This window comes from Cuculus canorus, chromosome 9, assembly GCF_017976375.1.
Source record: "Cuculus canorus isolate bCucCan1 chromosome 9, bCucCan1.pri, whole genome shotgun sequence".
Taxonomy (NCBI): Eukaryota; Metazoa; Chordata; class Aves; order Cuculiformes; family Cuculidae; genus Cuculus; species Cuculus canorus.
The window spans coordinates 3,235-1,156,667 of NC_071409.1; the positions used below are offsets into that span (position 1 = coordinate 3,235).

At 43.6% G+C, this 1,153,433-nt stretch overlaps 13 protein-coding genes and 1 pseudogene across 32 annotated transcripts; 8 read left to right on the forward strand and 6 right to left on the reverse strand.

Annotated features, from left to right (window-relative positions):
- The first annotated feature begins 1,296 nt into the window (after positions 1 to 1,296).
- On the forward strand, positions 1,297 to 20,576 carry LOC128853028 (collagen alpha-1(I) chain-like). The gene is made up of 13 exons (XM_054074511.1): positions 1,297 to 1,504; positions 3,925 to 4,907; positions 6,807 to 6,997; positions 9,537 to 9,628; positions 9,717 to 9,805; positions 9,958 to 10,098; positions 10,438 to 10,533; positions 11,302 to 11,395; positions 12,748 to 12,864; positions 12,993 to 13,112; positions 16,843 to 16,971; positions 18,221 to 18,474; positions 20,429 to 20,576. The coding sequence occupies exons 1-2, from the start codon at positions 1,297 to 1,299 to the stop codon at positions 4,887 to 4,889; spliced, it is 1,173 nt and encodes a 390-aa protein (XP_053930486.1). The 3' UTR covers positions 4,890 to 4,907; positions 6,807 to 6,997; positions 9,537 to 9,628; positions 9,717 to 9,805; positions 9,958 to 10,098; positions 10,438 to 10,533; positions 11,302 to 11,395; positions 12,748 to 12,864; positions 12,993 to 13,112; positions 16,843 to 16,971; positions 18,221 to 18,474; positions 20,429 to 20,576.
- A 28,727-nt stretch (positions 20,577 to 49,303) lies between these two features.
- On the reverse strand, positions 49,304 to 52,692 carry LOC128852991 (protein regulator of cytokinesis 1-like; annotated as a pseudogene).
- Positions 52,693 to 54,803: 2,111 nt separating this feature from the next.
- Positions 54,804 to 88,726, forward strand: HLTF (helicase like transcription factor). The gene is given in 19 exon segments (XM_054074512.1): positions 54,804 to 54,938; positions 68,268 to 68,447; positions 69,024 to 69,190; positions 69,636 to 69,773; positions 70,730 to 70,820; positions 71,203 to 71,213; positions 71,491 to 71,550; positions 71,774 to 71,873; positions 73,164 to 73,311; positions 73,560 to 73,572; positions 73,685 to 73,771; positions 73,773 to 73,859; positions 74,308 to 74,420; positions 75,645 to 75,823; positions 78,980 to 79,108; positions 80,508 to 80,620; positions 80,913 to 81,093; positions 83,892 to 83,972; positions 84,660 to 88,726. Coding segments are annotated over 19 exon segments (2,166 nt in total). The 3' UTR covers positions 84,813 to 88,726.
- A 155-nt stretch (positions 88,727 to 88,881) lies between these two features.
- GYG1 (glycogenin 1) lies at positions 88,882 to 103,538 on the reverse strand. Of its 4 annotated transcripts, XM_054074777.1 has the most exons (9): positions 103,379 to 103,538; positions 100,669 to 100,804; positions 98,083 to 98,257; positions 97,565 to 97,727; positions 93,622 to 93,748; positions 91,120 to 91,194; positions 90,619 to 90,838; positions 89,897 to 89,947; positions 88,882 to 89,683 (listed from the first exon to the last, which is right to left on the reverse strand). In XM_054074777.1, the coding sequence occupies exons 1-9, from the start codon at positions 103,383 to 103,385 to the stop codon at positions 89,513 to 89,515; spliced, it is 1,125 nt and encodes a 374-aa protein (XP_053930752.1). In that variant the 5' UTR covers positions 103,386 to 103,538; the 3' UTR covers positions 88,882 to 89,512. The 4 variants fall into 4 exon arrangements, with proteins under 4 accessions (XP_053930752.1, XP_053930755.1, XP_053930754.1 ...); XM_054074780.1 differs by lacking the exon at positions 91,120 to 91,194; XM_054074779.1 differs by lacking the exon at positions 89,897 to 89,947.
- Positions 103,539 to 200,995: 97,457 nt separating this feature from the next.
- LOC104068773 (glypican-5) lies at positions 200,996 to 702,936 on the forward strand. 10 transcript variants are annotated; one of them, XR_008451209.1, is made up of 12 exons: positions 200,996 to 201,230; positions 224,052 to 224,213; positions 288,363 to 289,057; positions 331,655 to 331,785; positions 338,734 to 338,793; positions 340,716 to 340,841; positions 426,650 to 426,770; positions 489,385 to 489,535; positions 645,272 to 645,377; positions 687,280 to 693,294; positions 695,109 to 695,224; positions 702,728 to 702,936. XR_008451209.1 is itself a non-coding variant. In XM_054074212.1 (10 exons), exons 1-10 carry the CDS (start codon positions 201,068 to 201,070, stop codon positions 645,295 to 645,297), a joined length of 1,776 nt encoding a protein of 591 aa, XP_053930187.1. In that variant the 5' UTR covers positions 200,996 to 201,067; the 3' UTR covers positions 645,298 to 645,364. The 10 variants fall into 10 exon arrangements, 7 of the variants coding, with proteins under 7 accessions (XP_053930187.1, XP_053930185.1, XP_053930184.1 ...); XR_008451208.1 differs by lacking the exons at positions 687,280 to 693,294; positions 695,109 to 695,224; positions 702,728 to 702,936 and adding exons at positions 653,748 to 653,858; positions 659,476 to 659,597; XR_008451207.1 differs by lacking the exons at positions 645,272 to 645,377; positions 687,280 to 693,294; positions 695,109 to 695,224; positions 702,728 to 702,936 and adding exons at positions 492,166 to 492,308; positions 568,770 to 568,882; positions 569,328 to 570,580.
- A 2,596-nt stretch (positions 702,937 to 705,532) lies between these two features.
- Positions 705,533 to 943,115, forward strand: GPC1 (glypican 1). Its single transcript, XM_054074276.1, has 9 exons — positions 705,533 to 706,240; positions 818,742 to 818,900; positions 907,382 to 907,773; positions 925,015 to 925,180; positions 930,395 to 930,525; positions 933,309 to 933,428; positions 934,148 to 934,281; positions 936,402 to 936,577; positions 937,018 to 943,115. The coding sequence occupies exons 1-9, from the start codon at positions 706,084 to 706,086 to the stop codon at positions 937,230 to 937,232; spliced, it is 1,650 nt and encodes a 549-aa protein (XP_053930251.1). The 5' UTR covers positions 705,533 to 706,083; the 3' UTR covers positions 937,233 to 943,115.
- Positions 943,116 to 947,402: 4,287 nt separating this feature from the next.
- On the forward strand, positions 947,403 to 950,223 carry DUSP28 (dual specificity phosphatase 28). The gene is made up of 2 exons (XM_009571692.2): positions 947,403 to 948,375; positions 949,280 to 950,223. The coding sequence occupies exons 1-2, from the start codon at positions 948,028 to 948,030 to the stop codon at positions 949,400 to 949,402; spliced, it is 471 nt and encodes a 156-aa protein (XP_009569987.1). The 5' UTR covers positions 947,403 to 948,027; the 3' UTR covers positions 949,403 to 950,223.
- A 197-nt stretch (positions 950,224 to 950,420) lies between these two features.
- Positions 950,421 to 965,431, reverse strand: LOC104068767 (claudin-15). Its single transcript, XM_009571691.2, is given in 6 exon segments — positions 950,421 to 951,518; positions 952,879 to 952,989; positions 955,751 to 955,832; positions 955,984 to 956,148; positions 965,147 to 965,276; positions 965,278 to 965,431. Coding segments are annotated over 6 exon segments (669 nt in total). The 5' UTR covers positions 965,368 to 965,431; the 3' UTR covers positions 950,421 to 951,427.
- A 7,394-nt stretch (positions 965,432 to 972,825) lies between these two features.
- Positions 972,826 to 994,474, forward strand: PARL (presenilin associated rhomboid like). The gene is given in 19 exon segments (XM_054074513.1): positions 972,826 to 972,902; positions 973,016 to 973,098; positions 973,101 to 973,135; positions 973,138 to 973,161; positions 974,320 to 974,403; positions 974,405 to 974,462; positions 977,999 to 978,007; positions 978,010 to 978,045; positions 978,594 to 978,602; positions 980,079 to 980,165; positions 981,672 to 981,694; positions 981,697 to 981,792; positions 981,794 to 981,824; positions 982,250 to 982,320; positions 983,656 to 983,676; positions 983,678 to 983,758; positions 985,485 to 985,517; positions 985,519 to 985,583; positions 989,545 to 994,474. Coding segments are annotated over 19 exon segments (1,041 nt in total). The 3' UTR covers positions 989,663 to 994,474.
- A 1,980-nt stretch (positions 994,475 to 996,454) lies between these two features.
- Positions 996,455 to 1,014,148, forward strand: MAP6D1 (MAP6 domain containing 1). 2 transcript variants are annotated; one of them, XM_054074763.1, is made up of 3 exons: positions 996,455 to 997,248; positions 1,009,140 to 1,009,257; positions 1,011,889 to 1,014,148. In XM_054074763.1, exons 1-3 carry the CDS (start codon positions 996,872 to 996,874, stop codon positions 1,011,913 to 1,011,915), a joined length of 522 nt encoding a protein of 173 aa, XP_053930738.1. In that variant the 5' UTR covers positions 996,455 to 996,871; the 3' UTR covers positions 1,011,916 to 1,014,148. The 2 variants fall into 2 exon arrangements, with proteins under 2 accessions (XP_053930738.1, XP_053930737.1); XM_054074762.1 differs by having other exon boundaries at positions 996,780 to 997,248; positions 1,011,838 to 1,014,146.
- Positions 1,014,149 to 1,017,264: 3,116 nt separating this feature from the next.
- YEATS2 (YEATS domain containing 2) lies at positions 1,017,265 to 1,069,425 on the reverse strand. Its single transcript, XM_054074761.1, is given in 32 exon segments — positions 1,017,265 to 1,020,285; positions 1,021,101 to 1,021,174; positions 1,022,568 to 1,022,642; positions 1,023,902 to 1,024,128; positions 1,025,510 to 1,025,651; positions 1,025,653 to 1,025,712; positions 1,026,623 to 1,026,702; positions 1,027,792 to 1,027,865; positions 1,029,090 to 1,029,201; positions 1,029,768 to 1,029,866; positions 1,030,119 to 1,030,250; positions 1,032,820 to 1,033,018; positions 1,034,418 to 1,034,597; positions 1,036,265 to 1,036,420; positions 1,037,763 to 1,037,878; positions 1,039,568 to 1,039,729; positions 1,040,275 to 1,040,533; positions 1,041,715 to 1,041,888; positions 1,043,526 to 1,043,633; positions 1,046,160 to 1,046,263; positions 1,048,635 to 1,048,793; positions 1,050,614 to 1,050,853; positions 1,052,520 to 1,052,706; positions 1,053,699 to 1,053,743; positions 1,055,627 to 1,055,738; positions 1,057,148 to 1,057,309; positions 1,058,414 to 1,058,529; positions 1,060,805 to 1,061,047; positions 1,064,943 to 1,065,035; positions 1,065,143 to 1,065,240; positions 1,068,798 to 1,068,912; positions 1,069,335 to 1,069,425. Coding segments are annotated over 31 exon segments (4,197 nt in total). The 5' UTR covers positions 1,068,898 to 1,068,912; positions 1,069,335 to 1,069,425; the 3' UTR covers positions 1,017,265 to 1,020,176.
- Positions 1,069,426 to 1,073,270: 3,845 nt separating this feature from the next.
- KLHL24 (kelch like family member 24) lies at positions 1,073,271 to 1,104,071 on the reverse strand. Of its 7 annotated transcripts, none has more exons than XM_054074937.1 (8): positions 1,103,941 to 1,104,042; positions 1,093,040 to 1,093,158; positions 1,088,867 to 1,089,852; positions 1,083,178 to 1,083,362; positions 1,081,965 to 1,082,083; positions 1,080,925 to 1,081,113; positions 1,080,546 to 1,080,734; positions 1,073,271 to 1,079,440 (listed from the first exon to the last, which is right to left on the reverse strand). In XM_054074937.1, exons 3-8 carry the CDS (start codon positions 1,089,784 to 1,089,786, stop codon positions 1,079,240 to 1,079,242), a joined length of 1,803 nt encoding a protein of 600 aa, XP_053930912.1. In that variant the 5' UTR covers positions 1,089,787 to 1,089,852; positions 1,093,040 to 1,093,158; positions 1,103,941 to 1,104,042; the 3' UTR covers positions 1,073,271 to 1,079,239. The 7 variants fall into 7 exon arrangements, with proteins under 7 accessions (XP_053930912.1, XP_053930911.1, XP_053930913.1 ...); XM_054074936.1 differs by lacking the exon at positions 1,103,941 to 1,104,042 and adding an exon at positions 1,095,897 to 1,096,033; XM_054074938.1 differs by lacking the exon at positions 1,103,941 to 1,104,042 and adding an exon at positions 1,095,159 to 1,095,210.
- An 8,805-nt stretch (positions 1,104,072 to 1,112,876) lies between these two features.
- Positions 1,112,877 to 1,134,750, forward strand: KLHL6 (kelch like family member 6). Its single transcript, XM_009571688.2, has 7 exons — positions 1,112,877 to 1,113,262; positions 1,118,238 to 1,118,403; positions 1,124,255 to 1,124,704; positions 1,127,082 to 1,127,319; positions 1,130,463 to 1,130,665; positions 1,131,781 to 1,131,994; positions 1,133,762 to 1,134,750. The coding sequence occupies exons 1-7, from the start codon at positions 1,113,003 to 1,113,005 to the stop codon at positions 1,134,061 to 1,134,063; spliced, it is 1,833 nt and encodes a 610-aa protein (XP_009569983.2). The 5' UTR covers positions 1,112,877 to 1,113,002; the 3' UTR covers positions 1,134,064 to 1,134,750.
- A 6,612-nt stretch (positions 1,134,751 to 1,141,362) lies between these two features.
- Positions 1,141,363 to 1,143,253, reverse strand: GPR148 (G protein-coupled receptor 148). The gene has a single exon (XM_009571695.2). It carries the CDS (start codon positions 1,142,572 to 1,142,574, stop codon positions 1,141,516 to 1,141,518), a length of 1,059 nt encoding a protein of 352 aa, XP_009569990.2. The 5' UTR covers positions 1,142,575 to 1,143,253; the 3' UTR covers positions 1,141,363 to 1,141,515.
- Between the last annotated feature and the right edge of the window lie 10,180 nt (positions 1,143,254 to 1,153,433).

Below are 1,153,433 nucleotides of genomic sequence, written 5' to 3' on the forward strand. Positions count from 1 at the left end.
TAGCAAGAGTTCCAAAAGTCATTTCTGACATTGTGCTCTTTTTTACCTTGCTTGGAGTACCTGGACAGCAGACACAGGTCCTAAGCATCCCTGTACACAACAGAAATGCAGCCTTCCGACACAGCAAGACAGCACTCAACCAGTCACTTCCAGTACACCACACCGGTGTGGCATTGCACCCACCGCTTGCTCCTCTCATCACGGGTTACAGGATGACCGCACCACAAGGAAGGGGGAGGTCTTCTCTAATCATTGGACAGCACCTGGTCCAACCACCCCTGCTCAAGAAGGGCCACCTGGCAACCTGCCCAGGACCATCCCCAGGCGGCTTTTCAATATCTAATTCTGAAACACACTTTTACAAAAGGCAACCTGACAAGCTGAACTGCAAAAACATTTGCAACACATGCAACAGGGCCAGGTGTTTGGCAACTCTCTCCTCCCAGTCTGTCTTCACCCACCATCTACATAAAACCATGCCAGACTGGCAAAGGATTCTCACAATTACTGCCTTAAAACTATGTCCAACAGCTTACTAGGTAAAAGACATGAAATTAACAGAAGTCTGATTAAATTTGTTTCACCCACCAAACCAGTAAAACCTTGTGTGACCAGCAGAGACTTGTCACCATTATGGCTTTGCCACTACTGTGTTTAGCCATACACCCCAAAAGGGGTTCAGCCCAATGTACTCTTCACTACCACGAAGCATAAGACTTTGCTCTCTTTAATGCAGAGTGGAGACTGTTTTGAAAACAAAACACATCACCTTCCTAAGAAGATGGCATGACAGGTCATGGTTTAGCGTTTAATGAACAGTGGGCACACAGCCCTGCTTAGCTCAGAGAACAAATGTGGAAAGCTCTTAAGGCAGTCAGACTGCAGGCTGAGCAGCTCACTGTTCCCCACTGCGGTTGTGTTTCTCATTACTCTGAGCACTGTGGCCACCATGTGATCTGCTCAAGCTTTTCAGAACACACCCATCACAGCCCGTTCCCTATGGTAACACACAGGCTGCAGCCAGCACTCCCAGTAGGGGTACGCCACGTCCAGAACCCGGGTGCCTGAAGCTAACAGCGTAGCAGTGGCACTGCTGGATGGAGATGGCACCAGATGTACCACTTCTAACTTCCGTCGTTTTGTGGTTGGTTTGAACCCTGATGATCCTGAAGGGTTTCATGTGTTTTGCTCAATGAGAGACTTCTCTCATAGCTCCAGTCAGACCTATTTTCTAGACAATATGGAGAGAGAACATCACTGATTTAACCATCTATCCACTAATTTCATTTTAGATCCATGAAGGGGCTGCTTCTGAATATCATCTTTGTCAGCAGCCAAGGTTTGAGAAGGATCATTTCTATGATGCTTGGGGCTCATGCACCACGGCCCAGAGGGTTCACAAGGGAAGGTGCTCAACACGGGTACCCTTTCATCCAAAACACATATGACCTCCTGCGAGAGTTTGGATACCTACAGATCCAAGCCACCAAAGCAGACAATGCAGGTAATGAACCTTCTGTAGATCACTATGAACAGAGTATATTAACTGCTTACCCTATACAGGGTTGAGCAAATACCAGCTGTGTTTGAGAAGCAATGAGTTCTGGTGACAGAACACAAGGGACGGGGACAAGAATCATGTCCACTGCTGCGGTGAAACCTCCAGCTGACTGTGGCAGCCACCAAAGTCAGAAGGTTCCTATAGACCCTCCCCAGCACTTCTTTCAAAGACGCAGTTAGATCAGTTACATCTTCTAGGGATGGAGCGTACGTTCCCAGAGGGATTGCAGCTTTCCCTCAGGAGCCAGCACATCCACCACGTGCCTGGGCAAAGGAGACCTTCAAGAACCTCCTCACTTACTCTTACATGCCACGTGGAGGGCATTTTGCTGCCTCTGAGGAACCAGAGCTTCTGGTACGAGACATCATGCACTTTGTCACAAAGGTGGAACAGCTGTGAACCTGCAGCTTAAGTACACACACAGAATGGAAGCGAGTCCCTCTGCCACCACCAGAGCCTTTCTATTGAGGGATTAAATAAAAACAATATCATCACACATAGAAGCCAATATTTTAGTTGGATAGCTTATAGTACTGAACTTGTTAACCTCAAAAGCTCTTCATAACAACAGCAACAAAAAGCATCTTGTCTTCTTTCATTCCCAGCACCACGTCATTGCTGCATTCATAGTTCAAGTATAACAGAATACGTCAGCTGTTCACCACGGTAACATCATATTCAGTTGGGGAAGTGAGTAGGAAGCAACTGGCCCCTTGTTCCTCAGAACGAAGGCTTCTGCTCAAAACCTTCTTTAAATGCTCGAGTGTTAGCATCCGGAAGCATGCATTACAAGCAGCTTGGGTGGAAGTGGGAAGGGTTTTCATCTCCTGCACACACGCTACATTCAGGTCACATTTCATTTACGAGACCCGCAAGTACACAGTCGAGTACATACTCTGTACACACTGCAGCCTTTTGCATTCTAGCAGTTTCTCCTCCAGAGCCAGCTTTAGCAGTTACTACACATTGTAAACAGCTGTTAATGGATAAGGAAGCAGAGACAGCACTCCCAGTGTTCTCCAAGCTCAAAAATATCAACTATCTTTCCTCCTAGTTCTATAGTTCCATTTTGTTCCAAAAGGCCAAAGTTTATATTTGACATCAAGCGTAGAGGGTTACTCCAAACTTTCAAAGTTACTCTCTCCTTTCAAAGGACTTTCACCAGCTCACCCTGCAGTTCTTGCTAGCAAAAAACTCCAAGCAACCTCGCTACCAGTAGGCTCAAGTTTCACTTTGAACGGGACAGCTATTGGAGCCATTAAGCTCATTAGGCTAGAGACATACCCAGCTGACTGAAGAGGCCTCCAGCAACTGTCTAGTCCTGACACGGCGTCGTGCTCTACTCCCTCCTCCTCCTCCACTTTGTACCAGAGACCAGATCAGAAGCAAAGGATCAGGTTCTTCTTCCAGGGAATACATTCGGACTTGGTAGGGGAATCTGACAGGTGAAGCTAACGCTGAATTTGATCACACTCCCCTCTTCTTCACCTATCAGAAACATTTAGAGTCTAAGACTTCTAAGAGGAGAAAGTAAACAAGAAACCCACTTTGTTGTTGTTGTTTCAAGCAAACATAAACTGGGATATTGAGGCAGGAGTCCCAGCTTCCTCTGAAGAGCGTTAGAGCAGGAACTGCTTACTTTTAGTTGTAACTATGTATTGTATTGTGTGTATAACTGATTGTCAGGACTCCTCACCAGTACAAGGCGGTGCTAGGTACGAGACCTCCCAGTCCCGCTCTCTGGATTATCAAGTAACTGAAAGGATTTACAGGGAAGTTAATTTTCTCAGCGAGATGGGCAAACTCTTGTGTCCTCAGGCCTCAGCCTGCAGGGAAAGTTCTCCTTTTACAGAAGCAGGATAGACAAAGAACAGTGATGGCCTAGGTGGCAAAGGCCATGTGCATTCACACACACTATCTAGAGCCCCAAACAATCAGCTAACATAGTACTTCTTACCAAAGAAACAGCCGGGAGAGAGGTCTAGGGAGGGTGGCTTCTTACTTGCATCTGCATCCTGGAAAACAAAGGAAACCAGGAGTAGTACATCTCCTCATTAGGATGCATTAGTCCCAATGCACTCTGCAGAGAGCACAGCCCATTGTAGCCCTGGAAGTCACAGAGCATTCAAAGGGTTCCTTTTAAAGAGACATCATTACCCACATATAGAATCAGGACACCCAAGAGGAACACAGAAAAGGCCGCTCTGATGCTCCTCAGGGTGAATCGGAATCACACCACTGATCAACTCCCATAGGAATTACAAGCCCCATTTCTTAAACGTCAGCCCCTACTCCAAAGCCACTTTACACCACTTTCTTCTCCGAGCCGTTTGAGTAACAAACCAGTGACGGGCTTTGAGCAGGAAGGGGGACAACGACAGATCCCCAGGAAGCGGCTGAGGCCTCCCGGCCCTTCACCCGGAGCTCCGTTCCCGAACGCCGCCGCGGGGGCACCGAAGGACGCGGCCCCAGCGAGCGCTCGGCCCGAGGAGCGGCTGCCGCGCTCAGACACGCGCGGCCGGGGCAGAACGGCCCCCGGGGCTCCCTCCCGGCCGCTCACCCAGCGGCAGAAGCAGCCGAGCCACTCGTAGGGCAGTGGGAGCTGCTGCCGCCGCTACAGGACGTGCTTGAGGAGGTCGCGGGCCAAACGGCAGCCGCTCTCCCGGCACACGGCGCCCGGGAACGGCACCCGCCCCAGAGGACACGCCACCCCCAGCTCGCTTCTCCTTCACCCCGCCGCGGCCATCCAGGGCCGGGGAGAAGCCGCCTCCTGCTCGGCGCGGAGCGGGCGCCGCCGCGGGGCATCACGGGAGCGACGGGAAGGCTTCCAGGGCAGCTTCCGGCGCCGCGGCCGCCATGTCCAGTGCGGGCAGCGGCGCTTTCGGCCGGCTCGGTAGGAGGAGGGGCCGCCGCTTGCTCCGGGCCGGGCCGCCGGCTCCGCTCCCTGGCAGAGGCGCCGCCTGCGCTCTCCTCGCCCCGCGGCGAGCGGGACCCGCCGCGTTCGCGAACAGCGCGGGCGCCGTCTCCCGCGGAGGGAGCCGGGCAGCGTGCACACGGCCGGCAGGCGGCGACCCCGGGCTCGGACCGCAGCTGCCATGGGCCCCCGCGGGAGGGCGCGCGGTGGCGGGGGCACCCGCTGCGTCAGGGCATCTCCCGGAGTCCTGGAATGGTTTGGGTCAGGAGGAACCATCCAGTTCTAAGCTCCCCACCGTGGGAGGCAGCGTTAGGGACACCTGCTTGGCTCATGTTGCTCAAAGCCGCATCCAGCCTGGCCTTGAGCTCCTCCAGGGCTGGGGCATCCATGACTTCTCTGAGCAACCCGTGCTAGTGCCTCACCACCCTCCCGGTAAAGAATTTCCTCCTTCTCTCTATAATCCAAATCTCCCTTCTTTCAGCTTCAAACTGTTTCCCCTTGTCCTATCCCTGTGCTCCCTGCTAAAGAGTCCCTTCCCATCTTCCCCATAGCCCTTTCAGGTACTGGAAGGTCGCTCTACCATTTCCTTGGAGAGATAATGATTACCAATGTCTTGCCTTCTATGACAAAGTGACTCGACTACTGGATGAGGAAAAGGCTGTGGCTGTAGTCTTCTTGGACTTCCATAAAGCCTTTGACACAGTTTCTCACAGCATTCTGCTTCAGAAACTGTCAGCCTCTGGCCTGAGTTGAAAACTGTCACACTCTCCTGGGTTGAAAACTGGTTGGATGGCCGGGCCCAGAGAGTGGTGGTCAATGGAGCTGGAGGCCAGTCACAAGTGGGGTTCCCCAGGGCTCGGTACTGGGTCCAGTCCTGTTCAATGTCTTTATTGATGACCTGGATGAAGGCCAGGTACACCCTTAGCAAGTTTGCAGATGACACTAAGCTGGGTGGGAGTGTGGATGTGCTGGAGGGTAGGGAGGCTCTGCAAAGGGATTGGAAGGGGCTGGACCGCTGAGCTGAGACCGATGGCATGAGATTTAACGAGGTCAAATGCCAGGTCCTGCACTTGGGGTACAACAACCGTGTGCAATGCTACAGACTAGGAGAAGTATGGCTTAAAAGCTGCCTAGAGGAGAAGGACCTCAGGGTAATGGTTGACAGGCGACTGAACGTGAGCCAGCAGTGTGGCCAAGAAGACCAATGGCATCTTGGCTTGTATCAGAAACAGTGTGACCAGCAGGTCCAGGAAGGTTATTCTCCCTCTGTACTTGGCACTGGTGAGACTGCACCTTGAATACTGTGTTCAGTTCTGGGCCCCTCACCACAAGAAGGATGTTGAGGCTCTGGAGCGTGTCCAGAGAAGAGCAACGAAGCTGGGGAAGGGGCTGAAGAACAAGTCTTATGAGGAGCGGCTGAGAGAGCTGGGGTTGTTTAGCCTGGAGAAGAGGAGGCTGAGGGGAGACTTTATTGCTCTCTACAACTACCTGAAAGGAGATTGTGGAGGGGAGGGAGCTGGCCTCTTCTCCCAAGTGACAGGGTACAGGACAAGAGGGAACGACCTCAAGCTCCGTCAGGGGAGGTTCAGGCTGGACATCAGGAAAAAATTTTTTGCGGAAAGAGTCATTGGGCACTGGTACAGGCTGCCCAAGGAGGTGGTCGAGTCACCTTCCCTGGAGGTGTTTAAGGGACAGGTGGATGAGGTGCTGAGGGGCATGGTTTAGGGATTGTTAGGAATGGTTGAACTCGATGATCCAGTGGGTCCTTTCCGCCCTAGTGATTCTATGATTCTGTGGTCAAAAGTCAGAGCAGACTTGAAAAACCAAATATCCTTTGCTGAGCCTTCCTGCGCATTCTTCCTTTGTGCATTCTTTTGAAAACAAGTCGTACAGTTTTATACTGCCACACTGTGTGTTCCAACTGGATGCATCTGCAAAGATCCTGTGTACATTAAATTCGTGAAAAGGAAGCAGCTTTTACAAAAAAAGTGAGTCTGGATTCGAACACTGTGTGGGAAGACACACTATGTGGGAAGACAGGGCTTTGAAGGGCTTGTTTAACCAAAACGCAGACTTAAAGAAGGTTCTGTCTCTTTCCCCTTCTTGAAATGGGGTCAAATAAAGTTATCTCTTTATTCTTTTCTGATCTCTGGGATTATGTTCTTGGTTTTATGTTGAACTCTGTCTATTTGCCATCAGAAACAAGCTCATGGGAAGTGGATATGATACAATATGCATCTTATATTAGATAGGTACATTCTTTCCTATTGAGGTCAAACATGTGTTTTTATCTCAAAATGACCTTTTCTCTTGTCTTTTCTTTTTCTTCAGGGTTTGGAATGCTGTAAGGAAAGGTTCAGTTTAGATCTCACGAGTGGAGTTCTTCCCTGGAGAAGACAAAATATCAATATTAAATTAGTGAGCTGTCAGACCATAGAAGACTTCTATGACAATGTTGACCAAGAGGATAACACTAATGAAGATTTGTTCTGATGTCTGTGTCTTCTAAGCAGTGAATGCTGGTCGGTACCCACAGTCTACAAGTCTTAAATATCTGTATAGACTGGTTTCTTGTGTTTCTTAAAAAAAAAAAAAAACACAACCCCCCCCCCATATATACATACAGGGTGCTAAAATTATGTGGGACTTCATTCTGGAAAATAGATAGGGTTATTTTATGCTTGCTGACAAGTTATAGCGATGTATGGTGGGGTCATCAGTTGTTTTCTTCCTTCAGCTGTCTTCTTTGGCCAATAAACCCATTCTCTCCATTGTTTGGCAATGTTACCTGTGTCTTTCATTGCCCGTTCCAAGCTCTATCTGCATCTGCATCCAGCTGGCGTCTGGTCACAAGCAGTGTTCCCTGGGGCTCAGTACCAGGGCTGGTTCAGTTTAATATCTGTAACAATGATATGGATGCGGAGATAGGGTGCACCCTCAGTCAGTTTGCAGACAACACCAGGTTGGGTGGGATTGTTGATCTGCTGGAGGGAAGGAAGGCTCTTCCTTACCCTGTGAGGGTAAGCAATATACCCCACACTTTGCTTATACCCAGAGAATGCATTCTCCTCAGAGAAGACTGATCCCTCCACTTCTTGAGAGAAATGGGGTCTAATGTTCTGAATGTGTTATGTTAAAATCTTTACTGCAATTACTTGTTTGTTGATTTGAGGGTTTTTATACTGATTGTGGGTAATAACAGTGTTCTTTCATTGTGAATCTGCTGGAAAGAGGTTATTCTTAGAGCATGTTTGCTCTTCGGTATTTTTCTCTAATATTCTTAGTAAGGAAGCATTATGTTTTCAATTTCTATATCAGACAAAGTAGAGAGGGGTGTTTTAAAAATATCAGGTGTATCGTATTTTCTATTAGTAAGACACAATGTCTTGTCTTTTACAGTGACATCTCCTTACACCAGCATCTCGATTTTTTCTTGGCCGGTGAATACATACGGTCAGGAAAAAACATCTATTTATTTGGGCGTGTTTGAGCTTAATCGCTGGTACGATGCTGAAATGCCAGATTCTATAAGGTAGAATTTTATTAAACTGTTTTCACTATCATTACAAATAATTCCTATAAATGTTAGCTTTTAGCTTATGCACTTTAAGGCCAGAAAAAATCCTTCTCGATTGCCCTTATTTTGCCTTGTGGGCACTGGATAAATAAAAGCATGGTTTGTCCAGACCCCATTTTGGATGTTGTGGTCTACAAGCCAAGTCTAACCTGAGGAGTGCCTCTTTCTTACCTGCCGCCTGACCAGATCCTAAATGCAAGCGGCTATAGTTTTGGTAGGTATTTCACTGCTTTTAATAGTGAGAAAATTAAATTGAGCTCAGATGCCATTTTTTGGTTCTCTCACTCAATGTTTGTCACTCAAAATGCAAACCTGAACACCCCGAAGCCCCACAAACCCAGACTTGATGATGTGGTACTACCAAGACGTTTAAGATTGTGAATTGTATCTGGTGGCACACTGTGTTTTGGATTTTGGTGCTTTTGTAATGTAGTCTGCGAAGCAGTGATGGTTATAAAATGACTTTGAGCTGAAGCTCAAAGCGCAGCACCTCGGTAGCACTAGAGGTAAGATTTCTATGCACAGCAGTTTGGTTTTTATTTTGAAACAAACTTGTGAGTGATCTGATGAAGACAATGGGTAGTCAGTTCTATCTCTCTGGTTACTGCTGTTTGAAAAATGTAAACTAATCATGACATAACTCCGAGAGTCTGGAAAGTTGTCCAGCGTTTGTTGTTTCTGCAGATGGAGTGTGCTTGCTGAGCTCTGGAGTCATCCATGTGACTTGCAGCGGTTTCCAGAAGGAGGTAAGCTTTTACTATCTCTTTCTTGAGAATGCCTAAAGAGATGTGCCTTGGCTCAGTTTCTTCTGTTGCACTGCTTTTGGTGTCAGAGAACATTTTATGCTCATTTTATGCTCATCCCCATGTGTAATTGCTATGGTATCCTGCCAGTTTCATGCAAATAGTAATGTTTTAGGCCCACTGTGGAGACTGTAAAACTATCATTGTCTCTAGCTGAAGCCCGGTCAGGGACTGTCTGTCCAGGAAGAAATAGAGCAGTGCTGGAGGAGCAAGAACAGAACTCTTGAGGAAGTCGAGGAAAGTTGCTCCATCGTCATTCCCATCTGTTGGACTACCTGCGCAGTCTTGAGTTAAGGCTTGGATCCCTGATTAACTTGAAAAAGGAGGGCAGAATGGAGAAAAAGAAAAATTTATAAATGTTTGAGGAGACATGGATTTCAGATTTGTGGAAGTGTGTTAGGGCAAATAAAAGTTCTGCACTGTGTGGTAGCTAAAAATAAATTCCTTGGCAAGTAGGCCTAGCCCCCTACGCTGTTTATTTTGCAAGCCTGGCGCAGACTCTTAAGATTCCAGTCAGATGTTCTGGTATCAGCTCCAGCTTGGAAATAACTTGGGAAATCAAGATTTGTTTTAGTTTCTTTTCGCTGAATTGTGATAATATCATTCAGAGATTTGTAGTGTTGATGGCTCAGATGTTGAAAATATGGAATGTTCTCATTTAGTTTTGTTTGTTCTGCTTAGGGAGCAGCAGTTAGAGGTGATATTGTCTGCGGCTGTCCAGGCAAGATCTTTAGAACTCCTGACTGGATGCATTAAACATTGGACATCTGAAAGTAAGACTAGTAAGGCTGCTTTTCAGGTTTGTCTTTTTTTAGTTTGAAACTGTTGATTAATTTGGGTTTTGTTCTCTCTTTTAAAGAGCAGCCAAATTATGGCAGTGAAGTTACAGTTTATTCGTGACTGTGCGTGGAAGAAAGTGGTCTACACCAAAGATGAATTTGACCATATATGTGAGTACTAATGTAGTCATTCTGCAAACGCAAAATCATTCTTTCTACCTGCACTTATTGAGTAACCTGCTGGGATGTGATGTTGCCTGCGTGTACCTTGAAACTCTGAAATTGCTCTGTTGGGTAATGATTTAATATCTCTTCTTGAAAAGGTGTTCCGCTGTTTGATGGCTCCTGCCGCTTCCTTGATCCAAAAACGCTACAGTCCCGTCAGCACTGCCAGTGTCTCTTAAACAACCTTAGCAGAGTCTTAAAATGTTTACAAAGAGAACAACAAGAGCTTACTGACAAAGGTTTGTCTGATAGTATTACTAAATCTTTGGTTCGTTTGGAATCGTGCTTGGTTTATGATTGTGGAAACATGAGCTTTTGTTGTTGTTGATGGTTGGAAGAAAGCCTTAGCTACAACAAGGGGCTTAAATCTGAGAAGTTGTCACAACCACTTAATAGTCATTATGTTCAGGGTGATTGTGGGATTTTTCTTCAAATTGGAAAGTGATACAGTGTGAAAAAGGCAAAGATGGAGAGTTCTACCATGTTGCTTTTATACTTTCTATTTAGCATGATGAAAGGAGTTTTGTAAAAATGAACAGAATTGCCTAAGAAAAATCATCTTATGCCTTTTTTTGTAGACTTGAGAAATCGGCAGGTGCTAGCTAGCAACTTTTCTGTGCATGCGCAAATGGTTATCTGGTTCTGTCAGTCTGGTCTCCTTCCAGAGGGTTCAGGTGAGCATGAACCGTAATGCATTGGTAACAAAGAGAGTATCCAGCAAGGGATGCCTATGAACACATTCTTGGCCACACTTATGTAAATGTTTTGCCAATGCCAAATTGTGCTGGTTCAGGGACCCAGACGTATGCTGAAGTTCTCTTGGTGAGACTGAGTTTTTAGCAGATTTTCAAATGCACACTGTAGAATGATGGAAGCAGCTTCTTGCCTATTTCTTAGAAATGGCAGTAAGCCTTTGACTTCACGGAGTTGCTTATGTCCACAGCTTCAAATACTTGGGATTTTAAAGAAATTACTAGTAAAGAACAAAGACTGGTCTCTTGCTTGTTACAGTCACAGCGTGACCTGCATGTTTGGAACTTTTTATTTATTGCTTGAGGAAAAAGCACACCCTGGAAACACTTGTTTATTTGGATGGATTATAAATTCTATTGTCAGCCTCAATTGTCTTGGTATGTTCACATGAGACAGTTAGAAAAACATTCCATTTGAGAAGTGGGTTTTTTTGATAGTGAGTGAACTTCAGCTTAAGCTTCAAGTTTTGAATGTTACACTGAGTGTAAACTTGAAATGGTACTTGAGATTGAGTCTTGTGTCTCGCATCTCTGGTAGCAAAGGCAGAAACAGGACTGGCTTCTTTCAGAGTTGGAGGCTCGTCTGTACTTCTTGATGCTTAGCTTGTATGATCTTTTATCCTTTTAGTCAGCACTTTTAGCTTAAAAATGTGATCTTACTTCAACTTGCTTTTACTTTGTTGCCTGTAGACGGGACGATGCATTTATCTACGTCTTTCTACAACTATCCTTTGCTCCACACCTGCTATACTGGTCAGCGACAGAGACTGGAGCATTTGTCAAGGTAAGCCTACAGCTCTGGCACACGTCCACTGCAGATCCTGAAGTAGAAGTGAATGGCTTTTATGTCAAGACTTGTGTTTGCTGTGCTCAATGCATTTGCCGTCGATACTCTTGACTTGGGTGATGCATGGCTGGTGTCAAACACTGAGGTTACTTTTCTGTTGAAATGTTTACATCTGCCTCTGCTTAGTGCCATTTCTGGGCATTGTCGTTGTGTTTTGTGGATTCAAACCCTATAACCCAAAATGAGTTATAAAGCAGGTATGCTTATTTCCAGCGCTGGGGTGCAAGGGGGTTCTCCTCCTAGCTTGCACACCGTATAACTTTACTAGCAGCTACTTATAGTGCAAAGACATGCATAGTTAAAAGTGCTTACTACATCTCCATAACCTTTCCCCACTTCGTATTATAATTAGTTCTGGAAAGTTCGCTCCAGTCTTGCGCCTGCGTAGTGCCTCCTGGTGGTCGTGGGCCGGGGTCTTAGGGATGAAGTGAGAAGTCTTCCTCAAGATGAAAAGAAATTTTTTTCCTTGAACTGTGTACAGGCACAGTCTCTTCTGGTTGTTTTCCAGCTTTCTGCATTCCAATGCCCGCTTATCAGTAAACTTCTGCTAGCTGGCTCCTTCGTTATCAACTTCCAAGGTCCTCAAGGCGAACAACACCAAGCTCTAATGAACACTCCCAACCCACCTTGTCTGCTTTCGCTCATCAGTTGTTTCATAGTGCACTTAATTCATTGGTTAGTCTGCATAGCTCGTTACCCTGAGAAAGATCCTGAGATTAGGACAGGATCATTCATCTCCAGTTCAGCAAAGCATGGTATTCACAGAACAACCGTGTTGGACGTGGAAGAAGGCGTGTTAAAATAAGAAATCCTCTCTTTTATTGATTAGTGGTAGATGGCAAGAATTGCTTTGGCCTAAATCCCCTCCTCACAAGTCATTTCTGTAATTTAGTAAGACAGTCAGAGTTATACGTAGCCAGCACCCCTAGCACTCTCCTGGCTATTGGATAAAAGTTCCTTCCTAAGGTAAACCCTCTTTCCTGGAGTAGCTTGCTAGCACATAGGTGATATATGACTTGGATTAGATGACAATAGGTTTTCCTTTGGAAATATTACAGAAAACTCTAGAAGGACCAAAGGAAGCTTAGGCTCTGGCACTGTGAAGAAGATGCAGCCAGATGAGTTTTGGTGGAAGCTGCAGGGGATTAGAGATTGACTTGAGAGTTCGTCTTACTCAGTTTACTTCTTTAGTAAGTTTGTTTAACAGACATTCACCCTTACTTTAAGAAACTTTTGAATATTTGTGTTGCAAGAGTCTATGTATTCATTTTAAGAAGACTGGTCTTCAGCTTTTACAGAACTCACTGTCCCAGCTTTGTTATCCAGAAACAATTAAAATAGCACCAAGACTACAGATGAGAATTATTCCGTCACTTGTATGCTGAGGAGAGCATCTCCTGTATCTGGTATGTCATTAGTGAGCCATAGAAGTTTGCTTAACAGCCATGCACCCTTACTTTTAAGAAACTTCTGAATATTTCTGTTGAATGGATATTATATATATCTTAGTAAGCCTGGTCTTCAACTTCTACAGAAATCACTGGCCCTGCTTTGTCACCCGGCAGCAATGAAAACAGCACCCTGGATTAAAACAAGAATAATTAAGTCATTCATCTGCAGAGGAGAGTGTAAGAAAGCCTCGAGATACATACAGGTAATGAAGCCATCAAAGTCTTGCACACAACTTTATTTTCTAGATGAGAGCACTAGGGATGCCAGTCCACGGGTAAAATGGTGGGTAGTTTGGGTTATTTTATTTCCTCTCGTTAGTGCATGCTCTACAAGTCCACAACTTTAATTTTAGCACTTTTATGAATAAACAAAAATCCATATCTAACTTCCTTGTAAGAGCCAGATTAAATTTGGTGTTCCGTGAACTTGTGATAGGACCTGTGAAGCATTTGCTGTTTTCCGGAAAAGACCTTTGAGATCATCGAATCCAACCGTACCTGTCCACTACCAAATCATATCCCTAAGCTCTTCATCTCCCTGCCTGTCAAATACCTCCAGGAATGGGAACTTCACCACCTACCTGGACAGTCTGTTCCAGTGTTTGAGAACCCTTTCTGTGAAGAAATTTTCCCTAAGGTCCAATCTAAAGCTCCCCTGACGCAGCCAGAGGCCATTCCCTCTTGTCCTATCACCTAACACTTGGGAGAAGAGACCAACACCCACCTCTCTACAACCTCCTTTTTAGGTAGCTGTAGAGAGCGATAAGGTCTCCACTCAACCTCCTCTTCAGTTTCCAGTTCAATCCCAAACAATCCCAGTTCCCTCAGCCTTCCTTTCTGACGAAGTGTGTGATGTCTTGTGCCAGAAGCTCTGGTTCCTCAGAGGCAGCAAAATGCCCTCCACGTGGCATGTAAGAGTAAGTGAGGAGGTTCTTGGAGGTCCTTTGCCCAGGCACGTGGTGGATGTGCTGGCTCCTGAGGGAAAGCTGCAATCCCTCTGGGAATGTACGCTCCATCCCTAGAAGACTTGACTGAGTTAACTGCATCTTTGATAGAAGTGCTGGGGAGGGTCTATAGGAACTCTCTGACTTTGGTGGCTGCCACAGTTAGTTGGAGAAGTTTCACCACAGCATGGGACATGATTCTTGTCCCCATCTCTTGCGTTCAGTCACCAGAACTCATTGCTTCTCAAACACAGCTGGTATTTGCTCAACCCTATATGTTTCTATATAGGGTAAGCAGTTAATATGCTCTGTTCATAGTGATCTAGAGAAGGTTCATTACCTGCAGTGTCTGCTTTGGTGGCTTGGATCTGTAAGTATCCAAACTCTCACAGAAGGTCATATATGTTTTGGAAGAAAGGGTACCTGTGTTGAGCGTCTTCCCTTGTGAGGCCTCCAGGCCATGGTACGTGAGCCCCAAGCATCACAGAAATGATCCTTCTCAAACCTTGGCTGCTGACAAAGATGATATTCAGAAGCAGCCCCTTCATGGATCTAAAATGAAGTTAGTGGATAGATGGTTAAATCGATGATGTTCTGTCTCCATATTGTCTGGAAAATAGGTCTGACTGGAGCTATGAGAGAAGTCTCTCATTGAGCAAAACACGTGAAACCCTTCAGGATCATCAGGGTTCAAACCAACCACAAAACGACGGAAGTTAGAAATGGTACATCTGGTGCCATCTCCATCCAGCAGTGCCACTGCTACGCTGTTAGCTTCAGGCACCCGGGTTCTGGACGTGGCGTACCCCTACTGGGAGTGCTGGCTGCAGCCTGTGTGTTACCATAGGGAACGGGCTGTGATGGGTGTGTTCTGAAAAGCTTGAGCAGATCACATGGTGGCCACAGTGCTCAGAGTAATGAGAAACACAACTGCAATGGGGAACAGTGAGCTGCTCAGCCTGCAGTCTGACTGCCTTAAGAGCTTTCCACATTTGTTCTCTGAGCTAAGCAGGGCTGTGTGCCCACTGTTCATTAAATGCTAAACCATGACCTGTCAAGGTGATGTGTTTTGTTTTCAAAACAGTCTCAACTCTGCATTTTAGATAGGAAAGTCCTACGCTTCACAGTACTGAAGAGTACCTCGGGCTGAAACCCTTTTGGGGTGTATGGCTAAACACGGTTGTGGCAGAGTCATAATGGTAAGAAGCCTCTGCTGGTCTCACAAGATTTTACTGGTTTGGTGGCTGAAGACTGAAACTGCTAGGAGAGATTCAACTAACACTGGGCCTGTTGCACGTGTGGCAAATGTTTTTGCAGTTCAGCTTGTTGTGTTGCTTTTTTAAAAGTATGTTTCAGAATTAGATATTGAAAAGCTGCCTGGGGATGGTCCTGGGCAGGTTGCCATGTGGCCCTTCTTGAGCAGAAGTGGTTGGACCAGGTGCCATCCAATAACTGGAGAAGACCTCCCCCTTCCTTGTGATGGGTCATCCCGTAACCCGTGGTGAGAGAAGCGGTGGGTGCAATGCCGCACCGGTGTGGTGTACTGGAAGCGACTGGTTGAGTGCTGTCTTGCTGTGTCAGAAGGCTGCATTTCTGTTGTGTACAGGGACATTTAGGACCTGTGTCTGCTGTCCAGATACTCCAAGCAATGTAAAAAAGAGCTTAATGTCAGAAATGACTTTTGGAACTCTTGCTACCTTAGCCCCGTTAGACAGGGAGCGTATCTGTGGACGGAAAGGGCAGTCGTGTGAGAGAAGAGCTGTTGGGGGTGGCTGGGTAAACTGGCTCCGGTCTGAGATTGTGGTCTGTGGTGCTTTTGTTTGGTTTTGTCATGTGAAGGGAAATAAAATCTGTGGTCTGCTTTGAACCTAGGAGCTTAGATGTTGGGCATTGATAGGATACGGAGCTGAAACGCTTTCTTTTTCTCCCCTTCTGCTGTAGATTTGTACTTCTCAGAGAGCTTGTGGAGCATCCACACAAATACTGGAAGCCCGATGGTAGAATTCTGAAACGGACCGTCTCTGTTCTGCTAGCGACTTCTTAGACCACAGTTTAGGTTTTGGATTAAACATAGGGAGGTTGCCTGAAATGTCAGTGGTTGGTGTTTCTGCCCAGGTGGGAAAGAAATGACCCAGTGGTACTCACTCAGTCACCTGCTAACTCGCTCACCAGATGCTCTTTCATAGACTCATGGAATCATTGGGGCCAGAAGGGACCTTAAAGATCGCCTAGTTCCAAACCTCTTGCCATGGGCAGGGACACTTTCCACACTGCCGAGATGTGATAAGGACAGAAAATAGGAAGGAAGGGACTGGAATAAGGAGGATGAGGATTTAACTGTAGAAAACCCCAGTGGTTTCAAGTGCTGTGTTCTATTTCCGTCGTAAGGGTGTGGGAAACTACCTTCTAACTGTTGAGCTGTGAAAATCCGTATTGCTTGCCCTGTGGAAATATCTGCGGTACACTTTTTCTGGAAGAAATTGAGAAGGGAGGTAGTTAAGAACTTAGGGTGCCTTAATGGTGAAAAGAAACATGCCAGAAGTGAGCACAACATAAGTGATTCCCTATAGCTACTTAAAGACAATTGATAACAAATACTAAATTATGAAACCAAGGGAAAGGAGAAAGGAAAACTCATACCTATTGCTGTGAAACTCTTGTTAAAAGATGATTTTTCTCCGATCCCACCTTACTAACCTCAATAAATAGACTTGAACAGAGCATATTGGTTTTTCCCTGATCTTTATCTTGTTCATACCTCTGTGTCACTTGTTGTTGGTGATCTCATAGACATTAGAAATGCAAAATATTCTCCTTTTGCTCTGCTGTGAGATCCAAAACTGTCCTAAAGGCCATCTTTGTAAGGAAAAGAGCTACAGGCAATGTAGAGGAGATTTTTCCCAGCGTACTGATGGAACTTGTGTCGATCTCATAAACGAGTTGTTTATGGCTGACATGAGCCTCTTTTCCTATTTTTTTCTTTATTTAGAGTGAAGAATGCGAGACCTAAGAGCGCAGCTGACAAGCAGCCTGCTGCGGTTCCCAGAGGGGACTCTTCAGGCACTCGTGAAACATGAGGTCACCCAAGGTTCCATGCTGCGCAGGAAGTTTTCTGGAGGTGAGCATTTTCCTTTTACTTTGGTCTTGGTCTAAAGCAATTATTGCCTGGAGGTTACCTGAAGCACAGGATCAGGTGTCAGGTGGGTGCTGCTAAGATGCATCAGGTTGAGAGAGAAGGAAAAGGCTGTTTTAACCCTTAAAAGTGCTAGTATTAAAGGTTAGTCGAGCGAAAGTTTGAAAGGACAACAACCTGCACCTATCCTGGGCTACAAAAATAATTTACTTAAAGATGAGTCAGTGAGCCCTCCTCGGTTTTTAGTTATATGGAAGGCAGTTTCCAAACGAGTAAGAGTGTTGGTTTGGGCCCTATTTACTTGTAGCAGCTCAAGCTCTATGCCCATCATAACATCAGATGCAGAAATAGTTCTTGTACAATGTTACAGAGGCAACGCCCCCTGCTTTTTCTTGGGAGTGTGAATGAAAACAGAAGGAAGAGGATAACAGAGTGAAGTGCTGCAGTCATTTTCCCAAAGAATTGAATTAGGATGTAGATGGGTACCCAGTGAGAGTTGCTGAAAGGGGCTGAGCAGATTAGAAGGTGGACTTGCGAGGTGATCTGAAAGTAGAGCTGGGTGCCTGTCTGGATGTCTAGGCTTCTGTCAAGAGCAGGGAGAGTCTGTTTACGTGACTGTAAAGGCAGGAATTGAGTCAATACTTTCACAGAATCACTAGGTTGCAAAAGACCTCTTGGATCATCGAGTCCAACCATTTCTTTGAGCTTGAAGTCGTTCAGTGAAATGAAATGTGTTTCCTTCTTTCTGTGAGCATCATGTGCAAATATTTACTTGTGCAGTGCCCACTTGAAGATAATTTCCTGTTGAAGTGCAGCTCCCCACCCAGAGCAGGCATGTGTCAAGCCAACTTAATAAACTAGGAATTAATTGGTTATATTTGAAGTATGCTTTAAGTCTTGTCTTCCTGTGCCTGTTGAGATGATTTCTAGCAAACCCAAGCCAAATTTGGAGTGAAGACTATGGATCAATGTATTGTAATCTTTATCCCAAACAATCTGAAGTCTCCAGTGTGGAAACGACAAGTACAAATGCAAAACTCTAAGGTTGCCCATTTTAAGATGTCTTACTTGAGGATTTCAGGGGGTGATTTGAAATAGTTGACTAGAATTAGGCAAGTCCGTCTTCCTCTCTTAGGACCTTTTCTTGAAGGAAAGGAGCAGGGACTGTGTTTTTTCACTTGTTTTCAGTCTTTGCTTGGAAACTTGCTTCAGTCAGCTTTCTTTCCTCTTCCAGGGCTAAGTGACCTAGCACAGCTGTCACGTGCTCCTCACCTCGAGATAGTGAACTCGGTGACAGGGCAGCGGCTCTCTGCATACTATTTCAGAGGAGCGCACGAACAGCCTCCCACTATCTGAGTGGTGAAGGAGTTTTTGTGGGAGAAAAGAACTGGACTGATGATTGCTTTGGAAGAAGGAGAGGGAAGTGTTCTGTGCCTGTATGACCTTGAAACATCAAGAGTGGTTAAAGCAGTTGTTCTTCCCGCAAGGGTACGTACTTTTTAATGAGAGGAATGAAGCTTTTATGTTGTTACGTGGTACATAACCCAGTTTCAGGAAAAGCTTAGGAGCATCTCTTTGCAGGCGTGTTTTTTTCTGTATTGCATTAACATGTTATCACTTGAGAGTATCCAGTCGACTGAGCCTCCATGTAAAATCATGGGCTTCTTGGTACCATTATCTTTTGAATTTTCTGGTAGTAAACCGACTTTTCTGGGTTTATTGTAGAGCACCTAGTTACCTACTTCTCTGCTTCCACAAAAAGGCATTGAAAAATATCTTTTTTTCAGCCGAAGTGAAAAAACGAGAAAGCCTATTCTTTGAAGTGTCTGTAAGATACCTTTTCTACATGCTTAATTTCTGTCAGAAATACTGGCTTTAAAAGATCTCAGAGTCCCTTAGTTCTGCTGACAATGGCTTAGACACATTCGCATCAATCTCAGACTAGCAAGCAGGTGACTTCAGAGCAGAAGACATTTTTTTTTGTGGACTCTGGATAGGAAGAAAGAGCCTTTAGTGAGTTATCTGACAGATTGTTGTCAGGTTGTCTTTCAAGCCGCAGCACTTGAATCTCTGCTTGGTGTGCCTTGTGCTTGTGTAGATGGGGTCCATTGATGTAATGTTCCTATTTTCTCTCTCTTCTGTAACCCATAACCTCATAGGATGTGATGTCCCTTTATCTTAAGTAAACATTAATTGGCGTAAGGGGACAGAACATCCAGATTCACGGGATTTTTATCATCTTAGAAGCTGCAAGTGAGAACTGCTTCTTTATCCCTCAGTTTTCCATAAGGTGATAGGGTTGGACTTGCTACAAAACGGGTGAAGTTTTGTTTGTTTGTAAGGCTGCAGTGTGATGGCGAATAGTAAGGGTTTGTACTGTTGCAAGTTCCAAAGGCAGGAGTCGAGTTGGTGCTCCCCTGTGTTAGTTTCCCTACCACCTTGATAAGTCTTAGAGTTTTAGCTGGAAAGGCAAGCTGCCTGCTGACAGAAGTGTATAATCAAGAAGTAAATTCTGTTTGAATGAAAAATGCCACAACGTTGTTAGGATTGATTTTGTCATTACTGTCTCAAGGCTTTAATAAGCACCTTAGTTTACGAATGATTTTCTGCATGGGTATATCTTCTGTGAACAAGGAAGTTGTGCGTTTTGTACAAAGGCTCAGACCAGCCCATGTTTTTTCATTGTGGAACTTTAATGCTGCAGCCTCCATGTGCTCGTATCACTGCTATAGCAGCCAGTCTTGTCCTGGGTACATGGCAAGATGTGCGAAGGACTTTGTCTTCACCTTGTCATAAATTTGCATGCAGGCTGCTTGGCATGTTAGAGAGCAGTGTGCCCTTCTTCCTTAGCTGGAGTTAGCTTTTTACCTAACGAGCTGCTAACCCAAGTAAAACTAACCAAAGTACCTGCACGTACCAGAACAAATGTTATAAGTAATATATTGTCTGCATTGGAGACACAAGTATAGGAAGCAAGGTTGGTCTTAAGCTGCATGTTTGAAGAAAGAAAAATCCATTTGAACTGTGTTTTGAGAGAGGGGGCAGCAGAATCAAGCTCTGTTTGGCTTTTTTGCACGTAAAATATGTAACATTTAAGAATCATTACATCATATAATCTTATTCATGCAAATAGATGTATTTACATTATGGTAAATATATTTACAGAATTTAAGACAGATGAAACTAAAACTATGATTTCCATCAAGTTGTTGCTGGGCAGATTATTTTGACAGACTTGATTGTGTGACCAAATGGGAACCTTTTACTACTTCCAGACCAGTTTCTGCCTCATTTCTATTTGTTGTACTTAAAACCAGGCAGAACTCTAAAGAGCCCAAACCTGATGATTTTCCTACAGGTGGTATGGTCAAATAAAGTTGAATTCTGATATGCTTGGACTTCAGGGGAATTAAAGTCTGTTGCGTTTTCCTTTGAATTCTAGAGCTACAGAACCACCAGCCAAGAGACGGCCTCCCTCGAATGTGGAGTTGTGCAATACATTTCTTATGACACCAACTACAAAATGGTCATGACAATGTCTGACGACATGGAGTAGAGTTTTAGAATTAATAAAAATGTTGTTTCTCCTACATGTGCACGCCTGTGTCTACACTTTCTGTGCTTTCCAAGTGTTCCGCAACACTGCCAGTCATGGTCATACTGACAAGCCCTGCTCTTTGTGCTCTCTCTTCTCTCCTTTTCTAGTACAGCTCAGCACAGGCAAGCTGGCAAGGGTGAGGTTCTGCCCACCTTGAAGACAACAGCACAGAGGCACCAGATCTTTATAATAACCCGGGGTTGGGGGAGTGGTGCTGGTGGCAGAAAGACAAAAGTACTCCTTCAGCTCTGAGAAACAACAACTCCTCATGTGTTTCACTTAGGGGCATTAAGGCTTTGACAGTGAGAACAGCACAAAGTAATGGCTCCTCTCCCGAACAGGCAGGAGGAGTAACTAGTGGCTTCATCTGCTAAGGCACTTGTTGTCCAAGTCCTACCTGCTTTTAACACTTGGGGAATGGGCTGAAGCAAGAAGGCTGTGGTTGTGAAGCAGGTGCTCTAGTGCTTAAGTAGGAACTTAGAAGAAAGAGATTAAATAATATTCTAGAAGTAGTCCCCAAGAAGTCATTCATTTAACATGATTGTGAATTAAAACTCAATACTCTTCATGACTGTGCTCACTATAGGCAAAGGGTATTTTTAAGACAATTTTTTTTCTGTTTCTGCTGCCAATAATAACACAGTCAAACAATTTCACGATCAGGCTTTTACTGCCAAATGAGTTTATTGGAGTTAGACCCAGGAAAGGTGCTTGTTTCATACTCTTATGTTTTGACTTCAGACCTCAGGCCTTTGACTAGTGGAGAACCCAACACCACAATTGTTGAGGTGATCAATCAGTTTTGTTTTAGAGAAAGCAGCTCCTGGAGAATACACACCACCCCTGTCAAGAAAAATCAAAGAGGAAAACTGTAGTGGTAGCGTGACACCTTTTTTTGAAGTCAAAGACAGGTATCCCTGCCTAAGAAAGAAAAAGCCACTTTGTCGCACAGGAGGAATTTGGCAGCCTGGTCCTATTCAGAGGTGCATTTTGGCATCCAGCAGACTCAATAGAAATAATTCCATTAACTGAAAATATAAACAATGGTGCAGTAGATACTGCAAAAGCATTAGGAAAAACCTGTGAGTACCTCCTTTCAAACTGAAAGGCAAATGATCGCTAAGTGGCTTTAAATCAGCTTGTGGTGAGCTACCTTCCTCGCACAGCCCTGTGGGTGAGGTAACACAAATCCACAGGGTTAGGAGATCTGTATTTTCAGAGAGAATCACATGCACACAGTAGCTTTAGGGGTGATCGAGCTGCTCTGCACGGGCAGTTACCTACTTTTTAGGCAGACAAGCTGGGTCTTCCAGAAGAGATACAGCTGCTTGAACCATTGCAATTGGTGTAGCAACACAGCCAGGCTCTGACGTACACAAAAAAAAAAGCCAAACCAAAGCAAGGAATCCAAAACACGCCAATCAAATGAGGTACAGCATGTTAAAACAGGGAATGTAAGCTTGCTCTTACCTACAGCGTACTGAGGAACAATCTCTTAGTCAATGAAACAGCCAACAGCCTTCCCCATCTAAGAACTGCTTTTTACCTGTTAATTATCCCAAGGAGATGGTGAAGTCCTTAAGATCTAATCTGGACAAATACTGCTTCAAATGCAGTCCTACAACCCCACAACTATCATGAGCCATCACCTCATGGGGACAGAGAGCAGCAAGAGCTTTCCCCTCCCAGGCTTAGATTCAGACTTTTGCTGTGAGACTGTTGCATTCAGCTACGCCTCCAGGCATTTAAAGAAACTCTGTTTCTTTAACTGCTTTCTGAACACACGTTCTCGCTGTGTCCAAACTTTACGTCAGGTCTCCCGTCCCCTCAAGGGAACGTATGTTATAGCTAGAAACTATACCAGGCCAGATGCTTTTAAGTTCCCTCGCAGGGGATGAGAGACCAACACCAGGCTGCAACAACTCAAAACCACCACAATGAAAGCTGTTGGCTTTGTCCATGTTGCATGGACTCTGTGCTCTGCGTCCTGTGTATACTGGGTGAACTGGATGCTCTCTGTACTGTTTGGACTGGTTCTACTGGTTATACTGGTGACACTGGGACAGTACCCACTCTTAAGGACAGTCCCGCTGTGCTGCAGCACCGTGTGTACTGGGAGCACTGGTTGAACTGTTGCTATGTGTCCTACAGGCACTGCATGTACTAGGTACCCTGTGTGCTGGGTGAACTGGGAGTACTGGGTGCTCTGTGCACTATGTGTACTGGCTATACTGGTTTTACTGGGTGAACTGGGACAACATCACTGTCAAGGATGATCTTGCTGTGCTGCAGCACTGTGCGTTTACTGGGAACACTGAGTGAACTGGTGCTGCGTGTCCTACAGGCACTGCATGGATTGGGGGTGCTGTGTACTGGGTGAATGGGGAGTACTGGGTGCTCTGTCCACTGAGTGTACTGGTTATACTGGGTGTACTGGCCAAACTGGGACAATACCCGCTGTCAAGAATGGTCCCACTGTGCTGCAGCACTTTGTGTACTGGGAGCACTGGTTGAACTGGTGCTACATGGACTGGGTGCTCTGCATGCTGTGTGCTGGGTATACTGGGTATACAGGGTGCTCTTTTACTGGCTATACTGGTTATACTGGCTGAACTGGGACTGTACCCACTGTTAAGGATGGTTCTGCTGTGCCGCAGCACCACGTTTATACTGGGTGAACTGGTTGAACTGGTGCTGTGTGTCCTATGGGAACTGCACACGCTGGGTGCTCTCTGTGCTGTGTGCTGGGTGAACTGGGTGCTCTTTTTACTGGTTATACTTGGTGAACTGGGACTGTACCCACTGTTAAGGATGGCCCCCCTGTGCCACAGCACTGTGTGTCTACTGGGAGCACTGGTTGAACTGGTGCTGTGTGTCCTACAGGCACTGCATGGACTGGGTGCACTGTGCACTGGGTGCTCTGTACACTATGTGTACCGGCTATACTGGTTATACTGGGTGAACTGGATGATCTTTAAGGTCCTTTCCACCTCAAACCACTCCATGATTCCATTCTGTTTCCTCATTTAGAAGCTGATTCTCAAGGCCATGGAACCAGAGGTGTTCAAAGCCATCCTTGGATGAAGAAACTCCCTCGGTTCCTCCTTGAGACCTGGACGGGCTTTGGGTGGGATCTAAAAGGAGAGCAGAACCAGAGGTTTCCATGTTTGATGTTCTGGAAGCTCCTCGATTCACCAACAGAAAAGCTGGGCCTTCCCTTTGGAGACCTCACTCATGGGTGGACACGCTGTGCAGAACCTCCCAGCTGCTCGGAGAGGCTCTCCAAACCCTCCAAGCCCATCACATTCCACCCCCCGCCATGAGACACCTCCCGCTGGATCAGGGACTCCAAGTCCCATCCAACCTGGCCTTGGACACCTCCAGGGATGGAGCAGCCACTGCTCCCCTGGACAACCTGGGCCAGGATCTCCCCATCTCCACCATCTCCATCCCCATCCCAATCTCCACCATCTCCATCTCCACCATCTCCATCACCTCCATCTCCATCTCCATCTCCATCATCAACATCATCAACATCATCTCCATCTCCATCTCCATCTGCATCATCTCCATCATTTCCAGCTCATCATCTCCATCATCTCCATCATCACATTTTCCATCATCTCCATCACGGCCATCCCAATCTCCATCATCTCAGTCATCTCTATTATCTCCATCATATCCATCTCCATCATCTCCATTTCCATCATCTCCATCATCTCCATTTCCATCATCTCCATCATGTCTGGCTCCATCATCTCTGTTGGCTCCATCATTGCCATCGGCGCTCCATCATCTCCATCCGCTCCATCATCTCCAGCTCTATCATGTCCAGCGACGCTCCATCATCTCTGGCTCTATCATGTCCAGCTCTATCATCTCTGTCGGCTCCATCATCTCCATTGGTTCCATCATCTCCATAGTCTCCACCATCTCCATCGGCTCTGTCCTCTCCAGCTCCATCATCTCCATCGGCTCCATCATCTCCGTCAGCTCCATCATCTCTGGTTCCATCATATTTGGCTCCATTGTCTCTGGCTCCATCATCTCCATCGGTTCCATCATCTCCAGCTTCATCTTCTCCAGCTCCATCATCTCCATCAGCTCCACCATCTCTGGGTCCATCATCTCCATTGGCTCCATCATCTCCAGGTCCATAATCTCCATCTCTTTCTGAGATGAAGGGGATCGCAAACCCATCAGACAGGAGGGGCAGCATCCCAGGGAGCTGAGTGAGCAGACTGGGAATCTCCCTGAGCAGAAGCTCCACTCACACATTCCCTGCCCTTTCAGAAATGGTCAATGAGATTGAGTCTTCAACATTTATCAGAATCATAGAATGGCTTGGGTTGAAGGGACATCAAAGCCCATCCCGTTCCACCCCCTTGCTGTGGGCAGGGACACCTTGCAGTGGACCAGGTTGCTCAAGGCCTCATCTGACCTGACCTTGGACACCTCCAGGGAGGGGCATCCACGGCTCCCCTGGGAAACCTGGGCTACTGCCTCACCACCTTCTTTGTGAAAAATTTCTTCCTAATGTCTAATCTAAAAACTGACATAAACCAAAATCAAAACCAATGCAAATGCCACCACTTGCCACCTCCCTCTAGCGGACTGACACTCCACCAGTCTACCATCACCCATCACCTTGAACAATAAAAATCTCCACTTCTCCTGCCACAGGTTTTATCACTGACGATGGCATCTATGTTATGGAATCTCCCTCTGACCAGCCGGGGTCAGCTGTCCTGGCTGTGTCCCCCTGACAACTTCTTGCCCACCCGCAGCCACTCTCTGGGAGCGAGCAGAGGGAGCAACTCTTGACGCTGTGCAAAGGAGACAATCACTGCCCTCACTCTTCTGGCACCAGGACAATGCCACAGGACCCAAAGAGTCTCACAGTTCAAAAGGAAAGTGGAGAAACTGGAAAGGATCTGGAGGAGGTCTGCCAGGACGGAGTTAGGGGCCCACAGCATGAGGTGTGAGGGCACACTTTGGCCTGCGGGGGGAGGCTCGGGGCAACCTGCTAAGTGGGTCTCTATATCTTGTGTTCAAAGGAAAACCTAGGGAATAAGAGGGCTCAGGTGACCTCCAGTCCAATTCCCAGCTCCAAGCAGGGCCAGCTCTGAATTCAGACCAGGCTGCTCAGTCCATGTCAACATCTGCACAGAGACTTTAGACATCAACAAGACACTGAGGACACAATTAAAAGAGAGGATTTGGGCATTTGACCTGCTCCATGAACACAGCTATCGGTCTACCACACCTTCTATGATACCTGGGAACGTCCACCTTCTTGTCCAGAGCAGCAGGATCCTTCTGCCAGTCTCCTGGCCCATCTCCAGCCCTTGGGGTCCTTTAGGCTGGAAACAGAATTAAAACAAAATGACTTGGAAACTGTCAGCTTACAAACTACAAGAGTGGGAGGTGGAGGCATCTTAGAGCTTCCAGGTTCTTGTGGAAGACTTAAGAGTTCTGTGAAAGGAAGAGAATGGTTTTGAATAAACTGATTTTAGATCATTTCATGTGATGGCTCTACTCCCCCATTTCCATCATCTGCACCCTGAAACCTCACCTGCTTTTCTATATTGCCTCTCAGACCTGACCAAGTGATGAAAAGAAAGGCAGAGGAATGGCCCTAGGCCTCTGTGAATCTCCTGGGTTCTGGCACTGGGATGGCTACGCTGTCATTCCATTTCTAACCCCCTAAAGAACCAACCTGGGAAGTGACTCTGCAAGTCTGACTCAACAAGGCCCATGGACAGGACAGGCTGTGTCTGTGTCTGCAGACCCACACACCTACAGATTTAGCTCAAGCTGGGGATGTCAGTCAAACCTGGTCTCCTGGGCCACGGACAGAGGGGTGGGTGAAGGTCCAGGTGATGCTGGTCAGGGCCATGAAGGTCCATGGATGCTCTCAGGGTCCTGACACTGCCCCATGGGTAGAGAGAAAGGAATGAACCACACTGAGCCTTGACCTGTAATGAGATGGGATCCCATGGAGAGTAGCCACACTGGAGCAGGGGAGAAGTGTGAGGAGGAAGGAGCAGCAGAGATGTTCTTCACTGACTGTTAACCCCCTCTTCACCACCCTCCATGCTCCTTATGGGGATGGGGTGGGCAAAGGAACTGGGAGCAAAGGAGTCATTTGAGCATGGGAGAAATCAGGAGAGGAATGGGCTTTAATGTTTTGTTCTTGTTTCTCATAATCCAAACCTTTCTTAACTGGCAATAAATTAAACAGACCTGCAGCAAAGTCCACGTGCCTTTGCCAGCGACAGTCATTGGGCCCTGAACTCCTTTGCTTTCTCTTGACCCATGCGCTTTCCTGGTTTGTTTTCTCCCTCTGTATCATTGATTCCGGGCAGGGAGGGAGCAGCTGGGGGGGGAACCGGCTGCTGGACAAGGTTAACCCACCACAGGACATATCAGGGCTGCTGTGTCCAGGACGGGGCTCCCAGCACCAGGAAGACCCTGCCCAGCCTGGAGCGAGTCCTGCCGAGCCCAGAGGATGGTTGGGCCTGGAGCACATTATGGACAAGGAGAGGCTGAGAGAGCTGGGCTTTGAGAAACCTTTCAGGGGGAAACACTGAGCAAGGCCCCAGGGCAGCTGGGGGATCCCAATCCATGGACGTTCTCAGTGTCTGATGAGACAAGGCCATGAGCCCCTGATGTGTTTGGAGCTGTGTGAGAAAGGGTTTAGCTGAGAGACCAGCAGTGGCGAGAGCTGTGGGATGGGGGTGCAAGAAATGTCAGTAGGAAATGGGTTCCCTTTTTATTAATAATGCTGGTGGAGTTGGGTATCAGTGAGCAGAGGAGGACAGAGGTTTCGTTGTAGCAAGAGCCCTGAAATGTGGGGGCACCCCAAAATCTCATCACAAGATCTTGCACTCTCCCTCAGCCCCACCTCAACTCTTGGGAGAGAGTTCTGGGATCTCCAGGGGCCCTGGGGGGCCTTGGGGGTGGCTGAAGTGAGGGTTTGGAGGTCCCCAGGGGGTCTGGGGGAGATTTGGGGGAGGTTATATGGAACTGGGGCTGTGGTTTGGGGTTCCTGCGGGGCTTGGCAAGGGGTATTGGGGGGCTGGGGTGGAGATTTGGGGTGCCCAGGGGCTCAGGGGAGGCATTGGGTAGGGGCTAGGGTGCAGGTGTTGGAGACCCCAGAAGCTTTGGGGGAGATGGGGTTGGATTTTGGGGTCCCCTACAGGTTTGCGGGAGATTTAGGAGCACTATGGGGGGACAGGGCTGAGTTTTGGGGTTCCTCTAGCTAGGCCCAGGTGAGCATTGGGGGGGCTGGGGTGGGGTATTTTTTTAGCTGCCCTGGAGGTTTGTGGGGGGTGGGGCTGGATCTTGGGGTCCCCAGGGGCTTGGGGAGAGCTGAGGTGGGGGTTTTGGGGTCCCCAGAGTCTGTGGGGGAAATTTGGGGAGGAGTTTATGGGGGGATAGGGCTGAGTTTTGGGGTCCCCAGGGGCTTTGGAGGTGCTGAGGTGGGCCTTTGGGGATCCCCTGAGGGTTTGAGGGGGATTTGGGGGGGGCTGTGGGAAGGGGTGAGATGGGTTTTGGGCTTCGTGGGGGCTTTGGGGAGCTGGGATGGGGTTTGGGGGCTCCTTGGGGCTTGGAAGGGAACACTGCGCCCCAGAATGCACTCAGGAGCCCCCAGTTTGGGGCGTGCCCCCACCTTCCGGGTGCCCCGACCCCTCCCTTCCTTTTTGGGGTGCCCCCTCCGTCCCCACCCCAGGGAATGGGAGGGGCCGTCCCCGCTTCAGCCAATGAGAGGCGCGACCGCGCGGGTCCAACCTTAACTGCAGCGCGGAGGTGAGTGCGGCAGCGGCTGAGGGGCTGCGGGGGAGGAACCGACCGGCGGGGCTGGGGGCGGCGGGGAGGGGCGAGAGAGCCGCGGGGAAAGGGGAGAGGAGGGCAGGGAGGGGAAGGAGAGGGAGGGGAGAGGGGAGAAAGGGCTGGGAGAGGAAGGGGAGAGGGGAGGGGAGAGGAGGAGAGCAAGAGGGGAAAAGGGGGGAGAGAAGGAGGGGCTGAGAGAGAGGAGAAGGGGTAGAAGGGAGAGCTGAGGGGGGAAGGGAGGGGAAAGGAGCTGGGGAGAGGGAGGAAAGGGAGACGGAGAGGGAAGAGAGGGAGAAGCATGTGGGAGAGAGAGAGGGGAGGGGAGAGGGGGATAGAAGGGGAGGGAGAGAGAGAGAAAGAGGGGAGAGGGAGGGCTCAGGAAATGGGGGGAGAGGCAGAGAAGGCTTCAGTGCCGAGGGTGCTGCGGATCAGCCCAGGGGCCGTGGTGGCCAGGCTGCAGCCCCGGTCCCGTTGCTGCCCCCACTGACGCCCTCGCCTGCAGCCCACGTGCAGTTTCTGCTCGAGGCGACCCTTCTGCTGTACGCAGCATTTCTCGAGGCGATTCTCCAGGCGATTCCCGAGGTGATCCCTGCAGCAATCCCCGCGGCGCTGCCGCAGCCGCTCCTGGCAATCCCTGAGGCTGAGCAGAGCTCAGCCCCGGGCTCAGCCCCATTAGCCGCACGGGCAGCGGCTCCCGCAGGTCCAGCGGGATGTGGTGTGGCACAGCCTGTGAACGGTGGCAGAGGGGAGTGCGGGGGGCCGAGGGGCAGAGACCTCTGCGGTTGCTGTCTGTTGGCAGCCCCTAACTCACGCGTTAGACGGGGGGCAGAGGTCCGAGCGAGTCGGGCTTTGGATGGCATGAGCTCTGTGAGTGCCGCTTGTCTGCGAGGGGGAATGTGGCAAAGCACTGGCATTGCTGTCTCAGGAAGGCTCTGGTCTGGGCTCTTGCGTAGCCGTAAGACAATAGCGATGTGTGTGAATGCAGGTAAAGAAGGATCCAGAATGCAGAGGATGCAAAGGATTGTTGGGCCAGATCGCTACATTCCCAGCCCTAGCGCTCTGGACATGGATGTGGCCAAGTTCCTCCTGACCAGACAGAAGGACGCTGCTGAGGTGTCACCTGCCAAGAAGGTGAGCGTGTTGCTGAGTTCCGTTGAGTGCACTGGTCCCTCCCAAACCCCTTCCTGGCCTTTCCCAGAGAAGCAACCTGGAAGTTCTCTCGCATGGGTGCGTGAGGCTGACAGTCCCGAGCAGTGCTGGCTCCAGCTCTGCTCTTCAGGAGCTGGGGATGAGATTGAAGCTGTAGGGCCTGAGAAGGGAATGTGGACAGGGGAGCCTGAGCGAAGCTGTTCTGTAGGGACATTGCCCTGGGGGCAGGGAAGAGCTTCTGCTGCTTCCTTTGCTCTATTTGAAAGCCTCATCAGCCCCGGGGACAGAGCTCCAAAGCTCATGTGAGTCTGTGCCCAGTGACGCTGCTGGCAGGAGCTGTTCCAGGACAATGTCTGCATGGGGAGCTGCTCTGGAATGCGTCTGCTGGGTTCTGACATCTATTTAGGAAGCTTTTTGTTCCTTGTGGCTGTGGCTTTCTCCGCTGGCTGTGAGACACTGACCTGTCCACTCTTCTGTGCGACAATGGGAGCAGGACAGTGTGCTGGAGTCTGAGGAAAAAACATTTGGAGCTGTGTCACGGTTTAGACCGAGCCCGGCTGATTTTGGCAGCTAAAACCATGTAGTTGTACTCCCCAATCCCTCCCCTCTTTCCCACCAGGGAAAGAGAGATGAGAGGAAAGAGACTTGTGAGTTGGAAACTAAAACTGCAGCTTTAATGAAATGATAATAATAATGGTAATGATTATTAAACTAATTAGAAAGTAATAAAAAATATATACAAATATCTGAGATCACGCCCCCTCCCCATCCCTCAGTGACTGAATGTCACCACAGATCCTGCAGAGCAGATACGAGGGAATGGCTGCATGGGCAGGAGGGAGCTGATGTCAGGAACTGGATTGAGGAACACACGGGTCCAGGGTCAGGGGCAAACAGAGAGACGAGGTCCTCACCAGGCATTGCAGAAGAGGTGGCCGATCCTCGTGGTCTCTCAGTTTTATACCGAGGGTGACGTAGATGGGCTGGAATCCTCTGTTGGTCGCTTTAGGGTCACCTGTCCTGTCTGCCCCACCTTGGCAGCACGGCCTTTTTCCCCTGTGTCGAGGATGGCCTCGGTTCCTGAGGGATAAGTGTGATCATTGGTCTTGTTGCGTACCAATGCCCTGTGGGATCCCGTCTAGCGAGGAATGCTGTCTCAAAAGCATGCAGTAGCTTTCAGAGAATGAAGTTAGTGAGAGCAGCTGAGTCAGGCCCCAAACTGACTGTAATTGAGCTCCAAGGCCTTGGAGCTGGCTGGGTGCCGCTGATGCCCACCCCACGGCTGGGCACCTCCTGATCTTAGGAGAAGGTGGCTGAGGTGTGTGCTCTGCCAGCTGCAGTTTGAAGTGGAGCACGGGCTTTGTGTTTCCAATGCATCTCGCTGAGAGCGGATTGTCTCTGTAGGAGCGCCAGAGAGCCCGGGCAGTGATTCTGAACAGCTTTGATCTGGAAGAGGCAAAGATCCTGTGCCTCAGTGGAAAGGCTCAGAGCACTGCGGCAGGTGAGGGACAGGGTCTGGGTGAGTTGGGTCAGCTGGAGACCCCTGGGCAGGGGAACAGAAGCCCAGAGGCTCCACGCTTGGAGGGATCAGCTGGCTTCTCAGAGCTGCTGTGCACGTTGGGGCTTCCCTAATCCTTAGGTTTCCAGTGGCTGAGGGGCTGTGTGGCAGCTCCAGTGAATTGATTTACAAAAGCTGCCAGGTGCTTCCTGGAGCTGCAGGTGGCAAACCTTCCCGATGGCTGCACGAGCTTCCAACTCCCTCGCTGAGCAGTTCACCCCGCCAGTGCTGTTAGTGCCCTGCACTCTTCTGAGCATGGCTCTGCTCTCAGGGCTGCATGTTCCCTGGGAGGGATTTCTCCTTGGGTGAGTAGGGCTTAGCTAGGAGGAAAGAGGAACTCAGGCTAACCAAAGTGTTTCTCTGCAGACAGGCTTTCAGAACAACCTCAAAGCGTTCTACAGGCACCAGGTGATGCCTGGGTCCATCAGGAGGAAGGGCCGATGCATTTCGTCCGCAGCAGACTGGATCCTGGATGCCCCAGACATCCGCAATGACTATTGTAAGTGGGCTGCGATGTCGAGTGCTGGGCATTGAGGTCATTGTGTAGTGCAGTGCAGTTCCCAGGACAATGTGGTCTGAGGAACTGGAGCTGTGCCTGGGCTGTTTCAGTCTCTTATGGCCTTGGGCTGGCACGGACCACTTTTGGGGTGAAGCCTCCCAGGAACAGTGGTTCCAAGGGCTGTGCAAGTGACTTGGACCGAGGCTATGGGGCCCCCAGCTGGGCATGGTGACAGTCAGAAGGTGCAGCATCAGCCCTGGTGAAGGGCTCTCCAGGGCAGCACAGTGTGACCTGCATTGCATTGCTCTTCCAAACTGTAGGTCTGACTCTCCTTGACTGGAGCACTCAAAACCTCCTGGCGCTGGCTCTGGACAGCACTGTCTACCTGTGGGACCACACCTCCGGGGAGACCATCAACCTCATGGAGACAGAGTACGCAGCTGGTTATGTTTCCTCTGTGTCCTGGGGTAACAGAGGAGACTGCCTTGCTGTTGGCACGAGCAATGGTGAGGTGCAGGTGAGTGCAGGAGTCAAACTGGAACTGTCCAGGGATTGCTGGAACTATGGGGCTTTGGGACAAAGGCTTGACCGGCACAAGAAGGATGGAACACGCTCTGACTTGCTTGGTGTGGTCTGGAGATGCCCACAGCCAGTGAAGAGCTGCAGCAGCAAGGCAGAGCTTGGGTTTGGGGTTTCTGAGCCCTCGAGTTCTCCTCTGTTCTGTGGGCAAGAGATCCAAATTGATTGCTGCTCCCAGAGTGACCAGGCTGAATGCCAGAGCCTGCACAGTGGCATTTGTAGGGCAAAGCAACGGGGCTGGCATTTCCTGATACTCTGGAGAACTTCTTGCTCTGCTTCTCTACCTGTGGGACATCAAGTGTCAGAAACGTCTCCGCCCTCTGACCAGCCATGTGTCCCGTGTGGGGTGTCTCAGCTGGAACAGCTACATCCTGTCCAGGTAAAGCAGTGGGTGGGGGTGGGAAGGGTGGTGTAGAGGTGGTGCAGATTCTTCTGGATCTGCTTCACTCAGCCCAGCAGGCCAGTGCTACTGGTAGCACTGGTGTGAAACCCTGCGGCAGGTCCAGCAGTCCTGCCCCAGCGCCAGGAAGGTGTTTCATGCCAATGTGTGCAGCCTGACCCTGAGCACCTTCTCTCTGCAGCGGGTCATGCAGTGGCCTCATCCACCACCACGATGTCTGAGTCGCTCAGTATCACGTGGCCATGCTCGCTGGTCATACGCGGGAGGTGTGTGGACTGAAGTGGTCTCTAGATGGCCACTACCTTGCCAGTGGTGGTGATGACCACGTGGTGAACGTCTGGCCAAGCATCCAGGGGGGCCATGGAGGATTTGCTCCAGTCCAGACCTTCCGTCAGCACCAGGGTGCTGTCAAGGTGAGCCCAGGGCAGCGGTGGGCAGGCATTATCGTGCAGGGCAGATATGCAGCATTCCCTGCACACAGGTTGCTTCTGGCACGCCTTAGGACGAGCCCTCTTCTCGCAGGCTGTGGCATGGTGTCCATGGCAGTCCAGCATTTTGGCCGCTGGAGGTGGAGCCAGTGACAAACGCATCCGCCTCTGGAACGTGTGTTCTGGCAGCTGCCTCAGCAATATTGATGCCCGTTCCCAGGTGAGACATGGACGTCAGGTTGTGTGTAAACGGCTTCTGGTGGGACGCCGGAGCAGAGTTGCTGGCTTCTGAGGCGCAGGGGCAGGGACAAGGAGGGGGCCGTGCTCCTCTCTGGGTGCTGAGCATCAGCACAAGCAGCTTGTCTTCCCTGCATTCCTGCCTCCTGCCAGGTTTCTTCCATCCTATGGTCAACAAACTACAAGGAGCTCATTTCAGGCCATGGAGAGAATCAGCTGGTGATCTGGAAGTATCCAGCCATGTCCAAGGTCACCGAGCTGTGAGGTAGGCTGCACCCCTGGCCCGGGGAAGGGAGGGTCATCGAAATTGTGAAGTCATCGAAATGCAAAGACATTGAAGTGATAATTGTGATGTCATAGAAGAGCCAGGTGATAGCAGGGCAAATTGTTAAGTCCTAGTAAGACTGGGTAGTAGAAGGGCCAATTGTGAAGTCATCGAATTGAAAGGAAACTGAAAAAAAATTGTGATGTCATAGAAGAGCCAGGTCATGGCAGGGCAAACTGTTAAGTCATAACAAGACTGGGCAGTAGGATTGTCAATTGTGAAGTCATCCAAAGGCAGGGACATTGAAGAGCCAATGGTGATGTCATAGAAGGGCCCAGGTGACAGCAGGGCATATTGTCAAGTCCTAATAAGACTGGGTATTAGAAGGGCCAATTGTGAAGTCATCAAAGTGTAGGGACATTGAAGAGCCAGTGGTGATGTCATAGAAGGGCCACGTCATAGCAGGGCAAATTGTGAAGTCCTAATAAGACTTGGTAGTCAAAGGGCCAATGGAAGCCACCGAAGTGCATGGACATTTAAGTGAGAATTGTGATGTTGTGGAAGTGCTAGGTGATAGCGGGGCAAGTTGTTATGTCCTAATAAAAGCGGGGAGTAGAATGGCCAAGTGTGAAGTCATCAAGGTGCAGGGATACTGAATAGAGAACTGTGATGTCATAGAAGAGCCAGGACATAGCAGGGCAAATTTTTCAGTGGTAATAAGACTGGGTAGTAGAAGGGCCAATTTCTAAGTCATAGAAGTCCAGGGACACTGGAGGGTGAATGTTGATGTCCCAGAAGGGAAAGGTGACAACGGGGCATATTTTGAAGTCCTAATAAGATTAGGTAGTAGAAGGGCCTATTCTGAAGCCATCGAAATACAGGGATATTGAAAAGCGAATTGTGATGTCACAGAAGGGAAAGGTGACAGCAGGGCAATTTGTTAAGTCATAATAAGACTGGGTAGTGGAAAGGCCAATTGTGAAGTCATCGAAGTTCAGGGACATTGAGGAACGGATTGTGATGTCATAGAAGAGCCACGTCATACCGGGGCAAATTGTTAAGTCATAATAAGACTGGGTAGTAGAAGGGCCAATTGTGAAGTCATCAAAGTTCAGGGACATTGAAGAGCGAATTGTGAGTTCATAGCAGGGCCAAGTGAAAGCAGGGCAAGTTGTTATGTCATAATAAGACTGGGTACTAGAAGGGCGAATAGTGAAGTCATCGCAGTGAAGGAACACTGAAGAGAGGATAGTGATGTCACAGAAGAGCCAGGTCATTGCCAGGTAAATTGTTAAGTCGTAATAATACTTGGTAGTATAAGGGCCAATTGTGAAGTCATCGAAATGCAGGGACATTGAAGAGCGGATTATGATGTCATAAAGGGAAAGTTGACAGCAGGGCATATTGTTAAGTCATAATAAGACTGAGTTATAGAAGGGCTAATTGTGAAGTCATCGTAGTGCAGGGAAATTTAAGATAGAACTGCGATGACGTAGAAGAGTCAGGTCATAGCAGGGCAAATTGTTAAGCCACCATAAGACTGGGTAGTAGAAGGCCAACTGTGAAGTCACCAAAGTGCGTGTACATTTAAGTGAGAATTGTGGTGTCCTAGAAGAGCCAGGACATAGCAGGGCTATTTGTTAAGTCATAATAAGTCTGGGTAGTAGAAAGAACAGTTATGAGGTCATCGAAGTGCAGGGAAACGTAAAAAAGGATTGTGATGCAATAGAAGGGTCAGGTCATAGCAGGGCAAATTGTTAAGTCGTAATAAGACTTGGTAGTATAAGGGCAATTGTGAATTCATCGAAGTGCAGCGACACTGAATAGAGGAATGTGGTGTCATAGAAGGGTCAGGTCATATCAGGGCAAATTGTTAAGTCGTAGTAAGGCTAGGTGCTAGAAGAGCCAATACTGACGTCATTAAGATGCAGGGACATTGAAGAGCAAATTGTGATGTTATACAAGTAAAGTTGACAGCCAGGCAAATTGTTAAGTCATAATTTCACAGGGTAGTAGAAGGGAAATTCTGTAGTCATAGAAGTGCTAAAACATTTAAGTGAGAATTGTGATGTCATAAAAGGGCCAGGTCATAGCAGGGCAACTTCTTAAGTACTAATAAGTCTGGGTAGTAGGAGGGCCAATTGTGAAGTCCACGAATTGCAGGGACACTGAATAGAGAATTGTGATGTCATAGAAGAGCTAGGTGATAGCAGGGCAAATTGTTAAGTCGTACTAAGACTTGGTTGTATAAGGCCCAACTATGAAGTCATCGAAATGCAAGGACATTGAAATTATAATTGTGATGTCATAGAGCAGCCAGGTGATAGCAGGGCAAATTGTTAAGTCCTAGTAAGACTGGGTAGTAGAAAGACCAATTGTGAAGTCACGTAACTGTAGGGAAAATGAAAAGAGGATTGTGATGTCATAGAAGGACCGAGTGATAGCAGGGCAAATTGTTAAGTCGTACTAATGCTTGCTTATATAAGGCCTAACTATGAAGTCATCAAAATGCAAGGTCATTGAAGTGATAATTGTGATGTCATAGAAGAGCCAAGATGATAGCAGGGCAAATTGTTAAGTCGTAGTAAGAGTGGGTAGTAGAAAGACCAATTGTGAAGTCACCTAAGTGCACGGACAATGAAAAGAGAATTGTGATGTAATAGAATAGCCAGGTGATAGCAGGGCAAATATTTAAGTCGTACTAAGATTTGGTTGTATAAGGGCTAATTGTGAAGTCATCGAAATGCAAGGACATTGAAGTGATAATTGTGATGTCATACAAGAGACAGGTGACAGCAGTGCAAATTTTTAAGTCCTAGTAAGACCAGGTAGTAGAAAGACAAATTGTAAAGTCACCTAAGTGCAGGAATAATGAAAAGAGGATTGTGATGTCATAGAAGAGCCAGGTGATTGGAGGACAAATTGTTAAGTTGTACTAAGACTTGGTTATATAGGGCCCAACTATGAAGTCATCGAAATGCAATGACAATGAAGTGATAACTGTGATGTCATAGAAGAGCCAGGTGGTAGCAGGGCAAATTGTTAAGTTGTAGTAAGAGTTGGTTATAAAAGGGCCAATTGTGAAGTCATCGAAATGCAAGGTCATTGAAGTGATAATTGTGATGTCATAGAAGAGCCAGGGGACAGCAGGGCAAATTGTTAACTCATACTAAGACTGGGAAGTAGAAAGACCAATTCTGAATTCACCTAAGTGCAGAGACAATGAAAAAGGATTGTGATGTCATAGAAGGGCCAGGTGATAGCTAGGCAAGTTGTTAAGTCGTACTAAGACTTGGTTATATAGGGCCCAACTATGAAGTCATAGAAATGCAAGGACATTGTGTTATACTTGTGATGTCATAGAAGGGCCAGGTGACAGCAGTGGAAATTGTTATGTCGTACAAGGATTTTGTTATATAAGGGCCAATTGTGAAGTTATTGAAATGCCAGGACATTGTGTTATAATTGTGATGTCCTGGAAGAGCCAGGTGACAGCGGCTCAAATTGTTAAGTCCTAGTAAGACGGGGTAGTAGAAAGACCAATTGTGAAGTCACCTAAGTCCTGAATCAGTGAAAAGAGGATTGTGATGTCATAGAAGAGCCAGGTGATAGCAGGGCAAATTGTGATGTCGTACTAAGATTTGGTTATATAAGGGCCAATTGTGAAGTCATAGAAACGGAAAGACCTTGAAGTGATAATTGTGATGTCATAGAAGAGCCAGGAGATAGCAGGTCAAACTGTTAAGTAGTAAGAAGACTTGATTATATACGGGCCAATTGTGAAGTCTTCAAAATGGAAGGACATTGTGTTATAATTGTGATGTCATAGAAAAGCCAGGTGACTGCAGGGCAGATTCTTAAGTCGTAGGAAGACTGGGTATTAGAAAGACAAATTGTGGAGTCACCTAAGTGCTGAGACTTTGGCAAGAGTATTGTGGTGTCATAGAATAGCCAGCTGATAGCAGGTCAAATTATTAAGTCGTGCTAAAACTTGGTTGTATAAGGGCCAATTGTGAAGTCATTGAAATGGAAGGACATTGAAGTGATAAATGTGATGCCATAGAAGAGCCAGGGGACAGCAGGGCTAATTGTTAGGTCGTACTAGGACTTGTTTATATAAGTCCCAACTATGAAGTCATCGAAATGCAATTGCATTGTCTTATAATTGTGATGTCATAGAGCAGCCAGGTGACAGCAGGTTAAATTGTGAAGTCCTAGTAAGACTGGGTAATAGAAAGGCCAATTGAGAAGTCACTAAGTGCAGAGAAAATGAAAAGAGACTTGTGATGTCATAGAAGAGCCAGGTGAGAGCAGGGCAGGTTATTAAGTCGTACCAAGAATTGGGTATATGACGCCCAACTACGAAGTCATTGAAATGCAGTGACATTGTCTTATAATTGTGATGTCATAGAAGGTCTAGGTGATAGCAGGACAAATTGTTAAGTCGTAGTAAAAATTGTTTATACAAGGACCAATTGTTAAGTCATCGAAATGGAAGGACATTGAAGTGAAAATTGTGATGAGATAGAGGAGCCAGCTGATAGCAGGGCAAATTGTTAAGTGTAGTAAGACTGGGTACTAGAAAGACAAATTGTGAAGTCACGTAATTTCAGGGACAATGAAAAGAGGATTGTGATGTCATAGAAGAGCCAGGTGATAGCAGGGCAAATATTTAAGTCGTACTAAGGTTTGGTTGTATAAGGGCCAATTGTGAAGTCATCAAAATGCAAGGACATTGAAGTGATAATTGTGATGTCATAGAAGAGACAGGTGACAGCAGTGCAAATTTTTAAATCCTAGTAAGACCAGGTAGTAGAAAGACAAATTGTAAAGTCACGTAATTTCAGGGAAAATGAAAAGAGGATTGTGATGTCATAGAAGAGCCAGGTGATAGCAGGGTAAATTTTTAATTTGTTCTAAGACCTGGTTATATAAGGGCGAATTGTGAAGTCATCGAAATGGAAGGACATTGATTTGACAATAGTGATGTCATAGAAGAGCTAGGTGATAGCAGGGCAAATTTTTAAGTCATAGTAAGACTGGGTACTAGAAAGACAAATTGTGAAGTCACGTAAGTGCAGGGACAATGAAAAGAGGATTGCGATGTCGTAGAAGAGCCAGGTGAGAGCAGGGCAAATTGTTAAGTCGTACTAAGACTTGGTTATATAAGGCCCAACTACGAATTCATCGAAAGGCAATGATATTGTGTTATAGTTGTGATGTCATAGAAGAGCCAGGTAATAGCAGGGCAAATTGTTAAGTCGTACTAAGACTTGGGTATATATGTCCCAACTATGAGGTCATCTAAATGCAATGACATTGTGTTATAATCGTGCTGTCATACAACAGCCAAGTGTTAGCAGGGCAAATTGGTACGTCGTACTAAGAGTTGGTTATATAAGGGCCAATTGTGAAGTCATCGAAATGGAAGGACATTGTGTTATAAATGTGATGTCATAGAAGAGCCGGTGACAGCAGGGCAAATTGTTAAGTCGTACTAAGACTTGGTTATATAAGGCCCAACTATGAAGTCATCGAAACGCAATGACATTGTATTATAATTGTGATGTCATAGAAGAGCCAGGTGACAGCAGGGCAGATTGTTAAGTCGTACTAAGACTTGTTTATATAAGGGTCAATTGCGAAGTCCTGGAAATGCAATGACATTCTGTTATATTTATGATGTCATAGAAGAGCCAGGTGATAGCTGTGCAAATTTTTAATCGTACTAAGATTTCGTTATCTACGGGCCAATTGTGAAGTTGTCTAAATGCAATGACATTGTGTTATAATTGTGATGTCATAGAACAGCCAGGTGACAGCAGAGGAAATGGTTAAGTCCTAGTAAAACTGGGTAGTAGAAAGACCAGTTGTGAAGTCACCTAAGTGCAGGGACAATGAAAATAGGATTGCGATGTAATAGAAAGCCAGGTGATAGCAGGGCAAATTGTTAAGTCGTACTAAGACTGGGTTATATAAGGGCCAATTGCAAGTCATCGAAATGCAAGGACATTGTGTTATGATTGCGATGGCATAGACGAGCCTCGTGACAGCAGGGCAAATTGTTTAAGTCCTAGTATGACTGGGTAGTAGAAAGACAAGTTGTGAAGTCACCTAAGTCCTGAATCAGTGACAAGAGGATTGTGATGTCACAGAAGAGCCAGGTGATAGGAGGGCAGATTGTTAAGTCGTACTAAGACTTGGGTATATAAGAGCCAATTGTGAAGTCATCGTAATGCAATGACATTGTGCTATAATTTTGATGTCATAGAAGAGCCAGGTGATAGCTGGGCAAATGGTTAAGTCCTAGTAAAACTGGGTAGTAGAAAGACCAGTTATGAAGTCACCTAAGTGCAGGGACAATGAAAATAGGATTGCGATGTAATAGAAAGCCAGGTGATATCAGCGCAAATTGTTAAGTCATACTATGACATGGTTATATAAGGGCCAATTGTGAAGTCATCAAAATGGAAAGACATTGAAGTGATAATTGTGATGTAAAAGAAGAGCCAAGTTATAGCAGGGCAAAATGTTAACTCGTGCTAAGACTTGTTTATATAAGGCCCATTTGTGAAGACATGGACATGCAAGGACATTGTGTTATAATTGTGATGTGATAGAAGAGCCTGGTGATAGCAGGGCAAATTGTTAAGTCGTACTAAGACTTGGTTATATAAGGGTCAACTATGAAGTCATCGAAATGTAATGACATTGTGTTATAATTGTGATGTCATAGAACAGCCAGGTGACAGGAGGGCAAATTGTTTAAGTCCTAGTAAGACTGTGTAGTAGAAAGACCAATTGTGAAGTCACCTAAGTGCAGGGACAATGAAATAGTATTGTGAAAGACATTGAAGTTATAATTGTAATGTCATAGAAGAGCCAGGTGATAGCAGGGCAAAATGTTAAGTCGTGCTAAGACTTCTTTATATAAGGCCCATTTGTGAAGACATGGAAATGCAAGGACATTGTGTTATAATTGTGATGTCATAGAAGAGCCAGGTAATACCAAGGCAAATTGCTGTCGTACTAAGACATGTTTATATAAGTCCCAACTAAGAGGTCATCGAAATGCAATGACATTGTGTAATAATTGTCATGTCATAGAACAGCCAGGTGACAGCAGTGGAAATTGTTATGTCGTACTAGGATTTCGTTATATAAGGGCCAACTGTGAAGTCATCGAAATGCCAGGACGTTGTCTTAAAATTGTGATGTTATGGAAGAGCCAGGTGACAGCGGCTGAAATTGTTAAGTCCTAGTACGACGGGGTAGTAGAAAGACCAATTGTGAAGTCACCTAAGTGTGAGTCAGTGAAAAGAGGATTGTGATGTGATAGAAAGCCAGGTGATAGCAGGGCAAATTGTTAAATCGTACTAAGATTTGGTTATATAAGGGCCAATTGTTAAGTCATAGAAATGCAAGGACATTATTTTATAATTGTGATGTCATAGAAGAGCCAGGTGTCAGCAGGGCAAATTGTTAAGTCGTACTAAGACTTGGTTATATAAGGCCCAACTATGAGGTCATGTAAATGCAATGATATTGTGTTATAATCGTGCTGTCATAGAAGAGCCAAGTGATAGCAGGGCAAATTGGTACGTCGTACTAAGACTTGGTTATATGAGTGCCAATTGTGAAGTCATCGAAATGGAAGGACGTTGTGTTATAAATGTGATGTCACAGAAGAGCCAGGTGACAATAGGGCAGATTGTTAAGTCGTACTAAGACTTGGTTATATAAGGCCCAACTGTGAAGTCATCGAAATGGCATGACATTGTGTTATAATTGTGATGTCATTGAAATGCAATGACATTATGTTATAATTGTGATGTCATAGAAGAGCCAGGTTATAGCAGGTAAAATTCTTAAGTCGTACTAAGACTTGGATATATAAGGCCAAAGTATGAAGTCATCGAAATGCAAGGACATTGAAGTGATAATTTTGATGTCATAGAAGAGCCAGGTGATATCAGGGCAGATTGTTAGGTCGTACTAAGACTTGATTATATAAGGGCCAATTGTGAAGTCATCGAAATACAAGGATATTGAAGTGATAATTTTGATGTCATACAAGAGCCAGGTGATAGCAGGGCAAATTGTTTAGTCGTACTAAGACTTGTTTATGTAAGGCCCAACATGAAGTCATCGAATTGAAGGACATTGTGTTATAATTTTGATGTCATAGAAGAGGCAGGTAATAGCTGGGCAAATTGTTAAGTCATACTAATTTTATTTTTATATAAGGGCCAATTGTGACGTCATCGAAATGCAATCACATTTTGTTATAATTGTGATGTCATAGAAGAGCCAGGTGATAGCAGGGCAGATTGTTAAGTCGTACTAAGACTTGGTTACATAAGGCCCAACAATGAAGTCATCGAATTGAAGGACATTGTGTTATAATTGTGATGTCATAGAAGAGCCAGGGTGATAGCTGGGCAAATTGTTAAGTCGTACTAAGATTTCGTTATAAAAGGGTCAATTGTGAAGTCATCAAAATGCAAGGACATTGTGTTATAATTGTGATGTCATAGAAGACCCAGGTGATAGCAGGGCAGATTGTTAAGTCGTACTAAGACTTGGTTATATAATGGAGAATTGTGAAGTCATCGAAATGTAAGGACATTAGTTATAGTTGTGATGTCAAAGAAGGGCCAGGTGACAGCAGGGAAAATTTTTAAGTCCTAGTAAGACTGGGTAGGGGAAAGAACAATTGTGAAGTCACGTAAGTGCAGGGACAATGAAAAGAGGATTGTGATGTGATAGAAAGCCAGGTGATATCAGCGCAAATTGTTAAGTCAAACTAAGATTTGGTTATGTAAGGGACAATTGTGAAGTCATCGAAATGGAAGGACATTGAGGTGATATTTGTGATGTCATAGAAGAGCCAGGTGATAGAAGGGCAGATTGTTAAGTCGTACTAAGACTTGGTTATATAAAGGCCAATTGTGAAGTTATCGAAATGCAATGACATTGTGTTATAATAGCGATGTCATAGAAGAGCCAGGTGATAGCAGGGCAGATTCTTAAGTCATACTAAGACTTGGTTATATAAGGCACAATTGTAAAGTCATCGCAATGAAAAGACATTGAAAGATACTTGTGATTTCATAGAAGAGCCAGGTTATAGCATGTAAAATTGTTAAGTCGTACTAAGACTTGGATATATAAGGCCAAAGTATGAAGTCATCGAAATGCAATGACATTCTGTTATAATAGTGATGTCATAGAAGAGCCAGGTGACAGCAGGGCAAATTGTTAAGTCGTACTAAGACTGGGTAGTTGAAAGAACAATTTTTAGTCACCTAAGTGCAGGGACAATGAAAAGAGGATTGTCATGTGATAGAAAGCCAGGTGATAGCAGGGCAGATTGTTAAGTCGTACTAAGACATGGTTATATAACGGCCAATTGTGAAGTCATCGAAATGCAATGACATTGTGTTATAATTGTGATGCCATAGAAGAGCCAGGTGATAGCTGGGCAAATTGTTAAGTCCTAGTAAGACTGGGTAGTAGAAAGACCATTTGTGAAGTCACCTAAGTGCAGGGACAATGAAAAGAGGATTGTGATGTCATAGAAGAGTGAGGTGATGTCAGGGCAGATTGTTAAGTTGTACTAAGACTTGGTTATATACGGGCCAAATGTGAAGTCATCATATTGGAATGACATTGTGTTATAATTGTGATGTTATTGAAGAGCCAGGTGACAGTAGGGCAAATTGTTATGTCGTACTAAGATTTTTTCTATAAGGGCCAATTGTAAAGTCATCGAAATGCCAGGACATTGTGTTATAATTCTGATGTCATGGAAGAGCTAGGTGACAGCGGCGCAAATTGTTAAGATCTAGTAAGACTGGGTAGTAGAATGCCCAATTGTGAAGTCTCCTAAGTGCAGGGACAATGAAAAGAGGATTGTGATTTCATAGAGGAGCCAGGTGATAGCAGGACAGAGTGGTAAATCGTAGTAAGACTTGGTTATATAAGGGCCAATTGTGAAGTCATTGAAATGCAACGATATTGTGTTATAATTGTGATGTCATAAAAGAGCCAGGTGATAACTGGGCAAATTGTTAAGTCGTATGAAGACTTGGTTATATAAGGCCCAACTCTGAAGTCATCGAAATGCAATGACATTTTGTTATAATTGTGATGTCATAGAAGAGCCAGGTGATAGCAGGGCAGATTGTTATGTCGTGCTAGGACTTGGTTATATAAGGCCCAACTATGAAGTCATCGAAATTCAATGACATTCTGTTATAATAATGATGTTATAGAAGGGCCAGGTGTTACCAGGGCAGATTGTTAAATCACACTAAGACTTGCTTATATAAGGGCCAATTGTGAACTCATCGAAATGCAAGGAAATTGAAGTGATAATTGTGATGTCTTAGAAGAGCCAGGTGTCAGCAGGGCAAATTGTCAAGTCCTAGTAAGACTGGGTAGTAGAAAGACCAATTGCGAAGTCACCTAAGTGCATGGATAGTGAAAAGAGGATTGTGATGTCATAGAAGGGCCAGGTGATAGCAGACCAAATCTTAAGTCGTACTAAGACTAGGTTTTGTAAGGGACAATAGTGAAGTCATCGAAATGAAAACACATTGAAAGATAATTGTGATGTTATAGAAGAGCCGGGTTATAGAAGGTAAAATTGTTAAGTCTTACTAAGAGTTGGTTATATATGGCCCAAGTATGAAGTCATCGAAATGCAATGACATTCTGTTATAATAGTGATGTCTTAGAAGAGCCAAGTGATATCAGGGCAGATTGTTAAGTCGTACTAAGCCTTGGGTATATAAGGGACAATCGTGAAGACATGGAAATGCAAGGACATTGAAGTGATAATTGTGATGTCATAGAAGAGCCAGGTGATAGCAGGGCAGATTGTTAAGTCGTATTAAGACTTGGTTATATAAGGGCCAATTGTGAAGTCATAGAAATGCAATGACATTGTGTTATAATTGTGATCTCATAGAAGAGCTAGGTGACAGCAGGTCAAATTTTTAAGTCCCAGTAAGACTGGGTAGTAGAAAGACCAGTTTTGAAGTTACATAAATGCAGGGACATTGGAAAGAGGATTGTGATGTAATAGAAAGCCAGGTGATAGCAGGGCAAATTGTTAAGTCGTACCAAGATTTCTTTATATAAGGGCCAATTGTGAAGTCATCGAAATGTAGTGACATTCTTTTATAATTGTGATGTCATAGATGAGCCAGGTGATAGCAGGGCAAATTGTTAAGACGTACTAAGACTTGGTTATATAAGGGACAATTGTGAAGTCATCGTAATGCAAGGACATTGTGTTATAACTGTGATGTCGTAGAAGAGCCAAGTGATAGCAGTTCAAATTGTTGAGTCGTACTAAGACTTGTTTATATAAGGCCCAACTATGAACTCGTCGAAATGCAATGATATTGTGTTATAATTGTGATTTCATAGAACAGCCTGGTGATAGCAGGACAGATTGTTAAGTCGTACTAAGACTTGGTTATATAAGGGCCAATTGTGAAGTCATCGAAATGCAATGACATTGTGTTATAATTGTGATGTCATAGAAGAGCCAGGCAATAGCAGGGCAGATTGTTACGTCCTAGTAAGACTGTGTAGTAGAAAGACGAGATGTGAAGTCACCAAAGTGCAGGGAGAATGAAAAGAGGATTGTGATGTCATAGAAGAGTGAGGTGATGTCAGGGCAAATTCTTAAGTCGTAGTAAGACTTGTTTATATAAGGGCCAATTGTGAAGTCATCGAAATGCAAGGACATTCTGTTATAATTGTGATGTCATAGAAGAGCCAGGTGATAGCAGGGCAGATTGTTAAGTCGTGCTAAGACTTGGTTATATAAGGGACAATTGTGAAGTCATCGAAATGCAACGACATTGAAGTGATAATTGTGATGTCATAGAAGAGCCAGGTGACAGCAGGGCAAATTCTTAATTCCCAGTAAGACTGGGTAGTAGAAAGTCCAATTGTGAAGTCACCTAAATGCAGGGACAATGAAAAGAGGATTGCGAAGTTATCGAAATGGAAGGACATTTATTTGAAAATAGTGATGTCATGGAAGAGCTAGGTGATAGCAGGGCAAATTGTTATGTCGTAGTAAGATTAGGTACTAGAAAGACAAATTGTGAAGTCAGGTAAGTGCTGGGAAAATGAAAATAGGATTGTGATTGTCATAGAAAAGCCAGGTGATAGCAGGACAAATTGTTAAGTCGTAGTAAAAATTGGTTATACAGGGACCAATTCTTAAGTCATCGAAATGGAAGGACATTGATTTGACAGTAGTGATGTCATAGAAGAGCTAGGTGATAGCAGGGCAAATTGTTATGTCGTAGTAAGACTATGTACTAGAAATACAAATTGTGAAGTCATGTAAGAGCAGGGACAATAAAAAGAGGATTGTGATGTCATAGAAGAGCCTTATCATAGCAGGGCAAATTGTTAAGTCATACTAAGACTTGATAATATAAGGGCCAATTGCGAAGTCATCGAAATGCAAGGACATTGTGTTATAATTGCGATGGCATAGATGAACCTGGTGACAGCGGTGCAAATTGTTAAGTCCTAGTAAGAGTGGGGAGTAGAAAGACCAATTGTGAACTCACCTAAATACAGGGACAATGAAAAGAGGATTGTGATGTAATAGAGAGCCAGGTGATAGCAGAGCAAATTGTTAAGTCGTACTAAGATTTCATTATATAAGGGCCAGTTGTGAAGTCATCGAAGTGAAATGACATTGTGTTATAATTGTGATGTCACAGAAGAGCCAGGTGATAGCAGGGCAGAGTTTTAAGTCGTACTAAGACTTGCTTATATAAAGCCTAACTATGAAGTCATCAAAATGCAAGGACATTGTGTTATAATTGTGATGTCATAGAAGAGCCTGGTGATAGCAGGGCAAATTGTGAAGTCCTAGAAAGACTGGGTAGTAGAAAGACCAATTGTAAAGTCATCGAAGTGGACGGGCAATTAAAATAGGAATGTGATGTCATAAAAGAGCCAGGTGATTGCAAGTCAAATTGTTAAGTCATGCTAAGACTTGTTTATATAAGGCCCAAGTATGAAGTCATCGAATTGCAATGACATTGTGTTATAATTGTGATGTCATAGACGAGCCAGGTTATAGCAGGGCAAATTGTTAAGTCGTACTAAGGCTTGGTTGTATAGGGACCAATTGTGAAGTATTCGAAATGCAAGGACATTGAAGTGATAATTGTGCTGTCATAGAAGAGCCAGGTGACAGCAGGTGAAATTGTGACAGCAGGTGAAAGTTACACCCAGGCTAGGCTTAGATTTGATACAAGGAAAAATGTCTTTGCTGACAGAGTGGTGAAGACCTTGGAGAAGCTGTCCAGGGCAGTGGGGGAGTCTCCAGCCCTGGAGACATTCAAAAGGTGTAGATCCAGCAGGGACAGGGGGGTTGTGTTGATGGACTGGATTTTCAACCTTAACCATTGCAGAATTCTAAAGCCATGCCCAACGCTGCCGCCCTCTGCTTCAACCCCCACCCCCAGCCACACACAGACCAGCAGCTATTTACACAAACATTTATTTAGTCTTCTCATTAACAGTATTTACAGAGCTAGAGCAAAGAGATAGAACATAGAGAATAAATAACAGCAAGGGGGAACTGTAGTGATAACAAAGTGCAAGTAAGTCATGCTCCGAGACAGACAGTGGAAGCAGGCTGTGCTCAAGGGCTGTGTCATACCTCCTTGTCCCCAGGGCAGGACAAGCTCCCCCTTCCAAATGGCAGGGAAGGTGCCTCACGCAACTGGAGCTTGGGTCGTGGCTACCCCAGGCTTGGGAATGGGGAAAGGGAGCAGCAGGACACAGTGTCCACGGCTAGCGATGCTCCAGGAGGAAGCAAGGCAAGCTCCCCTCACAGGGAGGGTCCTGCTCCTGCACTCCTAGGGACCCACAGCCTCATGGCAGGGGGGCGGGGAGGGGAAAGGCGAGACCCTCTGCATCGCAGCCAGTCTGAGTTCAGTGCGTGGGGCAAGCAGAGCTGGGTAAGGGAACCACAGCTAAAGGGAGCCCACGCTGAGCCAAACCTGCTGTGGCATCAGTAAAAGATGATGCTGATGGGACAACAGCTATAGAAAAGGAAGGGGAAAACGCCTGCAAAGGAGAGCTCTGAAAGCAGCTCTCTGGAATAGGTCCTGTCTGTCCCTGAGCATGCTTGGTCAGGCAGAGTGCCTGCAGCTCAGCACCACCAGGAGCAGGAGCCTGGGCTCTCCCCTGCTATATCCTAACATAACAGCCTACTTGAATCTTCAATCACAAACATTGGCAAGAACTCAACTTGCGTAACTGTTGTTACGCTGGGCAGGGGCTGTGGGAGTGCACCCACCGCTCAGGGTGGTTCCGTTCAGCTGGAACATGTTCTCCTTGTTCTGCTCCTTCAGTCTAGAACAGGGGTTCTTCGCAGCCGCGTGGTTGGGAGTTGAAGCCTGGCCAAGCTACAGGAAGAAGTGACAGTTAGAGGGGACATGGAGATTAAGCAGATCCAGGGGAGCTGCACAGGCTTTACTGCCTGTCACTCTGAGGTGCCAGAGGAGTTTCAAGCTTCAGGAGCCCTGGCCCTGGTGCGGGCTGTACCTTGCGGGGTACAGCGGTTCAGATCCCGCAGGTTGTCCAGCATGTCTGCCAGCTTCACCAGCTTGGCCTGGGGGCTGCAGCCCGGCGCCTGCTCCACCTGGAGCTGCTTGCGCTCAGCCCGCGGCAGCGCCTTGTCCTCAGTCACCTCCGCCACCACGTTCCGCACTGCTGCCCCAAACCGCTCCTTCACTGCCTGTCGCTCTGAGGTGCCAGAGGAGTTTCAAGCTTCAGGAGCCCTCCAGGATGTGAGGCCCAGTTCTGATTCTGGAAGCATAGAGAACCAGACTCATGTTTTGAAGGTCCCCCGGGCCCCCAGGCTTGGCACAGAAGGAACAGAGGAACGATAGAAATCTGAGCTAGAGGAAGATTTCCTAAATGCTGTTACTGCCCTCCTCTTTCTCCCTCCTCAGGTCCCAGAAACATCCTGTGGCAACCCAGTGCAGCAGGTAGAGACAAATTGGCTTAGCAGGAGGCAGCAAAGCTGAGTGTGACAGCAGTTGGAGCTGTGCCACCTCAGCCCATGCCTCTTCGCCCCAGCCCACTCTAGAGGGTTCCTTACCTTCACTCCAGAAGGTGGCAAGCGAGTCACTGGTGAGTGGTAGATTGTTTCCCCAAAACAGAACGAACAGTGCTGTTGGGAGTGGCACTGGCGATGGAAGAGCCATTGAGCTGAGGGGAAAACCAGAGCACACATCACACAGGAGGAAGCACTGGTGGCTGTACCGCACCAGAGAAGCCAGTGACAACTCCCAGCAGGGTCCTAGCATGCCCACAGTGCTTGGCACAGACAGTTTACCTTCCTCACTTTGCCAGGAGTGGTGGTGCCGAGCATCCGCCGTTTGATAGGTGTGCACGAGGTGCTTCCATACAACATCTCTGCCTCTATCTGGCGCCTTTTCTTCAGTTGCTGCACAAGAGATCTGCACTTAAAACCTGAGCAGAGGACCTGCGGAGCCCTGGCTTGCCCCGTGCTGCCCAAGGGCGGGCAGGCAGTGCCCCGCAGCAAGCACATAACACGGCCAAGCAACAGGAATGCCAAGAGTGATTTACAGGTATCCAGAGCCAAGCTGGGCTTCTGGCACTGCTGGGGCTGGGAAAGGGGCTCACCACAAACAGACAGTGATAGACACCAGCCCTGCTGCCAAAGAAAGGTAACTGATACAGAGCCACTTTCAGGCAGAGAGGGGAAGACAGAGACGTGGGCAGCAACTGGGGGCCGTTCCTCTGCTCCACGGAAGGCAGGGCCACCAATAGGCTGGTGTTCCATGCAGCAGAGGCTCCTCCAGACCAGGAGGCAGCATGCTCAGCTTCGCACTCACCCGCTCCTTCTTCTCCTTCTCTTTCTCCAGGTGGTACAGCTGCCACTGCTCCGACACATATGCCATCAACTGCTGCCCCTTCACCAGAAACATCCCCTCGTGCTCCTGCTCCCAGGCCTGGACCCGGCTTTCCAGCTCCTCCTGCAGCTCATGAGGACACGAGGGCAGTGTAGAGAGGCTGCCCTCCCCAGTGCGGGCATCCCCATGCCGAGAGATTCCCCTTGCTGGCTCCGAGGGCTGTGCAGCTCCTCAGCCAATGCCAAGCAGGCCTCTTGGCACTACAGCTTCTCCAGGGCTGAACTTACCTGGGAAAGCACCTTCTGCAGCTTTGCTCGCTGCTTCTCTTCTTTCAGCAGGTTCCCCCCACGGCTGGTGAAGCGACTGGGGTCGGTTGCTTTCCTCTGGGACAGAAAGGAGTTCAGGAGAAAACCAAACACGTGGCAGTTTCACAGCCCAACGGACATCCCACAGGGAAAAGGGGCTGGTGGAAGCCATCCCTGTTGCGCAGCCCCATCACAAATCACAGCACCCCTCCCCTCGCCCATCCGCTGTGGTTTCCCAGTGCCTCCCTCATCTGTCCCAACAGTGCCTTGCGTGCAGGGGCAGAGGTGTGCGCTGCTGGTGACCCAAAACTGAGCCAGACAGAGCATTTTCCAGCCCAGACAATACCTCCAGCTCCAGGAACATCTTCCAGTTCTCCTCCCATTTCTGGACGGCCTCAAACAGATCTTTGTGTGTTTCATAGTAGGTCTTCATCTTCCCCACCTCGGCTTCATGGAGCTCGAGCAGGGCCTCCGTGTAGTTCTCTGGAGAGGATGGAAGAGTGCTTTCAGGAGGCAGCCAGGGATGCCCACACCTCTGTAGGCTGTGCGCAGCCAGCCCTCCTTGGCAGCTTCTGCAGGGCAGCAGAGGAGTGAGAAGAGCCAGCACCCACCATCATTATAGGGGGTGAAGCCTTCTCTCTGCTCCTGACTGTAGAAGCATTTGTCCCAGTACTCAGCCATCTCTGCCCAGATTGCCTGAATCACGGCTTTCATATTCTGCAGCTTCAGCTCCTCCAGATTCTCCACTTCCAACTGCAGCTGCCAACAACAGAACACAGACTCAGGGAAGACAGCACAAGAAGGGGAGCAGAACAGGGTCCAACTCTCAGCTCCTCCACCCGTGAGGGCAGGATCTGGCCTGTTCACCTCACACTTGACTGCTGGAAACAGCTCCTCCGCTCTAGCTGAATGCACAAGAGCACGAAACCCAGAGCTGCCCCAGACCCCCCTCCGAGGGCACAGGATGCTCCTTACAGCTTTCCTGGTTTTGGCTCCGCACCCAGCCATGTGCACTGCTGAAGCCTCCCTCTCCTCCACAGGAACTTGCAGCCTGTCCCAAAGTGCAATGATCCTGGAGCGCAGCTCTTCACACACAGCTTCATTCTGGGATCTCTGGGCTTCCAGCTACAGTGGGGAGAGCACAGGGTCAGCACAGCCTGGCCCCAACGGGCACGAGGGCCTTGCAAAGCCACATGCGCATCTTACAAGATCTCCTTGGAAAAGCTCCCAAAAGGAAGTTCTGGCACACAGGCTTGCGGAAAACCGACAACCTCCACAGCCTCCGTGTGCCAGCGTACCTGCTTCAGGAGATCCTGGAGGGCAGTAATATTGTCCCTGGACAAGCAGAATGCTTCCTCATCTTCACACACCACCTCCCGTTCAAAGCTGGTGTCTGGAGTGTGGTCCAGCTCCTCCATGAGGAGGATGATTTGTCGCTTACTGCTGACAAACTCTTCTTGCCTTTGCTCCTAGAAGGTGGTGAGCAACATTAGAACCCAGAGACCCCTTTGCGTGCCACCCTCAGCGAGCTCCTCAGACCCCTCTCCACTTACCTTCTCAGCGTTCAGGAAGGCCAAGTGCTGCCTGTAATGATCCAGGTCATCCAGGCTGGGCACGGCATTGCCATCGATGCAGAATGGGGTTGTGCAGAGGAGGTCGCACAAGTCTTGATCTTGTTCTAGCAGGGTTTTCAGCTCGTGCATCCTCTCTGCTTTCTGCTTTAGCAACACGTCCATACGGTTGCGCTAATTCTTATCCATCTGCAGAATGGTATTTTCCTTCTCTCCCTAGAGGAATCAAAAAGTCAGATTTCTTCTCCCCAGCTCTCAGACCTGACTTATGGATTTAAGGCTTCTCAAACAAAGACATTGTTCGGAACTAGGGTTTATGTCTCAGATGTTCCTCAGGAAGGGGAAATGCAGCAGCAACACACCAAGTGAGACGCTGCAAGCCACCCAGCTCCCTAAAAAACACCTCCCAGTGTTCATCCTACAAGAAGCCACAAAGCCTCTGGTTCTACCAATCGCCAGGAAAAGTGATTCTGAACAGGCATTTGCCTTGCAAGCTCTGGCCTTCCCGAAACCCCAGCCAGAGTCCAGGCAGCAGAAGACTGTTGCCAGCAGAATGCTAGGAGAGAAAAGCAGTTTCGTACCTCAAAGGGGTCCAACTGGAGCTCCATGCAGAGTCTATCAATCTCCTTCCGAAACAGGGCAATGTTCTTCAAGAGACACTGCTTCAGACTCTCCTCCTCTGCAACCATCAAGTCCAAGATTTCCTGCAGCACAGGCACGATTGGAGCCAGGTGGGGATGGAAAGCTAGGAGGGAGCAGGGCAGGGCTGCTGGGGCCGTGGTAGGAGAACCGGGGTTCCAGAGCTGGGCTGTGTGCATTGAAGGCAGAGGCACAGCGAAACCCCCTTGGTGCCCTCAACCAAGTGTGACCTGGACAGTCCGTTCCTTGCAGCCCAGCTTCATCCAGGGGCTCCCGCTGCAGCCCAGCCCCATAGACTCCCGACCCCAGGAGGGACCCCCTCACCTTGATGTGCCCCTTGACAGTCTCCATACGCTCCAAGCGCATCTCCTCGGGGATGCCGATCTCCTCCCAGATGTCCCGCAGAGCCGCCATGGCTCCGTTCAGGAGTGACATGGCCTCAGCTACCACCACGTCGCTGCAGGCACCGAGGCCGCCACCCGCATAATGTTAACTTTCTCTAGCCGGCTCTTGACAAACAATACAAGTCTGTTCAATATACAGGGTCCAAAGACTAATACCACCAGGATCATTGCGATTGGCCCTATCAAGGTAGATATCAGGGCGGTTAACCACGATGACTGGTTAAACCATGATTCGTACCATCCTTCTTGGGCTTCTCTTTCCTTTTTCCTTTTCTCCAGACCTTCTCTAAGCTTGGCCATGGTATCTCTAACAACTCCAGTATGATCTGCATATACACAGCATTCTTCTCCTAACGCAGCACAGACTCCGCCTTGGTGGAGGAACATAAGATCTAATCCTCTACGATTTTGCAAAACTACTTCAGATAATGACCTCAAAGATTTTTCTAAGGCACTGATCGATTGTTCGATTCGAGCTAAGTCTTTGTCTACTACTGCTCCAAGGGAACAGGTAATCTTGAGTGCTATCATGAAGCACATGCAAGAGAACCGGGTGATCAGGCCCAGTCAACATGGGATTACAAAAGGCAGATCTTGCGAAACTAACCTGATCACCTTCTATGACAAAATCACTCAATTACTGGATGGGGGAAAGGCTGTGGATGTAGTCTTCTTGGACTTCAGTAAAGCCTTTGACACAGTTTCTCACAGCATTCTGCTTCAGAAACTGTCAGCCTCTGGCCTGGACAGGCGCACACTCTCCAGGGTTGAAAACTGGTTGCATGGCCGGGCCCAGAGAGTGGTGGTCAATGGAGTTAACTCCAGCTGGAGGCCAGTCACAAGTGGAGTTCCTCAGGGCTCAGTACTGGGTCCAGCTCTGTTCAATGTCTTTATCAATGACCTGGATGAAGGCATTGAGTGCACCCTCAGCAAGTTTGCAGATGACACTAAGCTGGGAGGAAGTGTCGATCTGCTGGAGGGTAGGAAGGCTCTTCAAAGGGATCTGAACAGGCTGGACCGCTGGGCCGAGACCAATGGCATGAGGTTTAATAAGGCCAAATGCCAGGTCTTGCACTTGGGGCACAACAACCCTATGCAGCGCTACAGACTGGGGGAAGAACGGCTGAAGAGCTGCACGGAAGAGAAGGACCTGGGGGTGCTGGTTGACAGCCGACTGAACATGAGCCAGCAGTGTGCCCAGGTGGCCAAGAAGGCCAACGGCATCTTGGCTTGTATCAGAAAAGGTGTGACCAGCAGGTCCAGGGAGGTCATTCTCCCTCTGTACTCGGCACTGGTGAGACCGCACCTTGAATACTGTGTTCAGTTCTGGACTCCTCACCACAAGAAGGATGTTGAGGCTCTGGAGCGTGTCCAGAGAAGAGCAACGAATCTGGTGAAGGGGCTGGAGAACAAGTCTTATGAGGAGCGGCTGAGAGAGCTGGGGTTGTTTAGCCTGGAGAAGAGGAGGCTGAGGGGAGACCTTATTACTCTCTACAACTACCTGAAAGGAGAGTGTGGAGAGGAGGGAGCTGGGCTCTTCTCCCAAGTGAAAGAGGACAGGACAAGAGGGAATGGCCTGAAGCTCCGTCAGGGGAGGTTCAGGTTGGATATCAGAAAAAAATTCTTCACAGTAAGAGTCATTGGGTACTGGCAGAGGCTGCCCAGGGAGGTGGTCGAGTCGCCTTCCCTGGAGGTGTTTAAGGAACGGGTGGATGAAGTGCTGAGGGACATGGTTTAGGGAGTGTTAGGAATTGTTGGACTTGATGATCCAATGGGTCCTTTCCAACCTTGTGATTCTGTGATTCAGAAGGAGCCAGGCTGCCAGGAGTTGGGTGCAGAGCACAAGAAGCACAAGAAGAAGAAGAAGGACAAGAAGAAGAAGAGGGAGAAGAAGACAAAGAAGAGGGAGAAGAAGAAGAAGAAGGAGAAGAAGAAGGACAATTAGAAGAAGAAGAAAGAGAAGAAGAAGAAGAGGAGGAGAAGGGCTCTGTCTTTGGGCAGGTGAGGGGCTACAGTCTTTTCTGTTTGTGCAGCAGCTTGCAGCTGCTGCCCTCGAGCAGGGTGTTATTCAGGTTTTGTGGCTGAGATGGCAGCAGTTGAGTGCTGTGCTCGTGCATCTCGGGATGGTGAGGAAGGGAGGGGCTCCCACTCAGGGCCTGACTTTCAGACCATGTCTGCATCTTTTCCTGTCTTTCAGCATATCTTCATCTGCGCTGAAACTGCCGAATCCGTAAAAGCCTCCCTTGAAAATCATCATCACATTATCAGCCCTTGAGGACCTCAGCTCCCCTCTGAAAAAGCGCCACCATAGGGCAGATGGCAGCCCTCAATCTCAGTCTGTTAATGGCAAAGATGACACCTCCAGCCCGCCCAGAAAGACGAGTCGCACGCCCGGGAACTCAGTGTCCATCATGGGGGAGAAGGCAGGCAAGAGTCCCAGTGGTGGCCAGAAGGAGCCAGGCTGCCAGGAGTTGGGTGCAGAGCACAAGAAGAAGAAGGAGGGGAAGAAGGAGGAGAATGGAGTCAAAAGAGTGCTTTTCAGGCAGGTGGGAGGCTAGAGTCTACTCTGTTTGTGCAGCAGCAATATGTGCCTGGCAACACCAGACTGGCGATGGAGCCAGGCTCTCCACAAATTAAAAAAATTAAACAAATTAAACAAATTATTATAACGACCTAGCAGACTCAAGTGGATTTCCCCATTTCTCACTGATTGTCATTACCAAACACTACGTTCTTTAAGCTTTCTGACAGCTTCTGTTTATTTTGTTTATCTGCTTTATCTTCTGTAACGATGTCATTGGAAGAGAATTAGGGTCTGAATGGTCATGAGTGGAACCTTCCTTCCAGAAGTTCCAGGAACTTACTTCCTTCCAGAGCTTCTAGAAAAATGGACATGTAGGAATGACCCAACTGGGACAAGTGTACTTTTGCTGTAATAGAACCAATGTGTTGTTGCTCTTGTAAATGTAATATAAGTGTTGGGAATTACTTTTAAACAAAAGCAATTACTATTTTTCAAGCATAGAATTATAGAATAGTTTGGGTTGGAAGGGACCTTAAAGATGCAGTTCCACTCCCCTGCCATGGGCAGGGACACCTCCCACTGGATCAGGGGCTCAAAGCCCCATCCAACCTGGCCTTGAACACCTCCAGGGATGGGGCAGCCACAACTTCCCTGGGCAACCTGTTCCAGGGCCTCCCCACTCTCATGGGGAAGAAATTCTTCCTTATGTCCAGTCTAAATATGCCCCTCTCTAGTTTATACCCATTGTCCTTCGTCCTATCACCACAAGCCTTTTTGAACAGCCCCTCTGCAGCTTTCTTGTAGCCCCTTCAGGTACTGGAAGGTCACTATAAGGTCTCCTGGGAGCCTTCTCCTCTCCAGGCTGAACAACCCCAACCCCCTCAGACTGTCCTCGTATGGGAGGTGATTTACTTGGGGAGCAGATTTACTAGAGTACTTTCACTTAAAACTGTGAAATTTCTTGTACTTTGAGGGGCACAGGCTGACCCTACCTTGGATATTTTTTCACTAAGTTGGTTGTACGATATGTGTGGAATATTCCTGTAGAACAACTAAATTAGGAATGACCTGAAATTTATACAAATTGCACAAAAAAATCATCTTGTATTTCTTTCATGGTATTTCGAACTTGTCTCTGCCATATGAGATGAAGCAAAAATATTGTGTTATTGTGAAAGTAAATTGTTTTGGTGTGTGAGGGTCCTGGAGAGAAATGCAGGAGAATGAGTTTTAATTCAATGCTATGTTGAATTCCTGATATGCTAAGCTCAGACAAGACTTTAAACCGCTGTGCTTCTATTCCCTGCTCAGAAAATAGAAACAAAAGTACCTTCTTTTTGCCTATTGAACATGTCAGATGTAAGTAGTGATGACTAACTTTTACGTAAAAATGCCTTGGGAAAAGACATCAAGAAGTTCTTCTGTCCACCTACTTTAAAAGTCCAGGTATGGAACTAAAGAATTTAAATATTGTGTTACAAATAGGGAGTTGAGCAGTGGAAGAAATTATTTCTATATTGTGTCCTGTCTTGCAAAGATCACTGTTTCTACCTTGCCTGTGATACCTCATAAATTTGAATGATGTATAAAAGAAACCACTGATTCCAAAAATGATGTTTACGACCTTTGAATTCAGAGGGATTACTGAAGGTTTTCTTGAATCAAAATGGTTGACTCGGGGGGAAAAAAAAAAAAAAAAAGTAGGATTAATTGGTATAATTTATAAAAAGTAGCTAATTATAAAGAAGATCTTAAATATGTATTGAAAATAAACTGAACTGTCCCTTTCACCAGTCCCTGAGTACTTCATCTCTTAATGTTGATCTGCTGGCTGTGTTCTTCAAAGAGAAAATTACTGATGATGATTTTTATTTGTTATTTATTGCCTTTAGTTTAGAAAATTAAATACCTGTCTTATGCTGCATAGCAAAATTTCCAAAGAACATTTATAACTTTTGTAGATCAATATATTTTTAATATTTGTTAGAGACATCAGTGCCTGACTTCAACCAAGTATACAAATGAAGTTTTTTATTACATTGCATTAATTGCAAATTTCTGCCTTTCAGAAATTACTTTTGCAGTTCATAATTCTGCTGTACAATAACATATTAACTGTGCAAGAAGCATGATACTGAGGAATCGCTGAGATGTTGTGCAAGTAATACAAATAATATCAGTAAAGATATCTGCCTTTTATAGCAGTGATTTGATATGATTGTGTGTAATATGTAGGAGAAATTCAAGATGAAGAATGAAATCCATCTAGTTTGTGCTAAGGTGAGAACTCAAAACTGGAAACAAAATTTTCCTAGAAGGAGAAAGCCTATATGAAAAGTACAAATGACATTGTGAAAAACAAAAGGGAATTCTTTTTGTAATAGTTGGGGCAAACATACATGACTGATCATATAAGATTTTTTTGTGATCATTTTTTCTGTCTCATAAATTTTTGAGACATGGAAGCCACATTCCGCTGTTCGTTTTAGAACTGTACTGAAATAATTATATTTCTTCCATTTTCTTGTAGCATTTTTTTCAGGGTGATATTTTTTGATCTTGAGAGCTTGCATAAAGCCATTACCTGCCACAGAGGACATCTTCAGGAGATGACGACTGCTGTTGTGTTCTGACCGTGCTGGTTAGCAGGGCTGGTCGTGACAGACTTACTGGCCTCAAAACTGTCCCGGTCTGACTCCCTTCAGTCCTTTCTTTCATGGGCTCTGCGGAATGTCGCGTTGCTCTCAACATCCTCACATACTTGCAGTTTGCATTGAGACAACATTTTTTGAAGTAGAAATGAAGAACGCGTATCTCTCTTGAGATGCAGCGTATTTCTCCATTGCGCATTGCTTCAGTAAGGGCAAGGGTGGCTTGACACTTTTTATTCTCTCTGGAGCATCAAAGAATAGGCCCAGCTAGAAATAGGTAAGCGTGAAAATAGCTCAGGTGTCTAGCTGCTACTCTTGTTCATATGCCAGTGTTAATAACAGTTGACCAAATACAGGACAGAAATGTATTTTTTTTCTCAGATCATCTGGGACCTTTATTTTTCCATTGGGCTTTGTCTACGACAAAGAAAATAGTTTGTCCTCTGGTGTCAGCTGGACATATATCACCTAATCAACTCCCTACCATTTTGGCAATGATGTTTGTTATTCACCCTGCTCTGGTCTCTGCTTTCGTGCACCTCTTTTCCTGCCCTCTCTAAGGTGTACTGGGGCTGATGATGGCCTCTGGATTGAATGTCAAAACGGAATATTTGGTCCCTTCTGTCTTTGATTTCTGTGAAAGCTCTGAAGTAAAGGTGTTCTAAATCTGACTCTGCTATTTACTGTCACAAACATTACTTTGTGCCTTGCACCTCAGTATTCCCGTCTGGAAAACCTGGATATTATTTAGCAGCTTTAGACATCATACATATTAAATATTCGGGTGAAAAAAGGAACTTTAATTAAAATACTCATCTTAAGAAAACAAACAATTTGGACTTGATCTTCTACATATGCAATCAAGACCAGAACTCGGGTGAGATATTAATTACTATTCAAGTGTTACACGTTTTTTGTTGAGTGATTAGACACCATTAATCAGTACAGTTGTGCAGTTGGCTGTCTCATCTTTAATGTTCCTCTTTTCATGGCCAAGAGATGTGGTGCTTTAGCTGTTACAGTTTTTGTCAGCTTCATGCTGTTAATGTTCATATCTATTAAATATCGTGTCCCAAACTACAAAGTATGCAGGGGAATATTAATTGAAACTACTGTATTTATTTCACTCTGAGGAAAAGTATTGGCATAGTATAATAGTATGTCTCAGGGCCAGAGATCTTGGAATTCACATTCACAATAGCAGCAATCTACTTTGTGCTGAAGATAATAGGCGACAGTCCTTTGCTTGGAGCAGTATCTTTCATGTCTGTTCTGTTGTATGAAGCCAGTGCCGAAGGCGGTTAAGATAACGCGTGTTAATAGGGAGAAAACTTTTATAATATTCATGGAGTAAATATTCGCCACTTCCATGTTAATCTGGAAACAGAGCACTGTGAGGGTTGGATATGAAACTAAAGGGGAGAAGTATCGACTTCTCTGCTCAGGGAATCTTGGAAATATAAGTGACTGGACTGCATCAGCTGGATGAGCCGGCAGTGCAGTGTGTGCGTGAAGCTGTGTGAAACCAAGTTCTTCTCCTTTTACTTCTTCACACACAACCTGCACCTCTGAGAATGGCTGTAAAACCTCAATTACATATGTCTATGGAAAGAAGCCGTACTTTCCCTCTATTTTCCGGAAAAATATAGCTCACCTGTATTTCAGGTTCGCAGTAGGAGGTTTCTGCTTGGTGTTTGAATAACTTCTGCATGCACAACATTCTCCATGCTCGTTTATTCTGTTGGCTGAAAATGAAACATTTCCAAGAACCAGAAACTTAAATTCTTTCCCTAATGGATACTGCATCCCTCTCATTGTTATCTATGTTCATCAGCCTATGGCTTTAAAGAAGTAAGAGCTTGCTTTGTCACCAAGGGAGACTCGCCTCTGAAGAGCTTTATTTTCATGTCACAGAGCTGTGCCACTGTAGGCTTAGTGTAGTTGTAAGCGAATTACTTCATCATTTAATTATATCACCATTAACAGCTGCTTCTGATAATAAAAAGAGTATTACTCCTCCTGAAGGGTACAGTCCAGGCTGATAGGCTGTTGCTCAGTCAGACTGTCACCATAGTCTATAACGGGTGCTTTTTATGGCATGGAAGATGGGCCAGCTGAGCGCAAAGCAGCCGTTTTGCTCAAGCACGTAGATTTTGGAGTGAAGAATGACATTGTGTCCTGATGATGCTTAGTAAAGCTCTAATAATGATCTTATTATTTGTAGAACAGCTCGAATCTATTTGGTTTTAATTTCTGTGATATTATGTGATCAAAAGTACCACCTGAAGTGGTATTGTTCACACGTCAGCGTGTATGTGGTGCAGAGTTAAGCCCACAGACGGTAACAAAATGTTTGTTATATGTTTTGGGAATATGTTTTAGGAATATGTAATACCTGTTTACATGTTCTAATGCAGTTGCACATAAAATATGTAGGTTTTCTTTAAGGAATCTCTTGGATAATTTTTGAATGAGGCTTTGTCTAGAAAATTGCAATCTTAAATACTTCTCTATTCTCCAAGAAAATCCTTTTATTCATTTGAAAGAGAATGTGAAGTACTCCAAATGAAAGGAATTTAAGCTGAAGCCCTGCAATGATGTCTTTCCCTCCTCAGCAAACTGCCCACTTATGTGAAGCACCTGGATTAGAAGCCTCAGTATTGCACAGATTGAGGTGGCAAGTGTGTTACTACCATCACTTTTCTTTCTATAATAGGACGAAAGTTGCTATAACCCTAAATGACCAGTTATTAAAAACACAGACAATTCTATTTTTCTTCCACAGCAGATAATTGGACACATCATTTTTTAGGGACTTCAAAAATGTTATAATTGTATTAAAGTACTGGAAAATCAGCAAAAGGGCTATAATCAACACAAAAAAAAAAAAAAAAGACTTTGTACTGTGCAAGTATTATAGCTTCTCTTTATTATTTAATTTAGGGGGCTGATAAAGATTGTATAAATATAAGGAAATATTCAAGCATATCTAAAAATGCCTTTTTGGAGAATATAGTTCTCCAAAGCAACCCTGTACAGTTTTCAGGGTGAAACCAGCCTTTTTTGTTTAAGAAATTCTGCTGAAGTCAGTTCATGTCCAGTGTTCGATTTAACATTCTATTCTATGTTAAAGCTACATGAACACCTGCAGAATCGGAGCCAGCGATAGCAAAATGAAATACCAGTAAGCTTTGACCAATACGTATGGAGCACTATCAGAAATCCAAATCTGCTGAACTGAGCACAAAGTAGATGTGTTCAGCTGTCACGTTCATGATGCTTCTTTTTTGCATAAATAATTAATAGTAGCAGCTTGTTGGGTGGGAGTACCAATATTTTAAAATCAAATCTGGTTTTTGTATGAGTTCACTTGTGTGAAGTATGAGGATAAGCACATCTTTAGAGGTTTTCTTTATTTTTCAGTTAGGGGATATTAATCTAAATTGACTTTGAATTCATTTGACATTTTGAATTTCCAGCTTTTTCTATGGGTTATTAATGTGACTTTCATGATTTCCTCTTTTGCAGTATCAAGAGTTGGTGTCAGCAAGATATCCTATAAGATGTAGTGAGAAATTCTGGTGGAAAAACATGAAAAATTTAAAAGCCATATATTGTTTCATTGCCTACATTTTTAATGCAAAAAGGCGAAGCCCAGAATGTGTATGTTTCTAACTCTACTTTTGCCTGACTGCTCCTTCAGTATGAAACCTTGAAATCTTGTAATAGTTTTATTCTCTTTTCTACTCAGTTCACTATAAGACTGAAAGTATTTTAATTAGACCTACTTCACAAACTGTACTGAGACCATTAGCGGTGCCTGTACATGAAAGGAAAAAGTAAATGAAGCAAAAAAAAGATGCTCTAGTTTCAGACAGGTGTTATTGGGATTGACAATGCTTTAGTAGGGAAGAAGTCCTCTTTTCAGTGTTTGAATTTCTGGAGAAATTCTGTGGTTAGTGGCACGCAAAAGGTTGTATTACAATATAATAAATAGCCTGTCTTACCCTTTAAGGTTTTTATTAAGAGCCATTTTGGCTAGCTCATAGGTTGCACACAAAGTGTATTGTTTTCCTTTCTCTGCCTTTTCAGATGCCACTTGGAGCAATGTTGTCAATGTGGCATTCACAAACCTGTACCGCATTGTGTGGTACTAATTTGTTCAACTTATTTTAAGGCATTTCAGAGGCAACAATAAGAGTTCTTTCAAAAAGAATCCAAGTTTTTCGGCTCTGAATAAATCTGGTTAAAAGACATTTAAATATCCAGATCTAGTGAGAACTGGGCATGTGGCTATACTGTAGCAAATAGAACAAAACCAGCAGTAAGTACTGCTCTGAAATATCTTGTGCAAATCTAGTGAGCCTCATTTTGTAATTCACTAATTTGAAACTCATATTCTACTTGATGTTGTTCCTTCAGCATCCCCTACTTACATTAACAGTATTGAAATTGTGACCTGATAGACCTGTCTTTCATGCAGTCTTTGATTTCTCAGACTAATTAAAAATTAGACGTTTATTATTTATCAAAACATTATTGTGTATTTTCTCTGATCAGTGAGCAGAACTGTATGGCAGTAAAGAAATTTAGAAAGTGGCAACTGAGGTTTTCATCGAGTCATCATTTCCCAACACTTACCATTTGCATAAGTCTTTGTTTAAAGCCAAGCAAACTTCTAAAATTTATTTTTAACTTTATTCCTGTCCTCAATATAAATATTAAATGGCCTGTTTTATTTGCTGAGCAGTTTAAGCGAGGCTGCTGGGTATAACCCATGGACTGAGGCACAGTAGCCTAAAAAGAGGGACTATCATGGGACTGAATGTTAATTTGCTGATTCTTGTTTGCAGTATCTTAACTGACAAATTGTTTTCTATTCATTTTAATGGGAGTAGTGATGGATCATACTATAGTGTAAGGAGACATCATGAATAGGTCTGTAGGTCTAAGAGAGCTGGCATATTTGTCACAGATCGTATAGTGAGTTATAAATTATACCTGCTGGCTTTCGTGCTCAGTAATTCTGTTATAGTCAAGGCGTGTGCAGTAGGAGAGGGAACAGATGGTTCTGGCTTTGCAGCCTTCCTTCCGAGCTCCTGTCCTGGCTGTACTGCCAGAGACTCGCTGAATAGGTGCATATCTCTGCTGTTCTTCAGTTCTACGTGGTTCTTAGTTGTTGGTCATCTGAGAGCAAAATCTGTGGCCTTTAAGTGACTTTATAAGATCTGGTTCCTTAATCCAGTTTTTTATCACAGTTACTTTTTGTAGTTCTGGTACGGTCTAATCTAGTGCACTGGTCAAAACTTAGTAAATGCATTTTGCTTCCTTTTACCTCCCTCCCTTCTATCAGACCCATATTTTGTTTCTTGTTCCCTCTGGAGCAGAAGAGGTAACGTTCCCTATGTGGTTTGTGGTTTGGATTGTGTTTAGGAAGCTTAGCTCAATTCTCCTCCCAGTATTACAGTTATTAATGACAGATGATATTTTCTTTCTTTTTGCTCCTTCTTCCCCAGAAAGTCACATGCTAAGATGCCGCATAAACCTTCTGAAGGTTTTATCCCTGTCAGTTACTGTAATCTAATATTTAAACTAAGACACTTGTAGCTACTGCAAGACATTTCACATGTCCTCTTCCCAAGTTGGATATTGTGAGGGCAGTGTAATGTTTTATTGCAGTTAATAGGGTTTGATTTTTTTAGAGCAGGAGTGGAAAGTGTCAAAGGCCTTTATTTCAAGGATTGTTTGCTTTTATTGGAGAAAGCAGCCGAATAGATTAATTTAGCTATTGAAAGAAGCTGTGACTTCATTTGTGGTAGTGTTCCCCCATCTCTAATTGTCTCCCGTTCCCTAAACAGATACGATTTTTCTTCATACTTAGGACCCCTGGCATTGTTAACCTGTGCTGTAATCCTGGAGCTTCAGATATCTCCTGGTGTCTTAAGGCAAGGACTATTTTTACCTTGGAGAAAAGGTTTGCAGCCCTTGGCTTGATATCCCACAACAACTGATGTATGAAACAGTCAACTATGTGTGTGTGTGTGTATGTGTGTGTGTATATATATATATATATACACACATATATATTGCATTTTTTTTAATGCCCTGCAACTTCTTGGAAAACAAGTTTAAAAGTTTGAGCCCAGGGTTTTGGGTTGGGATACAATGAAATATTGAGAATTGGTTTGTGTGTGGAAGTTCAGAATTTCTGCAGTAAAGCAGACCCCAAGGTCAGATGGTGTCAGGGTCTCAATGTTTCACTGAGTTGATTGCTAGATTTGAATTATTAGTAACTCCTGGCTCTGAATGAGTATCTTCCAGATTTTAAAATCCATGTGCTACTTTGTACATTCCGTCACTTCTTGTGGAGTGCTTTACACTAGTATAATCAGATGTGTTTACACCTGTGATTGAAGGGATATGTGGGTAAATACTTGGTGGCTTGGAGCAGGATAATGTTCGTGCGGTCCAGACCGCGGTTGCAAGATGGTTTATTTTTTAAATGCCGATAACGTTGAAGCACAGATATTATAGAACTTTGAATTTTTTGTCTGTAATCGCAAGTGTTCAGCTGAAGATTAAGAATCTGTTTCTATCAAATCCTATGTTTTAGAAATGCAGCCTACCTGTCTTGAAGATGTTGTGGTTTGAAGATAATGGCTTTCTGGACATCTGACACTGTGCTCCCAAATTCACCTTTGAACACTGGAAATATGGATCTACTCCATAAGTCCTGGAAATTCTACTGACTCTATTTTATATTTTGGGTGTTCAAGAGGCCTGAAAAAAAAAATAGAGCTTTAAGTGAATGCAAATAATTTGAGGTGAATCGTTTTACGGGGAGAGGTGAGAACTGTCTGGGACTGAAGCTTTCCCCAGAATAGGCACAGACTCCTTATAATAAATATTCTGCATTCAGAAAGGTAGAGTGAAATGTGTAGGAGAGGCAGAGCTTGTTTTTCACACCCATTAATTTGTTTGCATCTCTTTTGAGACTGTCACAGGTTTCTTTAAAAAAAGAAAGGAACACAGATGGAATACAAGCTCAAGTGTTTTAAACACATACTTGGCTGCCACAAAGTGATTATATTCATTGCTACCATTAACCCCATTCACTCAGTCACTGCATAGTGGCTGAAACTGCACTTTTGAAACACTCGGGCATGGAAGCATTGACAGGCTCGATAAACAGGCTGACGTGTAGCACGCTGCTGCTGCCTATCGAGCATCTCTGGGCACAAATAACTTCCTTTTAATATGGACAGAGAGACTAAGGGAAATTGTAATCAAACAAAAAAGGCTGTCTGAGAATACAGAAATGCCAGTCCTTGTAGTATTTTGACAATATTCAATTTGTCTTCTCTGTTCCCCTTTATTTTCAATTAGTTTTTGTCTGTGTTTTACTGAAGTTTTCTTCTTGTTTAAGTTCAGCTTAGTTTGCTGGTATAGTGCACACTTATTTATCTTTTCAATTTGCATGAATAATCTCTCCAGCTATCGAAGGCATAATCTATGCTCTGCTTTGAGACAACATGAATTTAGTGCACCCTATTAATATTGCTATATTTTATTCCCTTTGTTGTGTTGTAGTGGTTGTTGTTTTCTCTTTAAACATGGTATTTAGATAAAATACCAGGTACTTTTCTGGTTTAGAAGCCCTTAATAAGAGAAAGGGTCTTGCATATATATTGCTTCTAAGTTTTGAAGAGCTCAGCATGAGTTTTATACTGATATATACTTAAACAGACAATTTTCTATGTGTATTTTGGTCCCAACAGCTGAGTAAGGTGTAAAAACCCACTTTTTTGTTTATTCTTTAGTGTCGGGGGTACAATTGCTGAATTACCTTTAGAGATAGAAACTTCTGTGTCAAGTGAATTAAGTAAGCTATTTGATCTTAAGAAAGGAGATTCTGGATTGCAAACTTTTTTTACAGGGGCTGTATGGGGTATTCCTCTTTTTTTCCCATCTTAGTTGGTGGTAGATTCAGCTGATGTTTGTGTGGGAAAGCACTTCGGTATTTGTGATACAAATATTTACAAAGGAGAAAACTACAAAAATCGTAGATTAAAAACAAATCACAGGGATGTCATTCAGCACACGTTTGTCATTGATCACAGACAGTCATTCTACTCTGCATCTTTGCACTGAGAATTTTTAATGGAAGATGGCTCAATTTCCCACAAAAGCTTCTTTTTTGATTGTTTGCTTTGTTTGGGTTTTTTTTTTTCCTTTGGTTTGCAGTTGTTTGGGGTATTTTTTTGCATTCATTATAGTTGCCAAAATGAACCCCCAAAAGCCAGACCTGTTCTGGAGAAGAATTTTGTGTTATTGGCAGTTAAAATACGTTTATCTTCCTTAATGACTTCTTTTGTCTCTTTCTTCTTCTTTTTTTTTTTTGTAATTTTTTTTTTTTGTAACTGAGAGAATAATTAAATATTAGTAAAGTTCTATATTACGTGATGCCAAAGCAATGGTCTTAGTATGAATTCATATATTCTGGGGAAGTACAGAGGACAAACTAATCATAATATGATTGATAAAAAGGACAGAAATTTCCGGGTACTTGGTAGAAGTCAGTTGAAAACACAACTGCTTAGGAGCTTAGGATGTGTGATAAATGGACCTTAACTTCACATATTGCTAGCAAATAAAAAAATATGAGAGAGGAACCTTTTTCAAAAGGAAATGCTTTCTCGTTTTTGTATTTAATTAAGATTTTTTTTTTCCCATTAGCAGTTTCTTTGAAACTGGTCCCATGATGCTGAAATAATAATTTAAGAAGTTCAAAAAAAATCCTTCTATTCATTTGCCTTGAACAGACTGGAGGCTTTAGTTAACAGAATCAAGCCTTTTCAGTCCTAATTAGACTAATATTGTACAGAGTTATCAATTGGAAAAGGATGGTGTATGCTAGTAGAGGAAGAAGAGGAAAATGTCCGTGCTTTGCTCCTGAACATCCAAGGGATGTTGGTTTTTTGAGTGTACAGGAGTGCGAGCCTTAATTTCATGTCCTTAGGCGATGTAAAATGAAAAAATACTGCTTCTTGAGCAAGAGAAACAAATGTTCTTGTTTAAGAGAGTTAACTCCAGCTGGAGGCCAGTCACAAGTGGGGTTCCCCGGGGCTCGGTACTGGGTCCAGCCCTGTTCAATGTCTTTATCAATGACCTGGATGAAGGCATTGAGTGCACCCTCAGCAAGTTTGCAGATGACACTAAGCTGGGTGGAAGTGTGGATCTGCAAAGGGATCTGAACAGGCTGGACCGCTGGGCCGAGGCCAGTGTCATGAGGTTCAATAAGGCCAAATGCCGGGTCCTGCACTTGGGGCACAACAACCCTATGTAGCGCTACAGACTGGGGGAAGAGTGGCTGGAGAGCTGCACAGAGGAGAAGGACCTGGGGGTGCTGGTTGACAGCTGACTGAACATGAGCCAGCAGTGTGCCCAGGTGGCCAAGAAGGCCAACGGCATCTTGGCTTGTATCAGAAAAGGTGTGACCAGCAGGTCCAGGGAGGTTATTCTCCCTCTGTACTTGGCACTGGTGAGACCGCACCTTGAGTACTGTGTTCAGTTCTGGGCCCCTCACCACAAGAAGGATGTTGAGGCTCTGGAGAGTGTCCAGAGAAGAGCAATGAAGCTGGTGAAGGGGCTGGAGAACAAGTTTTATGAGGAGCGGCTGAGAGAGCTGGGGTTGTTTATCCTGGAGAAGAGGAGGCTGAGGGGAGACCTTATCACTCTCTACAACTACCTGAGAGGAGAGTGTGGAGAGGAGGGAGCTGGCCTCTTCTCACGACTGACAGAGGACAGGACAAGGGGAACGGCCTGGAGCTTCAAACCCTTCAAAGCTGGGGAGGTTCAGGCTGGATATCAGAAAAAAATGTTTTCACCGAAAGAGTCATCGGGCACTGGCAGAGGCTGCCCAGGGAGGTGGTTAAGTCACCTTCCCTGGAGGCGTTTAAGGAACGGGTGGATGAAGTGCTTAGGGACATGGTTTAGGGAGTGTTAGGAATGGTTGAACTCAATGATCCAGTGGGTCACCAACCTGGTGATTCTATGATTCTATGAATCTATGAAACTTGTGCTGAGATTTTATTGTCTCTCCTGACTCGATGAGAACACTTTCCTGCAGCCCTCATGCAGGCCACTCTTGCTCACGGACACGAGACATAAGGCATGAGGGTGGGCTGGCCTGTCTTCTTTGATAAATAGATAGGGTTGTTCCAGCATTCCAGCTTCTGTGGATATGGACATTGCATTATGCAGAGTTGGTGCAAACAGGCATTTTAATCTTTTTCTTAGATAAGAAAAATTAGTGTGAGGAAAATACATGGCAATTTTGCTGTGCTAGGTGTTACTGAAGATGTGACTAAATCTGGAGAACTTGTAATGTTGACAAAGATAATCCCATGTGGAAGGTAGAACGGAATGCATGAATATCGTCATTTAATTCATTAAGTTGTTAGTTCTTTATTGTTATTGGCTTAAATTAATGTATTTGGGATGTAAAAAATGGCAGGCAAAGTTTTCTGCAGATATAAAGCATTTTTACTGTTTGCAGGTAAATATTATCTGAATAAAGTTTTAAAACAGGTTCATAGTAGCCTTATATAAAAGAGAAAATTGATTACAGGAAAATAATAATTCTATTATTATCATTACTATTAAAGTAATTGTCAAATATTTCCCACTTTGTCTCTCAATATGATATCTGTAAAGCAGAGAAAAGCTGTTCCCAGTTTTCTGACTTTTACTCCAGTCTTAGGCCAGAAGACTTCCTTTTTGTGGGTGATGCTTCTGGCATGGAAGAGGATATAGACTCAGCTGTCTTATATGGAACTTCGCGAGGAAGTGTTGTTGGATTATGATTCTACACAGTGACTGTAAGTGCAGGATAAATTATAAAGTGCAGGAAAAAGTTGTTAGCTCCAGAAAAAATACATTCAATTGTATTTTTTAAAAACTATAGAACTTTGGGCCAAGTATAATTTTAGTAGATAGGGTTTTTCATAATTTGCTGTATTCAACATTTTTCATGGGAAATAATTATCTAAAACTTTAATTCACAATTTAGTTAAGGTAGCCAGTTTCAAATCTGGTTTAGTTATTAGTTATATGCTCAGCCATATAATGAAAATGAGAATGACTGAAAAAAAGACATTGGATAGGTCTTTAAACTGTTTATGATGACAAAAAGGGATGTTTACCCCTTTTAAAATGTGTCAGCAGTTAGAGGTAGTTCTTGCTCTCGAGTACTTTTGAAATTGCTGATGTCTGTCAGGTATGTCTTCTGGAGTGCTTTTGGTATATTGAACAAGTAGTAGGCTGTTAGCCTGGCAGAACAGAATGTAATAAATTCATCTTTAAGTTTCATGAAATTGAAGTAAATGTTTATTGACTACTTCTGCAAATAATTTGCAACTAAATGAATGTGTTCTGTTGTTTGTTTTGTTCTGTAGGTTAATAACCATGATATGGTTGCTCTTCAAATGGAGCCTAGTAATCCTTATCATAAAAATGCAGTGAAAGTAAATAATGTGAATGGATACCAAGAAGGCTATATAAAAAAGGAATTAGCTGCAGCTTTGGCAGGCATCATGGACAATAAATTAGCATTAGTTGAAGGGTAAGCATGAAGATTATGCTTTTGGTTCCATGAATATGAGTAATGGAAATGCTTTTTGTTGCTACGATAGCAAATACTGAAAACTGTAAGTTCTCTTTTGACAGAAATGGCACCTCTTTGTAAAAAGGATTAAAGCTTCCTGTTTTTGGACTCTATTCTTCTCTTGATCTACTTGCATACACTTCATTCATTCCTGTATATGATAAAATGTCGAGGTGCTAGTGAGAGCAAATTCCTTAAAGGATGTTGTGGAAAATCTTAAAATAACTGTATGTGGTAGCCTGTATAAAAAGGCTTACGAAGTATGAGTGCCAACAACTATCTGGAACATTCTGTGTTTTGATGAAGATAAGCACTTTGGAGTACCTGTTGCTGAAGAAAGAACAAGGTTTATTAAAAAGAAAAAAAAAGAAAAAAAAAGATTATTTTTCCAGCTTTTTATCAGGGTTGTACCTTATGGAGCAAAAAATGCCTTTACCATACCTGTACAAATGAGCTTTTGGGGGAGAGAAGAAAACAAGGAAGCAGTGATAGATCAGTTGAAAAGGCATGGATTTAAATTGGCTCCTCTACTGACAAGTGAGTCTTGAAGGCTTGGGGTTTATTTAACTTTTTAAAATATTCAGACTGAATTTGACAGTGGTTGGAAGAAACGTTTAAGGGCTTAATACTCATAATTTTGTCACTCACGGAATGTTTTTTTTAACTTAATTGGGGAATAATGGAGAGCTCACAGCTATTAATATTAATCTTCATAGGGAATATTCTTTTGTGTCCTATCTTTTATGTTTATACCTGCCAGCAATTGGAGAGGCAGTTGAGCAACCTCAAAAATATACCTAATTCCTGAAATATACTTAAGTTTCTGAAAAATCCATAATGATTCCCTACATTTCTCCAGACTTGAAAAAAACTTTTTCTTTTAAGAAAAATGTTAAGACTTTTTCGTAGGTTTAGGGCTTGGGGACAGGGCTGCTTTCTAGCAGAGTGCCAGGATGTTTTACTAGTGAGGTGTGAGTAAATAGACATGAGATGTGTCTGAATTAATAAGCTTAGCAGATCTGATTCTTTGCAGAGCCAACCTCCCACAAAAAGCACCTCCGCTCCTGGAACTAGGCATTTGTGGAAGCAGTGGTCATCAGCAGTAAGGATGGGTGCAGAGAGAAACACTTGATGAGGGACAGATCTACTTTACCTGTGGCAAGATTTACAGTTTAAAAGCGTTTGAAGTAGAAACGCATTTTGTGTTATCAGTCACTGTTACCAAGCCAAATTTCATGTAACACAACACTTTTTTAAGAAATGTCATTGCTACTTCAAAGGACCCCAACCCATAGCTCATTGCTTACGAAGTTTTGTGGAAAGCTTTTCTGGCCCTTTAAAAATACAGGATAAACGGAGGCTAAAAGACAAATGGTGAAAGATGCTGTGTGATAGCCTGTAGCCTGATCAGCTTTGTTCCTCTTGAGCCATTGAAGGTTGACACTGGGAAGTCATGCCACTATGTTTCAAAATCCTGTCTTTTCAATGGCAATTAAGTTCAGAATGTGGCTTTGGATCAAAGTGGATTTCTGGGACAGCAGCTCCAAGTTATAGCACTCCGGTTCCTGCTGCTGTGCAGTTGACAACTGCATTTCATACTTAAACACCTGGAAGCTGGAATTTTAGCAGTTTGGACTCTGACTTTTTCATTAAGCTTGTGAGGTTGAAGTCTGCCACTTTTTCTTTTCTGAAACACAGATTTACTTTAAAATCATCTTGACCTTTTGAATTCTCATTTTTACACTGTATGCAGACATTTTAGCAGCAAGAGCCTTGAGTCCCATGTAATGTAGTTGTATGTTTCCTTGTATCTGTCCTAATGTTTTACCAGAAAGCAAGTATGTTAAGTTCTCAAATGAAAATAAAATCAAACTTCCAGACTTTATCTGCAGATTTGGCCCAAGGTGTTACATGAAGGATTGGGTGGTAGCTTGGTTTTGGGTTTGGTTTTGCTTCTTGTTTGCTCTCAGGTTAGAGTGAAGTAGTTAACTTTAGTAACATTGTGTAAGGATGCCAAGCTGTCCTTTCTCAAAGTCTTTGCTTGTTTTGGCATGTGTTTCTCTTGGGAAAACAAACTGAATTTTTATATAGCGGTAGCTAGCAAACATATTCCAGCAAATCAGGTCTAAAGGGGTAGACCTGTCTATACTGATTACAATTACCTGCCATATGATAAGTTCATAGTCATAGTTTATTTAGTAAGGTTATTTTTAACTGCAGTAATTTTAATTGCATTTTTTGGCTACGTGTTATCCAAGAAGATACAGGTCTCCCATTCTGCCATCATCTACTTGTTCAAGAAGACTGACAAAACCAAAAGCTAATGAAGGGATAAACTGATGATATTAATTTCTGAGGTTTTTGAACCTGAAGTGTTACATGTATTTGACCTAATAAATGAAGCCTATGTCTTTCTAAATTGCTTGGGTGCTGTTCATGTGAAGAAGTGTAGAAAGGACTTCAGGGAACCATGAGTTTCTTGCCCTTCTACTTTGATTTAAAGTGAACCGTTAAGCCACTAAATATGACTTCTGTTTTCTCAGGTACCACTAGCATTCAGTCAGTTGAGAATAAACATTCTGGCAATGGCTTTGGACCAACGCTGATTGTATGTCTGCTGCCTGTCCTAAGTAACTGGATTGTAACTGCTAAGGTGTTATAATGCATAAGTGTAATACATGTTGATTATGAATATTAGTGCTCTCTATAGTCCCTCACACTAGCAAAAAATCATGCTTTCCCTTGTCTTATGAAACAAAGCTGCTTTCACAAGGGAGGCTTGGGCTTGTTTGATAGAAATTTAGGAACTGCCATAGTGTTGTACTGGGAGTGTGGTTCCATGAGTAGTGAGCTCACTTCCCATTCCCTGCTTTTGGCTGGGCAGGTTCACTTTGGCGCCTCTGAAACTCATGTGAGTTAACTCCTTAAAACCAGTTGAGTAAAGTGGAGGAGAGAGGTCCTTCTTGCATGCTCAGAATGAAATATTATTTTATGTTATTGATTATGTCCGTTTATAATGTTTGATTTACTGGAGGTGTTCAGTAATTTGGTGATATTATCGGTCATCTGTGGAAGCAGTTCTGTTGGGGTGCACAGGCAGCAGCGCCCTTCTAGCTCAGTCTCTGTTAGTCAAATCTCTGTTTTCATGACATAGTGGATAGAAATGTTAAGGGAATACTTTTAACTTTCAAGTAATGTTTTATTTGGAAATTTTTTCTGTCTGTGGTTAGAACGTTAATAAGAAAAGGAAACAATCTTAGATGGTAGTTGGAACATGAGAATCATGTAATTGGGGAACATCGAATAGTGTAAAGAAAACAAAACATCCTCTTTGCCAATTCAAAACCGAATTATGTATTTAAAAGTAAAAATTGTGTCTGGTGCTTCAAAAATGAAAATGTTAATTTTTATTTGCTGTGAGATGACTGTATGCTGAGTGCTTCACAGAACATATGCAGGGTATATTAACACTGGTTTTAAAATTAATACTTTGATAATTATACCATCACTTAAGTTAAAACATAGGTGGATAACCCAGTAAGGGGAAGAAGCTCTAAATTAACAGTGAAAGAGTAAACAAAGAGAAGATGAAGTTAGAAAGTGAAAAAAAACTTAAAAGCTCTTCCATTCCATTTTGAAAGGAAGCGTGGATTTTTGAAGTGCAGGATGGGCAAGATAAGAGCTGGAGTTACAGTATCACATGCTGATATCTGTTACCAATGACTGAGGTGACTGCTCCTGGTCCGTCTTCTCACGTGGATGCAGAAGTGAAAAGGAACCCAAATGGAAATTGCTTTTGTTCTCTAAGTGGATGCAGAATGGATAGCTAAAGGACGTGGATTTTTGTTAAGGCTACTTACGAGGATTATATTTGAATAATCGTATTGGAACACTGTGTCTTTTTGATGACTTATGACAACTTTCCTTTCAGGACCAGTTTGAACATCACATCCACCAAGATTTTCATGTAAATATTTATGTTTATTATGGTTCTGACCATAGCAAAGACCCAACATTTCTTCCAGAACAAGGCATCGTGCTGACAACATACAATATTTTAGCTACTGATTATGGAGAAAGTAAATGAGGAAAAGTGTTCTTTGAAGATGTCTTTACTCTCTGGGACTCCTGGTGTTTGAGCTGATTATGGCAGTATATTCCAGTGCTATCCTGTTGGACAACCAAAAGGCTCTAACTGTAGTTTTCTTTACATACTTTCTTGCAGGCTTGGTGTGCTAATGAAAGGAGATTTTTATTGATTGCTTCTGCAGACAAAATTATTTGGCTGCAATTATGACGGCTTATGGAAGAGACTTTTTATGGATAGAAAAGGATGGCAAGTATGTAAATCACCCCAAATCTCAGTGGCATGAGGCTTCCATTTATGCCTTCCCTTATCAACAACAAACCAACCCCATCTTAGTAATTTATCATCTATATATGTATTTTTAGGAGTTTACAGTCTCTGATTAGGAATATTACCCTTAGAAGAACTAAAACAAATAAAGCAAAAGGAAAGCCCATTTTGGAGTTACCGGAACATATTTATTCAGCATTTTACGCTTACAGAGGAAGAGAGATTAATCTATCAGTCTGTGAAGAAATAGGGCAAAGATGCTGTTAGCAGGTAAATAGAAGGCTTTCTCAATCCCAAAGGTTGAAGTTTGATATCACAAACTTGTGTTTTCAAAGCTTTGATTCTGTTAGCTCTAGTGGCCAAGTGTTGCAGTTCGTGTGCCGTAAGCTCATAACTGCAGATTAGCACCGCATATGTTCAGTTCTGAAGGGTGAAGTAGAAACTGTTACAGAAGTATGTGTTAGAAGCTCTGTCTGATGAGAAACAGGGATACCAGATGAGTAAAGAGTGGCTTAATACTTTTCTCATCATGTGTTAGCCTTTCTTCTAGTAGAATGTTGGTTGCATTTTGTTTCAGAAGAAAATTTTAGAAAATATATTCAAACAGGAAACTGAAAAATTGGAACATCACTCAGCTAAATAGACAAACACGATCACTTGATGTTATCTGTTACTTCAGGCTGCGGCATTTCACACTAACGATAAAACTCTTGTTCAGATTTTTCTGTGAAGAGACTGTACTAGCTGACATCCTTGATGTCCTGCTCAGATTGAGACAGCTTTGTTGTCATCCTCATCTTTGTATAAATACATCTTCCTCTAGTTTTTCAGGTGGCGAGTGAATGCTTTTGGTACAGGTCTTGCACTTTGTATTCAAGAACAGAAACAATTTGTTTTCCCAGCTTTCTAGCTTCAGCCTTCCTCTTTTCACCTTGGATCATTGAACTTTTATCTTTGTTACCTTTAAGTTTTTCATACCATAATATGTTTTAAAGCGTTTGAGATGTGGATACTGACCACATACTCAAATACAAATGAAAGCAGTGCAGTATGAGTAGTTATGAAGGCCAGAGGCAGGAGCTAATAAGCTTTGACAGCCTGTACAGAAATACCGAAGAGGACCTCTGCAGAACCAAATGCAGAAGGCTTGTTAAAAAGCAGTGTTGCTGTTGTAATAATTTATAGAAGTGCTTTTAAAGTAAATTCTTTTCTTTGCCTCAGGAGGGAAGATGTAGAGTTGCTCTGAGGGCTAGGTTGTAGATTAGTAGCCATGTCAGCAGAACCATCACCTCTTCAGCAGAATAGGAAACTATTGGTTTTGTAACAGCTGTAAAGAAGGGTGAGCACAGAGGACTGAAAGAGTGAAAATTTGGTTTTGACTAGCCAGAACTGTACAGCTGCATAGTGTTAAAAATTATATTAATTTCTTTCATAAGAAAGTATAGTCTGTTTGAAATAATCTAAATCCGAGAATTCTATGATTTAGTGTTTTGAAAAATACTATTTTGAGATGCCATTGGCACAGGTACATGTTTGATTTTTCAGAAAACTGAAAGGCCTATGAAAGATGGGTCAGAACCTATTTTGGAAGGCTGTCATTGGACTTCCTGAAAAATACAGGATGGAGAAATGACTGGAATTTTTTTCAATAATTATTTGGAAATCAAGGAGTAAACATAGTTTGAATTTCTTTTCTTAGAGCAATCTTAACTATAAACAGTGTCATCTCCATGGTATTGTTACTATGTGAACAGCTGCCATATGAAAATTGCTTGTTTCCATCAGGCATTGTGCCACACATGTACTTAGCACTGAGCATGCAGTCATTCTTTGAATTCTAATTACCATACTTCCAAGCAAGATTACTCTTAATGTGTGTTGGAATTTTGTGTAGTATTAGGCAGCTTGTGTTTTTATATATTGTAGGTTACGTCCTCATTGTGTTTAAACTGTCCTAGTTGTGTTTTGATCAATGGAACTGTGTTGATGTGTGCCAGCTCAGAGCATTTCCTGTATGGATGACTCTGGTTTTAAGTATCTTTTCTGTATTTACAGATAATAAAATTCCTGAAGAACTGCATGAGAGATTAGTGAGTAAAATGAATTTGATTCTGAGCTCTGGTTCAGACGAAGAATGTGCAGTTTGCTTGGAATCACTGACTCTTCCTGTGATAACATGCTGTGCACATGTGTTTTGTAAGCTGTGTATTTTTGAGGTCATCAGAAGTGAACAGGTTGATTGCTCTATGGCTACAGTTAATTGTAATGGCTATTCAAAAGCAATGAACTGGTATCACCAGAAGGCCATCTAGCTATTATTCATTCAAATCATCAGTGGTGAACAGTGTAAACCCAGTTATCAGCTGGGTTATAGAAGTGGTTGGCCAGAAGTCAAACCATTGAGAAAGTCCCTGTCAAACTGAGTGGTATTTTCGAACCTTTTCCATAGTTCCCGCTCTGCTTTGTCCCTAGGGTAAAAATGGTGGCATCCAGTGCAGTGTGGATGCTTCCCTATGGCCTCTTTACTGCTTGTATGTGATGTGATGCGTGTATATCTTGTTGTGCTTAAGAGACCAAAGCTCTGTATTGGGAGCTGACTGTTGAACTAAAATCCTGTCTTTTCTCCTTACTCTAAGCTGGTAACATTCTATGGTGAAATAGCTGCCTTGCTAGAGGGCCATCTTTAGGGCTCTTCTTGGAACTCTCTCTGGAATAAGCTCGTGGGTAAGCGTCTTTTGATCACTTTTTTTTGAAAAACAGTATTTCTTGTGTGCTCCTAAGCTATGCTTTTCCTTTTTGTTTGCCCTTTCTTTTCTAGGGCAATCTGATAGTGTGGTAGTCTTACCATCTTTATCCAGTGCTCCTGCACTTCATCTCGGGAATGGTTCTGTCAGCTACTCAGCCACAGCAGAGCTGCAAGTGTCAGGCTAAATCTCAGTGGTGGGTGGTTTTTTATATCAGGCAGCAGAGGTCAAGTTACTCCTTGCTAGTGCATAGCCAGTCAACAAGATGCAGGTGGGAAGTGGTGCTTGTATGGCATCTAGATTCGCTTTATTTCATTGCCAGACACGCAAGTTTCTGATGCAGATATCCCAGTCCAGAGCTGCTAAGAACTTGGAGGGAAACTAATGATGTGAAACTATTCTCTTAAGGAAAAAGGCAGAAGCCTTTTTCCAGTGCTTTTTCTAGTCTTGTTGTGTCTGTACCAGAGTTGGTGCCCATGATCAACCTTCTGGTGTAGTTAGGCATGCCAAGAAATAAATCAGGTTATGACGCGATGGAACCTGTATTACTTGACGGTACAGTGAAGTTATTTAATATGCTTTGGCTAGAAAGGGCTTACAGAATGAGGCTTTTGTCCAAACCCACATTGTTACACAGATTGCTTTCACAGCAGTGAAGTCAGAACAGAGGTAGGTGTCAATTCTGCTCTTCTGAGGTTGAATTATTGTGAGTTTATAAAGGAGTAAGCCTTTCTTACTTTCAAATTGATTCCTAATTTAAATCGATGCCCAAGGAAGTTTTTGCAGCTTCCAGACAAAACACTGACAGTCATCTAAATCCCAGAGCTGGGGAAGTCACTGTTTCCATTTGATAAGTACTTGTCCTAGTGCTGCATCTCCATAGGGTAGTCTGAGGGGTTACAGTGCAGCTCTCCCAGTAGAGCTCAGGAAAGTACCTTAAAAACAAAGCAAGCCAACAAACACACACCCCTTCCCCCAAAACAGGTTGGATCCAAATAGGATTCTTCCAGGCAAGATGCCAGCGGCTTCCATTATTAATAGAAATGAGAGCATTAAGCCATCAGTGAGGAATGGGCTGTGAAGCTACCATCACACAATTGCTGAGTTTAGCCTTTCAATATATTGCAGACTTGGAGGCCATTTTATCTTTCTAACGTTAACCTAGAAGTATTTACTGAAATCAGAAAAACTTTTTAGTAGTTAACCCCAGCTTCATTTCAGTCCTTCACTGAGGAGCTTCAGAGCTGTGCAAGTAAGTAAAGATCCTATGCAGAAGTCCTAATAAAGCTACAAAATCCATACAGTACTCTCCTGTCTTTGTGTATTAACTGCAGTATTGTAAGAGCTTGCCAGATATGCAGTGAAACATTGCTTCTTTTCTTCTAGGTGATTGCGAGGCACTTTCCATCTACTTTTACTGCAAGTCTTCCCTCTCTGTGTTGGCACCATTCAAGCGGTGGTTTGGGTTTTCTATTGGTTTTAATTACATTACCAGATTGGAGAAGGGGTGCAGAAAGATGTGAGACTTTTAATTAGGAAAAAAAAAAAAAAAAAAGGAAGAAAAGTCTTTATGAGTATTGTTAGGAATTATTTTTCCCAGAAAACATTTTCAGATTTGTTAGAATTCATTTATTTTGTTGCACCATCGGAGAAATTTTGGATTGCTGCCAAATTGAGACTCCACCTGTAACTACGTTTTGTAGACTGTTATTTCAGATTCTGTGTTAAGATTCTGTTTCTTTAATGTTTTTACTGCTGCAACAAATTGATGTGTGCCGACTAGTTCACTGGCCCCTTTAACTGCCTGGAGGTTCATTTCAAGCAGGCAACCTGCAGTGTGCGCCTGCTGAAGACACTTTTGTCCTGTAGCTGAATGCTACATAAACTGAGTTAGCTAATTTTGAAGTGTTGCTCTGTTGGGCAAAAGTTTTCCATGCCTGTAACTTTCGCTTCGCAAAGCTATGTGTTTGTGTAACACACACAGCCTTTTGTTCAATTTTGTGAGTAGTCCTGTGGAAGCACTATTGTATAAATTCTAAACTTTGCCTTCTCTAGAGTGTGCTTCAAAGTGGAAAAGCTTTTGGTGTTAAATGATGTTTCACTTCTCACATCTGTTGGGGAAAAAGAGAAGATACCCTGTGTCTGGCCCTGACACAGCATATTTCATCAGCCCACTGTTACTGCTGTGCAGCCTTTGAAGAAAAGGGGTAAAAGGTCATTCTTTGTAACTAGGAAAGATCTTGTTTCTGAAAGATGCTTTGGTTTTCTGACATTTTAAATAGTCTTCTCCCCACAGCCCAACATTAGAAATATAAAATGGTCTCCAAGCCCATTTGCTTGCTTTTAAATCTTGAGCTGCTTATTTCAAGGATAAATAATCTCAGAAAGAAGATGACCTTTAGGGAAAGATGAGTATTTTTAAAACACATAGCATTTATATCAGCTTAATGTTCTTACAATATATCTCAATTGTGATGTCAGAAATGACAAAGCAGTGTTTTACAAACTACCCTCCTCGAGGGTGTTTTGTATTAACACCAAGACAGTATTTTCATAAAAGGTGCTTTGTAAAGGTGATGCTCAGTACACACTGTGAATAATCCCATTTAATACGTTTCTCCTAATGTTGTTTGGGGTTTTTTGTAGCCAAATGCCAAATGCCCTCTGTGTAGGAACAAGGTTCGAGTAGAGCACTTGGTGGAATGTTCCCTGGAAGAGGAAATAGAGTCCAGTAGCGGAAAGAAGTGTGATTGGCAGTGGAAATCCAGTTCAAAGGTAGATTCCATTGTATTTTACTTGGCTTTCATTATGCTTTTGTAGAGAACTCTGTAGAAATTATATGTAAATATGCTGAATGTACTTTACATATGCATAACATACTAAAAGTTATTTAGAAGTCAAGCCAGCATAGGAGAAAGTGCTTAACAAAATCTCATCACAAACAAATTTTGCAGCAAGGTAACAAGACAAAAGGAGCACCAGTCGTAATTTTACACTGGTCATTGTACAGCACATACATAGATGTGTATTTGTTAAATAAAACCTTTGGAAAAAAGGCTGTTACTTTGCCTTTTGTTTCTGTTTCTGAAGATAGAGTAGTTCTATAACCACTGAAACTATTCAGCTTTTCATTTACTTTTGGAAACTAAAAATCTAAATAAATCCTTCTTTTGTAAAACTTGTTCAAGAATATATATTCTGCCTCAGAGGGGAAGACTAAATGGACTTTATATCTTCAATGTAACACTTGTCAGCTAAACCAGTGAGGTATTTTTATTTTACTTCGCAGACCTGTTTCTCAAGGTCTGCCTCATTGCATTTTGCCTCACCTTTTGTGCATTCACTGCTAGAAACTAAATCTTCCTGCTTGCACTTTGACCTTTTTGTTTTCAGAAGCATTAAACTGTTCAGAATTGTTCAGAATATTAAACTGTTCTGAAACATCAAATCGTTAATTTTAATTTGTAGTGAAGTTACTGTTCTTTGAAGTTGGTCATAAATTTATTCCTTAGAAGTCTTTTTGTGGGGACCTAAGGTCTAATTTAGGACATTATACTCTAGAACAAATGGAGATTTTTTTTTAAATATATTTGTTTGCTTTTTACCTGCTCTCTAGTTAACCTTGCCTGAGAAAATTGGCAATGTTCTTCTACCTCAAATTCAATCCCTCGCTCCTTTTGTTCGCATGTTAGTTCCAAGAATGCATCTGATGTCTCCTCTCTTCTGTCATACCCAGCCAATGGTCTTCCAAGCTTCCTTCCATGAGTATTTCTGGGAGAAGCCTTTCTCGCTGCTGATGTATTGCTGTAGTAGAGCACTTGCCTTGTGGCTGTCCCTTACTTAAGCCTGACTTTTCAGGGTTCCAGTACTCGGTTCCTTTTTTTCTGTATGCCTTAGAGATATAGCACTTGCTGACTCTTGAGAGTGGAACATAAGTCGGGAAATGGGGTTTGTGAATCCTCTTCCCCAAAATACCTGTCAATTGCCCTGTAGTCTGTGAAAGTTTCCTTTGGAAACTAAAAAAAAAAAAAACCTACCCATGGAATTTAGGATGAGTTTGTTTAAAATGTATTACTGAACAGTGATGTCTCAATTGATGTGAACTTTATCAAGGCACCCACAGGAATGAAATCTAACCCAGTCACAATAACTGCGTAAGTTCATTTGATTTCAGATAAATGCTCTCATGCATGCGTTGATTGAACTACAGAGGGAAAATCTAGGTGTGAAATGTCTGGTTGTTTCTCAGTTTACAACTTTCCTGTCACTGATAGAAAATCCCTTGAAGTAAGTCAAGGGAGTACTGTCATTCTTAATGAACACAGTGTTTTAGAAATATCTCTCTAGGAATATAGTATCCTTCTGTTTTTTAGAACTTCAGAAGAGGAACAAATTACTTAAATATTTTGTTTAGTGGAATAAAGCCATGAATCTTACTCATGTTGTTTGTAATGTATCACCTGTTAAATGCAGGATTTTAAATATGCATTTCAAAGCAGAGGTCAGGATTTTAATGTCTTGATTTTCTGTTGTCAAAGAAGATGGATTGTTAAACTGAACATTTTTCTTTTCTCTTTAGAGAATCAGGATTTGCCTTTACTCATTTGGATGGGTCAATGGCACAGAAGAAAAGAGTAGAAGCAATTCAGTATTTCCAAAGCAGCCAAGCAGGATCCCCAACTATAATGCTTTTGTCTCTGAAAGCAGGTGGAGTTGGATTGAATCTGACTGCAGCTTCTCAAGTGTTTTTAATGGATCCTGTGAGTAATGGGTTATTTATAATAATCTTGCTCAATCTAGGTGAAGGTCCTTTGGCGTTTTGCTCAGTTGTAGAAGGAGAACCCCTTTGAGAATGAACAACACCGTATCTGTTAAAGGGCAAAAAGAGCTTTTCTTCCTTTGTTTCTCTGGTGTGTTTTTATTTTAAAACACTATTTTTGTGTTGTTCCTTTATTTACTGTGAATGCAAAGAATGCTTGTGGTACTCTTAACATTTGATATCTGTTCCTTCTTGTCTCTTTCTGATACTTTTGAATGGGGTTTTCTCTTTGTTCTATTTAATAACTTAAAAAGCCATAAAGTGGAATTTCAGTAACTATTTTTTTTTCTTAGTTATAACACTGTGCTTTTCTGCTCAAGTCTCTTCTGTTACTTTTGTGAATTTAGTTATAGAGACAGTAGTGTGAGGTTACCTTTAGTGATTGTAGGAGACTGAGAAAGATGGTAGTTTTTTCCTTTCATTAAAGCACTCAGTAATGCAAAATTATTTCTAAGGAATAAAAATGTAAATTACATTTATTGATAGCAAAATTATATTCTTAAAAGAATTGGTTCGTATCTTGTGTACAAAATCAGTGGTTTTCTGTTCACTTCCTTTCCCCACTATTTAATCTCTGCTCTGACGACCTCATTTCCTAGCAGTTGGAAACAGACAAATTCTGCAGTTTGAGCACTTTAAAACAGAACCAAATTAAATGAAAATATTAGTGTAGCTTTGGACTTGGGCATCTGGTAACACCAATAGCAAAGAAAAAGTACTAGCTTAGACATCAAGTCAGTGCATACAGCAGCATGAAGACACAAGCTATTTATTTAATACACTACAGGAATTAAATATGAGTGAACGTTACTAGTTGCCTTGGAAAAACGTTTTTCATGACTTACAACTGTCTTCACCAGTCTTGTTTCTGTTTGTGTTGCATTGAATAATTCAGTTAGAACACCACCATCTCACCCAGCTACTTCTGTTTTGTTTTATTTTGTTAAACAGTTCTTAGAATGAGAGAACTTATGGGAAGTCCGAGAGAACCTTCGTTTTCTTTGAAGATAATTAATGTGATACAACGCATACACTCCTGCAGCTAGTTCTTGTAAGAAAACACCCTAACACTGTTAGCACTGAATCATTTAGTGTTCTTAGTTCCATCTCACAAACCAGACCCAAATATAATCGCAGCCTTCCCATACCACTGAAGAACTTCTCCTCATCCTGCTGGTAACCATCCAATGATGTTAACCATCCCGTTGTATCTGATGAAGGGGCAGTGGGACCACATGATCCTTTATTATCCCACTATGGAATGTTAAGTGCTGAATGAGATTCTGTCATGCATCAGCATTCCTTGAAGCAAAATAGTTGCGGTAAGGATTGAAGTAGAAATACCTTTGGAGTCAGCGGAGTAAACAGTTTTCTAGTCAAATTCTGTGGATTTGTGTAGAACTGTAGCTTAGAGGTCTGCATTCTTTCTCCAAGAGCCATAGACTTCCTCCCTCTCCCCCTTTAATTCTTTTAAATTATTTGGTTGTTTAAACACAACCGTTATCTGCTGAATTCTCACCTTTAGGAAGAAATATGAACTTTTAATGTGAGAGTATGACAAGTACACAGATGTTTCTACAAAGCTCAAGTTTCTTTACATTCTCCCATGTAAAATATAGTATCCTTTGGATAAGACATTGCAGAAAGGCACAGAGATAGATACTGCAGCTCAGTTTTCCTTTGTTGGACTGATGAGAGAAGCTGTAGCAAAGATAGAATGGACTATGTTTGGGCTAGGACTTTCCTCAAGACATAATCTTGTTTATACATGATTATGAGTAATCATAATCATAATCAGATGAGTATTAGAACGGTTTGCCCAACAGAGCTTGCCAGGGATATTCATCATGCAGATCTATCATCTGTTTCATTTCTGCATTCTCTTTCTCCCACAAGGTGGGAGAAGCAAGACTTGTTTGGCATTTATCTTGCAGCTTGGTGCCTTAACAGTTCTTAGCATCTAAAATTATTTTTTTATGCTAGCCTAGTGCTGGTTTCCCATGACTTCTACAGAAAGGAGTTGCTAAAAGGTGCTCCTAGATAACATTCAGTGTGTGGATGACGTGGCAAGATGAGGCCTTTGCACCAGACTTGCTTATCACAGACAGAACACTTACATTTCAGGTAGATTTACAGGTCTACTCTGTAAGAACTGGCAGTTCTGTACTGTTAGATAGAAAAAATCATGCTGGAAAAATGTGGAGCACAGGCTTGGCATTTCACAAATCCTTGTTTTTATTATGTCCTAAGCATGAGTAGGAACAGCTACACTACCATTCTGTGTTTAGCAAGTTTGTTTACCTAACTTGGAGATTACTGCATAGACTAATGGAAGGGAATAGTCAGGGGAGTCTTCATCTCCTGATCAATAAGTGCCTGTGTTCAGCTGCTTTACGTTTTGCTATCAAAAAAGGGGTACTGAGGCAGTTAGTATATGCAGTGTTTATTTCATAATTAAACTGATAATGAGATTGTTTTAATGTCTGCTGGACTCCCGACAAACTTAGTTTTTAAAGCATTTACCTGAAGTTCCTGCTTGCTAGGAATATACAACCAGAGGCTCTCAAGGCTTGCTCTGTAGGGGGATGCTTAAGGAGTGAGATGTTTGGTTGGGAGTAGTTAATCTGCAAGCAATATTTGTTTGAGAGCCAATGATGTAACATGTGCGTGATTCTATGTGCACCTTGCTATGGATGTTGGAGGGAGGTTATTTAGCTTGTTCACTGCTGCTCCTGCTAGGCTTGGAACCTGGCGGCAGAGGACCAGTGTTTTGACAGGTGCCACAGGCTGGGGCAGAAGCACGATGTCATTATTACTAAGGTGAGTTGAGAGATGAGCTGTTTGAACAGTTTTCAGGTTATAAATACATCAGTTATTTTCTAAAGAGCTTCGTTGTATTTTTTAAATAATTGTGACAACATACGTCTCACCCATAAACTTAAACTGTGGTGTGATTTTTGAAGTGTGGGCCTCGGATTGTAAGATTTTACTAAATGTAGCGTATTTCCTGTGAAACAATAATTTTAGAAATTAGATGTCTCCATTGAGTGGACTGGAGTAACCTGGATGGGATGGCATTGCCGTGGCCTAGCCCAGCTCTTATGGCTTATTGTCTTGAAGGTATGCAGATTGCTGTTGCTTTTGTCATAGCACCTTGTTTGGCTGCGGAAGAGTTTCCAGTTTGTCTCATCAATACCCAGACACAAAAATATTATTGGAAAACTGAACACAGGTTCTCTTCTCAAGCAAGAAGCAAAGGAGAGAGAGATATTCTGCCAACAAGCGTTTTAAAAAAAAGGGAGGAAAGTGGCAAAAACATTAAAATGCCAAATCTTTTCCTCCAGCTGCTTTATAACCTTTCCATCTTGTGTCTTCTTTACAGAGTAGTAACAAAATAATCTAACTGTGCTTTAGGGTACTCAGCTTTTTAACTTCTTTTTTCAAAGTACCTAAATTTGTCATCCTAAAATTTGCCTTCATTTCAGTAGGTCTTCTCTTGTATTTCAGTTCATTGTGAAGGATTCCGTGGAAGAAAACATGCTGAAAATTCAGAACAAGAAGAGGGAACTTGCAGCAGGAGCCTTTACTACCAAGAAGCCTTCATCAAGTGAAGTAAACCAAACCAAAATTAATGAAACTAAGGCTGTAATTGATTTATAGCTTGAAACTATGATGTTTTGGGTAAATAATATATTTAATATATGTTACTATTGCTCTTCAAGTTACATGTCTCATGCTAACTTTTAGTTTTGCTGTCTTTGTGGTCAAAACACGCATGCTTCAGGTACATTATAAAAACTGATTTGCTCCTAAGTGTTAATTTAGAAACATACAAACTTGTTTTGCACGCCTGAAATCTTTCCAGTGTTCATTTCTTCAAAATATTGCTTACTTTGTACAACACTTAAGAATACATAAAAATCCCTCAAAACAAACACATATTTGTGCATTCTGACTTGCAAGAATGTCATTGCCTTTTAGAGATGAAAGGTAACAAAAGGTAAAGAATGCGTGTTTTGTCCTTCAGAAAAAAATTAACTTCATGTTTCAATCTCAGTACTGCCTGATAACCAAACAGATCATCTGGATTATTTGTTTCAGAACACACGGTCAGTGACCACTTCATAAGGAATTCTTACTTTTGCAGACTGTGTTCAGAGATGGAATTTAACAAAATTCTAAATATTATTTTACTATTTCTCAATAACACCCAGGTGCTGTAGAGAATTCCTCTGCTAATGACTTCCCAGGAGCTAGTAAAAATAAAGTACTTAATTTGTAAACCACTTTCTGTTAATATATTGCTTTCCTTAAGCAGATTTCCACTGACTTTTGTAAAAGTAAAGGTTTTTTCATTTGAATAAAATGCTAGAATTGTAGGCTTGTATTGGTAACATGCTTTCTAATAACTTCTACACACACTTTGAACAACATGACTATGCTATATGCAGAGTCACCCACTTGTTTGTCAGTGAATTCTTCAGCCGTTGCAAAATAAATGAAATCAGTTTAATAGCTGCCAGCTTTCTAACAGTTTTCTTACACTGCTAAGTGCTTTTCTAATCCTGTATTTGTCATAATGGAATGCTGATTTGCACGCATCTTGATTTACAGAAGAAGAGTTTGGTAAACTACTCCTGTTCATGTACTGCAAAGTAATAAGCAGCAGTCAAGAATCTCGGTTGAATATTCTTGTCTGTTCCTTCTCTCTCTCTCCATTCAAGTCTGGCCTTTTGCTATGTGTTTGGAACACTTCCCTGTTGAAACACTCATACCTGGAGGCAGAGATTGCTATGCTTTAGGTCCTGTTCACATTCAGGAAGCGTATTTGGCAGCAGAGAAACACAATCTGATTTGCTTCTAATGCCTTTCACCTTTTCTTAGGTCTTAGACTACCAGCAGGCTGGTAAGATGGATGGCAAAGGGCTAAGAAATAAAGGGAATATGTCTGATATCAGGAGAAACAGTGAACCAAGGGAAGGAGTGAGAAAGGAATTCAAAACATGTAACTTAACAAGCTGATGCTGGTTTGAGGGAACCAGCATCTTGACTATGGAGAAAAATCTTGTTTAAGTCTGGTAGAGAAAGGATTAAAAAGACACAAATGACAGAGGATAGCACAAATACCAGTAACTGGGTCATTGGGAAGTTGACAAAACAAGAAAACAAAGCTATACCTGATTAAAATAGGCTGCAAGTTAAATTTTCTTAGGGCTTTTGTTGATCAGATTCTGATGTTTAGAGATAAGTTGCCAAAATAATTCCCGATTAGCAATGAGAGATTTGGATTGGTGTCATTCTTTCCATTTTCCTAGTTAAAATTCCATGACGAAGAAACCCATTTCAATGGCTACTCAAGCTACTACTTGTGTTAAAGTATGCTAACATTTTGCAGACTGGCTGAGTTATGAGTACAAAACCAATTGCTAGTATCTTTTTTCCTCTACTAGGTGGAAGGTTTCTGTGTTATAAAGACAAATAAAAACTTACTGGAGTCAGTACTAAGCTGTACTTTCCCAAGAAAGCCATTCAGGTAGCTGAGAGAATAGTTAATGGTCAAAGCGAGAACACAGAAGCCCTGTCTGATTTGATGGAGCTGCTCAGGTGCTTAAAATCCAGTGTTCCAAGTTGTTTAGGGGTTTTGTTTTGCTTCTCATGATCTGCAAGTTGTCTTTGGCTAGTGGTATTCTCAGAGTTCTCATAGTATGTTCTGTACCAGGTTCTAGAAATGAGCTTTGGGAATTACAATCTTAACATTCTTAGTGCCAAAGACTGAGTTTTCTGTCATTCTGTTTGTTTGATTTTATTTTTTCTTTTTTACCCCCTACATAAAACAGAGGTATAAACAAAGAAAAAACCTACACAAACTTTTAAACATTTAAGGGTTGGTTGCTCTTGAGTTGTCACCATCTAAGGCCACCTTACATATGCTTTTCAAAGGCAAATGGAGATGGAGTATTTGAGTCACAATATAAGCAAGGATATGACTGGTCGTATTACTCGTTTGAGTAAGAGTGTTTTCAGTATAGTGCTTTAATTCAGTTACTGCTTTGAGTACCTACAATTCAGAGCAGAAAATTGTTTGGTTTATCAAGTGATACTGTTACACAGGATAAAAAAGGATCTCAGTTTTCCTGCAAATGCTGCCTGCAATAATTATGAAGGAAATGGTGGCAGATAATGACATAAAGGCCATTTTATTGAGAATACGTTGCATCGAGTTTGGTATAGATGTCATACCTTTCACTTTCCTGAGGCTGTGGGTAAACACTTGACCATAGCATGAGTCACAGAGGCTAGGACAGAATGGTTTTATAGGTTCTTTCTTTACTAACTATATTTGTTAACCCAAAACATGCAGGTTTTCATCTTATTCAGCATCGCTCCTTATCTTCTTGTATTAATGTAACAAAACTTACACATTAAACCACATTTTCAGGCTGGTGGTCTCATGCTTTTACACTTTTGGTTCTCTTCAACTAAGCTTAAAAAGAAGTAAACTGCCTATTCTCTAGTACAAACATACAAGGAGAACCAAACTACAGCTGTTCTGCCTTCCAAAGTATTTTGCCATTTTCCATAGAGTATTTTGTGAGCATGCAGAACTCCAATAGCTGTACTTGTTGGATGAATACCTTTGACACTACAGACTGTATCTAGTAATCCCTCCTGCTTTCACACAACTTCAAATTTATCTGTTAAAAAACCCAACACAGCAAAAAAAAAAAAAAAAACCCAAAAAAAACCCCAAAAACCCCACACCCATGCAGGAAAGTACTAGTTACAACCAGGAGCTCAGATTCTACTTAAATAGCTACCAGCTACTTGGTTTGGACCTCATCTTTAGCATCTTTGCTAAATGGTGACCAAGGAATCTTAGAGCAATTAAGTCGTGAACACAAGGTAAAAGAAACTCTCTCATTCCAAGATTAAGTCTTCTGCTTTACCAGCAAATGGCAAGAGCTTGTTTATTAATCTCTAGGCTAAAAGTTTAGCACCCTCACTATCTTCCTGCCAAAGTCCTCTTCTATTAGAAGACACTGAAATAATATTTTTAGTGTTTCTGGACTTGTACAGAGCACAGCCGTCAGACAGAACACTTAGTAATCTGGTTCTGTTTAGACCTGTGGCTAAAGAATGGATCCTGAATTTAGTACAGATCACAGCCAATCTGTCTTCAGCATGCTTTTGTTATTGTGGTTTTGCTGCTTTTCCAGGTGTCTTAGAATAAATGGCCTGAGTGTGGCAAAAAAAAAAAAAGGCTTTTTTTTTTTTACTCTGCACACATGGAAAGAGTAGTTTTCTTATCAGAGCAGGTACAGTCACTTCAGCAGCTATTCAGTCTTTCTTAGCCAAAAGAGCATCACCATTGTGTTTAAAAACAAGCTCACAGCGCACAGAGCGTACATTAGGGATGATGTTTCTTTTGGTGACTGAAGAAAAAGGTTCTGTTTCCCCAAGCTCCATGTTGCTTATGTGAGTGGCTTGAGCAGGTCCTTCCTGTGCTGCCCTGTCCCATACTTAGGGCAAGCTAATATGGGAATTGGCCCTAAACAGCTTCCTAGCCAATGGATACTCTGTCCAGAATTATAGAGCTTTGAGGACATTTGCCAACAGTAGCTGGAGTGGTATTAGTAAAGTTTCAGGTTACTCCTGTTGAACAGTTTAGTTGGACTGCTTCAGAGCTCCCTCTTTTTTTAATTACTCAAGAGTTTAGGGAAGCCAGAAATGCATGACAACTTTTTATTTTTGTATGAAGTGCAACATTGCAATTAACAGAGATAACTCAGTTTACTAGTCCCATAGTATACAGAACTGAGAATGCATTCTGCCATGCTGTAGGCACTGTGCGTAGGAACCTGGTCAAAACCTCGGTGCAGTTGTGACTGGAGAGCAAAGCAGTGCTGTTACTGTTACATCTGTACGTATCCCAGTGGCATCAATACATTTATGGTAAAGCAGAATGGCTACCACTCTAGTGTATGAGCAATCCCATGAATTAGATTTTACATCTAAAACAGCACACAAAGGAATCAATGCTAATCTCGTCTTAATGAGGTGAGGTAACAAACCCAGTTTCAGCGAATATGTTGAGCCAATTTATCACAACAGAAGAAAATTTAAGCTGAAAATACCTGGTTTTATCTAGTAGGGAGAATTGGAAATCAGGCAGTTATAGGTGGCCCAAGGAATTCTGCTTCCTAGCTTTTGCTCAGTCTTCATCTGTAGCACTGCAGAGGCCTTCAGCCAAGAAGTTTTTCATCAAGCTACTAGCAAGTGTAACTGACCACCATCTATACCTTCCTAGCTGTTAGTTCTGGAACAAGTCCTTGCATCGCCACTGTTTCAGACGGGCATTTCTACTGAAGGTAGGTATCAAGTTTCTTCTTGATGTTGTCAAAGGAATCCACTCCCATATAGTCAGCTTGGCCCTGTTCCCACCGTTCCTTGCGTTCTTCTGAAGATACAGTTGGTAATACTGGTGATGGTTCTGATACTGATATGTGGGACATCGCCTCTGTAACCTCTGCCTAAAAGAAAAGGCATAATGAAAATACAGAAGTACTTTGCATAGCCAAAGTGAGCAGTCAGCCACAGAGTGAAATGATGAAGTAGATGTTCTCATGCACTGCAGCAAGCATTGCCAACGAGCAGGGATTGTGCAGCCTTCCTAGCAAACTAACAAAGCAGATTTACAGAGGTTAGCAGGGAAGGAAAAATAAAGAAGTTTAAGTTCTTCATACCTCTCTACAGAAGCCACAAGAGAAAGCCAGAGTATAGATGAAGCCCGAAAGCTGCAAATAGTTCATTAGAAAGACAGAAGATTAACAAGAGAAAAGCACAACTTAAGATCAGTAACTTTGATCTTAGAAAGGCTGAGAACTTAAACTGGCCCACTAAATTAACACCATAAAGTCTGCAGTCAGATGCAAGCCACAAAACTCCACAAATGAGAACCACAATTAGAAGCATTACTTTGTCTTTGATAAGTGTTGGAATTCATCTCTGCCAGTCTGCACAACTATTCATTCCCTATGTATCGTAGGCTTACCTAGACTTGTTTTGCTATGTAACCCTGTGGGTACACACTGCATGCTGGACTGGGGTGGTTCTGCTTCAGAACCTTATTAGCTGCAATACATTACTAGTTAGTCAGGGCCCTCCCCTATAGGTACTAAAGAATTTGCTACAGTTTAATTTCTGGTGCACCATTAGCTATTTACATTATTTGTTTTAGGCAAGCAGACAGCTACATTCAAGATCACTACAGCATGCTGCTCTTCTGTAGTATTATTTACTCCAAGCTTAAAAAGAACAGAGCCGAAAAAAAACAAACCACCTGCATACCACAAGCTAAACCACACCCATGCTTTGAGCTGGACAGATGGAAGGGGAAATCAGTGGAATGGTGAAGAACCTGTCATCCATACTGAGGCAGTTTCCACAAGAACATGAAAGCACGTACCATGTTTACGCCTGTAGTAGTTTCTTTTACAATTCCATGGTGTTCTAGTAATGGTAACACATTAGCTGTATAGGTATCCCACCACAGGTTGAGGAATTCTGGGTGAACTACTTTAGGGTCATCCATGTTGCCTTTTATGCTTTTTGTTCTGGAGTCATATGTGTAGTTCCATGGCTTTGTGCTTCCCAGGAAATGCACCACTTTAGTATTCGCACCAAATCTGTGGGACAGAAAAAGTTAGAACCCACCATTTGTGCAGGTGTCTAGAAAACAGAGTTTTGACTGGCAGACGTAAATTAGTTTTAACCTGCAGTTTCTGTAGCGTACAGAAAACAAATATCAATATATTTAGGAGGCAAAACACTAAATTATCAAACTGCCAATGCCTACTAGGACTGAAAGCGTTGCTATACGACAGCAAAAATCGCAGTTGGAATTTTCTAGATTATACTACTCAGAACACAGCCAAAACCTAATGGTCTGGGTTACTGAAGTACTTACAGCCAACTCAAATCTTTACGTAGTGATGTCCATAGCTCAGGAGAGAGCAGTCTTGAGCAGCCGTTGCAATCGGAACTGGTTTTAAAAGTGAAAAAGATTCTAATCCAAAGTCAGTGATCCAGATAGTTAGACTTTACAAGTGCTATGCAGAGAAGCACTTATTCCATTCTGCTACACTTCCAGAACTAGAGATCAGCTTGAGTCAGCTTTGTGAACAAGTGATACCAGTTCACCTGAGATAACCATCTCACCTAGTTCAGTTTGCATCACACTTTAGGATTTCTTCTCAACACAGGGATTAAAGTGAAGAATAATGCCAAACTCATTTGTCTAACACTGTTAAGCACACCCTGGTAATTTTGACCAGGACTAAGATGTTCAAGAAGTTTTACTTACTGAGACTATGCAGGTATATTTGAAAAAAAAAAAAAACCAAAAAAAACCCCCTTTAGAATATCAAAAGAAAGCAGTATGTATTTGGGGGGGGGGGGGGGTGTTGTACTTCTGTAAGGTCCTTGACTTTAAATATATTTATTTAAATGTATTTAAATATTAGCATCTAGTGTTTTGAATGCAACTAGTCCTACTGCAGAATGAAAACTTAAGCACGTGTGAAGAACAAGGTCAAGCATTTGCACTAACTGCAAGGGAAAAAGAAATCTGTCTGCAAGAGGTCAGTTCCTGGGCTTTAACTTAAAACTCCGTATGTTAAGATATAGCATAAGATGACCTTAGTTTTATTAGCTGTCACAGCACTACTTGACAGCTTAAGCTTTCTTCCTCTTAAGCTGCTGCTGTTCTGAGGAAACTTGTCGTTCAAAAACCAAGGCTATTTAAGCCAGAGAATTCCAAAGAAGTGTTAGATTACACTTGCTGCAAATGGTGACATGCATTCTTAGTGTTCTGTCCACTGAAGACCTGTACAACAGTTGACAGACACCAGGCTTCTGAATTGTTTTCAGTATCTGCTTTCTAGATCTGCAATACTTTTTGACATTTAAACTCAACTGTTAGGAAGCTTTATGTCCACACTGGCCTCAGCAACTAATCTCTCTTTCCCCATCTCCCAGTAAAGTCCTCCATCAATGTTTTGAAGTTAGAGAGCATTTGTCATGAATTGGCATTTTCCTTTGGAAAAAGGATTACTGAGACTGCTGTGAAATCTAGTCTCGCTGTACAAAGCTGCGAAAAACTTAGCTATTGATGTCAGTAGGTTTAAATTTCTTTATTCCAACTGCCTACTGTCAGGAGTATACCTACTGATCTAACCAAGGGAAATTCTTCCACCTATTGAGCAAGGCATTCTACTTTTGAATGTCTGCTCAATTCAGTTAGGCAATTGATTCAATCAATCAGTTAAACAGAATTTTTGTCAGGACCCCCCAAATCAAATCTGTCTTTTGTGGCAACAGGGACATTTGTAAACAAGGTCATGTGACTAATGACCAGGCATGGGAAGAGGACATAGTTTACAATAGGAGTTAGCTTATCAAATGCTATCCAACTACTTAGTCATTCTTAGGCTTGCATGTATTTCTTTAAATAAGTGTTCCATTTTTAGCATGACAGGATTTCAAATGGTAGTCTGATCACAAGACATAGTTTGGTCTCGAGCCAGCAGCTGTCCTGCTTATGCTAGCTGCTGCTTTAGACACTAGGAACCTGATGCCATTCAGAGTTCAGACAGGTTTTATGCAACTGGTACTTCCCCCCTACCCCACCCCCCCCAGCTTTTGTAGCTCTAAATAAAGAGTTTGTGCAATATTTCAGCCTCCCATGCTTCACCACTTCTTCCTATGTTTATTACAACCCTGCCACTGACACATGGCCTACATGCACACCAAATCTAATACTGCTAGGTAGGGAGGGGACAGTAGTTTTCCTTACACAGGAATGTGCAATGGTTGATGGTAGTCCTCTCCTTGTTCCATCTTGCTATTACTTAAGGATCTGAGATCTGGAAAGACTCTTGGGAGAGAATTCTAGCTTTATACAAGTCTTTGTTCACAGTGTTTATTTGAAATGTATAGTTTGGTTAGATGAACCATAACTACTGGTTGTTAAATACTCCAAGTAATTGGAGTGAGGAAAGGGCAAGTTCTCAGTGAGAACAACACCACCAGTGACATGCTGAAGTTTACTGCAAGCTGGTTCACCAGTCACTGCCTTTGGTTAGAGCTGTAGTAGACAGTACCCATACTAGAGCAGTGGTTCTTCCTTCTGCAAGTAACCTGTCAAACGTGCTTGCTCTAAATCAACTTCAGCATTACCACCAAGGATAAGTAGTTTAAGTTACAGATACAGCTTTCTCTCTACATTTATCATAACATGATTCATTTAACTAGAATTAATTAATTTTTAAAAAAGAAGAAACCATTATACCTTCTTTTAATGACAAGAATGGTCTCACAGAAAAACTGTAAGTTCACATTGTGCCTGTTCATTCTGTTACAACAAATTAGTTTATAAGCTCTGAAAGTCATCCCAGAATTTGGAACTTACGCTTTAAATGCTGGAAGGTAGGAATATACAGAAGTGCTGCTCAAATTATAAATAAAAGGTAGATGCTTGCTCATGTCTGTTGTTGCCCAGCTGCTGAAGAAGGTGTTTAGTAACCCCTGATCTGCACCTGAAAGAGAAAGCATTAATAGGCTACAAGCCTCAGATAGCTGTTCTAGGATCTTTTTCAATCACTTCTCTAATTAAGAGTTGGCAATGCAATTGTCATATCCAGAAGTTTGGCACAGAGCACCAAGAGTTCCATTTGTGAACAATCCTATAAACCTTGCAGCCTTAGAAAATCAAAAAAAAATGCAGAGAATTAAAAAGATAGTATGCATGAGGTTACTTTTGATAAAAGCTAGAAAGCTGCTCGCAAACCTTGCCATTCACTTTCTTATACAGCTTGAACTTAAACTGTTAAAGACTGCAAATAACCAAGACTTAACAACCAAGTACTGCTCAGGAAAGCTGTACTTCAGAAGATCAAGTGTGAACAGTTAGTTTTACTACTTACGCTTACAGACTCAAGACAAACATCTCAACACAACAGTTAGGGCACAAGTGATCTGTTAGACCTGCAACCCTGGATGCATCTACCTATGCCGTGATGCAACAAGGAAAGCACAGTCTTGGTGACAACTCTAGCAAAACTTCACCAAATCCCTTAACACACAACAGCCTTTCCAAATTCTGTACTCAAAAGCTGCTGCCTAACTCCTAGGTGAGGATAATCTAAGTTATGGCCAGACCTTACATGTTGGCAAGGATCACCTCTTAATAGAGGTTGCAATGAGGTGAAATGAGTCTGAAGTTGTTGGTATGCAGTGGAGTAGGTTAAAAAAAATAGCCTCTGGCCCAAAGCAGACTAGTCTATAAGCAGCTACTGAGATGTAAAAACTATTTATATCCATTCATTATTATTGTACTGAATATACTTAAGTCTTTAAGGGCTAATAGTTTTTCCTATCAAGAGGACTGAAGGGAGTCCCTCCATGTTGACTTACTGTTTTCACTTCAGCAGTAACTGCATTCACAGGTAGCACTGTTAGAGTAGGCAAACAGCATAGCTAGAAAAGACAGTGTTTTATCTTAATCTTGAATGTCATAAAACACTGAATCTCTGCTGACTCAGGAAAGGTGTTTTTTTATTGCCTTATGATTAGATTTAGGGCATTAAGGTTTACACCCTCACTGGTGTCTGAGTAGAATTTTCTTTTTGCAACTAAGATATCTGGACCCCGAGCATAAATGGAGATACACAGATAGTACACTGACAAATATAAATTCCGAGTGTCCTGTTACAGCTGTCAGCATGCATGCAGACTGCACAGTGAGGAACTACTGAGAGACTCAGTCCCCTCATTTCAAACCTCTGACTTGCCTCTCAACCCAGAAAGGAAGGAACACACTTTTTGAAGTTGTGCCCATCATCAGATAACCAAGTTAAAGAAACCAGACAAGTCTTCTGGTCTTTACTCCACTAAGTTTCCTTTTAGCTTATAACTTCATGATGTGTTAAGAATGCCTATGCTAACAGTAAGGTCATTTAAAAAGACAAGAAAGTCTGGGATCCCCTCTCAGAACAGAGAGCTCATAACTGAAGGGGCAGCAACAAGGTATTTAACTTATTCTACAGGACTTTTACTCACGTTGGTTTACATATTCAGTTTTTTCAGATTGCATGCATTTATGCCAAAGCTACCACTGAAAATGGCATTCAGCTCTAGTTCAGACTTCAACAGTAATTTTATTTTATAAGCTGGACATTAGACATAAGGTGAAGGAAGTGGGCAGTAGTTAAATTAACTTTATAGCTACAGATACCACCTTGCTGCCTATCTTTATATATAAAAGCAACCACTTTAGACACGAGGCTAAACAGCAAGAAGATTGTTGAAACAATAGCAATGTTCTTAAAGTATCAGTACTACTAGATTTCTCTTAAAGCCAAACTCTTCCACCCCCCCCACTAGGTTTTAGATGGTATCTAGAATTACTGCATTGGCATAGTCCTCACTGCCCAGAAAGACAAAGTTCAAAGAAACAATATAGTTGTCTTTGTAATTTGCCATTGCCCTACCATTTCTAGACAACAGCATTACACAAGAGACACCCGTGTCCGTGTGGTGTTATACTAGTGTTATGAACATGAAGCACTCTAAATCCTGCATTCCCTTGTTACTGGTACTGCAGATGGAGTGCTTAGAGCTTGACTTTAATTAGTTTAGTGTCTTGCTGAGTTTCCATCCCAGTGTCCTATTAAGGGCAGCAACCTTTCATAAGTATTTCTGTTATAAAATCTTTCCTAGGATCTTTTATTATTGTCTAGATCAATTTAAGTTTAAATCCCCTTTCTCCCCATCAGGTTCATGAGCTCAGCAGCAGACTGTGCATACCACGTAAGTCTCCATGGTCTCATTACTCACATCAGTGCTAATATTTCATAAACACAGAATAAATTTTAAAGCTGAAGTACAAATTACAGTTCTAGAAATTAGGTACCTAGACCATTAACCCACTATTTTTGTTGTCAAGAGCTGCAACAATTCATATTTAGGACACTGAAGAACTTTCACTATTACGTGGTTTCAGTTTTCAAGTCAGAAAGTACATTCTGGAAACAGTTCCATTCTTTTAAAAGGCAAGTGCCTCAGACCTATACAATAGGGTCTGCCAGCACTCAAGCACAAAGCTTAAAGGAGACAACCACCAAGTCTCAAATGTTCCTAAAGCTATTCAATAACCGCTTTTCAAGGACGCGAGTTTGGTTTGGTTTTCTGGTTGGTTGGGGGTTTGGGGTGGATTTAAAAAAAAAAAGCAACAATTTGGTACTTTGCTACAGCTTTTGCCATAGCTGGTGATCAATTTACACCCAATATTAATGAGAACTCTCAGGATTACCAACTGCTACTTTGTCATCAGTGAGGCAGGGACCCACCCTTCAATACCTTTCAGTACTTATTTTCACTGGAGTTAATCCATATGGTAGCATTAAGCGTCTAACTGTGACTAACATTCTTCAAGAGAACACGGAGGAGCTCACACACTAGCAGGGATTATTCTGCACACTAGGAGGGACATCTAGAATTTTTACTTGTTACACAGTACTAAAAAGTACTTCAGCAAATTACATTCTACTAAGAGCTCCAATTTATGGTTCTATTTATGCATTTTTCTACAGCTTTTTCAGTTAGACTTTGTTTTGAACCACAGTAGTTACAGAACAAAATTTAGCGATGCAAGGCAGTGCTAGTCCTTCAAAAGCCTTTTTACCTCTAGCAGTCTTCAAGAAACATGTTCTTTACTGTGTTAGTAATAGATTTAGGAGACATACAGGACAGCAAGACTTAGATTCTCAAGCTTAAGTGTGAGAACTATGGCCAATCCCAAGTGACCTATAGTGGAAAGCAGCAAAGACTACATGCACTTGATACAGGAAAACAGTCACCACACTATAATGACAGGAAGCTATCACACAGCATACAAAGTAAGTTGCATCTTCAAATGTTTGTTTCCCTGAAGCTGCACTCAAGCTGATCATTATTATTTTTCTCCTCAGCAACTTGAGTTAGCACTGAACAGGCATGCCCTTGAGGAATGTGTTAGGAATGCATGAAGCATAGCACCACAGTTCCATTTGCTAATACATGCACTGTGCTAGCTACACCTTAAGATTGCTTGTTACATGATTCTAGATTGCTCATGCTTACAGCTGCTAGTTTGGAGGCCAAGCCCATAGGCTTTCTATTTCATGAAGTCTGTAAGAAGTAGCTTTAGTGCATATTGTAACGATAGCCTCTATTGTGAGAGGACAAAATTTGTGTAGTTACGCTGAGTTCAGAGTTCTATCATGCAGAGTCCTCATGACATTTATGTAGAACTGAGCCATCCAAACCAATACTGGTATTTGGTCTAAAATACTGAAACACAAATTAATACATACCATCAAAGCTGCCTTTCTCTGCAGCAAACTGTAACAGCTGATTGTATGTTTCAATGGAAGGTTGGTAAACAAAGACTCCGGAGTTAAAACAGTCAGGCCAGCCCGGATCTGGTGCTGCAGACAGCTCTTCTCTCTCAAAGAGCTCATCAATATTTGACAAAACCTAGTTGTAAACATGGTAGAAGAAGAAAATTTTCTGGGGTTTAGGTTAGGAATTGCAGTATCATGTTTCAATGGACTAAGACAGGAAAGAAAGTTTTCATTTCAGTGCTCATCTCATAGCAGGCAATATTTTGAGATAGTCCCCACAGATCATGTTACAGTTAATTTAGATAAAAAGGCACATACTTTGACTTACTAGTACAAATAGCGAAAAGGCCTCTATGATGACAACCCACCAATACCACCTGCCCCCCAGAAAAAAAAAAAAACAACAAAACCAAAAACAAACTACAGGAAAAAAAACTAACCACCCCATACCAGGTCACCTGGAGGCACCATAGGACATGACCACTAACCATTGTGTCTGCATCCATGAACACACATTTTGAAAACTGTGTCAGTTCCCAGCAGTGAAGCTTTGTTAGTGTGACACCCAGCTCAGGTCTCTTCATTAACGCCAAATGTGCCGAGTCCACGCTATCCAAAACGTTTACCAATATGACTTCATCAAAGACTTTTTCCAGTATCCTCCTGGGAAAAGAGTCAATTGGCAATATTTAGTTCTGTTGTTATTCCAGCACCAGACCATGTAACAGATTCCACAAGGAGAAATGGAATAACAGAAAACTAAGCAGGATTTTTTAGCTGGCTGTGTGTGTGTGTCAGAGTGCACACATACATCTCAGTGCATCGTTATTTCTTGTTTATAATGAGCACATTTTGGGCAATAAAAAAAAGTTTTGTTTGTTGTTTTTTTTTCCTTCTGCAAAGAGGGCTTTAGATAGCATTGCTACCAAGTCCAGCAGGTAACAGCTATGTAGCACAAACTATCCACAAAGCTTTTTGTCTTTTTCAGCCAGACTGGTTTTTGACAAGTTAAGTCTCCTTTGAGTGTGCAATTAAGAAGTGGGAAGCTGTTAGAGTAGCTTGAGCAGGACAGTAGCTGAACCCTAAACAGCTGAAACATAAGTCTGTGTAATATTTATCACAGCAACACTCTGGATTTGTGATCATTAGGGACACCTGACAAGACCCAGCTGCTAACACTTCCTCTATCCCATAAAGTTTTAAAGACTCACATAATTATGGCTGTGGGTACAGTGTTGTGACCCAGTACCAGGTTCACCTAAGGGTCACACTTAAACTTTCACACAGCATAGTGATATTTTCTAGCAGATATCCAACCTTTGCTTTACTATTAGCATAGCATTACCATTTAGTTCAAGAGAGGTTAAGGAGCTGATGCTGCTCAAAACATGAAGCACCTGCAAAGTCTCAATACTCTACAGCAAACTGCATCAGTACTATGTGAGCCACAGAGCTTGTGCAGAGTTTTAGAAGCCTGCCTTGCAAAGCTGTCTTTATACTGGCAGTTTGGTACAGACAGTTGGTTCCGAACTTTGTTAGGGGATACAGTGATAAATGGAAGTTCCAGTTACACCAGTAGGCAGGTGGATATCACTGGTCTAAGGGCACAGTACTAGGTGGTCTGCACTAATACATAAGCACATTTATGATTCATCTTACAAGATCATACTCACCTAACAGGCTGGAATGGACAGAATCATAGAATTGCTTAGTTGGAAAAAGACCTTCGATACAGAGTCCAACTGTACCTGTCCACTACTAAACCATATCCCTGAGCACCTCATCTACCCATCTTTTAAATCCCTGCAGGGATGGGACTCAACCACCTCTCCCTGGGCAGCCTGTGCCAGTGCCCAAGAACACTTTCAGTGAAGAAGTTTTTCCTGATGTCTAATCTGAACCTTACCTATCACAGCTTGAGGCCATTCCCTGTCATCTTATCACTCGTCACTTGGGAGAAGAGACCAACACCCACCTCAATACAACTTCCTTTTAGGTAGTTACAGAGTGATAAAAGTCTCCCCTCAGCCTCCTCTTCTCCAGGATAAAGAACCCCAGCTCCCTCAACCACTCCACATAACACTTGTTCTCCAGCCCCTTCCCCAGCTCCACTGCTCTTCTCTGGACACCTCAATGTCTTTCTTGTAGCAAGGGGCCCAAAACTGAACACAGGATTCAAGGTGTGGCCTCACCAATGCCAAGTATACAGGCACAATCACTTCCCTGGTCCTGCTGATACACTATGGCCTTCTCAACCACGGGCTCATGTTGCTATTTGTAATATCTTTATATTAATACAGCCATTTAGCTGCCAAGAGACTCCAGGAAGATTCACTTCATTTATTATTGAGCCACATCTCTACTGTCTCTATAAAGTGAGAGATGTTTTCAGAGCAACTTCCTTGTGTAGAGAATCATGCAGCTATCAACTGTTCGGTGTTTTGTTTTTTTTACACATGGAAAGAGCACCAGCCTGCTCCACAGAGACTACTCTTGACAGGTTGTAGAAGCAGCTGCCTGATAATTTAATTTGTTGTACTGTGATGACCTCAGTAGACTCATCTGACGGTGGTTTGACATACTTGGTGCTACTTCAGTTCTGCTCATTGTCCTCTCTCATGATAAAGTTTGAAGTGGCTAGTAGATTCGAAAAGATCTTGTGTTACATTACCTCAACCTGGACTGCTTCTGCAAGACAAAAATACCAATCCCCTACTACCACCTCCATGTGTATACACAGAGCACTAATGAACACACAGGCAATATCAGATTGTTGACTAAAAAGGACTACCAAAGAGCAAAGACCCAACTGAAGTATCAGCATTAAGTCACAGCTTAGTGCTCTAACTACAGAGTATTTGTTAACTCATCATTTGAGCAACAGGAAAAAAAAATGGAGTGGTTTCGTGTTCGAAGAACTTGCAGAATTCCAGATAGTATAGGCTGAATTTTGCTAAGCTTAGCTGTTAAGCTTCCAGAGTTTTGGAAAGTTACTATTAAGGAATTTAGTTTCCATTTTTCAACCTTCACATCAGCAGGAACAGCAGCAGTTTGAAGAACATGAGAGACCTTACCTCATAATATCCGAGACCTGAGGAGTTATGAGTGCAGTCAGCTTCCTTGTTGTTCTGTGCTGTTGCAAGGATGAACCAAGTACCAGTGCTCCTTTCACATAGGAGTCATTTGTAGCTAGAGTCACAAAAGACTGGTCTGAAAGAAATGAACTTGGTCAAGTTAGCACAATCCATTACTTCATTCCGAGACAGATCTACTAGAAACCAAGTACTGTTAGGCAATCACACTGAGAGTCCTCCAAGATACAACCTTTAACTCTGTCCATTGCACTTACCTACATGGCTGAATGAAGCAGACTCTACTTTCATAGCTATACTTGCTATTAACTTGACACATGGCAAAATGCAGCAAAACACCCAACCCAAAATCAAGGCTGTTGCAAGAGAAAACCAGTTCCAGTCTGTCTGCAGGTTAAATAAGCCATGCCAACTGTTAGAGACAATCCAAAAGGTCTAAAGAGCCTTACTTTGGCCATTAATTTTTTAAGCTAAAAGCACTGGGAGTTCACAAGCTTGCATTCAGTCTAAAGTTAGTAGCATCATAGTTTTTTAGAGTTACTCTAGGTTCAGCTCTCAAGCCTGAAGCGAGGGCAGTGGAAAAAACTATGCTCCATTTTCAAATGAAAGTAAGCATTGAGTTAGATCTTCAACACCAGTATTAAGCTTTGCTAGCTCAGGATTTTGCAGATGAGTTGTTCTGCAACCCACGGTTGCAGCTCTATCACTAGAACGCGAGATTTAAATGGGAGTAATATGATAAGCAATATAAGACTTGCAGCAACAGTTTCACTCTTCAAGCAAAAGCAGCTAAGGTCGTATTATTACTATAAAGTGTAATCTTCTGCTCCAGCTGTATCTTAAAAATAGATTAAGCTGGATCACTTTGCCATGTACTGCTCATTGAGGCCATGTAATATAAGCTTTGCATTCTTTCAGTTGACATGTTGTTTTAAACTGCCAGGAAGTGACTGACAAAAGCAAACAAATAACTTCTAAACTTCTTCAGTTCAGGGTTAACTACAGACACATAAGCACTCTTCCCCACACTACAGTACTTTTCTACAAACCAACATGTGCTCTTTTCTACCAAACCATTCTGACACCACCAACAAAATAGTTTCTTTCCAAAACTTTCATAAGTAGACTTTCACATTAAAGTTTATTTTAGCAACTGATTTCTTTTATTTAAGGTTAACTATGTTAGATCATGATTGAGAGCAAGGCTTCTGGGCACTTAGAGGCCTACTATCAAGTCTAGTAATAAGATTAAAATAGGGACTGCTCTGCTTTCAGAGAGACTGTTGTTTGGTACAACTCAGCCTATGAGACAGCCAGCATCAATACCTTTTAAACTTAATACCATCTTAACAGCCAATAACAAAGTCATGTACCATACTAATCTATAAGTACACAAACCTGGTTTGCTGTACAGACCAGCTACAAAATCTTCTGGTTTGCTTTGCAGCAAAATCAATTATTCCCAAAGGATTTATATTATAGTGATCAATTACAAAGTCAAAAAAAAGTTTCTACAGAGCCAGAAATAAAGAGATTTTTTTTTTTAATAAACTTTGGCCGCCAATTTGTAAAAATTCAGCAAACGTACAGAACAATTGTGGATTTCTTTGCAGCTTTGTAAATGACAAGCACAAAGCATTTTAAGCAGGGTGAACATCCTCACAACAGGGCAGAATTTTTCATTACTTAATTTGCATGCTACTCCTCCACTACTTGATAAATAGAAGTCTGCCACGCTATGCTGACAGATAGCTGAATAAAAACCCCAGTGTAGACAAAGTGGGATTGTGCCCAGCATTCATCTGAATGTCAGTGGCTTTTTTTTTCCCCAGCAGTATAGGACCAACTCTTAAAAGCGACCTTACCACTGAAAGAAGAGTCTTTCATTGAGCTTTTAGCAGGTATGCCTTTACCATGTCTCTTCACCCTACTAACCTACTGAGGCTAAGCATTCACACACAAAGGCCTAAAAGAACTAAAGTCGATTTAATGATGGAGTAAAGGCTAAGAAGCCCCCTGTCACACCCCAACTGCAGGAGGAAACTTTAAAACTGCTTGGGTTTCATACCTTCCCTATAATGCATCCACAAGCGCATTCAGACACACTACATTAGCCTAAACTACAATCTGGGCAAGAACCGTTACCGCTTACGGTGGAAGCGCCTGTTCCACCTAAACCACGAGTATTTCAATGGCGGGGGCATCCCTTCCCATTCCCTGCCACTATCCCCGCCGCAGCAGGCTACGTTCAGACAGCAGCCACCGTTGTGCCTGGGACACTGAGCCGCATAGGGACAGAGGATGCGATTCGGAAACATTGTTTGGTACCCGACCGGCCCCGGCCCAGCCCAGCCCAGCCGCCCCCCGCCCGCCGGGGTCACGGCTTGCGCGCCTTCCCGGCCCGAGAGCATCCCGGGCGGCTACGCCGGGAGCGGGCGCGCTGCCCGGCGCTGGGTCTGGCCCCAGCGTCCCCACAAACCGGGGCGCGCCGAGCGCCCGAGCCGCCCCGGCCCGGCGGGATCAGGCGGGACAGGAACCGAGGGGAAAACGTCCAGGAGGTCAGAGCCGGGTGGCCCCGGGGAAGCGGTGGAGGCTGCCGGCGCCCCCTCCCCGGAGCTCGGTTCGCTGCTCCGAGCCGCCCCTCCCGGCCCCGCGGCGGGGCCTGTGGCGACCCGGGCCGCTCCGAACTCACCTGCCATGGCGCCGGGTCCGCGGGTCTGGGGCTGAGGCGGCGGCCGCGCTCCTGGGCTGCCCCCACGCCGCCCTTATATAGGGGCGGGGCCACGAGCCGCGCTCCCCGCCCCACGGAACCCTCGCGCCGCCGCGGGGCGGGGTCCCCGCCATGCGCTGCAGCGGCGCCCGCACGTCACCTCCTCCGCGCGCGGGCGGGGCCGCCCCGAGGGGCGGGGCGGGGGTCACGGGGGGGCGGGGGTGTGTGAGGTGCTTGGGTTCTTTATAGCTCAATCTCAGTCCTTTAAGACATTTACGTTGTACCTGTTTGGGAATGTAGGAAGGGTGTTAACGCCTTTGTTGTGTTCTTCGCCACCCTTGCAAGCGTGAGCATAGAATCACAGAATGGTTTGGGGTGGAAGGCACCTCAAAGCCCATCCAGTTCCATCCCTGCCACGGGCAGGGACACCTCCCACTGGATCAGGGGCTCCAAGCCCCATCCAGTCTGGCCTGGAACCCCTCCAGGGATGGGGCAGCCACCACTGCTCTGGGCACCCTGGGCCAGGGCCTCCCCACCCTCATGTTGAAGAATTTCTTCCTAATGTCTAATCTAAATCTCCCTCCTTCCAATTTAAAGCCATTCCCCCTCATCCTATCCCTGCACTCCCTGATCGAGAGCCTTTCCTCAGCTTTCCTGCACCCCCTTTCAGTACTGGAAGGTCGCTGTGAGGTCTCCCCAGAGCCTTCCCCAGGCTGAACAACCCAAACTCACTCAGCCTGTCCTTGCTTCAGCCCTCTGACCATCTTCATGGCCTCCTCTGGATTTGCTCCCAACAGATTCATGTCTTTCCTGTGCTAAGGCAGTATGAGTATTAAGATTCTAGTAGAGGTTCTTTGTTATTCACGTGACTACCTGCCTGTGAGTCAAAACTGATCAAGAAAGGATGATGACAAATAGTGAAGGATATAAATATAGAAGTTACCCTTCTATATTTATAGAATCACTCATCACCCCGAAGAGATGAGTTAGCCCAAAGAATTACAGAATTGCAGATGGGCTGAGGCTGGCAGGGACCTCCAGAGGTCGTCATTTCCAGCCCTGGTTCAAGAAGGAGCACGCAGAGCCAGTTGCCCAGGACCAGGTGGCTTCTGAATATCCCTAAGGATGGAAACTCTGCCACATCCCTGCGCAGCCTGTGCTAGGGCTCAGGTACCGTCCCAGTGACAAAGTGTCTCTAGACATTCAGAGGGACCGTCCTGTGTGTTGCTTTGTGTGTGTAGCCTCATGTCCTGTCACTGGGCACCGCTGGAAAGAGTCTGGCTCTGTCCTTCTGGCACCCTCCCTACAGGTGTTTATACACATTGGTGAGGTGTGCCAGACTGACCAGTCCCCGTTCCGCAAGCCTTTCCTTGTAGACGAGATGCTTTCTCATCCCTTCATCATTCTCGTGGCCCTTTGTTGGACTCTCTCCAGTACATCTATGTCTCTTGTACTGGGGAGCCCAGCACTGGACACAGCCCTCCAAGCACAGCCTCACCACTGCTGGGTCGAGCAGAGGGATCTGGGATCCCCCCCCTCAACTGCTGGCAGTGCTTTTGCTTAATGCAGCCCAGAATACCATTGACCTTTTTTGCAGCAAGGATACAGTCCTGGCTCCTGTTCAACTTGTTGCTTACGAGGACCACCAGGTCCTTTTCTGCAATCCATTGTCTTCCTCAAGACAATGATCTGCACCTGCTTTTTCACCAGAATAAACTGAGGAAAGTCTGTTAGGAAGGAGATTCCTTCCTAACCTGAAATGGCAAATGGGTTTATCATGAAAGAATTTAAAAACTAAACATACCCTCAAATGTGAAGTGATGAACAGAGAACATTCCACCTCCAAATTTCCTCAATATGTAGAACTGTGTTTGAGCTGATAGAATTTTTGTAGACTTGTTTTAAAATCAAGTTGCTTGCTTTTAAAAATGCCAAAATCAAAGAAGAGATCCTTGACCGACAACAAGAAAAAGCTTTTAGAGCACCCAATAATTTACAAAACATCACATGCACAAAAATGCATGAAGCGTAATTATAGGCAGTGCTGTATGGGAGCATGGTTTACTAATATTTTCTGGTATGTAGCCCTCTTTCAAATATCTGACAAACTTTCTCTATGATGGAGTTGGGTATGGTTTGTGTCTGTCTCAGATGAAAGTTTTGAGCAATTTTTAGCCAGCACATTTCAGCCGCCTCCAGCATGTTGCTTTACCAAGTTTTTGAGAGAAAACAATAGAATAGCCATTGTGGGTGACTGCCCTCCCAGCTCCTTTGTATTATGTTACAGCAGAGCAAATGACCATCATTACTTATGGTTTCCATGTTAAAAAGAAACAATCCAAACAAAAACCCTAGGTTTGTCAGTGTGAAGTTCGAAAGTGTGACAGAAAACTGCTCCCCTCACCCGTATGCACACACCTGTTTGCATGTCCTTGTGTTGGATTTTTCAGATGTTTGTGGCTGCATGCGCTGTAAATTCTGTGGTTTCTTTGTGTGACTGGATTGCATATAAATATATGCTCCTGTACTGACCGTTTACATTTCTCTCCCTACAGCCTAGAGGGGAGAAGTCACAGGAAGAACATGAGGGACGATCAGGTGATCTATTGGCTTCCAGATCAAATGGAGGAAAAGATCTTCTGACATCAAAAGAAAAGATAAATGCTGGGGGAAAGAAAAGAGAGGGATGCTTGGATCTAGTTCTTGTGAGATGAGGGCTGAGAAGGGAGAGCATCTAGGCCTAGCACAAGGTAAGCAAAAAAAGGAAAAAAACTTGACCTCGATTTTGATGGAAGAGGTTAAATTTGAGACGAGGTGAAAGGTAAGTATGCCAGGGTGGGAACTAGCCAGAGAAACTGTGTACTTGTCAGCACGCCATAGGACTTGGTTAAATCTGGTGAGAAGGAGGAAGGAATAGAGTTTGCTGGATAAAGAGACAGCATTCAGAAAGAACAGACAAGTGCTGCACTGCAGCTTACTAGGTGAACACTGGTGCACCGAAAGACATGCAAAATAGAAAACGAGCCTGTGATCGTTCATTTAAAAAATTACATCACAATGCATGTCGCACAAGTCAAATTAGGCACCATCTTTGTTATGTAAAGGGTTCTGTATGTTCTTGTAATAATGATATCTCACAAGGGACATTCTGTATAGTGTAGATCACATAGGGATGACTGCTATGAAGTTTCTGGATTTTATTGCTGTGTTCTCTGCTACAAGAGGCATAAAAATTGCATATTCTGTAACTTCAAACTTGTAATGACTGAGTAATAGCATTATTTTAATGGAAGCTTGTCTACAACTGAAGTAAAAAGAAATTTCAAAACACCAGCTATTAAGAAGTAGCTTTGAAGTACAGTTAGGATTTACATAGCAGTAACAGAAACTGCTACCCCGTAACCGGACTGTTAAGTGTAAACTTCTAAAACACTTAATTTGCCATTTAAACTTAAGCTACATAATAATTTTGCAAATGTGCAGTGAATCCAACCACTAAATCATTCTGGGGAAAGTTTCAGACTAAAACATTGTTTCTGCCTCTGCTGAATCTGGAGAAAAAAGAAAAACAGTAAACTCCTTGCCTTCAAGACTATACCGAGAGGTTTGATTCCGTGTTTTTCCTGCTATCTCTATCTTACCCTGTTGTAAACTTCTCTGATGACAAAAGCTGTTCTGGGTCATCTTTTTGAGGCCCTTCTCAAATAGACCTTATTGTGAAGGTAGGCTGAACATAAGTTATTTGAGAACTTAGAGTAGTCTGCATAGAACTTTAAAATTTTATACAATTGCTTCCTAGTGCCAGGATTTCAATGTAATGTAACTTTGCCCAGTGGTACTGAAAAGGCTTTGGTGTTTCTATTTTAATAGTCGAAATATTACGCTGTCACTCCAGCTTAGTTTAGCCTTTCACATTCTTCTTTCTTAATGAGCATTCTCTTTGCTTGTCCCAGAGTCAGTTATAGTTTTGGCCTCATTTCCTTCCAAAAAAAATCCACCAGTTGCAGAAACATGATAGGCTTCTGAAAAGGTAGGCTCTGTATTGTAAATCTCACACTCGCTTGGTATGTATTACTTAATACATGGAAGTGAGCACGTGGTTAGCGGATTAAGGAATTCTTACAATTTCTTCTAGCTGACATGGTAAAATAAACATCCTTATACGCAGTGAAGCAAGTAGGTCTCAGTTTCTTTTGACTTGTATCATCTTAAGGTTTGAATCTCGGTGGTCTATAAATGATGCTACAATAGAAACTTTTCTACTGGTTGCATTAATAACCTAGCATCTATTAAGAAGTAAATTGATGCTCAGCCTTTTTTTCTCACTGGAGAAATAGTAACCTCTCTCATCAGTCTATATAAAACAGTTAAACAGTAGTAATGCTGAGAGCTTTCTCTGCTTTCTTAATGAAAAGGTCTGTTAATGGAGAACACAGAACCATGTACAAATGATTTCACAAGCCTCTTCTTTGGCAAATAGGCTAGACAAGGTACCTGTACGTGTGATTTACTCCTGACTTGCCCTGCGCTCCATTTCTGTTAGCTCCTCTTTGCTACTGACTCTTCTGGGATGGGAGGCCACAAGACTTACTAAATAGGACATGTGAGTTAGAGCAGAAAGCAGAGGTTTGTCACCAGTTCCAATCCTCATTTGCCATGACACTAAGGACAAGGAGTGCAGCTATGTATTTGTTCCCCTCTTTTTGCTCTTTACCACTTGTCTAGAAGCGGTAAGTCTGTCTCTTGCTCTGTGTTTGTGTAGCCACATATCCAAACCATAGGTGCTACTGCCTCAGTAGGTAACAGTCTTATAAGTTTTTACTGCACAGATGTGCTGACCAAAATCTTAAAGTCTCCCAAACAGAGTAATTTTAATAACTCATTTAACATGCATTTCATTCCTCAATACAGCAAATACCAAAACTCCTAACACTTGAAACAAAAAGACTAGCAGACTATAAAATTCCTGGAGATGCAAAGTTCTCAAGATGTAGAGATTCTAGCAGGGATTTGGGAACTATTACCATTTGGAATGGTAATACTTCATCAAGTTACTCAGACATTGTTACTGCAGTGCTCTAGTTACATGCCAGAGTTGGGCTGAATTTCAAGCTTGTACTTCCTCCCCTTTAGGACCTGTAATTTACTTTAGTTGTGTGTGAATTTTGGTTTTAAAAAATAATCAGGATGATTTACTGGGAATTACATTTCTGATTCATTTACTCCCTTTTGGAAAACCTTAGTATCATTAAGTTCAGATGCTTCAACCGTATCATAGCATCAGTAATAGTGAGAGGAGAGGAGAGGAGAGGAGAGGAGAGGAGAGGAGAGGAGAGGAGAGGAGAGGAGAGGAGAGGAGAGGAGAGGAGAGGAGACATGGCGTATTAAAGACATTGTCCAAATGCCCTTTAGACACTGGCAGGTACAGGGCATTCACCACCTCTCCAGTCAGCCTGTTCCAGGGTTTGACCATCCTCTTGGTAAAGAAAAGTTTCCTGATGTTGAGTCTGAACCTACCCTGATGCAGCTTTGAGTCATTCAAACACATCTGTCTCTGCATCCCAGGGAGAAGAGCTCAGCACCTCCCTCTCCATGTTCCCTCCTCAGGAAGATGCAGGGAGCAATGAGGTCACCCCTCAGCCTCTTTTCCCCAAACTAGACAAATCCAGTGATTATAGTTGTCAAAAACCTATGTACACACTAATCCTGTATCTCTGAGCAGTTAACTATTACCACATCCATTTTTACTGAAAAAGATTATAAGGCTCACTCAGATTTCATGGGAAGATAGTTTGCAGTTTATGATAGTATAAAGCAACAGCAGTGTTGCTTGGGGTGTTATTTTAATTGACCTCAAAGAAATTGTTTCAGCATAACACCATCAGTTCAGGCAACACTGGTCTTTCTTACATGACATCCTCAGGACTGCACAGAACATCAGATCTGTGGTGTAATGGCTTCCACGCCTGACCTCATTAACAAGGTCTTGTACTCATCAGAGCAGAATAATGAGAGCCTACAGGTACACATTCCTGGGTTCTTGACCTAAGTGTGCCAGTGTGCTCGAAGGCTAATTAGTAAGGTCTTCATAAAGTGAAGTTTTATCTTAGGATGTTCAGGTTTTCACCAGTGTTTCACCACCCTCAGTGAAAAAAAAGTCTTTCTAAGATCTAATGTAAACGTCTCCTCTTTTAGTTTAAAACCATCACTCTTGTCCTATTGTTACAGGCCCTGCTAAATAGTTTTTCCCCATCTTTCTTATCAGCCCCCTTTAAGTACTGAAAGGCTGCAATAAGGTCTCCTCAAGTCTTGTCTTCTCCAAGCTGAACAACTGCAACTCTCTCAGCCTCTCTTTACAGGGGGGGTGTTCCGGGCCCTTGGTCATTTTTGTGGCCTCCTCTGGACCCACTCCAACAGGTCCATTTCTTTCCTGTGCACCTTTTCTTGTCCAGAGTTGGACACAATATTCCAGGCGTGGTCTCATCAGAGCAGAGTAGAGGGCAGAATCACTTCCCTTAACCTGTTTGCAACACTGGGCTGTTGGATGCAGCCCAGGATATGGTTGACCTGGGGTGCAAGTGCAAAATGCTGGCTCAAGTCCAGTTTCTCACATGGAAGGAGAGAGGTCTTGTCACAGTGCTGAAAAATACATAGGTTGGACATAAACAGAAATGTATTCAGTGATCAGTTAAAGGAGTGCTAACAAAGTCATCCTTACAAATTCCTTGCTCATGCTGGTTGTGTGCTGTAGTGCTCTATATTCCACTTAAGATATGGGTGACTTTCTGTTGAAAATCTGCAAGAAAAAGGCATCTCGCTGTGTCATGTTTACAGATTCCATGTTTGCTGTGCGAAGTGTGCTTGCTATCTCAGGTAATTCCAAGTAAATACCCCCACGTTAAAAGGCTGATGCTTAAGTCTACTCCCTATCCTAGTTACAATAGCTGTCAAATATAGCTGCCTTGCAGTATATACCATATGAAGTGGGTTTCTTGAAAATGTTTTGCACTACATTAGGATGCTGGGCATAATTAGTTTGACAATGCCTTCTTTTATGAATCAGTCCCCGTATATCAGGCGTGGCTTAATGATTTTCTAGCTGCACAGTTCACACAGACCATAGCATTATTAACATGTGCAAACATTGAAACAACATCTCAGGCTTTTCTCACTGTACAGTCTGGTTATTTTTTCATTGTCTTTTATCAGGATTTTCATCAATGTTTCCCCCCAGCTTCCAGATTGTTCACAATGCAGATGCAGCAGTTCTGTTCACTGGGCCGGGCAACAGCAATCACGTTACCCGTGCCCTGCATTCTTTACGTTAGTTGTTCATAGGAAGACAAATTTAATTATAGCTAGTACTAACTGGGGATGAACAGACACTTGTTTTCTTTGTTTTAAAAGGCACGATTGATGTAATAAGAAGGTCTAAGCTCCACTTGCTTCTTTCTGAAACTTTTACTAGTGGCTGTTTATATTTTGATGCAGACTGTTGTCTATGACAGTCAGTTTGTTATAGCAGTTTACACTGATATAGCTGTTGCGGCTCACACTTAAGATCTGAAGCAGGTGGGTTTGAGAGGGGTTTTGGATCTTAAAGTTTTTTTGGTACTGCTTTTGTGGCTATTTTTTTATTTCCCGTAAATACATAAAACACTAGGAAGCCTTGCAATGCTTCTGACTATAGCATGTTCTGAAGTGAACTCCACTGGTCAGCTTCAACATTTTGTCAGTGCTAAGCGTAGGCTATAGATCCTTTTCATTTTGCTTTGGTCAGTCCAGTATGAGGAGAAGCCCTGCTTGAAGTGACAGTTTTAGTGTTTCAGAAAAGGTGTAAGGCATCATTTTTGTTATTTAAAAGGTTCCTATGTGTTCTTGTAATAATCATAATTTACAAAGAATATTCTGAATATTTTAGATCACGTAGAACAACTGCTACAAAGTTCCTAGATTTTTTCCTGTGTTCTCTGCTACAAGAGAACATTTTTGGGGGGATTCCCAGCCACTATTTTTCATGTAAATGTGTATTTTATAGCTTTAAAAAAACCTGTAGTACAGAGTTATTTGTGACATGATTCTTACTTTAAAAAAAACCAAACAAAACTACCCAACTTGCACATGAGTTTAAAATTGTTTTATTTAAATGTTTAATAGGTATAATGGTTCAGCCAAGAGATCATGGGATTTAGTCTGTAGTTATTAAGCACTTAACATTGATATGCCTGATGTCCAGGAGGGCCATTTGGATAAAGCACAGTATCACTTGCATGAATATATGTAGAGAAAATGTGTTTCATTTAGGAAAAGGTACAGCAGAGTAAACCTCTCTTTATAAAGCCAGTAACAATTATGGAATTCATAGTAGTAAGTATTTTGGTTCCAGCATCAGCTTCAGCCCTGGTGCATTTAATGGCCATAGCTTCACTGAAATTAATGTGCTTTTTCCTTCTAGCATTTTAGGTATGTTTAGAGCCACTGGTAGACTCCAAAAGTTATATGAAAATATTTAATGAGACCCTTTTGTGATTACTCATAATTAGAGAGGACAGAGGTTTTTTCTAGAGTAATAGAAATGAAGACAGGAGATCTGTATTTTCTTAATGATTACGATTTGTACTTTGTTTTCCTATTCATTTTGTATTACTTCTTAACTGAACTTGGAGAGTTAAGACAGAACAAAGCTATGCATTTGTCAAGATAGAAGTGAAAAAAAGATCACGAAGTGAGACAGCAGCCAGAGTAGTGATTTGGGCCATCTGTGATATGAGAAAGGATTGGAAGATGTCAGATAATTGGTAGGAAAGCTCTTACGCACTGCAGAGTCACACTGGAGGATGTGGTCATTAAACTATAAAGTTGATAAATGGAGATGGGCAGGACCAGAAACTATAGATTACAGTATGCTTCTTTAAATTTTTAATCTAGCTTTTTAAAAGGAGAAAGGAGACAAGCATTTGGATACATAAGCCCTTCTTTAGTCCCAAATAAAAGCATGGACTCAACAGCCTTTGTGGTTTTATGGCTTATCATAATATACCTCCTCATTAACCTCTCTGTTCCATAGGAAACAAACTGCCTGCTTCACTTCCCTAACTTTGTCCCTTCTCTTATCCCCTTAATAACTTTACTTCAACACTGTCAACTAGCTTGTCTTTCAGAGACAATCTAGCTGAGGCACACCTAGCTAAACTCTGAGCAATTGCTTTCTGGTTGCATTTAGCTCAGCTAACTTGATTTTGGTCTGCCACATCTGTTTTGGACTTGATGAAGGCCTTTGAATGTTCAATAGCTTGTCTGTTTTTTTCACAGCTATAGCAACAGGTTTAATGCAGCATGATGGCTCCGTCTGTAAATCTACTGACTAATTTTTAGGCATGAGAAAATGGATGAAGAAAAACTTGAACACATACTGGACCCACCGGGCAGAAAAGAATGGTGACAGGAGTATTAGTCATTTAAGAACTATTACATTTTACCATTGTCTTCAAGCCTTGCAATTGTACTGGTTACCATACAAGAAAGCAGTCCAGAAATGCTGATTTTCATAATCCCTAATATAAGTATGTCTTACTCTGAACATTGTAAAGGCAAAAACGTTTCCAGGGTCAGGTAACATTTGTGACAGATCTTGATATCCATTTCTGGTTTAAGTGCATTTCTCACCCTTATATTCATTGATACTGAGATATTTGGCTGCACTCTGGTGAGCTAAGTGGGGCAGAAACTTGTATTAGTTGCCTTCCAGCATGCAGTCTTCTGAAATGTGCTGGGATATAGCGCAACTTCTACAGCTTTGCCTTCTCTTCTTTGCAACAAGGTTATTGACCATCCCAGTATTTCTGCAGCTTAATACTGTTCATTCAGTCACACTGTTTATAGGAGTAAACCTCCTGTAGAAGAACAAACTGTTATCCCGTCCAACCATGCAGGCTGTCAGTATTTGTATAGGTCATCTGGTACCACCTCTTGGCACCACTGGGTGACCCTAGTTCAGTTCTCGAATAGACTATGAATAAACTTGGTCAAGCAAACACACCTGCTCATGCGAGGCCTACTACTGAGGTTGTTCCCAGCCCTTCTTTCTTGAGAGATCTAGATACTAAATACTGATACTAAAGTATCAGATCAAACCAGTAGGATGATATCCTCAACCCATTGGGATGAATCTGTAAATTCATGCACATTTCCAGTGTTGTTTTTCCTGTCTGCTTTTCCCAACTTTCTATTAGGGCTTCACTGCAGGATTTCTAGTTCTTTGAAAAATATATTTCACGTGGCTGAATTTGCCAAGAATACATTCAGTGACAAACACTTAATGATAAATGTGTCCTTTATAACGTCAAAACAGAAGTGGTTGAGTATTTTGTGCCTTCTCAGCATCCATTAAGTTGCTGTGTTTCAGTCTCTGAATGACCCACGATGTCAGGACATTGCAACAGGAATATTTTTTTTTCTTTTTTTTCAAGGTTGCCCCAGTTGTAATTATAGAGAGACTTGGACCTCACTCTACCTTTTTGCCCTCACAGTACCACCTGAAACTGTCTGTTAGATTTCTCAGAGTTCCTTTTCAGCAAAGACAGAGAACATACAGCAGGTAGTAGTTTCTTTAGGCTGTGGCCTAGCTCCCTGACTTCTTTTATTATGGAATGGAAGAGAGTAGACAGGCCAAACAATGATGGAGCTGAGCTGAAATGAATGGGCCTGAGACTCACTTGGTTGTCGGGCTTGCAGTGGGGTGAAAAACAATTACTCTGCATCTGTATTGTGAGTGGGAATGCAGGAACAGCTGTAAAAGGAAAGAAAATGGTTGAGAGAACACATGGTAAGCCTGGGAAAAGGAGAGAATTTATGGAAACTGAGGAGAGGCTGCAGAGGCATAGTATAAGTGAGAACAGGTGAAACTGAAAGAGAAGAAAGACTGAGAAGAATTTCAGCTCTAAAAAGTTTTAAGAGTTGGAAGAGACCTGTAAGAATGAAAATGTTTCTTTTGAGGTTCTTGATGATGAGATGACAATGATGTAATGAAGAGAGGAGAGACAAAATCAGACTTCAGCTGGGACACTAAGAGACATGAATTTTAAAAAGGCTTCAGTGCTGAGGCTAAGACAATAGAGAAGCCAAAGAATTGTACATGAGAGAAGTCTGAAGATAGGCCAGAGTGCTTTGTTTAGGTAGGGACATTTGGCAGTATCTTTTGAAACCATTGCATAGAAGGACTTAGGGAAAATAAGAAGGGCAATAAAAAAATCGTCTTATAGACAGACCTCCCTAGGAAATCAGAGGACTGTGATATGTAAGAGTGAGATACAGTCAGCAGTTTTACTGGGGCTGGCATACAGCTACTAATCCTGCAGGATACTTTGCATCCCACTTGGCTTCAATTAGATCTTTTCTGCTCCATCTTCCCTTAACAGAGCTACAATGTTCACTTTCCAATAAAGGAATGAAATTAGCTGGAACAATTCTTGGTGGGTCTATATGCAGCATATGCTTCACTGTTTTACATTATACTTGCATTTAGTATGAAGATAAAAAAAGTCAGTACTTAGATAACATTAGACTTCTTGTTGGTAATGGCTGAAATAGCAAGAAGCAAGGATGCATCTTATCTGGCTGTGACTAAATATTTTAAAATATGAAAATTCAGCTTCAATTTTTCATAAGTGTTCATCTCCGCCAGGTTATGGATCTGAAACCTGGTATACACAGGCATAGTCACTTTGGAAATTGTACTTTTACTGCAGACTGAATCTTTCCTTTTTTCCTTTTGATGGAAAGCCACCCTGTATCAAAAACAGTCCTTCCTGTGGAACAGTAAGACTTCAAGAAAGACATGCTTTCAAGCTACCCTGTGTTTAGTCATGTGGTATAAAATGTACCCTGTATGGAAGGGGAATTCCTGTTCATCAGTGTGGAGAAGGAGGACATCCAAATCTGGGCAACACATTTAACCACTCCGGGACCTCCTCAGCCATTGCTCCTTGTAGGAACAGAAATGTTTGCCTTGAGAGATTTAGAATTCGACTCTTCTGTTTAATCCGTATGTATTGGATTTGGTGTATAATGTTGACAGATTTCATTAGCTGCATTCCAATGACATGTGTTGTCAAAGCTCCATTTGTATTGAAGCCCACGTATGATTTTGATGCTGGGCCTGCACAGTCAGTCTCTCCTCATAAATACTCATCATTTCATGAGCAAAGATTTGAATGGAACTGTATTTAAGAATAGCTGGTGAAAGAATTGTTAATGAAGATGGGTTGTCTTTGGACACATGCCAGGGAGTGGGATGGCCCCTTTCCCCGTGAGGGTCAGGGACAGCAGCTGGGCAAGCAGATGCTTGCAGGCAGCGGTGTGGGCTGGGGGACCTTGACCCAAGCCTGCTTCAGTGCAGGGTCATGTGGGGCAGGGTCTGCCAAGAGAGCAGATATGACTTTCCATCCTTGCTCCTGACTTGAAGGCTGTGGTTCCTCCCCAGCAGCAGGGTGTACAGCTGGCCCTGTGGACACAGAGAGAACCAGGAGCTGTGGGGAGGATGGCAGGCCTGGAGGGGGATGGTGGTGTCGTAGCTGTGGGGACAGACACCCTGCACCCACTGGGCCTGGCTGAGCATGCTGGTAAGGGACAAGAGTTTAAAATCAACTAATGGCTTTCAGTGGCACTGCCTTTGCACATTGGACCATGGACCTGAGGGGACCCAAAACATTATGTTAATTGTCTCTAATAGAGGCAAGTTAGTGCTTTTCGTGATGCAGGCAAATAAATGCTGTGGTAATGCAGCTTACAGCAATTCTATGGCTATATTCTTGCACGTGGTGGCTGAAGTCAGATCTATAAACAGCATCTGTTCCTGGTGTATATACTCCTGTTCTGCTACACTTCCAAGGAAAATGAAAACTTGGAAAGCTGTAGGCAAAAAGGTTCTTTTAATTGTTTTCCTGCTTTTATGTGCTGTGGGGTGTATTGCTTAAAACAGAGGGTTCAATCACTCACATCCTATCAGCTGTTCAGAGTTAATTGTTTGCAGTTTCTCACTCAGGGGTTACGGTTTGACTTCATTCTGTGGGATGCTGTATCTGTCAATCTTATCTACAGATCGGGGCACAGGATTTAAAGTCTGACCTTATCCTTAAGTTGTAAAGTGCACACGATCATTTGGGTACCAAGATATGTAGTTTAACACGTAAAGTTTACAGCTTACTGTAAGATGAAAATATCCAAATCCTTAGATAATAAATTGTAAGCCCTGAACCCTGAACAGTAGGCTATCAACTACTATGGGAGATTTGCATCTCTCCCCAGGCACCAGCCAACTGTCTCTGTGGTCCAGCCAGAGGCAGTGCACAACTGGGCAAGGGACGAAGTGGATCTGCTTGTGCATACCTGAATTGGCAGAGGGCATGGCATGGTCATGCAGAAATGTGGACACAGGGCATTGCCAAAAAGTTCTCCTGCATGAACCACTGAATCCAATTTCTTTATTGCAGCAAACCCCAATGTTGTGGCAGTCTTCAAAAGGGGGCAAAGGGGTGTATTTTTGCGGCTTCCATGTTCTCCTTTACCCTGTTGGTGTGTGTTAGATCGTGGTTCTGCTTGTACCCTGAATTGGGCTTCTTGTGCTTTTCTGAAGGGCTTTCAGCTTTTGCAATGCTTTATACTTCCATAGGATGATGCTATCTATTGCACCTGCCAGCAGGCAGCAGATCAGGGATAGCTGTCCCAGGAGACACCAACAGCAAATCAGGGATCACTGTTCCAGGGTATCCCAGCAGCAGATCAGGGATCACTGTCCCAGGGGATCTCAGCAGCAGGTCAGGGACTGGTGTCCCAAGGAACACCAGGAGCAGATCAAGGATCGCTGTCCCAGGGGACACCACAGCTGCATGCAGAAGGAAGGCTGCATGTGGCGAGCCCTGCCCTGCAGCTCGTCGGGCCAGATTGCAGAGATCTGCTGCAGCTGTGGTTCTCCTTTAACCATCTTCAGTCCCCCCGTTTCCGTCTCTCTGCATCACCACCCTTCCCATCACCTCTACCTGCCTGCCCAGTGCGTTCACTCGCCTCCTGCCCCTACTCTCCTTCCCACACCCCATGCTCCGCTCTGCCCTCACACCCATGTGAAGCCACCGCCCCGCACTGGCCCTCAGGTGATCACAGCATGGTGCTGCAGCCTGCCTGGTCACACGTGTGCAGCACCAGTGATACTGAAATGTTGGCAAATTGAACCCTCTGAGACTCGTTTTGGAGTTTTAGAAAGCAAACATCCTTTATCAGGCCTGGCCAACACGAGGAAGTAATCTCTGTCAATGGTGTGCAATGAGACAAAAGCTACCTACAGAATGTATTTCACACTTACATGCCTATGTATCAATTTCCCAAGAAGTCTTATGCATATACTATTGCTTTCCAAGGTCTAATTCTACTGTTATGAAACTTTGCAACAGTCAAAACTCTTTCTAGTTTGGAGCTGGCTCCAGCTATTTGCTTGACCTTGGGTTTGAGATAGAAAGAAAACTCCAACCAGAGGTGGTTACAGAAGTTGACACATCTGTTCAGCATGGATCATACTTCAAATAAGGCATTCTCATCTTCAAAGAATAAATAGGGAAAGAAAAACCTCTAAAAGAAAACATGCTGTCGGAAAAATAAAACATTCTCAGAGGGACATTCTGTCTAACTTTCAAAACCACAGCTGCTTAGGCAAAACTTAACTGTACTTTAGCGTAAATCAAAATATTCCACTTAGTAACTAGTATAGTAACTAATATATTAACTAGTATATAACTACTATGGTAATATAGTAACTACTTCTTGTATCAGAGGCGGGTCGCCAGGAGCACTCATCACCATCTCTGCCCTGCCTCCTCTCACCTGCAGCATTGGCAGCCAGTACTTGATGTCAGGGTTCACTACTGCTCGGTGCTGAGTGGCCGTGGACAGAACTGAGGCGAGTGAGCCCCTCCAGCAGCTGCAGGTTTGGGGGCCATCACTTCCTGCAGGCAGCGCAGAGCAGCGGCTCAGCCCTGGGGTGTGAGAGGCAGAGCCTGCCAGGAGCGCGTTAAACCATCATCCCACACTGAGCCAGCATGTGATCTTCCTGCCAGGGGGCCTGCTACCCCCTCAGCAGGCTATGCATGTCCTCTGTCCTGTGGGCACTGGGTGCTGCAGGGTGGCAGCAGGCCCTGGAGCACGACCTGGAGCTGGGTCTCCCTGCAGGAGGCAGGCAGGCAAACCCTGCTGTGGCATTTCTGCTCATCAAGTACTTGAGTGTTTCCTCAAGTTGGTAACCTAAGAATTTGGGGAAGCAGGAATATATGCTGAAAGAAAGGTGCCCTCAGGCACCCTGAGGCCTCCCCATCCCTGAGCACAGACCGTGGCTGCTTCTGAGCACCTCTGAACCATGCTTGCCCCATACAGTTGCCCTAAAGGCATGGGGCTCCCCAGTCCTTTGCGTGCCAGTGGGTCACACGTTGCTTCCGCTGTCTCCCCAGGCACTCAAAAGCCAGCCATGTGCAGCACCCGTGCACACCCAGCATCCCTCTGGGATTGAACCCCTACTCTGAAGTGCAACCCGGTGGGCTGTTAGGACAAGGGCCAATAGTAGGACAGTCTGGAGCTGCCACTATGGTCTATGCTCCATGTCAGTGCAGTCTGCCATAGCTGGGTTGCCTCTCAGTGCAGCTTAATCATACTTGTGACACTGTCATCAAGCCCTGTTTCCTGATGGATCTGCAAACCAGTGGCTTCCTTGCATCAGCCTCTTCCTGCTGCTCTTCTGCCTGTGTGCAGCAGAAACCTGGACCTTACTTTGCTTTCTGTCACACTGTTCTGTCACTAGGACTTTCTAGCAAGGTCTGTTTGACTGGGGCCACCTGTGCTGTCTTTAAGCAGGGTGAGTGAAGTGTGTCTGTCAGACAACAGAGAGAACAGAGGAAGAGACAACAGAGACACACAGAGACAAGACAAAACAGGAAAAACAGAGTGTTGCAGGCCTTTGCAGGGATTTTTAAACTCTCTGATCAGATGCGGGGGACAGGTAGCAGGCTCAGGCACGTCCCTGCTCCCTAGACAAGTCCAGTCATGCTCTCCAGCACTTCCGGCTTTGAGCCATCCAACTCATGGCAGGCTGGGTCCATACACAGTGTCTGTGCAGCAGTTGCCCTGAGGAATACCATCTGCCATAGGCCAGAGTTAACTGGGTGTCTGAGGAAGGCTGACCGTCTGTGAGGACTGCTGTGGCATCTTGGTGATGAAGCAGAGCCAGAGAACATAGCTGAGGCAACACAGAGGGTCCGTTGTAATTGTGGGAGCAATTACGGGCCTTGGATTTGGGATAGTTCTGGGAGGTCTGTGCAGTTGCTTGGCCTCTCAGTAACAACTGTTCCAGACTCAGGCAAGTGCTGAAGCATAGTCTAGTGGTTGAATCATAGAACTATGGAATAATTTGGTTGGAAAAAACCTTTGAGATTGTCAAGTCCAACCATATCTGTAGACTACTAAACCATATTCCTGAAAACCTCATCTACTCATCTTTTAAATATTTGCAGGGTTGGGGACTCAACCACCTCCCTGTTCCAATGCCTGATAACCCTTTTGGTGGGGAAATTTTTCCTGGTATCGGATCTGAACCTCTCCTGATACAACTTGAAGCCATTTCCTCTCATCCCACCACCTGTCACTTGGGAGGAGAGACCAAATCCTACCTCTCTACAGCCTCTTTTCAGGCAGTTGTAGACAGTGATAAGGTCACTCCTCAGCCTCCATTTCTCCAGGCTAAACAACCCCAGTTCCCTCAGCCATTTCTCATAAAGGCTTGTTCTCCAGCCCCTTCACCAGCTTTGTTGCTCTTCTCTGGATGTGCTCCAGCACCTCAGTGTCCTTGTAGTGACGGGCCCTGAACCCTTAAAGAGTAGGCTGTGAACCTTTCTCTGGGGTTTATAATCATCATGCACCAGGGCTAATGCTTATTGTAATTCCACTAAGAAAGGCACTCAGACTCTGTAAAATATTGATCAAAATTCCATTTATTGACACTGACACTAACACTAGCAGGAAAAAAGCACAGCATAATCTTACATTCCTTCAGGTGCTGGGAGCATCTCATTGTGTAGAATCAGACCTCCAGCTGAGGCATTGGCCAACAGGCTTGTTTGTGTGGAGATTCAGTTGACATATTGGTTTTCAGAGCTCTTACAGAATTTTCTTGTAAAAAAATAGTTCTATTCATCCTTTGACTGTCAAGACAGTATTCACTTGAGAACCTACTGCTTCAGTGGAAGATAAAGACAAATATGTGTAATCACCAGTTCCAGGTAGGAAGTGCCCACAGGATCCTTTGTCACAGTCAGCCAAGTTTATCCTGTGATCAAGTTGTATGTGCACCACCACATATGGCTGAAGTCCAAGGCGGCAGGCACAGCAGGGCCGTGCCCATGGCACAGCAGGGCTGGCTGTTTCCTCAGGTTAACGGTTATGTTGATCACTAACTCCTCAGCTGTACTGGTTAGGATTACCAAACTAACTTTTCCCATGCCACCAGTGTCTTTTTCTTCTCGCATCTGCAGTCTTGGTTTGATATGGAGGAGATGGGTGATGTGGGAGCTGTCGGTCTCTTGCAGGGCACTAGTTCAGGTGCACGGCAGAAGCACAGACAGGGTTTTTCCTTAAGTAACAGAAGTGAGTCTTGTGCTTGAATCAAAAACATTCTGAAACAGTGTGACCAGCACGTCCAGGGAGGTTATTCTCCCTCTGTACTCGGCACTGGTGAGACCGCACCTCGAATCCTGTGTTCAGTTCTGGGCCCCTCACCACAAGAAGGATGTTGAGGCTCTGGAGCGTGTCCAGAGAAGAGCAACGAAGCTGGTGAGGGGGCTGGAGAACAAGTCTTATGAGGGCGGCTGAGAGAGCTGGGGTTGTTTAGCCTGGAGAAGAGGAGGCTGAGGGGAGACCTTATTGCTCTCTACAGCTACCTGAAAGGAGGTTGTGGAGAGGAGGGAGCTGGGCTCTTCTCCCAAGTGACAGAGGACAGGACAAGGGGGAACGGCCTGAAGCTCTGCCAGGGGAGGTTCAGGCTGGATGTCAGGAAAAAATTCTTCACACAAAGAGTCATCGGGCACTGGCAGAGGCTGCCCAGAGAGGTGGTCGAGTCGCCTTCCCTGGAGGTGTTTAAGGAACGGGTTGATGAAGTGCTTAGGGACGTGGTTTAAGGGAGTGTTAGGAATGGTTGGACTCGATGATCCAGTGGGTCCTTTCCAACCTGGTGATTCTATGATTCTAATAGTTATACCTGTTGTTGAACTTCATGAGGTTCCTGTCAGCCCACTCTTCACCCTTTCCAGGTCTATCGGGATGGCACGTCAGCCACTCCTCCTCTCCTTGGTTCACCTGCAGACTTGCCGAGGGCACTCTACCTCATCAACAGTGCCTTTTGCTGTGCTTCGGAGCCACAGGTTTTCCTTCCCGTGCGCACTACAACTTTACCTCCGCCTTGTTCTCGCTGCCGTCCCCGTGTTCGCTCCTCCCCGCCGCGCCCCGGACCCCGCGGGGCTCCCTCGCTGCTGCCGCCCGGCGGCCAGAGGCGCTGCGCTCCGGGGAAATGCGGGCGCCCGGGCTTGGCCTCCGCCTCATCCACGTTGTGTCTGCGTCATTCTAGGGAAAGGGTATTTTCCTTGTGTGGAATGTAGATTGTTCATTTAGTGGTGCTCCTAGCAGTTACTGACATTCCCAGGGACACTGAGGCTCTGACTGATCGCTGCTGTGATGCCTCAGTGCACCAGAAAGAGAAAGCATTGTATTTTCTCACGATAGGCCTCCTATGGCCATTGGAAGAAATAATTTCTTTCCAAGGGATGGGCTCTTCTCTGACAGTCCGCAGCTGGCTTTTGTCTCGACAGCATTCAGTTTCTTCCTTCCTGCTTTAAAACATTGGAACATTTTTTCCCCTTTGCTCCACAGCTCGCCTTTCAGCCCCCAAACTGGGGAGTCTTTCTCTGGGACGCCCCTTACATGATCGCCAAGTTGTTCCAGCTCTCACCCTGTCCGTAGCCAGCTGAGGTCATCTCTGTCCTGTGGGAGACATGCAGAAACTCCTTCTGTGGTGTGCCAGTCCCCTACCACCTCATTGGAATTTTCTGCAGCGTGGGCTATTTTAAAATGTGTCAGCAGGAGATGCAGAACGCACAAATGAAGTAGTTACTGGCTGCTGGGTGTGGGCCCAATATAAACACCTTCATTCCTGTGCAGTGCTGAAGGGCATTTTGCCCCACTGAGCCCAGCGATTACCAGCCTCAAGAAGGAGCCTCTCCACTGTAAAACAACACAGAAAGCCCTGCCACCACATGCACAGTCCATGCAGACACTTTCTTATGGTTATGCTGATGAGAGTGTGGATAAGGCTGGAAGTTGCAGATATGCTGCCTTTTCTGGCCTTGTATTTGTGTAAGGCATAGTGCACAAGGCTGCATGCAGCTCACAGGAGAAGCACTGGTGCTGCTTGACTTCTTTTTAGTTCCTGTTAAGATGATTTTCCAAGCTTCTGCCCTGGAGTCCTGAGGGAACCATGTGTTCTGAGTGATGAGTGTTCACTTTCCCTTGCAAGAGGCTTGTGGGACATTCCCTGCAGTTTTTAAAACCTGTATGAAAGGTGGCAAACTCAAAAAAAGGTGGGGCTTTAACTTTATGATCAATATCCTGACAAAGAGCACCGTTTCAGTGCCATTTGCTTGGCTTTCTCCTTTCCCAACCGGGTCCCACTCGAGAGATCTCATTGGAGGTATCTCCCTCAAGTACGTGGCTGCAGTGCCCCAAGGCCTGTGAAGAAGCAAATTTTTCCTGTGTCTGAATCAGTGACACGTATCGCACAAAACTTGCAGAGCCCAGGGAACCCTGGTGAACTGGATTCTGTGTATGTGGTGTCATCATCTACTGCATCAGCCAAGGGAAAGGAAGCAGTTAGCTGTGTGCATCTCCAGTGTGTCAGTTGTTTACTAAGCAACTGTACATCTTTAACTCACAGGTTAAACAAATAAATTTCCAGTACCGCACATGCATTTTGTACAGTCATGTTCCGTACAGCAGTCCAGATTCTTCATCCCACAGTGTGCTTCTTGGCCTCGTGATTCTGATGGGACTGAAACAGAAGAGGCCATCTGGGCACAGAGCCACTTTCTTGCAGCTGAGTCAGTTGCCTGAATGCCCCACAGGCAAACTATTTTCCCACTGAAGCTTTTCTCAGATATTTTCCTGTTTCTGTAGGCTCCGTATACTTTGGTTCACTTTATTTCTAGGCTGTATACACAGAACCAATGATTTCCAGAAACAGTAGCAAAAGTGGCCACCTTGGAACACAAGAAGTTAGAGAATCACAGAATCATAGAATCACTAGCTTGGAAAAGACCTTTGAGATCATCAGGCCCAACTGTACTTGTCTATTACTAAATCATATCACTGAGCACGTGTCTTTTAAATCCCTCCAGGGATGGGGAGACAACCACGCCCTTAGTCAGCCTGTGCTTGTTAACCCTTTTGGTGAAGAAATTTTTCCTTATGTCCAATTTGAACATCCCCTGTTGCAGCTTGAGGCCGTTACCTCTTGTCCTGTCACTTGGGTGAAGAGACCAGCACTCACCTCTCCACAACGTCCTTTCAGATAGTTGCAGACAGCGATAAGGTCTCCCCTCAGCCTCCTCTTCTCCAGGATAAGCAACACCAGTTCCCTCAGCTACTCCTCGTAAGATTTGTTCTTCAGCCCCTTCACCACCTTTGCCGCCCTTCTCTGGACACACTCCAGGACATCGATGTCTTTCTTGTACGGAGGGGCTCAAAACTGAACACAGTACTCAAGGCGTGGCCTCACCAGAGCTGAGTACAGGAGCAGAATCACTTTCCTCATTCAGCTGGCCATGCTGTTCCCGGTACAAGCCAAGATGCTATCTGCGTTCTTGGCCACTTGGGCCACTGCTGGCTCATGTTTAGTCAGATGTCAACCAACATCCCCAGGTCCTTCTCCACCAGGCAGCTTTCCAGCCACTCTTCCCCAAGCCTGTAGGGCTGCATGGAATTTTATGCCGCAAGTGTAGGACTCTGCACTTGGCCTTGTTAAATCTCATCCCGTTGGTCTCATCCCACTGATCCAGCCTGTTCAGATCCCTTTGCAGAGACTCCCTACCCTCAAGCAGCTTCCTTCCAGCTTAGTGTCATCTACCAGCTTACTAAGGGTCCATTCAGTCCCTTCACTCAGGTCATTGATAAATATATTGAACAGGACTGGACCCAGCACTGAGCCCTGGAGGCACCACTTGTGATCAGACTCCAATCGGCTTGAACTTCACGTATCATGACCCTCTGGGCCTGGCCATCCAGCCAGTTTTTACCCAGCAGAGGGCGTGCCTGTTGAGGCCAGTAGCAGACAATTTCTCAAACAGAATACTGTGAGAAACGATGTCAAAGGCTTTACTGAAGCCCAAGAAGACTACATCCACAGCCTTTCCCTTATCCAGTGAGCGGTCACTTTATCATAGAAGGCAATCAGGTTAGTTTGGTAGGACCTGCTTTTCACATACCCATGTTGACTACGCCTGATCACCTGGTTGTCTTGCATGTGCTGTGTGATAGCACTCAAGATGACCTGTTCAATGACCTCTGCCATCTCCCTTAATATCCTTGGGTGGATCCCATCTGGCCCCATAGACTTGTGGATGTCTAATTGGCCAAGCAGATTTCTAACCATTTTCTCTTGGATCAAGGGAACTTCGTTCTGCTCTCCCTCCCTGTCTGCTGGCTCAGGAGGATGAGTAGCCAGAGAACATCTAACCTTACTATTAAAGACTGAGGCAAAGAAGACATTAATTACTGTCATTTAAAAAGGGGGAAAACAAGGCATTCAGGCTGAGGGGGTTGAACAGCACAATGCAGATGGTGGGAGGCTGGAAAGAAACAGTTAAGATGGTTCGAAAGTGCTTAGTGTTTCAAATTGTGTTATTATTTTTAATTTTGAGGTCAGTAGGAAATAGATTCTGACATTGGTGTGTGGTGTGCTGTGTGAGTTCTCTCCTCAGCATACCTATGCAATGTCATACCTTTGTGTCCTGTCAGCTTTGCTTTTGAATTGCAGCTCTCTGAAAAATCCAGTTCTAGTTGCACTCCCCTCCCAATTTTCATTGCTCTTTTACAAATCTGGCTCTAACTTGTGCCTTTTTTTATATTTTGTAGTCTATTTGTGTGTGTGTGTATGCACATGCAGGGAAAAGCTATCACTTGTGCCACGGGAGGCAGGAGAGATGGCAATGCTTCCTGACAGAGAACAGAGCTGAGGAGCAGTCCACCTGGGCTGGATGGATGGCAGCACCTTCCCTCAACTCCCACACTAGAGCAGAGATGCAGGTGAGCACTGAGGAGAGACAAGTGGGCAGGAGCAGCAGCAGAGTGAGAGAGGAAATTCCCAACTGGATGCTGCTGATATCTAGTTTTTAGTGTAAAGGATGGATTTTCACACGTCCTTGCAGCTGCCCCTTTGGGACTCGTGGAGAAAAGGGAGGCTGCCACCCGGCATAGCCCAGCTCTTGTCCCCGAAATTGTTGTGCTGTTCAGTTGCTGCCCTGGTCTGGCTGGAATCGCTGCAATGGGACTTCTGCTGTCTCTCCCTGCCAGTCATGGACCCTGACTGCATTCATCAGAGTAGTTGCCGAGTTGCATCCCACTGCCTTCCTTGCACACCCCGTGACCCTTTTTCATCCCTCACTTTCTTTTCTTGGCTTGTCAGCTGTTCATGTAGCAGGGCCAGCACTGATCCTCGCTCCAGTTCACTCTGTCTCCTCCTGTGAGCACCCAAAAGCAGCTAAATGTCATCTCAGATAAACATGGTAGAGACATGCAACTAAACAAGCACAAGCCCCCTTATTTCCACTTTTTTCATCTCTTGATATGAATAGATGACTAAGGAGAAAGCTCCTCTGCCTAGGGCCCTGCTGCATTTCTCCTATTCTTTCTTAAAACTAGATCATATTTTTGGTAGAACAAGCTGGAAACGTGTCTGATGTGAAGCTCACCATTCTCTAGGAACTGCTGACCACAGAAACACCTGGACTGTCTTTGATAAATGAAAGAAATGGTACCTTTGCACAGGGACTTTGTTTTCTATGGGGCTCACTGAGGATTCAGTAACTGGAAAAAAAGTAGGTATATTGTTGAGGCTAATAATACTTACATTATAAATAATAATAATAATAATTTATTATTTAAAATAATACTTTATTATATTGTTTTGTACAATATTATTATTTATAATAATATTTTATGCAAGCCAGTGACATTTGGCATCAGATAATGATGCCAGAATCACCTGTTAATCAGAACCAGCTGCCATTAGTAGACGGGAAAAGTAACCTCAGTGCCCTGAAGGTTTGAATTCCTACATACAGGGCTAAGATGTTTGAAGTGACAGAGCCTGGTTGTCAGGCCTGAAATGATATGGGTGATTTGTATTGCATTGCTATGTGCATTGTTCAGTCTGTAACTTTTCACATTGCTGTTATCAGTAGAATTGTGCTGTGCTAGTCCTATTAAGAGAGTGTTTTATTACCAGTGTGATTGTGTTATGTTATTCTTGGCACAAGAAAGCATAAGAAAGAGAGGCAGTGAGCAGCTGGGGCCAGAGACTCTGAGGTATTGGATGTAAGTTGTTTGTTGAATGGTATAAAAGCTAAACCCCTCATAGCAATGGTTGGGAGACCTTACCCACGGGTGGACACACTGTGTGGCTTCCTAACTGCCTCTCCAAATCCTTGCCATGAAATATAAGGGGCTCCCCGCAGCAACTGTGGATCTGGATAATGATGAAGCAGTTGGAGATGTACCTTTCTTAATCACAGTACTTATTCTCTTACAGTAACGATTAGACACATTGCCTTTACGAGCTGTTACTGTTAACATGTGGTTGATCACTACTAACAAATTGTTTACTTTCTTGCTGTAATAACTTGATTTCACTGAGTATTTGAGAATCTGGGCCTTTATGATGATTGTTTGCTAAAGGCTCCTGAGTATTTGAGAATCTGGGTCCTTATGAATTTTGCTATAGGCCCCCCTTTGTGGTAAAATGATATTATAATATGCATACATATAAATTTTTTTGTATGGAATGAGAAGGAACACACTGTCCTGACTCACAGAGACTCTGAGATGGCAGGCTGGTTAGGTTCAGCCAGATGCAGTTGGAGTGTTTCTCTGTTCACAGGGTCTATCTCCCTCCCCAGGATAATAGCTTCCCCCATCAAATCCTGAGCCACCTCTGGACATTGTTGGCAGTTTATTGACAGAGAAGGTCTCATTTGCAATGAAAAGCAGCCGAGTTCCCTTTCTCCTCCCGCTATGCAACAAGCTCTCTCCGAACAGACACAGCTTTCTCCTACTGTGGTCTCCAAGGACTTTGCAGGTCTATTGAGGTGAAAGACCAAGAAAAATGGATTTGCACCACATTATGATTTTGGTGCAGTTTTAGGGAGAGAGGGGAGGCAGTGCTGAAGAGGTACAATGCAGCATGAAAATGAAAGAATTCCTCCCAAAAGTGGAAAGCAAGTATGAGGTTGTGCAGAAAGCAGACAGGACAATGTGAAATAAATGATAAAAATAATTGAGATTGTGAAAAGCTTTTTTTTTTTTTTTTTTTTTAAATAAATTCTAAATTAGATCCAGCTCTCTGCTCACTGTGATATTTTAACAATCCTTGGAAATCAGGATAACCTGGATCTTGCTAAAAAGGCTTGTTTATGAGAATGGGATTCTGCAGTCTGTGTGATAGCACTCAAGATGTATTGCAGGAAGGGAACCTAAAAGTGAAACAGGAAACTGAAAGGAGAGTGCATCTTTTCATACAGACCTCCTGAAAATTCCATTGGGGAACTAAAAATTTGGGGGGCGGTTGTGTGTACGGACTTCGTACATCAAAGTCCTATGCCTGTAGTGGCCTCCTCACTTGAGGCAAGATCTGAATTCCAGCTTTCTGGGGAAAGATTGTTCCTCTCAGAGTCACCATCACTATTAATATTCAGTCATACTGTCAAGGATGGAATGCAATAGAGACTCAAAAGATGGATTTAGACAATTCCTTTCTACAGATTTGAGCCTTTCATCTCAAAGTCACTGCAAATTAATTTCTGCTGCTTCAACAGTCAAAATTCCTATTTCCATCAAACGTGGTAAAAATACTACAGGACTCAAACCTTGGGTGGGATACTTCAAACAGATAAGCACCAAGTGCAGGACCAGTCAACATGAATAAGGCTAGTAGAATCCAGCCCAATGATAACTAAAAGGAACATACATCTCCCTGAGCTCTACCCCCAGTAGAAACTCCATAGGGTATTCTGAATGCTAAACCAGACCAGATATATTCAAATAATTTGAAATAACATGAAGGACATACTCCATTGCAAGTTTTATCCCACGGAAAGAACACTATGACCACTTTTGTCCTCTTTCTCCCACTCTCAGGCTCCAAGAGTTCAGTCCTGCAGTCAGAGGTCAGTACTCCCTTCCCAGGGAATGTTCCACTGTATAGTCTCATTCACGCCTCCTTTTTGCCCAGAGAGCAGCTGGGCACCAGAAGTGCATCACAGCTTTGACACATGCACGTGCACCTAGCCCATCGCACATCATGATCCAGGGAACCCACCTAGGGAGGCAGCTGTGGGATGTCACATGCACAGGAGGGAGCTGCATCCCAGCTTCCTCTTTCCTGGGCACCAGCAGCACACTGAGTACAGTGCTGCACAGGAACCACAGGTGCTGGGGGACAGCAATCATCACCACACTGCATGAACATAGCCTGACAAGCAAGGATAGTGGAAACACCAAGAACATTGTCCAGAGCACACCTTGAGATGTCTACCTAAGCAAAGGCACCTCAGGGAATATGTGGAAAGTTGAAGTTAAAGTGCCAGGGACAGTATAAAAATCAAGCCAAAACCAATCAATGGAATTTGGGTCCCAGCAGGTTTTGAGCAGGTACTCCACCATCACTATTTCAGCTCTGCCTACACTCTCTCTCTTGCCTGATTGGGGATCCTGGTCTGCATCCTCTTTCCATTGCCTCTAGGACCATTCTGTTCTAGGCCCTCTATGTAGCATAAAGGCTAAGGAGACCTCATCATTAAGGACCAAGACATAGAATATTCAAGCATGCCTCACTTGCTACATCCACTATCACTACAAAACCCCTCCCTTATTTCAGGGCTGGCCTCATATCTTCCTTGTGGAATCTTGTGCTGGTTATGCACTTGTGGGAGAGCTTCTTCTCAGCCTAGATAAGCTTTGCCTTTACAAATACCATCCCTACACAATCCCAGGCAGAGCTTCCCTAGTTTGTAATCCTCTGTTTTTCTGTTGCAGCTTCTTCCTGCACATTAATTTTCTGCTGTGAAACTCAGCCATGAGCTCTCTGCTGTGCAGAACCAAGCCAGCTTCCCAAGATGTATTTTACCAAGTATTTCCGCAGATAAGCATGATTGAAGGGGATACCACAGTTTCTTCCTACCCAAGAAGGAACCAGGCAGACCTTACATATTCCATGCAGACATCACTCATCTTAATGGCAACAAGAGGGCAGAAAACGCACTACCTGTTTACCAGACCCCTTAGTTCCCCCAGTTGTGCTCCACCAGCCATTACAGGAATGCAGTGCTGAGCAGTGACTTACCCCAGCCCACTGGGGTTAGGGTCTCAAACATACAGGCAGGATCCATTAATCATGCACAGGCATGACTGCAGGAGAACAACCCAACAGAGCCCAGACTAAGATTAATAGCCCTGAGCTGAGCTTAAATGGGCAGAGGTGTGCATAAAGGCTGCAAGTGAAGCTGCTCAGGGCTGTTAGACTCTATTAACATCCTCCAAGCCCTGACAATGTGTCTTTCTATCAACTGTAAAAGTAGCAGACTGCTGAAGTTTTTCTGAAGGAGGCAATGGGCATGTTGGGAGAGGCAGGGTGAGGGTGATCTCACAGGCAAAGCCCTAAAGAATCCCTTGGTAAACGCACATTCACCTCCTGGCACATTGCTAATGCCTGGTGATCTTGGAACATCATGAAGGTGCTTATGTGTCTATGGCTATGTTTAATCTAAAATCATGCTCATACCTGTCTTCAGCCCCTTTAAAACCTGCTGAACTTTAACTCTCCCTTGATTCATGGCTCTTCTACTGTTGGTAGGAGCTTGGGACAGCAACGAAGACTGAATATGATGTCTAGGGGTTTGGGCTGAATCAAGACAATTTCTTTTTGTGGCTCAAGCTTTGTGTGCTTGTGTTGCAAGATATAAGCTTTCCCAGGCAAATGCTTGTGAACCACACTAGAAGGCAAATGGTACAAAATGCCAATAGGCAGTGTTGTCCACCTAACCTGACGCCTTCACATTCAGCCCTATGGGGCCAGTGGTGTAGAGCCAGGTCCCATGGCTGCAGGCAAGTGGCAGCTTGTCTCACCCAGTGCTAGAGCTGTGCAGCTTTTAGGGACAGTCACTAGAGGCTGGGCTGGCACTTTCAGATGTTGTTGGGAGAAAAGTACATTTCCCCCCCTGTTGCTGAATTCTTGCCAGCACTTTGATTTTCCTTGTCTGGGTGACACATGGCATGACAAAGCATCCCAAACCTCCCTTCCCAAGGACATAGTTTTCTCCTATTTTGTGCAAGGCAGCTGATGCTTGAGTGCTCTGCTCCTGCTTTCCGTCAGTAAAAGACGAGCCTTCATAAAGGTGACTCCTGTATGTGCACAGCACTTTTGAGTATTTGCAGCTTAGACAATCTGTCTCTTCAGGCATGAGTATATGCACTGCCCCACATAGTCCAGATACAGCTTCCCTCTAAGCAGGGCTTCACCTGCATTGTGGTGTCACCTGCTTCCACATATAAATGCACTCCCAGCAGCTCCTTGGTGGCCTGTCCTGCACTGTGGCCCCCATCCACAACCCACGTGAGCCCAGCCCTGGCCTCAACATGGGGAAGTGGGCATGCACTGACACTCTGGTGTTCCCCTGATCTCTACAAGTGTTGCTTACTTGCTTTTGCAGACTAGTCATGCTCAAGATCTAGCAATGACAATTTTTTATTTTTCCTAAATAAAAAAAAAATGGATGGAGGAACCCATTCCTCTCCATACTTCTTGATAAATGCGGGCAAGATCTCTTACGAGTTAGGCTTGTTTCCTGATTTTTAGACAAGGTGTGAGTTCCTCTGCAAACTGTGTATTTCCTGGTGTTTGTATATCCTTGTCAGTGTCTTGGCTCCTTTCAGCACTTCCAGCCTTAGGGAAGGCTGACCACCAGCAGGTATTGCAAGCATGATCCTAAACCACAAACCTCTCTTTTTCATCTTAGCCAACCTGCTATGTTTGTTTCTGACTCCAATTGAACAAGCTGCCAGGACATCCATTACCTTTCCATAAAATGTCCCTGCTCACTATACAGCTTTCCTTTTATTTAGCCTAGGGACAAAGATCTTGTGTTTTCTTCTCCAGCCCCCAGTGTATTTCCTCCTCACTATTGAAAACACAATACAAGAGATAACAGAGAGTCCCATTGTCGGAGTGGGAGGCGGACCTGGAGTAACGATGGAGTCTCAATATGGGTATGATCGTTCTCATTTATTCATGCACCTTACACTTCTTATATATTTATTCCAATAGTGCATGTGCTAACAAAACAAATCCTAATTGGTTATGTCCCGCTGTTCATGCACCTTATGCTGTCACGCAACTGGCCAGACACTCTTGAGCACGCGAAAGGGGCAGATATAAAGTTCTCATCACAGCTCTTCGGGACTTTCCTGCGCTGGATTCCACATTCTTGTATTCTACTCCCTTTTATCTTATCTCAAGGTCAGGCCTAGCTACAGACAGCAAACCCTGGATTGTTCACTGCTATTAAATTATGAGCCATTCTTCCACAATTCCCCCTTTTTGTTTTGAACAAGCCAGGGTTCATTTGTTATTCGCGATAGCATTTGTCTTAGACGTAACCTTACACAACTGAAAAGAACTATTTCTACAAGTATAACTATCAACAAAATTAATCCCATTTTTAATACACTCCTAAGCCAACCAGTCAATCCCAACCAGTTGGATAATCCATCCAAATCAAAGAAAAGAGAAAAAAAAGGAGAGACCTAGGTCAAAATCGCCACAGCCATGACCATGCGCCAATAACAAACAAAAAAAGAAGAAAAATTTATTGCTGCAGCCAGTTCAGACAAAATTCGACTTGTCATGTTGGCTTGCTTCACTACCGAACAAAATAATTCTTCTAAGTTTTTATGCACTTTTATGGCTGCGACTCTTGATAGCAAAAGAAATGCAAAAATCTTTCCCAAAAATTCCATAATTCAGGTCTCTTTTCCACATTGTGGGATGAGTTTGATTTGGATGATGATATGGAACGCCCAAACTGGGCTGACCAATGGTACATGGTCCACCCTTTGGGTTAGAGGGCATGCCTGCCCACGCTCGATTACCACAGATCGAAAGGTATCCTGGTGGTAATCGTCTTGGTAATACAGTGCCAGGAGCGGAGTGAGTTTTATTTCGTATTGTAATGTTGCACCATTTCCGCTCCCAATCACTGCTGTTCCCCATGGGATTAATTATTGTTGGTGCTGCTTGGTCCGCTAGTCTTGTTTCCTTCTATACCTCAGACCACGGTGCTAAACCTATAAAAACAAAAAAAACCCAAAAAACAATACGTAGCATTCAATGAATCCACAAGTTCAAGTTCTTGTGGTTCGGATCCAATTGGAAGTTTGTTATCCCAATTATCATATTTATCAAATGCTTCGCTCTGGTTTTCCCATCGAAAGGGTAAGTTACTAGTGATGTTAAACTGTGACTTCAACTCTTGCATTGTTTGATTAAAGTTAAAAAAAAAAATTATTTTTTTTTTTATGGGAACTCCTATAAAACAAGTCACAAATGGTCGCCAAACTGGCACAAAACTAGTAATGTTCAAGACTTGTGCAAGAGTAACCCATACATTTTTCGATGCCTACAGTTTTCTTTTACTTTCTTCCAATTTTGATCCTTAATAGTCCATATTACAGGGTCACTGATTATTATCACAGTCACCACAGTTATGGAATACCCAGGGATCACAATTTCCACAATTACAGCTTTCTTCATTCATTCCTGTGCAGGATCTTCTTGTGTAGGCCGTTGATCACGTTCCGATGATGTCTGTAGATAGGGTCGAATGCTTTTTGCTGGTATCCACCTAGGACCACCTTCTGTGGAAACACACATATATTCTTTACCATTAAATATTCAGTAATAGGTCCTTTCCATATTCCCGTTACTGGATCTCTATATAATACTCGAAAGCTGGGGATAATTGTCTTTTCATTCAACCTTATACTTTGATGATGTATTATCACCAGTGGCTCTTCTTTATCACTCATTAAACACAAGTAGTTTAATGTGAACAAAACCTTGTTCAATCTCATTTGCACATCCATTTCAGTGTCTTTTTGTCTTTGTAAATAATCTTTCAACACTTGATGAGTTCGCTCCACTAAAGCCTGCCCAGTGGGAGAGTGCGGGATTCCTGTAATATGTTGTACTCCCACTTGGACAAGAAGACCCTCATCTTTTGACTAGTATAGGCAGGCCCATTATCCGTTTTTATGGTCTCAGGCACCGCCATTACAGCAAAGCAGGACAACAGCTGTTTACACACATGTTGTGCTTTCTCACCAGGTAATGCGTTTGCCCATACAAATTTCAAAAAGGTATCGATTGTCACGTGAACATATTTTAGTCTTCCAAATTCCCCAATGTGAGTGATATCCATTTGCCAAAGCTCTAAGGACTTTAGTCCTTTAGGGTTAACTCTGATCCCTATTCCTGGACTGTGATTTCCACATCTTGGACAGGCTTGTACAATACTACGGGCTTCATTCTCTGTTAAGCCATACTGTTGTTTTAATCCTTTGGCATTCTGGTGAAATTGGTCGTGACTCTGTCTTGCTGCACAAAATTTATCCATAGGGGGCATATGCTGAGCTGGACTAACGAAGCTATCTGCTATCTGATTACCCCTCCCTAGTCCTACGTCAAGTTGATGACTTCGCACATGAATAACACAACAAGGCTCTGTGCATTGTTGAAGAGTGGAGCGTAATTGCACAAACAATGCTCCTAATCTTGGGTTAGTTGTCTGTCTTAAAAGAGCATCCTCTAATCTTGGGACTACTACTGCTACATACAATGAGTCCGTTACAACATTAAGAGGGGTGGTTAGCCAGTTCAACAGGGCCCAACCAACAGCAGTTAACTCTAAGGTCTGTAAAGAATCTTGGGGCTGTCCCTCCAAAATATGCTTGTGCCATTCAGCACGTTCGTGCCATACACAAACAGCACGATGCAGTCGTTTTCCGGCATCAGTATATACAGTAAGGCCATCCACCAGTGTTTGTCTACTGAATTTTGTTCTCTCCAGCCACTGATTTCGTGTCAATATCTGCCACTTTTTTCCTTGTGGCTGCTGCGAATGTATTTGTCCTTCAAATCCTAATAGGGCTTCCTGAAGTGGTATTACATTTCATAACCACCACTCTAGGTCTACAGCATTAACCGGAATGCTAATGTCTGCAGGTTCTTGACCGATGATCTCAATAATTCGAGATCTGCCTTTTCATACTAACTCTGCCACAGCTTTGGGTCTGGTTTGAATGCTCGTTTTTGGCTGCACACCCAGAAACACCCATTCAAATACCCAGAATGATTCAGCTTTATCGGTTCTCTTGCTTCTAGCAATGGCAGGGTCATTCAGGTCTCTGTCCTTCCCAGATTCCCCTCTTTTGTTTTGCCATTGACAGGTGACTGCATATGGGGATTCGCTATTGTTACAAACCAAAAGCGATATCGGTAAATTCAGGATCTTCCAAGATGACCAAGATATTTTGTAAGCGACAACTGATTTTTTGTAAAAGAGTCCTTTGACCTGCGGTAAGCTCAATTTTGCAGGCTGTGTTGGCACTGTGCAACAACACAGTCAAGGGAGCAATATCAGAGTTGGAAATGTCCACACAACGGTGGACCCATAGAATATTCCCTAACAACGTTTGAACATCTTTAACAGTACATAAACTGGTCGTCAGTTCCATTTTCTGTGGTCGTATTTGGGCATCAGAAATGTGCCAGCCCAAATACTTCCACAGAGCTGACCTTTGTACTTTTTCAGGTGCAACCACAAGTCCTTTATCTCTCAGCATATCCCTCAATGTCTGCAGTGCCAGTTCATCAAATGGTTATAACGGACACTGGAATGCAGAGTGTTCTTCATAAATTGTTATTCCCCTAGAGAAAGATAAGGACCGCCAAGCTGAAACAAAACAAAAAACCTTCACATATCAGGAGTAAGGGTGGGGAGGAATGGGGGGGGGGGGGAAACTCACACACAGCCATAGGGCTGTTTTTTTTTCCAGTTTCTTTTTCTATTGTCTATGTTCTTTTTGTATTTTTCTTTTCTTTTTTTTTTTTTTTTTTTCAGTTTGAAATTTTGTCCTCTGCAGCCTTTCACTTCAAAGGTCCCAGGTAAATCTACCTGTTTGCCGGCTTAGTGGATGTTTGAGATTGAAAGTCTCAGAGTTGCATTTTTAAGATTAATCGAAACAAACAGAGGCTCAAGCTCCTATAAACAAAACCCAACTTGCAACTCTTACAAACATTTAAAGTGTTTTAAACACACACATGCATACACACACAGAACCACTCTTTTGAGAGCTGTATTAATATACCTATACAATATTGTTTACGACCAGTCAATAAGAATAGCACAATGGTATGGATATTTAAACTATACACGGTACCGAACGCATACAACACTTACAATATGCACATATATTATAAAATAAGGTTTGTATCAATTGTTTAACAGGTAACAGTCCTTGGTTGTCATATACTTTTAATACAGCCTTTTGTCCTTCAGGGAACTCTAGTCTCTCCCGACTGATCTGTGGGAGAGAGTGTCCTCCTGCTCCGGCTGTAGCTGATAAAGGTTGCTCCACTGGCCAATGTCGAGGCCATGTTTCACAGCTGATTATCGTGATATCTGCACCAGTGCCTAACATGGCTCGAATCTGTCGATTCTCATTGTCATGGAGCAGTCCAATTGTTAATACAGGCCGTTGATGTAGTTTAGTGGTAAAACAAACAGCAGGGCCTGTAGATCCAAAACCTCGGTCGCCCCTATAGAATTCCACTCGGGACTGTGAAGGTAAGATACTTTCAATGGCCACAATCTGTGCTATTTTACTACCTGCCGGTATAAAGATAGGTGGACAAAGTGTATACACGATGACTTGTATCGTCCCTGTATAATCTGCGTCAATCAATCCAGGTATTATAATGAATCCTTTTACACCAGCAGATGATCGACCTATTAAAAGGCCCCCGATTTTGCTGTTCTCATGGTAAAGTGGACCATGAGCTGTGGTAGGAACCTTTTGTACTGTAGAATCTATGAGGGTAACATCTACTGTGTCTTCCACATCAATTCCCAAGCTCCCTCGGGTTGCTGGCTGGTGTTGTTGCATAAAACCTGGCCTTTGGGTCGAAAGGTTTGTGGAGGATTTACTTGTGTCTGCGCTCGGCCTCTGCCCGCGCTCAGATTCCTGTTTCCCGTACATGCTCTTGTAGAGTGAGTTGGCTTCTGGCAGTTATTGCACCAAACTATCGCTCGGCAGTGGTATCTTGAATGCCCTTCATTCCCACATCGATAACACTTGCCATGGAAGGGTTGGTTGGTTGATGACTTTCCTCCCTTTAGCACACAGCCCCTTCCTTTCTGAGCTGCGGTAGCAAGTGATTGCACAAGTTCACATACAGCTCCCTGCACTGCGGCAGCAACAGAGCTACTTTGTTTATAAGAGTCAGCTCTTTCTACTCTTAAAAGCATCTCCTCCACTCCGGCTCCCTTTGGGAGCCAGGCTAGAATCTGTTTGGTAGCCTTGTTGGCATTATCGAAGGCCAATACTCGAAACATTTGCTCTTTACTTTCAGGAGAGAGATCAGGGTGGTTCATGACATTATCCCAAAGTCGATCAACAAAGTGGGTATATTTCTCTGTTGCACCCTGCACCAGGTTACCAGACGATGGGGCACTAGGTCCTGGTAGGCTCAAAAAGGCTTCTAAAGCTAATTGGGCGGATAAGCGCAGCATATCCTCAGGAAAGGTGGTTTGCACTCTGGTATCAGCATATTGACCTTGACCAGTGAGCATATCTGGTGTTACCCCCCTAAGGGGATCCTGTGGATCCTGGCGACGTACTGCTGTTGCAACTGCATGCTGCTGCCATGAGGATTGCCATAGCAAAAGTTGAGTCGGGGTCAAAAGTAGTCTCATTAAATTTTGACAATCATACGGACACATCAAATCTGCTGAGAAAATCCAGGTCACTATCTGTCGCGCAGCTTCGGATTTCGGCCCATATGTGGTCACGGTGGCACGTGCCTGTTGTAAAATCTTCCAATCGTGCGGTTCCCACTTCCCTTTCCATTTTCTTGGACGACAGGAAAGGCTAAGGGCATTAGCCCCTCACTATTGTTAGGTGACATCCACTGGCCTTGCACTATGGCATCTTTGATAATTCCCTTCCATTGCACTCCCCATAATAAAACCGGTCGAGTAGTGGATAAGCAGGGTGGTAAGGCTTGTTCCTTGTTATCTAAACATAGGTCCAAATGGTCAAGACATTGCAGAACTGTTTGCAGCAACTGTGTGGCCGTTTCCTTGGTACATTGAGTTCCTTCCTCTATATCTGGTGTTATAGTGCCGGAGGAATCACCGGACGAATCACTGGGCGGCGACAATGAAGGATACAGAGGCGGAGGGGAAGTTAATTCCTCGATTGGGGGGGCAGAAGCCTGTACCGAAGGAGGAGCACAGGAACGCGGGCGGCAGCTAAAGCCACCCTTGGGTACTTCCTGCTTTTCCTCAGTCGGTTCCATGTCTCCCAACACATCAACTTCCTCCTTCTCGAACCAGCGCTCCCCCTCCTTCTCCCCTGTTTCAGCTTTTCGCGTTAACTCGCCAACATTCTTGCAAATAGTTCCTTTCATGCCTTTCACCGCAGGCAATCCGAATAAACGGGAAATCGAACCCGCCCCGGCTGGGGTTTTTTCGACGTTAGGTAGAGGTCCCAGCATTTGGGCTGCTGCACAAGCCACCTCCCTCTCCGCTTTCATCTCTTTTAAAGTGTCCAACACCAAATTCCAATCCCCGTGAACAGTTTTAATTTCCTTTTCCTCTTTGTCTGTTCCTGATATAGTCTTTTGCCACAACGTTTCTCCATAATCTCGCTACTCCGTAACAAAAAACATTGTGTGCGGCTCAGTAAAGTGTCCCCATTTTCTACCTAAATGTAGAAGTTTTATCAGCAGTTTTGTGGGCAGTTCATGCCCTCTCTTAGAGAGGATTCCCACAAGTAGCATTGCTGCAGCTTCTGTTTCCATAATTATCCCTAAGGGGCGAGGAGCGACCTTACACCAGCGTCTACCTTGACTATGCACAGGCAGCACTTCCCTTAGCCGCAGTTTCCCACTCCCCTCCTCCAGCTGCTTACCGCAGTCTCGGAGAAGTCAAAGGTGTCCTGTAACCATCCTCTGCTACCAGATGTCAGAGTGGGAGGTGGACCCGGAGTAACGATGGAGTCTCAATATGAGTATGATCGTTCTCATTTATTCATGCACCTTACACTTCTTATATACTTATCTCAATAGTGCATGCTCTAACAAAATAAATCCTAATTGGTTATGTCCCGCTGTTCACGCGCCTTATGCTGTCACGCAACTGGCCAGACACTCTTGAGCACCCGAAAGGGGCAGATACAAAGTTCTCATCACAACTCTTCGGGACTTTCCTGCGCTGGATTCCACATTCTTGTATTCTACTCCCTTTTATCTTATCTCAAGGTCAGGCCTAGCTACAGACAGCAAACCCTGGATTGTTCACTGCTGTTAAATCATGAGCCATTCTTCCACATCCCATCATCTCCTTTGTTGCCAGAGCCAACGTAATTCCTAATCCATCTGAAACTGCTGTGAAGGTAGGAGCCTGATGCACCTAATCTGCACCGGCCTTCCCAAAACACTGCAATCATGATTAACCATCTTCACCATGCACCTCTGCCTTCTCTACCACTCTCCTCAATCAGAACCCACAATACTGCTCCACAAATTACTCCTCTCTGTACTTTTGCCATCATCCCATTAATGGGAGCCCACCCTTGCATCAGTGCCTTTTCTCTTTGCTTTGAGTTAAGCCCACCTCTGTCCCTTTTTCTTGTTCTTACATGCTTCCTAATGCTTTTATCTTCATGCTTATGATAAAATGATCACTTTTTTTAGAATCACCAGGTTGGAAAAGACTGATTGGATCATTGAGTCCACCTATTCCTATCTGCCACTAAACCATGTCCCTGAGCACCTCGTCTACCCATCTTTTACAGACCTCCAGGGATGGTGACTCAACCACTTTGCTGGGCAGCCTCTGCCAGTGCCTGATTACTCTTTCTGTGAAAAAAATTTTCCTGATATCCAGTCTGAACCTTCCCTGGTGCAGCTTGAGGCCATTCTCCCTTGTCCTATCACTTGTCACTTGGGAGAAGAGCCCAGCTCCCTCCTCTCTACAACCTCCTTTCAGATAGTTGTAGAGAGCAATAAAGTCTCTCCTCAGTTTCCTCTTCTCAAGGCTAAACAACCCCAGTTCCCTCAGCCACTCCTCATAAGACTTGTTCTCCAGCCCCTTCACCAGCTTCATTGCTCTTCTCTGGACACACTCCAGAGCCTCAACATCCTTCTTGTGGTGAGGGGCGCAGAACTGAACACAGGATTCGAGGTGCAGGCTCCCTGGCACTGAGTACAGGGGGCAGAATCACCTCCCTGGATCCACTGGTCACGCCATTTCTGATCCAAGCCAAGACATCATTGGCCTTCTTGGCCACCTGGGCCACTGCTGGCTCCTCTTCAGCTGCTGTCAACCAACACACCCAGGTCCTTCTCCTCCAGGAAGCTTTTCAGTCACTCTTCCCCTAGTGTGTAGCTGCACAGGGTTTTTGTGCCCCAAGTGCAGGACCCGGCATTTGGCCTTGTTAAATCTCATGCTGTTAGTCTCAGCCCAGCGGTCCAGCCTGTTCAGGTCCCTTTGGAGCCTCCCTACCCTCCAGCAGATTGACACTTCCTCCCAGCTTAGTGTTGGCTGCAAACATGCTAAGGGTGCATTCAAATGACTTCATCCAGGTCATTGACAAAGACATTGAACAGGGCTGGACCCAGCACTGAGCCCCGGGGGACACCACTTGTGACTGGCCTCCAGCTGGAGTTAACTCCGTTTACCACAACCCTTTGGGCCTGGCCACCCGACCAGTTTTCAACCCAGGAGAGTGTGCGCGTGTCTAGTCCAGAGGCTGACAGTTTCTGAAGCAGAATGCTGTGAGAAAGTATGTCAAAGGCTTTACTGAAGTCCAAGAAGACTACATCCACAGCCTTTCCCTCATCCAGTAAGTGGGTCAACTTGTCATAGAAGGTGATCAGGTTGGTTTGCCAGGACTTGCCTTTCATGAACCCGTGTTGACTGGGCCTGATTACTCGGTTATCTTGCATGTGCTGTGTGATAGCTATATGATAGCACGCATGATCACCTGTCCCATGACCTTCCCCAACACTGAGGTCAGACTGACAGGCCTGTAGTTTCCTGGATCCTCCCTCTGGCCCTTCTTGTAAATGGGTAACATCAGCCAGCCTCCAGGCAAGTGGAACTTCCCCAGGTCTGTATGAAACAGAAAGACTCTGAAGTACAGATTTTAAATCCTTTAGCATAAAGTATTTTTCAGTCTATGTGTGTGTTAGCTTATTTACATCATTTTTCCTTCCCATCTGGAAGGGACACAGCTGTTAGTTTTGTACAAACTCTAAATATTGCTTATGAAAAAAAATTTAAGAAGCAAGTGTGCATACACCAGATCTACAGAGGCTCACGCAGTTACATTTTAAGGTTTCCGTACAGCTCCATGTATAAACGTATGTCCTTGATAAAGCACTGCCTTTTTATTTGAAGACCTCAATATGCTCTAGAGGCAGAAAGGGCTCAGCCTGGAAGGTGCTGCGTCCTTTGACCCTGCTCCAGCACAGCACTTATGTGTGTGCTGAACTTCAAACATATGTAGAGGAACCAGATGAAGTCAGCGCCAGCTCACACACCTGGTGATAAACATGCACTTTAAGTGCTCTGCTGGGTTTGGGCTAGAAAGTCCACTGTATGTGAGTATGGACCCATAATTGATTCAGGTGCACAATGCCTCTTCGAGGTACGTATTGCTGTGAGAGGTGCTTGAAACATGGAAATGCGTTCTGTGGGAAATTCTGTGATTTGAAATTTTTTTGCAAAAAAAAGGCAAAGTGAATGTGGGCTTTAAATAAAAGAAAAATCTTGTTTAAAATTTAAAATAGAAACTATTTAAATATACTTCCCCTCCTTCCCACTCCGTACCTTCTTCTCTTTGTCCTTAACAAAAGACTAAAATAAATAATGATGGTTATTACAATGAAAATAACCTGGGTGTAATGTAAAAAATATGACCATCATTAAGCATTCTGAAGCTGTAAGAGTAAACTAAGATTTTGTCAACACATCATCCCTTTCAGGTCCTGTTACAGGGAACTTAGAAGATGATCTATTGAAAATAAGAAGAAATAAGTTTGGAGTTTGTGTTTTTTACATTCAAAGATTTTTAATCACTGAACATCAGCCTTGCTAAGAGCAGGTGAGACCTTTCTGAAAGCACACAAGTGTGTAAGATGGAGGCGAGGGAATAATATCCAGGCTGGCACACCCTGGGGTGAGGGGGCATGGCTGCCAGGACTGGGAGAGGACGCAAATGGCGTGGCCAAGACTCAGAGATTTCCCATTGCAGTGTCCATAAATCTTCATTTCTACTATAAACAACACCACAGTGGTCCAAAGCCATGCAGAAAGTGTTTGGAGGATTGAGCTTTAGGTAATAGGGAAACCAACAGCTATTTATGACAACACTGCAGAGAAAATAAGTTAAACACACATTCACATGCCTTATTGACTAAGGACGGGAAAAATTGGATGTTTTGTTTAAGTATGTACTTTAATGTCCACTGAATCATGGCTTCTGCTAGGACTTAAGCCAGAAAAGACTCTGGCTCCAGTCTCTGGATTTCCACTGTCTTCACCCTGCGTGACATCAGGTAACTTACATGGGCAATTGGTTTTAAGCCTTACAACAACTCTATTCATTTCAGTTGGGTTTCTTCTGCGTGCCAGCTCCTTGCAGTCAGGTGTGCCAAGTTTCAGCTAAGGAAGCTAGTAAAGATGGCACTAAGATGTAAAAACCAGTAAAATTCAAATGAGACCCAGGAAAGCCAGGCTCTGCAACAACTTTCTTGGGTAACCACAAGCAATTCATGCCTTTGCTCTAGGCATTAGATCTGCATCAGTGTAAGTGCTGCAAGATGCGAGTACTGCAAGCAGGAGAGCGAGGAACTATTATAATAATGCAAGACAAGGACAGACCCAGCAGGAACAAAGAATGGGTAGGATGACTCTAGCCCTCATTCTGATGTGGAGGTCTGGTAGCCTCAGCTAGCCTGCGCTAGTCTGCTGCCACCACACAACATTACTTTTAAGGTATTTTTGTGATGCTTTAGGTCAGGGCTTAATGGTGTGCCGAGATTTCTCAAAAGTTCAATAAGAGCAAAGGGAAACAACGTGATAAAAGGCCAGAGAAAGACCAAGACTCTTGCTGGCTTTGAACACAAACATGTCCTTATAGAAGTAAAGCTATTTCCTTGTTTCTGGAGTGTGCAGGAAGCTTGTTTTTATAAGTAGAAAATAGAACCTTTTCTTAATGAGGAACACTTGTCCATGGTCGAACACTTGTCCATGGTCAAACATCTTGTCAACGATGATAATTCTTTCAAGCTCCTCCTTGCCTTTGACAGCCCCAAAGAATTATCTTCTAAGAAATATCAAAAAGTCCATAAAACCTAAGCAAGGAATTTACTGGACAAAATTCTAAGAGCAGGAAATTAGAAAAGTGAAAGCACAGTTAAAAATTAAGCCTTACATAAACGCTGCTGAGTCTTAGCAGCAAAATGTCATCTATTGATATTGACAGTCTATTGATACTTAGGGAAGGCTGGGAAAACCTTCACAATAGAAATACATATGCCTTTCATTATTTGATTCAGCCACGAGAGAAGACTGGACACCCCTATGATTGTTTGTGTCCTCTAGTTGCTGATATGACCAAAATTGGGAAACATGGAGAACCAGTCAGAATGGACTTTAGTGTCAAAGACAGAGAAGAACAGTCGAAGCTTCTGGATACCTTTAAGACCTGTAGCTTATCATCCTAAGAAGTTACATGCTGGAAGCTCAAAGAAGTACAAACAGGAACTTAGGGTAAATGAGACATGCAGGTCTGTGCTCTCATTCCCACTCTCTTTGTTTCTCAGGAAATTATGCAGCCCTCTTGCAGTGCCACCTGAATAACCTGAAGATGCAGGCAGGGCAGGGAATGTTTGTAGCTCGTTGCCTGCATTGTGTGCATTAGTGCCATCAATCACAGGGCATTTTCTAAGGTATGTGATGCCACAGGTGCTGGCTATAGACCAGAAAAAAGAAAGTTGTCATCACATGTGTGGGTGAAATTGGCAATGGCAGAGTACTTTCAGAAATAATCGATATGATTTATTCTCAAGATTCAACATATTCTTATAATATTCTCATCAAAACTAATTTTCAGACCTTTGCTCAGCATAGAACCTGAAGAAAAAGAGTAAACTTTTGATGCCAAGCAAGTGGCTGTGTAAAGGTCTGAAGTTTTCTCGCACCATGTAACCAATTAGATTTGGGGCATGTGCACTCAGGACTTAGCACCTTATTATTTTTGTTACTACCTCCTATCTCAATCTCTGGAAAGATGCACAGAAAGCTTGATCATGCTGCAGTCAAAAGGAGATTTATCATTAACTTTGCTGAGACCAGGATTTTGCGTTCTCTATGGGTCCAGTGCTTAATTCTATATGTATGCAACCTGTCTAATGCTCCAAGGCACACTTTTATCAACAGAAGCACCACCAGTCCTGAAGTAATTTTAATTAACTCCATAATGCAGGCCAGGTAAATACAGGTTTAAAGCTGCAGCAACTTCATTCCGCTTAGCTACAAAAATGACAGATTGACCCATCTGACTTGGAATTACATGAAAAGTGCAGTTCCTTGTGCATTACATTGAAATACCCTCACGAGCTGGCTGGCTACAGTGTCAGTATGGATAAACAAGCATGGGAAGATCACTCTGATCACCTCTCAGAAAGCATTTGTGAATGTAAATATTAATGGTCGGAAAAACTCAAAAGTCTCTGACCCTTATTTCCAAGATCTGGGATCTTACAAGATTTGGTTACATGGTGAGAAATTTGAAACACTGACAACTTGGCTTCAAAAGTACTTCTTGTCATATACATAATTTTCTTGTTAATAAGCAAAAGAAAGACAAGCTTCTTCTGCAAAGCACAGATCAGGATAAAAAAGTGACCATGGGAAATTGTAGACCAAAATGTTGCTTTGGTTTAAATAGTAATAACTGTAATATTGAGAGACATAATATGTGTTACTATCTTTAGTCATCTCCATAGATCTAGGATGTGGCTCATTCCAATGTATTTAAGCAGAAATTAGGCTGATTTCCCTGGTTTCACCTAAATTGTGGTGTTTGCTTCTCTTTGTATCTTTATGTTTGTGTTCTTATTCAACTGCTTGGGGATGCAAAAAATGTATATCTCTGATCACAAATCAAATCATTCACAGCTTTGATTCTGCTTAGACAAAAGAAATTGAGAGCAACAGAAAGTTACGGTTTTCATCAGCAACTGGCCATTTGCCCCAGACCTCACCCAGTTTGGAGCACGTGTCCATGTAGTAGGATGCTCCTGGAAAGTACTCTTGCCTGGACTTCGTTTCTTAGAAAAAGCACTTTTAAAACCTGGCTTGTCATCAAAGCAAACAACATTTGCCACAATCATAGATCCTAATCTTCAGACACATTTTGAAAGTTGTTAAAATGTGCTGCATTTTCTTCCTTTCCACTGACAATCCTGGCGGTGCTCTGCCTATGTGGAACAACACTAGGCCTGAAGGTCATATCTGTAAGGAGTTATTCCCCATCATTTGGAATAATCTAATCTTGTGAAAGAAAGGGAGAAAGGAAGAAAGGAGGAAAGGAAGACGGAAAGAAAGAAGAAAGGATAGATATTTACACACTTCAGGAATAAATTCATAGGAGTATTCACAACATTTGCAAAATTGAGACCATTTGGGGAGACGCACTTCTGAGCATTTCTTTTGATCTGCTGAGGTTTTTGGCATGATATTGAGCAGCGATTTAGAGGCTACTCCAGATGGCTTAAGATTGTTCATTGAAGAAGGAAACAGATAACATATAAATATATACCTATAGGGCTCTCCGGCTTCCAAATCTGCTGAACTAATATGGGATGAGCTAGGGAGCAAAGTAGAAGCTCTACAGCAGCATAATGCTGAACAGCTGTGACCGGAGCCTGTAACTATCAAAACATGTTGAGAAAAGAGACAGGTACTGTCTATCACCTAAACCGTTCTCCTGCTCAGAAATATTTTGTAGATATTCAGGAATAAATTGAGCCCAGATGGGAGAACAGCCATACACGTGCTTTTGTTGTTTCAGTCTGTATGTGTTTTCCGTAGAATGAACTTCCAATAATGCCGGAAAGGTCAGATAGGGCAGGTGCTGCTCCGTGTTGCTTCAGCACTATAGGATATGTTATCTTAATTACGTCACACACAGCAATCCATGTAGTCAATGTGTTTTAAATACAAGCTGGAGGAATGAAATACCTATTTCCTCTCACATGCCTTGGTTCCATGCTAGCATTGCTTCGTTGTTTTTGGTGGAAATTCACACCAATTTAAATCAGCAGGAATGAGATTGGAAAATGATTATGTTTGCCAGATGCATATAGTCCCCTTTCTCTTAGATGCATGTCAGGCAAACAGCTTTTCCCCTGAGCCTCAGAAAATGATGATTTTCCAAAGCAGTGTATGGTGGCCAAGTCATGTGTGGCCAGTGGCATACGGCAGCATGCCAGATCAGACACTTCGGGTTTGTGTTCCCCTTGAAGCAGAGGGATGGATGGGGGTTAAACTTGCTGTTCTGCTGATAGGAAAGAGGGAGCTGTACATAGCAAAGTCCCTTGTGAGCTGCTACCTACGACCACCACCTCAGGGAGGACTGACAATTCCACCGTCTGCAGATTTCCTCTGCAGAGACATTTGTAGCCCTGGTGCCTGCCAGGTATGCTCTGCACCAACGATGCTTTTAAAGGGTCATAACTTTGCCTTTCTGTTCACTTGCCTTTTCAAAATGTGGTAGGTGTCTAGAACACCCTTACTGGGCTCAGCATGCCTAACATTTGCTCCTGATTGAACTCAAGCTGGGAGGGAAATATTTTTCCCTTCCACTTTCGGGCAAAAGGGTCTCTGTGATTCAGCCCCCTGTCTTGGATATGGAGATAAGTTTTCTGTTTGTCAGTGTAGACAGCAAATAGCCTTTTAAGCAGGAGCTGTGTCTTACCGTCTTTCTGGCTGTGATTGAGGAAACAAAGTCCTTGGTTGTAATAATTCTCCCCAATAAAATTCAGAGGCTGGATGAGTGCAGCTAAAGAACTGGACTATGATTTTGTCTCAGGAACACAATTTTCTGTGAGAAAGTCACTCAGCGTTTCTTCCCTCTGCTCTGTTAATCACAACTGATTGCTAGTATCTAAATAATACAGCAAATCTACCACAGGATAAAGCTGATCTATGAGAATTTGAATTCAGCTGACCTGGAAATATCTCAGTCATGGTTTTCACAAGCTGCATTTTCAGAATAGGGCAGACACAATTGCAGCTTCCGCTGAAGTGCAAGGGGGACAGGAAACCATGAGGTGGTGAGCATGAAAATAAATAGCCCTCTGTCACAAGAACAAACCCATTGAGGGATGCTGATTTTGAGCAGGAGAAAGAAAGCAGTTTGGGAGAAGCCTGGATATGCATCAGTTCTCCTCTCCTCATGACCCCCAGAGCTGCTTGCTAGGAAACCTCCTGCTCCCTAGCCCCTTGCCCCTCAGCCATCCACAGCTGGGCTTTGGGAAGCCCTGAGGGCAGCCCTTTGATGCCCTTGAGTAGAGCAAAGCCCATGGCACGTTCCTCCAGCCTCTGCCTCTGGCATTGGAGTGATACGTGGAGGGCACGTGGTTGGATACCCTTAGAACAGATGGGAAGCACAGAGCTGTTTGAGCTGGTCTGTGGCTGGCTCCAGTGTCAGTGGGGTGCCAGGACACTGATGCTGCACCTCATCCATCCACAGCATGGTATAGTTAAGAACATTGAGGTTATTTTGGTGATCTAGTCTTGCCTGCTTCCCCTGTAAGCAGGCTGAGAGCTGAGGTGTATGGTAACCATGGCTGTCAGGCCTTTTGATCATGCTAAGCCATGGCTCATGAACTCATGCTGAGCTCAAAGCCATGGACACCTCTCCCTGGTCCTTATTTTGGAACTGTTAATATCTTTGGGTGTTTTCACTTACTAAGTCCTTACTAGGACACCGGCTAAGGGACAGGTGTTGCTTCAGGTGCTTCTATCTTAAGTGTCTCCATTTCACCACTGATTGCCTCCCCAGGGCTGATGGGAACACAAGCTCTTAAAGCAAGAGCAGGAGAAAAAGTTTCTCTTTTCACTCCTGGGGAATTCATCTGTGCTGTGGGACTTTTTGGTTTGTTTTCTTTTTTTTTTTTTTTTTTTTTTCCCCCCAGAAGGATAAGGCCTTTGAACCCTGAAGGACCAAAAGCTTTAACTAGTCCCTTCTCTTGGCTTTGATCCTTGTGTGTTGGTGTGTTGGCAATATAGGCATGTATCTTCCATTTGCTGGTTTTAGTGGAGTGAACAGAAGAAAAAGAGGGATTTGCCTGTTATTTGGGAGTGTTTTAAGAATAGAAGTTTTATGGATATGATATTTTTCAGTGTTTTCTGTTGAATACTCGGGTATTCTTTTAAAAACAGATGCTAGATTGATATCAGTCTTTGTAATAGTAACTACTTTTTGTATCGTTTGCTAAGTTCTGCCTCTAATTTGTAAGTGGGTGATACTGAGAAACCAGTGAGACCATTCATGTGACCTTGAAGAGCACTGGTCAGCATGATGATCTTGGAGAGGTGGTTACCTTCAATACTTCCAGGGCAATTGGCTTCAGTTCCTTCTGGAGAAAGCTGGCTAAGAGACACTGGAGCTAGAGAGGTCAGAAGGAAAGACTCAAGTGGACATTTAGAATAGGTGTACATGCATTCCTGCAGTCCTGGTGAAGAACTTTAAGTAGGTCGCCACAACAGACTGTTCCCCAGAGTTAGCTGACACTTCTCAGCCTAAGCTCTATATTTGAATGTACTGAGGCTTTCTCATTTTTATTCTTTTTTATTAATGCATATATTCTGTCTTAAAGAGATGGGATTTAGAAGAAGATGCTTCCTTAAACTGTTAATTTCAGTTCTGCAGTGGGGGATCTCTGGCCCAGGCGTGGGGAGGTTAAGCTCCTTATGCTCCAGAGAGTTCAGCTCTGTAAAATGAGGAGCCTGCTCGTGCTGCAACTGCTTTGTAGCTTTCTGTTTCCCAACCCAGCATTTCTTTCAGAGTAGATGTGGGATACGAGGAAAAGCAGCTCTTCTGGCCAAAGGAAGTGTATAAAAGAGGCAGGTATGACTGGGAGTGAGGACTGGGGGCTATAGCTGTGTTAACCCCCATTTCACTATGGCCTGTTCAGGTCCTTCTTGCTCAGGAGGTGAAAAATAAAGAAACCCAGCAAGGGACTGGTTAGTGTAAGAAGCACCTAGGGCTGAGCCTAAACTATGAAAAATACAAGTTACAAATGGTGAGCCCCCTAAAGGCTTGTCCTGTGCGCAGTTTCCTGTTGCACCAGAACCCATCTTCGCCCTGGTGCAGGCTTCTTGGGACCAGGGGCTCTTTTCCCTGAAACATACTGGCAGAGTGAGGTAGTCTTTTGGGGGCCAAGGCTGTAAGGCTGGATATGAGGAGAAGGTAGGTTTGGAAGGAGAAATGCTGCTAAGCAATTCAGTGAGGACATGATGAGGTGGTCAGCATCCAATATGTTTTAGGCTCCCCTTTTCACTGCCTGCCATCTTATGTTTGTACAGCACTTGCCTGGAACAAGAATTTTTCTTTGAAAACTTGCTTTGTAACTCCCAGACAGACCTGCGTAATCGGCCTGTAGTGGTCTGTGTGGGTGTTAATCCCATCAGTGCCTCATCCCAGTGGAGCTCTCGGCTGTGACAGCCAGCTCAACCAGTTGAAAACATTCCTTGAAATACAATTTTGTTAACTTTGAATTGGCAATGTTTCACCTTGTGACTTTTTGTTCCTGAATGCATTTGAAGAAAATTTTGTGCTAGTGATCTAAATTAATAGTCCTTTTTTTTCAACAACTATGCCAGAGATGTCTCAAAATTCTGACTCAGAATGAAGTCTTGCTTGCAATTGCTTGTGTCGTTGTGGATATAGGATGGAGAATATTCAGTTGAGGGGCAATTAATAGCCATGTAGTTGATACTGAAGGGACTAATAAGCAGGTCAATTCTAAAATTCTACTAGCTTAAAAATAAAGAACCAGAGGTTTGTGAATCTGTTTTAAGTTGCCTTTCCTTATAGACAAGAGGCAACACACTGCGGTGTCAACACTCATAGGTGTCTGTGAGCTCCTTCTGTGTCTTCCAGACCAGGATTTTGCCAGCATTGATCAGCTGGTCATGCATAAATATACAGTGAAATCACAATATTGTATATAATAATCCCCTGTACAGGCTTTCAGCCAGAGAATGATTCTCTGTGAGGTAACATGGATGTTTTCTATGTTTATAAATCTTATGACTTGCAGCTACCTGTCATAAAAATATTTAGCTGGTTCAGGGATTTAACTCTTACTTCTGGGAAAAATTATCCAGCTGAAACTTCTCTCACTTTAAGGAAAGTTTCTGGGTGTTAGGGAATTTATTTGTGTGATTTTCTGGTTGAGAAGTTCTAAAACAACTTTTTCTAATCAGAAGTATTTCTGTTTCATTTTTAAAAGGTGGGAAAGTTCATAAAGAGAATTAAACTGTCTATTCTTCTGGGAAGCAGGAAGCTTTTAATTTTCCCAAAATGTTAACTTGGGGAAATCTTCACCAAGAAAAGAGGAAAAAAGCACTTATTCTATCAGTACTTCCTGCTCATTTGATGTAAAATGCTGTTTACTGGTATATGATTTAACCAGTTTCCACCCAGTCCTGAAGATAAACTCTGGACTGAAATATCTTGTTTGTCCCTATCTAACAAGGATTTCCCACATCGTGTCAGTGCTGGTGCCAGGAGAGGGCACCAGACAGCAGTGACTGTACATGTTTTCTATTTCTGAATATTTTGTTTAACCAATATATTGCTGTGTACATGTGTCAGAAAATATTTGTGCTTATGCGTTGTTTAATTTATAGTCCCTTGAGACTGGATAATCTGATTTATATAGATTTTGGGAACCTGTATTTGTGTATGAGGGACTAATACAAGTGCTGGAGAACTTAAATCAGAGACTTCAAAAGAAAGGTTAAGAATCTGGGAGCTAACCTGTACCTACAGAGATCTGTGTCCCCCAGACTCCTGTGGAAATGCCAGGCTGAGATACAGTTATGTATAGGTATAGTGATGCTCATGTGAAACCTCATCCATGTATAGAGCAAACACCTGGGCAGAAAGTAGGGGAATTCCCCGAGGAGAGGTGAAGGGGACCTGGGCTGCGTATCTACTAAGCATCACCTTGGGAGCCATCCCTGCTGCGGGCAGGGAGTCCATGGCCTTGGGAGCCAGCCCTGCTGGGAGCAAGGAGTCTGTGGCCTTAGGAGCTAACCCTGCCGGGAGCAGGGGGTCCATGGCCTCTGGCAGTGCTTTCCTGCCTGCCTTTCCCTGCCCTGTCATGAGCCTGCCCTTCCTATCTCTTGCTTTGCCCTGGGTTGAAAACAGGTTGGATGGCCGGGCCCAGAGAGTGGTGGTCAATGGAGTTAACTCCAGCTGGAGGCCAGTCACAAGTGGAGTTCCTCAGGGCTCAGTACTGGGTCCAGCCCTGTTCAATGTCTTTATCAATGACCTGGATGAAGGCATTGAGTGCACCCTCAGCAAGTTCGCAGATGTCACTAAGCTGGGTGGAAATGTGGATCTGCTGGAGGGTTGGGAGGCTCTAAAGGGATCTGAACTGCTGGGCCGAGGCCAATGGGATGAGGTTTAACAAGGCCAAATGCCGGGTCCTGCACTTGGGGCACAACAACCTTATGCAGTGCTACAGACTGGGGAAGAGTGGCTGGAGAGCTGCACGGAAGAGAAGGACCTGGGGGTGTTGGTTGACAGCCGACTGAACATGAGCCAGCAGTGTGCCCAGGTGGCCAAGAAGGCCAATGGCATCTTGGCTTGTATCAGAAACGGTGTGACCAGCAGGTCCAGGGAGGTTATTCTCCCTCTGTACTCGGCACTGGTGAGACCGCACCTTGAGTACTGTGTTCAGTTCTGGGCCCCTCACCACAAGAAGGATGTTGAGGCTCTGGAGTGTGTCCAGAGAAGAGCAACGAAGCTGGTGAGGGGGCTGGAGAACAAGTCTTACTAGGAGCGGCTGAGAGAGCTGGGGTTGTTTAGCCTGGAGAAGAGGAGGTTGAAGGGAGACCTTATTGCTCTCTACAGCTACCTGAAAGGAGGTTGTGTAGAGGAGGGAGCTGGGCTCTTCTCCCAAGTGACTGAGGACAGGACAAGGGGGAATGGCCTGAAGCTCCGCCAGGGGAGGTTCAGGCTGGATATCAGAAAAAAATTCTTCATGGAAAGAGTCATCAGGCACTGGAACAGCTGCCCAGGGAGGTGGTCGAGTCACCTTCCCTGGAGGTGTTTAAGGAACGGGTGGATGAAGTGCTTAGGGACATGGTTTAAGGGAGTGTTAGGAATGGTTGGACTCGATGATCCAGTGGGTCCTTTCCAACCTGGTGATTCTATGATTCTATGATTGCAGCTTGGTGGACTTTTCCTGTAATACAGTCAATGACTTTTTGGATAAAATAATTTATCTCTTTAGAACTCCATGAATAATTAAACTATAATTCTGATCTTGTATTAATAGAAAGTAAATGCCTACAGAGATGTGTCACAACAGAGACTTAATTATTCTATCTAGATAATACTTAAAACTGTCTGTTTCCCCACCACCACCTATGTAGAAACATGTTAACAATATTTAAGCTGAAATGCAGAATTTGATTGCATTTACTTTCGTCTAATTCTTTGGAATGAACTGTTAGCTCCTCTATTACTGGTTACACTTCTGCTCTTCAGGAGCATTAACTAGCTGAGTGTATCAGGATTTCATAACACGGTAATTGTCCATTTTCTGATATACTCAGATCATGTGCCGTTATGGATGCTTTGACTCTCCTTGACTTTGCTGGGAATTGAGAACAGCCAGCTCTTCAAAGAGTTGGCCTCACAGTTAATTTGCATTCTGAAATTGGTATATATATTAAATTACAAAAAAGGCAGCCTAGGTGGTGAGACCTGTAAAAGTTTCTGTATCATGAGCAGAGCTCTGGATCAGCTGCAGGACTGAAGTCTGACTTTAAGAGCTGATGTAAAAATGTATTTATGTGGACCCTCTTATTCTGAGATGTCAAACTCTAAAACTGATTGCCAGCTGCCAAACTGCCTTTCTGGATGTTTTTCTATTTCTGAATATTTTGTTTAACCAATATATTGCCGTTTTTGTGACCTTGGGGGCAACCTGTGTTTTATGTGCTTGTTTTGCTGCCTGGATAGCACCTTCTAGCCAAGTGTCTCAAAGTGGTCTGAGTACTTAAACTTCCAGAAATCGTTCAGTCACCTGCTCAGGGATGGACAAAGTGATCAGCTCCCTGAACAAATGTCAGCCATATTAAGCAAAGTTTAGGGAAAAGCCAAGCAGAGGCTGAAAAGTGGCTTACAAAACATTCTTTTACTCTCTCTGTTCCTGAGCTGGGGTGTAAATGTGAGTATAGGTGCTTGGTGAAACCCTGTTTCCAGCACCTGAAACTGTGCTGAGACCAGCCCCTGGCCAGGCAGCAGCCTTCTGTGGCTGCAGAGCTCTTCTCAGACTAACTTTTATGATATCTTTGCTTCAAATAGTGGCACAACTACTAATGCCTTTCTATACCAGCATGGTTAGTCTGATTTGCTTTCCTCTCTTCCAAATTAGGCAAAGGACTTTCATGTTGCTGGATGACTATTCCTCAAACCAGGAGTGAATATCGGGCTTAGCTCTTATTCTTGAAAACACTGAATTTGTACAGCAGCTTCATCTAACCAAGGCTGAGCAACAGCTGTTGCCATGAGTCCTCTTGTGTGGAACAAATAAAATATTTCTGGCCACAAATTGTTTTAAATACTGCAGCACACCTTCAGAAGGGAATTCAGTTAACTCCTCCTGAATTGTGGTTCTTCCACTAATCTTTAGACTGAGCACAGACATGAAAATCACGTAGTCTGTACAGGGGGATAGAAATGATGAGAAGTGATAAGAAGATTAGGACCAGAGCTGGACCAAAGTTTTATTAAGAGGCATAAAGCCAGGCATGAATATTTACTTGTTTTCTTTTGGATTGTGATTGACCTTGGCCCAAGTCTTCAATGTCTTCATGAAACCAGAGATGATCTTGTCAAACCCAAACCTCAGCTTTTGCTGAAGACCTTGAGAAGGATTTTTCTTTCCTCTCGCCTTCGTCTCATTTTTCTGAAACAGCTACTATAATGTTTTCCTCACCTTTATTAGCCACAAGATCCTAAAAGCATCAAATGCTGATCCTGACTTGGACCCAGTCTTCAACTATGGCAGAGCTAAAGCATTTCAGGAGGTGTGCAGTGCTGCAGGCTCTGAGGGTCTTGGCTGCAGTGTAAAAGTAGTGGAGTCAGGATAGAACTGTGTCTCTTACTGAATACTTCTTATGTTGATTGATACAAGACATACTGTCTGTATTTAACAAAGGTTTTGTAGTCCCTGCTCAGTGTCAAAGTTAAGGCTCTTTCACCCAGCTGTTTTCCTTACCATAGATGACAGACAAGAGCCCTGACTGTTCACTAAGGGTCAGGGGAGCAACTAGTCATGCTACTGGAAAGGAGACAATCATCCTTAGGATGACACCCTTAGTCAGTGGCACACTGAGACAGATGTACTGAGTCAAGTAGCCTCACTCATAAGCGTAAGGGCACTGGGTTGATTTTTTGCTCAGCTTTCGTGCTGCTGAAGGACTGATACACAGCTGTAGCTGGGTCTGTTGTATAGACTGTGTTTTGCCCTGACTTTTGGGCAAATTTTCACCTGAAATATTCAAAGTATGCAAACTGCTACTTGAAGGTGATAACAGGATTATGCTGAGTACCTGGGAGGAAGGTAAACTGCAGGATTACCAGGTCTTCCTTTGGAGAGAGGGAGTACCTTCCCTGTTTGTGCTTCCAAATTGCCTAAGCCCACCTAGCATGCTTGGCTCTATTGCTGTTTTGAAGGGTACCAGGTCAAGACAAGTTCATTATCCCTTCTCAACCTTCTTGCACCAGCAGAACGTGGAGTTATCAGTATCATAGAATCATAGATTCATAGAATCACCAGGTTGGAAAGGACCCACTGGATCATCGAATCCAACCATTCCTAACACTCCCTAAACCATGCCCCTAAGAACTTCATCCACCCGTTTCTTAAACACCTCCAGGGAACGCGACTCAACCACCTCCCTGGGCAGCCTGTTCCAGTGCCTGATGACTCTTTCCATGAAGAATTTTTTTCTGATATCCAGCCTGAACCTCCCCTGGCGGAGCTTCAGGCCACTCCCCTTGTTTTGTCCTCTGTCACTTGGGAGAAGAGCCCAGCTCCCTCCTCTCCACAACCTCCTTTCAGGTAGTTGTAGAGAGTAATAAGGTCTCCCCTCAGCCTCCTCTTCTCCAGGCTAAACAACAGTAAGGAATGCAGCAGTTTCTTGTAGGTCAACAGCCTGAGTACATAAGGCAAATGTAGTACTTGTGGTCTCGAACACCAAGTCAAAATAAATGCAACCTGAACTGTGAAGGCTGAGAGTCTAGTCTCATTGCAGCTGACTGCAGCTTCTGCATGCTATTGGGTTGTACCTTCTACAGGCTAGTTTTTGAAGAATATACATCACTCATTGGAGTTTGTTTACACCTTTAAATAAGCTTTTTGCCCTTCCAGGCTCTGCGGCAGAATTCATTCCTCGCTGACCTCATTAAATCTTCATTTTCAAACTGGCCATATGTTGTCTGATCATCCAGACTACCTATGTAACTTCCACATGTGTTTATGTGGCCTGATTGCTTATTACTATTCCCTCTGCTAGGCTAATTATGCCATCCTTACTGCCGCTATTAATCTTCTTTCCTCCACAATTGTTACTGTTCCTATTCTCACTCTTTTAAAATATGAGATGCCCCATAAAGTCATTCCCTTTGCTATCAAAATCCTTTCTCAAACACTTGATTTTTGCAATCTCTGCATCCCTCTTTCCTAAGCATGCATGTGTACAGGTGGGATGGAACATGTGTCATCTGGAAACTTGAGAACAGATTCCCCTGTTCGTGGCAGTTCCTAGTACTGCATTCTTGTTATGAGCTTCCTCGTGCAGCTTCTCTGTGTTTGCCTGTTTCATGCACAGCAAGAACTGTATTTGATCTTGCCTGATGTGAGGTTTGTGGCACGCTCCCATGCTTCCCCAGAGCAGCAGCAGCCCTAGGAAGAAACAGGGTCATTGATTTCAATGGCTTGTGTCACTGGAGTGCAAGTGGTGTAAGGCAATCACAGATCAAGAGTGCTTCTCTTGCGTGATTTAATGTTGAAATCTTTTGACACCAGGAAGTTATTTGAAAGTGGAGGTTTTGATACGGTGAGGGGAAGGGAGGGAATGGCTAATAAAAAGAGAAACTTGCAAAGCTGATGGTTGTTGAATCTTGTGTGGCTTCACTGCTGCTTGAGAATTTTACCGTCTTTGTTTCAAAAGATCTAGAGGTCCTCTCTGCCTTTACTATGCGGATGAGGTAGCCTCCACAACAGGCCACAAACTCCCTAGGGGAAGCTGTTACTGAGAAGAGTTAAATTAACATCCCACAAGCACTGTCATGGTTAACCAGTGCCCACGTTTTACTTTGTTGTGTTGTGACTGCTGTTGGCCCAGTGATGCTATGTGCCAGGAGGGGCTGTGCTTCCCTCTGCTTGTGCACAGTGAGCTACTGAGCAGCCCCCAAATCCAGGGATACCTGTCTGAAGGCAATGAGAGAGAACTTGGGCTGTTTTCAAAGAAATACTGTCTGCAGCATTACTTTTGCCTTCCAGGGGCTGACTGGGAAGCCAGTGTTTTCTGCAGTTAGTTGAAAAATTGCATTGCAACTAACAAATAAATGTTCTGGCAGTGCTTAGTGCTATCCTGGGGGAAGGAAACTCAATTAGGCAACAGTAAAATAAATGTAGAATACTTTGACCAATCTGTCATAAAACAAGAGCTACCAAAGGTATGTCTGAGTGTGTTCTGCTCGCCGTGTAATAACAGCACATAGCACTGTAGGCACTGCCATTAGAGCTGGGGAAGGACAGGCCAATGCTGGCATCTATGCTCTTCCAAAGGCAGACTTCAGGCCCAGCACAAGGGGAGGCTGCTTTATGAGTCCCATTCATACAGCAGTCCTGCAGCTTGCATGCAGGCTGTTTGCAGACAAACTGTAAGAGTATTTAAAGTAAGTTGCCTTCAGTTTTAGTTTCAGGGATAATTTTAGAAAACGTGTGCCTGAGTCTCTAATTTCCACACTACTGCTGCGGTTCCACATGTCAGATGGTATCTGACCTTTCCTGACAAAACTTTCTTATCATCACCACTGACAGTACTTTTGCTCCAATGTTGCTACTTTTAGTTCATGGGAAAGTTGCATAGCTCCGTATGCTGATGAGCATGTGGGAAGGGAGGTAGCAGTGGAAGCAGAAGTACTCTTGCGTGTTTGTCACTTTTTTGCCTATTTCATTACAGAAAAGCCATATCCACACTTCAGCATAGGATAATAAAGGTTTTTTTTAAAACATCAAAACATTGAATCTTAAAGTTTGCAAGTGCTTTTTTTTGATGCATAGTAGACTAATGCAATCTGTGAGACACCAGTGGTCTTATTTGCCCACAGTCCGTGTACAGATGTTAATTTGAGCTTATTGGTTTTCCTTTGGGTCCCTCTTTCATCATAGTGCTGACATCACCAGTATTTCCAGAACAACCAGGACAGGTCTGTCTGTGCAGCCCAGCCGTGCCAAGTGTACAGTCGGAAGGAGCACTTGATAGTATGGACTTTGGGGCTGACCTCTCAGCCAGGAGCAGGCCTACTCTGAAAGCCCTGCTTTCACTTGTTCACAATTCAGAGGTTTGAAGATGCTTCTTAAAGACAATTATCTGCATAGATACAGGTAGACCTGGAGCAAGAGGCAAAGTGGTGTGTTGCCCCTGTTTTCCAAATTTTATCAGACTTCAATACCACGGACTAAAACATCACAATTTGCATATCTGCATTAGACTGGATGTTTTGGGGAACTTTCAGCAAGAATGGGACATGTATTTATAAAGATACTGTTACATTTATCTTTATTAGTTTTCCTTTCTAAAGGTCTTAAGACTTCTGAACTATGGAATGAACTTTCTAATATAGTGTTTTGGTTTAATAGGGTGGTCTCTGCTCCTGTGGAAAAGAGCCATCCAGACCTGACCAAGTGAGAGGTGTTTACATGCTCTTCAGTCTTGCACACTCTGAAATGATTTGGTTTGGTAGCTGCTTCCCAGCTCTTCCTGGGTATGCCTTCTGGGGTACATCAGCATTTCCACCAAAATCTGCTGGAAAAGCTTTGTAGAAGAGGGGTTTGAGCCTTGCCTTTCAAATGTTTCTGTGTTGACTGTGGGTTCCTGTGGAAATTAGTCTTTCATCAGCATCTACTATCTGTATATTCATTATTTTGAAGAAAATTTTGCTCAGTGCCAGTGTCCTAAAAAGCTTCTTAAGCCATTTTTGGGCATGCTAAGAACCAAATATGATGTCAAGAGTTTTGAAAATTGGTCTTGCTGGCTGAGATTAAGGTATAGAGTGTGTTATCTTCTGTACAGAGTCTGTTTTGTGTACACATAATAAGACCATAGGGGTAAATACTTGTCATAGAAGGTGTCATTTATTCTTGAATGAGATGGGGATTTTCTGGCGAAAAACAAGATATGATCATGTAATTAGACTGAATCATAATAGAGACTTTTCAGGAAGAAACACAAAGGCTCAACACATCTCTGTGAAGGATGGCTGGCTTCGCAACCTTGCTAATGTTATTTTAATGTAGATGGGCATAGTATAATACCTTATACTGAAAAAGCTCTACTTGTTATGTTTGACCTTTTACTTACACGTTCAGCAACTCTGGGCCAGTTAAATGTTACTTCTATAGAAAGATTAGAATGTAGTGAAGAAGCAGTTCCCCGAAGGACTATAAGGACTTTTTGATAGGTCCTGTCAGTCTTCCAGTGCTTCTGAAAAATCCTACTCTAAATACTTTATGTCTCTCCTTTGCAAATACCATGAATTTTTGGCCTTACAGGACAATGCAGCAATCGACATGAGAATAATTTAAGAACCTGGAGTAGAAGGAGGAGTGGTCTGAGTTGAGAACAGGATCACAGGAATGTCTAATGTATGATACATAGCAATGAGTCCCTCCTCGGGGAAGAAGGTGCAGTCAGTTAGTTGAGGACTGCATCACTCCAGCAGCAGCCCTAAGGGAAGGAAACATTTGATTTTTTGTGTCCTTGCTTGAATAGTCACTACAGTTAGGGGCTGTGAAAACCCTGAAGCATGCTTTAAGGAAGATTGTTGCAATATCAGGTTTCTACCTCGTTTTTTGTAGCACTGAAATAATATTGAAAGTAGATTTTAAAACTCTTTGGTGCCCACATAGGTGTACACATGCCCTCCTTCTGATCATTACAGGGAAATAACCCCAGAGGCTGACAATGTTATAATTGCAAGAAGCCCATAATTTTCAATGTTTTTACTTGCTCTGATTGAAATCGTATCTCGTGTTGCAGTCTAATGCAGCTCTCATTCTTACAGTATGACCACTATTTTCAGACTGTATCTATATAGCTCACTACTGCTCTTAAGTGGTAATTAGCATCCTGTAATGTGCAGTAATGAGAAAAGTCACATTGCCTATTCTGTTGTGCTCAATGACACCATCCCTCAGGGTTGTGTTTCTACTTTGCTCTGTTCTCCATGGTGTTGCTGCAGTGTTACCTTGTAATCTGATTGTAAATGAAGTGGCAGTGGTGTAGTTCAGGGTTAATTTTATGGAAGGCTGGAATGCAAAAAAGTCAAGTAAACAGGCACAGTGGGACTTGTATACTCTCACATTGCCTTAGACCTACAAGAGAAGTCCTGGGTGGAGCGGGCAGGTGCCAGCCCAGCTCTTCTTCCTTCTCTTCTCAAGTAGAAGGCAGGGGAGGTTCCAACCTCTGTGTGCCCAGTCCCATCTGTTAAGAGAGGAAGAACATCTAAAGAAGACTGGGAGGTTAGGATAGTACCTGTATCAAGAATGGGGATTCAAGGAAAAAAATCTTTAAGTCCTAGTAAGTATTTGCTTAACACCAATGAGAATTAAACTTCAAAAAATAGTAAAATTTGTCTGTCACTGCTAGAAAAGTCTGCAAAGGAGACGAAGTAGTTCAGAAACAATTATCCTCTTCCATGGAGCGTATTTTTGCCTCTTCTTGGGGAACAGCACTGGTCCAGACCTGACAGATCCTGGGTTTTTCCTGACCTCTTGGGGGGCCATAGGTCTAAGTGCAGGTACTTTGTCTTTACTTGAGTGAGAAAAACATGACTCTGTCGAACTTCTCTGTTGTTATGCAGGCTTGCATTTCTCTAGATCCTAGAGTTGTAATAATGATTTTACTACACAGAGGAGTTGATCTATTCACAATCCCTCCTTAACTTGGCTTTATTAAGACAATCAGAGTTGCATTCTGATTCTGGTTTTATGTGGCTATAAATAGAGCTTGGTGGTGTAGCTGGCTTAGGAAGCACATTGCAATAGAAAAGATGTACCATTTCGTTTGTCTGCCAAGACATGATTTTTAGGAAAAATGGCAGGAACAGAACATTCAGCAGCCTTTAATTGTGACTTTTAAAAGCATGGATGTTGGAAAGAGCTTTTGGAAGAATGTTTTTATAGTAGTTCTGCATGGTATGTGCTGCAGATGAGCTGCATCTGAACTACTGAAAACTCTGTGAGTTTTGCAATCTAGAGTGTTTCCTGCATCTGTTACTGCCGCCAACTAGATTTTGATTTCACATTGGCATATCTGAAAGTCTTTCAGACCTCTATTGGAAAACCTGGGCGGTATATTGTGCACCAGATATGCCCCAAAAATTTCACAAGACTGTGTTTAACTCTTCTGTCAACCAATTGTGAAACTCTGCAGAATGAGAGAAGAACCAAGGCAAGCCCTTAGCCAACTTGTTTCTTTTTCCAGGATGAAAAAGGTGGAAAAGAGTTTCCTGGAGCCTTCTGGCTGGTTCAAAGGTTTATTCTGGAGGAGACTCCGCATATTATGAAGTTCCCCTTGGGAATCTTGAGGTTACAAAGGAGGTAGGGGTGTTGTTACACCTGCTAATCATATCCTTCTTCATGAAGTGGAGAAGTGAGGCTGCTGTGGCCATCAGGGTCACTCTGGCTACGCATGGGGTTTTGTGACAGGCAGAGGCTGGAAGGGTGTACAGACGACAAACCAGCACAAGTCCCTGAGAGCTCAGTGCCCCCTGATGAGTTTCCCGTGCAGTATCACCCCAGCAAGACTGAACTGGAAGAAGGAAAGGGAGACTTCTTTAAAGCCATCCAAGAATGTGTGATACAACAGACTAGGGGTGGGGCTTAGACTTTAGCATTACTGGCTAAGAACTTTGCTTCCTGTTTCAGGGAAGTTACACAGGTCACTGAATACAACATTTTTTGTGCTTGTTTTCTTTTCTGCTACTAATATTTGAAGTTCTGGAATTCAAAACTAAATCGTTCCTTGCTATGAAATTGTCTGGGCGGTGTGAAGCTGACCACCTGGAGTGCAGAAATCCAGTGCATCAACAGAAAGAGGGGTTTCTTTTTTCAGTGTAATGAATATTTACCAGTCAGCATATCTCACAGCTTTTTAACAGTAAATATTGCTTGAAACCTACTGCTGGAATCCTTGATTGTAATAACAGTAAGGAATGAATGGAAAAGGGAATTCACATTCCAAAACCTTTCAGAATAAGTTATTAAAAATAACAAAGATGGAGTAGGGCTGGGAGCAGGCTTATCAGCACCTGGAGAATGATGAATTTCATGATTGCTAAAAGCTGTTCTTGCTGATGTAAGTAAGGTCAATATCTGGCACATGCTAACCTTGAAGTGGACAGTGGTCCAAATAAATATTTATTGGGAGGAAGCTGACTCAGTTCCTTGGACGTGTAAACCCGGGAATCTTAGCTCTGACCAGTTTTGACAGCTATCGTATCCTACCTCCTCTGATTTTACTCCCCACTGTTTTTTTTTTCTTCCTTTGCTGACAGCCTCATGTGGAAACTTATGTGCAGAAATGGTAACAGATAGTTTCTATATTTTTTTCTATGGAAAAATCACAGATGCAATTTGAGAGGAGAAAGGACTGACTGAAGGACTGGCTGGGAGGCAGCCCTGGGCTCAGCCAAGGGTTTTTTGAATAGTCTAGAGGCAAACTGTTTAATCTGTCTGTTCCTCACCTATAGGCTCAGGTTAATAATACTCCCTCTAGACATGGAAGTCTCAATTTAAGCTTGGAAAGCCACTATACATTTGGGGCACAGGAGGAATGAAGGCACGAGCAAATTCTCTCAATCTTCTTTCGCTCTACTCAACTGGGTCTTCAACTGTATCTACTTAACCTTTGCAGCTGAGGTCTTGAGCTAAGACAAGCCTTGCTGTTTCACAGAGGAATTCTTTGAGGCTTCTCTTGTGTCTGTGTGTTTGCACTGAAGTGCAGCCAGCTGAAGTGGACTTCGGGGACCAAAAAAGTGTGTAAATAACTACTTTACTGCCTGTACATGGTCTCGACTGGTATATGCTTTAGTTGCTCATCATCCTGCTGCTACACCATTTCAGTAAGTTGGAGCCAACTGGCCCATGACTCAAAGTCGGAAGTTGTACAATTTCTGAGTACATAATTCCGAAACTGTAAAGCTTAACTTTAGGCCATGGTTACTGCACTGCCTTGGTGTGCAGCAGAATGAAAGAGTAGTTCTGGCCCAAGACTCTAATGTGCTATAACAGATGTGCTGCCTGTAGGTTAGAGATGTAGCACATGATTGTGCATTTATATTTTGATAGTGCTAAAGGCCCATCTATTTAGTGTTCTCTTGCACTTGATGCTGTACAAATGTATTGAAAGCGATGATCTCTGCATATATAACTTTTAGTCTCAAGACGAAGCATAACAAGAAAATAAAACAGGCAACAGAATAGATTTAGGTGGCAGGGTGGGAAAATGAAGGAAACTTTCTTATTTAGTTGAGATTAGCAACTGCAATCTATTTGGAAATGACACAGGTTTCCAACCTTCCTTCTCCCCTTAAAAGCAGTCTGCTTCCTGCAGCAAAACAATAACAAGCGGTTTTGATCTAATCTCATTCTGCTGTGGATTAGGCATTGCAGACTAAACAATTTATACTTAACCAAGCAAGCTTTAAATGAACTTCTTTGGAGGCCATTAGCAAGCAGGTGAGGACACACTGCAGGCTGCAGATGGCTCTGGCCTTCTGGGGAGATGTGTGGGGTTTCTGTCCATCCTGAGGCTTGTACTGCTGTATGACATTCAACAGAGACAAAACAAGCACTGCTCCTTTACTGTCTTGCACTGTGAGCTGAGCGTAGCCCAAAGGAGTGATGCTTGCTGTACAGCAGCAATAAAGCATCTATCTGATCACAGATGTGTGATGGGCTATTGCTGCAGCAGTCTTGGAGTGAAGGGAGTTTGGAGGGCCTAAAGAGGTGCTGCTAACATAGTTAAGGAGGTGTTACTTATGCAAAAACGATTGGAAAATTTGAAGCATGCAAAAAGTCTGTGTGGGAACTCAGAAAGAGTGTTGAGAGGAATTGAGGGTGGAGATTGGTGTACTAGGGAAGCTGTGACTCGAGATTTCCTTGAGTAGGGAGTCACTGTCAATATTTGAACATGGACAAAACTGTCCTGTGTCTTTCCTAAGGGAAACCAGATCCTCTTAATGCCTCCTTGAAAACGTGGGAGATCAGGCACTGCTACAGAGTGAGTTTTTCAGAGATGTTCTTCCTTGTGGAATTTAATAGCAACATTCCTCCTAGTCAAGATAAATATGAGTGTCTTGGAGAATCACTTTAATCCACACATCCCTGAGTTCTCAGATTGTCTGTGCTTCCTTTGTAGTAATAGAGACACTTATGCCACAAGTGCAAATTGCCACAGCATGTTTTCTTTCTTAAGTTTGATGTTATGAGGGAGGAATTCGGATAGCATCAATACTTCATCATTTTTCACTGATTGTTAGTGTGAACCAATAAAATCAGATACAGCCTTCCTCTAATAAGTCTGCAAACAATCCACAAGATCAAAACTGCTGACTTCAGTTGTGTCAGATTTTCATAATTAAGTCCATGTTTCTAGAATAAAAGGCAAATGCAGCTGAGCATCTTGGACAGCCCCTTCTTCTAAAGAGAAATTGCTGCAGCACGAGGTCTCAGACTGACTCTGAGTGGAGTCGGGCCATGCTGGTTTGGAAGAGGTTGTGGTGTGGTGCACACTGCCTTGATGAGCCCTTTACATTAAACCATTCTTTCTCCATGTTTGAGTTGTTCTACTGTTTTGCCACCCCGTTTTGCAGGAAGTTGTTTAATACAAAGTTGAGACCTGATCTTGTCTACAGGGAGACAGTACTTTCCTGGGAAGATATTTACGCACAGCGGCTGAGGGGCACGTTCTACAAGAACCGATAGGGAAAAGCATGTGGAAGGCAAGGTAGCTCTGGCTGCAAGCAGTGGGCCTGATCACTGCAGGGACTCTCTGACTTCTTGGGGATCGCTTCTGTGGGGAACTCCTGTTAACAGATTTCCTTTTGTTAATCTAATATCCTTATGCTAAAAATGTATTTGGTCTACAATGAAAAGTGTAAGGGAAAACCCTTAGAGTCCTACAAGATACTGCTTAGTTTAGAAAACTAAAATAGAAACAAAGCATATATTCAAGTAAGTCCTGTGTAGTACTATCATGAGTCACGAGATGGGGCTGCTTTAGCTAAAGTTTCCCCAATTCTGTCACTGGCTGTACAGGCAAAGTAGTTAGATGGGAAATCCTGGTGCATGTGAAGATGTGCTTGGCTCGAAGGTGAGCCCAGTACCACTGGAAGGGTATGGGGGCTGGGATGCCAGTGTCTTGGCAATCTTTTGTTTGTTTGTGCAGATACAACACTGCTCAAGGCTTTCCATGATCTGGAAATCCAAAACCACATATGTGAGCCTGAGATAGTTTTCCTTCCCTTTATCTGCCCTCTTGCACAGTGTGCCTTTTCATCATTAGTCCAGTGTGTAGGGCAGATGAGTGTTCCTAGTAAAAGTATTTCAGCTTATTTAGTAGAGATTCGTCTCCTTACTGCCAGGAAAAGCGTTAAGATAACACTCTGAATTTGGCATTCAATATGGCATTTAAACAGTCATATCTTCTCTTTAAAACTTATAAAATGTGGCTTTAAAAAATCCTCATTCTTCTACACTGCATGTTGCTAGATACAAACAGGCAGAACTTTCTCCCCAGATATTGTGTGCCTCTAAAAAAAGGCTGAAATAAAAGATGTCTTTGACCTGAAACATCTAATTTAGGCTCTGTGAGACTCTGCCATCCCATAAGCTCTTTGCTGAAGAGCTCAAAAATTATTTTTTAAAACTGCATTAAAATAGCGGATGTTAAAAATATACAGCTTGGGAGTGGGAAAACTCCCCTCCCCCCTCCCAAAGGCACAGAATAATGGATAACACTAATTGGACATCTGAGTCTGTGCCTTTGTGCAGCTGAACATTTCATGGTATCTGGACTAAGTGATTATATAGAAATCAAATTGAATGTGGCTTGGGAGATTTTGTCTGCATCTGTAATTCATCACTGGTTTTCTTTTGTACTATAAGGGAAGAAGAGCAGCGAGTGTAGTAGCAAAAGTACCAGACGCTGCAGGCTGAATTTAGCCCTGGTGTAAGCAAGCATGGATCCAGAGGAGTTGCGGTGTTGCATGCCTGCTGAGAATGTGTCCCAGGTAACAGTCATTTACGCTAATTTTGTTCCCAGCTGAACTACAAGTATCAGCCAATGCTGTTCATAACTGTTAGAATATCAGCTTATTGAAACACAAGAAATGTGTGCCATCTGTGAGGCATGCACAAGGATTTTTAGAGGATGCTTGTAAATTGCTAATACTTGATGGATCTTGGTCTTTGCCTTGCAGAATTCCTTGCACAACGAATGAGCTAACAGAGCTTACTGCAGGCTTGATGCCCAGGAATAGTAGATGCCAAGATTTTAGCAGAGCTGGTGTGTGTTTTTTATATACGTATGTATATTATTCCTCTAATCTATGGTTCTTCATAAACCTTATCATTTTGGGCTGTCTTGAAGTCTGGTCATTAATCCATATGAGTTGGGCATCCACAATTCCTCCTCTGTGTATAAAAAGCAGAAAAGGAGGACAAGGCTGTCTCTAAAATTTTCAGAATGTGAAATACTATATAGGCCGGAGATTTGGGTGAGAGGAAATGCTGGATTGAAGGCAGGAGGAGACTGTGCATAACTTGTTGTCTTGGCTAATAGCTTGGGACATGGGAATTCCAGGCTGCTGTCATGGGCATGAGTCATACTGAAGTATGTGTAGTTACAGCAGAAAAAAAGATGCAGACAGCTGTAGGAAATAATATTTGTGCAATACTCCCTTACAAATGTGTCCTTTCCAATTTTTAAGTTCCTTGAAGCATGTAGGACTGAGAGACATGAATGTTCTTCAGAGTTTCTCCATAAGTATGTACTGAAGGGCTGAGGCTTTTTTTCAGTTTGCTACTCTGATGGGAAACTTGATTGCTGTATTTCTGAGGAAAAGACCACAGGGAAGAACAGATTCCTTCTGCCAGTCCAGTCCCACTGAAGCCAGTATAGTTATGCCAGTGTAAATAAAGGAAGAAATTAGCCTGTGGTTCTTTGTAGTGCATCTCAGGGCACAGTATATGAAAATATGGACGTGTTGTTTGAACGCATGTTTGAGTATGCCAGTTGTATGCCAGCATCCAGTGTACTTCTCTGGTTTTGTTTTGTAGCACCTAGTAGCTGCTTGAAATAAATTACTTAACATGTTTGGAATAGCAGTTTGTGTTACCCCAGTAACTCAGAAATAGAATATTTTCCTTGTACTGATCTAATTCTCCTCTTATAATATTAATAAATTGAACGTTGTGTTTGTACAACACTGAAGCACTGCTAGATCTAAAATGGTGTTTTCATTCAAATTTTCTGAAGAAGCCTGTTTTAATCTTTCTTTGAGTACAAACACTTTTATCCACAACTCCTATGATAGCTTCTAAATGAAGGGAAAAATGACCCATTAATGCCAGAAATCTGGGCTGCTCTGGAGTGCGCACTAAGGATAAGATGTGTAACATCTGGGTTTTTTTGGAAGTGGCTTCTGAGTGAAGTAGTGCATAGTTCATCTTTTAGTGTCAACTTTTTAATGGCAGGTAATGTCCTGCATTGCAGGAAGAAATTTAACCTCTGCACTGAGGGAAGGGTAAGGTAGGAATAAAAGCAGTGCTGGTGGCTCAGAGAACTCACTGTCTGCACATGCCAAGTGGCTGCTTGCTGTGATTCGCAGCATGTAAATACTAGCATCCGAGTTTAGGTTGTATAGTCATAAAACTCTACAGTGCTTTCACTAGTTTGGTTAAGAAGATGAAGTTTTATAAGGTATTTTAAGACTTCACAGTTTGCGTGTGACATGGCCTTAGAGGGGAAATGATGCCTTCAGGTGCAGCTGCAACAAAAGGATGTTTCCCACTGGGGTGCATTTTACACTGAACAAACGCACTGCCCATGCAGGGGAGGGTGGGAGCCTTGGTGTGGAAATCCTGCTCTAATGTAGTAATGCATAATATGGAGATTAACCAAGTGAAGATTATTCCTAGAAGATCTATTCAGGTTGGGTTAGTGAGTGATTAATTTTCAAATTTGATCCACCTGCCCTCTATAAATTGTGTACCACTTGTGGTTTGGGTTGTAGTCACGGAAGTGTCCTGTCTTGAACAGTCAGATTCTGAATAGCACAAATCCTTGGAAACTGCTTGGGTAGATGCTTTGGTACAATGCATTTGAAAAACATAAAGATGAGGCAGTTTATATATTACCCCTTTGTAGCAAAGCACATTCATGATAGACTGGCACTGATAAAATCAGAGGACGAATAATTCCATAGCTTAACACAACCTGTCCTTTAGTATGCAAAAAAAGAGCAATAGTTATCCCAAATTCTTTCTGCGATACTGAATACCCAGATCTGTTCTGATCTCTGGATCATGTCAATCTGGGAAAGCTAAGTACTGTGATGTGTTATCCTTTAAAATGAAGGTAAAGACAATTCATGTTTATAGCGCTTATAAAATGGTTGGCAAATGATGTTCACTAAAACATGAACTTATTATTATCTCAGTAGTTGCTGCTTTTCAACATAGTAAACATTGGAATTATTCATGGAGACCTAGCTTAACCTTGCACCAAATACTGCATCTCATCACAGAGAAAAATTCTGCTACTTGCTTATGTACAGTAATAAAGATTTAAAATTGCATTACCCTATAGTGTTATATATAGACTGTAAGATAAGAAGTTATTTCAGTCCTTTTAGGATTCTGAACAGAAAGCTATAGTTATGCAGTTGAATTAAATACAAAAAAAGAGCTTGTGGATATGACAGTAAAATGACAGTTCTTGAGCACTCAGGTCAAGAAACAATAAGATTCAGGTTTTCATAGTGGCAGTTTATCCATGGCAGCTTATATATCAAGGCTGCCCCCGAGACAGGTCTGCCGTGCTGTAATTAGACCGTAACAGAAGGGCTGCTCAATAAAGAACACAATTTAGGCAGCATCCACGAAAGGTGGGAGAAAGGAAGCAAAATAACCTCGTTTGGCAGATAATCTCTCTGAAATTCAACAAGGACGTCCATGCATAATAAAAAGGGTCTGAGTTGTTAGATGTTCCTTCCTTACTGAGGTAGCAACACTGGAGCCAGATTTCAAGTGCTTATCTCCTAGGGACATTTTAAAATGAACTTCTTGAGGTAAGTTCTCACTGGGCCTTTAGCTAGAAATAAGAATAAATCTGGTGAATGATGAGGAGCTAATTTTTAACTTGAGGAACTTGAGTTCCTGTAAGCTCTTTCCTGATAGACTGTAAGGAGCAATTCAGATGCTGGACCACCGCTTCTAGATCAACTACAATGTGTCTCATCCGTGGCTTCCAAAATATACCTTCAAGGGCAATAAAACAATCCTGATGATAAAGAAAGCCTTATCACCCCAGTGTGACCAGGACAGATTACAGGCCAGGAATGAATTGTTTCAAAATCACTGATTTGTCCAGTTTACGTTGGACAGAAGCTAAAATAACAGAGGCTCAGCAGGAAAAGCTTTGTAGCACAATTCCTTCACCTTTTTAGGAGACTGAAATTGGCGGGAAATACATGTTAGGCTTTGCCTCTGATACTCAGCATCTCTGAATGCTTAATCTGTTTTCTATTGCCAGAGCCTTTTTTAAAGAAGAGCAGTGAGACTGAATTGCCTAAATCTTTGCAACTTTACTGTCTCAGCCTCCATCTGAGTAATATGCAATACAGCACTAGAGGAGCACTGAGGATAACCCCAGCTCCTGTTTATAAAGCCACAGGCAAAGAATTAGTAACGGGAGTTAATTATGGAAAAAAAAAATCTAAACAAATAAGGAAGTTCCAATTTTATATCTATTACCTATAAATGTTTTATTCTTTTGTTTTATCATATACTCCCTTGTCAGCTGATGGAATGAGAAGGGAAAGATGTCAACCATTAGCTACACAAGGCTTCCAGAAAGGATGAGATGGCTAAAGTAGACATGTTTTTCACTAAAGTCTTATTGAAGTATCCTCTAATTAGTACTGTCTGCAGGCTAAGTTTTCTGAAGTTTTTATTGCCAATTATTTAAATAGGGCACAATGGTCTTGGGAAACTATCATCTGTCCTCCCTGTAGGCTTACATTCTTGCCTCTTAGCTTTTTTCCTTCTTACTCCTAGACACTGGAGGCATTTTTAGGCATCTAGCACAAGCTGTGGCAAGTGAAGCCAGACTTCCCTACGGAAAATTCCCACACAGTTAGTTCAGCTGCACTTGCTTTAGAAACCCGTCAGGATACTCTTTGTCTTAGGAAGGCAGGACAATATTGCCAACGTAATCATGTACTAGGGCATAAACACACTGAAGAAAGTGGATTTACATAAAGTAAGTGAATAGACTTGTCCTTTGTGGCTTGATGAATTCAACATCAACTTCTACATTACACTGGAGTCTTTAACAAACAGCAGCCGTCTGTGATAGATGTGAAGCTTTACTGTTAGCCAATGTTCCTATGTAGTTAGCACAGCAGATAAACACCTAGCTGCACCAGAAGCTGAGTGCTTTACAAATAAATACATTTATCAAGAAAGCCTGAAGGCATTGTAACTGCTTCGCACTTTTGACTTGCTCTCCTTAGCCCTTTACTATTGTATTTGTCATGGGTTTTTTTAATTATTCTATGGAAGGTTGCCTAGTTGGATGCTCTTCATGCCACATGCCTACATTACTACTACTCCTCTAGCACTGAGGATGCTGTTGATAACCATATGTTAGAGGTCTGATGTACCATTAGGAGAATCCAAGGATCTTAGATTCAGATGGCAGAGGAAAATGTCTTCTGTCCTGAAATGGTAAACAGGGGTTCTGTTGTTCCTTAGCTTAAAGATCTGACTTGCAGACTGGGCGCTCTCACCGTATAGCCACATCCTAAATAAGAGTCCTGCTGGCTTAATTTGTCTCTGCAAGCAAGATTTGTTTTGGCCTTTCTGATAAAATTGATACAGCTACAAGCTCTTAATATTTGAGAAGTTTTCAAAATGCAGCTTTAACATGCCCCTTTGAGGTTTTATTTTTATAGTGTGGCTTTTACTGCCCACTCTTCTGAGATTAAAATACTGGAGTGGTGTACTTGGGGGGGGGGGGGAAGAACTAAAAGTTAGTGAGCAATTTGATCTCAATAAGCCTTTCAAAACAATGTTATCTATTAGTAGTGTGTTAAGCATTTATCTGATGATGACAGTATCTACTTGAATGCGTGGTAGGTGTCCTAGACCTGTTACAAAAGCAGGCTTAAGCATTCATTTTCAGGACTATTGTGGCCATTGAAAGAGGGGACACCCTGTTCTTCATAAACTTCCTGTAAGTTCAATTACACTTCACGATGAATTGAAAAATACTCTGTGAAATCTTCTTTTGAAGGAAGCCTAAAGGCTTTTGAAGGTTCCATAGAGAATACCACTAGTTTTCACTTTGATACATTTGCTTTAAACCAACCTGGACGATACAAGGAAACCGGACTTGTAAACTGTCCTGAGCAGCCCCTCTTGAAGTGGAAGTAGAAACAAGATGGCTTGTGCACAGGCCGAGAAATGAGACCATGACAAAACCAAGGGCAAACCCTTAGGAGCCTACCAGCTCTAGCAATGGGTTAGTTTTGTGGCATGGCAAAGTGTCCTGCTGCCAGATCTCTCCTTTGGCCTCATGGTGATCTGGGTGTCATGTCATGACTTTGGCCAAGACCCTTGGAATGACGAATTCTAGCGTTACTCTAGGCTGGTGCTAGGCAATCCCAGTGCTGACCTTCCACATACTCAGGAAAATGCTTTCCAGTACAGCTCTACTGTTCACCAGATTTGTGACTAGAAATGTGCTTTGTTTTCAAAGAGATGAGGAAATTTTCAGGTCTAGGAATACTCCAATTAAATTACAAGCTGGGTATAGACCTCTATGACTCTGAGTTTTGCTTCAGAATTAGTTTAAGTGTTTGGATGAAACAAGTAAGTATCAATCTTTCCTTGTTGCAATTTCTGTAGAGTGAATGAATTTTATCAGTATGAGAAAGAGTCTGAAATAACGAATTGCACGCTGAGGTGCTGTTCAGTGCATATTTCTGTTTTCCGGTTATTGCTAGGCTTTCTCTGTGTGCTCCAAATGCAACACATTCTCCTGACAAAATGTGACTGTTGCCTGTACAACATCACAGGAGAAGCTGGAAAAAAAAAACCCTGTACCAGCCCATTCAATACAACCCGTTGTGGAGTCAGTCTTGTTTACTGAGCAAAACTTATAAGCAAAATTGGGTTCACCACAGTTTTTTCCTTCTGTTTAATTTCTAAGTTTAGCAGATGCATTTCCTTTAAACATGACAGTTACCAGAGGATAAAATCCTAGTTAAACTCTAAAGAGGCTTTTTTATTTTTAGCATTTGCTTCCTCTAGATCAGTGAAAACAGCACAAATGGAACAATATATAACACTCTCCAAACATGTTCATCATCCTTATTCCCCCTCAGAGGGAGTTGCTACCTGTCATTTGGTTCAAAGTCATATACAAGAGCTCCTCACAGTTTTTCTTTTTAATAATGAGTAGCCAGATTGTTGCAGGCAGTAAGAACATTTCAGATGCACTCACTGTTAATCTTTTCTGCAATCACTTTTTGACCTTTTTTATTTTTGTCATTAGTTAGCTAAAATCAAATTATCATTGGTTGGTCAAACAGTTTTGCTTACATGTTAAGTCAAACCCTAGAACGTGCTCTATAAAACCTGGTTTGTTGGGCTTTACCTCCTCCTTCCCGCACTGGTCCAGGCTTGCTGGCAGTAGGCGGCCTTGTACATTGAAAAGCACCCCCAGCCACCCGTCTTGCATATGGTTTCCTACATTGCTATTGTTTCTCCTTGTTTGAAGAGTACTTAAGGTTAATTTAAAGTTCTAAATTTCTTTCCAAGTAGCTTTATTGCTAATTTGCATCATTTGGTGTTAGACATAGATATCTTGGTATGGTAGCTCTACACTAGTCTTTCCTCATCGCCAGGCTGGTGGGTTCAGCTTTGGTATCAATTCTGGACCTGATTATTGAGACTGCAAATATAATGCCTGCAAACATCAGCTGTAAATATGTTGGTGGCATAGACACCTCCTCAATTAGGGCTGGACTGCGATCAGTGCCTTATTTCCCAAAGGTGGCCAGAGTCACCACAAGACAAGTGCAAATTTAACTTGGGAAGCGAATAAGAGCCCTTTTGGGTGTTCTGTGAACCTCCCATTACATCCCAGTTAATGGCTGTTACAATAAGACTGGAATCAGGAGAACAATTGTCAGCGCCCTCTCTCCCAGTTAATAGTAGCTAAATACTTTTCTTTCAAGTTGTTGTTGGCAGTGGACAGAGGGGCAGTGCCTGAGCTGCAGCAAAGGTCTGGAGAGCTGAGTACCTGATTTCCCACCTATGAAGTTGCATATTTTTGTTTCCATTTATACATCTGATTAAATGCCTGTAGTGAGTACAAAGCTAGGTTTCTGCTGGTTTATTGTAGTAATTTTCTGTATAGCTCATAACTGTTGCTAAATTTGAAAAAGTATTTGAGTTTTTCATTTTTTGAGATCTCTTTCCTTTTTCAGTGGTAATCCAATATGAGACCAGAGTCTAGTCTGTCACCTTGCTGATACCTCAGCCTGAAAACTGAGTGGATGATGAAAACTTGAAGATCTGTTTCAAGCAGGTGAGCAGCATAGAAGTCTGAGTCATCTCTGACATGTCAAGGTGTTATAGGAAAATTTAATTAAAACAGATTTTTGGGAAAATTTGTTATCATAGGAAATATATATATATATATACACCAGTGATAAATTAAATTTGGTATCAATTGCACAAAGAGGATTGAGCTGACAGGATGCATATAGTGCTCTAACAGTTCGTGGTCTTAATGTGTGAAGAAGCCACATGTCACAATGTCAGCTTTGCCAGTTTTCTTTCTTGCCTTTTTCTATGATGAAATGGGTACCTGCTCTGCTGTCCTCATACTGAGGTATTTCTGACCATTTGTTCGTTATTTGCATATTCAGTCTGCACTAGTGCTTTGGTTTCTCTTCAAATAACTCTCCTTATTCATCAGCGAGTTGTTCCCCTCTTTTATACTTTAAGTAGTGTTTTACTCTGATTTGCATCAATCATGAGACATTTTGAACTGTGAATTTCTGTGAACTATGCAACAACCCGTACCACAACAAGGCATTGTCCCTATGCAGTATCTAACTCATGTCCCATTAGTCAGCTGCTGACTTTGAGGCAGCACATGTAATTGGGGGAGATAAAGAAGCAAATTCATAAAGCTACTGGAGCACCTAAGTGTGGGTAATTTCCTACCAAGGATTTGCAGTTTAACAAAGGAGGCTGTTTTCCAGGGAGGCAAATCTTCATCTGGATTCTGTAAAATTCATTCAGCATTTACCTGTATATTTTAGTTCCCTGAAATACACTTATGAATTCAGGTTTGATCCCTTTAGTTCCTGGAGGTATAAGTTTGACTTCCAGACCAACGCATTGGTTTCAGTCTTTGTGTTTAACCTTTATACCTTTTATATAACCTTTTATATATATACCTTTATATTCCAGACTACCCATACACTGAGTCGATTGCTGCAAGCTATTTACCCTTCTTGTGTGCATATATGCAGATTTCAGGTTTTATTTATAGGAAAAAAGCATATAGATAAAAAGTATATATATCCATACAGAAAGCCTTACCTTTAGATTACACTTGCGGCAAGCCAAGTTTGACCATGACTTGGAGCAAAGAAGAAATTCTGAAAGTTTTGCTAATAACATTGTGTCCTTGATGCACGAGAAATATAGATGTTGACAAATGTAAGTTCAATTGTGGCATTTCAAACTAGCTTGAACTGTGGATTATATGTTTTTGTTCTTTGGCAAATATGTGGTTTTGTTTTTGACATGGAGGAAACAGCTTTTCTATCCATGCCCCATGCTCATTAGCCTTGCCTGAGATATAAAGAAATTGCTGATTTTTTCCATCTTGTTGCTCCATTGATTGTCCTAGAATTTCACCCATGATTAATTAATTTTGGAGTGGTTTGTTTTCTTAAATTGGACCACTGAACTTCTGGAAAATTTAATCCACTTCCAGTATGGGAGCCAGCAAAACTATTAACCCATATGGTAACATTCAGATTGAGATCACTGACATGATCTCATCCTGTTTGTAACTTTTGACATGTTCATGTCAGCAAGAAAGCTGAAGAGTGAAATAAATTGTGCACCAGAAAAGTTACTTTTTGTCTTGCTGAGAGTTTCTACTCTGTGACGAATACTTCAGCTCCTTCCCAGGAAAAGGCATGCACCACAAAAGCTAAATGTGAATAAAGAAAAGCCTGTTTGGAAGCCATCAGCTCATCCTGATGTCACTTGACATATCTTGTGCCTGACAATCTGCTAAGACTCATCAGCCGTGGCATCTAGCTCTAAGAGTGTGTTTATTCTGTCTGATTACTCACAAGAAAGGGAATTTGTGAGTACAGGACAAAGAACAAATTGGATTGCATAGCTTTTCTGCTCATTCTCAGTGTTACAGATCAGATCAAATCTGCTTTTGAGACCTGTTTGAAGATGTCAACTTGGTAGCATGCTTTGCATTCGAAGATAAGCCTTGTTTCCTGGAAAATTAGCCAGGACTGAGAAACAATTCAGACAAAATCTTTCTTGCTAGAAATAGGAGGCATTTCGCTGCCTCCTATTTCTTCCTCCCCCCCCCCCCCCCCCCCCCCCCCCCGACCTTTATTGAAGGTTCTTAGCCTCTTCTCTCATTCTTCAGCCACTCTCTCAGCAATTCCTGGGGTCATGTTAGTCCCAAGTGTTTTTCCCTGTTAGTCATCCCATGGATTTATGTCATTATTGCTGTGCGCACAAAGCGTATGCAGATATTTTACTCTGTATCAGCTGCTCATTGCTGCAGTTGCAGTCTGAGCAGTTGCCTGTTGCTTGCTTGGTTTTAATTCTTGTTTTTGTTTTGTGAACTTCAGAGATGTAAGAATTGTGTGGTGTTTCTATCTGATTCCAGACTGATTCATTACAGGGAGGGACAGGGTGCCTTCCTGTGGGTTTTTCTTGTCAATGATGTCACTTCACCTAACTGAACACTCTCTAGGTGTCAAGGACCTTAAATAGTCCTTGAGGCAGTCTGTCTTCTAACAGAATCACAGAATGACCTGAGTTGGAAGGGCCTCAGCAAAGGTCATCAAGTTCAACTCCTAACCCTGCGTAAGCCAACCCCAAATTTACACTATGTGTCTGAGTGCATTGTCCAAATGCTTCTGAAATATTTTCTGGCTTGGCACCATGACTACTTCTCTGGGGAGCTGTTCCAATGCTCCACCACCCTCTGAGTGAAGAAAGTTTTCCTAATATCCAACCTAAACTTCCCTGGCACATCTTTCTGTCATTCCCTTGGGTCCTATTATTGGTTACCAGAAAGAAGAGCTCAGCTCCTGCTCCTTCTCCTCCCCTTGTGAGGCAGCAGTAAACTGTGTTGAGGTCTCCCCTCAGTCCCCTCCAGGCTGAACAGACCAAGTGACTTCAGCTGCTCCTCATTTGACTTCCCTTCTAGACTCTTTACTAAATTTGTAGCCCTCCCCTGGACACTCTCCAGTAGCTTTAGATCCTTTTTATACTGTGCAATGCACACAATATCCGAGGTGAGCCGCACCAGTGTGGAGTAGAGCGGGACAGTTGCCTCCGTCACCCAGCTAGCAATGCCGTGCTTGATGCACCCCAGGACACAGTTGCCCCTCTTGGCTGCCAGGGCACACTGTTAACTTGTGTTCAACTTGCCATCACCCAGAACCCCCACATCCCTTCCTGCAGGGCTGCTCTCCAGCCTCTCACTCCCCAGTCTGTATGGATATCCAGGGTTGCTGTTTCGCAGGTGCAAAACCCAATGCTTGCCCTTGTCAAACTTTGTATGGTTGGCAATTGCCCAGGTCTCCAATTTGCCTAGGTCCTGCTGCAGGGCCTCTTTGCCCTCAGGAGTGTCTCATTCCTTCTGAGTGGATGGTGTCCATCACCTGTGGAAGAGATGAAATGAGATACCCTGTCCTCACAAGAGATTCTGCCAGAACTGTGCTGGTTTTCAGCTGAGTAATGTCCATACTTTAGAGAGGACTCTGGTGCTTGGAGATCTTCATCTGGCACTCAGTACAGATCCACTGCTCAGGCTGAGGAGCTATCCCTTGCTTTTACCATCTGCTGACCTGCTAGACCTTAGCTTGTAGCTGCTACAGATTAATCCCTCTCACTTTTATCTTCAGTTGTTAGATTTTATTTACATTAGTCCTACAGGAACTGTGATGAGACTGAGTTCATGGCTTACCAGCATCTGTTACCTTTGTAATCTTGTCTGCTGAAAATCAGATTCATTTGTTGTCTTCTCCACACCCCAAAATTGTACAATTTAATGCTACTTTGTGCTGTCAGCATTTCTCACCCAGACCAGCAACAATCCACCTGGGTGGCAGGCCATGCAACCCTGCAGCTGAAGTATTGGGAAACTTCAGACAGCTGCTTTCTAGGTATTTGGTAGAGAAATGGATAGTATTAGGGTTGCCAGGAAAAGGCTTCATTGTAATGCATTTAAACTCCAATGCATAGCAAATACCAGGTTTAGAGTGAGTGGGAACAGTCCTTGTCTATTTGTACAGGTGGTTCTTGGAGTGAGTGAGGATTGTAAATGTACCCCCAAATTAGTCCAGCTTCCATCAAAGTCAAAGGGTGTTTCAGCAGAGGTTACTGAGCAGCTTTTGAAGTTCAGAGTCTTGACACCAAGCTCCTGAAGGCAGCACAAAAGTGGTTCTGAATCCATATTTCAACCTGGCATGATTGCATAAACCAGGAGCCTGAAACTCTTAGTTACTGAGCTGTGCCCTTGCTGCTTTTTGAGATAGGAATTCCTTGGTGTTATTGAAAACAACCCTGCTGCCGCTGTGGCTACTTGACAAGTACGTGCTCCCAAACTAGTTCTAAAACCAGCTTGGTTAGAGCAGCTCTGATGCTGACAGCTCAGAGGAGCCTAACCATTCAGGCTTTTACCAGATTCTTGGATGATCTGCACTCAAATGTTTAGGCCAAGCACTTTTGTATTGCTACTATCTGCCACATCCAGTCTAGATGTCATAGAAAGCTCAACCTGCCTTTGTAGTTTTGTGGTTTTGTGTGATTCAATTTGTTTAAACTGTTCTTTACCACAGGTTTTTGGGTACAGGCTAATCTGTACTGATAATGCACTCGGAGGTCTTGCTGCTTTCAGTTCAAAACTGCTTCAGTTCTGGCAGGGAAGCCACAAGAGAGCTGCACACCCACAGGAAGGTGAAAACCACCAGCACTGCTGCTTTGGGCATCACAAGGGCCCATTTGGAAACATCTGTAAGTGGAATTAGAACCTATGGAAAGACCAGTTTCTTGATCAAAGGGGCAAGAAATACATAGTATATTGTACGGTGGTCACATAGGGAAGCCATTTAAGTTTATCTCAGTCCTTTGAGACAACCTTATAGAAATCCAGTGCCCACTTTCTAGATAAAGGGATCTTTTTCTTCCTTTTTCTTCTGTGTTACTGTGTTCTAATATAAAGCATTAATCTGAAAAGAAATGTCTTCATTTCTAGAAGCTCTCTAGTCAGCTTTTGAAAAGGACTAGACATCTCAAGAAATACAGGATTTCATCTTTTCATTTGCATTGGAACACTGTGGTGAAGCATCTTTCTCATACTAGGTGCCAAACAGTAAGTCAGACCCTTAACACAGAGAACGTGTGAGCTAAACAAAATAGGTGAAGAAGGGCTTGTAAAAAGAGGTATTTTTATTCCTTTTTTATATATAGCCATAAAGCCCGAGAGAGATCTTCAGGTCAGCCTGACAGTGTGCAGCAGGACTCAAAAGCAGGAGGAACTTCAACCTGTCCCTACTCCTAAAGGTTTCAAGTACTTTACACTTAATATTAGATATACATAGGAGATATGTAGATTTGAGTGTCCATCCTTGCAGTTGCTGTTACTATGAAACACGCTGTGAGTTCTCCAGGTACAGGTCAATCCTGACAGAGCGAGAACAGTTCAACCCTAGAAGAAAGTTTGTAGTAAGGCTGCTGATACAGTATTTTTTGCTTACGATAGGAAAGGAGAACACAGTTCCTTAGGGCACAGTGTCCAACAGACTTCATTACAAGAACCAAATAAAGATAATAAAACAATTTGTTTAAATGAATTATTAGGACTAGTAGTCCCATTGACTAAACAATTCTCTTTGCATTCTGGGAGAAGGGAAGGTTGGCTTTAGTCTTTCTTGTACAGCTACAGACTTTTTTAGAGGCTGCTTGTGTGGAGTATGCTGCTGCTGCTTGTCTTGTGGATGTTGCAGATGACCTCAGGTGAGTTCAGAGCCCCTTTGTGTCAGGTACCATACTCCTAGTAATACTCTAGGAATAGAGCTTGTGCTCCAAAGCCTGGTGAGAAGAGAGCAGAATGAGAGGAACTGTTACCTGTCAATGCCATTTCACAAACAGACAGGAAATCCTGAAAGACTGAAGGTAATGATGACTTACAATGATACAAGCAAAAAAAGACCAGTTTTTCTAAAGCAACTGAAATTCCCATTAGGCACTGTATGGATTGAAATTAAAAGATATAAACTTAAAAGATTTATTTTAATTTGTGATATCATAACTGAAGATACTCTTCCCTCCTTATCTGGTCCTTTATTACCTCTATCAAATAGGCCTGCAAGTCTGTTTCTGTGTCACAAACTGAACACAGATCTTATGTATTCCAGGCTCAGGCAATGGTTTTTGATACTTGTGTCTGGGCAGAAAAGACTGTAATGTTCTTCTATTGAAATAATTGGCAGTGACTGCCAACAGTGACAACTTCTACTGTGGAATTAGAGAACTTTCTACTTAAATCACAATATTTTTTCCAGGTTATTGTAAGGCTTTAGTTTAGGCCATGTTATAAAAGTTCTCATTCATTTAGGATCTTTCTAGGATAAATTGCTGGATCGTTTTGAACTCTTGTGAGCCACAGCTGGATTATGAAGACACTGCCTCTCCAGAGTCCCCTCACTTAGACAAATGTATTTCTTTATTTTGGTCTCAGGCTACTGATTATTTGCTGCTGAAATGAATTGCAGCTGATCTGCCTCCTTTCTAAAACTACTGTCTGCCTTCCCTGTGCCATCATTCTCCTGGAGGAAATATTCGAACCAGTGAGACTTGATTTTTTTATTATGCACCTACAGCATTTTTTTCATTCACTGCTTTTAGCTACGTCCCAACATGAGCGAAAGCTTGTAATCTTAAATTCTTACTTGATAATACAAGCTATATTTATTCAGTCCTTTCTTCTACCTTCAGGCCCTTACCTTGCACTGTGGCTTTTGAGCACATCAATCAAGTAGCCATTTAAAGGAACTTCCAGTTACCACAGATACAATCCAGCTCTCTCTGCTAGCTCTATTCTTTCATTCTATAACTTGTCATACGTTCACTCCAATCTTTATGGCGGAAGGCAGTAACACAAGCGTGCGGAGAGCTATACTTGTCATTCTTGATAACTCTCCTTTGCTCTGCCCTCTCCTGTGTCTCTTGACAAGTCAAGTGCTTGAAATAAAGACCAAGATATCTTGCTAATTCTTCACTATCTGCATGTATGGCAGAGGGGAAATTTCTCCAAGGGTTTTTACTTTGCTTCCCTTGTGTTGTGTTTTTTTTCCCCCCCATGGTGAGTCTTCAATGAGCTGATCAAGGGTAACTTTCACCCCATAAAAACACGGCCTGGTAAACAGAATGTGCCCCCTTTGATTTTCAGCTCATATTTTTGCCCTCCCTGCTGTAACATATGCATCTTATTCTTTGCCAAGCAAAGAACAGTTTGCACTTAAGATGAAAATAAGTGAAATAGCAATGGAAGAATGCTGAAACTTGCTGTTCCTGCTTTTTGTGCAATACCAGTGCACAGTTGTGTTCTGGAGTCTTATGGGAACAATAGCACAGCTCTGTGCAGGAGAAATGCATGTTGTTAAGTGACCAAAGCAGGGAAAGAAAGGGATTATGTAAACCTGGAATAAAAATAAAGGGGATGCTTTTCAAAAGTAATTAAATGCTGAGTTAGAATAGCTTTTGTCATTCGCTTAAGTAATACAGTTACTCTCACAGATTCAACTTCATTGTCCTCTCTGCTTGCTGCTTTAAGGTGACTTGTGAGCCATGAGGCTTCTTTATTGACAACGTTTTTGGAAAAGTAATTGTCACCAAGTCCTTTGCCTACAGGTACTTTCAGTTGCACCTAGAACACTTTGGTAACTTCATCCCTGGAAGGCAGAAAGCTGTGGGGTTAGAAGCCCTGGTGTTGTCCCCATTCACAAATGCGGGCATGCAGGAGTCCTCGTCATTCATTCTGGAAGTCTTACCTTGGAAAAATAGGGAAGCACAATCTATAAACCAAAATGTTGTCATCACATTCCGAGTGCTGTGCAGAGTTGTCACAGGGATGCAGTGCAGTAGTACGCCATCAGCTTAGCACGCAGTCTTGGTGTAGAAGCATTACTTCAAGCGCTCCTCTAGGCAGCTGCTGCCTTCCTCATGAGAGTTGGGCTTTCCTCGCTGGCTGACCCCTAACATGGGCAAAGCCCAGTCCTGAGGCAGGGACTGGGTTCAGTTGTGAGGAATATTGCTAGAAATCGGTGCTGTACTTGCATTTTAATTCCCTAGCACGTGCAGGTATAGATATGCAGGTGGCCTTTGTCTACCACTGTAGTGTGTGAAACTGAATTTGTCTGGGGATGATGTAAAACTATCCATCCTTCTGTCCAAAAGCATCTTCAGTTATTAATTCTAATTGTACAGCAAAGAAGATATTATTTTCATCTCCTTCCTGGAGAACTGGCATAAGCCTGTTAAATTTAATGGAATGATTTCAGTTTGTCAGGGACTGGTCTATACCATAAGTTCAGAGACTGAATGGTACAGAGATGGGACCTTCAGACCTCTCTGAATAACTGAGAGCTGGATTCACGGAACAACTTAAACAAAGGGACCTGGGGAGACTGTCTGACCTGAACTTGGCTGTAAAGCACTCCTAACACACTCGTTCAGGTGATTCAGGGGTATCTGTCCTGCATTCTTTCTTGGATGAGCACATCTTAGGTTCAGTTTATTCCTATGAATGGTTTTGGTGATTAAATATTAAGTTAAGTTCATTAAATATAATGAACTCCAAGTGCAGTCCCATTTTCAAGGTTCAAAATTAAAAAAAAATCAACACAAAAACTTGAAAATGGTCTTGAGAAAAAGTGGTCTTGAGAGATGTTTTCTGATCTAAATCTTGCTCAGTGGAGAAGATTTCTGATTACACGGGGTTATAGGTAGTGTTAGTCTATACAAGCAGGTACGGAGACCATGTTCAGTGCTGTCTTGAGCTCTCTGCTTTCCTGTAGTTAGATTAGGACAGAGAATGTAACAGATATTAATTACCCATACTTTCTTGTTTATTGGTAGTCCTGTAGTCTCTGTCTCTGAGCAAATCCTACATACGTTTGCTGGTTGAATGCTGGCTGCATCTCTGTTGTGCAGAGCCCTGTTGATTATCCACCTTGGAGTAATGCATGGTCCCAGGTTTGTGAGCTGAGCTGACAAAGAAGACCAGATGTGGGAGGTGCTTCATCTGCTCCCATCCTTATTTCTTTAACCTGGAGATGTTGCAGGCAGCAGCACCGTGATTGGTTGGTGGTCCTACTGAAGACTAGCTTAGTCTGGCCCCAGGTTCTCAGAGGACTGTAAGGACTGTAGGTCTGTAAGGACTTGACAAAAAAAAAAAAACCAAACCAAAACAACCAAACAAAAAAACCAGAAAAACAAACAAACAAATGAAAAAGCCCTCAGAATATTGGGGTGCCTGCAGTTTATCATTTGCATCACGCCCTGAAAGAAAACCTTGCTCAAATCACAGGTGAGGTGGATTCCTGAAACTGGCTGCCTTGTGCTTGATGGCTTCATTGTTGACTCCTTAAGGCACTGCTGGACAGAATGTACAACAGAGCACTGTCCTTCCACACAATGACCTCTGGCTGAGAGAGTGTTTTGCTCCCAGTAAAGGCTGTTTAGCCCCTGGCAGGGGGGGAGGTAGATGGGGAGCTCCCATGTACAGGAGGTGCCCAGAGCAGGGGCCTGCTTCAGTAGGACAGTATCACCAGTGATGAGGTGGATGACAGCTAGGTTGTGTTGAGAGAGAGGTGGGACATCTCCACAGCCCCTGCAACCACTGTGCTCTGCTCTGCAGTGGTGGAGACAAGGGGTACCCAAATATATACCAACTATATGCTGTTATGTTATAACTCTATGTTATGTGATAACTTCAGTGTTAAAAATTAATTGCTTTATGCCAAATTTTAGCCTGAAGCTCATTTTTTACAGCCAAGTTATAAATCTTGAGAGTAAGGATTTCTAATCAAAATAGTGATACAATCTTGAAGAACAACAGTGCTAGTGGTAATTGTTGCTTGACGTGGTTTGAAAATATAATAGTGTGTGAACTAGCTTGTGTTAATTACTCTTAAACCTGTTAGAGTGTTATGCCTGGCAAACCCTGAGAAGCTCAGCTTTCTGTGACAGGGAATGGTGTTTAGTTGGGAATTTACTTTTTTTATAAAATCCAAACAAAGAAAAGATTAGACACTATGATGATTTCAGAGTTTAAAATCTCTGTGCTAGAAACAATCTAATTAAATTCCTGACATCATCAGTTTTGTTGGTAAATAGTAACCATGGATGCAGAAGAGTTTTGCATCTCATTACATTCAGCATAGGCTTTCAATTCAAGAGCCATTAGCTGTGGTGTAGAAGTGTAAAAACAAAGGGAAAGTATAGGACACTTTTTCTCTCATTGATGCAGAACACAGTCCTAGAAGAATATCTGTAATTAATTAGCAGAGCTTTAGTGTAGGGCAGTAGGCCAAGGGTTTTCTCCACTGAATTTAGTAAATGGTAGCACTTTGCATAAGATGGAGGAGGCAGAATGTATAAAAATCAAAGGCCAGGAAATAAGTAATTGAACAGTGTAATTAAAAAAGCAAGTACATATTTTATGCTCACCCATGAGGGTGTTTATGTGGATCAACTTCTGTCTCAGGAACAATGCCATCCAGATGCATAAATCATTTACTACACCTGTCTTAATGTAGCAGCATGGCATATTTAAGCAACGGTGAATCAGCATGCAGACAGCAAACATGGGCAGAAGGGAAACAGATTTTCTCATAAAGGAACTGATTAGAATTACTCAATGCCACTCTTTCTTTAACAAGAGGCGTACTAGTTAGCACTTCATTTCAATACAAACAACAAACAAATGATGTCCAGTTACCAGGGTCTGACATAAAACTGGTGTCTTCAAAGGAAGTAAGGCTAATTCAATGCATTTAGAACAGATTTTGCTTTGGGCTTGTGAATAGATTTGTACAAAGTTTCTGAAAGCCACTACACAGTATATTCATCCACTCTGTAGGCTCCAGTTCTGCAGCTAAAAGGGTTTATGCTCAGCTTTGCAAATAGTGGTTTCAGAGCCAGTAACAGGGTCCTCAATGAGGACATATGCAGGTGTCTGACATTCAAATTTTTACATTAATAAATGAACTCACATTACAATTAAAGGTGCATTGCAGACTGATTTTAGCAAAGCTTCAAATATGTGACAATCACATGAGAAACTAACAATGCAGACCTCACAATAAAACCCCATTCAGACAACGATGACACCAGTTTCAAAAGGGAGCTTTTTTTAAAAAACAGTGGCACGGTGCTGATCATCTGTTTCTTGCCATTATTCCTAATGGATTTGTGGGAACAGGGCTCTCTTAGAAACTCAGGTAAGGTTCAGCCAGAGCTGCCGGGGGATATATCATTCTGCCTTAAGAAAAGACAGATGGTAGGCAACTTTCTGCTAAGTGGCAACCCCCCAGTGCCTGTTTTTTAAGGAAAATTGGATGATCTGGAGTTAGTTAGTGGAATTTCAGTAAAGAAATTCCCATGACTTTTAATGAGTCGGATCAGAGGCTGTTCTGTGATTCCTTGCATACAGTCTAGTTTTCAAAAGACAGTGTTAAGGTTTCTCCCTCTTTGTGGGATTCCTTTACTGGTGTATGGAATCGGAGTACACTTCATGAGCAAGGATGTCTTAGAAATCTATGGAAGTATAACCTTTTTAATGTTTTAAAGGGTTTTCAGAATCCTCCTGTCACTGTTTAGAAATGTGTTTAACTGACAGTGAATGGAGGGAAAAGACAAACAGGAAAACAAGCTGTTTGTAGCTTTGATAGTGAAATATATTAAGAGATGAAGGGGCCTCTGCTGGAAGCTGCTATCAATCAGAGTGTACCTAGCCTACAATACCACTCTGGAGACCTCTTAAATGCAGAACTTTGTGTAATAAATCCATTCCTGCAAGATGCTTATGTCTTTGTTACATTTATGGGAAGCAGAGATTTAATAGCATATTCTGTATAAAGATGCATAGAATATTTATAATCCTGCTATATATATTCCATGTTTGATCAACAGTATTTTAGTTATATGGATTTATTCTTTGCAACTAGGCCTTCTTACAATGAGAAATTTCAGTGTCCTTGGAGAAATTATGAAAGAAAGTACTTGGTAATTCTTGTTTTTCTTTGTATATCACATGTATTATGTTACCTTCATGCCCACAAATGGACTTACAAGACCGAATGGGGAAATTAAATTGCTATACTGCTAACCTAAACCATTGTTAAGCTGACTTCTTGCTGAAATTAATGATCATTACTTGAAGTGTGTTTTTATTAGCAGAAACTCTCTCCTAATTCTAACACAAAACTTGACTATATCAGAATCCCTTTCATCAATCAATTAGAATAATTCTTCTGAACGGAGGTGGCTTTTCCTACATATCATTTTCCATCATTACCTACAGTTTTTTGTCACCTAGAGAGAAGGTTTGGCTTTTGAAAGGAAAGGTTTATTTTGTTGCAACTACAATAAAGGGGGAAAAAATAATCAGAAATCAGTGGCGTTCTTTACGTGTGAGATGCTCAAGAATTCCTGCAAAGCATTAAATTAGATACTGATGGTCAGTATTTAAAACTAGAAAAATAATCTATTTTCTTGTTAAATGATTAAATAGCAATAAAATACCATGTTTAAAATGAAGTTTGTGGTACTAAGAGCCTCGACTCTAGACTGTTTCTGCTCCTGTTGATGCAGGCTGTTATTCAGCTGGCAGTGAAGTGGGTTGATAGCTGAGGCCAGACTGATTACTGCATGGAGAAACTGCCCTCCGAAAAAAAATGTCCTTCACATGGTTCGGTTAGTCAATTGTTGATGGGTAAATGCATCCTTCTCCAGTTGCTGCCATAACTCAAAGACAGTTGTGGTCTTTAGAAGATCCAAGTGCTTTACAGCTTGAATTTTTCTGCCTATGAAATACTTTGAACTGGCTTTGCCTTTTAATAGCAAGCTTTATGTTTCTATTTGAACTTCTACCATCTCCTGGAGCTGTTTGCCCCGACGTGCTGAAATCTTACATTTCATGTGTAATTTCTACACTTTTTTAGGTGGAATTCTCAATTAGTGGCAATGCCTTTTTTTGCAAGATGCATCCCAACAGAGAGAGGCTCTCTCTGAAGAGGGCAGTTACCTGAAAACAAGAAGCAGCCCCTGTGTGCTGATTTCTGACAGCTAATTGCAATTCCACAGTTGCCTGCCTCTATGCAGTGACACTTCCAAACCCTGTGTGCTCTACTAAAGCAGTTTTCTCTTCTTGCAGCTGAACTGCGATAAAGACAAAAGCTGATTCTCTTGGCCGTAGCAGTTTCAGTAAACTCCGCCGTCCTTGTGCCAGGGGAAATGGGAATGCAGATTTATGATTGTATAGCAAGAGACACAGGAGGGAGTCATTATATGATTTCCCTGCTGCAGTGAACAGCTATGGAAATCCTGATTGCAAATTTCTGTATGCCTTCATCTTTTTCTTGTAATTAAATAAGTACTGGGAGGAAAAACGCTGTCTAGAAAGGAAATAAAACTACGAAAAATGATTCAATATAGGCAGATTGACATAAAGAATACTCTCATGCTGTTTCATGCCTGTTTTCTTATACATGAACTGAGATATCAATAGAATTGAATTCTGAAATTAAAATAAATTCTTCTATTCTACAGGAGTTCCTAGAAAGGGGCTCAGGACCTTGAACCAATCAAGTATCAGGAGGACCTTAAATGTGCCTAGAAAGACCACGTCTGCCATGAACATGGGTTAGCAAGGTGGATTATCTCTCATTGCTCTTTCCAGCAAGAAGCTACCCTTAAGCACCTTTCCTGGATAGTTTTTCCAGGCTGTTTTCATGCTTTATTTCTCCTATTTCCTGTCACTGCTCTCCTTTCTTGAAAAGCACTAGTGCTGAGTATAAGAAACAGAAGAGGAGCATATAAGAAACAGAAAGGAGCATCCCATTTGGCCATAAGTTTGACATGATATTGAAGAGAGTAGGAAAAGGAGAAAGAAAAGGAATTTAAGTTCTTGTAGCCATTGTGTAAATAGTTCCTTTAGAAGACTGTTTCGTTAGGAAGAGAGTCTCTCTAAGTCATAGCAATCACTGATGTGTTAATGCTACCAGACGCCCTTAGACATTTCCAAGTTGGGCAAGCTTCGCTCTTCTGTCACCTCTGTGTAAGCATCTGTTCTCAGATTTTCTGAATGAATCTACTGAATGAAGGAAGAAGTCCACAGGAAAATTCCTGGTGGTGGAGTGCAGTGTAACTTGAAATAACACTGCTCCTCGTAATATGTCAACAAAAACAAACAAAAAAATGGGTTCCTTGCTCCTGCTTGGAGTTCATTCCTGTAAGGTAGATTGGATATTTTTGGAGGTGGGGCTGTCTGGACTTCTGTGCTGAGCTGTAAGAGGTCATATCAGGCTTGCCAAAGAAGAGGTCGCATTCACCTGTACACCTGCATGTGTGGTGGCAGTGATTCAGATCAACTAATTTGATAGTGATTTACTGCCTTGCTAAGCAGCCCACAGTCATTGCATAGCCACCTCATGCTTTTGAAGCATCAGCTCTTTGCATTTACATTCAATTTGGAAGAGGGATTGGGAACTGGCCCAGAGAGAAATCTCGGCTTGCCTGGGGCTGTAAATGTCAAAAGTAGATTATCCTAAAGGTTGGCCCTAAGACAAAGATGACAGCAGTTATCTTTACTAAGGAGGAGATGAAATATAACAGCCTGCGCGAATCGTGCATTTTTTTGCACATCAGCTTTCACTCGATTGCCAGAAAATTTACTAACTACATAGGATCTTGTCTGTCTTAAACAAAGATATATTTGAAAGCTCTGGCAATGAAAGAGCTAATGTACTGGACTGTGGATGCTATTGTTCTCTCTAAGAACCTCACAATTTTTACTTTATTCTTCCTCGTGTCTGTTTTCTACATTTCAAAAGAGCCCCTGAACATCAGAAAATAGATGCTATCTTGAATATGTCAAAATGAGCCAGCTGTCCATTTTCAGTGGTTTAGATCTGGTGTCCCCATCTCATCCACTTATCCTGATTTGAATGCTGCTCTGTACAAAATGTCTGGCTACTTGCAACTCGCACAAGCATTTTCCCCTCTCTTGGTGGCAAACCATTTTCTGTGTAGCTTCTGTACCATGTTCATGAGTCCTGACAATCTGTACCTTCAAAGTAGCTAAGATCTCGTTCTGTGATACAGTTTCCAGATAAAAATGTTCTGAGTGTTTATGTGAGTTAGTGAGAATGTAATGGATAATTGAGAAAGGAGAGAACTGATTGTATCAAACAGCTTGGAAAATTCTCTTGGCAAAATAAAAACAAGAGGAAAGATCCATTTTGGGTAGCAAAACATTCCTAGTTGAAACTTGGATCCGTCTTTTGTTTTTAACTAGTAACTTTCGAGTCATTACCTTTGTATCATTTTAAATCCAGGCTTCCCTCCTGCTTTAGATGATACCAAGGAAATTACGAAAGATTGATTTCACACTGTAAACATGACCTTTTTTTAAACATGATCCATGCAGAGTCATAGCTGGATGATCAGATTGTTTCAAAGACTATTGCAAAAACAAGAGGTCCTGCTGAATCATTGTAAATAATTCTGATATTAAAAGTTTGCATATACAATAATGGCATGCTTCATAAAAACAGTCATATATCAGGAGTATCGGGGAAGATTTTCAAAGCCCCATTGGTCATTTTAAGGCAACTCTCCTATTTATTCCCACTTTGTCCTTCTGAAAATATCCCTCAGGTGTTTTTCTTTCCGAGGTACAGTTGTACTGGGTCAATTATTGCCTTGCAAGAGGCAAGTTAAAGTGGACATTGATGCAAACCAGCAGTCTGTAACATGATGTACATCTTTAACATGATGTACTTTGACTGGAACAGCTAAGTTTTTCTCCATATATCACATACTTGTCTAAAAACACTACATGAGGAATAAGCTCAGATTATTCTTTTTCTTTGGCACAAATGGTATATAATGCCTAATTAACAGTGGTTCTGTACAGCCTTATGCTTCTTGCATCTAGTGCAGATATTAGTGTGTAAATTCTGACAGAGAGGGACATGAGATGGATTTGTAATGGTCTCTGAAGAGTCTTTGGCTCCATAACCCAGTTAATGGATTGCACACAGCCACAGGCAGCATTTCCATTTCTTACAGCTATAATGGAATAATAGTTTTCATTTAATTACTAACCCAAGTATAACTCAATACAAAGACATTCTATGTTCCATTTTAGTGAATGAAGCATGCTGCAGCTTAAGTGGCATATCAGAGCTAAAAACCATCCCTCTCTTTACCTTTTCCCCCACAAAGACTCTTCATTTAAAGGGCTAAATTCTGGCATGCTGATTTCACAAACAGTGTCACTGAAGACTGTGAGGAGAACTGTGGCTATTACGGTGACTCGTGGAAGTATATAAACCCTGTAATAAAAATTCCAGCATCCTGGCTTCAGGCTGAGGTCTTCCTAGTGAGCTGGAACTGCTGACTTGGAGGCCAAAAGTTCCTGTATATTTTTCCCCCTCAAGAGTCAGTCTGAAAACATAACAAAGCGGGTGTCATCCTTGTGAGTTACAGCATACTTGAGCCCTTGTCTCTGTATGGTCAGAGGAGACCTGAACCTGTCCCAGAGCTCACTGTGGTCACAGAAGTTTTGCACTGTTTTTGAGGAATCTTGGATGAGGCACATAGTTGCCACTAATAAGGTAGACAAATTCTGATTCAGTTCTCTGTGTGAAGAACTTGAGGACAACAGATGTCACATCTTGGGGCCCACATCTGTTCTAGGTTTACTGTGCAGAGGAGAAAACCACTTATAACCAGCCTTGGATTTGGTTTTGAAGAAAGAGAATGAGCTGTGTGTAACAGGTAGTGCCATCACCACTGAGTAATCTGTACATTGAAGTCAAACAAAGCTTACCTGTTACCTTGTGAAATACCAGTAGGATTTATCCTCACTTTTGTCACTATAAATTGCCTGTAAGAAATCCTAGCAGTAAGAATCCAGCTATGGCCCTATGGACCTGGAGTCCTCTGGGGACAATAACAAATCTCATGTCTCCCAGGTGCTTGATTTGTGTTGATGATACTCTGATTTATCAGAAAGATGCAGATAAACTCATGTTGCCACCAGCCTCTATCAGCATCATAGATGCAGAGGCTCAGGAGAGTACATTGTTCCAGCAAATGTCAGCATTAACTTATACTTGCTCAGGGCTCAGCTACTTTTTCCTGCAGTTTTTCTGGGAAAAGAGATGTTATAGTCACATGTATGAAAATTTCAGCGTCTAAGCAGATGAAGCCAGAACCTGCTCAGGATCCTGGAGAGGGGTGTCAGCTGTGGGAAGAGAGGCAGCAAACCGACCTCCAAGCAGAAGTATTTTGTTACTGCTTATTACACCCTCTGACAATGGAAGCACCATGAAACTCGTATCACTAAGGAGCTGCAGAGCTGCAGAGCTGCCTTCCCAAATGTCTTGCAATTTAAACTGCTGACACACTGGCAAGAACCACTAATACAGACCTGCTGCAACAGGGAAAAACAATTTTACTGAAAGTAGTGGACTTTGATAAGGGTCGGTCCCACAGTAGGACTGGAGCTAAGGGCTCAAATTCCCCTGTGTCACTGATGTGAAGAATTGCAGTACTCATGAAGAAAACCAACGGGGAAAAGTTTGCACTGACGCAGATTTAACTGAGCTGTTGCATTGAAGTTCTCTCACTTTGAAAGACACTTTTCAGTTCCAGAATTTCTTGTTGCATTAGGTTTACAAGTCACTTCAAGGGGTAAGAAACCAGGACAAACATTAAAATGTAGCCCAGTGTGCTTTCTTTTCATTTTGCTGATTCTGTGTCACACTTGGCTCAATTTGCAAAGGTATTGAGCATTTGCTCGAACAAAGATCCTACAAGCCAAGTTAGGCAAGAGACCTGCCCAATCCCACCCTTTCCAGCTCTGTATCTAAGGGACACCTACAAGTCCATGTGAATGCATTGGGCAGCTGCTGAACCTGAAGGAAGTGAGGACAGAGGACTTGACCTAGTGTTGCAGAATCAGGAAGCTTTTCACAGTTTTCTTGAAGTGCAGATTTCTTCTCCAGAATTCTTCTATTGGAAATGTTTATCATAGGCTTTTCAGCACTGAGATCTTTAGCAAGGGTGTTTGTCGAACTGACAACATTGAATGCCAATTAGCAAAAGGTCTTTTCAACATGTATTTTTTATGCATAGCATATTTTAAATAAATGTGTTTGAAACAGCACAGACAAACTTCCAAGGCATATTTCAGCGGTGACTTGTTTCTGTTCTGCTATTGCTCTTCCAGCCTCCAGCCTATCAAGCTGTTGTTGCCCTTCATTATAACATGGACTAGGAGTATAGTATCAACATCTGGAAGTTTGACTTAGTGAAATGTGGTGCTTTTTTTATGTCTGTCACTTTGTTACTCTCTTCACTGTGGATTTTACTGGTAAAAGATGGTCTATCTCCATGCCAGCATTTTTTAACGTGATCCTCCCCTACAGCAGCTGATATACCCACTGGGTCTCTATGCAAGTCTTGGATGACTTGTGCTGAGTAGCTTAGCAGAGGCTCTTACCCGAAAATGCAAGGCAAGCTGATGGCTGTATACAGAGTGAGTTTTCTGTCTCACTCGACCGCCACTCTGTGGGGTTGAGCTTGAATAGGATTCTTGGCACTTGGGATGGATATGGACAGGATTTGACTTCAGGGAATCAGGCAAGTTTGTGTGTGTTAAATAAGTTTGAAGTACATTCTTAGGTTAGAAAATGCAATCCTATGGCAGCTGGACCCTATAACACCTTTTCTATAGCAACAAAATAATCTTCAGGATCTACTCCATCTCCCTACCGATAGATGGTGCTTGTGATGCTGTGTGTGCTGACTGGAGCTTGCTTTGATCAAGTGCAGGTACTGCATGCTGGCTGCTTGCTAAGCTTCACACAGATGTATTGTTGGGTCCCCTATTGTAAGCTCTGCAACCAAACTGTAGTGAAAGGAGTGATGAACATGCAGAGGCAAGGGCTTCCCATGGGAACCTGCATTGCAACCAGCATGAGGGTTTGCAAGTGGGATGCCATCAGTCTGGCAGCAGTCTTTAAAAAATTGGTCCTGGCACCCTTTGCAGGCCAGATAAGTAATGAGGTGAGTTGAAGGCATATGTGCTAATCCATAAGCTAACGGCAGCAGGTGGTGCGAACGTACCGTGCCATATGTCAGTGTGGTGGCAAAGAGCCTGCTTTTGACATAGTTGCAGGAAGGGTCATGCTTTTTCACTAGAATCAACCTGTGTTGTGCTGGAAATCCAGAGGCCTGTCCTCCTTCCTGACATAATCCCCACCTGCTGCTGCAGTCCTCCAGGCCCTCTTGCTGGATGACAGCTGGAGAAATTTGTGCCTGGGTATGTTTGCCCTTGTTTAACCCTGGTTTCACATCCTTCGTACTCTCACCATGGAGGGAGAAGGCAGTCTGGACACACAAAGTTGAAAGGTCTGCAAATATGCTAGTGATGTGTGGGAATAGCAGCAATAGTTTGCTGGGTCTATGTTTATTCTCATGAAAGAGATTTACTTCACACAGATAAGGTAAAGATAATGAATGCTGCTGCACCAACTAAGTAGTGCAGTGGTTCTAAGCTATAGAGCTTTCCTACAAAGCTGAATACATAAACAAGGATTCTGAGCACAGAAAATGGTGGCTAGTGGGAACAGTTATGTGAGATGTCAGAGGCATTCATTTACTTTGATGAACTAGTTTATATTCTAGGATGTTTTTTCTCATGTTGATAGTGTCAGTCTTAGCTATGAACTTTGCCATTTATGACTTTTAATGTAAAGTTGCAAGGCAGAAAGGAAAGATAAACAACCTGAACTACAAAATTAAAGCAAACCCAGAAATCACTCAACAAGATGTTAGTGTTAAGTAAATCATCCCATGGAAACAGAGCTATTTGAAAATGCAGCAGCATTACTTGCAGTACAGTGGGCAATTAGTTTTAATTAACTTCAAATTCTGACACATAGTTAAAAATCATCTTTTCTGAGTACCCAGCTGGACAAACAAAAGTTGGGCCATTTTGTTCTGCTAGAAAAAGCTATTACAAGCAGTATTATGATGGTATTCACACTTCAGTCATAAGGATTATGTTGTCTTTTACATTTTGATTATGAAATATTACTGTTGGAAGATGAACTTGTTCTGCACCATAAGACTCTGAATAAAGGCACTGTTTTTCAATAAAAACAGATGGAAGTTTTAGAAGCTGTTTTGAATTGATTAACAATTTCAGTTAATAAAGTCCAACATGTGACTTTTACCTGTCTGGGATGAAACAGCCAGGAGTTCTTGTAAGGTTATTGGAAATTGCAGGTGGCTTTTGATGCATACATATGATGTTGAATCTGGCACTTCAAACACAACGCTGTACATCTGTGACTATGGGAGCACAAAATTTGTGGGAGATAAGGGGGTGGCTGGTTTCATTACAACTGTGCAACAGAGCATGTGTGCTCTGTCACAACCTGCAGTAGAGTCCACACATGCCTCTGCCCTGTGCACCTAGCCTTCTGGTCCATCCTGGAGAGCAAAAAATGACTTTCTATACGTGGTCTCTTGCCAACATATGTTTAAAACATTCAGTGTCTTAAGAAGAATGTTGTATTCCAAGAAGTGCTTCACCAAGAACTCAACGGCAATGATGGTCATCTTTACAATATCAGTAGGTTCCCGCTAATGAGGCAGCTGCCTGGCTGCCCCTCTGGGCCTGCCTACACCCTGTGGGAAAGGCAAGACTCAACAGCAATCTCAAGCTATTGTTTGATCAGGCTAAGAAGGGTGACCTGAGCTAAGAGAGCCATATGGCTTAGGACAGCAGCTCTCTTGGATAGTCACTTGTTAGCTGTGCTTGGTGGCCGTGCTGCATTTTTTTCAGACTTGTTCTTTTAGAGGCAGATGAGGTGCCCCTATGCTATAATCCTCAGCGCTGCAAGTTTGGTGATGGTGTTTGTGGAACCAACTATGAATTCTTGGTGTTTGCTGTGATATCACTCTCCCATTGTTGGGAGGAAGAACTTCTGAAAGGTGCATAGTAAGTTACTGAGTTATTTAATATGAAGTCTGTTTCCACTATTAGTCTTTTGAAGTACGTGAAACTAGAGCTAGAGGCTTTTGCTTACATTATGCAACCCTTACTCCATCAGTAATCTATTTGATACCCTGGGGCTATGTGGCAGCTTCTCACATAAGTAAGTTCACAACCTTCTCGCTTGCCCTAGTTAAATTAATTTATATGCTGAGCCATGCAGATAAGGGAAAAGAGTTACATTATTCTTCTCAGCTGCTCAGTGACCAGGATGATTTAGGAAGAAGAATTCAAACAGAATGACCTGCTGTTACTGAGATGGGAAAACTGTCTGTTACTATGTAGTCACCTTCATGTTGTGTTCCTCATGCATTGTGCAAGTTACCAGCCCTGCGAGATGCTGTATTTCTGAGTAAGAAAAGTCTGTGTGCATTTTCCTCCTTTGCATCTCCAGTGAGAGTTTAAGACGCCTACTACTCAGGGCAATCTTTGGATGACAAAAAAGAAAGCTGTTCTTCTGGGGATTACACTGATGTTCTCAGCTGATATTAGAGAAAATACATAGCAGTCTCTGATGGCCAGAGTGTGATTTGAAATTGTGATCTAGAGAGGGAGTACGTTGATACGTTGCACATGGAGTACTCTCTAGATAATGATAGTAGGTCTGATCTCCACAAGTCAATGGGCTAAAAAATTGTTGGTCTGAACCAAAACAATCACTCTCGCACTGTGTAGAGACTGACTTCTTTACTTGTATTTGTTGTGTCTCAAACATTGAGTGCAGGGCTGAGTGTGCCTGAGAGGCTTTTCTGTGGCTGCTGGTTAACAATGAGAAGCGGAGGTGTAGAAGCAGGCACCTGCTAATAGGGCAGGGACTTGCCCTATAAGTGGCGCCTGCCAAGAAGGCGTGGAGCGTGTGCCCACCACCCCATGGAACAGGCCAGAACAAGAACTACTGGACCATGTGTTCCTGAAATATTGCTACTGGCAGAATTGCTGCTGGATGCACCATGTTTTCCTGAGGAACTGCTGTATCCCACTGGAGTGGTGATATTTTTTCCTTTCCCCCGCTACTTCTTTCTCACTCCTTCTCTGACCTATCTTAATGCATCTTCCTTTTTCATGGCACTATAGTGTATTGGATTTAATCTGAGTTGGGTTGTAATTTGTTTAACAACCTTGGCTGTGTTCAAGGTATCAAAATTGTGATCTGAACAGATTTGGATATGTTTTTGCAACTTCGAGAAGTTGCCACTCAGAGTGCCCCCGAGTATCTGTTTTGTGATTTTAGCTGTGTCCAAAATAAATCCTGCATTTGAATTTACCCTGGGAGATTTGTCCATCTCCTATTCACCCCGCAAAAATCAAAAGGATCCTTTTACCCTCCCTTTTTGACTGTGGAGGTCAGGGCAGGCCCTAACACTACTGGTGACAGGAGCGGGGTATAACACGCTCTTGAAAGGAGGAAATAATAGAGAATTATAAAAAAGTAGAAGTTTCTTCAGCATTGTCTATAGGATGTTTTCTCTTTACTGCTGGCTGTCCCATCTTGCTGGGTTGTTGCACCAATTATTTTTCCTTCCTAGATCTTCTGTTGGCTGGAGGTCTATTAAGATTTTAGAAAATGAATGTTATGGTAGAGTTAAAAGCTGTGTCTCTCAGGCAGGACTTTTTTTTCTTCCAGAGAAAAAGTTTTAAACTGTGCCTTTCCAGTAAAGTGAAAAATATCCATGAGCTAATGAGGCAGCACAGCAATACTACTTTCTGGCTATCAGAAAGGACTGCACACATTTTTTTCGATGTGGAGTACATACAGCACAGAAAACAATTCATGGTATGGCAGCACTCGGAGCTCAGCGCTCTGAGTGAATGTGAAGACATGTAAATGTGATCTCTAAACAAAACCACCCAGAATTATACTCTTATGCTGGTAACTCTTCTGTTACTTCCATAGTGTTTCCCAATTAAACAGGATGAGAAAACTTCGAGTAAAATTACCAGAACTAATTTTCTAGCTGTGCTTTTTAGTCTTGGCACAGTTATGAATATTTCATGCATGACATTTTTTACTTATAAAACCTACACTGAAAACTTCATACTCAGCTTGAAAGTTTGCCCTGGTTTGAAATACAGTTGTCTTCAGAAAATAGATTCAACTTTCTTAAAAGAAGAAATGGAAAATTATAAAAACCAGAAGAAAGAAACTTCTCTTAATCATTGTTTCTTCTGCACAGAGGATTTTGCATTTCTTTTGAGGCTGATTAAGCTGTTTTTTAAATGAAAGTCAGTTTGGGGTTTGGGCCCATTCCAATGATTTAAAAAGGTCTCTTAATTTTCTGAGGATTTTCTGAGGAGTCAGCCGAGTTCCTCAGGTGCTTCAGTGAAACATGTACCTTGGAAAATCAGACCTCAAAAGATGAAATAAGGCTTTAAAGAGTAGATTACTAGCTTTCCTGGAGTGGCTGAGATGCACACAGTAAGGCTTCACTCTGGCAGCTGAATTGGCAAGAGCGGACCTCGTGCCCATTAAGTCCCATTGGTGGAAACTCCAGTATTGGAGATAAGCTCATCTTAAACATAAGGGAATTAGTCCAGCTTCCATTTAAATTACTGGCAAAGCTCCAGCTATATTCAATAGTAGAAGAACTGAGGCAACAGGCATACAAAACCCTGTTTCTAGGTCTGATTCCAGCTTTTCTTACACATCCAAAGCTCATGCTGAGTATTGTGGTCACTTTAGCAGGATTAAGACTGATTGGATTGTTTGGGCAGATTTATATTGCTATTCATTGTAAGAAGCACTGATACAGTTATTAGTGATGTATGGTTAATAAATATTAGAATCATAGAATAGTTAGGGTTGGAAGGAAACTTAAAGATCATCCAGTTCCAACCCCCCTGCCATGCACAGGGACATCCCACTAAATCAGGCTGCCCAAGGCCCATCCAACTTGGCCTTGAACACCTCCAGGGATGGGGCAGTCATAACTTCCTTGGGCAACCTGTGCCAGTGTCTCACCACTCTCATGGTGAAGAAATTCTTCCTAATGTCCAGTCTAAATCTGCCTCTCTCCAGTTTATACCCATTTGCCCTGGTCGTATACGCACAAGCTTTTATGAGTAGCCCCTCTCCAGCTTTCCTGTAGGCCCCCTTCAGGTACTGGAAGGTCACTATGAGATGTCCTCCGAGCCTTCTCTTCTCCAGGCAGAACAAGTCCAACTCTCTCAGCCTGTCCTGGTAGGGCAGGTGCTCCAGCCCTCCAATCATCTTTGTAGCCCTCCTCTGGACCCATTCCAACAGCTCCATGTCCTTCTTACGCTGAGGATTCCAGAACTGGACACAGTACTCCATATGAGGTTTCACAAGAGAGAAAGAGAGGGGCTTTAAAAAAACGCTAAAAAACATTAGAAACTTAAATGTTTCCATTATATATTTTAAAGTAACCAGTATTACATATACGGCCACTTCAATTCACTGACACAGAATTGTTTGTGTTTGTATTTGTGTACGTGCATAACCCAGGTTCCTTAGCAGGATTTTGGGGAAAGGAGGGCAATTGGAGATGCTGATGTAGTCGACTCTCCTCTACTGACAATGGGAGGACCAACTAAGAAACACAGATAAGCGACATGACTTAACATAGCCTGAAAAGGACAGGAGAGAGATAGAACACCCATCATATAAAGATGAGGTGTTGAAACAACAGTCACGTTGGAAAAGGATTAGCCATTTGGGATTTGAAATTGCCACCCACTGAAAGCAATGGCAAAAATCCCACTGGATTAAATGTCTTGGACCCTTGCACAGGACTGGTGAGATGCTATTCATAGCATAATGTATATGCCAAATAACACTATTAATTGTCAAGTAAATTATTCATCAGATCCATCATTTGGTCCAGCCCTGTTCAATGTCTTTATCAATGACCTGGATGAAGGCATTGAGTGCACCCTCAGCAAGTTTGCGGATGACACTAAGCTGGGTGGAAGTGTGGATCTGCTGGAGGGTAGGGAGGCTCTGCAAAGGGACCTGAACAGGCTGGACCGCTGGGCCGAGGCCAATGGCATGAGGTTTAACAAGGCCAAATGCCGGGTCCTGCACTTGGGGCACAACAACCCTATGCAGCGCTACAGACTGGGGGAAGTGTGGCTGGAGAGCTGCATGGAGAAGGACCTGGGGGTGCTGGTTGACAGCCGACTGAACATGAGCCAGCAGTGTGCCCAGGTGGCCAAGAAGGCCAACGGCATCTTGGTTTGGATCAGAAATGGTGTGACCAGCAGGTCCAGGGAGGTTATTCTCCCTCTGTACTCGGCACTGGTGAAACCGCACCTTGAGTACTGTGTTCAGTTCTGGGCCCCTCACCACAAGAAGGATGTTGAGGCTCTGGAGTGTGTCCAGAGAAGAGCAACGAAGCTGGTGAGGGGGCTGGAGAACAAGTCTTACGAGGAGCGGCTGAGAGAGCTGGGGTTGTTTAGCCTGGAGAAGAGGAGGCTGATGGGAGACCTTATTGCTCTCTACAACTACCTGAAAGGAGAGTGTGGAGAGGAGGGAGCTGGGCTCTTCTCCCAAGTGACAGGGGACAGGACAAGGGGGAATGGCCTGAAGCTCTGCCAGCGGAGGGTCAGGCTGGATATCAGAAAAAAATTCTTCACAGAAAGAGTCATCGGGCACTGGAACAGGCTGCCCAGGGAGGTGGTCGAGTCGCCTTCCCTGGAGGTGTTTAAGGAACAGGTTGATGAAGTGCTTAGGGACATGGTTTAAGGGAGTGTTAGGAATGGTTGGACTCGATGATCCAGTGGGTCTTTTCCAACCTGGTGATTCTATGATCATCCAGACATTTCTTTTCTGGCAGATCATCCATGGAAGCCAATGGGAGCATTGTCTAAACAAGGTCTATTAGGATTGGGCCCAAGGTTACACAAAATGCAACTGGCACAACTTCTTCCTCTTCCTTCGGTTCATAAAACCATGCGCTGGTCAATAGGTAGGCAGCAGGGGTGCTGTGTCTTAGGATGCTAACCGTTCTTTCACTGATGCAGATTATTCCCTTATATCTCTTTAATCTGCCTGTGCCAACTCCATTTGGGTTCTGATCCTGGTAGTGCACACGTGTGCACATAACTCGAACCTTGCTGGCAGTATAACATATTTCAAGCTGCAAATGAAGCAAACCTGTCTCAGTGTCTGTGTATTATTTTTTTCCCCAAAAAAAACCTAGAGAATTAATCTTTTGCTGTCTCGATAGGAACAAAGTAAGAACCAGCCAATTGCTTAAAGGATTTGCACTTCTAGCTATTAAAATACAACTCGGGCAACTATCTTCAGCACTGAGCTCAGTTTCTCCCAGGGGCACATTAGAAGCATTTGGAAGGTTGCAAGTAACCTTAAAGAAATCAGAAATAGTGGCCTGAAAAAAAAACCCAGTAATTCTTTTAGCTCGTAAGGTGCTCCATATGCCTGAAAGGTACTTTGTAAATGGGGCTCTTCATGACAGACTTCGAGGATTTGGCTTCTCTGGAAACGGAGTGTTTTTGTGAAACGGAAACCGTGCTTGTGGATGCTGAGCATAGTTCTGTGCTGAAATGTATGGTAAAGCAGCTGATTGCAAAGCACGCTTAGGACAGTGGAAAGGTTGCGGAAGACACTGGCTGCTCTCAAGGAGGTCCAAGCCTCAGGAAGGGTCCACACTTCCTAAAACAGTACGGGATGTAACCGCTGCTGGCTTTCACACAAATCAACAACTTGTATAAGCCGTTGGTACATAAGCATATCTCCCAGCGCAGAGGGTGTTTCTAGTCTCTGCAGTGACTGTTGGCTGGAGCTAACACTTGTCCAGTGGAGACAGTTCCATGGCCTCTGTGTCATCTACTAGGAATTTCGGAACTGAAGCAAACTCCGCATGGTTTCCCAGCCTGCTGTGCGGAGGGTTTTTATGTACACCGCTCTGTTTGCTCTCCGTACCTGTCTGCCTCAGCATCCCACCTCCCTCCCTCGTCCTGTAGCACAGCGACTCGAGCTGACCCAGACCCACTGCCCGGGACTGGCAGTGGGCGCTGGGCTCTCGTCCCAAGTCAAGCGATAGGATGAGAATCAGCCTCAAGTCGTGCCATGGGAGGTTTAGACTGGATGTCAGGAAAAACTTCTTTACTGAAGGAGCGCTGAGGCCCGCGCGGAGGCCGCGCAGCGCACCGGGGGAGTCTCCATCCCCGGAGGGGCTCAGAAACCGTGGGGCCGCGGTGCTTCGGCGCTGGGCTGAGCGCGCACCGCGCCGTTACGCGGACTGGGTGCGCTTAGAGGTCCTTTCCACCCACGGCGCTTCGACGCCTGAAGTCCCGGCACGGGTGCTCCGCGCGCGCGCTTCTCCCTCAGCTTCCGAGCGGCCTCGGGCCGGGGTCCGTCCCCGCGGCCAGTCCCGTCCCCCCGGCGGCAGCGGCGCGGGGGGCGGCGCGGCTGGGCGGGGCGGCGGGAGGGGCGGCGGCCGCGGGCTCTGGCGCCGGGCAGACGGCCCGCGCCCCGCAGCGCTGCGGCCGCGCCAGCGGGTGCGCGATGGCCGCGCAGGGGAGCAGCGCGCTGCCGCCGCTGCTGTGGCTGTTGGCGGCGGCGCTGTGCGGGGCGGCCGGCGGCGCCCCCAGCTGCCACGAGGTGCGGACGGCGTTCCAGCTGCGGCAGATCGGGCCCCTCAAGCTCGTCCCCGACGTGCCCACGGCCGGTCAGTACTGACCCGACCCGTCCGCGAACCGCGTCCCCCCGCGCCGCCGTCGGGGGCTGCGCGGCCGCCCCGGGGACCCGGCGGGCTCGTCCCGCCGCTTCGTAAAGCAGTGTGGGAAGACTCGTTAGGGAGAGAGACGGGAGCCACTGCGCGGGCGCTGTGCGGGCGTTGGTTCTCGATGGGCGCCCGCAGCGCCGGACCCGCCTCCCCTCCCGCGTCCACCGGCTGCGGAGAGCCTTAAGCGGGGGTTCCTTCTGCGAAGGATCCGTTTCGTAGGAGGCAAATTAGTAACCAAGTCGTGAGGGAAGGCTTCTGTGAGCAGCCGTCGGGCCCCTCGGGCCGCGCTGCGGGTTCGGCGGAGGCGCTCGGGGGGCGCGGGGGGGGGCGGGGGCCGAGCGGGGCCGGGGCGGCCGCGGCACTTCGCCCTCGGGAAAGTGCCTGAGCGTGTCCTGCGTTTCCCTGTAGTTCCTGGGCAGTGCGTAGCTGCACTGTAACGGGAAAGTAACGCACAGAATAATGCCTTTTTTTACTTTTTTTTTTTTTTGGCATATTCTACGGTTACCCCGTAACGAGCGTTGTAAGGGAATAGTGTGCTTTTTATAGCATCAGACGGAATTCTTATTAATGACTGTGTATCTGTCCAAACAATGAAGTTGCATCCCTGACTATTACAAGTTTTAAGAAAATCTTTACAAGAACTGGAATAACAAAGCAAAGGCTATTAATCTCATAAACCGATCTGTAGCTGCCTCACGCCGGCAGAATCGCCTGCAGGTGGGTGCTGGTATAAATGTCAGTTTGGGATGTTGCTGAAAGTTTTTTTCCCCATCCTTTAAAAAAAGAAAAAAAAAATTCAAAGCCTGCTGAGTTTGACGGAAAGGCTTCTCATCTTAAGTGAGTTTTGGATCTGTTTTCTGGCATAGGTTTCTGTCTTGGGGAATAAACTTGATAGGCCATTGGGCTGATCTCTTACGGCAACTCTTAACAGCTGCAAATGATTGCACCGTGCCAGTGATCTTTACCTTTGCTCTGCGTAAAGTAGTTGAGATTTCACATAGCAGTAAAATTGTCCGTGAACATGGAACCGTTCATTGTTTTGTGGCAAGAAGAGATTTGCAGGAATGGCATTGTGAAGCTTGAATTATGATACCATTCTCTTTTGCTGATAGAGGCATCAGATCAGACTTCTCTTCTAAAGCTAAATGTGAAACTATTAAAAAAAGAGATAAAAGAAGGCTTTTAATGGATTTTGGTGCACACTTATAATGCTCTTTCCTGAGCTCTTTCTGAAAGAAGTTCTTCGAACTTTAATTGAACTGATTGTTTTATATTTGCTATAAGAATTCCAGCACTGTAGATGGAACTTGAGGAAAATTGCGTGCTTCCAGAAGGAAGCTGTAGATGCTGTGGTGGTTCAGGGAGGTTTCATTATATTGTTGTGCCATATTGAATGTCCCTATTGAATAACAAGCTCTCAGAAAATAAATAGCATGAGAGAGGGTGGCGGAGGGTAATATGCTTTTAAATTTTAGCTTACAAAGGCTCTTTCTGAAGAGGATGATTAGAACAGAAGAGAGCTGTGGAGAAGTAGTGCATATTGATCTTCCCTGTTAAAGTTAAGTATACGCAGCTGCACCAAAGCTTGTGTGTCTTTATGTTATCTTGCCAGATAGTAATGTCTCCTGTCTTGTGCCCTCTTTTAATTAAGAACTGAAGTGTTCTCCAGTGTTCTCATCTGGCAGCTATTATCAGTGAATGTATCTTAATACAACCCTTCACGTGCACACACTTTCTCTTTGTAGGATGTTGAGGCTCATTTTATGATGCATTTTAACAACACGCAAATGTTGAAGCACCTCCCCTGAAGTCTTCAGGCAGTTGTCAGTTAAAGTGGAAGAGGGTAAGAGTGGTGGGTAGCCAAGGGTGACGCTGAAAAGCAGCGTGCTTAGCTGAATCCAGCACTGAATAAAGACTATTCAGTTGAGAGCTTCCTGCTAACTTCTGCTTGTGTGGGCCAGACCTGCGCCATGCACTGGGGTGCTCCTCAGTAGTCTGCATGTTGCCTTTGCCTTGTTTTATCTTGAAAATGGAACTCTTCCAGTCCTGTTGTCTGTTTACTACATATTTTCAATGACAAAAGTGTTGAAAGCCCTTGGCTAATCTCAAGCCAGTCAGTATTTATATGTTAATACAATAAACGGGACAGAGGTTAAAGTCTTAATGGTTATTAAATTCTTACAGTCTTCAGGAAAATCAGCGGTTCAGTTGAGGAGAGAGGCCCAAACCAGTGCCAAGAGGATTAGCAGGCAGACCGTCAGGTGTAGAATCATAGAATCCCTAGGGTGGAAAAGACCTTTGAGATCATAAAGCCCAAATGTACCTGTCCACTACCAAATCATACCCCTGAACACTTCATCTACCTGTGTTTTAAACACCTCCAGGGATGGTAGCTCAACCAGCTCCTTGGTCAACGTGTTCCAGTGCTTGTTAACCCTTTTGGTGAAGAAATTTTTCCTAATGTCCAATCTGAACCTCCCCTGGCACCGCTTAAGGCCATTCCCTCTCGTCCTGTCACCTATCACTTGGATGAAGAGATCAACACTCACTTTTCCACAACCTCCTTTCAGGTAGTTGGGTAGTTGCAGGAAGTGATAAGGTCTCCTCAGCCTCCTCCAGGCTAAACAACACCAGTTCTCTCAACTGCTCTTTGTAAGACTTGTTCTCCAGCCCTTTCAGCAGTTCTGTTGCTTCTCTGGATGTGCTCCAGGACCTCAGTGTCTCTCTTGTAGTTAGTGGCCCCAAACAGAACACAGGATATATTTTCTGACTCCTGTTGTGGATGGTGCTCGGAATAAAACAAAATACCCGGGAGAGTTTGGAGCCTGCAGTCTTCTGTGGTATTAGTAGTGGCTGCAGCGTTGAAGTTGCAAACTGATGGATCCGGGAGACGATGATGGGTCCCAGGTACAAGCTTCATAGGTACTGGTTGCTGATTCCCTTTGTTATGTGTGATCTGCAGACAGGTCACTGTGATCCCAAAGTGGGTAGGTGAGTTGAGAGAGGGATGTCAGCATGACGTACACTGGGATGGAGAACGGCTTTGGCCAGGACCTGTCAGCCTCTTTTATAAAATGATAAAATGAATTGGCAGAGAGAGGAGGAAGACTCCTGGGGAAAATATGCTTTTTTTGGTAAGATGCGATGTGAATCTGGCAGCAACTTTTCTGAAACGTCACCTTTGCAAGAGAATTCTTGGAGGTGCCTCATAACTGCCTCCTAAAGTTTTCTTCCATAGTTTCTCCAAAAGATAACAGTTATTTTCACAAATCTAGTCCATTAACAAGGGCAGGACTAAGAAAGAAGGTTTTGCTGTGGCATGGATAAGAGGCTCAAACAACAGATGTTTTTGAGGAGCAAATCCCCTTTGCCCATTTGTAAGACTTTCTCTTCCACTAGTGGAGTCTGTGCTGCTAATTGGTATTTTGTTTTTCTGGAACAAGCAGTGTTTCAAAAGTAATTTGCTGCAAACGGCAAGCAGATTAGTCAGGTAAAGGTACTGCTGCCTTGGCTGTGGGAAAGGGGTTTTTTGTGTTCCCCTGATGGAAAATGGGGTAATACAGTCCCAGTCTTGTACTTTGATTATCAGAGGCTGAGCAGAGATGTTTTTGTAGGAGCTCCTTGGTTAACGTTTTGATGAAAGAGAATTGTATGCTGCCTCCAGGAGTGAAGGGCTGTGTTAATCCTGCCAGGGGACTAAGGCATTGGTTCCAAGGAGTCTAGGTATCTTAGATCTGATGTGTACTGCTACATATGGTATTCCTCCCAGGCATGGGACTGCTGTTAGTGATACTCTGTGAGCCCTGGGTTATATTACAGCATAGCTGCACGCTGGCATGGACTGTGTTTAAAGTTCTACTTATTCACAGGCTTTATCTGTGGCATGGAGCACAATTGTGGCTGGCTGTCACTGCTTTCCAAATTCACAAGAGAAAACCAGAATTAACTGCAGTCTGTAACTTGGCCGCATTCAGGCAGTGAATTGTGGCACAAGCGGAATAAAACTAGCCCTGTTGATTCCTTTGGTAATCATGTAACCAAGAGAACATCCTGTCCCTTTATATAGGCTCAGTTCTGTCTCTTTCACTTGTTGTCTAGTGTATGATCATGTAAAAAAAAAGTCTGTAAACATGTAAGTGTAGAGATAGAAGAATTGGGCTGGTAAGCAGGGAAAATACTTGTATTTTGTGAGAGTTCTAGGAACTCTTTACCTTCTAAGTAATCATCTTGTTGAGGACTCCCAAAATGATGAATTTCTTATCTTGCTGCCCTACTGCTTTACGAAGAGCACAGAAGCTGCTTAGACTGTGCTCAGGGACTCACTTCTGATGGGCAGATTTTGTCCTACTAAAAGCTTCTTTATTCTCTACTGCCATCCTGCACCTTAAATCAGCAGAAGCACTCACTACCATGTGTATATACTGAATATCCCATAGCAGAGCTGGACATGCTTTAGCTATTTACCCATTAGACCTATTTTACTTTCTGAATAGTGACAGGGAAGTCCTCAATTCCTACCAGAAGCTCCTTGCTGCATGTAATGCATGCACTAGACTGGATCTCAGCCTGGGGCAAATTTCCCATCATCTTGAGAAAGGACCATGAGCTAAATCCCTTTTGGATTTATCCAAGAGTGTCTATTACACTAGCTGTTTTATTAGGAAATGGGCCATGCGACGCTTTATTTTCCTGTTTGTCGCTTACCACTCAGCTCTTTATTTCTGTCATCTTAGTGAGAACACTGTAATTCCCCTGGTAAAGGTACAGTGCTGAAACACACTTTGCGCACAGCAGTGTTCTGTCAAAGTCACTCATAGATCTGGTATGTGTCAGATGTGAAATGTACTTGCTATATTGGCTCTGGAAAGTTTTTGCCCCATCAGAATGAGTGACCAAAATCCTCTGGTATGAACTGCAGTTTCTATGTGGGTTTACTGTTCATCTGCTTGTATGGTTGCGTGGGACTGTCTTCAGTAGCATGGATGAAGGGTACAACTAGGATAAGATGTTGCTGGATGAGGACAGTCATATTAATGCTTAGAAACAGTGTGGGGTGGTTAAGATTTTAATAAGAGGCACAGAAAATAACCTTGTTTCCATGAGGTTTCTTTGTCTTTTAGAAAATCCTTGTAATTGTAAGAAGTTTGTTAAATCACCTTGACATTACTTGATATTTGTTACACTGGAAGGCTTTCCTTATTTATGGACGCACAGACTGTTAACCTGTTGGGGGGAGTAGACCGGTCCGATGTGAGATGGATTCTTTTCTCACTTTGTCGCTCTTTGAGTTGCTTAAAATAAGGCCAATTGTGCCTCCGTTCCCTGTTCTGTGGGCTGCACTATAGTATGTTATTTTGAGGAGTATTGCTAAAGAGTTGCAGCCAGGCAAAATATCTGTCTTATACCTTCATTTCTTCAGGCTGACTTCCACTTACTTTCTTTATGTGAGGCAAAAGGCTAGAAATTAGCTTGGTTTCTGAAACTGAAAGCTGTCTGAAATTCAGCCCTCATCCAGAGGCAGTCCCAAGGAGGGCGCAGAATTTCCAGAGTCCCTGAGCAGTCATGGGCTGTAGTCTACACTTGCTGTAATAGCTGTTCTTAGCAGAAGAGCTATGCTTTTGCAACCTGCAGCTTCTCTGAATGATGCCTCCTTCATTCGTGTCCTCAGGATTTTATAGCGTTATTTAGGTTCAGACTGTCACCAGAAGTGTTAACTTAAAGCTAGTGATGACTGTGGATGCAAGCAAGAGTCATGTCTGTGGTAATGTCTTTCTCTCCCTCTTTTCCTATGTCCTAAATTTCTGCTTGATGCAGGACCAGCTGCCTACTCTGTAATGCCCTCCTGGGAGTAAACTATACATACACACACAAAAAAAAATCTGTTTAAACTTACATAGTGCCTTATAAAGATGGAATCACTGATGTTTCACTGCCAGATGGAAATCTGTAGTTGTCATATCTGTGAACCTTGGGGAAAGCAGTGGCCTCAGTGACTTGCATGAACTTTGGTCCAAGTGAGTAGAAGACTGGCTTAGTCATTCACATCAGCCTCGCCTGTAAATACCTTGGGAAGGAATCTAAAAGTCAGCAGAGAACCCACTGTCTGCCACCACACAATCTTGTTATCAAACTGAGTCAAGGGAAGGAGCCAAGTATTACTACTTGGTCTATTGATTCTCTCAAATGTTCATATAGTCTATTCATTCTCTCAAAAATCTCTGCTGAAAAAGCTGTATAGTGATGGTCAGCTCAAGATCTGGTGATTCTGGTGTTGAAATGGATCTTGGGATGGAGAATAAGCTCAGTAAGAAATGACCTATCCTTAGAATACTGGTGGCTCCTTACAGGTGCCTCTGTAGCACTTTTAGTGCCACTGGAATTTTGCCATCAGATTGTAATCAGAAAGTAATAGAAAAGTATCCCTCCAGCCCAGCATCGCAGAGCTGAGCAGTCAGTCCTTAACCAAAGGACAAGATTAAGGAAAAGACATTGATGTAGTAAGTGGAAACGAAGTTGGCATGATAATAATTGCTGTATGTATCGATAAAATAAATATATCAAAATAAGTAAAAACTTTTATAAATATTAATCATGAAAACTGGCATGAGCCTGAGGATCCATAAAAAGTCAGGAGTTGTGTTAAATGCACCCTGGGACATAAAATGGGTATCTTTTAAAAAATGGGTTTGCTTTTAGATGGGATAGGACTTGAGCTATAGTTCCAAGTATTGTGCAGTCTTTGTAATTGAGCCTTTATCCCATGAAAGCATTAAATGACATGATAAAGAGGCATTTGTTTAATAATACTTCAAATACATATTCATTGCTTGCCATTTTAGAGCACAGCATCTGCTTCTAGGGGAAAATATGAATTTTGATGGTTCAGAATAAGTTTCCAAACAGCAGCCAAGACCGTGACACAATTTATACTTAATCTCTCAATCTCTGTCAATTTGATTAGGTGTCACTTTTTAATATGATAGAATCATCCTGATATCTATAAAGAGATATTTGCAGATACTTTTCTTTCACAGTAAGCTAACTTCCGAGCAGCATCAGTGAATGAAATGAGGTACCTAGCTAATATTTAATCATTTATATTTTCTTAACTACAAAAAAAGTTGCGAAGCAACTTTGTCTCCACCAAGCACTCAAGATTTATTTTTTTAAAGGCAGTATATTGTTTGAGGGGGGGAAATGCAAGCTATTTCTTCACAATGTCTTGTTCTGTTTGAATCGACAAAGGTAACCTGAGCCCAAGCTAAGAGCTGGGTCTGCAGGATCTTGTAGTACAGACTTAGGTGGGTGAGGATTTTCTCTTGTTTTGTGTCCTTTGTGACTCAGGGTGGTCGTCTGTAGATTCAAGTGTGCTAGGAGACTGTGGATGATTGGATTGGTTGCAGCCTGGACAGGGAACTAACTGGTGTGTGGAATAGGGACAGTAGGACTGTGTGCCAAACTACTCTGTCTGTTAGAAACAGAACAACTGTCCAGGATGCTTTTCTTTTTTTAATGGCTGCATTTTGGCTGTTTCAAGAGCTAAATATTTTCTGCAGCAATACTGATACTTGAAATTAGTCCTTTGTGTCTAAACTGTTTTAGCCACAGTGGTCCTTCCTGCTACCCTGTAAAGACCACAAGTATTTGTATCCCCATTCTAAGGTGTCAAATGAAATTCAGGTGGCTGAGAAGACTTTGCCAGTTCCAAATAGTTCTGTATTCCGGTGGCAACTGATGGCAAATGAATCTCTGCATAGCTTTGAAATGCAGTGTAACCAATTCCGCTGCTCCATATCTTTTTTATCAGCAGACCATTTGCCTGCCTCTGGTTGGTTTACTCTTGAGGTAAGAGGTTTCTGCACTTCAGTAGTAGGGTGGTGCCCAAAGGCTCACTTGGGTTTGAAGATGGTCTCTTCTGTACAAGGTTCTGCATGGTCATGCCAAGGGATTGCCTGAGCAGTCTTACAGATCATAGAATCACTATGTTGGAAAAGACCTGTGAGATTATCTAGTTCAACCATACCTGTCCAACCATACTAAACCATATCCCTAAGTGCTTCATCCACCCACCTCTTAAATCCTTCCAGTGGTGGTGACTCAGCCACCTCCATGAGCAGCCTCTGCCAGTGCCCGAGAACCCTTTCCTGGGTTTCATAAGATGAATCTTACAGAGTGCTTTACTGTCCTGGACCTCCCTGTGGCTCTAAGTTCTTTTGTATAGCACCAAGCACCTTAGCAGTATTTAGCAGATGATTTATGATTGAGTGACCAGAGCCTTGCCTCTTATTATAGATAAGCACTGTGAATATAATTTCATGAGAATAAATCCATCTGTTTTAGTCTTTTCAGTACATCGGTTTTAAAGGATGGGTATTAATTACCTTCTTAGTGTATTCATACCTGCATGATTGATGTGTAAAGTTTTAAATTGTGATATTTCAAGGCACTGGTTCAAAGAATACAGAAAGAACTTAAGACAACAGACGAATTTTAAATTTCACATTAAATTTATTTGCTACGTTGTTGACTCAAAAGTCTCAAGAAGCATTATTAATACATATAATATCTTCAGGATCTATCTTGCATTTTGGTAGCTAAAACAAAGGAATAAAGAGCAAGTGTAGCCTGGCAATTGCATAGGAGCTTCAGGACTGTAGAACACAGAAAATTATTCTCCTAGAGGTTGTCTTTAATTGGCGCTTCCCCCCTTTTCTTTTGCTATGCAGTTTTAGCCTGCTTTATATGATCCTGTGCTGTATTCTGCCTTTCTGTGTTGTTATTGGGTTTCCATTAATACTGATGGTCAACGTGTGTATGCATTCGAACTATGTATATATGGATTTTTTTTTTTTGTCTTCTAATGACTCTACTTTAATTTCCTGGGGTCATGGTCTTTCCGTCTCCAGAGTTCTTCTATCACATGGTGGGTGTGGCAGCGGCAGCGGTTCGGGAAGGCCATCCTTCTCTGAGGAGCTTGTTCTGAGAAAGAGCCTCTGCTCTGCTAAGCAGACCACCATCAAGTCCTTTAAAAACAAATGAGAAACACATTTCAGAGTACCATGTTTCGGACCTGACAATATCAGATAGGTCACGGTAGCTTTGTTTGGCAGCTAGTTAAATTAGATAGTTCGGCACATCCCTAGATGTTAATGGTTAAATGTATTCATTGTTCCAACAAAGGCCCTATTCATAAGAAGACTATTCTTTGCTCGTTACGCATGCATAATTCCCATTAATGCTGGGGGGTGTGTGTTAAGTGAATAGAGAGGGGGGAGAATGAAGCTTATGTTTACACATCCATGTTTGCACTCAGAAGAGATGTTGTAACACATGAGAAATTGATTATGTCTCAACAGATCCCTTAACTTTAAGGAACTTTTAAATCTATGCTTTAAATTGAGAATGAGAATGGGGATAAAAGTGATGCTTGTATAATTGACTGCCACCTTGCACACCGTTCTTTCTCAATGATTAGAACTATTACTTCGGTGCTATTATTAGAGAAGCTCTTTGAAAGTAACTAAGTGCTCAGAAATTCAGGATTCTTACTTGAATATTGAAATAATAACTCAGAATCTTTAACTTTAGGCACAAAGTTTTGCAAACTTTTGACTCGTGTTAATCAGGGTGATGAGATTTTGTGATTTATATACAATATGGGTATTTTCCATGGAAAACCTTCAGATTAAGATTCCTCACTCTTAGGTGCACATCAAAGTTATGTAAAAGCCATAAAGAAGCTAAGCATTGCCTAAGAAACCCTTTCAAGTTCCAAAAAGTGCTTGAACTGCTGAGGTTTTTGAAGTGCTCTAATCTCTGCCATGGGTGACATGCTAGGCTAGCACTTTTTTGTTTTGTCACAAATCATCCATGCACATAGTGCAAAAGGACCCTGACAAAGTCATTTTGCTTTTGAAAAGGGCTGCTTTTTTCATACCATTATGTCTCCCATTCACATCTACGTGTTTGCTTCCATTTTGTTCAGGTCTAAGTAGCAGGGCATTTGCATAGTCTTCCTTTTGTTCTCGGTAAATATGGAGTAAAATGAGCAAGATCCGTGCTGTGAAATTAAAGCTCTACTCTTGAGAGATCTTAAGGGCCAAATCCTCACAAAGGTACAGCAACATAGTGCCAAAGGACCTAGTGTCCAGAACAGCTTGCCCTTGGGTGTTTGTGTTAGGAAATGTGAATAAAGAAAGTGTAATCTGGTGAAAACGGGATGTAATTAGAAAAATACGCTGCTGAGAGCTGCTAAAAAAATAGAATAATAGAAAGTAGTGCTGAAACAGACCTGAAGTGATGATCTAATCCCTTCCTGCTACTTGAAGCCAGTGTAAGTTGCATTTAAATCGGTGATAGAAGATCACAGCCTCCTTAGGCTGTTTATTCCAGTGCTTAATTACCTGACTGCTTTGGGTTTTCTTTTTTGTTTGTTTTTTTGTTTGTTTTTTTTTTTCTGAATGCAAAACCGAACTCTCCCTTGCTAAAATACAGACCTTGTGCTTTTTAACCTTTTCTTAATACCTTCCTTGTTGCCGCAGCATTCATGTACATGAAAACTGCTCTGGCTTGTTTGGCTTTGAAACAGCACTCTCTGCATTTCCACAAGTGATAGATAGATTATTAGAGGTTTTTTTTTTTTTGTGTAGGTCAGTCCAGCCTAAGTTTGGGACACGTGCAGTCCAATGGGCTTTGTATCAAGCTGTGGGTACTCAGTGTCTGAAATAAATTTGACATAAAGTGCACTACTTTAACGTGAAATGAATTAAGTTAATAAAAGCTGTGGTGACTCCTTAAGCATCGTGACTTGATTTGGTGTTTGAGCCCAAATAATGTTTCTTCCTTCTTTGTAAATTTTAGAATATTGTGAAGAAGGAATTGTGTAGCAGATGTGTAATATGGGGATATCAAATTGCATACTCATTAAAACAAAATAACTAATTCTTTTGATTTGCCATATAATGGTAGAAGGGAGCATGCAGAGATTGAACTCTCAACAGCAGTTGAGTTGTGAGGTTGCTGGTGGAAAACTGCAGTGATGTAGCACAGCATCATGGAGATATCTGAAGGCATGAGGCTTTTATGAAGTAGGAAGTCTCAACTGCAGTGGAGCATTTCTTTCTGACTTCAAAAAAATATATATTCACCCTAGACTTTAGAAGTAGTTCACTATATTGCAGGTGTGTAGGCCAGAAGGTGGATATCGGGCTACTGAGCATAGAGGAATGTGGCCAAAATTTTAGGTTTCTTGCAAATAGAAACGGGATGGTCCAGATCAAGTCTGGAGATTTTCAGTTTTCCGGGTAGGGTAGCTCTGGCCCTTAACCCTGGGTTCTTCAATATGTCACTGTTTTGGGGTGTTTGTTCTTAAGCAGTGTTTTACTGTTACTGATTTAGGAAATTATTTGTGCTTTTTGGCTGAGAAAAACCAAGGCTTGGGGTTGTTTGTGCTTATATCTCTGGGTGGATTTGGTCTGACTCGAACATGCTCCAAATAGCTGCAATTCATTGCTGTGCTGCAGGTAATGTAGCCATACCTGGCATGATGCTGTGCCTGAATTTGGATCGTCCTGTTCTGCTTCCAGATCAGAGCTTGTGTCTTGCTGCTCCAAAGCATGGGTGTCTGTCTGCAGAATGCTCTGTGGCTGTACTTCCTGTGACTTGTCTTCAGAGTCTGTTGGGGAATGTGTTCCGGCTCCACTGTCCTTGCATAAGGAAGCCAAAAGGTGGGAACTGGAAGCCTTGAGTCATGTTTTTAGAAGTGACAGTGGCTTGCTAAGTAATATTTGGGGAACAGCACCCAGGATCTTGTTTGGCTGTTGAAATATTCCCTGCTTGTAACGCACAAGATGGATCAGGTTTTCAGAAGTGCAAGATGGCAAGATTTGCCTTTTAGTTATCTTCTGTTTTTACATGGGCAACTAAAAGGAGAGGTGTAATCAGTCTGAAGGCAAGAGAACAAAGCATGTGTAGAAAAGCCACTCACTTCCCAAAACAGCAAGGCTTTTAAAAAACAGAGATTGCAAGCACTGCATTTGGAGAAAGGCTTTCAAACTTCTGTACAGAGAAGTTCTGACTTTAGTCTCCTATCTTAGTTTCGAAATCTGGGAAAAATAGCTCTCTTTCCATTCAGAGCAGCCCAGAGTTGTGTTATATTTGACTAAAGTATTACGTTTTCAGTTTCAAGCAGTAATCAAATTTATTCTTCCTAGCCCAGTTTTCCTTAGGTACGTCAGGAAATATAAACATTTGTCTTCCCCGGAAAGTAGCTGTGGTTTGGCTGTACCCGATTGTCCTCTACAGCTAATGGGAGCACTCTCCTTTTACTGGCCACGCACCTGCTGTGCTCTCTGTCTCTTCTGATAGAAGTAAACCCCAGCTGTGATGAAAACTTTTCATGTTATTTGTTGGCAAAAATGGGTGTATGGCTGGTACTCCTAAATGGGGGAGTGGCTACTTCAGGTGGCTACTTCAGGTGGGATTTCATTGTGGACCTTCTTTAATGTAGTTCTTCATTCTTCATTGCTGCTGACCTGGGGGAAACACCAGGTAGAATCTGCTCCTGGTACAACCAGAACATTTTCTGTGGTCTAAGTGAGCCACAACCAAGCAAAGCAGAAACAAATGAGGACAAGCAGAAGGCCATTCTCACTCCTGACTTCAGAAGAGCCATGTATCTAAGTAGAAACACTGTTGTGAGCCTTAATTTCATGGGGGCTAGATTAGCTTGATAATGGCCCTTGCTGCTTTTCGGACTGCTTAGTACTGTCACCAAGTCCCTGATGCGTTTTGAATTTTCAACTGTTTGCCCTTGTGTTGATTTCAATTGAATGTATACAGCTGAAAATCACAAGTACTTGTCTGAAATAAAGTGCATGTCATGTGGATATAATTAAAGTGTTTCTAAATTATAATTATTTGTAGGTTCATTTTTCTGTTAATTTTTACTTTTTTTTTTTTTGTGCGATAATGGGAGGTTGCCTGGAGTTTCGTGGCTGTGCTCTTGGAACAGGATTCACTTAAGGGTTTGACCCAAAGACTGCTGAGTTCGGAGCTGTGTTAATCTCAAACTACTAAATCCCCAGAGAAGCGTGAAGCACAGCACAGTTTCTCTAACTGTATTGGTTATTTTGAATGTGACTGTTGATACCGCTGTGTGTTTCCATTGCCATCAAGGGTTGCTGGACCAGGCCTTCTGGTATTGGTTACCTTGCCTCTTTCCTGCCTTGAGTGCAAAATATTGCTTGCAGTCTAGCCTGGAACAAGTGAGCTGGGTATAAATTTAGGCTCAGCCTAGATAATCTGAAATGGGCTACTGGCCTCGTGTATGTGACCTGTGGGGCTGTCAACTGATACTTTTGGGTGAATCGTGGCTGTGGCAGGCTGTTTTAATTACCTGTAGGCACAGTGCAGCTGTCCGGCACCTTTCAACTTGGCATAATTTGGAACAAGCATTCAGCTATGCTCAGCCGTACCTGTAGCGGGGTGTGGATGTGCAGAAGAATGGATTAGCATGGAGGTGTGGAGCCAAACTGCTGAGACAGCACTTGCAGTTTTTTTCTTCTGCACGCTAATGCTAAAAGAGTGTTCGTCTCTAGTTACTGTCATGTATGTTGGGCTCTTTCCTCCCTTGCCTGCTGTGGGTTGCTTTCCAATGCCTGTGGGTCTAGTTTGTGACAAGAAACTCTAGATTTACATCAACGTCACTGCTCTTGACAGCAGTGAAATTAACTGCATAAGGAATAGAAGACAGGGAACAAGATGCAGAGCCCTTCTAGATGCAACCTGTAGCTATTGCTGGAATCGGACCTCTCAGCACTTGGTGATAAAGAGGAAGCGTGGCTTTATTATGGATCCAGGCACACAGGGGATGCCTCTGCCAAATCACATGCACCGATATGATCATGATTTCAGTTTCTTATTCAGGTAACTGATACATATTCATTAACAATTCTTGTAAAGCTATTACATATTGTAATTATTTTTGGGAAGTTATTTACGTTGAACTTTCCCAGTGCCACATTGTTATTATCTGTCTCTGTGTGTAATTTTTTTGGTGGTCTCCAGTGAAGTAATGAGTGTTTCCCACCTTATCCTCCTTCTGACCTATTAGTCTTTTCTGCTTATATGGTTTTATCTTGTTCTACAGCAGAGACCATCAAGGACTGTTTAAACTCAACCTGTGCCGGTCCAGCGTGTTCCTGGAAATGCTTGCTATATTCATACAAGGTCTGCACCGTGGCACCCATGGACACTATACCGTACACCAGATTCCGTTAATCACAAGATCAAGCTGACTGAATACAAAGCTTGCACAAGAAAGAAAAGAACAACAAAAATTTCAAGTCCACAACAGTAACGTTGCTGTTACGTGTTTGTAATCCGTTGCTTAGGTTTGATTCAGATCTGTGAATGATTGCTATTCCTTTTGTATAAATAGTATCAAGAGCTCATTTTGCTTTTCTTCTAGTTTTTTGATGTTTCATCCAGATTTTAAGAGTTTTCCCCTTAAAAAGAGAGGGAAATGGGATCCTAAAGAAACTAGTTCAGACACCAGTGAAAACTGGTAGAAGCTGTAGGTTAAGCCTGTGTATAACTGTTGACTTTCGTGCATGACTTCAGAATGACAAATGGCCAAACTGGTCAGAAGCATTTTGGATTTGGGCTGTAAAATTAGTATTTCAAGGAAGGCTGATACATATGTTTAAAGGAAAGAGAACAAGTCTTGGCTTCATGTATGGCTTTCCAGTGAGATGGCAAAAATGGAAGTATACAAATCTTGGAGGGGAACTGTTCTTGGAGTTTCCCCTTCTAAGTCCATGGCCCTGAGATCTAATAGGCTCTTGATTCCTTTTTATTGTTATTTGCTTTTGTTTCTTCTTCCACTCTAATCTTGTTAGAGATTATGTTGACACATAAAATGAAAAAGAATAAGAAATAAAATTGGATATAAATGTATCAATAACTTGGAGATTTTCTGTGCTATACCATCTTATATGTATCTGAATCATGGTGGGAAAAGCAGATTAGAAACTGGTTCCTATGGAAAAAAAAAGGTCATTTGTCCTTGGTAAAACAGTTGGTTTTAACATCTGAGTTATCCTTAGGCTTCAAAGTTGAGATAAGTGAGGCAATTCACACTTCTCAAAGTAGGTTTTTTTTCATCTCTCTGTAGAACTAGATAGACAGCCTCATTGATTTGTATTCAGAAGTTTTCTTTATAAATGTGCAAGGCTAGATATCTACATCTTCCACTTAAAAACAACTTCAGTTTTGCTGTAAACGCTGTGATCCACAGAGTGCTACATAGCTGTGCTTTCAGTTTAGGCTTACCACTATCTGTGGTTTCTATGGCACTTTTCTTCAGGTGCTGTAAGGCAGAGTTCTGTGGTAGTGAAATACTTTCCTGACTGGAGAGCAGAAATGCTGTTGTTAGTTTACGATTGTCCTTGGAGGGTATGGAGCAGGAAGGTTTATTAGACTCCTAGAAAATCTTTTGTATATATTAATGACTCTTGGTGCGAAAATATATGGGATTTTCTGCTGTGATTGTGGTGAGACATAGTGACAAATGAGTCATAGTAGACTCTAACTAAATTAATGAAAGTTCTTGTAATTTTTCTCTCATCCCTGTATTGCAATCAGACACGTTATCCCAGGAAAGCTGAGGAAAGAGCTGGCATTACAGTAAATAATGTAGAAACTCTGTTGATGTAGACCCACTGACCTCTACCAGCATAGATTATTTTAAAATGTGTTTTACGTGCATCAGTCTAGTTTTCAGTCTTTTAGGACGAAAGAGAAGAATGGATCCTCTAGAGTGTAAATCTTCTGAATTTGCAAGCACTGTGGAGTTAGCAAGCCCTTCAACATTCACAATCTTACTTGTCTCTCAGATGGGCCCACATTCAAAGGATTTGTCTCACTTAGCACTGGGCTGACGTGAAGTCATTTCATCTGATCGACATTAAACAATTTATCACTGGGATAAATATATACAGGAGTGCAAGATCTGAGCTCTCCCTTGGGCATGGCAGCTAGTGCTTGCCCTGCTGAACACCTGGCACTTACCAAGCTGAGTCTCTTCTCGGCTGCTCTGTTTTAAACATCAACAATTTAGTTTGAGATTCTGTAAGGTGGATTTTCATGCATCTGCTACTGAAATGATGATTCGGAGACCAGGGCTCACGCTTTCTTTGTTTGTTACGGAGGGGGGAGTATTTGGGAGCAGTAGTGCCGTGGCCATTTGGCATTAACACCAAAGATATATCCTCCAACTGCCTATTGAGAGCCAGATTGTTTTGGGAACCACTGACAAGTCTCCAATTGTAGGTGCTTTGTAGCCACATGTAGGCTTTTCCATTCCTCTGCACTGCTTCATCCCCACTTATTACTCCAGCATACTAAACTGAAGACAAGGTCTTTCCCTGTAAGCCTACTGCATCAGTGAGTAAGGTTTTTGTGGCCCCCAGCTTCTCAGCATCACCCACTGCTATGTCACTGTATGTTATGGGAGCTCTCTGCTTCACACATATTTAGGCCAGTTAAAGCAGATCATCTGTTAAAAACAACCTGGTTGAAGGTGCTTGGGAGAGACTGGGGAATGCTTATGGGAACCATGTCAGAAGTCTGTTAACAGATGTGAGGCAAAGAATAGTCGTTGCAAGTGGCCTTCAGGCTCCTAGGTACAGCCAGAGTTTCTGAGGAACATCCAAGGAAACTGGGTATGAGTGGCGTGAGTAGCTATCTCACTGCAACAGCTACTCCTCCTTGCAGGGAGGCTGAGGCAGATGAGTTGGAAAAGTCTCCAGCTGCCCTGGTTTTCCTGGACATCCTGCAGGTATACGTACAGTTGGAGGAAGACAGGCAGAAGGGAAGCTGAGTGCCCTTGGGGAAGAACGGTTAAAGAGGACCTTGTTTGAAGAGAGTGAAAAACAGTTGGAAGAGGGAGTCAGGGGTAGCAGATAGTTAATGGTTGTATAGGTTTTGGTGAGTGGAGGAACATTGTTTAGGGGATAATCAGACACTCTGTGCTCCTGAGCGTGGGCCAGGTTCTATGGGGTACAAGCCAAGGTGTAAAAGCTAATCAGTATAGGCATGCAGTAACCTGTGGTGCAGGGCAGAAGGTGGTTTGGAAACTAGGCCCAGAAATAGCAATACAAGAGCGATGAGAACCAGGCATGTACTTAGCAACAGGTCTAACAACACTACATTGTGCAGATGGTGCCCTTAAAACCTTTGTATTTTGGAGAGTTCCTGCTCTGGAAGCCCATCGGGGCCAGTGCCTGATGGTCTCCAGCTGTTCTGCAAGCTGTGGCTCTTGCTGATGCTGACAAGTCTCTGGAGTCAAGACATCTAGTGTTTCTTGCTGTTCCCCCTCCTTTCCCATTCTCTCTCATTCCCTCTTCTTTTTCTTTTGCAGAAAGTAATTTGCATTAACATGACTGGGAGAAACTAATTTTGCTATCAGAGTTATTAAAGATTTCAAGATATTACTAATCAGTTCTAATTTAAACTCAGCATCCAGGTGTGTATAGTTGTGACAACTTTTATTAGACTTCTGTAATTGTGTTATAAGTTATACCCTCAGGCCACTATTCATACAGTCAGTTGGAAAAGACCTTTGAGATCATCAAGCCCAACCGTACCTGTCCACTACTAAATCATAGAATCATAGAATAGTTTGGGGTGGAAGGGACCTTAAAGATGGTCGAGTTCCAATCTCCCTGCCATGGGCAGGTACACCTCCCACTAGTTCAGGCTGCCCAAGTCCCCATCCAGCCTGGCCTTGAACACCTCCAGGGATGGGGCAACCTGTTCCAGTGTCTCACCACTCTCATCGTGAAGAAATTCCTCCTTATGTCTAGTGTAAATCTTCCCCTCTCCAGTTTATACCCATCGCCCTTAGTCCTGTCACTACAGGCCTTTGTAAAACAGTCCCTCCTATGCTTTCTTGTAGCCCCCTTCAAGTACTGGAAGGTTGCCATAAGGTCTAAGAGCCTTCTCTTTCCAGGCTGAACAACCCCAACTCTCTCAGCCTGTCCGCATATGGGAGGTTCTCCAGCCCTCTGATCATCCTTTGTAGCCTCCTCTGGATCTGTTCCAACAGCTCCATATCCTTCTTATGGCGAAGATTCCAGAGCTGGATAGAATACTCCAAATGAGGTCTCACAAGAGAGGAACAGAGGGGCAGAAGCCCTCGGCCTTCTGGCTGTGCTTTTTTTGATGTGACCCAGGATCCGGTTGCCCTTCTGGGCTGTGGGTGCACATTGCCTGCTCATGTTGAGCTTCGCATGAATCAGCACCTCCAAGTTCTTCTCCGCAGGGCTGCTCTCAATAATATCATCCACCATCCTGTATTGAAACCATGATTGCCCTGACCCAGGTGTAGGACCTCGCACTTGGCCTTGTTGAACTGCATGAGGTTCTTGCAGCCCCACTTTTCCAGCCTGTCCAGGTCCTACTGGATGACATCCCCTCCTTCCAGTGTGGCAACTGCACTAGTCAGCTTGGTGTCATCTGCAAACTTGCTGAGCGTGCACTCAATCTCACTATCTGTATCATTGATGAAGATATTAAACACCACTGGTCCCAGTACAGACCCCTGAGGGACACCACTTGTCATGGATCTCCATCTGGACTTCGAGCCATTGACCATTACTCTCTGAATAAGACTGTCCATCCAACTTCTTATCTACTGCACAGGGATGCATCTCATCAGGTCCCATAGACTTATATATGTTCGGGTTCCTCAGGTGGTCATGAACCTGATCCTCCTCTACAATGGGAGGGAGTTTACACCCTGGTCACCATCTTGTTGTCCCATGACCCAGGAGGGGTGGGGAGAGCGGTTGTCAGTGAAGACTGAGGCAAAACAATTGTTGAGTACCTCAACTTTCTCCTTGTCTGTTGATATGAGTTTACCATTTTCAACCATCAGTGGGGGGGACGTTCTCTTTAACTTTCCTCTTCTGACTGATGTACCTGTAGAAGACCTTCTTGTTAGCCTTCACTCCCCTTGCCAAGTTCAGCTCCAGATGCACCTTGGCCTTCCTGGCCCCATCCCTACACAACCAGGCAGCATCCCTATACTCTTCTTGACTCAGCCACGCTGGTCTCTTCCTTTTCCTGCCTGATTTCCTACATCTGGGATCTGAGCGCTCTTGTGCCTCATGGAAAGCATTCTTAAATATTTGCCAGCTCTGTTCTGCTCCCCTGTGCCTGAGAACCATGTCCCAGGGGGTCCTACTGAGTGACACCTTGAAGAGCTAGACGTCTGTTTTCCTGAAATTTAGGGTCCTGACTATACTCCTTGCTCGCCTCATATCCCTCTGGACCTTGAACTCCACCAGTTTGTGATCGCTGCAGCTCAGGCTGCCTCAAATCCTAATGAGGTCAACTGTATTAATGACCATCACGTTCAGTATTGCATCCACTCGAGTGGGGGGTCTCTATTAGCTGGATTCAGAAATTATCTTCAGTGCTCTCCAGGAGTCTCTTGGATTGCCTATGGCTTGCCGTGCTACTTTTCCAGCATATGTCAGGATGGTTGAAGTCCCCGAGCAGGATGAGAACTTGTGAGCGTGAATCTTCCTGTATCTGGAGGAAGAAGGCTTCATCAGTTGTCTCTCCTTGATCAGGTGGCCTGTAGTATACACCAACCACAAGGTTCCTGTTGGTTCCTCAGTCTTTTATTCTGACCCACAAGCTTTCATCATTTCATGATATCCCTAAGCAGTTCATCTACTTGTCTTTTAAACACCTCCAGGCAAGGGGACTCAACCAGCTCCCTAGGTAGCCTGTTCCAGTACCTGAGAACCCTTTATGTGAAAAATTTTTTACTAATGTCCAATCTGATCTCCCCCTCCCGCCCCCGGCACAGCTTGAGGTCATTCCCTCTCATCCTATCACCTGTCACTTGGAAGGCAGACCAACACCCACCTCTCTACAACCTCCTTTCATGTGGTTGCAGACAGCGATAAGGTCTCCCCTCAGCCTCCTCTTCTTGTTTTCCAGCCCCTTACCATCTTTGTTGCCAAGCTGTGTGCGTGGCAGTACTCACCTGGTGGTACTGCTGGGGAAGTGGGGTTTGATCTTTGCAGGGGCTTTGTGTTTTACATCAGGCTTTGTAAGTGTCAGGGGCTCAGTGCTGTTTCTGTTTGAGTGCCCTCTGCATCATTTTGGCTCTGGACCTACAAAAACTAATCTTCAGACTTCCTTCACCAGAGGAGAGAGCTGGGTGAGGAGTCCCAAGAGTGCAGTTCCAACTGAGATATCATTCATCTTCTTAAAGCCTTCTTTAGGAGGTGTAGGGTTCCTGTGGTACCTCAGTCCTGAGGGGAACGCTAGCAGCACTGAGAGCCATGCATAGCTTCCTTGCTGGGACAGGCACGTAGTCAGCACGGAGCAGTCTATTTTCCATACCTTTTTAATACAGGTCTGAGATTTGCAAAAGCCTTTCAAACAAAAATTCTGAAGGCTGCTGCGTAGTGAAATGCTCTGAGTAGCAGCAGCCTGGCACTGCACATGCAGTATTGGCAACCCCTCTGCTCAGACACTTATTTGCAAAACTGACTTAGTTGCTCATCAGTTTGTACTGTAGTTCCTTAGACGCTTTGTGGTTCCAACTCAGGGAAGTGGTCCTTCCCCGACCCTCAGCTCCTTGTGGCAGAGCAAACATATGTTCACAGTGTGAACTGGATCAGGGAATTGATGCAAGTTAAAATTAATCAGGCCAAGAGGCTAATTTCAACATGGGACAGCTTCTCTGGCAGACAAGAGCAGGTGAGCGTGCCCAGCCGGTGACGAGCCCTCCCGCTGCTGCTCTTAACAGCCTGCTGGCTGATGCCATTGTGCGGTGGTCATGTCTCAAGGGCTTTTAGCAGGATTTAGGACTTAAGATTTGCATGGGTAGAGTTGTGTTTTTCATATTTTTGAGATTATGTTGAAGCGTGAAACAAATCCACCTCCAGAATGGTTTCATGAGTCAGCCTGGTCTGTGACAGATTTGATGTTTGGTTGTGGAATGATATAAAAATGTTTGTAAATAGAAATATTTCCCTTTGTTTTTTCTCTTTTTGACATAAATTAGCTGCACTTTCAAATGAGAGTTGTAAACTGAAAGCAGTCTCACTCAAGTGAGATGTTTCTCACAAGCCAGCTCAGTGTTTATACTTTTTCTGGCAAAAAGGAAATTGACACTCCTCCTGGCAGATTTGGTCTCAATGAGCTGTAGACCTGGAGCTATCCCCGAGCAGATCCCACTTGTTTGGATGTTTCTCTGCTGCTTTGTCAGTGTGCATCCTTTTACTCTCTTGCTTTTTATCATCAGCTGTGTGTAGATTCTTGCTATACGTTACTCTGCAAGGCTTGATGGTGGGAATTAATGCAGTGTGATTGCTCACTGATATTTCTGTCCCAAGACCTGGGCTGGGCACTTTGTGGTGTGCTGTAAGAAGTCCTCTGTGGGAATGTAGTCTTGTGGAGAATCAGGGCTGATTCTGTCTGTTTTTCACCCTCTGGTCCCGTTGTTGGTGTGTGGAGAGGGCAGTACTGATTGCAGCTTAAAACCAGAGATCCCCTTAGGCCAGAGGGGTGGCAGAGCCGGGAAAGGCAGCTCCCTGGCTAGGGTGTCACTGCATGCTCTCAGGCCTTGAAACCACCTTAGAACCAGGAAAGGGTGTCTGCTTCCCTGGAGTGCCAAGGGAGAGGGATGTAGGCAAGCGCCTGCAGCCCCTTTCCCTCAGAGCTGTTGTTTCCATCTTGATGTGCAGAGAAGGTAATGCCTGCAACACGCTGGTATGAGGCTTCTTGTTGGGTGTTTGCATGTCCTCTACTGAGAAATATCTTCTTTTTAATATTGTGTGACTCTTCGGGCTCTGGTATTTTTATATTCATGCCTCTTGTTCAGGATTTGATCTACTTAATGGCCCCTTGCTTTTTTTTCCTCCCCTAAAATGTGTATTTGTGATGCATCTGCAGTCTGTAACAGCTCCTTTCTGGAGTGTTCTGGCATTTAAAAATCCCAATGTATGGAGCAAATAGACCCCAAGTGCCCAATGCAATTACAAAGAGGGAAAGATTAAAAAAACCCTCCAAATTATTGCACAAAAATTAAGTTTTTAATTGACTTTCAACTCCTTTTGTAGTTGTGAGGTAGTAGTGATTTCAGTGCTGTTCCGTCACATACAGGCAGGCTACTTGTTTTCAGAAATGTCAAGGTCACTGTTAAGCAGATGATCAACTAAGTTTAAAACCACGTGAATAATTGTGAATAATTGTTGACTTCCACTATGAGTTAAGCCATTGAAATAAGCAATATTGGGCTTCCCAATAGTTGTAGGCAGCTCTGGGTCTCTCTCAGTGTGGAGGCAGTTGTTCACCTCAGCTACATGCAGGCTGTAGCAGAAATCAGTTTTATTTTTGTGGCAACTATTGATGCTTGTTTTGTTTTGAAATCTGATTCAGAAAGGAACTAAACTTGTTAAAACAATAGAGAAAATAAATGAATAAATAAATAAAAAGTCACTCCAGCTACCCTAGCTTTTGGAAAGCTCAAGTGCGCTTTTATGGTGTGTGTGTGGGTGAGCTGCTTTGGAGTTTGAAGATTTTTGAGGTTAAGGTGAAAGTGTCCTTGAGACCATAACTGAGTTTCATAATGTCGTTCCTTATGGATTGTTTCTTGACATTAAGATGGATTATTTATTTTTGTGATGTAAGTTGGAAACTTTTCTAATTATTGTGTTTTTTCTTGTTGGCTTTAAGAGTCAGATTTACAGATCTGCCAACATAGAGCACCAACGTGTTGCACCAAAAAAATGGAAGAAAGCTACCAGGCAGCTGTTCGAAGGGAGAGGACTCAAAGTATCCAAGCACTGAACTTTGAACTGAAGTACATGATTGTTGGTCATATCACAGCTTTTCAAGGTAGGAACTTTTGAGACACTGCAGTCTTATGAGTAGTTTATAAAAGTATTCCCTGCAATCAAAAGGAAAAGATATATCCTTTGTTTTTCATTTATCTTATATTGCATGCTGTAGTCACTGGCATATGGTTTTCTTCTCTCTTCTTTGCTGACCCTGCTTTTGGAAAAAGATGATGGCACTTAATCTTGACTAGCATTTTAAGTATCTGCCTAAATCAAATTAGGAATATATTTAAGCTTAGACCTTGTTCCTGGGATCATTTTAAAAGATTGGGATGGAGTTTTTTCAAAGCATTTTCAAATGTCGTTTAGGTGTCTGATAGTTGTTTGTGCTTCTTGATATTTTGTCCTGTTGCCAAACCATTTACAGGTATAGAACGTTACATGAAAAGGCATTTGTTTATGGATGCTGAAGAAAAAGTTCTCTGATATCGCAAATGAGAACACAGCTCGCTCTTCACATCAAAATGTGTCTCTACCTGACAGGTCACATGAAGAGTGATCTGTTTTCAAGAACCGAAGAACTGAAGAATTGAGAAGCTTGATATAAGCCGGCAATGTGCGCTTGCAGCCCAGAAGGGCAACCAGATCCTGGGTCGCATCAAAAGAAGTGTGGCCAGAAGGTCGAGGGAGGTGACTCTGGCCCTCTGTTCCTCTCTTGTGAGACCTCATCTGGAGTATTCTGTCCAGCTCTGGAAAAGGTCCAGAGGAGGCTACAAAGGATGATCAGAGGGCTGGAGAACCTCCCATATGAAGACAGGCTGAGAGAGTTTGGGTTATTCAGCCTGGAGAATAGAAGGCTCTGAGACCTTATAGCGACCTTCCAGTACCTGAAGGGGGCCTACAAGAAATCTGGGGAGGGACTTTTTACAAAGGCCTGTAGTGACAGGACTAAGGGCAATGGGTATAAACTAGAGAGGCGCAGATTTACACTAGACATAAGGAGGAATTTCTTCACGATGAGGGTCATGAGGCCCTGGCCCAGGTTGCCCAGGGAAGCTGTGGCTGCCCCATTCCTAGAGGTGTTCAAGGCCAGGTTGGATGGGCCTTGGGCAGCCTGATCCAGTGGGAGGTGTCTTTGCCCATGGCAGGGACGCTGGAACTCGATCATCTTTAAGGTCCCTTCCGACCCAAACTATTCTATAATTATAATTACAGCCATGGAATTAAATGTCAGTGCATGAAAGAATCTGTGTTGAAAGCCTATTCTCCTAACTCTTGCTGTTCTCATAGCTACCTTGCTCTAACAGTTGGTGTAAGTCTGCGTAGATCCTTCATACAGATGGTTATTGTGCTGTTTAAGGGGAGGAACAGGCTTGTGTAGGATTGTGCAGTATACAGTGTTGGGCACTGGGGACTTTTCTCCAGAATGACATTTAAGCATAGTCTGTGAACTTAAATATATAAGAGTTGAGTGATTCAATCAATAGTCGTGTGATGAATCCAGCTTACTGATTTCTGTGGACCAAATTACATGCTTAATTTTAACTCCCTGCTTCGCTATGTTTAGTGTTGAGCACCCTTATGGAGTGGGTTTTGAAAACTAGCCGGTAGTTATTAAAATATAAAGTGCTGAGGTCTGTGTGGTTAATTGTATTGTTACAAGGCAGTTTTTAATCAAATAGTAGCCTTTTGTAATCTAGTCTTTTCCATTTAAGTGAAAATACTGAAAATAAAAGATGTGATTGGCAGTTAGTAAGAGATAGCATATTATCAAAAATTGACGATGAGTGATGGTGGAAATCTGAAAGATATGCAAGGGCAAGATAAAATTTTTGTTCTGCTTTTGGTCATTTACCTTTTTCTTCTGCTGTGTACCAAGGTGCATGAAATGCTATTTTGTTTATTTTACAACTGATTTTTGAAAATTTTTAATATCCCCCATGATTACAAAATTTGAGTGGAGGGCACTTGGGAGGAGCATTGTAGTAAAAGGGTGACTGCTGGCATTGTTCAGTGCTGCAAAATTACTCAGGCAATCTTTCAGTATCATGATTGAATGAAGATCAGGTCAGAATAGATTAACCTACCACCCCCTTTAGGTCAAGCCAGCGGTTTTATTGTCCATTGCTGATGAAGCCTTTTGGTGGAATGAAAGAAGTAATTAGACATTTCACACAGTTTAAATTTACAAGTATTTTCTGGAAGTGAGTAAATAGGTTGGTTAGTGTAACTTGTTACGGCTGGCCCTCTGTCTACATTAGGTGAGAACACTTGAAAAATATAACTTTCCTCCCTTGCTTTGTGAGCTGCTTTTGTTCTTTGGTTTTGTCCCCGGTGTCAATGAAAAGCCTCTTGCTTTATCTTGTACTGTATAAACACTCTGTTGTACTGGGTGAGACCTTTACTGAGAAGAAAGATCTTTTCATTGAATGATCTCTGTCCATTTTCTCTGTTTTGGTTTGTTGCTGTTTTCTATGATAAAGTGTGAATGTGTGAAAAGCACATTTAAAGTCTGAGAAAAGAAATATCTTTATTTTAGAAGCTTTCAGGTGTCTCTATGATTTTGTTTCTTGGAGCAGTGAGAACTGGCTTAGACTTGCTAAAAAATACTGATTTATTCATATGTGTGTGGTGGTGTTTGCTTGTACAATTTTCATGCATGGTTTACTTTCTTTGTATATACGCACTTTTAGTACTGTTAGTGAAGCCAAAGCAAAGTAGTAGTTAGTCTTGCTGCCTACTTCAGAGCAAAAGAAATCTTAACTGCTTTTCATGTACTTTTTGCAAAAAATACTATTAATATTATACCTGTACTGATGAAATAACTTTCATGACTAAAACGGTATAAGGAATGGATTTTCAGGAGCCGAACCTTGAGACTATAACAATGGGAGTTAAATTTCAGTGGGAAAATAGAGCAGCTTTTTCGGAGGCGTGGGACAGAGAGGATATGATAGGTTTTGGTTTTTGTTTTTTGGGTTTTTTATTTCATTCTCATCTCCTCATTTTCTCTCAAGGAAGTCAAAAGACAAGTTCCGAGGACCTGCAATTAGATACCAGAAGTGTTAGTAGGAAAGAGCTTTCTTATGGGAACAGGAGTTTTGATGAGTTCATTTAAATATTCCTGCCTGGGTACTGCAGTTGACTGTGGGCATTTGGGACTTGAAGAGGTTTTGTTTTGTTTTTTCTTTTAAAATTGAAAATGTTATTTAAGTAGCTTTGCCCACAGGTGAAATAAGACAATTTTCACAGGTGCTAGGTTTAGTTGTGCAGAATAATTAGTCTCTAAGGCTTGATTAAATATGCCACAGCTGTGGGCAGGCTTCTTATATTTGGACTAATGTCCAATCTGTGCATTTAGATAGCCTTCAGCACCACAGTTCAATCCTGCTATTTGTCTCCCTGTAAGTTTTTCATTATTAGCAACCCAGTCCTTGCTCAAACAGTTAATAAATCAAGCTTCTGTATGGATGTTTTTCACTTGAACTCCTTTCTCTCATGCTATTGCTGTTACACCTGATTTGAATAGGAAGAGGCACCTTGGCATCAGCTGCAGGCTATAAAAACACGCTCCCCATGAGTTAACAGGACAGGAGGAAGGGCCAGGGCCAGGAATTAAAGGGCCAGGGGCAGGAATTAAAGGGCCAGCTGGCTGCCTGGGGAGCATGTCATCAGGATCAGCTCCTGCAAGATTATACATTGTCACAAAATCTTTTGGGATGTTGAGTGTAACCAGGCCCCTGGATTCACTTTTTCCTAATGCTTTGGTCCATGATGTAGCCTAAAAGTAGTAACCATGATATTACTCTATGGATGTGTTATTAATGACTCTGCTGCAAATGGCAAGGTGGAATAAGTGGTTGAGATGTGTAAGTGTGCCAATAGGAGCAAACATAACAGAGGAGAATGTGTCTGTTGTAATGATCTGAGTGTGTGGCTTTGTTTTAGATGCATTTTAGAGCAGGTTACTTTGTCCCATCAAAAATGTACCGGTCTTTGCTCCTGTGGCTGCAAACAGGATGCTTTCATTTTGTAACTTGCTTTCTTTCTCCTCTGATAATCAGAAGATCGTTCTTTAAACTTAGTTTTCTTTGACCCAACTTTTTTTTTTTTTTTTTTTTTTTTTTTTTTTTTGGCTTGCATGTAAAGAAATGTATTGTTTTAGCTTATGTTTATGTCTTTGTGGTAATACTTCATGTTACTTGTCACAGCCATGCTTCTGTGCCCCCTCCCACAATTCACTCAAACAGTCCCTGCACTCGCTGGGGACGTTTCCAAGCAAGACAGCTGTGATTCACTGAATGGATTAAAAGTAGCACACGTGTGCAGGCTGAACATTGCTGTCAGAGAGGTATCAATAGCCTGATAGGAAAGCTTTGTTGTGGGCGCAGAGCCCACATATGGAATGCCCACAAGTGCCATGGAAGGACCCACAGATAGCTTGGCTCTGCTTCTGTCATCTTATGCTGACTCTAATTTAAGGTAATGGGAATCCAAACACTGGTAACTTATTTGTTCTGCTGATGGTTTTAGCAGAAAGGCAGAACAAGGTACTTTGAAACCCACATCACATTTCAGTCACCAAATTAGCAGGTATCAGAGGTACAGTGAAAAGTTTTGTTTGAGCTCAGTAGTTTTAAAAAAAAACGAACTATACTTCGCTGCACTTGTTTTTACAGCAGGCAAGAGGAATTGTTCCCTTACAGCCTCTGAAGAGAAAGCGCTATCGCGAATAAAAGCACGTTGATTATAAAGCAATAATTTTGTGGTATTCCTCTCAAATAGCATTCATTTGGCCTTGGGGGGTCAATTGGCAGGGCCAGGTATTCTGTATTCTCCCAGCTGTAAGAGGGTAGGTTAGCTTTGTAGCATTCTGTTCCTCTCATCCCTAACTCAAGGGGTTTGGCAAAGCTGTGCTTTTGTTCTGTTTTATATGGAATGGGGAGATGCTAGCTGAGAAAGCTCCTTGCTGCTATTTCTACTAGCAGAGTTGCACTGATATCTCTGAGCACATGTGTTGTTTTGTCCTGTTACCATTGGATCCAAGCAGGTGACTGGGAAGGTGATACAAGGTGGAGGGGGGAATGTAATTGTAGCAGGGATCCTACAAGGACTCCTAGTGGTCAGTAAAATGTCTGAAGTTAATGCCGAGTTGATCCAAAAAGTCCCCTAAGCACAAAGTTTTTGATCTGACATCCTCCCTGGTGAGTGGTAATGGTCAGCTGGCTTCTCTGAGTCTTGGGGTGGATGCCATTAATTAGTCCAGTAATCAACTGACCTGAATGTTCTCAGAAATAAGTAATACAGTACACCAGCACTCGGAGCCATATGGATTCAAAAACATTCTCCTTTTTAATTTGGCTGAGTTGCAGCGTTGCTGAAACTTATTTTTACAGAATTTAGGAATGTCAGCTTGAAATAGGGTTGGCTGGTTAATGGCGTTGAAGTGCAATGAAGTTTACAAAATGAAAAGGACTTGGCTGGAGAAGTGCCCTCTGGTTTGTAGTTAATTACTATATGAGGTGTAGTCACAATACTGCAGATGGATGCTGTCCAAAATCAATGAGCTATTTAAAGAAAACAGTCAGCCATCACAAACAGAAACCTGCCAACCATCACTGATACCTCTGGTTTCTTTTATTTACTGCTGGGTTATAGAAATGTGGAAGTCTTGTTTTTTAAAGTGTTTTTGTAATCCTGTAGTGGTTGGTGTTGGATTCAGACAAATTGTTACCCACCCCTTTCCACTTGTATAACCTTGCTAAGTAGAGTTTTGTGCTCTGCTGACCTTTCAGCTGAAAGCTGGCTGAAATCTATAATTTAGGTTTGTCTGAATGCAAACACAACTTTCTAAAGAGAGAGAGGCTCTATTAAAGTATATCTGTACACCTCCTGTATGTTACTAATTCCTATTCCAGTGCACAAAACAATCTGTTTTCTAGCTGGAGTGAAAGCCTGTTGTAGGTATGTAGCCCTGTTGGAGTATATACATTGAAATATTCCTTTTTTTTAGCTGCAGCCTTGCATGTGTGAATTGCATGCGTATGGACTGCTGCTCTCTCTCTGGTGTGGGGCTCTAGGCTCTAGAAGGACCACAGAAAATCTCCATCCTTTACTGGACGCAGGGGGAACAATAGTGACAAAGGAAGAGGTTAAGGCTGAGGTGCTTACTGCCTTCTTTGCCTCAGTCTTTAGTAATGAGGTGAGACATTCCCTCGATACTCAACCTCACAAGCCAGTAGACAGGGAGGAAAAGCAGACCAAAGCTCCCTTGAAAAAAGAGGAAATGGTTAGAGACCTGCTAGGCAAATTAGATGTTCCTAAGTCTATGGGGCTGGTTGAGATTCACTGAGGTTGTTAAGGGAGGTGGCAGAGGTACTTGCCAAACCTCTTTCCATCACCTACCAGCAGTCCCTGCTGACTGGGGAAGTCCCACTTGACTGGAGGCTGGCAGATGTTACGCGCATTTACAAGAAGGACCAGAGGGAGGCTCTGGGAAACTACAGACCTGCCAGTCTGACCTCAGTGCCAGGGAAAGTCATGGAGCAGGTCATCTTGGGTGCCATCTCGCAGCACATACAGGACGACTGGATGATCAGGCCCACTCGGCATGGGTTTATGAAAGGCAGGTCCTGCCAAACCTCTGCTGGGTTAAAAACTGGCTCAATGGCTGGGCCCAAAGAGTGAGGGTAAATGGAGTTCACTCCAGCTGGAGGCCAGTAACAATTGGTGTTCCCAGGGTTCAGTGCTGGGTCCAGTCCTGTTCAATATCTTTATTAACGACTTGGTTGAGGGGATCACCCTCAGGAAGTTTGAGGATTACACTAAACTGAGAGGAACTGTCAATCTGTTGGAGGGTAGGGAGGCTCTACAGAGGGATCTGAACATGATGGATCAGTGGGCTGAGGTCAGTGGGATGAGTTTTAACGAGGCCAAGCACAGAGTCCTGCACTTGGGACACAAAACTCCTGTGCAGGCTTGGGGAAGAATGGCTTGAAAGCTGCCTGGCAGAGAAAGACCTGAGGGTGTTGGTTGACAGCCGACTGAGCATGAGTCAACAGTGTGCTCAGGTAGCAAGAAGGCCAACAGCATCTTGGCTTGTATTAAGAATGGTGTGGCGAGCAGGACCAGGGAAGTGACTCTCCCCCTGTACTCTGCACTGGTGAGGCCACACCTTGAGCACTGTATTCACTTTTGAGCCCCTCACTATAAGAGAGACATTGAGGTCCTGGAGTGTGTCCAGAGAAGAGCAACAAAACTGCTGAAGGGGCTAGAGAACAAGTCTTGTGAGAGGCGGCTGAGGGAACTGGTGGTGTTTATCCCGGAGAAGAGGAGGCTGAGGGGAGACCTCATTGCTCTCTACAACTACTTAAAAGGAGGTTGAAGAGAAGTGGGTGTTGGTCTCTTCTCCCAAGTGACAGGTGATAGGACAAGGGGCAGTGATGTCAAGCTGTGTCAGGGGAAGGTTAGATTAGACATTAGGAAAAATTTCTTCACAGAAAGAGTTATCAAGCACTGGAAAAGGCTGCCCAGGGAAGTGGTTGAGTCTCCATGCCTGGAAGTGTTTAAAAGGTGAGTAAATGGGGTGCTCAGGGACATGGTTTAGTAGTGGACAGGTAAGGTTGGAGTTTATGATTGCTAACGTCTTTTCCACCCTAATGATTCTATGATTTTGTGATCAAGTCTTTGGAGATAAGATTCCTCCTGGAATCAGGTACTCCCTGAGAGTTCCTAAATCGTGCTTAGCGTGCCATCAGTTCAGAGGAAGGAATTCCCCTGGCTTGTGATCCACTATAAGACATTTTATGGTGGGTGGAGGCAATGAAACATTAAGAACTGTAGGGTAGGAGAGCCACAGTCCATTAGAAAGAAATTGCCCATCCAACCAAGAAACTTACATGCAATAGTGGTGAAGCGTTATCTTTGTGGGAGGAAATGGTCTTCTGATTCTGCCATCCTGTGTTATCCTCTTTATTGGTGCCATCGCGATTGATGAATTGCCCCGCATTTCCCCTTGCTGCACATAGGTACTGTCAGATTTGGTGAGGCTGCAGAGCCACCTAATGCAGTCTTCCAGTGGCCAGTAAATGAACAGGGAAATATATCAGAAATGTGAAGACACTTCCTTTTTGTTTGCCCTATTGTTCCCTGGAGAATGATAATTCAAGGGCTTTCTGAGCCCCAGCTGAGATACATCCATTATCCATGGCTTTAATTATGCTTTGCTGGGCCCACTGCCTGTTACTTTCTCTTTCACCATGTTATCTTTTGGCTACCACAAAAAAATTGGCAGTGTTGACCATTGACTGCTAATTATGCATCAGGTTGCTTGCTTCAATCATGCTGCCTACTAATTCTATTATGTCACTTGATTCTTAAGTTTTATAGTTTAGAAGTATAGTTATTGCCAGTATAATTATTCATGTTCTAGATCCTATTTGTGGCTTTAGAGCCCAAAACTTTGCTAAGACCTTGATCTTTGTCTGCAAGTGAGGTGAAGGAAGGGTATTAAATTCTTTCCTGCAGTTGTCCTTTCCCCAGCAAAACATAGAAATCGTAGTTTGCAGTGTGATATTCCCTAATGATCTAACCTTTTATCTTCTGAATGTGCAAAATTAAAAGAAAATCTTGGAGATGCGCCAGGGACTGTGAGTAAATATTAACATTACATTGTGAATAGTGATGATTGAACCCACTATGTAGCCTGTGTGTGTTCAGTCTCCAAACATTTCAAATGGTGCATGGTACTCTTTTGGCTGAAAAGACTGTCAGTGATGCTTTGGAATAATACTCTTTCAAAAGTTTTGTGTACAGTTTTGTAAAGATTCTAGATTCAGATCGAGATCTTCATGCTGTAGTTTAAAAGAGAATGGAAGTATTTCTTACCTGGTGTATTGTTCCACTTTTTGTACAAATTGTAATCTGCATGATAATCTACTATCCATAAATAATTTAAGGATGTGCTTTATTTCTATATACATACAAGATGAAAGTTAAATGTGGAAAAAACAAAGAAACCTTCGCCTTTATTTTTTTTTCTGTGCTGCATATTAAACATAAAATTGAGTGTGTGTAGTTTACCCCAGCCTCTCATGTCCTCTAAAACTCCCTGTACCTCTTGATTTTTCCCACGCTGTTTCATCTGCCACAGTATACATTATGATAATCAGGTATCCAATAATATTTACTATTTTCACTCTTTCTTTCAGGTTACCTGAATCCTGCTGAAAAGATTATTTCCCTAGTCAAACTTCTGGTCACATTCTGTTTCCTTGATAGTGTTAAGCTCCTGCATCTAAAATATGCCTTTCATCTGGTGTTTTCCAGTGTAGCCTGTGCCACTAGTTGCCTGTTACTTGTGATCTAAATGTCAATTACTGTCACAAGACAGTAATAGCAGTCTTGTCGTTCACTTAATATAAAAATTCAGATGGGTACCTTTTTTTTTCTATGCTGTTTGACTGTTTAGTAAGAGTGTTACATTGTTTAGATGTTTTTGTTACTTTTAAAAGTGATTAAATACAGATTTTGCAGAATACTTTGGTGAAAGGATGGACTAATTCCATGTGAAGTGATAAGAGAAATATTTATTAAATACAATTAAAAAGAAACAGCAAATCATTTAGGTAAGGTATCATGCATTTAGCCTTTATTCTTATCATGTAAATTTATTTCCTGAGCTTGTCTGGCTTTGGCTGTCATTTGATGCCTAGAATGTAAGCAATTTGGGGCAGGGACAGTCTCTTCATTATCTATTTATAACTGTTGTTCATGCAATGTGGGTAGGGTGTGTTGGTGCCAGAACAAGAAATCTAGTGAACACAGACATTGTGTGTTTGGTCACCTTATAGCTCTGTGTGCATATCACACCTGTCTGTTCTTGTAATTATATTTTTCTTCCTCTTCTTTCCAACACCTTGTCAGGCTGTTGACTGTATCTCCGGAGTAAAAAAGCATGGTGGAAGTGTAGCCCAATAAATCAATTATAAATTAGCCGAGATAGAAAGAAAACACAAAGATATCTGGAGAGAAAGTGTTCATTCCTAAAAAAAAAAAAAAAAAAAAAAAGAAGAAAAAAGAAATGAAGAAAAACATATGAAAGCAGAGTGAGCAAATGAATCTGGGGTCTTGACTCGCTGGGGGAGGCTTTAACTGTTGCTGTTGTGAGGTCAAAGTTTCTGTGACCTCCTTTAGTGTCCTCTTTTTTTCTGGAGTTGCACACTCTATTTTCAGCTACAAGGTGGGTGGTTTTCTTCTGCTATTTCACTTTAGTTCTGACATGGCATTTTCAGGCAGGTAGCCTGAAAATTACTGCTCAGTCTTTAATTGTATGAAGTCCCCCATGCCAGTGACTGCTGTTGGCTTGAGTGAGTATTTCAGTATACCTTCTGAAATTGTCCTCAATGCAATCAAGTCTAAGTTTCTGCTTTCCTAATTTAGTCTGAAGTTTTGTGGAAAAAAATGGGTGAAAATCTGAGAAAGAATGTGTTCTGGTAAGTTTTTTGAATAGGAGTTTAAGTGTATGAAGATAGTTTCTGCACTAAACTTTCCTGGAATAAAAAAAGGACCCATTGACTGTCCTTCAGTTTGGGGGTGGGGAGAGAGGTATTTCAGTGTTAACTTGGCTTTTAATTACACATTCTTTTCTCCTGAAGATGGTTGATTGTTTAAACTTCATTTTGTTGTTTTGTTAGTACTTCTACTGTGAGATTGAGGACAGAAAAGGTATTCCTCTAGACTGTTTCTAAATGCAGATTTTTAGATGTTCTTTGAGCAAGAGTATAGTACTGTAACATTGAAACTGGAAAAAACATTGGAGATAGTGAACTGAATGCAAAAAGACTGCTTTACAGCCAATCCTTAGTTCATTCTCACTGTTGTGCTTTCAGACTTCAAAAAAGAGAATGATGACACCGACAAGGTTAAGAGAGCAGATATCTATAAGCAGGTGTGTTGGTGAGAAACCAATAGATTCAAACCTCAGCTCCATGCCCCAGTAATAAGTGTGGAATTTCAGTTTGCATTGTGCTCTTTTCTGCCTACTGTGGACTTTGTTGGATGGATGAAACAGAGTTTACTCAGAAAACAAAGTATTTTTCAGGTTAACTGTCATTAGGAAATACACTTTCCTTGTTTTCTTACCTCATTTTAAGAGGCAAATGTGGAATGTCTTGAATTTTTATGATTATTTTTGCAGAAAAATGAATGTACCACCTCTGTTATGCAGATGTAGTTTGATTTTTACTTCTAGAGCAAGTTTGTATGTATGCCTGTTAGTGATGCTGTGTAAACTAGGGCCTTATGGAGCTTAACTCTTAGGTGTGTGTAGTTGTTGAAAGAGAGGATAAAATATTTTTTTTCTCCCAGTTATTGATAGACAATGACTTGTTGCTGTTGTGATATTTTATTTGTGGGCTAGGACTTCACTGTGCTGTATGTAAAATCCTAAGAAACACTGTCAGTCCCAGGACGATTACAGTTACTCTAATCATAGAATCATAGAAGGATGTCGAGGCTCTGGAGCGTGTCCAGAGAAGAGCAACAAAGCTGGTGAGGGGCTGGAGAACAAGTCTTACGAGGAGCAGCTGAGAGAGCTGGGGTTGTTTAGCCTGGAGAAGAGGAGGCTGAGGGAGACCTTATTACTCTCTACAACTACCTGAAAGGAGGTTGTGGAGAGGTGGGTGGTGGGCTCTTCTCCCCAGTGACAGAGGACAGGACAAGGGGGAATGGCCTGAAGCTCCACCAGGGGAGGTTCAGGCTGCACATCAGGAAAAATTTTTCATGGAAAGGGTCAATGGGCACTGGAATAGGCTGCCCAGGGAGGTGGTTTAGTCACCTTGCCTGGAGGTTTTTAAGGGACAGATGGATGAGGTGCTGAGGGGCATGGTTTAGGGAGTGTTAGGAATGGTTGGACTCGATGATCTAGTGAGTCCTTTCCAACCTAGTGATTCTATGATTCAACGATTCTTGGAATGCTTGAGGCCTTCTGCCCCATTGGCACCTTGTGTAGGAGTCACTGCTCTCATTCCTCCTGTCTGTGACCAGGCTCAGCTTCCCTAGCCCAGCTGCAGAGTTCTTGTTGACTCTGGATCCATCAAGCAGCTTTCCCACAGCTGGGTAGGTAGTAATTGTAGGTGGATAAAGAGCACTCTGAGAATTACAGCTGTCCAGCAAACTGAAGCCAGTTGTTCAAGGTAGAACTTCCTATCCATGTGCATTTAATCAGTTCCTCCTGTATTGTGTCCTGTTTTATTCTCTTAGTAGTTTTCGCCAGGGTTGTTGTGTGAAAGCCATAACAGAAAATATGGGGTAGCACCTCTGGAAAGCTTTCCTACAATTTCTACCCCTACAGAATCCTCTGAGGAAATGTTTTGGCATGTGGCAAAGAGCTATGTTTTTTCGTCTCTGTGGACTGAATGAAAAGTTACTATCAGGGCTGCCTCTGTGCCTGACTCAACAGGAAATGATCCAGATGCAGCTAAAGAACTGATTCTTTGATAATGCGGGTTATTTCCTAAAAACAAGAGGGCTATGTTTGTGTTGTGGTCAGCTGGGACTGGGGCAAAGTTGTTCAAACAGTACAAAGCACTTAACATTAAATACAAGGGTGATGTAGGTCACTTGCTGAAATGTGCTCCTGCAAATGCATGCTTTTTTTCATGATGCAATGGGTGAAAGGGGCTATTTGAGTTCAGCAGAACTCTCATCTCCTGTAGCATATAAAATCTTATTCACCTAGTGGGGAAGGAGCATGTGATACACTGTGGTAAACATGAAATACAGAATACTAACACTGCAGATGAAATAATGGCCCACAAAATTGGGAGTAGTTGAAAATGTACAAACACAAAAAAAACATTTTTGGTATATTTTTGATTTTTTAATTCATTAAACTTTATGTTCCAGGAAGACTAACTCCTCATCTCTAAACCAATGGTCAGAAAATGTGAAAATCGCCAAATTTATTGTCAACAGAAGTTATGTTTTAGGGGCACTAGCAAGTGAATGTGAAATGGAAGATGGTCCACTGTTTCTCCAGAGAGGCGGATCCTTTTAGCCTGGACTGTTTTGCTATTGAATTTTAGTAACTACTTACGGATAGAACAGTTTATTCCTTTAAAAATCCTTTGTAAATAAAGAAAAAATACATACTTTAGTAGACATCAGAGCAGTTCAGAAACCTCGAAAATAGCTTCCTAAACTGACATAAGTTTTGGGTTGGCCCTGTTAAGAAGGCATTGTTTTCAAGCGTGAGATTTGAATGGTGCTGGAGATGCACAGAGTGCTTTTTCAATGCTGGCTCAACCCTGCTGTCATTGCAATGATTGCATGGGTGCAGAGTTGCTAAAGTGTACCTTTGTGTATAAACTACTCTCCACCTGTGTTCCTTGCCCCCAGAAAGGAAATAGAACCCCTCTAGAGAGATCTCTGACTCTACCAAGACCTGATTTCTGCACTTTCTGCAGTGGTGACAATTGTTTGGTTGGTTTCTGCTTCCTAAAAATGTTTGTGTGAACTACCAAGGTGTTTCCAAGAAGTTACAGTTAGGTCTTTTTTCATCTGGATTCTGCTCAAAATCTGAGCATGTGTTTTCAGTTAGTGAATAAATCTTACAGTTGACCCATCGTGGACAACCTGACAGGCACATCCTTCCTTTGATCCTGCTTTTCGTATAACTGTGAAGTCTTGTTTGTAGTTTCTGGAGCAAAAGGGCAGACCCAAGGCAGAAAGGCATTAGCGAAAACAGCATAAAGCGATAACTCATTTTTCAATTATGTAATTCCTTTTAGTTCTGTTTGTAATAATGAAAGAGTTGATCTGTGCACTGCAAGTTGAATGAATTTTAGTGATTCAGAAGTGCTTGCTTAGAAGTTTCTACTGAAGTCATTGCCATCCTGGAGGTACTGTAAGGATTTCTGTACCTTTAAGATGCTAGTTTTCACCCATGCAGAGTATCTCCCCATATCAAGCTACTGAATAGCGATGGCAGATGTTAGTAGGTGGATATACTACCAGCTTGGGACAAAGTAGCTCTTACCGAGATTAAGATCTTTACCTGAAATCATAGGAATGAGAAATGGTCTTCTCTGATTTAAATTTATTTACTTAATCTTTACAAAACTGAATAAAGCATTCCCTTTGGCTTTGGTCCAAAAGCAGTTAAAATCCCTCGTAATATTTCCACTGATTTAATTGAGATTGGACCCTGGCTTCAGAAACAGAATGAAACTGAAGTTTTTAAATTACTATGCCAAAGTAAAGGGAAGGCTTCTGTTTCCCAAGAGAAGATTACCTTATTGCGATGTGCCATAGAACACATTGCTAAGTGGTAAATGAGTGAACCACAATTGGTAGGAGCAAGCTCAGACTCCTTGCTGAAAAACCTCCTCCTGGCAACCTGCAGTGTAGCTCCCAAAAATAAGTTCCTGTGAGAAGCATCATTCATCTAGTTCTGCTGGATGGTGGTAGGAAGTCAGAAAGTGCCAAAAGAACAGACGAGGTATCAGTACTAATTTTTTTTGTCTATACGTATACACAGAAAGGCAAGGCACACCCTCTTTTTCTTTTGGATTTAATAATACACTTTACGGAGAGTGGGTCCAGCAGAGGAACTAAATGTATAAAGAACTAAAATCCACTGTAGTCAAATTTTTGTTGAAAACAAAATATTCCTATAGCATTTTAATGTTATAACTTACACACTAAATATAGCACTGAAGGTACTCTTTTCACCACCATCCTGCCCCAAATTTTAAAACTGTGGTAATCGCGCACCTACCTTATTCTTATTACATCTGTATTTGCTAGCAAAATTTGGAACAGTTGGAGGGAGAGGAGCAATACTGTGATTGTCAAATACACAGAGCAGATTCTGCAGATGTCGTGAGAGGAGAGTTGAGATACTTTGCTTCACTAGGTTTTCTAGAAAATATGGTTGGGAAGGAGTACAGGCAATTTTATTGGGCAACGTCCTTCAGAGTTCTGTGCCTGAAGAAGGACTTTTGTATCCAAATGTTGTTCCCCTGCCCTAACTATATTAATTCATCTAATGACAGATGCCATCCTTCCTAATTAACCTTTAATTTTCCAGTATCCTCAATTTGCCATCCTTAAAGCAAAGCTATTACTGTTCAATACCGAATCTATTTTGAGACATTTATGGCTGTTGTACAGTAATGCACCTGACATCAAATTAATCCAGAAGACCATTCAAGCTCAGCATGCTCTCTCCGAGTTCTGATACTTCACACAAGTCTGAGAGCTGTGAGCTTTGGTTCAAGGTGGAAACAGAATCAGCCTATTTGTAATCTGCTCCACTGACAGACAGCACTGTGTGAAGGGATGTTAAGGTCTGCAAGAAGGACAATGACTGAATTTTAACTGATGCCCTACAGAAGTGGCATTTAGTTGCACGAAGCTACCATTTCTTCTGAGTGTGATATTAACTTCAGAGTGGAGTGGAGTTTTTTTAACAAGTCAGATACTTTTTCAGTTGGAGAATAGGAAATGTCATTGCAGTGGTTTAAATAAGTTTTTTTTTAATATATATTTTGTTTTGTAATCTCGACATTTTCTAATGGGTTATAAGATTTATAACTTTATATCTTTTTTTAGTATTCGCAAAATTTCCTTCCCTCTCATGCCCTTTTTTTTCCTTAAGTTCAGTAGGTTTGAGAGACAAGGTTAGCCTCATCAGTGATTTTGCTACTGCCAAAAGGAATACCTAAGAATTCAAGGACAGATAAGACATGTAGAAAAAACTGCATGAAAAGAAATACTTAGCTACACGTCTACCCACTGTATGCTTAGAATTAATGTTCTGATGGATATCAAAGATAAAATAAGCCCAGGGGTGGCACAGCTTCAAGGAAAATGCAGAGAACTAATGAAGGTTTCTAACACTTTAGTTATCTGTTTGAAAACTGATTCTCCTATTAGCTACCTGAAGATGGAGTAACTTGAGTGAAGGCTTTCGAGTTACGCTAGGTATGACTGGTGCAAATTACAGCAGCATGAGACCCACGGTGATTTATCTTGTGATGGCAGGGACGAATCTTATCTAGAAATTCCTGATTCCGTACAGGATGAAACGTTCCTTTTCTTGTCATCACTCAAGGCAGTAGATAGTTTTATCTGATTTTGTAATCTGTCTTAACAGAGCAGTTTTGAGGCTATAAGTATTATTTAAGGATGTACTTTCTTGTATTTCCAAAGCCATCATCAAGGTCTTTTCCTCAAGCAGGCATCTTTTCTGTAGGCCTGCTTTTGATCGTGTTTTATGACTGATGGGTTTTTTAGAAGTTTTTAGTGACTTGTTGTTTCAAGATCTATAAAACTGAAATACTAAAAGCAAACAGAAGGCTTGCAACCTCCCCCCCGCCCACTCCCACTTCAAGTCCACCCACTCTTACCACTGCACACTTAGCAGCACACCTTTTGGAACTGCTGTCACATGAAGTGCCAGCAGAACATTTAAGCGGGGGGCAAAACGGTGGTGTTCTCGCCATAGCATGTTGCTAAAAATCTGTGTGGTCTGACAGGTGGGAAACTCAACAAAGCATATACCCATCTGCTTTCCTTTAAAAAAAAAAAAAAAAAAAAAAGAAAAGAAAAAGAAATGCATGTCATTTAGGTCCTCAAAATTCTGAAGACCTGGGATACACTAGCACTGGATAAGGCTGCTAGATAAGCATAGATAAGGGAGGCAGTCCCCTCTGTTAGTGTAGTAGCCAAGCACTTTGTGTGAGTGAGCCGCCATGCATCTACACTCAGGCCAGGGAAGAGACTGCATGCAGAATGAGATGTCTCTTGATGTCCTTTTTTTGAAAGACAGGAATGGATGTGATGTTGCTGTTGCTGTTTCCTTCCTCATTAATGCTCTAAGGAATTAAAAAATTTAGCTGCTTGGATGATGTTTTCAACCCAAAATGCAGCTTTACAGGGGGAAAAGTTTGGAAACCGCTACCTGACTCGCGGAATGTAGCAGTCTATAATATATTGTTGCATGTCTGCCCTCCGACTTCCCTGCACCTTTGCACTGCTGTTGGTGAAATGCTAGGAAGTGTGTAAGACCCCCCTTTTGTGAAGAGACTGCAGAGGCATTCTGGCTTTATGCTGCTTTCAGGTAGCAGCAATTAATTTGAGTAATTGCAACTCAATAGGAGAATAGGATTGTTTGTTGAAACACTGCATGCAGCATTACCAATGTGATTGAGTTGCTTCCTTCTTGCCTAGACCAGAGACCACTATGTAATAGCAAAACAAGGTGGCTTCCTGAAGAGAATATCCCTCCTCTTGGCGGAGGTGGCGGCTGGACTGACGGTACGCTGGAGTGTGTCTCAGAAGACACGAAGCTTTTCTAGAACATTAATGTAACATTCCTTCCAGGTGCCTGGGTGACCATCCCTTCTGTGGAGGGTGGCATATCTCCTCTTTGCAATGTGCTGTGGACTCGCAGAGGTGTTTTGCTTTCAGTTTCCTGGGAGTCTTTCCACTTAGATGTTCAGTTTCTGTGTAACCATTCACAGCTGTCATCACAGATCTAAGCTTTCTCGGCTGAGCTGAACCTCTGCATGGGTGCAGATGCTTCACTGAGCTTCTGCAGCAAGCAGATCAGCTTGAGATGCTTGGGGTCCTCTAGCTTAAGATGGCTGTGCTGTACAGTATGGCTTGTCTAAGGAATAATCTAAACACTGAATATATTCTTGTTCTGCTGACTAAGTGTTTTGATGCTTGAAGGACAACAACTCGTTCTCATCTACCTTCCACAGCAGTTCATGGCAACTCACTGACACCGCAGGTCAGGTTTAGCCCTAGATTCGTGTGCTTTAAAGACAGACACATATTGAGGTTCTTTGTTGGTTTGGGACCAAAGAACTTGATATTCTGTAAATCAACCTTTTTTTTTTTATTGTACAAGTTTTAGCGGTCTGCCAGGAAATGAGTTTCAACAGCCTGAAGGCTCTTGAGCAAAGTCTGTTTACACACTAACCTTTGAATTTCTCAGGTTCATATGAGTGATAACTGGTTTGAATAAAGATTTGGATATTAAACCTTTACGATGACATTTAGAGTAATTTGGACACATTCTCATCTTGGCTTGCAGTTTAAAACCTATGCAGTTACTGATCCATGATGTGATTGATGAAACTTTATCTGAAATTGTTTTAATATTCGTGTTGAGCAGTAAGTGTGGAGAGGCTGTTTTCTTGTTAGTGTTTGGGTGCTGTTTCTATGTTTTTTTTTTCAGCTAACTTATAGGCATAAAGAGCTGTGGATGTGTTCGTTCTTTTATTTTACCTCCCTGGGAGGGAGTTCCCTGCTGTCCCTGTGTCGGATCAGAGTGTTTTTATTCACAATTCATGGACTTGATTCAAATCAGACCTGTAAACTGAATCTTTACTCTGTGAAAATTCTGGAACATTGCTGAATAACTGAACCTATTTTACCCCACAACAGAAACCACGTGCTTTGCAGTCACAGGTCTACCTGAAAGATTCCTATTGATAGTGTTAGAATTCTGGACTGAGATAGCTAAAAATCCCAGATAGGTCAGCGCTAGCGCTTGTGGTTCTTTGCACTTTCAAATCAAAAAACTGCTGTTGTGTTGTTGTATCAAAAGACCATCTTGTCCCAAAACATCCACATATGTCCACATGTGGGAGTTTACACACCCTTCATGTCAAATGTCTCATGCCAGCCTTGGATGAATTCACATTTTAGGCAGCATAATTTCCTAATGAAAAATATTTGTTAAATACTTACCCAGGAATTTATTAAATGCATATTGAACTTGTCTGCCTACAGCATAGATTGATTGCAGCCGTACAGCACAACAATGAGCTATTCTAAAAAATCTAAAAAAAAAAAAAAAGCAAAAAAGAAGGAAAAAGTTTCTTTTAATAAAAGAAGCAAGATGCTGACTTCATATATTCTGGGGAAAGAAAGCTCATGTAAATCCAATGCTTTTCATTGAGTCCCCTTAGTGAAATTATATCTACTATTTTGATCCAATGCAATTCATAATGTAGTAACATCTTTTGACAGGAGAGGCTCCTTATGCTTTCCAGACCAGTAAATCTCTAAGACTGCTGCACTAGATTGGTTTTAGTGGTTTTGGCAGTAGGGTAACTCATGTTGCCTATTAATGATTTCTGTGTGTGGTTTTAGTGCATTCTGACAAATTCTGCGCATTCAGTGAGTTTCTACTAAAAGGAAGTAATGCCTTTTTTTGTTTTCAGAAATACTGAAGCATATTTAATTTTAACCTTTTAGGGCCCAGTGAAAGAGAGAATGTGAGTCAAGCAATAAGATAATTATTACAATACTATTAAGTTACAGAGCTTTAAATACAGATATGAAAAGTGTATGTATTAAGGTGTTGATTTAAATCCATCAGCTGTATTAGACCTGTAGTCCCCGATTCTGCAAACAGACAGTGCTCTTGACGGCAAAGTTAAGAACACACTGATAAGACCTGAGGAACAGGATTTTAGCAACATATGTATTCTTACTGTTGTCTGCTCAGTTCCCAGTTTTCTGTTAAAACATGTTCTCCTCTTAACTGGATGAAGTTCCTGGTTGGCAGCAAGTCAGATTTCACACCTGTTTTTCTATAGGACATCTTGAAATAAAGGTGACTTAAGATCACCTAAGGAATGCTCAAGAAAGAAATATACTTGGAATTACTGAGAGGAATGATTTGTTTTTTAAAGTCTTATCTCTTCCAGATTTTTCATGAGCCACGTCAATAGCATGCATCTTTGGTTTGGGTCTTCCAGGTCAAATTCCGTGGTAGTGAAAAATCCAGCTTTAGAGCAGCAGAGAAGTTTTTGGCCGTCTGTTTTCAATTGTTAGTGCGAAGGCTAGAGAGTGCCAGGAGTGCATTAGAATCATGTAGAGGACCTCAGATTTATTACATTTGCAAGAGTCCATTCACAGCAACGTACTGGATTAGTGGCGTCTGGGACAGAGGAAGGATTGCCTGACACTTTGAGCCTGCAAGAAAAAAAGGAGGAAATCCAAAATCTCCCTGGTGTGAAGCTTTGTATAAAATAAGTGAAATTTTATTTCTGAAGGCAAATGGCACTAGGTGAGATCTTTTAAAAGCAGGAAAAAGTTGTTGAGCAAAGAGGGGCTTGGACTCTGTGACAACTGAGGGCGTTACAGTTTTTGGAAGGTAGGAAAGACTTCTCTATTGCAGTTGTAGAGGATTGTGGAGGAAAAAAGTAAAAAAGAAAAGCTGGAAAGGTTCAATATGTGTTAATGATGTCCCTGAGGAGGTAGTCAACAGTAATCCCATTCTCCTCATTCTGACTTTTGAATAAGAAGTTTCTGAGCTTCCTGGCAAGGAGACTGATATTTTGGAAGGAGGATACTGACTTCTGAAGCACGAAGTTTTGATGAGAGTGTAAAGAATTTAGGCTCTTCTGTTTTGATTGGAGCAGCCCAAGCAGTACTCTCATCACCAGGTGAATACTCCACCTTGATTTCAAGTTCGTTCTTGTTCATTCTTAAAAGATGAGTTCTGTGTGTATGGAGGAGAGCATGTTGTCAGAAGTTTTTGACTACCAATGCAGCGGGGCCCAGAGATAACAGACAAACTAATCCGTCAAACCCAAGATGTTCTCAAAAATCAGCCCTGATTCCCTGAGCCAGGATTTTCTAATGAACCTTTGTCATCAGAAAATTTCTGTTTGACTTTGTTTTGCCTACTGAAAATATCATAAAGTCTTGTTTACTCTACTGTTTTCTGTGTATTCACAATCCAAATGTTTTTACAGTCCGGAGATATTGTGTAGTTGGTGCTTGTGCAAGGTGTTTCCTTACTGCGGCAAATGTTTAGAGAGCAGAGGGTGTTTGCGATTTGCATGAGGTTTGGAATATTTCTCTGAATTTGTCTTTTCAAAGTAAACAATGGGTAGACTAGCGCAACTGCCTTTTTAGGAAAATGTTCCTGTAATAGAATGAGTTATCTGTTCTCCTGACTTGATAATCCGTGGGTTCGGTACAGAGCCAACCTTCAGATACTTTATGAGAGTAGAAAAAGGAGCTTGTCCATTAGTGCTGTAGAACAAGAATTGATGCAGTCAAAGACTTTGGTAGTTTTATTTATAATTTATCATTTTCTCTTTATCTTGAAACTTACAGCCCCCATTTCACAGCCTTTTTTTATTTATTAATATTTTATTAAAAAAATAAAGTTATTTGTCTTCAGTGACTATACTGGAGAAGTAAGGATAAGCAAGCTTTGTTCACTGTCTTCCTATGTGAATATTCATAAGTGCTACAATAACAAGCAGCATTTCTGGGACAGCTTCCCTAGAGTGAACAAAGTTGCCATTTTATAATCATCACTTGGCTGTATTTTGTGGAGGTGATGAAACCAAGTCTTATCTTTCCTGTTCCTTGCCTGGAGTTTGGACCTCCAATGACAGACCATTCTCTCCTTGTGCTGCTATAGCACACTGGCTGCCATCCATGTCTTGGGATCATCATTGACATACATTCTGGGTCTTGCATTTTAGCTTTCTTTTTAAGAGGGCTGAGTGCTTGCTATGCAGATCAAGGAAATCAACTGCTCTTATTGATCTAATCTAATGACTCTAAAACAAGGGGCAATCCATACTGAAAAGGGGTGATTTTTTAAAATTCTTTTGTATAAAACACAGTTATCTTGTGGCAATAAATGCTGCAAGTTATTAGTAAGGCTAAGTGCATATATTGATTCAGACAAAGGTTGTTATGTGTACTCTGTATTTTGCAGGGCCTGATTTTTAATAGACAATAGGTTTTTAGACAGTGTTTGTTTTTCAATGTAATTTTTCTTTTTCTCTGTAAAGAACCTTGGGCATATGCAGTGGTTCTAAATGGATCAGCACGCCACTGCAGTGTGACCATTTTCCTTACTCTCAACATCCCATACTTCGTTTTAATAGATGATAGAAATTGAACTCTTCCTAACTTTACACGTCATTTAGTGAATCACTCAAAGCAATGAAACTGAAAAGTAATGAGGCATTCAGATGATTTTTACTAAAATTTAGACTTTAGTGCTGTGCTACTTGGTTTAATGCAGAGCATTAAAATAAAAGGCTAAAAACTTCAGGTGCACATGTAGGTGCTAAAGCAGTGTATTTGCCCACCTAGCAAAATGCGGTTGGCTTGCTTAAGGGCAAGGAGAGAACACCCTCAGCAGCCTTTTATTACAAAATGAACTATGTTGTGTTTTCTGAATAGTTCATTCATACAGATCCTGCTCATCCTGCCTTTGAAAGTGAGCTTTCCTGCTAATCAGAAATTTCAGACCCAAGGGATCAAGCATAAGACAGCAGATTGGCTTTGTAACTATGCAGTTGGAACTCTTTCTTGCTTCATGGAGCTGGAATTGGAGAGAGCATTCTTGAGAGAATTGGAGAGAGCATCAAGGATTGCAACTAAGCTGAAAAAAAAAGACTATAAAGTTCACATTTTCACTTTTCAACAGAGTTGTGTTTCAAGTAATATGCCCAACAGAAGACATGTCCTAGTCAAGAGAACTGACAGTGTTCTGCAACTGTAGTTGGGCATATGTATCGGAATGAGAGCAATTCTGAGTGTATTGACTATCAGATACAGAGTCGTCCTGCTTTATTTTCATAATCGTATAAGGGATTTGTAAGTAGTATTGGTATGAAGTGATTTCTTTTTAACTTATTTTTGCACGAGGTAGATTGACTTTTTTAATCCTTAGTGGTTTATGCATACGTTTATTCCAAATGATGTTCCAGTGGGTAATGAAAGTGAAACAATCTAATTTTCATTTATGGAAGAGATTATTTGACTGCCTCAAGTATTAGGGATATGTCTTATTGACCAAAAGTCTATTCCTGTGGTGTGTTCTGACATCTGTGGCTGTAACTTTGAGTTCTTTCTACAGAAGTTGTAATAATACTCCTGCAGTTGCATTGAAGGGAAATCTTCGTAAAGTGGTTTAAGTCTAGGAGAGAACAGAACTTTTTCCTGTAGTATTCTAGGCATTATTAGTTATTTATCCCTACTGGTATGCTTTCTAAACTGCCCAACTCCAATTTTGTATTTGTAGAACTGTAAAGAACATCCTTGGTTCTTTATTTAATCTTGTTTTGACATCATCTATAACCCAAGTATAGAAGGATAAAGAACAGAGTTCTCTGAAGACCCCGAAAATGTAAAGTGCAAATAGATATCTCTCTCATCCTGAAAATGAGCAAATCACTCGACCTAGAGTTGTGAGGGAATGAGTTTTTCTAGTCATTAAGAGATCAGAGGACGGGTAATTTAATTGTTTATCACATGAACACGATGCTCTGAAATAAGTGTTATATTAACCATCCCCTAGTGATGCAAGCAATTGTGAACAAGCTCAGCATTACTAATCTCGGTGAATTCAGTGGCATGTACTTAGTCTTTGAGTATGTTTGGGGCATTTGGACCTTTCGATAGCTGTCAGAATATTTAACATTACTAGGGAAGCTTGACCTTGTAATTTCTCTTCAGAAAGTTTGAAATTGGAGTAACTGCTCTAATATTTTTCTGTAATTAACACTTACTGTTAAGATGACCCTTTGATGTTGTTAACTGTGTTTTTTAATTTTAATATAATATATTTGGAAGAAAGGTAGCACTTTTTTTTTGTTATCTTACTAAGCTGGAGTCTGTTCCACTGCTGAATGATATATGAATATGCATGTGTTTTGATAAATTTGTCAAAGCAATCTAGTTTCTTTCATCTCAGGTGTGACTGCAAACAAAAGTGTAAACCTCAAAGTGTAAATCTCAAATGTTTAATTTATTATAAAAGCTTCCCTGTTTTGCACAATCAGCTTTTATTTATAGGATATAATTCAAGTCTCTGAGAATTTGTAGTGGTCTTAATGTATTGATGTAGTGTTTTAAAAGAGAACAGGAGGTGGCTAGCATTGCAGTTCTAGGGAGCAAGCTAGCACTGCCCTGGCACAGGAAGCAAGTTATAGCAAGTTATTCTGTGTGCTTTCATGAAATAATCCCAGGGTGGTTTTGTGATTGCTGAGTATCTATAATTAATAAAGTCTTCAAAATGATTTTAAAGGATTTAATCTTTTGTGTGCAGAAGGTAGAGATTTAGAAATGTCTGTTTTTCTCCTGTTACGGTAACTTACATCCTGATGTTGTCCACTCTTGCAGTGTATGATTATGCATGCACCATACATAGATTTGTTGACCTCTGCTGAACTTGTTGTAAAGAATGGGAATGAATCTTTTGAGAATCAGGTCTGTATTTGCAAAGGCAATAAAAAGAATGAAATAGCATGCAGGTTAAAGAAATTACAGTGGAATATGGGTAGAATGGCCAACACCTAGTTATTTTATAATCTGAATAACAGGATCCTTTGAAATAATCAGCAGTTGGCTGATGGCTAAAACTCACTTCTTCTTTAAGATAAATAACTTTTTTTTAGGAAGTATTGGTGTTCAGCTAATAGAGTAAACATTAATAGAGCACCACACTTAATGGTACTTACACATATTCACATGTATTCCCATTTTGTTACATAGATACGCTGTTATAAATTTAAGAGCCGTGGATCTGTTTTATTTAGAACAGGTTGCAGAAATCTGAGCAAATACAGCTTAAGATAGGATTGAGGGTGAGTAATTTGGAGCCAGTATTTATTAAAACAAGTCAATGCATTGAAAATAAACGCACACGTGTTTAATATTTTTTGAGGTAATGCAAATACAGACTTAAACCACGAAGAAAACAAATTAATTCTGTATCCTTGTAGAGATGATACAGTGCTTGGTCTATTTATAAAATATTTATTTTTATATTATTTTTAATGGTTTTGCATACTTACATTTCTGGCTGTTTAGCTGAGTGACGTAGAAAAATAAATGTACACAGAAGGGTGAGCATGTCAGCTGGAGAAATCAATGATTTAACATGCTGAGCAAGGTGTGACATTCGGTGTCACGAGTACTTTTTAGAACATAAAGGTGAAATCTGTTTTTCACATTCAAATACAGACCAGAAAAACAGCAATCTAAGTGTGTTACCATGTTACAATGATTTGGCAGGCTTTGTGAAATGGTGATGATTGAGTGCATTTACCTTTCGGAAAATGTCTACAGCTCAGCAATAATTACTGTGATAGCACTTTGTTATAACTCTTAAAAAAATCCCCAAGCCAACCAAACAACAAACCAATAAACGGCTTTAAACCAGGAGGCTCTACTGACTCAGCCGCTGCTCAGTGCTCTGTATCTGCCACGATGATGATGGTGACTATGATTGAACATGTTCTGTTGAGCCACGGTCTTGCAGTCTCTTCCATTGCGAAGGGCAGAAGGGATATTTTTGTCAGTTCCAGTGAAAGTGTGTGTGAAGAGTTATACAGTAGGTAAAGCAATAGCAAAGTGCCGTTCTTTTCATGTGTAGCTGCAGCTAATGTGCAGCAGAATTTATTGTGTTTGTGCCAGGCACGCAGGATCAGGTCCATAGGAGAGGGTATGGAATCTGGGTATGATCACGCTGGCTGCTAGTGGTGTCTGCATTGGCATTTCTTCTGTGATTTCTGAATGGTAACCACAGTCAGTGCTGCAAAAGTGGGATATGGCAGATGGCAACAAGACCAGTTAGTACCTAACGCTAAAGAGGTGAGGACATGCAGGAAAAGAAACCATTACAGTAATAGGGATGAGTACCTCGGTTTTGAATTCCCACTTATTCCTGGTCCTTCATCTCCATTATGGTGTAAAATATACTACTCCCTATTATTCTATTCAGAAACAGCACATGAAGGAATCCTCCTACAGGTATTAAAGGCCTGTACACAGTAGGTATATGATGAATTAAATTAGCTTACATCAAAAAATGTGGCTGTGACTTAAATCCTAAAATGAATACCCAAAACTGACTTTAAGGAACCTGGCTGGAAAGAACTCAGGCTGTTGAGACTGTAATAATAACACGTTACTGGCCGTGCGCCTCTCAAAGGATTTCATTTGTGGTAGGGAAAGTTGCAAGAGTTCCCAACTAGAGATCGTGGGTTTATAAGCCCAGGATGCATTTCACTTACGGAAGTGGGGCATGAATGCAAATATGAAACCAGGGTAGTATGGTCAGGAAAGTACGAAGGAATAACAGGGGCAGCTGTATATCTGCATTGGTGTAGGGAGATGGGAACTGATCAATGGGAAGCTTAAACTGAAGGCTGTCTGCAGCTGTACAGTGATTCAGCAACAATCCTTTGTCCTTCATCTCTGCTGGTCATTGTCACACCTCTCATCTCTAGTTGATACAGCAGTCCCCTTGTCCCCCTGTCTGTGTCCATCCTGTGCCTCTCTTCCCCCCTCTCCTCACACACCCCCTCTTTAACTGGCTTAAAATTTTAAAGAAATATTTTCATAGGAAGTCATTGAGGAACTAGGAGAGTATGAAGACATTCTCAATAAGACCAAAGAATTGCTTCAGGCAGGAAGCTATGGCAGGTACTTTTCTTTTTCTTACAGTTTAGTCTTAAAAGTATTAGATGCCTTGGTCAAAATTGTCTTTGTTAAATACTAGAAGGCTTGGCAATGACTATGAATTACAACGATGATTAAAGTAGATAATATCAAAATTGATTCCTAGTTTTGTAATACAAAGGTTGCTTTAGAGGAAGCATGTCTGTAGAAAGCCTTCAATTTAATCTTTAGTGAGTCTTTGGAGAACTATGTTTTGTGTAGGGCAATGCACTTGGGTAAGTTATCTAAACAATCCAAAGTGGCATCAATTTTTACTTTTATCGAATTGTGTGCAGGAGTTTTGTGTAAAAATTGTATATCATGAATGTGTCGTGGATGTAGAAATGGCATGGGCTAATCCCAGTGATAGAACATTCCCAGCATTGTGAAATGCCACCATGATCCAGGACGTGTTTAAATTGATGTGTGAGTAATTCCATTGGTTTCCAAGAGATCCTTTGCATTTGCATTAAGTACAAGCTTAAGGAATTTAATGCAAGTTAAAGCTAAAATTAAGATGAATCAGTCTGTCCTGATACAGTTCATTACTCTGTGAACTCGGTCTCTTTTTCCTTTAAATTTGCATTGCAAGTTGTGGACGCAGCGTATTTGTGAGGGACCAAAGTACTTACAGTAGCCAAATAGAAGACGGTTGTATACATATGGGTTTGATAAATAGACATGAGTAAACAAGCATCCATTCCAAAGGATGTGTTCTCAGTAATACTTTTTTTGTGAGACTTCGACTATAATATGACTTGAGTTCAAACATCTAAAGGACTCTCAGAAAATCAAACATTACTTCCTTTTACAAATCTTTTCATCAGTGTTGTTTTCCAGTACTATCTTGTGTTCCAACACAGCAGATGTTTAACTAAATGATCTAAAATGTTGTTCTTCACCAATGATACTTTGCAAACAAGGTCAGATGTTCTCTTAAACCGTTTTATGGAGTACAAATCAACAAACGAGAATATGTCTAGTATCCAGCATTTCAGTTCTAGGTGGGATTAAGAAAGGGGTTAGCGAAACAGTCACATTAAACTTCCAGAGGGCAGACTTTGGCCTGTTCAGAAGGTTGATTAGCGAAGTCCTGTGGGAAACAGTCCTTCTGGGCAAGGGAGCCCACGAGGGTTGGGCGCTCTTGAAAAATGAAATCCTAGCAGCTCAAGAGCAGGCCATCCCTGTGTTCCGGAAAAGGAGCCGGCGGGGGAAAAAGCCAGCTTGGTGGAGCAGGGAGATCTCAAGATGCGTCAATAATAAGAAGAAGCTCTATGTGCTTTGGAGGAAAGGACAGGCATCTTGGGTGGACTACAGGGACGAAGTGAGATCGTGCAGGGAAAAAATCAGGAGGGCCAAGGCCCAACTAGAAATAAAACTCGCTAAGTCTGTGAAAGACAACAAAAAGCCTTTCTACAAGTACATTAACAGGAAAAGGAGGACGAGGGAGAATATCCAGTCTCTATTGGATGCAGAAGGAATAACAGTGACAGGGGATAAGGACAAGGCTGAGGTACTTAATGCCTTCTTCGCCTCAGTCTTTAATAGCAAAGAAAGTTGTTCCTTCTGTTTACAAATCCAAGAGTTAGAGGGGCAGATTGAGGCTCCCGTGATCCAAGAGGAGGTGGTTAGAGACTTGCTTGCCCAGCTAGACGCCCACAAGTCTATGGGGCCGGATGGGATCCACCCAAGAGTATTGAAGGAGCTGGCGGATGTCCTTTCCAAACCCCTATCCATCATCTTCCAGAGGTCCTGGCTGACTGGGGAAGTTCCACTAGACTGGAGGCTGGCTGATGTTGTGCCCATATACAAGAAGGGTTGCAGAGAGGATCCAGGGAACTACAGGCTTGTCAGTCTGACCTCAGTGCCAGGGAAAGTCATGGAACAGGTAATCTTGAGTGCTATCATGAAGCACATGCAAGAGAACCGGGTGATCAGGCCCAGTCAACATGGGTTTACAAAAGGCAGATCTTGCCAAACTAACCTGATCACCTTCTATGACAAAATCACTCGACTACTGGATGGGGCAAAGGCTGTGGATGGAGTCTTCTTGGACTTCAGTAAAGCCTTTGACACAGTTTCTCACAGCATTCTGCTGCAGAAACTGTCAGCCTCTGGCCTGGACAGGCGCACACTCTCCTGGGTTGAAAACTGGTTGGATGGCCGGGCCCAGAGAGTGGTGGTCAATGGAGTTAACTCCAGCTGGAGGCCAGTCACAAGTGGAGTTCCTCAGGGCTTGGTACTGGGTCCAGCTCTGTTCAATGTCTTTATCAATGACCTGGATGAAGGCATCGAGTGCACCCTCAGCAAGTTTGCAGATGACACTAAGCTGGGAGGAAGTGTGGATCTGCTGGAGGGTAGGGAGGCTCTGCAAAGGGATCTGAACAGGCTGGACTGCTGGGCCGAGACCAATGGGATGAGGTTTAACAAGGCCAAATGCCGGGTCCTGCACTTGGGGCACAACAACCCTATGCAGCGCTACAGACTGGGGGAAGAATGGCTGGAGAGCTGCACGGAAGAGAAGGATCTGGGGGTGCTGGTTGACAGCCGACTGAACATGAGCCAGCAGTGTGCCCAGGTGGCCAAGAAGGCCAACGGCATCTTGGCTTGTATCAGAAATGGTGTGACCAGCAGGTCCAGGGAGGTTATTCTCCCTCTGTACTCAGCACTGGTGAGACCGCACCTTGAATACTGTGTTCAGTTCTGGACCCCTCACCACAAGAAGGATGTTGAGGCTCTGGAGCGTGTCCAGAGAAGAGCAACAAAGCTGGTGAGGGGGCTGGAGAACAAGTCTTACGAGGAGCGGCTGAGAGAGCTGGGGTTGTTTAGCCTGGAGAAGAGGAGGCTGAGGGGGAGACCTTATTACTCTCTACAACTACCTGAAAGGAGGTTGTGGAGAGGAGGGAGCTGGGCTCTTCTCCCAAGTGACAGGGGACAGGACAAGAGGGAATGGCCTGAAGCTCCGTCAGGGGAGGTTCAGGTTGGATATCAGAAAAAAATTCTTCACGGAAAGAATCATTGGGCACTGGAACAGCTGCCCAGGGAGGTGGTCGAGTCACCTTCCCTGGAGGTGTTTAAGGAATGGGTGGATGAAGTGCTGAGGGACATGGTTTAGGGAGTGTTAGGAATGGTTGGACTTGATGATCCAATGGGTCCTTTCCAACCTTGTGATTCTGTGTGATTCTGTGATTTCTTTTTTTAAATTCAGCCTTTCAGAAAGAATTCTGTAGATATGTTACATGATTTTAGTAGCATGTAAGAGAATTGAGTCAGGGCGGTTGTTTCATTTTTCTTGTAAGTCAGTGGTGTCCATGAAGGGAGGTGTTCTTTGCATCATATACCCAGGCTGATGGTTCTTGTCACCATGTTGCCTCTTCCATTCTGCTTGCACACGTGTATTGTGAACCTGTTACTGAACTAGCAAAACAAATGGTTGTTTTTAAGCCACATCAGGACCTTGGTAGGCATTGCCATATGGTTTTGCAGCAGCATTGGCCTCGGACTCCTCACAGGGAGCCGAAGTAGTATCATGAAGCCCTGGTGTAGAAGTTTATTGCTCTGTGAGTCCCTTGTCAGGAGCTTACTCAACTCTAAGCACTTGTCTCTGTAATATTGACAGGTGTCATCAATGGACTGAGCGTTCTCTCAGAAGATTGAGACAGAATGGCTGCAGTAGCTGGAGTTCTTCACATTCTAGCATGCTGTGTGCTAACTGTTGTGTACAGACAAAGCCTTAAACTGATGAGATGGAAGAGTTTAAACTTATATCTCCAATTAGTTTTTCTAATATTTAGTTGAGTTTTGGATTTGACCTACGTGAATTTTTCTAGGAAGGTTTGTATGCATAAAATCTTCGTCTCTGGTAAAAGACAAGACAGAAGTCTCATTATCATTATTGCCACGATCACAAGGCTGATTTTCATTTAAAGCTGATATCCAAAAGGCTGTGCTTCATTTGATGCCAGCATTCTTTTCTGAAACACTCAACGTGATCAAGAAAGGCAGGATGCACCAGGAAGGCAGGTAGAATTTGCAGTCTCTGGTCTTCAGGAATTTCCTGAATCGATACAATGCATTTTCATTTCAATTGTGACAGTCTAATCTGAAAATATGTTCAATGACATTTCCCTTAGTGTTTAGAAAATACAATTTTTTTCCAGGTAATAGTGAAGTAACTATTTTTAAAGGCACAAGATTTTATGCCACTCTAATGCCTATAATTTTATCCCAATTACGGCATATTCTTATGAAACATACAAACTTGTGTGTGTGGATGTGAACAAAATACTTGCTTTTTAGCGCTTTTAGGAGCAGGTCGTCAGTTCTGAATACTATCAGCCTTGACTATTTCAGCTGGTAAATGGATAACATTATAACTAGACGGAACAGATTATTATAAACCTATGTAGTTTAGGTTGTGAGAACATCCACTGAGGATGTAATGGGGAGAAGAAAGGTCAGTGACACCGTTGCCTGTGGTTCAGAGATCTCTCAGCTTGTACTGACCTGATAGAGTGAGTCTGGCAGCATGGCGACAAAATAAATGCAGCTGTATTGGTTCCAGACATGAACTGTCTCCTGCGGAGTTAACTTGGGTGTCATTGTACTCCTGGGATGATGAAGCTGTGACCTTGAGAAGCCACCAAAGGGTGATTGAAGGCAGAAGCTTAAAAGCTTTATGGAGGTACCTCATCAACAGCAGCAGAATGAAATACAAGTTAGTTCTTTATAACGGTTAATCTTGATTTGCCAGACCATCAGTTTTCTAATTAGTTTTTCCAGAACTTCAAAATAATTTAAAGCAATAGTTTAAAGTTATGTTAAGTATCAGTTGATTGAATTCAGCATTCTAAGTCACTCGATGTTTATTAGTGTTCTATTTAGGGCAGGGCTTGCAGTCACTTGAACTGCAGCATTTGGTTTGCACAGTGTGTTGGTTGGCATAGAGCACATGATATCCTCTGTTATAGCCACTCTGCAGAGCCAGGAGTGTGCGCACGTGGGCAGTGCAGAATGGAAACCTGCAGCTGGTTTGTGGAGGGAGTGTAGAGCTGTAGCTTCCAAAATGTAATATCAACTGGAGTCATCAGCACATACTGTTATACAAAACCGTCACTACTTCTTTCAGGTAGAAGATTTTTTAAGTCATGACTTTTCAATACTTTTTTTTTTGACCCAAAAAATGATTTGATACCCAAATCATTCCAACTTTATGGCCTTGCTAACAGAAGTTTAGTTAGCTTTAGGCCTTTGCTTTTTGCAGTGGGTGCCTGCCGAGGAGTTGTTGTGTATGCATAGATTGAATTTATTGCTGTCTTCCTTATTATTCCCTAGTAAGAAAACATACTCTGGTTTTGGCAATTGTTACTCATGTTCTGTGTTTCTGTCTTCCTCTCCTTTTCTACTTCCATATCTCTGTGAGTCTGCTTTGTTGTTTTTCCTATTATTTCTCTTCTTGTGACAACTCCAGCTCTCACCCTATACAGCATTGGTCCACAGTGCTGTGTTTTAGAAAGGTGGGTGAGTATGTTAATGGTATTGATATTTTGTCACAGGCTTCAGCACTGCTGCTGCAGCCTGTGGGAAGGCACATCACCTTTGAGCCTTTTTGTTACACTCTGTGTAGATTTGGTAGCTGCGTGCTCTTTGCAGCATTTTCAGGATTGTCTTTCATTGCCATGAAGGCTAGAAATTATATAGAAATGGTCAGATATTGGAAAACTGGAATTATGGCACACAAGGCATATTTATAGGAAGCACATTCCACTGGAAGTTAGAGTTTAGTAGACATAGATTTTGATGAATTGTCAAAGATCACACAGCCGAGATCATTGTGGAATTACTGTCTTTAAACTATGCAAGTCTCATTATTTATTTCTGTAAAAGATATTGTTTGGTGTGAAGCCCTTGATGGCCCTCAACCTGCGTGGCGTATCCTGTGAACTTGGTACATCCTTTGAGCCTCCTTTCCAGCACCTGTCAGCAGAGCTTCATGTCCTGGGAACTTTACTGGCTAAAGAATGAACAGCGTTTTATCACTTTAGTTTTCAGTTTGGTCTGAGTAAATATTCAGTATCGGCAATACCACTAAATGATACTGCAAAGTAATGTGTCTAGTATCATGTTGTGAAATGTAATAATGTGAACAGTGTTGTAGTGAGGAGTCTGAAATGAGCACTGTGTCACAATGTGAAAAGATCACATTGCTCACAGGCGTGAGATCAGTGCGTGACACCTGTGTTTAGCCTACAAGGATGTTCTTTCAAGCAGGCCATCTGCTGCATTTCCTAAACTGTGGATTCTGGCAATGCCCTGACATTTGGGGAACCCCTCCTCTTCCCCAAGACACCCTGTGTAGTGAGTGAAACAATATTGAATTCATAAATGGCTTTTTATTTTTCCCGTTCAGCATTGAGGTATAAAGATAAGTGGGCTGAATCGTGTCCAGAGATTCCTGGGAGATGGTGGGAAAAGGGGCTAGGAGAATGGATGCTCCCACAAACTATGTAGCAGTTCTGTGGTAGCTTAATGGAGCTTCTGGCCATAAGCCAGACCCTCAGCTGGCGCAAATGAGCCTCACACCATGGAAATCAATGCTGCCATGCAGCTTTGCTACCACTCAGCATCTGCACCCAAGCTCTAAAGATACATTCAAATTTTGTCTTGTTTAATTATAGAGAGAAGAGATGAGATTGTTTTGTAGAAAGGTGTTATCTGTGCCCAAGATGCAGCAGAATTAATTGTGTGTTATTGGTGTGATCAGTTTAATTAGGAGAATGGATTTGTTTAGATTATATGTAAGGAACAGTACAAATGAAAAATACTTTTAAACTGGGCATGCTTCCAATACGTTTTATGTAACTGTCTCATCTTTCAAAACCTCCTCTTTTTTCAGTCTAAGAACTACTATTTCTCTATTTTTAAAACTTTTATTTACAGCCTGCCTTAAGTGTGTGTTAAATTTGGGTCTTTATTACTATTTATGTTGATCTTTCAGTGTAAACCCTCAGGAAATCCAGGTTGTGTTTTTAACCCTTTTCCAAGACTATCAACATACATTCTCTAGTCACTTGTAGATGAAACATTTTTGTTAAGTAATTTATAACAAATGTTGTAGACCTCTCTGAGTCATTTGTTAAAGATTTGTTTTACTTTGTACTTATGCTGGTGATGAGAAAAATGATATAATGCAGAGAGATGTTGGAGGAGGCAATGAGAAGTTTATTGTTTTCTGTGGGTCTCTTAGAAATGGGTGATGCTGAGGTCTAAGATGTACTAGAAATGACTTTGTGAAGCACTCACATGAGGCTGATTTTTTTTTTTTTTATATAACAAACATTTCTTTCAGGTTTTTTTTCCTCATTGAGGAGTACATTATTTATAGCAGAGACAGACAAACTATATTAACGCAGTAGTAAGATTGCACAGATAAAATAAAAAGAGCAGTGGGCTCCCAGGAGACCATTAATTTGGCAGGACTCAACATCATCTGTGCTGCGTGGTATCACCTTTTGTAGTACACCACAGAAAGAACTGATCTGTCTCAACGTCACACCTAACCTGAAGATCTCATCACACAGACAACTGCACATGGACTGCAGCGATGAATGGGATGGGTTTGCAGGGTCCACCCTGGTAATGGATACAGCTACCAGACAAAACAACTGCTGGACATGCCCAAACAGGTGCATGGTCTTGGTGGGAAAATAAGGGGCAGAGTTAGTGAAATGAGCCTATTAGCAAGGCATGACCCTTGAGCACATAAAGGGACAAAGCAGGGGTGAGAACTGGAGAATGTTCTCCTACCAGATTGAGCACAGGACTTACGGGAGGTTGCAGCACCGTGGGGGTAGCTGTCTTTATCACACTTTTTCTTTCCTCTTTCGATATATGCCTCATAACCAAAGAAACAGTTGCACGTGACCTCGTTTGAGTCTTAATTCTGTGTCTGAGTATTTGAGCTTAAGGTACCTGTATCTTTACGGCACATATCACCTTTACATTCCTGTGCATACCTGGAGCTAGATGGATCTACGGAGCCCTAATCTCAGTGCTGTTCGATATGCTTCTCTGACATAATCAAACTATTTAGGTACTTATTTTCTGTATTGATATGAGATTATTACTTCAGGACTCCATTGGGAGATGTCTGCGGTATACACTGTTGCAAAAGAAGTGAACTCTCCTCTACAGCACAAGTTATTTCTTAAATGTATCTGGCCTAATAAAGCTAGTCCTCTGAAATTGTTTTTGCCTGTGGTCCTGTCCAAAGGAGTGGTGGGAGTTCATGGCAGCTCAGACAGCTGGAAGGCAGTGCTTCCAGCAGGGAATTTGCTATGGGCTGACTGAATGGCTGCCTCACCCAGTGCTGGGCAGTTTGGGATTGAACTATGTGCTGAAGAGATTTATACAGTCCTTGAGTTTAGGTATGCACTTGCCCTTTCTGTTTCTGGATTACAGCCTCAGGAATTTAGGATAGTTGACTCTACTTTAATGATGCTACCAAAAAAGATGCAGACAGACAAGCAGCTGTACTGAATCTGGTTCCGGTCTTAACTTACTGACCACAAGATTCTGTGAGAGGTAAAGGTGGTGTGAGATTAATTATTAAACATGAAGTTTCTTAAGAAGGCCTCGTTCTATTAGTCAACTTTAATCCCAGCTGAAAAACATAGACAGTTCTCTTTTCACTTGAAGACTTCTAATTCAATAGCAAGATAGCACATATTCAAAGAGTTTGCAGTCTCCTTTTGCTTGGCACTTGCCTACACACAACACGGTCTTCAAGTTTGTTCTAATGCAACCAGTTTGATAGCAGTAAATAAAACACCTTTGCTATTGCGTGCGTTTGTACAACTGAAAGTGAGAGAAATGGGTGTTAGTGAATGGAAAAATGGTGATAAGCCTCCTGGAAACAGGGAGAATGGCATTATAAGGTCGGGCTGAAATGTGCCATGACTCTCATTGCCACACTCATAATACAAGATTAAAAAACCCCAAACCATTCAATTCCTAGACTGAAAACACTAGAGTTAGAGGAGAGTTGCATTCGATGCACTTTATTAAGCGAGAGGAAGAAAGCAAGATGCAAGTGTACATAGCGCAGTTAAAATTTATCAAACTTCTTAAGGTTTCTGCATCCCATTATCCTATGTTGCCAGCAAACTTCTGCTTACAGGTTGCAGAAGCTATTTCAGTTACTGTGTCATTTGTGTTGGATGAGTGAATTTCAGTCACTAATGCTCTCTGTACTCCTTAGACTGCTTATCATACTGCAGTGGACACCAAAGGAGTAGATATGTCAATACAGCGAACATGGTATTCTCTTTTCAAGTTCAGTCAGACTAACCTTTGCTATTTCCATATCCAGTTTAATTTTCCAAGAAGATAAATTAATTGTCTTCTCACCCAGACTTCTCACATATACCTTTTTGTGGATTTGTGACACACTTTCATTCAGCTTTGTTATGAGAAAGAGAAAATACAGTGTGGACCTGGTTGAAGGAATGTTGCTGGAGAGTCAGCTACAGTGTTTGTGGCTTCCTTTCGATTGTTTTTTTCCTCCCAATACTAAGAAGCAGATCAACTCCAAATGGTAGATCAGTCCAATTCTTCTACTTCATGAGGTTGTGGGGCTTAAAAACCTCCTGGAATTGGAGAAAACATATGGTCTGAAGAGGTGCCCAGCAAATACCAGTAGGTGATGTGAGTATGCCTACCATATAGTTTTAAAAATCTATAGGTTGTAGTTGATACATATTTCTCAGATATGTTTTGATGCAAAATTAAAACAAGGATACATTTCCAGGTCTCTGTAGCACGAGAATAATTTTTGGTTTCATGGTGAAGTTTTACCTCTCTTCAGTGGAGGAAGTAAGGAGAAATGAGCATTCTGTGCCAAAGAATTATTTTCCATGAAACACTTTGCTTAGTAGGTGCATTTTTTGGTTTCATAATAAAATTCCAAAACTTTGGGAAGCCTTTTCTAAAGTAATTTAATGTGGATTGTAAAGGAAAAATAAAAACAAAACAGTGTGGTACTGGAAATAAATGTGGTGTAAGAACACTACATAAATCCAATTGGATTAGAGCGGTTAATCCAGTAGTGGTTAGAAAAGATTATACATTTGTTTGGAACCTTTCATGAATTAACTTGGCCAGTTGAGGTTGATCAAATTAGACATGGTTCTTCTAATTGGTCCTTTAGTTATATAACAGATGGCTAATATTCATGTTAGTTAGAACGTAGCTTTTTATTTATCATTTTAAAGTATAGCAAATAAACTTTCTTTTTAACTGAATACCATGAAAATTACAAGAGGTGTTCAATTTTTGTGTATTAGTGAAGTTTTAATGTCATTTCCTAAGTATTAAAGTACTTTTCTGGGAGATGTCTCAGTGCTATTTTCCTCCTCTTTCTTTCAAGGGAGCTTAGACGTTACCTTAGTGCCCTCATTTTCTTTAGTCTATTTCTGTAGTGTGAAAACCACACCAGTTAACAAAACATTAATATTTCAGTTTAAAGTGTGTGTAAATCTCAGTTCTTCGTAGCTTTTTCTCTTATCTTTTTGGGTAGGAAGAGTTATTTGTTAACCAGTCAAAATATTTGGTTTCTCCTCAAACCCAAAGTAATTCAAAATATAAATCTGTATGATTAAAACAGATTTAGCAACTTAAAAAGAGTGTTTTGCCACTATTGCAAGCTGGTATCGTGGACACGGGGAAGAGCCTGTGATGTGGATGTCCACAGGACCACCTGTAGAACTAAAACTAATGTCTTCCTTGGGGTTATTGTTGTCACTTCCTGTTAAGTGATCTTGTGACAAATCTTATTCCTTGTCAGGCTACTGTGTTAGAGCAGTCTGGTATCAGGCTGCCTTCTGCTTTCCTCAGGAATTGCAGTTTGGTACCCTGTTCTTCCTTTGCCTGGACCACTTGGATTCCATGTGGGCTCCCTCTGCCAGATTCTTGGCTTGGTAGAGCTGTGAGTTTCTCTGACTTCTCCCTCTCTTGCCCTATGTGTGGTATCCAGGCCCTTGTCTTTGTTACTGGTTTGTCATTGCTCAAGACTTTGGGCATGGCATCCCAGGTAACAAAGTCACTTAGTGGCTAAAATTCCTGGAAATGTTCTTCATGTTACCCCAGAAGCTGGGAAAGTTAACTGACCGAGTTATTTGAAATGGGATTCTTTCTTTGCAATTTATCACCTTAAACATGTAAACATTCGGTAGCTTGCTTTGATGTATTGTCTGTTTGTAATCTTGCAAAGATAATTTCTCTAATGGAATTTTTGTCATAGCAGCCTATAAACAAGTACAAAGTAAAAAGAGTCTGCCTTTATTTGCCTATTCAACAGCAAATAACTGCTAGTACAACCAATAAGCCTTGTGTGCGTGCCCAATTTTTATTTTCATGACAGTGAATTGACATCCTGGGGCCAATTCCTTAAGTCATAACTTGGTTTTTTACTCAATCTTTATTCCCCAAAGCTTGACTAATTTCATTTGGGGAGTGAATGACTAGCTATGCATTAAGTAGAAACTTGCTGAGCACCACTGGGATTAAACCAGTGGAATTATTAGAGGCTTGTAAATGGCAGTTGTGTCTCTTTAACTTGGTAATTTTTAAGCTTTTCTGACTTCTGACAATTCTCTAGTGCAGGTGTAGGTTTTTGAATAGTGATTTGAAAGCTTCTGATAATAGGCATTTTCTTATTTAAGCTTCTGGACTCCTGGAATTGGTTCATCGATTCTCCGCTCTTCCCTTCCTTCCAGTTTGCTGTGGATCTTTACCAACTATTGCTGTAGGCAGATATGTCTGGTGAATTTCTGTTTGGGCTGTGGTAAGAGGTAGAAATCATGCCACATTCTTGGAACGTGGTTTCCATGTGGGAGAGATTCACCTGCCTCCCATGTCTCAGATTTTCTCCAAGAGCGTAGTGGACAGGATGGGGACAGCAGTTTGACCAGTGTGTTTGCTGCTGGTAGAACCTGACTGCTGCATCATTAGGGTGATCCAGAGATCTCAGCCCGTTGCTAGTCAGCATCTGTTAGCCAGAGGGCTTTGCTGGCTGTATCCTGGGCCTCCTGCATTCTCTAGTGTTTGCACATGTCCTGATCTTTCTCAAGGTGAACTTTCATAGAATCATAGAATCACCAGATTGGAAGGGACCCACTGGATCATTGAGTCCAACCATTCCTAACACTCCATTAAACCATGTCCCTAAGCACTTCATCCACCCGTTCCTTAAACACCTCCAGGGAAGGTGACTCGACCACCTCCCTGGGCAGCCTGTTCCAGTGCCTGATGACTCTTTCCGTGAAGAATATTTTTCTGATATCCAGCCTGAACCTCCCCTGGTGCAGCTTCAGGCCATTCCCCCTTGTCCTGTCCTCCGTCACTTGGGAGAAGAGCCCAGCTCCCTCCTCTCCACAACCTCCTTTCAGGTAGCTGTAGAGAGTAATAAGGTCTCTCCTCAACCTCCTCTTCTCCAGGCTAAACAACCCCAGCTCTCTCAGCCGCTCCTCGTAAGACTTGTATTCCCATTTCCCATTGATGTAGTCCCCATCTTGGAGCTTGTCCTGCCTGAGAATAGCCTGTTGTGTTAGGCTGATATAAGCCAGTCTGATTTCACTCAAGCAGGTATATATTTCATAAATACAGGGGAGTATGGAATTGCAGCATTTAAGATTCTTTAATTTGTGGTTTGAATGGTCAGTGCTTTAAACCTCACAGATGGCCCAAAGAGATCCAACCACTTTCACCGAGGAGTTTCAACTTGTATACGTACATAAATATGTATATATTTCTGGCATCGGTCAAAGTCTGGCTTGGTGACTTTAAGCCCATTATTTAACTGTTTCTTAATTTGTAAGAGAGATGCTTAGTAAGAATTTTTAAAATTATTCTTATTTGCAGATAAAATTTGTGAAGCGTGATTGTTCTAGGTGAAGTAAAAGCAAACATCACCTAAGCAGTGAGTGCAACATCCTGCCTTTAGCCTTGTGACTGTCAGGAGCAATGTTTAGAGAGGCTCAGAGCTTCCACCAGGCGGTGGGCAAGTTCCTTGGCATGGGCAGTCCAGTGCAGTCACTTTTGGCTGCATAGGGCTCACTGCTCACAGGCACCTGTCCTTCACTGGTAACACAGCACAGCAGGCAAACACCACGCTTCTGTCTGGAAAGCATCTGTGGTATTTGGATGGTAGATTTCATGTAGAAGAAAAACTCATTTCAGAAACAGGGAGCTGTGGGAGGAGTGATAAATGGCATTAAAGTTTTTTTGTGAAAATATTTTTTCAATGAAATGCGGAAGTGGTGTTTTCTCCTTCAGATGTCTGAATGCTTAGAAAATGTTTTGAGCTTTAATTTTCATGAAGGAGGAAGAACGTGTTAATAAGAGAAGTAAAAGCAAACAAAACCCAACAGCAACCACTCCGTTTTCTGAGGAGAAAAATTAACTAGGATTATAAAACTGACTCCGTTTCACTTGAGGGGAGTGAGGGAAAGTAGTTGAAGCTTTTGCAGCTCCTGGTTCATCAGCTAAGATGAAGTTCAAGATTTGCATAGTGACTTTTTCTTTGATTGTAATTTTTCATTCTTTGCTTTCCTTCCTACTTGCATCTCAAGCACTGAGGAGGAAATTAAGTACTGAAATTGAAGTAGTAACTGAACAACACTGCATTTGTACAGGAGAGCCTATAGGGCCATAGAGAAAAAACATCAAATTGAAAAGATGCTGTTCCTAGGTTTTTCTGTGTTAGCTAAGATGAATCTTTCATTTTTCATATTTTGTTTTACTCTCTGTTATCCTTTTGCAGCAGTAGGATTAATTGCTAGTCTGTCAGGAGAAAAATGTCCCACCTGTCAGGAAGCTGGTGGTAGGGGAGTAAGTATGCAGAAGAAATAAAGGAAAGCTTGGAGTACTGTTTCATATCTGTGCGATACCTGTTTCCAGTAAAATTACACCAGTTTTGCAAACATTTAAGGAGAAATCTACCTCAATTTTTATATCTTAAGTGTATGCTGTAGGATTCCAAGTAGTGGAAATACAAACATGTTCAGTTGTGTGTGTCCCTGTGGGTTCAGTAAGGCTAACTATAAATAAAGATTCCTTAATTTCGTAGTAATTCTTAATGGATTAATTTCTTAATTGCTTAATTAAGGTTGCTTTTATATATTACAATTTGGACTGCATAATGTAGGTATTTCTTTACAATAAGTGAACATCCTTAACTTCTCAGTCATTGGTTAACTTTGTGCATACGACCAACAGTCAACATAGAGTAGAAGTGTATTGGCTACAGAGAAGAGGGAGACTGAACAGAAGGGAAACAGGGTCGTGGTGGGAGGCACCTAGAAATGCATACAGAAAGAAGAGCTGCTCTTTTACCATGCTGTCTTGGATACCCTACTTCCCCCTGTCCCCTCTACATGCTTAGGCTTAAATGCCCTTGATTTTCCTAAAAACAATTTGGCAATATTTGAGGTGGTGAAAGTACCATGCAGTCTGTATATTGCAAGTATGATAAATGTGTAGGCTGATGGCTGAATAAACCCATAGTTGTGATATGTATTACAGTGTAAGGTATTTTAATTGTATAAATTCCATTATCTAATTTTATTTATTTATTTATTTAATTAATTAATTTAATTCAATATTAATAAGACAGCAGTCATTAAAACCTTTAACTGCAGAAGCCAAAGTTGTTTTTTTCTAAGCCATCTAAGGGAGTGCAGATGTCTGTTCCAGAATTTCTCATATGTTCTTGAGAAATCTATCCTATGTATTCAAGAGACCTTATGGAAAATGTGGCTATAGATGTTGATGTATTGTGACTGTAGAGAGTGTTGGTGTTCTGTGCTTATTGAGGCATTCCTCACCAGTAGCTTTATTAGCTGTTAATCTGGGAAACCTCTGCCTCTCTTTTCTCTTTTAGCCTACCAAGGGCTTGTACGGTGCGGTTTGGTTTAAGCATAAGCTGTGTAGGACACTCCATGTTCATTGCTAGGAGTGATAGATAGGTGAGCATTCCTTTTCACAGTACAGTGTGGGAAGTCTTCATTAAGCACTGTAGAACTTTGTAATGCTTCTGTTTAGCAGGCAACTGCACTGCTGTTTATAGTAGAAATGAAGCTGTGGGAAAAAATATGGTTTTTTTCAGAGGTTGCTAGAAGTGGAGAGTAGAAAACGGACCGAATTTCATGAGTTTGCATCTTTGTCTTTGATATTACTGTGCTGCCCTTCCTTCCTACATTATAATGTATATAGAGGACTGAAATTTGCAGTACCACTCTTTAAATGTTTGTAGCAAGAACCAGTATTTTTGTCTTTCTCCAAGAGATTACTAAAGGTCTATCAAATGTTATTCATTAGTAGTAAAAAAACCAACTACAGATAATCCTGATATAAAATAGGATTTTACTATTTCCTTGAAGAACTTTTTTCAAATATTTTGCATGAGTTAGTTATTTTATGTGCTGATCAGTGTATTGCAAATTTGTTTCAAAAATAAATGTACATTTAAAAGATAGCATGGTAAATTACCTTTACGTTTACAAATTTCATACAACATTTTCGGTCCCTATTTAGTGAATTTCAGTCATTGCAGCTGTATAGTTTAGTTGGGTAATCAGTATGAATTTAGCATTTAACTCTGTATGCATGTAACTCTTTAGCATGTAACTCCTGCATTATTTAGTAGCTAAACACAAAGGAATAACACAAATGACAAAGTTTAGGGAGGAAAAGTGAGAAAAGAATGGTGGTAAGATGTTTTTGTTTTGTTAGGAAAAGACTGGAGGTCATATGGTTGTAAGAAGAGTAGTCTTGAGATGGAGATTAATAGAGTTAAGAAAGCTGTTCCAAAATGTGACTGAGACAGAGATGAAAGAGTCTCTGGTACAAGGAGGTAGAGAGTTAAAGTGGGAAGGAACATGATGAATGGTCTGGAGGAGTGGAGGAAATTAGTTCATAGAGGCTGAAAGAGGCAAATCCATGGAAGATAGTGATGAGAGGGATGATATACAGCGATTTGCTTTTGTCGTTAGTCTGTGGATAATGTGTTTATTGATTGAGGGAGACCCCTTCTCATGGGGGGAGACAAATTTTAATACTTGTAGTTGGAGAAGGACTTTAATCTCTGAGCTGTCCCACTGAAACCAAAAGGATGGTTTGTGCAGTGAGGAAATCGGTCTGTGATTAATTTTTACTTTGTTTTGTCAGGTTAGTTGAAATGGGAAACAAGTCCCAGATGCTCAAGTGCTGTGGGCTGAGATGTATGACAACACTTCAGGAAGTGATAAGTTTTTTAAAGATTATTTGTCACTTCTATGCAGAATTCTAGGATCTTAATGGCAAATCTTGGTTAAAACCACTAATAAGCACTGTTTTGAAAGATGCTGCAGTTTTCTGGGCATAGGGTGCTTTGAAAGTCTTGCTGTTGCACTCTTGCACACATACATGTACTTAAAACAACCCACTGCTTATCCATGTGATAGAGACAGACTTTGTAGGTGCTGTTGCTATATTTGATTCCATGATCCTAACATTATTTGTCTACATTAATTGCTTCAGTTAGATGAAGACTGGGTCTGGTTGATGTCACGTTGTGTTTAAACACGCAAGTTGTCTCGTACTGACAGTGTAGTTTTATGGTTGAAGTTCAGCCTACGTTATATAGAGACTGGAAAACATAATGACTAATGTGTTTGGGATCCCCTCTTGATTAATAGAACAATATGAACACTGTCCAAATTTATGGCTGTGATTGAGTATAGAAATTAAAAATCTAGTTTAGGCATAGTAGCTACTTAAGTGCACCACAGTCACTACAAATGGGAATAGCATCGTGTGAGAGAAGGAGCAAAAAGGCAAGTGAATCCATATGCTTAAACATAAAGTTCAGGAGGTTATTTGAGCCAAAGAAAGAGCTGTCAGAAACTAGAAATCCAGCACTAGTGAATCTTAGAGACAGAGGCACAGTCCAGAGTGGGCAATACAAGAAGGAAACTGAAGAACCTGGAATGGAATTTGAAGAGCAAAGAGTCAAAGGCATGAAAACAAACAACAAGAAATTCTTGTGGTATATTAAAGATAGGAAAGACTGTGAGAGACTGGGCAGGTCCCCTGGGTGGCATGTTACTCTATACCTTGGAGCTGTCAACTGCAGGGCTTCCTGTAGCTTTGTGTGAAGCATCTGATGCTGTTTTGTGCTGTCAGGCCTGGGACTGGATCAATCTCTAGTTTTTCATGTATGGCAGTTGCTTTATGATGACTGCTTTCTGTGCCAACAGGCCATGCTATCCCATCCCAGTTAACCTTAAGATCCAGAAATAAATTCTGAATGTTTCCTTGATATTCCTGTGATATTTTAGTAGCTTTCAGCAAACTCAGGTCATATTTGAGGACCAATAGGTATACATTTCTGCATACCTCAGGGTCCCATTGTAATATTGAGCCTTTTGACTCTGGGAAGGTTTTAGATGGATGTTTGTCTTCGCTAGCAAGACAGACTACTTGGCTATTGCATTGTGTCTGGATAGTGTAATTAGGATTGACAAATTAATGCTTAGATACTGTGGAGAAATTTATAACATTCCTGAAACTGCCATAAGAACCAACATTACCTAAAGTAGTTTAAACAACTCCAAATTTCATAAGGCTTGTAAATATTGATTAATTCTGCTCAGGATCAGATTAAGGGCTCCTATAAAGTTCTCCTTGACCATGCTGAGCTCTCGGCTTCAATTATGTTGAAATATCTCAAGTAGCAAATCTCCTCTACCTGCTCTCTGTAGAGAAGATTGAAAATCAGTTCTCAAGGTCACATCCTCTAAATTTGGAAACACCTTCCCCAGTTGCCACTTTTGTTTTAATGGCTTTTGTCTCTTGCTCTGTTAGTCTTTGCTAAATTACCATTTGATGTGTCTCTGTAGCTGTGCCTCACTGAATTATGTTGCAGGCTTTTCGGCATGAGTGAATTTTCATTTCCAGGATGCTTTGACAGTCTCTTGAATTGGTAAACTTTTGGTTCTTACAGAGCTTCTCTCAATTAGGATGGGGAAGTTACCTATCTGTTTCTCTAAATATTTCCATTGAAAAGCTGTTTGTAGCAGGACATCTGTCCTTAACCGTCTGATAATGAAACCTTCATTTCTGTTGTGTGTGGGTTAAGAGATCAAAAAAGGCAGAGCTCCCTTCTTTGTCCTCCTGCAGGAGTCATATGGCCAGGGGAGCACCTGAGAAAGGAGGGGTAGGAATGGAGCCTGATTGGGATTTTTAAAGTACTTTACTTTTCTGGCTTGAATAAATTTTCTTAGAGTTCTTCCAATTCCATGCTTGCTTCGGTAACATTTGCCTTCCTTTAACCTTTGTTCCAGGTGAGGCATGTCTGTAGAAATAATGCTATCCTAGAGACATCTAAGTTGCAACAGCTCTTTTAATTGGTTGGCAGGATTAGACTATGGACCCTGCTTCCACTTGTAGTGGTGCTCAGAACCAGCAATACGGGTCAGTGTTACAAGAGATATGTAGCAAGTTTTCCAGTAGGAGGGTATTAAACTGGCAAACTTGAATGCAGTGATCATTCCAACTGTGTCCTCCAACTTAGGAGACATTCAGGTATTGAGTGAAGTGGCACAGGCAGGCCAGGGAATGCCCTTGCAGATGGTGAAATGGAGTCAATGAGCAAAACAAAACAAAATCTGTTAGAGAATGGTGTTCCCATAAGATTGGAAAATTTTTAGACAAAGCAGAATATTGGTTCAAAGCTGCACCAGAGGAAGTTTAGACTGGTCATCAGGAAGCACTTCTTTACCAAGATGGTGGTCAAAGAGATGCAGTTGATGCCCCAAGCTTGTTAGTGTTTAAGAGATGTTGGACAATGCTCTTAGTGACTTTAATTCTTGGCTAGCCCAGAAGTGGTCAGGCAGTTGAACTAGATGTGATAGTTGTAGGTCCCTTCTAACTGAAATAGTCTATCGCAGTCTATTCAGTCTCCTTGATTTGCAAAGGGCTGGTTTCTGACCTTTCCTAGAATAGATAAATGAAGTCAACATTTTCTTTCATAATCTTATGAAGAGTGTCATAGAAGATTGATCTGAAAGACAGGAGAAAGCTCTTCAACAATTTGACATTTGTAGAAAAGAAAGCAGGAGAGGAGCTGGTATAGCTTTATAGTATTCTAATGATTTTGCAAAGCTTAAGGCCATGTTTCACAGATCTGCTTTCTTGGCAGAAAACTTAAGTGTGCAAACTTATGGGGATTTTGTGGATTAAGAACTGTATTGCAGAAATCAGACAAAGTTTGTGTATGCCAAAAATCCTTTTGTGAACTAGGTCTGAAATGCAGCGAATGTGTTTTCATCAGGGCCCAGAATTTCTTACACTTTATCTGTCACTCTCTCTTGTCCAGTCTACCAGTAATTTCCTTATTTGTTTGGGTGATTGTTCCTCTCTTGGTGTCTTTCAGTGCTTCTGAAGGGACTGATCCCATTACAGGGTTATACAGATGAAGTTTCATACCAAAGGGTCTTCCTTAAAATGAGTATATAGTTCTGGGGCTTCAGAGAATAGAATTTAAGTAGAGGGAATTTAAAAATCCAGAAAAAGAAATGGAGAATGTACTTTATCATGAAAATAGCTGAATCTTGTAATTTCTTCTTAAGCAAAACCAACAAAATTGCCATCAGAATATTTCACAGTGGTGATTTTCCCCCTTCTCTTTTTAAATCTTTGTGTTTACTTTCTTTGATTTGACTGATGTGATAACTAAATGAGTAGGGTGCAAAAACTGATTTATTGATTCCATATGACCTGCAAATGATGATAAGCATCATAAGAAGATAAATTCTTCATAGATTGTCTTTTGATTAAGCATCTGTTTGCTCCCCTTATGCTAAGCTTTTTTTAATATAATATGAAATCTACAAAGTTAAGACAGAACTGAGTGATTAAAACTGGCTGAGCTTGTAGGATAGAAGACAAAGAGCTGTGGAGCTCTCTGTACTTCGTGTTAAGAATTAAACTTTGTCTTATGAGAGAATAAGAGTAACTAATGGCCTACAGCGTGTAAAAAGAAAAAGATGCACTGTTGAAAAGCCAAGACTGTGCTATAGTGAAGTGAATGGCTGTGTATTTGTAATAGTTTCACTATTCTCTTTTCATATATAAGATGTGTATGAGTTAGGGTTCCTGTCAGAGCTTGGAAGTGAAATTTTGGATTCCATGCCAGGGTAATTTTCATACCGAAGAAAGCAAGCTGGCGGTAGCATATTCCATGAGTCTGTTTGGAAGTATGGAGACAGTTGCACAGGGTTAATAGATAGCAAAGTAAAACACAATTTATAGCTGTAGCTTTACAGCTGCACAAATCATCCGTTGTAGACTGGTTCCTCTGCAGCAGGGATGCTTGTGTCTCAAATATATTCCACTTCTTTACAAGTTTAGACGGCTTTAAACTTCTTTGCAAACTAGAGTGCTTATTAATACCAGACAGATTATTCATTATGAGTATGTGTTGGAGTTTTGTCCAGTATTTCATGTAGTGTATACCGAGCTTTACATATCAACCTCTTAATTGATCAATCTCTTAATTTACAACTATTTTCAGTTTTCTGATTCATCATTCCATTGTTCTGCAATGCTGCTTGCATTCAGGATGCTCCCTCTTTCCTAAAAGGCACTACTGGCTTATTTGGAGCTTGTGAATATACAATATCATTTGCATAGATCACAGTTTTTGAGCTTTAATTCTGAATACTTGTTTGCTAAACTCCTTATAAAGCTACCTGAAAAGGAAAACTCTGGATTGCAATTAGAGAGCATTATATTGCTGCAGTCAGTCTCGGTTCATTAATTTATGTTGGAAGTGTGCTGTAGCACAATGGCTAATTTTCTTTCATTATACAATTGATTTATCTGCAACTCTTATTTTTCAGTAAGTAGTTGAGTAAAAGACTGCAAAACTTTAAATGGAGGTATAAAGTTGCATAAATGAGAGAGATTTTAACAACTCCAGTTATTAAAACTCCACTATGATGGATGTAATAGATACTTTGACCCTCAAGTCAAAGTAGTATTTCTGTAGTTGAATTTCCATCACTAATGACCCATGTTTAGCCAAAGCAAACTAAGTACACATTGCAGTGTACCAAATACCTGTAAGCAGTGGAGGAAGCAATACAGAAATGACTTCAGTAATACAACATGAAAAAGTAGGAGAAGAAAACCATAATACATTCTCACAAAAGTCTACCCTTTGTCTGTCCCTGTTTGGGACTGCACTCAGCAGGTGCTTCTCAGTGGGTGAAGCTTATGCTTAGCTAGCTTTGTGAATCAGGCCCCAAGATGAAATTGTGAATTCAGGTGTAAAAATTGAGAGGACTTCTCCTTCTTGTGAGGAGACACTGAGAGGAAGCAAAAAATACCTGAGAGGATTTTAAAATGTGTTTTGAGAGAATTCTGACATACTAGGGGAAAAAAGGTACCAGGACAATGCAGAAAATCAGTTGTGTGCACCTTTTTCATGTAGGAAAAAGCAGATCCTGCAGAAAGAGGAGACTCTTCAAGTTCAGAGAATGATCCTTTTAGTGCATATAATGATGTCTGCCACATCAGGAAAAATTTTTCACAGAAAGGGTCACCAGGCACTGGAACAGCTGCCCAGGGAGGGGGTTGAGTCCCCTTCCCTGGAGGTGTTTAAGGGACGGGTGGATGAGGTGCTGAGGGGCATGGTTTAGGGAGTGTTAGGAATGGTTGGATTCGATGATCCAGTGGGTCCCTTCCAACCTGGTGATTCTATGATTCTATGATTTTGTGAGGGCACGTGAGTGACTTACTGAAGAGGGGATTTAGCGTTGCGTCTTGTTTGCATTGGTGCGCTACCTCAGGAAGGCCCAGTTAACAAATGAACATCAACTCTTTAATATATCCCATCAATCAAAATCACATACAGACTTTCTGTAGCAGTCCTTGAAGGTCAGCAGTCCCAGAGACGAAACCCTTGCTCAGTTTTAATAACCTTGCAAGTCCTCAGAAATTCTAAGTCCAGGACTATTCCCGAGAGCTGTGTAACTGATTGCATGACTCAGTCTTGAGTCCACTCGCTTATATCCAAGACATAAAGCTTCGTACAGAGGAACTTGAAATGAACAAGGCAGATCTATGAACTCTTCAGCCTTTTTCTTCCCCCAGCCTTTCATTGTTCTGTCTTGCAAAATTCCTCTACTGCTGCTGCTCATATGAAGAAATGATGCACTGAGTTGTGATCTGGCCACTAATAGACTTAGACGGTGAATGACCAAGCACGGTGTTGCAACTGTGCAAATTCTGTGATCTTGTGAAGTGTCACTCGTCTTGGAAGGTGTCTGGATATGTGTGGCAATGTTGAAATATGATATCATGATAACTATTTTGGGCATGGACAGTTTTCTGCACATTAGAAGTTGCATTGCTTTGGTCTTTGGTGGTCTTTGGTGCAGATGGGACTTGCCCTGTAAAATTTCTGTAGTGAAGGTGATGGGAAAAAACTTACCTTCATCTGTTTTCTTCTTTAAGGAAGGAATTACAGGAGAAAAATAGGTGCATTGGTTTATTTTAGTGCTAAGGGACTTTATGTGCTTTCCCTGCAGAATAACTGGAGCTAGTTCCCCACAAACATCTGGATAGCTATCAAATCACCAACATCTGTACTGCTACCAGTGCTGGCCTGTATGTTGAACAAATGACAGTCACTTTACTTGAAGGAATTTGGAAGATAAATCGAGGAGAAGCTCTTCACCATGAAGACACATTTTGTGTCCTATTTTCATAGGTTTATTTTAAGTATTGATCCACCTTTAATTCTCTACTTGAGAGAGACTTTGTAAGCATGTGGAGTTTTATAAATTAACACCCAGAATGTTTTCGTAAATATACAGTGGTTTGGATTCAGTGTCTGTCAAAATCAGTCATGGAAGTCTCTTCCACTATTATTCTTCTGTAGTCTAGTGAGATTCTTTGTTCCGACTGTAAGGAAAGTCCACGAACAAGGTCAGTTTCTTTAGGCAAACATGTTCTTTCAATTACTTTATGGTTTTATGATATCAAATATGTTTGCAAAATGATCTACAAGAGGAGACAGACAAAAATGTGTGTTTCAGGAATGGTGTTTTTTTTAAAGCATTACTTGTCTGTATCTTTTATCCAAGGCCGATACCTTTGCCTTTAATCTAGATGACTCTCTGCTTTTTGGTGTGCTATGGGAAATCCCAGTGGTACTCACCCTGTGGACTGTACATGAACGACTTGGTGGCCTGCAGGTGGTCTGTGGAACCACCAAAGAGCGTTTTCTGCTGAAATTTGGGTGAGGATACTTCATGCAGGTATGTCACAAGTTTTGGTGGATAGCTGTTGTACAAGGATTTGAAAAACACAGAAGCAACTGAATTAAACCCTTTGCAAAAGATTAGTTGTATGAAGACCATTTCTGCGCCTAAATTTGAGCTATTGGACTGTTTAATGTTTTCCTTACTTTATTTTGCAAAAGCTTTCCTATGTAGACTAGCCTGGGAAAGAAGACTGGGTAAAGTTTGCAGGTTCATAGTACTGGGGATTGAAGTTGATGTTACCTAATCCAGAATCAGCAGAAAAAGCTGTAAGGTTTTATCGTCCATCCTTTTGAACAACTTAGAAGTACACAGTGATTATGAAGACTGCCATTCAGTGCCTGACAGCCCTCCTGAGTGATGATACTTTTCCCTCTTGCAGCTGAGGGCTGGAAGCTCGGCATGTGGGCACATAGAGTGCAGTTCTTGAGCCAGCTGGCAGTTCTGGGTTAGAGACTCTTCATTGATGAACACACAGGGCCACATTATTACTGCTCTCTACATGAAGACCATTTTCTTTGTTTTAAAGTTGTTGATAAATACAGATTTAATCTAGATTTTAAAATAGGAGGATTTTTTTAAGTCTTACTTGTGACCTTAGCTCTTTAATGGATGTCAGACAAAATTTTTGTATTTCTATGTTAGTACCTAAACAAGAAGAAAAACCATGAAAAGCAAATAATCTGTGCCCCCCCTGTTTCATTTTTGTTAATCTAATCTTGTCTCTTGCAGCTATTTTTCTCTTAGAGTTTTAGAAACAAGTTGCAAAGGACGACCTAACTAATTCAGCTGGAAATGATGGAATAGTTCATGACCTTCTGAAACAAACGTATTAATTTTCCTACTGCCAGTTGAATTCCTTAATCAGGAGGTTGAAAAAATTGTCTCTAGAGACTCCTGTCTGATTGCTTTACTGCTAATGAAAGATTCCCAGAAGAATGAAAAGACTTTTACCTCCTCCTGCTTTGTCTTGATTGACTCAGAAGAGAGATTTTTGGTGGTTCTTAATTAATGCAAATATTTAAAACTATTTTGTGCTATCCTTTCTTGATAATATTTGATATACCAGAGATACACAAATAAAATACCTCAATTTCTTCTGTGTTCCAAAGCTACCAGCAGCTTTCAAGTGTGTCCCTGCCAGGAAACATGAACATGCAGTGTAGCGGTGTACCAGAGACATATCTGGATTCTAAATATAAGTTTTATATTTTATACCTCTCCATAAGTAACATCCCCGTGCTTGGTGTCTTATATCATCATCAGTGCCGCTGTGTAAGTCAAGCAACATAGAGAAGTCTGTAGTGTTTTTGGCAAGCCCCACATCATTGCTGTCCAAGCCCGGTTATGTTGAATGTGCAGTGTGTCTGAGCTCCAGCAGACCACCAACATAAATGCCCTGTCTTTGTCTAATGATGGCATCTGTCCCTTCCTGTTATGAGTACCTGGCAGTCATAGTTGGTGTAGTTTTTACTTTCTCCATGGTTTTCATTTGCAGGAATGGTGCAGAAGGAATTTTTGGCCATTTTTTCCCTAATATTTTTTTAGTAGTCCCTCTCCTCAAGCAATATAAAACAGCAATATCTCTACATATACACATTTTACTTGTACATCATCTGTGTCCCCACCTAATTGCATTTTGCACTTTCTGTTTTTTGTATGGAAATAGCCCATGGTTACTATGACTTGCTTGTTCCTGAATACTTGTATGTATATGTCCTACGCATGTTGTCATTTAAATGTTGTCCTCACTCTCACCTAAGCACGGATTCTGGCTAAGAGGGTTTGGTTTTTTTTATGCTGTGTAGGCCGAGAGCATTGAGCTCTGTACCTGATGCACTAGCTCAGGCTCTCCAGCCAGCCCATGCTGCAGTTGTGAATGTGGAGATTCTTCCACAAGTTTGTTTTAGTTCTGTAAACTACGCTATATGCACTAAGTATCTCATTCCAAAAGCACTTGTGATAAAAGTAGTCTGAGAGATCCAAAGAAAAGTTATAACCTTTTATTCTGTTCAGTGGTCTGTGGAAAGAAGTTACCTGAAAGCCTTAATCCTCGACATTACAGTTATCCTAATTTATAAATTAGCACCATGCTCGCATGCATAGTGCAGTGATTCACAGCATTGAAAAACCACTTACACACGTGGCAAAGTAATGCTGCAGAACCCCAGAAAGAACAAAGTAAGAATATCCCAACATTAGCAGCATTTGTGTGTGTCCCTGCGCTGTCCCCAGGAGCGGTGACCTCCCTGGGTAGCCTCGGCTATAGGCACGCCATGAGGGTATCTTGAGCTCCATCTTTCACTGTGGCCATTGGCAACACCCATATGGGTTTTGAGAAGTGTACGGTCACAGTCGTAACTGAACTGTTGTGTATTGAAAATGTTGTGTATTGAACTGTTGTGTACTGAAAAAATGTGCAAGACTTTGGCACTGGAGTTTCTCTTCATTCGAGGGAATTGCAGCCATATGTAGCAAGTATCTGTTCTGAAGAAACTCAACTGAGGGCAATCCACTTTTTACATCCCAGCGTAAATCCTGTCTAACACCATGCAAGTCTTGGGTTGTTGGGCCAACACACCTTTTTGAGCTGACTGTGTTTTTACAACAATAGTCAAATATGCCGCCCCCCCCCCCCCCCAAGCAATAATCTTGCTTGAAAAGATCCTGGAGGTTTATCTCATCCCATAAAGTAGTGATTTTTAAGAAAATATTGTTCAAGCTGTTGTTTATTTTTACTAGAAAGCTTTTTTTATTTTTTTAAGGAAAAATGATTACTTCCATTCACTGTATGTCTTTGCCACTGTGCACAGGGTTTTAACCTGAAAAAATAAAAGTAGATGCTTTTTTATGTGACAAAAGCTTTGCTCATTAGAATGGTTAGATCAGACCTAATTTAAGCAATGTAGACTGTTTCTGTGGATCTGTCTTGAAAGAAATGTCGATGGTTACAGCGTTGTCATTCAAAGCTATTCTGGAAGTGCTTTATGCTTTAATCCATCTTGGGAATGGTGTGCTACTTCCTGTAGCTGTGGCTTCCAGTCATCCCTGTCTGTGTTCATCAAATAAATCAGCTAACATTGTTTCTGCTCCCAGTCTGATGGCTGTTAAACAACCTAAGATCTTCAAAGATTGTTATAGTTATGTGAAGAGCCCAGCTGCCTGCAGATAGATAACTGCTTGTGTTTTTTCCCCATTGTGGATTGAGATAGCTATTTTTATAAATGGATTGTTCTTGGAAAGTGAATTAAAGGCATAGCTAATGTTGAAACACAAGCCATAGTTCATCCATCAGTTATTTTGGCCCAGCTCCCATTAAACTGTGAATTGATATTATTAAGTAATAGATGACAGGTTTGAACTTGGCAGATGTGAATTATATGAATCATTGTTTGGAATTTGGTTTTGGTGGAGGAGAATAATACTGGTAGCCACAGCTTTATGAAAGGTCCAGCCATAGTCCTCAGGGCTTTTACTGCTCTTCTAGATCATCTTACCACGGTGATGCGAGATGTCCATCAGCCTTCTACTGCACAAATATTCCCAAAGAACTACTTGATTTATTTATCTGACAGCAGAAAGCCAGTGGTGTCATGAAAGGTTAATACCACATCTGGTCTCCAGCTTTCCACTGGCCAACTGATCTAGTTTTACTTGAAAAAGGAATAAGTAATTGCACTCTATAATTACGGTGTATAAAATAAGATACAATTGTACTGAAATGCAATATACAGAAATATTAAACAGCTAAATTTAATTACCAACTCACAAAAAGTTTGCAAGTGAAAGAAATACTGAGCAGCTCAAAATCAAGTTGGCAAACTGTAACTGAACAAAATTTTGTAACAAAATCTTGTAAAGCACAACTTAGTTGTTTTCTGTAAACTCTTCTTTATAAAGTTTTCTTTTTTAAAGGAAATGGTAGATATGGTTTGGTGCAGCAGACTGCAGAGATTTCCTTAGTCTCTCTGATAAATACTTTTGCAGCTTGTTGCAACTTTGTTAGACATTTTATTTTGTTAATGATCAAGACCAGGCCACCAAGTCTGAAAAACTTGTGTGCTGTGGTTACTGCTTCCAGCAATTTGAATATACCCCTCAGGACACAGTCTGCAGAAACCATTATCCGATTTCATGGCAAAATGACCAGAGCAGAACAAAAGATCGCTATTTATCACTGGACTGTTTTGTTGTTGTTAAGGTATCTCCTAGGCCTTGCGGTGTCTACTGCCTTTTTTCCCTTTGCAATCACCACCCTACAAAGCAATAAGCCTATTTTAAACTTAGTGTTGTTACTTCTATTACTAATGCTTCCAGAATCAAATACTCAATAACTAATCCAAAGTTCATGGTTTCAGTGTTTATCAATCTCGCCAGAATGAGCTGTATATTTCCTCCACTTCTCCCTGTACAAGACTGTATGTTAAGAAGTTGTTTAATTTCAAAAAAAAAAGTAGTAGAAGAGGAAGAGATAAGTGTATTGTAGGACTACTTGATTCTGAAAAGCGTGTGGGTTTACTGGCTGGGGCAGCAGTCTGAGGGGTGGCGACTTCCTGTGCGACTGCACGGCTGTGCCAAGGCTGGAGGCAAAGATTTATGCATATGAAAACAACAAACAAGACTGATTTTCATGCCAGGATAGAAGTTTTCAGATGCTACTTAATGGTTCTTATTGCTGTGACTGGAAATAGGCTTTATGTGTCTCAGGTTTGCCCATGTTGCCAAACTACAATAGTAGATCTGCTGCTCTGAAACTCAGATTCACCAGTTTTTCATGTCCTCTGTTCAGGGTGACAAACCACTGTCTGAGCTCCTAGCACAGCAGATATTACTAAGGGGAGACCAGATATTCTTATGCTCTGGAGGTCTCACTGTTAGAATTTTTTAGATCTCTTGCAACTTTTTATATGTTTTTTTTTTTTTTTAATTTAAAAGCAACTGAGCCGAGGATTAAAGGATGATAGTGGTAGCTTGTAAATAATCCTGCCCATCGATTTCTAGTTAGTTGGTTTGTCCATAGCTCTTAGGTACGGATAGAGAAGGAGATGCAGATTTCCTGTTTTTCAACTTGTGCAGAAGAGTCTATCAACAGGCACATGAGAGGATATTACCTGATGTTATTAACGTAGAAAAACTCATGGAGAGACTGTTAGGTAAAGACCGTGCCCCTATGTACTGTAATAAAAAGCTGATTTTTTCTGTCTGATCTATATACTTGAAGAACTGATTAGTTCTAGAGACATGATATCCTCTCCTTGCTGTCAGGGTGAGCAAATTCAGACTTCCCTTTTGCCTTTTCCAGAACTGTTTTCCTTCTTTTGAATCTGTTTCCACTCTGCCCTGTTAAAAGCAGCTGCAGATTGGGATTAGAAAGCAAGAGATGCTTCCACTTGGCTCAGATTCTGAAATCATTCAGGCTTTTCTCTGACCAAATATGTTTTGGAGCAAGCTTGTGGTGGTTCCTGCAAGTATTGGTGTAGTGTCAGCTACAGTGTGGTGGACATCATATTTCCATAAGACAGTTGAGATGTCAGTTAATGTGTTATTTCTTATCAGCTTCATCGAGACTGACTGTGCTTGCATCTAGGAAGACTGCCATTCTAAAAACAGTCAAACACATGAAAAGGAGAGTATTAATAAAGAGCTTTGGCCTTACGTTCAGCAGTGATTCAGGATAAATCAGAAGGGAACTTCCAGTGCCCAAAATTGTTCGCTCCTAGCAAAATGTCACAAAATAGAAGTAAAGGTGAGACTTATAAGAAGTTGTTTTCAAAAGGAGCTTAATGAATGAATGGATTTCAGGTTGTCTTTGTAAACATGACATTATTTGGTTTTGCACTTACATTCTTTTTTAGAAGTACTCTTAAAATCTAAAGCCCCACCCCATCTGTTCATCTTGTTTAGTGGTACTTTTTTGAGCACTTTTCATTCTTATTATTTTCAATAAGTGCATATTCAGAAGAGTAGAACTCTGAATTTTATCATTTGTCTCGTGTAGATGTGTATCTAGGTGTGATTTTTATGCCATGTACATTGTTCTCTGTGCATCAAATTGCAAATAATATGTGTTTAAATTATAATACTGGAAAATATTCTATGTTGTCCTTTATTTAAGGATGCAGAAGATTCAGTGGATTTAAAAGCATTAGAAGGAAGCTACTGTTAAACAAATTGTAGCTTTTGTTCATCTTGTAACTCATAATAAATGCAAGATGTTAAAGGGAATGGAGTCAAATATTAGTGTGGTCCTAAGAGACCAAAGAAATAATGGAGCTACTTAAATTTGTCGATCTTCTTTCGTGATTTCACTCAAATCTAAAATGTACACAGATGTTATTCCTGTATAGATAGTGTTAGTTTGCTTCTACTTTTGATTTATTGAGCATTCGCAAATCTTTTCAGTAATGTTTGTAATACAACAGTTTCCTTTTTTTCTGTTTTGTTTTTTTGTTTGTTTGTTTTTGTTTTTTTGGTTTTTTGGTTTTTTTTTTTTTAAGAAATGTGTTTGTTTTGTAAGTTGAAGTTCAGCAACTATTTCATTATTGCAGCGTGTAGGGAATCCTTAATGTAGTGGAGAGCCGTGTTATCAGGGTGGTCTCACCTTGTCAGTCCTGTGGGCAGGGTGCCAGCTTTGCGTCATATGTCTAATGGCAATGACAGTCACTTTCCTTTCACGTATGCCTGTCATGGTTTGCACTCAGTTTTATGACTTTGGTTTTTGAAGACATGGGAGTTCCAGCAGGAGACCTACTGTATCTCAGCCTCAGCTACTGTGTGACAACAGTGGTTCACTGTGCTCGGAGGTACCCGTTGCTTAGATTGACTTTATTTTGGGGAAATGGTTCCCATGCTAAAGTTCCTGTGTTGGACCTGTGGAAAGAAAAGAATGTGGCTTTAGATTGATTCATAATCCAGCAAGCTGGAAGTTGCTTAGCCTTTTCTAATGCTCCCCATCTGATCCCTATGGCTGCTTACAGAGTAAAAGGTTCTCAATAGCCTGTGAAGATCTGGTTTAACAGAGGGAAGCAAATGAACTTTATGTATGCTATTGTATGTCAGTCTGTGTATATTCCCTGAGACCACATCTGCTGTGGTCTTCGTACACTGTAAGAAATCTGGACTTTATGAGACTCACTTCAGTGAGTTGGTGAGGTCTTTCCTGGAAGCTACATTGCTGTGTGTCTGAAGCCTGAAAAATAAACAGTTCCTCAAAACACACTCAGAAAGATTTCTGTGGCACAAGGAGTGGCAAATTGAGGCACGACAGGTCTTGCATCTCTAATTCTTGTCCTCAAGATAAAGCTGCTGGAGAAGGGGTGGTGGCCTGGACACAGACTTGGAGACCAGTTGCACATGACTGCACTAAAATAGAGGCGACAGCAATTTAGAAACACAAGAAGCTCTTCCTGCTGAAGTGAGTTAGCGGAAGTCATTGAATATGGTACAAGTCCAAGCTCTAGTTACAATATTAGATATTTTTCCTTTGTCTGTACTGTTACTTAAAACCTACTTATTCTTTCCCTAAACAAAGCTCTAGGTGGTGAAAAAACAAGGGAACTCTTTGGAAAATGCTGGCACACCAGTACTGGGCAGACTGATACAAACCTCCTAAATCTCTTTCTCCTTGTAGTGCTATCTGGTAGCAGAAATACTTACATTCTGAATCTTCTTCTGACATACAGTGGACTTAAATCAGAATTAAATCCCCCTGAAGTAGTCAGTGGTGTTACACTGGTGCTAAAGCTGGTATGAGATAAGTCAGGAATGCTCTGTAATTTTTATTGCATTAGGTGTATAAAATGTAGCTTCTGGCTGGTTTAGGAGAAGTAAAACATCCTCTGTGTCAGCGTGGATGTACTTCTGTCAGAAAAAGCTATCAGTCAAAACCAAGCTGTGCCATGCTCATGATAAATAAGCATGGATACTCTATGTGCAAAGCAGTGTTTTTCCATCTGTGCATGTTAGACTGAACATGATATAATTTTTAGTATATGTTAATGCCAGGAACCGTGCTAGAAGCCCATCACACAAACTGGTTGGCTGCTTGGCCTGACAGGCTCTGTGCTGCTGGTGGAGCAGCAAACCCAGCATGGCATCTTGTCATGGCTAGGCTTGTCTCCAGCATCTCGTTTTCAAACACCAGCAGTTCGGATGGGTGGTTTCCATAGGTGAGCTTTGTTTGATCAGCTGCGTTTGACTGTCACAGATGCCACATCAGTAGAGGTGTCAAGTGTTCTGTTGAGTGCATGATAAACACTTTGAACAAAATGCGCCCCATGGAAGGTGGTGTTGCCTGACTTACAGTAAGTAGTTACTGGTGTGTTAGTTCAAAATCCAAAACTGGCTGTTGTTTTGCTTTACTTGTAGTCTTAAATCGAAAAGGATTCCTCTTTTTGAGGAACAAACTTTGTTCTCCACCTTTCTATTTATTTCAATATTGAAGAAGAAATACACAAGGTCCTGGAGTGCACCGAAGATAATTTCTTAATCTAGCTAATAGAGACCCCCACCCGAGGGGATGCAATACTGGACCTGATGGTCACTAATACAAGTGAACTCATCAGTAACATTAGAATTGGAGACAGCCTGGGCTGCAGTGACCACGTGCTGGTGGAGTTCAAGGTCCAGAGGGATATGGGGCGAGTGAGGAGTATAGTCAGAACCCTACATTTCAGGAAAACAGACTTTCAGCTCTTCAAGGCATTACTCAGTAGGACCCCCTGGGACACGGTCCTCAGGCACAGGGGAGCAGAACAGAGCTGGAAAATATTTAAGAATGCTTTCCACAAAACACAAGAGCACTCAGACCCCAGATGTAGGAAATCAGGCAGGAAAGAGAAGAGACCAGCGTGGCTGAGTCGAGACCTGCTGGTCAAACTGAAGAACAAGAGAGAACTGCACAGGCAGTGCAAGCAGGGACAGGGAACCTGGGAAGAGTATAGGGACGCTGCGTGGTTGTGTAGGGATGAGGTCAGGAAGGCCAAGGAGCAGCTGGAGCTGAACTTGGCAAAGGAAGTGACGACCAAGGAGAAGGGCTTCTATGGGTACGTCAATCAGAATAGGAAGGTTAAAGAGAACGTACCCCCACTGGTGAATGAAAATGGTGACCTCGTATCAACAGATGAGGAGAAGGCTGAAGTACTCAACCGCTTTTTTTGCCTCAGCCTTCACTAACAACTACTCCCCTCACCCCTCCTGGGTCAATGGACAACAAGATGGTGACCAGAGAAGTCGCCCATTATTGAGGAGGATCAGGTTCATGACCACCAGAGGAACCTGAACATATATGTCTATGGGACCTGATGAGGTGCATCCCAGAGTCCTGAGGGAATTGGACGCTGTGGTTGCCAAACCACTCCCCATAATATTAGCAAAGTCATGGCAATCAAAAGTCCCTGGTGACTGGAAGAAGGATAACGTGTCTGTTTTTAAAAAGGGTAGAAAAGATGACCCTGGGAAATAGTGACTTTTCAGCCTCACCTCTGTGCCTGGGAAGTCATGGAATAGATCCTCCATGAAGCTCTGCTAAAGCACATGGAGGGCAGGGAGGGGATTAGTGGCAGCCACCAAGGGCAAATTCACCAGGGGCAAATCCTGTATGACCAACCTAGTGCCTTTCTACGATGGGGTAACCACAGCAGTGGACACGTAAAAACCAATGTGTTTTCCCGTGATCTATCTATTCCTGTGTGATCTGTCTAGACTTCTGTTATAGAAGCCTTTGACACAGTCTCCCACAAAATCCTTCTCTCTAAATTGGAGGAATATAGATTTGGTGGTTAGACTGTGAGGTGGATAAGAAATAGGTTGAATGGTCATATTCAGAGAGTAGTGGTTGATGGCTCAATGTCCAGATGGAGATCCATGACAAGAGGTGTCCCTCAGGGTCCATGCTGGGACCGGTGCTGTTTAATATCATCATCAAAGATATAGACAGTGAGATTGACTGGACCCTCAGCAAGTTTGCAGATGACACCAAGCTCAGTGCTGCAGTTGCCACAATGCAAGGATGGGATGTCTTCCAGAGGGAACTGGACAAGCTGGAGAAGGGGGCCTGTGCATCCAAAGCAGCGTGGCCAGCTGGTTGAGGGAGGTAATTCTGCCCCTCTATTCCTCTCTTGTATGACCTCATCTGGAGTATTGCGTCCAGTTCTGGAATCCTCAACATAAGAAGGATGTGGAGCTATTGGAATGTGTCCAGACGAGGGCTACAGGGATGATCAGAGGGCTGGAGCACCTCCCATACGAGGGCAGGCTGAGAGAGTTGAAGTTGTTCAGCCTGGAGAAGAGAAGGCTCCGAGGAGATCTTTTAGTGACCTCCCAATACCTGAAGGGGCTACAAGAAAGCTGGGGAGGGGCTGTTCACAAAGGCTCGTAGTGATAGGTTGAGGGACAATGGCTATAAACTGGAGAGGGGCAGATTTAGACTGGACATAAGAAGGAATTTCTTCACCATGAGGGTGGTGAGGCACTGGCCCAGGCTGCCCAGGGAAGCTGTGGCTGCCCCATCCCTGAAGGTGTTCAAGGTCAGGTTGGATGGGGCCTTGAGCCCCTTGATCCTGTGGGAGGTGTCCCTGCCCATGGCAGAGGAGTTGGAACTGGATGGGCTTTAAGGTCCCTTCCAACTCAAGCTGCTCTACGATTCTATGATCAAATGTTTCTTCCAGTGTGTGCATAGGCTTAGAATTCAGGTTTTTTTTGTGGGTTTGCGAATGTCTGAAGTTTGCTATATTTGACTGTAACCAATAAATACAGTAGGGTTTTTTTCCGGTAGGGGTAAACCTTCTTTGGGATTTAAACCCACTATGAAGTAGAATGCAAGGTGCATTAAAAGCATATAATTAATCACTTTTAAAACAAGATGCTAAGGTTGCCTGCTCTGTACAAGCAGAATGCAAGCTGTCCAGTGTTGGAAAATCATTTGACTGCATGAAGCCATGTTATTTCAAATTAAAGGTCTAAGAACACCCATCCAATCCAGTAATCTGTCTCAGACATCTCTTAATGCCTTACAACAATGAAAGAAGTCCTACCTCTTCCCATCTCAAACTAGAGTGCCTGCAAACATGAGTCATTTTTTGTGTCTGACCAGTGTATATAAGGAAGCAAATGACACCTTATGGGTGGTTGCAGCACATCTACAATCAGCACATGTATTTTTGTGCCGTACTTTCGATGTTAGGACTCTTTTCCAGGAGGAATGAAGCTATATACAATCTCAAGTTTTTTCTTATACAATGAAATATAAATGACACTATTAAATATTTTTCTTTCGTACTTGAGTCAGAATAATGCAGAAATTTATTTAATTGAATGCAGAATTTTCACAGTTAAGAAGTTTGAAAATAAAATGCTATGTGGTTTCTAGTTTACACCCCAGTTTCCCAAGAGGCTGCTGAAATCTGTTTCCTTGGAACGTACTTTGATATTGCCTGTTTTGCTCTCATCTTTCTCTGGGGACAATATGGATACTTGCACATTCATAAATGCATTTCATGTAGGTAGTTTCTGGGTAAGGAGGGTGATGACCACAGTTCTGCCTGCCTTTATGGATGTGGTAGGTAAAGCAACGGCGTTAAGACTGTTGGTATCATAGGAGCCGCTGCTTCCATAGTTTAACGACAAGCTGAATATCCATTAGAGAGTGTGTGTAGTAGAAGGAGGAAACTTAAAACACTGTTTTCATGTTTTTAATATTTCCTTTACCTTTTTAGTACGATAAACAAAAATGGTGTGTAGGTTTCCTCTAGAAATAAAAATAAATACATGAGGGTGATGTGGCAAAAAGAATCACTTTTTATAGCACAGTAACAAATAGGTAACTGTGCTACAGTTTAGGTTGCAGCATTATGTTTGTGATAAATCCAGTTTTCAGAAGTTTTTTCAGCTGTGAAAATCTGCTTCAGCCTCAACCTTGGCAAGGTATTTCTCTGCCTGAGAATGAGCTTCTTTCCTTTTCAGCTGAAGTGTATCTGAATTCTTAATGTCTAGGATTTTATAAGCACTTCCAGAGTATTAGTTACTGTAATGCCAGTGAGAATGCTGAAGTGATTCTCTGGCAGGATACAGCATGTGTGTGTGAAATACTGATGATGTAATGTACAATGAGATATGTTGTGTTATCTGTCTAGTTAAATCACCCTTTTGTGGTAAAGGGATTGTAATGCTTATCATAGCAAGCAAGTTAGTTGCCCAGGGAGATGTATCAGGGTGAGGCAGTGAGCAGGCTTTTCTACAAAACTTTGCCAGTGTATGCTAATCTTAACTTACAGTATTGTGTCTGCTCCTTTGCTTTGCTGATCTTTGAGTGACTTTGGTTTGTGTTACATTGCAGTGAATTGCGTGGTGATGTTCCGATGAATGTAGAGTCGGATTAGACCAAAACCCCATTATCTAGCCAGTCCTCAGGAGGTAAAAAGTGACAGGGCTCCTGCCTTGGCTGGAAGTACTCATTGTTCAGAAGAGTGCAAGAATGATTTATATCAGAGGCCTTTTGTTGTACAGCTTCCAAACAAAACAGTGGGAATGATGTGGATTACTGTCTTCTGTGTCATTAAAAGTCATCTTGGGAACTGATCCCTTCCTTGCCCCTGTCTGTGAACTCCAGCACCCCAATCAGTGTTTTGGGTATATAATACCTGCTTTCTACATTTTGAAATGTGTTAACCACAACACTCCTTAATTTTTTTTTTGGCTGCTCTAAAATGGTGTAGTTAAAGGAGTTGCTCTTGTCCTGATTTTACAATTTCATTTAGGTTTTGATTCATGGCAGACTTGATGTCAAATCCTGCCCAACACTGGATGATGTCCAGACCTAGCTGGTGTTAACAGGGAGAGAATTTATTCACACAGCATCTTTCCTTCATCCTTGAGTTGTGCTTTGCAAGAAGCACCCCTCAGTCACCCACTCACAGCTCTTTGAAACAAAAGCGTCAGCTGCTGTTTGTACTCTGTTCTCTCTCATTGAGCTGCTTTCCAGCAGCTTATCTAATGTTGCTATTCGTGTGTCAGCTTTGTCTAGTCCTCCCTTATAGCATGTATTTACTCTGCATGTCAGCTCTCCACGTCATACAAGTCTGTTAGAAATCTAGACTGAGCGTAGGAGGACATAAATGTCTTATGCTTTTTCCATTCTTGATGCAGGAATTCATAGCAATAGTTCACCTGGGATGAAAAACTAATACAACTTTAAGCTCTTATTGGGTTATCCAGATACTGCTTTAGTTTATTAATACTTCAAACAGTCACAGTTGAAAAGTACAGCTAATGAATGAGAATCATACAATTATAGAATCACCAGGTTGGAAAGGACCCACTGGATCATTGAGTCCAACCATTCCTAACACTCCCTTAAACCATGTCCCTAAGCGCTTCATCCACCCGTTCCTTAAACACCTCCAGGGAAGGCAACTCGACCACCTCCCTGGGCAGCTGTTCCAGTGCCTGATGACTCTTTCCATGAAGAATTTTTTTCTGATATCCAGCCTGACCCTCCCCTGGCGGAGCTTCAGGCCATTCCCCCTTGTCCTGTCCTCAGTCACTTGGGAGCAGAGCCCAGTTCCCTCCTCTCCACAACCTCCTTTCAGGTAGTTCTAGAGAGTAATAAGGTCTCCCAATACTGAGGATCAGTATTTCTGTGTGCTCGTGAGATGTTATACTGACTTTAAGATCAATATGCATTAAAGTCTTATAGCTTTACAAAAAAGTCTGAATATGAATTTTCACCCTTAAGTGTGGATATTTTACCATTACTTATTCTGTCCAGCAACAGTGATTGTGATTGGTGTATTACAGACAGCTCCTGTCACGAGTTGCTCCTCTGTCTTACAGTTCCAGAATTTGGATCAGAGAAATAATTTCACCTTCTCAAGTATTCTTCTTCGGATTTAGGAACATTGAAAATGTTGCAGTCCACCATGTGTCCCGGAAACTGATAGCACATGTACATAGGGGGATGTTTTGGAAATCCATCTAGTTGAACTGCCCCAATGCAGTGTGAGTTACAAAAGCCATCTTACATTGACCCTGCCTATGCTCACTGGACTCAGAGGGAGTCCTTCACTGGCCTGAGGCAGAATACTGAGACTGCAGTCATATTTTCTTAAGAAAATACCTGTGATATTATGTGTTGCCTTTTTTATGCCGATGTATTATTTAGGAGTCTTTTAAATCATATTACTGATGAAAACTGTATTAACAGTTTCAAATTTCAATTCATGTTTCAAATTTCAGGTAACTATTGATGTTCTTGTTCAGGACAATATTAATCCTGTGACTGAGATGTGAGGTACTTACTATTAACCTCTAGTTCTTTATCTCCCCTTCCCCTTTTTTAGAGGCCTTTGAGTCTTTGCTTCGCTCTGGTGAAAACCACACGAGTTCCCTGTTGAAGACAGCTTACAGACCTATGGCAAAAGAAGCAGCGGCGCCTGTTAAAGAACTTTTTACAGACATTTCTCTGTATATTCTGGGCGCAGAGACTACAGTGGAAAGTGCAGTATTACGGTTCTTTGACAGTCTCTTTCCTCTGGTGTATAGTCGGCTAATAAACCCAGGAATTACCGATTTATCAGAGGACTATACAGAATGTCTACGGCTTACGAGGCAAGATGTAAATCCTTTTGGACGCTATTCTAAAAACATGGTTACAGAGCTGTCAAAATATCTTTGGGCAAGTAGGATGCTCAGCCAGGCCCTCAGTCTGGGCATTGAAGTGATAAATACTACTGAACATGCAGCTCTCACAAAGGAATGTAGCAAGGCTCTAGTGAAGATGCAGTACTGCCCACATTGCCAGGGCCTGACGCTAATCAGACCCTGTGTCGGGTATTGTCTAAATGTAATGAGGGGCTGTTTAGCCAGTGTGTCAGAACTGGATGCACATTGGAGGGAGTACATCTCCACACTGGAATATCTGACTAACGAAAAGGCTGCTTCACATGATCTGGAAATTGCAGTGATGGGAATTTGGAACTCCATCAATGAAGCTATCCTGCATGCACAGTTGAATGGACCACAACTCTCTGCTACGGTAAGTGCTCTCTAATTATTTACTACACCCATTCATCACTTTTAATATTTGGTGAATTAACATTTGAACAAGGTGGTGTTGTCTTTGCATCAATTTTTGTGTCTTTGTCTAGATTTTGATCTGTGAAAGCATTACAGATAATTATGGTGGATTCAGTAGAGTCTGTTTTGGAATGGAAGGATTGGGAGGAATTTTGTTCCTTGAGAAGCAACCCTGTGAAGCAGATAGCTTAGGCTTGTCTGCAGAATTTTCTAAACGATAAGTTGGGGTATACGCATCAACAATGTATTTTCATACTCTAAAATATCTGGTTCTGTAGCTCTACCAGCAGTGTTCCCCTGGCACATGAGTATTTATAGTGTGTGGGGACATTCCACAGCAATCAGTATAAAGAATTAGAGGAGTTGGTTTCTACGTAAAAGCAAAGACATTGTTTCATTGTTGTACAGTCTTCTGTGTAGACTGAATCATCAGGAGGGTCGTACGGATCTATAACGAGTACTCGTTGTACAAAAGTTGGGAAAAGATCATGAAAAAGATCAAGGTTATTTGACAGCATTTATGTAAATAAAGGCAGAAAATGCAGTTGAAGTGAATCCAATTTTGTTTCTGGTAGTTCAAGGACGAAAGAGCTAGGATGGTAGAACTGTCTTGTAAATAGCAGGAGCATTTGACTGGCAGGTGCTCTCTCAAGGTATTGAAGGTTAGTCCAGAAGTTATTGAAATGACTCATGATGCAGCTGACTACATCTGTATAAAGTTCAACATGATTGTCAATGGGAAGAAAAAAACAAGTAACACCATGGCCTTAAGCAGAGTAAAGACTAACCTAAAAAATGTAAATAGCTTTGCCTGTCTTGAAAGTAAAGGAATTCTTGCAGAGAACAAACAAGAAGGAAATACACAGATCTAAAAACTTAAACCCTACTAAGTCACCATGTTATGTAAAAAAAAAGTACTGCAAAGAGTCCACAGAAAGAAGCTGTTGCTTCTGGGGTATTCTAAACAAAGCAAGTATTTTACTAGGAGAAAAATACCTGTATGCTTGTGGCTTTCCATGGTATCTTGTATCACATATCTCTTCAATCTAGAACACCCGTCAGAGCCAGGGACTGACAGGCAGTATAACATGAAGATTATAAAAAACCTTAACTGCTTCTAGTAATGTGATAAAATTCTCACGCCAGTTCATGTTCCCTCAGGTTCTCCTTTCCTTTTCGTCAATGACATGTATGTCTGCTGGTTTATCTGACATCTAAGGATAAAAAATATGAAGAAAAGATTTGTCGAAGTTCCTGGGTAGTGCACAGTAGGCACTGGAACAGATCTGCACTGCAGATGTATCCCATAAATCAGTGTTAAAACTAGAACATGCAATATATGATGTTCTTGTGTGTGCTCTGATTTTTACACAGATGTTATTTTTATTGGTGTCTAAAAGGAAAATGAAAATCAAAGTATGTTATTATTATATGTATTAGTTTTATCTTACATGGCGTCATTACTGATGACACAGATATAGCAAGGAATAAAGGTAAGCTTTCTGACTAATAGAAGCAAAAAAGATCTGACAGATATTTCTTGCCATATGTGCAACATGTTACAAAATGCTAAAACTTAGTTCTGCACGGCACTTGTCAGCTGTTTAATTAACATGTACTTACTTGGCTTACTGACGTGGTGAAAGTCATAATTGAGGTGAACATCAGGAACTCAAGAAGTGTATTTCTTTTAGCTGATTTGGAAGTAGAATTTTCTTCTTCAGTGTTTTTCAGGCTGAAAATTTTCTTTAATGATCGTTCAAACAATTTTATTCAGGTCTGTCTCGGTTCTCTAGCAGTAGACTTCAGTGCTTTCCTTCTATTGAGAATGAATTCAGAAAGTGAAGTTGTGTTTGAAATTACATTAATTTATTTTTAAAAAAAAAATCTTTGTTTTCTTCTCTGTACACAGAAGGTTGTGTGTTGGTTTAGGGACTGCTCTGTAGGGTAGCAAAGGGTGTTTTCTGTTTGAAAATAAAAACTGTATGCTAGTGCATGTTATCCTCAGTTTTCTAGCTTTTTCAGTTGTCAGCAGGGTAAGATTCTATTTTGAAGACAAAGCACGTGACAGTATTTGAACAAGCATTAATCTGATACTGATTTAAAACTTTGCTGATTAGTTACAGAGGATCACTATTATTTAGAAAATGAGCCTAATTAAGCTGTTTTTTTCTGCTCTGAAGAAATGGAAAGGAGTTCAGTCCTATGCTTCATGAGTTCTGGCTGTGAGATGGCTTCTCGGAATCTGGAGTCTGATTCTCAATTACACTAGTGCCCTACTGGGCTGTGCTGATGAGATTTGTACCCAGTGTATTTACTGGTTTTTTAACTTACTGGGCATTTTTTTCAGAAAAGATGATACCTTCTCTTTTCACTTCATACAGACGGAGAGACCTTTTTCTGTTCATGCAGTATGCTCTTCAGCTTCTGCAAAAGTGGAATTGTTTAACTTATGTAGTTTCCATTACAAATGCAGTAATTGGTTTCATTCAATTATAAATAATCTATGGAAAACTCATTCAGGAAAGCAGAGCACTCCTAGTAATTTTCATCTATTCTAAAGCAGCCTGAATTAATGCACCTGCTCTCTTAGGGAAGGTTTTACATTTTTTAATAGACAATACAGCTAAAAATTAGAATTCTTTTTTATCTTGCTGTCTGCCTGAATGATAATGAATAATGAAAAGTTAGATTATATTTTCTTTAAAACAGGGGGAAGGGGTGCAGTAAACCAATAAAGCACTTAGGGTATTTTGCTCAAATGAGGTGCACTCAATTATTATAAATATAGAAAAAAAATCCTATTTGTATGAACAGTGTGTAAGTCCAAGAGACTGACCCCTGCTGATCTCATCCATTACAGCCAAGAGATTTGCTGGGATAGCATGTGTGAAAGGTCACCTTTAAGATATTAGTAATCTCCTCTCAGATGTCTCCTGAATGTGCCGTGCCATTTGTTCAATAATATTGGCTTGTATCCAGTTTACTTAACCTAATGTGGGCCAGCCCCAGTCTGCAGCATCAGCAATCATTGTCATTACTTTTTGCTTTGTCTGCTGGAATCTAATTGTCTTTCATAGTGGTAGGAGCCCTGACTGTTGCTTGGTGCCAGCTGTGAAGACCAAGTCTGTTCACCCTTCCTTGTAATTTTTTTGAGACTTTTTCTCTTTGTTTTTTTTTTTACTTTTGTGTCTTTGTTCTGGAGCTATTCTCATTTTTCATGTATTCAGGCTACTTGACTGCTGTATTTCAAACTCAGGATTTGTGTGTCATTCCTGATTTTTTAATTTTACTCTTACTTTTTGTTCGAAGTGAAAGAAAAATGCTCTCAACTAAAGTGCAACCAGGAGGAGAGGCAGTTCTGAAGCGCATGGTGGCCGCTGGGACTGCAGGGAAGTGTATAACTCAGCAGTGAAACAGGTGCTGTCTACAGCTGTCCAGCCTGGAGCCGAGTCCCAGTGAGGTGGTGGTCCAGTAGCTTGTGTAGGGCTACTGAGGGCTGGCTGCAACGCCAAGGACTGTGTGTGGGGATAGGTACTGGAAACACCAGAACGTGTGAGTTAAGAAGGATTTCTGTTGGATTGGAAATCGTTGGAACTGACCAGCCCCGCTAACTACAAATGTTCTCTGCTGCTACCCCAGTGCTGCAGTTTCAACCTTCAGTTGGGCTTACTCGTCTTGCTTGCCGAGCAGCACAGCTTTTTCTGGCTCTGAAAGGCACTGATGGTATGCGGGGTGGATTTTGCACAGACAGGTGGGAGCTCCAGAGTCAGTGCCCTGCTCAGGTACAGATTCCCTGTAAGCTTTGGCAGTTCGTGGTTACAGAGAGGTTTGTCTCTCCTCGGTCTGTGAGCCTGAACATGTGGCTTCTCTGTGTTAGAGGAGCGTGCTGATGTCTACGAGCAGAAGGACAGTTCTGTCATTTAGTAGATTATCTGAGCATACAAGATGCATTTGCCCACATCAGTAAGCCCTGTGTTCCTGAGTTCGCTCTGGAAATGGTGATTTGTTCCCTGTTCCACAGTGCTGTTTGGGCGGTTGGCAGGCACTGTGTCTATTGGTTGCAGTCGCTGGGTCCTGCTTCAGCAGTGAGCTGTGAGAGGCCCCCAGCCCTAGTATTTTGTGCTTTTCTTTATGCTTTAATTCAAAGGGCAGCAAGGCTACATGGAAGTACCTCTTTGGAACGGAAAATTTCAGTACTGCTAATGTTGCTCTGTACCATTGCTCCATTTGTCAAGGGCAAGGCAAGGTGTCAAAGAAGAAACACCTTATGGTCTGAATTCCACTCAGCTCACTAGAATTTGAACACAGAATTACCCGTTGTTGTTCTAAATGCTTTTCCCAGGTATTGCTGCAACCTCTACTCTGCACGTGGCTTTTTGTGAAACCTGACAGCCCGCACATATAGTGGAAAATGTGGAGTGATGTGTGTTAGCAGAAATATTTGGAAATGGGAAGGCACATATTCCTCTGTGTGCTTTTAATTAATGAAGTTCAGAAGCATAAAGTACTTTTCTTCTTACTAAGGTTATAAAGGCTTAAAATGTATTAAATGAAGAGGATGTAAAAAGCCACAGACCTAATATTTTCAGAATGGCCAACTGTTACACAAGACAAAAGTTGTGTTTCTTGACTGTAGGAGTAATAAGAGCAAAGGCTAATAAAAGTCTCGTTAGAAAGGGATTGTAAAACCTAGAGATCAGGCATTAGGAGAAAGAAGAAAGATCTGTGCCTTGAGCCAAAGAACTTCTTGGATATGAGCTTACGGATTAATATAATAAAAGCAGTATTAAAAAAAAAGTGATAGAAGAGTAGACATTGAGAAGAAGAGCACCTAGAGACAGGAAAGAAAGTTAAAATCTTGCCATAAATCTTCTGGTAAAAAATCAGCAATATATGGAGGGCTTACAGAAAATAATTTAGGTGGTCAGAAATCATTAGGAATAGAGAAGAAAAAACAATCCTGGGAAATAAAAGACCTGAGACCCATTAAAATGGTCATCTCAAGGAAAATAGAATCTTAGAGAAAAGGCTGCCAAACTTAGAGCAGCAGGAGACTGATGTGCAGTAACCTTACAAATTTGAAAAGGAAATGGCTGTACTATGAACAAAATAACTTTGTGCTGAGTGAGTTCACAGCAACAAAGAGTTTCTGCCAGCCAGTAATGAACTACTTGATTAATGATATTGAACAGTATCATAAAACACCCCTGGAGACTTTGGAGAACACTCAGAGCTGAACTCAGGTGCCTCCTTCCTACAAGTTTTCCAGTTCAGATGATCAACACCAGGTGTTAATAAGCCTAAGAACCATACTTAGCAGAGGTTAAAACAGTATATTTTATTCCTTGTGGTTAGATTGCTGAAAATGACTGTGAAAACATACGGAGAGAGCAATGTTTGTACAATATTTGCACTAGAAATGGTATTCAAAATGGCATTTTGCGTTTTATAAGCCCTTACCAGGAAGCTTCCTCTGAGAAAAGAAATTGGATGAAACGCCTGGCTATGATGAGGTATCTGTAAATGATCTTGAGGGCACCAGAATGCCCTATTAAAGCTGTCTGATATAGTAGTAGCTCTTGCAGATGTGATCTTGAATGATACCACGACTTACATTGAAGGTATGACCTTGTATATGGTTTTCTCATGAACCAAAATTACATGAATGTACATCAGGGTCAAATCCTTTGTGAATCCAGGGACAGGAGGAGACCTTTTAGAAACCTGGTGAATTGCACTGAAGTCACACCTGGTAATGTAATGAACCCATTTCTGTGCAAGAGGTAAAAGAATGGTTTTCACCATTCTCGTCATATGTATGAGACGTATAAAAATGTCTTCATCAAAATTTCATTTCTCTTGGGCTTTATACTCATTCATACTGCTCTCACATTACAGTCAGTCAAGAATGGATTTTAAAAAATGAGCAGTGGAACTATATATCTGGAATCAACTGAATTTCATGGAGTGTATGGAGTATAAGCATCTAATTCTTGTAGTCAGCTTTGTAAGTCTTGCCCTGTTCTATTTGCTTGATTTAAAAGTGTTTTGTCACTTGAGTACTGTTGAAGTATTTCCGGAAATAATAATCTAAATTGTTTAATGCATTTGCCTTATTCCCATCTGTAACAAAAGTCCTCTGGAGAATCAGAGCTCTGGTAGTCTTTGAACAGCTCTTTAAGGGGATGAAAGTAGCTTTCTGGTCTCTGTTGACTAATGATGGTTCTCTTCCATGCAGATGTTTGATAGCCTGATTAGCCTAATTTCCTGGTGTTAAGGATCATCTCATCTGTAATGATGGGACTGCTCAAAATTTTGTATTTACATCAATGTGAAATATGCTAAAATGAAATATGTATATTCAAAAAATCTAAATTATTATCAGAGTGGGAATAAAGCCCATCATATAATTACAGTTGAGTTGGGTCTGAGAGATACGGGTGTTATCTACCTGTAATGTTATTTGACTAAACATTTAGCTAAGAATTTGGTTTTACATAAATTGTGTAGCCTTAAGTTTGCTTTAGCAGAAATGATTGTTCATTTGGATGTACGGGTCCCCTCCTACCCAAAGGCATTACATTGCAAGTCATATCTTCCCTCTGAACTGACTGCTGACTTGCTGGTGGTGCTTAACCACACTGTTAACAAGTCATTAATCTGTTGTAAGATAAAATCTTCTTTTCTGCCTGGCAGAGCAGTAGTCGAGTTCTCTTTTCCATTCCCTAAATATTGTATTTTGTGTAAACATGTAGCCTGAAAGTTTTGTGCTAAACATTCATATCTATGGAATTGATGGATGTAGCTTTTTACCAGTTTTTGATCTGAGAGCAGCGCTGATTGTGATTAACCATTTGTGGTTAATTACTGTGATTACAGTTTTGGGAATTACCATGATTTGGGGCAGCTGCCTTCTGACAAAGACACCATTTCTTTTTTTTCCCCCTTTTTGGTCGCGATACCTTTGTTTAGCCTTGTCTGATTGCCGAAGTGTTTGTGGAAAATGTGCAAGATAATTGTGTGTGTTTGTGGTCCTGAGAACACTGCTGGTAGAGCTACAGAACCAGATATTTTAGAGTATGAAAATACATTGTTGATGCGTATACCCCAGCTTATCGTTTAGAAAATTCTGCAGACAAGCCTGAGCTATCTGCTTTACAGGGTTGCTTCTCAAGGAACAAAATTCCTCTCAATCTTTCCATTCCAAAGCAGACTCTACTGAATCCACCATAATTATCTGTAATGCTTCTCTCCTGAGAATGCTGTTGAGCTAATATGTAGGTGAGTGCTTTCAGGTGATTTTACATGTGTGTTTGTTCAAAACAGATGGAATTCTGCAGATTCTGGTGTTTCTTCTAATTTGCATGAGCACATACTGGTGTATGACCAGTAAGTTATCCAAATGTGGAGTGTAAGGATAGCAGGCTCAATATAGAGCCAAGAAATACTAACCTGCATTCAGAGTAAGAGGCGTAAACAGTGTAGTAGAAAAAAAATTCATTATTTGTTATTCACTTTGCATTATGTCTGTCATCTTCATTTGGGGAAAATAATTAAGAGGCGATAGGTGTCCTAAAAGTACATCTTACTAATTTGTTGCTGTTTTCTTCTTTAAAAAAACCAATGATACATCATTCTTAATACCTACCTAAAAGTGCATGGTAGAAGCAGCAAGTGTCTTTGGGCACTGCAGGAGCATTAAGCCTACCCCTCTCTGATATTCGGTCAACTCAGATCTAAAAGGCTAGTTCATATAGCATCTATTTTTATTAAGTAAGAATGAATTTTTTAGTTCTACTGTTGGTTCAAATTTAGTTTTTCTCAGCGGGCTATCTACATGGTATAGCCATTTTTTCTCAGAACATCTGCTTTTCTTCATTTGTCAAACTGAGGCTCTGAAATTTTTTAGCAGCTTTTGATTCCTAGAGAATTAGTTCCTGCAAAATCTACAGCCAAGTGTAATTTTATTAAAATAATAATTAAAAGTTAACCCCTTGGTCATAACCTGTTTAAAATACATAGTCAGAATCCAGGTTAATTAAGGGTTTGAGCAATCTGATCCAGTAGCAGGTGTCCCTGCCCATGGCAGGGGCTGAAACTGAATGATCTTTAAGGTCCCTTCCGTCCCAGATCGTTCTCTGATTCTATGACAATAATGATCATTTCCACCCTGAAGTTGAAAATGCTAAAGAGTATGCCCTAAGTCATAGTACCTGTGTCCCTTTTCACTTTTAAGTTGATGCTGTAGGAGGAGGATGTGCCCGTGTGGGTCTGATGCCAGGATATGGGTTACAGAATAGAAGCCATAATCATAAACCTGCCAAGATGGCACAGTCGTAATTTTACAGAGACAGCGTTGTCACTGAGCACTCTTTATCTTACTTGGAATACGATTCTGGTGTAAGCACATTGTCATTATTAGAGTTGAAAGATGAAGGACATAAATATGGTAAGAGTCTAGGATTTTGCTTGAAGCACAATGCTGAGCAAGACAATCAATGGTTGGGATAATGTCTATGAAAATGACGATGTTCAAGATGACAGATGATGTGCTTAGTGTTTCAACAAGAGTTGTGTACACTTTATTCATGGTTTCTTCTACTTTCTTTTTTTTTATTCTATTCTGTGCACCTATTTTAAGTGTCCCTAGACTATGCAGTAATCTACTAAAATCAGGTATTATTTTCTATTACAAAATCAATGTAAACTACAAAACAGAAATTAGATTTGCAGGTTTTATTTATGAAGCTGTCTTTCTGTATTGTGGTTTATTAAATATGATGGATTTTGTAGCTGCAGTGCTTTGGAATTTTGGCACTTCTGTTTGTTGTGGTTAATTCTGGTCTTATAAATTAACAAGGCATCAAAAAATAAAGTTAGAGTGGTTCTGGGTTAGGGTCCAGTCCCTGGTAAAAGATGCAGCTCTAGCATATTGGCAGCTAGACTGCTTGTTATTCATTGTAAGGCGTCTAGCTATGGGAGTGTTAGATGTTTGACAGCATTGAATAGATTCCAGTCAGCCATACAAACTACCTCCAGTGATGTGGAAAGGACCATAAAATTGTTTTAGCAACAGCTAATTCTCTTGAGTCTTTTATGGCTTCTTTTTTTTTTTTTTCTCTTTTTTTTTCTTTAACTGTTTTGTTGCCAGTAAAGGATTTGCCAATTTAAATAGTAAATAATCCCAGACTGATTTAATTTTTTTAGATTAGTTATGAAAGCTTTTCAATTATTTTGCATTTATTGTAGTTTAGATTTTAAAAGAAGAACCTCACATTCATCCCAAGTGTACACTGAACAGTGGTACCTTTCTTTGAAAACAACAGCTGAACTATAAATAAAATTATAGCATTGTTTTTTTGAAAGTGATTTTTCTATATATAACTTCTACTCCTACTTTTGTCAACAAGACATTTGGGTGCTGTCTGTTAACATGTAGGGATTTTCTTTCATGTCCCAGCTCATCTTTTAGCTGTTGAAATGCCACACAAGCTTAATGTTGCAGGGCTCTTTTACAAGCTTGGTCTTTTTGATCTCCAGGTAAAGATGTGTGTTATTTCTTTTACCTTTCCTTACCTTGAGTATTTTTTTTTCTTCTGAATAGCTCAGATTGTGGATTAACTGTTTTAAAGGACATAAGGATGTGTCCTCAGCTGTCGAATGTTTCATAAGAGCTTATTTCCTCATAATGTGCCATTGTTCAGTCTTTAAGAAAAATGCATGAATGTAAAGCATTTTAATAGTCTGGGAGACACAGTGGCAGCAGCTTTGGAGGAACCGCGAAAAATTCTGGCTTTTGGAATACAAGGGGAAAATAGAGAATGAGGAGATACTCAGCTTTACAGCTTGATTGAAAGGACAGTGAACCAGGAATTTGGGTAAAAGGTTTGATTTTGCAGTCTGTTTGAGTGCAAGGCTTCATTCTGCTGACACAGACGGGTGAATGAAATTGGATTGAAAAGCAGGTTGGTTCTCTTGTAATCATCTGCCATGAAAGACGCTGCATCTTGTGAAGAGCTCCGTCTTGTACTCTGGGAGAAATGATATATTTCATCCAACTGAATACAAACACTTCCTTTCCTCTCCTGTTTGTAACATTTTCCCAAGAATTATTTCTTGAGGTTAACATTAACTGGAATAATTGTGATAAAATTGTCATTACCGGTACTTAGTCTTACGGTAAAAATGGCAGCTGTGCTAGGAAGGAGTCGGGCAGCCAGCGGCATGAGCGCCTGGGGCTGGACTGTATCAGGGCTATAATAGCCAGACTGTGTGAAGAAGCCTAGAGGAGAGCTTGCAAAGAGCTTCCACATGACTCATGGTATGTGTTTCCTTCTGTAGTAGACGAGGTGAAAGTCCCTGGTGATTTTTTTTTGCGGTTCTCTATCCTTTTGTTAATTGTAAAGAAGCTTTAATTATCTTTTAGATCCTCTAGTCCATCTACTCTTTCCTTCACAGACTTTTTGTCTAGTCTTTCTACGTCTGTATGAGCAAGGCAAGTCAGCACAGGCTGTGTAAGGAGAAAAGGAATGATAAAACAGTAAATCCAAGTTATTGAACTACTATTACCTGCATTTAAGGAAGACCTGCTTTTGATACTTTAGTCCTAGGGAGAAAGATGGGGGCTTTCTAAGGCTACACCCCTCATATGCAGCAGCCAAATGCTTCCTGCAGCCATAGGACCAAGCAGAGCAAGTGAATGTCTTTCCCTGAGTAGTAATCTTTCCTCTTTAAGGGGACTCTGCTTAGAGCAAAATTTAGCATTTGCATATGAGAAAAGATCTGCAAATTTTCTTGTCTGAACCTTGAAGCAATGGCTTAGCCCCCTCAAGTGTTGGTCACTAACTGGAGGTACATTAAAATCTGTTTTTTTAAGTTGGCGTGGGACCTGTGCATTTTGATGGTCATTCAGCTGTGCTCCTAGCAGTCACCGGGACAACTTCCAAAGCTTAGTTTTTACAGCAGTAAGAGCCTCTGTCCTCCTTACCTGAACCAGATCTTGGTGGCTCCAATCTCTGTTTCTTTGCAGACTTGCTCTGTTCTGTGCCATCCCCTGTAGCTGCTTTCTGGGAGACCAAATAGTTTTAATCCTCTCTAATTAAATTTTGTGTTGCTCTTACTGCAGACCTAAAGCTCGTTTGCTTGTGAACCATCACAACATGTGAATCCTCATTTCCCCAGGGGTGGACCAAGTTGCCACCAGGTTCTCTAGAGGCCGTTTACTACTGGAAATATTCATGAGTGGAGGATAGGGAAAGAGAAGAAAATACAATAAATCTTAATATTTGAATAAATATTTGAATCTCTGTTCTGCCAGAGTGGAGTCAGGATTGCAGTTTGAAAGATGATCATTGGGCCCTTGTGTTGTGGACTGACAGGAGGCGATGGGAAAATATGGTGATACAGGAGAGTCTGAGGAGCAGGAATCTGTCTGGACAGCAAAGAGGAAATTGGGTTTTTCTGTCCATCATTGTGCCCTCACTGAAGGACACTTGTTTGCATGTTGCAACTGCAGAAGTATTCAAAGATGAATTTCCTTAGAAGATACATTGGTACTTTCTAGGGGACATTATGATTTCTGTCTCTGATTTGGTTTTGTGTTTTTTTTTTTTTTGTGATTTAATCAATGCCTTTTGTTACAAGCTCACTTAATAAGCTGGTTGTTTTATTTATTTTGATCACTGCTGTTACTAAAATATACGGAGTTTACCCTTGGTTCTCATTTTATTCTAAATACTTTTGCTATACCATTTTAAATACATAGTTTGTTCCATTTTTCTCTAATAAGCAAATATGATACTGCTGCCTTCTGTGGAAATGGAAGTAGTTGTTTTGTACTTGTATATGAGCTCTTGCTGTCACACTGTGCGTGATGCTAGACCAGGAACTTGAAGGGCTTAATAGATTTTTATCTTCTGTTTTTTTCTGCACCAAAAGTTGTGACTCAGCTGCTAACAGCAGAATTGAAAGCAAACGCTTCTGAACAAGCGACAGTGAAGCAAAGCACAGGATATTTGTGCCAGGTTAACCTCTGCTGGCTGCCAACGAAGGCATTTTCCATCCACCTCCTCAACAGGATAGGGAGAAAATAGAGTGGGAATGCTTGTGGGTGCAGGAACTCCTTATCTTTATTAATGCCATGGGCAAAACTGACTTGGAGAAAACTAAGTTATTGAAAGTCAAGATTGAGTTGGATGGTAAAATACAGACAAAAAATAAAAAGCTTCCCCTCTGGCCCAAATTCCCTCCTTCGTTCCTGACTCCTCTGTCCCCCAAGGGGCACAGCCGGCTCTGGGACAGCTGGAACCACCTGGAACCTCCGTCTCTGGCATGAGGCAGCCCTGTCCTCTCCTCACAGAGACCCCATGGGCGCCCGATATGGGTGTGAACAAAGAGTAGAAATAGCTTGAACTCAAGGATCAGCTTTTTAGGGAATGGAAAATTCAAGTAAGCAATTAAAGAAGGGAAACTTTCAAAACCAGTTAGTTGTGTCTGAGCAAAGTCCCAGTTTGTGACAGGAGTTAATCAGATTCATGGAATGATGAGTGTTAAAGGGGAAAAGGAGTATAAAGCACAGAAAGTGATTTGAGGTGATGGAGAAGTATATTGCACTGTTCTCAACTAAAGTAATGACTATAAAGAAATCTTCAAAGGAAAATAAAAGGAAAGGCCTGCTGATAAGTGGAAAACATCTCTTGACTTGAATGGCATTTTTTGATAAAGCAAACTTATCACAGTTAAAATGGGACAAGTGGTGGTTCAGGGAGAATTTAACTTGTGCAGAAAGAAGAAAAAAATGAAAGGGTAAAAAAGCTAACAAATAGGAAGAGATTTTGAAGAATAGGAAGTTGAAGGGAGACAAAGCAATGAGAAAGATATGTAAGAAAGATATGGGAAAGAGCTAGAAAAACAATTATGGGGAAAAAAAACCTAACTTGAAAGATCAAAGAACTGGAATGTGTTTTTAAAAAGAATAAAGGATGATAATCTCTTACTGACTGTAGGCAGGTACCAACAGATGGCATGGGCTGGCTGATCATGCAAGATACTAAGCAGTACAAGATGAATTCCATGGCTTATTCTGAGAAAAATAGATTTGATACAACGGGGGTGTCATGATTTAATACAATGGGGGTCCAGAAGCAATGTTGCCACGATTACAGGTCTTCTCAATAAAGCTTAGCAACCTGAATAGTGTCATATAAACACAGCTGTGCTGCATCTGGATGAAAGCCTGTAAGTCTACATGGTGCGGTACATGTACACGTGGATTTGCCAGACAGAGCAATACTCCACTTTTCCTTTGCTGTGGTTGCAACTTCAGTGAGTGGTTTCCTGTAGTGCAATGTGGCTACAGTTTTTCCATTTAAGGCTGAAGATATTCCACATGATGGGTTTCCCATGACACCCTGTGGAGAAGAGTGTCAAGTCAGCTAATTTGTCGGGGTGGACAGGCTGGCTTCTCTGGAGAAGTCTTTCTTTTTGGTGGTTATATTCCTGTTATTCACCTCCTTATTTTTTTAGTTTGATGTGGTGATGGTGATTTATCAACTTCAGTACTGTCTCCCTCTCCCCTAGACTCTACCCTGTTTGGATAATTCCGCCATTGTAAGCTGCTTTTTAGCTATATTTTGCCTGTGCTAGAGGAGGCTTGGATGTGCTAGTCTGCTGGCGAGCTCTCCTGAGCAGTTAGCCTAACCTTCTTAGGTGTGCAGTTGTCTTCTGCTGATATCTAGGGAAGGACCAGAGTATGTGAATGACAGCGCACACCCTGTCACACTCATGGTGGCAGCAGATCTATAGGGCTTTTGTTCAGTTTTTCTGGCCCTGATTGGCCCTGCCCTGCCTCTCCTCCCGTTAATTGGTTGTGTGTGTTTCACACAAAAGCACTCTGCATTTTTTTTGCGAGGTATATGATGCATTACTCTGTAAGCTTCAGCATTAAGTGTATATAATCTATAGTTTTCCTGTTGTCTAAGCTTGCCCAGTTCTGTGGCTTCATCCTTGATGAGATTAAGAAGTCAGCTTCTTTCTGGGTCAGGTCAGGAAGGTGCTCCATTGATAGACTCTGAATTTCAGTATGAGCTTAATTTTTCATGAAGATTATTTGAACTGACATTTATCATAATCTGAAACTAAAAGAGAATGGCTTGTTCATCATAGCTAACTTTGAAAATACATAATCAGTCCATGATTCCATTTTGAGACTACATTTAGTGACCCAGGATTTCCAACTTATAAGAAATGCAATGCACTTTTAAAAGCCTTTTCATATTGCTCCACACTGCATATGAACCCATGAAAATTGTTTGTTGCTCCTCTCCAGTGTATGTGCTTTTTTGACATCAGATTCCAAATAAGTTGTATTTAAAACCAGAGAGAAGTTAACAGATAATTTTTTTTTCTGAGCAAATTAAGCCTAAATCTCTTTCTCTTAATCTTTGAAACTTTAGTCTTCTAGTACAGAAACTCACAACAGCACTGTGCGGTGCTCAGGGAACGTGTACCTGCTGTGAGCCAGATCCTAGTGAGTAGAAGCCTGCCGAGTTTTAGCACTGCAACGCCAATTCTTGCCAGCTGAGGGTTTGATCTATGCAGTTCATCTCTGTGTGCTTTCAGCCCCTTGAACTATCATAACCAAATTGCAAGTGCCTGAATTAAGCGTGAAGAAATAAAATACACAGTGAGGTTTGCCTGGGAAGGAATCTGCTGACTTCCCATCCCTGCTAATCCATTGTAGAAATGATGCTTGTGCGTCACAAATTCGGAGTTGGATAAATGTTTGGATGTATATGCCAAACCTAGCTCACTTAGCTCAGAAATAAACGTGTTCCAATCTTAATTGTGTCACTTACAGCCTCTTGCAGAGATCAAAGTAAGCCACTTTCTGCTTAGAGTTTTCTTAGGTTTGTGTTGTCAAAAGTTTTGGTGCATAGAAATCTAGCAGCGGACTTAAGGGAGGGTGTCATGCTCAAGTTCCTAAGTCAACTATTGCCTCATGTATAAAATGTGCTCCGATTCAGTGTCTTCAGTGGTATCTGTGATCGAGCAGCAGGACTAAAACTGGCAGGCGTATTTTTTCGGTATGAAAAAAGTATGATAGACTTTTTTAAAATTTGCTTTCTATTTCTCAGATGCTTTGCCTTCCTGCGGTTCGCGATCAGTTGAAAGCTGGATGTTTTACATGACTAGTCCAGAATGTATTGGGTAGAATCACATAATGCTGGAGCTGGGAGAGATTCCAAGAGGCTATCTTGCCTAGCAGAAGGATCAGCTATATTTTTTTGTTTTATGTTAGTTATGTAACGCTTTGGAATAGTTTTTATAGAGAACTCCTGACAGATAACCAGGAAACAGTTTATTTATTTTGTATTTCTGTCTACTCTTGTTGTATTCACCTCTTCCAGTCCATCTAAATAACTTCAGCAATCTGACTTAAAGGACGGAGCCAGTAGCATCACTCTAGTTTTGGCATTTATATAAATAAATTTAAATAAATGTACTTGCATAGTTAAGCCCTCTCCTTTCATACTTCTGATCTGGTAGTTGATTTCATCTCTAAATAATACTTTTAATTCTTGTCTCTAGTTTATTGATTCTATGTTGTTTCTCTGTTTTTTAGGAACCGTGTGGTTTATTAAATACTTAATGTGCTAGTGCAGTTGTAATTTGGGTTAGAACAGGCTCCATACTGAAGATGCAGAACCAAAGCAGAAGTCAAAAGTACTAAGGGAAAGTGAACAAGAAAAGAAGAGTGAGGATCTGTTATTGTCAAATTTCACCTTCTTGGAGAAAAGTGAAAGAGTTGGCGTAAAAAGAAAGCAGTCTTTAATTAAATATATGAAAGTTGTAATGAAATATTTCAGAAAAAGTTGTTTTCTGAAACCTGAGAAAATTAGACTGATCTTTGGAACCACAGTGATATGACAGAAGTCTGAGGAGACGGTGGTGAAAGGAGATCAGCCTGTGTGTTCTGCTGTTGAAGAGCTGGAGAACTATAGTAGAAAAATTGGTGAGAGGAGTTTGGTATTTTTTCCCCTGGGACTACTTTCTACTTTCAGTCTGCTTTTCTAAAGATATATCCTAGATCTACAGTGAAGTTGGTTCCAAGAGATAATGGCATTAATCAGAAATAGGAGGTTGCTTATGATTGTATGAAGTTGCATAGTTATGAAATATTATGGCATACTTCTTGGAGAATCAGAAATTAAGCCATCAAATATTGGACAGGTCCCACCTTGACTTTCTCCCTAATTTTTCTTGTAGTAATTTTACAAGAAAAATGAGAGTTGATTTTTCTCATTTTACCACAAACACCTTACAATTGCAAACTATTCAAGTAGAATGAATGTTATTGATTTTTCCTTGCTCTATCTATAGTTTTCATTGCATCTTAAGATTTATGTGGACATATTGAAAAGTATTAAAGAGCTCCTCCAGTCTTTTCAGATTGGTGTTTCTGAAGCAGAAGACGCTGCTTGCCCTAGTTAGATCATTTACAATTTGTATTCTGATACATAGTAGGACTCTCAAATAACTTAACTTCTTATATTTGTTGCGTATGTATACTTTCTGGTAGGTTTAGATGCAGCTATCCTGTTGTTGGCGTAGGATGTACAGAGCTTTTAATGAGTTATACAGAATTTTCAGCTAGATATATCTTCCTTTCTATTTGGTTGGGGATCTTATCTGGCAATCTCAAAATTCAGAGATTATGTTCCCCTTGAATTCGTAGTCAGCAAAGGTTAGGGTGCTGGATCTTTTTTTCCCTTCTCTATTTGAGCATTAGGAGTAAGTACTGCTGTGATGTGCATATCACAGCCAGAGATTAAGAGCCAGCTCCTGTTGTCAAGAGGTAAAAGCCCTCCACCTGCCTTTTCACTTCTGATTACTGCAGAAGAGCTATTTAAGGAGCCACAAACAGTCCCATATCAGATCAGTACTCCACATCATCATCTTCATCTGAGTGTCATAACCTCTAGCCTCTAGGTAATATGCTAATAAAATGTCCAACATTTTGCTTCATGAAGATCATGCTTTCTCCCTGCCAAGAGGCAGTGGGTGAATTTCCCTTTCCATCAATACTAGTAGTACTCAAACTTTGGCATTATTATAGCTCTAGTCTAGGGCAGTTTTGGTTTCACCAGCATGGAAAACATATTGTTATGAAAATTGCAACCAAATATTTTGCCTGGACACAGGACTGCTTCACCTGGCAGCCTGGATGACACCAAAGTCTTCCAAAAGACATATGATTGATGGAATTAGCAAATACTCTGTGGATTGGGTACCAAATCTTATATCAGAAACCTTGAATGTGTAGCACTAAAAGGGCCCAGGCGCAGCTACATAAGCTAGGGCAGTATTTGTATGCTAGACTCTCCTCTTTGTTTCTGACTTTTTCTCTCACTCACTTTGAATGGTCAAACTTCAGCAGAAAGAATTAAGGCTAAGCAGGGTAGTAAAACAATAGTTTTAAAGGGACAGTGGATACAGATTTGTGTAGAGAGATAGTCTGGAGAGGGTAAATGTCTAGTGAGACGTTAGGGAATACTAGTGTCAAAATCCTTTAAGATAGCAGTTGTTTCTCCCATCAGATGCCTGGGATAGGATGATAAAAATTTGTGATTGAAGAACAAACCTAGCTAACCAGCCAACAAAAGAAGTTTAATTTTGCTTTAGTGTTTTTTGTAGTGGCTGGTTCACTTTATGCACTAATGAGACACTAAGACTGTAAATATAATCTTGTCATTGTAAGGTCTGACTGGTTCCAGTTTTCCCTGTGTACATTGTCTATTTGTAAAATGTTCTGTGAAGGATTAAGGAGAGAACAAGAAAGTCTGTGCCTCACAACTTTGCTGCCGAAGACCTCATGGCCACTTTTGCTTCATGAGTTTTCTTGAGTCAAACTTTAAGACATTTGCTGGGATTTCATAGTCTTCAAAGACGTGCAGCCTTGCAGGCTGTACGGGGGAGAGCACAGCTCCTCTCCTCCACACCTGCCCTTGCAGATTGTCTCACTGTGGCCGCAATAGCCAGTGTCCCCTCTTCAACTTCCTTCTCCCACGTAGTCATTGCTACCAGAAATGGAATGAAGGTGTTGTAGAGATGGCTTTCCTGCAAAGTTTCCGAACTGAACCGTTTCTTCCTTCGTTCTCTGAGGCTGATAATCTTTAAGTATCAAAGTTAAGGGTCTTTTTAATGTCATTTCTCAGCAACATGTTGGTAATGATTAGAAAAAGAATTGGTTTTATTTTTGGTGTGATTTGGAGGGGGGTGTTTTTGTTTGAGCATTTGCTTCCAAATGCCACTGGAGTCTTTTTCTAAGTACTCCCTTGTTTTTCTTTACCTTTCAAAGAGTTTTATGTTTTTAAAATATATGTAGAAAATTTATGTATTGAAACATCAACTATCCAATGCCATGTTACTTGTACCTGGTATAATTTAAATTTGCTTTTATCTACATACAATCTGTTCTTTCACAGGTTGAGTGGGAGAACCTCACTAATACTGATGCTGCTTTGCTTGGCCCTTGCAGAGATAAGGACCAAGAAAGTGAGTGTACTTTATAGCTTCTTTTAAGTATAAAGTGCCTTCAACAGACACGGCAAGCAGGCTTTAGGTTAACCCCCAACCCTTATTGAGCTCAGTCTTGAGAAATAAAGAAAAAAGAGGAGTGTGCTTTGCAGAAAGACTGTGTGACCATTATGGATATGAAAACATTGGGCTCAATTCTGCAAGAAACTGAATATTTTGGCCTCCGTCTCATAAAGCCCTTAAGAGAGTAGCAGGTCGACTGACACCTAGAAAGGCTGAACCCATAATCCTTGACAGCAGATATGGAGGAGAGCTTGGGTTGCTCGTGCAGTTGTGCCACGGCCAGGGCTTGCTCCGTCAGCACTTTGGTGGGGCGGCAGTGCCCAGGTCCACGGTGGCAGCCCCGGAGTGACCTTGGCACGGGTTGTGCTGCCCAAGCCGGGAGCCTCACAAGGCGCAGTGGGGAGGAAGAGGAGTGTGTGGAAATGCTCCTTTACACCAGAGAAATTTCCTCCGCCCAGCCAGTTCCCAGCTGCCTGGGAAGGCTTTTGTGCTCAGTCTGTCCTCTTTTTCCTGAGCTAAGCTCCTGTGTAGAACCGCTCTGCACATGAGTAGTTCTGTCCAGGAAGAACAGATGACTCCTATCGAAGGGGCTTTTCGACGGAGCGAGTGCAGGGCCGATCTGTCAATCAGCTGTCAGGCATCCTGGCATTTGCGTGATGAATTAGGCTCTGTAAATGCTTTGTGGTTTGGCTAACAAAGAGACTGTTTTTTTTTTTTCTTTGCCAAATTCCCCAGTGAATAAAAAAGGGAAACCATATGCTCATTTGAAGACGAGTTTTATATAAAATTCTATTTTCTTTTGATTGAAGATTATGATGAAACTGCATTCTTGATATTTCACCTGTGTTCGCTTCGTAAGGTTTTCTACTTTCATATGCTTACTTGTTTCTCTGCTTTTCCTTCAGAGCCCGTGGATTGTTTGTATTTTGCATTGCAGGGTGCTTGCATGCGTGCTTTCTGGTTCTCTATGCATTTATAAAATTTAGTGAACAGACCCTGATTTTTGTGTGTGTGGTATATGTTACAGATACTTATTCCCCAAGAAATATTTCTTTTTCTTGAAGTGAAAGCTGATGGTTACTGGGTTCTTTTTTTTTTTCTTTTTTCCCCCTGAAGCTGATTTACTCTCTGAATCACGCTGATCTGTTGGTATTTATAAGTGATGGAAATCAGTCGTTTGGCCTGTAATTTTGGACCCTAGCATAATTTAGTGTTACAGCATCTTAGATGACATTCCTTTTATTTTTACATTGCTGTTTGGCTGGCATTCACAAAGGTGACAAAGTTGAAGCCATGTATTTCTGTCTTCTGCAAAAAGTCCTGAACGTCTTTCCATAAAATGATGAATCTTTCCTATTGTGAACCTGAGTGGAAGTGAATTATCTAAAAGACATTGAGACTTCAAAAGTGTGGAAGTATAGTTTTTTGGAGGTGGTGACTGATGGCAAGAAGTTGCAGAGAAAATAACTGGAACAAAAGGTTAGTTCTGATTCGGTAGACACGGCTGGCATTGCAAACAGCCTTACCTCCCACACTGCATAGCAATGAGAAGAGAGCTTGGTGAGAAAGTTCAAACTGCTGAAGATTATCCTTTCACAAATATTCTTTTAACGGCCTCCTGTTGAAAACGGTAAGATTATACCTCTGAGGAGAACGACCTCTCTGAAGAAGTGCTTATGCCATTTGCAGTTTTTAGAAACTCTTAAATCATCTTGAATAAAAGGAGCAAACTTTTCATCCTTTTATATAGATATGCATTTTCTGTCAAGAACAGGTCTATTAATTGTGAATCACTTGGGGAGCTAATAATCTTTAGAGGAAAAAAAATTGAGATTTGCATAGCAAAATATACTTCTATTCCTTTTGATTGCCATGCCTTTTGGGTGATGGAAAGTATCTTCAGCTTTCAAGTCATGGTACTAACATGTTTTTATATATCCATCTCATTTACTTGTGAATGTGCAGTTTGCATTCTTCTGACACAAACAATTTTGTTACAGTGCAATCCACATTCAAAATTATGAACTGGGAATGTTCACAACCAAGTTGTTATAGTAACTTATTGGATAGTCCAGTGTAAATTTAGAACCTCTCTAAACATACTGAACATAGTTCTGCACCACCGTATTCATTGAGTTTAGTATGAAGTTGAGATGCAAAAAATTTAAAGAAAGTTATTACTTTTTAATTCTACAGTTTCAATCTGGTTCAAACACATCTTCTAAAGAAAGCAGTAGGTCTTATATCATCATCACCGTGGCATGTATGTATTGTATTTAAGTAGTGCATTGGAAATTGTTACAATATTTTTTACAACTGTTAAACTTAAATTGGGTCCCAGTTCTGCTCCAAAGAATGTATCAAGTGCTAAGTTTGGTGAACTCCAATGGTAGGATCCATGGTGAACATGCATCATGGCATATTTTGATGAGTGACGTCAAAAATACTTATTTTTATGTGTAACTGATTAGTTTGATTTATATGTGACTATTCTAAAGTCTCTTCTGCAAAATAGATATTGTTTCCATGTAATTCACAAGAGGTGATTGTTTTGAATTGGAAGATATTGTAAGTGAAAACAAATCCCTCTTATATTTAAAAAGCAGAACTAATTGTGTTCAGTTTCTGCAATTTTTCATCTTTTATTGTAAAGAAGAGCATAAAATGTTCTTCTTTAAAAATGACTGGCTTGCTCACTGCTTTAATAAAATTTGCAATATCTCAGTTCCAAGGTCAGATTTCTGACAAGCCTGATATCATTTGGAATTCATTTGGAATTTATTTAGAAAATATCCCATAATGAAATAGGAATATAGTGTCCATAGTAATCTACTGAAAATCTTAGAAAGGCAACAAAGAAGGTAGGATTTGCCGTGCCATTTCAGCTGAGCTGTGCAATCTTCATGTGGTTGAAGGGAGGGTGGGAGCTTAGTCACATGCGTCTACCTTCACGGAGAGCAAACTCGAATACTTGCTCTGTTAAAGTTACAGTGTAGTTGGTAATTTTAATATTTAGCTGTCAAAGGTGGAAGGCCACCTGAATGCCGAATTGGTCTGCTAAGGAAGATCAGGACTAATCTCAGGGTTGCTATAGCTCGATAGACGTGCATGCTTCTTACTACTAGTACATCCTTCCATTTTGTGACTTTTGTTCTGAAGACTGGTTTCTCTCCAGTTTCTTCCTGTATCCCAAATTTGATCTGTATTGGGAACTGGAATTTTAAACAACAGTTTTTTCCCTCTTGACTTGGGTTGTTTAAAAAGTGAAACTTGGAGAACTCAGGAGATGCAAGTTACACTTCTTTTCATTCAGAACAATGAAGAGTGGCAAGTCCTGAGGCCTGATGTTCTTGTTGAAATCTTGCTTACTGCAGAGATTGGTGCTATGGGAGACAGAGGCTGGAGAGAACATCTTCCATTCACGCAAGTCAAAATGTCAGCAGCCACATGGGTGTGAATAAAAAGGCCATTCGTGAAAACTAGTGATTGATTGCTCTTCTACATTTTGGGCTGTCATATTTTCTGACAGCATTCCAGCTCTATTTTGAAGTAGTAAAAAATCCTTGACCACCTGAGGAACCTGAACATATATAAGTCTATAGGACCTGATGAGATGCATCCCAGAGTCCTGAGGGAATTGGATGATGTGGTTGCCAAGCCACTCCCCGTAATATTTGAAAAGTGGTGGCAATCAGAAGTCCCTGGTGACTGGAAGAAGGGTAATATTGTGCCCATTTTTAAAAAGTGTAGAAAAGACAACCCTGGGAAGTACCAACCTGTCAGCCTCACCTCTCTGCCTGGGAAGATCATGGAAGAGATCCTCCTTGAAGCTCTGCTGAAGCACATGGAGGGCAGGGAGGGGATTAGTGGCAGCCAGCACGGCTTCACCAGGGGCAAATCCTGTATGACCAAACTAGTGGCTTTCTATGATGGGGTAACCACAGCAGTGGACAAAGGAAAACCAACGGATGTGATCTATCTGGACTTCTGTAAAGCCTTTGACATGGTTCCCCACACCACTGTTCTCTCTAAATTAGAGAGATAGATATGGATTTGATGGGTGGACTGTTTGGTGGATAAGAAATTGGTTGGACAGTCATATTCAGGGAATATTGTCAACAGCTCAACGTTCGAATGGAGATCCATGACAAGTGGTGTCCCTCAAGGGTCTGTACTGGGACCAGTGGTGTTTAATATCTTCATCAATGACATAGACAATGAGATTGAGTGCACCCTCAGCAATTGCAGATGACACCAAGCTGAGCAGTTGTCACACCAGAAGGATGGGATGTCATGGACGAGCTGGAGAAGGGGGCCTGTGTGAACCTCATGAACATAAGAAGGATATGGAGCTGTTGGAATGGGTCCAGAGGAGGCTACAGAGATGATGGGACGGCTGGAGAACCTTCCCTATGAGGACAGGCTGAGAGAGTTGGGGTTGTTCAGCCTGGAGAAGAGAAGGCTCTGAGGAGATCTCATAGCAACCTTCCAGTACCTGAAGGAGGCCTACAAGAAAGCTGGAGAGGGACTTTTTATAAAGGCATGTAGTGATAGGACCAGAAGAATGGCTTTAAATTGGAGAGAGGCTGGCATAAAGACTAGACATAGACATAGACATAGACATTAGACTAGACATAGACATTAGACTAGACATAAAGAGGAATTTCTTCATGATAGGAGTGGTGAGGCACTGGCACAGCTTGCCCAGGGAAGTTGTGGCTGCCCCATCTTTGGAGGCCAGGTTGGATGGGGCCATGGGCAGCCTGATCCAGTGGGAGGTGCCCCTGCTAATGGCAGAGTGTTTGGAACTAGATGATCTTTTAAGGTCCCTTCCAACCCTAACTATTCTATGGTTCTATGATTCTATGATGCTACAAGCTCAGTCTGATCCTTTAAAAGTAACCTGTTATCCTGTTTATCTTTCAAATTAATTTGAAGTAAAATTCAATTCTGGAATTGCATTCCTGTGAAGAGAAATGGATGAGTTACAACAGAGCCCAATGGTGTCTTTAACACTACAAATATATAAAGTGCAGGGGGAAATGATGTACTATCCTATAATAACAAGCACAGAAAAACTGTGCCTTCACCAGGGCTGAGGCCACTGGTCTTCAGTACTTGTCATCTGGCAAAATATCCTTGGTCTCTGAGGATTCAGGAAGGAGGCAGAGACTCCTAACAAAGAAATTCACTCTCATTGGAATGGCATCCTTTTGGGAGGACTTGTGGGCTGACATCAGTGTGGTATCATTTCACATAGGTATTCAGGGTTGCCCTCTATGCCAGTATTTAATGCAAAATGCTTCATCTCTGCAGCACATAAATATTCTAATCATATCAGGATAAGGTCAGCTGATGAACTTCTGCATGTCATGTAACATGTCCCCTGCCTATAGTAAGAATAATTATCTCTAAACTATTCCTGAATGATGTTCTTTAAACTCTTCTTAAAAGACTTCTAATGATGGAGATTCTCTGACCTCCCCAGACAGTCTTTTCAAGTTTTTCTGTTATTACTGTAAGAGTTTCTCTTGATTTCTACCTTAAATCTCCCTTGCAACTTGTTATTAATTATAAGAGTCTCTCTTGTAAGGATCTAGAGAGTGGATTATTCTTACATGCAGCACATTTTTACACATTTGAAGATTCTGAGTGTATCTAATTTTCATTATGCCATTTTTTCCTGCCTTTATTTTTTAAATTCTTTAGATTTCTGATGTTTTTCATTGCTTTCCTTTAGATTATTTCCAGCTGTCCAATCAAGTGTTTCCTGAAATAGCCTGATACTAACAGGGATGGGCCTGTGGCATGCAGTTTGAGGACAGTGGGTTCCTGCAACTACTCAGGATGTCTTAGAGAGAAGTAGGAGTGAAATCAGTACTTCATGTGTCAGGAAAGAGTAAATCTGAAGCTCTGGACTTGTATCAATCCCAGTTTATCAAGTTAGATGAAGACACTGGGATTTTGAGGTGACAGACTGCTGTTGGAGCTGGAGTATTCACTCTTGAGGATTGTGAAAAATAAAGCTCTATTTCTTCTCTTGTCCTTTATTAGGTGCCATGCCTGTCACGGACAGCTTTATGCATACATTGGTTATGTGAAACCCTTGAGAATTTTGCCTGTCAGAAAGCAATAAAAGCTTATCTTTGTACTGAGAGGCTTTATTGATAGCATAGTGCGTAGACTGGGTTGGGGTTTGCTTTTTTTGTTGTTTTTTTTTTCCCCCAGGATACGTAATACATTCTCTGGAAGTCTTTTTTTTTTTTTTCTGTCTGCATTTCACTGCATTTCAGATTTAAAAGTAGCTTTAAAAAATTGTTTGTTATCTTCTGGTGTTTAGGTAGAGTTAATATTGCCTTTTTGGGGCAATGGTTGTGGACCTTTAGTTTTTAGGCAATGAAAACATCTGTATTTTTTCTCTAAAGCATTTTTTGAGAAATACGGATGCTACAAGGTGGCTAAAAGAAATTGAGAAATATTTTCACAGGAATGAATTCTTGAGGGCTTTTTAGGTCCTAGGACATTTTTTAAGATCTCTAGGTTCTACAGCTAAATGAATATGGGAAAGACAACCGTTTGTAGACTTGTTCTGTGAAATGAATTGCTTAAATTTTTCCTGTCATTCTACCAAGTATAGAGGGAACTATTCACATATGTGGTTTACAGTTTTTTTGATACCTGCAAAACCACCAAAAGTATTAAAGCACTTTCAATTCAAAGCGTTGCAGAATGCACATGGTCTGCATCCCTCTTAAGTTTCCACAGAGTCTTGTAGAGTTGAGAATGGGAGGTCAGATTTCCAAATAAATGGTATTTCAAAGTTTATTTGATTAGGGCATTTCCACTGTGACATGAATATCTTGTTTGGTAATTCAGTCACAAGTGGTAACGTATTCTATACATCTTGTTAATTTTGCCCTGTGGCTTGCCATGATGAGATAGTCTTTTTCATATGTATACGCAATCCGAGTAACTACTTCTCGTATGTCTTTCTCCTTCATTGTTGCCCTGATTCTCAAGCAGTCTAAATCCTTTTTTAATGGAATAAGTATTTTTCACGCAAGAAAATACCAGTTATGAACTCATCTTGTTTAGTTCTTAAAATGAACTCTTTGGAAAATCAATTTGCAGTCTATCTTTTGTTCTGTGTGATTAGACTTTCCGGGTTGCCAGCAGAGTGGTGGGATGGACTTCATGAAGCTAAATGATGACTGTATATCTCTTACACCCTATTGCAGACACAATTTCAGCTAACAGTGAATAAATTTATTTGGTGGTATAATCCTTCACTGATGGAAATAGCAGTGGCTCTGAGTTGTTAGACAAACATCTATGATATTAGATTGGCTGAACTGGATGCCAAAAGTAGCTACTGTGTTTTGCTTCATACTGGAGTTGAATACACAGAATGCCAGTGAAGTTTTAGAATCTAAAAGAAAATAGCCAAAAGCAGCACATGTTCAGATGAAGAATTTGGTCATGCATGTTTTCCAGCAGCTGTTCGTATTTTAGGTTTAATTTAAAATTCATTCAGCTTAATTCTGTGTTCAGAATCATCAAAGCCTACCAAAAATCCTCAGATTTTCTTTCACAGACATCATTATCAAGTTCTGAGCAATTGTATGTTTATTACTTTCATGTTTTGCATTTCTGGGGTTTCGTATACTTCCCAAGGGCATGGTCTGACTCAAAGAATAACAGGAATCGTCATGCTTTTAATTTATCCATTTGCAGTGTTACAAGCACACTGCATTCAGACCTGTTTCAGAAATAAGCCAGTTTTACTCTTTAACCTCCCATGTTTTTTAGTTTTATTAGGTTGCTGAGGTTTAGATATATATTTTTTTAATGATCATGAAAATCAGGGATTTTGGTCCCGATTCCCATTCACGCCACGGCCTTCTAGAAAGTTTTGTCATACTGAAGTTGGATGTATTTTTGAGCAGCTGATCAAAGTAGAAGAAAGAGCAGAGTATAAATGAGAGAAGTCCTTCATATCTTTTTTTCCCTTGGGAAGTTGTTGTACCCTGTGGACCACTGTCATCTTCCTGTGCTTTACCCAACTGGGTAAGCCACACTGTGTTTCTCATCAAGCGTTCTATGCCATAGTGTGGTTCAGAGTAGCAGTGCCTATGTAGACAACTTTAGGTAAATGCTGTAAAAACTTTAGGCTACGTAGCACTGCCCTCCCATCCCAAATTATGTTTCTTACATTAAGGAATCTCAATCCAAGTCATCTAGTATTTAAGATTCAAGATTCACTTTGACATCTAGAATTCAGAAAAACTTTCCTTCTCCATGCTTGTTCAATCCTTTTTGTACAATTATGGTGATAGACTTTGTTACTTCAGTTCTTGTGTATCAGAAAAATTTGGACTTGACTCTTTTTGCTTAGGCAAATGAATAGCAGTCTGCTATGATCACGTTTTGCTAACTGCTGTTAATTGCTGATGTTGATTACATAAACTGTAGCTGAAAGACTTTGAATCAGCTGGTTCATATAGGCTAGTTTTTATTACATTTTATTACACATGTTGCTTTGTGAGAGTCTGAAATTGAAGATGAAATTGTAATTACAGTAGATTCTTCATGTAGCAATGAGATGAACTCACATGTGTTTATGTTCATATAATCACAGAATGGTTTGGGTTTGAAGGGACCTTAACTTAAAGATCATCCAGTTGCACCCCCACTTCCATGGGCACGGACACCTTCCACTGGATCAGGATGCTCAAAGCTCTATCCAGCCTGGCCTTGAACACCTCTAGGGATGGGGCATCCACGACTTCTCTGGCTTTCGTTTGTCTTCTGCAACCTGATGACTCTTACCCTCACTGTTCTGGCAAGCTCTTTCTTCAGGAACCTGCTCCTAAATGAGACCTTGGGTTCTATCCCAGTAGATGTTGGAAATTGAGCTTCTGGCTGATTTATTGGCTAAATCTGGGAGAATGTACCCCGGAATCTGCAAGATCAAGACTTGCTGGATGCCTTTTAGGTCACTATTATAGAGATCCTACTTAATAAGGAAGTCAGAGGAGGAAAGCTGAACTATGGACACCAAGATATGGTAATGAAATAACTGCACTGTCTCCTGGCTTGCAATAAGCCTCTGCAAATGGCCATTTAGTTGGATAGGCTACTAAAGATGCTGTGAAGGAAAAGGTGGCAAGTTAGAGCTTCCCTAAGACTGTCAGTTCACGGGCAAGTAACTCATGGAATTGAATCTCTGTTAAAGCTGTGTGAGCTGACTACTGCTGTAGAAGGTTGTGCGTGAAGGACAGGGTCCATTGGAGCATGGACACAGGTGGAGCCTTGTGTGGTGGTGGAACGGGGTCGCTGCTCAAAGGGTATCTCTGAGTACAGCATCCTGGTAGGATCCTTTTGCAGCACAATACCTGTGGTACATGCTGAGTAGTGGGGTCCAGTGCTTCTGGCATAGGTGGGCATAGTTAAATGGCAGCGGCGTTCTGTGCATGTGTGGGATGTGGGTGCTGTGCGGCAGAGGTGTAAGGGGAGGGCAACTGAGCAGATCCCACACTTGCCGCACGTGACCTAACCGGTTTACCACTGATGTTAGCCTGGTGCCATCTGACTGAGAGTGCTGATTCATCAGCTCGGGTTGTGAAGCAGGGAGTAGACATTGGGATTCAAGCTAAGCAACCTCAACAGTAACTTAGTTTTTCCTTTTCCTTTGTTTTACATTGTTGTGAGCCTGCTTCTTGAGGGCAGTGTCTCTTGGCATGTGTATCGAAAGGACCAGTGGCTTAATTTAGCTTCGATTTGAGCCAGTGGTGCTTTCTTGTGAGTGGAGGAAAAGGGAAATTAGACTCTTCTCTAGTGCACTGAAGAAAAAAAAAGAAATGCAAGTGATTCATTAAAACTCTGGTACATGTTTTGAAAACCAGATGAGCAAAGACCATACAGCTCAAATCAACTGCCTTCAGTTCCTATTTTAGGCAAGTAAAACAATTATTGAGCAAAACAAGTTTGTGTATTCAGGGCAGTTTAATTACAGCCTTAAACAATGAGTTGGGTTGCATTGATGACTGCCAACTCCCGTTGCTATGCTGGGCTGCTGGGTGGTCTTGGGCGTGAACTGGGTGCATCGTGCCTGGATTATCTGCACATTTGGGTGCGCAGCCTTGGATCCACTAGGATATTTGTGAGACCATGCTCTTGTGAGATTTCTAGCCCAATTCTGCAAATCCACACGTTTTAGGTAGGCAAAGCGAGTATCTAATCACGCAGGCACTTTGCCACAGCTTTTGAACTCAGAATGTGATTTACTTGTCAGAGAACTAAATTGGTTGTCAGGAGCTGGTCAGTTCCAAGCCCGTCCTACATGTTTTTCTCAGATTTGTTAATCTCTCTGCCTTAGCCTGAAAAATGGGGATAAAAAGAGTTACCGCCTGCTGGGAGGTGGGGGCTGTAAGATGGGAAAGCTGCACTGTTGGTAAATGCCACTGAAGGCCGTAGCTATAAAAGAGCAGAATGCTTCCCTGGAGCATGGTAGTCTCACTAAGCGCATAATTGTCCTATGAAGGCTATGCTATACTTATTGCAAGTAGGTAGGCAAATTTTGATGGGAAACTTTTGCTGTGCTTTTTGATATTGTGTTTGGTTTCATTTTGTTTTTTTCAGTCATTGTTCATGGTCTATCTGAACTTAAAAACGTTATTTTCACTACTAAAATTATTTTTTCTTTTTTTTTTTTCTGTTTAAGTTCTTAAAATGTATATTGAATGATAGCAATTTGACCACACCAAATTCCCATCAGTCTTGGTAGTTCCCTTGCCTCCAATTTTTATTGGGTATTTTGGGATGGTAGAGGGCTTTCAGCACTCAGTGGCTTCTAAAGAAGGGAGGCCCTGCGTGCCTTTAAGAGGTAGCAAACAAAAGTGCTGAATCTTGAAGTTAAGTCTTGTTGACTTCAACAATTATGAGATAAGTCTTTAGCAGAGTACTTGAACACTGGAGTATTGAAGAGGTTTGTGTACACTTACCTGTTGTTTTCTCATACTTCGGGTGCTTGCTTGATTTGGGTCCCTTTCTGAGATTTCTCGTACTACAATTAGGGATCCGTATGTCCAGCAGGGAAATGCAGATTTTAAATTCCCTGCTCTTAAGTGTCTTTTGGGTAGGAAGAGGGTGTTGTTTACCTGTAGGTGATTTACTGGAAGTCACAAAGGAAATAAAAGAAGCCAATTCTCGGAATCACAACTGGCTGAGGTTGGGGGAGATCTTGAGACATCATCTAGTCCACCTTCCCTGCTCAAAAAGGGTCACCTAGTGCCCAGAACTAATCATAGTATACTAGGTGTGGCCTTGCCAGTGCTGAATAGAAGCAATGATTACCACTTGTCCTGATGTAGTCCAGGGTACCACTAGCCTTTGTCCCTGAGTGATGTTGCTGGCTCAATTCAAATTTTCTGATACTCAGTCCTGAGCCCCTTTGGAAACATCTTTTCCTTGCAAATTCTGTGAGCTTTCTGCATACACTCGGTGGGCTTTAAAGCTCCGCACAAGTTCACTGTGCTGCGTTTTATGTGATATGATACATAATGTGCTGCTTTGCTGCATGGTTCATAAAGCAAGATTGATTCTTGACAGCATTGCTAACACTAATTCAGCACGTTCTCAGAGCTGGTAGCTCATATCCCATCAGTTACCAGCAAAAGGTGATTAGTTTTCATTAAATGGATGTAGTCGCAGTTTATTGAAGTGACTGTGTAACTTGCTGTCCTCCGATGCTTGTTATCCTTCCTTGTATTTGTCCGTCTTCATGTGGGTAAGACTTGATGTTGTACAAGAAGACTTAATTTGGCTTATGATATGATTTTAAAAGATAAATGTTAATTTTTCACTACCTTTCAGCTCGAAAATATCCTATCTGATTTCCTCCATATTTTCTAGCATTATTTCTCTGAAAGTCTGAGAAATGTCAAACCAAAAGAGAGGCTGTTTTTTGTTTGCTTTTGTTGCAGAAGTTAATCAGAAAGGGATCAGACAACTACATGAATGGGTCTCAGAAATTTCAGTTTGCCACCGCTAAGGAAATGGTTTCTAGGCTAAGAAATAATGGCAGGACTTCTTGACTAGATGGAACAGTTTGAAGTGGATCCTTCTGTTGCTTTTGTTTTAACAAAGCATGGATCTGAGTTTAGTCAAAATGATTTCTGCAGGGAGCAGGCTGTTTAAGACAGTGTTTTCTTGGGCACTGTCTTTCCTTCAGTTGTGAATGGACCCTTGATTTTAAAGTTGGGAACAAGATGTGTATACTAGTAAATAAATTGCTCTTAATGTTGCTAGAAAGATTTCTGTCTGTAAAGGGAAAACCAGCTGTTTGGTGCCCACTATAAGTAACTCATCACTGCTGCATTAGAAGTGATTTCTTTAGGAGACAGAAGTAATAGAATTTGCTTATAAATGTAATGCACTTGTCTCAATGTGAAAATTGTCTTCTGATTATTTTAAACAAGGACTATTGCTGCTGCCCCTGATAATTATGCTACCTGTTATTGATATGAGTCTTCAAAAATTACTCTAGTCTTCAGCATCATCTAAAATTACTTATTTGTGATCTGAAAAAAAGACATGAGAAAATGTGTTTATTTTGGTACTGTCATAATCATAATTGAAATGATATATCTCTTGAAAAAAGAATGAGTTTAAAAGTCTTTAACCATTTAAATCCTGTTATACAAAATGGAAGGTCATTCTGATGTTTGGAGGTCTTGCTGTTGTTATTGACATGTTTATTTGGTGATTGCATAAATTTATAGCATTTTTTCAGCTTCTGTGACAATGTGAATCTATAATGGCCTTCTGACTTTCATAATGTCTTAGAAGAGAGAAGTTAAGGCATTTGACTGTCCAAAAAAGTGTTTGCAGCAATGATGAACAGGGAATAAAAAAAGGCATCTTAGAAGGATTTAAAATTTTTGCTGAAAATTGGAGTTTTCTGACTCTTGATTACCATTTTTGGTAAATGTTTTCAGGGTAGGTGTATCAGTGCTCTCAAATATGCAGGTTATGCATGAATTATTATATCTGAAAATCTGGATCCCATTTGCAGCATTAGCCACCCCTAGCAGAGATGCTGTCTTCTCTATAGGTATCCTGCTGAGCATACTCAGATGTCAGCTTAAAGTAATGGAAGCAGTTTTTCTCAAAGAGATTTGGAGTAAACTTTTCCACTTAGGGAATGTTTCCTCTTTTTATATTTTTGAAACTGGATTCTTAGGATATATACCTGCACAGAAAGGGGAGATTTTGACCAGGAGCTGTCAAGCCTGTGAGCCTGAGGTCCTTTCTCTTCCATGTGGACATTCTGCCTGTCCCGTCATCGTTATGGGGCTTCTCCCTAGCTTGTGCATCCCTGCTTGCTGGCACCCTGCAGAGGAAGAGGGGCCCACACAGAATATACAATGGTTTTGAGAAGCATTTCAAATTATCCGAGAGCCTGTAGCACAAACAGTTATGCAGTTTATTTTCGTAATTAGATATCTAATTAATGACATATTTTACAGATGTCAAATCAGTGTAAGTCACGAAGTAAGCCAAAATGAATCTTGCCCCGTGTTACTGTTCGTTATCTTCCTTTGGGAATACTGCATAACGCCAGCCACATGAGAACTACTACAAAACAATTCTGTTGGCATTCTGTAAAGACTGGAGACAAAACTCTTTGGTTGAAGGCTTTAGAAGGAATATACCAAAGGGCCTCCTTGGAGGATTTTTGGTCTTGGTCTGTTGTTTTGGTTGTCTGGGCTTGTGCCTAAATAGCTGCATGATAATGCCCGACTATGAAAGTGTGTTAAACTTCAATATGAAGCTGGATGGCAGAGAATTATGTGACTAAGTTATCCATGGGTCAGATTTGGCTTAGGTTCCTATAAATTAATTACAAGTTTTTATTTGTTCATATAAGAACAACAAGTGCTTGCAGTCAACTTGGTGAGTTATTCAAAATCATTTGTGCAATTCTGTTGTAATTGTGATTATGCAATAACTAAGTATAGAGGCACATAAGACTCCAGCTGGATCAGACTAATGGTCTGTTCTACTCAGTGGCCTTTGGCAGTATCAAGAGGAGAAGCTGTTTAGGGAGAAATACTCCCTCTTTTGGTAGCCTCATGTTGATTCATTTTGTCATGTTGATTCATTTTGTCACTGGGCCATCTCGTGAATTCTCCTGTCAGGCAGCTGCAACTCGCTGAAGCCCTGGGACTGACTGTCTTGGGGGGGTGGTGAGACTAGATGAATTTAGTGAAAAAGGTCCGGATCATCATCCGAAAGTGAGTGATCAACATCACTAAAGTTAACTTGAGAAAAAAGTGACTTATTTATAGCTCCTTAAGTGACAATCTTCCAGTCTGACTTAAAGCAAATGGAAGAGCAACATGATATTTTTTTTTAAGAAAGATATCTAGGGTGGTACCAAAGCATAAGGAAAGGTGTTGCCTGTGCCAGCTGGTGACCTGCTTTGAATCTTAGGGATGATCCCTCCTGCTTGCCAGTGCCCTGCTGCTGGAAGTTGCCATCCCTCATTGCAGTCAGTGATGGAGCGCTCTCCCACCAGCTCAGCTCAAGGGGAGCCTCATAGCTGCTTTGACTGCAAAGGGCTAAAGAATATCACGAGTGGGTCCAGCCAGCAGAGGGGCAGGGGGCTCTTTGTGTGCCACCCCTTGCTATGGAGGTGGCACAGCAGCAGATGCTGGGGCCGATTGCTGCTGGTGGCGGTACTGCCTTTGCACTGGGATCCAGTTTCTGCCTCAGACTTCTATCTGCAGGGGTAACGGTGGCAGTTTGCTATTATGTCTTTGCAACACTTGCACAACACTTGCACAACCCTACAACCATACCGTTGTGTTTTCCGTTTTATGTATGTATATACACGTGTTTGTAAGATGTATGATCTTTGTCTTGTTTCTTTTTGTACTTGGTTATTGAAGCTTTGAAGAACAAACTAGGAAGGCATTTTCTTAGTTGCGTTTTAAGTTTGCACTGATAAAAGAATTTCCGGTAATATTTTGATAATTGCTTTCACTTAATAAACACATAACATGCCATATAATTTTGATAGACTGTAATTAATTTGAAAAGTGATAAAAGGGAAATTTGAATAAAATCTTTCAATTAATTTTCTTCATATATTATCCTTGGTTACCTAATTTTTTGGAAAGCTTTTAAAGTCAGTCACTTGGATTGATTCCCAATGGAATTTTCCTTCTCTACTATATTATTGTAATTAATTATAAAATTGAGCTCAACCTTTCTAAATTGTCAATCTCTAAGGACAAATGTCACATCTAACAAAGGCTGACTGTCAGGAAGGATTAACATTGAATCTTGTGGGTATTATGGGGGTGGAGGGGACTGGCATTACCTCTCAAGTGCTGTTTGTATTGTGTTTTGACTTTGTAAATGATTCCACTTCTCTCTTCAGCTGTATAAATATATACACATAATTTGAACAAAAATGTTTTAAAAGCTCCTAACAAAATCTATGACAAAATCACTCGATTACTGGATGGGGGAAAGGCTGTGGATGTAGTCTTCTTGGACTTCAGTAAAGCCTTTGACACAGTTTCTCACAGCATTCTGCTGCAGAAACTGTCAGCCTCTGGCCTGGACAGGCGCACACTCTCCTGGGTTGAAAACTGGTTGGATGGCCGGGCCCAGAGAGTGGTGGTCAATGGAGTTAACTCCAGCTGGAGGCCAGTCACAAGTGGGGTTCCTCAGGGCTCAGTACTGGGTCCAGCTCTGTTCAATGTCTTTATCAATGACCTGGATGAAGGCATTGAGTGCACCCTCAGCAAGTTTGCAGATGACACCAAGCTGGAAGGAAGTGTGGATCTGCTGGAGGGTAGGGAGGCTCTGCAAAGGGATCTGAACAGGCTGGACTGCTGGGCCGAGACCAATGGGATGAGGTTTAACAAGGCCAAATGCCGGGTCCTGCACTTGGGGCACAACAACCCTATGCAGCGCTACAGACTGGGGGAAGAATGGCTGGAGAGCTGCACGGAAGAGAAGGACCTGGGGGTGCTGGTTGACAGCCGACTGAACATGAGCCAGCAGTGTGCCCAGGTGGCCAAGAAGGCCAACGGCATCTTGGCTTGTATCAGAAATGGGGTCACCAGCAGGTCCAGGGAGGTTATTCTCCCTCTGTACTCAGCACTGGTGAGACCGCACCTTGAGTACTGTGTTCAGTTCTGGACCCCTCACCACAAGAAGGATGTTGAGGCTCTGGAGTGTGTCCAGAGAAGAGCAACAAAGCTGGGGAAGGGGCTGGAGAACAAGTCTTACGAGGAGCGGCTGAGAGAGCTGGGGTTGTTTAGCGTGGAGAAGAGGAGGCTGAGGGGAGACCTTATTGCTCTCTACAACTACCTGAAAGGAGGTTGTGGAGAGGAGGGAGCTGGGCTCTTCTCCCAAGTGACAGAGGACAGGACAAGAGGGAATGGCCTGAAGCTCCGTCAGGGGAGGTTCAGGTTGGATATCAGAAAAAAATTCTTCACAGTAAGAGTCATTGGGCACTGGAACAGCTGCCCAGGGAGGTGGTCGAGTCGCCTTCCCTGAAGGTGTTTAAGGAACGGGTGGATGAAGTGCTGAGGGACATGGTTTAGGGAGTGTTAGGAATGGTTGGACTCGATGATCCAATGGGTCCTTTCCAACCTTGTGATTCTGTGAAAAGAAGCAATGTTATTGACTTCTGTGTGCTTAACAGATTGTACATATGGAGAAAAACTGTGTATTTCTGGCTGGTGTTTGCAATTTCATGAGCCGGTGAGAGCAGAAAAGAGTATCATTGTAAGTCACAGTAAAAATTCGTTAGATGTAAGCCGTATAGAGTTCTTTAAATATCTGATATCATGTTAGATATTTCCTTATTTTACATTTTTCCAGAAATCATCAAATTCTGTGAATAAAACCTTTATGTTTGTGTCCAGATGCAGACTTCGTGGCATACCCAGATACTTGGCCTAGTACAGATTACCTAAACGCACTTTCTTAAGGGTGTTGTAGAATAAGGCCCTAATTTCTCATTACTCCTCATTTACATGTTTAATTTGAAAGAAGGTCTGTAGAGTTTGATTCATTGGTGTAGCTGCTGCTGAATTTGACTATTAGGTGCACAGTATTGATGTCTGAACGGATGTGTCTTCTGCCACAGAGAGAACTTACAAAAGATGACAATGTCCGTTCACACAAGGACAAAACCTCCTAACGCAGCACTTTTTTCAAGAACCAATTTCAGGGCTGTTTGCAGAATAATACTGCTACTCCACTTTTCACTGAATGCTCACCTTTCTTGATATATCTAGTAGCCTGGAATCTTGACCTTCTTTGTTAAAAAGGAAGAAAGATGAATAGTTGAATAGATAAACAGAATCTTTAAGTAACGCTTTTTATAAGAGCAGAGAGCGGTATTGCTTGGCCTTGTTGAACCTCATGTTGGACCCCTAGAAATATGTGAGAGGAAGCTGATTGCAGCTGTGTAAATTGTTCTCATATTATTCTCCTATGCTTGAAAGCTGCCCCATTTTTTACTTGAAGCTTGTGAGAGTTCACATCGTATGTAATATTGAAAATCCCTATGGATAATTAATTAATTAGTTGTCCCCGTACACCCATCTTTTTATGTACATCTGTAAAATGACAGTGCGCTTCTGAATTTGTAATGGGGTGCTTGGGACTGCATACATGCTGCCAATCCAACCCCCAGCCAGTTTAACCTGCCATGTGGTTGGAGAACTCCTCTGGGATATTTTGGGCTACTGCTCATTAAAGAAGAGGCAATGACCAGATGTTTCCTTAAGGAAGACATTACAGTTTGTGAACTTTTGTAAGGATATGTGTTCTCCAGCTGAAAGACCTGGGAACCACTTCAGTTTTGCCTGTTTTGTACTAGTGCATCAGCTTCATTCCTGTTTTGTTGCTCTTTTAGCTCAGGTATTTGGCTGAAGTCTAACTCGTCTGGTTTTCTTTAATCTTTCTCTGACCTTGAAAGGGCTGCCTAAAATTTATAGCCCAGATTTTTAACCAGGCAATTTATTAGGGCTTTCTGGATTTGCCAATTTCAAGTTCCACCTTTTTGAGACTCTAAATAATCCTTACACACAGGGTTTTAAATTCCATGGATGAATTCTTTGGTGAGTCAATAACTCTCAACTCCAACAGAAGGATTTCATAGCATCACTCTCCTTGGTGGAATCTCTAGTATCTAGTAGTGGTGAACTTCTATGACTGCTTATTTTCAGAAGATTTGTGGGAAATTTTATTTACATTAAACTGACCAATACATCCAAAATGAGTGAAAGGAGAATTCTGCCCTCTCAAGAGAAATACAACATATTCCTGTGGGAAGAAGAACTAATAATCCTGTGATTTGTTTCTGTGTTGCGGAACTTTTCTACAAGCAAAACACTGCATTTGTAGTGAGCAACATATTCCATAAGGGAGAGAATATTTAAAAGAAGGCAAAATCAAAGGTTGTTTGCTCTGTTATCCTGATGTTCTTTCTTATTCTCTTGTCTATTGCCTCTTCATTGGCTGTAAGGTTTTGTTCAGTAAGCCTTAGACAGAGGCAATAAGCAATAAGACTTACTTTACATTTTATCAAATGGGCTCCTACTCATTTTTTGAGCATTGGAAATGAATATTTTGCAACAATACCATAGTAATAGGTGAGAGCTGCTCTGAAGGAGAGGATTCTGTATTTGTGTAACAAACTTTGGTTGATGCCTTGGTCAATAGAAAATGACAAGCATGGTATCAGTAATCAGGTGGTAAGGGTACATCTGACCAAAGGAAACAAGATCTCATGGTAAACGTGAAAGTCTGGAAATTCAAACCTGATTCCCCTGTAACTCAGTGTTTGTTGCTTCTGTCACTTAAAACTTGGCAGCTGGGACCAGGAAACTTCAATTCTGATTTGAAATGCGTTTGTGGTATGTGAGGTTCAGAGCGTGGCTGTGCTGATGCCTGCACAGCCATCAGTACTCTGGGCTGAATGGTGTAATTTGTCAGAGATGTTCATCCAGGTTTTCCCAGAGCTGAATTGGATTATGATTTGGGAGGATGTGGTGGGGTTGGAAGTCTCCTAGAAAATGTATCAGCATTTTATCAGTGACTCAAAGGCATATCACTAGAATCTTGTGTTTTAAAATACCAAGCTTCCCATTATAAAATCAAAGAAAATTTATTTTCTGAACCAGTAAAAGGTCTCCTGCTTTAGAGAGATAAGACTCTCTTGGTATCCAGAAGGGCATGACGTTTTTCTCTTGTTTGATTATATTAGGTTTATTAAATATGACCTTAATGTTTAAGGTCACTTAAGCTGCAAGAGTTCAAAAGATTTCAGATGAGTTTTTTCAATCTATTTTGTTAAGCCTCTGTAATAATTGTAAATAGTCCTTCTTTCAAAGAGCAAATAGTAAGAGGTCAATTAATCCATATATATATATGACTCCGTATTTCATTACAAAGGAAAGTTCACAGAAGAAATATAGCTATGGCTGTTAGAATGATGGATATTTAAGAAGAATCATTGATGTATAAGTAATAAAGCTTTAATCCAAAGAGGAGTGTATATAATTGTGAAACATTATTGGTAATTCACAAGATAATGAGTTATGAGTAATACTTGTTGTCAGCTATGGTTGTTCTCTGTTAGAGGGTGACTGGATTAAATATCATCAAAGGAACAAGAGGAATGACCTTAGTGTTTTTTAGTTAATGAGGGATGATTTTCTTTCCGTTTGTAATGTAAGATTGACCACCAAGTTTAAAAATCAAAGAAATAAATAAGCTTACTCATTCTTTATGTTGATTCCTGATAATTCTGAGTACTAAAAATTGAGCTCATGGAAAGAGCAATGGATTTTCTGTTTCTACTTATTTTTGCTCAACTTTATCACCAGCATTCTAGTTCTTTGTAGTTCTTTGCAATTCTCTTCCCTTTCACTGTATTTGATATTTTTTGTTATTGTGTCAAATTCTAATGACCATTGTCAGTAGAGGGTTGTTAGCTTCTGTTTAAAAATAAATGAATAAGAAGATCTCTTCGTCTACACTTTCAGTTTAAGGGCAGCAGTAACTCACACATACAAGGAACTAAATCTTTAAAATCTCAGTCCCCGTTTTCGCTAGCACTATTTTTCCTTTAGGTGCTGAGGCTTGATTCATGAGCTTTGAATTAAACGGACAGTGCTGTTGTCTGATGCCCTTAGAATGGGGAGAAACCCTCCATGTTCATACCGTTGTTGACAGTGAGTAGTAGATTCCAGATGTTGCAGTTCCAGAAAACACTTTTTTTTTTTTTTTAATGGCATGCCTCATACACTTTAATTTACATAGTGTTAGCCCATTTTTTATAGACATCCCAACTGGAATTGTAAGATAGCAACAAAGAGCAACGAAGCTGGTGAGGGGGCTGGAGAACAAGTCTTACGAGGAGCGGCTGAGAGAGCTGGGGTTGTTTAGCCTGGAGAAGAGGAGGCTGAGGAGAGACCTTATTACTCTTTACAACTGCCTGAAAGGAGGTTGTGGAGAGGAGGGGGTTGGGTCTTCTCCCAAGTGACAGAGGACAGGACAAGGGGGAATGGCCTGAAGCTCTGTCAGGGGAGGTTCAGGTTGGATATCAGAAAAAAAATTCTTCACACAAAGAGTCATCGGGCACTGGCAGAGGCTGCCCAGGGACGTGTTCGAGTCGCCTTCCCTGGAGGTGTTTAAGGAATGGGTGGATGAAGTGCTTAGGGCATGGTTTAAGGGAGTGTTAGGAATGGTTGGACTCAATGATCCCGTGTGTCCTTTCCAGCCTGGTGATTCTATGGTTCTATAGTTTTCTGTACATGAGTGTTCTCATTCTTGCCATCAGCTTTGTGACTGCCCAAATTAGCTAGTGAAACTCACCATTTTATCTTATTTTATTTTGCAGAAAAATGCACATTTCAGTGAGATATCAGAATCATTCTAATGAAAAAATAAATAAAATAAATAAATAATTCAGATTTCTGTTTAACTTGTCCAGAATCTGAAACAAATATGCCAAACAAGGGTAGCTCAAAGAGCCATATGAGACAATCTCATGGGAGAGAGGTTGGCCTTTGCATCCAGAAGTCTGGGGTACACCCACATTCATGGGCATAAGTTTTCAAACCACCTCTAGGTATTATGGGAGCAATGGTAGAGTGAAATCCTCCATCTCCTCTCCCAAGTAACAAGTCACAGGGTGAGAGGAAACAGCCTCAAGTTGAGTTAGGGGAGATTTAGACTGGATGTCAGGAAAAATTTCTTCACTGAAAGAGTGGTGAGGCCCAAGCAGAGGCTGCCCAGGGCAGTGTTGGAGTTGCCATCCCTGGAGGGGTTCAGGAAGTGTGTAGATGTGGCACTTTGGGATGTGGTTTAGTAGGCACGGTGGTGTTGGGCCCACAGTTGAACTGGATGACCTTGGAGGTCTTTCCCAACCTTAATGATTCCATGATTCAAGCATCAGATAGATACTGTTTGACAGGGAATGCCTCACACTATTTATTTCTTCACAGTAAAATAGAGTCCATATTTCAAATGAGACATTGAAAAGCTACTGATATTACAAATAATTTATCAATTTTGTATCTTCCATCTCATTAATCTCACTTCAGATTAAAATGTGTGTGCAGTAGTTTAAATTATGGAGTATTGCTAGTGTTTCTTAGCATAGTCATGAGAAGAAAGTCACTAAAATGCCTGCGCAGCAGCAAAGTGTGAATGTAATTTGCCATTTCACTTCACAAATTACTTTAATGGTTAAAACTTTCCATTGAGAAATCCTTTTTCCTTAAAATACTGTGGTTTTGTTTGATGTGCAGGAAACTGCTATTTCTGGTAAAAAAAAAGAAAACCACAAAGTTGAGGCTTGGCATAGAAAATACTGAACATTTTTCAATTTAAAGGGTCATTTTATTTCTGAGATATCAAAAGCATAAATCAAAACAAAATGAGTATTTATATTTGTAATCTTAAATGATTGGTTTGCAGCAAAAATGATGACTCTAAATCTTTTTGAAACTTCTCGTGGAAAAAAGAAAAAACTTGAAGTTCTTAATCACTTATGTATGAGAGCGCCACATTGCTTTTCCAAATTGCTCTGGTGTGCGTTGGTTAAAATTGTCTTAAATCTGTAGTGACTAGGTTTGAGGTGTGTGTAATTTGAAGACATGAACTTCGGTGACATGGTTTAATCTAAGATGGATTTTGCAGAAACTTATGTTTGGAATTTGGGTTTGCACACCGCAGGAAGCCTGAGAAACCAGGGACGCAGAGGGGAGAGTATCCTCTGCAGGAATGTGCTCCAACTGTGTTGTACCCTCTGTCCAGCTCCACAGGGTCCAAAAGGCAGTTTTGGTTTATATTTTCATTGCATGGAATGTTTGGGTTTTTATTTCTTTACAGAAGTTTAGAAGGTATTGAAATAGATAGACAATTTTATTTCAGAAAGTTGTGTTTTAAAGCAATGCTATACAAGTCCCTGGTGAGACCAGAACAATATACACAGTGCGTGCTGTTGAGTGAAGCGACTCGCTCCTGCTCTGAGTGCTGGAGGTAGGACAGGATCAATCCAGTTGTTCTCAAGTTCATATTCAATTGCAACAGTTTTAGGTTCTTTATAGCATAATATACTAGAACAGGCTGTAATTCGTAAAACTAAAGTTGATGTTAAGTGTCATGCCTATACAGCTTCATGTTCAGTTGGCCTGTTTTTTCAGAGGAAAATGTCTTAGCTTTACATAGCAGTACTTTTCCTGGAGGAAATGGGTAAAAATAGAGAAAATTGTCTTGTGCTTGAGCTGACATATACAACATAGCACTGCAAAGGGCAGAGAAAATGATTTGAAGTCATCTATGATCTGAAATATCCAGCAACTAGACAATTGTGTATCAGGAAGGGTTTTAGAGATGCAGTAAAATGCACAGACCAGCAAGAATTCATCTCATCCTGGTTATAATGGAAAACTGAAGAAGGGATACCAAATCCAGTGCTGTGTGCGATGATGGATTCTGTATGATTAAGGTCTCTGGTAGAACCACACTCAAAGTAGGATTTCTTTTCGCATCGGACTTCTTTTTGCATTTGCTTAAGGATTTAAGTGAAAGTAAAAGCATTACAGATTACTTATTTGTGGATTAGATTGGGAAGAGGTTTGTCTTACTGTTGTCACTTAAAGCTGTTACAGCAAATAATTGTGTCAGGATGCGCGAGCAGTGCAGATCCACATTGCACAAAGGATAAACACAAGCTTGCTTTCTCCTGGCCTTGTATGAGAAGCTTCAGGATGGGAGTAAGGGCAAATGGCTGAGTGAAGTTAGTGTTCTGAACCCAGGATCCAAGGTACTGATCATTCCCAGGGCTAGAAATTCTCTTTTCATTCTGCTTTGTCCAAAAAAAGGCTTTATTGACAGTGATTTGTTAATGCCACTTCTTTTACTTTCATTTCCTTGTTTAAAGGGAACATTGTCCAGTTAAAGGCTGGAAGACTCAGTTGTCTTCACTGATTACAAGCCCCTTTGAACACTGAATAGACTCTGCTCTCCTTTTACAGGGCAGACATTTCACCAAAATTTGTGTACCTACAAACTGCAGGTGTGTTTCTAAGTAGATGTTTGGTTTAGCAACACTTCTGTCAGACCATATTTCAGCCTCTTTCCAGGTGTGCTGTAGTCCAGATATCCAGTGACAAATCAATGACATTTGCCTTTCTGTTAGCAGGCTCTTTGCAGTGCCTCTTAATTTGGTCATTCTTATGCAAGGAACTGTTTTCCAGCTCTTGGAGAAAAGAATCTTTTCTTTCTCTCCTCCAGACACCTTCTCTTGCATTAAACACCGGCCACAGGGAAGAAGCTTGACCTTTGGACAATTGTGAATCAATTTCTCCATTCAAACCCAGTTTTCTTTTCCTTTCCTTTCACACAGGTTGATAAAGTGTGTGGACAGCCCAGACAACAAGAAGGGGACCTGTCATCAGACAATATAGTGCCAGTGAAGGAAGTGACTGAAGCCCAGACATTCATGATGGCTCACACTAGTCTGAACAATAAAAGAAGGTAACCCTAAGCAACAGCTGCTTTGAAATAAACTCTCTGCCTCACAATTTGTGTTAACAGTTCCTTGCAGCACAGTGTTTAAGCCAGAGGCACAGTTCTGTCACCCTGTTCTGTCTATGTGCTCTCCAGCCGTAGCCATCACTGATAGTTACACAGATGTGTTTGTGGTATTACGTGGCCGATCTCTCCAAGAAAAGCTTTTTACATGCCAGACTTGAAGTCATTACTTAGGACCAAGGTGTTCATTATTTCCAGAAACTTTCAACAAAAATGATGAAAGCTTTTCCTCAACAAAGTCTGAGTAATTTCCACAGTCTAAATTACTTAAAATCCGGCTGTCCGGGTCTTTAAGGACTTGAGCTTATCCAGGGGCAAAGGTGGGAAGGGATGAAAAAGAAAAAATAATTGCCCTGACCCAAAGTCAGTCCCTGATTTCTCAGGACTGGGGGGGAGTAGTAAAATCGCTTGCAGTCTCTTTAATCTGTTACGTAGTAAAGCAAGAGCAGAAGCATTTCTGTTTACATTTGTTGCTTGTTGTGGCCGTCTTGGCTTCTGGTCTTCAGCTGCAAGCCAGTTGAGAAACCAGACAGCTGAGTTACTACTGCTGGCGCTAGTGTGAAGATTCTTGCTCCCAGATCTCCTGGTCTTTCTGTCGCTTTCCCTCGTGTAGCTCCTGGGTTGGTATTCTGTAAAAAGAGTGTACATTCCCCCCACTAAGTGTAAGTGGGGAGGGGAGGATGTCTTTGGTATCCAGTCATGAATGATATATGAGTAGATTTAGAGTTAGATAGAGTTAGAGCTAATCTCGCCATACAATCACAATGACAGATTTCTGGCTAACATGTACTGCAACATCAGTATTAATCTGGAACAACGTCAGAGAAGTGAGTGGAACTGGGCTTATGCCTTTATCTGAGAATAGGGAGTGTGTGTTTACCACTGTATGTTGAATAGGTGGTTGACAGGCAGCAATATTAAAATTTCCTTAGCCTGGATTCTGGAGTTTGAGTTGTGAAGATGAGATTTTTATCCATTTCTATTTTTATTCTCATCTAAGTTTGTGTGAATGAAGCAATCACTACTTTAAAAAGATAAAAGTAATAGCAGCAAGCTAAGGTTTTTGAGATAGCAGCATTTTTATCCCTTTGTAGTTTAAAACCAAAACACAACAGCTTGTAGCAGTGCTTGGAGCTAATAAATTTTTACCATGCAAATCACGGAAAAGAGCATTAAGGAAATTTAATAAATTCAGAAGTGATAACCCAAAGAAAAGTTCATAGAATCATAGAATTGTAGAATCATAGAATAGTTTGGGTTCGAAGGGATCTTAAGGATCATCTAGTTTCAAACCCTGTGCCATGGGCAGGGACATATCCCGCTAGATCAGGCTGCCCAAGGCCCCATCCAATCTAGCCGTAAACACCTCCAGGGATGGGGCGGCCACAACTTACCTGGACAACCTGTTCTAATGCTTCACCACTCTCACCGTGAAGAAATTCCTCCTTTTATCTAGTCTAAACCTGTCCCTCTCCAATTTAAAGCCATTCCCCCAATCTTATCACTACATGCCTTTGTAAAAAAGTCCCTTCCCAGCTTTCTAAGAAGTCCAGATGGATAACACAGGAATAGATAGATCACGGGAAAACACACTGTTTTTTCCATGTCCACTGTGTGGACAGGTGAACACTGGTGTGTTTATTTCATCATAGAAAGCTGCTAGGTTGGTCTTATAGGACTTGCCCCTGGTGAAGCCATGCTGGCTGCCACTAATCCCCTCCCCATCTGCCTCCATGTGCTTTAGCAGACCTTCATGGAGGATCTGTTCCATGATCTTCCCAGGCAGAGAGGTGAGACTGACAGATCAGTAGTTCCCAGGGTTGTCTTTTCTACCCTTTTTAAAAATGGACACAATGTTACCCTTCTTCCAGTTGCTTCTCCTGATTGCCATGACTTTTCAAATATTATGGAAAGTGGCTTGGCAACCACGTTGTCCAGTTCCCTCAGGACTGTAGGATGCATCTCATCAAGTCCCATAGACTGATATATGTTTGTGTTCCTTAGGTGGTCATGAACCTGATCATCCTCAACACTGGGAGGGGGTTTACCCCCCTGGTCCCCATTTTGTTGTCCCATGACCCAGAAGGGGTGAGGAGAGCAGTTGTCAGTGGAGACTGAGAAAAAAAAAGTGGTTGAGTACCTCAGCCTTCTCCTCATCTGTTGATACGAGGTCACCATTTTCATTCACCAGTGGGGGTACGTTCTCTTTAACCTTCCTATTCTGATTGACGTACCCATAGAAGCCCTTCTCCTTGGTCGTCACTTCCTTTGCCAAGTTCAGCTCCAGCTGCTCCTTGGCCTTCCTGACCTCATCCCTACACAACCACGCAGCGTCCCTATACTCTTCCCAGGTTCCCTGTCCCTGCTTGCACTGCCTGTGCAGTTCTCTCTTGTTCTTCAGTTTGACCAGCAGGTCTCGACTCAGCCACGCTGGTCTCTTCTCTTTCCTGCCTGATTTCCTACATCTGGGGTCTGAGTGCTCTTGTGTTTTGTGGAAAGCATTCTTAAATATTTTCCAGCTCTGTTCTGCTCCCCTGTGCCTGAGGACCGTGTCCCAGGGGGTCCTACTGAGTAATGCCTTGAAGAGCTGAAAGTCTGTTTTCCTGAAATGTAGGGTTCTGACTATACTCCTCACTCGCCCCATATCCCTCTGGACCTTGAACTCCACCAGCACGTGGTCACTGCAGCCCAGGCTGCCTCCAATTCTAACGTCTCTGATGAGGTCACTTGTATTAGTGACCATAGGGTCCAGTATTGTATCCCCTCGTGTGGAGGGGACTCTATTAGCTAGATTAAGAAATTATCTTCAATGCACTCTAGGAATCTCCTGGATTGCGTATAGTTTGCGGTGCTACTTTTCCGGCATATATCCAGGTAGTTGATAACCTACCTGGTAGGATGAGAGCTTGCGAGCGTGAAGTTTCTTGTATCTGGAGGAAGAAGGCTGCATCAGTTGTCTCTCCTTGATCAGGTGGCCTGTAGTATACACCAGCCACAAGCTTTCCGTTGGTTCCATGGTCTTTTGCTCTGACCCACAAGCTTTCAACCTGTTTGTGGCTGCTCTTCAATGATAGTTCTTCACATTCTACCCCTTTCTTGACGTAGAGGACAACACCTCCACTCCTCCTTCCCTGTCTGTCCCTACAGCCTGTAGCCATCGAGAGCCACACTCCAGTGATGGAATTTGTCCCACCAAGTCTCAGTGATGACAACTAGATCGTAGCTTTCTACTAGCACGGTAGCTTCCGACTCCCGCTTGTTGCCCAAGCTTCATGCATTCGTATCGAGGCTATTCAGCTGGGCTGCCAGTCGCATTGCCTTCTTAATGGACCCTTTATTACCTATATGTTGTTTTGGAGAAGTTTCCACTTTGACACCTACCACCTCAGGAGCCTCCCACTTGTCTTCACAGAAGACCGCGGCATCCTCAGCATACCCCTGGGCAGCAGGTGGAGGGCCCATACCAGCACCCCATCTCTCCAACCACTGTCTGTCCTCCCACTGCATGTCATAGGCTAGCCTGAAATTATCCCCCTCCTCCCTCACATCTAGTTTACAGTTGTAGTGCAATTAATGAAATGTGCTTTTAAACCACAGAACCATAGGCCATCTTCTGTATAACTCAGTGACTTAGCTGGAATGTATATGCTGGCAACCATAACCACAGAATTACCAACCTGTTTACAGGTAGCCTCCTAAAGAGATGCAAATTGATGTCTTTAATGGCATGACAGTAGTTCTTTGTCACCTGAGGATCTGCTCCTTCCCCTTCTTGACCATCAAGACTTATTTGGATACTGACCTGCTAAATTTTAAGACCTGTAGATGGAAAAGAAAATACACTAAAGCTAATATACTGTAAATTAGACAGTTTCCCCAAACTAGTTCTCATACTGAAAATTAATTAATCAAAAAAAAAAGTCTAAACTGAGGCCAGCCTTACATAATTAGCGTAAACCATTACTGAACTGCAGTGTTGATAGGTATTGTGGAGAGCCTGTGCACCAAAAATGAATGATGGAGGCATGCCATAATTAGTAAGAAATGGAGAATATTTTGAAATTTTCCACAACTTTCTTTCTGTAAAACATATGGCACAAAGATTGTACTTTGCTTCTTGGAAACGATTCTGAATCAGTAAATAGAGTGAAATTCACAGTGACTGGGCTCATCACTGTGTTGTTCATCATCTGTCATTTAATCACATATGATAGCAATAAAAAGAAATTTTAGGTAATAAAATTTTACAATGGATGGGTGAAATAATTCCTGCAGTGGTTTGTGTTAAATGCACTTAGAGTGACAGATAACTGCTACAGGGATTCTAGATTATGAAAGTAATTACATGAGTCTTTTTTGGTGCTGTTTCTTCTGGTGATTTAAAAAATTAAGAGCAATGACATCAGCTATCTGTCAGTTTAGGTACAAGGTCACACAGGGGATCAGCCCACTGAGTCTGTATGGTCGGCTCAGTAGACATCCCTCCAAATGATCCTTTATTCAAGGAGTGTATGGAACATGAGTCCTGTCTTTTAGAATAAGGAAAGAAAAGGAGAAGGAATGAGCCAGCACTGCCCAAGTAAACAGAAAAACTGTGGCTCATCCCCTTAAAGTGTAAGAATATTCTCAACCTCAGCAACAAGAACCAGTCTCTTAGCACATCTGTAGGAGAAACCACGATAAAGTTGGCCTCTCGTCTCTTCTATAGTACCTACTTAGAGATGCCCTTACAAGCCTAGTGCCAAGCAGATTGTACCTCCGTGTATGTTTGCTCCTGAGCTATTGCATGTTTGCAAGGCCAGTTACAAAATCAAACTCCTTTTACAAAGAGTTCAGTAGAGCAAAGGCAGCTCGTGCAGTTGAAAAGTGGGACTCTCAGGATGGTGACTGGTCAAGATCACCTGACTGGTCTGTCTTCTGGGTGGGTGGTGTTTGAGTCTGGCTGGCAGCAGTCCTTCCCATCCTCCCTTTGCTGTTCTGCACAGTGTGGTCCTGCATGGTCCCTGAATTAACATAGCAACTGGATCCTCTTTTGTGTTAGTTGAACCCTTTTCTGCTTCTTTTGCTCTGATGGGTTCCTGGGAGATTTCCCATCTTTCTTTATTTTTCCCTGCATTCCATTCCTGCATGTTTTTTGTTATGCAGCATAAAGTATTGGGCACAATAGTGTAAGAAGCTGAAACTTGAATAATTGTTCTGTGATCTTGTAGGAAACCTTTTCCTCTCATTAAGCTGAGATGTATAGATTTGATTAGTAATTAATTTTATTTTCTTTTTGCATTGCACAATCATATTCGGGGATTAACTGAAGGGGAAGATTACTGCTGTAGGCTTTTTTTTCATGTGGAGGTTACTATAACATGTAGTAGAAATGACAAGAAAATTGAAACCATATGATGATCCAGGGAAAGTACATGGCATGTACAGAACCTCAATCAGTAAATTGCTGAGTTCAGCACAAAGTACTGTTCCAGTGAGGGTCCAGTCTCCTAGCGAAGTTGAATACCTGCCTTTTAGCATGTCTGTGGCATGTAATATTTAAAACCACTAAACATAGACTGGTTACAGATCTGTGTATAGAAATATGTTGCATTTAAAAAAGAACTATGACATGATAATAGTTGGAGGAGGCAGGCTTTGAAGTGATATTTTGTTGAGACTTCTTTGTTATGCTATGAAGTTATGGATCTTTTATTCATTTTAAAATAAACAATTTTCAGTTCTATTTCTATCTATTAGGCCAGTTATCACATGATATTACTAAAATTTGAGTACTAAACTGCTAGGCAAAACAGATTAGTAATGCGAGATGCAAATTAGCTTAGTGTGAAAATGACTCAAATGTTTCTGACTGACTGGCCAAGTATTTCCAGCAAGTCCAGATGTTCCCTGTTATAGAGTCTCCTTTCCTCTTCTGACTGACTGTGTTGGAGTCACTGCTTCAGTGATGACGGGCAACACTCACTTGATGATTAGTGCACATCCATCTTCTCCTGTGGCCACCACTACCATTAGTGTCCAGAAAGCACAGTGGCAAAGCCGCTATTATCCAAGTGTTCTCAGAGCTGCTCAAAGTGGTGCATACTCTCTCCAGTAAGAGCTGTTGCCATTACTTTATACATGAGTGTAAAGGTGTAAGAAAGAGCAGAATTAGGTATCGAATCATGTAAGAATTGCGTCATGATGCTAATGTTAAATACAATTAAGGGATCTCAGGATATCCAGTGCCACAAAATGTTTTTGCGTTAAATAACTATCAGATTTTTTTCCAGTTTTTCCTCCTGTATAACCTTAAAACCTGTCTCTCCTCTTTTGCAAAGCTGGGATTTTTTTCAGTGGTGCAATCTGACCACAACTGAACAGCAAAATATATATGTATTCACGTTATTTATTAACTGACAGGAAATCGCTCATTGTCCCAGAAAATGAATGTTCCTCGTTTGCATCCTCCTTCCCATGGTGCTTATTCTAAACTGTTTGCCATTGGTTTTTGTATAGCCCGATATATTTACAGTTCTTCCATTTGGTATCAGTTATAGTTCATTTCAGCACCACTGAATTTATTTTCAGCTTTTTGCTGCGTATGCTGCATTTGTAATTGTGCTCTTATTTGAAAATGATTGGGAGAAACAATCAAAGTTGTGGGGTTTTCTTTTAGTATTACGTTGACATTTTTAATTGCATCTATGCTTTGGAAAAATCTCATGACAATTTTCCTCCTTATTTGTTTTCTTATATTATCCTATGCATGTGCTTGATTACCTTTCTTTCAAATAATTTTTACTTTTCTCTTTTGTTTCTCATTTCTTTTCCTCATTTGCCTGAATTCCTGCTTCTCCCCTACTCCCCAACCTCTCCTGATTGATGCTTGTTCTCCCCGGCCTGTTCCAGTTCTCTGCCTCTGAAAGCTTCAAAGAATGACAAATCAAGAAGCTTGAAAAAAATCTCTCGGTAAGAATGAAAAGGTGACAAACTTTGTTGTCTCTACATGTAGCACCTCGCGATTGTTATCTGCAGTTGCAGCTGTAATCTAGGAGCTGGTGTACTTTTGAATTACTACTTTTTAGTTGTGGGGCACTGGGAAACCATACATTTTCTACCTAGTTTGTTTAGTTTTTATGCTGGTGTAAAGTAAATATTTTCACTTGTTGGGAGTTGGACACAGAATTCTGTCTTTGCTATGATACCATTTGAAATGTCAGAGCCCTGCTCTGCTGAAAACGCAAAGGAGTTTAAACCTCTTGGGGTGAGCTGAGCAAGACAAGCTTTAGACTTTCAGAAGGGTGCTCTGTACCTCCTTTGAAGAAAACTCCATTTTAGAACATAGAAATCTTTAGTGTCTGTGTCACCGTTCATGATTGATTCTCTTAGGCTGTTCTGTTGGGTGGATTCTGTCTGGTGTAGCTTTACTCTATAAATACCTACAGCTCATGTGTGTAAATGGTCAGTGGTAGAAGTACCAGTTCCCTTGTTCTAAGCCTGAAAATTCCCACTTTTTCCTTTGCTTAAGATGACAGCTTTCCTACAGTGTTAGGGTAAGTTAGTTTCTTAGGACCATGTCATGACTGGTTTATCTGGAGCAGGATTTCATCGTGCATAAGATAAATGGGACAGTTAAGTGCTTTTCAGAAAAGATAGAGACAGCTGTGGGGAGAGATGACTGCCGCTCAGACCTTGAAGGAGGAGGTAACTAACAATGGACTTTGATATTGCTTAAATCACCCGTTGCTCCCAAAAGAATAAACATTCATTTCTATTCCAAAAGAATAAAACCCCTTACTGGTTTTGAGCCAAGCTCCATCCAGCTGTATTCCCAGGTACCTCCTCGGTGCAGAGTCCCCATTGCAGCCTGGTAAGCAGAAACAGTGCAAACCAGAATGAGTTCTTTGGCCTTCCCAATGGGGCTCTTGAAGGATGTCTCAGACAAGCAGATAGCTCTGTAATAGCTCTAGCTCGGTTTGTGTCCTGTATCTCCTTCTCAAGATCTTTGACATCTTATACCAAATAGGAGTTTCTAAAGCTGTGGAGGTAGGGTAGTTTCTCAGTCGGAAATACTCCCAAAGTGTGCTGAATTAACACTTGTTTTGTTACAGTTTATTTTTATGGCTACCTCAGCCATATATAGATATATATATATAATCAGATTATTCAAGAGGCACCAGTTTGCCCACAAGACATTTTTCTGTACCTACAACACAAACAAGCCGTTTGTACTGGCCAGTTTTGTTTATTCACCAAAGCAGCAGGCACAGCCTCCTTGTAAAAACTGAGGTGCCAGACATGATGGGAGAAGAAATTCTTTCTGATAAGAATGTGATCTGTATAGTGATAAAGGGGAGGAATTGGCCCCACCGCATCTCAGGAAGGTCACTTCCTGTACAGTTGTTGCATGTGTGGGGTACTTACGGCATATTGCAGGTTTTGTGATGGGACGTTTGCTTTAGGAAGCCATTTCCACCCAGGAGGTTGTTGACAGTGTTCTTAATTCATCTCATACATACATAAGGAATGGAGAAATATTAACTTCCAGTAACAGAAAAAGCCCGTTTCTTTAATGATAATGTTTTCTCTTGATTTTTTTTTTAATCTGTTTATACTGTGATAGTAGGTGTGGACTTTTTTTCAAATTTTGGCATGTGTGTTAAGGTAATTTGTTAAAATTACCCTTTGAATATAATTATGTGCATTAACACTGGACTAAGACTGGATGATACGTAGTTGTACAAATACACAAGAAACGGAAAATAATCAACTTTGCCGGACCATTTCTCTAGGGGTTCTAAACTCTTAATCTTGTGGAGGGTTAAGCTGACAGGGGGCTTAAATTGGAAGTGTACTGTTCTGTTGTTAAATGTGTTCTTCCTACATTACAGAGAGTTCATCAATTACATGAAACGATCCCGAACCTTTTATGCCTCTATAGCAGAAAGGCTATGTGATGGAGACCTGGTGATGAGAGACAGCTCAACCTGCTGGAATGGAGAGGATGTTGTAGAAAGGTAAAGTTCAAGTAAAAGTTTTCCCTAACTGTGAGAAAGATGACTTCGTATCCTTCTTATGGTTCATAAGCATTACAAGACACCGTTGTCATCATAAGTCATCATAAGAACTTGATGCCTAATTGAGCAAGGGTTCAGCTAAAATAAAAGATTGTTGATGCTGAGTTTTAGGTATCTGTATTAAATATAGTAGAACATTTTCTTGAAGGCCCACATTGTAGAGACCCTTTCTTTCACCACAGTGAGAACATTCCACTTGTAGAAAGATCTCACCCTCTAAAGCTCAGTTATCAGGCCGGTACCTCTGTGACTGATGGAAGGGCCCTTCCAGTCTGCTGCTGATGGGCTCAGTATCACAGAGCTTAAGATGGTGTTTGACTATAATTGGAAATTATGTAGCTCTTCCTGCAAAGGTGTGGGCAAAATAGAATGACCAGACCATTATGTTTTTAAAAGATTTCCCTGCCTTTTCTTCTCAGAGCTTCTGATATAGCACTTTGAATACACACTGGTTCTGGAATTGCCAAGCATCCTTACTGGAGCATGTTCTGCAGTAATTCTGATAAAGTGACAATCAATAAATGGACTGTACCCTGTTGGCAGAGGACTAGAAGCTCTGTTGGGTGATAAGAGTAGTAGAAAGAAAGAGACAAATAATTTGTCTGCTCAATTTTTTTCAGTCTGTATTTTATCAGTGTTTTCTCATCACCCTTTAGGATCCAAACTGGAAAATATACTTGCACTAAACTTACTGCTATTATTTCTCTTACTCTGCATAACCTGAGGCAACATTGCCTTGCGGAGAAAAATAAGTACTCAGAATACAACTGTATCTGTTACTATCACTGTCGAACTATACATCAGATTTTGTCATGAGAGCTGTTTGGAAGGATGCCAGCGAATGTTTTCCAAAAATGTCTTTTTGTCGAAACAGAGGGATTGTGTTGGCTTTCACTATGTTTCTTTTTGATGTGTATTTCATGCTTTATAGCAGTTTTAAAAGGTAACGTTCTAGCGTTCTGTTTTTTTCCCCTTAAAACAATTTTCATGTCTGAAAATTGTTTTGTAGGAACGTATGGAATAATTCCAATGTGGAACAGAGAGGTGTTACAATTATAGACTGTCCCAGTAACGGATGTTCTAACTTCCATACAGCTCTGCTTACCTTTCTCATGTGTAAATAACTTCAGCTTAACTATGTTTGAGATGTTCAGAGATAAATACACATCTAACACATTCAGGGATAACTTTAAAGTTTACTATTTCAACAGCTTTCTCGTCAAAAGAAAAACAACAAAAGGAAACCCAAGAAAAATTTCAGATTTGATAAGGGTGGGAAGCTGTGAATGATATCAGGGAAAAGACTAACAAGATGCCAAATATTTTGAATTTAAAAAAAAACAAAAACAAAGGGAAAAAAAAGGACACCCCTAGATGCCCAAAGCAACATAAATAAAAAGACCACCCTACCACCAAACCCTGAAATTTATATTTGTAGTTAACATCTTAAGTGGGCAAACTGGAAAATAAAAGTATAAATTCACATGTTAAATCTGGCAACAATTTGAATATATATTTATCAATTCTGTTGCAGTGTTGATTGCCTTGAAAAGAGAAGAATTCTGGGCAGCCTGTGCTGCCAGCACTGAGCAATGCTGCAGCACCACACAAACATGGTGCCAAGTTTGCTGGGAATTTTTTCTCCTTTCATCATTTATTTTATAGGCTAGTTCTCCCCACATGAGAAATAAACCTGTCCTGGTGATGTCAGAAGGTGTATTTCTCTTCAGTCTTTATCCTTTCCCAGGAGATCAGAAGATTAAATATCAGCAGTAGTAAACAGCTCTGAACTCAAAATAGAGCCTTATTCTTAACTCTGATTCAGAAAATAGATCACCCCAATTAATCTGGTGGATCTCTTGTGCACCTGAGTTTAAGGTCACTGAGGCTGCAGGAGTGGCAAAAGCTGCAGTTCCCATTTCCTCAACGCTTCTTGCATTTCAGAATGCTATTTGAAAGCTGAGCGATATTTATGCTGAATGCTAATTGGCATTCAAGCTCTTTAGGAAAAACAAACTCAACCTTTAGAAACAATTTGACATTCAAATGAAGCCTGAACAGTATGAAATTATTACTCACAAGTGGGCATTGTGCGTTCAATGAGTAGAGAGGTCGCTTGAGGTCTGTCAGAGGGTCTGATAAACAGAACTCTTATTGTACTTTTTAATTTTATTATAGTTCTATGGAATGGTTTTCATTGTGTTTAAATCAAAGAACTAGCAGGCAAAAAAACTTAAGCTGCCAGTAAAATACACTGTAAAAAGAGCCAGGTGGTTTCCACCAATTTGAGATTGTACTTCTGGACTGCTTTTCAGATGAATGGCAAAATGTGACTTTTGTAGGAATCCTCTAGTATTAGTTCAGGGCCTCTAAAGACTTTAGAAATACTTGCACAGGAGTAGTGTCTTTCTCTTAATTTTGAGCAACTTGTTTCTGGGATGAGACTTCATACAAGAAATAGTGAGGATAGTAGAGGGTCTGAACGCTCAGGGAAGATGAGGCTAGAGAAGAAAAACTTGAAAAATATTTTGCAAAGTTGAAGGAAGTTTGGAGAAATTTCTATGCTGGAACCTTTCTTCCGTGGCAGTGTATCAGATGATTGTCTCAATACCATGTTGGGAGAAGGCGACAGTGTTGAACCATCACGCACTGCCAGGACCAGACACTATTCCCTTAAGCAGTCTTGAAGGACTAAAGGGATTAAAGAGTTGAGTTACTTATTGTGATACTGAGGATCTAAGGATGTTTGAAAGTTGAGGGATCAGCTCATGCCTGGCAGTGTGTGGGGACCATCCCACACAGGAATAGACACTAAAACCTCTTATGTTGCTCCCACAGAAAGAAAGTGTTGTCATTTTATGAGTTGAAATTTAGAGACTGACAGATGCTAGTGGGAATGGTAAGATTGCTGATACCATTTCAAATCTTTTTGGTTCTAAGGAATGAGCATTTTCAATTATTTTGATAGCCTATGAACTGCACACCGTCACCAGTGTGATATTCCAGTAAGCAAAAAACAGCTTTAGTCTTACAGTTGGCAAATGTGAGCTGGTAATGAAGACAATGAAGTGTCTGGCTTTGTTATTAGGGGTGGTGCATGCTTGGGATCTCTCTAATAAAGTCCCCTTTTTGAGATGCTGGAATATGCTTTTAGGCTGTGTCTCCGTGCACTGTTGGTGTGGATCTTGAGAGAGAGGGTGGTGCCAACAAACCAGTGCCCACACTATCTGTCCTTTGAAGGCTTTATTTTGGACTAGCTTGGGTGCATTCTTAGGAACTGAACGCCACCAGCATCCTTGAAGTGCATCCTTAGTTTTATTGAAAAAGAGTCTGGTTCTGAGACTGTTCTGCAATATAAACTGGAATGTGAGAAAGAGTTACACTCTGGGGTTTAATTGAAAAGTGTAAACCTGATTGGAACTAACATGATAATGTAGACAAAGCTGGTGGTCCCCTGGACACCTGCATTTGAAGTTTAGGGTCTGAAACTTGAAACGCCTCAAGTAATAAGTATTTAGAGGCTGTAATTAGCAAATGTATAAAGGAGTTTGTTAGAAAATTATATCAATGCCATCTATTGATGCAGTTAGTGTACAGTGAAAATTTTGGGAGCACACTGCCCTTAACAGTGAGGTGGTGTTGTGCTTCAGAGCTGTCAGTCTGGGCTGGATGGCAGGTTTGCTACTTTCTGAGGAATTCAGTGGAAATGCCCCATCCTGGTGCTGAGCCTGCCTACCTGCTCCACCTGTGTGAAACCTAATAAGATCACAGCAGGTACCGACGTGACTGCAGGTGGTAATCTGGATCCAGGCTCTTGGCTGGTTTTGATGCTATATTTTCCATTTACAAAAGAATCCCCTGTTAAGACCATGTCAGCCTTCCAACTGACTCTGAAAAAGAAAGCTTTCAAAAGTTTGGCAGAGAAATTGTTCCTTGGAAGAAGCAAATCTGATTCATGACTATGATGTGCAGCAGCTTTAAATGACTTTTACAAAGCAAAGGGTCATGTCACTTCTAGGTCAGTGAGACATTTTACAAACTACAGTTGTTCCGTAGATGTGCAATTTGTTTTAGGCGTTCCTGTTGCTTGGTTCCTGACTGTGGAATAGGTTGAATACTTTTGAAAACTTAGGAGCTAAAAATGTGTGAAAGGAAGAGTAGATTTACTGAGTGGCATGGATTTATGTTTAAATATCAAATCTAAGACAATTCTGTCATGCTATTTTTAGTAGTCTTAAGTCAAACGCTAGTTTGAATAGCCATCACAGCTCTTGATGGAATGCACCTCTAGTGAAACAGAGCAACTGAAGTGGTTATTTTGGCCTGCTGATCTATACTGCATTTGTAAAATGGCTTACTGAAGTCAGGGAGAAATAGTGGATTGTGTCAAGAAGAAATGAACATTGCTGAGATTTTGTTATTTGTTTGCCACAGTCATCAAAATATTTCCAAAAGAAATCAAATGCTGCTTCAAATCCTGATGGTTATTCAGTGTGTCTTTATGTCCTGATTAGGTCTTAAAAAATATTTTGGAACTAATATTTCTGGTTCTAAGTGTGATATCTTGGAACACTCTTACCTCCTTCGAAAGAAAAGGATATGTTCTGTAAGAAAAGAATTGGGAATTCTGTGTCTTAAAGAGCAATGATTTGCTTCAGACCAAAATATGTACTGTGTTATTTGCATTTAAATGAGAAATCTCTGTTAAGTGTCCACTATTCACACTGAAGTTTAAAGCTGCTTCCAATGTTTTCTATCCATTGCAGAAATGTTAATTTTTTTTATGGATTATAAAGTACAGGACAAATAAACTTGAAAAGCTTATTCCCCTTCCAGGATTTTGCGTGTGCTTTACTTGGTACAGCTGTATTTTGTACACTGAGCCATCTGTTCTGTGGTAACCTCCTTATTGTACAGCATTTAATAAGTAGACTATATGAGATGGATTTCTCAGAGTACTTTTGAGAGAAGCAGTCTTGCACACTGTCTTTTTTTTTTTTTCTTTCACACAAAACAAGGAAATACTGAAATGTAGTTCCAAATGCAAGTTGTGGACTAGTGAGTTTGAAGTATTCCATAGTCTTCAGCGACTCTGCAGCCCAGTTTCACCATTTTGGGCAATCCAGTTTTTTTGAAACTGAAAACGGAAACCAAATTCTCTCCCTGTTGCTGAAGATCCACAGCTTTAGGAGAAATTATGAAATTATGACCATAGCCAAAGTATTTTCAAATATGAAAATCCTGGAAAAGGAGACGAAGAGGGGAAGAATTCCTCTCCCTGTTGCTAGGGATCTTTTTTCCTCATTGGTAGCAAGTAAAGCATTTTTGAACACTTGACTGGTTGTCCCATCAAATCCCTGAGAACTGCTATCATTATTTGTCTCTTAATCAAAGGTTTGTGCAGATGTTTAATATCTATAACCAGGAATTAGCACTAGTGTTACAAAGAACAGCTGTAAGTATGCTTTAAGGCACTGTAATATTTGTTGGTTTTCTGTCTACTCTTTTTCTCATCTGTCAGGCTTAAAGGTTTTTGAGCAATAACCGTTTCTAAATTGGAACCTATACATAAAAGTTGGATCAGAAGATCAAACAGCTTTATTTGAAGTGGGGAAAGAAAAACCTTTGTGAAAATTACTCCAGGGAATTTTGTGTTTCTTGCCTCTCAGTTTCAAGAGGAATTTTTGTGAATTTCCATATGAAATGTTTTTATTGCCAGTAAGCTTGACCTGAAATAGCCTCAATAATGGTAGTAGAAGAAAGATTCTGATGGTCAGACACAGCGTTCCATTGCACAGGTACAAATCCCATCACCATTTCGAATGTGTCTGTTCAGCTCTGTATGGGTAGATTTTATCTGGAATGGGTTTCTCTGAATGTGGCAGACTTTGCAATTGGTATTCGAACGTTTGAGACAGGCTAAAGTCTTCATTCTCACTTCCCTAAATATGCCTTGGGTTTGTACTGCTATGAGGAGTTAAAAGTAGCAGAATCATGTCTGTCTCACCGGAGCCCACGGGTTTGACTTGTAGAACCCTGATTCGGCGGGGGAGGAGGCAGCAGAGGAGATTCTTTTACAGCAACTACTTTTCATATTGGAGTCGCTTTCTCGGGAAATTTCAAGTGCAACTCTTGGGGGTTAAAACCTTGCATATAAAAATGGCTTTTAAACCAGATTACTGGCAATACCCAGTAGAGACCCATACTTTTTTTCCTTCCATATCTCCTGTTCTTTACTTGTTTTTCTTGGAATTTTGCATTAAGTGGAGGGATTAGGGAACACATGTTCTCAGGCTTGAGCAGATCATGCCATGGGTTGTTGGGCTCTCGGGGCCTGTGCAAGCTGGATGAGGAAGGAAGTGGCAAATCCCAGTGACTTCCTTTTCTCAAAATGTTTTTCTTTAGAGACTTACTGTTTTTGTGAGCTTATTGTCCCATTTCTCATTTCCTTAGGCTCTAGCAAGCAGCCACCTGGATATGGAAAACAGAAATGATAATTTAACCTTAGTATGCTTAAAAAGCATTTAACTTCTGTTATTCTTGTACCATCAGCGTAAACAATTTTGGAAGATATACTTGTTACTCTAAGTTGTAAAATGCTATATATTTCTGCAGTAATTTTGAGGTTTTAGGTATTTTCAGGACTTACAGTGTCTTTATTGGTCTTTTTTGTTGTGGTACTGGTTTATTTTAAATCCTGCAGAATAAATCAAATGCACTGCGTTGAAAGTGACTGTTTAAGATACAAATTTGCCAGAGCTTACCCTTCAGGATGATGCAGAGCTCTGACAGGCTTTGAATGGCATATTATGTGTCTTTCTGTCAGGATGTTAGGGGTGAGTCTTAAAGTTAATTGCCATGTGAGTACCTGAAGGTGGCCTACAAGAGAGCTGGGGAGGGACTTTACTATTCAAACCTTTTACTTCAGTATTGATGACCTGTGAAATCGAGGCAGCAGGTTACGGTGAGTGCTTGGGGGTACTTGAAGTGAGTTTCCCTACTTGAAGCAGGGAAACCAAAGATGGAGATAGCTCAGTGTTTTCCTTATTTGGGCCAAATTTAGTTCTGCTGTTAGCCATCTGTCTACGTGAAAAAAAGATCCTGGTGAAACTTGGACTTGATGACACAGGTTTGAATTTGCTCCATGTTCTTCTTCTAAATGTCTACTAAAATGAAAAGTGGCTGCTCTGAGAATATTTAAGTGTATCATTTGAATATGCAGGTCTGTGATGTATTTCAGATAGAATGTGATAATTTGCTCTTGGTACCACTGGCCCTTTCATCTGAGGAAGCAAAAAAACGGAGCTGGGCTGGTTGGGAAAAGAATATTCCCTTTCTCTGGGCTATTTCAGGTGTCTGGGGGTATTGTATTCTGCTCTCTGAATTGGTCTCTTCCCTGCTCCTGAAGGGAAGGCAGTTGAACCAGCTCCAAAGTACAGCACTGGACTCTGTTCTCCCACTTAACTTTTTTCAAGTGGAAAAATAAATCCTGTAGTTTTAGTCACTGAAAATTAGACATTTTGCGGAACTAAAGACAGAAGAGTTTCATATAGAAACCATGTAGCTTTTATGTTATAAACATACATACATATATACTTTAACTGCTCTACAAAATGCATCCATGTGGGTTTGGTCAAATTCGGATGAACGGATCAAAACTGACTCTGTAAGCCAAGTGGTGCTGATTCCAGAATTTGAAGAATATGAAGGAAAGAGGAAGAGTTGTAGGGAAATCAATCAAATAGTGTAGGTAGAGGGGGTATGCGGTGGTCAGGTATGTGTAGGAGGAGGTGAGGTAATGGGAGTAGTACTTAGTCCAGAGAAAACACCTAGGGGGGTGCTGAGCTGACTTGAATAACCATTGCTGGGGTGTCCTGTTCTGAGCTCCCACCATCAGGCAGCAAAGGCCAATCTCTGTCAGCAGTGGCACTGCAGGAAACGGTACAGAGGCTTTGCTCATTTCTATGGAATAATCTGGATTTATGCTTGATTGATGAGAACAAAGCTTCTAGAATTGGAGGTTTGAGATTGGTCATAAAGAAGGTGAAAAACCTGGTATGTATAATGTGCTCATTCTACTCTCCCCTGCTTTATTTGGAAGTGTTTTGCAAATTACAGAACAATCCTATGAATTAAAAATATATAGAACTGGAGTTACCTTCTTCTGGGAAATGGAGCTCTAGAGGTCTCTGACCCAGCCTCCTCCTCAAAGCAGGGGCTGCCATGAGATCACATCCTTCCTCGGGGCTTTATCCAGCATGGTTTTAAAAACCTCCAGTGATGGAGAAGGCATGAGTTCTCTGAGTGACTTCTTGACTGTCCTTTTGGTGCAAAATTTTTCCCTTGTATCCAGTTAGAACTTGTCTAATTTCAAATCTTATGTGTTGTTTCTTGTCCTCTCACCATACACAACAGTGGTTTGTGAACCTGAAACTCTTGAAGGCTTTGTTGATGGCAAAGAAATGCTAGTGCTTAGCAGAGTCTCTTAATAGCTGTCAGATACATTGAGAGACACAGCAATCACATTATTTTCCATTTTTACAAGGTGAACGTCTTCACTGAGATCTAAACAAGCAATTGTCTTTGAAACACAGGGCATTATGCACTGAATAAGATTGTTCTTACCCCTAGTTAATAACCTGTAGTACTTAGATAAAATGCATATGATATAAATAGTGCTAGCACGGAGGAATGTACTTGTTTTTAAAAGATGCTCACAAAGCAAAATCTATTTCTCTAAGAAAGCATAGGAATAAATGCCTCAATAAGGAAATAATATTACTTCTAAAAGTAATAAATTCAATTTCAGTTCAGTTTTAGAGAGCATTACTATTTTAATAGGCAGCTTTCAGTTATGAACAGAAAATATCGACCAAATAAATTTGTGACTGTGAAAGTGAAGTTGTTTCATTGCATTTTGCTAGTACTAGCAAACATAAAAATAACTGTTTAGCATTGGGTGCTTTGTATGTATGTCAACGACGTCAAGTGATTTCTTATGAAAAGGAAACACACAAATTCAACCAACAAGCTGTCTTCCATCTGCAAGAGTTATTAAACTGCCGTATAATAACGCCTAGATTCTGTAAGATTACAGAGGCCAGCATAGTAAGCCAACACTAATTGAAGGTATTACATATTTAGTGCCAGAAAGGACATCACTAAAATATCTCCCAAGGGGTTATGGGAATATACATATGCAGAAAGGAATGTCTTCTGTGGTGATTTTAGATGTAGGATCCTGTGGTTAGATTGCTCTTCTGTTTTGAGTTCTGACTCTATAAAAATCATGAGCTGTTACATCTGTAATCACATGGGAGAGGAGAGGGAACTGTCTCTCTAACAACCAACAGATGTGTTGTAATGCCGTTAAATAGTTAGCAGAAAACTCCTTAGCCACATTTGTTTGATGACATTCTCACTCTAACTAAAACACGGAGTAGGGAAATAATGGAATTAGGAAAACTGCTTCCTACTTGTAAAATTGTACCTAATGAATTTCAGTACTATCAATACCCTTTGAACACACAGACCACAAGAAGAGGCGATTGTCTCAATGTTACAAATCCTCAGACTTCTACAATTGTTGGCTTTCAGCCCCAGTTTTCTGTTCAGTGAAAGGGATACCTATTCCACGTTTTGGACTAGCTGCAATAGTGTGTTAAAGAACCTGGATGCATAACTGAAAAGTAAGCGGTCAGGAAATACCTTACACGTGTCCTGTGACTACTTGTGAGTGAGGTACATCCTCTGTTGGAGAAGAGCTATCAAGATCAAGAAGAGGTTCCAGGGTCACTGTGCTGTGTAGTGAGACCTGATATCCTTTGAATTCCAGACAGATGTTTTTAAAAATGAAACGTTGTCTCTAAAAAGCCCCTCACGACTCTGGTGCTGCAGCTCCTTGATGTAGCTTTGTGAGTTCAGTTTTTGCTGTCTGAGTATGCGTGCAGTGTGCACATGAGAGAAACAACATCCTAAAGTACGGGCTGGATTGAAGCCATATGCTGAAAATGGGTATTGTTTTACACACTACATATATATATACACACAGCCTTTCTCCTTACACTATAAAAGACATTTTTACAAGCATACATAATTTTAGAATGAAGCCCCCTCCTCCTTTCCCCCCCCCGTTGTGCAAGCCAACCACCAGAGGGAAGGAAGGATTGCGTACATACCCATAATCATCTGCAGCACTGTATTAAAGCTGCTTCTCATGGTGCTTCAGTGCATTTATTTAAGGATTTATGTTAAGTACTACAATCCTGACTAAATGAGGAAGGAATGACTTGCTTCTAGGTTGTATGACTTCTGAAAATTAATGTTTGGATTTGCAAATATACATTGAGTTTCCATTGTTGAAGAAAGAGTTATTAGTTTGGTCAGAAACGTAAGAGATATTTTGCAGTTTAGACCTGAAAGCATGTTTCCTGTGGAAACGTTTCTGTTAGGAATGTAGACTCTTTAAGACCCTAAGGTGCAGAAATAAAGAGCGAGAAAGAGAAAGCCAGTAGCAAGCATGGAAATTTTTCGTGTGGCACAAAAAGAGCACAAGAAGCCTGATTAAACTCATGAGTAACTGCTCATGTAAAATCTGTTTGTGAAGTCTGATAGAGGGATTCGTGGTCCTCACAACTCTTGGATTTGCTGTGGAGTTTGAACAAGTGAGATCTTTTTACTCAACTTGGTGCACATTGTGCGTGACCTCTTAGTAGACAGGAAGCCATTATGGTGCTCAGTCTGATTTTGGGGTCACATGAGGAACTCCTCTGGCAGCTTCACTGAACCATTTACGGCTCAGCATTGCGGAAGAGCTGTTGAACTACCTCCAATATTCTGGTGCTTGACTTTAAAGCTCCCTTTTCTGCTTGTTGTTTCAATTTGGTTTGTGTTCCTGTGCCTTGCATAGTATACTGTTAAAAAAGTCATCCTGATGCGGTGAATGCAGTTTTCTGGATTGACTCATGGTGACCTTGTGCCCACTGCTGGTTAAGTATGATCTGCTTGTAGGAAACTGCCCTCCTTCTTGCGTAATCACCCTCTCGTCTTACTTGCAGTGTTAATGGTAGGCGTTCTCCTTCTTAGTTAATATTGTCACCGTGATATGTCCAGGTAATTTATGTTGATGGCTCAAGAAACGTTTGAGAAACATTTCTGTAAATACAAATAGGGATCTGACTTGTGAAGGTCTCTCTTTATTGCATTAGTATCTCTCAATATTGCAGCATTGCATTTTATCTAAGGGTGAGAGAATTGAATAAAACTAATTAATACTGGGTTTCACAGTTTCTTGGGAGACACTTGTGGATACCCAATAACTTCCTCTTTTTAATTTAAAGCAGGTCTTTGAGCAGAACACATGGAAGAATAAATCTTGTCATGCAGTCATCTGGGTTGCTCCAGTGGGGCAGTGTCTTGCAGATGCAATGTATAATGGGGGCTAGTTTGCTACTATAATAGTATCTCTTTTGTTTTGGCAGCTTTGGAGTGTTCTTTATTGAAGAGTGATCAAAAAAGAATGATGAGCAGGTACTTTTTCTTTTGTATGCTATGTTTTTCCATTTTTTCTCTTTAGAATAAGGAAAGAACAGTCCTTCTTTAGTCAGAAAACTGAAACTTTCCAGTTAAAATAATAAGGTAATAATGTGGTAGTGTTCCAGTCTTTGAAACTCTTTTAACAAAAAAAAAAAAAAAAAGCCCAGACATGGTTAAAGTCTGTGGAAAAAAGCCAAGATAAACTTTACTTTCTGGTGCAGAGTCCAACGTAGTGACTTTCTCCCTGTTCCTGTTAGGAAAGGTCACAGCCAAAGTCCCACTGAAAAGTTGGAAAGTCTTAGCTGATCCTTTGGAATTTCTTAACCAATTATTGTTCCAGTAAGGAAGTAAAATTCATTTTATTTCATTTGTGATGGGGATGTAATAGGATAGTATCAACAAGAAAAAGAAAATTTTGTCTTAGCCTAGATATATTGGACGGAAAATTTATTCTTCAGAATATCATTCAAATGAGATATCCATAAGAATGCATTTAGAACTTACATACCTAATCCTTTCTCCTAAAACTACAGGGCAGAGTTGCAAGTTTGCTGCCTTTGTTGGATGTGAATGGACAGCATATTTCTTGAAAGAGCGACCTTCTGGTACCCAAATGGGGCCAGCATGAGAGCTGGGGAGGAGCTGTTTACAAAGGCTTGTAGTGATAGGACGAGGGGCAACGGGTATAAACTGTAGAGGGGCAGATTTAGACTGGACATTAGGAGGAATTTCTTCACTATGAGAACAGTGAGACAGTGGAACAGGTTGCCCAGGGGAGCTGTGGCTGCCCCATCCCTGGAGGTGTTCCAGGCCAGGTTGGATGGGTCTTGGGCAGCCTGATCCAGTGGGACGTGTCCCTGCCCATGGCAGGGGGCGTGGAACTTGATGACTGTTCTATGATTCTATGAATATCGAACGCCTGTGCTGCCCCAGAGCACACCACTTTGCTGAGTGGTACAGTTTAACACAAAGACTTCTCAATTTCTATACCAATCCCTACAAAATCTTATTATTGCTTTGTGTTACTAGGATGGGTGTTATCTAAAATAGTTTGCTCTACAAATTGTAGCATTGTGTGTAACTGTTAGAATGTGCTGTCTTGATAGGTGTGAGAAAAATGTCAGCAGGTATACATAAAAAAAAAGTTGGAGGAGAATTTTCTCCTTCTCCTTTAACAATCCTGTGTCCTAGCAGTAATGAAATCAGCATTTGTAGATTCTCTACAGTATGAGAGGGTCGATGGAAAAAAAACATGCATTAAAGATATGAAATAGTTATCATGCTCTGTAACAGCTCCTATCCCTGCTTTCACCTTGGTGCCTTGCTCAAATCCTCAATTATCTGTTATTCATAGCAGATGATGCTGTTTCTCACCCTCTACTCTTCTGATATCGCAAACCCTTTCTATGTACATCTTGTGGTACTTGTGTTTGTGCCCTTGGTTCAAGCACACCGTTTCGGCGACAGCCCGGCAGTAACAACTTGGTTGAACTTGCAGAGATCAGTAGGGTTGTACTATGTGTGGGCCCATGCTTCTCTGCCAAACTAAACTATGTGTTTAACTGAATATAGTTGGCAGTTTGATCCAGTTTTACTGTTCTAGAATGATCTTGCTGTGAATTGTTGTAAAGTAAATAAGGTCTCTATGTTGGCTTCATTACGTTACAGGTACTTTGTAGCTAAAGAGTGAGTTGGAAGTCTGTTTCTGGTGCTATCCAAACCTGAATGTCAAAACCCATAAAATCTGGATTGTTTCCTTTCCCCTAGGAAACTTGTAGGCTTGGGGTAGATGCTGGTGAAATATCTTTAGTCTGGCATAATGTGTGAATGACTTTACATTTTCAATTACGGCCAGCTTCTGGGACAGATAGCAAGGTGGGGTACAATCCAGAGTTAGAGCTGGAGTCAGGAATAGGACTTTTTCTTTTATTGATACGGTTTTCACTGGAAGATATTTATTCATCAAAATAGAAGACCAACAAACCAGCAAAAAAAACCCTAAAAAAAATCTGGACTCTAGCTTGGAAGGCTGAAGAGTCAGCCAGATCCGCAAGGAAAATGTTACGCCGTGGGGGAACTTGTCACAGTCTCCTGTTGAACTTGCTCCACGTATAAGAGATGAAACATGGAACACCTCAGTGAAAGGTGAACAGAGGCTGCTATGCAACTCTGGCTACAATGTGGGTAGCTTTGGTATAAATCTCAGCTCTAGTAAGTGAATATATGGGATGGAATGATGTTATTCTCCTCTGTGAAGGATTTTGCATTATCTCAGCACAGAACAGTCAAACTTTTGAAATGCAGATATTTTTGACAGAATAAAAAAATAATTGCTCCCTAATTGTATCCCATAAATTGACCTCCCAATAAAATCTGGTTATCTAGGGCTGTTGGCTGACCACAGTCATATTTAGATCTATCTGCAGTTAGAGGCGGATTTTTTTTGATCCTATAAGAAGTGGATCAGATGAACAGACACAAGGACAGTTTGACAAATGTTAAATATCGTTTAAAAGGAGTTTAATTTATGCATTGTTTGGCTCCATATTATTGATATAAAACTATCTTGCTGTAGCTTTTGCTGTTGCTGTTGGCTGTGTACTTTTGCTGACCTCTGTTATGACTACTTTTTAAAACAGATGACCTCTTATGTTCTGAGTTATTGGTTTAAAATGCAAATATTCCCATACAGCTACAGAAAGAACCCCATGGTGGATTTATGGGAATATGAAAGGATAGCAGAAACCCCAGAATACATTCTTATTTTCAGTTCCATAGGATTTAGCCAATGCTTCAGAGTAATTTATGTGTACTATTTGATCCACAGTAAATATATGGCTATGCCATACTCTGTAGCACTTGTGGAGTGTGCAGCTAATCCTTTCTTCAGCAATGTCATGCACCTTCATCTCCTTTAAATAAGGACAAAATCCATCAACATCTGAGCTAGGAGACAAAGGCTTTGGTCTCTTGTGGAGGAATATGATGATGGAGGAGTTTTTGCAGCGACTAAGAAGATTTTAAGGAAGGGGCGCTTGCTGCAGGAGGCATGTTTTTATGTTTGCGAGTAGAACTGCACTTAATGAAAGTTGGACTTCAAGAGAAACTGTTGGTTATGTTGATGGTGGAGAAGGAGAAGGCACTAACTCCTCCTCTGAGACTTTCCTTAGGTCAGTTAGTGGGGTTTTAAAATGTATAATAAAAATAAAGATATAAAATGTACATTCACCTTAACTATGAAAGATTCCTGGAGACATTATTTTAAGCCCAGAAGCCATCAGAGTTCTCTTGTAGTTTGTCCTAAGTCTTTAGCAGAGGGCTGACATAAAATTCAGATAAAGGCAGATGACATGAGAGTTTCCATGTAAGCCCCTACTGTGTTAACACTGTTCTTGTCTCCTGGGGAGATGTCCTCATCAGTGCTTTAGGTAGGAACCCACAAAGTGTCCTGTTTTACTGAGCTTTATATACTGCACATGAAATAGTAGAGATTCAGTGCAGCCAAATCCATGGCATGGTGCAGTGCTCAGCTAGTCCTGGTCCGTGTCCCCATTGCTTCCAGGACTGGGAGAGCAGGCAGGCTGCCAGGGCAGCAGCACCAGGGCAGGATTGGTCCTGCAGAGCAGCTGACTGTGGCTGCAGTGGCTCTGCTGGGTAAGGAGAGCCTGAAACTCCTGAGAGCACCTAAACTGAAACGGGCTCCGGTCTTGCCTCTGTATAAGGATCCTGCAAATCCTTGGCATTGCAGCTAGAGCAAATCCCTTTCTCATGGCCGTGGCAAAGTATGTTCAAGTTCATGGAGCCTCAGGGCTGAGGTAGGTGTGTTCCTATAGTCCATAGAGCGTGTAATACCCTGTGCTTGAGTTTTGCCAGCAGAGGAGCCAACTGGTCACTCCAAACCAAAGTCAGTCAGACAGCCAGCAGGTCCAGAGGATGGGCAGCAAGAGCTAAGGAGTCCCAAGCTTGTCTTGTAGCAGGTTCAACAGAGATGGTGTTCTCCCCCTTGCAGAGCTGCAACTGAGTTTGGGGAAAACCAAGAGGGTTGGATCATGCTTGAATTCATGTAGTGAGGCAGTGAGAAGAATCTTCCTTGGCCCGGAAACTTTACTTTTCAACCAGCTGCAGTTTATCATCTTACTCATACAGTACTCGTTAGAGTCACAAACATAGTTAGCAAAATTATTCGTAAGTGACCATAAGTGCCAGTTATTGTACTGAACACAATTAACTTCACATCTGATTTGATATCTTCCTGCTGTTTTTTCTCCTACCTCTCTGTCTTAATATATTCAACATAATATAGATCATACTCATCTAACAGGTAGGAATGGATGATCTTTCTTTGTTAGGGAGGAAAATGGCTATTCGGAGAACTGAAGACAAATTGCTTTAATGTGAATAATTAAAGGCAGTGGTGATAATGCCATTTTGGGCACTTACAGGACTAGATGTTACAAACCAAGGAAATGGAAGTGAAAAAATAGTAAAATATTGCTGCAACTATACTTCTCAAAAACTGTGGTAGGACTGCATACATATTAAAGCCTTTTCCTGTGTTTTGCAGAATTGGTATTATACGTAAATGTCCTTCAGTTAAGGGGATGTAAATGCAGATACACCTCTCTGTGCCTGAGAAGGTGCTGGCCCGTGGTGTGATGCAGATGGGTTACTGCTTAGCAGGGAGAGTCGAAGCAGTGTTCAGGGGCAAACTTTCAGGCTTCTGACAAAGGGAGACAACAGGGAAGGATCTCTCAGGAAACACAAAGGTGAAATGAAAGTTTGGCTGATTGCTTCTAGGAGTCGCTGGGAATGGAGAAAAGGAGCCAAGCCTCAGAGAAAGTCCAGCCTGGTTCATGCTCTCTGATATGGATAAAATGTTCATTTGTAAAATGAAATCTCAGAGCAAGAGATCTCCACCTCCTTTTTTCCTTCTCTCTGAGAAACACAAAGTTCACTGGAAACCTTTGAAAGACTTTTAGATTACGAGTCTATATCTGTATTATCTTATTATCTATAAGAGTAATTTTGACAAGATAATGAGAGTGGAGTTAAATCCAGGATGGTTTTATTTTGGCTGTGCCCTAATAGAAATCTATAGCAGTAAAAGTAATTTCTGTCCAGTAGTTGATCCACCTTCTTTAATGAAGCAGTGTAGTCAGACCTTCTGGGAGTTGGGAGCCAATAGGCCCTTAGATCACTTTTCTTTCTTTCAGATGGTTTCTGTGACCAACTTCTGCTAAGATGCCTTCTCTGGAAAAGGATACTATGCGAGCAGTGCATCACTTAAACCTCTGCCTGATATCTATAGAGTGTATTTTATCACATCTCTGTCTTCATCTAATGCTCTTTTAATTGCTTATGATCTAAATTATCAGCAGAGACTATCACAACTAGGATATCATTTCACAAGCATAACAGAGCGGTGGATTTATACATAATACCAGTTTTCTACCCATGGCACAGGCACAATGCTTGTTTTATTAGGAAATGAAAGATATGGATGATTTGTTTTTGCATAGTTTTAATTGGGAAAACGGGTCATAGGCAAGGCCGTGCTGTCTAATTTGGTGATGTTTTCTCAGTTGTTATGGGCTCAGTTGATGTGTAACACCTGAGGCAACCTCCTTGTTCTGAACCTAACAGTGTCTTGTTGGTGAGGCTGAGTGGTGAGGATGAATGATGCTTTCATTTTCAGACAAAATATTTCCTCACCCAAGGTGCTACTAGAGATATTGACCAAAGAAAAGCTATTAATGAGCCAGTAATTTTTTTACATTGATGAATTAATAGACAAAAGGGCACTCAACTTGTCAAAGTGTTTGCTGCAAATAGTTCGCAACTTTGTAATTGTCCTGCTCATCTGTCAATGCTCATGTCAGAAAAAAAATACAAATATCTTAAAAGATATTTGCTGCTGGCCTTCAAGGAGGAAGAATTGAGGTCTTTGTGGTGGTAGACAGCTTACCTAGAACGTTTGAGTGGGTGTTACAAACCTTGCTTTGTAAGCAAGAAGTTAACTACAAGGAAAAGAGAATAAATGGAAGGTTGTAATTCAGAGATTACAACACATATCTTTTGTTGTGCTGTGAAATGCTGCCTAGCAGCATGTTGGAACATCTCCATGGTTTGAATGGCGACGACTCAGTTGTAGAAATCCTTCCAAGAGTTTTTTAGGCCGAGTTGTACCTTTATGGTGTACTTTGGGGGGTAGTTCAGAGCTAGGTCTGACCTTGCATCAGCAGAAAACATAGGGCATGTTTCAAAGTGTCATCATGCTCCCAAAACCCTGTGTTAAGGAACCAGAAGGAGGTTTTGCTAAGCTCTGCGGTAAAGTGGCTGTGAATTGGCAGTAATGTCCTTCCACTGATGTTTCGGGGTTGAAGTTGAGTACTGTTCCTACTGCAAAATAGATGAGAGCTGCGAGGGACTCTGCAAAGTTGTGAACTGTGTTATTGCTGTCCTTGGTCTCATAGAGACAGAGCTGGAGTCAAATAGACCTTTCAGAGGGGTAAGGATTGCCCTTCTACTTATGACTGTTTGCTTTCTAGTGCAATAATTCCAAAAGCACAGGCCTACTGAAAAAACATTGAGTTGAAACAATCCATGCTACAAGTAGAACAAAGCCATCTCTTACCTGGAGGAATGAATACTTCTGTTAATGAAAATCTTTGCAGAGACTAGTCTTTCTAAGCTTAAGATGCAAATTCTCTTCCAGTTTTGCATGACTACCAATAATCTCTGATTGCTCTGGGAAGGTGGCAGCCTCCCATCCTGCCATTTGTCAGTAATAGGGTAGGGTGCATTTCAAGTGAAATCTCTGCATTCCTTTGAGAAACCACCATGTTTCTGTTGGTCCTAACCCCAGCTCCTCCTGAATCTGTTCCAGCTGAGGATTCAGCAGAGTATTCCTGAGAGGAAGGGTTCATGAGATGAATATTTGTGCATCGTGTGTTCCAAATGTATCACCTGTGCTAGTGGCATACCAGGTATCACTGCCTGGTACCCACTGGCCAGTGCCATCTCTTCATTGCTAGCACTGTAGGTGAGTGCATATAAAAATGCAGAGTGCTCTGATGGAAATAATTTTTAAAGCTTCCTGCTGTATTAATTTAAACTGTGTGGAATTAATGTACCTTATGTACGTTAATGTACCTTGTGCAGAACCACTGGAAGAAATTTTTTTTTGGCTGATTCTGTAGGGCTGGTGTGTCTCCTATTTTTGTTCCTGAAGATAAAGGACTACTCCTGTGATGATTTTTATTTTTTTTTTTTTTTTGTTACTTTCAATAAGCAGACTTTTGCAATTGAGTGTTCAGGTTTAATTACAAACTGCATTGGGCTATTGCTGTGTTTAAATTCTTGGAACTTCATTTAGTAATGTGTTCTCTTGAGTTCTTCTGTTATTCTTTTATCAGGAGTGAGTCATGCATAAAAAGCCTTTCCAACAGATTTCGAAATACAATAGCATGCTCTAAAATGCCAGGTGAAGGGCTATGTTTTAAATACTTTCTCCAAAACCCTCCTGGATTAGTTAGCTGGCATGATTGTGTTATAGGCTTAGCTGACAGCAAGAAGTTCAAGGGAAAATAACTCCTCTGGGACTGAAAGGTAAGCTTTGTGAACCCAAACACTGGGTTGTTAGGTTAGTAGGATAGTCTTTGTTGTGCAAAATAGCACGTATCAGCAAACACATTCTGGAATAGGGAATGTTTTATGTTATTTCCATATTTTCACTATTGCTTTTGGACCTCTTAAGATTGGGAACACCAGCTGTGATTGTAGGGAAATTAGGTACTCCCATACAGCTGGAACTCAGTGAGAGGTAGCTATAAAATCTTCTTTACTGAATTTTATACCATGCTCCTTTGGTGATAGCTCCTAGTAGCCAAAGCAAGATCAGCTGTCCTGGGTGCTCATTGTGTGTAGAACAAGGGACAATTGCACCCTTAAAACATTTCTGTTCTACAAGGAGAAGCCAAGATAAAGCAATTTCCTGGAGACAGATAACCAAGATACAATGTTTTAACCAATGCATGCGAAGTCATGCTCAATGTCTGCAGCCAAACTGGCAAAAGAACACCTCTCTCCTGATTCATACTCTGTTGTCTTAGCTTAGCTCTGTATTATTCATTGGGTAATGAGGCAAAAAGTCGAGTATCATCTAACATTCAATATGTTTTATCTTAATTTTAAAGCATATTTGGGCAAATGTTCGTGAAATTTTCATCAGAATGTACAGTGAGATGGAATGGGCTGGAAAGAGACTGGAATAAGAATTACTTTGTTTTTATTCCATGGCTCTGACCGAAACTGAGAAAATGATGCTGAGCTTCTCTCAGCCCCCAGTGGATGGCATTGCTTGCTGTGGAGGCACTCAGTACCCGTGTCACAAGCCATGTCCATCAACTTACTTTGTATGTGCCCAGATGTATCACCTGTCATGTGACGAATTACACAGGTTGTAAAAAGAAATTTAAAGCAGATATGAGTAAAAATGTAGCAACGTTATTGAAAAAAGGTAGAAAACAAGGTGAGATGGGATATGTTTATTTGTACATGGATTTTCTCACTAGGTGCAAAGGCAACTCCTCTGGAAGATTGTAACTTCTGTTCTGTTTAGTGAAGGAGTACTAAATCAGAGATGTTTTCTTTGCCACAAGAGAGCTTGGTTTATGAAACTTTTATTCCCACTTGTTTGCTGATCCAGAAAACAATTTGAAAACTTTCCCAGACTGATCCATAAGGGCTTCCTTACACCATTCCCTGTTGCCATACAATTTCTTTCTCTCTGGTGGTTGTTGACTGTGGTGTTGCTTGTGTGGTCATCAGCCCACCAGGACTGACGTGAAGAAATCTGCAGCTGCTCAAGTGCAGAAAAACAATTAGAGCAGCTGTTTGAGCTGACCATGATTCTGCCTTGGGGAGTTGCGATTTTATAAGCACTTGAGTGCATAAACGGGCAAATGCGCTTGTATGGGAATGTTTGTATTTCTTGTTCACTAGCCACCAGGCTTGTTTCTTAAAACACATGGGAAGCACGAGCAGCAGCAAACAGCTCAAGTGCACAGCCTGCATCACAGGTTGGCCACCATAATATTAATGCTCAAATAACTTATGAGATACTCAGAGGTCTGAAACTCTTCTACACTAATCAAGATCACTCAGAAAACTTACAAAAAATATTCTGCGATTGTAATATAATGATGATAAATAATACTAGGTGAGTACTTACAAAGGCACTTGGCAATCGTTAGAATACAGTTGTGTTACTTGGATTGAAGCACTGAGTTGAACATTTTATAGCCTTTCAGAACTTGTGATGGAATTATCACTGAGCAAATCTTATGCTTACATACCAAGAAGTTACATGTGAATTGAATTAAGTTGAATAGATCTAAGAAAAACAGGAACTAATGTAATGTGTATTTTTTACATATATATTGAATTAAATGCATATATCTGAATTGGGCAAATTCTTTGGAAACTGAACTACCTCGAGAATTCCAAGTGCATTGATTCAGTCGGTTTTAGGGAATGGCCACACACTGAGATTTGGCAAAGGACCTACACCATATTATTGCCTACAAAGAACTACTGATTACGAGCAGACTCAGAATGTAATCAAGTTCCTTTCTAATAGGAAAATGTTTTTCAGTTGCATCCTCACAGACTTCATGCAAATAATTTACAGAGTCAGTAGAAGTTCTCTCTATAAGGGCGTACATTAGGTAATAGAACTTGATCTAATTTAAAAAGAAATCCGTATTCTGTTTCTGTAATGATAATTCATGTGTATGGTTTCAGTATTTACAAAAAATTCTTCATGTGAGTCAATGTATTTTAATTAAATCAAATTACTTACATTGTATTAATAGAAATCGTTACAGATTTTCTGTGCGGCAGAATTAATAGCAATAGAGCAGAAGTTGTTCCTCCAAATAATTGTATCTGTGTCACACAAAAAGTGGTCCTGTAGATGCCATCAATTGAAGATCTTGTGAGGAGCTTGTAGAACTTGATGGGTTATTTGGGCACTTAAAGACTGACTTGTTTTAAGTTGGCTTTTTAGGATGCCTGAGAGATATATCTTAGGAAATAACAGTTTAGGCAACATTGTGTGTAACTGAAGTGGCTGGTGAGAACTCACTGAGTGGCCACTCAGTGTGTGAGTTTACTTGGGAACAATGATTGTCTTAAACTCATGCAGCCTTAACTTATAGAGGAAGTTCTGAGCGATTCTTACTGTGGCATGATGATTTTGATCATCCCTTCCAATTACTGCTATGTTGTTCTGCTGTATTATTCTACTGGTATTGGAAAGGCTTTATTTAAATCATGGAGAGGAACCTTTTGGAGTATTACAGAGGATTTTTAAGGCTTCTATAGTGGCCAGATATTAAAAAACAACTTAATTTATCAACGAAATGCCATGAAAAAGCAAGATGTGAAACACATTGGAGGTGTCGTGGCTGGCACACTAGGGAAAAACTTGTCTTAAAAATAGGATTTTTTGAACACCCCATTCGTGTTCATCAGTAGTAAAAAAAATGTCTAATTTATTGCTGTTATTGATGCATATGCATAAGCTTATGAACATGTGAATACGCGAAACTTATCCTAAGATTGCTAAAAGCCATGGTTACAGAAGTGACATAATTAATGGGAGGACAATGTCTAACCCCGCTAGGGAAAGGTCAAATGGACTGTCTACATGCAATTTCTAGAGAGCTAAACAGGGAGGGTTGTGAACAACTGGTGTTAGATGAAGGTGGATATAATAGAGCAGAAACATGACAGAGTAGCAGACAGCTTGGGAAAGTGAAATCAAGGTAAAGCTGGTAGGAAGACATTGTACTTTAGAGCTCTAATTGCCTGTAATAAAGCTTGAGGATGTGTAGATAAACTTGGTGATGATTTTCTGTGCAGGGGAAGCAAGAGAAGATATTACAGAGTGGCATTTATAAGACATAGATACAGGGCAAATGTCAATGCTTGCGGTAGCCAGCAGTTCAGCTCTATCTGAATTCTGGCTGAGACTGAGGACAGAATGGGAGAGCCTGCTTTACCAAAGGAAGCAGAACGAGCTCAATAGCCTGAAGGCACAGAGAGGCTGTGGTTGCTCTCTATAAATACCTTGCCATGGGAGGAGAGAAGTTATTTAAGTGGAAAGGAGTGTTGGCAAAGGCATATGAGTAGGTGCAAAATGAATAGTGATAAATTTAGTCTGGGAATTAGATGTCATTCAATCAGAGAAGTGAGCTGCTAGAATAGGTTATTAACAGGAGCAGTGAGGGACAAATAACCTATATTGTTTAAATATGAGCCATTTTAAGCATGAATAAAGCCTAGATCTTAAAGCTCAGGAGATGGGTTTCAGTCCTGTGTCCTAGAAGGAATATTGACATGGGAAAGAGACCAGCTGTATTAAAAGGTTGTTCATAGCAGAGCAGAGATTTCTAAGTTACTCTGGTGGAACTTAAGTCCTGATCTCATGCACTCCCTAGGTTTCATGTGCAGGGAAGTTTTAGATCCTGTGTGGAATGTAAGGCAAACTTGCCAGGATCTCGCTGGCCATTGCCATAGAGCCTTATAGGATGTCTAATAAACAAGAAATCTTCACAAGAAGACCAACTATACTATGCTTGGGTTTATTCTGTTTATTACTACTTCAGCAACTCCCTATAGTTAATAGACCCCTGTGGTCATTGATTTTTTCCCTTGCTCAAAGGACAATAAAGCTTAACATTGCTGTAGACTCTTACACCACAAGAAATCTGTAGTTGCTCCTATAGTGTTTCCCATCCCAGCAAGGGCCCCTAAATCTCAGCCTCGCTGCCAACTCTTGCCCTGTGCTGCTAGGAGAGAAACCGTTGAAAAAAGATGCATTTCCCCTTCTTTCCTCTTCGCACAGATTTACTTCCTAGGGGAACTACTGACTTGTAGATCATAAATAGCTGGTTAAAATGAACAGTGGTTTCCCTCATTGAAATGAAAATCTAGTTATAGGATAAAGTGTCTTTCTGTTAGATTTACTATGGTGATAACCAGCAGAAATGTTTAAAAGATGGTTGCACCAATTCATTTTCCTTCATAGCACAACCTTGTGGAAGCTGACAGTTACCATGGTTTCACTTTGCTCAACATTAGATTCCCTGGAAGAAAACCCCAACTCATTAAATAGTGAATGAGGTATTGTTATGTAAATTGAAATCCAAACAGATGAAGGAATTTGAATTTAAAAGGAGTTTCAATAAAACCATTGATAAAAAGGGAAGGAAGAAAACTCTTCAGTTTGCAGAAACAAACTAACTTGGAGGTCACTCAGAAATCTGAACTTCAATAAATTTGATAGAGCGGCACAGAAGTGTTCACAGTGAGAGGGCTTTTCCACCCCTGGGCTCTCAGGTGAATATTGCTGCTGAAGATGGCTCCTGCCAGAGGTATGCTGAAAGAGGGGAGGAAGATTGATGCTGAGACACATTACTCAAATGAAAAGACTTCATTGTATTTGATGTCTTCATTGCAAATTTTTCCCAGAAGGAAATAGCTGTTCTATCTTATGCAGAAAAAAATGATTATTCATACAATTTAAGTGAGAGGGGAAAAAATAAAGAAGAATGATTTATCTGAGAAGGAAACGCTGTTTTATTGTGTTGTAATTGCGCTGCATGGTTTGATAACATTATGCAACTTGCATTTGTTTTGCTGGGTTGGGAACTGGCTGCTTTCCTTTCATAGATAGGAGTGGTGTTCTGGGGGTGTTCTGGGAGTGTTCTGGGGGGTGTTCTTAGCTCCTGAGCCTCTCCCTCCCCTTCCACCTGCCGCTGCGCGCACTGCTACCCAGAGCATTTGACATAAGCCAGGGTTTTGGCTTAAGAAACAGAGGCACTAGTGGCGTAGATCTATAATTTATATAATTTATCTGATCTGACAGAACGTGTTTCCACCGATCCTTTTCCTCAGGGCTCACCCTGTGTGTGTGCAAAGATCTGATTGGGTCAGTCAGTCACCATTAAGCCAAGGGAACAGGAAGAGCCACCATCCAGTATTGCTTATTTTCGCATTTCTGCTTTTTTTCCATTAGCCTATGGAGATCTCAGGGCTGGGCATCAAGGGACCTTCAGCTAATAAACAGTGCTTGCCACCAATTAGAACTGATGTCTTCTAATTGATCTACTGTTGTCAAAAGATGAATTGCAGTACTGAGTCATGTTTGAAATCGTGATATAAATCTTTAGGCTAGTTTGTGGTCGATTGGATTTTGTTGATCATTACGATGAAAGGTGTGAATTTGTTTGGTTTTGAAAGTCTTTTTAAAATGGATAATTGGTTGGGGCACTGTGTGCTGTACGTTTCAGATGTTACAAGGTCTGAATATTAGATAGTTCTATGTTTCAGTGGCATCAGATGGCCTTCTAATTATGAGAGGATATTTTAAGTCAGCCTTCTAGCCTATTTATGGCATTATTCTCTGAGGCTCTATGGTACATCACTTTAACATGCTAATTACTAATTCATGTTAAAGAGTTGCATATAGCACAGTAGAAATCACGATGGATCTGTTCGTGTGTACATTTTTTCTCTGTTTTATTAAAGAAGCCGGAGTACAGGGAGTTAATGGTTGTTGATAACACAGGCAGATACACAGCATCTGGATGTACATCTGTTAAGTATGAGCTGATTCATGATTATCATTGTAGATTGATGATTATCGTTGTAGGTACTAAAAGTCAGCGTTATTAGCAAATGCACACGTATGCTTGTGTATTGTGCTCTGTGTGTGTTGGAAGATGGTGTATATTTGATAGCACTGTATGGGAGCAGCCTGGAGCTTTGTTCCATTTGCAGGTGACCCCCGATCTGGGTGAGAACAGCCGTTGCGGCGTTTGACTGCTTTCTGTTTGCCATGAGATCCCATAGTCAGGTAGCAGGTTTTGAGCCTAAAGCTAGACTTTTAGTAGCAGGGTACAAATATCACTGAAAAAAAACAGTTCTTTGTTTGATTTAGCCACTGGAATTGCTCCTGATGTTTAAAAGCACTGTAAGGAAGAAAAACACAATACAGGCATACATATACAGGCATAGCTGGCTTGTAAAATAAACCTATAAACTGCAAGTTGGGGAGTGTTCTTAATTGTGGTTGTATCAGTGCATCTTCTCTGTATATGTTTCTGTGACTGGGTCTAAGTGTTGTTATTTTGATTAGGTGTCTTCAGTACACTTTCCTCTTTGGTGTTTACCAGAGCCCTGACTTCTGCGCAAGGAGACCCAGCATCATCAGCTATAGCAAGGCCAGAACACAAGTGGTATCTGCTTACATGTGGCAAATGCAGTAGTGTTCCTGTGTGTAACTGGTTTGAGAAGATTATTTCACAAATATACTGTCCCAGCTTGCAGCAATCTGTGGCTGAGGTATTTTCTGAGTCTTTGGATTTTAGCTTGTAGTAGCCTTTGGTGCGTTAGGAATTTGTGCGTTAGGAATTACTTACTCTTTTGGTGTCTATGAGATTATTATGTACACGATATAACAAACTATGTTTCTATTTTAACTATGCTCTCTGATAGTTTAACACCCTGTTCCTTCACAATCACCCCAAGACTGTGTAAAACCCAAATTTCCTCCTTCTTTTACAGACGATTCATGTTTTTATTGACCTTATTCATACCACCCATAGCTATCTAGTTCCCACATTAAAGAACCTTAATGTGTTGGGCCTGTTCTAGTATTCCATTTATCCCACATCTTTAACATAATTATTGCAATTTTTATACATCTCTCTACTCCAGCTGTATCCTTTTTGAGTGGGATAACCAGAACTGCAAGGAATCTTCAAGACACAAACTTACTATGGCTTTGTGGTGACAAAAAAAGTATTTTTTTATATGGGAAGAAAAAGGGAGAAGAAATCTATCATTGTGTTTGCATTTGCCCTTTCTGGCAATGGCTGAACCTTGAGCTGATATTCTTAAATTGACTGTAATGATTCTCAGATCTGTTTCTTCAGTGGTGATGGCTAATTATGTGCCCCACAGTGTGTAAGTATTTAGGACAGCTTTTCTCTGGCTGCATTTGGTGATGTTGAACTTAATCCATCAGTTTTGTTGCCCAGTCACTCAATATAATGAAATCCTCCCTTTGACTCTTCTAAGTTAGCTGTGATTTTCCCCACAGCGAATAACTTGAATTCTGTTCTTTCAGTGGAGCTTAAAGCTAAGAATGTTCTTGGAACTGCTCTGAACAGCAAATAAGAGTTTCTCAGGATATCTCATTTCTGCTCTGTTCTTTTGCAAGAACAATTAACTGTAAAATTGATAAATTTAAAAATAATGTCACTTAGGGAAGTTTTGGCATTTTCTGTGGTTACAAAATGATGCCAGTGCCCCAAGCCTGACCTGAGCTTATGTGGGGAGATGCCTGTGTAATGTGGAGAAAAGTGATGCAAGAAATTGTAGCCTGACTCAGAAAACCTTGCATGCATATTTTTCATAACTATTTTAACAAAAAGTCAGAAGAGCAGCTTTTTCAGAGCCCAGATAGTGTCTAGAAAATGCATTTGATGTACTTCTGCTCCAAAAGTTGTCTTGGAAATTCAGCTTGTTTAATGCTTTGAATCCTTTGAACAGTTCTGATTCCTTCCATTCTGCAAGGAATTCTCTATTGGCAGCCTTGTTGGCTTCCTCATCTCTAGCTTACTTGACGCTATGGAGATCCAGATTTCCACTTTGTCTTCATACCTTTGTGGACAGGGACATAAATACATGTGCACCGACATGCACACATGTACCTCTGCCTGAGAAAGTTCCAGTAGATAACTTAGCTTTGGGAAAATCAGCAAGTTCTGTCCTTAAAATGTTGGTGCTAATTACAGAAGGCCCAAGGATGCTGCTTATTAAGACAAACTTCATTCGTTTAGTCCACCACTTACAATCCTCATAAGCTTGCTAACTCCCGCTTCTTGTAGAGGTTCTGCGATCTGTGTGACAGGGCAGCTTCAGTCCAGACTCCACCACTGCCATTTTGAGTTGTTAGGTAGGATTATAACTTGAAAAATTGTCTGTCTTGGTGAGAAAATGGAAAAATACGTCTTTTCTTCATGTATTATGTTAAAAATTGTCTTAAACTTTCTAGTAGTGCAGTAATTGCAGGAGTGTCATTACTGCCGCTTGAGGTGTATTACAAACGGCCTGTTTACACACAGACATTTAAGCAGTCCTGAACAACTGACTTTAAAATTACTGAATTTAAACTAATGCTTTGTTAACTCTCTGTGCTTTGAAAGGTGGAATACATCCTCCCACCTCACTTTTTTTCCCTTCACAGAGAACCGTAAAATACAGCACTTGGTGTTTGCAAAGCTGAATTGTCTTGAAACTTAATTGAGGAAGCTATGATTGCATAAAAAACATACCTGCTTTACTTGGTCGTTAAAACCAAATTTCATACATCTGGGAAGCACTGTTCATTTCTTGTGTTACACAAAATTAGTACGTCAGCTGAATGGAAAAGAAAACAAAGGATGACACATTCTGCCAGTTATATTTATACTGTGCTGCTTGTATCACATATGAAGGAAAAAAATACCCCAAACACAAAACATATAGGAACACGACAAATATAATAGTGATAGACCATCAAATTTACCTGAACTGCCTTCATTACTGGAATGTATTCTCGTAAAGATCAGATTTCCCAGCAAGGAGGGATAGTCTCTCTATATCACACTCTAGAGAAGTTATGGCTATATGGACATAAATCTTTTTTTGTCACCCTCCGAACAGGTGAATGATGGATTTGAGGCACTTATAAAATGTTGCCATTAGATGTGGATTGTTTGTATATGTTTTGTGCCACTTTTTTTTTTTTCCCCTCACTTGTAGGATTTATTCATAGTATTAGAAACAGTTAAGTTGAATTTTGTACTTCTGGGCTGGGGCTGGATGGATCACAGTCCGTATGTTTTTGGCACCATTCAAAGCAAAATAGCTGTGATAGATATTTCATGGAATCATAGAATGGTTTGGGTTGGAAAGGACCTTAAAGTCCATCCAGTTCCAACCCCCCTGTCCATGGGCAGGGACACCTCCATTGGATCAGATTGCTCGAAGTCCCATCCAACCTGGCCTTCAACACCTCCAGGGATAGGACATCCACAACTTCTCTGAACAACCAGTTCCAGTGCCTCATCACCCTATAGTGAAGTATTTATTTGTTATATCTAATCTAAATCTCGCATCTTTCATCTTAAAACCATTACCACTTGTACCATCACTACACAGTCCCTCTCCAGGTTTCTAGTAGGTCCCCTTTCAGTACTGGAAGGCTGCTGTAAGGTCTCCCTAGAGCCTCCTGTAGGCTAAACAACTCCAACTCTCTCAGCCTGTCTTCAGAGGAGAGGTGCTCCAGTCCACTGATCTTGGCCCTCCTCTAGACTGACCTGAACAGGTCCATGTTCTTCATATGTTGGGGCCTGGGGCTGGATGCAATACGCCAGGTGCAGTTTTGCAAAAGCAAAGTAGAAGGGGAAAATCACCTTCCAGACACACTTCTTTTGGTGCAGCCCAGGATACAATTGATTGGATGCCTGGGCTGCAAGTGCACTCTGCCAGGTCATGTTGAGCTTCTCATGTACCAACACCCCTAAGTCCTTCTTAGGGCTGCTGTCAATCCATTATTTCGCACAGCCTGTATTTGTGCTTGAGATTGCCCCGACCCAGGTGTAGAACCTTGCCCTTGGCCTTGTAACTTCATGAAGTTTGCACAGGCCCATGTCTCAAGCATCCCTTCCCTCCAGTGTGTCAACCACGCCACGCAGCTTGGCGCCGTTGGCAAACTTACTAAGGGTGCACTCAATCCCACTGTCCACATCCCCAACAAAGATGTTAAACAGTGCCAGTGCCAATACCAACCCCTGCAGAACACCACTTGTCACTGGTCTCCACTGGATGTTGAGCTGTTGACTGAAGCTCTTTGAGTGTGACCATCCAGCCAATTCTTTAGTCATTGAGTGGTCCATCTGTCAAATCCACGTCTCTCTGATTTAGAGACAAGAATGTTGTGCAGGACAGTGTTAAAATCTTTGCACGTGTCCAGGTAGATGATGTCAGTTGCTCTTCCATTATCCACCAGTGCTGTAGCCCTGTTGTAAAGGCCACCAAATTTGTCAGGCACAGTGTGCCCTTAGTAAAGCCCTGTTGGCTGATACCAGTCACCTCCTTATTTTCAATGCATCTCAGTAGAGTTTCCAGGAGGAGCTGCTCCATGATTTTGCATGGCACAGGGGTGAGACTGACCGGCCTGTAGTTTCCTGGATCTCCTTTTTTCCCTTTTTAAGAAATGGGAGTTATGTTCCCCTTTTCCAGTCAGTGAGAGTAGGGTCTATGTGTGAGATTAGAGTAAAATTTAATCAAGCGCTCTTATTATCAGTTTCCCTTACTCTACTCTAGCCTGTGCTTCTTCTGAAGAAATTTATGCTGCTTTGTAACACTTCACACTACATTTGAAAATACCTTTTGTTTCAACAGGTGAGAAAATAGGTGATTATACTAGCAAAATTGTTGCAGAGCAAAATAGGCTTAGCAAAAGATGAAGTGTTCAAGTTTCCAGCTGGGATTCAGATGAGTGATTTTTAAGAGCCCTGCAGCTCCTTTGCTGCTCTGCAAATGCTGGCTCTGTGGAGGGAGGGGTAATTAAAACAGCTTCTCAGAGAGCTTTAGGAAAAGCTCCAAACACTAGGCATATGGTATCTCAAGAACAATGCAGAAACATGTGTGCCGTTCTCTTTTGCTTTGCCTGTGTCAGTTCATAAGATTAACACAAAAAGAGCTTCTATTAGTTTTCTGTTATTTTCAATTTAATATGAGCAGCAGTGGGGTGCTTTACAGTTCTAAATGCACAATTTAGAACTCAGTTACCAAATGCAAGAAATTGCTGGCAGGAAATACTTGAATGAGTATTTTATTACATTCATTTGGTAAAATATTTTTCCCAGGAGAAACAACAGTATCTCGAAATGCACATGAGCTCCTTTTGTGCTTTTCCTTGCTGTCTCTGTCTATATACTGGTTTTCCTTAGTGCAGCTGACAGAAGAGAAATTGAAGGCTTTTTCCTGTCATTTCAGTGTAATCCTGTACAATGTAAGTGAGGCAAGAAGTATTGCATCTGCAATTTTCTGGAAGATTAATTAAATTGGATGTAGGTCTACTAAGAACCCTAGAGAGTAATGGAAGTGGAAGGATCTCACAGCAACCCCCTAGAATGAGTCTGTTCCTGTGGGAATCTTTCAGCAAAACAGAAACCTTTCTTTCCTTCTTCCTGTGGTAGTCAGGCACACATTTATGGTTAAAATATGGGCTCAGTCTAAAAGACTGGGCAAAATACTGCAAATGGCATGAAATGTACAAAAAGGTGTAATGGGACAGTGTTGGCTGGTAGATGGAGAAGGGAGGTGAGATGCTGGAATGTTTCTAGATGCAGAAGGCTTTGCTACACCAGGAACGTCTACACCCACGAAGGCTGATGTCTGACATGCTGTGGCTTCACCATCTGCGATTGACATTTTTGACAGAGTGCTCCTTCCTCTGCTCAGGCTTGCTCTTGGTTAGCGATGTACAAACGTGTTTATAGACCATGGCAGTCCTTACAGATAAATAATAATGCTTCATCCCTTTTTGATGAAGAATGAGCCTCCAGTTTTTAAAGAAATACAGTGCTAAAAGTTGTCTTTGGCAGGAGTGGCTGATGCTCACCCTAGTTTTGGCCAAGTTCTGAAGCCAAAGGCAAGTCGCTTAACTTCTGAGAATATCAGTTTTCTGGTAAAATGTGAGGTAACTATGTTTACCTTGTGGATGCCCTTTGAAGCATAACCAATTCATCTTGATTCAAATGTAATTAAGTGCAACATATTTTAAGACCAATGCAGTGACCGTCGTTAGATATAAAATATAGCAGTGCCTGGTCCACCATATGCTTTTAATCCGTAATAACACTTTTCCCTTGACTGAAGCAGTACTGCACTAAAAGAAGACTGCTGTCATCTTGGATCATTGAACAACACTCGACTGTAAATAAGATTGAAAAGCTGGATTTGGGTAAAAAAAAAAGTCCAAAGAAATGGTAATTTCAGTGGCACAAAAAAATCCTGTTATGAATTGTCTATATGAGCTACACATTTTTTTTGTGAGATATTTTTAATGAGATTTGGGCCAATAGCAGCATCTTATTTTTGTCTGGAAAAGTCTCAAATGAATTGCAGGTCCCATCTTCCCAGCAGACCAGCAGTCTAGATTTCCTAGAGCAGGGTGTTTTCAGCGACCCTCAGAAAAAGCAGCATTTGGCATTTCTTTGGGCTCCAAGTTTACAAATAGAACCTTTCTTCTTTTTTCCAGGTAAAAGTTTAGCTCGGGCAAGATATGTATGATAATAAAAGTGTTTGCTGTCACTATGGAAAGGCATTGATGGAAAATCTCTAGCTTTTGACCAGCTTTAGTTGATAAAAAGGCCGAAACCAACAAATCAAAGCAAAAAAAACAGCAACGAAAGAACTTCTGTGACAGTTTTAAGGAAATTGAAAAAACTTGGATATTTTATTTTTAATTATAACACAGCATTTCATTAATGCTTGCGAATATAGTAGGGTTAAGCCTTTTAATAAAAGGCTTCAGACCAGATCATATTTTATCAAAAATCTTTTATGCATGGTATTAGGCACTAATGATACGCCTGATTCAAAGGGGAAATAATTGCACTTGTAAAACTAGTACTGGATCCAGCCCTGTTCAATGTCTGTGTCAATGACCTGGATGAAGGCATTGAGTGCACCCTCAGCAAGTTTGCAGATGACACTAAGCTGGGTGGCAGTGTCGATCTGCTGGAGGGTAGGGAGGCTCTGCAAAGGGATCTGAACAGGCTGGACCGCTGGGCCGAGGCCAATGGAATGAGGTTTAACAAGACCAAATGCCGGGTCCTGCACTTGGGGCACAACAACCCTATGCAGTGCTACAGACGGGGGGGAGAGTGTCTGGAGAGCTGCACGGAAGAGAAGGACCTGGGGGTGCTGGTTGACAGCTGACTGAACATGAGCCAGCAGTGTGCCCAGGTGGCCAAGAAGGCCAACGGCATCTTGGCTTGTATCAGAAATGAGGTCACCAGCAGGTCCAGGGAGGTGATTCTCCCTCTGTACTCGGCACTGGTGAGACCGCACCTTGAGTACTGTGTTCAGTTCTGGGCCCCTCACCACAAGAAGGATGTTGAGGCTCTGGAGCGTGTCCAGAGAAGAGCAACGAAGCTGGTGAGGGGGCTGGAGAACAAGTCTTACGAGGAGCAGCTGAGAGAGCTGGGGTTGTTTAGCCTGGAGAAGAGGATGCTGAGGGGACACCTTATTACTCTCTACAACTACCTGAAAGGAGGTTGTGGAGAGGAGGGAGCTGGGCTCTTCTCCCAAGTGACAGAGGACAGGACAAGGGGGAATGGCCTGAAACTCTGCCAGGGGAGGTTCAGGTTGGATATCAGAAAAAAATCCTTCACGGAAAGAGTCATCGGGCACTGGAACAGCTGCCCAGGGAGGTGTTCGAGTCGCCTTCCCTGGAGGTGTTTAAGGGATGATGAAGTGCTTAGGGACATGGTTTAAGGGAGTGTTAGGAATGGTTGGACTCGATGATCCAGTGGGTTTTTCCGACCTGGTGATTCTATGATTTTTTTGCTCCCAGTGAGAATTTCTGTGGGCTATGCCAACCAAAAGAGCAACCTGGAGTTTCAAAGTGGTGCATGTAGATACTGCCACAGAGTTATCCACCTGAAGAGAGACTGCAGAGGCTCATTCAGGATGCAGAAGAGCTAGTAAGACCAGTACTGCGACCCTCCTGCAGCTCAACTCTTCTCTGAGGGAAGGAATAGCACCGTGGCTCAGGTTCCTTGGCTCAGCTGGCAAGAAGATAGCCAGCATGTCCTTTCATCCTTATATCCTAAGTAATTTAGGAGCCTGTTGGCCCCAATGTATCAGAGAGGTAGGCACTGGGTGGTTCAGCTCTTCAGTGGACTGTGCTGGGTGCCCAAAATGCCTCCTCTCCTAACTGAGAGGCCAGCCACAATTTTCATTGGCTTCATCCTACCTTGCCCTGTGACTGTGCCCTGTGACTGCTGTTATGGGGTAAGGGGGGTCCTCTGCTCTGGCTAATAAGTAGCTGAAGAATTGCCTTCCTTTTATATGTCTAATTCTTTGCTTTTGCCCTTTTTTGCTCTATGTGAAAGGGGATGTTTGAATACAGGGTATCTTGAGGACTATACACCATTAGGAGAAGAGAACAAAGCCTCCAGTTCTTTTTTTGCTTGTGCCTTCTCTTGGTTCTCTTAGACGCTGGAAATAGTTTAAGAAAAAAACAAAAAGCAAAACCAAGTCCTCAAACATTTTCCCAGCTGTAGTGGAAATGTTCCTTTAAAAGCTGAATTAATGTTTCCTTCCCTTGTATTATCTGCCTGGCTTCCAGGTGAGCAAGGCGCATTTTATGTTGTCTTTGTAAGCAAACAAACATACATTGGCTTAATTTTATTTACTTCGGCAATTCCAACAGGATTTTCAGAACAGGGATCCTACCTGGCAGTAGTTTATCCTGACACATTCAGGCGTTTTCTTTATAATGTGCCACACAGCCAGATTTTTTCTTAGCACCATTTACAAATCTCTCATGTGTTTAGGGGGGAAAGTACCTTTTTAAAGATTTTTTTAATATCTAAAAATCCACACTACTTTTGTATTTTTTTTGTTTCCTTTTTCTTTTCCCTCTTTTCTTAATTTCACTCCTTTCATCAGAATCCGCTATGCTCTTTGCTTCCAGTTTGTGGGAAAGTTGTGTCATCTGGCTGGAGGACATATGCTTTCAGCATATATTGTCAATATTGTTGCACGTGATTATTGTCAGCAACATCTTAGGACCATTTGCAACAGAGTCAAGTGTGTTTTCAGTAAACTTTGGCATTAATTTACGTTTTCCAACTTGCTTATACCAGAAAATGAAAAGTGAAGAGAGGGAGAAAGAAGTTAGAAAAACACTGCTAGAAATGTTTGCCCTGTGCAATTAATTTTGTGATTATTTTATGTATTTATTTTTTTAATGTATTGTTTGTCTCTTTTTTTCCTGAAGTCTCATGTGCTTATAAGCCACGATTTTAGAGTCTCTATTTAAGACTGTCTGCTCAGGAAATGAAGGCATTGCTTTGCATTAGCAGGCCCATTCGTAAGTGACCTACAGGACCTAAAGAGGAATACTTATAGCAAATTATCATTTCTATTTAATCTGTAGTTTTGCATATATCATGGAATAGCACTTTCAAAGAGTCAGCAAATTTAAGAGGATGGCAATGTTTTCACAGATATTCACTGAGCAAGGGAATCAGTTTAATTTATTAATTTATCAGAAATTACTTTCTTGATCAATGTGAATAGTTTTCCATTCTAGCCCGTTCTGTGTACAGGCATGCGCAAGCAGAGTACGATCTTCTTCGGTTGCAAAACATATGCTACTAATAAATTCCAAACAAAAAATGTTTTCAGTTACTTTTTAAATTAAAATTCCTGGAATTTTCTATTGATAATATTACGGATTCCAGAGAGAAACCAGAAATACTTTACACTTGAAGGCTTTTATATTAGATTAATGAAAAGACAACTAAGCTCTCAAATAATCCCCTAATTATGCTTCACACTGAACCCCTTTGTTCAATATTTTCATATGTGCATGTGCAGTTTTGCACCAAATCCTGATCTGGTCATAAGCTGTGCCTGAACTTACTCTGCACAGCTGAAATTAAATACTTATTGTATCTTTTGAGTGCAGTTGGTTATATTTTTATTGCTTCCACGATAGTTTGTAGTTAGATGCTGCATTTCTTTTGAGGTTTGTGTGTGAGATGAGGACAATGGTTCTGAGCAGGTAAAATAGCCATATCTCCAATAAGAGGCAGCAGAAATACTCATTTTCAAGCATTAGTTTATGGTTGTCAGTAACTAGTGTAGTATTTTCCTCAATCTCAGAAATAGCTCACAAATTCGTAAAAATTGAATGAAAGCATTGACTTCTCTTCTGTTTTAGAGTTTTGGGATTCTGTTTTAGAGTTTTGGGGATTTAACAGGCTGCCCAGGGTCGTGGTCGAGTCACCTTCCCTGGAGGTGTTTAAGGAACGGGCTGATGAAGTGCTTAGGGACATGGTTTAAGAGAGTGTTAGGAATGGTTGGACTCGATGATCCAGTGGGTCCTTTCCAACCTGGTGATTCTATGATTCTATGATTCTACTTTTAATTTTTAGTGTTTAGTTCAGCTCCCATGAGAAAAGAAATCAGAGTAATAGATGTTTCTTTGAAGCGTCAAATCATAGCTTTCAGAAGAAACTGTTCCAAAGAGTGATCTATACAAGCGTTATTGAATGTGTTTTAAGAAGTCATAAATTTTACACTGAAATTCATTCTGTTTTCCAGCATAAAAGTGAGCAAACCCTAACCCTAACTCTAACTCTAACTCCAACTCTAACCCTAACCCTAACCCTAACCCCTAACCGTAACCCTGCGAAGATGAAGGAGAGAAGCAAAGACTTTTAGAACAAGAAATATCAAAGAAGAATTTTGTTTTGAGTTATTCAGTATTCACTAATTTTCTGAAATATGTCAAAACATCAATTTGTCTTTCTGTCTCCTTGTAGAATACTGTCACCTGGTTTAAATATATTTCAGCGGAGTTTGAAATGGTCATATTATTTGTGAACTGGAAGGCAATACATGAATCCTTCACTGCAAATGATATATCGATACACCTAAGTAACGCACTGTTATATATTGTTTTCTCTATTTCACCAGTAAGAATTACTTAGCCTTCAGAGCCTAAAGTTTATCTTCATAAAAATGTACAATAGAATAACAGAGTCTTAGAGGTTAGAAAAGACCTCTAAGATTGAGTTCAACCATCAGCCCAAGACCACCGTGCCTACTAAACCATGTCCTGAAGTGTGATCTCTACACACTTTTTGAACCCCTCCAGGGACAGTGACTCTACCACTGCCCTGGGCAGCCTCTGCCAGTGCTTCACCACTCTTGTGGTAAAGAATTTTTTTCTAATACCCAATCTAAACTTCTTGTGGTGCAACAAGAGGCCATTTCTTCTTGTCCGATTGCTTGTCATTTTGGAGAAGAGACTAACACCCACCTCACTACAATCTTCTTTCAGGGAGCGCTGAGGTCTCCCCTTGGCTTCCTCTCCTCCAGGCTAAACAATCCCAGTTCCCTCAGCCACTCGCCATAGCAGTTGTACTCCAAACCCTTCCCCAGCTTCATTGTCCTCCTCTAGACACATTCCAGCAGCTCAATGTCCTTCTTGTACTCGGGAGCCCAAAACTGAACACAGTATTCAAGGAGTGGCCTCACCAATGCTGAGTACAGGGGGACGATCACTTCCCTGGTCCTGCTGGCCACACCATTTCTGATGCATTCCAGGATGCCATTGGCCTTCTTGGCCATGTGGAGCACTGCTGGCTCATGTTCAACTGTCTACCAACCAGCACCCCTAAGTCCTTTTTCTGCTGGGCAGCTTTCCAGCCACTCTTCCCCAGTCCTGTAGTGTTGCATGTGGTTGTTGTGTCCCAAGAGCTGGAACTTGACCTTGTTGAATCTCATACAGTTGGCCTCAGGCCACCGAACCAGCCTGTCCAGATCCCTTTGCAGAGCCTTCCTGCCCTCAAGCAGATCCATAGCCCAAAAGAAGAATTACTATAGATCAACGTTACTCTGCTCACTTCAGAAGAGCTATGTTGATTTATTTATTTGGGAAGGTGACCTCATGAACCCAGCTGGGCAGAGGTCAAGTGCAACAAAGACTGAAATCAAGAGCAGGTTTTCAATAGAATCTTTAAATAGACTTCTTTTCTTTGAGAATGTCAGAAAGTTGAAGTCTGACTGTATGGGCTCTTCTGGGGTAGGCTGTGTATGCTGGGTCATGTCTGGGAAGTCAGGCAAAAAAAGTCAGTCCAGTCGTATCAAGCACACTCTTTGTCTGTATTCAAGGGTGACCTAGATGGAAGCAAATATCTGTCTGTGGTGAGGATAGACCTCAATTAATTTGAAAAATTGCTTACTGTTTATTTACTTTTCTTAAAAATTCAGCAGTTAACAACTTGCAATGTTAGATTGAGCTGTTCAGAGGTGAATTGGTCAGGACCCAGTGCGTTTGAAGTTTGTTCCATTTATCATCATCTAAAGCAGTGTCTATGATCAGCATATTTACTATAGCTTTGATATTCATCTGGTGGTGTGGGTCTGTACTAACAAGTACTCTTAAAGAGGGAAAAGGTTCTATTTTGCCACTGTTGTCTGTAAAATTATTTAGTGTCAAAATGTGACTTCATCTTATGGGAGGGAATCGGGGTGAGAAGTTGGGAGGATGCAGTTGGAGAAGAGCAGAGGAAAAGCAGCAGCCTGGAGTAAGACAGGCTCAGCAAGGAGATCAGAGTTGAGAGGCAGTGCTCATGGCAGACAGCCATAGCACTGCTTCCATCCCTTTGTGTCTGTGCAGCATGGCCTCAGGACCTTCATGGAAGGGCTTGTGGGTTGCATACTGTGTGCAAGCAATACAAGTTCATGCCATGTAAGAACACAGATTTTAGGTTGCATTTGGAGATCGGGAGTAGCTTGTATGGGAGACTGAATTCTCGGCGTATTTTGATAACATCCTTCTCTCCAAATTGAAGAGATATGGATTTGATAGGTGGACTTTTTGGTACTTAAGGAAGTGGCTCAATGTCCAGATGGAGACTGTGACAAGTGGTGCCCTTCAGGGGTCTATACTGGGACCAGTGCTTTTTAATATCTTCATCAATTACATATACAGCGAGATCAAGTGCACCCTCAGTAAGTTTGCAGATGACACCAAGCTGAGTGGTGCAGTTGTCACACCAGAAGGATGAGATGTCATCCAGAGGGACCTGGACAGGCTGGAGAAGTGGGGCTGTGTGAACTTCATGAGATTCAAAGAGGCCAATTGCAAGGTCCTACACCTGGGTCAGGGCAATCTGCAGTTTCAATATAGGATGGGGGATGATGATACTGAGAGCAGCCCTGCGGAGAAGGACTTGGGGATTCTGGTTGGTGAGAAGCTCGACATGAGCTGGCAATATTTGCTTACAGTCTAGAAGGCCAACTGTGTCCTGGGCTGCATCAAAAGAAGTGTAGCCAGCAGGGCGAGGGAGGGCACTCTCCCCCTGTACTCTGCTCTCCTGAGACCCCACCTGGAGTCCTGTGTCCAGTTCTGGAACCCCCAATGTAAGAAGGATATGGAATTGTTGGAAGGAGTCCAGAAGAGAGCTACAAAGATGATCAGAGGGCTGGAGCACCTCATGTATGGGGACAGGCTGAGAGAGTTGGATTTGTTCAGCCTGGAGAAGAGAAGGCTCTGAGGAGAACTTACAGCGGCCTTCCAGTCCTTAAAGGGGTCCTACGAGAAAGCTGGGAAGTGACTTTCTAGAAGGGCATGGAGTGATAGGATGAGGGGGAATGGCTTTAAATTGGAAGGGAGAGGATTTTAGGAAGAAATTCTTCACGATGAGACTGTTGAGGCACTGGAACAGTGTTGCCCAGGGAAGTTTTGGATGTCCCCTTCCTGGAGGTGTTCAAGGCCAGGTTGGATTGGGCCTTGAGGCGGGGAGGGGGCAGGGGGATGGAACTGGGTGGACTTTAAGGTCCCCTCCAACCCAAACCATTCAATGAAACAGAGATTACGGGGTTCATGCTCATGCCGAGACCCGCATAGGTAGGTCTGGCCCTTTTGCAGGGTGACATGATCATGAGATATTTCTTAAGATGGTCCACAGTTTAGATAACTGAGTCTGTTAAGTGAGAGAACTTAATTTTAACCGCATAAAGATAGGTAATAAACTTTCTTATAATAATTATCAGTCTATTAGGTGATACCTCTTTTGGGCTAATTATATGAAAAATAGTCTAGTTTAAATATCCAAGAGACTTGTAAACTGGTCATAAAGCTGCACAGCATTTCTAAGCTTGAACCACATTTCAAATTAGAGCAGTCTTTTTTCTGCAAATACAATATGTGTAATTGCCACTGCTTGAAACAGGTATCTTATGTTGTTACTGACAAACTGAGAGATCAGCTTGGCTTCGTGTACACAGGGGTTTGTGCAAATGCAGTTAAAAACCGTGAAGATCTCAAAACCAGGAGATAAAGAAGTGCTACTAAGTATTGCAATGTTAAACTGTGAGTGGTCAGGTTAAAAGACACTGATAAAAAGAGGGTACCAGCGTTATTTGTCCCTCCAACCTTTCACCCCATGAACTTTTATTGGTAATATCAATAACATTTCAGTCAACTGAGAAGGGCTCTTTTGGCACTGTGTAAAGCCATAGGAAGGGATGAATCTGATAGATCAAAGAGAAGCCAAAAAAATTAACATCTTTTTTAAGAGCTATTCTAAATGCTTTTCATTCAGATGTGCATCCCAGCACATCTGGAAGCATAAGATTTGTCTTCAGACATGCTGTGTACGTGTCTCAATTGCTATCATAACTCTGGGAGATGTCGAAAAATCCTTAACATATGTTAAATGTTCTTAATGTTCATCTTTAGTAGGATTAGTGATCTGAAGCTTTTCCACTGAAAATCATAAAATAGAATTTCAAGTAGAAATCTCTCTTTAATTGAATTACCAAGCTAAACGGAAACTTCAGAGACTCCAGTAGTGTTAAATTCTCTCCTAGACAGTTTGTAACAGTTCCACATCAGGACTGAAGCTGGTTCCCTTTTGTGAGTTCATTAGTACCTATTCTAACTATTTTTTTGTCTGGTCTAGATGACCTAAATCAACAGAAAATTCATGAGAACAAAGAGGGAAAAAAGAAAACCACTTTTTATATTTTATAATATTATCTTATTACTGTTAAATATTTCCTTCCATTTTGTTCATTAAAAAGTATCCTAGCCTTCACAAATATTTTCAGATTCTAAGAAAATATGTGGGTCATGAGCAGAATTTAATGGATGCTAGCAGTATGTTTTTGAAACCTTTACTGCACACTGAATAATCCATTCTGTCATCAGTTACTTACAGCAATATATTCTGTTACTGAGGAGAGTAAAGATGCAAGTTTAAGATTAGTCGAATGGCATAATTTCAGCAGAGCAATGATGAGTGATGAGACAGCGTATGGCAACGGGGAATTGGCTGCACCTCATACTTGTTTATGGCCAGGGTTCTATCTATACACTGTTTTAAAGGATGAATTTTTGTAGATATAGCTGAATTCTAATGAAATTCCTAATGCAGTGCACTCGAACACGATCTCCTTGTCAGGTGAGAAATTATTTAGTAATAACAAATTGAAATTGAATATATTAAGCAATTATTTAAAGTGAGCACAAGCTTTTTTTATTTTTTTGATTGTATTCCCTGCAGAAATGGTAATAAGGTTGTCTTAGTCCTTGTTCACAGAAATAGTGAAATTTTCGCTTGTGTGACAGCCTGTAAGAGGAACTGTCTGCAAAAATCCCACTGGAAGGGAAGTGATTATGCATTAGTCCTGTACTTCTTATCTCTATAGCAGCTAAACAATCCCACCGGAGTGACTAGGTGGGACAGAAATGTGGAGATGAAGCAGTCAGCAATGTTCCATCCTGTTGCTAGGTGCATGTTTAATGTTGAATATTCAAACCTGAATTGTGTGAATGTGCTGCCGTAAAACAAGAAACCATTTGCTGGTGGAAGATGTTTGGAAATGTAGGTACAGAGTTTAGATTGGTTATCTCTACTTTATTCCCACCACAGAGCTTACATATTAATATTATTCAAATTGTTTGGAGGTTGGCTTTTTTTTTTTCCTGCAGGATGTGCACAATTGCAGGTTGTTTTTCAGAGGACTGAAAATAGCAGTTCTGAAAAAAATCTCCAAGCCTAAATCTAAAGCCAGTGTACTTCAGGATTAAAAGCCATCTGCAAATTCCTGTTTTCTTTGCAGAAGGGGCAAGTGTTGACCTAAATCCTGAACTGTCACGGGATTTACCCCTCTGCCTTCTGCTGATGGATGGATGTACTTGGTGAGCTCCAGTGGCAATCTGTTCTGGTGATACTGGTCATGCTCCAGTCCGTTGAAGGAAGGAGAAGGCAGTGCTAAGTACTTCTCAGAAATTCTTCAGCTTTTATCCCAAATACCTTTGATTCTTCATCTGGAAAGCTTCTTACAGAAATTATTTACCTACATACAGAACAGTGTTTCTGTCTTTGACCAGATAACTGTTTTATATAAAAATAAAGGGCCATTGGCATACAGTCTTTTTTTGGCAAGAAGTCAACTGAGTAAATACAGTGTGAGGTGTTAGCAACTAAATGTATTTCTTAGAAAAGTTATTCCTGCAACAGATACGAACAGGCATATTATAATTATTTCTTACATTTGTTTTCGTTTGCCCCATTCTCAGTGTGAATTGGTTCAGAATTTATGTCTGAAGGCTTCAGGATATTATGACTCGGTGTTTAGGAATGATCACTAATTAAGTGAATGCAAGTGCCCATCTTTCATGTGCAAAATTTCATGTCCAATATTTTACCTGTCCCCTTGGAGTCATCAGTCCTTTGTGTTTCCCTACTTATGCTTCTCCCAGTCTTCTCCCCTCACCTCCCTCCACGCTCGCTCTAAAACAAAGAGTGCAATTGAAGGCATTCCATGACCAACACTTAGTGAGTGCATTTGTTAAATATTCTAAAAAGCAGCTTGCTTCAAGAGTCTGTAGATTTTGAGGCTTGGTCATCCAGTTCATTAACCTTAATGCTGAATCAGAAACTCCATATTGTTGCTCCCAAAGGAATTGGAGACCAATATCTTGTCAGTGTTTTGATTTATGGTTAATTGTTAAAGGACCAAATTTTCTGCAGTAACGTAAAACTTTGGAGTGGAAATATAAATTACTGTATTGTTTTCTTTGACACAAATAGCTGCTTTGACTTCAGGGAGTTTTATCTTGCCATGTTTAAATCTCTTAGTGATACCAGCAGGTACTTTTTTTCTTCAGAAGGTTTATTACTTTCCAGTGAAGTAAGGGATGACAAAAGTATTAAATAAAAATCCAAACCAAACCAAATCCTCTCTCCTGTTTTGCTTTGGGGCTTTCTACCTTTTTTTTTTTCCTCCCCATAAGGCTGGAGATCTGTTTTGAACTGTTGCTCAAACAGCAGCACTGTTGCAGCTTTGCATACAAGTTACCTTTAAAATTACTTAAAGTTGGTTTCGTTATTTTGAGGGGTGGTGGTGATGTGTTTCATTTGCTTTTCTGTTTGTTTGGGGTGTTTTTGTTTTTGTTTTTTAATTAAGATTAGCATCCTTTAATTGCTAGAACTTTTTACTTTCATATACATGGGAAGAACAAAGACCAGAGAAGCTGTGCATTGGGAAGAGAAATGCTCTAAAACTTCTGGGCATATATTTCACATTCCTAGTTTGTTAAGTAACGTTTTCCTCTCTTTTGAGAGCTGACAATGTGAACTGTCTGTATGGGAGCTTCATAGCCTTAGAAAGATTAGCAGGCAGCACACTAAAGCACAAGCAGGTAGATAAGAGAAGGCGACAATATAGAGGTGACAAACGAGCATTTGTGTCACCTTCTGATGCCTGTTGACTTGGCACTGGGCTACAAGGGGTTGTGACAATCAAGAACAACATTGAAGAATTAAAACTCCTATTACATGAGGGCTCTCTGAAGATGCAAATGTGCATGAACGCCATGCTGAAAAAAAATACCGAGGGACATTTACCAAATGGAAAGATTAATCCAATTCATTCTACCCAATGAAACAGGATCGTTTTGATAAACTAATCAGTAGTGACAGCCTTCTTCCTTGGGGAGACTCTTAACCAAGTCCTGAATAATTTCTTTGAATCAGCCCCAGAAAGTGTTTGGCTGTCAACTTCATCCTGTTTGCTGCCAATCAGCAAATTTCCTTCCAATAAATTAATTCCAGGCACATCCTCTTGGCATGGCTATTCTCTTTCAGACATAAAGGTAACATCAGACTTTGAATTAAAAGAAACCTTATGAGAACATCTTTGCCCACTTTCAAGTCCACTGCATTGTTGTTTGAAATTAAGTACATTCCTTACAAGATTTTTTCACTTACCTGCAAACTCTTGAACATTTGGGCACCCCTGCAGGGTTTTTAATTCACTGTTGTTTCATTAGGGAAAAAAAAACCCTAAACACTCTAATATGTAAGATTTTTCTTGGTGTTTTTTTTTTTTTTTAAAAAAAAAAAGTCTCAAGACTTCTTATTTCAAAAAGTTGTATTAGACCAGTGCTCCCTGAATGTTTGGGTGTCCCCTAGTGTGATAATCAGCTGCCATATGTCAAAGTGCGCATGGGCCTCGGTTTCTTTGTATCCAGGGCTTTACGGCTTAGGATTATGGGAAAGCTGGCCTAACATAGCAGTTCCTAACTGTTGATTAGCATATTTGGACAATCAGACAGTTATTGATCGAAGGAAACAATTAGTAGGTTTATGCAGAGGTTTCTTCTCAGCCACGACATACAGTATTCTTCACAATCAAGTGCTTGTATCAGCCTCTTAAATCTCACACAAACACCCTAATTTTAATTTCTTCCTTCCTTTCAAACTGTTTGCAATGTAAATGGAAGGAAGCTCATGAAAATTGCTAATTGCAAATCACAGTTGCCAGCCCTAGAAAATCAAGAAACACTGGCTTTGAACAGGGCTCTAGGTGAACCCTCGGAAGTGAATTCAGACCTGTCTCAGCCTGCTTCTCTCGCCACGTCAGTTCATTTGCAGAGAAGGTAATGGAGTCCATTTTTCCCCTTTTTGAAAATGGGATCAGTGTTCCCATCTATCATCACATCACTGGGAAGCTAAAATCCAGGATTAAGAATTGCTCACGTAACAGGTCAGGTCAGGCTTTGCTTGCTCAGATTACTGTCTTCTAAACTATCTGTTATTCTGACATTTTAATGTAGTTTTATTATGATTTACCTTTTGAAAGACAGCAGTTTGCTCAACCCCATCCATTCTAGGAGTGTTTATACACCCAAGTGTAGCCATTAAAATCTCTTCAGAGAGTTAATGTTCAGGGTGTAGTGTTAATGGTATTAAAGACAAATAGGTGAAAAAAAGGATGCTATCATCTCCTTAGTTTATGTGATTGATTTTCTACCCATCTACGATGTGGTTCTTTAGGGTGCAAGGGCTGAGTTGACTGCAGTGTGCAAAATCAACTCCTAAATCAGGAGTGACATGATATTGAAATCAATAATGTAAATCAGAGTGCGCCAGCTTCCCAGCTGCCTGAAGTGTGTCTTGGAGGAGGTGGATCGGCTGTGACTCCAGTGCCATAAACCCAACTGCTCAGCACCTCTCCCTGTGCACAGGTGGCTGCTTAGGAGGTACTACCACTATGCACAAGAGAAAAAGAAAGTGCCAGGTAATGCCTTTTCTGCCATTCTTATCTTCTCTCTTGTTCTCCTTCCTCTGACACTGCCAGGTGTCAATGATTGGTGACTTGGAGCAGCTCATGTCTCCTTGCAAGAACACATATATGCAAGGAAAATAGAAACTTTTAGAGCAATCCAAAGTCTTAGCATTCTTGGCCAAATCCGGGTATGGGGGTGACAATTTGTCTTTCTAATACCAGTGAAGAAATGGCAGCAAGGCTGAAATAAGCAGTAGAAATGTCTGCCAGTTTCCTCCCCTGAAATGATGCACAAGATATGGGAGAGGAAAGGCAAACTGTTTGGGTTTTTTCAGTAGCGCTGCCTGTAACTGAGAGTCTCTCCAGGCTGAGAGAGTACCTTTGGGAAAAAAAAAAAATAGACCCTAAAATAATTTTTGTCCCAAATACCAAATATGAGACTTCTCAAGGGGAAACAGGAAGGTGTCCACAGTTGCCACTACATCAGATGAGGACTTCTTTGGTGGAAGGGAGTGCTGTTGAGAGGCACTCTTACCCACAGACACAGCTTGCTTTGGAATAATGGCCCGCTCTCAGCTCTCTGTGTCTGTTAGGAAGGGGACGTTTCTGTTTTTTTAGTGAGTTTTTATAAAGAAGTAATGGCAACATTGCTGTCCCTTAAGCCTTCAAGGCCAGTAACGCTCCTGTGAAGCACGCATAGGATTTCAGCTACACACACAGAAAATGGGTTTCATATGATGTAGAGAAAATATGACAGTAATTCACTGGTTTTGCAGAATCAGCTAAAGTGCCACAGTTCTGTTGCCCCATCCTCCCAGGCAATTCGATGATTCTCTTTCGTTAAACAACATAAGATATTGCTGTTCAGTCAAATCTAGCAAGTGAAAGCAAAAACATGTTAGCAACCTCTGTATCAGTAAAATAAGAAGGCTACACACCGATGTTCCTCAGCCCGGTATATTTACCTTCCCCTGAACCCTTAGTTTGAAATGACTGTTTCTCTGACCTACCACACCATGCAGACTCTCCATCGCCCCTTGAAAACGGACATGAGAACATTTCCCAAAGCTCAATTTATTGAGCTGTTAAAATGGTTTTTATTTACCAAATCCCAGCAACCTGACCACAGCTTGAACAATGAAACCAACTCCCTTCTCCCTAAAGCTCTAAAGGTTATATGGTATAGAGGAAACAGGCTTTTGAGAGAGAGAACTCTTCACCTTCTGCTCTTTCAGGGCTGTATCTTCCTCCTTTCCCACACAAGCCCAAGTAACTGTGCTATGTGCACAGTCCTGTCACGTGAGAGGCTCTTCCTTCCTAACCCCTAAGCAGTGGGCTTGCTGTGTGATTGCTATCATCATCTGTAGTCTTCAGTAGCCCTTTATTCCTCAAGGACATTAAGAAGAAATATTGATATTACGTGCATACTTCATTCTTGCCAGATGTAACAATGGTGAGGGAGGAACGCCAGGCGTGTTTGGATCAGTGGAATCACTTGTGGGTTTTGATTCTTAAAGAGCTCAGTTCTTCTCTTGGTATCACCAGATTAAGAGTAGCTGCACTGAAGTTCATGAGCTGTTTTTCCAACTGCTAGAAATGAATATTTCCACTGACAGGCACAGATTCCTGCCGTCTTATGCCCACTAACGAGTTGGTAGAAAGACTGAGTCTCTGCAGATGAACATTGAGTAAGGTCCTAAAGCTTTAATATGGATTATCCCATTCCATACAGGCAAGCTTTGAATTGGCAGTGAATCTACTGAGGGCTCTGCATTGTGCTTCTATGAAGACGATTGTTGGGAAAGCAATGACTGTGTCTCAGAGCGCTGCCTCAGATATTCATCTCGCTGAGGAACAGTATTGCTGCCTATAACCGTGGAGAAAGTGAGAACCAGAAAATAAGTAAGGATGCCATATTGTAAGAATAAAATATGTTCTGGTTGTAATTTAAATTGGAAAATTGGCTGCTAATCCTTCTGAAATTTGCTTACCAGAGGCAGAGTTGAAGAAAACAGTGTTGGCAGAGGATGTGAAGAAATCAGCTCACTTTTCCTATAAGTATTTAAGGTTGCTTAGTACAGTGGTTTTGGTAAAATCCATGCATTTAAGCACCAAGGAATTTTCTTCTTTACCTCCAGCTTCTACAAACATCTGTTGGAAAGAGTTTGAGATTTCTTTTTGGCTACATTGCTCGGTTTATGGTGTGTATCCCTTTTCTATCCGTCGTATTTTGTCAGAAGCATCAAGGTATGAGGAACACCATCAGTCCTGGCATTATATTAGTGTAAGCCATAATGGGGTTAGTCATCTATATGTTGTGTATCTGATCTTCAGCTCAAATCCCACTTTGCATTATAGGTTGTGGGGCCTGGCTGTCCATCCCTGTCACTGTTGTCACCAGTTACAGTCACATCATTAAATGACTGCAGAATGGTGCAGAAGCTATATTGATAACATATCTTTAGCTCTTTCCTTCTTTCTCTCCCTTAATATGCATATTTATGCCTTAGGTCTTTTTATAAAATACTTTAGAATTCTGGTCCTGTTGGATAAAAATGTACAAATTTGTCATCTGATTTTAGGTACTGAATGTTGTGCCACTGAAGCAGTATGTATGCCAGGTTCCAAAATACTTTTTTTTCCATGAAATCTTAAGTAACCTAGCTCATACTAAAATTCAAGATACTTTTCTGCCCTGCCACTGCTCTTGAAGTGAACGTGCCAAACTGAAGTGTGCTTATTAAATACAATCACTGTATTACATTTAATACAATCACTGTATTAAATTGCTTAAAAATGAATTATTTTTCAGTGAGGCAATAATTCTGAGAGAACTTGCAGCACTTTTGGCTAGTATCACCCTACGAATAAAAAACCAAAAACATTGCAAGGTTGGAAAGAGCTCAATTGTAGTGACGTATAAAAGGATTAAGACAGAAATGACTTTTCAGTATAGTCTTTCTTGGGATGTTTGCAGTTGCTTGCTCAGTTCTTGGCTTTGTTTTTACAATCTGCAGCTGCCTCTGAGCTGCTAAAGCTCTCTTTTTCCAGGTATAGTTACTGTACATTGCAGCAGCCTATGCCTCAGTGATCTGTGCATAATTGTTAGGAAAATCTGACATCCAGGGCCTGATGCTAGCGCTCAGCAGGATGTGTAAGCAGAGAGCTGAGGGGCACTGGGAATAAAACTTCTTTTTGTATGGAGCTTGGCCTGTGTAGAGGGGAGGAGAGAAAAGCAGTGGTGTACAGTGGTAACTCCCCAGTCAGAGAGTTTCAGAAAAATGATCAAGGTTTGTGTTTCTTCCTTCTTACGTGAATAAGCTTTCAAGAATAAGGGTTTGGCAAGACTGATGTTTAAAGTGCAGCATGGATCTGAGGAGATACAGGCCCAGCTCCAAGTTAGGCTGCCATTCCTGCTCCTGAAAACATGACTTAGTCTCCCTTTGCCTCAATTTCCTATCAGTAGAAGGATAACAGCCCTGCCTTTTTCCCACCTTTGTACTCTGGTCCAAATGAGATTGAAAACATTTCAATGGGCAACAGCTGAGGAGGTTTGCAGTCATATCTGGTAGGAGGGAGGCAGACAGGCAGATTAGGCAGCAAGGAAGACACTGCTGGAAGCAGCTTACTCTGGTCTTTACTTTTGCTGGTTCATTTTGTTCAGATGCTTCCAGTTCCCACAGAGTTAAAGGACTTTACTGTTGCCAGGACTGAGTAATGCAGGATTTTCTTCTCACTCAGAGGTGTCTGAAGTATGTACCTCTCAGTGTCATCGGAGCCAGCACACATCCCATAAACTTGCCCCAACAATTCATGCTCCTTTTCAAGAATGGTAAATGTAAGTTGTTATTCCCTGTTCAGGGGACATTTTCTCAGAATAAGATATCTTCTTCCTGAGGGTTGAATTAGCAGCTCTGTGCCTAGCTGGAGGTGCTTGTTTTCCCCCTTTTCTTTTGCTGTGTGTTGCTATACGTTAATTTTTCTCCTGTGCACTTCACTAGTTTAGTTTGATGATGTTGTCTAGTTCGAACTCTGCCAACACAGTCGGCGTTTGGTTTTGAACACTCGCGCTGACACCTTCGCTTTGAGAAGGGGCTGTAATGAATCTGTTTAGGAGTGCTGCGCACACTGTGGTGGTTTCCATCTCCCGTCGAGCTTATCCTCTGCCCATCCATTCATTTGTGCTTCAGCGAGAGTCTGTGAACAGTTTCCTTCTGCATCACCGGTGTTGTCCATCTCTGTGTTGTAGGCTGTTTTCCCATCTTGGGGAGACGAGAAAAGGAATGTTAAAATTTACACTTCTAGTCTGTTTCTAAAGTCTAATTAAGACTTCCCTATGTGGCTTCAGTGCAACTTCCAAACAATATTGTTAATTCTTTGAGGAAAGGAAAGAAAAGACTAATTCCCAAAGACTTACGTTAACAGAAAATCTGCACAAGGTACAACCACAGTTTTATGCCTCACTTTGAACAAGCATAAGTGGTTGCATGTAGTACAAGGTGAGGGAATGGGGCCTTCAATTTGTGCTGGGATAACTGAGATATAACTTAGTTACAGGACTTCATCTGTTGTATAAAGCCTCACAGCATTCATTGGTGCCAGTTCAGAAGTTCATAACTTGGGTGGCAGGAAAGATGGGGTGCCTTAGTGTTGCGGTGAGGGCAGATTGAGCCCACTTGACTGAGATTACTTCCTGAAAGCTGTAGCCCTTTCCAACCAATGCAACTCACTTTATCTTCCCACAAACAGTGCTGTTGCCCAGCTGGTGGAAAGCTGTTAAACTCTTATAGTCAATGGTACTATGATCATTTATTGCAGTTCAGCAGCTCAGCCACCATTTTTCCTCCCAAGCCCATAAATCCTTTCTCACTATCATGTTGCTTTCTCCTTTTATTTTGTAGTATGCTCTTCTCACCCAAGATCAACCCTAGTCTTCTGTTATTCTTTAAGGGAAAAGGAAAAAAGCTTTGTCAGAGCTTGCTGTCAGCTTTTTTCTCTGCCTCTTGCTTCCATCAAATATACAAGGGATTTGTATGGGAGGAGGAACAGGCTCACAGCTAAATGATTCAGACCTTATGCTGAAAGCAGTCAGATGAGAGACACTTTATAACAGGTAGACAAGGGCTATGCCATCTATTTGCATTAAAAAAGTCATTTAATTGCATTGTATATGCGATGTTTGAGGGCCCTGTGGTTCTGTGATTTATATGTACATGGCATGGTGCTTTGCTAAAAATAGTCTGTTATCTCCCTTTTTGTCATCCAAAATGTTCTTGGCATTAGCATACACACACACGCACATACACACATGCACCCTATGTTGGTAATCCTATCCTCTTACTGGGTTTCTTATATCAAATCCTTGTTAATTGATAAATACAAGCAAATTCTTTCATTTAAATTCAGTTGCCAAGATTGAAAAAGTGCTAAAAATGTGTTGATGCAAACTTGACCACAAAGGTGCCATCTCTCATGTGTGAGAGCAAATGAGATGTTTGAGTTTCACAGAACATTCCTTGACCTAGGTGAAAACGCTAAAATCTTTAATCAAATATCTCAGAAGTGGAACTCCTAACAGTTATTAAATGTTTGGAACAAATGTGCTTTTAAAGTTCGAGCAGAACTAGCTAGGCATTGTTAAGCATTGTTATAAAAAATCCCTTTTTTCCCCCCTACTTAGTTAATCATAGAATCATAGTATCACTGGGGTGGGAAAGACCTTTGAGATCATCAAGCCGGATCGTACCTGTCCACTACTAAATTTCTACAGAAACAAGGTGTCTGCATATCACATATATTTGTCTGCTCTTTTCAGTTCTTGGACAACAACAGGGGAGGTTTATGTTTGATATTAGGAAAAAAAATCTTTATTGAAAGAGTGGTGAAGCATCAGAAAGAGTGGGTGAAGCTGCCCAGGGAAGAAGTGGAGTCAGCATCCCTGGAGGTGTTAAAAAAGCGCATAGAGGTGGCACTTCGGGACGTGGTTTAGTAGGCACGTCGGTGTTGGAGTGGTGATTTGACTTGATGAACTTAGATGATTCTAGGATTCTTTGATTCTATGAACTTCAGTGAAATTTGAACCGCTCTCAACCAATTTAACTGAAAGAAAGAGGTCTCAACTATATTAGCTCTACAACTCCTATAAGAATGGGGAGAAGAGAGAAACCACATTAGTATTTGTTTTCAGTAAAAAACTGTGGGGTGAGTTCATTAGACATGAAAAATTTTTCCACAAAGGAAAGACTACATTAGTTCTGTTGCTCACAGAGCTACTGGTTTGTGTAGTAAGAGCACCCTCTGAGCTATTCAGGGTCATAGTGTTCGTAACTGGTGTATGAGGCAGCAAGTGGCAAGGCTGTGAGAGTACATCTGTCTGGATTGCAGCTTCTAGACTCTGAAAGTTCTTGGTGTGCACTGGGAATGTGGCATTTGTTGTCCATCTCGGCATGAGGAGAGAGGGGAGCGAGCAGCTGGCCCTTCTGCAGCTCTCAAGTTCCTCCCTGCTGTGTCTGCACTCAAAAAAGTTGGGAGGTAAGTGGCAATGAGAAGCACTAACATCGTTATGTGTGCCAGATCTTGATAAGGGGCAGTGCAGATGGTCTTCCCCTAACAGCAGAGGAACTAGTTTGGTTTCAACATCATAAAGACTTTGGCTGCAGGAGAGATGGTTTAGTGTGAGGTGTGTGGCTGTGTCCATGGGAATCACTGGACATTACCTTTGAGGAGGTTCTGCCATCTCTCCTTGCAGGGATGTCCCTCTTGCTTGAGCGGATCCTGTGTGTCGGGACTGTTAGTGGAGAGAGCAGCAGTACTCTTCACCCGTTATACGTTACATGAAGGTGAGACCCACAGCAACTTTTGCACTCATCTGAATCAGCATATTTAGCAACCTGGGCACTTGGGTTTCTTACTCAGAAAAACAGAGTTCTGTGAGGGAGGACTGAGCTCTCTGACCTTTACGTTTGTTCCCTTAAAATGCTGGTGTACGGAGTTGGCAGACAGACTCAGCATGGGAAAGGAGCTTCATTGTAGTTTTCAATTTACTTATTGAGCTAATGCACCATAAAACAAATAAAAAACATTCTTAACTGCTTACAGTACAGAGAGGAGATGCTTGGAGGAAGCAGTAAATTTGAGGCAAGCTAACAGTGTTTTCTGGTTAGAAAAAAATCCAAACAGTAAGCACCCTTTCAAGGAACGACATTTTTAGTATTGAGATTAAATAGTTTATTGCTATGGCATTGAGCATTAAGTGTTACTGATGGTTTTGGAAATTCTACCCTAAATTTTTGAAAGAGAGGAAGCAGAGAGTAGAGATGAAATTTATATGAAGAATTTATTTATAAACTCATTTCCTTGATTTTGATCAAATGGCCAAAACGAAATTTTGCCTAATGCGACCGCTTGCTTACATGAGATTGCTTTTAGTTGACAGACCCCTGCAATTCATCATCTAATAATTATCCTTTTATAGGACATTAGTGCAGGAAAAGTAAGCTTCTGTTAGTAAGGGACTCTCAATTTCTCTCCAGTCCTGTAGAGAGTCCAGGGAAATCACCATTTGCAGTGTATTTATTGCCTGACATTTCCAAGCCCATGTCATCACTTTATATTCTCTGTGAGAGAGTAGGAGAGGAGGCATTTGGGCTCTGACTCCAGCCAGCAGCAAAGCTGTGAGATTCTTGGTTTTTTTTGACAGTTTCCTACTTTGGGTGTAGCATCCTTCATAGTGCAAAAAAAGAAGGCTGAAATCTGCTGTCTTCAACACCATCGGGCTGTTATGGTTTTATTTGCGTATGTTTAAAAAGCAGGGCAGAGTTTAGCTTAGCTCTAGAAATTCTGTTTCCCAGGGAGAAAGGTCACCAGAAGATGATATTTACACACTCCAAAAATAGAAGAGGCATAGTATTGCTTCTTCATGTTCCCTTATGTTTAATATCTTTTTCTCTGAGGATTCCATCAGGGACAATGCCAGGTTGAATTACACATGAGAGTCTCTAAACTGCCCTCTCTCCTGCTATTTTTACATTGTTTTGTCTCTTTATTTCTAATTCCTAGAAATTTTTCATGCCTAAAGGGCCAAACTTTTATGCTATGTACAGCTGACTTTACTGTTAAACCACTATACTCTTTCTCAAGTACAACCCATGACATACTTGTGGTTGAAGCCAAGACCCAGGGTGGCTGTTTCCTCCTTTTTGGAACAAGACTGGTTTAGATTCACAAGGGATCTCCCACATAGCTTTCTATTTTTCAGCCTCATTCCTTCTGACTGGATTTTGACCAGAGCTGAGCTAACAGTTTTGAAGAATACAAGCAGTTCCCCAAGTGTAATCAAGATTCATATAATTTGTGGTTTCATTTTTCTGCCTATCACACCCCAAGGAATTATTTTCTCCCAGAAAAGATCTTTCCCTTTTAATAGCACTTGGGTTTTCTATATTAGTTTTTGAGCTGCACGGATCACATCAGAATAAAGGCAACACTATTGTTCTGCTTCCTGGAGTGCCATTGGAAGAACGTTTTTCCCCCTGAATATTGAAGGTGTCTTCTGCCAAACTTTGTCTCTTAAAGGTGCAGGGATGAAAGAAAAGTGCAGGAATCACAAGGCAGTTATTGAAACCAGGTGTTTTATTGACCATAAATATATGCAGCTCTGGGGTGTGACGTGTTTTCCACTTCTTTTACCAGTAGGTAGGTACATGGAGGTATCATAAAATGAGTGTCATTAGGTCTTCAAAAAAGATTAATTATGCAAAGAAGAACATACAATTCCTAGCATATAGCAAATAACTAGTAGAGGGAGAACCTCTACGTAGTGAAGGGAGGAGGCATGGCCATTGTCCTCATTTCCTCATCCATCTCCACCAACAGGAAAAGTTTAATGTAATATTCCATGCTGAGAAGATGTTTGACTTGTAGAGATTCTGTGGTATAGTGCCAAGTGAGCTGGCACAGCTGTGCAGGTCCATTTTGGTAGAGTTATTGGGATCTTTTCTTGTCTTGTTTTCAAAACAACCATTTTCCTGTGCCACCTGTCCTCTGCTCATCATGAGTGCTAATGAAGACCTGCAGAAGTGGTCAGATGATGTCTGCTAGCAGGGCTATTTCTGTCTATGATAGCCTACAAAAATGCATTGAATTTAATTCATTTAGTTGGGACATCTGTTTTTTGTCTACTATAACCAATTTGTTTGACTAACCACATCTGGTCTAAGCAACGTATGCTATATTTATGTGACTACAGCAATTTCAGCCTGGTTCTAAGATCTGCAGAAGTTTGTTCATTTATGAACAAAAAAATGCTCAAAATTCTTTTGTCAGCATTGCTGTGGAATGGTTTTTGTTTCGGTCACCTTGATAGATCCTCAAACACTGTATGCCAAGATCTGGTTTTTAACATGAGCCAGGCTTGTTCTTTGGCAGCCTTCTTTAATTACAGATCCATCTTAAAGTTTGTTTTCTCCTCACTGGAGAATTCATTTTTGAAGATAGCAGAAAAACCTCTGGAAGGTGTAATGACTTTGTAAAGAGACATTCATTTTGACTGGGAGACTTGGCCTCAAGTCATCCTGTGAAGACCTCCATTCTCTGGGCTGCAAATTTTTTACTTGATTTCATTTGCAGATTCCAGAAGATATCATCGATGTTTGATACTGTGTCAGACTACTTCAATGACAAGCAGATATTAATACATTTTTCCCTTGAAACGAGCTGTCTTGAATGACAAGACTCTGTGGTATGTTTTCCAGTCCCTCTGACACCCGAGTCTCTAGATTAGTCTCTGGAGTCTCTAGATGGCAAAGCACAGATGCTGCCCTATAACTCTTACGAATACAATAATAGAGCTCTGGCAGACAGCCAAAATTCATAAACCAGGGAGTGCATTTCCTTGTAAATAATATTTTCAAATACTACCATCTTCTGGCAGTTAGGGGAGAGGATATTCAGACCGTTTCTTCGTGAACAACATCACAGTGTCTCACATTATGAAAAGGCACACTTGCTGAAGTAAACTTTGAATTTTACATTGAGTTTATTTTCAGCAGGAGCTTTGCTTTCAAAGATGTATTGATATGGATTTCCCATGTGTTCCAGTCAAGGAAAGTGTAATGTGATTTTCCTGCTTCTTTTTTCTGTCATAGTAATTTGTTTTAACAGATGCCCGAAGTCTTCACTAGTGTCACTGGGAAGAGGTCTCCCTTCCATTCCCCCCTTTTTCCATTGTCTTTTTCAATACTGCTATAGAATTTATATGAATTCTATCAAAAATTAAAAAGGTGAATAAAGTATTAACAGGATATCATGTTACTAATTATGTTCACCTTTGAAGCTAATATTTGAAGAACCGTTAGTTTACATGCCGATAGCTTCTTTGAAATGCATTCCCAGTGTTTGACTACAGAAACTCAGTCAAGGACATTGCATTTGTTTATAGTGAAAAAGGAAATGGGGCAATGTTCCCTCCATGCAAAGGCTCCATCCCATCCCCTTGAATCCCGAAAGGTTCTTGCTCTTCTATAGCGCTTGTAGGGCTTTCAAACAGGCATGAAGTCACTGCATACTTCCTCACACAAGAGCCTGCAGGGATCAGCTGTTCCCTCAGAGTGGTCGTGACAGAGCTGGACTTCTCTGCTCTGGGAGGCAGTGGGAGAAATTCTTTCCCCATGGTCATCTAGTTTAGTGTGACACACAAAGTTTTTGGATTACCAGCCCTCAGGAGAGTGGAAGATTTCTGTGTCTCAGGTTTCTGATCCTGTGGCTGGAGCGAAGTCTTCTTACTTGAGTCATAAAAATTCAAAGTTGGCAGGAAAAGTTCTTGTTCATGGGAAAAAAATGATGTGTTACGTGTTCATTTGGACTTGAGGGTTTCTTTTGTTTTGGTTTTGTTTTTTTTTTTTTTTCCCCAGCAGTGTCTCTTGCATAACAATAGAAGAAGTTGTTTTATTTGTATGTTGTTGGGCTTTATTTTTTCTGTCCTGAACAGCTTTACAGAAATATAAGTTCATTTTTCAACCAGGCATCTCTACAAATAATCAGTTTAAAAAAAAATATTTTAAATGTCTTATGCTAAGCGAGAAGGTAAACAAAGCAAAACTTTACTTTCTATGCAGAAGTTACAGAGCTCTGCTCGAAAGACTGTGAAGGTGGGTAAGCGTCATCTGAATTTGTAAGAATGTGCTTGTAATATAGAGAGGCAGTCGTGTAGAATGGCCATTGTAAGACTGAAAGTGGAATTCAGGTCTTCTGACCGTGCTCTTTCTGCAGTGGCTGGAATAGAGTGGAGTGGAGTGGAGTGGAGTGGAATGGAATGGAATGGAATGGAATGGAATAGAATAGAATAGAATAGAATAGAATAGAATAGAATAGAATAGAATAGAATAGAGAATGGAACAGAAGTATAACATAGTCTGACAGTGTGGTAATTTAGTTACTTTTAACATTGCGATAACTTGTATAGTGAATGTAATGATGTCTTCATCAGCTTAAAGGTAGTTAGATATTTGGGTTAATTTTTGATGCTGCTTAAGTATAAGGATAGTTACTATTTCCTAGAAAGAGATTGAATAATGACATTTTGATGTTGTGATTACCTTGACTATAAAAGGCACAGGTCCCTATATAGGTAATTGACAAGTAACAACAAAGAGGTACTCTAGGAACCTAATTAACTTTTTTTTTCCTGTCTGATTAATTTATTATAGTTGAACAGATGCTACACAGCATTAAACTGCAATAAATTCTATCTTGAGCTGATAGGCCAAGAGAAGGAGACAAATAGAAATTAAGCATTATAAAAGAGGAATCCCATCTCTTTTGCAGTCTAGTAGATGTGAATTTAAGAGTCACATGGGAAGCATGAGGAGGTAGTCCAGAAGCATGGACTGTTGAACAAACCCAGCTACTTGACTGGCAAACTGGCTTATTGCAGTCCTGTGCACTGAGACTGTCAGCTCTCGGAGTTTCCTTTTGTGATGTGGTGTGCAAGTGCCACAGTCATATCAGCAGGACCAAGAAAAGTATTATTCCCCTTAGCTCTCCATATCTTAGAACAATTCGCTCTTAACTTTCCAAGTCTGGAAGGAGAACAACCATTAGATTTGGATTTGAATCCTCAATAGTTTTTTACACAGACCTGTGTGTGGCTGGAATTCTCAAGAACATTTAAATTTCACCCTATAATTGTGAATTCCAGGAAGGACTATTCTTGGTCTCCCACCAAGTCTGTCCATTTATAGACTGAAGGGGGGGGTTAGAGAGCATATGTGAGAAGGGGCATGTGTTGATCAAATGTCCTCAATTGAGTTTTGCTGATTTAAGTTGAATTTCATGTGGGAAAGGGAGAAGTAAAAGCATTGTACGTTCTTAGTCTGTGGTCCATTGCAGTTATCCAACTATACCAAGTCACCTGGCTTGTTTGGTTGGATTATGTCAAGGTAATGAAACTGTATGTTGAAATCCCTGACTGAAATGACCTGAAGGAACAGTGGCTTATCATGTAAATTAACATTAACAATTTCAATAATTTCAATGGTTCTGTAATTAATGAAGTAACTGTCAGCAGTCAGAGGAAGTTCTTTCAAACAGTTACCGTTATTTGCTCAAGATTATTTATACAGGTCTGGAAAAGCGGATACTGCATGTGTTTCTGATGTAAAACTGTCCTGACCTGCCAGTCAGTGCAAGGGTAGTGTGGACAAGAAGGGAGATGGAGCAATTATTTTTCAGGAAAATAAGCCGTGATGAGAGAGGTCAAATCCACAGGGTAACCCTGAAAATGGGAAAAGCTGCTCTGGGTCACAGAGCACATGCGCAGTCAAATTTAAAACAGCACTGAAATGTTCCTTGCTGACTTCAGTAGAAATTTTTCTGAGACAGAAGCTCCGTAGTGGTTATTCTTCTCACTTGTTTTTTGTTGCATCTGGCTTTGAGACACAGTGGAGTCAAGGCTGTGTTTTATCTGCTTTGAGCCTACACCTCATTAGAAAAGGGGGCTGCATATGTGAGTAATGACAAGAAAGAAACAAAGAAATGCAGTGGGAGTGGGCTCTCAATTAACTGTGCTTGGATAAATGCATCATTATGTGGAATATTTTGATGGGCAATAGCTGCTGCTCCTGCATAGCTCTCTTAAATAGAACAAAGGTCTAAAATGTCATATACAGCCACTCTGATGTAAATAAGTGAAACCCCTGGGAGAAAGGTTGTGTCTCTGAGATGGGGCAGGGACAGGAGGAGGCTGTGAACCCTGGAGACTTCCTTTGGCAGAGAGAGAGAAAAGAGGAGACAGTATTGTTGTCCGCAGCTTGTGAAGGAGCTGGTTGTGAAATGGGGAAATAACAACATGCCTTGAAACCATTATATATATTGAATGGGATGTATTTTTTTTAGTGTCCAGCGAAGTTATGAATTTGAGTTCCAAGGCTTGTATTTTACAACTGTTTTTAAAGATCCCTCATAAGGGATGAGAGGACAGAGATGTAGTGGTTTTTTTGTGAATTATGTTCTCCCACGGGTATCTGGGGGGGTTCTATCTGTTATTAAGAATCTGACTTAGCTAATTTTGATGAACAGTGGCTGTTTAGTTGCTAAGAGAACATTTAATGCACTGGATATAATATACTACATGCAGAATACATGTCCAAGATCCAGAGAATTTAATGATGTTACTGTGGGATATTTAGTGTGGTGGTTTTCCTGCTAAACTTGCTGAGTTCACTGTGTTTGAGAGGGTGTGTTTGAGAGTTCAGTAGAATTTTTTTCAGTGGGAAAGCTCCTTTAAGAGTAGCCTGAAATTGGTACATGATTATTACATAGGTACTACCCTAATTAGTTTATGGGTCATCCCTTATTAGATCTGCCTTTTATATTAAAACAGGCCTGTTAGCATTCTGTTGGTTTATACAGCTAAAACAGTCTGAAGAACTGAGATGAAGCAGCAGTTCAGTGTTGAGTGGAAAACTGAAATACAATTGTAAAAATTCTAGCCATTCGCCCGTAACCCCCTCCTCCTTTTTTAATAAAACCTTGTCTCTGCCTCTGGGATAAAGAGGAGCCTTCTTCTTCTTTTGATAGATTGCTTTTTAGGTTTTGTCCATAAGTGAGATTGCGTTATTGAGCCAGCAAAGCACTTGCTAGCAGTATTCTACTTCATCACTGCCTGCAATTATCAGCAGATATGACAAGCAGCAGTCCAGAGGAGCTCCTAAAAGCCCTAAGAACAATAAGAGAGAAGGATGAAGAAAATTAATAAATGAAGGCAAAAAATGCCATTTAGTATCCATTTCCTAGTGGGCTTGGTGCTTTTAATCCTCTTTTTCTGTAACCTTTTTGTCAGTCCATGCCAAATCTAGTTTTAATGTTCCCTGGCGCGGGGAAGCAGGACACAAACCACAAGGGGATACACCACGCCAGCGAGACACCTTTCATGCTGTTATTCAGTAGCTTAGCCCATGAGCACGGCAACAGAACCAGTTTGCTCAGGTACCTTTGTTTTCCTTTTCCCCAAGCTGTGGGATGGTCAGTCCTTGCCTTGTTGAGGGTCACGCTGGACAGGCCATGCCGCGCGTGGCTTGATCTTATCCAGTAATAACAAAGAATGGAGTTTTGTGGAAGAAAGTTGTGTGAATGAGAGCATCCCTTGCATGCAGGCAAGGATGTTGCCCACCTGCACTGTTTCATCCACACTGTTTGGGTAAGATTCACTGTTTTGGAACAAGTACGAAACAGTTGCTGTTGAAACTTATTTTCTGGTATGGGAAAGCAGCATCACCACTGTTGATACTTTCCATATGCAGTGATTTGATGTACAGTTGGTGCCATTTCCCTTTTCAGACTTAAAGGAATACTGTGCAATGAGAGGCAGAAATATTTAGATGCATTAAAAATATGTATAAAAGCTCTGTCACTAAAGATTTCAAATAAGAAACACTATGCAAATATGAGAGTGAGCTGTAGGCTTGGCTTGGAAAGGTGCGGTGTCTGTTTTGCTCTCCTCAAATCCATGATGAAAGCCTTTTGCATTGTGCTGAGAATATATTTCTTGCACAATATTTCTGCTAGTAATTCCTGCCAGTCAAGGATTTATAATCAGGCTTTGAAAAATGTATTCTTTAAAGTAAAAATAATAAGAAAAGATTTTCCATCTACTCTATTCCTAGTGCGTGGAAGTGGAGCTGTGTAGTCTAATCCAAAGAGCTGACAAAACAGAGATAACAGTAGATTAACTTTGATTTGCTATAATGTCTTACATGTTTATCTCCTCAAAACACACACTCTCAGGCTGTGGTTTCACCAGTTTTATTTCAGTATGTGTGCACAGGCCAGCGACTGGTCAGCTTTTTGCTGTGCTCCAGTTAGAAAGCAGGGGGCACTTGATGATTTTTTTTCTTTTTTTATCAAATAACAAACGTTTGAAAAGTAGCAGACATCTTCAGCAGGGGCGATAAACGTGTTCCCAAATGTTAGTTCTTTTTAATTCACAGATACGCAATCGCAACCAACAACAAAAACAGAAAAAAAATCCCCAGTCTTGAGTTTTCCATCAGGAGTTTTCTGAGGGTTTTTTTTCATTTAACAGTGGAGGAAAAAGAGAGAAAGAAAATTTTAGAAACTTGTTTTAATGTAATTTTGTATTTTCACTGACTTTGCAAATACTTTTTATTTTCTTTTTTTTTTCTCCTTTTCTGCTTTGCTATGGAAAATAAGGAAGGAAAAGAACTATTAGTTCTTTACTTTTTCTGTGACCTTTTATTGCTGTAAATAGTGATTGCTATGCTCTAGTTCTGAAGAGCTGCTGTGGGAAGAGCGGTGGCAGCCATAGAGGAGAGCTAAAACGTTCTTTCTTCTGATGAGAAGGGGATGTAGAAGGGAGGGCTGTACTGGTGCAGGGCAGGCAGGACCAACGGGGGCTGGGGGAGCCCAGGGGGGTCGCAGAGGGGCTCGGTAGCAGCTCTGCCCTCACCATTGGAACTTTCACCAGGCTCTTGCTGGATTCTGTTTTCTTCAGGCTCTTTGATGCGAAGGAGCATCACAGCACTGTGATACCACAGGGGAGGGATGTTCCCTCCTGAATTCTGGGTCCAGAGGGAGGACGCTTTATCAGGGCTTGTTCTGACTGCAACTCTCTAATGGTTCATGTGTGAGTCAGTCTGCAATGTCATATATAAATTTATAAACGTACATCTGCCTTTGGAGAGCTGCTGTTTGGGGTTCCAGCTTATATGTGCAATATCTAAATCTGCACACTTACCAAACTTCTTGAACCTTGTAACTGTGAGGACATCATCGGACTGTTTTTGCAGTGTCTTAGCTCCAGTGCTGCCCACAGCACCCAAAGAATGGCCAGGCTTAGGAATTGGAGGTTGCCTGATCCTGATCCTTACTAGAAACAGCATGTGGAACAAAGGAATGTCTCAGCTTCAGTTAATCGTTCCCCTCTAAGGACCACATGCTCTGGTGCATTCATCCCAGAGGAAGGAGAGAGGAAATGGTAAAATCAATCGGGTTTAGACAAGAGCGCTCCTGAAATCAATGCGAGTTTTGCCACTTATTTTTTACAGTAGCGGAGTCAGGCTAAGCTTAAATGGTTTTGAAAACTGCAACAAATATATTTTACAAGAAAAAAAGGCAAACAGCAATTTCATAGCAGATGTGGTCCTAACAGAAGCCGGTTTTATTTGCTAAGGGTTGGAGGTGGAAAAGATAAATGGAAGGGAACCTGGTTACTGGGAATACAGAATGGCATTTGATTACCATGCGTAGTGGTTGGTTGTACCCTGTTGTTGCTCTCCCACAAAATATGTCACCATAAGCACAGTCTGCGCACGGTTTAGACTTGAAGTTTAAATACATTCATAATTGTTGAAGTGTAAGGCTGGGGCCTTACTTGGACACGTTAGTGCCGCCCTATGGACTCCCATGGCAGGCAGCAGCAGCGTGGCTCATGCAGACGGGTCTGTCCATGGAAGGACACAGACTGTTCAAACACTGCCAGAAAACCTGGAAACGAAAGATCATGATGTGCCGCTCTTCTAAAGTCAGTGAATGGGATGGGTTTGGCGGATAAAGATGAGTTAGTTTGTTGATAAATCACAGTTATGGAGGACCATTTCAGACCTAATTAGTAAAGAACTGAAAGGTGGTCGCATAATTCCAGGCAACACTGGTCGATGGACAGGATTGTTTATCAGACCAACTTGATGCTGGATTTTTGTTGGAATTCACGAAAGTTTGATAAATATAACTCTGTTAAGGCACTTAGACTTCTGTAAGGTATTTGACACAGTGTAAGGTAACATTCTGAGGAGAACTGTGTGTTAAATCATCACTGCTCATCTCCACTGGAGTAAGACTGGCTAAAAGGTCACAAAAACCCAAATGCGAAATGAGGAATACTCATCTGATAAGGCTGCTTAATTTGTACTCATTCCATGGGGATCTGTGTTCAGTCCAGTGCCAGTCAGGACCTGTGTGTGGGAAGAAAATAAATCATTATTATACCTTACAACAGAAAAATTACAATAATGTTTAAAACCAAACCAAAGCACTACAGAAATCTAGGAGGATAGTTGAGGACTGGTTGTATTTTGCAAATTGGGCACCTCTTTAGTGTGCAATAGAAAATTCTGGAAGAGCTGTGTGACTGATAAAAATTCTCAGGCATTTTTATAAATGTAAGCACTGCCTCAAAGAAACAGATTTGCTAAATATCGCTTTACCTAGTGAGTGGTAAAACAGGTAATGTTACCATTTCCTCTGTCTCACTGTGTCTGTCTCAAGTCTTTCCAGGAGTCAGTTTTCACTAGCAATCGCTGTACATGTTTTATTTCACTTGTACCTACACTGGAAAAACACAATTTGTCAGCTACAGTGCGTTTCTAATCTCAGATGGTTTTTTCTAACCCAAACCGTTCCATGATTCTATGATACCTCTGGCTAATTGCTTGGCACATCATACAACATGAAAGTCTTTTTTCCCCTGTAGATGCTGGTGATAAAAATGTATGTATGGGATCTGTTTTCTGTGCGTGCTGGTGCCATCAGAGTCTGAGGTTCGCAGTCACTGATACCTATGCAGGATCGCAGGAGGCAGTGCCTTCAGTCGTGTGGCACTGAGAGCCTACCTTGGCTTGCGGGACATGTGGTGGATGAAAGAGAAAAAACCACAGCCTGCTCTTTCTATCCCCATGTTCGCATATCAACTTCTTGCCTTGATGCTGAGAACCGTTTCTACAGAATTCAGAAAATGACATAAGTGCCAGAAAGAGCGAGTTTACAGCAACACCGTGCAAAGTTACACTAAGGCAGTCACGCTAAGGCTATAGATGACATTTCTGCTTTCAGAGACCATTCTTTTGTTTAACTGTACACCTCAGGTTATATGCATTTTCCTATGCATTCAGGGAAAAGGCAATATTCTTTGAAAAGCATGTCACAAATTGTGTCTGCGTCAGAACAAAGGCATCCCTGAAGACAAGGAATCTAGGTCCTACATTTCGCATGTGATGTGTTACATACATTAAGATGCAGATGCATTTTTATGAGAGTGTCAGTAAGGTTAGGAAATATTCATGCTTTTGTGCGCTGAGCACAAGTGAAAAATCCTTGTGCTTCTGTACCTTTAATCTTTGTTTTCAGTCAGATGCTCTGCTAAATTGATAGCTATGATATTAAATTTGGGGGAGAGGAATGAGCCAGGTAGTGACTGTCCATTGTCCGTCAGCATTCTTGCATCCATTCAGCAAAAACCCTCCCCAGGCAGGCCAGTAAAGAGAAAATTAATTATTCTGCTTGTAATTTAGTTATGTGACACAGGGGGGAGCTCGAGGTTCAAAGAGCTGCTGAATATTCATCGAATTTTACAGAACATCTCCTGGCCAGACTCCGTGTTTTAATTTTTTCAGTGTATTAGACTTAACAAAAATTATCATTTCCAAGAATGTAATAGTTAAATCATTGGTTTAAACGTACTGAAAACGCTTGATTTTTTTCCAGTAGAACTGGTGCAAGCTGTCTTTTTTCCTCTCTGCTGAGTTAATAGATAGTAACCCACGAGAGGGGTTATTTTGTAAACGTACTCAGCTATAAAGATGATGTACGGAGAGTCACTCTCCATACTGAATGCAGTTTTATAACTTTTGAGAGTCTATCACTCTGCGGGCTTTAGAGACAGACGAGCTTCGGTAAAATGAGCTTGAGTAAGATTGTGCCACTTAGCTTTTAATGGAAGTAGTGGTACTAATCACTGTTCAGCAACAGATGTGCTGTTATTTGAAATTATATTAAAATGGAAGTGCTGTTCCTGCTGGGTTACTTTTTGTGACAGGCATTTTAAATGAGCACAGCGAAGTGACAGAAAATTACTTTAGCTTTTAGATTAGAACTGAAAATTCTTGAGTTCCTTTCTGCCAGAAGTCAGGATTTAATAGATGTCTAAGCATTATCAGGACTAGTCTGCTTCCCTCAGTCACAGTATGTCGAAGCAGCAGCAGTGTTCTTGCAGTTACGTCTGTGTGATGACTGTAGGAATGTCACAAGCTTCCCTGGGGACAAAGCCACCTCCAGTCCCTGTCCCTCTCAGGTACCTCGTGCACTTTGGAAGTGGTGTGCAGTCCTAAAAACTAGCAGTGGCTTTGATTTGGATTTTGGTGAGCTTAGAGGTTAACTTGGGTTCAGAATGTATCAGAAATTATAGCTTACTTGCTTTGTAAAGAAATGTGGTAATAAACTCCTCTTATATAAAAATGCCAGCAGGGTCAGAAGTTTGGTCGGTAATTACCACTGCAGGTGTAACTTCAGTTCCAGGCTCTAGGTTGCTTTGTGGGGGCTGTATGTAACTCTTAGGAGACAGACCAGCCCTCTTCAGTGCTTGAATTTACCTTATGAGATCTCTTCTGTTGGATAAGAAACTCCTTCTCTGTCTTGATTTTGGGAAGGCCAGTGAAAAATACACTGGCATAAATAGTGTAAATGACAATATATCTCTGGGAGGAAAGGTGGAGACAAGATGTAAACTTAAATAATCAACTTTCCTGCTTGAGGCTACAGGTGAACATCTATGGCTCAGAAAAATATCTTTTGTTAGGTATGCACTGAAAACTTGCTTTTTTTTCCTCTGTTGAAGAATTAGAAGTTAAGCAGTTACCAGAAGCAGGAATTCAGGGCTAAAATGTGCTGGTGAGCTGATCTTCTCCGGCAATTCCAACGTGCTTCCTGCAGTTGGGAGAAATTACAAATGAGACAGATTAGAGCTGCTGGAGACTAACCATATAAAGCTGCAAGAATAATTTAAGCAACAGCTCTCCCTTCCCCACTCTGCCCCCAACCCAAAGCACAGAGTGGGTAAAGGTTTATTTAATTCTATATTATTTGGATTTAACTATGTCATTGCTCTTCAAATTACCTTAATATTCTGCATAGATATTAAGACATCTGTAGAAGTAGCAATGAATTTCCCTCCTATTTGTAAAATAAAACCTAGAGGCAGTTTATGGCGCACTGGGCTCTAATTATCATTAAATAATGAGTATGCCAGTAAAAGGCTTTTCACTTCCACACCCACAAACATACAGCTGTGTGATTAATCACTGCCTGTTATTGAAGATATGGCGCTTCTGTTCCTGAGGTCCTTCCTTGTGAGCCGGGGTTCCTGCTGGGGGCTCCGTGCTCCCCCGGGGGCTTTGAAGGATGTGTAGTCTCTGCGCTTCTCTGGAGGTGAACCTCCTGCTCTCTCCATGTGGCGCATCCTGCTGGGCCAGCGACGAGGTGGTACAAGGCATGCTCTAGTGGCCTGGGATGTTTTGGAGTTTTATTTATGGATCAGCCTCCAGAGCCCATGCCTGTTGTGCCCAGCCTGTGCTCACTATTCTAGTTTGAAGGAAGCAGAGAGCAGGTTTGCAGCAAGGCAAATGATGATAAATGATTTTATGAAAAAAGGATGTTTGCTCTGCATAAAAAAAAACAAACGCCAGCATGGTGCAGGTAAAAAAAACCTCGAGGTTGGTGTGGCCTTAGGAGCAGCTTTCAGGCAGGTAATATCCCCTGTCATTGATGTTCAGTCTTTTGCTGTGTCTTACAGCCACCGAGCGCTCAGTGTTTGAGCTGCTGTGCCATCCATGCATGTCGCAGGCACTGCTGTTTTCCTTCAGGGGAAACTACTACTGCTGCTACAAGCTGCTTCTTCTGCTTCCTTGCCCTGCAACCCTTTTTTCAGTACTGACAAACAGTTGCCTAACGGTGCGATAAACCCGGGAAGGGACCCTGAAACAGAGCAAAGTGGGGCAGACACTGCACTGGGCTGGAGGGGTTCTCTCACTGTGGACAAAAACTGCTCTGCCAGGCTTGTCACAGCTCCAGCCCAAGTCCAGCTTCTCTGCCCAGGTTTGTAATCCAGTTGTAATGGTGTATTGGTTATGCAGTGTTAATTGATCTAATTAAAGGTGTTCTTGCTCACTATAGGCGGGTTGGACTAAGGTGACCTTCATGGTCCCTTCTAATCCAAACTGTTCCATGATTCCTTATGTGAAACGAGTGAAGTCAGCAGGACTTACTGCGTGGCTTTCAGTTGTTTTTTTAAACTAGTTGTTTCCTTTTCGGTCTTTTTTCTTCTTTGATTGACTCTGTAGTTTGTTGAAGGGGAAGAGGAGAACAAGATGTGATTCTCATGCCTTCCTAAGACCTCCATATGCTAAGCAAAGCAATAAACCAGTGCATGTGAAAATTCTCACTGCCTCTTCAGCAAGACCTCCTACAACCATCTCTTCATGCACCTCTTGCGCCCAGGGCTGGGGTGGTCGCTGGAGGGGCATGCTGTGGTACCTGCTGGAGCTTGTAGTTGGAGCATTCAGCAGAAACTCTGAACTGCAGCTGAGAGCAGTCTGTCTGCGCGTGGCCCTCCTTCCAGGCTATTTTGTGGTAAAGGTGGGAACGATTTCTCTCAGAAACACAGTACTGACCTCCCTGCTTGGCTCCTCATTAGCCTACGTATATCATACATTGAAGCTGTGAGATGATGTTATGTCCATCAATAGCTTTTACTTGATGACTACACTAATGGATTTTATGTATCTCTAACTGCTTAGTAACAAAGTCCCTACTCCTGCAAACAGAATGTGTGTCCAGCTTTAAGTCTATGAGTAGTGCCCACTGATTTCTGCAGATCCAACCACACAATTGTTTTCATCACTAAGGTTTAACGTTTCAAGTCTACAGTCCAGTCCACTGGTGTGGAAACCCACCTTTCCGCAAAAGCAGGTACCTATGTGAAGAAGGAGGGCCAGCTGGGAAACCAGTCTTGGGCAATGAGATGGCCAAAGACATGGTTGCACAAGAAACAGGCAAAGAAATTCAGACTAATCTATTCATAGCTCCAGCCTGGAGTTTGGAATTTCTTTTGATGCATGCTTTGTAAGTAAGATAACCATCTGCGTCCTGTTGGTGTGACCACCCTGTTGTGTCTCTCTCAAGTGACTTAGTTCTATTTCTACTAAGTCCAGACATCCCTTCTAGAGAAGTGGCATTAAATTGTCACAGATTTTGACTGCCTAGCAAATTTGACCTGGGATAAGTGAACCTTCCAATAGTTTCTAATAGTTTTATATCTTACTTTTTCAAGTGGATCATATATTGCTCTGTTCAAGATGAAAACTATTAAACATTGATTAAATGTTTTTTTCCCCATGCAATTTGCTGTGTTTGTACCATTTGCCAGAGGGAGACCCGTCATTAGAGTCTCAGAGATGCTTTTGAGAAACAGATTAGAGATCATTATTGCTGAGCATAACCGTCTACATGGAGGCTATTAATTTTTGATAATGTTTACTCTCATGCCAAGGCAATATCCAAACAGGAGCTTGTAAGTGTATGTAAAACTATACAGACACCTTGAAATATCTTGCACGCTTCGTGGATTAATGGACTTTGTTAGTTTAGGCACTAAAACAAAAAATCAGGTGAAATAATTTACTTTTGGACAAATTAATCTCTATTTTTTTCAGTCAGTTTTTACTAGGGTAAAAAGAAGTGATTCATCTGAAATGCTCCCAGGCTGCACTCAGGAAGACACAGCTGCCTCTTGGGCCAGTGCATCCAACAGTGTCCCCTATCCAGTGTCCTGCTGTGGGATGGTGTGCGTAGTTGCACTGGAGCAGAGGTAAGGAATGCCTGTGGCTTCTGTGCTCTGCCGCCTGCCTTTTGGTTCTTGATTCTGGGTTTGATCTAGAAAGCTGCAACGGTCCTGGGAAATCTCAAGGAAAGGTATATGCGTACATAGAATCCCTAGGTTGGAAAAGACTTCTAGGATCAAGTCCAAACATTCCTATCTGCCATAAACCATGTCCCTGAGCACCTCATCCACCCATCGTTTAAATCCCTCCAGGGATTGTGACTCCACCCCTTCCCTGGGCAGCCTCTGCCAGTGCCCCATGACCCTTGCTGTGAATTTTTTTTTTTAATGATATCCAGCCTGAACCTCCCCTGGCAGAGCTTCAGGCCATTCCCCCTTGTCCTGTCCCCTGTCACTTGGGAGAAGAGCCCAGCACCCTCCTCTCCACAACCTCCTTTCAGGCAGTTCTAGAGAGCAATAAGGTCTCCCCTCAGCCTCCTCTTCTCCAGGCTAAACAACCCCAGCTCTCTCAGCTGCTCCTCATAAGACTTGTTCTCCAGCCCCTCACCAGCTTCGTTGCTCTTCTCTGGACACACTCCAGAGCCTCAACATCCTTTTTGTGGTGAGGGGCCCAGAACTGAACACAGTACTCAAGGTGCGGTCTCACCAGTGCCGAGTACAGAGGGAGAATAACCTCCCTGGACCTGCTGGTCACACCATTTCTGATCCAAGCCAAGATTCCATTGGCCTTCTTGGCCACCTGGGCACACTGCTGGCTCATGTTCAGTCGGCTGTCAACCAGCACCCCCAGGTCCTTCTCCTCCATGCAGCTTTCCAGCCACTTTTCCCCCAGTCTGTAGCACTGCATAGGGTTGTTGTGCCCCAAGTGCAGGACCCGGCATTTGGCCTTTTTAAACCTCATGCCATTGGTCTCGGCCCAGCAGTCCAGCCTGTTCAGGTCCCTTTGGAGCCTCCCTACCCTCCAGCAGATCGACACTTCCTCCCAGCTTAATGTCATCCACTGACTTACTTAGGCTGCTGGAAACATGACCAGGAGTGGTAAGATTGGTTTTGACTTGTTATGGGAAAGAGAGGACAGGGTCCACACCTATTCAGGAAGTGGTGTGGGACTTCATCCCTTCTTTGTTCAGGATCCAGGGCATGTGGCAGGAGGCATAGAAAGACTGCAAAAGTCTCTGGGTTGCTGTGTCCTTTACCTTTGTGGTATTCATTGTGAGGAGTCATAATACAAGCCTGTCTCTGCCGGCTGACCAGAAAAGGAAGTCTCTGGGATGACTGTCCCTGCTGTCAGGTGCTGCTGCTCCGTCTCCCTCTGCAGGAGCTAGGGCTGGGCTGGTGCCACCTTGCCTGTAGTACTCAAATGGGACATCTTCCCATGGGCCAGACCCTCTGGTGCCACAATCCAGTACCGTCTCCATCACCTCGTCCTGCTCAGCCCTGGCTCTTTATACCTGCACCGTAAAGAGACTCAGTGCCCTGACGGGGACAGAATTTTTTTTTCCCTACTTAAAGGTTCCAGCCCCACTGACAGTCAGCTCAGAACTTCCCAAACAAGAGCACACTCTCTGATGTTGGTTGCAACCATCCAAAAGGAAGTGTTTGCAGGGGCTGTTGAATAACCCGTGAGCACTGCAAACACTCAGATGTTGAAGAATTTGAGCCCATGACCTCAAAATGAACAATTTTCCATCACTACTGCCCTTAAGCTGTCCTTGCCATCTTACTCAAAAGAGAAATCCAATATCCAACAGTGTAAGCTGTACAAACTTGCAAAGTTTTTTCACATACTGAAAACCAGGTCTAATATTTGTTTGTGGACTGTATGTTATGAGTAATTCCTGTTCCGTTTGCTATCAGAGTCACAGCAGTACCAGCCCAAACTTCCCCTTTGTAGAATTCTTCAGGGTACCACAAAGATGAATGATGCTATAGACAGCTGAAGCCTATTCAGATTCTATTGTGGTTGCTGAAATGTCACATGCCTTTTTTTTACAATATCGTTACATCATTTATTCTTCTGTCTATTATTTGTTTTTTCCTTCATGCTTGCCATTAATCATCATCATATTTTTAGCACATGGATAACAAGTGGTGCTTTGTAGCTGAGCTGTACCACAACAGACTGCCAGCTATTCACTCATTCCTTTTGTCTTGTGTTCAAAATGACTTCGGTTCTCTGTGTTCTTCAATATCGTAGGCATCTTAAAAGAAAAGAAAAAAAAATAAAGTCTTCCTGTCTTTTCTTTTTGCTGATTTTAGCAGGAAAATAGAGTCAGTCCTCTTGTCATTTTTTTTTTCCTGCTACTTGTAGGCCTTTCCTTATGGCTGAGCACAGGCAGGTACGTATTCCTCATGCTGAGTGGTGTCAGCAGCAGCATGGGTGGTGTGCAAACGCTCTGTGTAACAGGAAAGACTTGAAAGAAGACACAGGATGGTGCAGCTGTTGTGCTTGAGGAAGGATCTCTCTGCTTGGCCCATGGCAACCACTTGAAATGATCAGCTCCTTTTTTAGCTGAGGGTGGTCACAGTCCAGTTCTGAAGTACTTTGTGTTGCACCTTACATCCACAGGAAAAATGACTTGCGGCTTGATAGGTCCCTACTTCTTTGCCTTACTGAGAAGTGCTTAGTGCTCATGCTCTGGAGAGCATTCATTAAAAGGCAGCTTGCTAAGTCCTCCTGTGGGCAAGTGAGGGCTCGTCTTTCCTTAGCCATGCCAGGCTGGCTCATGGGTATATCCTGACCACATTCAAGTGTCTCCTTGGCTTTGTTCTGGGAGTGCAATAATGGAGACTTGCACCTTGCACCTTCCAGGGTGGCAAGAGGGCCAAGAAGAAAGTCCAAGTGAACCTCTGCAGCTGGAGGCAAATATTCCAGAAATGTAATTGTTGACAGGCTGATAGAATCAGTGTGCCTTTATCCAGGGTTGTGGAAGAGACATCTATCTATTCCTGTTATAAAGCAGGGAGGATCAAGAAGGATGCAGTGGGGAGGTCATCCTAGGAGATCAGTATTTGATTCCTTGCTTATTAGTATCTTCCAAGTATGAGCTTAAGTCGTTTAGGCCCAGATGATTGATGGGAACTGGATGGGACAGGGTCCTAGGATCTCTCCTTAAGGCACCTTAAGTTCATTCCCTAAACAGAAACAGAGAATAGTAGCACCTTATTACTAAACATATTATTTGTGATTATACATCCATGCAAAAAAAATTCAGATCGATTTGGGCTTTATGTAAATGAGGGCTGCGAGAGTCCCCAAGTCACTGTAGTATCAATTACTTGTTTGAGTGCATTTCAGCTGCTGTCTCTGTTGCTTTTAGCATAACGCCCTGTTAGACTTATTTCATTCTATGTTACATTTTTCAGTCTATTTGTTTCTTTTTTTTTATTTTAGTTGTCTATACCATCTAGCTAAGAAGTGAAAAAAGCGTGCTTATGAGTGTACTATAGGCATATGTGTGATGGGAAGATTGTTTGAGTCTGCCGGGTTTTAGTGAGTCTTTTGTGTTCATTTACTTGGGGGTTTTCTATTGAGTATTTTTACTGTATCTGACACAAAGGCGTTAGAGCTGTTGTGAGTGTGTAAGAGAAGGGAATCTGTGCAACAGAAATCAAAACTCTAGTGGAAACATACCACTAAGTTGCAGGTATGTCAGAAGTGGTTACTCTTCGCACTTACTGTCATCTAGCCTAGAAGTGACTATCAAAAATAAATCGTGCTTCACATGATGGAATTGGTTTTGTTCAGGACAGAAGCCTCTGTGACCCTTGGATTTTAAAGAGCAGGGCATTTACAGCAGGGCAAACCAGTTTTCCTGTCCTTATTTTTGTTCCTCGGTTTTTCTTCTGCAAAGTATTTTATGGTGTATGTATTTGTGTTTAAATGTTCTTTCCCCTAACAGTTTGGTCTTTGATGTAGTTAATCCTGCAGTGAATTTGTGTTGCTGTTTGTGTCTGTGGCAACAGAGTATAAAATCGCAAACTCAGGATTGTGACCTTAGCACAAAACCAAACAGGAGAGAAGCTAAATTGTGGAAGGGAACAGTTTTCACTGGACATAAATCTTCAACAGTATCAGCAGAATTGAAGAATATAGAGCAAGTAAATTGATTTTTGTATAAATATCCTCTTTTTCAAATTTGTGATGACGGGAAAATCTTTCTACATTTGACCTCTCTTCTAGTGCAGTTATTTTTGTGAGAAGTACCAGACGCTCAAGCAGGGGAAACAATGGCTTGTATTTAATGACAAAACCATGAATTGAGGCAGCTTGTTTTCCCACGTTACTACCAAGCTCTTCAGCCTTGACCTGGGTGAACAGTTCTGTGGGACATAGATATTTTAATCTCTATAACTAGGCTATACATGCTCTCTGCTGACACTAGCATTTTCGGCAGTGCTTTCAAGAGTAATGAAAACAGTGATTTTTGCTAGATAGTGAACAACTGCCTCAGACGTGTGGTTGGGTATATGCTATGAAAAATTAAAACTGTAACCTGCCTGAACTGTTTCCAGACCATGAAGCTGGCACTGAAAAATTCCATGTTCAAAACACACCCTGGTAGGACTAGCACGGCAGATGCTTTGGTGTATTTGCAAGGAGTTCTAGCAATAAGGGCGCCTGCAGGGTAATGGTAATTAAGCTAAGCCTGATCCCGTGCCTGTAGCAGACAGCCAGTGGCAGCAGGATATGCTGAGTGCATTTTGACTGCAGGCGTTTCACTGTTAGGGGAACAGTAAATGTGGATTACCGTGATCTATGCCAATTAGGCAGTTGCAGAAAAAAAGAAGTTGGATGAAATCTATAAATCTTCTGGTGAGCTGAACAGGTAGCTCATAGCTTCTACAATAAAATACTACTTCCTCTATGAGGAATAAAACTGGTGCTTTGGAATGATGAATTCAGCTGTCTTGCTGGTGGAAAAGATTAAGCAAAAGGGAAGGAGTTCAAGAACTCTGAGTCAGGAGATTTGGAAGTCTTAGTGTCTGAGCTCTTTCTATACAGCATTAAGGCCTCCTATCTGCTTTTTACTTATGTAAAATTTAGCATCACCATCTCACTAATAAAAGTTATTAACCTGGAAATAGGAATAGATTGGAACTGTGTACCTCACAGTCCTGCAGCTGAGAAGGGTCAATAACTCTTCCATCTGTGGGAAAGGATCAAACACTTGCTATAAGATATTAAGACCTGAGCACAAATGAAAGCACTGGAGCAGATAAGAATTACCTTGAATAGCTCTACACAAGTACATTGGAAAAACTCTGTAAGGGAACAAAATCGAATGTGTGTGCATTAGTGCATGTTTAGAATGCATAATGGTCAGAGGCGTCCCTGAGGAGCCAAAACAGCCAGGGGAAGTGACAGGGGTTCAGCAAGCTGAGATCTCAGTTGCACTGTTCTTGAGCCTGGAAGAGAGGATGAGCCTGGATTACCCAGCTGCCTCCTTCACCTGAGATGGGAAGGAATGCTGTATCTGATCTGCTCCCTGTGTCCACCAAGTGCTAGCTATGTACATCTTTCCATTACAGAGCACCAGCTTGGGCGGTGGGTGATGGCTTTTTCATCATTGCCGTACGCAGGCATTGAAGGAGGAGTGAAGGTAGATCGTGAGTCACCTTAAAGGGTAGCCTGAGGAGGTGTTTTAAACTGACAAAAGAGAGAAGGGTTTAGAATGAAGTAAAAAAATCTGGGTTGCTTTGGCATAATCAGCAGGGTAGAGGAAGGGGTGTGGAGGTGATCATGGGAATCGCAGTTGTGGAAAGCATTAAAAGTGGAGACAAGAAACTTGAAATTATTGCAGCAGCAGTAACAACAGTCATGCCGCAGTATTGGAATCAACAGTAGTTTTGATTGTGGGCATAACAGACAGATGCAATACACACCCAGGGCTGTCTCTTTAGGAGCTGTGGGCTGCAATGAGAATGGCAGGGAGTGTCAAAGCCAGAGGGCTTGAGCCAAGATTGTTGGAGGGCAGAGTTCAGTGCCTGAGCTGAGTTCAGACAGAGCTGCAGCTTGTGTATTCATTATTGTCAGCTATTCATTAATCTCCCATGTGTGCGTCTAAGTGTAGTTCGAGAAACAGGCTTCTGAGGAAAGCTGGAATTTTGACCTCTTAGCATTAATGTATTTTTGCAATGTTTTGTTTTGCTTGGCTTTTAATGAGCCACAGGCAAGGTCTTCTCCCTCTGACATATATCAAATACCGTGCAAATTAGGACATTCTCCATTTTCCTTCATAAGAATTTCTATACTGGGATCATAGAATATCCTTTTGTATACCTGTAGTCATCTGTCAAGCCTAACTTTTAAGTATCGACAACCAGAGTTTCCAGAAAGGGAATTGGATTCTTGTTACCTTGCCCTGCCAAAAGTCTTATCAGCCAAATACTGTGAGCCCTTGCTTGATATTCGTTCTCACTCCAGTGCTGTGAAGTTTTTTGCTAGTCTTTTATTTTTTCATCGAAGACTTCAAGTCCTCTCCTCTCTTAAAGACTATATTTTCTTTTCTGCTCAGTCAGTCCCATTTGCCATTAGTGTCTTCCATCTGTCAGGTTAAAAAGCTAGGCGGTCATATGTTCCCATTTATTTTCCACAACCCCCAGAACACAGTGCAAGCTGCCAGTCTCTGGGAGGTGCAGAATCAGAATCTCCACCAGGATTTAGCTTGACTCTTCTCTTGTTTATCCCCCAGCCTAGGAGTTACTGAGAAAAAAGGTGTTTCAGATTAGCTTTACTTTTTCCCGTAGGAATGGCACAGAATCACAGAACCACAGAATGACCTGAGCTGGAAGGGACCCATCAGGATCATCAAGTCAAAGTCCTTCCCTTGCATGGGACAACCCCAAAATTCACACTAGGCTCGGTGCTGTGACTGCTTCTCTGGGGAGCTGTTCCAATGCTCCACCACCTTCTGAGTGAAGAACCTTTTCCTAATAGCCAACCTAACCCTCCCCTGGCACATCTTCCTGCCATTCCCTCAAGTCCTATCAATGGGCACCAGAGAGAAGAGATCAGCGCCTGCTCCTCCTTCTTCCCCTTATGAGGAAGCAGTGAACTGCTGTGAGGTCCCTCATCAGTGGCCTCTTCTCCAAGCTGAACAGACCAAGTGATTTCAGCTGCTTCATAGACTTGCCCTCTAGACCCTTCACCAACTTTATGCCCTCCTCTGGACACTCTCCAGTAGCTTTAGATCCTTTTTATACTGTGGTGCCCAAAACTGCACCCACTACTCAAGGTGGGGCCACACCAGTGTGGAGCAGAGCAGGAGAAGCACCTCCCTCGACCAGCTGGCGATGCTGTGCTGGATGCCCCCCAGGACACAGTTGGCCCTCTTAAAGAGTATTGGTCCTAAGATGGGTCCCTGCAGAACCCCCTGTTGAGTGGTCACCAACCCGATGTAACCCCATTTACTATGACCCTTTGAGCCTGACCCATCGGCCGCAGATGTTGCTCTGATAAGCATATACTATTTATATATTGTTCTGTTTTCTGTTCTGTTTCTCAAATTAATTTTATGTGGGATGGTCTTTATGCTGTCAGTTCCCAGTTAAGTTATCAGCCTTTGGATTTGTGTAATTTTCATTGCTCACTTTGATAGGTATAGAGGTATCATTTCCATGTCCCGTAGAGTTTATTCCACTTTAAACTGAAGAGCTTTCCTATCTGATGTTATTCCAGGCAAATACTTTCCTTCCCTCAACATAATAAAGACTGTCCAATTAACTTCTACAAATTTCTTTGGTCCTTTCAGTGTGCCTAGAAGGTATTATTAACTTTTCATATAACTAGGGAAAGAACGTAGGCAGTTTCACCTACCATCTGTAATAACTTCTTCACAACACTTTTCAAGCATTTTACAAGTATTCTTCAACACTCGAGTTAGTAAATTTTCAGCGTGATTCTCAACTGATGAGCACAGCTGTTTTGACATTAAGATCTTTTACACGTATGGTCCTTCACTGAGTTGCTTTTGTGTATGTGTTCATGAGGTGGAATCATCCAGTCACTTGAAGCCCTCCAATGACTTGGTTGTGTACCTGGAGTCTTAAAAATCGAGACAGTGGGAGATCTTTTCTAGCCCTTTAGAAGTGGAAAAAGACCATTATAAATGCTGTTTGACTTAGTGATTTGTTTTTAATTATCCCATTATCCCATTAACGCACTGTCTTTGTGTCATTGTTTCCCATAATTACTAATAAACAAGATTATTTGTGAAACCTCCACTGAAGCCCATTACAGTTATAGCAGTGATGGTATTCACATGGTGTCAGTTCTGCTTCACAAAATCTTAAGGGCAGCTGAATTCATTATGTACTAGACTTGAGCTTTCATGTAGTCTGTCGACAGTTATTTAATTACTTCAAAGGAACCCTTTACATAGGTATTTTTAAACAGACTAATCTTTTGTTTGGAGAGTATTTTTCCAGTTGTGTTCAGCTGATCGTTTAGAACACATCACAGTTTTTTCTTTGTGCACAAAGGGAATGATCAGGCCTACTGAATAAATGTAACAGTCATGAAGTCTTCCAAGATTTGATTCTACAAAGCACTTACACACTGAATATTTAAGCTGGATAGATGAAAAGAAACTGAATTCAAAGACTGCAAACTTTGGCATTTTCTTCCCTCATGGCTGCTGGTTATCTGACAGTAAAATTATCAAGATATCTTTCTTACTATTATTATTTTTTTTAAAAAACCAAACTGTTTATTTTGGCATCTTAGTGAAAGAGCATTGAGGTCCTAGAGAACAGTACTGGTCATGGAAAAATCATTCCTTTTCTTGACGCCTCCCAGCCTAGGTGTTCAAGGACCGTATCCAGGCTTGCTTAGATGTCACAGAAATAATAAAAAGTATGATACGGGGCATTTCTCTGAGTACTGCTATGGTGAGAGTTGCTTAGAGATGAAGCACAATCTGCCTATTGGTCAATTTTAACAACAAGGGCTGGAAGGAGGTGGTGGGGGACTCAGTGGCTGCTGGTCTCATCATGTGGAGCAGCCGTGGGACTGCTGAGTCAAAGGAGAATCCTGTGCCAACTGCCTCTTCCTCCTGGAGAAATATATGTAAGCATCAACAACACTTCAGGACAATGGCATTTGCTTTGCTTCCTTGGAGTTACTTACTGAGTGACAAGGAACTATGATAACCAGGCAAAGGATGTACAGTTGCCATATATTGTGCTTGTTCTTTCCATTTGGCAAAGAAGTAGGCAGAAGGGTTAATCAGATCAAAGCTGATAGTCTTGATAAATTATTTCTAATTCTGCAGCCGTATAGGTTGCTGCACACTTCCTTGTTCCTTGAGAGAAAATTATTTGTTGCAGAGCTCTGTGGGTCAGTGTCACACACACCAAGGGCTGCATCTACAAACTACAAGGGAGATACCAAAAAATTAGTAATTTGGAGACACAACAGACTGGCATCCAGCAGTGGATTCACATAATTTAATTTCAGGCAAACCATTCCAGCCCAAGGGTCAAATTATGAATAAATATAAGACAAAACACACCATCTGGTGAACCATGCCTAATGTAACTGAATTAATTGTTCACTGGATCTCAAGGCCTGTTAAGTAACTTATCCGTATTTCTCATTGCTTCTTACTAAATGACACATTCAAAGCTCTTCCCTTCCTTCTCACCCTCTAACGCTTTAACTTCTAAGTCATTTAGCGGTGGTCTGCTCTGACAGTGTGTTGAGTATTTTCTTGAAATAAACAGGCTACTTCAGAATTGTTTTTAGCAAATGAGAGCCTGCGGTCACTGACTTTCAAACATATGGGCCTAAAAAGACATAATTTTAAGTCATTGTAGTTATTATTTGCATAGCACTATCTACTTCTTGGTAGTTTTAGAGGCAACATGTATCTGTAGGATTTTTTCCTGTTTAAGAAGTTATACATGAAGGTGAAAAAAGCAGAGCTGGATGTGAAAAGATCATTGTAAAGTCTAGCTTTGTCTCAATGGTTCTATGATTTTGTTGGTTATAAAATTAGTGCCTTACTTCATTAAAGCTTCTCTCTTCTCTGGCTTTTAGCAGGCTGCTGGACAGCCACTGATTTTTAGAAAGCTGAAAAAACTTTTTTTTAGGAGGTCCAGTCTCCACATTTTCAATGTGGTTTTCTGTTGGGTAGGAAAGAGGTTGTTTTTCATAGAATCATAGAATGGTTTGGGTTGGAAGGGACCTTAAAGATCATCTGGTTCCACCCCCCCTGCCATGGGCAGGGACACCTCCCACTAAATCAGGCTGCCAAGGCCCATCCAACCTGGCCTTGAACTACTCCAGGGATGGGGCAAGCCATGACTTCTCTGGGAAACCTGTGCCAGTGCCTCACCACTCTCATTGTGAAGAATTTCTTCCTAATGTCTAGTCTAAATCTTCCCCCTTCCAAATAAAAGCTATTGCCCAACTCTCTCAGCCTGTCTTCATATGGGAGATGCTCCAGCCCTCTGATCATCTTTGTAGCCCTCCTCTGGACCCATTCCAACATATTCTTCTTATTTTGAGAATTTTAGAACTGGACACAAGAATCCAGGTGGCATCACATGAGAGCAGAATAGAAAGGCAGACTCACCTCCCTCGCCCTGCTGGCCACGCTTCTTTTGATGTAGCCCAGGATACAGTTGGCCTTCTGGGCTGTGAGTGTGCATTGCAGGCTCTGTCGAGCTTCTCATCAGTTAGTACCCCTAAGCCCTTATCCACAGAGCTGTTCTCAATCATGTCGTCCCCCATCCTGTACTGAAACCACAGATTGCCCCAACCCAGGTGTAAGACCTTGCACTTGGCCTTGTTGAACCTCATGAAGGTCACACAGCCCCATTTCTCCAGCCTGTCCAGGCCTCTCTGGATGACATCCTGTCCTTCTGGTGTAACAACCGCACCACTCAGCTTGGTGTCCTCTGCAAACTTGCTGAGGGTGCACTCGATCTTGCTGTCTAGATCATCAATGAAATTATTAAACAGCACTGGTCCCAGCACAGAACCCTGAGGGGCACAATGGATTTCCATCTGGACATCAAGCCGTTTGACCACTTCTCTCTGAATAATACATTCAGTAAATTGCTTATCCACTGAACAGTCGACCCATCAAATCCATAGCTCTCCAGTTTGTAGAGAAGGAAGTTGTAGGGGCCTGTGTCAAAGGCTTTATGGAAATCAAGACAAATTACACCCATAGCTTTTCCCCATCCACTGATGTGGTCACTACATCATAGAAGCCACTAGGTTGATCAAGTGGGACTTGACCTTGGTGAAGCCATGCTGGCTACGACTAATCACATCCCTGCCTCGATGTTCTTTAGCAGAGCTTCTAGGAGGATCTATTCCGTGTTCTTCCCAGGCAGAGAGGTAAGGCTGACAGGTTTGTAGTTCCCAGGGTCATCTTTTTTATTGTTTTTTTAAAATGGGCACAAAGCTGCCTTTCTTCCAGTCACCAGGTCCTATAGACTTATATATGTTCAGGTTCCTCAGGTGGGAGGCTTTACACCCCTGGTCCCTATCTTGTTGTCCATTGACCCAGGAGGGGTGAGGAGAGTGGTTGTTAGTGAAGGCTGAGTCAAAGAAGTTGTTGAGTAGCTCAGCCTTCTCCTCGTCTGATGATACGAGGTCACCATTTTCATCCATCAGTGGGGTTATGTTCTCTTTTACCTTCCTCTTCTGACTGACATACCCATAGAAGTCCTTCTTGTTAGTCTTTACTTCCTTTGCAAAGTTCAGCTCCAGCTGCTCCTTGGCCTTCCTGGCCCCATCCCTACACAACCAGGCAGCATCCCCATACTCTTCCCAGGTTCCCTGTCCCTGCTTGCACTGCCCGTGCAGTTCTCTCTTGTTCTTCAGTTTGACCAGCAGGTCTCGACTCAGCCATGCTGGTCTCTTCCTTTTCCTGCCTGATTTCCTACATCTGGGGTCTGAGTGCTCTTGTGTTTTGTGGAAAGCATTCTTAAATATTTTCCAGCTCTGTTCTGCTCCCCTGTGCCTGAGGACCGTGTCCCAGGGGATCCTACTGACTGACTTCTTGAAGAGCTGGAAGTCTGCTTTCCTGAAATTTAGAATCCTGACTAAACCCATCGCCTGTCCCATATGCCTCAGGACCTTGAACTCCACCAGTTTGTGATCACTGCAGCCCAGTCCGCCTCTGATATTGATGTCAGTGATAAGCTCACTTGCATTGGTGATCATCAAGTCCAGCATTGCATCCGCTCGGATGGGGGATTCTATTGCCTGGGTTAAAAAAATTATCTTCAATGCACTCTGGGGGTCCCCTGGATTGCCTACAGCTTATCCTGCTGCTTTTCCAGCATACATCAGGGTGGCTGAATTCCCCCTGTAGGTTGAAAGCTTGCGAGCATGACGCCTCCTGTAGCTGGAGGAAGAAGGGGCCATCAGTAGGCTCTGCTTCATCGGGTGTCCTGTAGTACATTTGTACAGAGAATAGGACAGTCACTTCTTTTTAATGCCAAAGAAATGAACAGTTAAATGTGACTTACAAACCAGTAGATTCTCAGTAACGAAGAGTTTGAGTTTGCCAGCATGTCTCGGGAAGGTGTTGATCAGAATGGAGTTATTCAACCAGTATCAACAAAAAAAAAAAGATAAAAAAAAATGCATGACAGGTTACAAAAAAATACAAATTCTGGTTCAAAATTGTTGCCTTGGTGATCTGTAGGGTGCAATTACATTTTTTTTTAAATGTGATTAACAAATTAGAAACATCTCAACAAATATCTTTATTTTTGTCACCGGGTGTTTTATGCTTATTTTATGGGTAAGGCAGCTCTCAATGTTTTGTGACAAAGCGTTTCCTTAAAAGCAGTTTCTATCACATAGAGATGTTTGTGGCGGATCCTGGATTCCTCTGCACAGAATGTGAGGCTTACATTTTCAGATTTGCCTTGTGGTGTTAGATGTCCTGTTTCTCCCAAAGTTGGATAAGAATTTTGATGCCTTACATGCAGCAATTTGGCCAAGTACTGAAGTGGAGAAAAGAGAACTAAAATTAAGAGAGTTGCATTCAGATGAAGTTCAGGTTCTGGGTAGCCTGAATTTCCAATACAGATCATTCTGAACTGCTCAGTGCACGTTACAAAGCGCGTGACGTTCGGTGTGGTGTCTTGCACTGGAACCACTCTGGTGAGGACACATGCTGGAGCTACCTCTGTTCAGGAGAAGGAGATCAGAGCATTGGGGTGCTTAGGGGATACCAGTAGCACAGCTCACGGTAACAGCACTCCAAGGAACATGGAGTAGTGGGAATAGCCTCCCAGCTGCAGCTTGGTCACTAATGCTTGGAAAAGCTGCCTCCAAGAGCTTTACCAGACACTTGTATCCCGACTGGTATGGTCTCCTGCTGGGAGGAGGGAAGGAAGTAGTGTGGAAACAGCCCCTGTGTTTTGGGGCTTTTGTGGTGAAATATCACTGCTGGTTAGATCTCTCCCTAATGCGGCTCCTGGAGCTGTTTGCCTGGAATTTGAAGTTATTTCCATTTGATGTGTTGGTTTTGAACTGCTGAACTGTCTAAAATGTTATATTTGTTTTTGAGAAAATCCTGTACCTTTATCCCTTTTTTTAAATTTGGAGTCAAAAAGGATACATTTCAGAATAGCCTCTTGCTTTATTTTAAAGTAAGCGTTTAGACTCAGGTATCTTAATTTTTCTGTATTTCTGTAGAAAACAAAAATGCGTGTCCTCAGTTGAGATGCAATCCCATGTGTAAATAGGATTTCGGTTTTCATCTTTTATTACACCTTTGATGAGGTGTGCTAGCTAAGGTCTAAATTAGTTGTGACTATTCATGCAAAATACTGTAAAGCTAGGTTGGGGGGGAGATTGGGATTTTTTTTTAGTTTGGGTTTGTTTGTGTTTTTTAAAGTATCATAGCTATCCCGAATGATCTGTGGAATAATATTGGCAGGAGGCTTGGGGTCTGGATGAAAATTCTGTCTGCACATGCTGTTTATTGGGCTCCAGTGTAGCAGTTACTTTCAGGCTTGCTCCAGTGACAATATTTTAATACAACTTTCCTGGCCATTCCTGCTGACATTTCTGGGTTTACTATGAATAAAGTACTAGAGCTGTAACTAGAGTTAACAATTCAGTACTACAATATTTCAGTTAAATTGCAGGTTATTAAATAAAGTGAGCCAATTTCTGATCTTACTTAATGTACATTTCCAGTAATTCAGGATCTGATGTCAACAAAAGAAATAGCTTAGATAGTGCAAAGAAGTGAAGTAATCAGATTATCTCTCAGGAAATGTATAGTGTTTATTTCAAAGTATTTCAGCATGATACAGAGCCCAGTAGAAGGGTCCACAGTGTACAAGGTAGCAATTTGAGTTAGATGGACAGAACAACTTTTTCCAGTACAGACTGGTTGTTGGCTGTGATGGACTGGAGGGAGTTCTTCCGTCTTGCTGCCTGTCCTTTGGTTCTCTGCTCTGTCTCCTTCTCCTCAAGAAGTGTAGCCCACCTTCTCTGAACTACTTTATTCATCTGAGTCTTTCTGGGCCTGGGTTTATTAGAGAAGTGATCTCTCAGTAAGACCACACAGGACAAGTAGACCTTATGGGTTGTTATGGGGAAACCCAAGCGTTGGTTTTGTTGTACTCTGCGAGTAAGTCTTTTGCCTTTCTTTATAGTGGATTTTTACACCGTCCATTTGGCAAATCACATTTATTCCTCCACTGCCAAAGGTCTGTAGTTGGTTTTCCGGGCTTTGCCAGTCATGCAGGTCATGTTCCAGACAGATGAGTAAATCTTATGTGCTGTATACTCCCATTAGCAGCTAGATGTTGGTGACTGCCATACTGAAGCTATGCCAGACCAAGGAGATAAGGAAATTATGCAGGATTCACACAACATATGCATGCTTTCTCTGACATCTGAAGTTTAGGTAATGCACATTATGAATCTAGTTATAAGCAATCTGGGCAACAGAAATACCTATGTGTAATTTATGGATATCTCTAGAGCCTTAAAGAGTGAGTCCTTAAATGTGGATGAAGCTTTAGGGATATTAGTATACACTTTCTCTCAGTGGACGGTGAGCTCATTCATACCAAATGGTCCTATTTTCCTGATAACAATAAAAGAGGGTCTGTATTTAGCAACAGCAAAATATATGAGTTGACTGAGATTGACTTTCCACATTTTAGGTCCCTTTGAGGACTCTGGCATTAATGCTGCTGCTGCTGTTCCTGAATTGGTCATGTTTGTGCAAACTCTGTGCCGTGTGGTGGGTTTGGAATACCACTTAAAGGTATTTAATGGAGGCTTGTGATTCACAGACGAAAAAAACAGTATCCTTTGCCAAAAAAAAACGCAACCCAACCAACCCGGTGGGGAAGCAATTTTGCGGGTTTTATCCTGGATTAGAATGACATAAGCCTCTAGAGAAATTCCAATAGCTCTAACCAGAGCTTGAATGGAGAGCAGTCAAGAGCAATGAAGAAAAACCACCTTTCCTTTTTGCTGCTGTTGATGAGTTTCTGATCAGACAAAGCCATGCACACAGAGAATCACTGAACAGACTGGTGGAGTCCGTGAGCTGACCTGTTAAATTACATTTCTCCTGTGTTGCAACTGCTTGATCTCAAAAAGCTGTGTCACTGTCCCTGTACATCTACAGTGGGTAACCATATGTTTTCACATGGTGAACAATGATGAGCATTCAGCAAACAATCTCATTTGTCAATAAAGGTAGAGCTAAAGACACATAAGGTGCAGTGGTGTTCCTACATTGTCCAAATGAATTGGTGTGGATTGATATGATCTATACCAGTCTTGTCTTCAAAAAAATACTTTAGCTGGGTTCTTCCTAGGGACATCAGTCCAGCTGTCTGAGTCTGCCTGTAACATCAGAACCTGACGATCATTTTGGGCACACTGTTATACCATGCAAGTTTGTACTTCCAGATTAATTAATACTTGCATGAGTTACACATCAAGAAAAATCAGAACATTATCTTTAGAAGGCTCAGTGAACAAAAAAAATACAAACTCACTGAAAAAGGTTTACCTTAATGTTTGTCCTCTAAATACTATCTGGCTAATAGTGCAAAACATGATATTTCTCAATTCTTTTTTCTAAATCGTGTTTTTTTTTGTTTCCTGAGAAGTAGAGCTTATTGTGTTCACTGCAAAGGTGGACCAGTCGCAGTTCTTTTTCTTTTTACCCTACACTTTAAACAGCAGTACACTACAATATGCTGTGCTTGGAATTTGTTGTTTATTCTAGATGAAATTAATATAGGACAAATATATGTTGAGAGCTTTGTCTTTCTACAATAGAGTTTGGGCATTTTTTCTCTTCTTTGAAGGGCTGTCCTCAGGTTCATCACAAACTGACTTATGGTGAAGAATTCATAGACAGGGGAACATCTGGGCTATGTATGTATGTGTGATCAAAGTGAAAGATGTTGCAGGACGCGTCTTTTGACATTTCAGTCCACAGGAGCACTGCCGATTACCACCTGACTTTGCCAACGTGGTGTCTTAATGAGATCGTCGCAGGTTATGTGTGTGAGTTGGAGAGAGTTTTGTTTGGGAACAGTCTCTTGTACAGTTCATCACCGCTCGTGCAAACATCCTTGATCCACTATGCGACAAATGATTGCCAAACTAATTGGAGTGGTTACATCGAACTCTCAGAAGCATGACTTGCCAAAAAAAGGTTGCTCTCTATCTCTCTGGCCCTCGCAGTGTATTGCAGAGGGGTTGAACTTTAGTCATGCACAAACAGATCAACTCTGTAGCCAATGTGCAGTAGTTCGAATACTTCCAGGAAGCACTGGATTCAGCATATGTGAGCTGAAGGCTTCACCTCCTTAGCTGTAGTAAAAACATGCTCAGAAGTAGAGACCAGCTGTGTGTGATCCTGGAATTTTTCCCTTCAGAGTACATGTGTGGAACCCTAAACCAATTCAGTTTGGAGAGTGTTCCAGAAAAGACTGGCAGTAACTGTTCAGTCAACAGTCAGTGAGAGAAGGTCATGGATAAAAGACGGGATCCTGCAGTGTTGGAGCAGCTGCTATTCTTCACATAAAGCAAGACTAGGCTAGGGAGAATTCCTGTACGTGGACCGCAGCCAGCGAGTCCGTAACGCCAATAAGGCATGGTGAGGAGCGCTGGTATAACAGCAGGCGTGGCTCGACAGCGTCTCTTGACAGTTTGAATATAAACTACTAGTCTTGCAAAACAAATCTAATCTCAGATTTAAAGAATCTTTTCAAAATCAGACTGCCATTTCATTGGATTTTACTTCAATCTCATCATATTTGTTTCTGTCTTAAATTCCCTTGTTTTCTGTAATTATGAAAGAACGATTCTTTGGAAGTTATCAGCTTTACTGCATGGAAGATCTAAGAATGGCAGGTAAAAAGGTTCAGATAATATGAACTAAAGGAACTTCTGTGCGATTTATGAAATTGTCAATTCATGGCTTAAATAGTTTGAAGTAATGCATGATACTGCACACAACAGCGATTTTATTCTGTTTTGATGTGTTTAAAAACAAATATATATTACAAATTTCTGCTCCCATTTGCAAAATGTTTGCTTTGTATGAGTCGCCTTTAATAGGGTTTTTGATTCTGATGGATGTGATTCCAGTCACTTTCTCTTTTTCAGTTACACCAGCAGAGTAGTTTCCAATGGACTGAAGGCACAAATTAATAATCCGGAACTGAAAGTCAGAGGATTGGACCCACTCATCAGCAATTTAATTGATAAACTTCAGCACTTCAATCAAGTAAGTAACTTCTAGAGAGAAAAGCTTTTTATGCATGGTTTTGATAGCAGAGCTGAAGCTAAGTTGACCAGGTGGTACTGCTTCTGGTATTGCATTTCCCAGGAACATGGGCCTGAAGTAACCATGGAGTGGGCCCAGGGTTAAAGGCAACTGAAGATTCTGTTGTGCAAGCCAGTTTCTGAACTCTAATGAGGCAAAATTATTTCCCTGGAAGTTGCTCTAGTTCCTGGCTGTTGTTCCATAGTTGTTGATTAATTGTCCTACAGTTCAAGGAACTTGGAGGAGCTCCGGAGCTCCTCCATTAAATGAAGCTTGTAACTATGGTTTTCCATGGTGTAGCTATAAACAAATCAAAACACAAAATGGGCCTATAAGGGTGTGATAACTGAACTGTACAGAATATTGAAGTCAGGACAGAAGGAGCTCCAGGATGAATTTGCCACACACCTTTGAAAGCATTTCTTTGACAGGCCGCCTTCTCAAACACCTGAGCCCAAAAGGAAGGATAACCTACCAGTGAGTTTGTCAGAGGCACGATCGATCCGTGTCTGCCTCTCTCATCAATTTGAGTTCTTCAGATGCACTTGCAGTCCTGGTGCATCTGCTGCCTTTCAAAGTTGAATACGTGGTTCTCTGATATTACGGCTTCAGCAAACCACTTTGTGGGCTCTTAAAGCAGTGCCAGTCCAAATGAGCTGGCGCTAACAGATTTAGCAGAGATTGATTTTCATTTAAAGTAGGCATGTTTTCCTGTCAGCTCGGAAGAATGCTTACAACAGTGTGTTCAGAGTCAGGCATGTTTGCACATTAGTCTGCTCATAATCTTTCACCGTTAAAGAGTGATGGAGCATGGGGATATAAATAGTTGGAAGAAAACTGCTGTAAGATTAAAGTACACCTTTGCGAGTGGGGTGTGCAGGAAGAAAAATAGTCTGCACAGGTAAAACGGGAGGAGGAATTGCTTAGTCAGGATGTGGAAGGTTATTAAGGCTGTGGTTGTGACTGGGAGTCATGGTTTGATCTCTTATTTGCTCCTGCAAAAGTACAACCCTCCTTTACCTTTCTTCAGCCCCTGGTGGTAAATCCATAATCTAACCAGTAATTATTGTTTCTGTTAAATCTTGCTTGGCTCTAATGTTTTTCTGCTGTTCTGTAGGCTGCAGTTTATAGAGATTCTTTGTATCATGCTGTTTGATTTAACTTGCCGTGAGAGATTGCAACAACCAGTCTGATATGGTATTTTATATTACAGGGAAATAGACATTATGTGGTCAGATTGATGAAAAGGATAATTCATTATTTATCTGCCTTTGCCTCGTTATATAGTAGAGTATTAATTTACCTTATAAATATTAGATATATCCATCTGTGTGATAGTCTTCTATAAACACTGACAATAGGAAATAGAAATAGATTAAATTAAAAGTAGCTGTATGTTGGAAATTCTGTTCTTTGTCTGCTGTAGAAAAAACAAAACTCCTGTAATAAGTCGCATACCAATTTTCCTAAATTATGTACATTTAAAGAAGAGTTTTAAAGAATACTTTTTAGCCAGAAGAATAAAATATAATTTCTAGCTCTTACTGTAAGTTGGAAGTGCTACTTTCTGTTACTCCTAATTCTATTTTAGGAGAATATCATCGTTAAGTAAATGTAACTCCCATTGGATTGAGGTGCTTAGCAATAGTGGATTCCAAGGGTGAAGGATTAAACAGAATACTGATTATTGCCCTAAGATGGTTTGTTCTTAACTACTTGGAATAATATGTATTCCTTTGATCATAATTTTAGTAAGTTTTCTTCAGAGATCAAAGCATCAAAGAAGTGGCTAAATATCTAAGGCACTCACATACAACATCAAACGTGTAGCTGTTTTCTGCTTCTTGAATTTTGGTTCTAATATTAATATACAAACAAAAACTGACACTGAAAAGCCGGTTGAATCAGGAGATTAAACTGTCATCAATAGTGTGTGTAGACTATATAGAGGAAGAGTTGTACAGAATCCCATTACTCATTTTCTGGGCAAATTGATTTTTTTACCAATTTCTTTTTATTTTTTTTTTAGGCAATATGTAAGGTGGAATTTAAAAAGTGATAGAATAAGGTATTATCTTTGTATCTTCTTAAGTGTTTGACATTTACAGTACCATTTTAAGCAACAGTTGGATACTGAGCATGCAGAAGTGATCCTAAAGAGTCAGGAAGCCTGGAGAGCAGAGAACAAAGCAATGCACAAAATGTGTGTCCTAGGTGACTTGATGTGTCTTGGCTCCAATAATCATCTACCACTTAAGTAATATTGCTAAACTACCCAGAAGAAAGAGAGAAAGGTGTGCTGAGATTTTTAAAAGAAAATAACATTTCTGTCTTGACAAAACAAGCTCCAGCCATGCTGCATGTGTCCTCACACAGCCGGGACCTGCTGGCTGCCTGTCTCTCTCTCTCTCTCTCTCTCATTCTATTTTGCAAAAGTGAGTGTTTTTTAAAATCAGGGTAATCAGCTGCTAGATAAATTTGCTGAGGTTGTGGAGTACTGTCAACTACAGCTACGTTCAAATCAACAGGATTCGTTGTTCTAAAAGGTGTACCTTAGCTCAGCAATTCTTAACCATTTCTGGAGCCAATCTAATCACTGTTCTCTTTGAGTGCTCCTCTTCCACCTCCCGTCTTGCACTGCTGGGCGCCAGCTCTTCCTCACTGCTCTGAAACCACTGCTGCCCGTCCGCGACGCTGGCAGCCCGGCTGTGGATGTGGAGCAGCAGGGTCAGCGGCACTCGAGGCAACCGGGGTTGAGACGCAGTGCGAGGCTGTGAGGAAGAGCAGCTTGCCACCAGCCGTGCAGAAGTAGCAAACTGTTCATTCTTTTAAACTCAGACCTGACCATCTGTGGTGCACAGCAGACGTTTGTTTGTTAGCTCCTTATTGGGACTTATCGACAAATGTAAAGACAGTCGTAATTTCATTGATCCTAAATCCCATGGACACAAGCAAAACCCTTGTCAATGTATGATTGTTCTAGTTGGTGCATCCCAAGGCCAGCACGTTACGGATAATCTGTATGTAAGGCATCTTCTATTTCTGCCTGTCTTTTAGGCTGAAATTTCAGCTCATTGGAGATAATAGTAGTTCCTCATTTTTTTCATCTGGGACTTAAATCCTCCCCACATACTTGTTGTTATTTTAAAAAAATGATTATGCAAACAGCAGGCTATTTCATAACCACTTTGCAAAGCCAAAATTAAAGTGAAATTCAGAGAGTATTTTTCAGCAACTACCGTTATTTGCATTCCTGGCAGATAAGATATTTGAAGGGTTTATTGCAGCTGCAGATTCACATATCAATAGGATTACTGGGTTACAATTTACAGTAACTTTTACTTTTAGTAATGCAAAAAAAGATCAAGTGAAGTCCCAGGTTGATTTTGAAAACTAGCAGCTAGAAATAACATCTTTTCCTCCCTCTTTTTTTTTGTGAATAGAGCAGATGTGAACTGCAACTGATAATAAACATAGAATCCTCCATTGTGCCTTTTTTGAGTACTAATTCTTGCCACATAATCACACTTAAATATGTTTTATTTTTTCTCTTCAGCTTAATGCTTTTCACAGTTCAAACACAAGCAGTTCTGAGGCCAAAGTTAGAAATCCTAAAGGATTGATTGCATTGATAAGCTATGAGAAAGTTAGGGAAAGGTGAAAAACTTTTCGCTGTAACTTTAGCAGGGTCATGTGGACATTCACAAAGGATTATGTTGTAATAAGTATTATACAAGTTTAACTTCTTTGTATTTTGTCAGCCTACATCTGATTTTGGAAGATTTTGAGAATCAGTGTGTTTTGCTGTTGCCGGTCAGAGATGAATGCTTATGGCACAGCTGTAATTAAAGAAGACAGTGACATATCCTCATGCTTAAAATGAGAGCAATGTCAAGGCAAATCTTGCTGACTCTGGACCCACATTTATTCTTTTTTTCACACTAAAAGCTCATGGATCTGCCAGCTGAACACAGAAATGCCTATAACTTGAATACTTTTTATATTTGTATACAAAGGACGCCATCATAGCAAAGTTCAAAGCAACTGCACTGAGATGGTTCTTATCAATAATATGAGCTATAATTGAATCTCAAATGTGAATTTAATTGGATTAGACAGTGGAGAATAAGTCAATAAATCACTTTACTATTAGTTAATTTAAAGTTCTGTATAGTTTTTAGACATCTATAAAGTTTATTACATTACAGAGTTTTTATATGAGATTTAAGTGGAGACAAGTTGTTTGATTTTCATCCAAAGTTGTAGCTGACATGGACTAAGACTTAGAATATTCTGTTCTTCATTTCATCCAATGAAAACACGGAAAGGTAGTCATCTTAGAAAGGTTATTGCTATAGTACTTCTAGTACTTGGAATTTAAACAGCTTCAACAGGCTTAGAAGTATTATTGCTTGCCTCCCAAATATCTCCCAAAACTTGCAGAGACTTGTATCTCTTGCAAAACTGAACACCTTTCCCACGACTGCCATATGTCTAGATTTCCAAAACAGGTCCTCTTGTTTCTCTATCCAAAGCAATTGGAAACTTTGGACATTTCTTCAGGATTTCAGGTGCTCAGTTTCCCTTTTGGAAGTGTGCAGCAAGACATGAGCCAGCAGTGTGCCCAGGTGGCCAAGGCGGCCAATGGCATCTTAGCTTGGATCAGAAACGGTGTGACCAGCAGGTCCAGGGAGGTTATTCTCCCTCTGTTCTCCGCACTGGTGAGACCACACCTTGAGTACCGTGTTCAGTTCTGGACCCCTCACCACAAGAAGGATGTTGAGGCTCTGGAGTGTGTCCAGAGAAGAGCAACGAAGCTGGTGAGGGGGCTGGAGAACAAGTCTTATGAGGAGCAGCTGAGAGAGCTGGGGTTGTTTAGCCTGGAGAAGAGGAGGCTGAGGGGACACCTTATTACTCTTTACAACTACCTGAAAGGAGGTTGTGGAGAGGAGGGAGCTGGGCTCTTCTCCCAAGTGACTGAGGACAGGACAAGGGGGAATGGCCTGAAGCTCCGCCAGGGGAGGGTCAGGCTGGATATCAGAAAAAAATTCTTCACGGTAAGAGTCATCGGGCACTGGCAGAGGCTGCCCAGGGAGGGGACCGAGTCGCCTTCCCTAGAGGTGTGTAAGGAGCAGGTTGATGAAGTGCTTAGGGACATGGTTTAATGGAGTGTTAGGAATGGTTGGACTCAATGATCCAGTGGATCCTTTCCAACCTGGTGATTCTATGTGGAGATCCCAAAGGATACCCATTTCCTCTTTGGTGGCTGACCATGCAGGCTGACTGTGATCTGAGGCATTGACTTAAATACAGATGCACAGATCAATAGAATAAGATACTGAAGGAATTGAGCCCCGGTCCCAGCTGTGTAGTGTGTACAGGGGACTGACAATCTGTGCAAATGCACGACTTCAGGGCTTTCAGGATTCACTGCACGCAGATTCTGTGATAGAGGTACTTCTGTGATGGTAATCTAGGAGGTGAAGGGCTGTGTTCTCTGCATATCCAAGGCTACGCCATCGTACTGTGTTGAGGGTGCCACCCTACTTGACCCCAAGACTGATTATATCTTTTGCAACTAATGTAGGACCCACGTTCCTAGTCAGTTGGTGAAAGCGGTCTGTAACGCGGCAGAGACCGTTAATTCCTCAGTGCAGGTTTTGAATGGTCTGGGTCATTGAAGTTTTAAAGATTAATCTTGCCTCAGCTTGTCTGCAGTTCAGGTATAGAAGAGGTTTTTATTGAAGCAAACACTTATGCAGCTGTGTTGGTCCTGTTTGAATTCGCATCGCTATAAAGGCAGCAACAGCCCTCACCACATTCATCTCCAAATATAAACAGTGATAATTGAATTAATCCAGTAGTTATTGACTGATTAATAAATGGCAGCAAGAAATGCATGTACTCCAGCAAAATAAAAGTAGAATTAATGAAACCTGAAATGTTTAAAGTCTTATAATGTCAGGAAAGAGCAAATGGATCATTTTTTTATTTCCTGCTCTGCTATATAAAACTTGTTCACCCCTGCTGTCAAATAGAGTCATCTCAGATTACTTCATCAGTTATACAGTTTGTTTCTCATCCTGTTTTTTTTCAAAATATTTGTTCTTATTAGAACCATGGACTTTCTTCTCCCCTGCCAAGAATCAGACATCTCTTTGCTTCTAGGTATAGATACTGAATGTTAAGCTCCACGATAAGTTATGATCTTTTCATAATTCATATGCAATGAAACAATCCAGCTTACTCAAAGACTGAGGATAATCTTTCTCAGTGTGGTTTTCTATTTCTTAGGAAATAGATATGCACATACATAACGTACGCCCTAAACAATTTTGGAGACATCAGATTTCATCCTATCTGTGATTAAAGCAAGAAAAGATATATAAATGTTGCCAGAATCTGGCAGATTTCTGTCACAGATAGTTCTTGACAAGTTTTCTTGACAAGTCATCATTAGGAAGAAATTCTTCATGATGAGGGTGATGAGGCACTGGCACAAGTTGCCAAGGGAAGCTGTGAATGTCCCCTCCAAGGATGTGTTCAAGGCCAGGTTGGACTGGGCCTCCAGCAGCCTGGTCCAGTGGGAGGTGTCCCTGCCCATGGCAGGGGGATTGGAACTGGATGGGCTTTAAGATGTCTTCCAACCCAAACCATTTTCTGATTCTATGATTCTGTGATCTTTGGGTCCACAGCATTTTGGGTTTGTCACATATTTTCATGTTGACTTTTCAATCAAAGCTGAGAAAATGTGTCCTCTGTATATTAGGGGATTCTTTTGTTACTGAGAAAAATCAAATCATCCAAGAGCCCTCTTTGCAAAGCAGTGTATCAGACAGTAGTGCATAAGGATATGGTACGATAGAACAGGCTAATGATGATGCTCTGCTAGGCAATATTTTTTGCAATACAGGCTGTGGTTCTCAGGTGACTAAACATGATATAGCTGCTGATTGCTTTGGAGCATTTATCTGTTGGGCTTTCCAATAGAAGGAATAGAATTCAGAAGAAATGTACTCAAACTGGGTGGATAGAAAACCAGACCAGCCTGCAATAATTCAGTCATTAGGCAATTCAGCTGGAGGTGTGGGATCTCCTTGTTTAAGGCTGGGCAGGTCCAGTCACCGCATGCAGAGGTTTTGTTCTGTTCAGTTGTGTTTTAAACAGAAAAGGAGTTTGGAAGCTTTAACCTTGGTTCTGCTGTGGCATTAAAACTTTCAAAACCAGAAGTTTGTCCATGAATCAGAACAAGAGAGCTCTTTCTAATCCAGTCCCACTGACAAAACGTCACTGGAGAATTGTTTTATGGAAAGCACATGTTAACATTGTAATTTATTGCTAATTGGGGTATATATCATCCATGGCTGAAATCAGCATACTTTGCTGCCCTGAGGTCTGCTGGTTCGTTGTTTGATTTTGTTAAATATAGTGACTTGAGATACAATTAAATAATTTTAATTAGAAGTGAGAAATTACTTTTAGTATTAAAAACAGCATGAAGATTTCATCAGAAACAGAAATCATGTGAAATACTGGCTCAACTAACCTAAAATGTAGCATTTTAAAATAAGACAAGTCTGAATCTCAATGTAAGTCCAGCGTATCTCGTTATATGCTAGCAAATATATAATGCTAAAATGCATGTTTATTATTCATGTGTTGTGTCGTAGAGTATGCCGTGCTATTTGTCTTGCAAGCCTTTTCAGAAATTATTTGCCCAGATGGGCCATTGTATGTGTTTTGCTCATTCTGGGAAACTAGCCTTAATAAATCAAAATCACTTATTGAGTCACGGCAGTGACTTCAGCCAAGTGGAGGAGAGGGAAGGGAGAGCTACTGTTTCGGTCTGTAACTGAGCCAAAACATTTCACGTATAGAAAAACATAGTTTGAAAAGGCGAGTCTTATTTTCCAAAAAAAACCAGTCTGTCCTTTGGCTTCAGTGCCAAGTGCTGATTAGTGAAACGTGAGCTGATATTCGTTTTCATGGATCAGCTGAAAAGTGTTTTGGATCCTCTGGTGTCATGGCTGTGAGTGAGGGATCCCCAGAGGGATCTGCTTTGGCCCAACCAGTGAAAAGTGGTGTGGGAGTGTGAGGGCTGCTGTGGAAAGGCCAGGCAGGAAAGTAAGACAGAGCCCTGGACCACAAGACATCTAGTCTAGTTACCGAAGAGTGATAGATTTGGGGTTGGAAGGGGTGATCCAGAGATCATCTACCTCAACTTTCTGTTCAAAGGAGGGCTTTAGGTTTGGTTTCACAGGCCCCTGGATAATCTAGTCTTGCGTATTTCTAGACGGGAAGTTTCCATCTCTCCTCTGGTGCCTGCCCTTCTGCACTGTGTTTGTTTGCTTGCTTGTATCTATGAAAATAGGTACACAGGTCTTAAATGCCTCACTTCTTCCTGTTTATAGTGTTCTCAAGGTCCAGCTTGAATTTATAGACAATAGTCTTTGGGCATGGAATGTGCACTTGATACCTTTGTACACTGAAATATGTTCCAGTGTTTAAAAGATCAGCTATACAATAATGTCATAGTGGGTTACCTGAAAGTTCCTACTTCCTATAGGAAAATGGGAAGGAAATCCATTCCATCCAAAGGAAATGACAACCAAAGTCTCCGTGTCATGCACAAAGCAGAATCCTGTTGTGAGTCCAGCTTGCCTGGCTTACCACCAATGAGGATGACATGAACAAGAGAAGAATACTGGTTAGGCAGCAGCCTGCTTATTTACAGAGCTCAGAATTTCCATACACTTACTGGCTGGAAGAGAAGTTACTACTGTGCACACGACACTGCAAAAAGCCTCAGGCGTTATAGCTGGAAACCCTTTGCTCACTACATTTCTTTTGAATAGCAGTGAGGTGCAAGTAAGAGTCTGTATGCTGTGGCTCCTGTGCGTTTGCAAATGTAGCCTCGTCCTGAGCATTGGTGGGACTTTCTCTTCCCTCAAGTGTGATATCGTGGCTTAAAATGCCACTTTGATTTGAGCTCTGTGGTTCTGAGAACATCCAGACCCTCAGTTTCTATGCCCCTAGACACCTCAGGCTTTGGCTAGCTGAAGTGTCTTGAGCTGCAAATATGATTTATTTACTATGCGCTGTTTAGTGACACCTAAATCTATCCTGCTTCCGGGGATCATATGCATTTTATATGAGATAATACATTTATTTTACTCGCCTTTTTCCTGCATCAGAAATAAGCCTGTGCCTCAGCACAGTTAGGTGGGAGTGGATCTATTTGATGCTGAGTGTTTCCAGTCCCAGATGTCATGGATGAACTTCTCATGACGCAGAACAGTCACTGAGGAGACCACTGGAAATGTTAACCTTTGTATTGTCTTAAAACTAATAGCAAAGTGAAAAATGAGACACAGTGAATAAGACAGTGTCACTTCACATGTAGAAATCCTACACTTTCATTGCTGTTTTTTCAAGCTCGTTTTTGAGCTATGCGGTCTTCACTGTGGAGGAAAGTCTTCCCGTGGAGAGCCTGTTACCACGTAAGTATCATGTTAAGTGCTTCCCCCTCCCTGGAGATTTGAAAGTTGCTAGTACTTAGCAAGCATGAACAGCTCACAAACAACTGCAGAAGGTATCTGCCTCACTTCAAGGCAGACACTGGGTTCTCTACCTCTTACGGCTATTGAGAGCTCACAAAAATGATCACTATAGAAGCATTGGGGAGTATTCACAAAGGGTAACGTTGGTCTTGTAAAGCAAAGAAGACCCAGCATGTATAGCCATGCTCAAGCCCAGAATCAATACTTACGCATGTCCGTAATTTTAAAGATGTAAATAACTGCACTGGCTATTTACAGCGTGCATGATTTTAATTATACGCATATTTGAGTGAAGACTATGCTGAAAACTAAAACAGATACAGGCCCTGGTGCAAGACAGAATCACAGAATCACAGAATCACAGAATCACAGAATCACACAAGGTTGGAAAGGACCCATTGGATCATCGAGTCCAACCGTTCCTAACACTCCCTAAACCATGTCCCTAAGTACTTCATCCACCCGTTCCTTAAACACCTCCAGGGAAGGCGACTCGACCACCTCCCTGGGCAGCCTGTTCCAGTACCCAATGACTCTTACTGTGAAGAATTTTTTTCTGATATCCAACCTGAACCTCCCCTGACGGAGCTTCAGGCCATTCCCTCTAGTCCTGTCCCCTGTCACTTGGGAGAAGAGGCCAGCTCCCTCCTCTCCACAACCTCCTTTCAGGTAGTTGTAGAGAGTAATAAGGTCTCCCCTCAGCCTCCTCTTCTCAAGGCTAAACAACCCCAGCTCTCTCAGCCGCTCCTCATAAGACTTGTTCTCCAGCCCCCTCACCAGCTTTGTTGCTCTTCTCTGGACACGCTCCAGAGCCTCAACATCCTTCTTGTGGTGAGGGGCCCAGAACTGAACACAGTATTCGAGGTGCGGTCTCACCAGTGCCGAGTACAGAGGGAGAATAACCTCCCTGGACCTGCTGGTGACCCCATTTCTGATACAAGCCAAGATGCCATTGGCCTTCTTGGCCACCTGGGCACACTGCTGGCTCATGTTCAGTCGGCTGTCAACCAGCACCCCCAGGTCCTTCTCTTCTGTGCAGCTCTCCAGCCATTCTTCCCCCAGTCTGTAGCGCTGCATAGGGTTGTTGTGCCCCAAGTGCAGGACCCGGCATTTGGTCTTGTTAAACCTCATCCCATTGGTCTCGGCCCAGCAGTCCAGCCTGTTCAGATCCCTTTGCAGAGCCTCCCTACCCTCCAGCAGGTCGACACTTCCTCCCAGCTTAGTGTCATCTGCAAACTTGCTGAGGGTGCACTCAATGCCTTCATCCAGGTCATTGATAAAGACATTGAACAGAGCTGGACCCAGTACTGAGCCCTGAGGAACTCCACTTGTGACTGGCCTCCAGCTGGAGTTAACTCCATTGACCACCACTCTCTGGGCCCAGCCATCCAACCAGTTTTCAACCCAGGAGAGTGTGCGCCTGTCCAGGCCAGAGGCTGACAGTTTCTGAAGCAGAATGCTGTGAGAAACTGTGTCAAAGGCTTTACTGAAGTCCAAGAAGACTACATCCACAGCCTTTCCCCCATCCAGTAGTTGAGTGATTTTGTCATAGAAGGTGATCAGGTTAGTTTGGCAAGATCTGCCTTTTGTAAACCCATGTTGACTGGGCCTGATCACCCGGTTCTCTTGCGTGTGCTTCATGATAGCACTCAAGATTACCTGTTCCATGACTTTCCCTGGCACTGAGGTGAGACTGACAGGCCTGTAGTTCCCCGGATCCTCTCTGCAACCCTTCTTGTATATGGGCACAACATCAGCCAGCCTCCAGTCTAGTGGAACTTCCCCAGTCAGCCAGGACCTCTGGAAGATGATGGATAGGGGTTTGGAAAGGACATCCGCCAGTTCCTTCAATACTCTTGGGTGGATCCCATCCGGCCCCATAGACTTGTGGACGTCTAGCTGGGCAAGCAAGTCTCTAACCGCCTCCTCTTGGATCACGGGAGCCTCAATCTGCCCCTCTAACTCTTGGATTTGTAAACAGAAGGAACAACTTTCTTTGCTATTAAAGACTGAGGCGAAGAAGGCATTAAGTACCTCAGCCTTGTCCTTATCCCCTGTCACTGTTATTCCTTCTGCATCCACTAGAGACTGGATATTCTCCCTTGTCCTCCTTTTCCTGTTAATGTACTTGTAGAAAGACTTTTTGTTGTCTTTCACAGACTTAGCGAGTTTTAATTCTAGTTGGGCCTTGGCCCTCCTGATTTTTTCCCTGCACGATCTCACTTCGTCCCTGTAGTCCACCCAAGATGCCTGTCCTTTCCTCCAGAGCACATAGAGCTTCTTTTTCTTATTGACGCATCTTGAGATCACCCTGCTCCACCAAGCTGGCTTTTCCCCCCGCCGGCTCCTTTTCCGGAACACAGGGATGGCCTGCTCTTGAGCTGATAGGATTTCATTTTTCAAGAGCGCCCAACCCTCATGGGCTCCCTTGCCCTGAAGGACTGTTTCCCACGGGACTTTGCTAATCAACCTTCTGAACAGGCCAAAGTCTGCCCTCTGGAAGTTTAATGTGACTGCTTTGCTAACCCCCTTCTTAATCCCACCTAGAACTGAAAACCCTATCATCTCATGATCACTTAATCCCAGGCGTCCTCCAACCGTCAAATCCCCAACAAGACCTTCCCTATTCACAAACAGCAGGTCTAGGAAGGCACCCTCCCTTGTTGGTTCGCTAACCAGTTGTGCAAGGAAGTTGTCTTCGATGCACTCCAGGAACCTCCTAGACTGTTTCCTTTCTGCTGTATTGTACTCCCAGCAGACATCCGGAAAGTTAAAGTCTCCCACAAGGACAAGAGGCAGAGATTTAGAGACTGTCCCCAGCTGTTTATAGAAGAGTTCATCAGCAGCTTCTTCTTGGCTGGGTGGTCTGTAACAGACTCCTATCACAAAGTCCCCTTTCTTGTGGGCTCCTCTGATTTTAACCCATAGGCACTCGATCCCGTCCTCACCGTAATCCAGTTCGAGAGTTTCAAAGCACTCTTTGACATAGAGGGCTACCCCGCCTCCTTTCCTACCCTTCCTGTCCCGCCTGAAGAGTTTATATCCCAACATAGCTGTACTCCAGTTATGTGAGTCATCCCACCACGTTTCTGTGATGGCAATGACATCATAGTCACCTTGCCCTACAACAGCTTCCAGCTCATCCTTCTTATTGCCCATGCTGCGTGCATTGGTGTAAATGCACTTCAGCTGGGCTGATGAACCTTCAGCCCTCATAAAGGGAAGAGAGTTTATTCTCGATTGACTGGTCCTTGGAATAACTAATTCCACAGACCCAGTTTTATCCTTACTGTCCCCACTTATACTCGCCCTCACTTGCCCTATTGTGGTGTACTGGTGGTCCTCTCCAGCACACCATTTCTCAGCCGCTGGTTTCCCACTTCCAGGCTCATTCCCAAAGACTTCTGAGGTTAAACCCTTTGTATACTTGCTGGAGAGTAAGACTCCTCCTTCAATAGTGTAAGTCAAAAACTTAACATTGAGGCTCTTATACCAGACCATCGCTCTTCATTGATAATAAAGGGAATCAAGGGAGGGTCTTGTGGCAAGACTAGCATTAACCTTTGCCAGTCCACTATTATTTTGCCCCCAGGCTTCCCCTTACCAGAATCCTTCATTCAGTTAGGTATTTAAACACACAGGTCATCCAGCCGTTGTGGAGGTGCATATAAAGAGGTGTGTGCTTTTTCGTGCTCTGGTGTCAGGTATGTTCCTGCACAGCTGTTCATGCATTCCAGGACTGTGGCCACACGCACATCACATTGCACAGTCCCCAGAAGAGACAGGGGTAACAGGATTGAATTTTTTTCAAGCAACCACAATGTGTCCTCAGTCTTACACTGTTCAGTCACATCTGAAGATGAATTTATGTAGGACTCTACATGCTTTTAGCGTGTGTAACTGAAAAAAAAAAGAACAGTGTCCTGTTGTTTCCACCTTTGGAAAATAAAATTTATAGCTCCAATTTATTTATAATTCTAATATGGAAGATACTTTTTCTACATGACAAAAACTTTTCCACAGTAATGAAAGTGTCTAGGATCTAATTGAAGTGCATTCAAATGATTGTCAAGTTTGAACACAGCCTTTAACAGACAAAAGCAAATAACTAGAACATAGATTACTGACATGAAGTACATAATGTTTTGAATGCTGCCATATGCCCTGATACACATCAGCCTTGCAAACAGAATCAAAAAGCACTCAATGCCATTTCAGGACTCTGCATCTTGTTTGCTCCTTTCAGTATCTATAAGAGGAGCCTCTCACACTAGTTTTTCAAAACGACATCTTCATGGGAGTGAGCGGACAGGCAAACAATGTAGTTATTGGATAATATAATGAAGCGTGACTGCATCACTGCAGTAAAATCACGCTGAACTGTATTTGATATGGCATTTGAAATAAGAGAATCTAATAATATAAAATGGATTTCAGAAGGGTAAGTGGAAGGCTTGAGATTTGTCTTTCTTAGGCCATATAATTGGGGCCGGATGAAGTCGTAAGGAGAGGAGAGAGGGCCATGGGCTGTGGTGAGATGCAGGTGCTTTGAACCACTTGATGAAGCTGACCATTAGTGCCAGTCACTTGGATAAAAGTTTAATATTAAAGAGCTTTGTTGCATGAAGTTCTAGTCTCAAAGGTAATTTTGAGTCATGAGGCACGTTACAGAAGTTTTAACTGAGGTGTTTAAAATGAATCACTTCAAGTATTAAAGTTCAATTTGGACTTCATTTAGGGTGTTTATGAACCATATGTAACAATATTACACTTTCTTATTAGAAAGGTTATTTCAGTTATTGGTTAAAATACTTTTCTAGATATTATTTCATCTAGCTTTGCTGGTCACTTCCAAGTACTTGGCAAGCTAAAACTGTACACCAGTTAACAGACATGTAAAAAATTTTTTGTTAGTCATATGATATAGTAACTAATAAACCAGACAAAATATAATAAATTGCTACTTAATTCTGAGATGGCCAAACAAAACTAATTGCATTTGATTTCTTTTGAAAATGTGAATAATTGCTTTTTGAAATAAGAAGTTTCTGTTTAGCACCTAAGTTTAATGATAAAAGCCCGGAAGTCATGAGTGCATATTCAGGAGGTGGGATTAACTGGTAATAATTCAGCAGCAAAGGAAAAACATTTCAAAATTTGAAAATTACAGAAGTAAGAAAAGTAAAATACTAAACAGTACACGGCAGAAATTATGACGTGTAAAAGTCAAGAAGAAAAGCTAAAGATGTGATGTAAAAACTGTGACTGGTAAGGCCAGTTAGATAGCAAGTAATTAATAATAGGCCAAAAGTATCCCTGTGTAATACATCGATTCTATAAACACTGTTAAATGTTTGGCTTTATTCTTTGAGGAAGCTGAAGTTGTCCTGTCTGTCTGCCTATCAGACTGCTCCTCCAACTATTTTTCCAAATGATGAGGTTGAACCATGTTTCCATAGCTGTTTTGATCTGTGCAAGAAGTTTCTCCCTTTGCCCACTACTCCTGTTTCCGTTAGCACATATGGCAGTCTGATTCCTGAGAAAAGATTAATGGAAGAAACTCCTGAGAGTGATGCACTGAGCACATAAATGAGGGCAAAGGATGCAGGGCGTTGTGTTCTGAGGGACTGCCTACATAAGAGTTTTAGCTATAAAACTGGTGTTGCACTGTTTTGATTATGCCAGCACATTTTTGTCTATGTGAATGCTTTTTTTAATCAGTTTAGGCAGGGGAAAACTTGAATGACTGTAATCTGGGTTTGGCTAAAATATTTCAATATATACTGTCAAGCTGGAGTTAAACAAATGAGCAGGAGTTAAACTGTGTGCAGTTGCTGTGCGACCTGCTTTTAGGCTCGTAGCATTTTCAGAGAGATCATATGATCAAAATGTATTTGTTACTTCTGGCTAGTTCACAGAGAGAAAAAGAACAAGACACTGGAGCCTCGAATCCAAGGAAACTCTGGGCTATGGTGGATCCTTCGGGAAGTTTGAATCCTAGGGAAGATTTTAACAACCTTTTACTATGAGAGATTGGCAAGCATCTAAAAAGAGCAAGTTGGGTCTGGTCTCCATTAACATTATTATCTGGATCCCAGAGAAAGTCCCCAGCATGATCCAGGTGTGAAGGTAAAATCATAGAATCATAGAATCACCAGGTTGGAAAGGACCCACGGGATCATCGAGTCCAACCATTCCTAACACCTCCCCTGACGGAGCTTCAGGCCATTCCCCCTTGTCCTGTCCTCTGTCACTGGGGAGAAGAGCCCAGCTCCCTCCTCTCCACAACCTCCTTTCAGGTAGTTGTAGAGAGTAATAAGGTCTCCCCTCAGCCTCCTCTTCTCCAGGCTAAACAACCCCGGCTCTCTCAGCTGCTCCTCTTAAGACTTGTTCTCCAGCCCCTTCCCAGCTTCGTTGCTCTTCTCTGGACTCACTCCAGAGCCTCAACATCCTTCTTGTGGTGAGGGGCCCAGAACTGAACACAGGATTCGAGGTGCGGTCTCACCAGTGCCGAGTACAGAGGGAGAATAACCTCCCTGGACCTGCTGGTGACCCCATTTCTGATACAAGCCAAGATGCCGTTGGCCTTCTTGGCCACCTGGGCACACTGCTGGCTCATGTTCAGTCAGCTGTCAACCAGCACCCCCAGGTCCTTCTCTTCCGTGCAGCTCTCCAGCCATTCTTCCCCCAGTCTGTAGCGCTGCATAGGGTTGTTGTGCCCCAAGTGCAGGACCCGGCATTTGGTCTTGTTAAACCTCATCCCATTGGTCTCGGCCCAGCAGTCCAGCCTGTTCAGATCCCTTTGCAGAGCCTCCTTACCCTCCAGCAGATCCACGCTTCCTCCCAGCTTAGTGTCATCTGCAAACTTGCTGAGGGTGCACTCAATGCCTTCATCCAGGTCATTGATAAAGACATTGAACAGGGCTGGACCCAGTACCGAGCCCTGAGGAACTCCACTTGTGACTGGCCTCCAGCTGGAGTTAATTCCATTGACCACCACTCTCTGGACCCGGCCATCCAACCAGTTTTCAAATGATGATGGACAGATTGTGGAGGGTGAGAGAAGGCAGCAGAATATTCAGTCTGAGTCTCCTGCTCTCATTTTTTCTCCTATCCCTTCCTTCTTCCCAGTCTCCATTGTAAATGAAGCATTTAGTTTTGCAAGAGGTAACTGGGTGTCAGGAGAAGGGTAGAGCGTGAGACCTGTGTGTGTGAAGGAGTCCATATGCTTATGTGGGTGTGGGCGAGTGTGTGAAAACGCTTCTCCGTGGAAGATTCAGGTGGGACAAAAGTGCGGTTTATGGAGGATGCAGTTTGGGAGTGTGGTACTGCACTGCAAACCCAGGATTCAGGTCAGTCTTAGCATTCCCCCCCTCAAAGCTGTTTCTCAGCATCCCTCTGGTCCAATTGTGTCGACCATTCACAGTGGCTGATAATGCACATTTAGTCGAGCTGAAACCTCTGAGGGAAGGACAGCAAATGGGAGATTTAACAAATTCACACTTAGTCCCGGGCTTCTGCCTTCAGTAGATTAAACCCTTGGCAGTTGCAGCCACAAGTTCATGACAGTTAGAGTGCTGCAGTTAAGTCTTACAAATTTCCTCCACCATTTTGTAAGCCCCATAAGGGATGTGGGAGAAGGCAGTGTTAGTCAGGCTCCTGAAGGGAGCGTTGATTTGTTAAAGAACATGAAGTCCTGAAAATTCAAACACACTATATTTTTACTTTCCAGTCCAGAACTAAACAGAAAATAGTAATATCAGCCCTGGAAACATGATTCTGAGGAAGAGGTCTTGTTCCTCCCAGTCCTCTCCTGACCCCAAAATATCCTTTAGCACCTGCAAGGCCATAGTGCTTGGTGGTAGTTCAGTCTTTTATTTTAGGATGTTTTTCATTAATATGGCTTTACTCAAAGCTTTAGATTTGACAGAAATCAAATTCGATATCTACAACAACTTGAACAGACTTCAATCTTATTTGGAACTTGGTAGCTTTCAGAAATCTGTCAGTGTAATCTACGGTATTGGCATATCTGTATGTGTGTATATGTTTGAATATGCATATAATTTTGAGCTTTACAAGTTGAAAACAGCAGAACCAAAAGTAGAAGGTTGATTCATCAGATACTCATGTGCCACTGAATACTTTGTCAATACGTGTAGCTACCTGTCACTCATATTGATGTGATTTTTTTTCTCTGAAAGAATACAAGTTGATGGTCACTCACAAAATATGTCTTTCTGTTATCTGCTATGCATACTTTCCACACAGAAGGTTCACTTTAGCCAGCATGTCTCTCCCATCATGACTCCTTCAAGCTTGCTGTGCTTCTAAGTTTGGTACTTGATCCTTAGAATCTATTTTATCCCTTCCACCCTGCCCTTCACGTGTAGTTTGCAATATCTTTTATTTCAGATTCTAGGCAAGACAACATCCTCTCTTGAAGTTTCATAAGCTCACTGAGTGTTTTGGATGGATGCAGCTTTTTGGAGCATTGCTCTAATCTGAGACAAGTGTCTTGGCTGCGTCTGATGGAGTTGTTCAGGTTCGTTTGTAGTCAGGCTCTCACTGAGTATCTTATTGTAGCTCTTGACTAAGACAGTGGACAAAACTGCCCATCTGGGTTTTTTAGGTTAAAGCACAACTTCCCAAACTTAGTTTGCCAAGTTTAAACAAACCTAGATGTGTAGGACAGACTGTATTGTATATGGTAGCAGCAGACAGAAGGTCTGAGCTCAAAGATGCCCTTTGCACAAAGATTAGCAGGGAGCAAATTCCCCCATCTTCTCCAAAGAAGAAGTTGAGGGCTGGGTTTTCCTTTGTAAATACCATTTGAATTAATATACACACCATAAGTGCTCTGCACGTCACAGTATGCAGGGCCCAGCATAACTGGCCTTATGGCGTTTTAAGAAAAGGTAGTGGTTATTTTTAGTCTACAAGCAGGAGTTTGTGTGGTTCTGTGCTCTGAGGTGTCAAGTTTCTAAACATTTTTGTGGCTTAAACTTTACCCTTGCGAAGGCTGACATTTACAAGGGTGCAGATCTGAAAAAGGATTTTCTGTCATTGAGATCTGGCTCTTGCAGGCCTCTTGGGAGTTTTTAGACGTACTTGTCATTCTGGATTCTTTTAATCTAAAGAAGTGTAGAGGGCTACACATTAGTTCCTTGCTAGTCTCTGTTGGCCTGCCCTATTCGATATTCATTATGCAGTAAGATTGTACTATATAAATTCTGGTTCGTGCAGCATCCCTTGAGCTAGATCCTCTCCAAAAGTGAGAATTGTGTGGCCAATTTTGTGTGGTATCTTTAAAAAGGAACATCTTGCAACTCATCGTTTTCTTTGAAGATGAAGGTTCCCTCCCATCTCTCCTCAGACTGTAAGGTTCTCTCTTTCATCAGATGAATGGCTTTCAAGCTAAACAGTTGGGTGGTGGGATTGATTTGTTTTTTGTCCTCTCACCATTGCAGCGAATTGCAGTTGCTGTTAGATAATCTTTTTCATGCATAGCTGCAAATTCTTCATTTTCTTTTAATAACAATTGAAAAAGCTAGACAGAGGGAAAATAGTTGCAGCAGGAATAGCAGGTAAAGTTCACTGGTCAAAATGCTGCTTCCTCAGCATATTCATGGATCAAAAGCTCAAGCGTTTCTTCTAGAATCTAGGGCGTAGGCCTGAGAAATCTTTGCAGCAGATGCCGAAACTGAAGCAGAGCGTCAGAGAATTTCCTTTTGTTTGTTGTCAGGTTTTGTAAGCAGTTGACAAAGCCTGAGAACAGCACCAGTTGCTATTTGTCTGTTTCATGGGAATGTCATTCAGGTATGAAGTGGGTCAGAAATTGCCTGCTTATCCATTAGTCAATGAACAGGTCAGTGAATACGCAGATCATCCTCCTGGTAACTTTTGTACCTGTCTGTCACATCAGCCAGTGGTTAAGTCTCAAAAAAAATCAAGAACTTAGAAGTTTATGGAGAATAGGTATTTGGTGAGTGGGAACCAGTTCAGTGCCTCACTGACAGAAAGGCTGCAGGGTGGGCTGTGGTTTTCTATCCCAAAGAATCCACATGAGGGGAAGGAATGAGAAAGAGGACTGTGAGAAGGCCAGCTGTAAGAAAAGCTTTAGTCAGACCTCATGCCTTGTTACATGTGAGATAATCCAGCCACAGAACACAAAGCCAAAGGTAATCTGGCTAAATTTTGCTTCCCAAAGAATGTCTCGTTCCATTTGTACCTCTGTGGGTTCAGTTTTACTTCCCCTGTAGTACTCAGCTGTTTAGTGAATAAAAATACAGATAAACTTTCCTATATTCCAGACTAGACAGTGAGAACAGTTAAACTCCTCACACTCGAAATTATAAGCAAGTGAATTCTCTGTGCCTGTGTCTTCTGCTGTCTCTTCAGCTGATCTTCAGCCCAAAACGTAGAAGGTTGATGCATTGACTATTTTATCTGCGTAACAAACATAGTAATGAGTAAGAAATGTAAAGAGTTTCACTTAATTGAAAGGAAAAAAAAGGTTCTTTATGTACTTAAGAGCAAAATTTGAGTTCTCCTGTAGTATGCAGCAGCCTAATACATGATCATGGGACAGTTGTGTAGTTAATGACTACTTACTGAAAGTTAATGTCGTTTCAGAAAGGCCTTGCTGTGCTAAGAACTGCTAATTCCAAGTGTTTCCAGAAAATATAAATGAACAGCTCAGGAGGAACTCCTATCATGCTGTCGCATTTATGTTTCCGTGCTTTACTGTGCATTGTTCATTTTATTGAACAATCAGTAAACCGTAATTGTTATATTGTATAATTGAGGGATGATGTCATAAACTTGACAGCTGTCAGTTACGTGTTATGTTTTTGGGGCTGAATGACTGAATTATTAATGTTTGAGATGCTACTGAGTCTGTTTAACATTTCACGTGCAAGAGAGCTTTTGTTAGAAAACTCTCAAAGTATGGCTACTGCTTTTCACATAAACCAGCAGTGCCAGGTTGTTACTGCATGCACTGGAGATGTGCTTCATAAAGCCAATCCCACGTTAACTGCAGTTCCCGGCTTACAATAAAGCAAAGCTGAGGTGTTCAGTTAGGGGAAAAAAAAACAGACCAACACATCTCCCCCCTGAGTTCTGGCTTGCTCTGCTTACAGCTGTGAGCTGCCGCTCCAGAAAGCAGGAACTGGAGCTCCATAACATGTGGAGCAGATTTGTGCTGTCCTGAATTGCAATAATTTTGAAGGCGGCCAAGCAGGCTTCAAACTCTAATGAAATATTTCTGAGTGTTTTGCCACTGATGATTGGTTTAAAGAGTTCATGTGCCTGTTATTTGGATAGCCATCCTCTTAAACACTGATACAATGGCTTGATAACAGGAAACCAGTCTTTCCGTGGGGTTTTTGTGACAGAGTTCTTCACCATACAGAGCCAGAGAAAGACTGCGGTGAGGAAGGCTGCTTTTGAAGTTGTCCAAAGATACAAGTCTCTCATTTTTGTTCACTAACCCTCCGGTTGTCCATGCAGTCTGGCTCCAAGCCAGCAGGGCAGCCTCTGCTCTTGGGCAGGGGAGCTCTGCCTGGAGTTTGGTGGTGGGGCATAGCTGCATTCTGAGCTGTGAAGCTGTGATGGGCTCTGGGGAAACCCCACTGTCATTTGGAATAAGTCAGTGCTTGCTTTCTCAGATCTCCTAGAATTACATTTCTTCAGCTATTAGTTGGTTTTAGTCACCTGAAAGTCAGAGCCACATATTTGATAAAGAGAAAGAAGGAAAATTCAAGCCTGCTGTAGTTACATTTTGGGTGTTGGTGACGTTTGACAAGTTTGCCTGTTGCAGATTAATGGCAAAGGTAAAAAGTCACAGAAGAGGAGAAGAAACAGGGCTAGAAAACTGCCTCACAAAAGCAGGCAAAAGTTTAGCCATAAAAAAGATGAAAATGAAGAAGCAAAAGAACCTTTTCAAGTGGAGAAAAAAGCTTTGAGTTTTGATGAATGAACTGCCAAAGTTTCAGGAGCTCAGTTTACCAAACAAGCCCAGGTTGGGAATGCACAAAGGATCTCTCCTTTGTGTCTGAACCTCCAGCTCTCTATTAGAAATGTTGCGAAAACAAGTTTCTTCATGATGTTTCAGTACCTCTGTTTCTGGCAGTTGTCCAGCAGCAGGAAACATGAAGGGAGCAATGGTAGCACATGTTATCCGTGTGCGTGTTTTAGTGTACACATATACTCAGTCCTTCCAAGTTTTCCATTTTCTTTCACAATTTTGGGGATACTTTGGCATTCACTAGTGGAACAGGGGTCTTTTCAGGATGTGTTGATATTGAAGCCTTATAATTAAACCTGTTTCACAGAATATATTCATTGTTCACCCTAGGAAAAGGAAGTGCTTTGGAGAAATATATAGTTTTGTTAAAAAGGCAGGTTCCTTCCTCTTTTTTTTTTTTTTTGGTAGCTATTGTTTTATTTCTCAAGCGATTGCTAGCCTTTGCCCAGAGCAGTAACTGCCAGCTCCGGTTCCTGGAGCAGAATGGGAAGAGCCTGTGTGTGTAAAGGGCCTGGAGTGTCTGTGCCTGCCTCACAAAGAGGAGAAAAGTCACATTGCAGAAATAGTGTTTTCCTACAACTCTGTGCTCTGTGGGAGAATCTTGAGGGTGGCCTGGCTCAAGGCCTGTTTTCTCCTTCTTCCTCTGTCCATTCCTCAGGACAGAGATCTCTCCTGAATTAAGGTATATAAGGCACTTTTTAAGTGTATTGTACAGAGATGTATAAACTGGTGTAAAGGAGAGGAAGAGGAAATACAGAGCCACCACTGAAGCAGGTTCACATGCTGAAGACTGTGCTGTTGGATGGTAAATACAGTTAAATGTAAATAAAGCAGACTGTCTAATTGTAATTTTGTCAATCCAGACAGAGAGTGTTGGTCTTTCCCCATCCCTGAGGAAAGCTGAATAGGTTCATAGTAATCCTTCTTGTTACCACAACTTACAATTATTACAAAATACTCTGTAGAAGCTTGCTGAGACAGAGCTCATAACAGTCCATTCACTAGCAGTGTGATCAAATTGTCTTGGGGAATCAATATCCTTGCCTTTTTCTAAAAAGGCCTTTTTCTTTCTTTCTTGGTATTCAGCTTGAGGAAGGCAGCCTCCAGGAACTGGGTAATTCAAGTGGAAGCAAAGGATTATTATGTGGCAGAGATGGAGAAGCATTCAGGGTGGCTATACAAGACAAATGAGAACGCAGATTTGATTTCCATCTTGGAGACAGACTCCTGGTGTTCCCAAGGACAAGTCTCTTCTTCACATTATTTCTTATCCTGTAACAGATATAGAAACAGTGCATGCCTTTGGTGTTCCTAGGGCGAGCGATCATGAAAGACCAGCTATTGCCACAGGAGGAGATCTGGAGGTGGCGTAGTATCAAAGGATGTCCTGCTGATGTTGCTGGTCAGAGCACCAGCTGTCAGACTCAGGAGCCGGGGTGTGGACTCCTCCTTCATGCCATCATCCAAAACCTCCCCAACACGTTTGTATTAGGCTGAATTTGTAACAGCCTTGCTAGTAGTGAGTGTAAACTGATGGCATCTTCAGGTCTTCTGGGAGCAAGGAACACAAGAGTGCAATGGAAGCGTAAATTCCTTGCTTCTTCTGGGATGCTGGCGACAAGACGTTTTACTGTTCATCGGTAGAAGATGGTAGCAACAAGGCAGTAGAGGTTTTTAACGCTGTAACCTGAGACACACGAAAGTGAAACCTGATATCACAGGAGTTTGACTGTGTCTGCTAAGTCAAAATGGGATTTTTTCTAAAATTTATCTGGAGGCTTAACAAATCACATCACTTCGGTCTATCTGCAGGCTTTGGAAAACAGGAAATTGGACAAAAAAAACTATAAGCAAGAAAAGCTTAGGGTAAATAGATAACTAAGGATCATAATTTTTCAGCTGAATCATTTGTTGAAAATGCAATTGAAGTAAAGGACATTCATTGGAAGGACAGATGCCTTTGTTTCTGTGTTAGAAAGCAATAGCAGACGTGGTAGATGAGGAACACTGGGCTGAGAAGATGAGAGGACATACGTTTCATAGAAATCACCTTTTGTTTGCCAGAATTTCTGACCTTCTTGTAAAATTCTAAGCTACTTTCCTTGAAAACAGGGGATTACAGGATTAATTTCAGTTTCCTAATTTACAATATGCTATGATACCCTCTGGACTATTTAAGGGAGGAGACTGTTGGTACTAATTGGTTACTGTCTCAGTATTTCATAATCTCCTCTTTTTAAAGGTTTCTTCTAAAGTAGTTTGAAATAGAGATTTATTTAGAGAAAAATGTCCCCTGAACATTAATCAAATTTATCAACAGTTCAAGATACTTAACCATCTCAGAGTTTCCTCATGATAACAACGAGTTCATCAGCAAATAAAAGGCAGGAGACATCTTTTTGAAATGATACAGGTAGAAAGAATGCTGTACCATGGCTTTTCTATGCACTTGAATTACACTTAGCACTAGAATATATATTTAAAAGCACACACTAAGATTCGTATGTGCTCTCTGTGCTTGAAAAAAACTAAACTGAGGGGCCTATGTCAGCATGGGTAACGTAAAGGGTAGATGGTGATAACTAATGCTTGCTGCAAGAAACTTGCTAAATTGAAGATTTTAAGAAAAAAGCATTGTCATCTCGGTGTTTGTTCTAGGAAGATAGGAAGTAGAAATAAATGAATGCTATCTTTGAAATGCCATTCAAAGCTATTTGGCTTGTACAATGTCTATGTATCAGGCAAAATCATCTAGTAATGCTTGGGACTGTGGGAATAGATGTTAGCAAATAAAATTTGTTAGCAACGGGAAGAAAGATCTCGTTCATTATCTAAACAAAATTAAATGAAGCTTGATGATATTAACTAAATTAATTATTATACACAGCCTGTTCTTTTAATTAAGTGTACTTTTTATTTTTTCTAAACTAGCTTTCTCTTAAATAGCTTAAGTAGCTTCAATGCTGTTAATAATGCACTTACAGAATGGTTTGTAAATTCTGGGCACTTTACCTCAGTCAATAGTACAGTACTTACCCCAGGAATGGGAGATTGGCCTGCAGTGAGGTGTCCAGCCTTCCTTACCACTGCATCTTTGGGAGTGGTTTGGTTTGTAGAGGAGGAACAAGGTGCGTTCTCCAGAGTGTGTTCTCCAGAGCCTGGGTGACCCAATGCATCAGAGCCTCAGGTAAAGCCCTTTACTTGTGTTTTATGGGGACCTTGGACCAATGGGTTACAGTACAGCAAAGAAATTGGTGCTCTCTCTAAGTCCCTTTAATCAAGGCCACTTTCATTTTAATTGATCCTATATGAGGATCACCTTTGTGAAGCTGTACCCTAACAGACAGATCCTGCTTCACACGAGAATCACTGCTGAAGCTGCTATGGATTGCAGTGGTGTTAGAGCAGAGCTTGGGGTTTCATACCATTTTTAAATCACACACACTGCTATTGATAATACAGCTTTTAGGGTATTTTAGCTGACAGATTAAATTGCAGTATAATGCAGACAGGGTAGTACTTGAATACAGACAATTTCAACCTTCAATGACAGAGCACATGAGTTCGTGTTGGATCCAAGATGTTATAGTTGTGGTGTACCTACTGAAGCAGATTTTATAATCTTGTGCTATTTAATGTTGTCACTTTTCTTGTTCACATCCGAATCTGAGTTGCTTAAGATTTAAAGTAGACATAACAATAGTAGAAGCATGAATTTATTAATTATATTTATATGCATCACACCTTCACAGGCTTTGGTTGTGATTGTGTTTTATTAGGTTACCTATAAAGAGAAGCCAAAACAATTCTTGTAAGAAGGAAATGCAGAGCAAAGTTGACCTGTATGTTCTTGCTTAGGTGGTTTCTACTGGCTATGTCAAATACGTTTATCTAAGCTAATTGCATATCCCCTTTATTAGAAAAAAAGAGAAATTATCCTCAGAAACAGGCACTCTCCTCTCTGGTCCTGTAGTTTTCTGGGTCTCATTAGGAGGAAGGTGCTTCATTCCATTCTTTCCAGCAAACCACATAAATAGTCTTAATTTACATCAGTGGCCAGAGGTAGGATGTCACATCTGCCTAAGGAGACACTGAACCAGGTGCTTAAATGCTAATTCATTGCCTGATCCAAATATCCCTATGCTGATTTCAAAGGACTTGTGGTCCTAGATCTGCTATCTAAAAAATTAAGTGTAAGCCAGCTCTAAGATGGTTAGAAGAGATTAGTGATGGAAATGACTACTGTGTAGATAGGTTTTTCAAGTTTAAATCATGATCAATAAAATGAAGCATACTAACAGGGGTTAAAAGAGTTTTCCTCCATTACTTAAAAATTGTGATGCTAAACCCTGCTTTATCTTCTAAAGGTCCTAACAAGGCACAAAAATTTCATAGGAGCAGAAAGTTTTTCCTCCAATCATTTAATGTGGTTGGAGTCTGTTACTAGTGCTTTCTAATGCATTCAGCACTTTCAGCCTTTCAAGTTGTCTGCAGATGACCCACAACAAAGTTATCTTCTGCCCAACTTGCTGAGTGACTTAGTGACTGCTTCTTAAAAAATTATCATCAGCAACTTTTTTAAAGAAACCTTTCATGTTTCAAATAAATCATTTCCTGAAACAAGCTCTGATATCTCTCAGGCATGCTTTCTTCATGTCAATGAGGATCAGCTGCAGTTAGCATTGCTTTGAACTCTTACTTTGATAAAATAGCATTCAGCATTTATCACTCTTCCATCAGAGTCAAGTTACTTTTTAATTTAGATTTTTAATATTACCTAAAAAGTAAGAGCCATCTAAATAATGTCAATTATTCCATCTCTAAAACAGGATGGAAAATCTTCTTGATTTTACTTCATATTAATGTTATGAATTTCATTTTGTTAATATTTGTAATAAATTTTGAACTTAGGAGTCACTTTAGATGTTTTCACTTGTAATCTCTGCGATGAGGAGATACAGGAATGCTGTTGAAGGCCAATTTTAGTCCTTTCTAGTGTCCACGGGATCCCTCTATCACTAGGGGAAAGGGAGATAAATTGTGAGCCCTTTGAGTTAGGTTCTGGTGCTGTCATCTCCCTGTGAGGAAGGAGCTGCTCTCTCCTTTCACTGTGTCAGCGAACATCTCCTTTCTTATGCATTTGTAATGCACCGAAACAAAGACTCCTGATCCTCACTGAGACATTTCATATCTTTAAGTATTAACCCATCGTAAACTCGAAGAAGCTGTATCATTTGTGGTATATTACGGAACCACAAAATAGTTTAGTTTGGAAAAGACCTTTAAGATCATTGAGTCCAACCGTTTCTAGGGTGCCAACTCCACCGCTGTACCATGTCCCTGAGCACCACATCTGCCCGTCTTTTAAATGCCTGCAGGGGTGGAGACTCCACCACTTTCCTGGGCAGCCTCTGCCAGTGCTTGACAACACTTTTGGTGAAGAATTTTTTTCCTAATATCCAATCTGAACCTCCCCTCATATAACTTGAGGCTATTCCCTTTTGTGCTTTACTTAGGTCACCAGTGCAGATGTTGGATTGTTTTTTGAAGGTCTCAAGATCTTGTGAAAGATATTCAGTTTTTTGTAACATCCACTGCTAGAACCTAGTAGTTTGCCATTGGCTTCTTTGTGGATAGGATTTCAACCAGAACAGATAGGTTTTCATCTCGCAAAATTCTGGACTCAAATGTTTGTAAACATAACCAAAAATTCACCTAATAGGTTCATTGCACTCGCAACTGGACAGCTATTCCCACCACTGAGCTTCCATACAAGCTCACGCAATTGCCAGTGTTATCTAAATGGGAACTGGTGTGGAGGTGTGTTGGCAAAGCACTGTGGGAAAGCTTGCACAATACCTGCCTCGTGCTATATTTGGATGCAGCTCTTGATATTAATTCTTGAGATTTAGGTGCTCAAATAGGTGAAAACTTAAAAAATTAATAACTTGGTTTGTGGCAACAGGCTTTCATAACTTTCTCACGATTCTAGATCAGAATTAGGAAGTATTCACTTTGCTGGCTGAATTAGTGCAATGTGTCAGAAATGCCCCCTCTGTTTTCCTTTCTCTGTCATGATTCCATTGCTGAATTGTCAAGTAGCTTTTTTTTTTTTTTTCCCACTCCTAGGGCTGCATGCATTTAAAAAAAATACTGAACACCAATTAATTTGCCTAATTTACATGAAAAAGTGCAGAAGATGTCTTTTTTCCATAATTAACTATATTTTGCAATTCATTAAAATTCTGCAGCCCTTCACATAATGGAGCCTTATTCACTACATAGGAGATAAGCGCTTAATTCCAAACGGGGCAGACGGAGAAGGCAGAAAGGAAGTGTAGGAGGGCAAGCTTAGCATTCTATATATTAGTTATGCATATTCATGAGGGAAAACGAAGCCCTGCCAATTTATGTTGGCTTTAGGTTTATTTTGTGGGGTATTCACAATACTTACCTCAACAAATGGTTCATGTGGATTTTTTCTGTTTTAATTGAGCAGGAACATGGTGACAGGCGGTTTAATGAGCCTGAAGAACATGCAGCATAGGAGGAGCAGACAGAGGCTTCGTGTCAGGGCACTGCCTTCTTCTTTGTCAGACTGCTGTTTCAGTCCAAGCTTGGTGGACCAATGTACTTTGGATTTCCTTGGGTCTTTGCAGACAGCAGTGATTATCTCTCCTGAAAGTCTATTTTTTGCCCTCTTGTAGTACAGGCTGCCCTCAGCCCCTTCTGCCACAAGGTGGCCTTCCCAAACACTGCTGTTGAAGTCACTTGTGAATTTTAAGTTTCCCTCCAGGAATAAGTAAGAACTGGAACAAACAGACATAGAGGTTGATACAGATTGTTATGGACAGTAATTCTTTACTTTGATTTGCACAACAAATTAATAGATTTAGACTAAATAATAAGTGCCTACACATTTTTCTCACTGCCCTTTCTGTGGTCTATGGGATTAGATCAGCCCATCACGCAGCCTGGGGCTTTTTCATCAAACAAGACCATTGCCTGCTTTGTCTCAAACCCAGCTGCTGAGTGAGCCCTGACAGTGATCCATGACAAATGTTTGCCCAGTGTTTTGCTCTTCATCTCCATCTCCATCTCCGTTCCATCTCTCTCTCTTTCTCTCTCATACTTCCCATTAAAGGATTTTTCTTGTGTAACTTAGTTCTGTTGTCAGATGAGCCTCAAAAGTGCACATCAGTTGGTTGAAATCCTATTTGGAGTGGCATGTTGCTTGTTACTGGCTGAGTCGGCAGAATGGTTTTCCTTGCCCCGGCACGCCTATCTCAAATGTTGTTGAGCATCTGTTCTGCTGTCCTAGTGTCTTTGGAGCGGTTTTTAAGCTGAACAAAATTAAATGATAAACTGAGGTAAGCTGTTTACATACTTTGCACAGCTTATATCTATGTCTGAAAGAAAGTGCCAATAGAAAAATCCAAGTAATATTAAAGAGAGAAAATAATTGTTTTAAGGACAGGGCTGATAATATTAATTGGCATTAACTTCAAGCCACACTGCATGAAATGCTAACTAATATCTAATGCTGGAGTCCCAACTACAGACTGTATCTCAAAAATTAAGAATTATTCACTCAAGAACTTTCCACAGAGCATTTAGTCAGCATCTCGCATTTCAGACTACGTCAACTTGCCAATCATGTTTTTTTTTAATTCATCCCGTATTTTACTGTGTTTATATGTGTGTGTGTTTACATATGCGTACATATACCTATGCAAGGGATGGCTGGAATAAGAGGGAGATGAAAGGAAGAGGGTAATTGGGAGAGAGGAAATGAAATCCAGAAAGCTTCAACCAGGTGTAAATGGCAAAGATTTCTATCCCTTCAGCTGGCTTTGGTGCAGGGGCTGTCATGAAATCTTGTGGGGGAGAGGTCCTTTTGACCAAGTCACACCATTTACTTTGGCTGCTCTGTTCATTTCCCCTCACATCTGTTTTACTTCATCTGGAGATCAGGAGGAGAGTCAGTGCTATAGACACAGCTTTGGGAGCCACTAATTTAATTGAGTTCTCTTTTTTTGTTAACTTTTTTTCCTTGCATCTCATGTTTCTGAATGCCAAAACTTGAAGCAGTAACATAAAAAAGAAATTAATTTGAAACAATTCTGATTTTCCTAAAAGTTTACAAGTTCAGACTATCAGCCCACAATAAATAATAAAGCTGCTTATTACTCTGTGCCCCACGACTCGTGGAGGTGTGGTCACACGCAGTAAAGAAAGCGTAAGTATTTGTCACTAATACAAAATACTGCCATTTAAAACACCCCTTGAGGCACATGGGTTCAAAAGGATCAATATATAACTAGGAATGATCTTGATCTACAAAAGCGCTGGAAATTAGAAGTTTCCTGAAGAGCAGTAATGCCTTTTGAGCACAGTAATTAAAAGCAGCAGCCTGAAGCCTGGCTCTCACTTTCACCAGTGGCCGGGGCTACAGAGCTTTCTCTGGGAAACCTACAGCGTCTGCTCCTGCTGCTTGACTGCCTGGCCCTGGGCAGCTCCCACCACCAGAGAGCTTGAGAAATGTGTTGCTTTCTTCTGATTTCCTAAGCTGACGGAACACCCTGGGAGTATCGGCAAGTGGTATCAGCAGCACTTACAAAGGCTGGAATCCTTACTGACTGACACTGGGGCTACCAGTTGGATCCAGTGCAGCGTGCCATGAAAGGCTGGTGCAGGCTGCTCCCACCACAGGTGTGCCGGTGCCGGAGAGCGTCAGTGGCTCAGCTGAGACACAGTGTGGCAGTGCTTTTAGTCCTGCAAGTACAGTTTAGTCCTAGGTTATTTTTTTCTTTTTTGCATAAACATAATTTGGGGGTTTGTCCTCACCTTTTTTTTAATAGTGCACAAGCCCTTGTGGATGTAATTCCTGAATTGGAAATGTAGAGAGAATGTGAATAGTGGTAGCATGGTCCTGAACGAAGGCTTTCTTTTTTAACTTGTGCTTACTCAGCTGGCTAATGAGTGGAGTTCCTTATAAGCATGCCAAAAAACAAATTAAATGGTTGGTTTTAGATGGAAGCACTGTAAGCGTGAATAACAGAGTTTTGTATTTCAGAAAAAAAGTTCCATCTCTCCACCATTGCCATGCTTGGACAAGTTACTCGCTCTCTGACTCTCAGCTGAAAAGGAGCGCTTCTTATCAAATAGATGCACCGTGAGGGAAAAAACAATCATTGCTGTGAGGTGATGTGTTTCTGCAGCAGTGGAGCTGTGCCATCGCCTAGGACGGGCTGCTATACCAGTCATGTTTGGAGAACTTAAACTATAGAATATCCTAACACTACAGCATGATTCCTCTTGCTTTGGTGCAGTTATTTTCCTTCCTTTAAGAAACAACTTATCTTCTCTCTGCGTATACCCAGTTATTCCACTTGGGAATAAGGAAGGATATGGGTGACCTATGAAGCCAAAACACTTCATTCTGCGGCTCCGGTGCCTTCTGTGGCCTACGGTGGGCAATAGACAATACCCAAAATATGCCCCCCTCTCTACATGCCAGCTAGGCAAAGCAGAGTGACAAGAAGGACTTTGCTTTCTTTTACTCCTCAAATAACCCAAGGAAAGTCATGACAGCCTAACCCCGTGGAGCTGGAAGTGACAGCTAGTAGTAGGCGTAGATGCACTTAAGAAAAGCAATCAATCTTCAAATGACACCGTGGCTTCCAGCAGTCTGAGCAGGTCTGCTGTCAGTATCATAGATCTAAACTTCCAGCATCTGCACTGCATTTTGCTAAACCAAAGACTAAATTGGAAGTGCTCAAAGCCCAGAGAGCACATTGGTGGAGAAAGCCAAACAGACAAAGACGTGTCATCTGCCTCTGTGGCAGAAGAGGCCAAAGTGGCCTTGAGAGAGAGAGAGAGAGAAGGGGTCGCAGCAGGTGGAAGCAAGGAGATGGCAGGAGTGCAAAAGAACAGCACCTTCCCCAGAGTGGGGATCAAACCTTAGGGCTGTATGCAGATCATGTGCGTTTCCCAGAGCACAGGGAAGCAGATTGATATGGTGCTCACTGGTTAGCTCAATCATGAAATATTAAATAGATGTTGGCTTGAATTGAGGAGTGCATAAAGATTTATTGAGCCAAGAGTTAAATACTGACTGAGGCAAAAATAAGCTAATACTTGCTACAACAGACCATTTGACCACTATAATATTTTGTACATGTACTGCTGCTTCCATTTGGTATATTTGCACAGTTGAATGTCCTAACAATGCTTTAAGGGCAGAAGTTCTATACTTCTATTCTATATATTCATAAATATATAGTATTTATGTATGGAATTAAGGTCTTGTCAAGGATAAAAAATTGTTAGGGACTAGGATGAACCTTGCAGTTAGAGAAAGTAACACAGCAATCGCTAGTGCATGCAAAAAGTCATGAGTGAGTACAGAAAGAGAACCTTATAACCATCTCTCCTAAACTGGAGGATCTCTAAGAAGCTTTTGGATTCCGTGTAGAACAGAGCACTGCTCAGACTAGATTTCATATCTCAGCTGCTACAGCCTTTGGGATACCCCTGCTGCCCTCCTGTAACACACTGCCGCAGCCAGGGAGGCGGATGCATAGAGAAATATGGGGAGCATGAGGGAGAAGCCAGGATTTCCTGAGTGCCTTGTCAAGCCCTGCTAGCTGCACTGGGTTAATGAGACTGTGACAGAATTTTCATAGCAGCAAGGAGCTACACATACACGATGTGGACATTGAGCTTATCTGCCTAGTAAATTAGAATTTGTTATTAAGGGAATGATTACATGTGTTTCTGTTTAGTTTTTATTCCATTCCCAGCAAGGGTAATTGCATATTCCTCAAAACATATTTTAAAACACTGTTTGAAAGGATAGGAATAATTTTTATTTGCATTGGGTTTTTTTCTCTGAATTTAATATTGCTAATGAGAGTGAGATGCTCCAAAGTTTCACATAAGCAGCTCATTTGCAGCTCATCTATGAATGCTTATGAGACTCTACACATTTACTTTTAAAGAAAGACAGTACTTCGTTTTGTCCTCTGTCATTACATAGCTCTCCCTGTCCTAGAAGCTGAATTCAAGGGTCCTTGTTCTGCCAGACTTGCTTAATATCCTGGTGGTTTATAATACACATATTTGTGATCTGGGGGGTGGTTGTTTGATATATGGCAGCTTCATTTAAGTATTTTCTTCAGAACAGTGTCCCAGTAGCATCTTTACCTACCAAAATTACTATGTATTATTTTTAGGAACGAGCCACATTTACAGTGTTCTAATGTAGATATCAAGGGGTTTTATCTAACAGCATGCAATCGTGGCCTTGGATATGCAAGTCGTAGCTGCTTAGTATGCATTAAGATCATGCAACAGCATTTTCTTTAATTTTAAACACTCTTAGAGCATTTCCAAAAATGTAAGCTATCTTATGTGCTGATAAATGTGGTTTCTATTAGTGACAAGTTACTTCGCATTTAGCTCACACCACGAATGTGAAATTGCAGTACTTTTTACAGCAAAGCCATTCAATAGCGCCATAGTAAGAGAGTGTCAGCATTTCCCTTCCAGCCTCCTTCACTGAGAGGCTTAGAATGCCACTGTATAATCTCACTCAAAGCTGGAATTAAATAGACCAGGTGCTAAAACAATTTGAGGGGGTTACTTCTCATCAGCTGTTCCATTTAGTAGCTTCTCACATGAAATACGACTTTCATTTCTATAGATACTGATAAAAACAACAGCTTCTTCTTATAAGCCTCCAAAAGCAAGTACAGCAGACTTCTTAAGTCATCAAGTGCTACTGCTTGCCTTGTGGTGTGCTTTCACTGTTCTTACCCTTTGGATGAGTTTCTTTTCAGTGTTGGGCTCGATTTCAGTGAGCTTTATGTAGTATCCTCGTGGCTACTCAATTCTGAGCCTGAGCGATGAAGAGAGCAACAGACCTTTGCTTTAGATGCTTTCCCCTGCTGCCTAATCCCATCTTCTCTCCCTGCGCCTAGATGCCCTGCTCTTGCGTCTGCAAGAGCTATGATCAGCATAGTTGGGGTCATGGGGTTGTGGCTTCCAAAATGCTGTCCTGCATGGGAGAGAGCAAAAGGCTGTCAGCTGCAAAAGCAAAGGCGGCTTTGGGGAGCATTGCTGCTCCTAACCCTGCCCGTGCACTGCAGATGCCTTGGTTCCTCTAGGACACATCGCAAAAGAGAGGCAGCTTACACATCCCTGGGGCTCAGGACTGTACTTTACGTTTCCAAGTCCAGGGTCATCTGCTTGTCTTGAACGACCTTAAAAAAAATTGTGCTCTAGTCATTTTAAGTCTTTACTCATTCTGCCCACATGCTTCAAGTGATTTGTGTTCCCAAGTGCTGTGCTGCTGCAACAAGTATGGCTATAACCATGCTTTGTACATTCTCTAGGGCTGGAAACCTCATTTCCTTTATTTCACAGAATCACAGAATCACAAGGTTGGAAAGGACCCATTGGATCATCGAGTCCAACCATTCCAACCATTTCTTGCAGCTTTGTGCATATTTATGGATAAACAGTTAATGATTTTTAAAGATGAACCACTTTGCTTCTTTTGAAAATATTATTACCTGTTTTGATAATGAAAATAACAAAATATACTGTATTTTATGATGGAAGAAAGATAATTCCTCCCCCTGCCATCCTGTCCTCTCAGGTGTGCTCAGTAATTGCAGCTGGGAAGAATTTGCCTTAAGAAGATTTCCCATAAATCTATTTAAAATAGACATATATCCTTTTTTGAAGCTGCAATTCAACAATAGCTATAGTATAGCCACGATACGTCAGACGGCATGAACACTCTGAAGGGCCTGGAAGTTCAAGATGGAGAGGAAAGAAGTGAAAACCCTTTAATGTCTCTTGGAAAAGGCATCACCTTACAGGACAGTGTAGTAAGCAGACAGTTTGCAGATCGGTGTAGTAAGCTTCAAGACTTAGAAATGTTTCTCTCAGGACCATTGATCCAAACTAACAGTGCTCATTCTCAGCACAATTAAGTCATGAACTTCAATGTACTCTGCATGTTTGAACCTGCCTTAAGCTTTTCCCTGACTGACAGCACACTCATGCAGTGCAGCTGAGCATTGGAAAATTCATAACCACTTATCCCATTAACCCTGCTGTACCTTGAAGTCCTGTACAAAGGCTATTTTCTACAAGGAGACTGAAGAAACCTTTCAATCTTGCTTTAATACTGTATTTTGCACTTAGTATTGAAATTTGACAAATGAGTGCTGATTTAGAATTCCTTTCCACTTCTGGCTACAGCTTGTGCTATAAGTCAGATGGGTAGGACCACAAATGAGGTAAGGAGAAACGGGACTTGAAAGTCATATAGTCATCCACAATGGGGAAATAAGTGTCATGGAAGCTGGTGCTCATTTTTAATGTTTAGTTACATTCTAATGGAGTCTAGTGGAAATAAAAATATTAGTATTCAGTCGGCGGCTGTGACCAGTGTCTTCTAAACTATGTAATACTTAAAATTTTACTGGCAAAATATGAACAGTATAAAGCTTACTGAGTAGCTAATGTTTTCCAGTAGTTTAACTAACATCATACCATATTCCAGAGGATGCTGAACAATCATAAGTGAAGAGTGTGCTGGTTTTCCTTAAGAAGTAACTTAGTAGCCCAGAGGCTTATGGTTAGTTTCAAGAATAGTCGATGCTTTCAGGTCCAATTTTCACACTTTCTAATAGAGCAATCCTCTGGAAAATATAGGGAAAAAAATGGTATATTTTTGTACTTAGAAATAATCCTGAACAAAATGATTAAATTTAGCAAAACATTTGAATGGATGTCTTTGCTGTGAAATAGAGTGGCTTTAGAGCTCTGAAAGAGATATCATTCCTTATAAAATAATTCCAGGAGATTTATTTGTTTGGTAAAGAGTACTCTATAAGTATGTTTTATCCTATGGAGAAGCCAGTAGGTTTGTAAATATGTAGAAAAAGATCCTCTGAAAGAATTCAGTACAGCCGCACTCATGTCAGAAAAGGAGGAGTCGCGCTGGACCTCACTTTCATCTTAGTCTATCCATTTAGAAAGAATGAAGCACGGCGGTTTTATGTCCGAGTGAGTCAAATGAAGAATCTACTAAATCAGATGACTTCTGGGCTCCCGATGAGCAGCTGATGTGATGTTTTGTTCTTTACCTCCCTCACTGAGAGATACCTGGGTGGGTTTGGCACCTACTGACACTGCTGAGGAAACATCAGGTTACTGGGCAGGTTCCTGTAAGTTGGTTCGGATGCAAGGGAGGAAATCAACAATGTGCATAGGCAGAGGGTTAAAATTGTAAAGTATGCACAGAAGAAGCAGGAGTGAGAAATTCAACATCTTTTCGTAACAACCATGCTTTCAGTGAATATCCCGCCAGCTGTGGAATCCAGTGCTTTGGTTTTGTTGTATCAGAGCATTGGTTTCCTTGGAGCTACTTGGAGTAACTACTGCTCTGTCTAATCAAGAACATCAGGATCAGTTCCTGAAAATAAAATCTGTTGAGATTGGATAGAATAATTAATAATAAGGAAAGAGAAAAGCAACAAGAACATAAAAACCCCATGTACTAGCATATCAAAAATATTAGACCTTCTCAGTTGGTTGAGGACTGCTCCATGGTCATTGACAAAATTACAATATATTGTAATACAATATATTAGTTGTGTATTTTTTCTTCCACCCTCTCTCTGTCTCTCATCCATCAAATTGACTCTTCAGGCTTCAAATAAATAATTGTAATAAAAAAGCTAAGGCAGATCCTTAAAAACTGAACAAGCCTTTCAGACTCACAAAAGCTTAAAGTGCTGGAATTTTTCCCCCTTGAAAGGGCTAAACGTTAAGATCACGAACAAATCATTTTGTCCAACTAATGTGAGCTTCAAACACACAACTGCACGCATCCAGGGATGTGACTTATCTTTGAAGAGCAGAGCCAGTCTTAATGATGAAAATCAGCCTGCCACCCTGCACAAATTTACATGGGTGCTTACAATATCAGTTAGGCATTTCCTGTACTCCCATTTTGTTTTTTTTTAACGTGAACTATCAAGGATCACAGATGGACAATTTTTCTTACATTTCCTCCTGGCTCTGTGTGTTCTGTCAGCAGGGCTCACGCAGATCCAAGGTGCTCTGCCTGGGCTCTCACTGTGGGCTGACACCTTAGGGACAGCCCTTTGCATGATCAGCTGGAATAATAACAAAGCAACAATGGTTAAAGATTGTAAAGAACTGTGTGGGAGGTGCCCCAGTGTGTTTGGTGCATTGATAGCCAAGTGTTCGAGTGTCTCCACCGCGGGAGCAGCGGGTTCTGCAGTGTTGTGCTCCAACAAGCAAACCCCAGCGTGGAAGCAGCGTGGTGGCAGCAGCACAGCCAGCTGCCTCCAGATGATCAAGCCACCTGGAGCTCTGCGCTGCTGAGCCTGCTGCTCCCACTGTTGTGCCAAACCTTCCCTCTCAGAACCATGACTGTGTGAAGGCGAAGGAATGCAGCAACGCAGTTTGACAGATACAGGTGCGTGTGTGGGTTTCTGAGATCCTTATTATTCAAAACCCGTATTGGAGGAGTCACACTCCAGCCTGCAGTTCCCTTATGGTCTTCATCTCTAAGCATGTCCAGTCCATTCTGGTCCTAGAATCCCACTATGGGAAGAAGTCCCTCAGCTGGAACTGATTGTTGGGAGAGCAGTGAGCTAATGAAAAGAGAGAAGGATAGACAACCCAGGCACAGCCTCCCAACACCCTACTGTCATCCCTCTGGAGCTCCATTCAGCTCTGGAGCTCCTGACAGAGCCCCTTGAAGCTCTGCTGCATCTCCCATGCCAAGGCCCAACTAGAAATCAAATTGGCTAAGTCTGTGAAAGACAACAAAAAGTCTTTCTACAAATACATTAACAGGAAAAGGAGGACGAGGGAGAATATCCAGTCCCTATTGGATGCAGAAGGAGCAACAGTGACAGGGGATAAGGACAAGGCTGAGGTACTTAATGCCTTCTTCGCCTCAGTCTTTAATAGCAAAGAAAGTTGTTCCTTCTGTTTACAAACCCAAGAGTTAGAGGGGCAGATTGAGGCTCCCATGATCCAAGAGGAGGCAGTTAGAGACTTGCTTGCCCAGCTAGACGTCCACAAATCTATGGGGCCGGATGGGATCCACCCAAGAGTATTGAAGGAGCTGGCGGATGTCCTTTCCAAACCCCTATCCATCATCTTCCAGAGGTCCTGGCTGACTGGGGAAGTTCCACTAGACTGGAGGCTGAATGATGTTGTGCCCATATACAAGAAGGGTTGCAGAGAGGATCTGGGGAACTACAGGCCTGTCAGTCTGACCTCAGTGCCGGGGAAAGTCGTGGAACAGTCTTGAGTGCTATCATGAAGCACATGCAAGAGAACCGGGTGATCAGGCCCAGCCAACATGGGTTTACAAAAGGCAGATCTTGCCAAACTAACCTGATCACCTTCTATGACAAAATCACTCGACTACTGGATGGGGGAGAGGCTGTGGATGGAGTCTTCTTGGACTTCAGTAAAGTCTTTGACACAGTTTCTCACAGCATTCTGCTTCAGAAACTGTCAGCCTCTGGCCTGGACAGGCGCACACTCTCCTGGGTGAAAAACTGGTTGCATGGCCGGGCCCAGAGAGTGGTGGTCAATGGAGTTAACTCCAGCTGGGGGCCAGTTACAAGTGGGGTTCCTCAGGGCTCAGTACTGGGTCCAGCTCTGTTCAATGTCTTTATCAATGACCTGGATGAAGGCATTGAGTGCACCCTCAGCAAGTTTGCAGATGACACTAAGCTGGGAGGAAGTGTGGATCTGCTGGAGGGTAGGGAGGCTCTGCAAAGGGATCTGAACAGGCTGGACCGCTGGGCCGAGACCAATGGCATGAGGTTTAACAAGGCCAAATGCCGGGTCCTGCACTTGGGGCACAACAACCCTATGCAGTGCTACAGACTGGGGGAAGAGTGGCTGGAGAGCTGCACAGAAGAGAAGGGCCTGGGGGTGTTGGTTGACAGCCGACTGAACATGAGCCAGCAGTGTGCCCAGGTGGCCAAGAAGGCCAATGGCATCTTGGCTTGGGTCAGAAACGGTGTGACCAGCAGGTCCAGGGAGGTGATTCTCCCTCTGTACTCGGCACTGGTGAGACCGCACCTCGAATACTGTGTTCAGTTCTGGACCCCTCACCACAAGAAGGATGTTGAGGCTCTGGAGTGTGTCCAGAGAAGAGCAACAAAGCTGGTGAGGGGGCTGGAGAACAAGTCTGACGAGGAGCGGCTGAGAGAGCTGGGGTTGTTTAGCCTGGAGAAGAGGAGGCTGAGGGGAGACCTTATTGCTCTCTACAACTACCTGAAAGGAGGTTGTGGAGAGGAGGGAGCTGGCCTCTTCTCCCAAGTGACAGGGGACAGGACAAGAGGGAATGGCCTGAAGCTCCGTCAGGGGAGGTTCAGGCTGGATATCAGAAAAAAATTCTTCACAGAAAGAGTCATCGGGCACTGGAACAGCTGCCCAGGGAGGTGGTCGAGTCGCCTTCCCTGGAGGTGTTTAAGGAACGGGTGGATGAAGTGCTGAGGGACATGGTTTAGGGAGTGTTGGGAATGGTTGGACTCGATGATCCAGTGGGTCCTTTCCAATCTGGTGATTCTGTGATTCCCCGGCTGTCCTTTGCCCCACAACATTCCCCATCCGACACCGGTATAGCTTCTGCTGCTACCCGCAAAGACTGAATGAAGACCGTTACCTGTTGTCATTGGGATGACAAACACACTTTGCTTGCAGTGTCGAGGAGGAGTGTGCGGATTGCAGCACTGCCAGGTGCAGGGTACTGGGTAGATGAACTCCTGGTCTCAAGCTTGGCCATTTTGGCCTGGTCTCTCTCTGGCCGTTTTTATGGCATGCTGATCATTTTGATCCTGAGCCAGCTCTCCAGTGGTTCACTCTGCTTTGAGGACTTGTAGTACACTTTGAAGTTCGTGCGGGAAGGATGTAATATTGCAAGCATAAATCAAGAGGTGACAATGCTCTCTTGGAAAGTAGTGTTGTGTGGTGCTGTGCTTTGCATTCAGTAAGATTCTAGTCTGAAAATTTTGGTGCATTTATTATTTTATCAAGTGCAGATGTTGTTTATCTCCTTTTTGTGTTTAACATCTTCAAGATTTAAAATACTCTTCTCGTTCTCTCCTTGGGACCAAAACTTAGTCCTGCAAAGGTGGCTTCCCGCTGCGAGACAGCACTGTCGGGGCTGTATCAGGGTGGTATTTTGCCGGTGTGCCTGTGTAATTCTGCATTTCCTTAATCCAGCCCTTCCGCCTGCAGGAGCGTGGAGGGTCATGTGAATTCAGTAAATTTCTCTGAATTGTCTGACATGGTACTTGTAAAGGAGAGGAAAACAAATCCTCTTCTCTCTACCAGAGATATTCTCTTCCCTGCACAGAAGTCAAGAATTCTACTTGGGGGGGTGGGTGGGGGGGGCAGAAGCCAGTAGTGTCATGCGGCATTCTTGTTCGTTGCAAAGCGAGGTGAAGGATTAATGCTACTGACTCCTCTATCACATGTGTAAAGATTAATACTGTAATAAGAAAGCAAATGCTTGTGTAGGTAAGTCAGTGAGCAATAACATATCTTTTGCTTTGTGTTATTGTCCCCTGACAAATTTCTTCCTTAGCATTTACTTTTCTGTTTTCTGATTAAGCCTCTTACCTGTCCGTGCTGTACAACTAGGGCACGGTATTAGATAAACGTGCACAGTATGTTTCAGAGTTGCTGAAGAGCTTGACTAAATCCTCTAAGAGCCGTGCACAGCCAGTGAAATAATGTGCTTAATTGCACAAGTAAATAGAGTAGAAGTTAGGTTTAAAGACCAAGAATGTAAATGATAGGAAATAGTAGATATGTCTGTCCCTTTCTCTTTAATGGGTTCTTGCTTACCCCTCTAGCTGCTCTCTGTACCTGGGATTTACTATAGCATCGCTCAGTTTCCTAATGTGAGTAATCCAGTTTAATCATTAGGACTTGCACAGAGTGTGGTTGCGTCGCTGCTTAGTGAGATGGCTTTAAAGTAAGTTAGTGAGGAATGCGGGTGGTATTTGTTAGTGAATTTTATTGGTTGGCTCTGCATTTCTCAGTTGCTTCCTGAGATTATAACAGTCATAGCTGTAATCATGAGATCATCATCTAAGGATACTTCTGTCTTCAGTACTCTAAACCTACTCAGTATGCCATTAAGGAGGTTGGCCTTTGGGAAAGATAAGGGTCCTGCTTGAGGGTAGGAGTCTGTCTTGAGGATGAAAGCGTCAGTTTTCAGAAAATACTGACGATAGAGTAGAGAATTGACAGAAGCTTAATTACAGAGATGTATTTGTAGTGCTCTGTTCACCAAATGATATTCAAGCTGAAAATGAGGTGGAGCATTAGATGACGAATCACTGTGGTATTAACCAGCCTGAAATTCCTGACTGATTAAAGGTTTAGAAAAATCATATAAAGAGTTTTCAGCCATAATGGAAATGTGTTGCCCAAATGTCAGATGTTAACAAGATGCCAAGAAAGAAGGAGACTTCCAGTATATGTAGACAGTAAGTTGTGCTCCTTTATGTTTTTATACATACATAATCGTTTTGGAATGATTTTTGCATTTCACATGGGCATGCCACTGTCTGAGGTATAAATTTATTCTGGAGAAGCTGGAACTAAGAAGGAAAGCATGTCTGAAAGTGTTGCTAGAAGATATCAGTTGCCTTTAATGGAAAGAACTGAGTTAAACATAATGTGCAGAACTGTGAGAAACAAATCTGACATCTCAATAGAGGAGTGAATGTTTTCCATTAAGCTTGCTAAATCTGTCTTTCTCAGAATACCCCATATAACCTCATATACTCTTGATATTAACAGCCTTTATTATACTCCATCTGTACTACATAAATATCAAGCTAAAATATTTAAAATATTTAACAGATGTGGAATGGTAGAGACCGACTTCTACAGCATACAGTAGAGGATTGGTCCAGATTTAATAGTGATCATGGATTATTAAATATTAAAGTGCATTCTGGAGGTAGACCATTATCCCTTACCTTACATTGTCTGTTCTGACATTTATAGGAGAAAGGAAAAAAACTCTTGACTAATATGATCATTGAAAAGGAGTAGCCTGAGAGCAGTTTGGCTGCACTAACTTCCAGAGAGTTAAGTGCACCAGGTATACCTCAGTTTAGAAAACACTACAAGTGGAGGGTAATAGTTGAAAAGCATTAACGAAGGCAGCAACTTTAGATCAGCACCCTGAGTAATTGATTCTTTCATAGCTGAATAAAAGGGCTTATGTTGAGTACAACAAGCAGACTACAGCGATGGAGGCTTTGCAGACAGGGAAGCTGGGAAGAATAAAGTATCTCTGCGAGATCAGGTAAAAGGTGGCATGAAAGGGGGCTGGAGCCTGGGGAGCACAGCAGACGTGGAATAAAGAGGTCTCTGAGGAGAAGCCCCAGTGTATATCTAGGATATATATTACTAATCGGAAGGGTGTGGGAGAAGTATAACAGGGAGACGGGGGATTTCACAAAAATTATAGCAAAATATAGGTGTTTTAATCAGTTACCCCTTCCTGACAAACCATACCGCAAGTAAGCAGTGACTTGATCTGCCCTGCAATGTCCATTTATTCTAAGTGTTACATTACTGGGGAGATAACACTTGTATGAAACATTATTAATACAAAATATCACGTTTGTGAATTTTTCTGCTCCAAAGATAGCTCCACCCATGCTGTGAGATAAATTCCCAATACTAAGAAGAATCAGAGAGAATAATTAATTACCACAGTATATTCCACTGTATCAAGACCATTTAGAGAAATCTTAAAGATTTGAAAGAGGCTGCTAATGTAAACATCCACTGAAGTTCTAAAGAAAGAATACATAAAACGTATGGACATACGCCGTAGGAACACAGTTTACTTGGTGGTAATAAACTGCCTTTATCTAGAAAGTATTAGAATAGAGGATTTGTTGAAAAAAAACCTCCTAGGCTCCTGGCTAGTGAACAGAAGAGGGACAAACAAAACATAATAAAATAATAAACCTTACAGTGTTTAATGACCATTGTCATAATTTCTTTCATTCTTTTGTTAATGTTCAGTCTTTCATTTCCCAAACATTTAAATATCTGACATAAGACAAAACTCTAATATCTGACATAATATCTGATGGCTCTAATATCTGACATAAGACAAAACTTTTCTTCATTGCAAGACAAAGAAAAGCTCATCAGCAAAACACACCATGCTGAACACCTTCGCAAATAGATCTGCGAGGCACAACAGATTGCGGCAATTAAGAGTCTCTCAGGTACTTCAAAAAACAGATACCTCAGCTGTGTGCTTTGTATTAATTCAAGTCTCCTTGAAGATAAAATTTGACAAGAAGGTCCTTCATTATCGTTGCATATTGCCATTTCTTTTAATGAAAAACATCTGAAGTGAATGAGAATTAGGATGCCATCTATTTACGTACTCACAATAAGATTTGCAGTACGTACAGCCACGATATAACTTACCTGGAGTAAAACGTGTCCAATGAAAGGGGATGAAATGAAATGCACTTTATAATATGGGCACAGTTAAGCACAATTCCCCTTATTAAAACTGCACTTATTTGTCTGGTGCATACACACCCTGTAGTGGAGAGGTGGGAAGATCAGGCCTAAAAAGAAAAACCTAGCATTGGAAAAAAAAAATCTTACCATCTGTACGGTAATGAAAGAACATAAAGGAGGGGGACATTCTTTTAATTATCATGATTAATCATGTTTATTACAGAAGAAATAAGGCACCAACTAAGAAGAGCCCTCTGTCACAGTAGTAAATCCAAAAGAGTAGGCAGTCCCTGCAGAGCTTACAATCATACCCAAGCCCAGGTAAAGCTCTGGGGAAAGTGACATAAAGCAAAACAGAGAGCTTTATGGTGGATGATTTCCACAGTGGCTTTGTGCCTGCTTTCCTAAATAAATAGTATTATAGGATCATTCTCTTTGTGTAACTGTGAGCGTATCAATAGCCGTGTCTCTGTGTTTACTCCTGTAACAGCAGAGCAAGGGCTTGGGACTGAAGGGAGAAAAAAATCTGAGATGTCCTTCACTTAAAGTGGTGAACAGACTTCGATTTGGTTGTCAGTCATGCACGACGTCACAGCAGTGTGAATGAACACCAGTTCTGTGCCCCATAGCAAGGGAAAAGAGAGAGAGAGGAAACGTTAGTGGTGTTGAGCCTTACGTTTCACACTGGGCATGCACCCCTGCGGCTGTAATCACAGAGTATTGCTGCCAATCCTACCTACTTGACAGTAAGAAACATAGTCTTGTCTTTGAAGTTAAACTAAAGATAGATTCCTTCTTTTCATGCATAATTAGTATCAGGTGACTGATGCACAACAGGGGTTCTTGCTATACTTCATGTTACGTTTCAGCAGCTACACAGAGCTGTTATCATCCCAGAAACATTTAAAAGACTCAGACAAAACAACTCCTCCAGATACAGTAGTCATGCCAGTGGTTCCTTAGTGTCTCCTGTTACTTTCCCATTTGGTTGCTGTTGGCACTAGTGTGTGTGGCTGCTGCCAGAGCGGCCAGCGCGCAGGACTCGGCACAGCCGGGCCTGAGCTCTTGGGAAGGAGAGGAAGCTGTGATGTGGTTGAGCTATGCTAGGAGAAAAAATCCTTCATAGCCTCTTGGTGCCATCTCTGCCTTATATTTCATGATTCATGGTTAAAGAAGCATCCAAGGCAGAACCAAGGCTACATAGTGTGATTGCTTACACATAGGATGAGAAGCTCATGGGAGTCTGCCTTTGTTTGGCCAGATCATGCTTTGTCATCACAAATAATTATGCCTTCCAGAATTGTGTGTGAACACATGCTTGTGGGGTTGAAGGTACAGCAAGCAAGGCTGTTCCTGAGTTGGAATGCATATGAAATGTACCACAACTTGTTCTCAGTGGTAGCTCCTTGTCAGGAAAGAATGCCGATCGGGGTGCAGTGTTTGCTGTCAGTTCTAAAACCCTGTAGCTCTCACTTGTAGCTTTTTGTTTTAAAGCAACAGCTCATCTATGTGTGTGTTACCTGTACTTGCTGCAGTTCTAGGCCATAATTAAATGAGAGTAAAAAAGGGCAGTCATACAAAATGCCATCACTTGATGCTAATCGTACCTCTCGTCTCCCTCAGAGGAGGCCAGAGTCAGCAGTGTGCCAGGTCTGGCAGGCAGGCAGCTCATTCACAGTTGTAATATGAGCTTTCCTGGTGAGGTCTTAATGGTTCCTGAAGAACATACCTGCCCGTGAAAATGTCTGAACTTCTCCAGTCCACCTTTCTCTGGAGCAATGTATTGCTGACTAGCGCACCTAGAAGTACCCGGACTGTGGGGAAACTCATTGATGGTCACTGGTGAGATCACTGGGGTTGGTTCCTCCTTATTTCCACTGAGAATACTCTGCATAAAAGAAAGTTCATAGTTGTACAGAAGCTGTGGGAGAGCAAAAGGAAAAAGCAGGCAATTTTCTTGCTTCAGAGGTCTAAGGCAGGGAAAAGAAACAAGTCAAAGGATTGATCAGTTCTGTAGGCCTTCAAAATAAACTAACACAAGGAGGAGAAACCCATCTATTGGGCAGAGCTACTAGCAGTCCTGGAGGGACCAGCTTCTAATGGAAGAAGAGCTTCCAAACGTCCTGCCTAGTTATACATTCAAGCAGAAGTGGCCAAGAATCATCATGCTCAGCTGCACTGATGACCATATTTAGGCAGGAAGAGAGGGTGCTGTTCCATGAGAAGGCAAAAAAAGAGATGGGTGTGTCGTAAGTGTTGAAGAGGAGCTGGTAAAAATGATTAAGTGCAAACAAAATGGGGAGGAAAATCATATTGCTGAGAAGGGGGAAAGAGTATCAGCAAAATGTTTTGTTTCATGCTGACTGTCTTCCAGTGGTAGTTCTTGGGTCATTTTGCTGGATTTTCACAGCTCTTCAAAACTAGGTCTCATTACAATAACAGAAGGCATCTGCAGTCCAGATCTGTCTCTTGTCTTTAGTTGAGCTGACCTCTTTTCTTCGCTTCTCTTGAACACTGTTTGAAATTTAGGTAGGCTCTATGGAGCTATACAAGAGTAGAATCTAATTTAGACCCATTGTTGGAGAAAAGAAGATGATTGTTTTAATTTTAATTAAATACAAATTCAAATTTTTGGTGACATGAAAATTGATGTGGAGAAAGTTCAGAAATCTCAGCAGAGACTTCAGTGAAAATTATTCTAATTGTTTAAAGGGGAACTTTGTCATGTGTAGAGAAAACATTCTAAAAGAATAAGTGCAAAATGTAAGAGTTAAACAACAGGACAAATTGATGCTGCATGTGTGTGTTCAAACTGCTTAGATGAATTCTGCAGTAAAGTGGTTGTAGCACGAGCCCTGTTCTGAACATTTTAGTTCTCTCCCTGGAAACAGAAGTTCCTTTATATAGTGTGAATGAGATCTAAAGGAAGACTTTCAAAGCCACTTTACGTCTCTGGTAAATGTGGGCCACTTCCCAACCCTGAATTGCAGGTACACACATCACAGGAGAATGAGGTTATCCTATCTCTCCCATGGGAGAACTTTTGATCTTTGTGATCAGATATCTTGTTAGTAGCTTTTGAGAAGGCAACAGGAGCAGACGGTAGTCCATGAAGACCAAAGCATTGACCTTTTTCCATTTACCGTGCCTGTTCCAAGTTGGAACAGAATTGAAACCTGCAAGGGGAAAGGTAAAAGCTGCTTTCCAGCACAGCAACTCATCTTGCTCACCAGAAATCTCACAGAGCTGCCAAGGCCAGTTGCTTGTTTGCCCTTAATGCTGCATTTTAACCTGGTTTCATAAATAAGCACAGCTTATATAATGTGCTCTGCTGTGTCCCTGCCTGTCAGCCTGGCCACTCACTCCGTATCTTTTTAACCCTTTAGCCAGTTCTAACCAAAATCCTGGATTCTGTGAGTAGAGGAAAGAGACTGACTGGTAAAACCACTGTAGTGTGAACTCTGTCTTTGTGAGACATCAGAGAATCTCCATGAGAAGCCACCAATGAAAAGGAAAACCACAGGAAAAAGGCTCCAGTGGTTGCTGCTGCTTGTAGAAACATCTGGTTGTCTTTCTTCTTCCCTTTTTAAATAAAAATGACTTAGCAAAACATTCAATTCTATATCCTCAAACATTACTATGCAAGTACAACATCTGGAAAGAGAGATTCCACCATGCTTTCCCAAATGAAAAATCTGGGCTAGCCCTTCACATGGAATAAAATTGGAGCTGTTCCACAGAATTCAGTTTGCTGATTCAGAGCAGCCCAAACTCTGATTTTTCTTTTTCTGCACATATGTGGCACCTTCTAAATAATACAACATATTTAGAAATGTGATATTCAAGATTTCAGAGAAGTCTGGTGGCACTGGGACAGCGTGGTTGTTTTAAATGTGGTTTTGGGTTCTGGTGCTGTTAAAGCTAGTTAGCTTATATAAGAAGTAATTTGTGATTTAACTACCAACATCAGTACATGTTAAGTGGATGACAAACATTGTTATCAATCTTCTTACCATGTTTTCCATATTTTTTCCCATATTGTATTTTAGTGCTCAGTTGCCGGGGTTTAGGGTGGAATAGACTGAACAGACCACTGCTTCTGTCATGTTTTAACATGAAACATCAAATCCAAAGCCTTGGTCCGTCAAGCATTGCCAAGTAATGAGAGGCTTTGATTGTTCACAAGTCTTTCCAATGAAATGTCAAACTTTTCATACTGTGAAAACGATCTTCCCTGATATAGAGCTTGAAAACAGATAATTATCCAAGAACATGAAGCAGAATTAACATGCACTGGAGCATGTCATGAACATTTCCTTCAGCAAATAAAGTAATTGCCGTACAAAGTACAAAGCAAGGAGAAAGGTTGGCTCTGTTCCTTAGACAATTTAGATTGGGCACTGTTTACTCACTTAACCCATAAAAATACTCTGCTTATCAGAAGGGTGCTGTTCAAGGGCTAATGGAGTGGGATCAGCCTCCTGATTGCAGGCACTTCTCATTTCACACTTTCTCAAGTCTGATCAGACAGGTTCTTGGCTATTAATAGAAATCTAAAAATTGATGAGTCAGAGCTTCTAGTTAAACAGGACATTTGTAAAGCACCATAAGCCCCAGCAATAATCAATACGTCTTTTGAGCCACATTTTTACTTCAGGCATAGCTAATAGGCTTCGTTCTTAACCTAAAGGAAAGAATGGACATGATTTGGTATGTGGACACAATTTTCCCACTTAGAAATCAGACAGGCAAGGTAATAACACTCCTAATGGCTAATAGGAGTGCTTCTGGTTTGTGATTTTGATTTTATTATACAAATCAATTTTCTAATATTAGAAACTAGCAGAGTGCTGAAACACAGGATGGAGGTCTGGAAGAGAGCTCCACATATGGCTCATGGACATCACAGGCAACTTTACTCACAAATTACGTCAGCCAGGTCTTGCAGACACTTGAGAATTTGTGTCCCCACCTTCATCTTGGGAGGTTGCTCCCAAAACTGATGGATGAAAAGCTCTTTTCATTTCTATGCTGTTTTTATTCTCAGAATTCTTTCCACATTTAAGGGGAAGGCTTAGGGCATTTATAGACAATAACTATACTCTCCCAGACATCTTTGTGCTAGGAAAAGCAAGCTATGGTCTTTCAGAGAAGATTCTTCCATTCTTTCTGGTCATTTTATTAACCTTCTGCAAAAATTATTCACTTAAAACTCCAACAGACAATTGGGAGGGGGAGGTTGTCCCAGAAGACTGGAAGAAGGCTAATGTCACCCCCATCTACAACAAGGGCATGAAGGAGGATGCAGGAATTTATAGGTCCATCAGCCTTACTTCAGTCCCTGGGAAAGTTAAAGAATGAATCCTCCTGTGGGCTATCACAAGTCAAATTAACCATTTGACTGGGAAAAGCCAGCACAGATTCACCAAGTGCAAATCATGCTTGACAAACTTGATGACTTTCTGTGACAGCGTAGCCTGCTCAGTTGATGTGGGAGGTGTGGTGGACATTGTCTACCTGGATTTCTCCACAGCTTTCAATATGGTTTCCTGCAGCCTCTTCCTAGAGAAGGTGATGTCTTACAGTCTAGATAAGTGGTCTGAGTGATGGATGGGGAACTGACTGACAGGCTGCACCCAGGGGGTGGTGGTCAATTGCTCCATTTCAGCCTAGTAACCTGTCACAAGTGGGGTCTCCCAGGGATCAATATTGGGTCCAGCACTGTTTAGTGTCTTCGTAAGTGATGAAGATGGTGGGATCCAGTGTACCCTGATGAAGTTTGTTGATGATACCAAACTGAGTGTGGAAGTGGAGACTTTGGAAGGCAGAGCCACCCTGCAGGAAGACCTGGATAGGTTGGAAGGTTGGAAGAGTGAACTAAAAGGAGCACTATGAAGTTCAGCAAGGACAAGTGTAAGGTCTTGCACCTGAGAAAACATAATCGAGGAGTGCAGCACAGGCGAGGGAGCAGTTCTGTGGAAAGGAACCTGGGGATCCTGGTGGACAGGAAGCTCAATACGAACAATCAGTGTGTTGCTGTTGTGACAAAGAAAGCCAACAGGATGCCGGGTTACATCACAAGGGCATCCACCGCAGAGATAAAGAAGTCATTATCCCACTCTGCTTGGCTTTTCAGGCCACAGCAGAATATTGTGTTCAGTTTTGGTCCATGCTATGCAAAAAAAAATCTGGACAAGTTGGAGAAGGTCCAGAGAAGGGCAACAAAGATGACCAAAGGACTGGGAAGTCTGCCATGTGAGGAAAGGCTGAGAGAGCTGGGTTTGTTCAGCCTTGAGAAAAAAGGCTTGGGAGAGATCTTATCAATATGTTCCAGTATTTAAAGCATGGCTACAAAGATGGAAACTCCTGTTTTACAAGGAGTCCTGTGAAAAAGGTGCGGGGTAACGGGTACAAGTTACTCCTGGGGAGATCCCAATAGAACACAAGAGAAAAATTTTTCACAGTGAGATCAATCAGTCATTGAAATAATCTCCCCAGGGAAGTGGTGGATTCTCCAACACTGGACACCTTTAAGATTCAGCTAGACCGGGTGCTGGGGCATCTTGTCTAGACTGTGCCTTTGCCCAGAAAGGTTGGATCAGCTGATCCTTTAAGTCCCTTCCAACCTGGTATTCTATTATTCTGTGATTCTTTTCCTTTCTAAGTATGGAGGAACAGTGTTATAAGTCTGTAGAATAGACTCATTTGTGATAGCACGGGAGGCAGCGCTTGTGAAGTCTGGCATTGTGCTTTTGTATCTCCTTGTGGCAGACACACAGTGTATTCATCTCCCAGACACTGAGAATCATGCCTTCCAGTCTAGTGCAGTAGGGCAATTAGTACAGAAAATGAGTGCAGCTCCCACCAGTGGTGTTGTCATCATCTGTCTGATATGTGCCCCCGTGGCATACATATGTGTCTAGGGATGCTGCAGCCCACATTTTTCTTGCAAGGGGCAACATCACAAGAACTGGTGACACTGTCGTTCTGGGCGCCTTGTTGGCACTCAGCAACCCTCTGCCTCTGAAGCTCTCCAGTCAAACAGCCTGTCCCATAAATGAACGATTTTGAAGGGCCAAAGATCTTTTGTAAGCGACCCCTGCATACTCTTCACCATTAATTACAATGTTTATCTTATGTTTTTGTACAGTTGTTTACCTTTTTGGTTTTTTTTTTTCACTTTAAGATGATGCATGAAGTCTTAATATAACATGGCAGGTTTTTAGCCATATGCTCTGTTTTCAGCTTACGTGTTGTACTGCAGTTTAAACAGCAGATTTTATCCTTGGAAAAGACTACGCTAAGCTAACTGTCCAAAGGTGAACTTTATGTCTGTAGCAGGAACTAACCTAAGGTGTATATATAAGCTAGGTGTACTAGATATCAGGTCAGAAAGATCTTCTTTGGTGCATCACATAATATCAAAAAGTTAGAGCCCAGCACCAAGATAGGCACCAAGGAGTGGTGTCTACTTGCTTCCTTGACCCAACTGACTTAGAGAATTCAGATCAAATTTTGTTAATTCTCCTTAAACAGCGTTGTGTTTGGTTAAAACAGATTATTATCTATAATAAGTCTTATTTTTTTTAGTTTGTACTTGGTTTATATCATTCACAATTAATACTTTTTGGGTGACAGTTTACCCAAACTTTTATTATGAAGCTTTTGCTAATAATGAATCTGTGGGTGCGCATTCTTGTTGCCTCTTCACAGTGTAATGAGTGAATATGAGAACATATGTAGCTTGTGTAATTCAATTCAATGAATATTAAGCTGATGATGGTGCTAGCTCTCTTCTAGAAATATACTCGCCTTTAATAAACAGTTGAAAAATGTACATAAACATCAAAAATAGAAGCATTCACCCTGCCAGTAAGGTGAAACTCCCCAAACCATCTTAGATTCCTGCTGAAATAATTCTATTCCATTTGTAATCAACTGAGAAATAATTGCTTTTAGTTTCTCTGCTGTGGAGTAGGGATCTGCAATGGACTGTTTGGACAATAAGTCACTGAAAAGCAGCCAAATTAGAGGAAGGACACAAAGTGAAAATAAAAAGTATTCAAAGTCAAATGAAAGAGTGGATCCTGAAGTACCTAGTGTGTCATCTAGCAATAAAAGTATGAGGAGCAAGGTAATGAGTCAATCTGCATAAACCAGGAGGACAAGAAGTAATCACAGGTAAAGACAGACTTACAGAAATAAAAAGCCTGGAGGCCAAAGGATTGGAAAGTGTAAGTGAAGAAATTAGGGCTATAAAATTCAGAGGAAAAGTTACATATAGAAAATAAAGGAATGGTTGCAGGAGACTTCTGCAGCAATCATAAGGAGCTGAATCCGTTGTAGGAATAGAGATGTTGTTTCAGAAAGGAGGCATTTAGTGATTTAATATGGGGAAAAAACAAACTAAACCAAATAAGAACACCAACTACATCAGCTACTTGGCTTGAAAAAGATGGATAAAGTCAGCAAGCAAGTCCTAACCTTCCCAAAAGACATATAACTTGTACCGAAAATGCTCAGAAACACAGTAGGCCAAATAATTAAAATATGTTGAACAAAACAATTCTAGAATGAAGCCAAATGTTAAAAAACCCAACACGTATAACACATTAGAAGGGGGTATGTCATTCCCCCACAACTTATAGGGATCATATGGAATCCTTAGGTTACCATGTTCCTACCGCTGCATCCTGTGAGCCTGTTGTGCCGTTTCTCCTGTGAGGCACGGGAAGGTGGCGGGCGATGGGGATGGCTGCCAGAGTTGAATGCTTTTGTCTTCCCTCTCGTGGGGCTACGGCGGGGGGCAGGAGCTGGGGGGTGGCCGCTACTTCAACACTAGGCTGAGAGTTAGAGTACTCAGGATTGTGCTCATCGTTCGAGTGTGTTTTCTGCATCATCTATGCAAGAAAACCACAGCCAGAAACTTGTGATATTTATCAGAAAGCCATCTCTCCTGAGGAGCTGCAATGTGATGATCAAATGCAGGAGAGGTCATAGAATCATGGAATCGCCAGGTTGGAAAGGACCCACGGGATCGTCGAGTCCAACCATTCCTAACACTCCCTTAAACCATGTCCCTAAGCACTTCATCCACCCGTTCCTTAAACACCTCCAGGGAAGGCGACTCGACCCCCTCCCTGAGCAGCTGTTCCAGCACCTGATGACTCTCTCTGTCAATCTGTACATAGTTACATAGTTCCTATGTGTACATAGTTCCAGGTTAGAATAACCCTGGCATGTTTATCCTAGGGATGGACCACTGCAACTGGTGGAAGTGCTTCCAGAAAAGTCAAGAAACTTTGTGTTAAAAAAAAAAAACAAAAGAATCTAACAAACAAACAAACAAACAAGTCAGGAAAGGAAAATGCGCTTCCAAAATACTATGTACAGCTTGAGTGGAGATAGCCTGGGACAGAGGAGGCTGCCAGTCCCCATTTCGTGGGCACACATCTTCCAAGACTTGTGCTCTGCATGTTTCCAGGTGTTTGAAGACAGCCTTCCCCCTTCAGTTTGTATTTATGTATACCAGGAGCATTGGCCATGAGAGGAGACAAATGTCAGTGTAAGGAAATGCAAGGTACTTAGGCTAGAAACAAAACCATAAAGCAAATGAATCTACCAATATTAGTCCAATTCCCCAGTTGGAAAAGGTCTAGTCAGGAGAGACGTGAATAAAATCAACAAACCATTGTCAGTACTTAATCCAGTTGCATTAATTATGTATAGCTGTTCAGTTAAATTATTGTAATATTGCACAGGTGACTTGTAAGGCCAGATGTGTCAGGCAAAGGTTATTGTAAGGATCTGAATAAATACAGCAGAAGGTGAGCTTCTGGGGGTATGAGTTGCTGTAGAAGGTTAGATGGCTGTTTTCTTTAGCTGGAAAAAGGATGTGTGAGTTGAGTGGTACTGCCTCCTGCAGTAGTACTGCTTTCTGAGGAAACTAAAAGGGGATAATGCATTGGAATTTTTGTTTTTCTATGAAATAAGAGGCAAAGGAAAAACAAACAAAAGAAAATGCCTGGCAAAATTGAAGACGAATAAGTTAATTTTGCTTATTTATGCTCTAATATACGAGTGCTAGAAAAATGTGAAAAGAAACAGCAAAAGCAACAGCTAAATGCTTATAAAAAGGAGCTAAGAGCATATGTGGGGGAAATTAACCATGAATGTTATCTCAACAGAGAGGACCCACTTGGAATAAGCATATATAGGGCAGTTATATCTCAGATTTGTTACATTGTTATTATTCTGTGAAATGACAGAACATCTGCTTAGTCACAAGGCACCAGTAAAATGCAGCTTTATGCCTAAAGCAATATGTCAGTCCCTAACAAAAAATGTGTATAGTAGGCTTAAAACAAAGGCACGTTGTCTTTTCCAGTTGTAGTCATTTCTGACCTAATAACTACTTAGAAAGGATTTATTATTTTTATTTTTGAAAAAAAAACGAATGGAAGGATTGAGTCATGTGTGACTCCATTCAAGATAATGTTTCGTACATTATTTGTGCATAGGCTGGCAAAATGCTTTGTCTCTGCAAATCATATTTAAGCCACTAAAGTACTGTTTTAAAGGCAACTGCTTATAAGTACCTTGAAACGATCATGCTTAGCTTACAGATGCTAAAGGGAGTGTATAATCAGCCATTTTTAATCACTGTTAAAACACCAGCGCGTAAGATATGGGGTTTCATATGGCAAATAGACAGAAGTAAGATTTCACCTCAAAACTGTCTTTTCAGAGAGGAAAAGCATGAAATCCATCATATAGAAAACTAATCAACAAGTCCCTCAGGAAACAATTATTGTCTGGGATTTGTCTCTGAATATATCAAGCACACAATTTCTAAGTGGCTATTCAAAAAGTATATTCTTTTTGCTTTTCATTGTTGTATTCACTAACCTGAAAATCTTGAAACTGGTGCAAAATATAATTTAAAATCTATTTTCTGATTAAATTACTTTATTACCCTGCAGCTCAGAGTTGTCCTGTCAGATACATGTGCATGTCTCACCCCTCAGAAAACAGACTAATCAATGGAACGGATTGAAATTGGCACTTCTATCAAATAGATTTCATGGACCTGTACAGTTGTTATTTAACAACTGTGAAAGTATTCAATGGGAATGTGCCTTCTCGAGAAACCACGGGCGTACATCTATATTCTAACATATCTGTGCTCAGAGTAAGAGTTAGGGTTAGACTCATTGTAGAAAGCTTGAGAGTCAAAGCCTCTGAAGTCTGAAGGACTCTTCTACATGATCAGAAAAGAATCGCATATTAATCATCGAGTATTAATAGGGAAGAAAGACAGCAACTATTCTTATGACTTCTTTCTTCTCCATTAAACCCTGTGTCAGCAGAACCTTTTATTTCAATGTCACATAAGGTTAGTACCTTTGCTGGAATAAATAAAATGCATGAGAAAATCATCTTTATCTGACTGAATATTAATATGTGCTGTTTACCTTTCGACTGAATCAGATCACAGAATCACAGAATCACAAGGTTGGAAAGGACCCATTGGATCATCGAGTCCAACCATTCCTAACACTCCCTAAATCATGTCCCTCAGCACCTCATCCACCCGTTCCTTAAACACCTTCAGGGAAGGCGACTCGACCACCTCCCTGGACAGCTGTTCCAGTACCCAATGACTCTTACTGTAAAGAATTTTTTTCTGATATCCAACCTGAACCTCCCCTGACAGAGCTTCAGGCCATTCCCTCTTGTCCTGTCCCCTGTCACTTGGGAGAAGAGGCCAGCTCCCTCCTCTCCACAACCTCCTTTCAGGTAGTTGTAGAGAATAATAAGGTCTCCCCTCAACCTCCTCTTCTCCAGGCTAAACAACCCCAGCTCTCTCAGCTGCTCCTCGTAAGACTTGTTCTCCAGCCCCTTCACCAGCTTCGTTGCTCTTCTCTGGACACGCTCCAGAGCCTCAACATCCTTCTTGACCCCCAGGCCCTTCTCTTCCGTGCAGCTCTCCAGCCATTCTTCCCCCAGTCTGTATCGCTGCATAGGGTTGCTGTGCCCCAAGTGCAGGACCCAGCATTTGGCCTTGTTAAACCTCATCCCACTGGTCTCGGCCCAGCAGTCCAGCCTGTTCAGATCCCTTTGCAGAGCCTCCCTACCCTCCAGCAGATCCACACTTCCTCCCAGCTTAGTGTCATCTGCAAACTTGCTGAGGGTGCACTCAATGCCTTCATCCAGGTCATTGATAAAGACATTGAACAGAGCTGGACCCAGTACTGAGCCCTGAGGAACCCCACTTGTGACTGGCCTCCAGCTGGAGTTAACTCCATTGACCACCACTCTCTGGGCCCGGCCATCCAGTCAATTTTCAACCCAGGAGAGTGTACGCCTGTCCAGGCCAGAGGCTGACAGTTTCTGAAGCAGAATGCTGTGAGAAACTGTGTCAAAGGCTTTACTGAAGTCCAAGAAGACTACATCCACAGCCTTTCCCCCATCCAGTAATCGAGTGATTTTGTCATAGAAGGTGATCAGGTTAGTTTGGCAAGATCTGCCTTTTGTAAACCCATGTTGACTGGGCCTGATCACCTGGTTCTCTTGCATGTGCTTCATGATAGCACTCAAGATCACCAGTTCCATGACTTTCCCCGGCACTACAGGCCTGTAGTTCCCCGGATCCTCTCTGCAACCCTTCTTGTATATGGGCACAACATCATTCAGCCTCCAGTCTAGTGGAACTTCCCCAGTCAGCCAGGACCTCTGGAAGATGATGGAAAGGGGTTTGGAAAGGACATCTGCCAGCTCCTTCAATAGTCTTGGGTGGAAGATACTAAAGCTTTCCCACAGAAAGATTGCATAGTTTCTCAGAAGAACTTTACAGGTTTATGAACCTGATCCAAAGTCTGTTGCAGTTGGAAAAATTTGTGATTCAAGCTGGTTTTCAGTTGGGCTGCACAAATCTTATTGATCTATTTATATAATATTTTCATGAGTAAAAAAGATGTGGTTTAGATGTGCAAAAACTTGGAGACCTAATTTTAAAGCTATTAGGAGTCCAATATTTTCAGGAATTTTAAGCAGCAGGTATCTTCTGCTTTGTGAAGGCACAAGCTCCAGTACTCAGCCTGAAATCCTTTGCAATGGTTCATTGCCCTGAACCAAACCTTCAGTTCTCAGCATCAAGAAACTGCAGTCCGAGGCTGAGTTACCAGAGATGGCTGGGTGGCAATAGCAGGATGAGTATAATTCAACAAAATAAGGCTTGTTTAAAAGTAATTTTCAAGTAATAATATAAATTACATTACTGACTCCAGTCTTATACTCCACACATAAATAAGGGCAAGGGACTGTGACTCTCTACAGCCGTCTGTGGGGAAGATGAAAGTTATAGGGGTTGGTGGCAGCAGCACAGGGGTTTTTCACAGAATCACAGAATCACAAGGTTGGAAAGGACCCATTGGATCATCGAGTCCCTAAACCATGTCCCTAAGCACTTCATCCACCCGTTCCTTAAACACCTCCAGGGAAGGTGACTCGACCACCTCCCTGGGCAGCTGTTCCAGTACCCAATGACTCTTACTGTGAAGAATTTTTTTCTGATATCCAACCTGAACCTCCCCTGACGGAGCTTCAGGCCATTCCTTCTAGTCCTGTCCCCTGTCACTTGGGAGAAGAGGCCAGCTCCCTCCTCTCCACAACCTCCTTTCAGGTAGTTGTAGAGAGTAATAAGGTCTCCCCTCAGCCTCTTCTTCTCCAGGCTAAATTTTTGGCAGATTATGTCTGTTTCTAAAGAAACCTTGAACCTTCATATAATCTCCAGCTGCTGTTGGAAACCTCTCAGCCCACTACCCACAAAGCATGAAGGGCATTCCCTGTCCACACCTATCTTCTGGACCTAGCAGACCTTAATACAAAGTGAAGGTTAATGTCTTTCGTTATGGTCTTCTAAAGTTTCGTGATCCTAGTCCATACTGATGTTGTGTGTGCTATTTCAGTGCAGTAACAGGCCTTTGAGAAAGGTTTCTGTAATAAGATGAGATGGAGAAATGCTGGCATACACTTTGCTATAGCTCTGAAACAGGTATCTCACTAAAGACGTGGCCAAAGTACCCAGTCCCTGAAAATCTGGAAAAGAGAAGTGTGCTAGATCACAAGTCACTGTGCAGTGGTGAGATAGCTTCCTCAACAGGGCTGTACAGTGTGGGTGGACCTCCTGACTAATGTCACTACACTATTTCATCTCACTGAATAGGTTTATTTATAGATAGAACCATAGAATCACTAGGTTGGAAAAGATCTCTTCGATCATCGAGTCCAACCATTCCTATCAACCACTAAACCATGTCCCTGAGCACCTCATCCACCCATCTTTTAAATCCCTCCAGGGATGGTGACTCCACCCCCTCTCTGGGCAGCCTCTGCCAGGGCCCGATGACCCTTTCTGTGATAATTTTGTTTCTGATGTCCAGTCTGACCCTCCCCGGCAGAGCTTGAGGCCATTTCCCCTTGCCCTGTCCCCTGTCACTTGGGAGAAGAGCCCAGCTCCCTCCTCTCCACGACCTCCTTTCAGGTAGTTGTAGAGAGCAATAAGGTCTTCCCTCAGTCTCCTCTTCTCCAGGCTAAACAACCCCATGGCCCTCAGCCACTCCTCATAAGACTTGTTCTTCAGCCCCTTCCCCAGCTCTGTTGCTCTTTTCTGGACATGCTCCAGAGCCTCAACATCCGTCTTGTAGCGAGGGGCCCAGAACTGAACACAGTATTCGAGGTGCCGAGTGCCGAGTCCAGGGGCAGAATAACCTCCCTGGACCTGCTGGCCACACCATTTCTGATCCAAGCCAAGATGCCACTGGCCTTCTTGGCCACCTGGGCCACTGCTGGCTCATGTTCAGTCAGCTGTCAACCAACACCCCCAGGTCCTTCTCCTCTGTGCAGCTCTCCAGCCACTCTTCCCCCAGTCTGTTGCTGCACAGGGTTGTTGTGCCCCAAGTACAGGACCCGGCATTTGGCCTTGTTAAACCTCATGGTTAGTCTCAGCCCAGCAGTCCAGCCTGTTCAGGTCCCTTTGGAGCCTCCCTACCCTCCAGCAGATCGATACTTCCTCCCAGCTTAGTGTTGGCTGCAAATGTGCTAAGGGTGTTTTTATGACTTCATCCAGGTCATTGATAAAGACATTGAACAGGAATGGACCCAGCACTGAGCCCTGGGGGACACCATTTGTGACTGGCCTCCAGCTGGAATTAACTCCATTGACTACCACTCTTTGGGCTCCGCCATCCAACCAGTTTTCCACTCAGGAGAGGTGTGTCTGTTCAGGGCAGAGACAGACAGGGTCCTGGGCAGAATGCTGTGAGAGACTGTGTCAAGGGCTTTGCTGAAGCCTAAGAAGACTGCATCCACAGCCTTTCCCTTGTCCAGGATGTGGCCGTTCTGCTAACCCCCCTCCTCATCTCACCTAGAACTGAAAATTCTACCATCTCATGATCGCATTTCCCCAGGCGGCCTCCAACCATCACATCCCCCCACAAGGCCTTCTGTGTTCACAAACAGCAGGTCCAGGAGGGCACCTTCCCTTGTTGACTCCTTCACAAGTTATGTTAGGAAGTTGTCATCCACACATTCCAGGAACCTCCTAGACTACTTCCTCTCTGCTGTATTGTACCTCCAGCAGACATCTGGAAGATTAAAGTCTCCCACAAGGACAAGAGCTAGCGATCTTGAGACTTCTCGCAGTTGTTTATAGAAGAACTCCTCAGCTTCTTCTTCTTCTTCTTCTTCTTGGCTGGGATAAATCATTATCTCTGTGCAAAATTGGGTGCTGCTTCATTCTTCTAGGTGAATGTTAGCCACAGATAGAAAATTCTTTGCTGGAAAAGTCATCGGAAAAGGTTTGGAAAAGGCATACAGGGTGGAAAAGTTTTGGTAGGTTTTACCTGAGTTGATTCTGCCGTCTCCTGGGAGGCCAGGAAGGAGCTTGGTGCACCTTCATTTATATGGTCTGGAAATGCAGATCTGGGCTCCACCTGATCTCTTTTAATACTGAAGGTACTAAGAGCTCAGAAGTCTGTAAAATGCTGCAGTGCACCATGTTGAAAAGCTGCACTTGTTTCTTGTTCTTTGGCCAAGAATGTGGTGAATATTTGGTTCAAGTATTTATTTAATTTGAGCAGAGGTCAGAATGGAGCCGTGAGTGCTGAATAAAATAAAATTTTTGAAAAAGGAGGAGTACCTTAACAGGCAGTAAACGTTCCTATAAACTTTTGGCTGGCAAACAGTTGTTAAAAGCCCTTATTAAATTTTGTGTCCATTCTGTTCACTACTTAGCTGTTTCTTTACATTCTGAAGGATCATAACCAAGAATGAATGAGTATTCTCCTGACGGACACAATAAATCTGTGAAGGAACAGAGTTATCTTTCTCCCTCCTAGGTGGAGTTTCCCAGTTGTTCAACAAAACATTCTTGTGTATTGCCGTGAATCAGTCTTTACGCCTGCAAATAATGAGTCTCAACACTAAGCAACTTGTTTGTAAAAAACAATCATGGAGTAACAATTAGACAGTGTTCAGTGCACTTCCCCGCTGGAGTCCCTGTCCTCTCCTCCCACTTACTGGTCTTCCCACTGCAATGTGAAGTTATTTGTGTCTTCAGAATGAGCAAACAGATCTTTTCAGTGAAAGAGTGAAAAATTTCTTGAGTTCTGCCTTATAGAAGTTGGCACTTTTTGGATGATCTCTGGATCATCCAAATAGATAGAGATAAAACAGGATCTCTGCTGCACTGATGCAAGCATTTGTCAACACAGAGGGGAAGATGGCAACTCACAGTATCTACAGAAGAAGGAGACTATCGCATAAATCTTCACACTATGGAGAAATTGCTGCATCCTTCCAACCCAGTTAATACAGTTGTATTAGCCCTGTGCTCCAGTTCCTCCCTCAGCTCACAGCCCACTATCTTTTTAGTGTGAAAAGTGTTTGAATCTTCAAAGTAGCTACATTTCAAAATACATTTTGCTCAGTGCCAAGAATAATCACAGTCCTCTGGGATAAATGGATCTGCAATACTTTGGGGGAAGATGCTTATGATAAAGGTTGTTGGATAGATCCAGAATCTTACCAGCTTTGAGAAGCGTTAGAAAGTCTTTCCATTTGGTTAAAATATTTCCACATAACTAAGATAAGAGATCATGATACCACACAAGTAGAATTAACGTGGTCAAGGTCTTCATAACTCTGAAAAGGAAATACACAAGCTGCTGCCTTTCAGAACAATGTTCTTATGAGAGAATTGGGATTTTTCAGTCTGGAGAAGAGAGAGCTCCAGGGAAACCTTATAGCAACCTTATAGTACCTAAAAGGGGGCCTACGGGAAACCCGGGGAGGGGCATTTTACAAGGGCATGGAGTGATAGGATGACAAGTAATGGCTTTAACCTGAAAGAGAGTAGATTTAGATTAGATGTAAGTTCTTCACTATGAGGGTGGGGAGGCCTTGGCCCAAGTTGCCCAGAGAAGCGGTGGCTGCTTGGAACCCTGGAGGTGTTCAAGGCCAGGTTGGATGGGGCCTTGAGCAACCGGTTCCAGTGGGAGGTGTCCCTGCCCATGGCAGGGGGTGGAACTGGGTGGGCTTTAAGATCTCTTCCAAACCAAACCATTCTATGATTTAGTGATATGCTTTGTAGGTTGGCTTTCAGCTACTTGAAGAAAGTGATCAGAAATACTGGATAGGCTCTTTGCATCACTTAGAAACAAAACCAACACCACCGAATGTAATTTTTCAGCACGATTCAGAAATGAAGTTGATAGTCACTCACAAAATGGGGTGATAGGATTAGGGGAAGGGAAACTTCATAATAACTAGGGCAACTTAGCCAGGTTGTGAAAAAATCTGCTCTGAGTCAGGGTGTTACCCTATCGCTGGTCTGTCGGAGAAGCCAAGCTGTGAAGGCTTTTCTCTGCAGAAGCTGTCCCACCTTCTCTACTACCCTGAGGTATCCTTTGCAATAGCATCAATAAACACAAGATGTTGAGGAGGGTGGGCACCAAGGAACATGGAACGCGTTGGTTCCAAAACATTATATAAAAATTGGACAGTCGAACAGGAGAGGTGCCGTGTAGTTCAGCAGGTAGGTGCTCCTGTCAGGTGGGTGGAGGTGCAGCTTCAAGTTTCTCCTGAGTCATCCTTCCTTGATGAATGCCTTACAGCAGAATCTGTTAAGTCTAAGCCAGTAACTTTTTTTCTTCCCATACAGTGCTGCTTTTGTTGTTCCCTGGATAGGCTGTGTTTAGATTTACTGAAAATAAAATGGTATTTTTAATTTTTTGGAACTGCCAGTGAAGTCAAAAAACATTTCATACCACAGCACTAATAGTAGGCAACTGTTGTTCGTGGTGACGGAAGGGGAGAGAGTTATCTAAAGATCAGAAAGACGAGTCTAGGGAATAAATCATAGAATCACAGAATAGTTTGGGTTGGAAGGGACCTTAAAGATCATCCAGTTCCAAACGCTGTGCGATGGGCAGGGACACCTCCCACTGGATCAGGCTGCTCAAGGCCCATGCAACCTGGCCTTGAACACCTCCAGGGAGTGTCCACAACTTCCCTGGGCAACCTATTCCAGTGCCTCACCACTCTCATAGTGAAGAAATTCTTCCTTATGTCTAGTCCAAATCTGCCCCTCTCCAGTTTATACCCATTGCCCCTCATCCCATCACCACAAGCTTTTGTAAACAGTCCCTCCCCAGCTTTCTTGTAGCCCCTTCAGGTACTGGAAGGTCACTATACCTTGGAGATTTTCTCCAGGCTGAACAACCCCAATTCTCTCAGCCTGTCTAAATATGTTGTTATAGCAAATGTGACCTAGTATGATACGTTTAGATATATTTCTAAAAAGGCTTTCTTATTCCGTATTCAGTCCAAGAAATAGATTTCAGGTGAAATGTAATGAACATTTTGCAGTTGGTACCAGCATTTTGGTTGGTACATCACATCCAGGGGCCGTGGCTTCCAAGTGACCAAGCCCATAATGAAAAGTAACTGATATCCTTAATTCTTCAAGGCTGTCAAGTACATTGTGGTCTTCAGTTGTAAATAGCCCAACATAAGCATTCAGCTGGCAGATTGTACCATCATTAACCAGTGATTTCCAAAGTGTGGTTTGCGAGAGGAAAAGCTGCAGGACCAAATATGATGTTCACACTTTAAAGTCTGATAAATGTCCCTGGTCATCTGTGGTGGGGAAGATTTGATGGTATAGTCTGTTATTCCAAAATATTTCCATGTCACTGCCAAAATTGCCAACTTGAGGACCAGTTCTTGAAAGTCATTGAGAAAGTGCTTGTCCGTTTATAAACCCAGCTTGGTCACCAGAACTGTGTAAATATTCTGACCATTGTTGACTTCACTTCTTCCATTTTAGCTGGATGCTGAGAAGGCAAAATCAAAACTGGGAAGATGGGCTTCCCAAGATCTTGGCAGTGGGGGTGGAAGAAGTGAAGACGTGGAGTCAAGCGGGGATTGTGATGATGAGGATGGCTGTCAAGGATCCGGTGACAGGATTCACACAGCAGGTAAATACAGTTTCTATAGGCACATACAGAGCTTAGAAATTCATAAATGTCACAATTATGTGAACAGAGTTAAGATTTGCACTGCTTGAATTACTCTCAAAATTCTACTAAATTCAAAGGACTTGAATCTTCATCTGTGAAGAGCTGCAGTAAAAATAGTATGATACAGACAGTAACCCAATATAATTTAACACTTGGCGTTCCGATAAAAGACTTAAATTTAGAGTGAATAATATCTGCAATGAAATCTAGATCACAGAAATACTGGAAGAGCCTTCCTAGATATTATGGACTCTTCAAATAAATAGAAAATTCATGTGCTTATAGACTATGCTAAGTGTTAACATAAATATTTATTGGTTGCATACTGATACTGAAGAATGATCCGAACAGAGTTGGCTTCTGAAAGTATTTAATCCTAAGAAAAACCCACTTGAAATATTGGTTTTTTCCTAGTGGTGAGCTGCTGATGAAATAAAATTTCTTGATAGTCTTAGATATGCGTTCTACAATATTTATTCATGAAATTACTTGGTTATAATATCATCAAATGCAGAATCTAACAACTTCCACCAGAATACTGGCAATTGAATATGTAGTTAAGTCCTTACTGGAGCAAGTCAATAAGAAGTAAGGTGTTTCCTTCTGAGTACTTGATATTATTGGTTTATCATGTCTGGAAGCTCTGATTCATTTCAGTTTATCAAAATGTAACCACTTTACTTGCTAAAGCGTGTGTGTATGTAATTTGGTTTGGATGCGCTGGTATGTGAAATGCAGGTATAATAGTGTTGAGAAATAACAAGCACGTTAAGAAGCTTAACAAGCTGACTAGAACCCAGGAAAGTTTTAAACTGCTCTTTCATTCTGCTGAGATAAGCAAGTGCCTCTTCCTTGTCCCTTTACCATAAAGTGGAGTATGGGAAAAGATGTCCCATATTCAGATAAGACTTACACACAAGCTGTGATTAGTCTGTAACGAAGGCTTCAGTTGTTCATACTATGATTATTTGTTAAGGCAAACTGAGCTCAGACCTGTGCTTTGCAGCGTGTGCAAAAATGTTGGATTTCATTTGCAGTGCCAGGTCATAAATACCTGGCATTTAATTTGTGTTGACAGGATGTATGATTGAGGTACAGGAGGGGTCATCACAGAGGGACAATAATTTTTCAAATTAAGTAATTGCGACTAACAGATCAAGTAAAGATTTCCCCGATCTACTCACCAATGGTTTTGAACTTTGATACAATTTTTTAAAAAAACTACGTGCTTAACTTTTTTTTTTAATTGTTCATTGTATTATGTACATAAATAACAAGAAGACTGCTAGATGGTTTGAGCCCTGGGGATTTGTGGGGGTGAATGCGTTAGTACACTTTCCTCTCTGTGTGCTGCAATACCAACAAAAGCCAGGTGCCAACTCCTCTTCAGTAAACAATGAAACTATTAATACACTGTGTTGGGAGGATATGTATCCATGCTTACATGGACAATGGCAGAGTTCAGGTGTTCAAAAATAAAAACTTCAATTTCTGACTTACAGCTGGCCTTAATAACAGACTAATACTTAATGTCTGTTTTTTCCCTGTTTTTGTGATCTATTTAATTAAAATATTTTATGCCGATATCACCCCGGATTTAAAAGAATTATATGTATCTAACTAGCTTTTTCAGAATTTAGTTGGGTTTATATCCAATTAAAAAGCTAATTACAAGTCATTTTAGAAAATTTTCTTGATTCATAACAGTAAGAATAAGTATTTCATTGTGTGACAATAGTATCACTGTTTCATAATTAGCTATAAAATATTGTACTGTATATAAGCCACTAGCAGTAAATCTGTTTTGCATATCTTGATACAATTAAGAGACAAAATGGAGTAATCTCATTGTAGAGCTTCTTTCTTTAATAGAACGTTAAGGAAATAAAACAAACATCAGATTAGTTGAATTTCCTCTTGCTGCATGTCTTTAAGATGGCGTTTCTAATTGTAGAACCTGTGAATTTGTTATATTTCCTAAACTTAAAACCTGTTGTGTATGTCTGACCGTTGTTTTGTAAAATTGGGGTGTGACAATGTTGACTATTCCTTGCTTGCTTGGCATGCACAGTGAATTGAGACATGAATTGAAGCTAAAGCTAAATCCCAAATAGAACCCATATTTGAAGCTTAGTAAAGCCGTGGTAATATTCTCACTGACTGTGGCAGGTTTGGGTGAGACATAAACAATAGCTATAAAACGCCACCGATCTCATCAATGTGTGTTGGAGCAGCAGAACAAAAGGAATAAAAAAGGAATAACAGCCTTTCAAAACATAGACATTTTGGCAGAGCAGTCATGCTTTTAACAACAGGTCCATGGAAAAGAGAAGAAAGGATTTCAATGTCAACATCTAAAATGCTGAATTTAGATTGTAGTAAAAATGACTACATCTGTTATTTATTTGAAACCTTTATGAAAGTTATATTTGCAATTTGTGTGTTGAAAGACCTGCTTTGAGCATTGCAAAAGACCCAGATTGCTTTTCAATAGTTTCTGAAAACCTACTGAACTCTCATTCCTTTCCACCTCCTGGGGAAAAAAAAAATCGTTAGCAATAAATTGCTGGAGTTTCATCAATATCTAGGTTACCAGCTTCAAAGCATTGCTGTTCAGAACTGCTCACAGATCCCCCTGGACAGGGTGCAGTGCTACCTCCCCCGTGTGTTTTGCCAAACGGCGATCAGAGGGCCTGGCTCCTGGGTTTGGATTGCAGCGTGTACTGGGCAGGTAAGCACACGCGGGGTTCTGTGTTTGCCAGGTCCGTAGTAGTACATATCCTTTCCCCCAGTTTTCGGTTGGGGATTGCTGGCTGTCATCTTGCAGTGGAGAGCAAAACCCTGTCCTGTTGTTTGTCACCTTCTAGCCATGGAGAATCATTCCTGCATATCAGTTAATTTTTTTACTCTCTGTCTGCAGTTAAGACCAGTGGCTATCTATTATTTAGTGCTGGTGTTTTGTTTACTTTTGTTACAAATAAGTGTTTGCTTGCCAAATTAATTATCTAAAAAGATAACCACTTACTCCTTTAATCATAATGGGCTTAATAATCTGTTCTATATCATGTGTGTTTATCCAAGTGATTTCATACAAACATGATAAACAAATTCTCAGGAAACCAGCATTCTCTTAGAAAATTGTGTATGGTAGAAGATATTTTACAATGTCTCATTCTCCCAGGCCTTACCATTTAGTGCAAGTATCGCTTCTTGGGCAAAGCTGTGGAAATAGCACTGCTTCCCAAGCACACCGGTGTGCTGTTTGTTGCCAAGTACCAACTTTTTAATGACAATATCTGTCAATTGTGTTTGACCAAAGCTTCGTTAGGAGAGATTTAAGAAGAGAAAAGCAAGGCATATAAATCTTGAGCACCAGTGGGGAAATTGCTCTGTGATTTGCCCTGTTTCACTGGTGCAGGTTTGTAGGCAGAAGTGCAAAGCAGTATCTCTGTCTGACCTGTGCTTAGCTCTGTGTGATCACGTAAGATGGTTGGACGCAATGATCCCGTGGGTCCTTTCCAACCTGGTGATTCTATGATTCTATGAAGATAGCCTTACATGAACTTCCAACACTAAATGAGTCCACTGATGTTGGTGCATATTCTTAGACCCTTACTAGACCATGAAGGGCAGCGGCGCGGTGGGGAGTGGGTGGAAATAAGCAGGGATTGCTCAGCGTTTTGCAGGATTCAGCAACAGGAATGTTCACTAGGAGAGGGATTAACATCCTACTGTTCATGAAAAGACAATCATAGAATGGTTTGTGTTGGAAGGGAATTTAAAGATCATCCAGTTCCAACACCCTTATTGTGGGCAGTGATATCTCCCACTGGAACAGGTTGCTCAAAGCCTCATCCATCCTGGCCTTGAATACTTCCAGGAATGGGGCATCCATGACTGCTCTGTGCCAGGGCCTCCCTACCCTCACAGGAAAATACTTCTTAAAATCTCATCTAAATCTCCCGTCTTTCAGTTAAAACCGTTCCCCTTCATCCTGTCCCTGCACTCCCCAAGCTTTCCTGTAGACCCTTTGTGTACTGGAATGTTCCCCCAAGTGACAGAGGTCAGGACACTGGGGAATGACCTGAAGCTCCGCCAGGGGAAGTTCAGGCTGGATATCAGAAAAAAATTCTTCATGGAAAGAGTCATCGGGCACTGGAACAGCTGCCCAGGGAGGGGGTCGAGTCACCTTCCCTGGAGGTGTTTAAGGAATGGGTGGATGAAGTGCTGAGGGGCATGGTTTAAGGGGGTGTTAGGAATGGTTGGACTCAATGATCCAGTGGGTCCTTTCCAGCCTGGTGATTCTATGATTCTATGTTGCTGGAAGGTCTCCCCAGAGAACAGGAACAGATTCACGTTGTGTCCTGCCTCTCCTCTCTTCAAAGAAAAGGAAAAACGTTTCAGTCTGGTCAGTGAATAAGTGCTAAGGACGTTTCCCATTCCCAGCTGTTCTGCACAGCTGTATGCTGTGAGGAGGCCCCACCTGAGCACTGACAAGGAAGATTAGATCTCTGTTCAGGGAAATCATTAGGCAATTAGCCATTAAACAGTTCAGAGGGAATGTTTAGACTGCAGGCAGGGGCCTGGGTTTAGCGCAAGCCCAAAGTCACCTACAGACAGCTCTAGTCTTTTTGGCAGGTGTGGAGCATTACGTTGAAGGAAGCTTGTGCTGACCCTACCTCTTCGCAGGTCCATATGCACACCTGTCCGTGGATGGGAAGGACATGGGTATTCCTGGACTTGCTCACTAGCAGGTATCACTGTACTTTATAAGGACCTGTATGTTCTGCACAGACAGTGTAAGACAGAAATGAATTCAAGCTTCTTTCTAGAGAAGCCTGATACGATATTGTGCAAAGCCATGGGGAATACAGCTCGTGCCAGACTACCACTGTCTTCTTGCTGGTAAGGCAGACAAACAACACAGGTTAAGGAAAACATATCTTAGCCTACCCTTGAGCCTTCCTCTCCCAAACAGAATAGTCAAAGCCAACCTGTCTGGTGTACAGGAACTGCAGTCTTTGCACCAGATTCACCCCTCTGTGGGTGTGATCTGTATATGGGTCAAAACCCAAGCCCTCTGATGGGACATGTATTAACTCCACTCCTTCTGCCATGCCTTGAAACTTTAGAAATAGAGGCGTGGATTTTACCTTTTCCCCGTCTGGCTGCTCCACACAGAGATGCTTTGTCCCCATCCCAAAAGCAGTGGGTTTCCATGGAATAATTAATGCCTGAGTAGCACTGACCCTTATGCACAGCAGATTTTAAACAACGCTTTAAGATCGTATCTCTTGGTGCAGGCATTCAATAAACAAACGTGTCTTGCAACATCCCAGCCAGGCCTTGAATGTGACTGTGTCAGATGGGCTTTATTACTGTGATTTTTGCCAAATGCTTATCCAATCCCAGTAACAGTTTTCTTCTGTACTTCTTAATTCTTTCATTAAGCTCCCTTCCCTTAATAAGTATTTTCTGATTTCAGCCATCTCTCTCAGTCGAATATTCCACTTACTGTCACATTTCAGTACCTGAGGGGGAACCTATAAGAAGTTTACTTTGTTAGCACATTCAAGTGACACGATTTCAACCCTTGGCTTTCTTCTTGGCTGTTTAGATGCTCCACAGCTTCAGTGCATTTTTCTGTTCTGGAGAGAGTATCAGGAGATATTATCCTGGTTGTAGATTTCTTCTTCCTGGCATACAAGAAGGATTTTTTGCTTTTTGCCCCAGCATGCCTTTATAAGACAAGTAAATTTCCTTTTTTTCTTAATGTCTTCTGTCTGATCTGCATCTGCTCTCACTACAGAAAGTTAATGTATTTTTCTCACTGCTCGTGAATGTTTTCATTGTCATTTTTTTCTTTTTGAATATCAAGATTCTTTTATCCTTTATTATGTTATCATTCTCCTGTCTGTCTTTTCTAGGCATCAATGTTACTGTATGAGCTGTCACTTTAATCGTACTTCATTTCCATTCACCATGTTATAGGATGCACTTACACTTGTATTTATCCAAATATGTAGTTGTACAGCTGCTGATTTTGTAATTATTAGTACAAAACATCAATATTCCGAGATCATAGTAGTGACTATGCCACCAGTGACTTGCTGGCAGTCAGCCAAGCTCATCAGCTTCTTAATGCCACACATCTTCACTTGCCTCACAGATGATCCTAACTCACAGAAATATTGCATTTTCAGTGTCTTCTGTCTTCCTGCCCGGAGAAACCTCTCCATCATCCCTCATCCCCATCCCACTGTCTTGCATAGACATTTTTCTACATCCTTTGTTACACAAGACATTTTATCTTCAGCTCCATTTTTACAGAGCCTATAAATTCTTTTATTGCCTTAGTGTAAATGCCTCGTTCCATCCACAGAACAGCCTTGTAACAATTTAAGCCTTTATATAAGGTTGATTTTTAAGAAAACTGTGTGGTTTCAAAGCTTTATATTTGTCATTTGGGGTGGTAGATAGAGATGAGCTTCTGTCAACAGGAGCAAACCCTGATAGCACCTGTGGAAAGAAGTGGGTGGTAGTTCCACAGATGCAGAGGCTTTGGCCTCTGTTGTAGAGATACGGTTTCAGAAGAGACATGGAGCAAAGAAAACCAGAGAAACCTAGATAATCAGGATGAAAAGTACAGATTTTGATTAATGCTAATGGAACTTGATAGGATCTGATCCCAAGCGGAGTTGCTTTGGGCTCGTGATGTTATCACGCTGTTATCTCATGGGCACACTTTGCTAAGCGTTTGTCTGGAGGACAGTGACATTTTCTGCAGCCTCTGCTCTGTGCAAACAGGCTGAGAGACAGCTGCGAAGGGGATACCGGGAGAAAGCATTGTGGGGAGCGTGAAGAAAGAAAGAAGGAAGAAAGTTTCCCAATCTCTCTATCTCTGATTAAATCTATTTTTGTAATCTACTGGCACAGGGATAAGGTATTACATGTCATTTTAGTGCCCTTCATTACACAGTATAATTTTAAAAGAAATGTGTATGAGAAGAGTATATTCATTCCTAATCCTTCCTCAACCTCAGCATTTACGTGACAGTCGGAAGTGTAAAGGAAAGGAATTTAAGTTCCCTCAGATTTGCACTCCTAGAGCTGAGGTGAGCAAGTTCCCAGTACCACCAGCTCTCCTCTTTGGATCTATGCAGGTCAGGAGTGTTTGCCGAGTTGTATAAATGACTTTTTGCATGACCAGATAAACACATCCCCACAGGAATTTCTTCTAAAGCTAATCACAACACAGCTAGAGGAGCTATGGACTGAGTGCCAGCTCTGTGACTCTCTGAACAACTTTGGTAATGTCTTGGGTACTTTCAAAGAGGTAAAGGGGTAATCAGGGAAATGTAATTTTACCCTTTGCTAGAGAAATTTAAATTAAAGGACATTTTTGATCATTTTAGCACTGTTTAGACAGAATTAAAAGGCAAAAGCATTTTAGTTGCTTAGGGTATAAAGCCTTCTAAAGTGTTGTTCCATAAGGGGAAGGGAAATATTGGAGAGATCAAGATAAAGACATTTTGGGTTTAACTGTTTGCAGTAGTTCTGTGTAAGCAGTCATTAGAGACTGTGTTGTAGATCACTGAAGGGTAACATGCTTTCACCAACTTTCTATTAAAAATATTACCAGTAATCTGTGTCCTTTGAATGCACTTATTGCAGCAGAACAGTTGTTACTAACTTTGCCAGCAATATTTTATCTAGTTCCTTTCCACAGCAACTCGGTGAGTCCGTATATTTGAGATGTGCTTTGAAACCAGCCCTAAACTGAAAGGTCATTGATCTAATTTTCCAATGAATTCCCGATCACCAGTATTTCTAACATGTTGTAATAATAACAATCAATTGGTGATAATGATGAAAGTCACAAAGCTGAATGGCCTCAAACAGGAACAACACAGATCACAAAGAGCATGAATGAAAAGAGGCCACTTGTTATGTGATGGGTAAAGCTATGAGAAGGGCAAGCTTCAACAAAAAAAATGCCTTACTAAGCACGTGAAGCAGAAGATATTTCTTGCTTCAGGCCTGCAGATAGATAACTTTGACCCCCGACTCATAATACCTACTTCTGTAAAAGTCATTTGCAAGCACCAGGCTGGCACCCAGAGCTTAGAGGCCAAGCTAAATGGAGAGTAAAACTGATCCTCCACGAGTAACACTCATAAGTTGTGTGATTTAGATCCTTCTGACAAGAAATTCACTTGAGAGCTCTAATATCTCGGTTATGCCAAGTAGTGCTAGGATAAATGTGAAGGCTAAGGCAATTTGCCCCCCAAATGCCATAAAGCCGAAATTAATTAAGAGGAGTTAACAATGAAAGGCCCTTCAGATTAGTTCAAAGTAGATAACTCGTATAACTTAATGGAAGTTCAGTTTAAAACGCTAATGCTATTATGCTGTAAGTTATCGAAACAATCCTGCAAACCAAAGGAAAGCATTCACCTGCGAGTTAGTCTTGGTGCCACACCAGAGCACACATCCTGGTCACAAATGAGTGGTGGTGATGGCAGCGCCTGCTTCACGTGCTGAGCTGCACTGTGCATCACATCAGCAAACCCTTCCTCCACCCCTGGAGTGAGGAAGTGTAACAAATGCAGTGAATCGCTGTGCCTTCAAATCCAACAGTGATTCTATGATTTGCCATGCTGCTTTGGTTTAGGATTTTAGTAACACCCAGAGCTGTGAGAAGCAATGTGTTGGCACGTGGGGATATCTGGACAGGGGAGGGAACCGCATTTCTCCATGGAAGGAAGACAGTAAAAGCAAAATCAGGACCTTTTTTATTCCATAGGTAAATTATTCCAAGTTTATTAAGATTAAGTTATGAATTATTGCAACCTTAAACGCTCTAAGAAACCCTCTGTCATCTCTCATTGCGCCCGAGAAGTGGAAGGCAGATCGCATAAGCTGTTTGTCAGTGGGAATAGAACTGAAAGTCACTGACAAATACAAATCCAGTTTCTGTTTTCTCTCTGCTGCCGCCTTCCCTTGTTTCATGATTCATGAGGGAAGCCTAAGCAGTCGCTGTTCTTTTCAAGCAGGGAAAAGAATTGCTTTGGTTTGTTTTCCCTTCCTCCCTCTTTTGAACTGGTATTTCTGGTAGGTGTTTTATCTTTGAGAAAATACCTTGAGAAAATTTTGAGAAAATACCTTGAGTACACCAGGTATGCATTTTGAGGTTTTCTGTTCCTTGTTTGTCCATTTTAAGGTCTAATAATACTCCTTAAAAGAGTGCTGTTGTGCCTAAAGCAAACAGATACACCATCAGAATGTCTCAGCTGAGAAATTTTGGACCAAGACATCACCTTGAAAGAAAGCACAGTTTAGTGTTGTGGTAACAGTGAGCACAGTACAAATGCTGTGTCCTGTACACTCTATTTACTAGAAGAAGAACAGAACTGAAGTATGCAACGTATCAACAGGATCAGGAATGTATAGGGCTAAATCTAGGTGCTGTGAGATCAAGGTATTTAAAATGACTTAAAACATTGATGATCTTGAATGTAGTTAAATACCTTCCTTGAAGAATTCGAAGATTAGGCATGTTATTCCTCAGCAGATGATTTTGCGTCTGATTTATCCCACAGTGTCTCCTATCTGCTGGGTTCTAAGAGTGTTTATTTTCGTCCTTCAATCCTGAAATCAGATGAATCATATTTCCCTGAAATGTAACCCTTTCTGGAATGGGCAAGACAACTGACACATTTCAGAAAAATTTTAGGGTGTTGTGCAGATCCGAGAAGGCTGTAACGCTGTCTGCGGCACCCAAACCTTGCAACTGGGTGTCATTTGCAAAACAGTGAAGACAGAAACCTATTTGTTTTCTTATGCCATCCTGGAGTGTGGAGTGGGAATCTGTGCAACCAGGGTGAAGTCTCTAAGTTATGAATTATTAAGGGTCTTCATTGTAGTTCTCAGAGATGGAAAGTTCAGCTGGATACAGGATCCTTCAGTACCTCTAATACTGTTTTTAGTCTGGTTTCCTCCACTTGCTTCAGTTAATTACCCCTCATGCATATTTGTATCAGAAGCTTTTCTTTTTCTGAATAACATCTCTATTCCTGGTTCAGATTCCTGAATATCGCAATCAGAAAATGTTTTCTGTCCTTGTCTTCCTATCTTTTAGTATTTAGAGACATTTTATAAGATTCTTTAGGCTGTCTTCTCTCATTAGTCTCTCAACCCCACGTTGTGCTTGTTCTTCTCTCAATGTCCAATAGTATGTCAAGCCAAATTTGAATTATTTCTGAAATAAAATGCTGTTAAGAATCAACCTAACTTTGAATCTGACTAAATGATATTTTCAAATTAAGATAATTTATTAAAATTGTTTTATCTCTTGAGATACTTTTTATCACTTCAGAGTTTGTTCGTCCTCTAAATAAACAACTTTTGTCAAGTTTGCAAATTAATCTTTGTGTCAGGAAGATTTAAGTCCATTTCCTATTTTAATGCTTACCGAAAGGTTACACGTTCTTGACCTAGATCTGATCTGCAAACCTACCTTGCACAAGTGACCAACCTGGCATTCCCCAGAAAGGGCAAAGACCCAGTTGTCTGGTGCTGCTTAGAAGCAATGTAATTACCAATTAGCGTTTTGGAAGAGATAAAAGCAATAACTTTTGTAGTCTGTTGAGCAAACTTCTAATTTTGAACAAGCAGATAGTATGATTTCTGGCATTGTGCAGATCATAAACTCTCATCTGAAGTCCAGATGAATCATGAATGTTAAACAGTGATGATTCAGGCAGCGTCTGAGCATGATAACTACTCTTTTAAACTTCATTCAATTCAGTTGAGATTCTCAAAATCATAGTTTCAGCCCATTTACTTTTGAATTGTTGTCCACAGTTAGCAGTTATTTCCAAAAGTAAGTAGGATTAGATCAGTACGGGCAACGAAAACCCCTTTGAATCAGTAGGGTGTACGTACATAGAAATCAATTCATGAAGGGGGTGATACTCCACATTGTGCCTGTCCAAGGCTTAGCAATTATTTGCGCAGAGAACCTCTGAAATTCCCAGCTTTCAAAACTGTTTGCTGTTCACCTCAGATTAAAGAAATTTTGCCATTGCAGTATTGAAACTGACAAGTAATAATTCCGATATTTATAGCCTGAAATTAAGATTGGTGACTCTGGCACACTGCTGACCGTTTAGTACTGAAGTCCTAATAATGCAATCTGGAGCAGAAGGGAAAGGAATAGCTTACTAATGTGAAGTCAGACAAGTAATTTCCTATTTAAAATTTGATTAGATAAAATCTTTTGAACATGTGCTTGTAAAGGAACAGCCTATTTAAATATGTATGCTGCTGCAGCACATGGTGTGTGTGCTGTAAAAGTAGATGCAGCACAAAGAACATTTGCGCTAACCTGAACGTGCTGGGGGAGGCATAGAGCCCAGGGCTAAACTAGAGGAGGATAAATCTCTTACACAATGGAAACATAAGAGCTGCTGGGGGAAATGCAGTTTGCATCCTATAAAAAAACCACAAACTTGTTTTTGTATTGAAAAGGTGTCATTTTCCAAACCAGAAACATTTGGCAACACATGCAATTGGAAGAAAATTAATTTAAGGGGACATTTTTGTAGGTTTTAATACAAAAGGTAAAAATATGGATTCAAACTGGATTATTTTGTCACCTGAAAAAGACCTTATAGTTGTTAAAGCCATCCAGTAGGCTTGTTTCAGCCAGCAAGTTCTTGGTTTACAGGCACTATATTATAGCATTCGGGAGAAGGAATAAATGCCAGAAAAAACAAGATGGGGAAGTTTGGCCTAATTCTGACCCAGTAATCAGCACTGGGAATTTTGCCTTTGACTTAATGAGGTTGCTGTTTGAGCCAACAAATGAAGGGTTATTTTCTGCTACCCTCATCCACACTGCACAGGACTGTACCCCACAGTAGTGATGCTTGTGCCCAAGAGGCTGTGTGCAACATTGCTGCTCAGGATGAACTGCAGTCATGAGCCTGGCCTATGGCAAAACACAAAAAAAATGACATTGTTTTGGGTTAAAGAAGAGTCTTTTTCTCATATCTTAATTTATATAATTTACAGAGGTCATGACAGCATTTCAAAAGCAGCTATTGATAATAAAGCGTGCTGTCAAAACTGGGGTGCAGCCCATTTCAGGTTAAACCTATTACAACAGTTTAGTACGATTGTAGCCAACTGGAACACTTTATCACTGATTATAAGAAGTACTTGCAGAATAGTCCTGGGAATCAAAATATTAACATTGTGTTCACACATTTTTTAAAAAATCGTTCTTTTTGAAAGTGACCAACTCCTCCTGTTCCTCAGAAGTTAATTTTTCTCTTTCTCTCTTCCTGGACCTCTTCGGTTTTTGTTAATGCCCAAGGACTATACTTTTTTTACAGTCCATGGTGTGAAAAACATATTCATGTGTATCAGGCGGTCTGGTAAATATCTGCAGTGTTCATGTTCATTCCACTGACCTGAGGTGGTGAGTTTTCCCTGGAAGTTTCTTGCCTTACCCCAGAGGGTGGGTTTGCTCTTACACACCTCCTCCCCTTGCCAGGTACAATACAGCATTTCTCTTCAGTTTTCCTAGCAGAACGTCTTTGTTAGGATTGGACGCAGAGATGTTACTGCCAGTTCTCCTCCAGCATCATCTGTGTGGGATCACCACTGTCCTTGTGGCTTTCACTACAGCCCTCTGAGTTCTGAACTGAAGTACGGAACCAGGCAAAGCGCTGCCTGGATTTTGGTTTTCCAAAGCTGAGGGAAACGGTGAACAGAGTCTCCTAGTCATGACCCTTAGAATTGCATTCAGTTTATATTTGGATGCTTTTCTTGCAGTTGCAGAGCAATTCTTTGATTGGCGCTATCACATCTTTTTTTCCTATCAGATGAGAATCCGTGTGGCATTGCCCTGTAGGAGAACCAGACAGCTTTTCAAGACTCTTACCTATTGAATCCACATCCACAGATGCATCCACAGATTCAATAGTTGTACATGGAAGAACTCTCAACTCTCTCTCTCAAACACCCATCCATACCACCACACCCTCCCCGCCCGAAAATACTCACAGGGGTCTGTTATTCCCTGGGGCATCCTAATCCTGTGGGCTTGAGAATGTGGAATTTTCATAGAGCAGAGTCCTGCTCAGGTCCTTTAGTACTTTGAGCATATTCCTGCACTGGAGAACAGCATATTAACCAAGAGGTTAACCAAGAGGAGGCAGTTAGAGACTTGCTTGCCCAGCTAGACACCCACAAGTCTATGGGGCCGGATGGGATCCACCCAAGAGTATTGAAGGAGCTGGCGGATGTCCTTTCCAAACCCCTGTCCATCATCTCCCAGTGGTCCTGGCTGACTGGGGAAGTTCCACTAGACTGGAGGCTGGCTGATGTTGTGCCCATATACAAGAAGGATTGCAGGGAGGATCCAGGGACTATAGGCCTGTCAGTCTCACCTCAGTGCCGGGGAAAGTCATGGAACAGGTGATCTTGAGTGCTATCATGAAGCACATGCAGGAGAATTGGATGATCAGGCCCAGTCAACACGGGTTTACAAAAGGCAGATCTTGCCAAACTAACCTGATCACCTTCTATGACAAAATGACTCAACTGCTGGATGGGGGAAAGGCTGTGGATGGAGTCTTCTTGGACTTCAGTAAAGCCTTTGACACAGATTCTCACAGCATTCTGCTTCAGAAACTGTCAGCCTCTGGCCTGGACAGGCACACACTCTCCTGGGTTGAAAATTGACTGGATGGCCGGGCCCGGAGAGTGGTGGTCAATGGAGTTAACTCCAGCTGGAGGCCAGTCACAAGTGGGGTTCCTCAGGGCTCAGTACTGGGTCCAGCCCTGTTCAATGTCTTTATCAATGACCTGGATGAAGGCATTGAGTGCACCCTCAGCAAGTTTGCAGATGACACCAAGCTGGGAGGAAGTGTGGATCTGCTGGAGGGCAGGGAGGCTCTGCAAGGGGATCTGAACAGGCTGGACTGCTGGGCCGAGACCAATGGGATGAGGTTTAACAAGGCCAAATGTCAGGTCCTGCACTTGGCGCAGAACAACCCTATGCAGTGCTAGAGACTGGGAGAGGAGTGGCTGGAGAGCTGCACGGAGGAGAAGGACCTGGGGGTGTTGGTTGACAGCCGACTGAACATGAACCAGCAGTGTGCCCAGGTGGCCAAGAAGACCAACGGCATCTTGGCTTGGATCAGAAACGGTGTGACCAGCAGGTCCAGGGAGGTGATTCTCCCTGTGTACTCAGCACTGGTGAGACCGCACCTTGAGTACTGTGTTCAGTTCTGGGCCCCTCACCACAAGAAGGATGTTGAGGCTCTGGAGCGTGTCCAGAGAAGAGCAACGAAGCTGGTGAGGGGGCTGAAGAACAAGTCTTATGAGGAGCGGCTGAGAGAGCTGGGGTTGTTTAGCCTGGAGAAGAGGAGGCTGAGGGGAGACCTTATTGCTCTCTACAACTACCTGAGAGGAGGTTGTGGAGAGGAGGGAGCTGGGCTCTTCTCCCAAGTGACAGAGGACAGGACAAGGGGGAATGGCCTGAAGCTCTGCCAGGGGAAGTTCAGGCTGGACATCAGGAAAAAGTTTTTCACGGAAAGGGTCATTTGGCACTGGAACAGCTGCCCAGGGAGGGGGTTGAGTCGCCTTCCCTGGAGGTGTTTAAGGAACGGGTGGATGAAGTGCTGAGGGGCATGGTTTAAGGGAGTGTTAGGAATGGTTGGACTCGATGATCCCGTGGGTCCTTTCCAACCTGGTGATTCTATGATTCTATATGAGATTCCCCTGAAATGTGAATCTCTCCTGTTTCCAGTGTATCTGTTGGATGTGCAGTCCTAAACACCGTCTCCAGACTGTTAAGGCTTTGACTTACTTGATGTAAATTGCCCAGAAAGAGCTTAATCAAAAAAAATCAAAAAAACAAAACCACCCACTTTACTCATATTCCAAGGTCCTGTGACATCTCAACAAGTCCTTGACAGCTTTTCAGTAAGTGAAAAAGATGCATGACACTAATGGAGGCACAGGGGTGGATCAGTATCGTACCCAAATTTCTCACCAGGGCATGCCCAGTGGGAGTCTCCGCATGAGTCCCCAAACCCCCAAGTAATCAATGTCCATCCAGGAGACTAAAAAACCACAGTCCTTTTGATTTAGTGCAGCAGTCTAGGTACTGTCAGCTGAACTTCCCACTTTGAAATCAGTTTGCATACTCTTTGTCAAGCAAATTTGCATAATCTGTTTCACAACAAAAACTGGAAGTGTGTTGCATCAAAGAAGATTTGAAATGAATTTTTTAAACTGCAGATAAATCGTAAACTTATTTTTGCAAACTGTGTGAAAATATATTGCAAACTATAAAGACATCTACTCAAAGAAGCAAATACGCAACCAGAGAAAATGCTTTTATATCTGTATAAATACACTGAATCCCCATCAATCTGCAGAATACATCAAAAGAAGGTTTTGTAAGAAATAAGCGAATTATAAATTCCTAGAGCGACGATTTTCTTTCACAGATTATGCAAACATTATGTATGCTTCAAGTAAAGTTGCATTTTATTAGAAATGTAATTCATGATAAAATAGATGTAACATTTGAATAGCAATTTTGAATTTATGTTATTCTTACCTTATAAAATGATATTGAAAAAATGAATTGAGCTAACACGATTGTATTCAATATGCATGAAATGTCTGTTTAGCCTATAAAATGCAGAGCAGATAGATAATAACCATTTCCCAGTACTGTAATTACTGTGTCACCATTGTAAGGCATTTATGTAGAGTACAATACTTCTGACTAACCATGTGCAAACTCTCTGCGTCTTGTTAAAAGTTAAATCATTGATTTCAAATACTTTACAGTGTGCCTATATTGATGAGTCCAATGTAATCCATCACTACTTTTATTTTGTATGATCAAACACAATCCCTTACTTCTCTATGTGTTCTTTATAGACAGATCAATGTATTACACACACTACCTTAATACTGTAAATTTTAAAAAGCAGCAGAATAGTATAAAAAAATAATTCTTGTTTATTTATTCCCTTGTGGTAGAATGAAGGCTTGGACACCGGCACAGGCATGTCTTTACTTAAGGGTTCCCTCTCCTCTTTTGTAGATATGTTCATTGATGTTGGTGGCGATTACTTTTCCGTGTTTGCTATATTTCCCCAAAAGAGCCTTAATGTTAAATTTTGCAATGATCCCTTTTCCGTATTCGTCACAGCTGTTTAGAACTAGACAAGTGCCAACAAGTTTAGAAGGTAAATAGTGAAAATACAAATTCTTGCCTAGCAAGCATTCAGATTCTCTGCTCTTTGTTTTATTCATGCATCACACATCTCTCATTGATTTCTGAGGTTTGGAGTGTGGTCACAAGTGAACTGGGAGGAATAGTTTGCAAAATAAGAGGTCCAGAGCATGTCGGTGTGCATGTCCTTGGTACACAGATGGGACTCCATCTCTCTGTGATCTGGTGCCATATAGTCATGTTAGTGAACCTCAACTAGTTGATCTTAGCCCTCAGCAAGGCTTCATAGAATTAATTATAAATTCCCTAGGTTGGAAAAGACCTTTGAGATCATGAAGTCCAACCATGCCTGTCCACTATTAAACCATATCTGTGAGCACTTCATCTGCCTGCCTTTTAAATATCTCCAGCGTGTTGTCTCTCTGAGCAGCCTGTGCCAGTGCTTGGTAGCCCTTTTGGTGAAGAAGTTTTTCCTAATGTCCAATCTGAACCTTCTCTGGCACAGCTGGAGGCCATTCCCTCTCATCCTATCACCTGTCACTTGGGCAAAGAGACCAACACCCACCTCTCTACAACCTCCTTTCAGGCAGTTGTAGACAGTGATAAGGTCTGGCCTCAGCCACTTTTCTCCAGGATAAACAACCCCAGTTCCCGCGGTGGCTCCTCATAAGACTTGTTCTCCAGCCCCTTCACCAGTTTCGTTGCCCTTCTCTGAACATGCTTTAGGAGCTCAATGTCTTTCTTACAGTGAGGGGCCCAAAAGTGAATGCAGGATTCGAGGTGTGGCCTCACCATCGTTGAGCACAGTGGCAGAATCCCTTCACTGGTCTCGCTGGCCATGCAGTTTCTGATACAAGCTAAGATGCCTTGGCCTTCTTGGCCACCTGGGCCACTGCTGGCTCATGTTCAGCCACTGTCAACCAACGCTTCCAGGTCCTTCTCTGCCAGGCAGCCTTCCAGCCAATCTTCCCCAAGCCTGAAGCTGCATGGGGTTGTCATGTCCCAAGTCCAGGACTCGGCACTTGGCCCTGTTAAACCTCATCCTGTTGGTCTTAGCCCATCGATCCAGTCTGTTCAGATCCCTCTGTAGAGCCTCCCTACCCTCAAGCAGATCGACACTTAGCTCACAGTCATGGCGTACTAAGCCCTGATAATGTGTGTTTGAGTTGGTATGGAATACGGCACACAACTGCCTGCAACAGCACTTCTCTCTACCTTGTATCTGCAAAATAAGCAGATGAGTTATCACTTTTCTCCTGCGGTCTCGTACAATTCATGGTTATCATAAACATGTTATACATAGACTACATTAACACTGCTGTCATGGAGTGTAAGGTGTTTGTTCTTGGAAGCTGTTAAGATATTAGGTGCTTAAGAAGATTTGTCCTGAAAAGAATTTAGAGAAAATTGCCCAACGCTACTGCTTTAAAATGCCCATCATCAAATGTGAGACTGCTCAGCTCTCAGGCAGTATGCGGTAATGCAATAACTGATGAATCCATGGGGAGCTCACGCCTTGTTCTTAAAAGTGTCATATTAATACTTTTTAAATTCTTCCTTAGGCTGAGGAAGTGCTCATGGGTTACTCAGGGCTGAGAAAAACTGCTGTTTACAGGTTGTAGGTAAATTCAATTTTATTGTCACCCTATTTTTAATCGAATACTTTTTAAGAAAAAATATACAAACATGAAGCTAAATGACTACACATTAATAACATTGTGCAGCAAGAGTCATAGTTGGTTTGGTTTATTTGTAACATATTTATTAGAGTTGAAGACTTACGTAACTGATCAAAACAAAAGTATCATTTCAAAATGAAAAATGGCATTGGTTTCCCAAAAACACAAATTGTGCATATGAATTAACAAAGCCTCTAAGTGAGAATTGCTCAAATACTTCTAATATTATTTAGCTGGTAAACCAGCTGTATGTGCAGTAAATCAGCTCACAGTCATCTTTGCTCTTGTTTGATCTAATAACCTGTAAACTAACGTGTGGAAGGAGTCTCGGGAAGTGGGGAGATGCATGTGGTTACACCTTTCTGGGGGGCTTCCATTCGACAATTACTTGAGGCAGAAAATGACTTGATCTGTTGGCTACAACCAGAATCATGAGTGTGTGTAAGTGAATTGAGAGTTGTTAGATTTTGAATCCTGTCTGAAACTCTCAAGGCTTTAAGATTGAGGGATTGTATATTTTGGATTAATCAAGGAAATCACCTTTGACCCGACCGATAAGAGTTTCAGATTAGCCTTAAGGTAGCTGGAAGTATTAAACACCTGAGGCATTTTTTAGATCCACAGGGTGGTTCTAATTCAGCGTGGAGCAGTCCCCAACCCATGGGACTGTATTCTCTCCAGCACCAGTTCAGTGTGGTGCCCCTAGGCCCATGATCCTTCAGTTCTCCTTCCCAGTCGTTTAGTAAGAATCCTGTGGAAAGCTCCCACAGACATTTTTTCCTTAAAATTTCTCATGCAAATTGGTGAGAAATGCTAATAATCAGAAAAAAATTGCTAATTTCTCTTCTTTTTTGAACCCCTTTACCACAGTCAGTCAAAAAAATCCAGACTCTTAATATGCCAAGATGTTAATGGAGCTCTACAGGATCTGCCTTCTCAGTTAACATCAGTTAAGAACCTGTCTTTAATATTTTCATCTTTGGAATATGCATTAAAAAATCACACAAGTTTCAATGCAGTTGTATATTAGCAAAAAAATTAATTGCTGTATACAGTGAAGAACATACATTGCTATTATCTGCTTTATTAAAATAAGATTATCCCCAACTTTAAATAATATTTGCTTTAAAATTTGAAACAAGTTATCTTTGAAGCTGAACAGACTTGGCCCTTTGCCAAAACAACAATCAGATTTTCTGCTGCAATATATATAGAAAATCATAACAAACTTAATTACCTGCACCACTGCTAAAGGCTCTTCATATCTTAGCGCTCTTGAGATTTAGCAGATTGCATCACTTCTTCCTGATTAACGATTCTGACTGAGAGGTGAAACATTTAGACTTACTGAAATAAAAAAAAAAAAAGTATTATTTCATTAATTTAAGAGAGCCAATATGTGAACAGCCTCAGTTTCAAACAGTGTAATGACTTAAAATAAATGTTTAAACTTCAGTGTGTTTTCTCACACTGTGTGACTTGCTGGTGTGAAACTGTGTGAATGCTGAGTGAATATCAGAATAGGTTTAATTTTCTCAGATCTCTCATCTCTTCAGCCTTTCTTAGAGGTCAGTGTCTCAGCCTGAAATGATGATGACGGTTGTTATTATTTTTATTATTCTTTCTTTTTACGTTTTTCTCACCAGGAGCTTAGTACAATGATCCCCTTTCACAATTTCTAGATGCCAAGAATCTACGCAGTATTCAAAATCTCTGAAATTCTTGGACGCTGTTGTCATACAACTACATTTTAAGATCTCAGACATCTCAAATGTTTTTCCCTGCAGGAGGTGAGAGGAAAGCCCGAGTGCTGGGCAGGGTAGTTTGGTAGAAGAGCCTCATGGTCAGAGCTGAGGGCAGGTGACAAAATAGCTTTCGCTGCAGAGTACCCGTGTGTGGTGAGGGTAGCTGAATGTTTCAGACGGAAGGACGTGTTTTCTGGCTATGAAACGTAAACCCAAACTTTTGCTTTTTTGTGGTGGGAATAACATCACCAGTGTCCCTATACCAATATGTTATTTGACACAGTCGTGTGTTCCCTGATTTCTGCCTCTGAATTTTTCAGTCCTCTTCAGTATCCTTCCCCGGTTGCCCTGTGCTGCAGCTCTGCTCCTTGTCTTGCCTGACACCCCTTTTTGCTGGACACCGTTGCCTGGAAGTGCTGCAGCTGATCTTTTATAGCACCAGTATTTGATCACAGTAACTCCATTTGAGCCTAATTTTCTACTAATTCTTTGCAAGCCTTCAGCACCAATCGGAAATATCTTTCCAACATCCTCCAGACACCACCCTCTCCCTTGGTTTGAGAGATTCCAGTTTCTACAGCCTGGCATTGTAGTCACCAAGGAAATCCATTACTCGCCCACCAATTTTGTGTCAGCTCTTCCTTTTGCCACCTGGCTGGCTCCAACCACAGCAGAACCGGTCAAGACCAAGCACAGAGCATGGACAGAAGTGACTGATTAGGGCAGGAGCTCTGAACTCCTCCATGCTTCGAGTTGCCAACAAAAACAGTACTCAGGGTCATTTTCTTTATATAATAGTAATTGAAGATGAGAAGAGAAATAACATATCATTAGTGTTAAGAGAAGACACGGTGCCAATCTTATTGCGCAGTGCATGTGCAGCACCTGGCTCTCGGGGGGAGGAGGGTCTGGGTTTGAGCATTTGCCTTCCAAAGGCTTTAACACAGGGAAAAATGAAAACAAATAGTTACTTATATCTCCTTCCTTCTAATTGGGGCTATTTGTATGCTTAATTTTAGCTGATGTGTTGGGACAAGAACAGATAAGAAAAAGCTTTGTTCCTAATAGCTGGATGGCTGGTCCGAAAGAGTCATCATAAATGGAGTTAAATCCTCTTGGAGGCCGGTCACAAGTGGCATCCCCAGAGCTCAGTACTGGGTCCAGTTCTGTTTAATATCTTTATTGATGACCTGGATGAAGTCGTTGAATGAACTCTTAGTAAGTTCACGGATGACACTAAACTGGGTTTAAGTGTCGATCTGCTTGAGGGTAGGGAGGCTCTACAGAGGGATCTGAACAGGCTGGATTGATGGGCTGAGACCAACGGGATGAGGTTTAACAGGGCCAAGTGTAAAGTCCTGTACTTGGGCCACAACACCCCATGCAGCTTCAGGCTTGGGGAGGAGTGGCTGGAAAGCTGCCTGATGGAGAAGGATCTGCGGGTGTCTATTGACAGTGGCTGAACATGAGCCAGCAGTGGCCCAGGTGGCCAAGAAGGCCAATGGCATCCTGACTTGTATCAGAAACAGCATGGCCAGTGGGACCAGGGAGGTGATTCTGGCCCTGTACTCAGCACTGGTGAGGCCACACCTCAAATCCCATGTTTGGTTTTGGGCCCCTCGCTGCAAGAAAGACATTGAGCTCCTAAAGCATGTCCAGAAAAGGGCAACGAAACTGGTGAAGGGGCTGGAGAACAAGTCTTATGAGAGCAGCTGAGGGAACTGGTGGTGTTTGGCCTGGAGGGAAGGAAGCTGACATTATCGCTGTCTACAACTGCCTGAAAGGAGGTTGTAGAGAGGTGGATGTTGGTCTGTTCTCCCAAGTGACAGGCGATAGGATGGGAGGGAATGGTCATGAGTTGCACCAGAAGAGGTTCAGATTAGACATTAGGAAAAATTTATTCACCGGAAGCATTATTGAGCACTTGCACAGGGAGGTGGTTGAGTCTCCATTTCTGGAGGTATTTAAAAGACAGATAGATGAGGTGCTCAGGGATATGGTTTAGTAGCGGACAGGTACAGTTGGACTTGACGATCTCAAGGATCTTTCCCAACCTAGTACTTCAATGATTCTACAGTTCTGAGCTTTCTTTTTCATCATACCAGATTTTTATAGTGTTTCCTTCTGTTGCAGTGAAAACATCAGAGATCATTTTCCCTGATGCCTGCCTGTATAGCTCTCTGCCTCTGAGGAGCTCTTGTGTGCAAGGGGCTGATTCTCCTGCCACTTACTCTGATCAGAAAGAAGTAGGAGAGGGGACTTTCAGAGAGAGGGGGAATTTTTTTCTGTTCTGAGAAAGCAGTCAGACTCAGGCACTGATAACTTTTAAGGCAAGTCCCGTATTGGGTCCACTACTGAATGTGATGTGGTTGCTGCTGCTGTCACCACAGAAATCAGCTTATCCTTCCAAATTGCATGCTTTTCTAACCAAATGGCATTCTGAGGAGTGTATTTCACAGCTTCTCATGAAGCTGCTGCTCTGGCCCTAAGCTGTGTCAGGCCTTTTGTTGTGTGCATGTGGGCTTACACACGTGTGCTTCCGTGTGCTGCACGACCCCCAGGTATTCTGCATACTTGCATTCTTGTGAGATCCTATTTAATCTACTCCTTTCATCATCTGCTTATCAGTTTACTAATATCTGTTTGCTTTCCCAGCTGTGTGTTACAGTCTAGGATTAGTCTAACTTCAAAAAGTAACACTTGTTTAATTAAAGGAGTTTCCAAACTGCCACTGGAGTGCCAGATGCAATAACTGGAATGATCCCACCCCTCAGTTCTGTTCTTCTCTCCTCTCTAAAACACCCGACACCAACCAAGAAGAAAATTAGCAATAATAAACCTGTGAAAGAAAAAAAATATAGCGAAAGACGAAAGCAGTGTCAACCCCAGAGAATGAGCCACAACAGATCAACCCATTGTAAAAAAAATAAACACAGAAGTCCTCCCCGCTTTATTTGCCATCGTATTCATTAGTGTCAAGTGTCATATTTATTGCTTTGTCTTATCTGAAGTTTTATTCTTAATATTGAGAAAACTACCATAAAACCGATTGCAATACTTAAACACAGCTATGAAAATGAAAAATAGGTTTTTTTCCATAAATCAGTGGAATTATGGCCCTAGTGAAAATGTGCTCCATTGCAGCATGCTTTAAGGTGTGCTTTTTGGATAGCATGCTAATATTATACCTAGACTGATTGTCTGCAGGCACTGGACACAGTCCTCTGGGTGTGCGGAAATTAGATGAGGAATAATTCTTTTGTATAATAGTATCCCTTGTGTAGTCTTCTATGCAATACAATCACATTAATTCAGTTTCGCTGCATAGAGCTTATCTTCTGTCCCAGCACTAGAGTGTACTTTTCTGACATTTTACCTTGACAACAAATATTTTCTTACTTCATTGTGTTAGGAAGTCCAGCATTGGTAATTTACAGAGCAACTTTGCTTCCAGATCATAACTCCATGCATATGAATGCACGCCCCCACCCCTTGATGCCTATATATCACCACAGATACTGTGGAGCAAGCACAGAAGTGAGAGGCAGGAGAGAGTCTGGACCCAGGAGCTGGATTCAGGAACACATGGATCTGGGATCAGGAGCAAACAGACGAGTGGTGTCCTCCCTAGACATTGGCCGTCACAGAAGAGAATGAGACCCTCGTGATCTCTCAGTTTTATAGTGAGAATAACAAAGACGAGGTGGAATCTTCTGTTGATCAGTTTGGGGTCACCTGTCCTCTCTGCTCCTCCCTGCAGGTGTGACCTTTTTTCCTCTTTCACTTACAGCTCCACCAGCTCGCAGATGTCCTGGGTTTCTGTAGGAATAAGTATAAGCATTAGCCTTTCTGCATCCCAGTGCCCCGTGTTATCACTGCCAGAGAGAAACGCTCTCTGAAAAACATGCAATTAACTTTCAGAAAGTGAAGTTACTTATACGAGACTGAGCTGAAGTCAGAAAACTGGTTCTGTTTAAGCTCAAACCAGAAGAGTTATTTACAATGTCCTTGACCTGTCCTTCAAATTCCTTCTTACTCATGGAATCAAGTTCTTTTTGTCTGTGTCTTTCTAAATATGAATTACCATCTAACCTTTTCTTTGGGGGATTCATTAGTGCTGTTAAGGCCTGAATGAGAAGTCCAGAACCTCTGTTGCTTACTTCAACCGGAAAAACTCATTGTCCAGTGCTGCAAATTTGATTCACCTTTCCTGTGTTTGCAGAAAATATCTTTAGAACATTGCCAGCATGGTTTGTACTGGAGAAGTGTTGAGCAATATGATCTGTCTCTAGTGACCCGGACTTCTCCAATCTTCTACCCTTATTCCACTACACATGCTTCTTGCTCTCAGCCAGAGTTTGCTATCGACTTTGGTGTAATTGCAGTTAGATCTGGAGTTTTGTACTGTTTGGGGATTTCATCAGAGGCATTACCATAGAATCACAAAATCATAGAATGGTTTGGGTTGGAAGGGACCTCAAATATCAACCAGTTTCAACCCTCCCTGCCACGAGCAGGGACACCTCCCTCTGGATCAGGTTGCTCCAAGCCCCATCCAACCTGGCCTTCAACACCTCCAGGGATGGGGCAGCCACAGCTTGCCTGGGCCAGCTCACAGGCAAAATCCTTTCCCCACGCTCACAGGAAATCCTTTCTTCCCAAGATCTCATCTAAATCTCCCTTCTTTCAGCTTAAAACCCTTCCCCTTCACGCTGTCCCTGCACTCCCTGATCAAGAGCCCCTTCCCAGCTTTCCTGGAGCCCCTTTCAGTACTGGAAGGCTGCTGTAAGGTCTCCTTGGAGCCTTCTCTTCTCCAGGCTGAATAACCCCAACTCCCTCAGCCTGTCCTTGTATGTTAGGTGCTGCAGACCTCTGATGTTCTTCATGGCCTCCTCTGGATTCGTTCCAACAGATCTGTGTGTTTCCTGTATTGAGGACTCCAGAACTGAATTCAGGACTCCAGGTGGGGTCTCACAGGAGCAGAGTAGGGGGGCGGAATTAGGTCCCTCACCCTGCTGCTTGCCCTTCTGATATGGATATTGTCGGCTTTTGGGGCTGCAAGTGTACATTGCTGGCTCACACCGAGCTTCTCATCCACTAGTACCCCCACGTCCTTCTCTTCAAGGCATTACCGTGGATTACTATTTACACCGAATCACTCTCTTCTAATGCTTCTCACAAGCAGAAAGTGTAACATTAGGTTCCTACCAAGACATTTCAGTCTCCATTTCCACTTACGTGTATTCACTGGCATAATTGTAAAATGGAGAGACTGCATAACAGTATACTGAACAACTTCACTTCTGCTTTGCTGTTCTCTTTTTATAGGTACACTTGCAGAACACATTTGCCAAGTGTTTTCATATCTTTCACTGAGTCTCGGGTTGACTTTTGATATCTCATGCCCTACCTTTACACTCCATGGTCACTAGAACATACTTAATCATCCCCTTCTCCATTCTTTGCAAATGCTCCACTTATTTCTGATGTTCACCTGGGATGGTCTTTGTCTCTTGGTGCTGTCAGAGTGACCCCAGGCTGTCCGTGAGGCCATGCAGGGCCACAATCACCTCACATGAATTTACTCCAAAAAGCAGTTCTGCTTCTCAGATGTGTGTAATGATGAGGAAATATTGCATAACATTTAGAGCTTTGTGGAGGAGAGAACCTTGAGGTCTCTTTCATAGAAGTATGCGAAGCCGCTATGGTAGAGGAATCCTGAGGAAAAAGTCCGGTTTGTTCAAGCAGAGCACTTCATTTTGGCAACTTCCATATGTGGTGTTACAGTTTGACTCTGCTGATGTTTTATAACCATAGTTATCCTGAGTTTTGAGCTGAAAGGTCATTTTGAACAGAGAAGGTTCATTTTTTAAGGCAGAAAAACTTATCAAAGTGCGTCTAACCAGCACTGCCATTTAATTGATTGTGGTTCACTTTGCTTTTCAGTTGGCTTTGACTGAGCCCTAGCTATTCTGCTTTCAGTCTTTGTGAGCACTGTATTACTGTGTCACATGGTTTCATCGCAGTGGCTTTCAGTAGAGATGTACCTTGATCATGTATGGCTGCCCATCAATCTAACAGTTTTTCTGGTAGAAGCTAAAGGTGAGCTATGTGCTGCAATGGGACGTATATATGTAGCGTAGCTGACAGTAAACAATGAGAGTCTGTTCTCAGCACCACAAACCAGCAAGCATTGTCAATCTTTGCTCCAGTATATCTGAAAGGTTCTTTGGTTCATGCATGTTCCAGACACTCAATGCAAAGCACCTGGCCTGGTGAAGCTTAGGTGTGTGCCAACAGCTTCTCCCATCAGGAGCATTTTGGCAGTCCAGCTGTCACAGTTCTAGTGAGTGGTTGACCATGGCTTCCTGGCTGTAGGTAGCAGCATAGATGTGCTACAAAAGGTTTGGTGTGCCAGTAAAGCTCTAAGTATATCACAGAAGGTAGGATATTACTGGAGAGTTCTAAAGGTGACAGCAAATGGAGTGTGTTTGGCTTCCTTAGCAAATCTGCACTTGTGTGCTGGATGGCCAGTTTTCAAAGTTTTCTCCCGATATTTGTAGTATTTCCTTCAACATAAACACAGTTTTGTGTTACTTGGGTAGTCTTTTCTAGGCCACCTACATGTATGGTGTCCATTACAGCTGTATTGGAGCTCCTTAGACTTTCATCTGTTTTTCCTCATGATATCCCCAAGACTTGTTTTCTTGATTTTGGAGCTAGAGAACTGGAAGTCAATGGGAGATAGGCCAACCATTCTGCACGAGTTATGTTTTGCGTTGGTTTTAAGCGACACTCTTTAAAATATAATTAAAAGCTTTATTGTCCCTTGATTCATATACTGCTCTATTTATATTAGAATGCCACATTATCCATGTTGTTCCTTAGCCATTTTACAAATATTTCTATGCATGTTTATTTTGGCTACTGCTGCCAAACGTTGACTATATGAACTCTTTCCAGCTTTTTAAAAGCTGCATTGCTGTTTGGTCCAGAGGCTGGTGATCACTGAAGGAAGGGTGAGACAAGAGGGAAGGTGATAAAGGGAGCGGAATCACCAGCTGGTGGTATCCACATCAGAGGCAGGGGCTGAAACAAACCTGGGAAGGTGAGTCATGAACTTTATAGTGTTTCTCAGACTTGTGGAGCTCCAGACAGAGACGAATGAGCCTTTGTGGAAATCCTCCTGTGCTGTGACCTCGCCAGCCATGTCCAGTCTTGCACAGCATCTGCAGAGTTAAACGCTTTGGAAATCCACAGGGGCAACAGGACAGCATGGTGCTTTCAGTGTTGTGTGAACACATGTGCACTAGTTTGAACTCCACAAAATAAACTTTCATGGAAATACATGTTTTCGGCCAAGTTTTTGAGTAATGTGCATTGGCGGAGCTTGCACAACCAGTTACGAACCGGGTCTAGGCCTTGTAGCATAAGGTGTATATTAGACATGACACTATGGGCTTCTGAAGCTTCTGCAGGGACACAATTGGTTTGTGTTGCATTCTGTGACTTACCTCATCTTGTCTGGTGCCCTGTGTGCCAGGTCCGTGTCAGGATTTTGAACCTCTATTCTACTGTGTAAAGGATGGTTTCCTTCTGCAAAAGGGAAGGAAGAACAAACAAGCAGAGACTTAACTTCCATAGACTTCTTTTTCTTTCCTTTTTCTATAGACCTTTTGCCCTGAGCTCCAAGACAGAGAATCTATTGTAACTGCCTTCTGTTTAGATCTGGACATAGGAAAATAGTCTGGAAAGCCTGAAATATGGGGCTACTGCAAGTATTGATACCTTTCACAGACTCTGACACTTTTTAAATGGCCTTTCTGGAGCAGGTAGAAAATTTGAGGCTGCCAGGCAAAACAGGTGAAATAAAGACAACAATATCCCTTCCAGATATCTGCACTTCCACAGAGTAGCTATCAGTTTTGAGGCTTCAAGGCATAAACTGACCATGAAGTAGTGCTAGCACGCACAACCCATCCTATGGCTCTCTGACATTAAATTAAACACTTCATTCCTTGTGGTGTTTCTCCCTTCCTGCTACTTCTGGAAACCGTCAGAACTCAGAGTCATCTGCTGCCACGTGTTTGTTTGGGATAGGCTTTTCCACTGAATGTAACATTAAAAAATATAATTTGATTGTGGCTAATGAACAGAATAGCTGTGCCTCTGGGAGTTGCAGGGATTTTCAGTCTTTAGTCTGTATCATTTGAGATCTTTATATTGCCCACAGTCTGCATCATAGAGGACAAGATAGCCTATTTCTGTACTGCAGAGCACTTTAAAGTTGAGAGATCATTGTGCTATTGGAATCAGGTATGTAAAATACATCATCTAAGGTTTTGTAGGCCATAAGTCAGTGATCAAATACCGTAGCCCTCGTTTTATTAGAGCAAGAAACTGATTAACAGACATCTGCATCATGCCCGAAGGGAATGGAAACCATCTCAACAGCAAATTTCAATTCCACAGCCGAATGTGCAGACCATGGTAGATCATGGCTAAGAATACAACCCCTGTAAACAACTGCAAAGGCTGAAATACACCATGATTCCCCATGCTCGGAAACCTCCCTCCAGAGGGCTGTGTAAAGGCAGACCTCTTCCCTCTCGCATTCCCAAAAGCAGAGTGGCTCAAACGTGTGCTCTTCAATCTTCTCTTTTTGGTCTTTCATTCCCCAACGTGTGAGCCCTGCTTATGGATGTCTACATGAAGGACCAGCCCCAGCCACTTAAATGTGTGGGGAAGTGGGAGTGGGAGGCAGAGCCTGGGAGCCGCGTGGCTCTCTGGGGATCACTGCTGTCAGATTTTATCCTGTCCTTGGTAAAGTGAGACTTCTCACACCTGCAGTTCCTGAAGCTCTGCCCCTTGAGGTGCTCTTTTCTTGAGGCCCATCCCTTTCCTCTCTAAGTTTTATGTTGCTGACTTATTCTGGTCTTTGTCCAAGTCAAGCTATTGCTGATAAACACCAGTTTGTTCCTTTCCTGCAGTGATTTAAAAAAACAAAAGCCATAACACAAAATCAACTTAAAATAAGATTATCTTTGGCTTGCTGTGATGTTACATTGAACAGACTAAACAAGTCACCATTTCCTTTATATAAACTTTTCTAATATTTTATACATAGTCCATCCTTTTTCCACCAGTCTCTGGTTTTGTTGTTGTTGAAATTTTCTGTAGAGGTTTCCTCTTAAACATGTTTAAACAGGTTGTGATCTACCTTTTGGCATTGACATGAGCCCGGCATATGGGGTATGTACTTACACAGATTTTGGAGCAGAGACAAGGCAAAGTGGCAGGACTGGGTGGGGGCTGATCTCCGCTCTGGTCAGACACCCAAGGCAACACCCTCTCCTGGGCTGCAAGGGGGAAAACTCTTCACCTGCATGTGTTGGGAGGAAAGTGGATGTGACAAAATACTAGAGGAATTTTCTTCAGATAATTTATGATAGTGGAGTCTGACAGTGAACGGGTCGCCCTGTGCCTTCTTCCCATCCTCTCTGGCTGCACTAAATTAGCCATTACATGGGGTTGCATTAAAGGTATTTTCTCCAGAGCAGAATCATTCGCGTACAGGCCTTTGTTCAGTAATTACTTTGGAAGGGGCTGGGGAGAGGGAGCTGTTGTGATTTGTAATACCTAGGTGGCAAAGATTTGTGTGTTTCCCTTCCTTTGACTTGCAAGCTATTTTTCTTACAGAGCTCATGAGATCCAAGTAGTGAAAAACGATGCCCAACCATTTTTTCAGTGTGCTACTAGTTTGCATATGCTGCACATTTCCTTCAAAATTAATTGCCCTCATTTGCAGTATTTCTGTTCCTTAATTAGGTTTACTGATTGATAACGTGAAGAAATATGTTCTTTGGTTTTGAGGACAGTTTATGCAAACAGCCGGGGCAATACATCTTTTAGCATAGAGGCTGATTCACGGCATTTCTTTTGGGCCTCAGCTTCTCTAAAGCAACAGAGCGAGAACTGTCATATATATTATTTCTTTCCAGATATCTGATAACTTCTGGCATCTGAAGGGATGGTCTTTTTTTATTACGATAACTAATTGACATCAGAGAGATGTGGAGATAATGCAAGTGTTGTATTCCCTCTTTGTTGTGGTTGCTGTTCTTTTTTTTCACTCAAACCAACACTATGAAGCCTGCTCCAAAAGATACACTCAACTGCCAGTGAAAGCTTACTCTAGAGACTAAGTTTAAGAAGTAATGATTTTATCAGATGTGAGTAAACATGGCTGTTTTGGGAAGATACTGTACCAACAAAGCTAGACTTTTCTCTGAAGGTCTTGTACCAACAGAGCTACTAGCTGTTATTTGGGGAAAGGTTTTAATTCTAGTTTTCAAAGCATTTTGAAACTGCATATACTTGTTACTATTTTGGGACTTCATAATTTCATTTTAAGCATCTGTGGATGTGTTATGAGTTCTTTTGCTTTCTTCTAAAGGACATTTGCCCTTTTGCTTGGCTTATGGTCAGGGGTTTTGGCTAGGGATTGCGTTGACTCAGGAGTGCAAGCAACTGTGTGATGGATGCTGCAGCCAGGGCACAAACGTGCAACTAATCAGGACCTGTTTCCTTATCACTGACTCTGGCAGTAAATGAGGCTGCTTTATCCTTGCCTCTGCAAGCTTTCTTTGGCAGTCACAGTCGCTGAGGGCAAGCAGGGATTGCTGAGGTGTTCCAGGCTCAGTCTGCAGCCTGTGATTCTAGCCAGAGACTAGATGGACAACTCTGCTGATCCAGGAGAAACACATTTAACATCAGAAAGCTTGAAGGGAAAAAGTGAACTCAAAGCACAAATCAAAGAGGAGCAGCCAGCACTCTTGGTTGTGCTTTTTTGAATTCCTAAATGCAAAACCTCCAGGGCACCCCTTTATGATGGGATGGGCAGTACCAGCCTTGTTAGAAGCTGTGATACTTCTCGTTACAATTAGGGTGCAGTGATATCAGAAATAACAGCATAAATTGAATGCCACAGTGAGGTGCCTGTATAGTCTAAGCAGAGTGTCTGAAATGTGGTTCCTAGCTCTTAGACCCACTCGCAGCAGGCAGGGAGAGCTGGCTGCAGCCTCTTCTGCCCTCCCAAAGTGGCCGTGAAACATGAAACATCTCTGATGTCCGAGACCCTGACGTTGCCAAGAGGCTTGTGGTTTCCACGGTGGAGAAGGAGGTCTAGGAACCTGTCAATGACAAGGATGCTGGATCTCTAGCCAGTTTCTCCCTTAAATTGGCTCACTTTTGGCATAAATTATTCTAGTACATTTTTTAAAAAAAAAGCCAACCAGACAAGCAAACATAAAACTGAAAGCAAACCAGCTTTGTAATGGCCAAGAAACTTCTTACCAGTCTAGGCTCAGAGCAAGCTGTGGAATAGGCAGCCAGATTGTGCTTTTGGTGCCAGAACCATTTTCAGTCCTGTTCATGAAACGTTATTGAAAGAACGTTGCTCAGTCTTCTCTTTTAAGATGCATTTTCTATTAATTGGGGACAGGGAATGTTACTGATCACCGTCCTTGTGCCAGGTGAAATTAAGCTGCTAGCAAACTGAAGACACTTTCAGTTAGGTTGCAAATCCTTGTATGCAGCACTGGAAGAAGCAGTGTAGAAGCGCCAGTTGTGTCTGTGGTGTCCATAGCTAAGGCTGTTTCTTGGAGTCAGAGGAGAAGAAGAGCAGAAGGTATCGTTGGATCTCCCCTAACATGAGCTGCCAGAACATTAGGAGGTAGACATCTGTGTTCCCATTGAGCAGGTGGATGAGATTCTAATTACTCCCCACTCTGTGAAGAAGAAATGACCCCGAGGAGGCGTCTCCTGCCCTTGGCTGAAGAGTGATGCTGAGCAGCGTTTAGACTGCTCTTGGCTGCTTTACTTGCTGATGGTCGGTGAGAGGAAAGCCACTCTCCAACTGAGAAACAGAGATCCTATTGACTTTTTCTGCTGATTGCCAGCAGATAAGTGAAAATCACCCTGCAGGGTAACTTGGCCGTGTTCCTAACAGGGCCAGATAAACAAATGCTACTGTTATTTTTACAAGATGTGCCCAAAGGAGAAAGGAGAAGCTCTGCTGTGCAGAAATAATTTTGAGGGCAGCATATCTTATGGGTTTATTCAAGTGCATTGACCAGAGACGAAACCACGTCTCATTCTACCAGTGCTTAAATTCTGAGTGCTGGAAAGGGGTTGGACATGAGCGGGTTATACCTCCACGGTCACCGTGTTGATTTTCCTTGTACCAAAGAAATGAAGTTATCACCTAAGAAAGCATTTGGTCTTATTAGCTTAGTTCTATTAGCTGAAATTCTATGTTATGATACATCTTGGTCTAAATCCTGTTTCTAAGGCACTAAGTTGCTTCCTATAATTTAACTCTTCAAATACTGTTACTATCCAACAGATGTTGTCAGGCAACAGGGACTCAAATTCAGGGCTGTACAACAAGGATGTTTGATATGAATTTTAAAATAGTAGAAAAGTATGATAGCTGTGATGTTCTACATTGAGTCAGGTTTTCTTCATGATGGGTTTTCAGCCTGCAAACCATGTCAGAGAGAGACAAATGGTGTGGCTGCGACTCTGGATCCCAGGGTAAAGCACTGGACTCAGCGCTGCAGCCCCAGGGCTGTTTCTAGGTCTTACATTTGAAAATATGACCGTGAAAACAGGAGACTAGTACAGACTGATGCAATGGTGATGTCTGCCAGAGCCTGCGGGCACACAGGACCAATAACAGCAGTGTGAGCCTTCTCTTTGCCTTGGAATGTGCCTGTTGTAGGGAAGCCCCTGAAGACAATTCTCCTTCCTCTTACAGAAACAGTTATATCAATGCTAAGGAGCTCGTTGTCTGCAATGTCTGTTTGTAAAGAAAGGGAAATGAGCTATGCTGGTGTAACCCTTTTATATCGCTGTGCTTATGTGAGAGCATCTGACCAATGTGTCTGCTTTGATATGAACTGACACCCTTAACCTGAAGAGTTTTATCAGTGCAAAGGTGAGCGTGGAGCAGATTTGAGAAACAGCATCTCCTTTGCAGTTTGTTATATGAATGGTGAAAAAAAGCCTCTCAGTTTTGTCACAATTGGTGCCTTTTCTAATAATTTAAAAGCTTGTATTACTTACATGTAGAGCTAAAATGGCTCTAAGTGCATTTTTATTGCCTGGCTCTGAAGCTGCCATGTACAGGTTAACAGCCCTAATGCTTTTAAATAATAGGAGGAGTATATGTAGTATGGCATTAGAAAATGATATATGTCCTTTTATTTGGACACAAGTAGAGCACTAAAAGCCCTGTTCTGTTTTCTACAGAATATTTTCTTTTACGGTACCTGCTGTGTTTTAAATATCCTCCAGCAAACTAGTAAACACTGAGAGGCTTTGAATGTGTAAAAATGTTGTTATATAAATCTTATGATTAAGAAAATTAAACTACTCATGTATAATCATCTACTGCAAATATAAGTATACCAATTTTGTGGTCTTTTTTAACATCCCGTTTTAGTTTCTATACTTTTTGCGATGAGAATATATTCTTGGTTTTATTTCCCCTCCTGCACAATTTTTTATTACATTTAGGGAACTAAAGTCGGGGAAATAGTGCACTGGAGGGTCAGAATGCTCTGGAGTGTTCTGGCTGTGTAAAATCAGGAGAGGTGCTAAAAGTACCAGCAAATTATTTTTTCCTTTAATTATTAAAAAAAAAAAAAAAAAGTGGCTCGTTTCAGTTCACACAAACTTAATTGTACAGGCAGGGGAGATCTCAGATCTCTCCATCTACACTCTTCATTACGGGGCTTCACTCTGCCTTTCTTGCAGCCTTGTGGGTTGCCCCCTCCCAGCACAAGCGCTGAGGAGAAGAGGCTTTTGCCCTTCTGACTCCAGCACACAGTAGCTTATAAAAACATCTCGTCTTTAAGGACGTGCTAGTTAGTTCTTAGTGTATTTAAGGATATTCACTGGTCTTTGCTACATTTACCTCCTTCAGACTTTAGTGCTAGTTAGTTCTTAGTGTATTTAAGGATATTCACTGGTCTTGGGTACATTTACCTCCTTTAGGCTTCATATTCTTCTTTTCAGATACAGAACCCATGTCATACTTCTGACTGGTTGGAGGATACATTGTTTTTAGGCATTAACTGTCCCCCAGAACATTAATGAATAATCAGACTCCGGAAGTCAAAATCAGACTTCTATATCAAATTTTTTTGTGGTGTTTCAGCAGTGATGTCTCTGTCAAGGACACCGTATCCGCGTTCTCCCTGCTGCGATGCACCAGACTCTCTCCTTTTGCTCAATGTCCTGTGCACTGCCATGGGCAACGGCTGTGGGGGTTCTTCTTGTTAAAAAAAGGCCATGTCTTCCACCAAAAATAATAATTTCATAAAAGGCTGAGTTTAGTCAAAGCCTCTTCCTCTTGGTTTTTTATTTTAAAATAAAATATTTTAAAATATTATTTTTAAATATTTTAAAATTTAAAAAAACCACTTTTTTTAATAAGGAAAGGGCATCCTGAAATGGTAGTGCTGGGCTTTCAAGATATCCTGTCTAACTGCTTGTTCATCTGAGTTTGCTCTGTTTAATTCCTGGAAATATTTGTTTAGGTCCCTGAATCAGTATTGTGGCTTGGGGGGGGTTGCACCTTTCTTATGAAAACGTGCTTTAACATGTGAAGTTAGCACTGCGTGTATACTGACCAACACTGAGCCTAGCACTGTGCAATTCTATGTGAGAAAGAGGAATTATGTCAGAAGCAAGCGTTTTCTTCTGTCTCCCATTGCAAAGAGTCGCCTGCACTGAGCTGATGAGCTAATCTTTCTTCTTTGTTGTGTAATTCCTGAAACATTCTAGCCTTTCTCATTTCCTACAGCAAAACCTTAATCATGATGTATTTTGCTTTTCTGTTAGCCATTAGATGCGTAATTGTTCTTCCTTATATCATATTAAATTGTCTAGCTTATTACGTGCTTCAGCAGATTGTCTGGATCATCTTGCATATACCATGAACAGTACCAAGCAAGCATCCTTTCTTTCCACATCCCTAAAGTAAAACACATGCAATTTATTCCTGAGAACTATCTTGTAGCATTTTCAGATTGTCAGTCATTTAGTCAAACTCAGTGTTTTTTAATGATTCGTCTTCAAATTTTTTAATCTCGCTCTTGAAGTAATATATTCTTGATAATCACACAATTCAACCCATATAATTTACTTCCTTGTGCACACTGCATAGTCTACAGAGGATAACTTGCCAGGGAGGTGGTTGGGTGCACAAGAAACAAGCTCTTTGGAGAGTAATGCAGTTTTCACCATCTTGTGACCTTTTTTAGTGCCTTGTCTGCTCTCTTACTTAATATCCAACCCAAACTATTCAATGATTCTATGATTTCTGACCCACCAGTTGAGGAACAGTATCATGGACAGTGCACACAACCAGGAAACAGAATTTTTCAAGTTTATTAAGCCTCAGGGTATATCCTGTTCGACACTGTTTTCTGTGAGCAATCTTTTGCTGTTTATTGCGGACAGTCTTTGATCGTGAATACATGTAATATTCCTCATAAAGAAGTCAGAGTTTCCTACACTGAAAAACCTTCAATGGAATTAGTGTAATCCTCTTCCCAGTCGGTCTTCCACCAATACTTTGCAACTTTTGGCCGAGGCACCACTGGATCTCTGCGTTCAGTTACTGCCACGTCAGATGAGCATTTCAGAATGTGGTCCAGTCATTAAAGCGTTCCCAAGCACTTTCCCGCCATTAGGTTTTGCTCCTGCAGTCATTTTCCCTGTGGCTCATCCACAGCATTTAGCCAGTTTCAGTGGGGGAAGGAAGATTTTATGTGTGAGTCTCTCGATAGAAACAAAAGGGTGACAAGGATCAGCATCAAGTTTGTCAGACAGGTGAACCACCGTGCAATCATACCTGCTTACATCTTCCAGTCCTGTGCAGGGTAGAGGTAACAGGCTGAATTAAGTCATCAGATTCATTGGTTTAGAAAACATAAAATGAAGAAAGATAAAACAAGTCACAAGGGGCAGAGCCCGCACAGTGAATATTTTGTTTATCTGCTACCTGTGCTGAGCAGAACAGACTGAGAGTCTCCTTTCTGCCTTACCCTTCAAGATCGTACTGTGGCTATTACTGAACTGTGAGGCAGCAGTGATATAATTACAAGCTGGGCCAAATTCGAGTCCAATGTAAGTGGTCCTTCCTCTGCTGATCACAGTCAAGTTGTATTAGCTTGTGCTAAGTGTGGAGTTAATTCATTCTGAATTATTTTTCTTCAGTATTTTTCACTGCTTTCATTCTTCAGAATGCTTCCCCAAACTTATCACTCTATTTTCACTGCCTCTTCTTCCCTTGCACTGGTCAGTATTTAAAAAACCCTTCCTTTGCTTCAGGACCTGGTTTATACAGTGAGCTCCCCAAAGCCGATCTGTCTCACGGTTAGCTCAGTTCGTCTTGTGTGGTCTGTGCAGAGTGACTTATGCTATGGCTGAGCCCAAATCTTTCTCCATGTAGGAGCTGCTGTTAGGTAGCAGCGAAAAAATGCTCCAACATGGACAAACTGGCGCTCAGCTCCTCTCCCAGATGCAGGATAGACCCTGCAAACCCTTCAGCAAAATTCAGGAGTGTTATTCCTGCACAGTGATACGTGTAGCACACTAGATCCTTGGTGTGTTCCTGGTTTGTCTGTTTATTTTTGTCTGCTTTTTCACCTGTGCTGGGAAGCAAAGGATTTGTTACTCGCTGCGGAACAGCTATTTGGAACATTCTTCCAAGTGGTTACAGGTGGTCACTGGTTCTCCGTGTTCAGAGATGAGATACTATAGAAGCTGCAGAGTGGATCCTTCATGGACCACGTAATGCTTTCTATATTGAGTAAAATAACTGTTTTATGGGAGTTGAGTCGTTTGGTTTAGAAAACATAAATGTGCTGGTTGTGTGGCTTCCCATGAAAACTTTTGTTTGCTTGTATGGGGCAGCCTGTATTTCACACCACTGAGCATCTTCTGCTGTAGTCAGACTCACAGTGGTAATGGATTTGGATCACATAGACAGGGCTCTGCACAGAGCTTCTTTTCAGCCAGAAGCAACATCACCGTGGTCAAGGATTTCTGCATCAAGAACAGTGAAATCCATTAATGCACAAGGTGAAGGTTATTTATGCATCTACTGTTTAAGGTGGATGTGTTTAGGGGAGAGAAAAAGCCTGTATCCAGTGTTGAGAACATCCTGCTTATGTTTTTAATTCCTTGATAACCGTCTATGTGCCCAACTGCATGAGAACCGTGAATGTCAATTCCTTTGCATAAGAAGCAGTTTCATTTCCTCTCTTTGTTTGGTGTTTCTATGAAGTCAAATTTGTACATATTCCTTTAGCATTAAATTAATCTCTTTGCAACAGGAAAATTCATGCATATTCGAAAAATATTTATTCTGTTATTTTATAAGATAAGATTGCTTCCTAGTGGCAAGAATTCAAGAAGTAGCCCGGTTTAGAGTGTGTTGCCTTCATAAATTACATCCTCCTAGGAGGAAGAGAAAATCAGAAATAATAGAAGAGTTTTAGCTAGGGAGAAGGGTAATGTCACTAACCTCATGATTTCAACTATGGAAATTGTCTTACAATGTGAAATTTATTATGTTTAACATTCATGATATTGTTAGATTGTTTAATGAGAAACAACATAATTGTTTTTTCCATAATGAGCCCTCTACTAAAATAATATTTAGAAGGAGATTGTCTGTTGGCCATCTTAAAGAATTTTTTTAAACACAGTTTTGCCTGCTCTTCAAAGTAAGGAATTTAAACTCAGAAAGGGTTTTTTTTACAATATGCAAACAGTTATCTGGCTTGCAAGAAAATGTGTCATTGTGGAAAGTAAAAGCAGATGCCTTCATAATGACAGGTCTCTTTGAAACTTTATGTCAGAAGCTGGAATACCTCCCCCGTCAAAATCAGTGTTATTTGAATTAAAATCACATTGTATTTTTTCCTGGTGATTTCATTTCTAGTATTTACTGCTGTTCTGTCCCCCTGTGTTTATGAATGCAATGTCTGTGCGATGGGGTGAGCCTCTGCCCCACTGGCACTGCCTGGTGCTGCTGAGAATCAGCCATGGAGCACACCAGCAAAGCGAGGGCAGGGCTCATACCTGCAATTTGCACTTGTGTGGCTGTGAGCAGTGGAATACTTTAGCTGCATGTGTGGTGAACCTGAGGAAAAGGAGCTGTCTGGGTGACACATTCATTCCTGTGTGCTGTGCCAACTCTGGGCAGCAGTAGAGTTGATGCTGAAAATAGCACTGAGGTGCCCCATACCAATTTCTGCTTTAAACTATGTTTTAGAGCTGCTGTTAATAACACTACTGCACATCCAGTGGTTCCCCATGTCAAGATTCAACTGTCAACCACATCTCCATGTAACTACTCCTAAATTTGTGTACTTATTCCTGAAACAGCCCTCGGTCTACAAAATCTACTGGAAAGATCTAGTACCCAAACCACAGTGAGGGCATGAGCCCGCAGAACTCTTAGCAGAATCTGAGTGCCCCTTGCCTTGACCCAACGTGCTAGATGCTGTGCACAGAGCTGGAAGATTTTCCTAACCTACAGAGCAAGTAAAGTGCATACCCAGAAGGCAGAGGTACTGTAATAAGACTAGAAGGCTTAAGTAGAGCTTTTTAGTACACACTAAAATGCTTTAGAGGCATTTAGGTTTGCCATTTGATATTGATGAAGGATCCTGTAGTAGGTGTTACTAAAGGAAGGGCTCAGTGCAGAGATGATGGCCCTTTGGCACCTCACTCTTGTTCATGCTGAGGCTCCTACTCACAGATCCAAGGAGGCTCATTTTTTTCCCACCAAAACTATTTTCAAGCTTGGGTAAGATCTGCCTCCAACAGGCTGGAACCACACTACCTTAGACTTCTTTAAAAATTCACACACTTTGAGATTAATATACCTGTTTTTTGATTAAACTGTTGTATAGTACTGTATATTACTATATAGTATTATACTATACTCAATAATATATAGTATATAATATATAGCATATAATCATAGAATCACAGAATGACTAGGTTGGAAGGGACCCACGGGGTCATTGAGTCCAACCATTCCTAACACTCCCTAAACAATGCCCCTCAGCACCTCATCCATCTGTCCCTTAAACACGTCCAGGGAAGGCGACTCGACCACCTCCCTGGGCAGCTGTTCCAGTGCCCAATGACTCTTTCCGTGAAAAATTTTTTCCTGATGTCCAGCCTGAACCTCCCCTGGCAGAGCCTGATTCCCTCTTGTCCTGTCCTCAGTCACTTGGGAGAAGAGCCCAGCTCCCTCCTCTCCACAACCTCCTCTCAGGTAGTTGTAGAGAGCAATAAGGTCTCCCCTCAGCCTCCTCTTCTCCAGGCTAAACAACCCCAGCTCTCTCAGCCGCTCCTAGTAAGATTTGTTCTCCAGCCCCCTCACCAGCTTCGTTGCTCTTCTCTGGACACGCTCCAGAGCCTCAACATCCTTCTTGTGGTGAGGGGTCCAGAACTGAACACAGTACTCAAGGTGCGGTCTCACCAGTGCCGAGTACAGAGGGAGAATAACCTCCCTGGACCTGCTGGTCACACCGTTTCTGATACAAGCCAAGATGCCATTGGCCTTCTTGGCCACCTGGGCACACTGCCCAGTCAACTGTCAACCATTACCCCCAGGTCCTTCTCCTCTGTGCAGCTCTGCAGCCACTCTTCCCCCAGTCTGTAGCGCTGCATAGGGTTGTTGTGCCCCAAGTGCAGGACCCGGCATTTGGCCTTGTTAAACCTCATCCCATTGGTCTCGGCCCAGCAGTCCAGCCTGTTCAGATCCCTTTGCAGAGCCTCCCTACCCTCCAGCAGATCCACACTTCCACCCAGCTTAGCATCATCTGCAAACTTGCTGAGGGTGCACTCAATGTCTTCATCCAGGTCATTGATAAAGACATTGAACAGGGCTGGACCCAGTACTGAGCCCTGAGGAACCCCAGTTGTAATATATAGTGTGGTATAATACTACAGAGATATTATACTAAATACCTCTATAACATGGTGAGTTTGATCCAGTGTATTTACTTCATTTGCTGAATTCCATGTTTTATTGCTGCTGAAGTTAGCTAAAAGTGAAATCTATGAATATCTTTTGCATGAAGTTCCTTGAACTCTCTTGCTGGCCAGGTAATGTCTGGAGAGCCACTAGAAAAAGTTAGGAAATTGCTTCTTGAAACCCTGTCAAATAACTTCAGGCGTTGCTCCAATGATCTCGTAAGTGTTGCCCCTTCAGGCCAGCTCCTCTCGCTGGCACTGTGCAGCCCTGTCACACCACTGTATGGGCAACATGAAAGAGAAGTTCAGTAAATTACTGTTTTTTAAGGAAATTCTCAGCGTACCAGCCACTGACTGGTATTTTTTATGCAGCCATATTCAGCAGTGGCCTTGTGATTATACTGAAATAAAATGTTTTGGTTAAATTGTTTCATCTTTGAAATAGTCCACAACTGAAAACCCTGGGGGGAAAATAAGCATATAATTTTCTCACTATTTTAAACCACATAAGCACCAAGAAAAAGACTATGATTCATTTATTTTGGCGCATGTTGATTAACTAGCAATTAAAGCTTTATGGTATTTTCTTTATGGAACAACAAAAGCCAGTTTAATGCTTCTGCTTTAGTTTCGGCTCATTGGACTGGCTTCATACCTGGTGCAGACAGATAAATGCTCTGAAAGCGTATGAAGTACCTGCGTGCAACTGAACACGGCCCACTTAGTTCAGAAATATAATGGGTGTTCACAGAAGGAACTTTCATTCATTCACAGCATCTGGTTCCGTTACATTCAGCCCAATCAAGCCATGAAATTGAAATTAAATCACTTTTGATAGTGGTAATATTGTAAGAATGAAAGCAAGGTTGGGGGAAGGGAAGTATCTACATAGCATAAGAATCTCTTAGTGAGGACAAGCTGTGTAAAGTGCCTTTAAATTGTTTCACGTAACTTACTGGATGCGTGGAAAGATGAACTTGGCACTATTTGATTTACCTGACGTGCATTTCACATGCTCTTTAGAATCTAGATTGAGTTTGTGTAAGGCAGTGTTGTAGTGTAACCTCTTCCTGCAAAGGCTCTGATGCCCACTGTCGGGTTTTTTTGGTGGGTGATACGTGAAACACCCCCAACCCTGCGGCACCTTCACCACCACCCGTGCCATGCAAATATCGTTGCCACCCATGACTCTCCCAACTTCTGGATGAGAGTCCTGCTGCTGCCTCCCTCCTTGGCTGCCCTGGGGACCGCAGCCAGAAGGGAAGGGCTGGAGAGGAACAGCAGGAGGTGTGAGCTGGGCAGGAGGGGATGGACAGAAGGTGGCAAAATAGAGAGAGCAGGAGGGAAAAGCTGGGTGAGGTGTATGGGCATTATGCAGGCCCAGAATGAAGTCAGCTTCTGGAAATGGGCCGTGATCTCTAACCTGAGGGCTCTGCCAACTTGGATGTTGAAGCGTGAGCAGGGGGAAGGTGGAGTTTGTATGTGGATGGTGAGAAACAGCAGGTGGTAGAGCAGAGTGATGCAGGCTTGCTTTCTACTTTGAGGTGTATGGTGATCTCTACACTGGATGAAAAACTCGGTGCAGCTTCTAAGTCTCTATATTTGTTTTTGCCACCATTGCAATAATTTTCATTCACTGCTCAGCCGTGATTTTCCAATGAAATGTGTGCAGTGGGGTAGGTCCACGGAGCAGATGTACACATTACAGTATAGTACAAATAATGTGTGATGTGGCTTTTCTTGTAATGTATACATATAGTGCTTACATGTACTGTACACGCATTGCACAGTTTTATGCACAATATTAAGTGTTAGGGTTTGGAAAGCTCAAAGGTGTTTCCATCTCCCTAGGTGGTCAGTCACTGAAAATGTCAGGGCTAAGGTATGTTTTTAGTGAAGCTGTTGGCCCGCTTAGAACAGCTTTCTGAGTCACATGCAAAGAGAGACCCTGTCGAGACATACCTATGCTAAACTCGGATACGAGATAACTGCTGTGAAATGTAGTGGGACTCTGGCCGAGCTGCTCGGTCCGTGGGATGACTGGACTCTGCTTTGAGAATGAGGGATATGCTCAAGGCTACGGAAATACCACTCATCTTGCAGGTATGCCTCCTGTTCCTGCTCTGCAGAAGTTGTCATCACGCTGGGTGACATCAAGGTGCCGTAGTTTTCCATCTGTAAAATTATTATGTCCTCTTGTGCCTGAGGGCTTGTTTTCAAAGTGTTGGCAGTGGGAATGGGAATACAGTGGGAATCAGAATACAGCAGCAAGTCATTGTTCCAAACAGGCTTCCTGAGGTGTCTTAAAACAAAATGGAGAGCTTAAGCCCTTCCAACACCCTCCCAGGTGTTTGCTGGTGCCAAGCACCTCTTCATTTGCTGTGACAGCAAAGAATCGTTGCCCTGGTGTCAGCATGTTCTTCCTCTTGTGGCCAAGCCCTTGGCAAGGCACTGGCATCAGTGCAAGCTTGAAATGAAAATCAGTGCAAGCTTGAAATGACTACCTTGCTCGCTTTCTGTTGAAACAGGAGGAAAGATAGAGGATGAAAATAAAGAAGTGCTAATAAAATTATTGTAGCCTCAATTACATATATATTATGCATATACACACACATATATATATATATAAGCTTCCGAAAGTTTTTGAATACTTCTTAACTGCAGAATTATTTGAAATAGTTGTGTACCTCTGCTAGTGATGTTGCTAGAGCTGCTGGTACCGTGCCACAGAGGCAGCTAGACACTGAATGGGTATTCTTGTTATATAGGACTAGAGAATCAGTATTCTGCCTCCACATAGCACTTCCACGTGCAGTTTGAGTCAGAATCAGGTGGCTCCTCACTGCGGCTTCTAGCTCCCAGGAAAGATCAAAGGTCCAGGAGCTGTGGAGGTACCAGTGGGGCTCCCAGCACAGAAAGCAACGGCTGCTTGTGCCCCATGCCATTTCCAGCAGATAGGAGGCATGAGGCCTGGGAGCCTTGTCACAACCAGAAGCTCCATGCACATGTCTGACAGTCCTTCTCAGTCCTGGGCCAGGCTCTGTGTGGTGGCAGGCGGGTGGCTCAAGGCTGGGGGTACCCAGGCGGATCCGTGCTAGTGGAAGGAGGCACGTCTGTGGGCTGCTCCCTCATCTAGTGCCGAGCTGGCTGCAGAGAACAAGTACTTCATTTGATTTCTCTAAGTACCTCATTGTCTTTAATGATAAACTGCATTCACCCAGCAGTTTCCCAGGTCCCGGACCCAGCTGTGTGCAGCTGTTGTGTTTCCTGTTGGTGCTCTGTCACCAAATAAGTCACCTCTACAGATTTTTTATGTCTGAACCGTTTCACTGGGCCTTTTCTAAGCGGTTTCCTGATGTTTCCGTGTAAAGGAAGGATTTATTAAACATTAATCCATATAAGCTTACACAGCCTCAGGTTGGTTGATGAGCTTGCTGCCATGCAGCCCTCAAAGGCAAACTGGCTCCCATCTGCATTAAGGACTAGGGTGCTCACCTCAAACCCTGATACTCCTTTTCCTCCCTTCTTCGAAGTGTTTTGGAAGCAAAATACCTGTAGGCGAAAATGTTGGATATTCTACCCCTGTGTATGCTGCCCTGTTGATGAGCCAGGGATTCACCGAAAACTTTGGCAAGGAGACTAAATGGTGAAAAGGCATCAGGACTGGAGAGAATGGCACTGTATCCATGATTTGTTGAGTTTCTCTTTTTGACAAAGGTGCATTGCTGCGTTGAGGGGTTTATTTTGGTGTTTGGGGTGGGTTTTTTTCTGTTTTTCTGAGTGCTTTAGAATACACCATTTATTTTTCTAAGTAAATAGGTAAAAGCCCATGCAAATTGTTCCTGAAAACATGCTTGCTTTCCTTGTCCAGGAACAGCGTGCCTTTTCATGCCTATATTTAGCCTTCTCATAAACACGGACAGTTATTAAAAAAAAAACAGGGTCTTTCCCTTTACCCAGCCAAGTCTGGTAGAAACCAGTCCAGAGAAAGTAATTGCATTTACCATAGCATTTATCTAGCCTTACTATTTTTGGAGGTGTTTTCAAAGGTAAATGCACAGAAAGCAGCAGCTGTTTCAGTCTCACACATTAAAATCGAGTTCCCGAATGTTAGCTGAGGAATTAATTTTACAACACATCACTTTTACTGTCATACCTAAAATGAGTGATTTAACTGATGACTGTAATTTAAATCAAAATATTGCGGGCTTCGTTCAGGAAAAAATAAGTAGGTGAGATTTAAATGGGAAGAAATACATCTAGATCGAAACTGTCGACTTTGTTTTCTGATGCTAATTTTCAAAATAATGAACATACTTCAAGTCGTTATACACGTTACACAACATTAAACCCCTGAGGCATGGTCCACTGTGCCAGTGCTGCTCAGCTAGTCCTGACAGGGCTGCCATTTCGTCAGCTGCCAGAGCGAACGGGCACCTTGCCAGTGCAGATCCCTGTGTGGATGTAACCCGCCGCCAATGTGTGCGTAATTAAATAGGCCTTTTCCCATGTCAGTAGATACCTGTGGAGTTATGAAAAGACACTAGCACAGATATCAGAAAAAAATTCTTCACGGAAAGAGTCATCGGGCGCTGGAACAGCTGCCCAGGGAGGTGGTTGAGTCGCCTTCCCTGGAGGTGTGTAAGGAACGGGTTGATGAAGTGCTTAGGGACATGGTTTAAGGGAGTGTTAGGAATGGTTGGACTCCATGATCCCGTGGGTCCTTTCCAACCTGGTGATTCTATGATTCTAAGAGATCAGCTAATAAAATTGGGGATGCCTGGTAAGACAGGGAATATTCTGTGTGTGAACAACAGCTGTCCAGAAAAATACTGGGGGCAAGGCACCCTCCACAGAGCGCTCTCATTAGGAAAGGCATCCTTCCTCTGGACATAAGGAAAAAGCCACCTTTGGGATATTGGCCTTTCTCTAGTTGTGTCCACATTGTTTCTGCAGCGGGTGCGTTCCCAGCACCACCTTCCCCAGTCCGCCCTGGATCTGGCAGATCTGCTGTGAGGACTGGGAAGCTTCAGAGCCAGCTGGACGGGAGCTCACTTCTTCACCAATAGTTGGATTTACCCCCCTTGTTGTTTCAAAGTATGTTGTTGTGACTACAAATAACCTCATCATTCACCCTCAGTCCCATTCAGATGTAACCTCAGATCCTAAGAACTAACCCGAAACTATATTTTATATCAAGTCACATGTAGCAGCATTGTGCTAACTTGCAGCATTTTTATTTATGGGTTTTAACAAATAATGTGTCAGCAGACAGTTACGTAACTCGTTTGTCATATTGGATTTATCCTCAATCAGAGGATATTTGGAAAGCATGTTGAATCAAGCCAAGCATGTGACAGGCCGTGTGAACCTGAGCGCAGCTGAAAGATCACATCGCTGGTGGATGCATGTGGCTGCGAGGCTGCAGTGTGCCGCGTGCCAGCCGTGATGCAGTGCGGGTGAAGATCAGGTGCCTGTGAAAGTCATCAACTGGAGCTGCTTTTTCTTTCCCTGCCACTGTGTTCCTTCTGCGTTCCTGCAACATGAGGCCACCTTGGTTTTGGGGAATTGTGGGGTGTTTTTTTAGTTCACCGAGCTCTCCAGTGGGTCTTGTGGCACCTCTTGGCCAGATCCGGTATGGTTCTGGGGGGCAAGAGGGAATTCTGAAGAATCCCCAGGCAACCTATTATTTTGGGATACTTAATGCTGACTTGATAGCCCTCGTGGTAACAGGTTATTATGCATGGATATACACTAACCTATCCGTCTGTTTAATATCTTCCCTGATCCATGTAATTGGTGGAATATTTTTCTCAGTCATATGTTAAATCATATATTTATGCTGGAAGAGGGCAGGCAATATAAATCGTTACAGTGTTTAGTTTTTTGTTTAGAAGAAAAGAATGGTTTTCTTTTGTCTCAACTGCCTTTTTGTTTTAATGTGATATAGGTTGAATTGTGAGTAGTTTTTTCATAAAGTAAAAATAGAACTCATTTGATTTCTCAGGGCTTTGGCTGGAAAAATGTGAAGCTGTATCTTTGTGTGTGAGCAAGAACCAAATGCCACATTTGCTTGGAAACAACAACAAGGTTGTCTGGTTGGGTGTTGCTGGGCAATTAGTTTGGCATCTGGAGGCCAGACCTTTCATGTGTGTAAGCATGTCAATTGGCACCTTCTTGTCAGAAGATGCCATCCCAGTTCTGTTCACTGACTCCTGATGTGCAGAAATATCAAATGATAAGAAATACTTTAGTAATGACTTGGGGATGATAGTGAGGGAATAGAAAAGAGCTAAGAGTCATCTTTCCCCAGCTATGAAATTTAATTGTAGTCGTTCTTCCCTTCTGGCTCTGTCTCAGGAGCCACAAAAGGAGGAAGAGCTAGTTGGGACAGGTAGCTTGGGAAGAGGGACAGAGCAGGGCTCACATTGCACTCTGTTATAGGTCTCAAAGACATACCTAAATCCCTCCTTGGTATGTATTGATAAAAAGAAGGCAAATCCATTAGAATATAGAAGGTATAAAGACTTCTTCAAGGTGGCCAAGTTGAGTGCCAGACTGCCTGGGGTCTCAGTGAACAAAAAGATTCTACAGCAGCTCTCGTACTTACTTGGGACAAGCCCTGCACGTGATGTGTAAGGGTGGACCAGTGCAACAGCTGCCCCACGCATCCTGCGCCCGCAGCAAAACGTGTTCCAGCAGCCGCATTGGCACAGCTGCTCCTGCTAGCACTGAGCCAGCAGCTGTCCACTGTTGTGGGAGTACGGAGGACACTATGAATCTTCTCTGCCAAACTGAAGGTCTTTGTGTTGTAGCGAAGAAAATGCCTAACAGCAAAATAAGCTGAAGATTATCTGAAACCAGAAGGAAGAGGTTTCCAGACAAAAGCCCTCAGAAATGGGGCAGAATTTAGGAATCTGTGTGCCGCCTTAAGTGCACCCCAGTCAAAAAGTGCCTCTGGTTACCCTGAGATCAGAAGAATATAATTAAAAAGGGCAGTAAGCTAGATTATTGCTTGAAAAGTAAATTCAGTAGTGGTGCGAGCCCTTCATAATTTCAAACATGAAGTCTCCTCTACGAGAACAAAATATCGACAAGGCTTTCATGGACTTTGGGTTTGTTGGTTTTTTTAAAGCAAAAAGCTGTATGCCACATCTTTTGTCTATAACCCAGAGGTGATTAGAGAGTTCCTGTGAAGTATCAAACTGCTGTACTCAGATGACGAAAAAGATGTGAGTCACCATATCTGAGAAATGCTTGAGCTTTGCCAAGAACATATTTAAAAGGATAGTAAGGACAAATCTGCCAGAGAGGTAAATGTGTGCAAAGAAGAGCTTTATTACTTGTGTGAGAAGCTGGATCTTATGTTCCTTAAAAATGCATATATATATATATATATATATATATATATATATGTATATATAAAAAGTATACTTAATCATTCCCTGGAAATGTGATCCCTGCTGTAACAATTAATTCATAAACCTGCCAAAGACTTCCAGGCTTGTGGGAGTCAGGCTGGCATCTGTGATTAATGCGAACTGTAGGTGTGTGGATGGGTTTCCAAAGCACCAGCCGTAGGGGAAGCATTGGAAATTACTTAACCCTGCCCAAGTGGGCTTTGTCAAGAGACTCCCCCCATGAACAGATAACAAGAGGAAAATTGTAATTTTACAGCAATTCAACAGGTAGTGTTGAATGCCTCTTGGGGCGCTTTTTGCTTCAGCAGAGGCAAAGCATTAGATATGATTGAAGGGCACTCTCCACATTGTAGACCTGAAGTGATTCAAACAAGTCGTTCAGTCAGTTGACGCAAAAGGAATGACCAACAGCTTTGGTGCTTGTCCTGGGCAGCTGTGGCTGGAGAAAAAAACAGAGCGGCTAATCATCTGCTGTTGTTTCCTCTTTTCCATTCTTAATGTCAGGAAGTTCAAGAGGTAAATCGGCTGCTCTGCATGCTGTGCGCAGTAACCCTGGCTTTGTTCGAGACCCAGCTGGCAGCCTGGCAGGGCCAGGATCAATAACGTGTGTGCAGAGCTTGGCTCTAGGAGTTTCTTCTTTCAGGAAGAAAGGAAGGCAGGCAAGAGGCCTCGAGTCATGATTATCATCTCATTAGGAGGGAAACAGCAATTCAGTTTAATGAGGGAAAGAGGTACTTTTCTGATGCAACTGCAGTGTGACGAGACTAATGGTAGGGTTGGGGGTTTTTATGTGACTTTTATAAACACTTGTACCTGTGCTGCCCTTCTTGGGCATTTTGGCTTTTTTTACCTTAATGTGGATTATTCATTATTTAAGATTAAATGGAGGAAACAAGGTATTTTTTATTTCGTATCTGAAATAAAGTGGAGCAAAAGTGCCCCAACTGCCCATCACATCCAAGGAGGGTACATCTTTCAGTACCCAAAGGATAACATCAGAGTGGGTTCCAGTTTGAGCTGTACAGACCAGGAAGGGTGCTTATACCACGAGGGTAGGAGGAATATAATTTAGTGGCTGCTGGTGACACTGAAGTCTTCCTGGCTCGCAGGAAAGTGCTGGGCTACATCCACGAATACTTGGATCCTGACTTTTCAGAGATGAAGCTGTGTGGAGCTTTAAAGGCAAACTGGGAGAAACAGTGCGCTCTAGGGATGTGGGGATCTCTCTGTCATGTTTCCAAAAAGCAGAAATTACTTAGTTTACTCCATTTGTGCCAGGATGCACCTTGACAGAATGGAGGATCTCACCTTTCAGAAAGGAGAGTGAGGAGGGAGCGTTGGTCCAGAGGAGTGTTGGTCAAGCTGGTCAGGCAGGGGAGCCTGGCATGTGGACCCTTGAGGTGCGGGGGATGTCATTGAATTATAACCTTGAGCAGCTGAGAGGGGCCAGGAAAAAGAGACTAGGACAGACAGAGCTTGGAAAGAGAAGCAAAGACACAAAACTGTGCAAAACTTCCTAAGGAGTAAGAAATGCAAGTCCAGGAGGGTTGCTGGATCAGTTTGATTTTAGTGTGGCTGCCAGCATCCCCACACCAGTGCGTACCTCCCCTTCCCTTTCTACCCGAAGGCTGTGTCCTGCTTGACCAATAAAAGACATCTGCTTTTAAATAAGGTTACCCTGTGTCACCACAGACACCGGCAGGTTGTGTAGCTCCCCAGGGGAATGAAATCTTTGAAAAGACTTTGGGTGTTTCTGGTTTCCCTACAGAGGGAAGGCAGGTCTTCAAGAGTGAAAGGCAACGTCCCCAGCAGCCCATGGCCCATGGAAGGAGGTCTGACAGGACTTGGCATGTATTGTTTGTGTCATCAGGAGCTTCATGTGAAAAGATTAGTTTTCTTTAATTCATACACTAAGTGATTTAAGAAACCATCTAGGATTCCAAAGGTTGATACAGATACGGTTTTATGTTGGCATAAATACGTAGTTTTGTTTTTAATACATGTTTTGAATGTGCTGTAATAATGGAGCATCTCCTTTGTAGTCGTTCTAACCTGAAGAGAATTTGAGAATTTATAATGAAATCAGAGAAATGGTCAGTTATGGTAAAATTTTCTTACAGCATCAGCAAAGTAAGGAGGTTGATTTCCAGTGAAGCTCTCTGTGTGCCTCTGAATTCATGACAGCTAAAACAATTCTGTTAGCTTGCTGATTAGATTAGAATTGTAAAAATGAAATAAAATGCCATCTAGGTAAATGATCCACTGCCACAGGTGTTGAAAAACAATCCTGAGTGGAAATAGTCTAGGCACCAAATAATTAAATTACAATGACAGATGATAGTTTAATAAGGTGATTGTTATGAGGCTTCTTTGTAGGCTTGCAATCTTGAGTGCTTCCAGCAGCATTGGCTGGCACATTTGCAGGGAGACAGCACAGAGGACTTGAAATACAATTTCCATCTGACGACTGTCAGTTTTGCTGGGAGAATGGTGTTGTTGCCTTTCCGTCGTGCACTGCATAAAGCTGTGGTGTCTGTACATTAAAGCAGCTTCTTCACACTATATAGCCTTATTGCATTTCAAATCTGTATTTTCAAGGGCTGTAAAACAACCAGCTTTCTCTCTCCCTTATTCAGAATTTTAGTAGGTTAAAAGGCCACTGCGTAACAATTAAGAGCCTATCCTGTCAGTACTGTGCACTTCAGATCTGATGCTCTGTGTCTGTGAAGTGTGGCTGATTGACACAGACTGATCAAAAGAAACCCCATGCAGTCAGAGGAAGAAATGCATTTATTGTATCCTCAGAAACAACAGTGAGCTCTTGCACTGTACCACCAGCAAATATTTCATCTGAACTAGGTGAACTTACAATAAAGAAGAGGAAAAAGCAGTTGTTGGCCTTCAGGCAGACAGGAGTATTTTCTCTCCCAATAGAGGTACTTCAGGTTTGAATACCAATCTGTTTGCCGGGGCCACTGCAGAACCACCAGACAGCAGCACACATTAGATATTTGATATCTAGGTCAATGCATAGGATCAGATTAGAGGCGAAAGCTGCCCTGATGTCAGTGTACTGTTACACTCACCCAAGTGTTTCCTGTTTTTCCTAAGGTGGTTCACGGAGCAGAGGTGACAGAGCAAAACAGAGAGAGTTGGACTCACAATGCAACCAACCCTAACCCCATCTTGAGTTTTTTCCTCGGAAAAAGGCCAAACTTTCAAAACAAAAACTGTTTATTCCATGTGTTTTCTTCCTCTGCATTTGTGAAGTAGCACGTGCTCAGACAGAAGCTGCCTTATCTGAGCAGCAGTGCAGATGGACAAGCTGGGAGGGAACTCTAGGAGGTCAATCTGATTGCATTAGGCCAGCAGAGTAGTGGCACTTGCAACATCCCAGGAAATAAATCACTTGCTAAAGAGCCAATTCAGTTTTAGAAGCCCATTGTTTCCCATCAGAACACAAACTGAGAAAGGGCAGGTTGCAGTGAGGCATTTTGGCTGCCATAAATTAAACAGAAGAGTGGGGGGTTGGGTGTGCCACTGCTCTCCTGCCCCATCAGTGGAAGATGAGAACAAGTTAGAGACGTCACAGAAAATGTAAGAGTACAGCTTCAATGCTCAGCTTGGCTTTCACAGCAGAATTTATTTAGATCGTCCTGTTGCCTCTCTTGATCTGAATTTAGTAGGCATAAATATACAACCGTGAACATGAAGGCAAATGTTGCAACTAGTGGAAAGCCTCTGTATTAGATGCAGAATAATTATTAGTGATTTTCATGAGCTGTATTGATTTGAATGTAGAACTCTATGGTGTCTTTAACACACTGTAGTGTTAAAATTCATTAATAGAGGTCTCATAAATGCCGATCTGTAACAGCAGGTGCTGCTGTAAAATTTAGTGAATCATTATAATTTCTGTTTAGTGAATCAGTTGCCATCACTGTTAATGTTTAATTGGTAAGTTAGTGCTTCACCCAGCAGTGTAAAAGGAATGAGGCTGCAAACACATTTTCAGTAAATATGGTATAAATACCGCGACTCCTGCTATTCAGTACATCCCATATGTTAGCTGTTGAAAACTATGATTTTTCTATAAATACAGTATTGTATCCTGACCTTTAAAAGGATGAGATGTAGAATTGAGATATTTGCTGTGATACATATCTTTTGAAAGAAAGTGAAGAGGATCTGAATTTAGGGTTGAGCAAAGGAAAAGGTTTTAAAGAGAAGTATATGCTTCTCTTAATGAGTTGTTAGGACTTATCCTGCTTTAAACAGGAAATTTTGATCTTGAGCAGGCATTTGTTCAGGAGGGATACATCTCCTGACATCAGCAAAAATGTCAGGTCTTGATTTAGGTATGTTTGGATGGGGTTTCAAGAGCTCTTAAGTATATAATAAAGTAAGATGGTAGGATGGTAAACCCTGAGAAGATGCCTAGTCTAACACATATGTGCTGAGCTCAGGTGATATTGTAGCACACCTACAGCACCACTGGCTCCGTGTGCCTCTCCCCTGGCGCTTGGCTTCTTTGGAGAGTCCATTCTCCTGTGACGAGACGATTGCTGCTGCCCACACTAGCTGTTTTGCAGCTAACTCGGGTATCTTTACGTGATCTGCTTTCTTGCTCCTAAGTCGTGGAGGGGATACATTGTGTGTGCCCAGGTGCCGGGAGGTGGTGCCCAAACGACTGGCCAGGCTGTGTGCCAGGACAAATGTTACCATCTTGCACAACAATAAAAGGCATTGAAAATAGTATGGAGTATCTAGATATTTTATGACTAGTTATTTGCATGTAGTGTCAACTTAATCCAGAGGAGCTTGTTTATGGTCTTTTCTGTTGCCGTTATTTTTTTTATGCTTGAGTGTAAGATAAATCATATATTTGCTACAATATCTGGCTCCTGAGCACACATGGTTCTTGTAGCTATGTTTGGTTACAGCCAGAGGTGAAAGGTGCTTCAGCCTCACTGTTCTTAATGCTGTGCTGCACAAGACACTACCAGATTCTTTTAGACTGGAGATTTCCTAAGGATATATGGCTCCTTTCTGTTGAGCTTTCAATTCATGGCGACATCATCTTGTCTGCATAATTCATCGTTTTCTCCTGATTGTAAATCCTTCTGCAAAGGAAACTATTTCAGTAATGAGCCCCCCACCAGCTTGGGGTGTGTGCTTTCCCATTTGGATTGAGAAGTCCCAATTAAAATTGTCTTAGCTTCCCTTCAGGAGGGGGTCTCTGCATATGCCTGGTAATAGGAGGAATGCCGGCCCAGCATTCTGTCTCTGATGAGTGGGCGTGACTTTGGGTTCATTCCAAAGAAATCCACATACCTTTGCTTCCTTTCCATTTCCTGTCCCTTATAGCTGCTTCTCCCAGATAACTATTACAACAAGTATTAATAAAATGCGACTATCATTTTGCAAGTGAGCAATTTGCAGTGCCTAATACCACAGCATCTTACCAAAATCAAACAGTCCTTGGTTGGAATTTCAAAGTACCTTCCCCAGGTTAAGATCTTATCATTGAAGAGTCAAAAAAAAAAAAAAAAAAATGCTGAATTGCCTGATTCTGATTGATTAAAAATACCCCATTTCCAGTATGGCTTGTGATATAGAAGGCTGCTACGTGGAACTCAGATGGAATGGAGGAGTGGAAATCTCCTGTTTCATTTACTTCTTCTTCTGCCCTCAAGGCAAAATTCACAACATGCGCTATGGAAGCGCTGTTTCTACTGACATATTTTATATCACTATCCAATCTGGCTACAATTTTAATATAAGCATCACATTAGCAAGTGTTTTATCTTCCTAAAATATCTCCTTCTTTTTTTTTAAATATATTTCCTTAGAGCTTTCGTGCCAGTTCGAGTATGCATTATTTCTTCCTTTCCCCATTCTTTCCACCTCCCGCCATCCTCCCCGGCTTGGCAATGTTTCCTTGGCCCTTTGGTGACCATACTTTCTCTCACTGATATGAAGTTATAGCTCAGTCTGTTTTCTTCCAGTCCATGGGAGGCAGGAAGAAACCTCACATATCATGACTAAGTGTCATTTAGCACACTGAGGATAATCAGTTTCAGCTCTTTTTGAACAGGCACTAGTAGATTTAAGAAGTCAACACAGTAGGAAGTGTCTTACCCACAACAATCTGCCTACTCAGAAACAGCAAGTTGGACTTTATTTAATCTATAGCTCCTTTAAAGTGACAGGCTTGGTAAATGGGATGCTTGTTTGCATCAGTTTCTGGAAAGCCTCTTGCTGGTTCTGCTCCACAGCACTGCGGATCTGGGTAACTGGGGCTGCAGGGATAATGTTATTACTGGCAGATCGCACACCTCCAAGGAGCTACTGTGGGTTGTGCTTTCAGGAGACCCTTAACAATTCCTCCTACCCCCGGGGGGCACCAATCAATACCTGACTTTCTTTTGCTGGTGTCAAATCAATACCTGACTTTCTTTTGCTTGGTGTAGAACCAAGGAAATGTGCTTGCATGAATTCACCCCAGAGACCTGGATATCAGATATGCCCAGCTCATGTGATTGAGCCATGTTTATGATTTATTGTTCACATGCTTATGTGTGTGTGGCCTTTTTCAGAAGTAAAACATACAACAGAGAATTCAATGAAACTGCTCTGAAGGTGCAACACAGGGAAATACAAGATAATGGATGAGGAGGATGGATTAGGAGAGGTTTGAGACGTGGTTTAGGGAAAGAAAGGACGGCAACAGGATCAAAATTTTACCGTGATTCACCGTTTCCATAGTAGTCATATCCCCAAACAAGTCAGGCCACATACTGCTCTTAATTATATTGGTTTCAGAGAACATCGAACGACTGATAAACTCCTACAGTGCCAACTCAGGTAGTTAGAGAATCTGAAGAATTAAGAGACATCTTAAGTTGCATGAGGAATTGCAGAGGGGTACATGATTATACTCCCAGGGCAGCAAATGCAGATGAGAAGGATTCACTACTGACAGTAATGTGAAAGAGCAGAATGCACAAGAGAAGGGAGAAATAAATGATGAGAGGCAGAAGAGAAGTATTTCCTTCAGTAGGCATCACAGTAGCTGTTTCCAATATGCGTTTTACAATGCACAGTACAAAATGTGCAGTAATTTCATTACTCACATATTGCTTCCAGTGACAGTTCCTTTGGTGTTGGGATTGCATATCTCTATGGCTCTGTATGCTTAATGTTGGAATAACAAGAATATAGGCTTTAAAATTCAGACATAAACTCTGCTTTATTTGAGCTCTCTTTCAAATAGCTGCCACGATTCCATTTCTGTTTAAAGGCCAGATGAGGTAATGAACTACAGTCAATTTAAAACGCTGATCAGTATAATAATTTATTAACACATTTAAATATGTTTGTAAGGTCACATTTGGTTCTAACCCCCCTTTTTTTCTTTTTTTATTTACCTATGTCACCCAGAAGTTTAAGTAGCAGTAATTAATTTGCATCCTGGAGTATGGATGAAAGTGCTGGAAAATGTAGGGGAACTAGTAACAATTCATTAGGAAACCCCATTAGAAACATCTTTTAATGATTCTCCCTTTGGCAAGATAACACTTTAATTTTTTCAGTTGACTTGTTATTAATATATTTTTAACTGGAGTAGCATGCTGCACTAAATCAAACCTCATATAAAAACTTACACTTATCATAATGATGAAAGGATCATTATCAATCAAACATGGTCTTGTTATGGAGTGACAAGAGGGGATTTCCTTTGCTTTTTGTCTTGTGTTTGACAAGACCTATTTTCCATAAAATTATTAGATGGCATTAACAGTGCTTAGCTGCTTTAAATTCTCATCAGATGCATTGCTTGTAGTCTCACTGGCTATGCACAGCATAAGTGATACGTGTCCTCGTGATCTAGTTTGATGTCTGAGAGCTGACACTGTGCTGTGCTATAAGGATATTCTATGTAGATTATTATTGTCAAAGAGAGTCTTTATTTTGCTGTGGAAAATATGAATATTTCATTTTATCTGCCATTATCACAGGAAATGAGAGATCCCTCACTGAAATTCAGTGTAAGCTTTCGGTGGTTTTCTCTCATTATTTCTTATCTCTTCAGTTGCTGTTGAACTGTACCACTAGCATCTTATTCTGGATTGTCTTTCTGTGTAAATGTAGTACATGTGAAAGTAGAAACAAAATATAAGATCAGTGAAAAATAATCTGTGAGTTCCACCGTAAACATTTAAACATTGTCAAATATATTTCATATATCTTAGCTGCCACCGGCTCAGGGGCAGCTCTGTCTCTCTCCCCTCCCTGTGCGCTGTCTTTGCCTGAGCTGGATGAGATGTGAAATTCTGCCATTCTCAAACCCTACCTTTGGTGATGGTTTCCTTTGTCTAAGCTGTGCCATCCTGGAGATGTAACTGAGTTTTAGGAATCTGCCTTCCAAAAAAACCCGTGTAGTGACCCGAGCGTGCTTCCAGAACCAATGAGCTGTTTGCTTTCCTAACGGAAGCGAGGTGTGAAGCGAAAAAAGGGTTGTGAAAAGGCAGTCTGCTCAGTGTCTTTCCAGATATTCTTGCTCTGTTCCTCCCTTTCCATTATTTCCGCATAAGGCACTTGATGATGTCTGAAGAACTGATCTCGAGTGAAAACGTCTCAGTTCTCCAATCTTGCTTACCGTAATGGCACACAGACATACGCACTGGCGCGCGAGGGATTGTCTGCAGGGCAGCTCCGCATGCGCAGTTGGGAACAACTCTACCTCCAGGAGCAATGGAGCTTCCAAACCTGTCGCCTTTACCCAAGGGACCTCAGTCTTTTGGGAAGCCACCGGCTCAGCTGTGTGGTAGTGCATATTGCTGCAGTGGTTTTGAGTGTGGGTTTCAAGATGCGTATAAAGTAACAGTATAAAATAGGGATGTAGATACTTGTTTCAGGATATCTTAAGGGGCCTTCTGAAAACAGACTGTGCTGTGCGTTTTCCTTTGTTTATGAATCAATAGATACTTCTTGGGCTTACAGTTATTTGCAATCCTAGCCTTAAGTGGTCACAGATCACTAACCTTTGCATCATGCTGCACAGCTCTCAACTGCATGCCCAAGTGGCTAAAAAAGCTGGGATCCAATTGATGTGGATTCAGTGGCACTGACAATAGCAGTTATGCCTATTACATTGTTTCTGAATGTTTTTTTTTCCTGAAATATTGATAGCTGCTAATGTTGATTTTCCTTGATTAGATGTTTCAGGTATCTTGCCAGGAGAGTTTTGTGTAACGCAACCTGATTGCTCCTTTGTTAGTGGTGTGGCACTGGTAGCCAAGAGAGGAGGTGATACTGCTCCTACTGCTCATGAATTCAGCTCCGTCCTGGCTACTAACATCGTATCTTGTACTAATGCCTGGTGAAAATCACCTGCCTCGGGGAAGAGGCATTTGTCCTTTTGTTTTCTGTAGTAGCTCTGTTTTCAGATATTGATCCAGCTGCTTTTTCATAAGGAGAGTGTTCTGTCAGTGGGATTTCTGTATGGGAGGTCCTCAAAACGTTGCCAAGAGAGTTACCAACGCAGAACCACATGTGAATTTCCTCATTTTTCATTTTGATGCCTTAAGGACCTATTCTCACTGCCTGTTTCAGGGAAGCGGCTTTTCCCAGCCGCTCTGCTGGGCAGGCTCCACTCCTGAAGGTAATACAGAGCTCCTGAGTTAGATCCTGACTTAGAATTACCTTCTGGAGGCTCCTTCAGAGCTCCACAAGGCATCTCAGAAAACTAACCTTGTGGTGCATCCCCGACCCTCTAATACTGTAAATACTTCATTGTGTAAGGATTCCTTCTTCTAAAGCTTATCTATACTGAAATCATTGAAACTGTTGCTTATTTCGTAAAATATGACTGCCAAAGGTTACATAATGAGGCCCCAAATTTGAGTGAGGGGCTGTCGAGCCATTTCATGGCAGGTAGTTAACGGGGTAGGTTACCTTGACCCAGCGGGTGGGTTTCCAGCCTGTCTTTCAAGTGTTAGATTGACAACACGGTATAAGCAAGGCAGAAGCATGCCCTTTGTAAAGAGCTATTATGTGTAAATTGCAGTATTCTCTGCCTCTAGATCTTAGTGTGATTAATTTGAAAGGGAGAAGGAGGAACTGCTAATTTAAATCAAATTTTAAAAAACAACAATCAGCGTTTGATCTTTTATTAGATATTTTGCCACTTGTGCCAGAGAAACACCTGGTAATGCTTCAAGCAGAAATTTGTTACATTGCAGTGGAAAACCAGATTTGACTGTGGAGTGGTATGTTCAGAAAAAAAATGATAAGAGTAGTCCTCGTGGGAACCAGTGTTGAAGCTTGATCTTCAGTCTAGCACGATTAATAAAGTATTTTATTTTTCATGCATGTATATGTACTTATTTTGTGTGGTTCTGTTTAAAAGCTTTATTTGTGTTTCCAAGAGTTGTGGAGTGTGATTAAGTGCAGGATGGAAATGACCTCTAATTGCACCTTATCCAGCAGTGGGTAACCTGTTAATATGGTGCATTTCACACCTCATTGCTGACCACAGTAAAAGTTTTTATCCTCTCTAATTCCTTAGTAAATACTAATGTACAGTATTCCCTAGTATCCATCTATGCCATTTACTTTACCCATTCTTCTTTGTAACTAATTTTATTCCCTTTATCCTATGGTGATTCTAATCAAAGCCAAACCCAGTTGTTTTAATGATCATTTTTTATTAGTCCTTCAGGCAAACTGCACTGCAGAGATGTGTCATTGGAGCCCAACATTATTATGCTTCTGCAGAAATGATTGATTTAACCTTTTTGCATATTGCAAGAACTAAAAACCTAATAAATCATCAGAGGTTTATTATATTAAGTGATGTATGTAACCCATTGGCCAATTTGTTTGTTTTAGTTGTACAATACTTTCTTAAAAATCATCATTTATGGTCCCAATCCAAAAGCTCCTAAAGCTGATGTATAAGTAGCTCTGTTAGTTTTGTAGCTGACTGATCTCAGCTGCTCTCATATGACATACACAATATAAAAAAGAAAATACGAAGTTAAACTCAGAATTCCCCCAGAGTCCAGAGAGGCTAAGATTTTAGCAGATAAGCTTAATCTTAAAGATGACATTTAGTTGTTTGTTTTTAAAAAAAAAAAACAATGATTGTGAAAGCCCCAATATTCACATTAAATTATACGTATTAGGGGCTACTTGGTTGTTAGATGTGTACTGTGAAATGTGTTGTGGACAAACCCCTAGTGGCTGTAATGTTGTCATTACTGTCACTGCAAAACACAGGAGCTGTAGTCATGGGTGAAAACACCGGATGAATACTAAGTCAAAAAATGGTCCCTGCCCCCAAAACCAGGTTTATTCAACTGTAGTAACTCCCATTCCAGCAAACTGCACTGGCAGCCAGAGAGGCAAAGGAGGAGGGCTTGTGCATGGCCGCAGTGCTCTTGGCAGTGACTGGAACCCCCGCTCCTGTTCACAAGGCGACTGGGGCTCAGCTGTGCCCTGGGCAGGAGGTGGCCCCATGGGCCAGGGGTTTGTTCTGATGAATTATTTTGGTAAATAGAGATTGGTCATTCAATTACAAAAATCGGTGAGTAGATTGAATAAATACATTGGGTCTCACATGATTGAATAAATACGTTGGGTCTCACATGAATAAACGCAGAGTCATCCCCTGAGTCACAGAAATAGTTAAAAGAGCCAAGACAGTGCTGGGTCACCAGCATGGTGTGAGTGGCCAGGAGAGGGGATTCCCAGCAGGCAAAACAGCAGGAGTGATAATAATGTTCTTGACATTCTTATCATCCCAAGCAGGGCAAACAAAACACTTTAATTTGTTTGCAGTTCCAAAATATTTCACAAACACCAGACGGTGGAAATGTTTCAGTGCTTCTGAAAGGTCCCAAATCCGGTTGCCAAGAGGGAAGCTTGGCAGCTAGTACCACCTGGACACGAGGCAGTCTGAGGAGTGCGGCAAGGAGGACAGCTTGTTTGCTGCCTCAATGGGACTGGCACAAGCCCAGGCTGGCTGGCAGCAGGTCAGCATCTCATATACCTTGCCGAGGGCTTGCGTAGAGTGTTTCACTGGTATCTACACATTCTGTTGACTTGGCTTTTTCTATAAAAGGCTTTTGTTCAGTGGTGTTTGACAAGACCTTCTCTTTGCTCATTGCTCCTGACTGCTACAAGTAGTGGCTTGTCACAGGTGGAAGGGCTTCTACAAGAGATTCAAGCTCTACCTGCCCATGTGTTTGAGTGTCTAATCATGAAGGTTCATTCTTTGAGGGTTTATCTTTCTGTGGCTGATCTTGAAGGCTCATTCTTGAAAAGCAAGAGTAGTGAGGAAGCAGAGTGCTTCCCTTGGGCAGCGGGTGATGTGAGATGGAGCCGGGGCAGATAAGGACACATGGAAACACAAGGAGAAGGCCAGAGCAGTCAGAAAGAGAGGACCTGGGCTCTGCTAACTACCGTCTAGGTGGAGACATGCAAAAAAAGGACTGGCTTTTGGCAAGTAAAGGGGAATGAGTGACTGAGTTGGTGGCAGGACCCCTGGCAGCCACCCACCCCTGGAGTCAGTGCAATTAACAAAGCCAGTAATGAAGCTGAGAGGAAATAGAAGGTTACTGTTCCCCAACCCTTGAGCAAGGGGGGTAACCCTGCACGCCTGCACATTAGATATGACTGGAAATCACAGAACCGTTTAGGTTGGAGAAGAGCTTTAAGATCATCGAGTCCAACCTTAAACATAACACTGCCAAATCCATCACTAAACTGTGTCCCATATAAATCTTTGAAATCCCTCTAGGGGTGGCGATTCAACTACTTCCCTAAGCTGCCTGTTCCAAAGCTTGACAACCCTTTCAGTGAGGTGATTACTTCCTAGTATCCAGTCTGAATCTCCCCTGACACAACCTGAGTCCATTTCCAAGAGGTCCTATCACTTGTTACTTGGGAAAAGAGGCCAACTCCTGCCTTACCACAACCACCTTTCAGGGAGTTGTAGAGAGGAATGAGGTCTCCCCTCAGCCTCCTTTTCTCCAGACTAAACAGCCCCACTTCCCTCAGCCGCTCTTCCAGCCTGTGCTCCAGACCCTTCACCAGCTCCGTTGCCCTTCTTTTGCTAGGACGAAAAGCCTTCTCTTATCAGTTTCCCTTTGACTGAGTAAGTATTTACTTAGTGATCAGACATGCCTTAACCTTCTCTTCGATAAGCTAAATAAATTGAACTCCTTGAGACTATCACTGTGAGATGTGTTTTCCCATCCTTTAATCAATCTCAACACTTACAGCCATATCCAATTTATCACACTCTCTCTTGATGTGTGAACACCAATGCTGAATGTAGCATTTTGGTGGCAAGAGTGGCAATAAATATAGTGGTAATATAATTTATTCAGTTTTCCCCTGCTCTGTGCCCAAAGCACTCTGGTTCTTGTAGCCATAAAGCTACTTTGCAAGCTCAAGCTCTGGTCATGATGTGCCAGGATGCTCCAGTCAGGCTGCGGGCTTTCTCCCTGTATGCGTGTGATGTACTCTCTTCAGCTGCTATCAGGTTTATCCGGTGATCCAGCGCACACAAGGCTTGGTGGGGATTTTTCCTCAATGTTTACTCATTGCTACTTATCATAATTGTTCATCAAACAGTTTTCGCTTCGTGCTAATCACTGGGTGCATGCGGACGATTAACAAAGTATGGGTTTACCAACATTGCTGTGTCTGTCACTCTTCTGATAGTATCAGCAAGATTGTTTTCTGTCATAAGATGACTCCAGTTCTACTCAAAGAAGGAAGCATTTGCTCAGTCAGCGATTTCTAAAGACTTATTTCCTTTCTTCTTCATGTTATTTTGTAGCTGTCCAGAAAGGCTTTGCACAGCAATAGACAGAGCTGCCTGAATAATCCCTCTGCGGTTACCATGCCATATGTGCTGTGGGAATTCCCTGCCATCTCCATTATAAAAACTCCGTAGTCTTGGTCATAGAGTGGGGAAGGAAGTGGTTAGGTTTGCTTGGGGGCTTCTTTTGCTGGTTGATTTGTTTTCCTTAGTGGGAACAGGGTCTGGGGAAGGAAGAGGGGCCTGGAGTTGGAGGGTTTACGTTAAAAGGTAATTATTTTTGTAACAGAATTAAAACCTGAAACACATTAAACTGATTTCTAATACAAACAGGATCAGCATTAGCTTTTAAAGGATTGCTATTATCGTTTCAGGACTGCAATGTGATTTAAACTGTAATAGATATTGATTTTTATATTAGTGTTCTTGCTCTTTGTATTGCATTTCTGCTGCCATCTGCTAAAACAGAAATGGCATTTTTCACTTTATTGACTGGACAATGAGTTGGAATACTGTATTCCTGCATGCTCCGGATCACTGAGATGATGATAAACTTACAGGGAAAAGGAAAGCTGTGGACAATTCAGCTGCTGGGACACTTGCATTTTAAACTTATAGGTACTGATTATTAAGTGTATGTAGAATAAAAATTCTTAAAGGACTTGTAAGTCAGTTATGGAATTATTCTCTAAATAGTACCACAGCTGCTCCACGGGGCACTGAGCTTATAAGAAGAGCAATGAACAGCAGCATCCTGTGCTGGTGGTCTAACCTAGCATGGGGGAGATTTCCCAGGACAATCAGTTTTACTTAGTTGAGCTCCCACTAAAAGCAGCAGGAATTGCAGACACATGCAAGTGCTCTACTTCTGCTGGTAACCCACAAATCTTCCACCCCAATTCCAGACCAGTAGCTGACTGGGAATTCTCAATCTCCTGATTGAGCCCTGCATAACAAAACTCACTCTGAGGCTTTCTCTCCAAGATCTTCTCTTTCCTAATTCCCACATCTCTCTTTCTGTTCAGCAGCAGCCTGGTATCTCATGCCTTTCCTGAAAACATGGGAGTTTCCTTTATTGATTGGCATCTGCTATTGTACATCTTCAAACTGTCTCCCGTTACTCCTTGTGGTGGAGACAGCTTGTGCTTGTTGTTTTCTCTCCTTAAAAGTTCTTATAGATATAGACCTATGGGAGGGGGAAAAGGGGAGAGTGGGAAGCTGTGCACTTGTCACAAGTGTGCCCTTGATGCTTTTACTGGCACAAATCCTTCCCTCTGCCTTCCCGGAGCAGGCGGCGGGCAGGTTGGATGCTGCCCGTGGCTGCACACACAGGGCGTTCCCACTGCTGCTACACTGAGTATCTGTAAAATGATTTGTAATGAGTTGCTCTATAAATGAGCAGAACACTGTTCGGAATTGGAATATTCTGAAACGGAGTTGCCTCTCGATTATGACTATTCCCAGAAAACTAATTTTGCCTCATGACAGAGAGCAGAAATAAGCAGTACTTAATTAGCAGAAATTAGGTTTAATGGGAACCAATTTTTCTAGTGCCAAGTAGTTAAGAGGTGTTTGATAGAACTGAAAGTCTGAGAGTTCATCTTACACTACCTGAAGGCGCCGACTGAATTTTAAGGTCTGTGTTCTCAGGGGCATTCAGGGACGTCTGTCAAGCGTGCAGCAAAAGTTTGGTGGCCTTAATTCAGGGCACGCCAGCCCAGATTGTTCGAGTTCATTAAACAAGCTTGTGTAGGAGTCCTTTTTATTTATTTGTTTATGTTAAGGTAAATCTAAAAAAAAATATTTTGAGATTCAGATTCAGAATATAGGAATATATGGGTCCTCTAATTTTGTCAGAGATCTGACTGTCTCTTTATTCTGTCTCTGACAAGAGCCTTGCAAATCGATTCCCTCAGTTCTCTTGGAAATCCCCTGAGTGTATTCTCAGTTTCCAGCAGTCTAAAGCCGAGGGACTTCCTCAGCCATTTGCTGCTTCCATCTTGTTGAAAGATTTTATTTGTATTTCTTTTACCCTGTTTAGACACTCTTGGCCAGTGTATGGCAAAAGCCTAAATTACAGGCTGGACATGACATTTTCCAGCTTCTGGACATTTCCTGATCTCTGAATGCTCAATTTCTCAATCTTCAGCTGCGTTATTGTGTGCAGTCACCAGGATGAAACATCATTTGTCCTTAGTGAGACATGCCGTGTTCCTCCTCACCACACACGCTGACTGTGCTTCCAAAGTCACAGGGTGACAGGAAGGAGGGATTTTGAAAAGGTAACCCCACTGTACGATTGTGCCAAACCAGCACATGCATGTCAGGCGAATGTTATTTTATGGAATCATAGAATGGTTTGGGTTGGAAGGGACTTTAAAGACTACCCAATTCCAACCACCTTGCCATGGGCAGGGACACCTCTGACAGGATCGGGTTGTTCCAAGCCCCATCCAGCCTGGCCTTGAACACCTCCAGGGATGGGGCAGCCACCACTGCTCTGGGTAACCTGGGCCAGGGCCTCCCCATCCTCACAGGAAAAGCATTTTTTCCTAATCTCTCATCTATATCTCACCTCGTTCAGGTTAAAAAAAAATCCCCCCTCCTCCTATCCCTGCACTCCCTAATGAAGAGCCCCTCCCGAGCTTCCCTGGAGCCCCTTTCAGCACTGGAAGCTGCTATGAGGTCTCCCCAGAGTCTTCTCTTCTCCAGGCTGAGCAAACCCAACTCTCTCAGCCTGTCCTCACATGGGAGATGTTCTAGCCTTCGGATCATCCTCTTGGTCTCCTCTAGGGGAATTTACCCCACAAGTCAAGGAGAAACAGAGAGCTGGAGGAATTAATTCTAGGAGAAAAAACAATGGAATATTTTAAAAATACCAGTCATGGAAATTGTAGGTTAAAGCAAATATGAATAATAAGTGTTTTGCATACAAGAAATAAATAAGCAGTGTTTGGGGTTTTTTTTCAAATCTTGGGAAGAAAAGAGTCTTTGTACTGAGGTTCTTATAATCTCTAAGATGTTAAGGAACAATACTGAGAGGCCAGCTCACCAACGCCATGCCCTGCACTTCAGGTGTGAGGTGAGAAGGAAGGATGGGTGTCTCTGCATCGGTAGGTGGGAACTTGATAAAGAGTTCTGTGCCAGGGGAGCGCTGCTGAGGGGCAGAACCAGTTTATCATCTACTGATCAACAGAAAGCAATAGCCTTGCAAAGAGGGAATGTGGTTTTACTTAGTTTGTGTGTGGTTTTGGACAGACTGGGTCTAAGCTTAGCCTTTTTCTATGCCATACTTACCTAAAGTAGCCTGATCTATTCCATGCAGGTTAAAGTTCCTTCTGCAATCTCTGTCTTTTTTTCTTGTATACTTTTTTCTTGTATTCTCTTTTTGGCCCATTGTAGGCTAAAAACTTTAGTGTACCAAGTCAGAACTTTTATCACTTCCCACAAGGACGCCTGCAGGATTCTGCTGGTGTTACCGCTGCCCCTCTCTGAACAAATCCCCTATTTGTTCTTCAGATTAGGAGCAGGTTTTTCACTCTGTATTTGTGAAGCACGTATGCTTGCTCATATTTTGGCCCAGGGCTTAGCCTTCTAGCTGCTATTAAAGGTCTGCTTTGAGCTCTGTGTGGGTAGTAAACAATTGCCCGTGTTTGCCCGTGAAAGCTTCTAATTTGCAGGCAAAGACATTAGTAAATTGATATTTGGATTTTGAAGCAATTCATTCAAGTCAAACACAAAGTGAGTGCATGTAAGGCAGTTAAATGCTGCATGTAGTTTTGCACCTTGCTCTAAACACGTTCTTCAATTGAGGGCTGACTCCTCAGTTGCTGCTTTTGAAACCAGAGAAAACTATTGCTCAAACCAATTAGGCTCTGGCCCTGTACTCAGTGTTTGTGTGTGTCAGACCAGGAGTAAACAGTGTGACGTGGGGCCAGGGGTGAATGGGTGGATTTTGACCGTCTTTGCGCTGGGCCGTGTCATAGTCGAATAAAGCAGAGCTCTGGAATTTCTGTGCAGTAGAGAGCTGCCATAGCCATGGCAATATCCCTTCAGGCCCCTCGCATGGGAAGGGTAATTAAAACTCTTAGAAAAGAAGAATTGCTGTTACCTGGCATAAATCATTACAGTCTTAAGATATTTGCATGGCCTGTTGCTATAATTAAAGAAGACTTCATAACCCTCCTCTGCTTTTATTCTCCCAGCTTATCTGCGCTCCCGTATATAGTCTGGGAATGGAGAGACTGAGGAAATGGCTCATTTTTCCAGGGCTACGGGGAAGTCTTTCAGGGACGGGGCAAGAAATCCACCTCCAGGGAATCCTTCTTGGGATCCCTGCCCTGCTTTATGGCCAGGCACTGCGTGCTGTGTCGCTGAGAGTATAAAACAGAAGAAAGAATAGAACTGCTGCTGAAGTGAAGGCATGTGTTTGGTAGCTGCTTCTGAAACAGAGCCTGCGGTTGGGACTGTTTGTCATCCTGCTCATAATGAAGCCATTACATTGCAGTCACAACTCTGAATTGCAGCTAATAGATTTTCATTTTGTTTTCTCGGTTAAGTCATATTTGATAAATGCAGAAATGTGTAGGAAGCAGCTTATCTCAACTAGACAGTTTCTTTTTAAATGAGCGGCTTGAATGTGCTTTGCATGAGGATTTTGCAAAGAAAAAAGGAGTTCTGTAGCAAATCTTTACAGGTATTAAATGGCAAACTCAGAGCATCTGCTTGGTTAGTACGAATCTCCTGCCTTTTCGGGATCTGTTAACTTTCAGCTATTGAAGATAAACATTCATTTTTCATTTGTGTGTGTACATATACTCATGTATTTGCATGTGCACACCACAATTTTACAGATATAGAGTTCTTCACCGTGCTTTCTACATTGTCTTAAAGATCATCTTAGATAATATTACTAAAATTCTTTTAGGAAACAAACAAAATTCCATTACCTGCTTCTCTGCAGACAAATGCATAAGGATGTAGTTTTTGTCTAATTGTTTTTTCCAGTTACTTTGAGTTTGAGTGGTGCAGGCTGGTTTGCACGTGGCCTAAAAGAGTGCCAGCACATGGCATTTCATTGCGTCAGGTTGTCCATTTTAAAACCACTCTGGAAAAGTTTCAGCACAAAGTACCTTAATATATATTATACATGGAGGTGGATGGAGAAGTTCTTACCGTAATTAAGCCAGCATTCTCAGAAATACTGCAACTAAGTCAGTCTCCCAGCAGTATCCTCAGAAACTTCATCAGTATTTTTAGACTTGGAGGCCAGAATACAAGCTTCAAAATCTGTGGTTCGGGCCAAATTTTCAAGGGAGTTTTATAGCTGCAAATAGGATTTTCAAGGGGACCCAAGTAAATCAGCAGCAGATGCCTTCCAGTAACTGAAGAAAATATAATAAAATCATAAACAGAAATCTATCCCCTTGGCATATCAGACAGCATTAAATCTCAGAGGTGCTGAGCATCACATCTCCTTGGGAGTTAGCTTGGCGTTGAGGTGCAGTGCAGCCCAGCACAGCCACTGCATGCGATGAAAGGCCTTCTTCCCAGAGCCAGCCGCTCTTTCCAGTGAGGACACTCTTCAGGTCTGCAAAATCAAGCCGTGTGTTTCCATCCTGGCCCTGTGCCCAGTCCTGTCTGTGTAAGGCAAGTCCCTAAATGTCATTAACTGGATCAAAAGGCTGAGGTGTTTCTGTCACAGCTACCGCTCTTTGACAACAGTTGCCTTATTGTCGACAACTCTCTTGTCCCCCTTTTTCTTTTTGCCTCCTTCCTTTTTTATCCCCCCCATTTGCCTTCTGGGTTTTCTTTCACCCCAGTGTTGCCCCACATGCTTTCCCAGGGTTTTCTTTCTCAGTTCTTTCTTCTTCCTCTGCCACTTCTTTCTTGCCTGGGGCTCTCCCTGCCGTGGTTCCTGATACTGGAGATGAGTTTGGAAAGCACATCTCTCTTTATCCAGGCTTTGGGCTTCCTGCGCTTTTACATATGTGCCACATTTGTGCTCTCTCTTCAGTTTCTCCTTTGCCCCTGTTCCCAAGGCTCAGGCTGTGTGTCTGCAGGCCTGCTGCTTTCTGTTTGTTCATCCCCACGTACTAACTGCAACCCTAAATGCATCCCTAGCCCTAGGCAGTCTTCTCTAGCTGACCTTCATCCCAACCTTACTCAGACATATAAAACAAAATTAGCCAGAATCACATATTTCAATGAACAAACCAGCCAGCAGATCCTGTAAACTGTGAGCTATGCACCTAAGAAATATGACTTCAGACCATTAAAATCACCTACTTTGTGTCTGGTTTAGGATTTGTATATAAAGGTTGTACGGAGAGTCTTTATTAGAGCTTAGTGAACCAAAGTCTGGTCTTGGATTTCCATAGTTCAGGAGTTATTGGTTTGAATGCACTACAGGGGTTAAGAAGAAAGAATAAGTTTAAAACCATGTTGTTGAAACTCCTGATGAATTATATAAAGTCTGTTTATCAGATTACTGCCATTGCTGTAAGGCAAATTGATGGCAAAAATACGCTCAGTGAAGAATCCCACGTCAAGAAAAAAATTGATTCACCTACTAAATGTTCTTCCAAATGTTTTAGCAGAATAAGACGTACACAAAATAGGCCTTTGGAGGACACCAATGGAAGGACATTGCTATAAACTAGGGAGAGCTCTCACCGCATTGTGGTGCTGGTGCTGTTGAGTTCAAGTAGATGGTATGAAAATTGTGGTGAATGTCTTTAGCAGGTTCTTCAGCTGAAGTTGTATTCCTCTGTATTTGTGAATGGTAGAAGTAAACAGCAATAGTTGTCCTGTCTGAGCCGTACAGTTTCTTCACCTCAAAAATCGCCGTCAGAGGCTTGCAAAAGGGCACCATTTCCCAAGGCAGCTTGTGGAGTCAGCTACTGCTTTCCTGCCAGATTTGTGTCTGAACTCCTAGCTACTGCTTTCTAGGTCATTAGAGACCAGCAATGAGGGGTGGTGTGTTACAAATGTTTTGCTGGCATGCTATGTTTCAAACATGGATGGGCCCAATCATAAAAAATGCTGAGATGCTGCTAGCACAACTGCCACAGGACCGGTGCCTCTAAGGATGGGCTGTTTTGCTTCTACCCTGCCTATCCCGTACGGGAATATGCATGAAAGAGCATGTGCTGTGCTGGCCTAAGGTTTTGGTGTGTCCAAACTCATAGAATGGCAGAAAACAGCTCTCTCATTGGTAACAAAGGAAAGAAATGTGGGCTTTCTGAAAAGAAAGCATCCTAATATCCTAGGAATTGTATATTCATGTCTAAGAAAATCATAAAGTCTTTGATTCAGAGCTAAGTGAATAAGAGCTAAGTGGTAAGAGTCTTTCCATTGAACCCACTGAGCATTTAACACAGTCTTGAAACTAATAAGAGGTGATTCAACCCAAAACTATCCAATTCCTCTATTTCTTTCCTCATGCAACATAGGCGCTAACGTTTGAATGGGGTGCAATTAAATGCTTTTTCTTTCTGCATAGCAGTTAGTCTTGTGCATGCAAATAGTTGCAACTGAAAAATGTATTACTTATTTTGCCCTTTCAGTGGAATTTAAACTTTCTTCATGGATCTCCTTTTTTACTTTAATTCTTCTATTTCATTAGGAAGAGATTACTGAGACTTCCAGACTCACCCATTAGCTTTCTAATGGTGAAATAAGAGCTAGTGTCTGTCAACATCCTCTGTCAGCAACAAAACAGAGGTAAACATATCTGAGACAGTTATGGCTTTGGTTTTTTGCTTGGATTTAAGTAGTTATCCCTTGTCCAGTGAAACATTCCTTTTTCACTTATGCAAGTGTCTCTAGCACTCAAAGGTGGATATCTGAGCCGAAAGCAACCTGTCACTGCTCTGGCTTTCCACGAGGATCATGGAAAAATGCTGATGTTGCTTATACAAACGTGAAGGAGATCCAGGTGCTAGTGGTCAGTTGCCCTGTGTGATTTTCTTCCTAGACCGGATCTCTTGAATCCTTTTCCCAGCTCCCATACAGAGGCATGAACAAGTTTAATCTGCATCAGGTAATTTAAACACCCGTTTTCCCTCCCAACTTCGTAGCTCTAGCCTGAAATGGCCTCTCATGTGCCGAGCACCCTTCTTCTAACACAAGCTTTTCGTGCAGCCTTGATGGCCATCGTGTCACTGTCTAGGAGATCAAAAGGTGCAGCCTTCTCCGCAGAGGAACTGTCTACTTGCAAACCAGCTGTGCTGACTTTATGATGACTTCCAAAGAGAGGAGGATTTATGGGACAAAGCGCTGAGTCACCTGCAGGCTGACTGTGTGTGACTCCAACAATACAGCTCTAAGTGGGTAACCTCGTGGTTCTGAGAGGCCCTTGAATGTGACAAAGTGTCAGGAGATTTCAAACTTGGTATAAGCTGTTTCATTGCAGATTATGTCCTAAAATCAGCAGACCATCCCTATTCAGCAAAGCATTGAAGTGGATCCCTTTGATGTTAATAAGGTGTAAGTACTGAGTTGAGGAGTTTGGTGCAGTCAGGATATTAATTAAAATATGCTTTTTTCACTAGTGTGGCTCAGATAAAATCAAACTCTTTGACAACTTCAGTAAAGAAATGTTTCCAACAGTATTTGTAAATATATGGTGGAATTTGCTTTGATTTTTAGTGCAGCTGCCACCCTTAATATATTTTGTTGTCTTCAGTACTTTAGAAAATCTCTGAAAAATAAATTTTGGGAGAGCATTCTGTTGCCTCAGTTCATTTATTCAAGTTTATCATTGCTTTGCTGTCTTTTTCATCAATCAAATTCATGAGATTTTTTTGTGTGTTGATGAATGTTTGGTTTCAGTTAGAATGTAATTATTCCACAGATAAGGCTTTTCAGCTAGCAAGTGTACTTTGCATATAGGAAATATGCTGCAACATTTTCTACCATAATATGAGGCTAACTATATTTTTTTTTTTTTACAAAAAATATTGTAGAGGACCGAACTTTCAATAGTTCCTCGAAGCTTATGAAATTGCTAGAAAATAGGATTTTTCTGTCACAAATTTGACACAGGCATTGAAGAATCCGTCCCTATATCTCCCTACAGATGGAATTACATGAAAGACAGGCAAGATACAGAATTTATCCCGTTAGTTGAGAAAATTAGTCCTTTGATTAAAATGCTAACGTGATCTTGTGGAGGGATTCAGTAAGACCCTAGTCAGTCATCAGTGAACAGTAAGAATTCCTCCCGTGCTTTTCCTCTTTTATTTTTTAAGGAGGAAAAGGAACACTTGTTATATTTGTTCATAGACACCTTTTAGTGACAGTTCCTCAAGCTCCATCTCTTTCCCTTGGAAAGGATGCAGGACACGCTTGCAGAACCGTGTAGGCTTGTTACTGTAGGAAATGTGCATCTTTCAGTAACAAAGTGATTTTATTCTCTCTGCGTCCTCGTGAGGAAGGTAAGTTCCCTTACATAGTTCTTGGAGGTGGGAGTCAGGGGGGATCAGATTTGCCAGGTCTTGTCTGTGACTTCGGGAGTGATCTCTGGCTGAGCAGGAGGCTCCTTGTTACTTGTCCCCCACAAGCCACAAACACAGGAACTACAGGTCACTGTCAGAACTACTGAGACCCAGGGTGTCTCCTGTAGTCTTTTTTAAAATGTTCACCACGTTGGTTGAAAGAGTTTTGTCTTTATTTCACTGATGCTGTTTAGTAAAGCAGAGCAACTGATTACTGGATCACAACAGTAGTGTCCATCCAGGCTACGAAATTCCCTGTCTCTGTACACTCTTCTCTGCAGGACCTGGAGAGGAGCGTTCCCTCAAACATGCCTTCAGGTGTTTGACTTTTGGTTTGAAATAGCTCTCGCTCTCTGCAAGGCTGATTTTCTTAGTAGTTGGCAGGAGGAGATGCGTGTTAGGAAGATAATTCCTTTTTTGGGGGAGACGTTGTATTTTGCTTTTAAGTCTGATTCACTAGGGAGTTGTTTTGGGGAGAAGTAGTATGTCCAGGGACAGCAAGTTTGCAGTCCTTTTGCACATGTTGTATGGCCTTGGTGACATGTCCTTGCTGGGTAATATCTTCCTTCTATCGGAGATGTTGTATTTGCAAGTAGTTCTATTGCACAGTAGCGATTAGGAGAACCTGCACAGCCTGGCTTTTCTGTGATTCCCAGAAAGCATTGAAAAAGGCATTTCCCAGAGATGCTGCTATCCAGATTTTTTTCCCCATCAATTCTAAGCCTAAAGACTCAAGAAGAGGAAGAAGAGAGTATTCCCCTTCAAGGGAAATTAAAGCCAAATCGTAGCAGTAGTAGTAACAAGCAAGGAAGGGAGCAGTGGGGCTTGTGGGCTCTGCTTGCAGCCCTCTTATTTGTTTCATCCTCCACTTTCACTGCTCCTGTGGCTTGTGATTATGTGTGGGGTCCCACTGCCCGCGTGGGGCTCAAGCGTGCAGTGTTAGACTCATCAGCAGTTAGCTATGTGTGCATTGTGTTCTGCTGAGGCAATTACAAATCACATCCCATTAATCTCTTGAGATTTGACGGCACTATTATTTCAAATGCCAATGTGAGTTATTGTATCTTATCAAATAGGAAGGTATATATGAACTACCAGGGAGGAAACAATTGATGTCAAGTCAAAATACTGATAAGTTGATTTCTAGTGAATGCCAGTCATCCGGCCAAGTTTGCTGTAGAGGGAGATGGCAGATTCAGGACCGATTATAATCCCTACTATCAAATGGTAATTATGAGAGCAAATACCTGCCTGTGTTTATTTTGAGCACGATGCTGAGCAGGAAATGCTAGTGGACAGAATGTTGCCAAGGGAATACAGAGACCTGCAGCATCTCATAGCGTCTTTTCTGAGAGGTGATAAAATTGAGAGGTACTCTGTCGGCTTTTACGAATGCATTCATTTCGAAGTCAGACCAAGAAAGAAGCATTTCAGCTGTGAAGTGTATCTCTGATAGACGTAAATAAGCAGGTAGCAGTAGAGGTTCTAAATATGGTTGGTTTGAGGTTTTTTGCCTGGTAGCCACTGAAACCTACGCCAGTTTGTCTGCAGGACAACTCCTCGTGCCTAGGCAGAGCCCAGGGTTGTTGTCAGGGGTATTTTGGTATGTGTGTTTCCTCTCTCCATTGTCCCCATTCTTTTCCTGCTTGGCCCCCCAGGTTATATTTCAAGAAGGATTAAATGCAATGGAACTTTTTACTGGAGGATTCTGAAGGTTTATTTCCCTACAGGGACTTTTTTTTTTTTTGAGCAGATATAGTAACTGCTTCAAGAGGGAAAAAAACCCAACCTAACTCCTTTCAAAACTCCTTTATTTTTGAGGTTCTAGTAAAGGACTGGGCTCCTCTGTGCTCTCTTTTGTGCTCATGCATAACACAATGTGATACCCATCAGACTGCATAGAGAAACTGCTGGGTACAAGTAAAAAGCGCCTTCAGCTTTCCTCTCAACAATGTTTGTAACTTTGAGCAAGTCAGAGGCCCTTCTTTCTCCACAGATTATTCCAGATACCTGTCCAGTATAAATAAGAGTAAGTAATTTGTATTCTGAGATCCCGGAAATATCTAAGGAAGGATTTTTCCATCAGGCCTCTCTTTTGACTGAGGCATTGCTCCCCACTCTTTCCCCTGTCTTTCACTTGCTTCTTTGTCAACAAACGTCTTTCCCTTTCCAGCCACCTAGGAAAAAATAAATGGAAGATTATCAGAGGATGAGGCTGGGTATCATGTGAACCTCTGTAATTCCTTTGATTTTAGGATGGGAAAAAAGCACTTAAATATTCCGTACAGTGTTGAGTCCTTCAAATCGTTATCTTTGCCTGGGGTCATACGGCTGCCACTCCAGTCTGGGAGGGACCAAGTGCAAAGGGGGCACCGCCATCTCTTGCCAGGCAGACACAGGGCGAGGGATGCCAGACAGCGAGCCTTGCCCTCCCACCATCAGCATCCCTGGTAGGTTTGTGTACTTGCACCTGAGTATGTGAACAACCCAACACTTGACCCCCTTTTAAAGTGCTGAGCAACCACTCATTTTATGTATTCAACCTCAGTGGTATATTCTTCTCTTTTTTAATGCCCTTTTTAGTTGTGGGTTGTGGGGTGACAGACAGCTCTGGTCTCTAACAGTGCTAACAAACCCCACTCCCAAATAAAAGATACTGATTTGTTCATTTGATTTGTTAGAACAGGTTTATAATGATGATTTCTTAAAGAAGTGTATAAACAAGTGGAATTGAAATTACTGCTCTACATGCTACTGCACATTCCTAATGCTGCATTTAGACATGGATAAATGAATTCTTTCACTTCCACTAGCCAGTTACTGCCATGAAGTGCCCGTGGCAGCACAGGACTGCAATCCCTCTGCCATACATGTATGTGGGGTAGCCCATTCTATTCAATTCCACAGAGAGGGGATATAGATGAGTGGTTTGGGGTCACCCAGCCTTTCTATAAATCTTACTCACCTTTTGTCTTTTAAAACAGGTGATCCTTCGCAATTTTGTGTTTTAATTAGAGTCAGACCATATGTTCTTGCTTGTTTTGGATGCAAGACAAGTGCAAGGGTTTTAGGTCTAGGTAGTCCATTAAGGTTTCTTAGGAAAAACCTAAGGATAGGACCCTGCTCTCTAGCAGAGGTCCCTGCACAAATACTGCCCATCCCAGATAAAGCATGACTCTGTTACCTCGTAGGTGTTACTGTAACTTAGTGACAGGCTGTACCTACCTGTCAGACAATTTGTACTGTTCCCTTTTTTACACCGGACACACAGAAAATGTTTAGAGCCAACAGGAAAAATAGCACTTTGATTAGGGGCAGTAATTGGGCTGTGCAAAAAAGCAGAAGTCTCAGAAGATAAAGGAAATTGCTTAGAGAAACCCGGGGAAAGAACCTTCATTTTCCTTCCAGAAAGTTCAGGGTGATGAGTGTGTTATGCCCTCAGCATCTCTTTTGGAAAGTATCCATGATTTCATGCATGCAAAAGGCTAAATAGTTGGGATATGAAGAGGCTGTGAGAGAAGCAAAGCCAAAGGTCGACAGCTAAACTGGGTCTGTGCCTGTTTCGGTTGTACAAACATCACGGTCACTATCCCGTCACTGATGCAGCCAAAGCAACCCCCACAGCTCTAAGCATAAAGAGATCTTCTGTCATCTTCGGTTCTTCCTTTATCCAACACGAGGGTAACCAAAATGTCTTCCTTGAAGGTTCAGGTGTGCTTCTGGCTGCACTAGGTATGTAAGATCAGAGAATTCCAGCTGTGCTGAGCACAAAGCTCTTTGGAGAATGTTAGGTCCATAAGACAGAGACCATTCTCTGTCTGGTCCAGAATCTGGTCTAGAATTATTAACGTGTAATAAAAGTTTACAGATGATGTTTCCATTTCATAGTGCTATTTACAGCCAAGTAAATACCAGTGTGCCTACTGCCTGCCTCTGAGCCAGCTGCAGATTGATGCTGGCTTGAAAAGAGAGATTTGATAGCTCAGCGTAGGCCAAGGCAAAACCAGACAAATGAGTGTCGGTAAATATGGAAACAGGGAGAAATATGAAGACAGCAGTAAGATTAGATGTGTACCAAGTGGCTATAAAATGTTAATTACATTGTATACTTGGTCAAGCATGAAGTTACCCCTACATAATCATTCAGTGTGTTTCAAGGATCATAATCCAGCAGTGGAGTGGGTGGACTAACAAGCGAGCTAGTGCCTCTCTCAGATTTTGCAAACAAGGTGCGGTGTGGATGTTGCATGGTAATCTCCAAAAGCTGAGGCATATGTTGTTACTGAGTAAGTTCATTTTTTAGAGACAGGTTGGGTGGCTTTGTGACTTCTTGTAGAAGCTGAGAATTTCCAAATTATTAGCAGCTTGTAGTAAGCCCATCATATGGCGCTTCAGGAACCTGGTATGGTTGGTTTCCATTGCAGGGAGTACCAAGAAACCCCAACTCCACATGGCACAGACACAAAAATACTGATCTCATCAAACCTTCGCTGTAACCTGTGTCACATGGGATGTGAAACTTCTAGGATTCTGCATAACTTCAGGAAGGCTATTTCATCTTTCACTATTCCTTTTGTTTGCTAACAGCTTTCTCCATTGTAACACTGCCTTTGATATTTCCAACTTGTGATTTAGTGCACCTCACAAGTGCGGAAGCTCTTATGTACTTGTATTGTCACATCCGATTTCCATTTTAAGAATTGCGATACCATTCTCTACTTTCTATTTTTTATGCCCATCCTGTTCTTAGGAAGATCAGGCAGTAAGAGATTGATCCTGCTCCAAATATTCCTGGTTTTCACTAATCCAGACGCTCCTATGTTAGATCAGGACACGATTGTGCTTGGAGCTGCACAGATAGAACAAATCCCTTATCGAATATTGTGGGCTAAGAATCATGTGCTACATGTGAGCTAAAAGCTTGTGGCCCAGCATATCATTACTTAGCCGTTTGATTTTGATTTGGAGACAGGGTAAATTACCTTGTAGCACGTGCCCAAAGTTAGAATTGAAATGACATCTGGCTGCATCAGTTTCTGGACTGAAGGATGCAAAAGTATTGCTACTCTGAAAGGAATTGCAATTTTCGCCTTTGAACATCACCTGCATCACTTCATTTTAGTCTCTTCATTATCTCATCTGAAAAATAGGAGTAGTAGTTCCTAGGCTGCCACATTTACTGTTTGTCACTTCTCCCGAGACCCTGTAACACAGTACTTTTTTGAAATGTAAAAAGTTACTTCTTCTATTGATTTTTATGGAATTAGCGTCAAGACAGTAATGCTTTGATTTAAGGGCTGCCAGGGTACCTGCTTGAGGGGGTCAAAGTATTTGGCAGCTACTGAAATGGTTTTCCATCTGTCAGGTCTCTTTAACATATGTATTAGAGTGGTGAGTAACTGTATTCATTTCAACTTATGTCATCTTGTGTCTTTCCTCAGGCCAGACTGAGACACTCCTGCTACAATGAGTAGTACCATACCCCATAAAAAGTGTCATTGATTTCAGAAGGGCTTTCAGTGATATGTTGTACTATTCATTGTTAACTAAGGGAATAAATATCACAGTCTGGCTCTGTACAATGAAAGCAACAGAAACTGGAGGGTGGGAAGTGGGAATTACAGAGACAAGGAAACCTTTCATTTAAAAAGATGCAAAGAAAACGTGATTCATTTGAATGTCTTAACTCTATAGAAAAGCTTTCACTGGCAAATTATAGAATATAGTATAGAGGCTGGCATCTGTAGTAAAGCAGAATTTAGAAAGCTCATTCCAAATAAGAATATAAATTACTTGACTGCTGTATTTTACCCAAACAACGGGAGTTCAACTGAAGTATGACTTTAACCACAGAAGAATTCCAGGATCGAAAGGATATGGTGTTTCTGGGAGCAAGGCTGGGGTTTGTTTGGGTTTTTTTTTGCATTAATTTTACAGGCAGATCTTTTAGAAGTTATGTAATACACTGGCACTACAACTTCAGAGCTATTAAAAAAGTATGGTATTAATCTTGTGGGCTTAAAGGCTAAATAAGTGCAGAATAACACCTGCGTCAAAAGTATTTTATATCTGTAAATATTTGTGTGTCTGCTAGTCTCTCTGCTCGCTCTCTGTCTCCCTCCTTGTGCTGGGTTATGGTTTTGTGCCGCACCATCCAGCTGGCACTGTGGAGCAGCGGTGCACCGACCTGGGTGCGTTCTGCAGCGCTGGAGGTGTAGTTTCCGCCTGTATCTTGCGATCCAAACCAAAGGGAGCGTTTGATGGTTGAAGTGGAGGAAGAATTATTCAGACTTCCTTCACTAGTGCCTTGATCTTGAGGGATCATTCAGAGCTCTGCAAGGCCAGACGCAACCCTCCTTGTACTTACAGTGGGAAGCAGCATTTTACATCGAATTGGCTGACGTTACTACAGTGTGGTGCAAAGAAGTGGGAGAGAACCGCACCGCTGCACATGCAGTGCGCTTTTCATTTCAAGAGTCAGTTATTTTTAAAAGAAAAGTGAAACTGTGCTGTACTGTTTCAGACCAGAACAGAGGTCATACTGGCACAGAAAGCAGCTGCGCCTTTTTGCTCCCATCCTGATGCCATCCCCACACTGTCTTTCACGATCTCCCATTTTTCCCCAACTCCACACACAAAACCCAAAAATATTGCCGTTCACATCTGTTGTTGAGTGCTAATTCGGGTCTGTGCCTTAATACTGTGGCAACTACAACCTGCATGTGATACGAGTGCTGGGGCAGTCTGGCTTCTCCCTTGTACGCACCAAGAGAAGCTGTCCCAGATACTTACCACACTAGAACAGACTGTGTCTGGCCACCTCTGTATCAGCTGCTGTAGAAAGCCCTATCAGAGTGGAAGACTAATAGGAAACGTTTCTGGGCACAGTGTAGCTGATGCCTTGCTTTGTTGGTTCCCCAACACCGATAAGCCATGCGCCCTGGTCACGCTACAGCACTGCAGATGGATTCTCTTCAAGATGCATTTGGAGGTGTTGATTTTGATGGGAGTTATAGATGCTCATTTTATCTGAAAATAAGACAACTTGATTAGACGTGGCCTTGGAAAAGCATTGACTGATGTTTGCCATTGCCTGTTTCCTATCACTTCTACTGAAGAGCAGTGAAGAAAATCGGTTGCAGTAGACTGTCTCATAAAAGGGGAGAATTAAAGCATGGGTAATTTTCAAATGGGCATGCAAAACAGACTTTTGATCATGCTTGTGATTTTTTTTGTAAAGCAGGTAAAGCAATAATAATCCTCCAGTACAAACTCTGAGCTTAATCAGTCCCTTTATGACTGTAAGCCAAGCTCAGCTTTCAGTTACTTGAAATTCAGTACGTTTACCATTAACTTTTCCCTAGCACAAGCCACTATTAACAATATTGGAGACAAACCTCAAATGATCCACATTTTTTCAGTAATGGAAAAAAAACCAAAACACCTGAGGGTGCTTAGCTGCTGAGGTTTCCACCATTTGAACTAGTAGAGGTCTGTAATGCATATTATTGTTCAGAAAGTAATTCATTTTTCTTCTATAATAGTTAGCAGATTAAAGAGCAGGGTCCCACTGTATTTAATTAGAAAGAAATGGGAAAAAGGAATGTCGTGAGAAAACCCAGGAAGTGAAAAATAAATAAAGCTCAGGCTTCTGGTTTTAAGGAGAAACAGTGGTCGATGGGCTTGTGAGGTCTTATGGCTATCGCCTCCCTCTCAGTTTACAAATCTACAGAATAAGGTGTTCAAAGTTAAACCCCAGCAGCAGAGCCCCCGAACGTCACACAGTCGAGGTGCCGCTGACATACAGAACATCCAGCCACACACCCAGCTTATTCCTCACCGAGAAATTCAGGAGCTGCGCCTTTCAAGTCTCCCTCTTTGGCATTCGTCCAAGATTACTGAGGCTTTGAAAAGCAGGATTGTTCTGAAAGGGGGAAGGCAGTTCCAAGCAGCCATTCGCAATGGTATTGCACATCCGTCGTCTCCCTGTAATTCATGACCACGTGTGTGCTCACATCACAGACAGTGCTCTTTTCACTGGCTGAGCAGCTGGAATGGATGCCAGAGAATTAGGAGGAACTGGCCAGCCTTCAAGATTTCTTCACAAGAACTTCTTAATCAGCTCCCATGCCTCTGTGCTCTCATGTCTGTGTGTCTGGTAATTTGCTCTACTTTATGTACCCTCTGTTCATCATACAGATTGGCTTTTTACTTTCTGCAGCAATTCCTCTCACTTTGCCAACACCTTGCCATTTGCACCTTTAATGACTATTGATAGCACTTCATCAGCAATAGCCGCCAATGTATATTCCTTTTACTGGATGTTCACCCTCAGCTTTTATAGATAGTTACGAATTTAGCCACAAACTGGTCGAGTAGTTTGTTTTCATTTGCTTTTCACATGGAATAGATTCTACAAAATTAATAGATCAATGAAAGATTGAAAACAGAGGTGAAGAAGCTTCTCTAGTGTGTATTTGTGCTCCAAACCATAGTGCTCCAACTAAATCTGTTCCTGTCTGCCTGTTCTGGTTCTTAATACCTTCAATGAGAGACTTTTCACAGCTTTCTGTAGCCAGCTGCCTGCGCAACTGGTTCTCATCCCGGCACCAACATGCGCTCCCTAACCTGATTTTCTTCTACCATGGGAAATACTTCACTCTGCAGACTCAGCTAAAGGAACCTGAACAACGATCTTGTCGGTGAAGCCAATGCAGAGAAGGCTTCTAATACCTCAGGCTTGTCTGTGTCCTCTTCCATTCAGTCTCATTCATCAGCAGGTAAATGTTTTTCTTAGTCTCCCTCTCACTGGCGCTGAGCCCCTCGTGTGACCCTCAACACGCCTGCTAGTTTCAATGCAAATAGACGTTTTGCATTCTCAGTTGTCACTATGTGCCCTGTTCCCACCATCCTGTACCTCTCCTTTTTCTGTCTGGCTAAACAAGGGATGCCTGGGTGAGCTCTGGGTGGCCACCTCTTCTCCTGCCCGTCTGTGCTCTGTCATGCTCTGATTCACAGTTGGTAAAATGATTTCTGTTTCTCAGATGCTCTGACAGATGCTGAGTTTTAATCAAAACCTGTTGCCAAAAAATATCCCTGTGTAACTGGTTAATAATAGTGAAGTCCAAAGATAGCTTCAGACACTTTTCAGTTCGCTTTCAAATTCACCTTGGTGTAAGGGTAATAATTTATAAAGTAAGAAATGTGTTTCTATTTTTTTAACAGAAATTGGTGGAACTGCAGAGGGGAAGATTGATCATCAGCCAGTGCTCAAAGGTCTTTTAAGGGACAAAGGGACTTTTCTCTTAAGGACGAAGGGACTTTTCACTCAGGTGGTGATACTACAGCAACCCTTACATGAACAAGATTCCTGTCCCTTGATATTTTTCAAGAAAACTATGGTTTTTGAGCTGCATCAGGTTGCACGAACACTGTCATTCCACAGCCATGTTTTTCATTTATTATCAATGGCAGAACTAAACTGCTTTTGTTATCCAATGAGGTGCAACAATTTGTTGCGGAGGAAGAGATACGAGATTGTCTCTTCCTCCTGCCTTTTCTTCTCCGATACCAGAGATAGAAATAAATGCTTTGGGTGTTGCTAGGTCTCATCTCACAATATTTTCTGCTTTGTGGAATTGTCATGTCAGAACTTAGGAGTTGTTATGGCTTGGTGACATATCACAGGAATATCTCTGCTCCCTGTTACAACAGCCTGTCTTGACTTGCTTTAGGCTTTGAGGGTGTAATTAGCCTGCATTGCATGAGTGTATGAAGTCAGTGGTCAGAAGGATGTTGTTTAGTGCATATCCCAACACATATCAGTTGGAGAAGGTTCAGTAAAAAGAATATTTCTATCTTTTATAATTATTTTGAATGTCTTTAATCTAAATTAACTAGATGTAGACTAGATGTCTGCAAATCTGTGGGGCTTCTAGTTCAAGGTTTGATTGCAACCTTGCTAAAGGGCCGGTAACTTGGTAACTGTCGAGGATATCAGTAAATGTTGGGTTTCAGTTAAACTGAAATTGTCTGCAGTTGTTCTTTGCTCTCCTTTAATTATCAAAGTATACGTTTTCCCGTTATTGATGCAACAGTAATGCGTGAATGCCTAAATCAGAGTCATGACCCTACGATGCTTAGCTACTGTAGACCCACAGAAATTATTGTCCCTGTCCAGAGGAGCCTAACCAGCCTAGTAGAGAAAACTGAGTGTCTGCAAATTGTCTTCCCAGCTCCTTGTTTGTTATAAGACCTGGTTCATGGCTCAGGGAATACTACTCAGCCAACAGTGATTAGAAAGACACTTCTATTCACCTTGCACTCTCTCTGCCGCTCTGTGAAACTGTTACCTCTGCTTTGTAACACACCAGTCTATGAACTTCACTTCAGATCTCTAATCTCTCCTTAAATTAAGATTTTTTCCCCCCAGCTGGCTCGGTACGCAGCCCTTTCTCCATCAGCTGGCTCCAATTATATGATCCTTACGTGTTATCTCTGAATAAATGTTCAATTAAATGTTCAATGAATCAAGCTACTTTGATACAATTGCTTCAAATAGGAAGAGGCTGTTGAGGTAAAAAGGTTAATTTCACCCTCCTCAACTCAAGTTAAGCAAGAATTAATGAAGTCCAACAGATATGCTGAGTTTACTACTCCTGAAAACCCAGTTTCACCAAATTCTTTACCCACGTAAATACTCAGTGATGTTTTCTTTTCTAGTAAAGGATGTATTGCTTGGCCTAGATTTTTGTAAGATCTCAGGTGCTAGGAATGAGCCTACTGAGAGCAATCTAAGATGCTTAGTATGCTCTTAGGAAAAAAAAAAAAAACAAAAAAAAAACAAACAAAAACAAAAAAAAAAAAAAAAAACAAAAAAAAAAACCAACAAAAAAAAAAAAAAAAAAACAACTAACTGCTCGATTTAATTCCAGAGCAGGAGCCCAGCTTTCCTAATGAGTACCGAGCACCCTGAGGAATCGACCCATACCTACTGTGTCAAGCTTGTCCCCTGAGCTCGTAGTCAAGGCCAAATTCCTCTTTGTCTCTGCTGTTTGCATTTTGGCTTTGACTCAATTCTGACCTAGAAACTGGATTACAGAGCTGGAGAATAAGGACTCAAACCTTTATCCCGGCAGGAGAATGAATCATATGGCTTCATACAGACTTGTCAAAGTCTGGGTTGCATCAATTAAAATTCAAAGTCTTAATTAAATGGAAGAACCTTTTGTAATTCTAAATCAACAAGTGCATACCTGAATTCCAGATTGGATCTTTTGGAGCATTGCTACAATAGCAAATTGGAGGGCCTCTTTAAACCCATAGGGTCAGTGATCTGCAGCTTAAGTAGATGGTGACACAGTTGACTTTTACAGCACAAGTCCACCATACCAAGATGGACTGTGCATGCAGAGTAAGGTTTGCCAGGCCGAGACATCCACAGGCTGTAGCATAGCAGTCCCCAAGAGCAGGTTCACATCAGAGATGTTAATTGTCACCAAACATCAGGTAAGTAATCTGCATTTTGAAGAGTCTGTAATGGCCATTTACATAATTTATGTTTTACAAAGTCCACTGATGCATATTTGCATAATAGACTGCAGCAGTGCCAACAGATCCGTCGCAGCACACAGTGTCAGCTCTTATGAACTTCCAGAGGGTTTTTCCCTTTATTGGAACTCTTATGACAGAAGGAAATTGGCAGTAATGGGTAAATCTCAGCGAAGAGTGAGTGCCTGTCAAAGTTTCTGTGCTTGGGTGGAAGCATGCAGAAATCAAGCCACATGCTCAGTCACCTAAAAAGTGCCCTGCATGTGTCCATGCAAATTCTGCACATGGAAACGAGCAGAAATGAAACTTCATGTATTCATTCAAGTTTATTCAGTTTCCTGATGTGGAGTCTCTCATTGCTCTCCACTTACTTGCAGCAACACCCTGCTGCTTTCCTATTCGCCAACATATTCCTCCTTAAAAACTAATATGTTCTCTCATCACCATCCTTAGCCCCTGGGCATGATCTGTTGGAGAGGTGCTGCAGGCATCTGGAGAAGGGCTTTGGGAACCATGGCTTTGTCACTGGTCTTGCCTGGGCAGTCAAGCTTGAGCATATCAGTGTAGAGAGAAGCCAGCTGAAAGTTGCAGACCTTTGAGTTTCAGTGCACTGTTCATCACTTTCAAAAATGGTGTTATTATCATTTTCATGATGGGGTTAAAACTGCAAGGAGTTTTTATCCAGTGTATGGGCTATGTTCTGGAATGTATTTTCTACATGGCTAAGCAGGAGACCCCTGGCTGATGTAAGGTTCAGGAGTGTTGTTACCCTGAAAAAGGGGAAAGATTTATAACCCTCTGTCTATTTACCACAGGGTTGGCAGACCAGCTAAACTCAGTCCTGGTGGTTTTGATGTAGATGTCTCCCCTGAAAACTGCAAAGAACAGTTCACTCCCACCCAGAACGGAACCACGGAATGGGTTCATTGCCAGCTTCAAATAGGAATTTCCTTCCTGTATTTGCTCCACAGCCCAAACACTGACTGAGCATAGTCTTCTGCATATGCTAACAGATAGTGCTTAGTTTTGTAAGATTTTTATTAGAAAAGTTTATTTTTTATCCGGTGTTGTATATCTCCTTTTTATTTGTGTTGATTTGAGTATGCATCATCCTGCTGAATGTGATAAGGGTTCATCAGTTTCACTGCGTTCTACTAATAAGATAATGCTTTTAAGCCATTTGGTATTTTCACATGAAACATGTTCTTCTTGCCACGGATATTCAGCAGAGTGACGGCTCTAATCATGCTCTCCATCAATAACTGTCAGCTGTGATAGAGCTGGGGTTCTGGTTGGCTGGATAAACCTAGCAATGTGAAACAGAGGATATGCATGCTGAACAGTTGCCAACCTGGAGCAGGAGAAAAGACTAATTCAAACTTCCCTTACCAGCGCTGAAGCAAGCCTAATGCTGTGATGTTTTCCTTTACTGCTCTTGATATTAAGCCTAAAATGACTAATCTGGGATAATATGTCGCCACATTTTCTTTTGATTTCAGTTCTGACTGAAATGATACACTGGAAAGAATCAATAAACAAATTTTTCCCACTGATTGATCTAAAGACTGGAACTATCCTTTGGCATTATAACTAATCCTTTTTGTCATCTAGGTTAAAAGAAATCAGATGATAAGTGGATTGAAGTGATTTCAATATTTACTCTGTAATTAAACATCAAACATGATTATATCCCATTAGAACCTTTTTAAAAGATTTTTAGTATGAGGTTCCTGTCTGTGCTCAGGCAATGACAGAAATGCGGGAAACATCTTAAATCCTCACTGCCGCTGTTGGGATCTGATGACTTCAGAATCTTGCGGCAGGAGTCACATCTGCTGAAGTTTCTTGGGGAGCAGTGGCAATAACTGAAAGAATTTGACTGGCTTCGTAAAGGGTGAGGCATGATGAGAGCAGCACGTTAGCAAGGTGAAAAGAACCTTTCATATGTCTTTTAAAGATGTTTGTGATTGGTTTTCTGTGTCTGTCATGCCGGAAGTTGATGCCTTGTTCATGGTTACTGTATTTAGGGATGGATACGCTGCTTGAAGCGTATTTGTGGAATGCACCCTGCCTCACAAAGGCAACCATGAGCTGAAAAGGCTCTGCCCTGAGCCATGGAGCTCTTTGGTGGGAAGGGAAGAAATTTTTCTGTCCGCTTCTAACAGATATGACATCTGCTTATGCTAAAGCCTGAGAGCACAGCTTCCTAAGCAGACAGTGGTCCATCCTCCATCTCCGAGATCTTATAGCGACCTTCCAGTACCTTAAAGGAGCCTCCAAGAAGGATGGAGAGGGACTATTCATAAAGGCTTGTGGTGATGGGATGAGGGGGAATGGGTATAAACTGGAGAGGGGCAGATTTAGACTAGACATTAGGAAGAATTTCTTCACCATGAGAGTGGTGAGGCGCTGGCACAGATTGCCAAGGGAAGTCATGGCTGTCCCATCCCTGGAGGTGTTCACGGCCAGGCTGGATGGGCCTTGGGCAGCCTGATCCAGTGGGAGGTGTCCCTGCCCATCGCAGAGGGGTTGGAACTGTGTGATCTGATCTTTAAGGTCTCTTCCAACCCAAATTATTCTATGATTCTATGACTCTATGATCTTCTTGCCTCTTTGTTGGCTCCTCATGAAGGCACAAAGAGACCTCACTTCATGGCATAGAGCATTTTCTCTTCTCTTTTTGCTGACATCCTGTTACTTAATTTGAGTAGTTCTTTCCTGTGTATTTTGGGCCAGTTTGGTCTCAGGGTAGATCCAAGCAGTTAGAGCAGGTAGCAACATTGCAGAGCCTGCTCCAGTCTGGGAGATGCCTGTCTCTGCACACCCTTTCTGGCTGGATAGGGCAGCAGAGACTCGGGTTCAAGCACCTCTTCTGTATCAGCCACGGGAAGGATTTGAACCTCACTATCATGTCATTGGTGCCCATTTTAACCACTGCCCTAGCTGGCAGATGTCTGCCTGCACCACTGCCGTTTGGTGTGATCCTGCGAGCCTTTGCTGACAAGGTCTGGCAGAGGACAGGAGCCCTGCAGGCCATCCTCCACCTCCATCACAGTGCCACAAGGGTCATGGAGCTCACAGCTCTGCGTTTGTGTGTTCGTGTCAGCTGCTGAAATGTAAATGGTGTAGGGCTTTTGGAGATGGAAACTGAAGGATATAGAGAGTTGTTACACCCTTGGGCTAGACAGCAGAAGAATGGGAGCTTTGAGGGTCTCTGTGGTGCAAAAACGCTCAACTCTGGCAGCTAACTTCTCACATGGAAGCCTGAACTGTCTTGTGGATTGATGTTGCTGGTGTGCAGGCTGTAGCATGCTCAAAAATTACCTTCTTCTGAAGCTATGGGATTTTCTGCTTGTGGCACAGAGGAACTGTAAACGGTGCCTATACATGACCTGTGAGTTTTTTCAGCTAAGAGAGGTGTTACTTTTCAGTTTTAGGCCTCAGGGCTGAGAGACATTTTCCTAACTTCAAGCGAGTGGGTAAAAGTGTTTATTTTGGGGGTACAATCTCCACTTCAAGTTGAGCACACGAAGTTCAGATCCTTCCTCTAAGTTGAACTTACATTGCTGCTAGTGTAAGATCATATCCAGTCTTTTTTCAGAATGGAGCTTTGTCTGTTCAGAGCTGCAGAGCTAAATCAAAATTCTCGTTACAAATGTCAATTGCAAATACAATTAGCAGTTCATGAAAAGGCTGGCTTTTTATAACAAGTACATTTTCAATCAAGAAAAGGTGCCATTTCCCCTTAAGGAAAAGAATGCCAGCAACACATGCGCTTTTTCTTCTCGAGAAATTAAGGAGTGTCTGGGGGAGAGGAGTTGGGATGGTTTTAAATGTTTTTGTAGTCCCTTCCAAAATAAGTTTATAGTTTCCCTATATACAATTCAATTAAGCCTTCGGTTTGACCTTTGTATTGAGCAATAAAAGTTAACTGGGAAAGATGTGGGTAGAATGAAAGCACAAAGTATGCCACGCATCAGCCAGTGTGAGAACTGTTTCTATAACCAAAACTAATGAGATCATCAGGACAAAAGCAACAGCCAAAGCATTTTCAATTATTACTAATATTTTTTCTTCCTTAAGCCAGTTTATATTTTTCTTAATTACAGCTTCGAGCTGTGGCGTGATATTTAGCAGATGCCTTTGGCACTTGGTGTGCTGATCACTTGCACACTCCAGACTGGCAGGGGCACCTAATCTTTGAAGTCTAGAGCACACATTCATCTTTAACCATAAAGGTCAATCCTGCATTCCTCGCATCCCCCAAACTCCCATTAAGTTTAATATGAGTTTTGAGCATGTGAGGTATGCAATATCAGGATCACTCTCAGTCTTCTGGATATTACCAGTGAGGCATGTACAGAATTTCTAAACTTAACTAATTAATTGCACCATACAGTGATGGCAGAAGGCTGTCACAGAGCTTTTACTTCTTTCTTTCATTACAAGAAAGTTAAACCAGAAGTTCAACAGATTTACTGGGAACATCGTGTTTTACAGATACTTCCATGCTGTGTTTCAGGATATCATGTCAGCTGTGCTGCAGTATCTATGAGGTATCTGGCAAACTAAACAAGCTTAAACATGCAACCACAAACCACAAACAGACTAGACTGAAAACAGATGTTTCCAGGAAATGTAAAAGATATTTGGCATGCTTTAAGCTTGTACTTTCAGCTTGTCTGCATTTGAATAAGTCCCGTATTAATATAAACAAAATGACAAAACCATTTCTTGCAGATGACTGACTGATAAATGGAACTATTGCTGAATCACACAAGGTTTGTTAGGCTGGGTTATTTCTTCACAAGGAAAAGATGGATTGTTCTACCTTGACATTTACTACAGCAGGAGCTGAGGCAGTTATACATGTGGGTTTGCTTTTTAGCCCTCAGAACTAATACAAGCATGCAGAGTTTGCTATGGCAGCTGTATATCAAAAGCCAAACAAATACAGTGATAGGTTTCCTTACAGCAGTATGGCTGAGATAATGTCCTATTCTCTCTCTATACATATATATCGCCTTCATATGTATATAGACAAAGGATTGTTTGGGAATGGGGGATGGAGCTGCTATTTCATGTAAGTGTGGCTTCCAGGCACTTAATATCTCAAATTGTCTCACAGTTCTTCCTGACTTTTCTTTATTGCATTTTTTTTCTTTGTTGCGTTTGACTTATTTTATAACAGTAGTTCCTGAAAGTTCCAGCCAAAGTTATTTCTTGAGAAAAATGAGTACAGTTCTTCTCAGCACAAAGAATTTTCACGCAGAGTGTGCAAAATGTGTAGGAAATAAAGTAGTTCTCTCGCCGGCCTACTGCAAGAATTGATCTGCAAAGATCACACAGAGTTTAACGCAGAATTAAAAACCAGACATAGATAATCCTTGTCCCAATTCATTGCATTGCAAGGCAAGCTTCTCTTCAGTCATATACTCCTTAAAAAGAGAAATGGAAAGATCACAGAACCTAAATGGAAAACATTAGTTAACACTTGCCATCTTGTCCCGCAACTTTTCTTCGGAGGGACATTCACAGGTTGAAGAGGTGTGTCTGTGCTAACCTCATGGAGTTCAACAAGGCCCAGTGCAAGGTCCTGCACCGGGGTTAGGGCAAATACAAGGCTGGGTGAAGAATGGATAGAGAACAGCCCTGGGTGAAGGACTTCAGGCTGCTGGTGGATGAAAAACTCAACATGAGCTGGCAACGTGCTCTTGCAGCCCAGAAAGCCAACCATATCCTGGGCTGTCAGAGGAGGTGTAAACCAGCAGGGCAAGAGAGGGGATTCTGCCACTCTGCGGTGCTCTGGTGAGACCCCACCTGGAGCCGTGCATTCAGCTCTGGAGTCCCCAGCACAGGAAGGACATGGATCTGTTGGAGTGAGTCCAGAGGAGGACATGGAGGCCACAAAGATGGTCCAAGGCCTAGAGCACTTCCCATACAAGGACAGGCTAAGAGAGCTGGGGTTGTTCAGCCTGGAGGAGAGAAGGCTCTGGGGAGACATCATAGCAGCTTTCCAGTACACAAAGGGGCCTCCAGGAAAGGTGGGGAGGGCTTTTGATCAGGGAGTGTAGAGACGGGATGAGGGGGAACGGTTTTAAGTGTAAAGAGGGGAGGCTGAGATTAGATATTAAAAACAAATTCTTCACTGTGAGGGTGATGAGGCCCTGGCCCAGGTTGCCCAGAGAAGCGGCTGCCCCATCCCTGGAGGTGTTCAAGGCCAGGCTGGGCTTTAAGAAACCTGATCCAGTGGGAGGTGTCCCTGCCCATGGCAGGGGATGGAACTGGATGGGCTTTAAGCTCCCTTCCAACCCACACCACTCTATGATTCTGTGGTTCTGGAGAGGCTGGCCCAAATGTAACACAACTCAGTAGTTCAGCGAAGAGAGTAATCTCTTCAGTTGTAACTCCTATAGTTCTTCCCTTTTCTGGCTAAAAGATATTTTCCTCCAAAAGCCAAGTTTCCATAAGAAGGCTAAAATAGACACAATATTCTCAGTTTGAAAGAGAAAAGGATAGAACAGTACATACACAGGCGGCTGCTGAGCTGTTAATTGCTCTGTTCTTTTGGCTCCAAAATGAATCTATTACAACCGCCTTTTACTGACTAGCATTATATAGCAGACAATAACAGACTCCAGAATTTGGAGAATTGCATCACGAGTTCATCCCACTTGGGGACTTCTCACATTCCCATTTCCACAGCATTCCTGTTTCCGTTTGTCTGCTGCAGCTATAACTGGAAATAATTAGTGTTGGTCTTAATGTCAGGATAATGGATTATTTGGAAACTGTTGGTATATTTTATGGCGACAGCATTGCTTTGTAATTTCAGAGCTCCTTCCTTTGAATATGTAAAAGTAATTTCAGCTTTTGCTACCAGAGGTGATAAAAAGCTAATAATAACACTGCAGCATCTACAGTAATTTAAGGGCCCGTTCCACCAAGTTGCGTGTAGCTTTCTCTTATGAAGCTGTCAGACGAAACCAAGCCTGTGATCAAAGTGAAATTTATCAAGCAACTGAGCTATGATGTGGAGAGTAAATGCAGGTACTGACCAGTTAACTTTAGACCTGCATTATCAGTATCATTACAACCATGATGAGGCATTCAAGACCAAGGCCTTAATTTGCTATCATAGATGCTGACATTCTGTCTTTTTGAAGCACCATGTTTGCATGAAAGTCTAGCAAGAAACGGACAGGTCTAATATCATGTAATTACTGTGAGAAAGCAGAAACAATCTCCCCTTCTTTTCTCCCTCCCACTCACTCCCCAAATAGCTGAGTTGGAAGTTCACCCTAGGGGCTCACTCATGGTGTAAAAGTGTGGGAACAGTGGATTGATGAGTATCAATTCCCTGCTGCCAGTGCTTCATTCCTTTAGAGACTGGACTGCTATAATTAACATTTACAGGACCAGTCTGGCAAAGCTTTCCGTTTTGTTTTTGTTTGGAATTCCCTCACAGGGGTTGTACACTTGCCTGGTGCGATGATCCATAGCCTTAGCTATAAGTAGGCACCATGGTTAATCCCAAGTATACTGCTGGAGGAATGAAGGTCCCAAGGCACAAGCACATTGTTTCCACAAGCCCTCCCTCCTTAGTGTTTGCACAAAGCAGAGGCTGCCAGTGGCCCTCTCCACTCAGCTGTTAGAGGTGACAGGCAACAAGGGTTGCATCTGAAAGGAGCTCAAACAAGGGGCAGCTCAAATAAGGCTTCCCCAAAACTAATCCAGCTTCCCTCAACATGAGATCAACTCATTCAACTGCCCTTCCCTTCCTGCCTTTTCTCTTGCCCCAGAAATGCTTTCTCTTCCTCTCTGTTGGGAGTAGCAGCAACCTGTCTAGGGAGTCTTTGAACTGACCCTTCAGTTGAGTGGAGACAGTGTTTAGCATGAGTCCGACAAGAGATGAAATGGATTCAGTGGCCCTGGCAGATCTCTGCAGGGAAAGACTCCCTATCACTCCCTATCATTTGCAATCACAGAGAAAGGACTGAGCTCAAGTCAGATGAAGAGAAGAGCAAAATGTAAAGGGTATGCTGTTAAGTATATGAACTTGTTCCTCCCTTAGTAGGACAACAAGAAACCTCAACAGACATTTAAGCAGACCTTGCTGATGCTGTTCATTAGTGAGCAACAGCATGCAAGTACAACAATAAATATTTACATCTTTGATAACCTCTACCAGTAGCAAATTGCAAATCATTTAAGCGAGGCAGGGGCAACTATCAGCCGAGGTGGCAATATCACTTGAACTTGTGTCGGGTAACCTGGTAATTACCAAAAAAAATAATAATCACATTGTTATTCCTTTGTATAATTACTGGCTAAGATTAAGGTGTGCTTTTCTGGACATGACCCAGCAGTGTGCACACAGCCCAGAAAGCCAACTGTATCCTGGCCTGCATCCAATGAAGCGTGGCCAGCAGGGTGAACTCTCAGGAAACGGGAATAAACAGTGAAATCTCTACACTGCTGAAACTTGTGCCTTAAAAACTAAATATAAGATTGAAAAAGATATTGAACTGACTTAGGGCTTGAGGCTATTCTTATTTATTTTTCAGAAGAGAGGAAACGGGGCATTTTAGATAAAATGCCAATTTTACACATTTAAATCCCAAATTAGAATTGGCAATGAATGGCATCAGAAGAGACTCAGCTGTTCAGACAGAGAGAGAATTCAGGATGTAGTCCTTCCCATGGAAAGGGTGAAGGCAGGATTTTCTAATGTATTATTTAATGCTTGTTATGTAGTGCATTAAGCAGTCACTGAGAGAAAAGCTTTTAAAACCCAACAGCCTTACCTTAGATTTTTGGTTAAGTCAGTATTAAGAAAATAAACGAATTAATACATTTCAGTGTGCCTGATTTATAGAGGCCAATCAAGTTACAATGCTGAACATGGCCAACTGAAAGAGGGGAATAGATTTACCTGAGTGAGGTCTTAATTTAATCGGCCCCAGAGAGCTGAAGTCAGCAGGCTGGGATGATATAAGAGGCAGAAGAGAAATAGTGCCTTTACTGCAGCCGAAAAGGAGAATGACAGTGATGGAAAGGAGTCTAGGCAGTGTCAGAACACACCTATTTCCATGATTTATTCTTAATTTACTTTAATGGCAATCTGAAGGTTGTCCATTTTTCAAGTGTCCTCAGAATACTGATATTTCCTAAGCATTTAGCACATGCTTTTTCTCCCCCTCCTTTCTGTTAGCTCCACTGCAAGGTGGAATTGAAGAGGAGCTCCGTCTGCATTTTGCCATAGTGAATTTTGAGTGCAGTGGCAGACTACCCTTTCCCCACTGTGTACTTTGCCAGCCTTCTCCACAGTCATCGTTGACTTAGGTCTAGGAATCACAGGTTCCTCTGGGATTAATGTTGATATTATGATAAAATGGAGGAATTCATTGCATTTCTATAACAGTTTATACTGGCAGAAGAAGAATGTGTGCTTTCATAATACAATAGCTCATTTTTATTATCAAGTGAGTAAACTGATGGTTGTTCAGAACTACTGACATGCAGGCAATGATCTCAGATTACATTTACATTTCTGGAACACTTTCCATCTTTCCAGTTTCTGCCAGGAACTTGCTTCTGTGATTCAGAGATTTTATTTTAAGATTGGACTGTTGTTTAATCTGCATTACAAATCTATGCTTTTTGCTTTCCTGCATATGCGTACTACATGCGTTAGTATTACAGAACCTTCAAGCTTGGATCTGAACAATTATTATTAATTTATAAATTCTTCCAGGTAGGAGTTTGGTTTTTGCCAGGCATTTGGGTATGCTTTTACAAATTGACTGTAAAATCACCATCCCGTCATCAGATGAAACAGTGATTTTTTTTCCCCACGATACCAATGAGAGGATTCAAGGGGAAAGTGATCTCAGTGATAGTTGCAAATAGCTTGGGGACGTCAAGCTAACTGGAGACCCTTAGCAGTCATTTTCTCCTTTAAGAAAATCCATGTTTATACAATAAAATACAACTACTACTGCTTACTTATGAATCTAGTCCTCTACATAAAAGATGCCCTGAATTGTCCCAAAAGTGCACTTGGAGGGAGAAAAAATCCCCAATGGTATTATTCCATACTTTAAAACCAAAAAATCCTTGTACTGGCTAGGAAAAAAAGTGAAACAAAACTTGAAGGATTTTCTCTCTGTGGCCACTATTTTTGTCTGTGTTGAAGAACAATGCATATGAGACACCTGTGTATTTCCACCTATCAGCAATCTTTCTTGCCAGGTTGCCTTACCACATAAAGGATTGCTTGTTGCTTTAAAGTTAAGGGTAGCAGCAAAACAAAAAGAATCTGGGAAGTTGAATGCTGCATAAAGTGTTTCACCGGGGCGTGTTACAAAAGCACTCAACACTTACATAACGTTTCAGAAGGATGATCCAGTTCCCATCCCAGGTGAAACTAGAGCTACTTCTTATGAGAGAAAACCAGGTTCTGAAACCAGCCACTGTGATGCAAAATACCTATTATTGTGCTCAGGCTGTGTCTACAAGCGGACAAGTAGAACAGCCAGTCCAAGAAGAGCAAAGCAAGGGGTGTTGAGGACCCACTGGCCACACCATCTCCAACTGAAACATGAACACAATTGCCCCATCGCTCTCCATACACAGTTAAGTTATTCAAGCTGGTGTACAATGTGTCCCCCACAACAGACAGAATGTAAAGCCCCTATTTAAAAGATGTGTGATTAATCTTACATTTACTTTCATGTTTTCAGATATACTCAAGGACAAGAAAACCCACCCAGAAAACAGAAATGAACTAAAACCAACTGCGAAAAAGATTGACACCACAACCACCACCAGCACTGTCAAGTCATCCTCTAAACACAGTGTAACTGGAAATGGGAACAGCCCATCCCCGAGTGACTCCCTTCTTATTTTAACAGCACTAACAGTTCTGTGGCATTCTTCACTGTAGCTGCACTGCCTTGCAGCTGCTACACGAGCATTTCTGTCATTTATACCTACAGCCTTACCCAAAAGAAAACAAATTTAAATGGTTCTCTAGTTTGTGATATGTTAGGATAAATATTAACTGATATGCTTGAGTTGGCACATACCAAGTGTGGTCACTTACAGAGTCTGAAGCTTGTCTTTGACAAAGTCCACCCAAGATGCAGAGGGAATGATAACAAGGGTCTGAGTACTTAAAGTTATGGGGTAGAAATAATTGAAAACACAGAAATTGTATACGTGTGTGTTGTTTTTCTCAATTTCATTCACTAGTATCTGACTGAGTGGTTTTGTTTGTTTAATTTTTCTGATAAATTATATGAATGGTCAGTCTTCAAATTCAAGCCCATGCATATTTTATTTTTCTAGTGAACAGCTAGCTATGTCTACTGTTGTAAACCATGTTAAAGTGAAGTACTCTCTACCAGACTGATGAAATTCCTCAGTGGTCAAGAAGATCAAAGCATGTGTGAGAGTTCTTTTCACTCCTACTGTTTAGATTGTAGGAAGCAATATAAAAGCATATGGTGTGTTATAATATATCGGTGTAGTTATCTTAACTATGGAAAAAATTAGAAACACTTTGTTTACTGAGGGATATAGGTATTGAGTTTCCCTGCAGTACAAAATGCCATTACCAGATGCATATGCTCAAGGCTTATTATATGAATGTCCAGCAATGGGAAACATAAACAAGCATAACAATGTTTTATCTAATTGAATGCAACTCTGTACAGAGAAAAAAGATAGCTCCATTCAGACTTACTTTGCCTATATGATGTTAAAGAGAAAACTACTTCTTTTCCATAAAGGTCCCAGAGATATAAATTATTGGGAACTCCCATTAGACACTAACTAGATTTTGTGCATTGTGGATTTCTGAAATCAACTCTGTTTCATAAATTGTGTATTATTCAATTGCATTTAATGTTTAAAATTTTGTATCATCGTAGGTGTAAATTTGAAGCAATCTGAAATCTAGAACATTCTCTGTTATGCATCATCTTGATAGCTACCCTGGAAAATGTCAAAATGTGTATTATGTTACGAGGCTATTTTGGTTTTAATGCATTTCAACTTTTCAGATGGAAAAATATTAGAATAACTTCTAATGGGTTAAGAGTTAATGTGCATTTTACAACTGTTTACAGTGCCATTGAATATATATATGTACAAACACAACTGTATGAATGCAGTGATTAATATGACAAGTATATGAAACATTAGAATTGTTATATTTACTACATTTCATAACTATTACAACAGTTTAATAGCCATTTTCACATTGTAGAGTATTATTATGTACAGTTTTATAAGTTTTAATGTAAAACACTTGCCTTTGTTTTTTAGTGAAACATCTTTTTGATACTTACAGTTACGCAGCCACTGACAGACCTCAAAAATAGAACCCTGTATCTTACTAATCAGCTTCAGGCGTTTCATCAGCAACTTTGATTGAAGAAAACAGCCCGATTTAAAGAAGGCACTATGTGCCAGTATTGCTACTGGTTGTCATTATGTAGCAAGTGGCAATAATACAGAGCAAGCATACAGTAAGTGAATGGAGACTCACTAGTATGTTTTCAGATACGTTTGCAGAACTGGGGCTTAAGTTTTGTATTTAATTTGTGTGCTTAGATAATGTTTGCAGACATAAAGGTATAGTCAGAACCATCAACACACTCAGCTGTAAAGGAGGTTTCTCTAAAGCAGTGGCAGATAAGTTTTCTAAAGGATAGTTCGATTTTCATGTTGACATGAGAAGATAAAATGGAAGAGGTACTAACGTGAAATATTTTATATTTGAATTCTGTTTTTTTCAAAATGGTAAGGATATTAATAACATTATGCAGTACTTTCCAATTATATCAGTGAAAGTCAGTTCTCTGAAAAATACAAAAGTGGCTGTCCTGTGTTTTCCGGAGTTTGTGAGCTGCACTGCTCTGTTGGATCATAATTGCAAATGCTGCTTCTTGTATTTGTTTTCACTGCCCTATGGAAAAATGCACTTTTACCTGAGATGTGCAAGTCATGTCGTTTGTACGGTGAAAGGACACTGTAACTCCTTGCAGTCTTAAAAGATCCACTCTGACGGCTGCTGTTAGACAAATTGGTTTGTGTGCACACAGAGAAATGTACATCGGGGTTAACGCTTCCCACCAGCTCCAGGTAATACCAGTCACTATGGCTTCACTGAAGCAATTCATTTCTGTTGCTTGTGAAACTGACTCTGATTTAGTAGTCTCACATTTAAGATGCTCAGTCATCATTCAGCAAATGCATCCGTGTTTGCCCACTTAAGTTTGCTCTGGGATTCCTAAGGATAGAGCGAGGTTTTCAGCACTGGGGTCTCACGCTACCAGATTTCAGCTGTGCAGCTTGGAGTTTTCAGTTCTTCTCACTTGCAGAGAGGGAAATTGAATACCCAGACTGGTGTGTCTTTTTGAGGTCTTTCCTGTAAAAGGCTTTGTGTTTTTAGCTTGGAACCAGCTAGCCTAGTATTCAGCTGTAGCAGAGGAGGCTGCAGAAGCCCTACATTAGGCGTGTATTGAATAACTCACCCAGGGGACTTCTTCTTGCTGTTAAATGTCATAATCTTGCTAAACAAAAACCTCTGAAAAAATCAAGTGTTTGAATTCTGGGTTTGTTCAGCAAATATTTGTATGATGTAGCATTCATGTCTCAAGCTAAATAGGAAAACCCTTCTGAAGTTCCTGTAACAAAACTAGAACAAGTTCAGACTGTGGAGCGAGGTAAATCCAACTCATTTTGTTGGATTCAGCCCATATTTTAATAGACACAAATAGTTACGGAACAAGGGAAGAGACTGCAGAGGACTCCACACCAACTAATAGATTTCACAGTCATGTACTTCTACACCGTAAGAAGAGTACTGGTCAAAAGAGCACAAAATATATTCATACCGTGCATCAGAAATGGTGCCGCTTTAAAGGGAAATGCAGTAGATTTTTACTGATGGTTTATGATTTTTTTCCTCTCAGGATCAGTTGCATTTACATATTAAAAAAACATTATTTTTCATCAAACAGCAAATGTATAACATCAATGGCAAAACAAACCGACTGTGTCAGGTAAAGGAAGTATTTCTTTTCAGGTGAATAAGATACCTGTTTTACAAAATCTTATTATCCAGGACACTGTAATTACGAGGTAATTACGAAGGTCTAAGGTCAAAATATGTTTGAACTCATCTATATAATCTCAGTGTAAAATAAGGCACCAGTCCAAGGACTGGTGTAGCTTTGCCTAACAACTTTGAATTGTATTTACCCACTGCTTTTTGAATGCTTATTGTTTTGCTATGACTTTGTTATAATATTTTGCTGTGCCAGCATTTGTGAATGCCAGCATTGGAAAGTGACTCCTGTCATACATTTGTGAGTAAAACCAGTCTATAATTTTCTCTTGATAGTGATGCAGGCTTCTTGCCAGATAAGAAAAAATTGCCGTGGACATACAGTCAGTTCTTAGTGTTTCACTGCCATGTGGACTCCAGGTTACACGAGGTTTTTGTGTCTCTAATCCCCTTCCTGGCTATGAAAGCGTCAGGGAGAAGAGTGAGCAAGAGTGGACAAAAGCATGTGTGGCTGCAGCGTGCCAGTGCATGGCAACCTCCAGCTGCCTCTGTTGAGGCCCTGAGCTCAATGCTCTCAGCTAATTTTCGTGCAGCTTTTACACCTCTCCAAATCATCGCATGGAGACATGCCGGGCAAAGAGCAGCAGAGGATCTAGAGACTGCATTTTCAGGCAACTTCACAGAGACCTGCTGTGAATTGCACTTCCTTTGCAATTTACATGCTCTATAGAATCTGCCCTCTCATTTTCAACCTTGCACTGTTTTCCTGGCTCGCCTGTTGCCAGTGCTATACCCAATCTTCTAGTGTGCCAGGTACTTTGTAATTGCATAAGGAATTGTGATCCTGGTCTCTCACTCAGTAATAAGCTTTTTTGAGGTACAAATATCTGTCAGAGCTTGATAAAGGCCACACAAATAATAATGTCCAGTTGCATTGATTTCATAGGCTCTGTGTATGGGTATCTGGCTATGTGATTCGCATCTCTTTGATCTCTTAAACCAGATCTATATTTAATAGATCCCTGTTTCCTTTCATTACTAACACTGCAGCACGTATTATAATTTTAAATTTGACTCTCTAATCCTGTATGGGTCTTTGCAATATTGTCGTAATCGATGTTGTGTGCAGACTCCATTTCAATGTTAGATGAGCCTTTTTGTCTAGATTTACCGAGCCATTATTATTCAGTACTGCACATGATCAGGTTTAAGCAAGATCTGTTCAAGTGAAAGGAGCTGAAACACAGATTACAGTGCGATACTGATTAGGACAAAATTCCAGAAAGTTCCTATGTTCCTGAAGCGAACTCTTCACATTAAACAGATTTTAAGGTTTACCTGAAATTACAGGCAAAAGTTCATAACTGGCATAGTGTCAAGGGGATTTCAGCCTTGTATTGAAAAGGAGTCTACCCACTTTTTAATTTGGAATTAATTGATATACACACTTAGTTGATGTCTCTGTACATGGGTAAATTTAGGTCCGTAGAAGCAGGACATCTTCCTTAAAAAGTGTCCTGCACACACGGGAGCTTTGGGCATCACAGCATCATAAGTGCTTAACGTTACAACTAGCCAAAGCATAAGACATTTATTTTCATTTACAGCATTTCACTCCTTGCAGTTCTTCTTGTAATGGCACGTGGCATGTGTGTTAATGAAAAGTGAAACCTCTTACAGTCAATGTCATTGTAGTTGCGACATGCGTTAATCGAAAAGAACATGATAGTGTTCTTCCCATTGCCTCACAATTATTCCTAGTACTGAATTGTCCTCCTGTTCCTGCTGTCATTCACTAACTGGCTACATTGGAATTGTTTTAAATATTAAGCCACCAAAAATAAATACTGGCCAAGAGACTATGATAAATAGACAGATAAAGAGACCGTGATAAATAGGGAGATAATAAACTCAGAAAAGTATCCTGCATTTAAAATAGAGTAGGTACTCTACTTAAAATACTCCTAGGTAAGAAATCCCTAGTGTACTAAAACAATTTTTCACGTCCCTCTCTGGATTCATCACCATTCCCTTCCAGCCGCATACAGCACGATAGGAAGTCTGCCTGCAGGTGGCTGCTGCACTGAATTTGGGAAAGTGAATTAAAACTTTTGATGTGTTGCAATATTTCTGCGTATCTTGTTTAAAGTGGGCCTCCTTTTGCTGGTTATGAGGACCGCATTCAAACACCATGTGGGATTGCTTAAGTTCTTATTCCATAAATAGCCACAATTGATGGAGCTTTCAGAAAACACTGCTAGACGCAGGCCGTGAAGCGGTATTTTTGTGTTGCTCCCACGTTATTGACATCAGAGCCAGTCCTTAAAATAGACTGGTTTAGACATCCTGGTTATTATCAACACTGCACTGATTTTCCCCTTAAGAAAATCACGTAGCACCCTTTTGAGAGAAGGGCACATAAAAAGAGGCCACTGATTCTTTCACAGAATACACAAAGTACTTCATTGAATAGCACTAAGAACTAAAGATTGGAGTTTTTTCCTTTCTGTGCAAAGAATTAACACTCCCTTGCAAAATTATGCGGTTTTTGCCTGATCGTTTCAATTAATCTTTTGTAAATTACTCAGTACTTTGTAATTATAATATTTGCAGCTAATTTAGTGCTATACTAAAAATCATTGGTTGTATAATATAAGCAATTAACATTTATTTAGAGTTTTTTCTATTGCAGGGAGATATATAAATTATACTCAGTGGCCTTTCTGTACACCTAATTAGCACCTGTTTGAATTATTCTGCAGGCTATGGACATTTCATTTGAAAAATAAATGCACTGCTAGTTTTATGAACTCCTTGCAAATACACAGTTGTAAAAATTACTTTTCACGGGAGTATGGAAATATGTTGTCATGTGTCTTCTGAGTTTGTGAGCAAGGTTGGGCTTTTGGGCTATTACACCTAGAATAGCCACTGGCATTTTAAGTGCAGTTAAAATGGAAATATTCAGATACCTCTTTCCCATAATTAATTCAATACCCCAAATTTGTAACCTGGTTCATTCAGTACTGAAAACAGAAAGCGATAAGACATCAGGAATATAGATCCTAGTGTAATGTTCACGTCTCCTTGTATGCATATAGAGTTCAGAAGCTTTACTAATCAGAGACTATCAAAAGCATTGCCATGCTTTATGTTGAGGATACTACATTAAGGTTGTGGAGAATAAACCAGATTGATTCAATCTCGTAAGTGAGATTCTAGACAAAAAGAAATTTTCTATTTAAATGCACAGTATATTGAGGAAGATCAGTTGATCTTCCTAAAGAGGAGATCTGAAAATAACTTTCTAACAAGAATGCCAATATCAAATATTTACAACCTCCACACACAGAAAACTAGGATATAAAAATAAAAAATTGCAGCACACCCTTAGCTCCTATAAATCAGTAAAGCGCCTTTGATTTCAGTTTAACTACATCATTTTACCTTGGCATAGTATCTAGCCCAAGAATGTGAATTCCTTCCCATCTTTTTGCAGGCACAGAAAATCAGGAGTCACTGCAGTGACTACAAAATTTACATAACAGTTTTACATTGCCTGGGCCACTGATCGGATAGTATCTTCACTCCTGAAAAGAAAATCTGTAACACATAAACTTTCTGGCATTTTCCCTTTCCAGGGGCACGAGAGGGGCCTTTTCCAGAAGCAGCTGGTGTGATCTGGGGCTACAGGAGATATTCAGACTGTGAGGATCTCCTAGGGTAGAAGATCTATCTCAGAGGTTTGCTGATCCAGATCAGGCCCTAAGGCAGATCAAGTTGGGAGTTTTCTGTTTCATGTTAAAATGCAGGATTGAGGTCTTAAACTCGCCTCAGCAACTAATGGAGACTCAGTGGAGAGAACCGATAGTAGCTTTGGTGGTTTTGGAGAAGCTCAAGCAGCAGAGAAGGCAAGCAGCCACGTACATCAGCTGGGGTTTGTGTATCTTTGCATTCCATCTCAGTTAAAATTACCTGTGAGTTTCCAGATTAACGGTGACAAATTTGTGTGTTATGTAGCCTGATGTTATTCTGTGGAGAAGAAATTACATTTCTTCCTAAGTAGAAACAAAAAGAAAGCTGCCTTTTTTTTTACTTAAACACCCAACTTGGAAGAACACCAAGTGGGATGTTGAGCTTCACAAAGAAGTAGATTCCCTTGAATGGGTTGTTCTTGGTGCATGTCGTAGTAACAGTGTCAGAGTCTGCTTGTCAGGAAAGAAGAGCCCTTTGGTGGCTCTTTTGGGGGGCTTGAGAAAAGCTGCTGTTTATGGTTCAAAGATGACAAATCATTTGTAGGCAAAACATGAAGCAGTGAAGAAAGCAGTAAGGCGTTTGGTTGCGGTCTCATTGAGAAATAAGAAAACTAATTTAACTGAAATATTTGGGCTTTTGCATTAGGTGTGAACAATGGAATTGAAACCTAATCCCAAAACACTGCAGTGGCATATGGGAACAGGCTGATATAGCAGCAATATAAAATATTATTGTAGCCCACTGGTTATATGGGGCAGTGTTAGAAAAGAAAGGGAAACCAGTACACCCAACCTCTCGAACCACTTCCTGTATTTTGATATCAGAACTAATACAGTATCAATGTTTACAGTACACTGGGGTAGAAATTCTAGTAAGATATCTGCTTTGTCATTTAGCTTTTTAAATAATTAGTTTATGGCCTCCTAGTCTTTTTTAGTTCCTTTTATTTTACAGGAATTAATAGTCCGCTTACATTTGTATTTCGCATTAGTTGCATCATGGGTATTTTAAGTTCCAAAATAGATTTGGTTTGCCCTAAGCTGTGTGCAAGCTCTCATTATTATTTCTATTTCCCAAGCACATGTTTTATTTGCAGTATATCTGCTTATATTTTTATTGAATAAATATGTCGATTTTCTTGAGTTTGTTTCAGCATTGAATATGGTAAACATAATTTGAAAAAGCAGTCTAAAAGCAATGTCTTAAAAGAAGAACAAGGCTACTTTGAAAAGTTAAAGTGTGTTTTGTAAAGAATAGTGAACTGTGAATGGGAATAAAAATAAATAATTCTCAGCAGGAAACTTGTCGTCTATTTGATTTTTTGGGGTTTTTTTCTGAACACTTTTCATCATCTTTGTTGTAAATTACAAAGCTGATAAAATCTTAAATAAAAATATTTTAATCTGTTCGGATGCCATTTTGAATAAAGGATGCCGACTTTGAGAACTGCTGAGGAACTCTTACTATTTTGGTCATAGTTTCTCCAGCAGGTCTGTTTCTTAAGCACGTAACTATTTCCTTGCTCTTCTTTTCTTTCCTGCAATAAATACAGTGAGATTTAAAAGTTCCCACCTGCTCTTCTGAGAGCTCTTGATATTATTGAAGAGCCACAATATTTGCAGCAGTCTCCTGGGTAAATGCCACCATATCTCCACACAAGTAGGACTTTTTTCATCAAGCTGCCATTCCTACATGAACAATTGGATCCGAGTCGTCCATTGACCAAGGTCTTGCTGTAACTGCGTGCCATACTAAAAGCTTTGCCCTCAGTTGTGATTAGGACCACATTATTTTTCTGTCGTCACATAGTGCAGTGTACTAGAAAAAGGAAACTCCCTGCTGTTAACTTAGCGTTTTCAGCACTTGTCAGTTATGAACTTCACATTTTCTCTTCTTTGCAGGGGAAAACCCCAAATCCGTTTTTTTTCTGTCAGATACTGATTATTGTGGTTGTGTTTCTACAATTTCTGAAAATGACAGCAGAGAACTTTGCTCTTATATGCGTTTGTTAAAGCTACTTTTTGTGAGATTCTCTCTGCTTCTTTGTCAAAACAGCTGTCTTTTTCCTTCTTAAAAGTTGGTGAGAAAGATGTTAGTTGTTTTATCTCATTTCCTGTTTTGGTAGCATTTAGGAGCTCCTGTTGTAGTACTCCTGAATGGGTTGAGTGGAAATTATAGGACAGACTACTGAAGCACAATAATATCATGAACAAGTCATTCCTTTATTGTGTTTGAATGACTGTATACCTGCATAGCTTTTTCTTACTCTTTTTTTTCTTTTTTTTTTGGTTGCATGATGATTTGTGTGTTGCCTCCTGAAGCATCTGTGATTCTAGTTTTCCTCAATTCTTTCAAAATGCTTCTTATTTGAGGTCTGTGAATTACATACAGCTCATCTCACCGTCTATGGAGAGTGCATTTTGCTAATATATTCAGTTTTGACCAAGCTCCTAAGATAATAGCCAACAGCTCTTCTCTGCCAATGCTAGAAGAATGCTTGTTCTCTGAAGCGCTGCATCATAAAAGCCTTTTAAGTTTAAGGATTTCACATTCATCCTCTAATTAAGCATGTGTCTAAATCTGTGAAGCTGCTTCATTCTGAAATCCAACCTGCCTCCACTTCAAAGGATTCTTTTACCAAAGATGTTTTTAAAAGCCCTTCTTTGACAGTTCAAATTTCTAGGCTTACTTAAAGGCTTTGGCTCTCACCTGATTCAGTATTTATTTTCCAAAAATACACAGAATACATCAGATCTGACGAGATGCCTCAAGGATGTGCTTTAACAGTGATGCTGGAGTCGATGTCTTCAGTTACATTGAGTAACTAACCCTCCTGCTAACCTAATGATGGAAGCAGTTGCAACTGGCTATGATCCATTTGATGTCTCTCCCATCAAAAATCCAAATCTTCCCTCATGGGTTTTTTTTTTTTTTGTTGGTTGTTAGGATTTGGGTTTTAGCAATATGTCAGTTGGGCTCTGTAACATATCTAGAATTTGTCATAACCAAACCATGGAAAAAGGAGTGGATTTAGCCTGGTTTGTCCCAGGGGTGCCAATATGGTGCAGCTCCAAATGCAACCAATGACTTATCAGGATGATGCCTCACCTCATGATATTGAGAAAGGCAGTATGACTTTAGTATAGGAAGTCTTCCTACGCTTTAGCTTTATGTCTGAAAATAGTCATTTTTTTTGAAAGAACGCTTGTGAAATCATTATTAACTCAGGAATCTAACATTATCTACCACCATCTGAAAAGAGCAAACTGTAAGTACTCCTACTTGTATAAGAAAAAGACAGGTTTTAATTACATTGTTGTTATGTCCCCAAGGAAGTGCAGAGTTAACTTTAGAAGAAAGGAGGAATTCCAAACCCACAGATACCCATGTTCTGTACCTGCAGGTTTATGTCCTGCTACCACAGATTACTACTTTCCATCTTGTGTGTTTTCAAGGAAACAGCATATGGATAGAAGTAATTTGCCAGAGCAAGTGGGAGGAAATCACGGCAGATGTGTGAGTGCTATTCATTTTCAGTGGCTACTCCGTATTCACTTACGGCTTTTGGCTCTGCATCCACTGGTCCAAGGTAACACCTGGAACCTGGAACTGCCTCCCCACCCCGAGAAGGTAGAAATCTCATTCCTTATGGGGTTGCCTGCCATCATTCTACAGGTATTATTCTTTTTATTCTTATTATGTCTCATTATTCTCATGATTTCCCAAAGGGAAAGGGTGCAGTGTGCCTGTCAGCCATGAGGAGCCATACTTTTGCCCGGCTGTCCTGGGGTTCCTGCAGCACGCTGCTATCCCATTTTCAAGGTATATGCAGGTGTCACAGGTGCTTCCCAGGGAGCCCATAGGGCACGAAGGAAAGAAGTTTACTCTGATCTCCCTCCACCCAGGAGCAAAAAGAGATGAATTAGGCCTGAAACAACCCTTGGGTTTCAGAGCTATCCTTTTGAAATAGGCCTTTTGGTGTGACCCATTAGTTGTTGATTCAGGCAAGTGCTGGGGCAGCTCCCTTTATGGTATTGCACAAACTTGTTATGGTGTTTGCCCACTGTTTTCTCAGCCCGAAGCCGGCAGACTTTTCTAGCTGCAAAAATCAATATTTTTCATTACAGAATAACTCGGTCTGCCGAACCAGAAAGTATCCCAGTCCTATTGGGTCTAAAATGTGGATTTCCTCAGCTGTTTCAGGAATTAGAAATTATTAAAGAGTGGCTGTGGTTTTGCTTTTCCCTGGAAACTATCCATGTTACCCATACACCTGGCATGCACTACTGTGTTTCTCTGATGCATCCAGCTTGCGGTCACCACCTATCACTTGTCTTTCCTTTCTCAGTTCCACCTTAAATTGGATGCAAACTTCTTCAGACACATTTAGTGCATTAGTTTCCTCAGGGCATTTCTTTAATTTAAAGAAAGATACAGAGACTCCAATTAACCTCAGTCGAAGAGACCCATAGTTCATTGTCTGTCTGGGAAAATGAACCTCAGGAAACAGTACTCTTGCGCTGTAAGTGCATGTCAGAACCACAATTGGAACTCATGTTTTTGGCTTTTACTCTGGCATGTAATCTATTAGAACAGTGTGAACAAACAAGTTCATTAACCTCCCAGAGCCTTAATTTTTTTTCTTCTTGCAAAGAAGAAATTATATTTGCCATGGATGAAATCTGAAAAAAAATCCACGGAAATTAAGAACATCAGCATGTGCTAACTAACTACATTGTGGTAACTACCCTGACCTTTTCTTATGGGCAGAAGAAGAAGTCTCAGAGATAAATGTGCTGTAAATACTGACTTTCTAATGTTACTCACAAGATTATGTTTGTGCCCAGAGATATGCAGGTAATTAAGAGCAGCTGCTCGCTTTGTCGAACAGAAAGTCGAAAGCACAAGACTGATATTTGCATGGAGCAAAATGAGCTAATAGGACCACAATTCCTCCTGTTTGATGCTGCCTGCTAACTCCCGATCTCTCAGCCTTGAGCAAAGTAGAACTTACAAATGTCCTTCACTTGTACAAAAAGACATAGCAGCACATTCAACGGTAGCAAGACTCAAACCTATATTGACTGAAAAACCTATCCATCAAAGTGCCACTTTGTCCCAGGCAGCAGCTATGTACAAAACTGAGATTCCCCCAAACTATTTTACTAATACTGCAGTAAAGAAGGCTTGATTCATCACTTATTAAGTACAAAGCAAGGCACTGATTTAGTAAATTACTTTAAGGTGCTTCACTTTAATGATTGTATAAGATAGTACTTTGTGTTGTCACATGAACAAAGGTCAGTGAACTGTCAGTCCTCATTACTTAGGCAAATGTTCCTTTGGGAACTCCCAAATGACTTCATGGTACGTGGAAATGAGTGCGTGTCTTTAATGGTTATCTTCAAAAATCAATAAGCATGAAGTTTAGAAAGAAGGCAAATCAGTAAATGGAAGGAATCATAATTAAAGAGATGCAAAAAAAAAATGAAAAGCTAAAAAAAAACCCCTCCATTACTGAGCTATCAGCTTGTCCCGTGAGAGAAGCGTTAAGCATTGCAATTCCTGAGTGGATTGCTGGCACACTTCAGTCTGAAATAACCTATCCCAGAAAAGAAAATAGAAAAGATGAAGGGTATAAGGAAAGTACAAAAAAAAACCCAACCCCAAAGCCATAAAGGAAGATAAGAGAATCAGTCATGTATTGGGTACATTTCTTCTACCTCTGGGATGTAACCATTTGCTCTGAATTTGCTGTGAAAATGAGTCTGGGGTCTCCCAAATAAATTCACATCCTCATACTGCCCTGTGCGGTGCACATTCCATTCCGAGTTCAGAGCTTTTCCCTGAACCTTTGCGAGACCTCAGCCAGGTTTTGATACCCCTTTTGCTTTGTAAACATTTACATTTCCTTTTTCATATTTTACAGCCCACCCATTCCAAATCATGTTTCTGGATCCAAACTGTCTTCCAGAAAATACGTTTCTTTTTCATTCTTGTATTCAGAGTTAGAATAACAGCAGATTCTCATTAACATTTTGGATGCTATTTACTAATCACTATATCTTTATAGTAGCCTCTCATTACAATAATAACTCTCAATTTTCTGGTTTTTTTTTAGTTCTCTACTAAAAGGTATCTCCCTCCTGTCTTTTATCAATGTTTAACACCTGTCTTTGAACTCTGGTATCTGCTCCACTTTTCCTTTTCCTTCCTCATGGGAGGTCTAGAAACGAACAAAGCCATACAGGGGGAGAGCACTCCCACTTTTTGACAGAAGCCTTCATTTAGGCTCTTAAGCACTAGAGTGTATGCACAGGAAGTGTAAGGCAGGTGAAATATTCATTCCACTAAGAAACAGAATAAAAGATGGGGGGGGGGCCTCCCCCAGTTTCAAGATCTCATTTAAATTCATCAACACTAAATTACATGTATTTTTTTGCGCTGGCCTTGGGCTCTCTAACTGTCTTAGAGCGGAGTAGAAGGGAAAAAAATGAGAGAGAAGAGCAGATCATAATTGAAGAAAGCAATCAAACTGCACAAAGTTATCTCCATTTATTTGTTTGTCCTGGAGAGGGAGGGAAAAAAAAAAAAAAAAGTTTGGACTGTGTAAATTAAGGAATTGTAAAATATCACTCGTGGAGCAAAATGGAGAGTATACTCCAACACTAGGGAAGAGTCACAGTTACAGCACAATAACAGTTTCAGTTTCTACTCCTGTTGTTGCCACCTTATAATATTACGTACAAAGGAAAATTCACAACCTGTCAGGAAGATTCATGATACTCAGAAAAACATGAATTGAATTCTTTGTCGATATTATTGAATTGTAACTATTTTCTCTTAAGGCTACTGACGACTGCGTTTGGTCCTGTGTTAGGCTTCACCTTTTCTTTCTTTCCTTCATTGCAGTACAAATTATATGGAGGAACACATTTGTTATTCCAGTCAGAGGGAATGAAAACTTAACTCATCGGCTGAGGTGGAGGCTTAAGTTTTTCTCTAACCCATGCTTTGTTGTCTAGAGAACACCTGAAAATGACTGTGCTTTCACCAAAGAGAGCCTGTCCACGAGAAACTGAAAAGTGGTGCTTGTTGGACCTTATGGCCTTTGTGGATGATGACTAATTGATCAATGAGAAAAACAGATTACACAGTCCTTCAGTTAGTGAATAAGTGGGATTTTTTTTCCTGTCTGGGACTTAATGAAAGAAAGATCCCCAAGAGTCATCCACTAAGGAAAAAATGCTCAGTATATACAGTATAATGATGGGAATTCAATATCCACACAATTTATTTTAAAATACATCTGTGCACATCCTTTGAAGATATTCTCTGGAAGAAATTCCTTTGTAATCTGCCGTGTTCCACCAGGGTTGGCAAACATCTGTGTGTGCAGCAGGGGAGAAGATGGGGGAGTTATCTTATCAGGTTTTCTTTAGTGAAGCTTAACTTTCCTTAGAGTTTTTCAGCTTCTCTTCCTCTCCTAATGGCTTCTCTCGGATGTTTCCCTTTTGAGGCAGCCCTACTACATGCAAGCGTCCGCTCTTGACTTAGATATTTAATTCAAGTAATTTATATTGAGGGTTATTTTAATGCTAGATAGCTGGACCAAGCTCAGTTCTATATTAAAGCAGATGCATGTACACAAACGCCTTTGATCTTGCTTCTCTTTCGCCAGATGCGCTAATGAACAGTCGTTGGCACCATGAAAACTAAATATTACTGGTTTATCTTTTGTTCCTTCAGCAATAAACCCTCTCAATTGCTACCAAAAGGCAGAGATAACTATGTAAATGGGTAAAAGAACCCAGCAGCTGTTGAGGTGATTTATTCACAGATAAGAATGAAATAATTTATTTTGAAGTAACTTACTGGACAGATGCGTTATGTGGTATTTTCTTTCTTCTGAGAGAAGATAGGAGATGATGAACAGAGAGAGAGAGGAGATATCTAAGACAGTGAGGAATGGCAGAGGGGCTAGACAAAGTGAAGAACAAACAAAGGGGAAAGAAAGGTCAGCTGAGGAAAAAGGAGCAAAAAATGATACTGGAAAAATAGTAAACTCTGATTTCCAGCACTAGGCTTGCTGAGCTCTTTCCACACGAAGTCTCACAAAGGCATAAGAGAGACTGGAATAATTAAAAGGTACTTATACAGAGCAGATGTGCAGATGTTATTGATGCTTAATAGGAATATGGTTTAAGGCTGCTCTGTGTGAATAACATAAAGAGAATTTGGCGTCCTTTGGAATGGTCTCCTGTGCTCCTCTGATTTGAGTGACTGTGAGCTAAAGAAGAAAAGGGTTGTTTTAATGACAATTTGGGTCTCAAATACAAATTAGGAAACACAGACCGACTTTGTTCCACCCTCCAAGGAGATTTCCTGTCCCTAACACATAGGCACCTGTTTTGGGCCTTACACAGAAACTCCCTGGCAGGCTGGACCCTCTCTTAGTTCCTAAAGACAATCTAATTGCAATGGTGAAGCAAATCCATTAAAACAAAACGTGTGTGCACAACAGCCAGCCAAAAAAAAGAAACAATAAAGAAATTAAGAGATCACAGGAAAAGAGGAAGATTACCCTTAAAAAAACAAAACAAAGCAAAACAAAGCAAAAAGAGGTAAGATTTCCTTCCTACAGTAGGAAGGAGATTCCAGGGCAAAGAATTCCCTTTTTCCCTGCAGCACTCCATGAAAAGTAGTCTTGATTTTCATGGTTTCTTGAAATATTATGTTCTATAGAATCATAGAATCACCAGGTTGGAAAGGACCCACTGGATCATCGAGTCCAACCATTCCTAACACTCTCTTAAACCATGTCCCTAAGCACTTCATCCACCCATTTCTTAAACACCTCCAGGGAAGGCGACTCGACCGCCTCCCTGGGCAGCCTCTGCCAGTGCCCGATGACTCTTTCTGTGAAGAATTTTTTTCTGATGTCCACCCTGACCCTCCCCTGATGCAGCTTCAGGCCATTCCCCCTTGTCCTGTCCTCTGTCACTTGGGAGAAGAGCCCAGCTCCCTCCTCTCCACAACCTCCTTTCAGGCAGTTGTAGAGAGTAATAAGGACTGAAATTTATTTATTAATTCCTATAAATTAAAGGAATCTAAGAGGATAGGTGCAGGCCACTTCCAAGACACCGATATTGCATGTGATTGAGTCTACATGTTTCCACATATTACCCATGGGATCAGGAAGTGAAAGCTTTCCCTCCAAAGTCCAGACCCAGCCTGCACGTGGCGTGGAGGGGAAGGCGACAGTGTGTGCTGCCGCTGTGCGGTGGCCATCCCCAAGGGGCACAGGCTGGGACATGGAGCAAGACGGAGCCCAGCTGGGGGACCTTGGGGCTCCTTGGCCGCTCACAAAGCAGGGAGAGAGTCTGGATGGAGTGGCCGTGTCCCCTCAGAGGCCACGTTGTGGCTGCAAGTACAGCTCTGCCACCCCAAAACACCCCCTGCTTGGGGTACCTGTGTCCATGCCAGGAGGTGGAGGGGGACACAGCCTTGCCTGCCACCCTTGAGGCGTTAGGAAGGGGAAGCTCATCCCTGTGCCCCTGCGGCTGCTTCTCTGCTCATGGAGCTCACCCGGGGCTTGCTTGGTAAACAGCAGCTGCTCCCCAGGAGCTTTGACCTCCTCAAATACTGCAGGAATGCAGCGGCTCCTGCCTCGTATTCCTGAGCGGATGCGATGAGGCTGCCTGGCACAAACAATGAGGTGTGAGTGGGTGTGAGGCAGGATGGATGGCTGTGGGACACCTTCCCCCCATGCCATGGGGCTGAAGGAAGCGGTGCTGGAGTTGCTCTCCACCTCCCTCTGGTCAGCTCTCTCTGCACCCTCTGGAGTCATCTGTTGTTGGGTGGATTTAGTTTGTTCGAGTAGGTTTTTTCCGACTCATCACAGGAACCGTGCGTTGGTGTCTGGCTTGGTGACGGTAGGGCAGGGCCGGGCGTCCTGCACCGTCCTACCCGGCAGCAGCTCTGAGGAAGGCTTTGCTGTGGACCATTATGGTCTCTCAGTCCACTGCTGCTTCTGACCATAGATGTTTTGCCTCTGCTGTTTGTTACCGGCTGTCGTGAGGCCATGGTTAAGCTTGGCACATAGTGTATTGTGTCCTAAGCTGAGCAGGGATCAGCAATACAAATTTTAGGGTAACCTGATTTCTTTGGTCTCCCTTTGCCAGATTACTGATCCTCAGCTGCACCTTCCTCTGCTCTGCCCTCCTGGTAGCAGTCGCATTGCATGCTGTGTGCTGCCTGCGTCCTGCCAGAGGAGTCCCTACCTGGCTGGTTGCTGGGAAGGATGCATTCTTTTCCCTCTTTATTACACTGTTTATTCCACTGGAAAAGTAATTGTACTTTAAAAGGGGAAATAGACCATCATGTTTGCTCCACTGTCAGGGAGGGCAAGAAGATGACTGACGGAGGGCAGAATCTGCCTGGAGAGGGATGCTGCGGTACTCTCCCCTGGGTTCACATCTGTCTCAAAAAGCATTGCTGGCAAAAATAGCTCCCTCCATCCCACAGGCTGTGAGATTTACTGTTGCACTCTACTAAGGGTATTTTTCCCCTCCACACTTTCCACCACAGACAAACCCATTCCTTAAACTTAGGTAAAACAGAAGCGTGAATAAATGCAAAACACCACGCTGTGCGTGGGTGAATTGTTATAGCACTATTGGGTATGCCCTAAACCTATTCCAGCTCTAAACCTATTCCAGCTCTAAACCTAGTGTAAGGAAAATTCTAATGAATGAAAAGAGGCTAAATTTCTAAAAAGATGCTAAAAGATGCTAAATTTCTCTGATATTTTATGTACTACATCTTCTGTCTCTAATTTGTGAGATGTTTGTCATCATTTGGTATCAGTAGTTATTGCTTTGAAATGAGGGATCTACAGTGGTAAGCACTGTGCCTATTCACCGACAGTCCCTTCCTGAAAGATAATAAATCCTGAGTAAAAGTAGAAGGAAGGTAAAAGGAAGATAACAAAGCTTGTGCAAGGTTGTGCAGAGGTCACGGGTAAAATAACTGTCTCTTAAAAAAAATATAAAAAACCTGGCAACTCCAGTGTTTTCCACCTCTATCCGCACATCACTGGCAGTGATGACACAGCAGCACGTCCAGAGTGGCTGTCAGTGATGTAGAGTCTTCATCTAGATCTGGTGTCACAGGCTGGAAGAGCTCTTTGATGTAGCGCAAATGATTTTTTCACAAATAAGAGGTTTAGGGAAGAACTGCTTGGACTGCATTTGCTGGCAAACATGGAAAGAAAAAAAAGATGCTTATGGTTGGGTATATCAGTATGTTTTTAAACTAATGGTCAGAAAGTGAAGGAGTGGAACCAATAGCAATGTACGAGCATGAAGTACGCGAGGAAGCTTGCAGTCCAGGCAGACTTTTAAGAGACTTTGGTGTATGCTAGAGCTGCATCACAGTAGTCCAGACAAACTAGAGGGACCAAGTAAATATGAGTCCACAAAGTTCCAAGTACAACTTCTATTTGTGGCAATTTGCAGAATATGCGTTTTGAGCTATCTTCATCCTTTGGTTGTTGATTTAAATCTGAGCAAGACAAAAGAATGAAAATAGATTTATCTTGGACACCCTATCAACAATGTAGAATGACGGCATTCCTAAGTTTGCCTCTTATTTACATCTTGTTGTTTCCTTCTCCTGTTTTTCCTTTCCTCATTCAGACATATACAGAAAAGAAAATTAATTGGAGAACTTGTATTAATACTTAGCTGCAAAGTTATCTTGACTTTTTGAGAGTTAAATCATAGAATTATAGAATCATAGAATAGTTTGGGTTGGAAGGGACCTCAAAGCCCATCTAGTTCCAACCCCCCTGTCATGGGGAATGTCACTCTAGATCAGGCTGCCCAAGGCCCATCCAACTTGGCCTTGAACACCTCCAGGGATGGGGCAGCCACAGCTCCTCCACATCCATTTGAATAGTGTTCACTTCTGGTCTCCTGTCTCTTCATTAAAACTTACTTCATTAGTTATTCTTAAAATTAGTCTTAACAACTCACCAATGCATTTTTAAACCACGGTATAAATACAGCTGATTTTTATTACAAATGGTGTCTAGTGAAAGGCTACAGAGGCAAAGGTAGAACCACAGTCAGTACAAAATCTCAGCTAATTAGCTGCTCTCTTGAAGGTTAACCTAGCTGCAATGATTTTGTCAGTGCACCATGCTCACTGTATAATGTTTCAAATCCGTCCTCAAATGCCTCATTCACACTATTTGACATTCCAAGTACCACTCCTCCCATCCATCTGTCTGACACATGAAGTACCAAATGTCTTTCCTTATTTCAATCTTTGAAAAGCTGATGCAAAAAGAGATGCAAGGTGGCTTTCGCTGAAGTCCTCCACAGACCCCTTGGCCGCTCTGCTGGAAGAGTGAAATCACTGAGGCTTGCCTTGGAGTCCAACGTGCAACACCAGTTCAGTGTAAGTGGTGCTGCTGTCTCTCTGCCAGGTCTGAAAGGAGACAGAGCTGGAACACAGAACTAGGTAGAAACCCAGGCATGGTGTGGACCATCTCTCCAGCTTCATTAAGTGACTTCTTATCTCCTCTTAGCAGTGTTTTGGGATAGAAGAATGCCTCATTGTTGTTAAGGGTATGATTATGGTTAATTTGTATAAGCAACCATAAAGAAATAAGATGCCAGACCTACTCAGTCTGTCATTACAAGAATTTATCTCTCTGGGTATTGCAGGGATTACTTGGGTCCAAGAAATTCTTTCATCAGAATTTTGTCCAAAAAAAGAGTCCACCAGAAAATTTTGCATGTTCAGTATGAACTTGTTTTATTTCAGTCATTCGAAGAACAAAAAAACGTTAAGATATGTCCCTTTCAAATTTTGAAACATGCCTCTAGGACACGTTTTATTCCAATGGACTTTACTTCCTTAGAAAATATACCCAAATTTTTTTGTAGCAATCTGAAATTAAGTAAAAAATAAAATATTGGCAGACCAATGCAAACAGCTGTTTTCACAGCCCTTGTTCAAGAAATGAGTGGTCCAGTTACTCCTGATCTTTGCTCCAGTGGTTCATTGGCGATTGGTTCAAGTGGATCAGACTTGGCACATTGAGCCAATCTTTACATCGTCCATAGCTTTAATGCAAGCTTCATATGGATTATGACAGGAAAAAAAGACAAAAATTATCTTGATGGTTAAGTTCTGCCACTCAGCATGAAAAAATGTCGAAAGGTAAGTTTTTGAACGTTGTGCGACTAACCTGGAAATGCAAGCATGGTCCGGTAGGGGCAGGTTCTACATTTTTAACTTTGTATTGATTCGGTTTGTCAGTACAAGTACTATTTAAGCAAGAAACTATTCCTCTAGGGCCTTCAAGTTAATACACTTATTGTAGCCTCCTTATCCTGTTAAAATGAAGAGAATCAGATTGCTCTGGGTTGAACAGCTGCTTGAAGTCAATCTCTGTGTCCACTGTTAAGGGAAACCATCTTAGTGAAGGGAAGCAGAAGGCAGCATATCTAAATGATATCCTTAAAGCATTTTCTACAGATGTCTCGAAGGTTCATAGGGTATTATGAAGCATAGAAGACATCTGGTCACGTTTTTATATAATCTCATCAGTGTATGTAGAATGTATGTAGAAAAATCTTCTCCCTGTTTACCTCTACTTGTCAGGAGCTACTGAAAGGCTTGTATATTTTTTATTTGCTTATTTATCTTATTACTATGTGAATATACTCACTGATTCTTAACTATCCAAATCAGCTTAATGTGTCGTTAAGTCACCAGCTTCTCTCACTGTAATATCTGACTCTCTCCTGCTTATTTATAGCTCTTCATTGAATCACTTTGTATAGTAGGAGAATTGGGGATATTTTTATACTGTATTATGGGGTGTGCTGCCTTTCATCTGCAAATGCTGTGAAATCATTCTTTCCTACTCAAGAGTACTATTGTACTTTTGTTCAGTGTTAACGACACTTCAGTTTGGTCTGTGGAAATACTTCTCCTCTGAAAGAAGAACACTAAATTGACTCATTCTGCAGGCATCATTGCAGCTTCCAAAATCTCAGCATGATGAATTCCTGGTGCCCTGCTCCTATGGGTTGCCCAGCCAGGTTCACCAGTTCCTGTGGAATCCCAGTTAGACCAAGAACACATTGCAGAGCCCGATTTTGATGAAACAACACAGCAAGCTTTATTTACTGTGATTTGTCATCTTGACCTAGTTTGAAATGGTCATTTCTTTCATAAGAAGTAATCAAAGCAGAAACACAGAAAAATATTCTGACTTTTGTTTTGCCTGAAGGACAATGTATTCAAAAGTGTTGCGACATTAAGCTGTATTTCTGAATCCAAGGCATTTAATTTAGATTGCAAACATATTGGACAATTTACTTCACTCATGTGATCACATTTCTGAAGACTGCATATGACTGCGTAAGACTGCTGTCCATGAGAAATGTTTTTGTTGCCTGCCTTTGTTACCTATTTGGCCAGAGGTCTGTATGAAGAGTCTTCATTTATGGTGCCTATCTAGTCAAATCTAATATTTTTCTTTCTTCAATCTTTCCTTCCACTTCTAGACCAACACTAGACCTCCTGATTTCTCTGCCATATCCAGTCTCTGTCCTCTTCCATCTCTGCCAAGAAAACAAGATTTTCCTTTGGAGATTGTTTTTGGAGAATGTCCCAGTGTTGCAAGTCAGTTCTCACTACCCCTATTTGCTGTAGTCTGAGGGTGTTTGTCAGAGCAGGAACCAATTTTCTCATTACCTAAATTCTGCACATACAAAAGAAGCGTGGCCAGCAGGTCAAGGAAGGTGGTTCTGCCCCTCTATTCTTCTCTCATGAGATCTCACCTGGAGCATTGTGTCCAGTTCTGGAATCCCCAACATAAGAAGGGGATGGAGCTCTTGGAACGGGTCCAGAGGAGGCTATAAAGATGATCTGAGAGCTGAAGCACCTCCTGTATGAGGACAGGCTGAGAGAGTTGGGGTTGTTCAGCCTGGAGAGGAGAAGGAGGTTGTTCAGCAAGGAGATCTTATAGCGACCTTCCAGTACCTGAAAAGGGCTACAGGAAAGCTTGGGAGGGACTTTTTACAAAGGCTTGTAGTGATAGGATGAGGGGCAATGGCTATAAACTGGAGAGGGGCAGGTTTAGACTGGACATAAGGAGGAATTTCTACACCATGAGAGTGATGAGACAATATCCCAGGTTGCCCAAGGAAGCTGTGGCTGCCCCATCCCTGGAGGTGTTCAAGGCCAGGTTGGATGGGCCTTGGGCAGCCTGATCCAGTGGGAGGTGTCCCTGCCCATGGCAGGGATTTGGAACCAGATGATCTGTAAGGTCCCTTACAACTCAAACTATTCTATGATTCTATGAACTCTGCCATGCTGAAAGTCTGGGATAACAGCTATGGAAAGGCAGGCCGATGGCCATGGATGCTGCTGTGTGGTAACAACAGGGATCCCCTCAAGCCCTGCAGTGTTCAATTTGGTGTAAACTGATCACATCTCCTGGCATCAAAGCAGCAATCATTAAAATGGCTTTTGAGTCTTCTGCGTTGTATGAATCACTAGCAAAAAAATCTTGTTGTAATACCTGAATCACTCAGTTATCTTGAGAAACCTCTGAAGTGAACTGAGAAAACAGAGGGAGAAAAGAGATTAGGCTTAAATAACATTCACCTTGGTGCTTTACTAGGATTTAGTCTCACAAGAGCTTGCAACTTTAATTTTAGACAGTCCTTTGAAAATGCTTGGTTTAGCATCTTGAAAACTGAAAAAATTTTGGTCTCTCTTTCTAGTCATAATACACTTTTTGTGCCTTGAGTATGGCAAGCATGGTCAAGTAAAGTTTATAGAGTGTATTGCTTGCGATCCACTCATAGAAATACTAAGTTAACACACCAGCCAAACGTCCCAGTTAAAACAGCTAAATGACCAGCTAAACAAGTCTTCTCTTGGTGGGCACCTTGTCTAGTGTTTGAAGGAGGACCACGCTACCCCAGAAATCTCCTGTCTCCTCCCTCCCAATGAGTTTGCTCTACTGACAGCCCTGCAGCATAGCTGCGTTATTTAAACTCTGTGAGTGATGGGCCAGAGCAGGACATGTGTTTTGATAAAGTGAAGATCCTAAGTGTTCACTGGTCGTGAACTCATGCAGTCCACAGTGAGAACAGTTTGCTCCATTTCTCCACCAGTGACAATGGCACCGTCCGCAAAGTGTTTTGTTATTAAATGAAAAATAGATCCCTGTTTTGTCATGATAGGATTTTTTTTTTTTTGCTGCTTGTCTATGTTTATGCCTTTACGTTCATTGCACAGGTATAGTGACCCAGTTTTGTGCCTGTTGTGGGACTGGTGTCTGTTCCTGGAAGGAGGAACGCTGGACCCAGCCCAAGCACAGCTATTGATATTAGGCTTATGCTGCGTGTATTTTTTGTCTCAAGAGTTTCCGCGTCAGCACTTGAAAACCACATTTTGCTGGAGGAATGCCATCTGCACCTCCCAAAGGAGCAACTAATGAATGTGCCCATCTCTTTCTGATATGGTGCAAAAGCTCCCATCTCACCTGCATAAACGGAGCCTGTGGTCCTGCCAAACACTCGTTCCTCGTAGCATGCAGCTCTAATTACAGAAACAGGCTTTTTCACTCACTTGGACAGCAAATAGAGCTAAGGTGGGTGACTTCTGGGGAACATGTCAGCTTCCAGGTTCCAGATGCTTTATTTTTCCAAGGCTAACATACTCTCACAACTGACGCAAGTTATATATTTGTCGATATGCAACGACCATACATTTCCCTTCCTAGATTACCTGCAGCAAGAATAGTAATGCACTGATGCGAGGTGTGAAATCATATTGGAGTGCTTTTATTGACACTCAACCTAGAAAAATTATACTTTTCCAGGACTTCAAATGGACAAATTTTAATCTTGTTCTCATTTGATAAAACAGTCCGTTTTCCATTCCTTTAAATGTTTTTTTCTTTTTCCAGCCCTGTTCTTTCTTTTTTCAACCCTGCTCTCTGCTTAGCCAACAGTTTGAACTTGGCACTAGTAGGGAGCCTGCCCTGAAAAAGTGAGAGAGAACAGGAAATCCAGTACTTCACTGAGAAATAAATGGATAGAAGCTCTATCATGTTTTAAGACTGCAGGGAATTGCATCCTTGTAAGAGGTGACCTACAGGTGAATTTGCTTATTTCTGGGACTGGTGGGCAAAGAACCACAGGGGAGATCTCCATGATAAGCTGAGAATATTTACTCAAGAGCTAGTTAAATGGCTTTCTGGAAAAACTGATAAAACTGGCATCCCATTTTTCTATTAAAAGGTTCACTCTTTCCTTTAAAACAAAGGAAAAATCCAGGTAGCCTTTCCATGCCAGATTTTAGCTGCCAAAGCATTCATTTTTATTTTTTTTCCAACAAATCATACATGTTTAAAAGGAAAACAAAAGCCTTGAAAGAATAGTTCGACATTACCTTGTTATGTCAACATGGTCAGTATTTTTTTAATGCTAACATGTTCTAAAGGTCCCCTCTTCTGTCAACCTCATTAAAGAACAATCACTGTCGCACATGCCCACTGTCGCACCTTCTGCATAACTGAAGTTGCTTGTCCGTCCAGGCCCGCACTTGCTAAAGTACAACTAGGGGTTAAATACTTTTGGTTCCTTCATGCAGTGCTTCCGATGGAGTCTGACAGTGAATTTGATGCACAGCTCAAGTGACAGGGCTTGATGCAGAGGCCTAAAACAAAACAGTTGACCTATGGATGCCTTGTATTGCATTGTTATGTGTACTGTTTAATTTAACTTCTTGCATTGCTATTGTCAGTAGAATTGTTCTGTGCTGGTTTTGTAATGCACAGAGCATAAGAAAATGCATCATAGTCGTGTTATCAGTAGAACTGGCCTGTGCCACCCTCATTGTAGCTTCTTCAGAATACCCGGGATGTGAGAAGGATCATCATAGAAGAGCAACGGTCCCTGAGCTCATGAACCACTCATGATCGTCATTCTGATTGGCCATCAACTCCTTGGCTGACCAATCAGTACAAGCACGAACACTGTGTGAAAAGAGAAAAGCAATGCTGGAATGCTGCATCTCAACAGCCCCATAGTTCAAAGATAAGAGAGGACCCGCATTTTCCTTTATCTCCCTTCCTGGACTCTGGCCGGGCTCCAGGAGGGGGACCAACAGGGCAGCTGAGACCAGATTCCACAATTTCAGAATTATGTAAGTTGCTTATTTAACAATATAAAGCTGGACCTTCTTGCAGTGACTTTGGAGTCCTCACCTACATGTGGACACACTGTGTAGGACCTCCCAGTTGTCTGGGGAAGGCTCTCCAAAATCCTTGCTGCAACCACAGCTCTCCAAGGACAGCAGATCTGCTGATGATAATAGGGAAATTGGTGATGGATCTTTCTTAATTACTATACTTCTTCTCTTGTAGTAATGATTGGATGCGTTGCCTTTCAAGCTGTTATTGTTAATTTGTTAATCACTAGTAATCATGTGTTACCTTTCTTGTTTTAATAAGTTAAGTAATACCTTATTTCACATAGGATTCAGGAGTTTGGGCCTTTTACGCTGATTGCATTCTGTGGGTAGGACTTTGTGGTAAAAAACCAGCACAAGCACAGGAGATGTGCTGCTGCTCCAATCTAAAAAGTTTCACGCACGTCAGGTTGGGAATAGAGCTATGCTTTGTTCCCCCTGTGCTGTTCAGCCATCCGGTGTGTTTTTCTGGTTGAAGGGTTTTTAAGAGCTGTTGAGGGATTCTGCAGCCATGTTATGTAAAAGGAGCTTTAAAGAGCAATCTGTTTCTTACGCTTAAACTTCCCCCAACCCACACACACAGGTGCTGGTTTTGTGGCCGTAGTGATTCCCCTTTAGAAAGGGTTATTTAATGATGCAGTTAAAACACTGGTGATGAATTTTAAAGCACTCCGGGGTAGTTTGTAGCCTTTGTCAATCCCTCTTCTCATTACCTCTTATGTGTTCATTCCGTATCTCCTGCATAGAGCATATTTTGTCTTACAGGATGTTTGGTGGACAAGATGTGGTGCCAGGTTTCGAGGCAGTGAATACCAGAGGCAAACGCTGCTCCGACGGTGCCCTTAGCAAAAGTGTGTGTGTGTTAATTCTATGCTCTGGCCGTGTTTTGCTGTGATGGGTGTGTTGGTAAGAGTAGTGCCCCTGCAGTGTCAGGAGGATCTGGTGGTGCTCTCTTTCCACTGCTGCACATTGTGCAGATTTGCCATGTACTGTGAGGAGGGAGCTGTCTTCCCGCATGGATGTCTGTGTTTCAGTGACCTGTGGAGTCAGTGACTCCCTGTGCAGAGAGAGTCTGAGTGGTCCTGTGATGAATCAGTTGCTGTCAGCACAAGGATGGCATAATTCAATGGCCACAACTAGGGAATTTTGTGTGTATGTGTGCAGGAAGGACAGAATGACATATCTAAATCATTGCTTGCAGGAAAATGTGTCTACATGATGACTTTTCATTTGGTTGGAGATGTAGGCAGGGAGGGAGCATCTGTGACAATTATAATTTTTTTTCTCTCTCTTATTTCTGCCTTGCAGACAGGGAAAGACAGTGTAAGAATGCTTGGGTGCCTATATTTTCTGCTCTCTCATTTCATTACTTCTTTACTTCTAGTAAGGATAAAATGTAAACCCTTGCCTCTCCAGATTTATGAAATACTGTATTTAAAAGAATGACTACGTAGCTCTGTGTAGTCTCTCATTTATTGTACTCCATCAATTTACTAGTCTGGATTTCTGTCTCTGCTGTAGCCCAATACAAACTGTCTCATTCATGGGTGGTTTAAGCAGTAAAGTATTTGGTAAAATCCTGATCATTTTATTTGTTTCCGTGCTTAGCTTCTGGTAAGGGACTTCAGGGCCTTCAGGACCCTCCACAGTGTCCCATTGAGGTTAATAGGAAGATTAATATGAATACAGTATCTTCAAACTTAAAATTCACATTCTGGAGCACATATCTCTGAACTAAAGGAGATTGCGTGTATCCTAATGCAAAGCGAACTCCTGATTTCTTGCTGCCTTGTTGATGTGGGGAACTGAAGGTCTCACAGCTCGAGTGCAGGCTCTGTGTAGGGGCTGTTCAAGGGTTTGGGACATTCAGTACTTACCTGGAGAAGGCCCTGAGCACAACTGGATGCTTTGACCAGGGAGCTAGAGAGGGTGATCTCCTAAATTATTCTATGAGATCTGCCCTGGATCTGGAAAGTGCGATCTTGCTGAGTAAGGGAAGTCATGCCTGATTTGGATACTGACAGATGGGTGGGGAATAAAGAGCAGAAGCTGGGAGTTCTACAAGACTGGGTCTGCTCCCCAAGGGGCCGTTCAAGTGAGGAGGAACAACCATTGCAGAGCATAATTCTGATTCTGCAACTCCCATGGTGAGAGCTGAAGATGTTGTGCCTGCTGCTGATGACTTTACTTTTAGTCATTTCCAGCATTTCCCTGATCAAATGTTGGCAAAATCCACTATGCTTCTGACCTATAGCAATTTTCTGTTTCCTGAGCCATTTTTTCCAGTGGGTACATTGCTAGTTCCATTCTACGCTTTCAGAAATCATGACAAAAAATGACGAAAAGTTGTTTAGCCTTCATTAGGTTTAAAAACATCACTGCTGAATGCCTGGTTGTGATCCTGGGAGGAGATTGCAACTTCCCAGAGTGCAGTGATGTATAAAACTGCAAGAGAGCAAAGTTCATCATCATTTTAGTAGTTCTGTAAGTGAACTTCATCTGCCTGTAAAGGTGTCTTCTGCTCCTAATCATTAGGTCATTAACCTTAACTGTACGCAGTCTGAGTTTGCCCAAGCAAAAAATGTCAGTGCATCTCGACTTCCCAAGTCAGCAGAGCTCCACGATTTGCTGACATTTAGTGAGGAGACATTGTGTTTTGAAGAGCCAGGTAGAAGGTTTGTAAAAATAATTGTGGGTGTAGGAGTACTGGGTCTCTTGTGGCAAGCACAATCCTTTTAATATTCAGCTCTTCTGCAGCCATGAGACTCATTCATTTAATCTGAAGCATCTTGAGGGAAATGAATGCAGGCAAGTTCAGATCAATTATCACACTAAAAAAAGAAAAAGCTTGGATTTCTCTGGGCAATCTGTGTACATTGTAAAGTCAAGCTGTGTATGAGAATATATTACCGCAAAGGAAGGTAGTATGCTCTAATTAACAGTCACAAAAATGAAATGCCGAGGTGTTATTTCAGACATACAGATCGTGATATACGAATTTTTCATAGATGCACTGTACTCTTAAAGATCCTTTTTCACAGGAGGATATTGCATAATATAGGCACTCATCACAAGTGATAGTGGCCCTTTTTTCCTAGCCTTCATATAAATTAAGTTTAAAGGGGCTTTAAATGCAGTACTATTTCCGTAGGTCAAGTACAGTTGGAGGGGAACTTTCTAAGAACACATATTTTTCCCCCTAGGAGAAGGGGTTTGTTGGAGAATGTCAGTGAAACCCAAAATGTTTGAGGAAACCCAGCTGTTTGACTGTCGATTGCTGACATATTCATGAGTTTCTAATAGAGGGCTGTGTGGTTTCTTGCTGCCTCGTTGATGCCGGGGAGCTGGAGGACTTGGTTTCAGCGCAGGCTCTGTACGTGGGCTGTGGAGAGGCTTGGGACCTCAGGCCTGCTGGGCTGTCCAGTGTGGGGTCTGGAACAGCGGAGCTCTGGGCCCCTCGGCTTTGGTGTGAGGCAGCTCACTCTGTTCTCCTTAGGGAGAGCCTTGAAGGAAGTGTTCAAGGTTTTGTCCTTCATCTCTGTGTACAGTCCCACTGATGACTTGCAAGGATTCTTGAGAAGTCTCTCAGAGTAAGGAAACATGCAGAAAATCCTCCAGAGCTGAGAGCGATCACTGGTTCTGTTTTAGTCTGAAAAAAAAAGACCCAAAAAAAAGTGTTTTGCCTTGTCTACTTTTTTTTTTTTCTTTATGCTTTTTTTTTCTCCTTCTCCCACAGTGTCCTTGGTCCTGGGTATTTCTAAGTTTCTTTTTATTGTTCTAATTTAGAAAAAAACTTTTCAAGAAATGTGAGAATTTCCCACAGGAAAGAAACCCTATGTTTTTCCAGCCTATGTGCAGGATCTTTGGGTTTGGTCCCTATGGGGACGGTGCTTACAAAGGAAATGATAAGGCTTCATCAGGGCATGGACTGGGCCTTTGCTTTTTGTGAAGCATTTCTGAGTGCACTGGTGAGATGAATTAGAAACATCAGTGTCCCTGCTTTTACCTAAGAGCACACTGAAACTGTCATTATAACTGCATCCTGTTACCATTTCGTATGTATTTCTTGCTGCATCTGCTAGCCTCATTTGACTTGATTATTCCATCATAGGGATGTTTCATATTTCTCCTTTTTTTTTTTAATTAAACTATTTCTAGGGTTACAGTTCATACAGAAAAAAATTAAAACACAGAAAACACACTAAATCCTTTCATCACATTATGCTCTGTCTAGCTGATTTCCCATTGCCTGTCAGGTCTAGAACTTGATTTTAAATGTTTTGGGCTGAGCAGTTTCTAGGGTAAACCTTTAGTGAAGTATACCGGGTACTATCTCTTCTACAATGAAACCGAGCAGTTGTCTTCTCTGTTTCTGCAAGGTATTTGCTCTATGTTTTGCCTGGTCTGCATAGATCTGGACTGCATTATTTATGCTATATCAGCAGTATTTTTTGTCACAGGAATGGCTGCTGAACAGAGGTGGTGTTTGGGAAGGAAGAGTAAAGAGGAACCTGCCCAGTCCACTTTAATTATGTATTGCCTCACTGTATTTTAAAACTCGAAAACCAAACAGATTTCTCAACATCTGTTATCAAGGCCAATAGTATCAGTTTTCCAAACTACATATACTTTGTGCAACAGAATACATTAATGTTTTGAAATATGACTACCCTGCTTTCACTTGGCTGAACAGGCAAATAAGTATAAGGTAGGTTGTACTTAGCAGAACTGTTTATGGCAATCCATGATATGAGGTGTCTGAAATTACTAATAATTACAATTCACCCACTTCAAAGTCTTATCTAATAAACTGTGTTTCAAGGGCTGCTAATCCGTGTAATCCAGTGGAAAAGACAGCTATGGAACCAAAATTCATTCGTCAAACAATTCTTAGTGCTGAAAAATAAGATCTTTCTTACGTAAAGTTTTTTGAGTTAAAGACTGTGAAAACATCTTTCTTATTTAGACCTCTTCAAAAATTAATGAAATTTCAGTCAAACCAGTTGAGCTCTTACCTCTGTTTGGGAACCACAGCAAAACACGGCTTTGCACGGGGACAGTCCTACTGTGGCAGCTCATCGGCAGTGCCGGCCGTAATGGCAAAGTGTCGGAGGGGTGTTTCTCTCTGGTGGACAAATACTTGACATAAGAAGCAGCAACTACCTGCTTCCTGCTGGGTACAATGAACAGTGTAACTAGAAATAGGTTTAATCGGTTTGATCTCTTAGCTGACACTGGAGGAATGTCAGCTATCAAATAAGCCGGGGCCATCGAGAGCATCTGAGGTAGCCAGCACATTTAACCTTGTGATAGGTTTGGAGCAGACATGCTCATGAAATTTGGTGTAGGATCTGTGCTCAGCGGGCGGAAAACACTGTAAAATAGATGCTGATAAGTTCTGCTAATACCTCTAAAGCATCGATGTTAGACATCCTCAGCTGAGTGTAACAAGTTTCAAAATACAAATCCCTTGGAAGTCAGGTGGTAAACACAGTTCATCTCTGACAGGCTTGCCAAAACCTTCTGCCCCAGAAATATTGAGAATGCTGCCAGAAGAGTCATTTCCTGGGAGACTTCTGCTGTTGCCATCCACTTCCCGAGAGGCTAAACTTTCATCTAAATGGAACAACTAACTTTTCAGCCCATGCAAAGAAACACTTCTGAGCACGGATTTTGGCAACTGCTCGACAGCATGCAAATGGGTTTCTAAATCTGCCTCAGCTCAGCAGCAAGATCAGTAGAAAGATTTCAGTACCCACTTGTGCAGGCTTATTTTGAAGCACTCCACGGAGGCAACCATAGTATGGGCTATTCCAGTTCTCTTTTTTGCTTGGAAACACACATAGGGTTTGTACTACACCCTGAGCAGCAGCAGGAACTAAGTGTTGCCATCCCACTCCTTTTCCAGACCTCTCCTCTGGGCTCAAGGGGGAAGTGACTCTCCAGAAACAGGCCAAATGATTTTCCTGCTACTATGCTAGGTGACCATGCTTAAGAAGCATGGATTATCCATCCATTGAGTGTCAGCTCCAGAACTGACTTTAAAAAACTGACAAGTTTGGGAGCACAGAGCTCTTGGACAGAAGGGGCGCTCTTCAGATCAAGAATGGTTGGAGGCTGTGCAAAGGTGCATACATGGTCCCCACCTCTCCCAGACAAAACTAGGGAATCACTTCTAATTACTATGAGTCTCTGCTCCAAATGTTAATGATTCATTGAACACATGCAGCTGAGAGAATACTCTGGCTTTTGTAAAATGTCACGCACAGACAAAATACATCTGTCATGTGTCAGGAGAAGAAAAGAAGCAAAATAAGAAAAATACTGCAATTGTTAAAAAAATTGTGTGGTCATATGATGCAACACATGTTTTAACTGAATTTACTGGCTGCTTTCCTCACTTAATCCTTTTCTCTTACATATTGCTCTTTAAGTCCTTAAAAGTATAAACATTTCTTCCAGGTGGCTTGTGGCTTTTTACTTCTTTCTTCACAGCATGACTATCAATCATGGCACGTTTTCCTATGTAACTGTGTGTCCACAACCTTCCATCCCTCTTCTATTCACAATTATTTGCTGTGCTAAAGTACCGACCTTTCATTTATACTCTTGCTAACCATTCTGCCCACCAGTAGGAGGATTAAAATAATTTACCGTTTTTAAACCTGGTAGGGATATGTTTGACTTCTAGTCCTTCACAATGTGCATCAGATTGGGATGAAATGAAACATTAGCAGTGCAGTTTTTCTCTGCTCTGTGAACTCTGTGAAGCGTTGGGAACAATGGGAATGAGCTCTTGCCAGGTGTGGATTGTTTAACTAAAACAAGCACATTATTTCGTGGAACAAAAGATCTTAATATACAAGGTACTTCATTTTCTTCCGTCTCAAACCAGCAGGTGGGTGTTTGCCCTGTCATTATTTCCATTGTCTTTTGTGTTTGTTGTGGGGGCTTAACAGATGGTTCAGCACTGCGTGAGAGAATGAGGGATTTAATAAGCACGCTTCCTAAGGCCACGTCCTTTGTTACCATCTCAGGATTCAGCGTGACAGAGGGCTGTCTTTCCTAGGTGCTGGCTATATGGCCATACCCCTCTTCTGCACTTGGCAGTGGTGCTGAGAGCCTGCTGCCTTCCTGCTGGCCCTGACTCGCTGTGGGCAGGCACCCAGCGTAGGTCTTGACTCTTCCTCATCCAGCCAAGTGATTTGGTCAGAAGAAGTATCTATGGAGACATGACCTTCTTCTGCACAACTTGCCTTCGAGATACATCGTCTCTGGGGCAGTTCAATGATGCAACTTATTAAAGAAGCTGATAACATGCTGCAAAACCTGAGGTAGAAGAATGACGTCATGATTATTAGCAGATTGGTTCACACTTTTAGAAAGGTTTGTTTGTGAGAGGTTAAAAAAAAAGCAATAACTCACAACTATCTGGAAAATGTTCTTACAGGCTCAGATCTTTAGCACTATATTATGTTGGTTATAAACTGTACAGAAGTAGTACAGGTCTTCAGTCTGCTGCCACTCTTGTAATTAGATTGCTGAGTCATGATTTTCTGTTACTACTAATATGATAGAATAATTAACATTTCACAGCTTAGTGTGAGGAACATGCTGCCAAGGATAGGCTTTCCTTTCTCCTCTCCTTGCCAGCAGATTGCTCCAGAAATACTCTGTAAAGGAAATGGGCAGCTATGGCAGCACCAGCATAGCACTTTGGTTTCTTCCCATTCAGCCTCTGGGATCAATCTCTGGTTCTTCAGATGCAGTAATCACCACACAAAATTTGAAAAAGCACAGTATTGAAAAGATGATACTGTGTTATCGGAGCAAAAATGCAAGGAAGAAGTTCCTTGCAGGAAATCCTCCCCACTGTTACGATAATTGATTCATCGCGCTTAGTTCCTAGCAAGCTTACAGCATATTGTCTTACACATCATTTAATGGGGTGAACAAAATGAGTACAAGCACTCTTCATTTCACTTGAGGTTTGTCATTGCATTTCTTAGTCAAAAGAATGGGTATGGTTGATGAACCTCAAAAGTGTGTGTGGGGAGGGGGGTATTAACTCTGAAAATATGTGCAGTTTAGCTTCATTTTTCTTCATCTTGTGTATTTGCTGTTTTGAATGCTTTGTTATCTTCCAGCTTGTGGTAGTAACACTGTTGCAGTCATATATGAGCAGTAGTCATTAGTGAGGAAAAGCCTACTTGGAGAGGAAATGCTTTTCTGTAGATCAAGTTGGAAAAAAAGACACTTAAGAGTACAGTCCTTTCTTCAGATCACTCACTACTCATCATTGTGAGAACACTATAAAAAATGATGTATTAACAGGCACTGTTGCCAGTTTGCAGGGCTGGATGTAGAAGGAAAGGAAATAAAAGGCCCAAATGGCACCGGGAGCTGTGTTTCCCAAGTCCCATTCATGTGCTGGGTGACTTCTCTTCAGTCTTCATCTCTGGATGTGTGAGCGAAAGGCACTCCTGATGTAAATATAGTTAAAACTGAAACAGCTGAGTTGATAGAATGTCTGCTTTATCATATGCTTTATTTTCTAAATTGATGGTCAGGTTTTACATCTTCAGATACTCATCCTTAAAGCACCCAAAAAGTAGCAACAGCTGATAAGACATAAAAGGAGCCTTTCTTTCTTTCTTTCTGCTGTCTTTGACAGTCACTTCTCACTCTTTGGTTGCATGTTTGTATTTTGTGCATCAGCAAGTGCACAACAAACGTGGCCTTGACAGATGGGAACTTAATAGTCAAGATGATGGAGATATGGACAAGGGCAACAATTGTTAAGTGGGCTGGATATGAGACAACAGTAGATTATGCTGAAGGTGGGAATAAAGGCTACAGGCAATTTACAGATGAACTGATCTTGTTTAATAACTTTATTGATGGCATGGGTAGGTGGGAACTCACATACAAAATTGATCCAAAGCTTAGAAGATCAAAAGATATAGGTAAACCAAGAGTTATCCTTTAGAGTTCTAATGGCTAGACTAACAAAGGGAGCAGGAATTCCACTGAGCACAGAACAGGTCTGCACTGTTAGGGACTAATGATAACTATTTTATATACTTAGCTCTGCATTTGTAAAACAAAAAGGAGAAGTGAGGCATAGATATATTAATTGTTCAGAGGATGACTGTCACTGTAGGTGAGATGAATGTGAATCTAAAATATTAGCCAATGTTTTTCCCCTGGAGACAGTGCTGTGCACAAGGTCTTGAGTTGAGATGAAGTTAAGCAGTGTGAATAATTCTAGTCATTTTTTTCAGAAAGCATTAGTTGCTGTACCTGGAAAAGGTACAGAAAAAGGCTACTAAGACAGTAGGGGAGTGGAAAACCTGTCTTGTAAGTGAAGACTAAGCAGATTTACCTGGTTTACTTTGGCAAAGTTATTGTTCTCTAAGTGTGTGGTAACATCAGAGTCTGGGTGTAGAACCAGTTCCATAAAAACAAATAAGCAAGATCTGATGACTGATGTCTAGAACTTAGAAGGAAAACCTGGAAGTAGCAGTAATACAGGCATAGCAGTGCCAAAACCTGTAAATGACAGAAAGCCTGATCAGTTTGTGAAAAGATTTTGCAATGGGGTCAGATGCTATAGCCCCTACTTCCAATCTTGATATTATTAAAGGCCAAGGGAGGGTCATGACATTTATTTTTAAATTATTTGAAACTACTGAGTTGTCAGGTTGTTCTGTAAGCCCCTATGTTCATGAGATGTCTTAGAAATAAACTTCTGTGCTTTGGAGTGAAGTCAGAATTGCTTTTAACAGGATTGCTTTTAGCTGTCACCAAAGATCTGCATGCTCAGATCTTGACCTAAAATTCTAGGGGGCTGAGATTAATGGTCACATCATCATCTAAAGTCAGTTGGCATAATTCCTCTCTATTCCAGTGGAGTTATGCTGATTTCCAAGAGCCCCGTAGCTTAAAGTAGTGAGAAGTAATGAATCTTGTATTAAGTCAAAGAAAAGAATATATCTGGCTTTCCCTGTGCTATCTGGAGGGTTGTAGTAAAGAGTAAAAACATTAAAAGTACCTATCAACCTGTCTTTAGAGAACTTTATGATATACAGAGACCACTTGAAAACCTTCAGAAGTCTGGGACTTTAAATTGTCTGTCTTGCTCTAGGAGTCTGTTGGCAAGAATTACAGGATCACAGAAGTCTAAAGAAGAAAGCAATAAACATAGTGGGGAAGGACCAGACCACATAGATGACATCTAACTTCTTACTTGTAGTTATGCATATCCTATGTTCATGAAAAAAATGTTTTAGAAGAAGATAATCTTTAGTATGGCAGGACATAATGCAGATCTTTCAGATCTAAGGTCTTCAGATTTGAAAAGAATTTACAAAACTTCAGGAAGTCTTCTGGAAAGATGAACTTGGGAGAATCTATTCTAAACTAAAGCTTCCAGGCTTAACACAAAACCACAATCACAGAAGATCACAGAACCATGGAGGCTGGAAGGGACCTCTATAAAGGAGGTTGTTCAGAACAATAGGTGATGAGGTCTTGAATATTTTTGAGTATGGTTTCATGGTCCTCACAGTAAAAAGAAGTCTTTTGGTTCTTTTCTCATGTTTAATTGAATTTCATATATACAGTTTGTGCCCATAGTTTTTTGTCCTCTCACTGGGCACAACTGAGAATTATCTGGCTTATCATCTTTATACTTTTCTATCAGGTGTTTATACACACAGATGGAATCCTCAGATTTTGAACAGTTCCAGCTATCTTGGGCTCTCATCACGAGAGATGTTCCCGTCCCTTAATCATCTTTGTGGCCCTTTCCTGGACTTGCTCTTTCCCAGGGATCAAGGTGATGCCGACTGGCCTGTAGTTCACTGGATTCTCTTCCCAACCCTTCTTGAAGAGAAGAGGACAATTTGCTTCCTAATAGTCCTCCAAACTTTCCTGATCACTATGACCTTTCAAGGATAACTGAAGGTGGCCTCGCAATGATGAAGGCCAGCTCTCTCAGTGCTTGGCAGTGGATCCCAGAAGGTCCCATGGACTTGTGTATGCCTTGTTTGTTTAGATATTTCCTAGCCAGCTTCCCCACTACTGGGCATAGATCTCTCTTTCAACTGTAAAAAAAAAAATAAAGGAAAGCATCGAGCAAGCTGTTGTCCTTGTAGCGAGCTGACCTCACAGCAGCCTTTCTCCATAATTGGAATGCTTGTTGGTGCGTGTTATAAAACAGCAGGCAGGAAGCCATAGCACTCTTGCACAAGGAAACTTCCCGATGCAAACAAGAATCATGTTTCTTAGTGCCCATACATTCAACAGTATGCTTCCTTGGGTAATTCCACAGTGAGACAACTACGTTTAAAAAAATTAAAAAGGAACTTACTGAGAGAGATAAACGTGATGAATAAGGGAATAAAACAACATGAAAGCAAACCATTAAATAGATTATTTTATCACTTTAAATATCTATATGTAGTTAACATGCTATCAGCCATAATCATCAACTAAATCTTTCTTCAATCAACCGTGTGTGTTTTTCCTTCAGGAGAGTTTTTCTGTGCCACTTTATATTTTCTAATATCTTTCATTGTTTAGATATCTATTATACCTGGAGGTGAATTGCAGGTCTCTATTACCACCTGTTGTAATGCTACAGGATGCTAGCTGCACCCTTGCAGTTCGCCAGACTTCAACTTGACACAGTATGGCCAGGGTGCTCTGGGCTCTGAACCTGATGCTGGTCAAAACATCTGGCTGTCCAAATCAGCTTCTGACTGTGAGGCATCATATTCTGATGTTTTCATCTCATCTAGATGCTGTTTCACTGTTTTCCTCCTTTGCCATCTTGTGTGAGCTCTCTCTGTTACCCGATTTCAGAATTGCTGAGCAGATACTGCTGCTGTGACTTTTTGGACTGATGGCTTCTCTCTACTGCTCCTGTTGGCACTGTCAGAGCATTCAATGTGTGCATTCAGATACTGCTCAGGCCTCTCCAGTGACCAGCACTGTCCTTTCATGTTTCTCTTACACCTTCTGGTCTGTAGTTCACTGCTCTACCGGTATAAGCAGACAAGATAAGTTTAGGTTTCTGCTACTCTCTAGAAATAAATGGAGACAAACTAATTCACTGACACTTTGGCCCATAGTCTGTCTCTTGTTGTTGTTATACAGAATATATTAATTACCTTGACTTTTCTTTCATGCAGTGTTTTTAATAGACTCTCAGTCTACATCGTTCCAGAGGTAACACAACTAACTTGTGCTAACTAAACAATCACTGGTTTGGGGAAGTTGTTTCCAATATTTTAATAACCAGTTTGTCAGCCGTGTTTGTTGTAGCGTGATTCTGGAAGCAAATGCTAAGCAGCTCGGTGGTTTGACCACAGCAACAATTAGCTCTGAAGCGACTTTCTGCTATAAGCGGTCACTTCATTAAGTATTTATGAAACTGAAATATTTCTGTTAGTAAAACACAACTGTAGCTTCTTAGGGAAAGATTGATGTGTAAGTGCTTTGCTTCCTGTATGATTTAATGCATTCTCTGCCTGGTAATGTCTCTGACAAACAATAAAACAAGGGAAAAATAAGAAATTATAGAGGCATCACTAAGCTCAAAGCTGCTGCTGCTTCACAGAAGAGCATGTGATAACTGCCACGCGGGTATTTCAATCTATGTCCAGTGAGATGTGATCCCATGAACGTGATACTTTGGCAGCTGGATGCGTGTTGGTTCTGTGAATCCAGCTGCAGCCTGGGATTGTGTTCTTCTGCAAGGAATGCCATGCAGCAGCCACCAGCCAGCATCCTGTAGTCATAAAATCCCACATCGCGCAGCACAGCATGGTTTTGGAAGTCGCAACACCATTTAATGGGCAAGGCCCAGAATCACCATTAAAAGTCAAATAGTTACATAGTGCTGGCAAAGGGAGAAGAATGCATGTAATAAATGAAATTACTTTTGGATTAATACTGGGATGCTGGGGTCACTTCATGCCTAGTATTTTTCATTTATCAAGGGGTTTTTAATGTAAGCAATAGAAGGAATCCGAAGACGTGGGCTATTGGCAGACCACACATTCTGCAGCAGAGGGAGTGAGAGCAGCCAAGGAGCACAGTCACAGCTGATGGTTTTAAACAGAGACCAGTGGATAGAGAGAAATGGAGTCATGGAGAGAGTGGTTCGCAAAGACCTGGGCAGCTGGGGCCTCCCCTAATGGAAGAAGTTCCCTGTTTCCCTGGACTAAATAAATCCCACCTAACCCGGAGGAAGAGAATAGGTCTTTTTCTTCAAAGGCTGAGTTTCTCCGTGTCAATTGTTGAATACAGTCTGTCTGAGAGCTTGAGGTGGCTCCGGCAGTCAGTGCTCAGGCTGTCGGGAAGCAGGACTAGTTTATACAAAACCAGAATGGTATGAGCTAGTTATTATGAAAATGAGCTCAAGCAAAGCATTATTATACTCTAACAGTTTCCAGCTTCCTGCTGCATGTACAAAAGGTGTATGATCAGCAGGCTTACTGAGCCTTGCTCTGGTGGGGATGAACTTCTTGCACTCCATAGGGCTTTTGACTTAAATGGGGCTACTGCATGACTACATGCTTGCCTAGCTGTGGAGCTACATAGATTTAACTTTGCTTTCACTGTAATCTATAGGAGTGTTTATCCTTGCTTGGATGGGAGAAGGGCCGGGCATCACTTTAATCATCTTACCCAATGGCAATGTAGCCACACAGCCGAGAGGAAACAGGAAAAATACCCCTCACAACCCAACTGGGTACAGCAGTAAAATATCAGGTGAGTGGGTTTGTCCTTTTATGACATTTATATAGCCAAAGGTGGACTAGCAAGAAGTGCTTCACAAGGTAGAATGTCACAGTTTAGTCAGGATCATTTCAGTTATCTGATTTAGTTACAAGTATTTCCTTAAGGGAAAGAGCAGTACCCAAGAAAGGGGGGACAAAGGAATCAATACTAGTACATTTTTTTTGTACTCAAATGATACGATCTGATGAATATTTTCAACATTCCCTGAAACACCAAAGCTATAAAAAGTAAAAAGCAGAGGTCTTTAAAGTCATTAGAAAACCTTCCTTCCAAAAATAAGCAAGTAAATGAAATGAGAATTCATCTGCATTGCGTTTTCTTCTTTTAGCTTTAGGTAAATACAGCCAGAAGTTCAGTTCTCTATTTATTTGCAAACACTGCATGATAAACATAAATGTACTGCTGTTAAGAATAATAATGCAATGCTAATGATTCTGAAAAGCGAGAAGGGAATAAAAGAACCATCTGAAGGAAAAGGACAGGTAATTAGGCAAAGCAGGGAGATGAAAAGGTAGATAAGTACCTAAGAAAATTACACAGCAAAGGTGATTAAGAATAAAGGAATAGAAACTGTATGTTATATACTAGAACAGAAAATATGCAAAGTGCTGACAAGGACAAGTCATGAAAGGTGAACCTAAACTGCGAGTTGAAACGTAGCTAATCCCTCAGTTCTGATGAGACAGTCCACTGTTTTCAAAATCACTGGGGCGAGACTTTGCATTATAGCAGAGAACACTGACCACAGATGAAAACAGAGCAACCATGAACATTTTGCTTTCCATATCTGGTTTAGAGCCCTTTGGTCTCCTGACAAGTCTCCAGCTCTCAGCTACTCCCTCCCACCTACCTTTTGCTTTGTGGTCTCACAGGAGCTGCTGTTGAAGCTCAGCCATGGTTTTCCACTCATAACGCATTTCCTGCAATGTGGTTGGCTGAGAAGGTTTCCGTCTCCTCTTGGATGGACTCCCAGTAAATGTAAATTTAAAAGATGCCACCTGGATCAACACAACTAGGCTAAAAATACAAGGCTTTTGCATATCCATGAGAAAGGGTGGTTCTCAAGCTGGCAATTGCAAGCCTCTAACAGTCCCAATGGATCAGCACAGGGGAGGGACCAGTAGATGACATAAATTAATCATGATTTTAAGCGAGTGTTTGGTCCTACTTCCCTCTGTACCACTTTTCTCCATTGCTTTTGATGGAATGACCTTATTTCTGTTTCTCAGGCCTATAACTGGAAGAATACAGACAAATATAGGTATTACAGAGACAATGGGAGAAAAAAATTATGCTGACATCACATACAGAAAAAAGTCTACATACTAAAACCATTTTAAAAAGCACTCTTAATTCATTTTATTAGTAACCATAAAATAAAATATTCTACAATTTTAATTTTAATGCTTTTTTTTTTTTTTGTGGTCAGCAATTGGATTGCATTCCATTTTCAAGTAGTGAGATTGGGACACTACAGTTTGTAAGATCATATCTGCTAACTGAGAACAAGCTTCCTTCATTGTAATCAGTTGCTACAGAGATGTTGCTGAGGACCCACAGTTCTAATACTGCCAGTGAATGCCTCTGATTGAAGGAAGTTTTAATCAGAAGTTACATCTTGCAAGGAACAGTAAAACTGCAGAAGTTCAGCTTTTCCCTGGGAAAAGCTCCGGCTCAGCTGCCTGGAGCACTGCTGGGAAGCTCTGACTCGTTGGGCACATTGCTGCTGTGTGTAGCTACAGGGATTGCCAGATTTTTCTCCCAAGGAAGGATTGTCTGTGCAAGTACAGCAGCAGCCAGATGTTTATTGGATACACAAAGGTGCAGAGAGCACACAAAGTATGAAGTAGAGCCATACACTGGCACTGTTCCATATGAAAGTCTCTTTTCTTTGCTACTGCTAATGACAGGGGTCCATCTTTTTCTCAGACTTGATTCTGCTGATCATTCTTCCCTGGATATCATTCTGCTATACACACCTTCCTTTTTTTTGGCAGTAAAATTATTCTGACCAGCCACCTTTTTATATAATGATCACCTTAGAGTATCCTAATTACCCTGATAAGGAACAATTAAAAGGCCAGAAGCACTCAAATTATGGGGTTCCTGTGGAGTAACAAAGTATCAAAAGATTAAGCCTTGTGCAAGTCACCACCTGCTTTGGCAGGTGCATGCCACAGTGCTTTAGTTTTCCACCTGTGAAGCAGTTCAGGACAGTGTGATATTTATTTAATATTTATAGAGGGTGAAATGGTAAATATTTATAAACTACATTTTTCTCCTCACAAGTGAATGAGATCTTTCCCCTTTGAAAGTGCAAACTTGACTTTTGTCTAAGATTAAAAGCAAGGATACCTTTTTGTGGTTTAATACCGTATCATTTTAGCTCAATCAACCAACCGTTGTTATCATTACCTTAGCACCTAACGTCACCTGCACTTCTTACGCATGGCATGGTAATGAAAATGTAGTTGATTTAGTGATTAACTGAGTTGTTTTAATTATCTTATGTAAATAATATTATATGCTAATGCAAGTTAATTTATTTATTTTTAATCTCTTTGAACCCTATATATATCAATCAGATTTTTTATATATTTACTGAAGTGCTTAGATATAACAAATCTGACAGAATTATTCTTGGGTGATGTGATGCTAGAACCGGCATAAGTTCCTTGTCTGAGCATTTAGAGAATAGATGGGACAAATGTTCCTGCTATGCTTACACATAAAGGGAAAATGATTTCTGAGGCATTCCAGGCTCTCGTTTGTACTCGTGATGAACTCATTCCTGGGCTGAAGTTACCTCTACAGTTGACTGGCCAGGGAAGCAGACCCCGCCACAGCTGGCCTCCCTTCTTCCCACCACTGCTCCCACAACTCCCTCCATGCAGAGGAAAGCGGGAACGCGAGGAGTTGGCTGGGGCGAGGGAAAAGTGGTTGATGATGCAGCTGTGGAAGTGGAAAGAGATCGCACAATGCAGTGGGACAAATTGTGAGGATTTCCTTTGGGAGAGTCATGTTTTAAGTTGGAGCAGAGGCTCAGCTTCATTTCTGGCTCTGCTGCTCCACCGACTGCCCTGACTTCCACCAACATGATGTGACAGTGTACGTCTCCAATCGATTACTATACATTTGAGTCTTATTGCATCTTGTTGCATTTTATTCCTGTTAACATTAATAAAGAAAATGAAATATTTACTGCTTTAATACATGCAGGCCTGGGGAGTCTCATAAAAATTATCGATTCAGTTCTTTAGTAAACTATTATATAAAACTGCTATAGAGACCAATAAGGTTTGTGATTACGGGGAAGCTGTATAAGTCTGTATCTGGCTTTTATAGCATTTTGAATGTAGCCATTGGCAACTGCGTCAGCATCTTGTTACGCAGAGTTGTGCCTTTCTCAAACGTGTCCTATCATAAACAATATTACAGGTGTCTCAGTTACAGTTCAGGCCCCCATTCTGAGCAAAACTGTGGCAGATGCTGAACAAGATCAGTTGTTCAACACTCCACAGTGGCAGCTGCTGCATGGTGAGCAGTTCTAGAGCTTGGACCATTTCAAGTAGATACTTACATGAGCATCAAGTCTGTTTAAAATGCTTGTCCAACCTTGTGAGCTGAATAGTTGAAAATTGTACTCAACAGCCACAGACAGGTTCATAGAACGGTTTGCAAGCTACTAGGTAATATTCATATTTTGTAAGGATAGCTTTCTTAGAAGTAGCAAAACTTGTATGAATGTATTGAATGGCTCAGATCAGTAGCAATTTTCCAGATATGCAGACATTTGAAGTGTCCATCTTCCTTCCTTCCTTCCTTCCTTCCTTCCTTCCTTCCTTCCTTCCTTCCTTCCTTCCTTCCTTCCTTCCTTCCCTTCCTTCTTTCTTTTTTCTGAGATGTTGGTATTCTTCATACTGAAAAAGAAGAAAAGAATAAAACTTCTCTACCATAATTACTGAGAAACAGGTTAATCTAACTGAACAGAGATTGCTAATACTAATAGCAGTCTGAGTACATGCCTGTCTAAATAATCACAAATTACTTATTTCATCACCTCAACAGGAATTATAAATGCTAGTAAAAAAGCGGAAAAGGAAAGTAGGACTGGAGAATGAGATCCATTAAAATCAAGACATTACATTCTCCCACAATTACTACAATATTTAGAAGAAGCCCCGAAGGCACTAGTTACATCACTAATCTCTTCAGATACTTTCATGGTTTACCAAATGCAGGAGAAACACCCAAACTGGAGAATGTCCGCAGGATGTGAGACATCAGTAACTGCTGGCTAAGCACTAATATGAACAACACAGTGCGATAATATCTTTACAAGACAATCTCTTAAGCTCTTTATGGTCTGTGCCATCAGACAACTGACAAGGTGGGCGTTGGGCACCACCTTCTTGCACTTGCAAAATGGATTCTGTAATTTGTCCTCCTGATACGTAGCATTCACCAGCAGGTGAGATCTGATAAGGGTCCACCGGTTCAGTAAAGACAACCACACAAACCATGTCACTCTTGGACATCAGGGCTGGCTGAACGTCCTGCTGCTACAGATAATTCATTTTCAGGCCTGAGCTCTAAGAAATGGGCAGCTTACGATAAAAGAAGTTAAATAAATACCCTGTAATCTGCTACTTCTGAGGCAAAAGAGAGTTCTTTAACATATATTAAGCAGTTATTCCCAGGAACTAAGCTATGACATATATAAGCCCATATGCATTGCTTACAGCTTAGTGCTATAATGATGGCTTATTGATATTTATGTTACATTTTAAAGCATCAAGGTTCTTCCTGTTATTTACAATATATAAACATCTACAGCTCCATTCAGTCATTTCCAGATGTAACTGGCTGTGCTGTGGAAACAAAACCTGGATTCGCATACGCGTGCTGGGAAATTAGAGTTGTTGTTGCCTACTTTGGGGGTCTGACAGCCAATTGACACCAGCAGATTTTTCTAGCTGCCATATATATCTTATTATTCTTGGATATGGCTTATTTTTAATTTTTTTGGAGCTAAGCCAGGCATTTAGGATCACAGCAGTGCTTGTGGCACTGAGGTAGGGAGCAGAGAGTCTGGCTGGGTATAGGTGGAGCTGTAAAGAGTGAAGAGATTAAAGTGAAGGAGCATTGTAGTCAGTATGAAACCAGATGGGAGGGTGTTTGGGAGAGAAGGGAATGGGATATGGGAGATAGAAGCAATGAGGTGCTCAGGTGTGGGGGATACGGGAGGCTTTTGGGTAGACAAACAAAAGTCTTCAGAAGTATTGACAGAAAGGATGGAGATAGTCTCAGACTGGAGTGCATTTGGGACAAGAACTTGGAGAACAAAAGTGCTGTCCTGAGAGAATGGAGGACCTGCAGGGCTTGGGAGACAATATCCCAATGCAAGAGGTCTGAGTACTGTGGTTTTTGAAGCACTGTGTGACACGAGTGTTGTAGGTATCATAAACTCGCCCCATCCGGACTTCTTTAACAGGGATGCTGGCTCGGGAGCAGGCACAGTTCTGCCTTCCGTCTATCCCCCAGACTGTCTTCCCTGCTTGACACATGGCGAGAGCATGTGAACTCAAGCCCCAAAATCTGCCTTTACGTTTGAATCGTGTTATTTCAACATTCAGGCTTTGTTTAGGGGCTGTTCTACAGAGAACCATCAGGTTAATATGTCGTCCACATTTCATTTTCTCTGAACAACAGTGAAAACTGAGTTAATTCACCTTAGCCCTTGGCTGCCTAAAGCTTTCAGGTACAGCACAAAATAGCAGCATAAATAGAGTTGTACTTTTATTAGGAATTGCAAGCTGTATTTACAAAATGGTGGTGAGAACTGGAAAACTTTCTCTCTTATATGTAGAAAAATATGGGTTTTTTCAGTCAGCAAGCATGTACTTTGAATTGAGGGACACAAAAGGACATGCTAAAAAGGATCTTTTTTAGACATAAAGAAAACAACTCTTTGTAATATCCTGTGTATAAAACACCTGATGTGAAACACTGAATGGTAGGAGAAAAGGAATGCAGAAAAATGAATTTATTTTCTCTTCCTATACCTGTCACTTCAGACTGAGTAGAACTCCAACTTCAGATCAGAGGTTAGACCAGAGGGGCACTTGGGAGCCTGATGGCCACAGAGCTGCTGACATCCAAAATGGAGAGTACTCTGACCGGGAGCTGAAGCTCCATTCTTGCAGGCGTGCATTGTTTTGGCAGTTTTGAGGGGCAGGTAGGCACTTCTTTTCCATTTAGTCCTCACCAGGCTTCACAGACTAAGAGTCTATCTTCCTTATCTCAAATTACCTTGAGCCTTAAAGCAAATCCAGTGGTTTGGTCTCAGCACCAAATGCAGCTGACAAAACAGGTAATGCTGTTTGTTCCCTGTTATCCATCAATTTATCAGTCAGGGCTTTTGCTTAGGACGCAGAAGACCTGGATTCAGTTACAGCTTTTATTGTGCCACATGAATTCATAAGTTTGGGCTACCCTGTGCTGTGTGAGGACCCTCAAGTTCTTCCACTCAAGCTGCTCTGCTTTGTCTGACATAATTAAATATTAATCGGGCCAGACCAAGGGAGTAATGACTTTTTATAGCCTGGCAACTAGGCCATTCACCCAGGAGAAGAAAACCTCACCTCTTAGCAATCATATTTTACAACTGGAAGCACGGTGCTATGTTATAGCATGTGAATGTTCGTTAGATTTTGTTAAAAACATTTAGATGTTCCCCATTTCAACTTCACTATGCTAAGCTCTTTTGAGGACCTTTGCGTGCCTAATGTAAGGATGCATGCATTGAAGGTTATGGCCTCATTTAAAGAAAGCCCAAATACCGACACCTCCCCTCACCACATTTCAGCTGACTTAGAAGAATCTGAGAACAAAGATCAGCTCAGTTTGATGTTGCAGGAGATGATTCACTTTGGAGCTTTGTCAAGATAATACAGTGAGTTGCTATAAATCACTGCCTTATTTACCCGGTTGGAAAGAAGAGGGCTGCTATTTCTGGAAGCCTCGTTGGGAGAACTTGCGTTTCCAGACAAACCTTTTCTTTCATAAACTTCAACAAATTAAAAAAAATATTTTCTCCTAAGACCCAAGCATATGTTTCCTGCTAGTATAATTAACAGTCTGATGGGTTAAGGTGGACTTTCCAAGGCATACGCTCGTGCCAGGTGTTGGTAGAATGTAACCCACAAGCTGCAAAATACACAAAAAACCCTTGTCCTTGTGTAGCACCACAGCTGTCTCTGGATTCACGTTTGGGAGGAGTTTGTAACTCCAGCTGGAGGCCAATTACAAATGGGGTTCCTCAGGGCTCAGTACTGGGTCCAGCCCTGTTCAATGTCTTTATCAATGACCTGGATGAAGGCATCGAGTGCACCCTCAGCAAGTTTGCAGATGACACTAAGCTGGGAGGAAGTGTCGATCTGCTGGAGGGTAGGGAGGCTCTGCAAAGGGATCTGAACAGGCTGGACTGCTGGGCCGAGACCAATGGGATGAGGTTCAACAAGGCCAAATGTCAGGTCCTGCACTTGGCGCAGAACAACCCTATGCAGTGCTAGAGACTGGGAGAGGAGTGGCTGGAGAGCTGCACGGAGGAGAAGGACCTGGGGGTGTTGGTTGACAGCCGACTGAAAATGAACCAGCAGTGTGCCCAGGTGGCCAAGAAGACCAACGGCATCTTGGCTTGGATCAGAAACGGTGTGACCAGCAGGTCCAGGGAGGTGATTCTCCCTGTGTACTCAGCACTGGTGAGACCGCACCTTGAGTACTGTGTTCAGTTCTGGGCCCCTCACCACAAGAAGGATGTTGAGGCTCTGGAGCGTGTCCAGAGAAGAGCAACGAAGCTGCTGAGGGGGCTGGAGAACAAGTCTTATGAGGAGCGGCTGAGAGAGCTGGGGTTGTTTAGCCTGGAGAAGAGGAGGCTGAGGGGAGACCTTATTGCTCTCTACAACTACCTGAGAGGAGGTTGTGGAGAGGAGGGAGCTGGGCTCTTCTCCCCAGTGACAGAGGACAGGACAAGGAAGAATGGCCTGAAGCTCTGCCAGGGGAAGTTCAGGCTGGACATCAGGAAAAAATTTTTCACGGAAAGGGTCATTGGGCACTGGAACAGCTGCCCAGGGAGGGGGTTGAGTCGCCTTCCCTGGAGGTGTTTAAGGAACGGGTGGATGAAGTGCTTAGGGACAAGGTTTAAGGGAGTGTTAGGAATGGTTGGACTCCATGATCCCGTGTGTCCTTTCCAACCTGGTGATTCTATGATTCTATGATTCTATGTATCATATATGAATGCCTTCTGTCTTGTCTCCTGTGGGCGTTTGTGGGAGCAGCATGAGCCAGCACAGGTAGTTGTGATGTTCAGGTTTATTACAGCTAAAGCACATGTCATTTAAGTACGTGCTTTGGATTCCTTGCAACCATGAGCTTTACAAAGACTATGTCCCATGAGCTGACACAGATAGCACTCCTGCACTACTTCATCTCCCTAATATTTCAATGTTGTATAGGACAAGATGACACCGTCGCCTCTTTTGGTGACCCAGGAGCATGAAAGTGTTAGGAGGTGACTGGGCTGGTGCAGCTGGAGAGCAGGCAGCGGTGAGAAACTGCCTTGCATACAGGTTCCTCCCTCTTTGCAGCTAGAACACCGACTCTGGGCAGGCACTGTGAGATTTGAATTCAGAGTGTGCAGCCCGGTGTGGGGCTCCCAGACACCCTTCTGTGGGGCTGACCAGCTAATATGGGGGGAAGGGGGGGGGGAGGCGTGGCTTCATAATTTAAATAATCGAAGTAGCAATGTTGAACAATAAATTATTTAAAATATTTCATGAAATTCTGTTAATATTAATCTTGTTCACTTTCAATGTTTCTTATTTCCAAAGCATTCACTGGGTTGCTCTAAAAGCACAATATTATCTCGTCACTGAAAAACAATTCTAACTTCAATGAAATATTTAAAAACATCTAGCTATCCTAAGATGCTTACAGAAGATGAAAGTAGATAATATTTTTGTTTGTGAAATTAGATGCTACAATGTCTGTCTGCCTTTGTAAATCCAAAAACTGTGATCTGTGGAAGGGAGGAGATCTTGTTCTTTGCTCTCAATGGTGTTCATACACAATATCTAGGCTTTTTCAAGCACTCCGTGGATCAATCATGCACTTCGGATTTCTCATTATAAAGATCTGACAGTGAAAATAATGCTTAGTCCAAGTTATTCTTAGTATTTGGGAAATATACAGACCAGAATCAAATGGCATGTTAATTTTATGATTTCTCCCTTTAATAAAATGCACTGAATTTTAATAGAATCAGTGAAGGCCTTGACAGATAGACAAAATTACACGTCCAGCTTTTTCTTTTTTTTTTTTCCTTTTTGTCACAGAGGTTCTTCATTAAACATTCACAACAAGACATACCTGAATAATTTACATTGCCTTAATTCACTGGGCAGGATATTTAAGGTAAAAAAGACCACAGTCATTCAGGCAAAAGAAAGAATGTGTTCCAGAAAAAGAGCTTTATTAAAGCCAATCTCTTTGACTAGCAGGCGGTGTGTGTATGTATCTACATTTTAATGTTGGCTCACGCTTGTCTGTTCTCTGTGGGTGGTTTCCAGTTTTAAGATGCTAGATTGATAGTGGTATTATTTGCTGTTTAATAAACTCTGGACCATTTCCACTCAAGTCAGTGGAAAAATAGCCTTCAGCATTTTATAACCTTGCCTGGTGTTAAAATGAAGGGTCACAGAGGAATGTAGTCTTGACCCTAAAGGAGAGAAGACTATACATTTTCTCAGCGATTTTTACAGTGATTCATGACAATGCTGGGTACTACAATATGGTTCTAGTCAGTCATATAATAAAATATATAGCTCATAATCTTCAGCTCTATAAACACAGGTCACTACCTCATGGGAACTCCCATGATTTAAGTCTATGAAAACACTGCTGTATATTGTACATTCGGCATAGACCTTGCTAGGACTTTTCCAGAGGACAGTCCTCACCTACAGAGGCGAAGGGCTTCAAGAGGGAGATTATCCATACAGCTGCATCCAAGTAGTGGAAGACACTTTAGAAACCCCACGAGAAAGCTCACTTGTGTGGTCTGCAGCTACCACGAATGTATGGATAATAGACTACACGCGTGTATGTTCAACCACTGACGACTCCATAAATCTGGTCATCAAAATGCTGATTGCTGGAAAGAAAAAAAACCCAAACAAACAGCAGAGCACAATGCTGAAATCTGAAATTTTATACTGAGACCTTAAAAATTAAACTTTAATACCTAATTGCTTTCCAAGCCCAGAGGTATGAAATGAGACTGGAAACTTCTGTTTCTGCTAAAGCATTGTGATTTTGCCACAAGATGCACACTTTAACACTGTAGCATATGTTTCCAGGTGCAGTCATTTCTACGAAGCATATTTGTCAAATTAAATATTTGATGTTCAATGTGAAAATGTTAGCTAGCACAATCTCTTTATAGCTGGTGAAATCATTTGATAAATGCCTTGACAGACAGTGATGTCTGTGCAGTTGCATCTTCATTGAAGTACTTGTTGACGTATTACAAAAGAGAATGATAGTATTTTGCCTAAGATGAGATTTTCTAAATAAAAGTGTAGCAAACGTTATTGGTGTAACAAGTTTGTTGTCAGTTCGTACTGCTGATACATCAATATAGCCAGATGAAAAATCAACATGGGAATAGGTTTCTCTTTAACAAAATTCTGATGTTATTGTAAATTCATCTAAAGAAAATATTATGGCATTGAGTGAAGGATAAATTCTCTTTCTATTATGTTAGTTCAAGTGTTATCTCTCAGATAAGCAAAGCTTATTAAAAATATCCTTTGTTAACTCCCTCAGAATAATTATACAAGAAAATAACAATTACCTGTTAATTTCTCTGAAAAGTAATAACCCAGAACTTTGCCTGACATCTCAATTAGATTATTATGAGCAATTGCAATTGAATTAAAGTCAGCCCTTCAGGCTTCTTAGTCGGAAAATTTGAAATGAGAAATTTGTCTTTCATAAGTTACAGGTGCTTTAAAGACTGGTAAAATCTTCCAACCATCTCTCATCTTCTTTAGGTCCTTTCAGATGTCCGAAAAATAGTTTCTATATTTCCAGGAGATGAACCTTGGATTGTTTATCATATCAGATATGGAACTGAATCAGCTATTATACTTTTATACTCCACCCTCACTATGTAACTGCTGTGTCAGCATGTTTTGGAATGAGACTGTGCCAAATCCATAGTAGCTGGAACTGTTCTTTTCCATTGACTTATGTGGAGTATTCTCCCTTAAAGTGGAAGGTCATAAAATCATAGAATGGTTTGGGTAGGAAGGGACTTTAAAGACCATCCCGTTCCAAGCCCCTGCCATGGACAGGGACACCTCCCACTGGCTCAGGCTGCCCAAGGCTCATCCAACCTGGCCTTGAACACCTCCAGGGATGGGGCAGCCACAGCTCCTCTGGGCAACCTGGGCCAGGGCCTCACCACCCACATTGTGAAGGATTTCCTCCTTTAGTCTAAATCTGCCCCTCCCCAGTTTATAGCCATTGCCCCTCGTCCTGTTGCTCCAGACCTTTGTAAAAAGGCCCTCCCCAGGTTTCTTGTAGCCCCTTCAGGTATTGGAAGGTCGCTATAAGACCTCAGAGCTTTCTCTTCTCCAGGCTGAACAAGCCCAACTTTCTCAGCCTGTCCTCATACGGGAGGTGCTCCAGCCCTTGGACCATCCTTGTAGCCTCCTCTGGACCCGTTCCAACAGCTCCATCTCCTTCTTATGTTGAGGATTCCAGAACTGGACACAGTACTCCAGGTGGGGTCTCACAAGAGTTAAATAGAGGGGCAGAATCCTCTCCCTCAACCTGCCAGCCGCTTCAGCCCAGGACACGGTTTGGCCTTCTGGGCTACAAGTATGCATTACCAACACGTGTGGAGCTCATCAATCAGCACCCACAAGTCCTTCTCTGCAGGGCTGCTCTCAATCACATTGTGCCCCAACCTGTATTGAAACCACAGATTGCCCTGACACAGATGTAGGACCTTGCACTTGGCCTTGTTGAACCTTTTGAAGTTCACACAGCCCCATTTCTTCAGCTTGTCCAGATCCCTCTGGATGACATCCCATCATTCCAGTGTGGCAACTGCATGACTCAGCTTGGTGTCATCTGCAAACTTACTGAGGGTGCACTCGATCTCACTGTCTACATCATTGATAAAGATATTAAACAGCAATGGTCCCAGTACAGACCCCTGAGGGACACCACTTGTCATAGATCTTTATGTGGACATTGAGCTGTTGACCACTACTCTCTGAATATAACCATCCAACCAATTCCTTATCCACAGAACAGTCCACCCATCAAATCCATATCTCTTCAATTTAGAGAGAAGGATGTTGTGGGGGACTGCATCAAAGGCTTTACTGAAGTCCAAACAGATTTCCTGTGTCCACTGCTGTGCTAGGTTGCCGCTGCTGAAGCCGTGCTGGCTGCCACTAATCTCCTCCCTGCCCTCCATGTGCTTTAGCAGGGCTTCTAGGAGGATCTGTTCCATGATCTTCCCAGGCACAGAGGTGAGGCTGACAGATTGGTAGTTCCCAGGGTCCTCTTTTCTACCCTTTTTAAAAATGGGTACAGTCTTGCCCTTGTTCCAGTCACCAGGGACTTCTCCTGACTGCTAGGACCTTTCAAATATCATGGAGAGTGTCTTGGCAACCACATCAGCCCATTCCCTCAGGACTCCGGGATGCATCTCATCAGGTCCTATAGACCTGACCTCAGCTGGTTGTGGACCTGATCCTCCTCTACAGTGGGAGGGGTGTTACTCCTGTGGTCCCCATCTTGTTGTCCATTGACACAGGAGGAGTGAGGAGAACAGTTGTCAGTGAAGACTAAGGCAAAAAAAGTTGTTGAGTACCTCAGCCTTCTCCTCATCTGATGATATGAGGTCACTGTTTTTATCCATCAGTGGGGGTACATTCTCTTTAACCTTCCTATTCTGATTGACGTACCCATAGACGCCCTTCTTGTTAGTCTTTACTTCCTCTGCCAAGTTCAGCTCCAGCTGCTCCTTGGCCTTCCTGACCTCATTCCTACACAACCAGGCAGTGTCCCTATACTCTTCCCAGGTTCCCTGTCCCTGCTTGCACTGCCTGTGCAGTTCCCTCTTGTTCTTCAGTTTGACCAGCAGGTCTCGACTCAGCCACGCTGGTCTCTTCCCTTTCCTGCCTGATTTCCTACATCTGGGATCTGAGCGCTATTGTGCTTCATGGAAAGCATCCTTAAATATTTGCCAACTCTGTTCTGCTCTCTTGTCCCTGAGGACCATATCCCAGAGGGTCCTACTGAGTGACTTCTTGAAGAGCTGGAAGTCTGCTTTCCTGAAATTTAGGGTCCTGACTATACTCCTCGCTTGCCCCATATCCTTCAGGACCTTGAACACCACCATTCTGTAATCACTGCACCCCAGGCCACCTCTGATGTTGACATCACTGATGAGCTCACTTGAATTCGTGACCTCGGGTCCAGTATTGCATCCCCTCGGATGGGGGTATCTATTACCTGGTTTAAGAAATTCTCTTTAATGCATTCCAGGAGTCCCCTGGATTGTCTACAGCTCGCTGTGCTACTTTTCCAGCACATGTCAGTGTGGTTGCAGTCTTCCAGTAGGAAGAGAGCTTGCGAGCATGAAGCCTCTTGTAGCTGGAGGAAGAAAGCTCCATTGGTAGGCTCTCCTTTATCAGGTCGCCTGTAGTAGACACCAACCACAAAGTTCCTTGTGTTGCCTTGGTCTTTTATTCTGTTCCACAAGTTTTCAACTTGTTTGTGGCTAGCTCTTCACACTTTATCCATTTCCTGATGTAGAATACAACACCTCCACCCCTCCTTTCTGGTCTTTCCCTTCTGAACGGCCTGTAGCCATTGATAGCCATGCTTCAGTCATGGGATTCATCCCATCAAGTTTCAGTGTTGGCAACCAGATCATAGCTTTCTAGTAGCATGGTAGCTTCCAGCTCCTCCTGTTTGTGGCCCAAGCTTCGTGCATTTGTATAGAGGTCAAGGTTGTCTTCACCACTCAGTACTCCAATACTATATTTGTATTGCTTTGAGCCGAATCCACACGTGGAACTTAAGCCCCATAAATCTGTGTGGAGCAGCATGCAGATGATGGGCCTGTGCTCCTTATGCAATACATTGAGGGACACCAGACGCAAGGCTTTGTAGGCAAGGGACTACCTTGTAATAAATAAATTGATGTAGTTGGTCAGCAGGCAAGTCTACAATGTTTTCTGCTGCAGGATATCACAATTGGATTCAGAGGGGTCCGCTATGTACGTAGCCATATGTATGCCAAATCCAGGAGCATTTGCTGAACAGGGGTTGCCTCCTGAATGGGAGTGCATGAGTGTGGGTGCGTGCCTCCTGCTGAGCCAGTGCGTTCATGTTGGCACCGTTCATTTTGGCACCATTCATCTGTTCCCAAATTAGGCATCCTGCTCTTCAAAATTGCTGAGTATCCAGAAGTTCTTACTCATTGTAGTGGGAACTGTGGAGTAAGTGGTCTGGAAAATCAAGTGATATATCTTTTGACTTGAAATAACATCTCAGGAAATAGCTTTGAGATGCTTGCCTGAAATCCTTTTCTTTCTTCTTGAATGCCTCTGTAGTGCTTATCAGTTTAGGAACTGCCGATTCAGTTGATCAGCATGCAGACAATAATCCTACTTGGAACACCATGTAAATCTTCCAGTGGCCTGTTCCTCTGTCAAAGTAAAGGTATGCAGTGAAATAAAGGAATGCATTGGGGATCTTTTTTAATCACAGTTCTCTAAAGGGAGCAGTTTATTGCCACCTCTCTTGCCTTCCAGCTTGCTGCTGGATTAGCAGCCTGGTGGAGGACACCTCAAAGCAGACAGAAGCACTCGCCACAGTGGCCACAGGCTTTGGGGGTTCTGTCTGGTGTTTTATGGGTTTCCTCCACTCCTGGCTGCAAGACTGTTGCCAAGGCATGTCCTTAGAAAACCCTCCTTGGTGTGCTAGTCAATATGTTTGGAGTTTTCATCAATTCAAATCTTTTTCTGTGGTAAAATTTAAGGCTTATTTAAATAGGAGAATTAACTTTTTTTTTCCCCCACTAACATTGTGTCTGTGTGTTTGTTTTAATGCAGTGGGAATTCTGAGCTCCTGTGAGCTGTAGGCATGTTTCTTGTGCTTTCTCCAGCAAGTTATGACTGCTGTTGCTGTAATTGCTTGTTTCTCCAGGCAAAGACTTGATTTTCCTTCCATTCTCCCACTAACCCAGAAAGGTCTCTCCTGTCTGTTAGCAGTGGAGAAAACCATTTCTCCTGCTGCCTGACTTCCCTGAAGGCTGCAGACAAATGACTGTCCTTCTAATAGTCCCTCTGTTCCAGAGATTAGTGCTTTAAGCATGTGAAAACAATATTTCTTAGTTTATTTTGATGGATTATTATTTGTCAAGTTTATGGAAAGACTAACCAAGTCAAATGCTGTGGCATTCCTGCCAAAATCTTCTTTAACCAGTTCTAGTAAATAGGCTTGGATTTGCTCACTATGCAATGTACTCTTTCTCCACACGCATCCTTGCTGGTATTTTAACTTTCTACCCACCCAACAACAAGCACACTAAGATAAAAAAAAAAAAAAAAAAATTAATTTCTTTCTTCCCTGAGATAGTTATCTTATTTTCATAGGAAAAAATTAGCTACCACTGTATATGTGACCTGCAGTGAAATTGTATAATACTAGAGGTGGCTTAGGCAAGGAAATATTATGAAGCTCTCCATAACTGTTTGAACCTACATTTTTCATGCCCAAGGGATGCAAAGGAATGGACATTAACCAAACTAGAGAGCAGAAGCAAGTTTTCGCCGTAAACGCAGTGAGTTTTAAGGCAGGTCCCAGCAGGATTAATGAGGGGGATCTAATTGATGAGTAGAAGGATCGCTTCACGATCAACACTACATGAGGTAGTGCAGAGGTGGGGTAGACATGACAAAGGCAGTTCTGTTCTGCCAAGTCTGTGTCAATGGAGAGGTGCTGTGACCACAGCCTCTAAAAGCCATGTTGCTTAACTCCGAGGAAGATTTTTGGGGAGCCTGATGAGGAGTAAAGGTGGCAGTGATTACAGTTACTCCTGTGGATTCCTGTCTGTGTGTTTGGGCTTGTCTGGAAAGACAATGGGTGTGCTTCTAACATTAAGTGTGCCAGTAGCTTTTCTGAAAGCAGAATAAAAACCCTCTGGAAATTTACTGTATCCTTAAAGTTTATGTAAACACCCAGGAACTCTGTTCAAACCTATTAGAAAGCAAGAAATATCCTTGGGGGAAAGAGTTGCAAGAGAAACGAAACACTGAGAACTATAGGAGTGAGCACAGGGAACTGTTCTCCATCCTCCCATGTGTAGTCTCCCTGGAGTACGTGATGCTGAGCCCCTGGGGTGCTGCGTGATGAACAGTGACAGTCTGAGGAATGAGATGTCTTCGCATGGCAGCCAAAAAATCAAGCCCAGTACACATAGACTAACACTGACACCTCCCCAAAACACAGCCCTGAGGGGCTCCCTACAGGGCAGAATGCCGAGTGGAGTCTAGATGGAGCAGGTCATTAGTAGTAGCTGTGGAGTATATAATAGCAAAAAGCATTCACAAACATTTAATTTAAATGAATTTAATGGCTAGATTTAAGTTGTTATTTCAGAAGTTAAATGCTAGTTACCAATGCATTAAAATGCATGATAATGACTGCATAAATAAATACATTTGTTGTTCTAATCTGTAACTATGATAATGTCACGTATTCAGTAGAATTTTGCTGGGGGCACTAGCTTTCAGATGCTCTTGCATGAGCTGTCATCTATCACATTTTCTAGTCACGTTCGTATTTTTACTATTGTTCACTGGTCAGGAAGGAGGGTTTTTTTTGTTTGCTGAGCAAGTCTGTGAAGTAGAGAGATGGAGAAAGTCGAAGCCAAAATTTTAATGTTGTAGTTGATAATCCTTGTTAGGCTGAAAAAAACAAATCTCTGGGGGTTTTAGTTTGGGAAGTAAACTTAGACTCTGTAGTTTTAATTTAAAACAGAAAGCAAAACCATGTGGACTCATTGTGGAGACCACCAAAGGCTGTAAGGCTTTGCAGGAATTCCTTTGTTCTTGTTGATACTGTAGAAACCACCTCAGTAGACATGCCCTGTCCACGCTGTCATCTTGTCTCTGAGAAGGGCTCACACTGCATGTGTCAGAAGATACCTGCCCTATACTTCTTTGTTAAAAAGACTTAATTCTGAAGGTACAGAGTCAGTTACGTGAAGCTTATCTGGGGATGTTCTGAGGGTGTTATAGGGATCAGAAATTTTGAAGGGAAGACATCAAAATTTTTAAGAAAAATTTTGCTAGGAAAAGCCATGTTTAGGAAAACAATTAAATGAAAAGCAAAATGAAAATGAAAATTAAATAAGGCAGTGAAAATCTCCCACCTTTTAATCTAACAAACCTTCAGTGAGAAACTCTCCTGTGAGCACCAAGCAATAAATTATAATGAATAAAACGTTCATTGGGAAAAAAAAACCAAAAAACCAAGAAACTCATGACTTGAAGTACATGATATGAAATAATGAAGAAATGCAAAGCCAAGTTAGCAAATGTTTTCTGTTCAGTGGCTAAGCGTTCTCTGGCTGAGATGCTTTCCCTAAGGAATCTTCAGCAGATTCAATCCCTGTGGATTCATAGTGCTACTGCTGAGGCCAGGGTCCTCATCAGTACAGGAATCCTACATCAGTGCCAGGAATCCTACATCAGTGCCAGGAATCGATGCCTCTCAGCTTTTTCCCATAGCCGCCGCCTATGGACCACTGACCACACCGGGGAATTCAGCTCTGGATAACCCAAAGCTGATCCTGTCAGTACCTCCCATCCCATCTTCCTGCATTTGCTGTTGTGTTTCTTGTTTCAGGGAAGTTGTGTTTCTTGTTTGAAGGCCCCACACCCGAAAGACAAAGGTGTCCCAGAAAACAGTTTGGAATGTTCAGAAATAGAACAAGCTTCAGTGAAAACTGCAGTGGGCTGATGAAGTGGGCTTGAGCGATGACTACCTATCCCAAAGAAGAGACTTAGTGGCTTCTAGAGCATATTGTTTCAAGAACTCAGCCATACATGGGTGTGAGAAGAGTGAGTTACCATATTTTATGGGTCCAGAAAAAAATAATGAGGTCTCTCAGCTTTTTTGCCTACGTGAGCTCCTTCAGCACATCTTTCAGCTGCATTGTTGTTGTTTTGCTTCTTCCCCTGCTTTTTTAAGTATTTGATGATACACTTTTTGATGTGAATTTGAGAAAGAGGCTGAAGACATCAGATACTGTACATGGTTAGTCTTTGACACAAACGAACAACCTGTTTGACATACAGATACACTTCATGTGCTCTAATCGGAGTCATCTCCTGTATTGTAATTCTTAAATGGGAAAAGATCTCATGGAGGTAATTTCAGCCTCTGAGCATTGCCTTGGGGACAGCAGAGACAATAATGCAAACAGTCTTCTGTGCATTAAAAGGTTCCGTAGAGAAACAGAGAGTCAAAGGTTTTATGTGACATTAAGAATTGGCCTGTTAGTGGGCTCCTAAAAAGAAAGAGCATAAATAGGCATCTCAGTTGACCAAGCTTGAGAACCCAGGTTGTTTCCTTACTTGCACATGTCCCCTGAGACGTGTGAGTGTCAGTGAGCGGCCACTGACACCACCATCCAGCACCCTCGTGGTGTTTCCTGCTCTGTGGTGACCTTTCCAACCCCCAGTTCCTGAGGGGTGCCTGGAGAACACGGCAGTGTGTTATCCCCAGCTGCTCCAGAGGTGTGTACCTGAAAGCAGTCTGATGAGAGGTGGAAATGACGTTTTTGATTATGTGTAGTTCCAAAGAGCCTTGTAATTGATGTGAGTGAAGCTGCAAGAGTGTCCCAGATCTTATTCCAGTCACTACACTGTACCCATCTAAAACCCTCCAAGATGTTATTTGGATATTGTGCTCCCTTGTATATTCCCCATAAACTGCCAGGCAGAGCTGCTGTGTGCAGTTAAATTATTGCTGTACTGTAACACAGAAACCGCCTGTGCACAGCAATATACAATTCTATACAGAGTTTGTTTTTTAACAAGAGAGGTTGTCTGCATTTTATGATCATATATTGGTGGCAGGTCCAGGAATCTTCATTAATTTTGCTCTGTCTTGTACTGAAGATACCATATATTGCATTTATTGGTTGTCTATTGTGATTGATTGAGGCTGTGACTCGGAGTGATGTAGATTTTTTTAAAAAAACATTCTAATTCTGTGCAAGTCTCCATCCAAGAGCAGATTAGTTTTGAAGCACAGGTGTGCTGGAAGTGAAGCACTTGCATTTTCATAGAACCATAGAGTGGTTTGGGTTCAAACCAGTTCCAACCCCCTGCCATGGGCAGGGACACCTCCCACTGGATCAGGCTGCTCAAAGCCTCATCCAACCTGATCCTGAACACCTCCAGGAATGGGGCAGCCACAGCTTCCCTGGGCAACCTGGGCCAGGGCCTCACCACCCTCATAGTGAAGAATTTCTTCCTAATGTCTGATTGAAATCTTCCCCCTTACAATTTAAACCCATTGTCCCTTGTCCTATTGCTCAATGCCCTTGTGAAAAGTCTCTCCTCAGCTTTCTTGTAGGCCCCCTTCAGGCACTGGAAGCTTCTCTAAGGTCTCTCAGAAGCCTTCTGTTCTCTAGGCTGAAAAAGCCAAACTGTCTCCTCCTGTCCTCATAGCAGAAGGGTTCCAGCCCTTGAATCATCTTTGTGGGCTCCTGTGGACCCATTCCATACCCGTCTTATGCTGGAGATTCCAGAACTGGAGACAGCACTCCCCGCGGGGTCTCACAGGAGCAGAAAGGAGGGACAGAATCACCACCATCACCCTGATGGCCACACTTCTTTGGATGTAGCCTGGGATATGGTTCGGCCTTCTGGGCTGTGAGCACACATTGGTGACTCATGTCAAGCTTCTCGTCAATGAAGGCTGCTCTCAATCACTTCATCCTGCTGTATTGAAACTGCAGATTGCCCCAACCCAGCTGCAGGGATTTTAGAAGACTGGGAAATGGTGTGTTGTTTTCTGAGTTCTTTTGTGTCCCTTCACATCTCCAGCTTGGCAGCAATGCGTCTGCTTGAAGGGTCATCAGCATTGTAACAAATCTGTGTCCTTAGGTCTTGCTCCAGACCAATTTCTTTTCAGTTAAGAGTATTTATCTGTTAAGTGCTGAGGAGAAATTTCAGAGTGATATTACAGTGTGTGGTGACTGGCCATTTTGGAATCTTCTGTCCTGTCTTAGATGAGCAAGACTTCACCAAAGTAGATATCATGCCATCATATATCTAAACATGGATGATAAATATTATGTTGTCATAATTGGTTGTGGTTAATCAACAAAAGCTGCCATACAGATTTTAATCCAGGTCAGGAAAGAAAAAAACTCATCTGGCAAGAAGAAAATAATGAAATTTCCTCAGGAAAGTAACTTTGAGAAAGCGAGCAGCAGGAGACCAAATGAAGAAGCTGAACAGCTTTAATAAAATTCTATATTATTCCTTAGGCTAATGCAAGACTTTTCAAGTGACTATCCAGGCTTAATGGCATTCACTGACATTATGACAACAGGGGATATTTCACAGACAGAAAGGGGAATTGGGAGTACGCAAGGTTAACTGAAATGATGCTGCTAGTAATAAAACACTGGAACTAGACTGTCACTCATCCTCTCCTCCTGCTTCCGGATCCTGATTACCCTGTCAGTTGTTCATACGCTTCTTCCATCAGCTTCAGTAACAGGAAGGTGTGAAAAAGATGGACAAGGTGGTTATATATTTAAATCAAATGCACTAAATACTGTAAATATAGGGTGTGACATGGCCCAGAATATGTACATGTCAGGGCATATTGTTTTACTGCCAAACGATGTGATATAAGATAGTGTAATGCAACATGAAATGACATAGCCTAACTACAAATGCCATTTGATGCACAAAAATGCATTTAAAAAGCAATGTGATTAATCCACTGTACATGATGACTTTTTAATGGGGTATCCAGCCTGTTTGTGCTTGGAGTCGTGAAGCTGTTGGACTCTCCCACTCTGGATTTCCTGAGGGTCTCTGCTTCACAACTGTTATACTGTCTTTGTCTGGCTTATGCCTGCAAGTTGGTGCTTCATCTCGCTGGTCTTTGACAGGGCAACTGAGTGCCAGAAGCCACTTGTGATCCATTACTGTAATTAAGGTTGGATGTTCAGATTTATTCCTGTGGGTTTTTTTTTTTTATTATTATTTATTCATTCCTTGTTTTTTTCAGGCTTTTGAAAAATAAGACAGTACCAAACATTTGCTGGAGGGGTCAGTCCCACTCTTTCCCAGCCAGAAATCTGACTATCCATCTGCCTCCTACACATCCCTTAGATGTTTTCTTTCCATCCCATAACTGCAGGCAGCTGGGTTCTCCAAAAGGTATCAGTAGAAGCAGAGCAGAAGAGAGATGATACTGCTTTGCATGTGGAGGCCAGAGCACTTCTAGAAACACATAACACGCTCCCAAAGAAAAAGAGAAGAAAGTAGAAATGTCTGCAAGACTCTGTAGTTTTACTTTAACAATAGCAAAACACGCACAAATTGTCCTGTGCTACTTACTTTGCAGTCACCCGACTTCATCACCAGGCTGTTTTTCTTGGTCTTAGGTACTTAGGGAGGAAAAACTGCATGTGCTGCAGATGTCCTGTCACGTCATGTCTCTCTCAGGCAACCATGGTAACTAAAAGGAAAAAGACCATATCCCAAAACAAATGTAACTAAATTCTCTGAAGGCAAGTGAGAGCAGGATTGAAGGTGGGTTTTCCTTCTGTGTATTTCAGGCCAAGAGCTATGATAAGACTCCCCATCATGCACATGAAGGCTAAGCATGGGAAGACTAAGCATTTGGGTGGCTTGGCAGAAGAATTAAATGTGGGAAGGAGTTGCTGATTGTTTAAGATCATTGTAAAAAGTTTTAGATTTGAGGTGGTTTGGTGGGGCTAATAAGGAAGTCTTAAAAGAGTTTTGGACACTGATACTTTCTTGCAGCCAGGCAGCTTGGAAGAGGACTATTCAAGTGGTACGTGCTAACCATGAGACGTAAAAGTCTTACAGTTCTTCTACTATATCTCCCAAAAACTGTTGTATCTAGGTTTATGAAAGTTAAAGTTGTCTGCATATGGGTGTCCTCGCACCGCTGCCTAGAGCACCAACAGTGAGCACAGAGCTGCAGACCTGAGCCTCAAAACTGCAGGTCTGTAGCTGTATATAGTAGTGTACCACGGGAAAAGAAAAAAGGAGACAACCATTGCAGGCAGTGCTTTGTCTTTCCTCCTTCATATGTCTTCAGCTTTCTCTCTCACTTAGACGTAGAAAACAGGAGGCGTTGAAGTCTTGGTGGTATTTTCATCACTGACCATGTTGGTTTGATGGAGGCTTTTCATTTCCAGTGATGGCTCGGAGAGTGCTTTTGCTTGCTGTAGTGTGGGAACATCCCTACAGGTCCCCACGGCAACCAGGTGGTGATGGGAGCCTTTGGCCAGCAGTGTAGGAGGACTGGGAGGCCGTGGGGACAGGTCCTGTGGATTCCCTTTGCCTGGCTGCCTAGGAGCTGCATGCCAGGCTGTACTTTGAGTTTGACTTGTGTAATGGGCTTTTTGGCAGTGATTGTTGACTTTAAGATGTTAAATTAAGCCTTTCTCAAACTACCAGTATGGCAGTGTTACTGACCTTCCGTTTTCCTGTAAGTCTATCTCCTATACTCCCAGTCTTACTACTGAGGCTTGCCTAAATCCATGGCTCGTGTTGGGGGAGAGGTATTTAAGTACGTGTTTTAGTGGATTTACTGTCATTTACTGACACTGTCCAGAATTGCTGTGGACATCAACAGCACTGCTCTGTATATATGACATACAGTAAAAATGGTTCGGTGTGTCCAAGTCTCAACAAATACTGCCTTAGACAATTCCTGCTGGAGGGTAGTTTTTGTTGGAGTGAAGGAGGGAAAATGAGTCTTGTTGCTTAAATAATGTGTTCAAATACTTCCACTGAAGTTTGGGGATAGAGTGAAGTGTCTCTAATTATTAATTCCTCCTCTGAGTAGGGAAAATTTATGTGCTGCTTATGGCAGAAAAAATATGTCTCCTTAGCTAAAAGTGAACTTTAATAAGATAGATCCTAGCCACTGTTGGCATGAGAACTGGAGCAGTTTTCATGTTTCCTTCATACCTGATATGTCCCTTACATTTTGTTCTTAAACTCCTGCATCATTACCATGCAGCTAAACATTTGACAATTAATTTAGCATCTATCTGTTGCTTTTTGTATTTTGTAACCTAATAACAGTTACAGCCATTGGAAGAGGCTAATTGCCAATGAGTCTGAGATGATATTATGTCAGTTCATTCCAGCCACAAAACAAACAGAGACTGTACTTTCATCCTTAGGCAGAACCTTTCAAGTGCATCCAAGAATTCCACAGGGCAAATGCCAAGCCCCTGCATCTGTGTCTCCAAGCTATACTCCAACTTTCTTCTGTTTCTTTTTGCCTCTAGGGATCCACCAGCCACAGTGTGTCTGAACTGATTGCTTACCACCAGAATCATCTGCATTTTGGATATCTTTGATATCTTCAGCTCATCCCTCACAGCAACATCTGAGGTAAGACTCTAATTAAGGACTGTTGTTTCTTCTCTTGTAGGTTAGTATTCTTGTACTTCTGTGGCCTCTTCTTTGAGACTTCCTGACTAATGTCAAGGACTAAGCTACTTACTCAGAAATTCTTGTCAGCTATGTTCCTTTTCAAAACTTTAATTAGCAGAGAATAATGCAGTTTGAAATAAATGTAGCCAAACCAAAAGACAGCTCCTGTAAAGTGCTTAGCCTGTGAGCAGTAAGGCTCCAAGGACTATATCTCTTTTGGAATGGTACAAGCTTAAGACAGTTAGCAGAACTCCAAAATCAATGAGTCCCCAAACTGCTTTTATACACACCTGCAGACAAGCTAAAAATATAGAACATCTGTTGTATGTGTAGGTAAATATAAAATCAGCTTTTTTAATTTTTCCTTTACACTGGGTGCTGCTGTATAGGCTAAACCAACATAATGTTTGTAGTGCACTTTAGAAGTAAATTAGTCCAAAAGTGTGATCATTTCTTTGTTTCTGGAGACTTACAAATCATTCTGAAGGACTCTGCAACTCCAGCATCTGGAATAGGGACCTCATACGTATTTTTATAGCTATCTTGTGATGCAGCAAGGGTTACTGATTGCATCACTTCAAGTATTCACAAACCTCAGTGAAGCTGGGAGGAAAAGTTTAAAATAGATGAAGTGCTTCTTTAGGCAGTGAGCAGTGAACTTGTGGAGTCTGCTGCCATAGGGTTTTGTAGAAGTAGGTTCAAACAAACAGGTCCAGAAAGGAATTAGACATTCAAGAGACTATAAATGGATACTAAGAGGACTGAGCAATGATATACCCTATAACATCCTTGATACAATAGCTTTGGAGGGAGTACAAAGAAAGGATAACAGACAGTGATTAAGTTGATGTGTTCTCTCCGAGTAATTTATCCTGTTGCCACTGTCAGAGTCAGGATCATAGAATCACAGAATCATAGAATCACCAGGTTGGAAAGGACACACGGGATCATCGAGTCCAACCATTCCTAACACTCCCTTAAACCATGTCCCTAAGCACTTCATCCACCCGTTCCTTAAACACCTCCATGGAAGGCAACTCGACCCCCTCCCTGGGCAGCTGTTCCAGTACCCAATGACTCTTTCTGTGAAGAATTATTTTCTGATATCCAGCCTGAACCTCCCCTGGTGGAGCTTCAGGCAGTTCCCTCTTGTCCTGTCCTCAGTCACTTGGGAGAAGAGCCCAGCTCCCTCCTCTCCACAACCTCCTTTCAGGTATGGGCTGAAAGAGCCATCCGTCTGACCCAGGAGGCAGTTCCTACATCTTCATGTTGTTTATATAACTTGCACTTGAGCAGTGTGGGCTGTGAGGTTCAGTCCTGGCTCTAGACGTCCAGCCCTTGTCAAATCCACAGTCAGAAGCGGCTTCTTTCTGGAGCCCTCTTGCCAGCACAAGTAGCACAGGCTATTCCAGGACAGAGCTAAGATGTATTGGCTACTCTGTAGGGAAAATGGTTACCTTGACTTTTCCCAAGGAGCTATACTTCATAATGCAAATAGCAAGAATCATTTCTCACAGAGCCTCTTACTTTCAGAGGTACTGTATATCTATCCATTTCCATTAATTCATTGTCGTTCCCCAGCACTGTCCCTTGGCTCAGTTGCTTGACTTCACTGTAAGGCGAGCATGGATCCGAGTGGCGTTTGGCTAACACGCTCTGAAACACTCAATTCATCTGAAAGTGTTTGGAAGTACTAGCTATTTCTACTGTCACTTTTTTGGAATTAACAGGACAAATCAAGGGTGGTAAATGCCAAAGCAAAAGGCTCGTTTTCCCCTCATGTAGATACAATACACGTGTAATTTATGAGACCCGCAGCTCTTGGGTTTTATCTCACCACTTGAATCCCTTCAGTGCTGCAAAATCCTGCTTGCTTTGAATGGGAATTTTCTTTTTGCATTCCCATTGCTTCATACTGTGCATGCTGTGCTATCCATCTCTGCTGTCCTTTTCACAGAGCTTATGCAGTCAGAAATCTCTGTTTAGGGTCAGATCATCAGCTGACAGACAGGTGCTGCTCTGGCTCCAGTGAAGCTACATTGACATTCTGTGGCTAACGAGAACTGGGGTGGTATCTCTGAGAACAGAATGTAAAGTGTTTTGTATTTCTTTTGCTGATTCAGTGCTTGGAAGGAATCCAACAAAAAAAACCCAATGTGAATCAAAAATGGAAACCACTTCTCCAGCCTTTTCTGCATATTGACTTAGGGATTACATGAATTAACTGGAAATGCCTTTTCCGTAGGACAATGCAAACATGTCCCCACAAGCAAGTGGGTGTTAAAACATCCAGTTAAAATGTGAAAAATCAGTGTTAATCTTGCCTTCTTATGTCCCTGTCACCATAGTTGATTTTATTTTGTCAGAGAGTACCTTTTAGGTGACTGTACCCCAATAAAACTCCCACAGGCCTTCAGTTCTTTCCATTAGCTTGTTTACCAAGTGAATTGATTTCATCATTTGTAAGGTACAGATCGAAAGCACCTCAGCACATCTAACACACAATGCTGACTACTAAGAAGTGTGGAAAAAAAAGCTGGCAGGTTTGTACATAAACTCAATATAATAAACCTGAGAGCCTGGCACAAAAGCAAACCCAGTAACTGTCATAGAAACCACTTTGATAGCAAAAGGTGGCTTCAGATGCTTAGAAAGTACTGCTCCTAAAGCCCATTTAGGCACAAAGCATTCTTGTCACACTTTGCAACAGCTGTGATTAAAAACTATTTGAGGGTAAAAGTGTTTTCTGTTGTTTATCAGTGGGTCATTAACCTTAACAATATCAACACTTCCATTGTCAGCAAGATTAAAAAAGGCCATCACAGCAAAATGAGCACATTGTATGTAGAGATGCTGGAGTGCTGATGAATTACTGCTCTGCTCAGATACAGACTTCAATATGGTACAGCCTTCCGTGTAGTGAGAAACAGGATGAATTAATTGCTGTGTGAAATATACTTGTGAAGTGTTAGAGGCAAACTAAATTAATGGTTTAGCACATGGAGAGACTTATAGTTTTTATCCATAACAGAAAGAATATGCATCATCTTTTAGCTTCTGTCGGTGACGCCAGCAATGATGGTGCAGAGAAAAGAAGACGTGAGTGATGAAGTCTGTGAATCCAGGCTCTTATTTAGATATGGGTTGGGGCAGGAGTCCAGGCAGGAAACGGGCTGATTCCATGTACAGGACCAAGCAGGGGGACGAAAGAGACAGGGCAGTGGTTGTGAAAGAGTGAAAGAAGAGGAAAAACCCTACCAGATCTGCCTGGTCCCTTGTTTACTTGATTCCAGATGTCGATAAACCAAAGGATTGTCTAGACCTCTGCATTTTGGGATTGGACTTCAGTGCACCATGTGCAGAATTTAGGGCCCATGTAGCAGGAGTCGCTGACTGTTACATGGCAATACCTTCTATTTCCAGCGTGCTGAAACCTGCTGTACAGAGTGCCATGAGCACAAAACTCCTCTCAGAGGAGCATTCTTCTCCTTTCAAAGCCAGTGGCAGCGCTGTCAGGCAAATACAGTGTAATGGAAAGCTCCGGCAGGAGCGGGCAGTGGAGAGAGTAGTATTTGGGATAGGATAGATAAAGGCTGCCTGCAGGTTTCCATGATACATTGAGGTAGAGGGCTATGAGTATGATCTATTGAGGTAGAAGGGGGACCTTAACTTTGCAGTAGCGGTATCTTTACCATCCTCTTGGTGGCAGAGTCAGGGAATTTGGTTGGAAGTGTTAGGAAGGAGCTCTTTTCTGCATAACAGGCCACATCTCCAGTTACCATTTGCTGTCACCTGAGGGACCCTGCAGGATGCTGAACTGGTTCTCTCTGAGGCACCAGATCACTTGAGTGCTGCAAGGTGAGAAGAATCAGGAAACAAAGTCTGTCCTGGCAGCCCTGCAGGCTACAGTGCAGGCACACGGACTGTCATAGTATGGCTTTTAAGTTATAGAAGTTAAGATATGACAAGAGCTTTTGAGAAAGAATTTTTGTTGCTCTCTTTTCCCTCTGTTCATTATGTTTCAAAATGTGTATGTACATGAGAACGATGTTAGGGATTCATTTACCTTGTCAGATAACTTTCATTACTGTAATACAATTGCACTGTCTGAACAACTTTTACTTCTGAATTCTCAATTGTCATGCTTGTCTGAGATTTCCTTCTGACCTCCAGGATGTATAAGGTGGGTGAGAGACACGTCTAACATTTGTGAATCTCTTAGAAATGCTAGAATTCAAAAAGTCTGTCAGTTCCTGTCTAGTAGATCTAATTTTGAGCTCTGGTAACACCATGGAGAGACAAGGCAGATCAGCCCATAAGGCCGCACTAGGAGCAGGCTGACATCCTTTTTTAAAGCGAAGTATTAGTGCAGAGATGATGGGAAAGGTCACCCACAGCTGACAATTGCAGATCCTCCAAAAACAGGTGGGAGGATGAGACACAGAAGCCTCCTCTTCCCTCTTCCTCTGGTCTGCTACCAACACAGGCACCCAGTTTTTTCTGCTGGGACAAACACATGCTCCTCAGGAACAGAGGCGGGATGGCACGAAGTACTGCTCAGAGAAGCTCTTATATGGGGAGGGTTGACATACTTATTTTTGGATTTCCCAAATGAAAACAAAAGACCTGCTGCAAAATTTCCTGCAGATGTGCAGTAGGTCTAAGGCTTTTTGGATGGTTACTGTGCAGGATTTACTTTACCGTAAGGTGAGTACATGTTCAATATATTCCTGGCGGTTCCAGTGAGTACCAGGAGAGGCCTGTGCGTATATGGAAGGGCACACGGCTCCTGAGTGGCAACTGTTTGTGCAATCCAGACACTGAAGGTGTAGCTTAGACTGAGGTTCTGCTCCTGCTCCAGCCATGCCTGGAAACGTGAAACAAAGGGGAATGTACCTAAGTGTCCCTGCAGACAGTGACACCTGTGTCTCCTTTTCTGTTATACGTTCTCCTCCTGTTGTGGGTCTCTGTTGGAAAAGGGGTACTGATCCCTCCTTTTCAAATAGCGGAGTTTTCCATATGAGACTGTGCCGGTGTCCTGAAGAACATCACCCGCTGCAGAATCAAACACATGTTCTTTATATTGGGCTGTAAGAATGAAACCTGGCTTGAAAACTATTGTTGTAAATGAAGACTTGGCTTGGTATTAATGTGTTTTCTGGTGAAGTCTTACTCATAACATTTAATTTTGAAATGTTTTGCAATTTATAATTGTCTTTTGGCTGCTAACTGGCAGAAAAGAAAGAAACAATTAGAAATAATAGCAATGTGTTTATGAAGATGATGTTTAGTAGAAATTGCCACTCATGTGATATCCATTCTTGCTTAACATGTTTTCTACAAATCTGAGGGAGCACTTGATAGCATGCGGAAGCATAAACGATGCCAGAGTGGACTTGATAGAGATGCTACTCAAGATGAAGGAAAGGTACAGCAGCAAGTATAGGTACTAAAAATGTGACCTAAATGCTACTGGACAAGGATCTTCTTGGATAAAAGCCATGGAGGGCATCTGGGAGGAAAAATAACTCCAGACCCAGAGATTCAGTGGCACGGAGGGAAATAGATGTACAGCCCCAAAATAGTAGTGGACAGTAAATGAACTTACACTGCAATGCAAAGTGGCAGGTAGAAAGGTAAAAGGTAATTGTTAGTTCTGGAAGTACAGATGACATCATCAGAGCACAGAGGTGATAGTCTTTCTCTAAGTATGTCCAAGAAGAAGAACAGTAGCAACAGGTATGTTCATAGGAGAAAGAGTAGGCAACCTGGAGTAATGCCAAAGGCAGGAGCAACAATTAATGAAAGTTTGGAGTTTGTACATATCCATACAGTCTCTAAAAGACAGGGTACCAGCACCAGCGTCTGCTGGAAATAAAGCTGGAGGAGACAGCAGTCTAGGTCAAGAGAAATCCATAATTTCCAAAGATTATAGGCCAGATTCTGCTCTCTTCACACCTCTGCGCTTCCACTAAGGGAAATCAATTTGCCCAAGGAGGTATTAAATGAATCGTTCTGATTTATAACAGACTAAACTTTTGATGAGGGTACCAGCCACAGCAATTAAAAAGACTGAACAATTAACAGTATGGATAACTGAGACTGTAGTGTCTGATTGATTTATATAAAAATGTATTGTTATGTGTCAAAACATTTATTGTTAGCAATACAATATTCATGGCGTAGTATTGATAATTTCTGCAAACTATCTGCTAGTCAAACAGTGGCTATTTATCACCTGGCAAGATGTATTGAATCATATCTCCTTAAATAGTATGAAAATATTTTTCAGTGTCCTCCAAGATGTCCGATTATTTATTGTCATATACTTCACTAGCTTTCCTCTTTGCACATCTTGAATTACTGAAATTAGATTGCCTCAACTTAATGACTGCCAGATCCACCAATGGCAATGACTGAGTGGATCTGATATATGCAGATGTGAACACCGAACAGTTTTCTGGGAAAAAAATAACTATTTTAAAGAAAACATTTAACAAGCATCTTGGGAACAGTCGCCTTCTCAGATTTCTCTTGCTATTTTTGGTTGACTTGAAGCAGAGAGGAAGAAATACAAGAACAAAAGATAACCAGGAGGTGTGAAACAGAGTTCCTATGTGACTATGTTTCATAAATATTTGACATTAACCTCCCTCTGAATGGAGCTTTGTTTGGGGGAATCAGGAGGCAGATGTTTGGATTTACCTGATATCCACTTTGGCAGCACTCTGCTTCCCTTTTTTGCATGACATGGTGCCAAAGCCATGTTTTGTATTCATAGTGTCTTGGGGATACCAGGCTGGATCTAAAAGCTGCAGAAGTGATGGGAAGACTTGCATTGACACAGTTGGCTTTGGACCAGGTTCAGTTTCCCTCTTTCTCTGAGTAAGGAAGAAAAAAATGCTGTTCTTTGCCTTGTGACTATTTGATGAAAAATGCCCTGTCTCATCTTTACCATCTTTCAAATTGCACAGTGCCATCCCTACATAATATCATAGATAGAATCATAGAATCATATCATATTTCTATACTAAGACCAAAAACATTAAAAGTTTGATTTAATGTCTGTATATTTTCAAAGTAAACATGGAAATCTGATCATTTGAACTAGAATGTTGTTTCTGTACCAGCTACTAAAATATTTGTATTGCTTCTGCATTCCCGCTTTTGGACTAATATTGTTTTAAGTACTCTGTGTTCATAACGGAGGTGGTCATTCTTGCGAAGAGCTATGCAGTGCCGAAGACCGTTTCTCAGTGCTATTTGTTAGTGTCTGCTGGCTAGTTTAGCACCACTGTATACGTATTATAGCCTGAATTTGCTGGAACTTAACCTCCAGAAAATATCCCAGCTGCCATAAACTAAACCAGACAAAAATATCATTGCTCACAATGAGCTATAAGCCAGTGAGGACAGCAGTAAAGAGTGAAGAGATTTCAATATCAGAAGTGCAGAGTGGAAGTGCTTGTTCCACCAATGTTAAATACCTTGGAATAGGAATTGTCATTTGGGAACAATGCCTTTATCTGTCGTACTTACATGCCTGCGTGCCATACTGTACCCTAGCAAAAGACAAAATTACTGGAGCACTTCTGTAGCCATTCCTCCCAGAGTCTTAGCCTGCTTATGGTCTTGTGTGGGTTGTAACTTTAAAAGGAAGAGCTGGCAGCAAATGAGCTGGAGTCTCTTGCAGGTTTTTTTTCTTCCTCGCAAAGATTTCTGACCTTGAAAAGCCTTAAAGCTGCATTCCCCGTGAAAAATAACTTCTACTTAGTGCTGAGCACATGGATTGCTGCACAGACAAATAGACAAATAACAATGTGAATACATGCCTTGATCATTTATCCTCCTTGGAGGGCCATAAACCATGAGTAAATGCAACAAAAGCAGAAGATTAATAGTGGCTGCATAATGCTTTGCATTTTTCATAATGATTCTCTACAGATAGAATCAGTAAGTGTCACTAATTGGTAGGCACTTGTTCTGCAAGGAGGCACGATCCTCCCTCCGGTGGAGGTGGAGGCTATTCTCTGGTTTTCATGTAGGAGAGGGCAGGAGCATTCTCCTTCAGAACTGCTAAGACTGCTTTAGAATTGATGCCATAATTCAGGCAAAGGCTGTGTGCAATGTGGAGAGACTCCCAGCAGTCTGCAAAGATCAGCCTGTCTGGTGCAGGGGCAGTTGTTCATAAAGCCACTGGTGGTTATTCAGGCTTAAGGAGAAATACACAGTTGGCCAGAAGGTAGCTGCTGAATTTAACATGTATTAGCTGAATGTCTGGGCTGCCATAATAATACAGCTCTGCGGTGTCTTGCTGGTCTCCTTCAGATCTTCCTGGTTTGTGGCTGCCACTGATGCTCATCCCCCGCGGATGCCATGCAGGAAACTGCTGGAGAGGCTACCTGCCTGACATCGTCCGAACATGACCCAAAGCAGCAGGTCCGTGCAGGAGTGCTCCGTGATGATTGTTGGGAAAGGCTGTATGGGCTGGGGAAAAACACTTTTATCAAACTTCTATCAAATTTGTCTTGTTCCTTAAATTGATTTTTTTTTTAAGTCTTACATAAATGCTAAGAGCATATTGTATCTTTTCTAGAGCTCTAACTCTGAAATTATAGACCCGCTAATATCCAGTACCATGCCAAGTAACCCAAGATACCTCCCTGGAACGGTGCTGTGTTTGGACAGAAAGCTATGGCAATGCAGCTGTGCTGCTCCCAGTGCCCAAGCGAATTCAGCTCTTTATGTGCAACCTGGGTGTGGCATACGGGCTCAGAGACTGACCGTACAATTGGGCGCGCCAAGAGTTAAATTGGTACCACACCCAGCACTTCAGAGTCCTCCATCAGACCTCCCACGCTGAGATGGTGATGGGCCCAAAAGCCATGAGCTCTGGTCTGAGCTGGCCAACAGAATTTTGAAATTGCCACACACATGCACTGCAGGGCTGCTCCCGTTGCCAGACCTCTGAAATGTAAAGCTCAAATCAATTTGGGCTATGCTGCCAGAATTTCCTTGAGTGAACTCAGAAAAGGCCATTTTACACAGATTTATCTAAAAAGCTGCATGGTGGAGTGGATCTTTTTCCATTTCCCCAAAACCAGAATACCTGCATCATATATGCTTGCTCATGTTCTCCTCAGTATCATTTAATGTCTCCCTCCTTTTCTGCAGTTCCAGGGATCTGTCCTGCTCCAGTCTGAGAATGACATTGGAATGGTATTTCTCTGCAAAAGGAAGGATGTGGGACAGATTGATCCACAGACGAGGAGAGGGCATAGGGGGCTTTCCAACCTCTTTCTGTCTGCACCCCTCTTAAAGAAGCGGACTTTGTCCCTTCCTCTTTGCCTCACTTTTCTAAGCTTCCTATGTCCTGTAGAAATTTTGATTGTCCTTTCTTCCCCAGGAGGCAGGAAAATAAGGAAGGCAGCTTGTTTGTTAGGTAAGACTCCGAAGAATATCACTCCAGGAATGGCTCTGGTGGAGAAGAAGCCCGTTAGGAAAAAGCTGTCGATGCTTCAAATGCCTCTGCTGACCAGACCAGGCATCTGCTCTTTTACTGGTAGCTTTACCTACTGCTAATTCTCTTCATCTCTCCCCATTTTCTGACTATTGGTACTCTTTTCTCTGTGCAGTGTCTTGAACACAATATGGTTTCAGTCTGGCTTTTGGCACTGTTGTAATTAAAGTATTTCTTTTACTAAAAGCAGTCAAATAAAATCCAGCAGGCTTGGAACGTGAACATTTGTGGTCACTCTCAAAACCAAAACCAAAGTAGCAGCTTTGTTCTTCTCAGACAGATCATCAATTAGGGCCAAAATCAGTAATGTGTCAGTGTGACTTACTGACTCCAGGTCGCTTTTTAAAAATCATCCAAGACCTACAGGCTATAAGTTGACATGATATGGATATATTCGTACAAAATTTACCCTGCAGTTTTTTAAAAGCTTCTGAACTCTCCACGGTGACTAACTTCAGAGCACTCTCTGTTTATTATTTATTTAGTGGTGGCAGCAAGCAAACCAAGATTCTTTATGTGTGGCAAGGGTTTGAAAGAAAATAATGCAGAATATGACAAAATCTCATCCACTTAAGCTCAGGACAGTCATAGCCTATTCAGAAAGTGAACTGAGCATTTGTTACTAAACTGCAGCATCAGGTACTTCTGGGGTAATCAAAGATTATCGCCTCCAGAAAAACTGCATCTGAAAAGAGAGACTGCCTGCCAGACAATCATCTCCAAAGGGAAAGGAGCTTCTCTGCTGCAAACCAAGAAACATATGCTCTTCCCTCTATGCTCTACTGTATGTTAAAGAAAAGGAGCCAGGCTTTTAGTAGAGCTGTCCTGACACACCAAATGTACATTTGATGTTCAGTACCCTGGTGTAAATGGAAGAGCAGGACTTTGATGGTAGGCACCTGGAAAGGCGTCAACTGAGTCCACCAATGCACTGTGGATCAGAGGTTGAGTATACTGCCGGGTAAAAAAAACACCTCCAGACTCCCTGTCCCTCTCCATGCAACATCTCTTGTTCTGTTATTTACTGGTGCTCTCTCTGATTTGCACCATTGCATGTTGGGACTTGCTGAAACCAAAAGGAGAGCTTGAGAGAGCAGATTTAACTACTATACGATATCCAGGCAGGTTTCCTCAGTATGAACTTTTGAATATTTCTGGGCCTGACTGTTCCACACATTTAATTTACCTTAGGAACAGTTTACCTGTGGCCGCATCCCACATCCAAATCCAGGGGACTGAGAACTTTCCTCCCGTTGTTGCTTGTTAAAACTGTACCTCCACAAGCTGACAGCTCCATTTTCACAGTTCGAAGTAATCTTTTGCCAATGGAGTTCCTGTACTGCTTCTGATAATTTCTGCCTATAAACATGAATCTGAAAGAAGGGAATACTTGAATCCTGCTCCAGGCATAAGCATAGTAGGCTCTTTTCTAGGTAAAATGCTGTCAGGGTCAGGGACACAGCCATTATTCCATGGTTTTAATTCAGTTTGTGTCAAAGCTCTGGAGACTCAGGGCGGCTGCTGGTGCCATTAATGAAAAAGAACTTCAGACATTTGGGGTGATGATTCAGAAGTGATACCTAATAGGTAAATGAGTCCCTGAAATGATGTGAACCAGAATATGGACACAGTAACTCATGGAAATCAGGAATTGACCTGAAAGAGCCTGAGAAGGAAAAATAAAAACACTTTGTTGGGCTTGCTTGCCTTCTGATGGTTTGTTCTTAATACGACATTATACATCGTATATATACATCGTATATTATACGTCATATTACACGACATTGAGACCGCACCTTGAATACTGTGTTCAGTTCTGGGCCCCTCAGAAAAAAATTCTTCACAGAAAGAGTCATGGGGCACTGGAACAGCTGCCCAGGGAGGGGGTTGAGTTACCTTCCCTGGAGGCGTTTAAGGAAGGAGTCGATGAAGTGCTGAGGGACATGGTTTAAGGGAGTGTTAGGAATGGTTGGACTCGATGATCCAGTGGGTCCTTTCCAACCTGGTGATTCTATGATTCCATGACATGATAGAGTGCAGCTGGAGCAGGAAAAGGCTTTGTCTGGCAAAGAGGAGGATGGGTCACACCTGAAAACTTGAGCCTTTATCTGTAGCTCGAATCAAAATAATAGACCAAGAAGAAGGTGAGCCATGAGGCTGTGGTTCCAGGTTCACGGTAATCCAGGGCGAGGTTTTTCTGCAATCTGTCCCTGTCCGCCTCAAAGAGATGTGATTTATAAAAGCAAGCATCATGGAGGTTTTTGAGGCAAAGTAAACACTGTTGTCTGAAGTGGGCTTTTTGAGAGTGTTTTTTACATCTCTGACTAATTAAAACATGGCTGAAAGTAAATCACCAGAAGTACCAAGTAGGATTAAAAGTTGGTGATGTTTTATGAACTAACTAGAATGGCGTTCGTAAAGCCAGTGGCCAGATAGAAAATACAATGTTAGCCAAAATGCGTCTGCTAGATCTTTTCTTATGAAGCACTTTGACATTCTACCATGAACAACAGAAAGTTTGGCAGGTGATACAATGTGCTCTGGTCACAAAACAAAGTAGGAGAGATTTGCAATAACCCTGGAACTCATGGAGTTTTGCTTCCAGAGAGCTTGATGGTTTTCACTTGTTCCTATGAAAACTTTGCACTGAGATCAGTTTTTATGTGAGCTCAGAAAGAAAACAACCTAAGTGGTTTCGTATATATATATCCCTTTCCTCCATGGCTAACCCTTTCTGCATGGCTAACCTGGGATCAGGCTTATCCTAAACTTACCTGTCTTCTTTCATTTCATTCAGACTCAAAGAAAGCCTTACGTACTTGAAGACTTGTTTTCTATTTCCCAGTTAATAATACTACCTTGCCCTACACACTTTGCTTCATTAAGATCCTCCCTAAAGAGAATGAAACGGCTTTAAACACAGCTATTTCGTGCTATATGCGAGTAAGTCAAAACTGGCATTAGCTTGTTGCTAAATGATGCCGTAAGCCATCCCTGTGTCACCTCTCTTTACAGTGCCATCCCAAAATGCAGTTCTCTGCAGAAGGTGGAGGTTTGTTACCTTGATCTATGAGCGTGGCACTTGGCTTCTCAGGAGTTGGAAGGTGATGAGTTGTATTAAAACAAAGCTAGAAAATGCCTCCTCAAGTTAGACAATGAAATAGTTCAAGTAAAGGATGGGAAAACTATGTGGAGACAGGTCTTCATGGGGGATTCTTAAGCAGAATAGTCCCAGGTGAGGTGGCCTGTGCCATGGCATAGGATATGGGGCTCTCTTCCACTCTGGTCTCTCTGTGTTTTGCTAGCAATGTTGCTATTACATGGGAATGGATTATAATCTTCTTTCCTTTGTAGTTCAGACCTTTACTGGCAACAACTCTCCACTCCATGGACGTACCTAAAATTCCTTCCTGAAAGGAATGAAAACCTATCTGGAGTTTCCAGTGGGAAACCCCAAACTGTAAGCCGCATCTGAAGAAAATATGGATGGTTTCCAAAGCAAGCCATGGATTTTATTTTACTTTTTTGAAGAGTTCACATGGAAATAAGTTGTACCCTATAGAATATGGTATAATTGTATTAATTCATTGCGACAAGGAAACCATACTGATTATTTTCCCTTTTGTATTCTTTATGCAAAGCCTCTTCTAAGAAAGATTTGTTTGGCAGCTTAGATTTCCATGGAAATGAAGTGTGATGACAGTGCAGAGTTTCATTTTCTTTTCCATGTATTTATCTGGCCCAGGGAGACAAGTGCAATCCTTAGACAGAAACATTTACCTACCCTTGTCAAGCTGTCAAGGGACAGAACCTAGCTCTGTATGTGAGGGTCACTTCTGTTGCAGAATCCTCTGCTGAAGGTGAGGGAGAGAGACTGCTGCTTCTCAAAGGCTTCAAAGATAACTGAAAATGTGGTCTTCTGTAAAACATTAGAGTCTGATATGATTACCATTAAATTTTGATTCATTACCTGATGCTGCAGCAAATGGCATGTCTTGCATACACAATTGAACAAAGGTCTTGCTGCTCTCTGTAGAGATGCCTTGAGAAGGGTCTTCCATGCAGCCATATTCATCTGAAACAGAGAGATGTTTTCAGTTAGTGTCCTGCAAGTACAGGCTAGCCAAAACGCCTTCCCAGATCTTTGCCTGAATTAATGGAGCAGAAGCTCAACTTGCAATTAAATCTCTTGTTAGTCATGCTGTGGGACTGCTCGATAGCAGCTTTGATTCCTGTTGCAACAATGGGAAGTCAGAGGGACTATATGTGTTTCAGTGTGGTTTTTTTTTCCTTTTTCATCATCTTCTTGATTCCTGTTGTAATGCAGCCTCCTGTCACCTCTTCCTGAAATATGTCAGAAGATGTTCTGGCCTTTTGGGCTAACCAGGCCCTAAGTTGTTAATAGTTCTTGTCAATGAAACAGCCTGCTGGAGATCTCAAAATTCAGGTCTTTATATGTGAAAGAAAATTCTTCCTTTATATGTTTCTACAGTCAAGAACGTCAAAACAGTTTACCGTCTGCTCTCTGCCTTCCAGGTTCCATATGAATGGAGAGGGAAGGACAGATGCTGCTTGAAACAAAGACCCTAATGGCTCCAAAATGTGATTGAACTGACTCTGCTTGAATCCTGTTTTGAAGTGCTTCAGATCTGTCTTTGGTATGGCTTTCTATCATCTTCAGTCAGATCTAGCTGTAAGCACTGCTTTCCAACCCTCATCTGCAACTTAGGCACCACCACAGAGGATGTATGAAAGGAAAATACGATGAGAGGACTATCCTTCTTCCAGAAATTATTTCATATGTGTTTCATTACGATAAGGCATCAGGGAAACCGGGAAAAATTTAGCTTTGATATAAAGTGCATTCAAAATGCATCATGAGTCTTTGTTAACGGGTGACTACAGTCATATTGATCACTGTTTGATTTGTTTTGCTGTTGTAGCAATGCTACTCTGTGCTTTCCTGAACACATTCTTTTTCCAATTTACTTTCTTTTAAATTATGGAATTATTCCATGTATGGACCCCTGAGGTATTAATGTCTTTCCAAGTTTCAAACCCTTCCTATTGTGAACTAGCCAGTATTGGGCTTGTTCCTTTACAAAAGGAGCTTATAAGATGCTTTATTTCTACTGATATATGTCTGTCTTTGGAAGAGAACATAGTGTGGGTTTATTATTATTTATTTATTTACTTGCTTACTTACAAATGAAGAAGTCTGGAAAAATGTAATCTGACTTGGTATCTTTCTCAGGCTTTATCAATGAAATTAGGGCTACAATATTTATGTAGTGAAATGACAAGGACTAGATGTCACTCTTTTGAGTTTACCATATCCTTCCAACAGGAAGACTCTCCCAGAACTTATTTTCATTCTGTGCCTTATAGCAGGTGCATAGGTGGGAAACAAATAAATAATCCAGAAGAAATATTCCAGAGAGAGAGAGAAAATACATTCTGAAATGGTTATCTTGGAAAAAGTAAAAACTCCTTCATAGCCTCTGCAGCTGCTGAAGAAATACAGCTGCAGAACCTCGCAGAAGCTGTTAATCTCTCCTTCTGCCCATGCTTTGATCAAAAACTTGCGTTGTATATTCAGAGGGGCTATGCTCTGTACCAGTGATGCTGAACGTACAGCATGCAGACAGGTGCAGTGACAGTTATCTTTAAGGATAGTCTGGGTGTATTAAGGCTTTGTTTAGCATCTGGAAGCAACTGAGAGTCAAAGCAGCTTGTTTTGCCAGCAACAGTTTGGCCAGCAGCAGTGTCATTAAGATACAATCTGTTGGAAAATGTTTATGGGCTGCAAAATAGACTGCAGCTTTTAGTTGTAGTGAAGTGGGCTTGAGTGATTTGTATGCATGCAAAGCTGTTGTCTTGATTATTGATTAAGGCACTGTTCTGTGAAAATCAAGTATTCGAGAGAGAACAGCTGTGGTTGCAGAGCTTCTTTAAGTGGAGAAGCACCAAAGGATTTTTTTACCAGATATACAAAGGTGAAAATGAGGCAGAGCCTGTTTGGTACCACGTTGACAGGGCTGTTGTGGGCAGCCAGTGGGATATACAGAACCAAATCAGTCTAGACACATAATTCTTTAAAAGCCAGAGAGAACCAGAAAGCCATTTAAGGGCCTTTTCTAGAAGTGTTACAAGATAAGCCCTTGCCGAGGGACTGCAATTTTTGTAAACATGTCTGAGCTCGCTTGCAGAAAACACCTTTCCACCTCGGACCAAGAACCTAGATATGGGTTTAGGTTCTCATCCCAGCCAGTGCCTAAATAGATAATGAAAAAGCATAAAACAGTGACGACAGTGCTGAGGAGCACAGCTCAGGCACTGTTTCTGCTGTACAGGACTTCTCTGAATGCCCTTGCTGTGGGCAGAGATGTGGGCCAGGACGGCTGCTGCTGACCAGGGGCTCTTTCCGCATCCTTCCTGAAAGCGAATTGCACAGTTTTGCTATGACAAACCTCCCAATGTCTTAGCAAAAATGAGATTTTTTTTTTCACAATTCCCTCTCTTTCCCTCTGTCTGTGCTACTGAAATGGAAAAGAATATTCTGAAAGCAAACGTTTTTTGGGTTTTTTAGTTAAAATTATTTCTAAAAGTAATTTCAAATAATATTTCACATTTTTTCCTAAAAAAATAGTTGTTCTATCTCTTCTTGCTTTTTTTAAACTGTAAAACATACATCATTGCATGGGCCAAGATACACAACAAATATTAATTATTTTAACAGAGCTTATTTTTTTTTAAGCAACTGCAAGTTTTGTTTATACTTAACTGGGAACTACCCAGTCAGCTGAGGCTTCAAATAATCAGCCAGAAATCCTCCAAAGCTCTTTACCTTGTGTTTTAACAAAGTTCTATCTATTCATGTGAACAAGCTCATTGGACTTACACAGTTGTCAGCCAGCAAGAACATCTTTTCCTTCTCCTTGTCTCCATGTGTGGACAAGGAAGCAATGCCTGGGAGAGGGCTGAGGGCATTTGGCAGCATCTGCTGTGCCTCAGAAACAGTTTTCCTTGGAGTGAATTCCTTGCAAGGGAAGTGCAACCCTTTGGTAAATCATGCCAAATCCTCAATGTCTTGCATTGTTTATAGCATTTAAAATAAATAAACTCAAATCGGCAAACACTCAGAAATCCAAGACGAATGCCAGCTATGCTGTTCGTTGGTACACGATGAAGACCACGTGCTTGTGGAACCTGAGCATGTGAGCCTAATGTTCTCCCACTGTGCAGTGAGTTTCCTGGTCACCATGCATAGCTCCCCACACGTTGTTTATCCCTCCCCCTCGCCCATGGGTGGGTTTGCCTAGTAACCAGTGCCAGATGCGGGGATGGTTTAACGTTTCTTGATCTCAGGAGGGAACCACAATAGAAGGAGAGGAGAGCACATCCTTTCTGGCTTCAGACAGACGATGGTTATGCTGGATGGCTAAAATAAGATCCAGCCCAGGCACACTCTTGACAGAACTCGGAAAAATTCCCAGGGATGGATTCCAGCCAACCCTGGTGCAGCCTACCCACCATTACTGCAAATCTAGCTGTTAGCAGCTCAAGATCTGTGCAAAGCACTGAGCTCTTCTGTCCCCTTCATTTTTTCCTAGATATTTATTTTGAGTAGCCTTTTCCTCTTATAAATGTCTGGTTCCACATGTTCCCATGTTAAAGTCAATGTGAGGCTCCAAATAAATCCCTGATGCAACTGTGACAGCTTCATTGAACTTGGTGACAACTGTGCTGAGCTACAGAGGGTGGTGACTTCATTGGAAACTAAAGTAGGAGGGGGAAACTGTGAAGGAAAAGGAAGATCTAGTTTTGAATTCCCTTTGCTGTATGCTTAGGGCGTGTGTATGTAGAGGTACTAGGGAAAGTTAATCCGCATTAATTTCTAATGTGAATTACTTCAAATGCAGGAGCCTAAACATTGCAAGTGAAGTTTTCTGAAATTACTGTTGTGATTACTGGGTTGTTTTTAAGTGTTTGGACAGAGTGCTTAATGTAGTTTTAACAAATCGACGGAGCACCCATGCCATTGTCTATCAAGAGCTCTCAGGTTAGTGTAAGACCTTAGAAACAACATAGGTTCGTGTATACATAAACATCATACATGACAGCACTGTCCCCTGAGACTAAGCATAAAAAGGTGTGTTTGTTGTGTTTAGATGTGATTTTATCCACAGGATAAGTGGAATTATTTCCAGGTGTTGGTCCTCCCTGAGCTTGCAGTTGTTGGATTTCAAATGTTAGCAATCAGTGACTGCGCCTTTAACTCCTTTAAAAGGTCAATCTGTGCTCTTTCTCTAGGCAAGTCCTTGAAAACAGTTTAAGGTCTATAATCTCCATCGGTTTTAATGGAGTTGTGTAATCAGGGAACTTGTCTGTTGGATTTGACGGAGCAATGGAGATTCCTTGATGGCAGTAGCTTCTGTTGTCGACATGGAGGAGAATGAGGACATGAATAATCCTCTTCAAAACAGATTGGGACACTCTCTGGATTCTCTATACAGAGTCTCGGATTGCTTCTGCAATTTTCTGCTGCAAAAAAAAAAAAAAAAGTAACTGAAGTCCAGACAGGTCAGTTACAAAAATACAGTGTCCAGGAACTGAACAGATGAGTGTGAAAGCAGGTATCAGCAGCAATGTGCTATAACACGCAGCACATGGCGCAGAACACTGTCGCAGCTTTCCCACGAGAAGGAGAAGCAAGGAGTGTTTGATTTGCAGTCTGAGGAGCCCAACAGTAAATATTGTCCTTTCTCTTGCATGCTTTGGTATTGAACTGTGTGCTCTGACTTCAGGTACGTCTTCAAAGCGAGCTGCTGTACCAGATAGAGCTGCTTGACGCAGACTAGTTAGCAGCAGAGCTCAGTACGAGGGAGCCTAAGCTGCACCTAAGCTGACACTGTGCTTTCTGTACTGCATCAACGCTGCTCCTGGTTCCCACTTTGGATATTTAAAATGGCTCAGGTGTATTTATACCACACTGCAGTGCCGATACATCCTCACCCTCCGGGCGCTTATCAGCATGGAGTTTGCACACTGGGATTAATCAGAGCCTTGGGATACCCCATGTTACAGAATGGTTCTGTCAATCCTCACTGTAGAATCTTCATAGATCAACCATCTTGGGAAACTGCACTCTGAATATCTGTCGTTCTGCTTTAACACTGATGGGTTTTTACAGGATCTGAGTGCCCTACTCTTGGCCAGGCTGGTCCCTTATACCTTGAAATAAAGTAGACTTTATTGTATCTCATTATTAAGCACTCCAACATAATCCTGCGCAATTTTTATGAAATAAAACGAACACCCAGATTACAATCCTCTTTAATATATCTGCATACTCGTATGTATTTCGGTACTTCAAGGGGGCTCATAAGAAAGATTAGGGAATACTTTTTAGTAGGGCCTGTAGCAATAGGACAAGGGGTGATGGTTTTAAACTGAAAGAGGAGATGTTTAGACTGGATATTAGGAAGAAATTTTTTACACTGAGGGTGGTGAAACAGTGGCTCAGGTTGCCCAGAGAGGTGCTGGGTGCCTCATCCCTGGAAACATTCAAGGTTAGGTTGGATGGGGCTCTGAGCAACTGGATCCAGTGGAAGGTGTCCCTACTCACTGCAGGGGGGTTAGCCTGGATGACCTCCATGTTCCATTCCAACACAAACCATTCTATGACTCTCCAATTTCCTGTTTGTAGGTATCTTTATTCTAACTTAAACCCAAACTCATGTTTTGCACAGTTTACATGTAGCGATATGTACATAAAATCATACATGCATTGCGTATGGAGAATATGTAGATAGGCACACTGTGAGTGTGCTTAACTGTACACATTATTTTTAGAAACAGAATAGATTAGATTAGATTTCTCTGTGTATTTATTCTGTAATACTTGTAGGTTCTAAGCAGGACATATGCAGACAAAATAATCTCACAAGATGTTTAAAAGCTTCCCTTTCCTAGACATCTTAAATGTTCCACTATATTCACAGAAAAGCTAAATGAAGTAGTGAGCTCACACAAACACCAGTGATCCAGAAAGCGTGAGATATAAGATATAATCTCCGTATGCTTTGGATTAATATAGGTACATTCACACATGCTTTTCATGCATGTATGTGCATGAACTTCATTCTAAAAACCTAGCCATGGCCATGTGAAGCTTCTCTATTTTCAGCTTTAGTTTTCTCCTGAATACCGAGAGGGGTCTAAATTACTATTTGTCTACATTAACTCAAATAAATAATATTTTTCCCCAGACCCTAGATGATTTTAGACAAGAAACTGATATCCCTTCCTGTATGAGGGTTAGTCCAAGAGGGCAAACGGTGCTTGCATCGTTTTCACATGAAATAACCCCAGCTGACATTCAATCCCATGAAACCTCTCAAGCCGAGTAACCCCTACCTCTATTAATCTTTCATGCAACTCAGAACAGAAAGGTACAGCAAAAAAAATCAACTGCAACCAAAGAGCAAAGCAGGCGGCTTTATGTGACTGAAAGGAGCTAGATTCAGTGACATTTCTGCTACCATGTCCTAGAAATTATTTGTGCCAAATATATTTGCATTAATGTTTATTTTTATTTTTTTAAAAAATAAATCCAGATAAAAAGAGCCTTTCAAAAAAGCAGCCTCAATTTCTCCTCCTTTTTATTCCAACTGAAAAATATTGACTTGATCAAGACAGAGGCTGGGAGCAGTGTATGTTTATTGCTGCATTTTTTGATAAGCTAAATCTGCTAACAGTAGGTAACAGTGGGAGAAAATTAAACACTTCTTCTGTGAGAAATATAATCTCTAGCCACTGACTATATTAGCAAACACTGAATGATAATAGGCTCCAGTGTTAAAGCGTCAATTAAGCTTGCTGTAATGAGTGTTTATTGCAAATCAGGACCACAGTCTTGTCATGGAAAGGTACAGAAGAATATTGTTAATTAATAAAATAACGTAGTTATGCCTTAAATGAAAAAACATATTTGCATACATTTACTTTTACAGGAATGACTAATGCAAAATAAGCTTGAACGAGTGTGTTCAGGAGGAAATGAGGCTTTTGTATGAACTGTCAAACAAAATTCCTCTAAAAAATGCACATTTGTCGAGTTACTGAATGACTGATAGAGAGCAGAATCTGATAAACGCTTTAGCTGCAACCTTCCCATAAGGAGGAGAAAACAGATGCCTATTTAACTAGAAGCGTGAAAAGTGTGTACAGAGGGTCAAAGACTGTCAGGACGGAGAAGATGAGACTCATGGTCTGCCAAAAGAGAGCACATGTCTGAAGTGGCCGAACAGATTGTAAAGCACTAGCACAAAAAGACATGCTAATACTTATTACTTCAAACAAAGAGTATGGTGTAAGGACCCAAAATAACAGGGGAGTGAAGAAACCAGGGGAGAGAAGGTGGAGTTTTTGACAGCTATTCTGTTCAGCTTCACAGAGAACAGACGGTGAAATGAGAACTTTACACGGTGAGCGCCACTGCGCTGGGAGGGCTGCTGCATGGGTCAGATGCTGCGCGTACTGCAAGGGAAGACTGGTGACTGTGCGAGTGGCTCACTCAGAGGCATCACTCCTGCCACGAAAGGGGCATCTTGCAAAATACTGTATTTTGGGAACATTTGTCTTCAGCCTTTGGTTCAAACTGTTAAAGCAGTTGGCTCTAGGTTCTCAGAAGACCTCAGTCTCCCTCCACGGATACAGTGATGATACCAAGCTGGTCTGCACTCCCTTTATATTCAGGACTACAGTCCCTAAGCAGGTTTACCTTTCAGTCGGTGTGCTGAGAAGGAGAGAGTGCCTGGTTGGTAGCTGAGCAACCTTGCTGAGTTCATAGAATCATAGAGTCATAGAATCACCAGGTTGGAAAGGACACACGGGATCATCGAGTCCAACCATTCCTAACACTCCCTTAAACCTTGTCCCTAAGCACTTCATCCATCCGTTCCTTAAACACCTCCAGGGAAGGCAACTCGACCACCTCCCTGGGCAGCTGTTCCAGTGCCCGATGACTCTGTGAAAAATTTTTTTCTGATATCCAGCCTGAACCTCCCCTGGCGGAGCTTCAGGCCATTCCCCCTTGTCCTGTCCTCAGTCACCTGGGAGAAGAGGCCAGCTCCCTCCTCTCCACAACCTCCTTTCAGGTAGTTGTAGAGAGCAATAAAGTCTCCCCTCAGCCTCCTCTTCTCCAGGCTAAACAACCCCAGCTCTCTCAGCTGCTCCTCATAAGACTTGTTCTCCAGCCCCCTCACCAGCTTTGTTGCTCTTCTCTGGACACGCTCCAGAGCCTCAACATCCTTCTTGTGGTGAGGGGTCCAGAACTGAACACAGTACTCAAGGTGCAGTCTCACCAGTGCTGAGTACAGAGGGAGAATAACCTCCCTGGACCTGGTGGTCACACCGTTTCTGATCCAAGCCAAGATGCCATTGGCCTTCTTGGCCACCTGGGCACACTGCTGGCTCATGTTCTGTCAGCTGTCAACCATTACCCCCAGGTCCTTCTCCTCCGTGCAGCTCTCCAGCCACTCTTCCCCCAGTCTGTAGCACTGCATAGGGTTGTTGTGCCCCAAGTGCAGGACCTGGCATTTGGTCTTGTTAAACCTCATCCCATTGGTCTCGGCCCAGCAGTCCAGCCTGTTCAGATCCCTTTGCAGAGCCTCCCACCCTCCAGCAGATCCACGCTTCCACCCAGCTTAGTGTCATCTGCAAACTTGCTGAGGGTGCACTCAATGCCTTCATCCAGGTCATTGATAAAGACATTGAACAGAGCTGGACCCAGTACTGAGCCCTGAGGAACCCCACTTGTGACTGGCCTCCAGCTGGAGTTAACTCCATTGACCACCACTCTCTGGGCCCGGCCATCCAACCAGTTTTCAACCCAGGAGAGTGTGCGCCTGTCCAGGCCAGAGGCTGACAGTTTCTGAAGCAGAATGCTGTGAGAAACTGTGTCAAGGGCTTTACTGAAGTCCAAGAAGATGTTCAAGACATCCACAGCCTTTCCCCCATCCAGTAGTCGAGTCACTTCGGAGACTTGCCGCCAAGGTGAGCTGTGCTAGGCAGGAGAAGGGCAAACTCCAGCCAGATCTCCGCTGCCAAGGAAGGATCATCTGCCAAGGATCATCTGCTACACAAACTATGCTGACAACATTGCTAGGAACAAAGAGAGGATTTAAGGGATAATGCTTTTCCTTTTCCGACCGTTTAAATGTATCAGTACTATGAAGATCTTCGATTGCAGATGACTGCTGCTCTTGGAAGGTCCTTTTCACTGAAATTCCTGGTGCTTGCTCTTTCCTCTGACTCTGGTTTTACTGCCTTGCCTGAATGACTAAATAACTAGCTGGTAGCCAGGATGAACTTTATGTCTGTTTAAATGCTTGTGGCTTTGCTGTATAATGTAATATGATGCTGTCCTCTGGGACAACGTGGGAAAATGTAAAACCCAATTCTGTACACACATTTGTAATATTAGCAAGGCAGCTTGATCAGGTTGGGCAGGCTTGGATTCTTCTTCATAGTAGAACAAGTAAAACAAAACTATGTTTCTCAAACTCTTTGGACTAAGATTTTTTTCACCTGAGTAAATATTTACAGACATATTTAATGCTTTCTTCACTGTAGAAGGATAGCTTATTTTATATTTTAATGAGCCTTCTACAAACTGAGACAGCTTAGTGGACCCATCCTTCTCCTCGTTTATACCAGGGTAAACAAAAACAATCCTCCAGAAAATTCCAAATCAGCTTCTGTTCCAGCATTTTCTGTCACCTATTTAAATGTTTATATACTTATGCTGCTATTCAGTTAATTACACATCTGACTTTCGCTATATAAATATATTTTGCTATATAAATATAAATATAAAACTAAAAATATTTCCCATAAGCAACAGAAAATATTTTTGCAGAAGTTCCCCAGACGTTGCCAATTTCTATCTTTCTGTTCTTACAGAGAGGGAAATATTGAGGTGCTGCTTTTGCCAGGTCACTAGTGATTTATGGTGGAAAATGTGACTTCAGGCACCAAACTGCATAGTGACTAAAGGTCAGCCGTGGTGCCAGAGATGCATGTGGCAGCTTTTGTCCCTGAAAAGGCATCAGCAGTGAGTCCGGTCCCAGAGCCTTTATCATGGCTCTGAGAGTCCCTTCCACGTAAGGACCTTAGTCACAGCCTCAATTTCTGCCTGTGTGTCTGGAAGCAGTTTGCTAAGAAGTGTGATCTTAATCCTGAGAGATGTCCAAAGCTACAGCAGAAGAACAAGAGCATGGACTCTGTCCCAGTGAATGTGTGAAGAAAAGTGATGCGGGGAGGAAATACATCCAAGCCTGAACTATGCTCTCTCACAGTGGACAGGAATAAGTCACAAGATCCTTACATGCTCCCTTCCCTAGTCATAAACAGAGAAATTAGACGTTTACCTGGAGACAAGGATGTAAAAGCAATCCTCAGTGCTCTGGGCATGGGACCACTTTGGTCCTGAAAAGCTTTAAAAAGTTCCTCTTCATTCAGTCCCAGTTACTTCTGCCTATCTGAACACAAACTTCTGGAGCCTCTTCCCAGGCTTCTTGTTTCTGAAACAAAGCCATTTCCATTTAGAGCCCTTCAAGCCCCCTCCACCACAGTGTTTTCTTTGACCTGCTGGGTGTGGACAGTTTCCCCAGAGCACGCTGTCCTGCCCACCCTCCCTTCACCAGAGTGGTCAACAATTAGGCTAATTAAGCTATATGCAGGATTAAGTCTATAGGGCCAGATTCACAAAGGGACTTAGGTGTTTGAAATGGGAATTAGGCTGATTATCGGCATATCACTCTCATTATACAGTCTTTGAAACTTTCATGGCCTTATGCTTGCACGCATTTCCCCTTGAAGAGTTCCTGCGTGCACAGGGAGGGAACAGAATTCCCTTTATGCTGTTCCCCCAGTGAGACATGCCCCAGGGTGAGTCCTGCGACAGGGGCAGCCAGCCCTCAGTGCTCAGAATATATGAAAAGCTATCTCCCCCATATCCCTGCAACAAGCTTTGCTTGCTCCATGTAGTAGGGAAGCCTGGTTAAACCCTCTTGTTTCACACCTTTATGTGCAAAGTTGCCAGGGAACAAAAGACATTTTTGTTAGCCAAGGCTCACAGGGTTTTTCTTTCATGTGTGACAGATGCTTTCAGAATCCATTTGAGGAAATCTGCATAATTGATACACAACACCAGTGACCCAGCCTGAATGACTTAAAAGTCTTCATTTTCATCTCGGGTGGTTCAGAAGCAGCCAGTGGAATTTGTAAGGCTCCATTAAGATGTTCAGGTCTTCAGGCTCTCCAGCAACATAGACCATGTGAATACCTGAGGACAAATAGCCTGGGTTTCATTAGCAAGGTAGAATCCACAGGGTGAAACATGGGAAATCAAATGCAATAAGGAAGTGATTGTGAGCTGGTTATGTGTAGCATCAGCCACAGCAGGCCGAAGAACAATAAAAGGAGGGAAAATTATGAGCTCTAAAGGGCAACAGTTGCCCTATGAGCCTTGATTGCTGCAAGATATTTCCTTCCCTCTATCAGTTCTAGCAAGGGTTAGCAGGCTTTTTAATAAAAAGCCAACACGGAGTGGGTTTTGACAATATACACTCTTCAAAGTGTTGTTTCTGTGTGTTGTATGTTGTATTGCCAAACCCTCTTCGGATTTTCATCTTTATCCAGGCAGAAAAGCTCATCATCCCAAGATGAGGAGAACTGTTTAAATTGGGGATAAAGTGTAGTATTTCTTCATTTTGTCAGGAGCACTGGCTTTTCACTGATGGCTTTACATTCTAAAATAATGACCTATATATACACTTAATTTCTCCCACCTTCTTGTGCAGTTCCTGGTGTCTCTGTGCAAATGGCTCATGCTGAGCATCCTTGAGAGATGGGCTGCAAGACCACCTGGGTTGGATCCAGTATGGCAGGTCCCAAGTTTTGAACGCTTTGTGGCAGCGCAGCAATCGTACTTGTTCTCTGTCAAGTATTAGCATGGTAAGCAATGCCAGTCTGGAAGATAATATTTGTTCCTTTTCCCACTCTCGTTTCAATAAGGTTTCTAAACATTCTCATAGATATCCTTTTGCTCCAGCTTTCTGTGTAATTACAGAGCAAAGAAGCATGTCTTACAGAGACACTGAACTGCAGGGAGGGAAGAAGCTTGGTGAAGGATGGAAGTCACATGAAAAATTATCATATCGGTAAGCATGAATAAATTGTCAAGACCATTCAGCCTAACTCTATGATCACCATAAAGCATTTTGTGACATATGCATGTTTAGTGGCCAGTAAGGGTGAGAAGCTTACATTTTTAGCTCTAATAGATGCACTAATAAATGCCTCTTTAAAGAGTGTCCTGGCTGCCCAGAGCTCTGCATTATTTGCAGACTCCGTTGCTTAAGAAAGCACTAATGTAGAGTTATAGCTGCTTCACAAGGAAGGTAGGTTTTGTACTAAGGAGTCTAACAAGAAAAAGTTACAAATTAGATACCAGAAATGAACCAGCAAGGGAAATTCAAAGACTAAGGTCTCAGTTTCAGGTCCTCATCTTACTCTTCCCATTGGTGAAGAGACTTCTCCACAAACGGGCTAAGTGTGTTAAACTTCTGCAAGTAAACCTTTGCAGCTCTGGGACAAGTTCCTCCTGCCCTTCAGAGACCCCCAGGCCCCATATCCAGTGCAATGACACACTCCAGGAATTTGCCAGTGCCCCCTCAAGTAATGAATTTGCCAGTGCCCCCTCAAGTAATGAATTTGCCTTACCAGAAGGAGTCTCCACTCCTTCGTTGCTATGCTATCAATAGATAATTAGAGAATTAGCTTTAACACTTGCTAAGGGAAAGTAGATTTTCAATAATGGGGCCAAGTTACAAAGTGAAAAAACAACACGTTACCTAAGTTAACACAGAATAAGAGGGAACTCTAACTTCTGTAGCCTTCCAGTTGCTAATGAAGAGGCTAATCAGCTATTTGAGCCTAGTTCAGTGTTAACATGTCTTGGAAAATCCTTGAATGTCTTTCCTACTCTTGTTTGAATTTCTGCCTGTGCTCCCCATACTGCAAGACGATTCACTCTTTTCTATAAGCAAAATGGAAAGATCCAGCTTTGTTTTCTTGCCCATTCATGATTCCCATGTTTGAAAAGTTTGGACAACATATGGCCATGAAGATGTTTTGTCTTCTCCCCCGACATTTTGATTAGTATACCTATTTCTGTTCTCTTACTGGATTGCACATTGGCTTTATCTTTGTGCTTTTTCTTGATCATTACTGGAGCCTTAAAACACAGTAGCAAGATTTTCTAAATCTTGTAAACTTAGTGGGTTGTAATTCTACCTGCGTTGTAACAGGACAAGTAAAATTTACTGCTAGCAATCCATAGGGTTCAAAACCACTATTGCGATGTGAAGGAATTAAAAAATGGAGACGGCAACTATTATAATTGTCACAAGATCACATTTAGAGTCATCATTGTGTGAAGTATGTGGGCAAATACATTACTTGGGCTAGGAAACACTGAACCTTTATAATTCATTGTTCAAATCTACTGCAATATTATTCTAGGTCCTTGTATTAGCAAAAAAAGTTTCACTGTGATTAAACGGAATTAGTGAATGATACAGTACTTAATGCAGAGGTAATAATATGACTTCCCTCATTAGTGCAAGACTGCTATAGCTTCTTAATTGATTTTAATCGGCATTTAATTAGAAAATGTGAATTCCCAGTGGCTAATTCATATGTTACACTATTCCAAGGTAGACTATGATTTCTTTCTGCAAGCAGCATCCCAGTTTCAGGTTGGGGAAAAGATGAAATCTTGTCTTTGACTCGTGACCTTTGAGGGTCTCCTGTACAGAGATTGTATGCCATAGACTTGGGCTGTTTATGAACTCTAAACCTCTAAAGGTCACCATCATCTGTCTCAGGAAAGAATCCCTCTTTCCATCTAAGCTTTTACTCTGGTGTGGAGGTTCCTAGTGCCGAAGTACCTCACAGACTGTTGAACTGATAAAGCATGTATCCAAGCATATCTTAAGGAAATAATCCAAGGATTCTGTGTTAAGAATTTGCAGTGAGATTTGAACATAAGTTTTATCATTTATGAAACATGGAGGATACCTGTGAGTCCATATATTGAAAGAGTTGTGAAAGATAGTTGATGAAATACCATATGTTTCAGCCCCAGAAAGAATGACTTGAAATACAGAGGGAGAATATTCTACTCTTGAATGAATAAGACAAAGAAATCCCCGTGCTAGCATGATATGAAAGTTGCATTGCATTCTGGTTTTTCAATTGTGCTGTATTAAACCGTTTTAATATTTGTTTTTTCTAGGGCAGTAAAAAATCATTGGTAATGATGAATTTTTTATTTACACTAGTGCCAAATAATCAGCCTTAGTGCTCCAAGGTCAGTCAATCATTCCACTCTGGTGGTACACTCCTGCCTTTAAGGCAAATGAAACTTCTTTTCTCTCTATCTCAAGTTTAGATAACTTACGGGACAAGTTCACTAATAGCTCATCCCGTGTGCCATGGCTGTTGCCCTATGATCCATCAACATACCTAAAATGAAAAGTGATTTCCCTGGAGACAAGGGGTAGAGCTGCTCATAGCTTTTTTGTGTACCTGAATGTGGATTCTCTAATAGGGAGCCGAATTGAGCTAAATCTCTATCCAGCCATGCTGTCACTTGCTAAGATGGAAAAAAAAAAACCCTAGAGTCCACTTCAAACCTGGGCTTATTTTCATGGAGATGTTGATTCCAATAGGCTTCAGAACAGCAGTTTCATTGAGGCAAATAAAGACCACCAGACTGTGAAGTCAGCTGTTCAGATGAAAAGTTATTAGCCTGCATTTCTCACCTCTATCCCAAGCTGAGATGTCTGGCCACATTTTACTACAGGTGGATTTAGCATTTTATTGTGAATTTAATCTAAAAACATTCAGAACAGTCATCATTCCCACCACTGTAACAACATGAGCTCACACTGAAGCAAAATAGCATTTAAACAAAGTGACCTCCAAAACCAATACTCCTGATAGTCCATTTTGTACTGGAAACCTATAGAATTATTACCTGAATTATGGTATTGTTTCACATTTCATGGATGGTGTAGATTTCTTACAACCATTTGCCTCAGCATAGCAAAGCAGAAGGCAGGCGTGGTTGACCTTAAACTCTTTGCTTACGACGTCATTTGCAAACAAAACCATCTAAGCTTTTGGTTTCTAGCTTTGTTTGACACAGAAGTGTAACAACAGGGATTTTTCAGTGACATTCACTCATTTTATTTTTCTTTTAATATTGCTGTTCTAAGATGGGTCATATATCGAAACTTGAGAAATTATGTGTCTGCACAGTGTATTTAGCCTTACAACGCAATATTCCTTCCTTTGCTCTATGTCATTTTTTATTGCTTTTGTTCTGAAGCCTTTGAAGTTACCTCATATTCTAAGGCTGGAAGCTGTTGATTTCTGAAAGGTAAAAATTAACACACAAAAACTCCTCTGAAGCTGACTAAATTAACATATTTGTTTGCAAGCCAGCACCAACAATAATTTTCCTGAAGAGACCTGCTTCTTTCTGCTTTATATCCTTGCTCTGTGTTGCATGCTATTCCTGCTTTCCCCCTTTTAATTTCCTTTTTACTAGTGCATCTTTTTTTCTTCTTTTCCACCTGCTATTGTGCTTTCATCTGCCTTTTGCCTTAGTCAAAGTCTCCTGTACCTCCTTCAAGTTTTTCTTTCAAGGCACCTTCCATCCCAAAGACAGAATTTTTTGAGAGAACATCTTCCAGCGAAACATCAGCAGAACAGGTTCTTATGTGCCACATTATGGTGGAAATCAGACGTCCTACACAGTGAGCAGGATTTACCAGAAGCTGTATTAATTTTCAATGAATATTTTACTTTTGTACTAACGCGTGTAAGCTGGCGAGAATAATTCAAGTGAAGGCATGATGCAAAGTGCGGTTGGCTGGTGTGGTAAGGAAAATACTGTCTGTCCACTCCAGCGGCTTGATTATTTTGGACTTTCACAGAGAGAGCATGACACTCTTTTGTATTTATCTCCATGGTGTTCCAACGAGCTGAGGTGCCCAAATATGACTTAGATGTAATCTGCGCTTGGTGTCCAGATAGGAAGTCTTCGTTCGGCATCTGTATCCATGGCCACGTGTAGACAACATTAAGCATTTGAAGCACTCCAGCTCTGGTCTAGATGTGCTTTTATGAGGCACAATGGTAAAACTGCTGTTGCCCTCAATGGAAAGAAGTTTGTCAGATGCCAAACAGTATTGAAAATCCTACTTTTCTGAGGCCTTAATGAATAAGGATATTAAGAGCACTACTTAACAGCCACTTTCAGGCACTTCCTGCGGTGGGAGCTGCTGCTTTTGCCCAGTTGAAGTGTAAGCATTAGGCAGGAGCTGCACTGAATGACCCCTGTTTGTGCTCATATTCTGCTTAACACAAGACATCTAAGATCTACTTTTAAAACTGCTTATAAATGTAGTTTTGCGATATGAATGTCTAAGGCAAAGTTAGAGCCACACATTAGTAGCATTTTGTTCTGCATCCAAGACAAAGAGGCATGAGAAGCACATGGGAAGTTGAATAAAAATGCAGTGACTGGATCTGCTCATGGGACGAACTTGTAAAGTGTTTCTTCTCCCCATCTCTTAAAACATGAGAATCTCTTACTAGCCCAAAGTGGAAAAATGCATTATGTTTGTATGCAATAAAATGCGTTTATCTTTGAAAAATCTATTTATACGCATTGTTGATTGCAGCCGTTCAGCACACTGCCTAACTGCTACCTGCCAATTTTCTCTTTATGCTTCTGTTAACTGGAGCTTTGGGGTTCAGTTTATTCTGATTCATTCTAAACGGCAGTAAGCCTGAATCTTCTGTGTCTGTACTTGTGAGTTATACTGAAGCACTGGAGTCAAACCTCTTACAGAGAGGGATTCTTTACTTTCTCCTGGTTTGTTCCTTATTTTTTTTTTTTTTTTACACTGAGAGATGATTTTTGCAGAATTATGTTCTGAGAGTTAAAATCAAGACTGGTTTCAAAACAGAATGTGTCAGTGAAAATAAGACAAAGCTCTGCAAACTGCATTATTTTAAAGGGCTTTGACCCTGTCAAACTCTGACTAATTTCTTGGTCTTGGGGATATTCCTTTAGCCTTTTTAGGTAAGAGCTAACTAAAGGTTACTGCCACTTTTACTGAGGCAAACCTGTGCATTTCTGAGATGGCCATTTGTGACTCTCTTAAAGTCAGTGCTGTCTGAGAGATGATGTTTAGAGGAGTTAGAGAAATCACAGAATCACAGAATCACAAGGTTGGAAAGGACCCATTGGATCATCGAGTCCAACCATTCCTAACACTCCCTAAACCATGTCCCTAAGCACTTCATCCACCCGTTCCTTAAACACCTCCAGGGAAGGCGACTCGACCACCTCCCTGGGCAGCTGTTCCAGTACCCAATGACTCTTACTGTGAAGAATTTTTTTCTGATATCCAACCTGAACCTCCCCTGATGGAGCTTCAGGCCATTCCCTCTTGTCCTGTCCTCTGTCACTTGGGAGAAGAGGCCAGCTCCCTCCTCTCCACAACCTCCTTTCTGGTAGTTGTAGAGAGTAATAAGGTCTCCCCTCAGCCTCCTCTTCTCCAGGCTAAACAACCCCAGCTCTCTCAGCCGCTCCTCATAAGACTTGTTCTCCAGCCCCCTCACCAGCTTTGTTGCTCTTCTCTGGACACGCTCCAGAGCCTCAACATCCTTCTTGTGGTGAGGGGCCCAGAACTGAACACAGTATTCAAGGTGCGGTCTCACCAGTGCTGAGTACAGAGGGAGAATAACCTCCCTGGACCTGCTGGTGACCCCATTTCTGATACAAGCCAAGATGCCGTTGGCCTTCTTGGCCTCCTGGGCACACTGCTGGCTCATGTTCAGTCGGCTGTCAACCATTACCCCCAGGTCCTTCTCTTCCGTGCAGCTCTCCAGCCATTCTTCCCCCAGTCTGTAGCGCTGCATAGGGTTGTTGTGCCCCAAGTGCAGGACCCGGCATTTGGCCTTGTTAAACCTCATCCCATTGGTCTCGGCCCAGCGGTCCAGCCTGTTCAGATCCCTTTGCAGAGCCTCCCTACCCTCCAGCAGATCCACACTTCCTCCCAGCTTAGTGTCATCTGCAAACTTGCTGAGGGTGCACTCAATGCCTTCATCCAGGTCATTGACACAGACATTGAACAGAGCTGGACCCAGTACTGAGCCCTGAGGAACCCCACTTGTGACTGCCTCCAGCTGGAGTTAACTCCATTGACCACCACTCTCTGGGCCCGGCCATCCAACCAGTTTTCAACCCAGGAGAGTGTGCGCCTGTCCAGGCCAGAGGCTGACAGTTTCTGCAGCAGAAATGCCTGCTTTTGTAACACTCATTTTTAAGCAGAGTTAGTTGTCACTTCTCCATCTCTCAAATTGCTTATACCCACACTGTCTCGGCTTTAGAGACGCCACTGGGCAGAATCGAAGCAAGTCCAGTTCACTTAGGGCAGGCATAGCAATTCATGTGGATCAGGATTATTAGTGAAATATCATTTTCCACCGTGTGTCTCAGTAGCTGAAGTTGATGCCTGTTCCGTGTGTGTGAGGGGGTAGAGGACAGTGCGTATTCATGATATTTAGTTGATTCATTTCAACAAACTTGTCTGCTTTTCCTCCACAAAGACAGCAAGTCTAAAGAAGATGTATTTAGTGAGAGGCATCCTCCTTAAATTCAAATTAAAAAAAAACAAGAAGAGCTTAAATTTTTAGTAAGGCAGGAGAAGCAATCCTTTATTGCCCCAATGAGGCTGAAGAATGAGAGGAATGAAGACTCAGTATGAATGAGTTTATAACAAGATCTAGCGCCTTGCCCTATTCTTGGGGCTGTTCAAGGGTGTTGAAGGAGAAAATGTAGTCTTGGGTCACATCATGATATCACTGCATTAGCGTCCAAGGGAATTGTGCTGTTTCTGCCAGCACTGAATTGAATATTTCATGGAGTTTTTTTTCATTGCTCAGATGTGCAGATAAATGCAATAGCAGAAGACTGTCAGAAAACTTCCAGTAATATTATCAGTGAATATCAAGTCTACAAAACTTCTCCTGTTCTGATCATATTACCCTTGAGCAGCCAGGAAAGCTATAAAAGAAAACAAATGTCTACTATAGCAAAATGACGGCTCTAATTTCTATTCTCGTCTAGTGATAGATATGATAGATATTTGAGAGTTATTGTATACTCCTAAGCTGTAGAAAAGCACACTTCAGTTAACTCCCTCAAAAGAGAAAGAAACATAGGTGAAAGCATAGTGGAATCAGAGAAATTAAATTGATGCCTTAGAAAATAAACTCAGATCAGGGATGGGTGCCCCAGAAAGCATAGATGCATAAAATCCTCAAATATTCTTTCACCCTCTCCCCATTTTTTAACCTGAATTTAAAAAGTTCTGCAGATGAGATTATTTTTCCTTTTTCTCTGTACTAAGGGTATACATCACAGCGCAATAAAAATACAGAAAGGAAATTGAGGGTCTGCTGATGACAGGGACCTAATTTATGGCATTGTCCCCCAAGTCTCACCAGAATGTCCAAAGGTAATATCAGCTAGCTCGCTCACCGTTACTAATTATGAGAAAGTTTGGCAGGGAGACCTGAAATATTTTTGTTAGAACAAGTAACAAGCTGTGGGGGAAAGGAAAAGATCTGGAGAAAATAAGATCTTCTACAACTTCCTTCAAAATATGTGTTTTATAGGAATATACTGCCGGAAAATGCATGTCTTCCTGACAAGACCATGTTCGTTACAATATGAACCTTCCTGATTACAATTAGCACATGCACAGCAGCTTTGGATGATTTTTTTTTCACGTTCTGAGGTGCAGAACCTTGAATAGAGCTGACTTCCAGAAGGTGGGCACCTGAAAATTTTGAGGAACATACGCCAAACTTTGGTTGAGACAATTTGGAACGAGTTTGTCAGAGTCAATGGAACTGGGTCAGTGTATGCTGGTTGAGGAGTTCACAATACGCAAATACATGGGAGAAAAAAAGGCATGGTTCAAGTGCGAGTTAAGAAGCTGTTACAAAAATGAGTAGCTACGTAGCTTAAAAAACAATTATCTTGGGCATTATCCGGGACAAATTACAAGGGCAAGGAGAAGAGGAGGTGAACTGTCCTTTTCAATAAAAAAGAAATCTCCAAATCAACACTAAAAAAACAAATGACAAGGTCATTGGATTGACAATGAATAATAGAGCAGCTAAGAAAGGCAATTGTGTGCTTCCATTCTTAAGAAAGCTATTTCTTCTGGCAACCAACCATCCCAACCAGAGACTGGATTCTTATTGTAGTAGGAAATGAGTTGTTCTGCTGACTTCATGTGCATAATGAATTGGCTGCAGAACTTCTGCAACAAAGTTCTTTTAAAGCAAGTAGCAAGTTGCAGCTGAGATTTGTTAATATGCCTCACAGCATTCAGCTGTGTTAACACTGGCAGAACGCACACAACATATGGAGTTTAGGTATAGATTTAAACATGTTAAACTCCACTCTCCAATTAGATTGATTATGTCAGCGCTAGGCAAATATTAGCTGAAAGGACACAAATACAGGAGTTATCTAAATAAAGTACCAACCAGAGAGACCAATGTAACGTACTCAGGCTCAGCTCATTTACGTACTAAACTTTATCAGGATACTCTGTGCTGGTTTTTCACTTGTCTGAAGTGATTGCATTGTGTGATGCCAACAAAAGCCCCAAAGATCTGATTGCAAAGATTAGTAAAAAGCTCTGTATTATTAACCTACTCTCATTCTGTCTTCTTTTTCCACAAGCGTGAAGGAAATATATTTTGAGATCTAATAAGAAGCAGTACTTAAAACTTCTGTTTTCCTTTGCAGGGAAGTTACAGGATATGCCATAACTCTCCGTGTATCAGGTGAACGTGAGGCAATCCACCCAGTGACACAGAATGCTTGCAGAGAGAACTAACAATAGACCATTCACTAAAAAAGCACCAGTCATTAATACTGAAGTTCCACAGGGTTATAGGCTAGTTAGAGGCTGGCGTAAATGAGTATAGCTCTAATGGTACCCTAATTTACACCTACGTTATAAGGCTTTTAAAGCTATTTACAGTATAAACATTAGTTTTTATAATTTGTCCTGTCAAAAGAGAAATTCTCTTGTTTTGCAATGTGTAGCTGCTGGTTCCAGCGTTTGCAGAGAAAAGAACAGTCAGGTAAGCTTTTCTGGTTGGAAACTGTTGAAAGTAATTGCAGTTTTCATGATAAAATGATGTATGCATTATATTAAATGTATTCGTATACTCTCGCATTGAGCAATGATGTAGTTAAGGATATACCAGGGGTTTCCACTGTAAAAACCTATTCTGAAGACTTTAATATAGCTGTAAAAGCTGATTATAACATTGGAGTGTGAGTATGAAGATCTTGAAGAAAGAGCTCTTTAGCACACATAAAAGATATCTCTATATAATGGCTTATAAACATCTTCCTTCAAAACCTGACAATATTGAAGGGAGATGATGAAGAGCTACTCAAAAATCCATTTAACTGATAAGCTGAATGCTCCTAATAACTGAATTTCAGGCATCACGGTGAAATAAGTGAAAGCAGCCTGAAGCAAAAGTCTCTGCTGTAAGAAAACCTGCCTTTTCAGGACAGTTTTTACACAAAGTGTGTTTTTAGAGGTCATTTAGTGTTGGTAATGTCAGTCTTTAGGTACCCACACTTGACAGCTGCCGCCTTTCCCTCAGCACCAGGTGCTGGAGGATGAGGAGCTGTGTAGCAGAGACTCCCGGGCAGTAGATCCCGACAGTCACTGAGACATTGTTCATCAAAATAGCACAACTCATTTTAATTTCTGGATAGGAGCTGCACCCACTGCCTGTTGGACAAGTGCGTGACCTAATGGACTGTGATGCTGAGAGTGTGGCCATTCCTGTGGAGAGAAGAGACCTAAGCTTGCTGCGCTGCAACAAGAGACAGAGGTGCTTGTGTGATGGCTGAGTGTGAGCAAGCTCACGTCTGGACATGGGTGTTAGTTAGGCACTGATGTAGAGTTAATATCTGCTGGGAGATGGAGCTGAGTCATTCCCATGCAACCCAAGGGCAACACAGTTAAAGCAAGGCCACCAGAGAACTTCACCACAAGTTTCCTTCCTCCCTTGAGTTTTCACTAACTTTGGGATCTCTGTGTTGCACTCCATCTCATGCAGGAAAGATAGCCTGAGTCCTACAGATTATACCCCAGGGCTGCTCTCGTGCTCTCATCTCTTTGCAGTCATCTCCGATTTTCTTTCAATACATCCACTGGCTGTTAAACACGTGAGGTCTTGAGACTTCGAGGATATAAGCAAAACTTGGTAGAAGATGTTTATGAAAAGATGGCTATAGGACACACAACTAAAACTTTGGTACTTGGGAGCACAAGCATCCTGCAGTGATGTATGCAGAAAAGACATAGCTTATACCACCCAGTAATTAACTGTTTTCCTAATACAAGAAGCATCACACAGGGCAGTCCTGCCTAGATCTTCCTATGAAAGAAATACTTGAACCCTGTAACTAGAAAATACCAGCAAATCCATGGCAGTCCCAACCAGAAATGGTGGTTCAGGAGTGCTATCTTTCTTCCAAATAAAGAAAATTGGAAGGACAGCACTCAAATGGGGGAAAAAAAAACTAAAGAGAAACAGAAAATTGTGCAAGACGAACTTTTTAGAAAGCTACAGGGAAGCATGATTTCGATTTTAGATTCAAGGTTTTCTTGGTCTGCAGTGAAGACCTCAAGCAGAGATAAACATGGGTATATGGGAATTCAGCGCATTTATCTTATCAGAAAGAGGAGAGTGGAGAGCTGTTTACTGGATGGTGTCTTCATGGAGGGGGAAAACTATCCAGAAAAGATTTCTTTAAACCAGCAAAGAAGGATGTAATGAAAACCTATTGCTGGAAGCTAATGGTAGATAAATTTAAATTAGAAATGAAGCACACATTTTTAGCAAGTGGGAGCAGACTGTCACTGAGGAATGTTGCTAAGGACACTGGTGTTTGTCTTCAGATCAAGAGTTTCTGAAAGACATGCTGCATTCAACAGCAAAATTTTGGATGTAGAACAGAGCTAACTGGTGATTGGTAGACCAAATACAAGAAAGGAACTACAAATGGGTTGAAAGAGTGGAAATCACTGAGTGCAAATTGAAATGAATTGCAGCGTGTGACCCCATGAGCCATGAATTACAGCTTCCCCAGGGAGCTGTCGAGGACTTCCCTTCTAACCACACCGGTGGGAAACTGCAGAGTGTCTCCGAAAGTTGCTCTTTGCCTATCACATGGCAACCTCCTTGCTCTTCAGTGTATCCTTTAGACATTTTTGGCAATTCAGTAACTAAAATTTTCTATTTCAGAATATGAACAGAAAATCAAACAGAGGGTACAGATGGGAACAGCAGCTGAAAGGGGTGGGGTGAACATGGAGAGAGTGACAGTTCCTAAGCCAAACGCTCTACATTTCTTATACTCTTGGAATTTTGCTATTCTGGCAGAGCCTGTCTAGAAATGGCACTCCTTGGGATAAGCTCTCCTTGTAGCAGTTGATTCTGTTGTGGAGAAGGAGCACTTTTGCAGTAAAGGTCAGCATGAGCACTCTGCTTGCACGGCACAATGCAGCCCCATCGCCGGTGGCTCTTTCCACAACCAGCTGATTGGTGCAGTCTGAGTTCAGTGATGTGTGCAAGCCCAGACAGTTCCTGGAACCTGCAGGATTACAGCCCAAGTTGAAATGTGCCACGACCAGTTCATGTTTCCAAAGTAAGGGGCTTTGCTTGGCCACAAGGCTGAGCTCTGTGCTCACCTGCGTTCAAAACTCACTGTTATTCTCAACTCCTACATCAGCTTCTTGCTTCTGCTTCCTTAAAAGCTGGCCCTTAGGGCTTAATTTGCATATATTGTTGAAATAATTACACATGTAAATTAGACATGCTCTTTTAACATCATCACATATCTAACTACCCCATTAAAGACATTTAGGGACACCTCCGGTCAGTGAAGGTGAATTAAAACTAACTTGTTTCACATCATGTGAAACAGTTATCTTTTTCAGTTGGGTCTTGACCAGCAGAAACATCTTAAAGCATTCCAGCTTTGGTCTCAACTCATATCTGATGGCTCCCTTAGGGCAATTATATTTTTATGTACATATATTTCCATATCCATATATAATTTTTTTTCATCAAGATTCACTTACATAAAATATTTCAAGTATTTATAAAAGAAGGGAAAGGACAAGTTTGTTTCTTGTGAGTCTTCCTTGAGGACTGTGCACTTTGATAATTTTCTCCAGCAGTTATCTTCAATAGGAGATTCTAAGAGTACGTGATTGAATTAGGGCCTCAGGGTACAAATTCCATTTCAGGAGCATGTTGGAAGAAGCAGTCTGCAGCACAAAGACAGAGATGGTGTAAGAACCTGGGAACTGAGGGGATAAGGTCAGGAGAAAGTGCGGCATTTGATGTTGGAGTGGCAAACAGAAAGCTGTGGTCTAAGTTGCCTTTGAAGTCTGTGGGTATCATCAGTATGGATGCGGGAGGCTGCAGGCAGCGATGTGCTTATATCACCTGGTAGAAAGCATAGGCTGAGAGTAAGATGGATTTTTCTATCCCAGTATTTCAACAAAGTCTTTTTCTGTCCCTATGCATTTTGTTTTAAACATGATTTTATTTTAGCCTAGCTATGAGATTTGTACGATGGCAGTGGGTGCAAATGTGCATCTTCTTCCACGCAGCTGAAGACCGCCCAGCCAAAAATAATACCAGAGAAGTTGATGTTATGTATGTACTTTACTTCATCCACCTCTAAGGTTCAGGTGTTTGGATAGTGCCTTTTTTTGTTTCTTTTTAATCACTGTGTCACTTATGTTACTACTCAAAGCTGACAGCATTTTGTTTAATCAAGAGCCTTCACTTAATTCATTCTCAGTTTATACAGTGCATATCATAGAGTCATAGAATCATGGAATCATAGAATAGTTTGGGTTGGAAGGGACCTTAAAGATCACATGGGCAGGGACATCCCACTGGATCAGGCTGCCCAAAGCCCCATCCAACCTGGCCTTGAACACCTCCAGGGATGGGGCAGCCACAACTTCCCTGGACAGCCTGGGCCAGTGTCTCACCAGTCTCATGGTGAAGAAATTCCTCCTTATGTTCAGTCTAAATCTGCCCCTCTCCAGTTTATACCCATTCCCCCTCGTCCTGTCCCCACAAGCCTTTGTGAACAGTCCCTCTCCAGCTTTCCTGTAGACTCTTCAGGTACTGGAAGGTCACATATCTCTGATGGTGTAAGAATAAGTTACAAATAGCATCATTGATAATGGTAGTGAATACTATTTGCACTAATATCAGTAATAAAAGCCTATATTCTATGAGAGAAAATCTTAAACAATGGACAATTGTCTTGCATTTTCTTTTCACCACTCAGGTTCTGATGGGAGTGCATTCAGTACAGAGCAGGTACCAAAGATCTTTATGGTGCTTTCGCCATGCACACAGATAGAACGGCATCACTTAATTTTACTTTGACAAGCTATTTAGCGATTGCTGCTAACATATTCCATAGGAAAGCACTGCAAGAACAGAGATGAACTTTTTGTTGTTCTGACCAGAGCTGCACAGTGAGCTGCCCAAAGTAGCAAATTAAAGGGCACAAATTGCCAGGAACTGCAAACTTAGGTCATAGGATCATAAAATGTTTGGGATTGGAAGGGACCTTAAAGATCAACTCCCCTGCCATGGGCAGGGACACCTCCCACTGGCTCAGGCTGCCCAAGGCCCATCCAACCTGGCCTTGAACACCTCCAGGGATGGGGCAGCCACAACAGGTCCTGGCCCTGCAGTCCAGTGCTTCTGGCCCTGTGGCTGTAGACTCCAGTAAGCCTGCTGGTTTGGACAGAAGGAACATGGAGGAGAATGAACAAGTACTAACCTTGTTCTCAAGGGTCAGAGTGCAATCAAAATGCCCTTCCACAGAACACAACAGAATGAGATAAATTTTACATGCTACAGCTATGATTGTCCAAGTGATATGAGGAAGGCAGGATAAATTCAGGCAGACAGCATTTCATTAATTGAGGGAATTTCCAGACTAATTTGCAGGTGTTCAGGGACCTGACCTATTTCAATTTGAATAATAGTTGGTGACAGAACTCGGTATGCACCGACTTTCTATTTAAACAGAGGGGACAATTGTTTTGGGTTGGGGCTTCTTAATTGGTATTCCACAAACATGGCATCGTTTTGCTAAGACCAGCAAGCATTTATTTCCTTGGGTGATTTAAACTTAAAAGAAAATTAGTCTATTTAATTTTGCTCTATGAAAAAGAAAGAAAAAAGACCACCCCAAGCACCCCTTGTGCTGTGGCTGGATGCTGCTTTAAGTTTTAATCTGAATTAAGGAAAAACCCATAAAAACTGTCTGGTGTTCATTAGACCCTTCCTTTGACAATTAGACTCTAATTTTGAGTTTCATTAGTTTAATGGAGAACTACCTTGGCCATTAACTTTATCTAAAGTGGATGCTAATTAATGCTAAATTACAGTTCCTAAGGTGTAACATGTTATAGACACCTGAATACCAGCTCACCCACCATTCATCGTGTTACTACGAGGGAAATGAAAGAGAGAATGACAAGAAGACAGGGAAGGCAATTTCTCATCAGCTCTGGTCTTCCGGTTATTCACTGTAACTTGAAGTTACTTGCTGAATTTTAAAACTTTGGCTGTAAATTTTAGCTGTAAGGGTTTTAGCCTGTTCAGAAAGAAGCACTCTCAAGCCCTCTGGGCAATCAGTTAATATTATATTTAATGACTTTGTACTCTGATGTCAAAATTTCATGTGTAGGTGACCAAGAAATGTATTTAGTTCACATCTTCCTTGAAGCACAGTGCAGTATGGAAGATACACCTCATAGTGAGTTAATTTAGCTGGTTTCAATGTCACTTTTCAGTTAACACAAAACATCGTGCTTGCCTAAGTTAACAGTGGCACGGAGCAGCTACCTCCTGTAACTTTTGTTTGTATTTCATTATAGTCTTGGGTTCCCAACAAAGAGAGTTCTTACAGTCCTGCATGCTGTGCAAATACTTAGAAGAGGAAAGACACTGCCTCTGGGATGTTTGCAGTCTCCTAGATGTAATCAAAAGGCAATCCACTGACTTTGTGTATCTCTGTAATAAGCTTTAAGTAGAGGAAGGTGCTTTAAATGTGTAGTCTCCCATTTAAAAGCAGGCTTAACCTTTCGTATAGCACTGCCTGGCACAGCTATCTACCCGTTAATCATTTAGATTCCCTGCTGACTGTTTTCCATCCATTTCTACCTCTCTGTTCTGGCTTCTTCTGGCTGTAGGGAGAATACGGTATTTCCCACTGTCTGGCCCAAAATCTTGGCATAAAACTTTCTCAGTGTATAGAGATTCAGCATATACCAACATTTAGAATTAAACTTGTAGTAATGGCAATCTTACTCTTAACAATCAGAGTAGTAGTAAAATTCTATATAGACAGACTCAAATGCTGCCATCATATTAATGATAGATATCCACCATTTAAAACAATGCAGACTGGTTCACGAGAATGATTTCTGTTCTCTGGACCGTAATTTAAGAAACCGTTCAGCATAGTCAGCTCCTGTGAATGGTGTTTCTCCATCTCTCCATCCCATGGCAAACACATGCATTTATGCCCAGTTCTCAGCACAGACAGTATTGATGGCTATGACTGGGGAACAGAGTTTCTGTGACACTAACTAGGTCCCATGGCTCTTCCCAAGATCTGGGCGTCTGTGAAATATTAAGTTTGTAAAGAATAGTGACTTCTTTTTGTTCAAGAAATAAGAGTTGAGACCTGCCACATCATTTTTATTGGTGAAGTGTTCCTTCTCATGAAGGCTAATAATCTTATTTAGTTCCTTGTCTCCAGCATGAAGTACATTTGTAGCTTCTTTAATCTTTTCAGGATAAGCAAGCCAGCCAGAGGCTAAATAATTACTGACAGCTGTTAGATACTGTCTCTCCTATTAGATGTGTTAATCAAATTTTGTAACTGTTTAGAAACATCAATATTATCAGAACAAGGTAATTGCGTCTTTTTTTTTTTTTCACCAGATTTATCCAAGACTGTGTACGCTCTACATTTTTTCCCAGAAATAACTTTAAATCTTGATCCTTCTCTGTTTTATGCAGTCATAGAAAAGCCAAGGTCGGAAGGGCCTCTTGCAGAAAGCAGGGCTACTTGAGGACCAAGAGCTCCAAGCTGTCCTTCTGATGTTGCAGGTGCACACAGTGAATCTGAAGGGAGTGCTCTCCATGCAAAGAAAGAGTGGACCACACAGTTAAGTAAATTCACTCTGTGTTCCTTTTGTCTTGTTGCCTATCCATCCTTATCCCCACCAGCACTCTTGGGCAGCTGCTCCTGTCCCTTCAGCCCCCATGTCGTTCCCAAACTCACCTGTGGGTCCCACGGCACAGGAGCGGCTGGATCTGCAAAAGGAGTGAGAATGACATACCTCTTTATTCATACAGCGCATCCTAGAACAGTAGGTGTAGATTGTGCCCTTGGCAGACGTGATGCTCTAACTGGTTTAGTAGGTGCACGCAGCGCATATGGAGGTACATTACTGGGCCAAAAGCCTAGTGCTGTAACTGCTGCCTTCAAAAGCTAATGAGACAAAAGTGCTAATTTCACGATCCATCTCCTGGAGTCCTTACAGAGCTCTCTTTCCTTTGGGATTTGGGAGTGAATTGAGATTTAAGGTCAGACTGCTGTGGAAGTATCATGTGTTGGGCTGGGGTAGGGAAGAACAAAGAGACCTTACAGTGGGTGGCTAATATTTACATACGGTGACAAAAAAATGTCCTCTTTGCATTTGTCCAGGTGTCCAGAGGCAGGTAGAGCATAGGGAGCCTGGATTCTGAGCATTTTCTGTAGTGTGCTGAGGGAGCTGCCCCAGTGAGCCCCCCCAGCCCTCCCGCTCTGACAGACCAGGCTGCCAATGGGGCAGACACTGGGGGGCTGGAGCCAACGCCCCAAACTCTTTCTGGCACACTCATGAGCCTCCAATGGGCTAGAAAAACTGATCTTCCATTGTTTCTGCCTGGTCCCTCATTACCGTCTCACCAAGTCAGATTTTCTCAGGCCCACTCGCCTTCATCAAAGTCCTACCCCTAATATGTGTTGTCTGGCTCTAGGAAATAAGAGTGAGCCTAGGGTCTATCCAATAATCCCACCAAATCTGAGATTCCTCTGAGCAATGGGTGCAAACGAGTCACATTTCTATAACAGAGATCACAAAAAGGAGTAAATCCAAAATATCTGTTTATTCCTGCATCATGTCAAGGAACGTTATATGTGAAATCAGATCTCAGGGTCAAAACTTGGTCACTGCCACTCGTTCCGCTGTCACTTGTCAATTTTCAGCCATTCCCGCAGGATCTCTGTGCCTCACTGTGTCACTTTTGCTATGCTCCTTGTCAGCTTCACAATAAGGAGCAAGGGGCAAAATTGGCAACGAGTACACAGGAATCAGAGGTGGAATAAATTAAGAACGACTGGCAGAATAAAAACATGAAGGCCTTGGAGCTCAAGAGCACTGAGCAAGCAGCAAAGAGTTAGAGATATTTTAGATGTGCAGTTAAAAACTGCACAAGCTCCAAGACATAAGGAATGGCTTCAAATTGTAGCAAAAACTGAAGAATCTGGGAATACTTGGGTATTCACAAATAAGTGAATATTTGAAAAGGTAAAATATCAAGATGGTGCTAAACTGTAGCTGCAGGACACGGGAAGAGGCAGAAATGATGGCCACAGAGCTGAGAAACAGACTGCAAGTCCTCAGTCAGCTGTGCTGGTCAGTACTAGAGGAGAAACACTGGGAAGCTGTGACGTTTTGCATTATAACTGCTGCGTGTCTGGCTCTGATTCCAGAGACATGGACAAAACTTTGGGAAGCAGGGAATAAGTTTTGACTACATAATTTAAGCACATATTAACCTCATAGTCGCTGTAACTGTTCTGAAACCCCAGCAGGCGATCCTCCGCTGCACCCAGATCAGACAACGATACAGTTTTGCTCCTACTAAGAGGAGAGGTTTGGTGTATATTAAAAGGGGGGGAAACTTTAGAAGCCCTCTGACTACTCAGAAAGCAGTAGCCTTATGTTTCAGAAAGGAAATCTTGTCCAGTGGCTACCTGAAAAGGCAGTGGTGTTTGTGCAGCGCGTTCACTTGGAAACAGAAGCATTTGGGGGCAGGAGGGATCCTGTAGCCCACCATCCTACACAGCTCTGACCACTGAGCCGCAAAGGTCTGGCATTGATCTCCCAGCATTTGTTAGAACGCACATATTTTTAGATGTATATCTGCTAGAGATTTTAAGACTTTAAGAAATGGAACACATCTCTGAACACTGCTCATATCCAGTTTCCTGTCAGTTGAAAAAAAAAAAAGAAGATTCTCATCTTGTCTCAATTGCTCCCATTCAAAGGTCTTTGTTACGCCTTTCTCTGCCAGGTAATAAAGATGTCTGCTTTGAGAATTTCCCTCCTTAAGTACACACTTAATGCTAAACTCACTCTTTAACAGCATTGGGGATAGACAGTGGCTGTCTGACGCTTCTCACTGCAGGATTCTTTCCTTCCCAATTTCTTATAGTTTTGCTGAACCGGAACCATTTAGGTTAACTTTCCCAGTTAGGGTTATTTTCCAAGCCAAATGACTGCTTTCAGCTTTGGGTTTTGGTTTGTATTGGGTTTGGGCTTTTTTTGGAGAGAGGGTTTCAGCCAAAATTATTCAGTCCTGTGCAAGAATAAACAGAGGGAACCGTATCTTCTGATTTGTTTGCTTGTTTTTAATGGATGATACACACATAAAAAAAAAAAGAAGCAGCCTTGACAAGCCTTTGGAAAGGTGGATCTTTGTTGTGGAAATAAATTCTGTGATATTCTGAAGTGCTGTGATACCATCTTGCTATTAAAAAAAACCAAACCAAAACAAAACAAACAAAGCCCTAATTGTTCTACCTTCAAAGCTGGGCCTGGTTAAAGGACAGCAAACAAGGCAGTGTTTGGGGCCTCACTGAGGAGAGTAAAGTTAAACCAAAATGTTGAATAACAACCCAATGTGTATGGACTGTCCTTTTCATGACCCAGCTAAAGCAGATTATTAATACACCCCAACACACCTACCTAAAGGCTATGCCAGAACGTGCTGCAAAGGTTATAAGTGGATCCATTCTGGCATTCTTATTTTTGAGGGTCTCAGTCTGACCCTTTAAATGGTGCTGTTTTCATGTTGTATTTTGCACATAATCAGCCAAACAAGTACACTGTGTTTAGTCTCTCAGTATCAGGTAGGTTTGCAGTCTTTAAGCCCCAGCTGTAGCTCTTTTGCTGCCCCATTTCCGTCTTGCCAATGTCCTTTCCCTGAAGGGGGTAATGGAGTTCCAGGAATGCTTGCACAAATAGTCGCTCTGTAATTGCCGTCCTTCCCATGGTACATTTTACTGGCAAATATCGAGTGTATCTGAATCCCGCTCTCCATGCCAAGGGTTTTTTTAAGATGTGCTGAGCACCTCTCCGTCTCATTGAGTTCAGCTGGCATTGACAGCTCCAAATACCATGCGAGAGTAAGCACTTGGAATGCAAGGCAAGTGAGACAACCAGCATTTTGTGCATGTCAGGATATGATTGTGCTTGTTTTAATTCACTCAACGATAGGCTTTCTCACAGAAAAACAGCTCTTGGACTTCAACAAAGTCCATGCTATCAACCAAAAGGCAGCAAGTGTAATTATAGACTGTTGATGAGCAGGCTTTTGCATGAGAGTTGGCTTGTGTTTTAGCTGTTTGTAGCCTATTAAAAGTCTGATAACTCCAACAAGATTTTCTCTCTTGTTCACATAAAAAAAGTGCACTATCAGTTTCATGCAGGTAAGTGTGTTATCTAAAAACATGGGTTCTTCACATCTTTTACACCAGAGATGTGCTCTTAGTGCCAGATGAATGTCACAGCATGGGGGGGGGGGGCATTTATGTATATACACACATATAACAGAACTTTTTGTGTCAGCAGGCTGAGCATGACAGTATTTTGGAGGGTGTGGCCCACAACAGCGATGGGGAATGAGGGTTGCAGTCAGTCCATTAATGTGGCTCTCATGCCTTTATCTGCTGATGAAATGTGAACAAAGTGATACTGGTAGAGAAGGAAGAAAAGGATAACAGTCTGAAGCAAAAATGCCAGGAAACAGAACTATTTTACCCCAAATCATATAATCTGTCACTAAGACAAGCCTGTTATGTCAAACAACACAAAAGTGTTCCACTGACATCTGACATGCCATTTCTTTCCATGGAAGCATTAATATTGTTAGCAATAGACCTCTGCGGTGAGTGAAAAATGTATTGAGTTTAATTCTCCTTGGCACCAGAGAATCATTTGTATTGCCCCACTGTGGCAAGTCTGTGCTAGCAACCTTGGCTGTGAATAGAGAGCATTTTATTGTTTATCATCTTTAAGCATGTTCTTCTCTGGAGAAGCACTGCTTCTAATGATATATTTTTGGTGATGTGAATGTAAAATACATCACAGTTTCTGGTATCTTTTTAATTTTATGGATAGCACAGCTTAAAACCAGGAACATCAAATAAAATAAGTTCTGCTGAAAGTGAATAAAAGTTGGCAGATATGGCGGTTTAAAATAGCCTTATTTTCACCCTAAGTATAGCCTAGTTTAATTGAAATCTAGTGGTAGCTATGAGACAGCTGCTATATCAAAGACCATTGACAGCCTGCTGAGGTTAAAAGAATACAGGCTGCCTGTGTCTCTGCTGAGATAAAGTGGCAGCAGATAGACTGATGAAAAGTTAAGTTTTTGAAACATTGATTTGTAAAGCCCTTATGCAGTTTTATTTATAGTTTGTTTGTCTCTGTCCTCCTAATAATATAGACTTCTGCCTGAAACCAGAAGTGTGATGCAGATCCTCAGTCACTCTTAACTGCTTTAGCCCAGCTGGGAAGGAAGCCACAGCCACAGCCAGGCAGTCAGGTGTCCCCACTGAAATCCTGCCAGGGTATGAGCAACAAATGACAGAATTTTGACTTTTTCCATGGGAGAGTTTCTTACAAATGGGTCTTCCAGCTCTGTGAGGTCAGCTTAAAGTGACCGGTTTGAAATGTCATATGGCTTAGGGGATATAGTTCAGTACACTAAGGCACAATCCTGTGCTTGCATATGATAAACTAAGTTATCTAACATTGTGATGATGTTAGTACCCCACTCTAACAGGGCCGTGTATTGAAAGACTGGAGATTTAATTCCAGGAATCATAGCATCACAGAATGGTTTGGGTTGGAAGGGACCTTAAAGATCATCCTGTTCCAACCCCCCTGCCATGGGCCGGAACACCTCCCACTGGATCAGGCTGCTCAGAGCCCCATCCAACCTGGCCTCGAGCACTTCCAGGGATGGAGTGTCCACAACTTTCCTGGGTAACCTGTGCCAGCGCTTCACCCCCTTACAGAAAAAAAAATTTCTTCCCAGTTTCTAATCTAAATCTCCCCTCTTTCAGCTGAAAACCAATCCCCCTCATCCTATCCCTGCACTCCCTGATCAAGAGCCCCTCTTCAGCTTTCCTGGAGCCCCTTTCAGTCCTGGAAGCTGCTCTAATGTCTCCTCGGAGCCTTCTCCGGACTGAACCACCCCAGCTCTCTCAGCCTGTCCTGGCACGGGAGGTGCTCCAGCCCTCGGATCATCTTCATGGCCTCCTCTGGACTCATTCCAGCAGATTCAGATCCTAGGAAGGAGTTGTCTCTGTTGTCATAGGTGAAAAGTGGATATTTCTCATTAACCTGCTGCTTTCAATACTGGCTAATTAACAAGTACTGCTTTTCATTTCCATGCTTTCTGGTTATTATTTTTTCAGCCTCATACAGTCTAAACCCCAAACTCTCAGACTTATCCTCCCTCGTAGCTAATGCCATTCTTTTTAGTTTCTAGTACTTAATTAATATTTGCCATGTTCTTACTAAGGTAAGTCTGTACTTTCTCATTATATAAAATTTGTATCTGGATTTATTTTTGTTTTATTTTGATTCTCAGGGGGGCCCTCAAGACCTTCTATCAACCCTATCAATCAAATGAATTGATGAATCATTGAGCCAGAGCTATGGCTACAAGCAGGCTCGCGTAGCAAGTTCTGAAGTGAGTTCCCGACTTGCTTGATTATTGCACACAAACAAAACCTATTCATGGCTGTGGGTCACTGCTGAGTGAATACAAAATAAGGCAAGTGAAACCTCATCCACTTCAGCTTTTGTGATTGCTCTTAGGGAGATGTGAGTTCAGTTCCTCCTCTGAGCCTCCTGCTCCCTGGACTGCACTAGGAAGGCAAAGCAATCTGCCTAAGCAGGAGAAAGAGCATCCTAGCAGCAGCTGCTCTAGCCAAGGAAAGAGTGAAGCTGTCAGGCAACGGAAACAGGAAAATTCATGGAGTATGAGAGAAGAGAAAGATAACATACAGCATTATTGGAGGGTTTGCACAGACATGCTAAGGGGTACCATCGTGACTGATGAACGAAGCGTTCTTGTGAAGTTCCTTGGAGAGCTGTAATCTGTTCTTTGCTGGCATCATTATGTGTATGTCATACAAACAAATATCAGTTCGGGAAGGAGATCCACACCAAAGACAGTAAAGTACTTCAGAGATGCTTCTCTATCCATTACTGCCTCAAATGTATTCCTAAGGATCACGTCACACAAACATCCTTCTCTCCTCTTGACTGCCATGAGACTGCCCGGCCGTTCATGGGAAACTTCTTGCACACTGTAGGACAGGACAAATAGGTCAGAGGGTCTCCTTAGCACCACCACCCCAGGCATGCAGGGTCCCCAGAGCTAAGCTGTTTGATCCCAGGAAACCAGTGTGCTGCTGCGGAGGCACCTCAGTGCACAAAGAGCCTCACTGGGAGTCATCTGAGTTCCTAATGCTGACACTTATGTAACTTTAAATGGTTTCAGATAACCAGATTAGTAAATTCAGACTCTAAACTGTACAAGAGAATGGATCAGCCCAAAGGGCTGTCTCTGACAGTGGCTACAGGGGAGTTATAGGGGAAAGCATATAGCAGCACTTCCACAAGGACACCCTCTGAGCTTCCAGCAGTCTGAGCCTCTCTCCACCCACCAGTGGTATCTGTGCTTAATAGCCATGACAAATTCCTATTGATGTTAAGGGTAGTTTGCCTGAGAAGAGATTGCAGCTATTCCTACTGAGCTAACAAAGATTATTTTGCAGTCCTCTGCATTTGGCTGTCTTTAATTTTGCTATTCATCTACAAAAGCAACAGTTGAAAGGATGGCATAAAAACTGGTGGTGCTGAGGCATTTGCCAAAGCTTCTTCATTCTCATTTCCTACACTTCTACATCCATCCCAAACGATGGCAAGAGAGACCTCCAAGCCACTCCAGTGTGGCCTTGGAGGAGAATGTGTCTCCCCAGGAGAGAAACTCTGCCCCACAGTCCGATGAGGTGAACATGAACCAGTCCCTTAAAATCGTTGAGTGAGGAGCCCTGGTGGGCTGGGCAGGGCTTGCCAAGCCCAGCAAGGTCAGAGAGAGGATTCTGTGGTGGAGTCTCCATCCATGGAGGGGTTCAAAACACGTGGAGATGTGACACTTGAAGATGTGGTTTAGTAGACATAGTGAGGTTGGACTGGATGAGCTCAGAGGTCTTCTCCAACATTAACGATTCTATGATTCTATGAGGGTCTGGTGGCACTGAGTGCTGCTGGCTGCCAGGTCCCATACCAGTTGGGTTTTGCAGGCACTGCTGGAAGAGGAATGTACTAACGAGTGTCTCCACTTGGAGCTGTGGCAGAAAGGCATGTGTGCACTTACCAAATTGAGATATGTGAACATCCCTCCCTGGGACACCTGAGGTTCATGTCCACACGTACGAGGCCTCCAGGCACTGCTCCCAGCACCAGTGCCCAACTGGCCCCTCTCTCTCTTTGCAGCTCCTTGGAGAGTGTGCTGGAGGGCAAGGAGAAAAGCCTGATACACACCTGCCTTACAAAGGTCTTGAGTGTTGCTCCAAAAGGCTTTCCATCTGGAATCTGACCAGTACCCCGAGGTAAGTGCTGAGAGAAGTACAGGAGCCCCCAGGCCCTCTGGGCTGCTCCCTGGCCACCCTGTCCTGCGATGCCACCAGAAGTCCAAGGCTGGGGCTCAGCTTTGCTTGCTCACCCTCATCCATTCATCCCCTTTCTGTGTGGGGACATGGACACTAAACCATGTCCCAAAGCACCACATCTACATGGCATGTTGGTGTTGTGTTGATGGTTGGATTGGGTGAACTTAGAGGTCTTTTCCAACCTTAACCATTCCATGATCCCATTATCTACACGTTGTTTGAACATCTCTAGAGATGAGGATTCCAGCACCTGCCTGGCCAGCCTCTTCCAGGGCTTCATCATTCTTTCAATAAAGAAATTGTTCCCAATATCCATTCTGAACATCCCTTGGCACAACATGATGTTATTTCCTCTCATCCTATTGTTTGTTCTGGTGCCCAAAGCTGCTCTGTACTCAAACAAGTAGCGATCTCCCACTTCAAGGGTCTTTAGACATTTCATACCAATACCCTACAATGAAACTCCCCTCCCGGGATGTCCGGTGGGGTTTCACTACTGGGCTTTCCCTCTCCCCACGTCATGTGGTGATCAGAGAGAAGGGGGTGGTGTTCAGGGCTATTTTTGCTTTAAGCTTGATGGGGCAAATCCAACCGTGCTGCCTCACAACAGCACAAAATGAACACGGCCTTGACAGCCCCAGCCTTGCTTTACTGAGCAAGATGGTGCTTAGGGACAAAGGTTCTGGAGCTCCTCATGGGAGGGGAATGTGGAGCTGTTGGAGCAAGGCCAGAGGAAGGCATGGAGATGATCCAAGGGCTGGAGCACCTCCTCTACAAGGACAGGCTAGAGAGTTGTGGTTGTCCAGCCCAGAGAAGAGAAGGCTCCAACGACACCTGATAGCAGCATTCCTGTATGGAAAAGGGTCTCTGGGAAAGCTGGGAATGGGCTCTTGATCAGGGAGTGCAGAGATAGGATGAGGGAGACCAGTTTTTGGCTGAACGAGGGGAGATTGAGATGGGATATTAGGAAGAAATGTTTCCTGTGAGGGTGGGGAGGCCCTGGCCCAGGTTTCCCAGAGCAGTCGTGGCTGCCCCATCCCTGGAGGTGTTGAAAAGACCATCTTGGATGGGACTTGGCGCAACCTTATCCAGTGGAAAGTATCTGTGTGGTGGTGGTGCAAACTGAATGGGTTTCCAACCCAACCCAAAACATTCCATGATTCCATTACTGCCCCTTCGAACAGTCTGTGCAGGCGCTCTGGCTCTTGTGGAAAGAAGACAGTTCTGGAGTGAACTTTTCATGCAATCTACTGTTGGAACCCCTACCTTGATTTTTAACGTTGTAATTTACAGAAGGCTGCCAAACCAAGAGTCAGAATTCTTGCTTTCATTTCTTCTCCATATCTGAACGGGTCAGGCTTGAGCGGCTGGTGCCGAACCTGCAGAAATGGGGGGTCCCTTCCAGCCCCCCAGTCCCCCAAAGCCTTTCTCTCCTCTCTAACCCCAGAAAGTGGAGCCATGAGGGGACGAGGAGGGGAGGGCATCAGCCCTGCATGGCACAGGTAGGACGAGGCCTGGCTGTTTGGGGTGGGATTGGGGTCCCCCTTGCTTGTGGGTGCAGATTAGGACATTTTTGTTAAGATCAACTGCCCCCTCCTCCACTTGTGGGTCCCCTCCCCTCCCCTCCCCTCCCCTCCCCTCCCCTCCCCTCCCCTCCCCTCCCCTCCCCTCCCCTCCCCTCCCCTCCCCTCCCCTCCCCTCCCCTCCCCTCCCCTCCTCTCCCCTCCCCTCCCCTCCCCTCCTCTCCCCTCCTCTCCCCTCCCCTCCTCTCCCCTCCCCTCCCCTCCCCTCCCCTCCTCTCCCCTCCCCTCCTCTCCCCTCCTCTCCTCTCCCCTCCCCTCCTCTCCCCTCCCCTCCTCTCCCCTCCCCTCCTCTCCTCTCCTCTCCTCTCCTCTCCTCTCCTCTCCTCTCCTCTCCTCTCCTCTCCTCTCCTCTCCTCTCCTCTCCTCTCCTCTCCTCTCCTCTCCTCTCCTCTCCCCTCCCCTCCCCTCCCCTCCTCTCCTCTCCTCTCCTCTCCTCTCCTCTCCTCTCCTCTCCTCTCCTCTCCTCTCCTCTCCTCTCCTCTCCTCTCCTCTCCTCTCCTCTCCTCTCCTCTCCTCTCTTCCTTGTCTCTCTCTGCTCAACAAAGATTAAAGTGACCTCTGGCTATAACTCTACTGAACCCCTCCAAGTAGTTCTGCAGTGTAGTTTTTATTTGTACAGTGAAAGGAGAGTTCAGATTAAATTCCTGGCCTTTCAGAGAAAGTTTGTCTGTTCCTTAAAAAAAAAGAAGCACAAAGCAAAAAGGCAATTTTATCTTAAAGCCAGAGCCTTTTTCGTGGTCCCATGATCTTATGAGTTCTTTGCCGGCCTGTGACCTTTCAACCTTGCACTACAGGTTTCTTTTCTAAATTAGCCAGTGTTGAGACATCAATGAAGGAATATCAATATTATTATAAAAGGCATCATTCTCTCCCAGAAATGTCAGTGCAAGTGAGTCATTGCACCTAACTGCTCAGCTTTTGTAAGGCAGCACAGAAGACTTTAGAGTGTGATACAGGGTCCCCCAGTCCTCCAGCTTCTATGTAAAATGCTTTAAAAAGCAATGTCTTTGGCATCTTCAACAATAGAGGCAAAGGGACTAAGCTTTGCTCCCTTAGCCACAGAAGAAAAGTCCTGCCTAAGGCAAAACTGTATCAGTGATGTAAAAATACATAGCTATTACAAACAATTCATTTTAAAAGCTATGCTCAAAAGTAGCACTGTGAAAACAAACCAACCAACAAAATGAAATCCCTTTAGAAAGAACTAAGTGTCCTGGTGAGTCCCATCATTCCTAACAGTCAGTGTCTCTTCATTTCCTTGTATTCGCAGTCCCTAGCTTCTAGCAGGTAGAGGAAGTGAAATCAGATTTAGAGCTTTATTTTTAATCTTAAGAAGATGGGTTTGCATTGTCTGGCGTCTTGAAAAAAGCAACACTTCATGTTTATGTGGTTCTGACCAAAGAAACAGTACCCAGAGAGACAGTAACATTATCCAACGATGTTGGATTACAGGGATGCTGAATTCTCGGCCCAGATGAACTGGTGTGCCATCACTGGCATCGCACTATCTCCTTGCGCTTTGAGCACCTTTAAAGTTACGTAGCCACAGCAGATTCATACACTGTCTTTGTGCTGCAAAATGAAAGGATCTTAAAATGGAAAACCCGCTGGCCCAAATCCGTTCCTGCTATGACTCTGCTCATGTACAGTTACATCAGAAGCAAAGCTGTCACACATCAAAAATTGTGTCACCTAGTAATTATCTTACTATCAGCGCAGAAAAAGTCATGCGAAGGACACCTTCTCCAAACTCCAGGTCAGGTTTTTCTCCTCTGTGTGCGAAAGGCTGCTGAACATTTGCTGTCCACTATCCAGCCAGCTCACTCACATTGAGCCCTCGTTTACCTCTGGCTGAAACCTGCTCAACCCGGGGCATTTTCTCCAGCACAGTTTGGAGCGTGAGAGCCTCTGCTCACACCTGAAGGGGTTTTGGTGCTCCTCAGTACAACATTGTCAGTGTCTCCTCACAGTAATTTTCTCTAGAAAAACAGGTTATATTGTACCTAACTGGATGTGAGGGGAAAAATAAACACTTGAGCAGAACTATATTAATTCCTCTAAGTACTTCAGTCTGTAGTGTTTAATGTATCAACAGCCAAAGAGAAAGTGTCAGCTGAGAAGTCCCATTAGCATTGCCAGATGCCTGTATCGTGACTCAACATGTTTCTTTCTTCATGGTTGTAAGTATTTTTCTTGTGGAAGCCTACAAGACGTCTGTCCCACTGCCACATGCCATGGGTCAGTGCTCAGGAACGCTCTGTTGAGCTAGTGTTCGTAGGAACTGCGTATGTTCCTGCGGGCATTTCTCTTAAGCCAATGCCCAGAAACTGATAAGAGCGAGAATGAAGGGAGGTTTATACTTGAAAAAGTATAAAACAAACCCAGTCAACTTCTGGGTATAACCTCTTTAAAGATGAGAGGAAGTTATCTGATTGCGTCTTCTGCAGGAAGTGGGAGGAATCTACACATGGCTGAAGTGGCATGCTGAAATGACACATTTGAACCCAAATCCCCTGGGTTTGGGGCCAGTTTTGAGCCATTTCTTACTACCAAGCTAAGCTCTGCTTATACAACATAAAACAGATTCAGTGCTACATACATCTTGTTTGTCCGCTGCTGCCTATGTCTTGGGGAGATGGGAGTGGGAAAAGTTTTACTGAAAGTTGTGTCTAGGAAGGACGAAATCTACTTCCTGGGGCAGACCCAATTAGCAGCAGTTTCTCTGATGAGTTTATGGTATTTCTTTACTTTTTGGCCTTTAAGACTTCTTTCTACTGGGAAATCTCTGACTCATCTGTAATACAAGTACAGTCCTGCAGGGTGGAGTCATTTGTATGAGGTCATTAAAGCAATACATTCCATTAAGTCACTGCTGTAAAATTGGGTTGTTCAATTCAAAATATAGCACAGAGTGGCAATTACCAGCTTTAGACAGATTCGCTCTTTGAAATTATTTAGTTGTTCTTAATCTCCCTCTACAGAGTACCAGTCCCGTACAGGGGAATTAAGCACTGCTTTCAAAGGGAACTGGTGGGTTCCAGCGAAGGGTCAAACAGCAGGTTGGCTGAGCTTTGGCATCCACTGCTGCACTTGTCCTTGGTGCAGCTCTCCTTCCTCTTTTCCTCAGCAGCCAGAACTGGGATTGTCCTTGCCCTAGATGAATCTGGCTGCCCCTAGACTCAGGAAGGATCCTCAACTCTGTACAACTATTGAATAATATTCTTGATTAATTAATCTGGACAGGCAAATCCCAACCAGTTTTAGCATTTCTGTAAGGCAAACGGCTTCTTACAAAGTCAGCTGAGATCAAGCTGGATTTGTCAGTTGTACCTAGATGTCCCAATGATTCAAAGGGCTTGATCTGGTATTTTTGTTGACCAAAACAACTAGACACGCACTTCAGAAAAGCTTCTTGGGGGAATTTGCGCAGAGAGGAGGAGGAAGAGCTGCCTGCTTTCTAATGAAGGAAGATGCAGTGAAGAAGTAAGCAGCTGTAGATAGCAAGGTGTAATCTAGTAAATCCTCTGAATAACTTAATAAGATTTCATTCAGCAAAACACATGTCCAGCTTCTGCTGAACACCAGCCAATGCTGGGGGGCAGGGAGCAGAGGCAGAGCTTTCAGGAATCCTGTTGGAGACGGACAGAGCAGAGATTAAAAGAAATACGCAAAAAAAAAAAAAAAAAAAAAAAAAGTGCTGAGATACCTCAACTTTGATGAAGATTTTCTGACATTTCTACAGAATCAGAAGTAGCTTAAAACTGGCTAAGGACAAGGTGCCAAAGGTTTCATTGTGTGGCATTAGTGATGCATAGTGAAAAAGGCAGAAACATCATGAGTTCAAGTGGGAATGTTGTGTTCTTTCATATGGCATCCAAGATACAATGCACTTTGATAAGGTTATCCGAGTTTTTCCTTCTCTGGTTTTGCCATCAGACTTCAGGTTGCTGTAACTTGGCACAGGCCCATTTTGGAACCAGCTGGAGGTCTGGTGGGTGTAATTGCATTGCTGCCTGTGCAATTATTGATTTGCATCAATGTGAAAAATAAGAGGCATGTCCACTGCATTGCAAAGCTTTTGGAAAGTGCTAGAGAAATGAGACATCCTTGTGAAAGTTGAGGTTGTACAAACGCTCTGTTCACTTCTTTTTTTTAAAGGGTAGCTCTGCCAGCTCGTGCTAGATGACTTGGCTGCTCTTCATCATTCATGCTTCTTCATAATGCGTAGATCAGCTTTTCGGTGGGCAGTGGTTTTTGTCGGGACTGTCAAGAGGTGATCTCCATGGCAGGATGGATTTTCTGGCTCCTTCTGACTATCTTGCTGGCTGCCTGTGTGCTTTTCTCCTCCTCTGCATTTTGTCTACTCATCTTTGTGCTTTTTCTTGTCTTGCCCATTTCTAGCTCTTTCTGCCCGTTGCTGGGCAATCTTTTGGTCACTTTTTGCCAAGCTCCATTCTTTTAACTGAGATTGTTCAGAAAGTGGAGCTGGTCCTCAAATATACACAGAAGACATCCAATTTATAATTGGATGCCAAAAGTACATTTCCGTCACGACACTTAGAAGATGTTTATTTCAATTTGCTTAAAATATATCTAATCCAAATCCTGCATACGCATACAATCGTAACAGCAACACGAATAGATGTGCCTCATGACCGAAGATCTGTTTGCTCAGGATTGGAACTTGTATAGACCTGCAGATAGCTTTTCTCTTGAAGACCTTATATCATCTCAGTTTTATGTTTCATTTGTCTACTTAAAAGCTCCTCATTGTGATAGCACGGGAGCATCACACAGGCAGGTGGTCAGATAAGAAGTGCTCTTATCCCTATTCAAGGGGTAAGTGACCTGATGAGAGTCGCTTAGTCACAGAGGTTTGTGGCAGAGCTTGTACTTCCAGTTCTTGCTCCTGAAGTGGGCTTGGGAGCTTGCAAGTGTGATCTCGGCTGGCATATGGAAGACTAGTGTTTCACCACAAGAACAGCAGAGAGCATTTGAACAAGCAGAGTGCGTGCTGCGGTCTCTTCAAGATTTTGTGAGGAATGACACGACTTTAGTCCCCGACACAGGCACTGATGTCGCCTGAATCAGGGAAGTGAGATGTATACAAAAAAAAAGAAATACTTCAGCCTGCGCAATGATCCCCTGTGCTCAGGGGATGGTTCCAAGGCCAAACCTCATGGGTTTCAGTTCCAGTTCTTTCCCTGTCAGCAGTAAGTATTTTGGTGCACTTCAGCAGCTGTACGCTTGTGGAGGGCTTCGTGCTGCAACTTTGGAGTGCAGCCACGGCTCACAGGGAGCTGCCCCAAGGTTGCTTTCAGGCAGAGCAGGAAGCAAGCCCTCGATACACAAGGGTGGCAAGGATCCAACCACAGGTTTTGAGAAAGAAACAAGAAAATTGGGTACTGCTTTGGTCCTCTGTGCCATCCCGAGTCATTCTGTAGCAGCCAGACCAAATAAGAGGTTTATGACTTCTCTATCAAATAATTTGTCTTTTTTGAGTTTGCATTCCTGGAGTTCATTCCACTCAACAGTGGACAAGAGGGAATGTCCTCAAGCTGCACCAGAGGAGGTTCAGATTGGACATTAAGAAAAATTTCTTCACTGAAAGGGTTCTCAGGCACTGGCAGAGGTTGCCCAGGGAGGTGATGGAGTCCCCATCCCTGGAGGTATTTAAAAGGTGGGTAGATGAGGTGCTCAGGGATCTGGTTTAGTAGTGGACTGGGACGGTTGGACTTGATGATCTCAAAAGTCTTTTCCAACCTAGTGACTCTATGATTCCATGATTCAGCAGACCCAAGTGAGACCGCTGTTAACTGTGTGTCTGTAAGTAAGTAATTTTCTCTCTTTTATTTTCCAGGAGGAGGAACCAATCCTGGTGTTCCTGTAGTCCTGGCAATATATCCATGGATTCCTCTGGTGGTTGTCTTCTGCTGTTACACTAGTTGGATTAATTAGATGAGATCTCTGATACAGATCTCCAAGTGATGTGTTCAAAGCCTGGGGTGGGGAAAGGGCCATAGCTGTAAAATTAGAATAAATGCCCAGGAGTAAGGGCTGAAATAACCTTGTGTCACATCACGTACTTGGTAACCTGCTATGTGTGTGGTACTCTTGCATTTACAAGAGATCTCATTTAAAGCCAGCGTGGCTCAGACTTTACATCATCTGTGGCAGATTTTTTTCCCCACATTTCCAGGAACAAGACCCATTTCCATGCTCCAGAAAGCCCACAAATCAGCTTCTGAGCTGAGATGTACCACGTTTTTGCGATTCTGTGGCCCTGGAGATTCTAACCTGTGCCATTACCAAGAGATGCAGCAAGAGACTGAAAGGCACAATGTCATCTGTAAAAGAATGAATATTTGGGGTGTATGGGGTGCATCTACTGATAGTTCTTAACTTCTGGAGGTGCCACCTTAGCCATGATCTTCACTACAAAATTCTCCCTCTCTTTGCAGCTTGATCTTTCTAATCTGCTTTGTCGTATCCCATGGATGGATTTAATTAGAAAGGTTTCATAGGAAATGGTTAGGCAATTTCCTAGGAAGGCACCCCCTTTTCCCTTCCCACCCTTCCCGATCCTCCACCCTTCCCGATCCTCTTTTTCCTGTGCTGTCCTTGGCGTCTCCCTTACTCAGGACAACGAGCGGTGAGATGAACGACCCAACTTTCCTACATCTTTGTGCACGTTTGAGCCACCGGTTCAGAAAGAGCCAACTCTGATTAGTTCGGATGGGGTTTTGGGGACAGTGGTGGCGTTTCTGGGTGGGGTTTCTGGTAAGGTGTGAGCTCACAGGGCTTGGGCTGCAGCAGGGGCACATCCCCTTTCCTTTTCCCACCGCAAACAACCGCTCTCAGAAAACCCCCAAGGAGCGATCTTGGGGTGCTCCGTCTGTCGAGAAACAGGCGAGATGCCGGTCAAGAGCCCGCGGGGGCTCCGGGGGGACCCGCCAATGCCCCGTCCCGAGCCCGGGAGGAGCTCAGCTGCGCGAGGAGCGGGCGGGACGGCAGCGCCAAAGCCGAGCATCCGCGCTCCACACCCGCCTCTCCCCGCAGCTGCTCCAGAGGGGCGCGTCCCCCCTGCCGCTCAGCGACCCTTGCACAAGTTGACTCTTTCGGCACTGGTGAGACCGCACCTCGAATACTGTGTTCAGTTCTGGGCCCCTCACCACAAGAAGGATGTTGAGGCTCTGGAGCGTGTCCAGAGAAGAGCAACAAAGCTGGTGAGGGGGCTGGAGAACAAGTCTTATGAGGAGCGGCTGAGAGAGCTGGGGTTGTTTAGCCTGGAGAAGAGGAGGCTGAGGGGAGACCTTATTACTCTCTACAACTACCAGAAAGGAGGTTGTGGAGAGGAGGGAGCTGGGCTCTTCTCCCAAGTGACAGAGGACAGGACAAGAGGGAATGGCCTGAAGCTCCGTCAGGGGAGGTTCAGGTTGGATATCAGAAAAAAATTCTTCACAGTAAGAGTCATTGGGTACTGGAACAGCTGCCCAGGGAGGTGGTCGAGTCGCCTTCCCTGGAGGTGTTTAAGGAACGGGTGGATGAAGTACTTAGGGACATGGTTTAGGGAGTGTTAGGAACGGTTGGACTCGATGATCCAATGGGTCCTTTCCAACCTTGTGATTCTGTGATTCTGTGATTCTGTGATTCCACGCGGTTTTCCCTCCGCGTTGAGGGAAGCTCGGGGAGTTCGGGGGCGCGGCCGGGGATGCTCTGACTCCCGGGGACCGCTCGGTGCAACCGGGGATGCTCTGACTCCCGGGAACCCCTCGGTGCAACCAGGGATACTTTGACTCCCGGGGACCCCTCGGTGCAACCGGAGATACTCTGACTCCCGGGAACCCCTCGGCGCAACCGGGAATGTTCTGACTCCTGGGAACCCTCGGCGCAACCGCGGATGCTCTGACTCCCGGGAACCCCTCGGTGCAACCAGGGATACTCTGACTCCCGGGGACCCCTCGGTGCAACCAGGGATACTCTGACTCCAGGGAACCCTCGGTGCAACCGGGGATGTTCTGACTCCTGGGAACCCTCGGCGCAACCAGGGATGCTCTGACTCCCGGGAACCCCTCGGTGCAACTGCGGATGCTCTGACTCCCGGGAACCCTTGGTGCAACCGGGGATGCTTTGACTCCGGGGGACCCCTCGGAGCAACCGGGGATGCTCTGACTCCCGGGAACCCTCGGAGCAACCGCGGATGCTCTGACTCCCGGGGACCCCTCGGAGCAACCGGGGATGCTCTGACTCCCGGGACCCTTCGGAGCAACCGGGGATGCTCTGACTCCCGGGGACCCCTCGGAGCAACCGCGGATGCTCTGACTCCCGGGGACCCCTCGGAGCAACGGGGGACGGTTTGACGCTCGGGGATCCTTTGGCGTGGCCGGGGATCGTTTAACTCCCGAGGACCCCTCGGTGCAACCGGGGATGGTTTGTCGCCCGGGGACCCCTTGTCGCAGTTCGGCCCCCGCGGACCCCCCAGCGCGGCCGGGGACGCTTCGCCTCCCGCAACCCCCCTCTCCGCTCCGCTGCCCGGACCCCGTGGCAGCCCCGGGGCGGGGCCGGGCGGGATTGGCGCGGGCGCCGTGATGCCACGTCCGGCGGGGGAAGCCTCGCGCGGAGCCGCCCCGCGCAGGTGGAGCGGAGCCCGCCCCGCCCCGCCCCGCCCGGCGGCGCCGCAGCCGCAGCAGCGCGGCGGGACCGCCCGGGGATGCAGCCGCGCTAAGAACAAAAGCCCCTGAACGCGCTCACGCTCCGCGGCTTCCGAGCGGCCCCGCTGGGATCTCTCAGCCCTTCCTCCGCCCGGACGGATCGACTCCCCGGAGCCCAACCCTGCCCGCCGTCCAGGGAGGGGCGGCCGCGACCCGGACCCCCGGCATCGCCCCAGCACCGCGCTGCCTCCTGAAGCCCGGCATCGCCCCGGGACCCCGGCATCGCCCCGGATCCCGGCACCGCACTGCCTCCTGGTCCCTCCGGCATCGCCTCAGGACCTCAGCACCGCCCCGGATTCCGGGACTCCGGCATCGCCCAGGAACCCCCAGCACTGCCCCGGATCCCGGCATCGCCCCGGACCCCCGGCACCGCCCCGGCATCGCCGCGGGACCGCAGTGCCTCCCGAGCCGCAGCATCGCCCCGGCCCAGCGCCGCTCCCCGCCGGCCGCCGCGGGACCTTGGCTTTGCCCTTCGCACGGCAGGTGGCGGGTCCATCCGAGAAGGATGCGTTTCTTGCCGTGGGGATTGTGGCTGCTGTGTGTCGCCTCCGCGCCGGCCCGCGGTGACAGCGGCAACAAGGCGAGGAGCTGCGCCGAGGTGCGGCAGCTCTATGGGGCCAAGGGCTTCAGCCTGGGCGGCGTGCCCCAGGCCGAGATCTCCGGTGAGTGCCGCGGCCGCGCACCGCCGCTCTGACGCGGCACAGGGCACCCTGGGACACGGACCCCCGGGACAGGGACCCCCTTTCTCTCTCCCCCTGCGCACCCCACACTCCATCCTCACCCGCCTCTCTCTCTCCTCGCAGTCACCCCCTCTCCTCCCCCTGCAGCCCCTTGGGAACCAGAACCCTCTCTCTTGGCCCTCGCACCCCTCTTCACCTCTCCCATCACCCCGAGGACCAGGAACCTCCTTTCTCTGCCCTCGCAGCAACCCCGGTACTGGGCACCCCCCTCTTCTCCCCTTTCACCCCCTTAGGAACCAGGCACCCCCGTTTCTCTCTCTCTCTGCCCTCGCGCCCCGCCTTTCTCTCTCTCTCTGCCCTCGCCCCCCCCTTTCTCTCTCTCTCTCTGCCCTCGCCCCCCCCTTTCTCTCTCTCTCTCTGCCCTCGCCCCCCCCTTTCTCTCTCTCTCTCTGCCCTCGCCCCCCCCTTTCTCTCTCTCTCTCTGCCCTCGCCCCCCCTTTCTCTCTCTCTCTCTCTCTCTCTGCCCTCGCGCCCGAGCTGGGAAGAGAGCTGAGGGAGACGGGGATCACACCGAGTGTTGTGTGGTGGTTTTCTGCTTTCATTGTCTCGTGTCTGAGTACAATCGAGACAGTCTCGGGGTTTTGGTTCGGAAGTCGGGGCAGATCGGACGTAATAGGGTTTGGTGTCAGAGCTGAAAAATGTCACAAGATTATGAGAAAGAAGAATTGATTTTTCTTAATCTTCTTTTGGATGGGAAGCAAACCTGTAAATGGCATTTGTCAGTTGTTAGAAATGAAGCAGGAGTAAAATGACCCTGTGTCAAGCAGGTAGAGGATAGAGGAAAATCTGACCAACTCGCCTCCGAGCGTGTCCCTTTGCCTTCGTTCTGGTTTTGGACAAACCTTATTTGATTCCCTCCTCTTTGCAGAAACCCAGTGAAATATTATTGAATGTTCAGGGTCTGGTTTATATTGGGGTTGGTTTGTTCTTTTTTTGTTGTTGTTTTTGTTGGTTTTTTTTGTTTGTTTCTCCTTAAGGGAAATATGCTGAGGTGTTGTATTTTTTTTTAAATTCTTGTTGAAGTTTTGATACACGAACTTGTGATCCACATCTGAGAGCTTTCTTCTCGCTTGTGGGAACCTTCTTCCTTCAGACAAAGCATAAAACGTGCAGGCGTACGTGCCAAAGCCAACCTACAGGGACATCCCAGTAAAATTGCAGTTTGTAGTTTACATCTAAGCTACAGAATGCCTTACGTTGAATATTTCATTGTGTAGTTTTCCAGAGAAACCAATTCATTTTCTGACCCATGAATGGAAAAGTTTGAACCATGTGAATGTCTCATAAGCGTAAACAAATTAATACTGTATTTGTCAAGTTGCAACGAAGAGTAAGTTTCCAAAGTAAAATGAGCGATCCTTGAAGTTAAACAGTGGGGAATTTCAATATCATCCCAACTTCACTATTAATAGAACAGTAATTCAGTTGAGCAAGAAAGTGTCTTTTTATAAATTTGCATCTGATTATTGCAAATGTGAAGACGTTAGCAGTCGTGTTTCAAGTGGAAAGTTCTTGGAAGACTGCATGTTTACAAATACTCATGGAGATGGCTACGGCACTGTACGCAGGGGTAGTACTACAGGGACAGTCCCCGAGGATGGCATGAGCTGCAGTTATGGGTATCGCAGGTTAGCCATGAGGAAAGTGGCTTGTGCCTACAGATTGGTGAGATTCAAATAGTGACAGAGGACAGGAAGATTTATAGAAGCCTGGAAACCTTGTTTCCTACCATTTGTTGTTAGGAGGGTGTACGCTAGCAGTCGAAGCCAACAGTAGTTAAAATTGCAGTATCAAACTGGGCATCTCTGGCTGTTACTGTAAACAGGGCAGCTCTCTAGATAAATGCTATAAAAACTTGAGGAATACCACACGGAAAGTAATATGAAGTGCTTGGGAAGGAAGGTTCTGCACGTAAACCTGCTGTTGATATTATTAGCCTGATATTTCAGACTGCTAACTGACTTAACGATTGCATTGGTAATTACCGTGCGTACCTCCTGACTGATGCACATTTACCCTTTTCTATTGCTGTAGTGCATATCCAGTATGCAGTATGGTTAAAACCTTGATGTACATTCATACTAGCCTCAGAAATGTTCCTGATAAAGTATAGTGCTGTGTATCACATATGCTTTTTAGCGGTTGTGCAGGTTAGTGCAGAAGTCCATGCCAGTTTTGTTATCCTCAGGAGGAACAATCCGGAGACCTGCCTGTAGTGTCCCTATGTGTCATAGAATGATATATGGCACAGTCTTGTATTTGTGTTTTGTGGAAACAGTCAATCGTCGCTTGAGGCTGCTTTCAACAGCTTTAGTTCAGGAGTTGTCATTGGTATGTAGGGGGTCTTGTCAGGGTTACACCTGACTGACACCTGTAAATGCTGACACACCAACAAATGACAGCTTTGGCCAAATTAAAAAATGCTGGTGAAGATGGTTCAGCGGTGGCTCCAGTTGGGACTATGCTGAGGTTTCTTGATCTTGTGGTCTCTCTGTTGTCAGAGAGGTTCAGGGGCTACCCCAAGAACCGTATCTTTGTCTTGCTTCCAAGCCGTCCAGAAGCAAAAGCCCTGTGCTTTCTCCTTTTCCAAGGGGATCTTGCTGTTCCTTCTCTTCCCACGGCTTGCCCTGAAGCAAAGAGGAAGACCCATTTCTTAGCCCCACAGCCTTGTCCTTGAAGCAGTGCTCTTGTGCTTGGCTGTCCTTGCTCCTGTCCACTTTGATCTGGCTCCAGATGCTACTTGGTGTGTGTTGCTGTCACTCCAGCCTGGCACCAGGAGCCAAGCCACATGCTGCTTGCACCCCCAGAACTTGACTCCAAAAGGAGTTTAGTAAGCTCCCATGATGCGGGCTCTGACTCGGGATGAGGTGACTGTGTTTGTGTTGGTTTTAGAACACTTATTGCACACTTTACACCTTCCAATCTGTGTTCTTTGTTATGATTTAAGAGGATTATGAGTAATATAAAGTCTCCACAGCTCAGCAGACGGCAGTATCTGCTAACGACTGTACTGATCAGTTAGAGAAGCGGTTGCACAGCAATTAGCTGGCTAATAGATAAGCATCTGATTCAGGGATAGACTCTTGGCTTACCAGATTTCTCATGAACCACCTAGACAGGGGTTCCTGGTTTTTTGCTAATGTTGTACAATGCCTTTAACATGTCTAAACACTTTAAATGTGTTGGGTACTGTTATTAAGTGTGTTTAGGGAATACGCAAGGTGTTAATCTCACTCTTTGAAGTCAATGGCAAAACTCCTAAACATGAGAGAACCGTCTGCTCATATTAGTAATCCTGACAGACAGATGTGCGCTGTGAAGATCTGCCTGGGAGAAAGCTTCTAATGCTGGGGGAAACTCTCCCTATTCCTTGGATGCTTGTTTGCATCAGGTGTACTAACTTCAGCGAAGTTTCCTGTGTGTCAGTGTCCCCACTCACTGGTTGGGTGATACGCAGCCCTTTTCTGTCATTGCTACAAAATATGGGCAAACAGTGTGAGAACTTCTAGTTCTCCTGTTTCCTCTTGAGTCTCCTGGAGGCAGAAAGCCTCAGTTTCTGCTTTCCTACTTTCTTGCAACCCAGACACCATCACCCCATCATGGGTCCCCTGCTCTGGTGACTGAGGGCCAGTCTTGGGCTCACAGCGTGGTTTGTGATGGGAGAGAGCAAGCCTGTGGCTGAAAATATTGTACTTTAGGGACAATATCCAGCTTTGTTGATTTGATGGAGCGGTTTACGATTACTGATGTTGGGTGCGTGACTGCTGCCCAGCGTCTCAAATGGAGAGCTGTACTGGAGAAGATTTGAGAGGTGTGATTTGACGTGGATGTGTTTGGTCCTTGCACACTGTCTGGGCTAGGCTTTTGCTTGGGTTTGTTGATTCCCAAGATCAATCCTTCCTAGACTTGGCTTGCTGCTAGGCTGAGCTTGTTGTCATTGGCAATCGGTATAACACAGCAAAAGAGAAGGAGAGCACAGAATAAAGCCGGCTAGACTTTGCCAAATCATATTGCTGCTCATCCAGTCACATATCCCATGAGTATGCTTCCCTAGTTTCTTAGCCAAAAGGCATCGGAACAATTTTTTTTACCTTTTAGTGCTTTAAGACTGCGTAATTCAGTCTTGTAAAGAAAAAAAAATATGAAGTGCACATGTTGGAGGCATTTGAAGGGAAGTTAGCAGAGTAGAGACTGGGTCTGGCTACAGGATGTGACTTGATGAGGCTTTTGGAGTATGAAGACGGCAATGAAACCCAATATTGGAGATCATTTCAGCTCTGGCATTTGCAAAATTTGAGACGTAAATGCAAAAATGGACATACGTGCATCTGTGATATGAAAAACAAAATCTGGGGCTCCTCTGCTCTCATGGAAGGATCTTTACCATAGGATTGCGAGGGGGCACTCTGTTGCTCCAGTGCTCTTTGAGGTTGTTATATTGGGTTTGTAGTTACTCAAGACAGACGGGATTGCTCAAGGTCAGCTGCCATATGGTGAACTCCTGAGTGCAATACCAACCCATTTATTCTAATGAATTTGTTAAGGGCAAGTTGGAATGGCCTTTGGAGCCTGCTTGGTTTGGAGTACTGTTTCTGATGAGGTGTAACACGGGGAATTGCACCTTTTCATCAATCTGGCAATTGTATTGGTGGGAACGGTAGAAGAAGCCATGCCAAACTGCGCATCGCCATTTCTCTCTAACTTAATATACATAGAAATTTGCATATTTTACCCTTTGTGATTGTTTTGTTGATTTGTGACTGCTGGATGTCTGCACACAAAACCTTGGTGAGGAGATTTATGGAGACCAAGGGGCTCCCTCTGCCGGATCGGTGCAGAGCCTGCCAGGACCTGGTTCGCCCTCGGATGTTCTTTACAGCTTTGTGGGACTGACCTTATTTTTAAGAGAATGTTCCTTTCTGTCACTGTGATATGGATGATGAAGCTTCACCACATAATTATCTTTATGAGCTGTGTCTGACCAAACTATTTCAACAGCTTCTTTTGTTGGGGAAGCAAAAACCTGGTATTTTCAAAAATCCAGTGTATCTGGAGCCTCCCCGTTGCTGCATCAAACTGCAGAGCTCACCTCATCTCTCCTTTCTCTGTTCTTGCCCTGCGAGTGCCCTCCTTTGTTTAAGAACCTGTCAGTCTCTGCAGACGCTGGATGGGTTTGGTAGGAGATGTGCGGCTTTTGGCAGGGATCACGAAGCAGTTGGTTTCATGTTCTGTTGCTTTCAGTGCAATTGTCTGACAGTGAGGGGACCGGATAGATATATTCCTCTGGGTAATTTCAATAATTAAGTGTACTTTGACCTAACCAAAGGCAGGGAGGGAGCTGATAGCTTAATTATCAAAAATGTGTATTTAGAGCCAGAGGTTTTATTTTCCTCACAGGTTGCAACAACGATAACTGAAGAGAGAGGGCATGGAGTGCCTGCCCAGCAGCAGCTGAGTACAGTCTCCATACCCCACTGCTGCTGCCCATCGGATGAGGGAGGGGGGTTACATATGATCTATTTTTATTGCAGCATCAGATTGCATTGGGCACAGTATGGAAAACAAAAGCAGGATAAAAGGATGGGTCCTGCCTTGGAGAGCTGTTGGACTGAGCAATTATCCTGACCGTGCTGGCTGCAATAGTCTGTGCGGTGTGGCTGGGGCCAGTGCTGCGGGTTTGGGCTCCTGGCAGCAGCTTGGGTGTTCCTGTTGCTTGTTTTGTTGGGTTGGGGAAGAGAGGAGCGGTGGGAGGTGGGAGTGTGACTGGCAGGTGTCATTGGCATAGGGAGAACTTTGTATCTGCTTTCAGCATTCAGCTAGAAATACTAGCTAGAACGTCAGGGGAAAACTAGGTAAACAGACATCTCAATTTTGTGGAAATCCTCGGGTTTCCTTGGGGGAAACAGCTTTAATTTCTGTATGCTGCCCTGGCCCCTACTGAACACAATGTATTTGTATATGTAGGGTTTCTTTCTTTGATCCAGGAGGTGCTTTTATGTACATGTAGCAGGCAGAGAGCCTTACGGAGCGGGTAGTGCCAAGACAGCACACTGCTTTAGCGCACAGTTGGCCTTGCCAGCTCCGCTCAGCTTCTGAGACAGGGCATGCGTTGCCTCCAAATGGAATTGCTTGCTTTCCTGCAAGCGGAAAAACAGCAGGCAGCTCCCAAGATGGTGCACGTGTTGCTCCCACTTGGAGAAGCAGTAACAAAAGCCCTTGCAGCGAGTTGTCTTCAGTGAGGCGTCCTGTCCTGCAGTAGCAGGTTATCTCCTGCCTGAAAGGCAGGCGCTCCCTTTACTCCGTGTGCTGCACAGCTGCTGCCTGGACCAGCAGGGCTTGGCTCAAACTGCCTTCGATGCAGGCAAAGGGTCCCCCATAGCCCTTTGAATGTTCTGCCTGCAGCAGGCACGTGGCAAATGAGTAGAGTCACCTTTTCAGCTTTTCCTGTGGAAGATCTTCTCCTTAGCTGAGTGTTAAATCAAAAAGGAGCTGGGCTTGCTGCTTCTGCCTGCGCGACTGTGGGGAGGGCACTAGATGCTCACTGCTCTTTGTACTTTCTGTGTAGATAGAGTCTTCCTGAAAAGCAAGGAAAAAGACTTCCTGAAAAGTCTTCCCTCTTTGTTTCCACCTGTACAAGTTAGGTCAAAGTTGGGACATCTTTTTCAGTGCTTCTCCATATACTTACTACCAGGCAGAGCTGTAGGAAGGAGGGAGCGATGCAGTGGGCAGCTTGGTGGAGTGGACGTGCCACCTGCTTAGGTGGCCTGGAGCAAGTCTGTACAGAGTATCTTCATCTTTAAATCTCTCAGGAAAAAGTCACTTAATCTTGCTTTCCTGTGTGTGGAATGAGGGTTGACGGTGTCTTCCTGAGAGCTGTGAAGGTGACCCATCGTGATGTGGAGAGACCTAGAGAAGGGACAACCTAAAGCTTGCAGGAACCCTGGTAGCAGTTGCTTGAGGATTGTTCCATAATGTTTTGTAGATTGTTTGCACAAAGTTGCTGTAGCTGCTGTTGCATTAGGACATTTCCCTCTCCCCTGATGGCAATAGATCCTGACACTTCTTTGCTCTGTCTGTTATATCCCTGACAGGTAAAACCTGTCTGTAAGTAACATATGATTCCCAGGGAATCGGGTTACCTCTGTTCTCAGACTGTTCTGCGAAAAATAACGATGCTTTAGACTCTAGGTGCTTAAAAAGCTTGTCTGTGAGCTGAGTCAGTCACTTCTGCCCAGCAGTATGTTTCCCTTCTACTTGGAATTCTTCAGATAGGGAAAACTTCCCCCCCCCCCCCCTTTTTCTTATGACTGGAATGAGCAGGCTGTGCTGTGACAGTTATTTGAAATGCTCAAGCTCCACAATATAATAAATACATTCATCGCAGTTGTGTTGACTGTACAGAGATTATAAAACTAAACTAATTTTTTGGTGCGTTTTCATGTACAGAGCAGCATGAATCAAAAGTACAGAGTTACCCAGCTGTTCTCAGCTCCTGTGCTAGCAACAGGAGCAAACCAATTTTTTAAATTGCCTTGCATTCTTCTGAAGTATTAAGAAGAAAATGGCAACAAAAAAGTTTTACTGTGGTTTCAAGGAGCAATACGGTAGTACTTATGCAGACAGTCAATCTTTTATATGACTTATATGCAAATGCTCTGACAAGTAGTTTTGGCTTGCAAAAAATGGGTGTTTTATAGGATTGTAAAACTATATAATTTAGTTGGAGTGTTTCCACTAGTTTTACCTAAGTCTTTTGCCTTTTAGCTGGAGCAGGCAGACATTCCTAAAATATCAATATTTTTAGTAATTATTTTAGTTGTCAATTTGCTCATAAATAAAAATATAGTAAAAGCACTGTCAGAAATTAAAATTGCTTTCACATCGCTTAAAATGGAGATGAAAGAAGGTGCTTCAGTCTCTTCTGCTCTCAGTCCATGTTGTTGCGGTAAAGTTTGCAATGATTTGATTGTGAGGGCTGAGCATAGCATACGGTGAATATTTGAGCGGTGTAGCAGGACTGCTGTGTTAGCATCCGTTGTCTATTCCTGCCGACTTTCCAGACAGGCTGAATGTGGAAATCGGGTGCTACAATATGGCAGGAGGGAGGCAGGGTCCTGCTCTCCATCTGGATGCGGATTTTCACCATGAAGCTGGACGAGCTGCTTTGCTTTGCTCTGCTCAGCAGTTTCCTCTACCATAAACACTAAATTGGAATGAGAGCACTTGAATAACTCACGGGAAGTTTGGTTTGTTAAACTCTAGTCCCTAGATGTAAGAGTGCCTTAAAAGAGAGCAGTGGCCTTCTCCCCCGATGCAGTTGCTTGCTGTGCACAGCTGCATGGGTTTAAAGCAGTTGTATAACCAGTATAGAGTTTACAAACATCTGGTTGGCTTTGTGAGAAAATAAAGCCCTGCAAAACCCCCCTCTGTCTCTCTTTTCGTTTGTGGGAGGTCTCGTAGAGGCCTCCATGAGGAGGGGGAAAGAGGCTGGTACGTTTATTAGAGAGGCTCTCTAAGGCTAAACCGTGGCTGGAGACTCATCTGCTGTGAATTTGAGGAAGGGCTGCACAATAGTGGGAACGTGTGGGTAGGAGTCCCGTTGGCTCAGCTCAGGCTCCCTCGGGCCCCTGCCCCGTGCTGTAAGATGGGTTTTGTGGGGTTGGTGTAGAGGAGGGATTGGGAAGTGCCTGGAGAGAGGTCAGGGAAGTGTTCCAGCTTGCCTTTTCCCTTTTATCTGCCACTGGCACGTTCCCTGAATGAATCTAAGCCCAGATAAGCAAAAAGCGATATGATGTTATATGAATATATGCATGAACTATGTAACGCATCAGGTAGTGCTGCCTTGGAGGTACTGTCCTCAAGCCAGCCATCGGATGCTACAGGAATTTGCATGTTTGCCTTCTTCCTAGGCTTTGATGAAGTTGGTTAGGAACAGCATCTGTTGGAATTGCTGTGAAGTTGGTTAGGAACAGCGTCTGTTAGAATTGCTGTGTCTTGGGAAGCTGCATTTGATTTTATTTATCAATTATTGTTTACTATTAACTTAATTAGCTCTGCTACACATTGATGTTATAGAAAGGAAGAGTTCAGATTTGGAAAGCGTGGCTTAAATTATGTTGTATGCCAGAGTGTATGTAGGGTGATAATATATGATACTGCTTATTAGATAAATTTATGCAAGGCAGTCAAAATTGCTAGGTGTGGAGAGTTGAAATCAAATGTGAACGAGCAAAGCAGAGTGCTATAAATTGCTCTTTAGATTAGGTTTACCTGGTAATTGTTTCGCTTGACTAGTTGCAGAATATGAGCCAAATCATGCTAGAGAAGGACTTGTTTAAGTAACCCATGTTACCTCAGGCATTCGGTGTGTGCTGGTGTCCTACTCTTTGCCTCTCTTTCTGTGAAGTTTTACAGCTGCTTCTTGCCATGTTGACCTGCAGCAGGTCTGTTCTGTGCCCAAAATACAAGCTTTTGCAGGCTTGTGGTGGATAGGTGCTGGGCTTGTGATGGCTGAGAACACCATCTGTCCACATGCCCTGCGTTCACAAACTCTCACACCTGTCATGCAGCCGGAGAAGCCATCTATTGGGCATGATGCCATCCCTGTACTTGAATGTGGTGTACACCTTTGCTCTCACAGGACATAAGGGATCATTGGGATGGCTTTAAATGTATCCGTAAATGAAGCAACAACTCATCCCAGTACAAAGCTGAGGCTCCATTTGCTTCACTTTCAGTGTTGGTATAAATGTGCCTCTGGCATCCAGAACCGTTTTGTATTTGAAAGGGATGGAGCATAGAGCTATGCCTTTTTGAAAGCTGACTGTTGCTGTTGTGTGAAATAACACCATAAAAGACGTTACGATTTATTCCCAAAACACTGGAAGCAGCTTGTGGGTTTTATACATTTTTTTTGTGTGTGCGCGTGTGTGTGTGCGCGTGTGTGTGTGCGCGCCCCCCCACATGTGGGGTGGTAGCTCTAAAAAGGGAGCTTGGACAAGCGGCTCTGGAGACTGTGCTCTAGGAGATGTAGATTGGACCACCCTCAGCTTTGGCTGGAGGAGGGGATGTGGCCTGTTCTGGGCTTCTCCCTAGTGCTGCTGGTTCAGTCCCAGCCATGGTGGGACTGCTCCCACAGCAGCTCGCCTGTGCCACTGTCCCTGTGGGACCAGCCTTCCCTGCCTAGGTCAGGTGTGCAGCAGCCTCCCAACAGGAAGGTAAGCAGTTGGACAAAGAGCCACACCTGTTTCCGACATGTCCATCCTGGATGGCAGCGCAGAGCTTGTTGGGCTGTGTCCACATGTGCTCTCTATTCAGCTGTGGCATCACTTCAAGCCCCAAATGTCTCCATGCCTTGCAGATACCTTTCTTATCAGGACAGCTGCCTGTCGCCGAGTGGACTGATTTTGTTGCCCTGTAGGACAGTACTTTCAGGGGAAACCTTGAACAAATGTGACAGCACTTTTGCAGGAGTAAGTAAAATGAGATTTCCACTGGTAGATCTTCACAGGTGTTAGCAAATATAAATAAGCAAAGCTTAAGCTGTGACTTTGCTCTTGTTAAAATAGATGGAGAGTAGATACTTGCTGATGCAGGGTGCATTTTGACTGTAAACCAGAAAAGAAAGCCACTGTGTTTAAGTGCACTGTAATTTCTCTCACCGTCCTGTATCGGCTGTCTGGGGGCTGGAGTTTGGTCTTAATAAGTAATACTGCTGCTATTGTTTGTGCTGCACTGAAGCAGTTTCCTATCACAGTCATAAATTGTTTTTCACTGTTACAAATATGCTCTGTGACAATGTTGAGGACTTAAATTCCTAAATGTATTTGCTGATGTATTTGTGTCCAACAACATGGTGTCTCTTATTATCCTGCTGTCACTGATACTTTGGGCATGTTACGTTAGTTGGGCTGAACAGGGTATATTTTTTTGCGAGATAAAGACGTGGGAACTGACCCTTTCCAGTGTTCTTTGTGGGAGCAGTGGTTGCTCTGAAAGCCTGGTGTGCCTGCATGTGCTGAGACCCCTGCAACAGCGAACTTCTTGAAGTGGTGTGCAAAAGCTGTATTCCTGGGCTGTTTTGAAAATAGAGATGCAGGGCTTGTGTAGTGCAATATATTTATACAATAATTAATTAAAGAAAATTAATTATTTACATGCTTTATGCAAACAAGGTGCGGTGTGCTTGTGCAACTGCATCTGGAGCATGATGTCCTCTTTCAGGCTACCCTGTAAAGGAGAGCTATGGCTATACTGGAGCAATTCTGGCACAGACCACCGAGATAGTGATTGTGCCCCTGTATTGGCATTGTTGAGGTTGCACCTCAAATCCTGGGTTTAGTTTTGGGCCCCTCACTGCAAGAGGGATATTGAGGGGTTGGAGCGCGTCCAGAGAAGGGGAACAAAACTGATGAAGGGGCTGGAGAAAAGAGGTTATGAGAGGCGGCTGAGGGAACTCAGGTTGTTTAGCCTGGAGAAGAGGAGGTTGAGGGGAGACCTCATCACTGTCTCCAATTCCCTGACAGGAGGCTGTAGAGGGGTGGGTGTTAGTTGCTTCTCCCATGTAGCAGGTGGTAGGATGAGAGGCAATGGCCTTACCTTGCACCAGGGGAGGTTCAGATTAGGTATCAGGAAAAACTTCTTCAGCAAAGAGTTTCTCAGACACTGGCAGAGACTGTCCAGGGATGTGATGGAGTCCCCATCGCTGGAGGGATTTTAAAGACAGATAGACAAGGTGCTCAGGACTATGGTTTAGTAGTGGGCAGGTACAGTTGGACTTGATGATCTCAAAGGTCTTTTCCATCCAAACAACTCTGTGATTTTATGGTTAGGGTGCTGGAGTACGTGATGTTCAGGGGGAAGCTGTGAAAGTGCTGAATTCAGCACTGCGAAGTGAAGTCTGTAAGAAAGGAGTCTATAAGAAAGGAAGCTAAAAAAGGAGGCTAGTGGAGATCCTGCTGCTATCTACGACTACATAGTAGGTGGTGACAAGGAAAACAGAGGTAAACTTGGGTGCACAGGACAGGATGGGAGGTGGTAGACACAAGCTGAAACTGGGGAAATTCTTGTTTGAGACAATGAAAGACTTTCAACATGGGTCATTGATCACTAGAACAGGAACCCAGGAAGGTAGTGGGATTTCTGTCCTTAAATAAAATTCAGAGTTCGAGTGGACAAGGCCCTGGTGCACCTGCTCTGGTTTGCCCTACTCTCAGTGAGGGATTGCACTAGATAGCGTCAAAAGATCTTTTGGCTTAAATTATTCTGTGCAAATGCTGTGATTGTGCCATACACAGACAAATTGGGCGTGTGTGAAGGTAAAGCTCCTTCATTAATGAAGGCCTTCAGAGGAGGAGGAGTGAAACAAAATCCTCCTTGTGGTGCTATGTAATGTTTCTATTTTGTGATTTCGTTTATTAGTTTATGAAACATGACATCTAGTGAAATCAAAGAGGAGAAGCAATGTTCTCCTACATGAGTTAAAACCCGTGCTGGTACTCCAGAGATGTGAGTTCAATTTTCTGCTCTTGCACACGTCTCTGACATGACCTTGGGCAAGTCGCTTAATCTGTCTGTATCTCCAGTCCCCATCTGTGCGTTGCTGTCTTTAAATTAGAATACCTTTTTTTTTAATTTGTCTTTTAATTATAAAGTCTTGGAATACCAAGTCTCACTATTTCTCTATATTTCACTATTCAGTACTTAGCACAATGGGACCATAAATCTGCATCAGTACTGTGATAAATGAATAATAAACAGTAACAGCATAATTTAGGGCCATGCTCTGCCTCTCTTCTCATGATGTACAAAGACGGGAGGGTTTTTTGATTAAAATGTTGTGCTACTAAACCTAACGAAGATACATGGGCCTTACTGAGTAGATTTTTACGAGCCTGTTGTTGGCTCTTTGGTTTGTTGTGGTTTTTTATTTTGATTCATCATTACTCATTGATTGCAGGTATCTAAACTATTTTCTTGGCAGATCAGGGAATAATAAATTCCTTTAATCTGTATCTCTTTTGATTTAATTAGTGTTAACATGTTGCTTTGTGTTGCATTCAGTGCATAATGAACTTCGTTCACTGTGCAGTGGAAAAGAGTTGGACTGCAGAGAGAGAACTGGATTCTCTGGTTCTTTTGAAGACACAAGCTGAAACTGCAGAGTCTCTAAACATTTAACTGGAGTTTAGATTGAAGGTTACCAGTAGGGGTACCACTGTTACCTCTGCAGGCTTGGATACAGGCTAACACTATTTCCGTTTGTTCCATGCCTGGCATTGCGTTACATTTGTTGCCTTATTTTTAGGTAGTTAAACTGGTGACTACTATGTAGACAGCTATTTTTGTCTTGGTTTTGTAAGACAATGTCTAATAAAATCCTGCGTAGTACAGTCTTAATTATTACAGAGAGACTTTACATTTGTGATTGTGGAAATACTGTGTTGAACTACCTCCCACACAGTTTAACCGTGTGTTCAGACCTTCCCATGTCAGCTGCAGCCAAGGGAATAAATACTGCAGTCGCTCAGGGGTTGCAGTGTTCTCTGGTGCCACCCCGCTGAGCATGTGGGTTGTGTTTGGGGACTACCCATCTCTCTCTTCTTCATCCTGTAATTTCTGTCATCATTTCATCATGGAAGACCCGGTGAACCCTGTGCAGCAGGCGTTGTCTGTCCTGCTTTGTTGTGCAGGGGTGGCTTCTAGTGCAGTGGCAGTGCTAAGGAGGCTGTCACCAACCCGAGAGAGTACACACAGGTCAGGGTCACCCCATCAATTCGCTTTCACATCAGCAACTCATTTCAACCCCTGAGGCCAACATCCACTTATGGCGTACAACAGAACCTAAAATATACTGGTAGTTTTTTTAACATACATAACTTTGGTTATGTATGCTAAGCTTTCTTCCTATGGTTAAGGAACGCTAGACAGTACCAGGGAGGGCAATAGGATGTGTGGAATCACTCTGAAAATGAATGGTAGATTGTTCATCCATTGCTGCCTTCTCTTACACGCTGGCAGGCTGGCTTCGTGCACGCCTCCTTCTGTTCTGCACCTCTTCACACAGAAATCTGAAAAGGAGTAAAAGTACTACCAAGACTTTCCTTTTATCGACAAGTCTGAGAGTCTGGAGCAGACCATGAAGCCTGCAAATGCGGCTGCCCTTGGTAGAAATGTAATTTTTCTCTCAGGTTATTATCAGATTTTTAGCTAGAATGAAGTAAAGGTAAAAGATTTTGGTGGGAAACCATGCTGAATGGCTTCTGAGGGTTTGGCAGCATGTCACCGAAAGGTTCAGTATGCTGTATGTCAAAGATCAGCATTGAAATGTTTGTGATGGGCTTGCTACTGTATTCTGCTCAGTCATCGGGAGGAAACCACTCATAGCACTGTTATTGTCTGACCACTCTCACCAAGAGGATGGGTGTAAAAACTCCCTTTTTACAAGGAATCACATGGAAAAGACGAGGGGTAATGGGCCCAAGTTCCTCCTGGGGAGACTCCAATTGGATTCCAGAAGAAGGTTGTTCACCATGAGGACAGTTAAACATTGGAAAAATCTCCCAAGGGAAGTGATGGATTCCTCTACACCCGACACTGTAAGGCTCAGCTTGACAGGGTGCTGGGCCATCTCACTGAAACTATAGATCACCTAAAAAGGCTGGACTGGATGATCCCAAAGGTCCCTTTAAAGCTGTCATTCTGTGATTCTATGAAATTTAAAGCGGTGCACTTTCCTGCGAAATAAACCAGGGGAGAGAGCCTGGGTGCCCTAGAATATTAAGCTGCTGCTGTGGAGATACTTTGCACTCCTGAGGAAGGAGTTGTTCTTTGCAGTGTCCCCCACAAAAGCCCTCTTAATGTGAGTGACGTTACCCACATTTGTCAGAAGAGAAAATGCTTGCCAAATCTGCAAATCACAGTTGTGTTTCTGTCAGCTTTGGCAGTTGCATGGCTTCTGGTAACGCTAATGAAGGCAATCTGCTTTTAATTTAAAATCCTCCCTGAAGGAAAAAAAATAGCTGGCAGTTGAGGGATTCGGCAGTGTCCTTGTGTGAAACTTCTCTTCCCTTATTTTCTAGGGTTTGCTTTAGCTGAGGAGAAACTGTTAATTAAAAAATATTCCTCAAGTAGCCAAATATGCAGGAATGTACTTATGCAACAACTACCTGGACCAGTTTGCAGTAAATCACTTCTTTGTTTTCATTTGATGAGCAATTCTAATTAACCAAATAAAAATATTGCTTACCTTGCGCTTAACTCAGCATGTTTGCTGCCTCTCGTATGGCTGAGGGACTTGAGGAGGGTGGGTTTTGTTCAGATGACCCTGTTCTTACGGCAAGGCCAAAGTGGTTGAGCAGCTCAAGGAGGGGAGAATGCCCAGAGGAGGACTCTGCCCATGGAGCATCTCCTCGTGTCTCAGAGAAGGCAGGCAGGGAGCGCCAAAGGCTGCGGGCTCTGCTGAAAGGCTTGCTGTGGGGCTGTGTCTCCTGTGGGCAGAGGGTAGGGAGATGGAGGAGAGGAGGAAGACTGCATTGTTCAGACCACATTTAGATGCTTTTTCTTTGAGGGCCGTTGTCTTAAAAGAGAAGATACTGGACTAAATTGTGAATCAATTGAGCATAATTTCATGCTTTGCCCAATGGTAAATTATGCTCGGAGAAGAGCAGGGAAAATGTCTTTGTGTAAACAGGCACATGTACAGCAATGCTGACATGGTCCTGTAGCAGAATAATCCAGAAATGTTCCAAGTGCCAGTGTGTTGTGGTTGCTTGCTCCAGCCCTCAGTCTTACCCTGAATCTTTTGTCACAGTTGAGAGCAGCTGCCAGCAGGAGCTGCAGCGTGGTGTTCTACTTCTTTCAGCTGTGCAGATCTTAGGACACCTTTGGAGCTATAGGAATCTGGGGGCTGGGGAGGAATGTCAGAAGACTTCTTAGCAAGTGTAAAGCCATCAGGCTTGCTGGCCAACAATGGTGGTGATCCAAGTACAGTATTTTCACAGGTCCCGTTTGATTAATCCCATCAGCTGCAGACTGTCCAGTAGCATCTTCAGCAATAGAAATATTTTGTATTTTCGTTCCTGATTTCTTGTTGTTTTAAAAGCACAGAGAGAATAATTTCTTCAGTTCTAGGAGAACCAAAGCAAGATCTATTGAGTTGTTTTGAGGTGCTCCATAGCTAGGGTATGTATGTTTCAAAAGCATTTACACTGCCAGGTGATGAATGCCTTTCGCACTTTATTGGATTGGAGTGGCTTCTTCAGCACTGCACTTCATGTGTGCAGGAATGAGGAGTTTGGTTTGTTTCCCACATGTTCCGCTGAAATTTGAAATGTATTTGTTTCTTTTTTTTTCATCTCAGATGAAAAATGACCAGATCTATTATGCCTGGAGCTTATAGCCTTTTCACGCTAATGCTGGTTTTGAAAAGGATTGAGAACTAATTGACAGTGCTGATTCAACCAGAGGCAGGGCATTGCTAGCCTTTGCCATAATATAAGGAATTATTATTATTATAATAGCTGAGGCAACTTTTTTCTTCCTAAAGCTTGGATGTCTATTGAGAGTCCTGGCCACTCTGGTGCTGACGGAGCAGCAGCTGGTACCAAGGGCTGTAGCTGAAGCAGCCTTCGAACAGCAGAAAAGCTGGGCACAGAGTTTCATCGCTGCAGAAGCAGCGCGACTCGCTCAACAGCACTGACTCTATGTCCCCATCTGCTTTCAGGCTGTACCAGAGGGATGAAATTCTGGTCTTTATGCCTCCTCCAGGAGGATTTTTCTCGGAATTTGGAAACCTAACCTCCTGCTCCATTCCTAAATTTAAATCTATGGCTTCAGACTGAAGACAGAGACATATGTCAGTGAAGCACTGGGGCCCAACCATCATCTGTGTATTTATAATCTGCTGTTGCATTAGGAATTTGCTGGAGAAGCAGGAGCCAGAAGAACCAGCGTGGCAAGAGGCATTGTAACGGGATGCACGCTTGGGCTGCTGGTATGCTGCCCTGGTAAGGGACATGTGGTTAGCCTCTCTGTGCTTGGCAGACTGGGAGTGGTGGGAAGATGATTGGTGTCTAATCCAAAGGTCACTTGAGGTAATCCAAAAGCACTGTGCGGTTCTGTGGGAGTGCCACGGTCCTGTTTTCAGAAGCAGCTGTGATCTGAGGCCTTGCTACACAAAGAAAGTTGCTTCTACAGAAAGCTTGCCATCCCAGCACAGCCTTGTCGAGACAGCAGGCTGACTGCATCTTCCCTTGGTGACCTTGGGGAGGAGGGGGCAAATAGTGAAACGGAGAAAATGTAATCTAGTGATCAGCGGGTGATGGGCTCCTCCTAAGCAGAGAAGGTCGGGTTTTTTAATTAATTAGCTGTTTAAAATGTTCGTGCAGTGGTGTGGCTAAGTAATATGCAGTTACTATGAATAAACACACAAATGGTAGTTGTGGGTGCAGATGGTCATAATTACCTGTGTTGATTTTCTGCAGTTTCGCATGCAACACATCAAGGTGGGCATAAAGATTGGCGTGTGTTGGGCAGTTTTTTCCCTCCTCTTTTTGAGTATGAAAGTGCTTGCATGAACATCTTCTATACATCCAGATTCCCAGCTGCTGGGCTGCGCCCACCAAGCTGAGACGAGGCTTTAGATTTTAATATGCGTGCAAAGAACTCAAATGAGGTGAAGATGACTCTGGCTTGGGTTTTCTCTGCGGTGTTCTACTCCCAGTGCTTTGAGCTATGTATTTTCATAGAATCATAGAATGGTTTGAGTTGAAGGGACCTTAAAGATTATCTAATTCCAACCCCCCTGCCATAGGCAGGGACACCATCAGGGGCCCAAGGCCCATCCAACCTGGCCTTGAACACCTCCAGGGATGGGGCAGCCACAGCTTCCATGGGCAACCTGGGCCAGGGCCTCACCACTCTCATGGTGAAGAAATTCCTCCTTATGTCTAGTCTAAATCTGCCCCTCTCCACTTTATAGCCATGTAGCCATTTTGCCTGACGACAGTGCAGAAGTGGGGCTCTTCGGTCTTCTGAGGGTTTTGTATACGTGTGTCTGGTTGGCCTTTGCAGGGCAGCTGGTTTTCGCTTGCCCAGCCAGGCCTAGGAGTGGTGTGTCAGGGGCTTTGGTGCCCCGTAGGACCATAAGAAATGTCTGGCTAGGTGGCACCATGGTTTGTCTAGCCCTGTAAGCTGTGTCTGACAGTGCTGGCAGAGGATGGTATTTATGCACAGAGTGTGGCTGTGGCATCTTTCTGAAATCTTTGTACTCCCTAACACCCACAGTTTCCGAAGAGGCGATATCAGGGGGTACATCTCTGCCCAGTCCTTTATGGACCTTTTGTCCATTAATCTGTCTGATCTCTTTTCAGACCTGCTGGATATTGTCTGCCTCCTCAGCCTCCTATTGCAGAAAGCTCTAGAGGCTGAACACCCACTATGTAAAGAAGCACTTTCTTTTGTCCGTTTTAAGCTGGCAAAGCGCTCAAGCTTGCATGGCCCTTCACTAGGATCGTCTGGCCAGCTGATTCCATAGAAAGGCTTTTATTAATTAACCCAAATGCTAAGGAGGAGTTGTATTCAAAAGACAGTTCAAGGTTTGGGGAAGTGGCAGCATCACTTTTTCCCTGGGTGATGCTCAGAGGGAAGTATCAGATGGTTGTTTTGTGTGGTTTTACAAGGGAAATTGAGCTGCTGTGAATGACTTGAGGACCCGGTAGATCCTGGTTGGCAACAGGAGTAGGTGATGCCAAAACTTCTTTTCTTTGCTCGCTGAATAGCAGTTGCCCAAATTGGGTGATGAGCTCCCTTCTCGCCTGGTGACTGAGGACCTACTTGTCTGTGAGGCTGAGTTCTAGTCTAGGAAATGGCAAAGCCAGTTTAGGGGGAATATGTGTCAGGAAGCATTTCTGGGATTGCTAAGCGCTGCTCCAGGTATAAGCGTTGAACACCATCTGCTCTGGGACAGCTCAGCACACAGGAGGAAAAGCTCTGTAATAAACTGCTGTCATTCTGTGCGTGCGGATGCAAGCAAGGGGAAACTGCCGGCTGCTGCCCTTCTCCCTAGAGGTGGCCCCGCTCCAGCGGTGGGGTGGGTGCAGGTACCTGCCTTGCCAGCCGCTTTGGGCAAAAGCCTCTGACGGAATGAAAGACCTGGGCATAATTTGTGGATCTGCACTCCTTTGTGGAGTGGCATTAAACTTTGTATCGGGGGGACTGCTGCTTTGTCTCCTCGGGTTAAATCTTGAAGGTTCGTGGTGGCAGTTAAAAAGCTGCGGGATACAAAAGGAAGTTTAAAGAAGCCTTGGAAGAGAAATTAATGTCAGGGAGTGAATAATTTGAAGACTCTGTGCAGTGTAATGGAGAACCGATCTCAGGCTGATGACTTTAATGCAGTCAGTAGTGCAGAAAAGAACTGTAAGTACTTCCAAATGCGATGCCCAACCTCTCTTCCTACAGCAAAAACATCTCTTTTGTCATCAGTTTTCTTTCAGGCTCTTTTGTCTTTCTCTTAGCAGATTTGGGGCTGTTAAATATTTACTTTTCAGCTAACATTTTCCCTATCTGGTTAATTTCTTTTGGGACACCATTTCTTGGGATTTTTTTTAAACCTTGTTTGATTAGGATGCTGAAGAAAACCTGCCTCTTTTTTTTTGACAGCATCTTTACTCATTTTTTTTAAGCTCTTCTTTGATGTAAGCTCAGAAACACAGATCTTATTCTTTTTATTGGTTTCCCCTGTCAGTTTAAAACCAGTTATGAGTACCACAAACTATTAAAAGCCAACATCTCAAGTGAGGCCCTTCTCTTTTACAGGACTCTGCATAGAGCAGACTTTAGTTTTGAGGAAGCAAGAAAGGAGGCTGCTTGCTAAAGAAATGTGATTGCAGCAGGTCAAAAAACTGTTTTGTAAAATTCAGCTGGAAGAAGGCAGAGCAGTGGGCTGTATCCTGGTGAGTTTAATATACCAAGAAACTCACTATCCATGCAGTCATGCTTATCCTGAATTTCTTTTTTTTCTACATTTATGTAGTTCATCCTTCGTTGATAATTGAGTTAGCTGAATTCCTCTGTCCTTCAGCAAGAAGGACATGGTCTGGCATGTTAGCTCTTAGGGATGTGGGGTTGGAAAGGACAGCTGGGCCATGAAAACTAGTCCTGTAATACCTCTTGCAACCTGGTGTGTGAAGGTCTGCTGAACCACAGACACCACTAGCTATGAAATACAGCAAAGGGCAGCAGTGAGGAGAAGGCAGGTAAAATCAAAAGCATCACTGGTGTCCCAGTGCATCTTAGAAAAGAAACAGTAAGAAGAGCTCATCGAGCTTTTTATCTTCCTTTGTGAGACAGCAACTTTATGGTTCCCCTCACAGCCTATCTCTGCCACTCCATGGGGCAGAAGTTCACGTTGTTATGAACTCAGTGAGGTTTTATTGCTTATCTGGTGCAGGAACAGTGCTGCTACTGTTTTTCTCTTTTTGCAAATACTAACCGCCATTCTGCAGGCAGGTCTCTTCCTGCAGCGCAGCATACTGACCACCGCTCATCACACACACCAGAGAGAATCTTGGGTTCCTGGGGTTGTCCTGGTGCTGTCACCTGCTCCCACTCTGACCTTGGGCTTCTCATTGCAATCCACCCAGGAAACCCATGGGCAGAAGTTATCCCGTTCAGGTCAGGACACGCCATCTGCAGTGGATCCTCAGTGCTGTGGGAGTTGGGTGAGAGTAGGAGTATTAGATTCTTGGTGCCTGTGAACCTTAGTCAAATAGTCAGCTGCTTCCAGACTTGGCTCCATCAGAGGCAGCCGTTGTCTGCCAGGTCCTGAAGCTGTCGAACTGTTAGGGGAAGGAACACTGGTAGAAATATCATGGAGTGGAGAACAATAGGGCCAAGCATAGCACCGGCAACAGGAAACAAGCTATTAAAATTGCTGGTAGAAAACTTGGATATCTTCTTAAAAATTATTTTTCTCACTTCTGCAGCCAACTCTGACATGGTAGTACCAGGGGTCAATGGGAGACCAAAAAAGGGAACCCACCACCACCTTCTGCAAATAATTTAAAAATGCCTTTACGTCACCTTTTTCAACACTGTTATAATTTAAAATTAAAGGATTTTTCCATTATATAATTATTTTTAAGTAAATATGGTTTTTTTTTTTTTTAACTGTTGCTGTACAGTTATCTGTCATTGCTCAGAGATGCCTGATGTGCTGGGTAAGTTGTGTTTCTCTAGGAATTCACTGCTCAGAGGTGCTGCTGTAGCTGTGAACAGCAGCAGCTGGACTGCCCTTGGCTGGTTCAGGACTCTGGTTGGCCAAAATAACAGCTTTTAACTCTATCAGATTGTATTTCCCAGTATCCAGACTTTAAATAAGTGGGGTTTGCAGCTTTACTCTCAGAAGATCTGCCAAGCTCTTTTGCTCCTGCCTTTTTGGCCTGAACTAACCATTTTATTATGGGCAATTTCCTCATATTTCTCTTTCACAGCTGCCTGACAGTCCTTCACAGACATCTGCAAAAGCTGGAGTGTTTGTTTGCAGGAATGTAAATGTTTGAGTTAGCAAATCCCATGGGATCCTTTATCCTTTCTACTGAAAGAAGGGATACTGTTTAAGGCCACTATTTCATCTCTGAGTCAGTATCATGCCCTGATGGCATATAACATTTTCTGATGTTTTGCCCATGCTGCTTTCTTCCAGCTTGGTTCCCATGGTTGGATTTTGCACAGCACTTGGCTCCCAGCACCTCGCAGGAGGAAGGAGATTCTCCTGGTGGCTCCCAGCGGCATCACTGGATGAGGCCTCAGAAATGGGAGCGATGGGGCTGGGCGACTCTGCCCAAAGCATCATTGCGGATGCTTTCCCCACAGCCGAAACTTCTCTCTCAGCTGTCATTCTCAGCTGCTTGTGGGCACAGACATCTGCTGTTGTCTCAGTGTGGGTTTGGCTTTGTTTTGTTTTAATCTGTCCACTTCATTTTTGTGCCTGAATTGGAGCTGAGCTCTTTGAAGATCTAACCACTTGTTTAGATCCTTATGTGAGTGCTTTTGAAACTCTGGCCCTTAGCCTCTAGAAATCTTTGATAATAAACTCACACCAGATTGGAGAATGAGGTGTCTCTGCATGGTTTTTCTCCCTCCTCCCTTGCATGTAGCTGAGCATCACGATATCTGGCATTTGCTACATCAGAGGGCTTATCTATAATTCAAAGCTCTCTACCTTGTCCAATCTGGGAGTTAACAATACCTTTTAAAAAGTGCTTCTGAGATGCAACCTGATCCTAGATCCTAACCTCTGCTGAAGCTCTCAGGGATGCCTGTCACCACCGTGGCCTCTGCTTTCGCTTTGTTTATGAAAACACCAGCATCTTGCAAAGAAACCAGAAGTCTGGACAAATTGGAGCTGCTTCCTGCATGTCCAAATCACAGCTTACAAGGCTTCCCAAACCACCCATCTGTCTGGGTTCCCCTCCTTTCAGCAGCAGTTCTGCAGCATTTGGTTGTGCCTCCCCGAGGGCTGCCTGCGGTGTGCAAGGACAGGCTGTAAAGACCTTTTTCATCAGGATTGACAAGGTGAAAATCTGCCTTGTCACATGCAGGGGTCAGGGTTCTGAGCGTTATTGAATTTAGTCATGAGGAAAGGATATGCACTAGTGGTTCTGGAGACAGAGATATCTGCAACAGAGATGCACAGCCAGGGCTTTGCAATTTCCCTGGAAACTTGGAGCAGAGCATGACCTCAGAGTTCACGTTTCTGTTCCATCCTCTTGCACACACACCTCTGTCGGCAGTCAAGGCTCAGGCCAAGCGGCAGCTTCGGTGCTTAGAACAAATGGAGAGGAGCAACAGGGCTGAAACCTCAGGGTTTCTAAGCTGGCCAAACTGCAGCTGCTGTCTGAAAAGGATTTTTAGTGTAGGGTATTCAAAACCACTGTGTAGACTGAACTTTTTCCACTGAAGCTCCTCTTGACTTCACTGGAAACCATTGGGCTGGGAATGAGTGCATTTGCAATCCCAGTTCAATGGATACCTGTGACCATTCACTTGGTCCTAACTTGCAGACCACTGACCTATCTTGCCTCATTCTGTCCTTTGAAAAGCTGCTCACTCTTTAAAAACTAAGGCTGGGGCTGTGTGTGTCAGTTAAATAGAGGTAGGTCTTATGTGATCTATTTATGGCAGGTCCAGAGCAGTGCTCTGCAATCCCAGCCCCAGTCCTCTGCCTGCTTCCAGGGGCACAATGCACGTCTAGGAACCTGCAGATCTCGTCTGGCTGACTGCTACTGAACCATCTGTCAGCAATCAATAGGAGCCGTCAGATGCTAATAGCAAATACATACACTGCTTCCCACAAAGAAAAATTTAAGCCTAAATTTTCTGTATGGCTAGTGTTGGATCCAGCGTGGGCTGCCAGGATCGTTCTGGAGTTTGATGTAGGGACCAAACACAGTGTTTGGTGTAGGGATTTTGCTTAGTGGAGTGACAGGTGTTTGTGCCTCAGCTCGTGTGTGGGATTGGGTGTGCAGGATCTGCCCCTGCTCAGAGCCTTTGTCTCTGATGAAGACGTGCAGTAGAAAGCATTAGGGTGTGATTTTGTGTGTATGGAAGGGGAAGTGAGTAGGGGGAGGCTGGGGAAAGGGGTGTAAAATCTTGACCAAATGAGAACTGGTCTGTACAAACCAAACGGCCAAGGCTGGTGCATGGAGAAGAAAGGCAGTCCGTGTGCTTAGATCTGTGGCTTGGGAGAGGGGATTAGATTTGCATACATGTGTGAGCAGGCAGGGCTGCTCCCCCACCTGCTCTGCCGGCAGCTGCCTGACCAGCTCTGGCTGTGTTGTGCCATGGAAGTTTGTCACTACCACAAGGCTGAGAAACGCGAACCGGAGGCTTACAGCAACAGAGACATGGTTGTTATTAGGACTGAGCTCTTACGAGAGCAGACTGTCTGTGGTTTGGGTACGTGTGTGTATCTGGAGTGCATTTCCTCTTCCCTGTTCATTAGTGACAGAGCAAAAAAAGCTGTCCCCTTTCAGTACACGTGTCTGCCGGTGAGGGCCTCCATGTGATCAAGCCTTTGTAGTTTGCAGCACTTGGCAGCTCCACAGCTGCTCCTTTACTGGATAGGATGGAGCCATCACCAGGAATTTCTCTTATGCCAGACATCAGTGACAAGAAGAGGAGAGCTGAAGAGACGGGATAACGCGTCAGAGCAAACATCTGCATGGCTCAGCAGTCCCTGTCTCTGATGGACATCAAATGCAAGTGCTTGAGGAAGAATGAAGGAACAAGGTGAAAATACTGTAATTGTTTGCCACAGAATGCTCTCCCAGGTTTGAGAGATCTTTGGCTTCAGATATATGAGGGTTTAACAGCCTTTTTGGACTTTCTCTTTAGGGCTGTGAAATGAATAAGCATATAGTGTATTGAGCGAGTTTCGAGCACCTTTTCTGTACTGCGCTAGGACAGAGAACCATAGCACATGATTTCCTGCACCAGTTCCTTCATCCTGTCACAGAGTAAGGAGATGAAGAGGTTTGCCTATCTAAAATATCAGATCCCATTTTGTCAGACTGCACAGGAAATAGCTGTGGAGTACACATACTCTCCTTCAATTTCAAGTCTCCTTGAATTTCATTCCTTCCAGGAGATAAATTTGCTGCAGGAAAGCTCGGCTATTTCTGTATGGCAAGTGCTGTGGGGTAGATGCGGGCTGAGGCAATGCAATTACACCTGGCAGGAGCCGTCCCCGAGCTCGGGAGAGTGTCTGTGCATGGCTTTTAAGGGACCTCATCATGTGCCTTCCTGCTTAAATAGAAAGAGTTAAATGGTCTGCTGTAGGCTGAAGTGGGAAATAAAGGTAGTCTCCTCAGGGCACCTTTGCCACACGCTGACTGTATGACTTTATTACAATGCACATTTCTTTCACTGAGGAAATAGGCTGCCTTGTATGCTGTCATTTTGCCGCATGGCCTGCAACTATGATTTCTTCACTTGCTTTCAGCTATTGAGACTCCAGTTTCTTGGAATTATTCCTTGTCTAATGACTTCCATTGCTAATTTAGTTCTAAGTGATCCCTAGATAGCCACAACCATAAATGCACGTAGGTGGCTGGGCGATTTGTTAGGGCTCTGCCTCCAGGAGATGCTTCGTTTCAGTACTTTTATGAAGTGTTTTAGATAGTTATCATCTGTTTTATGTCTTCATTATAAAGCAATCTCAAAGTATTGCTTTTTTCACTTTTAAGTCTAAACTTGTTGATTTTTATTAGTAGTTCTAATTTTCTGGTCTGCCTAAAACATTCCCATCCGAATGTGGCTGGTGGCTTGGTCCTTCAGGCTCCACTGGAAATCCTGGTAAAGACTTGCCCCTCGCTGATACCGTTTTCACCTCCTGGTGCTCAGCAGTAACCACAGACAACTTGCAAAATCTGTCATGGTGATGCAGTTGAGTTGACTAAATATTTCCTGGTTGGAGGTTCAGGCATGGATCTGGGCTGCCTGTCTTTAATAATTTAGCAGAACATGAGGAACTGTACTGGGAGGTAATTTCAAAATTAAGCATTTCAGAAATGTGCGCCATCCAGAGCTAACCATTTTATCTGGAGACATTCATGCAATGTTTTGCAGACTTATTAGGATGTGTGTTCTCATGGCTTATTAAAATATCTGCTGCCTTCTGACCTGATAAGGTATTTATTTCTTCCTGATCCTAAAACAGAAAGGAGCATTGGTAGTGACCAGCAATAAGGATGAACTGATCATAGCTGGTAAAATAAAATCTTGTCTCGCTCACCTAGGCATGCTATGGGATGTAATTGCACCTATGGAAGGAAGGTGCAATAACATAGTGTTCCATAATATAGTGCTGTTATACAATCAAACCCACCATCCTGAGTTAAATGACATTTTTCACTCTGTCATTGCCATTGCTTCTTTACCATGTTGGAAGCTCAGCACGTTGGAGCATATGAATGTTTTATATATGCATTATATATATCTCCTCATCAACTTTTCCATCTGCGAAGCATATCCTAAGAGACTTCAGAAAGGCCACTCAAAGTAACAGCAAAGCATTTGCTATCCTGTTTTGTGGTTGGGGAAATCAGGTTGCTGTCAAGTGGAATGATTTGCTCGGGGTTGCTTTGAGAGGCCAGTATGCAGAATTATGTTTCCTAATTCCCTTGATTTTCAATTAATATTCTTCTACTGTTTACTGTGTCCTCAAGCTGTGTGAATTTCCACAGATAAAATCAAGTCACCCAGGATGGTCAGAGATAAGCGATGGATTCAACTAGGCTAGGAATAAAATGAGACTGTGTCTGTTAAATGGACACCACAAAAACATGGTTTCTCTTTCCACTTGCACCAGTGCAGCTTTAGACTTGTTTTTAATCTTGCTTTGTCTCAGAACATGGTTCACCCTGGCCTCATGCAGGCACCAGAAAGGAAAGATTTGCTGAGTGAATCCAGCTGTTCCCAAGCTGGAGACCCTGCGGTGGCTGACTCAGCCAGACAAGCCAAAATGTTTGGGGATGCCAGAAAGAGCCTAGACTGATAAAACCTGTGCTACAAATGAACATGCCAGAGTGCTAAATAACTGGCATTGTACAGTTGTGGTGGTGTTAATTAATGTTAAGTGAGAACCATATTTTTTGCAGTTTATAGTTCAGTGTGAAGTTTATTTTTGTTAGTCCTTAGCACACAGCATGAATAGATATGATGTTTTTTTTGCTGACCACATCATCAGAATCTATGTTGTGTTGCCAGCCAGGGTTAGGACACTGGCAGAGCCTCAGCATTTTGTCAGTAAAGCCCTTGCCAGGCTGGAAGCAACAAAGACAACGTGAGAGCCTGAGCCGTGCATGGCTGTTCGGCTTGGGCATCCACAGCATTCTGGGGCAGGTGGCCTCTTTGAGTTGTGGCTTGGCGAAACAGCAAGGACACCTCTCAACTCAGCTGTGGTGTTTATTGCTCCGATGAAATGCCTTTGGAAGATATGTTGTGCGGGTGACCTTTAGCAAGTCTCCAGCATCACACCATGGTGGAAGGGTTGTAGTATGCTGAACTGTCTCATAACCAAGTGGGGGAATTCCTTCCAAATGTACTGTGTAGCTATGGTGTCTCCAGTTGGTTTGCGTTGTTGCTGTGAGAAGAGTCAGGCTGATGGATTGGAGGGGAAAGCTGCAGGTAAGGACTGCTATTTCCCATTAATACTGTACTGTGTGAGGCACAAATTAAAACTGCAGGCTGAAGCTTGGCTGACATCTTCCTGGTGACCAACAACCTGAACTAAAGGCGACGTCTGTCTCCATGGTCCTCCTGGAAGGGTAGCTTTGTGCAAGGCTAGCTGCTCTCCATCCACAGTGGAGAGAAGTGTTGGGAATGGTGGTAAAAACTGCACGTGCAGCCTGTAGAGAAAGGAGGGGGACAAAGGTCCTTGTCAGACTCGCCTAATCCTCATTTCAGTTACCCTCAAACTACAGTCAGAGAGATAATATACCGTGAGAACAGCGGATCTTATGTCAACACAAGTGCTCAATTTGTCATGTGTCTTAATGGGATATCCCCTTCGGTGTAACCTAGTCGCTGTGTTGGTTCCAGCTGCTGAACCAGCAGTTCATGAAATAGCCTTTTCATTAAACAAAGAAAAAAAACAAGCACAAAACTGCATGTTTCTGTACTTTCATATATCCACTAGAATGTTTTTTAAATGGACCTCTAGGGCAGCACCTTGGTGGGAAAACATCTGCTTTTACACATGGACTGCCCTCAGGGTGACAGCTACATGAAATCTGTGGGGCAGAAGGTTCTTATGATGGTGGGGGAAGCTCTACAACCTAGAAGAGACAAGCTGCTGGATGTTTCAGGGAAATGACTCATGTGTCGTAACTGAAGCATCAGTGTAAGTGCTCATAGATTTTAAGACCAGGAAAATTGTCCCCGTTTCGAACTGGATTATGTTCCCTCGGAGAGCTGCAAAAAGATTCAAAGGATAGTGGGCTGTGAATTATTATTAATAGCCTCATAAAGTGGTTTGCTAAAAAAAGCAAAACAAAACAAATAACCCTTACCAATTATTATGAAAAGGAAACAAGATAAAAATCAAAATCAATAAAGTTAAGTGGTTGCATGCACATTCTCTTTCTTACTTAAGTGCTGATGGTGAAATTTCACCCTTTGTTTCAGCCTTCAGTGGATTTTATGAAGACAGATGAGCCATGAAGCAAATCAAGCTTTCAGAAAGTTTGATAAACTCTGCCTTTTTTAATCACCCTGCATAGCTCCGGGTGTAAAATTTACACAGAATAGAGTTTGTAAGCTCAGGGACTAAGTAATCATTTTTCCTGAGTTGTAGAGCAAGCCCAAGAGAGCTGTTAGATGTCCTAAAATAAATAAATATTGAGCCCAAGGGAGAGATGAGTATGTAATTACCTGAGGTCTGGCTTTTGTGCCCTCTCTGAAAGTTAATTTAAACTTTGGATAGCTGAAAGCTCTCGGCAAGAGACGGCACCAGAACATCGCTGCTGCTGCTGCTGAATTTGTTTGGTGCTTTTATCTGTCTGCTTTCTGACTAAAATCCATGCACGTGAGGAAATTGCATGGTTTGGAGGGAAAGCACATGTGGGGTTTATCGAATAGTTGTTGATGTGAATACCAGAAAAGAGGAGGAGAATTAAGGACTGGTTTTGCACAGCCTTGAACCCAGTGCTTGTTTCAGTGTGCACAACAATTTGTTAGTTTTGTTGGTTGGTTTTTTTTTTTCGCTTGGTGCTGACTTAAATTCTGCTTGGGAAAACAGGAGAGGGGAGATTGAGATCTCAAGTGTTTCGCTGTGAGGATGGGGAGGCCCTGGCCCAGGTTGCCCAGAGCAGTGGTGGCTGCCCCATCCCTGGAGGTGTTCAAGGCCAGGTTGGATGGGCCTTGGGCAGCCTGAGCCAGTGTGGGAGGTGTCCCTGCCCATGGCAGGGGGTTGGAACTGGATAATCTTTAAGATCCCTTCCAACCCAAACCATTCTGTGATTCTGTGTTAACTGTCCAATCAGGCCTTGGGGGGGACTTGCTTGATCCAGTTACTCTTCGTGCTGTCTCACATCATGAGCTAGTGATCCCTTACTTTGAAAATCCCATTTGTGTGGTTGGGGTTGCGCTCATCTCAAACTCAGTAGTGCGTAGAAAGGTCAAGAAGCCAATTTTCAGTCTCTTTAGAAACAATCTATTTGGCAATGTACGAACTGATTTCTCATAATTCTTATCAAAGTCTTCTAGCTGCAGAAATCGGCCCAAAATTGAAGACTGGAGAAGAGACTTGCCATGTTGGGTTGTCTTTTTCCTGGTTGTTTTAAATCACAAGGAGTGGGTCATGTTCTTGGTAGCTTCCTCCACTTCTGTTCAGCATTCCAGTCTTTTTATATTTTATCTACTCGAGGCAAGTAGCAGCTGTAGCTGTAGCCCAGTGTGGAGGCAAGGTGGCAATTTCTGTATATTGGACATAAATGCTTGTGATCACTTTCCTTAAGAATGCAGCAAGATAGGAGTAACACGTCATGATTCATTGTAGCTTTTGAAGCTATGCCCAGGTCTCCAAATCATGTACTGCGGCCGAGCTTGGCTGTAACAGGAGCCACTGTGGCTCACGAGCAACGTCCTTGGGGCAGGGAGCCACGTCTGTCCTGTGTGCCTCTGGCGGATGTGCGGTGGGATTCATGTTTGTACTGGAGCTCTTGGATCTTAGGATGGTAATAAAGTAGGTCCTTCTTGGTAGTACTCCATCCACTCCCATTTGAACAGGGGCTGCGTACAGCAGAAATGGCCAAGTGCTGTGGAGATGAAGTGAGCTGTGAGGAGAAATATTCTTTGAGCCTAGAAGTGCTGTGTGGCTAGTGCTGTGGCTAAGAAAAGATGCAAGATTTCATGTGATATCGAGGTGCATGCCTAGAAGGTGCCCATGGGTGAACATTGATCAACTTTCAAATGTAGCACAGACAGTGATGCATATGGAGCTGGTGCTTCTCTGTTCCTCCTGCTAATCCCACTTATCTTTTGGACAGCAGACCCCAGCAATTCTACATCACCTCTGGAATCCCTGCATTAAGAAATGTTGCAGAAGACTTTCCCATTTTTCTTAAAGTTGCTAGTGTTTAGAAATTTTCCTCAGGAGTTCTTGTAATTTTGGACGTGAATGTTCTGTACCAATAAAAGAGAAAATGTCTGTGAACCTGCATTTCTCTTTCAGCGGCTGAAAGAAGTGACAACAATCCAGTGCCTCAGCAGTGATGCTCAGAGGAGGACATTATTTTTACCATTTGCAGAGCGTCTTGAGTTTTGGAGGAGATAGCAAAGTTGTCATAAGCAAGGAGCTTGGATCCAAACTGTGTTTCTTGTAACTGTGTCCTGTGCCGTCTTTGGACAATGATAGGGTTATTACTCATGAGGTTTGTCTCTCATAGTGCCTTTCATTGCTAATGCAACTGCATCAGCACTGACTATAGTGATATTTATCTTAGGTTTGAACACATCCTAATTCACATAAATACATCAAGAAAAAACTTGTTAAAAACCTTGTAGCTATTTTCATAGAATCACTGAATGGTTTGGAAGGGACCATGAAGGTCATCGAGTCCAACCCCCCTGCAGTGCAGGGACATCTTCAACTCTATCGTCTTGCTCAGAGCCCCATCCAACCTGACCTTGAATGTTTCCAGGGATGGGGCAGCCACCACCTCTCTGGGCAACCTGGGCCAGTGTTTCACCATTCTCAGCATAAAAAAATGTCTTCCTAAGATCTTGTCTGAACCTCTCCTCTTTTAGTTTAAGACCATCACCCTTGTCCTATTGCTACAGGCCCTGCGAAAAAGTTTTTCCCCATATTTCTTATCAGGCCCCGTGAAATACCGAAAGGCTGCAATAAGGTCTCCTCAATCTTCTCCAAGCTGAACCTCAAGTCTCTCAGCCTTTCTTCACAGAGGAGGTGTTCTAGTCCTTTGATCATTTTTGTGGCCTCCTCTAAACCCACTCCAAAAGGTTCATGTCCATCCTGGGCTGAGGCCTCCAGAGCTGGACTTTACATTTTTATAACTTAAGAAATCATCTGAAGTTGCTCTGAATTGAAGACAAAACCAGAAGAGATGTTCGTGCTGTGAGAACACTTCTGTTGCATGCATTTGATACGTCTGTGACCTGTTGCACTGGAAGGCTTACCTGTAAACCTTGGAGGAACATCTCCACAAATGCAAGTGGTTCTACATTTTGTCCCCCTGGTTTCCACCACATAACTTGGAGTGGGATTTAACACCTAACTTCCAAAGACACATAGAAAATCCTGGTCTTAGGTCCTTTGTTATTGAATTAGCTGTTTCACTGTGTATGTGTACCTTCAGGACTGAAAAAGCTGAAATGCAGGCATTTTCTGCGCTGATACTTCTGGCCTGGTTGGTCCACGGCTGATGGAATCTTGCCTTGAATGTACAGATTTTTAAGTCATTAACTCCTACAGTTTCCTAATGCTCTTGAACCTTTCTGCATGCCAGTCTTGTTTTTATAAGTAGGGAATCTGGGAGAGTTTTAAATCGGGTGTTAGACTTTACTAGTACCTCTTTCACCTGAAAAACAACACCTAAGGAAATCCATGTTGGCCATACCAAGTTGCATAAAGCCTCAAGGCTCTGAACTTTGAAGCACTGTACCCAGACATAGACAGAAAATATGAGAGGTTATAAGTCTAGGCATAATCACTGTACATAACTGTGTAGAATAAGGGCAGCTCAAAATGTGTTCCTCCGCTGTATGTACTGTTTATGACTGCTCAGTATTGTTTCTGCTTCAGTTAAAATGAAATCTCTCTAGGGAACAGACAGTATCTTCTTCTGCATTTCCACTGTAGAAAGCACACTATTGTGGTCTATAAATAATAACTGTTTATATGGTGTTCGCCTTTAACCTTTCCCTTCCCCTTGCAAATAAATAACAGTATTGCTGTCTTTGCAGTATTCTTTATATTAAGCACAAGGAGATATAGCATTATTTAGAGAAAGGTAAATTGCAGCATAAGGGTATAATATATTTAGTGTGGAAGACCACTGCAGTTGTTTCTGTTTTATAATGAAGGCAGACTGGATTTAAAGCTAGTGACTGATGGTTAATAGAAAACTGTTGCAGAACTCTTGTGGTTAAAATATACTATTTGCATAGATCTCTCTGGACACTTTCCAGATTTTCATTTTAGGAGGGCCTATTACTTCTCTATCATTTATTTTTCCTGGCATCCTTCATTAGAACACAACAAGGTGCTTTGCAGCAAATATCACTCGTCAAGTTCATGACCAGTATGAAAGTGCACAGCCGATCCCCAACTTCAGCTGCAGAAGCTGGCAGTAACTGCACCAGGATGCTGATACAGATCCATGGTGATTCACTACCCTTTTGGCCTTCTCTCGTGGGCCCCCTTTGAAACCAGGCACGTGGCCAAAGGGAGTGCACTAAGGCGGTGATGCTACAGACAGAGAGATGTTTCTATTCACTTTAATTGGAAGTGACTAGTACAGGTGATTGAGAGCCCTCAGAGCATGTCCTTCTACAGATATCAGCATTCATCGCTACCTTGTCCCTCAACACATCTCCTTTTTGCCTGTCAGGTAGGGCTAGCCATGGTCTGTGACAGCAAATTACTTGGGTGCAGAGATGTGTGCTGGGCACATCTGGGCTCCAGCTTCTGCTGCTTTGTATGCCATGGACTTCACAGTAAATTTCCAGGCTCATTAAGCAGAATCCACATGTTCCTTAAATTTTCAGGAGTTGTTATGATCTTCATTACCAACTAGAAGGAAGTCGCTCACCTGAAAGTGGGAGGCTCTGAACTGGCACAGGAATTTCCCCTGCTATTCAGTAAGTTTGAAGGGCTATTGCTTATGCAGTCAATAGAAGTCTTCACGTCAAATATGTGCGCTGAATCTGTTTTGAATGATGAGATTGCATTTCCAGGCTTCTCCAGAGGTCTTGGATGTTGAAGAGGACTAAGAAGTGATACATCTGCCCTTTCCACCTGCACAGGTTGAGCTTTGGACGTTTTTAGTGTTTGATCAGATAATGATATACCTTGCATAGGGACTACTCAAAATATTGGCTGATGTTCTTTGGCAGTAATGCTGGTGATGGGTGGCCAAAATATGCTTCTGCATGTGGAATTTCTGCCCATCAGAGAAGGTAAAACTGCAGGATGATCCTGGCAGTCACTGGCACTTTTTGGAAAGCTAATCTGGAACTGATGGGACTTAATGCAGTTGCAGCAAAATGGTATACAGTAGGGAGAGAGGTATTCCTTAGGCCAACTTCAGGCCTTTTGCACAGGTCAGCCTGTGTTTAGATGTTCTTGCTCTCCAGGTTCTGATCTCTCTCCATTATTTGTATCAGATTAGCCTCCTAAAATGAAGCCTTAAAATTTATCAGAGTAAATATTTATGCAAGTGATGATACTGTATCTTTATCCTGGACTAATCTGTAATGCTTTCACTTTGACTTATTTTCTTACCCTTGAGAATGACGCGTAACATGGAAATCTTTGTTCATTAGGTTCCTGTGTATGTTCTATGTAGTGTGGCTTGCACAGTAATTTAAATGCAAGTATAAATTTGGTCTCCCTGCCATAGTGGCTTTTGAAGTCCTGAAATTGCTGTGTCTCTACCTACATAGAGCAATCCAAACCCCTTGGTTTGAAGAAGGTTTCTGGAGTTATTCATCCAGAGGCTCCATGTAGCAGTATATAAAAACATTTGTTATTTACCTCCAGTCTGACCTCTAATGACCCTTATTCCATCTCCTAGAAAGGAACTTGCTCACTCTGGTAAAGAAGTACAGCTTCAGCATCCAGACTCAAATTGCCTGAAGCTGCACAGTGGGACTCCTTTTGCTGAGCACTCTGTAGTGCCTTGAACCGCAAAAAGACTTGGAGTTAAATTGACTGTCTTACTCTAAAACATCTGCCCAAATAAGGTCTTTCTTTACAACCAAGAGCAATCTCTTCTCATTGGTTGTGTGTTACATCCACTAGCAGCTGCACAGAGCAGTGGAGAGGTGTTTCACTTTGAATTCTGGGAACAAATGTTGGGAATTAGTGTTTGCAGCTCATAAATGAAATAGCTGTATTTTAAATGCAACTCTGTTCCTTGGATCAGATGTCTAAAATACATTTGAAAAAGAAACCTGGTGGCACATACCCAGCTTTCTGGAGGAAATTTCCGTTAAGTTGAATGACCACATCAAAATCACAGAGGAGAAAAGAAACCAAGGGAGCTAAGAACTGACAAGAGAGGTTTCTGAAGGTGGTTTGGAAGAGCTGGAGGATTGATGTGGCTGACAGATGAGAGGGCTGTTCCCAGCAGCAGAGATAGGTAGGTGATGGCGGATGCTTTTTTATGAATAATGTGAAAGTAATCTGAAGGGACAACATAGGGAGCAGTGAGAGGTGAGCTGGGAGAATGAGAAACATGTTTTGCGTTGAAAACAATGACCTAGCTTCCACTGAGCAAATGGGACCTTCCTGCCTATGTCCAGAATTTGATTTGACAGCTACCACTGATGGTAAATCAGTGGAGGAGGAAACCCTTTACAAAACATGTAATTTTGCTCTCATACTTCAACAAATTTCTGCTTTGCTAAAGCTGCTTGGTGTGGATGGAGAAGAGTCAGTGCCTTTCAGAGGGCCTTTACTGATAAGCTCTGTCTAAAGGCAGTTTCACTGCTAGTAATTAGTTGACAGTACATACAGTCCACAGCTGTAGCAGTAATGCATACCAAATAGTATTAGAGCTCAAGTTCAAAGACTGGCAGGAAGGATAAAGCAAACAACTGTTCTTTATCTTCCAATACATGAGTTAGGGAGCACTGGATGAAAACAACCAGGTGTCAGGCTCAAAACAAGTGAGTTGTGACTTGTTTGTTTGGTTTTTTGTTTTTGTTCCCTTCTGCATGGGGGAACTCCCGTGTATCAAAATTCTGGTACACAGGATCGTATTTTCTTGCTGCTATAAGACTTGGAGCGTGCTATTGAGCCTCAGCAGCATTTCATCACTGAGCTGCCCACACCTCAGTGTTGGATAAGGCAACCCAGAAAGAGAGTGTGTGTTTTATCTTGTTAAACTCATAAAGCACAGAGATGGTGCCACGCAATTGCAAGATCTGATTATTCTGGGGAAGATGCTGTAAAAAGTAGTCCTGATGTATATTAGCTGAGGACAAAGTGAACTTCCTAAGAGATAAGAGTAGGTACAGGAGATCTTGGAGTTAGAGCTGTGGGCAAAGGTCATGCTGTAAAACACCCAAACCCCTTGAACTGATGATTCTGCTAAATGAAGCGCTAACTCTTGATGATGCTGGTGCACAGTTCCTCCAGGAAAACAAATTTGCTCCTTGCAGAAGGCAAAGGTATTTAATTCAGGGTTTTTTTTCCTGTTCTGAGACTCTCTGTTCCATCCAATGCTTAGATGAATTGGAGTGACCAACAGGTAAGAGTGCAGTGCATTCATGTCTTTGCTTAACTTATTTTCTTTTTTCCTCTCACGGTTATGTGTAGCTGCATGTAAGGTCTCAGTGAGCTCCTACCTTAGCAGATTTGGTCTGTCTTCTGCTGGGTTTGCCTTGCTGGCTTTAGCCACATTCATGCTTGTGCTAATCACTCTGTGCTTATTCAGTAATGCAACAGGGTGGCAGTTCTTCTGCGCTTTGCCTCAAATCAGGGTTTAGACTCATTATTCTCAACGGCATCTTTAATCCCCCAAAACATCACTGAAGCAAATAAGGCCTTTCTATACACAGAAAAGAATTTGTTTGTACAACTCGCATATAACAGGCAGGAGCAGAAGGGCACGACAAGAAGAGGAGAAAAACATTTCTTGGCTCAGTGAGTTGTAACTAGGAGCTTTTCAGAAAATTGCGCTGATTTCCTTCAAACACCCAAAGCACAGTGCGCTTCGTCCTGAGACATGGTTTGAAAGGGAGGTTAATAGTACCAGATGTTGGCTTCTCCTATTATTAATTATTTGTATTAACAACAGCATTTGATGGCCTTCAAAGTGAGCGGTGCTGCAGGCGGTAGTGCTGCAGCGACACAGGCAGTCCAGGCATGAGCTACTGAGTGGAGGGGTGGACAAGGAGGATGAGATGCTGATATGTGACTTGCCTCAAGTCACAGAGCAAGTCATTGACAGGACAGGGAGTAGAAATCAGTTCTCTCGAACTCAACAGAAATAATATCTAAGTGATATCATTTTAGGCACTTAATCCCAATGTAGTACCCTGGTTTATAAGATATCCAGTTTGATCCCCTTTAAAGGTTTGATATCTTTAATCTCAGTGTCTATGAGTTTTTTGGGAAACCTGGAAATGGAACAGGAAAGTATGGTCTCTTGAATTTGTCCTAATCCCACAGGTTACAGTCAATTGGTGGTAGAAGCATATTGCATATCATGGTGCTGCGCACAACTGACCAGCTCTGTCCTTCAAATGCTATTAACTTCAGCCCAGTTAATCTGTATTCCTGTATGCAGAACACAAAGCAGTGCTGGCTGAGGGATTAGGGGAGAATTAAGTATTTGTTCTCTAATCCTGAATGTTTATAAATCAGCATTAATTACTTTAGGTGCTTTTAGAGAGTTTACATCCCAGTTTTTGTAATAATTTCGTAATCCATCTGGCTAATAAAAATACTTCATTGCAAGAGAAGAAATAAAATCTGTTGCTTTGAAGTGTCAGCATGCAGATCTTCTGATTAATGGGGGCTAATTGCTGTTATTATGGATTCTGATAAGTTAAAAATAATGGGGCTAGCCACATCCTACCTCCCTGTCTGTGAACATATTGTGTGGATTTAGCCCAGTCTGTGGGTGAAGAGAGGAAAGCTAAACACAAGCCAGTGGAGCCCTCCTGCTTCTAGGAGTAAGTTGATGCCTTCGGTGCATTTCAGAGTGTATGGGTTTTTGAGGGTGGCATTTGTGGAATGGATTTTTTTGTGGCGCGGGTGAGTGCTGAGGTAGAGGGATATCAGTGGGAAATGAGCATCCTGCAGGGTTTGTCGCCTGTCTGTCAGCAGCATCGCAGGCACTGCGCTGGGTGAGCAGTGTGAGGGATGGGGTAGGGGGGAAACAAAGACAGGCCTTATCTTCAAAGGCTCATCTTTCCACTGATAAGGACAATGGACTCAAAGCAAAGAAAAAAGAGAATTTGGCTGAAGCAGGAAATCTTGCACTAAGCATTAGCAGGGCTATTGATTGCCCCAGATTCTGCATTTAATCCTTCCTTTAATCACAAATCAATTCCACTCAGTGTTTGTTTTTTAAACTTTTTATCCCAGTGCTTCAGAGTTCAGAACATTGATGCACCCAGAGCAGGACTTTGGGGGACTGCAGCCCATCAGCACTCTGGCATCCCTTGCCACTTCTCTGCTGCAACCAGAAAAAAATATCTGGGGCAAGCACATCTATCAGGGCTTGCTCTGTTTGTGTCGTTATCTTAGAAAGAGGGAGCCCTTTCTAATACTTTGTCTCCTTAAAGTCCTTAATCAACTTGGGATTTTGCTAGAAAGAGATTTTGTTTTTCTTCCCTTTGATCTGTGTTTAGCTTACATAATGGATAGGCTGACATGGGTTACACCCCTGCCTGCATAATGCTCAGTCTTCTGCTTTAACTTCTTGAGTCCCAGAGCTCAGCTTTTAGACCTCTTGAGAAACAACAGGACTGGCCAATACCATGAATGTGTGTGAATGATCGCTGGGTTTGATGCTGCCCCAGCTTTTCCTGGCATTGAGATGCATCCATCGCAATTTATGGAGCAGTGGTATCACTGAGCTTGCCTGGGTACCTGCTGCTTGCACATCTGCTGCCGGTGGAGCAGTTACAGGTGTTTAGGGTGCAATCTCCCAGCCCGTTGATAGCTGGCTTTTAGGATCCTGCTTCTAATGCATTGGTTAGCTAATATTCGTTACTCTTTTACACTGATTAAAATGGGACTCAGTTGTTGTTCATATATGTCACAGAAGTGCTTTATAATGGCTAAATAATAATCCCTACAGGAAGAAGAGAACAAAATGGTGTGAGAGAGAAAAATTTTGACTGCTTTGGGACATTTTGTTCTTGTTCCTAGTTAAATGTGTTTTGTCATAGTATTTTGTTCTGACTGGAAAAACATTATACAGAGAAAGACTTGAAGCTCAGGGCTTCTGAATTGGATTTGTTGTTGTTTTTTTTTTAAATATAGCTCAATTTTTCTTTTGAACTCTTGGAGTTGCTCAGTGGGACAGCAGGACTGGTGGCCACATCCTCCTCTCTGGCATCTGCATGCTGCTGTTGAAGGGAGGTTGTCTTGCTCTGCTTAGAAGGGCATACCTGCCTTGAGCATTTGCGGGTAGTTCTGCACGCTGGAAGCTGCTTTCGCTGCGATTCAGCTCTGCAGCACCCCAAGCCCCAGATCTACAACACCTTGAACCTTAACACCACACTTGGATGTCTCCCTGTCTTTCATCACTCTGTAGCACAAATGCTTTTGTGATTCATTATACCTTCATTCTCATTTGAGGCATCCTTCAGGCCTGCTTTATTTATTAGGTTCTCATTAAGTGTTTTTAACTACTCTGTTCTATGGGGGTGGTGAGACACCGGAACAGGTTTCCCAGTGAAGTCATAGATACCCTCTCCCTGGAGGTGTTCAAGGCCAAGTTGGATGGAGCCTTGAGCAACCTGATCCATGGCAGAGGAGTTGGAACTGGATGGGCATTAAGATCACTTCCAACCCAAACCATTCTGTGATTCCATGATGCTCAAATATATCTGCCTATACGCAGAAGAAGGCAGAAGAGAAAGGGAATGCATTGGCTATGGGTGTGAAGGAGTGTTTGTGGCTTTGTTTTATTGCCCTGATGTTCACAATAGCACATTACAAGTGGGACAAGCACTACTGAGTTGGACTTCCCTGTTATATTAAAACTTCCAACTGGTGCCTTGTGCAATCGTGTTTCTGTTTATGCCACTTCTATTTGGTGACATAATTTGTCACCTGCTTTTAATATCTTCCTCTAGTCTCCTGCAAGACAGTAGCAGGCATGTTAATGACTGGGCAAACGTTAGTGTCTCTATTAAATTTATCATAGAATCATAGAACACCAAGTTGGAGGGGACCTCAAGGATCATCTGGTCCAACATTTTTAGGTGATCTGTAGTTTACACAAGGTCGCCCAGCACACTGTCCAGACCCAGAGAAGTGTCTGGTGCAGAGGATTTATGTCTGAGCATAACATGCCGGTGGAAGGACAGTCACAGGTGGGTCAGGTGAATTTTCCCAGATGACTTATTTACGTGGTGGCGCAGCTGAAATTTTGACTCCATCCCTCAGCCCTAAAGCAAGATGGACCATGTCCCCTGAGAATCAAAGCTCTTGTTGAGACTGCAATACTGGTTGTTTTACATCTTTTCTGGCTTAGTTTTAAAAATTGTCATCATCTGTGTTGTATCAGGCTATGGAGTAGCCTTTAAATGTCAGTCTTAACATCACTGGATATGTCCTAGCCTTTGCTCATTCTCCACTTTTCTGACAATTGTATCTGTACTTGTCATATCACAGTGGCTGAAATAGAGTACATCCGAGCTGGGGAGTCAGTTTGTTTGGGCACAGGAGGTTGTTTTGGGTTTGGTGTGTGGTATGTGTGTCTGTTTTGTTCTATTTTGGTTTTTATCCAACAAATACTTTTTTTTTTACATACCGATGCTCCCTTTAGCTGTTACTTACTCAAACCCTGACCCCCCTGAGAAGGTGATTCTTTCAGTATGGAACCCCAAATCAAGGTCAATAGGACTCTTGGTCTTGGCTGTAATGAGTTTGATACTATCTCATCCTGAATGTTCCTGCCTACACAGCTCTCCTAAACAGGATAATTTTAAGAAATGCCAAATCAGCTCTAAATATTCTCTCGTAGGTCAAGGCTTTCCATTCATTGATGATTTGTTCTCTCCCTCCTGAGCTTCCACCAGTATTGGTTTGATATTGGAGAGCTAACTGGAGGGAGAAGGTGGACTTTAAGGATAGGATATCCCTGACATAAAAATATACACACAACATGGCAAAAGAACCCATCGTTAGCAATTAACGAAAGAAAGAATGTGAAAGGAGCTGAATGATGGAAGGTATAAACAGCTGATTTTCAGCTACTGAATGACTGTGCTAGCGTGTGGTACTGCGAGAGAAGCAATGTGATATATGAAAATAAAAACATTGACTATCTGAGCTGGAGACTTCACTTCTGAAGTGAAAAGCCAAGGGTGCCAAATCCTGTTAAATTTTAATGAGATTTTAGATACAACTCCTTGTGTGTCACTGCTTGAAGAACAACACTTGAGACTGATAAGCAGAGAGCTTACTAGTAAACACCTGCGACCCAGCGTGTGGCTTTCAGAGCTGAAATATTGGCCACTCCGGAAGGCGCTTTGATCAGGAGTAATGGGAAGCAATCCTTTGGCCAAGCCATCGCAACTGCTGTGCCGTTGCTTTTGCTGCCTCTGAGCTCCGTGAAGCTTACACCGCATGTGAGACCCATGCCACAAGAAAGGGAAAACTGGTAGGTAGGGTCACCATCCTTCCCCACCCACCTCTCTCTTCTATCCTTCCGTTTGCCAGATGCCCTGGAGCATAGTGGGAAGCCGGTCTTGAACCCTAGTTGCATGTGAACAGGACAGTGAAGCTTTTGGGTTTTTTTTTAGTACTGTAATCATAGCTTGGCCAACAGGAAATATCTCAGCTTTTGTTCTTGTTCATGGGAGGCTGAGAGGTGCGATCATACCTTCTTTTCCTTTTTGGGCACATTCTCTTAACAGGGTACTATTTTTGCACCAGGCCCACTTCTTTTTATGGTGGTTGCAAGAACTGAAGCATTGCTCTGGTCTTTAGGTGTAATAATAAGAACAACGTCATCATTCAAGTGGATGAGATTTGTGAAAACACCTCTATTTTTAAGAAGTTTTGCAAACGAGCTTTCAAGAGAGCTCAGGAACGAGAAGGGGGATAAGAAAGTTAAACTCTTTCACAACATCACTTTAAAAGCTTTAAAGTACCAGTACTTATTAATTCCTTTGACATGTATTAGGATAATATTAATCCCGATCAACTGAAATGGTACTAGTGCAGATGTCATAAGTACTTCTACAGTCATTCAACTGTAATTTAACATCAATTAACTAGACCATTATTTAGAAGTGTTATTTTAATACATTTCCCGGTGTGTCCTCAGGCAGTTCTAGAGCTCTAGCTTCTCTTATCTCTCTCTTCATTTTTCTTCATAGCTGTCACTCCTGTTCTCCTTGACTTGTGCTTCCTGCAGCCACAGGACTCATCAAAGGTGGCTGGCAACATGCTCTCTTGTTCTCCTTAACCTAATTTAGCTGCAGGAAGCTGCTGCAAGGGATGGTCCTGCCCCTCTCCACATCTGCTACCTGTATTCTTTGTCCTCCCTTGTTAGGACATCTAACATTTCCAGAGGCAGGATTTTGAAGGTCTGACAGCAGCCTTTGGTCAGTGTTGTGACCTGGAGTGCATCACCGAGCTGCAGGCTGTGGAACCAGCCCCCAAAGTGTGGCATTTGTTCCTGTCCCTGCTCAGAGCTGTGTTGGAGATGCTCATGCAGTGCTGGAGGTACTGTTGCTGTGCAGTAGCCGTTGTGTGGCCTCGCCCCTCAAGGTGCTGCGACAAAACAGCTGCTTGTTCCTGAGCTGTGCCTCCAACTGCAAAACAGACACAGTGATTGCTCATTTTATCTCCCTCTTCTTGGGGAATACTCTAAAAACAGCTTCTGCCTTCAAAGATTGACTCCTATGGTGTAAAATGCCCAGAACAGCAAAGCGGTCACGCAGATTGTTCAGGGTTTCTGTGTGTTTCTATGGTACAAATTAGTAACGAGAATACAGGAGAGTGGAACAACCTTTTTCCTCATGTGATAAGTAAGTTGTTCACTGCTGTGGAGTAGTGCACTGTTTTGTATGGAAGAGTTTGGGATGTGTTAGTAGGCTTTTTCATCTTAAGAAAAAGCAACCGCTGCCATACTCTTTCCCCACAGTGTGGTAATGGTCATTTTGGCTGATGTGCCGGGGCAGTGGGTACCAGAGCATGCTGCCAATGGTAGAGAGTCCTGCAGTTGCCTGCACTGGTGCTTGGATCCTTTTTCATGAAGCTCGTGGTGCTTCCTAAGGAGCCTGATGAATGAGCTCCTGCCACCCTTGGCAGCTCCCACCTAGTGCGTCGCGTTGCAGCTCACATGCGGCGTGTCAAGACAGGCAAATTTCCCATTTGCAAAAAGTGTTGCTAACAAATGCTTTCTTTAACCTCTACCTCCAGTTTGCTATTCCTGTTCACTCCCTCTGGAAGACAAATTTGTGTATCCACTGCAATTGACCTAAAGGGTCAATGCCTGCAGAAGACAGGGAAATGACTCTAGAAGCAGCAGCCTTTGGGTCTGGCTGTTATCAATGAGGACAGACCTCTGTCTGTCTGTCTCACTTGTCTGTGGTGGTGTCTCGGCACGCACTGTTCTGTCGTGATACAGAGACACCTACTTTGGACTTGAGTTTTATGGTATCTCTTCTCCTAGCTTTACTGATCTTCGCAATCTTCCGTGCTCTTTCTGAGTATTCCAGCCACAAACAGCAGGGCCAGGTGCGCAGGGGGTGATACCTCCTGTTAAAACCAGCCAAGTCAAGATAATGTAGCTCCTAGCGCTTTCCTTGGATATTACATGAGAGTTCCTCCTATGCTTCAGTCAATACCCTCAATGCTACTACAGTTACTACTATAAGCAGCTTTTCTGCAGACCAGCAGAGGCTTCAGTGTCAGCAGACCGTGCCAAATCAGCACATCAAAATTTGTGAAACGTGGCAATCGCTACCAAAGCCTCCTGGTTTCAGTAGAACCATCAAAATCACTGAATTCAGATATGTCCTGTGCTCCAGTTCATTTTATTTGTTGTACTGGATGGTTTTGTGAGATGGATGTGGATGCGAGCAAGCAACTGAAGAATTCTGAAGTCACATGTAGAGGATAGAAATACCCATTTCTTCAAAGGGAGAACATTTTTCACCAAGCATCCACACCATCTTACTCTTCTCACTAATAAACCTCACAGGAGAGCAGGGAAACAGATCTATAAATTAAAATTTATAAGTCCACTTAATCTCTGATTTTTAGTTGCAGTAGAGTTGATGGGATTTGTGTCACAGTACAATTTCCCCCTGCCACACTCTTCAGTTTTCACATTCATCCCAGCTGTGTCTGCAGTAATTGTGCTCTCTCCTTCTACTCCTGTTCCAGAAATGCTTTTCTTTTAAACCAGATCATAGTAAGCAGTGTTCTTAATTTGTACTCAGCTTAATTAATAGCTTCAGTTTTAGACTTTAGGGAAGCCCCAAAGAAGGAAGACCATGAAATTTATTGTTTTCCATCAGTCTGATAATGGTAGCCCTCCCTGCGGTGTATTCCAGCATTTTTCTGTATTTCATTTAGTACCAATGTTATGAATTTATATGCTATATTTTCCCCCTTTTAAGTAGTCAGAATTCTTGGAAGTTTATTGCAAGTCGTCTTTTTGCGAAGAGATGACCATTGGTGCTTCTTGGTATTTTTGTTCTGTTTTCTTTCCCATCCTATTCCCTTTATAAGAACATCAGTTCTTGAACATTGCTCAACCTCAGTGCTGTTCATCCGGGTAGGACTTTGATCTGCCATCTGGCCTATGCATTTGACTCTGTTTTCTGCACAGCGTTATGGACTGAGATGCTTTAAAAATTGATGGCCTTTTGTGTTGTTTTGCACGCATATTTAATCGGACATTTAAGTCATTAAACTACTGTAAGCAATGGAATGGCTTTTCTGCGTACACTTCTCCCTGGCTTTCAAACAAGCTTCTGTGATGTGTTTGCTGAAGTATTTTAGGTTTCTTTCCATAATATCCCTTGTTGGGAATGTCCTCTCTCTGTCTTCCTGCCTCTGGAGTTCCTCCTGCTGGACTTCTGTAGCTGAACCAGGCTGACGTCGTGAAGATTTCATCACAGTGAGAACAGAGTCATTAGCTTCCATCTTGTGAACATCAAAGAGGTACAAGTCCCAGCAAGTGGTGTCCTAGGGAGTGAGGTTTGCTTCAAGGTTCTCATAAGGCCAAATTGGCAAGTTTGGTGAGTTTTCCGTTGCAAGCTCTCTCAGGAGGCTTCTCAGACATCTAACCTGAGCAGCAACTGCTATTTGGCCGTGTCCTTTTGTCCCAGCTGCTTCTGTGCTTCTTGCTGGTGCTTGTAGGTGCTAAAGCAGTAGCTGTCAATATAATTTGTGCTTCCTGAGGATGGAAAATTCATATTGTGAACTGTTGGGATCCGGCATTAGTGCAGAGATCCCAACTGACAGCAGCTATCCCGAGTGTAACCATGGCTTTCAGAAATCCCGAAGTAGCTCAAGCGAACAAGGGGTCAAAGCTTGGCATTTATGAGGGCAGTGTGTGTGAGTAAATTGGTATATCATATAAATACATCAATACTGAAGGCAGAATACTATTTACTTACTTAGTTAGTTAGTTAGTTAATTATTTTTATGTTGGGCATAGGCTACACTGCGATGCTCCTTGGGGATGTTCAGTTGTCTCTCTTGTTTGGTTCAGGTTTCAATATTGCTGTCACTGTGGCTTTTGAGTACCTTCTAGACACGTGTTAAGCAATATGAGTAGCATATGTCTCATTTAATTTCTTCTCCTGTCCCTGGGGATGAAACTGTTTTGGATATATTTTGCTAGTTAAGCTTTTTTTTTTATTCTTATTTCTCATTTTTAATGAGCTAGAGATGTGGCCATTTGCCGAATTTCCTCAACAATGTCAATCCTTGCTGTGCGTTTGGAGAGCTGCTATTCCTGAGGGTTAATCCCAAGGCATGCCTAACACCCACAACTCCTCTTACCTTTATGAACAGGCAGTGGGTTCTTGTCATCTCTTGAATTCAGCTTCCAAACTTTACACCACCCCACAACCAATTTGCCGAGATGCTTTCATTATACAACACTCATGAAATGCAAAACTGCGTGTTATTCTGAGGGCCTGTTACAGTTCATTGAGATTAAATCAGCTATGAATTTTATCTTTGAAGGACTTCTGAGGCTGCCTGTCCTACCTGTCAAATTTAGTAGAACTGTACTTTCCTCGTTTTGCATGGTGCTATAACAGAGACTGCAGTCGACTGCTTGGAAACACGTTAAGAAAAGCTATATTGTAGTCCTGTGCATGCCTCTCTGTTCAGTTGCGTGCTTGTGTTGGCTTACTACAGCCCAGCAGCTTTCAAGTTCAGTCATTAGTGCTTTTAGAAACAAATATGCCTGATGCTGCCCAGACCAGTGAGCAATGTTTTCCCTCAACCTTTTGTAGTAGAGATTGCAGAGTTTGAAGTTAAAACATTTTAAGTGCTTACATTACAGTGTCAGGTTAGATGATAGCAGGGGAAAATAATCTCTTCCTGATAAAATTTGCTGCCTCATTGATACTCAGCTTGATATAGAAGGTTACAGAGAGCTGTGCAGGTCTCTACTTTGTGTTTAAACATGCTTGTAATTAAATGTCTGTGCTGAGACAGAGATCTTGAGTATAGGTATAGGGTTTAGGTCGCTCCACCTCTGTAGTTTGAATTGTATTATGATAGCTTGCAAGTTGCTAACGTAGAGATCACTGAGCTATTGGCTCCCTGTGATTGTTGTTGCACCAGTTAAGGGTAATCTTTGATACAGAGTCACTTTACTGCCACTCCTTCTCTCAAAGTACCCCTGGAGTCATTTGTGCATCTGTTACTTAGTGAGGAAATGCATGGTGGTTTCCCGCAACTTATCCTTCAGTCAGTCCCGTGAATCGGACGGCTCCTACCAGCTGCAGCCCTGGGGAGAGCTGTGAGGATGAAGAGGTGCCTGGGGAGCTGCACGGGTGTGCAAGGCGCTGGGGAGGAAAGAGCGGGGGTCTGCACGCACAGCTTTTACTCAAGGATTTGCATGGTGTGACTGGCAGAAGAGAATCACAGAATCACAGAATCACCAGGTTGGAAAGGACCCACTGGATCATTGAGTCCAACCATTCCTAACACTCCCTAAACCATGTCCCTAAGCAAAGAAGGCACAAGTAGGAAAGGACAACACTAACGATGATGCCCAGGTGCAATGCAGTGATGCAGAGCCAATTTATGTCTTGGTTGTGATGCAAAGTCATAAATGTTTTCTCTGGACTGTGTAGCTGTGTAAACAGACTGCAAGGTTTCTCTAGAGGCAGCTTAGTTCCAGTGTGTGTTTGGTACTTACAGAGCACTCCAGGGGCAGCATCAGGAACGTGCTGAATTTCAATCAGCCACTGTGACTTTCCTTCTTATTTGTCAGCGAGATCAGGGTCATGATGTAAATGTCCTGAAGACGACAGCTGATGCTTAGTCACCTCTTTGTGGATGGCCGCTAGATATATCTATCTGCTGGAGTACTTCTCTGAGCCTATCACTTACTGACACAGAATTTAACTGAAAACGGAGCTGTGGGATGAAGAAATGCTTGTCATTCACTTTACAGAAATGAAGCACGGGCAAGACTCTGTAGGGGAAGTTTTTATAATTAAATAGCTAGGACTTAGCTCCTATTGTCTTTACGCAGATAAAGTTATGTTTTTAAAACCTCAAACGACTCACTGCTGTTAGGCTGAAATCCCCTTCCTGGAGCTGTCTTGTACCTATCTGTCTTTAAGATATCTCCTTAAATGCATCAATATATCAGCCTAAGAGACACTACCTGTGGGACTGTCCAACCACAGAGAGCTCTGCTGCTTGGCTTCACCTAGGGTCTGGGAGATCTCACCAGTGTAGACACCATAGTGGCTTCACATTTAATACAAAAGTTCCTCCCCGCACAGCCTAGAAATGCATTTGGAAACACCATGAAAATGAAAGTGCAGGAGGGAGGAGAGTGCTTGTGTACCTGGAAGACCAGCACTGACATAAAACTGTCACAGACTAGGCAGGAACATGCAGCACCTGCCCAGGGGTTTCTGGTACCAGTTTCTTACGGCGCCATCAGTGCTGTTTGCTGTGCGAAGGGGCACGCGATGGAGTGCTACAGAAATTTGACATGAAGTCATTCAGTTGGTATATCCTGGACCTTTTTCTTTCTAGTCAGTGTGTTTTAATGGCTCAAAACCAGTTTAAATGAGTTTAACAACTTTTTCATATTCCCTTTTGATTCATATGTCTGGTTTAGGTGATATCGAAAGATACCAGCTCAGATTCAGTTGGATCATGTTTCTTTTTGGAGCGGTCATGAAATGCTTTTTCCTAATGCGGCAACACTGTTATTAGGCAAACCTCACGTTGCAGTTGCCTTGTTGAGGATACTCTACTTGTCAAAGTGAAGAGCAGTCGTGAAAAGTTGTAGAGGTTTATGTAAAGTGGACATATCCATGCACCTGGAGGCTGGCAGAGAGCAAGGCACGAAGAGCAGTCCAGATTTATACATGTGTTTAACTGCAACCAATAGCCTCGCCAGAGATGTGCTCTGGCTGGGATCTGAATGAGAGATTTTTGTGCTCTGCTGCCGCATGTAGATCCCAGTGCTGATAATTCATGAGGTTTCATCACAAGCCTGATGACGGGGGACATTTGGTTGCCAAGAGTGGAGCTTTGTGAGAAGTTTCACTCCAATTAAAATTATTCAACCTCACACAACAGAAAACATAATCTCTTGTCTCAGAAAAAGAGTGAGTGATGCACTTCACTCACAGGAGAGAAGCAGCAATATCTTTTGTTGATATAAGACAGCGAGTTCACAAAGTTCAATGGTAAATACAACTACGGTTTAACAAGATTCAATGGCAAGGTACACTTATTTATTGCATAGAGGACAGGGTCAGACAAAACTTAGGGAGATTCTCCCCTTGAGTCATGCAGTTCAGAGAGGACCCCCTTGCATTCTAAACTCCCTCTCAGAGAGGAGTCTAGGTGCAGCCAGATCTAGGTTTAGTCCCGGACTTGGTCAACAGTTGGGATAAAAAGGATTATATATGCATGATCAATCCTTTGTATTGCTTAGCTAAGATTACAAAATTTCAGCATGTTTATTCCTAGTTCACATACTGAGTATCTGATGCGATGAGGATCCCCTCAGCCTCAAGGAGTAACCTTGAGGGACTAACCTGCTCAAGAGGAGATCCTGGCGTGAAGCCCGCTGTCGTGCAGGAGAGCTCGATGGGCTCAGGGCTGTCCACTATTTATGGAACAAGATGACTGACTCGTAGTCATGTTTGCATATTGACTACAGATGTTACTTTCTTCTAGATTTGTCTTGAGTTGGACACCAGCACTGTTGGTAGGTGGGTTCATTGTCATAATTAGCCCTTGGCTATTGTGTTGTTACCTGTGTCCCCACAGTCCATGTTGAGCCACATACAGCCATAGCAACCGAACGTGTCCATTGCAACTGCCACTGGTGGTTATTGCTTGAGCAGGGTGATGGGCAAAGGTCAGACTGGGGCGGGAGCACACCATCACACCTCTTCATGGTAGAGGAAGAGAGAAAAGGTATAGCCGAAAGCACTAAACTCTGGAAGGCACGGACAAAAGGTATGTCTAAACCATATAATGTTTTGGTTGTTATGGGTTTTTTCAGTCATTTCTTTAGATCTCGTTTCAGCGTCTGGAAGGGGGGCTACACATCTTGGTGGTCTCCACTGGATTCATTCTTCTTTCGGAAAAACAGTTTAGGAATGAACAAAGCTATGCAGGAGGGTTCAGCCTGATGGATTCAGGCTTTGGTTCAAGTGCCCTTTGCCTCCCATACCAGGGGTGGTTATGAAGCGCACTGTGTCAGTTGTTGATGCTGCACTGCCTCAAAGGTGACAAGGCAGCGTGATGGGGACGCTGTCCCTCCGCGCAGCAGCATGTCACTGTGGTCATTGAACTATGTGGACATATAGCCGTCATCTTGCCTTAGAGGGAACCCATCCAGCAGAGTGGCAGGCAGATGCTCCATGCTGTCTGTACTCCTTGCTGGGGCTCCTGCCCAATTTCTCTGCAAGACCTAGTCTCAAACAGGGTGGTTTGGTGTCCTTTTGGAAAATTGGCTAAAACTGCTTCCCTATGGCATATCTTGCTGATTATCTATATTTACTGGATAGAGAAATTCTCATTATATTTCTTTGGTTTTGATCACTGCAATCAAGTGAGAATAATTTTAAACAGAAAGAGCGGTGTTATGCACTCCTGAAAAAAATAATGAGAGGCTATTAGATGGGAATAATGGGTGGCAGGAGAGAGAATTTTGAAAAACCCTGGATTCAGGAGCTGAGTAGATTTAATGAATGCTGTCTTTCAGAACACTGACACAGCTTTAAATAAAAATCTTCATCTGGCAGATGAAATAAGCAAGAATTCCATATAAAAGCCCATACAGAAATTGAGTTGGACTTTTAGATTATGTGCCTAGATGTGACATTCTCCCTTCATTCATTCAGACTTCCTTTTATTACTGTGAGATCTTACCATGAACACTGCTGACGTGGGATCTGCCCACACAGAGCATATTGCAGCTTCAGTGCCGAAGGCAGTATCAGCATCTATCCACTTTCATATCTGAATTTGTTTGGGGGATGGGGGAATCCCTTCCCTTTTGGATAGCAGATGTCAGTTTCCTACTCTCCTGCAGCTCGCAGAAGTGAACTGTACCTGGCTAATGTTAGAGCGCAACACATAGGAAAGGTTCTCCCCTGCAAGCACAGGATGATAAATAAGCGTACAGACCTTAAACGAACTACGTTGAGCAACATTAACGCAGAACTTGGCTCGGCAGGTAACAAATGCCGTATCAGGTTTCTCTTTCTCCTCTCATGTTTTACACTCAATTACAACACCTTTGAAAATAAGTGCTTTGGTCAAGAGCAGCAGATGCTTCTGTCTTCAGCTGAAGAGTTCTTCCAGCTCTGAGCAGGATTTGGCAGCGGGTGTGCAGCATGCAGATGGCCGAGGCCACTGTCGTTACTGAGAGCTGAGGAGGTGGAAAAGCTTTGGGCGGTTGGTAGGGCCTCTCCTGGCCTGGCACCTCTTCTGCCACCATCCCTGGAGCCAGCAGCCTGGAGCAAACCACTCTCAACAACCAGTCTGTCCCAGAGCTCACCCTCTGTGGGGTCCTGCTGGAAGGGCAGTGGTGGTGGGAGCCGGTGGGCAGGACACAGGTGGACAATTCCTGGGACACACTGTGCACAGAACCCTCTTTCAGCACTGACTGTGCTAGGGCTTTTCCCAGCTGCCGCGGCTCACAGGGAGCCGGCACGCCAGGCTGCAGCGGCCCTCTCATCATAGAGTTAATTGTAAGCACCGTGCGGGCTGTCAAGGTCATGAATCGTGATGGATGTTGGTCCTTGAAGGGTCTGTTGGCAAACTGGGAACCACTGGCTGCTTTGATCATCTCAACCATGCCCTGGAGATTGCTGTCTGTGGAAATGGGAGCAGATGGTGAGAGTAGTGGTGGTGCCACTGGCACGTGCAGCTCATAGCTTGAACCAGAGCAGTGCCCTCGCTATCAGTGCTGACCTCCAGCGTTTCAAGAGGACAGTAATTTGTGACATAAGGTGTGGCTGTCATAACTTTGACTGGGACATCGTGCTACAACCCCACAAGCATCATTTTTGTTCCAACTGTTCATAAAAGGTTGCCACAGGCTGTATCTTGGCTGCATCATGTTCGCCATCAGTGCTGCTGTGGTGGCTGTGGGTGGCAGGGGAGACTAGGGTCTCCTTGCTGGCCCTGACCCAGCCCTGCTGGAAAGCTGGGATCCTTGTGGCTGCCCTCGTGGCCTGGCTCTGGCACCAGCAAGATGCCAGGAGTGGAGCTGAGGCACCGCCCGGTTCTGCCTCACCTGTTGAGCACCAGCTTCAATCCACTCTGCCTCATGCTTCCCCACAAAGCCAACCGTCGTGTCTTCATTGTGCAAGTCTGTCAGAAAATGATCCCCTCCTCTGTGGGAGGGAGCTAAGGGGGTTTGTGCTCCTTTGTTGGATGGACGAATGCAGCTTGATGAAAAGAGCCCACAGTCAGCGTTCCAAAGCACCGCCCAGCACGGGGTGCGAGGGCTGGCAAGCCTTCCACGCTTGCCCTCGGTCACACCCTGGTGTACCAACACTTCAGGAGACCTATTAGTGCTCCACCAACTCTGCTGTGATTTATAAGCTGGTTTGTGAGGAATGACGGATGACCACATATCATAACTGCGCTGGGAAAGGTGAAGTGTTTTCTAGAATAGCCTTTGGCTATTGAATGGGAAACCCTCCAAACACTGTGGGTTTGTTCAGAGAGTCAAGGTTAAACAGGTGGCAGGTGGCCATCCTTCCTGAGAGTGCTGCTCATACAGGGACCTCGGTGGCCTGGGCAGGCTCGCATTTTTCCTCCCAAGGGGCAGGCTGCATCTTAGAAGACAAACTGTCTGTCCTGCAAAATCCAAAGGAAAAGGCAGAATCCATACCTGTAGGGTTTGGTTGTTGGGTTGGGTTCCCCCCACCCATCTTGTACAAATCATGCCCAAAGTGGCAAGGTTCTGCGTCTGTCAGACAAAAATTACCTTGTGAATGACTTGAAGCTTTCAAAATTAAATTCCAGCAGCAATTGATGTGGCAGATGTAGTTTCTTCAAATAAGGAGAGAGATGATGAAAAGTAAAGAAGGGTGAATAGATTATTGTTTTTATTAAAGGTATTACAGAGGAAGAAATTCTTCTCACGAACAGGCTTTCTTTTCTTATTCCCATTTGCTCAATAAATCATTGCCACAGTGTCAGTTACTGCTGTTTGGGGATCTTGCTCGGGAATGTTTCAGATGGGAAGAAAGAAATTCATATAACAAAATAAACTATCTCTGCGATCACCGTAAGGGTTACTGTAGTTTAGAGAAAGTGAAATATTTACCATCTGATTCATGTAATAGGTAAGATAAATGAATGCTAAGGTGGGGAGAACAGCCCGAGGGCACGAGCCACTCCTACCAGTGCCAGCCAGGATTAATGAATGGCTTTCACTTGTACTTGATTTTCTTTGCTTTGTACTTGAAAGACTTTGCTGCAATAACTTCAGACTGTAATTAGATTGACTGGAAAACTGAATTATCTGCAAAGAACTACTCAGATCACGAATGAGGTGCATGAACTTTATTTGTCTACCCTAAGCATATGTCACCTTCAACAAAATTATTCCCTCATTTAATAAAATAAAATAAAATAAAATAAAATAAAATAAAATAAAATAAAGATGTGCCCTAGGAAGTTGGATATAATGACACAGTGATATAAGTCTAGAGAAGTTCATAATGTCATGGCTTCTTCAGAGTGACAGACTTAAATGAACTTAAAGTTTTGGTAACGGCCTTTTGACTGGCAGCATGATTCAAAGAATAGAGTTTACCGACCTGAGGCTGCAGTGCTTAGTATTGGGATGACCAGGTTTCATCCAACATTGGTCTGTGAACTTAATTAAGCAACCGAAACCCCACTTTCTATGTGTGTAAAAGAACAGCGTTTTTGATGATCATTTCTGTTTCTTTTTAACATGTGTAGTTTTTCATCTTATCTTTGCATTTGATGTAATGCTCTCATAGTTTTAGTGAAGTTTGATAATGCTGTTAGACAAATGTGTAGAGTCTGAGCATCCCTGTCTCCAGCACTGACACTAAAGACATCTGATGTTGCTCAGTGGCTCAGGAATATGGACCTGTAATGTGAGTGCCCTAGAAACTTTGCAGGTGCCTCTAGACACCATACAGTAGCGCTGAACTCCCACAAGCTCTGGGGGAAAGACTTGAGGTAAGTGAACTAAATATCCAGAGCAGTCCATCTTGCAAAACCATGGTACCTAGGGAAGCTTTGCCCGCAAGTAATCCAATTTGTGTTTGAAATATGCTTGAGTTTGCTACAGAGCTGTAGTCTATCCTGGCTTTTTTCTGACAGCAGACAGGAGGGGACCACCAACCTTTGAAGCCGTCACTGCACGTTTCCCCTACCCTCTGCCAGCACTGCAACTGGGGGGAATGCATGAGAACCGATTTACTGGAAAATTCTATTTTCTCGTAGGGTAAGCTGTCAAAGGGGAAGCTGAAATATAGGTTTACTCTTGCATTTTCCTGTGTGTGGGGCTGAGCTGGAGGCAGGTCGCAGTGCTGATCTGCTGCAGTGTCCGTCTGTCCGCAGCTCCCTGCCAGTAGGACAGTGTAGTGCCAGCGCCACTGTGCTGCTGCGGGAGTGGGCTAAGGTCTCAGGCTAGATCTGACAAGTAAGGGCAGGAATTTTACAGCTGAATAAAATGTGGAGTCTATAAATTTAACGGGGCTTGCATTTTGAATTACAGTGGAATAAATTTTCCTCTTAGAAGGAGAAATTGTCTCACTTCTGACTTTCTCCAGTGTTCTACAAGGTTATGAAGGAAACTTCTGAGCATGTTTCAGTGCAGTTCACATCCTGTGGTCTGTATTCAGAAGATCTTTTTTCATTTCCCTCTACAGGGAAATGTAGAGGGAACTTGCTCTTGGAGCATCTCCCCTGGCTACATTTTTTTTTTTGTGTTAAGCCCCTAGGAAGCGTCCTTAAAACTTCAAATGCGTTTGTAGCAAAAGCTCTTGGTGGGACATATAAATGTGATCAGATATGAAACTGAGTTTGACTGATTTCTCCTCTTGAGATCCACCTACCTTCAGTTTAAATGAGACAAGTTTTCCTCCAAAGAATCCTTTGAAGAGTTTCTCTGGCACGTTCAGATGAGGTACCTGCAGGAGGAAGAGTTAGTTTGGTGGTTGGAAGCCTAGGGTTAGCAGACGTATCGTGTGTCACCGTGATTATTCTGTTTACTTTTTTTCTTTAAATGGGGGTAGAGTGCAGGATCAAAATTACCTCAAGTGCTTCGCCTTTGAAGCTAATGCTTTTCTTTGGCTACCATCACAAGTGCCCTTTTAATGACCTAACTGTGCCGGCACCCATGTGCTACTCAACCAAAGGCAGCATTAGCACTGTGTCAAAATTGAGGGCCACACAACCTGTATTCATATGACCTAACACAAACGTGCAACCTGGCCTTTTGGAGAGAATAAAGAGAATAACATGATCTGTAGGCATCCTGGGTGTCGGTATTTAAGAAGGTGCCAATGATGGTGTGCTTTGTAGCCCAGCAAACGCCAACCACGCTTGTCCTGCGACTGCGAAGAGGAGCGGAGTATTGAGTGCAGTATGGTGTGTGGTTTAGGGGGCTGCCACCACTGGCAAGTTTCCCCACAGCACCCAGTTAGGAGTGGCCCCATTCACTTCAGGCTGCTCGTGGGCTTGGTATTTCCTATTCTCCTTTGATCTGAGTTTAAATATCAAAGGTCAGCATAAGTTCATGTTCCTACTTTACCACAGGAGTGTTATATGGTTATTGGAAAGTAATAAGAAATACAGGGGAATAAGGTTCTTTTTAATACCTGGTTTCCTTCAAAGAGGCATCAGTTGTTCCCAGAGAGTCTCTGGTGAGTCTACTGCAATAGTCTTGGTCAGTGTGCTCTCGCACACCTTTATAAATCTTCTAGTCACTGTTCTTGCTGAGCTTTCCCACAGTGTTAGGTTTTAGAGTTTGCTTGATTTATTTATTTTATTTTTTTTCCATCTTGTTTGCACTGTCCCTGCGCTCTGTGGTAAAGCTGAAACAGGAAAACTCTCATACAGCTCTGGTAATGAATTTTTGGTCTCTTATGAACTGCAGCAAAGCTGAAGGAATTAAAATAAATGTGGAGAGCAAACACCTATTTTCTCAGGAGGCATTGGTAATAAGCTGCTCCTTCCTATACCTTTGGGTGCCTATGGAAATACCAGACTTGCCTATTTAACTTTCCTACTTAATGTGCTCAGCATTAAAGGTTGAGAGAGAGGGCTAACCTCAATATCCATCGGTTTCTGGCTTGTCTTCAGCCACAAAATCTGCTTTGCTTAAAGATGCCCTATTCCCCACCCAGCTGTGGTAGGAAACCTCCATCCCCTGCTTAAACACGAGTGTCATTGTGTGGCTTCTTTGAAAGCTCTCTGCAAACAGGAGTAATCGCACGGAGGCAGAGAAGTGCTACATTTAGGCTGTAAAGTGTGGAATGCTCCATCTTAGTACACACCAGCCAGCACTATGGGACCTGACCCACCACTGTGGTTTTCTAAAGACAATTAGTTACTTTAAAGCCTTTCTCATAAACAATTGAAACAGTGTAGGGAACTCAAAGGAAACAGAAAGGAATAACAGTCAATGAAGAAAAAGGCAAAGACCAAGAACTGAAAGGGAGTCTGGGCACTAGAGGAATGCACGGGGGAACAGGAAAAAAAACTGAGTTGAAGAATAGAAAATGTGAGCAGAATTAAAAGGAATAAAGAGATCGGCAAACACAAGTAGGAAGGATGGAAAAAAATCTGAGCAGGAAAGTGTAAGAGTAAAACTATGAAAAGAGAAGCAGAGAGCTGGGCTGAGACCTTGATCGAGTCGCCTTCCCTGGAGGTGTTTAAGGAACAGTTGGATGAAGTGCTTAGGGACATGGTTTAAGGGAGTGTTAGGAATGGTTGAACGCGATGATCCAATGGGTCCTTTCCAACTTGGTGTTTCTATGATTCTATGATTCTTGCTTCCATACTGCTGTGTGCCCTCTCTGTGCTCCTGTGCAAGTAATGAATATAGCAAGGTGCTGCAGATGGGCAGATCATGGTTTCCTGCTGGCACGTGCTAGGTGACCGTAACACCCTGGGGGAGACCATTGAAGCTGCCTCAGCAGGTAACATGATTGGTCAGAGCAAAACAGCACCCAAACCAAATGTCTATGCCTTAATTGTTTTGAGAGCTTTTACCACAGACTATTTCTGACCTGTAAACAGAATGCCTACCAGCAATGGATGAGCTTCTGGTGTGCTCCTGTGCACGTCCCTCTGTTGGTTTCAGCTGGAAGAAATGCCTCGCCCATGCTGTGGGACTGCCATAACCTGGTAAGCCAAAGCACGGTGGCTGGGGATGATGGGAAGCTCGTCTCTGAAGTGTGCTTGCCTACAAACTGCAGCTTTAGTGTAGACACACACTGGAATACCCACTAGAGAGCTGTCCTTTTCCTTAGCTCAGGTGGACTAAGCAACTGGAATGAAGTCTGGATTGGATATATCTTCATTTACATAACTCAATAAATCGAGGACAGAGACTTTAGGACCTTAAATGTGCTGAGTTGTCTTACAGTCTGCTACTTAAACCACTTCAGTAATGCAAGATGGATGGAGTTCCTCCACTGCAGGATCAAGGGCTTGCTTTAGGTAGGGTTAGGAACAGTGTTAAACACTGAGCACCAGGTACGACTGAGTATTGTGCAGTGTAAATGGTCTCTGTACTCGCCTGCCACCCAGTGATCTGGTGTATAGATACAGGCTCGGAAGGTTCAAGAGTGGATTAGAACCTCTCACATTAGATATAAAATCTCAAGTCCAAAAGTTAGTCTTTTCCAGCTGGTAGGCACTTAGCACTTGACCACTTAGCTACATCAGCCTGGGTGAGCTTGTTTCTCTCCAAAGAGAGAGTCTGTGCTGCTCCAGCCCAGCAAATCCAAAAGTTAAGAAAGAATTCAAGATTTGACTAATGCTAGCATCGTCAGGTGAGGGAAGCTGGCCTAAAAGTGGTATCTAGCTCCTTGGAAAACTATTTTCTGACTATTAGTATTTGTAATGTGGCAGAATATGACAGTCGCAGCCACATCTGCCTTACAAGAAGTGGGGTTTTTTTTTTCTCCTGAGTAAAGAGTCTTGGGGCTACATAATTCTAGAGCTCCTGGACCAACAGTTTGGGAATGGATTTGCATACATATAGCTGATAGCTACCCTGAATCATCTCCAGACTCATTGCCCACTCTGCCACCCTTCAATTTGATGGAGGCTTATCATAGGATATAAATGTTTGAAAACAAGCCCACAAATAGCAGTATTTTGCAATAATTTCCTGGAATGAAGTTTTGGTTTTATTTCGGTAGGTGCAGAGCCAGGTGTCAAAGGCAATAACGTTCCATTTGAAGTTCTCAGTTTTGAGACTCGCCCCAGTTCAGCTTAGCTTCTAGTCCTTAAAGGTCACTGTTATTATTTTTTGCATTGTTTTTTGCGTAATAGGAACAAGAAGTGAAGAGCCAATACCGTGTGTTGGGTTCATCCTGGACTCTGCCAAATTAATTTCCTGCCCTGGTCATGACTTTCATTTTTTTGAAGCGTTTTGTCAGTCAGGTCACACAGTCCTGTCTCATTTCTTTCTAGTGGGCCTGAATAATGCTCTCCCAGATGGAGAGGGGTAAGGACTGCTCCCAGCTCACTCATCACCTCTGCCTGACTAGCTTGTAATCACGCGGGACAGCAGGTCTCCAGTGGATATTAGATATTTACTTCCTGGGTTCCCAGTGTGTTGGTGGTAAGAGTCTATGTTTAAAACTGCCATCTCGAGTTTCATGTCCTGTTTCCTCCCAAAGGGCCCTTCTCTTGGCTCTGCTATTGGGTAGGCAGTGTTTGGATCAGATTTGGCTGCTTATTCCAAGTACAGTGTCCTGAGTGTTTATGTAGGAAAAGCACCTCCACACTCTTGATTTGCTCTTCTGTGAGGCTGGTGCTTCTCTTAGAAATGCTCTCCTGTATTTGTGGAATGGCATGGAGAACTGGGGTCATCTCCAAGCAAGGCGATGTAAAGCAGTGCAAAACCCACCTCACCTTGCATTAATTGGCCTTCACAGTGACTGACTTTGTGAAGGGGTCAGGGAGCAAATGAGCAAGTGGATTACATGTTTCATGGGCTTCAGACCTATAATAAGACCTGCAAGTCATGTTGATTTGGAGCAAGACTATGCTATCTCTTCAGCTCCTCCCCAGCCCAGTCCTAACTAGCTTTCTATTAGCAGTACTTCATTGTGTTTTCTAACACATCTCAGCAATATATTCCTCTGATATTTGGTCTAAATTTACTTCTGCTGATTGTTTGCATCATCTTTTATTTCCTTGTAAGACCTGCTATTCCTTGTGAGCCATTCTCGCCTTTCCCGTGAGCCAGCGCAGTTTCGCTCCAGGACGTGCTGTTAGAAAGCAGGTCGTGAGGTCTCGCACAAAGCTGTTGCCTGTGTTTTATTGATCGCTATTTCAGTGCCGATTGGGTGTGTTGTGACATTGGGGCTGGAGACTGGAGAAGAGGCTGCTCTGACTGGGTGGCATTGCAGGGAGAAGATGCTGCACAGAGCAGGGATGAGCTAGTGAAGATACACGCTACTACTTTTGCTGCATTTTTCTCCTTTAATAAATAGTAGGGGGAGCAGTTCACTGACAGCTACATTGTATTGTGCTGTATGATTGACTGCACAAGACTCTGCTGGCCTCTGTCCCCCATTTATATTGAGCAAAGCAAACTGCTAAGAGCACTCTTTAGTTATAATAGTTCTGAAAATCAGTGCGTGAGGGAGTGCTGCATCCCATAACTGCTAGCTTTGAGGTACCACCATGTTTTTCTCATCAGACTCACTGGCAGGCACAGCTTTAGTTAAAACCTTCCTGCTTTGACAGCTCTGTGCTCCATCCTTGGGAGAGGGAATATTCTTCAGCTGTCAGAACAATCCTGCTGTCATGCTGCAGAGTGGCAAGCCCGCAACACAGCTGAAACTCCAGGAACTGTACTTAGTTGCTGGCAAAACACATCAAAAGGGAGGGAGATGTTTATCCTGCTCTTTTCTTTATATGGGTATATAAATATATATATGCACAAAATACCAATGTAAGGTACTCTTTTTCCCTAGCTAAGATCTGTCCCACTCTGACATGAAAGAAGTTGTTCATTCCATCACTTGAGTACAAAAGTGCTGCTTGCACTGAAAAACTACACTCTGTGGTTTGAATCTGAACCAGACTGCTGGTGACCAAACGTTTTACAGTGTAACGGCTGTTCATCTGCATCCAATATGTGCTCTGAATTATTGACCCTGCTCCAGTTTCTAGTGGACGGCTTTCCACATCACAGAAGGATCCAGCTGGCAGCGTTACTGGCAGCTTTATATGGGATGTTAGGGAGTGGATCAACCTGGAGATGCAGACATTTCCAGGCAGCAGACTCAGTCACTCTGGATCAAGGTTAAAGCAGAACAGTGTGGAGACTTGATTTGACACTACCAATTATTTGTGTTTTCTGGTCATTAGTAACTTTGCTGGTGCTGTATTGCCAGTACCGATTTAAAGGGAAGGTATTTTTAAAAGCAGTGACTAAGATGGCAGATTTTGCTATTCAAAACCTTTATTTTATTCCTAATATCATTCATCTCTCCCTCACTTTTCTCTAGCAGGGCTCACGCCAGCCTTCAGTCACCTGAGTCAAGTCCTCATCCGGAGGTCCTTCTACGCCACAGCCCACTGTTGGGAGAGATGGTGTTTTGTGTTCTCCCTTTGGCTGGGTGGTAGCGACTCTATCGCAGGCTCCTGAATGCTAGCTCATTCCTGGAGAGATGCTGTTGAAGCTAAACTAACTTTATCCGTCACTTAGTGATGAAGTATTTCACAGTCTAAAATGTGTTGGTTTGACTTTTTCTCCTTCTGTAAATTCTTCTATGGTTAGCTTTTCCCTGTTGGGTAGCCAATCTTATTTTCCAAACACAGGTATCACAAGTGGCCCTGCTCTATGTAATTATCATAGAATCACAGAATGGTTTGGATTGGAAGGGACCTCAAAGCCCATCCAGTTCCAATCCCACTGTGATGGGCAGGGACACCTCCCACCAGATCACGGTGCTCAAGGCCCGTCCAACCTGGCCTTGAACACCCCCAGGGATGGGGCAGCCACAGCTTCTCTGGGCAACCTGGGCCAGGGCCTCAACACCTTCATTGTGAAGAATTTCTTCTAATGTCTAATCTAAATCTCCCCACTTCCCTTTTAACGCCGTTCCCCTTTGTCCTGTTGTTATGTGCCCTCATAATAAGTCCCTCCCCATCTTTCCCTCTGGAAGCTGCTCTAAGGTCTCCCTGAAGCTTTCTCTTCTCCAGGCTGAACAACCCCAAGTCTCAGCCTGTCCTCATAGCAGAGGTGCTCCAGCCCTCTGATCATCTTTGTGGCCTCCTCTGGACGCATTCCAACAGTTCCTTATCTTTCTGATGTTGGGGATTCCAGAACTGGACACAAGACTCCAGGCAGAGCCTCATGAGAAAGGAGTAGATGGGGAGAATCCCCTCCCTCTCCCTGCTGGCCACGCTTCTTTTGTTACAGCCCAGGACACGGTTGACCTTCTGGGCTGAAGTGTACATTGCCGGCTCATGTCAAGCTTCTCATCTCCCAGCACCCCAAGTCTTTATCCTCGGGGCTGCTCTCAATGAAATTGTTCCCCAGCCTGTATTGAAACCATGAATTGCCCTGACCCAGGTGTAGGACCTTGCCCTTGGCATTGTTGATCCTCATGAGGTTCACACAGCCCAACTTCTCCGGCCTGTCCAGGTCGCTGCTGCTACATCTCCTGTGAAGTCCGGGCTGAGTGCTTCCATGCAGTAAGGAGTTGGGGGCACAGAGCGAGTCTATTAGTGCAGTGGGACTCAGATGTCACAAAGGGGAGGATAAGCAGTCACTCTGGGTTTTCATCATCAGTGAAACTAATTCCAGACCCCTCATAAAGAAATCTTAATCCTTTGTTTCTCCTTCCCTTTTATTATTTTTAAGCAAAGAAACATGACAGCACCCCCACGCATACACAGAGTTTGATTTCAAGTCCTAACAGGAAATGTGTAATCTGCTTGAAGATTAAAGTGCCAAGTGCTTCTCTTAAGATTGGGAACCTGACATGGATGTGATTATGAATTAGTGATTGCTTTGTGGTATCAGTGGGGAAGAAAAATGAATGTGAAAATAGAAGGTTATAGACTTGTTGAGTGCTGCAACCATCTTCAAACAGATATGGGAAGCCTAGAGGTTTGGGGTCTTAGGGGGGATATGTGGAATTAAAGGTGAACTGAACACGCTTTTCACTTTTGCTAAGATTTTATGACAGGAGAAAAATACCAGTTTCAGGTAAAGGGTTGCAGAGCAGATGTCTGAACAGGTGTCCTCAACATTGAAGTTAAAGGTGTACTAAGAAATCTTTCAAAGACAAATTCCTTACTGCTGCAGCTTGGTGGGAAAAATGAACCATCCCTACTCCCAAAGCAGGGATAGCATGAGAAGATCTCTGCATCCTACTGCAGGCAGATCTGCTGCTTTTGAGGAACAGAGTGCAGTCCCTGCCAGATTATCCCAAGTTTACTTCTACTGCCAGAAGAATTTAAAAATAAACCTTGTCAAAAAGCACTCCAGCAGAGTAGAGGGTTTATACCTGGCTTACAAAACTGGAAGCAAAGAAACAAAGAGAAGAGAGAGCAGATTAAGGTGCTTTCCCTAGTGACAGCTCCGCTTATCACTCCTGGTTGTTGATCCCCACTGCTGGACACTTGCCCAGCTGCAGGTACAGCTGGAGCTCGTGTTCTGCCTCTGAGCATGACTTTCCAGGGTGAGCAGCTCTCCAAGCTTACTGAAGCTGCTCCCTAACTATACCCTCAGTTTATTAAGTGTACAAATAGCTTAGAAGTAACCCCTTTAACTTTTCTCTCTCCTTTTACTGAGAATAGTGAGAAAATGTGCTTGGCTTTACATTTCCGAAAAAAAAAATAAAGTAGTCGTAGGCTTTCCTGAGACCAAAGCTAGCTTTGGTCAGCACTGTGAGTTCTGCGTTTTTTCTGTTATAGCTCTGCTTGGAGAGCAGGATTTCCTTGCTGTGTAAACGGGCCATTGGTGCTCATCTGAAAAGCGTTGCCTTTGCCAGGCTGCTCTTAAGCCTGTGATATATATTAATGATTTCACAGAGTCACAGAACTGGAGGAGTTGGAAGGAATGTTGGGAGGTCATCTTGTCCAACTCCACTGCTCAAGCAGGATCACCTAGAGCAGGCTGCCTGGGATGGCTTTTGAGTATCTTCAAGAAAGGAGTCTCCACAACCTCACTGGGCAACCTGTGCCAGTGCTTGTTCACCCTCACAGTAAAAGAAGTAAAAGAAGTGATTCCCAATGTTCAGACAATGCCTCCTGTGTTCTGGTTTGTGCTCATTGCCCCTTGTCATGTCTCTGCGTGCCACTGAAAAGAGCCTGGCTCCATCTTCTTCACAGCACCCTCCCCTTACTAATACCTCAAGGAACTGGACTAAAACCTGACATGATGGTTAATTCTGTTGCGTGGGAGAAGGGCCAGAAGAAAAGGGAAGAAAAAGTCCTTTGTTTTTAGGATGGATTCAGGTCTGGTCAAGGAAGCAGGGGGCTGAGAGGAGCCTTGAGTACAATGATGCTACATCAGCTGTAGGGTTCTGGGTTTGTGCTCTTTCTTGTAACTAAGCTGTGGTTATGTTTGCAGAAACCCTTTTCTGCTGATCCACTTGCCCTCCTTGCAACACTTGCCTGTCTGCTCACTGGCAGTTTGGGCACGTGGTTAATGCAGGCGCATGCCTGACACATGCACGACTGTGTGCATGTGAGCAAGCACCCACAAGGAACGTGACGACCCTCCACACCTCAGCTTATCACAGCCACTGGCATTTTATCTCACGATTCTGTTTCTCTGAAACTCTGAAGTACTGTCGGACTGTTGTGTATACAAAGGGTGGGCACTGCAGCACAACCGTCAGCAAGGTTGTTTCATCCTGGCTACTCTGCGGAGCAGCAGCAATGAGGAAGGAAAACTGCCTCGCTGTGCAAACTGTGGCCACCAGCAAAGCAGAGCTGTTCTATTCACCAGCCCTGAAGGGGCCAGGCATTAGCGGAAGGGAGGTATTTGGTTATTATTCTTTGCAGTTACCTATGCTTTATGGATTGTATATGGAAGAGAGACTGGTCTGTGCACTCTCTTGTGCTTTTACCATGAGCTGTTTCTGGGAATGAGTATATTAAGGGGGTGAGAATGGGTGAACAGTCTGTGGGTGAGGTAAGGGTATTTATAACATCAACATTATAGTAATGCAAAGCCACTTACCTGGAGAGTCTTTAGAGAGTACTTTAGAAAATAATTTCTCAATAGCCAAGAAGTTACAATAGTGCTTGTTTTTATTCTTGGCTTTCCCAATCCATATGCATGTGCAAGCTACGAGTTCTCCTTTGCATTTCCTGACAGTACCGCTGTGGGCTGTAAGGGCAAAGGGACCACTAATTTTAGGAACTGAAGCAGTTTTAATTAATTAAAAACAACAAACAAAGGGCAGGTTAAAAGAATAAGGATCTCTGTCTCTGAAAGAGTGAATGTATAATGATTGGAAGAATGTTTTTCACACCGAGGGTGGTGAGACAGTGGCCCAGGTTGCCCAGAGAGGTGGCAGTTGCTCCATCCCTGGAAACATTCAAGGTCAGGTTGGATGGGGCTCTGAGCAACGTGTTAAAGATGTCCCTGCTCACTGCAGGGAGGTTGGACTGGATGACCTGTAAAGGTCCCTTCCAACCTAAACCATTCTGTGAAAGGCTGCAGGACAGTTCATGTCAGTTTTCCAAAATAATTAATATTGGCTGTAGATCTATAAGGAAGGATCCATAGGAATACCATTAAAATAAAGACTCTGGTTCTCAGCCAGGGAGAGGCACTCGGGTTTTGGCACTGGTGTTTCTTATTTAGCAGTGATAGGCAGCATATCGCACTGTAGTTGGTAACAGCGGGAGGAAGTGAAGTTGTGTGTGAGCTGGAGCTGCATGAGGGAGAGCTGCAGGGCTCCCTGGTGCCGCTCCTGGCAGGTGGCTAATTTGGTTGTGGGGAATTAGCCTTCAAGGTCGGACTGGGCTCGGTGTGGCAGTAATTCGCCTCCTTGTAATGACAAAGACAGCCACTAGTTAAGTGCATAGTCCCAAGTTGTTCTTCTAGAGCAGAATGTTCTTAGGGACCTTCTTTATTTTGGGAAACCCATGATGGCTTGCTTTATTTTGTACTTTGATTTTTTGCCTCCCCTCTTAGCCCCACTGCACCCCTGTCTGCTTTCCCCCAGCCTCCTCTGTAATGTGAAGCAATCCTGAGCAATACAAGTCATACGGGGAGCGGCTGAGGGACCTGGGGTCGTTTAGCCTGGAGAAGAGGAGGCTGAGGGGAGACCTTATTGCTCTCTACAACTGCCTGAAAGGAGGTTGTGGAGAGGAGGAAGCTGGGCTCTTCTCCCAAGTGACAGGGGACAGGACAAGGGGGAATGGCCTGAAGCTCTGCCAGGGGAGTTTCAGGCTTGACATCAGGAAAAAAATATTCACGGAAAGGGTCATTGGGCACTGGAACAGCTGCCCAGGGAGGGGGTGGAGTCGCCTTCCCTGGAGGTGTTTAAGGGACGGGTGGACGAGATGCTGAGGGGCATGGTTTAGGGAGTGTTAGGAATGGTTGGACTCGAGGACCTGGTGGGTCCTTTCCAACCTGGTGATTCTATGATTCTGTGATTCTATGAATACCATGCAGAGCTGAGCCCTGAATTGTGCTCGGTGTGGGTATGATCCATCCCAGGTTTTGTCTTTGAGGCCAATCCTGGCCACCAAGTTTATGCCAGCAAGGCTCCTTGCTTGCCGGATGCCCCGGGGACGGGTTGGCTGACGAGCAGTGGCCCCTGACGGGAGCAGGCTGGCTCTTGCTCTTCTACCTGCCTTAACCGTGGCTCCTGGGGGCTTGCAAACCAGCCGTGCTTCACAAATTGGTGCATGGACTATGAGGCACCACCACTATAACCTTGCTGAGTACCAGGGGAGATCTGCTGCTAACCCTGCCTGCTCCTCCCTGTTCGCTTTGGCATCACATCTGGGAAAATCCAGCTTTCTTACTTGCCTAAGAGGGCCTTGAAATTGATGGCCAATGTGCGCATTATTGCAGCAGCTCCCTTCCCATGTTATGTTTCTCTATTTATTCTTATAAGGGCAGGATGAACCCAGTCAGCCCCAATAATAGAAATGTCAGAGGCTGCTGAGGATTTGCTGAGATAAATGCTTATTGGAATTTTAACATGTCAGGAAGCATCAATTTTGATAGTCATTTCCTTTGTGGAAGAGCTTGCTTGATTTCTTTTTATTCAGGTACAATTTTGTACCGTCTAAGTTCCTTTATAGACGGAGTTTGAAATGTAGAATTTGTTAAAAATATATTTTAAAAAATTGTCAGTATTGCAACATGCTAATATGCATTCGTTGAAGCTGAGCTCTGAGGAAGTGCTGGAGCTGCTGTCTGTTTTTATTCTGTTTGGGTTTTTTAACTTGTGAGAGTATTTATTTCCAGAAGCAACACCATAAATAATGGCTAGGATTCAGAAAATATTTAAGGCAAGCAAGAAATGTGTCACGCTTCAGACCTTTCTACCTTGATTGTATATGTGAGAAAACTGTTTTATTAAAATGGTTTCTGCTGTCGTAAGCCTGCAGCATTTGTTTTCCCCTTAGATGCCCATGGCAAGAGCACCTAGGGGCAGGGGAGGTGGATTCTTTTTATTCTTTCTTGTTATCTTTTTTTTGCGTTTCTAAGAGACAGAATCTGTTTAGAAATACAAATCCTAATGTCACAGCTCCCTTGCTGCAAAGTAAAGCCAGCCTAGCAGTCATTATTTTATCAGCTTATATGTTTGGAAAGCGAGGACAAAAAGTTTTGATGGTAATTTGTGATGTTGGAACAAGTGGAGAAGCAGGCAAGCAGATAGAGTATCTGCCAGGTAAGAAAAAAAGCTGATAAAGATGAAAAAATCCGATCTCCCGGGGCTGCTATGTACTAGTAAGCTCAACTTAAGGCCAAAGTCCATATCAAAGTATCACACTTCAGGACTAAGCCCACGAGTGATATTTTTAGGACAGCTCTCTCAGTACCCATTGGGTTATTTTTAGGGCTGCCTTACCCTGACACAGAGGGGCTCAGAAGCTCCTTGTGCAGGTAAATGTGCCAGATGAGGCCTAAGAAACCTTGCGGCTTTTCATCCTCTTTTCAAAGGATGACTTTAGGATTTTCCTTGGTCGGGCTGCTTTGTGGGTAATTTGATTGAACAGGAACAACCTCACCCCTTTGCAGAAAATGTCCAGGGAAATCCTGGATTTTTTCCCCTCCGTGATTATTTTTTTTTCATGTATTTTTTTCATATATTTGTGGAAACGACCGTGTTAAACAACTGGGGTGCAGATACGCGGCATGATGCAGCATGTGCAATCAGTTGTGAAGGTTTTCTGGAAACTTCCTGATTCCTGCGAGCACTAAAGAAAAACAGGAATCCCTCTAGACTCCCTTGGATGCACTCTAAATCTCCTGCTGCTGCTTCTTTGCTTTTATTGCATGGTTTCATTCAAGGTCTGTGGTGTCTCTGATGTATAGGTAGTAGACGGTGGCAGCATCTTCGTATTCCCTCAATAATCTTTGCAATGAATCCCAAGTAGCTGATTCACCATCTATTTCTAGTGATCACAAACATTTCTGTGTCCTCCTTCCATTGGCTTTGTCTGCGGAAGGAGAGCAACCCCCCAGGAGCTTACTGATGCTGTCTGACCCTGCTGTGGGAGTGCCTGTCCCAAACCTGCGGGCTGCTGTGCTGCCGGTGGCATCCTCCAGGCTTCCACCGCCGTGGGCATGAATCTCGTCCCCCTGACCTTTTTCCTAATGGAGCCCAGCGTGCCCACTGAGGGCATCTCTGCGTGTTCGCCACGGTCCTACGCGCTAAATGAGGCTAATTTGTTTTGCACTTTGCTGCCTAGCGCAAGTACTCGCTTGGACGTGAAGGTTAAGTTGTGTTAACTAAAGACTCTTTTTTCCTAGGCTTACTGGGGAGGCAAACTGATCATTTGGTTGAGGATTTTTCTGCACATCTCTCCACACAAGCGCACCTTAATCAAGTACTCACTTGAATGTACGAAGTGCCTTCATTAAGAGGGCTGGCATTTCAGACATGCCCTTTGCTTAATTCCAGTTGTCTGCTTAATTAGACATTTGAGAGTGCTGTTAATTGATTGATGAACAATTAAAACAGCTCCAGCTTCTCTCCTGACTAAGATGCATTTGAAAACTAACGCTTCTCGTCTTCCCCTCTGGGAATTTGCTCTGCAGTTGGTTAGCTGTTACCTTGCCTGTTTGGGTCTGTAGCTCTAGAAACACACAACACATTAGAAGTGTTTCAAAATAAACACACATTAATGTTCTGAGCTTGTCATGCACTCGCAGCCTGAGTTACATCCTGGGAAAAGAAAGCTGGAACGGGAGGAAGTAGAAGCTGCAGAAGGCAGGGATGTTGCATTTGCAGTTCCACATTATATTTTATAATTAGACTGTGGGTCACGGGGTGTTGTGGCAGTCACGGCAACTATAAATTGCCCTTTATCAAAACAGGAAAAAAAATATCTGAGTGAGCATGTATTAATTAACTCTAGTTCAGGCTATCTGTGACCATTAGCCTCACCCCAATTTCTGTAGCTGGGTGGATTGTAATAACCCTTTTCGTTTAATATTTAGAATCCCTGAGGGATTTGGCAATTTGGAGACATTTAACAGATGAAGAGATGGCATTTAAGGGAACATCTCGAAGGGGAGCTCATACAAAGTGGATGTCTCGGTCCTGACTTGAGAGCACTGGGGGCATCAATGGCTGCAGTGGATGCTGGTGTGTGTGCGCCGGTTGTGGCTGGCTACCCCGGGAGGAGCACGAGCAGAGGGATCTCCATGCCTTGAGCAAAACCCGAAACAACCTCAATTACATTTCAGATTAGACAACAGAGAGAGCAGCTGCTCTGAAGTGTACTCTTCACAACAGCCTCAGGGGCATTTATTCCTTCCTTCTTCTGCACAGCTTTGTAATAGAGCCCTTTGCCATGAAACAAACCCAGTTGGAACGCTCTTGGTGTTCTTCTGGAGAAAGCAGCAGGCTCCTCGCCAGGCTCTGAGGAGCCTCTCTACTTCTTTGAGTCGTGTCTGTCTGCACGTGTAACGAGGTGCCGCAGCTGCCATATCCCAGCCTGCAGAGAAAGGAACAGGACGGGATTGACATCTGAAGTGTAATGCTGTAGGTCTCTCGCTCTGGCCATGAGAGGTGCCCTCTCCTGCAGGAGCACTTGGCTATGAGTGGTCAGGAGAAGCCCATTACTCCCTTGTGCCTTATTTCTACTCAGCACACCTTTGTGGCATAATTTATTTTCTTGGCAAAACATATTTTTATCTAGTGCCCAGGGGACATGGTGTGTGTGTTCCTTTGTTGCCCTGACTGTGTGCACTCTGGGCTCAGGTTCACAAAAGATTTGGCTGTAATTCCTGCCTGCCTGCAGGCATCCCCACGGGAATGCCAAACGTGCTTCCCTGTTCCCCAGGCAGGTAGGTTTCCAGTTTTCTTACAGATAGGCTGTCAGGCTCTTTTTGCTAGAATGATAAGTCTTGATCTCCTTGAGGGTAGGGGGTCTCTACAGAGGGACCTGAACAAGCTGCATCCATGGGCTGTGACCAATGGGATGAGGTTCAACAAGACCAAGTGCTGAGTCCTGCACCTGGGACACAACACCCATGCAGCTCCAGGCTTGGGGAAGAGTGGCTGGAAAGCTGCCTGGAGGAGAAGGACCTGGGAGTGTTGGCTGACAGTGGCTGAACATGAGCCAGCAGTGGCCCAGGTGGCCAAAGTGGCCAATGACATCTTTGTTCTATCAGGAACAGCGTAGCCAGCAGGACCAGGAAAGGGATTCTGCCCCTGTGCTCTGCACTGGTGAGGCTCCACCTCAAATCCTGTGTTCAGTTTTGGGCCTGTCACTACAAGAAGGACATCAAGGGCTGGAGAGTGGCAGAGGAGGGGAATGAAGCTGGTGATGGGGCTGGAGAACAAGTTTTTTGAGGAGCAGCTGCAGGAACTGGGGTTGTTTAGCCTGGAGAAAAGGAGGCTGAGGGGAGACCTCATCACTGTCTACAAATCCCTGACAGGAGGCTGTAGTGAGGTGAGTGTTGGTCTCTTCTCCCAAGTAACAAGTGATAGGACGAGGGGAAGTGGCCTCAAGTTGTGCCAGGGGAGGTTCAGATTGGACATCAGGAAAAAAAAATTTCTTCACAGAAAGGGTTCCTGAGAACTGGCAGAGGCTGCCCAGGGGGCGATGGAGTCACTGTCCCTGGGTGGGTAGACGAGGTGCTCGGGCATATGGTTTAGTGGTGGACTCATATGGTTGGACTTCATCTCAAAGGTCTTTTCCAACCAAATATTCCATGATTCTGTATTTTGCAGAGGCGAGGATGTGCTGGCAGACATAGTAGTGACAGATTCTTATTGGATGCACATCAGCAGCTCGGTAGCTGAAGAGCAGAGGGGACAGCTGGAGGCTGATGTTGGGAGAAAGGGGCAGGCTTCCCCTCCTTAGCTCTGCCTATTTTCATCACTGTGTTCCATATGAAAACAGTACTTGCAGAGTTTTCCACAGAGCCTTGCTTCTCTAGCATTCAGACTGCCCCAGCACGCCTCTGGCTCTGTTCCCCAGAAGATTAGAGAACCTTCTGTCTTTGACAGTAGTGTGAGACTAAGTGAACTATTTGTTCACTCTTTTTCCAGCAGTGAAAACACAGTCAGCCACTGTTTATGTTACTGCCTTTATCTCAGTTTTTGTGCAAGCGCGCTGTGCTTTCCTACTGCAAGATATATTACATGAAGCAGTTGTCAGTTCAGGAACAGCTGTTAGAATGGTTTGGGTTGGAAGGGACATTAAAGCCCATCCAGTTCCAACTCTGCCATGGGCAGGAACACCTCCCACTGGATCAGACTGGGACAAGGCCCAAAGTGGTTAGAAAACCATCACCTCTGCCTTATGCCGTGACCCCATGTCTTCATGCAGGGGTGTCCTTGTTCCCTGGAACCTGTTAAGTTTCTTTTTAATGGCTTTATTTTCTACAGGACATTCATCGATGATTCTTTAGCAATTTGTTAAACCTGCCTATATGATATTGAAAGGTGGAATGGGTGGTAGGAGACTTGGTTAAAACATTAAGCACTTTCAGAATATGTATTAATGAATTTCCTTGTTCTGCCAGGTGTGATTGAAGTTCCTTTTAAGTGGAATATAAATACATCTGCCATGCTGGAAAAAAAACTCTCATATATAACAATGTTCTTGTTAAAGAGAAGAAAGTATGCTCTCGGTGACTGGTCAGAGGTTGGGATGTTGCAGTCTCTATGCAAGGTAAAAATAGCCATTGCCTTTAGAGGTGTTAATTGAAAAGCACCATATAAGATAAGAAAATAAAGGTTCTATCCCTCCATTGTTTCTGGCTTCTGGGAGCGGACAGGCGCAGAGCACTGTACACATGCCGGCTAACAGTACTTGCTTCTTTGCTGTTGAGTGCCTTCCTGGCTGCTCAGATTTCCCTCCTGGAAGGCTCTAGGAGGTAAAACTTTCACCACAGGCTACGGTCGCCTGTGTGCGGTAGGATTAGTTATTCTGGGGGTTATTCTGGGGTCCCCCCCGCTCTGTATGAGGTGGGGTGGAAACAGGAGGTGGAAGAAATCGGTTGCTTGGGGATCTGCCTGTTCGTCAGGCATGATAAATCAATATTAAGTTCATGCCTGAAGTATTGCTCATTTTTAGGGCTGGTTAAATCACTCTTGTTTCAGTGAAGGTCCAAGGTTGGGCTGGTCCATGGAAACTGGTTTTAACGAACAATACTTTCCACTCTTCCTGCCAGGTAACTCCACCACTGGCACAACCACAGAATTGTTACCCGATTTTCTTTCCCATTCCCAGTTTTGTCAGACCATCTTCCAATCTGAAGGTGTAATCATTTTTGTAATCATTTTTGGCAGGCTTGAGACTCTGAGGATGGGAGGGCTGCTGACTGTGGCTGATGTGGAGCTGAGCCTGATGAATGTTCTCCAAAAGGAATGATAGATATGGTTATTAGTCAAAATGACCTATCAAAAATCCCATCTCATAGTTCTGATATTGTCATAAAATAGTTAGAGCAGATTTCAGCCTTGTATGAAGTTTTGAAGATCTTGATTCTTCAAGTTCTGGGTTTTGGGTATCTTCAGGACTGTTTTGTCGAAGAGGTGACTAAGAATGTCACTGTTGTGTCTGGCACAAACAGAGTGAGGTTGGTGTTTGAGTTTTGGAGATGAGCAAAGTTAGATGCTGAAAATCCTGTTCCTATAGGACTTGCATCCTGTCTTAGCACTGCACTAGAAGTGCTTGCAGTAGCCTTGATGTCGGAGTGTGTATATAGGGATCTTCAAACAGAAAAATCTAAAGTTGGCTTATTTAACCCAAATTTAGGTATTTTTCTCAGCCTCAGAAGGGCAGACTACACAACAGATTCCAGAAATCTGTATACTCCATGGTATGACTCCAATTTTAGACTTTTGCACTCAAAATTTGTCATTATTTGGTTCTGAAGCTCTGAGAACTCTGAAGTGGAATGCATCTGATGTTACTGCATTTACTTGGTGTTAACCACTGGAGACTTTTTTTTGCCCTTTCTGTTCACAGTAACGTCTGCCGATGCTGGAGCCTTGTTTTGGTGTGTGGATTCCCAAAACCTCCTAAGATACAGAGGACATTCCATTGCAGCAAAGCTACCGTGTCCCTTGCGTACGGTCCCCTGAAACATGTTCAGCAATACAAATGGCATTGATCTTTAATTCGTACTGTTGAAGTAAATCTCCCTTGGATGAACAGTGCTAGGACCAGTTCTGAAGGAACCTGAGTGCTTCCGCAGGTGGACAAATGGACAATTTTCTCACTAAGTTCTGTGGAGTTTTGCAGATGGGATGCTTGGTACGAAACAGAGTGAGCAAATGCACTGGTGGTATTGGTAGCTTGCTTCCAGTATTACATTTTCTTTTTTTTGCGAAAAGGATGGGTGTTCATCTGGTACCACCTTTCTCTGTCAACAGCTGCCCTTCACTGCCCTTCTAGCAAGATGGCAAATATCACAGAGGATATAATTTTTATCTCCTTTTATGGTAGCAATTTATAACATTGTGGAAACTCGGTTTTTGGCTTAATATGAGCTCAAGTTGCAGTGCTTACTGCAGCAGTAGTAGCACTTATGGAGTCAATGAGGGCAACTTTGGAACAGTTTTATTTATTTGGGTTTATCAAGTGGCTTATGCAAAAGTAAGGAACACTTTTACAAAGCAATTGTCATAGACTAAGCACCAGATTCCATCTGTCCAAAATCCCTGTTAAATTCTCTTTCCATTCCATGGGGAAAGCGGGAAAAAAAAAACAAAAACAAGCAGACCTTTCAGTCTAAGCTAAAGGAAATTAATTGCAGACTAAGCAGGAAGGGAGTTGAGGTTCCCAGGAACGCTTCCTTCTCTCAGTTTTGCTTTGGTGAGCTGTTAGCTGGAAAATTCCAGCTGCCACAGATGAAAATGGACAGAAAACTACTCTATTAAGCACATGCATCTTCCAGAAGAAAATCATCTAGGTAACCTGTCTGTAGATTGGAAAGGTCTAATTTATTAAGACAGACACCCCCCTCACACATGCTGCAAGTGAAGCCAAGGTGCCCAACTGCGCCTACACGTAAATGTTGGTGTAGAGGATCTGAAAAGGTGTGGGTGAAGCTGAGGTCAGACCTTAGTCCCATGCATCGCTCTGGTTTATGGAGGCATGTGCCCTTTGCTTTCCGTTTAGCTGTGAAGTTGGATCACCAGTCCTCGTTCAACCTTTTAATGGTTGTACTTGTTCTTTCATTCCTTAATTTTCTGAGAGTACACCAGAAAAAGTTATTATGATTTGAACTCAGGTGGACATGCAGTATGTACTCTGCATTCCAAGTGTGTAACCTAGCCAAATGCTGCAGAGAAATGGTGCATCTTCATTGTCTAAAATCTCTCCCTTTTGAACTCCTATGTCTTAGAGTATTTCTGGAATTTAATATGCAACATTTGTCTAGTAAACTGGTCCAGATAGTTCCTTTCTCCAGCTTCCAGCTTTTAATCATGGTCTGTTTTCACGTTAATAAAAGACCAAGTTATATAAGTAATTTCACTGATATTAGCCCCAGGCTCCTCACTGCTGAGAGGAGCAGTGGTATGCTGTGGTACATAGCTGTTCTCTGGATCCCAAAGCTATGTGTAATTGTTTGATACACAATTCAGCTCACCATATGCACTTTATATAATTGAGAAAATTTACTTAATTTTGTCCATTATTACAACACAGCTTTAAATGAGAAATGAAACTATTTAATACAATGGACAATTCCTCCTGACTCTAATAAACTCTGTTTATGTTTTGTTAGTATCAAGCAGGGTTTATTTTATTGTGGAACAATAAATACGGCTGAGCACCTTAGCCATTTGTCAGCGTAATAAAGGACAGACATAATTAAAAGGTAGAGCTGACTGACTAAATCAAGTTAGAAAAACAAACACTCGTTCATATCTTTTTTGAGATCTTTAGGTCATGCCCCACTTATTTCGATAGAAGGGATAGAACAGACACTTCCAAAGCAGCCTGTGTGCAGCAGGAAGGATGGGTGCCAGTGACCCTGGCACCAGTTCTTGCTTTGGTTTAGTGCTGGGCAGTGTGTGTGGGTTTGTGAATTCCCTTCCACCAGGCCCATTTGGTCCTTCTTACTGCTTTATGCTGCTAAGGATACGAGTTTGGCTTCAGAGATGAGCTGTTGCTTCCCAAGCAGCACTGGATCTGTGCTCATGTCCAGTGCGTATCCCCGTAAGCATTTGTTTCACTCATAACTTTCTGGAGTTGGTTTTATGACACTCAATTATTCTTACCCTACAGAGTCTCCTCCTAGGTGGTGGTCTAGCCAAAAGTAAGAATGAGTATGATCCTGGACTAAGGATCCAGCAGACGGAACTCCATTGAGAGCACTGTGAGTCAGATCACGCCCACCATTTCCCCTGCCAAAAGATATCTCAATCCAATGATGTAAGAAGAATAAAGTATTAGGTGTCCTTGACCCTCTGAGGTTATGAGGGCCTAGAGCTACGACAGTGTCCCATCCGGTTCAATCACCACTGGAATCTCAAAGCACCTTCAGTATGGCAGGGAGACTTGTCAAGAGGAAAATAAATATAGCTCTTCCAATGCTCTCTCTGCTTTTGAACCACCTTTGGAAAGCAGTCGGCGTGCAATGCTGTGTTTCCTGGAGTATCGTACAGACATCCCCAGAAACTGTTGTACAATACCTGATATCTGGAATATCTGCTCACATCAATATCTGACTTTGCCCAAAACTGTTGTTGTGGTTGGGTAGTGGTGGAGTCTCTTGCATAGACTGCATGCAAGTCACAATCTACTCTGACAGCAGCTAGCAGAACAATTTCTTGTAACAACTTCTACCTTTAAACCTGGCCTGCTCTTCCTGTCGTTGTACGCCACAATGAATTACTGGCTTCTCTGCTTCTCTTCTTGCACATGAGCGAGGTCAGTGATTGGGGGAAGCTGAGCTTGGGCACTGCTGGTGGCTCTTCTTTCTTTCTTCCTTTGTGGAGGATGCAATGTGAGATAGTAGATGGGGGAGAAGGTGCTTATGTTTCCCTGGACAGCAGATGTTTGAACTCAGGGATGTTGTAGAGCTGCATTTCTGCTTTCTGACCAGAGCGTGGGCTGTGCTGTGAGTACAGAGCTTCCCCTTTCCCTTTGGTTGCAGATGGTTGCCTTGTTCTAGGCAGCAATCCTGAGTGTTGGCCGTGCCCCACGTAGCACAGCCACTGGTACCTCCTGAGCTGCATCCCAGGCACCGGTAGCTGGTCTGCAAGTTTCACATGGATCTCTTGTTCCATAGGTTGGGGAAATGCTTGCCCTTATGCTAAATATTCATAGAATGGTTGGCTGAAAAATACCTTTGAGATCATCGAGTCCAACTGTACTTGTCCACTACTAAACCATATCCCTGAGCACCTCATCTACCTGTCTTTTAAACACCTCTAGGGAAGGGGACTCCATCACCTCCCTGGGCAGCCCATGCCAATGAAAATTCTTCGTCCTTTTAGTGAAGAATTTTTTCCCAACATCTAATCTAAACCTGCCCTGGCACAACTTGAGGCCATTTCCTTTTGTCCTATCACTTGTTACTTGGGAGAAGAGACCAACACCCACCTTGCAACCTCCTGTCAGGGATTTGTAGACAGTGATAAGGTCTGCCCTCAGCCTCCTCTTCTCCAGGCTAAACAACCCCAGGTCCCTCAGCCGTTCCTCATAACCCCTGTTCTCCAGCCCCTTCCCCAGCTTCATTGCCCTTCTCTGGACACGCTCCAGCCCCTCAATGTCTTTCTTGTAGTGAAGGAACCAAAACTAAAGACAGAATTTGAGGAGGAGCCTCACCAATTACGCCTATAAATGGATGGATGTCTGAGTGATGCATGCTTGCTTTTCTTATTGCTTACTTAAAGGATTGAATTAAGGTATCAGTTAAAGACTTCTTGCTGTTTGCAGGGGCAAGGGCTACAATTTCTGTGATAAACGATACATAGTCATTTTAACACTGGCCAGCTAAAAAGTATAGTTGATTACGGTCTGAAAAGTTTTTCCCAATAAATTAATTTCCTTCACTTCATTAACCCCACCTGGCCACCAGTGGGGCATGGTGAATGCTTCTCTGGAGCATAATTTTTAATTTTGGTCTCATGGTTATGACAGGCAAATTTACCTCTCTGTTAGGAACTCCTGTAGCAAGATAGTGGAAATATTTGGCTGAAATATTTGGCTGAAATATGTGCAAAACAGGTTCACTGTTAAGAAAAACTTCAAGTAATTCAGTGCTTGTTATTAGGGCAGCAAGAAGTTTAAACAAGATTTCAAGTCCAGATTTGATCTTTAATTTACCTTAGCAAGATGTAACTGAATTAGCATCATGCATCTGAACAGATATTTTGATTTCCAGGCCGATGTGTGAGCTGCAATATCGTTCCCCAATTTCACAAGCCACAGTGTAGAAATGAGAAATGCTTTCTTTTTGCCTCTTTGTGGATTAAATGTTAATGACACATTTCCCCCTCTTTTATGGGCTTTTACTTGGGAGTGCTAGTTCTGATCCCTTGCTCTGTAGCTGTACTCACTTGGCATATAAATTAGGATTTATAAGAGACTTTAACACTTCCAAATGATTGCCAGGTCAGAGGTGACTGCTGCTTGATGGTGTGGTCTCAAGCACAGAATGTTGAGATGTTTTAGACCTTGTAGGAGAGTTTATGGTATGAGCTTCCTGTGGTAACACAGTTTGTAGAAGGAAAATAATTCTGTACATCCTGGTGGCTCTAAACAAGAAAAAGGACTTTGCTGAGTGATATGTACATGGCTGGCTAAAATCTTTGGTACCCCAAAGAGGCTTTTACAATACGTGGCATTTGGAGGGAGGTTGGTCACTGTGAGGATGTGTGCGCGCTATGGAGAGCGTTGCTCATGCAGCGTGGCCAGTTCATTTGCTCCTCAGAGGCACTGTAACCATCTTGGCAATGGGAACTGCAATAGGGTGAAGAATAACCATTTTCTTCTTTATTCATCAAGGTACGTAATATTTTTCCAGCCATAAAGCCTGCATAAATAAATGGAGTATAGCTCAGTTTCAGCCCTCTGGTGCACAGATCCAGGAGTTTATAAGAGAGGGGTTCCGTGCACTGGAATTCCTCTTATGCAGAGAAAAATAGGTTATTTCTGCAGGTCTAAAGTGCACAGGACAAGGAAATACAGGTAGGTCTCAGGTTATAGGATCTTGATATCTTCTGACATGTCTGTGCAAGCCAGGACAGTGTGTGAGCACCGCTTTGGGTTTTTCTTCTTTTTCTCCTACTTCTCTGATTTCTAAATCATGAGGGAGGGCTTTGTTACCATTCTGAAGCCAACTTTTGTCACAATCAATTGCAAAGAAAACATTTGTAGTTTCTAAGGTGCAGGCGTGTAATTAGTGTCTGTTACCTTCCATGCAGTTCTTTAGGTAGTAAGCCTCCAAACAGGTTTCTTGACGTAGCAGGAGGTCCTTGCCAGAGTGAGAGGATGGGGAGTGAATTCACTCTAATACATACTGGAAAAAATCACACTACTGCAAAGGTAATGAATGCAGAGTCTTTATGCCATTCTGAGCTGGGATTTCCAAAGCAGTGAAAGGTGTGAGTTATGTGCTCACGGTGGTGGTTAGCTGGACAGCTGACTCCTTTCAGTGCCTCTGAAAAGGCAAGCAATAATCTCCTCACAGTACACTAACTATGAAATATTTGGGGCATATTTCAGTCTCATCTTCCTGCCGTGGCCCCTTTTCCCTTTACTTTGACTTCATTGTTGCTCCGTTAGCTCCTTCTGCACTTGGTCCTTATCTGCTCTCACTTAACTGTTGGTTTATTCAGTTTAATTTGTGACCCTCTAAAGCTGGAGAGATTGGAACAATTCTTGTCCTATTGGTGGGCTTCAAAGCATGCCTGTGACAGAAACCCCCAAGCAGGAGCACTCAAAGGGAACTCTCAGTATTGTAGTGCCCACATTTCATTGCTAGGAGGGTAATTAAGGCATCAGAATCAGCTTTTTTGATGCTAAAATAACAGTAGGATGGCGCATGGCTTATTTTCTCCAAGGAGATCTTATTGCAGCCTTTCAGTACTTAAAGGGGACTGATAAGAAAATTGGGGGAAAACTTTTTAGCAGGGCCTATAGCAACAGGACAAGGGGTGATGGCTTTAAACTAAAAGAGGAGGAGTTGAGACTAGCTATTAGGAAGACATTTTTTACGCTGGGGGTGGTGAGGCACTGGCCAGGTTGCCCAGAGAGGTGGTGGATGCCCCATCCCTGGAAACATTCGAGGTCAGGTTGGATGGGGCTCTGAGCAGCCTGATTGAGTTGTCCCTGCTTGGTGCAGGGGGGTTGGACTGGTTGACCTTTATGTCCCTTCCAACCTAAACCGTTCTGTGATTCTATGTTCCTAAATAAAGCCAAATTCTTGGTGATAACTTACCTGAAAAGATGCTATGATGACTTTTTCCACAATAGAGAGGTACTGGCCAGATTTTTGCAGAACAAATTTTGCTGTGGTGTATTACCTTGTTTGCAATGGATATGAAAGAGGAATGTTGCCCTGGCTGGAGAAGTGCCTGCCACCACCCCAGCGGAAGCTTCAGAGCATGCATATGTGCCTGAGTGGACGTGGAGCCGATGCCTCGCCTGGGTGGAAAGCAAAGTGCTGAGCAGGAGTCTTGAGGCAGTGCCAGTGGATTCCCCAAAGTTCTTGCAGGGCTCATGCCAGGCTGTGGGGTGGAAAGGCTGGTGGAAAGGCTGTAAGCAAAGACATGTAATGCAGCTTGGTGCAGGCATCAACAGGCTTACTTTGTAGAGCTAATTGATACAAGGGGCCAGAGGTGGCCCCTGCAGAGATTTTATTGTCAGAAGTTCAGTCCAGTGATGAGAGTCCTGCTTCTGGCTTCTTAACTCTCTGGTTTAATTTGCCATCTTTGTGGTTTCTCTGAGCTTTTGTTTAAGAACTCAGGAGGACATGAATGTTTATGTAGCCAAGCATAGAGAGGTTTAAAAAAATGACTTGCACAGAGAAAATCCCTTAAGTGTCAGAAGCAGCAAACCCCACAAGGATGATCAGGTTTTTATTATTACTGTGGCTTATTTGGGTCAATGAGAAATGTCTGCTTTTATTCAGAGGGACTGTGACTGGGGCATAAAAAAACATTGCAGGGACTGTTAAGGGATTTTTGAAGTTCCTTATGATATGTGAGGAACACCCAGGAGGCTCTCAGAACTCTTTCTATTCTTCTGAAGTTGTTTTATATTGTGCTTGTTCTTTATATGGAACACCAGAACCGTCAATGCTTCAAGCTCTGATTAAGTTGAAGGCAGTTACTGGACTCAGCAGAAGGAAATAGCACTTTACAGGTGGTCACATTAAATGATCCAGTGGCCCCCTTCTGGTCATAAAAATGTAGGATTTTTTTCCCATTATCCTCAAATGTAAAATATGCGCTGAGCTCTTTGTTAGTCTTTAAATCAAGCTACAGAAGGTGCTGAAAGCAAACCCAGAGTGTTATACCAGCTTAGGAGAAGTATGAAGAGAATGGAAAGAGGAAACAAAGCGTGTCTAAAGTAGGCCAGTGTCCAGCACAAGGGAGATAAATCAGTTTAATATAATGTCAGGCCTGAATGCAACACAAAGTGGTGTAGCAAGCTGCTTTTGGGGTTGCAGGGCCTTCTGTTTCCTGTATGGCCCTGATGTTCTGCATGACATCCACAGGCAGGTCCTTACAAGGGGCCATGAGAGCCTCATAACCCAGGAGATCAGGAAGCCTCCTCCGCTGGTGGGATAGCTCATTGTCTCAGTGGTTTGGCTCTTGCATGGGGTCACCAGCAAAACCTTATCCATGGAGGGGTAAGTTGGGTGCACCAGGAGAGTGGGGCTTCACAGGCTGGAAGGTTGGCCGTATCCTGGGCTGCATCCAAAGCAGTGTGGCCAGCAGGGAGAGAGAGGATTCTGCCCCTCTATTCCTCTCTTGGGAGACCTCATCTGGAGTGCTGTGTCCAGTTCTGGAATCATTAACATAACAAGGAGATGGAGCTGTTGGAATCGGTCCAGAGGAGGCCGCAAAGATGATCTGGGGGCTGGAGCACCTTCCCTATGAGGACAGGCTGAGAGAGTTGCGGTTGTTCAGCCTGGAGAAGAGAAGCCTGCGAGGAGGTGTTATAGTGACCCTCCAGTACCTGAAGGGGCTACAGGAAAGCTGGAGAGGGGCTGTTCACAAAGGCTTGTGGGGATAGGACGAGGGGGAACGGGTATAAGCTGGAGAGGGGAGATTTATACTGGACATTAGGAAGAATTTCTTCACAATGAGAGTGATGAGACACGAACAAGTCGCCAAGGGAAGTTGTGGCTGCCTCATCCCTGGAGGTGTTCCAGGCCGGGTTGGATGGGCCTTGGGCAGCCTGAGCCAGTGGGAGGTGTCCCTGCCCATGGCAGGGGGTCGGAACTGGGTGATTTTTAAGGTTCCTTTCAACCCAAACTATTCTATGATTCTATGATTCTATGATTCTATGACTTGCCCTGCAGCTCACATGGCTTGCCACGGCCCCCGGGGCTGTGTGGCTAGCAGGATGTGGGCTTCTAGTCCTAGAAACCGCCCTCTTGAGCATGTTCTCCTGGTGGGGATTGCAGCAAAGTGCTCAAAGCATACAAGACTTTGTCTAAAGCACGCAGAACAGGAGGACTCCCATTAGCTTTTATTAGACACAAGTGAGACAGTGGGAGTCAACCAGGGCTCGGGGCTCCTGCCGCACATTGTGGTTAGGGGTCTTATGGTTGATCCTGCTCATTGGGTCTACTTACACTCCATAAGTGGTTTACAGGACAACACAACACCTTTTACGGGGCACAGAGTCACAATAGGTTTAAAGATTAATTGCATTTTTGTGGAAATACTTGGTAAAGGTATTCATAGTGGTGTGCACATGGAGGCTGAATGGCAAACATCAGTGACAGACAGAAGTCAGCAGGGTAATTTAAACCGAATATGATTTAGCCACAGCAACAACAAAAGGATCCAAAATCGCATATACCAGATTGTTGTTAACTCCCAGCTATAGTAAAGACTGACCAGCTACATCTCCCACCACCCTGAACTGAGGCAGCACTGTCTGTGGTCACTCTGTCAGGTTTCCTGGCTTTTTTTGCCCCTTTTCTTTTGTCTTTTGAAAAGCTTGGGATTTTGTTCTGTGCAGCTTATAGGCTGGGTAAAAAAAATATATACCTCTTATTACATCGTTATTTTCTTGCAAGCTATGAGGTATGCCCAGACATGTATGTAATAAGCCAAGCAAGTTATTTTGCATGAGCTTTGATGGCACCATTGAGTCATTCACTTACCCCAGATGGGCTTTACTCCATGGTGACACAGGGTGACTTGCCACCTTTACAAGTGGCACGGCTGGTATTTCTGCTTGTACAGAGAGGTCAAAGACTTTGCTGCTTTAAAGTAGCCACTGAAATAATGCTGACTGCAATCCAGGGTGTGAGCAGAATGACGCTCCATCAGTGAGTTGGTCTGCAGACAATGGGGATATGTTACAGATGTTTACAGCTGGATTGCTTTCTAGCTGTGATGGGTCCCTGGTGGTCCAGATGATGGAAGGTTGGCCCCTTGTAATTGCTCTGATAGGTAAGAATTTTGCCTTTTCCTCCCTCTTCTCCATCTGGTAATAACCTCTCCATTCAAGAGAGGCTCAAAAAATCTGAAAGGCACATTCACTCTACTGTTCCAAACCCTTTGCAGGCATTAGGTCTGTCCCTGTGTCAGGGTGTTTTGGCAGAGACTTTGCAATAAAATAGCATTACTTTGAAGGCTCTGCACTGCCCTGATGAGAGACAGCATAGATATTTCAGGCAGCATTTAGAAACAGGGAGGGCAGGCGGGAGGAGAAAATGCTGCACAATTGTTTGATGTGCTGATCAAAAGATAAACTAGAATGAAATTAAACCCCAAGGGTTTGTACAACCTTGCTTATGTTTTATGCAAACCCTCCTGTACTAAAGGAAATAAAACACCATTGCCTTTCAAGGCAGATGAAGTTCAAATGATAAGCAATTTTTCCCTTTTTTATTCCACTACTTACGCTGTTGTTTTACAATTTCCCCTTACATGTACCACTTCATTTCTGATCATTAGGAATATGGATTCATTCTACCACTTTGGATCAGGAACACAGACTCTATGGATAGTTTAAATTGGTGCAGCAGTGGGTCTCTGCGCTGATTTACAGCACGTGAAGGTCTGGCATGGCATCCTTTCTGCAGGGGACTGTGAAATTTTCACTGTCTTTTGCTAATACGTGGTATGTGCTCTGAAATACAGCGTGCCTCTTAATAAAGAGAACAGCCTTATACAATATTTGTGCTCCCTTGTTCTGAAGTATGTTCAATACTAATTTAACCTTTCCCCTACCTCCCAAAACTGAACAGTGCAAATAGGACGAGGTCAAGGTCTGTGCAGTTGATTCCTCGTTTCATTGCAACAGAGATTTCCCCCAGTGTAAGAGGTGGTTGTACCAGAGAGATGACTCTTTCTGTGAAATCTCATTGCTGGAATGAGTCGTGAAAAATCCTACCTTTTCCTGCCCTTGGACTTCGCAGCCTGGAGGCCATGTGTGTTTGATTGGCTGGAGGCTGGGTTTGCACATCAACTTTGTGGGCACTGCAGCAGAGACGACAAATTTTCCTCGTCACCTCTCTTGTGCTGGCTTCTCATCACAGGTGCCAAAGGTGCACAGCGGGAGGGCAAGGAAGCATTTATTTTATTTGCTGAAATGAAAAGGGAATTCAAGAAGCGGTTTCTGTCAGAGGCAAAATCTCAAAATATAGCCAGGTGTTGTCTCAAATTAAACACCTCCCAAATGTTCTAGGCCACCTAAAAACTCACAGGAAAGCGCGTTAGAAACAGTTCATCTCAGGTACAAACAAGCCCCAAAATATCTTTGAACAAAAACTGACAGTGCTGCCTCTTGTAAAACAAGAGATTATTGCTCTTCCAGCTCAAAGTACAGCATAGTCCTACCCTGTTGCCCGCTCAATAGAAGTAATCCTGGGAATGAGAGGTAGTCCTGAACTGTGGGACTGTTCCTACTAGGAAGGAATTTTTGGTTTGTGTGCTGATGCAGCAGTTCATGAGCAAGCAGAGCTCACCGAGAAGTCAGGAGGTACTGACAGCATTGCGTGAGTGAGCAAAGGTGCTTGTTTAGCCGCAGCTGGATTTAAATCACCATTGAAGTCTGCTACAGACCCTAGAACAGCTTTATGTGGTGACAATACTGTCTTGTCCAGGCTCAGATTAGTGGCCTGAAAGTGAGAGACTTTGTCTCCCATTCCCAGTGCCGTGTTTGGCCCAGCAGTGCAACAGCAGAGGCTGTTTTGGTGGGCGTATTGCTGCTGGCTGCTCTTTGCTTACATCTTGTTTGCTTTTCAGTGCAGTGTTAGCAGTGGAAATGAAACGATGGAATACCTCTGCTTGTGCCAGCAGAGCCATATTGAATTTACAGGATGATTTCTGTCTCAAGAGCTAGACTTCCAGCTCTCCTCGTGTTTCCAAATAGCAAAAGTCAATGTTTTCCTGAGGCGAAAGACAGTATCAGTGAGTTTCTGGTTTCAAATTTCTGGTTCTTTATCTTGTCATGAATTAGCGTTTTATGAAAGTGTCTGTTGCCATAACTGGTAATGATCATTTTGCTTGCTTGGCTGTGTTCCTGGCCTTTTGTCTTTTGGTACCTGGCTATTGACATGCTGAAAAAGCTGGTAGTGGCTGAATCCACAACATGGCAATAAAGTGGGTACGTACACAGGGTTCTGAGGCACTCTCTCATTTTTCATTGCACCATGTTTATCTTCTCATTTCTGAAGCCAGACTACCCTATGCTTGAGAATACCCCTGTGCTTGCCCTAGGTGTTGTACTCTTCCAGGATAAACACTGCCAGCAGAATGTAGCCGATACTCTCTGACATTTTGGTGCTCATAGAATCATAGAATAGTTTGGGTTGGAAGGAACCCTAAAGATCATATAGTTCCAACCCCCCTCCCATGGGGCAGGGACATGGTCCCATCCAACCTGGCCTTGAACACCCCCAGGGATGGGACAGCCACAGCTTCCCTGGGCAACTTGTTCCAGTGCCTCCCCACCCTCCTCGTGAATAAATTCATCCTTACATCTAGTCTAAATCTGCCCCTCTCCATTTTATAGCCATTGCCCCTCATCCCATCACTACAGGCCTTTGTGAACAGCCCCTCCTCAGCTTTCCTGTAGCCCCTTTCAGGTACTGGAAGGTCACTATAAAGTCTTCTTGGAGCCTTCTCCTCTCCAGGCTGAACAACCCCAACTCTCTCAGCCTGTCTGCATATGGGAGGTGCTCCAGCCCTCGGATCGTCCTTGTAGCCTCCTCTGGACCCGTTCCAACAGCTCTGTGTCCTTCTTATGTTGAGGATTCCAGGACTGGACACAGTATTCCAGATGATATCTCACAAGAGAAGATTAGAGGGGCAGGATCCCCTCCCTCTCCCTGCTGGCCACGCTGTTTTGGATGCAGCCCAGGACACAGTTGGCCTGGACTGCAAGCACAAGTTGCCGGCTCATATCAAGCTTCTCATCAACCAGCACCCCGAGTCCTTCTCTGCAGGGCTGCTCTCAATCACATCGTCCCTCAGCCTGTATTGAAACCGGGGATTGCCCCGACCCAGATGTAGGATCTTGCACTTGGCCTCATGAGGTTCTCACAGCCCCACTTCTCCTGCCTGTCCAGGTCCCTCTGGATGACATCCCATCCTTCCAGTGTGGCAACTGCACCTTACTCAGCTTGGTGTTGTAGGCTTTGTGTCTGTTACAGCTGCAGCAGATGGGAAGGTGTGATGGACGTGAGAGGTTAAACACAGATTATGGTTTGTAATATAGTGCGGCACGCCCTCGATGCAGAAGGCAGCACTTCCCTGTGCTATTAGTGTCATTTTGTCCCTTGGCTCTGGTGCTGTGGGGAACATGTAGAAAAGCATTCGTTGGTCCCATGCTGCCCTTCCAAGCATCTGAGTTTGTTGAGTGTTTTTAAAAGACAACAGATCGACATGATAGGAACTGTTACTGCTGAAGACTGTCAACTTTAAACTGGTCTTGTATCTTTAAATTGCATTTTTTAATCTTTTAAAATCTCGCTGCCATGGCAATCAGTGTACAGAGGATGATAATATGGAAATGCTGACATTCATGGAACCTTTTCCATCACAAAACTTCTGTATAAAGATGAAGTTTAGAGATTCTGGGGCTGCATTTTCCTGGCTTATGCCAATGGCCCTTCTTTCTACATGCTTGTCAGTCATAGCAAAAGGACTCAAAGAAGAACAGCATGGTGGTTAAAGGGCAAATATGAGGTGCAGGGCTTGTAGATAGGGTTTCTGGCTCTATTGCGGACTTTCTGCACAAACCCCCTCCACATGGATCTTCCTTTGCCTGCCCTTTTGCTGTATTGTCCAGTTATGCTGTAAATTCTTTGGTATGTGGGAAGACCGTTTCCGGAGCTAAGAAAGCACCACCATTCATCCATACGAGCATGCATCCATACATCTGTGTGTCCATATAAGAAATCATATTAGGTTGATGGCTGCTGGCAGGAGTGAAATAATTGCTAATGAACAGTGAGCACTTCCCCATCTGCATTCCCTCCCAAGATCTCACTAGAGACACCCTTGGAGCAAATCTTGCAAGAACTAGGCAGCAAATCAGCTCCTTCCAAACCATCTCTTATCTGTCCCTTGTCTCTCCAATACATGCCCAGATGCAAGGAGATCAAAAGCTCGGTCTTGGCTGTAGCATAGAGGAGACCTTGTCAGGAGTAGCCCTTGTGTGGAAGTCTGTGACAGTAGAAAATGATGCAGTGCGTTTGGGCAGCCCCTACACATACTCTTCTGCAATAAGCATAATTAATCGACTGGCCCTATTAGTAAATGAGACCAGTTGAATTGCTCTGGCTTACCCCAGCCAATTCACGGTATCAGAACTACATCCATCAATAACAGGCTGTTGCTTTTGTCACTGTAATTGAAAGTTGGATTTGGGCCTCATATCCAATCCAACTCACCTGATTATCCTTGACTATCACTGTTACTAAAACATCTAATAAATATCTTCTAAAACACCAAATAAATATCTTATCAGTCCAGGTGTTCCTTGAAGCAAGTGCAGGAATTAATTTTTAAAGCAACAGCAAACACACACTGCTGATGGGTCCAGATTTCCCATATCCAATGACTCTCTGCTCACCTTATTTCTCAGCCGAGACACACACAGAATGTCTGTTGGGTCAGCCTGCTCGTTCTCTGGAATAGGGAGGTTGTTGGTATGTACAAGAATTGTGCGGCTACAGCCTTCAATAATCTGTCAGCTCACAAGAGCAGAGCAGATAGGTGTAGGACAGGGAAGGCATGATGGAAAACAGGGCTTGGGAGGCTGGTCACCAGTAGTGAATGGAAAAAAGACCATAGGATGGGAGTCCGTGGCAGAGCTCAGGGTTGTCTTGTTTCCCCCCCCCCCCCAGTTTAAGTGTTGTGCCAGCTGGTGATCTGCTGCTTCTTAGTAGAAGGTGCAAAGGAAGGAGTTCTTGATAGTGAATCAAGTCTTCTTTGCAGAGCTTTGTGTGGTTCATGCAGAAGTAGGGGGCAGAAGTTACCAAAGGCAGAAAGACACCACAGTCTTTCCTTTGGACTACAAATCTTGACATTTCCCAGAGCAGACTGTTATATTTCAATTTATGTAAACCATTAGTTTTGAAAAGTAAAAAGTCCACTTCTCAGATGTTGTTTGCCAAATGGTGACACACACAGTGTCTTCAGTGAAGTACTTAATGATCAGAAGTAATCACAATTATCTATCAGCTGTTGTCTTCCTTTGGAGGCGTAAATACAGAACAGAAGATCTGCAGTTAGCAGGGACATGTGTCCTGTCCAAGCTGAGATGAGATACTGAGGTGTTGGTAGCTTGCAGTCCCTCAGAATGGTATTGGCAGCATTGAAAGAAAAATGATAAATTCACAAGGAAAAGCAATGTAACAAGGATTCAGCTTCGCTGTCACTGTTTGTGGGCTATAGGATAGCAGTTTCAAGCTGGGCTGTCAGGATTGCTGGTTGTAAAAAGCAGCAGGAAGCTCATAGGGCTGAATGTAGGTTGGAAACAGTTTCAGACCCACTGAGGCCATGAATGGGATCTTGAATACCACCTACCTTAACTGAACCCCATGGGAAGTGAGGAACCAAATTCGATTGCCAAAGCCTAATAAATATATTTTCTCCCTGATGCTTAAACTTGAAGATGATTAATGCAAGGACACCCTTTCCTGGAGCCGAGGATGTTTGGATAGAGCGTGGTTTCCCAGCTAGGGAATTATTTCCTTTCATGCAATATGAATTGTGCTTATTTCTTGTCCAGGCTTTTGCTATGGAACTGCTTGTCACGTCGTCTCTGTCATTGGGTTGTAATGGAGTTTGACAAGGATTTTTTGCTCTGGAAGACTCGGAAGAACTAGACTTTCTTGCATATTCGTAGAGATCATTTAATGACACCAGTACTTGCAACCGTGGTGGAGTTGAAACAGCATATGAGTGACAGCCCTTAAGTAACTGCGTAGATGTGTTGCTGTTTTGGGGGGAACTCTTGTGTGATTTATTTTAAACAAAAACAAGTTGTAAGTCACGGTTCATTGAAACAGTTGATCCTGAAGAACAGTTCTGCTCTGAAAAATGACTGTGCAGAATAGATGTGCAGGTAGGCTGTATTAAGCCTGGCTTATTGAAGTTACGGCCCAAATAAGCAGGTGTTGCTGTTACCACACTGCATGTGTTGAGCTCGTTGCAGCTGTAGAGTGAGGAAAGAATGCAACTTAACTGTCAGCTGCATTTGTGCATACATTCGTGCATACATACTTATACATTCCCCTGCTCCCACTGCAGTAATAAGGCTACAAAACTGGAATCAATGGGGAGGAGGATTGGCCTCGATCGCTCTTCAGCTGTTGCACACGTGAAGCAGGAATCACTGAATACAATAAGCACAAGGCTGCAAGCGCAGAGCATTGCAGGTAAACAGTTGCTGTGGAAGGCAATGGTGGAGGTGTATTCAGCACGAATGACCTCTGTTCAACGCTTGGAAATGGGAGAATGTAAATGACAGCTTTCACAGTGCCAGGGGAGCATTTCGGGACTGGGAAATCAGCAGGCAGGCTGTCTTGCTGCTTGCCACTTGAGTGATTTGGATGAAACATGAAGACGCACGGGCTTAACTCTATGGCGTGTGTTTTCAGCTAAATAGAGGCTGTGAGATTGCTCTCACTATGGTCAGCAGGGGAGACAAGGAGAGGCTAAAAGAAGAGGGGAGGAGGATGAAGTGCTGGTCCTTGAACTTCTTTAGTTACCAGTACAGTGATTTGAAAAGGTGGTTTGAAAAGGTTCCTGGCAAGTACTTTCAGGTATGGCTGCACGTGCTGCTGGAAGGGAGCTGCCAGGCCGATAATCTGAGCAGAATTTGATCACATCACTAACCCAGTGAAAAAAGGCACTGAGGAAAAGACTGTGGGGAGGCAATGACTTTGGAAACAAGTGGCATCTTTGATCTGCAGTATCTGTCCAGAGCTGAATGCACAAGATTATGTCCAATCTTGCAGGCAAAGCAGTTCTAGCCCTGTCCAGAGCTTGGATGGGAGGTGAGAAAGATATTCCAGGTGTTGTTGGTACACGCCAAGGAGTCTTTGGTGAGAATGAGGCCACCGAAATGAAGTGAGTCAGAAGATTGCCTTTTGGGTGCTGTGCCTTCTGCAGAGGGATGGTAGGAAAGGAAGCATATGCTGTAATCTGAAGTGTCTTAGGTGATTTAGACAGGGCTTTTCAAATACTTCTTGCTCATGCTCTTGGGTGGTTGAAGCTTCAAGTACATTAGAAGTCTACTTAGTAACTTAAATGCTCTCCCTAGATGAAAAATAAATTCCTTGCTTTATATACAGCCAAAGCAAAGCATGTTATCATGCAGTGCAGTGTGTCACAACCAAGAACCCCTGTCCACTGGATGTGCGCTCTCAGAGCTGTTCCTCAAGATAAACCTAAACAACAAATAGAAAACTTCTGCATCCTGTTGCAGATTTTCTCAGAAGGTAATTTAGAAGGAACTTTGAATACCTTTTGCTGCTAATGATGGATCATATCTTAAAAACACTCTGGGCTCAGGAAACAGCCTGCTACTGTAATGTCAAGAATAATGGTTTTATGATGGCTTAAACCAAAGCTGTTCCGTCTGGGAGCCATTGTACTGTGTGTGCACTGTCTTTGCGACATGTTGTGATACCTACCATAGCATGCGATTGTCTATTGTTTATTAAAATACTAAACAATAGCATAAAATTAATACCCAACATAGCTGGACTTCACATCCTTCCCTCCCATGCCATTCACACTCAATTAACACTTTGCAAAAAAAAATGCTCCTTAAATAAGAACACCCATTTCAACTGAATTAAGGGAGTCAGGTAGAAAATGTCAAAGTCAGGGATGCTTTACTGGAAAAGTCTTGCCTCCAATTCTCTCTGTTCACTTGCTGAGTGCACTTGCTCTGCCATGAGAGCTGCACTGGGGTTGGTGAGACCAAGTCCACAGGCGCTTCTCAGCTCTGTGTGCAGCTAAAACCTCTGAGCTGTGAGATACCAGAATGTACTGATGAGTTTTGGCCCAGAAAGTAGAGGCCCAAAGTGCTGAGGGCTTTCTATACCCCAAAGAACAGGGGGAATCTTGTTTGGAGGTGGGCCGCTGTGTAACACTGAAAACACCGGGGAGCAGTGCCCTCTCCGCTGGGGGAGCTGCAGCCCAAGGTGGCACCAAAGGACACTTAGAAGTGGCTCTGTAGCTTCCCTGCAGGGTAGGAGCTGGCTCTAGGGCCAAGGAGAGCAGATTGGGAAGCCAGCAGAGCTGTTCCTTCTGTGGCTGGGCTCTCTGCACCCAGGCCAGCATTGCTGCCATGGCTTTCCAAACACTGCCTGCAAGCTCCACTGGACCAGGCTGCTCTCCATCCTCAGCTCTTCTTCCTTCCCACCTCATGGCCCAGTGATTGCATGGCAAATGAAGACAAAACCATCAGTCGCTCCTTGTCAAGGGGAGATCAAACACAGCCTTGTCACTGGGAGGTGGCACGCTGTGACTCACAGAGCAACGGTTGCTCGCTCATCTCCCATGTGCTGTCTGCAGCCGAGAAGATGAGAGGATGGGGAGATGTGCTGCAGGAACCTGGGCCACTTTGAAGAAAGTTTCAAGCTCATCTACAGGATGCAGGAAAGGCATTCACTCAAGGTGGAACACGGAGTGGGAGGTCAGGTGGGGAGGAAGCACGCTTTCAGCTGGATGGATTTGACTCACTGTGGTGGGTGATGGCTTCCTCTGATCCCGCAGCCTGGCATTCTCTTCTCCTGAGCAAGTGTAGCTGCTCAGCTCATTGCCATGTGATTTGGGCACAGCAGCATCCTTATAAATCTACTGCTGTCCTTAAAGATGCCACTTAGCTCCCTGATGTTTTCAAAAGGGTTTCATGTGGTGATTTCACTCCAGTCTCAAAGAAACATCTGCCATTCTGAATTGGTACAAAACCAAAGCCCTTGCTCAGCCTGGGAGCTGTGGCACCCTTGCAAGGCGGACGTGTGCAGCTCCCAGTGCCAGCTCTATCCCGGCTCCACACATCCCTCTCAAGGACACAGACTGCCCTAGTGTGTCCTGGCCTGGAGGCACAATTTGAAGAGCATTGCAGCCCCCTTCACGTCTTTATCTCATCTGAGGGACCTCAGTTTTGCTCTGTCAGCATCACCGCCTTGCTCTGATGTGAGGGAGGAGGGCACTCCCAACAGGGAACTTGCATCTTCTGGGATTCAAAGAATCACAGAATCATAAAATAGTTATGCTTGGAGGGGACTTTAAAGATCATCCAGCTCCAATCCCCCTGCCGTGGGCAGGGACATCCCACTAAATCAGGCTGCCCAAGGCCCATCCAACCTGGTCTTGAACACCTCCAGGGATGGGGAAGCCAAAACTTCCCTGGGCAACCTGTCCCAGTGCCTCACCACTCTCATCGTGAAGAAATTCTTCCTAATGTCCAGTATAAATCTGCCCCTCTCCAGTTTGTACCCATCCTCCCTCGTCCTATCACCACAAGCCTTTATGAACAGCCCCTCCCCAGCTTTCCTGTAGCCCCTTCAGATACTGGAAGGTCGCTATAAATCCTGGGGGCTTTGGCAAGCCACGTGAGCTGCAGGGCATGTCATACAATCATAGAATCATAGAATAGTTTGGGTTGAAAGGAACCTTAAAAATCATCTAGTTCCAACCTCTGCCATGGGCAGGAACACCTCCCACTGGATCAGGCTGCCCAAGGACCATCCAACCTGGTCTTGAACACCTCCAGGGATGGGGCAGCCACAGCTTCCCTGGGCAACCTGGGCCAGGGCCTCACCACTCTCATGTTGGAGAAATTCCTCCTAATGTCCAGTATAAATCTGCCCCTCTCCAGTTTATAGCCATTCCTTCTCATCCTATCACCATGAGCCTTTATGAACAGCCCCTCTCCAGCTTTCCAGTAGCCCCTTCAGGTACTGGAAGGTCGCTATAAGGTCTCCTCGGAGCCTTCTCCTCTCCAGGCTGATCAAGCTCAATTCTCTCAGCCTGTCCTCATATGGGAAGTGCTCCAGCCCTCCGATCATCTTTGTAGCCTCCTCTGGACCTGTTCCAACAGCTCTGTGTCCTTCTTATGTTAAGGATTCCAGAACTGGACACAGTATGCCAGATGAGGTCTCCCAAGAGAGGAACAGAGGGGCAGAATCCCCTCTCTCCCTGCTGGCCACACTGCTTTGGGTGCAGCCCAGGACACGGTTGGTTTCTGGGCTGCGAGTGCACATTGTCAGCTCATGTCAAGCTTCTCATCCCCAGCACCCCAAGTCCTCTCTTCAGGGCCGCTCTCAATCACATCATCCCCCATGATGTACTGAGACAAAGTGGAGGTGCTTGCTGGGGAGAGCTGGGAGCCAGAGTCCCAGGTGAGCCGGTAGCTGCTGCGCTACTTTGCTCTGCTGCGCGCCGCTCTTGATGTTCCGGGCTGCCGTCGCCCAGCCACTGTGTTGGAAGCAGCCCTGTCTGAAGCTCCGTGATGCCCTGCCTGCGCCCTTTCCCCGGGGACCACCCTGCTTTGTTTCGGCCCATTTATGCACTGCTTGTCAGCCTCCTGCCCGCAGCCCTGAGGGAGCATCTCCGCTCTGCTGCGAAGGGACGAGGCAGCCACCAAAGCAGGGGCTCCGCAGGGCAGAGATGATTCACCTGCTGATGCACCACCTCAAGGATTCAAGAGGGAGGGAGCCCTACCCCCTGCTGCAGGGCCTACAGCTGGCGTGAAGAGCAACTTAGATAGTCAAACACCCCCCTCCAGGGTGTACCTCCTTATTTTCAACAGAAAGAGGATTTCAAAAGAAATCCAGCTGGATTTGTAACATTGGAAACATGGAGGGAAAGGGTGTAGAAAGGCAGCTGCCCCAGACTAGCACATGCTCTCTATTTTCATTGTTTGCTATTAGATTTTCATAGTTGCTTCCATTGCCTTCACTTGTTTGATTTGCTGCAGCAGGAGAGGCTCTGAATTTTGGAAGGCAGGTTTCAGCGCTTTATTAAAACTGGGCCTCCTTAAGGTGCCTGAAGTCAGTCATTTGAAATACAAAACAGCCTTGAAAATATTAATTAGATTATCTTAATAATTCAACACCCGGTGACATAATAATTTAACAGCCTGGGTGGTAATGGCCAGAGTGGACAGGAAGATATCCAGACTAAGGGCTTCCCTTATGGGTCATGTACCCTGACCTCAAGAGATGTTGATTTGAAGGCTGCCACGTTCCAAGGCCTTTCAGCTGCTGGTTTGTAGCAATAACTGTATGGAGTGTCCTGAATCCGAGCAGTCCAAGTTTTCACAGCTCCAGCTTCAGAGTTCTGAGTGTGCTCTGGAAATGAGGGGGCAGCAGCCGCTGCATCCCACAGGACATCATGGGACATGCAAGAAACTTTGGGCAAAGCGAAGAGGAGGGTGAGTGGGTCTCTCCACAGCGTGTTCCCCACTCAGGGCTCTGTGGCAGTTTAGTCTGAGAGTATGAGTGCGACCAAAGGTTTGTCTGGGTCCAGCTCTCTGCTATGGATCCCACTTCAGCTGACACTGAGCCAAATTTGCAGTGATCAAAAAACACTAGGGATAAGCACACAAGTTGAAAAGGCTGAGTGTTAGTCAGTCCCTGGAGGGAAAAATATCAGTGGCCAGTGGGAGATCTAAACACCAGATACTGCTTAATTTACTGGCACAGAGGTTCATGGTCTGGGGGCTGAACCAACAGCAAAACGGCAGCTGTGCTGCTGGGAAAGACAAGGGTTATAAACCCTTGTGAGGGCCTCCCACAATCTTACTTTCATCAGGTAGGATAAAGAAAAGTACAGGCTTGCTGACAGCAACCCTTTTCTGTGCAGGGAAACAAACAGTGATTGCAAGCAGGAATGACAGACAGCCCAGAATTGGGCTTTCTAGGTCTGGATAAAGCTGTTAAGCAGCATCTGAAGGGCTTGAGCAAGGGTGATTAAAAAAGATGCTATCTCCCAGCTCTAGCAGGCTACAAAAGGTGTATTTTTCAACAGCTAAATCCTAAAACAATTATGGCCTAGAATGTAGTCAGGTTATTCCTTATCTTTCTGATGGCCTGCTGGCAAAATCTGTTTTCTTAAAAAAACAAGGTTTGTAATGTTTAGTACTTCCAATGAAGGATGGTGTTGTGGCTCCTATGTGTGTGGTAGAAAGGATCAAAATAAACATAGCAGGCATTTCTAGAACTGCGTAGGATTGTAATTAATACTCCGTTCTTCAGGGAAGTGATATTTTCACTCCGCTTATGGAAAGACTTGTTGCTTGTTATGGCAGGCACGCTGTGGATTGTGTCTGCTCCACATTCCTCGTGTCCTCTCCACACAGGCAGATTTGACATTTGCGTGTGAGTTGCTGGGCTTGTTTCTGCTGGGTTCTTTAGCCCTTCTCTGACCGAAGGGGAGTTACTGTGCGAGGCTGTGGCAATGTATATGTGTTTGTGCAGAAGTCCATTGCGCATGGCCGGGTGGCTGTGCTGGCGCCCAGCCCAATGCAGCACTAGTTTGCCATGATTGAGCTGTTTCAGGGTATGTTATTTTCTGATTCTGGTCCTTGACCATATATATCAGCCATTTTGCTGTGCACATCCAAGACAGATGAGGTGCCAAAGTCTTTACCAGCATAAAATTCATCTCCCCTGAGAAGCTGGGTGCTGTGTGGTTCAGGTGCCAGCAGACAGCAGTACGCTTCAGGGGCTTCCCCAAAGCTGCCTGGGCTGAGGGTACATAGCATGAAATCATAGAATGGTTTGGGTTGGAAGGGATCTCAAAGTACATCCACCCCCTGCCATGGGCAGGGACACGTCCCACTGGATCAGGTTGCTCAAAGCCTTATCCAACCTGGCTTTGAATACCTCAAGGGATGGAGCAGCCACCACTGCTCTGGGCAAACTGGGCCAGAGCCTCCCAACCCTAAGATCTCATCTAAATCTTCCCTCTCTCAGCTTAAAAACATTACCCTTCATCCCATCTCTGCACTCCCTGATCAAGACCCCCTGCCCAGCTTTTCTTGAAGGCATTGTCTTGTAGCACTGCTGAACCTTATGGCTCCAGCTCAAAGTAAAGGAAACAGCGGCTTTGTGTTGGTGATTTTGTGCAGATAAGCACAATTTATTGTTATAAACCACTTGATTGTAAGCCACAGTGCCACTCCTTGAATGCTTCTCTTTCTGAGCTTTCTTATGAGAAATTTGCTTTCGCCACAGGGATACCTGTTATTCCTTGCAGAGATGAGGAATACATGGCACTGCAGCTGATGGGGTGTATTTCTTCCTACTAAGCGAGGAAGCTCAGAGTTGTGAGTTGTGTTCAGACAGTTGGAGTTGCTAGTGTACGCTTATCAAGCTTCTTCTCTATGAGACAGGGAAAAAGCATAGATGATAGCAGAGGAATTTGAATGGAGGAAGTCAGAGGAAGAGGTGTGAAAGAAGAACAGACAGCCTAGAAGAGGAAACGCTGGCTGAATGATGGACGTCGCTGTAATGCAGAGGTTTCCCAGCAGCTGACTAGGAGCAGGTCTCAGGAATTTAACTGATAGCTGCTAAAGCCACAAGGGACTGTGATCTTCTGGAGTGCTCTCCTTCATAGAATCATAGAATAACCAGGTTGGAAAGGACCCACGGGGTCATAGAGTCCAACCATTCCTAACACTCCCTAAACCATGTCCCTCAGCACCTCATCCATCTGTCTCTTAAACACTTCCAGGGAAGGTGACTCGACCCCCTCCCTGGGCAGCCTCTGCCAGTGCCCAATGACTCTTTCCATGAAGAATTTTTTTCTGATATCCATCCTGAACCTCCCCTGGCAGAGCTTGATTCCCTCTTGTCCTGTCCTCTGTCACTGGGGAGAAGAGCCCAGCTCCCTCCTCTCCACAACCTCCTTTCAGGTAGTGGTAGAGAGCAATAAGGTCTCCCCTCAGCCTCCTCTTCTCCAGGCTAAACAACCCCAGCTCTCTCAGCTGCTCCCCGTAAGATTTGTTCTCCAGCCCCCTCACCAGCTTTGTTGCTCTTCTCTGGACACACTCCAGAGCCTCAACATCCTTCTTGTGGTGAGGGGTCCAGAACTGAACACAGCACTCAAGGTGAGGTCTCACCAGTGCTGAGTACAGAGGGAGAATAACCTCCCTGGATCTGCTGGTCACACCGTTTCTGATCCAAGCCAAGATGCCATTGGCCTTCTTGGCCACCTGGGCACACTGCTGGCTCATGTTCAGTCGCTGTCAACCATTACCCCCAGGTCCTTCTCCTCTGGGCAGCTCTCCAGCCACTCTTCCCCCAGTCTGTAGCGCTGCATAGGGTTGTTGTGCCCCAAGTGCAGGACCCGGCATTTGGCCTTGTTAAACCTCATGCCATTGGCCTCAGCCCATGGGTCCGGCCTGTTCAGATCCCTTTGCAGATGAGTTATTTCATAACCCAAACGGTTGGATCACTATGCATTAATTCCTTTTTAAGGCAAAGGCATCAAATCACAGCCCCATGCAGCAGAGCAGGGAGAGGATTCCTGCTGGAAAGAGAGCCATGACCTACTGCCAGAGGGACTCACTGACTGTGGGGTTGCTTAGGGGGAGCTCAGAACACGCATGGAAAGGGGAGCTGGGGCTGAATTTGGTGCTGGGTCACAGAGATCAAATGGGCAAGCGCTCTTTAAACTTGGTCTTTCTGCTTGCTGCACTCAGGAGCTTCCTGGCCTGGTACTTGCTGATACATTGCGGTTTTAGAAAAAATATGTCTAAATTTCTTTCTTGCTAACCGTTTGGTCAGAAGAATATCAAAGCATATTAGAGCATTTTTTTCCCAAACAACAGAGATGCATCAGGATTTGATTAGTGGGATTGGGGATTTTGGGGGTAAAGCATCCAAAGAAGAAGGAGGGAGTAGGATATTCCAAAATGACAGCAGTCCTGAAAAGTACATTGCTGCTGCTGCATTGCAGGCTGCTCCATGTGGCTTCCCTGAATGCAAATCAGCAATGACAGTGGAATTTGCTAAGAGTTAGAGGAAATAAGAAATAACAGACACACTGAAAACTGCCCGTGTTAGAGAGTGACAAGGCTTTGAGGTCATTTTCCTGTCCTGAAACTGTGTTTTTACTATTTTTGTTTTCATGTGAAATCTTGATGGCTTTGAACTGCCTCAGGAAGGATACGCTACCTTGTTCTCGTGATCCTCAGATCCCTTTATTTAACCATCACATATCAGGCTGGGGAAAAAAAAAAACCCAAATCCTAAAATCCATTTAGGAGTCCACATCTTTTGGCAGGCAAAAGTATGAAATCAGAATACTTTCAGGACTTGTGAAGAAAGCTCAGCTTTGCCAGTATCTATAATTACAGAGTCTAAAGGGTCAGAGCTAGCAACCAGTTGACTGTTTTGCACAGGGTATATGAAGTCCATCTTTTGGTTCAGGCTCATAGCATCTATAAAGCAGCTTATTTGCATCATGCTTCACTTCTGAAAAAATGGCACTTTGTTCAGGCTCCTGACATCAAGACAAACTGCTGTACAGTGGTTAAAGTAATTGAGCAAAAGGCTTTGCCTATGTTTGAACAAACCTCTCTCTGCTGTTCAGAAAAGGGTTGATGGATATGAAAGCTCTCCCAAGTTGTCTAACCTGCCAAACACACGTGAGTTACCAGAGCTGAAAGCACTAGAGGTCCAGTCCCTCTGCCTTTGAAGTCAGAGTTTGGAGTTTTGCCATTGAGTTCAGTGGGAGCAGCTTCAGGCCTCAGGTAGGCAACAACCTGAAGTTACTGCAGGTGCTTTGCATCATGTTTAAAAGGAGCTGGATTTCTAACAGCAGCTCCTCTGCAAGGAGATCTGATCAGTTCCCATTTGTTCCCCTTGTCAGATGCCACCTCAGAAGTCAGTAGTTCAGTGTCTCTGTTGGCTTAAGGCAACCATTGATCAAAGCGCAGGTTTTGGCCTTTGTGCACCCTAATAAATGATGCAGGACTCTGTAAACGGATGGAGGAGCTGGTTGTCAGTGGAAGGTTGTGCTGGGATAGAAGCAGAAATATTTTCTCCATGTCCCTCGCAAGCCAGGTGGTTGCCACGTGTTGCAAGAGAGGTGGGAACATTGAGGAAATCTAAGTTTAGGCTCACAGGAGCTAAGTGGTTTGGAGTGTAGCTGCCATCCTAGCACTGCTTGCTTACTTGGCACTAATGCAGGGAAGCAGAGGATCAGTGTGGAGGCAAAGGGGTTGAAGGAGAAGAAGAAGGAGGTGGAGTGAGCAGACAGTCTCTATCAGTGAGAAAAGCCTGGGGAGAAGCAGGAAGAGACGACAGTCAAGCTGCTGGTCGGCCATGCAGTCTTTTCCTTCCTGCAGTGATGCAGTATGGTCCACAGCTGACAAGTTGTCTGTGTGAGGATGTGCCTAATTGTTGATCACAAAGCCGCGATGCACCTTTCCTGAATGTGACAGAGAAGTTGCACAGTCAAATTTCAGAGACGGACTGAAGGATGGGTAGAAGACAGGGCTTACTGGGGGGTTAAGTGCCAAAAGAGGGAGAGCAATCTGGAGTGCTGAGGAAGCGAGTCATACTCAAGAGAGGTGGAAAGGTATTCCGTAGTGGGGAGTGGAACATGATGCCGTCTTCCTCCTCGAGCGAGGCCAACTGATGGACATTGCAATTCTCAGGGGGGCTCTCAGTGAGAACAGGAAAATCATGCTCTGCTGATGGTTGGAATTTTAACTGGATCAAAAATAGACAGGGTGTGAAATGTATAAATGATGGGGTTTTCAGCTGTCACAAGGAATGAGGATGCAATTAAAGGTGCAAGTCTGGTTGCACTTATTTCTAATGCTGGATAAGTATGCTTCACTGTCAATCTTGCATCCTGATGAATATATTGTCCCAATTTCCAGATGAGGTGCAAGAACCTTGCCTACAATCTCTACCATTGCCTGACACCCCAGACAGGGAGATGGACCACTCATAACATCTTGAGAAATGGAGGATGAAAAAGTCCTCTGAGATCGTGTAGTCTCAGTGAATACAGCAAATCAGAGTTGCTCAGTGGAGTATATTTAGAGCTGTCTGCCCAGCCTGTTTACGCATCCCCAGTGACACCACCTGTTCCTCTGAAATTTCCACTTGGATATTCTCCAGTGCAGGTTCACTGAGGCTCACTGTGACTGGCATTCAAGCTGTGTGAGCACATATGGTCGGAGAGGAGCAGTCCCTCAGCAGTACCTTGGGGAAGCCTGAAGGCTGGAACATGACTTGCTTATAAACACCTAAACCAAGAGAGTTGTACAGTGTTTACTTCAATGGGTGCTCAGAGGAGCAGATCCTCTCCAGTTTCCTGTCCAAACTGATCAGTAGAGGCTACATAGTTAGCTCATGGAGGCAAGCAGTCTGCACACAGTTCTGATTGCTCTGCAGAACATGATCTTCTGCTCTAGGACCCTTTGCTTCTCTGTGAGCACTTGGGTTTATATCAGTAGAAATAAGCCAAGAAGCTGGGGGGTTGGGCAGGGGAAAGAATGCTCCAAGGCAGTGCTGAAGAACGCGTTGATGATGGTTGTAGTTGTACAGTGATTAAATTTTTCTTAAAATCTTGCAAAAAGAGAAGGTGCTTTTGAATTGTGTTCTTGATTTATGGTAATAGTGGCCAGACCGGTGAATGGTGGAGATAGTATGTCGCATTTTCTGGAGTGTCAAGAACATTTCCCACTGGCTTAACGGATTCTGGAAGTGGAGCTGACTTGCAGCCTTGATAAAACTGCTTTCTGAATCTGGATAATGGTCCCTTCTATTTTGCTAAGATAAGAAGGAAAGGTTTAGACTAGAAATTAGGAAACAGGTTGCCCAGAGAGGTGGTGGCTGCCCCATCCCTGGAAACATTGAAGGTCAGGTTGGATGGGACTCTGAGCAACCTGATCAAGTGTAAAGGTGTCCATGCTCAGTGCAGGGGGGTTGGACTGGATGACCTTCATGGTCCCTTCCAATACAAACTATTCCATGATTCTATAACAGGAAGGAAAATTTTGGTAATAGTATTACTGTGGTATGATGCACAAAGAATATGATTATTCAAGAGCTGAAGCATCTCAGCGAGCTTAGAGAACAGAGGGATCGAAAGGGGAGCTTGCCACTTTGACTGGGATCCTAGGTTTAGCCCTAGTTAAGTACTTGGGACCTGATGTGTGAGATGCACTACAGATTTTTCCAAATGAGTACATGATATCAGAACTAAATTCAGTTTGTAGAAGTTGCATCTTTAACTGGCTGGCCCGTGATGTCTGTTAAAGCGGCTGCAGAAGGCTGAGCGCTTGCATTCAGAGGAAAAGAGGTGAGCAAAAGGATTGTGCAATTTACGTTTAAACTGAATCTACTGCTTTTCAGCAACACTCAAGTCTAAAATACACTATACCCAGAAAGTCAAGAATGGACCTTTCTCAAGTTATAAATTCCTGAAATTCCAGTGCTTTTTATTTATTCTTCTTTATACGTTTAGCTGAGTGCTTAATGAATGATGGTTTCTCTAAGATATTCCCTAACCATAACCGTACTCTGTGGAGACCAGTTATAGCACTGTTAGCATCTCTTGCTCTATGAACATTTTATGTCAGGTTAATAATGGTTGCAGTGGGAAAACACGATGCAGCTCTCTGAAGCCAAGATCTTGCTAATATTCATGTGAATGATTGAAGTACATGAGTAATCTTACTGAGTTAATTTGCCTCTTAATTTCTAACTACCACCTTGAAAAGCAAATTCAAGTAGTATGTTTAGGAATTTTGCTTTGTACTGGTTTTAAGACGCGGCAGGACTTCAGGTCCTCACTGCGGTGTTAATAATGCTTCCTCTTCAGCAGTCCCAACCACGTCCGCGTGTACTGCAATGGGAGCTCTAATGGCAGTCAGGTAGGCAGGAAGGAAGCCATCCGGCCAGTGTAGGGCTTGGGAGCGAGTCCAGCAAAAAGCAGTCACTTATAATTGCTGGAGAAAGTTATTTCATAGAAAGAAAGAAAAAGATAAAACAATGTAAAGAAATCTAACAGTTCTGTTCCAAGAAATGTAAACCGTCTTGAGCACTAGATGAATACAAGGGTTTTACTCTGAATGTAAAGGCCCCTTAATGCATAGTAATATTGATGCTATAGATAGTAATACGTATACATCTGATGGTATGTTGAGTTGTAATTGTAGGAATTGCAACTTCCATTTTTTTAAAGACTTCTCTATTTGAAAACCCCTGCTAAACTGATGATTTTGGTCCCATTAACCACATAGAAACGTGCACAGAAACCAGACATCAAAGAGCACCCAGAGGAGGGGTTTTGTTTCTTTTATCAGTGCTGCTGCAGCCTCAGAAGGAAGAGGGGAGTTCGAAGTGTAGGGGGGAATCTTTAAATGGTTTTAAGAAAATAATCCTTGCTCTAAAATTTCTACTGCCAAATTCCATCACAGACTAATTCCTTGCAGCTGAGCTGCAAACCTCTGTGGAAGTAGGGGTTTACAGTGGAAACACTGACTAACTATAGCTGTGCAGTCCCATGAATAACGACGCTCTAATTATGCCTTGTGATTTACCAAGACCTGGTTTCTGTATAGCTCATCAGCTTTTACTGGTTTGGGGAGCAAGGCCTTTTTTTCTTGATTGTGGTTTGCTTCCTTTTGTTCATGTTATGTTGGCACATACTTTTTGAAAAGCTTTCTTCTGAAGGGAACTGGGCAGACAGCTATGATTAAGTATGAAATGATTGGGTGAGCTGTTTGTCAAAATTATAAATAGGATACCACACAAACCCAACACTAATCTTGCTTAAAGACAGATACTGGCAACATTCCTTAGTCATCTGTTCCTGACGCTCAGGGGAGAACAGCTCCACTTCCATGAAGTTTTCAAACAGAAGTTGCCTAAAATAAATTTATCTGGTAAAATTTTGGGCATATGCACTATGAGCCACACTGAGATCTAGCAGGGCGTTGGAGTTTTAAGTGTTCATCCCAGTTTAAAAGCAGTCCTCTGGGTCACCCCATCGTGCGGAGGTGAAAGGTGATGGTTTGACTCCTGTGGAAACAGAAATCTGTTCACGTAATGGTTGTGGCGTGATTAGACCTGTGCCGCCATCTCCTTACACCCCAGGTTAATTTGAAGGGTAAAAGAGGAGCTCCTTATGGATAGCTATTGCGTCTTTAGGTTTGCAGGCAGCTTTTTGCAGTCTGCTTTTGGAAGATCAGATGGAAGCAGCAAAAGAAGAGCAACGGCATAGTTTTCACCTACGAGCTTCTGCAAGCAGAACTGAAAGTCAACGTGTGATGGGTCAGGTTGGATGGGGCTCTGAGCAACCTGATCAGTTGAGGATGTCCCTGCTCATTGCAGGGGGGTTGGACTGGGTGCCCGTCATGGTCCCTTCGAACCTAACCCTTCCAGCCCAAACCATTCATATTGAATTCCTTCCGCTGCAGGTCTCTCACAACACAGCAGCCAGAGGCTTCTGTAGCCTCCTGCCTTGATGCTGGTGCTCGTCCATCCAAGTTCTGCCTCAGCTACATCAATTTTGTCAGACTGGAAGTCTGCAATTTTATGTTCCCACAAGATGACCCCATACTTGCCATTTCCTTTCATGGTGGCTCAAATTGTAGGAAAGGGCCCCACAGTTGTTCAGCGCTTTTGCTGCCAGCCAGAGCATTCATGAGACAAAAAAAGCAAAGCAATAGATGAAGTAGAACCAAGCGTTTCTGGAGCTGACAAAAGCTTCGAGTTGCAAAGTGAAAAAGCCCACAGCAACCAGGACTTGGCCCTCCAGTGCTGCACCTTCCCACATCACTGCCAACGCATACAGCAAAGAGTTTTACAGGCAGTATAAGCATTCCTAATTTATGGCACAAGCCAACAACTCCGCGTAGGTGAAGTCTCTTAAATTTTTGCAAAGATCTGAAAAAGGATGATCTTGAATGTGTGGGGTTCAGACAATTCGTTACGTGCATCTTTTTATTTTTAGTTTTGTATATCGTACACATGTTTATGGAATTAAAGATTAATGAGTGTCATTAAACAAAATTTCTTAAATTTTTAGGCAGAGGCATTTTGATTTTGCAAACTCTCAGAATCAGCTTCAGATGCAAGAACTAAATTTCTTTAATAACTATTTAAAGACTTTTTTTTGCAAATTCAGGAGTCATTTTTCTTCTTACCAGCAGACAGAGTGGTTGGGGTGTTTTAGTGTGTTTATTTTCCCATTATGCTAGAAGGCAAGATCCTTCTTGGCCATACACATCCTCCTTCAGGAAGGGAATGAGCCACCCCTACAGCCACCCGTGTCTGCAGCTGTGCTCCATGGGAGGAGGCAGCGTGCAGTTCTCGCTCCAGCGAGCTAGCAACCAGGAGCGTGGCTCATCACTGCTGCGCATCATGCCCAGCCTCCTCCTCTGGTGTGGTATGTCCAGTTTGTCACAACATCCTGCGAGGGTGGCAGAGGGGTAGGAAATAGGGTGCCTTGCAGGAGCCCAGTGTTGAGCATGTATCTGAAACCCAGAAGGATGATTCTCATCATCTTCACACCAGCATCTACTGCTTGAGCAGCTTTTCTGGGGTTAGAAAGAAATGATCTCTAAATCTGCCTTCTCCATGAGAGGTGAATCTGAGTTTGTTCTTTGCAATGAAATGTTTGGGCCTGGCGACAAGCTCTCTCCATCCTCCAGCAAAAATCTCAGAGCCTTGCTGAAGCTTGTTAGTTCTTTTATCCCAAAATAACCCAAAGTGCAGCATCTTTGCAGGGCTCCAGCAGGAGACTGGAGGAGCCTTTTGGTTTTGACACTTCCTCACCTTCTGTCACGGATTATATGAATTATTGCCCCAAACTCTTTATGGATAATAAGCCAAAGCCATCACCTCTTAAAACTCTTAGTGGGAACTACATCTTCTATCTTCAGTTTATAATCGAGAATCCTTTTCCAGTCTGATCCTTCTGACAGCAACCTGCCAGGGTATGGGGCAGGACTGACAGTTTCTCCAGTAGATATTTTTCCGCAAAGAAGTTGGAAAAGATTCTGCTTAATGAATTGCTTTGCCTCTTATGTAATAACATATTTATGTTGTTATGAAGCCTCCAATGAAGCTGCATCTGATAAGAGTGATAGGCTTCCATTTTGATCTTATTTTAGATTGCATCAAGCCAAGGATAAAAAGATCCTTTGTTCCAAGAAGAAGAAAAAAAAAAAAGAGCAAAAACATCTGGTGAGAAGCTGATGTGCTCAGGACAGCTCTGAAAGAGGTTGATAATGATGGATTACAACACACAACTTCAGTATTTCCCCACAAGTGAAGAGACAAGATAATTCTTCCCTTGTCTAAGATTCTTTTTAAGTTTTTTTCTGTTTTTCAGAGAAAGGGAGAGGCAAGAGCGTAACAGTGAACTCCCTGTGCATTTTTCCGTGATCCTTGGTCTAGACTGAACTGAAAGCTTCTTTTAAGATTGATTTATTAGGAGAATACTAATTGCAGACCATGTCCTGGCTCCCGTTTGAAGCCTTTTGTAGGGATCGTCTCCTTTCCTGGAGCAGAGGTCTGCCCAGAAGTTCCCTAACAGTGGGTCCAGCACCCAGAAGTGAATCTGGGGAGCACTAGGTTTTGGTGTGTAGGGTGCAGTCAGTTCTGCTAGAAAGAGTTTCTTTGTTGCTTGTGGTTTGTGTGGATTTGGTTCTCATTCTTTCATTCCTCTCTCAAACCACTGAAAAAGATATTTTCTCCTGCAAATTATTAAGCCTGCTTTGTCCTTAAATCACAGGCTTGGATTGTTGCACCCTGTGCTGATTCCAGCTGTGTGCACAGCTTGGAGCCAAAGGCAGAGTCAGACCCATGTAGATAAGGCCTGATCCAGATCCTGAGTGAGAAGCTGGAGGAGCAGAGTGATGGGAAGGATTTCTGCCTCATTCACAAAGACACTCCCAAAACCCACAGGAGTAATGTGTGGGTGAAGCACTTTCATGCAGATCTTCTCAGTAAGAATCAAGTCTGTTGTCAGCGTTTGTGACATTTTCTCTGCTCCCTTCCTTTGGGCAGTTTGCCACTGTAACATACACAGATGACATTAGGATTTTCAAGCTGTCACTTCTGAGGGCGCTCTTATCTAGTCTGTAGTTACTATTTTTCCAGGACATGGAGGTGGCTCTTTCTCCTCTGTTAATTAACTTTGTTTGGCCATGTTTGCCTGCCTTATAAATTCCTTTGACATCAAGGTCCAGGATTAAACAAATTGATACCATGCTTCCAATGTGCGAGTGTGACACTGAGCTGACAGCCTCGGAGCTGAGGTATTTCAAGACATGAGCAAAGCAAATACAGACTAAATTCCCTTGCGCCCTCTCACAAGGTTGAGCCAGGCTCCTAACACAAGCTGCTGGCTGAAACCTGTGGCGATTGGAATCAGGGCAGTCCCAAAGCCATCACCCCATCAGTGTTTTCCTGCCCTAAGGATGCCACCTGCGATATTGCTCAGAAATACCTGTATCTCTTCACTCTGTCAGGGTTTCACCATAATGCAATTACAGAACTAACCTGGTAGGGAGCCAACTTCACGCAGCGGCCAGATTAAGTTGTCTTAGTTGGTTAACAGTGTTAGTCTATTAAATCCTGGTGGGAGTAAAAAGGCAGGTAGTGGAAAGAGCAAATAGATTATCTGCTCTCGTTTTTTCCCTTCTGTTGATATAATCCTGGTCTGAATGATGAGCTGTGGAAACAAGCATTTCATGTTTTGCTACTGTCTCATCTGAAGCGCATGCATTGCTTTAACAGAATAAGCATATTCTCTAGCCATTTTTTTCCAATTTGCTGTTTTTATCACTGATGTGGAACGTTCTGCTTGTTTTCTTTATCTGGGAATGAAAAGATTCGTTCATCCCAAATAGCACAAGCTATTTGATCAGCCATCAGATGGTAAGGCGTTATAAAAGCTGCTGACAACGGGACAAATTCAGACCTGTGCTCGAAAAGACTTCATGCCCTTGTTATCAGTCCCTTGAGATACCCAGCTACTCCCTCAGCAGCAGCAAAGAGAAAGAGGAGCTGGTTGTGCTGGGGCGAGCCCCCTCTCACCTTGCTGAGGCCAGGAGGCCCCAGCGATTTGCATGGTGAGGCCAAAGTGGATGAAGCAGGTGAGGTGGTGCCTGCGTCTTCCCCTCAGAGTGTGAGCCACAGTGGCCTTTACTGGCTGAAGTTAACCTGGGTTTTGCTGCATAGCACGTGCTGAGGTCCATGGTGGTTCCTGTGGAGTGCTGGTGAAGCAGACAGCTTCTCTCTGGCTTTCCTTTCTCCACTGCTGCATTAGTTCCCAGCTACACACTGCCACCTCCACTTCTCATCCTGAGAGTGCTTCCTGTATGAAAGTGCAGGAAAATCATGACTTCACATGACCCCAACCCTTCCTCATGACCATATTCTGCCCCTGCTTTCTTGGCCAGCTCATCCCCCTGTCCCACCACACCTATCCTCAACCCGTGGTGTTGCTGAGACCGGGAAGAAGGCGGCTCAGTGCATTTTGATCAAAATGTGGAGGTTTGCCCTGCAACACTTAGCATTCAGCCCCGCTCCTGACTCCCCTGACATTATGTGCAAACTGAAGCCAAACAAGACGATATTCTTAATACATAATCAGAAAATAGAAGATCTCATATTTTGCCGACAGTTGACTGCAAATCAAAGAAGCAGGCTGCACAGTGCCTAGCTAACACCTGCCTTTGCAATATGGGAAAATTCCTGTTTTGCACTCTCCTTAATAGAGCAGTCTGGTAGCCAGTTCAGTTTGATGCTAGCAGATACTTAGAGAGACCAGCTGTATGCCCAGACAACTTGCACAAATATTACGGGATGTAGGTGTTTGGAAGTGGCTTGCCAGCTGATGTTTCACAGTACGTTTGGAATGAAAAGGGCATGGGGCAGCCAGCCAGGACTGTCTCCTAGTCCAAATGTTTTTGGGGTACCCTTGTTTCTTCTGGGAGTTAGCTGTGACAAGGCTGAGTTTCAAGGTAACGTCATAGTACTAGTGCTGTGCTGGCAGTTGCTTATCAACCTGTGCTAAATCATGTTCTCTTCAAAGATATGTTTTTCAAGAGTGGTGGAGGCAGGAACACCTGAAGCAGGAAAAGCTGGGAGGCATAAGGAAGGGGAATTGCTTTCATTGCACTACCTCTTTGCTAGGTATTTTTAACATCTGTACCACCTCCAGGCTTGTTTTGCTGCAGACACTCTGACATGTTTGGGAAAAAAAAAAGTAAGAAAGGGTCTGAACTGCACTGTTCTGCCCTCAGTTCCTGCCTGTGATGCTCATTAGCTTGGATGGTATTTAGCTGTGAAGAGGGAGAGGCCAACAGACGGTAGTGCCTGCCAGAGACAACAGGAGAGCACTGGAGCTCCTTGGCTGCCAGGTGCTCTCGTGCTCACTGGCTGTACCTGGCTGACTCCTGGCATCCCTGCTTGGCTGTGGAATCTCAGCAGCGTGGGACTCCAGCAAGCCTGATTGTCTGAGACGTGTCCACCCAGAAACCTCCCAGGAGAGGGTTTGGGCTGTAGGTAATCTGGTGGGGCAGGCTGGACTGAGGCAGCTGGGTGTCACTTTTGGTCTAGAAGCATGAGATGAGGTTTTTGGAGAGTGAGTGGGAGGAGGGTTACACATATAAGGGAAGAATCACGATGGATTATCATAGCCTGAAATAAATTAATCTCTGGGAGCAATGATTTTGTAATAATTTGCATTTAGATACTCTGACACATCCAAATAACCCCAAGCCTTCTGCAGACATTCCATCTCCAGTGTCCTGTGAGAGGGATAGAAATAGCGCTATTTACATGATTAAAGGAGCTGAGGACTCTTCTCTCAATGTTGCATGTTAAACTCCTGGCACTGCCCTTCTCCCTTTTTTTGTGGCTGTGAAGTCTCATGGTGGGGTGAAACACAGCAGCAATGAATAGCTGGAGCGCTTTTCTGAGCTCAGCTGAGATCCTTCTGCCGTGTTACACCACACGCCGTGGGCCACGGTGGCTCCCGCACAGCCCAGGGCAGGCAGAGCCCCAGCCGAGAGGAGCCTGCGTGGGCCAGGGGGAGAAGCAGGGACCTGAACCCCATCTCACTCAACTCGTGTCCGTGGTGGCTGTGGGCAGGGTTATTCGCCCTCTGGAGTGGTCTGCCACAAAGCAGTCCCGCTCTGTCCCGAGGGGAAAGTAGTCGAGTGATTTAATATTCTGCACTCTCAAATGCAGTAATGAATTTGATAGCCAAAATGATCTGCTAACTCAGCCAGCTGAGAGGGTATTTGAAGGACGATCCAAGCCTGTAGCCAAACAGCGTGATATTTTCTTGTCATCAGCCTCCTGCCTAATCCTTTCCACACCAGGGCAGTTAATCATAAATGAGATATTTGTTCAATGCTGTTTTCATGCATGCCCTGTCTCTGTTTCCAAGAGACTGTGAGGTTGATGGGTTACATCCCACGCTGACTTCCCACCTCGCTCCAGAAGGACCGGGACAGGCTGGAGAGGTGAGCTTGTGCAAACTTAATGAAGTTTAAGAAGGCCAAATGCAATGTCCTGCACCAGGGTTGGAGCAGTCCCAGGCACAGATGCAGGCTGGGCGGGGAATCGTTTGAGAGAAGCTCTGAAGAGAAAGACTTCGGGGTGCTGGTGGATGAGAAACTCAACATGAGCCAGCAGTGTGCACTTGCAGCCCAGAAAGCCAATGGTGTCCTGGGCTGCATCCAAAGAGGTGTAACCAGCAGGGCGAGGGAGGGAATTCTGCCCCTCTTATCTGCTCTCATGGGACCTCACCTGGAGTCCTTCATCCAGTTCTGGGGTCCTCGGCACAGGAAGGACACACATCTATTGGAACGGGTCCAGAGGAGGCCAGGAAGATGATCCAAGTGCTGGAGCACCTTCCATAGGAGGACAGGCTGAGAGAGTTGGGCTTGTTCAGCCTGGAGAAGAGAAGGCTCTGGGGAGACCTCATAGCAGCTTTCTGCTACTAAATGGAGCTGCAGGAAAGCTGGGGAGGGGCTCTTGATCAGGCAGTACAGGGACAGGACAAGGAGGAACAGTTTTCAGCTGAAAGAGGGGAGATGAGATTTTAGAAAGAAATGTTTTCCTGTGAGGGTGGTGAGGCCCTGGCCCAGGTTGCCCAGGGAAGTGTGGCTGCCCCGTCCTTGGAGGTATTCAAGGCCAGATTGGATGGGCCTTGGGCAGCCTGATCCAGTGGGAGGTGTCCCTGACCATGGCAGGGATTGGAACCAGGTGGTCTTTAAAGTCCTTCCCAACCCAATCAATTATATGATTCTAGGACTTCAGCAACCTCAGCAGGAAAGCCTGGTCTTCCAGGGAGATTCTGATCGAACCATGCATTTTTAGTTGCCAAAGGCTTGGGCAAGCCAATAGCTTCTGAAGGGGAGCTGGGCATCCCAGAGTGCATCTGCTCTTACTTACAAATGTATCTTAAATTGGGAGCACTCAGGACAGTGTGGGATGGTGTTAGCTGAGCCATCCAATGCTCTCTGGGCACCTCCGTGCTCTGCTGCCACTGGGAGGTTGCGAGTCAAGGGCTGGGGACAGATAACTGGGTTTCAGTTACGGACTCATGGGACAGTATAATTCTCTTGAGGCCTGACCCAGAATTCCTCCGAGTCCCTGGGAGTGTATCTGTTCTCCTCAAGGAGGTTTGGAGCAGCCCTCTGCTTGCTGCCGGTTTGGCTCCTGCTGTACTCATTTGCTTTCTGCAAAGCTCTTCCAGGGGCTGGGCGGAATGTGTCAGCTGCAAGGGGCATTTTCTCTGATGCAGCAGTGGAGAGGGGCATGCACGCTGCATCTTGCATATTTACTCCTCGTAAAATACCTCTAGCTCTCCATGGGTATCTGCAGATCATCTCCTGTTAAGTGAACCCGGAGATATTTATAGTGCAGCTTGAGCAACGGCATAACGGCAAGTTAGCAAACAAATGAATTTTGGAATATGAGAATGAAAATACTGTCTAGAATACATTTAATTTGGAGTCAATTAAAAAAAATGTTAAATTATAATAGTGAGTGTTTGCAGGGTGGGTCAGGTTAAAAGGCAAAGAAAGCAAAGCGTCTTTGTCCTGCCATAAGACTGTTTGCGTGCGCTTAGTTTGAATTACAAAGACAAATGATAAAACCTTTGCTTCCCGCTTAGATGAAGTGCTGTGGTGCTGAGGACTATCCAAATGCCTGCAGAAAGCTGAGATAAATGTTGCTTCGCAGAATCGTTTGGATTGGAAAAGACCTTTAAGATCATTAAGTCCAACCATAAACCTCACAATGCCAAGCCCACCACTAAACCAAACTGCTCCGAGATCAAGCATTAAAAAATTTCTATATTCAGTTCACAAAGTTGTGTAAAATTAAGCAGTTTTAGCTATTAATGTGACTTTTTTTCCCCTGCCTCATTCCCCCTCTGTTCCATGGTGCCAGCTGGCTGGAGGTTATTTGAAGCTCTGCTAGCACAGCGAGGCGTTGGACTGATGCCATCCTGCTGAAATGCGCTCTCCTCTTCGCCTGGGGTGGGAGCATGGAGTTTTTTGTCTGGTCATGTTATGTTTTAATTAGCGTGCCTCACGCTGCTGCGGCTCCTCATTGTTCGTCAGGGTGCAGCACAGGGCTCTTCCTCCCCATCCGTCTTCCTCAATGGGACAGGCCATGTTGTTTCCCGGAGGCAATCCCCGTGTTTTCCCCGTGTCTTTTGTTTCTAAAGCCTGTGCAGCAGCTTTGATGAACGTGTAGGTGTCTCCTTGCTGGGGCGGCCACGTTTCTCCTTGCACTCCCTTGTTTCAGGCAGATCTCCTGCTCGAATCCTGCCCGAGGGGATAGGAGACCATCGCGAGCCAAGCCCTACGTACGGGCAGCGGGCCAGGAGATGCAAGTTCCCCAGGCATTCAGCTCCTACTGCTTTATCACGGTTTATCAAAACAGGGGATTTATAAAGGTTTATTTTTGGCTTAGGCTGAACCTGCAAGTCCCGGTGGGTCACGGTGCATGGAAAAGTGGTGAGCGTGCGTGTGCCCCCAGGTGCTTCAGGCACAAGGGCTTGCGGGAGCAGGAGCTCCTCTGCAACATTCGTCCCTGACTCAGAGCCGGTGGTAAAGGCACCCTTTGGGATCCTTTGTCTCCTTGTTTAAAGGTTGGGCACTAGAGAGGACTCACTTCATCCTGAAGGCACCCGGGGCAGCGTGGAAGGATGCATAACACAGTAAAACAGCTTTCAACAAGACTTCGATCCTTGTCGGAAATCCCGTGGCAGCAGAAATTGGATGGAAGAGGCTGGAAAAGAATAAAGTTTTTAATTTGCCGTGACAGGAAACAAAGCTGTGTCTTGTCAGAAAATTGTAGCTCCCTTTTTCTGCCAGTCTGTAGCATGTCAGTAAGCCTCAGGATGACTTTCTCCTACAAGGGTAGCTTCACAGAAATGAGCTCAGGGAATGAATTGCAAGAATCGAGTTTATGAAGGAAGGAAAGGCTTAGGCAAGCACCATAGCTTAAATTGCATTGGGTATGGCAAGCACTGAGCCACGTGGTGTTTATATTTGGCTCTTAGTTTTTCTGTTGAAGCAAGTTGCTTTTCTTGTTGCTTTGGCAGTGTGGCACAGTGATGCCTGGGTACTCACGGAGACTGGGAAGGGGTCCTGTGGGAGACGATGGGAGCCCATGGGACACACCACCCTCACCGAAGCTCCTCTCAGCCAGGAGCACAACACAAGCCTGGGGATGGGAGTTATTCTCCCGCAAAGGCTGGTGAGCAGCAATTCCTGGTGCACAGGCTTCTGTGTGGGTGCAAATGCAGACAATAACCTATGTGCCAAGGGCAGGCGCAGCCCAGCGCCACGCAGAGCCGCTCCGGAGCAGGAACCCAAGGGCCAGCAAAATGCAAACTCATCTTGAATGGCTTCTGCCTAAAATACATCAGCCACAGAGCGCTCCTGTCAAAATTGCTCTCAGTCAAGCTGCTGGTGACATGGCATTCACGAGCGTGGGACACATACCCGGTTCCAAAGCCCCTTCACTCTAAGACATTCCTTTGCTACGGGCTCTGTTGGAAACGGCTAAGGACTTCAGTGGGAAACTGGGTTTGGAGAACTGTGCAGGTTCAGGATTAGAAGCTGTCAAGACACATGAGATAAAACACAATTTTAAATATATGTTTCAGCTCAGCTATGACGTTAAGACAGCAGTCTTGTAAAACTGCCAGCAAAATCTTTGGCAGTCCCAATCAAATGATGTTAAGCACGGCAACTCCTCTATGATTGGTTTATCTCGGTGTGTGCTTGAAACAAGGTGTGGGGGGTGTTATTCTTTAGGAGAAGATAACCCTGATGTTTGATTCTTATTACTAGGTAAGGAGAAACATAGGATGTTGTTTGCAGGTGAATGTTTCTTTATTTGTGAGGATCCAAAAGGACTTAAGCAATGGTTTTTAAAATGTTGCTGAGTCTGCCTATGCAAATGCTTGCTTTGCCACAGGGAAGAGATTGAGGAGGGCAGGGGGAGATCCATGGTGTAGTGTTCTTAAGTTTAACTGCTACTGCTACGTCCCCTTACTTTTCATCTCTTTCCCCATAGTAAGGGTGTATTCAGGCAGTGATTGTCATAGCAACACTTTTTTGCGTCGTGATGTCTCTTAATGGGAGATAAATTTTTCGTTGAAAAAATAGTAAATGGACAGATTTCAAAACATGTGGAGGGGAATCAGTCCACTAGATTCCATTGGCACTCGTCATGGCTCTTTTGAAAACTTCTCTGTAGCCTCACTTACTGGTTATGGAAATGCCTTCTCTTGCGAGGAGTTGATGAGGAGGGGCACGTTGGAGATGGATTTTTTTTTTCTTGACAAACTAGTTTCAAATAGTTGTTCTAATATGCATGTGAAGTCTGCTGAGGGCAATTAATATGCCATTTAATCAGAGACTTCCATGTCTTCTACGATTCTAGGCAGAGCTCGATCCTAGAGCAGAGTTTGTGCAGGAGACACTTGTATTTACCATCACTTACCCCACGTATGAGTTTTATCTCCTTCACCTTTCCTTCCCTCACAGTCAGCAGTGAGAAAATTGGTACCTGCAGTCATACTAATGCAGGATAACTCAAATTAAGGGGTATTCATGTAAAGGCTGAAGCAGATCCAAATTATGAAGAAGCTGAAATATTTTTATTGGTTTTAATAGGTTGTCTGGGGTGAAATCCTTCCTTTTCCAGACCTGGCCATTCAACTATATTTTCTCACCTTTTAGGGGAGCACCTGCGAATCTGCCCACAAGGCTATACCTGTTGCACCAGTGAGATGGAGGAGAACTTTGCAAACAAAAGCCGAAGTGAATTTGAAGCCATGATGAAAGAGACCGGCCGCTCTGTGCAGACGACCCTAATAGCACAGCACAGAAGCTTTGACAGTAAGTAAAACCTGCTCAGTTCCCACCCTGCTCAGGATCCAGTCACTTCTTGACTTTGCAAGCACTGTCCAGGCTGGGGACTCGTGTTTGACATGCCTTCCTCTCTGTCTTGCTCAGTAGTTTGTGTGAAATGTTGACCTTCAACAGAAATTGTGGGTTTGGTAGTGTTTTTGCAAGACCAAGACATTTTGAGAGCTCCATTTCAGTGAAGCCATTGCAGGAGGCTGGCAGACACTTGTAGAAGCAAACTGTGTACCTTGGCACTGACACAGCTTTTACAAGCGTGGAGTAATCGTATCTTACCACAGCAGTATGACATTTGAGGTAGTGATGTAAAACTTGGCGCTATGCCTTGAGCTGTAAGTTAAAGAATACGGTAAAGGTGACTGGAGAGCCCTCGGTGAAGTGGAGGGTTTAAGGAGACATGAATTTTTCTTGCACTTTCCGCATAGATTACAGATGAAAAGGAGGTTAGTTCACAGTAAACGCTTATAACTTTCAGCTTTGTACAAACATCAGAAAATGTTGTACAGCAATGAAGACATAAGCTTTTGGTGACACAAGATATTGTAGACCAATGTACTCTCCAAAGTACAGAATCCCTCCTAAGGTGCTAAGCAAAGGCTAAGGATGCCTCTCTTACTTTTATTGTTCCCTGAAGAATCCATTTTGCAGTGCACAGTAAGCCTCAAGGTCTGAAGGCCACTGGAAATAAATGGTTTATTGGCAAAATTGAGATGACCTATGATTCACAGACTGTATCCATTATCAGATTTTGAAGAAGGTCAGACATTTAGAACCATGGTCCTCCTAACTTTATCAACAGTCATCATATGGAGTTATCTTGAAAAGAATAGGAGTTGGGGAAAGAAGCTGTAATAGCCAGAAAGGTGGAACTGGAAATTTCAAGCAGTAAATAATAGATCTAAAGAAATGAGCCTGACCTTCAGGGAGCCGATAACCAAGATTAAGTGTTTTTAAGCTGAATAGAAAGAAAAGGCAGTGCATCTCTGCAAAATGTATTGAAACTGTGTGGCCAGGGTTGATCACGGCAAAGGCATTCCTTTAAAAGCTCAAAATTAATTGATTTTCACCTGCCTTAAAAAGTGATAACCAGGATTTTTCAAAAAGAGCACTGCCTTGCTGGTTGCTCAGACTGGTGTCTGAATGGGACCTGCCTGAGCATATTTGCTGACCTTTGAAATCCAGCCCTTCGCAGGGGTTGATGCAGAACATTCATCAGCCTTGGCACCCTCTCTCTCTACCGCCTGTTGCAGTGTTGGCTAGTACAGCTATTTTGTTTGCTGCAGACACTCGAACTTAATTCTCCATCTGTCCTGTAAGAGTGCAAAATCTGATGGAAGCTTTAAGAATTACATTCATGAGCAGAACTGCCGAGTGAAGAGCTGGTTTAGTATGAGTGTCATGTTTTGGTAGGTTGGTAATAATAAGAATAATAGGAAGCAAAACCAAGCATATGAAAGAGAGATGCTTGTCTTTTGGGCCCCTCACTAAAAGAAGGACGTTGAGGCACTAGAGCACAACCAGAGTAGGGGAACAGAGCTGAGGAAGGGGCTGGAGAACAAAGGTTATGAGAGGCGGCTGAGGGACCTGGGGTTGTTTAGCCTGGAGAAGAGGAGGCTGAGGGGAGACCTCATCACTGTCTATAACTGCCTTAAAGGAGGTTGTAGTGAGGTGGGTGTCAGTCTCTTCTCCCAAGTAACAGATGATAGGATGAGAGGGTATGGCTTCAAGTTGTGCCAGGGCAGGTTTAGAGATGTCAGGAAAAATTTCTCCACCGAAAGGGTTCTCAGGCTCTGGCAGAGGCTACCCAGGGAGGTGGTGGAGTCATCATCCCTGGAGGGATTTAAAAGACGAGCAGATGAGGTGCTCAGGGATCTGGTTTAGTAGTGGGCGGGTACAGTTGGACTCAGTGATCTCAAAGGTCTTTTCCAACAAAACAAAGTAAGTGTTCAGTAAGCAAAGTATTACTTTAACAGACCACAATACACAGATCATTGCTGTTTTGCAGTGGGAATAACCTCACTCAAGCCCACAAGGCCAAGAAGTTGTCTCCTGCTCCCATTATACCTTTTTAGTTTGCTTAACTACCATTGCAGTCAAGATACAGTTTATCACTTATGCAAGATATGATTTAAAACAAAAGTAGTCATCATTGTACTGTGGCTGAGTTTCAAGCAAGACTTTGCCTATCAGCAGCTGGTTTTCTTTAGCTGCTGCATAGTTGGTTTAAAATTGAGGGAATTCTTGTGATGGAGGAAATGGAATCACTTCGACTGCTGAAAAAAATGCAGTAGAAACCACCCTATCTCCTTGTTTATGTTATTAGTGCCACAGTTAACAAGACTTTTTGCAGGTAGTGCTGTTTTAAGCTATTCAATAAAAGAGCTTTTTAATATCAGATTGATTAGTTCTAGTCTTTCTGGCACTGGATGCCTTGCTTTTGCTGGATTTTCTTAGCAGCAGCTTAAAGTGCAGGATCTGGGGTTGCAGAGGTATCAATGCACAGCTTGTCTTCATATTAGTGGTTTCATTTGGCCTCAGGACGTGAAGTGGGTGAGGCTGCACTGGATGAGTATGTCCCACCCTTTCTCACAGTATTTGCAACCTGGAGATCAGATTATTCATATATTCTGTGCTAGCACATGGAACACATTGAACTTTAGGCCTGGAGCTGTCTTTTTTAGATTCATCACAGCAAATCTCGCTTCTGTAATCTCACCACTGATCCTATTAGCAATAGTCTCGACTTGTCAATTGCCCTGAAGCTCTACCTAGAAAATAGCAAGGCTACAGCAATCTGCCTCTGAAGCATTATAATATTCTCCATGCTAGTGTTTTGGAGAATAATTCATGCTTGCAAGTTGTGGTTTGTAAAGCCCTAGATTGTTAGAGTGCTTCTATTCTGAGCTATGGCTTTGTTCCGTTGCAAGGAACTGTAATCTGTTGTTTCAGTCTCATTGGCTGCTGTTGGGACAAACACTTTGTGGCCAAGAGCAGAGTGTCCTTTCTCTCCTACAAAGAGAAAATACACGTGTGAAATACAGATGATATACGAAAAGTATAGCCATGTATTCAAAAGTGATATATGTGGAAGAGGATCCTATGGTTTGAGTGCTGTCTCTGCATAGCGTAGGACACATGCCTTCTGGGGTGCTTCCTCCAGGATCTGCCAGGGCTAAATTTAAACTTCAACAGCCTACAGTATTGCCTAGCTGCTTACTAGCGTGTTTGTTGTTTTGCTTTAGTTTAAAGTAATTAGCAGGATTGGGGAACATCAGATTCGAGCTACACATGCGGTCGTTGGCTTGCTGTGAAACTTTTAGCTGTAAGGGGAGTAATTTACTCTACAACTGATTGATTTTAATTTAAAAAAAGAAAAAAAAAAGACCGTGAGTGATGGGAGCATGTGCTTTTGATAAGTGAGTGTTAGGGAGAACATCGAGGTCAGGGTAGCGGCATTTCATCAGCAAGATTATGTGCTCAAATTCTTTGTTGCTTCTGTTGTCCCAGAGCTCTCCATCAGGCAGGGAGCAGGGTGGAGTTAACTGGGTACACAGCCTGTGATGGGGACCTGCTGGCGACTGCGATGATGGTTTTAGTCAGAATTTATTTGCCTGTAAAACTGCACATAAGTCTTACTTTGAAAGAAAAATGTGAACGCAAACAAGACTGAATCTTGAAGGGAGCTGGGACAGTCTCTGTTTAGACTGGTGCTAAATATTGTTTTAAAGATAACAACTTTATATGTGCCTGAGAGATTGTAATTGCAGAATGTGCTTGTTTTCAAACTGGTATCATCTCAGTGGATGGGAAATTTTAGCTATTTGTTATTATAAAATAAAATACTTAAGCAAGGAACTTGGTTCAAGCAGATGGTTTCAAGAAATGGGTGAGAGCTGCGTGTTGCCCCCTCTGCCGGCTGCAGAACAGGGGCAGCCAGCAAGGTGCTCTGGTTCTTGGACTGTGCTGAGAGCAAGTTATAAATATCAGGCAGGGCTGGGGGAGATTCCTTGGGAAGATGAGCTTTTTTGGGTATCTCACACTAATGTATGTAATTGTGACACAGAGCCATGGGACTTCTGAACTCCTATCCTTCCCAATGAAACACTTGTGCCTCCATCCTCTGTTACAGAGGTGAGCCTGGAAGAACCTCTGGACCATGCAGAAGAAGCCAGAGGAGTGATCTGTGATGCCTGCTCAGAGCAGTCCTGTTGAGAACCAGCACAGCCTGGGGTGGCAGCGCAGGCTGGAAAGAGAGGCACAGGGGGTGGAAAGAGAGAAGCAAGAGCAAGCGGTTCTTGGGGTTTCAGCAAGAGGCTGCAAGCAGCAAGGAACAAGGCTGTTTTTCTAGTCTTGATGAAAGCTCACTTGTTGAGAGTCTAATCCTTGTCTGTCTCTTTTCTCCCTTTTCCCCCACTTAAATCACTTTTAATAATACCGCAATGTTGTGCCAATCTTTCCTTCCCAATCGTTTTGATACACTTAGCAAGTGCTCCCTGTGTGACTGCTGACCTTTAGCTCTGCGCCAGGAAATCTGTCCTTTCAGAATTGTTTCATGTTTTCAGGAAATATCAACAAGCTAAACTAAAAATCTTGGCTTATATTCCACACTGCACAGTCTAAAAATGATTTGTAGCGCTCCTAAGTTTTGTGATTTTTAAACTGTGGCAATCAAATGAAGATTAAAAATTATGTATTTTATAGATGGCCATTTATTAGGAAGTGCATAGAATCACAGAATGGTTTAGGTTGGAAGGGACCTCAAAGCCCATCCAGTACCACTCTCTGCCATGGGCAGGGACACTTCCCACTGGATCAGGGGCTCCAAGCCCCATCCAACCTGGCCTGGAACCCCTCCAGGGATGGAGCAGCCACGACTTCTCTGGGAAACCTGTGCCAGTGCCTCCTCACCCTCACAGGAAAACATTTCTTACTAATATCTCATCTAAACCTCTCCTCTTGTTCAGCTTAAAACTGTACCCCCTCCTCCTGTCCCTGCACTCCCTGACCAAGAGCCTCTCCCCAGCTTTCCTGTAGGGAAAATTGATGTCATGTAAAAGCTTTAATAATGCCCGTTGCTGGTAGCTGGCAAACACATATGCTGAAACCCAGACCATGCAGATAATTAACAGTATTTGAGAGTTAGCTCTAGACAGTTACATATTTCTTATGAAGATGAATCATTGATTTAAATGTTACAAGGTAGGGAACGTCCTAGAAGGTGTTACACACTGATGGTTGAAATTTGAGAGATTTCTAAAGGCCTCATGTTTAAAATTCAACCAAATATGTCTTTGTCAGAGCAACGGACTCATTTAACCTATAATACCTAGGGTTTCAGCCTCTGAAAGGATAGTTTGGGGAGAGCAGTGTATATACATATATTTATTTTCATATATTGTGGTTGCTTAAGGAAGCCGATTAGGAGGCTGCAGAGTAAGGCCAGCAGGCTTGCTTTAAACCTGGACTACAAAATCCAGACCTGACTCTGAATTCTGCGAGTGTTTGCTTAGTTGATGATAACATGAACCAGGGCCTGCCCTTCTGCTGTTTTAAGGTATCTGAATTTGGTACCCCACACACCTAAAGGTGTGTTCTACTCTGTGCATAAAATGGTTGACACAAAACCAAAACAATAATTTCGTGGACCACAGGGACTGCAGTGCCTATCCCCCCAGGTGCATTGACCTAACAGGACTGCTCCATCCAGCACCCTGATGCCACCGCTCTTGGCTGTGGGTGCTTTGTGAAGGCATTGCACAGTTTGGGTTTGGTGAAGTGCTGTCTGAACAATACTGTGTTTGTATAGAAACAGGAAAGAAATCTTCCAGGGGCTGGTTATGCCTCAAAATATGGAAATCATGGAATAGTGGGGGGTGGCCAGAACCTCTGGAGGTCATCTAGTCCAACGCCCCTGCTAAAGGAGGTTCACCTACAGCAGGTGGCACAGAAACACTGTTTTAAAATTAATTCCTTTGTTTCAAAGGCTGTGGAAAGGAGCACTTGTGGAGTCAGCAGTGTCCCTCTGGCACTCTCAGACTGTGCTCAGTGAGCTCGTTGCCTCCTATGCCCCCTGGCATCGGCACCAGTTGCTCCCTGGAGCCAAGCATTTGGGTTTGGACTGTAAATATAATGCTTCTGATCCTGGAGCCCTTAATTAGCTGACAACATTCTTTTTTGTGGTAACTCCCCACACCCCTGAAATTATGGTGTGCGGCCTCAGCTGATGGCCTTGGCCATTGGCTCAGCTCTGCAGGAGGGCACTGACTTCTGGGACATCCTTGGGCAGATGGAAGATGGCAGCAGATCCCAGCACCACGCAGGGCAGTAGGCTCAGCCGTCCCTCCAGCTGTGGGGTGGGGGCATGGGGATGACCTCTGCAGATCGCCTGATGTTTGCCTTTCCAAACACCAGTCTTGTGTTGACCTTCTGCTGGTCTCATAAATGAACATCTAATATCAAGCAGTGCCTCTGCACTTTTTCCAGACTGAAAAGTATAAACGTACCTAAAAGACTTTGGCTCCCAAACAAAAAGCTAGGAGAATCATGGAAACTGAGCAAGACGGGGGAAATAAGGGGAGATAAGCAGGAAGCGTAATGATCATTTTTCCTGTTGAGATGACAAAGAAACAGGAGGAAAAGAGACCCAGCAGTCAATCAATTCTGATAAATAAGTGTTCTGTCACTGGCACTGTGTTTCTCTGGCAGGCTGGGGTAACCTGTTTGGCAAAATTGCACTGCTCAAAGCTCTGTTAATTGTTCTGTATCCCCTCCTGCATGGTGGTTTGGCAGCATCATACAGAAGAAGCCCAGCTCTCTCTCTCTTGGCTTTGTCTCTGGGACTCTATATCAGAAGTACTTAGAAGAGGGGCTATCAAAGGTAATCCCTTTGGTTCCCTTGGACTTCCTTCACTTAGAGTTGGCTTTGAGTGGAGGCAGAAAGTGAGAGAACATCTTTTAGCCTACAAATAAAAAACGCGGGGTTCCCAGGCTGATCCAAGATGAAGAAACAAGTAAGGGGATTCCCTTAGTGGCATCCTTAGGAGGAAGGCAGCAAGCGCCCCCACTCACCTCCTTCCTTGTTTCCCCCAAGGAACCACCTTAAGAAAACCCCAGCATAAGGCAGGATTGATGCTAGTCTGGCTGTCACTCCCTTGTAATTACGCTCTGCAGAAAGAAGATACTTTGTGTGTGGTGCTGAGCATCTCCTTATGTTTTTATGTTTGCCTGGAATGGGGTGTGGCGTCTACCAAGGCACATTCCTGGGCTCAGCAAGATTAATCCTGACAGGTAGCTGCCTCAGGGAAGCAAATACTTAGGCTCACCTGTAACAGCTCCAGCACCTGAAGTTTTCTCTCCTTTTACAGCCACTTCTCCTGACATTTAATCTGCTAGGCTCCATTGTGTGCTGCAGGGTATATAGCAGTGTACGTGCAGCACTTTGCTTAACAGATGGCATAGGCACAATATTCTCTTTTATAGAAGGAAAATTAACAAAACAAGGCAATGGTGATGGCTGGGATGACAGTACTGCACTGGGGTGCCTCCTGCGAGGGCTCACACACCCCAAAGAAACGAGCTGCTTCATCCCTGCAGAAGTCAGATTAAGTAGAAAGGGTAGATCAAGAATCTCAGTTTCAGCAGCTGTCACCGTGTTTTGTCACACACTCAAAAAAAGCTGCCTCTGAGCACTCAGGGAACAGTGAAATGTGCATCTGCTTGGGAACTTAAAAGAAAGCACCTGCTCTTCTGAGATAGTGGATGATGCAGGCGTATTTTGCAAGAAATTAGTGATGTCCAGATAGTCATTTCAGAAGAAAGTGTTGGCAGAGTTTATTTTAAGGTTCAGGAATCAATGCAGGAATCTCTTTGAAAACCTCTGATTTCACAGAGTAAGCAGCCGGGCTTTTCTTACAGTCGCTGGATGAGGCCTTCAGCGACTGAAGCAGCGTTGCACTCAGGTGGACAGATGGAGGTCAGAGCAGTGAAGTGAGGAGGTGAACAGCTGAGGTTTTTGGTGTGGCTCTGCAGAAAAGCCCGTGTCTTGAACCTGTTTACGTTCAGCCACCTTCCGGCTCGTTTACTGGTTTCCACTGGTTTTCATCCTTCAGCTCTCTGATGCTCAGTGTTTCTCATAAGAGGAAAATTCTAGGGTTTCCTGGACTACTCTTACTGCAAAGAGAAGTAGGGGCTCTGAATCACCTACTGAGTTGGTAATTCCCCCCTAGACTGGCATTTGGCAAGAATCACGACTCTGTTCTTAAGTGCTGTGGTCGTTTGGGAGCATCAAGGGCTCAGGAGGCAAAGTGCTGTCTCTGCTTCCATATAAGCATACACAATACGCTTGAAGATGTGATACTGAAATATGTGGCATGTCCTGACATAGGAGATGGTGTTAATTTAAATAATTAAAGATATCTGTTCTCGTTTGAGATGCTAGAAGTACTTTGTTCTCTCTCACCAGAAAAGCTTCTGGCAAAATGTTGATTCTGCTTTATTAGTTATTGGCATTGAAGTAGCACATCCATAGAGCCAAGAAACTTCTTGTAACTGTAACGCACTGTAGGGCATCCTGCCTGTCTGAGACTCAACCTATGTTCCAAGGACTTTGTTTAAAACCAAAAAACAGAATAGGTCTGAATGAGTGGGGTGTGGAGTTAAGAGGTAAGTAAATGGTGATACAATAGGTTTGTGCTAGAAGTAGTGACAGAGCCCAAGTGCCTTGGCTTTGGTTAAGGTTGCAGGAGTTCCAAAAGTCCCTCTGCTTCACACAGTGATCCTCTTCTAAAAACAGCAAAAGACGCATCATCCCATGTCTTACAGGGGTTGATCAACCAAGACATTTGTTCTCAGCGCTCCCTGCCTACAAGGGAATAGACACGGTCTCTAAAGGCTCCTTGGGTCATTCGTTTGAATGTCTTTTTGTGTAAAATCCTTTCCGAAGTGGAAGTAATGATCAAAACCAGGAATGAGACCCACAAACAACTTGTATAAATGGAGGCAAGGTTATAACAGAGTTTTTTGGTATGTGGTAGCCAGTATGTTTAGGGTAGTTGGGCTGATTTTTAGAGTGTAGCAAGAGTACCACTGGTACCGATGGGAGTTTGAAGGTGCTCTGTGCCTATGGGAATTAGACCAAAAATTGATCTGTCTACAGGGAGAGACAGAGATAATCCAGCTTTGAAAGACTGAATGCCTTCAGTGATGAGCATTTCACCGTTTGGTTTGCCATGGATGCTTAAGGATGCTTCACTTCTCCCTCCTTTCCAATTGTCATTTAAAATCCTCCATTCAGACCAACACAACTTCCTTACTTTAAAAGCCCAGTAAACATGGTGTAATATGTGCAGAGCTTTTTCCAGTGCCTTGCTTCCCTTCCAGGCTATGTGGGCATATTTTGGTTCTATTTATCATATTTTCTGAAATTAGCCTGGTTAGATACAAAGAAAACCCTTGTTTTCCCCAGCTGTTCGTAACTGCTTCTGAAGAAACTGGGTAGTGTTAAGTCATTCTCATTAAACCTGTAGATTTGACCAACACACCAATAAGCTGGCTTTATATCCCTGTAAAGAGAAACAGAAATCTGTAAACCCAGCTTCCAGAGGATTTGATTCTGCAAAGCACAAGTCCAGCACCAAGTGCTTGGAGTCAGTGGAACCAGGAAGGACACACTACAAATTTTGCTGTAGCTGGATTGCCTTTTTTAGGAGAGGATGTGTAAAAATGCTGCTAAAGACTTCTCTTTAGTTATATTCCTCCTAAACCTACTGGTGTCCCAGCAGAATCTGTGTTGCTCAATGACGATTCCTGCTGAACAAGGGGGGTAACATTGGCACACGCTTCGCCCCAAGGCCAGCATGAACGCAGCTCATACAAGAGCTGCTATAGGAGAACAATGAGGCTACATTCGTTAGTGGAGAAAGGAAATAAGGAGTCAGTTTTCCCCTCTGAATCAGCTTGTTATTGATTACCTAGCTTTACTTTTGCACGTAATGCTGGAGCTGTTGTCTCCATTTATCGTAGCTTCATCTCCAAGAAGGATACATACATTTCCATGTTGATCGCTGCACCTGCTGCTTAAAACAACAACCATAATATCTTTCCCTGGCTCAAACGGTGAAAGCTGCCAAATGATTGTCTGAAATAAAATTAAACAAAATACGAAAAATTGCCCTAAAGAGAGCCTTGACGATTGTTTGGATTTTCATTCTTACACGAAGAATGAGGGATGTGATTTTTTTCACAGCAGTACAATCAAGAGCATGATTTCATTGAAACTCAGGTTTCTTGAAGGTGCTGATTTAGGGGTCAGATGTATAAAGAAATACATATTTATGTATTTGCATGCGTAGACAGATGTGTGTATTTAAGTTGAAATGGGACAAGCCCTAGCTTCAGGAATTGCTGTATTCTTTAGAAGTCTTACTGGGGATGAATGTTCTATTAAATTTACATGTCCAAAAGGTAACAAGCTTGTTAATTTGACCTGGGAATGCCATACATATCTTGTTAAATGTGAATGCTAAATTGTGGTCTCCAGCTGTTCAGAAATGAATCACAGAATCATAGAATCATAGAATGTTTTAGGTTGGAAAGGACCTTAAAGCCCATCCAGTTCCACCCCCTGCCATGGGCCGAGACACCTCCCAATGGACCAGGCTGCTTAAAGCCCCATCCAACCTGGCCATGAACACCTCCAGAGATGGGGCAACCACAGCTTCCCTGGGCAACCTGTCCCAGGGCCTCCCCACCATCATAGTAAAGAATTTCTTCCTAATGTCTAATATGAATCTTCCCCCTTCCAATTTAAAGCCATTCTTCCTTGACCTATCACTCTATGCCATTGTAAGAAGTCCCTCCTTGACTTTCTTGTAGACCCCTTTCAGCTCTAAGGTCTCCCAGGAGCCTCTTCTCCAGGCTGGACAACCTCAACTCTCTCAGCCTGTCCTCATAGCAGAGGTGCTCCATCTTCGTGACCTCCTCTGGACCCATTCCAGCAGTTCCATATCCTTCTGATGTTGGGGACTCCAGAACTGGACACAAGGCTCCAGACGGGGCCTCATGAGAAAGGAGTAGATGGGGAGAATCCCCCTCACTCTCCCTGCTGGCCACGCTTCTTTTGGTGCAGCCCAGGATGCAGTTGGCCTTCTGGGCTGAAGCGCATGTTGCCGGCTCATGGTAAATTTCTCATCAACCAACACCCCAAGTCCTTCTCCGCAGGGCTGCTCTCAATCACATTGTCCCCCATCCTGTATTGAAACCATGAATTGCCCTGACCCAAATGTAGGACCTTGCCCTTGGCATTGTTGAACCTCATGACGTTCACACAACCTCACTTCTCCAGCTTGTCCAGGTCTCTCTGGATGACATCCCATCCTTCCAGTGTGGCAACTGCACCGTTCAGCGTGGTGTCATCTGCAAACTTGCTGAGGGTGCACTCAACCTCGCTGTCTATACGAAAATATTAAACAGCATGAAGGAGAAAACAGATAGAAAAAGAGGATCAGCTGCGCCATGAATAACGAGGGCTTTGATATTGGGGTTTGGATTTTACTTCTAGTAGTATTTTGGAAGTCATACACTACTGAGCACCCCAGTGGTGACTTTCTCTGTGCTGCATGTTCCCAAGCTGCATATCAATGATAAAAATAAATAAACAAACCCAGCACCCCCAACCTCCTCTTCTTGAAAGCCCAAGACAACTGCAAGTTGGGCATCAGACCGGCAGTTAGTCAAGGCTCTGGGAAATAATGTTTGTTACAATTTAAGATTAGTGTCGGACCTGGATTCAGCTTTTAACACACTGGAGATAATTGAGCAGCTTCTTACAGCCCCAGCAGTATAACGATTCACTGGTAAAATGCAACCTCTGTTTTAAAGCTGCTAAAAATGAAGAAATTGGTCCTCAAGGACTAATGAAAGCCAATAAAAGTATTGTGCAGCAGCATGTAGTAAACTAGTTGTGAGGGAAATGGCTAGAATTTACTTCCCTGAGAGCAGGATTTCGGCTCTCGTCTGGTGTACGTGTCCATGCCTGCCACTCTGCTCCTGCCTTCCCATTAGAAAAAGCAAGGGCTTATGTGGAAATATCCCAAAACTCTATATAGCCATGATTTGTTTGCTTGGTGCTTTATTTGTGACATTCAAGGGCAGAAGTAGAACATCCTCTTTGCCTTGGTTCACTGTAAATCAAGGACTTGTCTTTATCTTTGCTCTCCAAATTTGGCTCCCAGTTAATAATGGTAGAGAGTCAGCATTCCTCCTCCTCCTCCAGTGCTCACTGCTTTGGCTGGCATCAGGAGCCCAGGAGAACTGACTGATCCTGTCATGTGAAGAGGAAGGCTGCACAGTTGGCTGTACCCACCATGAAAACAGCCGGTATTTTACATGTTGGGTGTGCACCAGCTCAGGATAATCACAGCCACATCAAACCTGCATTTTGTCCAGCTCAAGGAGCTCTTTGAAAGGAATGTAATTGTTCTTATGTTGGCAGGATTTGGCATCCTCTGTTCTTTCTCTCTGTCACAGCAGGTTTTAATCGGGTTGTAGAAGACATGGTTGAGCTAAGCCAGACGAGCTTTCTTCTTGTCCCCTCGCTGTGCTAAGCTTCACTGCAACCTGCCTGATAGAACGTTTGCCGTCCTGGTCATGCTGGACCTGTCACCATCAGATCCCTGAACACTGTTCAGCTTCTGTTTGACTGTGTCTGCTGTATGAAAGAGATAAGAAACTAAATATTTTTATGTTTGCATAGTCCATCATGAAAAATCAAGAAGACTAAAAGCTATAACTGATATTTCCTGCGCAGTTTTAATTTGTGCCTCCCTGTCTGGCACAAATAAACTGTTGATATTCACTCTTTAATGATGTGATCCTGGGCTATTTTTTTTCTCACGAGCCCCTTGCCTCTTGCAGGGCATAAGATAGATGATGTCTTCTGAATCATCATCATTCATTGGGTAGCGCGGTGCATTATTTACTGTACAGCAGCCAAATCCTGCACTGAGTACATAGTTATTAATTGCCTTATAGCCTAATTAAAGATTGTATCATAATGCAGGCGCATCGGGGAACTGAATTACGGTTTTATCAGCGACTTGAGTTTTTTCCTTTCCTTCGGTATGGAGATGTTTGGCTGTGCAACTGTAAGACAGACTTCACCATAGTCTTTACACATCTGAAGGTGATGCCCAACTTTCACCGCAGAGACTCTGGTTTATGGCATCAAACCGGCAGCAGTAAGCAGGGAAACCCAGTGCTCTGGCAGTCCCCTTCCCTGCGTTACAGGGTGGCTGAGTGCCTGCCTGCCTGCCGCATGCCCAGGAGGTGTAGATGGAGCCACAGGACCACCACGCCTCCCTGCCTGGGGTCACAGCCTGCTCCAGCCTGGCAGCTTGGAGAAAAAAAACAAAGGCAGCTAGTAGATACTGTTGTAAAGCACTGATTCTTTTCCTTATTCTCAGGCTTAGGAACAGTTAACAAGTTTGGTTGATCTTCTTCCCCCTAAATCCATCCTGAAGCCAATCCACAGCACAGAAGGTTTGTGTAAGATGAGTAAGGTAAGTTCACCATAAGGAGCAGAGTAGTTGGGGAGCTTCTCATCAGAAATTTGCATCAAATATGATTAGTTAAGTGAAATCTTTAATGACCTCTTTATTTGATTACCCCTTTTTTGTTGCTGTCTAAAAGAGAGAAGATTGCATATTTAGACAGGAAGAGCTTCAGAGACAGGTGATCTTTTTATTGTATGTATCTTTGGTGTTTGGCACATTGTGGTTGAGAGCTTCCAGCACTACAATAACAGTTATAATAAATATGCTTTGCCAGTGAAATTGTATTTTTGTACTTCAGACATCACAGGTGAACTGATACAGAAGCAAACTGTTACCTAAAAAAAAATAAAAAACAGAAAATTGCTTTTCTTTGCTGTTGCTTTTAATCTGGGATAAGTGTTCCTGTTGGAGAACGAACAAGTGCTTTTTTGCGTTTTTAAAGTTAATGCACAGAAAGTCTTCAGCTGATTAGCAAGGCCCTGTGTAGGATGGTTCTTTCATTACCAAGAGTTTAAATGAGCTATAAATATATTTTATGCCCTTGTGCAAGTTCAGAGTACCATGAAATATAATTAAAAGATTCTGGGCACTGCATGCATAGGAGCAACAGAGGAAATAAATGTTTGACCTTTCTTACCTTTGGTCACTAGTAAGCAATTGCTCTCTATGCTTCCTGCCTACATTACTTACTGTTTTGGCTTAAATACAAGAGAAAAATGCCTACTGAGAATGCTGAGCGAACATTCACAATTCAGTAGTTCTTGTCTGGATTTTTCTCTTCTCTAGAAGGTGCAGTGGAAAATGCCAAGCTATTAAGAAGCTAACAATTACCTTTAATTATGCAGGCCAGCTTCGGCTATGAATGAGAAAGAGATTTGGAGTCTATTGTTATTGCCTTTTATTTCTGAAAACAAAACAAGAAATGCTAATCGAGACATTTTATACAGCTGAAGTACAATGTGTCTGAAGCAGTTCTGTTTTATTCCTAGCCAAGGAAAACACCGTACGTGTATCATACTGAGGTAGGATCCGCCTGTAGATTAGCATCCCTGAGGATTTACTGGGAAGCTGACTCACTGAAGAGCCTTTTCTGTAAAACTGAGCCAAGTTTTGACACTGAATAAATTGATGTGACTGGGTTAGGACATGGCCCAATGATTTTCAGGTTTGCACTGAGGAATAATGCTGTGACAGACTATATCATTTTGAAAGAAGCCTAGAACATTAAATACACAACAACAAATATAAAACTTTATCTCTTGGGGCCAAAGAAAAGAGAAGGAGCCATTGTCTGCCTGGTGTGAAACAGGGAAAGAAATGGTTGGGCAGTGGAGCTCACGGAAATGATTTTACAGGATCTGATTATCTGTCATTTGGATCTACAGTTGCTGAGCTCAAGTGCTTACAGTCCTCTCCTTACTGTGGCTGTGATTTCTCTAAGCTCTTGAGGGCAGTTTTCTTCACTCGTTCTGAGTGCTGATGGGGCTGTGTGTGCAGCACCTCAGAGCTGGGAGCTCTTTGGTCATCAATGCTAAGATAATTCCCTTGGAGGAGTTGGAAGGGTCCACGGCAGCCATTTGGGATGCTCATGCTGGAGATGTTGGCAGCAGAAGGTTGAAAGGCACCTGCCTTATGCATCTCCAAAGGGAAGGGAGGAGGTAGTTAGCACGATACCCCTGTGAAATGCTTGCTTGCTGTAAACCTATGTTCACTGCTCCAGATGAGCCTGAGTGAGTCGAGGGTGGAATACGAGTCACTTGAGAAATGATTCCATCCAACCCCACTGCTGAGCGAACAGTGATAGCAGAAATACAGCTGTGGGAATAAATGTCTTTATTAGACCAGGGGTAAACATTGTGGCAAGATTTGTCAAAGGAAGGGAATGTGTAAGGCCATGAAATGACTGCAGTGCAGTGATCCTGGTAGCCACCGCTCTTGTTTCAGCATGGGAGCTGGTGGGTTGCAGGGATGGGGAGGAAGTGCATGCCTTGTCCTCCGCTGAAAGGCATGGACAGGCATCCCTCTTGGGGCATTTTTTACATCTCCCTGCAACAAGCAGAGGATAGCACCACCAAAAAAAGTGCTGTTGAAACAAACTGGCCTGTCCTCACAACAACCTTTCCCTAGTGCCTTAGCTTTTCCTTCCTGAATGAGTAGACACACTCCTAATCCCATGGCTCTTCTTGGGAAGCATAAAACCTCCCTTCTGTTTAAGTAAACATGACACATGGCAAAGATGTGATACAGAGGTTGAAAATGCTGGAGGGGCACTTCTGTGGACACTGAAGTGGACACTGTCTGGATAAGGTGAAAAAGTGGACACTGTCTGGATAAGGTGAAAAAGTGGACACTGTCTGGATAAGGTGAAAAAAACCACCTTAGGGTTTAGGTATGAAGCAGCTGGAAGGGCCGAGTTTTAGCAGGCTGACCCTCCAGGGCATCACGGCTGAGAATTTTTCTACTTTGCATGCTCCACATTTGCAGATCAGAAGGTTTCTCTGTGGAAGGTGACTCTTCTTTGAAGATGAGGGGAGTTGCTTTACACCAGGAGAATATGTAAAAAACTGTAACCTCTAACACTTGCACATGTATTCAGGCTCTTTAGAGGTGTATTCCTGAGACGTTGGCAGACAGCAGTCTGGAGGAAACAGCCAGATCAGCAGCGGTCGTGTTTGGACATCTAGGGAATAGACAAGGGTATGTGGGCAAAGAGAGAAAAGGGATATTTTCTGCAGGCATGAAAATCAGGAATTAGGAGTGAAACAGAGAACTCTGTCAGCAGGCACAGTTTAGGTTTGGCCTTTTCACATTTAAAAAAGTACAATGATTAATTTTCATTTAAAAGATTGGAATCTGTGCTGCCATAAAACTTGCAGGTCCCTATTGTGTAATATGTTTTTAAAAGGACAGGCATTTGAGATAGCGGGTGATATCTGCACAAACCACAAAAGGCAATATGGATAAAATGGTTCCCTGCCAGAAGCGAGTGATGGTCACAGCATGTTGACTGAGCACTTTCATCACAGTAATTGAACTGTTTGATATTTGTTGTGTTCCACACCAGAAGCTTACGAAGCAACCCAGGAAGCAAGCAGCCACCAGCAGCACATTTAAACTTTCTCGGGTCTCTCCTGCAGTCACAGCACTACAGTAAATCTTGCTAATTATTTCACTTGAGTTTTGTCCTCTTTGTACGTAAACCCAGACATTTATCTGTAGAGTTGCAGATTTAGGGTATTTTGTAGCAGTGTTAAACTGCAAATAGAGTACATTTTCTCCATACTACCAGAGATTCGCAATGAACTGAAACAATTTGGAGCCTGAAATCAGATACTGGAAGTTCTTTTTCTTCTGGTAATAGAATTTCACTGTGTCAAGCTCAGCTGATCAAATGCTTCCATTTCAGATTGTTGCAAACAGGCAATTTGAGCAAGGAAGCAGTCACACTTTGAACTCTTTTAGGGATAAAATTACTTCGTAACACTGTCAAATTAGAAAAAACAACACTCAAGGAACAATTTGTAGTTTTTTATTTAGAAGAATTGCTGATGTGATGAACAGGAGATATGTTCATGCTTTGAGGAACTGCCATTGTCACCATACTGGTGCGATGATATCTTAGACAAAGTGAGCAGTGCAAACCCAAAAGCTTGGTATAATCATTTATAGCAAGAGTTCTCATCTTCATCCCTCCTACCCCCAACCCGCGTGCAAATGTGGTTGTTGTGTTTGTAAGCCTAATACACACCTCTGGTTTTAACATGCTAGAGTACCTAAAGTTAATACAGCGATCCACCTAAAAGGATCAAGACAGTTTTCGTGTGTGGGCTAAATAATAAAATATTAATTTGAGTCTGGAAATAGGTTTCCCCCCCCCCCCCCCCCAACTTCCACTTTAGAGAATTTAAGTGGTTAATTTCCAGACAAGATTCTGTGGCTTTAAAATAATGAGCTGTCTTCAAAGACTGTTTTCAAGATGTTGGAAGACATTGAAAATGTTTAGGTAGTTAGCTTTGGGTTATTTAATACTTGGCTTAATTTAAATCCTGGAAAGACTGAGCTAACACATATCTTAAGAGGTAATTGCTTTGAGGAAGCTTCTTTATTCAAAGGTGTGGCAGTTAGGGTGGAACAGTATTTATTTCGAGTTACTCTGGGCTCCTTAGTGACTGTAGAGAAATAAAATCACATCTTCCTCTGGTTGCAGTAAGAAAAAGTATTTCTCCATTGCAGTCCCGGTGAGTATTTGTCCCCTGTAGGTCACGGTGGTTTTGCATCAGGATGCTAAGGTGCTTGTGCTAACCCACCCAAGGCAAGCAGTTCAGGGTCGCTGCTGGTTTGACCACCCCAAGGGGCCTCTAAAAACCCCAGGTTTGAGACAGTGAGGTTTTGTTTCTTTATTAATTTGTTTACCATTACCTTGTGTCAGGCCAGTTTGCTGTTTGCTTTTGGGGTGTTTGACATCCAAAATAGATATCTGGGTTCGTAAGCAGACAAATTGTTTAGACAAATTCCCAAGCGTAGAGGACAGAAGCTGTGCCGTTCCTGCTGTGCCGTGGAGGAAGGTGGCTTGTGTGTTTTGTACATCTGTTGGTTAGAATTGGGCAGGGAACTGCTAGAGCACACCAGGAAAGGTGGAAATTTCTTTTATAACCCAGATGTGCTGGTAAGGATGCACATGGACAGCCCCTGCACAGCCACCTAACCCTCACCTGAGCACCCTCTGCTTTGCAGGAGCACCTGCTCACCAGTGTTTCTGCATAACAAAGCCGGATGCAAAGGGCAATAGAAGTCTGTTTGCTGCTCTATAGGGAAAGAAGTCCAGAATGTTGAGCTAAGTAAGTGATTTGCTAGTTGTTTGCTGACTTCTGTGCAGAGCCTTTGGAGAGTGAGCTGGATTAAACAGGGTATACCAAAGCAGCTGTAACCAGTGTACACCAACAGTTGAAAGCTTTAAAAAAGATATGTGTGGACAGAAGAGAATAAGGACATGATTTTTACCTTGCCTGTTATTTTCATCGTTTAGCAACATAAGACCAAAGCAATAAGGAAAAGCTGGTCCAGAAATGAGCCCCCCAGCCCAGGGAGCAACTCCTCTTAAGAGTAGTTCCCTGCTTCATTTAAGATGTCCTTTGTGATTTTAGGGCCATAGCAGAGGCTCCGAGGCAGAAAAGCCATAGGGCAGCTAATCCCATTTATCTTAGTGGCAGCCCCTAAATATCTCTGAAGTTCTGAGCCTGAGACTATAATAGGACTTTCTCAGCTCCCGTAAGTATTGTGAGAATAGATAGGTGCACATATCCCTTAGTAACAACAGCCATATAAGTACCTTAAAAGCACTTTATTATACAGGGAAGGAGTAGGATAGAGGAAGGATAGCATTACATGTTAAAAACAGAGATTGGCTCTGTTAAAGAGGAGCAATTGAGAAATAAGCAATAGCCGGGAGAAATCCATGTTGCAAAGCATTTTTTTAGACATGTCTTTGCCTCATTTTCTCTCATTTCTCGATGTCCCCAGATTAAAATGAATGACTATTTCTTTTCAGAAATCCCCAAACCCAGAAATTAGACTAAAAATTTGCCTGCACGTAATGAGGGAGAAGCTAAAGTATATCACCATAAGTCGGAGAGGTAATTTCCAGAGCTTGATGGTCCCACGTTTGTAAATGTTCATCCTTTGAAGCCATTCACTTACTGCACTTGCCATGATTGTCTGGGTTAGTGGAACTTTACTGCACAGAAATATCGGTTCTTCCCTGTCTAATTTCAGAGCAGCACAACAGAGCTAATGTATTTGCTGATGTCATTGCTTAGTACTCTGCAGCCCCACCAAAATCAACGGGCATATGAAGGGAGGCCTGTGATGGCCCAAGATAGGCACAGTAATTACAATTAAAAGACATTTCCTACAGTTTGAAGTACTCAAAAAGATGTTTTTTGTAAATGGGTTTCACTCAACATAAGCATCCTGGGAAGATGAAACTGCGAATCACTAGGGAATAAAGCTTCTATATTATTAATGTTTTAAGGATATTTTGGATTAAAAGGCTGACAAACTTCTGCATTAAGAAGAAAACTGTAGGCAATCAGGGCTCTTTACATAGCCGTGCTTCATGGAGCACTGTTCTGTCATGCCTCTGTGCACTCGAGAAATAATAAAGTGAAGAAGACACTGTAGTTAACATTAACTCTGGAAACAAAACCAAGAGTATTTTAATATTTTCATATACATTCAGCTATGTTCAGCCTAATGTAAATTATATACAATTCTATCACCCTATAGCCTTATGAAATGGAGTTGTATGCAAAGATTTGCAAAGCATCCGCAGCACAGGCTATGGAGACTTTTTCTTAATAGCTGCAGAAATCAAGCCACAGTGAAGGTGTCAAATAATAGCCCTTGAAATATTTCGTCTTCCAGCTTGCAAAGTAATAACATTTCTACTGCTGCTGAGCCCAAGCCTGGCAAATATTTTTCTGTCATTAAAATAAGCATTTCCCAATGCTATTTCCTTCCTGTCAGACTGAGTATTGGGCTATAATTCTCTCCACTGCTGCATTTCCTTGTGAGTGAGTGGAGGAACCTGGATGGGCTGCGGTTTTAAAGGTGTGCTCTTAGCTCTTGTGTCCTGGGAAGTGTATAGGTTTGTTATAGTTTGGTGGTGGTATCTCTTTTGCTGCTCATTTGAGGTTATCATAGAATCAAAGAATCGTTTGGTTGGAAAAGATCTTTGAGATCGCTGAGTCCAACTGTACCTGGCCACTACTAAATCATATCCCTAAGCACTTCATCTACCAGTCTTTTAAATCCCTCCAGGGATGGTGACTCCGTCACCTCCCTGGGCAGCCATTCCAGTGCTTGAGAACCCTTTCAGTGAAGAGACTTTTCCTAATGTCCAATCTGAACCTCCTCTGGTGCAGCTTGAGGCCATTCCCTCTCATCCTATCACCTATCACTTGGGCGATATATAGCTTTATTATATATATCTTAAATATATTTTCTTTTGCAAATAGCCTCTTGGAGCCAGTGGGAGTAGTTGTGTATTAAGGCAAGCGAGATTTGACCTTAAAATAACGTAACAGCAAATATACAGGTTCAATTGGATGGTTCGGTGGACAGAAGTACCTACAACAATTAGTTGCTCACGGAGTAGAAATTTCATGCCCCACAACCCTCATTGTAATCCCATTTATTTTTCACATATTTCAGGAGAGGTACCATTTCATTTACATTAGCTTGAATGATGAGGGCTAATCTGAGATGACAGAGCAATTTAGAACTGGCAATAAGTTGCTGAGGTAATATCTAAAATGTGAAATGTCTCACGCATTAGGAGAGGTGAAGATGACAAGCTTAACTGCACAGTATCTCAAACTGGTTTTGTGCCAAGGCAGATCTGATGATTTTTGTAGAGCCCATAGTCTCTTTGTACTGGTGTCTCTTCAGATTAGAGTCAAGGTCCAACTATCACTTTCTTCACAACAGCTTAGCAAAGCAGGTATAGAAGCTGAATGCTGTATATATGTCAGCAAAAATCAAACAAAAAGTATTAACAGGGACTTCACCCCTTCTTCTCCTAGTGACAGGTAAGAAAATTTAGGGCCATCCAAGAAAAAAATAGTCTCTTAGGCAAGGCAGTCTGCTTCCTATCGTCAGAGAAAAGGAATGGCAGCTGTCCTTCTCCTTGAGAACACAAGTGACACTGTGGCACAGCTGGCATAATTTGGATTTTTAGGAGGATGCACAACTTTTTTCATTACAGGCTCCATTAAGTGATCTTGGCCAGAAATATCTGACCAGATGGCATTAGAGCTGCTTTCCCTATAAGATTACAAAGTGCCACTGTTCACAATGTCAGCAGCTGAGAGATTATAAATTACTAGCGCAACCAGTCATTGTGTTTTCAAGCTCGTTTTCTGTATGCGTGGGGAGTCTTTAGGTTTCTCGTGGTAATATCTTCAACTTAAATATGTCGGGGTTTATTAGTTGCCTGATTTAGCTCTCAAAAATCACCTCCTCTTTATTGTGAAATTAGTGTGATGTTGCATCCTCGCCATTTACTCTTTCTTATTGTCTGTCATCTGTGGGCTTTCTCCACACCTTTGCCCTCTTTATTGACTGCAGCATGTACTTCTGACCCATGTATTGACTTGAGTATGTTTCGACTTTTGCTAACCATGAAACTTGCTGAGGCGTTCTTGTGTGACACACAGTGCCAACAAAGAGATAGCAGTGCTTTCCTTGCTGTTTATCATGTGCATAAGCAATGAAGGCACGTGGTTTATTCAAGTCTTGGTCTGTTTTGGGTGCTAGGCTGTCCTGCCAGAGTGATAGCAACTCTTTCTGGAGCCAGGACATGTGTGAGTGGGGCTAGGGATATGCCTGAGCAGACAGTGGTGAGAGGAAGAGACGTTCCTTAATCCTGGGCAATTTCTGAGCAAGAGGAGGCAGCAGTAGGGAACGAATCTTGCTGGAGGATATTTTTGAGATCATCTCCGAGTATCAGCTGTTATTTTAGTGAGCAGTTGTGTCAAATTAGCCAAATCTATCCACATGATCCCGCTTTGTAAGACCACAGAAGGCAAGGATGAGAAAGCTTTACTTTGCTGGCAATGTCCATTTTTTAAAGTTGGCTTCAGAAGTGTTACATAAATCCCAGAGTGTCGGACAAAGAAGCTCCTGGGGCAAGGTAAAGAGGATTTATGGATGTAACTTGTACTCTGGAGGGATGCCCTCCATCCCCCTGCACTTCCAGTGGCATCCCAAAAGACACTGAGATTTTCTGTGGCGAGTGACGGAATCAGTTTGTCTTACAGGTTTAATGGTAGCAGTATTTTGAAAGTGCAATGTTTGAAAATACTTACCTCTAGTGGAATCCTTGGAAATGGAAATGAAAAACACTGCGTTTGCTGGCCCACTAACCCTTGTTAAGTACAGAGCACATTAAGTCTTAAGACAATGGTTTTAGGGGACCAGAAGTAGGTTTCTCATTAAGCATTGCAAAGAATGTTTTACATATACGTATTAAAAGACATCCTCTGTCTATATTCACATTTATTTATTGTCTGTAATTTTCTCTGTGTGATAACTCTGCTTGCACAGTGCAGCTAGGCATAAATCTCATTTTTAGGAGCCCCGCTCATGTTACATTTTTTGATTTTCTGTGATAAAAAATGGAATGCTTTGAGATAATCCAAACAAAGGACTATATGATGTAATAACATCTAGAAGAGTTACAAAGGGATCATTAATGCTAATTGACTGAAGCCTGATCGTTGTTGTGATGCGAAGGTGACCTGAACTGGACATCAGTTGCAGTTGTGCTGGCCAAAATGCTCACGTGAACTGCAGAACAAAGTACAAGGACCATAATGTGAATGAGTATCAGCTTGGGCAGCATTCAAGAGAAGATCCTGTCCTGTCCAGTCTATGGCTCTCTGGCCAGGGCTTCTCCTCAACTCATCTGATACCAAAGGAAAAATAGAGTGGGTGTGGGAATGGTGTGCCAGAAGAGGGAGGAGGTGAGCGAGAACAGACTACAAAGCTGAACTAGAGCAGAGCCACAGCAGGCAGAGACGTTGTAGATGGTGAGTGTGTAAGGGTCTGCTTGAAAATGGATCTGGGAAAGGGGCAAGAGTAGCCCCTGAGTCAGAGCCACTGCCAAGTAAGTAGGTACTGCAGTTTTTATTACCATGGCATTATTACTTCTATGGGTGTTACTGTGCAGCAGCAGAATGCCAGACTCTGGAGGGGTCTGGCCTGTGTCTTCACCCACGCTAGCCCTGCATGTGACCTAAGCAGAGAGAAGAAAAGCAACCTTTAAATTTGCGAACAGTGATTAATTATAACTTGAACTTATTAATTCTAGTTTGAAGTTATTATGGAGGGAAAAACAAATCAAAACTGGGATTAGGGGCTCAGCAAGCATGAGCGCATCCTTGGGCAGCTACTGCTCTCTTACTACTCTTTGCACTTCAACCTCACTGTGGAATTGTCCCAAATAACCTACAAAAGTCCCAGTGGCTGTACCCAATGAAAAAAGCATCCTGGTGGTTTGTGGCTTCCTGATGCTTTCCCGTCATGGCCTGCTGGAGACAGACTTGTTTATTTCCTAATAAGCTTCTGTATTACAGTTTAGTTTCTTCACCATGTTCGTCTGATTCCTGCCAGCTGTTAATGTGAAGGATTACAATTCTATGCACAGGTATAATTTCAAATGGCTGGAAGAGTTCCTTGTCAAGATGGTACTCATTGGCTGTGCCGAGGTCTTCCTGCCCTGCTATATCTTTGCAGTAATATTTATCATCTTATATTTAGAGTTGATGTCTCCAGTAGCAGCCTGGAAAAGTTGTACCTTCTTCCTCCTGGGCTCTCAGTGCCTTTTTCTAATTTTTTTTTTTTGGGGGGGTTAGGGGGCGTGCAGGAATAGGGTGAGGGGAAATGGCTTTAAGCTGAAAGAGGGAAGGTTTAGGTGAGATACTAGGAAGAAACTTTTTCCTGTGAGGGTGGTGAGGCCCTGGAAGAGGTTGCCCAAAGAAGTCGTGGCTGCCCCATCCCTAGCAATTTCAAGGCCAGGTTGGATGGGGCTTTGAGCAATCTGATCCAGTGGGAGGTGTCCCTGCACATGGCAGGGGGTTGGAATTGGATGATCTCTAAGGTCCCTTCCAACCCAAACCACTCTGTGAGTCTGTGATTCTATTCAACTAATGAACTATAGACAACCCCTTGCCAGGACAGACAAGCTCTGTCTTTCAGGACATACTGTGGTGCAGCTCCTGCTAATGAAACGCTGTGGCTGTGCTGCCCACCCAGAACCATGTGGCTGCCATGTCAGAAAGCACACTACCCACTTTTTAGGGATGCTTTTCTGGTTTGGGAACCCTAGAAATTCCAAGCCAAGATTTGTTAGGGTGCAGAGGTCTCCAGGCTTCATTTGCCTTCTACCCTTTAAGGTAATTAACGATTGTCACTTTAGTCTTTATTCTTTGGAAATAGCTCTTTATCAAAGAAGTTTGCTCTAACAGGTATTTGCCAATTAATGTTCTGTGTGTATGTATCCATTTGAAGAATATTAGTATTCAGTGTTTTGTGAGCTGGATAGGAGCTCTCTGAAGTTGGCCTGAATGTTTTAAAACATTACTTAAATAGGATCAAGGATCTTGAAAATAAGATTTGTTGTAAGCTTTGTATTGTTGCCTCTCATACCCTTGCATGCCTGTTTTTCAAGCAGCATTTTATAATCTGCAGTAAGCCCTGAAGGATGCTTAGTTGTTATGGTTTGACTTAATATGGTCTAAAAATGGCTAGTAATAAATCCAATCATTTCTATGTAAAGGAAATGTAAGATTGGGCTGGTGGAACTGTTATAGTTCACTGGGGGGAAGAACCAATAAATCCAATGTATTTGTTCAACTCCAAAATGTTCCCCTTAGTTTGGTGCAGGGGGGAAATTAAAAAGCACAAGACTATATTTTGAAGTACAGGACAGCGGTAGTGGGAACCACATCTTAGCTTGTGTTTCTGAGAGAGGGAAGGGAGAGAGGAGTGGGATTTGGTGTGATTAATACTGTACCAGGGATATGGAAAGTTGAAAGGAAAACAGAGCTGTCTCCCAAAGGCTGTTGATCTCTGCTCTGGGCTCCTGGCCAGTCTAACTGTCTGCTGAAATGGCTGTAATTTCCTGAATTAGACAGAGCCAAACTTCCATTTGTGAAAAGGACAAATTAGGCCATAGGAGAGTCACTTGTCTTTACAGCTCATGACAAAGTGCTCCCAACTTAGAGGTTGGCCTCACCTTTCCTTGATTTTATAGAGCTCTTATTGGCAAGTACTAGTCTTGTTATGGTTTAATCAATATTAATCTCAGTTGGAAGGATACTTCTGGTTGCTAATTGAGATCAGGTTCAATTCCATCTCGTCATATCTGCTGTATAATTATTAGATGCTTTACATCATGTCAAAAGAGTCTTGGCTAATAGCATCAGCATGACATTCCCATATGCTGGCACGATGTACAGCATAAAAGAAGCTTTTGAGAACTTGTTGCTGTCTGGGCAGGGCATAACTCTCTGAAGTTCTCCAAACTGTGGAAAGGATCACAAAAACCTAGCAGCCGCAATCCTGTTTCCGTTCAGCACATGTTGGTATTCTCTCAGCTACAGCGTAGTTCTGTTAAATACTTAAACCTGATGATATGGCTGGATATTTCTGGCATGTGATAAGTGCATTACGCCCTCTTCTGTGTGTTTCCCTTGAAATGAGAAACAGTTTACGATGGGAGAAAAGGTGATGGACCAACACGACCTCTAAAATATCTGCTGGGAAAGACATTTGTGTAACAAATAATTTCCACCTGAAATAATTTCTTCTCTTCTATGAAAAAGCCCCAACAGGTACTGCACTGGCCAGCTGTGCGCACGCCACATGCTGCAGAGATTGTCCACGTTGTCATTATCTGGTTTCGTCTGACCATCTGCGTATCACAGGCAGTTTCATTTTGCACAGGTGCTACTGAGGAATTTTCGTGTATCTCGGTAACATCAGTTCCCCGGGCTGCGCACTTGTTCCCGCTGCGGTCGGCTGCACACCCAGCTGTCAGCTGCTGCTCCACTGCAGGATTTGCTCCCCTCTCCCCATCCTCAGCAGCGCAGTACCAGTCACAAATGGTGTTCCCCAGGGCTGCCGGTCACAAGAGGTGTCCCCAGGGCTCAGTGCTGCATCCAGTCCTGGTCAGTATCTTTGTCAGTGGCCTGGATGAAGGGATTGAATGGACCCTTAGTGAATTTGTGGATGACACTAAGCTGGGAGGAAACGTTGATCTGCTTTGAGGGCAGGAAAGCTCTACAGAGGGATCTGACAGGCTGGATCGACGGGCTGAGACCAACAGGATGATGTTCAACATGGCCAAAGTACAGAGTCCTCCACTTGGGACACAACAACCGGGTGCGGCTCCAGGCTTGGGGCAGAGTGGCTGGAAAGCTGCCCAGCAGAGAAGGACCTGGGGGTGTTGGTTGACAGTGGCTGAACATGAGCCAGCAGTGGCCCAAGTAGCCAAAAAGGCCAACGGCATCCTGGCCTGTATCAGAAACGGCGTAGCCAGCAGGTCCAGGGAGGTGATTCTGCCCCTGTACCCGGCACTGGTGAGTCCGCCCCTTGAATCCTGTGTTCAGTTCTGGGCCCATCACTACAAGATGGACCTTGAGGGACTGGAGCGCATCCAGAGAAAGGGAATAGAGCTGGTGAAAGGGCTGGAGAACAAGTGTTATGAGAGGCAGCTGAAGGACCTGGGGTTGTTTAGCCTGGAGAAGAGGCTGAGGGGAAACCTCATCACCGCCTACAACTTCCTGAGAGGTGTTGGTCTTTTCACCCAAGTGACAGGAGATAGGACGAGAGGGAGTGGCCTCAAGTTGTTTCAGGGGAGGTTCGGATTGGACATTAGGAAAAACTTCACCAAAAGGGTTCTCAGGCACTGGCAGAGGCTGCGCAGGGAGGTGGTGGAGTCACCATCACCAGAGGGATTTAAAAGACAAGTAGGTGAGTTGCTCAGGTATATGACTTAGTAGTGGACAGGTACAGGTGGACTTGACAATCTCAAAGGTCTTTTCCAACCAAATGATTCTATTATTTTATAATTTCTTAGGAGCACTGCCTGATCCACAGCAGCTTTGTGTGTGGATGGTTCCAACGCCTGCACTAGTGGTGAGGATTCAGGAGCTCACAGAGCAGCAGCTGTGCTGGCAGGACTTGGGACATCCATCAGGCAGCCAGAAAAAGCTTCATCTGGAGAGGCTGTCCTCAGGAAAGCTGCTCTCCCCATAGTTTTGTGTTTTTGTGCTGTGGTTTCTTTGAAAATATAACACTAATCCTATTAAGGTCCCATTCCTGGCACCAGCCTCTTTGATGTCAGTGGGACCACTTCAGCCCCAGGAGATCAGAACCAGATCTGGGAAGAGAACATGAGATAGGAAGAGTGGGTGAGGTTTGTGTCTGTGTTGAGTTCGATGCCCTTGTCTGAAGTATGCAACGTTCCTGTAGGAAAAGAGTCAGGTCTGGGCAGGGGACTGTCAGAGTTGGGGAAAAACAGACCTGCTCCCTCTGTTCTTGCACAATGTTCCACACTGACAGTGAGCTGCCATTTCCAGGTTAAAAAAACTGAGGGCAAACATCAATACACTGAACGATTTCAGTGAAAATTGGAAGGGTTTGACACGACTGAGATTTATTCCCCTCCCCTCTTTGGCACGGCTGCTGTGTGAGGACATTGCCTACAGTGCTGGCGTCGGAGCTGGACCTGATGTTCATAGAGCAGCCTATGGCTCCCGGCGAGCCTCACAGCAGAGCAGTCTGACCATGGTCTTGGGGATGCACACGTGCATTTTATAGAGCTGTACATTGCAACATGTGCAAATTTATTAGAGCTTGTTAATTAAAATTACTGCGGTGAGCGCTTGTTACTATATCTGACCAAAAAGCTTCCGCAGACAGTTAAGAGAAAAACCACCAAAACCCACATTAGAATAAAAGCAGGTTAGTGACTAAAATGGGGTACCTAAATATAGTTGCAATGCAAATAATTTTAGGTATTTACGTGGTGGAATTGCTGCTTTTTTCTGCCTTTCATTGAATGGGTTTCCTTAAAGATTTTCTGGTTTCTTTTTTTTTTCATGTATATTTTTCATTTATATATCCAGAACACATTTTTATTTCCATGGTATTGATATTGTACAGCAGACAGCATTGATTGCTGCTTGTATGTAATACATACACATTAGCAATCATAAAATCATAGAATTATAGAATGGTTTGGGTTGGAAGGAACCTTAAAGCCCATCCAGTTCCAACCCCCTGCCATGGGCATGGACACCTCCCACTGGATCAGGGGCTCCAAGCCTCATCCAACCTGGACTTGAACACCTCCAGGGATGGGGCAGCCACCACTGCTCTGGGAAACCTGGGCCAGGGCCTCCCCACCCTCACAGGAAAACATTTCGTCCTAAGATCTCATAGCAATCTCCCCTATCTCAGCTTAAAACCCTTCCCCCTCATCCCATCCCTGCCCTCCCTGATCAAGAGCCCCTCCCCAGCTTTCCTGGAGCCCCTTTCAGCACTGGAAGCTGCTCTAAGGTCTCCTCAGAGCCTTCTCTTCTCCAGGCTGAACAACCCCATCTCTCTCAGCCTATCCTCGTATGGGAGGTGCTCAGCCCTCAGATCATCTTCATGGCCTCCTCTGGACGCGCCCCAACATATCCATATCCTTCCTATGTTGTAGGCTTAGGAATGGACACAGAGTGTAGGGTAGGACTTAGCTCACTAATACATGGTATTGAAACTTGGAATATCACAACTGATTCCTAAACAGCTCCACGTGAAAGACAAAAGGTGTGGAAAATTTAAACTTGGAACAGTATGCAAATGGACAAGAGTATCAAGATGAAGAACGAGTGTTTCAGAATAAGCTTAGGAAAACAAAGAGGTTATAAAGAGGCCAAAGGCTCCTCCCTCAGCACCCTCCCAGCCTGTGAATTGTTCCATTTTCTTACTTCTTTTCTGCAGCAAGACACAGGGCATTTTAAGATATAGTCCAGACCCTGCCACTGAGGCATGACTGATGACCAGATTAAGAGGCAAGGGAAAGCTTTTTTTTAATGCTTTCACCTGCAAAATCCTGATCCAACTGGCATGTCCAGGCTGGACTCGCCCTTCCTGGGATGGGGCTCTTAGTTGCACCTTGTAGAGTGACTTGGGTGGTTTCTACCTTCACACGTATGAGTATTAAAGAGGATTAGGTATGACTTAATCCTCTTTACCTTCTAGTCATTGTCTATCATCATGGGTTTTTCTTCTGGCAGAACTGTTTGTAGACAATTCTCTGTACCAGGTTGCTTTGACAGGCTCCGCACAAGTTCCCCTCTTCCTCTAATTCCGTACAAGTCACACCCCTGTCAGCCAGGGCACCGGCATCAGGCTGGCAGAGCTGTGTCTCTTCTCATTTACCTGCTTAACAATTTGTATCACATTCAACATTTTCTTCTTCTGAAATTTGTCCAGTGTTTTATGGGTTACTAAAAGTAGCTATGAAAGTTGCAGCAGTTTTAGCACTCACTGAGTAGCTGAAGATTTTGCTTTTTTTAAATGTGCTGTTTCAGTTGTTACTGTTTTAACTTTACTACTGGAATGAGAAATATCTGGTAATCACCCTGTGACAGCACTGCATTTGGCTGAATTTTTTCTAAATACTGAGCAAATATAATTACTCTTTCCTTTGCGTTATCCTTGGCAAGTCTCCTAATTCTGCATGGAAATCACATGTAATTGAGAAGGTTCTTTCCAGGATCCTGAAGTTTTTTCTTAAAATCCTTCTCCTTGTTTTTTTTTTTCCTTCTGGCTGTAGACAAGACATTAGGAAGATATCGTTTAGTCTAAGGGATGTGAAACACTGTCCCAGGTTGTCCTGAGAGGTGGTGGATGCTCCGTCCCTGGAAACATTCAGGATCAGGTTGGATGAGGCTTTGAGCAACCTGGTTGAGTTGAAGATACCCCTGCTCACTGCAGGGGAGGTCGACTGGGTGACCTTTACAGTCCCTTCCAAAGCATCCTATGATTTCATGATTCTCCTCCTCGCTTTTCTCTATGCTGGAGCGTTGGCTTGTCCGGGATATGAAAAGCATAACAATAATTCTTTAGAGGACTTGCAGAAAGACCACTTTGGGAAACTTGTTTCATTCAGGTGATGCTCTCCTTCTTCTAAAGAAGGGAAATGGTAATTATTATTTGTGATAAGAAGCCACATAGAAGAGACAAGTAAGGAAATTTCTGACTACCAACTTTGAAGGGGACTAGAGAAGATGGTTTTCTAAGGGCTCTCCTACCCCTAGGCAGTGTTGCATTTCAACACTAACTTTAAAGCCTATTCTGTCATAGATTTTCCATTCCAGAGTGCAGAAATGTGATGCTGGCAGGCTGCATCCCTTGCTGCCTGTGACACTCCTTGAAAGCTCCTCCAAAAGGCAAAAACCCCGAGCCAGCCCTCCCGCATGATGGGGGGAAAGGCTGCCTCTGCCCTCCAGAAAGCCCCAGGTGCTTAAGCAGGAAGAAGGGAGGTGCCCGTTCACTTTCAAGGTATGCATTAAATATTAAACAAGGTTTTACTGTTCTCGTGGTGTCAAAAGTAAAGGCAAGCCCTAACCAAAGCCTCCAGGGCTGAATGACCGCAGAACTTGAGAGAAGTATGGCTATAAATACAAATTCTCTGGGAAAGCCCAGTGCTGCTTAATATGAGAAGTTGGGTGGTTGGTGCTGGCGAGCACAGGCAGCCCTCTCATCCTCTCTGTGTGTTTGTCTTGAAGCAGTGGGACCTTTGAATGAGAGTACAGGATGTGTTTGTGACTGTGTCTGGAGAGATATGGAATGTAGGCTTGTCTTGCAGCTATGTAGTATTTAAAAATCCTTGTTTGTTAGAGTAGCCAGATGTGTGCCAGGCATTTCACAACGCATGGTAGTGCTATATCACCTTCCCTGGAAGGATGTACTGCAGTGGTACGGGAAGACCGGGTGGATGCAAAGAGATGTAATAAGAGAACATCTGTCAGGTTACCTGATAGGTGCCTCAAGCTCTGTGAAGACACCTATGCAGTAGGGAGTATGTTTTTGAAGAAACAAAATGAATTGCAGAGCAATGGGAGAGGGAGGAGAAGAGAGTGGAGGAAGAGAACAGTAGGGGAAGAACGTGCCAGACAACTGTGAGAGGATCAAACATCACTTTGAGGAGGATGTGCCTTATGCCTTTTGCAGGGTTTTCTAAGTTGCCTTCAGGCAGTTCAGGATGTGTAAGAGACAGAGGGAGATCAGAAGTGGCTGAATGAAAGCCTGTCGTTGGCCTCCTTCATCACTAAGCACACTCTCCTTGTTTGAGGTGAAAAACAAACACTGGGTGCACAACTTGCTGTTTACACGTCCGGTGGATCTGTTCACAAAGGGCTCTTCTTGCAGCCAGGGAAAAAGGGTTTTTTCGTGCCTCCTTTTATAGATTTCTTGCTGATTTTGCAGAAAGGATAAATGTGCAATCCAAGTGCAGCTTAGCAAATACTTGTGAGCATGGGCTTGGAAAGGCTGGCTCTCTGGGATGGCAAATGTCTCTTGGAGCAGCACGGGGTGTCTGAGACAGATGCAGTTCAGCCCTGCACCAGGCACCACCCTGTGCCTGCGTGGAGAGCTGGGACAGCCAGGGCAGCCCCCTGCCCACGCCGTCACCCTGCCACACGGTGCCACAACGCTGGGTGCAACACTGGGCTCTGCAGCAAAGCGCTTCCAGGCTCGCTGCATGCTGGCATGCACCACCCTGGCCCCATCCTGGGGACCTGCTGTGTCTTGAAGCAAACAGGCGTGGTGTTATGATACAGCTGGTGGAGTTTAGGAGTCCAAATAATTTCTTATTACAGTATTTCAAAGCATGGACTTGATCCTTGTGTGGAAGGGTGTTTATAAGAAGGGGGCAGGCACATAGCCCGTGTTTTCTCAGGTGTTCCATGCGAGTGAGAAGTCCATGGGCAGGACCTCTCATGGAAGCGTCTACTATAAACGTACTCTAAAATGTAGAGCTAATTATCAAAAATAATCAGGAAAAAGAAAGCTGAAATGTAGGCAGTGCTTACTTTGATTGTGTTGGCTTTGATTCAACCCTGAACTCCATGGGCTGGGGAGTGTTTGCTATCACTAAGTGTTTCACAGCAGCCCTTCATTGTCAGGTGGATTTGTCCTCTTTATTCACTGTTCTGATCACATTCCCTATTCATGTCATTCATCTTTGGAAGAAATCCCAATATTATATATAGTTGAAAAAGGTTATTTATATCTGGAAATGTGATGCTGGAGTGAGGTCTGAGGAACCTTTCCTGCCAGGAGGCTGGGTGGAACAAGCTGGTGCAGGCAGTCGTAAGCCCCTCTGCATTCGGTGGGTGCCCGGCAGGTACAGCACACAGCTTCTTTATCCGAAGTGTTTGCAGGGGAAGGAGCTCCTGCTTGAAAATTAAGCAGGTTGAAGCCTATTAAGCACTGTTTTTTTGGTGGTGACAGGCACAAATTTATGGAATATTGCAGGGAACACAGTGGAAAAATTGCATCAGAGTTTTCTGTAAACATATTTGTCTTTTCAGCTGCAAATTGAACATTACAAATCTAATTGCAAATTAAATATTTGGGCCAAACTCCAGAGTGTTGTTATTCGGAAGCAGTGCCAGGAGCTGCGAGTTGTTTCCATGCTTGCTGGCTGCGCTGCCTGCCAGGGCTGCAAGGCTCCGCTGCTGCGTCTCGGGGACAAGGAGCATCACCAGGAATGTACTTAGACCAAAAACGCACAGATGGGATGGGGGGCATAAGGGAACTGCATTATGGGTCCCTTTCACAGGCTGTCCTCACCGAAACACATCAGGTTCAGTCTTTCCTTGGAAAATGGCACTCTTGGCAAAATGCTTTTCTCAAAAGCATTCTTCCGAGCAATGCAAGGTTCTGTAGAAACGCTTACCATCCTTTCCTATTTCAAAACAACTTGGCAATTAAAGTTATCCATACTTGTTATTTAATAGAGGGTAATGGTTGCACCAGCCCCAGGCAACACACCCACAGACAGTCTTTTATAGCAATGGTTAGTTGTGTTCTCTTAGTTATAAACGAAATAATTTTTCTTCGTTATGGTAATGATTAACAATAGGCCATATTTCAGTTATGACAGCAAATCATTACAGGACATTAAGATAAAATCAAGCTAAAATCTGCTGTAAATAAGAATCCATAACTTATCAGAATTGCACGGATAATACGTTATTGGATTTTTCCCTTCATCCCATGGCAGAAAGGGAGAAATTTTATTAAATGTCTTTTTGCTTTGGAAAACAAAGTTCATATTGCTTTCATTTTCACTAATAAATTCCAGATGTCCATATTAGTTTAACTTGAAATGAATTTGGTTTATTGCTGAAACTGAAATTCCCCTGGGAGTGTCTCAGTGGGTTAAATATACGTTGGTTATGTTCTTCCACAATTAAGTTTTCATTGATTTTTTTTTAAGTCAGTCAGCTTACCTGTGTTACTCCCCATTGCTCACCTATATTCAGCCTTACTACCCTTGACATGTCAGAAATGATGATATGTATTTAATTTACCTGGTTTCTCCAGAAGTTATTAATCGTCGTTTAATACTCCTGAAGGTATGCTAATTTGGAATCTAAAATAGATAGTGCTTTATACAGCAGGAATCACCCAAAGCTGCTAATCTGCAGAAGGCTGGCATTGTAGCGCGTTCATTCCCTCTTTCTGAAGTGCAGCAAAGAGTGCATGTTTCCGTTTCCTGTGTGCTGTTGCCGTAACCTCTGTGGCAGTGCTGCTCCAGGAGAAGGGATGGGGATGTCAGAGAGATCACGTTGGCAGTAGGTGCCTCTCACAACGTGTTCTCCAGCAAGGTTTGGCCCATGCCAGGAAGGGATTTGAGACACTGGCCAGCGTTCAGCTCAGTAGAAAGAATTCCTATTTTGGTAGATAATGATTAAAGTAGGCAATGGTTGGGCTTTTCTTTTTTTTCTTTTTTTGGGGGGGTGGGGTGGTGAGGGGCAGAAATAACCTCACAAACGGGTCTTGTGGCCAATGTGCTGGAGTCCAGCCCCATGGAAGCTGGGTCAAGTATAGAACATTTTGCAGGAGTGACCCATCATGGTGTCGTGTACTTAAACACAAGAAATACCAGAAGGAGTCAGATGTTGATCTGTGTTTGATTTGGATAATCCCTGTTTGTCTCCACTGGCTGACATTATTTTCTTTCCAAGCATGTGAAATAGCAAAATGATTTTTTTTTTCCACCAGGTCATGACTCAGTAGCAAGAATTTTCTGATTGCTTTTTTTTCTTCCCCACCCAGCAAAACTCCCTGCTTTGCTTCAGCCCAGAGGCAAACAAAAAGGCTTTAATCGTAATAGGGTCACACCTTGCAGTTTGCAAGAGGCAAAAATCTCTGTGGGCTGCACGCATTGCACAGCTTGAGTCCAGGCCCTTTAAACACCGCGTCAGCTTTTGGGTTGGGTTGTGGTTTTGGTGGAGGCTGTTTGGTTTATTTCCCCTGGAGGATGATGTCAAAAAAATTTCTAATTACTTGAGCAGATGAGTGATCCTAATATCTCCATCACATTAAATTATGTAGAGGGAGGGGTACTGGGAAGGGATATGCCCAAAAGTACAGTAAAATCCGTTTTGCTAGGAAGAACAACTAATGGCAATGCAGATACTGTTTCCCTGCAATTTGAAGGTCATTTTCACACTGCATGGAGATTTTCAAAATGCATCCATGTATAACACATCGACTGTTAACATTCTGCTGCTGCAACTTTATATCGATTGTCCTCTCCAAAGATTTTTAATAACGGCAGTAGCACACATTCACCTAATGTAAAAAGAGGCTAATTAAGAATAAATGTGCTGATTGTGTTAGGAAGTTATTTATCCCTAATTGCATACCCTTCGTCTGTGACTTGCCATATATACTCTGTCCAGCCTGACCCTCTGAACAAGCCAGTCCTCCCTGGAGGGATGTGGGCTGCCTTTCCCGCAAGGCTGGAGGCCCTGCCGAGGAGGAGGAGGAGGAGGAAGGGGACAGCAGCTGGGGCTGGGGCAGCCCAGCCCCTGGGTGGGAGTGGGTGTGTTTGCCAGAGGAATCCAGCTCCACTGGAAGAGCTGGCAGAAGCTCTGCTTCTAACAAGAAGCCTTTTTGCAAACTTCCACATACTTTAGCCCTGTAAAACCCCTGAGAAATGGGCACAGATGTGCCTCAGCCCACAGTGAAGATCACTACATGATACGCCCGAGTGGCTGTGGTTTAAAGTCATAGAATCATAGAATCACCAGGTTGGAAGGGACCCACGGGATCATCGAGTCCAACCATTCCTAACACTCCCTAAACCATGTCCCTAAGCACTTCATCCACTCGTTCCTTAAACACCTCCAGGGATGGGGACTCCACCCCCTCCCTGGGCAGCCTCTGCCAGTGCCCAATGACTCCTTCCATGGAAAATTTTTTTCTGATATCCAGCCTGACCCTCCCCTGGCAGAGCTTCAGACCATTCCCCCTTGTCCTGTCCCCTGTCACTTGGGAGAAGAGCCCAGCTCCCTCCTCTCCACAACCTCCTTTCAGGTAGTGGTAGAGAGCAATAAGGTCTCCCCTCAGCCTCCTCTTCTCAAGGCTAAACAACCCCAGCTCTCTCAGCCGCTCCTCGTAAGATTTGTTCTCCAGCCCCCTCACCAGCTTCGTTGCTCTTCTCTGGACACGCTCCAGAGCCTCAACATCCTTCTTGGAGTGAGGGGCCCAGAACTGAACACAGTATTCAAGATGCGGTCATTATGCTTCAGCCGTTGGCTCTGTCTGAGTCCTTTGCCCAGCTGAGGAAGAGGGGTTTGTTTGCAACAGGACAGTGCGGCAGAGAATTTTAAATGTGCCCACTTGAGCATTTGTGGAAGCGTGAGCATTTCTCTATGCTTGTCAAAAATGGTGGAGGATCCCTGGTGTCAGGCAGTTAAATGCTTGAGAGAAGCACCCCACAGTCTCGTGTGCAGGCAGGACAACCCGTGCAGCGCTGTGACAACAAGGGAACAGGGCAGCGGTGACGTGTTTGCATGGGACGGGATGATGCATAACAGCAAGCATGAGACAAGGTTCCTCCCAGCTCAGGCTGTGGGGATCACACAGAAGCCTGAACTACAGTCTAAAACCAAGTAGTAGTTCTTTCCTGTCATCCCCTCTTCCTTGGAAAGGCGCCTATGCCAATGCAGCTGGCCCTGAAGGACAGCAGTTACCTGGTGCTGCTGTTCCACCACTTCTTGTTGAGATACTGAAAAGCTCCCAAGCTTTCTGAGACCTTCTTGTCTAGCTCAGAGAACTGAAACTCCCTCCTGGGGCTGGGGAGACTGGCACTCCTCGGAGCTTATAGTGCAAAGCAACAGTTATTCCTGGCAATCAGTTTGTGATAACTGAGAGAGTTGAGTTTGTTCAGCTTGGAAAGGAGAAGACTCCAGGGTGACCTCATAGCAGCTTCCAGTGCTGAAAGAAGGTCCAGGAAAGCTGAGGAGAGGCTCTTGATCAGGGAATGCAAGGATAGGACAATGGGGAAATGGGTTTAAGCTGAACAAGAGGAGAGATTTAGATGAGATCTTAGGAAGAAATGTTTTGCTGTGAGGGTGGTGAGGCTCTGGCCCAGATTTCCCAGAGCAGTGGTGGCTGCCCCATCCCTGGAGGGGTTCAAGGCCAAGTTGGAAGGGGCTTGGAGCAACCTGATCCGATGGTAGGTATCCCTGCCCGTGAAAGGGTGTGGAGGTGGATGATCTTTGAGGTCCCTTCCAACCCAAACCATTCTATGATTCTATGATAAAGCTCATAAAATTAGTAGAGCCCATGAAAATAGTTAGGTACCTTCAAACAAAAGAACAGTAGCTAAGAAGGATCACTAATAATATAATTGTCTAGTGTTTTCTCATCTGCAAAATGCATATCCATCCCATATCACAGATTATTAACATAAACCATATTTTCTGAGGGAATAAAATCCATTGTTTAGCTTTTCTCATGAGTGTGCTTCTGTTCTTGAGAGGTCATGTATTATTACAACATGCCTTTTGCTATCAACCTCTGTATATTTGCTTAGAGTGGAGAGATTGTATTTGCTGTTGAAAATATGCTTCACCCTAAGCTCTGTCCTAACAGTTCTAGGATTTCCTGCTGTAACAGGGAGGTATTGCATTTCATATTGGAGAAAGTGCCATCCACAGGCTCAGCAGGTGAAGGGAACTGGCTCACCAAATGGATTTTTTACTTTTTCCCACCACAGCTGTATTGACAAGAAATTAAATTTGGGTTTAAACAATGCTGTTCTGTTTTCGAGGGATGATATATAGTCACTGGTGCAATAGCAGAGTGATATCATGTTGTCCAGTGAAATCCCTTAGCAACTGATTTAATATTTACAGAAAAATAGCTGAGATGGTGGAAGCCAAAGCTGTTGAATGGCAGACAGCATCCCAGCTCCAGCTTGCGAAGCTCTTCTCTGTGAGCTGTTTCGTACATTGGATCCTCAGAGCTTCTGGGAAGGTTTTCCAAAGCGACTCAGTGGTACCTGTAGATAACAAAATTATAATTTATTGCTTTTTTAACTAACATGTGTTTAGCATGTGAAGCTCAGCTGGCAGCTGCTCTGAGCATTTGAAGCGCCCTAGAGCTCACGTTTCAGTGACACTGCGTGGGCAAGGCTGTTTGGTGGAGACCACTCGACACTGAGAAGCTCAGGTCTGAGAGAAGCGTTCAGTGTCTGCCTCTGACATTTGTCTTAGCAAAGAAGTGCTGTTCTCTCACGGTAGCTTAGAAGACCATAACAATGCTTCTCTGACATCTGGGGCTGCCATGGTGAGGGGTTTGTCTCTGTGTAGGCTTCATGGCTGGGGTGGTTTTTTTCTTGTTTTCTTTTATTCATGGGAGTTAGAAGGGAAGGACCAGATTTCCCATGTATCTGTTGGGACCTCAGCACCTGGTCATCTTCGAGCAGGCTGTTAACATTTCTTGCACAAACCATTCTGAAAACCAAGAACCCATTTCCCATGCATTTCAGAGGAGCTGTGGGGACAGAAAGGCTGACATTTAGCTAAGCGACTCCTGTAAGAAATGTCCTGGTTTCTCCAAATAAATGAGAACTTCTGCAGTGGTTGAAGGCATTCAGCGTGTTCATCATCTTGTGCTGTGACTAGGAAGCCTGTTCACTTGTGAGGAGAGCTCAGCTACGGCCAAACAAGCTAATAGGAGAGCTGAGCTGGGGGCGCAGAAACCTTTGACTGAGCAGCTGGGACACCTAGATGGGCGCAAAACATTTTTTTAATATACTCTACATTAGATTGACTTCTTTTTGGAGGCTGTGCCCTCAGAAATGTTCAGGAATGGTGCCAGAAATATGATGCATAAATCCTACCTCTCACCACAAACTGTCTTGTCTTCCGTGTCATCTGCTTCTGTGTAAGTGCTGTTAGCACTTCTGTGTTCCTTACCCTCCAGTTTGTTTTCTTTCTGGTCTCGTCCTCTTTATCTCTTCTCCTCTCCTAAGCTTTCTAAGTGCTTGTCATCCTTTTTTTTTTCTCGTCCTCTCCTTTCAACCCAAGATCATTATATAATTCTGCTTTTTCTAATTTCTCTTTGGTAATATCTGGCTGATGCAGCTGTTAACAATGCACTTCCATCTCAGTGTTCAAACTGTTGAATACAGCAATCAGGCTTAAGTTTTGTAATTCTAAGTTTATATTCTGCCCAGTCAGTGGGACTTTGAGCTCTTTCCTTATCTGCTGCTTCAGAAGACACGTTATGTTCTGTTATTCTAGGCTTATTTGCCATATTTCAATCTGGAATCCAGAAGAATAAATAGTAAAGAAATAAAATTCAGATGTGAGTATTTAATAATAAAAGTGAGAGTAGAAAAACGTATCAAACTTCAGTATTATCGGTTCTCTAAATACTTTATTTTTGTGCTTATCTATTTCAGTTCTACTATTCAGTTATTACTGTTTCAGTAATTCAGTTCAGATGTGGCTGCTTTGATACTGGAACTTGATTGGGTTTTTAATAGCATGACCCTGTATACACTTGAACTTCAACAAAAGGGAGGGTTGTGATCTTATCATGAGGCTGGTGTAATAAAGGAGATCGGTTCTCTTTCCAAACCACATCTTGCTAGATAGTGGAAGTGTTTGGGCACATCCAGCATTCAGGCTTTTTGATCAGTTGTCCTTGATTGCAGCCTCTTTAAAAATGCACTGTTGGAGGCATCTCAAGGAGTTATCACTTTACTTTTAATATGCATGGAAGGAAAAACCAACCTAAATATACTATTTCTATTAAATTTGTTTATTTCTTTTGCTGCACTTGCTTTTGATTTCTTAAAATCATAGAATCATGGAATGGTTTGAGTTGGAAGGGATGGTGCTCAGTTCCACACTTGAGTGATGGAAGGACAGAGGTGCTGTCCTGAGCAAGTGCTTCATTTCAGCATTGTCCTGTCCTGCTCAGAGGAAAGTGGACCACATTTTCCCAGTTCTCCTGCCCTCCATTAACAGGGAGATGGGTGAAAGGACAGACAAAGGAGGCCCCACCGGTGCACCCACTATCAGGGATGCTTTATTTCCTTGAAACACACTGCTTGCCTTGGGTTTAGGGCAGGAGGCTGCATCTTAGGCCATAACTCGTTAAAACAGCACTGCTCAAGGGTTGATGTCCTTTGCAACATTGAGAGATGCAATAATGCCTTTTCTTTGTGAGCTGGTGCAAAAAGTCAGTGCGCTGGTGCCTGTCCTGCGAGGCCAGAGCTGCGTGGTGACACGGGCACTGGCCCGTCACCCCGAATGGCAGGGAAAGGGGCTCTGGGAAAGCTGGGGAGGGGCTCTTGATCAGGAAGTGCAGGGATAGGATGAGGGGGAACGGTTTTAAGCTGAAAGAGGGGAGATTGAGATGAGATATTATCATAGAATCATAGAGTGATTTGGGTTGGAAGGGACATTAAAGATCATCCAGTTCCAACCCCTGTCATGGGCAGGGACACCTCCCATTGGATCAGGTAGCTCCAAGCTCCATCCAACCTGGCCTTGAACACCTCCAGGGATGGGGCAGCAACGATGTCTCTGGGCAACCTGGGCCAGGGCCTCACCACCCTCATCATAAAGATTTTCCTCCTTATGTCTGGTCTAAACCTTCCCCTCTCCAATTTATAGCCATTAATTTATAGCCAGTACGTAAGATGTAATTGAACATTTGCACCATGTGTTTCAGCATTGTGACACATTTTCTACCAACTCTAGCTGGCAGAAGTTGGCAAATGTACTGAGCATCATCTAAGCAAAGAATCATAGAATCATAGAAGCTGCAGGTTTGGCCCTCTGATCTCAGCAGTTCCATACAGCTGCAAACATTTCTGCTCCCTGCATGCAGGGAAAAGGCATATTTTTAGGCTTTTCCAGCTGCATACCAGATGCATTGATTTCGCTCCAACTTTCCAAACACAGAAGGTTGAACGATGAAGCAAAAATAAAGCAAGGCAGGAAGGCCTGGTCAACCAGAAGCACCTCGGGCACACTGTCTGTTTCGTCTGTCCCAAAGTCTCTGAAGAGCCTTTTCTGCTGTTCAGGGAGGGGAATTAACCTGTGATGGCTTTGGCAAAGAAGCTGTGCAGGCGCCTTCTGCCTTTGCCAAGCTGTTCAAAACAGGCAGCCACATTGTTCATGCTGCTGGGAAAAGCATGGAGAGGTGGGAAGCTGCCGTGGAAGATGTCCTCTGAAGTCTCCTTTCACAGAGACATACTGTTTTCTGTAGAGGGAGAGCGAGTCGGCACCTCCGATGTGCACTCCCATGGGCCCATCCTCAGTGGCTGACCTGTCAGGATCACTGGGGAACTGGGACCACTGTCATTGTGGCCATTAGCGTTGGCATGGCCTTAGCAAGCTGGTGGCTGCCAACCATGGCAGCTACCCGGCGGTTTGATGAGCCCAAAATGGGCTTGTGCATGCCTATGTGTACCAGCTGAGATCGTCACTCCATTCCTAAATTTTTATGGTCACGTTATGAATAATTGGAATACGGTTTGGGAAGCATACTTCACGCTTAACTAAGGTTCCGGGATTCCATATCACAGCATTAGTCCCTGTAACCTTTTCGATTCAGAGCCCTGCTTTCATTTACGCTTTCAGGACTTAAGTTTGCAAACCACCACTAGCATTAGTGACTGTTTCTGCCAAGCCTCATATGCTCGGGGAAGCCTCTGTTTCCAGTCACTCTCTGGTGAGTCAGAGAATCATAGAATGCTTTGGATTGGATGGTACCTTAAAGATCATCCAGTTCCACCCCCCTGCCATGGGCAGGGACACCTCCCGCCACACCACGCTGCCCAAGGCCCATCCAACCTTGCCTTGAACACCTCCAGGGATGGGGCAGATGCAACTTCCCTGGGCCAGGGCCTCACCGCCCTTATTGTGAAGAATTTCTTCCTAATGTCTAATCTAAATCTTCCACCTTCCAATTTAAAGCCATTCCCCTCTGTCCTATCACTCCATGTCCTTGTAAAAAGTCCCTCCTCAGCCTTCTTGTAGGCCCCTTCAGGCACTGGAAGGTTGCTCTAAAGTCTCCCCAAAGCCTTCTCTTCTCCAGGCTGAACAACCTCAACTCTCTCAACCTGTCCTCATAGCAGAGGTTCTCCATCTTCATGACCTCCTCTGGACCCATTCCAGAAGATCTATCTCCTTCTTATGTTGGGGATTCCAGAACTGGTCACAGGACTCCAGGTGGGGTCTCACAAGAGCAGAGTAGAGGGGGAAGGATCTCCTCCCTCACCCTGCTGGCCACACTTCTTTTGATGCAGCCCAGGACATGATTGGCTTTCTGGACTGTGAGCAAACACTGCTGACTCATGTTGGGCTTCTTATCAACTAGCACCCCCAGGTCCTTCTCTGCAGGGCCGCTCTCAATCACATCCAGCCCCCAGCCTGTACTGTAGTTGGGAATTGCCCTAACGCAGGTGTAGGACCTTGCACTTGAACCTTGTTGAACTGTAGCCTTGTTGAACCTCATGGGGTTCACACAGCCCCACTTCTCCAGCCTATCCAGGTCCCTCTGGTTGACATCCCATCCTTCTGGTATGGCAACTGCACCACTCAGTTTGTTGTCATCTGCAAACCTGCTCAGGGTGCACTCGATCTTGCTGTCTATGTAATTGATGAAGATATTAAACAGAACTGGTCCCAGTACAGACCCCTGAGGGACACCACTTGTCATGGATCTCCATGTGGACATCAAGCCACTGACCGCTACTCTCTCAATGAGACCATCCGACCATTTCCTTATCCACCAAACACTCCACATATCAAATCCATATCTCCAATTTAGAGAGAGGGATGCTGTGAGAGACCGTGTCAAAGGCTTTACAGAGTCCTGACAGATCACATCCATTGCTTTTTCCCTGTGCATTGATGTGGTCACCCCATCATAGGGTTCTTGGCTTCTTCTCACCTCCTGGACTATTCTTTAACTCATTTGCCAATGGCAAACTCCTCTTTTTTCCTGGCACCGCTTCCTTTCAGAAATCTCATCATTGAAGTCACATTGTTCTTTGTGCAGGGAGTGGAGGCTTTTCAGGTTGCCGCTGCATTAATAATGTGCCTGAAGCTGAGCAGATGGAGCAGGCATGTTTGTACAAATAAAAGCAGCATGTTCAGAAAACAACAGTTCGTAAGAGCTTGCACTGTATTCTGGTGAGTCTCACTTTGGTGGAAGGAGAGTTATACTCCAGAGGCAACTTTCCTGTTAGAAAGGAGATGGAGATTCCTACAATGGGCTAATTATGATTACCAGGTAGGTTCCCCACTGACGCTGCTCCCTGTTGGAGCTTGCATGGTTGAGGTGGCATCACTAAACGTCTGTAAGTGATTCCTCTGCACTTGACATTAAGGCAGGAACTGTTAGCCCTGGAGCGGAGAAAGGCCTCTCTAAGAACAGGTGCAGTGTATGAAGATGGAGGATTGAGCATTAGAAATGAAAAGTGTAGTCCCAGATTTGCTTAGGGACGTAGTCAGCGGTGTTATGTTTACAGCTGGACTTGATGATCTTAAGGGTCTTTTCCAACCTAAACAGTTCTGTGATGCTGTGAAATTCTGTGTACAGAGAGCACTGTATCCATTTATGGCATAGCATCTTTGTAGGTTAAATACTGAAGGAGTTTTAGCACAAGGCAGAGTGCTGACCTTGTTTTCATTGAAAGCTGGATCTGTGAGGATAAGAGCATGGATAGGTTAGAAAGATGCCACGCAGCCTGCATCTGGAAGGACCAATCCATCATGGGAATCACTGCCAAGAGCTATTATTTTGCTGTTCTCCCCCTGTTCAACACATTATGCCTCTGCTTAAAGGTGTATTTTTAAATTGTTTGATGTTTTTAAACATCACATTTCTACATGAACTTCCAACTTAAAACCAGTTTTCTTGCTCAAGTATTCCATGAAGTCAGAGACAGGAGGGAGAGGAAAGTTGTTCCTCACACAGTGTGTCTTTAGCTTGACGTGGCAACATGCTTTCTCATTTTTGTGGTGATTAAAGCCCGTGCTGCAGTGGGAACCACACGTAGCACTGAGCCACCTCGGTAAGACAGGGGTCTGGCACAGGCAGTGGCAGAGGAAGCTGGCTCGCCACACAGCACCCAGCAGGAGCGCACGGGGCTCCAGGGCAGCTCTCCTGGGGGCTGTCAGGGGGAGGCTGCACACTTGCTGATGTCCATGTCATTTGGCCAACTGTTCCTTTTCCGCTTCTGTTCCTTAGAGAGCTTTTCTTCGCAGTTCTGTCCATCTCTCTCTAAAGATAGAAGGTCATCTGGGGGAAAATCCCAGTTTCAAGACCAGTCTCAATGAAAGCCCCTCTTCTTGGCTGTTTCAGAAATAACATCGGTTTTGGTTATAAACACTGTTCCCTGGAGCTTTTCTCTGAAAATAAAATTAACATCCTTTTGCTAGAGATTACAACGCACATTTCCAGGAGAAATATAGGACTGATGTGTTTGTTCATTTTCTTTGAGGGTAAACTGTGTATTTAAAAGGCCAATCGCCTCCGCAGAGGAGCCTCAACTTCCGCGAGCTGACTCCCGGTTTTAGAGAGGAGGGCAGTGCTGACTCCAGTCTGCTGAAACAAGAACAGGTCATGTAAGCCTTGTGGCCAAAAACCTGGTTATTTTTGGTGACTGACTGTTGCCTTTCCCTCTTGGAGGGTGTTTTGGAGTATTACCACACAGGACAAATTGTTGTAGTTTGCCAAAGGTGGCACAGCATGGATGGATCGGAAAAAGCAGGTCGGGGCACGTTGCCTGGGCTCGCAAATAGACGGGGCTGGGGGCACCCACCCCACTCCCCAGAGCCTCCATGCTGTGAACCACAGGGGGACAACAGGAGGTGGGAGCAAAGCCAGTGGGGGAGCGAGGCACAGCCCCAAGGGTCCCCCTGCCACCCACGAGGCGCGTGGCTAAACCAGAGAGAACAGCTTGTATGGAACGAGGTCCGAGGGGCAAAATAAGTACTCACGGAGCAAAGGAAAGTTGTTTTGAATGGGAGGGGAAGGAAAGGGAGAGGAATGTAAAACCCGCACAGACATTCCTTTCCTTACAAGGCTGCTGGTCGCCAGCCTGTTCTTCATGGGGGGAAATTGCACCTTTGGAAAGGGTTTTGAATAATTAAATTAGTAGTTAGTGAGACCCAGTGGGATTTGAGTTGGGAGCATTTCTAAGCATAAAAATTGTCTTGTTGAGAGTTTTTTATTTTTGCCCCACTAGAATTTTTTCCTCTGGTGTGTCACCTCCATCTGCTCCGGAGCATTCACTGACCCCCTCTGGGACCAGGAGGGGGATGGGGTTGATTATTCAGGAGCTGCCATAGCACAGCTGTTCGACTGCAGACACACAAGGCACTTGTGCTTCCCGGAGCTGCTCGGTTGCCTGCAGCCACAGCTCCCACCCTTGTAACCAAAAGCTTAGAGGCCTCTCTGGATGGCAAGGCTGGTTTCTCAACAGCTAGACACATGGCTTGTGGCCCCTTGGAAAGTGTGCCTGTCTGCCCAAACCCCAGCTGAGAGGGTATTTTTGGAGACACAGCATTTTTGCTGTCTCTCCTGGATTATTCTGTATTCCAGCTGCTTTTTGGGGGAAAAAAAATAAGGGAACTATGAAGTTCTAGAGAGCTTTCCTAGATGCTGCTCATCTTTTCCATAGTATGATTCCTGATATGGAGAAGTCTGGAGGACTCAGCCTTTCTGAGGAATAGGTAGGGATTTTATCTTGAACATTTTCTGTTGTTTTAACTTCCCATCAGAGACCCAGGGTGACATGTGGGGTCCAGCAGGCTTTTGCAAGCCTCCCTTACTCATCCAATGTGATTTGGTTGTGGCCGGTTTGCCAAGATAATACAGCTCCCCTTCAACTTGATCCTCTTTTGTGGTTCCCAGTGAGCTAATTTCAAGGTGGAACTTCCTCAGAATTTGATATCAGGTTTTACCCCTCTAGTCTTCACTTTTAAAGGCTTTCCTTTCAACGTATGATAAGACCCTGCCTACCATATTGCACTGATGCACAGTTTTATGTATCCAATGTGCTCACACTCTGTGTGTTGTATCACTCTCTTCACATTTTGCACACGGGACCTCCATCCCTGAGAGGCTTTCAGAGGTAGAATAGGTACTGCTCAAAATTCTGCCTTTGCATCTGGGTACGTGAAGTTTGTACTGAAATCCAAGAAAGAGTGAAAGGGATGAGGTCAAGACAAAGCTTACAGTGATCATCCAGACTTCAAAGTCAAGTGGCTTTCCTTTTGCATTCCCGATCAGGAGGCTGGAGCCCACAGAGCTGCTGAGCAGCTGGCTTGTCTGGGAGCTGCTGGGGGAAGAGCACAGGCATTAGGACTCAGTCTTACAACCATTAAATAGTTTTTAATGATTTGTATCTCCCCATTACATTCTGCAGAACAAAGATTACTTCAGCTAGAGACAAGCTTTAATTACAGAGAGGTACCTGAAGCCTTTAGGACTGTGATGGACTTACTCTCCATTTCTGGGTCACTTTCCCTGCCATTATTTCCCCATTGATTTTGATTCCATGTTCTGCACCACATCAAATTTTGCTTATCCAGACTTTGCAGGTACATTTCCCCTTTTATTTAGCTTGACTGCCAATCAAACATGACGGTACTTTCTGCTTGTAATGTGTTCCTATGACTTTAGGCCCAGCCTAGCCTGGATTTCCCCTCTCCGGCACTGCAGGCGGAGGTTCAGGACACACGAAACCCATCCAGCTCTGCTCCAGGCTGCCACATTTTTAGTCTGTTTCTTCTCCATTGACACATAGTAGGTATTGTTTTCAGGTCATTGTGATTCTTCCAGTGTTGCACCACCTTAATTAAGTTCTAGAAATCTTTTCTGGGGTAGAACACAAAGTTCTCACCTGACAAGAATTGGCCAAGACCCACTGAGATCCACAAAAATCCACCTGGCTGGGGGAACCGACTCTGTGTGTGGACACAGAAACAGATAATACAAGAAACTCAAAATTTCCTTTAGCCAAAGGCACTTGACAAACAGGACGGCTTTTCTCAGCCTGTCTCTTATATTTATGTATTCTACGTCTGTGAGATGTTCCAAACTTTCAACTCCAAAATAGCAGGAACAGAATAACACTGCCAGCCAAAGGAAAATTAAAGTAAATCCCCAAAGAAGTGATTTATAGGATGTAAATCACTTACAGTAATGAATATAATCCTGCTGAACAAGTTCTTCATTATAATGACTTAACAGTCATCTGTTGGTTTTTATATCAGATCATAAATGCAGCCTCTGCAGTTTTATAAAAGCATTTATTTGCAAACATTGCTGAAAGCTGTCTGACAGAGTAAGTCTCCTCTTATACATAAAGGGCAAAGCTCTGCATTCTTTTAAATTTTAAGCAACAGGAGCTTGTGAGTCTGCCCTTTCTGCCTGCCTGTAATGAGACCTGAGCTGGCTCTGTAACCAGCGTCGCCGCAGCGCGGTTCTCTTGCTGTGAGCTGCAATCAGTGCACGTGTAACGAGATTGTACGACTTCACGTGCGACAACTCGGGGAGCACAGACCTCCTGCAGTTTTCAGCCAAGGGGTCTGTGTGTGGTGGGCAAATAAGTAATTAGAATGCTGAGAGCTACAATTAGGAGTTTGGAATTTATTTTGCAGACTTCGCTGTGATGTGCTAATCCCTTTCTTAGTACAGAAGACTATTTATTCTCTTCTGTACTTAGTGTTTAGCTTTGAAGTTTTGCAAACACATCTGCTGGTGACCAGAGATGTTACAAGCCTGGTACGTCAACTGCAGCTTAAAGTACATTTGAGATTCTAATAGAGGCCCTGATTTTCTCTCAGTTCTCTGGTTCAAATCAACGTTTTTCCCTCTGAAGACCGTAGCCCTTAAGGCACCAGAGAAAATCTCCTATTTTTGGTGGCATGCTATTTCGTTATTTTAATGAGTGTTTAATTACCTGCCTATCTAAAACACTGTTTACAGTGTCAAGACCAAATCTCAGGTAAGAAGAAGGAAAAACAATTTAAACAAAATAAGAATCCATCCCGCAATTCCTGATAGAACTAAACGCACGCAAGGTTTGAGAGTCAGTGATGGGGTAGCGCTCATGCGGCTGTTGTGTCAGCTTGTCTCACTGCAATCGTCTCTGTGCAGAAACACAGAGATCTCAAAAGAGCAAGTAGGAAGAACAAATACAAACAACATAAGGAAAGCGCTGTGGATGTGTTTGGATAAATGAGCAATGAGCAGCAATTTTTCTGCCTGCTTCTCTGAACTCAAGCTTTTGAGTAGGTTTTGGTGCAAAGCGGGAAGCCAGTGCTTGAATTTTAGTGTCTGAGAGTGTGGGAACCTGAAGCCACAGCTCAGGCTTCCATCTGCTTCCGAGATGTGTTCCCCATTGCCAAATTACGTTATCAGTCTTAAGAGCGTTAATGATTTGTTTGCCTTTTTTTAACCTTGATTTTTCCTTCAGCAGTTCCTCTTGCATATCTCCTCCTTTTTTACCCTCTCTCTTCTCTATTTGTTGTTTATAAAGTTTTTAAAAGGTAACGTTTTAAATATTAATGATGGTATTTACTCACATCCATCATATGCTAATGGACAGCATTCAGGATCTGCTGGATGTGATCCAAAATGCTGCTGAAGTCAGTAGGAACTGTCCTTTTAAAGGGCTTTCAATTAAACCTCTAGCTGCAAATATTTTCTTCCTTCTCACAAAAGAAGATGCTCGGCAGCTGATTGTGGCTGGTTTTATTCAACATATTAAACTTTCTTCAATATCTATTGCGTTCCTTTGTTTTCTTGACGTCCATAAAGGACCTGCATTGCGATTTGGTTAACATTTCCTTCTCCCTTTGTGTAAGACAGTGTGTGCAGTGCAAATACAATTAGAGTGTGTTCAGCAGAGTACACATGCGCAGCAGCGTTTGGCTTTACATATGGCTTTCGTTCATGTTTAAGGGCAACTTGAACATTTTTCTTTCGTTTCTTTATCTGTGCAGCAATTACAAATCATATTTCGCTGAAAAAAATAACTTGAGGCTGCGCATCACACTGAGGGAAGTATCCATAATCTGCTCTTAACTTCAATGAGTAATGCCATGAATGCAGAATTTATTTTTCTTAGTTGATATATAACAAACTGATTTGTCTTGACAGACTGACTTGTACAGCAGCTCATCATCCAACTGGTTCCCACTGTGGCATCACTTGGGTTTAATTATAAAACTCTATTTCAAATGGTTGAGGATGGAAAATGTTGGCTTAAGTAAAGACTCAAATCCCAGAACATCTCTGAAAAATTAAAAGATCTGAGTTGACGTGGGAAGACTCGCATGCTCAGAAGTGTTCCTGAGGTTTAGATCTCACTGAGCATCTCCCAGGAAGATTTTAAATGTTTAGATATAATTAGTTTTCTCAGCTGGGTATGGGGAATGAGTTCTGGAGAAAAGTCTGCTGCATAGACTGCATTATGTTAAATACCATGAAAAGTAAGTAGTTTAATGAAAGTGGCCAAAAAGTGCTATTCCCTCTAAAGCAGCACTGGGTGCCCTTGGCTTTCAGAGTGGACAGTGTTCATCTGGCGAGGGAGCAAATTCCAGATTTCCTGCTGACAGAAGGAAAAACTACTAAATGTTGCTGTAGGCATCTTGCCATCACGCATTATTTCTTATGAAACATGTTTTTGTGGTTTGATTTTTTAGTCATGCAGTTTTCAAGAAGCATGGTGGGTGTGTCCAGGTAGCAGGATGGGTATTTTGTGTGAGGCTCACCAGGACACAGCAAGGCTTCACACCTGCTTGTGTCTTACCTGTCACTGGCCTATGGCTTATTAAGGGTATTTCATAAACCCATCACAACAGGTGTCTAATACTCGATTTAACTATAACAGGAGGGAGGTTTGATTTTGTTTTATTTTTTCTCTAATTTGTTTTTCTTAGTAGCTTTAGGTTTAGCAAACCCCTTAATTATACATCATCACCCGGAGGCTCTTCTGAAGGTTGCTGCACTGCTTTAATCACAGCTTTGCGTGTAACATATAAATTATGCATGTAAGCAGCCCCAAAATCTGTCTCTTAAAGCCCAAATACTCATTATTTACCTACAATACTTACTTATTACTTGTCTCTTTCTATCTATGTGCATGTATGTAGGGAAATAAACCATACAGCATGATGTGTATGAAGGTCTACAAAAGAAGAAACGCCACCAAAAGCATATATGGTATTGGGAAACATGAGTGAAAATTAGACAGTGTTATGGCCAAATCTTTCTGTATTTGCACAGAACTCATGGACCGTCCTCAGCAAGGCCAGCACTGGGACTGGGACTTCACCACTGCCACCCTTCTGTAAGGCTCACCTTGGCCAGCCTACACTTGCAGCTCTGTAAGGGATGTCTGAGTGTGTTGTCAGTCATTCTCTTTTTCCCCTTCACCAAGCAGCTTCTATTCCTGGCTCACCAGTTTTTGCTTTGCATCCAGAGTTGTGGTAGACCTGTCAAAAGCATCAAGCTCTGTTATATGGAAGCAGGTCAAGGAGGAGCTCTGGTGACAGCAGCATGTGCTGCAGGCACCGCTGCAGCTGAGCACGCATTACGCGTGAACGGTCACAAAGAGGTAAGCTGAAGATCTCAAGCAAGCTATGTCAGGCTATGGATAAATTATTGCACATATGTTAAACAATAGCTTAAATTAACATTTTGCTTGTTTGCAAAGGTTGCTCTGTTTTTTTTAACTTTGTGTAGCATGCTAGATTGTGAAATGCAGTGTGAGTAGGTTTAAAAGGGCGGCACCCGGGGAGCATCTCTGGTGTTAGTAACCAAGATTTTGGAGTGGCTCCATTATAGCGCTGTATTACGTACTGTATGTTCAATAAGATATTGAACCAAGAAAGATACACAGGAAGCTTGCTGTCTACCTTTAGCTGCTAACAACTCTGCTTTTGTTTGCTGAGTCTTAAAGCCAGCCCTAAAAAAGCTTTATGTACAGGTTAGTCCAGTACTTCCCTTCTGAACCAGTCTTTCTGCAGTGTGGTTCTAGTGAAAAGATAAGCCTCTGTGATTTATGAGCTGATGGCGAGCAAAGCTGTATCAATAAGGGGCAATTTGCATGACTTACCCAGTTCTGTGTGTAAAAACTGTAGCTGAGTTAAAATTGCATAAAAGTACCTTTAAAAGGTAGGGTAAAGGAATAAATGATTTCCAGCTCTGTTGCCAGTCCTCGGAGTGATTCTCATCGAGCTCTAAATTTGCACTTCCCTTGACAGAAGCACTCAAAGGTAACAGATGAAAATGGTTGATTTGCTGTTTTGGATACAGTAGAAATTAGTTACGGAGAGTCCTTCTATGTTGTTCAGACCTGCCTATGGTGACAGGAGACGAGGATGTTCACATTTTGATGTACTGTCATTTATGAGATTTCAAAAAGGAGTGGCCCTTCATTTGCCATTTTCTGTTCCAGGTAGCCATGGACTGGTCCCCAGGCCACCAAAACTGGAGTGTACAAATGTTTTATAGAAGCCTGTTAGGCTTAGATACTAGGAAAAAGGGTTAGGACTTAGATATCCTGGCCCAGGTTGCCCGGAGAAGTGGTGGCTGCCCCATCCCTGGCGGTGTTCAAAGCCAGGTTGGATGGGGATTGGAGCAACCGGATCCAGTGGGAGGTGTCCCTGCCCATGGCAGGGGATGGAACTGGATGATCTCTAAGGTCCCTTCCAACCCAAACCATTCTGGGATTCTATGATTCTATTTCTCCCCTAAACAGAAACTCAAAAATCACTCTTTTGCAATACCCTGATAATCACATACTGCTCTGACGTTGTCTGTGTCACGATGCTCTGGTGCCTTTTGAAACTAAGCCAGTACCACGCCTTCCTAAAGCCTTTATACTCTGGACTGGGCAAGGAGGACTTACAGCCTTGCCTGTCTGCGGTTCAGAGACAGCAGCAGTGTTAGGCACAGCCAGTTCAGATCCGAGTTAAGGTCATGGCTCTTGTATCTGTTCACTGGAGAGAAGACAAAGACCGTTAACTTCTCTCTATGCTGACAAAATGGCACTGCAAATCCAGTAATGTCAGAGGAAACCGTGGAGCCTGGCAGTGCAGGGATGGCGTGCAGGCAGCGGATACAAAGAGAAAAGACTGATGGTGTTTGAGGGTTTGGTTTTATAGAAGAGGACACCAATTGGAACGGGTGCTCCCTTGGCATCAGCAAGACTTGCATATACGTGTCGGCTTTTCTCAGGAAAACAGCCCCTGGCAGTTTCCACAGATGAAATATGTTTCAGTTTTTCATGGTACTTTAAGGTGGTAAATACTTAGTAATAGACAAATAGGAGTTAATTTATTGGAGGCGCTTAGTGTGGGTTGGCAAATCTCTATTGCTTCTGAATGGCTGAATCTCTTTTTTTTTAAGAAGTCAGGCAGTAATTGGGGTTGGTTTCAGATGAAAGTCAGCTTTCTGCAGGCGAGCACTCTGCATGCTGTCCAAGGATCAGCCCAAGTTTCTGAATTACGTGTGGCAGCCTCCCACCAACTCTGACTGCGGCCAAGGAGCACCTGAAAAATATAGGGTTCTTTCATTGGGGTCCGGAGGAACTTGACATAAAGTCATGCTTTTCAGACAAAACGTGGAGCATTACATCAGTTTGAAGGCATGCCACGCTGAAACCTCCAACACAAACCAGCTGGCTTAAGTATGGCAACATATCTGATTGCACCTAGATTATAGAGCTGTCATCAGCTGTGGCGGGCTGAGGCACCAAACATGCTTCTGTAATGACCGCAGGCACCAGTGGTCTCAGGTCTTGGAGAGAAAGAAAGCTTGTTTGGGAGGACAGAAAGCTGTTGAAAAAGTATAGGGTGAAGAAAATGCATTTCTGCCGTTCCTTGGCACCATTTGCTGAGGGTTTCATTTTCCATTTCTTGGGACCACTTGCCAAGAAACGACAAGCACATGGGTTTAAAACAAAGAAAATAAATACCCTTCCAGAGAAAATAAATATAATTGAATAAACATTCATTCTGTTGCTGAGAGACTCTGTAACAACAGGACTGGAAAAGTGCCAATACAGAGAGATGCAGGTACAGCACCTGTTGAAGCTTCAATTCAAAATTAGTAGGTGTTGTATAAATATGGGACAAAGAGACGGTCCTTGGCCCTAAAGGCCCTAGTGGCAAATGCTCATCTATAAGACAGGGAGTAATCACAGCACATCACGGATGTTTTTGTAGCATTTGTCTGATTTATGAAGAGCTCATAGTATGCGTAAGAGAAATTAAGTGAGTGCCTGTGCAAAATATGCCTTCCATTAGTTCATCCTGGATGCTCAAGTGCTTCCGATAAGATTGCTTTGGAGTGTGATAGGGACCCTTACCTCTGCCGCTAGGGTCTGAAATATTCCGCTGTACCCAATAGAGAGAGAAGCTCTGTGCTTTCTGCTAAACTCCTAAACAAACGTTTCCCCACTAGAGCTGCCCCTACCCAAGGTGTTTCAATGAGCCTGGTTGGGAGGTCCAGCTCTCTAAGTCTCCTACTTCGGTTACACTTGCAATTCACTAGCAGGGAAGCTGAGAGCTCAATTCAGTTGGGTGTAAACCAAGGTACGTAGTCTGGCACCCGGGGTCTCTCCAGCTGTGGAAGCATCATGCAAGTGAGAATGTGGACTTTGTCATTAACAGCTTCTTCTTGGAGATGCTTTGTTTTCTAGAACCCAGATTAGTCCATGAGACAGGCTGATGACAGACTTGTGTTGCAGGATAAGGATAATCTAATGCTCGGAATGGCCTTACTATCACAGCTTTGGAGGCAGCTCTAGTGGTTTCAATTCTTGCACAGCCTTGAGCATTCAAATTTATGCTATCACTACAGCAGGGAGGACTGGTTGCAACCTTGATCCGAGAGATCCTGGCTCTTTATGAAATATGCCACAGGATCTCCAATTTTTGCCAGGTCAGCTTTTAACACAAAGGAAGTACACGGAGGCAAACCTGTTTAGCAGGGAAATAGGTGCTACTCCTTTCCAACAGCTACTGGACCCTATGGGTTTTGTTTTATAGGAACTGACATTCTTTGAAGCTTTTCTTCTCTGAGCAGCAGCGTAGTGTTTTTGTGATGCATTGATTTCATCTGTGGAAATGCAATTTATTACTGGCATCAGCTTCTGAAGTCAAGAAAAAGGATTGTTCTCTGCGGGGCCCTGTAGATTAGGTCAGTTAGGGAATGCAGATGGCGTCTCCTGAGGTTTATTAAGAATATTGAGTGGAGCTATTAAATTGATGAGCAATCTACTCTACAAAAGCTATATAAATTCTTTATCAGAGCTTGTGGTTAGCTCCTCTACAGCAGCACTACATAGAGTGAGTGCATTGAGTAGAATCATAGAATACCTAGGTTGGAAAAGACCTTTGAGATCATCAAGTCCAACCGTAAACTCCCATCAAAATCCCAAGAAGGCAATTCTTATTTTCCTGGCTTAATGACCAGGTATGTTGTACTGCAACGTGAAGCGTTGGTGTACAGCATGCGTTAGTTGATATTGCACTCTGGATATCAGTGGGTTTGGGGTGGAGCAGGAGACTGTACAGGATAAAGCTGGTAAAAGCAGAGCTGAATCCCATGAGTCAGATGATTTTCTGGATGAGGCTGGCAGATTTTTACTTCCATGAAAGAGGAGTTCCCTGGCTTTGTCTGCAAGTGTGTGTCTGCCATTTTTATCAGGTGGGAGAGAGATTCTCAGGGTGGGACTCAACTAAATCTCCTCATGCTTCTTGAATGTTTGGTGGGACCAAAGTTCCTGATAGTGTGGATGGTTAATAATAAAATGGAGAGTTTTCTGCCTGAGTGCACTGTGCTGAAATTTTCTTGAACATTTGCACAGAAGCTGCTTGTTGAATGCTGCCAACCGTGCTTTGCTGGTCCTGCTGCGGAGGAGGAAACCTCTCTGAGCAGCAAGTCTTGCTTTATTGGACTGTGACACTGGTTTGTGGGTCTCCCCAGGAATACTGGCAGCAGATTGAGTAGGGGACGGGGAGGGTCAAGCATAGAGGAAACGTGTCAATTTGAGCGTAAATGTCAGATATTTTTAACTCGGTCAGTTCATACAAAGTCTGGGGTGGAGGAACTGTTTGGGTTTTGTGAAAGTATAAACCTCATTTGAATTTCAGCCCTGAACAAATTCATGCCCCTTAACTGAACTGCCTGCTGGCTTTTGGCATTGTGCCCTGGGGACCTCTGCGTATGTTTATTTGATTAATAATTTGAAGTTGACTCTAGCTATTGCTTAGCTGAGGCACAGCAACACAAAAGAATAACAACAATAAAATTAATGTCAAGCCTCTTTAAGAATCAAACAGCAGGTCCTCAGATGCAGAATCACGTTTCTTAAGGCAGAGATCTACATATGTGAATTGTCTCTTTATATCTTGAAGTAAGTTTTCACGTGGTTTGAGTGAAACCTTGGCTCAGAGGTAAATTACCTTCCTCAGTAAGGCTGGAGATTGTATTTCAGCTGCACAGTTTCTGCCATGTTCACACTGGTCAGACGTGAAGTTTCCAGCTCGGTTCTTCAGGGTTAATTTTCTTGAAGCATTCTCATGTTCCCTCAGGGCAAGTAATACTTTGCAGTGTGTGGGAATTGAAGTGATATGTCTTTACCCAGTATTTTGTTAGTTCTATTGTTTGTATGCATTGGATTGGCTAGGAAACCATAATAATCTCGTTAAAATAAAGATTTAATCTTTCTGTGGTGTTGGGGCTGGTTCAAAAAGCCAGGCTAATACTGGCTGCTCATCACAGTTAGAGCACGTTAATTTAGGCAACTCGCTTTCCCCACGGAGTTCATCATGGGCAACTGCCATAGGCAGCCGCGACACATCCTTTGGTGGAGCAGAGACTGGGCACCAGGGTGGACCACTTGCACTGGGCAGCTGTGGCTGGCGGTGCCACGAGCAGATGGTCAGAGCCTTGAGGAGAGCCCTGGGTTAGCATCTCTCTGGAAGGATGAGCTCAGTAGTTTGCGTGGTGGCAGCTCCCGAGGAGGCAGAGCCAGTTGCAGCAGTCACCAGCTGATGGCCATCTCCCCTACCCTCTTCTACTCCCAGAAGAACTGGAAGTGGAATAAACTACGTTGCCCTGCATCTTCTGGGTTATGGCCTGCTCATTGGATGTCTGAATGGGCAATCCCTGCCGCTTTTAAAAGCTCTGTTCTGCTTAACGTTTCCCCAGAGCTGTTATGTGTTTTAGCAGAAGAATAGGCTGGCCTCTCCTGCTCCCTCTGAGATCCTGCTGATGGAGGCTTTCCGAGAGAGAATGTGCTGTGGACTCTTATCATCTCCTCCACAAAACTGTCCCAGTAGTTTGATCTGGTGTGACCAGATCCATCGTGTGCTGCTCGGGATGCTGAAATACTGTAGCTGGCTGTTCCTCCTCCCTTGGACATAGCTTTTGATTTTGGATTTCACGAAGTCATTTGTACAAATGTAGTTAAGAAATAAAACCCAAAGCGTTGACCTCTGTTGATGTACGGCAGCTCCTTCAAACAACTCCATCCTTTCTTCTCCTTTCTGGCTCTTAATTTGCACTTTAAAGAGCAGGCTTTGCTCATAAGGCAGCTGAGTTACTGATGGAATAAAACCTGTCACAGTTTGAAGATAATCAACAAAGTTAGTCCATGAAACAATTTCTAAGATATAAACAAGATCAAAGCACTATCAGATGTGGACACCAACAGACTAGGCTTTGATAATCTAATCTGCCAAATTACCAATTTTAAGGTATTTGATTTGTTATTTCTGCAAATTAGAATCCAGACGCTGCTGTACTTTCTTAGTTTTTAATCTCTTAAAAATAGAAGAGATTACTGTGGGAGGAATGTGCCACTCAGGTGGAGTGATGCTGGTTAACCCTTTTTTTAAATATATTTAATTCCGGTTTGCTGTTGCTTTCTATGATAGCAGAACTGTATGCTCAGTGCAGTTGTTCGAGATAGGTGAGCACCCGATACCTGCCTGGTGCAGCAGAAAAGACCCTTCATGGATTTGGCAACTTCTTCCTTTGGTTTATAGTTTTCTGTCTCATATTTTTCTGCTTTTAAGTGCCATTCTCAGCCCAAGTGGCTACACCCTGCGTTTTCACAGTCTTTTCGTTTCAGCCTATCTCTGTTGCCTTTAGTGCATCTCCTCGCTCGCCCTTCTGCCTGGCCGATCTCATTCCAACCTCCTCCTCCTACTTTTTCCACCTCTGAGAAAATCCATCTCCACTGCCCCATATTCTTTTGCCTGAGAAGAATAAGCAAGGTTTGTGTCAGTGCTGGAGCAGGTGGAGAAAGGAAGAAGAGCCAAAGGGAGAGGGGCTGTGAGAGGTGAGCGGTGCTGCAGGAATCAGCTGGGGTTTCGATAGCCGTCTTGGCTCGGCTCTGCAGGGCGTCCTCCAGCGAGGCAGGAGGCACTGGAAGGGCCCAGAAAAGGGAATGAATCTGGCCCTAGTAAAAGCTGTTCACCTTATGCTTCTGGGTGGAGAAGGCTGGATTAAGTGATGGATGAGTCTGTGGGTTAGTATTTCTGCTGGCACTGACAAGCTTGTGTTTGACCTTCCCGTGCTTTGGACTGGTTTGAAAAACCTCCCCTGGGGAAGGGAGGCATCAGCAAGGGGCAAAGAGTTTTCTTTGATATAAAATAATACAGAATAAGCTCTTCCATTATAAGTCTGTTTTACTGTCTATATTTGCTTAGCCCAAATTAATTCAGGGTGTTTTCGAGCTGAGAGGATAGCTGAGCCCCGCCAGAAGTCAACAGCACATTCAGTAGTAGATACATTCTTTTCTTTCAGCAATGAAAACACATTAAAGAGCAGGAGGAATGGCCTCTGGGGAGGGAAATCTTATCCTGAAAGGGAGACTTGGGAGAATTTCTAACCTCGGGGCAAAAAACCTGGGAGAAACAATGAGATAACACATCTCCTGCTTCTGCCCTGCTCCCTTCGCACTCTCCTGAAAGCTGGTATTGAAACACTTTTTCCTCTTCTGCTGACAGGCGCTTATTATGGCCTAATTTTTGCTGAGAGAAAATTTGAAAGTGCACATTTTTCTTCTCATTATCAGTGTAGACCTTTTCCCAACTACATATCATCCAGCACCATCCTATCAGTTAATCATAGAATCGAAGAGTGGTTTGGGTTGGAAGGGACCTTAAAGCCCATCCAGTTCCAACCCCCTGCTATGGGCAGGGACACCTCCCACTGGATCAGTTGCTCAAAGCCCCACCCAACCTGGCCTTGAACACCTACAGAGACTGGACATCCATGACTTCTCTGGGCAACCTGTGCCAGGGCCTCCCCACCCTCACAGGAAAACATTTCTTCCTAATTATCCCTGGTTTCAATACAGGCTGGGGACTGATGTGACTGAGAGCAGCCCTGTGGAGAAGGACTTAGGAGTGCTGGCTGATGAGAAGCTCCACATGAGCGCTCGCAGCCCAGAATGCCAACCGTGTCCTGGGATGCATCAAAAGAAGTGTGGACAGCAGGGCGAGGGAGAGGATTCCCTCCATCTACTGTGCTCTTTTGAGACCCCACCTGGAGTCCTGTGACCAGTTCTGGAATCACCGACAAAAGAAGAATATGGGACTGTTGGAACAGGTCCAGAGATCACAAAGATGATCAGAGGGCTGGAACACCTCTGCTATGAGGACAGACTGAGAAAGTTGGGGTTGTTCAGCCTGGAGAAGAGAAGGTTCTGGGGAGACCTTAGAGCAGCTTCCAGTACCTGAAAGGGGATAAAGGAAACCTGAGGAGAGACTTTTAATAAAGATATGTAGTGATAGGATAAGGAGGAGTGGCTTTAAATTGGAAGGGGAAAGATTTAGACTAGACATTAGGAAGAAATTCTTCACATTGAGGGTGGGGAGATACTGGCCCAGGTTGCCCAGGGCTGCCCCATCCCTGGAGGTGTTCAAGGCCAGGTTGGACGGAGCTTGGAGCAACCCAATCCAGTGGGAGGTGTCCCTGCCCATGACAGGGGTTGGAACTGGATGATCTTTAAGGTTCCTTCCAACTCAAACCACTCTATGATTCTATGATTCTATGATAATATCTCAATCTCCCTCTTTCAGCTGAAAAACGTTTCCCCTCATCCTATCTCTGCACTTCCTGATCAAGAGCCCCTCCCCAGCTTTCCTGGAGCCCCTTTCCCTGCCATTCGGGGTGACGGGCCAGTGCCCGTGTCACCACGCAGCTCTGGCCTCGCAGGACAGGCACCAGCGCACTGATATTTTGCACCAGCTCACAAAGAAAAGGCATTATTGCATCTTTCAATGTTGCAAAGGACATCGACCCTTGAGCAGTGCTGTTTTAACGAGTTATGGCCTAAGATGCAGCCTCCTGCCCTAAACCCAAGGCAAGCAGTGTGTTTCAAGGAAATAAAGCATCCCTGATAGTGGGTGCACCGGTGGGGCCTCCTTTGTCTGTCCTTTCACCCATCTCCCTGTTAATGGAGGGCAGGAGAACTGGGAAAATGTGGTCCACTTTCCTCTGAGCAGGACAGGACAATGCTGAAACGAAGCACTTGCTCAGGACAGCACCTCTGTCCTTCCATCTCTCAAGTGTGGAACTGAGCACTGACCCGAGCTGGTGCCTGTGTCCCTACTGGCCACTCCGTTTGCCCACCATCCCTGCAAGCACAGCAGCACAGGGGCTCTATTTAACCACGTCAGCAGAGTTGGCAGCAGAGGGTTCTGGGCTTTTTTATTTAAAAACCCCAGGCAGTTCACAAGCCTTTGGAGTCTGTCTCACGCATTTGGCAGACACATAAAAATAACAATCCTGCTGGTTTTTGAGATCCCAAGGAAGTTTCCTCAGCTGAGACCCAACACAATAGTAGATAACGCTGAAGGAATCCATAGAAGGGTTTCACAACATGAAGACGAAGTGATTAACTGCTGTGACTGATCATCCCCGGGATCTGGCAGTCTGCGGTTACATGCCAAGCTGCTGAGTTTGATATCTGAGGAGCTGCAGATTGGGAATTGGCTGAACGATGGAGCTGTGCTGCAGTGTCAGCCCTTGGTGTGGTGTGAAAACCTACTGCCCGTTCCTGCACAGCGATAAGGAGAATGAATGCTCAGACATATCAGCTCAATTAACATTCAAGTTTTCATATATTCATAGCAGTAAATTAAGCAGAGAGAAAAACCTGTGTACGTTCATTTTTATATCCAGATCCTCTCTCACCCAGCCGTCACGCTGCAGAAAGTTTCCCTTCGGTCATGCCTGGAGGAGAGGGCACCACTGCAGTGGACAGAGCATCTGTGCAACTCCACGCACCCATAGTGTTGTGGCTGGGTACGGCAGGGAACGCCACCTTCAGCTGCGGTGGCAGAGCCAATGTTTCAGGTAGAATGTAAATGACCACAATTAGCGGTCACGGGGGTTGATCGTGTGATTTATAGTCCCATTAATAATAACTGTTTATTTGTTATTGCAGTATATCAACAGTGCTGCAATCCATCAGGTCTAGACCAGACGTGAAATTATAGATTATGGGTGTGGAGAAAATTGGAAGAGGAAGAAGGAATGATTTGTAAAATCTCCTGATCTTACACATATAACAAATTTTCCTGGGGGCAGTTTGTATCTATTATTTGCCGTACGAAAGCAGCAGTATATCTTTTGAGTCCCTGGGGGTCTCTAATCTTTCGTGATTGTTACTGAAAAGGTTTCCCCTTGTTGCTCAGGTTTAACATCCAAAGCCATGTCACAAATAAGCAGCAGGTTAATGTTTGCCTCCGGGTGGAGGTTCAGCACCAGCTCTGCAGGATGAATCCTGCTGAACACAGCTGCAGTGACCCCACGTGTCCCTGCAACAGGGGTTCCCAGCCCCAGAGGAGTTTCACCCTGCCGGGTAAGTGCTGGATAAGAGATTAGGTTGGTGCTGCTGGTTGGAGACTGGTCCAGGGCAGTAGAAGAGAAGGGATCCAGGGGGATCCCTACCTGTACCCCCCAGCCTGGAGGCTGCTGGCTCAAGAGAGAGAGCATCCCTGATGCCCTTGATCTTCTTCCTTGGGCACAGGCTCTGGCCAGCAGCTTTGACATGGTTTTGGCTGATAGGAGGGTCCACCATGGGCACCACAAGGCACAGCACCGGCCCTCGGCATCTCGGGAGCTATAAGTTCTGCACAAGCACAACTGCAAAGCCCTCAAGTGCAGCATTGCCTGTGACTGCAGAGCTTGCTGCCTGTCTGGCTTAGGGGACACAGTAGGATATGGCCTGGTCCCCATTTTTCCCCATCTTCTCACCTGGGACCCCCACATGGAAGGGCCCGGGCAGTAGCACGGAGCAGTTAAAGTCAATGCTACTAAAAGTTACCTTTTAAAAAGCTGCCTCGGAGGCTTCCTGAAATCATTTAGAAAATGTTGACAAGTCCTGTTAAAACCAATCGCTAAAATACAAAGGCTGCCATTTCCAACATCCTCTGACATAACCCCCCACAACCCACGAGAGCTGTATCCCTGAAATGTGACAAAAGCTACAGCAGGCAAAGACAAAACAAAAGCAAAATGCAAACAAAGGCCCCAATCCCACCAAGTTGTGAGCTCACAAGTAGTTTCACTGGTGTGACCTCTCCCATTGACAACCAGTGTGCTGCAAATTAAGCACAGGCACAGATGTTGCTCCTGAAAATATCTATTTCTAGAATAAATTATTTATAATAGGAAATAGCATCTGTGTTAATTTAAGAAAAGCTATATATGCACCAAGCGAGGATAATGGGTACTTTATAGTCTAAACTGGAGTGGGACTCAAGGGCAGTTCCTTGTGTGCAGAGCAGTGGCTCTGCGGTCTCAGCCAGGTGTGGATAAATCATAGAATCACAGAATCATGGAATGGTTTGGGTTAGAAGGAACCGTAAGGATCATCCAGTTCCAGCCCCTGCCATGGGCAGAAACACCTCCCACTTGACCAGGCTGCTCCGAGCCCCATCCAGCCTGGCCTTGAACACCTCCAGGGAGCAGCCACAGACAGGGCAGCCACAACTTCACACACTCTCACCACCCTCACAGCAAAACATTTCTTCCTAAGATCTCATCTCAGTCTCCCCTCTATCAACTTAAAACCATTCCCCCTCATCCTATCCCTACAGTCCCTAATCCAGAGCCCCTCTCCAGCTTTCCTGGAGCCCCTTTCAGTACTGGAGGCTGTTCTAAGGTTTCTCCAGATCCTCTTCTCTAGGCTGAAAAACCCCAAGTCTCTCAGCCTGTGCTCATATGTAAGGTGCTCCAGTCCTTGGATCATCTTCATGGCCTCCTCTGGATTGGTTCCAACAGATCCACGTCCTCAGGAACTGAACACAGGGGTCCAGGTGGGGTCTCACGAGAGCAGAGTAGAAGAGCAAAATCCCTTCCCTTGCTCTGCTGTTTACACTTCTGATGCAGTCCAGGATACAGTTGGCCAAGTTACAGCCTGCCTTTCTCTCGCCTAAAGGATCAGTCAGTCAGTCTATTTCTAAGTCTATCACTCTTGTAGGAGGAGAATGTTTTGCATCATGAAGCCCCAGGCTTGCCTTTTGCAGCTTACAGGAATATTTTAAATTTAAGAGTAGAAATCCTATGTCATAATCCTGAAATTTTTTTTAGGAATTAACGGCACCCAATTTAGCTTTGTAAGACTGCGGAACAGCAAAGAGGGAGGAGTAAAACTCTGGCAGCATAGGAAGAGAAGTTTCATATTTTAAATTCTAAAAAGGCTTAAGGTCCTTGAATCCAATGGTTTTAGTTAGACGCCTTCCTAATGTCAGCTGGGGATCGTGTTGATTCCTGAAGCTTCAGCACTCCGTAAGCCTTAACATCAAATTTTGCAAGACTTCTGTCTGCAAGCTGTCAGGAGCTGGCATGCAGCTTGCAAGGCACAGGACTGAAAAGCTTTTCTCATAGCCATACATCGTTATTCTTTCCTCCTTCACAGAAAATTCAGCCATGAACATGGTGTTTGTCAGGGGCTGTACTACAGCATTTACTTCGTTTGGTGGGTTGAGATCCTTGTGCACAACGCATGGACACTGGACACTTCATACACCCCTTGCGACAGAGCAAGGGCTGAAAAATTTAACCCTCTGGGTGTGTTTTCTCACTGTTGTGCTTGTTGAATTTTGGTAATCAATAGCTTACCAAAAGAAAAACCTTTAAGAAAAATATGAATTCTGTCTTGGAAAGTCATAGTTGCGTATGCATTGTTTAAATAAATAGCTTTTTCTTATTAATAGAGAAACACAATGGAATAACTGGCAAACTCAGTATTGTGATGAATTGATTTTTTTTCATATCAAAACAAATGGAAATCTTAAAGGCTGATTGAATTAAGCTGAAGAAGCCAATATTACAGAACTTTCGTTTGCTTTTATATGTGGAAATTCAGTGTCATCTAGTTTTTGCTACTTTCTGTGCAATTTCACGTTTATTGAAACCAATACTTTCAATCTTCTTCTCCTTGGACAGTCCAGTGCTAAAACTCAAAAACATACACAATTTTTCAGTAAAAGCAATTACTGGGTTTGCTTTGTTTATGGTCAAGATCAGCAGCACTTGATAGCCTCCCTAAATTATCACAGATTCGATTTTTATGTAGTGTGAAATTATTGGCAAGTCAAACCCTCCACCGCAGCAGAGGATTCAAGATTACAATAAATCCTCTGGGTGGAGAATTACACTACATATTCTTCATCCATTCCTTTCATCTGCCAAACACTTCCCCAGGACCTGTGGGTTTTGTAGAAAAAAAGGCTGAAAACAGTGCAGATAAATATCAATGCACCCTCACACCTGCAGTGACTGCTGCAATGGGGGACATTATGATGATGCTGGGTGATGGTGCCTGGGCTGATGAACCCCGATGCCTTCATCAGCATCTGGTAATGGTGCATCTTGTGATGGTTGGGTCTAAACGTCACGCCAAATTGGATTCACTTCTACTAGGGTCAAAGGGTCTGTTTTTCTGTGATCCTGGTTGTAAAGCTCAGGTCTTACACAACCAGGTGGCACTGGCCACTATTTCATAGAATGCTTTGGTTGGAAATGACCTTTGGGAGCATTGAGTTCACCTGTACCTGTCCACTACTAAACCTTGCACACCTCATATTCCTGGCTTCTAAGTCCCTCCAGGGATGGGGACTCCACCACTTCCCTGGGCAGCCTCTGCCAGTGCCTCAGAACACTTTCCGTGAAGAAGTTTTTTCCTAATTAATCTGAACCTGCCCTGGTGCAACTTGAGGCCATTTCCTCTTGTCCTATGACTTGTTACTTGGGAGGAGAGACCAGCACCCACCTCGCTACAACCTCCAGTCAGGGAGTTGTAGACAGTGATGAGGTCTCCCCTCAACCTTCTTTTCTCCAGGCTAAACAACCCCAGGTCCCTCAACCGCTCCTCGTAAGTCTTGTTCTCCAGCCCCTTCACCAGCTCTGTTGCCCTTCTCTGGACACACTCCAGCCCCTCCATGTCTTGTAGTGAAGGGCTCAAAAGTGAACGCAGTTGGTTGTGGGATTAGGTAGGGAAAGAGGACTCCAAAGTCATCCGGGCCAAAGCACTGTCTCAGCAGCAAAATAGCTTCTGGTTTTGCAGCTGAGAGGCTGTGAGCTATTCCAGCGCTGCGCTCAGCGGCAGCCCTTGCTGGCACAGCAGCTCCGGTAAAACCACACAGGCTGGAGCACGCAGCAGGTGTCCTAGCTCTCTCTCCTGTGCCCAGCGAGCTCTTGCAGTCAGGCTCTGGGGTTTAACGGGTCTTCGGTGGCAATTTCTGGGTGGTAAAAAGCAGGTTTGTGTTGGAATGAGACCTTTGAAGTGAGACAGCCTTTAGTGGTGTGCGCTTGTATTTGTGCAGTAAATACACTGTGATTTTTGTATTCAGTGCCATACAGCTACTTAAAGGCTTCTGAATTGCTGATGAAAACTGCTTTAATTGGAAGTTAAACATGAAAATACAGGGCAGGACCAAATGCTTCTTTGGAAAGCAATTCAATGTATTCAACTGATCTTATTCTAGCAGGGGGGGCTATTTTTAACTTCATAATTATGGATTTTTATAGCGTTACATCAACATAAAAGGCTTTTCTTCACAGTGAGCGCAGAACAGAAGCAAATGGGATCCAGTGTCCTTCAAGGACCCAGCGGTAAACATGTTCTCAAAGATGGTAAAGTTCAAATCTAAACTAAGTGTGCTCTCTGTGGGGAGAGAGGAGAATACAGTAGTTTGATTATATTTGAGAAGACAGCTGGTTGAAGAGCAAAATCAGTAGCGTTATCCTCAAAGTCTACCATAGTGATATCTCAGAAACCCATTCAAACTTCATGTGACGCAGACAAAAATAAATCTGGTAGTGGTTAGTCAGTGTTTGAGAGTCCTGTAAGGTGGTGTGAGTTCCATGCTGGGCAGCTAAAGTCCTTCAGATCTATTCAAAGCCGTGTGGCAGGGGTTGGAATAAAAGGTGGGGAAGGAAAGCATTTGGAGGGAGAAACTTCCATAAAAGTTAATAATGAAAAAGGTTGTGCTTGTTCAAGTGAAACTCCCAGGCAGGCAGGGCACTTGCCTGGGTCTGGGTCAGCATTCCCCTGCCTGGCTGCCTCAGGGAGCCCAAGGAGCCTCTCTCCCTCCTCCACTGGCACTGGCTGTGCGTTGGTGTCCTTAGGAGCTTCAGATAAAATTAGTAAGGAGGCACGAGGCCTGTGATTCAAGCTACACCTGTTTTTCAGCTAATTGTCGCCCTGCTAATGAATGCCAAATAGCTTTGCTCATAATAACAATACTTTAGCATCATGCTGTAAATGTCAGCTTGAGCAAACCTTTCGAACCGCCTATTTTAAGAGGATTAGAAACAGGAGTGCTATTAGATCACCCCAAGTGATAGAAAAGCCAGGGGCTAAAAACATTAATTGGATTTAGTTAAAGCTTTCAGTAACCCAACTGTAGTTAGTTACAAAGTGCAAACTCTGCTTTTGATATGTGTGGTCTCCAAGTGGTCTCATCTCAGTGTCTGTGGGCTGGTCTGTGTGTCTGGGGGCAGAGGAGAATGGATGAAGCTATGGCTTTCTATGGTTAAACGTGAACACGCATTTCTTTCTCCCACCCTGTGCTGAAGCACAGTTGCTGTGGCTGAACAAAGCTGAACATCCAGCAGATATTCCCTCCCCTTTCATGACCAGCATGTACTGGGCTCCAGCTGCTTTGACAGAGAAGCATTCACACCTGCTCACTGGGATTTGTGCTAGTGGTGTCAGTGGTCATGGACCCATCAGAGACCGACCACCACGTTATTAGGGGCAGAGCAGCTTCCCTACACGCTTTTGCTGCTGTATTTACAGACAGACACAAGGGACTGTGTTTCACAGCCACTTGTATTCAAGGCGTTTCCTCATGCAATTTGCTGAATTAGAAATATGTCAGTTAAGAGTTGTAAGAGGTCCTGCCCAGCCTGCAAGGTTAGCTGTTAGACTTGACAAAGCATTACTGCATAATTAAAAGAAAAAAAAAAAGAATCACTAATATGGTCTGTTTTAATATAACCACAGATTATTTCTCTAAGTAAACAGCCTTTGCTTTCTATTTGTTGGGGATGAATTGGTATGGTAGTTCCCAGGCCATTTATTCAGTAGCTCTCTAATAAGTACATTGCAGCTATTTGGCTTCTTTTTCTTGTTCTGACTGGTTTTAGCTTTTGGACATGCAACTCCATTCTGCCAATATTTTATGACCATTTTTTTCTATTATTATTTTTCAATGTATTGTGCAAGTGGTTCCATGAGCACAAGAACTAATGAAGTCTGTTTTTCTAGGGCTTTGTATTTCATGCACAATTGACTTTCATGTCAAAGACTGTGTAGGATCTCACTGAAGCTTTTCCTGCACTTGGTACGTTGATACTGGCTGTCGTCTATGTGCGTTCTCTAGGAGTCAGTAAGCAAGGCAGAGGGCATGCTAAGGGGCTCCTCTCCTCTTCCTGGCCTCACAAGACTGGTGGGGGCTGTTATCATCCATCTCGTCACTTCTCTCTGCCAGTGTCTGTTGGAATCCACCAGCACATTCTAGCTCCATCCTGGAGGACAGAACAGCAGAGATAGGAAAGCATGCTTTTTTCTTCTTCTTCTTCTTCTTCTTTAGCTTGTTCGCCCATTTGCACAGATTTCCTTGTGCACATACGGGCTTCTGTGACACTCACCTCATTTGAGAGATGCTGCAGACACATCGCAGCTACGTGAAACTGCACACAAAAACGTCACCAAGGAACACCAAAGCCTGTGTCACAAACTGAACAGCGGCAGAGACCTTAAATGACTTCTTTCCTGTTGTCAACACCACAAAAAGGCAGTGGTTTATATCACTGTAGGACATCGGTTAAAGGAACTAAAGCAGAAGCAAGCATGCAAATGCCAAGGGTTTCCTTTTCCAAGCATTTATAATGAAGGGCAGGGGGGTGGTCTCAGGAACATAGCATGTTCATTTAATTAATTGAATGGGAGACTGAAGACTGGGAGTGAGTTTCGTCTCACCTCAGCTGAGGCCTCCAGGTGTCTAATCTAAGCAGCTGCCTATGAGTCAGTGAAAAGAGACGTCTTCGTTAGTGGTAGAACTGCCATTAGGTGCTAGAGGAGGACTTGGGCAGATGGAGATTGTGCAATGCAGTTCCTTCATTCGTTATGTGAGAAAACAATATCAGCAAAAGATCAAAACAGCAATGTCAAATGCTTTGAAGTCTGACCGCTTGGTTATCCACCGTGTGGAATGTGGAGGTGGTCTTGTCTTGATCTTACCGATAGCGGCACACGAATACCACCCCTTCCTTATAGTCCTTATTCTGTGTGCCATGAGCCCTGGTGCATCTCAGGGGGACCGGGAGGACCTCTAGATAAAGTAAGGTTGCCCTCTACCTCATTAATGAGGAGCTGAGCTGTTTTTCCCTCTTCAAAGAGAGTGGAGCAGCTTAAGCAGAAAGTGGCCAAGCACGTAGTTGAAATGGGAATTAATTGTGTAGGAAATCAGCTACATCAGTTGCTGGTTCTGTGCAGCAGTTAAATGGCATAAGCAGGGATTTCAGAACAGGGACCATGAGAGTGTGTCTGATTAGGGGATTGGTCCTCCTCCAGGGCCCCTCTGCCTGGCACCCTCCACCTCCTCCGTGTTTTGGGACAGGGAACGGCTCTTCAGCTCCCTCAGACATTGGGAAAGGTCTTTTGGTTTGCTTTGTCCCATCTGAACCACACAGGAAAGTACTTCGTGTCCTTTTGAAAAGCTCACAGAACTTCTCCTCCAGACACAAATTGGCTTATGTGGATGAAACCCTCTGGGGAATGCGCATCACTTGGCCACTGGCATTTTTTCCTAAGCACACCAGAAATATATATAACTGTTCTATAGCTGCAAGTTAAAAGCAAATTTCAGCTGAAACAGCTGGGTGGGCCATTGATCTGAACCCAGATGGAGCATCCTGAGGAAATCAAAGACAAGTGGTTGAATTGCCCCTCTGCCATACTAGGCCTGGAAAAGTCAATACATAGGATAGATGCTCTTTAATTGAGGGCCCTAATGAGGGTACTGCTCAGGTTGTCATTTTATCTATTGCCTCTGCACAGGGCTGACAGTAAGCTGCATTTATTATTATCTTTGCAGTGGTAGGATAAGTCGTCTTTGTAGATTTACTTGGATTCGGGTGCATGCAGAGGAGATTTTTAGATCTCACCAGTGTTTTTGTAAAGAAAAGGCTGCATCTGTGTCACCAGGATGAGCTGTCTGTTAATGAGTGGGGTTATACCATGGTCTGCTTCACCCAGCCTGAGCTCGTGAAGCATCATCAGCATCTGCACATCAGCATCTGGTGGTGCATTACAGAGCTTTTCATTTACAACAGATACATAAGTTGCTTTCCTAATTGTTAATCACTGAGCTGCTGGGTTATGGAAGATCCCTGGGGGTACGCACAACGTCACTGAAGGGGATTTGCATCAGGACAAAGGTTCTGGTTTAGGGGGCAGTGCCAGAAATACAGAGCTTGTCCAAGCCCCAGGTGCCAGTCCCAGCAGGGTGCACGGTACCTCGTCTCTGGAGAGCTGAATTGGACCCAGCGGAGGCTCTGGGGAGTGCTGCAGGGTTAGGACGGTGCAAGTTCACTGTGGTTTGGTGGATCTGTGTTCAGAGTCTAGCAACTAGTTTCTTAACTTAATTTTCGCAGAGAATAAAACCTGCTTTGATACTTAGCTCAGTCTTGACAGCATCACAGGGTAATTAGGGTGATGACAATTTGTAAGGTGCACCCTTGCTTCTGGGGGAAATAACAAACCTATCTTGCGTGCCGTCTGCCCCATGGATGTTCCTCTGATACTCTAGACGTTCATTTTGGTTTGTGTCCACCAAATGGACTTTCCTTTTTCTGATTTGATCATCTTTTGAGTCTATTTTACTCTTCGGCATCCAGGACATTCTGTAACAAGGCTGGAGTTTCCCATAACTTATCTGTTTAAAATAGTATTTCCTTTTGTCTGTTCAAAATCTTCTGCCAGATCTGAGATTTCTCTTATCATCCCCAAGCATTGGTGATAAAAAGTGATTGACAGCTGCTTGTCAGCGTCTCTCTGCACCCTTGTAAATGCATACAAAATACATACGTTTATTAGCTGTTTAATGAGGATTTCAATCTAAATTCATGCGAGAACATTTAAAAGAGGTCAGAATGTATTATTCATGTCCAATTCACTGGTGCAATGTACTTGAATAAAATCTGACAGATTTTAGGCAAGTTTGAAGTTGGGTAAAGTGGAACAAGCACATGCTTTTAACAAGTATCCATTTCTCCCAGCCTTCAAACTTGGACCAGAGCCAGAGATGCTTCAAAAGCAGCAGAAACCCCAACTCGGGCAAGAGGAGAGTGCCAGCATCTCAGGGTAACCAAAGCCTTTTTTTAGTTGGCTAAAGGAATTTTTAAAAAGAATGAGCATGTGGAGTTTCCTCTCTTTTTTTGTCTAAGCAGATCTGCAGTCAGTGTGGTTAGCATTCTGCTTCTCAGCTAATATTTTCTTTAACATACATTTTTGATCTCCGTTCTGTAAGCATGATGGTAGCCCATTGCGGATGCAGATGCTTTCAGTCACTGATATATTGAGCAGATAGTTCTGACAGGCACTCAAGCAGGTTGTATCCAAGGTTTTGTAATGCTTGCAAGTTCTAAAGTGATTTATGTTTGATTCATATAAATTATAAATACATGTATTACATGTACATCTTAAAATCAAATTAGTGAGGATGGGAGGCGAGAGACACTACACTACTCAGCTTTTTGCATACTGTTTCATAGGATCACAGAATCTGTTTGGAAAAGACCTTTGAGATCATCAAGTCCAAATGTATGTGCCCACTATTAAACCATATCCCTGCGCACCTTGTCTTTTAAATCCCTCCAGTCATGGCGACTCCACCACTTCCCTGGGCAGCTTGTTCCAATGCCTGATAACCCTTTCAGTGAAGACATTTTTCCTGATATCTAATCTGAACATTCCCTGGCACAACTTGAGGCCATTTCAGCTCATCCTGAGGCTTCCTAAGCCTTCAAAATTGTGTTTCCTCCAGGTGACATTCTGGTGAGATTTAAATATCTGCCGGTACTGTAGAAGTGACTGGTGATCTGTAAGTCAGCTCTGGCTGAGGGAAACACGATTGATTGGGACGGATGGGATATCCCTGAGTTCTGGAGTCCTCAACACAGGAAAGACATAGATTTGTTGTAGTGAGTCCAAAGGAGGTCACAAAGATGATCAGGGACTGGAGCACCTCCCATACAAGGACAGGCTGAGAGAGTTGGGGCTGTTCAGCCTGGGGAAGAGGAGTCTCTGAAAAGACCGGAAGAAAAAGACCAGCCTAGAAAAGAGAAGGCTCTGGAAAGATCAGAAAGAAAGCAGTCTTCTGGTGCCAAAAGGGGCTCCTGGAAAGTTGGGGAGGGGCTACTGATCAGGGAGTGCAGGGATAGGATGAGAGGGAACGGTTTTAAGCTGAAAGAGGGGAGACTGAGATGAGATATTAGGAATAAATGTTTTCCTGTGAGGGTGAGGAGGCCCTGGCCCAGGTTGCCCAGGGAAGCTGTGGCTGCCCCATCCTTGGAGGTGTTCAAGGCCAGGTTGGATGCGGTTTTCTGCAACCTCCAGTGGGAGGTGTCCCTGCCCATGGCAGGGGGTGGAACTGGGTGATCTTTAAAGTCCCTTCCAAACCAAACCATTTGGTTTCCAAACCAAATCATTTTGTGATGCTAAGCAAAAATTGGCTTCTGCTTTGCTTTACTTTGGCCCCTACATAAGAACTGTATCGTATGATGATTCAGGTTTGAGGTGCTCACATGGACTGACGTGGGTCAGTGAAAATGCTGCTGTGCCCTAGCCGTCCTGTTCGTATAGAGTGCAGTTGGAGAGGCAGGAGCGACCATTAGCTCTGTATTTATAGGCAGCTGCTGCATTGGTCACTGCTGTCAGGTGTAGTCTGTGTGGCTGTTCACAGGGATTTAGGTGAACTGTTGGACTGGGAACATTCATTCAGTCTCTGTGTTTCATCTGAAAACAATGTCAGTGAACAGCTGAGTGATGGGGAGTTTTCAAGCCATGGTTAGGACCGAACGACAGCTTCCTCCATCACACAATTTTCTAAAGCAAATAGATTTTGTGGCAGATTTTCCATGCTGGTCACAGTCATGATGCGATTTTACCTTAAGATTTATACGCAAGTAATAGATCAGTAATATGTAACGTGTATAGTCCAAAAACAAACAAAAATCTGTTTTATGGCCGTTTATTACCAAACATTGGACCCATGTTTAAAAAGGAGGACCCTGAGAACTACCAGCCTGTCAGTCTCACCTATGTGCCTGGGAAGATCATGGAACAGATCCTGCTAGAAGCTCTGCTAAGGCACATGGAGGACAGGGAGGTGACTTGAGACAGCCAGCAGCACAATTTCACCATGGGCAAGTCCTGCCTCACCCACTTAGTGGCCCTCTGTGAGGGTGTAACTACATCAGTGGACAAGGGAAGACCCATGGATTTCATCTCTCTGGAACTATCTAAGGCCTTTGACACGATCCCCCACAACATCCTTCTCACTAAATTAGCGAGGTGTGGATTTGATTGATGGATTGTTCAGTGGATAAGAAATTGGTTGGATGGTTGCACCCAGAGAGTAGTGGTCAATGGGTTAATGTCCAGGTAGAGATCGGTGATGAGCAGTGCCCCTCAGGGTGTTCTAGCACTGATGTTGTTTAATATCTTCATAAGTGACATAGAAGATGAGATTGAGTGCACCCTCATCAAGTTTGCAGATGACACCAAGCTGAGTGGCAAGGTTGACACCCCTGAGAGATGGGATGTCAGGGAGCGGGACCTTGGCAAACTGGAAAAGTGGGCCCATGTGAACCTCGTGAGGCTCAACAAGGCCAACTGCAAGGTTGGGGCAACCCTCAGTATCAATACAGGCTGGGAGATGAAGAGGTTGAGAGCTGCCCAGTGGAGAAGGACCTGGTGATCCTGATAGATGAGAAGCTGAACATTATCTGTCAGTGTGTGTTTGCAGCCCAGAAGGCCAACAATATCCTGGACTGCAACCAAAGAGGCGTTGGCCAGCAGGTCAAGGGAGGTGATGCTGCCCCTCTGCTCTGCTCTGGTGAGGCCACACCTGGAATACTGCATCCAGCTCTGGAAGCGTCAGAACAGGAAGGACATGGACCTGTTGCAGCGGGTCCAGAGGATGCAAAAAAAATGGAATATCTCCCTGATAAAGAGAGGCTGAAAGAATTGGGGTTGTTCAGCTTGGGGAAGATTCCAAGGAGACCTTATTGCAGCCTTTCAATATTTCAAGGGGGCTGATAAGAAAAATGGGGAAAATCTTTTTAGCAGGTCCTGTAGCAATAGGACAAGGGGTGATTGTTTTAAACTAAAAGAGGAGAGATTTAGACTAGGTATTAGGAAGAAACTTTATACACTGAGGGTGGTGAAACACTGGCCCAAATTGCCAAGAGAGGTGGTGGATGCTGCATTCCTGGAAACATTGAAGGTCAGGTTGGATGGGGCTCTGAGCAACCTGGTTGAGTTGAAGATGCTCCTGCTCACTGCAGGGGGGTGTATTTTAAGGTAGAAGTAGTTGAATGATATTCATGATTTTTAAAAATGAAGCTCTATTTAAGTTTTTGTCGTCGGTCAAGGGGGAAAGTTAGCAGCGTTTAATGAAACGGATGCCATCAGATGGGAGGGAAACTGAAATTTGCTTCTCAATTTATTATTGTAATATCTGCCATGCAAGATGAATTCCTTTTCCTTAACAATTCATAATATTTGCTTCTTTTAAAGCAGGCACCTAAGTTTGGGAAGAGGGCACACTTCTCTGTCCACTGGGGGAAGAAGTATCACGTGGCTATACCTACAACAATCCCCGTGCACTGAAGGGCTGAGGGCTGGTACCCATCAGCCTCCTGACTTAGAATTTCTGATTTCTGAAAGGGTGTTGTACTCCCTTAATACTATTTTAGTGTAGTTGTATATGATATATTACTATTTCAGCTATATTAAAATAACAATTTATATTAATTTGCCTATTATTCAACAGATATGCATATATGTACCCTCACAGCACTTGCAGCTGTCAGATACGCACATGCTGCATATTTGGGCTGCCCGTTAACAGTAGGTGTCTCTCATCTTTACCTTTTTTCATACTGGTTCCATGCGTGGGAACATCATAAGCAAATTGTTTTCACAAAGTTATTTTCTGATGGCACTTAAAGAGAAAAAGCTAGAGATTAAGGGCTTTATACAGACTTAGATAAACTCCTGCAATAACAACACTGGAACCTCACCTATCCACAGTTTTATCCCTACAGCTGGTAATTTCTATCCTCCTTGTTCCTTTGGGAAAGCCCGCGTTTCAGATATTCAGTGTGCTTAGATCCCCCAAGGACCGTGTGTCTTAGATAGTCTATACCTCAAAACTGCAGTGGCAAGCATAGATTCAGATCGTGTAAATAACCCAATAATCAATAGTTTGTCTAGAGGCTATTTTGAGTGGAGGGCAACACTAATGAAAAAGACAAAAAGCCAAAGGGAGTTCTCTCCCAGTGCTACAGCTTTGAAAACTGAAACAAGGAGTTATGATCTTGAAAAATAGGCAGTGCAGGTGTTTGAGTGCACAAGTCCCTCTTTGAAGGGAGAAAGTGTAAAGGAGGCACAAATCACCCGTTTTCTTCCTCTCCTTTTTTGCAGAGACAATGAAATGCATTTAATTTTAGAAAGATAATCATTCACTGATGGTTCTCTCAATTAAAATATTACCGCAAAGAGCCTGACTTAGTGACAACCTGGTTTGTGATAATGGTATGTGTTATAAGTAAAGTACAAGTTAGAAGATGTGTACTGAAAGCTATGAAAGTTGGATTATTTTCAACCTTCAGCAGTGTGTGTTTGAGGCGAGGGAAGGAGGCTGATCTTGTGCTCTGGCAGGTTAACTTGCGAAGTGGCAGCTTTTTGACGCTTGCTGAAAGGGGCAGAAAGTCAAACTCGACCTCCGTGAGACTGATGAGAAAGGTGTCGTTGGAAATGTGACAACCTGCAAGCGGCATCTCCTAACGCCTAACGGATCTGCTGCTTCTCTCGTTCATGCCATGCCTCTGCATTTGGCACCAGCCCCATCAGTAGGCACAGCTGGGGCATCGGGAGGTTACCTTGGCAGTGGCCCTTCTGTCTGCAGCTGGGAGAGCATGTTTCTGTATAACCACTTGTTTATTCCAGGAAAGAAATGCTTTTCTTTCTAGAGTGAAAAATACCTCTGCTGTCTAGGTATGTGCTATGCATTTATCCAGGGTGTATATCGCACCTTTTAAAACTGTCAGCAACCCTCAGTATTGTAAGAAATTTCTGAGTTTATTTTACTGTTAAAGAAATAGAGCCTTTCAAACCTTACTGAGTAAACCTGGAAAGGCATAGGCGATATTAGCAATTACTTTTGCTGCCTTTCATGTTCCTATGAGTGATGGCTGCAATGCTTCTTGGTTTGCCTTTAAATACAGGCTTTCTTAGATGAAAAAGAAAAGAGCGGAATTCATCTTGGAACATTTCATTTATCCAAAAGTTCGGCCTACTCTGGCTTAATTATCCCAGCTCACACTGCAGTCCAGAGAAAGACATGATGGGCTCTAAAGACTCTTGCTAAAGGGAATGCCTCGATTATTGGGAGGTGCCTTTTCTTCCTTAAGTGGGGAGTGAGCCACCAGATCAGACTTGACTCCCATTTGATGAATCTCACCCATGTGCCTTCCCCTTTCTTATCTCGTAAAGAGGTTGCTGTGAAATCTGTTTGATAAGAGCCTGCTGGGACAATGCTCGCAGTTCATCATTTGCTGCAAGTCTGTAGTTGTAGCACAGATATATTTAGAAGGAGCCGTGATTAAAATCTCTTGCCAGCTCTGATCCCAGGAGCACACAGTGGGTAAAAAAAAAATTGAAGATTCACATCTCTTGTATTTGTTTATCCCATCCCGGAGGCAAACAGATCAAATGCCTTCTGCAAGGGCTTTCAGCCTACAGAAGGGTTCCTCGCAGCAGAATCCTGCAACACGGCTCTTTCTTCCTCACCAGGCAGGCTGGAGCACAAGGCATCTCAGCATGGAGTATAGGACTTCGGACCACAGGAGTTTCCTGAGCTAGATACACCAGCAGAAGGAGCCTGTGCTGAGGAGGAAAAAGGGTAATGGCAAAGAAAAGGAAAGAATCATAGAATCATAGAATCACCAGGTTGGAAAGGACCTACTGGACCATCGAGTCCAACCATTCCTAACACTCCCTTAAACCATCTCCCTCAGCACTTCATCCACCCGTTCCTTAAACACCTCCAGGGAAGGTGACTCGACCACCTCCCTGGGCAGCTGTTCCAGTGCCCGATGACTCTTTCCGTGAAGAATTTTTTTCTGATATCCAGCCTGAACCTCCCCTGGTGGAGCTTCAGGCCATTCCCCCTTGTCCTGTCCTCTGTCACTTGGGAGAAGAGCCCAACACCCTCCTCTCCACAACCTCCTTTCAGGTAGTTGCAGAGAGCAATAAGGTCTCCCCTCAGCCTCCTCTTCTCCAGGCTAAACAACCCCAGCTCTCTCAGCCGCTCCTCGTAAGATTTGTTCTCCAGCCCCCTCACCAGCTTCGTTGCTCTTCTCTGGACACGCTCCAGAGCCTCAACATCCTTCTTGTGGTGAGGGGCCCAAGAATTAGGTTGCTTTTTATAGATAGGACTCCTCAGCTTAGTGAAGACTTGGATGTGTGATAGAGCTCTGTGAAACACTAGAGATGGCAAATAACGAGTGAATGCACTGTACTTCTCACATTAGGAGGTTTACAGTTTGCCTGTTATACTGAAGAGATTTAAAACCAGTGGAGGGAAGTACTTTTCCCGAGAAAATGTAGTTAAAGTGGGGCTCACGTCAAGAACCCAGCAGATAGCGCAGCTCAAAAAGAGTCTGACAAGTCCACAGAAGCTGATTGACCATCAGTGGCTCTTAAACACAGACGCTTGGCCAGGAAACTTTTCAGTAGGTGGATTTTGAGGGGTAAGGTAACTCCTTACCCTGTAGTTAGTGCCTTTCCCAAGTACACGGTATCACCTTCCCTCAGGGGCTGCACACACACCTCTGACTCCAGACTGTGTGACCCAGGATACCTTCATATGTAAATATTCGGAGGATCCAGAAAAGACACCCGTTTCTGTGGCTTGTTGCACCGTATTGGTTTATAGGCTTCAGTCAAAAGCACATTTGAAGAGAAGTACAGGGAACAGAGTTGGAATTTGGAGGTTTAAGTTTGAAGACTTGATGTGAAAAATCTAGCATATGGGCAGCTTGTCTTCAGTCTCATATGTGGACACAGGGCCACAGTCATGTACAACTTATAAATATTTCCAGCAATGCCCAGAGAAGTGGTGGCTGCCTCATCCCTGGAGGTGTTCAAGGCCAGGTTGGATGAGCAGCCGGCTCCAATGGTTGGAACATCTTCAACTCAATCAGATTGCTCAGCGACCCATCCAACCTGGCCTTGAATGTTTCCAGGGATGGGACATCCACCACCTCTCTGAGCAAGGGATTGGAACTGGATGGGCTTTAAGGTCCTTTCCAACCCAGATCATTTTGTGAGTCTATGAAATGCAGGGAAGAGAGGTCAATAGCAGTAGTTTGTGTACCTAAACTAAACTCCTGCTCAATTATTTCAGCCTTTGGAGCACAGCCGCACACACAACATGTGTGCAATTCCACATGTGCAGCCCAGAGCAGCCACCGGGCCACACTTGCGCCAAGCACCCCTCCTCCTGGCCAGGGCGTTGCACCACAGCAAGCTTTGGAATGTGGAAATTTCAAGCCTAAACAATAGGGGAGCTGCCGAGGCAAATGGCTTGGATGTCAGCTGCGTGGCATCTTTCATTAGTTGCTTTCATGGCATTTAATATCCTAGGGCCTGCGAGGGTGTTGTATGGCATCTGGAATCACTTTTCGAGCAGGTGCCTGCCACTTGCTTCTACTCCATCCTTGTGATTTTTCCACCAGGCAGAAGGGAATAACACAGCAGCCTCAGGCGCTCCAGCGTGAGGATACTGGCTTCTGTTAACGCTGCGGCATGTGCACAGGCTCTGTTAAGATGCCCTGCCGGTCACGCAATTTAGTCTTCTTTGCCCCCATCCCCAACTGACTCTTTTCTCTGTAAAATTATTAAATGAATTTGAATTCAGGGATCTCTTCAGGTTTGCACAGGGCTGTTTCTAAGGGACATTTGGAGCTCATCAGGATCATCAAAGCCTAAAGTGAGAGCCATGTTTTGGAGAGAGCTGCCATCAGGGCAGAGGAGGGTCTTGGTGGCTGTGCTTGTGACACCCAGGCTTGTTGCTGTCACCTTGAGTGGCTTTCCTGAGGCACCCAGTAGTTGCATGGTGCTCACCAGGTGGACAAGCTGAATATCCATCTTCCGATCTTCAACCCTTCAAGCCAGGGTTATCTTTTCCCTCTGGGGAACTATCCAGCCAGGGAACATTCTCCACTCCCTTATTTAGACAGCTGTATCCAGTCCCACTTGCCTTAGATAAAAGCAAACTCTTCGGGTAAGTCATAGAAACAGGAGAGAGGGATACGCAGAATAAAAACTAGGTTCAAATAATTACACCTCTCTGCTATTACAAACACTTGTCAAATAGGCACAAAGCTTGCGTTGTGAAATATGAAAACGTTATCCAAGACCTGGCAGAAAAAGCACACCTTGCTTCTTAGGAGTGGCTGGAGGTGCTTGCTCCTTGGGCCTCTCACTAGTGGAGCCGTGTTCCAAAATGGTTTTTCTTCTCCTCACAACTTTCTTTTGCAGGAAAAAGGTTTTGTTTTTTCAAAAAGCTCTTTTTTTCCCCCCCTCTAACAAAAGAAAAAAGCTGGCTGCTGTCGATCCCACTCTAAAACCAGTTTAAGGTGGGCCATCTTTCACTCTTACCCAAAGCCACCTATTGTAGACATTAGGTCAGATCTTATCTAGCTGCCTGCTTCCACTGTTGTTTCCGGTGTATCTGTGCTATCAAAGTAATCTGATCTCAGGAGACTTCAAAGACATTTGCATCTGTGCCTTGAATAGTTAATTAAGATGAAGAAGAGGGAATTAGTGAAGGAATTATCAGGTGAAAAACTGGCTAAGGGGTAGGTAGCAATACATTACGTTGAACTAAGAGCTCCTGCGCTGGATGGAGGTCCCAACTGTGGTTCTCAAAGACAGGCCTAGAGCCCAGCTTGGTTAGCAGTCCCATTATAGACCCACACAAATTATAAGAAATGTGTTTATTAGATTAATTGATAACATAGTACTGGGAAAAGTTGTTCACTATTGAAGAGGATAGTGGATGACCACAACAACCAACATGACAGAAGTAGGATGAGATCCAGTATTCCAGCGTGTGGCATACATCTGGGGACTAAATGGTTGGAAATAGCAAAGGAGAGAGTTGGGGATGTACCAGTTGGTGGCAGAAAGTCTGTGAAATGCTAGTATGGTATATTCCTAAGAAAGGTAAGTGCGGTCGTTTCAGTATTCACAATGTTATATCCAGTGAAGAATATGAGATGCTCATTTTAGTTCTGACCACCCACAGTTAAGAAAAGTTGAAGCCGGTGAGAAAAGGTAAAGAGGAGCGTTAGTAGAATGGTCAGGGGACTGGACAGTCTTTCAGGTGTGAAGAGGGGAAAGTAGCAGCAGGTCAAGGGAGGGGATTCTGCCCCGCTGCTCTGGTGAGGCCACACTTGGAATACTGCATCCAGCTCTGGAGCCCTCAGCACAGGAGGGACATAAACCTGTTGGAGCGGATTCAGAGGAGGCCACAAAACTGATCAAAGGACTGGAATATCTCCCCAGTGAAGAGAGGCTAAGAGAGTTGGGGTTGTTCAGCTTGGGGAAGAATCTGAGGAGACCTTACTGCAGCCTTTCAATATTTTAAGGGGACTGATAAAAAAAATGGGGAAAATCTTTTTGGCAGGGCCTGTAGCAATAGGAGAAGGCAGAATGGTTTTAAACTAAAAGAGGTTTAAACTAGATACTGGGAAGAAATATTTTATGCTGAGGGTGGTGAAACAGTGGCCCAGGTTGCCCAGAGAGGTGGTGGATGCCCCATCCCTGGAAAGATTCAAGGCCAGGATTGATGGGGTGCTAGCAATCTGATTGAGTTGAAGATGTTCCTGCTCACTGCAGGGTGGTTGGACCAGATGACCTTCATGGTCCCTTCCAACCCAAACCATTCTATACCCTCATTTGTATAGCAAGGCAGCGTGGATGCTGAGAAAATATGGGACTTTGTGTGTAGATGTCTCAAAGGGTGAACAGCTGGAAACAAAACCAGCTATTGAAGCAAAGAACAAGTGGGTAAAGAACCTACTCCAGAAACTAGGAAAAGGAGTCCACCCATCTGAGTAGATGTTGTGGATCAGCCTTCCCGTAGGAGCAGGGAGGGCAGAATCGCTCACTGCTTTTGTGCTGGACACTGAGCAGGTTTAGGAGAGTACTACATCAGATGATTGTGTGGCAAGGCTGGCACTTGTCTCAGTGACCCACAAAATCTCTTCAGTCCTGTGTTCCTACACTGTTCCCAGCCCCCATCCAGGACACAGTGCACAGATGAGAAATCAGGTGAGGATATTTGGCTCCCATTAAATGCCAAATAGCTCTTTGGAAAGATTCCTAACAGGTTGGAAACTCTACTACCTAAAAGCTTCATAATTCTTGCATCCTGGCACATTTGTTCACACTGTTCTGCCTTTGGTTTCTAGGTAGAAGATAATTTTATCTCCATTTGTTTGGGCTTTTTATGCAATCTGGGTCTTGGATTCTCATGATGCCACTTAGGTCACAGCCACCAAAGAGGAGCGGTGTGTAACATGGGACAGACGTTGTAGTGATCCAGATTACACAGGGAGAGACTACATTCTCCAGGGTCGATCGGGTCTGAGGAAACAGCTACGTGAGAGCATCTGTTTCACAGAAGTGTGAAGCTGTGAGCAAAGAGAGATCTCCCAAGGAAAATGCCATCAGGACTGCTGCATGCAGGGCTATTTGCATGTGGACCTGAAGTCACTTGGTCTCACTACGGTTGTTTCCTTTGGCATCACCCAGCTAGGGTATGAACTGGGTCTTATCGCTGCTGTTGTATTGATATCAGCTCCTCAGCACAGGCATGGGTAGTACTTAAATTAATAATGAGTAGTAACAATTTTATAAATAAAATATCACTGTGCTGGCTGAAATGAATAAAATGGACGTGAATGCATTAGATTTGGATTTTAATGGCTTAGATCTGTTGCTGAATTATTCTCTTCTAATAGTAGCTTGACTGCAAGGACAGCATTAAAACCAACTAGAGAAGCAAATTGGTATTGGGATGTGCAGCAATGTATTAAAAAGGAACTCAGCCCAGGGAAACCCTGTGCCTCTGCTCTAGTAGATATACCGGTGCTATTTCTTTCCCTGCTTTTACTGCAGTACAGGACACCATAGAGTCAGTTTATTTTTCTCTCCTCTTCTTAGTCCAATCTTCTTGAAACACAATAGCAGTGTTACTGGTGAGCATATTTCACCCAGCCTCCCTTCAGAGCTGCAGAGGTGCTCCATGGCTCTGCCCCCGTGTGAATTCCACCACACACTCACGTGCTTGCTCAAATTTGAGAAATTACAATAAGATATTTGATGCTTCTTCCTCCTTACATTTTTGCTCCCACCTCCAGCTGTCCTTGCAGTTTATGGCTGCCCTACAAGGCCCTCAGATCACAAACTTTGCTTGCTATGCGTAGAGGTCCAGCCAGCGGCAGAGTTTGTAGCTTGCCCAACTGCTAAAAACCTTTTGTAGCAGTTGCATGATGCTCCTACAGCTGTAGAGCCCAGCTGCACTACGTGGCTGCCACCTAGGTCCTTAGGACGGGGACAACTCAAGGCTTTTCAGAAACATAAGTAAAATTGAATTTTGCTGTCCTGCAATAGAGCAGTCTGCTTTTAAGAAAAGAAGAAGTAGGGGAGAGCTTGAAGCTGAAGGTGGGGGCAGGGCAAAGCCCTGAGTGCTGCTTCTGCTGCTCCAAGGAGAAATGAAGGGTTGCCCTGGGCTTCCTTCTGTCTCAAGCTCTGCACCCTGTTGCCGTTCCCTTTCTCTTATGTCTTACTTCCAGATGTAGATAGAGGTGATTGCCCAGAGTCTTTACTAAATTCAATCTAATAGTACTAAAGCTGCCTTTAGGAACAATTTGCTTCTTAATATCTGATATTGGAATTGATGGCATCATCTGAGCAATGTGTTTTCCTCCTTCATCTCCTCTGATCTGGTACTACTCTTGTTGCAGTTGTGCTTAAGACTTTTTCTACTACAATTTTCTGCTTAAGGCTTTAAGAACATTCAGATCAAAAGTAATTCAGTCACCTTTCTCCAATTCTCATATCTCTTCTGGTATGCCTCTAAAATTTGATGGCTTTTGAAGAAAGTCAGATCTGCTGTATGCCCAAAGACCATTTGGATGCTCTTCCTTCAGTGACCTCTTGATTCCTCCCTGCATCCGTTCCCACTCCGTCATTATATTAGTTGAAGAAACCCCAGTGTGTTCCAGGTGTCGAGTGATCAAATGTTATCAAAGAACTTGGATAAAATACTTACTGCGGGGGAGAGATGAGGTGAGAAAGAGAGGACTCAAAACTTCCCATCTTCCGAGAGAAACTGCTGGTCCATGCCTTGCTGCTCACAGCTTCCCAATTTGAATCTGGAGTTACGAAAATGTGGAAAGTGGGAAAATCTGAGCTGCAAACACTGGGAAGCTGTGGAGCAGGGGAATGAGTGGGGACTTACAATCTTTCTGGAATGTAAAGGTTACAAATTATTCTTGAAAACTTATTTCTCTGACAAGTAACTTTTAGTTACTATGACAGCAAGAGAAATAGTGGCCAAGGTTCTGGAATCGTTTCAGTTATAAAAAACTTTTCATTTCTTTGCTCATAACATTCTGGCATTTATGTTTTTGAGGCAGGAGTTTTTGAAACTCTGCCAAAACGCAAATTTCGTCTGAGCAAAGCTGGACATCTTGTTTCTGAGCCTGTGGATGAAAGGCGATAATAACAATAAAAGAAAGCTAGCCTCTCATTTCATTTATTTTCTTCTAAATACTTTTGCAGTGAGAGTGTGAAAGGTGATGCTTCATGTAGAATCATAGAATTGTTTGAAAAGGAAAAGACCTGTGAGGTCATTGAGTCCAACTGTACTTGCCCACTACTAAACCAGATCCCTGAGCACCTCATCTACCCATCTTTTAAACCCCTCCGTCACCTTGCTGGGCAGTCTCTTCCAGTGCCTGAGAACTCTTTCAGTGAAGAAATTTTTCCTGATATCCAATGTGAACCTCCACAGGTACAACTTGAAGCCATTTCCTCTTGTCCTATCTCTTGTTACTTGGGAGAAGAGACCGGCAACCACCTTGCTACAACCTCCTTTCAGGCAGTTGTAGACAGTGATAAGGTCTCCCCTCAACCTCCTGTTCTCCAGGCTGAACAACCCCAGTTCCCTCTGTAGGAACAGCGCTGGCGAGGGAGCGTTGTCTTTCATCGTCCCAGGGAAAATAGAGTTTGATTTGAGCGACTTACTGGTGTTAGAAAATCCCCTGCTGGGCTTTGCAGCATTGCGAAGCCCTTAGCGGCAGCAGAAAGTACTCAATGGCTATTGAGAAATGTTTTTGAGAGAGGGGAAGCCTAGTTGTGGATTCAGTGGGTAACTTGCAGGAAGGTATCTCTGGCTCATACACCTCCATTGTCAGATTTCTGGGGCTGGCCATAAGCTGAGCGCATCCGTGGTTTTCCAACACGAGTCTAGAAAGTACACAACTGCTCTCTTGTGACTCAGAGTAGAAACAAAAGCATCATTTCACAGGGAAGCTGGCCTTTTGCAGAGCCACCTCAGGTGTTTGTGTACGTGCTCGCAGGGATGAGAACGCAGCAGTGACTCCTGGAGCAAGCCAGCGTTTTAGAGCACCCACACTGGCTCCTCATGAGCCGCTTCCCTCCATGCCTGCCATCCCCAAGGCTGACAGAGCCACATACCACCATGCGTAAATGAAGACTTAGTTTGAACCTGTTGCTGTTGTCCTGGAGAACATGATGTTAGCAGAGCTCAGGCACCTTGGGGATGTGTTTGGAATGTGACCTGGATGGAGCTGCCTCTGTTTGTTCAAGCCCTTCCTGAGCTAATCACCCTAATCATCCTTTGGGATCCAAAGCAGTGGGAGTTAATAAATACAAAACAGACCTAATGGGGTTTTATTTGTAACCTCTTATAGAAATAGTGGAACACCTGTATTATTAGAGGTTTCCAGCCACTCAGGTTGCCTAAAGGTCCCCCATCCACCATGGCGACAGGTAATGGGGTGCTTCCCCTAGAATAAATAATTGCTTCTCCCTGAAACCAAGAAGATCAAATCCCTGAACTGTGGTTCGTCAGGTTGTTTTATCCTGAGACCCTGCACATCTTTGATCTATGACATATGTCTAAATACGTTAGAAGGTTGGATATTAGTAGGCAAGGAGTGTCAAGGAGAAGATGCAATGTTAATTTGAGGTACCTGTGCTACGTGTATGAGTGGTGCAGGCTGAGATTGTGAGGACCAGGGCAGTTAGCACAAGCTTCTGCACATCCCTCTTGACAAAACCCACTTCTTACTTCCTTCTAATGGGCATTTAAATTCTCTGCCAGGTCAGTTATTCTCCATAAACAAATTGAGGCTTAATTGCTGATTAATTTTCCCTAGATAATGTAGATATGTATTTTTTGCTCAGTCTGTGAAATCCAGAAGAACTTTCAGAGAACCAGCCACAAATGAGTTGACTGTAATTGGTGTTCCTTCACTTAGGTGAGAAGTAACAGTTCATCAACTCTTAATTAGCTTGGACTTTTTCGAGGGAAGTTTCCAGTTTTTTTGACAGAAAGATATACATCTTGGTTCTCCTGTAAAGCCATTTTACCTTGCATTGACAAATTGGGCTGCATTTGTTGGTGTTTTGTTCCTTCTGATGGTCAGTGCCAAAGCTCCATGTTGTACCTGGATTGCTGGGCAATTTATTCAGTTAGTGTCACTTGTCACGGAGAATTTACTCGTTATACAAGAAAGAGAGTTTGAGCTTAGTTTAATTAAATTGTGAATGGGTAACCAGCAGCACTTGGAGTGATACATGAAGCTACACAGCAGCTTTTAGATTATCTCATCAGCATCAGAGAAGCTTTATATGTTGTGTCCGTTGCAGGTGAATGCCATTTCTGTTCATTCTACAGCTAGGAGGACCGTGACAACAAAAAAATGAAGCCACCTCAGATGAGTTAGACTGGAAAAAATGTCCTGCTAGGACAAATCATCTACCTGGCAGCTATCGCTTGGCTTGTGAGCCCCTTCAGGAGAAGGGGGCAGAGGGGCTGGAGCTGGATCATCTTTAAGGACTCTTCCAAACCAAAACCATTCTATGATTCTATGAGATGCTGCAGGGGAAGGTGACCGTGCAACAAGAAGTGGTGCCGTTGCAGTAGGATCAGCCATGAGTCAGCTCACAGCAGCGCCAGACTGGGCAGACTGGGAGCTCGGGGCCGCGGCGGAATGAAATGCTGGATGAGCAGCTCCCAAGTTGTAAATCATCCTCTTGCAGCCTCTCACTGGTTGGTGGAGTAGACAAAATTTCCTAGAAATGGGTGCGCTGGGGATGGAGCCGTGGCTGCAGAAGGGGATGCTCAAGCACTTTGCAGAAGCAGAGTGGTCTGCGTAGAGGTGATGAATCAGGTTTACCAGGATGGGTGCTCTCTGTGGGCCAGTAACGCTTGCTGACTTTTAATTCCATATCACTCAGTGTAGATGAGGCCTTTTGGGAAACTGAAAGCTCTCACCTGGCACTCTGCAGTTCTGAGTGATAATTTTGTTATGAGAAAAAATTGCACTAGGACGCTGTCCTTGGGACCAGCAACAGCTGAAGTGTTCGAGTGGGACTCAGATGAGTCCCCGGGTGTAATGGGAAGGATGAGAGGCCCCAGGTTTTGCAGAAAGCTTGTCCTGCCTGGGCAGAGAACTGGATGATCTTTAAGGTCTCTTCCATCCCAAACCAGTCTATGAGTCTATGATAAGGTCTGTTAGGACAACACATGCTGCAGTCGTCTCTTAGGAAACTGAGGTGCTTTGGCAAAGTAGTTGTTGATGGGATCAGCTTTTGACTTTTTTCATTAAAAAAGAAGTCATTAGAAGGTACTTTTTTAGGTGGCTTACGTGCCCCAACAGCCCATTGGCAGCACACTTACACTTTGGTAGGAAGAAATCTGATTTGAATAGGGAAGGTGGACAAACAGATGCGGATCAATCATTTGAGAGATGGGGGGGGTCTCAGCATAGATGTTTGGAAATACAAAATGCCAACCAGGTCAATGAAGAATGAATTGTTTCCAAAAGTACGCTTAAAGTCTGTTTAAATAGTCCATTTAAAACTATTAGGAAGTTCATGATATTTTCTGTAGGAAGCCAGGTTATTTATCATACAATCATAGGATGGTTTGGGTTGGACAGGAACCATGAAGTTCATCCAGTCCAACCCCTGGCAGTGAGCAGGGACATCTTCAACTTCACCACATTGTTCAGAGCCCCATCCAACCTGACCTTGAATGTTTCAAGGGATGGGACATCCCCCACCTTTCTGGGCAACCTGGGCCAGTGTTTCACCACCGTCAGAATAAAAAATTTCTTCCTAATACCTAGTCCAAACCTCTCCTCTTTTAGTTTAAAACCATTCTGCATTGTCCTATTGCTACAGGCCCTGCTAAAAAGGGCCATCTTTCTTTTCAGCCCCCTTTACGTACTGAAAGGCAACAATAAGATCTCCTTGGAGTCTTGTCTTCTCCAAGCTGAACAACCCCAACTCTCTCAGCCTCTCTTTACAGGGGAGTTGTTCCAGGCCTTAGATAATTTTTAATTTAATTTTCATTTTTGATCTTTTTTTGATGCTCAGTGTCAGTTTGTTAAAATACTGAAACAAGATGGTTCACCTATCACAGCTTGTGGTGTACATGCAGAAACTGTTTTCACTTGCTCAGTCTACTTGTTGAGTTTTAGCTTCATTCAAATCTGAGAAGCCGACAAGAGATTCTTCATGTAGGAAAGCTTGTCTGGCCCTTACAGTCTGTGAATGAAAATGAGGGCTGTGGAAATGAGCTTTACTTGTTCTAGAATTTTAGAGGTATTTCATTGTAGTTGGTGCCATTGTCTCAAAAAAACCCACTTTATTTCATAAAGCTTTGTACATGCAATACGCATTTTTCAGGTTTTCTTTCTTCTCCCATATGCTTAGCACAGTGAAGTTGATTTATATACCTGAATACATGCTGTTTGATTTTAATTGAAAACCAGTTTTCCTCCAACTAGAGCTTATCACACATCACCAAAAAAATAATAGTAACTCAGATTTAAAGAATACTATAATCAGGTTTGCTGCAAAAAGGCTCTAAAAAGTACAGATGTCATTGAAATGAAAATTATTATTTAAATCATTTTTCCTCTCACTGACTTAAATGATTAAAGTTGCATATGTATATCAGTAAATTGAATCAGACTGGTCCTGCTATGAGTTCCCCACTGTTCAGTCCCAGAGAGCCTGAAGGTGGCTGGCAGCTGGGAGGGTGGAAATGCCTGCAGATGTTGGTAAAGGAGGAATCCAATCTGTCATCTTCACCCTACTGTGTGCAGCAAGAGAGCTGCGCTTCTGTCACTTCTACAACCACTGAACCTGGGGTCTAAAACCATTTAGTTGTTTATTCCTAGGCAAAATCAGGTTGCAAATGGTTCATTGTTCATTCTGGTGTGGTTTTGCTATCAGTCTGAGTCTTAACAGCAGTAGTTACAGGACAGAGCTCCATTGCCGGAGCAGCACCCAGAAGTCCTTATACGATTACAGTGTTTTCAAGTAATTTTTAACAAGTGTCAGCTTACATGCCAGAATCAGATGATTCTTGATTCAGGCTTGAGCGTCTTCTAAGGTGAGAGCTGGCAGTTATGGCAAATTATGGCATATACAAGCAGTGCCAGTTCCATAAAGGAAACCTGTGAGTAACACTATGGAACTTTACTTTTTCTCTTCAATGGTTTAAGAAATTCTATACATTAATGACACCTAAATTCCCTTTTTCATAAAACACTTGAAGTTTTATGTGTTAGCCTGAAAATCACCTTTTTGTCCAGGGTGTTAAAAAGCCTGCTGGACATCAGCAGGAGTTTATACAGCTGTGTGCTGCTTAGAGGGGCAGCATTACATGCTGGCCCCAGTGGACACCAGCGTGGTTCTTCTGTGGATTTAGGCAGACTCCAGGCTATTGTCATTTGGAACCTTAATGTGGAGTCCACTAAAAATTCTGTCATGATGTGGTTTAGCAGAATTACAAAAGAATTACTTACTTTTGCTATTAATGTGCTTAAGGATGACATAGTCATTTAGTAACTGCTTGGCATCTTTTATTATGTACAAATCTTTCTTACTGTATCAAGTACTTGTGTTGCACTTCTTCCCTTACAAGTAAAGGTTCAGGCTCCAGGAATTACTTACACATCTTCCGTCTGCCAGAATTCTGGCACATGCCCTTAAATGTTCTCTGTTCACTTGAGTTCATCATGTGCGTGACGAGCAGTGAAAGAGAAAACTTTCAGCACCTTCCATGTAGACAACTCTATGTCGGAATGACTTTGGTGGCAGTTTCCGTGCAGGGCTCGGCATGATAAGCCAGGCAGCAATCAGGTGGCAGAACTGTGTTTGGTGGTAACCACATGGGGCTGCCGTGGGGTTTCTGCACGCTACATGTGGACATGTCTGCATCGATCCACTGCTCGTGAGCCCTGACTAGGGACTGGCTGGTGGAAATGGGTTCTGCAAGTATCAGTGTGACCTTTTGCTGCTGGAGCATTACAAGGAGTCCTTGTGAAGCACGTTCCGAGAAGAGCATGAGTTTTGGTTCCCAGTGAGGCTGACAGAAGAGGCAGAAAGGCACAGAGCATAGTTATGTGGCACTGACAGCAGGGTGTTCCTCCTTCAACTGTCTCAGCTAAGGCTCAAGAGTAAGGTCAGTTGTAGGAAAAACTCTGTTAGGGCCCTTCTCTTTTCTCAGGGCATTCGGCAGGGCTGCCAAACGGTGCAGCCTGTTGGATTCCTGCTTGCCTAATTGATTCATCACTGTCTCCTTTTTCTTCTCTCTTCAGGTTATTTCCAGGATTTGTTGAACAAGTCAGAAAAGGTCCTTTATGATGCTTTTCCAAGCATGTACGGAGAATTGTACACTCAAAACATGAAGGTCTTCAAGGACTTGTACGGGGAGCTACGCCGCTATTACCGGGGCTCCAATATCAACTTGGAAGAAGCCCTCAATGAGTTCTGGACGCGCTTGCTGGAGAGGCTCTTCAAGCTGATGAATCCTCAGTACCATATCACAGATGAGTACCTGGACTGCATGGTGAAACACGCAGAGCAGCACAAACCCTTTGGGGAAGTTCCCAGGGACCTGAAGGTGAAGGCAACCCGAGCCTTCATCGCAGCACGCTCCTATGCGCAGGGCTTTCTTGTGGGCAGCGACGTGGTCAAAAAGGTGTCTCAGGTACGTTGGGGTTCTTCCTTCTCCTCCTCCATCCTCAGACTGGCAGCTATTGCTGTTGGAGAGAGGAGGGTTTATTTCTTTTACATTTTCATTATGAAGTTAGCAGGTATTTTTCAGTTTTATTAAGCAAACAGCTTGAAGGCCACCCGCCAGTGGAAGGGAGCAGCAAGCCTGGACTTCTACAGACACTGATCATGCGAAATAAGTGAGGTACAACTCACCGCAAATCAATCCTTACTTCATTTTAACCTTTGCAGCAGAGCGCTGAGGAGGTGTCAGTTGCCCAGGCTGTAAAGCTTTTGTGTTGCTTGCCTAGATTCCTCACGCAGCCCCAGAAGGGAAACGGTACGCCTCTAAATCACGCTGCCTTATTTTCCTCCTTGATGGCAATATGATGTAGGGTGTGCAGAGCTGACCTGCCACGATTGTGCTGGGAATACACGCAGAGAAATGCATTTCGACTGGCGGTGATGGGATTGCTGTGTTTCTTTATGTAGCTGTGTAGATTTGTACAGCTTCTGTCTACAGAGGGAGTTTGTCAGCTGTGTTGGGATCTTCAGGGATGAAAGGTGCTGTAACTGGTAAATGACCATGACTGAATCCAGAGTTTGAGGAGAAAGGGAATGGTCTGTATTCTTCACTGCAGAAGCAGCCTTTCAGAGTCAGAAGGTGGTGTTTGTCCTGACACAAGATCTTCAGGTGTTTCACACAGGTTACAAAGAGAAAATCCATGCTAAAAAATTTTTGCATACTGTATGTGGAGATGGCAATCAGCAGGTGTGAGAACCAGGGTGTGATTAAACTGTGAATTTAAAAATACGGAATCACAATTAATTTCCGTGGAAGGTAAAGCAGGGAAATGCGTAGCAGAGGACAGGACGATTTGGTGCAGCAAATCCAGACTTTGATCTCAGGAAGAAAGTTTAATGTGGTAACAGTGACAAATTCTTTAATTTAACAATGTGAGACTATAAAACTGTTCAGCCTTTGTACATCTCATTAACATCATGCTCTCCTGACACTTAAGATATATGAAAGGGGAGTTACACCATTGTGTAATTTTAAGGGGACCAAAGTAGAATATTTTTCATAAATCCTCTGAATGGCAAAGATTTCCAGCTCAATGTGTGTGATCCTGCCTGTAATCCAGTTTAGTGGGTGAAGCAAGCTGGCAGAGCAACTGCAGTCATGGTATCAGTGGAAAGAAAGGACCTGAGATACCAACATGCAGCATATTTTTCCACCACATTCATACAGGCTTCTGACCCCACTGGATTTTGATTCTGGTCCCTGCTTTCTGAATTCTCCTCCTTCTGAAGCATCACTTATCAAATGGGATGTGGAGTACACGACTAGTCACAGATCCTCTTCTCTCTTTCTCCCCACAACCCTTTCCTCCAGGATGGAGGGTCTTCCAGGAGGTCCCAACCATTCCTCTCTCTCAGAAGAGCACTCCCTGGACTTGCAGTTAGCCTGGCATGTTGCTCTTGTAGCACAGTCTGCATGAACTGAGTCACAAAACCTCAGCAAACCCTCCCTGAGAGCTGATTTTGTAACAAAGACCAAAACGAGCCCGTTTCCCCTCTCTTCAGGAATGTACATAGCAGTTTAGGCAAGAGGGGGTGACAATGCTGGTGGTGGCAAACCCATTTTCTGGATGCCCTGGTAGCCTACAGCTCTGTCTAAAGTAAAAGGCAGTTTTAGCCCCTTTGCTTTACCAGATGTGGAGTTACACTACTGCTAAAGGGATGTGAAGTGCTGAATGCAATCCACAACCAGTTTTAGTCCTTTTTCTATTGCTTTATACTTACAATGTTAGAGGAAAGTGTGTAGGGTATTATTTGATGGGTGGATAAGAAATCGGTTGGAAGGTCACAGTCAGAGAGTAGTGGTCAACAGCTCAAAGTCCAGATGGGGAACCATGACAAGTGGTGTCCCTCAGTGTCCGTACTGGGACCGGTGCTGTTTAATATCTTCATCAATGACATAGACAGCAAGATCGAGTGCACCCTCAGCAGGTTTGTAGATGACACCAAGCTGAGTGGTGCAGCTGTCACACCAGAAGGACCAGATGTCATCCAGAGGGACCTGGACAGGCTGAAGAAGTGGGGCTGTGTGAATCTCATGAGGTTCAACAAGGCCAAGTGCAAGATCCTACACTAGGGTCAGGGCAATTCATGGTTTCAATACAGGCTGGGGGCTGAGGTGATTGAGAGCAGCCCTGTGGAGAAGGACTTAGGGGTGCTGGGAGATGAGAAGCTCGACTTGAGAGAGCAATGTGCGCTCACAGGCCAATCATGTCCTGGGCTGCATCAAAAGAAGCGTGGCCAGCAGGGCGAGGGAGGGGATTCTGCCCCTCTACTCTAGTCTTGTGAGACCCTAGTTGGTGTATTGTGTCCAGTTCTGGAATCCTCAACATAAGAAGGACACGGAACTGTTGGAACGGGTCCAGTGGAGGTCACAAAGATGATCCGAGGGCTGGAGCACCTCTGCTATGAGGACAGGCTGATAGAGTTGGAGTTGCTCAGCCTGGGGAAGAGAAGGCTCCGAGGAGGTCTTATAGCAACCTTCCAATACCTGAAGGGGCTACAGGAAAGGGGCTACAGGGAGGGACTTTTTACAAAGGCATGGAGTCATGGGACAAGGGGGAATGGCTTGGAGAGCCAATTGGAGAGGCGAAGATTTAGACTAGACATAAGGACGAATTTCTTCACAATGGGGGTAGGCAGGCACTGGCACAGGTTGCCCAGGCAAGCTGTGGATGCCAGGAGGTGTTCAAGGCCAGGTTGGATGGGCTTTGGGCAGCCTGATCCAGTGGGACATCTCTCTGCCCATGGCAGGGGGTTGGAACTGGATGATCTTTAAGGTCCCTTCCAACCCAAACCATTCTATGACTGTAGAATTACTAGGATCAGAGACTGGGATTTGACTGTCCTGTCACCTGGTCTTTAAAAATAACTCTTTGAGATGAAATTTCAGCAGTAAGTGTTTTGGTCAGGAACTCTGGGGAAAACCTGTGGAACCACAGGCTCTGACACTGCAATCTAAAGCTTTGGCACCCCTGGGACAGATGTGCCATGCATGGATGGGGGTGTTGGGGCAACTTCTGTGTTCATGTTCAGGTCCTGCATCTGTAGCTATTCTTTCAGCACAAATTGCAGGTTTACCCCTAAGTTGCACAACACCAAGTGCATTTTTCATCATTTGTGTGAAGCAGCAGCTGCCAAAACAGCAGCAGCTACAAAATCCCTAGTGAAGGCCCATGGGGATGGGGTTCCCCCATGACGCACACCTCCTGCTGCATGCCAGGGCAAGAGAGAAGAAATAACCCACTTATGTTTAGGATCCTTTTCCTTGCTTATGAGACTGGCAGTGGCCCAAAAATAGCATTTGCTCCAACTCCAAGCTTCTTGTGAACAGGTGAAAGCCTTGTGCGAGGAGGCTCGCTGCCTGCCAGCTGCTGCTCAGAGATCCACACTTGGCATGAGCGATTGCCGCGCTCAGCCACGAGAGTGAGAACGTGCTCCTGGAAATATGCGGCGTAGGTGAATTGAAATACTGAAGGCAGGGAGGGGAAGCAAACTTGAGACGGTAAAACAAAATAAAACAATAGCAAAAAAATCCTCCAAGTCATGCAGTGTGATAAATGCGAATGTCTTTGCTGGTTTTGTTGTTTATTACTCGTTCCAGTGCTGCTCAGGCATCTAAGTCCTAGGTGAGGACTATTGCACAAAGCACTGAGGGTAGCAGAGGTGACCCTGTCTGCACAAGGGCACCCAAGAAGGGCAGAGAGCCTCCTGGGTCTCAGCACGGCACCCACGCTGCACTGCCAGCAGGGAGGAGACCTGCCTGTGCATGGCAAAAACTGTCCAGAGTCCTCAAATTCCCCCTTGGAGACCTGGACAACTTACAAATCTCATGTGAAAGCACAGAAAAAGTAAATAAATAATGTTTGATTCCAAAGGCAGGGAGAAGAGTTGGTTTAAAATGAATTTTGCACATCAGTCAGGAAGTGAGTTCTTAGGGCAATCTTGCCTTTGCTCAATCTTTGTCGCTTCTTGCTGCTGCATGTTAAGTTTCCCCATGATAGTGAGGATTTATGTGAAGCAACACCAGCTATGTAACCAAGAAACACTTAAATAATCAAATTTAATAGCTGTTTGCCTTTCATTTTCTTAGTAGATACACAAAAGGCTGATTCTCATTTGAGTTTGAAACAAAATATGATGATTTTCTTTACTAACTATAAGCTTTTTCACTAAATCCTGTATTTTGTTTCATCGATGAAGTTCGCCTATCAATACATTTTTATTTAAGCAATACTGTGTCTCGCAATATGTTTCAGCATTGCCTTTTACGCTTCTATGTTAGTGTAAGGTAAACGGCAGCTTTCTTGTGTACCATATGAGTAATTTAAACACATGGTGGGTCAAACTGCATTTGGATAGAAACTGAATTCCAATTAAAAAGGCCCCAAAATAGAATTTTATAAGTGTTTCTAACAGTTAAATGCATATGCTGGATACATATGGAAAACAATGTTTATCTAAGCATGCTTTACATTTCCAGCATGTCTATAAGATAGAGAAGACGGTATGGTCACTCCTGATCCTTGTGTTGTTCAAGGGTGTGGCCAGTTCTCATACCCCACTTTTTTCCATAGCTTGGAAGGATATAATTGACTTCGTTTTTTCAGCTTCCAGTTGCTTTCAGGTGAAGTAGGCATAAAATTGACCTGACTGAATAAAATGAAGAATAATTGTTTTTACACACTTACGAAACCGCTGTGCAAGGTGCAGTGAACTCCTGTCCCATGTGCGCAGTGGACACATCTCCATCCTTTCAGTGGCTTATCTTTATTCAGCACATCAGCAGCAAGTACGTACAACCATAAATAATGTTTTATTTTGCTTAAAGGATCTCACGTCCATAATAAATTTAAGCATTTCTCTAAATTGGCTGCCTCCTGATCCTGAAAAGACAATACTAGTGTTCGTAAATAGCTGTTACGAGAATGTTTTTTCATGGCACTGGCGAGTGGCAACGTCATCCTATCACCACATTTATTTCCTCTTCAGTAGATGTTATCCCACCTCTCACTTTGGAGCTATGACAATGACTTGGTGGCAGGATGTTCCTGTGCAGAGCCTGGCTTTGCCCCAAGGAGCCATAAGGTACCACAGTAAGTTCTCTCCCCCTCTGGGAGCAGCTCTCATCTGGGACCTGCTCCCATCGAGAGAGGTAGCGTTTTCCTTCAGGGAGATCGTCTGTGTGCTGGTATGGGGGGATGCAATAATAAACCTTCAGACGCTGCTGCCTGTACCTATAGACAGCTCTGTTGGGTCCGATGCTGCCTCATCCAGGAGCTCAGCCTCAGGCCTGGCCTCTCTTTTAAAAAATGAGAGGAAATTATATGAGAGGGGTCCTGCGGGATCTCCATGTGGAACACAAGCAGTGGGGAGCAGCGGGTCCCACATCACCAGCAGGGATGGAGGCAGGATAGAGCTCACCCCAACTAGATAAAAACAGCTTCTGGAGAGATTTGGTTGTTTTTTCCCTCCTGCTGGCATTGGAAACCACCAGTGGGGCATTCCGAATACGAGCTGGTTGGTGCCTGTGGTAAGAGTTTGTGCTGCTGCAGCCCAAGCTGCAATGAATCGGTTAGAAAATGCCACAAGCAGCCTTTGCAGGTCTGGCTGTGTTCAGGAGGAGGAGAGTCCCAGGGGCTCAGAAACCTGTGGTAGCCCAGAGCCCCCTGCCTGTGCACACCTTCTTAGACTACGAGCTGAAATAAGCTCTTGCACCTTCAGGGACGAGTGCTTGCAGCAGTGCCTGTGGATGCCAAGGGCTCGGAAGCGCCCTTATTTGCTGCCATCAGTGTCCCCTCTGCTGAAGCATTGCATGTTTTCTTGCCCAGCTGTGCCTGAGCAGTTTCTGTGTGGGATTGCATGGCTCAAAATGTTTTAAATTGAAGTCCCAGTCATCCCGAGTACCTCTGCAAACCCAGATATTCCCTTCCCTGAAGTGGCTGTGCTCCCCGAATCCCCAGCCCGCCTGTCAGCTGCCGCCTTGCTTTAAACAGCTTGGAGCAGCAGCTCCTACAGCCCCCACACACACTCGCGGCTTTTTTTCCAGTGCTGCTACATGTAAAGCTAGAGAGAAAGGTTTGCAATACAGTGGAATTTGTTTGGATAGATCCAAATTGAGTGGATGGGGAGCATGCAGTCTTGAACATTTCCTTATGTCTGTCACATATTACTTTCTAGTATTTCTATCTGTTATTAAGTTTAAATCACAACCCTTCAGGGATAAAAACCCACGGGTGTTCTGAATATAATAGAAATAATGCAGGCAAGCAGATATATGTCTCTCCTATTTATTGGGTGGTTAAAAGTCAATTAAATCTAGTTTTCAAAGGATTGAAAATTGTACCAGCTGGAAATAACTCCATCAGATGAACAGAGCAGGGAACGTGTTGAATAGGCAGGTGGTGGCTTGCAGTATTTTCCTCCAGAGGGAGAGGAACATGACAGCAGTCTGTCTTTCCACGTGAATCTTCTTCATTTTAATATCTGAGGGCAGTTAGGCACTACTCAGGAATGTGAAGGCGTGGATCCTTCTGGTTAGCTGTGGGTCCCATCCTTGGGTCTGGTGTCCCTCGCAGACTGTACTGTCTCCTGGAGCCATCGTCACTGCCCTCTGGAAGCGCCCTCACCGCTGCCTGCAGAGGGAGACGGGGCCGACTCTGCTCCCCTTTTCACTTCCCCATGTTGGCTGGATTAGCCTATACCTCTTTTTTTTTTTTTTTTTTATGTTTTATTTCTGAATGTGCAAAATGCCCATTTGGCTGCTGGGCTGACAGGGCTGGACCCAGGCAGTCTGTTTGGCCTCGGGCGCAGCAACAGCTCTGGTTTGCTGGAGCATGAAGGGCACGAATTTGGCATCAGCCTCCATCCTTTGTGTCCCTCACCCTGTGCTGAGCTGAACATAGCGAGGTGAAAGCAAGAGGGTCGCCGAACCGCAGGGTGATTTGTGCCCTGCCCGTGCACCTGCACCCGCTCGCTTTCTGATCCCGAGTGGCGGTTCAGAAAAAGGCTTGATGTAACTTGAATGATAGGCTTGGTGAGGCTTAAAACTCTCAAGGACTTGTAGATGTGGATTTGTGGGAGGAAGATGCGAAATAAGGACTGAAGTGATTATACATTTCATTAGACTTTGAAAGAATCATATTTCCGTCAGCCCTGCAGCTGTTTCTTTTAGAGTTTTATTCTGAAAGACTGGAAAGCTTGGTTTGTTTAACACACGTCAAGGTGCTAATTACATCAGGGCTGGCATAAACATGCACAAATCAACTGCTGACCATGTGGTGGAGGGAGCAGGGTCTGCTCTCCGTGACGGCTCCCTCAGTAATGGTGGAGGGTTGGGAGCTCCTGCAGCTCCCGCTTCTTTCACCAGGGAAACTGGGCACTGATGGCCAGCGCACATGGCCCTGATTTCCAGCTTGCACGCGTGGAGTTGCAAGTGACAGCACAGCCCTGGTTGGTTTTATCACAGTATTTCAGGCTTCTTCTGGGAGGAGACTGTAAAAATGAAATGTTTCCCAACGTGAAATTGCCGTGTTGCAGATAACCCCAATTACGGAGCTCACCAGCTCCCTGGTGAAACACAAACTTGTCCTCCTGGTCCCGTTATTGTTGTAAAACAGAGAGAAAGGCTGCTTTCTGAGCCTGTTCCTGGGCTCTTGTTCATCCCACGGGCAGCTTGGTAACGCTCCTCATCGCCAGCCTGGCAGGACCCGCTCCCCTGCTTGGCCCAGGGTTTGTAGCTGCTGTTCTTCATCCTGACAACTTTATCCCAACTGTACAATTCCAACTCAGGGATTTGGGGTAATTGGGGTGCCTCTGAACACCCACCTGCGTTTCCCAGCACACACAACCTGATCTGTGAGTTGAAGAGCTGACCTGTTTTCTCTTGAACATTATCGCAGAATGGGTTTTTCACAGCTGGCAGGAAAATCTTTCCTTACTTTTATCACACGCCTTTAGATTATGCATGAGCAGATGAGTGAGGGTGCTACAAATGCCTGCGTAGCTGTGCTCAGCCCCCAAAGCTCCAGCTAGAGGTGCTTTCTCCAGGTCTCCAGCCATGGGTGATCTCTGCCTGCCTGTAGAAAGCTGCCTGCTATGTGCTGTCTTCAAAGCGTCTGTTGGTTTGGAAACTTCAGTTGCCCAATGTCTCTGGTGGGTTTTCCAGCCCAGAAAGCCAACCATGTGCCAGGCTGCATCCAAAGAAGCATGGCCAGCGAGGCAAGGGAGGGGAATCTCCTCCTTTACTCAGCTCCTGTGGGACCTCACCTGAGGTGTCCAGCTCTGGAGCCCTCAGCACAGGAAGGATGTGGACCTGTTGGAGCGGGTCCACAGGAGGCCGTGAAAATGATCAAGGGCCCATGTGAAGAGAAGCTGAGAGAGCTGGGGTTGTTCTTGGTAAAGAGAGGCCTCTGGGACACCTTATTGCAGCCTTCCAGTAAAGAGGCAGATAAGAGAGATGGGGAAAAACTCTTTCTGAGGGCCTGTAGCAGTAGGACAAGGGGTGATGGTTTTAAACTGAAAGAGAGGTTTAGACTAAATGTTAGGAAGAATTTTTTTACGCTGAGGGTGGTGAAAACCCTGGCCCAGGTGGTTCAAAGAGGTGGTGGCTCCCCCATCCTGGAAACGTTCAAGGCCAGGTTGGATGGGGCTCTCAGCAACCTGATTGAGTTGAAGATGTTCCGGCTCACTGCAGGGGGTGTTGACAAGATGACCCTTGTGGTCCTGTCCAACCCGAACCGTTCTATGATTCTAACTGGTGCTTCTGGAGGTTAGAATGGCCATTTAGACAGTAGGTTCTTCTACCTGGAAAAATATACCTGCCAGTTAGCGCTGTCACATTTTGATATATATCTGACATCTCTGGAGGTAATTTGTGTTCACCCCAAGCATCCTCACATCACGCCAAAACCACAGCCACGTGCCACAGGTCACCGCACCCACCTTGGGTCTGCACTGCTTCTTGGAGGCTGGAGCCAGGACGTGACCAGGAGAGCAGCTGCACAGTGGGGACATGTCCCTGTTTTGTGAACACCACCCTGAGAATGCAGAGAGATCCCTGTAGGTCACCCTCACAATGCCTTGAGCAACAGTTTTAGAGGGGCCAGATCCCGCAGAATGACAACTCTGCTGACCAGCCTTAGTGACTGGTTCAGCCGTGTCCCTTCATCCATGGCCCTGCCTGTGTCCCTGTGACAATCCAGGGGGTTGACAGCACTCTCCAGCAGCCTGGATTTGTCACCCAGGCCTCTTCCTCCATCCCCAAGTCTCTGCCCTCTCCCCAACCCTGGTTCCGCTGGGAAGCAAGTCCCAGATGGCTCACAGCAGCCTCGGGGGAATGTGCAGGGGAAGGAGAGTGAAGGAAAAATAAAAATAACAGCAAGAGCTCAGCTTATTTTATTGGTGTTAAATGCCTTTCAGATGCACTGAGAGGCCAGGGAGGCAAGAGGCCCATCACATTGCAGGTTTCTCATTTGCTTTTGAGACAGGCTTCAAAAGGAGGAAGGATTTGGGTTTGGTTTGGGTTTTTTTTTTTTGTTTTCCTTGTTTGAAGCCAGCACTTCAAAAGCAGCATCTGCGGCTTGACTGGAGGTTCTGGGCACCAAAGGAGCCGATCACCCCCTGATGGGCACAGCCAGGCTCACCCCTTGCAGCCAGGCATGCTGTGCCCAAGAGCCGGTGGCACAGCCCAGCTGCGCACCATCCTGCTTGGTACTGCCACTGTTAAAATGATTTTCCAGATGCCTGTGACTTCCTAAAGCTCAGCCTTTCCCAGTGCTCAGGAAGCTGAGAAGGAGAGGGAGGGTCACTGCTTGATTAAAAAGACCCTGTAACTACTGGATGTTGTGTACGGAGCTGTTCCAATGCTAGGTGCTTTTTGGTTGTTGTTCCTCTCTACCTCCCACACTTCATTCTTCGATCTTTCCAGCCACCTGAAAGGAAATAATTGGCTTGGATTAAAAAATTGCTTTTTGGAGTGAGAAGGATATAGCAGCTTTTAGTTAGAAGAGACAGAGTGCTTGTGAAGATTCAGTGATCACATCATCAGTTACATGGTCCTTTCTGTGCCCTGATATTTCTCAGGATGCTCTGAAGGCTCTTGAATAATTTCCAAGCAGTAGGCATTCGAGTAATGGCAGAAAACACATCTCTTTGCACCTCTCTGTTCTCGTGTGTGACCTGCCAAATGAGGTCCCAGCTCAGAAGGGTAAAGAACTTCCCACTGTTGTAGATTCAGAGAGGTCTGTTGTCAGGCGAGGAGGAATTGCACCCCCTTTTGCATCCCTTATGACTTGCACTAAAGTTTATGCTGAAAAGAGGTCTACAAGTCAGTGGGTAGTGTTTGGAAAGTCAATGTATAACCTGGGTGGGTGCTTTAGTGGGCAAAAGAACTGGTGGGGCTGAGAGAGAAGTGCCCCATGGCTCTATCAAACACGCTTTTGTCACCTGTGAACATGCGTATCTGTGCAAAGATAGGTAACTTTGGTTGAACATACAAATCACAAGCTTGATTTGTTCTTTAAATGCGTGGAGGAAGGATAAGAAAGCTTCTTGCTATATTCTGGGAAAATCTAGCCTGTTTTGACCAGAGCGCTGCCCTGCTGCTGTGTGTCCTGCAGAAGCTAAAGCCCTGGCCATCCCCATCTGCACTAGAGCGTCTTCAGTCCCTCAAGTGTCTGTGCAGAAGTGTCACACCTGCTGGAGATTGAATGCTTTCCCTCTCTACAGGTAGTTTTGCTTCCCTGTGTCTTCACTTCAGGAAGTTCATAACTGTTCGGAAGTTCTGATTTAGGTCATATGATAACTTAGCACCTCCCCACAAGGAGATGCAGGGAGACAGAGAGGGTGACTGCTTGTTATTCCCGAGTCTCTTGTGTTTCTGTGATTCTCTGCTTGAAAGCATATTAATAAATACATGGCATGGGCTTTTTTTTTATTTTGTTAGAAGCCTTTCACACTGAATGTTTTTCTAAATTGGCTGGGGGGTGGCAAGGAACCCAGCTAATGACTAATCCCCCAGCCCATCCTCTCCGCAAATTGCTTGCCATAGTCGTTAATTTTACTGTAATTGATTTAAACATTGCTTAGAAGGAGGAGAAATGATGGAATGAATGCCGCACTGAATGCTGAGGATGTGTTCTCAATTTTCTGTTATATTTTCTCTGCGTGCTCATTCTCTGCTGGCTGCTGTGCAGATGCCAGTGCCAAATAGTCGCACGGTGAGCCCCAGCTCAGCAGCCGTGTTGGGTGGATGTGCCGTGAGCCATGCAAACCAGAGAGCGCGCTCCGGACCTGTCTGATCTCTGGACCTGTCTAAGACGTAACACAAGACACTCTGCAAAGATGTTTTGCTCTGGCAAAGCTCTTGCCTCCAGCAATTCACATCTGGTCCGATGGCTCCAACAATAAAGCCATGGGGCATGTCAAGCTTTGGAAAGCAAGCCATGGAAAAGCACAGAGCTCAGCTACTTGCTACAAGCCACAGTCACGGGATAATACCTGATGACGACCTTCTTCAAATGTCAGCTCTTATGGTGGAATGGGGCTTTTTATGCAGCAGCCACCTGTTCCCGTTACATTACCTCATTGCTACTCAAATCCAAGTGCTGTATCCCCCAGCTGTAAAGTAGTTTTTAATTCAGTGATATATCCTCGATACCAATTTGTCCCCTATTTTGCGTATACTTAGAAGATAATGCTTTTTTACTTATCACTTCATCACTGGACTTACACTTTGAGGGGCTGTACCCACTGGCAGCACTGGGATCAGAACAGAGTACATAAGGATTTTCAACTCACCAGTGACGCTGGCACAGTGTGTTTTTAAAGCTCAGTTTAGCTTTGTGATATTTATTTTATACTTTTTGACAACCTGAAGGAGGAGTGCCCTGGCTCCAAGCTGTACCTCTCAGTAACCATGTTTTCTCAGAACCTTAGGAGATGGCTTTCCCCTATGTATTGTGCATTTCCTCTTGATATCTTACTGCAGTTTCTAGGTCACTGAGCTAAGAAAGGACTATAAGTGCCACTAAGGTTAAAGGAGAACCATGTCTCCTTGAAGAAGAACCAGGCTGGGCCAGGTTGATGGTACTTAGAGAAATCAATTATTGTCATGTAATGTCTTCCTGCTGTGCTGGATCCTATAAAAATGAAGAGGTGATGTTACCTTTCACTCCGTCTGTACGAGTTTGAGTGCTTCTGCTTTCAGGCCACCTGTGAGGGATAGAGGACATTGCGTATTGATCTGTCAGTTATTGAAAATCTGCACTGGAAAGCCAAAGAGGCTCTTCATCAGGTCTAAGCTGGCAGTTGCTGGGCAGGGGATAGGTCAGAGCGTTTCAGGTTCTTCTAAAGGCTGAAGAGTGAAAGCAGAAGCACAAGGATGCAAAGAGGTCTCTGTGTGCAGGTGCAGGTCAGTCTTGACTTTTGCCAGCTGGAGAAACTGCTTCCCGCTCAGTGTAGAGGTATTTATCTGGAACAAGCTGTAGTGGAGGATGCATGGTCCCAAGGCTCCAGCCTGAGGAGCGGAGAACCCCGGTGCGCTGCTGGAGCGGACTGTGCCCCAGATGGAAGTAGGCAGAGAGCTGCAGTGCTCTCCTGGTTGTGTTGCTGTATCCCTACAGGGGAATCTCAGTCCCTTCTGAGTACACCTGAAAAAACCCTGAAAGTTTACTTCAGCAAACTAATCCACAATGACTAAGAGATGTCCTTAATGTGCTGCAATTCCCCCATGGGGACGATGCAGGGTCAGGGCTGGAAGGGGCACGCGGAACCCCAAGCCTTCATCCCTCCTCTGCCCTGTGTGGAGCAGAAGTCCATGGGGGTGGGATGGTGGAACAAGAAGGAGCTGAGCTCTGGCCAAGCAAAGCATGCTAAAATACCCCTCTGAAAATTCTTCTTTCTGCCCTCTCATCCCCCTGTTCTTGGTTCGCCCTCTGCAGCCTGCCTGTGAAAAAGGAGTGCTGCTGCAAACAGGAGCGGTTTGAGTTGTTCTTTGGGGAAAGGGAGTGGAGCTGCAACCTCTTCCACCCTACAAAAATTAATACTTATCGTATCTGCCAAGAGATTAAATTAAACACTTGGCACCTGCCAAATTCAGCGGAGCAACAGCTGGTGATGGATATATCACCCTGCTCCTCTTCAGAGGGAGAGGCTCCGGGGCAGAGGCGAGGAGCGATGCTGCAGAGTCTGGGGCAGCATGGCACATCAAGACACAAGCCACCTTGCAATAGTGACGGCTGGAGGTCATGCACAGCTCCTCCCCTGACATCCAGAAATGATCCTCACCTGTGAAATCAGCTTTCCCCCACGCTGGGCGCTGCTGTTACCTGGTGCTCTGCCCATACCAGCTGCCCCAAGAGCTGCAGGGACAGAACACAGCTGCTCTCTGTGGGCACCGGTTGTGGACCCAGGCGGTGGGTGGGTTTGGCTGGCTGACAGCCCATGCAGATGTTAGGGGGAGGTGGTTTGCAGGACGGCAGGCAGCTGTCGGCATCGCAGGGAGCCTTGGCAGCTGCCCGCGCTCACCAGTTGGGCTGGAGGGCAGGTGGAGAAGGTGGCGCTGAGGAGCAGGCGCCTGCTGCAGCTGCCTTTCTGTGTCGGTGGCAGGGTACGGGTGGCCCTGCAAGGTTACTCTCCGGTGGCAAGGGAGCACTGTGTTCAGGGTGGGAAGGTTCTTCTCTTTTACTGGAAAAGACACCCACAAAAATAAATGCAGAGACCAGGATAAATTCTTGCAAGCAGAAGCACTTGTGAAATCCCCACAGGGACTGTTGTGTCATTTGAATACAAGCTCACTATGGTCACCTGGGTAGCTCCAGTGCAGTTACTGGGTTTACACTGGACTTTGAAGCTGAGCATGGTGGAGTTGTTTTATTGAGCTAAGATCTATCACTCACCTGTCTGCGCGTCCCCCACGGCCTCTGGCAGAGTACCACATGGCTATGTTCTCTAGCTGCTGACACCTGTCCTCTTTGCCACTGGCCCACCCCACCCCCGGGCTGTTTCCCACTTTCCCGACTCTGCATTCCCACTTTTCAACCAGAGCACTTCAGCTCCCTCCACCCCAAAAGGCTGCGCGATGCAGCCAGGGAAGTTTGTAGGTGTAGGCAAAACCATCCTGCTGCTCCCTGGTTCTCATCCGTACTCTGGGAAGTCCCATGTTGTAGTGTCCAGGGATGTGTGCTGCATCTCCCGTGATGCTGCAGAGGTTACCCATGCTCCACAGCCCATCTGGGTGAGCCGGGACAAGCTGCAAACAGGGCGTGCTGGTAAAGCACGGAGACAAGCGTTGTGTGTGAGACCCGAGTGCCTGTGCAGGTTACATGCTCTGATTGGAGCTTCATCGTATAATTCATGTTCAGAAACGCTCTGTGCGGGGAAGGAGGGGGTCATAGCTCCTTTCCAGCTGCAATCTCATGGTCTCTGTGTAAACGCTCTGGTTTTGAAAGGTCTTCAGCTACAGCCTGTGTTAGCGTTCAGTGTGTTCTCGCCTTGTGTTTTTCAGTCACTATTCAGTCATGGTTATTTTAAACCCCGAGTCAAAAAATAAACTGTTCTTTTGTTTACCTGTCACTCTGCTTTGTTGCATCCCTTCTTAGATGATTGAGAACAGGAGACAGCGGTGCCCTGGCAGGCTTTTCCCAGGGATGAAGCTTCCTGTGCTGTGCAGCGGGACAGAGCCTCCATCTCCTGGTGGCAGAGCCACATGGCAGCCGAGTACCAGAGTCTGTTTCTTGTCCCAGAACGCAGGCAGAAAGATCACTGAGGCAGCAGAATGAAGCCTTGGTATTTGTGGTGATTCATGCAAGGCTTCAGTCCGCTTGACCATGGAGCACGTTTATCCACAGGCATCTCAGGGCTTGTCCTGGCTGCTGAGGCAGGGGAGCCGTCTCCATTGGGTTCTGTCTCTGAATCACAGAATCATAGAATCATAGAATCACCAGGTGGAAGGGACCCCACTGGATCATCGAGTCCAACCATTCCTAACACTCCCTCTAAACCGTTGTCCCTCAGGCACTTCAGTCCACCCATCCCCTGGCGCAGCTTCAGGCCATTCCCCCTTATCCTGTCCCCCTGCCACTTGGGAGAAGAGCCCAGCTCCCTCCTCTCCACAACCTCCTTTCAGGTAGTGGGTAGAGAGCAATAAGGTCCCCCTTCAGCCTCCTCTTCTCCAGGCTAAACAACCCCAGCTCTCTCAGCCGCTCCCCGTAAGACTTTGTCTCCAGCCACCTCACCAGCTCATTGCTTCTCTGGGACACACTCCAGAGCCTTGTGTGGTCCTGAAGAATGTTTCTCATGACGTTATTTTAGTGCAATTCCTGCCTGATGAAGCATCAGCACTATCCAAACATCTGTTTTCAAGGCTGGACTGGAAGTGAGGTGCTACCATGCAGGCAGTTCCAGGATGTGGGGAGGCTTAGGGATTTTCTCTCCAGCACCTCTCCTGAGGATATCTCAGAACTGAATCTTCTGGAGTCCCCCAGAAGAAACTTAAAAGGCCATAGCACAGAGGGACATGGATCTGTTGGAACAGGTCCAGAGGAGGCCACAGGAATGATCAAAGTCCTGGAACACCTCCCCTATGAAGAGAAGCTGAAAGAGTTGAGGTTGTTCAGCTTGGAGAATACAAGACTCTAAGGAGACCTTATTGTGGCCTTTTCAGTACTTAAAGGGGGCTGATAAGAAAGATGGGGGAAAAACTTTAGCAGGGACTGTAGCAATAGGATAATTTTAAACTAAAAGAGGTTTAGACTAGATATTAGGAAGAAATATTTTATGCTGAGCTCGCCCAGGCTGCCCAGGGAGGTGGTGGATGCTCCATCCTTGGAAAGGTTCAAGGTCAGGTTGGATAGGGCTCTGATCGAGATGAAGATGCCCCTGCTCACTGCATTAAAAAACAGGTGATCCCAGCAGCTCAGGGATCCGGTTTAGCAGTGGACAGGTATCTTTGGACTCAGTGATCCAACAGGTCTTTTCCAACCAAACAATTCTATGATTCAGCATTGCACCTGCAGCTCAAGACTCAGGCATTTTTCTGTGTCGGATTTGCCCCTTCCTTCACTTTTCCGTCTTTGGGCACCCGTGAGTGCCGAGTCCCTGGTACCAAGACAGGCAAACGTGCAGACGGGTTTATTTTTGTAAATGGTTTTAAAAGAATGATGAGCGAATTGCAAATGGATCTCAGCAAAGATTGGAAAAGACCACAAAGGGGAAAACAGTTTAACAATAAGACAGGGAATGGCTGAGCTCTGCCAGCATCTCTGCAGGATCTGCCACGTTGTTATTCCTGCCTCAGCTTACGCTGACAGCCCCTTCCCTGTGGCAGTGGGACCCTGATGTGCTGCACAGGCTGCTGCTCCCCTGCCCTCTGGGCTGTGCATCTGCGCTGGCTCTGTGCTCATAGGACTGGAGTGGTTTAATTAAAGGTAGCAAAGACACCTCCAGGATTCATCTCTGCAAAGCATCATGCTGGCACGGTGCAGAGGGCGCTGCGAGCCGGCTGGCCACAAGGGGGTCTGGGCTCAACTTCACCAGAGAGCAATCACTTCCCAGCATCGAGTGCTCTCAATTGCCTGTATCATTTAAACTGTTCAATTCTTTCTCCCAAACACCATTTTCCTTTCCAAAGATGCCAGCTGAGATCTTCCCATGTCCAGGCTCCTGCTGTTGCATCCCCTGATGGAGACGGAGATGCAGTTTGTGGCGGGACACCTGCGTCTGCCGGGCAGTGACAGCAAACTCTTCCTGCAGAGCACGTGGCAGCAGCGGCTGGTTGCAGGGGCTCCGGGGGCACACGTGCACTGTGTGTCACAGCCAAGGGTACAGCCAGCGGGTGCCCAGGCAGTCCTCGTGGCCACCAGGCCTGGCTGGAAGGGGGATGGTGCTCAGGACATGCTTTTCCTGGAACTCTGGGTTCAAACACAGCCTGAGGAACTAACAGGTGCCTGAGAGGTCCTGTCGCCGTCACAGGGATGACACCCAAGGAAGAGTGGAGGAAGGAGAGGCAACGAAAGGGGAAGCTGCTTTCCTAGGGCTGCACACCCAGGGAGCCGTGCTGCCTTTCACATCACACGAAGCTCCTTCACCCCGGGAAGGTTCACCGACACGCACCCCTGACCAGCCTGTGTGCCTGACTCTGATCTGTCTCCCCCAGGTACCTCTCAGCCACGAGTGCACGCGTGCCATCATGAAGCTGATGTACTGCCCGCACTGCCGGGGCATGTCCAGCGTGAAGCCGTGCAACAACTACTGCCTCAACGTTGTGAAGGGCTGCCTGGCCAACCAAGCAGACCTGAACACCGAGTGGAAGTACCTGATGGGTAAGACAGCTTTCTTCTGCTGCAGCACAACTGCCTCTCACCCCACCTTTAGAACTCTCTGAGGCAGTGTTTGGCGAGTAAAGAAAGGACTGGTGGGGGTTCTTTTACGCTGCAGTTTTTATGTCCATGATCTAATGCCTAGAAGCTATTGCAGGACACTTTGCTGGGGCTTTGGTACCATTAGAAAGGGACACTGCTCGCTGTCTAAACAAGGATTTATTGCCTGTGCTCATTTGGGATTGTCCACACTTTGCATTCAGGTACTTCTTCCTTCCCTCTCAAGTGTTGAAGCTGGGACAGATGTGGTCACCTGCACACTGTCAGAGGTGCCTCCTCATCCATAGTAGAGCTCTTGTGAGAGCACAGGAGAAGCACTTGCTGCCATCCTTGGGAGATAACCCAGAGACATGAAGCCATAAAATGTTTCTATGGGTGGAGAGCAAAAGGATCAGAATCACATAGTATGGTAACTTCTGTTTGCAAATGACACTAAGCTGGGTGGAAGTGTTGATCTGCTTTAGGGTAGGGAGGCTCTACAGAGGGATCTGAACAGGCAGGATCCATGGGCTGAGACCAGCAGGATGAGGTTCAACAAGACCAAGTGCTGGGTCCTGCGCTTGGGCACAACAACCCCGTGCAGCTCCAGGCTTGGGGAAGAGTGGCTGGAAAGCTGCCTGGAGGAGAATGACCTGAGGGTGTTGATTGACAGCGGCTGAACATGAGCCGAACATGGCACAGGTGGCCAAGAAGGCCAATGGCATCTTGGCTTGTATCAGAAATGGTGTGGCCAGCAGGGGCAGGGAAGTGAGCATCCCCCTATATTCAGCACTGGTGAGGCCGCACCTCAAAATCCTGGGTTCAGTTTTTGGCCCCTCGCTCCAAGAAGGACATTGAGGCACTGGAGCATGTCAAGAGAAGGGGAACAGAGCTGGGGAAGGGGCTGGAGAACAAATGTTATGAGGAGCAGATGAAGGAACTGGGGTTGTTTACCTTAGAGAAAAGGAGGCTGAGGGGAGACGTTATCACTGTCTACAACTGCCTGAAAGGAGGTTGCAGCAAGGAGGGTGTTGGTTTCTTCGTCCAAGTAACAAGTGATAGGATGAGAGGAAATGGCCTCAAGTTTTGCTAGGGGAGGTTTAGTTTGGATATCAGCAAAAATCTGTTCACTCAAGGGTTCTCAGGCACTGGCAGAGGCTGCCCAGGGACGTAGTTGAGTCGCCATCCCTGAGTGAATTTAAAATACAGGTATATGAGGTGCTCAGGGATCTGGTTTAGTAGTGGATCTAAACCATCAAATTTAGGGTTGGACTTGATGATCTCAAAGGTCTTTTCCAACCTAGGGATTCTAGGATTCTAGGATTCTAAATGGAAAGAGATGTCTTAAACAACTACATGGGGACGTGGAGAAGTTAGAGGCATTGCCAGGAATGGGAAAATAATATTTGTATTTTAAAGAAGAAAAGAGCTCATTTCATTTTTATTTTGTCACTCAGCTAAGATGATGGATATTTTGAAACGGGTTGTACATATAGAGAGGTGTCCATTTCATTGAGTTTAAAGCCAGAAGTACTGTGATAGTATGGTGTGATCTCCTGCACAATACATGCTGGAGAACTTCAACCAGGAGCTTCTACAGGGAATTATGCTTTGCCTGATCAGACTGAGTGTCTCTTTTAAGAAGACCTGAGATGTCGCTCAGCTGTTTTTCAAAAGCCTGTGGCTCTTGGTTTAAATGTGAACTACTGAAAGTGGTTTGTGGAGCTGATGGACATGGTTTAAGGCTGGTGAGGGTCTGTGTTTAGAAAATTGTGTAGTTATGTTACAGTGCACATCCTCTCCCTGTCTGCAGCCCACCCAGGGAAGGTTTGTTTACAATGGTGAAGCTCTCATTCCTCCTTGTGCCCGCAGGGTTGTACATTTAGAGCTGGAGTGCTCTGAGACCTGAGGGAGCCTTGATGTTTTCCTGGGCTCACAGAAGGCAGGATCAGAGGAGATGAGCTTTGGGCTTGACCTTTTCCCTTGCCTTGGCACCCACTGCCTGGCCAGCAAAACTACTAGCTCACTAGCCAGCTGCACCATGATGGGCTGGCTCAGGGTTGACACGTAGTGGTGTTAATAAAAACCTCGGTGCAGTTCAAGGAGTGTCATCTGCCTCTCAAGGGACATTGCAAAATAAATACTGCATGCAGAAGCTGGTGTACGTGCTCGGTGAGGTGTGGTGGCCGGCTGCCCCCTCGCTCTGGAAGCTAACGAACCAAGCAGCAACTTCCTGAGGCTAATTGGAAATGCTCTGCATAAGAGTGACTTGAAAGTTCACTGCAAAAGAAGAGGAGGAATATTCCTTTCCCCATGGGCTTACACCAGGACTTTGATGGTGCTTTGGCCTTTCTGACCAGAGCAAGCCAACTGTTACCTGTCACTGCTCTCCTGGAAGGATGACTGCCTGTCTCCTAGAGCTCAACACACAGTTCTCCTTGATTGATAGGGGGACAGATTTCACACTTATTTTGTCTTCTTCTTCCCCAAGAGACACTGTCAAGGGGTGATGGCTAGGAGGAAATTGGAACTTCTTTCAAATTGCAGTTGTACATTTTAGTGTCAGAGGTCACAGTGTGATCAGGGACTGGAGAAAGACTGGAGAGCCAAAGGTAGCACTTCAGTGGCACTGTCCATTCTTCACCCTTCTCCAGGCCCTTCTGGAGAGGATTTTGTTCACTAAACAGAGAGTTTCTCTTTCAATTTGTCAAATTAGAGCAGGTCAAATTACAGGAGATTTTTATAGTAAGTGATTCAAACATAATTTATCACTAGTTTGGGGGTGTAGCCTTTGACTTAAATACTAAAATTATCTGGAAAATACAGTCTCAAAGATGACACCACAACCCCTGAGTAGCAGGAAGGTTAAACCGTAAGCTCTTTAATGTTGCAGGAGACATTATTTCCCAGAGCACAAACAAATGGTACCCCCTTGTATGGCATGTTTAGCTCTCTCCAGGGAGACCTCATAGCAGCCTCCCAGTACTGAAAAGGGCTACAGTGCAGGGATAGGATGAGGGGAAATGGTATTAAGCTGGAAGAGGAGAGGTTTTGATTAGATCTTAGGAAGAAATGTTTTCTTGTGAGGGTGGGGAGGCCCTGGCCCAGGCTGCCCAGAGCAGTGGTGGCTGCTCCATCCCTCGAGGTGTTCAAGGCCAAGCTGGATGGGGCTTGGAGCCCCTGATCCAATAGGAGATGTCCCTCCCCATGGCAGGGAGTGGAATTGGATGGGCTTTGAGGTCCCTTCCGACCCAAACCATTCTATGATTCTATGAAATCAGCACTGCCGTAGGACTGTGTTGCAGGAAAAGAGAGCAAGGGTGTAAGAGAGCAAGGGTAGGTGCAAGGGCCAAGTGTGCTGTTAAATTGACAACAGTGAGTTCAGGCTCAGACCTTTGTTATTAACACACTACATCCTCTGTGGACCTACTGTTCCTGCCCGGACCTCACCTAGGCCTCCTGGAAGTCATTTGGGATCTTTCTGCCTAGTGCTGCCCAGGCAGGGGACCAAACCCTTTCCTACAGCAGGTTTGAAATGGCAGTCATCCATGGCTCTGCCCCAGCTGGCTGGACTCCTGTTCAAAGGAAATTTGCTGTGCAGTTCAAAGATAAGCATCGTCTCTTTAGAGCGGAATCACAAGTGACGCGTACATGCTGTGGGATGGTGTAGCTTGAAGGACATGTTTTACTGATACTCTGTTGACTGGGTGTAATTCAGCTGGTGGTTTCATTGCTCATGAATAATGTCGGCAGTACAAACTCATGCTGAATAAGATTTTCAGCAACATCACACCATCTGCTGTGAGAGTCTCCTGCCAGGCTGATGGGTGAGGTATCAGTATTTAGGACAGAAGAATTAATCACTCCTAATTAATAACTCCATTTACAAACGGTACAGATCTCCAACCTAGACCCTGAGATTTGACCCTCTTTGTGTAAAGAAGAACCAACATGAAGCCATTGCATTTGTTTTTGTCCATGTGGTGAGGCCACAGGAACATGAAGTTCTGTTCCAGATGAGTGCAGGTAGAGCCCCTGTCCTGCCAGGAGGGTTCTGGTGTGCCTTGGGGAATGCAAACCACACTAGAGCCATGTGAGGTCGCACATAACTGAATGCCAAGTCCCTAAACACTGATGAAGCTTATGCATGGCCTGGCCTTGGGGTTACTGAAGCGCAAGTGGCAGGAAACTGAGGTGGCAGCAGCATAACAATGACTTTCAGAATTACATTTTTTGACTAGTTAGATCAGACCTGGTTAAGAACCCATTTTAGATGTCCAAACCCAGTTTTGGCCTTGCCCTGAGATCCTATTTAAACCGTACACCAAGGATGTCAGCTTTCCTCTGCAGTGCCATTCCCCCGTGCTCCGAGCCCTGCAAGCATGTAGGCTGACATTGCTTCAGACCCAACTGGAGCGTTGAGAGTCATCTCCAGAGGTTGGTAGTTTTTTGTAAGCCAAGCAGGATCCTGAAGCAGCCATCCAGGCAGAAGCTTCTAGGCCTGGCAGGAGTTCTTAGGCATTAGATCTTTCCAAGCTAAGAGGAGCTGAGAGCAAGACACACTGCTCAGTCACTCCCTGTCCTGTGTGCCAGTTTAGCTGTGGGCATTTTGGTCTGCTGCTCTGCCTTTATAGCCTGATATTTCCCTGGCTGCTCACATGTTGTCCTTCCAGAGGTGATGGTGAGAAGAGTTGGTCCTTTTCTCACTCGTTCGTTGACACAGAAGCTGTTGCCCACGTCCAGTACCTTTGACACTTCATTGACCCCAATCCTCCCACTTTCTGCTGGCTGCAGTGCTTTGCTGAAGACATGCAATGAGGTAGGACCATTAGGACCAAGTATTGCTCTGCATTACTTAGTATTTCTGTACCAATTTTCCATTTTTGCTCTCTGTAGCAGCCCAGGGAATGTCAGTCACTTTCTGCGAGCTGCATCGGACATTTGCAGGAGGTGACCTCTGTTCCTCTGCCACAGAGGGTGGCTTTACCTATGTGCTGGGAAGGGAGAGCCATCCCATGCCAGAGGAAAACAAGCCTGCACTTGGGCAGTAGTGAAAAATGGAGCGATGTCTCCCAGCAAGCCTGCGAGGGGCCAACAGCTTATCCACCCAGCCATCAGTGTGATCTTTAACTTGGTTTGTACAGCATGATGAGAGATGTCTCTGTCTTGCTTGACTAGATTCCCTGATCGTAGTGGCTGATCGGATTGATGGACCGTACAACGTAGACACTGTAATAGGGACCATTCACATGAGGATCGCTGAAGCTATTTCTAACCTGCAAGAGAACAAAGACTCGATTACAGCCAAGGTAAGAGTGTGTGCTTACGCCTGTCCGAGGATACACCATGTGTAACTGCCAGCACCAAATGCTTTTAGTGCTCGCTGTTCAACTGAGATGAAAGAGATTAAATGCCCACTCTTTTAATGATAGGAAACTGCCCATCTCACACAGGCTAAAAACTTGTCTGAATATTCCTTCCTGCTGCACCCAGCCAGCAGTCTTCAGGTACAGACAGGCAAGGCGAGCCTGCGTGTGCAGGGACTGCGGGAGGCGTGGTGCCATCTGCTGTCAGCTGCCCCTGTGTCTGAGGAGCCTGGAAGGATTTTGGCTGAGCTGAGGCATTTACAGAAAGTGCACAGTCTCTAGTGATGGAAGGCAGCTGCTCTAGCCTTCCTTGGAGTGATGTTCTGCAGTGGAAACACCGGGCTGTCAGGTTGTATTTGTGGTACTGAGTTGCAATCTGGCAGTCCAGCTGGAGAGCTCTCCTGATGCTTACCTGCTTTCCAAGAAGTATATCATGAAGATGTCTTCTATTAGTCTGCTGGTTTTAGTATATTTATCCATTTAACCACAGTCACCTCTGTAGCTGCAGGTTAAGAGAAGCCTTGGGAACAAAAGTAGCTCTCCAGGGCTTCTGCTTTTTGCCCAGAGATTCCCCAAGTCCTGCGGGTATCCCACAGTTAGGGCAGAGATGCAGATAAAAGGAGCAGGGCAGGTCCTAACTGGCTCTTGGAGAGGGGAAGGGCCGGAAGTATTGCTTATCCAAGCAGGAATCACTGGGACTCGTCAAAGCACTAACAGCAGCGTGCATCCAAGTTCTCATTTAGGTTTCTTTTCTCTTATGAAAGGCCATATTCTTTCTTCCTTTCTTAAGAGAGACTGAGGTTGTCCACATAAAAGCAAGCCTGTGACGTGGGTAAATATGGCATCATCTGCAAAGGAAGGTTTTTCCGAGGGTCATATAGTAAATCTGATAAAATCAAAAGGAGTAAATAGTCTAATCGGTGTCAACTGGAGCAACCAAACACGTTCTCAGTGTGGTCTGGTGACCAGGTGAACGTGGCAGTCTGTGCTGGTGGCACTGGTAGCAGAGCTCAGGAGCTGCAGATTGCTGCGGCCCTAAGCTCTGGTTTTGAGCATGGCAAAGTGATCAGGTAAAGGATATCATTGTCAGATGAGCTTGGGACTGGCCCAGACATGTCCTGGGCATCTTCTTTCTCAGGACCAAGGGCAGCAGGCTTGGGCTGCAGCTGAGGGCTTCAGCCATGACCAGCCTAGAGCTGGGGCATTGTCTGCCATTTGTGAGAAGAACCAGAAGCAGCCCTTCAATGACCCAGTGACACCTTCAGTCATTGGTTCTCCTGAGATCTGGGGAAAAACTGGAAAGACATGCTTTTGGTACTGAGCCCTGTGTTCACTGCACCATGGAGCGCTCTCCCTTCTTCTTTGCACTTCTCCTTCTCCCCCTGTGGCTCTTGGATGGATTTCAGGCAGCGGTAGCTATCAAAAGCCACAAGCATTTATTTACTTTCATTATGCAGGAGACTATTAATCTCAGTCTGCAGTCTCAGTCTCCATCGGCAACGGGCATCGCTCGCCTGAGGCCTTGGGCTGGCAAGAGGATCACCTTGATACTATGCTGTGCTGGAACTGCTCCAAGAGTCATTGTCCTGGGAACCTCCCAGGACTTTTACCTCCTGAAAGATTTGTTTCCTGCTTATGACAATAAAAGGCCAACAAGAAAGTTACAGCAGTGAAACCAGATGGGTTTTATTTTAGTAGAACCAAGCTGAAAATGCTAGGTTAGGACTTTGCTGATGGCTGTCAGAATCCACTAGGAAAAACGTTCAGCAGTGCTCCCGTCTGAGGTCTTGATTTCTTTGCTTTAATCCGTGCAAAGTCAAATTTAGCAATAGTTTCTGGCAGCACCCTGGTAATCACAACAAGCTTAGAGCCATCTTTTCAAATCAGGTGGCTTGCTTTGTAAAGACTGGTGTTTCCTGATTCAAATTGACAGTACGAAGGCCCTCCTGGCCTTTGATGCTTTATTAAATCTGGCTGTCCCAGCACTCCTTCCACCAGCCACAGTGAGGCTCCGTTGCACTGGCTGTCTCCAGCGGAGGTGGCATCGCCTGGGCTGGTCATGTGGAGACTAGGAGAAACGTGCTTTCAGGGGGCCTTTTGAGGTAAAGTCTGAGGATTTGTACCTTCAAAGTGCTTCTGCTCTCCATTGCCTTACAAACCACACCTAGGCAGGTCGTTAAGATGCTGGGAGGTACCCAAGGTTAGGAGGTAAATCCGTTCAGCTTCCTCATTTGCCACTGAAACATCCAACCTGACACATCTACTGTCTTTGCTCTCCCCTAATTGCAGGGGCATTCACTTGCTGAGTGTGGGTGCTAATTGCAAGAGTCATTGGAGTGGTCCCACCTTGATCCATTGTCCAAATCAAGGGAGCTCACCTGTTCTGCATTCTTAAAGCCCACACTGCTGATGTAATGAGTGTGAGCAACTCTCTTCTTGCTCTTCCCAGAATTTCATTTTTCAGTCATAATGGGAACAGATAAAATAATTTAATATCAACATTGGTGACCCATCCAAACCCATGTGTTAATTTTTTGTTAGTGCTGAACATTTTGCTTGATAGCGGTAACCAAAACTAGTTATAGAGTGCTGAAAACATATCCTGGCACAAGAGTAACCAGAAACTAAGCCAGAATCCTGGAGGTCTTGCAAGTAGGAAAGATAAACATACTTGGAAGGAAAAAAAAATTGTAACTGTGGAGTAGTGAGTTTGGTTTGTTTTTTAGGTTTTCCAAGGCTGTGGGAATCCCAAAATCAGCACAAAAGGCTCCAGCAGCGAGGACAAGAAAAGGCGAGGGAAAGTCGCGTTAGAAGCAAAATCCGCTGCACAAGCACTGGAGATGCTGGTGAGTTTTCCTCCGAAGCTCCCTGCTCACCAGCGCACCAGGGCAGGTGTGCTGGGGCGCCGGGAGCCTGGCCAGCGCAGCTCTGGATCCTGTGAGTTGGGTCAGACCACCCCGCAGGCTGCTGAATTGCCTTTGCTCGCAAATCTGAAGAAGATCAGGTTGGTGAGTGCAGATCTGCTCTTGCCTGGGCCCCAGGGTCAGGGTCTAGGTTGCTGACAATCAATATCTCAGGGATTTGGCACCAAATTTATCTGAAAAGGCTCCTTGCCATCAGTGTCATTCAGCCTCAGACAGTCCAGCCTGGATAGTGGGGCCAGAGATCCTTCTCCATGGAGATTTTGGATTCTGTTGGCAGTGAGCTGCAGGATCTGACGTGGTCCCATGTTTCAGAGGCTCCTCACTTAGATATCTGCCTGTCCCGCCCTGGTAGGGCCCTGCTGGTTCCCACCAAGGCTACTTCTCAGCATTGCACTTGTGGCCCCAGCAGATGACTCAAGTTTAGTGTTATATAGTACCAGGCAGTCTTTAGCATGTAACCTTCAGCCCTGAGTGCCTGGGTCAATGGTTGCTCTTTAGGGAAGGTTGGTGACACATCCTGTCTGCATAAAAAGAGACTTTGTGGTGGTAACACAAAAAAAAAAGGGCAAAATCCATGTTCTTTCCACAGCCCTGGTGTGCCCCAGAGCTCTCCTGGCCCTGAGCATCCTCTTTGTTTACAGGTTTTAGATGCCAAAGGGAATCTGACAGCTCTCAAGACTTACTGGATCACCCTGCCCGGCATCCTGTGCAGCAAAAAAGTAATGGCCAGCTCTGTGGCAGACGACAAGTGTTGGAATGGGATGACCAAGGGCAGGTACGGAGAGGGCTAAGGCGCCAGGATAGCACCATTCTGGGATGAAGAGAAGGAGTGGCTTGATAAAAGGCACTTGCACATCCATTCAGCCAGCCCCACTTGTTCAGACCGAGTCAATGGTCTGACCCTGTTCCACAGAAATGCTGCATTTCCTGAAAACTGGTACCTGGGAATGTCAAGCCTCGTTGTCATTTTTTGCTGTGAGTTGGATTTGAGTATTGAAATGTATTTGTCATAAAATAACCATGTTCTTTGGGCGCCTAATGAAGCAGTTTTGAATTCCACATGCACTGAGGAGGCAGAAGGGCGTGATTTACTTCACTAACTCCAGCGCTGTTGCTGAGAATTGGATTTGCATCTTTATCTGTACCTCCTCCAAAATGCTCTTTCCTCAGGAGAGGAGGCATCCGGGTAACATCAAACAGCTGCAGAAACACCCCCCAGCCTTGGCTCTGAGGGTTGATGAGCAGCTGCTGCCCATACACATTTCTCTGCTCCTCTCCGCCGACCTGCTGGGCTGGTCTCTGCCGGCTCAGAGCTGGTGCCTTGAGTTCCAACGTATATCCCATCTGTGTGCCCAGTGCCACACATCTGCAGGAGCAGCCGGGCCAGGTCACTGCCAGAGGGAGCAGCACAGCTCTGCTTGCTGGATTGCAGTCCCAGTTAACTGAAGCTGCCCCAGGGGCCCTGTGGGGCTGTGCCAGGCTGGGGAGGTTCAGTAATCCCAGGAGAATCTTTCCCCACAGGGTTTTACCAAGGCAGGGATCATAGAATCACAGAATATCCCTGATTTGGAAGGGACACACGAGGATCATTGAGTCCAGCACCTGTCCCTGCACAAGGCAACCCCAACATTCACACCGTGTGTCTGAGGGCGTTGTCTTAATATGCTCTGGAATATTGTCAGGCTCAGTGCCGTGACTGCTTCCCTGGGAGCTGTTCTGGTGCTCCACCCACCCTCTGGGTGAAGAACCTCCCTCCTAATGTCCAACCTGACCCTCCCTTGGCACATCTTTCTGCCATTCCCTCGAGTCCTGTCCTTGGTCACCAGAGAGAAGAGCTCAGCTCCTCCTCCTTCCCTTATGAGGAAGCAGTGAACTGCGATGAGGTCTCCTCTCAGTCTCCTCTCCTCCAGGCTGAACAGACAAAGTGACTTCAGCCACTCCTTGTACAACTTCTCATCTAAACCCTTCACCAACTCCGTACCCTCCTCTGGACACTCGCCAGTAGCTTTAGATCCTTCTTACACTGGGGTGCCCAAATGGCACCCTCTACTCAAGGTGGGACCACACCAGTGCGGAGCAGATCAGGGCATTCCCCTCCTTCACCCAGCTGGCGATGCCATGTTGGATGCTCCCAGGACACAGTTGGTTGTCTTGGCTGCCAGGGCACTGCTGGATCACGTTCAACTTGCCATCAACCAGAACCCCTGTATCCCTTTCCGCAGGGCTACTCTCCAGCCTCTCTCTCGCTCCCCAGCCTGTTTGGACACCCAGGGATGCTGTGTCCCAGGTGCAAAAACCCAGCACTTGCCCTTGTTAAACTCCATGTAGTCGGTGATTGCCAAGCTCTCCAATCTGTCCAAATCCTTCTGCAGGGCCTCCCTGCCCTCAAGAGTGTCAACAGCTGCCTCCAGTTTTGTGTCGCCCACAGACTTGGTTAGTAGTTTAGGAATCCTTGAACCTGTTTGTCCCAGCTGTGTGGGAATCATGCTTGACATCTGGTAAATTGAAGTCCTCCATGAGGACAAGGGCAGCCTCTCATATGGGCAGAGGTTTTCTGTAAGGGGTAGAGTGTCACTGTGGCTCCACAGGTACCAGCCTGAGAGCGAGCCCCGCGACAGCCATGCTACAAGGCCACCGGCCACCTCCTGCAAGCTGAGGTGGCCTTGGGGTGATACCCAAGCTCTGATGGGGCCTGGCCATGGCGGCATGGCTTGGCCATCCCTAGAGCTGGCTGCTTCTCAGCAAACAGCAGCACATGGATGCCATTGGACAAGCCAACACACTGAGTGCAGCTTCTCTGGGGTTCGAGGGGTCAGGGTCATTGCCAGTGTCTGTAATGGGGAGACGTGAGCTTAGCTGGGCCAGGACATTTAAGCCTGTCACCTTCCTTCACAGTTACCTGCCTGAAGTGATGGGGGATGGCTTGGCTAATCAGATCAACAACCCAGAGGTGGAAGTGGACATCACCAAGCCAGATATGACCATTCGCCAGCAAATCATGCAGCTAAAAATCATGACAAACCGGCTGGGCAACGCTAACATCGGGAACGATGTGGATTTCCAAGACACAAGTGAGTTCAGTGGAGCCAGAGATGGCAACAGCGGGCTAGAGGGCTGAGTGGGACCTGTGCAGACCCACACATGGGCCCTAATGGTGGAGAGGGCTTCCAGTGACCTGGCTTTGGCTCTAGCCTAAACAGGGCCCATTTGAGTGCAGCCAACTAGCTGTGGGGTTTCTGGAGGCAGTGCTGCTCTCAGCACCTTGCTGAAATGTTGGGTGCTTTCCCCAGTCTGAGCCCAGCCCTGCTGACAGAGCCACTGCTCCCATCTGCTCCAGAGGTTTCCAGCTGAGGTTGATTGATGAGATCAGTTATGGGGCTGCATCCCGTAGTGGGAGATGCAGAGCGGACGAAGCGGCCAGCCTGGTGGCTGAGCATCTCTTGGGGAGGCAGGGATGTTCCCCTCTGTAAGGAAAGCAGTTGAGGCTCACGCTGTGTTTATCTGTGTGCAGGTGACGACATGAGTGGCTCAGGAAGCGGTGACAGCTGTCCCGATGACGTCTGTGGCAAAAGACTTTCTAAGAGCCCCAGCACCAGACAGCCAGAAACGCACGCCATTCCTAAGCAGTCTGGACACGGCATCAGTGGGGCCAGCAGCAGATCTTTGCCTTCTGCCTTCCTCCTCCTGTCAGGGGCTTTTGTCGCCGCGCAGCACCTGTGGCGGTAACTCATTAGCACAGCCAGGAAAGAGACTGCGGCTGAGGGCTTCACTTTGCCAAAACCAACTAATGACAGGACACGTTTAAATCACCTTGGAAAAAAAGAAAACCAAACAAGAAAAAAAAAAAAAAGAGGGAGGAGAAAATGATTTCAGTTGTTTGCTACTTCTGGCAGTGCTCGAGCTGATTTCTTCTTTCTTGGTCTCTTCCCCAATGCTGGGCCCTTCTTTCCATACCTCATTGTTTTACTTTCGTTATTGCCACAAACGGGCTCTCAGGGCTGAAACAAGCCTTTGTGGAGAGGCCTGCGGGGGACCCCGGCCGGCCCCTCCGAGGGCAGCTCTGCTGCTGCCGCCAGTGGAATATGCAATTGCCCTGATCTCGTTCCCCAGAGTGCTGCTTCCCACACAGCTGCCGAGAGCACCCGGTGCCCAGAGCAACCGCTTTGTAACGCAGAGACTGAGCTCCTCAGCGCTGCTCAAGTGCTGCATTCAGGGGCTCTTGGGGGTTTTTCCTCTGTACTTCCCAGGCAGGCAGAGATGGCCCTTCACTTCCAGTGGCATCCGCAGGGGGGTGAGCAGGTTTGGTGGGTTGAACTGAAACAGTTTGACTGTTGGACCCAAAACTGCAGAACTCGCTTTTTCTTTGGAAAGGTCACAAGTGAGTTTCTTGACTAGAGCTCGTAGCTGACGACAATTTGAAATGTAGATCTCCTACATCTGAGTGATGGGGAATGAGTGTTAGGGGTTGGGGCTTGGGGTATTTTTTCTTTGCATGCTAGTTGGAAAGCCATTTTTTACCCAAGTAATAATGGTCCAATTTCTACCTGCAGTGCAGTACCGCCGTAGGTAACAGAGAGATGAAAATATGCACAGCAGGATTCTCCGCCTGACAGATAGTTGTGCTGCCTCCTCCTCCTCTGGCCCCTGCCGTGGATGGGAATCCTTTTTTTTTTTTTTTTTGGTAATAGGAAAGACCAGGGACTTAATACTTTGCATTATACCTGGTTGTGACAGGCTTGTGCAGGGGTGACCCCCAGGCAGCTGCCGTGGGGCGGAGAGGGGCTGGGAGAAATCAGCCCTACCCAGGAGACTGCCTCAAGGTAGCACCAACCGGGGGGGAATGTGAGGACGGGATGCATTTTGTTTGGGGTATCTTTTTTTTGTGGTGTTTGTTCCCGTTGCATTGTAAGTTTTTAAGTGGATTCCCGCTTTCCCTGTCCCTTCCCCATCTTCCCACACACCTTCCCTGGCCGCAGCAGGGCCAGGCTGGGGCAACAGGTCGGACACCCACCCACAGATCCCTTTTGGCTCAGAAAAGAGCCAGGCTTACCCTCTGCCAACGCCATCCCACCGCACACCAGCCTCTGGGGCGGGCAGGCGGCTGCCCTAACCCCAAAATGCTGGGTGGGATGGACCCCGTGCTAGATTTTGAGACTGGGAATGGTCAGTGAAGGTATAAATACCCTCACGTAGCTGTAGGAGTGTCTGTGCTTGTAGGGCTGTGGGCACGCAGAGAGCTTCTGTACCTGACAGGTACGGCGAGCATCACCTGGAGGAGTAGGTTTAGCAGATGTTACAGGTACAAGAGTGAACGATTGGGCCAAGAGCACACTCAGGGGTTGGGCTTCATTCATACAGGGTTGGGGTTGAGTTTCAAATGTGTTTGTACTGTGGGCGAGAGGGAGGGCAGAGGTGTATCTTTCTTCTACTTTGCTGGACTGCACAGCACATGTTTGAGCATTTCTCCTCTGTCCTGCCAGAGGAGACACGTCTTCAGGCTGAGCAAACATTACGGGGCATGGGGGTTGGCTGTTTTCTAAGAAAGGGGGGAAAAAAACCCCATTTTTAACATTAACAGTTCATAGAATGTGGAGTTTAAGGGAAGATGAGAACGTGATTATGGTTGGACTCGATGATCCAGTGGGTCCTTTCCAACCTGGTGATTCTATGATTCTGTGAGCAAGGTTGTGCTGAAAGCTGGCACAGGCAGGGGTAGAGGGGGCCTGTCTGCCCTCCCTGGGGCAGGGCTTCCACCAGGCACGAGGAGGCAGCAGTAGCTGCTGCCCGCCTTGTCCTGGGGCGGAGTAATGACACTTATCATTCCTCAAATGAGGCAGAGATTTTGAGCCAACTTTGACCAGCTGTTCGGAGCAACAGTGACTGATGTCACCGGTCTCCTCCCTGCCTTGTATTCGTCACCTTCAGATCTGACCTGGTAGGGTTTTAGGAATGAACACAAGGATGCTGGATGTTGGATAAAGGACAGACGCCACCAGTAGACCCATCAAAACCAAGGAGTGGATAAATACAACTCATGGATTTATACAGATTTATTTACTCCTAAAAATACAGCAAGTTCCACATTTTACTTTTACCGCTCTAAAGAGTTGCTGTCTTTTTTTTTTTTCTGTTTTTTTTTTGTTTTTTTTTTTACCAGAATTGCCAATACAAATTTAGCCTTCAGTTACATAAATCCCACTACCAGTCCTGCAGAAACATTGCATCCAAAGCAAAGAAACCAAAAAAGCAAGCAGGGGAGGGGGGTATTAAAGCATTGGACCCTCTTTAAAAACTGGCTGCGTTGATTTGGAGCTTTCACAAGTGACTGCCGAGGTCAGTGGTTTGTTTTGCAGAATGGGAGGCTGAAAGTCCTTGTCATTCTGTTTCTGCGCAGTTTTTGTTTTGTGTCAGCCTTTCATCCTCAAAAGCCTCTTCTGGGCCCCAGGGTCGGGGGGAAACACCCTAAAAGGGAAGCCAAGAATTTACTGATTGTCCGGTTAATATTTTAACGTTTTAATAAATAATTATTGGTCTTGTTAGGATAATGAAACCAAATAGTCCAAATGAATAAGGCAAAGCCTCAAAGATGCAGTAAAAACTGTTATGCAGCAGAAACCCTTCTTGATACCCTTTCCCTCTTTGGCTGGGGTTGTACTCACACTCCAGTGTCCCTCTGGGCCCCGAGGGCGAGTCCTTCAGTCCTGGAGCCAAGCCAGGGACTGGAACAGCATCCCAGCCTGCAGTGCCAAGTGCTCTTCCCCCTTTTTGCCAGGACATGCATGTTGGTGTGGATGCTTCCTCCCTCCCTGACCCTCGGGCTCCCTGAGTTTATTTTGTATACCTTTTCACATCGTCCACCTGCGCTCCTGTTTTTCTGTCAGTTCTCTGTTGTCCTGTTCCCTTCATTGCCCCGAAGATGTTTCCCAACCTGCTGCACTTGGCCAGACCACCTTCCACTGAGGAGCTGAAACGACCAAGTTCCCCGGGGTATTGACTCGGTATTGCTCTAAACTGCTGCAAACCAAAAGCAAACTGTAGTTACCCAAGAGTCAGGCAACTGCTGGCACGGCCCAACAAGCTAAGGTCAGCCCAGGGCCAGAGAAGCCCCGAGCCTGCGCTTGGGCTGGTGCAGAGCCTGAGGCCTCTTCAGTGCTTATAAACGACACCTCCTGGTCCAAGTGCCATTGCGTTTTGCCTGCTCGAAACCATTGTGACAAACCTCAGTGGGGGCTGGCAGCTGGCGTGGGGTGGCTGCGCAAACAGGGAGCTCTGGGGAGGGGCAGTGGCTGGGGAGGAACGTTTGATTTCATGGTATCAACATGGTGATCCACAGTGTTTTGGTTTGAAAAGGTCTCATACTTCACAGGGATGTGGGAGGTGCGCTAGGAAAAAATAGTAACAAAGACCCCTGTCCCAGGAAAGGAGACAACCAGAGAGAGTGGATTTCCAAGTGTCTCTGTCTTTCGGCTTGCTCTTCTGTGCCATAACGTGTGTGTTTAAACTAAGGGTGAGGGTCTCAAAGGCTTTGAGAGCGCAGCTCCTTCTCATTTACAAATGACAAATTGTTTTCTGGTGGGCTTGGTAGGGGCTAAGGTATAGCAAAATACCTGAAGCCCACCTTTGCTTTAAACAGATGCATTTCTATCTGCAGGAGTTAAGAATTATTTCACTTATTGGCATAGCTGGACAGTTATCTCTTTCTTTCTGTTACCAAGGTACTTGTAACTCTCTTGCACTGTTTATCTAAAGTTGAAATACGTTCTTTGAATCCTTGTATAAATAAAAAGGCTGGAGACTTAAATCTGTATTTACAGGACAGTTTTATTTCTTCTCCATTTAAGTTGAATTTGGAGTTTTCTTTCTTTTTCCTTGTTAAGGCGCAGGTAAAGGCCATGTCCAGAGCCCCAAGGAAGAAAAGCTTGCTTTCCGCCACAGGGTTTGTGTGATGCCAGCGTTGGCCACAGTGGTTTGCCTGTGTTCAACCTTATGGAATCCAAAGGAACAGCTGTGAGGGTGGTACAGATGTGCTGTGTATGGAAAAAAGGTGGACCTGACTTTGGTCATCGAAGCAAGTAGGCCAAACATTCTCTTTCTCATAGAGATGCACAAAAAGTCTTGGCATAACAGTGCAAGGAATTAGAAATACCCTTGACATGTGTCATTCATCTTTGAATCATAGACTCATAGAATAGTTTGGGTTGGAAGGGACCTTAAAAATCATCCAGTTCCACCCCCATGCCATGGGCAGGGACACCTCCCACTGGCTCAGGCTGCCCAAGGGCCATCCAACCTGGCCTGGAACACCTCCAGGGATGGGGCAGCCACAGCTTCCCTGGGCAACCTGGGCCAGGGCCTCACCACTCTCATGGTGAAGAAATTCCACCTTACATCAAGCCTAAATCTGCTCCTCTCCCATTTATACCAATTCTCGCTAGTCCTATGACTACAAGACTTTATGAACAGCCCCTCTTCAGCTTTCCTGTAGCCCCTTCAGGTACTGGAAGGTCCCTCTAAGGTCTCCTCAGAGCCTTCTCCTCTCCAGGCTGAACAACCCCAACTCTCTCAGCCTGTCCTCGTATGGGAGGTGCTCCAGCCCTCGGATCATCTTTGTAGCCTCCTCTGGACCCATTTCAACAGCTCCATATCCTTCTTACGTTGAGGATTCCAGAACTGGACACAATACTCTAGATGAGGTCTCAATGTCTTGTGCTAATTATTAATGTCTTCTGCTAATTATTTAACGTGGCCTTGTACGAGTGCAGCTGTTGGTAAGGTTAACAGCAAGCGGAGCCGGGCTGTTGCAGTGCCAGGGCACCAAGCTCTTTACAACAGTGTATGGCAAGAGGATGAGAGACACCTGCATAACCAGGGCTGTTTGCACAAGATGTTTGCCTCAACAGCAGTGGCATCAGGGCAGAAACCCCCCAGCAGCTCCCAACAAAATCCAGAGTCTGGCATCGGACCTTTCCTAGCTAGGGAAGGACACCATTACCCTGCAATTCAAGCACCTTCTTGTAGAGGAGGTAAATGTCTCCACTGCCAGAAGGTGGCATTTGTGCTTTGCTTATCATAGAATCATAGAATCACAGAATCACCAGGTTGGAAAGGACACACTGGATCATCGAGTCCAACCATTCCTAACACTCCTTTAAACCATATCCCTAAGCACGTCATCCACCCGTTCCTTAAACACCTCCAGGGAAGGCGACTCAACCCCCTCCCTGGGCAGCCTCTGCCAGTGGAATTATAATTACTTTCCATGCAACCATAAGGGCAGCCTGGTGCGATGGGACAACCTCTCAGGCATGAGAGACCACCCAAAAGCGGGCTGTAGGCAGGTAACCAGTAAACTGATGGCCTGTGGGGAGGCAGCACGGGGGCAGAAGCAATGTTGCTGGTGTTGATACAACAGAAGAGCTGCTCTGGGCTGGTGGCACTCGGGGGTCTCCTGGACCAGTGCTGAGGTGAGCTGCAGGAACAGGTAAACCAGTCCCACCTCAGTAAATCAGGTCTGGCAAATCCCAGAGCAAGCTGCTGGGCTGCTGCAGTCCTTACAGATCAGTTCATGGCACAGCACGAGTGATACCACCCAAAATAAAGATCACCAGTTTGGTAACAAGGATCTGTGATGGGAGAACTCAGCACAGTGGGCACTTCTTGCTGCTATTCTTTTAACAGGATAATCCCTCTAAACAGGTTTTGGGCCACACTAAAGCCAAGTATGACACACAGAAGCAATTAGCAGGTGCTCAGCAAGGAAAACAAGTGAGTAAAACACGTTTTTCTATCACAGACATATTGCACGGTGAAAACATCTGAGGAAACGATATGGATCCTTGTGCATCACTCGCACAGGAGGGAGAGGGGCAGAGGGGCTGCACAGAGCAGTCAGCTCATCCTTAGAATCATAGAATCACTGGGCTGGAAGGGACCTTTGAGGTCATCAAGCCCAACCGTACCTGTCCACTACTAAACCATATCCCTAAGCACTTCATCCACCTGTCTTTTAAACACTTTCAGGGATGGTGACTCCACCACCTCCCCAGGCAGCCTCTGCCGGTGCCTGAGAACCCTTTTGGTGAAGAATTTTTTCCTAATGTCCAATCTGAACCTGCCCTGATGCAACTTGAGGCCATTCCCTCTCATCCTATGCCCCGTCACTTGGGAGAAGAGACCAACACCCACCTCTTTACAACCTCCTTTCAGGGAGCTGCAGACAGTGATGAGGTCTCCCCTCAGCCTCCTTTTCTCCAGACTAAACAACTCCAAGTCCCTTAGCTGCTCCGCATAACCCCTGTTCTCCAGCCCCTTCACCAGCTTTGTTGCTCTTCTCCGGATACATTCCAGGACCTCAGTGTCCTTCTTGTAGTGAGGGGCCCAAAACTGGACATAGGATTCAAGATGCAGCCTCACCAGTGCCCTTTGGGAAGAGCAGCCTCTCGGCCCTGGCTGGGCACACACTCGGCCGTCACCCGTGGCACCTGGGACAAGGGAGGGTGTACCGGATGGGGCAGGGAAGCAGGAGACAGAGCTGGCGTGGCAAAAGGGAGGAAGAGGCTCTCTGCCCCACCAAAACCTCTGGGCACAGCCCAGCTGAGCAGCAGCCACCAAGGCAGCGCCCAGTTCCCCCCCAGTGGCTCAGACACGGGCAGAGTCACCGTGAAAGGCTGTACCAACACCCCTCTGCTCAGGACATCAGCCCTGCAGCCACGGTGAGGGGTGCAGCCGGAAACACTTGATCGTGAGGCACTGCAATCGAAGTGTGCAAACTGAGGCAATCACTGCCGAAACAACCTGCACCTTCCTTCTTTTGCCACTTACAGGTGCCGTTTTCCCAGCAATTTCCACGAGGCAGGTAAGGAGCTGAAGTTGTCCCTTAGGAAAGCAGGGCTGCTGTAGAAAGTCTGCTGTGATCCTGGAGGAAAGGTTGGGAAGATACTAATGGTGCTCAGCTGGAGGGCTGGGCTGGCCCCACAGCGGTCCCCATGGGTCTGTCCCAGGCAGGAGCGAGATCCCAGCGCAGCATCTTGAGAGCTCTGGTGGGGCACAGGCCAGGCAGAGCGAGGGGGGACACGTGGAGCATCTGCCCTGGCAGATGGGGGCCAGGATGAGGAGGCTGGAAATTGGCCCACAAGAGCCTCTGGGGAAGAGCCAAGCATGCCATTCCAACCCCTTTCCCAGCAGGAGAGGGTCAAGGATGTGCTTCTGGGATGTGGGGCCATGATGCTAATCGTTATGCCCAAGATAAGGCTGTCCACAGCCTTTGCAGCAGTAAGACCATAACCCAACATCGCTGCATTGGAGTGCCAAGGCTCCTTACACAGCTGAGCACTACAAGGAGCAGACTTGGTGCTGCACTGGTCTCCAGGACATCTCCAGTACAGGCTGGAGGCAGTCGTGACGGTCCATCTGCCACCACAGCACCGGACAGGGTGAGCTGAAGTTCTGGGTGCTGGAGGGCACAGAGCATGACCTGGCTTCAGCTTGCTCCACAGCGAGAGCTGCCATCTGGGACACGGTGGTTGCCAATGTCCAACAGCAGCTCTGCTGCGCAAGGTGGACTCGCACCCTCTCTGCCTTTGGGTGCTCGGGAGTCACTCCTGGGTCAGGAACTGCCATTACTCTTCCCCTCCCTGGGAAACAAGGACCTCATCCCAGGTGGAGGGAGGAATATGCCTTGCACATGCATAGTCCCTACGCCAGTGGCTGGAAACCCGTTGGATGCCCTCAGGCTGAGGATGCTGCTTCTGCCCTGGCTCCAGCACGGCTTTCATGGAGAGAGCAAGGACTTGGCAGCTCCTCTCCAAAGCTCTGGCAGGACAGCTTTGGTGCTTTCCCTCTGCCTCTCTCTCCTCCTCTGCTTGTAAGACATCTGAACTCCTTCTCTCAGCTCCTTAAATGCCATCCCCACCCAAGTCCAGGCCTGGGTCAGCGACTTGACTGTGCGGAGACCGGTCTTCCTCTCAGCCAGGAATACCGCTAACATCCGCTGCCCAACAGACAACAAGGCAGATGAACCAGGTGGGAATTCCAGGTGAAACCTCATTGCCCAGGGTGCTGTGGGGCTGCAGACTCCTCACTGCATGAATGGGGCAACACAGAATCACAGAATCACAGAATCACAGAATCACAAGGTTGGAAAGGACCCATTGGATCATCGAGTCCAACCATTCCTAACACTCCCTAAACCATGTCCCTAAGCATTTCATCCACCCGTTCCTTAAACACTTCCAGGGAAGGTGACTCGACCACCTCCCTGGGCAGCTGTTCCAGTGCCCGATGACTCTTACTGTGAAGAATTTTTTTCTGATATCCAACCTGAACCTCCCCTGACGGAGCTTCAGGCCATTCCCTCTAGTCCTGTCCTCTGTCACTTGGGAGAAGAGGCCAGCTCCCTCTTCTCCACAACCTCCTTTCAGGCAGTTGTAGAGAGTAATAAGGTCTCCCCTCAGCCTCCTCTTCTCCAGGCTAAACAACCCCAGCTCTCTCAGCCTCTCCTCATAAGATTTGTTCTCCAGCCCCCTCACCAGCTTCGTTGCTCTTCTCTGGACACACTCCAGAGCCTCAACATCCTTCTTGTGGTGAGGGGCCCAGAACTGAACACAGTATTCAAGGTGCGGTCTCACCAGTGCCGAGTACAGAGGGAGAATCACCTCCCTGGACCTGCTGGTGACCCCATTTCTGATACAAGCCAAGATGCCATTGGCCTTCTTGGCCACCTGGGCACACTGCTGGCTCATGGTCAGTCGCTGTCAACCAGCACTCCCAGGTCCTTCTCTTCCATGCAGCTCTCCAGCCATTCTTCCCCCAGTCTGTAGCGCTGCATAGGGTTGTTGTGCCCCAAGTGCAGGACCCGGCATTTGGCCTTGTTGAACCTCATCCCATTGGTCTCGGCCCAGCAGTCCAGCCTGTCCCACACTCGGGTTGGAGAGTAATTCGGAAAGGCAAACTGCCTGCTGTTGAGCAGGTCCAGAAGTGGCCCTTTGTTGTGCAAGGGCACAACAGCCAGCCTGCAGGGAGAGAGGGCCCTGGGACCTTCCCCTCCGCTCAGAGCCGTGTCCCCTGCAGTGACACCTCACCCCAGAGCCTGGGGGCTGCTGGCGCTCAGTTGCAGCCTGATGGGTAGCTGCAAGAATGGGCTTTCATCACGGACTGTGCAACACCGTTTCCGAGGACAGCCCTGTATCCTTTTGACATGTGTCCATGAGGTCAGGAAAGTCCCTGCAGTGATTGCATCGCTCGTTTCATCCGCAGTGACATGGTCTGGGAATAAAGGTGTGTCAGGGCCAGGCAGCGCCCAAAATTCCCAGAAATCTTGGCTCCAGGCAGACCCCAGGGCCCTCTGCTCTTGCTGGGCTGGACAGTGTCAGGGTGACGGTTTCCTCCTAAGCTTTCTCCTTTCCAGCTCCAGGGACCTAGCCGGAATCTTGCTGTCTTGGACAGCAGAGCCTTTCCTCAGCCAGATGCCCTGAGTCCTGGGCAAAGGAAGCCACAAGGCAGAGGAACGAGCCTGCGGGCAGGTGAGGCATGTGATGAGAGAGGATGCCGTGCTCTTGGGCTGACATGAGGGAGCAATCTCCCTTGGCCCCAGAGCCTGCCTCTCTCTGGCAGGCTGTTAGTGACGCAGGTGATAGCAGGGTGTCATCTTCTTCATTCCACGATGGAATAAAAGTTCATCCTTGTTCCTCATGGCTGGTTCCTTACTGGCTGGCATTGCATTTCACACCAATCCTGTTAGTCCATGCTCTGCCGCTGTGACCATCTTCATGCCAGCAGCAAATATCGGTCACTGGCTCCTTTTTTGCATCATGGCCAGAAAGGAAAGTGTTCCAGAAGCTCAGCCCGCCAGGACACGTCTGGTACCCACATCCAGCCCTGCAGCACCCGCCCAGCACTGGCTGATGTGGCATTGGTGTAGGCAGGCCCTTGACCTTATCCCCACCCATCCTTTCCAGCACGAACCCGTGTCCACACACTGACGCGTAAGCTACTCTGCCCTGGCACCACATCAGCATGAAGTCCAGAAAGATTAGCACTACCATATCTAACTCACCTAGTAAATCATTTTCTGGGTACTCAAAACCACTTTTGTTGTAGGAGATGAGCAGCCGGTGGAGCTGGCAGTGGGCTGGAGGCGACCCGATCAATATTGCATCAGAGCTGACCCCAGAGCAGCATTCTTGTGAGGAATGCAGGGGGTTTAGCTGCTTGTCAGAAGCTGCTATGGGGACACGGACTGTACAAATTCAGTCGGTTTACAAATGATCTGTGGCCTCTGCAGCTGTCTGAACGCAGCTCTCAAGATCCTGCAGGCGCTAGGACCCGCCTGAAGCCTCTATGCTGAAGATTGCACAGAGAGGATAAATATAGCACAGCCAGCTGGCTGCAAAGCAGCACAGCCCATACGTGGGGCTGGGGGGAGCAACCTGCACCCCGATCCCACAGCACCCCGCGCACTGCAGCTCGGAGGCAACCCGGGAGCTCTGCACAGGGGCAGCAGTGCCGGGGACCTTGGCTGCCAATGCTCCAGCTCTCCAAGGTCACGACGTCACTGCTCATCAGTAACATCAGGGCCGCCTGCGACGAGCACCTGCTCACACGAGAGGGAGTCACCTTCTGCATTAATGTCACCAGGCAGCAGCCATTCCCTGGCCTCGAGCAGGTCCGGGGCATACGCATCCCTGTGTTTGATGATCCGGCTGAAGACCTGTATCGGTATTTTGATCAGTGCAGCGATGCTATCGAAGAGGCTGTGAAGAGCGGCGGGAAGTGCTTAGTTTACTGTAAGAACGGCCGTAGCCGATCAGCTGCCATCTGCATTGCTTATCTGATGAAGCACAGAAAGCTCCCGCTCAAGGATGCCTTTGAGGTACAGTACGTATACTCAGATCTCTGTTCAGACATCTTTTGGGTAAGAAGTGCAATGCTTATTATGAGAAGTGGTGATTTCTCAGAGAATTAGTTTGGTGCTCTCCCCTGTTCATTAGCAGTTACGTAGACTGTCAGCATTTGAATTAAAATCCCACTGTAAGTTTTTCCATCCCTCAACTTGGACAGAGAAGCTTTCAATGTGAAATTTCTGGGACAAAGATCATTACAAACGCAAACAGGCTTTAAGCCCTCAGCAAATATGAAAAGTTTGTTGTTTTGTGACCATTGTCTCTATTGTTTGCATAGTCTGGATAAGTGAAGGCAGAGACATAAAGCAAATGAGTGAAATAGCTGCATGTGCAGAAGCTGTTTTGCAGGATTTGCTCTTATCACTGATGTGACAGCTCAGCACAGCAAGGAAACATCATCTATCAGGCCTGCAAAATAGCTAGGGACGAGGAATAGTGTCTCAGTGTTAGCACGAGGCCCGCCCAGTACCTACAGCTCACACACTACCGTCGGTGAGCCTTCACCCGGCTGCCTGGTACATCGCAAACCTCTCTCATTTCAAGAGCTGCTTTGCTCGGTACGAGCCAGAGGCGTGCAGGTACCTGACCAAGTTTCTCACTGTCTTAACCCTGTGTCATCGCACTTTGTGGGATGCATTTGTATTTCCAGTAAACTCAAAGGCTCCGTTTCAAGTCTCACCCATGAATCCATTCTGTAATGGGGACCACGTGTCAGGAGGGCTTAGGAGGCAGAGTGAGGTCAGCTCACCCAAATATCTGTATTATTCCACAGCCAAATCAAAACCAAAGTAAAGATTCTCAAAAGTCTAAGGGGACAAAATCCATTTGCCTGATACCCACCCTTGCTTCTGCCATGCCTCTCCTTTCTCCTAGACTGTGAAGAGTGCCAGACCAGTAGCAGAACCCAACGCAGGATTTTGGTCTCAGCTGCAGAGATATGAAGAAGATTTGCAGATACCAAAGCTGACTGATCAATCTGCTGAGCAAAGGACTTAAAAGCAGCAACATGTGAAGACGTTTTAGAGTAAAGTGGCTTGCTACAGATTCTAGAATACCGATCACTTCATCCATCAGCTCTACATAAAATGTCTCACTCCCCACACTGAGTCGATGACTCGTTAAATTCATTTACTGTAGAAGGTGTGCGGGGAAGGGGCAGGTAAGCAGGAGGAAAATGGCAGAAATAGAAAATATTTGGAAACACTGTAATGAAACCACAGTGTCTTCAGCAACTTTTTTTCCCTGAATAACAATGAATATGACAACAATGTATTGAACGAATTACTACATAGGGATTTCACTCCTGGTGTTTAATTAAACTTCCCAGTGATGTCCCTAGAAGACCAAGGAAGCTCTGAATTTCTATCTGACTTAATGGATCATAACTGCTGTTCATGAGCTGACACAACCTTTGGTGGGAAACTAGCACTGGAACTGTTTAGTCACTGCCCGAGTTCTGCATTTTCCTTATGTTCAACTAGACCAAAATAACATCACAGAGTTACCTAAAAACCCAGAGGACAGAATAAACAGATGATGGTAAGGAGTTCAGCTGCCACCATGCATATCAAGTGTCTTTTCAGCTTTTGAAATTATTCTCTATAATACCAAAGGAATGATTTTTAAAACAACAGTTGATACTGGAAGGAAGAAGACGACACTGGCAGTCTAACAGTAATCCTAACTCTTTTAGCTTTACTCACTAAGCCTAACAAGATCTACTAGTGCCCATTTCATGCCTTTATGTGTCAGTTTATATCAGCTGTATCTGCATGCAAGCAACATGGCTAAATCATTTCTGCTAAGACTGCTTGCAGGTTGCCCTGTGAAATTATCTATTGGGATATCAAGCAAGATGCACCAAACTTCTAACTCAGACTCCAATTATGTTTATCACAAGACATTAAATGTAGAGAGAAACACCAAGGTATTTTGTCAGACTGTATTAATACATATGTAATTTAGAAGGGACAAGTTATGAAACCTGTGAACTTGCAGTGTGAAATTCCATTCCATGTTGCTCAAAGCATCAATACGAAGTACAGTTAGTTCCTCATCAGCTGTCTAAATGCTTACAGAAGGCAAACATACGTTCCCAGCAGTGGAGTAGTTTAAGGCAGAAATTCTAATGACGGAACAATGACGGAGAATAAAGCCTCTGGTGAATGACATTAGCTAGACAACACAGATGCAGTAGAAGTTCCCAAAGTTAAAGATTGCTCAAAGTTAAAATAGGATTATTTTAAAAGCTGAAAACATAGAAGCAAAAATAAAAAATCAGGGCTATCATCAAGGTATTTTTGTACCAGATGCTTTCTCCGCTCCCAGCTGTGTTTGATTCATTCTGTATAATTTATCTTTGGTATCTGCTTTACAACCAACAAGAAGTAAGTTGCATATCTGCAGATTTGAACATCAGAGGTTGTTAGGGAATTTTTTGTAGCTTTTTATAAAGCTTGTCTGTCATACAAAATATGAATTTCAGTGTAACATGAGACTTCAAGCCCACAGTACATGGACTATATCCTTACTAACAAAAGGTCTGTTTCAGTCAGTCTGTGGAATAAAGTTTATTTCTTGTCAAAAGCTAAAGCTGCTAAACAAAAGTAGGAAGCTAAACATAAGGGAAAACACAATACATTTCTAACTGTGAGGTGTATTAACTTGCAGTCAGCTACAGCATATCAGTTCCGCATTTTTGAGTCAGCTGAAATAGAAACAGTTGCTCTTGATTGTCACGATATACCACACTCTGTGGTTAAATTTTACCAGGCTTCTAAGCATGCAGAAAACCTTTATGCCGCAGGATTTCACATCACAGCATTTTCTGTAGAAACCTATTTACATTTGAAAACTGTTCTCGGGAAACCATTCCTATTTACATTGAAAACCGTATCTCCTCCTTGTACTGCTCCAAATCAAGGTAAAAGATTGCAACTTGCAACCAGAACCCTGGAAGTAGTTCACTTCTTTATTTGAGTTCATAACCTGCTAACATTACAAGTGTCGTAAAAAATAAGTTTAGACATACTCCTTGTTGGTTAGGACTGTCTCAGAGTTCTTGGAGTAAATGCGCTGCTGATGGCCTGCTGAGTATGCATATTTGTTGGTACTGTAAATTAAGAATAAAAAAAGATACAAATTAATAGGAATTACACACACGTCCACAGTTTCAGATATTTAGGAAGTTACTCATTTAGGTCTATAGCCAACTGGTAGCACAAACTTCACAGAGGCACAGAAATTAGAGGCTTATTGCTCTCGCCAGTCTGGTGGCTCAAGGGAAAGAGACGGGCTCTTTGACAGGCAGCACAGTCACCTCTCTCACAATCAGAAACACACTCTGGATGCCTAACTCACATGTGCCCTTCCTCAAGGCATTTGAGTCAAGTCCCTAAAGCAGAACGGAACCTAGACCTTACTGCCTGTGTGCAAGCTGCAAGTTCTAATACAGGAATCAAGATGATGAGAAAGAAAAACAGAACCATCTTCAGCCAACCCCTTCAGCTGTCATATGTCAGGCTGAACTCCTATTTCATATACCAGTTTTTACCTGATTTTCAAGATATTTCAGGGTATTTGGTACTTTGTATCAAAGTATGGTGAATGAGATCTAAAGTCCAATGTGGCTGATGAAATATTACCATAAAACTTAAATGGCTTCAGATTAGACAACAGAATATCAGAGGAACACACTCACTTATTATGTGTTTTGACATAACTGTCATAAGATTAAATACAGAAGCAGTGAGCATGCTTCTTCATTGCATGTTCTCATCCTTTCAGGCTTAGCCAGTACTGCCTCCAAGCCCTTTGGCTTCTACTAAGTAGACATGGACCTCTGCTATTTCTGACAATTTCATTCTTCTCTTTCTCTGTGTGTGGATGATTGAAGATTGAAAAACAAATCCAGGCAAAGCTAAATATTGATGCCAGAAATCTCAACTTTTCTGATTTGATTTGCAACAAGACACTTCCATAAGGAACAAGAGAAAAACCATATGCATCTAACGATCAATTGGGAGTGCTTTGGGAAGGAAATGCCATTGCATTTTCTGCAAATTAAATGGCATTTGAATATTTAAATAGTAGTAAGTATTGCAGAGAAACTTGATTATAATCCACTATATCCTCTGATATAGCTTTCTTTTGGCAATAGGTAGTTGACTCTGCCACTGCACATTTTCATCATGTAGATGTTAGAACCATGAGTAGCACCCCAAATTAACAAATACTAGTTAGAGGCGACCCCTGATGCCAAAGTATCAACCAGTACGTTACCTGGAAGGACGACTACTTGGTACAACATCCCCTGCCACCACAAGTCTGTTACACACCATAGCACCAAATTAACAGGTACAATTTCCTGTTTGTACTTTCTATGGCACCGGGGGTGAGAGAGAGAACAGTATATAGATACTAAATTGTATATAATTGACCGCTACTATTTCTACCAACAAATCTAAGATTACCTGTAATTCTGTTTTTTCTTCCCTTTGCATGAACAGGTCAGTAGGATCCCACCAAGCATATAAAGAACAGATCCAGCCCAGCCTAAGTACAGAGCATCTCCTAGTTCATACCTGAAACATGGAAGATTTTATGCAAATACCATATAACGGGATCACAGTGCCATTATTTTAAACTGAGCCATAAGATGCACAAATCATGCAAACAAATGAAGTCTTGTCTATGTAGCAATCAGCCATCTGAAAGGTACTTCAACAGATAATAGAGAGGAACACATCTGGCTTTGTGTCTGTTCAGTAAAACTCTTATATTTATACTAAGCACTCAGCCAAATTAGTGACGGTATAGAAACTACTACGCAGTAAAAAGATAAGAAGCAATAAATACTTGCATATATTTAATAAATTGTTGATAAAAAATGATAAAAATATAACTTCTGTGCAGTTCACAACACTTATTTTGCCCTTGTATCAGCTCTGTCACTGAAATCATTTTGTGAAATGGAATGATTCAGCCCTTCCCATCTGTGTCCTGAGAAAAGGCTAACTATAGAAATCAGTTTTGTATGACGCAGTGCTAGATGACCTACAAGTAGCTATTTGTACAGGGCTAGTTTTCAAATTTATGTATCCAAAAGAATATTCAGCACTCTCTGTGGTTATACATCTGGCATACATTTACGAATAGTCCCAGGCTGAAAAACAATCATTCCCCATTTTACCGTACAAAACTACACCTTTCAAGAAACCTCCTAGTCCAGACCAAGAAATTGACTGATAATGAATTTGACTCAAAGACAAGACATAATTGAACCTGAGAAAGGCTGGCAAGAGCTTTGCAAAAAGAGGAAAACAAGGTTTTGTGTTCAAACAAAGAAGATAATGCACAATACAGCTGTGCCTCTGTCGTCTGAGATACCAAATATAATAGTAAAAGAAGCATCACGGCCTGCGCAGAAGGTATACTGAAACCAGATATGTGTGTTTTCTTTCCACTTGTAAACACAAGAATGTTGAAGATTCTGACTCCAGAATTAGTTGCTAACAGTAAGGTTTCAGAGGATCCCACAGGTTCACTGCTCTCCATGTTCTCATCACACATTGAGGCCGTGAGGTCTCCACTATCCAAACACGGGAGACAATCATCATCTCAAAACCCTCCAAGTGCAAGTTTCTGGAGGAATACTATGGAACAATCAGAGAGTGTGGCCCAGTACATGCAATCATCTCTGCCCACCAGTCCCCTATAGACAGGAATGCTATAGACATCAGTCCAAAAGAAAGTTCATACGAGAGGTCTGCAGGAGAACTTGGGCTGCCTTCACATCTGTATGAGAAACTCCTCTAAGAATTCCTAGTGGTTAACTTTACTGTTTTGCTGAAGTCAAGCCAAAAAAACCCTGCAATCTGAAAAAACAGGTTTGCGGGTCTCGTGAGAGTGAAGATCAATACTGGCCTACAAATGAATTTAAACCTGTCTCACAGAGCCCAAGGAGAACAAACTTCTTCAAGAGCGTGTCTGGCATCACCAACGATCAAAGTTAATTCACTAAGAACTGCTTAATGAATCGATAGTCTGAAACATGAAGTTTAGATATTAAAAAAAAATAACAGTATTTTTTTAGCTACTGAATGCAAACACTCTGGTAACTGATTAACATGCATTGATGTTGAATCCCCAAAGCTATCCTAGATAACTATAAAACTCGCTAACTAGCCAACTAACTGGAATTCCTTATCAACAGTTGTTTCGGTCCTCTAACGTATTTATTACCCTTCATATAATTCTCTCAAGGGGATATAAAACAACAAAAAGTCTTCAGAAGTGCAATTTCTTTGCAAGTGCTTGTTTGAAAACACAAGGAAAACTGACCAACATCCAAAGTAATTGCTTGAAGTACTTTGATTCATAACAAAGCACTTCACCTCTGGCTTCCCTCAGCTGATTCTAAGGAGAAAACTTACAAAACACTTTGAATATGACCCTAGCAACTAAAGATTTATAGTTTACTGATCAAAAAATAATACACCCAGTAGAGGTATTGGCAAATTACAAATGTCCCCTTTTCCCCAAACCAGCTTTCGTGTTCCACAGGCAATAACATATTGTTTCCTTCTCCCTTTTTCCCCCTTCTCTGAAGGACAGGCCCAATCACCTCCACCCTTGTTCCTCATTGCTAAATTATTGACCTAGATAAGGTGCCATAAGCGGGCATTTTGTTTTGAAGACTGTTGCTTTTATATCAGACAAGAATAAGGCCTTTTATACCTCGAAACTTGTTTGTGCGCAATTGTATGAGCTGATAGTCTCACAAACTTTGCCTCATTTTCATTTATAAGGCAAAGAAATGTTGAGCTGTTAATACATAGTGAAAAACAGATTTTTACTTCTTAAATGCAAGCAGCACACTTCAATGACATTTCTCAGCTGTCTGTAGTTCACCTGTACGCAGTTCAAGCTCATTTCTGTACGGTTTTTCGCTTGCTTGTACTTCTGCAGCACTGAATTCTAGCCATAGCTAGAATTTTGTACCTCTTATGGTCTAAATGCTGAAGAAAATTAAGACTTTTACCTTTTCCCCTTCATATCATTGAGATGTGCACTTAACAGAGTCTCATAAGAAAATGTAAATGCAGTACAGAAACTCCTTAGACATGGGGCTGATATTCCCCACACATTCACTAAACCTTCCAGAAGAGGACTCTCCTCTATCACCACATCTATCAGCTGAAAATATTCCCTGCAGACAACTCTTTCCTCCTGCAGGACTGGATAATGGTACCCATACAGCTTTTGCAACTCCAGAGCCACTGAAGTTAGTGCAGCTGTCTGTGACGCATGATGGAGTTTGGTCTGACAGATGTATTAACTTACTTGGTTCCAGCGTACAATGGGTCAAAAAACTGAGCAGTAATCATCGCAGCATACCAAGAAACAGCCACCATGGAGCAAAGACCTACCAGAAGAAGTTTAAAAAGCACACAGGTGAATGATTTGTTTAATGGCTGTAACAGTGGTAAACCAAGAATAAGCATTCATTTCATTTAGTCTCACTGTGAAAGCCATACAAAGGATTGACAGTATTCTCATTTTCGCCTTGATATTACCTCCTAAAATAAAAAGAAATCCTCCCGTAACAGTAAACTTCATTTTTGCATCCTCATCGCTCAATCCAATGTTTGTGCACTTCAAACCAAGCAGCGAGAGCACTGTAGCTATGAATCCCAAAAGGATGGAAGCAATCATCAAGGCACGGCATGCCTGAACATGAGCTAAAAGAGAAAAAGAGAAAACAATCAGGTTCTATACAGAAATTAAATTAATCTTGTGCTGAAAAAATAAAAGTGATTAGAGGGAGTGACAAAATTCACAGGAGTAGTAATGAGTGAATTTTGTCCAGCTTTGTTATTTGGTTCAGAGAAGCATTCAAACCCTAGAGTATTTATTCCTCAAGTCAATCAGATTTCAGAGTCGACCTACAATTACACTTTATTTATAAGCTCAGAAAATTCTCTCAGACCTTTAACAGATCCTGAAAAATTTTAGAAGGCCCTTCATATATTACATCTTCAAGTCCTGTGAAAACACATAGCAGTATAGGTATGGTCATTTACAGGTGCAGTAGTGTCTCCTCCTCACAAATTCTGGTGACTGCCTTACACTGGTGGAGCTGAGCGCACAGGACACCTCAGAATTCCAGGTCCTGCCAAGGTGTGTGGGACTCTGGCACTACAGAGGAATTGGAAAACGGCTCCAGCTTTGCTGCTTCCAGTGAGAAATGGGAAAGAAAGTGCTCAAGTTAGCATTGCACTTTAAACTCTGAGATGGGATAAAGAACAGGAGACAAGCAGATCTGAGAGCTGCAGCAATCCTCTCATCCCTAAGATCTACTGCTGTGAAGAGTTCACAGCTGGTGTGGGCACATCAGGGAATTCAGTAAGCTGACAATTCTGCATCACTTAACCTCCTGCTCTTCTTATTTAGGTATCGATTGCACAAAACCCAGGACCAGATTATTAAACAGCCTGAGAAGGAAGGTCAGACAAGGTTCCTTTAAAAAGCCCCCCTGGATTTGGTAGGTTCCAGGTCAAATGGCACTTTGGCACCTTTGTTATGAGATAAACACGCCAAGTGTCACCAATCCGACAAGTCTTGGCTGCTAACTTTGTTGGACTCAATGATCTTACAGGTCTTTTCCAACCTAAATTATTCTATGATTCTACAATTCTAACCACATATCAAAAGGATCTGAACTGGACAGTGGCATTGTTGCTGCTAGCATTCAAGCTCTTGTTTCCTGATCACCTCCATGTCCTCCATGGAGGCTCTCTAGTTCTGTATCGGAATGAGCCCATAACTCTCAGACAATAAAAATTAGGTACAGAAACAGGAGGCAAAGCGATAGATTGATGCTCAGACTCAGCGGGCTGTATAGCTTTATGTGGCTTGGCTTAAGAATATTGGTCCTGCAAGCTTGAGACTTGTCAGAGACAGTAATAAGCACTCATAAGATGATAAATACAGAATTAAAGGGTGACATTGTTCAAGCAATTAATGTTTTGTTAAGCACTAACTTTAAAATTTGGGGTGAAAAAAGTACAGATAATAATAAAAGTGAAAAAAAACCCTTAAAGTACCTTTAAGAGTTCAAGGGTTTGGCCTGCAGAAGACACCGTTAGGTCAAGCACTCAGCTCCAACACTGCTTTCTAGTTTGGGATCGTACACCACGGCAGCAGGAATTAGCCATAGCAGGCATCCAACAACTTACATGTCCGCTCTTTGGGCTCTCTCAGCATTAGATGGGTCTCCCCATATCTTTTCAGGACACACAAACACATGCTGAGCTTAACTGCCACAATATGATAATCACAACAGCCTAACTGATGAGCTTACTTCACAGTCTAGAAAGCTCAATTATTTTGTTGTCCTTATCTTAAAAATGAGCTTATTGATACAAAGTCAGTTCATTTTATCAATCAATAATAATTGTAAGAAATTATTAATTATTCCAAAATCCTGTCATTGGAAGAAATATCTATGGAACCTAGGAGGAGGAGGAGAAGAAGAAGAAATATTTTAAAACACAGCTAACTAATTGCTTTGTATCAAACGTGTGATCTAGTTGTGACTAGACAGATGGTGCTAGCTATGTATCATAACCAGTGATGGTTTCAATCTTATGCAACATTACGTTTAAAAATGTAAAAAGTTGTCCTCACTTCAAACATTTGTGATTTGGGCAAATGGCCTGTTGAATTCAAAAGCTTTAAACCTGTTTAAAAGAACCAGTCTGATGTTTCCCATGAACCAACCAAAAACCAGAGGTATACCACATAGCTCAGCTGCCAACAAGGAAACTTTGATGGAAAATCTTTATGGTCCTTCTGATGAGAGGTAACAAAGACACTTTTGTTTTTCCTTTCCCTCCCGCCTCTCCCCAGTCCTTGGTATCTTCTGCTGTTGCAGTTTCAGCTAAGTCCTAACAGCAAATTGAAACACACCTAAATCAACTGTGACAACTCTTAGTCACCTTGCCTTATATCCACAAGAGCTACAGATGTAGCTGCAGGTCCCACTGCTTGCTCAGCCCTCTTTGCTACCAACCCCATTTTCTTCCTCTTTCCTGGTTTCCCCAAATGTCCTCTCAACTTTTTCTATAATTCAGTGTCTTCTCATTTGGTTTCTCTTCAGTCTGCCTTTCTAAACATAGCTTTCCTCTACAATTCTGCAAGCTGCTTTTCTGTTCCCTTTTCCCCTGCCTATACCCATCAAATACACCTCCATCTTCTCAACAGCGATTGCCTCTTCAACAGATGAAATTTAATCTTCATAAATTCACTTGCAGAGCCTGACCTATTCATTCCTTTCTCTCTGGCCTCATTTTTTCCCTTCCTGCTGACTCCAGGTTGTTATCTGCAGCTCCCTGGCAGCCTTCCTGCTGCTTGCCTTCCTTTCTCTTTTGCTTTAGCTCTTTTCTGCCTCTCCTCACCATTCTCTAAACCCCACCTTTTTTCTCAGCAGCTCCAAAACGCTGACCGATGTGGCCCTATTGCGCACAGCTTGCACACACAGGAGTTCTGTGGCACTCTCAGAGGCAACACCCCGCGTAAATACATCGATGCCAAGATGCTGCCCAGAGCCAGCAAGCCGGGAGCCAGCCCTGGCCAGGGGAACACATGCACCACACGCACACTCACAGAAGCTCTCCGCAGAGGATAATGTCTGATGGGCATCGTCCTGCTATTGCAGAGCCTACGAAGTTTAAATAGGGTTATGTTCCTCTTAATACACATGTGCATTTTAAAGCCAACTGTTAGATAACACTAAAAGATGAAAAGAACAGATTAGTCCTAAATACTGGACACAGACAGTTTCAGAGAATTGCTGCCACTAGTGTCACAGCAGGTCAACAACATCTGCTTATTTCAGACTGAGAGAGAAAGGGGGTTAATACCTCATTCCCACTAATCCTATATTACACATTCTTCAGATTAGAAGAATCCTCCTACCTATTTAGTTTGGTCACCCCCCAGAGCAGATTCAGCTAAGTAGGAAGGCACTTTTGTTCTGGGAAAACCATCTATATTCTGAATTATTCAAGATTAATAAAAACTAGCTTTACTGTCTATAATCATGCTTATATACCCACAAAATCCACAATTCTACTAAAGGCTGATACAGGAGTTAGCAGATCTATATGTTCTGATATTTAGAACCACATCAAAAAAGACAACAGTTAACAAATTCTGACAAGTATATTCATTTATAAGATGTACTACCTGTATAAATCATACTATAATATATTATAATATGTATAACATACACTTATTGCATTTCCTGCATTATCTATGATTTTCAGTCTCAATACACAAAACCCACTACCACTTCTTAGCTATAAACAGTATCTCTTACCTATTATATAAAAAAAGATCCAGCTACAGTACATAGTTATCAAGTATTGCCAAAAGCCTTTACAGTAATTCTAAATAAACATGAAACCATCATAAGATGTGTTTAAAAAACATCTCCCACTAATTCCTCCCACAAGATGCTAAGAAAGAGATTACACCATATTTAATATGCCTATTAAAATAAATGTGTGATCAAGCAACTTCATTTGCCTTATTTTATAGCCTTTCCTAACATGCTTGACACGTTCTGCTGCTTAAGAGGTTTTTATTACTTCAACCCACAAAGTCCTGCTTGGCCAGTATTTTTTTCAGTATTAGCAGATCACCGAAACAAAAGCGTTTCTTTTTTTTTTTTTTCCCCAACAATTTTTAAAGCAATATAAACAAGACTGCACAAAGTCACATACCAGGCAGTGCAAGCATAGAGTCAAAATCTCTGCAGTTGGATACTCCAGTGCTGTCTTCTGCACAGCTCTTCCACAGGTTTTCAAACAATGTAGATGTCGTGATCACACTACCATGTACAGTGGAGACCTTCCAGTAATTATTCGGCAAAGTAGCTCCAATAATTGCCCACCCACCCAAGCACAAAAGAAACCCAACAATTTCCAACGCAGCAGTCATGCTTGTGAGTAGTAACAGTTAAATATTCCTATAATTAGATTACAATCAAGTGAAGCCTTTCAGAAGCCTCCTTGCTGTTTTATCTCTGGGTTTCACTCCAAAATGAGGTTACCTTTGCTCTTTGCTCAACCCCAGAGATAAGGCTTACAGTGCATGACAATTAGAAGTGGGAGCAGTTCAAGATAAAGACATTAACATTTTTTAAAAAATTACAATATTAATTCTTTCCCTAGCGAGAAGTGACAAAATTAGCTTATTCTTCCTCTCAACCTAGAAACTTCAGTCAGTATTCCTACAAAATATCTTGTAAGAGTGATAATATTGGCAAATATTTTATTTCTATCTCTCCTCTGAAGTCAACTAGGGTTTACACAAGATTAAAATTGTTTGCAATTTTATTATTGATCTCAAATAAAAAAAGCTTTAGTGTGTTATTTTCTGGATGACTGAAGCATAAAAAAGCTTGAGAACAGGAATTTTATTGTTAGAAAATGTTAGCACGTTTTCTGGAGTTACGGTCATAAGTAATCCATAACAACCATACTGCCAGCTTCTTTCAGGAAGGTTAAGTCTGTGGATGAGTGGTTTCCATTAATATTTTACAGTCTATTGATCTGTAGTTAAACACATGCAGTCTTAAAAATAGTCTCACTTACGCTAGAATACAACTGTGATAATGTGTGTTTCATGGAAGTTAAATATAAGGGAATGAATAAGCCAGCATGACAGACCTATCTCAAAAGGAATAAAATGATGAAGCAAAACAGCTACATTAAAAATAATACATATCAGCTGTTTGTATCTGCTTGTTAGAATACCTTAATATTAAAAGGCAGAAAAGTATTCCAGGCAGAAACAGTAGCGTGTTAAACTTGGTTTACTTGCTTCTGCTCAACTCAACAAAATCAGAGTCTCAATGCACATCACCCACTAACGTTAATACCTTAAACTGTTTGTGTATCCAAACGGGGTTAACCATCTCTTGCAGTGATAACTTGCTCTTATCTCTGGGAAATGGAGTCAGAGTTTCTTCATAAAATAATTCTGCTATGACGCAATGTGGTAACAGATTCACGGCATCTACATAAAATCTTCCAGAAGGATTAGCCGTTAAGAGTCACAACTTGCCTAGAACAGATATCCATGTTTTTGTTCAAAACTCAGTGGTCACTTTGAGCTGATGCTGTAGGTCACTAGGTTCAGCTGCAAAAAGGGTACTACAGTGTCACCAAGACATTTTTGTTCCCTCTGCAGCCAAGACAATCTTTGCCTTTGACTTAAATAAGAACTGATTTGGCAGCACAGCCAATATGTTCTTGTGCAGCCTCTGTATTTGCAGTCTTTTAAGAAACTGGATGGTGCAGGGCAAGAACTGACCTTCTCGCTTGGCTTTTACAGAATTCTCTCCTTCTGCTAAGTTACTGCAATTTGAAAAATGATGGCATAGTAAAATGGACACACCATACCAGTATACCAGAGTACCTGCACCCTATTAAAAGCCCTTCAAAGAATTTCAAATTAATCAATGCATGCATAGGTGTTACCCTGGTGACCTCAAGTGACCAATTCTGCTGACAGCACTTTCAGAGTTGAGTTTTAGCTGGAAACTTGAATCAAGTGTCCCCAGATTTCATACTGCTGCCCAGGATAAAAACAAATCAGTAAAAAAATTCTCTTTTCCTAATGGCAATTAAGTTGGCTATCTCAACAGGCTCTCTGAAAGCATACATATGAACAGAAAAGATTAAACTGCAGACCCTGGAATGAACAAGCTTGGTAAGTGATGGACATAAAGCAAAACGCTGCTCTGCAGGAGCTCTGCATCATCTGCGTAAAGAGTTGGTGTCAATAGCTTCACATCATCACCATCCACAACTCGGGAGTATTCCTTCAGACTTGCACTAACCTGGTCAGGCACAACTGAATGCCCATTAATATCTGAAAGTCAGGAGCTGCATTCCTGGAGCGTTTTTTCCCTGCTTAGCTTCATCCACAAGGAAACCAAGTTGTGCAGTCCAGAACCATTCCACAATGCAAACCAAGTGTAGTTAATTGGAATAACTGGGAAATTCACTACAGAAGTGTAATCCTGATGTAAATAAAATGCTAACATTGACATGCCAAGATAGAGAATCATGGAATCACAGAATGGTTTGGGTTGGAAGGGATCTCAAAGCCCATCCAGTTCCAACCCCCTGCCATGGGACTCCTCCCACTGGATCCATTTGCTCAAAGCCGCATCCAGCCTGGCCTTGAACACCTCCAGGGATGGGGCAATCATGATTTCCCTGGGCAACCTGGGCCAGGGCCTCACCACCCTCACAGGAAAACATTTCTTCCTAATTTCTCATCTAAATCTCCCCTCTTTCATCTTAAAACCATTCCTTCTCATCCTATCCCTGCACTCCCTGATCAAGAGCCCCTCAGCAGCTTTCCTACAGGCATGTATGACCATATATGACCATAACAATACATGATCATAGACACATTGCTTCTAACCCCTCTGATAGTCTCAAAACACAGAGTATATTTGCATGCAATATGGTTGAGAGCTGGTTTACAGCAGAAATAGCGTATTTTAAAATCAGATCCATCAATACAATTGGGAAAATAATACTGAAAATATTAATACCTTCAATGTTTGATCAACATGAGCAGTACCTTACTGACCACTCTGAAGTTTTGTTTCCAGACCGAGGAAAGCTGACTGAGCACTGTAAGAAGAGAACCAACAACTCCTCTGCAGGCAGCCACACGATGTACCCATCAGTTGGCATGAGGATCCCTGCATTGATTTTAGGTGGGGACACAGTTCTTTGAACAGCTGAAGATGATCCACCGAGTCCTGCCAAACAGGTGTCCTCTCTTCCAATTCCTGGGGGCCACAGGAAGTGAGGGTGGACAAACCCTGGGGAGGCAACTGCTTCAGTTAGCCAGGAACTTCCTCTGTTCCTGCAGAGTATTTCTTTCCATGCTGGCTGTAATGAAATGGCTTTTAAACAAAACAAAAACAAACAAAAAAAAACAAAAAAAAAAAAAAAAAAGAGGCTAACCCACAGGACTCTCTTTGTCTCCATAACAGGGCTGAAAGGTTGGTTCTACCTGTTACACAAGACAAAGCAGAGCTGTCACACCATTGTAAGTACCCATGCCATTTGCTGCCACATACGAGAACTGAAAGATTGTTGGTCCCCCATTTCATCACTTCACTTCCCAGAAATTATATCAAAGTTTTCCAGATGAAACTTAGGCATACTGGTATCTAACTAGAGGAAAATCTTAGAGAGGGAGGCATTCTGATACTGGGTACCAAGAGCAGGAAAGTCGACATTGCCTCTGATGCAACGAATAGAGTTTTTAAAATCCTTGGAAGGATGTGATTAGCTTCCTTTTGAGGCTACAAATTCTGGCCCCATTACATGCTGATGCTGTATTCTTAAACTGGTGCCATCACTATGAACACAGATAAGTCTACCAAAACCATGACCCTGACAAAGAGTCACGAATATGCTGAATCTTGAAAGTTAACTCCTGCAAGTTAAACTCCCACATTTTGGAGATCTGCCTTACAGCTGGGGCAGCTCTAACTTCAGTGGAGTCCATGTCTGTGTCAGAAAAGCAAGTATGCGTAGTCTGTGAAACATGGTATTTGTAAGTTTGAGCCTTGCACATCAGGGATAAATCAGCTGGAAAGAGTCCAAACAAACAGCAATGACAGTAATCAGGGATCTATAAAGCAGGAAAGGCTTGAAGAAATGATTCCCATTATTGTACTCATAAAGTAACTGCACAATACTGGAAGCTATAAAAGAATAAACATGAAGTTCTGTTAAAGACAGAAAGTTTAACAAAATACTTGCTTTCAAAGACTATACTGTTAAGAGTTTCTACACTTGGTTTTCTGAGGAAAGAACTTGCTGGTCCTTCTAGTCCTTCACCATAAAAAAACGTGTTTACAGAAAGATAGTTAAAAAACCCAGAATAATCCAAACAAATAATGTTTCAGTCCCTACAAGACAATTCTTCTCTTTCTATTTGCAGACAAACTACCCTGCTAGCATGGTCTGCCTCAGAAAACACAAGAGCAACAGTTGCACAGGCATATTGTAAGCTAAGAAATTCCAGGACCAAACACAAAGGACTTAGCACAAACTGTCCAATAAGTTCTGGAATACCCACAAAGCTCTGTCTCACACCAAAGCACAAACAAGCACCAGCGGTTCATTGACCTATGATCTGCTTGTAGTTCAGAATTTGGCCAAGTAAAGGATATTATTTCATAGAATCATAGAATCATTAAGGTTGGAAAAGACCTCGAAGTTCATCAAGTCCAACCAACGGCCCAACACCAGTGTGCCCAATAAACCGTGCCCCGAACTTGAGGCCATTTCCCCTCATCTTATTACTTGTTTCTTGGGAGAAGAGACCAGCACCATGTTTTTTCTGAAACAATGAAAAAAGTCCTTAGATTCATTGTATCTCACTCAGGCCTCTCTGCCAACACAACAGAGGTGGCAACAAAGCCATACAGTTAACTGAGATCAGTTGCATGGTGAAGCACACGGGTTTCCCTGAGGCTCTCTAATCTGTCTGACAGTATTACAGGACCAATTCTATCCATTCCAGACCCTCTGTGACACCCACAGCATATGCTGTCCAACTATGCTACAAGCTGTCCAAAAGAAGGAATAAAACTACATCCCAGGATTTTACATACACATGATGTGCACTTACTGTCGGAACTCAACATGTATGGAAATTCCTTGCAGTGTACTGATCCAGAAGCAGTCACTGCACAGTCCATCCAAAGGCCTTCAGAGACCCAGTCTGAATTAACCAGCACTGTTGAGGTGTCTGAAATTTTTCCATCTGTTGGATGTGGCAGTAACAAGTAACATGGTGAATCCAGCTAAAGGTAGCAGCAAGCTACAAATACGTTGAGAAGGTGCTGCCATTCCTCTGACAGACGTTGTTTTCAAAGAAGCCTCCCAAATTTTCTGATATTAGAAAGCCTGTTGAAACAATTTATACACATATAGTATAGGCAATTAACTTTACACAAGCCTGATCTTTACAAAAACATCAAAATAATTTATCGCATGCAGAACTGGAATCCAAATCTCATTTAAATAAGTGGAATACTTACAGGTCTTTGCCATCTGAGTATTTTCTTAGGTAGACTTATTACTGTGCACTAAAAATATCAACAAAGCCAAAACAGAGAACCCAGCTGTTCTCTAATTTGAATTTGCAATGTTTTATCCATTCTTCACTTGTTTGCTGACTCAAAAATCTTCTAAAATTAAATGTATCAAATTGTTTGATAAATTATTCATCTCCCAATTACAATGCCTACCAATGCCAACGTAAAACAAAATACTCACAGTCACACTATGTTTCTAACCCGTTTCGTCTACCTTCCTGTGAGACACTAGCGTCAGCACTTCGTGTGGACCGGTTTTATCAAACAAGTCAAAGTTTTGTACTCTTTAGGACCTTTCCCCCCATTCTAAAAATCAAGGACCCAAGGGCCAAAGCTCTGCCTGATTGTTGCACAGAGGCTCAGGCATGGCTTTTTGCCACAGCAAAGTTTCAGTGAAATGGACAGCTCAAATACATAATTACAACAAAATCATGTAAATTGGTGCCAAAGTTGCTCAGATTAACCTGGTAGCCACTGGCATATAGTGTTCCACTGAGCTGCCCATGCACCATCAGACTCCAAAGCAAGACAGAAAAATATTAGTACCATTTTCACAACGTTGCACTTGAAACTTTTGTTACACTTGTCCCCAAAACACTGTTTTCATGAAAGGAGGCCTGCGTCCATACAAGACAGGTAAAGAATTGAAGACAGGATTTGTTTCAGAGTGCAGCTCATGCTGTTGAAGAATATGCAAGTTTTTGGCATCAAAAAAAAAAAAAGAGAAGAATCCAAGCCTGCTCCCATAACAATTCATTCTAAATGACTACAACACTCAGAATTTGTTTGCATAAGAAAAGAAGGATTAAATTTATTCTGCTCTTAAAAATATGTGTATTCCACTATAGAAGTTTTATCTTACACTGAGTAGGGCAGATTTGTCTCTCAAGGGATTGCGTAACCTCTTCAAAACACACATAACTGTCAACAGAATATCTGAAATAAAGGATAAATTTAAATTAAGCAACAAATTCAAGCAGACTTCACACCACGTGGGCAGGACAATAATCCAAATGAATATTTCCACCGATTGCACAGGTATGACCTGTGCAATCACAGTTCATTCCTGGCAGCAAGGAAAAGAAGTTAAAACTATATGCTCTGCACCATCACTCTGCATATGGTATGACATACGTCAAAGTTGTAAACACAAACTTCTCATTAAAATGCAATAACTTAAAATGTCATAGATTTCAGAGTGAGGGAGCTTGGAAACAGATTTCACAAATACAGAATAAGAACCTTCTCCACCCTGATCCAAGTTCAACCATGTTATAGCAGGACTACAAACACCACAGTAAGAGTCCTCCTACCCTTAAAATGACTGTCCTGTGTTACTGCACCTCTTAGAGATGATACAACCATCCATGAGCTCTTCGCTGTGGGCAAGTACTCCTCAACAGGAAGATCACAGAATCACAGAATCACAAGGTTGGAAAGGACCCATTGGATCATCGAGTCCAACCATTCCTAACACTCCCTAAACCATGTCCCTAAGCACTTCATCCACCCGTTCCTTAAACACCTCCAGGGAAGGTGACTCGACCACCTCCCTGGGCAGCCTGTTCCAGTAGCCAATGACTCTTACTGTGAAGAATTTTTTTTCTGATATCCAACCTGAACCTCCCCTGACGGAGCTTCAGGCCATTCCCCCTTGTCCTGTCCTCTGTCACTTGGGAGAAGAGGCCAGCTCCCTCTTCTCCACAACCTCCTTTCAGGTAGTTGTAGAGAGTAATAAGGTCTCCCCTCAGCCTCCTCTTCTCATACACATAGTACAGATGTACAACATAGTCTAGAGGGCAGCATTTCAACTCAGTGCACAGGGAGATGTAAAGTAGCAAGAGGAAAAGTCGGTGCACGATGGACCAACTGAAAGGTTGGGGAGGACGGGGCCCAGACCTTCTCAAGACAAGCATGTCAATAAAACCTTGACTCCTTAGTAAGCAAAACATGCAGTTCTGCTATTTGAATCCTGACGGGCCAAGGAGTGGGCCTGGTGTGTCAGTGAGGACTGGGTCACATACAACAAGCCATACAAGGCAGGAGCAGAGAGCCCTACAGCCTCTCATGAAATGCACCTCTCCAGTGGCAGAGGAGGGTGTTTTTCTTGTTTAAAAAATCTGTTTTCTTTATATTGGCAGCATTTAATCCCTGCGATCAAGAATCAGTGCAGATAGTCCTGTCCACTGGACCAGACTAACAAACAAAACTGTTTGTGATTTCAGACACGTCCTGAGGCAGGACAGACCTCCCTGGCTCCTGGTTGGAGGAGGCCTGGCAGCGTGGGATGGCTCTGCAACCACTTTGCTGCTGTTTGCGCCTTTCTTTGTCTTTCGCTGCCCCACCAGAGCCACTTTCACTTACCCCTTTCCTGTTCCTGGTGCTATCATGGAAAACTCATGGGACAGTCCAGCTGACACCCTCATTCCCTCTGGCCATACACAGGACTGCACTCCCCGTGTGGTGGAGGAGACTATTTCTTACCATTTTCATAGTTTTAATGATAAAAGTAATGCCAGTGTGGCTTTAACAAGGTAAGAATTCGCTAACAAAAACCATCTGCAAAGAGCAACTTTCAAAAGCAAACAGCATGTTACTCCACCCAACACAACATCCATCCACCTTTTTCAACCTGTGCCACGTACATCCTGCCCTTTCAGGACCCGATTGTACTAGCTGCCATGTGCTGTTCCTCTTTATAGATTTGAGGTGATGGCAAAACTAACAGCAAATAATGCTTTGCAACTGTCCAAGGAAGTAATGACCATAAACTAAAACCAAATAAATACATAGAGCAGAGCCCATCATCCCCTGCCAATTGCGCACATACACTATATACACTATATACAACTAAGAGCTGTAATGTGAATAAAAACAAGCCATGAGTGAGCAAAAAGATCACCTTAACATTGAAAATAGCACAGCCAAAATGTACGTGGCTTGAACACAGGACAGGAAGGGTTAACAAAGAAAATATTTAAGTCACTTAAACAAACAAATCACTCCTGATAAGGGCGCTGGAAGCAAAAATGAGTGATAAAAATGTCTGAAGTGGAAAGTTAAAAACTTTTTGTTCTTTTTCATTTTTCTACATGGAAAAACAGAGGACAGCATTGATTACAACATCAACCTTCGCTGACTATATATATATATATACACATGAAAATTTTAACACCAGCAATATATGGCTTTGAACCTGCTAATTATTCCTTAGCTCTAAGAAAATTCTGAGGCTGACCCATGACCACCAGCGCAATCAGAAGGAGATAAAATGCAGATTTCAATGCAGTTCTAAACCACTTAGAGCAGTGTCCCACCAGAACCTGACAGAGGTTTCCTCAGGTCAGAGTCTGGCCTTGAGTCTGAAAGGCAAACTGTTTCATAGGAACAATGTTAATTCATTTCCTCCCCACTTGCAAATGATTTGACTTTGTAACTGTGCTCCTGTAGCTGCTGTAACATATGAATAGTCCAACTAGGCTATAGCCACCTCACAATTACAATATACAACTCATTCTCACCTCACTATTAAACTTTCTTTTCAAATGATTTGGGCTCAGAAGGGGCCCGCACTGACACCAACCTCCAACTCAATCCCAGCTTCAGCAGTGGGGCAGGTTGCCCAAGCCTTGTCCTGTCAGAGTGGCCCCCCGGCGCTGGCAACAGCCCAGCCATTTTCTTGTTGGATGCGTTCCTCACTCCCAGCCACACCATTGGTGTGAAGTCTCGCTGGGAAGAGCAGCCCCAGTGCCGCAGAATGGAAGGTGCAGCCATCAGCAGAACAGCTTCGGGCAACCAACCTGGGCCAGCATGGTAGTGAGGCATGTGAGGTGATGTGGGGCCAAGCGGTGGAGTGAGGCAAGGCTGAGGCAGCAGCCCCTGTCGCGTCTCTGCTAGCCCCAGGCTGGGAGGAGATAGGCTCTGTCTATTCCAGAAGGCTTTCAGAGAAAGGAATCCATTAAAACATGTCAGCCAACATGACTTCACTAAGGGCAAATCGTGCTTGACAGACTTGATGGCCTTCTATGGCTGGGCTACAGCACTGGTGGATAAGGGAGGAGTAACTGATATTATCTACCTGGACCTATGTGAAGCATTCAACACTGTCCCGCACGACATTCTGGTCGTGGATTTGATGGGATAGACTACTCAATGGATAAGGAATTGGCTGCATGGTTGCACCCAAACAGTTGTGCTCAATGGCTCAGTGTCCAAATGGATACTGGTGACGAGGGTTGTTCCACAGCAGTCAGCATTGGGACTGGTGTTGTTTAACATCATTGTCACAGATATGGACAGACCTCATCTGTAGTATTGTGTCCAGTTCTGGAATCCCCAACATAAGAAGGATATGGAGCTGTTGAAATGGGTCCAGAGGAGGGCTACAAAGATGATCCGAGGGCTGGAACATCTCCATACGAGGACAGGCTGAGAGAGTTGGGGTTGTTCAGCCTGGAGAAGAGAAGGCTCCAAGGAGACCTTAGAATGACCTTCCAGTACCTGTAGGGGGCTGTAAGAAAGCTGCAGAGGGGCTGTTCACAAAGGCCTATAGTGATGGGACTAGGGGCAGTGGGTATAAACTGGAAAGGGGCAGATTTACACTAGACATAAGGAAGAATTTCTTCACTATGAGGGTGGTGAGGCTCTGGCCCAGGTTGCCCAGGGAAGCTGTGGCTGCCCCATCCCTGGAGGTGTTCAAGGCCAGGTTGGATGGGGCCTTGAGCAGCCTGATCCAGTGGGATACATCCCAGACCATGGCAGGGGGGTTGGAACTAGATGATCTTTAAGGTCCCTTCCAACCTATTCTATTCTATTCTATTCTATTCTATTCTATTCTATTGAGTCCACTCTCAGCAAATTTGCCAATGACACCAAACTGTGTGGTGCTGTTGACATGATGGAGGGAAGGGGTAGGACCCAGAGGGAGCCAGGCAGGCTGGAGAGTTGGGGCTGTGTGAACCTCATGAAGTTCAACAAGGCCAAGCGCAAGGTCCTGCACCTGGGTTGGGGAAATCCCAAGCACAAATACAGGCTAGCTGGAGAATGGATTGTGAGCAGCCCTGAGAAGGACTTTGGGGTGCTGGGAGATAAGAAACACAACACGAGCCAGCAAAGGGTGCTTGCAGCTCAGAAAGCCAATGGTGTCCTACACTGCACCGGGAGAAGTGTGGCCAGCATGGCCAGGGAGGAGATTCTGCCTCTCTTGTCTGCTCTTGTGAGTCCCTGTATTCAGTTCTGGAGTCCTCAACATAAGAAGGGTTGGAGTGAGTCCAGAGGAAGCCACAGAGATGATCTGAGAGAGCTGGAGCACCTCTCATATGAGGATGGACTGGGAGAGTTGGGGTTGTTCAGCCTGCAGAAAGCTCTGAGAGACCTCATAGCAGCTTCCAGTGCTAAAAAGGGGCTACAAGAAAGCTGTGGAGGGGCTCTGGATCAGGGAGTGCAGAGATAGGAGGAGAGGAATGGTTTTCAGCTGAAACAGGGGAGATTTATATGAGATCTTAGGAAGAAACATTTTCCTGTGAGGGTGGGTAGGCCCTGGCCCAGGTTGCCCATGGAAGCTGTGGCTGCCCCATCCCTGGAGGTGTTCAAGGCCAGGTTGGATGGGGCTTGGACCAACCTGATCCAGTGGGAGGTGTCCCTGCCCATGGCAGAGGGGTTGGAACCTGGATGGGGTTTCTCGCCCCCTTCTGTGACTGCTCACTCCGCCGCTCCCGGCCCGGGCGGTGGCGCCAACGAGACCCGCGGAGCGGTGCCGCCCTCGCCCGTGCCCACAAGATGGCGGCACCGCACCTGGCCGCGCCCACAAGATGGCGGCGGCCGCGCCGGAAGCGCTGGCGCGCGGGAGGCGCCCAAGATGGCGTGGCGGGGCTGGGCCCGCGGCGTCGGCCCGCGGCCACAGAGGTACCCGCGCGGGGCGGCCCCTCAGCCTAGCTTCCTCGTCCATGGGCTGGATGAGGAGGTTGAGGGCGCGCCTTAGTGCGTGGGTGCGCTGGGCTCGGGGCAGGGAGGCTCTACAGAGGGACGGGATCCGTGAGGCCGGCGGGACGGGTTCGACAGGGCCGAGTCCAGCGCTTGGGACACAACGACCCGGTGCAGCTCCAGGCTTGGGGGAGGGTGGCTGGAAAGCGGCCCGGTGGAGAAGGGGCTGGGGGGCGCTGGTGACAGCGGCTGAGCGTGAGCCGGCAGTGGCCCAGGTGGGCGAATGGCCTTCTGGCTCGGAACAGCCCTGGGGTGGCCAGCAGGAGCAGGGCAGGGATTCTGTCCCTGTGCTCAGCGCTGGCGATGCTTCCACCTTGAATCCGCTGTTTAGTTTTGGCTCCTTACTACAAGAAAGGCATTGGGGTCCTGGAGCTTGTCCAGAGAAGGGGATGGAGCTGGGAAAGGGGCTGGAGAACAGGGATTATGAGGAGCAGTTGAGGGACCTGGGGTTGTTTAGCCTGGAGAGAAGGAGGCTGAGGGGAGACCTTATTGCTGTCTAGAACTGCCTGGAAGGAGGTTGTGGCGGGGTAGGTGCTGGTCTCCTCTCCCAAGGGATAGGACAGAGGGAATGGCCTCAAGCTGCACCAGGACAGGTTCACAGAATCATAGAATAGTTTGGGTTGGAAGGGACCTCAAAGCCATCCAGTTTCAACCCCCTGCCATGGACAGGGACACCTCCCACTGGATCAGGCTGCCCAAGGCCCATCCAACCTGGCCTTTGAACACCTCCAGGGATGGGGCAGCAACACTTCCCTGGGCAACCTGGGCCAGGGGCCTCACCACCCTCATGGTGAAGAATTCCTCCTACGTCCAATCTAAATCTGCCTCTCTCCAGTCTATACCCGTTCCCCTTGCGTCCTACAATTCCAAGCCTTTATGAACAGCCCCTCCCCAGCTTTCCTGTAGCCCCTTCAAGTACTGAAGGTCGCTATAAGATCTTGCAGCCTTCTCTTCTCCAGGCTGAACAACCCCAACTCTCTCAACCTGTACCTCGTATGGGAGGTGCTCCAGCCCTCTGATCATCTTTGTAGCCTTCTCTAGGGCCTATTCTAACAGCTCCATCTCCTTCTTACGTTGAGGATTCCAGAACTGGGCACAGTATGCCAGATGAGGTCTCCCAAGAGAGGAACAGAGGGGCAGAATCCCCTCTCTCCCTGCTGGCCACGCTGCTTTGGATGCAGCCCAGGACACGGTTGGTTTCTGGGCAGTGAGCGCACATTGTCGGCTCATGTGGAGCTTCTTCATCACCGGCACCCCCAGTCCTTCTTCCGCAGGGCTGCTCTCAATCACATCCTCCCCCATCCCGTACAATGTAGAAAAAACCCGTTCCCTGGGAGGGTTCCCGGGCCGGGGCTGCCCGGGCGGCGGGTCCGTCCCTGGGAGGTTCGAGGGTCCTAGCTGACCGCCGGTGTTCGCAGGCTGTCGGCGCTGCTGCAGCCGCGGCTCGGATTCCGCCGCGCCCGGGCCGAGGAGCCGCGCCGCCTCTGCCCGCCGCCTCCCCCGGCCGCGCGGGGCGCCCCGAGCCGCGCCGCCTGCTGCGCGCCCGCTGTTCTTCGCCGTGGGGGTGAGCGCGGCGCGGGGGTGCAGGATGCTGGGGGAGGGTGCTGGGGGGGGGGTGCAGGATGCTGGGTGGGGGGTGCTGGTTGCGGGGTGCTGGGAGTAGAACGCAGGCTGCTGAGTGGGGGATGCTGGTTGCAGGGTGCTAGTTGTGGGGGTGCAGAGTGGAGTTTGCTGGGTGCAGGATGCTGGATGCCAAGACGCAGGATGCTGGGGTGGGAGGGATGCGGGGTGGAGTGGGGGTGCCGGGAACTGGGATGCAGGGGCAGGGTGCAGGGATGCTGGGGGCAGGGGCGCAGGGTGTGGGTTGCTGGGGGGCAGGGGTGCAGGATGCTTGGGTGGGGGATGCAGAGTGCGGGATGCTGGATGCTGAATGGGAGATGCTGGGGGTGGGAATGTGGATGCAAGGGTGGAGGGTGCGGGGATGCTGGGGGCAGGATGCTGGTTGGGAGGTGCTGGGCATGGGGTGCTGGGGAAGTGGGTTGCAGGTTACTGGTGTGTGGCGGCGTGGGGTGGCAGGTGCGGGATGTTGGGGATGGGGGTGCACGGTGGGGAGTTGCAGTGGGCTGGGGTGCTAGATGCTGGGTGGGAGGCAGGGGGGTGCGGATATGCAGATGCAGGATGGGGGGTGCGGGGATGCTGAGTGCAAGATGCTGTGTGGCAGGGATGCTGGGTCCGAGGGTGCGGATTGCTGGGTGCAGGGTGCCAGTTACTAGGTGAAGAGGTGCAGGGCGTGGGATGCTGGGTGCAGGGGTGCAGGGGTGGGGGTGCTGGATGCAGGGCTGGAGTGCAGGAATCTGGGCATGGGGTGCAGGGCACGGGATGCTGGGTGGGGAATGCAGGTCGATGGATGCTGGGCATGGAGTGTAGGGGGGACGGGGTTGGGGATGCGGGATGCTGGAGGCGGAGTGCTGGATGCAGGGCGTTGCGAGGGGCAGGGTTGTAGGGTGAGGGGAGTGAGGGGAGTGCAGGGTGCTGAGTGGGGGCATGGGGTGCGAGATGCTGGGTGTGGGGCAGAGGACACGGGACACCGAATGGTGGGTGTTAGGTGCGGGATGCTGAGTGCGGGGGTGCAGGGGGAGCAGGGCTGCTGGGTTGCTGAGTTGGGGGCGCTGGGCACAGGGCTGCAGGGTGCTGGGACTCACTGACACCACTGCCCCTGCAGGTGTCAGGCTCAGCGTTTGCGTCCGCTGCGGTCTGGCAGTATGAGTCACTCAAGTCCCGTGTCCATACGTACCTGGAGGAGGCCCCGGGCAGACTGGCTGGACAGGATGCGGCCGCAGAAGAGGGGAGACTCTCAGGAAGCAGGTAACAGGAGGCCCCGCGTACCGAGGACCGCAGCCCCATTTGCGCCACAGCCCCATCCCTCTGGCACTGATTCCTGACATGGAGAAACTGCCTGTTCTCAGGCAAATTGCATTGCTGTATGAGAAAAACTGATAGGGTCATGCTAGGTGGCCACAAAAGTGGTGAAAAGCATGGAACCCCCTGCCCTGTAAAGAGAGGCTGAGAGAGCTGGGGTTATTCAGCTTGGAGAAGAAGGCACTCCTCAGTGCCGAGAGGGACCTTATTGCAGCCTCTCAGTACTTCAAGGGGGCTGATTAGAAAGATGGGGGAAAAACTTTTTAGCAGGGCCTTAACAATAGGACAAGGGGTGATGGTCTTAAACTAAAAGAGGAGAGGTTTTTTCTGGATATTGGGAAGAAACTTTTTACACTGAGGGTGGGTGAAACACTGGCCCAGGTTGCCCAGAGAGGTGGTGGATGCCCCTGGAAACTTTCAAGGCCGGGTTGGATGGGGCTCTGAGCAACCTGATCAAGTTGAAGATGTCCCTGCTCACTACAGGGGAATTTGACTGGATGACCTGTAAAGGTCCCTTCCAGTCTAAACCACTCTGTGATTCTGGCAATCATGTTGTTACTGCAGAAGCCACACTGGAGAAAAATAGCATCTAGATGCAATGCATTAATAGGGAAAGAGGTTTGCTAACAGAAACCATCTGCAAAAGAGCAGCTTTCAAAAGCAAACAGCATGTTATTCCATCCAACACAAACATCCATCCACCTCTTTGAACTTGTGCCACCTACACCTGCCCTTCAAGGATCTGATCGTACCAGTTGCCATGTGCTGCACCTCATTATAGATTTGAAGTGCTGGCAAAAATAACGGCAGATAATTCTTTTGCAGCTGTCCAGGGAAGAATGACCATAAACCAAGACCTTATTAGGAAGAAATGTTTTCCTGTGAGGGTGGGGAGGCCCTGGCCCAGGTTGCCCAGAGAAGCTGTGGCTGCCTCGAGGTGTTCAAGACCAGGTTGGATGAGGCTTTGAGCAGCCTGATCCAGTGGGATGTGTCGGTGCCCATGGCAGGGGATGGAAACTGGATGTGCTTTTAAGGTCCTTTCCAACCCAAACCATTCTGTGAGTCTATGAAATGCAGGGAAGAGAAGTCAATAGCAGTAGGTTGTGTGCCTAAACGAGGGTGCCGTTTGCTTTTTGACTATTTTAAAAACCTTTAGTTTTGCTGTACCTAAGTGTTCTGAAGCAAATGTGAACTCCAGTGAGGACAGAGCTTGTTTAAATTCTCAACTTTACACATATTGCTTTTTCAATGCTCTGCCTTCTGAAAGGTATTTTCAACCTGTACTTTACAAACATGAGGGTTTAGAGGTTTTTTGTCTTTGAGAACTGATATTCCATGCAAATACTTAGAAGTTTGGACAGCAAGAACAACACAAGTACTGCAAGAATTGTTTATAATTTACTTGGCATCCTGAAAGCATCAGTAATTTAGTTTTACAATTAAGTATATTTAAAACTAAACTAAATACACGTCTGTGTTTTATGCTTGTTTCCAGATTAGTTCTGTCGGCTTGTAATAGATCAGCCTTCATTACTCTTTCAGGCCTACTTGCCCAAGGGATGTAGGGCTGAAGAGGGAGCTGGAGAAGCACAGGGCCCTGGGTAGGGTGCAGAGGAGCTGTTTTTGTCATGTGAATTGTGTGCAATTCACAACAATTGTTTGATGAAAGAGTCATCGGGCACTGGCAGAGGCTGCCCAGGGAGGTTGGTTGAGTCACCTTCCCTGGAGGTGTGTAAGGAACGGGTGGATGAAGTGCTTAGGGACATGGTTTAAGGGAGTGTTAGGAATGGTTGGACTTGTGTGTCCTTTCCAACCTGGTGATTCTATGATTCTATTCATTGTGGTACTTCTTTTGAAATATGTAGTGGGTTCACCCTGAGGGACAGCCAAGCACCACGTGCTGCTTGCTTTGCTCCCCCTACAAAGCCTCAGTGGGATGGGGGAAGAGTACAGGAAGAAAAAAGACAAGAAAACTTGAGGATAAGATATAACGTCCGGCAAAAAATCCTGTTCGTGAGTGGGAGAAGAGAGAAGAAATGAAAAGTGCTAAAGACAATTGCTCACCACATCCTGTGGGTAGACTGGTGCCCAGCCAGCTCATAAGCCAGAGATGGCTAAAGCTCCAAAAATCTCCTATTTTCCCATTTACTGGTAATATCTCTGGGTTTATTTTGGATCATCTGCCTGGTTGGGTGCCCCTCCCAGCCTGTTGTGCACCTCCAGTCCATTCGCTGCAGGGGCAGAGTGAGAAATGGAGAAGGTCTTGATGCGGTCCGAGCACTGCTCGCTAAAACATTAGCATGTTATCGGTACTGCTGTGCTAAAAAATCTAGAACACAGCACTGTGTAGAGCTGCTATGAAGAAAATTAGCTCTGTCCTATTCAAGCCCAGTGCAGGGTGCTTTCTTGCTCAGTGTGTATGAACGCAGTGAGATCATAATTGCTGCTTAATATTGCAAAATATGTTTGATTTATCCCTTACTTTTCCTCAAAACCTCTGGTGATTTAGGGGTCCAAAAAATAATGTAAAAGTGCCCCTTTTGTTAATAGGCTGAAACTCCAATCCCCCATCTTCAACTGGTAAGTTCTTTTTTTAAAAGTTCAGGTGATCTCCCGATAGCTTCTGAGGGAATCAGCTTTACTTCAGAGAAGTTGTGTTTCTTTAGTATTCTTCTAGTGGAGAACTTTATAGGGAAATGCAGTAGCTGTATCCTGTACCAGAGAATTACAACAAAATATACAATGAAGTTGTTACTTTGATGAGCAAATAGTGAATGAATTGTTTCATACAGGGTTGTTTCCCCCACCTCCAACCTTCAGGTAATTTTTTTTTGTACTGTCCCCACCAAAGTGGTTGGAAGGTCATTGAGATATCAATAAAACATTTGTCCAAAATGACACTGAAAGCTGAGAAAGGGAAAGGGTTGGAATTTGTCTCGTGGCTGACTGTGCTCAAAATAAACTTTTTCAGGGGTTTTAAAACTTGGAGGAGGGCTGGGTGAGCTGGACGCAAGGGGGAATGGATTCCACATCTTGTGAGCCACCTCTGCAAAAGTGACCCTGGCACAAAAAGTGGGATCTCTCAAAGGTGGGTGGTGTGAGTTGGACAGCACTAGGGTGAGGCTTAGTCGAGGCAGAGTTTATGCTGACGTTGGCTAATCTCTGAAGTGAGCATTCATGGGCTAGATCCTTGGTTAGACAAGCAGACGTAACCCCAGCAGTTGTGTAAAAGGAACATAACCCCACTCTTTTTTTGAAGAAAACTCTTAATATGTGCTGGTAGTTGATAGTAGATAACTATCCTTCTGTAGGAATGCCAGCCTGAAAAACTAAACCTGTCAGAAATAAAAACACTTTGAAACTGATTTACTGAACAGATTTCAAAACAATGCTTTTCCACTAAAAAGATAGAACCTATGTGACTGTTTTTGAAATTGCAAACTACTCTGCAGTGGCACTGATGTACAACAATTCCGTTTCAGTTAACAGCTGGTGAATAGCCTGACCGAGGGTCAGCGGACTGTGACAGGTTTGTGTTAGCTTACAAGTATTAGGCATTCACAGGAAGAGAAATATGGCAAACAGGTACAGTATGTTAAAACCAGATTGCTTTCATACCACATTTAAGTTGTTGGGCAGAAAGCACTTGTGAACTTACCTGGGAACATCCACTATTTTTGCTACAGTTCCTTCTCCTACAAACTATTTTTTGTATGCACTAAAAAAATTCCTAGTGCATTTAAGCTACGAGAGGGGAGATTTAGGTTAGCTATTAGGAAAAAATGTTTTTCTGTGGGGTGGGGAGGCCCTGGCCCAGATTGCCCCAGGGACGCTGTGGCTGCCCCACCCCTGGAGGTGTTAAGGCAGGTTGGCTTTGGATGAGGCTTTGAGCCCCCTGAACCCAGTGGGAGGTGTCCCTGCCCATGGCAGGGTGGTTGGAACTGGATGGGCTTTAAGGTCCCTTCCAACCCAAACCATTCCTATGATCTGTGTGAGAGCATGTGGAGGATTAGATAGACTCTTCCCCTAGCATATTTTTCTCAGGAACTGTGAAGAACACCAAAGTGCTTGTCAAAGGAATTATTAGTATATATTCCACTGAGACATAGAAGTAAAACTCCTTGCTATTTTTTAGCTTATCTTTACATACCTAGCTTTGAAAACAAGAAGCAACTTGTGAAACTTTCCTTTGTTTATGATGTAGTTTTGATTGGTTAAGCTAAAATGACTTGAAACCATCCCAAGAGAAATGTATTGTGTGGAGAGAAATTGATGAGAACTTGATTAAAATCTAAACAAAGTAGCTAAGCCATGTCTGCTCTTATTTATTCTACATGCTAAGAAGTTTTCTATAGTGCTTTGAGTTGCTCTTCATCATGCAAGCCAAGTCACAATACAGATATTGATTTGAGGAAGCACAGAAATATTCGTATTCTGTTAGTCCCCTAGAGCATCCCTCAACATTGAGTTAATCTAATTAGCTATATAATAGCTGGTGGATCCTGAAGCCATTCAGATCCTTACCTCTGACTGCCAAAACAGAGTTGTGCTTCCTGTACTGGAATTGCTGAGAGTTCTGTAACAGCTTGGTGTAGTGTGCAGAGAGAATAGTTCCTCTAAGAAAAGAGTGTGGTTGAATAGGATGGAGTACCATAAGAAGAGATCTATTAAAAAGTTTGGTTCTGGGATTTATGGATTGTAGTTTTTCACAGATTCCTTACATCTTGTTGCAAACCTCAAGTAGAGAATGATTACGTGATATCTGTAAAGAAAGGACAATCACTTTCTGCTTTAGTGTTTCTAGCTATTGTAAAACATTTTAAATACCTGAGTGCTTGGATAGAAATAGAAAAGGCACTTTAAACAAGAACAATAACTTTGCATCCTTATGCTTCTATTTATTTATATTCTTATTTAAACTGAAATAAGATTGCAATAAACAACAGAAGTAAAAAGCTGTGTGTTTGCTGTCTCCCAAAGGTAACTATGCTTTAGCCAATGCCAACTCAAGTTGTTATGCTCGATCCCTAAACAGTACCTTTACAGTTACCTCAAAATCAAACCTTCCCAGAGAATGAAAGGGATGTGTAGTGCTTGTCTGCTGGCTTCCCCAAGCCTCCATGCACAGTTAAATGGAACCACATCAGATTTGCCTGCCATTTGGGAATAAGCAGCTAGAGGGATGAGAAATGAGATGTCTTACGCTGGTTCTTGTTTCTGCTGGTTCTGCAGAACAAGCTTGTTTCCAATAAGAAGCTTGAAACCATAGTTCGAATGTCTTAAGGATGGATTTTCTGGATCGTGGCATTCAGTCAATCACATTGTACATTTGAACAGTTGCAATTAAGTGTCATATTTCTGAATGTATATAAATGTAGCTTTCAGTATTTTTCTTTGCTTTTCTAAACTCTTTATGGAGTAGTGGATACCCACTTTCAGTGAAATAGTGGAGAAAAGTACAATTCTTGTAAGCTGACATTTGAACGCTTGTTTTACATGTGGCGTGTTGCATTCGTAATTTGCTTTATATAATGTTTTTTTTCCTCTAATAGGTATTAATAGCTGCAAATGTCTTTGTATTCTGTTTATGGAGAGTGCCTGGTATGCGACGGGTTATGTTTACATATTTCACCTCAGATCCATCCTCCAGTAAGTGAACAGTAATTTGGGGGACTTCTCCTGTGTTGGATGTAATAGGACTTCTGTTCATACTGCAAAAAGCTTTGCGTGGCGTGTAGCTTGCTTAATGCACCATCTCCCATGAGCAGTCTCGGCCACGCATGCCCAAGGATGTAATTTTGCCTAGATTGAAACACTTAGAAGGGGAAAAAAGTTAAAAGTAATGGATTAAGTGAAAAAAAACCAACATGACTCATTGGTATTCCTCTAAATAGTATAAAGTCCAAACTGTTGTCTGCCTCTCTGGCCTTTTGCTGCGTTCAGTGGATGTAGCTCCTGCCTTTGCCAAGGTGAAGAGGTGTTTCTCTAGGTGATATACCACTGCTTTTCCCTGGACAGAATGCTAGCCAGGCTAGTTTTTTAGAAAGGAGGAAAATAAAATCATGCTGTGTAATGATAACCTAAACCTGCCTCTCAAAAGTGGATTCCTCCCTGCTCCTCCCCCTTCCTTTAATGTTCTGTGGGATGCAGATAGAGCAGTCATCAGTCACATCTGTGTGCGCATTCATCAACAGACAAGCAGTGGTCTGTATGTTATGTATGGAGTCCTTGTTTTCAAGGCTGTGCTTTGGGTCACGTTAAAAAAAACCGGAAAATACTTGCCTTTTACTGTGTGTGAATTTTTGAAGAGGAAAGCAAGTTACTAGAATTTAATGGCAGAAAATTAGTTTTCTTTTCTACAGTAGAGATAAGAATTAAAGAATGAGACAACTGCCACATTAGGAGAGTACCTTTCTGCTGTCCTCTTAATTTCTGCGGAAAAAGTGGAAACTCAACCAATTTCCCTCCCACACTCCAAAGCTAAAGATAGCTGCTACCCAGATCTGAGCATCAGTCACTGCAAGCACTCCTGTTTTAGAATAATGTTGCCTTTAAACCTGCTAACTGGATTTTCTGCCTTTTTTTTTGCATTTGCAAGGCTACTGTTTCAGTGAGGAGAGATAGTAGCTTTTTGAGAAGAACAGGTCCAGAGGAGGCCACAAAGATGAGGGCTAGTACACCTCCAACATGAGATGAGGACAGGCTGAGAGAGTTGGGCTTGTTCAGCCTGGAGAAGACTGTGGAGACCTTACAGCAACCTTCTCTGTGGCAAGATAATCTTATCTGGATGCTTATATAATACATAAAAATCTTTCGCCACATGCATATATAAATAAAATCTTTTTCCTTTACAAAGCATAGGAGACGTGTTGCAAGATAAATGTTTTATATTAAACATTCCCCAGCAGGTAATTCAGAGTTTGAAAGTAGCGTTTTGTACAGCTTGCATATTTCTGGGGTGTATGTTCTACCTTTCAAAAGGAACTTGGAAATGTGTTACATTTCTGGGTTTATTGCATAGCTTGTGTTTGAGAATTTTAAGCGTAAATTAGTATTTGGTTATTTTGTGATAAGTTTCTAGTCTGTGTGACATGCAGCTTGAAGCAAATTAGAACACTGACCTCCTTTTTTTGTTGTTGTTTTTCTCTTTTGTAGAAGCCCTGTGTTCTCCCATGCTGCTCTCTCTACTTTAGTCACTTCTCTCCTGTTCCACATGGCAGCAAATATGTATGTTTTATGGAGTTTTTCCAGCAGCATTGTGTCTCTTCTGGGATGTGGAGCAGTTCATGGCAGTGTATCTTTCTGCTGGTAATGTGTATTTACAACATTTAAAGTGTATAAATATATATTCACACCAAGGAAAGTGTGTGCGTGATTAATAGGTGTGTGACAGATGGCCATCGCTCTGTACTAACGACAGCACTTTTTTGCTGTTGTACAGAGTTTTGATGGTTTCCGGATGTTTGGCTGCAAAATATCATGACGATACAAGTATCTGGTTTTATGTGATGCTTAGCTACCGAAATAAAATAGTTCTTAATACAGGCTCATGGGAGTTCCATGAGAAAAAACTGAAATTCAGTTAAAACAAACACCATCTCCCCGAAAGAAAACCCAACTCCACTGCTTATGTTGAGCTTCTGTAGGAAGATGTACCGATAACGTTGTTGTACCTTTCTGATGCTCATCTGTAGTGCTGGCATTGTTTTTCAATAGTCTTTTTTCCTTTTTAGGGGTCATTCTCCACTTTGTCAGCTATGTTGCTAAAATGGCCACTGGAAGGTTTGAACCATCCCTTGGAGCGGTAAGTATCTTGGAATTTTGAGAGGCCTTGTAATGATCTCTGAAGCCATTTTCAAAGCACTGCTGGATTCTGTAGCCTGCTTAAAAGCCAAGAATGCGTTTGGATAGTGAAAACTAGGAAGGTTTACAAAACCAAGTAACCAGGCATTGACTCTTGTGTGAGAATTTGCCTGTTCTGCAAGATATATTAACTCTTGTGGTGGCAACCCAGACTAATGCCACTCAATGCCACTGGCTTGTAAATGATTACTTAACATTGGGACATTCTGTCACTGAGCAGATAGTTTTCAGGTTCTGCAACTTCGTAAGTGTTGTGGCGAATTGCAATTTTCTCTAATTGAAAATAGAAAAGAGAATATAATCGAACAAAAGCCTGCGTATCATACTAGTGGAAGTGGTAGTCAATGCTGTGCAGAAAGGCAGCACCCTCTGCCAGAAGTCTTAGTAAGTACAAAAGACAAGGAGGCAGGCTGAGGAGGTGATGTGACTGTCTGTTCTTTACAAGTATTTTCAGTAGTAGAATGCTTTAAATACTTCACTCGCTGTAAGTTTGAGGTGAACATAGCCATTTGCCAAGTTTTAAAGGCTTCTTAACTTACTTACTAAATTTTGATAAAAACTAGGAAGTCGGATTCTTATTTTTCGGTTTAGAATTGAAAAAAAATCTGTTGAGCTGTCCTGAAGTTAGAATGTTTGGTAGTGTTGTCTCCTGTATTGTCCCTTTTGTCCTGTGAAGAAACTATATCTGGAGCAAGTGACTTTCCAGTGTTACTGGTTCTAAATTTGCTGACACTGGCAGCAGGTTGCGTTAGTTTACTGCATTCATAGCTTTTTGATTGAGATACTTCGTGGATACAAAAGCCTGTGGTCAGTTTTGGTGCAGACCAGAATGCTTGTTTCATTAACAAAAGATTTCTTGTCCCTGTCCATCTGTTATTTTTCTTTGTTTTGGTACAAGCTTCAGAATGAGTCCCTTCATATCGATCAAACAGAACATTCTACACCTCAGATATGTTAGATTTGTAAGGTTTACTGGGAAAAATGCACATTAACCTAAATTGTTATCTTAAAATCGGGGGAGGTTTTTCTTAATTATAGAAGAGCACTGGAGGCCTCATTTTTTGTATTATCTATGGTTTCTGCTATTGAAATTAAATCATGATGTCTTGCTTTATTTTATTCTGAACTTCGCTGTGATGCTTTATACTTTGAGGTTTACCACAGGACTGCATTTGAAAAAGAAAGCTAAGAGGCAAATGGGTTCACATGCAGAAAAATAAATGTTCCCTTATGTAACATCTCCACCTACTGGTCCTGTATTTTCCTTTATTTGCAGTCAGGAGCTATAATGACTGTCCGTTGCAGCCGTAATGTACAAAGATGCCAGAAGCAAAACAGCCATCATATTCCTTCCAATGTTCACATTTACCGCGGGAAGCGTAAGTGCCTTTAAACTTCAAAGAAATCCTACTCTTAAAACTTATTTTTGAAAGAGAACACAGGTCATGGAAGTCCTGGAGACCAGTTTCGGAATTGTGGCAGTCAGGCAGGGTTATTACATGAGTGTGTAGTTGAATTATTTAGAATTATCCTAAATGCCATCCTCTGTTTCACGTCTTGATACTAAGAGGCGAAAGAAGCTGGGAGGGACTGGGGTTTCACCTGCCCTGAGGACACGTGCATACACATGCTGTTCTTGATGATGGGTAATAATTTTTATAGCAGCACTTGTTACAGGCTGATCTAATACCTGATACAATTTTTAAAGAAAACATTATGAAGATGGGGGAAAACATTTCAGCTTTCACGGGAAATAACATTTCAGCCCCTGGAGGTATACCTTCTCCTCATTTAGGTATCACCTTTTGATACTTCTTAAGAATATTGTTTGGATTAGAAATAAAGTGCTGAGACTTTCTTCAGGTGTAGCACTGAGACTCCCTTTTTTTTGTTTCATTAAGTGCTTTAAGCACATCCCCCTGCCCCTCGTTTAAGAAAAAGCTTCTCATGTGTATCTTGACTTACTTTAATAAGTTATGCTTTGGTACATTGCTTTAAGTTGTTTTACCTTAAAGCACTTAAGCGTTGTCATTTTCTGGATCATGAGATTTAATATGTTTTGTAAGTGAAGCTTACAGGTTTGAACAAGTGTTCTTAGATGTCACCTTCACGTTTTTCTTCCACTTTTGCTTAAGTGGCCCTGTTTTTTTTCCTTGCTGCCCTTTAACTGCATCTTCCCTATAAAGATGGCCAGGGTAGAAATCTTGGCAGAGCCATAGAGATCGTTGCCACAAGGAAGTACTCATTGCAACAGTAAAACGAGAGCAACATTGGGTATTGCGCTATAATCCTTGGAATAATTTTAGCCCTAAGTAAGACCATCTACCATGTAATTGTATTTCTGAACTTTGTGTACTCTTTTAGCCTGTCTTATGTATACTGTAATCTGCTTTTAAAATAAACAACCCAATATAGCTGCTATTCTAACACTCATTTAAGGAAGTCCTACTTAAAGTAATACTTCATCCTAACACTAATTCTGTTGGTCTCTTTGAAACGAGACATTTAGTAAAATATTGCATAATTACAGTTACAGTGGTGTGCTTGTCCCGACCATGGTATAGACCCCTGCTCACATTGTTTCTGACCCTGGAGCTGCTCACTATTCATCTGATTTTCTACTTTTCAACTGATGTGCCATTCAGCAGCGTGTAATGGTCAATTTATATCCAATAACGTGACAGGGATGCTGCTGCCCTACGTTCCATCCACTTAGAGGATTGTGTTTGGAAGGACAAAGCACAACTTAAATCAGAGCCACGTCAAAATTAGCGAATGAGAATGTTGCAATTCTGTGTTTTGTGGTCTCTTGTATCGTGTACTCTAAGTATCTTCTGGTTTTTTCCTGACCTGAGATTGGAATGTGTGTAGCTTTAGGAATGAAGATTGGAAGAAACTGAGTATTAGGAAAGGGCACGTTCCTGCCCTGCATTATTTTGTAATAGCTCATGTCTGTTTTTTGACAGTACAGTACGGCTAAGGACTGAGTCTGTTGGTTTAAAACAATTTTTTTAACATTGATTGCTTTGATATAAAGTTGATGGTGATGTCCCAAATTTTGCTCTGTGACTGATCCTGTCTGTTCCACCTTCTGTTCCTTTCTAGGCTTTAAAAGCCATAATTGCATTCGACACTGCAGGGGCTTGCTCTAGGGTGGAGACTTTTTGACCATGCTGCACATCTTGGAGGAGCTCTTTTTGGCATGTAAGTCTGTCTCTATATAACTTCTGTTTGGTTTATATTTAAATTTATACCTGTCTTCCTTCCTCTCTACTTCCTCTTATCTCCGAAGCGTGGGGCTTTTTTGGAAAGTTGTCTTAAGTAGCATTGAAGACAACTCTCTATTATCCTTGTAGTACTATAAAAGTTTATGGAAAATACTGTTAACAGATGCTTAGAACTGAAACAAATTGAGTCGAGCTGCCTTAGAATGATAGATGAGATGTCAGATTGTCCTGTCACTGTAGGCCTGGGTGGCTCTCTGTTGTGCTCTCCTCAGCGCATTTGAAGGGAGTCACAAGGCAGAAAAGATTCTCACAAAACACAGCGTGGACAAATTAAAAGAACTTTCAGAATTAAACAGCTAAAAATTTCCTTTGTCCCAGTGTTTTTCCTCTAATTACTAATTTAGAGAGACATGCAGGGTTGGTGTAAACTCAGGCCAAATTGCTTTGAGCAGCCTCTGCTGTTGTTTTCTCAGTGTTGCTGTGTTGTCTTTGTTTGGAGCCTTCCTAATTGAGAAGAAATACTAGAAACCAGTTTGTAGGAAACAGTTCGGCATTGTTCCATGTTTGGACAATGTACCTAATGAATTTTTCCACTTCTGCTTGATCACAATGTTTTCTTAACTTGTACACTTATTACTAAAAGTATTTTTGAACTTTTCATGTAGGCATTTTAAAAGCCTACTTGACACTTAACCAGGCCAGACGGAAAACAGCTGGAGGACAGGCTCAACAGGAGTGAACAGTCTGGTGCAGCAGCAAAGGCGGCCAATGGAGTGTTGGGTGCATCAAGAAGTGCATTACAGCAGAGATAAAGAAGTAGTTATGCCACTCTACTCAGAGCGCTTGTCAGGCTGCACCCGGAGTGCTGTGTCCAGTTTTGGTCCTCTCTGTATGAAAAAGATGTGGACAGGCTGAAAAGGAGCCAGAGAAGGGCCACGAAGATGGTTGAGGGACTGGGAAAACCTTCCATGTGAAGTGAGGCTGAGAGAACTGGGTTTGTTCAGGCTTGAGAAAAGGCTTGAGGGGAGATGTACCAGTACATAAAGGTGTCCACCAAGAGGAGGGAGACTCCCTTTTTGTGACGAGTCGTGTGGAAAAGACAAGGGGTAATAGGTGTAAGTTGCTCCTGGGGAGGCTCCGATTGAATTCCAGAAGAAAATTGTTCACCATGAGAACAGTTAAACATTGGAAAAATCTCCCCAGGGAAGTGGTGCAGGATTCTTCTGCACTCGACACTTTTAAGGCTCAGCTTGACCGTGTGCTGGGACATCTTATTGAAATCACCTAAAGGTTGGACCAAATGATCCCCAAGGTCCCTTCCAACCTGGCATTCTATGATGCTTCTGGTTTGGTCTACAAAACTGGATGCCTCTGCTGTTTCTTGGCTTTGGTGTCCATAAGTTCTGTGCTTCAGAGTCTCCTTCCTTTCTCTGGTGTCACGAATGCATTTGATGTAATCTTGCTGATTTATAACTACTTTCTGCTGTGATCATAGAATCATAGAATGGATTGGGTTGAAAGGCACCTCAAAGCCCATCCAGTTCCAACCCCTCTGCCATGGGCAGGGACGCCTCCCACTGGATCAGGCTGCCCAAGGCCCATCCAACCTGGTCTGGAACACCTCCAGGGATGGGGCAGCTGGGTGTCCTGTGCCAGTTGACTCTCCACCCTCATTTTGAAGAATTTCTTCCTAGTATCTAATCTAAATCTTACCCCTTCCAATTTAAAGCTAATCTCCGTCATCCTATCACTCTATGCCCTTGTAAAAAGTTCCTCCCCAGCTTTCCTGTGGCCCCTTCAGGCACTGGAGGCTGCTGTAAAGTTTCCATGGAGCCTTCTTTTCTCCAGGCTGAACAACCCAAACTCTCTCAGCCTGTCCTCGTAGCAGAGGTGCTCCCAGCCCTGGGATCATCTTCGTGGCCTTCTCTGGACCCATTCCAACAGTTCCATGTCCCCCTTATGTTGAGGATTCCCGACTGGACATAGGACTCCAGGTAGAGTCTCATGAGAGTGGAGTAGAGGGGCAGAATCCCCTCCTCACCCTGCTGGCCACACATCTTTGATGTAGCCCAGAATACAGTTGGCTGCCTAGGCTGTGAGCAAACATTGCCTGCTTGCATTGAGCTTCTCATCAGTCAGCCTCCAAGTCCTCCACAGGGCAGCTCTCAATCATGTCATCCCCCAGCCTTGTTGGACCTCATGGGGTTCACACAGCCGCACTTGTCCAGACTGTCCAGGTCCCTCTGGATGACATCCCTTTCTTCTGGTGTGACAACTGCACCACTCAGCTTGTTGTCATCTGCAAACTTGCTGAGGGTGCACACCGATCTCACTGTCTATGTCATTGATGGAGATATTAAACAGCACTGGTCCCAGTACAGACCCCTAAGGGACACCACTTGTCACGGATCTTCATCTGGACATCGAGCCATTGACCACTACTGTCTGAATGTGACCATCCAACCAATTCCTTATCCATGAAACAGTCCAAGTATCAAATCCATATCTCTCCCATTTAGAGAGAAGGATGTTGTGGCGGACCATGTTAAAGGCTTTACAAGAAGTCCAGATAGATCACATCCGTTGCTATTCCCGTCTCCACTGCTGTGGTTACCCCAGCATAGAAAGCCACTAGGTTGGTCATACAGGACTTGTCCGTGGTGAAGCCATACTGGCTGTTTCGAATCACCTCCCCATCCTCCATGTGCTTTAGCAGAGGAGGATCTGTTCCATTTCTTATTGCTCTCTACAACTACCTGAGAGGAGGTTGTAGAGAGGAGGGTGCTGGGCTCTTCTCCCAAGTGACAGAGGACAAGACAAGGGGGAATGGCTTCAAGCTCTGCCCGGGGAGGGTCAGGGTGGACATCAGGAAAAGAATTTTCACAGCAAGGGTGATGGGGCCCTGGCAGAGGCTGCCCCAGGGAGGGGGTGGAGTCACCATCCTTGGAGGTATTTAAAAGACGGGTAGATGAGGTGCTCAGGGTCATGGTTTAGTGGCTGATAGGAATGATCCAAGAGGTCTTTTTCCAGCCTGGTGATTCTATGATTAGAATACAGATTTACATATCATTAAAACGGAATAGCAGTTGCAGTAAAAAATGCCTTGAGTTGACAAGGATCTTCCCTTCCTCACCTACATCTGTTCTGCCTATGTGTGATCATTATGGTCAGTTCATACTAAAACGGCGTCTGTATTTAGGACATATGTTGAATGGACAAGGTATTTTCTGTCCATTGCCTCATAATTATCCATTTCAGAAGAGGGCTGTATGATTTAACAGGATAGCCAGATTACCTGGCCCTGGCTGATGGCTCACAGAAAAGTGCTTTTGTTACTCAGGACTTAGGTGTGAAATTAGGCCTGTGGGAGAACCTTCAGCCTATTGTCACGCAGTTGCTTGCCCTCCCGCCTCTCCTCCCCTGCTTAATCATTTATGTTGATAATTCATATATTGGCATATCTCGCTCTCTATGAACATAATTCAAGCTAAAATGCTTTGATAGATTAAATCTTCATTTAGACGTTTATAAAAGAAAATTCATTTCAAAACGGAACATGGCTGTTTGTTGTGGGGCAGTTGTATTTATAAGAAAAATACTTGTGGTGTCAGAAAGGATTAGCACAAGCAAGAGCTCAATTTTAACAGTCACTTAAATAGAAATAGTTTTTTGCATCTTAATAGAAATTCTGAGAGCATGAAATTAAAGGTATGAAAACCATTCATTCTCAGGACTGAGACAAGCAAGAAGTTAACTATTAGGAGTCAAGAGAACAAGCGGCTTACCTGCCACTGCCATGCTCCAAGAATGTTGTACTTTCTGCCTCAGTTTACCTTGGCTCCTGTAGTAAGCACTTGAGTTAGTTGATTTTAGCGAACAGCTTGTTCTTCAAACGGAGGGAAGTTGCAGTTTGTTTTAACTAGTACTTTCTTTCTCAGGTGGTACGTGACTTATGGCCATGAGCTCATATGGAAGAACAGAGAACCACTGGTGAAAGCCTGGCATGAAATGAGGACAAAGAACACGGGAAAAGGAGGAGGGGGAGGGTCTAACTGATTCCAATCCTAGAGATTTCTTGTGGCTGAGTGGTGTATTACTTGAAGACATGGGATTGAATTGGTTTTGAAGGTTTTTTGCTACTCCTCTAAGGAGCTGAAGCTTCTAATGTAAACTACAATTACAAGAATGCATATCAATAGAAAAAATGAACTCTGACAAAGGTGGAACAAGCTACGGTTTTTATCCTGTTGCTCGCTGAGGTAGCAGTCTGCATTAGGTTTTTTAAAGGAAGAATAAAACAAAAAAGGTTTCCAATGAAGTGACCTAAAACTCTGTCCAAAAAACTTCAAAATGGGGTACAAGTGGTTAATATCTAGGAAGATAAACATTTCAAAAACTGAGGAAGTCAGTGGATCATGCATCCCCTTACTGTCTGCCAAACACTACTTGCTTTCCTAGAAGGCATGTATTAGGCAGACTGAGTCCTCAGGGGTCTTTTATTGTTGAAAAGATTGGATGAGATAAGCCAATGGTCTCTCTGATCTGAAACTTGAAATACATGAAGCAGTACTGGATTGTTTGCCAAAGCTTCCATACTGGTTAACGGTCCTGCTTTATTTCTCAATTCTGGCTGAGAAACCTATATTTTTCATTTCTGTCTGCTTCCAAGATGCTGTCACATCTTGTTAGGTTTGCTATTGTGGTTTTGGATATTTTACCTTGAGTTACACTGCTTTCTATAGTCTATCACTCCTCTAGTCCTGTTAGGGGTTTTTTAAGTTGTGCTGTATTGCTAGTTTCCTTCAAGGTTTTTCTAAGAATTTTAAACCGGTAGCATTGGTTCAGATTGTGCCAGTTCTACAAAAATAAGCAGCTTCAGCAAAAATAGATGAGGTGCCCGAGATCAGCAGCGCTGCAACGGGCAGGAACCGCTAAAGGAAATCTGCAGGTGGTGCTATGACTGGGGTTCCATATACAAATGAAAACAATACTCAGTTCTTGGTGCACTGCTGCTCTGTGCCCATCCTGCGAGGCTGACTGCCTGGGACAGGAGGTGATGGGTTCAAACTCTGTGCTCTTCCCTGCAGGCTGAGCTCGTCATTCCGGGTGGGCTGACTTCCTGAAGAATACGCTGCATCTGTGAGAAGCAACTTGTGCCTTTTTACTTCACAACAGTGCCTTAGAGAAAAAAAACTTTTTTTGGTAGGGATAAAGAATACATAATGCTAAGTGGTATTAGTTGTAATAGATGATGGAGTATGAAATTGCTGTCAGCTCCTGTACTGCCACCAGCCAGTGCTCAAGGCTGGACCTCTTTGATACTTTGATACTTTGTTGCTTTAAGAGCCTGTTGACTTGAAGGAAAAAAAAAAAAAGAGAAGGAGATGGAGTATCTAATATTCCTTTGCTCCATTCCAGAAGCTTTCTGGCTTTGTGTTTCTAATCTGTCCTTTCCTACTTGCTTCTCTGATACTTGGGACTGAGCATGCCAGTTTTTAGGGCCTCTGCCACAGCACAGGCAGCCTGCAGCGGAGGGCGACTACTGCCACTCCGGCAGAAGAGACCAGCAGCATCAGCAGATGGCCACTGGCAGTATTGCATGCCAAAGAAGCTCAAAAGCCATAGCTCACAATATTTTGCGTGTTGGTTTTACACCTGTTCAAACACTTACCTGTTGTCTTTGTCTGCTTCCTTTTGGTTTTTTCCCATTCTCTTCCTAAAGCCTCTTAACGAGTGAACAACTGTCTGGGTCTCTTTAGCACTTCTGTATTTGTTGAAGGCTTTTTAGAGATCCTGGCTGAAAGCAGCAGAGATTAATAAATATTGCAGGAAAGGCAGTATAAAACCCTGGAGGACATGATATTTTACAGGTCTAGAAGAATAAGCCAAGGTTATTTATTGAACATATATACAAGTACAGATGTGCCTTTTCCAGGTTAAGTGAAGGCGGCCTGTCCATCTAGGTAAATGGCAATTAATGTCTTTTGGCAGGATAGAGAGGTTACTCCGACTTCCTTGTCTTCGCCACGTACTCTTAGCACTTGATTTTCAGTACAAACCATTTAACACTCTCAATATTGGCTTTGGCCCTTTTGTGTGGTCCACTCCTGGGTGTTCAGCATAAACCGTGTCAGGTTTATGCAGTTTGTTACTTCCATCTCTCAGCAGTGGTTCTTGGAATACAACCCAGTCATTCTTTTTGGCTTCATCTGCCAATAACTCACAAAGTTGATTGTCTTTTAATCCTCACACTTTAGACTGCAGGGACAATACCCAGTGACACACAAGCAAGGTTTCATCCTCTGCTTAGCAGTGCCTAGATGATTTAATGTCTTTTGTCTGCCTCTTGCCAGAAAATGTCTTGTGGGGTAGATATTAGCCCACAACTCTAATCACTAGGATCAGTTTCCCCTGGGGCATGCCTGTGTAATACACATCTAGTTGTCTCTGATTTACTCCCTTTCAAAGCTGGAAATTCCACAGCCCTGGGGTACCAACGTGGTCCAATTCACAAATTCTTGCTTACTCCAGTTGTAGGGGCCTTAGAAAGATGACACTTGGAGCAGGTATCTCCATTCAGAGACTGGTTCCTCACTGCCTAGCTCCTCTGATATCGTAACCACTCTCGGGTCTCAGATAAATGGAATTTAGGCTAATCATCTCCCACCGCAATCCACAATCTTTCAGATTTTTTTTCAATGCCCTCTTGCCACACAACTGCTCTTACTGTCTCATCCAAAGGCTGTGCAGGTCTGTGTAGTCTCTGGGCTTGTACACAAAGAATCAATCCTGAGAGTCTGGTAATGCCATAAGCCTCCATCCCAGATGCTGAAAGACAGGATAGCGTCACAGGTGCTCATCGCTGGGTGTTACCACTGAAATTGCCAAATCAAAGGCTTCCGGATACGTAGCCTTAGCATTGCTTGATCTGCTGGGTAGGCAGGTCATGGAATAGTACATCCTTTCAAGGTATCAGCCTTCTGAATTGGTTTAAGGGAGCCTTCCCAATCCATTGTACCCATTCTTTTACTTGTAATTCTGGTTTTGATAGTCAGTGCATGGGTGAATACATAGACCGTAACTATTAACCAGAGCTACTGGTTTCAATCGTATTGAGGAGGGTCACCCAAGGAGGGCAGTGATTGGTCGTGTATGAGTCATTTGTGCCATGGCTTTTACATCAAGCCAACTTCTCCCCTTATGCCTTAAGGCCGGTTAGTTCAGAAAAGACCTCCAAAATGTCAATCTTTTTCTGCATCCCTTCCCAAGAGGTGCTCAGCAGTACCGGAGTCTTCAGCAAAAGGCTACAAGTTCTTCGCCCTAGTAACCAGTGCCTGCTTCAGAGTTTGAAAGCCATGCCCCTCTATTGCTTGCGGAGACTGGAGTCATGCTCTCCTGGGCTGTCAGCCCTGCTAAGGCAGCGTGGTATTGCTGCACCCTTTCAGTTTGCAGGAGGGGTGTGGGTGAGCACAAAGACACAAGCTGACCCTTCAGAGGCAAAGCCTGCACTTCTGCTGGATTCTCAGACTTGCAGTGCCTCAAAGCTCCTGAAAAAACTGCCTGTAACTGCCAGAAGTCTTTGGATGTCACCATCTTTCCAGGTGCGGCTGCAGTTTGAGAGTCACATGCCTTCACCCTAACTTCAGGCCTAACAGCATTCACCCTTTGAAGGCTGTTTGATACCTGAATCTTCCTCATTTGTAGAAACTAGGGGAATTTAATGTCTGTAAGTTGTACGAAAAACATTCGTATAGCCAAGCAGTGGGTTTCATGTAGTTTTGCACCTGAACCTTTGTGCAGCATTGTCTGCCAAAGGTGAGGTATCTTCTCTGGTCCAAAACGACTTTTAAACTGCCATAGGAAAATCAATACTCAAGTCAGGCAGACAAGGAATGACCTAGAGTTTTGACAGCTCACTAGAGTAAAGAAGGTAACGTTCTGGCAAGCCAGTAGCCTTGCAAAAACTGGCGTCGGCACATGCCAGGATCCCAGCATTTAGTCACACCACTGAATGGCGAAGGAATAACAAGGAAAAAAAAAATAAAGCATACAAACACCCCCTCCAAAACCCAGAAAAAACAACAGCAAAAAAGAACCAGCCCAATAAACAAAACTAACTGTGTGGAAAGACACCCTCCTTCCCCTTAAAGATCTTACTGTTGAGAATAAAAATACAATGTGGTAATTATGCAGGCACGTGGCAGAGACAGCAGCTAGTGTTTGTGTAGGAAAACAGCAGTAAGTATAAAGTCATGGTTAATCATGTGGAGAAACAGTCCTTCATCGTTTTTCAGTGGCTTTAATAACGTCTGCCGGGGCCTTGACATATTTAAGGAATGTTTTGCTCTAGTGCAGTGATCTGTGCTATTGAACTTCCATTTTAGTATGAGAACAAACTGGTTGAGCCTCCAGCCCCCGTCCCTGGCCACAGCAAGTGGTTTCCCTTCCCATTGTAGGGCTTGCCTTTGTCTTACTGTTGCAGTACTTCCCCGCCCCCCCCCCCTTTTAATCATCATAAATCTCTTCTAAATGCAGACAACTTTTTAATCTCATCCAGCTTCTGGTTTCCCGGTCTGAGAGCGACTTTGTGCCAATTTCATCCTACGAGCCATGATGAGCAGCTGCTCAAAGCACTCTGTGATGCTGTAGGTGGGCTCCGAGACACGCAGCGCCGGAGCTGAACTCGGTGCTAGGAGGCGGCAGGCACAGGGAGAGCAGAGACATCCAATTTATTCTTCAGTACATTTGCTAAGTCAGGCCTAGGAGCACGGATCAGAGCATCATTTGTACTTTGCCAGTGATAACATGCTAAAGCGGGCTGTTTGGTTTTCTCCCATGACTGTAAAATCCATTTCCCTTTAAGTACATTTTGCCAAGTATGATTTATTTTTCAAAATCGCTCTGTAGAGCACAGTAGTTCTTAGGGGGAAAAAAAAGATCAGCAGAATATAAAGAGATGTCTCCCTGCCTACTGCTAAAAGTAAAACGATGTTTGTGGGTTTCTCAGGCAACAAATGAAGCACAGCATCCACTATCCCATATGTTACGGTGTCAAGGCTTCTGTGTGGGACCAAAGCATGGTTACCTGCAAGTTGCTGAGTCTCCATTGCCCTGACACGTAGGGGGACGTGTGAAATCCAGTACGCTGGTAAGCACCAGCAAGGACCATCTTGGATATCTAGGGCAAGAAGATCATCTGCAAAGGAATCCCATGAATACTCTTTTTCAAAGAGAAGCCAGACACTGGAGTGAGGTTCTGCCTCAGTCCATATCCACATTTCCAGCTCTCCTCCCTACCGGGAGAAGGTGCAAATCTGGACTGAGGCCTGAGGTGCTAATACGCTGCAGCTGCAAACTGCTCAGCTGAAATAAAGCAGTGAATCTTTGCTTTCAAGTTCCACTGCATAATTAATTTCTTGTTAGATCTTATCGGTTTACCACCTGTAACTACATTATTACATTCTGAAATGAGGTATCTGTCTAGTTAGCCTTTAAATAGATGGAGTTTAGATGGTAAATATTTTCTAATAGGCTGTGTCTTGAGTTCCCTGCATTCTTCACTTTTACGGCCTTGCATTTCATAGTTTGTTGACCCTTTGGGAGATTCAGCGTCTTCTGTTAACAGCCCACTGAATGGGGAATTGTGGAGGAGCTTTTATGGCCTGGAGCCACTTATTGCATAAGATGTCCAATTCCCAAAGCCAGGTTTATCCCACATGAAATAATTCTCTCAGCTTCAGTGTTGGTGCCAGGACTGTTTGGTTTTGAACAATGAATGTACAAAGAAAGGCTGTGGTTGACAGTCTCCATCAGGCAGTAAATGATGTGGGTCAAATATTGAATATATAACAGACGCTTGGATTTTCATCAATAGGCAGTAGTTTAAAGCTGAAAGTGCTTAAACAGTTAATGGAAAAATGAGGAGAGCAGGGGTGTTTTGTACATAGCTGTTGGGAACCAGCATCGCAAAAGCTGCTGTTTCTTATCCAGATCGGTTATGTTCATAAACATTAGGCTTCGTATTCAAATACTTTCTCTAATTCAAATGGTTAGGCTTGACGTATAATTAAGCAGCGCTGCCCGCTAGAGCAGGACAGTATTCCTTGCTTGACCGACGCCTGCGTTTGGAAATGCAGGGAGCTTCCGTGGAGCGGTGGAGAGGATCCCCCCTCTAAACAGATCCGGGACACGGTGTAGCGCCGTCCCCTGCCGGCCGAGCAGGGATGCTGGGGCAACCTCGCAGTCCCGGGGAGCAGGGAGCAGCCCCGCGGGATTCCGGATCCAGGGCCCGCCCGCAGCATGGGCCATGGGGAGACATGCCCCGCGGGAAATCCTGATCCAAGGTCCCCCCCGCAGCATCCCTAAAACTAGCAGCCCCACTGTGGTCCCAGGACACCGGGATCATCCCGCAGCATCCCTGGGAAGCGGGTCCAGGACCTGGGATCCTGCCGCAGCATCCCTGGAGAGCGGGTCTCGTTCCCGGTTCCCCCCCCCTATCCCCGCAGCCCCCGATCCGGGAGCTTCCCCCTCCCTCCCCCCCCGCCCCCCCCCGCAGATCCGGTCTCGGGATCCTCCCCGCAGCATCCCTGGGAGCAGCCACCGGCGGGAATCCGGACCCGGCGTCCCCGCCGCAGCCCCGGAGAGGGGTACAAGCCCCGGGATTCTCCTGCAGCATCCCTGGGGAGCGCGTCGCCGTTCTCGGGATCCTGCCGTAGCATCCCAGAGTAGCGGGTCCCGGTCTCAGCGTCCCTCCCAGCATCCCTGGGGAGCAGCCTCGGCGGGATCCGGACTCAGGATCCCCTCCGCAGCCCCGGAGAGTGGGTAAAGTCCCTGGATCCTCCCGCAGCATCCTTGGGAGCGGGTGCCGGTTCGCGGGATCCTCCCGCAACACCCGCGGGGAGCCGCCTCGGAGAGGAGGACGGGTCCCAGGGTCTCCCCACAGCATCCCTGGGAGCGGGACCCAGTCTCGGCGGTGTCTCCGCAGCATCCCTGGGGAGCAGCCCCGGCGGGATCTGGACCCAGAGACCCTTCCAGCGGCCCCGGCGAGGGCTGCGGAACAGGGGTCCTTCCCGCAGCATCCCTGGGAGGGGGTCCTGTTCTCCCTCCCGCGGTCCCTCCCGCAGTATCCCCCGGTCCCGTCCCCCCGCCCCCGCCGCGGGTCCCTCCCACAGCATCCCCGGGTCCGGGTCCCCCCCCCGCCCGGTGACGCGCGCGGCGCGGCGGTGTCCGGGGGGCGGCGGGCAGGGGGCGGCGGGCGCTGCGGGCATGGCCTGGCCGTGCATCAGCCGCGTGTGCTGCCTGGCGCGGTTCTGGAGCCAGCTGGACAAGTCGGACCTGTCCGTGCCGCTCACCATCCACAACTACTCGGACATCGAGGAGCCCGAGCCCGGCGCCCGCCCCTCCGCCGCGGAGCCCCGCGAACCTCCGGGCGCCCGCAGGAAGGGCCGCACCGCCGCCGCCGCCGCCGCCGCCGCAGAGCCCTTCTCCGCCGAGACCCAGTACCGGCGCGACTTCCGAGCGTGGCCGCTGCCGCGGAGGGGCTCCTGCCCGGGCCGCGCCGCCTGCGCCCTCCCCGGAGCCCCCGCGCCGCCGCCGCTGCGACCGCGGTGGCAGCAGGACAGCGGGCACACCACCTGCTACCGGTACCGGGGGCGCTGCGGGGCGGGGGGCACAGCACCTGCTACCGGGACCGGGGATCGGGGGACGGGGACATAGAGGGGAGGGGAGGGGGCACAGTGGGGAGGGGGACACAGAGGAGGGGCGGGCAGAGAGAGAGTGTTTGACACCGAGAGACAGGGACACAACCGAGAGGCGGTTCAATGGGACGGACACACACACACACACACAGAGGGGGTGACACCGAGAGACTGGGGGATACACAGAGGGAGACGCAGAGAGTGACATAGAGAGGGAGGGGGGGACGGCCGGGGGGGATGACACACAGAGATAGGGGGTGACACAGAAGAGGGGGAGTTCATAGAGAGACGTGAGGGGGCACAGAGAGGGGGGTGACACCGGTGGGGGCACACACGGCCGAATGGCAGGCACAGCACCTGCTGCAGGGACCGGGGGGGGGCGGACGGGGCATGGGGGGGGGACATAAAGTGGGGGGGGACACCGAGAGAGAGGGAGACATAGTGAGGGGAGGGGGGGCAGAAAAGGGCGGAGACATAGAGAGAGGGAGGGGGACACCGAAAGGGAAGGGGGTGACACTGAGAGAGGAAGGGGGGACATCAAGAGGGGATGGGGGACACACTGAGAGAGAGGGGAGAGGGGACTCTCAGAGAGAGGGGGGGGACCGGGGGGGGGAGGGGATGACACCGAGAGAAGGGGGGACACAGAGAGAAGGGGGGGACACTGAGAGAGAGAGGGACCAGGAGGAGAGGGGGTGACACAGAGAGAGGGGGGTGACACCTGGAGGGGAGGGGGGAGACATCGAGAGAGAGGGGAGGGGGTGACACAGAGAGAGAGGGGGTGACACTGGGGGGCGGGAGGGAGTGACACCGTGGGAGAAGGGGGGGAGGACACACTGAGAAAGGAGGGAGGGTGTGACACCATAAGGGAAGAGGTGACACCGAGTGGAGGGGGGCTGACACCGAGCAAGAGGGAGGCTGACATTGAGAAAGGTGGGGGAATGGCTGGCACCAAAGGGGGAGGCATCTGACACCAAGAAAGAGGGGGTGACGCCGAGAGGGAGGGGGCTGGCACCGAGGGGAGGCTGGGGAGGGGAGGCTGGGCAGACCGAGGCTGGCGCTGCTCTCCCTCCGCTGCTCCTGGAAGCGGTCCCCAGAGCGCAGCGATCTTAGAGGTCCTTTCCAACCTTAATGATTCTATGAAATTGTCACAAACTGCCTTTCCCGAAGAACCTTTATATTAAGTGACTTCTGTTCCCGATGCCTTCTTCTCCCCGACTGCTAAACAGACACCTTTCTGCAAGAAGCAACCAGATGGGAATGCACTGTGATTCAACCTTGTTTCTCTTGTAGGAGCCGAAATCCCCTCTCCTCCCATGATGGATGTCAACTGTGGGAGCATCCACAGTGGGAGGAGAGGGGATTTCGGCTCCTACAAGGCTGCTGTTGAATACTGTACCAGTTTCGTGTTGTTACCAACACAATCCCTCATAATGGTGTTCGGGAGGTTTTAATTCACCCTATTGAGGTGTATAATAGAGTGTTTAATTTTTATTCCAATAGAATCCCAAGTATTTAGTGCACTTGTTATCTATTATGCAGTTAGGAGACATTTTCTCTTCATAGTTTGCCGTTCGTCAAAATTATTTCTCACAGTGCTTTTAAGGCAGAAACACGGGGCTCTGAGAAGGATTACAAGGCGTGCACAGGAGACCATGTTGCTTATCCCACCCCTCCCCACCACTGCAGTTAACGGACGGACTCTGGAAGGAGAACTGCAGTGCTTGAATTTATGCAGTGTTTTATCCTCTGCCACGTCTCACAGGGCAGTCACGGGAGCGAGGATTATTTTTGAAGCAAAGCCCTTTTAAATTTCAAGCAGCATAGGAGTTACTTCAGGGAAACCTGCTAGAAGAAGGCTAGCAATGGGTCATCTTTGAGAGAACGCATCATCTCCGTGCTGTTGTTTGTTGAAGCCTCCCCTGCTTCTTCAGCCTGACCCCAGAAGAAGGTGCTTCATCCTATCCCACAGCGCCACAGCTTCCCTAAAGCTGTTCCAGCGCTCAGCAAAGTCGCTTTCTCACATCTTTCTCCCCTCCAACTTGTCTGTTCTACACAGGGCTCTTTGGCTACTGTCATGAAAGAGCGAGAAGTTTAGAGATTGCACAACAAATTACTCGCTGGGGCGATGCACCAACATGCAAATCAAACACATTTTATGAGAAGTAAGACTAAGTAAAATAGCTGGGGAACTGCTGCGAGGTGAGGATGGGGGGCACACGCCAGGGCAGCCACACCAGGACGGAGTCATCCCCATGAAAACTACTTGAAGGCTTTAGGTACAAACTACTGCAGGCAGGACTGTGGCAAGTCAAACTGCTTTCATCCTATTCCAGTAATTCCCACCGTTCTTTGAATTAGCACCTGGTACAACATCGCAAAATTAAGAAATCCCCCGTATTGCAAAATCAGCAGAAGTCCACAACAGTTTCACAGGCTGCAATATCCTGTTTCTGATTTACAGAATCATAGAATAGTTTGGGTTGGAAGGGACCTCAAAGATCATCCCGTTCCAACCCCCCTGCCATGGGCAGGGACACCTCCCACTGGATCAGGCTGCTCAAAGCCCCATCCAACCTGGCCTGGAACCCCTCCAGGGATGGGGCAGCCACCACTGCTCTGGGGAAAACTGTTCCAGTGTCCTCACCACTCTCGTGGTGAAGAAATTCTTCCTAATATCTAATCTAGATTTAGGTTTGTTGCCTTTTTTTAAGACAGGCTAAGCAGGTCCTTGGCAGAGTTACGCTCGTTTTCAGTTACGCTTAGGCACTGGGTTTGAATGAAGTCCTGCCAAAGCCCCAGGAGCACTCCCCCTGTCTGAGCGGTGTGATCCACAGCACACCCAACTTCTGTCGAGCCAGCACTCACAGCCACAAGGCTGTTTGCGCAAAACCCACTATAGTTCAGTCCTCCTTTCCCCTTACCTTGTTATTTTCCCAAGGCAGCACTGCAGTCTGCAAACTTTATCTCATCTTCAGGTAGTAGGTGGAGCGGCACCGTTGAGGGCAGCAGGGGTAGTGAATCTGAGGACCAGGTTCTGTGTTTGGCGTCAGCTGCGTCTGCTCCAAGAAGAAATGGGTCAATTGAGTCCTGTGTGCTACAGGTGCTTCAGCAGGCTCTGTACCCAGCTGGGTCTGGCAAGTGCCACCAGGCTCTAGCCGTAGGATCAGCCGCTGCTGGCCACGTGGGCTTGCCAGCCGGTTGCCTCCTGCTGCAGTTTGTGACCCTGTCAGGTTTCAGCAGCTGGCTGGTCCTGCCATACTGTGAAAGATGGAAGATCTGGGAAAGGAGGGGAAGGATCAGCTTGAGCAGGAAAGAGCAAGAAAAGTTGGCATAGGTATATGGGTCTACTCCAAGCTTTTAATCATAGAATCACAGAGTAGTTTGGGTTGGAAGGGACATTTGCAGGTCCTCCCAGTCCAACCCCTTGGCAAGTGAGCAGGGACATCTTCACCTGATCAGGTTGCTCAGAGCCCCATCCAACCTGAACCGTGAATGTTTCCAGGGATGGGCAGCCACCACCTCTCTGAGCAGCCTGGGCCGGTGTGTTCACCACCCTCAGCATAAAATATTTCTTCGTAAATACCTAGTCTAAAGCTCTCCTCTTTTAGTTTGAAGCCATTCCCCCTTGTCCTATTGCTACAGGTCCCTTGCTGAAGATGTTTCCCTGTCTTCCTATCAGTCCCCTTTAAGTTTTGTAAAGGCCTGTATAACATCTCAGAGCCTTCTCTTCCCCAAGCTGAACAGCCCCAGCTCTCTCAGCCTCTCTTCACAGGGGAGGTGTTCCAGGCCTTTGATCGGTTTGTAGCCTCCTCTGGACCTTCTCCAACATGGTCCGTGTCTTTCCTGGCAGTGATGGTTATATTGCTTAATTCTGTAAGGTGTTGGTGGGGATTTTTTTTTAGGTTTTGTTGTTTGTTCCTTTTTAATTTGTGATTTTGACTGTGTGGTTCTGCAGCACCCTACTGCGTGTTTCTTTCTGTCGAGCATCCAAGCGTAGCGGTGAGTCCCCTATAACTCTCAACACCGTCTGATACGCTGTTGTGCATCAGTGCACCACTCCAGTGAGATTTCCTTCTGCAAAGTTCTTACTACATCTTTCTCTGCACTCTCTTTAAGCACAGGAGAAAACTCAGCTGCGCACAAAGTGACCTGGCATTTACCAGAATAATATACAACCCACCCCCGGGATCAGTGACTGGGTGGAAACACCAATCCCATTCCTAGTGACTTCTGCTGGGAGTCTTCCTGGGGCTAGAAGAAAGATAAAGGCAGAGGAGGTGTTGGAAGGGTACCTGCACCTCTGAAGAAGCAAAGATATTTTCAGTTTTGAAAGAATAACTCTGTATAAAGGCTAGAAAGGCAGCACAGCTGCCTGCCCTCCAAACTACTGCCCCGCATCTTCGGGGTAGCTCCTGTCCCCAGTTTCTGGCTTTCGGTTGGAGTTCTGCAGGGTCTGAATGAAGTCAAACCCCAAATGGGCAACACGAGGGGAGTGCAGCACAGAGGCGGATCGATACAAGCTGCACTTGAAAGGCTACAATGGGATGTGCTCCAACTGTGAAAAGATCCCAGGGACTGCGGCAGAGGGTTGCGGTGGATCATACCTTACTAATGCTGGAGAAGGTGGAACGAAACTCTAGTGGCCCCCTCTGCACCTTCCTGAGGGTTTGTCCTTTGGGGTCACGGAAGTAGCTTCTCGCTTTCAGCCTTAAATTTGCAGGTGCTGTGTGCTTCTGGCTTCGCACACAATTAATTATAGTACTAGGTCTTGATTGTGTTTAGCAGACATTTTAGAAATAGGGTAAATGCTTTGCTCAGCTCCCTTCTGTAGTGGGTGAGAGAAGCTGGTGCTGTCAGTAGGTATCTCCAGCCAGCTCTGTTCTCTGGATGTCATCTTCTTTCCTTGTTAGAAGGCAACAGAGATGAAGGCACAGCCTCTCTGCCAGGGCTGGTATTGCTGTGAGGAGCAACCTGTTCAAGGCTCAGCTGTACTTCTTGAAGTCAATTCAGACTTCAGTTTCCCCTTTGGGAACCTGCCAGCTTTTGGAAAGCACATTGAATGTGTAAGTGAAGATATTGCATCAGAGCTGTGAGTGGCTGTTTTGCCTCTTCTGCCCCCACCTGTCAGCTCTGCTTGTATTAGCACCTGTGGAAGGAGGAGGATGACGGCAAATTTCTGCGCACATGCACAACCCCAGCCCTGAGCACACCCTAATCTCTGCAGCTGGTGTTTCCACACTGTAGGTATTTTGAGCAGGCATGGGAGTCAAGAGCAGCTGACTTAGAACCATAGAATCGTTGGTTGGAAAAGACCTTTGAGATCATCGAGTTCAACTGTACCTGCCCCACTACTAAACCAGATCCCTGAGCACCTCGTCTACCAGGCTTTTAAACACCTCCAGGGATGGAGACTCCACCACCTGCCTGGGCAGCCTTGCCAGTGCCTGAGAATGCTTTTGGTGAAGACATTTTTTCTGATGTCCAGTCTGAACCTGCCCTGGTGAAACTTGAGACCATTCCCTCTCATCATATCACTTGTTACTTGGGAGAAGAGACCAACGCCACCTTGCTACAACCTCCTTTCAGAGAGCAATAAGGTCTCTCCTTGGCCTCCTCTTCTCCGGACTAAACAACCCCAGGTCCCTCAGCTGCTCCTCCTAACCTGTGTTCTCCAGCCCCTTCCCCAGCTCTGTTCCCTTCTCTGGACGTGCTCCAGTGCCTCAATGTTCTTCTTGTAGTGAGGGGCCCAGAACTGAACGCAGGAAATGAGGTGCAGCCTCACCAATCTTGATCACAGGGGCAGAATCACTTCTCTGGTCTTGTTCAACTTGTTCAGAGGTGGAAGGCACAGCAGTAAAGCCAACCAGACTGGGGCACTTGAGATCAGCAGAGTTCGCTGCTCACCCAGAGTGTGCACTCTTCTTTTGATGAAGAATACACGCATAAAGACCTGGAGTCTTTCAGGAGAAAGGGCCTGATGTGCCGTTGCTGATGATTTTGGGAATAGCAGGGTGGGAAATCCTTCAGCAGGCTGAAGTCCAACTTTCTAAAGCGAGCATTCAGCAGGTGCCATTCGTTGCTCTGTGCCCATGGAGCAGATATCCTCACCACCAGGAGAGGTACTGCAGAAGGAAGGGGAACGGCACTTTGCCCCACACCTTTGGATACAGTCACAGAACGTATTACTTGGATGTCTCTTCTATTCACATTCCTTCAAATAGTGCTTATGCAGGAAAGCAAGGAGAACCGTGGGGACTGCTTCGCATCTCATCTTCAGCTGTGCAGAAGAAGAAGAGAAGAGAGAAAATACCTGCGCTGATGTTTACCAATGTATGGGATCACGGCGCACACCTGACTTGACAGGGTTAATAGTGCTGTGTATGAGGAGCTCCATCCTCGATCCAGCAAGATATTTAAATGCATGCTTATCCTTAATAATAGGAGTAAAGCTTTTATGATCAAGGCTTACGGTTATCTTTACATTCTTAAGTATCTTGCTGCTTGGGGAAATTAATACTGAAGCCCTGATTTTTACGCTATTTAAGAAGTAATCTTGCTTGGTGCAGGCGTTGGGATGGATCCAGAGAGATCCGCTGTGCACTGCATAGCCTTGCTGGGGAAAGGGAGGGCTTGGAGGAGGACAGAGCCGTGGGAGGAGAGAGGGAGGAGGGCTGGAAATAGTGGCTCCAGAGAGGATGTCTATTCTGCAAGGTATACTGCAGAGCTGAAATGGGGAAGATTCAAAGCTGTTGCCTAAATTTAGGAGAAATTTCTTCCATTCAAAATACACCCAGACTTTCATTAGAAGAAAAGGGAAACAATAGGAAGTGGGGTAGTGACAGAAGTCAAGACTCCAAGATCTACCCACAAACCACCATCCACATCACTCCAGTAAGAGAGCAGCAGCTGCCTGTCCTGTCCCACCACTGCAAGTGTTCCTTCCTCAAGGATGTGGCCATGAGCAGAGCAAGGCCCCAAAGCTCGGACTAAGACAACGGTTTGGGGCTTAGGGTTTTTGTTCCTGCCCTTTTGGTCCAGTCTTTTGCTGTTGCTTTTTTTCATGTGAATTACAAGCAGCTCCAAGTAGCCTGACCTTGCTACTGATGAGAGCTGCGATGGGAACCAGGCAGATGTCTTCTGCTTCCTTTCTCTATAATTCCTGTGTGTGGGTCTCTTTACCCCTCTATTGTGTCTTTCCCCTACCTCTCTATTTTTTTCCCCTCCATCAGCCTTTCTTTCCCTACATTTCTGTCCTTGCTGTGCTCTTTGCCTGCAGAGGAGAATGGACACAATCTGCTCCCGTGTCCAAGGCTTGGAAGGGCCTTCAGCATCCCATCAGTGTCTGACATAGCTCAAAGGAGAGGCAGTTTAGTGTCTCCATCATCCAGAAGGGCTCCTGGATTGGTCCATCATGCAGAGCTCGCTGCGTCCATGACTCACAACACTGACCTCGAGGTGTCCCAGCACCCTGATCTGCACAGGTCTTTGTCATAAGCAGGCTCAGCTTGTCCTCTGGGAGAGCACCACTGGCTGCTCTGGGCAAAACAAAACCATCCCAGCTGGAGGGGCAGCTGCATGGCCATGCCAGGAGCATGCAAGAAGCTGCGTCACAAACAGGGAGATGTTCCACACCTTCAGCCCGAATCCCTCGCAAACCAGTCTGGCTTCTGCAATGGGTATTTAGAGTAGTCAATACTTCAAAAAGAAGTAACAGAGACCCCCCAGGCTGCACACACAACGTTCCTCCTGTAGGGAAAACAGGAAGGATGTTTATTATGCTGTTTAGTTCTCAGTGGCATGCTGGGTCTGAGAAGGAAGGGGGCAATGGAAGACTAAATCCAGAGTAGCTCAGGCAGTGTCGCTCGGAGTGACGTTCAGCTATCCAGAATGAGCCTTTTCCTCTGTTTATTACATGAGAGATGGGATTGTAATGCAGTGGCTCAGAATGCCCTTGATAATGAATTGTGTGAAGCAAACCATGACATAAAGATGAGGTACTAAAATGATAACTGTGATGGCACTGGCAGTGTGCTACGGGGCAAAGGGATGCTGTAAATGCTGAAGGTAAATCTGGCTGGAAATGGCATGCCCAACAGAAATGCTCTCCATCTTGGTGAAATTAAAAAGCTTTCTAGGTTAGATTTTCACTAGTTCCATGAAATAAAAAAATTGCAGGCAACTTTCTCTGCAAGGCCAGAAAACATTTGTGGAGCACATGGAACAAGGGAAGAGCTGGAGGTAGCACGTGGGCCGGCAGCCATGTGGCTTGCAGCATCCAGCAGCTTGAGCTGCAGACGCAGTACACTGTGTTTGGAAGGAGCAGCAGGACCAGTCCTAGATCCACCGTTCCCAAATCATGCCTTGAAGGCTGTGAGAGGCCACACGGTGAATCATGGTGGAGCATCCTCCTGCCTAGGCTGTTGGACAGCCCTGTTACTGCAGTCTTGCTCACCCGGGAAGGGGGATGGAACGCAACCACCAGCTCACGGAAAGAGCTCCCTTCTTGGTTTGGGCCCCTCACTGCAAAAAGGATGTTGGGGTTGTTTAGCCTAGAGAAAAGGAGGCTGAGGAGAGACCTCAACACTGTCTAGAACTCCACAAAAAAGATGCTTGACATCTTAAACTAAGTAATATTAAAAATAGATCCTTCCTCTTCCCAGGCTCCCAGTAGCTCATGCACTTTGATTCCACTAGACCCGAAGACTGATTTCAATCTAGTCAAGTCACCAGATTGTTTTTTGGGCCGAATCTTGGCTCTACAGCTGGAGATGGGTGCATGTGTCCAGCGAACTGAAAGGCCGGGCAAATTTAGTTAGCTGTGCTTCCTGGACCAAGGTTCTAATTTTCATTTCTTGTTTTATTTCAAGTACCCCAGCTCCCAGAGGAGACACGTTGCCTCTGTTTTGCCCAGCCATTCCGTGTGGCTCAGAGTTCTAGTTTCCCCAAGGGAGAACTCCCAATTCCAAACAAGAAATCCTGCTGTGGGTCTGAGCAGTGACTGTGTCCATCCTCCCATTCCGGTTTGCATGGATGAAGGCAGAGTGTTTCCTCGTTGAATACAGGTGCCATGAAAATAGTTTTGGCTATGCAGGCTGAGACAAGAGCGTCTTGGATTCCAGCCAAAACGAGGGTCCTGTGATCCAAAAGGGCTGTGTTTGGGGGTCTGCCAAATCAGCAAATGATCAGACAGAGCTGGCTGCAGAGACAGACAGCAGTCATTCATCGAAAGCTGGGGACACGCTCCGTCACAGCGTAATGCAGCGGGGAGACCAGCCGGCAAGAGGGGGAATGGTTAGGAATCAATGCCACCAGCATCCTTGAGGCGATTTGGAAAATGCTGGGACCTAATTGATAGCTTTGTACCACATCGCTGATATTTTGCCCAGTAGAGTAGTTTTGTAATTTTGTCTCCTCCCTCTGGCTGTGCAGGAGAGCAGAGCTCAGTTTTAACTCAGCGTTCACATGTGTCTAAGATTTCCTGCTGGAAGGTTGACTTCTTGGGGCACTGCTTGGCCAAAATCATCTTTCTGCAAAGGTCCTTCCTTATCCTGAGCTGCTAAAGCTGCAGGACCTGCACCAGGAGAGCTGTGCGGGCACTTCCCTGCTGCCTGAGCAAGCTTGAGCAGAGAGGGCAGAATAGAGCAGCTTAGAAAAGCGAGAGTAAATTGATTATAAACAACATTTGCAGTGCACGCGGACAGGGGCCTGGGTTTGCTTTCTGACAGTAGGAAGTTTTTTCGATAGAGCAATCTCCATTACTGAGTGGATTTAAGAACTCACTGCACCTTCACTTCAAGCTGACAAACTGCTGACAGCCTGTTGCCCTGTGCCTGTACCCACACTCATCCTCCCCAACAGGAGGCTGGTGCTGGCAGGTAACTTGGCTGAGAAACACTTACTTAATTATTTGGAATTAATTTTGTTAATGTGTTGTTTTTTCACTGGCTTAGATACAGTCCAAGGTTGTGACCTGTGCCTACAAACAATAAAAGAGACAGATTTTTGAGGCTGAGTCTGTGGTTAGAAGCCAAACACAAAGCAAGCTGTGGCTATTTTGTTACCAAAAGGACTTTGATAGGAGAAGGATCAAGACCAAACTACACTCAATAGCTGGGAATGTGCGCTTGAGCATACAATGTGCGCTCACAGCCCAGAAACCAACCGTGTCCTGGGCTGCATCCAAAGCAGCGTGGCCAGCAGGGAGAGAGGGGATTCTGCCCCTCTGTTCCTCTCTTGGGAGACCTCATCTGGCATACTGTGTCCAGTTCTGGAATCCTCAACGTAAGAAGGAGATGGAGCTGTTGGAATGGGTCCAGAGGAGGCTACAAGGATGATCTGAGGGCTGGAGCACCTCCCGTACGAGGACAGGCTGAGAGAGTTGGGGTTGTTCAGCCTGGAGAAGAGAAGGCTCTGAGGAGACCTTAGAGTGACCTTCCAGGACCTGAAGGGGCTACAGGAAAGCTGGGGAGGGGCTGTTCATAAAGTCTCTGGTGATAGGATGAGGGGGAATGGGTACAAACTGGAAAGGGGCAGATTTAGACTGGACATTAGGAAGAATTTCTTCATTATTAGAGTGGTGAGGCTCTGGCCCAGGTTGCCCAGGGAAGCTGTGGCTGCCCCATCCCTGGAGGTGTTCCAGGCCAGGTTGGATGGGCCTTGGGCAGCCTGATCCAGTGGGAGGTGTCCCTGCCCATGGCAGGGGGTTGGAACTGGATGATCCTTAAGGTCCCTTCCAACCCTTAGTTTTCTATGATTCTATGATTCTAAAGTAATGCTCCACACTTAGACACTTTAAATAAGACTGTAAAAGAAGAATTTGCAGCCATTATTAAAATAGCAACTAGCATGCTTGGGAAAAATGACAATCAGAAAGGCTGTGATCAAAGCTAAGCTCAGCACACTAAAATACAGCCTGTTCCCCCTAGCCTGGACATGGCTTAGGGCTTGGTGTTGCCCCTGTATCCCTGCGTAAGCACCTAGTAAAATGCAGTTATTATTTATGCTGGGGTCTGAACATAAAATCATCACGTGTTGGTTAATCACCTCTCCCTTTGCTCCTGACGCTGCTTGAATTGGTTGCCAGAGATACGTACACAAACAGAGCAGATTTTTGTCTTCAGTGAGCAAAGAAGGCCGCTCAGTTGGCGGCTGCTGCAGCATCAGCGGGCATTAGTGAGGCCTGTTTGTGAGAAGAGCTATAGAGAAGCCAAGGACAGACCCTCGCGCTGTTCTCCAGCGCTCTCAAAACATGCTCAGCCCCTTTCTCAGTGCACTCGCTGTACCCATTTCTCAGATGTCACTGGAATAAGTCCAAGATGCCTCAGACGTCATCATGCAGAGTCAAAACACTCACCCCCATCTGAAGGAGATCCCCAGCTGAGATGGTGACTCCATCTGGCTGCATTTCAGACAAATGTGCCCACTGTCAAGAGAGCTAGAGCCGAGCAAGGTCCCTCCACGCACATGAGAGCTGGGCACTTGCAGCCCCAGACCTCGGTGGTTTACATTGGCAGCAGTCGACGATATCAAGCAAAGAGGCGCTCTGATCTTTTCTTATCCCAGAGGAATGCACCTCCAGGCGAGAGCGTATTTTGCCAGGAATAGAAGTACAGATAAGCCAGTTAGCCCAGTCTATGCCCCATTGCATCTCTTGGCCTGGGTTTTCCGAGAGAGGCAGCCTCTAGACTCAATTCTTTACTTTTCAGTATGCCTTAGTTCGTTCTCACGAGCTGACTGTAACCAGCCTCGCCTTCTGGCTTTGCAAACACTCTGAACAGAAGCACCCTGTGAGTATGTTGTGTTTAATGGGTTCTTCTGTCTTGATGATCTCATTTCAGGCAAGAATATCGCCCATGGACTGGAGCAAAACCATCCAAGCCTATAAAGACAAAGCAAGGCTTCATTATCCCAGAAGACCATTTTGTTCAAGAGACAAGCTACAAGGCAGATTTTAAGGTAATTAACACTTTTTTAAAACCCCAGAGTCAGTGTAAAGCCCAAAGGCATCGTGTGTTATTGGTGGGGTGCCTGTAGAGTTGAGCCGTGTCATCATTGACAGCTCTTTCATCACTGCCCGCAGGTTACATGGCCATCCCTTGCTTTCAGAGAGATATGCTAGACAGTGTCATACTGTAACTTATCATTATTCCATTTAAAGTGCATGACAGTCAGGAAGATCAAGATTTCCGATTCCCTCAGCTGGATACCTTTTGTACAAGTGTATGTCATTCTCTTGTTCTGCATAAGGCGCATTTCATAGAATCATAGAATCACCAGGTTGGAAAAGACCTCTTGGATCATCGAGTCCAACCACTAAACCATGTCCCTGAGCAGTCAGAGCAGTCGTAGCGTTAGGGCTGCAGTGTGACATTCAGCCTCTGGTGCTAACATCGACCACGGACACAGGCATTCTCCTGGGGGCGTTTGCAGATCGCTGCCTAAGGACCAGCACCCAGACAGGACAGAATCCCCGGGGCTGTAAGGGCAGAAGCTGCACCCGCTGCCGGCACCGAGGCAGAGACAGCTCTGGAGCAGCCAAGCCGTGCAGCTCGTGGGGTGCTGAGACTTTCTCGGGGCTTTCCTGAGAGTTCCTACAACCCTCTACACCAGCAGAAGGATCATTTTCTTGTTGGCAAAATACATCTAAGGATTATTGAAAATCCCACGAGGAAATGTTTTCTCTGTACTCAGTGTTATGCCTGACAGGGCCCCCCCACACACAACCTGTCCCCATGAACCCAGTGAGGTGCTGGTTTAGCTGCTTTTTGCGTTAGACCACGGAAGGGAACAGCACTTTGCAATCAACCACAAAAGCTGTTCACAGGCTGTCCCGAGGGACTCGGAAAGCAGAGACGGGGCCAGGGCTGGATTCCCCAGCCACAGCGGCTGCGCCTTCAGAGGTAATAGCAGCTACTCCAGGGCCACACGCAAAAGTAAATCTTTGCCTTGGAGGAGAAGAGGAAGAAGTGTTTAATCAGCAGACAGCCGAGTGCCTCCTCCACAGAGGATTGCCGGCACGCTGCTGCCACAAGGCACACGAGAGGTATCTCCAGCTCCAGCAAAAGTGGGACAGTGGCCTCAGGCAAAACAGAATTTGCAAACCTCACCAAAGCTTCCTTCTTGCTCGGAATAGTTCAGGCTGCTTCCTGAGGTGCAGCAGTGAGGACAGAGGGCATTGAACTATTAAACCTTGCATTTTGACCCTTCTGTTTAATCTTCCTATTTGGCAAATAGGACGCAAAGGAGAGGGTCCTAGGTGAAACCCTCAGAGGCCCCTATCCCAGAAAGGGAAGACTGGAATCCCAGACACAAAACACTCCGCCAAGGACACGACACTCTGGGCCATGTAAGGGAAGGTCCCATTTCCTGGAGCCCTGGGGGACCCCCACGGCCTCTCCGCAGACAGCATGGGGAAAGTGTACTCTGGATTAGAGATGGTGCCAGGGAGCCACCAGTTCAAACAGAAATCAGACTCTCCCTGGTTTACACTTGGCCATTGGACTTTCCCTCTTGCCTGAAGTGCATGGCTTTGGTGGATACATGGGAGTCAGGTTGGCATTGTGTGGTAACAGCGGCCACGTGGGGCTCAGCCTGCTGGTTCTCCCCAGTGCTGAGCTGTGTGTGACCTTCCTCTTGTGCCTTAGCACATCAGATGTATCTCCAGAGGAATGGAAACATCAGAACAATGCAACAACAACCACCAGATCAATAACTTTCCATATGCTCTTTTTGCCCGTGGTCTCACTCTTCTTTCTCCACTCAGAATACTCAGCATCCAGCAAAGCTTTCCACTTGTTCATGTTTTATGGCCAGATTTGCCCAGAGCCCTGGGTTGGATGCACAACTAGGGCCAGTCCCATTGCAAACCCTTTGGGGTTTAAGCATTAGGGAAGACACAAAGCATCCAGGTGCCCTTCATGCTTCAGTACAACCACAGCAGCTGCACAGCGTGTGAAATTCTGACTCCACTGACATCAGAAAGAGCAACCTCTGCCATCTCTGCTTTCCTGCAGGCCTGAGGACTTTTAATCCTCATCGAAGTCCTTCACTTTCACAGCCTGGCATGGCCAGTAACCAATTTTTCTCCTTCGGGTACTACTGGTCTGTGATTCTGTTCACAGCACATGTAGCTTGTGGGCCCATAAAGCAGGTTAATGACCAGGCACACACTGCTGTAATTCATCTCCCTGAAATCCAGCACCACTCCAGCAGTGAATTGGTTCTGATGTTTGCAGAGGCTGTGCTGGTGGGCTCGTTATCCTGCAGAGGTTGGCTCCTGCCAAGGCCTCCCATCACACCACACCCCTCAAGGTCCAAGCGCTGGGTTCCATCAAAGCCCCTCCTCGGTAGCACAGCGTCGCCCTCATCCTCGAATCCTCCTGTGTGCTGAGGCCAGGCTCAGCAGCACCCAGCCAAGAGGTAGTGGCACATCACGGGAGAGCGGAGAGGTGGTCCCAGAGCTCCAGACCCCTAGAACTCTGCGGACAGTTGCACCCTGAGTCGCACTAACGTTTCTCTCCCCGCTTACCCCACTAGATCCCAGAGGTGAAGACCAGGTTCTCCCCCAACCCTTCTGCTGTTTTCCAGGCGCCGTCACGGATCCTCAACGTGTGAACCTGGACTCTCCTCACACCCAGGCAGCTTAAACGTGGCGTTTCGGTTCAGATGTATCACTATGCAATTTTCATGAGGAGAGTTAAGATCAAAGAACTGGTGTTATCAAAAGCAGCTCCAGTGATTAATGATACACACGCATATTTTCTGTTAACACAACAACCCCCACAATGCTTGGTTCAAAGCTGGCAAAACACGCTGTGGGGAGTGACCTAGTTTCTCACAGGAGCAGGTTCATCTCTGTGCCAGCTGGCATCACGTTAGGAGATTGACTTTGGGCAGCATTGCAGGCAACATCCCTACGCTTAACTGCAGCGGGTGGGAGGGGAACAATCGCAAGCGGGATGGATAATTAAAACCAAAAAGAGTCTTATTTAAATAGCAGCACCCTCTAAGTAGGCCACCGAAAGGCAGGGAAGAGTCTGGCTGACTCCTGAGCATCTCTGGGGGCTTTGGAAATAGGACCTCAAATGGCGTCACCAGAAACCATAGCGTCAGCGGGGCTGGCCTGAGCTTCTAGGGTTGTTTTAGAGGCTTGAGGAAGCCAACAGCATGGAACTCCGAAATGAATGTGGCACATGCAGTGTCTTGGGGATTTGAGGCTGGAAAGCTGGTTGTTTCCCACATTGGTGGGCTGAGGCAGGAGTGAGAGGGGGCTGAGCTTGGGGAAACAGCCCTGACAGCAACACACCAGTCTGGTTTGAGAGGGAGTGCGTGGACGGAGTCAGCTGGGCTCCCAAGAGCCTCCGGGGGGGATCTAAGATGTACTCGTGTCATTTGTATAGCTGCTAGGAGAAGTGTAAATATTGTATATGGATTTTACCTAAAGCAACTTGGGGTCCTTTAATGAAAAGGACATGCTTATACTTTTAATAAATGTTAACTCTTTGCATATGCAAGGTGACAAATATTGCCTTGAAATTCCTCAATTATTGCCTGTATATTGGTAATGCTCATGCAGCAAATGTTATTTAGAAATTCTTCTTAAAGAAAAATGTAACGTAGAATGTAAAACATCCTTCATTTTTAAGACAGGCCATTCTAAGTCATTGTTCTGAAGCTGATTTTTTTAGATTGGTGCGCATTTCATTTTTGCTGGGGTACACGTGTTTTAAGAAATCATTTTTTAGTCTTTGTCCATCGAGACTGCAGTAGGTTTACAGTTTCTGTCTCAACGACTTATGCAATATAATTAGTCTGCTGCTTATTTCATGATTTTACTCATTATTTTGGGGGAAAAAAAAAAAAAGAAAAAAATTTTCTTCATGTGTTTCAGCAAACTACAAACGTATGTGTTGCTGATAACTCCTGTAAGCACAATTTTTGAACTCTTGGCATGCGGATTGCAACAAGACATTGCCAAACGCAACCACAAGAGTGGGTAACATCTGCAATGAGCTGCAAGGGTTTGGGACAAGGGGTGGCACTTCCCACATTCATCACAGAATGGTTGGGTTGAAATAGACCTCAAAGCCTATCCAGTTCCACCCTCTGCCATGGGCAGAGGCACCTCCCACTGGATGAAGAGATCGTAAGGTCCATCCAACCTGGCCTTGCACCCCTCCAGGGATGGGGCAGCCTGGGCTGGGGCCTCACCACCCTCACAGCAAAACATTTCTTCCTAAGATCTGGTCTAACCTCTCCTCTTTTAGTAGAAAACCATCATCCCTTGTCCTATTGCTACAGGCCCTGCTAAAAAGCTTTTCCCCATCTTTCTGCTCAGCCCCCTTTAAATATTGACAGGCTGCAATAAGGCCTCCTCAGAGTCTTCTCCAAGTTGAACAACTCCAACTTTCTCAGCCTCTTTTCATCCTTGGACCCAGAGGAATCTACTTTAAAACCAGGGCTTGCCAAAACAACTTTTCAGGAGATTCATTTTTCAGGAAATTCACATGAAACATTCAAAACTGTATCGGAGGTTTTTGCATGTTCGATGTTTCTAAGAATTCAATCTGCTTGTTTAATCTCTTTCTAATGTTTTTAAAAGTTTTGTTCAAACAACTTAAGTTCATGTCAATCCTGGACTTTATTAACAGAAAAAAAAAAAAAGTAAAACAGAAAAAGCAAAAAGGATAAATTGTCTATTCAGTTTCTCTTCTTGACTTACTGTATTTCTTAAAAAAAAAATAATCAACCCAGTTATAAGCACTCTGGTGATATAATGAGCTTGTATTTTACCAAATGGACTGGATTTAATTTAATAAATTAAAATGTATTTTGGCTATTGTTTCTTTCCCAGTTGTTTTTGTGGTAAAACATAACCCTTGGGCATCCAGCCTTGCAGGATGCTTTATCGCCGCCCTTCTCTCTCGCATGCACGGGATGGCAAAGCGCACAGGACACCGAGCCAGGTGCCAGGGAGACTCCTGACTGCCTTCACAGGCACCTGCAGCCACTTCCCTACTCCTCCATCTCCTCTGCGGGCACAGACCCCCGCAGGAACGCTTCCCAGGGCCCATTTCAAGCTGTTTGCCCGACTGCTGACTTGAAAGGGACAACTGCCTTCCAAAGGAAAGCTGCTGCTATGCAGAATTCTCCATCACTCGGGGGATTTTTTCCCAGTCATTTTCAAAGGGAAAGTAAACCGTTCAGCGAGCAGCACGAAGAGGAAAAGGGGATTAAATATACCACTCGCTCCATTCACTGTTGGACACGCGGATGCTGCAGCTGCTCTGATGCAGACCCTCAAGGTCCCATCTCAACACGGCTCTGGGACAACTCTCCATGGCCAACTCTCCCCAGGACATCTCCGGGGGAAGCCCCAGCCCCTATCCCTCCCCATGTGGAGAGTTGGCAGTGCAGTTGTCCTTTTCTCTTTGGTTATGTCCAGTGTGTCTTGTTCACAGGAAGGGACGAGCAGCTTGCACTTCACCTCAGTTCCACACTGCCATCTTCCACAGATGGGCACTGTGATTTGGATTTGAAGTCCATCACTTTACAGCGTCACCCAAGAACATTTTAGTGAGCAAAGGTGCCAAAGGTCCAACTGGTTTCCCCAGACAGTGCGATGCCAGGGCTTTCAGCTGTGCCGCAGCAGACTTCCAGGAGAAAGCCAAAAAGTTCATCATCTGCTACCTGGCTCCAACCAGGAGAAGGGATAAGTGGAAGGAAACCACAGCAGCTACTTGCAGCTGTAAGGGACAGGGCGATGCAGCGGCTGCCGACACCTGCCACACACCTGATTTTGGGCAGAAAGTGCCTTCCTCAGCCAAATTGTAAGGTAACACACACCAATTTCCTCCCAAGAGGGTGAATCGGCACAGGCTTTGCAGGCTCCAGGGAGTCACGATGCCAGGACTGCTTCCAACGCTGCTCACACAGGAGTAGTTGTCTTCCCAATTGCTCTGGGTTCCTTCCAACTCCCATCAAGGCTTTCCAACTGTGAATCACACTGCAAACAAGGACTATAAGGCACACAAAGTCCTTTAAAAGGAAGATTTTACACCTGAAACATTATAATTCATTACCTATAAGGTGACTCTGAGGGTTCTTGTTCCATTCCATCTTGCTGACACCGGGCCTGTTGGGATGCTGAGCACGAGTTTTGTGCTGTTGCATCCACTGTGCCAGTGAGCTGTGACCCCCCCATCCCCACACTTCCACATGCTCAGGGGGAGCTCTGGTGTGGGAAATACTCCATTACTCAGGACAGTTCTCTACCTAAACCTGAAAAGCTCCAGTGCTTCCCTGGGCAGCCCGGGGCGAGGGCTTGACAAACCTTTCAGTGAAGAATTTTTTCCTGAATATCCAATCTAAACCTCTCCTGGCACAACTTGAGAACATTTCTTCTTGTTTTATCACTTGTTACCTGGGAGAAGAGCCCAGCACCCACCACACTACAACCTCCTGTCAGGGAGCTGCAGAGCAACGTCCCCCTTCAGCCTCCTCCAAACTAAACAGCCCCAGGCCCCTCAGCTGCTCCCACAATCCCTGTTCTCCAGCCCCTGCCTCAGCTCCGTTCCCCTTCTCTGGACGTGCTCCAGTCCCTCCATGTCCTTCTTGCAGTGAGGGGCCCAAAACTGAACCCAGGCTTTGAGGCGTGGCCTCACCAGTGCCCAGTACAGGAGGACAACCTGCTCCTGTTGGCCACACCACGGCTAATCCAAGCCATGATGCTGTTGGCCTTCTTGGCCACCTGGGCCACTGCTGGCTCTTGTTCAGCTGCTATTGACCAGCAACCTCGGGTCCTTTTCCTCAGGACAGCTTTTTCAGCCACTCTTCTCCAAGCCTGAAGCATCACAACTGATTCACCTGCTTGCATAAACTGCAGAGTTCTCTTTGCACGGCCCTAATTTCTTGGAAGAATGAACAACCAGATCACTACCACTTCTCTGTGTCTCTGCCACTGCAGTAACATACGATCCTGAGGACCAGCCGGGTTTACAACCAACAAATGAATGTTGATGTCATGTAGCCCAGAGAGGCCATGTTTGCTTTCAGGGCTGAGGTGGCACAGAAGGGATGGACAATCCCTCTTATTTCCTGTAGCACGGGCTTTGGTGACACACACACAGTGCGTGCTCCTGCGCCAGCTCGGTGTGCAGGTAGCTTCATTTCTGAAGCTTCCGATTTACAGATCATCCAGTCCAACCCCTGGCAACGAGCAGAGACACCTTCAACTCCATCAGGTTGCTCAGAGCCCCATCCAACCTAACCTTGAAAATTCCCAGGGATAGGGCATCCACCTCTGGGCAACCTGGACCACTGTTTCTCCACCCTCAGCATAAAAAATGTCTTCCTAATACCTAGTCTAAACCTCTCTTGCTTTAGTTTAAAATCATCACCCTTGAACTCATATCTGAGGAAAGAATGGGGCAGGGGGAAAGGTGTTTTCTTTATTTAGTCTCTGTTTCTCACCACTCAACTCTATTCTAACCGGCAACAAGTTCACCTGATCTTCCCTGTGCTGTCTGCTTCCCTGTAACGGTACCTGGTATGCAGTGTCCTTGGTTTTATCCTGATCCACAAGCTTTTTCATCTTATTTTCTCCCCGGGTGCTGCTGAAGGAGAGGTGCAAGAGCAGCCCGGTGCGCACCTAGCAGCCGACCAATGTCCACCCACCACCCTTTTCCACCTTCCAGGTAAACCAATTCCTTGCTGTTTAAACAGGCTGCTCTGGAGGATGACAAGTTGGCTGAGCTAAAAGCCTGGCTCGCCTTCCGCCAACTTCCAAAACCAAGAGCTTTTTAAAATCATCAGAAAAGGTAAAAATTACCTATTCCTTCAGATCGATTCCACAATCACTGATTTTTATGAAGAAATAAAAAATTCTGAATATACAGAGAACACAAAAATAAGTGGATTTGGAGAAATTTCTCTGAGTGACAGGTGACAGCCAGGACAATCCCATCACAGCTAATAAAAGAATTTATTGTAAACATACTTATCTTACACAATTATACAGTATAATACAGATAACATGAAAGATTTAAACACTCAGCGTTACAAATAGGGGCGATATTCGTAAAGAGATCTTTAACTTCTATCAAGACTCTTTACAAAGACAGAGCAATATACCATAACACTTCAACACACCGTATCATCTGGAGCGTTCCACACACCTGAATGGGGGTGTGAAATTCCACAACCTCTAACTCATCTCCAAGCAATTCCCACAGGAACTTCTTGCCAACATATTCTTCTCCCATCACTTTTCAAAATGCAAAGAACTTCTTGCAAACATTTCCTACATCTGACGGACAAAACAAATGTGTTAGTTTCTATCTGCTTTTAACAGATTTTATTTTACTTCAGCAAACTTTATATATTATTAATAAAGCATCTCCTAGGAGAATAACCTGCGGTTGCTCAGAAATGTAGCAACAGATCTCCACTGCAAGAACCCCGTTAAGAGCAAGGGGTATTTGCCCACCCGCCTCAGGTCCAGGTTCAGGACTCATTCTGAAACTCCATTCCTCGTAGAAAAGCAGGACACAGGCAAGGAAGCCACAATTTGCGAACAGACACCCAAAGACAAGCTCCTGCATCCTCAAGAGCTGCTCTGGGAATATCAAAATCCCACAAATCAAGCCCACAAGAGACAGGGGCTGGAAATGTATTTGTCACTGCAGAAGATCACACTGATTGCCCAAAAGGTTGTTCCCAAATGACAGATCCCTTGAAATGCCCTTCTCTTTTGTAAAAGCCATGTACAGCGGTGCCTGACAGCACTAAGGACTTCATGTTCACTACAGCCTGCAAAGCACAGGGCCTGCAGTTCCCCGTCTCCCCGGATTCCTCACGACTCTCAACACTGAGCTCAACCATAATCCACCTCTTGACTCCTTCACGCTGACCTCAGCTGAAAAACTGATGTCAGGGCTAAGCCGTACACTTCACTTGCACACGCAATCCTGCGCTCAGCTCACCCAGACAAGCCAGGATTATCTTCTGAATCCAGGGCATCCGAAACGCCCTTTCTCGGGGGTATTTAAGTCTGCTGAATGCTGTTTGGGTATCATCTATTGGTCCCGTTTCCTAGATTCAAGGGCCAGGTTCTGCTGCTCATAACCAAATCTGTAACTCCCTGTCAGCTCCGATGAATCAAGAGGGTCTCATCTGCAGATCCTCTTTTATTTGAGGTGGAAAACACAGGCAGCACCTCATTGGGGTTACACAGAACTGCATCAAACCTACGCTATTCCCTATAACTGAACTGTCTTCCACCAGCTCCTGCCCACTACTGGAGTTACCATCACCTGTCCAGAAAAAGCACCAAAAGATAACATTTTGAAGATTTCTGTTCCTATCCCAGGCCAGGAAAGATAACTGTAGTTTAAAGTTTATAAAACGCTTTGTATCGTCAAAGCACGGCACCAACAAGAGCAAGGCCTCAGTACACCCCTGTGAGGTAGGTATCCTGCTCCCCATGCTCAGAGATGGGGAAACTGAGGCACAGAGTGATTAATCAAAGGCCATGCAGCAGATCAGATCAAGCTGAGATCAGCACACTGGAGGCTCTGGCTGTTTGACCCATGCTCCACTCGCTTGACAACACTGCCTCCCAAAAAGCGAGCACCCTGAATGCATGACAGTCCAACAGGAGTCCCACCAGCCTGGGGCTTATTTGGACTCCCAGCGAGCACCCTCGGGGCAGGACAGTAGGGTGGGGATGTGGGGGGATCAGCAAAGCCTTCTTCAGTGAAGTGTTGATAGCCAGACCACAGAACACCGGCGATGTTCCCGAGACAGAGAAGTGCTAGGGTTCGCAAGCAGAACTTCCCGCAGTCACAATGTCAGGCGAGCTCCCCCACAAGCAGCAACGTCTGAGTTTTTGATCTGATCAGGCCTCTCTGTGTTGAGCAGAAACTTAAGCCGAAGTGTTGCTGCTCCCAAGCACTTCACAATCCAAGCTGAGCATCAGTGACAGCTGCCAAAACATTAAGAATTGTGTGACACCACCGGTGACCCGCCCTGCAGCACACTCCAAATCTCCTGGCAGCCTGGGGAGGCACTCAACGGGGCAAAGCAAAGGGTTTCAGCCAGTCAAGCCCACAAACAAACACTGTCCTTGCTCTTCTCCTTTCCCACAAGGACAAGTGGTCAGTCAGATCTTACTAAGCCTGACCCTGGTTTGTTCATATGGATCGAAATGTGCCAGCCTACCCTTTCTGAAGGATCTGTCACCTTCTCTAGAGAGGCAAGGAATTTGGTTAGGTGACGTTTAGCTCAATAAGCTGATGATAAGCCTACCCAAGCATGTTTTCAGTTCCATACATCGTGCTCAAGCAGGACTGGCAGAATTTGTTGCAGCCATCAGTCTTCTGCTCCTGTACACCCAAACCTAACCCACCGACCCGCCACCTACTCAAATGCCCACCTTTAAAAGTCACCTTTGATTTTTCTCATATTCAGAGTGCCAAAGGAACCATTCTGCCCACTGCACGGGGGAAACAGCTCATACGCAGACTGCATCAGAAAGCAAACTTCTTTTCATTATAAAAAATGTTCAATCTCATCACACAGCTGTGTCAGAGGGACGAGGCCTGTGGAGGCTCTCGCAGCTAGCGACTCCATGCAAACTGACAATGTTCGTTCAGCCACTGAACATACACTTACCAGGTAAACACTGACATTTAACAAACTTGATTTGGAACAGAGCATCGTTTTGTTGCATTAAGGTGCATCTTTAATTGGAGATGGTAACAATCTAATAGCCCAATGTTATAAATGTATGTAATAGTGTCCTACAGAAATACTGATTTGTCAACCCAACTTCAGTCATAAATCCATCTTTCCTGTAGCATCTTCTCTGCTCCATTTCATTGTTCCTCATTTAGTATCTTCATATGTTTGTTTGTGAGGAAGTCAAGAAAGGGAATATTACAGATGGCTTTGTGAATATTCATCACTGTGATCTCCCTTGGAGTCCTGCAGAGAATTTATCAGGAAATGATATTATAATACATAAAGAGATGTCCATAAAGCAGCAAGTCAATACTTTTACTAATGGGGGGCAGGGAGAGGGAAGGGAAAGTAATCAAAAAGAAAAGGATAAAAAGAGCAGGTGTTAGAGCAACACAGGAAAGACATTCAAATGTCATAGCACAGAACAGCCACTCTCAAAACGACTCGGGGAGAACACCTTGGGAACAGGAAAATCAAAGTGCTGAAGTATTAATTATTGAACTTTTATAGCACAGGACTATGTGTATATAATTCTACATTTAGCATATGAATAAATGTTTAATATACATTATATGAATATTTATATACTGCATACAAGTAAATATTTAAAACTAAGCTGTTTCTTGTAGTGGGTTTTTCTTTTTCAGTTTCAAGCTATCCCAAATCAGCCACTGAACAGAACCACTACCAGGAAAATCACCCGGTATCTGAGCCAGAAAGAAAGAGTGTATCAGTAAAATAAAGAAGAGATTACTTAGATTGCTTAAGTTTCTTGTGGGTGAGTTGTCTATGTGGGCAACCTGAAATGCTGGTCATCTCCCTTTGAGCCTGGCAACACCACAGAATGCTGTTGCAGGTTTTGATGTTGTCTATGTTTCCAGTCTTTTGCCACTGCGGAGTTAAGAGATGACAAACCCCCTTCTAAGGCTCGGATCTTCCCAGAATACAGTTCGTAAACTCCCTCACTGGCACAGTCTGAGCTAATCTGACTGAACTCCTGAGGCAGTTCAGCCCTTAGTGCTGGTTTAAGTGCTCCAAGAGGAAAGAAGCTGCTGTACCTGTTGTGAGGAGTGGTCTGGTATGCCACAGCCAGCGCTTGCCGCAGGATGTCACCCATAAGCTGTTCAGTGGCCTTTGACAAAAGACAATATTAGGAGACAGCATCATGAAAAGAGGAAAGAAACACGCTATTTGCTCGAGTACCAGTGCAAGGGCAGCTGAAGTTCTGGCTCACTTCAATCCTGTATTCCATCAGCAGGAGGCACTTCAAGATGCCCAAGTGAGTTTCATTAGCGCAGCAATAACGACTAAGCGTAATAAACAGATGCACAGAGCTCAGATCGCAACTGCTCAGCCTGGTTTCTCTCTGGACAAGCAGAGCAGTATGTGCACAGCAGGGTGGATCCAACATTGCAGAACCTGTGCTTCAAAGAGCATTTTAGGGCCCTTCCTCTCACACATCAGAGCTTGTTTTTTACACGGCAGGTCCCAGACATTCTCCTGGAAGCTGGTACACGCTGGCTGGCCGCTTCCCGTGGTCTCCAGGCTGATGTCAAGACACTTTCACGAAAGCCCCCCCCAGCCCAGACAGCAAGCAGACAGCAGCCACATGTCCTACATGTTCGGCTTAATGCAAGGTTCAGTTAAGAGCTAATTACAGCTCTTGGCTTTCTGTGCCTGTATCAGGCTAGAGCAGAGGTTTCTTCTGGGACGTTTGCTCAGGGAAGCTGGCATAACTCTACAGTTATAATGGAGCAACCTGATGGTTACAATCTGTCTACAAATTGTTGCAGCTGTGTCCGAGTTCAACTCTGACAAGGAACAGAGAGCACAGCAGAAGTGTGCACGAGAGCGCCCATGTTATCTGGAATCAATTAGCTTTTGTAAAGTTGATCTTCAGATAAGCAGCATTCTGAATAAACAAACCCTCAAAACTGTCTTTGGATTGCAATGCAGCAGAGCACGGCTAAAAAATAATCTGTGTCTAAATAATCTTCAGTTCAAACCCAGGAATTCCAACTCCATGCTGTTCAAGGCTTCACTAAGAAACTGCCTTTGTTTATCCAGAAGTGATTAGGGTAAAGAAACAGTTTCTCCTATAAGGACAAATTGCTGCTGTCTGTGGGAATCAGGAATAGTTTTGGGTCGGAGGGGACCTTTCCCAGCAGAGGACAATGCAGCCAAAAAGGAATTGAACGGTATTTAGCAAAAAACAAATAGCTAACCTCGTATAAAAATAATCAAGTCATACAGAACTGTGGCAGATTCCCCCTCATTCTGAAGGGTAGGAAAAAGTCAGAGGTAGTTTCAAAGCTACAGAACGAGTTGGTATCTTGCTGGGGGCGAGAATCTGCAAATCACTATTCTGTGTCCAAGCCAACACATCAGTTAGAAAGCTAGAAATACACACAGAAGCATAACGATGCTGGGGCCAGCCATCTATCTCTCTATACAGAGATTTTTTTTTTTTCTATATTAGTGGGTTAATACAGGTACAGAAAAGTCCTTATTGTGAAATCACTTACCTTTAAAATCATATCTTCTATTACAGACGCATAAACATTCTTTTCTACCTCAGCAGGCTGAAAAGAAATCCCTATCTATAAAACACAAAAGAGAAAACAAAAAATTAATACACCAAATAACACAACCCATGTTGGTACTACAGATTAGAATCATAGAATAGTTTGGGTTGAAAGGGACTTTAAAGCTCATCCAGTTCCACCCTTGCCATGGGCAGGGACACCTCCCACCGGACCAGGCTGCTCAAAGCCCCATCCAACCTGGCCTTGAACACTCCAGGGAGGGATGAATGAATTAGATGAGAATAAGATTAACAGAAAAAATATGTTACAAAGAGCAGTTAAAAAGCAAGCAAGGAGACACCGCAGCTCAACCGTTAGAATAGCCAACACAAATGCTGCCTCTAAACACAGAAGAAACAAAAGCAGGTTTTATTTTCTTTCAGGAAGTCCACACAAAACCCAGGCTAAGCACTTTCAGACTGCGAATGGAGGTTCCATTCTAAAACCGTACATACATTCAATCCATCTATTCATCATCTTCCCTGCACCTAACTATGGCAACAGAAACCACTACGAACAGTACTCCTGCCGCAAAAGCTCCACGTCAAAGGAGTGTTTCAGCCCCGGCCTCACTCTCATCGTGCCCGTGCCCTCGTCACCTATGCATCAAAAAAACCAGATACACTGCAGAACCAAAAGTTTCGTCCCTTGATGTGTCAGCACTTGAGGTGAAGACAGAGATCCTTTCTTTCTCTCACAACCGCTGTATGCAAACCCCTCTCGCTGCTCCTGTCTCTGCTGTACAATGGCGAGCATTCTTCCCTACAAGCCGAGTCAGTCTCCTCTCTTTCCTCCCTGCTGCTGCGACACAAGATGCCCCCCTCCCTTTCTTTTACTCCAATTTGAATAGGGAGAAGAAATCCAACAGCAGAGAAATTTGCTGTGGTCTACAATTAATCACAACCCCTTTTCAGGAGCTGCTACTAAACAGCACTGGTCCAAGCAACTGGCCTGAATCTTCCTGCAGTGGGACAGGAAGAATTCAGTGCTAGTGCTCCTCTTCCCTCATTTCCCCTTGCTTCCAGGATGGTTTTTTCTGGTACTAAGCTCTGCAACACAGCTACTCCGAAATGACCTCCCAGCTGCACGCTTCCCTTTTTCCTGCCAGCATGAGCCAGCTGAGCATCGCAGAAGGTCCAACTTCCCAGGGCATTTATAAAAGCCCTCCTCAAGTACCCAGAGGCCTGTATAGATGAAAGAAAGGCAACTAAACAAATGTAAGACCATGATGAGCTTAACAGCAGCGCCTATTAGCTTTACGACTCACTTATTACCTTCTCTGCAGCGTCCCTCACAAACTCTGACGCAGGCAAGGAAGCCAAGTAGAACTTCATCTCCTCTTGTTTCTCCTCCTGTTCCTTCTTAATGTTTATTTTTAACGGCTCACTAAAGTTGAGAATATCTACTTCCTCTTCATGTTCTGGTTCTCGTTTCAGAAACTGCTGTAGATCCTCTAGCTTTCGGCACAGCTCTTCACCACTGCTGTAAGATGAAGGGCACTCTGAAAAAGAAGCAATAAATTAAACATAGAATAGGTTACGGAAAACTGTTTATAAACAGATGAACACTCAATATATGGCAAGGAATTAAGGCAACTGGAAGTTATTTTTGTAGTTCCTGCCAAACACGAGGATGAACAGGAATGCAAACAGTCACTGCGAGGACTCTTAAGTGTATTTTCACGACACTCATGGTCCTCTGCCTCACCTGCCTCCACACCAATCAAGAAGGCTGCATTTCAAACAAAACCAGGCTAGAGTGAGTCTCCTGAACTTTCTCCCAGAAGTTTTTGACAACCGGCCGAAGCAGTTTGATGCTCTTCAACTTGCTTGCAGAAATGGAGTCTTTACTCTGTAGGCACCACACCGCACTAACTCATCTTTTACCTCACGACAAGTATTATCATGCTTTTTACAAAAATTAGAAGACAGATTCGCAGCAGAATTACAGAAGCGTAACCTTTTCTCTGTATGCTTGACATGAGCCAGTAAAACATTTGGTGGAAAAGCTACCCAATAAACAGATTTTTTCTTCAAAGACAAACACAAACGTAGTTTTTTAGATAAAAAGCATTAGAAGATGGACATAGCATTCTTTTCCATCTCCAACAACTGCAATGCAGGGCCAGATTTAGCAAGGAATAATCAAATCCATACACTTCTGAAACACCTTAAATCCCTGCATGATCAGAACAGAAGAACATGCAGCTTTGGGACAGAGATTATCTGAAGGTGAAACAAGGGAGCTTAACTGCGAAAAACAGATGAAATCAAAGAGGTAAGCTTAATACAAACTGAAACGGACCATGGAGATCCCAGAGCTATGCCCCGTGAAAATGGTGTGGCAAGCTGTGGAAGCACAATGTGGGGCATCACACAGGCCATTTCACCTCACTTTTGGAAGTAAAAATAACCCTGACTGAGCTCCACGCCACCACTGCCAGTCTTGTTTGGGTTTTTTTTGTACCTGAACTCATTCACATTGTTTGAACAGAGGCCAAGCTTACCCAAGGGCAGAAATATCAATACTCATTATGTTTAGTTTGTGCGCCCACTTAGAAATTACTACCCTGTGGGGACAAGAATCATCGCTCTTGAGATCTATCTACACTGGGCTTTCAAAGCCCCAGAGCACAACACAACCCAAAAGAGGCCCCAGAAAACATCAGGACTGATAGGGACAAGGGACAGCCTCACTTGTAGGACTTGCCCTTACAATTTCCACCTTTTGCTACTCTGGAGTGGAATTAAGGTAAAACCAAAAAGTAAGAATCCCCTTCTGCTGAAGCAGCAGCACACGGTGTGTGCCCTAACACAGCTGGGAGCCATTTAATAAACAGGGTTTTTTGGTAAAAAAGGAGCTTTCTATCCATCCACGCTCACCTGGCTCACTGTCGATCTGTGTCAGCACATCTTCAATCGAGTCCTCGTTGTTACGCAAGGTCTCAGGGTCAGGTGGAGTATACCCATGGCATCGACACCACTGCACCACATGCTTTGTTTTCAGGGGTGTAATATCGTGAAAACCTAGGGTGCTTCTCTATGATTTCTTGTAGGATCTTTCTCACTGTCATTGCTCGTTGCCACTGTGACAAACCAGAAGGAAAGTTCATTGCACTATCCAAAACATTTAAGGACAGTGTATGCCCAGAACAATAACCCAGGTTGCAAGGCAAACAAAAGGAATATGATTTTCTCAGAAGTCAGAATGAGGAGGAAAAACAAATGTAGAAGATGGTCTTAATTCTGACATTAGGCCGCTGTAAGCAGCTCATTTAAACTCTGCTTTGTCATCCAAAATCTCAAGCAAACGGGACACATTTACAGCACCTTAGACATGTTTGTCTTGACTTGAAATGTCTCATCTTCCACATAAAGCCGAAGATGGCATAATGCAAGAAAAGCACTAGAGTAAAATATAGTTCTCAAAATTCTGGTTAAACTCTTTAATCATTTAAGTTGGCAACAGCGGAAGGTCTAATCATTTTTAACGTCTTCCCCATAAAACTCCACAGCATGACAAAATTGTGAAGAAATAGGGGAAAACATAACAACTGCAATGCAAATAGGTCCAGATTAGCCAAAATATTGGGTGAACTGACAATCTGTTTCAGCACTAGCATTGCTTATGTCAGATCCCTCAGTTTTCTTCCTACAGAAGGCAAACGCAATCCCATGAAAAGACAAACTATGCTGGGTAAAATTTGTGTGCTAACAGAACAGTTTGCAAAAATTCTGATTTTAAAAAGCTCCCAAACCACCTTTCTTTGAATCAACCAGAAAATGACCTTCAGAGTACCTCCTGCTTGAGAAAGTCTCCGAGCAATCATTACCTGGACACAAATCAGTGCGTCTTGCAGTAAGGAATGCTTCTATTTAAAATGCACCAGACTACTTCAGAAAACAAATCGGCCAACAACAAAGAAGTTTCTATAATTCAGAAGTCCTTCCTGTGTCCCAAATGATTGCTTATGAAACACAGGAGGAGAGGATTACCTCGGCTGCCCTCCTTTTCCCAATATTCCAGCTGTAATACTGCTCCACTGAAACAGCACAGAAAGAGCTTGCATCTTCACCTAGAAACAAAGCCAAGAACAGTACTAATTCTTAGTAAATAATAAAGACAAATTCTGGGTTTTGATGTTATTTAGTGGAAAAGGAAGAGGGAAATGTGTTTTGCATTCACAGGATCAAGGATTATAACTCTAACTCTTACCAAACACTGTGGCTCTCTCTGAGCATGGCACAGATCCGTGCAGCAGACACTGGGGTTTCTGTATGCAAAAACCAGCATCCCCCATGGTCACACACACAGACATCTGCAGCTACTGGCTGGTTTAAGCCCCTTTTCCCCCAAAAAACTGTGAAGATGCAGACCTGTAAGTCTGTCTTACTGATCTCTTCAAAACTCTTTCTTTTCCCCAAACAAATTACAACTTAAAATTTATGAGCCAAGAAAAGGATTCCTGGCAAAAACGCAAGGAAGGGATCTGAATGCTAAGCAATAGTTTCATGAACGCTGCTGCAGGCCAGAGAGCAGCATGAAAATAAGCTGGACTGTGCTGCTCACTCCTGCCCTGCTCCCTGTGCTTATCTCGAGAGGGTCTGCCCTACGCAGCCACCGGCACCACTTGTTCAAAGGACATGAATTACCAGAGAAAGCCCGACCACATTTTCAGCTGTGTATCTGAGAAAGAGGTATGCAGTTTACATCATAAAAAGATCAAAACGTTTACCTGCAAACCTTCTGATGCCTGTTCTGTAGACAAAACCAAAAAGGCAAATCCCCAATACAGCATATTCCAATGCTGTGCCAGGTTATCATATTTGCAGGTATTTAAAAACCTACCACCAACCAACCAACCCCAAATCCCCCACATCCATTAAGGACAAACTAGGGGAAAAGAGGACCTACTTGCAGTCATTATTATATGAGGGAATCCAATTCCATTTCTAACCACGAAGTTAGTAACTGCTACCAAGACGTTTGCCTTTATTGGAAGAACCTAATTCTAATCATCTTTAGAATAACCCTTGGAGTAATCTCTCTAGAAGATGGCTTCATTTCATTCTGCCTTTTAATGATTTTTGTGGCTACAGAGTATGCAAGGCATTCTGTTGATACACTGAAAATAGAAAGCAAAGCTTTTTCATTTACTGCTTACTTTTTTCAGCAATTAATGGAACCTTCTTCACTATTGCTGTTAAAAGCTGCTGGACGTTCTCCAAATATTCTATGCTGCAAGGGATAAAAACAATCACAATGAAGAATACCATTGGAAGCAATAAATCAGATGCAAAAGGTTTCAAAATCACTGCACAGTTTCAAGTCCCTCGCCTCAGGGCATTACAGCGATTGCAGTGTGAGGATGAATTGTTAGGGCCCAGTCCAGAGAAGGTATTTCAAGCAGCTCTTCTTCTTGCCAAAGTGACACATCTAAAGCTGCATTTGTCAAGCTGAAAATAGACTTTTTGGGCAAGCTTGGAAGAAACCCCTGCATCGCTTCACAAGCTGCAACACTACTTTGAGAGACAAGATGCACCCGTTAGCGCACACTGTTCCAGTAGGAACATCGGATGCTGCATGGGAAACCCTGTACTAAAGGCAGTTTAGGTCAATTTTACATAACCAGCCATACTGTATTTAACTGGCAAGAACTGTGTTTTCCATTAGTTATAACGAAGATAATTTGCAGTGCATAGCAACTTCAGATTTATTCCTGTCTCCATCGGGGTAACGCCTGCAGGGATATCAAAACTTCTCAAAACATGAAGACAGGCCAGTTGGCACTGGAGGAATCGAGAGCAGAAGAAACATCCTATACATTACAAGAAATATTAGAGAAAATTTTGCAGAGGGAGTTCTAGTGAAAAGAAACACTAAAAAGTACTCGCAAGAGTGTCACCAACAAAGCACTGGATGTCACAGCCTCCAGTGAACAAACACTCCAATGATCTTCAGTATTTAATTCCAATTCTGAACCAAGGTAGCCCTCATACTAAATAATTACAGAAGTATCTGAGCTTAAAAGGTTAGAGAGGCAAGGAACGAGACAGTTCTACTTATTTCAGCTGCCCCTTTTTTGACCTGCATTTCACTGGGTAGTTTGACCTCCTAAGGGCACTCAACAGCAATGGGAATTACACAAGCAGCGGATGCTAAAGAGGTTTTAGCAGCTTGAGATTACAGCAAACTCCAACACAACTGCAAACCTTCAAATATTTTTTTTTTCCCCTTTTGTGAGCCCTTCATTCAAACTCATTTACAAAGAAAATACTACAACACTGTCTGAAACAAATGCCACCTGACAGGATTAGCACCGATACAGCAGCACATGGGATGGAAGGTTTCATCAAGTATTTCTAGGTCAAATTTAATGCTGCTGCACCTATCCCTGCAATCTCCCCCAGTCTCCCTGGGATTTCAAAGATCAGAAATCATTATAGAGAAAAGAAGAATTACTTGATAACATAATTCCCAAGTTCGGAGCTCTCCTCTGTTTTCACGGCTGCTTGGCCTTCTTGGGTACCCACAGAACTGCAGCTTTGCCCCGTTGAATCAGGCTCCATCTTAACTTCAAAGAAACAGAACACATTTTAAATGACAAAAAGTACCAGTCAGCTTGATAAACAGTGTCTGGCGAGACTCTCGTAAGATGAAGGGTCTTGCATAACATAACTTAATTTGTTATTTGCATTCCGATTGCTGAGCACGAACAAATTTGGCCTTCGATTCTGCTGCAAGAAAGCTATCAGAACACACTCCTCCCTCCAAATCTTAACACGCTCATCCTATTGATCATCCAACATAATCAACTGCTGCTGCTTTGCCTATGACTGCCTGATCTAAACTGAATGGCCTGCAAAGAGCTGGACAGAAAACTGCTAACAGTTTCAGCAAGAAGGGACACTTCAAAGCGAGAACTTTGTTGAAGCCATCACTGACCGGTATTAGTGAACTTTCCCCAATCCAGGACAGAACTCTGGTGAGACAGGGAGCCATTTTTTCTTGATTTAAACCCTCTTACAACAGAAATAAAGGAACCCACAGTCACACAGACTACTTTCACAGTCAGGCCACTTATACAAAGTGGTGCCGGCTTATTTCTACTGCTCATCCTGCTGAGAGATTTCTTTTTACCTTTAGTGATGGATACCGTAGAGGGACTAGGGACAACCGTGCTTGCTGCTGTCACAGCTGAAACAGTCGAAACTTTGCTGGTAGAAAGTGACTGTATCACTGAAGAGGCAAAAGAAAAAAGGAAAAAAAGACAACAAAGAATCAAAAAAAAAAATCAAATTTCATACACTGACAAACAACCATGTTCAGAAGCAACACAGTGGCTTTGCGGCACAAAGTTTAGGGATGAATTTCATTGCTACATTTTCTTCTATCTCTAGCTTTGGACCATGTATGCCAACAGTGACCAAGAGCTACCCTGCGTCAAAGGGGATTTTCAAACATCATCTGTCGTCCTCCTCTGCCCTTTACCTTTGTTCATAGGCATGAGTATTGTCTGAACACCTCCAGAAGCTGTGTTTACACCGAGCTGTTTAAGCTGGCTGGGAACTGTCAGAACAGCCTGCTGTGGACTAGACTGATTTGAGTGGATTTTTAGCAACCCTGCAAGAAGAACGGAAGACAAAATGTTAAATAAAACACACCATTTAGTTTATCTCCACCTACTTCTCTCCCTCTCCGCCTGAACCAGGACGGCATGTAAGCTAGCACTGTCACCCTCTTAACAAGCTACAGTTCAGTGAACTGTCACGACAAGTTTTTACTGACGAGTGATTCCTAAAATAGTGGAGTGCTGCACCACAGTGTTACATGCGGCACAGCGCTCTGATATTTGTAAAGCCAGTTTCCTGATCACCTAAGCAGAAGTTGATATAACAGGAAGCTTTCAACTGAAGCAGGGTCAGCACAGAGCGAAACACTCCTATTAGAACAAGACCTTGTGCTCAAGGGTCCGGTAAGCGAGGGAACCACAGCTCTGCCACAGCCGCTCTCACTGAGGTATCCAAGTGCCACACACACCTCTGCAATTCAGCTCAGCAGCATCCACTGCAGTCAGCACAGCACAATGAACCACGTTCTACCTAAGTGACCAGCCCAAGGCTGCGCAGCCAGTCTGACAAAGAACATACCCGAACTGAGTGTCCGGTGTCTCTGTAACGTGCACTGAACACGCCCATAAAGATGGCTAAGCAAGCTACAAAGGATATTAATGGGGGGACTGAATTAAATCACTGATTCTAGTCAAGGCTAAAAGAACAAGCAGGACATTCAGATATTAGCAGCATTATCAACAGCAGCACCTGGTGCCTTCAGCAGAAAACAGGACAGCCACAGTGCAACGGGTGAGTAGCACTTATCACTTGTCCCCCAGTTCTCTCCTCCACAGTGACGACATCCCAAGCCATCGCAGCCAGCATGCTAACACTCTGATCTGGGCCGATTTTCAATCTTTCTACTGGCAAACTGGCTATTTTCAATGTAATTGTATTCAATTTATAGCTAACTTTTCTTCAGATTGTGAAAATTTAATAGGCTTCTATTTCGGAACATTGACAACAACGGACTTCTTAGTCTCATGACAGCAATTTGACTCACTATTTGTTTTGACTTAGTTTCCATTCTCCTCTTATTTTATTATTATTATCTAAGAAACACGTCTGCTTTCCAAGCACCAAATACAAACGGACTGGGGAGGACATCTCTTTGTTTTGAAAGATGCACAGGACTGGTCAGTTAGGTGTTCACCGCCAGGCAAGAAGGCTAACCCAGTACTACCAGCTCATCTGCGTGTGATGCACAGATGTATCAGGATAGGACAGCAAGGGACCTGAACAGCAAGATGAGTAAGAACAGACATTTTCAACTAACTGTTTAGCCTGATGGGGGGAGAAGACCATGACTGTGCTTTGTGCACAGTAAGGGAAAATCAAGATTCTTTGTGAAAAGTTGCCATTAGAAATTCAAATCATCAGAATTTTAAAATTTAAAAACAGTTTTGGTTTTGTTTTTCTTTAATATTGAAATAACACGCTTTATAGCCATTGCTTCTTTGGGATTGTTGACGAAATACTTATTAATTACACAGGCAGCGCCTCAGGTTATAAAACCAAACTGAAATCTAGATAACATCTCCCATACCTAAATGGGAATTTTAATCTGAAAGCTATTTAGAATGGCATATTTTCTACAAAAAAAAAAAAAAGCCTTGCTGCTTTGTTTGCAAAGAGGAAAAGATTCAGCTGCTTATTGCAAAATCGTGGCAGTCTTAGCAGTCTATGTTGTTTATTTTCAAGCTCTGGGAAAAACAGTCATGAAAAAGGAGGAGTTTTGAAGACTGTGTACGTAAGAAGAAAGAAGAGCTGCTTTAAAAAGACACTGTCAGACGAGCTCAGTGTCACTTATGTTGTCTTTTCCGTACTTTTTACTCCTTCTCCTTAGCAAGAAGTCACTTCAAGCGAACAGAACATGCCAGGAGGTAAATTAGCCAATGTGAAAATTTCCAATTTTAACCTGTAATACTCAAACTAAACCTGCTGTATTTGCTTTCTGTGATAGAAAAGATACTGGAAGACAATAAAACTAAAAGAGGAAAACTCTTGTCTACAGAAGGACAGTCCATCTTTATTACCTCTTTTTTATTAAGTTGAAACATTCCAGATCCAGCTTATCTCACTGCACTTAATGGATTTTGACTTCAAAGCCTTCAGATCCCCCATAATCAACATCTTTTCCCTTTCCGAGCCAATCAGAGCAGATGCAAAGCCTCAGAGCCAAATTGTGCTCATGCAGCTTCTCCCACCTCGGTGGAGTCTCACAAACTAATCAAGCCTGTAGTCCTGCTGGTACCTTGACAGTTTCAGCATTCAGGGAAACGCTGTGCTCTTGAATAGGCAGTATCTTCTAGTAAGAACCTGGCATGAAAGCTTAAAACCCTCTCCAACAGCAAAAGGCAAGTCGTGCTACTATTTGTAACAGGTATAGTCAATGCACTGATGTGACACGATGCCTAATTATGAAGACATCTCTGACTAAGCCAAAAATTATGCTAGTAAGATGATTTTCCTTTTATACATTCAAAAAGTAGGCATCTTCCATTTACAGTAAAGATATCTAAAAAACTCATACTTGGATTCTAACTTCCTGTAGGAAAGCCAGGAAGGGAGTTTAATACCTGATACTGCAGCTTTTCCAGTCACAGATGTCGGTGTAGTCATCAGAGAAGCGACACTTACAACAGTGGAAGCAGCTGTTTTATTCACTGCTGATGAAGTAGACTGGCTCTGGCTTATACAGATCTGGTGTTGCTGTCCAGATGCCTTTGCTGCAGGAGTTCCAGAAGATGATGAACTGGAACCTGCATTATCCGCTTGCTGCATAAAAAAGGCAGAGAGGGATAACAAATTCCTTTTCACGTCATAGATGATTCAACAATAAGCACGACGAGGTAATATCTAGAAGGAGCAAACCCAAATGTTTATCTATCAGTCATTAAGAAGCAAGAGGTTCTCAAATACATATCCAAAAGCCCACAAACAATGATGATACATAAAGAATGGAGGCTGTGTCAATCAGAAAAAGTGAAATTGTGCACACAGGAACTACTATCACAACTGCTTTGATACTATTGGGAGCCAAGTCCCTTAACTTCAGCAACCCAGTAGGCTTCCAGATGAGAAACGTGATTCAGGAATGTTTTGTATTTCCCTACTGCTCAGAAGTCCAGAGGCATCGGTAGATAAAGGAGAAAAAAGTTTGGGATAAAGAGGCTGGATGGGAAACCTCTCTCTCTGCAGCTTCATTGAGAGTTGTAAAAACACTGAGTAGCATTTACCACAAATTTTAGCATCTTGACCTATCTATGCTGTGTCTGCCAGCATTTATCCCTCTGACTGCAGCATGGCATCAACTCTACACTTCTTCAATCTTTTCCTCCCCACAGGCAAAAGCAGTAAGGTTAAAGAACCCTCAGAGTGAATTGTACACTCTCCTTTTCACTGCCTCCTCCCCACCCTGTGAACTCCAACTCCACTTCAGGTGGACAACCTGCATCAACTGGCTACGCAGCTGCATCCACGTCCAGGAGGGTTCACTCTAAGAACTCAAATGTTTCGATTCCAACCTCACTCTATGCTGAGCCACCTTGTTCCAAGGCTGCACTGTTATGACTCCACCAGTGTGGAGAGGAATGACACTCTTTGAACACTGTCAGGACACAAGGACCATGAACTCTGGCCGCTGCTGGCCTCTGACATCTGTTGATAGCAGATGTGGTGCCAAGCACTGTGGAGAGTCTGTGATCTCTGAGGAACAACTTACAGTCCAGTTACAGCTGCCTCTCGCTAGTCTGATGGACACAGAACTTCAGGCATTCCACGTCCGGCTGCAGATGCTTGTGCCAGCAGCGCAATTGGTGTTTGAAAGCTGCACAGCCTCAAAAACCTGATCTGTATGATTGCAAGAGCTGTTTCAGATAAAGCCTTCCCTATTCTCCCTGAATTTTAACAGCATTAAGAGCAAGAAAGTACACGTTTCAGTTTGTCCTCTCCCCATACTTTTTTCAGCTATTAACTTTATGCCAAACAGCAAACTACCCAACAGAAAAGGAGTCCTGTGCACTGTGCTGCTACCCAAACATGAGCAGACCCACCAGCAGTGCTGGCTGGGAAGAATACCAATAATGGATAAAAGCACTAGAAGCCCTTTTCTGGGGATACTACTAGCTAGAGTGCAAACATTATGTTACCAAAGATTGGCACGGGTGTTTCTCACCTGGGCCACCCCGTTTGTGGGAAGAGCCATGGCAGGAGCAGCAGCAGCAGCGGTGGTGATGACACCTCCCGACACCCGCAGCACAGTTGTGCCAGGTTTGGAGAGCGGCGATGAGACAGGCACTGATTTTATAGACCCATCTGCTATTTTCACCAGCGATGTCTGTCCACTGGGTGCAGCCTTCGAAAAAGAATTCAGCATGAGGAAAAAGGTTATTTTGTTTGGATTTTTCTTAAATGACTTAAAGAACCCAACCAAGTAAAAGAAGCCAACAAACAAGACAAGCGCTTTTTACATTGTTGAAAAATATTTTCAGTAGACTTTGGAAAAAGGCAAATTGTGGAAATAATAGTTGGAACAAAACTACGACCTCAGAAATCAACTTCACTAAACTGTTGACTGGGCAAAAATATGCCTATGAATCTTAGTTTTTGGATGACGAGGGGTAATAGTTTTTAGCTGAAAGAGGGGAGGTTTAGATTAGATTAGGAAGAAACGTTTTCCTGTGAGGGTGGTGAGGCCCTGGAACAGGTTGCGTAGGGAAGCTGCGGCTGCCCCATCCCTGGAGGTGTTCAAGGCCAGGTTGGATGGGGCTTGGAGCAAAGGGATCCAGTGGGAGGTGTCCCTGCCCATGGCAGGAGGTTGGAACTGGATGGGCTTTGAGGACCCTTCCAACCCAAACCATCCTATGATTCTGTGATCAATTACAAGTACTTCTGGGGAGTCTGCATTTTATAGGGACCACCTGATAGTTTTGAAAAGAAGGACCTTTGAGGGATACCAAAAGCAAAAATGCTTTAAGAGCTTTAGCAGGTGACCCATTTCTAAGGTTCAAATATTTATCATTTCTTTAATGCCATTTCACTAAGAAATCCCGGAGCACATTCACAAACTAGCAACCCAGGCTTACATGTGATCACCTATCTCTCAGTACAGAAATAAAGCTGGAAAACCGTGGTCTGAGACCTGCATACAAAAGTAGGCCTTCATGTGTGTTGTGCTTTGAGCTAAAGTAGAATCAGTTTTCTGACTTCAGCTCAGTCTCATCTAATTAACTTCACCCTGTGAAAGGTAACTGCCTGTTTTTCAGACAGTTTCTCTCTGGCAGTGATAACACGGGGCACTGGGATGCAGAAAGGCCAATGTTTATACTTATTCCTATAGAAACCCAGGCCATTTGCGAGCTGGTGGAGCTGTAAGTGAAAGAGGAAAAATGGTCACACCTGCAGGGAGGGGCATACAGGACAGGTGACCCCAAACTGACCAACAGAGGATTCCATCCCATATACATCATACTTGGGATAAAACTGAGAGATCACGAGGATCTCACTCTCTTCTGTGATGGCCAACATCAAGTGAGGACACCACCCGTCTGTTTGCCCCTGATCCCAGATCCATGCGTTCCCAAATCCTGTTCCTGGGTCCAGTCTCTCTCCTGCCTCTCACCTGCTCTGTGCTTGCTCTGCAGCATCTGTACAGGCATCAAGGGGTGGGGGCACCATTTCTTATGTTTGTATATATTTTATTTTTTTTTAGTATTTTCATTATTATTACTATTTTAATAAAGCTGTTTTAGTTTAGTTTCCAACCTGCAAGTCTTTTTCGTCTCATTTCCCTTTCCCTGAGGGTGGGGGAGGAGGGAATAGGGAGCCTAACTGCTGGGTTTTAGCTGCTGAAATTGGCCAGGCCAGGGCTAAATCGGCACAATGTGCTTTCCTCATCACAGTACAGCCAGCAAATCAAACCAAATAATTACAAATGGTTCTCACAGTATGTGGCTGTGGTTCCAATACTTTATCTGAAAAAATGCTAACTGGTAAGAGAGAAACACATCATTTGCACATTACCTGTGTAAACAGAGCTGTCTTCTGTCCAGTTATCACTTTCAGTGCTTGTCCTTGTGTGGAAGATCCTCCAACTCCTACGCTGCCATGAACAACTGAAGCTGGAGTCAGCTGCTTCCCAGAACTCTGAGGAGAAGGCTGGCCAACCAGAAAGGTGCCCTGCTCCAGAAATAAGTTAGGGAGGTCAGCACTTAGAAACACAGTTAAGAGTCAACAGAAATCTAGAAGAATACAGGATAAAAGCCTGTAGCTATAATGCAACAGCAACATTCATCTCCTAGAACATAGCACTGCTAATTACAGTGGATGTTTCTGCACAAAGAGCTGGGCACAGCCTTCTCAGTGCAGAACACCACCCGCTGATGCAAGGAAGAGGTGAAAAAGCCACCATCAGTCTCCTGTCTTGTCAGAGGCATCCACTACAATTTAACACACTTGACACTCTTCAAGTTTACTCTTTGTGACAACTGCTGCTTAGCAGGCAAGATCAGAGAGGCTACCGCTGGGCTAGGCAAAAGAGAGAAACAGAGACATTCAGTCACCTTCTCACTTCAAAATGGATTTAGTCCCCCGCTAAATGGTATACATTCGGAGTTCAGCATGCAGAAATCACACAGAGCATTGGATGTGTGCATCCCAAATACCTACAGCCTAAGACCTTGCCACCCTCCCTGCTTTACATCAGTATTTACACCTGCTACCCTTCAGAGCTGCTGTCACGTATGGATCCTTCCACACAATCTTCTGTTTCTTCATTTTTCTTTCTTACTCATGCTTGCTGTTTCACTCCAAAAGCTCTCCTTTATTCTCCTCCCGTCTTCCTCCAACTCTTCTAGCATCATCTTCATCACATCACCTCTCTTGTTTCCCTTGCAGCCCCACCACCAGGCACTCTCATGGCACTCTGTCCCTTCTCCACCCACTGCTCACCCTGGCCTTGCTCAGTGCTGCTTTCCCAGCCTGCAAGAAGCCGTGAGGGTACAACCCTGCAAGGGGAGGTGAAGAGCACAGATGTGCCAACAGCAAGTGCAAAAGCAGGTGCCTGGCAGAGGGATGAGATCATAGAATCATAGAATACTTTGGGTTGGAAGGGACTGTAAAGATTACCCAGTTCCAACTCCTCTGCCATGGGCAGGGACACCTCCCACTGGATCAGGCTGCCCAAGGCCCATCCAACCTGGCCTTGAACCCATCCAGGGATGGGGCAGCCACAGCTTCCCTGGGCAACCTGGGCCAGTGTCTCACCACTTTCACGGTGAAGAAATTCTTCCTAATGTCCAGTCTAAATCTGCCCCTCTCCAGTTTATACCCATTGCCCCTCGTCCTATCACCACAAGCCTTTATGAAGAGCCCCTCTCCATGATGCAAGGGTTGTCAGAGAGGATCTAGATCCCATAGTCCAAGAACGTTTTCATGGGCTACAAAATCACAGGACATCCAGTTAACACCACTGCAGCCTGAAACGTCAATCTGCTCCAACCGAGATGCTCCTGCCACTGACCTGGGGGGTCTGCTTCAGGATGTAGGATGTATAGGTGAGGTGCTGTGACAAGTTACTGCTTGTGCTTTGGGTTCCTCCTCCTCCTCCACTATTTGTAGAAGAACCAGACTGGAGACCTGTAACCAGAAGAAAAGGCTTGACCTTTTGGTAACCAGACACTGTCACCTACTCAAGCATCCCTGCACGTACCAGTAATTGAAAACACTGCGCGAGACATTTGCTGCCTTGTGCTTCGCAGCCAAGTACCATTATTACTCCGTACAGCAGGGTTCAGATGTGCGGCTGAGCTCTTGCGGCTCAGCAAATGCCGTGAACAACGGGAGTTATGGGGGAAATTAGGAGGCCTGGAGGGCAAGCAAAGCTCGTTTCAGGCTGTTTTGAATTTTCTATCAAAGAAAACGCTGCCCATCAGATAAACAGTCTTTTCATCAGTCTTTTGCAGGTTATGAATCTGCAGCAAAAGCCCTAGAAACACTCTGAATTCCACTGCCTTCTTAATTTTATTTTTGTTGGCTGTTCCAATGCTATTTTGTTAACAGAGTATTAGATCATGGAGAGCAGGCAGTGGTAATTTGTAGTGGCACTTTGATATTGCCCTGACTCCAAAAGGAACAGACTGAACATTGACTTTTTGCAGTCTGTCATGAACAAACAAAGGTAAAAACGGGGGAGAAAAAAAAAAAAGCTCTGTCATAAAACCACCAGTATTTGCTCTTCCTTGGTGCCTGCGAAATTATTTCCTTGTCAAAGCTGGGCTGCTCCAGCTCCCTCTCTAAACCTCAAGCAATGGTACTCTACGTGTTCTACAGCTCCAAAATACAGTTTCAGCAAGAGTACGTAGCTCTCCAGTAACATGTACTCTAGTGCTATACTGCTGGTATTTACAGTCTTGCATAACAAACTGATTAACACCCTCCTCCTCACTGCCAGTATCAGAAACTGCAAGTTTACACCCAATCTATCTCCCATCTCAACCCTCAGCTTCAAAAGGAGTATTGTGAACAAGGCTCACGACAAAACTCTTCATCTACGCAGTCCAAAACCTGCAGCATTCTTTCCCTGCAGCAACAGCACGCTATAAACAAAGTATTGCCCCTTAAAGCTATTATAGAAACGTTACTCTCCAGGTATTTCACAGCAAGTTTGACTCAAAACACCATTATCAAAAAAGCGTTTCTGCTGGTCCCAACAGCTTGGGGCCAAATCTTGTATCAATATTCAAAGCTACTTTCTTCCCACCTTCCAGAAACAGTGTCTCGTCCTCTTCAAAGTAAGTTTGTTTCTAGTTTTTACAGGGTCTCATCCTGTTATTCATAAAATAGTTTTCACAACTACATTCAAATCCATCCCAGTTCTACACCAGGAAAATGCAGTCGTTTCTTCCAGCAGAACACAAGGAAGAGTTAAAGACAACCCTTTGCTGAATTCTGAGGAAAACTACACTGTCTGCTTTCAGCACAGAGAGAAAGATATAGAATCATAGAATACTTTGGGTTGGAAGGGATCATCAGTTCCAACCCCACTGCAATGGGCAGGGACATCTCACTGGATCAGGCTGTCCAAGGCCCACCCAACCTGGCCTTGAACACCTCCACACATAGAGAGCACTGCATGAAAAGCAGTTTCATCTAAAACAGAAGACACCTGTGAGATCTCAGTCTTAAAACCCATCACGTTGCGAACAAAGAAGCCCATCCTATTACTGATTTTCACAGTACCAGGACACCTTATAGCAAAAATGCCAAACGTATTAATTATGCAGTGATTACATTATTTAACTCATTAGATTTCCCTGCAAGACTAACTAGCATTATTTGTGGCTCGCAGTATGGCTCCTTGTGGTATCAGCAGCAGTTTTCCTTTTCCCGAAGGATTCTTGCTGTTGGTGGTGAGGTACAGCTTGGTGCCTGGTGGTAAGTTCGCCAAGTTTGCCAGGTTGGTGGCCGGTAACTGCAGTGTAGCCATCACTGGAAATAAAGAATAAAAAGAAATAAACCTACTACTTACAGAAAATAGTACGCATCAAAATCAGCACAGGATAAAAGTACTAGAAGTGGCACGCAGTGAGCCTTTGATAATCCATGCTTAGCTGACCTAACCACAGATGCACAGGGGAAGACATGAAGATGCAATAAGAACAGTTTGGATCTTGTTGGAGCATTTTGAGCTCCAACCTAAGGACCACAATGTTGGACAACAATTTGAGACTTGGCTTTGTGAAAGTCTACGAGGTCTCCAGCGCGTTCCCCAGCACATCTGTGATCTGCACTCACAGAACACTGCATGTTTTAAATTACTCACGCTCTCTCTTCTCCCTTACAGATGAGTTAATGTTTTCTTTATCACTAATGTCAGTCAGCCTGAATGTCCTTACAGACCTTTCACTCATTTTGAAGTTTTCAGTTATTTTGCAGTTGGAGAAATGATTACAGAAGCATCAAAGTCTACCCATTACGAGCTATGGAGCCTCAAAGTCTACCCATTATGAGCTATTAACAAGGTGTAGAATTACCTGAGCCTTGACATGTACTCTTCTGAGCACCTGTGGAAGAAACTTGCGCCTTTGTTATAGTCTGCACAGGCTGAGCAACAATTGTCCCTCCGCCTCCGCTGACGATGGCTTTGGCTACACCTTGAGTCAGAACCTGCTTTGGACCAACAGCCTTTGCTACCGAAGAGCTAGATTTTGCCACAAGTATCTGGCCACCACTGATAGCCACCGCTTGTTTCACTGTCGACTGTAAAGCAGAACCAACTGGAACGCCAACAACCTGCAACAAATAAGTATGGGATGATACGCTGCTGGCAAGAGCAATCCTGCAAGTCCTAGCTGGTACCTCCATCTCTAGACATTTCGGGACACTTTGTACATGTCCAGTCATGTATAAAAGCTATTCATTCCAAAACAAAATTAAATTGGCAAGAGGCCAATCCCAAGTGAAAAGATAAACTGTTAAACACAACCGGGATTTCAGAGCACCCACAAAAGATCAAGTGCATTCAAATTACAGGGCACTTCCACTTTTTTCTGGTACATAAGCAATGGCTCAGTTCCAGCTGAAGATAAAGCTTCCCTTGGCAAAGCACAGAGATCCAGAAATTTAGTTTCAGCACATTCACGGGAACAGATTCCCTGGGAAAACTGTGGCCTCAAAGCAGAATCCACAAAGTGCTTCAATTTTATGTGCTGACAATAACTGTGGGGAAACACGAGTTTGCATACCTGCTCAAACAGGCAAATAAGGCAGTACAAAGGACAACAAACTGCTGCAAATGTAAATATACATTTCCTTATGCAGAAATGAAAGCTCTTTATCTCTTACACTTGGCACATTATTTGACTGTCTACAACAGAAACAGGGAAGAATGGAGACAACAAGCATCTGTTATCTTGCCACTGCATGGTTACCAGGCCTTCTCAGAAGCTGCATCACTCCAGTCACAGCAGCACTGCAGTCACAGACTCCTACAGTGAAACACTTCAGTTGCCACTCTGGTAGGACTGCTTCCACCTCGTGCTAGCTCTGCTCAGCCTCCATCCCACTTCTTCTTCGTCCTGTTCTTTTTTGTTGTGGGCCTGATGTCCAAGGAAAGAATCTGCCTCCTCTTACAGGAAGAGCTGGCTGAGTTTTGGCAAGAATTGATTATGGCAGTCAACTTTCTGGGTAGACAGGCTCCAGTTCCCAACCATCCTTATCCCACTGCTACGATGGGCTAGACAGGAGTGGGAGATGTTCCCTGTACATAACAAAACGCCATAGTGCCTGCTCAGCCCGCTCTCTTCTCAAGGGCTCCAGGTAGGAATGATATGAGCCGCATGAGGAAAACAGCTACTGCAGTGCTGCTCTCTGGGTCTGAGACAGAAGCAACCCCGAGAGAAGCATGAAGCATTGCAATAAAACCACAAGAAAGACAGTTTACAGCACACCAAAGATGCACAAGTGCCTCATACCTTAGACTGCACCGTCCCCTCGCCTGTGCCGACGACCGGCTTCTGCGGAGACAAGGCTAACATGTGGCTGCCTTTTACAGTGACGTACTGCTGCACAGTGGTTTGCGTGGCTGTCCCTGTCGCTGGCAGCTGGGGTTGCTGAGGCAGCTCTCCCGGCTCTTGCTTTATTATCACCTTTTCAATTAATAAGAAAAAATAATAATAAGAAAAGCAAATACCTTAAATCACTGGGGGGTCATTTCTGGAACAGCCTACCTGCAGGAAAGGGCAGGCAACAGTCAGCAAAATCCAATGTGGTTCTTACCACTAGGTGGACTCCCTAACTCCCAGCACACAAGTGCCTGGGGCACATCTGCATTTCCAAAGCATTCCAGATTTGAGAGGTGCACACAGAAATTACAGAATCACTGAGATTGCTGAGAGATTGCTGTTTACATTACAACTAGTAGTCATACTAACAATGGACTTGGCCAGACCTGACTTCTGCAGAGCCTGCATCTCAGTACGGAGCCACAAGAATATAAGGTTTCAAATTTCTAAGCATCTTCCTGTTCGGAACATGCCCTAAGCCTCATTTTTTTTTTCTCTATTCTGAAAAATTACAACTGATATTACAGGTATAGATATTGTAAATTATTACAACCAACTTTATGCTCTTGTGCATATGTTTTATGTTTCTCTGGGACAGTCCCTGGATCTAATCCCCGAGAGCAGCAACTCAAGAAAGGCTGGGTGTTTTTTGCATTACATTGCTGTAGGTACTGTAACTGGTAGGAAGTGTTCTTCCAGCTTTTACTTGGATCATTTAATATTGTCAGAAACAACTTCAAATTCTGGGCTGCATCCAAAGCAGTGTGGCCAGCAGGGCGAGGGAGGGGAGTCTGCCCTTCTATTCCTCTCCTGGGAGACCTCATTTGGAGGATCGTGTCCAGTTCTGGAATCCTCAGCATAAGAAGGATACAGAGCTGTTGGAACAGGTCTAGAGGAGGCTACAAAGATGATCGGAGGGCTGGAGCACCTCCCGTACGAGGACAGGCTGAGAGAGTTGGGGTTGTTCAGCCTGGAGAGAAGGCTCTGAGGAGACCTTACAGCGACCTTCCAGTACCTGAAGGGGCTACAGGAAAGCTGGGGAGGGGCTGTTCACAAAGGCTTGTGGTGACAGGACAAGAGGAAATGGCTATAAAATTGGAGAGGGGCAGATTTAGACTGGACATAAAGAGGAACTTCTTCACAGTGAGGGTGGTGAGTCCCTGGCCCAGGTTGCCCAGGGAAGCTGCGTCTGCCCCATCCCTGGAGGGGTTCAAGGCCAGGTTGGATGGGCCTTGGGCAGCCTGATCCAGTGGGAGGTGTTCCTGCCCTTGGCAGGGAGGTTGGAATCTTTAAGACGATCTTTACAGTCCCTTCCAACCCAAATCATTCTATGACTCTATGATTTAAGGAAATGCACTCAGAAGTGGCAACATCTGAGATTCATTAATCACTATATTATTTTTTTTAAGAAGCTCCTGACAGATCTAATGCAGTTTTCTTTTACTGCTATCCCACTAAAAACAGCTTTTAAAATATCAGTCTCAATATGGCAGTGATAAAAGAAAAGAAAGGATGAAAGAGGATATTAAAAGAAAGAAAACAGGTACAGCAGAGCCACAGGGAAAGAAAAGAAAACAACATTTTTGCGAGCTGCTAGAGAGCCCTTGGAAGCAAGGCACATTGGATCCAGTAACAGCTTTACTTGCACTGGAAGTTTCATGGTTTGTCGCACAATCAGCAAGAAACGACACTGTTGGGCTCACAAAAGCCAGGAAGAATACCTTGGTAAAGGCTCCAAGTCCTCCAGTGACCGATTTGGGGCTCTGCACCTTGGAATGGCTCCCAATGGGACAAAGGGGTGGCATGGTAGCAAACAGAGAATCCTCCTGCTGTGCATAGGAAGACATGGGGCAAAAATCAGTGAAATGTCCAATACAAGAAACAAAACAAGTGACTGCTAGTAAAGGGTCACATGGACCATCCAGGCAGGCCAAACTACCCGTACAAATACGACATTTCCAAAATCGGCCAACACTTAAGTAAAAGGAGTGTAACATACTCTATAAAACCTACAAATGTACATCTCCAACAGCAGTAACTGTTTCTTACTATACCGTACCCAGGTGAAAAATCAACTGATGTTCCCCAACCAGCTTTTTATACAAAGCACTTCAGAGCTGTGAAATTAAAGAAGGCTGAGGGGGGATCTTATCAATGCATATAAATACCTGATGGGAAGGCATAAAGAAGATGAAGCCAGACAACGTTCAACAGTATCCAATGAAAGACAAGAGTCGGTGGGCACAAATTGAAAAATTGAAAGACAGGAAATTCTGTTTAATTACAATAAAAACTCTTTCTTTGTTTTTAAATTTAATGGTGAGTGAGCACTGGAACAGGCTGCCCTGAAAAGCTGTGGATTCTCCAGCCTTGGACACGCTCAAAACCCAAGCAAATACATTCGTAAGCAATCTCTCTAGTTGACCTGCTCTGAACAGGGGAGTTTGATTGGATGATCTCCAGAGGTCCCTGCTGACCCCAACCATTATTTGATTCTATACAGAATCTCAGAGAGAGGCAGCAATTTAAGAAGAAATAAGTTACGGAGAGGAAAAACTGTTTCATTTAAATCTGCAAGCAAAATTCTCTCAGATGAATACTTTCTCTCCTGTAATTAGAAAGATGTGATGGCACACCGCCTTTCCAGGCTGAACTCATCATTTGACAGAAACAGCAAGGCTACGTAATAAATGGAGTTATAAACATTTCCACATCTGCAAAATCATGCACCTCACGTTTCTGAATCTGAGGTCGGTAGAGAAGTCAAATGCATTCGAGAAGTTTGTCATGGTTCTGTTACAATTGTACCCTTTTACGATCAACACAAAATGCCAAAGCCTTGGTTTCACAATCACTGGGCCCATCCTTGGGTTGGAGCATGACCAGACTCTAACACTCAGCCTCTAACCTCATACTCCTGCCATCTTCCTTCCTGCGCTGAAAACAGATCGGTTTTCAACCAGGCTGGTTGTCTGCTCTGGTTCACCACATTGCTGCACAATTGGGAGCAAACAGGACGAGGCGCGGAGACAAGGCTAGAGGCATAACCCAGCCCGCACACTGCTCATTTTAAAGTGGCCAAGAAACACAGCCTCAAGTCATTAAAAAAAAATGCAGAGAAAACCAGCACAAAGTGAAGAGATGAAAAGGGACACAATCCATACCGTCACACTGAACTATCAGACAAGCCCTCCTGTTTTAAAGAAACCATAAAATTATAGCTTTTCCACCAACCAGAAGACATAAATAAAAATACAAGTATATTTAAGAGCTATAATTTTTATATCTATATTTTAAAATAGCTCTGTTTTTTAACGCTGTCCTGAAAACACAAAGTTCAGTCGTTACTAATGACATGTGCCTGTTTTGACTCATTGAAAACGTTTCACTCAAATCAGTGAAAAATAAAGACTAATGAATGGTTTTCAACGTAGTTTAGTGAAATCCATCCGAGTAGACAGGCTCTTAAAAGTTGAATAGCTATCTGCACACCTGACATTTAAAATGCTAATTGCTTCAGAGGGCAATCTTCAACACTTTTACCCTAAGAAACAAAGGAAGCATTTCAGTTCCAAATGTGAAGTGATTTGCTCTCTGCAGGCGGACTGGCAAGCCTTCCCCCTCCATATCCTGCAGTAATATTCTTGTGACTTGGCCACAGGGAAAGGCTTCTGTTTTCAGCAGCACACCCACCAGCCGCTCTCTGAAAGAGCCTCGCTGACGCCACTTCCCTGCCAGCAATATCCTTCCCAGCACAAGCTGTGGGAGAGATTTTATGTGAGAGTTTAGCACCATACCTTTTGGGCTTTGTAGATCAGAAGCATCAACCCTATTTATCACTGTTTGTTTACACATTTGGTTACTCCACAGTTTACACAAATATTTTTCTAAACGCAGGCAGTTGACAAACCACTAAACAAGCTATTTTCAGGCTGCTAGGAGCAGCCGATGCACAAAAATAACGAACAGAGCAATGGCTTTGAGGTAGGCACCTCCGGTTTAGTCACATACTGCCACCAACAAAGGGAAGATCAAAGTCAGCTACAGAAGAGCTTTTCTGAAAGGTAACACATTTTGAGACCTGTGCCCTCCGTGGATTTCCTTGCAGAAAAGCAAAAGAGCAGTGCCTTTAACAGAGGTGTAGGCAAGTCTAATTAGAGCTACACGAAGTGACACTGTCGTCTTGTATAACCAACACGTTCTTATATGGCTCCATCTGTTAGACACGGTAAACCGTTGTATGAAACGGCAACCAAAAGAGCTTGCCCAAAATACAGAATTTATAATACTAAATCACCCTATTAAATAGGAAGCTGGGTTTTAAATGGAAATTATGCACCCAATTAGATCATTACCTTGACAGCTGAGGTGACAAAACTGGTCCCATGAGACTTTGATACAGGCGATCCAGTTCCATGAGAGGCCTGACAAACACCGGGCAGTTTGCTGGTTGGGCTCCCTGCGTATGGGGAACGAAAGCAGACATGGCGTGAGGGCTGGGGAGCGGTGCCACTGAACATGTGAAACCTCTTCTAATAAGAAACACAGCATTTCATTTCAACTCTGTATTCTCTATGAGGTACACCAGTGGGAGATGGCATGGGAGCAAAACTAAGCCACTACGAAACTTCCACCTGCAGATTCCACGCCCCAGAGAAGGTACTCTCCACCCAGAGCACCGCTTGCTGCAAGTAAATGGTCAGGCACCTTCCTGGGTGGCTGAGGATATCGGCTACAGGTGCGAATATGTGAAATTAGGATGGCAAATGAGCTGCCAGTCAGAACCTGCCGCTGCCCGCGTCACGTCCTCCCCTGCTCAGAAGCCCTCTGAATCTACACGTGCCTCCGTCACCAGCATGGGGGCTGGATTGGGAAGGAAAAGGAAGGCCAGAAAAGGAGGGATTCAAAGCGAAGAGTAACAAGAGGAAGAGACAGAGTGAGTACAGTAAAAGAAAAGAAAGAAATAAAGCATGAAGAAATAAGGTCCTCTGTCTGGAGAAATTGCAAAATTAACATATGAATACACGTGCCACAGCACTCTACTGATCCCCTGAGATGGATGGGGGTTCAGCAGTAAACTTAGCCTGTATATCAGTGTCTACTCAACACCAGGCTGCTCAGCAGTTCTGTTACTGCTGCTGGTTTGGCTTCATAGTTTTGCTTGTTTAAGAGATGCCAAAGCCACAAAAAAACCATGAAAGCACAGCAATAGTCTCTCATATGGTTGTATGCACTTAAATTTGAAAGTAAATGAGCAATCATCTCTCGAAATAATGGAGTTTGGGAAGGCTGGCTTTCACAGAGCACAAAGATCTTGCACCTCTTCTTAAATATGATCTGCAGTCTTTTAACAAAACGTCCCAGTGACTTTGTACTATCACATTACGCTCAATCCAGCCTGGCTGCTGATGCAAAAAGTCAGTTTCACATTCCTCCTTTTTCACTCACAGAGGGTCTGGTGATGACGCCATCTGACAATAAAGCTCAGTTTGGGGAGGGGAGAGGATTAATTTTCTGCTCTGCCATGGATCTGATCTGACTTGTTTGGGTTACAGGGGAATCACAAGAGTGCAGAGGAGGGAGAGGCAGCAGGCAGTTTCATCCAGGCCACTCTGTACTTACATCACACTACTGTGGTGCGGAACTGCACCTTTAATGGCGTTAAGACTTGTACGTCTGAGCTATCTGTTGTGTCTACAGACCCTATCATCCTCCATGTACAAATCTCTACCAGGAGAAGACAAACATTACTCAAACCAAGACAAACCACATATGCAGGGCAGACAGTCAGGCTAGAGGTAAAGAAACAGAAAAGAAAAAATGCAGAAACCCCTCAACTAAACAAACAAAAAAAAAAACCCTACTGGTGAAACAGCTTCCGTGTTCCCAAGAGAGCCCCAAAACATACTCTAAAAAAATTCAGCCATGAATACCAGCTCCCTCCATGATGAAGTTAAAATGAACATGACAGTTGTGTTCCCTCAGATAAAAGGAGGGATCGTTACTAAAAGAATTGTTGCATGTTCCATCCATGCCCAGCAAACGGTTTGCGTGCTATGCGGCTGCTGCACTTCACCACATGGCTCTGAGAATCCTCCCAAGAGGCTGGCAAGCACACATAAACAAGCGTCGTTTGAAACATCAGTGGTTCTTGGCCACAAATCACAACAAATAAATGACTTTTGAGTGACCCCTTCCTCCAGCCCCAACACATAGATTACCAACTGACTCCCACACGCCCATCACTCATCTCCTGCAGTTCAGTTCTTCCAGGGTTTATGTCACCACTGAAGCACTGAGGAAATCCAGCCAGAGGAATCCACACCCGCTGGAGTCAGACCAGCTTGAAGTGGAGAGCAAAACCAGTATGGCCATTCTTCTGGCAGCATGGGTCTACACATCTCAACAGATCTCAGCCCTGTACCCTGGGACCTAAGACTGATCTCCACAAGCTCTCCATGTTTTTTGCCCACGTAGACAATACAGTTCTCACCCACCCGCCCATGTGCTGTTTGTCTGTATCTCTGTGCTACATTGCTTTCTCACCTTCCCTGTTTGCCTGAAAAAAACAGGCTCTCTTGGAAGAGGCACCTGCGAATCCAATTTGGCCTTTGTGCTGTTTCCTACAGGAAGTTAAGTTGAAGTCTGAGATACCCTTAACTGTGTTACACAGGCCAACTGTGCAAACGAACAATACCTCCCTCTTTCTTTGCCGAGCCTTCTTCCATCTTCGCAAGCTGAAATAATGTTATTACACTAATTGTGATAAAGGGAGAATAAACTTGAACGGGTAAGACTAAGCCACTGCCTTCTGTGATCACACTACACACCTGTGCTCGTGGCTGCCGCTCCAACCATCTGTCCAGGCTTGTCCACAATAATATACGGATTATTAATGACTGAACTAGCAGAGCCTTGCTTCATGTGCACCGGAGTGGAGGTTGGGGTACGAGGTAGCGGAGATGGACTAGGGGTCGATATTGGAGAACCTTAAGAAAAAAAGTCCAATGCTTCTATCTTGTAAATGTTGTAAGAACATAAAAACACAGCATAAGTAGTACTTTTTAAAATTGGCTTAGAGAAGGAACATTTTTTGAGGATGCATTTCCCAGCCTGAGCGAAATCACAGGACTTGGAGAAGGAAAGAGAAGACAGAAGGCAAGGAAAACGTAAAGCACCATGGCTCACACCTACTCTGGACATTCTCTACCTGCCAGCACAAGCAGGGTTCAAAGGGACCTCGAGAAGCCATCTGGTCCATCCCTGAATCCTGAGGGACATTACCTAAGTCATTCTCAGTGCCAAGACCAGTCCACCCAAGGAGACGAAGAAAGAGAGCTGAGCTCCTTGATAGGTGCTCTCTTTCCCTCACAGAGCCCAAGGTAAAGGCCCTCAGAGCCAGGAGCTGAGCAGTTCACCTGAAAAAGCTGTGCGACACAGCAGCCATCAGGTGGGCACGGGCGCTCATGTCTCTTCACTCCTCTCACTACAGCAACTCTTGTAAGCAAACTGCAAAATGTGCATCTTCTGGGTAACAGGATCAGGAGAGAGAAAAGAGAAGAAAAGAGCTGCATGCGGGAGTAAACAAGAGATGCAGAGAAAAGGACAGGCGAGGATCAGAGAAAAGAGACAGCAGCGAGCACACTAAGCTTCGACTGCCTGTTCATCTGCTTTCTTGGCAGGGATTGACAATTAAAGTGGAACATAAATGATGATCAAATAAAATCCCCACGTCTTAAAAATTGCTTTTGCAATCTGAAAGGGGTGATGTTTCTCAGCATACAGCAGAGCCTTAGAAAATTATTTAGCAGGGAAACATTTAAACAGCAAAGATCAATAAAGAACAGTTTGAGGTTTTTAAGAAAGACAGGATGGCTCCTGTACTTCTTGCTTTCTGGGAAGCCTTGGGAAAAGAAGATCAAGAGAAGGGCTTATAAAGAAAGAAGGAAGCACTTGGCATATGTTCAAATGTAAAACAGTCTGAGTACAGTTTTAAGATGTCAAGGAACAATATTGAAATTTGATTAAAAAAAAACAACAAACCAGACACATTCGAGGAATATTATGTGAAGCAGATCATCAGATCGCACATCCCGATAGCTGGTGCTTCATCCTCATACCCTGAACACCAGAATATGAAGGGATGTAACAGGTCATCTTTCAGCTTCACAGTGAGCTACAAAACATCATCCAGCGGATGGCATCGTGCCCAGGCTGGGAAGGGACTACAGTGAAGTGAGTAAACAGCACCTGGACCATGTTTGGTTCAGAAGCTATCCAAAGATATCACATTGCTCGCTGCAGCCAGCTGACAATTTAATCCAACAGAGGGTGGACTTTTGGAAGAGGAAGACCAAAGCTGGTCCACCTGAGGAGATATTGCAAGTACAAGAGAGACCATTTGCGTCTACAAGGTTGAACCTAATTATTTGCCCAATAATCAGAAAAAAACCTTTTCTTCTTAACCCATCCCAGCTGTCTGAAAGCAGGAGGGAGAAGAATGGCTGCTTCCCACATACAAATACCCCACACAGATGATGTGTCCTTGCCTGAGCTTTTCATACTTGAAAGCATTCAAGAACCAGGAGAGAACAGCTCTCATCCTGGTTTTGATCTGATGTGAAGCATTTCAAATTTGTTTTTTTTCCTTGAACAGTAAGAAGTGTGTTTAGCTCCTTACTCTAGAGTTTCCTACTGCCCGATGTTCAAACACTGGCAGGAAATGGGGGGCAGGACACAAAACAAGTCCGACTGGTTCACTCTCTTGTTTTCCAGGGTGAAGCACTGGGATAAGTAAACTAACATTCACCTGATACAATCTTGCAACTCATGGTGATAGGCTGGAAGGATTTTCCTGGTGACTCTGCAGGGCTTGGACTCTGACCTTGAGGCACTATTTTACAGCTAGCTGCAATGGGTTGAAAGGCTGAATTTCCATGAGAGCCAAAGGCAACTTTCTGTGTGGCTAACTTGGTGGGAGTCCGTTCTATTGAAGATGTCAGGGAATAAAACGTGGCATGTCTTTCAGTTTCAGCATTCCCAGGGAATCCTGATTAAAACAGGGAAAAGAAGAGAAATAGTTCTTAGGCTGAGACATCTAATTCCTTACTGTGCTTCTCTACACACACAAAACTCAGGTATGGCAAACACACTCTTGAAGGAAAGAAGGAAAAGTAACTGTTCGGCAGTGCTGAACGGGGAGAAGTAGGGCAAGTGGGTTCCTTCTGCAAAAGCCTGTTAGGTTTGTTTCTGAACAGAAGACTAAAACACTACTGCTCATAGCGTGATCAGCCGTGGCCGGTGATCAGCCACTTCCCACACAGTTTCTTGGCATGACCCTTCCCATTGACCAAAAACTGCTGGTAGTTTCAAGTGTCCTCGGTTAGGGCTCCGCAGGACTAAGGTTGGATCTCTCAGTGCATTTTTTGGACTAAGAGCACAAGGAGACCACCTGCTGCCTTTTGACCAGGGTTAAGGAATCCATCTTATCTGATGTAGGAGGTCAATTAACTTGGAGCTGACAAGAGAAGACACTGCCTTGTCACCGCAAGAAAGAGGCAGATTTACTTCCTTCCTGTTGGCTGTAGCACTGCTCGCTTAAAGGTGCTGCTTATCTTCCTGTTTGAATAAAAAGCCTGTGCATTTAAAATTTGGTTGCATTTCTCCTTTTGGCCACACAAAACCACCACATTTAAAGCAGCAGACATTCTTCTCGCTGAGCCAGAACACTGCTGGTGGCATCGTGATGCTCACCAGAAAGCGCACCGTGCAGGACATCAATCAGCTTTAAAGCCATTCCTTGAACACTGCAGTGTTAGGATAAATCAAGAAAGGCATCAGATGACATTGCACACAACCACAAAGTTGCTGCTTCCAGCAAGTTTCTCACACTAAAATGTGCAAACAGTAAAAGACAGCCTTGTTCTTCAGTCCAAGGTCTGTCACGTAATCCTTGGCACTATATATTTCAGAAAATAAAGCCAGACGCTAACACAGGCACCATTTTTCCTACTTCACGCAAACTAAAAATCCTAACAGTGTACCTGAGGGGCCAGCACTAGCCTGTTTCAGGCAACTGAAATGATCCTAAGGCATCAACTGCATCCCCACTGCAACAGACGAGCCGTTTTCTGATCCGACAGGGAAGGTGAGGACACCATAACAGGCACAAACGCCACCCCCTAGACAAATATACCTGGCATTTTTTTCACTCTCTATTTTCAACAGGGCAGTTCCACAGTCATTTTCGTTCCCCCACATTCAACCTCTGTTAGGCAACAGCCTATATAACTGAACACAACTCTAGGCCAATTCCTTAAATGCATACACAGTGACCAAAATGTTCACAAGCCTCAAAAACCCCTCTAAAAAGCCTGCCAAGAACAAAACTGCAAGTGCTATTCAATCACCTTTTTTCCAGCTTCATCTGCTGCAGAAAGCTCCGTATCTACTGCATTCAGCAAAACAGAGCACACTCACAAACACCAGATTTAAAACAAACAAACAAACCAAAACCAGAAACCAAACACCCAAATAAACTGTAATGATTTCTGAATTACATTTCAGAGCATATTGAGGAAATTATCATCGGGGATGAGTGAGGCGCAGATAGAATTGGTAACATTTACGGCATTAATTAATTAAGTAATTAAGAGGAGGTATCCAGAAGAGCTAAAGTTCCAAACTCGAGTTTCACCAGTACCCATTTGCTTTACCTTTGTCCACAGAGGCATCTGGGCTGGAGTCCCGCAACTGTTTAATTGGAGAAGAAGCTTTCACTGGCGCTGGGATACTCAATGGCAGTGGTAAAGACGCGGGAACGTCAGAAAGGTCAGACTCTGAAGACTGGGAGAAGAGATACTCTTCGCCAAGGGAATGCCTATGTAGTTCCACATCCACTACCTTTCAGAAACAGGAATAAGGACAGCATGAATATCTGGTAGCTAGGTAAAGACATAAAAAGTAAAAAAACTACCTTTTCTTTTCTATATCTAGAAATCCCTCCCTCTCCCCCCCCTTTCCCGCGTAACATTTCCATTCATTTCAGGGAGGTCAATCAGCATGTGAGCTGAGATAAAAACCTTGCAACACTTAATCCCCATGGTAAAATAGCACATCTCTCAGTCCATGGGGAAACCTGGATAGTGACGAGCTCCAAGCATCCCACTGAGGAAAGGGCTGCTACTCCCTCCGGGATAGGCACAAAACTGCAGATTGGGTAAGGCCTTGAGAAACACAACCCATTATCTACTCTTCCAAAGTGTTGGCTAATCACAGTAGACATCTCACATGAACGTTTTCTCCGCAGACTGAAAACCTGAAGTAATGCAATTTCACCATAAAAATTTCCATTCACTACAGTACAACGGGAAAATAATATAAAAAAAAACTTTGGGGAGAGAGCAAACAAGGTTATTCATTGAATTGTTTTATTTGAACCTTAAAGAGTTCATCTTCCATGAAGATACTGAATCCTGATAAGGGCAGGAACTTAGAAGTATTTAATCTACCATGAAATTTCAGTGCAATAGTTAGGTGATCCCTTTCATTTCTTTATGAACAAGATCTGTAGAGCATTAGAATGCAAATTAAGACACTTAGTACCAGAAGCTCCCCAAAGAAATATAAATTAAAAGTAGTATAAGTTAAGGTCTTTATGAAAGACAAGTTGGAAACTGTCTCCTCTGAACCAGAAAGGGAAGAAAATGACTGTTGTCATTAATAGTGACAAGATGTCATAAGCATTTCACTTAACAAGACAGCAAAATCTACATCCCACAAACTATGAAATCAAATGGATCTGACTCTGTGCTTAGTCCCGGGTATATTTTCTCTTTTTAGACATCCTTAAGGGAACAGAAGTACAACGTCCATCCCACAACCTGGTGACTCACCGTCTCTGCGCCAAGTGTCTGCAGGCCTGTGTAGGTCCTGTCCAGCTGGGTAAAACAATACAAAGTGTTTATATTAACCAGGGCAAAGCGATATATTAGCTAGAATTTACAATACAATTCGTTTGAAATGGGTTGAAACTAGGTCGGTTGAGCAGCAGCACATCAAGTTTTTTTGAAGCCACAGGGCCAGAAATCTGTGTGCTCTGTTAGGAATACTCTCCTCTGCAAAAAGGCCAACCCCAACCTCGACTCAAAGCCCACACTAAAGCAGAAAGGAGAAAAAAAGCTGAAGTAAATGAGATTGTTGAGGAGATAGAATCACAGAATGGTTCCAGTTGAAAAGGACCATTAAAGACCAGCTAGTCCAACCTCCCTGCAGTGAACAGGGGCATCTTCAACTCTAAGCCTCATCCAACCTGATCTTGAATGTTTCCAGGGACATTGCAATTATTATTTCCATCTAAGAGGGTGGGCTAATTATTACTTCCATCCAAGAGGAGCCTTTGAGGAACATCCTTTTTTTGTCCTGGATGTCAATATAAGGAAATAATGAGAAAAAACTCAGAGAGATCATAGAATCATTAAGGTTGGAAAAGATCTCTAAGATCATCCAGTCCAACCATCGGCCCAACACTGGCGTACCCACTAAACCACATCCCAAAGTGCCACGTCTACATGTTTTTAGAACAGATTCAGGGATGGCAATTCCACCAGTTCCCTGGGCAGCTCGTTCCAATGCTTCACCACCCTTTCAGCAAAGGGATTTAAGCTATCCAGCACAAAGGCTACACTTGCACTAAAATTTTGACTAAGTAACTGCTCACGTATCAGCTGATAAAGAGGCAGAAGACCCCAGATGCACCTATGAAGATATCCAAGTAGAGAAGCTGGCTTTGACAGGCCTCCAGTGCCGGCAGCTGGGGGCAGACAGCCTGCCAGACACGGAGGAGGGCTCAGCGCGCTCACATCGCCTCAGAGCAGCCACAGGCTCACAGTGCAAACAGCAAAGGTTTCCTGATTGTTGTTCTCTGCACCACGGACTGGCTCAGTTTCCTTCTACAGGCTGCGCTTCCTTTGCTGCACAGCATCCATCAAAACGTTACCAATTTCTCCCCAAGTTATATCTCTCCAAATACATTTTACTCTTCACCTGCATTAAACATCCCCAAGTTTCAGGGGAACATTTCGAACCTTCTCCACTGTCTGTATTTAGGGCTGCAATGAGGTATCTACATTATCAGGAAAGTCATTAATGCAGGCAGGGTTTAAATAAAACTAATCACACTGCTCAGAGAAACAGAAAACTAAACCAGCTCAGGACTTAACCCCAAAGCTAGGGACTACCAATTAAAAGGAAAACAAGAGCTGTGGCCTAGTTTTCCAGGACTGCGGCATACTATAAATCCTACTGAGAGTCACAGGGAAGGCGAATGAGCTGCAAAGGAAGGCTCTCTTCAAAAGGAATACGGAACAAACTGGGAACATCAGCCCCTCCCTGCCCGCTCCACCAAGAGAGATCATCTCTAGCTAATATGTGTCGAGTGCTGAAGGAAAAGAATGGATATAGCAATCGCTACACCTACTGAAAGATATCCCTGCAGCCCCCTGTCGAGTTAAAGTCAGTGAGAGGACAATAAAAACCTCACACTGTAGGGAAACAACAGGTAACTGCTTTGCTGCCCTGAGCAGAACCAGTTGCAGCTTCTATAAGGCTGGGTTCCCATATAACCAGGGTAAGAGGCTTTCCTGGATCTTTTTTGATTTTCCAGTTCAGCTATTCATGTGCCAATAACCAGTAGGACATACACAACAGAGAAAGAGAGAGAGAGAGAGAGGCAGGCAGAAGCACACACACAAGCAAAGCCTCTTCTAGATTATGCAGGAGAACTCATTTAACTGCCTTTCTCTTAAATATTTTGTTCAAATACCTTCAAATTGTGTATGATATCGATCCTCTTGTTCTGGCTATCCTTGAAGTGTATCTGGACTCTCACAGGGAATTCTCCCCAGCCTCTCCTGGTCAGGTGAAACGGAGGTTCTCTGGAAAAGAATAGCGATTCACATTTTGAATGCAGAAGTGGTACAGCTTTCACCTACCCCTTTTTCAGAAAGCCAAAGTGCTTTTCTAGCTGACAGCTAAAGTCATCCTCATGCCTGCTATTCACTACAGGCAGAATGCAATCACAGAAATCAGAATTTTATGGCTCTGGACAGCTGAAAACATACTTTAGTTTTTCACAAGGGGACAGAGACAGAAATGGTTAAACACCGTGGATGTGAGAACATGGGATGCGAGACCACGTGTAATGACAAATAAAAAATACTTGTTTAGAAGAACCCTGAGTCAGCTCCTAGGACACAGCTGCAAGGTGAGTTTTCAAGGCAGCATTTTGAAATCACTTTCTGCTATTTCCTGTTTGGTAGCAAGAAGGCACATGCCTCATAGAACACCAAGAAAACAGACAACAAGGAAAAGCTAACTTAACTCCTGTAATTCTCCAAGCCAAAAATGAAAGTATACATAAAGGGTGTGTTTTCTCTCTCTAAAATTTACCATTACTTTCTTTGTGGTTATCCTAAATCCTAAAACAAATTTTTGCAACAAAAAAAAAAAAAACCCAAGAGATTTATTTTTAGTTCAGAACATTAACGTTCACTACCATGACTGGGACTGAGCAACAAGAAATCAATTAACCAGACGGGCTTAACACAGGAGACAAACGGTGTTGACATCAGACACTGGAAACCAAGAAATGTAAAGGCACAAAATGACAGCAGTCAAGTGTAATTTAGTATGTTATGCAAGAAATACAGAGGAGATTGCTTTCATCCTGTTCAGGGCTGCCTTCTCAGAAACCTTACTGCACCATAACATCACTTCTCTCAAATAGGTCTTTCTGGAGTTGCCTTTTGGCAATTTAATTCTGCCAGAATTAAGCTGCCATTCGGTAGGTAGGCAGCGCCCCAGCCCTCTTCCAGGAAACACCTGAACGTGAAAGAATCACTCCTTTGGGACAACACAAAATAGTCTCGAAGGCATTCTCCCACCGTCTCATCCAAAGGAGAAAGAACGAAGGACTTGACAGGGCATTTCCCTGCAGCAGTTGACAGAGAACCAATCCCACTCATCTCATGAGGGCCACAGCTTTGACTCCAGGTTTGGGAGCAGACAGAAGCCATCCTGCTTCTGCAGCTCCAGTGTGAAGCCACAAATGCTGCTTCTTAGCAGGAAATTCCAAGCAAGAAACCAACCCCTGCTTGGCATATTTGCTATATAAATCTGATTTATTACTATTATTACTTTGGAGTAAGTCAAGCGAAGCCAGAGGTTAAGGACAGACATGGAACACTAAGCCAAGAAAAGAAGTTGCTAACTTTCTAAGAAACTTGGCGCTGTAAGCCTGGAAAGTGGAAAAACTGAAACAGCAACTGGAATAATTCCTTATTACCTCACTTCGACCAGGTCATTAGGTTTGTAACTGGGATGGAGGAAGAACCAAACTTTCTTGACAAAGTGATTTATGCTGGGTTCCCTCCGAGAGCCTCGGACATACACCATCCATTTATGGGTTGACTGATCATTTTCTTCTCTCTTGTCAGGGGGAATGTACCTGGAAAAGAAATTAAAACACAAACAGATAAATACGACAAAGAATTTTGGGAAAGATTATTAAAAAAAATGGGGGTGGATAAAATGCCTATGTGAGCATTGCCCTCTGTACAGTTCTGCTTATTATTCCTTAGTCTGACAGCTCATCCAGAAAAAGATATAGGTCCTGTAAACCACTCTCTACTTCTAATATATTTTCTCTGTTCTACTGCACAACTGTCATATGAAATTCATCCAGTTAAACATTTGGGTTTGAATTAGAAGACTTAATTTAACTTTCTACTGCTCTCGGATCCCCTTTCCCATCTTATTCTGAGATATCAGGAAGCAAAACTGCCCCAGAACACCACACCACCAACTCTGCTACCATAAATACAAAAAGCAACACTTAACAATTTTTAGGAAGCTTCACAGTCAATACTTGGTTCCAGGTCCAGGCTTAGGTAGATTTTCAAGACATAATTTTGACACCATAAATCTCATCAGCAAATGTTTGCTACTTCATATGCAAGAGCAAAAATATGACTTTACTAGTGGCAAGGGTGGAGGGTGAAAAACTGGACTTGTCCATATTTTCCTCAAATTGATTCCTCTCTTCATGAATTTCCTCAAAGTTTGAAAGTTATGTATATTTACCTGTCTTATTTTCTGGGGAAAAAGAATTACAAATAAAACCTGTGCAAATTAATTTCCTCAGACTGTGCTGGACTTTCACAATTTTCCTCGTTCGTGGGGTTTGGGGTTTTTTGTTTAAAAAAACACACGCTGTCCCTGTGGACCCACTAAATCAGCCATTAAGACAAACTGTTTTCCAAATTTTTTATGGTAAAACCCTAAATTTCTAACTGGTCAGAAAAGGCTGAAAGACTCTCCTTGAGAGAAACAGATCTTAAGACCTACATACAAATAAATACGTATATATGAAAGAACTATTAAAGCACCTGTTTTTCCCATAAAAGAACTGATGCAGACACTCGAGGAGGGCATCCTTGGGGACAGTGGTTATTCCAGGGCAATACCTCATACTGTGACAGCCTAGGAATTTTGTCTCCTAATTTTAACCTCCTATTCCATTTAACCCACCCCTCAGCCTTTGGATACTAACTTGGAAACGTTGCCAACCACAATGGTTTTCTTCACATAAAGTCGTGAAGTTTCGTCATTTGACAGTCCAGCATTTCGTTGTCCTGTTTTTTGGGAGCCCGAAACACCCAAACCGTCCTGAGGGTGGGGAAGAGAAAAAAACCAAAAAGGCAAACAGAAAAACAAACATAATTTTGTTTGGCACTTGAAAAGTAAAGTGTTGTTAAAAAAAGGAAGTCTGCATAGTTAAATGAGAGAGCAACAATGAATCATCCCTAAAAATACTTAAATTGCTACCTAGGCACGGATAAGCTACTCACGCGTGCCACAATGACATAAACAGCCAAGTGTACACTGCATGGCTTCGCTGAGCATACCACGGATTGGAGCCACGATTTCGCCTTGAGTTTCAAAAGCACTGCCAGTGCACTATCCAAAACCAACCAAGCATTGCTACAGTGGCATCACGTTGGTCACTAACCAGAAACCAAGCTAAATCTCCCATGGGTGGCTTCCAAAAATCTAAATCTTTCTCCTTGCCAGCCTCTGCCGCTTTGAGAGACTCTAGCATTGCTTCATAGTAAGGAATTGAGGCCGGGCTCGAGACAAGAATTCAGCTCCAACTTCAGAGGGACAGCAGTCAACCACACCACGTCAAAGACACTGAAACGAGCCTATGAATCCATTGTGATTCTTGGGCATAAGAAATCCAGCCTAAGCAACCTTATAGCATAATCTTAGCTATCAAGCAGTGGCCAAGACTCACTGGTAAAACAATGACATGATCACTCACAGTGCGGTCATTTGCACGGGAATGAGAGGTCTTTCTACCACTCTGCCGGATAACGTGGCTGTCTACAAAATAAGGGACTGACACCCTCTCATGAACAACAGAGCTGGTGCTGCAGCTTCCTGGCCTGTACTCCACTGAGCACTTGTCAGCACACTGAGCACAAGGGTCAGCATGAGAGGCAGTGGATTCACCAGGAGCCACTACACCTCCTCTGTTAGGTCAGTGATGCCCCAAACCGGAGCAAGGAGCTGCAGAAGGTTGGGAAGGCTCCTGGTCTTCATCGCTCCCTCAGCCACCTCTGGGCCACAGGCTGAGCTGGCCAAAGATGTACCAACACGCTACACCCAAGCAATACAACCGCTCCATCAATGCCCCCAGTGCAGAAACAAGTTATAGTGGTCTGGTAGATCACGATATAGGTGCATCCACATTATAATATGATTTGGTTTGGAAAGGACCTTAAAGATCATCCAGTTCCAACCCCCCTGCCATGAGCGGGACACCTCCCACTGGATCAGGTTGCTTAAAGCCCCATCCAAACTGGCCTCACCACTGGTAACTTAAGAACAGCACACAAAATCACTGCATCCTAAACCTGGAGTAGAAAAATCACAGGAATAGGGAATTACGTGCACTCCGGGAGCAATACAGTATTTCACAGGGCAGAAGGGTTGGGATTGGCACCTGGCTTTACCCACGCTCTGGCTAGCAGGGTTTCAAGCAAACTGCAGCCCTGTTATCAAGGCTGTCACGCCTGATAGCTGAAAGGAAACTGGAGTTTCACCTCACCTAGGAAGCCATATTTCACCTGCGGCCAGCGAGAGAGCCTCCCCCTGGAGCTAACTGCAGCCGACAGGTGAAGCGTTTGTGTAGCAGCAACGCAAGCTATGAAGAGAATGGATCAGGGTCAAAAAATAACCCAGAAAACAGTATGGGGAACAATGAAAGCAGGTGTTTTTAACCTGGGTCGCTCTAGCTCAGTAAAGCAAACAGTGACAATTAAGCACAATAGCAAGCGGAGCCACCAAGAGAAAAACAACTCAACGCTGCACCCAGGTTCCACTAGCTCAGGCTCCCAGGGTGAGCTAATCCAATGGTGTTGCGATGCTGTCTCCACAGGCTCCTGAGGAGGCCAAACCCCAAACTCCAGTGGTTCAACCACTCCAAACAATGCAGCCCCACGGGCACCCAAGGCCACTGCTTCGTAAAAACACTGCTGCGAATGACACATCATGCTTTTCTCTCCAGGCTCTACCCTTCCCATCCTGATTGCCATCTGCAGAGCAAAACTCTTTGCTTAAGCTGTGAAACACTTCCCTCCCTCGAGGCCACCAGCCAAGACAGTGGCAGATAGCTGGGCTAACACAAACACTGTCACCACTACCTGGCTGACTCCCCTGTCGGGCAAAGCTGAGTTAAGAGAAGTTACTCAAGTTACATACACTTCAGTCAGCCTTACAGCAAAGCCTGGTTGTGAAAGTAGGAGCAAGCAGTTGGAGAGAGTAAGAAACAGATCTTCAGCAAGGTGGGCGAAAACACGAAGAGCTCCTGGTGCCAGCACTGAGTTCAGACAGAGCACACCCCTCCAACAACTTGACCACCACTCGAGTTTTACTTTACCCGGCCAGTAGTTCTGCTCTGTCTCTGGTCCAGGCTGTTTGTCAGCCGCTCATCTGTGTTCAAGTTGCCATTGTCTTTGTCCAGGAGAAAGTCATTATGCTGAGAGAGCGAGTCAGTCTCCGAGTGGTTGGCAGATGGAGTGTCTGAGCCCTGGTTAGCTGGAGACGACGATCTGGAGGGTGATTCCAAGAATTTCTTGATTGAAGGGTGATTAAGAATTGTTGCGTCGCATGCCCTGGTCCCCTGCAACAAAAAGGTCATGCAGATCCAGTCACTATTTTCCTGCAGCCCAGATAAAAACAAAGCTGTGCCAAAAGCAGAGCAAAAAGAGCAAAAAGTCAATGTATGAAGAAAGAGCAAATATTTAATCAGCTGCCCTGCAGGAAAAACATATGCTGCAGAAGACAAAAGCTTACAACAGTTCCACATAAACCAGACACCAAATTAAATCTGTTCCTTTAGATCTTTTGATCTTAGAAACTCACCTCATTTAGGAAAGGAGAACTGCAGCCTACTGTCCCTTTGAAAGTACGTGCTTCCCTTCCTGTGTGGACACCTACAGTCTTACACCACGCAAAGAGCACATCTGCCTGCTTCCTGCAGGCAAGCAGGGTCCATAAATGCATCGGGCTCTTTAGTTTTGATACTGACTGGCAGCATGGCCAATGCCTATAGAGCAAGCCACATGTATTAGCATGCTTGTCAGCTCCCAAAGCTTAGTGGAGGATAAAGAATAATGTGCTTAGGCATGCTTGCAAACTTTCCTCAAAATGGACATCTTGGAGATCATCTTAAGTCCTCCTCACCCTGCAGGGGGAAAAACAGGGCAAGTTTGAGGGGGTAGGTGGGTGTTCAAATATTTTGTTTTTTTTCATTAGTATCCCAAAGGCCAAATTTATTTTTTCCTGTGTTTGCTATTAACCTCAGAAGTAGAAAGGAAAGCACCTATCACTCACAGCAAGTGTCCTCTGGCCACTTCTGCCAGCCATCAGTCCTCCCAGTCACCTAGGTCTGATGATGTATCAGCTGAAGGCAGCAGAACTGCCCCTCTGCCAGCAGCAGAACACTGACAGGTAAGCTCACTCCAGCTCCTGAAGCCACAGACCCACACCGGAGTTGCACTGACAGCCTTTCTTGCACGCAGAAAGAGGCTTTCTTCTTCCCTGCTCAAGCCTCAGGGATAAGCCAGGTGGGAACAAACTATTCAGAGGGAGGGGGCAGGTCACAAAGGAAAACAAATGAAGAAACTGATTTAGGATTCCTTTGGTTGGTTGGGTTTTGTCTGGAGGTGGTTTTTTCCCCTTTGGAAGGTTATTTTTATTCCATGTCAAGTTCCCTGATCCAAAACTCTGCCAACATGATGGAGGGGGTGACATTGGACAGATACCAGCACCACTGTGGAGCAGAACTGCCCTTGAGAGGCATAGCAGGAGTGGAATTAAACTCTGATCCACTCTGGATTTTAGAGGTTCATTTGAAAGCTTTGTTTCCACAGTCCTGACAATTGTGGCAAAGCACTTGCCAACTCTCAATTAACCACTCAAGAGCACTTCAGAGCTACATCTATATCCAAACGTAGGGACGCAATATGACCAAAAACCCAAAACCCACACCAAATCACCATCACAAACCTTTCTCTTTTTTTTCCACCTCTAGTTAAGTAAACTGATCAACACCTTGTGGGAAAAGGCAATAAACTGTAAACATATGGAATCATAAGCCTCAAACACCCCATCAGCAGCAGGTTGAAGAACTGTTTATATCTGCAAGACCAGGTTAGGAATTTGCAAATCATCTTCCCAGAAGTTCTGAATTAAACTATAAAGATTCTTACTCTACCAAAACCAGAAAAAAGACAATGATTCACTGCCACCCAAGTCAAACATACATTAACCACACCTTGAAACACAAAGAAAACTGAAATCCATAAAAATTTCAATGCAAAAGGAGTATTGATTTAGCCTGTGTGCTAATCAGCACTCTTGCGAAAAACTAAAAAAGCAACTGAAGCTGCAGCTATGGTAGCCATAAACTCACGAAAACTACAGAACTAAACAAACCAAGGATGCTCCAGTAAGTTTTGTAAACACTTCAAAACTATGACAAAACTTATTATTTCTGGCAAGTGTGAAAATCAGCAAGGAAAAAACAAATGTCCTGCATAGCAGAACAAATAAAGAATAGGGGACAGGGTGAGCTCTTGCTGACACATTGAATAAATGCACTTTCAAAGATGAGAAGCCAGCTCGCATTCTTCAGCCGCCTACACAAAAATCGAGAGGGGAGAGGGATCTCCAAACCCTCCCAACATCACCATAATCTTTCTCAACTCCAGTTGCTCAACTTGAGTTCAGTGAGGAGAAACAGAAGTTGGACCTTTTTGGTTTTACCCGCCTCCGAGTCTTCTGGAAATCACAACAGGAAAACAGCAGTAGCAGGGTGACTTATTGCTTGGAAGTGGAATTCTGGTACGGAGTGAAACTCAAGTTTGCAGCATCTATCTACAGTTTTAAAAACCAGCACTTTACTGGAAATGAGATCAACTCCCAGAATTGAACATACGGTAACTAAAATACCTATCCAGTGCACCCTCAGTCAATTTGCGGACAACACCAAGCTGTGTCGGAGCATTGATCTGCCTGACAGCAGGAAGGCTCGGCAGAGGGACCTGGACAGGCTGGATCAATGGGTTGATGCCAAGAGGATGCAGTTCAACAAGGCCAAGTGCCGGGTCCTGCACATGGGCCACAACAATCCCGTGCAGCTCTACAGGCTTGGGAGAGAGTGCCTGGAAAGCTGCCGGGCAGAGAGGGACCTGGTGGTGTTGATTGACAGCAGCTGAGCAAGAGCCAGCAGTGGCCCAGGTGGCCAAGAAAGCCAACATCCTTCGGGCTTGTATGAAAAATGGCGTGGCCAGCAGGAGCAGGGAAGGGATCATTCCCTCGTACTCCGCACCCGTGAGGCCACACCTTGAATCCTGGGTTCAGTTTTGGGCCCCTCACTACAAGAAGGACATTGAGGGGCTGAAGCACGTCTAGAGAAGGGGAATGGAGCTGGGGAAGGGGCTGGAGAACAGGGGTTATAGGAACGGCTGAGGGACCCGCGGCTGCTCCGCCTGGAGAAGAGAAGGCTGAGGAGAGACCTCATGCCTGACAGGAGGTTGCAGCACGGTGGGTGCTGGGCTCTTCTCCCAAGTAACAAGTGACAAAATAAGAAGAAACGGCCTCAAGTTGTGCCAGGGGAGGTTTAGATTGGATATTAGGGAAAATTTCTTCACCAAAAGGGTTGTTGAGCACTTGCAGAGGCTGCTCCGGGAAGTGGTGGAGTCACTGCTCCTGGAGGGACTTAAGATGTGTAGACGTGGTGCTTAGGGAGAGGGTTTAGTGGTCAGCTTGGCAGCGTGAGGTTAAGGGTTGGACTTGATGATCCTCAAGTTTTTTTCCAACCTAAACAATTCTGTGACTCTGTAAACTGGCAGAGAACTGTAGGTCAATCATGAGTCTGCACGAGTCATGAACAACTCGCGACTACCAGCCAGTTATGGACAGAATGCTCAGAACTGGACTTTAACTAGTAGGGTTTGGGGTATTTTTCACGTCCTTGTGAATTTTCAATCTCTTTGATTTACCGCCTGCTTTACTGCTGCCATCAGCCTGTTTAGCAAACCAGTAACAGAGCGGCTGCCAGGGTAAAAGGAGGATGGCTTCATGGCACTGCCCGAGCCACTAGGATTCTTGCTTTATTTTTTTTCCTGAGACGTTTCAAACCCCACCTGCTCCCACCCTCCTCCTGTGAAATGAGAAAACACATTCCCTACTTCTCAGGGCTCTGCAAGGATGTGCCACGTGTGAGAAGCAAGGTGCTCTCATGCATGAATCAATGAAAAAAGGGCAGAGTCTTTCAGCAACCAGAACCAAGCCCTGCTGAACGACTTCCCAGCTGCTTAGCCACTGAGTCCCTGAGGCCCAGCTGGGGATGCCCAGGTCTCCTCTCCCACAGCCACCCCATTTGCAGATCGTATTCCACCACTTCATTAAACCACATCTCAAAACCAAACATCAGCTGAATAGCCAGTGAACCACACATCTTCCTGAGCAAATACTCCCCAAAGCCTTATTAGTCCCAAAGTTATTTTTACCTCTCCAGCTTTTAGGAGGCCAGCAGATGCATAATAGTTTGCCACAATGCAGGCACGCAGCTTATCCATCATCCTTCTTGCTTCAATCAGGCGCTACGAAAAGAAAAGATAACATATAGTAATGGATAACCACTGCAGCAATGCCCCCAAGCCCTGATACACCCAGATCTTAAATATTTTTAAGTACAAAATCTTTATACCTGATCTATAACTTCAATTTCATGTTCTTTGCTCTTCATTTCAACGGCAAACTGTTCTTTTATAATGGTCTCAATCTTCTGCACCGTAACATCTCGAGCTGTACAAGGCCACACATGGAAAATAAAGAAGAAGTATTTATATTTCTATTTTCGAGGCTCTATTTGAAAAAATAAAAATCAGAAATTATTATGGAGTGAGAAGCAAGGGGATCATATATTCAGCGCAAACACAAAAAAGGAAAGGATCATTTCTCTGCAAAAGAAAGTAATCTGTCTTAACAAAAACCACATGCATCTTTAAAAACTGGTTTATGTAGCGAGTTATTTTTTCCTTTTTAGGTCTGAGATGACAAATAACAGAAGATGGGAAGAACAGGACCAGTTTGTTTACTTCTGTCTCAGAAAAGCTGTAAACAGTAAAAGGAAAGCTGAAATGTGCCGTGGCCAAGTGCAGTTACTGCTGTGACTGCGCAGGAGTATGCCAGAACACCATGTACATTTTTCAGCTCTTTGGCCCAATTCTTATCCAGGAAATTTACACCAAATCACACAGCAATAACAGAGCAAACTAATACTTTATATGCTTAGCACCGCCACGAAGCACAGCTTGCTCTGGAGTGCCTGCAAGCCTTTCATTACCCACAAAGGAAACTACATTCTTGAAAGCTGGTCTCCCTGTTACAAAATCCCCTTCCAGCTCAGCGATCAAGCCGTGTTAGCCTTTCCAATGGAGTTTATTGACCTTGATGGAAAGCATGTAGTTTAATATTTCAAACTGGGCAAATACCTTACTGCAAATTAGCAGCCAAGAACTAAATTGGCATCTTATTGTGGTTTTATAGAACATTATACGTATCAACAGTGGAAGAACAATGCTTTTTGCTCTACAGCTACCGTAGACCTTAATACTGCCCTTCCTTTAAGTCACCTCCATTATATCAAGGGGACTCAAACATCTGTTTTTCACAAGTTCTAAGCAAGAACTTGGAAAAGCAAGAACTGCGCTTCTAGAAGACAGCCTGGAAAAGGTCCTTCCCCCTGAGTCAGAAACAGTGACCCCGCTACAACATGGATCAGAGAAACAGCTTGGTTTCTTCCATAAAAAGCTCTCACAACGCTGTTTCTAGGAATAGGAGGCAACAGCACCAATACTTTGTTCTGAGCTTCAGAGGAAGCATGGGGCTAAAGGGCACGTGTCTGATATCCCAATAGAATGAGCACAGAAATCAGAAGCGAGTCAAACCTTTGCTGGTGTGCTACAGCTAGCATACATAATTTTACTGTCTGATCAAGTATCCACAACAGCAGTAATGCAACTGATGCTTCTATGTGCAACAGGAGTCTCCCAAATACGTTTACTTATTTGCAGATATCCATATCTATATTCCAGGGCCAGAAATAGCTCAAGTCTACATTAAAACAGAATTATGGTTGAAGCTGCGTGACTAACGCAAAATCAAAAAACACGGGGAGATATAATTTTCCTCAAGCTATGAGCATCATGCCTAGGGCACTCAAATGTAAGGCTACACTTGGAATAAACCCTAACAGCTTAAGACATGAGATGTACAGTTCAGACAGGGACAACTGCATCTCTTCCCAAGACTGATGCGATGCAATACCACCATTATGACAATTAAAGCACGTTAGGATTTGTGGTTATATTACAGAGGCTTTAAAAAACACTTTATTTTCATATTTTTCCCAGCTTAGCATCAACCACAGTCCCTAATTAAGATCACATTCAAGTTTGTATACTCAGAGAACTCTTGTATCAAAACTTGGAGGTCTTTCACAAGAGGAAGAAAGAAGCCAGTTTGGAGGAATCACCTGAACAGAAAGTTCACTTTGGCAAGGACAGTTCTCCAAGGCCCTCTAATCTTCTAATAAGACCTTCTGAGAAGTTGCTTCAGAATTGGACTGAAAACCTGTCTGCAGTTACCAGGCCACTCCACCACAAAGGGAGCTGGCTTCCAGCAGCAAGACAGGGCAGGCAGCTGGGAGCCAGTTCCACTGCCTTGGCTGCTAATGGAGCGGGCAGAGGACCCCTGCCCAGCAGCACATTCTGCCCAGAGTTCAGCCTCCTCGGACTTGTCCAGCTGTATGCCAGCCTCCAAAACATCACCCATGCAGCCATCATCTGTCCCTGTCCAACTGGCAGCTCCGGCATCTTGCTCTGTTCCTGGATCTCCTTCAGATCCCACAGGCAGCTTTGGTTTTCTCACCTCCCTGTTCATCAGCTCCTCCCATCACAATCCTCTCACTAGCTGTGCTATGTCAAAAATCACCAGCCTACTCCCTGTCCCAGGGGCAAGCAGCTCTACTTTCGTTTGCCAGAGACGACTGCAACCTGCAGTAGGAACTCTGCCAACAGGCTGGTTCCCAGGGCAAGCACATCCGAGCATGCCAAATGCAAACCTACTCATCCAGCTACTCTCTCCACTACACCTCTCTATCCACCTTTTCTTCAGCCCGGTGGCTGCTCCTCCTCCTCCCTCACGTGTTTCAAAGCCCCTTCCTTCTCCTCAACTCCTTTTCACTTTACCAGCCCACTCTTGGAAACATTTGTCACCTTCCAAGAGCCAGAATTCCTACTGCAGGGTCATGGATTTTCTCCACTAATGCTGTACTGCAACCTGTATTTCCCAAATTGTAAACAAACCACCCATCTCTCTGGAAGCAGACTTCAACTGCAAAGCAGATGCGATGCACAGGCTGGAGCACATCTCAGCATGGGTAACTGCTGGGAAGAGGCAATGGCAACCACTCTGGCGAGCAAGAGGCACCAAAGCACATGGCTGGGGCCATGGACAGCTCATGCTCTACCTGCTATCACGCATCAACGCGTGGGCTCTCATGCCTTACAGTTCAGCTGGGAGGTGGGAATGGCTCCATGGACGACAATCACATTGACTGACCATGACCTGGCAGCCAAGACAACCAACCGTGTCCCGGGCATCGCCAGCCGGTCAAGGAAGGGGATTGTCCTGCTCTGCTCCGCGCTGGTGCGGCCCCACCTTGAGCACTGGGCGCAGTTTTGGGCGCCCCAGTGTAAGAAGGATCTAAAGCTACTAGAGAGCATCCAGAGGAGGGCACGGAGTTGGTGAAGGGTCTAGAGGGCAAGTCATATGAGGAGCTGCTGAAGTCACTTGTCTGTTCAGCTTGGAGAAGAGGTGACGAGGGGAAACCTCATCGCAGTTCACTGCTTCCGCACAAGGGAAGGAGGAGGAGCAGGCACTGAGCTCTTGTCTCTGGTGACCAAGGATAGGACCCGAAGCAATGGCAGGGGAGGGTTAGTTTGGACATTAGGAGAAGGTTCTTCACTCAGGGTGGTAGAGCACCAGAACAGCTTCCTGGAGAACAGCCAGGGCACCAAGCCTGACAATATTCCTGAGCATTTAAGACAACACCCTCAGACACACAGTGTGAACGTTGGGGTTGTCCTGTGCAGGGACAGGCGCTGGACTCTATGAACATTGTGGGTCCCTTCCAGCTCAGGACATTCTAAGATTCTATGATCTTTGCTTAGATGTGCAGCGCTATCTGCACTATCCACTCTGGCCCCTCATCTCCCACTCCAATCTCTTCCTGACCTGTGCACCCCACTGCGCTTCCCACCCCACATGGCGCTCCCTGTGGGTCCGAGAGCTCCCACCTGACTGCTCAGCTGCCTTGTGCCGCTTGCTGGGATGCGAGATGGTGATCTCCTCGTAGTCAGGGTCCTTCTCCACCATCACCCTCTTCATCCCAGACATGTTCTCCACGCTGCTCTGCCAAGAGGGAAAACACAGGCATCAACCAGCATCGCCCACTGCGACCCAAAGAAGGATCCCACTTCTTGAACCTTCCTGGCCACGGGACCAGGAGCTGCTGAGCCTTTCCTATGGGATGGGGCAGCACCTCCCACTGATGCCCCACTCCTTCCCCACTTCCGCTGTGGGACTGGGAGACCTGCAAGGTGCTGCTCTTTTCCCATGGGATGGGGCTGCATCTCCCACCACGGGACTGAGAGCTGCTGCCCTTCTCCCACGGGATGCGGCTCTGCCTTCTTCTCTCATGGGATGGGGCTGCGTCTCCCACCCTGGAACCGGGAGCTGCTGCTGCTCCTCCCCCACGGGACGGGGCCGCATCCCCCCGGTCCCCCGGGAGCGGCTGAGCAGGGCCCTCCCTCCCCTCTGCCCCCCGCGCTCACCCTCCGCGCCGCTCTCAGCGCGCTCCCCCCGGTCCCGGCGCCGCCGCCATCAGCGCTGTGCGCGCGGCCGCCGTCAGCCCTGGGAGGGGCCGCGCAGGCGGGGAGCGCGGGGGGCGGGGCCGGGAGAGCGCGGAGCCCGTCCGGTTCCGCCCCCTGCCACGGGCTGGGACACCTCCCACTGGCTCAGGCTGCCCAAGGCCCATCCAACCTGGCCTGGAACACCTCCAGGGATGGGGCAGCCACAGCTTCCCTGGGCAGCCTGGGCCAGGGCCTCACTGCTCTCATTCCTCCTCATGTCCAGCCTAAATCTGCCCCTCTCCAGTTTATACCCGTTCCCCCTCATCCTATCACCACAAGCCTTTACGAACAGCCCCTCTCCAGCTTTCCTGTAGCCCCTCTCAGTACGAGTACGTCCCTCTAAGGTCATCCTTGTAGCCCTCCCTCAGGTAGTCTTTAAACACTCACAAATTCTCTCTGTCTGAGATCCCTTTCCTTGTCCCATCACACGTTTCCAACTGAGTGGATGAACCACCCAGTTCATCGTTTTCTAAAGGCTCAGTGTCTGCATCTCTGGGCAGATTGTAGGAGGTACTGCATGTCAGCGTCTCTGGGCAGACATTAGAGTGTTCATAGGAGATACTGAGAGTCTGTGTCTCTGTCATCAGGATGTTTGTAATACAGAAACCAGGTGCAAAATACGTTCTCCTGATCCCCTTGAGTAGCACTTGGGGTGAGGTGGCACCTCACCTCAGTGCGGAGGTAATAAAGGGTTTGTTGGTGCTCATTGACCAGGAACAATCCAACATTAGTGATTCTGCAGTGCTTCTGGTTAGATGCATTCACCTCTTCCTGGCTTAGGTCCTACACCCCGGTCAGGGCAATCCACGATTTCTGTACAAGCTGGAGGATGATGTGATTGAGAGCAGCCCTGCAGAGAGGACTTGGGGTGCTGGGGATGAGAGGTTTGATATGAGCTGACAACGTGCGCTCACAGCCCAGAAGGCCAACAGTGTCCTGGGCTCCATCCAAAGCAGCGTGGCCAGCAGGGAGGGAGGGGATTCTGCCCCTCTGTTCCTCTCTTGGGAGACCTCATCTGGAGTATTGTGTCCAGTTCTGCAATCCTCAACGTAAGAAGGAGATGGAGCTGTTGGAACAGGTCCAGAGGAGGCTACAAAGATGATCAGAGGGCTGGAGCACCTCCCATACGAGGACAGGCTGAGAGAGTTTGGGTTGTACAGCCTGGAGAAGTCTCCAAGGAGACCTTATAGCGACCTTCCAGTACCTGAAAGGGGCTACAAGAAAGCTGGAGAGGGGCTGTTCATAAAGGCTTGTGGGGATAGGACGAGGGGGAATGGCTATAAACTGGAGAGGGGCAGATTTAGATTAGACATTAGGAAGAATTTCTTCACCATGAGAGTGGTGAGACACTGGGCCAGGTTGCCCAGGGAAGCTGTGGCTGCCCCATCCCTGGAGGTGTTCATGGGCAGGTTGGATGGGCCTTGGGCAACCTGATTTAGTGGGATGTCCCTGCCCATCGCAGCGGAGTTGGAACTGGGTGATCTATAAGTTCCATTCCAACCCAAACTATTCTATGATTCTATGATTCTATGATTACTGGCTGAAGAAACATTATTAAACGAAGTAATAAAATCAAAACAAGGTATTCTAATACAGCACCCAGTGGAAGGAGGATGATAGGAAACCCCAAGGAAGGAGGCACAGCCTGGCTGAGGTCAGGACCCTGCCAGCTCCCAGGAGCAGTGCCAGGGCTGGGGACACAGCTGGCCCTGACTGTGATGCACGTGGGACTCCTGCACCCATCTCCTTACAGACAGGTTTCAGAGCAACAGCACACATTCCCTGCTACTTGCTGTATGCCATAGTCTCTCAAATCGCTTTGGGTTGGAAAACACCTTTAAGATCATCAAGTCCAGCCATAAACTGGACACTGCCAAGTCCAACACTAAACCCTGTCCCTAAGTGCCACATCTACACATCTTAAATACCTCCAGGGATGGGGACTCCACCACTGCCTTGGGCAGCCTCTGCCAGTGCTTGACAACCCTTTTGGTGAAGGAATTTTTCCTACTATCCAGTCATCAGCGCTAGACCTGCCCAAATTATCATAGCACCTACCACAAGTTGTGTTTGGTTTTGGCCAGGCTGCAATACCTCCCTCGCATGTTGCTAACGCTTTGGTCTGTGGTCATCCCTGAGCTCACGCAGCCCGCTGCTAACCAGCATAAATCAACATCCTGCTCATGTGCTTATTTGCAGACTTATTTATGAGGCCAAATATTATGAGCAAGCATACACTGAATGTTCAGGGCTTAACCCTGAACTCTTTTTTTTTTTCCTGATTTCAGGACCACCACTACAACAGCTTTCTGACTTCTTACCCAGCAACAAATCCAACTATAGCAAACCGATTGAGACTGTTCTTACGCTCAAATTTGTACCATGCTCATCAGGAGAAGCTTGTATGCATTTAATGCAATTGCATTCCTTTTTCCTGCTTAATGGAAAGGGGAACAAGAGGCTGGTGTTAAAATACTGTTGCCAGTTGACTATTTTTAAGACTTAAGATACTTTAAGGTGGGCTTCCAGCCCTCAGAACTACTTCAGTTGTTTTACAAGCTGTGGATTCCCTTCCACACAATGTTACTTCAGGAACACAAAATTCTGCAAGCATTGAACTTGGTTGTAACTTAGTTTTGGCACCAGAGCAAGAGCCACTTGGTTGCTGTAAACGAGCCTGGCCACCCTGCGGAACTGCAGCAGGCGCTGTTGGCTTGCCAAGTTTTATGTCATGTTAGAAGGTTGAAAACCACTTTGCATCTCAATAGTATAACATCCAGGTTGCCTCATCTCTGTGGGGTGAGGTTCGAAGCTTTTGAAACTCACAGCTACTTCAAAAGCACGAAAAGAAAGATGCAGCAGTATCATCACGTCCATTGAAGTTATGCTATGATGCAGAACCTCTGGCACTGTTCCTACAAAGAGCTTCTCTTTCTTTACATGTACTTTTTCCATGGCAAAGACACAAGAGTACATTGAGTATCAGCGCTTTGGGCTTTATTTTGGTATATCCAGAACACCCCACATCCGAACACACCACACAAGGAATAGATGTGTGATACAGATTAGATCTCAGTGGGCTGCACGGCAAAGCTGTGGGAGCTGTACCCGATTGCCACAAAAAAAGAGATAATAAATGGTTTTGGGAGAAGGCAAGACTAGGATTAAATGAAGGGCAAATTAGGAGCCCAAGCTCCAGATTGCACGTCACAGGGAAGAGGAAGCCAGGAGTACAGATAGTATTCCACTAGAAAATACATAAAAGATGGATACTATCTGTAAAAAATGGGGTGTTAAACCAAATACTTTCTTTGTGTCAGTTCAGCTGCAGTAGTACCACTCCATCCCAGTTCGAGCCCTTACCCTGCCTTCTGCAGGAGGCATCTCGAGATGGCAAGCAGCCAGTTTGAGAATAAACTTCCCACAGGATCTTTCCAGCCTATAGTGTTGCCAGTCACCTTCCTGGCCCTGTTACTTTTTCCCCCATTTCCCATGCTGGTTTTGTTTTCCAAGCCCATTCACACCCTTTTCCCATCACAATCTCTAGGACTAACCAGTATTTCACATCCCACCCCCCTGCTTGATAATTTTTTAAGTTTCCTTTCCAAGTCTACTGTTCTGCACAGCCTCCTGCTTGCCTTTCAGGCCAACAGGTAAATTCCATGATGAGGACAGGAAGATCAGCAGGGAAAACACCGAGCCTGGGAAACATAAGAATGGATTGATGGATCGATATGGACACTGCAAAGGGGCAGAATCCGGTAAGTTAAATGACCCAGAAAAAACAGCAAGGAGTTTCCTCCCTCTGCCATCAAGCCCCACCCTGGAACTTCCCCACCTAAATAAGACACAGTGAACTATTCAAAAGGCAAATCTTTATTAGGTACACTGAACTTTAAAAAACTTCCAAAGAATTATGCAAGAAATATGTTTAAATATAACATGTTATTGCAATTGTGCTATGTTACAAAATCACTACTGTCAGCACAATCTGGAGACAATGTTATATGCGAGATCATGTTACGCCGACTCTGGCAAACAGGAAGTGGTCTGCACTCCTGCTGTTCAAATGTCATTTGTGCTGCACCAGGTTGTTCCTGAAGACAAGATCAGCTCTTCACGGAACTACGCCTTTTATGTTTCAGCAAATAAAGGAATAACATGAACTGCTGTTTTCCTCAGCAAAAAAAGGAAAATCAAGATGTGATTTGAGGTGAAGATAAAATATCATATGAGTAACAGTTCAGGAGGTAAACTCTCTTTCCATGGCTCCTATTAATCTCACTCCAAATTGCTACAGGTGCACCAAAAGGAGAATGACTCACAGGTCCAGAATTTACGCAGATGGAATTGGGAGTAGTACGTTACATTCAAGTCTCTCGATCTGCTTATTGCCATGCTGCACCATATTATTGCTTCATGTTACGTGTATTGAACAAGAGCGTCACGACTGACAAGTCAGTGTGTTCAAAAATACCGTCGAGGCCACTGACTAAACCAAGAAACCGGACATGTTAAGGACAGTCAAAGACTAAACTCAAATCCTTTGTCACCAAGGAGTGCTGGAAACAAAAAAATAGGAACAACACAAATACTGGTTTCCTTAGATTAAATCTAACCACTGTAATAATGGAAGCATCCTAGGTATACTCTAAACAAGAAGTTTAACTATTCTAGTTAATGATTGGCAAGATTTATTTCTTTTAGAAGGACATTAACAGTCTGGACAGTTAAGACCAAACCTAATAAAGATAACAAACCCGGAGAAGTAATCCAAACTCTTTTTCCCAATAGATAAAAATATAGGTGAATTCAAAGCACGGGTATTTGCAAAATTAACACACATTATTTTCTTTGGAACTAATAATACAAAGTAAGCCATAATTACATTATCAACATGCTGTACACAGGGGCATTACTTATAACAGCATTATCAGAAAATGATCACAAAATTATCCACATACACAGCTGTGCAAACGAACGTAGAGTGGAGCACTACAGTAGGAAAAAAGAAATGTTTCTGTAGGTAGAGCTCTTAAACGATAACGTTATCGAGGCCATGTACTTTGAGTAACACGGATTTCTGTGTAACGCTAGTTAGAGCAGGCAGCTGGCGCAAGGCCAGCATGCAGAGGAGATGCGATTCCCGCGTGTGGTTTGGGGTTGGCAGGAGGTGGCTTACCGTTCTGTGCAACTGCTCACAGTACACGCAGGATCATCTGACAGAGATCCATTTTTATTAATGCCACCTAAAATAATTCAAGACTGAGGAAACTTGTGTGTTAGACATTAAAAATAAAAAAAAATCCCTCAAATCACTGCTGGACCCCAACCAGACAGCAAATTTCTGTTAAACATCTCATCTTAGCTCGTAGACTCCTTTTCTGTACATACATTGCTCAGATTTTTTTAACCAGGCACAAGGAACCATTTAATTGTACTTTGTGTGCATGAGACCACATTCGGATGAAAACATTCACTTTGCCTCACAGTGATCAAGTCTGGCGAGTTTCTTAATGCTCTTGAATTAGCTTTTACCACCTTCAGCGGTGGGAAAAACCCACAAATACTTGCCCAGTTGAGTGGCTGGGAAAAAAATGAACCTTTGGCTTTCTTGAACATTGACACTAGAAGGCCAAGACCATATACACCTCTTTATTGCTCCATCCGAGTCCAGTTGGCAAATGGCAAATATGAGTTGGAAAATGTGAAATATTTTTACCACCCAAGTTTCAGCACCTGGAATTGCAAACTTATGAGCATCCAGAATGCCTTGGTTTCAGCAAGTCCAGCCAAATGCATAAATCCAAAATGCACTGCATGGCCTCCTGCCATCCCCCCCACATCCCCGAGTTTCTCTTGTCTTTCTTTGGAGCTGGACCAAGTTCGGGGCTCTGCCTACCCTCTGCGAGTGACAGCTCCTGTGCCTTGGGCAGGAGGCAAACCTGAAGTCAGAGGGAGTGGGACTGCTTCTTGCTTTGTCCCTGTAGCTCAAACAAAACAAAAGCAGAAGCTGAGTAATAACCTAAGAGAATGTTGTGAACTCGACCATTTTGAGTAAGAAGCTGGGCCCATCAGCAGTGTCCTAGCTCTCAAACAGAAATGACCAAAAAGCACAGGTGACCAAAGCTTCCTCTGAACCCCTGTCAGGGCCAGCATCTTCTCTCCCTACATCATCAGCCTCTCTGAGAAATCTGCACTATTAAAAATACCATTTAAAGAGCTGGAGTACATTATGATAAGGGTCCATATCAACACAATCTGCATTAAAGATATCTGTGCTTCAGAAAGTAGAAACAAAAGCAATTTCTGATGAGAACTGCATTGGTGCCAACTAAATATAAAACTACCAGTACGATTCTGGACCCTCAGTGTTCAAGTGGAAAGCACAGTGCCGAGTCCTCAAAACGCATACTGGGCACCTAGTGTAAAATGAATCAGTTGATGGTATGACAAATGAAACAGATTCCACAAGTTACATCTACTTAAGCATTACCAAGAAGGGAGCCTACCAGTAAAACTGCAGGATTACCAGGCGATGTTACACGCTTGATGGCTGCAAAATGAGAGAACGCACCATCTATCTAAAAGTGAAAGGCCATAGGCTGCACTGTAATGTGGTACTGAAGTCATTGACTCAGAACCTTCTTGAAGCCACGATGCAAGGAAGCATCAACTTTCTTGAGAGTTAATATCTTATCGCTAAAAACAGAAGGATGTAACTCATGGACATCAAAATGGAGAAGGAAAACATTTACTTCCCTTGCTTCTTAAGAGTGAAATACTTCAAAGGGAACTACCTCTTTACTGGAGGGAAATACTGGACAATTCAGAGTTTATTATTTGGATGTGACTTTGCAGATACTTGAACTGTCTTCCCATAGGTGGTTAGGCCGGTTACATCTTTGTGTCGCTGTCTCCGCTTCAGGGCTGCCAAACTCATCACCAGTTATGATGGAAATATTTTGATTAAACTAACGACACTAATAATTTTCTCTCCTTGCAGATACAAAAAACCCAACTCGCTGCTCAAGCCCATAAACCACAAGCAGCTAGATATACCTCACATAGGAGTTTACATCTTTGGAATCACCTATACCCAAGTGAAATGCATCAGAAAACAGGTGGCTCAGAATGTGACTTCCAAATTAATGCATCCTTCTGGAAAAACGGTACATTTCCATTAAAGCAAAGGTGAATTTTTCTCTTCTACTACATCTAAAAATAATTGTTATTACAGAGCAGGCCGTAAGTGCAAATTATTTACAGAGTTAACAAGCAAAGAAAAATGTAATTCACTGCTTGTTTACAGGAAATCGTTGGATGAATAACTGCCATTTAGCAATGCTCCACACGTGGCTGTTCAGCACTGAATACATGTTCTCAGTAACTGTAAGCAGAGGTTTTCTTCTACATCTACATTTCTGCATTTACTGGTTCATAAACCACTGTCATTTTCGAAAGAATAAGTAACAGAAATTATTAAGAACAGACAACTAAACTATAAAATGAATCTTTAAAACCGCAGAAAGCAGTATCTTGTTACTTACAGAGTAGTGCAGTATTATAAACACAGGTTAAAAGATACCTATACATAAATGACATTGTTCTACACCTACAGAATAAAGGATGTTTAAAAACAGCTTAGTATGACAATCAACATTACAAGCCTTAATATAAACAAGGAGGAATTCAAAGGAAAAGAGAATATTCTTCAAATTGCATCTCTAATGAAGTGCTCCTATCATTTTTGACACCTCCATTTGCAATGATGGCACAAGTTATATACAGCGTTAGTACATCATATAAGTTACTGGGCAATCACCATTGCTATCACTGGACCTTATTCACAGGTACTGGAACTACCTTTTCGAAGTAACACTCGGTGAGCAGAAACACAAGGAACTTAGAAAAGGATTAGTTTATCTGATTCATTTGTCTTTCATTACTGAGGGACTTCCTTTTTAGGGCAATGTGAACATACATGCTCAGGGACTGACTTCCTAATTATATCACCGATTCGCTGAGATTTGCGTTTTATCAGTATTCTTAACATATACAAAACAGTGTTTGGTATTCAGCCCGAAACTGAAAATTGTGTCCTTTCCTGAGGTTATGAGTTAATGCATCAAAGTGCAGCTTCCAGTGCTCTTTAAAAGTCATGACCATACATTACTGACAATGATAACTCCCATTATTGGCACAGCTTCACTGAGGGTCAGAATTTCCATCTCATGAAGAAATACTCTGGGAAAACAGATGAAGAAAATGTAGTGGAACAAATGACGTTCCAGAGCTGGTGCTTGTTTTCACCCTCCTGAGAAAGCATGGAGACCACAGCCCTGAGGCCAGGGCTGTCTCTGCAAAGGCCTTATGTTTCTTTTTCTGCCCTGGCACTGACCAACTTCCCTACTGGCTGCTGTCCTCAGAATTCCTTTGTAAGGCAGTTCCTGAGAGCTTTGGTGATTAACAGGAAATTGGTACACAATCCTATCTGTTATCCAACTCTCAAGTGCTATTTTGGTGTTTATGAACTCGTGTCTCGTTTCCGAGTAGTGGAAACAGAGAGACCTAGTACAGAAATCTAGGGAGGACTTACAAAAAAGGTGCTTCTTAAGTTTCAAAATTAGTCAAAACATGGCATGTGGGAGTTACCTCATATGGCCACGTGGACAGGCCCACAGATATTTTTCAAGTGACAGGAGGGACCTTTCCAGAACTACTTTACCTGTGGCCAAGCAGCTTATACAGTAGTTTAACCATGCTAGAGCAAGTGATTGTCTGAATAAAGGCCAAGAATTACCCAGTGGGTAATCTGCCATCTCTGTAGATGAGATATCTCAAAGATCAATTTGTAGGCTGTAGGGTGGAACTTGAGCCCCTGCCTCTACTGTTTGGTAATTTATAACACAATTCAGAAAAGTGGAAGAATCCAGAGTTCATCATTTTTTTACTCCTTGAATAGTTTAGAGATACTTTGCTGTGATCAAGGAGCAAACTGGCAGACTTCAGCTGCACTATTCAAAAAGTGAAGAACTGGGATTCAAAGTTTGCCTCAGATGCTCGCCTACACTCCAGCAGTTGCTACTTTTCTGTGTCATACAGCCTTGTATTTCTGATAAACATTTAGCAACACTATGAATAAGGTCCATAGCGTCAGGGTACACAATCCTCACTGCAGAGTGGTGCAGCAGCTCACTCAGCAACCAGTTCCTCCTTCAGAAAAAAACATTCCACCAACATTCTGATATTTATCCTATGTAGCATGTTTGTTTGATGTTTTTTTAAATTCCAAACCACGCACGATGTGACACAAAGCCTGCTTGGTAAGCCAAGTAATCCACTTGTAAGAATGCTGTACATATGACTTGTAATTATATAAGCTTCTTTTAATGGTAGGTAATTATCATAGATCATTCTTTGCAACTGACTTGCCTGTGTATTTTTCCAATTAGCAGAACCTGAAACGCCTTGCAGATATCGCTTCTCAGGACACAGGCACAAATGCTTGTGAAGGCACTTTCACCAGAAAGCTTCAAGGTTTTAATCACTAATCGCACGTAGGGAAAACTTCCTGAACACTAGTACTATTACTGCTCGCCTGCCAGAGCCCGCAGCAGAAATAACTGAACTCTGGTCATTGGACAGATTTGAAGACTTGTTTTAAAAGTTAAATTAAAACTTTTTCTAAAGGCACGGGATATAATTTTCATACGACACTTAGGCAGGGAAAGGGCATTTTCCCACTCCAGGAATCTTTAGAAAGCCTGTTTTGCAGCAGACCACTGGATTCATTCATGCCATCTTCTTTTTCTTCAAGAAAAAAATTACAGTTTAAAGCCTTTTTCATTATATCTATGAATTGTCACACAGCCATGATACGATACTGGCCTGGGCATGGCTGCTACTCCTGTGATAATGCCCGTGGCAGGGTCATAACAAAGAATAGTATCTGTGGCTTCACCGTTTTCTCGTCTTCCGCCAAGGATATAGATTTTTCCATTACACACAGACATGCCACAATTCTCCTGTTTCAAAACACACAGAGGAATACATGATTATTTAAAATACAAGACTGCAGTTCTTGCATATCTATCTCACTGCAGAAGACTGGCCTATGCTATTCCCCCCTGAAAGGGCCAGTGGAGGAAGCACACTAACTGGGGAAAGCAGCAGCAGCAGTCCCACAAATAGTCTGTTTCAGGAAAAGGGATACGATGGAATACAGATGAATGCTGTACTTGCCATTTAAATATCTCAGATAAGGAAAGGAGGAGAGAACAAAGGTTTTCAGAAGAGAGATTGAACTAGGTACTATTAATGCAAGAAATGGGAAAAAGTAAAAGCACCTTTAAGGAGTAACAGATAATGAAGAGGGATAAAAACAGGGGAAAGGAAAAAAGTCGTGGCTTATAAAGTCCATAAGAAAAAGAGAGCTCCATGTCTTACTTGAAAGGAAGATAAATAAGACTTTAGTTCTTCCTTAAAAGCAGGCATGGAAAAAATAGTCAGTTAAATACAGAACACAGATCAAAACAGAGGAATAGAGGAAAGGCCAGGAAAAAAGAAGAACAAATTTCTGTTAAGGCAGGTGATGTTTTAAAAACATGGGGAAAATTAGCCAACAGACACACATTTTACTGCTGAGAGGACACATCTGTAAGTTCCGCTCAGTGTTCCATAGGTGGAAGTGATACAGCTCTCGCTGCTTAAGTCAGACACTTTGTGCTACACAGAGGGTTTTTTTTTTGCACACTGTAAAAACAGCCTTCAATACTTTGTTACACTGAAAGGCTTTCATCAATTATAAGGAAAATCCTATCTTCCGTCTAAATTAAAACTTGCAGCAGAACTCAGAGATCGATTTCTATATAATTAAAACATCATCCATGATACTGATACACTGTTCTCCAACAGTAACTGCTCTCAAACAAAAAGTTTGGACTGGCTAACAGTGACATAGAGCTGCTAGCTTACAAACCCCCTCTTCTGTGAGGTTTGGAATTATATAGATGAAGTAAAGCAAGAATGGAATCAGTTTTAACAGGTTAAACAAGCGTGTACTCCTCTCATGACAAGAGATTCATACAAAAAATACCTTTCAAATGTCTACATGCTTTCAGTGTTAATTACCTGTCTGCTGAACGTATTCTGCACGTGCATCCAGTAGTCCTCCACAGGATCATAGCAGTATATTGCTTTGGTGAGACCACCGGCCACGTAGATCAGATTGTTTAAAGACACAGCCGTAATACATCTTTTTGCGATAGGGATAGTTGCACGGAGCAACCAGGAATTAGTATCAGGATCATAAGACTGAACCTGAAAACAAATACATGGATTTCAGATTAAAAGCCTAACTGAAATAATCACCTGGCACACCCACAAAGGTTATACAAGACAACCAAAGCGGCAATCCCATACTCCAAAACAGTGAGAACAGATCCCCGCATGACCCACTTTTAAACCAGCAATACTGTTTTTACCGTGGACAGAAGATGCAATCACTGACCTTGTCAGAACACGTGTTGTCGTCGGGACCACCTCCAATCACAAACAGTTTGCCAACACAGCTGGTGACTGCTGGGGAGCTCACGGCTTCTTTAAGGGGAGCCACCTCTGTCCATCGATTAGAAAACGAATCGTAGCATTCAACACTGCTGAGGCGGTTTTGCCCATCATACCCTCCAACAACATAGACCTGTGCAGAGTGGTGAAAACTATCACCGTTTCATTTTTAAAATAGTTAATACATTTAAATGTAAAATTAAATTAGTTTGAAGCTGCAAGAATCCTAATTTGCTAGGTCTGTGAAGTGGATAATTACCTTCATTTTTACTTTATACACAGAAGAAGAATATGGTCTAAAAATAATGGGAGAAGACTCCCAACAGAGTTCCATTCAGTCACATGTGGAATGACAGTGCAAACACACATTTGAAGCATATTGTTATTAAAACAGAGATAGAAACTTCCTATTTGAATGGCATTTGTTTAAAAAGGCATTTCTCCGCTTTTCTCTTTTTGCGGATTGCACTCAGCAGCAGCAAGAGTCCATCTGAATCTACCTTTGCTTTTCCATGCATATTTGCTTACAAAAATATTTCTTCTCAGTTTGTAAACTTTTCTTTACTGTTCCGTTGCTTCTGTCATAATTAAGAAGCAGAGCTCATTCCTATTTGTGTCTACCTTCTGTTTGCTCCAGCTGCAAGTCTCATTTAAAAAGTCCAAGGGACACGACACAAATCACAGAATGGTTTGCGTTGGAAGGGACCTTAAAGATCATCCAGTTCCAACTCCTCTGCCGTGGGCAGGGACACTTCCCATTGGATCAGGCTGCCCATGGCCCATCCAATGTTCATGTCCTCAGAGAGTGTCTGACTGAGAAAGAGCCTAACTGTTTGAACTGTTCATTTAAAAAATATATACTTTTAAAATTATTTGATAGGAAATACAAAGTAATTTGTATTTGTAGGAATGTTTTCTACACTGTTTTCTTATATACAGCAAACATCCCCACTATAAATAAAACTTTAAGTATACTTCTCTTACTTTACCAAGAAGAACAGCCATTTTATGACGCCATCTGCCTTTATTTAAGGAGGCAACTCTGATCCAAATGTTAAGTTGTGAGTTATAAATCCAAACATCCCGGCTATTGATCCTTCCACCTTTAAAACCAAATTATGACAATTTGAATAAATTCATTATTGAACAAGAAATGTTAACTATTAACATGCCCCTCTTACAGCCGGCAATGAAAATTTAACGGCCTTTTCAGGTGAAACAAAGATCTATCTATACTTATACGTTAGACAGAAAAAGCCAGTTTCAGTAGATTTCAGGCATGAAAAGGGACAGGAAGTTATTTTACTTGTGTGCCTTTCCCAGTAACACACTGGGATCACGTTGGGTTCTCTTGAGATTGGAATTCACTTCAATGGCTTTCGTCCATGCTCTTCAGCTTTCCTTTGGTGCCAGCACCTGGGTGAGACACTGGAAATCTTAACCGTTTCTATGCCCTAGAGTACACCACAACAGAGCTGTTCCTGCATTTTACGCTTGTTCAAACAGCACAGGTACTACACGAGGAGACAATTTCTTTGGTTAAACTCACATGTGGGGCTCAGTGTCTAAACCAGCAGCTGGACCCTACGATTTACCCGATCATATGAGAGGTGTTTAAAAGTATTGAGTCATTGTAAGAGGTTGGTATAAATGGATCCCCAACTCTGGAGCTAAAAGGAACTTGTTCCCACTTTCCATTGCCACAAGGAGGAGCAGCTTTAACTCATTTTCTTTCAGAGGCAAGGCAGCCATCCCTTCAACCCTGCTGTGCTCCCAGGCAAACAGTGGTTTTAACCGGCACACAGAGCATTTTTGTAGAAAAGAAAATACTGCTGCAGAAACCCCACTTGGGATTTCTTGCTTGTAATTTCTCTAGCTGTTGCTGCAAACAGGCCAGCACTGTAATTTACAGCAGCACAGCTATAGAGCATAAGCTAGACTCTTTAAATACAGCAAATATCCTGGAATCAGCTGCAAAAACCTGCCGATTAATATCAAACAACATGCCAGAAAATAGTTTTGCCTGCAGTAAGACTGGTGCGGGGCTGATGCTCCCCATTTACATCAGCAAATGACCTTCAGCTGAGCTTCTGCAAGTTCACAGTACAAAGATCTGCCCCACTACTTAAAAAACCCAAAGAAACAAACAAAACCCACAACAAACAAACAAAGTCTTAATTTTTTTAGTATTATTCACCTGAAACAAGAATATCATTCCGTAGAGCACACACTGCATACTCAGACTTTGTGAACTCTGGAAGTTTAGCCAGTGACTTCCACTCTCCTGTTACGGGATCGTAGCACTCGGTATACGGCAAATTAAACCCTCCGACTCGTTCACAGCCTCCAACAACGACTATTACCTCAGAATAACCAGTTGATCTAAAAAAAAAAACAAACACAGAGAAGTAAGACATAGAAGACATTTTTTAGTGCACAGAGGCCAAACGACATTGTGTTTCATACATACTGTGCTCAGGATTTAGCATTAACTTCTACAACAAAGAAGAAGACAAGAGTCATTTAGTGAGAGGTTTTCACTGTTCCCGGCTGCCTCACGACACTGCAGGTTACCACTTGCCAGGTGTTCTCTCCAAGTGCCAGAGTCCCAATGCACAACCTTCCACGTAGAAAACAAACTAAATTATTTAATTAAAATAATAAAGGCTGCCCTTAATCTAATAATATTTTTGCTTTGACTGTGTGTGCAGAGACAGCAGAAACAGACTTCACACTAGGCTGGAGACAATGACATGAACAATCTATTTCACACTGAAACCAGACTCCCCCAAATTTGATAAAACTCATAGTACTTCACATTCCTTAAGTATCCAAAACATTTAAGATGTTTTAGGTTATTTCCTCCAAACAAAAGCTGAAGGCACACAATCACCAAAATAAGGGAAAAGCAAGAGACCTTAGAGCCAACGCACAAAGTGAAAAACAAGTGCAGCGATGGAAGGCAATATCAAGGGGCACTCAAATAAAAAGAAAAATCAAGCCAAGAAGAAAAACTGAAAAACATAACACAAAAATAATAAGCATTAGGCAGCCTGCAATAGATAGAAATAAACCTTTACATTCTATTCCACATTCCCACTTTCCTCAACCTAACCTGATGCTTCTGTGTGATACATGTTTTATCCTTACAGCAGGAACAAAACTCATTACATGTTAATCCACACCTGAATGTAGAGTCAACCAACCTCCTTCGACTTGCAAATCAAACTATGACCAAATCTATAATTTATTGCAAGTATTTGTTATTTGTCACAATCCTTTCCTTTCAGCGCACTTTTAGAATAAAGGATTTTGGACTGATATAGTTATTTCAAGGACCGCTGCTTTTTAATCCAGTAAAACTGAACGCAAGACTAATTTTATTTTTGATAAGTGTTTTTGTTGTGTTGTGCTTTAACTTTGATCTCAAAATGAAAATACATTCATACCATTGCTAAGTACTGCAGTCCTCTCTCTCTCTCGGAAAAAAAAAAAAAAAAAGAAAGACTTATGGCTGCATTTGAGATAAAAGCTGCATGACCTGCCCCCAAATTTCCTAACATGTGAACTTATGCACATATTAGCTTATAACCCTGATGACGTTTCCCGCTTTCTGGGGGAACAAAACTAGTTAGCCCTTCTATCTCCCAGTCACCACACAGCATAATTTAAATACACCACATACATATTCCTACTCATGAGATCTTAAATAGGCAAAGGCACTGCTAATGTACTGTAAGATGACACAGTGACGATACGCATCTGAGGAAGCACACTTGCACGCTGAACTAGTTGGCAGAACCACGCTTTCCAGCTCCTCAGCTTTGAGGTCATGACTACTCCTGATTTCTATGCATTTACTGTTACTGATTTTTGCTTTTTTGAGGAACAACTCTGAAAAGAATCTCTCAAAGGATGAGAGGGGAAGTCCTTGTGCCAGCAAAGCATTAACCAGAAAGAGAATTTCCTTAAAAGCAAAATACTCATCTCAATTTGCCTTAGAAGCAAGCCCAAATACATCAGCTAACTGTACATACAAGAGAGGTTTCTCTGTTTAGATTAGAATCAAGGTTTCTTCCACTTCCTGATTGAAAAGCTTACTGTACCAGATTATCAATATTTATGTTAAAACTAAATGAACCAAAAATTTTTGATCAAAGAGTGCTCTTTATGAATTGCTTTAACAGAATTTTGCTCCTTAAAGGAAATATGAACTTAGTACAGTATTTCAAATCTACAGAAAAGCAAGTATGTCCCCAGCATTTTGATACCTTTGTAACCACAACCTTTCTTCAGCTCAGAAACATTTACTGCTACATTTTCTTGAAGGAGTCTTGCACTGTATAGGTTCTAAGGTTTGTTCCAAAAACAGTTTTTGCAAATGACAGACGTCACATCAGTTTTTAAAAAAAACCCTTAATTCAAAATGTAGAAGTATACAAAGAGAACATCCAGGTAAAGGCCAATTCCAGAAAAGAACTAGGGATATATTTGAATGAAAAAGCTGTGATGTCAGTCAGTGGTACAGAAAGTCCTCACAGCCCTCAGAAAAAAAGGTGCGAGCGAAATAAAAGAGGCGAGCTAAACAAAGCACTAGAGAGATTCCAAGAGACCCTCTCAGGAGGAAAAGGTGCACAGAACAGAAAAGGGTGGATGGAAGACAACCAACAGCATCATGTAAGCCTGTTCATTCCCAGAGCAGGTTTCCAAGGGGTCTCAAGTTACATGCAGGCAAAAACACCAATCCACAGGGCAGCAGCTCGACAGAACTTTCAGCAGTTCAAACAGATTGCATTCAAAAAACATTTTAAGTTGAGGAGACAAATTACAGGAAATATGCCCAATTACTACTCTTCTTCCCCTTGTTAATTCACTTTTGGGAAGCAAACGGGATAACAGACAGAAACGTGAAGTGAAATAGATTCACGTCCTTGGGGAAAAAATAAAGCTTTCTAAAGGCAACAACAAAAGAACGTATTAAAATGTATAAATGTAATTACTTCTAACTAAGGAGAACACTCATATATTGCTCTCGGAGAGCAGAACAGAAACTGTGGCTGAAAAATCCACAGGTACAAGAAAATGTGAAGATACTTCAAAGTGCACAGTAGGGAGAGCCTGTTTTGTTTTGTATAGGGAAATGATTACTGCTCCCTGCTTGATCTCAGCTCGGAGATTGGCTGTGCAACACACCAGCAGGGGACAAGAGAGACTTAAAAGGAGCATGAGAGACAACCTCAAGAAGTCACTATGTTGTTGCAAGTGCATCACTGAAAAGCTCTCCCAAAGACCTTCTGCATGCGTCAATGATGCCAAGTGGCAGAAGGGCAAGCAGGCAACTGTGAAGCCACATTTTAACTTTTATTCACTTCAGGTAACTCTTCACTGGCTTCAAAAAGAAAAAAAAAAAACAACAAGGAACTGCAATTGCACTGTTATTTTAGAAAAAAGGGCAAAATCCCCATTGCCTGTAGGGCATGTACCCCATAAAAAGAATCATCATTACTTTTCAGAATTTTCAGTAAAATAATGGGTGCAAGAACTTCTGCAGCCCGTCTCCTTTTAGAAACGGTTTGTACAAGAATGAATTTGGAGGAAGGCAAGAGAAAAGGAAGAGAGCTCTCCAGCGTCCTCCTCATCCCTGACCTCAAAGAAAGGCCCAGACAAGGTGTAATGAAAACCTGAGGGGAAAGGAAACCTTGTAACTGTTTTAAAACACAATCTCTTTGCTATAGGCAACAGAAACAAATAGGCAACAGAGACAAACAAGAAAGAACTATTCCATGAATGTAATACAGAAAAGGGGAAAAAATCCTGCTTGGAGGCCATCCAGTTTTTCTTTGTGTAAATTACTTCTCTTGTTCCTGCCTACTCAAATTCCCAGTGCGGTTTAATACACTCAGCAGTAAAACTACCAAAGCCCGCAAAATCCCAAAGCAATGCCCTTCCCTCATTAAGGGAAGCCACCTGAGTTAGGCAAAGTACTTCATCTCCAAACCAGAATGCTATACAGAGGCTATTCACAGTCCACATACACCCACACTGTGCACTTTGAGCAAACTGCTTGGTCTGAGGGCACTTGCTCTCTATATTGAATTGAGTAATAACTGTACAACAAACATCACACCAAGTACCACAAGTTACAGCCCCTCTCTGACTGCTCATGAAACAAGGAGGGCTTTGGTCTGAATTCCATGGTCACAGAATCATAGAATCATTTGGTTGGAGAAGACCTTGGAGATCATCGAGTCCAGCTGTACCTGTCCACTACCACAACATATTCCTGAGCACTTCGTCTACCCATCTTTTAAGCCACTTCAGGGACAGTGACTCCACCATCTACCTGGGCAGACTCTGCCAGTGCCTGAGAACCCTTTCAGTGAAGGGATTTTTCCTGACATCTAATCTGAACCTGCCCTGGCACAGCTCAAGGCCACTTCCTCTGTCCTATCACTTTTTACTAAGGAGAAGAGACCAACACCCTCCTCTCTACAACCTCCTTTCAGGCAGTTGTAGAGCGATAACGTCTCCCCACAGCCTCCTCTTCTCCAGGCTAAACAACCCCAGTTTCCTCAGCTGCTCTTCAAACCACTTGTAGTCCAGACCCTTCCCCAGCTCTGTTCCCCTTCTCCAGACACGCTCCCGCCTCTCAATGTCTTCGTTGCAGCGAGAGGCCAAAAACTGAACACAGGATTCGAAGTGTGGCCTCACCAACACCACTGCACCAGTTTCCGAACTGCCATGACCCAAAAGTTTCCAAGGAACCTCCATGGCAGTGTACTGATTTGAACACCTGGCAGAAGGGCTGCAAGGAGTTTAAGCAGAATTTCCTCTCTCCTGGTACAACTGAAGACTGGAAAGCCACTAACGGGCAAATGCTTGCCAAGTACTCTCCCCTCCCCCACCAGGAAAAAGCCTTTAACACATGCCAAATAAAATAAAGGTTCCTTGCGCAGACACAGTTCAGCAGCCACACAGGACTAAGAGTAAACAAAGAGGAGTAACTCCTAACACAATCGGTTTGTTCACACCAGATCATTGCATCACCTTAATATAACACTGGATTTTATAACTATAGCTTAAATCAGCTGGAGTTAACAATAAACTGTTTGGTCAACTGTCATGTGGAGGGAAGGCTTTTACTGGCAAAATATTTATCAGGGAAAAAAACCAACCACCATTGCTCATAAATGCCACTAATGGACTCTTCCTCATTTCTTCCTGCAAGTTCAGCCAGCTATGTGTGTAATGCATGGTTACATAGCAGCAATTCTGAATCATTAAAATGTCATAGACTAAGTACAAAACACTTCAGGACCTGTTTCATAATTCCTTAAAAATGCAAGATTTAGTTTCTTTACAGTTCAGACCCTGTTAAGGTACTAGTCCACCTGTAAAGTATTTGTGATGTAGCAAGCGAATGCTCTGAATGTATATCCCAACCCACATCCTCTGCAGTTGCTGTATGCTTACATGACTTTGTTATAAAGAGAAAGAAGGCTGGGAAATGGAATGGTTCACCTGCTATAGCACAACAAGTTCATTTCAAGACACTCCTGCTGTATGACATAACTCAAGATCTCACCCAGCAAACATTAACCTCTACAAAATATTTTACTTGCAAGGTAATAACTTCACTTACCTGAGCATTGATATGTTTACTTCATAGCAATAAAGTGATCTGCACAAAAAGACTCACTGAAGTACATTTTCAAGAGATGTGAGCATCACGTGCTGTGGGGAAGTGCTGGAGCGTAACTGCAGTAGCCCCAGAATGCAATATAAAATAATGTGCAAGAGATTTGTTTCTGGGCACGTGCGTATCAAACATCTGTACACTGAACTATGCCCTTCTCCTAGAGGAATAAGCAAAAAGTTTTCCTTACCTGCGTGGCCTCGTTCTGGGAGACATCATCTCATTTCCAAGGATATGGTATCGCCTGGCTTCATGCAGCAGCTGATAGCACTCTGGTGAGTTCTGAATCAGCTGGTCCACTTCCACAGTCTGAACAAAGTAGTTTGGGTGTAACAAGGGGAGCCTGACATGCGTCAGCAGTTCGTGTAACACCGGTCTTCGCAAGTCAACTGCCCGGTACACCCAGCGCATGACAGCTTCAAATACCATCTCCTCCTTACTGATCACCAGTTCGTCACTGCAAATGTAATCAATAAGCTCATCCTTCCCCAGTTCAAGGAATTCTTCATGCTGGGACACATCCTCAAAGGTCTGCAGTGCAAAATTCCTGCATTTGGTGAACAGTGTCTTGAGCGAGTGCGTATCTGCAAAGCGCTGGATTCCCAGACAATTGCAAGGATCCAGCTGTTCTTCCAGGAACTTGGCACAGGCATCACGCAAAACACTAATCTGAAAGAGACTCGATGTTTCAAACAGATACTGCACGTTCTCCGTAGTGATCTTCACCTTGCCAGTGTATACGTACTGTAAAAAGCAATCCATAGCTTCAGCAAAAATGCCATTGATCTCCACCAACATCTCTCTGCTTTCTCTGTGATCATTGCAAAACATAGCCCTGAAGTAGCTGCTGCAGGCTGAGAGAACCGCTCGATGGCAGGGGAACTCCCTTCCTTCCACACAGATAATCACATCAGTGAACAACCGGCTGTCTCGAAACTCATTGAAGATCTGGAGAATGCTTTCAGCGTGGGATGATCCCGAGGAGAAGTCGAAAAACTCAGGGCCTGACAATGATTTTGGGTCCATTTCAAAAACTTTCCGCTTGGTTGCAGGGGAATCTCGTATCCCACTATCCTCTCTATTCAGTCTGCGTCCCAATATTAGTACCATTGTTACATCAGTTGGCTATAGAGTCATTGAGAAAAGCTTGCAGAGTTTCTCCTTCACGGTGCTAGTCTGAAAAATTAAAACACGTCATTATTCAGTCTGCTATAGCCTTAACTTCATCACGAGTGAGACAGGAGACTTGTTTGGTCACTCTGGGAACCAGTACAATGTTTGACCTTTACTAGAGGTCACACAGTATTACAGAGCAAGTTGTCGTGCACCTCGCACATAGCAGTGCAGCATTGTCTGCTACATGTTAAATACAGAATATGCCCATGGAACAGGTGTCATGGGCGGCAAGTGCAGAATGCCCCACTCCCACTGGCGCTGCATTAGTGTTCAAGATAAAAAAAAACCCCTGAGGTCTGGTCTCCAGCAAATCACCCAATTGACAGAAACACAAGATTTCCTGGATAAAGATCCAGAGATTCGGCTTTTAGGTCATCTATAGTTTAAATGAGATGGTCCAGCACGCTGTCAAGCTGAGCCTTGAAAGCGCCTGGCATAGAAGAATCTACCACCTTCCTGGGGAGATTATTCCAATGCTACCTGTTCACTCCTAGCATCCAAAAATTAGTTCACTGATAAGCTAAGATTCAATTAAAATTTCAGGTAAACTGCTAGCACACAGAACAGACTGAAGAAGGAATTACATTTGTTTGTGTAAAACTACTGAAAATAAGTACCAAGGGCAACTTACGTAGGACAAGGAGATTTTCTGTTTCCCACAATACTGCTAGAAAATAATTACTAGCAAAACCTTTTGCTCACTTTTCAGAAAGATCATGTACAACATCCACCTAGCATGCAAACATGCACACATCATCAGAGCACTGAAGCTGCAAAAATCAAGTACTCAAATGTTTACATATGTCAATATTAAGGGCTGCAGGTGAAGAAAATGCAGCTGACTTTGCAGACAGCACAGGTTAGAGGTACCGTGATCAACCTATCCAGCAGCAAAAGGGCTTTTGGCCACTCCTGAGCTTTACAATGAACCAGATGAATGTCCACCAGAACATACTGAGGCAGTGAGGAGCTGGGCTAAACATCCTCCTGGGTCCGACAGCGGTATCATTCCAAATGCAGCTAATATTTATTTTCATGTCTAGAAGCACATGTGCTGAATTATTTTAAAGTTCGTGTAATTTTTTTCATGCTTCCAGGAGGCCGAGTTCAGTTTCCCTCATTCCCCACTTATACAGTCAGTAACCGTCAGCTCCTCACAGCAACTTCATTTCCTGACATGCCAGCACCTTTACAGCTGTAATTACCCAGTCCAAGCCCGGCTACATCATCGCTTAATATAGAACACCATGAACGTGCTTTTTTAAACCAGGTTTTTTACACAGCACCTTTAAGTGGCACCATCTCAAAGAGCAAGAAAAGAATGTGTGCTGGACACGTACTCAGTGAGGAAAGAGGTTTTAAAACTATCATCTGCCATATAAGAATTTATATTTATATATATATATATATATATAAAAATAAAAGGTAGATTCTTGTTATGGCTCATTTACCCTACAAAAAATTTCATTTTAATTTGAATAAATTATCATCAGTTGTCACCGATGCCTGAAAAACACTGTTGCAAGGAGCCTATGCAATGACTGATTGCTTCAGGGAGATTTTAACGAGGCATAAATGGACGGTATGATCAGTAGCTGATATTCCATCCAACGTATTTCACAACCATTTCACCCTGTAATGACGCAGGCAAGATTAAAAACAAAAACAACCACCACCACCTCATCGGCTCTGTTGCTAACACCCTAATCCTTATGTTGAACTTAATCTTCAGTTAATTCCATACTACTCAGAGTGAGAAAATGGGCAGAAATGCAACTAAGAAAAAACACTTGAAGATTAAATCTTTCTCGTTAAGTGAGAAGTTAAGAAGACACTCCATTACACATTCACTAACAAACAGAAATAAGGGCTCGAGGCTAAGGCTGCTCAATGTCAACTTGAAACAACATAAAATCAGTGATCAGTGAATGATCTTATTTTTGATTTCCCAATGGTTTAAAGAAATGGGAAACTAGAAAGAAATAAATCCACAGAGCAAAAACTAATCAAAAAAATAAATACTGAAAATTCACAAAGAAGCAAATGGAAAGGAAAAAGAATTGCACTCCACTGCAGAAATCAGTGCTTTTGAATATACTATGCTTAGATTTCTGGCCAGGTAATCACTTCCTTAAGCAAAGCAAATTTAGGAGACTATTAGTAACTCCATCGCAGGTTCAGCTCTGTCAAACACACATACAGCCTTCTCGCAAATCCCGCGCTGGCAGGTTTAAAATGCCACCCCTCCCAGCTGCCTGTCCCGTTTTAGCCCCAAAGTTGGAATGAACGAGGGAATCCATGCCCAAAGGGGACCTGCTTAGAACACACAGAAGGGAAACACTTAAGAGGATATACTTGTCAGCACCCTCTGTGCATATACAGGTATTTGCACATGCCTACAGACTCTGCACCATAAAGCACCAACTACTGGAGAGCTTAAACCTCTTCAGTAAGCTTAAACTAAGCAAAAGAAAAACTATTCGCCCCTCTCAAATGCAACTACTGGAATTCATTATACAAAAATACAAACTGCTTTGGATTGCCGGCTGCCTGAGCAACTGTCAACGGGGATACACTTTACTCAAATCAGGGAGCCCATCCATTCAAAAAACTGGAAAGGATCTATAGCACTTCCGACCAACAGGCTTACAAATGCTTTACAAATACAGACACGGTTCTGACATGGACATCCCCTGCACATGCCAATCTCTAACTTAAGCTGGGTTCACCAGAAGATCCAGTCCCTCTGTTTCCTTACTCTGCATTGCCTGTAGCCTCGTCTATACAAGATGTTCCTCAGAAATACTCTAAGAGCCCAATTCAGAGGCTGGTAAATGATGTCTACAAAATGTTTGCCCTGACACCTTCTGTCAGCAAATCCTCCTATAGAGATTAGTTTTACGCTGCACTAAACTCCTCCTACCCTCACCACAACATCCTCATGCATTTTGCCCCTCTCCCTCATTGTCAGCTCTGGCCAAAAGCTGGCAGCTTTCTGATGGAGCCGTTTACCTGGCTTTTCTGTGTCACAGAGCTCCTCTGGCCCGTTAGCAGGGCTGGCAAAAAGCAGCAGAGGAAAGAAGGCGGGCAGAATCGGGCGAGGCCCTTTGCTAACACCCAGTCATCAGGTGTGCCACGCTGCACTCTACCATCAAAGCTCACCCTCAGGGTGTCGTTTTGGGAGTACCTGAAGCTGAGCTGGGCTTCTCCTGCTGCCTCTGGAGGTGCCTTCCGGCCTGTTTCCACGACCTCCGCTGCCTCACGTCAGCACCAGCACTCGCGTGGGATGGCTGGACCAGTGGCTGCCTGTGAAGGGGGAGAAAAGGAGGCACTGGGAAAAAGCAGTGCCCTGGAAATGGACAGGAGCCACCCACACGGCCCCTGTGGATGAGTCTTGACCACTTGTGGTACGAAATCAGCAACAGAACCCCGAGGTAATACAACCAAACTTCACAAAGTAAGTGGTGTTTGTGTTCTGAAGCACAGCAACCATAACTCAGGTTTGGCCCATTCTAGTTATTTGGTATTGCAGGTAACACGATCTTCTTATCTGATGCATTTCATGCTTCACTGTGCTTAATGTTTGACGTAGTCACAGAAAACAAACTCCCAGCTGTATCTACTGCAACGCCTTGGTTAAACCACAGCACGTGCTCCAGTTGTTTTCTTTTAAAGGAAGCGAGAGGGCAAAAAAACCCAATAACCTTTCCCTCCACTGAAAAACAAAGTGTTTATTTTTTCCTTTTTTTGTGATATAAAAAACCCCAGAAATTTGTTGGTTTTAAAGGACTTTGTTTTTCTTTATAAAGAAAGATTTTTTTAATAGAAATCAAGGATTTGAATGCCTTTAGGATAAATGGGGTCTTAAGAATACTGAAGAACTAGTAAACAAGAATTCAAAGTGAAGAAGCTGGCTGACATGGTAAGGTGTTAGTTGCACTGCAGAAGCTGGTTATTCTAATGTTTAATGTAAGGCACTACTTTGATTAAAAAACTACACACTGAAAGCTAAAATTCTGTAGTAATCAAGCTAATGACACACAAAATAGCCCTAAGTGCCCTGAAAAAAATCACCCAGCAAAAAACAGGAACTGATTTGGACATGAGACTCCCGATTATTCAGCAAAACAAACCAACACCAGGCAGTGATATGGATCGCCTTCACCCTGTACTGAGCCTCTGGGAACCTCTCTGCAGTGACACAGTCCCTTGAAAGGCAAACACCACCTGAGAAGGCACAGTCCCAGAAGGCACAGTCCTAACTGTTGCTTACATGGCCTGAGTTTTGTCTGTGAGTGGTGAATCACAGAATCATAGAATCACCAGATTGGAAAAGACCTCTCGGATCATGGAGTCCAACTATTCCACTCTGCCACTAAACCATGTCTCTGATCACCTCTTCTTTTAAATACCTCCAGGAATGGGGACTCCACCCCCTCCCTGGGCAGCCTCTGACAGTGCCCCATGACCCCTTCTGTGAAAAATTTCTTCCTGATGTCCATCCTGAACCTCCCCTGGCGCAGCTTCAGGCCATTCCCCCTTGTCCTGTCCCCTGTCACTTGGGAGAAGAACCCAGCACCCTCCTCTCCACAACCTCCTTTCAGGCAGTTGTAGAGAGCAATAAGGTCTCCCCTCAGCCTCCAGCTCCCACCTGGGCCCAGGACGGTGGCACAGCTCCAGCCTGAGGGGTTTCACAGGGAATTTTGGCTGTGTCCCAAAGGGTGTCATAAAATCAAAGAAACGCTTGGTTGGAGAAAACCTCTGAGATCATCAAGTCCAGCTGTACCTGTCCACTGCCAAACCAGATCCCTGAGCACCTTATCTACCAAGATTTTAAATCTCTCCTGGGACGGGGACTCCACCACCTCCCTGGCCAGCCTCTGCCAGACCCTGAGAACTCTTTAAATGAAGAAATGTTTCCTGATGTCCAGTCTGAGCCTCTCCTGCCGCAACCCGCGACCATTCCCTCTCCTGCTGCCCCTCGGGATGAGAGCCCAGCGCCCCCCACCCCACACCTTCCTCTCAGGGAGCTGCAGAGAGCGAGGAGCCCCCCCTCCCCTCCTCTCCTCTCCTCCAGGCTCAACGCCCGCTCCCACAACCCCAGACTCTCCCCGTCCTCTAGAGGCGCTCGGTGCCCTCCTCGTAACGAGAGGCCCGAACCTGAGCCCGGGACCCGGGGCCTCCCGCACTCCCCGAGGGCTCCGCAGTCCCCGGGACCCCTCGGAGCGCACCCCTCCCCGCCGCCTCGCGCACGCGCATCACCGCCCTCCCGCTCCCCCCGGCCGCGCGCGCGCCCTCCAGCTCACCTTCACCCCGAGACGCCTCGGAGACACGTCCCGTCCCCCCACAGCGGCCTCCCCAATCAGCGCCCGGCCCCGCGCTCTGGCCCCGCCCCCAAGCGGCCAATCATCGCCCACCCCCGAGCCCTGGCCCCCATCCTCCCGCCTGCCTAATCAGCGCTTGGCCCCGCACTCTGGCCCCGCCCCCGTCCGCTCACCCAATCAGCACCCCGCCCCTCACTCACCAGGGACCAATCATCGTCCTGCCCCGCGCTTTGGCCCCCCCCCCATCTGCTCAATCAGCGCCCGGCCCTGCACTCTGGCCCCGCCCCCTCCTTCCCGACTACTTAATCAGCCTTCGGTCCCGCTCTCTGGCCCCGCCCCCGAGCTACCATCCACCCAATCACCGCGCGGTGCCGCGCTCTGGCCCCGCCCCACCCGCCCCACCCTCCCAATGACCGCACGGCCCCGCGTTCTGGCCACGCCCCCGCGCTCCCGCCCAATCGGCGGCCGCGAGACCCCCTCTCAGCCCGGGGGTCGCGGGGCGCCCCGCGTTCGGGGGCCGCAGGGCCGGAGGCACCGTGGGTACCGGGAGCACCGCGCTCCGGCCCCACTGCGGGGAAGGGGGTGTCAGCACCGCGCACACCGACAGGCCCAGGGCGCTGCTGCTGCTGCTGCTGCTGCTGCTGCTGCTGCTGCTGCCGCTGCTGCTGCCGCCGCCGCCGCCCCGCGCCCCCGGCCCCGCCGCCCGCGCCCCGCACTCACGGCCGGGAGCGGCGCCGTGGGAGCCGCCGGTCGGAGCAGAGCCGAGCGCCCGGGCCTCTCCGCCGCCGCTCAAAACAAAGGGGCCGGCGGCGACGTGACGTGGAGGCGCGGCCGTGGCGTCACCGCCCCGGGAGCACCGCCCCGCCCCGGCACCGGCACCGAGCACCGCCCCGAGCACCGGGATAGGGCACCGCCCGCCCCGGGGCCGGGACCGGCACCGAGCACCGCCCCGAGCACCGGAACCGGGACCGAGCATCGCCCCGGGGCTACCGGCGCCGGGCACCGCCTGCCTCGGGGCTAGGACCGGGACCTGGACAGAGTGCTGCCCTCGCCGGTCCCGGGGCTGCCGGTCCCGGGCACAGCGCTCTGCCCTCCTTGGGACCGGGCACCAGGCCCCGGACAGGAGCACTGCCCTCCGCCAGCCCCTGTACTGGGCACTGTGCTTTGCCCTTCCTGGTACCGGGCACCGCGCATTTTCCCTTCCTGGGGCTGCCGGTACCGGGCAGCTCACTTTGCCCTCCTTGGTGCTGGGCACCACACTTTGCCCTCCCCGATACCGGGTACTGCGCTTTGCCCTTCCCGGGGCTGCCGGTACCGGGCACGGTGCTTTGCCCTTCCCGGGGCTGCCGGTACCGGGCACGGTGCTTTGCCCTTCCCGGGGCTGCTGGTACCGGGCACAGCGCAGCTCCCCTGGTGCAGAGCCATGTGGGGTGTGCGGCTCAGCGCAGGCAGAAGCAGCCCTTGCTGTGCCCAGGGTGCAGCCGCCCCTGTGGGTACCGAATTCCGCAGGACCCTGGTGTCACGGCCATGCCATTCCCAGAGCAGGTCCCAGCCTGTCCTGCGGCCCAGATTCATTTCATATCCAAACTATTTGGACGGCATCCCGTGCTCCGGCGCAGGCTGATGGAACATGCCTGGGAGCAGGGAGATTTATTTTTGCTCTGCCCTTTAGCAGAAGCGAACTTGCAAATCCGTAACGCAGAGCAGCGAGGCGCGGGCAGGGACGCGCGGGCTTAAATTAAGTTCATTACTAAATGAAGGCTTGCGCAATGCCAGGGAGCCAATGCGGGCAGGTAACTGGCTGCCTTCTCCTTCCTAGAAGGATGACCTCTCCCCCTGCCCCTTGCTGCTGAGGGAGACAAGGAAGCATGAATTCTCCTGCTCCGCTCTCCTAAATGTGAGATACCAACCCCAGGCAGAACGGATCTTCTCAGTGACCCTGCACAATCTTCTGCCCTCAGGTTATTCAGTGAGTCACAGAATGGTTTGTGTTGAAAGGGACCTCAAAGCCCATCCAGTCCCACCCCCTGCCATGGGCAGGGACACTTCCCACTGGATCTGGTTGCTCCAAGCCCCATCCAACCTGGCCTTGAACACCTCCAGGGATGGGGCAGCCACAGCTTCCCTGGGCAGCCTGGGCCAGGGCCTCACCACCCTCACAGCAAAACATTTCTTCCTAAGATCTCATATAAATCTCCCCTCTTTCAGCTTAAAACCATCCCTTGTTGTATTCCTGCATTCCCTGATCAAGAGTCCCTCCCCAACTTTCCTGGACTCCTTTCAGCCCTGGAAGGCTGCTATGAGGTCTCCCCTGGAGCCTTCCCCAGGCTGGACAACCCCAACTCTCTCAGCCTGTCCTTGTATAGGAGGTGCTCCAGCCCTCGGATGGGGCTTTGTGGCCTCCTCTGGACTTACTCTAACAGATCCACGTCCATATTCCTCCTTTTGCCTCCCCAGGCTCTCCCGGGGAGCATAGGCAGCCCTGAGCTCTTTGCAGAAGTGACTTCACTGAAACTGTAAGAAACACAATGTGTGCTCAGGAGTCCAAGGCTGATCCTCGCTGGAGCAAAGCAGTCTCAGATTATCATAGGCTAAATGAGCTCTGCTTTGTTTTCACCCAGGGCCAGATAAACTGCAGCTTGGCAAAACAGTTAGAATCGCTAACTAAAAGCCTACGTTTCTGAAAATACATTGAAAATGTCAATTGATTTTGGTATGTATATTGTTTTTATGAAGATCTTGATACATTGAAACCTTAAACCATTTTTCCAACGAGTTAAAACTCAGACCTGCTTAGCAGGTTGAATTAGAAGTGAGACCTTTTCATCTTCTGGCTGGTAAAGCAAGAGGATCCCAAAAAACAAATAGCAAAGAGAAAATTAACAGATAGATCACAGTGTGTGGCACAGCTGAGTTAGAATCATAGAATCATAGAATCACAGAATGGTTTGAGTTGGAAGGGACCTTAAAGATCATCCAGTTCCAACCCCCTGCTATGGGCAGGGACACCTCCCACTGGCTCAGGCTGCCCAAGGCCCATCCAACCTGGCCTGGAACACCTCCAGGGATGGGGCAGCCACAGCTTCCCTGGGCAACCTGGGCCAGGGCCTCCCCACCCTCATTGTGAAGAATCCCCACCTTATGTCTAGTCTAAATCTGCCCCTCTCAAATTTGTAGCCATTGCAATAAGTTGCAATAACTTATTTCACCCACTGAATATAAAAAAGACTAATAACTTCAAGTCCTACTTGTTACAAAGACATTGAATCTAAAAAGCATATGAGGTAAGAAAATGAAATAGATCTCTTATCTAACATAGCCTCTTGTCTGCCCCAGTCCTTTGAGTCTGTACCTCCTGGCATCAGTTGGACTACGTAGTGTTCACCACAGAAAATTCAAGTGGAATTAAGAAGATTGGCCTCTCAGAAGGCCATTTGTATCCTGGGCTGCATCAAAAGAAGCGTTGCCAGCAGGGAGGTGACTCTGCTCCTCTGCTCTGCTCTGGTGAGACCACACCTGGAGTATTGTGTCCAGCTCTGGAGCCCTCAGCACAGGAAAAACATAGACCTGTTGGATCGGGTCTAGAGAGGGTCACAAAACTGATCAAAAGCCTGGAACACCTCCCCTGTGAAGAGAGGCTGAGAGAGCTGGGGTTGTTCAGCTTGAGCAAGACTCCAAGGAGACCTTGTTGCAGCCTTTTTTCTCTGAGGGTGATGAAACCCTGGCCCAGCTTGCCCAGAAAGGTGGTCGATGCCCCATCTGTAGAAACATTCAAGGCCAGGTTGGATGGGGCTTCTGTGATTAGAATGAGTCACGGGAAGGAAAAACATTAAAAGAGGGTCAAGATATCTCTGAATGAGCTTGAAGGAGCTCTCTAAAGGGAGTATGTTTACTCCAATAAAAACTGCACGTGGAAAAAATGCCTTGTGTGAAGAGGGTAAACGGAGCATTTAAAAGGAAAATACTAATTAAAAATATTCATTGAGCCATCAATTGTTTCATAATGTGCATATGTATGCATGCAGTCACATCCAGGCACTTCCAGTTCTTAGAGCCAACGTCACCGAGGATGTCTGAAATTAAGGATAGTTGAGTTGCTACTACATCCTATAGGCTTTCATTCCTCTGCTAGCAGGGGCATGGGCTGTTCTTTCTCAAGCTATGCCGAGCATTTCTCTCGAAATAAGCAGTTGCACGCTGCCTGTGAAGCTGAGGGCAACTATTAAAGATTACTCACGTCCATAAAGCTTTGTTAACACTTTTTTTAACAATGTCGAGTACTTGTAAAGCATTTAGGCCAATATTTTCTGAAGAGGTCAGTGATTTTGGAGATTTTGAAGGCATCTTAAGGGCATTGGAAAGGTTAAAACCTAAAATTAGAAGCCTGCGTGGAAATTTTGGCATGCATCCATCAATGTTCATGTGTCTTTCTGGTGGTGTTGATTTTGAATACCACCACCGTCAGGCACTTTTCACATGCATTTCAACGATGCGCTGTGCCACCTAAGTGGGTCAGTGCGTTCCTCTGAATGAAGACATGAACTATTTTGGGAAGGTGGGTGCCAGTATGCTCCTGAGAATTTTCCTCTGCTCTGGGGGCGGCTTTGTAACTCCTAACTGCATTTTTCTAAAATTAAGCAAACCCCAAATGTTTTTCAAGTAGTTCAAACGTGCTAAAAACAAGACCAAAGCGAATCCTCAATTTCTTTTTGTAGTTATTTGCTACTAATGGGCACCTGTCCTTAAGCAATCTCCGAGCTAAATGAAGGGAGAGACGAAGGGGAGGTGCAGCAACCAAGAGCAGAAAACTGGAGAGGAGTACGAAGGGAGACAACAGGCTAAATGTTACGTCCCTCACCCTAACTGCTGATCCGAGAAAGTAACATTAAACAGTGAACAACGTGAAAAACCCTGGATGCAACGTGGGGATTGTATCACCTGATAAAAAGGAGAATTTAGACGTTTAATTAAAGAGGGAGGACAAGCGCAGGCTGATGACTGACAGCGAATAAACAACATAAGGAATGTTATGAAGAGCTGTGAAATGAATAGCGTGGAAGTGAAACAGATACTTCTCAGCCAAGGACAGAGAACAGATTCTGACGCTGCTAGAAAACAGTTTAGTAGACAGAAAGCTTCAGAAGGAAAGAGGTGGTGTTAAATCACGACATCATTGCAGATCCAGACGCAAATGTCGTGATGGAAGCCATTCAGCAGGATTACAAAGAATAGTCGGTACTGAGCAAAAGGAAGGGTGACCTTAATAGCAATGTGTGAGGAAGGGCAGAAGAGTGACTCCAGTAACTGTTGAGGAATTTACTTTTGGAGTATGCCAGGAAAAGCACCAAGGTGCATCACGGGAAGAGGAAGAGGTGTATGGAAACAGCATTGAAAGAAGAGTCTGGATTTAGATGAGGATGAAAGTATACCAATGTCTTTTCTCATGATAAAAAAGCCTCTCAAAGAAATAGAGAGAACACACCAAAACTGGCTAAAGTCCTTCTCTTAACTTGGAAACGGTCTTTTACCATCGTGCTGCCAAAAGCCCTGTGGGTCACGTTGACTTGAGCTGGTTTGCTGTGGATAATAGGCAGGTACAAGCATTTTGTGAGGAAGGCACTTTTCCAGGACCGCTCCCTTTCAGCCTCTCCTCTTCCCATCGCCTGTTTGAAATGGCAACCACGAAACGTCATCATCTGCAATGCAGACGGCTGCATAGGTGCTTGAGCAGCGAAGGGCCCTGGCAAACCAATAGATCTCCTACACACAAGGAGGAAATTCTAGACATAAGGAGAAATTTCTTCACCATGAGGGTGGTGAGGCCCTGGCCCAGGTTGCCCAGGGAAGCTGTGGCTGCCCCATCCCTGGAGATGTTCAAGGCCAGGTTGGATGGGGCTTGGACAAGCCCTGCCACAGGGAATGACGCGAGGCATCCTCTATAGCCAGACACTCCATGCTTGCTCCTGCTCAGCTGGGGGGACGCTGGCATTGCAGAGTGTGTATTTCGCCTACGTGCAACAGCCACCTGGCAAACACCAATGTTGTCTTTACTAATTGGGCCCTGCCATCGGTCTTGCACCTCCACCTGTATGCTCTGGTCCTTACTCGGCCAGCCCACCTCGCTAGCCCATGCAAATCCCCTCTCTTCCCGCTCATCCCAGAGCTATTCACCACTGTAAGTACCTCAAAACAAGGCCTGTGCCGATAGTGCTCCTGTGCACTTTTTCCACCCACTATCTCCCATCTCCCAAGCCTAGGACATGACTATGGGAATGGAATTGCAGAACTGAGAAGAATGAACATTGCATCACTGCTGCTATAAACATTGAACTATTTCTTTTTTTATAGCACTTACAGTATCAAGACATCATGAAACCAGAGAAGGACAAAGAGTCTGCTGGTGTTTGCCTGGTTCTTCTCTTCAGGGAGAAATAAGAACACAAGATTTAATAGTTGGCGCTCTTGTTGGCCACACAGGCAAAGACTTGGAGGGAGGTTTTCTTGCAGAATGGCAGACAGACAACGCGTGTGATCACTAACCTAAGCAAAGAGTGGTGTAGGTACCTGCAAAAACAGTTCCCCAAGGTGATGTGGCGTTATTGTCTGTTCTCACCCAGCCCCATAACCTCAAGGCCAGCCACAGCCCCACAAGTGCTTGCATTAAGTGTTTTCTCACAGCAGTGTTTTTGACACATCCCTACACCACAGGCCTTCCCTTTACGCCGCACTGCCGCAGAGGGCCCTGCTGCACCACTCCAGTTCTGCCCTTCAGCCACACTTAATAGCCCTCTCTCCTCAAACCATTTGCCAATGCCGGGACCAATTAGCAGGCAGGAGCATTGCACCTCTTCATCTCCAAGACCTTCAGGCATTTCACAAGTTGAATAAATCCTTTCTCCAACCCAAGTGACCATGAAATGCTTTGTCTGCCGGTGAAGCAGTAAACACAGCATGTTTCAAAAAACATTATTTTGAGCGGGCACATGCATGCCAGTCTCCCAGATTTGGAAATCTCAGGCTTGCAAAGCTACCGGTAAACACCACGCTTGCAGATCCATGCCACCAACTACTTCTGGTGCAGTACACATCCTTTTGGCAACAGGCTGTGGAAGAGATCCTATGTTTGCAGTTGGTTAGCTTGGACTAATACCCTTGCTCCTCCTAGTTGTGCCTGTGGGACAGCAAGCTCCCAGTGGCAGGACAGCCATCCTCTATGTGAGGAGGTCCTCGTGCTGGTGTGCTGCCGCTTTGCTTTAGGGGTGATGCTTGGGCAAATCTCTAGATGACTTTTGCCTATTTATAATTTTGGCTACCCCTTCGCTTTGGTCATCAACAAAGCTTCATCAGGTGAAGCTAGTCCAGAAAGAGTTAGTTCACCAGGAGCTCCATGATTTCTTCCTTCTCTGCTTGCAGCCATGGCACAGCACCTGCTTTCTAAGACACGTATGGCTCCTTCTCCGATACCGGCACTGTGGTGCAAAGCAATTTCTCTCCAAGCTGACTGACATGACTTGGCTCTCAAAGGATGAAGGAATCATGGGATGCCAGAAGGACAATTGGCAAGTCTTTCCTCAAATTCCAGCCTTTCCTGCAGCCAGCAGAGCAGCACAGATAAAAATCACTGTGGGACTCCCTACTATCCAGAAATCACTGGTGGGACTCACCAGCCCGGCATTCCCAGCCTCAATCCTGCTGCTTTGGCTGAAAATGGTAGCTTCCTTGGGAATGGACGGTTGGGGAGGAACGTGGGCACAGCTGCTGCCCAGATACAGGGCAGCCAAAATGCCAGCCCAGACTGACAGCCAGGTCACCCCCTTCTTGGCAAACAAGCTTTGGGGCACCTGCTCTGCGGTCTAAAATGGGACTATGTCTGGACCTGGAAAACAGCTTCTCTAGGGAAAGCTCTCAGCTCTGTGGAAAAGCTGTGCTAGACTAAAGCAATTTCAGATCGCTGTTCCTGGACAAAGATTCATCATACGAAGACAGGAAACAAAATGCTAGCCAAAGTAATCCCACACGTAATGAAGGTTTGCAGATTCCAGCACAGCAGCTAAATCAACACGTTGTTTTGCCAAGAAAACGTTGTGAAATCTGCGGTTTACTCTTTGATGCTAAGCCTTCCCTACCCATCTTTTCATAAGCAGCATCGTTAGACAGAAGTGATCGTAAAAATAAGATTGGCTAGTTGGTGAGCTTGTGAAAATAAACAGAGGGTTTAGTCGTGTCAGGGCCAGCTGCTGGACTTTTCTGGCATACATTGATATGGTACTGAACCCTGAAGAGAAAATGGAAGATGTAAAATATTACATATGGTACTATAGGCTTTCTTGGCCTTTTTAATTAAAACTGTTATATACAAGAAACAGCATTTTGTAATTTTAAATGTTCCTCCTGACTGAAATGAGGAAGAGGTCATTACTGTAGGCAGGAAGCAATAAAAAGGAGAATGTCTCATTTTTTTAGATGCTCGCTGTATTTGTGTTCTTTACGTTCTTTCCCTAAAATTAAGTAAACCTAATCTTGCCTCTCTTTTTCTAACAGAGAAGCACACTGAAAAATAAAGAAGTACTTAAGCTCTTATGTCTTTCCTTAGGGCAGATATCATGGAAATGGCAATTGCATCGGAGCATTAAAATTCTCCATTCTCTTTTACATGGGAAGATTACTTTTTTTTAAAAATCAATATTGTCTGGGAGAAAAAAACTAAAGTAGCATTTCTAAAGTTAAAACTCTAAATTAGAATTGACAAACTTTTTAAAGTTACCTGCTTTCTCACGTCTAAGCTGACTTTGGTCCCCTCTTTCTCCAGTGTCACACCTCCAGAATTTCACCCATAGTCCGATGCACCCTCTGATGCTCAGTAACACTTAACGCAGCCTGCGAGATGGGCTCCACCTCCTGCCCCTGATACCAGGCACGGTTTCCAAATTCAAAGTATTGCAGCGTTCCCGGGCTCCTGGCTCCCGGGTGCAGCTGTCCCAATGCCCTACATTCCAGACAGCTTCCCTGATGGATTGCACAGCCCCTGACCTGGCGGCTACCAAGGAGCTTTTGCAGCACCTCCCCAGGCTCGTGGCTCCCGCTGGCCACCAAGGCTTGCAGCAGTGATGCTTTCGACTCTTGGGGTACGTCAATATTGCAAACGAACTGGAGCCCATGAGCTGCTGTGAGCACAACTTGCCCAGCGCTCTCCGAGCTGCTCCGGGCAAACCAGAGCTCGCTGGCAGCGTGGCAAGGTCGGGGTGGTTTCATAGGCTCTCGAGGCTGCAGGCTGGTGAGCAAAGCTAAAGCATGCGTGAGCCTTGGTGTTCCCAGCCAGGAGCTTTCAGGGTGGTCAGTGGGAGTCAACACGGTGCTGGAAGCTGCGGGAGGAGCAGCCTGGAGAGCGAGCTGGAGCCCTCACTGCCTTGGAGCCTGTGAGACAGGGTTGGGATTGTTCAGCCTGGAGAAGAGAAAGCTCCAAGGAGACCTTAGAGCGACCTTCCAGTACCTGAAGGGGCTACAAGAAAGCTGGGGAGGGGCTGTTCACAAAGGCTTGTGGGGATAGGATGAGGGGCAGTGGGTATAAACTGGAGAGGGGCAGATTTGGACTGGACATTAGGAAGAATTTCTTCCCAATGAGGGTGGTGAGGCCCTGGCCCAGGTTGCCCAGGGAAGCTGTGGCTGCCCCATCCCTGGAGGGGTTCCAGGCCAGGTTGGATGGGCCTTGGGCAGCCTGAGCCAGTGGGAGGTGTCCCTGCCCATGGCAGGGGGGGTGGAACTGGATGGGCTTTAAGGTCCCTTCCAACCCAAACTATTCTATGATTCTATGAGAGCAGAGCCGGCGGCACGTATGCCAACAGAGTGTGGGACTGCCTGGCTTAAGGTCACACAGGAGACCTGGAAAATCATAACATTCTTTTCTGTCCGCAGCTGCTAAGGATCTGCTGTACCCACAGGCAGAAGGCGATGGCTGTGTGAAGATAAGATTACTCTCAGGTTGAAAAACAAGCTATCAGATGAGGGGGACTCTCACAGCGTAACATCTTCAAGTCCGGTACGCAGGCAGGTGAAGCACGCTCAGAGAATTTTCCTTCCACATCAGGAAATGCTACAACTTTTTCAGTTCTTCCTGTTTTTATATTTTAAATCATTGCACTTCGTGACATGTCTTTATTTGCATAAGGATATTAACAACTCACCTACACTGTTTCTAACTTCAGGTCATTCATAATTCAGTTACGTAAAATGCAGAAACCGTTTTTACGCCTGGTAATAAATAGCAAAATGCACATTTCTACAGCATAAACCCTGCTTGGATTAATATTCTCCCACCTGCTCAGCTACTTAGCCAGCAATCTGCCACCTTGGTTCCCCCAGGGGCTGCAGGGAGCTGGAGGCTATGAAATAGGGCTCTCACGTTCCTTATCTTGTTTAATTTTCTTGCCAAAGACACTCTTAAGACACTGTGCTGAAAAATTGCAAAAGCTCCATTTTTTAACAATCTCTAAAACTTGCTGAAACATCAGCTGCTGTAACAATGATGCAGAACTAGCTGAGCACTAGAATATCGTTTTTAAACTAACGTTCAGGTTCATCAGATGTTTGCCATTCTTCTCACCATCAAACTGAAAGTTTAAAGGGTAGATGTGAACTAAACCAAAGAGGTCTGGAGGAAAATAAGACTGGAAATTAGGCAGATATATGTACTGGCTTTGCGCAAGAGAGCTCGTGTGTGGAGGAGCATTAAGTCAAGTTGCACTTTGACCCAAAGTTATGTATTTACTTATTGAAAATATGTAAAGTTCCGCTTCTTTCCAGTTTGCTGCTTTCCCCCAGACAGAGCACGGCCAAGCTTTCAGCAGCCAGGGAGGCAACTGATTCTGCCCTTCATGAGATCAGAAAAGGAGATGCAAGTATTAGTTAGGTAAATTTTGAGTTTCCAGTGAAAATCTCATGTTCCAATATTTGCCAATGGCATCCTTATTATTTGGATAATTGGTCGAGCTAGTAAATGATCCCGTGCCAGCCAGCAGCAGGACCTATCTCCTATGCTGGTGAAAAGAAATGACAGATTCTGTGAGTTGCTGTGAGTTAGAATCATAGAATCATAGAATAGTTTGGGTTGGAAGGGACCTTAAAGATCATCCAGTTCCAACCCCCCTGCCATGGGCAGGGACATCCCACTAAAGCAGTCTGCCACGTAATGCCAACTCCCTCTTTAAAGTCTTCTCTTCTCTTCCCCTCCAACCATCTATGGCATAAAACTCCTCATTTGGCTTCAGCCTCTTTAGATTGGGCTTCACTTGAACATTCTCCTTTGCTTGAGGTCCATGCAGGTTTCTGGTCTGATAGACTTAGTCCTGCAGGGAAGGAAACAAAGGAGCCTGAGATAAGTCAACAAGTGGTTTGGGACCAGGCTGCTGTTTTCTGTGCCTACAGAGCACACTGGTCATCGTGTTGGCTTTTTCCTCTTATGGTCTTCCCAAGTAACAGATTGGGAATCTTTACAAGCTGAGAAGGAAATCTGTGTTGCAAACTAGCAAAAGCCCATCCCAAGGAACACAAGGACCACGCTGATCCTTGGGCCAGCATTTCTGCACTTCTGGCAGACCAAAAACCAAAGCAAAATTTGGTCACAGCTCCGGAACGTCACTCAGGGTGAACTCACCAGTTAGGTATGTGTGCACAGAACTGGCTGAGATCAACAAGCCGTAACGAAAAATAGGAGTCAGCATTGCTTTAGACTTCAGTAAGATCTGAGACTGGGTGTACTTCCCAGGGTTTGGTGTCACACTGTCAGCGATTCACAGGGCCACTTAGCACATTCTATGAGTAGACTTTAGACCTGAAGTTTCAGTCTGACAGTGCCCCTACCATTCATTAACGTCAAGCACACACCAAAAGACAGATCTCTACATAATTCACTATAAATGGCAGTTTACTCCATTTCCCAGCTCTTGCCAAGCAGAACAGTCCTCCCTCATTTCAAGAATCACTGTGGTGGTCATGTTTTATCAAGCTGTGGGACAAATGCCTGAACCACAGTGCTGTTGCTTCGCACCGAGGATGTGTCTCTTACCTCAGCACGCAGGATGCCACAGCCTGGATGCAGCAGAAGATGGAGGTGCACCAAGAATACAAGATGAAAACATCACTGAGGACAACAGGCCCCTGTTTCTTCTAGCATGGGTCCAGTGCCTTGTGTCCACTTATAGAGATCAAAGGTGTAATTTACTTAGAGGAAGAATTATTCACGCATAAACAGCCATTAACTAATAATACAGAGAAGATGCTTTTAAATTCAAATGGGTGGCACAGTGGCCAGCTCTAGACAAGTGACCCAAGTATCTCCTTCTTATATAAACTGAAGGGGGAAGAAGTCTGATGCTGATGACAAAACCTCTTTGCAAATAACTCTGGCAGAATATTTTAGACAGCAATTCCTGACTAAGTTTAAAGAAAATGGAGCACTTCTCTCCTCATGGAAACTAACTTTAAGAATCATATTCCTTTCCCTGCTTGCATACAACAAGGAATGGAAATAAGTGCTGCTATTTCTTTTTGAAAACTGATTAAGTTGAGCGGGGAGGAAGGGAAGCAGTTGTCTGTTCTCATGAAAAACACGTAGTGGTTCAAGGTGTTGAGGAAAGAATGTCCTTCTTCCAGGGAGAAGGAAAAGGCTATTCTGAATAGGGAAGGCTGGTTACAGTGCTCATCAACTACCATGGTCTGCATTTCTTGTGAGCCTTCAGGCCCATCCCCAGGCTTCAGTCCTTCCAGCTTCATTTGGATTCAAGACTGCACTAAATGATGTCTCAGCTTGTTCTGCCTGCAGCTTTGGGAGTGACCATACTGCACCCCCAGACTGCAATTCAGCTTCTTCAAATAAAAGAAACACTTATTCAAATAGTAGTCTTCTTCCACCACTCCCTTGAAAGCCTATGAAGAGAGGATCAAAGATTTCTCAAGCCCAACTGGCCCATCCACACATCAGGGTTAAGGCTTACTGACCTTAGCCAGTAACACACGTGGGAGTAATAGGGTGAGGATAACAACCAGACTTTGAATACTGAACCCGAATAATCTCACATTTACAGTTTGGCCATCTGGGACCTCCCTTTTATACAAAGTGAAAGCATAGTTTGGAGTCACTCTTCTGGATTGCTAGCTCAATGCCTGACTTTCCCACTGCTCCTAAGAAAACAATACATGGAAGCGGCAGTTATTCCAGAAACATCCCAGTTTCCCCCAGACAGAGCACGGCCAAGCTTTCAGCAGCCAGGGAGGCAACTGATTCTGCCCTTCATGAGATCAGAAAAGGAGATGCAAGTATTAGTTAGGTAAATTTTGAGTTTCCAGTGAAAATCTCATGTTCCAATATTTGCCAATGGCATCCTTATTATTTGGATAATTGGTCGAGCTAGTAAATGATCCCGTAAATGTAAATGGTTTTGCTTTGTAAATGGTTTTGCTTTGTAAAAATACAAGCAAAACCAGCCTGAGAGCAAAAGTTGGGAGGATAATAAATGCAGCACTACCAGAGTCACATTACGATACTCTCAAAATAGAAGGTGTTTTTCAAGAGTGAGGGGAAGAGACAGGCTAATCTCACACAATCACTGCTGTTTTCTGACTTTGAACAACTGCAGCTGCCGAGAGGGAGGGATGCGAGCAGGCTCAGGGAGCGGGGTTTGAAAAGGAAGGTGATGCTGGTTCATAAGGGAGAGTACAACATCAAACAAAAATGCCAACTTGCAGTTTAGAGAAAATCTGGTTCACAAATTCTAGATGTGTTTTCAAAAATAATGATCACAGTTGTTTCCCCATAGCTAAAACAAGAATGTGCGATTCTAAACTAGCAAACATTATCGTGATGTGCTGAAAACACAGACAAAACACCCAGCGACTTTCCAGGGTTGGCAAGATAATCTCGGGCCTCAGCTATCTTACTTTGCACCAGGCTAGAAAATAGCTCGTGGTTACATGAGCCCTGGTACTCGTGTGCAGCTGCAGTCCTCATCCCTGTTTCCATGCAAAGGAACCGCCTCTGCATTGTGCTCTCACCTGTGTCCCCTGAGTCTGTATTGTGAGGTTTTTCCTGCAGTATTTTTCAGGTTGCACTGTGGAAGTGATTGCGAACTCAAAAAGTACCCAAGACTTGTTTTCTGCTGTTCCGTCCTCCTCCTGATGGAGTCTAGCACCTTTAAACAGACCTTCTCAGATGAAAGAATGCTCCCTCCCACCAACCTGTGTTGAGGTCTGAAGATGTAGCTGTCAATACGTTGCTAAGTGGCCTCAGCTTTGTGAGTTATCTGCTTGCTTCTAGGCAGCTCCGGTGATGATTTTTGCAGCATCGAGTGAAGTAGAAGGTGGAATAGCCAACAGCAGCCACTTGGTCATGGATCACAGATACCTGGAGCAATGCTGGTGTTTGCAAAATGGATGTAGTCTGGAATAAGAGGAAGGCAAACAGGAGGATGCATTTTGTAGGAGCTCTGCAGTGACCAAGATACTCACAGGAGAGTCCCCTTCCAGGTCAGAAATATGAAGCCATAGCTACCTGCATGTTGAGCAACCTGCTAGAGTAGGAAGTTTCCAGATCCCAGTGTGATACCAGGCTGGCTCACCATCTTCTTTCTGAGTCCAGAAAAACTCCTGCCAGTCTTCATCTGGCCTCTTCCTTGAGGCAGCTGCATGTTCCCATGTTTCTTTCCTGGTCTCTCTCACACTCACTAGGCTCATAAGTGCTCTGTTAGCTTAAGTACAAGGACTGTAGGAAGCAAACCAAATAACAAGGACTGTTAGAAACAGGTTTCTATGTTTGTGCCTTTATTTTAAGAATGTCCCAGCTCCTTGTTCTCAATCGATTGTTGGTGGGTGTCCCAGGTGTGATTTCTTCTGGCCCTCCTCTTAATCATGACCCCATGCCGATGACTCTTCCCAGGGACTGCCAAAGTCTTTCACTCTCCAAGATGGGAACCAGGACCCGTGGCCAGTCTGGACACATTGAATTGGTGCCATCAATCAGTACTGAAATGCTGCTCTGCTGAGATGCTGATTTCACGAACAGACAGTTGAGAATGGTCTGGCGTTGGCTACAGATCAATATTCGAGCAGGGAGCATGATCGATGGGCAACAGAGGATGCAGCAGTCAGGAAGTCAGGAAGGCAGTCTCTGTACACAAAGACTTTGTATAAAACAAAGATACACACATCCCAGCAGTGATCTGTGATGTTACACAGCTCCGTAAACTTCTTTATGGTGGAGGTAGTGGATATGTATATTGTTTAGCCAGTAATTCCAGCCAGTTACCCCAAGCTGGTTCAGAATCGCCATAGGTCAATTCAGTATGTGTGAGCTGAGAATGATAGACGAACACTGCATGAACAGACAAGCCTTCAGTTCTTACCAGATTAAGTGGTTTGTTTAGCTAGCAGGTAATTCTTTAATGAAAACAGTAGGAGTGCAGCCAGAACAAGTTTCTTAAAGCCAAAAAGAAGAATGTATTTGGAAGCTGCTACCATAAAGTAACAAGCTGGATTTGCCCCAGGATTAACTAATGTGTTGCTGTTGCAGTCTTGGGTGACAGAGCAGCTCAGGCAAGCAGCTCCCTTATGTCATTTTTTTTTCCCTTATACTTGCAAAGACACAACATTCAGCTCAGCCCTACCCTGCTGCTTGTCCAGATAATTAAACCAGCTACTAAAATGCGGATTAATCCCTGACCAAGGGATTCTGTAAATATTAGGCAGCCCTATAAATACAGACTGAGAGAAGAAGAAAGGAGAGGAGGTGCCTGGCAGAAAAAAAGAAGAAATTTTAAAGGGTTAAAAATACATCACATGGGTTGGCAATGACGTAGGAGGAGACAGATTTCAGATAGTCACTGCCACCACTAGCCAACACTTGCTTGAGCTACCCAGGTCCTTTCTGCAGCACAGTTACTGGGCAGCACGCTGACAATACCACAGCTCTCAACCGACCAAGTTACTGCAGGGTTTCCGTTCCCAGCACTCACGGCCAAGCCAATCTTACTTCAGCTTTCACAACTACTAATGCTTTGTTTAAGCTTCAGCAACGGGAATCAAGTGATCATTGCTGAATCTCAGCTTTTACTTAAGCAGATAAAGAAAATATGAAGCTTCTCACCATGAGAGAAAAGCCTGATAAGATGAATTCCCCAAGGTCAAAAGTAATGATGATAAACAAAGAGAGCCTGACCCAAGACAGGTTTAAAATTTTGTGGTTTTCAGAGCACATCTGGTATTTTTGAGGGGTCTTCTTCATTTTCTGATTGTATTCCTGCAGGAATACTTGGTGGAAAGAAAGCTTTAAAAAAAGGAAGCATTCGTTACCCAAAGTTAGCACAAAAGGCAGCAGGAACACATTGACATCCGGAAAAAGCCAAAGCTCTACAAAAAAAAGTGAAGAAAAACCCATTACAGGGATGTAGGGAAAGGAAGGAGGGAGGTTTTTTTGCTTTTCTTGCTCTTGCCCATCCTATGCTATACAAGAACCCTCTAAATATGGCCCTATCTGAACAGCACTTTTACCTCCCTTGTCTATGCCACGCTTCCCTTAGGGCTGTGAGTTCAGCTGTACAAAGTGAAGACAAAAGAGGAAGCCAAACACACAATAAAACCATGAGGATTGGCTAAATGAGGATTCCTAGAAGTATCAGAAAGGCAAAATTGGTTAGCCCTCAGGTTAGCTCCCAAGGTTAGAGATTAGCCCTGTGCTCCTCTGGGGGAAGAGAGAGGGTGGTGATTTTCAAAGTCCAAAGCGTGAGAGTTTCCTAAGCGCATTGGGGATTTACCCTGTTACTTTCAGTAGGCTGCGTGGCTTATTATCTCGTTCAGCTTGGGCCAGCTTCTCATCTAGGCGAGGTCCAAGTAGATCTGATTCAGTCTTAGGTGAAACTGAAACTTTCAGTGCTGTGCTCCTGTCCCGCTGGAGCCCCAGCACTCTCCGGCACCATCCGTACCACCAGGTGCTCAGACCACACTCCCACCACCATCCATGTCTATCTTGGGGACTGCAAGTTAGATGTAGCTGTGACTCCAGCTACCTCCAGTAGCAGGGATGGTAGGGATACAGTGCACGCATGCGCTGCTCCCTAGGCTCTCCTCTTTAGCTTCCACTACTAGCTGGAGGCAGTGGCATGACACTGACTGCATGACGGACGTCACTGTGCCCGGCAGTGTGGCTTGAAGACCATCAGCTGCAAGATCTTTGATGTTGTTCCGTGTCCTGGAGAGAGTTATGGTGATTTAAAGAAAAGCTGTCCGATGTTTGTCAGCTATGATGCCATGAGGGACAGAAAGAGTCACTTGGAGGGCTTTCTGAATACCTGAGCATCTAAATAAAAAACAAGACCAAAACCGAAAACCAAAACAACCCCCTAAAACCAGCTGAGTGATTAATAATGGCATACCTGGCAAAAGAAATAGAAGATAATGCCCTGTTTCCCTTCTGTCGGGAGTGACTCAATAACCATGTGGTGCACCCATCACTACGACCAGTTCTGGATAACGGCGAAGGGCTGCTTTGAGGGTGGGACGCAGGCCTGCCCTGCCACTTGTAATCTTCTCACAACCAGAGGCATCTTAAGTCCTTTCTAAACACGTTGATACCGCCTGAAATTCACCAAAAAAACTCAGCCTTTGTTTGTGTTAACAGGATGAGAAAGTGCAAGGCTTCCTGTTATGTGTGTGTGACAGCTATAGATAAGCAGAGACCTCTGGACAGGAAATCCGCCCAACTTCTGCAGTGTGACTGGTCTGAAGCTTAGGAGCTCTTTTCAGTTTGAAGCACCAACAGAATGAGACGGTGCTGGCCAGAAAATGGGGGACACGCTGGAGAAGAGCTCTGAGGAACCCGAGATCTCTTTGGACAATGAGTGTTCAACAAAAATGGGGGACCTGGTGGAAGTCTCAAGTGGTGAAAAGGTCAAGTTTGATGATACGGGACTATCTCTCGTGCTCCAGAATGGCCTGGAGAACCTTCGGCTTGAAAATTCCCTAACAGATGTCATCCTATGTGTGGACAGCAGAGAATTCTCCTGTCACCGAGTGGTCCTTGCTGCAGCAAGCAATTATTTCAGGTAAGGCGTGTAAGAAACAAAGCCAAGAAACTTGCTTTGCTTTGAACTTTTTGCCTTGAACTGTAGATCTCCAAGGAGTGTAAACTGGGACCTAAACTCTGCAAATTTGCAATGAGTCGGTATTTCCTGATGCCTTTTATCTCTTTTTTTTTTTTTTTAAAGTTGGAGACTTAAATAAGGCAGGTGCCAAGCTGTGGATTTGCTGGGATTCTGATACCAGCACTCAGCAAGTCTGCTGGAGGCATGCAAAGAAACGGAAAATGGTTCGCAGAAAATAATCCTGAAAACAGTGTTTTAACCCAGTATCTGTAGCTCTTTGTATTGTCTCTTCGGGATTCAGGCAAGGAGGAGTACTCCCACAGATCACACAGTATTTTTGTGGAGATAGGAGTGGGTTTGTAGAACTTGATCTTTTTTGCCTTTAGTGTGCTGTTGTAAAAATTTATCTGCATAACATTGTTGAGGAGGAAAGAGAAGGAATTTTCCATCTTTCCAAGGGTCACTGGAAACTACTTGCAATGGGACATATCTGCTTGACAACAGTTTTACCACTTCACCTCCTCCTTCTGGTCCTCTTGTATTTTTCATTCTTTCAGTGCTGTGTCTACTAGCCCGCACGAACAAATTTTAGACACACAGAGGAACTTGGTATCAGTTTTAACACAGATTTGCCATTATAGTTTAGACAATCACATTTGCATGGCTGGGATTTTTTGTCTGGTTTTTTTTACTGCCTAAGTGGTCAGATGACTGGATAGTTACAGAGGAAACATGAGAAAAAAAGAACCTGTGACCACTTGTGACATGAGCAGAAAGCTAATTTTAATGGAGTCTAGAAAGTTTTGCTGGCAATGCCTGGAATAACAGTTCTGCTTTTAACATCGCATAATAGATTGTGTCTGTGAACACAGGGTGGTAGGTATTATTTCTACAGACAGACTATATAGATCACGTAGGTGAAAATGTGCAACTAAAAGCAGAGATGCCCAGACATTTCTTATCAGCGTCGTGTGCAGGAGGGCCAGCAGGTGCACAAATTAAAATGAGAATTACCATAATGTTACTGTGAAAACAAGAAATTCCTCTTCTGCCATGAGAAGGCAAAAGTGCTGCAGTCAGAAGGGACCTCAACATTTGAAAACAGGCAAGACAATTTTCTGGTAACTGCTCCTGGGTGATTTTCTGCTGAGCCCTGAGCTGCAGCCTGCCCCTGGGAAGGGAGGAGGACACCTGGCTGGAGGTCACCTCATCCCAAGGCAATTGCACACGTGCATAGGGTCCAACGAAGACGACATTTATTATAACACACTCTCTGCCTATCTGTTGCTGCCTCCTGACACGACTATTTGGGTTAGTTTCCCTCAAATTTGGCAGAGGATGGAGGTCTCAAGACTGAAGTTCCCATAAGTCTGATCGCAACGAGTAGCTAGGCAGTAGATGCTGGGACCAGGACCCCATGGTGCTCAGCCAGGTAACCAGCACCGTGACATGGACAGACAACCCATGCAGTGCCCAGAACCGGCCAAAGCACACCCGCCCTTGCTTGGTTGGATGCAGGCGGCCAGCGCAGAGCTGAGCGTCCTGAGGGGGATGGCGAAATGTGTGAGAGGAATAACGAGAGAATGGAAGGCTCAGGAAAAGGAAGCTGAGGTTACTGTGAAGAGGGAAAAGAGGAGACAAGCGTGCAGGGAACTGAGCTTCAGCAGTTTTCCTTCTCTTAAGGCGGCTTGTTTCATCTTGCCGTAATTCGGTAGAAGCTATGTGGGCCTAAAGAAAGAAGAAATTCTTAGATGACCGTGTTCCTGTGAGTTCTTTCTGTGCTTTTACAGGATCTCTAACATCCATGCACAGGAGCAAAGCAAAGGGACCCTGTGAGTCACGGGCTTCATTCCCCTGCAAGAGCATGTTACACAACTCCCTTCCCCAACGGTGGGTGCCACAGAGCAAGCGATCCGGAGCAGTTGGCTTAAACACAAACTGAACAACTGAACAGCTTCTAGTCCTTTCTTCAGCATTGCTTGAGAGCAGACAGACTAGCACTTCTGACACGTCCTGCACCTATAGACATAAAAACGTTAACTCTCCATTTACACAGATAAAGGTAAAAAAGCAGAGAAGAGAAATCTGAGCTGACTGAGGTGGAACTCAGGTTCTTTACTCCTGCACTGCCTTAAGGGAGTGGGAGAATAGGACCGGGAGAGGTTGAAGCAATATTTTCCAGAGCATCCTCAAACTCCAGCTTGGTTGTTTGAAGTCAGGTTTCTAATTCCTAGCACAAACATTCCAGTGTGGGTGGGTGCTTAAAAAGTGCTTCACAAACTGAAAGTCCTCATTTCTTTCTTTGAGATTTCTCCCTGTTTTTTCTAACTTTACCCATTTAGGTATCTGACTAACTCACTTCAGATGTGCGTTTCTTAGAGTAAGTGTTGGTTCTAAGGCTTTGTTTAGAATTACACAGGGACAGGAACCAGAGAAACAGACAATGAAATTATTTGGCACATCTGAAGGATTTAGAGCCCCAGAGAAAATAATCATACAGCTTTCTGGGTGGGTACAGGCAAATCCAGACGTTCAGAGGCAGCATATTAATCCCTGAGAGAGAAGCTCAATCAGTCCTGAGTGGTCTCTGGGTCTTCCCTCTGGCTGGTACACAGGGTGGGAATGCTTGCTCCATCTGAGCAGAAGGAAGGCCACTACAGGAGTCACCTGTGCTGGATGGCACTGTCCTGTCCACCCCTGCCACCTTCCAGAGAGGAGCGCTGCTGGGAGACTGCGGTGCTTTAGATGTGTGATGCCTGCAGATTGCAGCCACGTTACAGGAATCTATATCCTACGAGACTGGGAGTGGAAGGTGGCTCCAACGCAACTCACAGATTAGGAGACAGATAGGTGAAAGCACTTTGACGAGGTCCCTGTGCAAAGACTCCGCCAGAATCCTGAGACTGGTTTCGGAGCAGACGCGCAGTGCTGTAACACTGGGTATCTCCAACAAACTCTGCAGCTTTGTGGGACGGAAGTGAGAGCGCTCACCTCCCTGACTGGGATGGCTAAATACAAGACTGGAGTCACCAGTTTAAGAGATAAAAGGAACAAGACCAGACAACACCTGCATCCTACAATAGCCTATTTCCCATTCAGACGAGGCATTTGGCACCTACCTGAACTGGCTGTTTTGTACAAACCTCTGCTTGTTGAAACCCCGTTCCCGGGGAGAAGGGTACTGAGGACTGTTGTTTCCAAATGGTCACCTGCCTGCATGCCACAGACACACAATTCAACGCTGCTGAAAGGGATAGATGCTAAGGAGAATTCCAGTCTTGTGCCCATGAAGTTAAAAAGCAATTTGTCTTAATGCTTTTCAAGTATCTTGATTTCAATGGCAGCAGAAACTGGACCTTGGAGCAGAGCAGTGAATCAAAAACCTCTAACAAGCTGAGGGGAGTGAAGGGAAAATGAGAATTTTGGCTAGACATGTTTTCGGACAAGTAACTTCTTTGCCCAAGTTTCCTGCTCAAAAGTCAGGTCTCTTTATTTAAAGGGCAGTTTTATACACAGAGATAACCAATACCATCTCCCTCTTGCTATAAAACCTCTGCTGAGGCAAGGAAGCGGTAGCTCTTAAAGCAATGACCGGCTGGTATCTTCCGTCCATTTGCCACGCACCCTCTCTACCTGTTTAGCCAGAACACCTGTTAAAATCTTGATTCCACTAGAACGTGTCAATCAGTCAGTTTTATTCTGGCAATGCTTTTACATGAAAAGCATGGCCTTAGACTTTGGATCTCTAGCCAATTCCCAGGCTGCACTGTCCTGTCAACACTGGTTATGACTAATAAAGAAGGGTATGCAGGGTAAACAGTGTTCTAATTACACTTTAGATCTACACATGTTCTACACCAACACAGTTACAGATGGACTCACGTACTTCTAATCTGTTGAGCCAGATTCCAAATGATAAGAAACCTTGCTCCCCAAATGCAGTGAACAAGTGATGAAACTTCCGTATAAAAGCAAAAGCATTGGACGAAATATTTAAAACTATGAATTGCAAATGCGTGTGTTTGCCTTGCTAAAATGCAAAGTGATTTAAATAGCTCTTAGAGTAATTTCTGATTTATATACCACATGAAATACCTGCCTAGTGCCAAAAGTGTGTGTGGTGGTGGTCACCTTTCAAATTATCACCCACCAAAGAAGATGCAGTATCAACATGCATCAAAACACTGCACTTTCTGCCTAACAGTAATTCAAATTCACGGTTATACAAGTACTTCTCTAGTCAATAGGAACCAACTCTACAATCCTACCAGAAGCTCCCAAGCTTTTCCAAAGGAAAAATTAGCCTCTTAATTAGAAGAGAACTCATAAGCCATTCCCTCATGACCCATCCCTGGAATTAATGGGGTCAAAAATATGTTGGGAGGCTTAGAGGTGAGGCTATCAGACATGTGCATCTCGTCTGGCCCTCAGGGAGGGTTCAGCCTAAGCAGTGTCTGCAGCTCTGAAGCACGAGGGTATTCACCTCGCCGAGGGTTACGAAGTATATGTGCTAAGTGTTAATGAAGTATGGAGAATGCCCGTGGCTTGGAGGGTTGGGCTTAACGAGCTGGGTCTGTACTAGAAACAGAAAGAGTCTGTAAGAGGCCAGTGGGTGAGACATCGCGACTGCCTGCACCATCAGTCCAGACACAGAGCACTGCTCAGGGAAGATCCCAGGGGCCTTTTGCTGCTGTGCAGCTCCAGGGTGACTGCAGAGTCCAGCTCCGTATCCATTGTGTGGATATGCCTTATCAAACTCACGAGTAAAGAGCTATGAAAGCAACAAAAGGATTTTCCTCATTACTTTACTACAGGACTAATTACATGAAATGTGAAGCAATCAGAATATTCCGTGTTGAAATCCATACAACCAAATGTTTTCAGAATGCCTCATCCTGGCTGCGAAGCAGTAAAAGAGAAATGTCTTTCTTTTCAGGGCCATGTTCTGCAATGATTTAAGAGAAAAATACGAAGAGAAGATCATACTTAAAGGAGTTGATGCAGAAACCATGAATATACTCTTGGACTACACTTATACCAGCAAGATGCTCATCACAAAGCAAAACGTACAGAAAGTCTTGGAAGCCGCCAGCCTCTTTCAGGTACTTAAATGGAATGCTCCAGTCTTGTTGCCCTGCCAACACCATGTTGTACACTGGTTAACATGCTGTAAACCTCTCTGATTTCATGGATTCTGGAAGCATTTTGCTTCATACTCACATTGTGTTGAGAAGCCATGTGCTGGAAAGCTCCTGTGCAAACAGGCAAAGAGCCAGGCTCTGCCGTCAAGGGCTGTTCCCACGTGCCGCCTGCCAGGCGCTGGGGTTGTGTTGCTGGGCCAGTGCTTCCCAAGGTTCAGGTCAGCCCAAAAGAGTTAGTGGGCAGTGGCTGGCGTGGCTGGCCAGAGCAGGGAGCTAACTTCATCTCTTCCTCTCTGTTGCCTTGAGATGGAGGCTCTCCAGCTAAATTCCGCATCCTCCTTTGTAGGACCCTTGGTGTAAAGGGTTTTAGTCGTGACCTGGTACTTGTGGGAAGCCAGACCTGAGAAGTGTTACTCAGCCTTTGGTTTATGAGGTATTCACGTGTCCTGTAAATCAACTGTGAGGTCTACCAAATTGCAGTCCCTGCTACCAAGCTGGAAATTGCTAATCAATTGCAACCAGCATGACCTGCCAAGTGCCAATGTGTGTCCGTCCAGGCTTTTCATTAAGGAAGGCAAGAAACACCTCACTCTATAATCATCGGGGTTCATTACAAACTTCATATTCTTCTGTCTGACGAACGCAGGAGGTGTTGCTCTGAAATGAACCCGTGGCCCTTGGGGTAATGGGAGCTGCTACTCTGTGGGGAGCAAAGGGAAAGTTATCACCAAGTGCTCCCCAAGGTGACTAACTGGGAAAAGGGGGTGTAGCTCTGACGTTGCCTGGGGCCGGACAGCAGTGACCTATTGACATTTTCAGCGCACCAATACTGCAACCTGGTAACACCCAGTGATTATTTATGGTTCATTTTCAGGGCGCTTTTCTGTGTTCTTTTTCTTTGGAACTTTTTTTTTCCCTTAGGGTCATTCCTTGTGTGTTTTATTTTTCTGAAACCATCAAAAGTCTAAACTTATATTTTTTTCCTTTCTCTTCCCTATTTTTCATTAACATTAAGATTAAATTTGATTCCCAAGGCTGGCACTTTAAGAAAACTATCGAACAGTGTTAGAGAAATGGTAAAACCATGTGGGTGCCATGAGCAAGAACAGTAAAATACAAACCCCTAGAAAAGCAGGACTGTTCTGCTAAGAGCAGTGATGCCGAGTCTTATTGCATCAGTCTTGGATGCTATCAAAATTTACAGGGCCTGAAAGCCTCACACTATACACAGGTGAAGTTTTTGGCTGAAAATATGTTTTATGTAAAAAAAGATAAGTAACTGTGAGCATTCTTTCAACTTGTCTTATTATTTATGCCGAAAACCAGAAACGCTTGAGAGAGCCAAATATTTCATTGCAATGTAACAACAGCTGAAAGGATTAATTCTGCAATTTATGGTAATAGTTTTGTTTGGGAAATTCTTTACTTTCCAACTAATGACATGAGGAAAGAAAATTCCAAATAGAACTCTTTTACCTAAGCAGCAACTCTTTTTGGCAGTGTCTCTTTTCAACTTCTTAGATTTAACAAAGAACAAAGAAAGAAACCTGCACAGTTCTAGATATTCCAATGTCGATACTTCACTTTTCCCTAGAAATTGTTGTGTTTTTATGTAATTATTTAAACCCCTTCCCTTAGTCCCTTCCAATAAGTTTGGACCAAATGCAGCCAAACCTGGTAGCGAGGAGAGGTGAGAGGCGATTGAGGGAGAGCAGCAGTCCCGGCCGCGCTGTGCATAGATTTTCTCCTGGGGCAATCATAGAATCACAGAATCACCAGGTTGGAAAGGACCCACGGCATCATAGAGTCCAACCATTCCCAACACTCCCTTAAACCATGTCCCTAAGCACTTCATCCACCCGTTCCTTAAACACCTCCAGGGAAGGCGACTCGACCACCTCCCTGGGCAGCCTCTGCCAGTGCCCAATGACTCTTTCTGTGAAGAATTATTTTCTGATATCCAACCTGAACCTCCCCTGACGGAGCTTCAGGCCATTCCCTCTTGTCCTGTCCTCTGTCACCTGGGAGAAGAGCCCAGCTCCCTCCTCTCCACAACCTCCTTTCAGGCAGTTGTAGAGAGTAATAAGGTCTCCCCTCAGCCTCCTCTTCTCCAGGCTAAACAACCCCAGCTCTCTCAGCTGCTCCTCTTAAGACTTGTTCTCCAGCCCCTTCACCAGCTTTGTTGCTCTTCTCTGGACACACTCCAGAGCCTATCGCAGATAGGAAGCAGGTGAAGCAGGTGAAGGCCTTGGAAGAGGGAGCTGCCGAACAGCTAAACCTCACCCTGAAGTGACCCAGACTTTTTTTCCACCTAGAGCACAGTTGCAACATGGATTCAGTAAGTAGTCACCTCGTCTGTCTGGGCTGGTGACTGCCAAGCCACCATGCTCACAAGGCTGGTGCCCACCCTGGATCCAGCCCAGCACCGCCTGCCACCCTCACTGCCTGCAGAGCCGCTCACCCTTTCACCTCTTGGTAGGGCCAAGACCTCAGCTGCTTCTCAGAGCCGACGCAGAGAGCTCTGCTTCGCCCACAGCAGCTCAACAATAACCTGCAGACCTTCCTGCCCACCTCCTGTTCCTCCAGGACACTCTGCATTACCTGACTCCCTCAGCATGACTTGGCCAAGGGGTCACAACAGCTGTGTTGATGGAAGCAAAGAGTTTATGGGTGGGAAGCAAGCGCCTGAGCAGATGGAAAAGAAACGGTGCTGTCATGAAGGGCTGTGACGACCACTGCTGCAGTGAGAACAGGGGGGGATGTGCCCAGGCTGCCTCATGCCCTAAGCAGATCAGGGCTGCTCTTGCCAGGGCACTGCTGAGGTGCCACCAGCCTGATGGCCTTACTGACTCCCAAAGCACCTCTCGTCCGTGTGTTAATTCACTTTTCCCAAACAAGACATTATAAGGAAGATGCCTTGACAGTCCACTGAAAACTATTTTGTAGGCACTTAGCAGTGATTGGCCAGGGTGGTGGCGGCAGGACCATGCTGGTTGCACCAAAGCCACTGCACAGCGCCAGGCAAGAAGGCAGGATTTGTTAAAGAAGGGTTAGAGATTAGGCTACAGGCTCAGTAAGTTCTCAGCTGCCTACGGAGCCACACTGCAAGGGGTGCTGTGTGTCTTCACCGCCCGTGGGCTCCCTCAGGGTGCAGGTGTTACTGCTGAGCCGGGACGTGCTGCCCCTGCAGCCACAGGCAGAGCTGGTGACGGAGGGCAGCACAGCTGCAGGGCGCAGGATCTGACCCAAAGTGTGCTGCGTACAGAGAGGGATTGTGAGTAAAAGCCCTTTCAGCCACCACTTCCTTCCCTTCCTGGGGGGCATAGCGGGAGGTGGGGCTGCTCACGCTGCTTACACTGGACAATTTGAATCAAAGCTGGGACAAGCAAGGACTTCAATTGGGAGAATAATTTTTTATTATTCAGCCAAACAGAGTCTAAGCAAGCATGTGGGATGTCTCCAGCAAGTAAGAACCTGGATTCAAAGGGGTGTTAGGAAAAGAAGGATGCAATTATTGAAGGAACTGCTCCCAGGAATGGGGCTTTTAAAATGCCTGGGGTGGCATTAGGAGGGATACTTACAGGAAGGAAAGAAGAGAATTTAGAGCTCCGCAAGACTAATCAGAGCAGATGAAGCAGAAGCTCAGGGGTGTCTTCCTCCTGGGTGCTCTCCTGAGTCACCTGCTCCCATGGGGCTGACTGAAGCATGCCTGGCAAGCCTGGGGGACTTCTCGGGGGAGTTTTGTGTCTAAATTAGTGGAGTGATGGGGAGACAGAGCAGCACAGAGACAAGGAGCAGCAGCCAGCGAAAGTCCTGCCTTGGTATGCTCCCAAGCAATCCGACCTCTCTGGTTAAGCCCTCAGTGGGGGCTGTTTCTCACACCCACATCTCACATTTCTATACTCATCTGGCCACAAACACAGCTACCCAGCATGATCAGTGGTGCCTGCATGGCTGTTAGACAAGTGTGCACCGCCTGGGAGAAAACCCGCTGGTGTCATCTTGTGAGTATCACTCTTAACAAATCACACATAAATAACCGGAGCACTCTGCAGCAGTTGGGCTGTAGGGAAAATCATTTTGATGTCTATTCACAGACTTGTGGATGATGATGAGTGACCTTGCAAATCCCAGCTTTGCTTTCTTGCATCTCATTACCACTAACTTTTAAAGAGCTAAAACCCTCCTCAGGTTCAAGGATTACCTCATGCAGGCGAAGTCCTTTCAGTTCCCTGATGAAATGCCCTGGTGAGTTTAAAGTGTTAGCCTTGTGCCAGTCCAGAGAAGAGGCGACACGAGCACCCTGAGTTCCTGCCGAGCTCTGCCCTGGTGTCACAGCATGCCGCTGACATATTTATATCACACGGCTGCACAGATTCTGAGACCTCGTGTACCCTTGTTCATCAGTCAGTTGCATTTCTCTAAACTCTTGACCACATCTAAATGTAAAACAGGAACCAGGTAGTCTGTACACAGCGTCTCCTCAGCTCTCGTAAACAGTCTAAATGTGTCAACACTACACCGACGGGTCTGGAAGATTCTACCCTGATTACTGAGACAAATCTACATACTATAGTGTTTATAAATGTTTCACTTACTCTTTGCCCCTAAATTGCTCTTGTGCAACTTTCCCCAGTGGGACAGAATGAGTTAAAATGGTTTGTTTGCTGATGCTGGATGGAAAAAGGGCTCAAAAAATCTGTGTGTAAAATGCACAGCATCAGTTCTCACCCATCTTCCTGTAGGTCACTGTTTGCACTGCTCAGGGGAAAACTCAACATGAAATACTGATGCCCTGTCTGGATCTGGAGTCACAGAGGTGGTGGAAGGCCCAGCACGAAGCATTGTTACTTAGCTCTGCCCAAAACTGGTTCCCAGTTCCTGAATAATCACCATCAACCCAGGTCACATTGTAGTTCATGGCAAAAGCCCCATAGACATCTGTGGTCCAGGAGTTGGGCTTTTGTGCCCCTCAGGTGGGGCTACTGTGCAAAGGAAATTAATGAGAGTAGTTGTGATACCCTATTGAATGCAAACATGGGAAGTTCTTTGATCAAGCAGACTCTGTGTGTAAAATACACGTCTATGTTTTTTTTTAACCAATGCTGATGACAAGGAAAACAAAGGTCACTAAAACCTCTGAAGGCCTACCCCACAACAGACACTTGCCAGACAACACTGGCTACCAAGTGACTCAAATATTTCCAATGGTCCCTCTATTCCTGCCACGTTCCCCAGTACAGGACAGCATGTCCCTAGGCTCTGTAGGGGCCACACTTTGGCCAAAACCTCCCAGATCCCAGCACTCATTTTCCACCATTCTTGCAAGTCCTCGGATACATTCAGAGTTTGGGTGGTGAGAGCATAAATGCAGACAGTGGAGCCACCTGTACTCCAAAACCAGACTCCCTTCTAGGTGATCTGAGCTGACGTACAAGATGAATTTGCCCCATCTCTGGAGGTGTTCCAGGCCAGGTTGGATGGGCCTCGGGCAGCTGATCCAGTGGGAGGTGTCCCTGCCGATGGCAGAGGGGTTGGAGCTAGATGGTCTTGAAGGTCCCTTCCAACCCAAACTATTCTATGATTTTATGGTTCTACGCAGCAGGGCAAGCACATCTGAAGCCTGAGGGCCTTATGTGTGCTTTGTAACTCCATGATTGCTAAAGCTCTGTGATCTTATGGAGGTAAGAGGAATGGTAGAAACCCCTTTGCTTTTTTGAAACAAATAGAATTGAAAATGCTCCATAGCTCTTCTCTAGTACAGCCATATAAGTAACCACTCTGTACTTATACATGATTTTTCTGCCCACAGTTTCTACGCATGGTAGATGCTTGTGCCAGTTTTCTCACCGAAGCGCTTCAGCCAGAGAACTGTGTTGGCATCCTTAGGTTGGCTGATGCCCACTCCCTGCACAGTCTGAAACAACAAGTGCAGAACTACATTATCCAGAACTTCACCCAGGTCCTGAACTATGAGGAGTTCCTAGAGCTGCCGGCTGACATTCTCTGCAGCACACTGAAGAGCGATGACCTCAACGTCACGGAAGAGGCACAGGTGTTCGAAACTGTAATGAACTGGGTTCGTTACAAGGAGTCGGAAAGGTTTCACCTCCTGCCATATGTGCTGGAGAATGTCCGTCTGCCTCTCTTGGACCCTTGGTATTTCGTAGAGACTGTTGAAGCCGATCAACTCATTAGACAGTGTCCAGATGTCTTTCCGTTGCTCCAGGAAGCAAGAATGTACCATCTGTCTGGCAATGAGGTGAGTAAAAAAGGAAGGTATTTGCTGCGCTTTCTAAATGTCTCATGCTTCTGCTCAAAAATCCCATCGGAAGGAGCAGTACCGTAAGGCAGAAAAAGCTTTTTGCACTGATTTCACTAACTGGTGCTACTGAAAAGTCAAGGTGGGCCTCACCAGTTATCCTGCTCATTTTGAGAGCTTGGAAGCTTTTGGTATCTTGTTATAAAACAAAGCGTACAGCTTCATTTATGAGCCACATCTGAGCTCAACACTTCGGACACACTTGTGCAGCTAATCAGAGACTGCAGTTGAGTTCTCTAGTAAGAGAACTTCTAGTTCTCTAGTAAAAAGGCAAAGGGTGTTATTCGGGACACCTCACCCTCTCAGCTTATACTTCAAGCCTAAAAAAGGGAGAATAATTTTCCCGCTGAACTCTGCAACAACCAATAAGGACTCTTTCAAATCTGCACATGCAACGTCTCCGTTCATTACTGATGGTGGAAATTTGTCAGAAAGGGACAACCTCCCATGAAGAAGTTGGTCTCTACCCAGAGGAGAGATCTGCTCCTTATTTGTAGAGGTCCCTGCACCCAAAGAGGCAGGTTCATGCCAACATGCAGTCGAGTCCTGACCTGCCTGCTCAAGGTAGGCTGTGGTGGATCTCCACTTCTCCAATTGCCCAGTCCTCTTTGGAAAGTTAGGTATCAGTCAAATCTCCCACCCCAAAATGTGAGGTAGAGGGGAGAGCAACCAGAGGTCGAGTTTCGCAAGAGAAGCAAAGGTACGTGAGTGTGTGAGGAAACGCGTGTGCCTCCTCAGTCAGACAGTCAGAGGAAGGAAGGAGACCTTCAGGAGCATGTTGTGGATCATCACTAATAGTGGATGTGTCACTGGCAGGGGAGGAGGGACCAAGGGCTCTTTGTGATGGTGACTGCATAAGACAATACAGGACAAGCAGGGGCAGTGCCAGCCAGGCTGGCGGGAACTCCTCAAGGAAGCCTCGCCCCACTCGGCGGTGCTATCAGCTCCAGGTGGGAGAGAGAAAAGGAGTGTTGCTCAGTGTTGAACACTCATTACATCCATCTTCAAAGGGGCTGTCGTCAGAAGCAGCGCTGCCAGCTGTCCTCCTCAGGGCAGGTTAAACCCAGAACTCTGAAAGCTGGAAAGTTCTGGGACAAATGGTTTAAAAATATGTGCCTAATAATTTGCTAATCATAGGGAAGATGCAAGATTTATGTCTACATAAAAAAAGTTTGTATAATACAGATAAATCATGCCAATTTATGGAAAGGTGTTCAAAGTAGAAAGAGAAGTAAAACTGTAAGCAAACTGCCTGCTGTCACAGCATTTAACCTGTGAGTCCACAGAATGCTTTGCTGGAGCATGTAGAAGGTAACAATTGCAATTATTACAGATGTCTCCCAGCAGAATATAAGGGTCTGCAAATTGGGAAATGCCCTGTAATACCTCAGAACCAGAGGCACAACTTCATGTGCTCCCCATGCCTTTTACGCTGCATTTCTTCCAGTACAAAAAATCAGCGGTGGGGAAGGATAAAGAAGGTTATTCCTCCTGTCCTTCGGCATAGAGCCAGCATACCTCGGGACACTAAAGCACTCATTTCCATTTGCTTGCAAGTATTTCCTCCAAGCAGAACACAAGTCTCTAAGTATCCCCTGCATTCTTTTGTCCTGGCGAACATGTACCTGGGAAGTGACTTTCTTCCAGTGTTCCTGAAACAAAGACCTTGCCGATAAACTGAGCAGTAAATTAGAGCCTGGTGCTGGCTTTAGGTAAATCTTCTAATTTTGGCTTAAAATTAAGGCTTAAAAAAAAGCCCCCACCCTCCCCCCCCCCAAAAAAAACCCCAAAAACAAAAAAGAAAAAGAAAGTTGAGAATTGTTCTTGCTTTGACAATTTAACAAATCTCTTCAGGACAGATAATGTGGAACACTTATTTTCCACTAGCACTAACTGCAGTCTTGCTCTCCCTGAGCTCACCAGGGCATAGTCAAACCTTGGGACACTCCTACCTTGCCCTTGCTCTGTCAGCCCAAATAAAACCTGTCCTTTTCAGCTGCCTCATGTGCACACAGCCCTGTCACTAGCGCTCACCCTCCTCACTCTTGGTGACACCCAAGGGGGTCTGAAAGGATCCCAGCAGATAGGCAAAAGCAACCAAGTCCAGTGTTGGAGAAATCCTGCTGAAAGGAGGATACAGCAAGCTCTACCGAATGCTTCTAGGATGCTTTCCAGGCTTTCAACTTAGAGAACATTTGAAAATTGGTTCAGCCAGTTGTGATTTGCAAAACACCTAATCAGAAAAAAGGTCACCAGACCTTTTGCTAATTCTAGGTGTAAGTGCCCTGTGTACTCACTCTGTCTTGCTTGCATTTAGATTATTACAGAAAGAACCAAGCCCAGGATGCATGAGTTCCAGTCTGAAGTGTTTATGATCATAGGGGGCTGTACGAAAGATGAGAAGTTTGTAGCAGAAGTGACTTGCCTGGATCCTTTGAGGAGAAGTCGCCTGGAAGTAGCAAAATTACCAATCACAGAGCAGGAGATGGAGAATGAGAATAAAAAATGGGTGGAGTTTGCATGCATTACGCTAAAAAATGAAGTCTACATATCGGGTAAGGAACAAGACATTGGGAGCAGAAGAGGGGATCCAAGGGCTCTCACAATTATTTCCAGCTTTTATTGAGAGTGCGCCTGAGGCAGTCTTAGGAGAATTAAGCATTACGGGCATTCCTAATGCTCTGGCTTTGATCAGGCTCCAGGGAAGCGCTGCATATGTGAGGACACAGATTAGACTTGGTTTTAGCACAGGATTCCTTTTCAAATAATTATAATAATAATAATATTAATCTATATGCATGGCTACTGCATCCCACACCCTAAACTCTCCACGGCCACAGAACGGCCCCTGAGAAGAGTTTATTAGATGTAACATGAAGAATAATTGCTCCAGCGCCTTCTTATAACAAATCCATTTGCAGCTCCTCTTGCATAAGCAAAATCCTACCAGAATCTGACTCATTCTACAAGCATCAGTCAAGAACCTTCAGGGAACAGTCACTGCTGTTTGGCTGCTGCTTGAAACCTGCCCTTTGAGGAGCACTTCAACACCACATCAGACAGGACTCTAGAAGTGCCCGCGTGCTATCAGCAATATTAACTGTCAAAGCCAGATGAAACCCAATTATTCAGACGCACAGCATGGGTCTCAATGTACCATTTACATTGTCCTCAGGAGGCGCATTGAACTTCCCACACAAATACAATTGAGCTCCATATAAGGGTTTGATCCTGGAGCTACAGAGCTTTTCCTTTGATAATCACAAGGGTTAAACTCGAGCTTGCTAGTCGGCTTGTCACCTGGCTTTGATGGCCTGTCAAAACCAAGTTTGATGGTCTTGTTCTGCTTTGCAAAGGAAAAGCTAAGGCAAGTTGATAATCACTGTCACATTACAGACCATGATACAGAGCAGTGCCTCCATGGGTAGGAAATATTTTTATCACAAAATCATCCTCCAAATTCTATGTTCATTTAAAACAGGACAGTAGGAAGGAGTGAGATGGCAAAAGTGTGAATGCTTTGCTTATGTATGAATAGTGGTTCATTGCCTTTATTCAAACGTCTTCCACTATATTCTCCCTTTTGGGAATCCACATAATTTTATCACCCCATCCTGATGTAAAGTTTATTAAATCTTATGCTGGAATGAGAATTAGATTATTCCTTCCCTAGTTAGAAATAAAGGAGGTTTTTCCTTTCAGCCCACCACAGGGAGTTCCTTTTTACCCTGGCAGCAGACTCTCTGTTAGAAGTTAGCTGTGGAGGGGAACCCAAGTCAAATACTCCAACTAGGGAACATCCCTCACACCTTCACACCCTTGAGTTGAGAGGTATCTTTTCCATTCATCTGTTAATCTCTTACACCTTCCTCTTTTTCAGGGTCACAGGCTATTTGTTTCCTCTTATTCTTGACATTTTTTTCCAGCATCTCTTCTCTGCTTTTCTTTTACACTCTTTCCAGGAGGAATCCAGGTTGACTAATACTTCCTCTGCTCTGGTGAGTCTAAGCTGGCTTTCCTCTTGCTGCTGTTCTCACAGCTCCTCTTTCTTCCTTCTCTGCTTAATTTCACATCTTTGACTCCCTCCTTCCATTTATTCTTTGCCCTTTTCCTATCTGCATTTCACTGGTCTCACCCAAATCAAAGGCTGAGTGGACCAAAATCAGCGATTGCTATCCAGCTAAATCAAGTTATTAGTGCCTCAATCCCAATTAAACCTCTGCCTCCTCCTACGTGTCCTTCTACTCTTTTTTCTTTCTTTTAGCACCTATGACTGGGTTCTTCCTAACTTGACTTCCCTTCCCACATGCTCATTTCCCTAGTATGTGGGTACAGTTTGGAACCTTCCCTTCTCTGTTTTAGCATGTGAATCGTAGGAAAGTCCTCTCACAAGAGACTCTTTTAGATTGCCACTTCCCTGAATAGTTTGTGTGCTTTTTAATATGAAAAACTACCTTCGTTTTGTAACCAAAAATGCCATGAATTATCACCCACCATTCAGTTACTTTTACTAGTTTAGTTACAATTTCCTCCCAAATTTGAAAGAATTGTGGTCTAGGAAAAGAATAGAAAAAAATAAACCTCTAGTTCTCTGAAAAATCCCTTCCTGCACCCTGACGTGCCGCAAATTTTCCCACCGCGTCCAGCTCAGGCTCCTACCGGAGTTTCAGCCTTTGCAGGAAAGAAGGAGCTCATGTAAAAGGGAAATGTTAAGGGAGGGTAGGGGGAACACCTGCAGTCTCTCAGCCCCATTGTAACCATGAATGCCGCATTCAGGCGTTTATAGCCACTTCAGCTATTTGAGTGCAAATAAAATTCAGTGCATACATGTGAAAAATACTGAGACAAAAGCATTACAAGCGACTCTTTCTAGCATGCTAATTATCTCCTATTCAATCTGCCGTTTGGCCCAGAGATAAGCTCCATCACTTGGCAGTGATCTGGCTGCAATACAGAATACCAATGAAGGCAGACACTTTCTCAATGGAATATGAATTATCTTTTCAGTATATTCACTAGTGAAACAAATGTTTAATCATGTCGCAGATGATGGAATAAGCTACTCAGTCTGTAAATGTGGTTTCAGGTTAACTAGCTCCATCTGTACTGCAGTTACACCAACAATTACGTGCAAACAGAAGTGCTTGTTTAAAATACCGCTCTTGACTTTAACGTGAGAGAAGATTCACTTGCAAGTCAGATCTAGAATAAGTTCGTGGGGTCCAATTCTGATCTTCAATCTATAAATACGAAGCAAATCCAAATCAGTAGAGGAAAGGAGCAGAAGGAGTGTAAGAACAAAATCCCGGTTATCCGCCTCTTCCTATCATCCTGCAAAGCTCTGGCTGTGCACAAAAATCACCTGCATCTCACCGTGCTGTGTGCGGTTGGTCATTCACTCAGTACTAAAGTGAAAGTGGTTGTGGTCTGGAAAAGTGGGCAACAGGGATTTTTCTTTAATGAACATCTGGCTGTAGAAATTGTTCAGGGTTCCTTTCACCATTAAATAAACTAAATGCAGAAGTTTTATTTTCGTGTAACAAGGCCAGGCCACTGGTGTAGGTAATTAAGAAGCTAATAATAAGGACCAATAATTTACTTTCAATTGCAACATAATGTTTTGAAATTTAAAGATATTGGAGATTTTGAGTAAATACAAGCCATGCTATCACATTTATATGTGTCACGTACACTGCAGGTGGCAAAGAAACAAAGCATGACGTCTGGAAATACAACGCCTCCATCAACAAATGGATACAAATTGAGTATCTGAATATTGGGCGATGGAGGCATAAAATGGCTGTGTTGGTTGGCAAAGTCTATGCCATTGGAGGGTTCGATGGCATTCAGAGAATCAACAGCATGGAAGCATATGATCCCTTTCATAACTGCTGGTCAGAGGTAAGATACCGCATCACAAAACTTTTTACTCATTTGGAGCATTTTAACCAGAAAATATTAGGGCTTTAAATCATAAAAATGAACAAGACAGGATCCAGTACAGTTCTTTTAAGTCCTTCTGGTCTGTAAAAACTCTAACTATTTTTTTTTCTATAGAAATGCATATCCTTCACATAGTGAAAATGACAGGATTGTCTGCCGGTCATTGCCTGTGAGACAGCGAATGCCTAACTTTCCTTTCCTTAGTTGTTTTCTAAAGCTAGTAGTCCATACATCAGTGAGCTAGGACACTGGTGAACCAAAGCACAGGATGAAAACTACTGCTCCAGTACACAATATATGCACATAATGTGTGCATTGACCTGTGCATTATGGGGGTTATTGTACAGGTTATGCATTTAAGTGGAAAGTACAGGTTCAAGGTAAAAAGAAAGGAAAAAAAACCCACCCCAACTAGATCTACTAACTCTACGTCAAGCAATGAGGAGAGTATTGGACAGCCAATTAATCCATGGAATTGATGAGATTAGGCATCATAATGGCAGATACTAACCCTAGTTTTTAGACAATACAAAGCAATGTGGAGGAATCTAACAATCACAGGTGGAGGTCGAAAGATCAGTATGGACAAGTTTCTTGTGGTTTTTTTCAATGTACATAAGTATGTAAAGGAGATTTGGGGCATCTCTGACATTTCCTAGTTTTTGAATTCTTGACAATGCAATTTTAGTTAGAGCATTTGAACAGAGTATATTTTTATTAAGGAGTTTACAATCTTAAGAAAAAGCTGAAACACGCTTCCCCCTTATCCCTAGAAATGTCATCTTCTGAACCCTACTGATCATCTTAAAAGGGATGTCTGACTTGACCCACAGGATGTCACCCCATAGGCATCAGTCTGACTACTTGAAATCAAAATCCTAGAATCCCAGAATGGTTTGGGTTGGGAGGGACCTCAAAGCTCATCCAGTTCCAACCCCCTGCCATGGGCAGGGACACCTCCCACTGGACCAGGTTGCTCAAAACCCCATCCAACCTGGCCTGGAACACCTCCAGGGATGGGGCAGCCGTAACTTCTCTGGGGAACGGTTACTAATGATTTTTTATGGTCACAGGCTGCTCCCCTCATGATCAACGTAAGCTCCTTTGCAGCAGCGAGCTACAAGAAGAAACTCTATGTGATTGGAGGAGGACCCAATGGGAAGCTGGCGACGGACAAGACTCAGTGCTACGACCCTGCCACCAACACGTGGAGCCTGAAAGCTCCCATGCCAGTAGAAGCCAAATGCATTAATGCTGCAAGTTTCCGTGATCACATCTATGTCGTGGGTAAGTGAAGCTTTAATGTTCCTTCTTGTGTAGGCACTCCAGGGCTTGTTTTCATGCATTTTAACCACAAGCTCTATGGAGTATAATCAAATGGTCCGATGGCTCTTTCCGTTGAGCTTAGCGAGGGACAGGAATCCAGCACATTGACAGAGAGTAGAGTCACCATGTCAAACTTGTTGTTAGTGTAGTAGGTATCTCAGAAAGCTGGGGCTAGCCCAGAGACAACTTAAAACCATCCAAAGGTGTGTTCATAGTCACAAGGGCATCACCTCATGGTTACATCATGTCCTCTATCCTCTCCAGGGCCACAGCCTGCTGCACATAGGCTTTATGTAGGGATATGAGTACTATGATCAGGTCATGGGAGTAGAGCCACTGATTCCCAAAAATCTGGACCTCTTTAGTAAATCGTGATTGTGGTTAATTCAGTCTGCTGGCCAGGACTAGCAGCAAAGATGGAAGAACAAGAGTTTTATGGTGGTGAGCTCAACTGTGGAGTGAGAAGGGAGCCTGCACACATCTCCAGGTGCTGCTGGAAAAAACAGAAGAGGAACATTTGTTTCCAAAACAGGAGCTCTGAGGAATGCTAACTCCCCTGCCCTGGCACAGAAAGTTTCTCACTTAATACGGTGCTGAGGGCTGGCGAGCATTTGTTTCCTGATCTGAGAAACAAATCTAGTTCAGTCTACATAGAAATCATTCCCACCTGAGGTTTAAAAGATAAAAGAGCATTTGGTTAGTGCATCCAAAGCAACTGAATTACCCAGACCGATGAATTACCAACTGCCGGATGAATCACTGTAACTAACACGTACGTTTACAGCCTGTTCCAACTGGGAAACAAAACTTATTCAAGTCATCTCATGGTGACTTGATCATTCCTGAAGTACTGGATTAGTATTGTCAAAATCAGTATTTATTATAATTACAATAGATAAATGCTCGCTTGGCCAACAGGTACGATCCCAGGCATTGTAGCAACTCATCAAAAAACCCCTCATGCCTTCTGGGTTTGCTCAGCCCTATTCTATGCAGCTGGAGACACACCACTCCCTGCAAATTTCAGAATAAGAACCATTCAGCTGTTGGTATTCTCAGGAGGGAATATATTTCCATAGCTTTTCCTGGATATTGAGATATTGAACATTTTTCAAAAGAAAAGGACCCTGCAAACTTGGGAAAGGTGCACAGAAAGTTTCAAGAATCATTGAAGATTTGGGAAACTTGGAGAAACTGAAGGTCCCTGTGTTTAGCTCGCCCACAGGGAGATCACGAGTTCAGTCTGACAAACCCCTGAACGAGGAATGGGCTTCTGAAAATAGGCAGAAGAAGGCTTTATGGACAGATCGAACCTGAAGTTAGAAGAGTTGGTGAAGAAATCATGCACCCATTTCTAATAGTGAACTTAGCACAGCCGGTCCTGCATGATCTAAGCTCTTCTAAACAGGATTGTAGTTTTCTAAGGCCGTGTCTGCAGCTGAAGCAAGCAGGTATGAGAACGGTCTGTGGTTGGGTGCTCTGTGGTCACACTGTGTGGCCACAGCAGTTTGTTCTGACCTTGAATTCCACAGCCTTATGAACAATAAGTGGCTCTCTGTGGATCTGGCTTTGAAAACAATAAAGCATCCTGTGACCTTGTTTTTCCTTAGCTTTGGGGCTTAATTCATTCTTATGAATGTCAGGAACGGAGCCTTGGTAGAGTGGGCGGTTTAGTTAAAATCTCTCACAGGAATGGCTGGTCTGATCTGATATTTCTTTCCTCTCCAGGTGGGGCAATGAAAGCACTCTACTCCTACAGCCCCCAGGAAGACACATGGTGCCTGGTGACTCAGTTTACCCATGAGAGAGCCAGCTGTGGGATTTCTCCTTGCAACAACAAGCTGTTTATCACTGGGGGCCGAGACGAAAAGAACGAAGTCATTGCGACAGTGCTGTGCTGGGACCCTGAAACTCAGAAGCTGACAGAAGAATGTGTCCTGCCTCGGGGGGTGTCTCATCACGGGAGCGTTACCCTCAGGAAGTCTTACACGCACATCCGTAGGATTGTGCCTGGGGCAGTTTCTGTCTGACAGCAGGAGACAAAGACACCAGATGCCTCTGTGCCCCTGTGGCACACGCGGCGATGATGATATTTTTTAGCTGCAGGTAGCAATGGATGGAAGTCCTTCTGGGGTCTTCTGGGAATATCTGTATATACATGCTCAGCCCTTGCATTTCCTCTGTACAGTATATCCTTAAATTATCTTAATTCCTTCCCTCCAGAGAAAAACAAAAGGACCAGCTGTATTTTACTCCTGCCAGCACAATACCTCTGATCAGGCAAAGAAAAGTGATGAGCGGGTGGGAAATATACTTCCCAGCTATATCTGTCCTGAAATATGCTTGAACTGGCTCAGTCTGGTCCTGAAGTTTGTTCAACTATTTATTGTGTTAAGCCGGTTTTGCAGCACCTACTAGTGAAAGAGAGAAGATGCTTTTTGGAATGAAAGATTTTTAATTTTGGCGAAATGTAACGTAGTTTCCTTCAAAGATGTCTTTTTTTTTTTTTTTTTTTCCAAGTGGCTGGCACATTAGATTAATTTAAAACCGGTTTGTTTGTTTGTTTGTGAGCTTGAAGATACTTTGTTAGTTTTTCAGTTCTGTGTGACCAAAAAAATTCCATCTGTTTACAAACTTTGCTGTCATTTCCAAGAAAGAAACTGCATAGGCTGCGAATGTAGATGTACCGAATCTCTTTCCACTGAACAGTCATTGTAGCTGTTTTCTAATAAAGAAGACAAAAACTTTGTTTCCCTTTTGGTCTGTTCTGGGGTGGTTTACTGTTATGCCTGAAAGGCTTTTTGCTCTCACTGTTATAGACTCATAGAATCGCCAGGTTGGAAAAGACCTCTTGGATCACTGAGTCCAACCATTCCACTCTGCCACTAAACCATGTCCCTGAGCACCTCATCCACCTGTCTTTTAAATACCTCCAGGGATGGTGTCTCCACGCCCCCACCCCCGGGCAGCCTCTGGCAGTGCCCCATGACCCTTGCTGTGAAAAATTTTTTTCTGATATCCAGTCTGACCCTCCCCTGGCGGAGCTTGAGGCCATTCCCCCTTGTCCTGTCCCCTGTCACTTGGGAGAAGAGCCCAGCTCCCTCCTCTCCACAACCTCCTTTCAGGTAGTTGTAGAGAGCAATAAGGTCTCCCCTCAGCCTCCTCTTCTCCAGGCTAAACAACCCCAGCTCTCTCAGCCACTCCTCATAAGACTTGTTCTCCAGCCCCTCACCAGCTTCGTTGCTCTTCTCTGGACACACTCCAGAGCCTCAACATTCTTCTTGTGGTGAGGGGCCCAGAACTGAACACAGGATTCAAGGGGCGTCTCACCAGTGCCGAGTTGATGGGCAGAATCACCTCCCTGGCCCTGTTGGTCACACCGTTTCTGATACAAGCCAAGATGCCGTTGGCCTTCTTGGCCCCCTGGGCACACTGCTGGCTCATGTTCAGTCGGCTGTCAACCAGCACCCCCAGGTCCTTCTCCTCCGTGCAGCTCTCCAGCCACTCTTCCCCCAGTCTGCAGCACTGCATGGGGCTGTTGTGCCCCAAGTGCATGGGCTGGGACGGAGAGAGATGTCCCTGGGGCATGGAGATGGGCTTGGGCATAGAGATGGGATGGGAACCCCTTGGATGAGGTGGGATGCCTTGGAGCCTCCTGCATCCCGGCTCCCATCTCCACTGGGTGGCAGTGCTCTCCCAACTTTTCTTTCACTGGTTTCGCTTTCCTGGAATGTGACAGCACAGAACACTGTGCTGGACAGAGTAACAGTTCCAGGTAGTGTTCCCAGGCTGGTTCCCGGGACCATCACATGCTGTACCACAAGCAGCAAATGTTCAGCAGCCCAGAGGACTGGAGTCTCAAGTCCCAGAAACTGGGTCAGTTGTAGAGAAAGAAAAATAAACATTGAAGAGGTCACGCCTGGGACGCTCTGGAACACTCTTGGCCAAAGGCTGGGAACATATTCCTGTCCCTCCTCCCCTGCCTAGCTGCTGGAAAGAGCCAACTCACCATTAAATCAAGGCAGAAAATACAGTGCGCAACAAATCTGACTCCTTCCAGCCTCTCTCCCTCTCTGCAATCTCTCCTTTTGCCTTACACACTACTAAAACCAATATTTGTCTCGTGTTGTGCTGATAAAAGGACATGGGTTCTTGCATTTCAGCACTCTAAATGCAGTGGAGACGCCCGACAGGTCTCCACTGTGTCCTTCCCTCAGAAAGACTGTGAGAAATGAGTTCCCCATGCCTTGAAACCCATTTCTGTAATTCCAGCCAATTCCCACATTTTCTTACTGTAATCTTCCCACAATCCTTCCATTTTCAACTGCTTTTTAATTGGTTCTCTCCCTCTCTTCCGAATGATCCTGTCGTTGTGCAGGGTGCAGCGCTCCTTGTATTTCCCTGCTGGCCCAGATTAACCCATCCTTGCTCTGCTTTTCAAAGGGCATGAAGAAATGCCCTCTACAAAGAGTATTTCATTTCAAAAGGTTTCTGTAAAGCAGAGTTACCAGATTTAACTCAGACAGCAGTACGGGCTGGTCCACAGGGACAGAGAAGGTGGGTGAATGGGGTGGTCTCCCTTTCTCCTTGAGGAGCTGCACTTCTGTATCTTCACCTGTTGCTGAAACTCATGATAGCGTGTGCTGAAGGTGCCCAGTTATTCCTACTGGGAATCATCCTAAAAACCAGTAGCTCTCATGAGCTTGTTGCTGATTTTGTCCCTGCAATGTCAGTGGCCAAAATTAGGGTTTTTTCTGCTTGACAAAAAATAATTTGCTGAGTTGGAAAAATATTGCCCAAACAAACTTTGAAGTATGAATTCTACATACCATGCAGCAGAGACAGAAACCAGCCTGTTCTCTCTCCTGTGGTGGCTGCTCCGCCGCACCTGTGGACTGCGGGCAAGCATGAGCCAGACTGCCTCTCACTGACAAACACGAGACAGAAGAATCACAGCTTGGCTCCTTTCCCTCTCCTAACTCATTCTGGCATTTTAACAGCAGCTCGTGAAGAGTTGTTTTTATTTGACTCCCTTCCCTTTGCGCTCTTCAGATCCATGTTGCAATCTGAAGGACTAGGAGCACACTGAAAAACAAAAACATCCAGGATCCGTAGTTTTATGAAGCCACAAAAAATCACGAGGCTTGTGAAAAAATGGCACAAAGTAGCAGAGCAGTGAGCGGGGGTGGAACAGGAGGCAGCAGAAATCAAGTTTCAAGGAAAACTGCAATTTCCTTTTCCTATCATGGGTTCTTTCTCATCTGTCCTATGTTTCCACCTCCCACAGGGAATGGTAACAACCACAGTTTCTGTCCAAAAGACGTACTGTATCTTGTAACTCCCCAGGCTGCTCATATCCTGGGCCAAATCTTTATGCCAGTGCCCACTGGCAAAGAAGCTGATGACTTGCAGGTTGTTTTGTTCATGCAGGATTTTTTCAAGTTTTATTACCTGAAGTTTACCTATATTGTAAATTTTCATGTGAGATAGTAAAGATAACTGTGTAAATAGTATAAAGTCTAGTATACAGTGTACAAACCCACCCACGGGCAAAGCAGAGAGCACATGATGCCCTGCAAGAGAGGTGTGACCTGTCTCGGGGCAGTCAGTGCTGGTCCCCAGTGGTGGGACAAGCGGTGTGACCTGTCTCGGGGCCGTCAGTGGTGGGACAAGTGGTGTGACCTGTCTCGGGGCCGTCAGTGGTGGGACAAGCGGTGTGACCTGTCTCAGGGCAGTCAGTGCTGGTCCCCAGTGGTGGGACAAGCGGTGTGACCTGTCTCGGGGCCGTCAGTGGTGGGACAAGTGGTGTGACCTGTCTCGGGGCCGTCAGTGGTGGGACAAGCGGTGTGACCTGTCTCGGGGCTGTCAGTGGTGGGACAAGTGGTGGGACCTGTCTTGGGGCAGCCAGTGCTGGTCCCAGGGGTGGGAGAAGCAGTGTGACCTGTCTCGGGGCCGTCAGTGCTGGTCCCCAGTGCTGGGACGCAGGCCTGCAGTTCTTGGGATTCGTTGAGGGCCGCCAAATGCCAATTTACTTCTGACCTGTTACTATATCAAACTTCTCTTCGAAAATGCCACAGCCAACTGACGGAGCGGGAGTAGGCACTCTAATATTAATTACTAAAACTGCAAGAGGTTAATTACTTTTACTGAATAATTGCTGAAATTGTTGCAAATGAGTAAAATGCCAAATCCCAAATATGAGCTTGTTTATCTGCCTGGAGACTCTGCATCTTATGACGCTGAAGCTGATCTCATTTGGGGCACAGATTTAACTGCAGATGTATTTATGTCTCTCGTACCGTATGGCACAGCCCCAGCCCCTGGAATGCGGTCTGACTCCCTTCAGTCTGCAGGTTACAAACAGCAGAAAACTGCACTGTCAGCCCCACTGAGAGCCAAGAGAGCAGCGGTGAGCGAAGTGACAGAGCTGGCATAAGAAAAGAGAGGAAAAAGTGACCAGAGGAATATATTTTGGCTATAAATTAGAATATCTCTGGTGATTCATGCTATTGCAATTTATGAAAGGATTACTGCCCCCAGCTGCCAAATCACATGTTAATGTCAACTGCTGTCCTTTTAAATGAAAATGCTGGGCAGGCACCGTGACACCCAAGTTCACCTATGTGACCTGTGAGAGGCTGATAGCGGGGCTCTAGTGAATGGTCTCAGCTTGAATGTCCAGAGCTTACCTAGACACCTCCTTACAAGGCTGCTAATCACCACAGCCATGAGATTCTGGGGAATAATGAAGCCTAGCAAGAATAAAGAAGCCTAGTTTCGTCTTTAAGATGAAACTCAAACCATTTATGAAAAGAATTATAGGAACCTAGCGCTGATGCTACTGCCTTGGTGACTGCTTTGGTCCTATTCAGATAGATTTGGAAAATCCCCAAAGGCAACTGATTCAAGCGTGAGATGTGTTCTACGCTTGTGACAGACTGCTTTGTACTAAACTGGACAGTAACATTCCATGGGAAGAAGCTGTCTACAAGCAGTCACTTCAGAAAATCTTACCTATCTAATTAACCTTACCTATCTAATTACCACCTTCAAAGAGATTAATAAAATATCATCCACTCACAATGCCTATGACCTGTTTAGAATTCCGTTCAACTTAGTTTCAGTTCAACTGAAATCCTCCTTAAGCAAACACCCATTTTAGGAAACAAATAAGACTATTTTATTTATCTTGCTTAGAAGGTCATTTCCCCCAAGCAGTGTTTTTTTCACCTGGTCCTTATGATAACACTGTAGACAGATTTCATACACACAGACTCGCCACGTTCACTTCCTTCTTCCTCAGTGCTCTCTTTCACGTTACTGAACTTTTAGTTGTCTGTAAATATATCCAGGGGGTGTGTATGCAAGAAAGAGTTACAGAATTGGCAATATAATCCTATCTGAGTCTGCCCTGGAGATTAATTTCATAACTGGCAAAGGTTAGCAGGAAGATCCGACACCATTAACCTGCAGCTGTTCAGAGTCACCTCTGGCAGTATATAGAACTACCTTACTTTATATTATTTACACAGTTATCTTTACTATCTCGCATGAAAATTTACAATATAGGTAAACTTCAAGTAATAAAACTTGAAAGAATCCTGCATGAACAAAACAATCTGCAAGTCATCAGCATCTTTGCCGATGGGCACTGGCATAAAGATTTGGCCCAGGATATGAGCAGCCTGGGGAGTTACAGGTGCCTTTTCCGTTCTCCATCGCACCGCAGGCTCAAGGGATTTAGCAGAAAGCACCTGATCCAATGTACAGACATTTCCCCCGTCCTTCCCAGTGTTATGGAAGAGCCCTGGTATGGGCCAAATATAATGTCTCTATGCAATCATACCTTCTGCAACGGATGCCTACGGTACATTCGTCTGGGAGAAAAACAACAGCAGCCAGTAAAAAGCAGCTTTTTAAGTCCTATAGTTTTATTGGAGAAGTCTGTTTTCCCCTGGAAAACAAAGCAATTACTCAGGAATTTAGTGTTCTTTTAGATCAAAATAAGGGAAGCACAGAACCATGGTTAAAGCAAATATAATACAGTTTATTCATCTGTGACAAGGTTAGCTTAAAGATGCTCTTAAACAAGAAGTGCCCCTTAGCAACAAGATATCCCTGCTCATTCCCACCCCTGAACTGGAATTTGTTGCCCCCCTCATTTTGCTAACAAAGCTGTCTGCAGAAGATGGTATAGAACAGATCTCTGTGATAATCTGGGTTAAAATGAAAAGAACACTTCTCTCTGGAAGGATATTTTTAACCTGAAACCCCAGAAGCAGTTGTATCAGCAAACTGCAGAAAGTAGATGCTGCAATGGAAGAAGAGTAGCAAACAGCTAGGGAATAAGGAAAGAGATAAGCAGGAACTTCTCAGACAGGATTCATTGCCAAAAATCATCTCATGCAACCAGACACCCACCTGTTTTACGCTTGGTGGAATACTTCAGATGAGTGTGAAGTACCCAAAAGCCACGTTCAGCACTCTCTGTGTAGCTGCTTTAAGCAAACAGAGGGTGGAGAGAGGCTGCACGCAAAGCAAATGTTGCCAAGTGAAATCAAGGGCCATTTTATAATGCTTTTATTTTTCAAGTCCGATGTATATTTGCATAAAAATTAACAAATTCTAAAACTATTATCTTTAGAAACACAAAATCTCTTTTCTCCACCTCAAGGAACAGCACTACAATTTAAATTTCCCCGCACTGATGTTTATGTCTAAACACATTTTGGTTTCTGTAAGGATCAGAAATACGTTTCACTCATTTTCTATAGGTAGGTGACTGATCTGGAAAACCTAAAGGCTTCTTACAAGTTATCTCTTTCTTGCCCCTGAGTACACCCACAGGCTCTCTAGCCTCTCCTCCTGACCTTCCTCGGGGCTGGCTGGCCAGTGCCCAGCACCACCTCTGATAAGTACAGCTGTAACCCGGGGTCGCGCTGCTGGAGGTCAGGAGGAGAGGCTGTAGAGATACAGCAGTTTCCAGAGGCACATTCCAGCGCATGTTGTAAAGAACAGGACAATCTCGCAAGAATACTCTATGAGTGAAAGAAATAGCTGTTGTGTTCACAGCATGTTTGGTTAAGGATCGTCTCTACTGTAGGTGATGTTGTGAAGAGGTAGTGGTTACTATCTTTGCTTTGCATCATCTATTTTTCATCCTCCGTTTTGTAGAAAGATATCTGCCACAGGTGAGTGAAAACGATCTTGATTCAACGTCTCCTCCAAAAGACACTGCCCTCCCAAATCAGAACAAAGCTAAATCTTTGTCCAAGGTCACCCAAGGTAACGTTTGCTGTATTCCCAGCTCTGATGTCATGAAAGATGGGCAGCCTTCTGGCACCAAGGAGACAGAGTGATCAACTCGTATCTTCCCTGACACGGGTTGATCACTATTTCTTCAGAAGCTGAGTGATTTCCACCAGGCTTGCAGGCTACAAAGTCAAGACAACCCCTCTGCTGTGGCTGTGCTCTGTGTTGGCTCAGGATGGTGACGGAGCAGGTAACACCTGGCGAAAATGTCTCCTTCTGACCATGGATCTGACAGATGCTGAGATCTCTCTGTATCGAAGCCCATACAGAAAAGGGAACAAAACTTTAGGCAGAATCATCAGGACATTGCAGACTGTCAGGGAGACTTGGATTCCTGTCTGCAGTCTGATGACAACATTGATGCATAAGAAGGATTCTACGAAAAGGGCCAAGAGTGGAAAGAAGTAAAAAAATAACACTGTGTTGTGCATTAAGAATGTTATACTGGCTCTGGAGCGGATGCTTTCCCATATACCAGATTGTTTTGTTTTAAAATATAGACTAGCATAGCAACAGAATATTAAAGACAGACAGAGAAAGATAACTATGGTGGAAAGCCAGAAACAGAGTTTCATGGTATCAGTCCCGTTCAGAGTTAGTATTAGTATTACTGGAACCGAGCACATCTCCAGGACACGTGGCACAAAGCTGTGAGTGCTTGATAGCACCAAGAACAAAATTCCAGGGAAAGCCCCTGAGCACATCCATAGTAACACAATAAGTTTTTTAGTTCGTGAAGGTGGCAAAATAGCAATGTAGCGCAAAGGAAACAAAACAGCTATGTATGTGTCTAGGACTATTGCAGCAGCTGTGAACAGTCCTCCACAATAAGCCACCGCCAGCAAAAACAACAGGAGGACACAAGCTTCCTTTGGGAGATGGACGTGCGCTGCATTGAGAGCAGCTAACAGGGCATAGAACAACAGGTAGATGAGATCAGAAAGCAGAGCATTTCCCAGCAGCATGTACCTTGTTTCCTGACGGATGCGAAACCTAGAGAAGATCACAAACAAGATGGTAGGAATGATGAGAACACCTGCCAGGAGGCAGACAAGTGGAGGGATTAAAAACATCTTCATGTTTGTGTTTGATGGGTGGAAAGCCCATTCCTCCAGCAAAAAGTACAAAGAAGCATCATCCAACTTTGAGGAACCGTTGAACACCGGCTGCCTGGGGGGGTATGCAGTTGCATTCTCTCTCTTTACTAAAGCATCGCCAGAGATGTCCATTTCCTTAGGATTTTGGGATGACTGTCTGACTCGGAGAAAGAAAGATCTTCTACAGCAAGTCCTTCAAAAGGCAAACGAAGCAGAGGATGCAAAAAGTCTGTGGGAGCAAAGTGATTTCCGTAGCCAATTCTACCAGTTCTTCTCAAGGACAGAAAATTGAAACTTGTAAGTGGATTCCGTGGTGCCAAAAGATGTTTTCGCCTGAAGTGGAGATTTTCTTTTCTTTCTGCCTAATCTAATATCTACAAAAGAGAACGAATCTGTGTGCGCTTTAGAAAAAGCCTAAATCCCTCAGCTAGCTCTTTGATCAGGAATGAATGTGTTGATCATTTTCAGTAATTTGAGTCTGTTCTCATCACCCGTCAAAGAGGCAGGTGAAATATAAGATTGATTAAACAAATATGCGATGATACTGAACAACATTCACTGTCTATTGATGCAGGAGAGTCATAAATGCGATCGGGTGATGTTTTGTACCAACTTGTGTGCAACAACACAATCGATTTGATGTGATCAATAAAAATGGCTCTCAATCCTGTTGTAAAATTGTATCATTGCATCACAATGGCTCTAGTGAATGAGATTATCTTGTTCAGAGATGACATTTTTGCTTCAGCTAATCCTATCGTGTTGTGTACAGATGAGAAGTCTTCCCCTGCCTTTTTTAATGCATGATACACCAATACTGAATTCTCATCCACTGCAGACTTAGAGTCTATCGGTGAATTGTCTGGAATGAGGGACTACACTATAACGCACCAGCAAACCCCCCAGCAGAACTAGCATTTCCAACGTCCATTTGGAGACCAAGTCTTGGCTTGCTGGCCCGCTCACTGCTGCTTTTACTATCAGATCTCAATAACAGAGCTGGTGGTGGAGAACAGTGAAGCATCTGGACTGAGGAGAAGAATCTCCTCAACTTCTTCCAGACATGGGTTGGTCAGGAAAAAAACTACCTTTTTTTTTTTTTTTTTAACAGGCTCAACACAGGCTATAAAGCTTTAGGTTTAATCAGAAAAGGTTGTATTGATGCAGTTGTTCATCATCTTGTGTGATACAAAGTGGGCAGCACTATTTTGTTTCATGGTCTCTCCCTTCTGCAGTTCCTTACCCCTGCGTACACCGCATGGAACAGCACAACGCTGCTAAGACATCACGTTAATTTGCTGTTTACACAGACCACAAGAAGCAAAGAGAAGAGATCTGTAGAATGTATGGCTTTGTCAGCTCCCAGCTTGACCTGCTCTTCTCACCAGTGGTGCAAGGTCTCTTGGAGCTTTTTAAGTGATGGTAAACATCAAAGTATTACTTCCAATACTTAAAAAATAGCGTGTGGACAAGCTAAAGTCTTTTAAATAGTCATAATGCGTAGTCAATGAAATCTCCTGGCTGCTCAGCTGGTTTGAAGTTATATTATTTATTTAAGTGCCTAAAAATAGAAATGTCTACATTTAGCCAACCTTTTTGGCAGTCCTGACAGCTGTAGCAAGACCTCCCTTCTTCACCAGCATGGTCAAATCTTTAACTATCTGTTTCAACTATGATCTTCCTTCTTCTCTCAAGGAATATGTCCCTGCCCGTAGCAGGGGGGTTGGAACTAGATGATCTTTGAGGTCCCTTCCAACCCAAACTATTCTAGGATTCTATGGCAATATGCTTTCTCGTACTGATGCTACAAGAGCAGAGGGAAAGTGGCTGCTTCCTCAACGTGGCATTATTGGATTCCTTATTTCCCCAGCACAGCATATAGCAACGCAGCGTCCTTCCACCCATGGAGACAGTGCATTATCTCACCTTGTCCTTGTCCTTGTCCGAGACGACACGCTGTCTCGGGCTACGCCAAGTAACAAAGCAGACAGCTTATGAAACTCAGCATCAGTCATCAAATCCCATGCACATTTCCTCACACATTGATAGTTGGCACCCACGGAACTGTACGTTAAGACAGTTTGACAGGCTGCACCAAAAGGAACAAAGGAATAGGAGGAAAACCCAATGATAATTTTAAGCACAGCATTTCAGTTGCTATGGTGCCTGAGTAGGCAAACCAGAAGGTGATTATTTTTGTTCACTCAATCCTGCATTCACCGAAAAGTGCACGGACAATATTGATTAAATTATACAATTGGCTGCAGGATCATGCACCGCATCTATCAATGAGTCTCAGCACGGTTAATACCTTGAGCAGACAGCAGTCCTCAGCCCAGACCGATGAATTATACTATTACAGCAAAATGAAAGGGAAGCGATGAAAACTCAAGTGCGTATGAGTCGCTCCCAAAAATAATTTCGGACCTCTGTTAATGGTGGAAGTGTTTGCTGTCTCCTAGCTTGTGGCGTTCAAAGAATGTCCTATTAATAGGTAGACTCTCTCATTTTGATATAAACATCACAACAGTATTTTCCACCAGCTGGCTAGGATTAAATGGGAACAAACAAAAGAGTTCACTGTCTTCCCAGCTGCACAATTTTGGCTAATAGAAAAATAAATGTGAATACAGTATAGAATGATGTGCTGGCATTTATAGGAATGTCTAATGCAGCCAAATATTTCAAGAGTGATGTTATACAGCACTGTAGTTCTGCACATCTCAAGGGCATGTTGTTTATATATAGTTGCTCAATTACAAATAGTTCTTATTATTTCAGTCTACTTATTTTTCTCCTCATGTCTCAAAACATATCCTTATAGCAGAGCTGTTCCTTCCCCTTGGATAAAAGAGTTAGTTATCATGAGCTAGAAGTCCCAGTTACATCTGGGAGGGTAACAAACACTGACATTTTCACTACTGAAAGTGCAAAGCAACAGTGGTAACTCTGGCAACCTTCAACTGAACCACCTTTTAAAAACCCACTTCTGTGGCCATGAAAGTGTAAATGTGAATAACGTAAGGCAAATAATACGCAAGGTAGGCAAACTTGCTTATTACTCCATTGTAGATGACTGCAGGTTTATTCTTAGCTGAGATCCTCATCACCAGTGCAAAGTAGCTCATAACTCCCTTGGTTAGCCCGTATGCAGAGCACCACAGAGCCCAAGAGGCATCACAAGTTCACAGCCTTGCTTATCCTGTGCTCAACCATTCATCTGCTACAGCGTACGGATGGCAGAGTAAGCCCTATGGCATGAGCTTGTTCAGCTTTAACTGTGCTACTGTGTAAAAGTCATAGGAATGCAGACAGGCTTTAATTTTACAAAAATGCAAGGCAGAAAATAACTGAAGAGATATTCAACCCCATCAGACCCGAGAAAGCCAGCCAAAGCCACGCCCCTCAGCTTCCCACAGGGGATTATAACCACTCAGTATCGTTCTACTAGACTTAAAAGGCTAGTGTCTTATATACATCCAAAATGGTTGGCTCTGGACAGTATCTGATTGGTGTCTCCTTTCATTTTCTTCCGCTGAGAAGACATTTCCACACCTGGACCATTTGCAAAGGGCTGGCAGCTCCGTAGACCACTCCTGAGGATAGTGAGCTTAGCTCCTTGCTCTTGCATCTCAGTGTTCGATATTTTGTGGTGCCAACCCAAACGATTCTCCTGCAATTTCCTGTAAATCTGGCCTTAATGCTCTAGCTATTGATTTTTTTTTAAATGCTTCCTGGTAGATTTATGTTAGGTGAACGCACGTTTTACATATCTTGCTGATTCAATGCTACAGCATTAGCAGCCGCTCCTCTGGCTCTTATTCTAGCCCAGTACAGTCTGTATTGATTTTCAAACTAAATCACACACTGTTAATTACTTCACTCATTTCTGTTTCAGTCAACATCCTGCTGAAAGCCTAGTTATCTGTTAAGTTTGGGACATCTAAGAAAGCATGCATTCAGCTGTACTGCACCCTGTGAGTCCACCAAAGGCTGTACTACATTATATTCTGTTACTGACTATAAACAGGTACCGTGTAATTGAACAGAAAAGGTCGGAAACATTCCTGTCTTACAGGAGCTGGTACGGACCTACCTATATGCACGTAGGGAAGGTTCTTATTTCAGAGGGTTTAGTCTAACCAGTTCAAGAAGTACACTGATGCCGTGACAGGGAAGAGCCATACAAGAAAGGGAAGCCACTCAGAATAATGCAAGTACCGATGAGCAGAACAGGGAGAACCAGCTATAATGATTTCCTGCCTGTATCCATATTCTCACTCTGGGGAAAGGAGCTGCTGTCAGTGAAAAAACAAGTAACAGTTTAACCATACTGTTTTTCTCCTGGAGCTTTCCGTTTTACTTCTCTTTTAAATAGAAAGTCAATTAAAAGACAACTTTTTCTAAAGCTTTAAGATTCCTTCTAACCAGTTCTGCAAGCCTTTCAGGGGCGGCACAGGGGAGATGTACAGCTTGACTCTCCTGGTCTCATTGTCCCCGTCTCCATGCCTCCCCTTGACTCTAGAGCTGTTGTTCAGAGAGTGCCCTGCTTGTTATTTGCTAGAGATAAAGACACACACAGTGCTCTTGTAACCGTACAAAGTTCACAAATCAGGCACGGCAATTACTAAAGTTAAGGAAATAAAAGAAATGGGTGTGAAAACTAAGCTCAGATTACAATGATTTTAAGGTCAAATGAAACCCGAAACAATAGAAAACACGGATTAGAAAGTTCTGGTTTGAACAGAAGACATCGAGAGAGAGATACTGGGAGGACTCAGCATTAAATCCCTGAATCACTTTTTCTAATTCTAAAAACCATCAGGTCATGATGATCACAAAGCCAAGGTAAATTTAGTACCAAATCTGCAGTTGCAATATTGAGAGTTAAGCTGGGTGTCAGAAAAACATTCAGAAAATTCAGAATTTTTGACAACCATTTCAACAAAAGGTTAGAGAAGGAATAAAACCTGAGGGGGAAAAAAAATGCCTGTTAAATCCCAGCCACCACCTGTTTTCCTGCAGGTTACTGCTTGGCCCTGACTGCTGCGAACTACAGAACTCACACGATTTCATTTCCTGAGCCTGGCAAGGCAAAGCAAGACGGGTTTTCCTCCTCTGTCTTAGTCCCTTTTCTGTGCTGAAAGGGCCTCCATGATTCATCCACTAAACTGTTTCCACGAGACAAGCTGCTGGGATTTATAGCAAACATCTGCCTGTTTACCTGGTTGGTTTATGGACAGGTTCACAGGACACCAAGAGAAGGCATCCTGTCTGTTTCTTAGGTTTCATCACCTCTCCTGCCTACCTACTTTTCATAACTATGCATTTGTGAAACAGGAGCAGCAGTCTACTAAATAAAGCCTATTTGTAAAATATCAGCCTTCTTTCTTAAAGGAGTTTGATTTGTAAGGAGGAATCTTTCTAAAATTTCTAACATCATGCAAAATTGGTGCAAGCAGGAGAATTTCTGCACCTGCAGAAATCTAAGGTGTTTATGTAAAGAACAATAACATATCACTCTTATCTGAGGATATAGCAGCCATCAGAAGAGATTAAATCCATATTCAGTATCACAAAGTAAGGAGCAGAACTAGAAATACATATCTGAATTCATGGTTCCTCAACTCCTCTTATAAATCAGGGAGAAAAAAAAACACCTCCTTCTCCTGAGAGAAAGCTTCTCAAAGGGAGGAACTATGTACATCCACCAGCCTCCTAGGGGCATCCTTCCACCTCAGGCTGTCGGTGTTTCTGGTTGTGGCCGGCATCAAAAATTTTGTGTTTCTGTACCATTTCAGCAGCAATGATGTCCAGTATTGCTGAGGAGGAGCTGCTGCAGGCAGGCAAACGCAGCCATTATTCGGTTATGCTCCTGCCTTAAGACGTTTTGTCTCATGTAAAAAGCCAGACAGTAGAGGAGAGGCTTAACATGGCATTTCCTTGAAGGCTGATGCGAAGAGAAGGGAGACAAATGGCTGGAGAGTGTAAAGTGCAAGATAAAATGAGATACCAGAAGAGAGATGGAAGGGAAAAAAGGGTAGAAGAGACAGGCTGGCACATAACAGGCAGACAGGCAGGGGTTTAACAGTGATGTAGGAGATAGGGGGAGTCCAGCCCCGGCTGTACAACGCAATTCCTCCCCGGCAGCTGGGAAGCGCTGTGCTATACAAGCTGGGGGGCAAAGGCAATATAGGAATCAAAATAGAAGGAAACACACTACAAGCAGAGTGGAAAGAGAAATAGGAGTAAAAACATCATTTGAAAGAAAATACATGTTCTCTCTTCCTATTCATGCCTGTTGATGGCAGGCTGGGAATATATGGATACAAGCTGAACACAGCACGGACTAGCGCAGGGCACAGAAGCATCCTAGAGGGGAAGGAGCCTCACTGCCAAAGTGAAGATGCTCCTTCCCAGTTCCCAGTGCTGTAGCTAGGAATGGCAAGGGTTCCCAGGTGGCAAAGGCATTGAAGCAGCATTGATTCTTTGAAATACCTCTGCCCGCAGGGAGATGCTGACCTTAGCTCACACTGATGAAGCAGGTGCCAGGCACAGCCACCATATGGCAGAGAGATTAACTGCCAGCACGTGCTGCGCGACAGTCACAATGTCTTATTAGCCGAGGGGGGGATATGCTGTGGGTCGCATACACAGTGCCATTCACAAGCTCTGTTGTCCCTTTCCAGCAGCTCTTTTGTTACTTATCCAGCACAGGTGCTTAAAAATTAGATTTTCTCCACATGTGGTCTTGCTGTGCCTTGTCCTCGTACCAGTGGCTTTCTGCTGCTCCCACTCATTTCCATAGCAATACCCTGTCCTCCTACATGGGAGGTGCAGACTTCATGGCAGGGAAGCAATGTTAAGGAGGGAGGAGGAGCACAAGTGCTGGAAAAAATGCTCAGAACTGGTAAAGAAAAGAGAGATTTTTTTTTTTTTTTGGCAAAACTGCAAGTTATTGGTTTCTGTGAGCCCACATCAATCTCCCCCTCCTGCCGACCTCCACCGACACAAGGCAGAGGGCACATCACCCCATCACCCCTGATATGTCCAGACCTTCTCCCCAGACTGGTGCAGTTACATAACAGGGAGAGATCGAAGCACACAAAGAACGTTGCTGAAGGCAGCCAACAAACTGAGATCTTCAGTAAGCACAGTCAATTTTATTTCCTTCTTCTCCAGTCCAAGTTCCAGCTCACCTCAGCAGCACCTAGAGCCCAAAAGGGCTCTGACAACAAAGTTACAGCGGTACCTGGCGAAGAACTGAGGCCAGATGCATTTTGAGCAGTTTAAACCAAATCACACTGAAAAGCAGTGGCAGAGCCAGAAATTCGAATTTCATCTTCCAGGCCCTGGTCCAGGGCCAGCATAAAGCACTCCCTTTTCAGTCTCTGCTTTCATAAGCATTGCGACCTGCAAGGTAGCTGCTAACTACCAGCTCCAAAGCACCCCCAGGCAGCTCAGATATAGCTCAGCTACCTACAGGCAAACACCCATCCTCTAAGAATTCATTATATTTACAGCTACCTGGGGTGACTAGAAAGCAAACCATTTTCTGACACAATCTCAGCATTTTCTCAGGAACTCCTGGGTCCTTTTAAGAGAGCTGCTTTTTTCCTTCTGTGAAGCAGCAGTATTTTGCTTCAAAGAAAACATTTCAGTGCCAGCCCAGCATAACGGAGAACAAGAAAGAGGACTGTAAAGATGCATAAAACTGCTCTAGATCCCCAAAGCTACAAGACAACTTACACGGGAAGAGAAAGGAATTAGCAACCCATTTTAATAAGTCATTTTAACAACTGTGAGTCCACCCAGAAGACCCCTTCAGATGCTCTGAGGCAGTTCAGGGGAACCCAACCCTCTGCATCTCCCATTCCTGGAAGTGCTACCACCACTGGATGCTCTGGTTATCACTCCAACCCTAGCTGCCCCACGAATCCTTCCCTTTCAAACACTCGGCTTCCCTAGGAAGCCCACAATAGTCTCTTGGCTTTGGATCTTGCCTGAGCTGTATTCAAAGCAGCGCTGTTACATCAGCTCCAGCACAGCAGCTCTGGAATTACGTGCTGTCCCCCAGGACACCACCTCAACCCCTGCCACTCGTGTCTCTTCATTTCCTGCCAAGTTTCGAGCCAATTTCATCCGCGTTGGTTTCTGAGCTGAGACTCTCTCTCTACTTATTTCTCTCTCCTGCCTGCTACTGAAGGGATGGTGAAAATGAGATGCACAATGCCACTTTTCATTCCCAGCTATCTGTCCTGAAAGTCTCCTACCCTATTTCCAAAACACTTCATCTCCTGTCATTGCCCTCTGCGAGGCAGTTTCTGAAACACATCACTGAGCTCTACTTTTAGTCAAAGCGAACATGCATCAAAGGCTGTTTCTGCTGTTGGCAGCCTCAGAAGCCGAGGAGTCACCGTAATACAAAGCCCCTCAGCTCCGTACCACCAGTAGTCCAGGCTTTTCACACAAACCCTTGAACTGCTGCTGTCTGCTTGCGCTGACATTCGGTTTCACAGCAAGAGTCTCACCTTGTCACTGGGAGAAAGGGCGTGTAAGGACAGAGCAGAGGAAGGTAGGGGCCCCTGAAGCTACACCCCAAGCTGTTTACTGGCAGGATTCCCAGTCCCACCCTTCCTGTTCCCAAAACAGCGGTTTATCCTTTGATTAGCCATCATAAACACCACCTTGGGGACTTTCCCCCCACCAAGCCAAGCCTTTCAACCTCTCCGAGAACAGCTTGAAGTGGTTTAACTCCCTCTGTCGGACTCAAGATAGGGTCGTTGGAGCCTCATAGGGATGAAGGATTATAAAAAGGTATTTGGTTTCTGTAAATGAACTGGAGGAGAGTCAGCTTCAAACTGTCCTGTCTGGTTTTAGCATGCTATAAATAACCAGCTTCTTATCACGTCTGATTTCCAGCAAGAGGCCCAACAAAAGCAGCTCTGAACTACAAAAGTAATTCACTGGATTTGTTTTCAGCTACTGTAGTAGACGAAGGAAAAAGCAGCCTGTTTGCTTTTTTTAGGCACAAGAACATCCCCAACCTCACAGAGAGCTGGCCAGAGATCAGGCAGCACCCGGTCTGCTGGAGAATGGGAAGAAACGCTCCTACACCTTATTTATTTTTCTAAGGACCCTTCCTAGTCTGGAAATGCTTCTCCATTTTCATTTGCTCTGGAATTTCATTCTCATGCCTCCAGACAATCCCTTTCCCCTTCTCATGGAAATATCATGCCTACCATGAGATTTTACTATTAGGCAATATTTTTTTGAGGAGTCAGGGTGGAGGGAAGTGCTCTTCTGTACAGTCCTGTCCTAGGAGCTGCTCAGTCCTGGCCTCCTACATCTCTATGCAGTCCCAGTGAAGAAGTAACAAATACAATAAAACATGGCAGGAGGCGTTGGAACCAGATGATCTTTAAGGTCCCTTCCAACCCAAACTATTCTATGATTCTTTCTGCCACGCCTCCAAATCCATGCAGGAATTAAGCCCAGTAGGAAAGGATGTGCAGAGAACTAGAGATTATAGCTGTCTAATTCAGTATGTTCTGGGCTCTTAGACCAAAGAGAGCGTAGAAGACACCTCCATCTGATCTACTTTTGCACTACGATCTTTTGTGGGGACGGGACATTAGGGGATTATGGCTGCTGTGAGCAGCACAGAAAAGTCACTAACATCTCATCCTGTGCGATGTGGTTTTTTTTGCTCTTCCAGGCCAAAGCAGACCCCAGCAGAGTTGCAACTGGCACTTCCAATACTCACAGAGTGTTGAAGTGCACTTTGAACCGCATCTTCCTTGTAACGTTGGAAAGGAAAGAGCAGTCTGGCATGGACTGAGAACTGTTTGGCTCAGGATAATGTTTTGTTATAAACATCTGGCCTAAGCTCTACTACAATATGATCATAATTACATTTATTATGATGAGCTGTGACTATGTGCAGGCACCCTTTTTCCCAGATTCAACTCCCATAATTACAAAAATCTTGGGTTAACCCTAAAACTTGCCTTTTCCTTCACAAATTCACAGTGGTGTTGATTCTTAAAATTGTCTTATCTGCAATCCACATGCCCACATGTCTGCTCAGCTTCCAGCCTTTAGGTTGTCCAGATTGTTCCTTTGTCCTTCTAAGACCTCTGCACTAACCACACTAATCCTGAGTAAGCAATCAAATCTCCCCATCTGTTCTTTTACTATTTCCCTTGGCACCATGGTATAACTTCTCTAATTAACTCGAGCTGGATGCCTTGTCAAGACTTAGCTGCTCTGATTTCTCATTATGTTACCATAATACCATTTAGCAACACCACCCTTCTCAGCAAGCAAAACTGATTTCAGTCCCTTGAAGGCAGCACGGAGAAACAAAGAGCACTCACCAGGGCCCACAAGAATATTCAGTTGCATTCTCCTCAATCTGCTGCATTTCCTTCCCAGTGAATGCACCAGTTCCTGCCCACTCACAAAAGCACACTGTAAGATACATCTTATTTCGGTTTTGATGGTCACAAATGGTTTTCTATGCTTTAGCTTTCCAACCCCTCTGTGCACTGCTTCATGAATGCACATGTACCTTATTAGGCACAGTTTCAACTTATTACCAGCATCAGTTGCTAGCACTCCTTACTGTAATTTGCCCTTTTCCTGCCAATGAACTCATTACTTCATATTATTCTGAGCCTAATTAATATTTTGCAGCATTTAAAGTCTAAAGTCTTTGGGCCACTTCACAAAATGAGAAGGAAGATGTTTGCCCTCACTTCAGCAGGGACTGTTCCAAACCTGCGCAGCTGTGATATCTTTGTTAGCAGCAGAAACTGAGAGGACAGCGGTAGCAGCCTGCTCTGCACCGGGCTACATGCACTGCCCTGAGGCAGAACACAAAATCCTTCCATCCCATCCTTTTATTGCAGTTGCCAACCCCTAAACCTAGTCCTCAACCCCCCCCTTACCCCAACCTAAAAATACGCTCAGTCTCAGCGTATTTTTAC

Coding starts and splice junctions, on each gene's coding strand:
- LOC128853028 (XM_054074511.1), top strand. CDS start 1,297: ATGAAGGGGCTGCTTCTGAATATCATCTTTGTCAGCAGCCAAGGTTTG. Junction 1,505..3,924: donor CACCAAAGCAGACAATGCAG/GTAATGAACCTT, acceptor GGCTTTGAGCAG/GAAGGGGGACAACGACAGAT.
- GYG1 (XM_054074777.1), bottom strand. Junction 98,258..100,668: donor CAGGTCTCGGATATTATGAG/GTAAGGTCTCTC, acceptor CTCTTTTCCCAG/GAGGATACTGGAAAAAGTCT. Junction 89,684..89,896: donor CTTGTGGCTTCTGTAGAGAG/GTATGAAGAACT, acceptor CTTTTCTTTTAG/GCAGAGGTTACAGAGGCGAT.
- LOC104068773 (XM_054074209.1), top strand. CDS start 201,068: ATGGCCGCGCAGGGGAGCAGCGCGCTGCCGCCGCTGCTGTGGCTGTTG. Junction 289,058..331,654: donor GACCACAACTCTCTGCTACG/GTAAGTGCTCTC, acceptor CCTTTCACACAG/GTTGATAAAGTGTGTGGACA. Junction 426,771..489,384: donor AACTTCAGCACTTCAATCAA/GTAAGTAACTTC, acceptor CTTCCATTTTAG/CTGGATGCTGAGAAGGCAAA.
- GPC1 (XM_054074276.1), top strand. CDS start 706,084: ATGCGTTTCTTGCCGTGGGGATTGTGGCTGCTGTGTGTCGCCTCCGCG. Junction 706,241..818,741: donor GCCCCAGGCCGAGATCTCCG/GTGAGTGCCGCG, acceptor CTCACCTTTTAG/GGGAGCACCTGCGAATCTGC. Junction 933,429..934,147: donor CACAAGCACTGGAGATGCTG/GTGAGTTTTCCT, acceptor CTTTGTTTACAG/GTTTTAGATGCCAAAGGGAA.
- DUSP28 (XM_009571692.2), top strand. CDS start 948,028: ATGCTCCAGCTCTCCAAGGTCACGACGTCACTGCTCATCAGTAACATC. Junction 948,376..949,279: donor CGCTCAAGGATGCCTTTGAG/GTACAGTACGTA, acceptor CCTTTCTCCTAG/ACTGTGAAGAGTGCCAGACC.
- MAP6D1 (XM_054074762.1), top strand. CDS start 996,872: ATGGCCTGGCCGTGCATCAGCCGCGTGTGCTGCCTGGCGCGGTTCTGG. Junction 997,249..1,009,139: donor GGGCACACCACCTGCTACCG/GTACCGGGGGCG, acceptor ATCTCATTTCAG/GCAAGAATATCGCCCATGGA. Junction 1,009,258..1,011,837: donor GCTACAAGGCAGATTTTAAG/GTAATTAACACT, acceptor TTACCCCACTAG/ATCCCAGAGGTGAAGACCAG.
- KLHL24 (XM_054074940.1), bottom strand. CDS start 1,089,786: ATGGTACTAATATTGGGACGCAGACTGAATAGAGAGGATAGTGGGATA. Junction 1,083,363..1,088,866: donor CCCAGAACGAGGCCACGCAG/GTAAGGAAAACT, acceptor TTTTTTTTTTAG/ATCAACTGGTTATTCTGAGG. Junction 1,080,735..1,080,924: donor ACAACACGTGTTCTGACAAG/GTCAGTGATTGC, acceptor ATTTGTTTTCAG/GTTCAGTCTTATGATCCTGA.
- KLHL6 (XM_009571688.2), top strand. CDS start 1,113,003: ATGGGGGACACGCTGGAGAAGAGCTCTGAGGAACCCGAGATCTCTTTG. Junction 1,130,666..1,131,780: donor TTCATAACTGCTGGTCAGAG/GTAAGATACCGC, acceptor TTATGGTCACAG/GCTGCTCCCCTCATGATCAA. Junction 1,131,995..1,133,761: donor TGATCACATCTATGTCGTGG/GTAAGTGAAGCT, acceptor TTTCCTCTCCAG/GTGGGGCAATGAAAGCACTC.
- GPR148 (XM_009571695.2), bottom strand. CDS start 1,142,574: ATGGACATCTCTGGCGATGCTTTAGTAAAGAGAGAGAATGCAACTGCA.